Source organism: Lissotriton vulgaris, chromosome 3_1, assembly GCF_964263255.1.
Source record: "Lissotriton vulgaris chromosome 3_1, aLisVul1.2, whole genome shotgun sequence".
In the NCBI taxonomy this organism is placed as follows: Eukaryota; Metazoa; Chordata; class Amphibia; order Caudata; family Salamandridae; genus Lissotriton; species Lissotriton vulgaris.
Genome location: NC_141689.1, coordinates 162,947,174 through 164,100,606, shown reverse-complemented (window position 1 = coordinate 164,100,606; position 1,153,433 = coordinate 162,947,174). Strand labels below are relative to the sequence as shown.

Here is a 1,153,433-nt window from a genome sequence, read left to right as displayed (position 1 = left end):
TCCACCTACCACGGAAACAAGCATCAAAACACGTCTATGAAAACTGATAAAGGACTTCTATTATGACGTACACGTCTCCTAGTTGGTGAGGCTCTTTCCTTGTTCGTTTTGAGGCATTGTAGAGCGTTTTTTTAAAAGTTTTATTCAATATTTTTTAATATCCACTTGTTTTTTTTGGGGGGGGGAGACCCCCCCAGCTCCCCAAACCCCCTTTTTTTATTGGACTTTTTACTTACACGACACGCAAGACGAAGGAACGAAATCTGGAAGTAATTAAACTTGCGTGGTGATGACGGTCGTGGAATGCACCCGCGTTGAAAAGACGTTTGCGTGGTAAGTGTGCCGTAGTAAACGTTACGCGTGGTAATGCCTAAATAGTAAATGATGTTTCCCGTACTTGGGAACCTGTGAAGGGAGTCACCTAATTGGATTTGGGTAGATGGATCATTGAATGAGGCTAAAAACTCTGTAAAGCTCCCAGTGTTGCAGAGTTAACTCTCTGGGTAAACTATGAGCCTGGAACATGGCGGGCCCAGGTCAATCTAATCTGAAATTGAATTTTGATGTGTGCATTAAACCATTTATTATCTGCTTGCAGGAAACTTGGGTTTGTTCTGATTTTAGTATGAGCATTATTTTGTTTTCTCCTGTGTAGCAAAGCCTGCATAAAATGCCACACCAGTGAAGGGATCACTCTTTTACTTAGCAATTATATCAATTGGAATCCAAAGTTATTTGTTCACCGCTCAAATATTTGCCTTTGCTTAAAGTTAGCATTGTGTAATGGGAATGGAGGGTTGTCATCTTTTTTGGTTGTGAACGTATATATCGCCATGGTAAGTCTCAGGATACCATAGTCGATGTTCCATTTGCTCGCAGCATTAGTCTTCTGGAGGAATGTCCTTTGGTTATTATTGTAGGGGACTTCAATGCTAAAGTATCAAATTCTGCTTGCATGACCTTTAGTAATGCTGAAATGGATGTGCTGTGGTGTTTTCCTGAGACTGTTTTAACTGAAAAAGCTAGATCAAATAGGCGGGGCTTCTGCTTTATGGAAAGGCTGAGATTGTATGAATTTACTTTCTTAAATTGCTTCTTATACTTTTTATTCCCCTCATGGGCAATCTTTAATTGACAATATGTTAGTGTCCCTTCAAATGTTCAGAGTGGAAACAGTCGCTAACATCGCCATCTCCTATTACCAACTTTTGGAGATATTTGCGCTAAGCGCGAATATCTCCAAAAAGCTAACACCTGCCCAGGAGCAGTTTTTAGCCATGTTATCCAATGAGAGGTGGATAACATGGCTAAAAGCATTAGCTCGGTAATGCCTGAATATCGCTGATTTTTCAGCGATATTCATGCATTATTGCCAATTTTTATTGCATTTGCATTTGCGATAAACCTTGGCAATACCAAGGTTTATCTGCGATAAAAATTGCTGCAGCTCGGCGATAATTTTTTATCGCTAACCAAGCAAAAGCGATAATTATCGCTATTGCTTGGTAATATGCCCCTTGATTCCTGGAACTCTGGGAAAGATAACGTAGTCTATAGTAAATCTAATGGGTGTTCTTTTTGGTCATGTGATAACATAAAGAATTTGGCCCATAGTATTAAAATAGCAAGCCTGGGCCCCCCTGACTCGTCGTTAGATATTCCTATCTGTTGGTCTGAAAAGCAGCTGACATTTTTGCTAACTTTTGGGAGCAAAGATGGAGGTAAAAGAGCTGAATCACCTCCTAAGATCTCTTGGGCCGTAAAAAAGATTAATTGTGTAATAAACTCCCATGTTAGGAAGCAATTTAGATTTTCTTTGATCATGAGGCACAGAGAAATTAATTTCCTTAAGCGTAAAAAAACACAATTGTAGGTAAATGAACGAAAAAAGGAGGAGGCAGCAAATGGATTTATTTGAGGGAAGCGGCTACTTAATTTATATATCTCGTAAAAATTGGGCTTTAATTCCCAATACTACGACTCAAGAGTTACAGCTGAGGCTATTCCAATATCGGGCGATGAGTGTACACAGTTCATTTCGCAGTTATATGCCTGCAATTTAAGTAGCAGTGGCCAGTTTGTGCTCAGCGTTAAAGTAGATTAGTTGGAATTATGTGGCCCGTCATCCTGTAAGGAGATTGAGGGATTCATTAAGGGTGTAAGAACTTCAGGGGCTCTGGGCCATGATGAACTCCAGAAACCACTTATTAAACAGGAGGTTTCCTTATGGGCTGTCTTTTTATGTCCACAGTTCCAGTGTTGCTATCTGTCTGGTGATATTCCACCTTCCTGGAAGGGAAGTATCATGGTGCCCTTATATAGCAAGCATTTGCAATGATATAGGTCTCGCATTCACAAGAGTTTAAGCTATTGTCATTTACAATGGCAATAGCTAAAACGCTTGTAAACGCGAGACCTATTTCACTTCAAAGAAGTGGCCCCCATTGTCCAGAGCTGCTTGGAAATGAAAGAGTGCATAGGGAAGAAAGCACGTCATGTCTGCAGTAGGAGAAACTCATTGAAGAAAATAGTGCTTACAGACTAAATAAGATATACCGTCTCACAACACCCAAAAAAAGGTCCAGTCTTCATGGGAGGTTACAAATGCAGACAAGGAGGTATCAAGGAGGGACTAACAAGCCTAACATCGATTCGGAAGCCAGCGCCTCCGAAGGACAATGACACAAGCCAATTAAAAATATGGGAGGAGAGTGGGCTAGGCTTCATAGCCATACTCCACTACAGCATGCCTCGCAGCAGCGCATGCGCTGCCCAGGCTCGACCTAAAAATGGCCAGCAATGTCATGGGGTGTGCAGTGCAACCTAGTCTAAACCAAATACTTTGGCCAGAGATGCCGATGGAAATGGTGGAACCATGTTCGATCCTCAGCGTCGGTGGCTTAACATCTTGTGATTCTGGGCAATTCACTTAATCTCCCTGTGCCTACCAAAAACTAGCATTTGCACTGCAATAGATCCCGCATGCATGAGAGTTTGAGTTATTGGCATTTTAAATGACAATGCCTTTTGTTTATGTGTTGTTTTTGAAACAGATAAAAAAAGGCATTGTCATTTGCAATGCAAATAGCTTAAACTCTCGGAAATGCGAGACCTATTGTGATGCAAATGAGTTGGTATAAAAATTCAAAAAAAGTGCTAGTAGAGACAGGCAGGACAAGGCTGTTTCAGAAAATAGTGCTCAAGGCTGTAATTAAAGCCTACCGAGTAACAACACAAGTAACAGGGGGTGTCTCCATGGTAGGTTACAGATTGAGACAAGGCGGTACTAAGGAGGGACTACTAAGCCTATTGACCAATGAACAGCCACAGTTTATAGTGGACAATGACACAAGCCAATGAAAAATACGGGTGAAGAGTGGGCGGAGCTACAAGTCCCTACCTGAATACAGCATGTCTCGCAGAGCAGCATATGCGCTACCCAGGCTCGACCTAATCAGCCTTTAGATCCACTGTAATAAACTTCCTCACTGTTTGCCATATTGGGCTGCTCCCCAGTTGTGAAACAGATGATGCCATCAGCAAAAATCCTTCATAACACCTCGGATGTATGACGTTAAAACGCATACTTTTACCACGCATACCATTACAACGCAATATTTACAACGCAGGATCTTTTACAACGAATACCTTTACAACGCATGACATTACATCGTAGATACTATTAAAACGCATGCCATTACAACGTAAGTATAGGTAAGTATATTATTTTTTTATATTATTATATTATTTTTTAAAAAAATGTAATTAATAAATATTTAATTGATTTTATTTATTAAATACATTTTTTATTAATGTCATTGTAATTTTAAAATTATATATATATATATACTTTTTTTAAAAAAATATGAAAATTACTAAAATAAATGTATTTAATTTAAGTATTTTTATAAAACTGAACCCTTAAAATACCCCTGTACCCCAAAACCCAAACCCAGCCCTAAACCCTAAAAATACCCCTGTACCTCAAAACCCAAACCCAGCCCTGAACCCTAAAAATACCCCTGTACCCCAAAACCCAAACCTAGCCCTGAACCCTAAAAATACCCCTGTACCCCAAAACCCAAACCCAACCCTGAACCCTAAAAATACCCCTGTACCCCAAAACCCAAACCCAACCCTGAACCCTAAAAATACCCCTGTACCCGAAAACCCAAACCTAGCCCTGAACCCTAAAAATACCCCTGCACCCCAAAACCCAAACCCAGCCCTGAACCCTAAAAATACCCCTGTACCCCAAAACTCAAATCTAGCCCTGAACCCTAAAAATACCCCTGTACCCCAAAACCCAAACCCAGCCCTGAACCCTAAAAATACCCCTGTACCCCAAAACCCAAACCCAACCCTGAACCCTAAAAATACCCCTGTACCCCAAAACCCAAACCCAGCCCTGAACCCTAAAAATACCCCTGTACCCCAAAACCCAAACCTAGCCCAGAACCCTAAAAATACCCCTGTACCCCAAAACCCAAACTATATATAAAATTACTTTAATTAATTTATTTAATTTACTTTTAATATTTTGGTAATTTAAAAAAAAGGTTAAATAAAATGATATACTTACCTATACTTACGTTGTAATGGCATGCGTTGTAATAGTATCTGCGATGTAATGTCATGCGTTGTAAAGGTATGCGTTGTAAAGGATCCTGCGTTGTAATGGTGTGCGTTGTATCAGTATGCGTGGTAAAAGTTGCGTGGTAACGGTTGCATACTGGTAAGATCTCTCCTAACCATGTTAGGAAACTTGTGTAACCGCCAATATGGGGCCCTTAGAAGAATTTGGTGAGTGAGGAGGGTGGGGCACGAGCCAGAAGTGGTGTGTGCTGTGGGTTAGTCAAGGTAAGGGAGGCATGGGTTCAGTAGGCAAGTTTGGTACACACAAGGCTAAGTCCAATATGTTTTCGGATTATATTGGTTGTGACTAATTGCTGCTTTGATGAAAGTAGAATTTTCCCTTTACATGAAAAAGGGCAAGTGAGTTTGGGGATGTTCATCGGTGCGCCCCCAGGTCAATCTGTTTTGTATTCAGTCAAGCAATTTCCAATGTAATAGCTGGACAGTAATATTAAAAGTTGCATTTAAGCTCGTTTTGTGGTATTAGCACACACTACAAGTCACACCTAACCACTTCAAAGACAAGGTATTGTGTACATGACAAGGATTAGGTTCATCTCAGTTTGGCCACATTGAGTGACCGTGGTAAGATCACTTTGGGACCAATATACAAAGCATGTTTAAACTGCAATAAAACAATGTAAATTCTGCATTCAAATCTCATTCACAAAACCAGTATTCTTCACACGGTTTACACTCATGCAGAAATGTAGCTGGGCTGAGATTTTACGCCTTCGTAAGTGGCAGGCAGAGGAGTAGTTATGGGACTCCTTAGAGGAGTATCAATCAGGTGGACTGTGAGCAAAAGGCAGTGCAAATAAGGTGAACACCCACACACTTCATTTTTGTTTATTCACATGCACGAGTAATGCATTGCTCTGCACTTGCAAACTATAATGTAAAGAGTAATACTGGAAAGTGCACCGGTGGTCTCCATTTTTCATAGATTATGTTTGGGGGGTGGGAGGGAGGAAGGAAAGACTTTGCATGGGAAACCATTTTCCATAAAATGAAAACAAGGGCATTTTTTATTTCTTTAACTAAACAGTATACTCAAGGATTGCTAGCACCGAGGAAACTCTGGGGATTTAGGGTTAGGAAAAGCAGGCGTGCACCAGCAGTCAAACATTGGAATGCCTTCATTCCCCTGCACTGAAGTCAGGAGCTCCACAAGACCACATCATGGCCTGCGGCTACAGTGCCCAGTGGTTGTACGCGCATGGGCCATGAACATGTGGTTTATTCAACAAAAGGCCAGGGAAGCAGAAGTGACATAATGCACACTAGCTTTACTCTCAGTAACATAACTTCGTTGGTCTGTTATCCCCTTTCCCTCCTTTTCTGCTCTCAACACCTCTTTGTTACTGGGAACTACCAGGAGAGCAAGAAGTGGTAACTGCAGAAAGTCACAACCCTTAGGCCTTTTTAGCAGAGCTTCATGCTCTAAGGGCTCAATTCTCAGAGGTAAAGTACTTTTGGAAAAGTAAACATTCCTAGATGTATGGATACTACTGTACATAGGATTTCAAAACATACGCTGTTCCCAAAAATCACATGAACAATTCTGTTTATGCAGGCATATGTCGACGCGCTCCCTTACTGCAGTGTAATTCAGGGAACGTGTTGGCATGTACTTGAACATGCGAACGTTGTACTACTGCACATAACTTTACCTTTACAGATCGTATGTACCATCGACTGCATCATTTATTTTTGTTAAACTATTTTTATTGCCATTTCAAAAAAAATCCACTACAGAAAAACATGTACATTCACAATAGAACTGTGAATGGAAATGTGTCCCGAAAGGAACACGCATGTATATTACAGCAACGCCGCACAACAGAACTAATAAAGGGTGAGTGTCTGTATGCTAATGACAGGTTCTCAGAAACAACAATAAACAGGCATTTGAATGCAATGGCGGCACTCGTGCTTTAGCTGTAAACATCTTAAGCTAATGCGGCCCCCAGGGGAAGTAAGGTCCCCTGAGGTGTTCGCGCGAGGCTAGGACAGGGTGTAGTGTAGGAGGTTAGGGGCAGGGCTCGAGTCGGGGTACCACGCGAGTGGACGGCATCCCCCCACTGTTTAGGTCTCGGGTGGCGTACTGCGCACATGCGCAGTCGAGCTCGCAAGATTTTATGTCTCAGAGTGAACTTCACTAGCGAGGGTTAAGCCCTGCCTCTCTTCTCCATTGGCTGGCCTCCTAAACGGTGGCTAACAATTGGAGAAGAGGTCCTAGTGACGTTCTTCTTTCTCTTTAAGCCCCGTCCTTTTCAGATTGGGTTCCTTGACTTACTCCTGAAGTAAAAGGTTTCTTATCATCTTTATGGGTCTAGATGGCCCCATAAAGAAGATAAGGAACCTTTTACCCCAGCAGGAAGTCGGGGCGCCCAGTCTGAAAAGGACGGGGCTTAGAGACAAATGGCGAGCGCTTGTTTTTAACAGGGGCAAAAGTGACTCTTCTCAACGGGACTGCTATACTATTAACAGGGGCAGGACTGGGAGCTTTGTTCGGGCTACTCCACTTTTAATGGTGGCCGGGGTTGCACTTGTCTGCAGGGCTGCTACACTTTAATGGGGCACTACAGGGAGTTCTCTGCAAGGCTGCTGCACTTTGAGGCATCACTGACACTTATCTGCGTGTCCAATCCTCGAGGCGCTGCCAGTCATGTTTCAGTGCACTGCTGTACATTTAATGGGGCAGTGCCATGAGTTCTGTTCTTCAATGGGTGCGGTGCTGGGAGTTAGTTCCTCACAGGGTTGCGACGCTTCGTGTGACACTTATCTGCGTGTCTGATGTCTCGAGGCGCTTGCGGCCAGTCTTGTTCCGGGAGGCGGCCGCGCAAGGTGTCAGTCCGTGGCGCGCGCTGCTACTCATCTTGGGTGTCTCCGTCACTCGCCGCATCCACCACCACATCCACATCCACCACCACCACATCCACCACATCCACCACATTCATCACCACATTCACCACCTCATCTACCACGACATCCACCACCACATCCACCACCAACTCATCCACCACCACCACCATATCCACCACATCCACCACCACCACATCCACATCCACCACCACATCCACCACATCCACCACCACATCCACCACATCCATCACCACATCAACCACCTCATCCACCACCACAAATACCGCCACATCCACATCCACATCCACATCCACCAACACCACATCCACATCCACCACACCCACCACCACATCCACCACATCCACCACATCCACATCCACCACATCTACAACCACCACAACCACCACATCTACCACCATCACATCCACCACATCCACCACCCCCACATCCACATCCACCACATCCACATCCACATCCACCTCCACCACATCTACCGCCACCACATCCACCACATCTACCACCAACACATCCACCACCACCACATCCACCATCACCACCACATCCACCACCACCACAACATCCACCGCCACATCCACCACCACCACATCCACCACATCCCACAACACATCCAACACATCCACCACATCCACCTCCACCACCACATCCACCACCACATCCACCACCACCACACCCACCACATCCACCACCACCACATCCACCACCACATCCACCACCACAACATCCACCACCACCACCACTACATCCACCACATCCACCTCCACCACCACCACATCCAACACCATCTGCATCACAACCAGTTCTGACGACAACCTCGCAGCCGCCAAACACCTTCACTTCCAGATTCACACCGACCCTAAGACCACACTCAGAGACCACCAGGACCCCGCACACAATTCAGCGAAGACATCACCGACTTCATCAGCCCACACGCCCTCCCCTCCGAGGACTACATTCTACTAGGGGACCTCAACTTCCACCTGGAAAAGAACAACGACAGCAACACCACCACCCTTCTGGACAACTCTCCAATCTCGGACTCAAACAACTGGTAAACACCCCCACCCACTACGCCGGACACACGCTTGACCCAATCTTCTCCTCCAGCAAGCACATCTCCTTCAATCACGCCATTGGAAGGACCACTGCTGCGTCCACTTCAACTACAGAAAGACCACGACCCACCACCACCCACAACAAATCCCCCGTAGAAACTGGAACAAAATTACCATCGACCAGCTCACCACATCGCTATACCAAAACCCTCCCGCCAAATCATTGGACCCACATTAAACAGCCATCAACCTCACACAATGGATCACCCACAGCGCTGACGAATTAGCACCTTTGAAAAACCATCAAAACAAGCCAGGAAGCAAAAAAGCCCCCTGGTTCAATGACAACCTTAAAAAATCCAAAAAGACCTGCCGCACCCTCGAGAAAGCCTGGCGAAAAAACCCAACCACAGACAACATGACCGCCCTCAAGAACGCCACCCGCAAACACCATCAGCTGATCCGATCCACCAAGAAATCAGCATTTAAGGATCGACTCGACAACAACACCCACAACAGCAAGGAACTCTTCAACATCGTAAAAGAGTTTACCAATCCCAGCGCCGGCACCAACGACATCACTCCCTCTCAAGACCTCTGCGACTCTCTAGCCTTGTTCTTCCACAGCAAAATCACTGACATACATAACAGCTTTGGTGACCAGTCCACCCCCCCTACCTCCGAACAGAAGCCCCCCACCACCAACCTTTGCACCTGGAACCCAATCAGCACTGAAGACACCATCCGCTTGATGAACTCGATCCACTCTGGATCGCCAACCGACCCATGCCCCTACCACATCTTCAACAAAGCCGACTCCATCATCACACCCCATCTCCGAGATATCATCAACTGCTCCCTCAACACCGCCACCTTCCCGGAAAGGTGGAAACATGCCAAACTCAGCGCCCTCCTGAAGAAACCCACAGCAGACCCCACCGAACTTAAGAACTACCGCCCCATTTCGCTCCTTCCATTCCCTGCCAAAGTCATTGAGAAAACCGTCAACAGTCAGCTCGCCGCCTTCCTCGAGTCTAACGGCTCCCTCGACCCATCACAGTCCGGCTTCCGAGCCAAACACAGCACCGAGACCGCCCTCATCACAGCCACAGATGACATTCGAACACTACTTGACAACGGAGAAACAGCTGCCCTCATCCTACTGGACCTCTCCGCAGCATTCGACACGGTCTGTCATAGCACCCTCATAAAACGCCTCAGCAACATCGGAATACAAGGAAAAGCATTGGATTGGATCATCTCGTTCCTCACCGGAAGAACCCAGAGAGTCCGCCTCCCCCCTTTCAGATCAGAGGCCACTGAAGTCATCTGCGGCGTACCACAATGATCATCGCTCAGCCCCACCCTCTTCAACGTCTACATGAGCCCCCTTGCATCCATCACGCACCAATACAACATCAAAACCATCTCCTACACCGACGACACACAGCGGATCCTCTCGCTCACCAAAGACCCAAACACCGCCAAAACCAACCTACATGAAGGGATAAAAGACGTAGCCGAGTGGATGAAGAACAGCTGTTTAAAACTAAACTCAGACAAGACGGAAGTCCTCATCCTGGGATCATCCCCCTCTGCCTGGGATGACTCCTGGTGGCCCCCGGCCCTAGGCAGTGCACCCAAACCAATGGACCACGCACGCAACCTGGGCTTCATCCTAGACTCCTCCCTCTCGATGACCAGACAAGTCAAAGCCATCTCATCATCATGCTTTAACATCCTACGTATGCTCAATAAGATCTTCCGTTGGATCCCCAACGAAACAAGAAAGACGGTCACCCAAGCACTTGTCACAAGCCGACTGGACTACGGAAACACCCTCTACGCCGGAACCACAGCCAAATTACAGAAAAAACTCTAACGCATTTAGAACGCCTCCGCCAGACTCATCCTGGACATCCCCTGCCACAATCACATATCCGGTCACCTAAGAGACCTCCACTGGCTCCCCGTCAACAAGAGAATAACGTTCCGTCTCCTCGCCCACGCACACAAAGCCCTATACGACCTAGGACCCAAATACCTCAACACACGCCTGACCTTTTACACCCCCACCCGCCAAATACGATAGACCAATCAAGCCCTCGCCGCGATTCCACGCATCCAAAGATCCACCATGGGAGGAAGATCTTTCTCCTACTTAGCAGCCAAAACCTGGAATTCTCTCCCCACCCACCTCCGCCTTACACAGAACCACCTCTCCTTCAGAAAACAACTCAAAACTTGGATATTTGATAAATAACGTACAAGCGCCTTGAGACCCTCTGGGTGAGTAGTGCGCTATACAAATTTTAACTTGACTTGACTTGACACCACATCCACCACATCCAGCACATCCACCATATCCACCACCAAATCCACCACCACATCCACCACCACCATATCCACCACCACCACATCCACTGTAGCGGGAATTCCATTCTCCTACAGAACTGTGCATAGAGACCTGGAACCTCAGTGAATTAGGATGGCCCAAAACTCACCTCAGTACCCCAAATCCCCTTACCGAGCTAGCTACAGTGTCTCATTGGTCATAACAAACTCCCAATGTTTAGACAAACCAGAACATGAACTTAGATTACCTCCGATATCGTGGAACACATGAACACTCTTTCGCTATATAATCATTACAAACCAGAACGTGGAGTAAATGAGGACACGTGCATTTTTGAAAAATGTATTTACTAATGCAGGGTTCTCAAACGCAGTATCTTATATAATACAAGCAAACATATTATAAGCAACAAAGTTATCAGCATAGTTACTAGTCCATAAAAGGCGAATGGTGACAGCATACTAAGATGCTGAAATGAATAGGAATTAACAAAGCCTAATTCTCACCCTCCCTATTTAGCATAGTATATTTATATCTATGAAGGTCTCATTTGGGTTTTAGCAGGGTGGACCATACCTCAAAATCTCAGTGGCAGAGGATCACACCATCTTCCACCAGCTCTCTGCATGCGAAGCACCATCAAGTGTGTTACGTGTGTTTTCAGCAAAGCAATATAAAACCCGCTTAGAGCCAGATTTTGGCAGCAGCATGTGTGTTATGTCTAGGGAGGTACGAAGATCAGACCTCACGACAACACTGTGTTGAGTTATCCTTGGAGCCTTCAGCACTCACTGTGCAGACAGTGTACCAAGCAAAGCTGATATCAGAGCAATAACATATTATTTCTCAAGTAAATCACGACGCTCTTCTTGGTTGAAAACTAAAATAACAATTATGTGTCGTGTACAAAATGAAGCAAAAGGAAAAATGGCGGTTAAACATTTAATAAGCTCATGCTAACTTAACACAGTATATAGATACAAAGTAGCTATATGACACCCCCCGCCCCAATGATCCGAGCACGTTCAAAAAAAATTAAGGTAAGGTAAGACCAGAACAGGGGCATAACATGAAAGCAGAGTTCAATGATAACGAGCTTAGCTAATTTTCAAAAGCAGATATGATGGCATTACAGCGGCCAAATAAAAAAGGCCTAAACTTTTCAACACAAGGCCCACATGGGCCTGGGGTGTAGAAAAAAAAATTGTTTGTATGCAAAAAAGCACCCCCAAAAAAATTTAATCAGGAACGTGCTAATAGCAAAAGTCCCAAAGGCTTCTCAGGATAGGACTGAATATGCCAAATATGCAGCTACAGCCTCTAACATGACATCACTGTCATCATCCGAAAACAGTTCAGCCATCCAATTAAGTAGTGGGAAAGAACATACGTGCTCCTCCAGCACTGGATCCTCTAGCATCATCAGAGGACAACTCAGTGGGTTCTCAAGAATGCTCTGTGCCAAGAACTCATGCGCTGCTGCGAGTATGTCCCAATGACCCATTAGTCCATGCATCGCTGCCAAGGCCATAATCTTTCGCCAGAACCAACCAACTCGTGACCAACTACGGGGCTCATCAGATGATTTAAATCGACGTCAGGAGACACCGTCATGCAGAGACACAAATCAAGGACCCTGTCAAAATCCCAGCTCAGGCAATGAAACAAAGGCTGGACACATGTGAAATAGGAAAACCGAAACGATAATCCAAATGCCGTGCTTAAAGTCGCAAGCGGCAGGGTGCCATAGTAATCAAGCATCCGGTTGCGAAACAGTGGCAGGAGGGGCTCTGCGGCTTCTCACACAGGATGGGCTTCCAGGTTTAATAAAACAAAATATCACCAAAACGCCTGCAGCCAATGCTAGCAAAACAGGGAAGCCACCAAACAGACTTGAAAATATAGAATGAAAGAAGGCAGGGATGACTCCAAATATTTTCTCGAATGAAGTCACAAGACCACTGCTAACTATTTTAAAAAAGTGAGCAAGGCCAGAAGTGGAGGAGGCATTAAAGATTTGATGAACCAGCTCGCTGAAATGTAACGGCAAATCAGTATTTAAAAGCGCCTGCACCTCTGTGCGCGTGTTAGCTATGTGAAGGACAAATATTTCTCGGGCTGAACTCAGGGCCAACTCTTTTTGAGACAAAAGGGCTCTTATTCTACTTATACCATTGAACTCTGCCTTCAAGGTTGGGATGCGCAGCCAGATGGAAACATCTGAATTCCCATGCGTAGGAGGATACAGAACATTTTTGCAACAGACTACACGTTCTGATACAGTTACCACATAAGCGATACCTTTAATTAACCCACAACATTCCTCGTTATTCAACACTAAATAACTACCGTTCGCCAGTAATGTGAAAGTTAGAACGATTGCGGGAACCAGAGTGCCTTTCAAAACACAGGCTAAATTAGGCCGGTCCTGATTACAAGAACCATGTAACTGGATGTGCCTGCATATCAATGAATGGTCAGGGGACTTTGTGCATTCTTCCCCATTAAGATATACTTCTTTCTCGTCTTTTAGGCACCTATAAGTGAATGGAAGCGACTATGCCTCATAGAGGAATGAGCTACCTAATGGTTCATATCTCCCTATCGCAATATATCGCATACAATTAGTAAACTTGTACAAGGCAAATGGTAATGTGATTAATCCGTGGATAAGCCACGTTGCAGCAGTGGCCTCAGCTAGAGAGAACGGTAAAGATTCCAACCTCTCAATGTGTAACATGGAAAAGGATGTATCACGCATTGAAAGCATGCGCTGTTTGTCAGTCAAATTAAATGGGGCAAAGAGGGAGGACACGTTTATGTAATTCCAAGGCACTCTACCAGCCTTAAGCGTCTGCAGGGTCCACGCAAATTGCATTATAGAATGCAATTGATTTTGACCATGGTATAACACAGACACTTCATCATGTAAAATATCAACAACAGAGGATACAATATTATTCAACGTGTAAATGCGGGAAGAAAGCATGTTAATACTGTTATCGACAACTGCAAGCACCTTTTCCAAATTAGCTTGATCAATAGCTCTAAGGCGCTTAGCAGCCTCAATTTGTGAAAGTTTCCAGATTTCATTATAAACTGCATAAATCCACTGTTTAGATCTACCACTAGCTGGGCCCTTTATGAAATCATTTAAATCCACCTTATCAGTCAACTTGGATAGAAGTAATTTAACTGCAGCTAATGTAGAATGTTGTAGCCAATTCTGTAATAAGTTGCCCACTGAGTAAGTGGTGACAGAATGATCAGTAGCAAAACGGGGATCAGGCCTGACTTGTGTAAAACCTTCAGTTAAACCCAGAAAGCGACGTTGGCAAGAATCAGAGCTTCTGTGCCACATCAGCCAACCCTTTGCATACAAACTGGATATGGACTTTTGTGTCATCTTAAAATAAAGGGACTCAGGACTTGATTGATTAAAGTCGGTAAAATAAGTATACTTTTTCAAAAATGTACTGGAGCTGCCTTGTAATGGTGCTGGGCAATGTTCCCCACTGTGTGTAATTTACAGTACCCCTTCTGGAACTCGTTTTATGCAGAAAATGGTTACCAAAATGTTGAAAGCAAAATAATTCACCATAATTAGCAGATTCTAAATATAAATCTTCAGCATCAAAGGCAGCATAATAGTTCAAATCAGAGAATAATGATTCTACGGCCTGAACATCCCAATCATCAGAACGTATGTTTTGTTTCACCACATCCCCCATGTTCACTCTGAGTACATTAGGGACATTAACCACTTCAATAGGGCCATGGATTTGAAATGTAACTGCATCCCACACAATCCCATCAAGAACAGGCCAAGCAGTGATGTTTACAAAATTCAAGTCTCTCTTCAGTCTGTGTGCTGAATGTGAAGAGGAAAGGGGGGCCAAAGTTCCATTAAGATGCCGAATGCATGTTCTCTCCTCGACATAGTGTCCATCGATGAGACGGAAAAAATAAAACACAAAACCAATTGACATAAAAAGGTAAAATGAAAAAAGTACTAGCCAAATATATGTCCAAGGGGGAATCAAAAAATGTTTATCAAATAAAGAGGCATAAATTGCACAATGTGAGGGATTTTTCAAATTCACTGAAACAGAGTCAAAGGAGAATCTGGATTCTGTGGCCAAACGTGTTTGTAAATCAGGCATCGATAAATCAGCTGGATAGGTGTAATCTAGGTCATCAATGTTATTAACGGGAAAAGTACTCAATAAAGGATTGGAAACAGCAGGCATCTCGAGGGCCACTTCTGGCTCAGCATTAGAAGTAGTGGCCAAAACAGAATTTCTCACAATCGAAGGACAGGAGACCGCCGGTGTCATACTATGAAGAATCGGCCACCCTGTGTATCTTGACATTGTCAATAGAGATAAACCTGTGTTCCTTACGACCTGTAAGTGGTGGTAAAATGACTGTTCTTGTGCCCTTCACTCCAAGAACGGGAACCGGTGCTCAATAGGGAGGACCAAATTCTTTCTTGTTATAGATCTTCTCTCGAACCAGTTCTCCATCTTTGGGTAGCCAGCCAACTACCGGGATCTGCAACGCATCATCCGATGTGGAGGGAAAATGTTCCTTTGCAAGACTGTCTCTGGTCTTTTGTAGATCCTGTAAAACATTGCAATGTTCATCTATGTCAAAGGCCGTGGCTTGGGCCACGCAGTCTAGACCGTTGAGGTCAGGGACATGCATCTTGCTACCAAAGAGCATTTCGTGCGGGGTCCACCCACCCAGAGACCTTCTAGGGAGATTATTAAGAGCACGCTAAACGCCATTGAGATGGGCCAACCAGTTCCTGCCAGCGCCTATAACTCGTGCTGTCAAAGATTGCTTTAAGTCACGGTTCATTCGTTCCACTACACTATTACCCTCAGGTCTGTATGGAGGTGAAAACTTGACTTGGACCCCCAACGAAATCATAGCATCCTTATACGACTTAGAGGCAAAAGCCGGACCCTGATCCGAATGAAAGGTACCACAGGCAAAAATCCCTACAAAGACACGCAAATCTCTTATGGCAGTCCGTGAATCAGCGCTGCAATGGGGCCAGACCCACACAAAGCGTGTGCATGAATCAACTGCTACTAAAATGTACTTATAAGCAGTATCAGAAGAAAAAGGACCGCAGTGATCTAAATAAACGCAACCCAGTGGTTTATTAGACATGTACAACTGTGTCTGAGGCGGACGCGCAGCAGTCGAAGGCTTAATCTGCTGGCAAATGTCACATTGAAGGACATAATCGCGCGTCTGTTTTTACAGTTCCCGCCACCAGTAACGTTGTTGTAGCTGAATTACAGTGGCCGAGACGCCCGCATGCGCAGACGCCACACCTTCATGCGCCGCTGTAATCAACGTAGCCCTGCGATCCAAGTTGGGAATCAAACGTTCCCCAACTTCAGGTATTTTCACATAAGGAACCTTATCGGGACTTAAGTGGCATGTGTACTTCGAAGGGAACCCCGTAGGATATTTACCTCCCTTCTCAGTGGCAGCTACAGCCGCCAAGATGCCATCATCTATTTTACTTTTGGACCGTGTAACCGATGCAACTAAATATTTTGATACTGCAGATTTCGCCGCTTCATCAGCAAGCGAGTTACCGACAGTGTGAACTCAAACACGCTGATGGCCGAGAGTATGAATCACAAACACAAGTGACAACTGCTCTTTAAGCTCAGCCACTCGGACCCAGATCATCTTATGTTTTATCGTGCTACCCTTGGAATCACGAAAGTCATTCTGAATCCAAAAGAACAAGTTCTCATTGTAAGACTGGACACAGTAGTAAGAATCACTTACGATAAGTGTTGTCACACTAGGATCAGCGTACTCCAATGCAAGCATCAGAGCTCGAAGTTCTGCTAATTGTGCGGTGCAGTCCCCTAGTGTCTGCGTGTGCACGACACCGGACTTGAACTCATCGTTCACCATGGCACCGGCCCAATGGCGCATGCGGAAACGTAGGCATGTTTAGAGCCATGCCCAACCTGCGCCGAACCATCAGTGCAAATGATGCAATGGAAATCCTCCAAAGGTTGCATTGCTAAAGGAGCCGGATGAACAAATTCATACTGTAAGTACTCCTGCGACCGTAATGAGGCGTCAAAAATAAATGTGACATCCTGGGATGTCAAGGATGAAGCCCATTGAATCCACTGAGGGTGCAAAGCTTTGGAATTTGGTACACTGGCTTTCATGACTGCCTCCGAGGCAGGACATGGGGTAACAACCAACATGCGCTTTCCCTGTGACAGGGCACGTTCCTTAAGAATTGTCATCTGCACAGCCGTCAAAACTTTCTCCACAGTGGAAAAGCGCAATTCAGCCGAAGTGTACAAGTGTGACTTGTAAGCAATAGGTACTGTGTCTCCTTCATTAAAAGTCAGGTACGTGAAACCCACCGCCCCAGGGATAATTCTTATCACCAGGTTGGTCTGGTTATCACGAGTCAGTAAGAATTTAGAAGCGAGCAGATCAGCTTGCAAAGACTGCAGAATAGCTGAATGCTCAGGCAGCCAGCATGATTTGGAAAAAGATGGTTGTATCAAAGCATACAAAGGCTTGATACGCTGGGCATATTCCGGAAAGTATGTCCTTCCGAAATTCAAAAAGCCCAGTAAAGATTGAAGTTTTTTCAGTGTAGTCGGAGCGCGTAACTGTGCGCATTTCTCCAGGAAGTGAGGAGCCAAACCTTTTCCTTCATTGTTGAGCTCGTAGCCCAGAAACAACACTGTGTACTCTGCAATGTGCGATTTTGCAAAGTTAAATTTGTAACCCAAGTTTACAAAGGTACAAATAATTCCGTTGACTCGACACAGATGCTCCCAAAGTTCCTCGTCTGTGAGATATATGTCATCCACATACGAACAAGCATCCGGGTCGATTCTCTCCAAAAGAGAGACAATGTGGGCAGTAAAAATCCCAGGACTATTCTTATAGCCCATAGGCAAACGCCTAAATTGTTTTGGTCACCGCCGCAAGTAAAGGAGGTCCATTGGGAACTTAGACCATCCAATTTATGGGCATAAAAACCATTGTAAATGTCAAGCGTGGTTTTAAACCGCTTACGCACAAGACTATTCACTAGGGCAGAGCCGTGAGTATTCTGTACTGCACAGTTACGGCAATGCAAGTTTAAATGCCGGTAATCCAATACCAAACGATACGAACAGTCTGGCTTGTTCACAGTAAAAAGAGGGTTATTCATCGGTGACACACATGTTTCAATTACACCTTGATATTCCAATTGTTCAAGGATTGCCGCGACGGAAGCCTTTGCCTCACGCCGTATGGGATATTGAGGTTGAGGTTGCGGCTGAGACCGTAAAGGAATCTCGTGGCACGGGGACAATTTATCCCAACCACATTGATTGCTGTACACAGCCGGCACCAGAGCCAGAGCCAGAGCCCACTCCTCTGCAAAATGCAGCGCATCCTCTTTTGAGACTGTGTTCGCGAAACTGGGGAGGATTACCTCCTTCCTTCGCGGAGCTGCGAGAACAAAAGGTGGGGGCCAGTCAGCCTCCGAAAGCAAAATATCATACATAGATGAAAGATTTTCCCAAAATACCCCTTTAATGGTTCGCTGTATGTCACCTTTCGATCAACAGGACAATTTCAAAAAGTCTATCAGGGAGAGCAACTCTTGTATCAGCTGTTTCGATCACAACATAAGTATCAGTCTCTGTCACCTTCAGTAGTGGAAGCAGGGCCTCTCTCACTATCTCCGCCGCGCTGTCCGGCAAGGTCAGAGCCCACATCAGATTCCGAAGCCGCGTTCTCACTATCTGTGGCATATCGATGCGCTGTTAAGGCAGCAACTTTCTTCTTTGCAAACTACGGTCTTTTCGGTGTCGAGCCTTCCTGCCTTTCTGCACCGTTTTTTGGGCGGGGCTGGTCTTGTCCTTGTTGGCCACCCGACCCCTGCCGCCCTCTCCACCACCGGTAGTCGGGGCCGATGAGTCCTGAAAGGAACGAGGAGAGCGTTGTTCAGAAGCCTGAAATTGATCAGGAGATTTAATCATCGCGCGATCGCGCAAGTCATAACTACGTTCAGATTGCGCAGTTAACGGTGACGCCGGACAAGACACCTGTGTTTGTTGTTGTTGCTGTTGCTTTCCCTGTATCTGTTTTTTAGGCCAATTCTGTTTCTTTGACTTGGGCTGAACTTCCATTTCCGAAGCTTGTCCCTGGGGTTGCTTTTTCTCCTTAACAGAAAAAGGCTTAAGACTCTTACTATTGCGACCCACGGTTTTATAATCCGCCACAATAATCTCGCTAACTGACGGGGTTGTTCCGACACAACTGTTTTCTGGAAACGACAGTGAAGGGGTTATGGATTGAATGATATACTTTTCGAGTGTCATGAAATAAGGCCAACAACGTATGGGCTCCATGTAGCGGGAATTCCGTTCTCCTACAGAACTGTGCATAGAGACCTGGAACCTCAGTGAATTAGGATGGCCCAAAACGCACCTCAGTACCCAAAATCCCCTTACCGAGCTAGCTACAGTGTCTCATTGGTCATAACAAACTCCCAATGTTTTGACAAACCAGAGCATGAACTTAGATTACATCAGGTATCGTGGAACACATGAACACTCTTTCGCTATATAATCATTACAAACCAGAACGTGGAGTAAATGAGGACACGTGCATATTTGGAATATTTATTTACTAATGCAGGGTTCTCAAACGCAGTATCTTATATAATACAAGCAAACATATTATAAGCAACAAAGTTATCAGCATAGTTACTAGTCCATAAAAGGCGAATGGTGACAGCATACTAAGATGCTGAAATGAATAGGAATTAACAACACCTAATTCTCACCCTCCCTATTTAGCAAAGTATATTTATATCTATGAAGGTCTCATTTGGGTTTTAGCAGGGCGGGCCCATACCTCAAAATCTCAGTGGCAGAGGATCACATAATCTTCCACCAGCTCTCTGCATGCGAAGCACCATCAAGTGTGTTACGTGTGTTTTCAGCAAAGCAATATAAAACCGCTTAGAGCCAGATTTTGGCAGCAGCATGTGTGTTATGTCTAGGGAGGTGCGAAGTTCAGACCTCACAACAACACTGTGTCGAGTTATCTTTGGAGCCTTCAGCACTCACTGTGCAGACAGTGTACCAAGCAAAGCTGATATCAGAGCAATAACATATTATTTCTCAAGTAAATCACAACGCTCTTCTGGGTTGAAAGCTAAAATAACAATTATGTGTTGTGTGCAAATGAAGCAAAAGGAAAAATGGTGTTTAAACATTTAACAAGCTCATGCTAACTTAACACAGTATATAGAAACGAAGTAGCTATATGACACCACCACCACCACCACCACATCCCCCACCACATCCACCATATCCACCTCCACCACCACCACATCCACCACCACGTTATCCACCACCACCACATACACCACCACCACATCCACCACATCCACCACCACATCCACCACCACACCCACCACCACATCCACCTTCACATCCACCATCACATCCACCACCAACTCATCCACTAACGCCACCATATCCACCACATCCACCACCACCACATCCACCACCACCACATCCACATCCACCACCACATCCACCACATCCATCACCACATCCACCACCTCATCCACCACCTCATCCACCACCACATCCACCACTACATCCACCACCAACTCATCCACCACCACCACCATATCCACCAAATCCACCACCACATCCACGTCCACCACCACATCCACCACATCCACCACATCCATCACCACATCCGCCACCTCATCCACCTCCACATCCACCACCACATCCACCACCACACCCACCACCACCTCATCCACCACCACCACATCCGCCACCACCACATCCACCACATCCACCACCACATCCACCACATCCACATCCATCACATCTACTACCACCACAAACACCACATCTACCACCACCACATCCACCACATCCACAAAATCCACATCCACATCCACCACAACTACCACCACCACATCCACCACATCTATCACCACCACATCCACCATCACCACATGCACCACCACATCCACCATCACTACCACATCCACCACCACCACAAAATCCACCGCCACATCCACCACCACCGCATCCAACACCACATCCACCACCACTGAGGTAGAAAAAATAATTGCCCTGTCGGAATTTCTATACATTAACAAGGATCATGCATATAATGAGAGGCAGAGTCCGTGGTGTCCGATTCAAAAGGGCTTTAATTCAGTAACTCGAGTTAAGGGAGAATCGGGTCCATCACCACTAAGGTTCAGGAAGGATCGTCATCTAAACTTTATTCACAGAGTACATTATTTATACTTTAAACATACATTAACTTGCATAGAGAAGGCGGAGCGCTCCAGGCGGAGCAAGTGAAAGAGAGATAAGAGCACATGGGCATGCAAAAGGTGTACACGTGGGTGTTCACTTGATGAGTCATAGGTGTGTCATAGGTGGGTGGATACATGGAGGGGGTCTGCGTGGTCAGCTGGAACTTTTACCCTACTTGTGTGCGCAACTTGGCCATGACGTGGAATTGACGTGTTACTGGGGGAAGCTGACTTTCATGCTAGTAGAGAAGCCTTGAATGTCAGAACGACCTGCACTCCTGGTATTGTCTGATATCTTGAGTTTGGAGGATGTATTATCTGAATTAAAGGTCGCTCGAGCAAAGGTTGCTCATCACTAAGAGCCAGTGTGTGCATACATTTCTTCATGCATTGCAATGGGGGCCTTGGGCCTTCTATGGATGCGAGCTCTGCAAATCACTTAAACGGAGACAGAAAGGCTGGGCTCTATCTCTGTGGACGGGGTTCTGTTTACCTTCTTCACTGAGCAGGAATGTGTTTCTGTGGAGCAGAGCAGATAACTGTAAGCAAAATACTGTCTTGGCAGGTTGGACTGGGCTCCTCTCTGCTGAGCAGGAAGTAAGCGAGAGGTCAGGGATACATAGCTAAACTGCAGCTTTCAGAGTGTCTGAGAGGCTTGGATCCTGGCTCGGCTGAGCCACAAAACGGGTTCATCTCGACTTTTAAAACGTGCACCATGCAAATACATTGGCAACATGAGCAACATAGGCCTCAATGCAGAATTAACGTGGCAGGCTTGGTAACTGACATACTAATGTTGGACGGGAATGCAGAGCCATTACTATTACAGGCATGAGAGGGAAAGTGCATGGGTGAACGTGGGTACATGCAGGGGACACATTGGCCACGTAAAATTTCTATTACCTCATTCCCTCCTTGTCCCCTACTGTGCCCTTCAGGACACATCTATATTCATGATACCATATATCTGATCATACAGCATCATTTGTTCGTCTTTTTTCTTTTGTATACGTGGATGGGGAATACAGGCAGCGGCACACAAGCCGCAAATCTCCGGGCCACATTGCAGACAGAGACAGCAACTGAATATCATAAGCAGTATCATTCCTAGGAATGACAACACTTTCCATCCCCATGCTGATATTACACTCCAGAGCCAACCGGACCAAGTCCATGTGCCTGGGTTTTGATGTATCTCATGAGCTATCTTGTGAAGCCGTGTTATTGCTGCATACACGGATGGTGTGTTATTAGGAATAAACACGCAACAACTGGAGCCGATCACTCTACAGGCCCCGCCCCTATCTGCCAGGATGACATCAAGAACAAGGCGGTTCTGAAGAACAACAAGTCTCATAGCAGACTGCTCCTCTGTCAAGTTCGCCAGAGCGGCTGCAGTCTCATTCACTACTGCTTCTAGAGTTCTTGTTAACCTACGTATTAGTTTACTGTTCTGGATGGGACCTATGAAGAAAAAGAATCCTCTATTGAAATCTGTATATTTTATATTGCTCCCAAGCTGTCTCAGTCTGATCAACCACTGGGGAATCGGTCTCCCTCTTGTGTCTAACATGCTCTAATCGTGAATCTCGGTGATAATGGGATGGGGCTAGAAAGACGGGTGGCAGCAGGAACGCTATTTAACATGTCCCACCCCAGTCTAAGGGCAGACGTACATAGGCTGTTTGACCGCAAATGAAATAGGAATGGCGGGAAGCTTTGAAAGTAGACTTTCCTTTATCAGTGAACTCGACTACAGTATTACAATCACTGTGTCCCAAATGTACTGATCCTTTCTTTCTAACGCACAATTCACCTTTTACTGGTAGGACTGATATGAACGGGGGACCTACATTTTTCTCGGACTGGACATTCAGAATCATAAAGTTAAGGGAAGCATTTCCTTGTTCATACACTTCATTTTCTAGATCGGTTACTTTCTTTTGGGGAAGAACATCTTCGTCTGGAAAACATGCCCCATTCATTACTTTATTCAAATCTCCCCAAATCCAATCGCTCTGGGAATCTGTGAACTTTCTATCTTGTGATGACATTAAAGCAAACCATGCTACGCACAAACCATTGTGCGTGAATGGGAAAGGAAAGAGGGGCAGAACTCCCTTCGTTTTCTGATAAGGTGGGAGTCGGCCACATACCCAGCAATTCGTTACATTGCTGGTCTGATGAGAATGGTGCAACATTCGAATAAAAGTATTGTTGCGCAGTGCTAGTCGATATGACAGTTCATGGGGTGGCAGATCACTGAATGTGTGCTCTACAGTTTCGTTGAAGGAAGAGTGTATATGTGAAGCAATAGGAGGAAAGAAAACATGTAGCGTCAAGCTGATACATATAATCGTATATACTTAGAAGAAACATAATAATCAGAGTTACTATACATCTACTGCGTAAAACCTTGCAGTATTTCTCTTTCTTATCTCTCTTTCTGCTATTCTGGTCTACGATCTTATACATGTCAGGAACCTGTCTAACCGATTCACCACAGGGTGGACTTAAACAATTAAACGCTGTCTGACTTACTAGACCGTAATTTAGACCTATACTCTTGTTGCGGAGTCTTTTCTAGCAAAGGGGGCTTTGAGTCATTACGTTCGGGGCAGTCCTTAGGTTCAATCAAAGTTCCGGAATTTCCATGGAATTTTTTTTATATGCTGGGCGTGGATCCAGCCTTTTCGTCCCTCGACCTTGACGGCAGTCCTCGTGGTAAGCAGTACTAACTTCGGTGTTCTCCAGCGGGGCTCGAGAGGGCTTGAACGATCAAAATTCCGGACCAATACCACATCCCCTGGAACGATGGTATGTTCTTTAACTTGGGTGTTGTCGGGGAAGGCGGCTGCAACCTGTGAACGACAAGAGAGTAGTGCAGACATCAAGAAAGCCAGGTAATCTGTCAGCATATTACTGTCAACATCAGTAATTTTCTTTGGCATAGGCGTACCCCACATATTCGGTGGTCTACCAAAAACCACTTCGTAAGGGGACAGGCCTGTTCTGGAATGAGCTACCATACGCATGTAAAAGAGGGCAACCGGCAAGGCTACCATCCAATCCACGCCTTTTTCTGCACAGACTTTCGCTAATTTCGTCTTAAGTGTCTGGTTATGAAGCTCGACAAGTCCGGCTGCCTCTGGGTGTTGTACACAATGAAACTTCCACTGGTAACCTAACAAAAGAGATACTTGTTTCATTAATTCAGAGGAGAATGGCTGACCGGTATCTGAGTACACGACACGGGGCAATCCGTACCGTGGAAAGAACTCTCGTACCAATTGCCTGGCAGTGGTCACAGCAGTATAATCTGGGACTGGGTACGCTTCTGTCCATCTAGATAGTGCACATACAACTACGAGGACATATTTGTATCCTCTACATCTGTCCATCTGGATATAATCCATCTGGAGGACTTCAAAATGATGGTCAGGGGGATGAAATCCACCTTGTTCCACCGGAATGCCTTTGCCTGGATTGAACTGTCAACAGATCATACAGGTACGTACTTTCTGTTTCGCTGCTGCACGCAGGTGCTTGTTAAACCAGATACTCTGTAAGCTGTCTAGCATTGCCTTTTCTCCTAAGTGTGCTGGACTATGTGCTGTGTTTATGATGACTTGTACCATAGAGTCTGGGAGAAACAATGTAGCTTTGCCTTTAGTCATCCAACCCTGGTCAGTCTGGACCCCTCCTTGTTCTGTCCATTTCTTTATTTCGTCGGGAGTGGCATGTGTCTGTATGTCGAGTACATCTTGTGAAGGATCCCTGACTGTCATGCAGTTTGTCAGTGATGGTACTTTTTTCTTTGTCGTGTCTGTTGGTGTCTGGGCTGTAAGTTTAGCTGTTCGGTCTGCCAGGTCATTACCCTGGGAAATGGTGTCTGTAACTTTCGTATGTGCTTTGCATTTCAGGACGGCTATGGCTGTAGGCAAATGTATTGCTTCTAACAGAGCCTGAATAAGGGGACCATGCTGAATCTTAGTCCCATGAGAGGTCAGAAAACCTCTCTCCTTCCATAATACTCCGAAGTCATGAACAACCCCGAAGGCATACTGTGAATCTGTATATATGTTTACTTTCAAGTTCCTGGCTCGTATGCAGGCTTGTGTCAGAGCGATGAGCTCTGCTGCTTGCGCTGACAGTGTGTCTATTCTTTGTGTCTCTATGACTTCAGTATCAGTGGTCACGGCATATGCGGCCACTAACTCTCCTGTGCTTGTTCTCATGCATGAACCATCCACATAAAGTGTCAGGTCAGGGTTTGGCAGTGCAATGTCTGTCAAGTCTTGTCTTGGTTTCGTCACTGTATTAATTACTTCCACACAGTCATGTGGTGCAGTGTCTACTGTGCTTGAGGGCAAGAGTGTAGCAGGGAGAGAATATTGCATCGTCTGATCTCTATGTGTGGCTGAAATAATGTCAGTTCATATCCTGTCAGTCTTGTTACAGTCAGGTGTTGTGTCTGTGTCCTGTTCAAGAGAACTTCCACGGAATGTGGAACCTGTACTGTCAGGGGGTGTCCTAACACTATAGAATCACTCTGTCTTATTGCCAGGGCTGTTGCTGCAACTGATTTTAGGCACGCAGGCAGAGCCTGGCCACGGGATCCAATGTACTAGAAAAATAAGCACACGGCTTGTGTTTTCCTGCTTGGTCTTGTGTGAGGACAGATAATGCTGTTCCATCTCGTTCAGTGACAAAAAGCGTAAAAGGCTTGCTGTAACAAGGAGTCGCTAAAACTGGTGCTTGACACAAGGCTTTTTTCAATTCATCAAATGCAAGGGTATGTTCTTGTGTCCAAGGGAGGACAGTCGAAGACGCTGCCTCCTGTGTTGTCAACTGTATGAGTGGTTTGGCTAGATATGCATACTGGGGAATCCATTGTCTGCAGTAAGAAGTGAGGCCAATGAAGGCCCGTACTTCCTTTTGTGTCTTGGGCTGTGAAAGGTTGGCAATTAACTGAATACGGTCTTGTGTCAGCTGTCTAACCCTCTTGGACAGCAAGTGTCCAAGGTACACCACTTGCTGTGCACAGAATTGCAACTTCGAAGGGGACACTTTGTGTCCCTTGTCAGCCAGGAAGTGTAAAACTGTCAGTGATGCATGTTCGCAGTCCAGTTCTGTTCGTGCTGTGATCAGTATAATGTCTACATATTGGAGCAGTGCAGTGTTGGCAGGCATGTGAATACTGTTCAGTTGTCTTTTCAATGCTTGGCTGTAAATACTAGGACTTTCTGTGAATCCTTGAGGAGCTCTCGTAAATTTAAAGCTGCGTCCATTTAAACAGAATCCGAAGAGATATTGGCTCTCTGGATAAATTGGTACACTGAAGAAGGCGTTCTTTAGGTCAATGACAGTAAAGAATATTGCCTCAGAATCAATTGCAGTCAGTAATGAAGAAATGTCTGGGACCACTGGGTATTGAGGGACTATACATTTGTTCAGTTCTTGAAGATCAACCACTAGTCTGTAGACTGGTGGTGCATTAGGGTCTGTTCGTTTAAGAATAGGGATGACAGGTGAATTACATACATTCGAGTCAGTCTCTACTACCACTCCTTGTACAATGAGCTCGTCAACAATTTTCAGTAAGGCTACTACGGCATCAGGTGGTAACTTGTATTGTCGGATTCGTGGCAGTACTACTCCTGGTTTGAGAGTAACACGGTGAGGCGTAATGTGCATGTAACCTACGTCAGTCGGACCTTGTGCCCATAAATGCTGTGGTACATTCTGGAGTCTGTGATCAAATTCTTTCAACACATAATGTCCTTTAAAATCGCATAAAAACAATCTTACTCCTTCCGGAGAACAACTAATAACTGCTCCTACTTCTTTCAATGTCTTTATGCCAAGCAAATTTTCTGGACATGACTTAGTGAGTAACAAGTCTGTGGTACGGGACAATGGACCGACTCCTAGGGAAACTGGCTTTGACACTTCGTTAACAATAGGCTTTCCTGAAAATCCCAGGGAAACATTCTGTGAGCCTGAGAGGGGTGCCCCTGGAACCTCGTCATGGCTGATGGTAGTTCTGCTTGCCCCCGTGTCAATCAGAAATTTTCTGTCTTTTCCCAATACACGACTATGTACATAGGGACCATCTTGATCTACAGGAACCTCAATAAGGGGCAAGCCAACTTCCCTCTCTAGGCTGTTTCATGAATACTGTTGGAATTCTGGATAGTCCGACTGTGTGTACTGGTACATTTGCTGGGTGGCCTGTTGTGTGGCAACTGGTGGTGGGGGTGGGAAATTCGCTACTGTCTGTTGCGTGTTCTGTGGGGTGCTGTTCTGTCTAGGAGGATGCGGTCGTTCTTTTGTCTTGCCTGTAGCTATATTGTGTTTCAGGACAGCACATTCATTTACATAATGACCTGGTTGCTTGCAATAATTAGAGTTCCCTTTAACAGGTGTCGTGCCCTTTTTATTCGCATTAGCTGGTACCGATTGTGCAACTAGTACTTTCATTTTCGTATCTTTCATGCGTCTCTTTTCATGATCCTGTTCCTCTCTAATTCTGTTCTGGTGATATTGTAACATTTGCAACATTTGGGAAGGGCTATTTGCTTGCCAGGTACTCTCAACCTTCAGTACTCTATTCTTGATCTGAGTTAAGGAATTCTCCACTAATTTGCTCACAAAAAGATGTGGATATGATTCACTACTTGGCTTAAGGCCACTATTAATGGAAAAACATTTCTCAAACCTAGAATAAAAATCACTTGTGTCCTCGTCTTGTTTCTGTTTACAGGCTGAAATAGCATCCCAATCTTCCTTTTTAGTAATCAATAGTCTCGGCAAAACCTGTATCAGGAGTTCAGGTAATGCTTTGGCTTTGTCCCCAAGACCAACACCAGGTTGCCTGGCTTTATCCTCTTCTTCCAATTCTGTCCAACTTAACTTTTTCTCTCCCACCTCCCAGTCTTTTTCTTTAAGCTTTTCGTAAATACCAGCAGGTAACAGTACTTTCAATAATTTAATAATGTCAGCATACGTGTAATCCCCTATGCGGAGAATGCCTTTTAATTCACGGTGAAACCCCCCCGGGTCTTTGTCATGGCAGGGCAACATCTTTTTCATTTCCAGTATTTCTAGTTTCGTCAAGGGTGTGTAAACGTATACTCGCTGAAGGTTACCCGCTGCATTTTTAACGGGATGTACCTCTCTTAGGGGGTTCTGTCTGTCTATGTGTAGGTTCTTTCTGTCGTGGTGTGGGGCAGGAATCATGCACGTGGTCAGAGAAGACAAGTACTTATGTCGTTGGTCCAGAATGACATTAATTAATTCAGTACCTAGGTCTGTCCACCTTTCTAGAAGTATATCGTCCCGTAATTTATGCAAGGGACCGGGATCAGAATATTGGCTCTCATACAACGTGATCAAATGTTGAACCATGTAAATACCAGCCAAACGCTGTTCGTTCGGTGGAAGGCTAAAAAAGGTCTGTGCCAGTACATCACTGTTATATATATTAGAATTAGACGCCCATTGGACGGCTGACCGGACTAATTCCTGTTCGTGTGGGGTGTTGGGTATCTCGCACTCTACTCGTCTTTTCAGTGCGTTTTCAGTAGCTTGGAATAGATTCTCGAGGGAATATCTTTCTTTTATAGAATGTCCCTGTTTGCGATAATCGAGACACTTGGGCCTGTCAAACTGCCGTGCTTTGCCTACGTAATTTATTTTACCCATTTCCTCAGTTCCGGGCTCAACATCTTCCGATGCTGAATCAACTTTCCCGTCAGACTCTTTCCTGTGTATTTCTAAGATCTCTTTTCGTATTTTCCTGTACATGCATTCTGTCTGTCCCTGTTTGTCATGTTTACCGGCAGCTATGTTGTCACTCCAATCCTTCAGACCTTTCTTTACTTCATTATCTGGTTGGTCCTGTTCCCTGATCAGACAGTTAATCAAAAAACGTAAAATCATGCATTGAACCTCCACCTTTCTTTGTTTCATGGCCTCTTCTATACTGGTGGGTCCCTCCCCCGTTGTAATGAAATGGTATATTTTGTCTAAATTTTCCTTCATGCCTGGTAATGTGATCAAATAGTCGACAGCGTGTCTTAATCTTAGTGAGTACACGAGCATTGCACCCTCACCTTGTACTGGATCGTATATACAATGTGAAATAGTTACATTATGCTTAAAGGGTGATGCTGTCATTTGTGGCGTTCGTTGTAGCCCTAACCCTAGCTGTGCTCGTGGCGTTAGCGGTGTTCGCTGCGTTGGCGGTGGCCCCCCTCCCACTGCCCCTGGTCCTACGTCGTCTTTCACGGCCTGCGGAAACCGCATTTGTAGAAGCTGATCCTGTGATGGGGGCGGAGGGAAGGGAGGGAATTCTGCGTTTACATAGTCCGGAGCGGGCTCTTCTAGATAGGAGGAAATAAAAGCTTCAGCTGCTGTCGTACTCTAAAGAGTACTGGTGGTGGTAACTTACTGGGTACTTCTGAAGGAGTCGCTTTAGCTAGTTCTTCTGTAAGGACGGGATAAATACCGGCAACGAGGGCATTTCTTTCTCTATCGGCTAGTTCTGCCTTGACCCGTTCCCCCTCCTCCTGTAGTTCTTTTTCTCTGGCTTTTTCCGCTGCTTCTTTACTTCTCTCTGCTTTGTGGAATTCATTCTCTGCTCGCCTATGCGCTTCTTTACGCCATAACTCAATGGCATCTTTCTGGGACGGTCTAACTTTTCTCTTCCATAGCGCTTCCTCTACTTTCATAATGCATTCAGCATCCCATGTTCCTGAGGCAGGCCATCAGTATGGCATCTAGCCCGTGTTTCTGATACATAAAATGACCAGGTGTGTCTCTAGGCGGGACGGGAACTGACTCTTCGAGTATCCCTTTCCTGGTCCCTATCTGACGTAATTTCGAAAACAGTGGCATGTTGGAACTAACTCAACGAAAACACAATATACACAAAAATAGACTGAAAACAACCATTCGCACTACAACACTAACACATTAAAAAAACAGATACATTTGACTGGTACATGGGGAAAACGTGAGCTTGAAAACCGTTAACTTTATGTACTGAAATACAGTACAACCATACCGGTCTCATAAAGAGACACGTCTTTACCGCGTCCACCGAAATGGACACGTCTCTACCGTGCCTGTGTACCCAGTAGGCGTGGGCGGAAAATCCGTTCCGCTCGCGGATTTTGCGGATTTTCGGGAAATCCGCAATCCGCGAGATTTGCGAATTTCCCGCAAAATCCGCAAATCCGCGAGCAGCGGATTTTGCTCGCACTGCTCGCACTGTTCGCGTGAGTTCGCGCCCCGCGAATAAGTGCAAAATTGCAGAAATACGATCTTGGCAAAACTGAAAGTAACTACTTACCAGGTTCAAAAGTTCAGGCACATCATTAGTAGCCATTTCCTGTAGTGCTTCCTGAGGGGCCCCTCCAGAGTTCAGTTGCCAGTTGAAACTATTATGTGACCCTGCTCTGAACCTCAGAATAGTTACACATATGCCACAAAGGTCCTGAATTACAGCTAAGGGAGACAAGCAGGAGCCAGGCTGGAAGTTAAAATCCATTAATCAGCCCCTAATTCATTATTGTCAGTTGGGGCAGGGCAGGTGTTGTAACTAATTTTGCAACAATGAAAGCACTTAGCAAGTGCAAAAGATCACTAATCAGGGCGCACTAAGGAAGCAGGTGCCAGCTAAAAAAATATTCTGTGACACATTAATCAGCCCCAAATTAATTCAGGTCACTTGAGGCAGGGAAGGTGTGCTTTGCTTTGCCGAAAATAATGTACACTGGACAACCAGAGGGTGTAGTGATGAAACAGAGGGTGGCATGGGTGGGCCAGAGGGTGGCATGAGTAGTCAGAGAGTGGCAGTGGTGACAGAGAGTGGCAGTGATGAAGAAGAGTGTCCCAAACAGGCTGGACACGTAGAAACAACAAGTTCGCAAAACTTGCGACCCGACAGGTAAGTTCGCAAATTGCGAAATTGTAAAAACCCTCGCGAACTGGCAGAAACACGGGCGAACACAAAAAAAAAAAAATCCGCAAATTCGCGGGAATTCGCGGATTTTGCGGATTGCGAATCCGCAAATCCGCAAAATTCGCGGATTGCCAATCCGCAAAATCCGCTCATGCTTAGTACCCAGACACGTCTTTACCGGACTCAAATAAATGAATCCGTCTCTATGCGTTCCCAATAACGGTACTCACCGGGAAGCAGAAGGCCTCGGAAACTCGATACTGCTGCTGCTGATACTGCTACTGCTGCTGCGCATGCGCCTCGGAACAGGTGGGCCTCGGGATACCTCGGACCTTAATCTCTCACGGCTTGGGCTCTGGTTGGGATGGTCCGCAATCCTCACCGCCTCGTGTGGATGCCTGGTCGCAGTCTCCGTCTCCTCCGTGGGCCTGAGGGAGTAGGCAGGAAGTCCCGCTGTTGTGTACACTTAAAGTCCGTCACGGCTGTAGAAGGGGGCAGGGGGCTGGACCTACATCTCCGGCGCGTTGGGAAGGGGACGAGTCCCTGTTCGGGCACCATATTATGTGGTAAATAAAATAATTACCCTGTCGGAATTTCTATACATTAACAAGGATCATGCATATAATGAGAGGCAGAGTCCGTGGTGTCCGATTCAAAAGGGCTTTAATTCAGTAACTCGAGTTAAGGGAGAATCGGGTTACATCACCACTAAGGTTCAGGAAGAATCGTCATCTAAACTTTATTCACAGAGTACATTATTTATACTTTAAACATACATTAACTTGCATAGAGAAGGCAGAGCGCTCCAGGCGGAGCAAGTGAAAGAGAGATAAGAGCACATGGGCGTGCAAAAGGCGTACACGTGGGTGTTCACTTGATGAGTCATAGGTGTGTCATAGGTGGGTGGATACATGGAGGGGGTCTGCCTGGTCAGCTGGAACTTTTACCCTACTTGTGTGCGCAACTTGGCCATGACGTGGAATTGACATGTAACTGGGGGCAGCTGACTTTCGTGCTAGTAGAGAAGCCTTGAATGTCAGAACGACCTGCACTTCTGGTATTATCTGATATCTTGAGTTTGGAGGATGTATTATCTGAATTAAAGGTCGCTCAAGCAAAGGTTGCTCATCACTAAGAGCCAGTGTGTGCATACATTTCATCATGCATTGCATGGGGGCCATGGGCCTTCTATGGATGCGAGCTCTGCAAATCACTTAAACGGAGACAGAAAGGCTGGGCTCTATCTCTGTGGACGGGGTTCTGTTTACCTTCTTCACTGAGCAGGAATGTGTTTCTGTGGAGCAGAGCAGATAACTGTAAGCAAAATACTGTCTTGGCAGGTTGGACTGGGCTCCTCTCTGCTGAGCAGGAAGTAAGCGAGAGGTCAGGGATACATAGCTAAACTGCAGCTTTCAGAGTGTCTGAGGCTTGGATCCTGGCTCGGCTGAGCCACAAAACGGGTTAATCTCGACTTTTAAAACGTGCACCATGCAAATACATTGGCAACATGGGCAACATAGGCCTCAATGCAGAATTAACGTGGCAGGCTTGGTAACTGACATACTAATGTTGGACGGGAATGCAGAGACATTACTATTATAGGCATGAGAGGGAAAGTGCATGTGTGAACGTGGGTACATGCAGGGGACACATTGGCCACGTAAAATTTCTATTACCTCACCACATCCACCACCACCACATCCACCACCACATCCACCACCACTACCACCACTACATCCACCATATCCACCTCCACCACCACCACATCCACCACATCCTCCACCACCACATCCACCACCACCACATACACCACCACCACCACATCCACCACCACAACATAAAACACCACATCCACCACATCCACCACCACCACATCCACCACATCCACCACCACCACATCCACCACCACCACTACATCCACCACATCCAGCTCCACCATCACCACCACATCCACCACCACCACATACACCACCACCACATCCACCACTACCACATACACCACCACCACATCCACCACCACCAAATCCACCACATCCAGCACATCCACCACATCCACCACCAAATCCACCACCACATCCACCACCACCACCACATCCACCACCATCACCACATCCACCATATCCACCTCCACCACCCCCACATCCACCACCACAACATCCACCACATACACCACCACCACATCCACCACAATCACCAGCAACACATCCACCCCCACCACCACCACATCCACCACCACCACATCCACCACACCCCCACCACCACATCCCCCACCACCACATCCACCACCACCACCACATCCAGCACATCCGCCACCACCACCATCTTGTGTGTTTTGCTGTTCACCTTATGTGGGAAGGGTATGCCCAGACGTGGATCCCGTGCTCACTATGCCACTAGAGTCAAGCTATAATGGCTGATGACGGCTGATAGCCAGAAACCGGTCCTAGGATGCTTGATTCCGGTCCAGGGATGACATGGCTTGGCAGTTCGGGCTGGAATGTTCCCATGAGGCACAGGGTCAAGACTGATTTGCAAATGGCCATGTCTGATCTGGGGTGGCGTGGTGAGCAAAATAACGATGGATTAAACCCAGATCTGTGACTGGGGGTGAATGTTTTGCCAATATGCAACATTGCGTCTATCATCTTGTGTATTTTGCTGTTCGCCTTATGTGGGAAGGGTATGCCCAGACGTGGGTCAAGTGCTCACTACGTCACTGGAGTCAAGCTAAAATGGCTGATGACGGCTGATAGCCAGAAACTTGTCCTAGGATGCTTGATTCCGGTCCAGGGATGACATGGCTTGGCAGTTCGGGCTGGGCTGTTCCCATGAGTCACAGGGTCAAGACTGATTTGCACATGGCCCTGTCTGAACTGGGGTGGCGTAGTGAGCAAAATAACAATGGATTAAACCCAGATCTGTGACTGGGGGTGAATGTTTTGCCAATGTGCAACATTCCGTCCGTCATCTTGTGTGTTTGGCACCCTTGAAATAGCTTGGGCTATTTGTGATTCTTTAATACCGAATCACAAATAGTGAATATCTTCCCATTCATTCCTATGGGTTTCCTACCCCATAGGAATGAATGGCTAGGTATTTCTTATTAACGAATCTCAATTAGCGATTCGTTATTAAGGAATATTAAGGAATCGCTAATATTTTAGTGATTCCTACCTACATTCAATTTAGCGAGTCCTTAATACCGATTTGGTAAAAATCCGTATTAAGGACTCGCTAAATTGAATTTACCTACATCTGGCCCTAAGTCGTGGATATGGAAGCATGAGTATGTCAATGTGTTCAAGTTATTACATAGGGAGATCCAGGCCAAGGAGGGTTCCAAGGAGGAGGAGTGGGAACTGACTAGGCTGCCAAGGGTGGCTTTTAACACGGAGAATTGGACGTCGGCATTTTTGATTTATGCGAGTATATACTGCGAGAAGCATTTGGACCGGGCTATAGCATTACTTAAGTATATGAACATCATCCGGAAAGCGCAGATGCATTTCGGTGGTTTCGCGTGGCTCAGTTATGATGAGGAGTTTAGGGCCAGGATTAGCGTTAATCCAGATAAGCCATGGAGGGAGGTAGATCAGGAGCTCTGGATGCAGTGTACGTCTTCCACTAAGATATCGGCATCTACTCAAAAGGCCAGTGGCCTTCCAGTCACCTATCGCCCTTTTCAGTCGCGCCCCGCCCAAACTGGGTCAGGAGGTCAGAGCACTTACGCTGGGGCTACGGGACAGTCGCACAAGCCCACTGGGATAGCACAGGTGCATGCTGGAACTTCAACAAGGGTTTCTGCACTCGGCACCCCTGCAAATTCAAGCATGAGTGCTCCAAGTGCTCCAAGTGTGGAGGATGCCACCAACTCATGCAATGTTTCATGTTGGCCACACCAATTGCTCCTACGCCGGTTGATGTTGAGGCCATGGGTCCATGGCTCTCTAGGTACCCCGATAGAGAGGCATGCTGACTGCCACGACTCCGGATTGCGGTTGTGGCTATTTTCTAGTGACTCAACTTCTACTACTATTTGTAGCGCTATGCTCGTCTTTTATGGCATCAGACGGGCATACAATGAAGAATTAGGAAAAATCACGTCATCACTACAGTTGGACACTATTTAGAGGCTTCCTTCGTCGGCAGCATTTGAAAGTTGCCCCATTATTACTCTATTCTTTCACTTCTTAGAGGTATTTCCTCCAATGACAATGGAGAGCTGTGCTCCGGTTCATTTTTACTATTCGGGTTTGGGACGATATACTTTTTTTGCGCCCACCACTGAGTCCATACTCTACAGTGATCCACCTACCGAGTGACATTTCCATACCATATCCTCATAAAACGATTTCGGATCCTCATTCTTTTTAACCTTGAGAAAGTCGTGGTACGGACCTAGTACCGACAAAACACGTGTTGGCTGTTTCTCTGACGTTTGTGAATAAAAAGAAAATAATTTGCAAAAAGACCTCGGCTTGATCATCCTGTCTCAAGAAGGATTTCTTCCATGAAGCATGCTTATATTATGACTGTTTTGGTTTAAAAAATTGCTGTGATTTATAGGTCATATCTAACATCACTTTTAGGATAGTGCTTATCTTACCCTTTTCATATGTTTGTTTTGACAGGTCCCTTAGATCTGCCTTAGTCACCCTTGGTAGTGAGTGATGGTGGTCGCCTTAGCACTCCCACTCCAGTTTCAACAGTTCTAATAACTTAGTGCCCCAACCAACCATTTCTTTGACACATACTTGAATGTGTGGTTATTCCCTCTTTGGGGAACACCACTACCAATTTCTTTTGTCAGTATAACTCGTAATACATGATGGAAATGAGGGATGTCATCAGTAAGCTGTGGAATGAGTCCATTTGGTGCCGTCGGGTCTGAGGGCGAAAGGTGCACTGGAGATGGGGGCAGGTAACTGCCCTTCGGGGGTTTCCTGGTTGACAGTACTTTGGAGGGGTGGGGAGTCCATAACGGGCATACTCACGCTTCCGGGGAGGGGGGTACAGGTGCATGATGGGGGTGTGGCATGCAAGAGTGTGATGGCTGGAGATGCTGGAGGAGGTTGGAAGATACGTGCGGAAGCAAATGGAAGAAGGGAAGAGGTCGCTGAGTGAATTGGGAGAGAGTAACTGGAGTGTGTAAATGGCTGATGGATGAAAGATCTGAGTTTGGGGATGGGTATATGTTTATTGATTGTTTGATTAAAGCATTGTTTTCAACCTTGTCCTAATAAAATGGCCTTTTACGCTAAGACACAGCGTGGAGTGGTTATTGCACGATGGTGCCCCCAGGGGATGTAAGGTCGACAGACCAGTCTTCCCTGGGGTGTTTGCGCAAGGCTAGGACAGGGTGTAGTTTAGGGGGTTAGGGGTTAAGGGGTGGGCTAAGGGGAGTGGTTAGGATTGAGGTTATAAGGGGCAGGAGAGGAAGTTCCATCCTCTTCCTGCCCCAGCACCGTTAGGAAAGGGTGCAGTTCAAGTTGGATCACCCTTCCAACCTACATGTTTTCAGGAGTGGGGACGGGTAGTTACCCGGAATAGCGTGCCAGTTTAGGACAGGTTGAGAGTGGTGTTAGCAGTACTTTGGAGGGGTGGGGAGTCCATGACAGGCATACTCACCCTTCAGGGGAGGGGGATACAGGTGCATGATGGGGGTGCGGCATGCAAGAGTGCGAATGCTGGAGATGCTGGAGGGGGTTGGAAGGTAAGTGGGAAAGCGAATGGAAGAAGGGAAGAGGTCACTGAGTGAATTGGGAGAGAGTAACTGGAGTGTGTAAATGGCCGATGGATGAAAGATCTGAGTTTGGGGATGGGTATATGTTTATTGATGTTTGATTAAAGCATTGTTTTCAACCTTGTCCTAATAAAATGGCCTTTTACTCTAAGACACAGCGTGGAGTGGTTATTGAGCGAAGCGTGGGTGCCCTTATTGCTTCAAAAGTAAGGAAATAGAATACACTTTTTTTTCTATTTCTTTACTTTTGAAGTAATCGAGGCACCGGGCTTTAGCTTAAGATGTTTACAGCAAAAGCACGAGGGCCGCAATTGTAACCAAAGTAAATAAAGAGAAAAAAATGGGGGTCACACATGTTTTTTTTCTCTTTGGTTACAATTGGCGCGCTCGCGCTTTAACTGTAGATAACTTAATCTGAAGCGCAGTGCCATGATTGGTTCAAAAGGAAAGAAATGAATTCTTTTTTTCTATTTCTTTACATATAAAGCAGTCGCAGCACCAGCGCTTTAGCTTAAGATGTTTACAGTTAAAGCATGAGTGCGTTGATTTTAACCAAAGTAAATAAAGATTTTAAAAAAATTGCAATAGTTCTCGCGTGGCATTGGAAAGAAGTGGCTGCCATTGTCCCGGCAACTTCAAAAGAGAAAGCGCGCATGGCGCGCTGACTGTAAGCAAAGCACATCATGCCTGCGTTAAGAGAAACTCAATAAAGAAAATAGTGCTGACAGACTTGAGATCACGTACCGTTTAACAACGAGGTAAAAGGGCCAGTCGCCATGGGAGGTTACAGATTAAGGAAAGGCGGTACTAAGGAGGGACTAACAAGCCTATTTACGAATCAGAAGCCAGCATTTATGAAGGACAATGACACAAGCCAGTGACAAATACGAGCAGAGAGTGGGCAAGGCTACTGTTCCATACTCCAGTACAACAAGTCTCGCAGAGCAGCGCCTGCGCACTGACTCTAGGCTTGACCTAAAAAAGGACCGAAGGCCTCTCCTGCCCTACTGAACGCAACAGGCAAATTATTTGCCAAAAGTATATTACTTCATCTTCCGGAATGGGCATTTGGCAATAGCCTCCGTCCTGTTGAGTAGGTTGATTTTCGTAAGAACGGTGGTACTCTTGATAATATTACGGCCTTTCAAACCTTAATTGAAAAGTATCCTTGGTCGGGGGCCATACCCATGTACTCCACTTTAATCGATTTCTCCACAGTGTTCAACAGGGGTGACAGAGGGATGCTGTGGAGAAAATTGTCTGCATAGAGTCGCGGTTAGAGGCTTGTGAGAAGAGGTGAGGTCGCACAACCTTACTTTTGAGGGTGAAACTTATCAAGGTTCCCCACCGGAGAAAGAGATTTGTTTACTTTTCTATTCAATGTTTTTTCTAAGAGGATATATATATATCTATTCACTCAAATCTGAGGATATTTGAAGACAAACCGCTTTGCATGTGAGGAATTATATTGATCTCAGTTAGTGTGGGGCACTCTACCATGTTTAATTTTGAAGTGACTTCCACAGTGATAAGTGAGGTACACAGAATTAAGCTGTGGATCACTGTCCACCAGAATTACTGTGATTTTCTGGTGCTTGAGGATGAATAGGACAGAGAGCGTTTTGTCAATCGCCTTGAGAAAGTCAGAGTAGAGACGAAACATGTGTTAGCAAAAGTGGCAATCATTATGGATGTAATTACAATGGAATAAAAAGAAATCAATGTGAAGTAACCGCTTACAGTGGACTCTGTTCATCTCTTCTGAACTTTAATATGGAGTATTTGACTTCAGGTGGCGAAAATTTTTAATTAATAGATTTGTAATTTGGAGGCGAACAACTAATCTCTCAAACTCAAATTGTTTGTAGGTTACAGGACAAGTGGAGGGTGTGCATAAGTTGCTCTTTTCTTTTTTCGAGAAAATTGTCTGCACTAGGGTGTCCTGTTAATCTTTTGAGGCTAATACTGGCCTTGCAATCCTCTACTTGGACTCAGGTCTTGATGGGAAGGAGCCAAGGTGTGTCAAGTAGAGTGGTAATGCACAATGGCTTAAGCAGGGGCGCCTCCATGCACCTCTTCTTCTTTTGCTTTATACTCGCGATTTCCTCATATAGTTAGTCAGATATATTTCGAAAATTAAGCACATCTAAAAGTAAAGTAACTATTTTTGGAATGAAGGGTGTAGAATTAGGAAACATTGTAATTGGTCTCCAGGGACTGCCACGTTGGAAGTGATGCAGTTCTATACTTACCTCTGCAGAATCTTCTCAAGTAATTGCCAAAACAAAGATCACATAAATAGCTGCAAAGGTAAGGTGCTGTCCCAGGCCTCGGCTATTCACAGATTTTATAAGTGTGCACAGGCACTTAGCACATTTCCCCTCAGTTTATAAGACAAAAATACCGCCTTCAATGAGTTATGCCTGTGAAGCAATAGATATGCGGCACTAGTCCTGTTTGAGAAAGTAGAGGTGCGCATATGGCACCAGAATTGTAATTTGAATTATTTGGATTCTTTACCTGCTCTTTGCTTGAATTCGGGTTACCTCACGCAATTGTGCTTGCTGCGGCAGCTGTCCTGAGGTGGGGGAATAGTTGGGTTAAAATACGAGCTGCATTAAAGCTTGAAATGTTTCGTAGCTTGAAAGGAAGAAGTGCACTGAATTCTAATTATATAAAAGCTCTGAAAATGTTTGAGATTAGCCAAAAATGATTAAAGGGCCCCCCTTCATGTCAAATGAGAGGCATAATGCCAGGGGGAGAGAACACCACATATGATTAGACATAACGGAGTCCTATCTACTTACATTACTTTCATACAAGGAATAAATTAAACAGTACCAGACCACACTACATAGTTATAATGGCATATTACTGTGCCACATAGTCTTAATTTTTATATTATTATTTCAATTTGTATTTTTGTAAAAACTATAAATTCTGTACACACAATACATTGTTCATTTTTTTATTGTTACATAAACAAATTTATATACATTTCTTCTTTACATACATCTGATTGTACATTTCAAAATATTTTTGTTCTTTTTGATTTGATTTGTTATTTGTAAAGCGCTCCAATGCCGTGGCGTCTTGGCGCTGAGTGAAAACATGGGAAGGTGAGCTCTAAAACTAATGATTCCGATCAAGGAAAACAACGAGGTTTTCAGCGCTTTCCTGAAGGTCAAACGGTTCAGTTGAAGTCGCAAAGTAGAAGGCATTTGGGGGTATATTACCTAGAAGTGCGTTAGAAAACGCACAACGCACATTCCCATATCGCCGGCTATCGCTGGATTTCTTCGCCGTGATAGCGCGCAATTATCAATGCGCATCACGTAGGCGAAATGAAATCTGGCGTTAGTCGGCGATATGGCACATTAGCGCATGAAAACAAACGTTGTTTTCATGCGCTAATGTGTGCATTGATAATATGGGGGGGTGGAATCAGCGTTATGATCCGCACACCCATGTCATCAATGCCCTAACACCTGGTCAGAGCAGGCGTTGGGAAACCTGCGATAAACGAGTTTATCGCAGGTCTGCCTCTCCCAGTGCCTGCCTTGGTAATAGGGTGTTCCCACCTCCACCCACATTTTACATGTGGTTGGACGTGGGAACGCCCACTTTGCATGTCATTAGCGATGTTTGTCGCCGACCTGCAAAGTGGGCTTGAGCCAGGCGTTAAAATGCCCTTGTGGATAGGGCTCTAGGGCACTTTCTCGGCACAATTAGCCGAAAAAGCGGCGATACTTCAGCATTGCTAATATGCCCCTTGGTTCCATAACTTAGCCACGCAAAATGACAGGGTGCAAGACCCCCATCTTACTTTGCGAATTTTCGGAATGCAAATGATGCCCGTCCTTGTGGATCTGAGAGTTCTAAAGGGAGAATACCAAGTGAACAACCTTTGGATCTCCACAGACACTCCTCCATAAAGGGCCTTGTGCACAAGACAGAGGTACTTAAATTCAGCGGGTTGCTGAACCGGGAGCCAATGTAGCGCCCTAATGGCAGCGGAAGAGGAATGGCCCTTAAAGATGTTCAGAAGTAGTCGGGCCGCCGCATTTTGCAAAGATTGTAGTTTCCTCCTCGGAGTCTTATCAATACCCACAAAGAGCGTGTTGCAGTAGTCTAATTTCGAAAAGAAGAATGCCACTACAACTGTCTTTTGAAGCTCTTGTGGGATGAATTGAAAAATCTTCCTTAGATTTTTCAGGAGGAAGAAACAGGAAGTGGTCAGATAAATGACCTGGGCCGAAAAGGTGAGCTGATCATCGAAGATCACTCCGAGGTTCCTGACTTTCGTGGCAGGGCATGGGCAGTCACCAGCCTCTGTCGACCGCCAGGTATTATTCCAAAGGGAAGGTCCCTTGTCAAACTCTAAGACTTCTGTCTTGTCAGTTTATATCTTAAGGAAATTTCGGCTCATAATATCCCTCAGACAGGCATAAATGCTGCTGGCAAAGTTCTCTGCTTGTTTAGATACCGATATTATGAGGTGGTAATCGTCGGCATATGAAATCAGTGTGAAACCGTGTTTTCTGATGAGATTAGCCAGCGGGGAGACATATACGTTAACAAGGGTAGGGGACAGGGCAGATCCCTGCGGTACTGCACACAGGAGGTGGAAAGTCTCAGACTGTAGACTCTCCCAGTGAATATTCTGCTCCCTGTCTTTAAGGAGGGAGGAGAGAAGGGCTGGAGCGGTATCCTCTATTCCCACATCCCTCAGCCGCTGCACTAATACCGTGTGGTTCACCATATCAAATGCGGATGATAGGTCTAAGAAAATGAGGACCGCTCTGCCTACCCATTAACTACCTTCTGAATCTTCTCCATGGCCAATATCAGGGCCATATCGGTAGAATGACATGGCCTGAAACCATGATGTGTCAGATCCAGAAAATTGTTTACTTCGAGGTATTGTGTTAACTCCTTGTTTATCGCTTTTTCAAGGATTTTAGCTGCCATTGGCAGCCCAAATATTGGACGGTAATTTTTTATCCATAGGATCGAGAGCTGTTTTTTTTTAGAATTAGCCTAATGCATGTTTTTTCCATACACTAGGATACGTGCTGGTTTTTATAACCCGATTTAAGAGGGGATAAGATGTACACAGGTAGTCCTAGATACTAGTTGAAGTGTGGCCGGGGGTCAAGGGTCATTCAGGGAGCCGGACTTTGTCGATAATAGGAGCTTGTTAACCTCCTCATGAGAAAATGACCTGAAACATGAGAGCCGGCAATGTGCGATCTTATCCCCCATGAATGGGGTATAACTGCCGGTAATTGCAGTGGACACGAAGAAGATCGTTATAGATCATCTGCACTTTATTTTGAAAAAAGGTAGCCAATTTGTTGCAAAAAGCTTGGTCTGGTCTGAACTGAGTAGCCTGCTGTTGTTTAACTAAAGTATGAACAGATTTAAAGAGTTCCTCGGAGGAGTTTCAGGCAGCCTCAATTTTGGTGGTGAAATAGGCCAGCTTTGCTTCAATAATTGCCTTCTTGTATTTTTCTAGGTTTAGATTGTAGGCCACTTTATGCTTCTTGCTGTAGTCGGATCTCCATATCCGTTCACTTCTCCTACAGTTCATCTTTTCGCTTTTAAGATTAGGTCCATACCATGGTGCTGTTGCTGAGACTCTTTTAACCGAGATAGTTACTCAGGGAGCGACGCAGTTTACAGCTGCCCGGATCCAGTTATCAAACTGGTCCACTGATACATCATTATCCCTGGCCAGAATAGGCGGGCATGAGTTCAGGGCACATACCAGGCCGCTCCCTTGTATCTTATTCCAATGCCAAATCCTCACCCTGGAGGCTCTGTTTGGAATCGAGCGACTGGGCTTGTTTTTCCTTAAGTCTAAATAAATTGACCTATGGTCAGTCCAAGGTAGTGGTAGGGTCTTAATCATAATTACATCTGGGTCATTAGCAGAAAATCCCATCTAACGTGTTACCCGCTGAATGCGTGGGTTCGGACACTAGTTCCGTGAGACCATACGCTACTAAGTTGTCCAAGAGTCTTGCTGTATCTGGGTTGCTACTTGATTCAAGGTGATAATTAAAATCACCCTAAATAGTAAGTGAGTTTAAGTCCAAAAAAGATTCTAAAAGATTCAAAAGGGCTTGAGAAAAAGCCGCTCTGGGCCCTTGTGGCCAGTAAACAAGTAGGCCTTGAAACGTGGCGCAGTCATTGAATTTACAAGAGAAACGCATTGCCTCTGTGGGGAGCGGTGAGATAGCCTCAAAACGAGACTAAGCCCGAAGGCTGCTCTCCACAGCTATCACTTGGATAGCTTTCTAAGCTTGTCTGAGACCTCTTACATCACTATAAGGGTTGTCTGGACTGGTGCAAGGTGCCCACTTACATTAGTGGACATCATATACCAGGCCAGCTTCTCATAGTCCCCAATTCCCTACACCACAAGTCATTAGACCAAAAGGAGTGAGTTTTACCGAAAAGCAGTATCTATGTCTTGACGGTGTTCAACTGAAGATAGTTAGTGAACATCCATGCAGCAATCTTTGTCATACATTCCCTCAACCTTAGTTTTGTAGATTCAGCATTGGGCTCCATGGTTATGACAAGTTGGGTATCATCTGCATATGAGATGACCCAAAGCTGCACGATCCTATCACTGTGGCTAAGGGGGCCACATAAATGTTGAAAAGAGTAGGGCTCAAAGTTGAGCACTGGGACACACCCTTGCTGATATCATAGCTAGATCATCCATGAAACTTTCCAACCAGCCTAATGCCAATCTTCCTCAGTCTTTGAACTGATGTTGCATGGGAGATGGTATTGAATGCTGTAGACAGGTCTAGTAGAACCAGCATGGATGAGTTCCCCCCATGCAAAGCAAATTTGAGTCCAGGGCCTCCGTTAGTGCGGTTTCTGTACTATAAGAATCCCAGAATCCTGACTTGGAGGGTCCAACAGATAATGAGTTTCTAAAAAAAGTAATAAGTTGTTGCTTAACTAAAGTCTCCATAACTTTTCCAAGAGAGGGGAGCAATGATATGGGTCTGTAGTTAGCCAACTCTTGAGGGTCAGCAGTAATTGTATTTAAAATTGGTCTGACGCAGTCACTTTTCCACTTTGCTAGAAAGATTGAAGACTCAGGGAAAAGTTAAGCATGTTGGTGACTGAGGGGACAATCTGAGGCTAGACCAGCCAGGCACAAGGTGGAGCGGGATCATCTGGGACTCCAATTTGATTCTATTTATTAAGGCCAAAATTTGTTCAAAGGTAACCAGATTAAAGGTATCCAAGATAATAGGATCAGTGATATCCAAAAGGTTAGTCTGACTTGATCTTGTCAAGTTACTACCATTGGACAAGGTCTAAAAGATCTCGGAAATGTTTCCTAAAAAATGTTCGCAAGATGGTTGCAGAGAACTTTGGAGGCTGGAATTAGTAGAGGACTGCATGTAGGATTAGCGAATTCCTTCACTATCCTATAAAGTTACTGCATTATTAATCCTGTCTACTATATGAGATTTTCTTGCTTCTTTGATGTTTCCTAATGCAGTTCTATATTTCACTTTGTCTCCAGGAGTTTTGGTAGTTCTCCATCTGTCTTCTGATTTCCTAAAAAATCTTTTTAAGGATTCAGAGTACCAGGGTGATGATATATTCTTATTATTCCTACTAAGTTTGAGCGAAGGGATGGTGTCTAAAGTCTGAATGAAAGTAATGGGATTATTGCACTTTATTATTTGAGTAGGCAGAACTGCTCATTTCACTCCTGCAGTTACTTGTCCCTTTAGTACTTCACCTGCTCATTTTCACTTTTTAATTGATTGTATTTTAATACAGAGTGTATTGTATTTTGTATTGTTTGAGCATTGAACATTACTGCCTAAACTGACTGTTCTGCGCATTTGCACCATTTTAGATCTTGGCACTTTATAACAGAGTATTGCATTTAGTATTGATATTGCGTATTTGTACTTAATATGTTATGTTATAAAGGGATTTGTATCGCGCACTTCTACTCAAGAGTGTCCTGTCGCGTAGGGGAACAGTTACATAGGAGGCAGCAAGAGCTAGATGGAATGTTTAAACAGATGAGTTTTTAGAAGTTTTTTGAAGGTGGACAGTTCCTTAGTATACCGTAGATCATCTGGCAGAGCATTCCACAGGGTGGCGGCTTTTACCACAAAGGACTGCCCCCGAACTGCGCTCACCAAAATCTGGGGATCACCAGTCGTCTTTGCAAAGCGGAGCGGAGGGGACGGCTAGGAAGGTGAAAGGCAAACCTGGAACTAATGTAGGCAGGGCCCGAGCCGTGGAGTGCCTTATGCATCATGGTCAGAGCTTTAAAGTGCACTCGCTGAGCTACGGGCAGCCAGTGTAGGTTGCTTAGCTGCTTACGAATGCTCACACACCTCGGGATGTTAAATAGAAGCCTAACTGCAGCATTCTGGATGACCTGCAGCTTTCCCAGGAGGTACCCCGGGATGCCAAGGTAGAGGGCATTGGCGTAGTCCAGACGAGACAAGATAAGCGCCCTGGTCACCGTCTCCCTAGCAGAGCGAGGAAGCAGGGGAAAAAACCTCCTCAAGCCTTTAAGTGTGCCAAAATTATTTACAACAAGGGGTGGTGAGGGACAGAGTCTCTGAATTAAACAGAATACTCTCACCCAGTCAAGAGATCAGGGCTAGATCCAACACCGTTTTTTAGCTCACTGCACCATCCCAGTTTCAGAACCTGGCTGTATGCAAATTAGTCTGTTCCTGTCCCAGTGCATGATGGGAACAGGGCAAACCAAACTACAAAAGCCAATTCTTACACTGGGAAGGAAACAAGCTACCGGGGACCGGTTTCTGGCATTTCAGCCTCTTCGGCCCGGCTTGCTTGAATCCTGATGGTGCAATGAGCAAGGGACTCACATCTGAGTATACCCTTCCACGCTTAGGGTGGACAAAAATATTTACAACAAGGGGTGGTGAGGGACAGAGTCTCTGAATTAAACAGAATACTCTCACCCAGTCAAGAGATCAGGGCTAGATCCAACACCGTTTTTTAGCTCACTGCACCATCCCAGTTTCAGAACCTGGCTGTATGCAAATTAGTCTGTTCCTGTCCCAGTGCATGATGGGAACAGGGCAAACCAAACTACAAAAGCCAATTCTTACACTGGGAAGGAAACAAGCTACCGGGGACCGGTTTCTGGCATTTCAGCCTCTTCGGCCCGGCTTGCTTGAATCCTGATGGTGCAATGAGCAAGGGACTCACATCTGAGTATACCCTTCCACGCTTAGGGTGGACAAAAATATTTACAACAAGGGGTGGTGAGGGACAGAGTCTCTGAATTAAACAGAATACTCTCACCCAGTCAAGAGATCAGGGCTAGATCCAACACCGTTTTTTAGCTCACTGCACCATCCCAGTTTCAGAACCTGGCTGTATGCAAATTAGTCTGTTCCTGTCCCAGTGCATGATGGGAACAGGGCAAACCAAACTACAAAAGCCAATTCTTACACTGGGAAGGAAACAAGCTACCGGGGACCGGTTTCTGGCATTTCAGCCTCTTCGGCCCGGCTTGCTTGAATCCTGATGGTGCAATGAGCAAGGGACTCACATCTGGGTATACCCTTCCACGCTTAGGGTGGACAAAAATATTTACAACAAGGGGTGGTGAGGGACAGAGTCTCTGAATTAAACAGAATACTCTCACCCAGTCAAGAGATCAGGGCTAGATCCGGCTAGATAACGGTGATGGATCAAGCCCTGATCTTTGGACTGGGTAAGAGTGGTCTGCTCAATTCAGACACTCTGTTCATCACCACCCCCTTTTGTAAATCGATTTAAGTGTGCCAAAGCACACCCCTGAGAGTCTCTTGATCTGCTCATGAAAGCCCAAAATGATTCAGAAAAGGGGGTGGTAATGAACAGAGTGTCTGAATTAAGCAGACCACTCTTACCCAGTCCAAAGATCAGGGCTTGATCCATCACCGTTATTTAGCTCACTGCACCATCCCAGCTCAGCCCAAATCACCCCCAACCAAATTCCCAGATTCTTGGCTACTCCACAATCTCCACTGGGACATGGGAACCCAGGAGGCCAGAGAGGCTCCCTAAAAGCAGGAGGGAAATGGCCATAGAGGAGCACCTCAGATTTATCTTCATTGCACTTCAGGCTAGCCTGAGCCAACCAAGAAAATACAGATGAGGGGCACCGATGGGCCACCTCGGTATGAAGATCATCACCCTTCCACGTGAAGAGAAGCTGGGTGTCATCGCGTAAGCCATGATTTTAGCACCCAGCTTCCCTGCCAAATAGATCAGGGCTGTGAGGTAAATATTGAAAAGAAGGGGGCTCAGTGTAGACCCCTGAGGGACCCCAGTGGCCACTCTACTGTCAGATGAAGAGAAGGGAGGCATCCACACATGTTGGGAGCGGTTGTCCAAAAGGATTTGACCCAGTCCCAGGCCATGCCTGTGATGCCAATATCAGACAGGCGGGAGAGAAGCTGGAGGCGGGGTACCATATCAAATGCGGCAGAGAGGTCGAGCAAAATCAGAGCCGCCATGCCGCCCGCGTCCAGACATTCCCTGATAGCCTTCTCAATCTCCACTAGTGCTGTCTCGGTGCTAAAGGATGTCCTAAACCCGGATAGCACCGGGTGGAGAGCTCCAGAGGATTCAAAAAATCTCTCCAGCTGTTTGAAGGCCACTTTTTCGCACACCTTAGCTATGGCCGGAAGAAGGGAGATGGGGCGATAGTTGGAAAGAAGAGTGGAATCAGCTGAGGGTTTCTTAAGGAGAGGGAGGAATTTAGCATGTTTCCATTGAAGGGCACTCTTCCAGATTGAAGTGAGCTATTGACAAGCACCACTACCTCCGGGAAGACTATCTCCGTCACCCCAATCAGGACCCTTGCAGGTCAGGGGTCCACAGGCGAACCTGATTTTAGTGATTTAAAGATGGCTAAAACATCCCTCTCCTCTGCTAGGATAAAATGCAAGAAGACCTGGTTGGGTGCATTAGTGCACTGGGGGAGGGATGTGGATGGAGAGTATTGCGCTAGGGGGGTGGTCCGTAAACTATCTTGTATCTTTTGAATCTTGGCAATGAAATAGGTGGATAGATCGTCGCACCATTGAGAGGAGATAGGAGGGATGGAGAATTCAGCAGCAGGTGACAGGAAGCTACGGACAATGGCAAAGATTTATTTGCTGTTATTCTTGGATTTAGATATTCTTTCAGCAAAGAAGTTACCTTTGGCTTCTTTAATGGCTGCATAGTACTCCCTCTAGGCGGTACGAAGTGCCACCTTAGCACGGGGGCAGTACTCCTGACGCCAACCCCGCTCTAATTTTTTACATCCTAGCTTCAATGTTTTAAGGGAATCGGTGAGCCATGGCTGAGAGGGATAGCTGCGTGGTAGGCATCTTGAGGAGGACTGAGGAAGAGAGTTGACGGCCTGGCTAATCCAGTTCGCGAACATTTCCACCGCTCCATCAAGATCAGAGGCTTCATCTGGGAGCGTAAGGGACAGCGCTCTGGACAAGGCCGGGATGTTAATATTCCTAGGATACTGTCCTAATGCCTTGCCAGCCAGTAGAGGAGAGCTGCCGGTGTTTCAGGAAAAGCTAACCAAAAAATGATCCGACCAGGTAACAGGCCTGTGAGCTAACACACTAAGCTCGAAGTTGCAGCATACTGAATCTAATAGGTGACCATATTTGTAATTGGAGTCAGGGACCCGCTTGTCAGGTGGGTCAGGTTGCATAGATCCGACAGGTCCCTCATCCCTGGAGCTAGCGGGTTCTCCAAATGAATATTAAAGTCTCCTAACAATATAAACCTGGAGAACCGGAGCACTCGCGAGGCAATAACCTTGTCAAGAGATTTAAGAAAGGTGCCCGGCGGGCCCGGGGGACGGTAAACCAATACCCCACTCAAAGTAAAATGAGGAGATATGTTCAGCGAGAACTCCAGAGCTTCACCTTCCAGAATCCCCCCGTGAGTTCCTTGGTGAGAGTCCACATTTCTCTAAAAACCACTGCAACACCACGCCCTCTACCTGACTGACGGTCAACCCTGACTATCTTATAGCCCCGAGGGATAGCTAATTCAACCACTGGTGAGCAGGAATCATTCAACCAGGTCTCCGTGACGAACAGAAGATCTAATTGTTCGTCAACGATCAGCTTCTGCACGTCCGCGGCATGTTTCGCCAGTGACCGTGCATTAATAAGAGCTGCGTGAATATTAGTTTTCTGTACTGGGGGAGGGGTGGGATCGGGCTGGTCTATTTGAAAGTGAAAGTGACAAGAGGGACAGGTCCGTGTCATGTCATTAAGGACCTCCCACTTTCTAGCACTGTTGCAAGAAATAGTGTCTGGCTTTATTAATGTCTCCCGGTCATAGGAAAACCTTTTTAGACGCGGCCCTGGCCGTGTTACATCCAGCGTTCCTGGCACTGTGCACTGCCGAGGCGCGGACGGGCGCAGACGGGCTTACTTTTGGCGCACCTTCGGCACGCCATTGGCACGCCCGCTGCGCTCGTCCGCTGCACGCACGAGGACACATGTGCGTTTTATGGCGTGCTCCCACGAGCAGCTGGACCGCTAACTTCGGTCCAACCGCGCTTCGGGAAACACCCAAGATGGCGCCCCGCCCTCCACACAATCGGCACAAACAGCCATGGTGGACCGGGGCAGGGGGGCCACAGAGAAAGGTAAGAGATGCTCTGGCAATGAAGATTTTAAAAAACGAAGCTTCACAAAGTGCAAAGTAGCAGTTATTAAAAAAAGATTGGTGCCTGCATCTAAATCATGCAGGAGCAGTCAGCGTAATTCCAGCAATGTCTAAAATATCATCAGAGTGTTAATGCTGTCCCTCACTGCCACAGTACCCCCAGTGGGAAACAGGAGCTGCCACCACCTGAATAGGTTTTGAGTATGGTAACTTTGGATACCATATTATGCCTCATGCCAGATGGTCAGTGGGGGTGGCTCCTGAGCACTTCCTGGCCAATTGTGTGAGAAATTGGGTTGTTGGTTGACTGGGGTGTGAGCCCTGGTCAAGCAGTAACCACAATCCTTGTCAGGATGAGGCACAAGTTAACCCTCAATTAATCTGTGCTCATCCCTGTGGTAGCTTGACACAGAGAACTCTGGCTTAATTTAGAGGCAATGTGTAAAGTACTTGTGAAACACTTCAAACAGTAAGAAAGTGAAACACCACACAAAAAGGACCCCACACCAAGTTAGACAAATATTATTTTCTTTAATAAATAAAACAAGATCAAAACTACAAAAATCTAATTGAAAGACCTGAGAAGTTCAAGTTTAGAGATTTTAGTGAACATAGCATCAAAAAGCACTTCGGACTGGCACAAAATCACAAGTTCAGACCAGCCACGATGGAGTGTGGGCCGGTTACAGGGAACCAGCTGGCCTGCTGAACAAAGCACCTTAAATCCTAGTTTGTGGAGAGTTGCGAGGATCCACATCAAAGATGCATCACATAGCCAAAGTGATGCACAGGTTCTCAGATGCGGCAAGGCTGCAATGCGAGGGCCTGTGCTGTTGTTGAGGATGCCTTCGATGATGCGGCGTTGAGGATGCAGAGCACCATTGTTGCGATGTGTCGGTTACAAGGAACCGTGAGGCTGCGATGCGTAGTCCGGCATTGCCATAGAGGCTGCCATCAACAAGAGATGCAAGGGCCTGAGGTCGGGGTTCTGAAGGTGATGCAGGCTGTGGCAGTGATGTGGGTCTTTGCGACGGGTACAATCCATGCTGAGGCAGAGATGCATCAATTCTGCTCAGGGTTGCACCGCGCAGCAGAGAAGATGCATTGGTTTGGCTGAATCCCCAGATGGGGTGGCGGAGCACCTTAAGTCCGCTTCCAATAATCCAGGACTGCTTGGCAGGGTAGACTCACAGATGGAAGAGTCCAGATGCAGATGCAAGGTTGTTGGAAGCTTGTTATGTCCCTAAGCTGCAGATCAGGAGACCAGCCAACCAGCCCTTGGAGTCACTCTGGTTTCTGAATTCAAGAGATTCAGGTCCAGTACTTTCCACCCAGACCAGAGGGGAGCAGGTCAGTACATTAGGGCAATAATTCATTCGGAGCAGCAGTACAGCAGGGCGGCAGTCCTTGTAGCAGCACATCAGTCCTTCTTCCTGATGCAGTATCCACAGTTTCAGAAGTGTACTGAAGTGGTGGTATCTGAGGTCCAGTATTTATACCTAGTTTTGCCTTCGAAGTGGAGAGATGGTTCTAGAGACATGCCTTTGAAGTGCACAGGTGCCCGGCCTTCCTGGCCCAGGCTCCGGACTAACTACAGGGGTAATGCAGCTCTGTGTGTGGAGACAGGACACATCCTATTCAAGTGTAAGTGGGGCTGGACCCAGTTTCTCCTTCTCATCCTGCCAGTGGAAGGCAATTCCAATGTTATCGTATGGGAGATGAGGCCTTGCAGTAGTAAAAATATTAATTCTATTCACTATTTCACTACCAGGAGATATAAAATCTAAAAGTACATGTCCACATTTTAAATACACGGCACCCTGCCTTTGGTGCTATCTAAGGTCTACATTAGGGTTGACAAATGACGCATTGGGCCTGGCCAAATGTTTATTTTGTCAGTTCGAAAAACACACACACAGGCAGCAATGACAAGCCTGAGACATGTTTAAAGTGCTACTCAAGTGGGTGTCAAAGCAGTGCTGTAGGCCCTATAGTAGCATTTAATTTACAGGTGCTGGGCAAAGGTAGTGCCACTTCATTAAGGAACTACAAGTAAATTAGATATGCCAATTGAATATAAGCCAATTCATATAACAAAGTCCAGATGTAGCGAGTTTATCTAAACAATCAACAATTAAATATTGTAGTGGGACTACAATATTTCATTGTTGATAGATTAGATAAACGCGCTCCTTCTGGACTTTGTTATAATATTGGGTATGAGAGTGGTCTTGACGGTGGGCCATATGAAGTTGAAAGTCTGAATTCACAAATAGCTACTGCACTGAACCTTTTTTTTAATACTTCCCAGTGCATACCAGGGTATAACCCCCACCGTCATTCATTATTTAGCTATAAGCCAATTCACCATGTTTTAAATAGAGAGCACAAGCACCATGTCACTGGCTAGCAGTGGTAACGTGTGCAGAGTCTTAAGGCCAGCAGAAATGAAGTCAGCAAAAACAAGTGGTCTGAAGGCAAAAAGTCAGGGGAAAACCCTGCCAAGCATCCCAGGTCTAACAAATGGATTAAAAGTTCCAGAGGGAAACCCTACCCACTTTTTCCGCAGTTCCTCTATGCCCTACTGAAAACAATCCTAGCGTGCCCCTCACTCTCAAATCCTTTCCCCTTTGAACAGAGCCTGTGTTTCCAACTAGAGTTGTGGTCAGGATAATGGTTACTCAAAACCACTGGGTTTGGTGCCAACCTGACTAGGTGGGCAAAGGCTGGTCCTGTCCAGGTGTCACTTGACCTGACATTTCATTGTGACAGGGCAGGTCCCTTTGAAGTTAATTAAGTTTCTGGGGCCGCCCCAACTGGTCTTCCCACCAGGGTAATTAAAATACCAGCCCACTCTTAGGCTATTGTCCCTGCTCTGAGAAAAGCTTTCACACCACTTTCAGCCAATGTACAGCATGAACAGTAGCGGGAGAGCTAATGATAATTAGCCTTTAGCATCACCAGGCATGGCAAGGGTAACTTTTTAAAATTATATTTCCATTATATTTAATAATAATCTGAATCCACCATCAGATATGATTTTAATAAATATCTATAAAAAAATATTTGAATGGAGTCTGTACTTGGCACTGGTCAAACTTTATAGATTCAAGTATATAAGCTATACTTTATTTTTCCTATAAAACATCTACACCGTATCCAGTAACAGCGTTGTTTTGTACTAATCCCTGGGGAACACGTCATTTCTAATGTCATCCAAGATCCACTATTAAATATTATGACCCATATCTTGTAGGTAGCAAGGTGTGCTTAGTGGTGACATAGTCATTTTTGAAGATCAGATATTCCTAAGTGTCAAAGGGGGAGTGGTGGTGGACAAGTCTGCCCAGCAGGGGCCAAACTGCTGATGTCAGGCTACACAGGGTAGGCTTGAAACCAAGTTTTCACTGCCACTGAAGTGGATGGCACAATATGTGCTGCAATCCACAGGTGGAATTTACCTTTCGGTGCCAGGGTTGTATTTCTACTATGCTATTCAGGTGTAAGCTAATTTCAACATATTTAAAGAGGGAACACAGGCACTTTACCCCTGTTTAGCAGGGATAAAGTGCACAGAGTTCTACGTCCAGCCAAAATAGGGTCCAGAAAAAGGCGACAAATCTGGGATGACCACGAAGAAAAGTCAGATTTCACACAGTAACCCTGCCTGATTATCTTTTTACTAAATTTCCCAATAAAATGTATAATGGGAGATGTGTGCTACATTATAGGCAGGAGGAATGTTCTTCTTCCAAATGACTTTTTCTAGTTCCATTATATAAAAATTATGTCCTTTAAAAATTACGTATTTATAAGATAAGAGTTTGCCCCATGTTAAAATGCTATAGTAAGGCTCTACTAATGCTATAATAGAATTAAGCTTCACAGAAGCCATGTGGTGTTCACAATCATCTTTTTCTTTCCTTCAGGTGCTCTAGTGGCATACCGAGAGGGCGAGGAACCTTAATACAAACAAAACACGGGCTATCTCAATCCCTAATTCCGTAGTTCCGTAGTGGCAAAGCAGCGTGTCTAGCATATCCTGCTAGTGTTTGGCTTTGCCAAGGCTTGCTTTGCCATGATTTTTTGCAAAACATTATTGTTGGGATAGCTACCAGGCTCTTGTTATATATATATATATATATATATATATATATATATATATATATATATATATATATATATATATATATATATATATATATATATACATATATATATATATATATATATATATATATATATATATATATATATATATATATATATATATATATATAATATATATAAGTATATATATAAGTATATATATATATATATATATATATATTAAACAAAATGTCAAAAGCAAACTATTTTTGGTCTCAAAAAGTCATACATTGTATTGTCAAAGTAGTCCCTAGCACTGAGTGGAACTACTTTAAATGCGGATGTGCTCATTGTCAAAGAGCTGAAAGCCACAACTCAAGGCTGAAGAGGGTTTACCATTGCCTCATGCTGATTGCGATAATGGAAAAGAGTCACAACGAGAGCCCAATGGATGAAGAGGGCGAGCCGAAAGACCCCGTAAATAAGAATATTGTGCATATCATTTTGAGAAAATCAATACATCTTGGCTAACGTCAGACCTATAATGGGAGTGCAGTGAGTCAATCAGACCCCAGGGTTCCAGCGCCACTGCATCTGCTGCTCTATTTTCATCTAGGCACCTGCTTTGCACGCCATCAAAGTCACTTAGCACCCCTGAGAAGCGTTGCCAACACCATCTGTCTCGTGTGCATGAGTGTTACTGGAGAGGCTTCCGCCACTGTCGACTTTTGGCAGCACATTTAATTAATTATGAAGGTATGGAGGCATTTATAAAAGATTCAGCATTTATTAAAGAATTGTTGTTAAAACACATATTTTTGCATTTTGGTTCCCGAATTCTGGACTTTTTTGCGTCCTAGAGGATGTGTCCTTGGTATTTCGAGTTAATCTACAAAAGGAAGGGGGGCTTGGAAGCCAGTATTGGCTTTAATTGTTCAAGGCACTGGAAGGGTCCAAGTGACACAGATTTATTTCTTTTTGAGTGGTAGCACAAGGGAGTTACCAGCTGAGCTGTGAAGTGAGTTTTTTAAAGGACAATTATACAAGTAAATGGTTATTATTTTAAAATCTATATTTTGGAAGCAATTTTAAATGTTAGACCTTTTTGCTAATTTTGTAGTAGCCTATCATTTACTGTGTATAATTCACAGTGCATTGTGTAACACACTTGGGCCTCGTGGCACTTAACATACACAAGTCACGATTCCCCACTGCACCAACCAGGATTAAATTCTGCGGCTCTCTGGCTACTCACAAAGACCTCTGCATTGCATTTACTAACGGTTTCAGAACGTACAATAGTGCATTTCACACTAATAACTTAACTTGCATTTATTTTTCATTTAAGCTGTGTGCTATTTTATATGTAGTTACCTGAAGGTGAGAGACAAAATAAAAGATGTAGAAAGTTTTGTTTGTTTAGCCACACCTTTGACCCTGCACCCACACTCATTCACCCTGCCCCTATTGTGCACAGCATTACAAACCCCTTACCTTTAATTAATCCACTTTAATTGCTGAATATCCCAAAGTTACCACTGCCTATGATTACCTAATTTGAATAGACCGCTCCCCGGGGCATGCCCACTGGGTGTTTCTAGAGACCTTCTCTCTGGGCCCTGTGGCATGTAGCTGTTACTGACCAGAAGCTATGGTGGGTCTACCTTTCACCACTGCTGCCTTGTGGCTTCAGGTATTTTTACACTTGTTAGACCAGTCAGCCCTAGGGTGGTCTTCCCCTAAACATTTTGCCTTCCTTCTTCATTTTTGCTGATCTCATTTGTGCAGGCATTAGGGTTCTATGAACTTTGCCACTGCTAACCAGTGCTAAAGTGCATGTGCGCACTCCTTAAAACATGGTAACATTAGTTGGTCCCCAACTAGGATATTTAGTTTATTTGAAGATCTCTAGTAAAGTGGTACCACATGTACCTAGGGCCAGAAAATTAAATGCAACTAGTGGGCCTGCAGCACGAATTGTGCCACCAACTTGAGTAGCATTTTAAGCATGTCTCAGGCCTGCCCTTGAAGCCTGTGGGAGTAGGTTCAAGCTGCCATTTTGACCTAGCAAAATAAACCTTTTGCCAAGCCCAAACCTTCCTTTATTATACTTATAATTCCTCCTTATGACACCCTCATGATAGGCCCTAGAAAAACCCATAGGGGAAGGTGGAATGTATTTAAAAGGTAGGACATGTAATTTTAAGTTTTACATGTTCTGGTATTGAAGAACACTTAATTGTGTGTTGTTTTCACTTTGGAAAGGCCTACCTCTCCCATAGGATAACACTTGAATTACCTTATTACATTTAATAAGCTGTAATATTCAAATGGGAACATATAACCAGTTCATGTTTGGTGTCTTTGGAATTGTAATGAAAAATACTCTCCTATGGTAAATTTGGATTTTAAATTACACTTTAGAAAATGTAGCTATAAGAAATTAGGTATCTGGTTGGCAAAGGTATGCACCCTGTACAAGTAGGAAGAGCACAAATCTAGTCAAGGTAAGTCACAAACACACCCTAAAACAAACTGTACTTACCTTCTAGTAGCTTGGCACAGAACCATCTGGCTTAACTGAAAAGGCAGTATGTAAAATATTTGTCAAATACTTCAAACAGTAAAGCAGTAAAAATAGCACACAAAAAGAAATTGCTATATGAATTTTTAAAGATTAAACTGAATTGTAGTGCTTAAAAGCATAAAGCACCAGCTTGGGCTACGAAGTTGTGCGTGACTAGGTCAAATCGAAAAGTTCAGGCCGACTGCCATGGAGCACGGATCAGAAACAGGGATCATGCTTGACCCGCTGCAAAGTACGTCAGTTGAATCCTCGACGGAGCAGAAAGGTGAGAAGCAAAGAGGTGATGCCTCATTGTAGATCCTCAGGATGAAGGTTATGCGTTAGCTCCAAGCCTCGCAAAGTCGTGATGCATTGGAGTCAAACCTCGCAAAGGAGACAATGCATCCACAGTTGTAGAGATGAGCCAATTCCGAACTGCTACAATGTGTGGATTCTGCTGGAACAACACTTTAATCTACTTCCAAGGGCCCAGGACTGGATTCACACTACTTATCAGGGAAGACTCACAGATGGCAGAGTCCCAGTGCTGAAGCAGGTGAGTTAGAAGTCTTTGATATCCCTGAGACTCCAGAACAGGAAGCCAGCCCTTTGAGTCACTCTGGTTCTGGTTTCAAGTGATGTGGACCCAGTCCTTCTCCCCCAAGCAAGGAGGGCAGAAGGCAGAAGGTCAGCACAGCAGAAAGCAGTTCCTCCAGATCAGCAGTTTAGCAGAGTCGCAGTCCTTCAGCAGCACAGTAGTCCTTCTTCCTGGCAGAGTATCCACAGGTCCAAAGGCGTACTGAAGTGTTAGGGTCAGAAGTCCAAATCTTATATGCAGTGGTGCCTTTGAAGTCCTTCCTGCCTACCCTGGCTCCAGACTCACTAAAGAGGGTTAAGCAGTCCTTTGTGTGGAGGCAGGACACAGCCTATTCAGGTGTAAGTGTGAGGCTGCGTCCATCTCCTCCCTCGCATCCTGCCCAGGATGACCCATCAGGATGTGGAAGGCCCATCAAGTCTCCCTTTGTGTGTGGCTGTCTAGAGAAAATGCACAAAGCCCACAGATGTGTATTGGAGACAGGCTATAGGCACACATGGCTAACAGCAGAAAAATGATATCTTTCTAAAAGTAGCATTTTAAAAATTGTAATGATAAATTCGACTTTACCATTAAAAAGAATGTATCATTACAATTCTAACGTGCTAAACATGATATCTCTACCTCCTAATTCCAAATTACAGCTTATTAGATGTGACAGAAAATATATATTGTTAACATATGGGAGGGGAAGGCCTCACAGTAGTAAAAAAAAGAATTTGGGAGTTTTCCACTACCAGGATATGTAAAACTTGAAAGTACATGTCCTATCATTTGATTACTCCGCACCTTGCCCTATGGGCTACCTAGGGCCTATCTTAAAGGTGACTTATATGTAATAAAATAGAAGATTAAGGCTTGGTAAGCTCTGCAGTGGCAGGTCTGAGACATGTTTAAAGGGCTGCTTAAGTGGGTGGCACAATCAATGCAGTAGGCCCTCTAGAAGCATTTCATTTACAGGCCCTGGGCATATTTATTGCTCTTTACTAGGGACTTATAGGTAAATTAAATATGTCAAACAGGAGAACACATGTACTTTAGCACTGGTTAACAGTGGAAACGTGCACAGGGACCTAAAGCCAACAAAACGAATTTAGCAAACAAAGGGGAGGAGGAAGGGAAACATTTTGGGCCTGACCCTACAGACAGGGCCCTTTCCAGCAGCCACTTTTAGAAAGTAAATACACAGAAAGAGTAGACCAGGTCCATGGTGGTGTGCTGCCCTGAGTGGTGAACAAGGATCGCAGGTGTATGTGTGGAGGGGTGTGTTGAGTCACACTGGGCTGGAAAATTCCCATCAGACCACCCTTGTGGCGGCATATCATCATATGGGGATAGGCGGTCGCTCTGAGCACCGTCCATATCTTAACGTGACGGTGCGGCAGTGGAGAGCGGCACGCTGAGCCACAGTCATGCTCAAGGAAAAGGGAATTATAAGGTACTCCCCTTAGCTTAGGTAGTCAATTTTAGTAAGCACTTTTCCTAGAGCACTGCACTCATCTTATAATTCCCTTTTCCTTGAGCATGACTGTGGCTCAGCGTGCCGCTCTCCACTGCCGCACCGTCACGTTAAGATATGGGCGGTGCTCGGAGCGACCGCCTATCCCCATATGATGATATGCCGCCACAAGGGTGGTCTGATGGGAATTTTCCAGCCCAGTGTGACTCAACACACCCCTCCACACATACACCTGCGATCCTTGTTCACCACTCAGGGCAGCACACCACCATCTACCTGGTCTACTCTTTCTGTGTATTGATTTTGACTATAGGGGCATGAGTTGACAGGTCGTTAAATTATTTTCCCTTTGACCCTCCTCATATTTGTTTTTTTTACTTTTAGAAAGTAACCTGTCTCTGGGTCACTTGACTGGGTGTAGCTGGATGTTGGGCTTTGTGTATTCTTCCTAGACGCCCCACACAGTAGAGAGTGTAAGTGTGCATGGATGGGCTGGGCCATCATTGAAAGGGTGGGAGGACCGAGCTGGGCACAGCCCTACTTGCACTTGAATAGACTGTGTCCTGCATCCACACAGAAGGGTTGCATAATAACCATAGTTAGTCAGGTGCCAGAACATTGAAGAAAGAATGCCTGTATACGTAAAAGGGAAACCTCTAGAAGCTTCTCTCCCACTTCAAAGGAAGGCCCAGGTATAAATATTGGACTTCAAAAACCAACACTTCACTACACTTCTGGATGTGTGGATACAACACTGCTGTGCTGCTGAAAGGACTGACTCTCTGCTGAACTGCTTCTCGGAAGGACTGCTGTCCTACTGTGCTGACTGCTGCCCACTTCCCTGGGTGTAAAGGACTGAACCTGCATCTGTGGAACCCAGGACCACAAAGGGCTAGTTGGCTGGCCTCCTGATTAGAGCCCCAGGGACAGAAGACTCCAACAACCTTGAACCCAAAAATAATCATAAACCCTTCCCTTCTACTCTGCCATCTGTGAGTCCTACCCTGCCAAGTGGTGCCACTCCAGTCCCGGTCCCTTGGAAGAGGGCCTGAAGGTGCCAAGCCTGCCCTTCTTTGGACCTGGCAGAACCAACATATCTTCTTTGCTCCGTGGTGCAGTCTTGAGCACTGAACCAACGCATAGCCTCTGCTTCGAGGAATGTCTCAGGGCAATGGACTCTGCATCGACGTCTCAGCACACATCAGAACTGCCTCCTGTGTGACGCTTTCCTTATGCAGGCTGTAGCATTGCAAATCTCTTTGTGACAGGAGTTTCAACAACAACGCAGGTTTTTACATTGCAGCTTCACAGCTCCTTGGATCGCACACATTGCTTCAACTGTACAACGCATCCTTGATGCCGGACTTCGTGTCCCAAACCCTCATTAAAAGGATCTGAGATGACGGCGCAGGAACTCGCATCACAGCACTTTGAAGCCCAGGCATCGCCTGAGCTGCATGACACATCCTCTGCCTTAGGTCTTGCAATGCTCTGCAACCTGCATTTAAGAAACTCTTGTTCAAAAGACCTAACTGGGTCCCTGCAACTGGGATGCACTCCCTCACGGTTGGCCTGAACTTGTGGCTTTGTCCTGCTCCGGAGCGGCCGGATATCCACAGTTGGCACTTTGTGCTTTTTGACACTATTTTCACTGAATTCTTTAAACCTACATATCTCCGGTTCTACTGATTGGATGTTGTAATTTTGCTCTTGTTTTAGTTATTGAAAATTGCTCTATTTTTCTAATCTGGTTTGGGATTCTTTTGTAGTATTTGTTCACTGTGTTCTTGTTTAAAGTGTTGCACAAATACTTTGCACATTGCCTCTGAGTTAAGCCTGGCTGCTTTGAACCAAGGTAACTGAGGGTTGAGCACATGGTAATTTAGAGTTTTCTTGTGACTTCACCCTGATAAGTTTTGTGGTTCTTGCTGTTTCACACGCTCAACCAGTAACCCAATTTCTTACAATACTACAGTTCAAATGATTTCCATTAATTCTCTATAAGTAGTGAGGGTGAGCGCTGAAGCTTAATCTAAATAATGTTTTTCATGAATTATTTTTATTGATTTTATACTTTACATTGAGCATATCAACACCTAACAAATCTTCAAATGTTTATACACACATCGTGGAGGGCATGTTCATAGCCCACATAGTAGGATTAAAGGTACATTGCAAAAAGCAGAGCTTGCCGCTCATGCCTAGGAACGCACTACCCATTTACCAAAACCTCTTGTCTGCTTCCCCTATGCACTGTCATGTATGCCTCATGCATAATCTCAAATCCTTCCCTTTGTCCACACTGCTTCACTTTCCATGCTTCATATGCTCCATTGTGTTTCCCAATCTGGAGTATTACCTTGTTTCCCTCTCCCTTGTGTTCACGGGGGTCTGGTGCCCGGGAGTGTCGACGACAGCCGGCTGCGTTGGTGCATTCGGCAAAGGGTTTTTGTATGATTTTCAGCTTTCATTACTGCTTTCACAATGCTTTCTTTATTTGTGACCCACTTCACCATGTCTCTGTCCAAGATGGTCTTAGCAATAACCAGTGTATAGCAGGAATGCTGGGACAATTTTAAGGGTTGTTGACTGTAGAAAATAAGAAGTATTGATGTACATAAGCAACGTTCATTTCCCTTTTCCCACTCCCCTCCCTGCACGCACCATGAATATTGTAAAGCATTGACTGCATCCCTCCGCCCGCAAAGGCCTGTACCCATGTGTACATGACAGCCATTTTAGGCACCTTGGCCTCTTGCCCACTCATTAGAATCACTGGCTTCCCTCCTGCGCGCATTTGAGCACCCCCCCCTCTCCCACTCTCACATACATAGACCATGAAACCCAGCACTCTGCGCGACCCTGCTATGAAAGGCAACCCTCCTGCTTGACCCAGGCACACCACCACCCCCCCCCATTTCCCTCTTGAAGAGGCATCCTTCGCCTCAGCTGACATAGCCCCCCAGTTGTATCTGACTGCCCCTGTTCTCTCATGTACAGGTCATAAGATCTCTCTCTCTCTCTCTCTCTCTCTGCGCGGCTCTGGCCCCGCATGCACCCTGACCCCCCCCTCCTCCTCCTCATATGAGCAAGTCATAAACCCTCTTCTTTCGCAAAACCCTGTCCTTGAGAGTCACGACCGCGCCTGACCAGCACCTCCTTCTCTTCCATGAATGCCCCTCTATTGACGAGCCCTCCCTCCGCGCTCGATTGTCCACGCAGGCATGAATACCACTCCTTTGATGACCCCTTCCCCCGAGTTCGGCTGACCACACATGTCCGAGGCCATCGCCTGAGCCAGGAGACACCATTTACTGCCCTTATTGTATGCCTAGCCACCCCACCCCCTGGACCATGATCAGGCGCACACATCCTACGACACACTCAGCTGCACGATCGCCCTTCCCTCTTATCAGCAGGTCAAGGGTCCCCATTGTGAACGTATGTGGAGTAGGATCATCACGAGGATTATAGGAATGTTTTCCTTTTGCGACACACTGACCTGATTGTATCATCAAATGTTCTGCAAATGTATAAAAGCCGGAGTCTCACGCTCACTTGTTAGAGCACCTCCCGATGGCACCTTGTTTCGTGTCTGACATGACAGGCTCTCCTCATGAGAATTAAACTCTGTTCTTGATTCCTGCTTCCAGCGCCCGTCTCTTTATTTTGGTAATTATTTAACATGGGAACTAAGAGGCGGTTTGCGTCAGCGGCCTGGGCATCGATGGTAATGCGGGCTCACTTTCCACAATTGGCGTCCCAACGCGGGGTCCATCAGTGACATAAGGTCCAGTGAGAGAGATCCAGACGATGAGGTGAACATCTAAATGATCGGAGTATACCTGCCTTGAGAGGGCCCTCGTCCGGCTGCCGATTGAATGAACTTCACCAATTCTGAACGGACCTCTCTCGAGTGACCCACTGTCCTGACTGGAATCCCACAGGACTGCTGCGGTAAAATCATGGAGTAAGAGAACGATCGGGCGCTGGAAGGAGGAAGACGAAGAACTGCCCACACGGTCCGGTCCGGGTAAGGTCGCGTAAATGCGACAAATTGTGAAATGATTGTTTGTTGGATAATACTAGTATTACGCTTTGTTGAAACCCTCTGGAGATTCACCGTCTGCAAACGGAGAAAACAACAGGCTCTCTCTTTGCAAGCAGTGAAGGATAGGTAACGCAGACTTTTGTCCCCATTGTAATCCGTCGTGCTTATCTTCCTCCCCCACTGTTTCCCGAACTGTCGTTCGTGGATTATTGTCTGGAGATTCTTTGTCTGCAAACAGGGAGGAACAAGGTCTCGCTTTGCAGGTAGAGAAAGAGTGGGCAACGATAACTTTTCGTGCCCACTTATTCTCCCCACTGAATTGTTTGATTGGCCGATTATTCGGTATTGGTTCGTTTGAGGTATTCACCGCCGCCAAACAACGGAGAATAGAAATATTCTGCCTAGTCTTTGCCCGCTGTGATAAGATAGGTAATGCAGACTTTTGTCCCCGTTGTAATCCGTCATGCCTATCTTCTCCCCACTGGTTGGTAGCCTGTTTTAGCCCGGACCGCTTATTAGAGTTGAACTATCCAGCTCCACTGGAGGGCACACCTAATAAGGACCTGTTCATTAAGTGTGGACTAGTCGCTATGGCTCATAATAGGTTATGGCATAAAAATACAAGAAAAGGAGTTGGGCGAAATCAGTAGGCCACTGAGGAGTTATCAACTTCGTTAAAAATAAAATAAAAAACGTTAGAAATAACTAGCAATAAGAAACATAAAAATGGCGAGGGAAGACAAGCCTGACACCAAGGCACCCACGAGGTAGCTAGGTTCCGTTGCCTATTTCTGCCCTAAACATGTCTGCCTCATTGCCCACCACGGCCAAATAACGGTCACATGAAATAGAAACAATTCAATAGGTACCTACCCCCATTCCGGAAGCTCCCGAAGTGCAACAGGTTCGCGGTTACGCCCATCCGGAAGGCGAGGCCTCGTGGCACGAGGGGCTCGCCTGGCCACGGTCAGGAGGAGATGATGTTGGGCAGGCGGTCCAAAGAATGGCAGAGACCTCTCCTTCTCTCCTCTCCTGCTGCCCTGCAAGCCACGGGGGGGGCTGTCTTGCCTCAGCCACCGACCACCCCCCCCCCTTCTGTCTCTCGCCTGGTCCGACCCACGAAGAAGGCCGAAGCCAGGGGCGAGAACGGCGGCAAATCAAGTAGTCCCGCCACATGCCAAATTCGCCATCGCCTGCATAGTTACAGGTAGTCCCGCCACATTCCAAATCCCTGGAGAGTTGGAGGTAGTCCCGCCACATGTCAAAAAAGGAGGGGGGGGGGCTGTCTTGCCTCAGCCGCCGACCGCCCCCCCCCCCCCATCTTCAATGGCTGGCACGGCCAATATCGAAGCGACGGAGCCGAGGAACGGCGCGGGGTCGCTGGAAGGGGGAGGCGGCGCGAACGACCCTCCCCCACCTCCCTCCAGGTGGAGGCTTCCAGCGACACCCCAACACTCTTTGCTTAAAGAGGGTCAACATCAAAAAGCGGTCTTCTGCCCAGGACGGGCACTCGCTCCATATCGCCTCTCCTCGACCTTGAAGATTCTATAAGAGCCGGGGGGCCCCCGACCCCCTGCATGGGTGCCCCCGCCCCCTTCGCTGGCAACCACGACATTGGTGCTACTCCTGCCGGCACCAGACTCGGATCGGAAATGGCTAAAATGCCGCCACGGCACAGGCTTGTTCAGTTCCGGAGGAACACCAGGATGACCCGGTAGGAAAATTGTTGCCGCCCTTCCCATTCTTTGACTCATGGTCCATATTGTTAGACTGTTAACCACATTGCACGAGACTTTTTGAACTGCCAACGGAAAGTTCTGGGCCAACCATGTGAGACTAGAGACACTCTGACTGTGCTGGAACTTGCCTGACCCCACCCAAAATGGCGCCGACACAAAATGAGACGTTTTTAATGAACTTTGTTGCACCCTGATTGCGCAAGCTTTTTACCCCGAGATATATATAACGTTTTGGATAATGAAAGTAGGTATGAAGGATATTGAGTATGTGCTTGGACAATGAATTGACTTAGGGTGGGTACTGATTATGAGTTGGAAAATGAATTGGTGTAATTTAAGGTAATGAATGAACATTGGATAATGTATTTATGAATTTATTAAAGATGAATTACTGACATGCATCATGCTTGCTCTGTAGGGGAGTTTAATACGATTTTATTGCACTGCCGCACTTTATGCAATGAACTGCCACCAGCTTTGTTCTTCCTATGTACAGTTCCAATCTGCTCCGTGGCTAGTCCACTGGGTTGTAGGCCTGTATTTATACTTCAACACTTTTTATTAAAAGTATTTTGAAAACGAAAGCATAGTTGTAGCGGTTGCATTAATGAGTTTTGAATGTATTACTACTATGAGCAACGAGAAAGTATGATGAAGGCTAAAGGTTAAAAAGGACCCGATATTCAGCAGCCACATTATGTGTGACAGGCAGCCGGAAAGGTGCTTTAGAAGCCCTAAAACGACACCACAGAAATGCCACCTGACCGCCACCCTTGTACCCGATCAAAAGGGGTTGCGACCAAGTAGCCCATGTCGCACAGATCATCCATGATTATCTGTCTGACCTTTCTGGTCCATCTGGGCTTAAACGCCGTGATGGTAGAGAAATGCACTACGTGGAGATAGGTCGAGTATGTGGTAGGTAAAAGCATTTCCGGATTACTGCACGTTGATGAGGTTTTGAATGTTGCCCCCCCACCCCTTCTTTTTCCTCCCTTCTGCAGGACACGTCGGAACACTGGCTGATATATGGATGGACGACGACCGAACCGCCGATGAGAGGGGGAAAAAGGAAATATGAGCATGGTCCTTAGGACAAGTAAAAGTTTTTTTTAAAAAAGACGTAGACTTAAACATGACTGTTCCTCCTTAGAACATAGCAACGGGAGGATGGACTGACATAGAGACTGGACAAGTACTGAATGAAAAAAAAAAAAAAAAAAAAAAAATTGACTAGAAACGACGCGTTAAATAATATAACTGGACGTTTTGACTAGGTAGGGAAAGGACAAAGAAAAATTGTACGGGTAAGGGTTGCCACGGCACCACCCGTCTGGGAAGTTAAGAAATGTTGCTGATGTTCAAGATGCACTGCCCCCCTTTCTCACACTCTCATAGATATAGCCAAGCTGTCCGACTGTTCTCCCGATCAATACTTGCCGTTGCCTCAGCCTGGAGAACTTCCCACCAAAGGAAGAAACTGAAAAATGATTTAAGATCCAACCATGGGTAAATAGCGCGACCAGGTTAATTTCTGATCAACTAATCGAGGTGTAAGTATTGGCAAATGAGAAGGCTCGAAGAAATAACAAACGAAAAGGAAAATGAGAGGAAAAGGAGGAAAAGGTAAAAAGAGCTCAGCACGTAGATAAATAGGATACTAAAGATGCGCAGCATGCAGAAGTTCTGTTTGGCCAATAACTGTTTTATGATTTGTCGTGAACTCTTTTGTATGTAACACATGTACTGTCTTCCCTTGTCTGAGTTTGTGTGTATGTAATGTACGGGTTTATGTCTTCCCTCTGTCTGCGTTTGCGTGTTACCTGACCTCTGTCGTTCTGTGTTGTGAGCACACTAAATGACCTATTTTCGTACACGTCTCTCTCTCTCTCTCTCTCTCCCTCTCTCTCTCTCTCTCTCTCCCTCTCTCTACATGTCATACGTGTACCGAATGGCTCGTTTAGGTTGCGGACGACTCTCACTCCCTACGAGAGTCCCCCTGTCCCATCCTTTTTGTATGGTAATATTGTGCCTCGTCGGCACCAGTCTGATTGGATAACTTATTGAACGCGAAGGTGTTCAGCGAAATTGACCGAAACAAAATGATTGTATCTCGCCATATTACTACCTCTCCTTTCTACAAAATGAATGAACCTGAAATTGGCTGAGAAGGAAAGGACAGGTAAGACGACTAAGGTCCCCCAATTTGGCCCTTTATAGGGGAACTATATGTCAATGGCATCCTAATTTTTATTGTTAGAGACAAGCGCCAAGGTCCAGATTGACCCCCAATGCCCAGATTGCCCCACCCCTTTGCACCCAAGCGCGAATGCCCGAAGCGTCCCCGCCCCACTTGATTGACCCCAGCTACTGTCCCCGATATATATATATGATGACCATGAGTAACTGCCGCCCCTCGAGAAAAACATGTTTGACTCTGTCTTTCAATGATTGCACCCCCGCTTGTTTTAAAGAGTTAGCCAGCTCTAAAGGGAAATGTAAGACTGTTAAGGCTCGAATTAGAAGGACGAGTCTCTCCTGAATGTTGTCAATCTTGGGGTTTTTGTTGAAATACGCAGGTGATAAGAGTCCGACCTCTGTCCATATATGTCATGAACGAACGCCGATTAGACTTGGTGCGAACGCAGTAGAAATACCCACCTACTTACTTCATGGTAATAGACTTCTGACTATGACCAATGAGCATAACGCCAGGTGCTAGGATTGCGAGTGGAATTCAAATGTAAAAATCTCTTCTCCTGCCAGTTCTCTAAAATTTGTTTTTACCCATTTAAAGATACTCAATCACCGGAGGAGAAGGGCCGGACGTGACGCACAGCGTGGCTGCAGATCATGAGACACATGCGACCTCAACCAAAGGTGGAGCCGCAGCACAACAAGAAACGGGACGAGGCAGCACTCTCAAAGGCGGTAAAGGAAAGAATGAAGGGCTGTCCTGAAGCTCTCTGTCCGCCAACCCACGTGTGCCTGGAGCCTCCGTCCCTCTTTTCAAGCCCGATTGATGGGCCTGCTTGCTTGTTATCCATTGCTCCCTTGGTCAATTTGGTGTGTCCCGGGAAATCTGCCCCCACTCCGCCCTCTCACTCCCATCGACTAACGAAACCGCACACCCTCTTTTCCATGCGACTCTCTGCTGAAAGGAAGAACAGCATCTAGATGGAAATGGGGTTACGCCACGGAAATATAGGTGCCAAGCTTAAGGCGCCACTCAAAGGATTGGTTAGGGAACAGGACTGTGGTCTAACAGCAGAGGACTGACCGCACCCTGCAACGCGTAAGGATAGAACCGAGCTGGACCTATAGCTCCACCGCCGGTGCTCAACAGCGCCAACGAAAGGACACGGACTAGAGCCTACCAGTGATGGCTCACTGATAAAAAGACACTGTGACGAAGAGATCTTGCGTATTGAACTGAATTCCTCCCTTAACTACTTGGTCAAAATGTTCATTGGTCACATTTTTAAGTCAGAAACATTTATGCTATGTAGTAATTTGAAATGATAGGAACTCGACAAATGCCATCCCCTATGTGCTGCGTTCTGCCAAACACATCAACTGTCCATGATTATATGCCATATGTTAGTATTGACAAATGCAAATTCTTCGATCGCACCTGTTTATATGTACCTTCATCGACTGCAAAAATGAACTTTGCTATGTAAAAAGGGGCGACTGTAGAAAATAAGAAGTATTGATGTACATAAGCAACGTTCATTTCCCTTTTCCCACTCCCCTCCCTGCACGCACCATGAATATTGTAAAGCATTGACTGCATCCCTCCGCCCGCAAAGGCCTGTACCCATGTGTACATGACAGCCATTTTAGGCACCTTGGCCTCTTGCCCACTCATTAGAATCACTGGCTTCCCTCCTGCGCGCATTTGAGCACCCCCCCCTCTCCCACTCTCACATACATAGACCATGAAACCCAGCACTCTGCGCGACCCTGCTATGAAAGGCAACCCTCCTGCTTGACCCAGGCACACCACCACCCCCCCCCATTTCCCTCTTGAAGAGGCATCCTTCGCCTCAGCTGACATAGCCCCCCAGTTGTATCTGACTGCCCCTGTTCTCTCATGTACAGGTCATAAGATCTCTCTCTCTCTCTCTCTCTCTCTGCGCGGCTCTGGCCCCGCATGCACCCTGACCCCCCCCTCCTCCTCCTCCTCATATGAGCAAGTCATAAACCCTCTTCTTTCGCAAAACCCTGTCCTTGAGAGTCACGACCGCGCCTGACCAGCACCTCCTTCTCTTCCATGAATGCCCCTCTATTGACGAGCCCTCCCTCCGCGCTCGATTGTCCACGCAGGCATGAATACCACTCCTTTGATGACCCCTTCCCCCGAGTTCGGCTGACCACACATGTCCGAGGCCATCGCCTGAGCCAGGAGATACCATTTACTGCCCTTATTGTATGCCTAGCCACCCCACCCCCTGGACCATGATCAGGCGCACACATCCTACGACACACTCAGCTGCACGATCGCCCTTCCCTCTTATCAGCAGGTCAAGGGTCCCCATTGTGAACGTATGTGGAGTAGGATCATCACGAGGATTATAGGAATGTTTTCCTTTTGCGACACACTGACCTGATTGTATCATCAAATGTTCTGCAAATGTATAAAAGCCGGAGTCTCACGCTCACTTGTTAGAGCACCTCCCGATGGCACCTTGTTTCGTGTCTGACATGACAGGCTCTCCTCATGAGAATTAAACTCTGTTCTTGATTCCTGCTTCCAGCGCCCGTCTCTTTATTTTGGTAATTATTTAACATGGGAACTAAGAGGCGGTTTGCGTCAGCGGCCTGGGCATCGATGGTAATGCGGGCTCACTTTCCACATTGACCATGAGAGCTCACAATCTCACTAAAAACAGAGATTTGGGGAAATACTTTCTTCTGAGCGTGTGAGAGTAGCATATGAGCCATAATGCAAAGTGAAGAGTTTACCAAACACAGCTATAAAAGTATGAGTTCCATTGCAGTAATTGGAAGTCTATTTTTCCAAAGGTATGTGTGAGTTGCATGTGGGTATGTGGTACATGTTTTCCTGATCAGTTGTACCAACTACACCATTCTATGCACAGCTTCTCAATATTTGAGAAGTTCCGGCTGCAATAGAATTGTTCACTCTAAAGTGCTCTACTTATCTCTGGAACTTGGACTCTGCAATATTAAATGCATAAATTGATATAGCTATATGTATATATATGTATATATATATATATATATATAGCATAACAAGATATGCATAGGTCCTCGTGCCAGCTCCCACTGCGACAGTTCTCCTGTTCCCTTTTCTGCCAGTCTGCCTGGTGCCCTCTGTTTGTGCCGCCTCTGCTAGTTTCTTCCTCGGTTATGCCGTTTCTGGTCATTTTTCTCATTGCCTTTTTCTGGTCATTTTTCTGCACTCTGCTTTACTCTCTTCTGTTCTGTTTTGCCTTTTCGACTCATTTATTGCTCTCCTTTTTGCCTTATTTGCTCATTTGTCTGCCCTCTTTGCTTCCTCTCCTGGTTTTTCTGCCCTCTGTTTTGCCTTTTCTACTTGGTTTTCTGCCCTCTGTTTCATCTTAACTGCTCATTTTCCTACCCTGTGTTTGGAGTTTCTGCCCTCTGTTTTGCTCTCTTCTGCTCTGTTTTGCCTTTACTGCTGGTTTCCCTGCCTCTGTTTGGCTTTTCCTGCTCATTTTCCTGCCCTCTGCTTTTCCTTTCTGCTCTTTTTTCTACCCTCTGTTTACATTTTTGCTCTTGTTTCTGCCTTTGCCTTTTCTGTTCACTCATTTTTCTGCCCTCTGTTTTGCATTTTTCTGCTAATTATTTCCCTCTTCCTGCTGTTTCCTCAAGACCTGCTTATCGATGGAGACCTCGCACCCCGGCACCTACATACACCCAGTGGTGACAGTGACGTGCTCTACAAATGATGAGTGTTATGACTGAAAAGATATTTCAGGAAGAAATCCCTGAAAAAAATGCACGTTTACTAAGATAGCCTGCAATGTACTACAGTAATGTATTGGATCTACCTATGATGTCACATAAAGCATTGCATTGTGGATCTGCTATTGCATTTGAAACAGGTGATATGTACCAAAGAGGAGATATAAATTAATGTACTGTTCAATTTTATTTAATGTGTCTCTGGTTTTATGTGACATTGCTTAGAATGTGAGCCCCTCTCAATAAAACATTCAGTGGTCCTGCCTTATTTATTCTTCAGTTAGAGTAATATATTACAAATATTTTCACATTGTTGGAAGGAAGCTTGAAAATGTTTTCTCACTTCTGTGGGGCATACAAGTCCTTTTACAAACCCTCCCTTTTTCAAACCTCCTTGACTCGTCACAAGTTGTTTATTTTTTAACACAATTTAAAACATGATTTCAAAAATATCTTATGTTTTCGATTTGATGTATGGTTTGCAACAGCTTTTATCTCAGTGAACATGTGTGCATTAAAACAAAGTACATAAAGCTTGCAGGCGGATAATTATAAACATGAATCCAAGTGACAATACATTTTAACAGTACTTTATTGCAAACAGTTGCAGCCTGGCTTAATTAAATCTCACTTGTGACTCCCTTTAAAAGAAGGGCACTTGCTGCTAGACAAAGAATCAATTCAATTTTAACTGTTTGCAATATATTTGTGGGCTCTGCAGCCCCTGCCTCACTCCTACTTCCAGTGCCACTGATGTATGGCTATTCTGCTCTTAGCTGGCACTACACCTCATCTGAACACTCTCCTTGCACAGGAGCAGCCTTAATAAGTTAGTGTCAATTTGGTTAGCCCTCCCTGCATTACAGCCTGCAATTTCCTCATCACATCTGTCCAGTAGGTCCGCACACGCGGGCAGTTCCGTGGCATAGGATTTAAATTTGGATCTAGGTGCCAGGAGCGGCTCCTCCATTTGAGCAGAGGAGCGTCGCCCCACTAAAATGACCCCAGAAATGCCCTGTACATGAAAAATAAAATGATAATGAAGTTAATTCATTACAATTTTATTGTTTGTCAACCCATCCTGGACTGTGTGTTAACACGGGGTGGGGCCTGCTGAGGGGCAGCAGTGGTGGGCTGCCTGTGCACTAGTTTATAGTTCACATGTCACTTTGGCCGACCATCTTCCGATGGCCAACCTGACATGCGCACTACAAATTTTGCACCAGCGCAGGGGGAAATGCACAGTATTTCATACATTCGGTGCATTCCTGTACTTTCACATTGCGTAGGGCAGCGCAGCATGAAGACTTGTCCTACCCGTATTCACCATAAATGAGGCCCCTAGTTTCACAAAACTGTGAGCATTACAAGTTTCACTCCAGGTAGGTTTTACTCAATTTAAATGGGGCAGGTAAGTCATGTTAAGGTAGGTGAAATGTACTATTTTGAAATCTGGATTATTGGATTTACCTTTAACAATACTGATTGCTTTATCCTTTTCCAGCTAGTAATCAATTTGATTATTATTTGGGGTGGGTAACTACCCACACCATGCAAAGGTCACAGCCCTTGTCAGGGCAAATCCTGAAAGTTACTAAGATAAACTCAGCTCAGCCCCCTGATATCTGTGGTACAGAGTGAACAGGCTTAACTTAGAATAATGTGTAAAGTATTTATGCAGTACCAAAAGAGTAATAAAGTCAAAAGGCAAAACAATAAAAATCCCACAAAAAAATAGGGAAATCGTGTAAAATATAATAAATAAAGGGACTCCAAAATGTCAAACTTTAATAAGGGGACCCAGATTATCCAATTTTTAAACTTTTAAGCAGGAATAGCTCCAAGAAGCATAAGTGCCAATCAAAGTCTTGGGGCTCGATTCACAGAACTAATTTAAGACAAAATCCTAAACTTACTACCATTTTGGTATTCACAGAAGGCTCTTACTCATTTCGGTATTCACAGAAGTTTGGACTCCTAACTGTCCTTAAACTAGACAGTAATGTATTGAGAATAAATATAGACTGCAATCAGTACTATATCACGAGTGTCCAGCCGGACACAACATTTATTTTTCAATCAATTGTTAGTGAACAGAAATACAAAACAAACAATACCATGGGACACAGTCTTGTATCCTACAAAAACACATTACATTGATATTCTATATATATATACACATATATATCAAAAACTCTTCAGGCAAGACAGGATAGCTAAAACTGTAATCACCTTTCTTACAGATATGTTTTCCAGAGAGGGTTTTTCCGTCAGAGGGGATTTCAGTTTGTTTCGGATTTGCAATTTGTTTCGGAAGACATGGTGAAATATTTGAAAGATGCTGGTATCAAGCACAAAAGATGTAGTCTTTATCACCGAATAGCAGAGATCATCCCTTGGCTAACACACTAATATTCTCATACACATACACATATGTTCTTATATGAGTAGTAAACTGTATACGTTGCAAACTATCCACACATCTATTGTTAAAAGTTACAATTTATCGTGGTCACAGGGCTCATAAACATAGATATCGTTATTACAGTACAGCATTAAAAACGATTCATTAACACAATTTGATACATTCAAATAATTAAAAAGCGCAATAGTAAACTTTTTTGCACTGGATTGTAAACAGCGAAAGAAATCACATTGGGGGAGAGACAAACAAAAGACATCAGTTTTAGTCTTAAAAGTTACACATTTGAGACCCTGGTTTTTTCGAAATCTAAACCTAGGCCCGGTATCTTCTAGACTTCCAGGTTAGATTGGTTCTCTTGATTGTGTATTTTTCTGCGTCGACGCGTTTCGATGGCTATTTATTGATACACTGCCATCTTTTTCAAGACTTTGTGATTAGTCTCTCCTATGGTCTGGGCACTGGGTGGTTGCCACTGTCCAATATACTCCTGAGAACAAATAATATACTATCAGAATCTGAGCATCGGGATCATGTTTATTTAATAGAGCATCTCATTAGTTATATTACATTCTTAATAAAGATTTTATATTGATAGAACAAGATACATCGATGTTATCCTCGTCTATTTCCTAAGCTCTTATGTTAATACCTTATCCATGGGGTTTCTTATTGTTCTTATGCCTCCACGTCTTAAAGGTCCCACCCAAAGGTTTTTTTGCTGGTGTGTCGTACAAGGGGACATTTCAATTCTCACCTACACTCCTTTTTATTTCATGGATTTTTCATGAGAGCATCATTATTCCTCAACTTGCTCTGTTAGAGTTCTCTTCTGTCCCGTTCGGCTTTTTAACATGCCTACCCGCTCACATATATCTCAAGTTCAATACTATACCCCTTGAAGTATCATAAAACAGATTTTCTCTATTTTTACCTGTTCACATGACAGTTAAAATTCTAAATGGTTTTTTCGCATCCTTAACACTCCGGACATGTACTTCCTCTTAAATCAGCAATCTTGAGGGCGAAAATTGAACATATTAGTTCTCTGATGTTATTTCACTTAATGAACATAGATAATGGGGTCTAGATTATGGGTAAGCAGGTACCTTGTTGTAAAATCACGATTCCTAAAACATATATTATGTATTATACTCTTAAAGTGCCACCCTGTTAAAATTACAAGGTATGAAATTATATGCCTTGCTCCTTACCACTAGTCTTGATATTATCTTCCTAATTGGTATCTTCTCTGGCGGGCTCTAGTTCTTTATTCTGAGTTGCCCGTGTCGGTAAGATACCTCCCAGTTTATCTCTGTAATGTACATTGATACATTATTGTTAGCAGCGTTATTAATATGGGCTCTGACTTTCAAATTATCCGTTCTATACTCAACCTCTTACCTTCTAAGATTAAATGAGCCTCCTAATGGGAAGTGGTATCGGTAGCGGGCTTCTTAAGATGATATCAGCTTACTTAAGTGGCCTTTTATATGCAGTCTTCACCCTGGAAATTAGTATTAGACAGGGGATTTTTAATAATCAAATTTGCCGCATGTATTGTGGTAGCTAGGTTAGGGGTGGGGGACTAATCTTACCGGCTATCTTTTGCACATTGGCGTTCCACTCCCTTCTCCGACAATATTCCTGGCGTCTCGGCTCTGGCGAAAAAAAACGAATCAAACCCTTGCCGTTTCCGTCTGAATTTAAACTTATGTTGGGGCTTAGTCATTGGCTACATTTTAACGCCCGAAAGCTGATTCTACTAATTCATTTCGCTTCGCGATTGATTGTGTGTTTATCATTTAACACTACGAATCGGGTTCCAAGCCTCGTTTTCATTTGTGCGGTTCAAGCCTCACTCTCGAACTCGAACGCGACTTATGCCTGGCTCTAGTGTTTTGCGAGAAACCTCCCAGTGTTGTTAGACACTACGATGCGGGTTCCAAGCCTCGTTTTCTTTTGTGCGGTTAAGCCTCGCTTTCGAAGTCGAACATGACTTTTGCCTACCTCTGGTGTTTTGCGAAAAACGGCCCATTGTTGTTAAACGGTAACCATGTTTGTTTATTATCCAATCTCACGGGTAAATCGGGACACATCCTGTTCATTCTTTTTAATTCTATTTATGTTGTTATGTATCAATTGTAGTTGTCCAAATCGGACTATTTCTATTTTAACTTTGAGGTGTTCAAGAAGAATTTATTTTTATAATTATTTATTTATATTCTTCGATCCATTCACATCTGTTTTTCTCCAAAATTATATGAAACGATGAATTCTGGAAATGTATATTCAAACGGGCATTGATAAAACAATCAAATACATTTCTCTTTTTGAATGGGTTAATTATATACAGTATTGGATGTTCCATGGAAAAGTTTGCCAGTTCCTATCATTTTCAATCTTTTCCATTGGACATTACAATACACCTTTACTACGCTTTCCAAAGTCATTTCATTTAGTGTTTTAGTTTTGGTTCAACCTATCACTTCATAAAATTTAATACGGTTACTTTACATTTTATTTCATCCTGTGGCAGGTCTTCTTATTTCCTTCTACACCCCCTCCCGCCAGCTACGATCCTCCAACCAAGCCCTTGCTACCGTACCTCGCATCAACAAAACCACCATGGGAGGTAGATCCTTCTCCTACCTCGCAGCTAAAACTTGGAACTCACTCCCCACTCACCTTCGTCTCACTCAGAACCACCTAGTATTCAGAAAGCAACTTAAAACCTGGATATTCGACAAGTAATTCCCCACCCTCTTCAAGCGCCTTGAGACCCTCCGGGTATGTAGTGCGCTATATAAATCTTTTGACTTGACTTGACTTGACTGGGGATGTATTTTACAGGCATTTGGTATATTACAGCTAGTTATTTGTTACTATTGACATCCAGTCCTCCCTAGAGTTCAGGCCTCTATTGATAGTATCCAGGTGGCAAATGAACCATTGTTCGCTTTTCTTTCTCAGGGCTTCTAAGTTGCCTCCCCTTCTACTTATACTCACTTTCTCTAAAATGAACCATGAAAATTGATTACAGTCATGGTTACGTGTTACAAAGTGCTCTGTGAGTGGAGCATTTTCCTTTTTGTTCTTAACCACATGACTGCTAAGGCAATTCCCCTCCTGTGCTGGAGAGCCTTGAAATACATTATTTCATGATGAGCTCAGCTCGTCATAAGCACACGACCAGTGTACTGCATGACCAGCTGAGCTCGTCATGAGCAGCGAAGTGGTTAATGGCTGATCTATGTTCTTGTAATCTTATGCACAGTTTTCTCCCTGTCTCACCTACATAACCCAGCCCCCATTGGCAGATTATGAGGTAGATTACACTTTTACTTCTGCAGTTGGTCAAGTTTTTTGGGGTCATGGTTTTACCATTAAAATGTAAGGTCTTGCTTTCCATACAGTTTAGACAGATTGAGCAGGACCCACATCTATAGTTGCCCATTGCTCGTCTCTCTCCAGTAAGAGTAGATTGGGATGTAGTAACTTGATTATTGCACGTGTGTACCAGGGCAGTACGCAGGGTCTTATTACGTCTGAAGGGGAAAAGTGGCTTGGGCATCGGTGTCTCTAGCTCGCTGTTTAGAATTTTCCAATTTCGATTAACAATATTTTTAATTCTATTGCTTAGGCCCGAATATTGACTGACAAAAACTATTCTGCTGTCTGTTCTGTTTGTTTTTTGTCTGTTGGTATCTAGCAGGGCATCTCTATTGTAAAATCTGGCTCTTTTTAAAGATTGTTTCACCAATTTCTTTGGATAACCTCTTTTGCGCAATTTCTTCTCCATTATGTCAGCATGAAAATAAAATTCCTCCAAGGTTTTACAATTTCGCCTAAGTCTTAAAAATTCACCAAAGGGAATGTTATCCTTTTGGGAATGTGGATGATTACTGCGATATTCCAGCAGGCTGTTTTTGTCTGTTGGTTTTGTGAAGAGTTCTACGTTTAATTTGCCATCTAGTTCTTTTATTTTTATATCCAGAAAATGCACACTACTATCACTATAGTGAGCAGTGAATATGGCCGGGATGCCCGTCACCCCCTCCCAACACAATCCCCAAGGATGGGAAGTCGGACGCAGGCTTGAACTTTTGGAAGGCGGGAGGGAGTCACCCTCCCGGCCGTATTTATTAAAATATGAAACAAAATGTAAAACATTAAATAAAAGTTTCATAATCATGTACAATTTTACATTTATTACATTTCGATGAAGACATGTTCTTTGGCTAACCTTAACAGATCTCTAATACAAAGGTTTCCTAGCCGAGTCTAACATCCTGCAAATGCATACATTCTAAATTAAAATTGTACATCCTAGCATTAACGGCCAACGGCAAGGTCTCAACCGGTGTCAGATCCCTACTACCAAAACTGTCGCCCTCACGGTGTGAGTGGCGCATGCGCAGAGGACTTTACCCTCATTGCCAACTGTAATTTCCCTTGTCGTGGTGGGGGCCCCCTTTCCACTCGACGCCATCTTAAAGGTCGTCCGAGTTCCCGTGTGAGGTATCTGTAGGAAGGACAGCGTGGACTCCCCCATCCCCACACTCTCTATCCGCCGTCGCGGATATCCGGCCCCCGGGAAATTAGTAGGAGGGGCATATAGCCGCCTCCTCCCCTGGGAGGGGCATATGCCGTCTCCCCTTAGGCGACCCATCCTTAGTGGGTGCCGCCTCCCCGTGGGAGGGGCCAATGGCCGCCTCCCCCCCGGGCGCTCCCATCCATTCTGGGTGGCGCCCCCCTCTAGGGACCTTGAAATTACTGCTCACCGATCATGACCTTACCGCCCGACCAAAATAAATACGACAGTTATTTACCTACTAAAGAAGGAAAAAATTCTGACATTTCCTCGTCTGCTCACTTCTACCAAGAAAAAACCTTATCCTAAGGGCAGAAGTCACATCCTTATCTAAACATTCCTTTACTTTTCTACAAAGGAAAAAAGGCCTACTCAGCAAAACTTTATTTAAAACAATCATTGCCATAGGGGCTGGTGGGTGGGTCAAAATTGCTGCTTGTTCCATCAAGGGCTCACGAGCAACGAGTGGGTGCAGCCTTCAGAGCACAGGAACAAGAGGACGCATCTTCGGATTCCCGCTCTATTTATTCTTCTGCGGGAGGGCGTGTACCCTCCTCCGGTACGCCTCCTGGGCGTGGTCTTTGGTGTAGGTGTCTAGGACAACCCCTCTTGGGCGGGAAAGGGCGCTCCCCGGCTACGCCGCTTCGGGCATACCAGCCGAGACACGCCCCCCGCCCAAAATGGTTTCCCGGGAGGATCGGGGCACCCAACCATACGTTCGGGGGGACCGAGTGGTCGCCCCTTTCCATATGGCCGGGATGCCCGTCACCCCCTCCCAACACAATCCCCAAGGATGGGAAGTCGGACGCAGGCTTGAACTTTTGGAAGGCGGGAGGGAGTCACCCTCCCGGCCGTATTTATTAAAATATGAAACAAAATTTAAAACATTAAATAAAAGTTCATAATCATGTACAATTTTACATTTATTACAATTCTATGAAGACATGTTCTTTGGCTAACCTTAACAGATCTCTAATACAAAGGTTTCCTAGTCGAGTCTAACATCCTGCAAATGCATACATTCTAAATTAAAATTGTACATCCTAGCATCAAGGGCCAACGGCAAGGTCTTAACCGGTGTCAGATCCCTACTACCAAAACTGTCGCCCTCACGGTGTGAGTGGCGCATGCGCAGAGGACTTTACCCTCATTGCCAACTGTAATTTCCCTTGTCGTGGTGGGGGCCCCCTTTCCACTCGACGCCATCTTAAAGGTCGTCCGAGTTCCCGTGTGAGGTATCTGTAGGAAGGACAGCGTGGACTCCCCCCCATCCCCACACTCTCTATCCGCCGTCGCGGATATCCGGCCCCCGGGAAATTAGTAGGAGGGGCATATAGCCGCCTCCTCCCCTGGGAGGGGCCTATGGCCGTCTCCCCCCCGGGCGCTCCCATCCATTCTGGGTGGCGCCCCCCCTCTAGGGACCTTGAAATTACTGCTCACCGATCATGACCTTACCGCCACAGGCCGGATAGTTGACCGACTATCCGGCCCCCCCAAACTCCTCCTAAAGGTCATGCCTCCTCAAACCCTTTAGCCATGCTATGAAGTCTCCTATGAGTAAATCATTCCCCTCCCGGGACAGGTGAACCCCATCATTCATATACATGTGATCACCCCGAATACACCCATGAGGAATGCTATGCAACTGCGCAGAACGAAACAATCTACCAATTTTATTATTTACCCTCTTGACCGAATGGTTCAGTGCTGATACCGAAAGGCCCTCCCCGCCATACCTTCCTGGGAATCATGTGAGACCAGGCAATCGTACACCTCGGGATTCTTTTCGCTAACCAGCTAACAGCAGACAAAACTTGTTCAAACAACACACGTCTACCCAGTGTCACCAAGTCATTGCCCCCCAGGTGTACTATGACTACAGACGGCGGTGACCTTTGCCGCCCTAAGATACCCTCAACAAATGACTCGAATTGGTCAAAACAGAGCCCGCCCTTCCCATGGAAGGCCACTCTGTACCCGTATTCCCCAGCTGCGCGAGTCGCGTCACCTGCTTTGAATACGTCCCCGGCGCGCCTCACGCATGAGTAGCCCATGACCCATACCACTTTCACTCTAGACGGTGGTCCATGACCGTTGGTCTCCTGGTGCTGGGTCGACTGCACATTCCGCCCCGCGAAAGGCTCGCGAAACTGTAATTCAAACAAAAGACAAGAAGCGTGAGTGCATGACATGTCAATTGATCTTTACAACATGTGCAATCGCACATACCTTTTGAAGCAATTCGAGGACCCTCGCCCCGACTGTTTTACTTCGTCCGCACTCTGACCCCTAGCTGTAGCCTCAGTAGCAGCCCCTATCCTAAAGGAGTGGGTCCCAAAATCGCACGGGTCCATGCCCGCCGCAGCGATTGTCAGTGCTAGCACCCTCTGGAACTGACACCTCGTCAGTGGGGTGCCATCCTTGTGCCTCAGCAAACTTCCCCCCATGTAGCCGCCCTCAGTGCCAAGTATTCCTCTATACACATTATCGGGCACGTGGAGGATCCTCGCGCGCGCTGCACAACAACACTATTTCCCATAGCCCCTTGGTCGGTCTTGGACCTGGCTATCGTGACCACCATCGAATCACCCCTAATTTGGATGTGATCCCTGCACAAGCCTCTCTCCACATCTTTCTTGTTCCTTGCGACCAGTTCGCTCACCCGCATAGCCCCGTGGAACGCTAATGCGAAAGCTGCACGGAACAGAACTGCTTCGAATTGAGAGGAGCATGTCTCGTCTAGTTTCGCTATGAGTAAGGACAACCTATGTAAGCCAATCGGGCGCCTTTCATCATGCTTGCGACCCTCGAGGCGCTGCCAGCCACGAAGGGCTTTTTTCACCAAAAAGGAACCCGTTGGGTCTTTTATACCATGCACCTGCGCCATGAATGAAATGGGCGCCCTATGTCTATTGGCCGTTGCCGCTGATCGGCCTTCCCTGTGCAATGCTACCAGGAACCCCAGGAAGGATTCCTCCTGACCCCCGCTCTGATTCCCTGCCGGACCCAAAAATGTGCAATAGGAACGAAACGCTCCTTCGTATGCCTTTCTTGTCCTGGGGGCTAAGCTTGCTGCCACGAGGTCTTGTAATCCGGGGCACCGATTAGCCAAAGTGCTCCGGGGAATGGTGCCGCCACTAGGTCCGCTGTAGGTAGATAACCCCTGAACGCCTGCATATGTGAACGAGAGAGTGCATCAGCCGCATGATTCAGTACACCCGGCACATGTTTCGCCCTGAACTGTAAATTCAGTCTCATGCAAAGCAGCACAACCTCTTTCAACAATCTCAAGATCCATTTGCAGCGTGCTGCCTGTTGGTTAACGCATTCGACAACAGTCATATTATCAGACCAAAACACCACTGAGCGGTCTCTGAAATCGTCTGGCCATGCCATCAGAGCAACCCAAATGGGGAATAGCTCCAGGAACCCAATGTTACTTGTGAGACCGCTGGAGTGCCACCACGCCGGCCATGTTTGCGCCGACCATCGATTACCAAAAATGGCGCCAAATCCCACGCTCCCCGCTGATTCAGTCCACAGACCTAGCTCTTCTGAAGACGCTGGCGGCTTGTTCCACACTACTCGACCGTTGAAGTCCGCCAGAAATGCTAACCAAATGCGCATATCCTGGCGAACCTCTGCAGACAGTCTCGTACGGTGGTGTCCTTCTTTGAGGCCAACCATAGCTTGTGCAATAGAGCGAGAAAAGGGGCGGGCCATAGGTATCACTCTCAAGGCAAAGTTAAGCTGACCCACTGTTTGCTGCAACTGGTGCAGGGTCACTTTCTCCTTACTGAGGCATAGCTTCAATGAAGCCCTAAACTTACCCAATGGCAAACGAAACATCCCTCCACAGAATCGAGCTCAATTCCCAGAAACTCCAGTGAAGTAGATGGTCCAACCGTCTAACCTGGAGCCAATGGGACTCCAAACTCCCCCATGAGGATGCAGAAGTCGTGCAACGCCTGCGCACATTTCGAATCGCCGGCTGCCCCCAAAAACAGGAAGTCATCGAGATAATGCATAACATGCCTATGCCCTGTGGCCTTGGTGAATGCCCACTCTAAAAAATAACTGAACATTTCGAAATATGCACAAGAAATGGAGCAACCCATAGGCATACATTTATCCATGTAATAACTCCCCTGGAATACAAAACCCAGCAAACGCTGATCCTGCGGGTGTACCGGGAACAACCGGAACGCCGACTCGATATCTGATTTCGCCATCAGCGCCCCGGGGCCCAGGCGATTCAACATGGCCACGGCCTCATCGAACAATGCGTACCGCACCGAACAGACTTCTGGGTCAATGGCCTTGTTCACAGAGGAACCCCTTGGAGCCGACAGGTTATGAATAAGTCTAAACTCCCCCGGGTCTTTCTTCGGGACAACCCCTAACGGGGAACAGATGAAATCCACCACCGGTGGGTGACGAAAAGGCCCTGCCACTCGCCCTAAGCTAACTTCTTTTGCAATTTTTCTCTCTACCACACTTGGATTATGTTGCGCCGATAACTGGTTCTTACAAAAGGAGTTCCCTCGAAAATCCCCCGCCGGGATGTGGAAGCCGTACGAGAATCCCTTCCTCAACACCCCAGCGGAGACATGATCAGGGTATTCGTTTAACCAAGGAGTCATAGCCATGAGATCAACGGGTGTAGGCAGTTGGTCCCAACATTCTACCTTACTCTTGCTTGGACCCTCCTTTTCCTCCCGCCCCGTTATTCTTTGATCTGCATGAACTCTCCGGGTGCGAGGAATTCCCATAGCCCGCACACACATGTTTGAACCTACATGTACCTTGCGGTCTGTTACAGTTGCCTCGATTGAAGCCCCAACAGACCCCCCGCTTGCCGCCATTCCCGCCGGTTTTCGGCTGGTGATCGCCACCGGCGCCTGCTCGAAAGGGCATCGCGGGCTTTTGGCGGACGACCCCCGACCCACTCCCGCCTGGCGAGGACGTACCTGCCGCCCCTGGCAGAAGTTGCTTATGCCATGAGACCGAGTCGAGGCAGTCTCATGTCAGAGAGGCATCATATTCTTTCGCTTTTCGGAATTTCATGTCATAACCTTTCCATTCCTCTCCCTCATACATTGCATAAAAATCCATAATACGAGTTTGATAGCAAGACAATTCAGTTAACACTTCGGGTTTACGTTCCCCCATAACTGCAGAAAACATTGCAAAGGCCTTCGCCCAATTCGTTATCGTTTCATCCACCCTGAATTCCGCCATCTTGGCCACACGCTCAGGTGCCACAAATCTTTCTGGGTTTTAGCATATTCCATCTCGCGATGGTCAGTTAATAATGAAAACATATTGATATATTTGTCTCCCCATATTAACTCTTTTGTGGCCATAGGGATGTGCTGTGCCACCCTCTCCCGCCTTGAGGGTAGTGAGCCCTCCCCAGCCACTGGCAAAGCGAGCTTACCCGGTTCGGTCGTTGTTCCCGCCGTTTTCTCGAGACCAACTGCAGGTCCTACTGGTGTCACCTGCGGGGAAACAAGAGGAAGATTCGCCTTTGCGGTATCTCGCGACTGCCGCAATTGCTGGATTAGTAGCTTGGCCTCTTCGGCCGTGTCTTCGGGTGCCTTGACACCCCCTGCCTTACTATTGAGCCATGCGGCCAACTGGGTGGCCAATTCAGGAGGCATATCCTCACCGCTCGCAGGGGTAATCACTACCGGGATCGGTTGACCCGCATCTGGGATTGGTGCCGGGTTGTCTGCCGGCGTGACAGGGGTGGCCGGGGGTACTTCTGGGACCGGAACCTCTGGGATAGAAACCTCCCCCGAAACCGCCCTCCTCTTGACCCGCTTCCCTCTACCCTCGGTGACAATTCCCGGCAAGGCCGGGCCTATTACCTTCTTAGGGTTACCAGGATTGCTCAGCGCAGCCAGTTGTTTTTTGACATCCGTCAAACCTCGACCGATGGATGGGACTTGACCGAGTTTCCGCTCCATGCCAGCCATCCGGTTCACCAACATGCGTAGCACCTTATCCGTCTCAGAACCCTTTCCTGGTTTCTTGCCAGCCATGGTTTCGATTATCCGCTCCTAGACGATCACAAGGTCCTGGATCTTCGCCTTCGAGTAATTGAAAGAAAAATACAAGAATTAAAAGTTCTCAAAATTGCTGCTTGTTCCGTCGAGGGCTCACGAGCAACGAGTGGGTGCAGCCTTCAGAGCACAGGAACAAGAGGACGCTTCTTCGGATTCCCGCTCTATTTATTCTTCTGCGGGAGGGCGTGTACCCTCCTCCGGTACGCCTCCTGGGCGTGGTCTTTGGTGTAGGTGTCTAGGACAACCCCTCTTGGGCGGGAAAGGGCGCGCCCTGGCTACGCTTCTTCGGGCATACCAGCCGAGACACGCCCCCCGCCCAAAATGGTTTCCCGGGAGGATCGGGGCACCCAACCATACGTTCGGGGGGACCGAGTGGTCGCCCCTTTCCAATTGAGGTTTTTATCCCCCAAATGTAACCACTCTAGAAAAGAGACCAAGTCCTCCATTGCACTGTTCCACACGAAAATGATATCATCTATGAAACGGTGCCAGTGGGCTATGTTCTCAAAGTAGGGTGCCATCTCGTTGTATATGTGTCTCTGTTCGAAGTTTGCAACGTAGAGGCATGCCAGGCTGGGGGCACAAGTGGCCCCCACACTGGTCCCCTTTACCTGCTTGTATAGGCTTTCCTTGATCAAAAAGATGTTTTTTAGAACTAGCTCAACGCATCCCATGATAAATCCTATGTTGCCACCATGTAGATCAACTTCTTCTAAACTAGAAGATATAACGGCAATCGTATTGTCCTGTGGGATATTTGTATAGAGTGCTTCGATATCCAAGGTGACCAGAAACTGTGTCACCTTGTCGAAACTTAGTCCCTCAAAGATTGAGATGGTATGGGCTGCATCTTTAAGGTACGATCTTTGGGCCTGTACTAATGGACGTAAGAAAAAATCTGCGTACTTGCTCAAAGGTTCCAGTAGGGACCCTAAGCTGCTCACAATAGGCCTCATTGGAGGGTTAGATGGACTCTTATGAATTTTAGGTAATCCATATATTGCTGGAATTATAGGATTACTGTTATGTAGGAATTTATACTCATCCTCACAAATGTACTCGTTTTCCCTACCTCGATTTAGGAAACTAGACACATCCTTTTTTAGCCTGTCCAACATTCTGAAAGAGGCGGGGGTATAGTGGTCCGCAACGTCCAGTAGGGACTGCATCCTCTGGTCATAGTCGGTGCTGTTGAAGACCATTATGCCCCCCCCCTGTCTGCCGGTTTTATGGTTATCTGGGTACAGTCCTGTAGATTCTTTAAGGCTGCTCTCTGGTTTTGGAGCAAATTATTTGTGTATCCATAATGTGAGTTTTGGCAATTGCTGATCTCTATCTCAACAATCCTTTCAAATAATTCAACATTTTTGTCTACCTGATTAAGGGTTGGTGTAAATGTGGATTTCGGTTTGAACCCCGTGGTGTTCTGTGCTGGTGTGTACTCTCTCTCCGCAAAAAATCTATTCAACCTCACCTTCCTAAAAAAACTTCTGATGTCTTTTTCTAACTCAAATTTATTAGGGGCGGCACCTGGTGCAAAGATGAATCCATATTTCAGTACCTCTATTTCATCAGTGGTGAAAATTCTATCGGAAAGATTGAGGATTGGAAGTTCATTTACCTCCAATATCTCGCATTCCTGGTTTTTAAGTAGTTCGGTGTTCCCTGATTCTGAGGTTGATGGTTTCTCATCGGTTCTTCTCGTTATCACCCACAAAGCAGTAAAGGTATGTGTCCTAGGAGCAATCATTGAGGGGGTGGATGTGGTAGATGCTGTCAGAGCTGAGTAATGGTTTTATAGCAATACTCCACGTTGTGTAACTAGAATTCCACCTTTTGAATCTCTTAGGGTAAGGGTTGCTCAAGACCATTTAAAACCAGCCTGGTTAAGTAATTTGTCAAAAAAGGGGACAGGTTTCAACCTCAAGCAACACGTGGGAAAAATGTGTGGGAAAAATAAGCAAAGTCAATTGAAAAGTAAAATGAGGTATAATGAGTGCAAAAAACGAAATGAATTCATTTCCAGAGAAAAATGTGGTTCTGCATTAGATTACCGAGTGTCAAGATAACAAAGGTCAAGGTAAAGTATGGTGTGCATTTCCAAGTTGATGAAGTACATTTGAATTGGGGTGCAGTATGGATCAAAAGTGGACAGTGGTGGACAGTTGTCAGAGTTGTAAAAGATCCACGTCCACATGTTCCTGACAGAGAAGATGAATGTCATGAGTCGGCCAAATCCGATATTGTGGTTGGGGAATGTGATTGTGTTTGTGAGAAGCTGCAACTAAAATACCTGGGAAGTTTAAGGATTTTGTCTTAAGAAACTCTCTATTCTTTCGGACAGATTGATACTGTTTTATATTCTGAATCTTTTTATGATTGATACAATTCTACACGGAAATGTTTTGTGAAAATAGACGGTTGTCCTTGCAAATGAGTTCCATGTGAACACTTGTGTTAAGCAAAAGCCAATTACAAGTTTAGCGGTCTGAGGACTGCCACACTAGTAGATGTGAGGCTGTGGCAGTCCAGTCATCGCCACACCCATGGTCCCATTATGGCTTGGGCGATCGGACCGCAATGGGACCGACATCGCCGTCATGCAACCGCCATTCCCTGGAGGTAGCGCAGCTGTTCTAAGGCCACAATATGCTTTGTGAGACCACCCGGTCCTACCAAGCATATTACTAGTTTCCTCTCCACCACGGTTTCCATGGTGGTGGCTCATGCCATGTGTATGCACACGGGCGCACAAAATGTGCCCCCCTGCATGCATGCACAGTAGTTTCTGCACACATGGAAGTTACAGTTCATGCCTTGCAAGAACCTTGTGTGGCCTTCCCACTGCAGTCCCTTTTCAAAGGCACTGCCACCTTCGACAGAGGCACAGAAGCAGGATCTGAAATGGCGTTGGCCCAGCAGACCTCTTTTAAGTTGTTAACTGGTGGGCGGGGACTCTTTGCAATGCTGGAGCGCAGTGGTGGTGTGTCACTCCCCCCCCCCCAGCACTGCCAAAAGTTATAAGTAAGCACTTAATGTACTTTTGATTGCATGGCAGATGTATACATTTCTTCATTATTGTATAACATAAAATCCTGTGTTACAGTTTAAATATAGGTTCTTTTACTCATAAAAAATCACTTCTTTGCATTCACAAATTCACTGATTTAAATATGAATACGTTCACTTTACTTGTATATTTAAATTTTTATATCATAAATAGGTTTGGTTGCAACTTCACTTTGACTATTATTAGACCCATTCCCTTTAAAGTGGCTGAGATGACAAGAGATTGATATCACTTTCTGCAACATCACTTCATATGATACAGATATGCATTGCCTGTGCAAATTACCTTCCCACTATTTTTTTAGGTCTGGCCTTAGAGACAGACTTATGTTTTTCTGAGAAAAAACCATACAGAATGTAGACATATAGAGGGCATATTCTTGACTGCTTCACAAATTAAATTTGTTTTTTTATGTCACCAGTTTTTTATTGGAGAAGTCTAATGCAGAACAATACAAATATAAAATCACAGGCAACATATGATAATTCATTCAGATGCATAGCGAAGCATTTTACGTCATAAAACCAAGAATGAGTGTCTAAGGTATTAGAATAGATTGTGTTAGAACGAAATATAGGAAAGATGGTGATGAGACTTAGATAGCGAACTAAAGAAAATAATATTAGGGGAAGGAAGAAAGATTGGGGAAAAAGGGAAAGAAAAAAGGTGGACAGGGACATGCACTTTAAGAAGTTACCGGAAGTATGTGTTGCGTAGGGGTTGATGTTCATGGCGGCTTGATTACTTGTACGTAAAGGTCTTGTTTTGACCACAATTGGGGTTGTAATTGATATTGTGTTGGTCGTTGTCTGCATTTATATGTTGGATGAAATATGTTATTGTAATATTTCCAATTTGCGAAAATTGTTTTCACACCAATAGTGAGCAACATAACTATCAGGAAACGAGTCCAAGGGCCCGATTCACAGAACTACCTTAAGACAAAATCCTAAACTTACTACTTTTGGTATTCACAGAAGTTAGGATTTTGTCTTAAGTTTGTCTTAAGACAGACTTAAGACAGACTTAAGACAAAATCCTAACTTAAGTCTGTCTTAAGACAAACTTAAGACAAAAGCCTAACTTCTTTGAATACCAAAAGTAGTAAGTTTAGGATTTTGTCTTAAGTTAGTTTTGTGAATCGGCCCCCAAGTGTCTAAAGGTGGGTCTGGTAAACAGGCTAGGAATCCTAAGGAAACCATTACGTGGTTTAGGGGGAATTTTGTGTCGAAAGTCTTGGTACGGACCCGTTCAATCTCCACCAAGAAGGGTCTAACATGTTTGCAGTAAAATATTAGGTGATCTAAATCCCCAGGAGAGGAACCACAATGTCATCAGGACTCCGATTCTGTTATACCGAGTTTATGTAAACGCAAGGGGGACCCAAAGGATCTATTGACCATTCATTACTTGCACTTATAAAGTAGGGAGAAACTTTGTGACAGAGAAGAGAATTCCAAATTTCCTCCCAGGAAAAGGTGGGGATCTCAATATTGTAACAAGACCACTTTATATATATATAACTCTTTGTTGGGATATTTTGCGGCACGAGCCTAGCCGCGGGGAGCAAGCCTGCCGCTTCAGTGCGGACCCGTGATGGCGCCAAACGACGCTATCCTGACACGGGAGACCGGAGTCCAGGAGCAGGTGAATAATCACAACAGGACACCCAGCATTGCAGCATCAGCCCACATGGGTTTTATTTTGTTTTAATTGACTGCTACAGTGAAGAACTCACATGAGACAAATGCTCATGCACTACAGGATCCAGAATGCCGCAGGTCGCGGACACGCCCACTAGGGCAGGACCTTTAAATTGAAGATTGAATCTCCACGGTATGCAGAAACCATTGAGAAAGGGACCACATTCCCGAAACCGGTCTGGCTTAGGAAAGAAGATGACTTCTGCGTCTCCTGCTGCAGCTGTTCCTTAAAAGAAATGGATGCAAATTTCCGATCTTGTGGCTGCTTCCTATCAAAGGCTCAACTCTTTGGGATATATATATATATATATATATATATATATATATATATATCCAACGAATATCCAAGTATTGACTGCCTCCACCAAATCGAGAGTTGCGTCGTCTTAGTAGGACTCCTTGGATTGAGCCCCTCACTTCGTTCCATAAACGACCACGCCAGGTGAGATTTTCAAAGTTTCTTTATTGCCGCTGCCAAACGCGTTTCGACTACACAGTAGTCTTGATCACTGGTTATATATATTCACTGAAAAAATCATAGGTTTGACACCAGTTATAGTTAGCTGGAAATTTCACTGACATAAAACCATTGAAATTCCCACGTTATAGTTAGTTGGACTCACTATAACTTGCGCGCCTGCAATGCACTGCTGATGACGTCACATATTACATCACTCATGACATGGTCAGTGAGGCTATCCCCCTTGTTACACCTCTCTGCAACGCAGCCTCCTGCCGCGTTTGCAGAGGGGGAACTAATTCCCCTTGCATACTGGGGGTCCCTGGGTCATATCTGCCCAAACACCAATATTCCGAACGATTGAAAATGACTTTTCTTGAGAAACATTTGGATTTGGATTATCATGTCCTATACTTTGGAATTTTTGAAAGACTGACTTTGAGGATGCTATAAATTACTCAAGTCTGCCCGAATTGTGTGGGTAAAATTGATACCTAGTCACTTTGAATAAGAATGTACTTACGTCTCGTATAACATTTGGAAGAAATATCTAGTTATATGACAACAGTATACCGACATAACTTGAAGGTAATAAGAACGCCCTGAAGAAGTTCTGTTGTCCAGAACGAAACGTTTCGGCTGGCTGTGGTACATAAACTTAAGGAAAATAAAAGCATTTGAATATACACCAAGATTCAGCGCTTCAATAAGGACTCTAAGTGATATGATTTGATTGGACTCATTTTGCAAGTAGTGCTGTGCCAAACTTTGGAATATTCTCCACTACTCTCTACTAGTTACTCTCTCCTACTCCACTACTCTCAAATACTCACTCTCTACTACTCATTCTCTACTACTCTACTACTCTCTACTACTCTCTCTCTACTACTCACTCCCTACTACCTACTACTAACTATCTACTACGCTCTACAACTCACTCTCTACTACTCTCTCTCTACTACTCACTCTTTACTACTCACTAGTACTCTCTACTACTCACTCGCTACTTCTCAGTCTCGACTACTCTCTACTACCCACTCTCTACTACTCTCTCTCTACTACTCACTCTCTACTACTCACTCTACTACTCACTCTCTACTACTCTCTACTACGCACTCTCTACTACTCTCTCTCTACTAGTCTCTACTACTCACTCTACTACTCACTCTCTACTACTCTCTACTATTCTCTCTGCTACTCACTCTCTACTACTCACTCTCTACTACTCACTCTCTACTACTCTCTACTACTCACTGTCTACTACTCTCTACTACTCGCTCTCTACTGCTCTCTACTACTCGCTCTACTACTTACTCTCTACTACTCTCTACTACTCACTCTCTACTACTCATTCTCTACTACTCTCTACTACTCACTCTACTATTCACTCTACTACTCTCTACTACTCACTCTCTGCTACTCTCTCTACTGCTCTCTACTACTCTCTACTACTCACTCTCTACTCTCTATTACTCACTCTCTACCTCTCTACCTCTCTCTACTTCTTTTTCTACTAGTCTCTATCTCTCTACCGCTACCTCTCTACCTCTACCTCTCTATCTCTACACCTCTACCTCTCTACCTCTCCCTACACGCACACATATACACACATATATGCATATATATGCATATGCATTTATATATATGTATGTGTATATATATATTAAAAAAAACAACAAAAAGAATTTTTTTTTTAAACAGCTACTTTTTTTTAAAACTGTCATTCTTTTTCCCCATGGTACGCTCCTTAGTACGCTCCCTGGTGCGCGTACCGGGCGCTCCCCCGCGAAAATAAAAAAATATTTTATTTTTTTGCCCCGCGGGGCCCTTTTATGACCCCCACATCAAACCTTGGGGGTCAGGGGTGGGTCTACTCTGCCCCCTTATGGTCATTTCCCCCTTTGTTTTTGACACCTCTTGTGTCTCGATTTTACCGAGACACAAGATGGCGGCTGCTCCGGACTGTTTCAAATGTTTACAGACATCCAAGAGCCAATCGGCTTTCTGTGCGCACCTCATGTGGCGCTCCCGGTACGCGCCCCGGTGCGCGTACCGGGGCGCGCCCATAGATATATATATTTTTTTTAACCTAAATTACTCAAAATCCACTGGAGCACATATCTTGAGACATAGCAAAGGCACATCGGGCTACCAGTCCCTACTATTTTGCCAAGTTTGGTGGAAATCCATTCAGCCGTTCGGGCTAAAAGTGAGTTTGACCGCCCTATGGAAATTAACATTTCCGCCTGCCGCTGATAGAAACGCCGCTTACGGACGCTGTTGACCTATGCAGGTTGTGGCTTCTACAAAGCTAGAGTGCTCCACCATTGTGTGACACTCACAGCGTCTTCGTTCTATTAGCGGCAGGCGAGGGGATGTGCAGGCACAGTTGTTAAGGCTGCCAATAAAGTTTTTTGCTATGGGCACGCCATCGGCCATTCATTGGCCAAGGATCCACCAACCACATGGCAGTTCCGTTTAAATAACTGTGCCGCTTTACTGACGGCTTTCCGCACTGATGACGGCAAGAGCCAGAAACGCGTCTGCGGATACTTTCTAGCCAACACACAACCCGAGCGTGCACCGGACCTTGGGAGTACCATGAACTCCTTGTTTGTGCTGTGTTACAAGCGGTTTCCACCACCGCTTCCCGGTTGCACCCGCCGCGAGTTCGGCTGGCCCCAGGTGGTATACTGTGTTTTGGATTCAATTTGGGCTGCCGAAACGCCGCTTACGGACGCTGTTGACCTATGCAGGTTGTGGCTTATACAAAGCTAGAGTGCTCCACCATTGTGTGACACTCACAGCGTCTTCGTTCTATCAGCGGCAGGCGAGGGGATGTGCAGGCACAGTTGTTACGGCTGCCAATAAAGTTTTTTGCTATGGGCACGCCATCGGCCTTTCATTGGCCAAGGATCCACCAACCACATGGCAGTTCCGTTTAAATAACTGTGCCACTTTACTGACGGCTTTCCGCACTGATGACGGCAAGAGCCTGAAATATATATATATATATATATATATTCACTGAAAAAACCATAGGTTATAGACCATATATAGTTAGGAATTCGCATTTACAAAACCTTATTTTACTCACACAAAACCATTGAAATTCCATATATAGTTAGTTGCACTAACTATATATCGCGCACCCGCAATCCACTGCTGATGATGTCACATATTACATCATTCATGACATGGTCAGTGACATCACTGATGACATCACTGATGACATCTCAAATGACATCACTGATGACATCTCAAATGACATCACTGATGGCATCACTGATGACATCTCATTTGACATTACTGATCACATCACTGATGATATCATTCATGTGATAATACGATGAACCTCTTCAGACTCTAATATAACCTTAGATACAATCAGTGTAAACAGACACTCACAGACTGTCACTCATCCATGGAGTTACTCACACACCTAGTCAGTCATGCAAAGAATCAATCACACCTCCATTTCCTCAACTATACAGTTATACAAACTTTACTTATTCAAACATATACTAACACATATTTACTCTCTTATACAATCCCTGATACAAGTTCACAATGATCCATACAGCCACTCACACATTCACTGGCTCTTATGCACAGTTATTTATATATGTCAACTCTCACATGTACTGTGTTTTACATATGTACTTACTTTGACATGTAGCACTGAGATACCCATTCACTCACCAATACACTCATGCACACAGTCAACCGCCCATACAGCTGTTTCCACATGCACTTTTGAAACCATACATCTAGTGAATCAACTGCTCACACATCTATGCACAGAGTCATACACCTCCCAGCCACCCACACACACACTCAGTCTCCCATACAAATACTTGGGCAACCAATCAATAACCCATATAGTTACTCATATAGCTACTTATCAACACATGCAACAGTTTACAGAACAACAGACATAATGATGCACAAATTAAGACAGTTTAGTCACTAACCCATGCACTCAGTGAGACACATTTAATCACTCACTCATACAGTCAGTCATGCACCTACTAAATCCTTCATCCAGACACTTATACATCCACTCATTCTTCAATATGTAAGACATATTTTAACTTTACAGAAACATACAGTCACTGGATGTTGTCATCAGTGATGTCATCAGTGATGTCATTTGAGATGTCATCAGTGATGTCACTGACCATGTCATGAATGATGTAATATGTGACATCATCAGCAGTGGATTGCGGGTGCGCGATATATAGTTAGTGCAACTAACTATATATGGAATTTCAATGGTTTTGTGTGAGTAAAATAAGGTTTTGTAAATGCGAATTCCTAACTATATATGGTCTATAACCTATGGTTTTTTCAGTGAATTTTCAAGGTTTTGTAAATGCTAATTCCTAACTATATATGGTCTATAACCTATGGTTTTTTCAGTGAATTTTCAAGGTTTTATAAATGCTAATTCCTAACTATATATGGTCTATAGCCTATGGTTTTTTCAGTGAATATATATATATATATACATACATATATAAACATATATCATCTGTATATCTATATAAATACAAACATAAATGCATGCATACATATACTTATATGCATACAGATGCATGGTATTTACATGAAAGTTGAAAAAACACTAATAAAAGCAAAGCTAAAAAGCCACCTCATTACAAACAGAATGGCTTTAACTTAAACGAGGGCGAGATCTATTGCATTTTCAATGCTTGTTTACTTTGGTTCCATCAAGAAGGCATTCAGATGTGTCACACATTTGCCATAAATTCTGAATGTTAGCACTCTAGTTGCACATTAGATCACTGTAGTAAAGCTACTGCTCACCAGGGACGTCTGCTGCTGGTATTCAAAGTGCATGTTTCAGTCTGCATGTCAGAATTTTTTTAATGAAATAGAAGAGGATTTGAGGAGTCACTCAAAATGATCCCTAATTTTTCTTTCTGAAGCACTAATCATACTTTCTATGGCAAAATTAACCCCCTCATGTTGTTCCTTTTTAAATTGAGTGTTTTCAGACTTACCACTTCATTCCAATCAAGATGGCTTCTGGTGTGCCATACTTTTGTCATAAGTAAGACTGTTAGCGCTCTAGTTGTTCTTTAGAACACTCTGGGACATTCTGTCATTGGGCTATACTTGGGGTACATCTGGGTGATATTTGGGCTACATTTAGGCTCTTTTGTCTCTGGTGGCCATCTTGGGAGACTGTATGTCAGAATTTTTTAATGAAATTGAAGAGGGTTTGAGAAGTCACTCAAAATGTGCCCTAATTTTTCTTTCTGCAGCACTAATCATAATTCATATGGCAAAATATACCCCCTCATTTTGTTCCTTTTTAAATTGAGTGTTTTCAGACTTACCACTTCATTCCAATCAAGATGGCTTCTAGTGTGCCATACTTTTGTCATAAGTAAGACTGTTAGCGCTCTAGTTGTTCTTTAGAACACTCTGGGACATTCTGTCATTGGGCTATACTTGGGCTACATCTGGGTGATATTTGGGCTACATTTGGGCTCTTTTGTCTCTGGTGGCCATTTTGGGAGACTGCATGTCAGAATTTTTTAATGAAATAGAAGAGGATTTGAAAAGTCACTCAAAATGTGCCCTAATTTTTCTTTCTGCAGCACTAATAATACCTTCTATTGCATAATATACCCCCTCATTTTGTTCCTTTTTAAATTAAATGTTTTAAGAGTTACCACTTTATTCCCATCACAATGGCTCCAGGTGTGCTATACCTTTGTAATAAGTAGGACTGTTAGCGCTCTAGTTGTTCTTTAGAACACTCTGGGACATTCTGTCATTGGGCTATACTTGGGCTACATCTGGGTGATATTTGGGCTACATTTGGGCTCTTTTGTCTCTGGTGGCCATTTTGGGAGACTGCATGTCAGAATGTTTTAATGAAATAGAAAAGGATTTGAGAAGTCACTCAAAATGTGCCCTAATTTTTCATTCTGCAGCACTAATCATACTTTCTATGGCAAAATATACCCCCTCATGTTGTTTCTTTTTAAATTAAATGTTTTAAGAGTTACCACTTTATTCCAATCAAGATGGCTTCAGGTGTGCCATACCTTTGTAATAAGTAGGACTGTTAGCGTTCTAGTTGTTCTTTAGAACACTCTAGGAGGCTGCAGTAGAACACAAAGGAATCAACTGACAGTCTCTGTCCTTGTTGGATGTACATGTTTTACTGAGAATGTCAGACTTCATTTTCACATGACTGAGAAAGATAATGTGAATTTACAGAAAATATGCTTTCAGTTTAGCTTATAGATCCCCTTCCAAACCACTGTGGGAAAATCATGAGATATTAGTTTTCTTTCAAACAATATTCATGATATCACAGCAGAAGGTTTTTTCACATGGTAAAATCACCTTAGAACCCACCACAATTCCTAAAACGAGTATGGTACCATCCACAAATGATTTATAATGTAACTAAAGTCCTAAAATCCTCTATTAACTACAATGCTTTTTAATGAGGTGCTATCATGTATATTGGTCCCAAGATGGCTGCCAACACTTCTTGGATGAAGTGCTGGCAGCCAATCAGATCAGATGTGTGGTTAGGCTCCGCCCAGATATATATCTTTTTTTGAACCTAAATTACTCAAAATCCACTGGAGCACATATATTGAGACCTAGCAAAGGCACATCGGGCTAACAGTCCCTACAATTTTGCCAAGTTTCGTGCAAAACCATTCAGCCGTTCGAGCTAAAAGTGAGGCCAACCACCCTATGGAAATTAACATGGGAAAAACGCGTTTTGGGACCCCCCTTTTTTCTCGGCCCCCCCTTGATGAAACCCCCCCAAATTGTCAGGGGCTGCTCAGAAACAAAATGTTCAATTTTCCTGAAAATTTCAGCCAATTCCGTCCACAAACGCCAAAGTTATTAGACATAGAATTTTCAAAAATCCCATAGAGAAAAAATCCTAACTATATATACCTACTGGCGACCGCCAGTAGGTAATATATATATATATATATATATATATATATATATATATATATATATATATATATATACACATATATATATATACGTATATATATATATATATATATATATATATATATATATATATATATATATATATATATATATGTATATGTATACATATATATATGTATATGTATATACATATATTCACTCGCAAACACCTCTTTGTCTCAAAAAAGGTACTCGGGACACTCCAGGATGCTCAATAAAGTTTTATTTGCAACACAAGGTCACAAACCGCCGCATTTCAACCCAGGCAGGACGGGGAGGGGATTCCAAATTCGGTCACCAAATAACTTGTCTGGTCAAGAATGCAGTTTGAGAACTTCTAAAGTTTGGAAAGTTTAGGCCGCCCTTAAATCTATTTGTTTTGACTTTCCGTTATGCAATTCTTGCTAGGTTACCTTTCCATATGAAGCAGGAAATTAGTGCATTGGTAGATTTGTGGAAGAATTTAGAAAGTCTCAAGAGGAACATATTCATGAAGAAGTTGATTTGTGGTGCTAACATCATTTTATGTTTTTGTCCTGATTCTGCGAATTCTGTTGATGGTAACACTCTTTTCCCAATTGCCGTAACATGGGGCAGAGCCTTCCAACCAAGAAGAATGCTGTTTTCACTTCCACCTCTTCACTGGTGTGCCGATAGCTGAAAGGGAAACCAGGACCGAATGCAGTTTTGGCTTAATCATCGGAACATTCAACCATCTTTGCCCATACTTTATCCTGACTTCCGGAGTCGCAGGCTATTTCCACCTGACTTGTAGAGATTATGTTTTTCACACAGTCAGAGGAGCAAGTGGGACTTCAAGATTTCCAAGACCTGTAGATCTCCCGTATTCCCAGAAGGATCACATAGAAAATAAATCTAGAGATGACAGTGTTCATTCAGGGTAGAACTGCCTTGGTGAAGCCCAAAAATTATAAGAAGGGTCTTACCTTCACTTGCTGACCTCTTACTTCAGTCATAAACTTACACAGCTCTGTCCAATAACCGGTAATCTTGGAGCATGTCATAAACATATGCATATCATCCGCCGAAGCATGCCCACATCTTGGGCATGCGTCCTGGATTCCTGTAAATCTTGACAGTTTGGCTGTAGACCAATAGACTCTATGTGTGGCAAAGATATGGTTACGCTTCAGAAAAGTAGGTTTCACAACCGCTCGAAGAATCGAAAAAGAACCTACCTAAACCTCTTTAACATTTTCACCCACTAGTTCTTCTGCCCAAAGCTTTGAGATATCCATGTCCATGTCATCATCCATCTCTATCAGGGCCTGATACCACAGAGAAATCTCCTTTTTAATGGGACCTGTTCTCATCGCCTGGTCTAGCCCGGAGTCCTCTTTCTCCTCTACCCAAACCTGCCTTGCCCACCAGGAGGAGAGGAGATTTGGTACCATTTAAATCTGGTTAATTAACCCCTGGTATAAAGATTCAGGACTTCCAAGCTAAGCAAAGTAGAGGCAGATTTAATATCCCCGCACCAAGACAACCCTGCAGATTTTAAAGGCAGACTGAGCTGGTCTCTCAAACACTCAGGAGTTCCCAGAGAATCTCGAATCACAGCCCTGGAAGAGTAATAGGGGACTCCTTGGTTTTTTTTTAAAACACACAGCTTTTTAGGGCCCCCTGCAAGATCTTCAGCCTCACTTTTTTAAAGTACTTCTGACCTCTGTATTTGTAAAGGAAATAACTCTGCCCATCCCTCAAAACACTTAACATAGCCCCAAAGATTAATCCTAAGGTGGACCTGCCCACCTTATTTGTCAGCACACTGATGTTCTCAAAATGAAATGAGTGGCAATATGAACTTATGGCCATAAGGTCGAGAAGAGCCAGCCCCCCCTCCTTCTCCAGTCTCCTCCTCAACTTTTTCCAGGATATCCTTGATCCCTTAGAGGACCAATTAAAGCTACCAATCTTCCCCTGTAATTTAGCTACCTCTCCTTTATCAAAAGGTAAGGGTATGGAATTAAACAGGAAAGTCATCTTAGGGAGGACGATCATTTTGATCAGGTTAACCCTACGATATATGTTTATAGGTAAATTTGCCCACCTTACCAAGAGCTTCCCATCTCTTGACTTACTTTCTTTGAGTTAACTCTAGGGACATCATCCAACTTCTGCGTTATTATTATGCCCAGATAACACATTTTTGTCTGAGCCCCCGGACTTTGCCTAGGCTGGTTCCACTCCATAATTTTGGTCTTCCCTTTATGTATCTCATAGCCCGATATCTTCTCAAAAGGTTCTGTTTTAGCCATTAAGTTTGGAATAGCTACCTCTGGATTAGTAGTATATAGTATAAGGTCATCCACGTACAACGCCAGCTTAGCCACCAACCCCACAAATTTAAATGGGAAAATAGTGGAATCGGCTCTAATCAAGGAGGCAAACGGCTCTATATAAAGATTAAATAATATGCGAGACAAGGGGCACCCCTGCCTGGTTCCACGTGTAATATTAAACCAGTCTGATAGCTCCCCATTGACTAAAACCCTGGCTATAGGCAGATGGCATACATTTTGGACAGCCTTTACCATATTCTGTGGGAAACTAAAGATCTTTAAAGCATCACACAGATAGGGCCAATGGACTTGATCGAATGCCTTTGCGGCGTCCACAGCTACTGCTGTTACAGGTAAGTTCTGAACTTCTGCCAAGCCCACAACCCCAAGCATACAAAAGTTGAGCTCATTGAGCTGCCTCCGGAGAATAAAACCCCTTTGATCCTGATGGATAACCCATTTGATAACCTGGGCGATGCTAGAGGCCAATATCCCAGATAAAACCTTATAGTCAGAGGTCAAAAACGATATTGGCCTATATGAGTCGACTAGCAGAGGATCTTTATTTGTTTTCAAGATTAACATTACCGTGGATTCAGCCCAAGACAGGGGGGGGTTTCCTCATCTAAAAATATAGCATTAAATAGGTCTTTCAGTACTGGTACAATGATATCGAGAGGTTTGGAGTAAATCTCAACCGGGAGGCCATCAGGGCCAGCCGCCTTCCTGCCTGCCATTTTTCTGAATTGTAATTGGACCTCGTCCTCAGTTATTTCGGCCTTTAGAAACCTGTTTTGGTCATGGTTTAAACTCGGAAGTTAAATCTTCCCCAGCCAGGCCTCTATATTTGCCCTCCCTGGCGAAATATCATCCTTATATAGCCTATTCGTGTACCTACGGGCCTCTATACCTATATCTGAATTGTTCTCTAGTAAAGCTCCTGTTTCAGTATCCCTTAAGTTCCAAATTAGGTTTCTAGATTTATCAGTTTTTACTTTCCAAGCAAGAAGTGACCCACTCCTCTCTCCATATGAGAAATGCTGCAACTTAATGACCTTCTACCATTTTTCTGATCTGTAATTGGACCTCGTCCTCAGTTATCTCGGCCTTTAGAAACCTTTTTTGGTCATGGTTTAAACTTGGAAGTTAAATCTTCCCCAGCCAGGCCTCTATAATTGCCCTCCCTGGCGAAATATCATCCTTATATAGCCTACTCATGTACCTACGGGCCTCTATACCTATATCTGAATTGGTCTCTAGTAAAGCTCCTGTTTCAGTATCCCTTAAGTTCCAAATTAGGTGTCTAGATTTATCAGTTTTTACTTTCCAAGCAAGAAGTGACCCACTTCTCTCTCCATATGAGAAATGCTGCAACTTAATGACCTTCTACCTGTCTAGTAACTTTTTATGAAGTTGCCCTTGATATTCCGCCTGGAGATGTTCTAACTCTTTGCCAAGAAGAGAAACTCTACAAGAACCTTCCAATTATGCCTTTTGGAGGTCACGTTCCTTACCCTTGATCTTTTTAATTTGTTCGTCCTCTTGCCATTTCATAGCCTACCTCTTTCTCATCGTTACAGAACTACCTATTGCCTTTAGAAAGTTTTGAAGGCATCCCAAATTACTTCTAGCCGATCCCAAATCAGCTCGAAAAAAGACTGAGGCCTCCTCTTTTATACATAAAACCACACCTTTATCTAACAGTACAGTCCTACCTAGGGTCCACCTTTTATTACCAGGTTTGTAGTGGTGCCTAAGGGAGAGGAGAACTGCTGAATGGTCAGAAAGAATAGCAAGCAAATGTTTAACCTCCTCAAACAATGCTAATAACTCCGGGTCTACTAGGGAAAAGTCAATGCAGGAGTGATGGCCATATTTTTTGCTATAAAAGGTAAAATCCTTGGTCACCCCCATCTTACTCCACCAAATATCTATCGGATTAAGCTCCTGAATCATAGTCTTCAGCACTGCCGATGTTTTAGGGGGACTAACATATTTAACTTTGGAAGTTCTATCCAAGTCCTTATTTTGTACTAAATTAAAATCTCCTCCAATTATTACCAGGGTGGTAGCCTGTAAAAGGCATACTTCAACCTTAATTAAAGCATCAGGAGCATCCTCATTTGGGCCATAATAATCGGCACAGATGACAGGCATCCCCTGTATCCTCAAGTTGGCAACCACCCAACTACCAGAGGAAACCGATTCATATTTTCCTAACTCTTTGCCTGAATTGTTTAAAATAATAACCGTCACACCTCTTGCGTTGCCTCTCTGGTCCAAACATACTACCTCCTGAACCCAACACAATTTTATAAAAGAAGACCTACCCTCCTCCCATTCCAAGTGAGTTTCCTGGAGCAGGATAACGCTAGCTTCGCTATTGTTAAGGAATTCAGAAACCCTGGCCAACTTCTTCCTAGACCTGGGACCATTCTCATTACAAGATATACAATAGACCAGGTTGAATCTACTCATCTTTAAGTCTAGTCCCCTAACTCCCGTAGACCCATCTTAACCTTTCCTCAAAGTCGACTACCCCCCTAAAAGGGGTCAAAAGGCCCTCCAAAACTAAGATCATATGGGCATATGACAGAACAAGGACAGTTTTTTTCTATTTCCCCACATGCTCCTACCACCCAGTGCACCCCACCACCCTCCCACCGTGGGGAACCCCCTTTCCGATCCCTAAGCGAGATAATCGCCTTTTGCGACCCCCGAGCTAGGGGAGGAAATCCAGAGTACAAAGAAAATAATTAATACTAAAGGGAGAAAGGCGTGAATAAGGGTAAGAACCAAACAAAAACAACAACAACAAAAAACAATGCAAGGAAGTATTGTCTACTCCACTATTCTGCCTCTTCCATCTGTGCCAACAATGAATCCAATGAACAATGTTCCGCCACATTATCCTCAGAATTGCAGGGAACTTAATCTGTATATGGGCCCATTTTCTGCGCAGATTATTCATTTTTGCTTCCGCTCCTATTGCCTCTGCGCTGTTCTCTTACCGACATCCGAACGTATTTGATAGGTAATGTCTCCAAACTTCAAAAAGCGTTCCTTTAGGGCACGATCAAGCACTAACTCCATAACCAAGTAAGAAAGGAAGTTTATCAATATTTTCCTTGGTGTCTTCCTCCAGGGGTTTATCCTGATCTCTATGCACCCTTTGAATTTCTCTATCCCAATCAATATCAGGCATACCCTGAAGCAGGCCTTCCCCCAAAAGCTTACAAACAAAAGCGTTGATATCTTTATCTTCAGAATTTTCAGGAATATTGAGAAGTCTCACATTATAGCGCCTAGCAGGCAGTTCCAATCTCTCAAGATCCTCTTGCAACAATTTATTTTGGGTTTTGAGACCTACAATATCACTGGTATTTTCGGCCAAAGCTACTGACAGAGTCTTTTTTTTTTAAGTTTGATTTATTGAGAGAAAAACAGAAAAATGGATATGACAATAAAATACATCTTAAAGAAGAACATTAGGTATTATAAATGGCAATAAGTACATATAGAAAATAGGCAGCAAATGAAAGTTTCCAATAAATGGCATGTACAACTACCATGACAAATTACATGAAAAAAGATGGATATGAATAAAGCAAGTGCATAAAAATAACATTAGAAGTGAAATTGGAGAGAAAAGGCAATAAAGGAGTCATGGCGGTTTGCGCACCTCATCTGAATCAGATTCTAATGAGGAACATACAGGAGCAGAGGAGGAATGATATGTTACCAAAGGGAGCCAGACCAGATCCCGTTTAATCACCAAGGAGATGGGACATACATAATTGGTATCTAGACGGTGATGAAAACAGACAGCATTCCACCAGGAACGGTAGGAGACATTAGCAGCTTGCTTCCAATTAGAAGTGATAACGTGAAAAGCAACAGCTACTAGAAGGTCAAGTAGCAAGTAGTGTCGTGGAGACTGAGGAAGGGCAGGTAAAAGGGATCCTAGAAAGACATGGGGGGGGGGGAGAAGGGAATTTGAAATTGGAAAATCTTTTGTATTTGGGTTCAAACTGAGTTCCAAAACTGGGAAATGGATGGACATTCAAACAACATGTGTTTCAGGTCAGCAGAAGCAAGACCAACAAGTAGAAGGGGTATCTAATGAAAAATGCGATTGAGCAAGTGGAGTGAATAAAATCCTGTTATAAAGAAAATATAACGTTTGGGTATTGTTTGCAGCTCTAGAGGTTTTATGAAGTTTTGACCAAAGTTTATTCCAGAGAATAGTAGACCAATCTTGAGAGAGATCAGATTCCCATGCAAGTTCAACCTTGGATTTTACTCTATCAATCGAAAAGCGAAAAGAATTATAAAGGGAAGAAGCAGTAGGAGAGAAGTCTTATAATGAGGAAGTAGATATACGGTCTGGAGGAATATCATTGGAGGACTGAATGATTGTAGGTAAAGGGTCAGAGCAGGATAAAGCAAAGCATATTGCGAACGAGCACTGGAGGGTAATGAGAAAGAGGACTGAAGTTCCGAAAAGGAAAGAGGAACGCCTTGAGAAATCAATTGAGAAATTCCTCGAGAGTGCCAGGCCTTCCAATAAATGGTGCGATCACGAATTTTGAGTTGAGAATTATACCAGATAGGTTGTTTGTGATAGGAAAGAAGGGAAGGATATGAAGAAGATAAGAAAGGTAGAAGAAGAGAACGAGAATGAGAAATAATAGGCGTACGGAAGCGGACCGGATATGACGTAAATGACACAAATTCACGGAATTTAAAGGGTGAGAGGAATGAGGATTCCATGGCCAACCAAACTGGAGGGTAAAAGGGATGATCAGAAGAGAACCAGCGAATAGATTGTTTCAGAGAGAAAGCACAATGATAATCTCTGAAATCTGGAAAGCGAACACCGGCTTGAGCTTTATCCTTCCGTAAAGAGGCAATTGCTATCCGAGGGCGTTTGCCATTCCATAAGAATTTCAATGATAATGAGTCAATCTTTTTGAAAAAAGAAATCGGAATACGCAAAGGGAGCATAGAAAGGGTATACAGAAGAAGAGGAGAGAGCATCATCTTAATAGAATTAAGCCGACCCCACCAGGACAAGAAAAGCAGGTGCCAACGTGTGATAGCTGCTTCCATCTTCTTAGAGATATAATCAAAATTCAATTTAAGAGTGTCAGGCAGGGGACTGGAGCAAACCAAATACCTAAGTATTTAATTTTAGAAGGTTGCCAAGAGAAGCCAGACTGAGACAAAATATGTTTCAGGCAGAAAGAGTTTAAGGGGAGAATTTCACATTTATCAGAGTTTAAGCGATATCCAGATACTGCCGAAAAGGAAGAAACTTGTTGAAAAAAAGAAGGTAAAGAAGAGAGAGGATCTGAGCAATAAAAAAGGATGTCATCCGCATATACCGATAGCTTAACCTGACGTGAACCAAAATGAAAACCAGAAATGTTATCATCTTGACGAATTTTAGTAAGGAAGGGTTCTAGGGCTAAAACAAATAATAAAGGGGATAAAGGGCAACCCTGCCGAACACCTCTATGTAAAGAAAAATAATCAGAGGACTTACCATTTACAAAAATGGAAGCTTGAGGGTTAGAGTAAAGCAAGGAGATAGTAGAAATAAAATTGGGCGGGATGCCAATCCAACGGAGAGCCTGGAACATAAAATCCCATCCAATCATGTCAAAAGCTTTCACGCATCTAAGGAGATAGTTGCGGAGGTTAGATCTAATGTCGAAGCTTTACGGAGAATATAAAAGAAGACTCTTGAATTATCGGAAGAAAGACGACCCTTGATAAAACCCGATTGTTCAGGACCGAATAAGTCAGGTAAAAGGAGATCCAAACGCAAGGCTAGAATCTTGGCTAAGATTTTATAATCTGTATTTACCAAAGAGATCGGGCAATAGTTCTTGCAAAGGGAATGGTCTTTGTCTTCCTTAGGGATTAAGCAAACTAAAGCCTGTTGAAGGGAACCGCTGGAAGAACCCGCTGCAAGGAAAAACTGAAATATGAGAAGACGTTTTGGAAGAAGGAGGGAAGCAAAGTGACTATAAAATTCAATAGTAAAACCGTCAGGGCCGGGAGCTTTCCCGTGACGTAGTTTTGAAACAGCATGAGAGATTTCAGAAAGCGAAATGTCCAGTTCCAGAGAGTTGAAATTAACATGGGATGCTGGTGGAGATGGAAGAGACTGGAAATAAGAAAGAAGATCTAAAGAGGTAGGAATCTGTTCTGGAGTATAGAGATTGTCATAGAATTTGACAAACTCCGCAAGAATGTCTTGATCCTTAAATTTGGAGTCACCGGAAGAAGTTTTAATAGATTCAATCTTAGTACGTTCCTTTCTGATCTTTAAATAATTGGCAAGAAGTTTCCTCATCTTATTCTTACCATAGTAACGGGAGTTGCATTTCAGTAAAAGGTTAGAGGCAGCCTCAGATGTAAAGTTGTTGAAAGAAACTTTCGCTTCAATTAGTTTTTTAAGGGAAGATTCTGAATTGGAAGAGTGGTAATCAAGTTCTAAGCGTTTGATATCAGCCAAAATTTGAGCCGATTTAGCCTCTCTGAGTTTCTTTCGTCGTGATACAAAATTGATAATAAAACCGCTAGAGGCTGCTTTGAAGGAGTCCCAAACCATAACAACAGGGGAATCAGGGGTTTGATTTAGAAGAACAAATTCAGTAGCAAAAGTGGTAAAGTCAGAATAAAAAGTGTGATCTAAAAGTAAAGCATTATTGAATCTCCATCTGCTAGAATTTGGGGAAAATGGGAGAAGGTCTAAATCCACAAAAACAGGGGCATGGTCGGAGAGAAGAATGGAACCTATTTCAGAACGAATAGCATGTTGGGACAAGGGTTTACTAAGAAAAATATGATCTATTCGAGATTGGGATTGGTGAGGAGGGGAGAAAAAACTGTACTCTCTAAGGTCGGGATTACATAATCTCCATATGTCAACCAAAGCGCTGTTCTGAGTTGAATTAACAAATTGGGTATGCATCTTGGACGGTACAAATTTGACTTTTGATTGACAATCAAGGAAGGGATCCATAATTTGGTTACAATCGCCACCAAAAATAATGTAATCCCCAAGGGAGGGAGGTTAATTTATTTGAAATAGAGGGCCAGAAAGATCTATCAATTCCAGTAGGGGCGTACACAATAAAGAGAGTAAGAGGAATATTGTCAATAAGTAGGTTAATAATGACCCAACAACCATTAATATCACATTCATGAGAAACAGAAGAAACATTCAATTTTTTGTGCAACAAAATCACAACACCATTTTTCTTATCAACAGCAGGGGAGCAAAATACATGGCCGACCCAACAACATTTAAGCTTTAAAGCTTCTGCCTCCAAGAGATGAGACTCCTGAAGGAGAGTAACATCAGTTTTGAGTCTGGCTAAATGTGACAACACCCTTTGACTTTTGATGGGATTATTTAATCCCTTAATGTTCCATGTCGTAACACGGAATGAAACAATCAAAGAAAACAGCTAGCAATAACATGCTCATTAAATGCAAATAAGTAGGAAAATATGAATGAGGAAAATACATAAGTAATGTAAGGAAAGAAAAGGAGAAAAGTAAAATGAATGAGAAATGAGAAGAGAAAGATAAAAGAAAGGATAGGAAAGAGATAAAGAACAAGAAGACAGTACAGGTCTACAAGAAGACGACTGAAAAACGTACTTACGAAGAGACAAACGAAACGGGGGTGGTGGCACTGAGAGACGACGATGCAGACAGCAAGAGCGGGCAGCGACCTCCAGCATAAGATCTCCGTATGACAATGGGATGGAAACAAAAGGATAATCAAGGTGGCAGGGAGGGAGGAAACATCTGTATGGAGGAAGGAGAAAAGGGAGGGTTAGCAGGAGGCGAACAATTAGAGAAAAATACCGAACCTAGACATAGGAAGGAAAGAAATGGATAAATAACAATAACCATGAAACAGAACCAGAAAAAGAGAACAACATCAGCAAACCATGGTGACTGTAACTCAATTCAAATCAGATATGTCCAGAAGTTTCCATAGCATCAGCGCCATGTTGTCAAAGAAAGGATTGCAGGACTGCTGGATCATCATAGGTTGTGGTTTTGTCTTTGTAAGTAACCTTAAAAAGACAAGGATGAAGGAGGCCATACCTAGCATTTAGGGCTCTTAATTGAGGACGCAAGTCCAGAAATTTCTTCCGTCGATCCGCCTTGGCCTTGGACTCATCCTGTGAGAGAAAGAGACGATGGCCCTCCCAAGTAATTTGCTTTTTGAGTTTGGCGGCTGAAAGAACGTGCAGAAGATCAGTGTATTGAAGAAACAACATAATGACTCCTCTAGGTTTATTAGAAACTTTGGGACCAAGGCGATGAGCTCTTTGTATGTTGACCGATGTCAAAGCAGGAGCATCCAGGATCTTTACAAGAAAAGACTGAAAGAAAAGGGTGGGGTTAGACCCCTCTGTGAGTTCAGAAAGTCCATACAAGCGAAGGTTGTTCCTGCGATTCCTGTTTTCCAAATCCTCTGTATGTTTCTTTAGCAGGGATATCTTGGCCGCCATTGAGGAAAGTTGAGAACAAGAAGAGTGGAGAGAATCCGCAGATTGTTCTAGGATGAGGACACGTGAGTCTAGAGAGGTCCATTTGTCTTGCATGGCTTTAAGAGTCTTAGTAGTGGTTTCCATAAACGCAGTTCCTCTAGAATAAGATCGATGGAAGAGGAGGAGGAGGATGAAGTAGCCTCCGGAGAAGGAGGATCCTTTTTGAGACGTTTTGAGGAGACCAATGTTGAGGGAGTCTTACCACTGTTATGAGATTTAGGAATGGCCCCAGGCATTGTAACAGGCTTAAGAGAAGCACCTTCCTCCATATCTCGGGTGGGCGAATCTGGGTCAGAGCAGACAAGAACCTTGGAGGTGGTGGAAAGCTTTAAGGTGCGAAGCTTCCCCATGTAAGAGTCACAACAGAGATAGTGAGAAGCACCAAGAGTGAAAATTCCTGAAAAAAGCTGAAAAAATGACACTCAAAATCAGAAGGAAGCCTTCCTGTGATGAAGCAATGAAGATGGAAATATCACCATACTGTGAAGAGAAGTAGTTGAGGCAGAGGAGCGAACGACAGGGCAACACCACAGTATACAAATCAGGGTAGTGCGTCTTACAAATGAAAGAAAAACTGCATTCCTCTAATCGTGCCACAAAACATTAAAGAGCTAGGCACAATGATAGGTGAGAAGGCACTAGGCACGGTGGTGATGAGACCCCTCAGTAATCATTTAATGCGGTTGAAACGCTGACAGCATAGCTCCATCAGAGTCACAACACAAACAGCGTGGTCAGGAGACGCGAAGGTTAAGCAAACCATGGAAGAAATTGCAGATGAAACATTGAGGGAAATTTCCAACATCACAGGAAATGCATAGAATGGCGGCTGAAGAGATTCCAGGACAAATTATACATCGAGCAGTGAGCAGGAAACGATGCAGTAAGAATTGAGGAGGAGTGCTGGTTCAGCAGAGAAGGAAAAATAAGGGAAACATGAGAAATATGTGGGGCAAAGGTTGTGCAGTCACTCGGAGACTTACGGGCTTATCAGCATCATGCTGAGGTGAAATCGCGCAATGATTGCACAAAATGGCGGCCGCAGTCAGGAGAGTCACGTTGCGGCAAAGTAATCTTGCTGGATGGCTGCTATAGAAGAAACAGTGAGGGCGCTAGGCTCGCTTCACATTCCCACAACGATATCTGTGCTGCGGGCAGTCCGAAAACAGGATAAAACCTCCGAAATGTCAGGGAGAGCCGAGGTCACCGCCGGAGCCTCGGAGCTATGCCGCCATCCCAGACGGCGCATAAGCCACGCCCCCCCTACTGACAGAGTCTTAACCTCTCCTTCCAACACTGAGGTACTTTGGGGCGATTCCATCTATTTTCTCTTCGAGTATCCCGCATTTCTCTTGGATACCTTTTGATTATGTTCGGAAATCTCAAATTTAACCAGGATGTCTCTTCTCAAGGTAAGGAGTAGATTGTCTACCTGATTTCCTTGGGGAGACCCCTCTCGGGGGTGGTGATCCTGCCCAGGACTCCCATCGTTATCCTGTATCAGGCTAGAGCTGTTACCCACAGCCCCACTACCCATTATTTCTTCCTGGGTAACTTGTGCATCAGCTTGAATGTTGGCTTGATTTTCTGCCAGTAAAGAGAAGCGATTCTCCAAAGGCAGTGGTTCAGCCTGGGGTAACATCTACACAACCTTACTTCCCATCCCCACTGTGGAAGCAGCAACCTGCTCCATAATTTTAAAATAGGACTTAAGGGAGGGGGGAGGTTCAGGAGTTAAGCGCCCTTTCTTTGGCCCACACCTCTTGGTTCTCCCTGACCCTCTCGCCGCTTTTTTAAAAGGGGATACTACCAGGGGTTCTCTGGCTATTGCGTCCTTTACTCTCCCTGCAACACTTTTCTTCTCAGGCGCTGAGCGTAAAAGATACCTTTTCCTTGCAGATGGAATTTGCGCATTTCTAGCAGAAGGAAGCTTGGTAACCTTATCCCTCCCTGTAACAATCTGTTTAGGAACTTCTCCAATAGTTCCACCCCGCCTCCTCATTCACCAGCCGGTCCCAACAAATCTGGCTCCCCCCCATCACTCCTCGAATAGCAGGGTAGATACAGGAGTTCCACAAGGGTCGACTTTGAGCCCCCTTCTTTTTAATGTGCATTTGACGCCCCTTATCTATCTTGCTGAGAGTTTGGGTGCGAAAACAATGGCTTACGTCGACGACACCCAACTCCTCTTTACTTGGGACAAGAACAATCTCGATACAGAAAGAGTCCAACAGTGCTTGTCCTCAGTGTTTGCTTGGCTTGCCCGGGCTTGTCTCAAATGCAACGAGGACAAGTCCTCCTGTATGGCCACTTTCCAATGGCCTTTAAAGAATCTATTTGGCCCAGGGGACTGCCTTGTCCAACTGGGAATAGTGGGGTCGTAAAAAATCTAGGGATCTGGTTCGGAGCTGATTTATGCTTCCGAGACCAAATCACGTGACTGGCGGAAACTTGCTACGGAACCCTTACCACGCTCCGTAAGTTCTTTCCCCTTCTCCCCCAAGAGGCAAAGGAAACAGTAGCCAGAGCACTTATCCTGTCGCGTCTGGATTACGCCAATGCCCTTTATATAGGTGCACCAGACTTTCTGCTCCACAAATTGCAAGTGGTCCAGAACGCGACAGTAAGGCTTCTGTTCAATATTCCCAGGAGTCTTAGTGTACGCGAGCAGCTCTCAGAGTTGCACTGGCTTCCAGTAAGGCAGAGAATATGTTTTAAGATCCTGACATTGGCTTTTAAAGCTTTACACGGCCCATGTCCGTCCTATCTAAGAGACAGATTTGCTTTTTACTATCCTCCTCGGCAACTGCGATCTGCCACCCTGAGACATCTGGTCATCCCCAGATTTAAGAAAGTCCACCTAGGGGGAAAATCCTTGGCCGTTAGAGCTGCTCAGATGTGGAACAATCTTCCTGACCCCATCAGACATACGACAAGCCTCACATACTTCAAAAAACACCTAAAAACGTATCTCTTCAGACAATCCATGTAGTCCATTTGCTTTTGTACTAGCCGCCATTTGAATCTGCTCTCGCGCCAGGACAGTCTTGACTAGCAGTGCGCGTTACAAGAAGCCATATAACATAACATAACCAAACTCACAGGGGGAGAGAGTACCTGAGAGGGGAGATCGTGTTCCATCCACCCCTTTTCAACCGCAGCCTTGCTCCTCAAATGCTGCTGCTGTTGCTGTAGCTGCAGCCGTGTTGCCCATTCTGAAGAGACCCTCAGCTTAAAAAACCTCGACTTGCTGCTGAACTTGCTGAGCTCCTGCTAGCTGCATTGCTGTGTCCATTGTACTTTGCCTCTTAACACGTCGATCCCTTGCAGACTCTGCTCACTCTGCTGCTCCTCCTGATTCTAAAACCAGCCAATGCCATCACCGTGTGGAGTCTACGAAGTGATAATGCTGCCCGACACCAATTCCCTAGTAGGGTGGAGCTAGTTGCTGTTTCCATTCCCTTATACCTCACTGAGGCGGAACAAAATGTAAAAACTTGATCGCGCTTGCCTCCAATCCTCACCACCACGTTATAAATTCATACCGTCCATGTTCCACACATCACGCTTTCCACGGAAATTAAGAAGCCTCCCTCCTTCGCGCGAGCTCCCACGACCGGCGCCAACAAGCCGCCATGTTCCCCGTCATGTGGTGTGCTAACATCTTTTTCAGTATATTGAGTAAAGTGAGCCACCCAGTAAACCTTTGGGGGCTGGGTGAAAAGTAATCAAATGGGTAAAAGGGCCTCCATAGGAGTTTGTTTTCAAGATTAGCTTAGATTGTATAGATGAATTAGGTGCAGGTAACTTAATTATCCTGGGCTAAATTAATTTCAATAAATCAGATCAAATAACTCAGACTACCTAGACATGACAATACTTCACATTAAGACAAATATTAACATAGAAACAAGTAGACATGTGTATATGCAAAAAAGTAGATTTTATCAAAGTTTAAATTTTGCAGGGAAAAATACAATAAACCAAAATGCGCAACACAGGGATACAAGACAAGTGTTAGAAAATTAATCAAACTCTCTGTATAGCCTGTGACAAGCTTATCCAAAAACCAGAAGTGGGAATATTTTCTTTCGGATAAAGCAGAAGTCGACGTTTCGGTCTCTATGGGCAACTCAGTGAGACCATCATCAGGACAATGAAACTAAATATTGTAACTCCCTAATGAAAAATAGAATACAACAATTTCAGTACAGCTAAAAAGGACTAAGTCCATCAGTTATTATTGCATTAAACACACCAGAAAACAAGAATAACAGTGAATTTACTACATTATTACAAAAAAACAACATTGAGACAAGAATTAACAGATGAAACACAAAATTCATGTAGTTCAACAGTATAGTAGCATTTCTTACAGTAACAAAATCAGGGGATGCAAAGAAACCAATTTTTATCAGACATTCATTTGATATCAATGGTCTCTATTTTTAGGAGTTTGACAGCAGCACATAGACAGCCTGCGCTAATTTGTATAGAGACATACCCAAGGGCGAGAATCACTACCGGTATCTTTACTCTTTAGATTTTGACGGCTTCAGTGATGATGATTATTCAGTCTGTAAATATTAGAAAGATTCTAAGTGATTTGAACAACTAAGCTAACATATAGCATTAGTTATACTAACATCAAAAAGTACCTTGGAACAGTGGCCACCTGTCGAATTCTTTAGCAGGGACTCAAGTATTGTGTGGAGTTTTAATCTGTGCACTATGGGAAGAGAGGCGAGGAGTCTATTAAAATTCACCTCTATGGTATTGACACAATTATCTAAATTGCGCTAACTTCTATAGTTACCTTCAAAGAAGTGAGAAGGAAGAGAAAGGTTGCTCTCTTTAATCCTAGCGCACATCAAGGAAAGTTCGGTTGTGCTTGCACGATCGTCTAGTAATGAACGATCTAAAAAATGAGGATTCGAAAATAGTTAAGTAACGATCCATACCTGAAATAACGGGGTAACGAAGGATCAATCAGTTGTTCTGATCTATAATCAGCGTTTACCTGTTGGGCTTCTATGAGTTCAAATCGCGGGAAATCTCTACCGTCACTCAGCAGATGAACCGCTACAAGTGAAGGTTTCGTGTATTTAACCTCACGGATGTTTGGAGATCGAAATAGGGCTAATTTTGAAGCGCCATCTTGTAGTGGCTAAAAGTTCTAACCTGAGTAAAATATTCATGAGAACCTAACTGAATACAGAGACAAAGTCAAAAATTCTAAACTTAGTAGACCTTTTATTTTAAAAGTGTATAGCGGTATGGATGGGCTCACTGCAGTTCTAACATAGATTGAGTGAGTGCATCGCGATGTGGGTGGATTCACCGCACCTCATCCATAAATGAATTGGGGACAGTGGGTTAGTTTCAAAAAACGTTTGTAACAGCATATCATACAATACACAGATAATACAGATACCACATTTGCGTACCACCAACTAATCACAAATTGGAAATGGTGCACCAGTTCATAGTGTTAGGTGGGATTAGTTCATTATTATATAGCGAAAAACATTGTATACTATACAGCTAAACTGATCTAAATGTTAGAAACAGTTTCTTTTTTTGGAATTCATAATACAATGGTAAAGACAGTTGCAAGTAGCATTTACAGTCTAAATGATGTAAATCCAACTGAACTCATTAGGTTAGACATGCCAATGCCTGCCATTCTGTAGATGAATTTAATCCTTTGTTAACAGTGTCAGTGATACATATCAATTTGCCCTCTCGTAGGGACAGTACTCTATCCATATTGTTGTGTCTTCTGTTTGGTTTAATAACCTCGAGCACCCACCATGTCATATCTGTTTCCTTATGGCCAAAACGCAAGTAGTGTTCCACAAGTGGTGCGTTCTCTTTTTTGCACCTGATGCGTGATTGGTGCTGTAAGATTCTTTTTTTGACAGGTTGGATTGTTTTTCCAATATAGTGCAGTTGGCACGGGCACTGAATACAATAAATCACAGTAGTGGTGTTACAGTTAGAAACATTTTTAGCTGTAAATTTGACACCGTTGATTTCACATGATTTAACTGTCATAGTGGTAGAGCAGGCTGTACAGTTATTGCATTTAAAATGCCCTATGATGGGTGTGGTTTGTAACATGTTGGTCAGAGAATTTTTTATAACAGGTTCTTCATAGGCATGAACAAGTCTATCTCGAATGTTAGTGCCTCTTTTAAAGGCAAACAGTGGTTTTTTTGATAGTTCAGGGATAGATGATAGTAACTTCCAGTTTCTAGTTATGATTGTCCTGATGATATTGGAGTGTGTGCCAAAGGTTGATACACATACAATCTCTTCTTTATTTTGGCGCTCACGGGTGTTTAGAAGAGCTTCACGATTATAATACCAGGCGCGCTTCATCGATTTGCGAAGAAGCCATGAAGGGTAACCGCGTGCCATCAGTTTCAGTTTAAGCTTGTTAGCCTCAGCGAAATAGTCATTTTTGAAGGTACAATTCCTCCGCAAGCGGAGAAACTGACCAAATGGGAGGCCGTCCTTGAGTGCCTGGGGATGATGACTTTTATAACTGAGAAAAGTGTTTCTGGCAGTTTTCTTGGTGTACAAAGTGGTGTATAAGCGATTATTATCGCCATTTCTGATAATGATGTCAAGAAAGGGCATTTCTATTGAACTATGATCTAGGGTGAATTTTAAGTTGGTATTTCTTGAGTTCAACCATTGGTGAAAAAGTTCCAGTTCCTCAGTGTTACCATGCCAAATCATGAAAATATCGTCGATGTAACGAATCCACTTGCGAATATTATCAACAAATGGATTGGTTACATCGAGGACATGTTGTTCTTCAAAGGAGGAGACATAAATATTAGCTATGTCAGGTTCATAAACTGCACCCATTGCTACCCCCTTTAATTGCTGGAAGAAGCTGTTCTGAAAAAGGAAAACATTTTCACAAAGAGATATTCTCGCACATTCAGTGATGAAAAATGTGGGTACCGAATGTGGTCGGGGTCTTGATTCTAGAAGTTTGTTTAGGAGATCCAGAACTTCGAGTTGGGGAATATTGGTGTATAAGCTTTCTATATCCATAGAAACTAGGATATCACCAATAGGGTCAAAAGTTAGGTTCTCTACTGCATTGATCACAGACATAGTATCCCTGATGTAATTGGGATTGTCTACTGCAAAGGGCCTGATGAAAAAATCGGCATACTGTGCCAGGGGCTTTAGAATCGAATTGCACCCTGAAACAATAGGGCGGCCTGGCGGGTCCAAAGGATCCTTATGTACTTTTGGCAATAGATATATTACCGGGACCGTCGCATTTTTATTGACTAGAAAGGCAGCTTCTTTCTCATTCAGCCATCCCCCCTCTAGACCTAGTTTGCTTAGACTTACAATTTCTTTCATTATGCGTGTGGAAGGATTTCCACTCAATCTCTTGTAGTGAGATGGAATTGACAGCTGTTTCTGCATTTCTTTTTCATATTTTGATTTTTCCCAAAGCACAATTCCTCCTCCCTTATCTGCAGGTTTTAGTAGAGCTGTGGGGAGATTCTGCAAGTTATGTAAGGCCTGTTGTTGTGGTTTTGTTAGATTTGCTTTATAGCCTAAGGGTTTTTTGAAAAGATTCTCAACTTCGATCAATGTTGCATTTTCAAACGTTGGGATCTCTTTGCGCACCATCGCATTTGTGGGATAGAAAGTAGATGGATTTCTTAAGCCTGTAATACCTTTCTTGGGATCACTGATGTTATTGGCAAAATAATTACGTAGACGGGTGGTGCGAAAGAAACGATATAATTCGAGTTTGGTATTGAAAATATCGTTTCTGTATGTAGGTACATAGCTTAAACCCTGTGATAATACAGATATCTCATGCTCTGACAGGAGATGGGTGGATATATTAAAGATCGGATAGGTTTGATCTGTTTCTACCATTCGTAGTATTGGTTCCAGGTTTGCCGGAATCCTGGGGTGTACTGGTTGCGGTACCATCCTCGCTTCGGAGGCTGTGGTCTCCGAGGGGGTCTGGTTGGTCTTTGGTCCTGGGCTAAAAAATTCTTGTTAGATGTGGATGGCTGTTGGTCGTACCGCTGGTAATTGGGATTACAGGATTTTTCACTTCCGGATTCAGAACCTGAATCAGAGAAAGTGACCCTTTTGGTGGGCTGTTGGTTGGCCCCTTGGTTTGTGTAGAAATCTTTTCTCAGGTAGGGATACGTACGTTCTTTATTGTATCGCCGGATGTCGTTTTGTAGTTTTTCAGTCTTTTTATGCGAATTAAATTCTTCAAATTCCTTTACTGTTTGTTTGACCTTGTCAAGGAGAGCTTTGCTGTTGGTAATTGTGCTATCTCCTGTGATCTTACTTTCAAGGGTTTCAATTTCTTTTGTGAGGGTCTTGATTTGTCTAAGAGCTGTTTCGATGCTTAGAACCATCCAGGTTCTTGAGCAGCGTTTCGCTGAGAAGCTAAAACCTATTTTGAACTCCTAAATATAATTGGAATGTTGCGAATCTGAAGACCCGCGGGTATGATGTTGGAATTTAAACAGTCAGTTAGGAACTTAGCATGAAGCTCAGTTCGCACCAATTTTTTCTTTAGGCGTTCCAATTGATTGATGTCTGATTCATAGGGAAGCTGTGTAACAGGACCTTTGTTGCCAAGTAACGAAGGGCCAGAGGCAACTTTCAACATGTATTCATCAGAGTAGGCTAAAGTTTCTGCCTCAGACATAGGTATTTAAAACAGGGAAGAGAACAACCACTTAGTTCAGCGGCTCACAACAGACAGGCGTCTGTGCAAGAATATATTGAGTAAAGTGAGCTACCCAGTAAACCTTTGGGGGCTGGGTGAAAAGTAATCAAATGGGTAAAAGGGCCTCCAAAGGAGTTTGTTTTCAAGATTAGCTTAGATTGTATAGATGAATTAGGTGCAGGTAACTTAATTATCCTGGGCTAAATTAATTTCAATAAATCAGATCAAATAACTCAGAATACCTAGACATGACAATACTTCACATTAAGACAAATATTAACATAGAAACAAGTAGACATGTGTATATGCAAAAAAGTAGATTTGATCAAAGTTTAAATTTTGCAGGGAAAAATACAATAAACCAAAATGTGCAACACAGGGATACAAGACAAGTGTTAGAAAATTAATCAAACTCTCTGTATAGCCTGTGACAAGCTTATCCAAAAACCAGAAGTGGGAATATTTTCTTTCGGATAAAGCAGAAGTCGACGTTTCGGTCTCTATGGGCAACTCAGTGAGACCATCATCAGGACAATGAAACTAAATATTGTAACTCCCTAATGAAAAATAGAATAAAACAATTTCAGTACAGCTAAAAAGGACTAAGTCCATCAATTATTATTGCATTATACACACCAGAAAACAAGAATAACAGTGAATTTACTACATTATTACAAAAAAACAACATTGAGACAAGAATTAACAGATGAAACAAAAAATTCATGTAGTTCAACAGTATAGTAGCATTTCTTACAGTAACAAAATCAGGGGATGCAAAGAAACCAATTTTTATCAGACATTCATTTGATATCAATGGTCTTTATTTTTAGGAGTTTGACAGCAGCACATAGACAACCTGCGCTAATTTGTATAGAGACATACCCAAGGGCGAGAATCACTACCGGTATCTTTACTCTTTAGATTTTGACGGCTTCAGTGATGATGATTATTCAGTCTGTAAATATTAGAAAGATTCTAAGTGATTTGAACAACTAAGCTAACATATAGCATTAGTTATACTAACATCAAAAAGTACCTTGGAACAGTGGCCACCTGTCGAATTCTTTAGCAGGGACTCAAGTATTGCGTGGAGTTTTAATCTGTGCACTATAGGTAGAGAGGCGAGGAGTCTATTAAAATTCACCTCTATGGTATTGACACAATTATCTAAATTGCGCTAACTTCTATAGTTACCTTCAAAGAAGTGAGAAGGAAGAGAAAGGTTGCTCTCTTTAATCCTAGCGCACATCAAGGAAAGTTCGGTTGTGCTTGCACGATCGTCTAGTAATGAACGATCTAAAAAATGAGGATTCGAAAATAGTTAAGTAACGATCCATACCCGAAATAACGGGGTAACGAAGGATCAATCAGTTGTTCTGATCTATAATCAGCGTTTACCTGTTGGGCTTCTATGAGTTCAAATCGCGGGAAATCTCTACCGTCACTCGGCAGATGAACCGCTACAAGTGAAGGTTTCGTGTATTTAACCTCACGGATGTTTGGAGATCGAAATAGGACTAATTTTGAAGCGCCATCTTGTAGTGGCTAAAAGTTCTAACCTGAGTAAAATATTCATGAGAACCTAACTGAATACAGAGACAAAGTCAAAAATTCTAAACTTAGTAGACCTTTTATTTTAAAAGTGTATAGCGGTATGGATGGGCTCACCGCAGTTCTAACATTGAGTGAGTGCATCGCGATGTGGGTGGATTCACCGCACCTCATCCATAAATGAATTGGGGACAGTGGGTTAGTTTCAAAAAACGTTTGTAACAGCATATAATACAATACACAGATAATACAGATACCACATTTGCGTACCACCAACTAATCACAAATTGGAAATGGTGCACCAGTTCATAGTGTTAGGTGGGATTAGTTAATTATTATATAGCGAAAAACATTGTATACTATACAGCTAAACTGATCTAAATGTTAGAAACAGTTTCTTTTTTTGGAATTCAGAATACAATGGTAAAGACAGTTGAATTTAATCCTTTGTTAACAGTGTCAGTGATACATATCAATTTGCCCTCTCGTAGGGACAGTACTCTATCCATATTGTTGTGTCCCTACGAGAGGGCAAATTGATATGTATCACTGACACTGTTAACAAAGGATTACATTCATCTACAGAATGGCAGGCATTGGCATGTCTAACCTAATGAGTTCAGTTGGATTTACATCATTTAGACTGTAAATGCTACTTGCAACTGTCTTTACCATTGTATTATGAATTCCAAAAAAAGAAACTGTTTCTAACATTTAGATCAGTTTAGCTGTATAGTATACAATGTTTTTCGCTATATAATAATGAACTAATCCCACCTAACACTATGAACTGGTGCACCATTTCCAATTTGTGATTAGTTGGTGGTACGCAAATGTGGTATCTGTGTTATCTGTGTATTGTATGATATGCTGTTACAAACGTTTTTTGAAACTAACCCACTGTCCCCAATTCATTTATGGATGAGGTGCGGTGAATCCACCCACATCGCGATGCACTCACTCAATCTATGTTAGAACTGCGGTGAGCCCATCCATACCGCTATACACTTTTAAAATAAAAGGTCTACTAAGTTTAGAATTTTTGACTTTGTCTCTGTATTCAGTTAGGTTCTCATGAATATTTTACTCAGGTTAGAACTTTTAGCCACTACAAGATGGCGCTTCAAAATTAGTCCTATTTCGATCTCCAAACATCCGTGAGGTTAAATACACGAAACCTTCACTTGTAGCGGTTCATCTGCTGAGTGACGGTAGAGATTTCCCGCGATTTGAACACATAGAAGCCCAACAGGTAAACGCTGATTATAGATCAGAACAACTGATTGATCCTTCGTTACCCCGTTATTTCGGGTATGGATCGTTACTTAACTATTTTCGAATCCTCATTTTTTAGATCGTTCATTACTAGACGATCGTGCAAGCACAACCGAACTTTCCTTGATGTGCGCTAGGATTAAAGAGAGCAACCTTTCTCTTCCTTCTCACTTCTTTGAAGGTAACTATAGAAGTTAGCGCAATTTAGATAATTGTGTCAATACCATAGAGGTGAATTTTAATAGACTCCTCGCCTCTCTTCCTATAGTGCACAGATTAAAACTCCACTCAATACTTGAGTCCCTGCTAAAGAATTCGACAGGTGGCCACTGTTCCAAGGTACTTTATGATGTTAGTATAACTAATGCTATATGTTAGCTTAGTTGTTCAAATCACTTAGAATCTTTCTAATATTTATAGACTGAATAATCATCATCACTGAAGCCGTCAAAATCTAAAGAGTAAAGATACCGGTAGTGATTCTCGCCCTTGGGTATGTCTCTATACAAATTAGCGCAGGTTGTCTATGTGCTGCTGCCAAACTCCTAAAAATAGAGACCATTGATATCAAATGAATGTCTGATAAAAATTGGTTTCTTTGCATCCCCTGATTTTGTTACTGTAAGAAATGCTACTATACTGTTGAACTACATGAATTTTTTGTTTCATCTGTTAATTCTTGTCTCAATGTTGTTTTTTTGTAATAATGTAGTAAATTCACTGTTATTCTTGTTTTCTGGTGTGTATAATGCAATAATAACTGATGGACTTAGTCCTTTTTAGCTGTACTGAAATTGTTTTATTCTATTTTCCATTAGGGAGTTACAATATTTAGTTTCATTGTCCTGATGATGGTCTCACTGAGTTGCCCATAGAGACCGAAACGTCGACTTCTGCTTTATCCGAAAGAAAATATTCCCACTTCTGGTTTTTGGATAAGCTTGTCACAGGCTATACAGAGAGTTTGATTAATTTTCTAACACTTGTCTTGTATCCCTGTGTTGCACATTTTGGTTTATTGTATTTTTCCCTGCAAAATTTAAACTTTGATAAAATCTACTTTTTTGCATATACACATGTCTACTTGTTTCTATGTTAATATTTGTCTTAATGTGAAGTATTGTCATGTCTAGGTAGTCTGAGTTATTTGATCTGATTTATTGAAATTAATTTAGCCCAGGATAATTAAGTTACCTGCACCTAATTCATCTATACAATCTAAGCTAATCTTGAAAACAAACTCCTTTGGAGGCCCTTTTACCCATTTGATTAACATCTTTTTCAGGGCACAAGTCCTAAAAATAGAAGTGGGGGGGACACTGTCACCGGAAGTGACGTCATGACAGGAAGTGACGTCACGAAAGGTGTCTTTGACCATTGGGATCATTGCCTCCCCTCGCTCTCCCCTTAGATGTGATTGCATCTTAGAAGCCAGCTCTGGGAGTGTCAGATGGGCTGGGTTTACACTTACACGTCATGCGTCAGTAGGGATTTTCTTACACATGCAGGGCTCGATCTTGTCTCAGCGAGGCCAAAGAGAGAAGTCCAGCTGTTTGGCAGGGAGGACGCCGTCCCCCAGGTAAAATAAGTGGGAGGACGCCGTCCACCCGCTTGGTACCCCGACTCGAGCCCTGATCTTTTTGATCTTTTCTATACGTCCAAACCATGTGTTAAACTTAGATGACCATGTATTACCAATTTTTTTTTTCTTAGCCAGTAAGGCATTCTCTATATGCATTATTGTTTCTGTAATTGTACCAAGGTACTTTAATCTAGAAGGCTGCCATTCCGCATCTGTTCAAAAGTCAAAGCAAATTCAGAGGGAACATTTAATTTTTTCCCTATTTAAGGAGTATTCTGATACATTAGCATATTTAGAAATTATGCTGAGGACCTCCGGCACCGCAGTCTCAGCTTCAGTAGAAAACAAAATAAGAACATCATTGGCACAGGCCTCCAACTTTTAAGGGTCATGAGGAAAAGGAGTGTCTTTTATCCTATTGTGTGTTCTGATGGCTTGAAAAAGTGGTTCTATTGGAAGGAGGTATAGGAAAGGAGAGAAATGGCAACCTTGTCTGGTTCCGTGCACTGGGTGAAATTCATTGAGTTTGATACGGGCCGATGGGTTGCGGTAAAGAGACATGGCCATACATTGAAGACGGTCAGCTGAATTGTATTCTTTTTAGGTAAGCATTAAAGAAGTTCCATGAGACTTTGTCAAACGCCTTCTCTACATCCTGAGCCATGACCATGGAGTGAGAAGGGATCAGTTTTGCCATTTCTATTATATGACAAAAGGTTTGAATCTTATCAGCAACCAAGCTTCCCTTTACAAAACCAGTCTGGGGGGGCGGGGGAGGGGGGGTGTATGCGAGAGGGGAGCTTTTTTCTAGTGTAAAAGCCAGTAGCAAAGATTTTATAATCTGTGTTAAGTAGTGATATTAGTGGCAAATAATTATCTGTTAGGGGACTTTCCTTTCTTTAGCTATCACTACTGTGTGAGCTTCTGAATGACCCCGTAATTTTACCTGATGATTCAAACGTTTGCAAAAGATCAGCCAGATGAGGTAATAGGGCTTTGATAGAACTGATGAGCGGCGGCCCGGAGGTCTTCCTGGCCTGGTGCTTTCTTCGGTTTTAGGAATGGAGTAGCTTTAATTGTTTCATTTGTTTGTTAGAATCAGTGGACACCCACTCTGATAATCAAGGTAACTGCATTGAAGCCACATACCTTTAGCAAACTACCATGAAGTTCAATTGGGTTGCATAAGTATGTGTTTAAAGATTGATGAATGTCTACAGTTTTTGTATGATCAACATGTAACAACGAGCCATGTTTATCTCAAATGGCTGGGATGTGAATAAAGATTTTAACTTCCTAGGAGTTAGAGCTAGAAGCTTACCTGCATTATTACACTCTAGGAGGTTTCTGACCTTCCTTTTATTAGGCCAGGTGTGAGCTCTCTCACTTAGGTTTTTATTGTATTCATATTTAAGTGTTTTTATCCTGACTGTAATATTTTGATCTTGGTCTAGTAATAACATTATTTTATTTTCCAGTCAATCTCTTATTCCTATTTTTATACTTACACACCAGAACACTGAGCATTTTATCTCTCATGGTTGCCTTCATCACTTCCCAGATCGTCTTCATATCTATGCCTGATGTTCTGTTGGTTTGAAAAAAGTGAGGATGAGAGTTACAGGTAAAGTCGCCGCTGGTTAGGTTATGCAATCTCCATATGTCAACCAAAACATAAGGGGCCGATTCACAGAACTAACTTAAGACAAAATCCTAAACTTACTACCATTTTGGTATTCACGAAAGGCCCTTACTCATTCTGGTATTCACAGAAGGCACTTACTCATTTCAGTATTCACAGAAGTTAGGAGTCCTAACTTTAGGACTCCTAAAGTCCTTCTGTGAATACCGAAAGTTTTAAAGTTAGGATTTTTCTCAGTTTAGGAGTACTAAAGTTAGGACTCCTAACTTTAGGACTCCTAAATGCCTTATGTGAATACCAAAAGTCTTAAAGTTAGGATTTTTCTAAGTTTAAGAGTCCTAAAATTAGGAGTCCTAACTTTACTACTCCTAAACTGAGAAAAATCCTAACTTTAAGACTTTCGGTATTCACAGAAGGCATTTAGGAGTCCTAAAGTTAGGAGTCCTAACTTCTGTGAATACCGAAATGAGTAAGTGCCTTCCGTGAATACCAAAATGGTAGTAAGTTTAGGATTTTGTCTTAAATCGGTTCTGTGAATCGGGCCCTGTATTCTCACAGTTTACGCATTTGTGTATGCGAGCAGATGGGTTTATAAGGACAATGTGGAATTCGATTAAGTGTTGTGTCAAATGGAAGATTGAAATCCCCCCTAGGTTAACCATGCTATCTCTGGGTAATTTATGTAATTTGCTGTTTATAAGGACCCAAAAGAATGGTTTATCAGATAGGGGGATGGATGTTAGCAACGAAAAACTAGATATCATCTTTGGTAATTTTGGGAATCAGCCATCTAGCACTGTTGTCATGAGTGACAGTGTCAGTTTTTACATTTTCGATGTTTAGAGATAAGAACAAATATCCTGTTTTTCTTCCTTTTCACCTGCAAACATACACTACTGTGAATCTAGGAGTGTAGCAACTGCGAGCCTTTGTGGGCCCGCTTTAGGTTCCTGGAGTAAGATGATATCCCCTTGTAATTTATGACATTTGTCCAGAATTTTTGTTCTCCTTAATTGGGTGATTGAGAGCTTTTCTATTGAGGGATAGGCTCTTAAGAGATGGTGAAAACGTCAAGAGGGAGGATTATAGAGGAAGCTATATCTCATCAAGTAATGAGCTTTTGGGAGAAGGTATTTGGAAAGACATAACCAGCGAACCAGACTGGTTTCCAATTTCAGAGCAAACATTGTTTGAAGAGAAATGCAAAATAACATAGTTGTGAGATGAGGAAAGCAGAGAGCAGAGGTAAGAAAGAAAGAAGGAAAGAGGAAAAGAAAGCGAAAGAAGAGAGAAGATGCTTAAACCACATCATCCACGTAATCTTCTATAGATTGCCCCACAAATAAAAAAACAGAACGCGCGACCCACCTAGTTCCTATACCCTCCCCAAACCCTCTCCCACAACTAAAAGTGAAAAAAAGGAGCCCTGTAGGCCTACCTAGCCAAAATGCGAAGAGCAAACCTAAGCAGGAAATAATAGAAATACTGGGTGGGTGCTAAACTAATAGCATGCCGTCAATTATATTTCTATCTATGTAGCTGCACAAAACATTTGAATCAAACATATACAATTTGCCATCTTTGCAGACATATATAAAATAGCCCATTCTGTATAGTGTAAAAATGGTAACTTCCAAAATTGTAGCAGGATCCTTCACTTAAAAATAGAGGAGTCCCCTTTCTGGAGAGTGACAATCCAAACCAGTCTCTAGCAAAAAGAAAGAACCCATACACAGCCGATGTGTGGTGCAAGGACAATTGAGCAGAAATGTATTAAACATGCACAGCATAAACATTAGTGTAGAAGACTTTGTAGAATGTCTACAAAACACCCTATTTATAGTCTCTCAAGTGAATAAGCAAATTCAAAATCAAGAAAGTGAGACATACGTCAGTCTATCAAATCTTTCACGAAAGTCTTTAGGACCTTAAGGTCATTATTAATGGTAGTGCGACCCTCATGTGTGATCCTCATTTTTCCCAGACCAACAAAGGAGAAAAAGATGTTCAGGGATCTCAAATCTAGACATAGCCAGGAAATATTCATTGGAAATCCAGATTCTATGACTATTCCAGTCAATGACTTTAATCTTCCTCATGCATTCCAAAATCAGTTCTGTATGCTGGTATCTTAAAGGCCTGAAGATTAGGGGCCTCCGTTTTGATGTGACGGCAGATTTCAATGGAATTCTATACGCTCTCATTTTCAAAGTCTTTGACAAACAAGGTTTCCAACACCTGAGTGAGCCAGGTTTCAAGGAAAGCACACATGATTTAGCGTTGCTTTCTGTATTCTCAGGAACGCCAAAAATCTTTAAATTACCTCTTCAATTTCTATCTTCCAATTTGTTTATTTTCCATTTGAGGGTTTCCACCTTTTGTGCCACGAAGTAATTTTTTTCAGTAGTGCATTTTTGGTATCTTCTGTTTCCCCTATTCTTGATTCCACCTCTTCTAGGCAGCTTGACAGTGCTTTAACATCTTATTGCAGGCCCATAATTTCCATTTTAAGGCATTCCGCATTTGTTTTGGTTGTTTGTGTCAAATCGTGGAAAGAGTTGAGCTGTTGCAAAATGTTGTCCATGTTGTTAGAGAGGTCTGGTTTACCTTTTACTGGGGAATCTGGTAGAGGAGGGTCGGATTTGGAATGCTTTTATCCTGTCTTTTGCTCTCTCAGTTCTTTGGCACCCTTATCAAGCTTTTATTTGGTTTGAGACATTTTGTGTTCCATAAAGATAGGACGTGACAGAGAGGACTACCCGAGACGAGAACAAGATGGAACTAGGAGAAGAGACCGAATGGTCTATATTCAGCCCAGAAATTAGCGTATTGTAAGTTGTGGTAAACAGGTATGCTGTTTTTACAACAAATGGTGCAGTGATTTAATGGCATTTAATGTTCTGAATGTGGGCAACAAGCATATCAGTATATATGTTATACAGATTCTGCCCTTGTTATTCAAACAAGTGTTGCAGCAGGTTGAAGTAGTGGGGGCAGATTCAAAGAGACCACCATGTGAGGTAACTCGACAGTAACACCAGATAAACAGCAGAAAAAGTGTCAGGTAGCCATTATAACCTTGCCAGATATACTTGTGAAGAATCATGTCCTTTTCTAGCTGGTTAGTTTGAAGGGAAGCCTTTCAAAGGATTTTCTGACTATACTGGGGCTGTTGAAGTCGTAGTGTGATAGGCGGTGAGTGCCTATTCGCCCCCCTGCGGCCTGGCACAAAACAAACCTAATGGCACTTCAAGAAATGCCAAAGGTATTCATTCAAATGGTGGAAGCAAAGAGCCAAAAGCAGGGGGTATGCAGAAATGACTGCATTAGTCGCAGCAGATATGGTCATATTTCAACAAGTTTAATGGTGATCAGCGGCCAGCGGCATCATATTGGGTATCTCCGCATTCTCAAAGGCGAATTGGGCGAGTGGAGAAAGAGGGCTGATGAGACTGGCTGCAGGCTCCTCAGCACCAGATGCCATTAGTGTGGGGTATACAGAGGTCAGCCATATAAGCTCTTTTGTCTTACTGCATCATAACACAAGTGTGCATGGTGAATTTCAGATGCTCAGCCATAGAGCTCTCCAGTCAGACGGCCATTTCCGTTGGGCGCTAGTCACTCCCCACGACTCCTTGACATATGATAATAAAGTAATAATGAAATGTATACACATCTGATTTTTTTTTATTTAAAAACATCACTAGTAAAACAGGCACTTCTGAAAATATTTTTTTTAATTAACAAATGTTACTGCAAGCATAAGGTGGCCCTATTTAGGTTGCAGCATGTTTTTGTGGCACATGGTTGCAATACAAATAAAATATTGCACCAACTTCTTAAGACCAGAATGTTTGGCTTTGTCAATACTTGTTTTTAGGGTGTGTAACCTGTAAAAGAACATAGGGGCATATTACCAAGGGCCATTATCGCCGCTTTAGCTTGACTTTTTCCCGCTAAAGCGGCGATAATTTTATCACCCTATTACCAAGCTGTGGCTAACACCAGTTAGCTGCAGCTTGTAGGCGATAGCGGGCATTTTGGGGCCCACTTTGCATGTCAGCGATAATTATCGCTAATGACATGCAAAGTGGGCGTGCCAAAATGTCAGCGACTGAAAACAGTCGCTGCAATTGCTATGGCCTATGATCAACACAGGCGTAGTTTTGGAAATATTCGCGCTAAGCGCGAATATCTCCAAAAGCTAACGCCTGCCCTGACCAGTTCTTAGCCATGTTATCCAATGAGAGGTGGATAACATGGCTAAGAGCATTGTCACGGTAATGCCTGAATATTGCTGTATTGACAGCGATATTCACGCATTTCGCCTGTTTTTATCGCTTCTGAGATAAACCTTGCTAATAGCAAGGTATCTCAGCGATAAAAACAGGTGAAGGGCGGCGATAGACATATTCCCGCTAAGCCAACTTAGCGATAATTATCGCTAGTTGCTGGTAATATGCCCCATAGTCTCCTCATCCCCAGCTACTTGACCTGAATGAGGCAGGCAAGGAAGGCCACGGGGCTGTTGAGTTGCCAAACCCATTCAGTCTTTGACGTAGGCATTGCTCAGTGCACCTATACTAAGGAAGTCCAAGCATGGTCGGGTTTTTTCTGTACAGACTAATGTTTCTGACAAGGGAGTTGGAGTCCTGCTGAAACAAAACAATGAGATAGAAAAAGAACATCCAGTGATGATCAATATTTCTGGGGTGTTAAATAGATCTGGGCTGCAAATGAATAGGGCACTTTTACAATTGTTTGTGCAATACAGTACTCTAGGCCCTACTTGTTGAACACCCACACTATGATATTATAATCAAATAAATAACTATTTTACTTATGTTTAATAAAGTAGGGAAGCGATAGAAAGGGAATTGTTAATATGGAAAGGGGAAACACAACCCAGTTAGTCCGCATTACAGTTATAAAAGAAGCATAAGCAGTAGGCAATTCACCAGAGAAATGTATATTAAGTTCAAGCAGTACCAGAAATTTTTAATGCAAGAGTACAACACAATAACATTCCCAAACCAATGGAGAGCATTTGAACAAGTAAAAATACAAAACAAGCATTTGCAATGCAATAGGTCTCGCATTACGAACGTTTGAGCTATTGTTATTGTAAATGACAAATCTTTTATTTATGTGTTGGTTTTGAAAATAGAGAAATTAATAGCTTTGTCATTTACAATGCCAATAGTTTTAACTTTCTCAAATGTGACACCTATAGCATTTGTAATGCAATATGTGTTATATTTACGTGACTTAGATGTATTGATATTACAAATCACAATGGCTTTTAATTTTTTTTAATAAGTAATACTTAAATAAAAGTTACTGAAATTTATAATGGCAATAGCTTAAACTTTTGTAAATAACTTTTGTGAAGATTATGTTCAGTGTATTTTATTGTGACGAAAATCCAAGAACAGAAGTGAAATATTAACATATATTTGTGACATTTGTAATAAAGCTTGAAACATTGAGAGAACATATTTGAACCAGTTGTTGTTGAATGGTTGCACAGATTGATGCTGTGGTGGCGCTGAGTGATGTTGTGGTGGCGCCAAGTTATGCTGTGGCATTCAGTTATGCTGTGGTAGCGCATAGTGATGTTGTGGTGTCCCTGAGTGATGCTGTGGTGGTGCTGAGTGATGCGATAGATAGAGTGAGTGCGATAGCTAGAGTGAGTGTGATAGATAGATAGAGGGAGGGCGATAGATAGAGTGAGGGCAATAGATAAATAGAGTGAGGGCGATAGATAGAGGGAGGGCGATAGATAGATAGAGTGAGGGTGATAGATAGAGTGAGTGCAATAGGTAGATAGACAGATAGATAGAGGGAGGGCATCGATAGATAGAAAGATAGAGTGAAGGTGATAGATAGAGTGAGGGAGATAGATAGATAGATAGATAGATAGATAGATAGATAGATAGATAGATAGATAGATAGATAGATAGATAGATAGATAGATAGATAGATAGATAGATAGATAGATAGATAGATAGATAGATAGATAGATAGATAGATAGATATAGTGAGGGCGATAGATAGATATAGTGAGGCAATAGATAAATAGAGTGAGGGCGATAGATAGAGTGAGGGCGATAGATAGAGTGAGGGCGATAGATAGAGTGAGGGCGATAGATAGAGTGAGGGCAATAGATAGATAGATAGAGTGAGATAGATAGATAGATAGATAGATAGATAGATAGATAGATAGATAGATAGATAGATAGATAGATAGATAGATAGATAGATAGAGTGAGGGTGATACACAGATAGATAGAGTGAGGGTGATACACAGATAGATAGAGTAAGGGCGATAGTTAGATAGATAGAGTGAGGGCGATAGTTAGATAAATAGAGTGAGGGCGATAGATAGATAGATAGATAGATAGATAGATAGATAGATAGATAGATAGATAGATAGATAGATAGATAGATAGATAGATAGATAGTTAGATAGATAGATAGATAGATAGATAGATAGATAGATAGATAGAGCGAGGGTGAGAGATAGATAGATAGATAGATAGATAGATAGATAGATAGATAGATAGATAGATAGATAGATAGATAGATAGATAGATAGATAGATAGATAGATAGATAGACAGATAGACAGAGTGAGGGCGATAGTCAGACAGAGTGAGGGCGATAGATAGATAGATAGATAGATAGATAGATAGATAGATAGATAGATAGATAGATAGATAGATAGATAGATAGATAGATAGATAGATAGATAGATAGATAGATAGATAGATAGATAGATAGATAGAGTGAGGGCGATAGACAGATAGACAGAGTGAGGGCGATAGAAAGGTAGACAGAGTGAGGGCGATAGACAGATAGATAGAGTGAGGGTGATAGTCAGACAGAGTGAGGGCGATAGATAGATAGATAGATAGATAGATAGATAGATAGATAGATAGATAGATAGATAGATAGATAGATAGATAGATAGATAGATAGATAGATAGATAGATAGATAGAGTGAGACCTATTGGCTATGCCAATGATGGTTATATGGTAGTTCAAGAGAAATACTGCACAGGGTCTCCCATCTAAAAGTCTCGAAAAACGTTCTAGGAGACATGTAACACTTCTTAAAAATTGTGATTAAAAGACTCTAAGGCCTAATATCTTTAATTTTAATGTGAAAAAAATATTCAGATAAAAATTCGGACTCTTGGGATCTTCTTACATTGATATGCCTATTATGGAGTATATGCAAAAATAAACGCTTTTGCAGAACGCCGGGCTGGGCTAGAGAGGTTAATCTGCCTCATAACTCTCACGTTCTGTTTATCTCCCTGAAAGCAGATTTATGATGGTGGTTAAAATCAGTAAGTAACACGGCACACTGTGGGGAGCTGGGTAGCAGATGTACGTAGAGGCAATTCAGTCTCTGGCTGGTGCATACAGATGCTCTGTCACAGGCATGTGATATGCAGCTTCCCCCCTCCTTGCAGAGGATGTGACCTGGTTGCTAAATTGTTGGCTGCAAAACCAGGACACCTAAGTTACGATCCTGGCTTCCACGTGTTAAACATAACTGTGTGATCCTGGAAAAATAACTTCATAGCAGTGCTTTTGGATGCACAATGGAGAAAGAAAACGACAAAAACAAGAGAGAGCGCTCATATTACAACTTTAAATTGAACAAAAAACCTGAAAGTAATCTGTGCCCAATTTGTTTTCTTGTAGAAGTATATAACGCAAACTCGACTCGAAGGTATTGGAGCGCTTTAAATCATCACCAGTTATGTTACACACAAGCACACATTCATTGTTGCTATACACAGGGAGATTAAGTGATTTGCACAGAATCAGATGATGAACTGACGCCGAGGCTCAAACTTGCTTCCCCAACTTCAAAGTCGACCGCTCTAGCCGTTAGGCCACATCCTCTCTCCATGTTACTACGCCGTTTAAATGTTCTCTAATTTTGGGGCTTGATGTGCAAATGGAGAAAGATGTTATTCCATTTAACAATTAGTCTGGACTCTTTAATAATTAGACACTTTCTAAAGCATTCCAACCATGGCCGTTATCTAGTTCTTGTGTAAAGCAGGCCCTTTGAACTATTTAAATGACAGAGAAATGCATGTATTTACCCGTTTATCCATTTGCTGTGATCTTGTGAGACCCTGATGGCGGGCCAGTTGGGGTATGAAACACTAGTTGACGGGGAAAGCAAATAGCGTTTAAATAAACATTTGAAAAACACGCCCTGGAAGCGTGCACAGTATTTGTAAACGGAAAGTTAGTCACGTCTGCCATACTGAAACATAAAGCATCACGGTCGTTTTGGAGGCACCCTGTGATCAAAGAAAAGGGCGCAGCCTCCCAAATAAAATTCAACAAAGTTGAAATCAACATTCTATCAAGGGGAGCCCAGCTGTGTAGAGTTCACACATGACCTACGTCATGACGCATGCTGGTTAATAGTAAACAACTCGCTTATCACCATTAAACACCTACAATTTATCATTACAGTAGTCATTGTTTATATTCCCGGACAATAAAAGACATTTTTTTTTAAAAATGCAGACAGAATGCACTGGCATTCCACGTGTACATAAAGGAATAACTAGCCACCAGGTATCCTAGGGAGGTTGTGACGTTACTGCCTGAGCTACCAACTTTAGAACTGAGAAGCCTCTGAGTCCTGGGTTCAACTCGATAACCTGTGATTCTGACAAAACACCTTATCTTCCGATGGGCTAAAAGCTAAAAAACAGATCTCACTTTGTGTAGTGTAATGTGTGCTCATATAAAGCGCGTCAATGCTCTTAGGCCGAGTTCGCATTACATAGAACTGCAAAAATAAAATAAGTGTGACAAATCAGCAGTAACTATACATATTTATTTGGTATTCATTAAAGATGTTTCTTTTACACTTCAGGATATACGACACCGAAGCTGCTCTTCAAGGAAACCTGGAGGTCTTAAGGTTCTTCTTAGGGAGGACTGCACCCACTATGTTGCCAGCAGAGAGCAGTCCGGTGCAATGAGTTGAGATGGAGGGGGTGGGGGGATTGAATGGTCCAATTAATAACAGGAGAAGTTGAGGGTTGGCTGAGATGGGGAACGATACTAATTCAGCCCCTATCCAATTTAGAATGTAATAGAGGCCTAAAATGGGGGGTTGGGGGTAGGGGTGCACAGTCCTATACTCCTGATTGTGACCATGTGCACCGCCATGTATGGCCTGATAGTAGCTGCAGCGGCTTTAAGGATGATTATTTGAGCATGTTTAAAGTTTAGCAATGCATCATAGGCCCTAGTACGAGGAAGGAGCTGAGCATCCCTAGTCACTGTTTGAATTGTAAAAGCCAGCGATATTCAGTGTTGAATGGGCCCACGACATCTCTGGGTCCCTTTGACACTTCACCAACGGAAGCTACGCCCCTGATTTTGTATAAAAGACAGACTTCCAATGGCAATATTACCACTTTTAGCAATGTGTGCCGCCCGTTCTCGGCTGTAAAGCCACATAATCTGTGCCGTGCTCACTTTGCTAAAGACAAGCAAATTAATGCTCCCAAAAAGGAAGCCTATTTTGGCACAGTGAGGTAAGTCATCACAACTAGGGGCGATTTTGGTGCAAAATAGAAAGGCACACTGATAGTTAAAGGTTACTGCCAGAGCCATGAGAAGCAAGTGACAGAAATTACTGCACGGGACAATGTGCACAGCAGCACCACGCACAGGGATAGTTAACAAGCTCTTAGCATTGCTGAAGGGAGGGGGGAGGAGAAATGCGAGACACGGCCTGGCGGCCGTGAAGTGTGAAGCAGTGGGCGAGGGAACCGAGCCCTTTGAGTGAAGCTCTCGGAGGCAGGCGGCTCGGGAGAGAGGGAAAAGCGCGTGCTTGTGTTCACGTGAACTGTTTGAAATCCGCCCGATGGTTTGAGGACTTATTTTGCCCACTAAAATTCTCCCCTATCCATTCCTTGTGGAATGGGATAGGCGAGACCTAAAGATGGGCAAAACAAGGTAAGATGAACAGGAGACATAGATTTGAAAATTTTGAAGCAAAGAAGTCAAAAGGCAAAAACAATCTAAAGTTCTTATTCATTCTGGCAACCAGAGGCCACTCGTGCACCAGTAGTGAAAATGTGGAAAAGTTACCAGCAACCTGTTCTGCCTCATGGAGGCCAGGCGCTTAGGAGCAGAGTCAGTAATCTTCATTGCAGGTACACCATACTGCCTGCAGTCATCCTGGTGCTCCTCCTGATAACTGCCTTCACTGCTCCAAGGGGAAAAGAGGCCTCTGCTCCCACATACTGCTTTACCCAAAAGTCTCAAATGTTTCTTGATGCTGGGACAATCACTCTTGGCGCCCTTGTGCCCTTATGGCAGGCTTCTCTCTGACTAGGACTCTCCCAGACTCCAGTCCCAACTGGTCGGCTTGATTTCCTTTAGAGCAAGGAACCTTTCTGCCTTTTATCACCATGTATCAACAGCAGGATAACAGCCACTGAGCAGCTCCAGGCAGAATCTAGTGTAATTCTAGTGTTTTTTGCAGGTCTAGGAATATTCCACGGAGGGGATGGTGATATCCAGTTCTTATTCTGCGTATCAGCTAGTGGTTGGACATCCTATCGGTTTTCTTGCAGATTCATAACTAACCTCTGTATGCAGCATGTTCTCTCTTGGGTTTCTGCAAATTTACCCAGAGTTCCTTATGCAAATTGCTCTCTCCATACTTCACTTCAACTTCTAATGCTAGCCTCCGCCATGTGGAAATGAGGCATCCTCCCCTCTCTCAACAAGTACATAAACAGCTCTCGACTAGACCTCAGAAGACAAATGAAAGAATGCAGGCCAAAGAACACCTGTAGGTAAACTGTGGCAATAGAAATGAAGACCCTGAACCACAGCTGGGTACCGTACAGAAACTTGCCCTGAACAAACAGATGTGGAGGTCTTTTACTGCTGACCCACATGCCAGTCAGCATAACAGGCAGTAAGTAGGTTCCCTATGTCAGGGTTAGAACTGATTATTCCTCCTTCTGGGAATTGAGCCCAAAGGTTTTGTGTGGATCTAGGAATGAATATCAAAAGTTCCAGCCAGCCCCATTGGGTATCTCCAAGTCGACGGAAAAACTGAGAAAGTTGCCCTTTGTTCTGCCAACTTTCCTGCCCCCTCCAGATGGATAATCTTTGTTAACTAACTGCTTGTTGCCAGCACTTCTGCCTTCCTGCTGCCAGGCTCCAAGCAATTGTCCTTCAGCAAAAAAGTCATTAGCAAGTCAACCAAGGAGGTTTTCCGTCTCTGAAGCAGGGCGGAGGACACAGTGGTTCTAGATCAATTTACTCCTAAACAGCAAAAGTACAATTTCTAAAGTTACTTTTCCACTGAAGCTTACAGAAATCTGTTTTCATTAACGAATCAGATTTTTGAAACTAAGTGAAAAATAACTTGTAATCTTTTCTTAAGCATGCATTTCAGTTCAGTTCAATAGACTTTATTAAGTCTTAACAATGACCATAAACACACAAATTTAAAAATACATGTATATCATATAATTTTACAAATTCAAAGATTATTGAGAAAACTTCACACATCGATTAAAACGAATTTAAAAGATCAATAAATACAATTTATGTATGCATTTAAAAAATTGTATAAAATTACTTTATGAGCACCTGTGATGACTGGCATTCACTTAAAACTATTAACAATCTTATCAGGGCGAAAAAGAAATATTCCTATAAAGCATACCTCTACCTCAATTTTATTGAATAGGAACTTGTTTTCGAAGGCCGGCATTCTACATGGTGTTTCATGACCCCACATCCCTGCTCCATGTTTTCCCATGCCCAGACATTTAGATTTACATGGCTGGACCATTTCTTTAATAATAGGACAGAGAAACAAATTGTAGAACAATTTAGACAATTTAGAAAGATCAGCCTCACATTCTGCAATGTAAAGTGTTTGAGCATAAAAATTGGTCATAAGAAGCGTCTTCTCAAACTGCGATATAAAGTTAAAAAAAAGTATAAGATGCACTGTTGGTGACGTGAGGAATTATCACATAGGCAGCCTGGAAGAGGTTCAAACCAGGAACCACAGTTAGGAAAAGCAAACAAATAATGGATTGAATGTAACCTGAGCCTTATGAGATAAACTCTATGTTCTGGTTTTCCCACCCAGGTTAAGTGCTGCACTATCCCAGGCGTTGTAGAAATTGGAAAATAGTTCAGGACTGAGGTTAAATGGCTTGGCCTTGCACATCTAGGGCCATATGTATCATAGTTCCGTTTTGCGATTTCTAAATATCGATTTTTAAGGAATCGCTATTTAGAAATGGCAAAACGGTATTTATGAAGAAAATTGCTTTTTTTTTGCGATTCCTTAATCTTCCTTATTTGCGAATTCGCAAGTTGCGAATTTGCAAATAAGGAATAATAAGGAATAATTTCCCAGGAGGCCCATAGGAATGATTGTGAAATGCATTTCATTTTGCGATTCGCAATTTGCGAATCGCAAAATGAGATTGATTTCAAGGGTGCAGGGGTGTCTCAAGGACACCCTGCTGCACCCCTGAAATCAGCATGTGTGTGTGCATATGGCGCACATACATGCCCTATGGGCATGTATGTGCGTCGCATGCCACATTAAAAAATGCCAAATTGTGCATTTTTACAAGAAATCGCAAATTACCACCAATTGAAAGTTGGTGGTAAATTGCGATTTCTTAAGCTTAATTCACTATAGAAAAATGCTTCATACATAGCATTTAAGGAATCGCAAAATTGCGATTCCTTAAATGCTATAGCAAAATAAGGAATCGCAAATTTATGCGATTCCTTATGATGCGATTTTTTGATACATATAAAAAAATGCAAAACAGTCTTTTGCGATTCGCAAAGGCCGGAATTCGCCGAATTCCGGCCTTTGCGAATCGAATAAGACTCGATACATATGGCCCTAATCTCTATATTCATCATAATAAACTTTTCCTTAACTAATGCCTTAGTTTGGGTCCCAATGCTATTGTGAAACTCAAACAGGTTAGTCAGGCCCTATTATTAGAGGTATCTATTGTCCAAGTACAGGCAGTCGCTCAAAATGTCTCTTGGGAAACCTGCTAGCGGAGTACACCAGATTTAAACGCAGAGTAAAAGGGGGGCCATTTTAACTTTGTCCTCCAAGTAGCCCATACCTAGTGCACTGTGGGAGACAAACCTTGAGGTCGATTTAGGGATTACCAGCAGCTGACAAAGAAACTTGTTTTCGAAGGCCTGCATTCTAGATGGTGTTTCATGACCCCACACGCCTGCTCCAAATGTTCCCACGCCCAGGCCTTTTGATTTATATAGATGGACCATTTCTTTAATAGTCTTGTGCCCCAATTTATTTGTGAATCTCAAAATAGATTTGCCCACTACTCCCATTTTCTGTATTCTCTGGATGATTATGCCGCCCCAAGACAAATTTTCTTCAAACATAATATTTACATAATTAAAATATTATATCTTAGTGATCAATGGCTCATCAATAAAGAAAGATTTTGTTTTGTCTCTTTTGGGATTGTAGGTTAAAATAAATGATTGCTGGTGATTTACTATTAACCTTTGGTTTTCCATAAAGCTATTAACATCATTTAAACGTTTTTGGAGGCCAGTTCCTGTTTGTTTGATTAAAACGGCATCATCCACATATAAAAGGTAACACTGGTTGAGAGGAGATTCCAGTGGTATCACCACTACACAAATACAGGGCTTTGTCTAAGGAATTAATATAGAATAAAAACAGAAAAGGTGCCATTATACAGCCCTGCCTAAGCCCTCTAGCTACCTTAGGTTGTGTGCAATTGTCTTGTTGAGTGTAGCAGATCTTAGTTGTAGTATCCCTGAATAACTGCCTTATAAGGTTCAACAATGGTGGGTCCACCATGGCTGCCTCCATAAGAGACCACAACTTTCCCCTGTCCACCCAATCAAAAGCACAGGAGAGGTCCATAAACGCCACGTCTAATGACCCTCTCCTGGCCTTGAAGTACTGTCCCGAAATAAGAGATAAGTCCACTGCCTGCTCAATGGTCCCAGAGCCTGGGCAGAAACAATATTGAGCCTTTGAGAAGAAAGAATTATTTTCTGCCCAAACTTCCAACTTTTCCAAGATTACCCGCCCTCAAGTTTTTACTGTGGCATCTAATAAGGTAATTGGGTGATGACACGTAGGACAATTTATTTTCCCTTTTTTACATATATGCACTAAAGTGTATTCCCTCCATGTGTTAATTGGGGACCCCTTCACAATAATGAGCCACAGAATTCCAGTATAGATTTTAACATGCCAATGGGGACTCCATCGGGGCCTTGGGCTTGCCTAGGCCAGTGCTCCAAATAGCTTTAGTGGCAGCTGTTAAATTGATAAATTCACTTAACCAGACATCATCAAAAAAGAGAGAATCAATTTCTAGTTCCCGTGTGGTTCATCAAGTTGGACATCAGGGTTAAAAATGTTGGAGAAGTGACTTACCCAATCCTGTTCTAAAACATGACATTCCATTCCATTTAAGGGGGCCTCTGTGAAGAAAGGTTGGTTGATGACCTCCCAAAAGAGCCTGCTGTCTATTAAATGGGCAGCTTCCATACTTTGTCCCTGAGTTCTCTTTTCCTAGTTTCCTTTTTTTTTTTAAATGGTTTTTATTGATTTTTATATAAAATCATAGAATACATAAATTTACACTGAGAGAGTTCACCATAACCCCCTAACCCTCCCCCACCCCTTAGTCTGGCAGACTTCTTTAGGGAAAAAAAAAGATACAAAAAGAAAAATATGCAATATGGGTACCACATTATGCATCGTTTGGCCCAGTCTAATAACTGTGTGCTGTGCCCTAAAGTCAGTCACAGAGCTGACATTTAAAAAATAATAAATCAAGCTAAATCAAGCAAGGCACAAGTACAATAATAGCACAGCATAAAAATAAATAAATAAATAAATAAAGTCTTCAAATAAGAAGACAGAGGCCATTGCAAGTTCAAATACAAATACAAGAGCAGTTATCAGTTCCTTTGTTCCTTACTACCTGGTTAAATAGTTAAATCCCATATATAGACTTCACTAAGAGTTACCCCAATAAATCTAAATTTAGGTTTGAGGGAGTTCCCTGTTATTATTATTATTATTGCCTTGATTATCACACCATTCCTGTAGCGGAGCCCAAATTTTCAGACCAGCATTGCGTTTCTTTCTACCTTTCCCTTTATAGATTGCAATTTCCAACTTAAATGCGGCTAGTAATCTAGCAAGCCATTGCTGAAATGAGGGTGCCAGTTCATCTAACCAGGCCGATGCAATACACATCCTAAGAACAGCCATTGACATAAATAGAAATTCCGCTCCTAGTCGATTCCGGTTTGGGTCATTCGCTCCTTAAAGCATCGTTTCAATACTCAAGGTAATGGGATTTTTCACCACCGCTGTTATAAACCTCTCAATATCGAGTTTCAATTGGGATAGGCCGTCGCAGGTAGCAAAAATATGTATACAGTCTGCATTCGGAAAGTGGCACCGGGGACAATGAGTTCCTTCACCCAAGCCCCATTTTGCAATTTTGTCAGGAGTGTAATATGACATAAAGAGGGTTTTATAAAACTGTGTTTGAAGTTTAGTTGATAGTAAATAATTTTGTGACATTACCATTGTACTTTCAATTTCAGCTCGGGATATGTCAATTTTGTTTTCCCATTTCGAGGCAATCTTTGCTATATCATCAGGTACCAAGTTACTTAGTAGGATATATATTTCACTAATGGTGTTAACTTTACTGGACGACAGTGTCTCAAATATCTCACATTTTATGCTGATGATTTCACAGAGATTTCTTTTTGTTATGAAATCCCGTATTTGTAGGTATTTGAAGAAGTCTCTGTTGTTAATTTGAAATTTCATTCTCAGTTCCTCGAATGTGTGAAACCCCGAAGAAGTGAAGAGTTTGCCGAAGTGTGTAATTCCGGCTGCTCCCCATTTCTTCATACAGCTATCCCTGAAAATAGCGGGCAGATCTAAATTATCTTTAAAGAGTGTATAGTATGAGATTCGCCCAATATCCATTAGTTTTCGTATTTTTTGCAATATTTTAAAAGAATGTAGGAGCGGCTTAAATTTAACTTTTTTGTGGTAGCTTTCATGTAGATGACGCCATAGATATCCAGAGTTTTTTTCACCTAACAACAGGTTATAAATAGATGGTTGCCCACCCTGTGATGCTACATTCGCTAAATCTATTTGAAGAAGTTCTTGACTGTTAATCATGTTTGCGGCCAAATAATAAAGCTGCAAGTTTGGTAAACCTAAGCCCCCCCGTTCCTTTGGTAGAGTAAGGAGTTTCAATGCACGTCTTGTTTTAGAATATGACCAAATAAATTTTGAGAAAGTCTGTTCCATTGATTTTAAACAGGAGTCCGGGAATTCTAGGCATATTGCTCTAAATAGGTACAGTAATTTAGGGAAAAACGCCATTTTATTGGCGTTAACTCTACCAATCAGGGAAAGGTGCAGGTTATCTAGTCGGTGGAGATCCTTTTGTATTGTCCTTAAAACAGGTTTTACATTAATATCTACCAGATCTTCTACTTTGGCGGTGATAGCAATCCACAAATATGTTGCTTTTGGAGTAACTCTAGGGTCGGCAAGAGTTAAATTATCATTAATCACAATTTGGGTTTTACCTTGATTAAGGGCGTATCCGGAAACAACTTCAAATTTGATGGCCTCGTCAACGATAGCAAGCATAGTTAATGCTGGGTTCTTAGTGACGATTGCTATATCATCAGCATAGGCTAAAATTTTAGTGGAGAGATCTCGTGATATAATAGGCTCTATTACCAAATTCATTTCCAGTCTTTGTAGAAAGGGATCTAAATAGAGGGCGAATAGCAGTGGCGAGCAGGGGCAGCCTTGTCTCGTCCCTCTCGATATCTTGAATGATTTGGTAAGATTGCCATTGACAGAAACCATAGCGGTCGGGTTGACATATAATTGTTGTATTGCCAGGTTAAAGCTTGAAGGAATTCCAACTCTTTTCAGAGCTGCCCAAAGGAATTTCCAGGAGACCCTATCAAATGCCTTTTTCCGCATCTAAAAGTATGAGGGCCATAGGGTCTCCTGTAATTCGTGACTGATCAAAAAGAGTTATGACTCTATGGACGTGATCAATTGTAGATCTTCCTGGGACAAAGCCATGTTGGTAATTGGCTATAACTAAATGGATAATTGGGGCAAGGCGATTTGCTAGTAGTTTGGAATAAATTTTAGAATCTGCATTAATCAAGGTAATTGGTCTATATGAGCCTAATTGATCAGGGGGTTTGTTTTTTTTAGGAAATATTATAATTTTTGCACTAGACCAAGATTTAGGAGGGGTTCCCCCTCTGAAGATATAACCAAATAAAGTCACCATTATATGTTGAAGTTCGGTTAGGAAGGTAAAAAAAAATTCCGCTCTCGCCTTTCCCTTTGGTAAATTCTTGATTATTCGTTGGATTTCCTCCAAGTTTGGATCATCTGTTAATACCGATTGGTCTGTTTCATCAAAGCTTGATGTGTTGAGTAGATTAAGATATTCATTTATCATATTTTCTGTATTGTTATCCTCACTTCCCTCAGTATATAATGAGCTATAAAAGTGAAAAAAGGCTTCCTTAATGTCTTCAGGATTAGTAACTATACCTTTTGTTGGATCTGATATCTGCTGAATAGTATTGGTCGTCTCTAGTTGGCGCATACGGACCGCTAGTTGGTGACCCACAAGTTCGTTTACCTCGTATATCATCTCTTGATTAGCAGTTGCTTTTTTTACCGCTTTAGCTGTGATATCATCTATAATTTCTGCCCTGGCTATTGCGACTCGAGTTTGATTTCTTTCAATTATTTCTGTCCCAGCATGCGTTTTGATAGCCTCAATTAGACCCTCTTCCGCCTGTCGAAGTTCTTCTTGTTGAGTCTGATATTTGATGTGAGATAATCGATTTGATCTTACGGAGTATTGTAGGGTTTCCCCCCGAATCCCTGCCTTTAACGCATCCCAGACCACGTCTATTCCAGTGCTACCCAGATTCTCCTGTATAAAATTTGGGATCCACTCTCGCATATGTGAACAATAGTTAGGGTCAAGTAACAGAGTTTTTTCAAAGGTCCATGATCTTATTCTTTTTTCAGTGGTGCCTGTGTTCACCATACACATTAAAGGATTGTGATCGAAGAGTATTTTGGTTAGTTTATTAATTTTACTTATATTTTTTAAAGAGTTAGAAAGGAAAAAAAATCAATTCTGGCATATGTGTGATGTGGATATGAGTAGAATGTATACCCAGTGTCATGAGGGAGTTGTGTGGTGGATTGCCATCCATCTATCAATCCATGCATGCAGCACAGATCTTTTACTGCCCTAAAAACCTTTGGTTTGCGGCCCTTATATACCCAGCGGTCTTTAGACGACCAATCATAGGGCAAATTTAAATTAAAGTCACCACACAGTATAATCGGTAATGGCCAGTGTGTTAGTTCATTAGAGATTTCGTTGATGCTTGAGGGATCATCTTCATTGCTACCATAAAAGGTGCAGATCGTCATTTTCCTCCCTTCAGTATCTTGTCGCATTGTGATTGCCCACCGCCCATTTTTGTCAACTTTGCTTTTCGGGAATGTTTGTCCCTGACCCTTAAACAAAATAGCAACTCCCTTAGTCCTAACGCCTTGAGTGGTAGCACATACAAGCCTAAACCCGAGTGATTTTAAAAGGTGGGTTTGAGCTGCCTCAATATGAGTTTCTTGTATGCATACAATGTTTGCCCCAGTTGATTGAAGCCAGATGGCAACATTTTGACGTTTATTTATGTCGTTCAAGCCACAGATGTTAACAGATAAAAAGTCTTAGATATAGTTTTCCAAGTTTGTTCGTTCATTATAGCCAGCCGAGAATTTTTCTTCTGCAAGAAGCACTTCGCCATGTGGTATCCCTTTTATTAATATTAGCCAGACTGCCCCTACTGTCCCTCCCTTTTGAACCCCACCCCTTTGCAATCCCACCCTGTCTGTAGGATTGCCCTCCCATTCATAGAGGTGTCCTGGATCCGAGGGGATCCAGGTGTGGGCATCTGGGTGGTCAGGTCGCCGAAGACTACTCTCACAGCCTCCTACCCTGCCTGTTGCCAAAGAAAAAGATAAATAACTATCGAGAGCTATATTTCCATACCTATAAGAAGGCATAAATACACATCAGCAGTAGCTAGATTGAGCCCAAGACTGGTGTATGTAATAAAGAATATGCTATTGCACAAGTTAAGTGGGCATAGATAGTTGTGCAGTAAAACATATAGCCGAGTAACGACCATCGGTATATATGCAGTTAATAGTATTTAGTCTTTATCAGTTTGGTTTCCTAGCGGCATCAGTGAGTTCTTGCAGGTAGCTTTCCGCTTGGATTTCACTGTTGAAGATACGCGTTGTTCCTCTAAAGATTACTTTCAGACGAGAAGGATTCTGGAGGTACACTGTTGCACCAATTTTTTCAAAAGGGGTGTAAAGTTGCTGCATTCTCCACCTTCGTTCCACAGTGGGATGTGCGAGGTCTGGTCTGACAAAGAATAGAGATCCGTTATACTCCCGCTTGCTGGTAGGCCGTGCCAGGTCATAGATGGCCTCACGAAGCAGAAAGTTCCCGAAACAAACCAGGATAGCTCTTGGGAATTTAGAGGATTTCTCGGTGTATTTCCGTTTTTTTTCCTAGTTTCCAGCGCTTTTTTATAGCGATTCCTGGCTGATCTTCCTGCCTCTATTATGCAGGATTATGTTGGTGGCCTTTTTAGTGGATTTCAAGATTGAAATGCAATCAAAATCGAAGCAGGTGTGCTATGGGTGGCCCGGTGTTTGTTAATAGTCGGGCAGCTGGCTCACAAATTGCTGTGTAGCTCTCTCGGATCTTACTAGGGTCAGTATCAGAGCGTTCAGTTAAGTGAGGACCTTTGAGGCGTGTCAATATAGGCTATAGCCAAGGACAAGTGAAGGAGGGCTACTGGTCAATATGATAATTTGTCTAAGGAAATATTCAACTTCATATTCTGAAGTATTTTGCAAACTGCAAGTCCACTGGCGATGCTCCATGTTTCACTGTGCAGTTTGTCAGAGGGTCCAAGCCCAGCTGACAGGGTTTCACCCACAGTAAATGGGCATCACCTCATGATGACAGCTGGGAATCCATCATCCAATGCTGTGAGGTGGCTGGCAGTGGTGGCACTGTGGTTATGATGTATGGTACATGCCACTTCATCTGTACTGCTGCACAAAGGAAGTCTCCTGGCTAACTCTGGTAATGTGCTTCCACTGATTCTGTCAGCTTCTGACTGTTTGAACACGTCAAAACCCTTGCATCTCTTAATCCTTACGTGGACATATCAGTGCACGACATGCCCATCAGAGGAAAACCAGAGAAAGCGTTGAGAGCGCAACATACGATTGGGATTTTCCTTTTGTCGAATTCTGTCTGTACCTTTGGATGCAGGAGTTTTAAAAAGGTATTCCACATGAAACTCAATAGCTGTGTCCACTCAGCGACCTAGTTAATCAACCAATCAGGGTTTGTAAAGCGCAGGTACTCACCCGCGAGGGTCTCGAGGCACTATGGGGAGGGGAGGGAGTGGTGATAACACAGCTAGAGACCTTTGCAAGAGAGGGCCTGATATGGTACAGAAGGAGACCGACATTGTATCCAATCAGTCACCGACTCTAACCCATTGACTGCGGCTCTGTGTGCAAACACCGGGGCATTATCACAAGAAAATGTTGGAGCGCAGAGCTGCGCCAAATTATGCAACGCTGCACTCCCAAATGTTCAAAATGCAGGGATGCGCCATAATAACATGAATGTGTCGCAACCCTGTGTTTCCCCTAGCGCAAAAAAAGCCTCCTAGTGTCAGCACAGGCACCCTGCCATCACGTTGTAAGGGTTCCTGTGCTGCAGGGATGATTGTTTATGTGCAGGAAGGAGCCCCTGCCTGCACATCAACAGTCATTAATGGTAATGTGCATCTTCTATGTGAGCAGAATGCAGTACACATAAAAAGAGCAAAAAACAAGAAGAAATTATTATTTTCTCCTCGTTGCGCCACTCTAACACCTGGTATTCCATGGCATTTGTTTTTGCCACTGCCTCAGGCTTGTAAATCTGGGGTAGTGTCAAAAAGGAATGGGAGTTGCAGTGGAACGCCCACAGCAAAACCCATTGCACACCCCTTTGTTGTAGAAGACTTCGGCGGAAAGGGGCATACTTACAAGGAGGCATTAAGCCACGCAAAGTGGCTTAGCGGCATCTTGTAAATATGGCGCTAAGCCACAGGAGCATCAAAAAAAGTGACGCCCCGGTGGTGCTGAGGGCTTGTAAATATGCTCCACTGTGTTAAACTGAAATGCCCTTACTCCAGAAGTTCCCAAAAACAATTTTAGTGGAATAACAGTCGCCATTGGATCAGTGTTATGGAGAATGTAGCACCTAGCGCTCGAGCATAATTAATAAGGTTAAGGCACTCTAGTTCAATGTGTATGATGCTTTTAACTTTTCTCGTATTCTTTTATGAATATGTAGCACGGGCTGTATCTCGAGTTTATTGAGCGTGATGTATGGGCTATTTGTGTTTGCAACACTTACCACCTAATAGAGTCGGTCTTGACTTTGTTACTCCTGGAGAGTCTAGTGCCTGAAGGGCACAACTTGGCTCTTCAGCAGCAGTGCATAACACTGGTGTACCATGATTAAGGAACAGTCCCCCGAGGAGTACTGCAAAGTAACCAGTGACTGCCACCGGGTACCTTGAAAATACATTACAATAATTCTGCATCATCCCATCTACAGGAGGATACAGGAGCTACAGAGAGGCGCAGTTAGTATTAATAGCACGCACATCGATTTGTATCAGAATAGAGCCCATTTAAATCATTCACAGGGTCAAGAAAATATGCACTGCTCAGAAAAACCCATTTGCTGATTGGTTATTAAATAGCTCACTGGCCGCATTTCCATGTCCCCGCCCCTGACCTGACATTTAATGATGCCCACTCTCATTAGATTTTTGTGGCTTCTGACCCCTGCAGCCATTAATCAAAGGAAAGCCGTTGGCATGGCACTTCAGTTGCATTGCTTTCACTTCTAGGTAGCAGAGTTTGTTGTGGAAATTGTTGTGGAATTAATTGTTGTGGAAGGTGTGCACTTTGTGACTTTCTGGGACATCTTGGTATAGCCATGCAATTCAGAGATGTTGGACTTCGACAGCTACAACACGACCCTGGAGATCTGAGTCTAGAGACGGCAGATGCCAACAGCCCAAGGAATACAAAGGAAGTGAGGAAGGATAAGCCTTGCCTAGTTCAATATCCGAACAGCCAAACCCTACAACACTCTGGGGAATATTCTCAAGCATTTATCGCCGCGTTAGCGACACGTTTCTGCCGATAATGCAGCAATATTTTTATCGCTGTATTATCAAGCTGTCGCTAACTACCATTTTAAAGGTTGCGATTTCTGTTAGTGATATTTATCTCCGATGACATGCAAGGGAGGCGTTCCCATGCAAAATCTGACGTTAACACAACATCTCCATATTCTCAAGGGGATTTCTTAAGTCCAGATGACACCAAAAATGGCTCTAACTGCAACTAGAGGCAGTTTTTTAAGACCAGAAAATACCTGGTCTTAAATGGATTTAACCATTGGTGCCTCATTTCAGCATGTTTTGTTGCTGGACCATGCTGCAAGCAATGTTGCTGCACTGCCCTACTACAAAAATACAGGGCAGGACTGCGCACCATCAATAAGATAGTGCACATTCCTGGTCCTTACTCATGAAAAGTGTTGCAGTGCTGCAATACTTTTCACTACCCCCTTCTTGCAACTCATCGGATGTGCTGTATCCACTCTACAGCACTCCATGATGCAAGTAATGACAGATACATCTGGAATCTTGAGGTATCTGTCTGCGCTAAAGTCACACATTGCTGCAGTCGTGTCACAACCATGACGCAACTCCAACAATGCATGGGGCCAGCCTATCCCTGTGGCACTGCGTCACCCTCACGCCTGCCATCAGGCAGGCGGAAGGTACTGATGCAGTGCCATCCATGAGGGGTGCCCGAATGTCGGCGCTGTTGGAAAACCATCAGTGGCGGTTGCTTGCAGCAGTGTCATCGGTTGGAAGCAGTGGCAGAGTGTTGGTGCAGAGAGGGTTGACGAGACGTCCTTCGGTGGCCTTGATGTTATGTTATGTTAATTATTTGTATATAGCGCTAAATCATAGACAGGTCTCTAAGCGCTTTAGAGATAGAGGCCAAGGGCTAGTTGGTAACATAAATAGCGACGGAGGGAAGGGATAGTTAAACAGTGTTCAAGGCCTCCTTAAAAAGGCCAGTTTTGAGTTGTTTCCTGAAGGGGAGGAGTGCCGGTTCCCTGCGAAGGTGATCTGGCAGCTGATTCCAAAGTTGTGGGAATAGGACAGAGAAAGCTCTGCCCCTTTGGATACGGTGTTGCAACGTGGGGTGGACAGGGGATCAGGCCTGTGATGACCGCAGTGTACGGCCCGGAACATAGTTTTTAAGGCAGTCTTGAATAAAGGTTGGGGCATTTCCATAAATTGCCTTATGGGCAATGCAGAGGCCCTTAGACTTCTCTGTCTGTGTAATGGGGAGCCAGAGTAACTTACATGGTAATGGGGTGGCCTGAGCACTTCTGCTGAGCCTAAATATCATCCTGGTTCAGCACCACATGTAGCTTATGGATGAGGCTCTGGGGGAGGCCGATGTAAAAGGCATTCCTGTAGTCCAGTCGGGAGACAATTGTGGCTGACACTATCATCTGTAGTGATGTATTGAGAGGATGTGGACAAGTTTCAGCAGCTGTCTTATGAGTCCTATACAAGTTCCAACCACTGTAGTGACTTGGTTGGAGTCTATTTATATGCCCAGACTTTTCACGACTGGTGCTGGTGTCACCCAGGTCTTGGGGCCAGAAGAGGTTGTTCTAAGGGTTGTTTTTTTGTGGGGATCACAAGGACTTCAGTTTTGTCGGGGTTCATTTTTTGTGAATTGGTTGTCATCCAATTCACTATAAATCTAAGGATGTTTTGCGCCAGAACCGGAGTATGGGTGGAGTTGTGGATCCAAAGGATAAGTTGAGTGTCATCCACGTAATTGAAGAAACGGCAGTCCATGTGGGCTAGGGCCACCACCAGGGGCTGTAGGTATATATTGAAGAGGAGCGGGGACAGTGTGGAGCCCTATGGAACTCCGCAAGTGAGGATGCCCCTGTGATACTTGCTCCCCCAGCTAAATCCTCTGTGACCTACCTGACAGGAATGATTCCAGACTTTGATGTGCCACTCCACATATGCCAAAGTTCGTGGTACGGGTCAGTATTGTTTTATGGCTAACCGTATTGAATCCCGCTGATAGATCTAATAAAATCAGGGCATCCGGTTCTTTATTGTCAGCCATAATTCTGAGGTCATCAAGAACAGACAGCATCACCAACTCAGTGTTGTGGTGGGCTCGAAAACCCACCTGTTGCGCTTGAAGTAGCTGGTTGTCTTTCAAGAAGGTCGAGAGTGTTTTAAGGACGTGTTGTTCTATGACTTTTGCTACAAATGGCAGCTGGGAGATAGGTTTCTTTAGCAAGGAGGTGAATCTGGCCTCCTTCAGATAGGATGGTAAATATCCTGTCTCCAGTTAGTGGCTCAGTAACGTGAGGATCTGACTTTCCATCCCTGGAATGGCCAGTCGAAAGATCCTCGGGGGACAGGGGTCTGCAAGTGAGCTCGATTTGGTGCAGTTCATTAATGATGACAGGGAAACTGAGTCTAAGTTGGGGTGGTTGGTGAGCTGCTTACAGGGCCGGGGTGAGATCTGATGCTGAACTAGGGAGCCCTGAATAATCGGGATGTTATCAATCTCGGAGATGATATCCGAGACTTTTTGGAAAAAGAAAGCCTGAAATGCGTTGCAGTCTATGGGCCCGGTTGCCGATTTAGATTCAGATTTGAGTTCTTTCAGTATTCTGAAGGTTTCTTTTTGTTTATTTGCCACATCTGTAATTCTTGCCTCATAATATTCAGCTTTCCTGGTTATGATGGTTTTTTTATAAGCGGTGAGTAGGGTTTTATATACTGCCAGTTCAGCTTTGTCGTAGGCTTTACTCCACTGCCTCTCAGAGTGGTGGAGGCTTTGCTTCTTTTCTCTCAGAGTTTCGTTAAACCAAGGGGCCCCCTTTCCCTTGTCTCTAATTTTGTCCCTCCGCTGTGGAGCTACTTGATCCAAAGCTCTGCACAGAGTCTTTGTGAAGGCTTCACTCTTTTGGTCAAGGTTTTCTTGATTATGTTTGAAGGGGAGACCCTAAGTAGAGTGTCCACTAGTTTCTCTGGCTTGATTTTATTCCAACATCGCAATTTTCTCCACTCTGGGGGAGGCTATGTCAGTGGGTTATCCTTCGGGACCCAGCAGCTAACTAGCGAGTGATCGGACAAGGCACAGGGGCTATTGTCCAATAGTCTTGCCCATGGTTGTGAGGTACAAATGAGGTCTAAGGTGTGACCTTTAAGGTGGGTATGACCGTCGACCAGTTGATGAAGGCCCATCAGGCTCATCACTTACTCGAATTGGCTGGCAGGCGGTTCTCTTTGTATTTTATCACAGTGATACTTTGTAGAAATCCACGGGCAGCAAGGTGATAGTTCAAGTGTAGTTTATTTGATCAAGCAACACAGGTACAACCGTCTGGTTAAGTTGTGGTCCCGGCCAGAGTGACACGCCTGCATTCTACAGGGAGAACACAATAGGATTCCAAGAACCCATAGTAACAGAACATAGGAGAGATACATAAGAAGAAATACATCCTACAAAAGACATATGTGAAATACATAGAATACTACATACTTAAAGTCACCCACCACTAGGAGTCGTTTGTACCTTGAGCAAAGGTTAGTGATGGCCTCTAAAAAGAGACAATTGAAACTAGGGTTGATCTTGGAGGACGATAGGCTGACATGAGTAAGAGGCATGAGGATTTCAGTGAGAGTTTGACAGCCAGTAAGTCTGCGTTTTCCTATGCTCTCTGCCATTATCTTTGCGACTGTTAATCATTTATTAAAGAATTTAGCAACACCCCCTCCTCTCGTTTCTTCTGGTCTATTGTGCCAGAAGGCGTCAAAGTCACCTGGGAGGGCGGCAATAATGTCTGGAACTGAGTTGTCACTTTGCCATGTTTCTGTGAGCGCCAGAATCTCTATATCTCCATCGTGGAGGAGTGAAAAAACTTCTAGGTGGTGCTTCTGTAGGGAGCACATAACTATTGAGGACAGCCACCTTAATATCTGGTGAGGTGCTGCCTTTGTTGTCTTTTAGAGTATCTGGGCACATGGGTCTACCTGCTCCATTGATTCTCAGGATCTTATCATCTTTCAGTTTTTCCATAACATTGTTGCTCAGAATATGGCTATCTGTGGCTAGGGTCAGAAGATTGGCAGCTTTGTAAATTCGAGTTTGACCGGGGGTTTTGGCCCCGGGCCCCGGTCGGTCGTAGACGGGTACAGACGGGCTTACTTTAGGCGCGCCTTCGGCACACCAGGGGTGAGCCCGCTGTGCATCCGCTCCAGCGTGTCTATTTCTGTATTCCCTTCCACCCACCAACCAATCAGCTTGGCTGAGCAGCAGCTGTTCTACCCCTGCGAGGGGATGCGATGATGGTGGTGGCGTCCGGTGGGCAAGGTGAAGACGGATGTATCCAATGATGGTCGGTCCAGGAGAGTCCGGTGTTGTGGCTGAAGTTGAACCTCTCGCTGGCGGAGGTGACATGGTTGAACATGTGTCCTGCTATGGCCTGTTGAGGCGAGTTGCAGCTTGCGTCTGATGTTTGAGACCTTCCCCAGAATGCGGCGGTATTCTGCTAACTGGGGTTGTCCAGGTGGAACTTGAGATAACAAAGTAGGATGTCGCCGGTGGATGGGAGACCCTGTGGTGCAATGAGGTCAACAATGGTATTTGACAACGGGGGGCCAAGGGCTGGGGTGCCTGCACATGAGGGTGCCGCAGTCATTGCGCTTGGGCTTGGTCTGGATCTGGGAGTTGAGGTGGTCCATGGTGACTGTTGGGTCATTAGAGTGCGTGGTCAGTCGGAGTGTGCCTCTGTAGCTGATAGGAATTCCTTGTCCTAGAAGGTCAGGCTACTCCTTGCAGGTGATACTGCATCCGTCAGTGATGGTGATGGAGATGTCCGGTCCAGAGCAGAGGTTGATCCTGGCAGGCGACGTGGCATCCAGGGTTGATGGCGAGGAGGGTGCTAGCGCTGTAGCAGTGGAGTGTCCAAGAGGAAGGCTCCTAGGTGCTGAGTCAGTCCAGGGGCAGACGGACCCAGACGGGCTAGCCTATGGTTTTCCGTTGGCATGGGAGGCATCCAGTACAACGCAGGCAGTACATCATTAACTACGCAACTCTGACAACCCATGTGCCTTTATATCGCATTTGGTACAACACATTTTGAGGTCAGTAATGGTGTAATTAAAAAATGTTTCTTGTGGGTATCAGTTAAGGATGTCGGATCTGAAATGTGAGGTGTGGGGTAAAATATGAAATTCGGGGTGTTTTTTGGGGTAAAATATAATATTTGGGGTGTGTTTTGGGGGATCAAAAATTTATTTTTGGGTTCACAGTTGGGTGTGAGGTGCAAAGGTTAGTGTTGTGTTGCACTCACTGAAGTGTGAATAGTGATATGCAGGAAGCGTGCACCTTCAGCCGAGGCAGAAAGAGCTGGTGTGTCACAGTACCATCGGCGCAGAAGGGCAGTGCACGTAGCTGCACGCAGGGGCAGTGTGTGCCCTGCCCCCTGCTGCTGCGCACAGATGGGCACTGGTGTCCGCTGCTCCTGGAGGCACAAGTAGACAGAGTGCCCGCTTCTTCTGTCACAGAAGGCATACACAAATCGACAACTGGGTGGCATGTAGCATCAGAGAGACAGTGTGCCCTGACCTGCGGAGGCAGTTCGCATTTGAGGGAAAGAGAGGGGGCAGTCTCTGTTATTGCTGAGGCACAGAGGGACAGTGTGCCATGCTGCCAGAAACACAGAGAGGCGGGGAAGTGTGCCCTGCGGCAGTAGGCACATCTCATCAGGAGTCCATGATGCAGTAGGGCAGTGCACACTGCACAGAAGGCATCGAGGAGGGCAGTGTGGCCTGCTACTGGAAGAAATAGGTGAAACGGTGCACTATTATAGGAGGCACAGTGTGCCCCACTGCAGCGGCATAGAGGGGCAGGGGGCTCTGCTGCAGGAAGCAGATAGGGTAGTGTGCTAGTGATTTGACGGTGCTTAGGTGCAGTATTGTACAGAGGGATAGTGTGCTCTGCTGGACTGAGCACATCTTGACAGGCTCCTCCACTGCAGAGGAATGCAGTGTACCTTACAGCATTAGGCACAGACGGACACTGTGCCTTTCTGCAGGAGGCACAGATGGACAGAGTGCCCTGCAACAGAAGGCACGGATGGAAAGTGTGCCCTGCAACAGAAGGCATGGAAGGACAGTGTGCCCTGCTGCCTGAGGCTCAGATGGGCAGCATGCCTTGCTGCAGGTGACACACAGAGGCAATCCGCTCTGGCGCAGTAGGCAAAGATGAACATTGTGTACTACTGCTACTGATGCCCCTGAGGAAGGATGCCCTGCTTCGGGTGTTACATAGGAGCAGGGCTCCCATCAGGGTGCTTCAATGGGCAGAGTTTCCTGTTGCACAGGATGCAGCCCATCCTACTACTTGGAGGTATTTATTGGTTGAAGGGTGAGCTGCTAGTAGTGTTATGTGAGTGGCAGCTTCTGGCTTTGTGCTCTGCTCTGGGGTTATTGCAGTACAACGATTGACGCCTTTCAGCTGCTCCAGAGCGAGCTACGGAAGTAACCTGAGGTAGCGTTTGCTACTGCATAACTGCATCTACTGTACTGCTTGCAGCGGCGGTGGTGGTAGTATTTCCACAAAATGATTTTTGGGAACAACAATTTCTTAGCAACAATGCGGCCCCCGGGGAAAGCAGGTCGGCAGACCATTTTTTTCTTGGGGTATTCGCGCGATAGGACGGGCGGGCAGGAAGTTAGGTAAGGGGTGGGATTAGGGGGTGGGGGGGTTAGGAGGTTACTTAAGGGGACAGGAGGGGAAGGACTTCCTCTTCCTGTCCCCAGTGCCCCAGGGATTAGGTTAGTTTGTGGGTGTGTGTTGTAGTTAGTGTAGGCGGGGGTGCATTTTTGACGGAGCGCGTCGCCATTGGTGCCCCGGTGTGCGGCTTATTTCGAAGTCCGAAGGGAGTGATTTCCGCGAGGCGAAGTGCGGAGCGCTGCGGGAGTCGTCATGACAACGCCCAATGCAGCGGCGGTGCGGGTGGCCCTACAGGTGCTCGGCCGGGCTGGGAGGGCCGACCTACTCCAGCCCGGCGTTTTAGAACAGGCATGGGTCGGGATGACCCAACCACATAGGGCCGTGTCTGCTGGGGTTTTCGCGGCCGTCACCGCATGTTTGGACGAGCCCCTGGGGGCTCGAGGAGGTGGAGCAGGGCGGGGGAGGGGCAAGAAAGAACAGGAGGGCCCCAAACGCTGAGGGAGGCGGCTGAGCCTCCCTGCTCGCGAGGCAGACGATAGTGTGGTGCTGGGTGGGGAGGGTGGCTCTGGGGAGCAGCTCAGGGCCCACGTGCAGCCCGCAGGGGACACTCAGATGGACTTAGTCAGATTACCTCCCCCAGTTGGGGGGTCAGGAGGAGGGGGGGCAGCTAGTGGATTATGGGGAGAGCAGTGAGGGCAGTGGGGAGGAGGACCTGGGAGACTGGGAGCAGGTGGCTGGAGAGGATTTCGCCCTCATGCTGACAGAAGGGGAGTCTGAGGAGGAGGAGGGGGGCCTTGCAGGGGGACAGCCAGTGCAGCCAGTGGATCTTTCAAAGGGTAAGAAGGATGTGGTCAAGGTGCAGGGGTCCAAGGGCAAGGGACCACGGAAGGCACAGCAGTCAGGGGGAGTGGGGTCTGGGAAAGGGGCCCCCAAGGCACCCCAGCCAGGGAAGGGTCCCTTTGGGGACATGGAGAGGCAGGGGTCATGGTACGCTAGGTGGGAGCTCATGTCTGAGGAGGAGCGGATTCGCGACCAGCGTCGCATTATTGAGGAGGCGGAGAGTGAATGGCTGCGTTTATGTGCTGCCAGGGAGGCGAAGGGGGTGGGGTGCCCGGGGACAATGGGGCCCCGGCACCTGCGCGTGGGGGAAGATCTGCCACCGGCCCAGAGGTAAGGGTTCCTGGGGCGGTTGGGGAGTGGGTCTGGGTAGAGGGGTCAGGGACTGCCTTGGCGGCGCAGAGACCTGGTGGCACTGGGGCCTCCCCGGGCGCATATGGCTCGGGGGGGGCATAGGAAGGCAGGTGCAGCTGGCAGAGGCCGGGGTGGGCCGGCGAGGCACAAGACGGTCTCCAAACACCGGGACGAAGCAGCAGGGGGGGTCCGCGGCGGCCTGCCCTCCACCGAGGGAGTGGGCACCGGCGATTTTGGAATGCAAGTTTGTGCCTGGAGTGAAAGGGAAAGGTGCAAAGAGGGTGGTGACTGAGGTGCGTGAGTTGATGGAGGATGAGGTGTTGGACTATGATGATGAAGAGGATGAGTTGGAGGAAGTGAGATGCGAGAGGCTGTGATTTGGGGGAAGGTAGAGTGGCAATGGACAGTTTTCCCGGAGGCACAGGCTGGCGCCAGTCGGGCCAGCAGAGGGGTGGCGAAACCAGTGGACGCACGGAGGACTGAACGGGACGCCCCGGCAACTTTATCTGGTGAGGGCGCTTGGTGGGACGCTTGGGGGGATGGGGCGAAAGGAGGGAAGAAGAAGGCCTGCCGGACGGTGGGTGTGGGGGAAGGGTCTTGGCGGGATTTTGGGGCCTCAGGAGGAGCGGGGACGGCTCCGATGGATGGTAAGAAGCAGGTCGTGACGGCCAGTGCACAGACGGATAAGTCAGAAGACAATGGGGGAAAGGATGATGGGGTTGAGAAATCTCGGAAGAAGTTACCGTACATGGGAATGGCTATGCCTCTCGGGTCTCATTTATCTGAGAAGACGAAGGCGCGGATTTGTAAACATGAATATGTTGATGTTTTTAAGGTCTTGCACAGGGAGATTCAGGCGAAGGAAGGGTCTAAGGAGGAGGAGTGGGAGTTGACCAGGCGGCAGAGAGTGCCGGTGACGATGGAGACTTGGACGTCGGCCTTTTTGATTTATGCGAGTATCTATTGTGAGAAGCACGCAGATAGGGCGATTGCGCTATTTAAGTATAAGGACGTGATTCGGAAGACGCAGTTGCATTTTGGGGGTTTTGCCTGGTTGAGCTATGACGAGGAGTTCAGGGCCAGGATTAGTGTTAACCCGGACAAGCCGTGGGGGGACGTTGACCAGGAACTCTGGGTTCAGTGGATGTCATTGACGCAGGCGGCGGCTTCGACGCATACGGCCAGTGGTCTTCCGGTCACCTATCGGTACTTTCAGTCGCGCCCCACCCAATCTGGGGCGGGTGGGTCAGGCGTTGCCGGGTGACAGGGAGCTCCGGCGGTGTGGTCAGGGGCAGCCGGACAGCAGTACAAGCCGGGATCCACTGGGGCCTGCTGGGGCTTCAATAAGGGATTCTGTAATCGACCTTCTTGTAAATTCAAACATGAGTGTTCCAAGTGCGGGGGACGTCACGCGGTCATGCAATGCCTCACGCTGGCTACACCCTCAGAGCAGTGGAAGATTGCAAGAGGCAGGGGACAGGTTGGGCCGAAGGGCCCATACTCCGGTTAGGGTGGCGGCCTTGTGTCCATGGCTCTCCCGGTATCCTGATAGAGAGGTTGCGGTGAGACTGTACTGGGGGTTTGTGGAGGGTTTTTGGATTGGCTATCAGGGACTGAGGGAGCAGCGTTGGGCGGAGAACTTGCGGTCGGCTAGAGAATTGCCGGAGGTGGTGGCGCAAAAATTGGAGAAGGAGGTTTTGGAAGGCAGGATCGCGGGTCCGTTCGAGGAGTGGCCGATGTCGGATCTCATGGTCTCCCCTCTGGGGGTGGTGCCCAAGAAAGAGCCGGGGGAGTTCAGGTTGATCCATCATCTGTCGTGGCCGGAGGGAGGTTCTGTGAATGACTTCATCGCGGAGGAGTCTTGTATGCGTCGGTGGATGATGCCATTGGTTTGGTGCGTGCATGCGGGGTGGGTGCGGAGTTGGCGGATTTTTCCCTGTTTGGGATGCAGTTTGAAGGGGCCATTTTCGTTGACATGGTGTTGCCAATGGGTTGTGTGGTTTCTTGCGTGCTCTTTGAGACCTTCAGTTCCTTTTTGCAGTGGGCTTTTGTGGACCGCAGTGGGCACCGGTTGGTGTCTCACTATTTGGATGATTTCTTGTTTGTTGGACTGGGTCAGACAGGAGAGTGTGGAAAGGCATTGGGCCAATTTCAACAGATGGCGCAAGAGTTTGGGGTGCCTTTGGCGCTGGAGAAGACGGAGGGGCCTAGTTGCTGTATTACCTTTTTGGGGATCGAACTGGACTCAGTGGCTTGGCAGGCAAGGTTGCCGTTGCAGAAGGTGGCAGAGATGCTGGAGGTTTTGAGACAGGTGTTCGTTGCTCGCAATATTGAGTTGAGGTTGGTACAGCGTTTGCTGGGACTGTTGAACTTTGCTTGCAGGGTGGTGAGAGCCGGGAGGACGTTTTGTAGACGCCTCGGCATGGCCATGTCGGGGGCGGTTCTCCCTCATCACAGGGTCAGGGACATGCTGGGAGTGCCGTCTGACTTGCAGGTCTGGTTGGTGTTTCTGGAAGACTTCAATGGTGTTTCCTTGGACTTTTGCGCGGGACAGGATGGTGTGGCAGGGACAACTCTACTTGGATGCAGCGGGAGCGGCTGGTTTCGGGGTTTTCTGGGACGGCCGTTGGTGTGCAGAGCAGTGGCCGGCACACTGGCTGCGCCAGGGCAGGAGCATTGCGTTCCTGGAATTCTTCCCGCTGTTGGTGGCGCTGTTGGTATGGGGCCCAGAATTCCAGAACAGGTCGGTGTTGTTCCACGTGGACAACATGACAGTCGTGGACTTGGTGAACAATCAGAAAGCAAAAGACCTGCGAGTACTGCGCTTGCTGCGAAGTTTCATGCTGCTGTGTTTGCGTTTCAATGTGCTCTTTTCGCGTGCAACATGTGCCTGGCGTAAGTAATGAAATTGCGGATGCGTTATCTCGTTCGCAGTGGCAGCGCTTCAGGAATCTGGCTCCGGGAGCGGAGGCTTGCAAGACCAAGGTGCCGGAGGGTATCTGAGCATGGGGGGAATGAGAGTGGTGGGTTTGGTTGAAAAATCTATAGCCGAGTCCACTAGGCATTCGTACAGGTTGGCGTGGTCTGAGTTTAGGACCTTTTTGGGTTGGAGGAAAGGTGCTTGGAGGATGCCCAAGGATGCATGCGAGCAAGGGGTGGTGCGTTTCGTACTGGACTGCATGGACAGAGGTTTGTCTCAGACAACAATTGCCGGCAAGTTGGCAGGCGTTTCTTTTTACAGCATGGTCTATATGGGTTTTGATCCGGCTAGGACGGATCTGCTGAGTCGTATGTTGAAAGGTTGGGGACGAGTGAGGGCGGAGGGGGGAGGGGAGGAGTTGCCTCGTGAGGCGATTACGTTTGAACTGTTGGACAGAATTTTGGGGGAGTTACCGTTTTGCTGTTAGGACAGGGATGAAGTGGCGTTGTTCCGCTTATGCATGGTGTGGATGTTTTTTGGGGCGTTTCGGGTGTCAGAGTTGTTGGTGGTTCGCGGGGCGCTGGGCGGGTATTTGCAGATGTGCGGTTGGATGGGGCCCGGCTGGGCATTTGGTTGGGACGTTCCAAGACGGACCAGGTTGGTCGTGGAAAATGGGTGTGGTTGGCAGAGAGCGGTTGTGCGGACGTGTGCCCGGTACGTGAGTGGCGAGGGTTCTGTGGGTGAGTGCAGAGGTCGGATGGTGAGATCTTCGTGCGTACTTCCCTGAGGCGTTTGACGTCCTTTCAGTTGCTGGCGGTGTTGAGGTTGGCTTTGTGGAGGCTTAGCAGGGATCCGGCGTGTTTTGGCACGCACTTGTTTCGAATTGGGGCAGCTATGGCCGCAGCAGGGTTAGGCTGGTCGTGGGAGGAGATTCGGCGGATTGGTCGCTGGCGGTCGCGATGCTGTGAACGCTATGTGCGCAAGTAGAGTGGGGGCGCGGGCTAGCCTTGGCGGCTGCGGCAGTTGTTTCCACCTTGTTTTACTGTCGTACTAATCTCTTTCTCTTTATAGGTTGCGTTCGGGGGCCAGGGGCCAAGACGGTCACCTGGATCATGGGACACTCTTTTGTACACTGGGCCTCAAAATATGCGGACAGGCAGGTATATGGTCGTAGCCTTGGCCTGAGGAGCAGTCATCATGAGGTCCATTGGTGGGGTAAGAGTGGAATGAGACGGGGCAAATTGTTACCATGGCTTACGAAGAAAGTATCACAGCTGGGCTGCCCGAACATGCTGGTTCTCCACTTGGGGAAAATGACTTAGTGAAACAGTCGGGGGTGTCCTTGTTACACTTGATGCAGAGGGACTTGGAGGCAATGAGGAGCAATCTGGCTGGCGCCTGTATTGTTTGGACTGAGTTCATACCACGACGGATATGGAGGGGTGCTCTTAAGCCCGCGGCAGTTGAAAGGGCCCGCAGGAAATTGAACAGGGCCATGAGACTCTTTTGTTCTGATCATGGGGTTAAAGTGCTGGCTCATGTCGGGCTCACACTGGAGGAGCCCCTTCTCTTTCGCGACGATGGTGGGCACCTTTCGTACATGGGAAATGCGTACTATCTTATGGAACTACGGGACTTGATCAGTTTTCTGTGGAATGAGCCGATATGGTGTAGGCGTGACTGAGTACGAAAGGTGCACGATTGGTGGGGCAGGTAACCGCCCTCCGGGGGTTCCCTGGGTGGCAGGACCTGGGAGAGGTGGGGAGTCCATGACGGGCAGAATCACCCTTCCGGGGAGGGGGTTACAGGTGCAGGATGGAGGTGTGGTAGATGCGAGTGCGATGGATAGAGATGATGGAGGAGTTTGGAAGTGAAAAGGGGAAATTAATGGTATACGTGAAGAGGTCGTGGTGTGAATTGGGAGTGGCTATTAGAGTATGTGAGTGGATGATGGTTGAGAGGCAGGATGTTTGGGGGGATTGTTAATTGTTAATGACGTTATGTTAATTTTGGCTGTCATGCCTGTCCTAATAAAATGGCCTTTTACGCTAACTGATGCGTGGTGTGGTTATTGCGCGATGCGGCCACCGGGGAAAGCAGGTCGGCAGACCAGTCTTTTCTCCGGGGTATTCGTGCGATAGGACGGGCGGGCAGGAAGTTAGGTAAGGGGTGGGATTAGGGGGTGGGGGGGGTTAGGAGGTTACTTAAGGGGACAGGAGGGGAAGGACTTCCTCTTCCCGTTCCCAGTGCCTCAGGGATTAGGTTAGTTTTTCCGCCCACCCACCCTACAAGGTTGAAAGGAGTGGAGATGGGGGCGTTTTTGGTTCGACAACGTTGTGAGGCAAGCCAGTTTAGGACAGGATGGCACGGGGAGTGTTTGCGGGACCTGGGAGGGGTGGGGAGTCCATGACGGGCAGAATCACCCTTCCGGGGAGGGGGTTACAGGTGCAGGATGGGGGTGTGGTAGACGGGAGTGCGATGGATGGAGATGATGGAAGAGTTTGGAAGTAAAAAGGGGAAGTGAATGGTATACGTGAAGAGGTCGTGGTGTGAATTGGGAGTGGCTATTGGAGTACGTGAGTGGATGATGGTTGAGAGGCAGGATGTTTGGGGGGATTGTTCTTTGTTAATGACGTTATGTTAATTTTGGCTGTCATGCCAGTCCTAATAAAATGGCCTTTTACGCTAACTGATGCGTGGAGTGGTTATTGTGCGATGCGGCCACCGGGGAAAGCAGGTTGGCAGATCAGTCTTTTCCCCGGGGTATTCGTGCGATAGGACGGGCGGGCAGGAAGTTAGGTAAGGGGTGGGATTAGGGGGGGGGGGGGGGTTAGGAGGTTACTTAAGGGGACAGGAGGGGAAGGACTTCCTCTTCCTGTTCCCAGTGCCTCAGGGATTAGGTTAGTTTGTCCGCCCACCCACCCTACAAGGTTGTACGTGAGTGGATGATGGTTGAGAGGCAGGATGTTTGGGAGGATTGTTAATTGTTAATGACGTTATGTTAATTTTGGCTGTCATGCCTGTCCTAATAAAATGGCCTTTTATGCTAACTGATGCGTTGAGTGGTTATTGCGCGATGCCGGGCCTGGCATTTTTGTCAGCGGAGAAGGTGCTGCTCTCCATTGTGCCACTGAAATGTTTCACGCTGTCGAGGAGCATTTGTCCCGATGTGGAAGGATTTCTGCTGGCTGTCTGGACCGGGTGCTGTTCAGTCGAACAGTGGTAGCACAGCAGGCATGACTCATCCCCTACATCATCGGTCTCCAACCAGTCAATCGTGAGCTACCGGTAGCTGGCTGACAAACTGTCTGTAGCTCGAGACTACGTGCCCACTTTTGTATCCTGATTCAGAAAAGGGGGTGGTGATGAACAGAGTGTCTGAATTAAGCAGACCACTCTTACCCAGTCCAAAGATCAGGGCTTGATCCATCACCGTTTTTAGCTCACTGCACCATCCCAGCTCAGAACCTGGCTACATGCAAGTTAGTCTGTTCCTGTCCCAGTGTCTGTCCCTGGCCCAGTGCATGATGGGAACAGGGCAAACCAAACTACCAAGCCAATTCTTATACTGGGAAGGAAACAAGCTTCCGGGGACCGGTTTCTGGCATTTCAGCCATCGTCGGCCCGGCTTGCTTGAATCCTGATGGTGCAATGAGCAAGGGACTCACATCTGAGTATACCCTTCCACGCTTATGGTGGATAAAATGATTCAGAAAAGGGGGTGGTGAAATGCCAGAAACCGGTCCCCGGAAGCTTGCCTCCTTTCTGGTGAAGAATTGGCTTGGTAGTTTAGTCTGCCCTGTTCCCATGATGCACTGGGCCAGGGACAGACTGATTTGCATATAGCCAGGTTCTGAGCTGGGATGGTGCAGTGAGCTAAATAACGGTAATGGATCAAGCCCTGATCTTTGGACTGGGTAAGAGTGGTCTGCTTAATTCAGACACTCTGTTCATCACCACCCCCTTTTCTGAATCGTTTTTGGCCACTATAGGTGTGGCAGGGTATACTCAGACATGAGTCCCTTGCTCACTGCACCATCAGGATTCAAGCAAGCCGGGCCGACGATGGCTGAAATGCCAGAAACCGGTCCCCGGTAGCTTGTCTCCTTTCTGGTGAAGAATTGGCTTGGTAGTTTAGTGTGCCCTGTTCCCATGATGCACTGGGCCAGGGACAGACTGATTTGCATATAGCCAGGTTCTGAGCTGGGATGGTGCAGTGAGCTAAATAACGGTGATGGATCAAGCCCTGATCTTTGGACTGGGTAAGAGTGGTCTGCTCAATTAGACACTCTGTTCATCACCACCCCCTTTTCTGAATCGTTTTTGGCCACTATAGGTGTGGCAGGGTATACTCAGACATGAGTCCCTTGCTCACTGCACCATCAGGATTCAAGCAAGCCGGGCCGACGACGGCTGAAATGCCAGAAACCGGTCCCCGGAAGCTTGTCTCCTTTCTGGTGAAGAATTGGCTTGGTAGTTTAGTCTGCCCTGTTCCCATGATGCACTGGGCCAGGGACAGACTGATATGCATATAGCCAGGTTCTGAGCTGGGATGGTGCAGTGAGCTAAATAAGGGTGATGGATCAAGCCCCGATCTTTGGACTGGGTAAGAGTGGTCTGCTCAATTCAGACACTCTGTTCATCACGACCCCCTTTTCTGAATCGTTTTTGGCCACTATAGGTGTGGCAGGGTATACTCAGACATGAGTCCCTTGCTCACTGCACCATCAGGATTCAAGCAAGCCGGGCCCACGACGGCTGAAATGCCAGAAACCGGTCCCCAAAAGCTTGTCTCCTTTCTGGTGAAGAATTGGCTTGGTAGTTTAGTCTGCCCTGTTCCCATGATTCACTGGGCCAGGGACAGATTGATTTGCATATAGCCAGGTTCTGAGCTGGGATGGTGCAGTGAGCTAAATAACGGTGATGGATCAAGCCCTGATCTTTGGACTGGGTAAGAGTGGTCGGCTTAATTCAGACGCTCTGTTCATCAGCACCCCCTTTTCTGAATCGTTTTTGGCCACTATAGGTGTGGCAGGGTATACTCAGACATGAGTCCCTTGCTCACTGCACCATCAGGATTCAAGCAAGCCGGGCCGACGACGGCTGAAATGCCAGAAACCGGTCCCCGGAAGCTTGTCTCCTTTCTGGTGAAGAATTGGCTTGGTAGTTTAGTCTGCCCTGTTCCCATGATGCACTGGGCCAGGGACAGACTGATTTGCATATAGCCAGGTTCTGAGCTGGGATGGTGCAGTGAGCTAAATAACGGTGATGGATCAAGCCTTGATCTTTGGACTGGGTAAGAGTGGTCGGCTTAATTCAGACACTCTGTTCATCAGCACCCCCTTTTCTGAATCGTTTTTGGCCACTATAGGTGTGGCAGGGTATACTCAGACATGAGTCCCTTGCTCACTGCACCATCAGGATTCAAGCAAGCCGGGCCGACGACGGCTGAAATGCCAGAAACCGGTCCCCGGAAGCTTGTCTCCTTTCTGGTGAAGAATTGGCTTGGTAGTTTAGTCTGCCCTGTTCCCATGATGCACTGGGCCAGGGACAGACTGATTTGCATATAGCCAGGTTCTGAGCTGGGATGGTGCAGTGAGCTAAATAACGGTGATGGATCAAGCCCTGATCTTTGGACTGGGTAAGAGTGGTCTGCTTAATTCAGACACTCTGTTCATCACCACCCCCTTTTCTGAATTACTTTTGTATCCTGTCATGGTCATTTTGTATATTTTTAGGCCTTTTTGGCCTTGTATGCATTCTTGCCTGCTGTCTCACAAACCAACTGCACCTATTGGCTATTGAGCTTTAGCTGGGGCGGGGTGAGGCGAAGCGAGTTATTCTGCCCCGGCATGAGCAGTGTTAAACTGCCCATGGGGAACCTGCCTTCTGCTGCCCAGCACCGCACTTTGATCCCGCATGATGTGTTCGGCCCGAGCAGCAGCCTTGGGGGCACAACCTGAGACTGCCAGCCTCAGGATTGTGGAAGAGAGAAACTTTTTTTGTTAGAAAAAGATGCCCGTGAAAGGCTTTATTCTGGGCATCAAAATGCAAAGATTCTTTATTTTGTCAGAAAAAAATATGTTTGAAACGCTGATTTAATTTAACATTAAGATAAAACAGCGTTTTACAGGGATCTTTCCTTTTTAAATAAAGTACATTGCAAGTTGTTTCGGGCCACAAACAGGAGACAGGAATATTATTTTACGTTTCTTTTCATTACATTTCAATGGAATATGAGAGAAACGTAAAATTAAGTTCCTGGACCCGACTTATGCTTAGGGACAACTTGCAGGAGGTACTTTATTTATTTATTTTTTAAGAACCCCCTGTAAAAAAACTGCTTCAATGTAATTAAATAACGGGAGATATTTAAAATGAAGTGTTCATTTTGACGCACAACGAACATAAGGCTTAACACGGGATTTTGAACTGATCTCATTGAAAAAAGAAGCACCTCACTCATACAGTGGCTGTATTTTTCAGTTGTAAGTACAGCCAATAAACAGGGTAAACTGAGACATGAGTCAAACAGTGAAAGCTGAGGCATGAGCCAAGCTTATGTGTATAACCCCTTCTTTGCGCAAACAAACATTTGTAAATATTGCAAAAAGTGACACAGAAGTCATACGAAAACGCCATCTTTTGAAAAACAAATCACAACTTTTATTTCTCCAACATGTAGAATCACTTAATAAGAACATCAAATTATATCAGTGCCTTTAGAGGCATTTTTAGAAGTGATCGTTTTTAAACCTTGAAACAGTCATGGTCTCTCACCATCCATAATGACAATGTTATTTTAGTGAATTAAGAGGCAAGTTGTGTTCCATACATCTTGCATAGGTTATAACTACATGGAGCATCATGAGTTTGTCAGGAGATATTTTTGTATAGTGCCTAGTGCGCACCCTAAATTCAAGCATATCAAGGTGCCATCAGGCCTGATAATAAAGAAGAAGGCATGGTGTAACTAAATAATTGTATTGCTGCATTTATATAGCATGTACTACCCCTTAGTGGGGCACTTAAGCTCTCACCTACATGCTCTGCAAGCTAGGCCATGTAAGCTATGTGATTGGAATGGCGTTGTCATTGTTTTGTGAACCTATATGGGACCATGTCTTGCGTGATGACCACTGAGATGCATTTACTGTGTTATGGGACATAGTAGTGTGGTGGATGACAAGTTATGAGACACATACGTGCAGTTGTTTTCTGTATGCTGGTAGTTTTGCACAGCTCGGCAGAGCGCTATCATTTCTTAAGATTGTAGTCTACTGAGCTAGTGACTGCAGAGCTCAGGATCCAAACATTTGTTGAAAAGGTTTTCTAGTTTCATGTTGTGCATTGCATACACTAAGGGGCAGATTTATGAAGGGCTTGCGCCACGTTTACGCCGCCGTTGCGTGACGCAACGGCACGGAAACGTGGCGCATCCCTGCGCCCTATTTACAACGTGAGGCATCTAGGAGATGCGTCACGTTGTACAGCACTGCGTCATGAAGAGGCGTTCCTGCGCAGGGGGGGGGGGGGGCGTTCCTGCGCAGGAACGCCTCCTGAAAGTGGATGAGTGAAATCTATGAGATTTCACTCAGTCACTTTCAGGGCAATGCTGCGTCAAAACCCTGCGCCTGCTTGAAGCAGGCGTAAGGCTTGAGGCAGCATTGAAAGAATAGGCCCCCCCAGAGCATTGCTGGAGCTGCGTCGCGCTTGCGACGCAACTCTAGCAATGCGCCACATTTCCGGCACAGATGCGTCACGCATCTGTGCGGTTTTTGCCCCATGGTGCGCCGCATCATAAATGCGGCGCACCATGGGTGGCGTAGCTGTGGCCCACTGTGGCGCATGTTAACTGGCGCATCCCTCGGGATGCGCCAGTTAACATAAATCTGCCCCCTAATGTGTATCTCTTTCTATGTAGAGGCCCTTTAGTCAATGAAGCGGGTGTGGAGGGGACTCTGGGAACAATGTGCGAGTTGCTCTGCCTTTAGTAGCTCATATTGAGTCTCACAGATCATTAGTAGCTCTCACTACAGGAAAGGTTGAAGACCCCTGCTCTAAACCCAATCAATCCCCTTCTTTGGTAATTGTGAGAGAAAAATGCAAGCCTCCGAGTTGGTTTTTGCATTGCTGTTTATTTGCAGTGGGGACAAGTAGTTATCGCCGGAAGGGAAGATGGGACTTTTCTGGCGATAATGTGCCGATCACAAGGTATCGCCATCGCGATAATGTGATAGTGAGTTTTGTCCGCCGTTCCCTGTTAATATCACCATGTAGTGACGACTTGTTAATACGACGCTAACATGGCGATATTTTTCAGGTTTAGGCGACGTTAACAAAAATGACGTTAACTGAGATTGGCCATAGTTATCGTATGTCGTTGAGAATATCCCCCTCTGTTTGCTGTCAATAACCCACCAATCAAGGCCAAGACAAAAATACTCTACATTGCTAGTTGAACCAGTGAAGATTTATGCTTCCTCACCCATATTGTGGCTGCACACTACTGAAATGTATGGTATATGTATGCTCCCCTCCCATTGTTCTACTCAGACTTGGTTCATATAGGGTTGTTGGATGAGAGCAGGCATTGTGTGTTTACTACAGGCGAACTTTTTCTGCAACAACCATCAGTAAGCTTGGGATGAAGCCTAAACGTATCTCTGGCTGGAAGGAAGGAGAAAATATCGAGCTACGCCTAGGCCCTGCCAAGAATAATTAATGGTCTTGCAGAGGAACGACTGGATGTACTCAGAGGAGTGTTTGTAGTGTGAGTATGAATGTTACAGAAAGTCTGAGGGAGAGCAAAGCTTGGGTCAGGCCTGCAGGTAAAAGGATTTTGAAGACATTAATATCTCCCTTTGTGGTGACCCTTCACCTGGAGGCCACACATGTCCCTATGGGACCAAAGACTGGGCAGTCTAGACCAAGCCTAGGTTTGACCTACCCGCAGACAGATTTCCTGTGGTGATTCTGGTCTCAAACCATTTTTGACAGATAGAGGCACAGAAGATGGTGAGACATTTAAGGAACCCAGATTAGAAGACTTCTCCGCAGGCAGTAAGTAGGTTTTACTCTGTGGGTCGCCAATGTTGGGACTACCAACCCTGATGGGCGAATTCTAGTAGGTGGAGCCTCAGAAAGTCTGCTTTTGATTGGGTCCTCTGCCTTGCACAGGCTTGTTTCCCAGGCTGAAACGCTCGGCACGAGGCAAATTTAGGTGAGCCACCTAAGCGACTTAGGAGAGATGGATCTCCCACCATCTCTCTGATGCCACGCCTCCTCAGTGCTCAATGTCAGAATGAAGCAGACAGCGTTCTGGCAGTATACTATCCTCTAGGAAACTTCCTCACTAGTGTGAGGGATTAATACACTCGGTCAGATCCGTAGCTTAATTAAAATGCAATACCTTACCTATCTTGTGCAACATAGCTTGTCACTGGAACCCCTGCAGGGAAATCTCTGGAATTCTGTCACATTCGCTCCACCCTCAAAGTTTACTTCCTAAGAGGCACTCCAACCTATGGTGCTGGTCATTTCCTTGAACCAACATTCTCCATTCATCCTCATCTTACCACATTGAGACTTATTCAGCTAGTATGGTACTAACATTTTCCTCGACCCTTATAAAGTGAGTTGAAAATTCATGCTACAGCTCAAAATAACGCAATTACCATCAACCCAACTTGAGATCACAAACATATTGCTCAAACAATAAATGACCATACCCCTGTACCATTTAAAGAAAGCTTGCCAAGAGACACAGGCCTTCCTTAGATGTCAATGATCTTACTAATGAAAGACCGTTATATCTATTTCCCTATTTTTCACAGAACTCATAAAACACTTTTCTAAAGATGAAGTTTTTAAAACATTTTTGCTGCATAAACACTGCGGCATAATTTTGTGCTCCATTTCTGCATAATTTCCAGTGGCCCCAAAGCAGACTGCATGTTAAAAGTACTTGTGCATGAAACAGAGAGACAGTGAAGTATACAAACTAAGGGACATATTACCAAGAATAGCGTTAAAATTACCGCCGGTTTAGCGTCAGAAAACCGCTGCTAAAGCGCAAATAATGGGCTTGATAATATGTCCTGGAGAATTCCAATAGAAGCCCATGTTCACACCAGAACATTGATTTCTTTTGGAATTCTCCAGGGCAGATTATTAAGCCCATTATCGCCGCTTTAGCAGTAATTTTCTGCCGCTAAACTGGCGATAAATTTTAATGCCGTTCTTGATAATATGCCCCTTAGTTTGGTGTTAGTGAGTAGCGCTACTACTGCTGAAACAAGGCCAATGGGGGTACCAATGAGTGAGGTGGACTGGGCTCAAGGGTCCTTTGACCTCAGGGACAGAGAAGTCACTGTCGCTCTAAGGTGTACTGATTTATAGGCCTGCAGGAAAGGTGAACTTCAGTATGGATTGTGGTGGACAGGCCTTCAAGGTTAACCCACACTTGCCACTGATAGGGTCCACCTGCTGGTGTTAAGACACCAGGACTTCTAAGGTCTAGCAGAGCCTTCTAAGTTCTAGCATGGGAAAGCGCTCCCTCATAAGAGTGGTCTGGTGGACTGGTCATGAACGCTGAAACTGGTTTCCCAGGTCCAAATTTGGCAGCTCTGACCGTAGTGCCACATCCTCTCCCCCTGTGAACACCAGACTGCCCCTCGGAGGGCAACTCACATTGCCTTTAACTACAACCCAATTGTGCCCCGTAATAAACACCTGTATGCGACTCAATTCAATTTATACACTAGACAAGCGTAACATTATGCCTGAAGAAAAATAAAGTAACAACATCCTGGAAAAAGCCAACACTCATAGGGAATGCAAAATTAAGCAGTCGCGGCTGGCTCGGACCGGAGGTAGGGGCGGGGGCGCGAGGTGGGAATGTCACGTGGGAAGCGTGGATTAAAAAAGAAAAGAAAAAGAAAAAACATACCTTCTTGCTGCTTCCTCGCTACGTCTCTCCTCCGAAGTCCCTAGCTCGGCCTGAACAGGAAGCACATTCAGGTTCCCAGTCAGCCAATCACAAAGTGCTTTATCAGCGTTGTGATTGGTCTGAGTGCCTTGGTTCGGCACGCAGATGCTGACTAGGGGCCTGGGCATGTTCTCCACCCAGACTGTAATGCAGCCTGCACGGAGAATATGTGAAGTGTACATGAATGTTTGGACGGCCAAAGAGTGCTGGCCAAACAGTCATTCTGCACTTAGGAGGGTGCTACCACTCCGCCCCTGCCCTGCTATGTGAGCAACGCAGCCACGCCCTGTACCGCAAAGCTGAGGGAAGCAGGACAAAATAAAATTAAAACAACGCAAGTTATTACCATTTGATTTTTCCTGTATTTCACTGCTAAAAAGCAGTGGGGCCATGCTCCTTTGCCTTCGCGGAGGAGCCGCCACTGAGATTAAGTAAAGCATGTGAAATGTAAGCAGGAACAACATGGTTACCTTAATGCTATTATACTCATTATTCAGACATCAATGAGTGTTTTTGCCTGAAAAGTTAAGGAAATGACTACAGGGTCCGGAAGGGACGCGTTTCAATGTCTAATGCTAATATCCTTGCAAAAATGTAAGCAGTATGGTTTGAAAAGACCACATCAGTGAACACACAGCCACTGTGCACACTTCATGAACTAAAATAAGGAATCAGCTGATAAGGATCACAATAAAAATGTTCCACTCTGCGAATCCACCAAGTATTGCAGTTCCCCCAGGAAAGGTGCACTTCCCCACCTGGGGAAAACAATGCTATTCAAAGAAAGATTAGAAAACGAAAGTAGCGCTTCACTGGCAAACTCTGTAAAGTGGTGCTAATGTATGTGGGTGTGAAGAAAACCAATCTGGCCACTTTGCGACCACTCGGATTTGCCTTGTTTAGTTATTTTTCGTGTTTTGAACCTCTTTTCCCTCGGTCCCAAGGCTGCACTTTGGAGTCAAAAAAGATCAGAAAAAGATGTAATTTCCAGCCAAAGTGTTTGTTTCTTTTTCGGTTCCATTTCACAGGGGAACGAATGGAGGAAAGGAGAGGAAAGAGAGGGTAAGAGCTGTTTCTTGAAGTCACAGCTTTAAGCAAATGAGGAGGAGTGAGTCAGAGACAGAAAGAGAAAGAGAGGGAATAAGAGGTAGAGAAAGAAAGAGAGGGGGCAACTGACAGTGGCAGAAGTGGACACTCTACTTTTCCATCTCAGCACACCCCACCCCTCTGCTTAAAGGCTGAGCCTTATCTATAGGCCTTGGCTATTTCCGCCATCCTGGGATGCATCTTTAAAATAAAATAGTAGGGAAATGGATTCTATTGAATTAAAAGAGGAGGGGGCACGGCGTGCCCTGCCAATCCTGCCCATTTCGACCACTGATGAAGAACAACCATAGCTCAGCCTGGCCACTAAAAAGACATGGCTTCAGGTGAATTCAGCTCATAGGAGCCATTTTGGCATCTACGTCACTAGTGAATTATATGTGCTACTTCATCGTTAATTAGTTAAATTAATTGCACAGCTAATAAAAACCTTTACAATTTTGGAGAAAATCAAGGTGAATAAGTATTATATCAGAAAAAGGCACTGAATTCCGATACTCATAAAAAGCTACCTAGCAGCACAAGCAGTCAAGATAGATACAAAAAAGTAACATTTATGAAATTTGAAAAGAACATTAATAAAACAACACTAATAAAAAAGAAAGAGGAGCTAGTTTCAGATGTGCCAAATCTTTTCAAAAACAGTGAATATAGTTTTTGTGTTCCTAATCTTAAAGAAATGCATTTCAAGATTCACAAGTTTGACCACAAAAAATATATTATGAAAGGATTCAAAATGTTACTTGCATGTCTACTCATAGGGTATTGCACACATGATCAAAGCCCCATGTGATACATTTTAAGGTTATTCTTTGCTTTCAGCTTCCGGCCAGCTTGTTCCATGAACTTTAAGTACCGAATATTTAGCTGAGGATGTGATGCACTGGAGGATGTGAGCCACTGAACTAGGGCTTGCAGGCAAGATGTTCAGAGCTTCCACTCCCTCCCCTACTCAGGGGCTTTCTTTGTTGCTGTGTTAACCATAATAAATGCTATGCTTGCATGTCCCCAGCCCCTCCCCACCCATTCTTCAAAGCAAGATTGTCTTACTGACGTTGCCCTTGGCACAAAAAAAACCAGAACCCTTCCTGTAAAAAAAAAAAACCCTACAGAGTAAAAAAAAACCTTTTATACCTTCTAAAGTGGCTGAAGGACCTGTTGTCAGCACTAGCTCAAACGCTTTGAGAGAGGTTACGGCTAACAAGTACCATTGGGAATCGCAAGTGTAGTTGCGCCACGGAACCTTTGACCGGTGTAGGAGCACCTCTTTTACTAAACCCATTAGTGCTTCTATTCTTAGTGCAAGAGTGTAAGGGCAGACAGGCTCCATTCCTCCTTCGGCTCCTGAGGGACTCTTGAGGAACATGTCTCCCTCCGGCTCATAGCCAGGTTATGTTTCACAGGCTGAGTTGCTTTCACTGCGCTCTGTCGTTTCCAATGGACTGTGGCATCGACCGCGCCGCGCGCACCCGCTGCAGCCCGCGCCCCCTGCTCAGTGATGCGCTGCTTCGGGCACCCCACGCGGATGGTATACCATGAACAGAGCACATTAGAGGTGTCCAGGACGCCATATTGATTTGTCAGATGAGAGAGCAAGGCCCAGCAGCAGAGCAGCTCCATGGACACAATGCTGGAGGGCCAGGCATCACCAGGCTTGTGTTCACTGAGCCGTCTCATGACACTAGCACTGTGTGCCTGCCCTGGGAAGGAAGATCCATAGTGCCCCTAGGGGACTCATTAGTGTCCTGACAGACAGCTGAGAACTTCAGGCATGTATCTCTATTGTGCATCTCAGTTCACCATGCTCTGTTAGCATTATTGATCTATAGGAATGGAAAAGGACATTTAACAAGCATTTTTCAATCCAATTTAAATAGGACATCCTCTCCCTGAGAGACCGGGTGCTCTGGAGCGTGAAGAGCATGATTATCTTCGAAGAAGGGGGAAGATAAACAATTTCTTGACTGTTCAACTCTTATTAGTATAGGAAGTTGACTTGGGTTCTTTAGGCAGTGCCTTGTCATGGTTTTCAGACTGCTCTGTGCCCTTAAAACAAAGAATTCACTAATGATCTATATCTAGTCCTCAGTCGGGCATGAAGAATTCAGAGCATTAAATAAACCATATATCCTTTTCACATTGACTTGTGTTTTTTGAAGAGCAGAATGTTCCATCAGTTGCATACAGCCTATTACATGGAGCATCCTGTGTGCTTGTACTTTTCTAAATATGTTTTTGGTTTAGCACCACATTTGAAACCATCGAAAACTCCATGCTCTTCGATTGCCTGATATGAATGAGATTGGACAGATGGTGCTGAAACGGATTAGCTTCTTTCACACCAATCTCTCCCAGAAGCTCCTGCTTTCCTCTCCAACTCTAGAGAGCAGCCCTTTTTGTGTCTTTGTGTCATGTATTTATTAGTAGTTACATCAGTCTGATTGAGAGCTGCACTCTGGTTCTTGATATATGCAGATGTTACTGTTCATGAAAAACATATTGTCTGTGTTCCACTCATTTTTATGTAGTGGAGATCTGGTGTTTCTCACAACGTAGTGAATTTGGCCTGCGGAACAGGGCTTGATTTGAGCCGGTGCTTGCAGGTGAGGCTCTCTTGGACTCATTCATGGGGACGAGGACTTATTTTTCTTCATCAAAGTTTGGCTCATAACAAGAGAGAGAAAAGAAGACAAGGCGGAAAAAGGAGGCAGTTAAAGAGGGATAAACAGTGACAAAGGGAGTGAGGGAGAAAAAAAGAGCCCACAAGCGTGAGATAAATGGGCATGGACTGTTTGGTGATGAGTGAATATAAAACTTTATAAATAAATAAATAAATAAATAAAATAATATGATGCAGCCTGGCGCTTCCTAAGTTGCAATGAGAGGCGTTAAGCCAAAGAGGCTAACGCCTCTCACACGCCACTTCCTAGATAATATGCCCCTTACTGTTCTAATATCTCCAAGAACAGGATCCAGATACTATGCACATGTTTCATTATTCATGTATGTGGGGCAGTTTTCTGGGGTGCTAGGGCCTGTTTCTTGTTCAACCTTGTAACTGCAAGATGATGCAGTGCAATGTGTACACTGCAAAAATGATATGCATTTATACTCAAATGGGACATCAAAATGTACTTCACCTATGGAAAGTCTCACATATTCAACAATTCTAGTTGCCACCTCAGTCAGCACTCAATTAATGAACAGCAAAATACAATAAACCTAATTTGTAGTAACTTTGTAGTTGTTTATGTTTCACTCCCGATCCTCCCTCCCAAACATTTTTTGGAAGTCTTCTTTGAATCTAAATTCTCACATTTCATTTAATGTAATCTCTGTAAATATAAGTAACCTCTACTATACAATTTCAGCAAATTATACAAATAAGTAAGGATGGGAGTCATCACACAGTGGGAAAGCTTTATTCCCTAATGACAAAGGCCAACTTAACAAGGAGGGCGGTAACTGGGGATCTGAACAGTCTGACACATTTCACTGTGCACTTGAGGATGTTCAATTCAGGAGCTTACTCTTCTGACATTGGTATGAGTCACTCATTGAATTCAGAAAGGGAACCACTTGTTAGAGACTGAATGAGGGAAGAGCTATGTTAATGTGGTAGATGGTCAGCAGAAGAAAAGCGCCAGGCGCTCACTTACCATTTTTACCAAAACAAAGCGTCTGTGACACTGCAGGAAAAACATGCATAGACAGAAAGAAGAAAGACCTCAATGAAGGTAGGTAATTAATGTGGGCATCGTAGAATGGTTCCACCATGTACAATCGACGGATGGAAGTCAGAGCAATAATGAACATTTGAACCATTGTGTGTCATCAGCTGAAAAGATTTGATTAGTCTTTCATTATTTATTCTTTACGATGCATTTTTGTTTGGTCACAAATGTAAATATATTTTAAAGAATTAGGGGGCATATTACAAAGCAATAGCGATAATTATCGCTATTGCTTGGTTAGAGACAAAAATTTACCGCTGAGCTGCGGCGATTTTTACCGCAAATAAACCTTGGTATTACCAAGGTTTAACGCAAATGCGATAAAAATCGCTGCAAAGAATGAATATCGCTGAAAAGTCAGCGATATTCATGCATTACCGAGCTAATGCTCTTAGCCATGTTATCCACCTCCCATTGGATAACATTGCTAAGAACTGCTCAGGGCAGGTGTTAGCTTTTGGAGATATTCGCGCTTAGCACGAATATCTCCAAAAGTTGGTAATAGGAGATAGTCGCTAACTGTTTCCAGTCGCTAACATCTTGGCACGCCCACTTTCCATGTCATTAGTGATAAATATCACTGACATGCAAAGTGGGTCCCAAGATGGTCGCTATCTCCTACTAGCTGTCGCTAACTGGTGTTAGCGACAGCTAGGTAATAGGGAGATAATTTTATCTCCGCCTTCTTGGCTTTTAAAGCCAAAAAAGCGGAGATAAACCCCCTTGATAATATGCCCCACAATTTTTATGAACATTGGGATAAATTGTTTGTCGATTCGAATTGCTCCAGTGTTGATTCGATAACAAAATGATTTCCATGCTGTGCCTCAGACGTTCTGTAAACCTAAAATAACGAATGCTTTACGTGAAGCCTTTATGGAATGCGTCATGTGACAAGGTCGGAGGCAGTACTAAAAGGCTCCTGCGGCCCAAGGCTTTACATACCAGGGGTGGGGTTTGTGGTATTTAAGATTTTTGTCTTCATCGAAAGCACATAAATGAAAAATATGGGAAAACCTTGCTGGGGAATTTGGGGACGCGGTATCTCCCATTGTGTGAACGCATTGCAAAGTAATTGTTAGTAAATGAAAATGCCATGAGGGGAAGCGGTATCTCCCATTGTGTGGATGGGTGGCACGGGGCTTTGTTAAATGAAAATGCCGTCAGCTAAGTGTGACACAAAATTCTGAAAAGACGATCCAACACCAACTAAAAACATAGAGCACCATTAGTAGCAGAAATAAACTGAAAGGAATGGCTACATGTAATAGGACAAGTAGCCATTGGAGTGAACTAATCATGAAAAAGGAGGGACAAATAAAACCAATGCATCTATGAAAACCAAGGATTTATGAAGGCACACTAAAGAACAAAGAAAAAACGGTGGGTGTGCTTGATGCCCACACAGGATATACAGTATTAAACAATGTGGTTGCGGCAATTTGAGCAACTAAGCATGTATTTACAAAAAACACACAACACAAGTAGAGATGTGGTCAATAGATCCACTTCTGAATCCTTTGTATTGTTCAAAAGTATCAGATGCAGTACAAATCAAAGCATCTAACAATATGAGTCTTACATATGCTCATTAGAACAAGAATGCAAAAGGTCCTTTTGTATATACAGTACTCACGGTGACATGGAAAGAAAGGAAGATGGGGATAAAGTGTTCATGTTTGGGTAGGGGACAAGGAAAAGTAGTGGTGACATATATACATCAGTATGATTCGCTGTATACGTTTCCATACATGATCAAAATGTTCCCATTATAATACATAACTCTGCAGGACCCTGAATTTATCTTGTTTGGTGTCACTAGAGTTTGTATTCAGATAGTAGTCGATGTTTCGACCCCTTATTACAGGATAAGTGGTGGTCCTTGTGGTAGGGTCTTCATCAGGACTAAGGGAGCACCTGTGGGAGACAAACGGTGTGTGAGGGGATATATTTACAATGGTGTGTGTGTTTAAATCACTCAATGGGGTATAAATACCTATGTGTGGTTAGAAACAGGGGACGAAATCCGCCCTATTCAGTATTGAAAAACACACAAGATGATGGACGGAATGTTGCACCATGGCAAAACATTCACCCCCAGTCACAGATCTGGGTTTAATCCATCGTTATTTTGCTCACCAAGCCACCCCAGTTCAGACATGGCCATATCCAAATCAGTCTTGACCCTGTGCCTCATGGGACCAGTCCAGCCCGAACTGCCAAGCTATGTCTTCCCGGGACCGGAATCAAGCATCCTAGGACCGGTTTCTGGCTATCAGCCTTCTTCAGCCAGGATAGCTTGACTCCAGTGGCCTAGTGAGCACGGGGCCCACGTCTGGGCATACCCTTCCCACATAGGGTGAACAGAAAAACACACAAGATGATGGACGGAATGTTGCACAATGGCAAAACAGTCACCCCCAGTCACAGATATGGGTTTAATCCATTGTTATTTTTCTCACCAAGCCACCCCAGTTCAGACATAGGGCCTAGTTCCACCCTAGTTCTGACATAGGCCCTCCCTTGCCTAGGGCAAGGGAGGGATCCAGTTGAGCTCTATGTTGACTAGCAAGGCCCTTATGTTACCGCAAAGGTCCTGGGCACGAAGTCACCATTTCTGGTAGACACGGGAGCAACACGTAGTGCATTATCTATGCGACTGATTCCAAGGGCACCCTTGTCTGGCTCACACGTGACACGAATAGGATTTGATGGTAAGCCCTCCACTAACCCCTTGTCCAAACCGATTTCCTTTGACCTTGGAGAAAATATCATCTACACACTTTTCTCCTCTCCTCCAATACCCCAGATGCCATTATGGGTCTCGATCTGCTGAAGCATTTTCGAGCGACCATCAGATGCTCGCCTGACGGAGTCAGAGTCATCTTATATGACAACCACCACCATCTAAGACCTCACCCATCCAAACACATGTACCCCATTACCGAAGCAGAAATGTCCGTACTGGACACTTTACCACCGCACTTGTGGGCCAAGGCTGACTCAGACGTAGGACGAATGATGATAGACCCAGTGCATGTGACAATATGCAACCCTACCGAAAGTACCCCAGTAAAAGATATCACCAGAGGGCGAGAAAGCATTGATCAAAATAATACAGTCACTGGTAGAAGCAGGAGTAGTAGAGGAGGTAGTGAGCAATGTCTGTTACAGTCCGATCCTACCGATCATTAAGAGACAAGGAGAGGGAGATGGGAAAGCATACCGCTTCATCATTGACCTACGAGAGATCAACAAAATAGTTGTGCCTCAGTACCCTGTAGTCTCTGACATTACCACCATCCTGACTCCAATCCCGTCCACTGCCACCACGTTCACCGTAATTGACACTAAGAACACCTTCTTCTCCATACCCATTCACTAAGACAGCCGCTATCTCTTTGGATTTACCCTAAGAACCCGCTCGTATAGATTTTGTCGAGCACCCCAGGGGTACACCAAGAGCCCGAGCATCTACAGCCAGATGCTTAAAAGACAGTTAGATGAAGTTCAGTTACCAGACGGTGTGGCGTTGATACAGTATGTAGACAATATCCTTTTAGCAGCAGACACCACTCCACTAGCAGTCACTGCTACCATCCAGCTCTTACACTTCCTTGCAGAGAATGGCCACAAAGTTTCTCGAAAGAAATTGCAGTTTTGCAAACCCCAAGTCACGTATCTAGGACACCTCTTATTAAAGGAAGGGAGGAAGCTCACGCCTGACAGAATCCAGACTATTCTAGATACTCCCGTACCCAAGACCCAGAAGCAAGTCCACTCTTTGGTAGGCCTCCCCTCATTCTGTCGACAGTGGTTGCCGAATTTCAGTCTCATAGTCAAACCCCTACTTTCCCTACTAGCCAAAAACATTCCATTACCTCTCCCTTGGACCCTCGAATGCCAGACGGCGTTCTAAGAATTACGAGATGCCCTTTGTTCAGCACCCGTTTTAGGAACCCCAGGCTACTCCAAGCCATTTTCCATCTATACACACGAAAGAGAGGGATGTGCCTTATCTATCCTAACACAATCGATTGGTCCCAAGCAGCGCCCTTCTGTTTATTTCTCAGCCACCCTCGACCCAGTAGCCAGAGCGCTACTGGCATGCTTTCGGGCTGTAGCAGCTGCAGCAGTTTCGATACGCCAGAGTGAGGGAATAGTACTCTCCAACTCCCTTACAGTGTTAGTACCCCATGCAGTTGACACGCTTCTGAATCAAACCAAAACCCAACATCTGACTAGTGGACGACTGACAGGATACGAGTTGACCATGCTAGCGCCACACATTACCCTGGAGCGATACACCACTCTAAATCCAGTTACGTTGTTGCCTCTGCCCGAAAACGACCCCAGCATGACTCCCCTACATGACTGTGTGACCCTCACTGATGAACAGACAAGGAGCAAGGTAGATCTCCAAGACACTGCTTTTCCAGAACCTGACTGGGAACTATGGGTACATGGCTCGTGCATCGAACTCCCAGATGGCACGACCTCAGCTGCATACGCCGTCACCACGGCCCAAACCATAATTGAAACAGCCCGCATTGCCCAACGATCCGCGCAGGTGGCAGAACTGATTGCCCTCACACAAGCATGCATCTTAGCAGCAGGAAAGACAGTAAACATATACACGGACAGCCAGTATGCTTTCGGGGTGGTTCACCATTTCGGGCTCCTGTGGAGGGAAAGAGGATTCCTGACCTCGAACGGCACACCCATCCTACACGGAGATCTAGTTTCCGCCTTAACTGAAGCCGTCCTCCTCCCCAAACAACTAGCAGTAATTAAAGCCAAGCACATAAGAAAGTGACTGACATTATTGGACAGGGAAATGCACTAGCTGACGTTACTGCCCCAGCCACAGCCGAAGGCAGAACTGCAACACAAATGTATGTGACTAGGTCACAAGCTGAGAAATGGACAGACGCTAGGGCCACTATAAGAGACATCCAACTGACGAGTACACCACACAAACTGACAGAATGGGCTCGGTGGGACTGAAAGACGACGAAGACTGCTGGAGGACAAAAGACAGAAACAAATGGATGCTACATAACACCTATCTGATCCCTATATTGACCATGGTACACCTACCCACACACATAGGATCCACTCCCATAACCGAACTGATTGTTGGGTATGGCATAATGGCAAGATAGCAGACTCAGCAAAACACCTAGTGCAACAATGTATGGTATGCCTGCAGCACAACCCAGGGAAAGGGACAGTAGTACCACGGAGGGTTTGGAGTCCCCGACCATCCCTTTGAAATCCTCCAAATGGATTACATTCAAGTAGAAAGGGGCCATGGTCTGGAATACATTCTAGTTATTGTGTGCACCTTCAGCAAATGAGTGGAAGCATACCCCACCCGTGTCAATACTGCTGCTACCACTGCAAAGGTATTGCTGAAGGAATTCTTCCCCCGATACAGCCTTTGTAGAGTTTTATGGAGCGACAATGGCCGCCATTTTGTAGCTGAGGTCATCCAACAGATACTGAAGGGGCTGGGAGTAAAACAAAAGTTCCATGCCGTTTTCCACCCCCAGTCAGCGGGCTAGTAGAAAGGCACAACGCCACGCTGAAATTGAAACTGGCCAAAACCTCCACTGGGCTGTAATGGCCCGACACCCTTCCACTGGCATTGCTATCCATGCGCTCCACCCCAACCAGGCACCAATTGGCCCCGTACGAGGTTGTTTTCGGCAGGCCGATGAATATTTGGGCAGCCCAGAAACCAACAACCATTAATGATACCTCGGACATACTCATGTCCGACTACCTGTGTAAACTGATGAGCGAACTAACTGTTATCCACCAACAGGTGCAACAAGCCATACCAGATGTATCCAGGGGCCCAGGACACAATATCAAACCCGGGGACTTCGTCCTGATTCGGAACTTCCAGAGGTCGAAGAGTTTGGATCCCCGGTGGACGGGCCCCTGGCAAGTATTAATCACCACCCGAACTGCACTTCGAGTGGAAGGAAAGAAAAATTGGCTGCACGCTCATCACTGCAAACGAATAGCACTGACACTAGCAACAAAAGAAGATGTGGACACCCAAGAACAGCTCCTGACCAAAGATCGACCAGCCCTGAGTTATTACCCTGAAACGGAGACACTTGAACTAACAGAGTTGCCAGACCCCACTGTGCCGTCCAAAGAAGGGTACAACTTACGACAGAAGGAGAGCGCTCCGACGAAGCAGGCCACTAACTAAGTCAAAAGTCTCAGAGCGGTAGCCAACACTACAAAAGCTACCAGGAGAAACGATAGACAAAAGTATGTGGTCCTGCCAGTCACCGAGCCTCTTGAAGGTGTTGGAAACTCCCAGACATCCGAAGAACCGCCGCAACGACACCAAGACTGTTAAATATCCACAACATAAAGACAATCATACTCCTCACAGCATCTCTTGCCAGTCTCTTACTAATGGACACAGTCAGGATCATCGAAGAGAGTGCTCCTGCTTACCAAACACTGATACCGACCATGCAACCCACCACTGAAAAGGAACACTATCTGGTTTCACTTGCACCACGACTCCGAGAACGGCGCAAAGAGTTCTGGAACAATTCTTTTGTACAGTTGTTGCAGCAACACAATCTTGCTGCAAATGCCACCAACTGTTGGATCTGTGGGCTGCTCCCACATGCCACTGAACACTCCATTCCTTTCATCCCTTCACCATTCTCTGTTCATGTGTCCTGCCTCGCCTGGTTAATGCTCCTGCAAGAGAGCTACAAAGACAATGCCACATCCGATGGGACAATGAAACAATTCTATAACAAGTTCTGGCTGAACAAAACTGGAAGAACGACTACTCCCTTTTGTCCTCTCACTTCAAACGCAACTTTCCTAATGAACATTCCTGCAAAAGAGCGAGTGGAAATGCAAATACTGAATAACCCAGCCAGACCAACCTTCTCCTTTCTAAAGAAAAGAACAGCTGCAACCACAACTGTAGCCCTATCTGTAGTGAGCGTCCCAGGTCTTGTCTGCATCGAAGGCCAGGGGACTGAAATCATGGGCCACAGCACTTGCCAGATAACGAGAACACTGAACACTGCCGACCCCCATTCATTTGTTGCATCACCCAACATATACTTCATCTGTGGTACAAAAGCCTACACCTGGCTCCCAAAAGGCTGGTGGGGCAAATGCTACATCGCTTTTGTTCTGCCTCCAACCTACACTGCAGCTGCCGGACACCACCAAGAAAGGCGATCCGGAGACACGGACTAAGTGGGCTCTGCTGCATCCCAGTTTCTCGATGCAGCCAAAGGCCTTGTCCCGCTTTGGGGTCCGATGACAAACAGCCGGGCCATTCGACACCTGACTCAGGCAGTAGAGACAGTTCTGAATGTCACAGCCGGCATCCTGACCAATAACACCGCCGAGCTTCAAGCGGTCCGCCTGTTGGCTTTGCAGAATCGCCTTGTTTTAGACGTTGTACTGGCAGACCGCGGAGGAGCATGTCGCATCGTCGGTGCCAGCTGTTGCACTTTCGTCCCTGATGGCTCTCCTTCTGTCTATAAAGCAATTAAACACCTTCACAGACTGGCATCAGAGATCCACCAAGAATAAGAGACTTGGACACTTGGGAGCTGGTTTTGGGGCATATTAAAAGATTGGGGTTGGAAGGGGCGGAGCTAGCCAGCGTCGATGGCGGACGCGTGAGCTTTCAGCTCCTCGCCTTAGCCCCGGAAAAATCCTGTTAACTTATCCTCGGAAGTGTCCAATCTGCCGTAACTGGCTCTCCTGCACCCTCCGGCACCCCTAGATTCTGCTGGGTGATTTACAGACTCTGGCTGGCGAGCCCCACCGAGTGGATTGAAGCGAGGTTCCTCGGCGACCCGACGGCGGCGGACTGGGCCTGACGCCACGGACTATTCTGGGGAGAAGGCCGTGCGATGTCACCTGACGTGCGGTCTCGGAATCTGACGAGGGCGGTGTGGTCTCCGGCCGGACTTACACTTGGCTTTTTCCTTCACCGGAGCGTCCCCCTCTTATTTGCTGCCGCCTCATATCGGAACGATTTGCCCTCCCACGCAGTGGGTCCCCAGCGAAGCGGACACTGTGCACCTGAACTACGAGGCGGAGCAGTCGCCACTTCGGAGCGATCACGGGGGCAGGTCTACCCTGGGGTGTCCTGCTGTCCCCGCGTCCCCACGCCACACCTGAATGGCGGTGCCCGGTGCTGAGACTTTTGAACTAATATTGCCCAGTGTCAAGTGAGTGAGGGTATTGCCAGAGCGATCGGAGACTGTTGGTCCTCCATAACGGACGCCATCTTGGCTGCATCGTGCCTCCGGCACAGACCCAGTATCTAGTGGCAGTGGATCGCCGGCTGGTGTGTCTCCAACGCTGCCCTTGCCGACTGGAGACAGCGAGGTACCTATTGGTTATGTGTTCCCCTGTGGCAGGAGAAGAACATGGGGAAAAACGACGTCACTCAGGCGAAGCTCTCCTTTGACCGGCGTCGAACGAAGGGACCCGATATGACGGCCCCGGAGGCGTCCCCGAAGGGGGCCACTGCGACTGCCCCAGCGCCTACAGAGCTCCGGGACATGTTGGCCGCCATGGAAAAGGGCATTCAGGACAGTATCGCGTCTGTGGGCTCTAAAATAGACGCTCTGTCGTACCGCATGGACCGCATGGCGGAGCGAGTAGACAAACATGCAGAGCGCCTGGATATGGCGGAACGTCGACTCACGGAAGCAGAGGAGGCGCAGACCGAATGGGACAAGGACAGGAAGCAATTTGGTGGACTTTTGCAGGTCATCCGTGATAAGACGGAGGATTTGGAGGCGCGCTCACGCAGGTCCAACATCCGTATAACGGGAGTGGCGGAAACGACTCAAACTGGGAAGATGGAGCTCTATGTCGAGAAGTTGCTGAAACTACTACTCGGGGAGGAGGCTTTCTCCCCCATGTTCATCGTGGAACGGGCACATCGTACGTTGGGCCCACAACCGCAGCCGGGCGTGCCTCCTCGTCCCATCATCACGAAGCTCCTCAATTACCACGACAGGGACATTGCTTTGCGCTTGGCGAGGGACAAGGGTAAGCTCCAACATGAGAACATGGACATCTCCCTCTACCCAGACTTTACGGCCAAGGTGCAGGAGGAGAGACGACAGTTTGCGCCGTATAAAAAACAACTGCGTACGCTGGGCCTCGACTACGCGATGCTGTACCCTGCCAAGCTTCGCATTAATACAGGAGGGCGATCATATTTCTTCACGGATCCCAAAGAACTTCAAAAATCCCCGAAGGTATGCGGGAGCGTAAGGAGGCTCGGCAGAGCCAGGAAGACGACACTGGTTCAGCCTCGAACCTGGAAGAGCAAGACTAGAGGGGCTCTGCCGGAACATTTGGCTCTTCCTGCCAAGAGTTGGACACGATCCCTCAAAATGGTAGAGCTGCGCCACCCCCCTGGGGGCGGTAAGTCTGGATTACATGGGGGCTGCCTGTACTGTTTGGAGGGGCAGCGACCACACTGCTCAGACTCGTGCTTTATAGGTTGCTGGTGAAGAGATCGCTTAGCACCGCTGAGGAGTGAGATTTGGTCAATATAACATTGTCGGGGGGTTGGTGGGGTTGGGGGGGCTGTTTGATGAGCTTTACGATGGACACTGGAACACAAGCGGGGCTGGGATTGAGTGCCGAACTGAACAAATACATCGGGTCAGTTGGTGGTGTTGTACTATTCAGGCGCGCTTCGCCCCGGTGCCTTTGGTTGTGCGACTCTCCAGGGAGTTGAGTTTCGAACTGACTAACACTCTGCTATTTTTGGGTTGATGGGGGTAGTTTTTGGGACCTGTCTGACCTGGTTGGGGGTGGTCGGCTGTGGGTGGGTGGGGGAGTGGGAGGCGGGGTCTGGGGACTGGGCTGTTGGGGGGTTTTGCCTTGGGGTGTTTGAGGGGTTCATGCTTGATGTGTGTGGACTGCTTTGTGGAACTGTAACTGTATGGAAATGCCGGCTGGCTACAATGGGGAAAAGTGTACTGCTGTGTTATGTTCTCTCCATCCCTGGTGCTAACATGGTTCATAGGCCCTTGCAATGTCTAATGCTGCAATGAATGTTCCCACACGTGCCCCACACACGCTGAAACTGATGACCTGGAATGTTCGAGGCCTGAACGACTTCCGAAAGTTGAGGAAGGTCCTCGGCTACCTACACAGACGCCATGTTGATTTGGCCCTGTTGCAGGAAACACACTTGCCTATCAACAGTAGGATGTTGCAATCCAGAGGGCTGGCGGGGAATATGGTGGCAGCAGGCTTCACGACGCATGCCCGGGGGGTGTTAACCTGGGCCAATCCCTCTTCACAATTGAAATTGATCCCAGTACATGCGGACACGGAGGGTAGATATGTCCTAGCTAGATGTGTGGGTAAGGGACTTGACCTGCTGGTAGTTAATGTTTATGGCCCCAATTATGATCACCCTGAATTCTATGCGACCCTGTCCGCCCACTGTAGGTCTCATGCTCAGCCTGGGATGTTGTGGGGGGGGATTTTAATTTTGTGTTTGACCCCTCCAGGGACCGCTCCGCGGACCCTGCTCGGCGCCCGGTGGCCTCTGCCACCTAGATGAGAGCCGAGTTGACTAAATTAGACCTAGTGGATGTCTGGAGGGACAAACACCCCACGAAGGGCGGCTTTACACACTACTCGGCCTTTCACAACGTGCACACTAGGATAGATTATTGGTTAGCATCTCCTCCGGTCCTTAGTGGTATTAGCGCGTGCGAGGTTCTCCCGCGCACACTCTCGGACCACTCCCCCATTCTGTTACACCTTTCCACTGCCAGGAAGGGGATACCGGCCTTCACCTGGAGGTTCCCTCCTTTCGCTCTGCTGGATGATGCCTTTCGAGGTGAACTGGCGGAAGACATAGAACAATATTTCGCAACTAATCTAGACTCGGTTGAAGACTTTTTTACGGTCTGGGAGGCTTTCAAGGTGTTCCTTAGAGGAATGGCTATGTCCAAGCACTCCAGTGTGCTACGCTCCATTAGGCGGGAACTTACCGCTTTAGAAACTAAGCTAGCGGAACTAGAGAACCGACAATTATTGGCTCCTAGCACTGAGGATGGCCCGGCGCTCACCCAGTTGATGTCGGAGTATCAAACACTGGCGGATAGAGAAATTCTCTATATGGGCAAATACGCCACGGCCCGAGTGTATGGTGAGGGGGATAGGCCAGGCGCCCTGTTGGCTCACATGGTTCGGGGCTCTCGGAGGCCTCTGGTTGTTGAAGAACTGAGGACCCCGGAGGGTGATACGGTCGTGGAAGAGGAACAGATACTAGGGACCTTTAGACGCTATTATACTGAACTTTACCAGTCCAAGACGCAGGGTGTGGAGAGCGAAATGGACGATTATTTGGACCACATTGCCATGCCATTCCTCAAGAATTCGGATAGGGAGTTTTTGATGGCCCCCTTCCATGAGGACGAAATCCTGGAGGCCCTTGCGAGCATGAAATCAGGGAGTGCGCCGGGTTCCGACGGACTTACGGTTGGCTTTTATAAAGCCTTCAAAGATATTTTGCTCCCGCACTTGGTCGCCCTCTTTGACACTATCTGCGAGGATGGTGAGATGCCACTCACCATGCGTGAGGCTTTGCTGGTCACTATACCAAAGCCAGGGAATCCTCTGGATCTTTGCAGTTCGTACAGGCCACTTAGTCTGCTGAACGTGGACGCAAAGATTTATGCCAAAGTCCTTGCCAACCGACTGGCTCTATTGGTGCCAGAGCTGGTCGCTCCGGAACAGTCTGGATTTGTCCCATGTAGAAATTTAACCTACAACATACGCACGGTGCTGGGCACGAAGCAACATGTCAAGCAGGAGAACCGAGCGCTGGCAATATTCCTAGACATGGAAAAGGCGTTCGACTCGGTTGAGTGGCCTTTCATGATCAGAGTACTACGGAAGCTGGGCTTGGGCGAACCGTTTCTGCAGAGAATCGGGGTGCTGTACCATCGACCATCGGCCAGACTGCGGTTGGGAGATAGAGTGTCGGAGCCGATCTGCATTGGCAGGGGAACTCGACAGGGCTGCCCTCTGTCGCCGTTACTCTATGCCCTGGTGGCGGAACCCTTTGCTTGTGCTATACGGGAGTACCACAGTCTGGAGGGTATAAGCTTTCCCACCTACAAAATAGGGATCTCGACGTACGCTGATGACACTTTGCTGTACGTCCGAAACCCGGAGTCTAATCTGTCCGCGGTCCTTAGGGAGGTGGTCCGCTTTGGATCACTCTCTGGTCTGAGGGTGAATTGGGACAAGTCCATCGCTTTCCCTCTCACCCCGGTGACACAACCCTTTGACATGGAGTACCCACTGCAGTGGTCCACCGACTCGGTCCGGTACTTGGGCATCCGCCTGCACACTGATCCCGAGGTCCTGGTTCGGGATAACTACGGCGTAGCATTCAATAAATTGGTAGACGATGTTGACGCCTGGATTAGACTCCCGCTATCCCTCTTGGCAGGATCGCTATCATGAAAATGATAGTGCTACCCCGATTCCTGTTCCTTTTCCTTAACATACCAGTGGTTCTGTCGAAGTCGTTTTTTAGACAGCTCACACTAGTCATGATCCGACTGGCCTGGGGTGACAAGCAACCACGAGTACGATGGGTGACTCTGACTCTCCCCTGCGAGATGGGGGGTTTGGGGGCCCCGGATCTTGAGCGCTACTATCGAGTTGCGCAAGCTTCTCATCTACACTCATGGGTTCACGGTGACGCACGCACGCCGCACCTCATTCTGGAGAGGCTGTTTGCAGACCCGCTCCCCCTGCCTGCCACGATCTGCCTCCCGGCAGATCGTTCAATCGGACGGATGGACTCTCTTAAGGCAACCAACCACGCATGGCATGCCCTGGTGCGAGCTCGCGGCTGTGACCTCCTGTACTCCCCATTGATGCCCGTAGAATGGGCTCTCTGGCTGGACCCCTTGGGCGAGAAGGAGTGGTCGAGGCCTTACGTGCTCTCGGCATAGTGAAAATGGAGGATTTGTTCTCCGAAGGTACTCTGAAGACCTGGGATCAGCTCACTCCCACAGAGTCGGGCCCCTCCTTGCTGCAGAAATTCCAATTTCACAGGCTCCGCTCTGCGTTCCGGGAGGTTCTGGGCTCTTCCATGGAGGAGCCTGAGGAGATCCCTGAACTGACTCATATCATTAAATCCAAATCACCTGCAAAATTAATTTCACAAGTCAACAGGTTGGGGGTGCCGCATCAGCGCTTACAACCCTCTAAAGCTAGAGCAGCCTGGCAGGACGATCTGCAAACCCCCATAGATGACGTCATGTGGCGATATTGCTGTTCCAGCACGCGCAAGATCTCCCTGAACGGTAGGCACAGGCTGGTGCATTTCAAATTCCTTCAGCTGGTGTACTACACCCCCGAACGATTACATCGATATGGTCTTCGCCTCTCTGCGGAGTGTGAGCGCTGCCGAACATTGGTAGCTGATTTCTTTCATATGGCGTGGCTCTGCCCCGGTGTACAAGCTTTCTGGGGGGAGGTGTTTACGGAACTTGACCAGATTTTGGGGGAGTTGCTGCCGCGTACTCCGGCACTTGCGCTCCTTGGTTACTCTAAGCCGCTAGACCCTTCCCTGCGCTGGCTGTTCGATATGGCTCTGCTGTTGGCCAGGAGAGTGGTCGCAGCCTGTTGGATGCGTGGGCCCCTCCCTGCCAAAACAAGATGGCTAAAGGATCTACAATACTGCTGCACTCAAACAGAACTGTACAGCGAATTGCTACCGCCCAGGAGTAGGCCAAAATATTTCTGGGACCTTTACAAGGAACACCTGCAAAAGGGGGAGGACGGCGGCTCTGACACCTCCGAAGTAGTTGATCTCCAAGACCAGGTGTTGGAATAGTGGTTTGGACGCATGAGATTCTCTCCCCGAGGGGCGAGGGGTGGAGCGAGTGGAGGGGCGGGAGGGGGTTACACTGAAGTTCATGACACATGGAGGCGGGTGAGGGTGGACACTGGGGGGGACAATTACACTTACGGGGGGATGGCACGGGACACACGGCAGGCACACCATGATTTGCTCACGATTAAATGATGGTAGTAGTTCCACAATCACACTCAGGGGGGGGAGTTGGGATGGTAGTTGGGGTAGTTTCCCTTGACTTTATTTCGACATAAGACCTTACTGCCGCGATTGCATTCTGGGATGGCCAGTTGACACACTGTTCTACTTGCTGCATACGGAGGGGCATCTCTCTTGGTTACACTGGAATAGCGTCACTACATCACGCAGCCGGGCCTCCGGGATGCCGGCACACTGGCTGTGTACAGTATTTCTTGATTATTGATCACAAGATCCTTGTGTTGTTTGAACCAGTGCGATGTGAAACTGTAAGAGAATTGGTGATGTCAATGGCTCTGCTTTCAATAAAGGTCTTTCAAAAAAAAAAAAAGATTGGGGTTGGAAACTGTTGATGATCATCTTGGTACCAGTTTTCATAATATGTGGCTGCTGTTTGGGGATACAATGCATACCGCCCTTGTGTTCTCTATGTCTGAACTCTTTGTGTCCAAAGTCTGTAGATACTCGCATAGAATGAATTAATGCAATGCATGACACAGAGATACAGAATATCATTGGGATTGAAATAGATTAGCAAGATGTCTTGGAATGTTCAAAGGGGCGACTGTTGAAATATAATCGACAGACGTGAACATCGCGGGCGCCATCTTGCCTAACAAGAGCCATCGTATGCACGTAAACGGCACCCATTTTAGATACTGTGGCCATTTCGTGCGTTGCCGATCACCAACGCGTCACCTTGACCTCACAGTCATCCCCCGCGCTCTGCAAACCCCCAAGCACACATGCTAGAGTCAAAGCATCCTCAGCGCGACCCATCCCCGGAGCCACTTCCTGTGCCTAAAGCCCATGTCCTTTCATCCCCCTCGCACGAACAGGCCCATCGATAACCTCCTCCCCTGCACCTGGCTGTTCGATCGGTCCCAGGCAATAACCAGCCACTGCGGATACAGTTTATTACCCCCGTACAGTAGAAACTCGCTCCCCATCAAAGGGGTCGGAATTAATCAATGACACAACCCTCTTAGATCTGACCGATCCCGCATACTTCAGACCCTGCCGGAATGCCCAGCTGCACGATAACAATCACCTGCTGAGACCAGGGTGGGGGACATTTGCTGTTGGGTATGTGTGGGAGCAAGTTGGAAGCGGGGATTGCAGGGATGTAATAAAACACTGTCAGGAATGTGTTACCCTGCAATAAACAGTCAAGATTGTGTATATAAGGCTATGCCACAGAGGTACAGTGAGAGCACCTCGAGAAGACATTTAGTTTGTCCGAATTGACGTGTTCTTCTCCGGAGAAATGAACCTGTTCATCGCTTTCCAGATTTCAAGTGCCTGCCTCTTTATTTGATTAAGCTATAATCGAGTAGATCAGAGGGGATTAACGCTAAAGCAGTGATTGATGATAACTAGAGAAAATCTGCTTTTCTACAATGGGACATCTGGGAACTTGACCCAGAACCCCTTAAGTATATTCACCCTAACTCAACGGGGTATGTGAGTGTATCAGTATCAATGGAAGGAAGGTTCCTGCCATGAGGGATATTGGTGCCCATAAGGACTCTGGTTGAACGCAAATATCTCAAACCCGAAGAGATTATCCCTGGTTCCAAGGGGTATGGACTTGTAGCTAGTGGTGATGACATGGAGTACCCTCTTCCTAGAGTAGAGGTAGAGGTGAATGGTAAGAAGGCCATGGTCAACGTGGAGGTGCGAGATAAGCAGGGTGCTGGGTGCTTTCTGGGGAATTATCTTGTTGAACCCGGGTTAGTACCAGGCCCTGAGGCCTATATGGCCTGGATTTCATCAGCTGTGCTCACTAGGGCACAGACTGTAAAACTGCTTCCTAGTGAAGTGGGGACAACTCTAGCGGAAGAGACCCTAGAGGGGAACAGGCCAGAACAAGGACCAAGGGCAGATTCTGAGAAGGCACCTGTCCTGGTGTTTGCATCTCCTGCCCCAGTTGGAAAGGAGGGTGACCATCCAGAGGCAGATAAGGTGTTGGAGTCTGGGTCCCTGCCAGAGCTGCAGGAGCTGCTTGTGGCAGGAGGACCGTCCCGTGAGGAGTTTTGTAAGGCGCAGGCTGAGTGCCCTACACTTGTTGGCCTGCTGAAAGCTACTCAGGATTAGGTCTCAACTGGAGTAGTCGGAAAGCACAAGGTGGCTTGGGAAGATGGACTCCTTTACAGTGAGCCTGCTGACCCAGAGCCAGGAGCCAGCAAAAGGTTGGTGGTTACTCAGGTGCACAGGAACTTCCTGCTGCAGCTAGCCCATGAAGTACCCCTAGCTGGTTACTTGGGCATCAAAAAGACAAAAGGACAGGTTAGCACCTCTGTTTTACTGGCAAGGAGTAGGTCAGGATGTGGAGAAATTTTGCCAAACCTGTCTGGTCTGTCAGGCCAGTGGCAAGTCTGGTGGTCAGACAAAGGCACCGTTGGTGCCCCTACCTGTCATGGGGATGCCCTTTGAAAGGGTGGAGATTGATATAGTTGGTCCGTTTGACCCTCCATCATCCTCAGGCACCAAACAAATTCTTGTTGTGGTAGATCATGCCACCAGGTACCCTGAGGCTGTGGCTTTGAGGAGCACTACTGCTAAGGTGGTAGCTAGGGCTCTTCTAGGGATCTTTTCCAGGGTTGGGTTTCCACAGACGGTGGTTACTGATAGGGGAACCAACTTCATCTCATCTTATATGAAGGCCATGTGGGAAGAGGTCGGGGTGACTTACCACTTCTCCGCCGCTTACCATCCCGCAACCAACGGTTTGGTGGAGCGCTTCAATAAGACCCTAAAGAGCATGATGGGAACTCTGTCTGATCCCCTCAAGAGGAAGTGGGATCTCCTCTGGCCATGCCTGTTGTTTGCTTACTGTGAGATACCACAAAAAGGAGTAGGGTTCAGTCCCTTTGAACTTCTTTTTGGGCATCCTGTCCGAGGTCCCTTGACATTGGTCAAGGAGGGCTTGGAAGGCAACCCTAAGTCCCCTACCCATGATGTGGTGGACTATGTCTTGGGCCTCCGTAGGCTGATGTCCCAGCTCATGAGTGAAGCAAAGAACAATCTTCAAGCCAGCCAACAGCTCATGAAGGAGTGGTATGACTAGAAGGCTATGCTGACTGGGTACCAGGAGGACCAGGAAGTGTGGGTCCTGAAGCCGATTTGTCCCCGGGCTCTTAAGGACAAGTGGTGTGGCCCTTACAAAGTTGTTAGTAAGATTTCTGTTGTCAACTATTTAGTTGACCCAGTTGCTGCACGGGAGCCCAAAAGGGTATTTCACGTCAATTGGCTGAAGCCGTGTGTTCACAGGGAGTACACTGTTTCTTTGCTTGCAATGGCTGAAGAGGTGGAATAAGAGAGTGAGCCCATCCCTGACCTATTGCAAGGTGATGAGAAGGATGGTTCATTTGAGGGAGTTAAGTTTGCCCCTGAACTGACAACTGAACAGAACGTGGAGTGTAAAGAGCTGCTGGGGAGATTTTCCCATCTCTTTTCACTTACCCCTGGGCTGACACCTGTATGTGTGCATGACATAGACACAGGGAACAAGCTGCCTGTTATATAGGATGTCAGACCGGGTTCAAGAGTGCATCAAGACTAAGATGCTTCACCTGGGGGTTGTTGAACACTCCCGTAGTCCCTGGGCCAGTGCAGTGGTGTTGGTGCCTGCGCTTTTGTGTGGACTATCACGGTTTAAATACTGTGACAAAAACTGATGCCCATCCTATTCCCCAAGCTGATGAGCTGGTGGATAGATAGGGTGCCGCAAAGTACCTCAGTACTTTTGATCTAACCAGCAGTTACTGGCAGATTGCATTAACACCTGTGGCCAAGGAGAAAATAGCATTTTCAACTCCAGGGGGCCTCTGCCAATTTAAAGTTATGCCTTTTGGATGGAAGAATGCTGCCCCCACTTTCCAGTGTCTAGTAAATCATGTATTGGCAGGCCTGGAAGAGTTCTGTGTGGCGTACCTGGATTACATTGCTGTCTACAGCTCCTCTTGGGTGGACCACATGGGACAGGTGTTGGTGAGGATGCAGGGGTCCAAGCAGACCATCAAGGCAACCAAGTGTCAAGATGGACAGTCCTCTGTTGTTTATCTTGGACATCAGGTCAGTAATGGGAAGGTTCGCCCCCCTGGAGGCTAAAGTCCAGGCGGTGCTGGACTGGGAGACTCCCACTACTCAGACCCAGGTAAGGGCCTTTCTGGGCCTTACTGGTTACTATTGGAACTTTGTAGCAAACTATGGGACCATTGTTGCTCCATTGACAGCCCTGACCTCTAAGAAGCAGCCCAGGAAGGTGTTCTGGACTGAAAAGTGTCAGAAGGCATTTGATGAATTTAAGGCTGGACTATGCAATGCACCTGTGTTAAAGGCCCCGGATTACAGTCAGACCTTCATTGTGCAGACAGATGCTTCTGACAATGGAGATGGGGCAGTTCTTGGCCAGGTCAATGAAAAGGGAAGGGAGCATCTGATGGACTTTATCATCCGTCGACTACTCCCCAGGGAGCAGAACTGGTCTGCAGTTGAAAAAGAATGCTTTGCCATAGTGTGGGCCCTTCGAAGATCAGGCCTTACTTGTTTGGTGCAAGGTTTGTGCTTCAGACAGATCACAAGCCCCTCAAATGGCTCATGACAATGAAGGGGGAGAACCCAAAGTTGCTCAGGTGGTCCATATCTCTGCAGGGACTAGTATTTACTGTGGAACATAAAGCAGGCCTACTGCACAGTAATGCAGATGGACTTTCCCGCCGGTTTATCCAATCAGATGTTCGGTCTTCTCCCACTGGGAAGTAAGTACCGGCCATTCTGATCTGGGGAGGGCATATCTTGGGACGGGAAGTCTCCTGCATGTCTTTGGAAAGAGTGCTTCCCCTGCCTTATGCTAATCTCCAGGCAAGTCACTCAAAAGCTACTGTATGGTTTCTAGATCCCTACCTCAGTAAGCTTGACAAACATACATGTCCACTGAGGTTCTCCCTGTTTACATGGATTGAGACCCTAGAACTTGGCTTTGAGGTTGCGGGTGCATGCCTAGTGCACCCCTATTTTTCAGAGAGTGGCTACTGCCCTTTCTATTAAGGCTGTGGTAGACTGACAGTGGTGGCAGCAATAAATCTATAGTCAGGAGGGGTGAGTCTCTAGGCACCCTCCTGGCCAAGTCTGTGCAGTTTGCCATGCCTGAATCCTGTTACCTTTGTCTACCTGATGTGTGTTTGAGAGCCTGTGGGTGTACTGGGGAAGAATCGTGATTTGAGCCAGTGTGAAGAATGCAAGCTGTTCTGCTAGACATCCCAGCTCCCCCGTGCCGGTCCCCATTTCCTTGGAAAGGCCGAGTGGGCTGGGATAGACACTCAGCTCTTATCTGGGTTTAGCTGCACTAACTCTTCGAAGAGGACCCTCCCCCACTGGTCAGTGCCTCCTACGCTGGAGTTAATTAAAATTCCTCTTTAGGGAGTTGCACAGCCTGATACAAGGAGAACATGGGGGGAACTGATGCATGCTTTATCCTTGCATTGAACACGCCATGAATGGTTTATGATTGGAGGTGTATTCAGGAAGCAAAACTAGCAGACCCTCTGATTGGATGAGCCTATCAATCAGAGGTGGTAAACGTCTGGCCTGAGTGGTCAGCTGTTGTTCAAGACTGGTCTATGACTGAAGGAAGAGCCGGCCCACCAGGTCCATCTGAAGATAGCCAGGCACGACCCGTGGTGTGAAGGCAATAGATAAGACACTGTTCACTGCGTCTGGAACTAAGGCATCAGCAGCACGGGAGACCAGCTATTTCTGTGAGGCTTGTGGAGCGGAGCGTGAGCTTTTGAACAAGGAAATTACAGACAACTGCCCAAGGTATGAAAAGGAAGTTTACAGCACATCAAAGGAGATGGTGTGGAAAGGAAGCTTGTGGCACAACACTAAAAGCTGGTGGAAGGAAGCTTGCAGCACATCAAGGGAGCCAGAGAAGAGGAAGCGTGATTCTAGTCTTTGAAGGTGAGATCAAATCCCCTCTAAGCACCTCTCTTGCACTGTGGGAGCCTGTACAAACAGTAGCTGGGAATAGAGGCCAGTGAAACAGGCCCCTACCTTTCTTTATGTGATCTCTGGGGGTATCAGGATGAACTGGCACTCTGTCCAGTCACTACCCTCCTACAGCTAGCCAGTGGCAACTGGACTAGTGGGACTCCAGTAAACTGTGCCAAGACATCAAGCACCTGTGGTCAGATCTCTGACACCACTAGAGTAGTGTCCTCACTCACGACGGGAGGGCACTTCTGTTGCTTTGGGTGGGGGGTTATGGGGCTGATCAAGAACATTTGACTTCACATCATATGCTGAAACTATATCCTTTCAATCCAAAGATTGGTATCAAGGCTCTAGTGAATGAGAGCAGCCCTGTGAAACATTGTGTATTTTCATGTTAACTGTGTTTTATAGTGCTTGGCGTCTAGGCGCTATAATACTGTTTGGGGTCAGAACTCTGTCCCAGAAGGTTGTAGAGACATCTGGTTTTTACTGTTTATCCTAGTTTTGTGTGTAGTATAATTATCTTGTGTGTATTAAAGTACTTTTCTTTTATAAAAAGTAAAGCACTGACTGGACATTGAGTTTATTAGCTGGTGGTACGGTTTACACTGTATTCTGAATGTCTAACCCCACCTCAACTCCTTGAGTAAGCCTTGGACTGCTCTGTCTCGCTACCCTGAGAGAGTCAAGTGCTGGAGAGGAATACTTGGTTATCCAGTTTTGGGACCACTAGTACTGAGGCCCCAGGACAACAGTGAGGGAACACTCCAGTTGATGCAATTGGAGCACAAGTTACCCCTGAGTGCCCTGGTGACCAGGAAGCCGGGTCTAACAGTTATAATTTATATTATTATGTTTTTGTTGATATAAAATCATATTATTTTTAATTATTAATGTTTTAATTAGTAAAATAATTGTTACTAAATGTAAAGAATTTTAAGTTGTTTATTTTTTTTTCATTTAAATACAACTTTGTTTTTTAAGTGGTTATTGGTAAATATATATATATATACATTTTTTTGGTATATTTTTATATTATTTTAAAATTCTAAAATAAATTAGAATTATTAGTTTAATAATTGTTTGGTAAGCCGATATGTGTAAATATATATATTAATCATTATATATGTATTTTTAACTTTTTTAAATTAAGTTTATTTGTTCTATTTGTTAAAATATATATTAAATATATTTATTTTTTTAATTACTGTTACTATTCTATATATTTAATATATTTTTTGTATATATTTGAAAAAGGAAATTTAATACAATTATATAAATGACCTCGTTTTTTGACATCGATATTTTAGTCACAATATTTTTGCATGTTGATATTTTGAGGGCCGATGTTCTGTCAGTGAACCCCACCAGGATTGGTTCTTATTTTACCATCAGTGATTTTAATTGATCAGCTGAGACTCAGACCTGAAATTTGTGGATGCATCCAAATTTCAGCAGTAAAATCATCAACCTACTGAGCTTTTGCTTTGGCTATAAATAAGGAGATTGAATGTGTAAAGAGGCAAAATAATCAGCCACTGGCGGGTGTATAAAGTTTGCCAAAACACTGCTTTCTCAGTAAATCTCTTCCCTAATTAGCAGTGCACAGAAGTAACACAGTAACGACACACAGACATCAACAAGTATAAGAAAGCAGAGTATTCATTGAGGAGGGCTGAGAACTCACGCCAAATAATTTTCTCAATATTTATGAGGGTGAACCACTAAAGTCACTAAAAATACCTATGCTTAGCCTTCTCGGAGCTTTGCACAGAACAGTCAGGCTTAACTTACAATATGTAAAGTATTTATGCAGCACTCAAACAGCAATAAAGTCAGAACAAAATACACAAAAAATCCCAGATCAATTTAGGAAAAAGAGATAATATTTTAATAAAAATAGACTTAAACAAAAATATCAAATAAATTGAACCGGATATATAAGTTTGTATTAAAAATAGCTTCAAAAAGTACAAAGTGGCAACCATGGTTGTCTGATCACACTAGACCAGGTCGAAGTCAAATGCAAAAGCTCACCACGTTGGAGAGCAGGTCAGGTACATTGACTAGATCCGCTATGGTGGAAACGAATTGTAAGCAGGGCAAGCTGGATCTGAAGCAGGGCTCGATGAGGTGGGTTGCTGAAGCACAAGGTCCGAGCCTCCCATCGGCGAAAGTGTGCGCAGGGAGGCCTCAATGTCAATCGGTCTTGGTGATGCCTTCTAAGTTGGGACTTATAAAATTTTTAGAAAAACAGATCTCCCTAAAAGTGTAATTTCCAAAACAGTAATATAGACTTTAACTTGACCATTACGTTGGATTTGAAATTAATATTAAAATTAGTCCACGAACATTAACATTGTATACAAGTGTCAACCTATGGGAGAGCTAGGCTTACCACAATGGAGAAATAACTTTGCAGAGTTTTCACTGCCAGGGCATGTAAAACATAACTTATACCTGGACTACTTTCAAATACCATGCTCGCTGCCATATAAACATTTAGGGCCTACTATAGAGGTGACTTCCAACATAACTACCACTGACAAACCAATAGGTCAGGCATTGTTCACCACCCTTTTGGCAATTCTTGTTTTGTCATGGTTCTTGTTCACCCTTATTGTTCGGGAAGCTGCCAGGTGTTTGTCTATCAAAAATAAAAAATTGACTAAAGGAAAACATGTTTTTTTACTCAAAAACACGCATTACCATGGCAATCATTGTCACTGAACACCGAAGAGAATTACAGTGTGTGTGGATGTGCTCACTTTGAAAGGACAGCATGCTGTAACTCATTGTGAAGTAAGCCAATCGCTGAAGTGGGCTCACACTTTGGCTTTGGTTGCATGCTTTAGTGAGTTGGAGAACAATGTGAATGGCATACCCAGAGGCAAACGGATAACATTTGACTGAACCCCCCTATAAGTAACTATGCCATAGACATAATTGTATTAAAATCAAAAGGTCTTGGTTAACACAGATCTAAAAAAGTAATTGGCTGCCAGCCTCATATCTTTGAATAAGAAGGGAAGGTTGAAAGACAAAAAGAAACAAAGAAAGGTAGAAAGAAAGGAAGAGGTAAAGAATGAAAAAAAAAGAAAATACAGAAGGAAAGAAAAAAGAAAGACAGAAGAAAATAGAAAAAGAACAAAAGAAAGGAGAAAGGTGGAAAGAAAGATGGCAGAAGGAAATTCATGAAAGTGTTATAAGTGCTACAAATTATACACAATAGAGGATGATTTTCTTCCTGGGTGAAGTGTATTAAAGAACCACTGGTGAAATTGAGTCTAGAATAAACACACTCTGAAGAATTGTCTGCTTATGAATTCACATGTATAATACTGAAGCTTTTGGCTTGTGCACTGCATGCATAGAAACAATGGCGTAGGCTGTCATGGCCGCACCCCCCTCCCCGGTCTTAATTGCGGCTGTTGCGGCCGCATGAATAGCCAGCACCCAGCCCCCAATCTTCCCCGATCTTCCATCGCACCGCCGTGGGCGGCGCCATGGGCTGTCTGAAGCCAATAACGACACTACATAGAAAGAAAAAATAAGTTAATACATAACAGCTTTGAAAGGATGCAATCTGTATTGCTGTGAAATACCAGCAGTCAGATAACGAAGGACACTTCAAGAGGGATTTAAAGCAGCATTGACAGGAGCGGATAATGTGGCTAGTGCTCACATCTGGTATAAAAGTCCTGCTTTCACCTCAGGCGCTAAACACAAAAGGAGCACTAAAGTGATTACAAAAAAAAAAGAAAAAATACTGGCACTGAAGAGAACTACCTTTTGTGCAGATGTGCTCATTGTGAAAGAGCAAAATGCAGTCACTAAAAGTGAAGTTAATCAGTGTCTGAAGTGGGCTGACCCATTGCCCATGCTGTATACTGTGGTGGGTGGAAGCAAAATGTGAATGGCACAACGACAGACCAATGGATTAGGAGAGGTGACTTTAAGGAAGTATAATATACATATCATTTTAGTAAAATCAAAAGGTCTCGGCTAATGCCAGACCTAAAAAAGGAAGGATGCGGCCTTGCTAAAAAACAGTTTTACAAGATCGAAACGGCAGATTGAAAACTGCACATCCAAGCTGCAATTGAAGACCTGGTGACATGTTTTATATTGCTACTTGTGTGTGGCACAATAAAAGCTGGAGCGCCCTAGTAGCATTTAATTTATACACAATGGTCATTTACTAGGGGCTTATAAATGTGCCAATTTGGTATATGCCCTTTTTGACCATATTTAAGTGGGAGAGCCCAAGCACATTACCACTTGTTAGCGGTAGTAAAGTATGCAGAGACTTATGGTCAACAAAAACGGGTTCAGCAAAAGAAGCCAAAAATCTGGGGGAATGCCACCCAAAATATGGTAATTTTCAAAATAAAGTGCTTACAGTGCAGTTCTTCCTCACTAGCATCATGCCTACTATATCATTAATGACACAACTACATAGCCCTTGCTGAGCACCTCTGCTTGACTTGCAGCACATGCTGGTATGTCAGTACTGAGACACTGACTTACATTAATCTTCAGAATGCTCAGCTCAAAGTCCATTCCAGGGCAGAGTTGGTGCGAGCCACTGTTTGTGGTTAGATATATTAGGGTTCAACATGTCTGATGCAGAGATTTCCCCAACCTGCAGGCTTACAGTTGTGAATCTCTGAGGGGCCTGCTCACCCGTTCATCTACCCAAGGTCAGTATCAATGATATCCTTGTGTACTGTAATTTTCTTTAAACCTACTATAGAAATGTTATTTACTTCATTTGCTTAATTCACACTGTAGTGGATAGTAAGTGATTAAACAGGATCCATTTAGAGACATGCACATTGAAGTCTATATTTAGTGTAGCTGTTAACATGCCAGTGAATGGAACACAAACACACTGGCGGCCCTCGCATGTGCTGCACTTCTTCGGTGCAGGGCATCACAGTAGTGTACAAACAAAGCAAACTGAACCAAGGGGCATTTGTGCGAGGAAGTGGTGGAGTGAGGCGTTAGCCATCATGGTTTAATTCTTCAGTGAACCACTTCAGAAAGCAAGGCTGCACCCTATTTACAAGGATATGGTGAAGCATTGTTTTCCCCCCTCCTCTGGTGCTACACTTAGCAGTGTAGCGCCAACACAGGCACCCTTGCACAATATGTGCAAGGGTGTCTGCGTGCAGGGGAGGAATATTTATGTGTAGGAAGGTGTCCCTTCCTGCACATAAACAATCCTAAAATGCCATTTTGTCACTTTTATGTGTGCTGCTTCATGCAGCACACATGAAAGTCACAAAATTGCATTTTTTTTACAGATTGTTTATGTACAGGAAGGGGGACCTTCCTGTACATAAACAATCCATGGCAGTTTCCTTTTTCCATGTGTGCTGCACAAGGCAGCACACATGGAAAAAACAAAAACTATGAGAAATAATGCATTCCTTCTCGTTTCGCCAAGTTAAGACCAGGTTTTCCCTGGTCTTAATTTTGGCACTGCCTCCTATGTACGATGCCTTTGTATATAGTGTGCAGCTTCAAAATCAATGGGTGTTGCGGTGGAACGCCCATCGCAACACCCAATGCCCACCCCTTTCACGCTAACCATAGCATGAAAGGGGCCTTATTTACAAGGCAGCATCAAGCCACGCTAAGGGGCTTAGAGTTGCCTTGTAAATAAGGCTAAGGCCCTATTGCCACCACAACATCAGAAAAAGTGACGTTGTGGTGGCTTTAAGAGCTTGTACATATGCCTCCGAAGTTCTATGCCAAGGATGGGTTCAGGAATAGCAGTGACAGGACATTATTATTTTTCCTATCTGCAAGTCTCAAGATGCATTTAACTGCTGCTTCTCACATTCTGTTGTAAAAGATACCTTTTGCAAGTTTTCTAAAGTCTGTTAATGTATGTATGTATGTATGTATAACACACTTGTAAAGCGCTTGCTGTCACCCAACGGGCATCCTGGCACTGAGATCTAACAGGTCCTGAAGCACAATCAAGAGAAGGATCAGAGAGGAATTATCCTAGCCTGGGGAATAAATGAGTTTTTAAAAGTTTTTTAAAAGAAAGGAGGTCTCCCACACATCTAAGCGATAGTGGCAAGTCGTTCCACAATTTGGATGCCGTGAAACCAAAAGAGCGGCCACCCATTCGCTTTCTCTGGAATTTGGGAACAACCGCCAAATAGGCGGAGGCAGACCGGAGAGCTCTAGCGGGGATGTACCATGTGAACATCTCCCGCAGGGGCAACGGTCCAGAATCATGTAGGGCCCGGAAAACCAAACAGAGCGCCTTAAATTCAATCCGTTGAAGGATAGGAAGCCAGTGTAAATCTCTGAGAGCTGCAGAGGAGGAATCAAAGCGGCGTCGGGAGAGTGCTAACTTAGCCGCAAAGTTCTGCACTCTTTTCAACTTACCTATCGCCGTGGCAGGTGCCCCCAGAAGTAGTGCATTGCAGTAATCCAGTCTGCTAAGGATAATGCTGCGCACTACTTCTGGTCTGGCATTAACAGGGAGCAAAGGAAGAATCTTCCTGAGAGAGCGCAAAAGGCCCATGCAGGTGGATACTGTTTTATCAATGAAACCGTCCAGTTGAAGACTTGGTTCCATTGTCACACCTAGATTCCGAACCGAGGTTACTACTGCCGCCGTGCCCTGAAAGGAGGAAGGCCAAAAGTCCTGTGGCAAAGATCGAGGGACCCGGTCCACTGAGCAGTGTAACACCTCTGTCTTAGTGCTGTTAAATTGCAGCGAGTTGTTGCTCAGCCATGTTGCCGTGGTGACCATGCAATGGTGAAAGGTCTCCAAAGACACCGCATTCTCCCCTTCAAAGGAGAAAATGAGCTGGGTGTCATCAGCGTAGTTGGTGACTGAGATGCCAAATGTTTTTATTAACTTGATCAGGGGGCGGAGGTAAAGATTAAAGAGGATGGGGCTGATGGCCGAGCCCTGGGGTACTCCCTGACCAACCCTCTTAACGATGGATTTATAGGGGGGGAGGGCAACCACCTGGTGTCTATTGGCCAGGTATGAAACCAGCCAATCCCGGGCGGTGCCCGTCACCCCCACCTCCTCCAATCTCCTGATCAGGATGGCGTGGCTGACCGTATCGAACGCTGCCGACATGTCGAGCAGCACTAGAAAGGCTGCTCGTCCATGGTCGGCACGCGAACGAAGGTCGCTCAAGACAGTCACCAATGCTGTTTCGGTTCCATGCGCTGGTCTGAAACAAAACTGCGCCGCGTCCAGACACTGGTTACCTTCCAAAAAACTGGACAGGTGTCTTGTGACCAGTTTTTCCAAGATCTTGATCGGAAAGGGAAGTAACGATATAGGTCTGTAATTGGCGGGACAGAGGGGATCCAGTGAATCTTTCTTCAGTAAAGGGGAAACCACTGCTAGTTTCCAGCTTTCCGGGACCTGGGCCGAGCTCAGAGATTGGCAACAAAGTGCGTGGAGAGGAGAGTATAACTCTTCTCGAAAAGCTTTCCAGATTTTGTGTGGGATTACATCCAGAGGGGACCCAGAGGAACACTATCCGCTAAGGCGCCAAACTCCGCAAAGGATGGGAGCGGGAAGCTTTCCAGCCTGGCTTTCCCAGCTTCCAACTCCAATAAAGGAGTAGGAGCAGCCTCAGGTGTCATAGGATTTAGGTTGCTCAAGATGGTCGTGATCTTATCCTCAAAGGCCTTAGCCAAGGAGTCACATAATAGCTGAGAGGCTGGGATAGCGGTAGTAGCGCAGGCTGGTCGTGACAGCTCGTTGACAATTTTAAACAAAGTTTGTGCTTTGTTTGAGGCTGACAATAAAGTTTCCTCCAAATACCTCGCTTTAGCAAGCTTAATCTGCGCTTTATATGTTGCTAGTTCCTGTTTGAAGAGAGTTTTATCCGATGACAGATAATATCTCCTCCATCTCCGCTCCGCCTGTTTGCACTGTTGTTTAAGATGAAAAAGTTCCTTCGAGAACCATGGCATGGCGGTTTTAGTTCTGTCACGCGTTTTTCTTAGCGGAGCTAAACTATCCAAGGTGGTCTTAATTTGCTGGGTGAGCGCACTCAGACTTTCATCCACATCACCTGCCAGCTGAAAACCCTCACCAAGCAGTTTTGGAAGGGTAGTGCCTCTCAGAAGTCTAGACCATTGCCTCCCTATCCTAGTCATTCCCGTACTAGTTTTGGAGCAGCCCGTCGGGAGAGCCACCGAAAAAAGGACAAGGGCATGGTCCGTCCAGCACTGCGGGAGAATACTGCCAACCTTCACCTGCCCGGCATCGGCGAATACCAAATCCAAAACATGACCCATCCGATGAGTCTTAGATAGGACCAGCTGTTCTAGGTTGATACTACTACAAGCCTGTGTAAGATAAGTAAAGGCTGAGTCTGTAGGTCCGTCTGGCCACATGTTGAAATCCCCCAATACCATTAATCTGGCATGAGAGCATGAAAGATCATAGATTAGATCAGTAAGATCTGACACAGCCGCTATGCCGCCAGCCGGCGGTCTATAGCACAGGAGACCAGTTAGCAGTACCCCACTCTGTCCCTTCATAGAAAAACCCATAAGTTCATAGTCCTTAATTAAGTTAATGTTAATCTATAAGCAGGAAGATGCTGGCATTTGTATCTGAATGGCTATCTCTGTACTATCACCCACGGCTATTTAACCTGTGACTGCTTACAAGACTAAAGCATAAACCCAAGAACTATTTTTTTCATATTTCACAAACCTGGGGCCTCATTTATGAAAAGTGACGCATCGCTGCGTGAAAACAGCGATTCGTCACTTTTCACTGCGCACTCCTTGCGACACCAATGATGCGTCATATTTAATGTATGACGCATCATGTCGCAAGGACTTACAGATACGTCAGTATTTCTGACGCATCTGTAAGCGCAAAATTGACGCATTGCTGGAGTGTGTCACAAAAGTGACGCAACTCCAGCAATGCGTGCTTTCACATGGGGCAAGCCCCATGTGAAAGGGCTTGCGTCAGTCTTACGCCTGCTGTGAGGCAGGCGCAAGATTTTGATGCAACAGCATCCTAAAAGTGACGCAGTGAAATCTCATAGATTTCACTGCGTCACTATTACGAGGCTTTTGCGGGGGAACGCCCCATCTGCATACATTATACCTGACGCAGGTATAATGTGGCGCAGGGGTTTAAAAAGTGACGCATCTACCTAGATGCGTCACTTTTTAAATATGGCGCAACAAGGCACATTTTTTACCCCGCTGGTGCGTCACAAAAAGTGACGCACCGGCGGCGCAAAACTGACGCAAGGCCTCATAAATAAGGGCCCTGGTATTTGGCGCTATAACATATTGTACCATCGTCTGTTTGTTTTTTTCAGCCAATTGCATGTTACATTGTGGGTCTTGTAGTTTTTGTTTTGATAGTTCCACCATGGACTCCAAACCCCAGCATGCACTGTGCTGTTGGCTAAAATGCCAGAATTGACCACTTGTCAGCTATATTTTAAAATGTTGTAAAGTCGACTACTTCATTCAGAGAATTGCCTGTTTCATGTGCGAATCAAAAAAATAAACTATGTGCACATATTTTGTGAGGGATCACTCATTCACATTGTGCATTACAACAAGCATTGACAATGTAAATAATGTTTTCTTATGTGCAGTAGAAATATTTATGATGATCTTCACAACAATATTGACACAGATTGTACAGCAGCAGTGCAGCCCTCGATAACATGAGTAATAAGTAAAGGACAGGTGGCAGTAGCAGAAGGAACAGAACACGATTCAATCACACATACAGATAGAACTCACTAAAGAGCAAGTGAGAGGTATGAAAGGACAGTTGCACTATTTCCATATGCAAAAGAACAATTGATGGATGGAATGCTGGACAATGCAAACATTCACCCCCAGTCACAAGGATCTGGGTTAAATCCATCATTCTTTTGCTCACCAGACCACCCCAGTTTGGACCCAACCATATGCAAATCAGTCTTGACCCTGCACCCAATGGGAACAGTCTAGCCCGAACTGCCAGCGAATTACTCCCTGGACTGGAAACAAGCATTCTGGGACCGGTTTCAGGGCATCACCTTTCATCAGACAGGTTAGCTTGAATCCAGTGGTGTAGTGAGCACGGGATGTTTGAAAAACGGGGGACCCCTACAGATACTAAGTTTGCTAGTCGTAGGGAATAATGAGCAGATTGGGAAAAAGAGAGAAACCTCTCTATAGCAAACAACTGTTATTATAACCGCCCTTTTTATGATCAATATTCAAAACTCTCAAAGCGACTTTCAATAATTAATAAACAGTTCAAAGTCATGTTAAAAGTTCAAAGAACTATATGTTCATTTTTATTTTATATATTCTCTTTTTTTAATTTTCTTCATATTATTTTTTATCTTTTTTGACAATTATTGGCATATTACAAAAGATCCTTTTTATACAATTATTTACATATTACAAAAAATACATATAGATACTTTACAAATACAGAAAAACACAAAAAGTAAAAAAAACACACAAGGAGTAATTAGGTCGATGTAGTACTGAGGTAGGCAAAGCAGTGGAATAGAGCACTACGCGCGTTTCGGCCGGTGGCCTTCTTCAGGTAACCGTAATTCACAAATTACAAGACATAACAGTGTGTAACGAAAAATTTGAATATATTTAGACAGATTTATTAAATGTTTTTTCGATTTCAGATTCTTCAGTTAGGGCACTCGATTTTTATTTTGTAGGGGTATAATCTTGAACAAGATTCTTCATCAAATTTTTCTGTCCCATAGGAAGATGAAGAATGTATTTGCAGATACACTAACACTTATTCACACAGACGATACTGGACGAATAGAACCTTGAGTCTTAGAAATTGTGTAGTTCAGACGAACATTTGCAGCAATTCCAAAAATTATATTCGAATACGGTATGGAGGGAGTAGTGCCATGAGTCTTAAAAATAATGCTGTTCAGCTGAGTACTTATGTTAAAAAGAACCTGTATGGTGTTCTAGATGATCGGATTCGCCATCTTTCGTTGGATTCAGTCTTATACAGTGTGATCTTCTTGTGATTGGAATAATTTTACACGAGGTTATCCATGATTGTATAAATTTAAATTAGTAACATAGTTTTGTACTTAAAACTAAAATAATTACCATTTTTGAAAGTGTATTGCAATTAAAAATCGGACGTAAATCTCACACATCAAAGGCACAGATATACGTTTTTTCAATATAACTTCATCACATTTATGTGGAATTTATTAACAACTTAAGAGTTACCGCTGGACTATCATAGGCACAGGCAGGGTCGGATTGGGATCACAATTCGGCCCGGGCACTGACGAAAAAAGTGGCCCACGTTCAAGAGGCGGGCCCATATTTAAGGGGCGTGGCCCACATTCAAGGGGCGTGCCCTTTCATGAAACACCATTTGCACAGACAAGGAATGAAAGTGGGAGGATACTATTCTTGCACACGACACAGGGCCACGGTGATAATGGCCTACATGCTGAGCAACTAAAAAAATAGCAAGGCCCCTTTCTGTCACAAAATTATTCCAGCCCTCCAGCACAGGAGCACCTGAAAAGCAGCAAAGCCCCTGCTATTACTAACCTACTCAGCCCTCCCCAGACCTTCAGCTCAGGAGCACTTGAACAGAGGTAAGGCCCCTGCAATTAGTAAATTAATCAACCCTCCAGGCCTTGGGAAAATGTCCTGGCAGGGGAGCACAAAACACAGCTTTCTGGGTCATCCAAGGTAGCCAGGTAGTCAGGGGGGAGGCTGAGGTGAAGCTGGTGCATGGGAAGTGCCTTCCCAGTGTGTTCTGGCAGTTTGAGTGTTTACCATTTACTGTAGTATTACCCTTGTACCTGTGTATGGTACCCTTTTGTAACTTGCACACGTCACTTTTCTCTTGTAACACACTGTTTGCTACCTCTCGCTTTTGTTTGCTTTAGATACTTGCACAAGTGCCACCATTGCCTACGTAACGTTTGTTCTTGTGCTGGAGTGTCTGCCATTAATTGCAGTATTATACCTCTACTTGTTTTTTGTACGCTTTTGTAACCTACACACATATCTCTTTTTCCTCCTGTAATGTATCGTTTGCTCCTCTTGTATTTTGGTTGCTCACTATTGTCACTTTTGATTCATGTAACTTAACGTTTGCTTTTGTGATTTGTCCACTTATAATTTTCTCCTCATGTATTATTGCTGTTCCTAGTGTGAAGCGCTCTGACACCTTCGGGTAAAGTCTGCGCTACATAAAATCGCATAAATAAATAAATAAATAAAAAAAATTCCAAACATCACCAGGCCCCCACAGCAAGATCCATTCTTCCTCGCCCACTATGCCCTGAATGTGAAGGGCTGTGGGCGAGCTGTTAAGACTAACACCGTTTCTGGGCTGCATGGGCGCCAGGGGGCCGAGGTGCAAATGGCTCAAAGGCCTGAGAAACACCTGGCCCCCATGGAGGCCGATTATTGCAAACAATCACCCCTCCCCAGCCCAGCCTCAGCTTGATTGCTTGGCAGGGTAGGGGTGAAGGAGAGCCCACAGCTGACAATCGCTGTCTGGCCGCACAGCGAGGCTGCTTTCATTTTCTCAGTCTCTGTCTCCGTGCACTCTGTGGGCCGTTTTTTTTTTTCCCTTTCCTAGTCCACACTCTGTGGACTGGGACAGGGGAGAAAAAAAACGGCCCACAGAGGGCACTGAGGCACCGGCCCTTCAGCCCATTCCCGAATGCCCGCCTTGCCAATCCGCCCCTGGGCACAGGCTTGATTCACCGTACACCCTAGGAAAGATTCCACTTGAGCAAATAAAACTCTTAATTTTGTCATCGTTTTGCAAGCCAAAAACCATAGTTGAACGTACAGATAATTGCCAAATAGCTGGTATCACCGGGTCATAAATATGTCTAATTTTTTCACTTTTCCACAAAAGGGTATAAAATGCTAGTGGCCTTAATCCAATATAAGGGAGTAGCAGAGGTAAAGGTCCTTGATCAAGCGGGTCTGGATCAGGTAGTGTAACCACAAATGTTGACATGTATCAAAACTGCCCCTCAATAATGCAAAGCTCAATCAATATATGCAAAAATACTGAGCTTAACTATAATGAAAATATGTACTAACTAAGGTCCAAGGCAGGTTTTGAACGGTCTTATGGACAAAGATGATACCAAAGGGGATGATGGACAGAGCGTTTGAGCAAATCAAACACTCACCCCCAGTCAACTGATCTGGGTTTAATCCATCATCATTCTTTAGCTCACCCCACCACCCCAGTTCAGACATGGCATATGCAAATCAGCCCGAACTGCCAAGCCATGTCTTCCCTGGACCGGAAACAAGCATCCTGGGACCGGTTTCTGGCTAATCAGCCGTCATCAGCCAGGCTAGCTTGAATCCAGTGGCAAAGTGAGCAAGGGACCCATGTCTGGGCGTACCCTGCTAACTTAGGGAAAACAAAGCGATACCAAAGGGAATCAGGCTATCCTGGCTGAAAAGGGGTAAAACCCCAAAACCGGTCCTAGGATGCTTGTTTCCAGTCCAGGGAGGACCTGGCCTGGCAATTCGGGCTGGACACTTCCCATTGGGCGCAGGGTCAAGACTGATTTGCATATGGCTGGGTCCAAACTGGAATGGCATGGTAAGCAAAAAAACTATGGATTTAGGCCCAGATCTCTATACTCGGGTGAATGTATGATATTATTCTGCATTCTGTCCATCAATGGTTCTTCTTGCATTAGTGGACAAAGATATCGGATGCTATGCCTCACCTGTAGTCAGTCATGCAAGTGTGCTTTTTTAAACACATACATTAATCTCAACTCCTTAAGAAATGCAGCATTATGCCCAAAATGCACAGTTTTGTATATATATTTTTATCCCAATCTATTACTGACGATGTGTAACAGAGTATTAAACGATGATAAAGAGCATAGGACTCTATGAAGTGCACACAGTTGCACGGTTCAACTGCAGATTTTTTTTGTGTAAAGCATCATAGTCAAACTCTCTATAGTTAAGTATTTGCAGACAATGAACCGTCTTTTGCTTTTTCTCTAACGATACACAGATTACATTTCATAAACTCTATAAAGTACTATATCCCAATCAAAACAAGCATCTCATGGGCGGATTCTGTGTAACCCTCCAATATCATAAAATACGATCTGCTTGTTGTGTTACAACGTTTCTCCTCTATTTGTTAATTTTTTGGATGGTTAAATATGTAAATATTAGCATTTGCACATACAGCCCAGAGGCTGTCACTGACTCCATCCTACATTACCCATATCCTCCCACTCAAATGTATAAGGCGGTGCTGCACAGGCTGCAATACCTGGGGATATCATAGTAGTTGTTATGACTATAGATGGATAGGTTGGGTGTCGGGTCAGTCTAGAAGCTCCGTGGTCGCAGATCTAATGCAGTCAATGCTTCTTCTCCAACAACGACCCATGCTTAGCTTAATGAGTCCACTGATCCCTTTACTGAAGAGAAAGGCTACTTCAGAAATATCACCACACTTGCCACCGCAATTCCTCTGTTTGAACAGCACATTTTCTCTAACGACCTAATTAATGAACCTCTGTACAGCGATAAGGAGAAGCTCATATTTACCCAAGCTGAAAAGAACTCAGAAATAGGTGTACGGCGACCAATTCCCAGCACAATTCTAACCTTTCTAATGACCAAGTTGCAGGGGCACGGTGCACTAGTCCTGCTGGTTTACCTGTAGGTGTCCCGACCTGCTGTATCTCTCTCCCTTCCACTGCTCAACAGGCTCATATATTGATTGGCAGCCAGTCTTTCAGGCAGTTTGAATTGAAACCCAAAGGCGCATATGCAACCCAACCAAGATGGATCGCCGAGCTATCGAACGTCTATTGCTTCAGAACACCCACCATCCACAGACACCAGCACCTGCTTCCACAAAGAAACTGGACCAAAATCACCAACGACCAGCTCATCTCCTCACTCAACAACTCCACCCCAACCATCGCGGAAAACGACGACCCCAACACCGCAGCACGAACCCTGCATAGATGGATCTCGGACAGCACCAACACCATAGCCCCCCTCAAGAAAAATACCAATACCCATGCCAAGAAAGCCAGATGGTTTACCACCGAACTTCGAGAGTCCAGGCGCACATGCTGCCGCCTCGAAAAGGCCTGGAGAAACACCAAATCCAAAGAAGCACACAACAACTTCAGAGCCGCCACCAACGCTCACCATCAACTCATCAGATTTGATTTTGATTTGATTTAAAATTATTTCTAGAGCGCACGTATACCAGCGGTTTCTTGGCGCTAACTCTAACTGGATCCAAAGCTAATAGGCGGGGAGGGGGGGGGGGGGAAATTAATCGAAAGACTTCTTGAACAGGTAAGTCTTTAGGTGCCTACGGAATAGGGGGTACTGTGTAATGGTACGGAGTTCAAGGGGGAGGGAATTCCAAAGGGTCGGGGCAAGGGTGGCGAATTTAGATCCTCCCCACTTCTTTCTCCGGAAACGGGGAACTGTGAGGAGGGATTGAGAAGACGAGCGGAGTGCCCGAGTGGGAACGTATGGAGTAATCTCTGACGAGATAAAGGCCGGAGCCAAGCCAAGTCGGGCCAGAAAGGTCATAGTTGCAAGCTTGAATTGGACCCTGGCACGCACAGGGAGCCAGTGTAAAGATTTCAAGAGAGGGGTAGAATGGTGGAATTTAGGAAGTTTAAAGGCCAGGCGGGCCGCCTGATTCTGAATCTGTTGTAGACGCCGCAAGCTGTAAGCGGGAATGCCGGCATATAAAGCATTGCCGTAATCCAGGCGGGACACCACCATGGCCAGAATTATAAGCTTGAGGGCGGGAAAGGTGAAGAAGCGGGACACTCTGCGAATAGTGCGCAGGGAGAGAAAGGAGGAAGATACCACAGAGCTAACCTGGGAGTGAAGGGTGAGTTGTGAGAGAAACGAGGAAAAAAGCGATTGAAGACAGAATCTCCACCCACGCACACAACAGCAAGGAACTCTTCAGCATCATCAAGGAGTTCGTCCAATCCACCAGCGAGTCTACCGACATCCCTCCCTCACAAGACCTCTGCGACAAACTCAGCACCTTTTTCCACCACAAAATCAAGAGCCTCTACGACAACTTCGACGAAGACAACCAACACACTGAACCCTCACCAACCACCCCCGACACCCGGAAACCAGCGATTGATGACTGGACAGCCCTCACCACCAAAGACACACTGAAGACAATGAAGTCAATCCACTCAGGGGCCCCCACGGACCCCTGCCCCCACCACATCTTCAACAGAGCCGCTGACACCATCGCACCCATGCTCTGCCACACCATCAACCGCTCCCTGGCGACCGCCTCGTTCCCCGACGACTGGAAACACGCCGAGTGGAAACACACCGAGGTCAACCCCCTCCTGAAGAAACCCTCAGCGGACCCCACCGACCTCAAAAACTACAGACCCATCTCCCTGCTCCCTTTCCCAGCGAAAGTCATCGAGAAGGCCATCAACAGCCAACTCGCCACATTCATTGAAGAACACAACATCTTCGACTCCTCCCAATCCGGCTTCAGAAAAAACCACAGTACGGAAACCGCCCTCCTCGCCGCAACAGACGACATCCGCACCCTACTGGACAAAGGAGAAACAGTAGCCCTCATCCTCCTAGACCTATCAGCGGCATTCGACACAGTCTCCCACCGCACCCTAATACGCAGACTCTACGACGCAGGAATCCAGGACAAGGCCTTCGACTGGATCTGCTCCTTCCTCTCTGGTAGGACGCCACGGGTCAGACTCCCCCCTTTCCTCTCAGACCCCACACCTACCACCTGCGGAGTCCCCCAGGGCTCCTCCCTCAGCCCGACGCTCTTCAACGTCTACATGGCTCCACTTGCCCTCATCGTCAGAACCTACGGACTCAACATCGTGTCATACGCAGACGACACCCAGCTCATCCTCTCCCTATCCAACGAGCCCAACACTGCCAGACGCAACTTTCGAGAAGGCATGGAAGCCGTCGCCAAATGGATGAAAAACAGCTGCCTACAACTAAACACCAACAAAACAGAAGTACTCATCATGGGCCCAAACCCGACGCCTGGAGCGACACCTGGTGGCCCCCCGCCCTCAGAAACCCGCCAACCCCCACAGACCACGCACGCAACCTGGGAATCATCCTGGACTCCGAGCTCAAAATGGACCGCCAGATCAACTCTGTTTCATCTTCCTGCTTCCACACCCTCCGCCTCCTTCGTAAGACCTTCAAATGGATCCCCCTCAAACACCGAAAGACAGTCACTCACGCCATGGTCACCAGCAGACTCGACTACGGCAATGCACCCTACGCCGGAATAAACAAAAACCTCATCCGCAAGCTACAGAACATCCAGAACGCCGCCGCAAGACTGGTCCTCAACCTGCCAAAACACTGCCACATCTCCCAGCACCTGCGCACACTCCACTGGCTCCCCGTCGAGGCGAGAATCACCTTTAAGATGCTCACCCACGCACACAAGGCCCTCCACTGCACAGGACCAGCATACCTGAACAGCCGGCTCAAATTCCACGCACCCCAAAGGACCCTACGATCAACCCAGCTCTCCTACGCCGAGGTTCCCCGCACCAGAAAGACCAGATCGGGAGGCTGCTCCTTCTCCTTCCTCGCTGCCAAAGCATGGCCGCTCCCAGGGGCGGTGGGTGACATTTGAAAGTGGTGGGGCGGCAAGTGATTTGCATACAGCACCGTAGCGAGCGAGCGAAGCGAGCGTGCCCGAACCCCAAAAGGGGGGTTTGGGGGGATAACTACCCCCAAGAAAATTTTGAGAAAAAAGAAGAAAAATCGAGCATTTTCAAGCAAATTTGAGAAAGTAGGAAGGTTAATAAAGCAATTGTGAAAGTGCAATTATTACATTAATAGATGGCATAACATAGGTAGCTGCTTATTCAGTATAACCACAGACCTTCATACATTCCGTCCTATTATGCTCAGGTGCTGAATTCAGATTATAAGACTTTAAATAAATACCAGCTTGAAATACCATGTTTTAACAGTGTGGCTCACACTCGCACCATGCACAGCTTGAGGCAATTAAATAAAGGCATGTCAGTCGCAATGATTTAGATTATCAGCTTTCACAAAGTGCTAAAACAAATGCTGTCCTGAACAGTGCTGTCCTGCCGTCCTTAGCAGTGACCACCACATATAGTGCCCAGTAACCACCTAATGTGCGCAGTTTTAAATGTGATCATTTATTGCCCACTTAGTAAAAATAGGCAAGTGGATAATAACAAAGTTTAATCTGATTTACAGTTCCTGTAAGCAAAACAACTCTTCATTACACACCTTTAATGAGTGCCACCGTTGTATTCTTCGCCTTCTCTTATACACAATAATATTAGTTGTTAGGACGAGAAAAGTTAACGTTAAAAGAATTGCTCTTCCTGTATTGTCAAAGGAAGCCAACCTCAAACTGCATCCGGACTGCATTTATCAAGCCTTTTCCTTGTATAATTCAAAAACGGCATAATATTGCATGTCTTTTTGCCAGAAATACACATGGACATGCCTAAAGCTGAATCGAACAGTGGAATTAACAGTGAAGGCTCCTGTATTTAATAATCAGACTTGTTTTTAAAGTGTGGATTCCATCCGGTTCCTGTTCAATAGTGGCAGGTCATGTTTTACATCTAGTTAGAGCGCATCCTTTCGAAGGTGATATTACCAGATTAAAAGTGATGTTTGGAACAGCACATCAGACAGGGCAGCAGTTGGATAGTACACGTTGCCACTGTTAAGATCCTTGTACCTCTAGTAGCAAAGGTTTGAATCAGTGGGTTATTGGACACACCTTTTTGTGATGTGTTTTTGGTTGACTCGCTGCACCTCTGAGAAGTGTGCAATGACTGCTTGGGCATTAGTATTCCTCCTGCTTCACACCTCATACCACCAATGATTCAGTCCATATGGCACATTATTTGGTACATATCTCAATGAAAGGCCTGGTTCACTGAATTAAACACCATTCTTACACTTAAGAGACAAACCATTTCCGGGTCTCCAAAGTAGAGACGTTAAGGCAATTTGTAACCCTGGTGAAATCCAGGATAACAATTTCAACTGCATCTGTTATGTTTCTGTATACACATTTTTATGTGTAATTGTATATAAATGTAGCTAATAGTTAGAAATGCTAGATAACTCCAAAACCCTCTATTGGACACTGGTATTTAGCTCCATGATGTACCTGAAATGAACAGGAATGCTGCTCAGAACCTTCCAGAACTTGTTCAAACCCATGTATGATGTCAGAGCATGATGGCAGAGAATTTGGATAAGCTAAACCTTCGGTAAACAATCAACTTCCAATGAGGAGGGGGACTCTCGTAGTTGTCTTTGGAAAAGTCAAAAAAACACTCCAATGACACTGGAGGAGCTTCCACGAATCAAAAATCACGATCTAGTGCGTCCTTATGGAACACCAAACCCTAATAATACTTTAAAGTACATAAAATAGAAAAGGAATTTCCCATGATCACCTGCACAAGCACCCACACCAGCTAGCCAGGATATTTTAACCTGTATAATTATTTTTACAAAAATACAACCTGTTTGCACGAGGTACTAAGAAGTAGCTGTTTTAATGGAAAAAGGTGCAATTGATCACACAAAGCAGAGAAAGGGGGAAACCAGGTAGGCTACCTTCATTTTGGGAAAGATCTTACTTCATTTTCTGAAATAATGTTCTGCTTTGCTCTGTTGACAAAGCAGCAGGAGTAGGTTGTAGAACTGCAGGCAGTAATCACCGATATTGTAATTACCTTGAGTACATTATGTTTGCTGTAGGCAAAAGCCCTAAAACATTTAATAATCCGATATACTGTATTCAAACTTCCAGGTATATTTCTACAAAATAAACCAATTCGTTGTTTTCAGTGATATCGGGGTTCTGAGAACTTAATTTAACCCCTTCACTGCTGGCCCGTTTCCGCCCCTGTGCTGTAAACAAATGAACAGGGGCGGGCCATGACGAACCCCAGCCGTCATCAGCACACGAGCACTGTAGTGCATGACGGCTGGGGTTCGTCATCAGCATGGAAGGGGTTAAAGGAAATGTAAACACTACATACTACTTAGAACGCTTTTACTTAAACCGTCTACTTTGAAAGGATGATCTGCTGCAACTTGAACCTGTGACCTGCAAGTATACAGGCACAGGCCCACTCGCTCCTGAAGTCACTGACCTGATTTCATTATTTGTGGACAAAGTATATTAATAAGTGATTATCAATGTCACTGCCATAGTAGATGCCTTAAGTAGTTTGCCTATCATAGTCCTGTCAACTTGGGGCCATTTCATGGTAACTTCTAGAACTAGAGATGCGTCAGGCACTGACAATCACTCTTAGAGCACAGCTGGCATAGATAAGTGTACATCAGGGGGAGTTGGTTCTGAGGCACTGTTAGCCGGAGGGGCTCGAATAGCGCCGACTGCTGTCCCCACATGAGCGAGATATCACACATTTGTGCTCCAAGTGCACCTCTGGAAGTGCAAATATTGTGCATATGTTTTTGGGAGGAGCAAGAGATCCACACAAAAAATTCACACGGTCAATCGACCTATTTAGGCTTGAATAACGTTGTATAATGTTTGCCAAACAGTAAAGGAGAACAGTTTCAATTCCTTAACGTGCACACTGCCTACTCACATTTGTTTGAAATGCCTAGTCAGCAAAGGAGAAACTGTGAACACATTAACACTGCGCTGTGCGGGTCCTGCCTAAGAAATTCAGCACATCAATGGAAATAGTTTGGCAACTAAATTTAAACTTTTTGGGGGCATACTCTGGGATATTCAACTCGGGAAAGTTAGTCATTTAATTAACCCAAGCAAACATCTATTGGACACGGCAATATCACACTGCAAACCACCAAGTGATCTGCAACATGAAAAAATACACTCATCATCAATATGTATGGCAGTGAAATAAAACTGGCCAATAAAATAGGTACATTCGGGCAGAGTGTAATTACAACAACAATATTACGTGTAAGAGCTCATATTAAAATGCCTCGCTTATTTTTAGCTTTGGTGTTTACCCAAATAAGTAGATGTGCTCAAACCATATAGAAATTATGTTCTCACAAAACTTTGGTTGAACACCCTTTTTTAGAGCTTTCCCACACAATGTGCAAGCTGCAGTTTCCATTTTCGGTATCAGCGTTTTGCAGTCAGACAAAAACAAATGTACCACATCATGTCAAAGTATATACATGTTTTACCAAGTGAAGGAATATAGGCAGATGCATGGGTATCTACATTATTGCTATGGTTACCGTATTACAGATAACAGGCATCGTCAGTGTAATGCCCTCTAATTTAATTCTTCCTCAAGAAATCAAATGTCTGTTTGCACAGTATGGATGCGCATCCGAAGAGTTGAAAGTACATACTCTAAGGCTGTGGGGTGGGTGGGGGTGTTTGTACTTCAAAAACACAAGACCTCTCCCCCCAGCGAGCCCCCTCATGCGTACATACCATGTGCCTTTCTCAAGCAGGGTGCCGGCAGGAGGCAGACAACATTTCTTTTTGGTGATTACTCCATCAGTCGCTCAATCCCTATTCCAATCACACAGCCGGAAGCCCTTCACAAACACGGAGCTGTCTGCGTTAATGCTGGGCAGCTCATGAGGCAGGCACACAATAACAGGCGCCAAAAATATCAATTCCTCCCTGCCTCCGGTCCCCTATCCCAGCATCCCTGTCACTGCCGGACTCAACATTACTTGCAACCAAAACTCCATTAAGCACAATCAGCACTGCACCTCCTGACCTATATTACACAACAGGGTCGCACTGGCCTGTAGGACAATCTGGCTGTACATGAAGGGCTGGTGCGACAGGTCAGCATATAGGTAATTTATTTTTGGGATTGTTCGTGGACCTATTTTACGGTGTGGTAGGTCTGTTTTTACAGTTGATTTCTCTGATATTACCACAAACGATGGCTGCAGCAAGCACAGATGGATAGTCTCCGACACCTTGCAAAACACCTATACTTAATGTCTTTACAAAGTTAAACCAGTCCTGATTTGCAAATGTGGGCCACTTGTTTAGCTATCTGATGGGGGGGCATATTTAATTTGGTGTCCGGGCCTATTTTTTGTCCAAATTGGACACTGCTACAGAGGTGTGTATAGTTACCAATCCACGCCAAACACATGGCCACTTGTTTTTCCCCTCTGTTGTGCCCCATTTTTGCCCTCTTTGCCACTGTTTTTCCCCCTCCTTTGTGCCCCGTTTTTGCTCCCTGTGCCACTCGTTTTTCCCCTCTGTTGTGCCCCATTTTTGCCCTCTGTGCCACTGTTTTCCCACTCCTTTGTGCCCTGCTTTTGCTTTCTTTGGCACTCGTTTTTCCCCTCTGTTGTGCCCCGTTTTTGCCCTCTGTGACACTGTTTTTTCCCCTCTGTGTGCCCCGTTTTTGCTTTCTCGGGGAGCAAAAACGGGGTTACAAAAGCGTCCATAGTTAACAAATCACAGTTAATCTGCACATATTATTTGCAGCAAAAAACACAGCAACTAGCACTACAACTACTAGCCTATTTTACAACATGATCTATGGTTTTAAACAATAACGAAGAAGAGCAGTTACATTATTGAACAAAACTCTGCCGAATATGATCAAATGTTATTTAATAATAAGCGATGACGGCAGGCAACTGAACAAAGCTACACAACAAAAATTGTAGAGAACGCACTCTTGAAGTTAATTCAATTTAACTATCTACACAGAGCACAACTCACCCCATGAAAAATAATCAAGATGTACCAGACCTCGGGCCCCGGGGCCTCCTGTTCTAATGCTGCCTCAAAAAGGAGTCTTTCCAATATATTCTCTGCTAATGCCCAATAATAGCAGAATGTTGGGGAAAGGTCAAGAGGTACTTTCCGAAGGAATGGACAGAAAGGAGTTGATAGATCCTGAAGCCTCCTTACTGGACTTAATACCACGCCCAAGAAATAAGAGTCTGCCATAAGTTTATAGACACAGCATTAGTGCTGGCCAAAGGAAGCATGTATCTGGCTTGGAAGTCCGTCAGAGACACACACAATCCGGATCACAAAGCATCATCTCGGCCGGAGCACAGAGCACACCAGGCTATGCGGAATCACAATCTCAGTGCACGTGACCTCTCTGCTACTGCACAGAACATCTCAGTCATTTTAGGCGGCTTTTTAGCCTGTTCGAGCCATATCTCGACTATTGTTCAGGGCTCCTCAACCGACGCACAAGCCACTGAACAGTTGATCTCTGCAATGCGCTTTAACACCTCAATTAGTGCGAAGAGCATCCGAGTGGAGCACTAATGAGCGCACAGTCAGTGCAGAAAGGGTCTCAAAGATTGCACCACATATTTTAAACACTGAACATAGCGTCACTGCTACTGCAATGCAAGAGCCTCTGAACCAAGCACTTCACATCTCAACTAGCGCACACAACTCAAGCAGTACAGACCCAGATGTTCTCTGCTGGGAATCGAGTAAAGCAGAACATTCCAAGGGAAACGACTAAGAGGAATGTACGAGCCGAGGATGAGATAACTCCGGTCTGGGACGAACAAACTACTATACTACTCACGCGCCCTGGAAAACACGAGGCTATGGAAGAGAAGACAGACAGCCCTGGCCCGCACTGACGTCACTGAGGCAAACATGCACTTGTCCTCGAAATGGATGCATCGCACTACAACATACCAAACACGGCATCATGTTATTGTTGGTCTACTCTAATACCCTCAGACACTGCACGCTCCATATTGTTCTGGTTATGATTGAAATGCAGTGACAGGGTGTGCATGTACTTTGCATCACTCGCGCCTACACCCAACCCTCCATTACAATGTTTAAAGGCTTAAAGCTTCCTTATCCTGACTTACCTGAAAGGCATCTCCCACGGCTGCAATTAGCCGCCAAGGTTTCATTGTCGGCTGCAAAGTGCCTCCTGTCTCCCCGCCGGAAGGACCGTAGACGAGAAGTAGAGAAGTCAAGTGAGGGGAAACCGAGACCCGGGCCCACGTGCTGGCAATGAAAATGACTGGACGGACGGCATCCAATAATGGTCGTTGCGTGGTGGCAGCCAATCCTGGCACAACATTCTGCGCCAGGATTGGTTAGGATGGCACATGGACTGCTCGCCCTGGGCAGCCTTTAGAACCTGGCCCAGCTGAAGCCTCACCCCCGGCCCCTTCTCTATGCCTAAGGGCATCAGCGCATGCGCGGGCAAGTCTCAGCCCGGCAGTATCATGCGTAGGTACAGTGCTGGCCTGCTGCAGACTGTCACTCAAGCAGCTGCAGCAGGCCAGCAGCCCCGCCCCCTCCACCCCCACGCCCCCTGCCCACTCCGGCAGGCATTGACAAAATGATCCGTGTCTCTCTCACTCCCGCGCTGCGTTTTACTGAATTTGAGCAGCTATATTTATTAAGTTTAGCAGTGCCACGGTGCGTCCAGGGCTTAGTGGGGCTACGCCCCTACGCCCCAATGGACGCACCGCTGCTGGCCGCTCCACCTCAGACAGACAACATCGCTCCCCATCTTCGCAAGAAACCTCAAAACCTGGCTCTTCGACTGACCCCCTCCTTGATGGAATGGAACCTTCCTCCCCCACCTCCCCCCCCACTCCTAGTGCCTTGAGACCCTTACGGGTGAGTAGTTGCGCTTTAACAAACTCCTGATTGATTGACTGATATTGCTGCAGAACTATCGTATCGTGAAGCTGGCGTGATAACGCAAGTTGAAGAATTTATATGCTGTGCGTGACATACTGCAGGGCAAACAGCTTTAGCACCCAGCGCATCCCATATTCTCATGATGGTGGTGAGAACTTTTTTAGGAAAGTGTAGCTTCTGGGTCAAAGCAAGCAGAATAAGATCAAGGTAGTATAGAGAGAAATAGAACACACCCATGCAAGACCGGCTTGGATAATTGCCTATTCTGCAGGTTTATGACAGGCACATACTTTCTCCATTTTTGATAGTGCACTCCACGTGCAGGGCTGTGACATCAACATTCACACCGAACCCTCCCAAGTCACGGGAACAAATATGGTGTCAGCTGTTCAAATGGGCCGTCCTTAAAGTGGACACGGCGGTAACCCAAAAGCCTGATTGCCAATCACGCACAAGCGTTTAACATAAACGCTGACGCAAGCCAATTAAAAAGAAGGGCGTTGCCTAAAGTTCCCTTCTCAAACCGTATCGATTCCAAAAGGCCCTCGCATGGTGAGTGTAGCAAATGCGCGCTGCTAAAGCCAGGCAGGGCTTCACTGAGGACTTTGTGACTTGCTGTACATTTGCTCTCCACCAAGCCAGAACTGAAAATAGGGGGACAGCGGCTGCTGTAGAAGACCCAGCCCCACCAGCCACTTCTGGAAATTGTTCTCTGTGCCTGCCCAAAGGTCCCCGGCCCCTCCTTTACAGCTCTGCTCTTTTTTCTGTACGGGGCCTGCAAAAGGAGCCTAGACTGCTTCTGAACTCCACAAACATCAAGTAAGTTGGGAAAATAAAATACCTGATGTATTTTATTTCTAAAACCGGAAAATGTCGAATGGCTTATCTGCTGTTTTTTTGTTATTTTTTTTAATGTGTATCTTGTCTGTGTTTAGGGATGCGGTCTATTAAAACAAGCATTTGGAATGCAGTAGGTCTCGCATTACTGAAAGTTTGACCTATTGGCGTTGCAAATAATAATGCAACACCAAAAGCTCAAACTTTCAGTAATGTGAGGCCTATTGCATTGCAAATTGTTGCTTTTTTAGGCAAAAGGAGATTAAGTGATTTGCCCAGAATCAAAGGATGCTTGAGACTCCTGCCAGACCCGAACCTGGTTACGTTAAATAAGAAGACTAGGAAACAATGATTCCACTTATAATCGTATTTGTAATTTTCTGTGATTGGAAACATGCCCCACATTGTAAATGAATTAAATGTAAACAACTTATATGTTAACCCCTTCAGTGCTGCGAACGTCCAACGGTCGTCGCGTGCACTACCTCGCTAGTGCTGCGCACGACCGTTGGACGTCCGGATCCCGTTAGCGCAATCAAACGTCCGCACTGGAGCGGAATTTGCGGCGCGCTTAACCCCTTCCACGCTCATGACGAGCTGGGCTCGTCATGGCGTAGCCTCCTCGCACGCTGATGACGAGCCCAGCTTGTCACGTAAAGTGCGGTTTTAAAAAACTCAGCACAGGAGCGGAATTGCGCTAGCGCGCATGCGGTTAACGGGTTAAACCTCAAATAAACATGTTTATCGATTTAAAAATAAATAAATAACGTTACAAGCTGTAACTGGTCAGTGAAATGCCAAACGTACAAAAAATTGGTATGTTTTGCTATTTCTAGCCACACCTCCGACTCCGCCCACTGATCCAATCCTCTGTTTATTCCCGCCCCCGATTCTCCGCTCACAGTTCCCCTACTTTTTTTTCCCCACTTCGACCACTGAAATCAGGCCCTATGTTTTAGACTGGCAGGCAAGTACCAACCTCTACAACACGGTCTGGAGGGCACATGCCCCAGTCGCTGTGCCATCCCAGGCTCGGTGTGCCACCAAATCGACATTTTGAGGGCCGCCAGTGCACATGCCACAGAAAAATGTGCAAATTGTAGATTAAGATAAGGAGTTATAACCTAATTTAACTCGGTAAGGGGGATATGCCTCTGCTGAGCGTGCAGGCCACAATGGAGGGTAGCATAGAGGGTTAATGAACCTGCTACTGTGAAATTGCACGTGGGGCGTCCATAAATCAGCATTAAAAAGAAAGCAAGAAGGGCGCACAGTTAAGCGAGAGATTCAATGGTGCAAAGGGAGTTTGGGGGTGAGAGAGGGAAGTTAATTGGCACCGGAACCTAAATAACTACCTTCACCCCTACACGTCAGCTGACTGCAGCACGCGCCAGATGCTCGAGGTAGTGGAACCGAGTGACCTTGCGCTCTGGTGGTAAGTTAAAGTGCCGCAGCACCGCAGCTCTGCAGTACCTCGGCTGCACCTCCGAGGCAGCACGTAGTCAGAGGGAAGGGGGAGAAGGAGAAAAGGCAAGGGCAGAGGAGAAGGAGAGAGAAGAGAAAGGAAAGGAAGGTGAGCGGGGGGGGGGGGGGGGCGAGCAGAAGGAGCGGACAAAGGCGAACGCAATGAGGAAGAGGAAGGAGAGAAGAAAAGGTAAGAAAAACAGAAACCGGGAAAAAAAGGAAACACAAAGTGAGTAAAGGAGGGGTTGGTGAAAGGAGGGAGAGAAACTTAAGGGGAGCAGTGAATCATGCTAAACTATGCAGAGGGAATGAAGGGAAAGGTGAGGGGAATAGAGAAGGAATATGGGAATATTGGTCACGGTCGGATGAAGCTGAGAGAATCAAGAACAGCGCAGAGGAGGAAGAGAAGGAACGTTTAAGAAGAGAGAAAAGAATGAACGAAAGGCAAAGGGAGAAGAGGAAGGAGAAAGGGTAGGAAGGGTGGAGATAGCAAATGAGAGAAGAGTAAGAAAGGTGGCAAGTACAGAGTGGAGAGAATAAGGAGGAATGAAAGGGGACGATGAGGAGAGGAGGAAAGAAACTAGAAGAGTCGGGTGATAAGAGGCGGTAGAGAAGAGGATGCAGAAGACATAGGGCAAGGATGGACATAACATGAGTATTTGTAAGCACGTTCCCCCAAGGGTATTTTGGCGCTGAATAACAGATGTTTATTGTTAGCCAACTCAAAGATGCTCATTTTATCAACCTCATAAGGATGAAAGGCGGATTGGATCTGCCGGGATTTTAACCTGTGACCATGAGGTCAAACACAGGCCCCTTCAGTGGACGCGTTAGGCCACTAAGAAACCAGACCCAGTCAGGATGAAGCAAAGAGAGAGGAGGGGCACTGTTGACTGATACAGATGAAGAGGCAAGAGAAAAGAAGAGAAACAAAAGAGGGAAAGAAAGGAAGAGAGGATGTGAAACGTAGCATTGGTGAGGAAAGAGAAGGGAGAAAGGAGGGCATTACTTGAGTAGTAACCACAATTTTTGTCCGGGTGAAACACAAGCAAACGCCAAATTAACTGGTGCTTATTCCTTTGGTGGTTTGGCACAAAAACAGTCATGCTTAACTTAGAGGCAATGCGTGAAGTATTTATGCAGCACACAAATAGTGATAACATGAAAACATAACACAAGAAAAAACCCACACCAACCTATAAAACTAGAGCATCCTTTATAAATTATTTGACACCAAAATGACAAAAATCCAATTAGACAGAACTGGAGCTATGCAATTTTAAAGATTTAGGTAAAAATAGAGCTTAACATTACAAAGCACCAACTAGGGTAAACTTGGTGTGTCAGACTGGGACAAAGTTCGGGCGGACCATGATGGAGTACGGGCCCGATACAGGGGCCATGTTATGCCCACTGATCAAAATACCTTAAATTCTGGTTGCGGAGTGTTGCGAGGTCCCGCATTGAAAATGTGTCATGCAGCTCCGACGAACTGTAAGGCTGCGATGCAAGATCCCGCATCAAGGATGCGTCACGCAGAAACGGTTCAGAGGAGCTGTGGGGTCGTGCATTGAGGGTGCATCACGCTGCAGCAGTTCCAATGCAGAGCTGCTAAGACCACAGTTGGCTGGTAGAGCTTCAAGCCTACTTTCAAGTGTCCAGGACTGGGGTCACACCACTTGGGGGCAGTACTCACAGCACCTAGAGTCCAAGTGCAGTGTTTCGAGGTGTTTGGAGATTTTTCGGTCTCTGAGGCTCTGATCAGGAGGCCAGCCAACTAGCCCTTGGAGTCATTCTGGTGGTCCTGGGTTCAAAGTGCAGGTCCAGTCCTTCTCACTCTGGCAGCAGGGCAGCAGTCCTTCTTGCAGCAGAGAAGCACAGCAGTCCTTCTGAGCCTTCTACAGGTCAAGAGGTGTACTGAGGATTTGGTGTGAGGGGCCACTATTTATACCTGCTGCCCACTTTGAAGAAGGTGAAGCCTCTCGAGTCCCCCTTCCCCCCTACAGAGATGGGTGAAATGTCCTGCCTCCTGCCCTGGGCTCAGCTTGCCTGGGGGCACAAAAGACTACTGTGAAACCCATTTTGAGTGTGCTGAGGCAGTATTTGTGATGTGCAAATGTAGTAGGTGACAGCCCCCCCTTCAAGCCATAGATGTCCCATTCTGGCAACACTTATTCCCCCTTCGTCTCAGTGTCTGGGAGCAATATACAAAGACCAACTGCCAGCAAAACCTAGTCATAGGTCCCAGGATACAGGCTGCAGAAACCAAATGGTTGGGGCAAAAAAATGACAACTTTCTAAAACTGGTACAAAAGGGGGTGGTGATGGACAGAGCACCTGAATCAATCAAACACTCACACCCAGTCAAAAGATCTGGGTTTAATCCATCGCTGTTCTTTAGCTCACTGGGGTGGCAGAGTGGTCCATCACCACCCCATTTTGTACCGCTTTTGACTGCCATAAGTGTGGCAGGGTATGTTCAATCGTGAGTCCCTTGCTCACTTTGCCACTGCATTCAAGCAAGCCGGGCTGAAGACGGCTGGAATGCCAGAAACCGGTCCTCGGAAGCTTGTTTCCAGTCCAGGGAAGACATGGCTTGGCCGTTCGGGCCAGACTGTTCCCATGAGGCACAGGGTCAGACTGATTTGCATATAGCCATGTCTGAACTGGGGTGGCAGAGTGGGCTAAAGAACGGTGATGGATTAAACCCAGATCTTTTGACTGGGTGTGAGTGTTTGATTGATTCAGATGCTCCGTCCATCACCACCCCCTTTTGTACCAACTTTCTAAAACTGGCAATTTCAGAAATGTGTATTAAAATCCAACTTAACCATTAAAGAGGGTTTTAAATAACACGTCTTTAAAGACCAAACTCGACATTCCCAACAGCTTCCATTGAAAATTATCACTTATTAAATGCAATAAAGAAACCCAATGTTATCTTTAGGGTGGAGCAAGCCTTGCAGTAGTGATAAAACTAATATAAGAGTATTTCACAACCAGGACATGTAAGAGTTACAAGTACATGTCCAACTTTTCACATACACAGCACCCTGCCTTATGGGCTGTTTCGAACCTAGCATAGGGGTGACTTATATGTATTAACAAGCATTTGCAATGCAATTAGTCTTGCATTTGTGAAAGTTAGAGCTCTTGGCGTTGAAAATGACAATGTTTTTTACTTTTGTCTTTTTATTTGCAGTGGAGTGATTTTATTTGCATAGCGCTATTGCCATTTGGATGACTTTGTAGCGCTGGATAACCTGGAAATAGGTTATGAGGGAGGGGAGACAAGAGTGAAAGGCTGCATGAAAATAAAAAAGTAACAACATCCTTGAAATAGAAAACACTTATAGGAAATGCAAGGTTAAGCAAAGCATGTGAAATGTAAGCACTAACAACAAGCCCTTCACAAAGAACCAATTTAGCTCCTTAGATTATTTCTAAGAAAACAAATCACCAGTCAAGCAAACAGGCCACCTTGTCTTCATGATTGACATGCAGGTTGCGGACGTGGACTAGAGTATAGGGAAATAAAGATTTCAAACAGTCCAGTCACGCTAACAGAGCTTTAAGAAGAGTCGGTGAAAAGTGAAATCAAGAGTGCTGGGGTGGAGGTCTAATTCTGTGGTAGGGGATTTGTTAGCGGCTTACTTCCAGTGTTGTTTTCACATTATGTTCCGCTCCCACCCTCTTGGTTAACATAGCGTCCTTAAGCATCCGCAGAACCAGAGTAGGCGGAAGAGCCTTCTCCTACGTCAGAGCAAATACCTTGAACGACTTCCCAGTCAACCTCAGACCCTCCCACTCTGCACACCTTCAGCAAGAGCATCAAGTCCTTGCTGTTAGACTGATCCGGAGCTGAACCTTCCCCCCCCCACCCCCTCCAGCGCCTTGAGACCCTCACGGGTAAGTAGGGTGCTTTATGAACCTCTGATTGATTGAGTCGCAGTTTTGAGTGTTGTGTAATACCTGTTTTTCTCCTGTGTTTATACATGGCTTCTGTAACTGATGTCATTTTGTTACCTGTAACTCAGTGATCCTCATGTAAAGCGCTTTGATACCTCCGGGTCTAGCCAGCGCTATATAAAACTCTGCAAATAAATAAATAAATAAATAAATAAATAAGCAGACTAGTCCTAAAATGACAGTTCTATCTGTGGGCAGGGATGTCAAGTGAATTTGTCTGCTTGCCCTTTGAGTGCACACTGCCTGCATTGAGAACTTTGTCTAAAACAAGTCTGACACTCAGTGCTAGCTCTAGTGACAGGGACATGTGGATCTGGGAAGATTGTGAAAGCATTCCTTCGTGGCCCTTTCAGTTCACATGGAGAAAGTACACACTCTCAAATGTTTACCTGTAGTGACAGAGCGTTTACAAACTGCCATAACCTGTTCTACCCCAGAACCAGCTCTTAAGACAAGCACACTTCGGGACCATGTGGGAGACCTCCTCTGGTCCCGCTCTTATTTCACAACTGTAGCTGCACACAAACACGCGGTGCAGCTGCAAAGCCTTGTACCTTGTAGGCCCCTGCAGGTACCTGTGTAGGCGGGTGTAGCTTTCATAGCCGTGCAGGTGTCCGCATGCTCCAGAACTTACAAAGTGCTTGCAGTGATTTGGGCCGTCAAAATATTGGGTCGGGGGAATCAAGGCGTCTAGTTGGTGCCCACTTGCAGCGGCATCGTGATGGCCATGGTGGAGCGGGGAGACCCTTGGGAGCGAAGGAGGAGGTGGAGCAGAGCAGCGAATGGCTATGGGAGGAGGAGTGAGGAAGTATTGCTGACTGTTCAAACAAGAGGCTGTGTTTGTGCTTAGAGGGCGAGGGGAGAGCTCATACAGTTTCAAGGAACACGCTGAACAGTGCAAAATTAAAGAATGGTGGTGCTACTTCAAAAAAGTGTATTTACGCATGCTACTGTTGAAAATTGGAAATGCCTACACACACTACTGTTTTTAAAATACAAATGCCATTGGAAACATGAAGCGCGACAATGCCGTGTGTGGCAATCCAGGAAAGGGGGGGGTGCATGGAACGGGTGCCCTCATAAGCAGCTGATGAGTCAAGGTTGGGGGAAGTTTACAAATGTACCTGCAGCGTAACAAACAATCAATCAATCAATCAATCAGGGGTTTGTGAAGCGGGCTACCCACCCATGAAGATCACAAGGCACTGGGAGGGGGGAGGTTGTGCAGTTCCATGTCAGCCGAAGTGCCAGGTGTTGAGGCTTTTCCTAAAGGTATGCAGAGTGGGGGAATGTCTGATGTTGAACAGGAGTTCATTCCAGGTCTTAGCCATGATGTCAGAGTAGGCTCTGTAGTGTAGTTCCTATTTTCCCTATAGGCCCTGCGCATTGGAATAATATAAACAGCAGTGTAGACGTAGAAGTGCGGTCTTCCAGGTCTCTACTGACTATGCTAAACTTAATTGGGTTTGTACCAACTAGCTCAGAGGTCACTGGAAACTTTCTTGACTGAATAGGAAGTGATCAGCTCCCCTGGCTCAGACAAGAAGGGATTCAGTTTTCCAACAACCGCATAAACATGACAACTTTGCTCCTTAGAATAAGAGTCAATCTCTAGAGTCGTGTGAAACAATAGACAGCTATTTCACTCAGTCAGTTGTGCAAGAATTACTTTCACCAAGATGCAGAGAATAGAGAGACAGGCGTTTTCAATAAAAGGTATTATTTATTGAACAGTCTTTCTTCTCATGCAAGAGAAATGAATTGCCACAATTGCAAGACTTATTATTATAAAAAGTGCGTACAGTAAAAGGAGGATTGTGAAATAATACTGTAAAAGCATTGATATGGTTTCTTAGCCATACAATAGTTAAAATGAGTAAAATATATACGTTCATATATACATTTAGCTAACGTCCTCAACTGGTGCTTCTAACTATGCCTACCCCAGTGTACCTGACCTAAGCCTAATACATGGAAGGGAGTAAGTAAGTAGCAGTTTAAGTTACGTTGGTTTTGCCAAGGATTTGCTTCAAGAATTCTCTCTAAGGGTTTAGTCAACACTGTACCTCTGGAATAGAATGTTGGAGGTCTTGTATCTCCTCTCAGGACTCGATATCCCTTTCACCCGCAAGGGTAGGCTGGAAACGCCGGAGCTGGATTTTCTCGGCAGGAGAAAAGACAGTGTCTTTCTCAGCACGTCAAGGAGGAGGAGGAGGGGCAGCGTCCGTGGGCTTCTCGCATCTGCTGGGCTCTGCAAGGGACAGCTGTTCTGCTCCTATATTCACCACCACCGCTGTGTTTGCTTAAGGCAACATTGGTATTATTTATACCTGGAAGGTGCCTTGTTTGACGTAAGTTTTTGGACATAAGACGCCAATAAAGATGTCACTAAGAACCGGTCGTTCTTACAGTGCTCATTAGAGTTCTATTACTAATCAAGACATAGCAAGTGGGGCTTTCCCAGGTTGCTGGGGGTTTTATCTGTTGAAAGAACTCGGTGTGTAATCTAGGAATCTAAGATAGTGGCTTCTGCTGTGTCATATACTGTAATGAGCTGCAGAGACAAGTTTCTGAAATATGGCTCTGATCGTTTATGGCATTATCGGGGTATGGATTGATTATAGCAGTATAGGGGCATAAGATCACAATATTGATCGGGGTCCTAGATAGAACACGACACCCACTCCACGAATTTATGTCCATCAAATTACTAAAAACTAAAGCAATAAGATGCGCGTGTAATACTTCCCACCCCAAAATACATATTGCATTTGAAATGGCGTATTTGAAATACATGAAAATATAGGTACTGTACGTCTTTAAGCATAGAAATCATTCAAAAATTATAGCATATGTAATCAGTTGAACAATTTTGCAAAAAAATTACACATGAAATATCTCTTTATACAGAAAAGAAGGGCGAGATTATTTCATCACATATAAATGCATTTGCTGTAAAATGTTGCTAGAGGCTGAGGTAAAGTTATTTTGTCTCTAGATTTACTAAAAATAGAAGTTCTGTTCTTTATGAATAGTTCTACTTTAAGCAAAGGTATTCGTGCCAGAAAAAAAAGGTAAATATTTTGAAAAAGTGTTCAATTCAAAAAGAATTTTTTTTTTTTTCATGGTGAACGGGGGAATAGAGTTCCAAACGCTTTTTAGTAGTTTTTGTTGATCAAAACTCAAGGCCGAATTCAGAGTTCACGGGAACGCTGTGCGCTGGAATGCATTTTCCAAAAAATCATTGTTGTTGTTCAGGGGAGTATTTTAACAAAATGGGGTAACCCTGTGTCCCTCAGAACCTGGGTATATGTGATTGACAAAAAATGTGGTTCTGTTGGGTATTATGCAATCTCTTTGGGTTAGGCTGCAGACAGCTCTAAAACACAAACAAGCAAAACTCTCTGATATCCAAAGTTTTTATATATATTAAAAACAAAAACCAATGAACCAGTAAACTGGAATTACTTCATTCCACTACATTATTATCAAACATAAGTGCAGTGACTGTAGTGAATCCAGTGACAAAAGTGAAATACGCAGTGACACTTATATATAAGGACCTATTGAATCAATACACTTTACAAAAAAGGAAAAGAGAAGGGGAAGGGGGGAAGAGTAACACGATATGTTCTTTTATCGTTTTGTGGCCAGTTTCATCCTAGTAAAAGTTCCAAGGAAAAACAAGGAATTATTGTCCATATTCCTGGAGTTATCTTGGCCAAAAGGAAAAGCGTCGACGTTTCGACCCTGTTTGCGCCCCAGTTGGTGGTCGCGGCGGGTCTTTATCAAGACAGAGGGGGGATGGGAAATCGGTTCTCTTCCCCCCTTCCCCTTCTCTTTTCCTTTTTTGTAAAGTGTATTGATTCAATAGGTCCTTATATATAAGTGTCACTGCGTATTTCACTTTTGTCACTGGATTCACTACAGTCACTGCACTTATGTTTGATAATAATGTAGTGGAATGAAGTAATTCCAGTTTACTGGTTCATTGGTTTTTGTTTTTAATATATATAAAAACTTTGGATATCAGAGAGTTTTGCTTGTTTGTGTTTTAGAGTTGTTCAGGGGAGAACATCATATCAGACAGGCTCTTAAAGAATAGGTCTACATATTCAGGTGACAGTTCGACCAAGTTCGATAATGCTGTAACTTGGCAGGTGTGAGAATGATTGCTATAATCGATGTTTAGATCAGCAATGCTCCCAGAAGGCCGTATCTGGGTGATGTTGCTTTCATTTATCGCTTCACTCCCGCCACCTAGTCGTAGCACAGGAGTCTCAACGAATGCCGTCATCAGGATTGGTAGCCGCTGGAGACAACACGATGCATGAGCCATTACAGGACTTAGCAAAGTATCGATATCCATTGGTACTGCTAATGGTAGTGCAAGACATGTGTCTAACACGCATTCTTCGCCGCATAGCATACATCGAAGCACAGGTAAGATGCAGGTCTGCCATATAGGTCTGAATGAAAGAAACCAGGTTATGTTCAGATCTCTCAGCCTGGCCAATCCAAGGACTCTGGTTATGCGGTCCCGGTAGCGTACTACTAGGATCGTTTCTTCCATCCTTGCCGGAGCCATGTCTGTGTTTTGGCTTGCCATATCGAAGCAGGAGGGTCAAAAATAAAATGCCTGCTACAAGTCCCAAAGTTAGGGGTATGCCGCCAAAGACTGAATGGACAAAATTAGGAATAATTCCTAGGATTGCTTTGAATGGTGTTAACAGTCCCGAAAAAATCGTCTTAAATACGCCTGAGATACCTACGGCATCTGACATATTTAGAATTTGGCTAAGCATTTCTGTGAAATGCACGGGGCAATTTGTTGATAAAAGGTCATGTATCTCCGATGTTGTCCTTGCAACTTGGAGATCATACGTCTCTTTTGATGACGTTATGGGCACGGTTGTCTGTAAACGCACAGACTTCATTCTGCTTAAAGTATCAATTCGTATAGAAGAGACATTCAAAGGAGGCCAAATCGGCGTCTCGGAATCTTAAGGGCCGTTTGGAAACAATGCTTGCATACAGCAAGTGACCATGGAAGTTACGCTTACGAGATATGCTTTCCCTGGCATCAATCCACAACAGCTGTGATCCGTTATTAGAATGTAACTCCTGTTAGAGAGTTGCTTAAAGAAAGGCTCTATCTGTGTTGCAGGCGTGACATGTTGGTGGCATGAAAGGTTGTTTGAAGTTCCTTCACAGGCCCCGTGTAAATTAATACCCTGGCACAAAAGTATACCGCTTAGTGCATGTTTGCAATTTTCACCACTAAGAAATACATTTTTGTTGCTGTCACTGTAGCATGTGTGTGTATATGGTAATTTCCATCCTGACTTAATGTACCCTTTACCCAATCGTTCATACTGGCATATATTTAAGACAGTTTTTAAATTGGAAAGTTGTTATCGGAATTGTGAAAATCCCGTGTATTATCCATTCAATGACAGGTCTTTCTGACATTGTCAATGGTAGTCTCTCAAGTTTTTCGATGCTCAGGATTGTATAGTCTGCTCCTTTCTGTGCCAAGCTGATTTGTTTATCAGTAAGGTTAAAGATGGAAAACAATGACGTTGTGTTGATTTAACCCCATGGCACATAGCCTGAACGAAGATTTTGCAGCGTCCAGCCTACCTGTACAATAGAACGCAATTGCAACTGGCCATGCTGTAACATTAGCAAGTCTTTATCTATTATATCGATGGCAGATGATACAATACTGCCCAGTGAATATATTCTGGAGGACAGAGTCATTAACCCATTGTCCACAACAGAAAGTGTTTTTTCCAAATTAATACGATCAATTTCTCGTATTTTTTCAGCTGTTTCAAATGGAGTTACTTTCCAAGCCTCGTTGTATGCCGCATATATACTTGCCGCTATGAAACGTTTTTGACGCTGTTTGCGTGGTCCCATAAAGAAATCGCGCAAATCAGCACCATCTTTAAGTAAAGATGAGTGTTGCTTAATTTCTGCCAGTGTGGATGATTCTAGCCATTCAAGGCACAGTTTCCCTACACTGTATGTTGTTACTATCCCTGGATGTTGTCTCTGGGAGTATCTAGGGTCTGGTCTGGTCATTTTTAACCCCTGTGTTTTGTTCAGGAATCTATCTTGACAGTTATTCATGTCAATAGGCCAGATTAACCACTTTTTCCAATCAGGATGTGTTATGTTTAGATGTAAAAGTTTAGATACGTCTATTTCAACTTCTGTTGTTGCATTATCAGGTATTGGCTTTGGAATAGACGGTTTGTTAAGGTCTTTGATCTTAGCTAGGCCAAGACAGGTTGTTTGGTGAATTGTGTCATTTAAGAACATTATTTGTTCTGGGATCATGCAGGCTCGAAATAATGCTTCTAGGCCTTGTACCTGCCAATCTTTTGTACCCAGATGGTTTTTGTTTCAATATTATTTTTCCAAAAATCAAAACCAAATGTCATCATTTTTTCATAAAATGCTTCTGAATATATCAATTTAGTATTTGTCAGCATAGTTTTCAACCCTGTTTTATCCAACAGTTTATAATAAAACGTTTCTGCATCACTTGTGTTAAACCCTGAGAAGTACTGGAATTTCTCATAGAATGTTTTCGAACTGCTTTTAGGTGGAGTAGCACAATGTTCCCATTGGTTATATTTAAAAACATTTCTAGGTTGTGCAGATTTATGTAAGTAATGGTCAGCGTAATGTGAGAAGCAGTACATCTGTTCATAATTAGACGAACCTTGTAAATAATCATGTTCTGTAAATCTTCATGACAACACTAAATCAGACATCATATTATTTATACTTTCAAAATCCCAATCATCAGAGAATGTACTTGGTTTAACAAAGTCACTTAACGAAACCTTGAACTGGTGAGGATATTTCAAGATCTCGACCGGGTCATATACTTCATAGTCAGTCTTGTCCCATAATACCCCGCCGGGTATTGGAATAGCTGTGACATTTACTGATGATAGTCCTCTTTTCTTCACGTGAGATGATTTGTGTGGTTTCAGAACTAAGTTGATTTTCTGACTTGCTGTGTCCATTGAACTGTATTTCCCTTCAATGAATTTTCCCAAACAAAGTATCATGATGAGCCAAAGCAGGAGGAAAAATACACCGAGCCCAAACCAAAACTCTAACCATGGAGAAATAAGGTAAGTTTCCTTGAGTTGATGAAAGAGTTCTGTTGCTTTTTCTTTAAAAGTCTTTGTTTCTGGCGTCACTTCAGGGTCGTTTTGATCTTCAGAAAAGGTATCGAAGTTGATGAAGTAGCCAGAGGCAGTTCTGTCAATTGTTGGAATTGTTTTCTCAATTTGTCTTTCGGTAGCACATTCTGATGCCACATCATTGTAGCCTGGTGTTTCATGACGAACTGTTTCAATCTGTGTTTCAAGAGGCACGAGTTCCATGGCATTATTGCATAGTCCCTCTCTGTGCACTGCAGGTTTATCAAATGTGATTAGTCTTTCAGTTTGAACCTCTTGGATTGTTGCAAATTTGGGTATTCTGTGGTTTTTTGGGAGTCCACTTGGCCTACTGTTGATTATAGGCCACATGATTGTGGTTTTACCAGGTCGATTGATACAACTCGGTTCTTCTTTTTACCAGCAAGAGGCGGTAGTACTACTGATCTTGTTCCGATGATTGCCAAGACAGGTACAGCTTTTCTGTAAGAAGGCCCAAATTCCTCCTTCACCGCTATTTTCTCTCTGACTAGATCCCCAATCTTTGGAATCCAGACAGGTCTTGCTGGGACAGGTGGTGTGTCTTCAGTGGTTGTTGGCTGTTGCTTTAACTTTATGTTGCTTAAGGATTTTCTTGTTTCATTCAAGTCCTGTAAAACAGCCAAACGATCTTTGATGTCAAAGTCTTTATTCTTATCTTTTACCACTGAAGCCTGACTATCGAGGTCCTGAACATGCATTCTAGTTCCGAACAATAGTTCGTACGGGCTGAAACCTTTTAGAGAATTTCTTGGCAAATTATTTAGACTAAGTTGGACACTTATTAAATGTTTGACCCACCCATCACCCGAACCTAATACCTTCGCTGTTATAGATTGCTTTATGTCTCGGTTTTTTCTTTCCACTACACTGTTCCCCTCAGGGTGTGATGGACAAGAGTATCGCAACCCAACGCCCATACTGGCCATGGCCTCCTTATAAGCTCTAGGGCTGAAAGCAGGACCCTGGTTAGAATGGAACATGGCAATTGCGTATGTGCCGATAAAGACTCGCAGATCTTTTATAACAGTTTTGGCATCAGCCGAGCGCTGGGGCCACATTTTCTAAGTGAATCTAGTCTTAAACAATTAATAGGACGCTGGATTGCATATAGACAGCATTGCGCTTCCTACATACCAGGCCATGGCATTACTGCGCTTGACTCATTGCTGCGATCTCTGTCGCAGTCCTGACAGTTCTTCACATATTTATAGTGGTGCAGGCTCATCTCCGGCCACCAGTATACTGATTGTAATTCAGTCAGAGATTCCTTCATCTGTTTGTGCCTTGGACCTTCACCCATGTGTGCGTCTGCTATTAATAACTTTCTCCGGTTCATGTTTGGAATTATCCTATCCCCCACTCCAGAGATTCGAGCAAAAGGAACGGAGTTTGCATCAATTACGTATGCATAATTGAGTGGATAGTTCACGGGTAGTGCTGCACAGTCGCTTTTTAAGGACGTTTTTACTGCCAGCATGGTTTCCCCGTCTATGTATTTTTCTGAACGCTATTTTTGTGGCTACGGAAGCCGGTTTAATTGCTTCCGCTGTGGCTGTAATAGCCAATGAATTCCCTGCAACGTGAACGCCATCACGTTGATGACTCAGAGTGTGTATCACGTGAGTCTTTTGTAGTTACTTCTGTAAAAGAACTACCTGTTTCCAAAGCATTTTATGCTTGATTGTGTCACCTGTGTCATCTTTGAAATCATTTTGAATCCAGCTCTGTAAATCGTTATTGTATGAGTTGACGCAAAAATGCGAATCGCACACGATTAGTGTCGGGAATTCACGTTCTGCATTTTCAAGCGCCATCTATAAAGATCTGATTTCAGCTCGCTGAGCCGAACATTTTCTCAGTGATTCAGTTTTTGTTATTTTCGGTCTGAATTTACCGCAGAGCCAGCGACCTTTAACAATCGCACAGGCTGCATCGTAGGATTTATTTTCTACATTGTAGTGCTGTACAAGTTTGTCTGTGTAGATTATACAGGAGTATTGTTGTAGAGGAAGAATTTTGATTATTATTATTATTATTATTATTGGGACATTTGTAGAGCGCTGCGTTACGCACACCGGCGTGTCCACGCGCTAAAAGAGGGAGAGGCAGCAAGCAGGGAGCACAAAAACAGAGCGGACCATTATTTTGTGTAAAGGAAGGTTTTCAAACTCGCTTGGCAGAGGATATTACCTCCCGTCCCTCCCTCGCCTTCCTTCCATACAATTGAGGCTCCGCCTCCCACCCAGACCCACCCCCAGCATAAAAACTCTGCCCGCCCCCTCCTCCACCTGTTTTTTTTTGTCTCCCTAGTGGGACTTACCTTCAGTTCCTCCCTGTGGCGGTGCCGGGGAGTCTTCGTGCTGGTCCTCTGCGGCGACGGTGTCCTCTGCAGCGTTCTCCTGGCTGTGTCTCCTCTCCTCGTCTCCCTCGTGGTTTGGGGGCGGAGCGGTGACTCGGGAAGCCGCAGTGTTGTTGGGCGGTCCTCCTGTGGCTAGGGCTGTGTTTCCGGGTCGGGCTGTCATGGATGCCTCCTCCCGGACTACACTCTTCTGGAAGACCTGGTAGGACGGGTTGCTGCCCGTTTTTTGTTTTTGTTTTTTACATTTACTGGTAAATGAAAAGAAATGTAATGAGGGTAGGGCCCGTTTTTGGCGGGTTTTCTGGCCGGGGCTGTCATTGGTTCCCGGTTGTGATTTTTTCCTTCATTTGGCAGCGTGGGGTTTTCTGCTCCTTTGTGCTTCTGCCATGGGTCGCAAGCGGGCGTTTAAGCGGAACCATGTGGTGTCTTCTTCCTCTTCCTCCTCGCCTGAGGTCTCTCCTGTTCCCTCCAAGCGCCCTCGGTGTCGGGGCCTTTCTGGGGGTGATGTGCCTCTCATGTCCAAAGAGGAGGTGCAGGGCATGATTGAGGCGGCTGTGTCTAAGGCTCTCCAGGCTCGTCCGGTGCCTGCGGCTTCTTCTCGTCCACGCTCACTGGATCCTGCGAGGGAGGTTTCCTTGTCGGATGATGATGGTCCTTCTACCTCCTCGGGTGGGAAGTTTATCTCCAGGGAGGAGAGATGGGATATTCTGGCTCATGTGCGGGACAATTTGGGGTTCCCTCCTTTCCGGCGGATGGGAATCTTTTTCCTCAGTATGCTTCTCCATCCAGGTTGGGCATGCCTTTTCAGGGTCCGGTCAAGGACATGGTGCTGAGGGAGTGGCGTGAGGTTGATAAGTTGCAGGTCCCTCGCTTCCTTCAGAAACTTTACCTTTTGGAGGGGGAGGACCCCTTGCCTCACAATTTGAAGCTGGACTCTATCCTGGCCACTCTGATTGGCAAGACTGCTATTCAGCCTGAGGACTGTACCCCGGCGGATGCTCCTGATAAGAAGGTGGATTCTGGCCTTAAACGCTCCTTTGCTGCTGGGAACCTGGCGCTGAGGGCTAGCCTTTTCTCTGCCTACTCTGCGCAGTCTTTGGTTCAGGATTTCGAGAAATTGGCTGCGGCAGTTCAGGAGGGCTCTGAGTGCTCTGACCTCCTGGCTGCTATGGAACAGCAGGCTAGGCTATTGGCGGACATTTCATCAGATGTTATAAAGTCTTCGGCTATGTCCACTGGGGCTTTGGTGGCGGCTCGTCGTTCCCTCTGGCTCCGGTCCTGGAAGGCTGATCCTGGGGAGAAGGCGGCTCTGTTGAAATTGCCTTTTGATGGACTGGCTCTGTTTGGGGACCAATTGCCTGCCATGATTTCGAAGGCTTTCAAGGAGCGGAAGCATGCCTTGCCGTATAAGGGCGGGGCGGCTCCATCTGGTAAGCCTTGGAGTAGGGCCCCTCGGTCTTCCCCGAAGCGTGATTCTCGTCAATCTTTCCGCAGGCGGCGCTTTCAGCCCCGTTTTTCTCCCAGGCACGCTGCCTCCGCTCCTAAGGGCCCTGCCAAGAAGGGTCCCTGACAACTACTGTCTGGCCGGTTCCCTGCCGGTGGGGGGTCGTCTTCGGCAGTTTCTTCCTCGTTGGCAGCAGGACGTTTCGGATGGCTGGGTCCTGGACACTGTGGGTCGTGGGTACGTGATAGACTTCCTGCAGGTTCCGCCGGATTCTGGGGTTCGGCTGACTCCTCTGCCTGTCTCCGGTCCCCGCAGGGTGGCTCTGCTGGACGGGGTGTCCTGTTTGCTTGCCAAGGCTGCCATCTGCCGGGTTCCTGTCGAGGAGGTGGGGACGGGGACCTACTCCATTCTGTTTCTGGTTCGGAAGGTGACTGGGGGCTTTCGGCCCGTCCTCAATCTCAAGTGGGTCAACGCCTGGGTTCGGCCCGTACACTTCCGTATGTTGACCCTTCAGGCCATCATTCCTTTGGTTCAGCCTGGCGACTTCCTGGCATCCATGGATCTCGAGGACGCTTATCTCCACGTCCCGGTTGCCGCTGCTTCTCAGCGTTTCCTGAGGTTCGCTGTGGGAGACGCCCATTTTCAGTTTTGCGTACTTCCCTTCGGCCTCAGGTCTGCGCCCAGGGTTTTCACGAAGGTCCTGGCGCCTCTCGTGGCTCTCCTTCATGCAGAAGGGGTTTTCATTCATCCATATCTCGACGACCTCTTGCTGCATGCTGCGGGGGAGTCTCTTTTGCTCTCTCACATCGGGAGGGCCTTGGAGGTTCTTCAGGGACACGGATTTTTGGTGAACTGGGGAAAGTCTTCTTTGGTCCCGTCTCAGGACTTGGTGTTCATCGGGGCTCGTTTTCAGACTTTGCTCGGCCATGTTACCTTGTCCGACAAGCGCCTGGTGTCTCTTCAGTCGCAGGTTCGGGCCTTGATGTCCCGGGAGGCTTCTCCGGCGGTCCAGTGGCTGCAGGTGCAGGGACACATGGCTTCCGTGGTGTTTTTGGTTCCATGGGCTCGTTTTCATCTCCTCCGCCTGGCCAATTGGATCCTGTTGGGTTGGTCTCCTGGGTCTCAGAGTCTGTTGTCCCTGCTGCCCATGACGGACCGGATCCGGAAGGAGCTTTCCTGGTGGCTCTGCCGCCAACACCTCCTGGCAGGGGTTTCTCTGACTCCCCCGGCTCCGCTTGTGGTGACTACGGACGCCAGCCTGTCCGGGTGGGGTGCTTGGCTGGGGTCGGAGCAGGTTCGGGGGTTCTGGTCTCTGCTGGATTCCCGGAGGTCCTCGAACTGGCGGGAGCTGAGGGCGATTGTGCTTGCCCTGGTGCACTTTCAGGACTCTTTGAGGGGGCATTGGGTGTTGGTTCAGACGGACAATCTGGTGGCGAAGTCCTATGTCAACCGTCAAGGGGGGACCCGGTCCAGGTCCTTGAACTTGATTGCCAGCGTCCTCTTTCGGTGGGCTCAGGTCTGGGTGCTGGGTCTGTCGGCTCTCTACATTCGGGGGGTGGACAATGTGAGGGCGGATCTGTTGAGCAGGGCCATTCCGTCGTCTCGGGATTTCTCTCTCCTTCCCGGTGTGTTCCTCCAGTTGGTGGGTCGTTGGGGCCTCCCTGTGGTGGACCTGTTTGCGGATCTGGGGAATGCCAAGGTGGTGCAGTTCTGTTCTCTGGGCAGGTGTCCCGGTTCTCTGGGGGTCGACGGCTTGACCTGTCCTTGGCCTCGGGGTCTGCTGTATGCCTTCCCTCCCTTTCCGCTGCTTCGGTCCTTTCTGGTGCGGGTCCGGAGGGATTGTGCTCGGGTGTTGTTGGTGGCTCCCTATTGGCCTCGGGCGAATTGGTTTCGTCTCCTGACCGAGTTGTGTTGCGACCGGGAGTGGGTCCTTCCGGTGGTTCCGTCCCCGTTGGAGTTTCCGGCCCTTCCCCTGGATTCTCTCCGGAGGCTGCACCTGACGGCCTGGCTGTTGAGCGGCAGGGCTTAGCTGGGTTGGGGGTTCCTGCCCAGTTGGCGGTTACTTTGCAGGCGTCGCGTAGGTCCTCCACTCTGCTGTCCTATGCCAGGCATTGGCGGGTCTTTTCGGTCTGGTGTGCTGGTAAGGGTGTTGACCCCACGCTTGCTGACCTCTTTTTGGTGATGCAGTTCCTTCAGGATGGGGCTCTTCTGGGGCTGTCGGTGGCTTCTCTGCGGGTGCAGTGGGCGGCTATTCAGGCGTTTAGGGGCTCCTGGCGTAATTTGCAGGATGAGGGGGCTCTGATGCCTCGTTTTTTTCGGGGTCTGTTGAACTTGTTTCCCCGCCCTGTTCGGTCCTTCCCTTCGTGGGATTTGCATCTGGTGTTGGATGTCCTGTCTGGTCCTCCCTTTGAGCCCCTTGAGGGTCTCGAGTTGCGTCTCTTGACTTTTAAAACTTGCTTTTTGGTCGCTATCACCTCTGCGAGGCGCTTGGGGGAGTTGGGGGCCTTTGTCTTGCAAGTTTCCTTTTTGTAAAGTCTTTTCGGATCGGGTGGTTCTGGTTCCCGTTCCGTCTTTTGTCCCTAAGGTCAATTCGGCTTTTCACCTCAGTCAGGAGGTGATTTTGCCTGAGTTCTGTCCTGCTCCTTCCTCGGCTGAGGATTCTCGCTTGCATTGTTTGGATGTCCGACGGGCCTTGCTGTGGTACCTCCATGTTGTTGAGTCCTTCCGGGTGGGGGACTCTTTGTTTGTTACCTTTGGTCCGGCTCGGAAAGGGGTTAAGCCTTCCACGGCCTCTTTGAGTCGTTGGATTAGGTCCACGGTCTTGCTGGCTTACCATCTTAAGGGTGTGGTTCCTCCTGTGGGGGTTCAGGGGCGTTCCACTCGCAGTATGGCTGCTACGGTGGCTGAGTTGCATGGGGCTTCTGTGGTGGAGATTTGTAGGGCAGCGACTTGGTCTTCTCCGTCTACTTTTGTCCGCCACTATCGAATTGCGAGTCTGGAACGTTTGGATAATGTTCTGGGCCACAGGGTCTTGTCCTCTATGCAGGGCCAGGGATGTTGATCTGCTGTGTTTTGGGCACTGTATTAAATTTGGTGTTCTTTATCACTCAGTTGTCCGTCTCTGTTTTATTCTGCTTGCTATGTCCTCAATTGTATGGAAGGAAGGCGAGGGAGGGACGGGAGGTAATGCTTCCATTTCTAACGATAATGGCATTACTCCTAGTCCTACTCCCTCGCCTTCCTTCGAGGACCCTCCCTCCCTCCCGGTGCGGTTCAACTGAGTGCTAGCTCGGCTTGTTTACGTACAGGTGGAGGAGGGGGCGGGCAGAGTTTTTATGCTGGGGGTGGGTCTGGGTGGGAGGCGGAGCCTCAATTGTATGGAAGGAAGGCGAGGGAGTAGGACTAGGAGTAATGCCATTATCGTTAGAAATGGAAGCATTCTTTTTCATAAGTTAAATCATTCAGTTTTTTCATGTGGGGGGCGAAATAGTATTTCACATCATCCGCAGCAAGAGAATCTTCCCACTGTATCCATTTAGGATCCAGTGACACTGTAGGCAGGTTTACTGGGCTGAATAGCGCCTCGAAGGTGGATTCCGCTGAGAGGACATTGATTCTTTTGCCATGTGCTAGTTCTCGTTCTTTAGCTATAGCAGTTTGTACTGCTTTCACAATAGTTTCTGTGGGACTGAATGTTTTTTCTGCTTGTGTGTACAAGTGAGATTTGTAAGCAATTGGTACCCATGCTCCCTCATTAGAGGTCAGGTATGTGAATCCGCATCTTCCTGGGATGACTCGGATTACAAGATTTCGTGTATTGTCACGTGTATCTAATTTTGTTTTTGCTAGCAGGTCTGTTTACAGTGATCTCAAAATTTTTGTGTGTTTTTGAGTCCAGTTGATTTGTTTAAAATCAGGTTTAATTAGTTCGTAGAGAGGTTTAACCCTCTCCACATAATTTAGAATGTACGTTCTTCAGAAATTCAGGAAGCCTAGAATCGATTGTAAGTTCTTCAGCGTTTTTGGAGCTTGGAGTACAGCGCACTTCTCTAAGAAGTTGTCCGCTAGGCTTTTTCCTTCACTTGATAATTCGTATACTAAAAATAATACTGTCAGGTGGGCAATTCTTGACTTTTTAAAGTTGAATTTATAACCCTCTGCTGCGAAACCAAGTATTATGGTGTTCACCCTTTTCAAGTGAGTCTCCAAGTCGTCGTCTGTTAGATAGATGTCATCGACGTAAGATAATGCCTCATCATCATATATTTGTAGTAACTCTGTTACTCTGGCTGAGAATAATCCTGGGCTGTTCTTGAATCCCTGTGGGAGCCTACAGAAATGTTTCTGTGACCCCATTACTGAGAAAGCAGTCAAGTATCTGCTTTCTGGTGCAATAATTTGACAAAAGAAACCATTAGATATGTCTAATATTGTTTTATATTTTTTGCGAACTATGTTATTCATTAGTGCAGCACTATGCGAATTTTGTACTGCAAATGTTTTGCAACATGAGTTTAGGTGTCTGTAGTCCAAGACTAGACGATATGAATCGTCCGGTTGGGAGACAGGAAAGAAAGGATTGTTCATTTGAGAGGTGCATGTTTCAATCACCCCCTGGTATTCAAGTTGATCTAAAATCTCCCTGACTTGTTTTTTAGCTTCTTGCTTAATTGGATACTGCCTTTGTGCAGTAGGTTGATTTTTTACCTGGATTTTGTGAGGAGGAGAGTCCTCATCCCATCCTACATGGTTTTTATATTTCCTTGCATACATACATTTAGTGTGAATCGGAATGTGATTCGAGAAGGCAGGCATAATCATTTCTTCGCCACGAGGGCACTCCCTGACAAGCTCCGGGGGCCAATCTTTTTCAGCTAACAGGATGTCATAGCCTTTTGAGAGTTTATCCCAAAATAGACCCCTTATTTTCCTAGTCTTATCTCCCTCTATACACAGTGTTATTTCGTATATTTTATGAGGTTCGCTAACTCTGGTGTCGGCAGTTTCTACTTGAATGCATTCATTCGTCTCCACTGTCTCCAGATTACTCATCAGGATCTTGCAAGCTATGGTGATTTCTGCTGCACTGTCTAGCATTGTCTGTGCCCGCCCCCCGTTTTTCAGCTGTGTCCTCAGTATTCTCGGCATGTTCGATTACTCTAATACTGGCTACCTTCTTCTTTGGAAATTGTGATTTTTTACTTTGAGCAGGTTCCTTGTCTTTGGACTTGGTGTGCTCTCCTGGGTCTGACCGTCCTCTTCTTTCCGATTTCTGCGAAAAAGATCGAGAGGGACGTGTATCAATACTTTGATATCTATCAGGCTTCTTCAAGTTATCCCTATTTCTAAGGTTATATCTTTTCTCAGAGTGCTCCCTCTGGGGAGACTGGTGTTCTCGAGTCGGAGTTCTTTCCCTCCGTCGAGGAGACCTTCCTCTGGACTGGAAAACTTTTTCCTTGGGAGCGGATTGTTTATTTCCATCCCAGCTCTTTTTAGGAGTGTTTGAATTATTTTTTATGAATAATTTTTCAGGATTTTCGAGTAGTTGGGGTTTTACTGGTTTCCCAACCAAGCTGTCTCTACCTAATTCTTCATAACATTTTTCTATAATTCTGGCAAGCTCAATTGGTTGATCTGTTATATCTGTTTCCTTCAATTTCTGGCGGATCGCCACAGATGCTGCTTCTTCTTTTATATTGGCTAGTAATATAGCCGAGACCTGCTTGAAGTCTTTCAGTAATTTCATACCAAGAGTTAAAGCAGGTTCTGGACCGTATTCATTCTGAATCTGTTTTAGCACATCTGGTATTACCGCCATTGATGGAACACCATGTGTTTTTGTGTAAATGGAAGCAAAAACTGTACCCCAAGTGTCACAGTCCTCCACGTGTGGTGCGACCCCCATTGGAAGGCAGATGGTCAGAATTCTGTGTTTCTCAATAGGGGTAGTATTCGGAAATACTGCCTCTATTTGAGTAATTTTCTGCGTTAACCAGAAAGGAATTTGTTCCCGTTTTTTGGGTGTTTTACCAAGACATGATTGTATGTTCTGTGGTGTAATTTTATTTGTGTTCCCCTGATGAGGGGTCAGCTGAGGGACATTAACAGCTGTTTGGACTGTTGCAGTCCGCATTACATATTGGACTAATTGTCTATATATTTTGATTAATGTTTTTAGCTGTGCTAAAAGGTCTTCTTTCGACATTTTTGCAATGTCCGGATGTGGTGTGTAGCTGGCTAGAACCGGCCACGTTGCTCCTGGTCTACCTAGTGGACCAAGCCTGGTAATATGATCATTGTGTTTAAGGGCGCCTTTAAACCAGAGCAGATGCTCTTGGAATTTTAATGGGATTTCAATCTCCTCGAAAGGAGCGTACTCTTCCGGTGGATCCTCTATTTTGTAATAGTGGAGCTCGTGTGTTGCAGCGTTTGCCGCTGGAAATTTTATCCAAGAATAGAATACCTCTGTCTGTCGATATTCGTGTGCCTCTATCACGAAGACGACTGTGCCACCTTGTGTGGTCAGTCCATTTTCTATAAGTTTTAACGTTATAGTTTTTCTTATGTTGACCGGGATGATTATCGCACCCGGTTTATTAACACCGGCGTCCCGTTGATTCGCATCTACTGCGGCTTCAGCGGTCCCGTTGTCTAGTACTGACATTGTATAAATGAAAGTTTTTCAGAGCTGGTCTCCAAGGAGACAAAGTTTAGGTGCACAATATTTTGGAACACTGTATCCTTCAACGTTGAATAAACCAGAGCTTTACATAGGAATCTCTTCCTACTAAGTTCGGGCGGATTTTAACCTTTCACCCACTCCAGACATCTATTGGAGTATTTACGGTAGAAAGGGTCTGTGTGAAAAAGCTCGACTGAGTTACTCTAACGTCTTGCGTTAGTTTTATCGCCTTACCAAACATTGGGCGCCATGTAGTGTAGTTCCTATTTTCCCTATAGGCCCTGCGCATTGGAATAACATAAACAGCAGTGTAGACGTAGAAGTGCAGTCTTCCAGGTCTCTACTGACTATGCTAAACTTAATTGGGTTTGCACCAACTAGCTCAGAGGTCACTGGAAACTTTCTTGACTGAATAGGAAGTGATCAGCTCCCCTGGCTCAGACAAGAGGGGATTCAGTTTTCCAACAACCGCATAAACATGACAACTTTGCTCCTTAGAATAAGAGTCAATCTCTAGAGTCGTGTGAAACAATAGACAGCTATTTCACTCAGTCAGTTGTGCAAGAATGACTTTCACCAAGATGCAGAGAATAGAGAAATGGGCGTTTTCAATAAAAGGTATTATTTATTGAACAGTCTTTCTTCTCATGCAAGAGAAATGAATTGCCACAATTGCAAGACTTGTTATTATAAAAAGTGCGTACAGTAAAATGAGGATTGCGAAATAATATTGTAAAAGCATTGATATGGTTTCTTAGCCATACGATAGTTAAAATGAGTAAAATATATACATTCATATATACATTTAGCTAACGTCCTCAACTGGTGCTTCTAACTATGCCTACCCCAGTGTACCTGACCTAAGCCTAATACATGGAAGGGAGTAAGTAAGTAGCAGTTTAAGTTAAGTTGGTTTTGCCAAGGGTTTGCTTCAAGAATTCTCTCTAAGGGTTTAGTCAACACTGTGCCTCTGGAATAGAATGTTGGAGGTCTTGTATCTCCTCTCAGGACTCGATATCCCAGTCACCCGCAAGGGTAGGCTGGAAACGCCGGAGCTGGATTTTCTCGGCAGGAGAAAAGACAGCGTCTTTTTCAGCGCGTCAAGGAGGAGGAGGGGCAGCGTCCGTGGGCTTCTCGCATCTGCTGGGCTCTGCAAGGGACAGCTGTTCTGCTCCTATATTCACCACCACCGCTGTGTTTGCTTAAGGCAACGTTGGTATTATTTATACCTGGAAGGTGCCTTGCTTGAATTAAGTTTTTGGACATAAGACGTCAATAAAGATGTCACTAAGAACCAGTCGTTCTTACAGTGCTCATTAGAGTCCTATTACTAATCAAAATATAGCAAGCGGGGCTTTCCCAGGTTGCTGGGGGTTTTATCTGTTGAAAAAACTCGGTGTGTAATCTAGGAATCTAAGATAGTGGCTTCTACTGTAATGAGCTGCAGAGACAAGTTTCTGAAATATGGCTCTGATCGTTTATGCCATTATAGGGGTATGGATTGATTATAGCCGTATAGGGGCATAAGATCACAATATTGATCGGGGTCCTAGATAGAACACGACAGCTCTTCACCCGTTCTGGCTCTACGGATGGGCGCGGTTTCGGCTAGAGCGATGTCGGCGGACCGGAGGTTTGTCTTGGGTGCGTGGAAGGATACTCTTTTGTTGAGGTATTGGGGTCCGGTGTTGTGGAGGGATTTGTAGGCGTGAATGAGTAGCTTGAAGGTGACTCTCTTCTCAATGGGGAGCCAGTGGAGGTCTCATAGGTGCTGGGTGATGTATTTTTGTGTTGTGGGATGCCGAGGACAAGACTGGCAGCAGTGTTCTGGATGGTCTGGAGGTTCTGGAGCAGGGATTTGTTGATTCCGGCACAGAGGGCGTTTCCTTAGTCCAGTCTGATGGTTACGAGTGTGTGGGTGATAGTTTTTCTGGATTTGGGGGAATCCACTTGAAAGTCTTGCGAAGCATATGGAGGGTGTTGAAGCACGAGCAGGAGACTGCATTGATCTGTTGGGTCATGGTGAGGGAGGAGTCGAGTAAGATGCCGAGAATCCAGGCGTGATCCGTGGGAGTCGGGGGCTGCTAAGGGCAGTAGGCCACCAAGTGTTGTCCCATGCTGAAGGGGTGGGTCCGAGAACGAGGACTTCTGTCTTCTCCTAGTTGTCCTTCAGACAGCTGCTGCTCTTCCAGGATGCAACATCTCTCAATACCTCCTGGAAGCTGAGTTTGGTGATGTTGGGTTGCCTCATGAGGGAGAGGATGTGCTGGGTGTCGTCAGCATAGGATACTATGCTGAGTCCATGCTGTCTTACGATGGTGGCAAGGGGGGCCATGTAGATGTTGAAAGGACAGCTTCTACCCCCTGCGTGCACAGTGTAGGAATGCACGGTTATTGGTTGGCTGTCAAAACACTTCCTGAACAGGAGAATCCCAAAATGATGTATTGACATGCAAAATGCAAAGTCACCTCACCAGTTTACAGAACTGGTGCTGTGCCAATCCGTTCACCCCAGCTCTGCTTCTCCCACGAACTGCTGCCACATTCACTTCTTATTTTAAGTCTTAGTCTGCAGAATGAAATATCCTTTGGCAAAATATTAGTATTCTGCATTTGTTGGTGGTGGATGAAATTTACCAAGTAGCCTTTTGGCAACGTTGGAATGTTATGTGATACTTCACAAAGTTTGCAATGAGATATTTTTTTAAATAATATAAATGGTGAAAAGGCTAACAAGGGATGGTTTTGCTAAAGAAAAACAAACAAAATCTCAGAAATTCTTTCTCCTGCTTAAAGGTTTTTGGTGGGAAAATTCAGCGAGACAAAAGTTTATGTGGACATTTTTTCCCCTCTCAGCAGTTTTTTTCTCATGCAGCCTTGCGGAACTTTGCAGAGTGCAAACACAATGCAAAGCTTTTTTAAAAAAAAACTTGCTTGTGTATTATCTCAATAGGCTAGTATTTCGCACCAGCATTGTTTACATCTACTGTTCATGGGCATGCGCAGTACACACCTGATAACCTGTCGGCTTTAAAAGGCGTGACGTACAGCTGTGAAGATTCTGACCATCTGTTTACACATCCGTTTATGGCTGAACTTCCTCGTTCATTAAAAGATGCCAGTAAAGTATATTCCAGGAATTTACTTATTCCTCATATCACACCTCACCTGATGATCAGACTCTTCACAAAACAGCGAAAAGGGCACGGGCTGGGGGGCGCCAGGCATTATTTGTTCTCATTCTCACTATGCAACACAATCCTCCTAACAGAGCCACCCTACTTACTTACTTACACTACCTTACTTACCCTACTTATTCCCTACTTTAAAGTGGAAGTAGGCAGCTAAATCGAGGCACCAACTCAGGTGAGGCAAGTTTGCAAGTAAGAACCACAAATATGGCTGTGCAGTTGAGTAGGGCTGAGAAGTAGGGACAGAGCTGTGGTTGTCATAATACACCTCCACTGAGCTGATGCAGTGGCTGCCTGAGATCCCATGCAGAACTGCGCATGGCTCCCGGAAGCAGAGGAGGCGCAGGTCAGTGCGGAGGTGTACAGGCGCGCTGTCCGTGGGTCCCCGGGCTGCACCTTGAGGGGCTCTGCAGCGCAGGGCCGAAGCTGGCAATGCTAGGGTCAGGCTAAATGCACACTGGCAGAGCATAGCTGGGTAGTGAGTGTACTAGAAGAGATGCCCGTTCAATGGGTGTCTCAGTACATCTCATGGGTCACGGCAACAGACTTGCAGAGGAGGGCTAACCGGGACAGAGCTGCGCGTGCTTGCTGGAGCGCCAGAGAAGCCTCTGGCAGGAGCAGCTAAGCGCTGAAACACTGTCACTTCTTCAGGAGAAAGGGTGTCTGCTGCCCTTACCGGCACAGCATGGTGGCAGCGTGGCTCGTTTCCAGGAGACTTGAACCTGCGTGTGGAGAGTGTGAGGGGCTACAGCGAGTCCTGTAAGAGGCTCTCGGAGACCAATACATGAGGCAATGCTAGGACTGCAAAAGTGAAAGGAAAATGAACAGCTGACAAATGCGAGTGGTGCGCACACGCGTCACCGCAAGGGCTACCTTGCCGACCACCAGCTTTCTATTTTGCGCACGCGCTCTTGTGCACGTAAGAGCAAGCCGGTGGCTGGCAAGGTAGCACTTTTAAAAGCAGCTACTACATGTCTTGTCCAGACTAGCGCATGCGCTGAATCAGGCAGAGACCTTAAACAGCATCAGGGGTAAACCACATCAGTAGTGCACCATAATCACCACTTATCGAGTGCACACATCACCTAATTGCATAGGCATTGGGGCGAACATCAGTTAGTCTGGCGTCGTCCTCAGGGGCCCTGTCCTTGGTTATCCCCGCAATGCCCCTTTCTGAGTAAGGACTCCCCCAAATGCATGTGTCCTCAGCTGTGGACAATGATCTCATGCTCCCAAGCATGGAGCAACTAAAAACGACGCAGGGCAGAAAAACAACGGTCTGGGCAGGCCTGAAACTGGACCTCGGCCACCTCACTTGTGCTGATGCAGGAAACGGGGGACCTGTGCCCACCTTGGAGGCCCTACTCACCAGGACCTCTTCCGACTTCCTTGTCCTCCTCAGCCAGACTCGCAGCCACTGGTGGTCTATCTCTCCCTCTAACAGTTGGGGAAGGCGGGAAGCCACAGAATGGAGCCCGTGAGGCTCCGGTTCTCTTTTGCTGCACGAGAAGCCTCCGAGGCTCCAGCTCTACCTTGTCACCCGGCCCTGCCCACAACCAGGCTCAGGCACCATGTGGGGCTCTCCTCGTCCTCTCTGGAGCCCCACCCACAACCAGGCTTCCTACACCTGACATCCGGCAGCAACGGAGCAAAGTCTCTGTCAATTTCATCTATGCTGTGCCGCAGCTGTAGGCACACAGGAATGCAGAGTGCTCACCACTCTTGTAGGAAGGTTCTCCGACACGCACGCCGGCTGCTTCCTTCTCCTCCTCCTAAGGAAACTCAGCATCCTCATTCGCTCCAGGCAATAATAAACAGAGAGCTCCACCTGTCTCCCGCAGGGAGACCCAGAGAGGGGACGTGAAGTGCTCTCAAGCACTGAGCAGTCCCCAGGAACTGAAAAGCCAGGCACAGGCAGGCCAGCACACAGGGCCCCTTAGCAGAGGGCAGTCCCTTCAGCTACCTGGCAGGCAGCAGGTAGACCCCAACGGCTATTCTTCCTGACACACAGCAGTCCACACTTTGTCTTCCTCAGGTCCAAGCACAAGCCATTTCCCCAAATATGGGGTCACAGCCCCAGTACTTATAGTACCAACAATCTTTGTTCTGCACTGGCACGTGGCCCTGAGCCCAGGTTAAACCAGTTCTGGGGCACTTTAACAATATAATTATACGTGCACAACCCTCCTCATTCAAAGTGTAAGCCTTGGCTCCGGACACACCACAGGAGGGCAGAGCCATCTTTGTGGAAGGCAGGCACAGCCCTATTAAGGTGCAGGAGCTACGCCTCCCACAACTCCAAATGCAGACCAGTCCTATTCAGCCTAGGGCTGAGACACCCAGGCAGGGCAGGACACACCACAATCCCCCCCCCCCCACCTCCCCCCCATGAATGGCTGGAGTGAATTCACATCCCCTCCCCCTTGTCAGTCAGAACCAGATGGTCGATACACATCAGACAGGGCACAACGACACAGAGCACATAGAATACCCCCTTCTAAAAGTGTCATTTCTAAAATAGTAATAACAAATCCGCTCTCACCAATAAGCAGGATTTATCGCTACTATTCAAACATACCAAACTTGATCACGCTACCCCTCTCAGATCTGGAATTACCACTGAAGCACATCTCAGTGAACCCCCAATGCATCCCTATGAGAGGACAGCCTCACAGTAGTGGGAAACCAAATAGGCTGTTTGTCACTACCAGCACATGCCACACAGTTATGGCACATGTCCTACCTTTTACCTACACTGCACCATGCCTATAGGGCTAGCTAGGGCCTACCTTAGGGGTGACTGATATGTAGTAAAAGGGGAATTACAGACGTGGCAACCCCTTTATGTGCATGTCACATCAGTAGTAAGCTGTGTGCACAGGCCCTGCAGTGGCAGAAGCCTGAGACAGGTTTAACCACATCGCTGCTGCACATTTTCCCCTCCGGTGCTGAAGACTTCAGATTTATATCATTTCATGACGAGCTCAGCTCGTCATCAGCACAGCTCCACTGTGCCTCATGACGAGCTGAGCTCGTCATGAGCATGGAAAGGGTTAAAAGGCTACTTTGGTGGATGGGGCAAGCAGCGCTGCAAGCCCAACAGTAGCATTTAATTTACTGGCCCAAGGTATATGTGATATCACTGTACAAGGTCCTGACAAGTAAATTAAATATGTCAAACAGGTGTAGACTAATCTTACCAAGTTTACAATAAAGAGCACATGCACTTTAGCACTGATCAGCAGTGATAAAGTGCCCATAGTCATAAAACCACCAACAACAGGTTAACAAAAATACAGGAGGAAGGCAAAACGTTCTGGGATGACCCTGCAAAAAGGGCCAAGTCCAACAGGTACTAAAGAGGAAGAAGGAGGGACTACTACCAAAATAAACCAATGAAATGAAAAGAATGACAAAAGACACTGCAAGGAGCCAATAAAATGTATTGACGGAACTTGGATGGAACTTAATGCCCATATCCTGAGTACTGCAAAAACAACAGTTGATGGAAGAATGCTGAACAATGTCATACATTCACCCCAGTACAGAGATCTGGGCCTAAATCCATTGTTTTTTTGCACTCCACACCACCCCAGTTCAGACATGGCCAGAAACCGGTCCTAGTATGCTTGATTCCGGTCCACGGAAGACATGGCTTGGCAGTTCGGGCTGGACTGTACCCATGAGGCTCAGGGTCAAAGATGATTTGCATATGGCCATGTCTGAACTGGGGTGGTGTGGTGAGCAAAAAAACAGTGGATTTAGGCCCAGATCTCTGTACTGGGGTGAATGTATGACATTGTTCTGCATTCTGTCCATCAATTGTTGTTTTTGCACATATCCTGACTACAGCATGTCTCAAAGAGACAGTGCAAGTGCTACCTAGGCGAGACCTAAAAAGGAAGATTTAGGCCTGGCAAAAGGTTTATTTTGCAAGGTTGAGATGACAGTTTAAACTGCACACACAGGCTGCAATGGCAGGACTGGGACATGTTTGAAAGGGCTACTCCAGTGGATTACACAATTTGTGCTGCAGGCCCCACTAGTATCATTTAATGTGCAGGCCCTGTGTACATGTAGTACCCCTTTACTAGGGACTGTCAATTAAATTAAATGTGCCAGTAGTGTGGAGCTAATGTTACCATGTTTTAGGGCGAGCGCACAAGCACTTTACCACCGGTTGGTTAGCAGTGGTAAAGTGTGCAGAGTCCTAACGCTAACAAAAACCAAGTCTCCAAAAACAGGAGGATTGAAGCCAAAACATTGGTGGAAAGCCACACCAAGGATGTCAATCAACCAATCAACGTGACTTGTAAAGGACGACTAATCAACCGAGAGAGTAGGCAGGCGTTGAGGATCTTGCTGCGGGGCTCACTCGAATAACCAGGTCTTGATCCCTTCTTGAATTCCAGCAGCGAGGGTGAGGTCCGAAGGTGGAGAGGGGGAGAGAGGTTGTTTCGGGCGCAGGCCACGAGGCAGGAGAAGGAGCGACGTGCGCTGTGGCCATGACGCATGCGAGGGTGTGAGCGAGGTGAAGGAAGGCAGAGTGCAGGGGTCAGGAGTGCTGGTGGCCGTTCTGGTGGTGGTCCTTGGCTGTGCAGAGCTCTGGTTTGGTGGGTCAGCATCTTGAAGTGGCGCCTCTCTTGGACGGAGAGCCAGTGGAGACTCCTCTGGTGGAGAGTGATGTGGGTCCGCTTGGGGAGGTCAAGGACTAGTTTGTCCGCAGAGTTCAGTGTGGTCTGTGGTCTCTTCACGAGGTGTGAGGTGATTCCAAGGATGTCAGGTCCAATAGACATCCGCTAAGATTTAAGAGCAGAGCAGTAACACTGGATTTCAGAGCTAGATACTCATCTCATAGCTGAACTGCAAAACATTGGGTGAATCGCGGCTTCCCTTTTTTTAACTGAATGGTGTGATCTAGGCAAACACTTCACAGAGCCTTCTTTTCTGTTCCTTATCACCTTTGGGAGCACCTTTGAATATGGGAGTTCAGGATGTGATCTTACACCTATGTTTTGGCAAAGAGGTTTGATCCATCTTTTTCTGGGGGCCACATAGGCCGGGCCAAAAAACAAAATATGAAATGTATCTCCCTTACCTTCGCCTTGGCTTAGAGTGCATTGATCACTACTATTAATATTGGACCACCTTCCTACACATGCGTTTCTCCGCAAAATGCCATATCTGTATTTTATGTAAGATGTTTTGGCTAATGGTGGTTAACCTACTTCTTATTGGGGGGGGGGGGGGGGGGGTTAGGCAGGCGGCGTAGCGGAGCTCCACAGAGGTTGTTTGCAGCTCGGTGGACCTCCACGTATCCCCGCTACGCCCACTACGCCCAGGGGGGAATGTTTCTCAGTTCATGTTTAAATGTTCATGTTCATGTTTAAAAACTCTCCCCTACTTTTCAATGCAGCCATAGCATCCTCTGTGCCCGTGTGAAACGCCTCCACGTGGTGAAGAAATACACGTTATGAATGTATAGGCCTTATGAAATTCTAACAAGATCGTTGTTGCTGATGACACCCAAATATTTTCGGGGCTCGGCACCTGCACGGGCTCGTAGAGCCAGAGCTGACCTTGGGGCGCCCCTGGCTCGGCTCTCCCTGCTAATGTGTTGGCTCGCCCACCTCTATATGCGAGTAGAGAAGAGAGGAGATGGAGGGGGGAGAAGGGAGGCGGGGGTGGAAGAGAGGTGGGGAGGAGTGTGGAGAAGAGAAGAAACTAGCAGAGGGTGAGGTGAGAAAGGAAGAAGAGAAGCCGGGCGAAGGGAGGGGGTTGTCACGTTTTATAGTGGTATGTTCCTGCTCACGTCAGGCGGCTTATAAACTGCGAGAGTTCCTGCGGTGATCACCGGCGGGGACGCACACGGCCGAGCTGCCGCCGCCGCTGCTGGAGTTACAAAACACTGACTAGGAGGAGCAAGACACACACGGGGAGCAGAGCGCGCGCAGCAGCATCCTCCGGGCTGCGCCCCCTGCCTCTGGAACTCATCCTGCTGGCCACTGCGCCCTCCGTGCCTGGCTGGGCATCACCCCCGTGCCTGTGTGGACTGTGCTCTGGGTACCCGGGCTTGGCTGTGCTCTCGGTGCCTAGCTGGGGTGTGTCTTGGCTGACACCTTGGCTCCTGGCCGGGGTGTGACTTCGGTGCCACCTCGGTGGCTGGATGGGGTGCGTGTGACTTCGGTGCCCCCTCGGCTCCCGGCTGGGGTCTGACTTCGGTGCCCCCTTGGCTCCCGGCTGGGTGTGTCCCGGGTGCCTGTCTCTGCCCTGCGCTCTTTGTGCGCCCGGGAGTGGCTCACCAGCTGCGCCGGCTCTCACGGGATGCGGTGAGCGCTCGTGTGGAGGGCGCGCACAGACTCAGCACCGGGGAAGTGGATTTGTTTCCCGGGCTCGGGGTACGGACGGACCAGTGCCCGCTGAGGATGGAGCTGGCGAGGCTGAGGATGCTCTGAATCCGCGGAGATTCCTGCAGGACGAGGGCGAGGCTGCCGGCAGCAGTGCGGACTGGTGAGTGTACACCCCCGACCCTCCGTTATCACTAGCTGCCAGGGGCATGCACCAGTAAGGACCAGTGCGGACTGGTGAGTGTGCACCCCCGACCCTCCGTTATCTCTCGCTGCCGGGGCATGCACCAGTAAGGACCAGTGCGGACTGGTGAGTGTTCACCAAGCCTCCGTTATCTCTCGCTGCCAGGGCATGCACCAGTAAGGACCTGTGCGGACTGGTGAGTGTGCACCCCCGACCCTCCGTTATCACTCGCTGCCAGGGGCATGCACCAGGAAGGACCGATGCTGCCCGCGGCTCAGTGCCGGCACTTCTCGTTTGGAGTGCGGAGGCGTCTCTATACCAGAAGAGAGTGCCGACACAGAGATGCTTTAAACAGGCAGCTCCCGAACATAGCTGCCGATACCAGGAGACCGCGGTGGATTTCACAGATATGTTGTGGGTGGGGGAGAAAAGGGAGCCCTGGTGTTGAGATCTATATACAGAACCACTAGAATTTTGCTACAAGGGAGGGCAAAATTATACGGCAGGGATGACACAATTGTGCAGCAGGAAAAGGCTAATTATGTGGCAGAATGCGGCACATTTTGTGATTGTAGTACTTCCTCATTTTGTCATTTTCACACGTAAACACTGAGCAAAGGTTACACCTCATTAGTCCCAATGTAGCACACAAATACAGCAATAAACATCTAAAAGGTGATCAGTCAACCTTTGGGGAGTCCCTTCCACTGCACAGCAACCCTTGTAGCTGCTTTTTGGTAACTTTTGAACCCTTTGAGCTAGAGACATGTTTTTGTAAAAATATGCAAATTACGCAGCAGGCAGATTCTGTGGCAATTGTGGCAAATACGTAATAATGCTAGAAACGCTGCCGCTGCCGAAGGGCACAGTTTCAGTGGCACTGTCTACATTTGGAAACATGTTTTTTGTTTCTTACAATCCACTCTGCAAAATATTGGGAGTTTCTTCCCCTATTTTTCAGTAGTAGCGCCGGGGACCGGGAGACAGGTTAAAATTATAAATCTGTACTCGAGTCCTACCTACAAATTCCAGAAACCTATTTTATTGTTAGTGCAGAATGAATTTACAGGTCATGTATAGATTCGACCCTGCAAATCCTAGTTAGAAAGAACTCAGCTGCAAGGGGAGCCTCTTAACTGCACCCCTCGAATTGGAACCTCCTGCCTCCAGGGACAAGTACATCTCTCATCAGACATGTCCCCTTGCAAACAACCATGGGGGTTGGAAGCTGTGCCTTGAGAGGCAAACCGGCGCATTAACAGCAAGAGCTATCTTACTGAGAATGACGTGTAACCTACAGATTACATAAATTTTTCTAGAGCAGGCAAATCAATACCCATAGTTATTTCACAGTACTGGGACATGCTAAAATGCAAACTATAGGTTGCATGAAGATAGCAGTGGGTAAATTAACCTGACATCGTTTTTTTTTCTTTTTTAAATCAGAGCGGTAAATCACGAGGCTCCTGTCTCGTGCATTAACCTACAGAACTATCATGCTCTCGAAGCTGTGCAAAGCAAGTTATAGAGACACGGAGAGATCCCTGCAGCCGAGGCACAACACCCTAATCAATCTAAGTGGGGTTAGAAACCTTAATCTGCAGCCTATACATTAACGTGATGTTATGTAACAGCTCTTCGTAACCTCTGCTTCAAACAGAGGCTGCAATACCTCGATTATTTGTCAACCTATCATCCTATATAACATGGGCTATGCGGATGAAAGACTCCGCTTTTGTTTCGCACATTTTAAGATAATAGGAACATCAAGTGTGATTGTTACAATACTCAACAGTATGAATGTGACTGACCTTGGAAGGATGAAACGAAGAGTTGGCCCCGATGACAGCTATAACTGCAAGTTTGATTAGTGAGTAAATCTGCGCAGGGGACGTATTCATCCCGTAAATAGTGGGCTGCATCGACTCTCCACTGTACTGTATCTGAGATGAGCATTCGGAAGCGCGGCGTTAGTTAGTGTCTCAGTACTGGGGTACAAGCACGCGCTGCTAGTGAGTCCCCCCCCCCCCCCACCCCGCTCGGTGGGAGCTCGGTAGTAGTGGCAGGACTGATAAGGTTGGGGTGATGCTAGTGACGCATCTTAAGAGCTGTGTCGATGTCTCAATGCTGTGTTACCAGGTGCCCTCAATGTTGGGGTAGAGGGTCACGGTAAAGATGCAGCTGGAGGCTACCTGCAGGGGCCTGCAGAGGGCTCTGGGTGAAGTGGCCCTTGAACAGCAGTGCATGGTGGGAGGCAGTTGTGGGGGATTGGTTAAGGTTTTAATTATGATGTGAACAAAGGCAAGGTTCTCGAACATTTCAGCATGTAATGATTTCACATTGCATTCTGGGATTTGTAGTTTTGTTTTATCATTAGTAAATTAAAGACTATAAGAACTATAAGTCAAATGTATAGATACGTCCTGTCACGCCAGGCATTGTAAACTCAGGAGGGATGTCTGGAGGGGTGGCATCGAGAGACCTGCGGGATTCTCTGTAAATTCACGATTTTACCAGATGGTTCATTTAATGTGACTGGACTGTACTCGATTCTGGATTTCTCTTTGCATTCTGTTACTTACCGTTTCATATCTGGAAAATATATAAATATAAGACTGGTAGGAAAAAGTAATGTGATCATGATCTACCAATACCTGGCATTGCTCACTCGCTAAGGGCAGGAATTCTGTATCTGCTGGGAATGGGCAGCAGGCGAAGTGCTGGCAGAACACGTGGCAGAGTGGGGGGTTATCTGTACTGAGAAAGGGGGTAGGCGGAGGCCTGAGGGATGCTGGGCAGAGAGGCTCCTTGCAGAAGAGGGGCAGAGACACGAGGGATGCTGGGCAGAGAGGCTCCCCGCAGAGGAGAGGTGGAGGCATGAGGGATGCAGGGCAGAGAGGCTCCCCGCAGAGGAGAGGTGGAGGCATGAGAGATGCAAGGCAGAGAGGCTCCCCGCAGAGGAGAGGTGGAGGCATGACGGATGCAGGGCAGAGAGGCTCCCCGCAGAGGAGAGGTGGAGGCATGAGGGATGCAGGGCAGAGAGGCTCCCCGCAGAGGAGAGGTGGAGGCATGAGAGATGCAAGGCAGAGAGGCTCCCCGCAGAGGAGAGGTGGAGGCATGAGGGATGCAGGGCAGAGAGGCTCCCCGCAGAGGAGAGGTGGAGGCATGAGAGATGCAAGGCAGAGAGGCTACCCGCAGAGGAGAGGTGGAGGCATGAGAGATGCAAGGCAGAGAGGCTCCCCGCAGAGGAGAGGTGGAGGCATGAGGGATGCAGGGCAGAGAGGCTCCCTGCAGAGGAGAGGTGGAGGCATGAGGGATGCAGGGCAGAGAGGCCCCTGCAGAAGAGCGGCAGAGACACGAGGGATGCTGGGCAGAGAGGCTCCCTGCAGAAGAGGGGCAGAGACATGAGGGATGCAGGGCAGAGAGGCTTCCCGCAGAAGAGAGGTGGAGGCCTGAGGGATGCTGGGCAGAGAGGCTCCCCGCAGAGGAGAGGTGGAGGCATGAGCGAGGCAGGGCAGAGAGGCTCCCCGCAGAAGAGAGGTGGAGGCCTGAGGGATGCTGGGCAGAGAGGCGTTCCGCAGAAGAGAGGTGGAGGCATAAAGGATGCAGGGCATTGAGGCTCCCTGCAGAAGAGAGGTGGAGGCATGAGGGATGCAGGGCATTGAGGCTCCCTGCAGAAGAGAGGTGGAGGCATGAGGGATACAGGGCAGATAGGCTCCCTGTAGAAGAGAGGTGGAGGCATGAGGGATGCAGGGCGAGAGGCTCCCCGCAGAAGAGAGGTGGAGGCATGAGGGATGCCGGGGAGAGAGGCTCCCCGCAGAAGAGGGGTGGAGGCATGAGGGATGCAGGGCATTGAGGCTCCCTGCAGAAGAGAGGTTGAGGCATGAGGGATGCAGGGCATTGAGGCTCCCTGCAGAAGAGAGGTGGAGGCATGAGGGATACAGGGCAGATAGGCTCCCTGTAGAAGAGAGGTGGAGGCATGAGGGATGCAGGGCGAGAGGCTCCCCGCAGAAGAGAGGTGGAGGCATGAGGGATGCCGGGGAGAGAGGCTCCCCGCAGAAGAGGGGTGGAGGCATGAGGGATGCAGGGCATTGAGGCTCCCTGCAGAAGAGAGGTGGAGGCATGAGGGATGCAGGGCATTGAGGCTCCCTGCAGAAGAGAGGTGGAGGCATGAGGGATGCAGGGCATTGAGGCTCCCTGCAGAAGAGAGGTGGAGGCATGAGGGATACAGGGCAGAGAGGCTCCCTGCAGAAGAGAGGTGGAGGCATGAGGGATGCAGGGAAGGGAGGCCCCTGCAGAAGAGAGGTGGAGGCATGAGGGATGCCGGGGAGAGAGGCTCCCCGCAGAGGAGAGGTGGAGGCATGAGGGATGCAGGGAAGGGAGGCCCCTGCAGAAGAGAGGTGGAGGCATGAGGGATGCAGGGCAGAAAGGCTCCTTGCAGTAGAGGGGCAGAGACACGAGGAAAGACGGGTAGAGAGGCTCCCCGCAGAAGAGGGGCAGAGGCCTGAGGGATGTCGGGCAGAGTGGCTTCCTGCTGAAGTTGGGCAGAAGCATGAGGGATGCTGGGGAGAGAGGCTCCCTGCACAAGAGGGGCAGAGGCCTGAGGGATGCAGGGCAGAGAGGCTCCCTGCAGAAGAGAGGTGGAGGCATGAGGGATGCAGGGCAGAGAGGCTCCCCGCAGAAGAGAGGTGGAGGCATGAGGGATGCAGGGCAGAGAGGCTCCCCGCAGAGGAGAGGTGGAGGCATGAGGGATGCAGGGCAGAGAGGCTCCCCGCAAAAGAGAGGTGGAGGCATGAGGGATGCAGGGCAGGGAGGCTCCCTGCAGAAGAGAGGCAGAGGCATGAGGGATGCAGGGCAGAGAGGGTCTCCGCAGAAGAGAGGTGAAGGCATGAGGGATGCAGGGCAGAGAGACTACCCGCAGAGGAGAGGTGGAGGCATGAGGCTTGCAGGGCAGAGAGGCTCCCTGCAGAAGAGATGTGGAGGCATGAGGGATGCAGGGGAGAGAGGCTCCCCTCAGAGGAGAGGTGGAGGCATGATGGATGAAGGGCAGAGAGGTTCCCTGCAGAAGAGAGGTGGAGGCATGAGGGATGCAGGGCAGAGAGGCTCCCCGCAGGAGAGAGGTGGAGGCATGAGGGATGCAGGGCAGAGAGGCTCCCCGCAGGAGAGAGGTGGAGGCATGAGGGGTGCTGGGCAGAGAGGCTCCCCGCAGAAGAGAGGTGGAGGCATGAGGGATGCAGGGCAGGGAGGCTCCCTGCAGAAGAGAGGCAGAGGCATGAGGGATGCTGGGAAGAGAGGCTCCCTGCAGAAGAGAGGTAGGGGCATGAGGGATGCAGGGCAGAGAGGTTCCCTGCAGAAGAAGGGCATAGACAGGAGGGATGCGGGGCATAGAGGCTCCCTGCAGAAGTGAGGTGGGGGCATGAGGAATGCTGGGCAGAGAGGCACCCCGCAGAAGAGAGGTGGAGGCATGAGGGATGCAGGGCATTGAAGCTCCCTGCAGAAGAGAGGTGGAGGCATGAGGGATGCAGGGCAGAGAGGGTCCCCGCAGAAGAGAGGTGAAGGCATGAGGGATGCAGGGCAGAGAGGCTTCCCGCAGAGGAGAGGTGGAGGCATGAGGGATGCAGGGGAGAGAGGCTCCCTGCAGAAGAGAGGTGGGGGCATGAGGGATGCAGGGCAGAGAGGCTCCCTGCAGAAGAGAGGTGGAGGCATGAGGGATGCAGGGGAGAGAGGCTCCCCGCAGAAGAGAGGTGGAGGCATGAGGGATGCCGCGGAGAGAGGCTCCCTGCAGAAGAGAGGTGGAGGCATGAGGGATGCAGGGCAGAGAGGCTTCCCGCAGAGGAGAGGTGGAGGCATGAGGGATGCAGGGGAGAGAGGCTCCCTGCAGAAGAGAGGTGGGGGCATGAGGGATGCAGGGCAGAGAGGCTCCCTGCAGAAGAGAGGTGGAGGCATGAGGGATGCAGGGGAGAGAGGCTCCCTGCAGAAGAGAGGTGGAGGCATGAGGGATGCAGGGCAGAGAGGCTCCCCGCAGAAGAGAGGTGGGGGCATGAGGGATGCAGGGCAGAGAGGCTCCCTGCAGAAGAGAGGTGGAGGCATGAGGGATGCAGGGGAGAGAGGCTCCCTGCAGAAGAGAGGTGGGGGCATGAGGGATGCAGGGCAGAGAGGCTCCCTGCAGAAGAGAGGTGGAGGCATGAGGGATGCAGGGGAGAGAGGCTCCCCTCAGAGGAGAGGTGGAAGCATGAGGGTTGCAGGGCAGAGAGGCTCCCTGCAGAAGAGAGGTGGAGGCATGAGGGATGCAGGGGAGAGAGGCTCCCCTCAGAGGAGAGGTGGAGGCATGAGGGATGCCGCGGAGAGAGGCTCCCCGCAGAAGAAAGGTGGAGGCATGAGGGATGCAGGGCAGAGAGGCTCCCTGCAGAAGAGAGGTGGAGGCATGAGGGATGCAGGGGAGAGAGGCTCCCCTCAGAGGAGAGGTGGAGGCATGAGGGATGCCGGGGAGAGAGGCTCCCCGCAGAGGAGAGGTGGAGGCCTGAGGGATGCCGGTTACAGAGGCTCCCTGCAGAAGAGAGGTGGAGGCATGAGGGATGCAGGGCAGAGAGGCTCCCTGCAGAAGAGAGGTGGAGGCATGAGGGATGCAGGGGAGAGAGGCTCCCCTCAGAGGAGAGGTGGAGGCATGAGGGATGCCGGGGAGAGAGGCTCCCCGCAGAGGAGAGGTGGAGGCCTGAGGGATGCCGGGGACAGAGGCTTCCTGCAGAAGAGGGGCAGAGGCCTGAGGGATGCAGGGCAGAGAGGCTCCCCGCAGAAGAGAGGTGGAGGCATGAGGGATGCAGGGCAGAGAGGCTCCCCGCAGAAGAGAGGTGGAGGCATGAGGGATGCAGGGCAGGGAGGCTCCCTGCAGAAGAGAGGCAGAGGCATGAGGGATGCAGGGCAGAGAGGGTCCCCGCAGAAGAGAGGTGAAGGCATGAGGGATGCAGGGCAGAGAGACTACCCGCAGAGGAGAGGTGGAGGCATGAGGCTTGCAGGGCAGAGAGGCTCCCTGCAGAAGAGATGTGGAGGCATGAGGGATGCAGGGGAGAGAGGCTCCCCTCAGAGGAGAGGTGGAGGCATGATGGATGCAGGGCAGAGAGGTTCCCTGCAGAAGAGAGGTGGAGGCATGAGGGATGCAGGGCAGAGAGGCTCCCCGCAGGAGAGAGGTGGAGGCATGAGGGATGCAGGGCAGAGAGGCTCCCCGCAGGAGAGAGGTGGAGGCATGAGGGGTGCTGGGCAGAGAGGCTCCCCGCAGAAGAGAGGTGGAGGCATGAGGGATGCAGGGCAGGGAGGCTCCCTGCAGAAGAGAGGCAGAGGCATGAGGGATGCTGGGAAGAGAGGCTCCCTGCAGAAGAGAGGTGGGGGCATGAGGGATGCAGGGCAGAGAGGTTCCCTGCAGAAGAAGGGCATAGACAGGAGGGATGCGGGGCATAGAGGCTCCCTGCAGAAGTGAGGTGGGGGCATGAGGAATGCTGGGCAGAGAGGCACCCCGCAGAAGAGAGGTGGAGGCATGAGGGATGCAGGGCATTGAAGCTCCCTGCAGAAGAGAGGTGGAGGCATGAGGGATGAGGGATGCAGGGCAGAGAGGGTCCCCGCAGAAGAGAGGTGAAGGCATGAGGGATGCAGGGCAGAGAGGCTTCCCGCAGAGGAGAGGTGGAGGCATGAGGGATGCAGGGGAGAGAGGCTCCCTGCAGAAGAGAGGTGGGGGCATGAGGGATGCAGGGCAGAGAGGCTCCCTGCAGAAGAGAGGTGGAGGCATGAGGGATGCAGGGGAGAGAGGCTCCCCGCAGAAGAGGTGGAGGCATGAGGGATGCCGGGCAGAGAGGCTCCCTGCAGAAGAGAGGTGGAGGCATAAGGGATGCAGGGCAGAGAGGCTTCCCGCAGAGGAGAGGTGGAGGCATGAGGGATGCAGGGGAGAGAGGCTCCCTGCAGAAGAGAGGTGGGGGCATGAGGGATGCAGGGCAGAGAGGCTCCCTGCAGAAGAGAGGTGGAGGCATGAGGGATGCAGGGGAGAGAGGCTCCCTGCAGAAGAGAGGTGGAGGCATGAGGGATGCAGGGGAGAGAGGCTCCCCGCAGAAGAGAGGTGGGGGCATGAGGGATGCAGGGCAGAGAGGCTCCCTGCAGAAGAGAGGTGGAGGCATGAGGGATGCAGGGGAGAGAGGCTCCCTGCAGAAGAGAGGTGGAGGCATGAGGGATGCAGGGGAGAGAGGCTCCCTGCAGAAGAGAGGTGGAGGCATGAGGGATGCAGGGGAGAGAGGCTCCCCTCAGAGGAGAGGTGGAAGCATGAGGGTTGCAGGGCAGAGAGGCTCCCTGCAGAAGAGAGGTGGAGGCATGAGGGATGCAGGGGAGAGAGGCTCCCCTCAGAGGAGAGGTGGAGGCAAGAGGGATGCCGCGGAGAGAGGCTCCACGCAGAGTAAAGAAAGGTGGAGGCATGAGGGATGCAGGGCAGAGAGGCTCCCTGCAGAAGAGAGGTGGAGGCATGAGGGATGCAGGGGAGAGAGGCTCCCCTCAGAGGAGAGGTGGAGGCATGAGGGATGCCGGGGAGAGAGGCTCCCCGCAGAGGAGAGGTGGAGGCCTGAGGGATGCCGGTTACAGAGGCTCCCTGCAGAAGAGAGGTGGAGGCATGAGGGATGCAGGGCAGAGAGGCTCCCTGCAGAAGAGAGGTGGAGGCATGAGGGATGCAGGGGAGAGAGGCTCCCCTCAGAGGAGAGGTGGAGGCATGAGGGATGCCGGGGAGAGAGGCTCCCCGCAGAGGAGAGGTGGAGGCCTGAGGGATGCCGGGGACAGAGGCTCCCTGCAGAAGAGAGGTGAAGGCATGAGGGATGCAGGGCAGAGAGGGTCCCCGCAGAAGAGAGGTGAAGGCATGAGTGATGCAGGGCAGAGAGACTACCCGCAGAGGAGAGGTGGAGGCATGAGGCTTGCAGGGCAGAGAGGCTCCCTGCAGAAGAGATGTGGAGGCATGAGGGATGCAGGGGAGAGAGGCTCCCCTCAGAGGAGAGGTGGAGGCATGATGGATGCAGGGCAGAGAGGTTCCCTGCAGAAGAGAGGTGGAGGCATGAGGGATGCAGGGCAGAGAGGCTCCCCGCAGGAGAGAGGTGGAGACATGAGGGGTGCTGGGCAGAGAGGCTCCCCGCAGAAGAGAGGTGGCGGCATGAGGGATGCAGGGCAGGGAGGCCCCCTGCAGAAGAGAGGCAGAGGCATGAGGGATGCTGGGAAGAGAGGCTCCCTGCAGAAGAGAGGTGGGGGCATGAGGGATGCAGGGCAGAGAGGTTCCCTGCAGAAGAAGGGCATAGACAGGAGGGATGCGGGGCATAGAGGCTCCCTGCAGAAGTGAGGTGGGGGCATGAGGAATGCTGGGCAGAGAGGCACCCCGCAGAAGAGAGGTGGAGGCATGAGGGATGCAGGGCATTGAAGCTCCCTGCAGAAGAGAGGTGGAGGCATGAGGGATGCAGGGCAGAGAGGGTCCCCGCAGAAGAGAGGTGAAGGCATGAGGGATGCAGGGCAGAGAGGCTTCCCGCAGAGGAGAGGTGGAGGCATGAGGGATGCAGGGGAGAGAGGCTCCCTGCAGAAGAGAGGTGGGGGCATGAGGGATGCAGGGCAGAGAGGCTCCCTGCAGAAGAGAGGTGGAGGCATGAGGGATGCAGGGGAGAGAGGCTCCCCGCAGAAGAGAGGTGGAGGCATGAGGGATGCCGGGGAGAGAGGCTCCCTGCAGAAGAGAGGTGGAGGCATGAGGGATGCAGGGCAGAGAGGCTTCCCGCAGAGGAGAGGTGGAGGCATGAGGGATGCAGGGGAGAGAGGCTCCCTGCAGAAGAGAGGTGGGGGCATGAGGGATGCAGGGCAGAGAGGCTCCCTGCAGAAGAGAGGTGGAGGCATGAGGGATGCAGGGGAGAGAGGCTCCCCGCAGAAGAGAGGTGGGGGCATGAGGGATGCAGGGGAGAGAGGCTCCCTGCAGAAGAGAGGTGGAGGCATGAGGGATGCAGGGGAGAGAGGCTCCCTGCAGAAGAGAGGTGGGGGCATGAGGGATGCAGGGCAGAGAGGCTCCCTGCAGAAGAGAGGTGGAGGCATGAGGGATGCAGGGGAGAGAGGCTCCCCTCAGAGGAGAGGTGGAAGCATGAGGGTTGCAGGGCAGAGAGGCTCCCTGCAGAAGAGAGGTGGAGGCATGAGGGATGCAGGGGAGAGAGGCTCCCCTCAGAGGAGAGGTGGAGGCATGAGGGATGCCGCGGAGAGAGGCTCCCCGCAGAAGAAAGGTGGAGGCATGAGGGATGCAGGGCAGAGAGGCTCCCTGCAGAAGAGAGGTGGAGGCATGAGGGATGCAGGGGAGAGACGCTCCCCTCAGAGGAGAGGTGGAGGCATGAGGGATGCCGGGGAGAGAGGCTCCCCGCAGAGGAGAGGTGGAGGCCTGAGGGATGCCGGTTACAGAGGCTCCCTGCAGAAAAGAGGTGGAGGCATGAGGGATGCAGGGCAGAGAGGCTCCCTGCAGAAGAGAGGTGGAGGCATGAGGGATGCAGGGGAGAGAGGCTCCCCTCAGAGGAGAGGTGGAGGCATGAGGGATGCCGGGGAGAGAGGCTCCCCGCAGAGGAGAGGTGGAGGCCTGAGGGATGCCGGGGACAGAGGCTCCCTGCAGAAGAGAGGTGAAGGCATGAGGGATGCAGGGCAGAGAGGCTTCCCGCAGAGGAGAGGTGGAGGCATGAGGGATGCAGGGGAGAGAGGCTCCCTGCAGAAGAGAGGTGGGGGCATGAGGGATGCAGGGCAGAGAGGCTCCCTGCAGAAGAGAGGTGGAGGCATGAGGGATGCAGGGGAGAGAGGCTCCCCGCAGAAGAGAGGTGGAGGCATGAGGGATGCCGGGGAGAGAGGCTCCCTGCAGAAGAGAGGTGGAGGCATGAGGGATGCAGGGCAGAGAGGCTTCCCGCAGAGGAGAGGTGGAGGCATGAGGGATGCAGGGGAGAGAGGCTCCCTGCAGAAGAGAGGTGGGGGCATGAGGGATGCAGGGCACAGAGGCTCCCTGCAGAAGAGAGGTGGAGGCATGAGGGATGCAGGGGAGAGAGGCTCCCCGCAGAAGAGAGGTGGGGGCATGAGGGATGCAGGGCAGAGAGGCTCCCTGCAGAAGAGAGGTGGAGGCATGAGGGATGCAGGGGAGAGAGGCTCCCTGCAGAAGAGAGGTGGAGGCATGAGGGATGCAGGGGAGAGAGGCTCCCTGCAGAAGAGAGGTGGGGGCATGAGGGATGCAGGGCAGAGAGGCTCCCTGCAGAAGAGAGGTGGAGGCATGAGGGATGCAGGGGAGAGAGGCTCCCCTCAGAGGAGAGGTGGAAGCATGAGGGTTGCAGGGCAGAGAGGCCCCCTGCAGAAGAGAGGTGGAGGCATGAGGGATGCAGGGGAGAGAGGCTCCCCTCAGAGGAGAGGTGGAGGCATGAGGGATGCCGCGGAGAGAGGCTCCCCGCAGAAGAAAGGTGGAGGCATGAGGGATGCAGGGCAGAGAGGCTCCCTGCAGAAGAGAGGTGGAGGCATGAGGGATGCAGGGGAGAGAGGCTCCACTCAGAGGAGAGGTGGAGGCATGAGGGATGCCGCGGAGAGAGGCTCCCCGCAGAAGAAAGGTGGAGGCATGAGGGATGCAGGGCAGAGAGGCCCCTGCAGAAGAGAGGTGGAGGCATGAGGGGAACAGGGCAGAGAGGCTCCCTGCAGAAGAGAGGTGGAGGCATGAGGGATGCCGGGGAGAGAGGCTCCCCGCAGAGGAGAGGTGGAGGCATGAGGGATGCAGGGCAGAGAGGCTCCCCGCAGAAGAGAGGTGGAGGCCTGAGGGATGCAGGGCAGAGAGGCTCCCTGCAGAAGAGAGGTGGAGGCATGAGGGATACAGGGGAGAGAGGCTCCCTGCAGAAGAGAAGTGGAGGCATGAGGGATGCAGGGGAGAGAGGCTCCCCACAGAAGAGAGGTGGAGGCATGAGGGATGCAGGGCAGAGAGGCTCCCCGCAGAAGAGAGGTGGAGGCCTGAGGGATGCAGGGCAGAGAGGCTCCCTGCAGAAGAGAGGTGGAGGCATGAGGGATACAGGGGAGAGAGGCTCCCTGCAGAAGAGAGGTGGAGGCATGAGGGATGCAGGGGAGAGAGGCTCCCCGCAGAAGAGAGGTGGGGGCATGAAGAGAGGTGGAGGCATGAGGGATGCAGGGGAGAGAGGCTCCCCGCAGAAGAGAGGTGGGGGCATGAGGGATGCAGGGCAGAGAGGCTCCCTGCAGAAGAGAGGTGGAGGCATGAGGGATGCAGGGGAGAGAGGCTCCCTGCAGAAGAGAGGTGGAGGCATGAGGGATGCAGGGGAGAGAGGCTCCCTGCAGAAGAGAGGTGGGGGCATGAGGGATGCAGGGCAGAGAGGCTCCCTGCAGAAGAGAGGTGGAGGCATGAGGGATGCAGGGCAGAGAGGCTCCCCGCAGAAGAGAGGTGGAGGCATGAGGGATGCAGGGGAGAGAGGCTCCCCTCAGAGGAGAGGTGGAAGCATGAGGGTTGCAGGGCAGAGAGGCTCCCTGCAGAAGAGAGGTGGAGGCATGAGGGATGCAGGGGAGAGAGGCTCCCCTCAGAGGAGAGGTGGAGGCATGAGGGATGCCGCGGAGAGAGGCTCCCCGCAGAAGAAAGGTGGAGGCATGAGGGATGCAGGGCAGAGAGGCTCCCTGCAGAAGAGAGGTGGAGGCATGAGGGATGCAGGGGAGAGAGGCTCCCCTCAGAGGAGAGGTGGAGGCATGAGGGATGCCGCGGAGAGAGGCTCCCCGCAGAAGAAAGGTGGAGGCATGAGGGATGCAGGGCAGAGAGGCCCCTGCAGAAGAGAGGTGGAGGCATGAGGGGAACAGGGCAGAGAGGCTCCCTGCAGAAGAGAGGTGGAGGCATGAGGGATGCCGGGGAGAGAGGCTCCCCGCAGAGGAGAGGTGGAGGCATGAGGGATGCAGGGCAGAGAGGCTCCCCGCAGAAGAGAGGTGGAGGCCTGAGGGATGCAGGGCAGAGAGGCTCCCTGCAGAAGAGAGGTGGAGGCATGAGGGATACAGGGGAGAGAGGCTCCCTGCAGAAGAGAGGTGGAGGCATGAGGGATGCAGGGCAGAGAGGCTCCCCACAGAAGAGAGGTGGAGGCATGAGGGATGCAGGGCAGAGAGGCTCCCCGCAGAAGAGAGGTGGAGGCCTGAGGGATGCAGGGCAGAGAGGCTCCCTGCAGAAGAGAGGTGGAGGCATGAGGGATACAGGGGAGAGAGGCTCCCTGCAGAAGAGAGGTGGAGGCATGAGGGATGCAGGGGAGAGAGGCTCCCCACAGAAGAGAGGTGGAGGCATGAGGGATGCAGGGGAGAGAGGCTCCCTGCAGAAGAGAGGTGGAGGCATGAGGGATGCAGGGGAGAGAGGCTCCCCTCAGAGGAGAGGTGGAGGCATGAGGGTTGCAGGGCAGAGAGGCTCCCTGCAGAAGAGAGGTGGAGGCATGAGGGATGCAGGGGAGAGAGGCTCCCCACAGAAGAGAGGTGGAGGCATGAGGGATACAGGGGAGAGAGGCTCCCCGCAGAAGAGAGGTGGAGGCCTGAGGGATGCAGGGCAGAGAGGCTCCCTGCAGAAGAGAGGTGGAGGCATGAGGGATACAGGGGAGAGAGGCTCCCTGCAGAAGAGAGGTGGAGGCATGAGGGATGCTGGGCAGATGAGGTCCTCGTACTAGAGGCAGCCGAATGAAGCATGAAGGATGCTGGGCAGCGAAGTATCTGTGCGGAGGGAAGACAGAGGCAGCAGATATGTTCATGTGGGATGCTGCGTAGAGAGGTCCTTGTGCTGAAGCTTGATAAAGGCAGCAGGCAGATTGTATGCAGCTAAGTATATGGTAATTCTAATGCATGAAAGTAGCCAAAAGGCAGCAGAGTGCTGCACATGATCAAAGGCAAGCTTACAGTCCGCGAGTAATAGGAGGTGAAGCTGAGTCGTGATGTTGTGTCCTATACAGAAGAGTCTTCAATTCTTTTGTAAATTACAGCAGCTTTGGAGCAGTCCTGATGGGTACGGGGATGTTGTTCCAGATCCTGGGTGCATAGTTGCAAATGGTATATTGTCTTGATTTTTCATTTTGACACCTTAGTCTGCAGTCTGCTGGTGTCCTGGCTGTGGGTTTGCCGAGAACCACCAGAGATGGCGAGCCTGTCTGCCAGATATGTGGGGGGCTGTTTTTGATGGCTTTGTCAAGGATGCAGCTGCTTTCGAGGATAGAGTGGGCTGGCAAGGGTGGGCAATGGAGTTCCATCAGGGCGGGGAAATGTGATAATATTTCTTCAGGCCCTGGATGAGACCTGATGCCCTTAGGGAGTCCCTGTGTGGATTCTGGGAGGCCATGGGGGAGGGCATTGCCACCATCCAGATGCAAGAGAGCCAGGGCAGGAGCAGAAGTTCTGAAGGCTCTTTCTGGAAGAAGTGATTTGACTTTCATTATAAGAGAGAGCTGGTACCAGACCCCCTTTGTGCTATTGGGAGTGTGTTCCTTGTGGGAGTGGTTGGCAATGTGTTCCCTGAGGAATTCTGAGCAGACCCGCCCTGTGATGGGAAGGGGATGTAGGCAGCTTCTCAGGGCATGCCAGGCAGATATGTATTAGTGCTGAGGGTGGCAGCAGGCGGACACATGGTGCATAAAAGCCAGACAGCCCCTATGTAGAGGAGGTTTAGGGCTAGCAGGCAGATTCTTGAAGCATGCTGGGCAAAGAAACCTCTGTAACGTGGTGGGGAAGACACGGTAGGTAGATTTATGAAAGATGCTGGGCCGAGAAGTCCATATGCTGAGATGGGACAGCAGGACGATTCTGGGGGGATGCTGGGCAGAGAAGCCTGTACTCTGATGAGGGGTCTATGCAGCAGGCAGGTTCACACGGGATGCCAACCAGAGAAGCCTGTATCCTGAGGGGAGGGGGGCTTGGGGGGGCATATGCAGGAGGCAGAGTCAGGAGAGATGCCGGCCGAAGAAGCCTGCACCTGAGGGGAGGGGCGGGGGTAGATGCAGAAGGCAGATTCAGGAGGGATGATGGGCAGAGACCTCTCTGTGCTGTGGAGGGGCAACAGGCAGAGACGTAAGGAGTGCTGGGCGGAGACGTCCATGTGTTGAGAATTGTATTGTAGTGTATTATGGGAAGAGAAGCCTGTATCCGGAGGAGGGGTAGATGCAGCAAGCAGATTCAGGAGGGATGCTGGGCAGAGAAGCCTGTACCTGAGGGCGCGGGTGCACACGCTTGATGCTGCTAAGACCAAAAATGACAACAGAACCAAAAGAATGTCATGAATTGAACAAATATGACTTTAAAAGTTTACAGAAATGTAGCAAATCTGGAACACTATGCAAGGGTTCGGAGAGACTGCTCCACTTCTGTACTGGCATGGCTGAGAAAGACAGTCCTCGAATGTTTGTTTTTGTTTTGGGGACAAGGGGTGCATTTGTACCCCGTAATCTTCGAGATCTTCCACTTTGTAAAGTTGGAGCTTCATTTCCAAAGATCTTCTTGGAGCCATTTCAAAGTATGAATCAAAGTTAAGGATTTGAATAGATTTTTTAAAAAAAGTTTTACATTAAGCCAATGTGGGTTGCAGGAACAGGTGACATATCTTCTCCAAGCCATGTGCTCATACGTAGACGGGCCGCAGCCTTCTGCACTAACTGAAGACTCAGAGCACCCATTTCAATAGTCCAACTAAGCAGTTACAAAGGAGCTTAGAACAGGCCTGTGGATGGTCCTGCCAATGAGAGGGAGCAGGTCGTTTAATCGTTTAAAGTGCCAGAAACAATTGGTGGCCACCTGGGCTACTTGTGGATTCGTCTTTAGATGCACTTCAATAGCCATTCACGAATGATGCACTCACTTGCAGGAGGCAGAAATGGGCCCATCCTATCTGGCCAGAGGGAGCATGAAAGTGCGGCTACAGGATTCATGACAATTGCATACTGTGTCTGGGAGGCATTGAGTTTTTAAAAAAATCCCCCATCCTCCGCTGGATAGATGACGGATGTGGGTTCAAGTTGGCTCAGACGTAGAATGCCTAAATTGTTGTAAACCAAAGATGATCTGCGTGTCGTCTGCATCCTTGTAGAAAGTCCCCCCCCCCCCTTGTCCCCAAGTAGTTTGGGTAATGACTGTACATAAATGCTAAACACCAAAGGGGATAAAATGGACCCTGGCGGAACCCTATATTTCATGGTTTTTGTTTGTGATTCAATTGATGTCAAAGTGACCGATTGAATTTGTCTTATTAAAAAAAGGAAATTAGCCACATTAATGATAAGTGGTCCCATCCCAATTTCTCAAGACGGGATATCAATAAACCATGATCAATAGTATTGAATGGTGCAGATAAATGTAAACGTGTGCGGAAGGCAGCTGTGTCAGCTGTATCTGTTTCTGTTTGATATTATCCAACACTGATAGGGTCCCACTCTCTGTGCTATGCCTGAGCCCGAAACCTGTCTGTTGAGGGTGTAACATGGACTGTGTTTCTACAAACGGCTAAAATTGTTTAAAAATTAACTTTTCTAATATTGTTGCGATAAATCAATGTAACGACATTGGGCAGTAGTTCTTAGGGTCTGATGTTGACACCGCATGTTTATCAATAAAGGTTTTAGCAGCACATGTTTGCATCTAGTAAGAACTACTCCCTTTATTAATGATAGTCTGAGTAAAGGCATCACTGTTGGTAAAAATCTGCATCATGATTGCTGCTAGACAAGGATCCTTAGGTGAACATGCGGGTTCTGCTTCCTCCATAGTGGTGGTTATTTCAGCAGATGACAAGCTCTTAAAGTAGAAAGAGGCAGTTTTAATGGTATGGCACTCCTAGGAGTTAAAGGCTTCAACGCTTTGGCCTCATCTGGTTATTGCTCGCCGCTGGTTTCATCCCTAAGATTATTAATCTTTTTTCAAAATGATTGGACAATGTTTTGCAAAAATCCTGTGAGGAAGAGGGCACTTTAGTTGCTATTTTTTTGGTGTAGTCAGGTGTATCACAGTATTAAAGGTATTGGCATCTTCAGAAGAAAAATCTACTGGAGAAAAATCATTTGTTTGTTTTAAAGACTGCTACTTTATAGGATCTTAAGAGTTGACAATAACAAGTTTGTGTTTCACATGAGTAATTTGCCCACCATTTTCTTTTTGCTTGTCCTACTTGTAGCATCAGAATGCTTAGTTCTGCAACATTTAAGAAAGGCTTTTTTCTTGACTAGGTGCCGTTTTATCAAGACATCTAGATAGATTGTTGTTGAATTGATCGGCTATAAAGTTTACTTCATCGTCTTCGACCTCCTCCATCAACGCTTAACAAGAAGAGGTCTTCGGCAAAATCTTTACATTTTCCATTGAAAAGCCTTCCCAGATTCTCAATACGGAAGATGTCTTATTTGGAAAGTTACACCCTTTGGTGGGCAACTGAGCACCGCATGGGATGCGCATACGATCCGTCCAAGCACATGGAATGTATGTTCATGCTTTATAAAGTAGGTTTGGTGAGCAAAACACAGCATCTAGCAAAGGACCATTTTCATGTGTGATTATTGATCAAAGACTGATTATAAATTTCCATTTCTTTAAGATTATTTGCTCCTTTGTCCTTTGAAGCAGATTGAAGTCTTCAAGGACAATAACAGGCTTGAGTTTGACAACAAATGTACCAATGTCTTTTAATAAATTGTTGGTGGTTTCCACGTTTGAGGAGGGTTGTTAACAGAAGAAGGAATTCAGAGTGATTTGACAGAACAGCATTTTTCCTGCAAATGTTTCTGCAGCCTGAATTTGGCTGAAGGCAGAAGGTAGAAGCACCCGGGTTGCTGGGCAGAGCAGCATCTGTGCCGAGAATGGGCAGCAGGCAGAGGCACAAGGAGTGCCCGGAAGAGAAGTCGGTCTTGAGGGCGGGAAAAGGCAGCAGGTAGAAGCATAAGGGATGCTGGGCGGAGAAGCTCCATTGTGTAGGAGGGTAGAGGCTGCAGGCAGAGTCATGAGTTGCTGTGAAGGAGTTCAATTGGACTACAGATGAGCTGTGCCTTCCTGACAGAAGCTACTCACACATGGACCTCGGACACCTTGGAACTTTACCTTATACTAAAGGGTACACTTAATTGATATGATATCTCTCCGAACAGGTATAATCACCATCTCATCTCACCAAATAGAGCTGCATTATCTTATCATGCCTCTGAATGGTTTCAAAGTCTACCAGATGACTAAATATAGCTATTAACTGGCGCTTTGACTTGAAATTCTCCTTCGTCCAGTCTTGAGGCTTCAGCCAACATCAATTTCTATTCTGTGAATTGTAGCTTCTCTATTCCCGTTAAATGGATGGACTATTGGGCATCTACCGCAGCAAACTACGGGCTCTTGTAAAAAACACAGACTGGCTAAATGTGACCCTCGTTAAACCAATGCAGTTGGCATTTCTGTGAACACGTACACGCTCGCTCGCCATAGGGCACTCATCCCAAACATTTATGCCTTACCGCTTTCAAATGTCACCAGCTGCCACTGCTATACACCTGCTCTTCTTTTTGATTCAGAAATACATCCTGCAACTAAAATGCACTTCGAATTAACAATCCTCAATAAACTCAAATTCTGTCAGAGAAAAAACCTCTGCTTTGTCCGTTCAAACAGCAGCTCACTGCGCAGCTGATAATTATGTAAAAAAAACACACAAAAAACAGTGTATTGTCATTCTTTCACTGGCATCCTCAGGGGCGTAGGGAAACACCCCACACCCACACCCCACCCCCACACACACACACACCACCACCACTTTAGCAGCTTAAGCGGGGGCTCCCATTGGGCCAGACTAGCTGGTAAACTGGATCTACATAAACAATAATTTGTTCTTTATGGACCTCTTATGTCTACAGCTCTGCACTGTACTGTTAGGAGATACCGCACGAGAGAGTTGTTAAGTTTCTGCTGCTGGCATTCACAGGAAAGGAAATACATAAAAAAACAAGTATTGTATGATGGTTAACACGTGGAGAAATAAACACGGACGGGCGGCCTGATGCAAAGTAGATGGGCCGCACATTCCTTGCTCGCTGCTTGTGAGCACCGCTGGAATGTGAACCTTAAACACAAGCAGTGCAGACCCACCGTGCACACACTGAGGAGGTGCGGGGCGTCAACAACATCACAGCAGATCTGTGAGCCTCGTAAAACTCGGAGAGATCGTATGTTAACCACTTCTTGATTCAAAAACATTGCTTTTCACGCATTCGCCCTGATTTCGATCGTTCACTTGTTATCTTTATTATCGTTGCCTTTTCCCCAGCGACTGATGATACGAGTGTTGGTAAAAAAAAACAAGTTTTTTTTAAAAAGTACACTAGGGGGAGGAGAAACGCGAGACACGGTATCAGAGAGCATAAAAGGAGACACGGCCTGGCGGACGTGAAACTGAAAGTATGGCTGGCCGGCCGTGAATAATTAGGGTGTGAGAAATGCGCTGGGAGGGCTGCCTTTGATGTGGTAATGCGAAGCAGGCAGGCAGGCGGCTGGTGGCATTGTGCACGCGCTTTTTAGGGCTTGTGCTTGCGCAATGACCTAAAAAGCACATGCACTGCATGGAATCGCGAGTGGAATCGCCAGAGGTTGAACTCTGGATATGCCACAATAGAGCTTCGCCAGCTATGCGCAAGCGCATCAGCAGGCGAGCCCTAAAAACGAAATAGCGAAAGATGAAGAGAAAGAGAAACACATCGGAAAACAAAGAGCATAACAGAGAAAGATACGAAAGAATAAGTAAGGATGAGAGAAAAATGGGTAGATACAAAGGGAAAGACGAACGGAAGGAGAAAGGATGGGTGACAGGAAGGAATGAAAGAATGGAAAGATGGAGGAAAGGTGAAAGGTACAATGAAAGGGTGAAAGGTTGACTGGATGGAAAAGAGAAAGGATTACCTGGTGAATGTGTGAGTGGATGGAAGTATGAAAAAATGTGCAGATGAAGAAGAGTGAATGGCTGGAAGGTTAAAACACAGATGGATACACGAACAGTTTGATGAATGGATGGATGGGTGAAAAGAAAAAAGGATAAATGGATGGATAGATGAAAGGATAGTAAAAGGAACTCTCGTTAAGAGGGCCACATGTGCTTGCTTTACACGCTCGGTCTGATCAGAGGTATCTTTCAAGTGGGGGGCAGTTTAATTTTCTGGCTCCTCCCTTCATTATCCTGTTTAATAGAATTGACCTAGAGTGACCCAGATTCGTTTGGGTGGACATACATGTGTAGGTCACGTGACTCCACATCCTCACAAATCCATTGTTTACAGGCCCGGGCTTTCCTCGACTAAGTGTTGCCTTCTGGGAGTTTTTGAAGTGGTTCATTTTAATGAGACAAGAGGACGAGTTTTTAATGTAAAAGGTAGACCTTGAAAGCGTGCATCACAGTAACAGAGAGCCTTATAAATAATTCATTCTGATCTCAGAGAGAGGGATGCACTGAGCGGAATGCGAGTGAAAAATAAATATGGGCAAACATGTCATTTGGAGCAAGTTTAATAATAAAATTGCATTCGTCCATTTATTACTGCAGTGCACGGGCCACACTTCATTTTATTACCATAATTCTTCCTGCCTAATCACGATTGCAAAAAAAACCTGTGCATCCTTTTTTAATTCCAAACTGCTGAATGTGTAGAGTTCATTTACAGGTATTTACATTGCCAAACAATGTCCTTCTTTTTAAATACCATGCAGTCGCCATATAAGCCTTTAGGGCCTACCTTAAGGGTGGCTTGTACGTATTAAAAAGGAAGGTTAAGTCTAGCAAAATATGTATGTTGCCAGGTTGAAATGGCAGTATACAACTGCACTTCAGGCTGCAGAGGCCGGCCTGAGGCAAGTTTTACATACTTTAGTGGGTGGCCAATGATGGCTGCAGCCCACTAGTTGTGTTTAATTAACAGGTCCTAGGTACATGTGGTACCATATACTAGGCACTGATAGGTACATTAAATGTACCAATTTTACCATGTACACAAGCACTTTACACTCGGTTAGCAGGGGTAAAGTTCACAAAGTCCTAATGCCAACAAAAATAGGATTTAAAAAAATGGGGTTGTGATTCAAACATCTGGGATAACACCACACAAAAGATGGTGATTTACAACACTTAACAATTCAGAGTTTCCCAGGTCAGAATGAGAAATTATAGATGGTTTTGGTTGTACCAAATGGCAAAATAATTTGCATCCTTTTTACTGGCCATTGCTTCCGGTGCAGATTCCACCAGCACTTTTCTGGATAGATTTGCATGGAGAAAAATCCCAGATCCATGAGCAACTTTCACCCGTCTTGCACTGATTACATATTGATATCGGGACTCCGAATAACCCATATTGTGTTGCAATGTGTTTCATATACTCAACTCTCTCACAACACAATGCTGTGCTCATTTAAGGAACCCTCCTAGCCTTTACGATGAAGGAAGTAGCAGTGCTGGAGTACCCTTTTATGTACTCATAGAAGACTTGGTGAATCAGCCCCAAGATGTCCAACTCCCTATTAGTAAATGTGAAAGAGGGTACAGACCTTTTTGTCTGTACTACATTTTTATAAATATTTTCTGAATATTCCTATTGTAGATGTTTAGTGGCAATGGATAGAGGCATGTAAGAGGACACAAAATAGTACTATTGGAGTAGTATTTCTCTTAAGCATGATGCAAACAAAAGCCTAGGAATCCTTTCTGCAAGCCTGGACAACACCAAAGTCATGGATGGAAATGCTTTGCCTAATATAATCATGGCTTTAGTGCTGTGTTTTTTGCAGACCAGCCACTTAATCAGTGTTTCCTTAATCAGTTTTTCATAACAATATGATGTGGTTGATATTCTACAGGACATGCAAGCAGCAGCATCACTCCAATGTCACCCCGTGCAAAGCAATATCTAAAGAGCCCACTTTACTATAAAAGCAAGGTTTGAGCAATATATGGCCATTGAGACATATTAAATGCCTCGATAAATAGTCTAAACCAGGGGTTCCTATCCAGCTATAATGAGTACTTGTCACATGCATCTATCACCATTGGAGCAATAGAGGCATTCCAAAAAGAGAATAAAAGCTCCAAAAAGGGCAACTTACCTTGTCATAAAAAAATATATATGTTTTTCATAATTTTCTGATCCCGGAAGGTTTCTCTTTATTTTTCGAAGCGGAAGGAAGTGTTCCGCCACTCCGACCCAAGAGTGATTTAATCCCTCAGCTGGTGCATCAGCATTTTTTATTTACACAACATTTGAAATAAAACAGTGCAGTGCACTTAAATAATACACCCTATGCATATTGAAAAGGGCTTTAAAATAGTTCTTTTAGGAAAGGGTAACCAATGCTGAGGGTTCAATTTGCCCGAGAAAGACTCAATCTTTGTAAGTTGAAAGATGGGCCTGGTAGTCATATTTAAATGTACCAGAGCCTGGTTATGTTTTTCTAAGCCATCCCAAATAAATGGTATTGCAATAACATGCACTAGAATGGAACAATGCATTTCACACAATTATATAATTAATGTGCCTTAGATAGTAAAATATTATCTGCACCTTTTATCAATGGAAAAAGCAGGCCTTCGAGACAGCAGCTACATGGGCGTCTAGCAACATGTCTGAATCAATCAGTACACCTACACCAGGTGTCGAGGGCGGTGCCTTGCCCATCGAACTCAGCCACAACTTGCCTTCCTAGATACTGGGGGAGGTTTGCATGAGGAACATCTCGGTCTTGGATGAGTTCAGTGTAAGAAAGAAAATCTTCATCTATCAACTGATCAGGTTCATCACTCGCCACCTGTAACTCCCAAGCTCACAATCCATTCCATTCCAGAAATCTTTATTTCGATCACAGATCATAAAAGAAGCATTACATTTCTACAAAATTTAAAAAAGTATTAAACAGCAATAGTGATCCGATGGTTAAAACAATGATAAAACAAGGTGCCGCGATTTCAATCTATCTCAAGTCAATGAATCTTTTATACAAGCCTTTTTACCCATCGGCTTCGAGTGTACCACATAGAAGTTAGACAGGGCAAAGACCACAATAGGGGATAGGTCTGTCTTTACGACTCTATAGGCGGGTTGGAAAGATCTAAATCCCAAGTTCCTGAGTAAGGGAACTAGCCAGTATCTCCTGCTCCTCTCATAGCCCTTGCAGAAGAAAACTACATGAACATCGTTCTCCTTCGGATGTGCACATACCGGGCAAGTTTCTATGGAGGAGCGGCATGACCAGGATGCAGTGAATGATGCTAAGGGGAGAATTCCACATCTCCATTGAAAAAATAATTTCCTCGTTAGTACTGGAGACATGGCGTCCAAAGCACTTTCAAGATGATAGGAGTCTTTAGCTTTTATGAACAGGTGGGTCAAAGATCCTTCTCGTGTAGCATCGATAGCTCTAGTGAGCTTCAGATCTTGGTAGGCTCTCACAAGTACCTTTTTTGGGATCTTTGGACAGGTGTTTAGAGGGTCCATGTCTCAACAAAAGGAGAGAAAGGGTTTTTAGGGCACTCTTGGTCCCCAAGCAATATACAAGTAATCAAAAGAAGAGTGACCAATACAGGTAAGGTGTATAAAAAGAGAGGTGGGTGTCGCACGTGAAGTCTGAGGCCAGTTGTTAGTGATCCGTTGGTAGGACCAAATTTCAAGAAAAAATGCACTGTTTTTTCAGGAAACCCTCACTCACCCTAGTGGTGACATGCTTCATCATCGGGTCCACCGGGAGAGATCGAGTACCTCCCCGGTGTGCTGCGACGCCAGGAGACTGCGGAGCAGGTTTTTGTGTGAAGATGAAGTGTGAAAAATTATAAGGTTTAAAAATGTCAAAGGTTGTACCAAAAAAACTTTATTCACTGGTCAACCTGACATATTAAAAATAAGATATGTGAAGGGAAACTAGCCAATTACTTTATACTGGTGTTTACCCTGTAAAGAAGGTCAACATGTTTCTGCCCATTTATGTGTGTAATTTTACTGGGCTTTCATCAGGACCGGTAAGAGAGTGTGCCAATGACAGGAGGGGCACGCTAAGGCCCGCCCTGCCAATGGTCGTGAAAGTTAAAAATAGCACTATGTGTAAAATTGGTGCATAAAGAAAAAGAAAACAAACTCATAAGTAGTGGGGTTTTACCTCTTTTGTGAGGAACCTAGGAGTCTGTAGGAAAAAATTGACAGACAGACAAATACAAACATAAACACAGAGATATCGAATCATTTGATTGTGCATATGTACAGTGGCCATAAAGGGTGACTTTGTGGCTTGACACGTGCTAGCATACATATCAAGGGCCGTGGCCGGTATGCCTTGGTTGCGTAGTTGAAATCATGCCAAAATCCGAGGTGGAGGGACCTCAACTAACGCTGATTGAAACTGTTCAGCGCAGACTGTTGCATATATGTGGTATAGCAGCAGTGGCTAAGAGAGCAGACTAAACAATTATAAGTCTGTTTGTGAGGAAATACAAGATATATCTTGTTACCTATAGTGGGGTGTCAGGGATTGAACCCCGAAGGAAAACAATGCGAGAAACAGCGTCCCGGTGCAAAGGCGCCGTGACACTGCTGGCCGTGGTATATACATTATACATTACCCAAGCACACAACATTCAATACAGAGTATAGGATAAATGTCCTCACTTGTAAAGAAAAAGATCCACGCCCCATAGAACACAGGAGGGGGGTGGGAGCGACAATGGCACACCCTGTAATTGAGGGAGAGAAACAAATACACACAGAGGAAGATATTAGAACTGGCAGGGTTCCAAGCATTCAACTTATCTGGTTTAGAAAGGAGTCTTCAGAGTAAGGTCTCTTACGCCCGCAACGCTCGGCACCCGCTCGGCACCTAGCTTCACCCTCGCTGGATCTCGTGGATCCAATGTGGTGGGCGAGCGAGGCGTATGAAGGGCGGTGGCCGAGAGCGGACCAATCAGGCGCCTGGGTCGGAATCGAGGCTTGGAGCGCAGAGGACGCTGAGCCAATGAGGGAGTGAGGGGCTCGCGTAGTCTCGCGAGAGAAATCGGAAGCGAGGCTTGCAATGACACGCAAGCCTCGAGATGGAGTAGGGCGGGATCCGCCTGGGTTGAACCAATGAGGGCGTCGGGTAGACTCGCGAGTAATTTCGAAAGCGAGGCTTGTATTTGACACGCAAGCCTCGAGTTGGAAAAGGGCGAAATACGCCTTGAATCCTCATGACAATAACCTTGTTACCTACCCTATTCAGCTTTACTGACTAGACCTATGTGGTTTTATTCATCTGCATCGGAAATTTGGTAACTTTGTCTGGTTATTGCGCATACCGCATTACACCTATCCCAGCCACGCTGTAATTTAAGCTTGTGTTCCACCAGAGCTTGAGTTTCAAGCCTCCTTGTCACCCTAGCCAATCCAGACGCGATTAAACTATCGCTTTTTCCAACCTCCGGTGTAAACAAGGCGTATTTCGCCCTTTTCCAACTCGAGGCTTGCGTGTCAAATACAAGCCTCGCTTTCGAAATTACTCGCGAGTCTACCCGACGCCCTCATTGGTTCAACCCAGGCGGATCCCGCCCTACTCCATCTCGAGGCTTGCGTGTCATTGCAAGCCTCGCTTCCGATTTCTCTCGCGAGACTACGCGAGCCCCTCACTCCCTCATTGGCTCAGCGTCCTCTGCGCTCCAAGCCTCGATTCCGACCCAGGCGCCTGATTGGTCCGCTCTCGGCCACCGCCCTTCATACGCCTCGCTCGCCCACCACATTGGATCCACGAGATCCAGCGAGGGTGAAGCTAGGTGCCGAGCGGGTGCCGAGCGTTGCGGGCGTAAGAGACCTTACTCTGAAGACTCCTTTCTAAACCAGATAAGTTGAATGCTTGGAACCCTGCCAGTTCTAATATCTTCCTCTGTGTGTATTTGTTTCTCTCCCTCAATTACAGGGTGTGCCATTGTCGCTCCCACCCCCCTCCTGTGTTCTATGGGGCGTGGATCTTTTTCTTTACAAGTGAGGACATTTATCCTATACTCTGTATTGAATGTTGTGTGCTTGGGTAATGTATAATGTATATACCACGGCCAGCAGTGTCACGGCGCCTTTGCACCGGGACGCTGTTTCTCGCATTGTTTTCCTTCGGGGTTCAATCCCTGACACCCCACTATAGGTAACAAGATATATCTTGTATTTCCTCACAAACAGACTTATAATTGTTTAGTCTGCTCTCTTAGCCACTGCTGCTATACCACATATATGCAACAGTCTGCGCTGAACAGTTTCAATCAGCGTTAGTTGAGGTCCCTCCACCTCGGATTTTGGCATGATTTCAACTACGCAACCAAGGCATACCGGCCACGGCCCTTGATATGTATGCTAGCACGTGTCAAGCCACAAAGTCACCCTTTATGGCCACTGTACATATGCACAATCAAATGATTCGATATCTCTGTGTTTATGTTTGTATTTGTCTGTCTGTCAATTTTTTCCTACAGACTCCTAGGTTCCTCACAAAAGAGGTAAAACCCCACTACTTATGAGTTTGTTTTCTTTTTCTTTATGCACCAATTTTACACATAGTGCTATTTTTAACTTTCACGACCATTGGCAGGGCGGGCCTTAGCGTGCCCCTCCTGTCATTGGCACACTCTCTTACCGGTCCTGATGAAAGCCCAGTAAAATTACACACATAAATGGGCAGAAACATGTTGACCTTCTTTACAGGGTAAACACCAGTATAAAGTAATTGGCTAGTTTCCCTTCACATATCTTATTTTTAATATGTCAGGTTGACCAGTGAATAAAGTTTTTTTGGTACAACCTTTGACATTTTTAAACCTTATAATTTTTCACACTTCATCTTCACACAAAAACCTGCTCCGCAGTCTCCTGGCGTCGCAGCACACCGGGGAGGTACTCGATCTCTCCCGGTGGACCCGATGATGAAGCATGTCACCACTAGGGTGAGTGAGGGTTTCCTGAAAAAACAGTGCATTTTTTCTTGAAATTTGGTCCTACCAACGGATCACTAACAACTGGCCTCAGACTTCACGTGCGACACCCACCTCTCTTTTTATACACCTTACCTGTATTGGTCACTCTTCTTTTGATTACTTGTTTAGAGGGTCCAACCATAGTTCCGGGTAACCAATATCCTCCAGCATTCCCTTAATGTAAGTCATCCACGGAATTCTCCTGGCATTGTGTAACTGCAGGAATTCCTGTAGCTCCGCTCTATAGTCTAAGAGATCTGGGCTACACCATAGACGCCTCCAGAATGTCAGGGGTTTAAGACCCAACTCCTCCACTATTGGTCGAATTCCCAAGTCCAGTCTAAGAGGGAGTAGTGGAGTGCTCTGGGGAAGGGCAACAATCTGTCTCAGAAATTTATTTTCAATTAGTTGTAATTTAGATGATTGAGTATGTCCCCACAGCTCGCCCCCATATGTGACACCCGCCCGGGCTTGGGTTTTGTAAATGTGAATAATTGGGGTAAGTGGGCGGTAGAAAGATTTATTCGCCAGTCGCATAGTGCCACCCGCCAACTGAGCCAGTTTGATGGTCACTTTTGTCTGGTGAGACGCCCACGTTAAATGTTCGTTAAGAGTGATCCCCAAGTATTCAATAGTGTGCACTCGTTCTAATTGGACTGTGCCTAGCCTAGGTGGGGCTCGGTTTTGGGGGTTGGGATTAAGAATCATGAATTTAGTTTTCTGTAAGTTAATTTCAAGTCCTCGCTCTGAGCAGAACTGTAAAAATCCGTCCAGGACGCGTTGGATGCCCATAGGAGATTTGGACAGCAGCAGGGTGTCATCTGCAAACATGATTGCAGGCACCCTGCTGCCTGTCAATTTAGGGGCATCGGTGTTGGCAATCCTGTTCAGGTGGGCGACAACCCCGTTCACAAAGAGGCAAAACAGGGTCGGTGCTAGCACACAACCCTGTCCTACCCCTCTGCGAACGGGGAACCTTTCGGTTAATTTGCCACCCCTGCCACACCTCACGCGGGCATAGTTGTTATGATGTAGCCTCATCAGGATTGCCAAAATGTCTCTAGGGACATTCAACTCTTCCATGACTCTCCACAACCTCGCTCTAGGTACCAAATCAAAGGCGGCACGTAAGTCTACAAAAACAGTATACAAAGTGCCGCCCTCAATTACAGCTGTTCTCCAATAAAGGAGATTCAGCCTAAAAATTTGGTCTATTGTCGATACACCCTGTCTAAAACCCACCTGGTAGGGGGACAGGACACCCATCTCATCAATCCAGGCCTGTAGCCTGTCCAAAATCAGTCTTCCAAAAAGCTTTTGGGATATATCGATAAGACTGATTAGACAATAGTTGGCTGGGAGCAGAGGGGACCCCTTTTTATAAATTGGGACCACCTCTGCTCCCAACCAAGTATCCGGAACCTCCATTCCCCCCAAAATGGCATTGAATATCAATGTGAGATATGGAGCCCATATCCCTGGTTCCTGCTTGAACAGATCCCCGGGCACCCCATCGAGGCCAGGGGCTTTCCCAGCGGCTAGATCGGTAATAGCCTCCCTCACCTCTTTTACAGTAAAGGGAGCCCCATTTGAATCGAGAGCCTTTTTACTACCGGCTATATTGGTGACCCCTACTTCTTCAGAATACAACGCCTCGAAATGGCGCTGCCATATCGTAGGGGCTATATTAGGCTCGATTGCAGAAGATAAGTCCTCTGTGCCATTAGAGACTATGCGCCAGAATTTGCGCGAGTCTCTATTGGTTAGTGATCTAGCAAGGTTTTCCCAATAGTCTAGGTCCCATTCCGCCCGCGCATTCTCCAGGAGCTTTTTATAGGATCTTCTCTTGGCTTGTATTTCTTCCTTTCTATGGCGTTCTTTTATAGCAAGTAACAATTGAGCCTTGGATTCCCTGCAGGTGGCGTTATACCAGGACTTCTTAGCCAAGGGGCCTTTCCTTTTCCCTGACGATGAGAACAGATCCAGCTCTAAGGTACTAATTATGTATGCGTGTGTTTGTGCAAGCTTTTCTCTGTTATCAACATCTTGCACCTCCTTCCCTATCTGAAAGGCCCTCTCCAGAAACGGGATAATCCTTGCATATAGCTGTGGTATTCTATCTACACTGTTGGCCAGTTTCTCCCACTTGACTTTCCTCCGATTGTTTTCAAGTAGTATCCCCGACTTATCTTTTTCCGTTCCATAGGATGTGATCTCACGCCCCAGTATGGAATAGGTCAATTCCAAGGCGTTGTGGTCAATATCCATTCTTTCAGTGACTTTAAAGTTGACTATTTGTGGCCACATAAACAATTTAACCAGGATGTAGTCCAGTCTAGATTCACTGCCTATTTTATTATAGGTATGGGTGCTAGGGATATCCGATTTGCAGCGGCCATTACAAGCCCTTAGGCCTTGATTTAAAGTGAGGGCAGTTATCTGCAAGGCCAGGGGGGTCCAGGCCCTGAGGGGAGGGGCCACCGTCTCTGGGACAAGCCAGCATGAATCTTCCTCATAAGAGGGGCCATCACGTAGGCCGGGCAGTGGTTCGTACTGTGAATTTAAATCGCCTCCCACCAGGCATGCAAGTTCCCATGGAATGCCCTCTAGGAACGCATATAATTCATCTATGGTACTAGATTCTTTTTGCATGGATATCGGCCTTGAATATATGTTGATAACTAGCAGCTTCGAGGAGTTTGGCCACTCTAGTAGGACAGCCAATATATCATCTGAGGAGGTCTCTAGACAGGTAGCGTGACAGCCTAGGTCCGTTGCTATCCAGGTCGTAAGTCCTCCCGATGGCCTGCCCCTTCCCCCCCACTTTGCGGGTTTGGAAAAGGCTGCGTAGCCCTGGAATGATAATTCCTCACGCGCCCAAGTCTCCTGGAAAAGAAGTATGTTGTTGGAGCTGATGTAGGAGCCCCACTCTGTGGAGTCGATTTTATTAGCTAGGCCAGCCACATTCCATGAGATCACGGTTATAGGGTGGAGATTAGTAGTGGCTGGTCCTATAGTGGCGGAGTTGTTAGCATTATGCTCCTTGGGCACCAATTGACTTGTGGGAGAGTGGCTCGTGTCGGCTGTTATATTGATGGGGATCACAGTAGGATCCTTCATGCTGGGTACAAGAGCCAAACTAGGTTCCGCTATATTATTTACCCTCGTCTGTGTAACGGACACTGGGAGTACGTTATTCTCACTCCTAGGAGTTACTGGGAGTTCGCCCCCCTCTTCATCTGATTGTCAATCTACCATTTCCAGACTACTATATCTGTTATGAGTAGGTAGATAGGCTGGATAGTGTATTCTATGGGGCCCTGGGATTCCTCTCCTGTATCCTCCACCACCACCCCTTCTCCTAGTGACAGTTTCCCAGCCAGCCTCCTCCCCATACAGTAAAAAGTGGTCCAGTGGTCGTCCCCTGTGGTGTTGAGGAACATTACTCTCCCTATGGCAGCTCTCCCAATCCTCCAGCAACTCTTGGTGGTGCCCCCATCTTTGGTCCTCTAAATTATAGAGGCTTGATGGATAGAAGAATGAGAGAGGAAGTGGTTGAATATTGCTGCCGAAATCATCAGAAGCCCAAAGCGCAAATATATGCAGCTGTATTCTGCTCTCTAAAGGAGACCAGGATGCAGTCTCCCCTAATAGTTTTTCTGGTGTGACCCACCCACGTGACCCGCCTGGCCATGGAAATATCGCTGGTTATTCCTCTCAGGAGCGGTCTATTTATGGAGAGCCAGCTAATGACTTTATTCCTAAGTGAAGTTGTTGATTCAAATGTTGAGGGTTTTAATTCCGGAACCCCCGCCAGGACTAGGGTGTAGGGGGCTGCTTCTGGGGGGAGGTTAACTGGTTTTTGTTTACGGGTGGGGTTTGGTTTCTCTGCAATAAATGGTGGATCTCCCTTAGAATCAGTCAGTGGCAAAGCAGAATCTTTGGGAGGGGAGTTATTTTGGGAGTGGCAGTTACTGTGTGCTGAGTTGAAGTTGGGGCATTGTTGGCATTCGGGGGATGCAGTGTTTTATTTGGGATGACTTGTGGAGTTTTGAGGTTTGTGGGTGGTGGCTTGTTATTTGTGACTGTGGGTGGTCCGTTACCCCTATTAGGCTTTGGTTCCGGTCCCCCTTTTGCAGCTATGGTTCCACTGTTATCGAGTTTCCTCGAATCAGCGAGTTGGACAGTAGATTTCTCAATGATAACTAATCTAGCTTCAATCTTGATCAGTCTAGCTTTGAGGGGGCTCAATAGGGACCTAAGGAGTGTGCCTATATCCTCCAGTGTAATATCGTCGGAGGTGTTATCCACTGGGGCGGTGTTAATAGACGGTGGTAGTGGCGTTGTATTAATAATTCTAGGGGAAGTTGTTACTCCCGACTTCTCTAGCATGGTAACAGTGGTAGGTCCTTTCCCCCCTTTACCTCTCGTCTGTTTAGGTTTGGGCGATTTTGTCCTATTATCTTCTTTATTTTGGACCCCCCTCTTTTTTTTTTGTATTGCCCCTTCTCTCACCCCCCTATCTCTATCTAAATTGGACTCTTTGTCGTTAGCTGCCTCTGCGTTGTTAACTAATGTTGTTGGGGGGATTTGGGTGTTGGGTAGGGCCATTAGGCTCATGTCCTCAAAATCACTCGGGGCTTCAATAGTAAGCTCTGGGTTAGTTGTTGTGGTACCTGGGAGTGGACACGGTGCTAGGTCAGTCCTTTCGCTGATTGGCGAACCGGGTCTGCCTTCTGGAGTTCTGGCTTGGGCCATTGGGCCCATTGGGCCCATTGAGGATCTCCTTACCCAGTCTATTTCCTGGGAGATTCTTCGCTCCAGCACCTCGATTTCATCAATCAAAAGGGATCCAGCTTTGGCGAAGTAAGTGTCAATGGGGCCCTTAACTGCTCCAGCTGCAGCTAAGGAAGAAGTTTTACTTCTAGTTTCCCTGGTACTCATTGCTCTGGGAGTTAGGAGTCCTGGTAATGACAATAAAAAGGATGGGGCCCGGGCCGGACTCTGCCGTACTCGAACGGCCTCAAACGGCCCGCTCTTTGCCCGGTCTTCGCCCACGCCTCCGTCCGCGCGCGTCCCGCGTTCGCGTAAGGAGGCTGGACTATATAGGAGGAGGGGGGCGGGAAGAGGCACCAGGTGCGCGGAATGATCTTGCAGCAAGAGCTCCTGGTCCTCGCAGTCCCGCTCCCGGTCGCTGTAAGTACTTTCCTTGGTCCGAGGGGTGACTGAGCACACGGGCTCCCAAGTCACGTCAAAGGCACAGTTATGCAGGCTTCAGGGCAACGGAGGGATCCTCAAGAGTCGACTGCGAGCGGCTCCCGCGAAGCGGGGGCCGCGAGTCGTTATCAGCTCACTGGGAGGAGGGGGCGGGAAGAGGCACCAGGTGCGCGGAATGATCTTGCAGCAAGCGCTCCTGGTCCTCGCAGTCCCGCTCCCGGTCGCTGTAAGTAATTTCCTTGGTCCGAGGGGTGACTGAGCACACGGGCTCCCAAGTCACGTCAAAGGCACAGTTATGCAGGCTTCAGGGCAACGGAGGGATCCTCAAGAGTCGACTGCGAGCGCCCCCCGCAAAGCAGGGGCCGCGAGTCGTTATCAGTTCACTGGGAGGAGGGGGCCGGAAGAGGCACCAGGTGCGCGGAATGATCTTGCAGCAAGCGCTCCTGGTCCTCGCAGTCCCGCTCCCGGTCGCTGTAAGTACTTTCCTTGGTCTGAGGGGTGACTGAGCACACGGGCTCCCAAGTCACGTCAAAGGCACAGTTATGCAGGCTTCAGGGCAACGGAGGGATCCTCAAGAGTCGACTGCGAGCGGCTCCCGCGAAGCGGGGGCCGCGAGTTGTTATCAGCTCACTGGGAGGAGGGGGCGGGAATAGGCACCAGGTGCGCGGAATGATCTTGCAGCAAGCGCTCCTGGTCCTCGCAGTCCCGCTCCCGGTCGCTGTATGTACTTTCCTTGGTCCGAGGGGTGACTGAGCACATGGGCTCCCAAGTCATGTCAAAGGCACAGTTATGTAGGCTTCAGGGCAACGGAGGGATCCTCAAGAGTCGACTGCGAGCGGCACCCCACAATCACTTCCTGCACCAAAGTTCAACAGAAACTGGGTATGATTGACACAGCTGAACCAGACCACGGCAGCCTCGTCAGCAGGATGGATATAGGGCTCAAATATGACTTGAGTTGACTGAAGCACAACACACGGCACAGGCCTCAACCCAGAGGAGAAGGATCCCAACGGAGCCATCTTTCTGTCTCTGCACCGAGCCGCTAGCCTAGTCCATGTCTGAACTGGGGTGGTGGAGTGAGCTAAAGAATGATGATGGATTAAGCCCAGATCAATTGACTGGGGATGAGTGTTTGATTTGCTCAAATGCTCCGTCCATCATCCCCTTTGGTATCGCTTTGTTCACGCTAAGTTGGCAGGGTATGCCCAGCCGTGGGTCTCTTGCTCACTTTGTCACTGGATTCAAGTTAGCCTGGCTGATGACGGCTGATTAGCCAGAAACTTGTCCCAGGATGCTTGTTTCCGGTCCAGGGAAGACCTGGCTTGGCAGTTCGGGCTGGACTTTTCCCATGAGGCACAGGGTCAGACTGATTTACATATATCCATGTCTGAACCGAGGTGGTGGAGTGAGCTAAAGAATGATGATGGATTAAACCCAGATCATTTGATTGGGGGTGAGTGTTTGATTTGCTCAAACGCTCCGTCCATCATCCCCTTTGGTATAGCCTAGCTAGTCCGCAGAGCAAGCCCTAGTGGTCAATGCTCTCAACAATAGCCACTGGCAGATATAATAGGATCAGCATGTTAACGCTGACACCATCCATAATCTTCACCCAATTAATCAATCACAGGTGGTACCATTAACCGTGCTTAAGCTAGGCATGAATGTGGCTGCCAGAATCTAAAATCACGTTCTTTGCAGCTTATTAGTGACTGCCATCTTGAAAGTTTCCAAAACATCAGGGGTCATTGAAATTGGCCTAAAATATGCATAGTTTGAAGAGTCCAATGTAGGTTTCTTCGAAAGGGGCCTAATCATTTCTCTTTTAAGTTCCACATGGCAGCCAGAGGTAATGGAGGCATTCCAAACATAATGAATCATAGAGTTAAGTGATGTACCTACTTGGTTCAAGATCTCACCATGGCAAATATCTGGGGGCGTCCTGAAGGTTTACTCTTTTGGCATCAGATCTTCTGTCTCCAAACTTGAAAAGTCATGAAATTCAGTGATTGAGGCGGGACTAACATGGGAGCTCTGATCTTCTGTTGACTTGGACAGAGTAGGCACAGCATCCGTTTCCATGCCTTCACTGATGAATCTGATTTTATGTAACCAATTCTAAAGAAGGGATGACAACGCTAGTAAGATTTGGAAGATTTAAAGAGCACCACGAATTTAATGTAATTATAAAATGTAGGTGCTACAGGAGATGATAGTCAGCAGTGGCTGCATTGGATTACTTGACATAGCACTGCTCTAGAATGGAAGAGTTCCTATCAAAAACATTATTATTGATTGATACAAGCTATTGATTCTGCTCTCCACACATATTCCCTTTCCTCCCAGGTTTCAGATATCTGCTTGTAAGGTCAGCCTGTGGCATGCTAGTGCATACAAAGTGCAAACTAGTTACACTAAACATGCCCAGTTGGCTTGAATTTCAAAATCTTTTTATTGATTTTAAACCATTACAAAAAAGGTTGTCGTTGAATCAAGCTGGGTTTACAGGCCAGTAGTTACAGATATCTCAGAGGTACACACAGCTTGTTTCCAAGGTCTCAGCCTAACTTGATTTCTTACATTTGTGTCCCTTCCTAGTTGCTCCACCTGAGTTGGCTTTAAGAGGCGTGGAGGCCGATGTCCATGTTGGCTGGGTCTGACTCTGGATATATTGACCTTTCTCTTACCCATTTAATGCACTGACTGGACTTGGCTAGGTTGGTAAAGAGGGTAATAACCACAGTTCAAGGCTACGCCCCAACTTTTGTCACATTCCTAGGTCTCACCCGCCAGGATTACTAGCTTTCTGTATATTTGAATTATTATTGATCTGAGCTTGGGGTGGGAGAGAAGGCATATTTAATGTCTTTAAAAAACAGCGCTGCCAAATGTTTTATTTTTATTTATTAAGACCGTGAAGGTTGTCATCGAAGAATACATTTGCAACACTTTCAAGTCTTTAATTAATCCCACTGGGACTGGTTCCCTCATTAGCAGTCCTCTCACAGTACCCCGTGCCTTCGAAGGATTGCTACTTAAGTTTGTGAAGCTGAACCCATTATTTTCAATGTGGCTGCACACCAGGGGTGGTTTCTGCATTAGGGCGGCGGGACGATGCCCCGCATATATTTGCTCCCACCCAGCCCCCCATCCCAAGTAGTATTATTATTATAGCGAAGCAAAAAGAACGAGGAAACTGTGTTTACTTTAATAAAATCAGCCCGTGCGACTCAGCCAGCCTCTCGGTGCAGTGGCAAGGGGGTGGGGCGGGCTTATGAACACTACACATCACAAGACTCGGAGACTGGTAACGGCGTGTGAACGCACTGCACCAAGTGAGCAAAGTGCGCATGTTGGTTTGGCCGGCTGCTTTTCACCAGCCAAACCGACATGCACACTACAGGCTTCTCAGTTTTACACATTGAGGGAGTAGAGTTTGTTCAAAACCACAGACCCCCAGTCACTTAATGAGCAGTGAGTTTGCCTGCTCACGCCAAAAACTTGAGCTGCTCTCGACAAGAGAGCAGCGTCTGGATTGGCTGAAGGGCACGGTTGCCATGTCTAGTGTAGGGCTTTCAACACGTGGCACCGTAGGGGTGGGAGGGTCTGCCCATCGGAGCAATGACCAATTACTGTAATGGTTTATTGTAAAGCCATGCAGGTATTGGCCATTTTAGCGATTGCTGGGCAGATCGGCCTGCCCCTCTGTCTCTCCCCTCCTCTCGACAAGCAGAGCGAGACCCCACCAATGCTGTTGTGGCGAGGCAGGCTTGAATCATTTCGATCCGGAGGAGTTCACTAGGAGTGGAGAGGATGGCACACACACGACACCAGTCGATCAACAACACCAGCAAGCCAAACTTTTAAAGAAGGTAGGTGGCAACAAACTGTGGCACAGCAGTAGTTGGAAATGCAGAGGGTCAGCAGGTAAAGTTTAGGGGGGGAAACATTAGAAGCGGGATTCCGATTCGGCCAGATGACGGAGAGGTGAGGTTGGGTTCGGTTAACATTAACACTAGCAGGGCCGGCTCTAGGCTCATGGTGGTCTTGGGCAAGGAGCATAGGTAGGGGGACCCGGAAGGGGGGGTCCGGGCGGGGGGAGCGCGCAGGCCAGTAAAGAGGGGAGGGGGTCAGGGTGTTTAGAAGTGGAACAGAGCCGGAGGCCGCCAAATCCTTGCCAGGGGCCACCACACAAATATGTATCCATCCTCAGAGGATTATTATATTAAGGATATATATTGGCGTGGTGGCCCCTGGGGTTTGGTGGCCCTGTGCAGGTGCACAGCTTGCACATGCCTAGAGCCGGCCCAGACACTAGTTACAATCCCAGAACCTTACCGAACCCAAGCTCACCTCTGCTAATGCTTTTCTTCACTAAAAGGCGGTCAGCCTATAAAATGTCAGTGTTTTATCTTGTACATAGCAGCAGTACATTACAATGCGGCACCCTCGTAAACACTATGAATTCAGTGACTTCAGTCCTATTCCCTTTTTCGACAGCCCAGACCTAGAAAAAATGGCTGCAGTCTACCACACATAGCATAACAGATGGTAGTCTTTAAAGACGATGCCAGTCCTGTCATATGAAAAGAACAACTTGTTTTTTAAGCACCACCCTTCATTGGCGGCTCCTCCGCTAAGGCAATGGAGCGACGCCCCACTGCTTAGTTGGAAAAATAAATGATAATAACGTATCGTTATTATCATTTTAGTTTTCCTATTGTAGTCAGTGGCTCTCGGTGGGGTGGGGCTGGCCAGAGCAGGGGGTAGAGTAGTTTGTACTCCCTAAGTGCTCAAGACTGGCCGGCTCTCTAGGGACGGCCAACCAGTCCTGCGCTCTTTGCATCTTCCCCACCAGGCTGTATTGCAAAGCCTGGTGAGGAACATGGCCAGCCTCCCATTCCCCAGCTGAGGGCTGAACCGCGGCGCTCAGACCAATCACAACGGTGCATTGCAGCATTGTGATTGGCTCAGGGACGCCTGGGTGCTTCCTGTTACTAGGACCGGAGACAGGAAGAAGAGGACAGAGGAGAGGCGGCGGCCGGCTGGCTGGCAGCAGCGAGCTAAGGTTTTTTTTTCTTTTTACCTCCCTCTGTCCTCATTGGGACCAAGGTGTGATGATTCCATTTTAGACAGCACAACACAACTCAACAAAATAAATAAAATCATGCTTTCATGTAAAGAGCACACCACAAAAATACTTCAAGTTATACAAATATTCCATTCATATTGCAAGGGCATCACGTAGGATCTTCTTCAGGACAACAAACCACACTGTGACATAAAAATTGTTCAGAAAATAGAAATCAATAACTCCTCCAATCCTGGATGGAGTCGGGATATGTATCAGGTCATCAAGTTCTTAACAGAAATGGCAATCGGAAACCTTTTCAATTCTGGACGGAGTCAAACGTAGGGAATAATAATCAAATCCTCAGAAGTAAATCATAGTTGGGACTTGTCTATAATCCAGGAACATATGTCAGTGTTGATTTCTCATGGGACCGACCGTGGAGAACTCTTATGAAGGGGCATAAACAAATTATGCGATCTATTGCCAATGCGATATCCTGGATACTGTGGGTAAATCAGTACAGACTGTTGCACCAACAGTGGTTATTTTGTCCTGAAGAAGACCCAATGTGATGCCCTTGCAATAACATAGACACCAGGGTCGAAACGTCGACATATAACCTACTCATGCCCTGAATCACTGTAATCATAATTAATTGACACTGCAGGTTACCTGTGAACATTATAATTGGACTGAGATTTGTTTATGTATTTTGCTATGCATGAACTTTTATATTGTGTGTTAGTCTATTTCTTTTGATCACTATTTGGCACATCAGTCCCTAATTAATTGGTTGTTTTGTTAATGTCATTTTATGTTATGTTTTGTATGACATCCTCTTTCACAAAATGAAGCATTTAAATGGAATATTTGTATAACTTCAATTTCATTTTTTATGGTGTGTTCAGTAGTACCTTAAGACTACGAAAAAAGGAATGTTTTTACATTCAAATGGTGAGGAACCAAAGATATAATTGATATTACCCAACATAACTTATTTGTAGGCTATATCAACAATACCCAGGTTCTGAGGGACACAGGGTTACCCTGTTGACTTCAATAGTATTTCATGTAGAGCTGCAATACCTACCAGTTGAGAATTCACTATTTGAGCCTACGACAAAGTAAAAAAGAGCAAAGTTTTAAATTTAAAAAAAGCAGCGCTTACATGACAGCTTGATTGGTTTCATGTGAAGGTATTTCTGAATGCAATGGTCTTCCTTCCCCTGTGAAAGTTCAAGAAGCTGAAATGCGTTGGAATGCCCTATGGTGTCATTGCGTCAGACTTCTAGCCACAGGCGAATACAAAATGTGTCCTTTAAAGGCCACTTCTGAGCGCAGCATTCATTGCGCTCCACCTGTCGGTGTAGAGGTATAGGCAGCTGCTAAATGATAGCTGTCACAAATAGGTCATGTGTAACCATTCTGGGCCATATTTATGAAAAGTGTAGCATGGCTCCTCAAATGCCCAGCCTGTGGAGAATTGGAGGAAACTGAGCCCCATGTTTTCTTTTTCTGTCCTCATTACAAGTTTATAAGACAGCGCTGGCTAGTCCAGCTGTGTAGGAACCTGGGGTTCAAACATTATCACAAGGCCTTTAGAATTTAGAAATATGAAGCTTCTCCACTAACTGTATTTTCAGTTTCACATTTCTTGCTCGCCATGTGGCGCAGGCGCTGGTCTTTTATGAATAATATTCCTTGATGATAGTGTTACCCTCAGCCCATTTTCTGGTTTGCTACATATGTAATGCTCATTTTGCACAGTCCATCCTGTTCTTCTCTTTTTAATCACTTTTAATATTTTTAACCTTTTGTATAACCTTTTTTAAACAATATCTTGCTTTTTATTATCTTCAGTCGAATGTTTTTAGATGGAAGAGTAAATGTATAAATGTTGTTTTATCGATCAAATGTTTGTATCTGTTAGGGTTTTGACCGAAATAAAGATTATTTGAACTGTAGCATGGCTGGGGTGAAACAACAATGCAACACTTTTCAGTGCGCCATCCTTGAGACATGAGGGATGCGCCATATTTACTGTATGGAGCTCCATGTCACAAGGATTTGCAGAAACATCAGGAATCCTGACGTATCTGTCGGTGCAAAATATTGCTCAGTGCTGGAGTGTGTCTGGAAACAGACACAACTCCAGCAGTGTTTTTTTCACATGGGTAAAGCCCCATGCCAAAAACCCTGTGTCACCCCTCACACCTGCTTCATGCAGGTGTAAGACTTTGACGCAGTGACGCCGTAGAAGCGACGCAGTGAAATTTCATAGATTTCAAAGCTCCACTTCTACGAGGCTTTTCTGCATTGGAATGCCTATCCTGCACACACTACACCTGTCAGCGGTGTAATTTAGCACAGAAGTTTACAAAGTGGCGCATCTGCCTAGATACGTCAGTTTGTAAATATGGCACAGAGTGGCTCATTTTTAACGCTGCCGCAGCATCACAAACAGTGTGTTAGCGATAATGGAGTTGTAGTGTATGCACTTCTGTCACATGCATAAAATAAACATGGCAGGGGAAGTGACTGGTGATAGATTACAAATATGTGCCGAGCTTCACTTTTTTAAGGGTACAACAGTTTTTTCGTTTCTTTTACCACAGGTGTTTTAATTTAGCATCTGTAATTTCTCTCTCCTAAAACATTTCCTCTCCCACGCAAGTCCGCATCTCCCTATCCCAGAACACCCAGCTCTGGTTGGTTTGTTTCCCTATTTGGCCACTGGCCAGGCCTATATGGAATGGTGGGAATCGTGATCTGATGCTGCAGGGAACCAAAGAATGTCTGAAAGAACTGAACAGGAGTGTTTTTTTTAACTGCAACCTGTGTTTTTGCAAACTTACTCATTACAATTTTATTAAAAATAAGCGTGGATGACTGTTCCAAAGTACCTTCTTGCTTTCTTAAATTTTCTTGATAATGCACCATTTGCTTGTGCATTTTTCTAGATTTTAAGGGGGGTGGGGAGAACCCCCCAGAACTCCCAATGCCTGTCGGGCACGCTCGGTACGCTCACTCTCCAAAGTTCACTCAGCCAAAACATTTACGCACACCACTATGAAATTTCACCAACCACCACTGCTGCACACAGCTTGGCACCACATGAATGGAGCTTTAATGGAGTGTGGCCTAACCTCAGCCAAATAATCTGCTGAGCAGTTGTTTAACAAGTGTCTGTGGCACATTTGCGAAAATACAAGAAAGTGAGAAGATGCGGTCCTGTTCAGTGCTTAATTTGTAAGCAAAATAAGTGGCAGCACTCTCTTCAAGCCTTGGCACTGCTCTCACTTCACTGGAAGGATACCCTGTGAAGAAATCAGGCCTCGCTTCCACCCTAGTGTCACTGGCAGGATCCCGTGTGCAGACCGCAGGCCTCGCTTCCACCCTAATCTCACTGCCAGGATCCCGTGTGAAGACAGGAGGCCTCGCTTCCACCCTAGTCTCACTGTCAGGATCCCGTGTGAAGACAGGAGGTCTTGCTTCCATCCTAGTATTACTGGCAGGATCCCGTGTAAAGACAGGAGGCCTCGCTTCCACCCTAGTCTCACTGGCAGGATCCTGTGTGAAGACCGCAGGCCTCGCTTCCACCCTAGTCTCACAGGCAGGATCCTGTGTGAAGACCGCAGGCTTCGCTTCCACCATAGTCTCACTGGCAGGATCCCGTGTGAAGACTACAGGCCTCGCTTCCACCCTAGTCTCACTGGCAGGATCCTGTGTGAAGGCAGGAGGCCTCGCTTCCATCCTAGTCTCACTGGCAGGGTCCCGTGTGAAGACAGGAGGCCTCGCTTCTACCCTAGTCTCACTGGCAGAATCCAGTGTGAAGAGAACAGGACTCGCTTCCATCCCGGCTCCCTTGTCAGGCGTTCCATGATAACAACTGCAGGCCTGGCTTCGAGGCTCGCCTCACTGGCGGAATCCTGTGTGAAGACAGCAGGCTTCGCTTCCACCCTAGTCTCACTGGCAGGATCCGTTTTGAAGACCGCAGGCCTCGCTTCCTCCCTAGTCTCACTGTCAGGATCCTGTGTGAAGACCGCAGGCCTCACTTCCACCCTAGTCTCACTGCCAGGATCCCGCGTGAAGACAGGAGGCCTCGCTTCCACCCTAGTCCCACTGGCAGGATGCCATGTGAAGCACGCAGGCCTCGCTTCCACCCTAGTCCCACTGGCAGGATCCCATGTGAAGACAGGAGGCTTTCTCTTCCGCCCTAATCTCACTGGCAGGGTCCTGTGTGAAGACCGCAGGCCTCGCTTCCACCCTAGTCTCACTACCAGGATTCTGTGTGAAGACAGGAGGCCTCACTTCCACCCTAGTCTCACTGGCAGGATCCCGTGTGAAGAAAGGAGGCCTCGCTTCCACCCTAGTCTCACTGGCAGGATCCCGTGTGAAGACAGAAGGTCTCACTTCCACCCTAGTCTCACTGGCAGGATCCTGTGTGAAGACAGAAGGCCATGCATCCACCCTAGTCTCACTGGCAGGATAGCGTGTGAATAGAACAGGCCTCACTTCCCGCCCGACTCCCTAGCAGGGGTTTCATGATAAAGACTGTAAGCCTGGCTTCCAGGCTCGCTTCACTGGTGGGATGCAGTGTGAAGACAGCAGGCTTCGCTTCCACCCTAGTCTCATTGGCAGAATCCAGTGTGAAGAGAACAGGCCTCGCTTCCATCCCGTCTCCCTTGGCAGGCGTTCCATGATAACGACTGTAGACCTGGCTTCTAGGCTCGCCTCACTGGCAGGATCCTGTGTGAAGACCGCAGGCCTCGCTTCCACCCTAGTCTCACTGGCAGGATCCCGTGTGAAGACAGGAGGCCTCGCTTCCACCCGAGTTTCATGGCAGGATCCTGTGTGAAGACAGCAGGCCTCGCTTCCACCCTAGTTTCATAGCACGATCCCTTGTGAAGACCACAAGCTTCGCTTCCAGTCTCGTCTCATTGGCAGGATCCCGTGTGAAGACAGGAGGTCTCGCGTCCATCCTAGTATTACTGGCAGGATCCCGTGTGAAGACAGGAGGCCTCGCTTCCACCCTAGTCTCAGTGGCAGGATCCTGTGTGAAGACAGAAGGCCTCGCTTCCACCCTTGTCTCACTGGCATGGTCCCGTGTGAAGACAGGAGGCCTCGCTTCCACCCTAGTCTCTCTGGCAGGATCCCGTGTGAAGACAGGAGGCCTCGCTTCCACCCTAGTCTCAGTGGCAGGATCCTGTGTGAAGACAGACGGCCTCGCTTCTACCCTTGTCTCACTGGCATGGTCCCGTGTGAAGACAGGAGGCCTCGCTTTCACCCTAGTCTCTCTGGCAGGGTCCCGTGTGAAGACAGGAGGCCTCGCTTCCACCCTAGTCTCATTGGCAGGATTCCGTGTGAAGACCGTAGGCCTCACTTCCAGCCAGATTCACTAGCAGGGGTTTCATGATAAAGACTGTAGGCCTGGCTTCTAGGCTCGTCTCACTGGCGGGATCCCATCTTGGTAGACTTAGGTTACGAATATTAAAAAAAAAAAATCTGAACACCTTACTTTGTGCAAAATTGAGTATTTTCGCATTCCACTTTTCACTCTTGAACAAATTCACCTGAATATGTTTCCGACACCTCAGAGTAGGTTAAAGAACATCTTTCTAGGCCATCGCTTTGGTTTTTGCCTGGATTAAGAGTCTGTTTTATATGTTTGGTTCATTTTTATTTTCTGACTACAAGAGCTCAAGCAAGGAAATACCTTGATCACCCCCCTGCCCTCCTCCTCACCCCCCAAGTCTCCAGGGAGTCACGAGTCCTCCAAAACAGGCCTATTTTTTTTGTTGCTATTTTGATGTCCAGGTGTTTTTGTTTGAAATATTAACTGGTCGCCATCAGGCGGCTCTGTGACCCTCTGAAGATGCAGACAGATCATAAGGAGGAGCACATCATCAATACGGTGTGCTATGGATAATAGGCAGGGCTTTATGTGGAAAGAAAAAACTGGGGGGGCCTCTCAAAGGGGCGTGGCTGATGTAATCAAGGGCCTGGCTTAAAAACGCAGTAAGCTTAAAATCTGTGCTTAGCATATTGTGCCGCCCGAGTGGTAATGTGCTGCTTTATTGCATCCATGTACATGGTGACAAAATTTCAGAGCCAAAAAACAGGATGGGCACACACATAACAAGCATTTGCAATGCAATAGGTCTCGCATTAGGAAATTTTTGAGCTATTGGTATTGTAAATGACAAATTTTTTACTTATGTTTTGTTTTTGAAAATAGCAAAATTAATAGCTTTGTCATTTACAATACCAATAGTTATAACTTTCGCAAATGTGACACCTATTTGTAATGCAACATGTGTTGTATTTACGTGACTTACATGTAATGATATTACAAATAACAATGGCTTTTAATTTTTTCAAATAATTAATACTTAAATAAAAGTTATTGTAATTTATAATGGCAATAGCTTAAACTTTTGTAAATAACTTTTGTGAAGATTATATTCAGTGTATTTTATTGTGACGAAAATCCAAGAACAGAAGTGAAATATTAACATCTTTTTGTTACATTTGTAATAAAGCTTGAAATATTGAGAGAACATATTTGAACCAGTTGTTGTTGAATGGTTGCACAGATTGATGCTGTGGTGGCGCTGAGTGATGTTGTGGTGGCGAACGAGTGATGCTGTGGCGTTCAGTGATGCTGTGGTGGCGCAGAGTGATGTTGTGGTGCCCCTGAGTGATGCTGTGGTGGTGCTGAGTGATTCTGTATGCTATGCTATGTTTTGTTATGCTATGTTTTGTTATGCTATGCTATGTTTTGTTGGGTTTTGTTATGCTATGCTATGCTTTGTTGTGTTTTGCTATGCTATGTTTTGTTTTGTTATGCTAAGCTATGTTTTGTTTTGCTATCCTATGCTTTGTTTTGTTATGCTATGCTATGTTTTGCTATCCTATGCTTTTTTGTTATGCTATGCTATGCTGTGTTTTGTTATGCTATGTTGGTGAGGGTGTGTGAGGGTGAGTGAGGGTGTGTGAGGGTGAGGGTGTGTGAGGGTGAGAGGGTTATGAGGGTGAGGTGGTGTGAGGGTGAGTGAGGGTGTGTGTGGGTGTGAGGGTGGGGAGGTGTGAGGGTGAGGGTGTGTGAGGGTGAGGGGTGAGGGTGTGTGAGGGTGAGTGAGGGTGTGTGAGGGTGTGTGAGGGTGAGGGTGTGTGAGGGTGAGTGAGGGAGTGAGGGTGAGAGGGTGTGAGGGTGAGTGAGGGTGTGTGAGAGGGTGTGAGGGTGAGTGAGGGAGTGTGAGGGTGAGGGGTGTGAGGGGGAGGGGGAGTGAGGGTGAGGGTGTGTGAGGGTGTGTGAGGGTGAGGGTGAGTGAGGGTGTGAGGGTGAGGGGGTGTGAGGGTGAGGGTGTTTGAGGGTGAGGGTGTGTGAGAGGGTATGAGAGGGTGTGCGAGGGAATGTGTGAGGATGCGAGAGGGTATGAGGGTGAGGGTGTGTGAGAGTGATGGTGTGTGAGGGTGTTTGAGTGAGTGAATGTGTGTGAGAATGAGAGGGTATGAGGGTGTGAGGGTGTGTGAGGGTGAGGAGGTGTGAGGGTGAGGGTCCGAAGTAGTGAAATATGAAAGACAGTGGGCTTAGGGTGTAATGAAGGAGCCGGTGGGGCAATTGATGGGTAGGTCTTGGCGGGCTAAAACAGCAATCGAAGGAGAGGCTGAGCAACACTGGAGGCGGGGAGAAACATTAGCAAAAGCAACACAGAGCATGTGGAAGGGGTGAGAGTTTGGGCACACGAGAAAACTCGCAAAATGAGGGAGACAGCAACACGGAGAGTGGGACAGGTATTTAGGGGGGAAGCATTGCGCATGTGCTCTGGCAGAATGATGTGGGTGCCAATGTTTTTACATTGATATGTATGAGATGGGTCAGCAATTCAGAAGGCATGAAAAAGAAGTTGTGCAAAAGTAAATTTGTTTAAGACGGAGAAGCTGACAGCAATTTGCTCACTGGTATCCCTGGCTACACTCCTCCCTCCGCACCAAAATTGTTTTAAAAAAATGTTGGGGGCATATGAGGCAACGGATGAGCAGGTGGGGAGGGTAAAAGCAGCACATGCATGGCAGCAACTCTGGGGCAGGGGAAAAGCTACTGAGAGAGAAAGCAACAGAAAGCAACAGAGGGATTGTACACGGGAGAAGTACACGAGAAAGAGCTTAGAAAACAAGGTCTCAAGTAAGAGCAATAAAGCAACAAGCTCTCGGCATTGCTGTGGCGGGGGAGCCCATTCCTTTCAAGCCTGATGCGGGGGAGCAAATGGTGAGCGTGCGCCGGCGCACATGCACTGGCCATAATCCGCATTCCAAAGCCCTCTGGCAGTATTTCCTGGAGCCCCTACATAAGTCTTGCCGGAGCAATGCGCAAGCGCATTGGCTTAGGCGAGACCTAAAAATAGGACAAAATGTCCTATTAGGTCTCAGGGCATCTTATATGTAAGTATATAAGATGCCCTGAGACCTATATGTATATATTTTTTATTTATTTTCATATTCCCTCCCCGTTTTGTGAAGTGCTCCAGAGGCCGGCTCTGGTGGGCCCAACCTTGACCTAAGGGCCCTGCAGCCCTGATTCATTAAATCCTGTTGTGCTCGGTGGGCGTGTGTTTGAGGACGGCCGAGGGCTGTCCAAATCCCGCCCACTCGCTAATTTGCCCGCACAGCGAGAGAATTAGCGCAGCGCGCAAGGGGTTAAAAAAGTGACGTTTTGGCCCTGTTCCTAAGACAGTGTGAGTGTTAAAAAGGGTTCCAAAGACAACCGGTAACAAAAGACCCTTTTATGTTGCCCGGCGGTATCGCCTCTATGACCCACCAATATTAATCAATGAAGAAGCAGGCGCTGGAGACTGGAAGGCAGGAAACGAGGATTTTATTCTCTCCGGAGGAGAACACATCAATTCAGACAGCAAGTATCATCACGAGGTGCTCTAACCACATCTCTGAGGCCTGGCCTCTTATACTAGGGTTTATGACCTTTATTGCACATAACACATTCTCGCAATACTTTAGTACTTGAAAGAACATCCTCGGAATCTCCCCTTCAGACCCGTTCCCACATACATTTACAGTTGGATTCCCCACCCCGGTCACAACAGGTGATGGTTGTCGCACAGCAGGGCATTCCGCCGATTCACGGAATGCATGGGGTTGATCGGATCTCATGGGGTGGGGGCTTTGATCGATTCGGGGGTCTTTTGATGGGGAGGGGAAGCTTCCTACTGTACGGGGTAATAAACAGTATCCGCAGAGCCAGGTGGTGGCCTGGGAACAGGGAAGACAAACGGGGACACAGGAAAAAGGGGTTTGCATCAAAAGGGTTTGAGGCCATGAAAGGAATGAGGGGAGGTGTCGCGCTGGGAACAGGATGGGATTCCGTGGTGAAACTGCGCTGAAGAGGGGTTTATGACCCAAGGCATGAGAGAGCGGGGGTTGTCAGCGTGCGGGGGAATGCTTGCGAGGTTAAGAGAGAGAGAGACACGCTGGCTATCAGCGAGGGGCAGGGAGGCCATGGCATTCAAAATGGCTGCCGCTTACGCGCACGAATGGGCTTGAAAAGGGGCAAGATGACGCCGATAATGTTCACCAAGTTTGAGTTAATTTTCCACAGTCCCCCCTTTAACATTTCCAAGACATCTTGCTGGTCTATTTCCTATCTATACCTATATGCAGTGATCATAAGTAAGGGAGAGGGGACTTAGGCAAAAGAGCTGTACATAAACATCACATTACAAACATTATATTAAAAAAACTCGTCATCTAATAGGTGGGTTCATCGTTAAGTTGGTTGCAGAAAAAGTCATCGTAATGTAATATCAGACTAGAATTACGTAGCGAGGGCGTTGGGTATAGATCATAGATGCTTATAGTCATTCGAAATAGGAGCTGGTAAGTTATCATATAAGTAAGTCCTCTTTGCATTCGGCGGGTGCATAGTTAGTCCAATGGTGCTTGGGAGAGAAAGGAGAGATAGTAAAAATATCAGAGTTCTCGTTGTCTTTTGTCGTCTTCTGTTGGCACTGTTTAAGCACCTGGATTACAATTCGGTCTGTCAACAGGAATGTTCATGTGGATTGAGTCGTTGGAGGTCTGCGGGCAGGGGTACATTTTGTCTTGTTTCGCCAGACCTCATAGGAGCAATGCGTTACGGTTTTGGAGCAGGTGCACTTTCTTTTGTAACGCAGAGCATAGATTTGCAATAAAAATGCGATTGTTCCTGAATTGTGAGATCTGTTTGTTTCTTGGGTCTGTGTGGTGAGCATTTCCAGTCGCTTCTATCATCTTCGAGGCGTTCAGCAGCGGGTAGAACCACATACTTTGTTCATCTTTTCTTTAGAGGCGACTCTTGGTGGAGTTCTAGGTCACCGTTCTAAGATTAGCATAGTTCGTGGTCTACTTAGTCGGAGCTCCCTCCCTTCTGACGCAGGGAGTACTCTTCTCTGGGTAGCTCAGTAGGATTTGGAGGAACTTGGGAGTTCGTGTGGAAAGGTGCGGGTGTGAACAGTCCTTATGGTAGGTCGGAGGAGGAGGGGATGGAGCAAGGCCAAGTCGGGGACAGATCAGGGGGAGGCGGAGAGTTTGCGACAGGCGAGTCCGTAACCATGTTCAGAGAGCGGGGGCTTTTGGCACACGTTGATCATATAGCAGGGGCTTCAGGTCAGCCCTTTCCTTAGCTTTGTCTGAAACAGTGCCCCGTCCGGCGTCTCCTTACTGCTGTGGTCTCGCCTCGGCCTCCGTCGCTGATGTTCCACAATCCGCAGTCAGGCCGCGTGCTCCCACATCCGGTCTCTTTCTCCTCCGACAGTGATACCCTTAAATGAGTTTTGAAAAGACAGTCTTTAGAGATATTGCAGAAGAAGGTAATTACATAAGTCTATTTCTCTCCCAACACCAAGCAACTGGGGTAAGCACTCGCTACATTTGAGATTTTTGCGGCTAACGTATAAACAATTGATGATGGATTTGCCGGATTCCTTACAACTTCCTTTTGTTGGCTAATTCTTTGACGCTTTGATGATTATTACGTTCATTTGTAATAGGTACGAGGTCTGGTACTCATTTATTGCATACGTCTATTATAATAGATGTCAGTTCTTCTGGTAGAGACCTATTTCCCTAGTACGAGTCTTGCAAGGCTAGGATGGTCTTCAGGGCCTGAATTTTATGAAAAAAAAAGGTGTAACGTGCTATTCACCATAGTCTGATAGGCCTCCTTCTGAGGGGTGAACATAGGCTAAACAAGTCTGCATTTACATAAAAACATCTTATTTTCAACCAGGCTTACTGCAACAAGTTCCTTCGATTTTCAATCTAATTTTCAACTTTGCACACATCCTTCTAACTTTCTATATAAATCCTCGCAACCTGGTCACTACAAAAACTCGGGAGGGGTGGTTTGCGATAATTATTAAACTTATCCTCGGGGAAGGAGGGATTGTATGGAAAACAATTAGGGACACAGTGAATTAGAGCAGGGGGCGTTTTTCAGGCTCTCGTTCAGGGCAGCTGACACCAAACAGGGGGTAATTTGGGAAGACGGGGGGTCTCGATCATTGCTTACTGTTTGGGGTACGGGGACGATTTGGAATGGGGGGTGGTCGCATTACCACAGACATATTTTATCATAGAAGCCACTGACAAATAGTTCCCTGGTTGTGGGTCAAATTTAGGGAACCTCAGTCGTCTTACCTGTCCTTTTCCTATTGGTCAATTTAAATTTCATCCATATTTAGCAGAAAAGGAGAGGTAGTAACGTGGTACTGATACAACTTTATTTTAGGGCAATTTTGTGCAAATACTTGTGGTATTTGGGGCCAATCAGGGGGTGCACCAGTTTCGTCAATTAGGTGCCAGTCGTTAGGAAGAGGGAAAAGTGTGGAGGGGTGAAAGAGTGAGGGAGAGAGAGAGAGAGAGAGAGAGAGAGAAAGAGAGAAAGAGAGAGAGAGAGAGAGAGACAATAGGCCAAACAGTACACATGTGACATGGGGAATGACCGTGTATTGTTTGGGCTATTCAGTGCGTTACCTAACGTTTAGACGTTTCGGGTCTGTGTTAGGATGTAGAAAGCATGCAGTTTTGGGACAGAAGAGCATTAGATCAGGTAAAAAGGTCGTGCATTGGGTAGAGCGTCCTTGTTGTGCCGTTTTGCAGCGCTAGTCCGTCTTCATGCATCGGGCGTGACGTGGTTCCAGATCCCTTATGATACTCTAATCGGGATTCTAATGTAACCTGCAGAGGGAAAAAGGGGGAAAAAGGGGAGGTAGGGGGACAACATTCGAACACATCAAATGTATGGGCACGAAAGTCCTTTACTTACCACATACTCGTACTTATCTCCTCGGGATATAATCCCTTAGGGTTTTGGTTTCCTAAAGTCATGGGGGCAGGCAATGTGATAGGTGGTTCATGGGGAGGTTCGAGGATGGCATTAAGGATCGTGTGTAGTGAAAACGCTAAAAAGAGGAATCAGAGGTGCCTAGCGTGAGGTACCCGGTTTTGTAGATGTATCCGGCCATCGGGATCCCTAAATCATTCCCAAAGCTGTGATGTTCTAAGGCATATCAGTTCTTCTTTTTAACCCGGTACCTTAGTACCTTCGACCACCATATCTTAATAACATTTTATCAATCACCCTGCTTTACTTTACCCATTCTCAGAGGTCGAGGTCCTTCTTCATACGTTAGTTCCCGATTTTAGTCGCATATTTTGGAAGCAACGTATCATACCTGGGATCCGATCATCAATCCGGGGCCGAACAACCATTTCTCGGATAACCTTGAAAAAAAGAGCAGAACGGTTGCGCATAGAAAAACCCTCCCACCGATACCCGTATTTACAAAAGTAGGTGATGCCTATCCATAGCTTTTTAAGACCTTTATTTGTAGAATTATTCAGTACGTAGAATGTGAGAGCGCAATCATATTTTGGCTTGACATGTCGTCGATAGAAGCACATACAGTAGGGTGTTATTTTGTAACACAAGAACGTGTAAAAAACCTTAATTAATTATTTGCAAGTAACTAAAAACATTTCATTGCGTGACGAGGGAATCAGGGGCATTTCAGTTCATAAATGGAAACACAGTCAAGCTCATCGTAATCACATTTCCTAGATATAAACCGTGGGTATGCATCATAGGCGGCGTTATGTATCAGTTACAACAAATATCAGAAATAAATTGTTCATTGAAATCAACATTTTACGGAACCCTTCTCAAATGTTCGCCAAGTGAACCCTCCTCCCTTTAACATCGAGTGCGCAATGGTTCGTATATATATATATATATCTTAGTACATCAAGTTTCATTAGCTAAGGAACACCACGAGGCATCCGTTAGTTTCCATTGATACCAGCGCCATTTTGGGCGAGGCCGGTTTAGTCCGGAAGTAGCATCAGAGGAAAAAATGTCCCCGACGATTGACGGTTGGACCAGAGTCCCTTTCGGTAGTTCAAAAAAAACTGTACTAACAGAGGGGCTGGTGGGGTGGACCGTCAATCAAGAGAGGGAGGGGGATAGAGTCTTTCTTACCGGGTCATGTTGATGCTCAGCCGGAACTTACTCAAGTTCGTTAGCCCATAATGTTCCTGGGTGGTTTAGACGGAAGCTGATGCAGACACGAGAGCACCGCCATCTTGTTGCTAAGTCGTGGTTATTTCATTAGTGATCAATGCAGCTGTTCCCCTCCGAAAGCCTGAAGGGGCTGAGGGCTCTTGGGACTTTGGTAGAATCTTCAAAGTCGAGGGGATGTTTGTCGATGGTGGGGGCTTGCGCCCAGGTGGGCAAGTGCCCGAGTTGCAGTTTCGGACAAAGTTACTCCAGCGGCCTAGACCCGCCTTTCGAGGGCCCAGACGCCATTTTGAGACCCTGCAGCAACCGCCCTTCGTTGTATCTATCAGGAGAGGAAGAAACTTCTTGTGATGGCGAAAGACGGAGCATCATGTTGCTGGAGCAGGACATTTTGGTTCGGGGCGCCAGGGTGCAGCAGTGGAGCCTTCATCTGGGGAGGTGAGGGAGGCTCACTCGTGCCGTCTCCCTCTCCCGGCGCATCCTACACCGTCCCTTGGAATCAGGGGCGCACATGATGACCACCCTACACCCCTGATTCCGACTCTTGGGGGACCACTGTACGTCCGGTGCTCCGTAAATATGCCCGTCGGACATTGTATGTCCTGTACTGAGAAAGTATACCAGCCGGGCATTGTATGTCCTGTGCTAAGGAAATATACCAGTCGGGCATTATGTGTCCTGTGCAGCGTAGGTATATGGCCGTCGCCCGGCTGGAGGACATCGGCGCCGGATCAGGGCAGGGAAGCCTCCTACCCGTGGAGGTGGAAGAGGCTCGTCCGCGTCGCCTCTTCCTCCCTGCCCACCCTGCATCCATTCGATGGAGGAATTCGTGATGGCCGGACCAGGAGATACGAGGGAGGGGGTCATTTGCAGCCGCCCCCTCCCTACTCGCGGCCCGGGGGACGCCATCCCTGGAAGGGCAGTATGGGAAGACCATTTCATTGCCTGCTTGGTGGAGCCTCCAGGACCTTCTCGCCAGCGATCTCCTTTTGGCCCATGGTCGCTGGCAGGCCCCGCCCCACACGTGCTATGTGTTTCGGATGGGCGGGACCATCGAACTGTTACATTTTCGAGGACTCCCGGAGTGAGCATAACATGTTTTGTATTTTTCCTATTAGTCAAGTTTGCTTTTTAGAGAGTTCTACTAGTTATTCTATTTACTGTTGGTTGTGTGTTTTACCGTAATTAAATCCTAAGTTATATAATAGACGCTTGGCTTTCTTGAGTCTTTTCTCTAACGGGGGGTTGTTTACACTGACCTGCAGTTGTGTTTGTTTTTCAGAGTGGGGGAGCAACAGAGAGCAATCAGTCCCAGAACTCTAACATGTCGTTAAAATTGGTCTGACGAAATCTGTGCCACCGAGCATAATCGAACGGGGTGGTTCTATCTGTCCTGTCCGTACTAGTCTGATTGGTTTTTATTTCGTGCCCTTTTCCTTTCTGTCGGCCTGTCCTTTCTATCGACCCTCCATTCTTACCTATGCTCTGCAAAGTCGGACATTGGGCTTTCCAGTGCCCGAGACATTTACAGAAAGCACATTGGTTTTGTTTTAAATCTGTCCGTCCTGTGCGTAATGTCGGGGGATTACCTTCGGGTCGTTGTGTTCCGGGGTTGGCTTGTCGGCACATCCCTTTACACCGTTCGCTTTTCATGTCTACTCCTCGGGGCTGTGCCATCGCTGGCCCTTCCCTTTGCCTACTAGACGTTTGGAGGGTTGTCCGTCGTGTCCCTTCACCTTTTCTAAATTCGTCGCCTTCCCTTCGTCGTGCAGCTTCTTTGCGCCACATACCGAGGCTATCGAGCATAATAGGTGTTGTTTCATTCCTACGAAGGGCTATTTCTACCGTTTCTATTTTGTCGAGATCAAAGGATCCTCTCAGTGGCCACTGTCTTTCTCGATCCTTTTTCGTATATTTATGCCACAGCTCACTATAGGCTATAGTAATTAATCCATGCTTCATGAACATGTCCTTATTAGGGGTGCCTTCCAGCGGAGCCGGATGGTTCATCTCTAATAAGCGGTCCGGGTTAAACAGGCTACTAACCAGTGGGGAGAAGACAGGCATGACGGATCACAATGGGATAATAGTCAGCACTACCTATCTTATCACTGCGCGCAAAGACTAGACAGAATATTTCTATTCTACGTTGTTTGCACGTAGTGAATACCTCATGAACCAATTCTGAGCAATCAATGTTAGGTCAAAAATAAAAAATCAATATGGTCAATGGGGAGAATAAGTAGGCTCGCAAAGGTTCGCGTCACCTACCCTTTCACTATCTGTAAAGAGGGGACCTATTTTTCCCTGTTTGCAGACAGAGAATCTCCAGAAAACAATCTATAACAGTTAATCAATGGGGGGAAGGGGCAATTGTTCAGTGGGGGAGAAAGATAGGTCCGACGGGTGCGTACCTATCCTTCGCTGTTTATAAAGGGAGAGCCTGTTGTTTCTCCGTTTGTAGACAGTGAATCTCCAATAAATTAACAAAGAGTAATACTAGTATTTTCTCAACAATTATCAATTACTTTCAATTATCTATCACTTTCGCAATTCGTCGTGTTTACACGACCTTACCCGGACCGCATGGACAGTTTCTCGTCTTCCGAATCCAGCGCCCGATCGTCCTCTTCTCTTCGTACTTCTCGTGGCACTCCTGATGGTTCCCAGTCAGGACCGCAGATCACTCGAGAGAGGTCTGTTCGGATGATCGGCTGTCAGACGAGGGTCTATCGGACAGGGTACCTTCCGATCGTTGCAGTCGTTCACTCTGTCGTTAGGACCTCTCCCACTGGATCCACGAGTCGCTGATGGGCCCCACGTTTGGGACGCCAATTGTTAAAAAGGGTTCCAAAGACAACCGGTAACAAAAGACCCTTTTATGTTGCCCGGCGGTATCGCCTCTATGACCCACCAATATTAATCAATGAAGAAGCAGGCGCTGGAGACTGGAAGGCAGGAAACGAGGATTTTATTCTCTCCGGAGGAGAACACATCAATTCAGACAGCAAGTATCGTCACGAGGTGCTCTAACCACATCTCTGAGGCCTGGCCTCTTATACTAGGGTTTATGACCTTTATTGCACATAACACATTCTCGCAATACTTTAGTACTTGAAAGAACATCCTCGGAATCTCCCCTTCAGACCCGTTCCCACATACATTTACAGTTGGATTCCCCACCCCGGTCACAACAGGTGATGGTTGTCGCACAGCAGGGCATTCCGCCGATTCACGGAATGCATGGGGTTGATCGGATCTCATGGGGTGGGGGCTTTGATCGATTCGGGGGTCTTTTGATGGGGAGGGGAAGCTTCCTACTGTACGGGGTAATAAACAGTATCCGCAGAGCCAGGTGGCGGCCTGGGAACAGGGAAGACAAACGGGGACACAGGAAAAAGGGGTTTGCATCAAAAGGGTTTGAGGCCATGAAAGGAATGAGGGGAGGTGTCGCGCTGGGAACAGGATGGGATTCCGTGGTGAAACTGCGCTGAAGAGGGGTTTATGACCCAAGGCATGAGAGAGCGGGGGTTGTCAGCGTGCGGGGGAATGCTTGCGAGGTTAAGAGAGAGAGAGACACGCTGGCTATCAGCGAGGGGCAGGGAGGCCATGGCATTCAAAATGGCTGCCGCTTACGCGCACGAATGGGCTTGAAAAGGGGCAAGATGACGCCGATAATGTTCACCAAGTTTGAGTTAATTTTCCACATGAGCGTACACAACTCTACGATTAATTTGCGGGTTCACCCGACCCTCCCTTAAAAACTGGGATATTTCTTTGTTTTAGACAAAAGTGTCGGGTTCCGGACAGTCCAGCAAAAACGGGCAAAACCAGGACGTCTGATCACCCTATCCATATATAATACAACAATCAACATTACACCTACAACAAGCCAGGACTACTGGTTTTGTCAATGGTTCTTAGATGCATAAGATAAATAAGCAACAACTACGGGTCGTTGTATATAATTTAGAAAATGCTTCAGTTCCGAAATGATGAGAGTATAAAAACAACTACACCGAGTCTCTTTGAAGTTACATCAAAGGCTGTGAAGGATGGTGCTGGTGCAGAAGTAAGATTTTATTTTCACCCTGAGAGTGACAGCAGAAATGGAGAGCCCGATAGGGACCCGTCTCAGCACCTGCTATTTAGAACTGCGGGAGCTGAGCACCGGCAGGACCCAGCCCACATAAAGACCTGATAATAGGGTTTGGGCGGTGGGTGTGCACCCTTATTTGTTGAGTAGACAGCACTGTGATCTGTCCTCGAGCCCGGCCTAGAAAAACTCACCAATTGCACAGGATACACTCACTTGTAACTGTACCATAGGACGCCGCATCAAGATACATAGGCTTTCAGAGACAACGCCTAGGATTCAGCCTACACAGCCACGGCCGGCAGTGGGAGTACATGCAGGGCGCTGACGTGGGGAGGGGCAGGGTGGGGGGTAGTACGGATTACGGAGCTTCCCAGGTAAGTAAACATTCAAATAAATAAAACGAATTCAGTTGAGTGCACTGCTTCCCCAAATGCGATGCAGTGCGCACAACGAAATTTGTTTTATTTATTTAAATGTTTACTTACCTGTAAAACTCCATAATCCATACATTACTACCCCACACCCTGCCCCTTTCCCTCCCCACGTCACCGCCCTGCCGGTACTCCCACTGTCGGACGTGGCTGCTGTATAGCCACTGAGCAAGCTGAGAAGGCGTGATGTGTGACACAGTCACCCGTGCAATCACAGCTGGACTGACTCAGTGTGTCATCCTTCTGAGGTTGAGGTTCGCGGGCAATGTTTAGGGAAGGGACATACAGTCTCTGGATATGTGTTGCCCCAGCACCCTTACTCCCCCCCTAATAGCTTTATACAGCCTCACATGGTGCCATTAAAGATGGGGTTCCCTAAACATTACCCGCGAACCTCAACCTCAGAAGGATGACAAACTGAGTCAGTCCAGCTGTGATTGCACGGGTGACTGTGTCACACATCACGCCTTCTCAGCTTGCTCAGTGGCTATACAGTTATTCATTTAGGGACTGGCTTACTTTAAAACCCCCTTTAGACATGGTTCTTGGTAGTGTGTGTTCGCTCTCTGCTATTGGCCGCTGCCCTCCACATCCGCCCACCGTCAGAAGAATGCTACAGCCCCTGCGCCATGTTTAGACTCTTATTGAACATGACAGGGCCGATACAACGAAGACACCCAGGGCAGTAAAGCATTACTGTGCCTGCATTGCATCCTTTCAGTGAATGAGGCGGCTGTCAGTCATGCGTGAGGCCAGCGTGTTGGACAGAAGTACCACTCAGGGAGCATATGGGGCGCGCCTGCGGGTCTGAGCAGCCTCGGTCCCTGCACTCACTGGGAGTGACAGCCGGCCTGGTCTTCCTGAGAGAGGGCTTTGCGGTGTTTGTGTAATGCGCGCGCCAGGACATGGCGCCTGGGTGTGAGATCCCTGTGCCAGGCGAGATGCAGGTGGTAGCGCCAAGTGGCTCTATGTCTCGTGGGATGCCCTCAGCTTGGCTTTTAACCAACTTTGCATGCTGGGAGCTGTATTTTCAATTCGCCCCATTCTGCATTTGTGCTTTAATGCTCCAGCATGCTTAGCAGTGCTGTCTACAGAATAGGGTACTGAATGATGGTGTCACACATGGCATTGAACCACCTTATCTCTAAGGGCACCGGATGGTTCAGGGTATCAGGAGTGCCGTGTTCAAGTCCTTAACATTCATTTAAACACCCAGCGGGTTCTGGAGAGCAGTATTTTGCACAAGAAGTAAAGGTGCTCTGGACTGGGATGTTGCTGCCTTAAAGACAAATGCCCCCTTGATGGCGAGGAGGTCACTAGCAGAGCCATGGGGCAGGGCATCCTGGCTTTTAGGCTGCACATGGAGATGAAAGTTAGGGTAAGAAAGCAAAAGACACACAATTGATGGACGGAATGCAGAACATATCAAAACATTCACCCCTTGTCAAGAGATATAGGTTAAATCCATCATCCTTTTGCGCACCATGCCACCCCAGTTTAGACCTGGCCATATGCAAATCAGTCTTGACCCTGTGCCTCATGGGAACAGTCCAGCCCGAAGTGCCAAGCCAGGTCCTCCCTGGACCAGAAACATACATCTTAGTACCAGTATCAGGGTTTCACCCCACATCACCCAGGATAGCTTGAATCCAGTGGCATGGAGAGCACAGGACTCACGTCTGGGCATACCTGGCACACTTAGGGCGAAAAAGCAAAAGACACACAATTGATGGACGGAATGCAGAACAAATCAAAACATTCACCCCCAGTCAAGAGATCCGGGTTAAATCCATCATTCTTTTGCTCACCATGCCACCCCAGTTTAAACCTGGCCATATGCAAATCAGTCTTGACCCTGTGCCTCATAGGAACAGTCCAGCCCGACCTGCCAAGTCAGGTCCTCCCTGGACCGGAAACAAGCATCCTGGGACCGGTTTCGGGGTTTCAGGTTTACTGATGTGGTGAATAGCCAGGGGTTTTAGGGTCTTCAGTAAAGATGAGGGCGCCTCTTGAAATCATTAGTGGTAGCCAAGGGTGACAGTAACCTGCTGGTGGTGGGTATAGGTAATCTGATTGGTGGTGAGGGAGATTTTATACCTAGATGGTCAAAAATGAATATTGTCATAAAAATTTGGCACATCAACGCTTTAAGCAAGTGTCCAATACAACTATTCGATTTTATTATCCACCTACATTTTCTGCCAGCTGATTGAATCATTATTAATTTTCCATTTCAACATATCTTTTATTTTTATATATTTATTTTATATTTATAAAGCATAAGGGCATGCTAACAACCACGTTTTTCATGCCAGTACCAGGGAAGACAAGGTTGAGATCCATAGACTGCTTGTTTCCCTTGCAGAGTGGAGCCAAGGGCAGGAAGGTGGGGGTTCACAGTCATTGGGGCAGGGTCAGGGTTAGATCAGTCTGTTTTGGGGGAGATAGTCAGCTATAGATGAGCATCAGGTGTGGTGCGAGTGTCATGGCCACTCCTTAAACATATCAGCTTTGAGCTGTTTCATGAACTAGGTGGAATCCACCTGGAGATGCATTTTTTTTTTGGAACGAGGTCTATGGTTGCTGGAAACTCCAGCAGCAGGTCTGCAGTTTCTGGTGCTATCTGGGCAGACATTTTGAAGCGAAAACCCTGGAGCTACTCAGAATTCACAGGGAGCGATTCTCACTCCTGTTCTTCTTGCATCCTTTCGCATTCTTTTAGTGACCCACCAACTATTAATCGGTGTGAGAAAAGTGGTTTTTTATATGGTGTGGTTGTGCGACCTCACTGTGTAATAAACTCAGAAATCCATCTTGGGCCAGTCAGGCACGTTTGTAACCTTATTTTAACTCTGGGTAGCTGTGGCTTCGCGCAGTCAAGTTTTAACAAAGGAACTCGTGCAAAGCATTTAGAAGTATCAAAACAGTTGAATAAGAAAGAAACACGACATAAAGGAAATTCGAGACCAATGCACAAAGATAGATCTTATTTTTATGAATTGGAAACCAAAATCCACTGGAGGTTTTCTGAGATATGAATTATAAAGCAAACCGTAAATCACTGCTTTTCACTCAAATCACCAAACAGGCATTGGAAATTACTGTGGTTTCTCCTTACTTTGAGAACTTTTATAAAGTTGTGTTCGGCTACACCGCACTAATTTGGCTGACCAGCTCCAACAGGGAGTGAGTTTCAGAGGCCACTGAGGCTTGGGGGACAGTTACCTTTTAGTCAAAGCAGCCTCAAGTCCAGATCCAGATTCTCTGGGGAACCGCCATAGACTTCAACGGAGTGTTCCTGATGCAAGGGATACAGGATGCTGAAGATGCTGACTGATGCCGATCTCATGACAGGGGTCTTCCTGGGACCGTTTGATCCAGAAATACGGTTGTCCACATGGGTCGATGTCCCTTGAAGTCTAGTTGAAGTCCAGCCCAAAACCAGTTGCCACTCACCTCCAGTCACAGAGAAACAGCAGTTCCATTTAACCTAGCAAGCGTCTGTCTTGAGTGACTAAACTGCACCCGATGACTCTCCCTTATCAAGCAGTCTGTGGCGCAAATGTTGTGCATCAAGGCTCAGTTTCCCAGGCTGCCCAGTAGAGGTCAGTGGCCATAAAGCGATTGTGGCTATCAACGTGCCAAGGCAGCAGCATCAATCCTAAACTTTAGAGGTGGTCATGCAAATTGTGCATTTTATTACCATTGTTATGCCCTTCTGCTGTTCACAAGGGTCTACGTATGTATTTAGTTATGTGGTTTGCCGTAAGTTGCACGTTACAAACTGACAGAATTGCAACTGAGGTATCAATGTACGTGAAAGAACAGTATTACACGAACTATACATACAGCAATACATTAGCCAGCGGCAATCCCACTTAGGGCACGGGAACAGATGAAGGCAAAGCATATTACCCCAAGTCCAGCCAAGGCGTCCTTTGATGATCATGAGAGGTGAAAGTAAACATGTAGAGGGGATCTGACAGATCCAGAAGAGGCGCAGTATATCACAGGAGGGGCAGGTGAAAAGGACCGGACAAGGAAACAAGCACTGTAAGTTGAAAATGTGGGAATTAGAAGAAAATAGGAAGACAATTGATGTTTTGTTATGCTATGCTTTATGTTATGTGAGTTCTGGTGGATTTGTCTTGCGTGGCTAATCATCCGTGAGGGTATCTAGGAGCTCGAGCAGAACCTTTAGGTCGGTGGCAGCGCCTAGGGTTTGCTGGAGAGTCTCTGTGTGGCGCGAGCTGATTTTCAACCCTAAGAGCTCGCTATTCTCATTGTTAAGCTTGTCAGGCTCATCAGTGTGCGCAGGCATGATTTAGATGCTGGCGCCTATGCTATTTTAAAATTATCACTTTTCATGTTTGAGCACTAATTTTTAACTACCGCTTTCCTTACCGCATCTTGTGCACATCACTGCCCCTCCTGCTGCCCCCTTGCCCCGTTCCACCGCAGCTGACAGTGCTGTTTGAGTGGAGGGCGAGGCGCCATCTTGGGCTATGTTCATCGTGAAGCCTGACCGGAGTTAGCGGTCTAGCGCTTCTGGGGAGGCAGGACATAAAAAGCAATGAGCTTCCGGAAGCGCAGCAGACGGGCGCAGCAGGAGCGACGAAGGCGCGCCGGAGTTGCGCCTGAGTTAAGCCCGTCTGCGCCCGTCCGCGGCCGACCGGGGCCAGGGGCCCGAGATGCTGCCCGTCTCGTCACGTACTCTCCGTCCCAGTTATGTCTGCATTGGGCCCCCGGCTCCATCGACCCCTCCATAACGACCTACTTGGTACATCTTGGTCTATACACTCCCCCTCCCCACTCCCCCCCCTGGGATTGTATCACATTTAGCCTCACCACCCCCCGCATTTCCCTCTGTTCCCCCTTCACCACTGGCCCCTCCTGCTCCGGTATTTAGCACTTCGGCCACACTCCTAAACACCAGGTCTGTGGTCAATCACCAATACGAACTATTCCATTACATTGACTCCCATGAACCAGATCTCTTATTTTTAACCGAGACCTGGTTCAAGACCGACTCCCTGCCCAACGTGCTTGCCGCCTTACCATCTTCATATTCCGCCATCCGTGCGGACCGCCCAGAAGGCAAGCGGGGCGGAGGAGTGGCCCTATTAGCTCGTACTGATCTTAACTTCCAGGTTCTCCCTTCCCCCCTATCCCTGATGTTGATCACCTCGTAGCCCGTTCGACCTCCCATCAGGCTCCCCTCACCTTTGTCTTAATCTATCGCCCCCCCCAACCCACTCCCTCCTTTCTCTCCAGTATCCAGACCCTCTTGGCTACTCTGGTGATTAACAACTCATCTGTACTAGTCTTGGGGGACCTGAACTTTTGGCCTAATGACCCTGCCGAAAGTCTTCAATCAAAGGAGTTTACTAGCCTTATGAATAGCCTGAATTTCTCGCCGCTCATTCATAGCCCCACCCACATACATGGTCACACGCTAGACCAAATTTGGTCACTGAACGTCCCATCCACTTCCCCCACAATATCTCCATGTTCCTGGTCAGACCATTTCACCATCACGTTCTCCCTTGCTCCAGCGCCTCTGGTCAAACCCCCGCTTCCCAAAAACACCTGGGTTCGGAAATGGGGCAAGACGGACATGCCTTCTTTCTGCTCAACCCTGGCCAAAACCAGCCCCGATCTATCTGGCCTTGCAGCTACCTCCCAGTTGGCCGCTATTAACAACTGGCTCACCGCGGCGGGCGATGAATTCGCCCTCTTAAGGCGGCTTACAGTCAAACGAGCCCACGCAGCCAACCGCTGGTTTACCCCCGACCTCAAAGCAAAGAAACTAGACGCAAGGAGGGCCGAGCGAGCCTGGAGAAGAACTTATAGTCCCGCACTAAAGTCAACTTACCTGTCTACCTTACAAACTTACAAAAAGGGCATCCTCGAAGCAAAAACTGTATATTACACCAACAGGATAATGACAGCTGAGTCCCAATCAAAGGAAATCTTCTCCACCGTCCATGAGCTAGCTTCATCCAGCAGAGCCACGGTCACTATCCCCCCCTCCCAGTCCCTCTGCGACTCGCTCAACGAGTTTTTCATCGACAAGGTTGCCAAAATCAAACACAACATTCCCCTGCCCTCCCCCACATTTGTTAACCCTTCCCCACCCCCCACTACCCTCAAACTGACCAACATTCCACTGCTAACCAACGACACACTCCTCCCTTTGCTCCACCGGTTCAAATCAGGCTCTCCCCTGGATTTTGCCCCTGCCCGTATCCTCAAGGAAATCTATTCAGCCTGTCCCACACCACCCTTGACCCTCCTCAACAATTCACTCACACATGGCACGGTCCCCAGCTCACACAAATCGGCGGTCGTCATTCCCATCCTAAAAAAACCCGACGCCGACTCATCCTCCCCCTCCATCTACCGCCCCATCTCCCTCCTGCCTTACCTTGCAAAAGTCCTTGAAACCCATGTTACCACCACCCTGAGCACCCATGTCGAGGCAAACCATTGCCTCTCCCCTTGTCAAGCCGGTTTCCGTCCCCTGCACTCCACAGAGAAAGTGGTCATCTCTGTAATGGACAAACTGCGCAAAGGTATCGACATCAACCTTCCGCAAACCTTGATCCTCCTAGACCTGTCCGCCGCTTTTGACACGGTGGACCACTCCAGCCTCCTCAACCGTGTCAGGGCGGCGGGCATAGAGGGCTTGGCCTTTTCATGGCTCGAATCCTTTCTTGCCGGGAGAGCCCAAGCGGTCCATCTGGCTGGCTTCACTGCGGCCTCCCGTAAGGTAGAGTGTGGGGTCCCCCAGGGTTCATCACTTTCCCCCCTTTTGTTTAACCTATACATCTTCCCCCTCATTTTTATGTTACAGCAGCTGGAGGTCACCGTGTTCAATTACGCAGATGACCTTCTAGCTAATCTTCAATCCGTCCCACTCCTCTTCATCTGCCCAGAACGTCCAGACAGTAATGACGTTCATTCAAGACTGGATGAACTGCAACCACCTCAAACTCAACCCGGACAAGACCGAGCTGGTCCTGACCGGAGGTGGTTGCAGTCCATGGTCCCCCTCCTTTTGGCCCCCTTCCCTTGGTGCCCCTCCACTTCCCGTACCCAAAGTAAAAACCCTTGGGATCCTCCTTAACCCTCAACTCACTGTTCATTCACAAGTTGGTTCTGTGGTTTCCTCCTGTTTTTTCTCCCTCAGAATAATCAGAAAAGTTTCCCGTTTTTTTCCCCTTCTGCTTTAAAAATAATCGTACTGGCCATGGTACTATCTCGTATAGACTATGGCAACATAGTCTATAATGGGGCCCCTGCCTACGCGATCCACCGCCTTCAACTGGTGCAGAATCAGGTTGCCCGCCTGATCCATGGCCTACCCAGATACCACCGGGCCACTCCACTGCTCAAGGCATTACATTGGCTCCCTGTGAAAGAGCGTGCCCTCTTCAAACTTGGCTGCCTCACTTACCAGGCCAGATCGGGCACTGCTCCCGAATTTATCTGCTCTGTCATTAAGCCCTACCTCCCAGGCAGAGAACTTCGCTCCGCTCATTTTGCCCTCCTAGCCATCTCCCGCTTTAAAAAACAGAAGGCGGGTGGAGCAAGATTCGCTGTCCTGGCTCCAGTTTTTTGGAACTCCCTCCCAGTCACCCTGCGCACCTCACCCTCTTACCAACAGTTTCGAAAGGATCTTAAAACCTTCTTGTTCATGCAAGCTTACTCTACCTAAATTCCCTTGGCTGTTGCCATTCTATGTTTCACCTCCAGCGCCATGAAACCGCTGGGTAAACGAGCGCTGTATAAATGTTTTTAAATTCAAAATTTAGGCGTGAGGCCTCGGTGCGGGGCTTTAGTTGAGGACCCAGGTCTTCAGCTTCTTGTGGAATTCAAGGAGCAAGGAGGATGCTCTGATGTGTTGCGGAGGACATTCCAGGGCTTGAGTACAAAGTAGGAGAATGCTAGACCCTCAACCCGGAATTAATTATAATTCAATTACAAATGCCATTCGTAAGAAATTGTCCACAGTAACACACTGTGTTATTCAATATCTACATAAGCATTTGTAAAGCACAGGTTCACCTAGAAAGGCCTCTTGGTGCTGAATAACATGTTTATTGTTACCCAACTCAATGGTACTCATTAAGCATGGGCGAATTTTGCGAATCTCGCGTTCGCGAATTTTGCGGATTTGCGAACTCGCAATCCGCAAAATCCGCGAATTCTCGCGAATTTTTTTTTTGTGTTCGCGCGGGTTTCTGCCAGTTCGCGAGGGTTTTGTACAATTTCGCAAAACGCGAACTTACCTGTCGGGTCGCAAGTTTCGCGAACTTGTTGTTTCTATGTGTCCAGCCTGTTTGGGACACTCTTCTTCATCACTGCCACTCTGTGTCAACACTGCCACTCTCTGACTACTCATGCCACCCTCTGGCCCACCCATGCCACCCTCTGTTTCATCACAGCACCCTCTGGTTGTCCAGTCAGTGTACATTATTGTGGCAAAGCAAGCACACCTTCCCTGCCTCAAGTGACCTGAATTAATTTGGGGCTGATTAATGTGTCACAGAATATTTTTTTAGCTGGCACCTGCTTCCTTAGTGCTTCCTGATTAGTGATCTTTTGCACTTGCTAAGTGATTTCATTGTTGCAAAATTAGTTACAACACCTGCCCTGCCCCAACTGACAATAATGAATTAGGGGCTGATTAATGGATTTGAACTTCCAGCCTGGCTCCTGCTTGTCTCCCTTAGCTGTAATTCAGGACCTTTGTGGCATATGTGTAACTATTCTGAGGTTCAGAGCAGGGTCACATAATAGTTGCAACTGGCAACTGAACTCTGGAGGGGCCCCTCAGGAAGCACTACAGGAAATGGCTACTAATGATGAGCCTGAACTTTTGAACCTGGTAAGTAGTTTCAGTTTTGCTAAGATCGTATTTCTGCAATTTTGCGCTTATTCGCGGGGCGCGAAGTTGTACTGGGAAGCCGCGAACTCACGCGAACAGTGCGAGCAAGCCATAAAATCCGCTGCTCGCGGATTTGCGGATTTTGTGGGAGATTCGCGAATCTCGCGGATTGCGAATTTACCGAAAATCCGCAAAATCCGCGAGCGAAACGGATTTTCCGCCCATGCTTAGTACTCATTTTATAAAACCTCAGAAGGATGAAAGGCTAAGTGAACTTCCGAGGATTTGAACCTGTGACCATAAGGTCAAAAACAGGAACCTAGAGTTGATACTTTATTCCACTAAGCCACCAGACCCAACTATACATATTATAATTCAATGCAAAGTATGCTTAGCACCTTGTACCACTAGTTAGGCCCAAAGCACTTCTTTATATTAGTAGTGGTGGGTAAAGTGCCTAGTTTATTAATTGTTCTTGCTGGTTAATTTAAAAGTAAAATGAGTTCAATCCTGTGCTAAATATATTTGTAGTGGTTATGTGTGTCTGAATGTGACTAATAATTCTGCTCTCTTTTCTTAAAATGGGTCATAGTTTCCAAAGAGCGGCCCATACAGATTTTTTTCAAGACTGTAGCGCTGCGCGTCCTCAGCGATTTATTGTGTAGCGCAGAAAGCGCTATGATAGAAGGTAGAATGAACTTAAATGGGCGAGCCCTTGAGCTACCTTCTGTTATGACTGGTTTGCATCGCTTGATGTTTATGTGTCTGAACAGGGTGCAAATTTGACCAAACTATTGGACTATGTAGAACTGGGCTCATAGGCGCTCTTTCATCCATTCATCTTCGGTGAGACTGCAGAGCCTAACGCAAGGATTCCGTAGATCACCCTATGCCAGCTGCAGCTGCCCGGTTATTCATTATTACCAGGATTAAAATAGTTTATCCATCTAGGACACTTTTGTGACTTCAGCAAAGAAGAGCAAGCATTGGCAATGTCAATCGGTTTAACTTATAAATGAAAGTGCCTCCCCAGTCACTGATGGGTTTAGGCACTCATAAAGTCATCATACATGCCACCTGTCACTCACCCTTGCACTCATCCATCCATTTATCCATCCACTGATTATTTCATGCAATCACTTACTTATGCAGACATAAGAAAACACACAAACTCAACAACTAATGTGAGATAAATGAAAAGGATAGAAAAAGAAAACATCCTGCCATCTAAACATGGCGGGCATATGCTTGGAATAACAGATACAATTAAATATAGCAGTAGGTGGCCATCTTGCACTGGTACTCTTCACAGTGTTTTATTGTTTTAAAGTTGCAGCATGGCTGTCACATTTAGAACCAACACGTTGGGAATCTTGGAATATAAAACGCTCCACTATGGACAATAAGAGTGCATGATGGGCGCTCGTTGAGAGGCACTGGCTGGGCAGGATGCAGGACACAGCAGATGGAATCAGCTGCAAACACCGTTCCTAAGCACTGCCTGGGGAGCTGTAATATGTGCTGTAAATGAGCATAAAATAGTAGAACAAAGGAAATAGAAGGTGACCTATAAAATGACAACATTGAAATGTAAAGGAGTAGCCAAGCAGCCCTGGCACTGAGGCACACTCCTTTTTAGACAGACATGCATGTGTGGTTAGGAAAGTGGTGTCACTCGCAGGGCAACAGAGCCAGTGCCAGAAGTAGACCGCCCCATGCTATGTTTGATGGACGCATTACGTTAATCACACTCATACAGGCCACCAGCAGAAGAAGGTTGAACCAAAGCCCCTTTATCTATGTATGGATGGACGTGTGGATGTAGGTATTTTTTTAATTTCTATTTTGACAGACCCCTAGGCCTGTGAGCCCTTCTGAAAACATTTTGGCAACAATTATTACACTGCAAATCTCCTATCTCTGGGGATTATCACATGGAGTCATCAATACCCAAATCCCTGCCTACAAAGGTAATCTGTGACCGGTAGCCTTTAGGCCTATGGGCTTTATCATTGGCTTCTCCCAGGACCACCTCAGTCCCAGATTACTGAGCTCCATCTGTCCCACAAGACTTCCATCAGGTAAGCAGTAATACAATTACAAATATTAACAAAATTAAAGTTGGCAAAAAAAAAAAAATAACCTCGCATGAGGGCCTAGTAAGTAGTATCATAATTCAAACTTTCTTTGTCAAGAGTTTGCTAGAGTGGGTCACATACACTAAACCTCTTGCCTAAAACGGAAATCTGTGAGATTCCATATAACAAAATGCCTGCCTACCGACTTTAACACAGTGTATTGAGAATCCACCCTCAAAATCCTACTCCTTTTAACACATGGTTTCCACAGTAAGTAGTCAGACCTCCAGGCTTTGTCACAGTTTTACATAATAAACAAATCTAACCCATGGCATAACTTTTGCCAATGCACCACAACGACTCATAGTCTTTACCACCGGCTTGACACAGTCACTAACACAGGTCTGTTAAATTGTGTAAAAGCTGTCACCCATAATGCATACAGTTATAAAATTGCCACTATGTACAAAATTACAGTTGGTAAAACAATATACGAACCTCTGTAATAGGCCCAACAGTGAATATCACAGTGAAATCTTCAATCCCCGGGTTTGTCAGAGGGCGTGACCAACACCAACGCCCTGTCAATCACCTGCAAAGTTAGATGTGACACGGTCCCCGTGTGCAGGCTGCAATGCAGAGCAATAACAATCCACCCATAAGTGTCTATTGACTTTAACATATGCTTTTCACAATCAGTATGCCAGGCCTACTACCTTTATCGTGGATGTTCACAATAAACACATCCTATAGCCTTGATCATGGCTATCATAGGGAACTCCGCCCTGCCCTACTAAGTATAAACATTCCCACGAGTAAGAAATGCAACACAAGCACTCCTTTTACAGTGGAAGACCACATCTTCTACCCAATCAAATGCTCTAACCAAGAACAACAACATGTGGGTGGAGCCTATGCCCCTCGCATTAGTACTGCTGAGATCTTTTTGTATTCATCACATATGGTCTGGCCACAGCTGCACTGTCAAGCCAGATCTAAACGGAATGTGTCCGAAGAGTATGCATTTGAGACAAAATTGATGCTTTTCATCTTAATAGCAAACTGTACAAAGGCCTGTTCCTCTAAAAAAATCAACACCGATTCATTACAATAAACGACAAAAAATGCCCTTTTCGTCCCATAATCACGTAATGTGATGCCACTCATTGCATCCTGTAATAACACAGGTGGCCTAGGTCACGTGATACCAAGTCTAGTGAATTGAAGGCTAGGGTGGGCGATGAGCACGTGCTAACAGCGCCGCCTCTGATTTTTCTCCTGAAATATAATTTATCAATTCTAACTAGCAAACAATGTTGCAAGTGCCCCATAGGTAATAACTTGTTTTATTGTATAGTGCTTTGTATCACACTACTGCGCCTATGTTACTAATAACCACGGAAGACTGGAAGGCTAAGTTGTAAGGATTCAAACTTCTGACTGGCAGATAGCAGCAGTAAGCATGTTTAACTCACTGAGCCATCTTGTCTTCGTGGTTCAGGTTTCAAACTGGAGGTTTTGTATTTTATGCCAGGGTTCCCCAAAGTTGTTCCTGGAGGGCTGGATCCACTCCGGATGTTTAGCGTATCCCCATTTAGATCAATGTAGTTATCTTAAAAATCTGGCATGGAACCGGCCTTCCTGGACCGACTTAGAGGACCTTGTTCTAGACAAACATAAAGCTCCCTGCATGTGAATGACTCTGTAAGTCAGTGGTTGATACAGACGTGATTCATAGAGCGCTAAGATACTGGTGAGCTGTATTGACACACATCCTTATCTTTATTTTCGCTCCTTCCGGCCTTTCATCACACCCACCACATGAATAATGTATCATGCAGCATCTTCCAGTAAGAGAGGGAGCTGTTTATTGCTGCCAAGAACACACGCATGTTCTATAAAATAATCACGAATCCCAGCAGCTGTCGAATCCACAGCAATCAAATTGCTTTGTAGGAAGTGCAGAGACAGTCAAAAAGCAGCAGCAGTGGCAGGGGCAGGCTTGGTCAGTAAGATTGGGTGGCTGTAAGCTGCAGATTTCCCACCAATCACACTGGCATATCTTGTTAAAGAAGATTATGAGTAAGCATGAGCGAATTTTGCGGATCTCGCGTTCGCGAATTTTGCGGATTTGCGGATTCGCAATCCGCAAAATCCGCGAATTCCCGCGAATTTGCGGATTTTTTTTTTTTGTGTTCGCCCGTGTTTCTGCCAGTTCGCGAGGGTTTTGTACACTTTCGCAAATTGCGAACTTACCTGTCGGGTCGCAAGTTTCGCGAACTTGTTGTTTCTACGTGTCCAGCCTGTTTGGGACACTCTTCTTCATCACTGCCACTCTCTGTCACCACTGCCACTCTCTGACTACTCATGCCACCCTCTGGCCCACCCATGCCACCCTCTGTTTCATCACCACACCCTCTGGTTGTCCAGTGTACATTATTTTCGGCAAAGCAAAGCACACCTTCCCTGCCTCAAGTGACCTGAATTAATTTGGGGCTGATTAATGTGTCACAGAATATTTTTTTAGCTGGCACCTGCTGCCTTAGTGCGCCCTGATTAGTGATCTTTTGCACTTGCTAAGTGCTTTCATTGTTGCAAAATTAGTTACAACACCTGCCCTGCCCCAACTGACAATAATGAATTAGGGGCTGATTAATGGATTTTAACTTCCAGCCTGGCTCCTGCTTGTCTCCCTTAGCTGTAATTCAGGACCTTTGTGGCATATGTGTAACTATTCTGAGGTTCAGAGCAGGGTCACATAATAGTTTCAACTGGCAACTGAACTCTGGAGGGGCCCCTCAGGAAGCACTACAGGAAATGGCTACTAATGATGAGCCTGAACTTTTGAACCTGGTAAGTAGTTACTTTCAGTTTTGCTAAGATCGTATTTCTGCAATTTTGCACTTATTCGCGGGGCGCGAACTCACGCGAACAGTGCGAGCAGTGCGAGCAAAATCCGCTGCTCGCGGATTTGCGGATTTTGCGGGAAATTCGCAAATCTCGCGGATTGCGGATTTCCCGAAAATCCGCAAAATCCGCGAGCGGAACGGATTTTCCGCCCATGCTTAATTATGAGAAGCAGCAAACAGAGGCAGGGCTGGGAATGCAAACAAGCCATGCCAATTAAGTCTGACTGGCAATGGTGGTGGAGGGGGTCGGGGGGGCGGGGGGGGGGGGGACACTGCTGCTGCTTTCAGTACCTGTACCAGCCCCCTGCACCAAAAACATTACCCACCAGTCCAAAACTGACCCCCACCCTTCTGGCCCGCCAGGAAAATGACTGGTGCCTGCTATGGCCAGCCCGGCCCTGCACAGAGGGGGCTTAAGAGGCATTGGAAAGAGAGAGGAGTGCAGATTGTGGGTACTTAACCAGTTCCATGCGTCGGACTGCCCCTGGCGGTCCGACGTCACGGTAGGCGTGTGCGTCGGACGGCTGGGGCTCTCCGATCTGCGCACGCATCAAATTCTGCCGCACCGCGGCGGAATTTCCGCCTCGGCGAAGCGGTTAAAACACAAACATTTTCAAAGTAACCAAGTTCTAAGGCAGACACTAGGGGGAGAGAGAGATAGAGTGTGTGTGTTTTTGTCTGTGTGTGCATGTACAAAACAAATCCTGGAGGAAATCCCACATACACCCCACCATACCCAACTGAAAGCACCTGCACCCAACTGCTCACTACAGAATAGATTTTTATGGGGGTGTAACACCCCAAACACCCCCCCTGAAGGTACACCCTGATCATTTGGTTGCCAGGGCGCTACTGAAATACAGAACTGGCCACGCCCAGCCTCCACAGCGATGCCCCTTTCTAGAAGGAGCGACTGTCTCTTTAAATGTTGTTTGCAGCTATTAGTGTTGAGTGAGATGCTTGGCAAACAGGATCACAGTACTAGCAACCTAAGCAAGGTCAGAATATCATGAATATTTATTGATTTATTGCTTTTTATCGTATTCACCTTTGGCCATAACAATTATTAAAATATGCAATCAAACTACGTCACTGGCCCGAATCGCACAATCATGTAAAAGAAATAAAATGTTTGAATCATTACACAGTATAAATATAACAAGAATTGGCAATGCCAGTGGGTCTGGGTTTAACCCCTTGTATGCTTGTGACGGAACCGCTCCGTCAGAAGCCACGGGTGAGCTGTGCTTGTGACGGAACGGTTCCGTCACGGCCCACTCAGCGCGCCTGCGCGGCGCTGATTTCGCGCCTGCGCGGTGCGTTCCATTAAGCGGGCGCGTTCGTGATGGAACCGTTCCGTCACAAGCACAGCTCACCCGCGGAGCGGTTCCGTCACAAGCACGTGACCACCCGGGCGGCCGCCCTACCCCCTTAGCGCTGCGGCGGAATAGCCGCCGCAGCGAAGGGGTTAAAGTAATGTTGTATGGTAATATGAAGCAGTACAAGTAGATAGCATGGGAATGGATATGTATTTGTCTGAAGCAAAGAACTGTAGAATAATTTGATGTGGCTTAAAAGGTAATGTGACCGTAGAACTGTCAAGCCAGACCTAAACATCCATATAGGTGAATGAACGCCCTCCTCCCATCTGTGCTGCTGCCAGAGAAAACATCATACATTATCTAGTCATCTAAGACACTTTAATAGCATCTGTGGTAAATCTGCTTCTTTTACCTCTATTGTAGTTTATTATTAAGTTAGGTCATTTTGTGAAGTACTATGGGAAAGGCATTGTTATGCATCATAACAGAACGTTTGATATGTAATGTAGAATGTGTTTGTGGGGAGCTCAGGTTTGATTGTCAGAGAAGCGGTTGGAGCTGATCGGACAAGATGCCTGAGATTGTACACCTGTGGGTCTTTTATACTTATCAAATAAATAAGTATTTAACTTAATTAGCCTCCTCCGCTCTTTACAGCATCCCAATGTTGTCTGTGCCCTGACAATTCAAGCTTAGGCAGCAGAATAAATTAGCAAAAAGTATCACACCAGGTGGAGGTCATGCACTATTTTTGTGGAAGGATTCAAGTTCCACCCAGTCAAAACTTGTACTCCTGGCTCCCAACATGTGAGTGGAACCAAAGCCGCTCTCAAGCGATTGCCACATGATTGTCTGGCAACAGCAGTGTTGTCAAGTCAGACCATAAAAAACAGCACATTGCCTTCCACCCCAGTATTATGCCTGACAAAAAAACAGGACCAGGGACCTTACACAGGAGTATGGTGCAACCTCTAAGCGGCCCTGCTCATTATATAAACTTAATAAAACCTTCAACCCTTTCCCATTGCAGTGTTAGTTGCAATGATCAGAAAAAATAATACATGTATTTGTACTGGTAATATTCTACTAAGCACTGTCTGATAGATAAGTATAACATTTACTTCAAACAAGATATTTGATCTGCTATTTTGTGTGATTGGACATGTTTCAGAGGAGCGGTGTGAGGTTCATGTCCACCCCACCTAGTAGACACCCTCAGGAGGATGCACATTTGGAAGCTTCACAACATTCCCTGCCTTTTCAGTGGGCCATCTGATCACAGCAGCATCCTCTCTGTCTACAAGATTCTATGGGCCATGCCCCTCAACCAGCTTAGAAGTTGAGGGGCACATTCAACTCTGACGTGACCTTTCTTGTCCAAACGGATTGGGCCACAAGTGTGTGTCATCACCCACGTTTAACTCGAAGAATCCACCCTATACTGATTCTTCACCCTCAAATTGCACTTGTGCTATGTTGTCAGTGCTTTAAATGGGCAGGCACTGTCCCGTACTGAGTGCCTGCACTTCTTGGATTTGAAAGGGAGAGCACCTGGCCTTCTCAGCACTCCTGCAATGCATTCAATGGGAGAGTACCAGCACTTCCCAGAAGCAAACAGGCACTCTTAATAGTGAGCACCTACACTTCTATATTTCCCTTTATAACACTGTACACTGGCCTACTATAGCATCATGGATGCTGGGAGCCTAAGCAACACCTTGGGAGAATGGCATAGAGTGCAGATACATGCTGACTTTGTCCATCAGTCCTGTAAAGGTCCCCAGAGCTTATTGTCTAACAGGGGAAAGTCTCTATGGGGCAGATTTACAAGAACTGGCGCATCCCTGCATATTAGCAGGGATGCAGCAGTTACATTGCAACCCGTAAAAAAAAAGTTTGCGCCACCATGGATGCGCCACATTGTAGATGCGGCGCACCGTGGCGCAAGCATAGACAGATGTGTGATGCATCTTGTCGGCGTAAGGGCAGCACATTGCAACTCCAGCAATTGTTAGGCATGCCTATTCCTAACATGCTGCATCACTCCTTACGCCTGCTTCAAGCAGGCACAAAGTTTTGACGCAGTGGCGTTGTAAAAGTGACTCCGTGAAATCTTGTAGATTTCACTACCTCACTTTTACGCGGCTTCTTTGCGATGGAACGCCCACCCTGCATACATTATACCTGGCTACATTAATAAAAACAACATCACATACAACAAAAATGCAGGCAAACTAAGAGCAGTACAGTAGTGACCCAAATTCTGAAACAACAAATAAATTTCCAAATGCACAAGTTTATTTAAAAATATAGTTAAAAACTGAATTAAAATTATATTAATCACAATCAAGGGAAAACAGACAATATAAGGAACAAATAGTCTTCACAATTCATCACACAAGTTCCTAAAGTTCAAAGAAAGGAGGAACTCAGAAAGGTTATATTCAGCTTCAGTCAGAATAGTCCTTTGTTAATACTGTGAATTCTCTCCCCCAATCCTCAACGCGTTTCGACGGGCCAGAAAAAATGCAGCCGTCTTCTTCAGGAAAAATATTAGCTGTCTTCCCCAGAGATACTTTAGAGAGGACTTGATAGTATGATAAGGGGCAAATAGCTCCCGCTGTATTAAAGGGAAAATTTCCTCTTTTCTTTGCCGTAAATACGTGCAGGCGTAATGTCAAATTTAGTTTGTATTATACACTCCTATCAAAAGGAGACGCACATATTCTTCTCAGTCTAAACCAATGGCTGGTTCTTCATAGTGTATTGCATCTAATGAAGTCTCGAAATCTTATAAGCACGCGGTAGTTTGGATATGTCGGTTTCAAAAATCCCATTAAGGAAACAATTATTTAATATTTACACCAACTCCTAAATGAAATGGGGCTGCCTTCGTCTTCCCATTCAATCGTAGATGCTGCTCCTTTAGAGTGGAGCCGGTAAACTTCCCGCGTGTCTTCTCTTGTGGAGTGCTATCAGCTAGTTGGTTGGTACCCCATCCCTTTGGTAGCGGGTCCCTCTCTCTTTTATTAGAGATACATTATACCTGGCGCAGGTATAATGTAGCGCAGAGCTTTACAATGTGACGCATCTCCCTAGACGTGTCACGTTGTAAATATGTTGCATTGTGGTGCTTTGTTTACGGCGATGCTGCGTCACAGAAGTGACGCAACGGCGGCGTAAAGTAAGCTCAAGGGGCTTGTAAATCTGCCACGTAGTATCGTTTACTAGGCCTTACTCGAAGTGACCTTGGTTCACCTTTCCAAGGTTTTCCAGAAGTACCAGCCAATCAGAAATCTAATTACAGTGGCGTAGCTAGGCGGGTGGGAAGGGGGAAGAGGTCCGCCCCAAGTTGCACTCTTTTTGAGGGTGGCGGAAGTGAGCAAGTTGTTTATTGACTCTCCCCCTCTCCCGCACGAGAACAATCCGTCTGTTGACCCCTGCTCTTACCTGCGCCAGGTGGCAAACTCAGGGATCACCTGGGCGCCAGTAGGTCTAGCTACGTCACTGTCTAATTATAATCCCAGTGGTGAGATACAAGTGCTTCAGAGGAAGATTCCTCTGTATTTGAGGCTCCACTGTCTCCTCGTCCCACTGCTTCCAGATATTCAAGCAAGAAAGTTTCTTGATATACAAGAGGTCTGAAAGCCTCTCTTTTCAGATGGCAATTGGCATATGCCTCCATCTCCTTTAACATAAGTATTTGTATGGTACACATTGCCCCGTGGGTCATCTTGGCGCTGTGAGACAGTGATCTATTATTAGCCAGCTGATTGTATTCCGAGGCCGGCACCAAGAGCCCCTGACTGGCTTGTCTTGGGACGCCAGTCTTCTTGCTCCCTTTCCCCATTTCACCTTTACTCCAGTTATGCCGCTGCCAATTGCAGTCTCATATTGGTAATTGGAAAAATGAAACTACAAGTCCCAGAATGCTTTATGATGTTGATTGAACAAGCAGAGAAGGCTGAGCATTGACATTCAGTGCCTCATTCTTGTTTTAAGGGTCAATACCCCTGATGTACTCTATCTAAATGACCCCATATAGTTTTACCTGGTTTGTTTAACTTATTGTGGGTTTTGGGGGTCAGTGTGGAAAGTGTACCTACCCTCTGGTGTACCCATGTTTGGGGAGGTTGTGGGCGTAAACACCTTTTCTTTGTTGCATTGATTTTCACTCATCTAAACCATGTTTTGGTTTCACCAAGGGAGGGGGATGGAGTGTGTAGTACAAAATGTCTACTATCTTATTGTTTTCCGTTCGTGTTGGTGATACCTCGTGTGGTACTTAATTAGATTTGTGTATCTCATTTTTGTACTACATGGGGTAGGTGTTGTAATCTCTGTTTTTGCTTTATTTCATTTCTTTTCTATAAAGGAGGGAGAAGTGTTGTACATTGATTCTTCATGTAATGTGGTTGTCTGTAGTCTTAGTCCTTTCTTAGTGTTCTCTCATTCTCTGTCCACCACAATGCCTATGTATGTTCTTTCTTCCACCTAAGAATTCTACTAGTGTCAGTTGATGGTCTGGTCAGCTGGCGAGGTTGTGTACTCAGTTGTGTCCTACAATAAATCTACATGTAATCAACTAGAAGTATCCTGTCATCTATAACCATCCTATATACAACAAGCATCATCTTTGTGACATAATGCCACCTGACAGAAATGATGAGATGTTTCCATGAATGCTGATAATAATGAACTTCCGTCTAGAGACGTGACGTAGGTGTGACCTCGCCTCATGTCATAACAGCGACTTTCAGTTCTTGTTTTTACATAAAAAGACTCTGCTTTCAAGGATTCGTACCTTTAAAAAAACAAACTTTAAATGTGATGTTTGTAATCCATTATGCAGTAACTTCTTCCATACTTGTGAAACGACATGTCCCAGCTTGATTAGTTCCAGCATGGAGAAACAAAACCCTGATTTAAAATCACCCTCTTGATATTAAGTCAGTTTATAGGTACACAGAGATTTGCAGTATAATGACGCTGTCTGCATAGAAGCTTCCAAATCCATGTTAGTCTGACTCACGCTGCCTTGTTGACTAGTGCTATGTATCCTGGGGCATGTAGTCACATATGCCAATAGACCCGAATCGGGAGGGAAACTCCCAATTTTTAAGGCAAAAAAATGCCTTTATTTTGGCTGCCTCCTGTTTTAGTGTGGGGGGGAAGACATTCACACAATTATATATTTTCTAAAATGCTGGCATGTTTAAAGGTAGGGTATACAAGTATGGACCTTGAGATACCAACAAAAATGTACTTACTCTTAAAACACGCAGAAATAGCTGAAGATGTAGAATATAATATCGGTGGGTGGCCGTTAAAAAGCCACAGAGTGTAAGAAGTATTTAGTGCTCTCCAAATTAGCATTTTTGTAGCCGAATCCTCACCAAGCAGCGGGATTCAGATAGTCTACCTCTTTTAAGCAGTCGTCGAAGAGGGCGGGATCTGAAGGGCACAACATGCCTATAATTTTTTTATTTAAGGAAACAATTATCCTACTTTTTGTGAAAAGACAACCATCCCGAGATGGTTAATCCCTACAGTTGAAATGCTTCAGCAGAAGTGTAAGGCCGGGAGTCTCCAGTGGTGTTAATCCAAAGGAAAGGCAGACAGCTATACACGCCTTCTTGCCAGGGTGCCTGCTTCGTAGAAAGAAATGTAAATGATGTGCACAACTGGTTAATCTGCAGATGTAAAAGGTGCCTGGAAGCCGGTAATAACTTTAATTAATCAAGTCCCTTGAAGATTTCGGAAGACACACATTTTTTTCTTTTTGAGTAATATTGAAGGGAGTTAACAGCTGAGCTGTGAAGTGTGTGCTTTTAAAGGGCAGTTATCAAAATATATTACACTACATACAGTTCGAGTATTATCAAAATCTATATTTCTGAAGCACTTTTTATTTGAAACCTTTTTGAACATTTTGTAGCAGCATGTCTTATATTGTGCTTAATATACAATAGTGCATTTCACACTGATTAACTCTTGCACTTATTTTTCCTTTAAACTGGGAGTTATTTTCAATGTAGCTACCTGAAGGTGAAAGATCGAAAAAAGCTACAGAATATTTTAGTTTTTTTGGCCACGCATTTGACCCTGCCTCAACGCTCAATCACTGCACCCCCACTGATTACAGCATAACAGCTGAGTTCCCATACTTTTCAGGTCTTGGATAGACAGCTCATGCATTGTCCCGAAGAGACATATTGTATACAATTCAGTGGGCTTCAGCTCGCCCATGGGCTTACTATTGGTTTGCTCCTTCGTCGCTCTCATATCCTTCATTTCTGTTGGTCTATGGTGTGCATGAGTCATGTCTCTTCTTGTGTTCAGCCCTTCCCCAGAGCATGGACCAAGTACTTTTATCGTACTTGTATCCGTCCACTGCTCCCATGTTAAGAGCTACTTTGTTCTTTGCTTTTAAGCACTTCATGCGAGCGCTCGAGTTTTCACCCGCTCCATTCTCCAGTTGCCAAGAGTTAATTTTACTTAATTAGATGATGAGGTATATAAAAGAAGAGCATAATGTTGAATCCTGTTTAGGGAGCAGGTGCTTGTATAAACAAACATAGCGAATGGAGGGTGAGTGTGGACCTATATATGTTTGCAGAAAAGGTGACACATGAAGCCTGGGGATGCCCGAAAAAGTTCACCAAGATCTGGGCCCCAATGGTTGAGCTACTTTGGTCTTGAGATGGAAAGTGAGAAAATGAGAGATGGTCACCCGCGGGCCTGAGTCGGAGATGAGGTCGGACGACCTCGTCCTGACCCAGAGCCTAGCCTGGATAGAAGGCGGTGATGTGGCGTTTGTCTCGTGCTCGATAACCTGTTGAATGGTTGTACTTCCATTACTGCTGCTCAATAATGTTGTCATTCATTCCTAAAACGTGAAGTTTACTACGAGCAATGTATATGTCCCAATGTACTAGCTACCTTTGTGTTATAAAAAATAGTTTTTCAAAAACCATACCGCTTCGTGGAGTGCGGAAGTTGTAAGCACTGGATTTATTTTCTTATTGCTGCTTCCCCTGTTTTTATCTCCTCGTCGTTGCTTGTTTATCTGAGAGATGGATAGAGGAGCATCGGTTAATAATCCTGAGACAGCAAGCGAGTTACGGTCCCGGAGCAATATACTTAAAATAAATGTACCTTCTCCGTCACACACTTTTCTCAACACAATTGTTTTCCAACATTCATTTTCACTGTCGACTAACGTTTTATGGTTTTACCGGAACAGAATATACACCCCCCTCTTCTTTGTGCTCCCAAAAACAGTGGCTTCTACTTTGATTACCGCAGGTCTCGCTCGGCTTGACGTATGTGTCTTTTCTCCATCTCAACCCCCTATCGCTCCGTTGCTTGTTGCCCCCATCCTTCCCACTCCGGTGCTGTTGCTTGTTTCTTTCGTCAGCTCCTGCCCTCATAATTTCATGGAGGGTCGTTAACTTCATTCGCTTCCAGCCTGTGGTGCCTATTTTCTATTAAAATCTTAATTAGCTTAACAAATTAGCTGCTATTGCTGTCAACTCCGATATCAATGTGTAATAAAAAGAAACAAGGTCTTGGGTGCAACAGAGCTGAAAAAATAACTAGATTACTTAACATTGTGATTGCCAAAGCCAATAGCTCTCGTATTGCCGAGACCTACTGGCTTTGTCAATGCTTGTTTTAATTCAGCTAGCCCGCAGGTTGAAGGCACACTTTCTATGACCTGGAAGTCTCCCACTGCTATGCCTTGCCTTGCGTTTCCTGCTGACAATAAGCCGCCGGCAGGGAAAGGTTTGCTCTGCAAGGGTTGTTAGTTCCACAGCTCTCGCGAGATCCGCTCTGTGCGCGGGTTCACCCGGGACACAGCCACGCTTCCTGCAGTAAATACAAGCGATGGCCTGAGTCTGTAGCTCTGCTGTGTATAATAGATTTCTGGGAGAGATGCCAGGCAGCGTCTCTAGCTCGCTTTATAATGGGTCGAGCTCTCTATGCATAATAAATCAGAGGTGGGGCTGAGACTGAAGCTGTAATGTAAAGAGGCATGGCTTTGATGTGTGCTGTCTCTCCGATGCTTTCTCATCATAGCTTCTCCCTTGTGTAGTTACACATGCGCCTTGCGGGGCACGCTTTGTCATAAAGGCGCAGTGCAACATTATGCACCATTCAGAGAGGCCGAAACAGGGCCCGAGGAGACTGAGACAATGCTGGTTGGCACAGCTGCCAGTGCAGGCACAGGAGTAGGGCACTGCCACTCCACGTTCCTGGGCTTCCCAAGTTCATTCATGCTGTAGCAACTCATCCAGTCCAGGTTTTGTTTGCATTCTGGTACCTGTAGTCCTCATGCTGTAAAAAGATAAAACTGAACTACAAGGCCCAGAATGCAAAGTAAAGGCTTGTTTGGAACAAACTACTTGTCAGCTCTGGCTCAGTGTTGGTGGCTAAATGTAGAGCACAGTGGGAGATTGGTAAGATGCAGAATTATGAGTATGGAGAGAGGGCCGGTGCTTTATTAGCATGGAAAGCTAGAGCCGACCGGGCCAGGAATGATATAAAAGAACTTAAAATAAACGCCGGCGGGGAAATCTCAAATAAGATAGATGACATACAGACATGTCTTCTCTCCATGTTCTCAGATCTGTATAGGGAAGATCTGACTCCCCGATCATGTGTGATTCAGTCATTTATCAGAAACAAACAACTTCCAGTTCTCACAGAAGAAAGTAAAAACAACTTAGATGCTCCCTTTACATCAGAGGAGATCATAGCTCAGATAAATAAATCTAAAAATAAAAAGGCTGCAGGATCAGACGCGCTCCCGAGTGAAATATATAAACATCTTAAAGAGGAGCTCCTCAAACCCTTGGAAAACACCTTTAACTCAATTTATGGTCTGGATGGAAAGGTCCCTAATACTTGGAAAGAAGCAATAATAGTCCTGATATTGAAACCGGGTAAGGACCCAAAAAAGGCAGACTCTTACCGCCCAATCTCCCTGCTGAACGCCGACTATAAGATCTTTATGGGCATTTTAGCAGGGAGATTGGCCAAACTGATACCTGGGTTAATACATCCAGATCAGAAAGGGTTTGTCGCAGGTAGACATATACAGGAACAAGCACAGCTTCTTATAGGCAACATCGACTTGGCTATCAAGAAGACAGAACCCTTGGCCGTTATCGCAGTCGATGCGGCAAAGGCGTTCGATAGAGTCTGCTGGGCATACCTATGGGAGGTCCTGAGGGCTATGGGTTTTGGTCCTATTTTTATTCAGACCCTGCAGAATTGCTATCAGGGTGCTTCTGCCCGAATATTTTTGAACGGGTTCCTCACCGCGAGTTTTAAAATTCAGAGAGGAACGAGGCAAGGGTGTCCGATTTCACCCCTTTTGTTTAATTTATATATGGAGCCATTGGCACAGACGATTAGATTGGATGAGTCAATCTATCCATTCAGATCAGAACATTATAGCTCAAAAATAGCTTTGTACGCTGACGATCTGGTTCTGTATACAAGCGACCCGGATACAGCTATTATAAGGGTGGAAGAGCGTATGCGCGAGTTTGGAGCAATTTCTGGGTTTCTTGTAAATAAAACCAAGACGGAGGTGATGTGCTGGAATTTGGAGTGGACAGGGACAGAAAGTGAAGAGATGAAATACTTGGGGATCTATGTAGTGAAGGAAATTGAAAAGATCCCTGAGTTAAATCTAAAGAGGGTGGTAAAGGAAATCGACAGCTTATTCAGTAGATGGAAAAATCTACCTCTGACTATATATGGAAAAACCAACTTAGTAAAGATGGTCATCCTTCCTAAACTGTCATACCTCTTTTCTTCAATTCCTTTGACATTTTCAAGTAAAAGCCTGAGTAAAGTACAGAGTAAGATCAACAGTTTCATTTGGGGCAATAAAGGGGTTCGACTAGCGTGGAAAAAACTTAGACGTAGATTAAAAAAAGGAGGGCTGGCGCTTCCAGACGTAAGACTATATGCAGATGCGTTCCAGTTTAAAAGCATACGGATGCTGTTAGTTAAGCAAGGGGAATCAGCTTGGGGGAGGCTATTAGGTGAAATGGTGCGGGTAGAAGGGGGAGGCAATGGAGAAGCATTTCTGTATAAATTTGGATCCCCTAGGTTCTTCAAGAGGGTACGTCTGAAGGTTCTAAGGACAGCTTTGGAGACTTGGTGTAGGCTCAGGCATAGATGGGGCATTGGATACTATTCTGATTATGCCCCTATATGGGACGGCCCAGGGGCCCCGGGTTGCTTGCAGGATGGCTTGGCACTGCCGATAAAGAGGGCCGGCGTCAAAATCTGGTCTGAACTGTTGGACAGTGGGGGGATACTCCCCTGGGATTACCTGAGGGTTAAGATTGGCACCGGGTTCTCAAGATTTAAATACTTACAGTTAACATCATGGTATGTGGCGGAAAAGCGGGAGATAAGCGGAAACTGGGAGATTGAAGACTTGCTGCAAGAGACAAGCCCACTGAATAAGGAAATATCTATTTGGTATAACAGTCTGCTGGATGCCGAAGACCATAAGACTCCCGCTTCTGCAGCAGTGTGGACAGGATCCCCACTCGGACCACCAGCAGACTTTTTGTATGAACCCTCACTGAAGACCCTGTACAGATCAGTTAAACCTGCCTGCCTAAAGAAAAATCATTTTTTTGTTATTAATAGACTCTATTACACCCCGGCAAAAATTGCAAAGTTTGCTCCTTCTCCCGTCCCTAAATGCTCTAGATGCACAGAACCCTTAGCAAATGACTTACATATTTTCTATGAGTGCCCAGCACTCACAAGATACTGGGCTGAGGTGGGGGACAACTTACTGGGCCTATTTAATACCAACATTGAGATCAATATACAACTGGTATTTTTTGGAGATGATGGTCAACTCAGCCAGAACCTCTCGCAGAAAGATAGGGGCCTATTATTGAACTTGATACTGCTGGCAAGAAGGGAAGTGTGTAAGAGGTGGAAGGATGCCCTACCCCCGCAAAGGGAGGAATGGCTTAAAGCTGCATTCGCTATGGCGCGACTAGAGTATGATGGAGCGGAAGATAAAATCACGAATATTTGGCACCCCTTGGTGAGCTGGGGCAAGGACTTAAGATTATTGTAACATCATTGGTCTTATGATTACACCAGGGTCCCATACAAAACAATGGGACTGGTCGGATGACCCAAGCGAGTGCGGTAAGCCGTAGGGGCGACCAGTAACGAAGGCGGCTTCATAAGATCCGCAGAGGCTTGTAAGGTGAGATGAGGACCAAAAAAATAAATAAAAAAAAATAAAAATAAAATAAAAAAAAAAAGTGTTGGTGGCGCAGAATGAAGCACTCAGTTAAAGTCAGATTTCGGCTTAGCAGTGGCCTATACTGTTTATAACCTTTGTCAGCCTTAATGAAATCAAAGGAAATGGAGGAGTCTGACCACACACTGCTTTGGAGAATACTCAACATCTGATTTCTACTATGAACAGACAGTGCCAAGTGAAAGCAGACACCGCTCCAGTCCTCTTCCCCCTAAGTCTCTCTAATCGTGGCTGCTAGGCTGTTATTGTTATAAGTCCTAACTCTATCCCACCATTGCCCCCAAAGTCAACCCAGACCTATTTATTTATGGCTCTTCCAGTCACAATCCTGTAAAACTATTTCAGAAAATGTTCTTCAGGAGCTGTTCAAAAATGTCAAAACCATCCGCCCATCCTGTGGCACTACGTGGTCCTAGGCTTTCCTTGCAAAATGAGGACCCTCCCTTCAAAAGTTGCCCCCTTCTTGTTGTGGGCTTCAGCCACCTCCTCTGGCAACAACGCCATGGCGGGGAGAAGGCCACGATCTCAGACCAGAGCGCAGTGTTTTAGAAACAAACCTGTCCAGGTGCTCATCTGCAGTGTCTGTGACACTCCTCCCCTCAAACTCAGAGATAAGATTTGATTAGACTCTTCTTTTGGCAATATTTATTATAATGAAAATCAATCCACGTTGGATTTTTAATAGACATTAGATCAATGATTGCTTTGATCCTTATTAGTGTTGGTTTTGGCTACATATTCATATTGATTTACTAAAGAGTTAGGTATGCTGAGTAGGATTAACCACTCTCACCATATTATAAGGGGCTGAGTAGCACATGTGCAGGGGTGGTTCCTTCCCAGCCTCTCACTGCTCAGAGTCAAAACAGCCTCAATCAAGTCTAAAAGCAAACATTCTTTGGTAGACAACAAAGAATGAATTTCTGTTTCTTGGTGTAACATCACAGTATGGAGGCCGAGGTGGATCAAATAATGGAAGGGAGTATGCCAGAGTACCCTATATAGAACTATTGCCTGCAAAAAACATTGTGTCCTAATAAAAACGCATGGCTTGATTGGGTGTAGATTTTGTAATATTAGCATCTTTGGGGACATGTTTTTTAACACCATTTTTATAGCAGGCAATATTCTGAAAATGATATACTGCTGTGAGAATTACTGTTTTGATGCTGCTCAGTCACAAGCACAAGCCAACCTGGATTTTTGATTGGCTTGTCATTTTACTACGGGGTTCTTCCTTTTTCCACATTCTCTTATTCAGTACTTGCTGCTGGAGGGTATTTCCTTTATGAATTGCCAGGAGACACAGCTGGCATAGAAGCATTGCAGCCTGGTTTGCCTCCTTGAAGTGTGAGAGGCCTTCTTCCACTCTCTTGGAGGTAGAGATAAATTACATGTGAGTGCGCTAGAGATAAGGATAGTGTCTATTGGTTAATTTGTCAGATTTAATTGGTGAACGCTGGCAAAGCTCACACTATTACAAGGATGACACCTCACTCCCTTAAATGATAGAAGCAAGCCTCTGACTGATGGGTCAGGTCTTTGCCTCACATGGTAGGGCTGCTGCTTCGACTGCTACCCTCAGTCCTGATGAAGGCCCTTCCAAATAGCCGAACAAAGGAGTCAGAACAGTGCACGGCGACGGTCTCCAGAAGGGGAGGAGGAGGAGGGGGGAGTTTGCACAAGAGATGTTATGAACACATGATGTTGATGCAAGCTGTTATACACGATTTTCTTCACTTTTATTCAATACCATACCGGAAAGAGTCTCCCGGCCAATGTACATGTTGCATGAATATTAAATGCAACAAAAATATGTTTTTAGAAAAAGGAGTCAGAACAGTGACAACAATAGTTCAAGGCGAGTTAGCATTTCCAATAGTTAACTTGGGGCTCATGGTCTTGGTGCAACAGCAGAGAAGAAGAGATATAAGATCTCGATAGGGCTTCATTCTTCTCATAAATAAGCTCCCTCGTTTATTGTGCTGACACTTAAACACTCATTCTTCCCTCCCTCCCAGCCCATTACACACTATTGCAACATTCTTCTGAGTCCCTAAGGCCCAAACACATGCTCACAGGTGTAGATAGGTGAAGTCTTGCTCTCAGAAGTATTTGCAAAATTACTTTCAGTGCATAAATAATGCTCTTAACCCCACAAAATCATCAGCCTAACACTTTGACCTCATGTCCTCACAGGCCACCCCTTACACACTTAGATCTCCTACCTCTCCCAGTACATCTCTGTCCAACTTCTCATTTAGTGAACCTTCCTACTGCTTTGCCACCATCAAATCTCACTGCTCACCCCTGCCAGATTGTCTTATTAATCATGACATCACTCATCAAATAAATATCTGTATTATAATTGGGTAACCCATCAGTGTCCCAGTCCAACCCTTTGGCCTCATCTACTAAAACCTCTACCCCTATTGTTCAGTGGTGCTTTTTTGTCTTGCTCTCTTTCCTCTTCAACCACTCATTTCTTACTGACTCCTTTCCTACATGCTAGAAGGCTACCTTTCTTCTCCCAGTATAAAAGAACCCTACAGAGAACCCTTCCCCATATACTGATTGAATCATATGTCAGTTCTCTTCCATTCACCTCCCAAAATCTAGCATGGCTGGTGTTGTACCTACTCACCTTCGAGTGGTTCTCTTTCAATTCACTGTCACCAGCTTCACTCTACAGAAACAAGCATTTTTCCATTATTCTTCGATTACCTCTATATAATATAACTTTATTTATTTCATCTTTATTCTTCTAGACATGTCTGAGATACTCACCAGACTTAAGTGCCCACCATTCCTGTTCTGATCAAATGTCTTTTTGCCACTGACCTTCCCAGCAATCTTGAGACTCAGATATGGGGCCTCTTGATGGTCCCTCTTTACCTCCTTGATTGTTGCTCTGTTGTGCTCTTGTGCCATCTATCTTCTTATAATATACACATTTAGTACGCCTCAAGCTTCTCACCTCTTGTGCAAGCTAAAATCTCCAATTCTTATCGATTTCCAACACAAGATCACTTTGCCCTGTCTAATTTTCATACCACTGTGATACACAGTTCCTCCAAAACAAGCATTTTCTACTTCCTGGTCTCCTTGCCCCAAAATCTTTCTCTCCCCTTCTATTCTGTTCTGTGGGATGCCTTAGGGGTTTTACTTAACCCTGGCATGCAACTATAACCTTTCATCATCTCCACACCCACTACAGTTGCATTCAAGCTATTCAGAATCAGAAAAGTCTGTGCACCTTCCATGCCAGATGACTGTTTCCACACTCCGCACTGGGCATGTCCACTGCACTGTTCTACCTCTCTGCCATTTGGAGTGTCCCACAATTCACTTTAAACCCTCTCAACACCGTTATTTTGTGCATTGCATGCTGTTCAACCATATTGGCTTATCGCCAGTCGCCAGGCCCTAACATGAGGTAGCTCCTTCTCCTACCTAGCAGCGAAGACATGGAACGACTACCCTTTACTCTCCAGACGACCCAATCTCTTTCAGAGTTGCGAATGTCCCTGAAGAGCTGGCTATTCGGCTAATCAACTGGACCCAGCCAGCGCCTGGATACCCTCACGGGTGACAAGTAGCGCTCTACAAATTCACTGATTGATTGATCGAGGCACGGCGAATGCAATGCAAGCGCTCCAGCCTAGTTTCGAAGATATTCAGTGAAATGCAGCTGCAGACTCCTCTCAACCAGGCACATGCCACATCCCAATTTAGGCCAAATGTTCAGCCAACACCAACCACAGGGAGACATCCTGTTCAACACACTCTTTACCACCCAATGCCTTTACCACACAGTCTTTACCACACAGGTTAGTATTTGTACCTTTAACAACCAGGAAAATGTTTTTTTTTTAAAAATATAGAAATAATATTTTATTTTTTATAAAAAAGGCTTCGGTGGGTCGTAGTAAAGGGAGGTAAGGGCAATTTTATGGTTTAGGGATGGACAGTGGTAAAAGGATGTTAGAGTAATTTTTGGATTTAGAGGTGGACTGAGGTAAAGGGAAGTAAGGGTCACTTTAGGTCTTAAGGGTGAGCAGTTGTAAAGATAGTTAAGGGTATTTTAGGGTTTAGGAGTGAGCAGTGGTAAAGGAAGCTAAGGGAAATATTAGGGTTTGGGTGGGCAGTAATTTGACAATTGAATATCGTGCCTCACCACCTCACAAGTGTAAATAGTGATTTATTCCTAATGATTATTATTGTTTACTAATTAAATTGAATATATTGTTCATAGTATCGTACTATGTGACTATGGATTTTTATCAATATATAAATAGGCTTAAAATATTACATTAATAATAAATAAATTAAAATTAAGCTATTTAAAAAATAAAAATGGTATATGACTATTTCACATATACTTACCATGTCAGGATAAAGGAATGCATGATCAAGGGTTCATGAATAAGGTTTGCGTGGTAAAGACTGAGTGGGAAGGCATGTGTGGTAATTGCATGAGTTGTAAGTCATACAATCTTGATTACCTAAGTGGGCTCAAGTCCCAGAATGCCCCTTTGAAATTCAAACTGTTTGCGTCCAGCTCAAACATTATGCAGAATACAGTCTTGATTGCGACTACAACTGTAACACTCTGAGGTGGGAAAGAACATTACCAAACATGTCATCTAAATACCATCAGGATGAAGCAACTAAGAAGGAAGTTCTGGCTACCAACTAGCTGTTTCTGGCACTCCTGCTCCCAGGGCCTCGAGCTGTCCTCCTCTGACCTCTGCATTAAGGGTTTCTTTCTGCAGATGGAAAATCTGCCATTTGCACCGAGCTGTGCCTCCAGAGAAGGATGCTCTTGAGTGGACGTCCCACATGCAGCCTACAATTTACTGCTCCACTTAATCATCTGTCACAGCTGCTGAGGGGCTGACTCTGATTTCTGACCTTGCAAGCACTCTGTGCTGGTTAATTTGTGCATCCAGAAGGTGCAGCAGCTCCACAGTGCTTCAAAAGCACTATCAGCAGCTTGGTAAAGGGAAGAACTGACCCAACGTATGCATGAATGTATGTGGTATTTGTATAGCGTGAACCTAGCCAAAAGGCATTGGAGCGCTGCGGTGCACGCGGCCACCTCCCCTCCATCCTTGTGTGATGCGCCTCTATCCGATCTCCTCCAGTGGGGAGCTGCCTGGGCACAGTACAGTCTCCACTGTCTTCTGGAATCAATCACTCGGATGCAACCGCCTACAGCTTAAGTATTTCGCTGTCATCTTGAATTTCTTACCTGAACTAGCCCCAAAGGTTCTAAACATTATGATCCTAATCCTGAACTATCCCACTTTTGAATGCCTCCAGGACTCCCGCCACAACTTTCACCTCCTCGATAGCTCCTCCCATGTCTACCGGCCTCTAAGCGCACTTTGGTGGAACTCCTGGTCCTCCTAGGGTGTTCTACGTTAATACTGAGATCCATATATAGCCCTGCCTTAACATATATCTTAGGTACGTAGATGTGGACCTATTAGTCGTGAATCTATACTTACCTATATATACTCACCTTCATGATATTGATGTAGTCAATTTTCCTGGGCACAATACTGTAGCAGGGCGATATTTTGTATCTTTCGATATTGTGAGCTACTTCTCCTGGCCTTGCAGCGAGATGCCAATGCCTGGGCCTGTCCGTCTGTATGAACCAAAGCAAGACTCAATTCTCTGCTCCTTCTCTTTACTCAACTAAAGCTAACAAATTATGATAACCTTGGACACATCCCCCGCACTCATAAACAACATTCTTGATAGGGAGCTTTTGCTATCGAACCTTAAATCTAATACTTTATTTCTGGGTAGAATTTCCCTGCCAGTTCCTGCAACCTAACCACCAACAAATCTATCCTGATGAAGGACATGTGTGCAGTGTCCTGTCCAATGACTCTGCGTGAACAATGTTTTATTTCCTCATGCACCAAACATGTTTTTATTCTACTGATTAAACCCAGCCTTTTCTCTCGGCCTCGCTAACAAGTTCGATTGCCCCTTCAATATTCTACTGCACCACCGACCGCTAAATGTCATATATCAGATCAAATTCTTCTTCTCAAGGCCTTCCTCTCACTTATTAATCCCCTACTTGTTCAAATACTAGCCCAATCTCATTTTCTGCCTCCTTTTCCCCTTTTTTGCCCTCCGTTCTATTCTGTCGGTCAAATGTCCCTCTCTCCCAGCCTGGCTGCAACATTAATTAGCAGGCAATTTCACATGTATTTCCCAAGGGTAGCCCTCCTCTTTCCTTCCATTGTTATACCTCACCCTACTTGTGTCTAGTGTCCTTGTGCTTGTGTACCCACCTCATTCCCACTACTGTACACATATTAACAGTGGTCACTGTCCTTATCCGTTGCCTCCTCTGACAGTTTCCCTCTTCCCCCATGACTTTATCTCTTCTCTTTCCCATTAGACTTTTTGCCATTTACTGTCCAGTTCCAATGTTTTCCGGTGATGAGTCTGCTCTAGAAAAGGGACATGCTATTCCTTTACACTGTCAGTCAGTCAGTCAAAAATACTTTTATTGATTCTTTAAAAATCGTAAAAGGATGGCAAGCCATCATGAAACACAGCAAATTAAATGAACATATATATATATATATATATATATATATATATATATATATATATATATATATATATATATATATATATATATATATATATATATATATATTTTTTTTTTAAACCTAAGAGTGGAGAAAGAAACCTTGGAGTCATTACCACAGTTAAACGGCTAACAAGTAGTGCAGTATATTTATGAAAAGTCAGCAGGTAGGTTGTTTATTGGCTGCTTAGCTTAGTTCAATTTTTTCAGTTCATTTGCTGCTGTTTTCCAAAATGTTATGGCATTACAAGATAGGGGAATAGATAGCCCTCCGAGACACCTGATGACTGCAATTCTACATGTTCTTATCTGTTCATTCCTTAAAATCTCCCGAATAATGGATTACGGGTTTTCAGTAAAAAGGGACATATACATAGTAGATGTAGTAGTTACTCCTCACCTTGGCAACAGAGGCGCCTATTCCTTTCCACTGCCACATCCATTACCTATTTCCTTTAACTCAGGAACTTCACTTCTTCACTCTCTTCGACAACCGCAGTAACTCCTATTCCTCTCCTCCCTTCCTATTGAACTTCTGCTACCACAAATTTACATGGACTGTCCGCATCGCCTTTGTGGTTTCATCACACTGCCCAGACGTCTGTCCCCTCTTTATCTAGGTCTAGCCTTCCTTAGCTATGTCACTAGCCCCTAGCTTTGCCTGTCTCTTTGTCTCCTTCAATGAGCTATCTTCTTATTCATTTGGGCTCTTTTTAGCTTATGCCTCAAACTCTCTTTACCCTTTATTCATTCATCCCTCATGGATCCTGATTCCTCACACCTTGGTCTACGCGTGCCCTCTACACCCCATGGCTCATCAGCCTACATAGGGGCCTCTAACCCCTCTCATTCATTCATTCATTCATTCCTTGGCTCCTCGTTTCATGTCATCTCTGTTGAGACATTTCTTGACACCGGCCTACCGCCTTGACTATGGTGCACGCTGATTTGCTTTCTTATCCTTCTACTATCAGAGGAGATGCCTTCAACCACTCATTCTTTCTAGATATCCTTGCCTTGTGACTCCTGTTGGATCTCTACTGCACCTTGTTGTCATCTCTTCCCACATTCTTTATTAAATACATTGTGGCATGCAGCAACTCAGACACGCCTACCATTTTCTCACCTGCGCTGTGGATCTGAATTGCTGCATTTGCTTACTGTACCAACACTGAGCCCCATCGGCACAATATGACTCCTGCTCATACTCCTTGCTGCTTTTAATTAATTCAGAATGGTCCTCCTGCAGTTCTCATCCGGGACTGCTTCAACTTCCAAACTCACCTGAGAAGCCTCATTATGTACTAGCCGGTGCCCTCTTCCCTACTGGGGGTTATCCTCCTCCCCTTTCCATCTGGGGGAATCTCCTATTCCACACCCTACCATCACTTCCTGCCTGTAGGTTTCCTCTACTCATTCCTTCCACATGTGGACTATTTCTGGGCCCAGGACACTTCTACTCATGACTTCCACATCTGCATGCCTCCATCTTCCATCTGAGAACTTAGTTCCCTATCTCCCCGCTCCGTTCCCTTGGTATTCTTCTCCTCATCCACATGGTGTTGGATATGTAATGCTTTGTTAAAATGGGGAAAACCTGTGAAACCCAGTCCTTCATTTTCCCACCTCGCCTTAATCTAAAATGCAATCATTAGCTATAACGAAGTATAAAGTATTTGTAACTGAGAGAGACTCAACCCTTGTATGAGCTTCAAGCAATCAATCAGGTTTCTTATAAAGCGCTGCTACTCACCCTCACGGCTCAAGACCTAAAAGCATCATCCCCATTTTAACATTTAGAGAGGCCTTATATGCTCCAATTAAAAAATACTGAATGGATCATTAAGATCTCCTCATTTCAGGAGGCTGATTTCTTTCCTGAGAAAGGACATTCCCTTGACTCCATGGATTGCACCAGGAGAGTCCCACCGCCTCAGCTCAGGCCATGACTATTTCCTGGGGAGGGCTCTGAGCTCTCTTAAAGAAACAGTACCAATTAAACAAATTTAGCAAGGGACTTCCTTGTCGCAGTGGATTTCATGGCCTCCCCTCTCAATGACCTGAAGTCCCACTCTCACCCTAGCCCCGGTTGGCTTCTTCTTGCCCCCCCCCCCCCCTTTAGCTCTTGCACTTCCTACCGGCCCTGCTCTTACCTTCTTAAAGCTCCTGAAGCCGCATATTAATGAATTGTGGCCGGTGCTCCACTTTCACATAGGAGTGTTGTCTGACCATATTTTCTCATTGGTTCTTCTGACCAGTAAAGGCTGGGTCAGATTTGAAGGCCACATGGGATGCCCTTGAAAGCGAAGTCACAGATACTTTGACAGCCAGCCAGGTTCTCAGATCTCTTCTTAAACTCCAGCTCCTGTTCAGAGCTCCCATAGTCTGAGGCCTGGCACTCCAGAATGTACCGCGGCGGAGAACACGCTGTCTTGCCATCTGGTCTCAATGTGCTAATTGGCCCACAAATTTTCAGAAGAATAAGACATTTTTATGCGACTGGTAACACTGAATATGTTTAGCTTTTGTGAAGGCACATTTCAGAAGACTCCTTAAAATGTATATTTATTCATGGGATTCTGCAGGTCCACTGGAAGTTTCCTTGGCAGAGCTTGGCACGCGTGGGCACATGCCACTGTAGGAACAATGAGGCTAAAGGCAATGTTCGAAGTAGTCTTGACATAGATATCTCCAGCATGGTTTTTCCAAGAAAAGGAGAGTACGAAAGGTGCAGCCTCTTCCCTCACTCACGGCAGTTCTCAGTTTTGGTAATGTGCAGGAAGTCCATCTTGATGTGGACATTTTTTAGGGGTCTTCCATTCCAGAGGAAGGAATCTGCCACCTGTAACATGTTGTGTGTATGTAGAGCTCAGAGCAGTGGGTTGCTGTCTTCCAGACACCAGGCTACAAGAGTGCTCTGGATCACAACTGTTCTTAGTGCCTGCTTTTCGCTCTACGACAGCACTTCTGTGAGTACAAATTCCCGCCTGTGCATTGTGAAGGGGGGACCCCACCAAATGCATGGGTTTTAGCCTAATGCAAATAAGGCAACACATTTGGCCATATGCTTGCGCTAAGTGACAGGCACAGGTGCATGGGACAAGAAGACAACATGCCGCCTGTTCCCAATGAAATTCAGAGGCACATTGTTGGCTTGGCTTTCATCTTTTGCTGTTCTGGGGGCTGAAGTGTGAACGGCACGCGTGGAGCTGGGAGGCTGAGCAGAGCTTTGCACAGCGAGTTTTACCATCTTTTTGTATAGGCGCACAGATTTCTGGTAAGAAATTGTTGCCACAGGACACATTCCTTGAACAGAAGTGCATCGCTTTTCTAAAAATTTAAGCAAGGTGGGGGTGGGAGTATTATCCAACCAATAGCAAAATCAATAAACCGTAGACATGGCCTTCAGGCTGAGACCCTGCCAGGAACTGCATAGGATCCTCTGCGCCTACAAGTAAGGAAGAACTCTTAAATACTGACAGAATATCGGCGAAGGTCGTCTGTTGCTCTGTATTGAATGTGTGCTTTCAGCACCTTTTTGCAGAACTAGCAGCGCCTGGATACCCTGAAGGGTGACAAGTAGCGCTCGACAAAGCTGATAGATTGATTGGCAGCACCAGGTTCCAGCTATGTGTGTATGCAGATAGCTGGCCCCCTCTCCTGGGAAGAGGCTGCTTCCAGAAGGAGCTTGCTCTAGAAAGCCTGACTGCTGTCCAGCTGTGAAGAGGTGAAATGCTGGGAGGCTCTAACTTGCTTGGGAAGAATGCAGCCTGAGCTGAGGGGGCTGAGAGGAGCCTGTGCCTAAAGGTGTCTGCTCAGAGAGACTGATGAATAGGGCTTGGCTTAGGGGAAATGGCCCTAAGGAAACTGCAACTTGAACAGTGCGTTTTGTTATTAATCCTGACATATTAGAGCACCATCCGAACACGCGCTAGCCCTCTGAACTTCCTTCAACCTCAGCATTAAGAGGTACTTGCATGAGGTGTCTGCCTCTGGACATTGCCGCTGATGCCTTGTGAGGCTACTCAGGGGCGAAGGGGTGGGCACAGGTCAGCTTGTGACACCTAGAAGGGTGATAGGGTGCACCGTATCCGTCTTCCTCTGTACCATTAATTCCATACAGCCTCCTTCTGCCAGGGTGCACCTATCATTAGTGCAGACAGCTGAAGTGGAGGCTGGAAATGGGGTGTGATGGGCCAACTGCACCCCATCCTGGTAATCCCATTACACATAGCGATTATTGGCTTTGCTGGCACCCTTTCTCCTCAATCTTCCTTCCCCTTTTCCCCTACACAATCCCACCTCCCTCGTCCGGCTTCCTTATTTCTACCGCTTGCAAAGGTTGCTGCAGGTATAAAAGGCAACCTACTGTGAACATCTTTTTTTACTATTACTGTTTTTTTAGCAATTATTTTTACAATTCCTCTTACTCCAGCATTTGTAAAAATGTGTATAAATAGTTTATTGTTGTATACTTCAATACCTGTTTTAGTGCATGATTTTGTTGAAAGTCGCGCAATCCAATTAAAACAAATTATACAATACATCCGATGCATGCTATTTTGACATCTTAATACACATTAACACAGGAGATGTGACAGGCTATTAAAACACACCAGATTCTTGGAAAACAATTAATGATTTTGTGTTGCAGGAAAACGCCGAAACACATATTTGTTTATATTGTCCTTTCTACGCCCCCCGAGAAAAATAGATGATGTAAGCGCAGCCAGTGTTGCTCCAGCCAACATGTGCACATTTATTGTAACAACATCCTTGCCTCCTTTCTTCAAAGTATTCCAGAAACGCTCGACATGTTTAATCTGTCTTCACATAAGGCCTTGAGAGCACCTATTGTCATAAACCAGGAGTCCTGTAAAGCGCTATGCTGGTCTATGTCCTACTAGGAGCTATGTTAGTAAAGTTTAAGACACCCGACTTTAAAGACATGCAACATACACATTTTTCTAAAGTTAGAGTGTCTTTATGAAATAACCCCAGGTTTGAGGGCAGTGGCTGTGATGAAAGCATGAATTTATGTCAGTAATGAAACAAAAAAAATCCAAATAAAGATGAAATCCGTCTTTTGACGCTATTTGAAATACAATAATGTACTTTAGGTTTTTTATTTGTTGCTTCAGAGAGACACCCTTCCCTTTAGCTGGGATATTTAAATTACTTTGAGTACAGCAATCAACAGCTGAAATGTTGCCTCTGAATTCTGAGTGAGCCTAATACATTTTTATCAGTTAAAATCTGTGAATTATGCAGAAGATGGTGGATTATGTACCATATGGCAAATTCATGTTTCAGCAGAAAAAGCAGAGCTTCAGAATCACTCCAGAAGTTCAGAATCACATTTGTCAGAAGTTGAAATGTGTGAATGTGTTATGTATAATTATTTCAAAGAGGGCAATAACAGGTTTGTAGCTATGATTCTGCCGCCTACGTTTTAAATTTTCTTACACCTTTGCCTCGTTGACAGAATCTGCGTGAAACTTGTTATACCCCTAAAGAAACTGGCTATATTTTGGTGTGCCAAAGTTTGTGCATATCAATGAATGGACAAATATTTGGGGCGGGGGGAGTAAAAAAAATGCATTTACCATTTTTGCGCCCATCGGAAATGTTGCTTTGGAAGCAAAAGTAAAATGTAATTTTTAATACTCCAATTGAATTGCCGTATAAACAGATTGGTATAAAACTTTACATATGAAAATGTAGCCTTATCAACAAAGCAAGTGTTAAGTTTTGAGTGGGTTTACTAAACAGTGTCATAGTTATTTGCAAACCAACAGTGAGACTTAACCGGAACTATAGAGTCACTATCTCAGTGATACACAGTGTCCACTGGCCGTAGCGGGCACCAGGCGTTCCCCGGTGGGCCTCCAGGGTGCGGGCTGGTTTTAGACCCCTGTGGGGGTGTTTTTGTGACCGTGGGCAGGATTTGCAGGACAGGTGCAATATCGCCCCCCTGCAACAAAAGCACAAAAGCGGCACAAATCTCACCACTAGGACCCCCTGCCCTAACCTCCCCACCACAAAAATGGCTGAGCACTTTGCCATGGCTGGTTTTGGTTCCCAGTTCAGCCCTGGCGGTACATAGATAGACAGATGGATAGACAGACAGCTAGACAGACAGATGGATGGATGGATGGATGGATGGATGGATAGACATGGACAGAGCTAGTTTAATGCAGAATTCTGTAGGCCATTTACTATCCAGCCCAAAAGGCATTTTGCATTGGAAAAATGACATTTTTCGCAGGCACAACCCCAAAAAAGTGTTAATTTCTCATTTAAATAGTGCACTGCAAGTGTGCTCCAGTGCACACCACACTTAAATGCGTTGGAACTTTCCGAGGTTGCCTACGCATGGTAATTTGTCTTGGAAGGGTATCCTTCAAGTACAAAGGATATGTTAGGCAGCGCACAGTCACCTCACATCGTGATGCGACATTGTACACCACACTAGGCAGCCTGTTTGTGTGCCAGTGCAAGGGATGACACCAGCAGCGGGCCGGCTTTGTAGATAAGGTGCTGCACTTTGTTTTCTCCCTTGAGCAACACAGCACAGAAAGTGTGACTGCTGCGCTATCGACATTGAATGAAACATTAGTAAATGTGCGTCCATAGTACACAAGCTGAGGTATGGTATGTGAGTCGTTGGGAAGCATGACATTGGGATGTGCTCTAAGTAGTTTTGAATTCCAAGGTGCAAACACTGTACTAGGCCCTGTGAGTGGCCCACTTTAATCCAGATCAATGACCACAATAGAGGATTATTAATACAAAAACAAGGAATTGTTTGGGGTTTGAGTTTTTCATGAAAATAAAATGTTACTTTCAAATTGTTTTATATTAGCATTTGTTTGAGAAATCATTGATTCGAGCTTTGCTCCTTTGTACTTTTTAATAACGACTACATGATGCAGTGATTTAGAGAAATCATAGAAATTAAACCCAGGCAAGCTCACCAGATTAAATAGTCATTGGATATGTCACGGATGGTACCCAGCCAGGATGAATGAGGGGCATCAAATTGATAAGAACTGTGATTCAAATAAAAAGACCACTTAGCTATTCTGCTGTGAGTCCTTCTGTCTCAGACGTCCTTGGAGTGGGTGATTGGGGGCAAGTGAGGACAACCGTGCACGGCGTTAAGTAGTTAGTGGTCTAAGTGGAGCAGCAGATGGTTGAAATGTGTGCTCTGTGGCATGAAGGGCAGTGCCTTCTGGCAGATTCAGAAAAGCATGTGTGCTCTGTGACTTACTAATGTATGTGCTCTGTACCATATCAACTCCAGTAACTCCAGTAGTCAGTAATCTGTCAGACGCCACACAGAAACCCACGAACACCATTAGGACAGCTTGGTCGGAGGGGGTCGTGGGAAGGAGATGCATTAACATGCTTTGTGGTTGTACCAAGATGGGTTGGCAAGTTCAGTACTAAGATCTGAAGCTGGCATGTATTATCAAAACGTCTGTTGCTCAATATGCCCTGAAGAAGGAGCAACCAAATACTAAAGTCAGCTTAGAAACTTTGGTGCGAAACATAAAAACAGGTTCTCCTATCAGATGACAACGAGATATCCCTGCCCGAATCAAAACCGCTAATTTGACATGTTCAAGTCCTTCACTAAGGTGAATAGTAGTTTCTTTTCATTGGAAGAATTTCTAACATTAAAACCAAGGACTGGTTAACACATGACCACTACATCTTGTTAAGGAGGGCAATCCTGAACATTCAGGTTAAATTACCTGATCCCATTGGAAATGTGGTTAGTTGCATGTCAATTCTTCTTATGTTAAATAGTCAGACCTGTATTGGACTGTTATGGAGATGTCGCCAAATGTTTTCATTTGTATCTTGGGACTGCAATTAGCTGCAATTGTGTGTTTAATTAAATCAGAAATGCATAAAATATAGCACTAAGAGTCAACACTATCAAACCATTTGTGGATTTGTCACCATCTGTCTTGATGTGAATAGTAAACATTAGTAACTGATTCACAAAAGGAGTAGAGAAGTGGCACTCCAGGAGTATTCTTTTATGTACTCGTACATGCAGCGGTGGATTAGAATGGAAACATCCAACTTTCTATAAGTAAACAAGCATTGGAAATGCAATAGGTCTCGCAGTAGGAAAGTTAGAGCTATAGGTGTTATTTATTTTTTTGTTTTTTATTTATGTGTTGTTTTTTCTAAATAGCTAAATAAATAGCTTTCTTCTTTACAAAGCCAATAGTTATAATTTTTGTAAATGTGACACCTCTAGCATTTGTAAAGCAACATGTTTTGTATTAACGGGACTCATATGTGACTTATATGTATTGATATAAAAAAAATCAATGGCTTTAAAAAACAATTAATAATTAATACGTAAATAAAATGGATTTTATTTTATATTGAAAATAGCTTAAAGTTTATTAAATATATTTAGTGAAGATGCTGTGGTTGCGCTGAGTGAGGGTGAGTGAGGGTGAGGGTGAGTGAGGGGTTGAGGGTGAGTGAGGGTTTGAGGGTGAGTGAGGGTGAGGGGTTGAGGGTGAGGGGTTGAGGGTGAGTGAGGGTGAGTGAGGGTGAGTGAGGGTGAGGGGGTGAGGGGTTGAGGGTGAGTGAGGGTGAGGGGTTGAGGGTGAGTGAGGGTGAGGGTGAGGGGTTGAGGGTGAGTGAGGGTGAGGTGTTGAGGGTGAGTGAGGGTGAGGGTGAGTGAGGGTGAGGTGTTGAGGGTGAGTGAGGGTGAGGGTGAGGCGTTGAGGGGGAGTGAGGGTGAGTGAGAGTGAGGGTGAGTGAGGGGTTGAGGGTGAAGGGTTGAGGGTGAGTGAGGGTGAGGGTGAGGGGTTGAGGGTGAGTGAGGGTGAGGGGTTGAGGGTGAGTGAGGGTGAGTGAGGGTGAGTGTGGGTGAGGGTGAGTGAGAGTGAGGGTGAGGGTGAGTGAGGGTGAGGGTGAGTGAGGGGTTGAGGGTGAGTGAGGGTGAGGGTGAGCAAGTAAACAAGTAAAATAATCTAATTCAACATTTGTTGTGGACTTCTACGAAAGGATATTTATTCGACGGGTTGAACCATAGATCGTGGAAATTGGATAACAGTTACAAGCATTTGGTGTGCCTTGGTGTTTTTTGGTTGACTTAACTAGTATATAGGGGAAGTTTGTGAACTTCTGGAGCCTGCACTAACATGGATGAACTTGCTCAAACATTGGCGGTAACATAGTGTGCAGGAACTACGAGGCTGGCTGTGCAGTTTCATATTTTTTTTTCTGGAACCTTCTTTTGTACTTGTATTGTTGCACGTGTAAGAGTTTCAGCCTGAAAACTATTTCTGGGCCTCCAGCAGCTCTTTCTGTGCCATGCGTTTTGATATATCCCAGCGCACGAAGCGGGGCCGGCTAATGATTTTCACAAAGGATGACACCCAGTCCATAGTGGTGAAGGCGACCTTTGATGTGCGCCCTCACATCCTAACAAATGTTGCAGTGTTTACTGGCAGACGCTGGATGCTTCGAGGACGGGCCTAATGTGCAATTGTTGTCGCCCTCCCAGCTTGACCTCTGTTGAAGTGTTTTATAAACAGCTGGGAGAATAAATGGAGTATTAGAAACAGTTATTGCAGCAGGGGCAGGCCTATTTGCTTTCCTTCAGCGGAAAGCTATCATTCATAAGGGGATGATTATGCTGGCTTGTGTTCTGGGTAGCTGGCTGGTTTACTTTACCATGGCAAGGCAGAATAACAGAGGAATTGTGTCATGGGAGCCAAGTGAGAGATTGGAGAGGTAGGAAATCCAATTGCCTAGTTTTACAGACATTTGTCTTGCGCATATACTCTGTCAAATGTTTGGTGCAAAAGCAACTGAAGTCCTTGCTATTGTGCAGCAAGGAAAACAATTGAGACATTCGTGCGAGAAAGACCTACTCAGTAGCTTTGCTTTCACAACAATAAAAAAAAGTCATGATATAGCGCCAAATACCATCTTCCTCAGTTCCCCGGTGCCGTAAGTAGCTGATGTTATGATTACTCAGTTTAAAGTTATCAGTTTGCCCACGTCAGGAGGAGAGGGGACTCGGCGCACCGATCCGAGCCCCTGTCCTCCATAATAAGGCGTTTGTCAGCAGCAAGCGTTCAGCTCACTTAGCCATCATGCTCGTAGCCAATATTTCAGACTTTTAAAGGCTGTATGTAACTTGTTGTTATGTGAACACTAATAGCAAGTATAGTTGGTTTCCATTCTCCCTCATTATGCTTCCAGTGTCTGTAAACATTTTGTTCTTGGCTCAACTTTATCCTACAAAATAGCTCTTGTAAAAGTGTTTCAGGTGCAAGCTTGAAACAGTTCACGTCACGATAATGCATTAAAGCCGTGACCACAGTCAACCTTTCTTTCCCCTCGGTCAGGGACAATTGCCAAGAGCAGTTCTCTCTCCCCGACCTCTATAGGTTATGAATGGTCCTCTTTTAAGCCGAGAATGCTTTTATATGCGCCTGTTGGCTTTTTGAGTACCTGCCGTTAAATTGTGCTGTTTTTGGCAGAGCTGGTGAGCAAATGAGGCGTAATCTCTCTGATCTCAGAAGTCTGGTCGGTCAGCCGTGACATTCGCAGTGTCTTTCCTGTCTACACCCTGTCTGAACAGAGTCACAGCCCTGCCAGACCCCAGTGGGAAAGGCTGCACTTACCACAGTGCACAGTGGGCGCAGATGGGAGGGCAGTAGGACTAGGCGAATCACAGGCTAAGGTTCATGTGGGGTTCACGGTGCCCTTAATAGGCTTAGCCGTAGCAATGTCTATATTGCAGGCCTCCCGTCAAACAAGTTAGTAACAAGGAGGAGGCAGCGAGTCAAAATGGAGGGCATTGCTGTGGGGAGGGGCGAGGAGAAATGCGACGCGACATGGCAGGCAGGGGAGGGGGCGGAGCGGGGGTGTGGGAGGAGTGCGGGAACAGACGGCGAGGGGAGGAGAGTAGGAGGAGGAGAGTAGGGGAGCTGTGGGGAGGGGGGAGGAGAAATGCGACGCGACATGGCAGGCAGGGGAGGGGGCGGAGCGGGGGTGTGGGAGGAGTGCGGGAACAGACGGCGAGGGGAGAAGAGTAGGAGGAGGAGAGTAGGGGAGGCACGGCCTAGCGGCCGTGCAATCAAGAAGTGAGGGGGCGGGAGAGTAGGCAAGGCAGGCGGCTGGGGGCATGTGCACGCGCTTTTAAGCTCAATGCGCATGCGCATTGAGCTTAAAAGTCACGGGCACTGCAAGGAATCGCCACGATTCCTTGCAAGTTGGATAAAGAGTGGATAAGCCCCCATAGTCTCGCTTCCTCGATGCGCATGCGCATCGACAGGCGAGACCTAAAAATGCAAAATGGGCAGAGTCCACCTACGGGTGAGAGAACACAAGTTACTAAAGGACTAGTACACTAGGAGAGACTTAAGACTTAAAGGTAACCAGGTGGAAAGACTTACCCAGTGCAAGGAGAGGGGATGCTGTAACTAGCTCCCGGGTACCACTACCAGGCTCAGGAGCCAAAGATGAAATGCCAGTGCTGCACCGGAGAGAGGAGGCCCCTGGACAAGGAGACAAAGAGAGAGGCAAGTAATTACAGAGGAACGTGAGGACCAAAGCGAACTGAGAGGCAAGAAAACAGGAAAGGTGAAAGGACAAACAAGATGAGTACGAACTGAAGCAAATATCGAAGAGTCAAAACAACCGCTGTATTTAGATGTGGTTTAAATATCCTGTTTACCTGTATTGACCCGGAAGTGTCCTGAATTGTATTGATCCTCTGGTGGATGTGGCTGTGAATGTGAGTCTTTAGTTTTACGAATTAGGGTGAGTATTTCCACTCTCCTGGGTACCATCTCTTCTGTCTAATACGCTTATTGGGCCTGACAGAAAGTTGCATCTGATACCAGATGTATCCTGGTTCTGGTTATTAAATTATTAGAATGTGCCTCTGCTTTTACTTCATAACCAAAAACCTGTAGAACAACGGAACTTAGCACAAACCCTTTGTACCAGGGAAACAATAATTTCCATCCTGGAATAAAAATGCAACGTGAATGATAAAGTGTGCAGAGTATAAAATGCAGCTCCAGGTGCTCATCTCCTTCCTGTGGCTTCTCACATCTGTATCACAACTGGGTGTCCCTTGTGCCATCTGCTTTTAGTATCTATGCATCCGCTCCCTCCTTGGGTCCAAACCTGCTATTTCTTCTAGCTTTGTACAGCTGTCCTCTCTTCTCTGCCAGTCTGCCCGCTGAAATACAAATCTGATTGGGTTTTCACTCACAAAACGACTTTTAGTGCCCGTTCTCTCCTAATTTTTTTAAATACATTAAAACTGTAAAACACGTCTTAAAGCAGCGGAAGAAAAAGCACCAGTAGATGTCCCACTGCCAGTCATGAAGTGATGTCAAAGCAATACGGTTGACTAGATGGGTGGGTGGCAGCCGGGGTGGGTGGCAGCCGGGGTGGGTGGCAGCCGATGTGAGTGGTAGCCACAGTCTTTAAAGCAGCTTGTGACAATTGGGATGGCAGAATGAGCAACAAGTGGCATACTGAAGCAGAAAATCGAAAAAAGCAAAACTTGCTGTCAGTGAAGGGTTCATGTAATGTAAACTGGGCCTTCATCCAGGCTGGCTAGAAGTTTTTGAGGGGCTGGGACAAAATACTTGCGGGGTCTTGCGTTTCTTCGCCACTGGCTTCCCAGCGAAATGTCTATCTAAGCCCTCTGATAGTTAAGCCTTCAGGAGTAAGCAGGTCGGTGCTGTTCTGTGAACTATGGGGGTCGTTACGATGGCGGGTGGACCTCAGTCTGCCCGCCATTGTTGTGGTGCTTGTGACCGCTTGCCGGTATGGTGGCGGTCCCGCTAAGCTAATTACGATGTGCCTGCCACTCTGCCGGGCTCATCCAGGGCCCTTAACATTGCGGACGGTGCTTCTGGCTGCAGCACCGTTTGCAATGCCAAATTGACACATAATGCATTTCCCTGCACTACGTGGCAGGCACCACGCGGTGCCTGACACTTTGTGCAGGGAAATGCAAGGGGGTACCATGGGTATCCCCCCAGTGCACCACCACCCTCCCCCCACATAGAGGGGCCAAATCCATTCTCCACCTGCCTTTTCATGGCGGTTTCCCCGCCATAGAAAGGTTGGCTGAGGCCAGCGTTGTAATCTGGTGGACGGTGTCTGCTAGGAACTGCCATCATTCACCTCCATCTGTCCGCTCGGCCAGGCAATCGTAAAATTTGCCTGTGGCGGAAGCATGGCGGGCAGTCTTTACGCTTGCCACGCTTGCGGAAGTATTCCCCCCACCATCGTGATGTGGCAGGGGAAATTGGCAGTCAGATGGCGGGGGCCTGCCACCGCACGGCTGGCGGTGGCGGGCCTTTCATCCTCATAATCATCCCCTATGTCTTTATAACTAATTATTGCTGACTAGCCTTACCTGCGAATTAATTTCAACCTCCCATGCCTAATGTAAAGGCATTTTTAAGGCATCTCCCACACCCAAGCACATATTAGCTGGGTTTCTGGCTCTGTGAATTAAACTCTTGCCGCTGACATCCACTGTGAATATCAACACCTGAGTCAATCAATCAATCAGTCAGGTTATGTAAAGCGCCACTACTCACTCGTAAGAGTCTCAAGTCCCTGGAGGGGGAAACAGATGATCCGCCGGAGGTGCTGGGGTTCAGTCGAAGAGCCAGATTTTAAGGTGCTCCCTGAATTGAAGCAGTGACGGTTATTGCCTTAGGTGGAGAGACTGGGTGTTCCGGGTCATTACTGCAACCTAGAAGAAGGATCTTCCTCCAGCCGTGGTCTTGTGGATATGTGGGATGGTAGGCAGGGCCAGCTGGTAGGAGTTGAGGTCTCTGGTGGGTGGGTGCGTGAAATGCGAGATGGTGGTTAAGGTACACATATCTCGCATCGTGTAGAGCTTTGTAGGCGTCGTCAAGATTTTGAGCCTTTTATCCATGTAAGCTTGGTACAGTGAGGACCATTATGCTGGACAAGAGGCGCTCTTGATATATACAGTGGGTAGAAATCGCAGATGTAAGATGAGGCGCTATAATAAAAAGATATTATTATCAAGAGAAGGTGAGAAATATAAAAAGCTTCTAACACAATACCAGTGCACAATAAACTGGATTTGAAGAACTGGTCAGCGAACAATGATTAATCGCGGCTGTCAGCAAACTCCACTTCTAAGGTCTCCGTGGCAGTCCCAAAGCAGCTGTTTCTCAAACTTGAATCTTGGCCAGTTCTGGTAGTCTCACTCATTTCCCTTGTTTCTTTTATACATTTCCTCTGTTCCGGGAGGCAACGTAAAGTTAAAACCTTGTCCGGCCAGTTCCCTGCTGCACGAGTTCCAGTCAAATAACAAGTCGCCCCATATTCTGACCCAAATACAAGCCTACATCCTAGAGCTGTGGTAGCTGGTGCCATCCAGCCATACAATTCAAATGCATCTTTCGTTGGTTGCAGTCCAGCGCATCCCATAATGCTCGCAGTGCCTCAGACTGCACGGTGTTGTGCGACATCCGGTTTCAGGAGGATGTGACGGCACTGCAGACAAGCTTGAGTCATTCAGAGGCTACTGCTGATGCTGCGGCTCACCCTCGGGGGATGGGCACAGGATATTCTTAATAGATGTGAAGCACATCCTTGTGTCTCAGGGAAGGGCTCTTATCCTCTTCCTTGAAAGAGAGTCACTTCTTGTAGGGTTTAGACTGACCCCTGCTGGATGTAGTCAAGCTGGTGGAGGAAATGCAAAGTCTACTGCCGCTAGCTCGTAGTCTCTGCGCCTCCGACCCCCCAGCACTACCCTAAACCCTAAAACACTACCCTACACTACACAAAGATGACAACACTACCCTAAACCCTAAAACACTATCCCCAGCACGATCCACCCTGACCCCCAGTCCGGTCCCCACACTCAATCACTACCCTTCATGACCCACCAGCATTACCCTAAACCCTAAGACACTCCCCTACACTACACAAACACCACAACACTACCCTAAACTCTAAAACACTACCCCAAGCACGACCCCACACGACCCTAGTCTGGTCCCTACACCAAACACTACCCTGCACGACCCCCCAGCACTACCCTAAACGCGAAAACACTAACCTACACTACACAAACACCACAACACTAGCCTAAACCCTAAAACACTACCCCCAGAACGACCCTCCCCAACCCCCAGTCGGGTCCCCACACTCAAACACTACCCTACACACCTCCCCAGCACTACCCTGAACCCTGAAACACTACCATACACTACACAAACACCACAACACTACCCTAAACCCTAAAACACTACCCCAGCAAGACCCTCCCCCGACCCCCAGTCCGGTCCCCACACTCAAACACTACCCAGCAAGACCCCCGACACTACCCTAAAACTTAAAACACTACCCTAAACTACACAAACACCACAACACTACCCTGAACCCTAAAATATTACCCCAGCATGACCATCCCACAGTCCGGTCCCTACACTCAATCACTACCCTGCACGATCTCCCAGCACTACCCTAAACCCATAAACACTACCATACACTACACAAACACCACAATAGTATAATAAATAAATAACAAAAATAGCATAATATATAAGGCACCGATCTACCATTCAGCATGCAGCTTGAATAGAATGTTAATAGTAGTCTGGGTAAAGTCCAGTAGTATTCAAATTGTTTGTATTCATTAAATGTTCTGCATTGTAAATGAAGACTATGCGATTACAAATAAGTATGTGTTTAGTATTCTGTTAGTATTCATGAAGTACCACTAACATATCAGTAGTCTTTATGCACTAACCTTCCCAAAAAGAACACTTTTGAATACTAAGATTGGCATAAAATAGTCTTGCTATTAAAAGACAGGTTAACCACTAAAAGTAGTATTCAACTTCGATAAGGGTAGGCTTCTATTTTGGGTGCGGGTTAGGGTTCAACTGAAGGAACAAACGCACCATGTTTGTGGTTGAGCTCGTCCCTGTGGGTCATTCTGTGTTTATTAAACACTGTGGTTGGTTTAGAATGATGGATTGGTTGTCATGGAAGCTCTTTTGAGGTGCACTGAAGTGTGAATCTGGTGAATGGTTTCTCTCCTGGTCACCTTCTCGGCCTATCCCGAAAGGACTGGCTGGCTGCAGCAACAACACCTAATCCGGCTCAACCTCTAGCAGGATGTCCAGGAAGAGCCCCGTCAGCTGCAAGTATGTATAATCTGACGTCCCAGCAGACCAGTGATGGAGATTTTACTGTCCCCATGTACTTTGTGTGTATCGCCTTCTTGCAGTGAAGGAGACAGGGAGGCCTACATCTGCGGGAAAGCAGGACATGTTGTTGCTCCTCATTGCAGGGTTGGCTTCCCAGAATAATGGAAGCCGCTTCCAGGGAATTCCAAACGTATCCTTAAATGTTGCAGGTGTGCCAAGCCAGGCATACTTCAGGATATTTTCTGAGTGCACTGACCATCTCACATTTTAATGATAGTATTTAGGTTAAAGATGGACTGTAAGTTGTCTACTTAGAAGGGGAGCCTTGTATTGCAGAAAGCTCAACTTTTTGCATTAAACATGTTGTTAGGACTTTCTAGCTCTGTTATAATATCTGCCAGACTCACACAAAGTCAAACTGGCAATGCCATTAACCAAGGAACAGTTCCAGCTGTCCTTTATCTGAGTCCCATCAACACGCCTGCACAACATCAGCAAAGGAGACACAAGCTTCTTAACCCTCAGGGGGCATCTTGATTGAGCACTGGCGCACTGCTGATGTATGCCCAACTCTGATGCTAACCTTCGCCTAGTTCCATCGGATTCCGTTAGGTAGAGGTAGAGGGGCGGGAGTATTCTCAGGTTTATGGTGCCTCGTGGAGAATCAACAGCATGTAGCAGCACCTAAGAGGTAGCATTTTAGTTCATTCTTTCCCAATTTTTCTCCACAGCTGCTTGTCTACCTGCAACAGTAGATTCAGAGAGAGGTCATAGACACCTGTGTTATCTATGTTCCATCACCCAGGTGAGACCTGTAAGGCACCCTCAATGAGGGTGAGAGGTGAGCTGGCAATCGTCTTTGTTAGGTCGTATTCTAATGAAAATATGACATTATCCAGATCATTTTTGGGAAATTTGGCACTTGTAGGCTAGGTACAATCAGGTGAAGGGCATTAGTCATTAGGTGAGTCCAGTTTTTTTTATTCACTCCCAGAAGGAATCTTTCTATCATCAGTAAAGGGCCAAAGGGATGCTCCTCTACTCTGTAAGTTACTTCCCCATCTGCTGCAGTGTCAGACAATCAATCAATTAATCAAGGATTTATTAAGCTCAGCAAATCACCCGTAAGGGTCTCAAGGCTCTGGAGTTGGTAGCTGCTTCATGGTGATCTGTTCATTTGAACAGTCCTTTCCTGAATTTGTCAGAGCAATGAGGCGGCCCTGAGCTGCAGGGGACAGTCATTGCAAGCTTTGGCCACCAGGTGTGAGAAGGAGCGTCCTCTGCTGTTCCCTCAGGGGATCCGGGGGGTGTCTGCAAGGAAGAGGGAGACAGATTGTAGGTGTCTAGTCGGTTGGTGGAAGGTAATGCTTTTGTTGATGTATGTGGTCCTTTGTTTTGCATGGCTTTGTATGCGTGGGTCAACATCTTGAACTGGCCTCTCTTCTGGATTGGGAGCCAATGTGGCTTCTTGAAGTGGGGTGTGATGTGGTTCCATCTGAGGGGGGTCGAGGATGAGTCTTGTCGCTGTGACAAAGCTGGCAAATCGTGCTATAATATTATCTACGGCTACTCATAGATTGTATATTACGTATATTGCACATATGTCATTGACACCTCTCCAGTTAAGGCTGAGAGGCCACTCCTATAAGAAACACCTTCATGGGTAGGGCTGTCACAAGTGAGTGACAGAGGGCGCTCTTTGCCCTCGGCCCTAAGCTTTGCAGGGTCCTCCTGCCGCAAAATGTATTTATATAATAAAAAATTGAGACTAATACTGTTTATTGATACTCTGGGCGCTATAAGTGGTAAAACTGTATTTTTCTTTTGGAGATTACTTTTTTTCTCTTGAGAACAGGAAGTGGGGCCCTGTTTGAAGTGTCTTACCCGGGCTCTGCAAACGTTTATGACACTCCCATTTTTTGTGAAACTTAAAACATTGCCTTCCCTTGATCAATGGCTCCAGGCTTTATAAACTATGAATTTCAGCAACTTAACATTTATTTGACACTTGTTTTTAATCTTGTTGAAGGGACGGGGAGTGCCCCAAGTATATGCTTTTCAAGTCCAAGCCCCAAAAGGAATTTCACAAAATCAAAATTCAAATCACTTATACAAAGCACACAAATGCAACCGTGCCATGAAATATAATTACTGATGAGCAGAGGCCTGTGGTTCCCATCATATGGGAGGGGTGTGAGTTCAGAGTGAAGCGGTGTAATGTATTCATATCACAAATAACAGAATGTAGATAAAGTGCTCCTAATTAAGCATGTTTCCACTCCTCGAGGATCATCTTCTCAGCTCTTACAGGATATATTTCAGCTTCCAGTCATCGCTGGCCCCCTGGAGAGCAATTAGCCACTGCTGCCTGGCTAGGAGCCTCACATGAGCACCTGTTGTTTATGAAATGTGACAGCTGCTGCATGACATGAGCTTAAACTGTGAGGCTCACCTCTTAGGGATGCACCTTGAGCCACTTCCTAGTTGAGATGAATACATAGGGTGTTGGCTATGATGGGGACCACATCTCCTGGACCTTCAGGTGTGCAATTGGAGGGTTTAATGAAGAGTGTAGTTCACAGGGATGGTGACAACCCAGCTGAGAATTAAGACTCAGAGCAGTCTGGTACCAGCGGTGTACACAAGAACCTTATACCTGGGGAGTGAAGCAGAAAAAAACAGTCACGAATAGGTAATGATTGAACAATAATGGAGGTATAAATACAAATGAGGAAAGAACCAGGTTCCAGGCTAAGGGGAGGACCAGGAGTGTGGAAATGCAATTCCTAGTCAATGAGTTTCAAAGGAAGAGGCCATCCAGCTGCCTACAGTACATTTAACTTGCGCCTCAGCGAGCTGTTAGGGAGTGGGTGGGGAACGGTGCTGAATATAGCCGACAGGTGTGAAATGATAGGGACCCGACAGAGACACTGTCCACCTCCATATTCAAATCATAAAGCACAGAAAAGAGGAACAACATCTACACTTCCTTTGCTGTTCTTTCACTGTTTGATTTATGATCAGAGAGAGTGATGGACCAAAACCACATAGTGTGATTAGGCGACTGGAAAAGTAGGCGGCCATTTTGAGTGAGGATGCGAGTGAAATCTTTAGTTCCTGTATAATGTTCATTGCAAGGCGGGCCTGCTAAAAATACCTACTTAAGGGTCAAATGTTCAGAATGAAATAATAGACAACATCCCGGTTCAGTGACAATTCTGATATGATGTGTTTGACACATTTAACAAAGTACTCATAGCATATTGACGAAGTATAATTATACAACAGACCAAAGCAGCGGCTAGTCAATCATAGGTTTTGCAGATTATTGGTGACATCAGGCGCACAGAGTGGTAAATAGTAAACCATTAGTCGTTATGGTGGTTTACCGAGTGAGTTTACCTTGAAAAGTCTAGTATAGGTATTCAGTTATTTTTTTATTTTGTACATTATAGATCCCAACCTTTGCTTTGGCATCAGGCTCTCTACAGCAATGTCTCAAGGCTTCAAACAAACAGACAGAAGGTAGAGTGACGTCACTGCATCAGTAGCTAAAGGACGAGAACTGGCTAGCATTTCTGAGGACATGCTTTTTCTGTGGTGACACATTAAACAGTGATGGATGGATTTTAATTTGCACTTGGTTATTGTCAATGGAAATGCTGATTTTCTAATGTGTCTCTGTAGACTACCAATTGAAGACCAATGTCTACTGTATGCAATTCAACAGGTTAATGCAAGGCAGTTTTTCTGACTTATTTTTTTTAAATAATGCTTTTTGGCTGTGCATAACAATGTCATGTGGAGTAGTGTGGCTCACTGGTTAGAGGCGGCAGACCCAGAAGCAGAGGTCGGCCTGGGACCAGGGTTCAATTCCCGATGCGGCAGGGTCTTATGCCAATGTCAGCGGGCTCAATAAATCTTGCCTTCGGTGCCACTCTAACCATGGATTCCACTCAGCAACTCTGGGCAATAGCTTGCTTAATCTCCACAAACGGCCCCATCAACGCCAGGGATGGCTGGCTTCCCCTTGGGGGTGCCCAATAGGGACCATCTCACAGGGAAAGCCAGGACGGGTTCCCCAGCGTTATACAGCGCCAGGAAACCTACGGGTAGCAGTGCGCTTTACAAGCTCAAATACATTTACATTTACATGATTTTGTGAAGTGCAGTGCGCAGTTTAGGATACAACTAGGTGCTTGGTACTTTCTCCACACGTTCAGTTGCTGAAGGATCGTCCTAACATTTTAGGGAAATCTATTTGCCTGTACTGATTTAACATTCCTTTGTGGTCATGCAGTTTATGAAGTTGAGAAAGCACTCTAGTGCTGGATGATAATTACCTTTGCAGGACTAAGACATGCAAAATGTGCATTAAATGTATTCATTGAAGAAAAATACACACGACTTTTAGTGCAAAATGTATTGGGGACTTTTCAGAAATGCTCTTTGGAGTATGTAAGGTAGTGCTCCTATAGGACTCTTTTCCGTACTCTTACGTACCTTTGTGAACCGGCCTCAAAACAGCAAAAACGGGAATATTCATATGCACAAATAAAAAGGACTCTGCTCTTTTTGCACTTTTACTAATAGGAAGTTGAGTGTGTCTGAGAGTCACAAAGCATGTGAGAGGGTCTAAAAAAACAAAAAATACCTCATTGACTCACATACTCATAAATGCGTTTGTGATATATACACATATATATATATATATATCTGTATATAAATATATATATGCTACTAGGATTAAAATGGATATAAAAACTTAAGAAGGAGCTACAGCCATTATTTGTGGAGATGGCAGAGCACACAATTTATTAGTAAGTACATGATAGAATGCTCGGCCTTCTCGTTTTTTGACTGGTAATCTTCAGATTAATGCTATACCCGGTTTGCTCTTAACATCAATGTTCCGTATATTACACATAAGAACTCCTTGCCGAGGCTTGTTCAAAAGTAAAACTATACTAATGCTCAGTCTTAGCCACACTTAGGGGCATATTTACAAGGACATAGCACCACTTGAACATCACTTTTACCAACGAGCCAGTGGCGCTATGCCCTGCTCCATATTTACAAAGTGGCACTAAGCCATTTTGAGTGGCTTCACATCGCCTTGTAATTATGGCCCCTTTTCACTCATCAGTTTGCGTGAAAGTGGCGTGCAATGGGTGATGGTGGGCGCTTCCATGCAACACCCATTGCATTTTGGCACTGCTCCAGATGAACATGAATCTATCAATCTGAGCCAGTGGCCCATTCCTGATCACCTAGCTCCCAAATTTCACCGCCAATTACCGAGCAAGACTCACCAACACCCGATCTCCCCGTTCATAGCAGTTAGCACCCACCACCTCTCTCTGCTCTCGCCACCGCCTGCCAAGGTTGGATTGGGATCATTAATAAGCCCAGGCGCCCCAAAAAAAACGTGGCCCACCTTTGCGGACTGCGCCTTGTATTTTGAAAATAAGGAGGAGGGTGCTCTAAGAGAGTTTTCTTAACTTTATGTATATTTTAGAAAATACAAATGTTGCGTGGACTCTGCGCACCGATTAGTTTGTAGTGGTGAACGACACCTGAATATAAGTGAGGCCCCTTGCTCAATCGGCGTACATTAATGGGCCTGCCCAGTGAGCAACTAGGAATTACATCTCCGCCCCATTGGTAAATGGGAGGTAATTGAGGCCCATTTGACTCTGGACAGGCCGCACAGGCCCTGGGCCGCTGGCGGCACCTGAACAGCACAGACACAACCATAATCGGCCACCACGCTGGCCAGAAAGGTGGCCAGCGGCGGTTTCTTCGTTGGTGTGTGGGGGTATCCCCCATTTGTGACTATGTCCCCAATTTATTTTATTATATAAACATTTAAAAAAAAAATTTAGGTGCTCATGCGCAGAAAGGCTCTAGCTTTAATTTAGACTGGCGAACGTGAGGGGGCGCCTGACTGGGAGCGTGAGGACTGACAGGTTCCTTGAGCTGAAGTGGCCTTGTCGGGTTGGCAGGTGCCTGGCTCTGTCCAGCCCGACATGCACCAGCAGTGCGCAGTGCAGGAGCTTGGAGAGTGCTGCTACCTACAACCCTCAAGTGTCCTAAGCACTGTTACCAGTGTGCTGCTCTGCTCTGCAGATCCTCGATTGAAGCAGGCCAGGCATCGCGGGGGTGGGACAGAAGGTCGAGCCGCCATTGCACACTGGAGTCTGGTCATGGCGGAGGAAGACAGGGACAGCTGGGAAGCCACCTGCATTTTGCAGAGCCTTGGTGGCAAGATATGTAAGGGTGCCTGGCATGGGAGAGGGGCATCTGTAGCAGAGGTGCGGGGTAGAGGGCATGGAGGCATTCTATAATTTCTATTAGTTGTCTATTCTTGTGTGCCGCAGCCCTACGACCATGCTCCGGTGAAGGGACAAGGCAGATGTGCAGGCATTGGGAGAAGGTGGGGCACTTCCTGCCAGCGCCTGGCACAGCAGGTGCCATTTAATGAAACTCACAACAATTCCCTTCTTTAGCACTGCCCCTTTACTACTTTCCACCTTTAACAGGAGCACCAATATCATAGTGTTTGTTCATTCTTCTTAGTTCCTTTGTCATTCAATTTGACCGCTTTACCAATGCTGCTAACTCTTGGCCCACAGGTGATGTTTCTGTGCCACATTTGGTGAATTTTGCATTCAATGCGTTCTCTTATTGGAGGGCTTGTTCCGGTTGGCCAGTCGGCTTTCTTTCAAGTTAGCTGCATCGTATTGTGTTCCCTGGTCCCTCTTAATTGAGAAATCAAACAAACAATAATGACCAGGGGAACATACTATAGCACAGACTCCTGTAGTTTAAACCTTCAAAAAGAACACAAAAGGTAGTTTAAAGTTGCCCACCCCAGATTATGGTTTTTGCCATCAATAAACCACAAATATTAAACATCAACAGGGGAAGACGGACAACTCACTCCGCGGCAGAGTTAATTTAATTCAATATTCAAAAGGTTGCTGACACTTTTGAATCGACTCTGCCGCGTCGTGATGCCCGAAAACCAGATGGGTGTGCTCTAGGAATTGAGGAAGGTTCTACACCGTTAATGCTGCTTGGGCCGCACTTCAGTCACAACAGGCTGAAAATTTGTATTGCTGCAGCATTATCGCGAGGTTCTTTATTGAAAATACATTCAATAATAAGATTTTTCCTGCCTGGATTGGTTCATACTAAGGACTTCCCCTGGCACACACAGTGAGTTGTCCGTCTTCCCCTGTTACCTGTACGAAAATAGAACTTGTAACTCCAGAGGAGCAGTTCTCCATCCTGGATGCCCTGAAGAAGCCCGTCACGGCTGAAACGCGTTGTCTGTATTGGCTTTTCTCTTAAACATTTGAAATAAAGGATCAAAAAACTCAAAGACTTCCTCTTGTCCTAAGTACTTGTGTTTGGCATTTGTGCTGTTCATACTTTGATTGCTTGTTTATATTGCCTCTTAGAGTTTTTGGCTGATCCCTCTTAATAGATCTGGCATGAGAGCCCAGTTGACGTACACATCTTTGTTACTAATTTAATAAAGTATACATAGAGTGGGTTCTATGCACACGAGTATGGCAGTGTTACCTCGTACTATTAGCTTTCATTTCAAAGTATGAGGGACTCTTCTACACATAAAAAGTACACCCACTCATGCAAAGGAAGTTTGAGGGATACGTTCACAGGCAGGCTTTACAAACCAGTATCTCTTCAGATTTGGGGGCATTTGAGTCTTATTGCTGTTCTGTATTTAGGGAGCTTTTAGTTTATTGTCAATCACTATTAGAACTTGTTCGAAGCCTTGCATGCTTGCACACAAATATTATTTGCAGCTCTTGTTTCTTTGGTACACTTGTGTTCCATTCATTCATTCCCTCTTCCAACACACCTTTAAGCCTTAGAGTAATGCAGTGAAGATACATTGGGAAAATACGAATAGCGAAAGCTGCTATGGCTTAAATGGAATAAGAATGCACAAACAGAGAGAAGAGAAATAATTGTTTTTTTTAGGTTTGAAGGTATTAGGTAATTAACAAGAATTATGGGCATTTTGGGTCTGGGATGAATGGCATTCTCCAGGGGAGTTGATAGCCTCAGAGACACACTGTGCTCTTTTAGAAATAAATAATAAATACAAGTGTGATGGATAGTCTGCACGTGAGAGTGTGGAGACAATTTGGAGAGAATAATGTGTATTTTTAACAAGGAAACACGTGACATAACTGACATAAGATTAACAATATTGTTTTACTCAAATCTAATTATAAGGTAAAATTAAAATCAGCTAGAGACACCGAGGGTAGTGATTAGCCCTAGAGTCCTTAGGTCATCAAGTTTCAGCCAATACAAAATCCCCAGAAGGTGTCTCTGGCTTTCTTCAGGACCAGGTCCCTATTGCAATAACTGCTGTATTATCTGAATAGGTGTTCCTATGGTGTGGTGCATACACGATGCATAGGAATACTTTGCGTTCCACCATTTTCAAATGTAACCAGCAGCCACTGACCACAGCTGCATCTCTGATACCAGTCCATCGCCCATTGCCCGAGTGCCCGCCTTACCAATCCGACCCTGCCCCCAGCCCATTCTTGTGCTTGGCACCCGCCCGTTTTTGCTGCAGTCATTTTTCTACTGACCTTCCTTGCTGTGCTCAAAGAGGGCTACACCATGGTACCGACTTCCTCCTCTCCCACAGGGGCTTCTCCTCTCTTAACCCTCCTCATACCCATCCTTCTTTTACCAAGGCCTTTCCTTACTTCCCGGGACTTTCTTTTCCCTTTATATTCAGTGTTGTTTGCTTAATTCCCCTCCCTGCAATGCCTGACCAATCGCCTCACGTTATGCCGTTCATCCATGGCTCTCTCCCACGCCCGCTGTCAGCGTTGCCTCCGCTTCTACTATGAGACATAGATATCGTTCACACAAAATGGCGGAGATACCAATTAGAAACTGTTTCTTGGGGTTATTTCTATGGGTAGTTAATCCTGGTTTGCAATCTATTTACATATTAGCAAATTGATCACCACATATTGTCTTCTCTCATATGTGAAGTAGTGTGGCTCACTGGTTAGAGGCGGCAGACCCGAGAGCAGAGGACGGCCCGGGACCAGGGTTCGATTCCCGGCGCGGCAGGTTTCTGGACCAGGGTCAGCGGACTCGATAATTCTCTCGCCTCGGTGCCCACTCTGATCAGCGATCACACTCGGCAACTCTGGGCATTAGCTTGCCTCATCTTCACTAACGGCCCCACCAGACCGCCGGGGATGCCTGGTCTCACCCTGGAGATACCCATTAAGGGACCATCTCTCAGGGAAGCCAGGAAGGGTTTCGCAGCGGTCGAAGCGCCTTGGGACCCTACGGGTAAGTAGTGCGCTATATAAATGCCTATACATTTACATTTACATTTACATATAGTTTAGCATTGAGCACACCTTGTACATTAGTCAACAAATATAAGCTTTCATGTCACAGTACTTTCCTGAATTACATTACAATCTGGATACGTTACAAAAATCAAGGGCAGTCCGAGAAAGTGACTCGCAATGATGAACTGTCAGTCACACATACTAGTTGTGGGAAAGCATTCATGATGGTAATACCATAGAGTGAGTAATCTATAATCTGTTTGATCACAGTAATTGCAGCTAAGCTGTGCTGTGAATCACTGAGCAATACATTGGGAATAGTGAACCAGCAAATTTGTTTCAACCACTATATGGATATGATTCTTAAATTGTGGCCTTCATCAGGGCTGGAGTTGTTTTCCTTTCTGCACTTTGTTGTTGAGTATGCTTAGTTCTATATCTTTGCATGATAGTGTGAATTTACTGAATTCTATTAATGAGTGCTTGAAATACCTTTGTCAGTGTCAGCCAATCCTTCTTTCTCTGAATCATGATTGCATCAACAGTCAAAAGCTTTCAAGGCAGGTAGGTGTTTTAGGCAGATGTATTGTTTGGTTCTTGTGCATGTGTAGATGATGGACATTTACAGTGTATATTTAGAGTTGCAGTGGGACCAAGTGTGTTTTTAGAGCTAGGACAGCAGGGTGACCACTGGGAATGCAGTGAATACTTTCAGAGTTGTAACTATGAGGGTATGTCACAATCCTTCCCAATGAAGTTTTGTCATCAAAGTGTGCTCCTACGCCTACTGCAAAAGGACCTGATTATGAAAAAAATCACAAGCAAATCCCATATTTCCTTCCTCTGGGAATAGGGAAAGCGGTTTGCCCACCAGGAAAAAAATACTTTCTAGGTGAGGAAAAAAAGAAAAAAGTGCCTATACATCCTCTGAGGACAGTCTGCCTAGGGACGTTCCGAAAGATCGAATATTAAACAGAAAGATTGCACATTGACAAGTATGTATAATTTGCATGGATTTCCATACATTTTGTATTTTTGTCAATTATCTACATTTATCTAAACGATAGGAGGAAACCAATAATCCATGAATTTTTTACTACACCCAGAATTGGGCCTCTTGGTACTAAGAAAGACTGGAGGGGCAGTGTATTCTTTGGTTTCACAGTCTGCAGTGAGACACTCTTTCTTCAATTACTAGTCCACTTATAGGCTAATTCTGGACCTGTGATTACATAACAAGGAGGTAAAGCAGTGTCACCACGGAACCACTTGGTGGTGGCTCAAAATGTCTTCGAAATTCCCGGAAAATTCTATATTCCCAGTGTATGGGAAGCGCGCCAAATGGCAAAATGGTATTTAGCCTGGATTGCTGAAACCCCTTGCACCATTCCTGAGCGAAGCTGCACTGCCACAGAATCTGGACTTAAAGCAGAGAAAACAATAAACATCGTTGTACAGAGCTCGAGAGCAGAAGTCCTCATAACTCCTTTCCTTTGTATATACCCAGTAAAAGCAAGCAAAATCCAACACTTTGAGGCGAAGCGAGAGGAGCCTGCGTAAATCCCAGTGCACTGATTCCCCCTCCACCCCTCCAGAAAGTACTTCTGTCGAGTGTCCCCTCCACCCTCTTCCTCTTCCTCAAATCCACCCGGCAGGTTTGCTTAAGTGCTTGAGGGCGTCTCTTCACTCGCTACTTCTGCCGGCTCGGGATGACTGGCGGTCTGGCAGTTGGGTGCCTCTCAGGGTCCGCCATCTGCTGAGCTGCAAGTGGCCGACTGCCTCCTCCCCTGTGTAATGATGCACTTCAGTTGTTATTCTGCGCTGCTGCTGTGGAACGTGCAGCCGATAATGGCGCCGCCTGAACAGGGCCCCTGGTTCCACTTCACACACTGCCTTCAGGTGACAAACGCGTGGGGGAGAGGGGAGGGCCTCGACACGTCAGGCTCCTGCCAGGAGTTAGCAAGCACGCGGCCACCTTTGGGAGGGAAAGGGGGGGCAAGTCACACCGACTACCATTTTGTGTGTGTAAAAGGCTGCTTTATTGAAACAGGTGCATTTCACAATTTTATTAAAACTGGTACTTTGCCTTACAAAACTAAAACCTCTCTATACATAAAATACCTTACCCCTTGTCCCCCCCACCCCTACGATCCCCACATCATAAACCCCCACCCTGCAACATACAATAATATTCCATTTTTTTTTTTTTTTTTAAATATATTTTTATTGCAGGAATTAGTACAACAATACAGTAACGACCAGCATCATATTATAGCCAACTCTTACAAGATATAGCCCACCGACCCCCTTCCATAGCATTACTATACAGCCAAGCGGCCCATATTCCTGGGGTTGGACAGCGAATGTATCTGGGGTCAGTAGGATGCTAGAGCTGGTCTGGATAACACACTGTCCGTCATCTGCTTTTCTAAACAAACCCCAACCCCCAAAAGGATACCCCCCCCCCTCAAACTACAGGTCATTGTGCAACTCCCCCCACCATCAGCGCCAGGGAGTTTATCACTGTAGGATCCACTGCTTGACCCTCGGGGAAGGCAATAGTGCCGGTAATGCTAGTATCTAACGGGACTCGGGTCTAGTTGCTTCTTCCCTTTCGGAGTCGCTGGGGGTACAATAATCCCTGAGGGCCTGCACCAGCGTTTCCCATTCTAGCGCGGCCTCCTGCGCCCTCTCATTGCTGTGCCTCCAAGCCAACTGATATCGCAGCGCGCTCTCACCCGCCGCCCATTTCAAAAGTTCACCGTGCCATCTGCTGCCCGTAGGACCAGCACGTGCCTTCCAGTTCCTGGTCACCTCTCGCTTAGCCAGTAGGAGCCCCAGGTCTATAAATTTACTGGTGATTTTATTCCGGGGGGTATGGGGGAACCAGTGCAGTAGCCCTACCGCCGCATCGAACGATAAGTGCCCCCCCGTCACCTCTTCTAAAGTCGCCGCCACCTCCTGCCAGTAGGACGTCAATCCGGGACAGGCCCATAGCATGTGTAGGAGGTCCGCCTCCTGAGCCGGGCACCTAGGGCATTCCGCCGAGGCTGTAGCAAAATAACGTCTGATCTTAACCGGGGTCAGGTACGCCCTATGGAGAACATAGTAGTGGACCAGTTGGAAACGGGCGCTACGTGTACCCTTCCATGCTCGCCTCACCAGCTGGGACCAGGTCGTCTCCGGGATCTCCCTACCGATGTCCTCTTCCCAGCGGGACTTCAGGGTGGTGAGAGGGACCAACCCTTCAGTAATCAACCTGCCGTAGAGGCAAGTGACCGCCTTCACTGTGCCCGCCGACATCATTACATACTGGCACACCTGAGACAACTGAGGCTCCTCTAGTCCTTTTTGCCAGTACGCCTGGATCACTCGCACAATGGCCGAGTGCAGCAGAAAGTCGCCCCGGGGGATCCCAAAGCGGTCAATGAGATCCTGGAAGGACAGGAGCACTCCGTCCTCATAGAGGTCTCCGACGAGCTGTAAACCCGATTCCTCCCAGTCCGCCAGTCGCGACCAATCTCCTCCGTGGGGGAGGGCCGTCAGCATCCCTAATGTTATTTCAGGTGCATACGGGGTCCGCAGGTGACCTCTGTTATGGGCTCGATTCCAACAGAGTCGGATAGTCCGTTCCTCCATCGACAGGTCCCGGAGGACTAAACGCTGCCGCAGCGCGATAAAGGAGAGGACGTGCCTGGCCATACCCGTCCCTCTACCGTCTTCCGGGCCTCTGAACTCCCTGGCTATCTCCTGGGTGTATGTCTGGAGCTGCGCCGCCAGGTAGTACTTCTCAAAGTCCGGCACGGCGAGCCCCCCTTCGTCCTTCGGCCTCATCAGGGTAGTGAGGGCCACCCGCCGTCGGCCCGTGCCCCAAAGGAACCCGACCACCATAGAACGCAAGCGGCGAAACGTAGCCGGAGGGACCCAGATCGGCAAGGTCCGAAAGTAATACAATAGTCGGGGGAGCGCCACCATTTTGAGCAGAGCGATGCGTCCTGCCACGGAGAGCGGGAGCGTGGCCCAAAAATCCATGCTGCCTCGGAGTGCTCGTATGCAACGGGCAATGTTTCCGTCTAGGAGGTCGGGCTGGTCGTGGTACACAAATACCCCAAGGTATTTAAAGCAGTCGGGTTCCCATCTGATCTCCCTACATAGCGCCGGAGCGGGGACACCCCTACGCATCGGGAAGAGGCAGGTCTTAGACCAGTTCACTCGTAGGCCTGAGACGTCACCGAACTCCGTTAGCGCTATTTCCGCTCCCCGTAATGCGTCGACCGGGTCCTCCAGGAAGAGCAACAGGTCGTCCGCATAGAGCGAGACGTAATGCGGGCCCGTCGCTGTCCATAAGCCCGTATAGTGGGCTCCCGAGCGAAGATGCATCGCTAGTGGCTCCACCGCTAGTGCAAAAAGAAGCGGGGATAAGGAACACCCTTGCCTCGTGCCACGCTCCACTGGATATCGCGATGAAATCAGAGGGCCCGATCTAACCCTGGCTGAAGCGGAGGCGTAAAGAACTGCCGTCCATTTGATAAATCCCTCCCCGAGGCCGAATTTCCGCAATACCGCGCTTAAGTAGTCCCACTCCAGGCTATCAAACGCCTTCTCCAGGTCCACCGACAAAACTACCGGGGACGGGGCATCCACGAATGGTTCCCCAAGCAAGCGAAACAACCTTCGGATGTTCATGGTCGTATTTCGCCGTGGGATGAAACCGGCTTGGTCCTCGTGTACTAGGGAGCCCATATGTCCTAACAGCCTCGAGGCCAAGATGCTGCTCAATATTTTGTAGTCCACCGTCAGCATTGAGAGGGGACGGTAGGACCCCGGGTCAGACGAGTCCCGTCCCGGCTTGAGGAGAGGAACCACCAACGCCTCACACATCGAGCCGGGGAGGCGACCCAGCCTCTTCGCCTCCCTGTAGACCACCAATAAACGAGGGGCCAGAAGGTCAGCATAAGCTGCATAGAACTCCACCGGCAGGCCATCTAGGCCCGGGGTCTTGTTCCTCGCCATCCGTTTGATGGCCCCGCGGATCTCCCCCAAGTCCATGTCAGATCCCAGGGTGTCTGCCATTTCTTGTTCCACTGTGCGGAGTTCCAGCGGGCGAAGGTAGGTATCGAGCCGGTCTGGGTCACGCGCGGAGCGACTGCGGTATAAACATTCGTAATAATGCCGGAAGCAAGTAAGAATCTCCGGTTGGGTGCACACCTCGGTCCCATCCGCCCTACGCATTCTAGTCGTCGTTTGGGACTGGCGCGTAGGGTTGGCCAACCACGCCAGTAACGCGCTCGACCTGTCGCCCTCTGCTATAGATCGGACCGTGTAGGCCTTATAATCGAAACAGCGGAGCCGTTCGACCTCCACCGCCACCTTCTCCCTCGCCTCTACCGTTTGTGTCTGCAATTCCGGGCGTCCGGGTCGGCTAATTTCGAGCGCGCGGAGCGTGCGGTCCGCTGCGTCTAAATCAGCCAGGATAACACGCCGCATGCCCACCCTCTTAGAGATACAGTACCCCCTCACCACCACCTTGAAAGCGTCCCATTCGAACGCCCTAGTACTCGCGGAACCACCGTTAGATGCAAAATAATCCGTGATTCTCTCCCCTAGGTCTGCCTTGAAGACACTGTCCTCGAGGATCTCGGGGCGCATCTTCCAGGTGGGTACCGCTGGCGTCCCAGGGAACCAGCGAATGTCCAGCAGGAGGGGGTTATGGTCCGAAATGGTCCGCGATAAATACTCCGATCGGACGGACCGCTGCCGAGACTAATTCGGACGAGGCAAGAAAGCCATCCAGTCTGACATGCAGCTCATGAAGGCTCGAAAAGTACGAATAATCTCTAGATGCGGGGTGATGCGCCCTCCATATGTCCGTCAAACCCCAGCGGGTCTGCCAATCGTGACGGCCCTTAGCTGTCCGCCGGACCGGGGAGTCGGGGAGCGGGGGATGCGAGCGGTCTATGTCTACATCTACCACGGAGTTAAAGTCTCCCCCCAGCAGGAGGGGACCGGTGAAAAAGTGGGCCAACGAGCCCGATAACCCGGAAAGGAAGGCAGTCTGGTCCACATTAGGGGCATACACACAGCAAACATTCAAGTCCCTCCCTCCCAGCGTGCCTGATATGGCCACGTAGCGCCCCTCTGGGTCCAACACTGTCCTCGTGACCTGGAAGGGGACTCCTGCCCTGATCCATATTAGCGCCCCCCTGGCATAAGCAGAGTACGCCGTGGAGAAGACCTGCCCTCGCCACCTACGCTGAAGCGCCGCCCCTTCCGCCTTGTTCAGATGCGTTTCCTGCAGCAGCGCCATTTGCACTCCCCTACGCACTAAATAAGCGTGGACCTTGTGCCGCCTAGACATAGTGTGAAGCCCCCTCACGTTCCATGTAATACATTTCAAGTTAGCAACATCAGCCATTGTCCCAAAGTGTTCTTGCACAGTCTCCCCGTCCGGGTCCCCTCAAAGAAAAAACATCAATCCTCCCAGCGCTGTCGGCGGCCATTTTCCCCAACCAGAACCAAACCCCCCAAAAACCAACAAAACCCCCTCCCAACCACCCCAGAACAGGACCCAAACTGCACCATCTAGATCCCATCCAAACTTCTACGGAGAACAACCCCAAAAACCCCACTAGTCCTACGGTCGCCACCGTAGGAAGGCCTTATGGGCCAGGTGCGGGCTGAGCGGAGGCAGTGGGCCCTCGTCGCCCAGGCTACCAGGACTATACTAAGCCCCCCCGTGTCAAAATCTTTCGGGGCAAGAGTAGAAGCCCCCCAAACCTCCCTCAACCATTGTCAGCAATAAAGAACGGCAGCCGCCTCCCCCCTGCCGGGCCCCCACCCAAAACAAGGCAACCTATCCCATTACCCTTGTCCGTCCAAAAGGTCCTCCACCGATTTCGGTGTGATCACCGGTGTGTGGGTACTGTCTGCCACTGAGTCTTCCGAGTCCGATGGTGCCCCCCGAGCACCCGGGTTTTCCTCCTCCTCTTCGACGTCTTCGCCCCTTGCTCCCGACAGTTCCGACAGAACTTCCAGCACTCCCCTCCGCTCAGACGATGTCTCCGCTGTCGAGGGTCCTCCTGTGCGGCCGCGGCGGTTCCTGACCCTTTTAGATCGCCTCCTTTGTTCCGGCTCCTCCGCCTGATGAGTCGAGGCGTTGTAACCATCCTTCCCTGTTCGGTACAGTTCGAGCCAGTCACAGGCCTCCTCCGGGGTGTCGAAGAACTGGGTTTTGTCGTCGACAATTACTCGGAGCCTCGCGGGAAATAGGAGTGAATATTGGATGCCCTCACTCCTGAGTTCACGCTTAACCGCCAGGAAGGAGAACCGCTTGCGCTGCGTCTCGTAGGTATAGTCAGGGAAGATATTCACCTGGCTGTTTGCAACCTGGAACGGGCCATTGTGTCTGGCGGCATTTAGGATCAGGTCTCTGTCCCGGAAATGTAGCAACCGCGCCACCACCGGCCTCGGGGCTCGTCCCTGCTGTGGGGGCCGCGCCGGAACTCTGTGGGCCCGTTCCAGAGTGTAAAAGGAGGACAGGCCCTCCGGGACCACCGTGTCTCGGAGCCAGGTCTCCAGGTAGCGCACCATATCACCCTCCTCAACCTTTTCCGGCAGGCCCACTACCCGAATGTTATTCCTCCTGTTTCGGCCCTCCGCATCCTCCGCCCTCCGTTCGAGGGTCTCGATTCGGGACATGGCATCCTTTATCGTCGCAGCCAGGGTTCTCTGCGCCGGTTCGATAGTCTTCACCGTGCTCTCCACCTCCTTGACCCGGTCCGAGAGTTTACCGTGGTCTGCCCTAAGGAGGCCCAGGCCAGTCGCCACCTGGGCAATGTCCTGTTGTAGGGCCGACCGAGTTGCCTCTATGGCTTCCAGTACCCGGTCGAATTGTTGCTGGAGTGGTGCGCCACCAGGTCTTTTAGGATCTCCATGTTCTTCCTTGTCCTGGGCCTCAGAGTCCGAGGTGGCCTGGCTGGATCCCTTGGCTCCTTTAGGTTTCCCCATGCTGCCAGGGGCTCTCCGCAAAGGTCCCGGAGCAGTCGCCTCCGTGTGCAAGTGTCCAGCACGACTTTCCCGGGGTTTCGCCCTCCAGTCCGGAATGGGCGATCTCCTTCTCCAGAGCCTGTGGAGACTCCGCCGTTTCGGCTCACGCCACCGCCACGGCGTCCGAGGGCACCGATAAGGGGGCGGAGACACCCGTCTCCGAGTCGGGCAGGCCCGTTCACCCACTATAGCTTCGGGGGGAGGGCCACCAACTCCCCCGGTTGTCCTGTGGCGCCCGAGTGTCGCGCCATCCATGTAGTTGGGGTGGCCAGGAACTCACAGCTAGTTGCGGAGTCGCGGTGCCGACCACTGCCTAGAACTGAGTGCACCCGTGCCCGGTGCCCCCTAATGCGTGGGCACCCGCCCGGTCGTCTTAAACAAGTATGGTCCCGCTGTAGAGGGTCCGAACCAGCCAATGTCCAATGTCTAAAACAACTGAGGCTGGTGAAGCCGGGTGCCGGGCGACACCCGCGAGACCTCCTCAACTCCGTAGGTTCGATCAAGGGGACAAAGGGGTCCGGGCGCCATAATGGGTCGCACTCCGCCACTTCGCAAACTTCGGCATTTCTTCAAAGCCACCTCCGTCCAAACTCCACCAGGGCCTTCGGGAGGGTGTCGTCGCCTCACTCAACCGAATGCGGGGTCTGGGGTGCCCCTCAGCCTCCGATGTTCAGGATAATTCCGGGCTCAGTCCCGGAGCCGAGCTCTCAGGCGACCATCGCCATCGGCGCTCAAGCCACGCCCCCTACAATAATATTCCATAACAATAATATTACACAATCTTATAATATAGCATTTTTAAATCCTAACCTCCTATGACCTAAAATCCTATCTGCCTTCATGCAACTGTAACTAACGAACCTCTAATGTAAACTTCCTGCCTATTTAACCTTTCCTTGCTCCTGTTCACAAACTCCCCAAACTTAACAAGAAACTACAAAACTCCAGCCAAACTTGGCCAACTTTCAAACAACCCCGGAAGCACCTGTTCCAAGCGACAAGTGTACAATATATCACCCATGTGAACCTCTTCCAACAAAACCCCAACCGAAAAAACCTGCCCTAACTGCCTCCCAGAAAATCTTCCAAGCCCAGGGAGGGAGGGCAGGGACCAAATCCTAACAATACAGCGCTCCCAGCCACCAGGTCACCAAACCTAAAATGGTGGCTAGGAAAGCGCTTAAACTCCCTACATAGATTGGGCTACTAACTGATATTTGGGCTACAATCGGGATAGTCCCAATGTAGCCCAAAAGCCACAAAATGGCCGCGCCCTGCTGGCCGCAACCCCTCCCAATCTGCCCGGGGGCAGACCTCACGGTGCTCGGCTGCTCCCCAAACCCGCCTCCGAAAAGACTATCATGGCCTAAATATGTTCATTATTCTATCCAAAAGGCCTCGCGCTTATCCTTTCCAAAACTGATGGGAAAGAGGCCTGTCATCCACAATGTGATAACAAGCTTTATCTATTAGTCCAGGAAGTTCTACAAGGAGCAGTGGAGCGTATAGACGAGCATGACTGTCATCATTCATAGAAAGAGAAAAAAGCCCGAGGAAAGTTGTAACAAGAAGAAAGGGTGAGGATAAACCCCCGTCAATTCAGTGCTGGGATGAGAAAGGAAATGAAGCAATCAGACATTATCTGGCACACCTGCAGTCAGGGCTTTAAGTGGGAAAAAAACTGGGGGTGCTCTAAAAGGGGCGGGGCAAACCTCAAAGGGTTGTGGTCTATCTAAGTAGGGATGTGGTCTAAATCAAGATAACTAGTGTAGCAGTACCCCCTGCTCTGACAAGCCTCAGCCGTAGGACCCCTCAGAGGTTACGAGGCTCAGACAGCTTCCCGGGTGCGCACACAGCCGCACCCGAGTACTTCACAGGTCTTTAAAATACCATTAGCATGTTAATGATTCTTTGTCATTGTTTCACCACTTCTTAGAGCCCCTACATCTCCACACTTCCTACTACTGTGCCCAAAGGCGTTTTGTTCAACAGTGCAAATGCTCCCTCCTCCCCTTCGTCGCCCAGTGGGTATGCCAGTGGGTGCTTGTTGCCTGGACACTGAATAGGCCCCTCTGTGGCTTTAACACTGCAGTAAACACACCGAGAGGCTTGTGGTGTTCCAAACAACTGGGCAATGCTGCAGGCCAGCGTCGCAGCGCACAAAATCAGCCTACTGTTCTCACACTTGCAAAATAGGGCTGTAACAACCTCGTTATGATGCGGTCACATAGAATTACCTTCTGTGCAAACACATTTGTATTATTTCACGTCTAACATTTCTTTGACTGGACTTTTACAAGCAAGTTTCTCATCAGAAGTAAAGAAGAGATATCAAAATGTAGGCAGTTTCTCACACAAAGTGGCTTAAGCTGCTGAATGATCCCACTTGAGTTACCATTGATCGACACAATGGTGCGATGAAAGCACACTAACAAGGAGTTGTGGGCACTCTAGTTGCGCCTCTGATCGAGCTGGTGTGGGGATGCCAGGGGTACTGGGAGCGCATTAGCTTGATTTGCTTCAGCAGTTTGTGCGCATGCTCACTCGAAACACCAACAAAAACTGGGACGTCTGGTCACCCTACCTTTGACCTTTAAGGTCCAAAAATAGAGCCCCCTAGACACCCCTTTTCGAGGCCCCCCCAAAAAAACTGGGGTTGCTCAGACCCCCACAGACCTCACCCCCACTTAAAGCCCTGCCTGCAGTGTTGAAAGTGAAACTGCTTCAAAGCACAGCATCAAAGACCACCTAGATGTGTGGGACATCTTTCCATACAAAACAAGCATTTGCAATGCAATACGTCTCGCATTTACGCAGGTTTGAGCTATTGACATTGCAAATTACGTCTTTTATTTTTGTCTTTGTTTTAAAAAATAAGTAAAAGGCATTGTCATTTACAATGCCAATTGCTTTAAATTGCGTAAATGCGAGACATATTGCATTGCAAATGCTTGTTTCTGTTGGCTCCCAACTCCTTATAAACTCTGCTACTCTAGATTAGCATTAATTCCTCTACTGAAGTCTTCAGGAAAAAACAAAGGCTTACTTGCTCCCGGCATAAGATCTGTAAATGACCTCACCTTTGCTTATTTTATTGTTAGATTAGTCATGTATAGTGCTGAGACAACCGGGAGTCGTTGTGCGCGTTTAAAGAAAAAAACATATTGCATAGTTGTGAAAAGTGACACACAGAACAATTACTTTTGGCTTAAGAATTCACAAGTATAGTTTCTGTCTGACAGTTCCAGCAATGAGATTGAAAATTTTGAGGTCATTTGACGTTGAAAATATTTTGATTTGATGCACTGTTCTGCCCAGGCAAATTGCGAATTGTTTATATATTTGAGAACATTTTTATGTTCTATACCATCCAAATCAGGCTGAGGGAAGCCACCTGTCGACACAAACAACTATTTGCAGTCTTGTGGTGAATAAAGATAGGGGCAGAGCTATTAAGACACATGGCATTTTTTCTATGAAAGCGCATGCAGTTTATTGCCTGGTCTTGTGGGTCTGAGACAGCAGTGTGTCCAAACTTTGTTTACACTTCAAGTTAATTTAACTCACAACTAAATATAATATGAAGTGCTTCTGTCTAACAATTCTATCTCAGGCAGCTGTAACAAACAGGGTTTTCAAGTTATCTAATTTTCAAAACGTTTTCTGAAAAAAAAAACATGCTGAAACACTTACTATGTACACAAAGCAAAAAACTGATTAAATAAAAGACACAAATCATCATTTTTTCCACGCATTGGGTGGTAGGATATTGGTTCGTTGCTTATATAAGAAACATGCCTTTAAAAAAAATAAGGGGGCAACCTTTGCAGAGTGAACAGTATAAATCTCTCCACAATGGGAACCCTTCGGTATGACATATTTACTGAAACATACAAATACAAGAAACACTGAATATCCTGATTGTGTTGTACACAAATCTACAGAAGGGAACAACAATAAACCAGCACAGGATCGCTCAGTAATTTGAAGCACTGCTGGCGAAATGTGATGAGTGGCATGCAGGTGGGAGGCTGAATCTTGGCAGGGTCAATTTGCCTTTTTTCATACCAGATCCAGAACTGGTTAGTTAACATGCTTAGAAATTGGAAAACACTGTGATAATACAAAGCGTATTCAATTGTATCGTGTTTTTATTATGGCAGCGACCTCAGAAAGGACATTTATATGCAGCATTTTTAAACTGATCGTATACCATATCTGTAGACCTAAGAAAGAGAACTTTGAAGTTTTAAGTGAACTAATCAGAGATAGAGGTGGGAAATGGGCTTAAACCAGAGATAAGGGTAGGAAATGGGCTCAAACCAGAGATAGAGGTAGGAAAAGGGCTCAAACTAGAGATAGAGGTAGAAAATGGGCTCAAACCAGAGTTAGAGGTAGGAAATGGGCTCAAACCAGAGTTAGAGGTAGGAAATGGGCTCAAACCAGAGTTAGAGGTAGGAAATGGGCTCAAACCAGAGATAGAGGTAGGAAATGGGCTCAAACCAGAGTTAGAGGTAGGAAATGGGCTCAAACCAGAGTTAGAGGTAGGAAATGGGCTCAAACCAGAGTTAGAGGTAGGAAATGGGCTCAAACCAGAGTTAGAGGTAGGAAATGGGCTCAAACCAGAGATAGAGGTAGGAAATGGGCTCAACCCAGAGATAGAGTAAGGAAAAGGGCTCAAACCAGAGATAGAGGTAGGAAATGGGCTCAAACTAGAGATAGAGGTAGGAAATGGGCTCAAACTAGAGATAGAGGTAGGAAATGGGCTCAAACCAGAGTTAGAGGTAGGAAATGGGCTCAAACCAGAGATAGAGGTAGGAAATGGGCTCAAACCAGAGTTAGAGGTAGGAAATGGGCTCAAACCAGAGTTAGAGGTAGGAAATGGGCTCAAACCAGAGATAGAGGTAGGAAATGGGCTCAACCCAGAGTTAGAGGTAGGAAATGGGCTCAAACCAGAGTTAGAGGTAGGAAATGGGCTCAAACCAGAGTTAGAGGTAGGAAATGGGCTCAAACCAGAGTTAGAGGTAGGAAATGGGCTCAAACCAGAGTTAGAGGTAGGAAATGGGCTCAAACCAGAGATAGAGGTAGGAAATGGGCTCAACCCAGAGATAGAGTAAGGAAAAGGGCTCAAACCAGAGATAGAGGTAGGAAATGGGCTCAAACTAGAGATAGAGGTAGGAAATGGGCTCAAACTAGAGATAGAGGTAGGAAATGGGCTCAAACCAGAGATAGAGGTAGGAAATGGGCTCAAACTAGAGATAGAGGTAGGAAATGGGCTCAAACTAGAGATAGAGGTAGGAAATGGGCTCAAACCAGAGATAGAGGTAGGAAATGGGCTCAAACCAAGGATGGAAGTTAAGCACAAGTTTACAGTGCTGTAAACACTTTAAACAGCTTTAGAAACAAATGTTTGCTTGCGTGTAGTAACCTCAGACAGGCCAAGCTGGAATTGAGGGAGTTAAGAAACAAAAGGAAACAAGTACATACTTAAACGGACAGGCATGTTAACGCTTGGATTTGCATTTCCACCTCGATGATAGGAATGTCAATGTAAAGATGCACCCCATTGAACAGCAGTTCCCCCACTTACTGGAACACATTTGATCAACTTTGAAAGAATAAAAGGATGAGCTGGTCTGCCCCGGTCAGCAACACGCCAGCTACAGTTTGATGGCTGCAGGTGCATAAAGCCACCGAGCAATCCTCCCTTGTTGCCAGTGGAGCGTTTAGTGTCATTGCAGGCAGTGATATGCAAGGGTACATCCTCTGCCCTTTTCATCCCTCCCACTCCTTTTCATATCACTGAATGTAAATTTGCCTTATTCGGCCCACACTTTTTAAAAATTCTACTGTTCATGTCTTGCCTGCGACCATAGAAGGGGAGGGGCTGGCTCTGGGAACATGAAGAAAATGAAACTGTGTCAATTCATGCCTGACACCCGAAAGAACAGAACCACTGTCTGGTTGCCTCCAGTTACTCCCAGCCCAAAAAAGTAAAAAAGTGCCAAGACGCCCTCAGGCATTCGAGCACTCTACAAATCCAATAATCAAATCAAATCAATCAAATCAAATCAAGTACTAGCAAACGAGAGAGTCAAGCGCATGACGTCAGACAGAAGTGGAAGGAAGACACGAATGAGCTGAATTGGAGTAAAATGACTTGCCGGCCCTCTGGCCGTGCCCTGATTGCTCTTTACTCTATTTCAAGCAGTGCTTTCAATTGGGGCGGCCAGAGCAGGGAGGAGGGGCAGGATACCTTTAGAAGCCCATATAGAGATTCATTCGAGAGCTGCTCCATTGTTTGCCGCGGGGGTGGTTGTGACATGCTTGGAATTGACAAGAACAACATAGACTCGGGTTAAGGCATGGGGCAGGGTCGGACTGTGGCATAAAATAGGACCGGCACCAAAATAAAAGAGACCCCTTTGGTGAAGGCGACATCAAGATTTGTAGTGTTTGGGTAAATTGTGAATCCTGAATATTTAGAATGTATAAGAAAGGCGCCAGCACTTTTCCAGAAACCGGACCTTGTTTGGACGCTCGCTACAAGCACATCCCCTGTGACTGAGTGAAAGGGAGGTGGGAGCGAGAGGGGTGGAGGAGCAGTGGGGGAAAAGACATGAGAATAAAAGCAAAACCAGTGCGGCGCTCGTGAAAGGGCACCGCACTGATAGAAAGAACTTCTACTGCCTCACAAAGAAAACATTGCTTCCACTCTACTCTTCAAGCCAGCTTAACTGTTTATTCGGTAGAAGCATGTTTTAGAAGAGCTTGTTGAATAATAAACCTGCTTCATCGCTTGTCAAGTCTGACCGGAAAAAAGAACAAGCGCTCACCATTCCCGCTGTTGTGAAGCCAGCGTGGTTGCAGGACGCCTGGCACATGCTCCTTCACGGCTCTCGTTAAGACATTTCTTATCAGCTTGTTAAATAAACAAGCTGATAAGAAATGTCTTCCCGACAGATGCAAACCAGGAAGCCAGTCCGGCTCGGGGAGAAAGGGCGTCCACAGAAAACAATCATTTCCAATGGCAGGCCATCGTTTAGCATAAACCGTTTAGCGTAAGTGGAAGGGCGAGATTTTGATCGATACCTTATCACTATTGATCTAAAACCCCGATCTGGTCGACTGAACCTTTATTGCCTGTCATTGAGGGAAGAAAGTGCATCTCTTACCAAGTTAGTTCACCCAATAAAGGACTCCGCTCCAAAAGATCACAAACAACTTCTAGCTTTCAAAGGTTTATTATAAGGTTAAGATAAGTTGTAGGTACAGGCATCTCAAGATGAGATTCACAAAATACACAGGCCCAACTACATACATGTGCTCTCTGAAAGCCCTCAGACGAGCAACGGAAACTACAAGCACAAGTTCTAAAAATAATAAAGCTATCAGCATTGACACATACTGTGATCTCTCCGTCATTTAAGTTGGAGGAAAAACACAAGTTAGGCTGTCCCTACCCTGCTCTAGATGGTATCCCTACTTAACCAGGTCTCAACCTAACAAAAGGTGTCAGCAGTGAATGACCCCCAAGGGAAGTCACCCACTCTCCGTCTCTAGGTGAAAACCTATAGTTCTCCAGTCATGACCCCTCTCTGCCTACCCATCCACTCTCTAAAGGGTCCTCAGGCTTCTGCTCTAACTCCACCCAGGGGTGCTGTCCCTAATACAAAAAGCACAACAACATTTGGGACGCCCCTCGTGAGACGCCCCTCACGTGGTGTAGCTTCTGGCTTTTTCCATGATGAGGCCTCGTGGTTAGAGTCGACCTTGCTTCTCAGACTCTTCTCCGGCCCGCTGATACCCCTCAATACATTCCGGAACCCTCCTCCATGTCTGGGCCGTCTCCCGAACAAACCTCTATTTATTTCATTTATAATTAGATACCCCCTTTTCTCTTGCAGACAGACATCTGCAGCCAAGATCCCAATTCTCATAGACTTCCAACAAAAGTTTGCAACATTTCCCGGCCCAGACCAGTATGTGTAAATCAACGTTTAAAACATTCCAGGCCTACAACATTTCTCATAATGATTATAGCATTCAACTTCTTCTTTAATTAATAGCATGTTAGTACTCTTATTCTATTATTTGGTAAACACATCTATAAATCATGGCCTATTAACGTTATTACTAAAACATTAGTGCAATCCATGTTGTGAAATGAACCACCTTCCCCCTCCCTCCTAGCTCTGGCCCTGAGGCCTACCTCGTTCTACGTTTAACCGTATGCCATCTTACAATTTAGCAGCTACACAACATGGATTCAGGAATAATCACGTCTACTAAAGTCATATAGTTCACACAGTTTTTCATTAGTTCCACTTCTACTTAAATCTCTATATTAACTACACATTTCAGAATATAGATGTAGATACTATCAGCACTCATGGCATTTCTCTTCATGACTTGTGCTTACTACGTGTAAGTGTGGTGTACTTATACATTTAGGTCAGTTTGCGCTCTCTCAGTTCCCCCCTTTGATGACCTCTCGGGGTCATCATTAACATTTAAACTGCAGTGATTGCTAGCATAACTCGTTTCTGCGTTTCCAGAGCCCTCAGACTCCTGTACTGACTATCTTGTATGGCAGCCAATCTCTGCAGCTGTTCTCTCTGGGCCCTCTCTGACCTTCTTGCTCTGTACCATTTGAATACCCTCACCAATCCCCACAACACGATCCCACAGATCAATATTATGATGATAGGTTTTAGGATAGACCACACAAAGCTTTTGCCTAAGGTGGTGAGCCAACTTCCAGCTTCACTCATTCCATGGCCCACCTTTTCCCAAACATTTTCTCTACTCAGGTCTTCGATCTCCTTGTGAATATTAGTTATGTTCCTAATAACTTTCTCAAGGGGCTTTGAATTGTCTGGAATGTAAGTGCAACATTCTTGGACCTTCAAAGCCTTACAGACTCCGCCCTCTTTTGCTAATAGGACGTCTAATGCAAGACGGTTCTGGAGAACCATAGCCCTTATCGATTGCATCTCTCCTTCTACCAGCATTAAGGATTGAGCAGTGCTGGCAGACAACCTGTCTACGACTGTTGCCAGTCGTCTAATTTTAACATCATTAAGGATTAGTCCCAAAAGAGGGAACACAGCTCCAAAGACATCTCCAACCATTTCTGCATCTCCTACATCTCTCCTTCCCCTCGATGATGTCTTGCCCTCGATGATCTCTAAGTCTTGGGCATGATATATTTTGGGGAAGATAATTGCCAAGTAACATGATCCATACCAGTTGTCAGGTAGTTTCACGTAGGCATTTCTTCCACATACAAAATATACATTTGGAATCACTTGCATTCCCTTCAGGAAGTCCTTGGTATAGTACTCTAGATTGAAAGCATGCTCACAGCTAACTTCTCCCACGTATACATTTTCATAATACGTTTTGGCTCTATGAAGACATAACTTTCCTCTCTGCGTTCTATCTAAAGCTATTGGACCACTACTACCCTTTCTCTTGTGTGCCTTCTCTTCCTCGGTCCAATCTGTTTTCCATTGTCCTGATTTTTTCAAAATCTTTTGTCTCCTATTTCGAACATCCACCTGCCCTATGAACTTCTTCTCGACTTCTGACACCTTGCATGTCAGGTTATTTCTGCGGGCATGTGAAGTATCTAAGGTAATCCAAGGAATGAAAAACTTTGCCAACCTGTCTTCACTTTTCCAGTAGTCCCATTTGTTCATTTGTTTATAATTTGGGACTTCTGGTAACACTGCATCGTAATTGGAGAAATAGTATTCAAAACTATCTCTCCCATAAAATATACTAAGCAACAAGCTACATGTAATGCCATATGTCAGCGGGAGGTGATGATATCGAATGCCTTCATCTACAGACGCCGGCAACTGCATGCAGACGTAACAGTCCTTAACCTCCATGGCATCCACGTATTCATACAGAAGTTTAGCATAAGCATTTGACCTAAAGTCGCCCTGGGACTCATCTACATGTAACCTGCGGGCTTCTGCAGCCAATAACGCTTTTTCTTGAGTGTTTTCCCCTTTCTCACCAGCAACGATGGGTGTAAGCGCCTCTACAGATTTCACATCAGTTACCTTTGCCTCTTCCTCACGTCCCTCTACATACGAAACTGTTACCACTAAAGCTATTAATATGATCACTCCTACTATTAGTGTGCCTATTATACATTTCGCTCTGCGGTTCTGGGTGCCGGCTTCCATTTCGTCAGACAGTATTGGCTCTCTCGTAACTCAGCACAAAGTTCTTTTCTTTTCGTTCCTTTACAGTCTCTTTTACTCTTTTTGTCTTTAGAACCACACAACTGGAAGCTGACAACCTTCTTCGCAAAAAGTTCTTTATAGTTCAATACAGACAACCCTAGCCCTTCTCCATCAACTCAAGGGAAAGTCCCTACGATTCTCTGCTTCCTGGGCGCTAGGTAATCTTCTTTTCTTCACGCTTATTTACAAAGTCTTTTAAGCATCTACTATCAGGCGGTTGCCTGCAGCTTCGACAGCAAAGTTCAATATTTCCATACGAAGATTGTGCTCTTCTTGGTCTGTTATCTTTGTACCAAAATCAGGGAATTGCAATTCTGTGAGAAACATGTGCTTTAACTTGCTGAGGCGGGGAGGTCTGGGGAGCATGAAAGTTAGTGACCCTTCTTGTTCGACACGGGTACTAACAGTCGTATTTCCACTGTGACGATGGGCTCAGAACTGGACACCACCACCGCTCGGATCCTCCCTGTCTCCGGTTTCAAAGACATTTGTCGCCAGATATGTCCACTCAGGGGTGGAATATCTTCTGCTAGGCACACGCACTCTTCTTGACCTTCTCAAGTCCGGTGCTTCAGCGCCCTGAGCACCTTCTTCCGGGTCTGAATCCTCTGATATCGGAGGAAGGGTTCTTTCTGGAGTTGACCTCAGGCTAGAGCTCCTTCTTTGCGGCCAATCAGCTTCTCCACGTACCCTTCTACTCCTTCTCCTTCTTGCCGGTTCACGCTCTCTGTCAGACCGGTCAGTGTCTGACTCGTAATCCCAGCTACTTTCACCTTCAGTAGCGTTGTCTGTTTCGCTGTTGTACTGACCGTCCTCAGCTTGGTCAGACTCGTTCCCTGCTTCCGCTGGCACCTCTACAGCTTGGCTGGCCCCCTCTATGGCTTCTCGGTCCGCAGCTGGACGTCTATCCGAGAGAGGAGCTGTTTCTTCCAGAGGCGCTGGAACCCTCCGCGTATGCGACGCGTGGATCCAGTTGGGCAGGCCTCCCACCTTCACAGCCGTGATCGTGATCAGGATGATCTGGAAGGGCCCACGCCAACGAACATCCAGGCAGCTTCTTCTCACGTGTTTTTTCACCAGGACCCAGTCCCCAGGAAACAGGTCATGACACGGGCCCTGGCACGATGGAACCTCGGCAGCCTGCACCTGAAGGGACACAGAATGAATGGCGTCAGACAGCCCCTTACAATAGTCCAGGATCATATCATCTGTGATGTTAATCAGTGCAGCAGTTGGGACAGAAGGCAACCTCATTGCTCTCCCCATCAACACCTCATGGGGAGACAGCCCCGTTCTCCTATCTTGGGTACTACGGAGGCTCATAAGGACCAATGGCAAAGCGTCAGGCCAACTCAAGGATGTTGATGAACACACTTTTGCAATTCTGGCCTTAATGGTGCCATTTATCTGCTCCACAATTCCTGAGGCCTCTGGTCGATAACTGCAATGCAATTTCTGATCTATGTTCAAAGCCGCACAAATCATTTTCACAAGCGAGCTGTTGAAATGCGTTCCCCTATCTGATTCCAAAGAGGCCGGCACCCCGAAGCGCGGAATAAGCTCCCTAAGCAGTAACTTGGCTACTGTGAGGGTGTCGCACCTACGTGTAGGGTATGCCTCAACCCATCTGGAGAATACGCAAACAACCACCAAGACATAGCGGAGGCGGTTGCACCTTGGCATTTCAATAAAATCTATCTGCATTCGATTGAATGGACCTCCTGACCTCCCAATGTGGCTCAGTGCAACTGGTGTCTTTTTCCCTACATTCAACTGCTGACAAGTCACACAACGCTGGCACACTGCTTCGGCTGCTACTCTGAACTTAGGGTTGTACCTACCAGGTCTGTCTAAACACTCTCAGCATAGCATCTCTTCCTAAGTGGACGGGGACCATGTATTTGTCTGGCCATCGGGCTCACCATCTCATTGGGTAACACTGCTCTGCCATCTGGTGAGACCCAGAAATGGGCCTCACCCACCACACATCCTGCCTTTTCCCACGTTTCTTTTTCAAAATCAGGAGCATTTTCTTGCATGTTTTTCAGTTCGTCCCAAGTATCAACAGTTTCTAATTTCATGGCTAATTCAGTCCTTACATTTATTCCACCCACTTCCACCTCCGTGAAAGAGTACCCTGGTTCTGCGCAATACCGCGCGACTTCGTCGGCATATCTATTGCCTTGTGACACGAAGTCCATATTTCTGGTATGTGCGGTGCACTTCACAACTGCGATACCTGCTGGACATTGCAACGCCTCTAACAACAGGCGCACAAACTCTCCATTGCGAATGGGAGAGCCTGAAGAGGTCATGAAACCTCTTTGAGACCACAACTGCCCGTATTCGTGAACTACCCCGTAACCATATTGACTGTCCGTGTATATGGTGACTCGGATTTGATTGCTTGCCAGGCAGGCACGCGTCAGGGCAATAATCTCGGCTACCTGAGCGGAGTGTACTCCTTCCAGACATCCAGCTTCCACAACTCCAGTAATTGTACAAACAGCGTAAGCTGCTCTCAACTGCCCAACTTCGTCTCTTACACATGAGCCATCGACAAAGAAAATTTCGTCTGGGTCAGTCAGTGGCTCATCTACGATGTCGGGTCTTGGTTTGGTGCATAGTTCAGTCACATCGAGGCAGTCATGGTCTGTACATTCATCATCATCCTCAATATCATTTGGGAGTGGCATCAAGGTAGCAGGATTTAAAACAGAGCATCTCCTGAGGGTCACGTTCTCTGCAGCAAGAATAACTTGCTCATAGCGCGTGAGCCTGCTGTTGGTCAGATGCTGGGTTTTGGTCCTGGTCATTAACAATTCAACAGAGTGGGGCACATGCACCTCTAACGGGTGCCCCATGACAATGTTCTCACACCTTTCAATGCTGACACCTGTTGCGGCAACGGATTTAAGACATCCGGGCAACGCTGCGGCTACTGGATCTAAAGTAGCCGAGAAGTAAGCGACTGGTCTACGGGCATTCCCATGAATTTGGACTAACACAGACAGCGCGCAACCCTCTCTCTCACAACAATAAAGCAAGAATGGTTTATCGTAATCTGGCATTCCCAAAGCCGGAGCACGACATAGGTCCTCTCTCAGCTGTAGGAACGCCATCAAACAGTCCTTGTCCCATGGTACCGGATCACTCACCTCCTTGTGCGTCAGTTTTTGCAAGGGCTTTGCTTTCAGTGAAAAGTTTGCAATCCACTGTCGGCAATATCCCACCATCCCTAGGAACATCCTGACTTCTCTCTGTGTTTTAGGCGCATTCATTTTCATGATGGCCTCTATCCTGTCTGGTGACACTTTTCGTTTACCTTTCTCAATTCTGTGTCCCAAGTACTGCACCTCTGTCAGGCAGTACTGCAATTTTCCCGGGGACACCTTGTGGCCATTCTCAGCTAGGTGATTTAACAATGCAATAGAGTCTTCCCTGCAAGCTTCCTCTGTTTCTGACGCCACAAGAAGGTCGTCTATGTACTGGACCAGAACTGACCTCTGGGGCAGCACTAGACTTTCAAGATTTTTCTTCAGAAGCTGGTTGAAGATCGATGGGCTCTCTGTATACCCCTGAGGAATACGACACCATGTTAGGACGCGACCTTCCAGCTTAAATGCGAAAAGAAAATGGCTCTCTTCGTCCAAAGGGATCGAAAAGAAAGCCTGGCATAGATCAATCACAGTGAACCATTCTGCTTGGAACGGTATCTGAAACAATATCACTGATGGATTCGGTACCACTGGACAACACGAAACGACTATGTTATTAATCTTTCTGAGGTCCTGCACTATCCGGAATTTCCCATTTGGTTTCTGCAAACCCATAATCGGGGAGTTACATGGGCTACCCACGATTTCCTTCAGTATTCCCTGCTTAATCATGGACTCGATCACGGGTTTTATACCTGCAATCGTTTCTGGAGTCAATTTATATTGAGGTGTTCTTGGAAACTCAGCATGTGGTTTCACTACGATTTTCACTGGGTCTACCCCTTTCACCAACCCAATCTCTTCCCCAGTGAAATCCCACACTTCTGGAGCGACTGTCTCTCTCAGATCCCAGGGGAGCTCATCTACTGTCAGAGTGGGATACAATTCCACACATATTCTGGAATTTGCGACTTTAAAGTCAGCATCATCGTCATTAGTCAATACCTCCACTCCCTGTGGTGTGCAGTATATGGTGCAATTTAGTTTGCACAAGAGGTCTCTTCCTAGCAGACATACAGGACTAGAATCGCAAACCACAAACTGGTGCTCATCACTGTACTTCCCTATTTTCACCTGCACGGGTTCCGTCAGAGGACTGGTCATTCTTTTGTTAGCGACCCCCACCACTAGTACGGTCTCTCCAGACATGGGCAGGCCTGGAACTGCGGCTGATCTGATCGTGGATCGAGTGGCTCCTGTGTCCACTAGAAATGTCGTGGGGAACCCTGCCACTTCGGCCTCAACATAGGGTCCCCTCTGATCCACCTCTAAAGCTGCCCCGAGGGTGCAGTCATCCCTTTCCACCCTCTCTCCGGTTAGTGGGTCCACATAATAGCACTCCTCTCCTCCTACAAACAGGGGCATCTGTCTATAGGTCTTACCCATAGTCCCTACTCTGGGTGGCTGCGGGAACTGGGCTCGGGGAGGAGGCCCCCCCCCCTTTGAGCACCTTTCCCTGGTATTGCGTTACCCCTCTTGTGGGCGCGCTCTGGGTCTCTTCCTCCTCTACCTCCTGTTCTCCTATCTCAACGTTATAGGGGCACTCGCGTTTCCAATGCCCCACCTCGTTACACTGGTGGCACCTAGTCGTCTTCTTTAAGGCAGCTATGTCTATCCTGGGTCTAAAGGTGGAATTCTCCTCATTGCCCTTGTTCTGACTGTACTGCTTCTTTCCTCCAGTACCTGTTCCTGGTTGCTGTTGCTGCTGTCCCCCCTTCCCAGCTGCCTGCATCTGTACCACCATCAGTTTCTCCTTTAGTTTCTTTGCCTTGGAGTCTATCTCATCACAGCAGTACCTGGCATACCTCAGTATTTCGTCTAGGGGTTTATTTTGCCAACAAATCAAGTGTTGCTGTATCATTAAACTAATATCCGGTCTCAGGCCCAAGACGAACTTGGACACAAATTGCCCTATGTCCTTTGGATCCATTACATCCAGACCGCTATACTGTTTAAACGCCTTCAGCAATCTCTCATAGTATTCGTGAACTGTCTCTTTGGGTTCCTGTCTTGTTCGGTCTATTTTGACCCAATCTATGTCTTGCATTGGCACTTTATCTTTCAGCCAAGTCATTACTCTCTCGAATTTTGCCATCACAATCTCAGACGGCCCATTAGTCTTAGCATCTCTCTCTGGCTCTGTGGTGGGCCACTCAGCGCTAACCTTGCATGCGGTCCACAAATCTCCAGGGACTACAATGTCAAACAGCGTGTTCAAATCTATCCATAGGACCTTTGAGATTTTTACGAATCTCTCAACTTGCTTATACCACTCCACTGGGTTTTCCCGCAATTTGGGGAAGGAGGTGGTAAAAGCAGCTAAATCTCCCCTACTCCAAGGGACGTGGACATAGGTCCCATTTGCGACTTCCCGCAAAGGGTATGCCTCTACTCCCTGCTGTCTTCCTGGTGTCATACCAAGTGTGCTTCTCCTGACGGTCCCTTTCTTGGACCACCTCTCTTCCCACTTATCCAGTGCCCTCCATGTCCTTATTCCAGTGATCAGCTCCCTTATGTGTGTTTTCAATCCGATGGTTCTCCTCTCATCTAGGTCTCGATCTGAGTAATGTAGCCTGTGGTTACCCTGTAATGCTTTGGTCCTTGTCAGGTCCACCATATATTTGCCTGCTAGTTCGACTAATTTCTCATGGATTGCTCTCGCCTTTCGAGTTACATCCTTTGCCATGAACAGAATTTCATCCTGCTCATACATTTCCATTCTTTCTAACGGCAGGGTACCGTCTACCATGTCATCCAGATCTGACCTTAAGCTGGAGACATCGAGTCTTTTGGCTTTTATCTCTGCTCGCAATAGCTCTTTCGAGGGAGGTTCACAGGTTTCTCTCCCATCCCAACTCCGAGCCCTACGTTTGGGTTCGGGAGAGTTGGGGAGTGTTCTCTCTTGCTCCCATCTCTCCAGGTCCCATGCTCGGCCATCCGATCTTGGAAGGTGATGGAACACGGGCCTGTTACCCCCTATCTTACTCTGTCCATTCTCTCTCTCCCCTCTCTTTTCACAGTAGGACTCTCTGTTATTCTCCCTTCGGTCCCCATTGACTCTCGGCCTAGTATCACTCAGTATCTGATACGATCCTTCCTGGTTCCCCATATCCCCTGGACTGCGCTCATGTCCGTCATCACAGGGACTAGGGTGCGACCTCTCGCAACTCCCATTCTGTTCTCCGTTGGCGGGCACACAGTGGATACACTTAAAGCTATCCCTGTACTCCCGTGTCCTCCTGTCTTCTTCAGTATGTATTGGGCGAGACACCCCCCTGCTCTCTGGGCCCCCGTGTTCCAGATCTGATCTACCTCCACTCCGGGCCCAATGGGTGACTCCCCTACTGTCCTTCTCCCTCCCGTCCCACTCCGGACTGCTCTCTTCAGCCCCGCAGTGAGTCCGGGCTCTGCTGTCCTGACTTTCCCTTTCAGCTTCCGCAGCTATGATGCTCTTGTGAGCCTCTACTGCCTCATCCCACTTCTTCATGTACTCGTTTAGCTCCTGAAAGGATTTCCGTCCTGATCCCCTCATATCCACCGGCCATCTAAGGTCCCCCAGATCCCCTGCTGTGTGTACTGGGGTGCTCCACTCTCTTGGTATCGGCAACTGGCTTGGGGAGTTAATCGTATCGTTCCTCCTTGCCATCTCTGCTCTTTCTCTGTCCCTCCGTACCCGTTCTTCCCCTCTAGCTCTCTCTGGGTCATATATCGATACTATAGGACCTATGGTAACAGGTACCTGTAGTGCATCGGGTAATGCGTAGGATGTGGCACACTCCGTCTCTGGCGCCCTTTGCACCACAAACCTCCCGACTACCTGCTGCACCTGGCTAGGCTGGGACAGTTCTTTCTTTGCAGCGGGATTCCAATCGGGACTGGGAAGCGGCCCATGCTCTCCTGCATTGCCCCCCCCCTCTCCACTATGCTCGACCTCCCCCCCTGCTCTGTTATACGGGGGTGGCCTATCTGTCAATAATCTGTTTATCAGGCTGTCCTCTGTCTCGCTCTCATCATCTTCTTCTAGGGGGCTTTTGTTCCCGGGCATCTCTAACACTGGATACAATTTATTTACTTCCATATTATGTACTCTCCATCTTTTAGCATCCGCATCCCACTTGGCATCTTGTACTGCCCTTACCGAACGTTTCACCCTTTCTTGTCGTCTGTTCATGTTCTTTTCGTGCGCTGCCCTAATCCACGCATTAAGGGCTTCAAACTGGGTCGGTCTAGGCAAGGGTCTCGTTGAGGTCATAATTGCTTTTAATCTGTGTAGCACCTCTAATCTGAACGTCCCGTACTTTGGGAACGTGAGTTCCTCATTTCCGTCTGTAATCTTACTCCACTCTGCGATCCACAAAATGGTGTGCAGCCCAACATGTACTGCCATGTAACGAGCCGGCGTACCCTCCGGCGGGGCTTCTTCCCCTTCATACGATCCCCGCCTCTCTCTTTTAAACAGCGCTCTTAACCATTTAAAACACTTCATAATTACGCGCACAATTTCCAGCTTGAATACTTTGTTTACTTCCTGATGACAATCCGCCAATCCTAGCGCGGCTTTGCTAGCTGGCCTATCGCAGCGCGGTCTTTCTCCGGCCAGCCAATCCCAGCGCGGCACTTTCTGACGTCACTAGTCTCCGCTTCGCAGCAGCACCCCTCCTTTCTCAGCTCTCCTCGCGGTCATGCATGCGTCCCATTCATACCCCGAAAATGACTACTTCCGACCAAGCGGTCACTTCCCTCGACTGTACGCCCACAGTCTATCTGTAATTGTCAACACAACTGACGAGATGTCTATCGTCTCTCTGATAGGTTCTTTACACACACAGTAACTTCCGACCAGCGTCCGTTACTCACGCACTCACTCTTACGTTCCCCCTATCTCGGTCCTTCGGGTGATCAATGGTACCTCATGACCCCCCTTCACACTAGTTGACAATTACTCTGGGTGTCCGGCACACCCGAACCACTTAAGCTCTCCTTGAACTTAAGATTTCCACCGGTTGTGCGCGCTCACAACCTGTCTCACAGTCTCTCTACAGGCATTCAACTCCGCCAGACATTACAACATAGATACAACACAAAAACACCGCAATCTAGCACGCATGACCCTTTATACTCACTCTCGACCGATACTGCTGCTTTTCTGTCTCACGTCATCCGGTCCTTCCTCGGCGGGCGGTTCTTCCGATCATCGATATCTAGGGGCCTTGGGGTAATCTAACCTGGCCTAGATCACCTTCCTCAAGAAGACAACCATCCTCTATAGCTACCAACTGGAAGGGCGAGATTTTGATCGATACCTTATCACTATTGATCTAAAACCCCGATCTGGTCGACTGAACCTTTATTGCCTGTCATTGAGGGAAGAAAGTGCATCTCTTACCAAGTTAGTTCACCCAATAAAGGACTCCGCTCCAAAAGATCACAAACAACTTCTAGCTTTCAAAGGTTTATTATAAGGTTAAGATAAGTTGTAGGTACAGGCATCTCAAGATGAGATTCACAAAATACACAGGCCCAACTACATACATGTGCTCTCTGAAAGCCCTCAGACGAGCAACGGAAACTACAAGCACAAGTTCTAAAAATAATAAAGCTATCAGCATTGACACATACTGTGATCTCTCCGTCATTTAAGTTGGAGGAAAAACACAAGTTAGGCTGTCCCTACCATGCTCTAGATGGTATCCCTACTTAACCAGGTCTCAACCTAACAAAAGGTGTCAGCAGTGAATGACCCCCAAGGGAAGTCACCCACTCTCCGTCTCTAGGTGAAAACCTATAGTTCTCCAGTCATGACCCCTCTCTGCCTACCCATCCACTCTCTAAAGGGTCCTCAGGCTTCTGCTCTAACTCCACCCAGGGGTGCTATCCCTAATACAAAAAGCACAACAACATTTGGGACGCCCCTCGTGAGACGCCCCTCACGTGGTGTAGCTTCTGGCTTTTTCCATGATGAGGCCTCGTGGTTAGAGTCGACCTTGCTTCTCAGACTCTTCTCCGGCCCGCTGATACCCCTCAATACATTCCGGAACCCTCCTCCATGTCTGGGCCGTCTCCCGAACAAACCTCTATTTATTTCATTTATAATTAGATACCCCCTTTTCTCTTGCAGACAGACATCTGCAGCCAAGATCCCAATTCTCATAGACTTCCAACAAAAGTTTGCAACATTTCCCGGCCCAGACCAGTATGTGTAAATCAACGTTTAAAACATTCCAGGCCTACAACATTTCTCATAATGATTATAGCATTCAACTTCTTCTTTAATTAATAGCATGTTAGTACTCTTATTCTATTATTTGGTAAACACATCTATAAATCATGGCCTATTAACGTTATTACTAAAACATTAGTGCAATCCATGTTGTGAAATGAACCACCTTCCCCCTCCCTCCTAGCTCTGGCCCTGAGGCCTACCTCGTTCTACGTTTAACCGTATGCCATCTTACAATTTAGCAGCTACACAACATGGATTCAGGAATAATCACGTCTACTAAAGTCATATAGTTCACACAGTTTTTCATTAGTTCCACTTCTACTTAAATCTCTATATTAACTACACATTTCAGAATATAGATGTAGATACTATCAGCACTCATGGCATTTCTCTTCATGACTTGTGCTTACTACGTGTAAGTGTGGTGTACTTATACATTTAGGTCAGTTTGCGCTCTCTCATAAGCCAATGGAAATGAGGGGCTGGGCTTAAAGCCCTCTTCTGAAAATCCTCTCTTACTAAAGCTCTTGCGGAGGCGGAGCAGGGCTCTGCCCTGAACGCCACGTGAGACCTAAAAATGTCTACCAAAAGCTGTGATACTAAATTTGGTCCCCATGGCGTTCATTCAGAGGGATGGTGGAGGAATCCATTGGGGCACCCCGATTCCGCAATACAGATGCGCCATAAATTTGTTGAGGGATTGTTTCTGGCTTACCAGCACCTTGCTGTTTTCCATTCTATATATGATTCATGATTGCTCAATTGATATACTGCACCTTCCGGGACACATGATTATGCTGCACTGCATTTATGTATGTTGTACTTTACAAAACTTAATGAAAAGATTAATTATAGAAAAGAAAGGCAGGACTACTGCCCTTCTTACCGTGGAGGCTATTTTTCTGGTGTCTTAGTGGAAAGTGCCAATAGAGAGGCAGCTGACACCTAAGACCAGGCAAAAGTTCTCTCCCAGCTGCTGAGGTTACCTTTTACATCGAATGCATCTGGAAACAATCTATCTTGACCACCTTAAGACATCTGGCATTTGTTAAGACATCAGACCTCCTCTCCACACACTGTGGGTATAATATAGATTTTTCATCTTATAACAGGTCCTCAGGAACACTACAGGGCAGCGCTTTGTAAAAAAAAATAGAATTTGATACTACCTTCCCAGCAGCCAATGAACCTTTCACCACTATATGATCTGTTTCTCTTAGGCCATCTTTCAGTCTTCAGGTTCACAGTAAGTGGAGTATTTACTTGCAGGGTAAAGATGACCCATAGAGAAGGGGGCATCTTTGGAGTGGACAATTTACATTAGTTGGAGACAAGCAACATTACCTCACTATTACCAGTCCAAATATTCTTTCTATTACTATTACATTTACTATTAGTTACTGTTGCTATTAATATAGAGCTTTGACTAAACAGCTGTGATGGCCAGCTCCCATTTTTTTACAGTAACTACTGCAGATGTTTGAGAGGGAGCAATCAGTGATCTACACATAACCTTACCGTAGTACACATAAGGTTTTAAAAAAACTGCAAATCCATAAGGCGTCAATCAAAACCTGTGATGGGTGTATGTACTGCACATAGACCTTGTACCGTGCATTCAGACACTGGTACTTATTTGAGTATTGTCAGTGAATCAACACATAATAGAGGGAGTGAGTGTAGGATGTGCACAAAGGGTGTGAATTATCCAAGTTAGAAAATTTGATCCTGGTGGATCACCCTACTCAAGTACCAATATTTGACTAAACAGCTGTGAATGGCCAGCTCCCAAGTTTTTTACAGTAACTACTGCAGATGTGTGAGAGAGAGCAATCAGTGATCTACACATAACCTTACCGTAGTACACATAAGGTTTTAAAAGAACTGCAAATCCATAAGGCGTCAATCAAAACCTGTGATGGGTGTATGTACTGCACATAGACCTTGTACCGTGCATTCAGACACTGGTACTTATTTGAGTATTGTCAGTGAATCAATTCATAATAGAGTGAGTGAGTGTAGGATGTGCACAAAGGGTGTGAATTATCCAAGTTAGAAAATTTGTTCCTGGTGGACCACCCTACTCAAGTACCAATCTCCCACCTTTCCTCTCCTAAAACATTTGTCCGGTTGTAGTAGAGTACTCGATCTGAGGCTGTGGGTGTTTTAGTGGGGAAATAAACTGGTTATGTTATGCTATTTCAATGGAGCTTGTTCACTAAATGGTTTAATGGTGCAAACTGGAAAGAAACTGTGGATGCAGAAAGAAAGAAACGCAACCCTTTTAAAAAGCCAATTATTTGATGTGTGTCTGAATAGGAGATTGGACTCAGCTCAATGGCTCTGGGGTGATACATTTCACAACTTTGGACTGAAAAGGAAAAATTACGCCATCCAGTTCTCGGTTTCTGGACTTTAGAAGCTCTGAGCTTGTTGTTCTTTTACAGTTTATTCTCTTTTTTGTGTAGAAATTATTTTCTTTGTAAAAATTAACAATGTTATTTGTTATGTTATGTTATTTATTACTTGTTAAGCGCGCATACGCCCTGGGGCTTCTTGGCGCTGGTGAGAGAATCAAACATAACAGTGCATAAAAGAAAAACAATTATTTTTTACAGTAGGCCTGGGAAAAAAGAAGAGTTTTAAATGCCTTCCTAAAAGCAAGGATATCCTTGCTATGTCGCAGAGTCAAGGGGAGGGAATTCCACAATGAGGAGGCTAAGAATTGAAAGCTGCTGCCCCCTTGACGTTTCTTTTTGAAACGAGGGACCTCAAGTAGATCTTTGTGGATTGATCTCAAACTGCGCGAAGGTGTATATTTGCGCAGTAGTGATCTAAGGAACATAGGGCCCTTACCCTCCAGAGCCTTGAACACAATGCAACCCACCTTGAAAGTGGCTCTCTGTTCCACAGGCAGCCAGTGCAGAGTCTCTAGTCCATGTCTAATCGATTCCCACTTAGGAATTTTATAGATAAGTCTCGCAGCTTGATTTTGCAGGTACTGCAGTCTTTTAAGTTGGCCAATAGGCGCCCCCAAGTAGAGGCCATTGGAGAAATCAATATGAGACAGGACCAGAGCACTGACTGTCTGTATTAAGGCCAGGCCTGTAAGAAGATGTGCTATTTTTCTGATCTTCCTCAATTGAAAAAAGCCCGAGGAGACCACAGTTCCGACTTGGCTCACCAAGGTAAGATCCTCACTAAGAGTCACTCCCAAGCTTTTCACTGTACGGGATTTTTTTGGAGGCGAGCCCATGTCCGATGGCCAGAAGCTAGGACTCCAGCTGATCTCACTCTTCCCAGGTAGAATGAGCTCCGTTTTTCCCGGATTTAACTTAAGGTGGTTTAGGGACATCCACCTCTGGATGAAAGACATGGTGGCTCGAAATTCCTCAGCAGCATTGTGGGAGTTTAGCACAAAAACCAACTGCAGGTCGTCTGCATAGTTATAGACATCGACCTTGAACTCTCGTAAGGAAAATAACAGTGGGCGCATGTACAAATTAAATAATAAAGGGGACAAGGAGGATCCTTGAGGAACCCCGCAGAAGGAGGCTTTTTTTGGGGCTGTGAAGGAGCCTAGTCGAACCGATTGAGTACGTCCAGAAATAAAGGACTTGAGCCAGGCCAAGGCCGAGTCTCGAAGACCGGCCTGTTCGACACGGTTGACCAAGATGGTATAGTCAACCGTGTCAAACGCCGCAGACAGGTCCAGTAATACCAAGGCCTGGTGTAAGTCCCTGTCTGCATTAGACCTTAGAGTATTCTGGACGGCCAATATCACTGCCTCAGTGGAGTGACCAGGCCGGAAGCCTGCCTGGTTGGGTTGTAAATACCCGGAAACCTCCACAAAACTTGATAGGCAGTTAGTTACGTGCGCCTCCAATATTTTGGATAGGTAAGGCAGTAACGATATTGGTCGATAATTAGAGAGGTCAGAGGAGTCAATGCCAGGTTTCTTTTTCAGAGGGATCAGTAAGGCCTGTTTAAAACTATTAGGGACACTTCCTGACACAAGGGAGTTATTAAGCAATGAAATCAGGCTATTTGGGAGCGCCCGACCAATTTCTCTCATAACTTGGGGAGGGCAGGCATCCTGAGGAGATCCTGATTTAACTCTAGTGAGTAAGTCTTGAAGGGTTTGGTGAGTAATTAAAGGAAAGGAGTGCAGGGTAAAAGGGTTGAAAAAAGTGTCGTCAATCGGGGCACAAACTGGAAGTTTGGATAAAGTGTCCTTAATCAACACTATTTTATCATTAAAATAGTCATTCAACGAGTTGCAGAGCAATTGTGAGGGGACAACCGGGGGAGAAGTTCTCTCATCATTACACAACTCCGTCACAATCCTGAAAATTTCTTTCGACTTGTTGGTGGCATTAAGTATTTTAGAAGAGAAATAAGCAGTTTTGTGGGTGTGCAGTGTTTTTTGGTAGGCTTTTCGGGTAGAACAATAAGCGATCCTTGCTTGAGGACAGTAGTTGGAGCGCCATGTTCTCTCTTGCTGCCTCACTTCAAGTTTTAGTTTCCTCAACTCCGGTGTAAACCATTTATGCGCATCCGCGCCACGCGAGTTATCAAAGCGAGTGAGGGGAACACAAACATTAATGGCCGAATTTAGCCAGTCTTGAAGCCTACCTTCGGCTATCTCTACATCTGAGCTCTGCTCTGGCAGAGTAGACTTTAACCGATTTAAGAAAGCAGACATGTCTAGCGAGGACCATTTCCGAGTCAAACTGGTGGCCTTCAGCTTAAATTGAAGAGCTTTCTCAACACAAAAAGAGAAACTAATAGTAAAATGATCAGACCAGCTACAAGGTTTAATATCAATAAGATCAATGGCTAAATTCAATGACCAAAGTTGATCGAGACTGTGGCCCTTTTGATGGGTCTGAGTGTCTATATGTTGTATTAAATTCAGATCACTCAGAAGGTCCCTAGTCTCAGCTGCTTGGGGGTCAGATAGAATATTATCAAACCAGAGATTTAAATCCCCGACCAAAAGCAGTTTTGAGTTGTCAGTAGCTAACATGGCCAGTTGCTCCGCAAGAATAGCAGGGAACATAACCATGGTTTGGGGCGGGCGGTATAGTAAAACCACCACAAGTGTCCCATTGACAGTATCCAATTTGGCAACAATATTCTCTACATTAGGAATATCCAGGGAGGGGAGTTGTCTAAGTTGATGTTTTTTATTGGAAATGATGGCCACCCCGCCCCCAATTTTACCTGCCGGTCGTATCACAGAGATAATATAATAATCAGCAGGTAAGGCGGCCAAGATATCCGGTAATGAGTCCGGGGTAAGCCATGTTTCAGTCAACAGGAGTAAATCCGGTTTAATATCGGATAGCAGGAGAAAAATATCTATCTGATGTTTGGTCATGGAACGTGTATTTAAGTAAAGACATCTAAAATTGCAAGTGGTGACTGGCATGCTTGCCGAAACCGCATAGGTAGAGGCGGAGTCCGTAGTTAGGGTGATGGGATTGCTGATGCCTAGGCGGAATGTCCGCTTCACCGCATTAAGGGGTACAGGAGGGCACTTCATGGTGGGAGGTCTTAGCGCTAATAATTCAGCGGAAGTATACACCAGAGGACACACAGCGTCCCCAGCCCCTAGCCCCGGACGCTCGCGGACGAGCGCAGACGAGCTTGACTCTAGCGCGACTCCGGCGCGCCTCCGTCGCGCCCGCTGCGCTCGTCCGCTGCGCTCCCTCCACCACATTACGTTTTATGTGAGGGAGCCTCGAGCGACTGGACCGCTGCCACAGGTCCCTGCGCTCTCTGGCTCCTCCCAATATGGCGCCCGTTCCCACCACCAGCCCGGCACTAGAAGCCGCGGTAGGCGAGCCGCCCTCCACACAATCGGCAGAAGCCGCGATGGACCAAGGCAGAGGGGCCGCTATGAAGGTAAGGGTGCAAATGGCGCTATGGGTCAGCCGCCCTGCACGCAAACCGAACACCGTTGCAGTCACACAGTAACTGTTTAACAATTGAGCAATAACAACAAATACATCGACAAATACATCGACATGCAAGCCCAGCTTATTCTCACATTGAGTTGCAGTTGTTAATTGTGATACGTGCACCAATAACAAACAATATATGCAATATTTATAGGAATACAATTTACTCTAAAGACAGCGTCAGACTGTGGACAAGGAAGTGTAAAAAAAAGAGGAAGAAACAGGTCTTTTCCATTTTTTGCCTCCAGATCTGGAACAACATTCCCGGATCCATCAGTACCATCGGGACCAGCCCACCCATGCTTGGTTTCAGGAAGGAGCTGAAGAACTTCTTTAAAGAACACTATATCATGCTGCAGACACAGTCCACACTCATGATACCCCTCCAGCTACTGATTGGCTGTTTCCTTGTCCTTGACTCTGTATAGCGCCATGCTGCCTTTGGCTAGCTTGGTGCTATGTAGAAAAAATCATACAAATACATACATCAGTACAACATTGCAGGTAAGCGCTCTACGTGCCTGCATTTCTCACTTTTTCTGATCTTCAGAGGAACCTCAGGATTCATCAGTGACTCCGCCTCAAACGCTTGCCTAATGCCTTCGACTATGTAAGCATGGGCGTCTGCAAGGCCCCCTCCCTGGATTTGTCACTTGCCCTTCATTGACTATGCCCCTGCCCTTTGACATTGTCTAAAAGGTTCGGAGGATGGTCGATGACGGACGCCAATGTCTGTAAGTATGCTACAAATACATCAGGGTCCGTGTCTAATCCAGGAGGTGATTTCCAGGTGGGCCGCTGACATTTCTGCACAGTGGTATCCTACACTTAGATTTCTATGTTGATAAATAAGAGAATTAGAGATGCAAATATCACTGCATGATTTTGTTTGTACATTTATTTGCACCAGCCTCTGGCTAGTGTGATTCGATGCACCATTCGGTGGTATTACAGTGCCACTCAAAACCGGTGTTTATGCCAGAACTGTGCTTTGGTTTGAGTACTGCACGTTTTCCATTAACAAAGCAACATAAAGAGGACATCACCAAAGCAATGATGATTCAGCCTGGATCACATGCAAATGCCTGTTTTTATATGCATTTAAATGTGCAAGTGCCAGACATTTTATAGCCAATACACGAAAGGTACCTTCAGGGTTTGGTGCACATTGATAATGAAGACCTAAACATCTCCATATTCAGAATATGTTTAAAGAATATATCAATTTTCTGTACCCGATGCTGTTTTTTCAATTGAATTACAATTAGTAGCTTCTGAGCTTCGTATTTTTGCATTACTTATCAAGCCCAGTCCCCGGTGGTTAATTTGCACCTGTGGCTGCAGGTGGAGGAGTTCATTTTTGGGGAGAGGGACACATTTTTGTGATCAAATTTAGACCTAGAGAAAGCAAGAGAAAGGCAGAAGAAGGAGAAAGAAGGAGGAGGGTGGAGGTAGGGAAACACAGCCAAAGAGACAAAAAAACAGGGAGTAAGAAGAACCTGTTAAAGAGGGATTAAAAACATAGGGAGTGTAGACTGATGGACGAAAGAGGCGTCAGGTGGAATCAAGGCCTGGCAGCGATTGTATTTAGCACTCCCAGCATTAGCCGCACTCGCGGCGAGCTCCAGCGAAAAACTTTGAGCCACTCTACTGATTTTAAACCTATCAAATCTCATGGCTGCTTCTCTGGTCAAGTAAGCCAAAGTATATAAAAATAGAGAGAGAGAGACCCCTTCAAAACACAAAGGGACTGGAGTACTATTTATTAGGTTAGAAATAAACCATCCCTTAGAGTATGATCAGGACAAGTAATTTAATTGTCTTTTTATGTCTCTTTTTGAAAACTCAATAAAATTATTTCGAACTAGGACAAGTAATTTAATAATACGACAAACCTTTGAATCTCGCAATAGTTGCTTCACATACATTAAACTCCCATTGTACTCTTAGAAATTATCTATGATGCCACTCCAAATTAACACAATGCCAAAGGCATTATGTACATGGCCCCGACATTCTGCTGAATCGAAGCTAATTATTGCTACACGCTATCGAGGCTGGTAATCTTCGGTCCCTCAGCTGTTATATGGGAGTGGTTAAGAGCCCATTTATACGAAGAATTTCTGCCGAGCATGAAGTCAAGACTATTAAAGGTGAAAGGGTCCACGACGCTCTTAAGACAAGTGATGTATACATTGAGTAATCCGTGAGAGTCGGCCGCGAGCCCAGACCTGAAAGAGATGTGTATTAAATTGAAAGAAAACACAGCAGTGACAAGAAGGGTTGACGCACGGTTCAAACTATTGTGCTGAATAACAGTAGGGGAATGGTACCTTCCTTCATCAGGATGGTTACAGTGGCTATATAACAGAGAGACTTGAATTCACTATGGTCTTGAAAAAGATGGAACATTAACAGAAACCATCGAAACGCGTCAACGCAATTTTTGGCATAATCCATGGGAATACTTGGCTCTGTAGCTGTTGTAAGATTTAGTGCCTCACGGCCTAGTCATTTAATTGTCTCGAACGATATATGAATGACAAAGTGTACTGTCAAATGTTCTTCTGTCTTTTTTTTGAAATGTTGTATTGTGCGATGTAATTTTAATGTATTTTATGTAAACTGCGTTTCTATAAAAAAAGATTGCGTCATATATATTTTGTGACTTTTAAATACATGAAAATTGTATGCAAGTATTTTAAATATTTGTGATAAATTTGGAGTGGCATAATAGATCATTTCTAGGAGTACAGTGGGAGTTTAGTGTATGTGAAGCAACTATTGTGAGATTCAAAGGTTTGTCGTATTATTGTATTACTTGCCCTGATCATACTCGAAGGGATAGTTTATTTCTCACGAGGTAAGCCAAAGCCAGGGCTAGCAAGTGTGACTTCCGACTATACTCTCATACCGACCTACCCAACCCTTTCAGGGCAATAGACCTAGCATCACAATACCTTTTTACTTTTAATTGGTCTGCGATCGCTTATTCTCCAGTAAACCTCCAAAGGGAGACCAATATGAGGTACTTTGCGTTTATATGTCCTAGCACCTCCTGCTGTGTCCTACCAGGTACAGGTCTTGAATCATCTGCCCTTCTTATTTTAATATGCCGATGTTTCTATTGCAACACTTTTGGAATGCACTGATACTTTTTTGTTCAGTTCACACCATTTTCTCCAATAAAATCTCTTGTTCCTGTCCCATGCTGGTTGTCCAGTAGCGCCTGTTGCTGTTCCGTTCTTTTGAATAGAGAAGCCATGCCCCACATCTTGATCTGTAGCAGCTCAGAAATATAATTTGCATGCCCTTTTATAGGTATTAATGTGTATACAATAGTTACCTAGCTGGCTGTCCTCTGTCCTGCCAGTGCTTTATTTGAGGTGGTGTTTTCCAGTGTTGTAGACTGGCACTTAGGGGCCCATTAGTGTGGCGGGTGGATCGATCGCCCGCCAGCACGCCCCACAGGATGGCCTTTTACCACCCCCCCCCCCCATTAGCATGGCGGGGGTACCGCGATCCATATTAGCATGTGGCATTTCAATGCCTTTCCATGGAGACTCCGCCATGGAAAGGCATGCGGTTTTCACTTCGGGGGCCCATTGCGGGCCCCCAGGGGAGTGGCAGAGGTAGGGGACTGCACTTGGGGGGTAGCTATGGTACCCCCCAACATTGGCATGGACAAGGTGGCAGGCACAGTGTGGTGCTTGTCACGTTGTGCATGTCAATGCACAACATGCACATATTGCATTGTGGCAGATGCTACTTACAGCACCGCAATGTATGCAGGATGCCACCGCGACCGTGGCATCCTAATTGCCATTGCGGAACCGCGGCACCTCTTGCGGGCAGGCCCGTTTGCTGTTGTGGTGGAGGACGGACAAAATCCAACCGACATCCTAATGGACCCGTTAAATGTTAGCACCTGCGCCTGTGACAGCCTGCCACAAGGTGGCGCTGTCTAGCACATTTAGAGAAGACCACAAAAGCAGTTCGTTATTTATGCTATATTCATTAAAAATGACTATTACCTTCCGCCCAAGCCATTGCTATAGCTTTGGGGAATGAAATGGTCCAAATTGTCTCACTTGTGATGGTTAGTAGTTGTGATGTTACTATCACTTGCAGCATAGCAGGGCAATGTGTGGAAGAAGCTCTATGGGCCTCCTGTCAGCGCCCTGGCACATACTTTTTTTCTTTTTACAAATTAAGCACTATCCTCACAGAAGAAGCATCGCTATGATGCCTCTCACCTGTGAGATCCTAGTCATAAGTAAAGGCTGTGCTAACTTTCCAAAGTTAAGAACTTACCAAGCTGAAAAGACCCGGCATCTTTCCCAATCATATGTTAGGAAATTAGACAGTGTAACACTATCGATGCACGTGGACCAATAGAGAAGGGTCAAAATATGTCTATTTCTCCCACAATTGGGTATTTTGTTCCCAATGCCTGCTTTATATTAGATTCCAATCACTACAGAATTCCCAATACGTAAAAAAAGGCTATTGTGCCAGTAATCTTTTCCAAGTCCTCCCTGCCTACGTGGCGAGGAATGGCTTGAACTTGTGCTTTGTCACCTATGGATGCTGATGATGTAAACGCGCCACATCACACGAGCTACCAGTACGCCTAGCGCTCCTGTGGGTTCTGTACCCCGGGCTTCTCATCATTGGTGCCCTCTTCAATGTGGTACAGATGACCTAGGGAAAAGACATAGGGGTATAATAGCAAAGGCGTTATCATCGCTTTAGCAGCACTTTTTGGCGATAAAGCAGAGATTTTTTTATCGCCCAATTACCAAGTTGTTGCTAAGAGCAGTTAGCTACAGCTTCCAGGCGATAGCGACCGGTTTGGAACCCTCTTTGCATGTCAGCGATATTTATCTCTAATGACATGCAAAGTGGGCGTACCCTAACGGGTAGCGACTGAAAGCAATCGCTAACACAGCTATCGCTTATTAGCAATACCCACGACGCAATAAAAAAACGCACACTAACCGCGATTAGTGTCAGGATTTTACACCAGATAAAAACCTGACTTAGCCATAATAATCAATGGGAGGTGGAATCTACGGCTAAGTCCCCACCTGCCTATTAGCAAGATTTTCCTGAGCGATAGGATTTTTGTCGCTGGAAATCTCACGCTATAGATGGGATTTGCCGCGGTCACTGGATTATTAATTTGCTTTGGAGATTAACGTTGGTAATACTGCTTATTGCCGTAATAAAATCCAGCTATCAGAGACGATAAAAAAAACGGGCTAAGCGCGGTTTGCGATAATTATCGCAAGTTGTTGCTAAAATGCCCCTAAATGACAAGGCCTACTGGTTGGGGGTTATCTGGACCGCTTTGAGTTGATGTATAGAATTCCAGATCTTATGGTCCTAGCCCTAGCTCGAGGATGCCCCAGTAGTGATAGATTATTCTTTCCTTTGCGAGTCTGGGGGGTGTTTGATGCACCCATAAAGGCGTCACCAGTCCTCCGTGAATGGAAGTGCACTAATGTTGTCCACAGTCAAAACTACAACTGTGTCTATGGTGGTGTAAGCTGGTAAATGTATTTCCATGTCACCTAGAACATGGTTATCAAAATTCTGGGCATGTTAAGACCTTTGTTACTGAAAAACCAACATGTTTCACTGCCTTAGAGTTGCAGAAGATTGCTCAAGGCCAGAGGACCACCACTTATATCATTGTCCTAGCCCATCAAGGGAGCATACCATTGGCTAGTGGTAAGACTGAATCTGCTGAATAAATATTTAAAGGGCATAACTAGTGTGTTTTTAGCCATTTATGTGGGGTTTCAGGATCTTTACTCCTTGTAGTATCAAACACAACCTGTGAAATCACAGGTGAAGTTTAGGCAAGTGTTAATGATGCTGATGGTCACTGTGTCCAGACCCACGTGGCTGCTAAGCTTTAGTACTTAAGGTTGAAATCCCAATTAAGTCAAGAGTTAAAAGTTACCAGCAAAATTTAAATTCCGAAATGAAGGGTATTATTGTATGCCAGTTTTTCCTAAAATGTGGGCCCCTCCCACAGAATGCAGTGCACATGGAAAGAGGGAAAAATCGAAAAATTCACATATTTCTCCTCGTTACGCCTCACCTCAGGAGGCATAAAGATTTGATGCTTCACGAGGATTACATCACTTTGTTAATCTGGGGCACCTGCAAATTCCACGGGTGTTGCATGGGAAAACCCACCACATTGCTCATGGAATTTGTTGCAATCTGTGAGGGCTTTGCAAATATTATTTTTTTACCTCTAGCAAAGTTTTTGAAGCTCGCGATGTAAGCCCTACCCACACTGGGACAAGGTTTCCCTGGATCCCTGTCTAGGGAAACAATTTTCATTCTAATGGGCAGCGGTGTAGTCTCCATGAGAGCTTAGGAGCCTCACCCCTCTGCTGGAGAGCAGGAAACATGAAAAATAAAGTGGTAATGAAACACATTTATTACCATATTATTTTTTGCTCTGGCAAAAGGCGAGTCTGGGGGTGGGTCAGCGGCACGGAGGAACAGTGTGCCTTTCAGGTTCAAAGTGTGCATGTCACTTTGGCTGACTGTATTGACGTGGCCAGCCGGAAATGCGCCCTTTAAACACTCCCCCCAATCTGTCTCAGACAGCTGGGTGGAAGGCAACCACAGAACCACTGTGCTTTGAGTAGAATTTCTCCAGCGCGCTCCAGCCAATCCTGGTTCTTCTCTCAAGCTGCTAGAGAGACATCTGGATTGGTAGAGTGAAGTTTCTTGCTGGGTTATGGAATCCTGTGCTGCCGAGATGAAGAGGAGCATGAGGCAACCGGTAAGCAAATCTTGTTATTCTTTTCACTCTCAAGTTGCTTTAATTCTCTGAAAGGAACTGTGAGAAGCTTGCAGTGCCTTCATTCTCAACTCCAGTGCTCTCAATTGTGGCCTGTTTAAAACACAGTTTAAAATGGGCCACAATTCAGAGCTTTGAGCTTAAGGGCACTGCTGTATTTTTAGGTCTCGACCTAAAGATTGCTTTAGCAATGCTTGTTTGTCGAGATTCTAGTAAGCAGTCCGAAAACTCTAACAAAACTGCGGATTAGCCACAGTTCATGTGAGACAGGCTCATGCACAAACCAGCCACGTCACAAACCACCATTTATCTGTGCCTCGCATCAGACTTCAAAGCTGCCGCTCCCCCGCTCCTCCCCATCATACTTCAAAGACTGCTGCTCCCCTGCCCGCCACATCAGACTTCAAAGGAATGCCCTTCTCTCCCTATACAGTGTTTTTCCCTGCTCTCGCGTTGGTCTGGCCGTGTCTCAAGTCTCCAGCCCCCTCCTCCCACACTGCGCCTAGGCCCTCCCCAGCCAGCCATCCCCAGCCCCCTCCGCATCGCTGGCTTGCTCTGCATCTGTCTTGCTCGCCACTTCCCCTCCACAGAACGCGTCTCGCAGCCACTGCCTCTCTGTCATGCTCGTTACTGATGATGATTTTGTTGTGTTTTAAATGAGGCAACACAACAAAGATCCAGTGCACCAGGGCATTCGTTCGCCGTTAAGTGCCGTCGTCCACATTCTTCAGTTGGTAGCTACTCAAGATGGCATCTCGCATACGGCCGATGCAACTCTCCAGCCGCTGGTACTTTGAGCTCTTTTCTCCTGCCCAGGGAAGAAGTACTGCTGTACACATCCCTTACTCGTGTGTGTGTGCGCAGCAGTACAGCGACTCACCTCTGTGCACTTCTGCTGTCGCTCCGTGCAAGTGCCCCGATACCCATAACTGATACTTTCACCCTGTTAATCAACCCCTCTGCATTCTAGTTTTGTGTACATTATTAAAGTGCGCCTACGTGCTCGTGCTTTCGGTTAAAAAGTATGACCGATTAAAGGTTTTGCACATGACCTGGTGCCACTTGAGAGCTATGAAGCTATAGAGGCATCGGACTAGACGGTAATAGGACATCTCTCCAGAGGGTCAGTTCATGCCGTGTGCATCACTCCAACACGCATATACGCACACAGTATTTCTTAGACACAGCACGTCCATCTCCAGCCTCGTATGTTAACTAAAGATGTATTGACGGGAGTGGTCCACTTATACTTTGAGTGAGGCATGTAGAACATTTAATTCACCAACAGTTTTTCATTAGATAGCTGCTCTTTTAAAGGACATTGCTAAATTTTCTTAAAATGTAAAGAACAGGTGACTGACCAGGGAAGACCATGCACCCATTATGGAAGTGCTCTAAATGCAGGCACAATTTCACATAGACTTTCTGTTGTGTAGGATTAAAGGGCTTACATTTCGTTTTACTTGCAGAGCAAGCACTTTTTTAAATGGACAGGAGGATTCTCTGTCCTGTTGTATCCCCCGATGCCCTTTGCAGACCCACGTGCTTGCCATAAACTGCGTACAGAAATTGTGGCACACCACTAATTAAGCTTCTTCGTGTTAGATGCGTTTTTTATTTTTTGTTTTACTGAATGCAACTCCACCCTGCAACTCCACCCTGCAACTCCATCCTGCAACTCCACCATCCAACTCCACCCTCCAACTCCAACTTCACCCTCCAACTCCAACTCCACCCTCCAACTCCAACTCCACCCTCCAACTCCACCGTCCAACTCCACCCTCCAACTCCATCCCCCACCCTCCAACTCCAACTCCACCCTCTAACTCCACCCTCCACCCTCCACCCTCCAACTCCACTCTCCAACTCCACCCTCCAACTCCAACTCCACCCTCAAACTCCACCCTCCAACTCCACCTCCCTCTCTACCCTCCAACTCCAACTCCACCCTCCAACTCTCCCTCCAACTCCACCCTCCACCATCCAACTCCACCCTCCAACTCCACCCTCCAACTCCAACCTCCAACTTCAACTCCACCCTCCAACTCCCCCCTACAACTCCAACTTCACCCTCCAACTCGCGTAACAACATCCTTGACGAGACTCAAAATGGGTTTCGTGCTCAACATAGCACTGAAACGGCTTTGCTCTTTATGATTGAGCACTTGCGATCAGTGCTAGACGCGGGGCAGACCGCGGCGCTCCTATTGTTAGACCTGAGCGCCGCGTTCGACACGGTGTCTCATGATATTTTGCTGCGGCGTCTGGAGGAAGTGGGGATTGTCGGGAAGGCTCTTAAGTGGTTCCGCTCATTCCTCTCGGACCGGTCTTTTAAAGTAGCCATTCCACCTGGCCAGTCCTCGTGCCATTCTCTGGAACTGGGAGTCCCTCAGGGCTCTGCCCTCAGCCCCACATTATTCAATTTGTATGTGAAACCGCTGGCTGCTGTCGTCAGGCAATATGGCCTTACGATGACATCGTATGCCGACGACACGCAGCTGGCGGTGACACTTAGTGGGGACCCTGAGGTGACTGCGCCCAGATTCCGGGCAGGACTGATAGCTGTGGCTAGCTGGATGCGTAACAACTGCTTACAGCTTAATGCAAAAAAGACCGAGGTCCTGATTGTGGGGAAGCAGGCGGAACTCTGGGGAGACCAGTGGTGGCCTCTCGAACTGGGGGCGATGCCTATTCCAGTGGACGAAGTAAAAAATCTGGGGGTATGGCTGGATTCTAACCTTTCCTTTGCCAGCCATACAAAGAAGACAGCAGCCACCTGCTATGGCATTCTGCGAGGACTTAGACCAGTTCTCAAATTTTTCGACCCTCCCACACGTCAACTGGTGGTTCAGGCCTCTATCCTCTCACGGATAGACTACGGGAGTGCCTTGCTCCTTGGAGTCAATCAGGCTGAGGCGACGAGGCTCCAGAGGGTGCAGAATGCTGCTGCACGGGCCATTGTAGGTCTTCCGAGACGATGTTCTGTCTCTCCTGTCTTAGCCTCTCTGCACTGGCTTCCGGTCAGACAGAGAATCAAATTCAAGGTTCTCTGTCTGGCATTTAAGATCTTAAAGCTTTCTTCTCCTCCGGCCTTGACAGGCCTTATTTCTTCTTATGTCCCCACGCGATCCCTCAGATCCGAAGCCCAGTATCTGGCGAACAAGCCTAGGTTCAGGCTTAGCAGGATGGGAGGACGTTCCTTCCGCGTGCTGGCGGCAGATTTATGGAATTCCCTTCCTGTTCACATTCGGGCCCTCAACAGCTTGACCCTTTTTAGAAGGGCCATCAAAACCCACTTGTTCATCTCTGTAGGCTAATATCCCCCTCTGTCAGCTCTGATCTGTTGTGTTGTTGCATATGATCAGGCGCCAGGACGCCCCTTCGCTGGGGCAGCTGTTGCGCCTAATAAATGTCATTAACATAACATAACATAACTTCACCGTCCAGCTCCACCCTCCAACTCCAACTCCACCCTCCAACTCCACCCTCCAAATCCAACTCCAACTCCACCCTCCACACTCCAACTCCACCCTCCAACTCCAACTTCACCCTCCAACTCCACCCTCCAACTCCGCCCTCCAACTCCATCCTGCACCCTCCAACTCCACCCTCCAACTCGACCCTTCAACTCCAACTCCACCCTCCAACTCCACCCTCCAACTCCAACTCCACCCTCCAACTCCACCCTCCAACTCCACCCTCCAACTCCACTCTCCAACTCCACTCTCCAACTCCACCCTCCAACTCCACCCTCCAACTCCAACTCCACCCTCCAACTCCACCCTCCAACTCCCCCCTACAACTCCAACTTCACCCTCCAACTTCACCGTCCAGCTCCACCCTCCAACTCCAACTTCACCCTCCAACTCCACCCTCCGACTCCATCCTGCACCCTCCGACTCCACCCTCCAACTCGACCCTTCAACTTCAACTCCACCCTCCAAATCCAACGCCACCCTCCAACTCCAACTCCACCCTCCAACTCCACCCTCCACACTCCAACTCCACCCTCCAACTCCAACTTCACCCTCCAATTCCACCCTCCAACTCCATCCTGCACCCTCCAACTCCACCCTCCAACTCGACCCTTCAACTCCAACTCCACCCTCCAACTCCAACTCCACCCTCCAACTCCACCCTCCAACTCCACTCTCCAACTCTCCAACTCCACCCTCCAACTCCAACTCCACCCTCCAACTCCAACTCCACCCTCCAACTCCAACTCCACCCTCCAACTCCACCCTCCAACTCCACCCTCCAACTCCACTCTCCAACTCCAACTCCACCTCCACCCTCCAACTCCAACTCCATCCTCCAACTCCAACTCCACCCTCCAACTCCAACTCCACCCTCCAACTCCAACTCCACCCTCCAACTCCAACTCCACCCTCCAACTCCACACTCCGACTCCAACTCCACCCTCCAACTACACCCTCCATCACTCAGAAACACCACCACATCACTCAGGGACACCACCACATCACTCGGGGACACCACCACATCACTCGGGGACACCACCACATCACTTTGGGACACCACCACATCACTCAGGGACACCACCACATCACTCTGGGACACCAACGCATCACTCAGCCCAACCACATCATCACTCAGCACCACAACAGCACTGTCCTTGCTTGCTACCAACAAGCATTGCCATAGCCAATAGGACTCGCATTAGGAAAGTGTAAGCTATTGGCTTTGGGAATAACAATGCTATTAATTTATATATTTTCAAAGCCAACACATATTAAAAAAAATTGTCATTTACAATACCAATAGCTCACACTTTCCTAATGCGAGACCTATTGCATTGCAAATGGTTGTTATTCGGTTTTTTTAGTACCTGTCAGTGTGCCTGCTGCCCCACCTGTCTAAATTGCAGCTGGCCACCATTGCTAATGGGATTCAGTCAAGGGGGAAATGTATGCAGATGTCTCCCCCGCAGGTTGACGCTCTCAGGCCCAAATGTCTGACTATTTCCTTTTGCGACTCACAATTTGCAAAAGAAAATGTACTAATGTGTCTCAGACACATTTTACGATTCCCAATAGGGACGCAAATGACCTTCCTCATCAATATTAATGAGGCTGGTCACAATTTGCAACCCATCTGGAATGGGCAATAACGCAGGGATGGTGGCCTGCTTGAGATCACAGACCTCCTTGTCTGCGTTTGCTTTTTTATATAAAGCACCTTTGTATTTTTTTAAAGCAGCCCGTTTTCCTTCAAGAAAACAAGATGTGTTAATATTGAAAAATTAAGTTTAATTTTTTAAGAGCAGGCAGTGGTCCCTGGGACAACTGCCTACTCTCAGGGTCTCCTGGGGACCCCTTCCTGTTTGGGAGGGTTTAAGTAGGGTGTAAAATGTGATTTTGTTGCTACCACATTACGGTTGTAAAACAATCATACATGCCGCTGTAACTCGCCATTAAAAAGGAATGCCCTTGGCATGCCCATTCACTCACAAACCCTGTTTTATGAGTCAGTAAAAGGTTACAGACTCACAAAATAGGGCTAATACACACTACACCCCTCTTTGGCTTTCACAGACAGCCCGAATCTCTGCTTGCAACCACTTAAAACGGCCAAACATGTGGCCATAAATGATATGCAGAATGCTAAGTTTATACAGATTTTTTTATACAGGTTTACCTTTTTCTGGATCTTTCTATGCACAGAGGCATTTCACGCCAGAGATATTCTGAAAACCGGGACATATCAGGTGTTAGCATCCCTACGCCATCTGCGACCCCCCCCCCACCCCCCCCCCCCCCCGCCCCCACTCCCGAATCAACATCACCCTACAGAATCTCGCAATGTCAAATAAGATGGAAACAGCATTTCTGCCCAACATGGCGATGTCAGATTGATTTTCTGTTTAATGCAAATTGTTATGCAGAAACGTTTTGATAGCGGTAAATCATGGATATACAGTCTGAATAAATTCGTGCAAAGATGGCAGTTTTCATGCAGATGTGGAAAAGAAAAAAAACACTTATTGTTACTAGTCCTGGAATGCAAAGTGAAAAGTGCCGTCAATCATTTGAAAAAAAAAGCAGCACCGTGTGTTTGTTCAGGACGGTAGAACATCGAGACCAAAGCCCAGTGAAAACTCGCTCGCAAGCTTTTGGGAAATGAATCCCATTAAGTGCCCGGCAGCTCCTTGTTGGCTTTGCAGGTCGGCGTCACATGGCGGCGTTTCTTTCCCTTCCTTTCTCTGGTCCCGCTGTAGTCACTGGCGCGAGCGGCAGCATAATGCCCCCGAAAGAGATGCCCGTGGGGCACATGCTGTTAAAGCCGCACTCGCTGCTGATTGGTCCATCTGGATTCTGATGCTTTTTCGTGTGGCACAAAGGGAAAAAATCAATAGTGGAATTCAGACAAAAGGCAAAAGTCCATTTGCTGCCATTGCAGAGGGACTAGCGCGCCTGTTCCCTGTGGAAAGCCGCAGCGACGCTGACCTAGAAACGCGAGCTGCTACGTCAAGGCGCATAAGGCTGGTATTACTCAGACGCAGCGGGCACAGGGAGTGTGATGTCACTTCACAGCAGGCTTAAGAGCAGTTCTTCCCGTGCTAGTAACGTGTGCTCTTTAATTCTGTGCAATTATAGTGGTCGAGTTTCCGCACAACTGGATCATTGAAGCTACAGTGCTGGAGAAGGGGTTTCAGAGCCCCAAGCAAGATGACATTTTGCTGTTTGAGAATTCCCTGTCTCCTAGCAAGCACGTCTATTTTTGAAGCCATTTTAGCAACCTGGCACCCCCACGTGTCCCTTTGTGATAACAATGATTTAACTGGCCTTTATGCATTAATAGCCTGAGACGATTAGACATTTTTGAAATTGTTGGGGTGTAAAAATTGCCCGAAATTCGAGCGAGCAAGGCTCGATTTTTTAGGATAGTTTAGGGATTACTTCTTTTGTGCCAACACTGACATTTTACCACAACTGCCTTGTTTGGCAGGTCCTCTAATTTTATATAAGAATCGTTTATGCCTAAAATTCCCGTCCAATAAAAGATGCCAATGCCAGGATGTTGCTATGGGTACCTCCATGAACCAAGAATTAACTGTAGTATGTATGCCGGAGTCAACAGCACACAGCTAAGAATAGCACAGGCCCTCACTCGTACTCACTCCCTCACTCATTCTGAAGCTCATTGCTTCTCACATTTATACTCCTTCCACTCACTCACTCACTCACAGTCACTTACTCACACTCCCTCAATTACACTCAGTCACTCTTTCACACTGTCATTCATCCACACTGTTACCTACTCAGTCAGTCACTTAATCTCATCCATTCTCATTTAATCCCACTCACTGTACCTCAATTCCACTTACATACTCCCACTCACGCATACTTAATCTGCCTCTTCCTTCCCCAAATTATTCTCAAGCATTCATAATTGTTCACACATTTATTTAAACTCACCCCCACCTAGACACTCTCACTCACACTTACTTTCACGCACTCACACACAGATTCACACTCATTCTCACTCACACTCATGCACAAATGCAGAGCGAAAAGCGAATTTGTTTGAACTTTACTTACTTTGCTTCCTCTGCTGATGAGTGCTGTGTCGACCACAGGCGTCCCATAATCTTGTGTACCCGTACACACAACTGAATGTGACATAGAGCAAACACACTTGGGATAAATACATGGGAAGGGGTGATTCATCCAAACCACTCTAAAGTTATTCCATACAGGCCTAGACCATAGAAAAGCATTTTCAACCCTCTGCAAATAAAGGGGTGCCCAGGCATTAATGAGCAGGCACCCCCAGTACCTAGGGGAGAGGCGCCCTTAGTCCTTAGCTGGAGCCCCCTGGTTGGCACAGAAAGTGGAAACGGAGTGTTGTCGCCCGGCGAAGTCATCAGTAGGCGCAACGAAGCCGCGGGACTATGTAAGTCAGCAGGCCAAATAGAGCCTACTCTTTGTCCCTTTCATCGCGACTGGTGATGAGGGCCAGGATCAGCCGTCGCTCGTCAGTGAGCTAACGGGGTCCCTGGCAGATAATAAAGGGGATACACAAGAATTCTGATTCGGACGACTGGACCGCCCCCTTGACGGGGTATGATTTGTGTTGGCACCGAGCAGGCAGGAGGGGGTCTTGACCTGCTGGTGGTCCAGGGTAAGCATGGGTGAATTTTGCGAACCTGGCGTTCGCGAATTTGCGAACTCGCAATCCGCAAAATCCGTGAATTCTCGCGAATTTGCGTTTTTTTTGTGTTCGCAAGGGTTTCTGCCAGTTCGCGAGGGTTTGGTACCAGTTCGCAATTGCGAACTTACTTGTCGGCTCGCAACGGTCGCGACTATGTTGTTTCTACGTCTGGTTCATCATCACAGGTTCCCAGCACCCTCTGTTTAACCACTGCCACCCTCTGTTTCACCCATGCCACCCTCTGGTACATCAATGCCACCCTCTGGTTCATCATCACTGTAGATTATGGGGGGGGGAAAGCAAGCACACCTGCCCTGCTTCAACTGACATGAATTAATTTGGGGTTGGTTTATTAATGTGTCACTGTTTTAAAATTCTAGTCTGGCACCTGCTTCCTTATCTGTAATTTGCTTTCTGTTGCAGTGCAACTTTTTTTTTCCAGGACCTTTGTGGCCTACTTGTAGCTATTCTATGAGCCTGCTGTGAGGGTCAGAGCAGGGTCATACAATTGTTGCAACTAGCAACTGAACTCTGGAGGGGCCCCAGTCAGGAAGCACTACAGGGAATGGTTACTATTACTAATGATGAGTTTAAACTTTTGCACCTGCTGGGTGCTTTCATTTTTGAAAATTCGTTTTTCTGCAGAGCAGCAACTGTATTGCCCCAAACAAACATAGGCAACTGAACTCTGGAGGGGGCCCTCAGGAAGTACTACAGTGAATGGTTACTAATGATGAGTGAACTTTTGCACCTGATGAGTGCTTTCTGCAGAACAGCAACTGTAATGCCCCAAACAAACTTACTTATGAAAGTTGATTTCTAATCCAAAATTGATCCAAAGAGAGTCAAAAGGCCTCAAATCCCAAAAAGTGCAGGCAAATGTCAACCTGAGGAGTTATTCTGATAAAAATCATCATTTTCAGTAGGTCTATGCTGCTTGCTAGTGGATTTCTTGTGCAGAATTGCAAATTTTGTAATTTCGCGAGCGCGAGATTGTTGTTGCCCGCCGCACCTACATGTTCGCAATTGCGAACTCTTGCGATGCGTCGCCAAACTCCCGTGGGATCCCGCAGCAAGATCCAAAATGGCACAGCACTCACAAAAATATCGAGAAAAACTACTCGGCAAACGCTGAATGACGGTAAGTGAACGCCGCACGCCGCAAAATTGTATCACCAAGAAAAAAAAATCCGCTGCGTGCGAATTTGCGGATTTTGCGGGAAATTCGCGAATCACGCGGATCGTGAATTTACCGAAAATCCGCAAAATTTGCGAGCGGAACGGATTTTCCGCCCATGCCTGGTCCAGGGACTCCCCTGCCCTACCTGCGATGCCAGGTTTTGGAACTTTGGAGATTACACCTGTGTTCAGGTATCCCGGTGGGCCAATGCGCTATACGGTGCCCTGTTTTTAAGTATGTGGTTGTTCTCTGGGGTTGGAGGAGATGGAGATCTAGTGAAGTTGTCCCAATGATTTTGCATTAAATTCCCTTTAGGAAGGGTGCATGGATGCCCTGGGTGGAACCTGTGGAAGGCTGTTGCAAGGTAGGGCCTGCTGGCACTCGGCGCACAGCGGATCTCACAGCAATGTGTGCGGGATGTTCTTTGAATTTGAAATATGATACTTGATGTGGGTATTCAGCTTCCATCTTACTTTTTGATATCAATGAAACAACTGTTTTCTTTAAGCATACTGGTCCTTTGACGGACTTCGCTGACAAGCTATTTTAAATGTTGATATGATATGAATAAAATGGCTACGCCGTTGAAAACCACAAACTGGTTCTAATCTCTGTTCTTGAGCATTGCCGAGAGAGAATGTGGGGTGAGTTGCATGTTTGCGCATGCTTTGGATATAAGCCCTGATGGTGGTTTCACAAAAAGTAGTTCCCGTCTATATTGAGGTAGAAATACGTTGGTGACATTTAATGTGAGGAAAATGGAGGTGTATCTCCCGCCCCGGGAAATTTTAATACATTTTCCGGAAAGAACTGCTAAACTTTGGGAACATATATCTTTAAAAAGGAAATCATCTTGCTAATCTACTTCCCCCACCCCCTTAAATAATATTGAAGTCTTGAAAAAGATTTATTGGCGCACATTATTTGTGTTCATGCCGTGAGGATTTGACTAATTGTATATCTATTGCTAATGGGGGTACTTTGCTTTGATTGCATTCCATGGCAGCAGCCGGGCAGGAATCCTGTGCTGTCAACGAGGAGCCAGACAGAGCAGCAAGGGCAGGATGAACAGGAGAAAGAGGCCTGCCTGCTAGAGGCATGCACAGCATCTCTGCTAAATAATATATATAGACCTCGTTTGAGGGGGCGTAACCGAAGTGCACCCTGCCACGTGCAATCCAGACATCCACCTACAGAGCGGCATGTACTTAAAGACACTCTGTGGATGGATTGTGGCTCAGCCCCCTCGTTTCCATGTCATTGGCTACGGATCCTTGGGCGGCCGAGAGGGCTGCCCCGTGCACTGGCACTGTTCATAAAGACACTGTAGTGTGTTATTAGCAACACTGCGAAATACACAACAGATGGGAGCAACAGTCAGAGGCATCATGTGGCGGCTCCCAGGTGCTGCCCCACCACCCGGGTTGTTGAGTCACCACTGCTTCAAGGCCCTGCTTAGCACCAGCAGGAAAGCAATGGGGTCTGGTGGGTGAGCTGCTGTCCTTTGAACTTGGAGAAATCTTACCTTAGCTCTGCCACCTGACTAAAAGCCCTTATGAGCAATGTGTTCCAGCTGTAATCCACTTAATCAATCAATCAATCAACCAATCAATCAACCAATCAGCATTTGTAAAGTGCAACACTGTCACCCCTAGGGGTATCTGGGCGCTTGTTGCTCCTGGGACAGAGAGTGGTTACTGGGTAGTAGCTGTGATGGGTACTGTAGTTTACCACTGGTGTCCCAAGACATGCAATATTGTACCACAATGGGTTATCTACCTTACTGCCTGGGCCTCGTGGCCCTCCACAGAGAGCGAGCCCGAGCAGTCAGCGTTAACCCCCAGGGGTAGCTGAGGATTTGTTACTCTGGTACTGCTCTGCATAAGTAATTACACCTAACAACCTCAATGTTCAGTCAGGGCTACATCTATAGAAATAAAAGCATTTTCTTTGCATACTGGAAAGTAGGGCACTTAAAAAAATAAACAAAGTAAAAAAGATCCTGTACTGGCACCCCAGGCTGACATACTGCCCCATTAATGGCTATAGCACTTTCACAATAGGTCGCCATATACAAATCACATGATGCTTTATGGCTAGTTGTATCCCAAGGGAAGAGGTAGAGGTGTTCTCAGACCACTTCAGGAACTCTTAATGATTTCACTGTGGGCTCTCTTCACAAACTACAGTGAATAATGGGCACATTATCCAGACATAATGCCTCAGCGTAACACTTTCAAAGCTATGCCTACTCTTAGCCCTAATTTCTAAGAGGTCCCTGGTGTAAAGAGAAACCTTCTTAGTGTCTTAGACACTAAGTGGTCAATAATACTTAAAATTGGCTAAAAAACAAAGGTTTTAAAAAAAGTACAAGGCTAAAAGAACAGGAGTTCCCATCCACGTTGACGAAGATGCTCTCAGGATGTCAAATTTCCCAAACTCAAAAGGCTTTGCTGTACACATAAGACAGGTATCTGAAATTCAGTGTCGGGGGACCTGTCATCGTTTAGGGCGGCCTCTTAGAAGCTCAAGTGGTGCCAGAGGCAATGTTGAATGCATGGGATCTGCTGATGCTGAAGAGGAACTAGTAATGTTTCTCCATCCTTGGTTACCAAACTTCATGGACCTTTAAAAAATGGGATCTATGACAAAATTTCGACAGACAGAATTTCGACCTACACAAATATCGGCGTAATTATATCGATAGCAAAAATATCGACGCCCTATGTACAACATGGTAAGTACCAAAATATCGAAAATTTAATATCGATGTAAAAAATATCGTTGTTAAATATATCGATTTTTTTTTATTTAAAATAACATAAAAAAAACTGTAAATAATACATAATAATTACTTAAACATATTTAAATATATGTAATATTTGTTAAAAAAAATAATAATACATATTTAATAAAAAAAAATTTAATAAATCATATATAATATATAATTACTTAACACTAATTACTATTCCCACTCCAGTGGGTGCAACAGTAGGGAAAACTGACCCTGAACACTAAAAATACCCCTTTACCCAAAAACCTAAAACTGACCCTGAACCCTAAAAATACCCCTTTACCCATAAACTGAAAACTGACCCTGAACCCTAAAAATACCCCTTTACCAAAGAACTGAAAACTGACCCTGAACCCAAAAAATACCCCTTTACCCAAAAACTGAAAACTGACCCTGAACCCTAAAAATACCCCTTTACCCAAAAACTGAAAACTGACCCTGAACCCTAAAAATACCCCTTTACCCAAAAACTGAAAACTGACCCTGAACCCTAAAAATACCCCTTTACCCAAAAACTGAAAACTGACCCTGAACCCTAAAAATACCCCTTTACCCATAAACTGAAAACTGACCCTGAACCCTACAAATACCCCTTTACCCACAAACTGAAAACTGACCCTGAACCCTAAAAATACCCCTTTACCAAAGAACTGAAAACTGACCCTGAACCCAAAAAATACCCCTTTACCCAAAAACTGAAAACTGACCCTGAACCCTAAAAATACCCCTTTACCCAAAAACTGAAAACTGACCCTGAACCCTAAAAATACCCCTTTACCCAAAAACTGAAAACTGACCCTGAACCCTAAAAATTCCCCTTTACCCAAAAACTGAAAACTGACCCTGAACCCAAAAAATACCCCTTTACCCAAAAACTGAAAACTGACCCTGAACCCTAAAAATACCCCTTTACCCAAAATTAATTAATATTACAAATAAATTACTTCCCACCCTATTCCCCTATAAACCCACAACCCGCTCCAGTAGTAAAACATATAATTTAGTTAAAAATACACATAAATTATCAATTAATTAATCAATTAATCAATTAAAATAAATCATTGCCAATTAATATTTAATTGCAAAATAAATTAATAATTGAAAAATAATTATTTAATTACAAATAAATTACTTCCCACCCTATTCCCCTATAAACCCACAACCCGCTGTGGTAGTAAAACATAATTTAGTTAAAAATATACATAAATTATCAATTAATTATTCAATTAATCAATTTAAATAAATAATTGCCAATTAATATTTAATTGCAAAATAAATTAATCATTGAAAAATTAATTATTTAATTACAAATAAATTACTTCCCACCCTATTCCCCTATAAACCCACAACCCGCTGTGGTAGTAAAACATATTATTTACTCTTATATATTTTTAAATTATAAAAACATATTAAACACATATTATAACTATTAATTTAAATACTTAACTTATATTTCTAACACATATTAGTAAATCGAAATTACTTACATCGATATATATGCTATCGATATTAGTAATTTCGATATTACTTACCTTAGGGTCGATATTCTGGCCATCGATATTCTGGACATCGATATTCTGTCCCATCGATATTAGCAACTCGATATAAGTGTAGGTCGAAATTAAAAACTCGATATTTTGACTGTTTACCTAAAAAATGAACTGTTGTGGTCAGAATATTTAATTTGTGGTGACACCCACATCTTGACTGGTATCCACTTCTGGAACTGCAGAATTGAATTTAGGGTTAGGCTCCGCATGCAGCTCCAGACTACAATAGTTCCCAAACATTGAGGGCTGGGAGGATCATTCGCACTGTTGCCAGCTCAAGGCTACGGGCTTCAGTCAATGGGATGTTGTGGGAAAAGGGGGCCATGATCGCTGCATCTCTTTAGTCAGGCAACTGGTGGAAACAGGATTTTACACACTTAGTGAGTTTATGAGAATGATCTGGGATACGTAAGCTGACTTCAAAGGCTGCATTGCTCTCTGCAGTTCCGCAACCCAACTGATGACAGGACATAGATGCCTTTGGGTCAGTTCGGGACATCTGGGCTGCAAGGTCTTCATGGTACATGAGTGGCTATCTTTATCCAGTCGATATCTACACACACCTCAATGCTGTCCCAGCGGTCCTGCCTCGTCAAGTGCCGGATTCTCTTCATACTGAGTTATGATTAGTGCCTAATTTGTAAAATAGCAAGTGCTGATGCCCACATTTTTTTGTCAGATGCTCGCATCTGACACAGACGAATGTCAAGACTGAATATTCTAGATTCCACCTCATGCCTCTTTCTTACACCACCATACACTCCCTGCCCCTTTTTCACTTTTCGAGGTTGTTTTTCTTCCCTGCTATCTCCCTGTGTCATTGTTTTTTGATCTTTCTCTTCCTGCTCTTTTCCTCCTTCTGTTTTATTGCTCTGTCCAATTCTGTTGAGGAAAAATAAGTGCTGGTCCCCAAAATGTGGTGCTTGTGGGCCCCAATTGCAACCACCGGCTCAAGTTAAGCACTTGCAATGGCCCATTGTTTTCGTTCAGGCAGGTTGCCACCGTGCTCTCTCCAGATCCAAACTGTTCACAAGGGGAATCAAAAACATGGCAAGTCCTCTTTTTGGTAAACATCTCTTTTGTGCTGGTGACCAAGCTCATTTTTAAGTTCAGAAGACATATATGGAACTGACTCCAGACTTTATCTGACTTTGAGAGGATGCCTTGGCCACGTAACACCTACGCTACTTTTCGTTGATACACAGCCCAATAAACCTGGCAGTTAATCATTTTAGGCTTTCTTCCCAAGCTTTTATTTATCACTGCCGACAACCAGACATCTGTGGGGGTCTGGGACAGAACAGGTTGCCATGTTCACAAGATGGGTAAAAACAACCCGAAACATTTCATACCAGGTTTCCAATCTCTTCAATAGAGTCTCTTTTATACACACTCTCTTAGCCACTTAGGAGATATGCAACATACACATGTGTGTGCATACACACACAAACAAACACACAGACATACTCTACCCATGCCGTGTAGCAAGACTCACAGTTGTCAGTTTTACAGGAGAGGTGTACAGGTGAAAGGAAGCGTGCAAATGGACTAGTCGCCTGCCAGTAACAGACAGTCATCTCATACCTGGACTGAGGAAGATTCTTTTGGCAGACGTAGAAGCCATCCTATTGGCAGAAGTAGAAACCATCCTATTGGCAGGAATACCCCAAGAACATCAATGCCTGGACTCTGCTGTTTGCTGGTTACTTCATGTAGTTGTGATTTATTAATAGAATAAGTAAGGCATGAGTACAACAAACATAGAATCACAGGATCCCACTACGCTAAGGAATTACTTTACTGATTGTCTCGGAATCAATGTTTAGTGTGGTCCTGATCAGAGCCTGCCCTGACCTAGATTTGTAGTGGATATCTCATTTCAGGCACCATGTCTGGTGTAAAAGCTGAAATTAAAATTGTTCCCATCTCATAACTCTCAAAAGTCACGCGTATTTCTGCTTACAACTAGGAACGGGCCGGGTTGGCCTGGCCTATAGGACAATCAGGCAGTGACCGAAGAGCTGGCTGAGCTGGCACACCGCCCTTGATGCCAGGCACCCTCTCGGAACCCGAAACACCCTCGACTGGACCCCGACGATGAGGTCCGGTCGAGGGTGTTTCAGGTTCCGAGAGGGTGCCTGGCGTCAAGGGGGTATGCCAAATACGCTACCACCCCCCTCCCGTGACCCATGGTGTCGATCGCATTTATCATACAAGTGCTGTAACCTTAAGTCGGTAAGCCCCCTAAACAAGGAGTAATCGGGAAGGAGCAAGCTCTTTCCTTTTGCAATTTTTTTCACTTTTTTACTTTTCACATTCACGTCCCTAGGTCAGGGTGAGCCTTAGGGTGCTCATACCACCAGGGTTTAGTCCACTTTTACGTCGTGATGAATGCCAGGGAAACTTACACCGTTTTAAGGCAGAAACATGTTGACTGATATTAAAAGTTTCTGGAAATAACCAAACAATAAATTTTGGACTATTTTCCATCACTATATTTTATCTATGTCTCAGTGATCAAATAATAAATAATTTTTGAAACACTTAAGACATTTTTATCTCTCACCACCACTAATTAGTTTCACTTCACGCCTAAACTCACAAAAAAAAACGCTCCGCAGTAGACCTGGCGTCGCAGCAAACTGGAGAGGCACTTGGCCTCTTCAGTGGGGCCCGATGATGAAGCATGTCATCAACCAGGTTGGTGAATGAGGGCTTTCTTAACTGACCTGAGTGAGGCCAGTGGCATTTTTCTTTGCTCCAAGTGTGGTTCTTTTTGTACCATAGAGCACTCTTTTCTTGTTTGCATTTGTTACCTCCCATAACGACTGGACCTTTTACTTGTCTTGTTACATGGTCTGCTTTATCTTGGATGTGAGCACTATTTTGTTTAATGATTTGCAACTATTCCACCCACCATGTCACAGCACGCCGCCTGCTTTTATTGTATCCACTAATGGCGGTCTGCTTTAACTATAGCGGCCGCGTTTCTTTATTGATTAATTTTAGCAGAGCAGTTCGCTTTACGTATAGCGGCCATGCTTACTTTTTTATTTATTTAATTTTTTAGATCGAGCCTGGGCAGCGCATGCGTTGCTGTGAGGCATGCTGTATTGGAGTACGGCTTTGAAACCCTACCCACTCCCCGCCCATATTTTTAATTGCCTTGTATCATTGTCCTTTGTAAACGCTGGCTTCCGATTAGTTATTAGGCTTTTTTGTCCCTCCTTGGCACCGCCTTGTCTTCATTTGTTACCTCGTATAATGATGGGACCTTTTACTTGTCTTGTTACACGGTCTGCTTTATCTTGGCTGCGAGCACAATTTTGTTTAATGATTTACCCCTTTTTCACCCAGTAGGTCGCAGTACGCCGCCCACTTTTATTTTATTTACTAATGGTGGGCTGCTTTACTTATAGCGGCCCTATTTCTTTCTTTCTTTCTTTATTTTGGCAGCGTGGCCTGCTTTAAGTATAGCAGCCGCATTTACTTATTATTTTAAATGTCGTTTTTTTTACTAGCGCCCACACAGCGCTTTACCATTCATGGAGGCTACTCCTCTTTCTTTGGACAAGCAGCGTCGAAAGAAAGGTGCCCAGCTGCTATTAAAGTAAAAAGTGTGGAATTGACGCTTTTACAAAAAAAAATTATATGTTTTTTTTTGTCAAAGCGCCCCATTCTGCGGTTTAACTTTAATGTCGGCCAAACCCCTTTCCTTAGACTCCTCTTGTCCAAAGAAAGGGGCGTGGCCTCCATGAATGTGAAAGCACCGTATGGGTACCAGTAAACAAAAACATTTTTCAATGCAATAGGTCACGCATTTGCGAGAGTTTAAGCTATTGCATTGCCAATACCTCAAACTCTCATAAATGCGAGAACTATTGCATTGCAAATGCTTGTTAATGTTGATTTAGGTTAAATTAAAACAAGCATTACCTACAGGAACTGCAAATGCATGCAGTCTCCCATACTTTTCAAAACACTTATACAGCGTGTCTTAACAAAACTGCTTCAATTTACAAACTAGAACCTCCTTTTATCTACCTAATACACCATTGGGGGCCACCTTTATTTTGGTGCCCAGGCCTATTTTCTGTCTCAATCTGACCTTGGGAACTGGGGGGCAGATTTACAAGCCCCTTGCGCCACTTTTGCGTCACTTTTCCCATGTTAAATGTTAAGCAAAAATGGCGCAAGGGGCTTGTAAATCTGCCCCTGGGTGTCTCCTTGGCAAGGGACGAGTGAGAGCGTGCAGCCTTGAACACCACTCAATGACACTGAAAGTAGAACACAGAGCAGCTAGAGGCTTTGCAGCAGCCAATCGGGTAGCAGAGAAGGAGGTCACGAGCTGCCAGCACGAGACAGCGTTCTCCGCCATCTTCTGAACGCCTCTGGTAATCGAGCCATGCAAGGATAAAGGATAAGAATGTCTTTAGGCAGGAAGGGGCTTCACGCTTGTGCCTTTCTGTCCTTCATGAGGGACAAGCTTATGACATTAGTAATGGCTATTAGGGAAGAGCAATCTCAAGGCAGATAGAGACCAGCGCCAACTCTGTCGCTGTTATTAGCAAAAAGCTGATAAACTGAAGTGCATAAAATATTCTGAATCGTTGCTAATGACTATGCATACCCTACTTAACATTTATTCATAATGCGCCATTACAGATGGGGGCAACCACATGCAAATCAGCCATGGTCCTGGTCCAATTGCAGCAGTTCAGCTGAGCTGCCAGGTCACATCTATTTTGAACAGGAACGCAAACAACCGCAAGCCAACCAGCCGAGTCTGGCGACCAGTGGACTAATGTGTCCACTGTAGGGGCCTGTGTTTGACCTCCTGGTCAGAGGTTCAAATTCCGGCAGATCCACTCAGCCTTTCATCCTTCTGAGATCGATAAAATGAGTACTGCTGAGTTGGATAACAATAAACATTTATTATTCAGCGTCAATATGCCCCTTTGGGGGTGAATGTGTGCTTTACAAATGGATGTTATGTTGGGCTGCTAGAGCTGCCGCTAGGTAAATCCTCAACCGCATCAAACATGCATGAAACATGCATGATGTTGCTTGAGTTCTCATCAAAACCTGTCAGTCCCTTCTGGGGGGTCTGATTTCCGGATGGTTGGCTGTTGTCTATAAAGGCAAAGACACACTAAAATGAAGGAATGGAATATAACTAACACTAATTGCCAGAGGCTGAGATTTCTTTGTGCATCCTAACTTTCACTTTCTGTGCTGTGTGTGGTGTTTTGGAACCGGTTGGAGAACTTTTCTATGTTCATGCTTTAGGGTAAGACACTTGAGTGACAGCTGCATGATGGGTTATCATTGTCATTGTTTATGCATTTAATGCATAGATGCACAGGACAGGAGTTTAGTGCCTAGAAGAGAGGCCTATTCCTTACTACTGTTGACCTCCTGGCTTTATGCAGACCTAAAAATCACGTCTTCGACGGTCACATATTTTTTTGCTACTCACGTTATTAAGCCTAAAAACAGATTTTCCACTCTGCAGTATTTTTGCTTTCACTGTTTGCAAGTGTAAATGAATATAAATGGATCTGTATTCCCGGAACTGTAAGGGCACAACAGCTGCAGCTTCTGTCTGCTCTCTAGAATCCGAACCGAGACATTGTTCTATCTCCTGTCCAGCATTTAAAGGAGTCGAGCACGAGGAAAGCATTCCTTGCTTCATAGGCACCGTGCGAGAAAAAGGGATAAAATACTCTGGTCACTGAGATGGACCAATTCCTAGAGTGATGCTGAAAGACAGGTGTCCAACTTCAGGCCTCCTGGCACCAAGGAATACAGGAGGGTTTACATGATTCGGCATAAAAAAACTGAGATATATCTCAGTTAATCATACTATAGAAAGGGCTCAGACTAATTGGTTAAGGATGCATTATGAAATGTGATTGGGGTGTATCCAGTATTAAACATTTTATGAATTTTGTTAAAGGTTTTATTAACCCCTTCGCTGCGGCGGCTATTCTGCCGCAGCGCTAAGGGGGTGGGGCGGCCGCGCGGCGGTTCCGTGCTTGTGACGGAACCGCTCCGTAACGGCTCGCGGGAGAGCTGTGCTTGTGACGGAACGGTTTCGTCATGAACCCGCCCGCCCATTAAATCGTCAGCGCAGGCGCGGAATTCACGCCGTGCAGGCGTGGCGAGCGGGCCGTGACGGAACCGTTCCATCACAAGCACAGCTCACACGAGGCTTGTGACGGAACGGTTCCGTCACGAACCCGCCCGCCCATTAAATCGTCAGCGCAGGTACGGAATTCACACCGTGCAGGCGCGGCGAGCGGGCCGTGATGGAACCGTTCCATCACAAGCACAGCTCACCCGAGGCTTGTGACGGAACGGTTCCGTCACAAGCATGCAAGGGGTTAATATGTGTGGTCGCAATGGCTACTGATATTATTTGTGGAAAAATATCTCATAATATTGCTTGTTGTGAAACACCAATGCTTGCATGTGTGCTTTGAGCAATTTTGGGGTTCACGACAGGTCTGTACAATATTACCGACAGATTCTGGGTTCTCGAAAGGTCTGTCTAAAACTGAACCTCCTTAACCACATGAGCATAGCTCAGTAGAGTAGACTCTAAAATATGAAAACAAAACCTTACCTTATCCCCACGTCTCTCACAGTCTCTCCTCTGCATCGGGTATGGAACAGGAAGCACCCAGGCTCCCCTCGGCCAATCCCAACACTGCAACGCAGCGTTGTGATTGGTCTAAGCGCCATGGTCCGGCGCTCAGCCAGGCAGTGGGAGTATGGGGATGTTCTCCATGCGGCCTGGGTGGAGAACATGCAAAGTGCGCATGACTGTTTAGTCAGCCCGAGACGGCGAGCCAAACATTAACGCACACTTTACAGAGTGCTCACAACTCCTCCTCCTGCTAAGGGAGAGCGGAAGAGCCCCGCCCTGGCCCTTTCTGCGAATGCAGATGCGGCAGAAACAAATAAAATGATAATAACGTCAAGATTTTATAATTTTATTTTTCCTTTGTTTCACTGCTAAAAACCGTTGGGGCAAAACTCCTCCCCCTGAGCGGAGGAGTCGCCACTGGATGTGACGTTCGGTTTAAGATAAGGTTAGGGTCCAAGTTAGAGTTAGTTTTTAATGCATTTTTGAGAAAATTCATATTAAAAAATATATATTATATCATTAATAAGTAAGGGGGTATATATTGAGAAAAAACTATTCACTGAAATAATATTTTCAGAAACAAATTCTAAACGAAATACCTATTTCAAGGCAATAGTTTAGCAAAGTCTGACATTTTCAATATAGTGTTGCACAATTACTCAATAGAAATGAAATGAAATTTTGAGAAAAAACTTGTGAGAAGTAATCTAATAGATCTACATTAATTATTGAAAAGAAGTTTCTCTTCTCGGCAATTTATCTCTTAGATCCCTGCAAGATAGTTTATTCAGTAAATAAGTTGAGTTTTTACCTCTCCACACCCCTGGCTCAATCCCCTGATCTTGTGAGCTTTGGTTAGAACAGCTTGGCCACCGCTAAAGCAAGGTTTGTCTGCCAGCTTGATCAATTTGGTTATTTCTTCCCTCTCTCTTTTTTCAATCAACCTCTCATCTTCCCTGATTTACACTTTTTTTCAAATGTAATTTGCTCTCTTTCCTATTCTGTGACTGCTGGTGCCTGACACACAATGTATTGCCTGGTATAAAGCCCTGAACACCACTGGATAAATAATTCTATTGCTGTTCTTATTTCCTGTGGCCTTTAAACATCTCTTCTGTGCCTAGATGATGTTTGTCTATTTTCCTTTTTAAAGTGTGCATCATTTGCTTTTATATGGTCTGCTTTTTCCTTTATTCCTATTTATTAATTTAATAATTAATTTACCTGTTGCGCTATCTTATGTTCTCGGTTACCTCAAAGGGCAAGAAAAGTAAATAGTGAACAGCAGCAGAAAAAAACAAGGGAGGGGACACCTTTGATTAGGGAGGGTGAACTCTGTTGTTATTTTCATGAAAAATGAATTAGGTAATACAGGGTGCTTCTGCAGGAAACATGCCCTCCAATTCCACTCTGTTTACTGGACACGGGGAGACGTCAGCTCAATTTTGTCATTTCTTGCTTTCTGCTCATGACAGCCCTTGTTAAAAGGTCACATTATCAATAGAGGAATACCGCAAGGACACATGCTCTTTTACCCTCTAAACATATTTCTTTTTGTTGAGCAGCATCTTTGCGGCTTCCTAGCGCCCATTCTGGACACAGTCACTCTGCAGTGTGAAGCAAGGACTGCCATGAAGAGTCCAGACACCCACATGTTCTTCTCAGAATATAGCGCTGTTTTCACAAGCAAAGACATCGATGAGCTGCTCTCTTACAGTTGCCTGCCGTGGAGACAGTGTAGGGGAAAATCAGGGTTCGTAGGCACAGGAGAAGCAAACAAATATAATACAATACACCCATTTTTGACCAATGTCATCAATAGCTTTTGACGAGTGGATTAGGCAAGTGAATGCCACAGTCATAGCAAGAGAATTCTGAAACGTTTACATTACCTTTCTTCCTTCTCTCCAACTTTCTACTTTCTCTTTTGTACTTCTTTCCCTCTATCCTTCATGTCTTTTTCTACCTTACGTTCCATCCATCCACCCATCCATGTCCACCCTCCCATCCATCCATCCACCCAACCCACCCATCCAACCAACCCATCTATCCATCCATCCATCCATTCACTCACCCACTCCTTCCATCCATTCACCCTCCATACATCCACCCAACCCACCCATCCATCCACCCATCTATCCATCCTTCCATCCATCCACCCACCCAACCCAACCCAACCCAACCCAACCCATCCATCCATCCATCCATTCGTCTACCCATCCATCCACCCATCCATCCATCCCCTTCCCATCTGCCTCCCTCTCTCCCTTCCACAGCAAGTTATCATACTTATGAGCTTCTTGGACACCAGAACCTCAGATCACAGTAAAAGGAGCCATAAACAACTTAAAAAAAAATAGATTTTATTTGTCAAAGTTACACATATGGCGCAGATCTCTGAACCCCAGAGACAACTGCCGCATGAAAGAGACAAAAATTGACTTTGACCATTTTACACATTTTTTTTTTAAAAAAAGGAGAAAATGAAAGGCAATGCAAATAAAATCAAACTCTCTAAACAACCACCCTCCCCCCACCCCCGCACACCCTCCCCTATACCGGAGCAGCATAGCACCAATTTGAGCTGCCATAAACAACTTTTGGAATATGTTTCATGTTACACAAAACATGTTACATAAACCAGACCAGTGAGACCCACCCACACTCAAGCTGTAAAGTGGGGGTAGGCAAGAGGTAGGCGGGAGAATTTCTGCCCATATTCACAGAAGTTTGTTTTTTATCAAAACATTATTTGTGCTGCTGAAGTTCATATATGCCAATTCACCAAAATGCTAGGGGTAATTAAAGTACCCTCATGCACCCTTTGACCACTGAACAGATCACAGTTTTTACCCCCTCAACAAAAAGTCTTCTATTAGCTGCTGATGAGCTGCAGGAAAGGTAAGGAGGGCAAAGCATAGTAAGGAGGGCCCTGGGAGGGCAAAACAGAGTATTCCGAGCCCCGTTTACTCACTGCTGTGCCCTACTGGAACCCCATTGACCCACAGTGGAAAGAACAGTGACAGCAATATCAAGGGTCACACCATTGTATTGTTAACACTCCTTACTATTATCTGGTATGCAGCTGCTCGCATCTGGCTGAGAAGCTCACCATCTCTGGTGGCTCTCAGCACCCTGCTAGCCAAGACACCACCAGTCTGGAGGAAAGTGCGTAAACATTAAAAAACAAGGCAACAGGCCTTCTCCATATATGCACTGAGGAACTGGAACAAGATGCCAGTATCAATTAGGACTGCTCCAAACCGGCTCAAATTCCGGGAAGAGTTGAACACATACCTCTTTAGCAAACAGTATATCCTGATGCAGTGAAAGTCCATAAATGAGATACAATTGCAGTCTGTCTGTACCCTTGTCTTGTACCGCCTTCAGCATTCCAGTGCCTTTGGTTTGGTATGTACTGTATTTATTTATTTATTTATTTAAAGAGTTTTATATTGCGCTGGCTAGACCCGAAGGTATCAGAGCGCTTTACATGAGAATCAACAATGTCAAAGAAAAAGATCAACAATTACACAATACATCAAAAAATAGGCAATACATTAGGAGAGGAGAGAAAGGAGAGAGAATTAGTGGAGGGGGCAGGGGAGGTGAGAAAGAGAGGATAAGGGAAGAGACAACAAAGAGAGACGAAAGGAAGTCTGTCTAAAGACCGACTGGGTAGGTGACGACCAAGGAGGGAATCCACGGCCCATCTACCCTATAGCTAAACCAGGTAGTTCCATCGGGCATCAGACAAAATAGTTCAGTCTCAGTACATTGAGAGAGGAGAGAAGGAGAGACATGAATAGAGGGGGGATGTAGAAATACCACTTACAAATATAGATATCACCTAATATGTGGGAGATTTAGACTTCAACCCGGTCCTAATATCTATCTGGGTTCTGTGATTACATACGTCTGGCGATTCAAGTTCAGACTGGCATATGAAGAAGTGACTTCAAAATTTGAAGCTCTGGATTGCACTGCCAGTTAGCACTTCAGAAATATGATAATGTATTAGTAATAGAAATCCAGACAGCTGGCCTGGCATCTTGCTTCCGCAAAAAGAAATTCAAGTATGTTTAAAAGATGAGATGTTGAAGTACCAGACAAATGAAGCTAGGGGAGTAGAAGAAGGAGTGTGATTGTTGGCGGTGAGTTCCGCCTGAGGGAGGTGAACTTTCTTTGCTGCAATGCTGATGTTTGAAGTTGGTGGCTCTGAGACGAGCCTTAAAGAATCATAATATGAAGTTTCCTTTACTAGTGTGACTTCAGCAAGTACAAAACACTCATTTCAGTCTACGGAGGACTTTTCCTAACCCCTAAATCACTTCTATCTCATTATATCATTGTGGTGGTCTCACAAATGTAAATGCCTCGTGGCACAGCTAAACAAGGATGGACATTCAATCGCCTGTAGTTCACCCTTTTGTGAGCTTTGGTTGGTACCAATGCTAAGATGTAGTAGTGGAGAATGCACAGATATGCAAGTGTGTCCTTCACCTGCTTTGGTTAATTTATGCTATAGTCAACAGCTCTTGTGTAGCCCGCAACTGGTAACAAGCATTGTCAAAACTAATATGTGTGGTTTTTTTGTTGGGGGCAATGTTTGTTAATAGTTGGGCGACTTTGTATGTCCTGCTGACAGCTTAGTCATCCTAGATATAAAATTCCAAAATAAAGCATTCTCTTTGCTACACAATTTGGAATATGGAGTAGATCCTCCTCATTGAACAAGCTGCATTAGCAGTGTTAAGTTGTACTCTTGAAGAAGAGTGCTAAAAGGGAATCAGAAGATAATGCTTGTGTTGTAAGTGGTGAACTTAAAAACAATAAACAACAAAATATTACACAATAGATCCTTTTTAAAATGGGCAAATGTTTTAGTGCAGCAGTAAGAATGCTTATGCGCATGCACCGGCTTAGTTATGGAGCAAAACAGTTTTAAATCCAACAATGTGTTATTAAGACAGAAAAGCAAAACATTGTTAATGTGATTACTGAATAGCTTCAAGATGCCCTAAAGAAAAATAGGCCATAATTCTTAAACAAAAAAATCCATAAACCAGTAATTAAAGCGTCAAGTAGTCAGTAAAGCGACTACTTCCAAAGCACACATGGACTCTGCCTTACAAGCTACATACCCTGCTGCTTCACTATTCCAAGAAAAGGGCTACTTGAGCACTGTCACCAATGGGGAAAAAATGGGACAGTGTCATCATCCTCATAAAGGCCTGGATTTGATGGACAGACCCTTTAAAGCAAACCATGAACAATCCATGAAATGCAAAGGCTGGAGCGCCTGACCTCTCTCTAGGGTACTTCTTACATGTACTTGTGTGAAAGTATTGATAACATGAGGTATCCCAGACATTTAAAGGTCTATACAGCAAGACCTAATGATATGGTCTCTTGGCTTTGAGTTGGTTTAAATGTGTCTTCTCACATGGACTGGGTTCTGGATAGGCAGAGCCTGAGTGATGCATTGTTGGGTGTTTCGCGTTTTCATAGTGGAGTTAAAACATCCCCCTTTGCCCTTGCACGTGACCTCGTCCTTATTATGTTAGTGATGTGTGATGTTTATGTCGCAGTGATTTGAGAGGCTGAGCCCTTCATGCTTCGGTTTGAACCTGTGACATTCAGATGAATAACTTACTTCCTGGTTCTGTGGTGTTGTGCTAGACCCCTGGCAAGGGGTCCTTGCGAGGTCACGGAATGCGTGGGTTCTTCGGATTCTCGGGGACACGGCCAGCTGTTGGCATGGGCGAGCTGGGCCCAGGAAGCCAATCTTCGGAGAGGCGCACAGAACTGTCTGCATATATTGCAGCGTCCAGCGGCTCCAGTGATTCAATTTGAAGTGCTTTTAATCACTTGCTAATGTGCTGCAGGTGCTTTTTTAACAATCCATCAAGCCTCTTCCTCTCGCCCTCTGCCACCTCACACCAACTCCAACAAATAACTTGGCACCAGAGTGGCAGACCTGAGCTGTGAGTGAATAGGGTGAGTTAAGGGAGGTGCCGAGATGTTTGTGCCCAAAGGCCAGTCACTGCTGCGATGGTCAGTTTGGAGCTGGCCTGTGAATCAAATAGGGGCTCCCTGCTGCATTATTTTATTTATCAGCTGCAGCACGGATGCTAACTTTCTTTGTGCCCACAAGCAAAGGCGCCAATGGTTGCCAGACTGGTGCTCTAAGCCAGGATTTGTAGTTTACTATTGCATCAAGAAGCCCGGGCACCCAACAAAAGAAGGCCATTGAATAAAATTGGAACATTTTGAACCGATGTCCTAGGACCCCTCTGTTTGTGCGTGCATTGTACGGTTTTGCAGCAGGTGCACATCAATGGCTCCATGCTATTGCCTGAAGACACTGTTCAAGAACATGCAGTTTTGCAAGTAGACAGATTTTGTCCGCAGATGAGAGTGTGATACAATTTTATTTACAAAATATTAGGATATACATCGTGCTAATGGACACATCAGCAAGGAGGGCGCCATCAGCCAAGGCGCTATCCTAGCAAAGGCTGGCTCTGCACTGGGTTAAAATTCAGGCGGAGGTACGTGTCGTGAGGCCCACCTAACATCCTGCTCCTGGTGGGTTCCATTGATCTTTCATTTATTGCTTATATGCACGGCTCAAAGATTATATATTCATTTTCCTTTCTGTGCAGTAATTTCTAGTGCCTGTCTCCTTCTATGCGTCCAAAGGTTGGCCAAATGCTGTCAAACATTGTTTGCAAAAGACTTGAGACATTAATCATCTATCTGAGCCTACCTGTCTTTGCGCCGGAAATTGAAGGAGGCGCGAGGCTAGAACATGCCTGGAAGGACTCCCAGAAGCACAAATTGTTCCCATAACACTTGTGTATTTCTTTAATCTTAGAGGGCCAGGCACAGGTGCCCAGAGCCGTCCACTGCCGAGAGAGAGAGGGAGGGGGAGAGGGAGGGAGAGAGGCGTAGCATTAACCCCGCAGTCCCCGCAGGTGCGAGTGAGGGACCTGAATCCAGGGGGCCCCCTCTGGCACTGTGCACGCGCAGCGGGTCCCTGAGAGTTCCTGATTGGTCCTGGGGTGGGCTCCATGTCATCAACATTGATAACTTTATTTCGATCACAGTGGGCCATAAAAGTACGTATTAAAACACAGGAAAAAAAATTAAAATCCATATTAAAGTTAAAAAAACATTTCATATATATACACAAAAATTGCATCAAAAGGCATCAAAGATGCTCCTAGCTAAAAATAGAATGAAACCAACTCAATAGTTATCAAAGTGAATCATGGCTGTATTAAAAGCCTAAAATCTGGAATCAAATCATTATAAAAGTTCTTCGCTTAATCCACATGCCATGCAGAAATCGGGAGACGGCAAAGACAACCGGTGGGTGGGTGTCGTATCTAAGTACTCTGAGCGCATGCTCATGTTCACGAAAACCCAGATTCCTGCAGATAGGTTTAATCCACCTATTGCGGGACAGCCCATATGCTGGACAAAAGAAAAATACATGGCTTACATTTTTTAATGGGTATTCGCATGCCGGACACACTGTGCATTTATTTGCATCCCATTTGTTGGTCAATGATCTTAGTGGTAAGCTACCGATTCTTAATTGTAGATACAGCTTCCTAGCTTGAGCTGGGTAAATCATGTCTATGAATTGCTCCATCTTATATTCTGTTTTTATCTCGAGGAATTCACTAGTCGATCTCCCTGCTGCCGTACTGGCATGCAGGGACAACAAATTATTAGACCTAAACCTTTTTACCAGGTCAGTTCTTGAGTAAGCCAGAGAAGTTGACTCAGGAGATTCCCATAACCCAGGGACATCAAGCCGTGCACACAGATCCTTGATATGCGATAACCAAGTAATTTTCCTTGACCTCAATGCCACCCATACCTCCTGGAACTCGGCACAATACGGTGCAAGCTCTGGGACAGACCAGAGTCTTCTCTAATATGTTAAAGGCCTCAGGGCAACCTCCTCTTCCACGGGGAATAACCCCAGGTCAAATCTTAATGGGACCAGTGGGGTACTGACGGGTAGGGCAAAAAGCTCTCTCATAAATGTGTGTTCGACCTTTGCTAGTCTTGGGACATCCGAATCTTTTATGGCTAGAAGGTGTTTAACAAGCCCATTTATGTACAGACAGAAGAGAGTAGGGACCAGCACATACCCCTGGCGTACCCCCTTTCCACTAGAAATCGTCCGGACAGTTCTCCCGCTTTTCCGCATCTAACCTGGGCGTAATTTCCAGTGTGAAGCCTGATCAGTACTTCCAGGATGTAATGCGGCATACCAAGGTCATGGAGAAATCCCCACAGCTTGTTCCTGGGCACCATATCAAACGCGGCCCGTAGGTCCACAAAAATGAGGTAGAGGCTGCCACTCTCCACACTCACTGTTTTCCAGAAAAGGACCTGTAGGTGGAAGATCTGGTCAATGGTTGAAATACCAGATCTGAAGCCCGCTTGCAAATTACATAAGATCTGGCTATCCCCTTCCCATAGCTGGATCCTATCAAAGAGTATCCCCCCAAATACCTTCTGTGGGATATCTATCAGGCTAATGGGCCTGTAGTTTGAGGGTTGCAGGGGACAACCTTTTTTAAAGATGGGAACTATCTCAGCCCCCCTCCAGGTCTCAGGTGGGTCTTTGTCCATTAGTATTGTATTAAACAAGACACAAAGGTATGGGGCCCAAATTTTGGGTTCCGACCGAAACAAGTCCCCGGGGATCTTGTCAAGCCCCGGGGCTTTGTTAGGTAATAGCTTATTAATGGCAATCTCTACTTCCAGAATCGAAATCTCCAGAGCCCCCCCCCCAGTCGATGCTCATGGAGGAGGCTCAGGGACTCCAAATCGGAATCATCGTTGCTTGGTCTAGCGTAGAGACCACCAAAGTGTTCTTCCCATACTATTGGGGCTATATTTGGGCTTATAGCTTTCCTCTCAACCCTGCCCTCATTACTTACAATTGCCCAGAAAGATTTGAGGTCTCTGCATTGTAGTGCCTCCCTCAGATCTTCCCATTGTTCCACCTCCCAGGACTTTCTTTCCCTTTCAATAACCTGCTTATACAGCACCCTTAGGGACTTATTATGTAATTTGTCTTTTTCTTTAATGGCATTGACCAGCTCTCCTTTCAGCTTACGACATTCAGCAGTATACCAAGGATGACTCTTGGCCACTTTTTCCTTGATTGTCTGGAGTGGGAAAAAGACCTCCCTCATTATTGAGGCTAGCTGTTTATGAATTTCGATAGGTCTACTATTCTTCCCATCAACAGCCTCCTCAGAGCCCACCTCTGCCATATCACTAAGGAAGGGCAATACTTAGAGATCGATTTGGGACTGCCGTTCAGAGGAGCCCATAATAGAGGGCCATTTTACTCTCCTCCTGTTGTTGTGCAGGAGAAGAGGCTGTACAGGGGAATTCAACTCTGGCGTACTATTTCTAAGTCCCCAACTCCCTGGCCTCAGGGACATTGCCAGGGTATTATGGTCGATCCAACCAATAATGGATCTTGAAGTCCTGTACCTTGTCCCATGATCTAGATTCGATCAAAATATAATCGATGATCGAAGATTGGCCAACTCTGTTAAACGTCACGTTACCAGGCCTATCCGATTTAAGTCGGCCATTACAAGGTCTTACTGATAGAGACAATGTAAGGGACATAATTTGGAGTACCACCCTCCACATAGTTTGATGTCGACATCTCTGTCGACCTCTGAGGCGGAAGCCGGAGGTGTGTTTTTGTTTGTTGTCAATCTGTTTTTTTAAAATTGAAACTTTCACTCGCACTTGCACTGCTTTTAATTAGCGCTCTCACCTGCATGTAAAGCGCTTTGACTCCAGCGCCTAGCAGGCTCGCCTAATTTTCCCCCTGACACAGCCGAGTGAGGGCTGAGACAGGGTAACTCCCCTCTAACCGCCTTTGCCGCTCGAGGGCTGGACACGCCCACTTCGAGGCCACGCCCCCTTGCATTACTTAAGCGCCGAATCCTAGCGCTGAAACATCTCTGTCGACCTCTGAGGCGGAAGCCGGAGGTGTGTTTTTGTTTGTTGTCAATCTGTTTTTTTAAAATTGAAACTTTCACTCGCACTTGCACTGCTTTTAATTAGCGCTCTCACCTGCATGTAAAGCGCTTTGACTCCAGCGCCTAGCAGGCTCGCCTAATTTCCCCCTGACACAGCCGAGTGAGGGCTGAGACAGGGTAACTCCCCTCCAACCGCCTTTGCCGCTCGAGGGCTGGACACGCCCACTTCGAGGCCACGCCCCCTTGCATTACTTAAGCGCGGAATCCTAGCGCTGAAACATCTCTGTCGACCTCTGAGGCGGAAGCCGGAGGTGTGTTTTTGTTTGTTGTCAATCTGTTTTTTTAAAATTGAAACTTTCACTCGCACTTGCACTGCTTTTAATTAGCGCTCTCACCTGCATGTAAAGCGCTTTGACTCCAGCGCCTAGCAGGCTCGCCTAATTTCCCCCTGACACAGCCGAGTGAGGGCTGAGACAGGGTAGCTCCCCTCCAACCGCCTTTGCCGCTCGAGGGCTGGACACGCCCACTTCGAGGCCACGCCCCCTTCCCACACCTCAAATGTGCCGGCCATACCAGTGCAGCGGACGAGCGCAGCGGGAGCGCCGTTTGCGCGCCGAAGGCGCGCCTAAGGCAAGCCCGTCTGCGCCCGTCCGCGCACGACCGGGCACAGGGCCAGACACTATGCCGGACCCCACAGCCACAAGGAGACACTATTCTCGCCGAGATCTCCTCAGCCTCAGACCTACTAGAAACAGTAACTGTCATGCCATATCCGACCCCACTGATCCCTTCACAACATGCAACTCCTGCAAAATTGGAGATTTAACCGTTCCTTGTACTACCCCCCCGCTCCCGGGGCTCAAAATTGCGACACTCAACTGCAGATCGCTGCCAAAGCACGCCCTACTCATAAACCATCTTATCGTCGATCACGAGTTAGATATACTTTTTCTAACCGAAACATGGATCACCGGACACTCTAACTCCGACATAGTCTCAGCCCTCCCCCCGGGCTTTCTTATCATGTCCCAACCCCGTCCTCTTGGCCGAGGAGGCGGATTGGCTATCATTCACCGAGACTACTTTACCTGTCGATCCACTGAGACCCAGAGCCAGGAGGCGGAGACCTGCCATTTCTCGCTCCAGCTTTCCCCGACCAACTCCTTGACGGGCCTTTTGGTCTATCGGCCCCCTGGGCACGCCGGTCCCTTCTCTGCTGCTTTTCTGGAAACCGTCGCATCCCTGGCCCATCTAACATCTAACTTCCTGATTACAGGTGACCTCAACATCCATTTCGACGATCCATTCGATACAGGAGCATCCGACCTTATTTATGATCTGGGCGCCCTCGGCTTCTCCCTGGCTAACTCGGGAGCCACGCATTTGAAAGGACATCTGCTCGACCCTGTGTTCTCTAATATTCCTGCCCTTCAGTTCACTAACTCCCTCCCCCTCCCGTGGACAGATCACTTCTTGGTTACGGTCTTGCTCCCAGGCTCTTTTAAAAAACCTCATAAACCTCCAACCTTCACCAAGAACAGATCCTGGGCTAGACTCTCGGTAGAAGACTGGGCCCTGGCTCTTGATGCTACCATCCCCAGTCTCACAGCCGACCCCGCCATTGCGGACACTCAGGTCAGAGACTGGATTTCCTCCTCACTTGACAGCCTTATTCCACTTAAAAACCGAGAGGTCAAAAATAAGATCAAGGGCCACGCACCCTGGTATAGTCCTGACCTCAGAGCGCTCCGTAAAGAGTGTAAAAAGGCCGAGAGAGTGTGGAGGAAAGACTGGCTTCACAGTAACAAAGACAAGTATAACCTGGCAGTAAGACGCTACAAAACTGCCTTGAAGTCAGCCAAATCGTCATATTATGATAATAGAATCAAAACCGCTACAAACTCCTCCAAGGAATCATACCGGATAGTTAAAGAACTACTGAACATTCCTACAGCCCCCTCTTCTCACTCCCCCCCCCCCGACAGAAGTCAGGATCTGGCCAACTATTTTGATGCTAAAATCTCGCGGATACTGGACTCCCTTCCCACCATTAGCCCCCCTCCCATCTCGGACATAGCGGACGGCAACAACAACCCTCAGCTGGACACTTTCAGAGCAGTCTCCCTTTCTGAAGTTACTTCCACGCTGGAGCAAATGAAAAGTGGCTCCCCTCTCGATCCAGCCCCGGCTAGATTCCTAAAAAAGGTATCTCACATTATAGCCCCTATCATCAAGGACCTTATCAACACTTCCTTGTCGGAAGGCATGGTGCCCCCCAAATGGAAGAATGCCGTCGTTAAGGCCCTGTTAAAAAAAACCCAACTTAACCCGGACGACATGGCTAACTACCGCCCTATCTCGCTGCTCCCCTGTATCAGTAAGATGGCGGAAAAGCTAGTCAATTCGCAACTGTCCCAATTCCTTGAGACCAACCATCTCTTGCGCCAATCCCAAACCGGGTTCCGACCCGGCCATGGTACGGACACCGCCCTCCTCTCTGTCATCGAGGAGGCAAGGGGCATTCTTGACTCGGGAGGATCAGTGGCAGTGATCCTCCTGGACCTTAGTGCCGCCTTTGATACGGTGGACCACCGTGTCTTATTACATCGCCTAGCCAAGGCTGGAATTGTGGGCACGGCGCGAGAATGGATTGAATCCTTTCTCTCCAACCGCTCCTTCCAGGTGTGGGACGGTAATTCTGGGTCAGAACCTCTTCCTCTCAAGAACGGAGTCCCCCAGGGGTCGTCGCTCAGCCCCACTCTGTTTAATGTCTATATGGCCCCCCTGGAAGACGTAGTGGCCCCTTATGGGATTAAAATAATAAACTACGCAGACGACACTCAACTAGTCGTCTCCCTGTCTCACCTGGATAACCATCCCGACAGCCTGCTGAACTGTCTTCAGGACATCCACACCTGGATGTGCGACTCGGCCTTGAAGCTGAACGGTGCAAAGACCGAGATCATTCTTCTGGGAAACAAATGGACATCCATCCCACCTTCAGTTTGGCCTGACTCCTTTGGCGAAATCCCCGCACCTAAAAAGGAGATCAAAACTCTAGGAGTGTGGTTGGAACCCGACCTAACCATGAAGACGCAGGCGACCAAGACTGCTGGTACGTGCATTGGTCTCTTGCGATCTGTGCATAAGATTCTTCCCCTTCTCCCCCCACTATCTAGGAAACTACTGATCCAGGGACTTGTCTTAGCCCGGCTCGATTACAGCAACGCCATCTATCTCGGGGCTCCGGAAAACACCCTGGCCAAACTCCAACACACCCAAAATGCGGCGGCTAGGCTAATTATGAACCTTCCCCCCAGAGTGTCAGCCAAGCCTGCCCTCAAAGCCCTACACTGGCTTCCTGTCCGCCAGAGAGTAGAATTTAAAGCCCTGTGTACCACCCATAAGCTTATCAATGGAGTTGGCCCAGCCGCACTAAGACACATGGTTATACCATATAAAGCTTCCAGACCCCTCCGCTCTGACACCGAACACCTGGCCACTGTACCAAAATTCAGGAAGGCTAGAACCGGCGGCCGTTGCTTTGCGGTCCAAGCTTCCAAAGGCTGGAATGCACTCCCCCACGGCCTTCGTCTGGAACCCTCGCACACCCTGTTTCGTAAAAAACTCAAGACCCTTCTGTTTCCCAAATAATCCCTCCCCGCCCTTCCCCTTTTTGGTCTGTACAGATTTATAGCGCGGGGATGCCTACGGGTCACCAGGCGCTCTAGAAATCATAAAATAATAAATAATAATATAGGAATTGATGGTTCCGGTATATTCCAATATTGGTTTTCTTCGTCTGAGTCCTCCAAACTTAAATTACTGAGGGGTTCAAATTGGCAGTTGAAAACCCCCCCAATTATTATATCAACCTCAGGGTCGAGGGTCCTGACAAATCTCCTCAGTTGATCAATGACCAAGGACTCCTGGCCACTCTGTGTTGGCCTGGAATAGATGTTAATTATGGCTAAGTGCTTATTCCCTGGAAGTATTAACAAGACACATAAAATGTCTGGGGAATGGACTGTCACCTGTTTCGCCGTGACTCCCAGGTGAGTGGCTACCCACATACTAAGCCCTCCGGACGGTCTTCCTCTACCCCCTTTTATTGCAGGGACATTGAATGTTGCAAACCCACTCCGCTGGTAATCGTCCAGGGCCCATGTCTCCTGCATAAGGCAGATATCATGCTTGTCCATGAACAGACCCCAGTCTTCTGATGTTAATTTGTTTTTCAGGCCTGCAACATTCCAGGAAAGTATGTTGACGCTCCCGTTTTCTTCCCTATGTGTTAGGCTTCTACTTGCACCATAGTCGGGTGATCTGAAAAGGCACTCACCCGGCTGTGTACCTCCCTTCCTTTCATTCACGCAGCTGTCTCCCCTTCTCCCTGTTTCTCTAACCTTAATACATCCACTTTCCATATTGCATCCTAACCCACTCAGTGAATCACTTCTGGTATGACTTTTTCTATCCCCTAACGCGCCTTCCTCTGCCACAGTTCCTGACACAAAAAAGGAGGCGCTCATCTCAGTAAAGTTAGCTTTTGTTGCCTGCAAAATCTTACAATCAGCTTTGCAGCAGGGGGGGCTTCCTTGATTCCATTAGTCAGTCTACAGCTTCCAGGTTGCTAAATCTGTTATGATGGTAGAACACATCAAGTGGCATTGGGCTATTTAGAGGGCCATTCCGATTGATATTACCTGGGATGCAGTTACCTCCCTGGTAATCAATGCCCGTCCAGTTAGTCCCCTCCCACTTATGCTCAAAGCGGTTATTGCTAGATGTACCCGGATGAAAATAAGTTAGTGGCAGGGTTCTAATGGGCGTATCTGGGCTACCAGACTCCAAGTTACAGATATACCTGACTGTCCAGCTGTTCCTAAAGTTAATCACAATGCAGTCCCCTTCTGTGTTCTTCTCTCTGGCTTCCACCCAGTCTACTCGTCTAGCGAATAGGATTTCACTGGTTACCCCGATTGGCAGTGGTCTGTAACGATTCAACCAGAAAATACATTTGTTTTTAAGGTCTCTGTAAATCTCGACTTTTCCCGGGCTCAGTGAGGGTACCCCCACAAGAACCAGCACATAGGGGACTGACTCCGGGGGCAAGGATAGGCGGGGCAACTGGGCCCTACTAGGGCCCAGAGGTCCAGCCCCCTGGCCCGGATTCAATACCTGTTCATGTCCTTGGCCATAGCTGCTTCCTCCTGTCACCCGCTACCCCCCCAGTATTCCTTGTGTTAGCTAGGGTGCTTGATGGTACTGTTGCTAGCTGGATAGATTGATGTATATCCGCAATGGCACTTTGGGAAGGTGGCACACTCTCTATGGTTGTAAGCACTGGAGTTATATTCTGAGTACCTATCTGGCTTGGGCCTGAAATTCTTGTACCATTGCCGGTCGTTTCCATGGGCCCCCTACCCGTCCCTCTCACTTTAGGTATACACAGTGATTCAAGGTAAAACAGTCTTTTCTCAAGGGAGTCCAGTCTTTTGTGGATCGGGAGGCAAGACTCTATAAATATCCATTCCATTTTGGCCCAGAAGTCCCCTCCTCTCTCTGATGGCAAAGTGGCTTCGTCGACTTCAATGAGTGACTTTTCCGCTCCAGAATGCTGGCTCTCTAACTCAGCCACAGAAGGTTCTGGCTCCTTGGTAAAACGTTTTTGCCTTTTAGTGTTCTTGTTTATTACAGCAGCACCCCCACGCTTTCTTTTAGCTGCTTGGTACAAAGCTTTACTTGACACCCCTGTATTAATATCCCAGGCCAATCGGGTGGACTGGCCGGATATGGTGAGTCGTGAGCTTTGGAGGGGAGTTTCTAGAACAGCCTTTGAGGTGGCCCTATTCACTGGTGGACTATGCAGCATCACTACTACCTCTTTCGAACTACTAGCCTCCCCCGCCGGTCTAACCGGTACCCTATTATGTCCTAGCAGTGTAACCGGTAATAAGAGTGGCAGTGGGAGTATAGAATCAGGTACTGGGGATAGGGCTGTAGCTATTAAACCCAGAGAAGACCGTTTGTCAAGAATTGGGTCCATAGATAGTCTTTTCTCAGTAAGTTCAATTTCTTTTTGTAGGGCAGACGATGCCCGAATTAGGAACTGATCTATAGTCCCTACAACACTTCCTGTAATGGACTTCCGCCCCTTCCCTGCTCCATTAGCAGCCATACCCTCGTAACGACAAAGCGTAGAGATCTCAGCGCACTGACCTTTTCATGGAGATCCGTAGCAAGAGCCAAAGAGGAGGGCCACGTCCCGTCCTCACTCGGCCTCGGACGGCCTTAGACGGTCCCGCCCTTGTCCCGGGCTTCTCCCGGGACTCTCCCACGCAGCGGGTGCCTACGCTTATTATATATCACGTGTGATATCCTGTGGGCGTGGCTGGCGGCAGAACGTGGGACCAGGTGTTCTTAGTCAAGCACTGACTCCTGGTACATCAAGTCCCTGCTAGCATTCCATGCACGGTTTCCTTCCTTGGTGATCCGCCCCAGGTCGCAGGCAGCAAGGTGACCCCAGGTAGATGCTCTCTCCTTTCTCCTGACGGCGATGCAGCACCCGGCGAGCAGTGGCGGTAAATCTCTCCCAAATGCGGCAAGCGGTAACAAAGTCCTCCTCGCTCCTCTAATAATGCTCAATGTACTTTGCATGGGGGGCCCTCAAGTTTCGTTGCCGCTGGACAGAGGGAAGCAGCTGGCTGAGCAGCTGATACAGGGATGAGTCCTGTCTTACATAAGAGTTACACCTGAATCTTCAGGCATGAGGCCCATTTTTTATGAGTAGTTAACAGGTGTGAGGATTGTATCCCCACAGAAACAGTGAGTAAGCATTTGTTGCCTCTGGAAATTCTTGAGTAAGTTGTACCTACGCTTGAATTATTATGCATCTACTTATAACAATGCTTAGTGACTCAAGACTGGGTTTTGAGGTGTAACACATGCCTAAGTCCGGAATAAGGCTCACCCTTTCTTTGAAAAATGTTTTAGCATTGGACCGTATATGATTAAAAAACGTTTTTTTTTTACTTTGTTAATATTTTAGGTATTTTAAATTTTGCCATTCCATCTCCAAAGAGTAGCTGAGTATTTTACAGTTATTCACTTTTAAATGGGAAAAAATAACGTTGTGTATGGTGTTCTGGTTGAAAGCCTCTGTCCGAAACTCTACTGTCCACAAATGAGGGAACTGTCGCTCTTTTCTCGAAAACATACATGGACGCTAAGATGTGCCTCCTAGCCCTGTATCGCCATCTTCGGCTGTACTATGGCTTTTGCCCTAACTGTCTCTTGTCTCTCTGTACAACCATTGGTCTTCACTTACTGTGATGATGCAACATCTTTCTACGACCAATCACTGAAGACTCTACCGCAACCTACATGTAGAAACTATGGGGCACATTAGGATGGCGGGCGGAGAACCCGACGTAAAAAGGGACCGCCCGCCATAAGGGTGGGGGTCCCGTGGGGCCCTTAGGATGCACCCACCACACTAGCGGGTGCATCCCGCTTATTTAACATTGTGGCGGGCGTTGCTGAAAAGCACTGTCTGCCGCAATGCCAAAAATGCACGTCATGCATTTCAATGCACAACGTGACAGGCACCGCGCGGTGCCTGCCACATTGTACATTGAAATGCAGGGGGTACCGTAGGTACCCCCCTATGTGCACCCCCACCACCCAGAATACCAGGGGGCCCGCAACGGGCCCCCGCAAGAGATTCCCGCATGCCTTTCCGCCGCATGTGTCCGCCCCCATCATAATATGGATGGCGGTGTCTAGCAGACACTTCCACCATATTAAACTCTTTTCCGCCCGGTCGACTTGTCAACCGGGCAGAAAAGCGGAGGACGGTCTTTCCATCTTCTGTGGTCCCCCCGCCATAGTAATATGGGGGGGGGAATAGGTGGCAGGCAGGGACGGATGTCGGGCAGATCGCCACCGCCATGCGAGTGGTGGCGATCCGCCCGACATCCTAATGATCACCTATGTATCAATTACCAGTGTGGAAAGCATGGAACGGAAGTACTGGGCAAACATACTGATCAACAACACAATATGCTTCCCCGCATCGCTATATCCTGTGCGCTTTCTTATGGTGTGGTCTGTACACCAAACGTCCACATCCATTCTGGGGCTAAACCAATTTTGAGCGGTAATGTATTCTTACGTAACGTAACGTAACGTAACGTAACGTAACGTAAATTAACAATGTTGTCTCTGTTTTAGTAATATTTTGCATCTTTCACACCATAAGGATTTCCTGTCTATACAGGTATTGGCATCTGGACTACAGGCCTAAAAGATAAACAATCGGCCATGTTGTTGCAGGAAACCCTTTCTAAGGATGGGCAATGTGTGCATCGAGTTTAAATATCATACTGCCAACATGTCACATCCAGAACATCGAGAACCACAATATCACAAGCGTATATAGTTTTATATAAATGTACCTCTCTGGACTTCGCCTCTATGACCATGACAGTAGGATATCTTCAAGTTTACAGATGAAGAGTTAAGAAAAGTAAATCTATTCTTACCACTGTATACTCACCTTTGCGTTACTGTGGTAGCCGACGTTCAGAATACAATATTATTAATACGACGATAGATAATATTTCGTCATTCGATATTTTGACATACATCTGCAGGAAACTGGCTGATTTCAGGGGTAACTAGTCGAATCCACAGAGGTGAGGAGGCTTCCCTCCGGGTTTATGGATCCCACTTTGATAGCAAGGTCTCAACAGCCCTCATCTGTGACAGCACAGCCACGCAGTACCACTCAGAAATACATAATATGGACATCTAAACCAAGTGTGGTTAAAACATGAGACTTTACTATTGAGAATTATCATAAAAGGTGTTAAGAATATATTCGATGAATCAAATGTAATACTAAAAAGGAGTTTGACGGGGTAAACATGATGATCAAAATTGGTAAATGTCAAGAACAAGGTGATAGCTCTTTATCCTGAATGTCCTCCTGACGGCGGCAGTGCACTGTGATTGTGTTCTGATTGGCAGCATCCTGCCTCAAAAGGGCGTATCAGAAAGGCCAGATAGGCTGGGGTGCAGGCAGATTACCTTGTTGTGATGCGACAGCTATCGTGATAGGGACGTTGTGGGGAAGATTAACATATTTTGCAAATCATAGACATCTTCAGGATGAGCTCTACCATGCTCTTCTCTCTTAACCAAATAGCTCAGCTCTCCCCACCCTTCTCTGGTTAGCAGGGACACATCCAGGACATTGGGGTTCTCCTGAATTTCATGGGAGGCTGCCGGGCCAAACTCCTAGGACTTCGGGACTGGACCATTAGCGGGCCATCTACTTGGTGCATTGTTGTCTCTGGTCATTACCTCTCTCTGGGTCCAGTACCTTTCCACACTAAGCACTTCCCAAAATAGCAGCCCGTCCTGAAGATGATCCTGAGTTCAGAGGATCGAAACGTCGTTGACCACACAGCGCAATTGAATGAGCCTCTACTTTGTGTGGTTCTACCTAAATCACTCCCATCTATTCCTACACAACCTTTGTGAATCAATCCATGCTGCACCACACAGTCACTTGTATATATTATCTCACTTGTTGTCACTATGCACCGTTCCGCTGTTCTCACCTTGTCACTTGTGTCGCCACGTATGTGTCACGAGCACAATTGTGCACCAAGTCCAAGTTGGGCCGCCTATGCATTTCATGCTTATAGTGCTGTTACAACTGTACCATCTCTAAACCTTTTTCCAAATATATGATGTCATGTCACTTTTGAAAAACTTTACGTGAGTCTCCTGCTTTTCTCCTTCCTTGTTATATATTTTCCATACTGGTATAACTGACTCCCCTATTGTTACCTTTTGAGATATTGTTGTCTTTTATCGGGGTTTATCTGCTGTCAGTGCAGAGTGTAGATTTAAAATTCCCCCCCCCCCCCCCTCAGCAATAGTACTGGTATATCTGTAAAATTTGATCTTGTTTCCTGCCCTTTTTTTTTTCTTTGATTGGCACATGGCATAAATTGCCCTGATTGTGCTGCAAACAAATCATTATTTCACCTTGACAGTTCCCTAAAGGGATCTGTGTTTATTTGCTCATTTGGTACAGAGATTTGAGTCTAAACCCAATTCGTTTAATTCTTTGAAGAGTATCCATGACAAATCTGTAGGGTTGTCCAGATATATGGCTGTGTAGTCAGCGTACAATGAGACCGGGTGTGTGGTTGTGCCTGTGCTAATATCCATGTGCATCCTTTACCACCTAATTGTTTCATTATAAGGGACACGAGCAGGAGTGACGCGTGACAGGTGCCCCTCTCCAACACCAGTCCCGCTGAGATTTTATTTTCCATCATTTCCCAGGCTGTAGAGGGTAAATACATAAGTCAATGTATTCCATAATATTTAGGTCATAGACTGTAGCACTGCCTACATAAACTTCCATCTCACTGTGTCAAAAGCCTTTTCTGCATCTAAGGCGGCTTCCACGCGTTGCCTTCTAAGAGGCGCTCAGCTGGTTCTTCACATGTGAAAGATTCAAGGTTGTGTTCCTATTTGGTAAAGATCCCAACTGAACTGGGTGCACCAAGCAGTGGATCATTAGAGTGGAGCCATCAAGCTGTTGGTTGGTGCCCCTAATCATTCTGTATAAGGTGATTACACAACCTGAGGCTAAAGAAATACCAATGCATTCATACAAATTGCGTTTAGAATATGAATTAAATGTTGTTGCAACGTATTCTTTCAAAAGGGAAAAAGATTTGCATCAAGCAGCTATCCGATACAGTGCAGGTATGATAGGGGAGGAGCTGAGAACATGGTATATCTTACGCCATATCCCTCATAACTAACCCCACAGCAGCAAACAATCTGCTGACCTTCAAGAAGTGGGTTATTAATATTTTAACAGGCAAACATGAACAGCTTAGTATCACAGTAGCACAGTAACATATTCTATTAACACAGTGAATTAGCCTGGAATTTATTTAAGAGACACCACAGAACAGCAGAGGTAAACAATTTAGAAGTCCAAATAAAAAAAAAGATAAGTAGATGGATTTACTAACTGGCTGCAGTAAATTTCCTGAATTTGCCCATGCTGTTTGGAGGACACTGTGCACATATTAGAAGAAGAGCAAGATGTACGTGCTTGCAGGTCACAAATAGTGGACTCGAATTGTACACAAGACTGTTGCAACCTGCTTGCCACTTTGCGATGCAAACTGTGTACCAATAAATCACATAAAAATATTCCCATTTAGAGAAAGTTACAGAACAGCCCTGCTGAGAAATATTCATAAAAGCTTGATTTTTGCGACCACTGCAATGAGCAGTGAGAGTAGAGATGGTGGCCTGTAAGGGACAATAGAAATGCATCCTTTCATTCTCATTCTCAAATGGGAAGCATTTTATATAAAAGTATCCAATATTCCCTAAAGGGACAGGTACTGCTGCTAAAAATGTTTCCCATTTTGGAAGACATTAGAGGACCATGCATGTGTCCCCTGAACCACTGTCTACTCGCCCTGAGGCTATCCCAAGAGGACAACTTCCCCCTTGTAAATGAACCACCACCCTAACTCAGGTGTCAGCATCCAAATGGTTGTTTACAACCATAAAGGTGGGATCAAGCCATTGATGCATGCCTCTCCAAAACAATATTAAGAGAGGACACCCCTTTCATGCACTCGACTAACTGCAATTCACAATTTGGAACGAAGACTTGCAATTGTGGGTTCGCATATCACTAAAATAATTTGTGGTGACAGATGATGTTATTTTACAAAATGTAGTCTTTGCAATCACAAACTCCTTTTGAATATTGGGTCCAAAATGCAATGTAAACGTTAAGATATTTCGCAAATATGTTCTGGTCTATGTAAATACTAATGTTCAATAAGTGCATTGCCCCATCTATTACGAATTTATTTGTTGCCACTGAATATGGCCTCTTATACTTGCCTTTTGTATGGAGTATGGCCCTTGGAGGACTGACGAGGCACTACTAATAGTAGTGTAGCTATCATTGGTGCAGCAGGTTTAGTGGCACCAGAGCCCTGTGGTGATTGGGCCCACTGCAGTCCAATTAAGGGTGCATTGTACAACCCTTCGAGTAAACATGGGGTATTTTCCTTGTTTGCACTTGGGCCCATGGCACCCATCTTACACCACTGTCTGCTAGTGGGTTCTGTGGGCAAGGCTCAATCTTGAGCAGGTAAATGTGGAGACAATGCACAATGTTAACTCCTATTGGAGGCTTAATGGTGAAATCAGAGTACAATTTGGAGAGAAGGACCTTGGAAACAGGCAGTTGGAAGTTTGCATCCAAACTGAGAGAACCATTTCCTATAAGTACAGACAATAGAATAGATTTCCCCGGGATCAAACCAACATTTCAGAGTTAGCTGCTGCCTTTAGCTTTGCTGGGCATCACTTCATCAACCTGGAAGACAGCTGAGAGGGTGGCCTTAGCACCTTGACCAAAGATCCTCAAACCTTTTAATGCTTTCTTTTCTTCCTCTTTGTGTAAAAAAAAATCAATGAGGCCACCCACAATGACAAACATTCTTGCTCATAATTATTCTGAAATGAACAGAACTGAACATCTGTAACATATCAAACATTGCAGTTATGTCCATGTACTCAACACAAGTATGTACGAAGAGGTGTAGCTTTGCTATGGGTTATGGTACAAGGGGCACGCCAGATTGGGATTTGATGTAATTCCCACTCTCCCCTCACATAAAGTGACTGTAGCTATAAATGTGATCGTCTGTCCTCCTGGTTTTGATGCTGCATACATTTACTAAAATTGATGCAAACAATGCAACTTGTCTAATTGCGTCTAAACTGTCACAAAAGCCATAAACTCAAATAACAATCTTTTGGGAATTAGCTAAAACAGTTGTACAGTGAGCCTGTTTTGCTTAAGTGATGTATTCTAGCATTTGTTATCATTGTGATCCTTTTTGCTGCAGGCTCTGCTTGCTTCCACTGCTTTAGAGTTGCATTTGCTCAAGATCGCCCACGGTTGCGAGGTTGTCTTGTTAGTTGACCGGATGTTATTGCCATTCAAGAGGGAGGTGGCCTGTGAAATCATGCAATTGTTTCACAAGCTGTTACAATACTATGCAAAATTATGTGGAGTGATGCAAAATGTGTTTTTCTGGCATATAACCGAAAATTTCACATGAGGGAAAACCATGGGTAAAATGGCATGCGAGATCCCAACTGGGCCTTGGTTCAAGAAATACATTTTCTGCATGAACCAGTCTCCTGCGGTCAAAAATAGTGCAAATTGCCCATGCATTTTTTGGGGGGGAAATGTAGTAAGTTTTGTGCAACAAAAGTCTTGAACATTTTGTGAATTTTTGCATCTTAATAAAAAAAAGTTTAGGCCCAACTGTGTCATCATGTGCATATTAAAATTCAAGGGCGGCATATATTCGCAATTATCAGGTAGCAACTGGAAACCATATCTAGCAGCAGGAATGGGCATGAGGGAAAATAAAGGGAACTATGGGGCAGCACAGCATAGGGATATCTTAATGTGAGATAAGCTACTATCAGAAGTAAAGGCACATAAGGTTTAAAGTGGTTATTGCAGTGCTTAATTTGAGACAGTGTTTTCCAATGCTCCGCGTTGGCACTTAACTCTCAGCACCAGAACTTGTGACAGCCCGCCACATGGCGGCGCTGTCTGCCAAATTTGGGTATGAGCACAACATCAGCTGTTTATTATTTAATATAGATTAAGAATCACTCATACGTGCCACCCAAGCCATTCTTATAGCTTTGGGGGCCTTGAATAGTATGAGTTGTCACTCTTGAAGAAGTGTGATGGTGGGTAGTTGTGTTGATACTGCCATTGGCAGTGCCTGTAAGGGGTGGTATAAGCTGCCATGGCCTCCTGACAGGAGCTCTGGCTCTTATTGTTTCACAAATTCGCCACTGGTTACTGCATAATAAATTGAGTCCTGCGGCAGGACCTGTCGCTTCCATTTCGCCTCTTGGCTGCGATAGAGGCAAAAACTTAACTTGGAGCATCTCTATGTTTCTCCCATTTATGTCAGGTGTTATAATCACTTGTTTCTAAGCATGAAACAATAGCTTACTCCAGGGGAAGGTAAATATGTTGACAGGTGGATTTATTGATTTGGCCAGGAAAGCTGCCTCACTCTTATGGAGGACTGCAAGTTTGCTTAGGGTCCAGAGGTGGTAGGTTTCAAGTAGGTATTTATTGAGATACAAGATTACAGAGGTATGATGTTGAAGCCAGGGTGTAAAGTAGGCCAGTAAGTATCCTTGTGAATATGCCCCACCAGGAGCTGTCCTCCTGGCAGATCAGCCTTCAGTCACCAACTGAATCAGTTCACCCATCCAACATTCTATGACATGTACAACATTCCACACAGACTGACCAGAGAGCAGAGGAAGAAAGAAGATAGAGAAATAACCATACAACATATCCCCCTTCTTTACACTTGAAACAAAAACAAAAGAAGAATCAAAGAATGAATAAAACACGCTAAATGAACTAAACAGTAAACCAATGAAAGCAGAAATGAAGAATCAAAGAATGAATAAAACACGCTAAATGTACTAAACAGTAAACCAATGAAAGCAGAAATGAAGAATCAAAGAAAGAATAAAACACGCTAAATGTAAAAAACAGTATACAAATGAAATTAGAAATGTAAACAGAATAGAATAGCAGAATGAGAAGAAAATCGAATGAAAGAACTATGAAGCTTGAATATAAGAGAGCACACATCTTCTCCCTTTAATGGTAAAAGAACAAGTAAAACACTTAGAAGAAATAGCGAAAAGAAGGAAAGTTAGCGAAGAGTTCTCGGACACAACAACACACACCAGTTGGCCGGACCAGGGTGGAGAGTAACCAACGAACAAAAGCACTAAGAAGAGAAAAAAACAAAAGAAGTACTCCCAACAGGAAAATTCAGGAGAAAACTCCATTACAAAGTGAGAAAAGAGAAGAAAATATGTACATTGAACAGGAGTATGACCAAGCAATACAAAATCATGAATTAAATCAACTTTAAATACAGGGTTCCGTGCACTGAACCACAGAGAATGAAAAACTCAGGAAATGTATAGGAATAATAAAACTTTTGCGCGAAAGAAAAATAATAAAATCATTAGAGCTCTAAAATAACTATCATAAAACAGTACTGATTTCAAAGAATGACGTGAAAAAAAATATCATATAAACCGGTAACCGTAGACAAATAATGTCCACTCATAAAGCATGCATACATTTGAATAACTTAAATATCATTTATATAATTTTAAACCGGTAACCATAGACAACAAAATGTCCACACATAAAACATGCTTAAATTTGAATTACTTAAATATCATTTGTAAAATTTTAAACCGGAACCCGTAGACAAATAATGTCCACTCATAAAGCATGCATAAGTTTGAATAACTTAAATAAACACTATCAATCATAACTGCCTCATGCATCGCCAAATGAAAATTGCACTTATGTGTCATTAAAATGTACCTAGCATAACATAAGAACTGGTACCATTTATCTCTAGAACACATAGTACTAATGTAGATAATCCGAAAAGGAAATAATCAGCGCTGTATTATAAATGAAATTGTACTACCATATTAAACATATTAATAATAATACCTGCTGCAATCTAAAAGCAAATAACATTAAAATTGTAAAAGGCATACATAAATCATCAACATTAATGCAAATAATAGCGTATAATACACAAATATACTTGCTTCAGGAACTGTAGAAAGCACTATTTACCAGAATGTAATCATCAATCTTAACACAACAAACTAAAATAAGTCTGAAAAATGACAGTTACTTTTTAATGCGCAGTTAAAAAATGCTCACGAAATTGCCCCAAATAAAATTGTAAACACACTACTGTGACGAGAAATGTCCAATAGTAATTAAATCAAACTGGAGTTGACGGCAGAATCTGGGGGGCTGTTAGAAGGCAGAAAAGACTTGGAGAGACAGAATTGCTCTGTGACCATGAGCTTCAATAACGAGGGCAGAACTCTTTGAGCATCTTAGTTCAGGTACACTGGTACATACTAGAATAGGCACGCTTCTTGACCAGACAGTGCGTGAGCGTGTGGTGTTGGCAGGCTTGATAGATGAGTGTCCGGCAGTGTGTGAAAGTGATGATGCCAGACTCACCACAGAAAACGCAGACACTTGCAGGCATAGCAAAACTGTAGGTAAAAATATAGTGAAGACTCTGCTCTCATAAAAATACTTATCAAAGTGCCACTTGACTCAAACAATTGGAGAAAACAAAATGTTTAAGTTGTAGAAAGTCACTGACTCTGATATATACTACACAGAAAAAGCAGAGGGGTGATCAGGCCGACTGTAACTCTATGAAAAATATGATTGAAGAGACAGGACATTGAATAAAAGGGCACTTGATGAGAAGGAGATCATAACACACAGCAGTCACTAGATGAATAGTGTAGTGAAGCCAAGGCAGAGGAGAATATCTAAGAGAACTCACCAAGCTTGTGTAGAAAATTGGCATGCCCGATTTGAGGCTGACGGTGTCTTTGTCACTGGTGGGGCTGGAGCTGCCAACGAATATTGCTGAGTAGGTACAAGCTTGGGTTCTTAGAAGCAGTTTCTGTTGCTGTAGAAGTTACAGCCTAATTCATGAAGCTCGATTCGGCTCGCAAAGGGCCAGTTTCTGAGAATCTGGCCCTTTGCGAGTGAGATTTTTGCATTTGGGATTCATCATCCCAAATGCAAAAATCGGTAATTGCGTTTTCGCAAATTTGCGATGGATTACATTTAAGGAATCTCTATTTGAGATTCCTTACATGCAATTCATCATCCATTTAAAAATTGCGTAATCGCAATTTCGGGCCGCTATTTACCGCGAGGTCAAACCTCGTGGTAAATAGCGATAACTCAGAAAAATGCTTTTAAAAGCATTATTCTGAGTTGCATGTTGCACACACACATGTCCTTTGGACATGTGTGTGCGCAACCCCTGTTCATATTAGCATTTAAGGGGTGCTACAGGGTGTCCTTTGGACACCCCTGGCACCCTTTCAATCGCTATCTTATTTGCGATTAGCTAATTGCTAATCGCAAATAAGGAATACTCCCCATTCATTCCTATGGGCCTTTTGGCCCATAGGAATGAATGGGGAGTTATTCCTTATTTGCGACTAGCAATTTGCTAATCGCAAATAAGGAATTAGCAGGAATCGCATTTTTTTGCATATTCCTACATGAATCCCGTTTTGCGAGTCCTTAATAGCGATTCGCTATGAATCGCTATTAGGGGCTCGCAAAACGGGAGTATGATGAATCAGTCTGTAAGTCCTTTGAAATAGGATCCACGCAGGTTTTGTAATCCCACCCTCGTCGCCAATGTTACAATGATATGAGGGTCCAGAGGTGGTAGGTTTCAAGTAGGTATTTATTGAGATACAAGGTTACAGAGGTATGATGTTGAAGCCAGGATGTAAAGTAGGCCAGTAAGTATCCTTGTAAAAACGCCCCACCAGGAGCTGTCCTCCTGGCAGCTCAGCCTTCAGTCACCAACTGAACCAGTTCACCCATCCAACATTCTATGACATGCACAACATTCCACACAGACTGACCAGAGAGCAGAGGAAGAAAGAAGATAGAGAAATAACCATACAACACTTATATTTACACATCTATAAATAAATGTTGCCATAGGAGAGCGGTGCTCTTGAAAGATACATTGAATTTTGGCTCTTCTGCCCCCCTGCTTTGTGACAACCCTGCTGATGAGGCTGGAGGAGGAAGGGGGCTTGTTGGAGGAAGCCAACAGTGGCATCATATCTTTTTGCAACATACAATTTGCTAACGAAGTGACTGTGTGCAGCATCCTACATGGCTCACAAATCAAGTCCTCCTGTTTAATTTCTATTTATTTATTTATAGTCTTATGGCGCGCGTGAATCAGCCCCGAAGGGGTATCTCCGCGCGTGGCTTCTGAGTGAGTTAAACAAAACTATAAATAAGGAGAGGCAGAGAAAAGGCTAAATTAATCTTGTGTGAATAAGTGAGTTTTTAATTTCTTCCTAAAATTGAGGAGGTCTGAAGACACGCCAAGGTGTTCCTGCACAGATTAGGCCCCGCAGGTGACTGAGCGCTTCACGAATGTACAACGTTACAACGCATACATTCACAACTCCAGGGGGGTGTAATATTAGGGTAAGTGTTGGATAGTGCGTTGTTAAAGTTGTGTTGTGATGGCTGTTTCCCGCACTTCACATATGGGCAAAATACAGCTTATATCAAAATATTAACACTATATAAGATATACAATGCAATAGCATGCAAAAGACAGATGGCACGATTCACAGAGGTAAACTTACAACAATCAACACTATTTAAGACATAAAATGCAATAGCATACAAATGACAGAGGGCACAATTCACAAAGGTAAACCTACACCTTTGTGTAAGTTTACTACATTTAAGTATTCACAAAGCATAGCTTTATGCCTCCTCACCCCCTATTCTTGTGTGTACTGATTTCTCCACACATGAAGACTGTAATCAGGGAGGAGAACACTTCACATATAGGAGTATAGGGAGTGTGGAGTCATGCAACTCCGTGTGTACCATGTGAATTGCATTTTGTAAATCATGGTACACAGACAAAATATCGATTTTTAAATATCGATATGCAAAAATATCGAAGTTTAAATATCGATATACAAAAATATCGAAGGTAAGTAATATCGACAGTCTAAATATCGATATTGGTATGATATCAGTAATATCAAAGTTGTAAATATCGATGTTAATAATATCGAAATTAATAACTTTGATGTTACTAATATCAATTTTTAAATAAATTTAGTGTATATTATATTGTATTTATTATGTTTTATTATTTATTTTTAATGTTATTTTATTAAATATTGTCTTTTACTACTGTAGCGGGTTGTGGGTTTATAGGGGAATAGGGTGGGAAGTAATTTAATTATGTTAAATTAATTATTAATTAGTAGGAATTATTAATTAATTAATTGAGAATTAATTTTAAATAATTTTTAATTCATTTATTAATTGATAAATATGTTCTGTAGCGGGTTATGGGTTTATAGGGGAATAGGGTGGGAAGTAATTTAATAATAATCAATTAATTGATATATGTTTGTACATATTTTAAATAATTAATTGGTAATTAATTTCTATTAATTAGTTAATTAATTATTATAATTTTTTTCATATTTATAATTATTAATTAGTTGGTAATTAATTATTATTAATTATTTAATTAAATTAATTAAAGTAATTTTTATATATATAATTTATTGTTATTCCTAATTAATTAATTGTGCAAAATAAAATTAAATATTAAATTAAATTAATTACAGCAAATGTGCTAATATATTTACTTTATTGTTATTGTAAATTAATAATTAATTGGTAATTAAATAATATTAATTAATTTTGGGTACAGGGGTATTTTTAGGGTTCAGGGTCAGTTTTCAGTTCATGGGTACAGGGGTATTTTTAGGGTTCAGGGTCAGTTTTCAGTTCATGGGTAAAGGGGTATTTTTAGGGTTCAGGGTCAGTTTTCAGTTCATGGGTAAAGGGGTATTTTTAGGGTTCAGGGTCAGTTTTCAGTTTTTGGGTAAAGGGGTATTTTTAGGGTTCAGGGTCAGTTTTCAGTTCATGGGTAAAGGGGTATTTTTAGGGTTCAGGGTCAGTTTTCAGTTTTTGGGTAAAGGGGTATTTTTAGGGTTCAGGGTCAGTTTTCAGTTTTTGGGTAAAGGGGTATTTTTAGGGTTCTGGGTCAGTTTTCAGTTCATGGGTAAAGGGGTATTTTTAGGGTTCAGGGTCAGTTTTCAGTTTGTGGGTAAAGGGGTATTTTTAGGGTTCAGGGTCAGTTTTCAGTTCATGGGTAAAGGGGTATTTTTAGGGTTCTCGGTCAGTTTTCAGTTCATGGGTAAAGGGGTATTTTTAGGGTTCAGTGTCAGTTTTCAGTATTTGGGTAAAGGGGTATTTTTAGGGTTCTGGGTCAGTTTTGGGTTTTTGGGGTACAGTCGTACAGGGTAAAACTTAAATAAATTTAAATTAAATCAATTAAATGAAATTACAAAATATAAAATTACATTAAATTATTACGTTTTTAATTTATTTTAAATGTATATGTATTAGTTTTAATTTTTTAATTATGTTTTAATATTTTTATTTAATATTTGTAACATTATATGTATTTTATAATTATTTTAACATTATTATTAATACATTTAAAAAAACAATATTTTTAATTTCGATATTTTTGTACTACGATATTATTTTTTCGATATTTTTGTACTTACCTTGTTAGGGATAGGATTCCGATATTTTTGACTTCGATATTTTTGTCCCGATATTTTTGTATGTCGATATTTTTGATTTCGATATTTAGTCAGACATTCGTAAATCATACCCAGGGTGTGCAGAAGCATCTAACACATGTTGTTCACAGAATATCTAAGTGTGTCCTACAACCTAATCTATGTGTAGCTCATAGGAGTATATGGTAAACTCCATTCTTGCATTGTTGCAGGACTTTTGGTGTTGGTAGCTCAGTGTCTTAGAATATGATGTTCAAACAGCAGAACCTTAACATCCCCTTAAGGTAGGAGGACAACGTCCTGCTTGTGAGAGGGATGGATTTCCAGAACATTGGGTTTTCAAGAAGGAGTGTGTGCACTCACATGTTGATGTTGCCTTTTGGTGATGGATATTTGGTACCTAAAGAAGCAGTGTAGCCTTTGGGCCAAATTACAAGTTTGGTGGTCCATCAGACAGCTGAACCCCTGGTGGAGGCGTGGTGGTGGTCGGGTACTGCAGCACCTGGGTTCCGACTGCCATTTCACAAGTACAGCAGTTGGATCATTTTGGGACCCCTGCAACCGCCGGGTAACTGTGTTCCCTGGCGGTGGCATGGCGGTCTGGTGCAGCAGTATGCTTGGAGGTGCCGCTGCGGCAACACCAAACAGATTCTGAGTTTCCCCACTGCAAGCCTTTTCATGGTGGTGATACCACCATGAAAAGGCTGGTGGTGAGGAAACACAGGGCCTCCTGTTGCCCCTGTACACTGGGATGCACACCGACGGGCACATTGTGTGCCCCACTGTGTGCATGCCTGCCCAGTTCCTGCACAACAAAGACTAAGCAGTCCATGTCAGGCAGGAGCTTGCTTTAGCATTCCCATTGCTGTACCTTTTTCAAACGCACCGCCGTGGGAATGCCAAAGGACTGCCCGCCAGACCATGAGGAAACACCTAATCTGGGGGGCGCCCGGCAGTCAACTTTGGCGGTGAGGGAGCCTGGCAGTGGTGTTCTGCCCCTCTCATACACCACCAAAGTCACAATCAGCCTCTAAGTGATGAGTCAATAGCACAAATATCCTCGGGCGAGCAGTACACCAATTTACCAATGGTACATCGAGTTGCTGTTGCAAAGGGTATACTACTTGAATATCTTAAATATCTTGTATTCATACCATCAATTACAAACATATCTTGAATCTAAGAATATATAGAATATAGAGGTAAGTACAGATCGACTATGCCTAATTATTCAGTAAATAAGCATTGACTGCTATTCCAGTTCATTTGTTTTGACTAATTTAACATTAGGGGCCACTGTGGTGTAAAATATAAAAATATAGGAGTGAGTAGGGCATATTATTCACTACTGAAGCACAAGGAATTCTGCGGCAATATCAGGAGTAGTAGATAAACACTGTTGTTTGACTAAATTAAACTAGGCAGGGCTGCTGTGACAACATAGTTGGGTACATTATTTAAGGTTGTAAAAGGAAGACACTTTACTCCTGAGTGGAGAGAAGCTGAAGCAAGCAAGGATGAAGCGGCAGTGTCTGGTGAAAGGGATGCCGAGCCAATCAGTGCTGAAAACAGAAAATTTGACTCAAGTCAGAGGGGTGGAGTCATGGAAAGCAGAGTTTGACAGACAAGTGGATTTTTAAAAAATCTCCTGCAAAGAAATTGGCAACAAGAGGAAATGAGACAGTAAATCTGTTCTGGCGTACCTAGTGAGGGAGTATGACGACTACCCAGAGCTGGGAAAAACAGCATAAACAAAACAAACTAATTTTGCAAGTTTCATGGTTAGAGACAGACATCAAAGGTTTCAAGCCATATAGTTGTATTAAAAAATAAAACTTTCCAGTAGGCAAAATCATCAACTTAGGGGGAGATTTACCAAGATTTCGTGCCATGTTCGCGTCACAATTTACTTTCCAGCGCTAATCTTGTTTAGGGCTGGAAATAGCGGAAAAGTAATGCTAAGCCGTGCATAGCACTGTGTAGCATGCATACAAAGTGGGAAAAAAATTGCATGTGTCTGGGCATGATACATTTTACAGGAAGGTTATCCTTCCTGTACAAAACCTATCCTAATCTAATGCACAAGCCTTGTGCTGTGGCACTAAGGTGTGTGCTTTGCGCACGGAAGCTGTAATCAGCGTCAGCACAAGGGAAAGGGGAGGAGAGAGCCACATCTTTGAAAATATGGCGCTCTCCTGCTCCCTCCCTATCGCGCAACACAGCGCAGCCTCGCAGGGGCTTTGAATTTGTTATTAATCTCCCCCTTAGTGTCAATCAATAATCACTATATGAATTCATTAGTTGTTATAAAGATCAAATTAATCAAAGTCATATAAGAGGACAACTGATCATAAAGTTGCCTCAAATGGACAGTTTAGTATCATAAGTTATCCCATAAAGAGAGTATTCTACGGGCCAGATGTACGACTCTTCCAATTTGCGACTTGTAATTTGTGACTTGCAAATTGGAATTTACAACAGTGTCTCTGACACTGTTTGCGATTCCTAATGGGGAATGCCTGCCTCATTAATATTCATGAGGCAGGAGCAATTTATGACCCCATTGGGAATGGCTAGACTTCCCAGGGATGGTGGCTGGCTGGGGTAAGCAGGCCAACATGTCTGTGACTGCTTTTTTAATAAAAGAAGTTTGTTTTAAAAAAAGAAATCTAACCCATTTTCCTTAAATGGGATGCATTTAAAAGAGTAGGCAATGGTCCATGTGACCACTGCCTGCTCTTAAAAAATATTTTTAATGCCAGTCACAAAGGGGAAGGGACATCCTGGAGACCCCTTCCCATTTGCGAGTGGCTTACCACCCAATTGAAATGGGTGGTAAACTGCAAGTGTTTTGTGGCCGCAATTGCAACCACAAAATAATATTACTTTGAAGTGCGAGTCGTTATTAGGAAGATACATACTTGGCACACCTCTTCCTAATAGCGAGTTGTAAACCCTGTTTTACAAGTTGGTTATAGGTTACCGTCTCACAAAATACGGTTTGTAAATAGGGCAGACCTAGTTTGCGTTCGCAAACAGGCCGATTTCCAGTTTGCGACAGCAAAAAATGGTCGTCCATCTGGCCCTAAATCTCCTCTTATGCCATTCAAAATCTGGAAAAAAGGTCTGCCTTCTCATCAACGTCACACTACCGTAGATCACACAATTCTAACATTCGTTTCTCAGGATCCTTCGCAATGCTTCTTTTCTCAGTTTCCCTCAAACATACATTTATCTGCAACAAAAAGGTATACATTAAACAAGATTGTCCTGTTGCAACCAATTATACTGTTCCATTATTGTCTTGGTAAAAGAAAACACGGCAAATAGGAAAGAAAGCGAAACAACATCATTCTTGTTAATCTGGACTTCAGCTTTGCCTAGAAACAAAATGCACATGTCACAAAACAATAGGGGAACCAACTTTAGCCATTTTAGATGTAGGTCTACTCTAGCTATGGGTAATATGAATTTGAATAATACACAGTTAAACAATTCATGTTTACATTTTAATATAGAACTAGCAGCCCGTCCCGACGTTGCCCGGGTATGAATTGCTGCCTGCCAGTAGTATATTGTTTTGTAGGATTTCGTTTTGATATCATTTCTTATCTGTGACAGGCCTGTAAAACGCTCCGATTCACAGTGCACTGCTTATGCACTTAAGAGTGCGCGTTCAGTAGTGTGTGAACTCGAGTTTCCCTACTTTATTTTTCCTTGCAATATTATATAGCGCGAACTCGACAACATGGCATGAGCACAATTTACATTACAGAAGAACACATTCATTTGTGGTAGGCACGGGGAGACAAAGCGATTTGCCTGGAATCACAAGATGTTGAGCTGATGTCGAGATTCGAACGTAGCTCCCCAGCTCTAAAGTTCGCAATTCTAGAACTTGTGGCGGGAGGTGTGTCTTAAAGTGTATGTTGGTGCTGGCCATCAATGAGAGAGACCTGTTCATTTTTCAAATGGGTAGTGAAAAAATATGAGTATGTTGCTGGGGATGTGGGCCGCCGTGCCACCAATGTACTTACCGGGGAGGGTAAACACCCATTAGTCCGCAACTTTCATTCCGCATACCAACACTCCGCATACTTTCATTACGAAAGTACCATGACTCCGCAATGCCATTATAACGCATGGCATTACATTTTATATGCTTTTACCACGCATACATTTACAACGAAATTCGTTGTAAATGCATGAATGGTAAAATAATGTTTTTTTAATGTTTGGATAAGGTAAGTATGGGTATAGGGGTATATCTTTTGTTGTACTGAGGTACATGTTTTGGGGTGTTTGAGTATTTTAAGGGTTCAGATATAGTTTTGGGTTATGGGGTACAGGGGTAGTTTTAGGATTTAGGGATAGGTATGGGTTTTGGGGTACAGGGGTATTTTTAGGGTTCAGGGCTAGATTTTGGGGTATAGGGGTATTTTTAGTGTTCAGGGGTAGGTTTGGGTTTTGGGGTACAGGGGTATTTTAAGGGTTCAGGGCTAGGTTTGGGGTTTGGGTTTTGGGGTACAGGGGAGTCCCACCTACATTTGAAAAGGCCCACCAGAATAGATCACTCAGCTGCTCAAAAGAAGGAGCAAGGCCCTTCCCTCAAGAAGCCCTGGCATTCCTTTAGAGAGATGACCGCGACAATAGGGCCATAACTGGGTCCTCTTACACAGGCCTCATCTACCCACCCCAAACTCCCAATATAGAACACCCAGCTACTTAGAGGGCCAGAATCAGTTGAGTAAGTGCCCACTCAAGCGCCGCTCAAGAAGTAAAGCTTCAACTCCCCTTGAGGTCCAAACCAATTATCACTTTTATGAAGTCTTTTCTGTGAGATGCCAAGACGCCTAGAAGTATCACTGCCACCACAGCACCGGATGACCATGGTTCCCCTACTATTAAGCATTCCACAACTGACACTAGGTATTGAGCTACAAATACTCACATGAATGGACAAATGATTACATTCTTGAGAAAGATGCACTCATCAACTGGAGAAATCTCCTCCTTCAGACAACCATGAGGGATGGGCTTCAGGCAGCCAGTGGTGAGCAGCTTAAACATGCACCTGTTCAAGTGATCAAGGTATTAAGAACTTTCAGCAAAGTCCCATCTCTATGAAGTCTCCTTGGGGTTACATGGAACCAGGCTATGACCACAGCCGGAAATGTTGGTGCCAACCAAAATATGTCTTCCACCACGAGTTAAATGAAGACACGCCACCCATGTTGAACCAGAGAAATACCTCCATTTTGCAGCATCCCCAGGGTGCGTGTTGTAAGCGGCACCAGAGTCCTCATCTTCAGCACATGGAGGCCCTTATGCTGAGAAATCTCATCTTCTAGTCCGTTTCCCCGACAGAATACCTCCTTAGCGCGCCACACACAAGAATGTCCATTTAGCAGGGCCTTAGGGATAGCCATTGCACCTAATACAGTAAGGGAGGCAATATAAAAGATTAGCCATGCACCAGGAAGCAATTAAAAGCCACAATATTGTACCTGAAAAGCTAAATCAGATGAAAGCACTTATAACAATCAGACCTCCATCTACCAATCCTTTGTACAAGAACAGGCTCACACCCAGCTACATATGTGGCTTCTCCAATCCATAAAGAATGAGAGTCTAGAGGGATTGATCCCATCCCCTGCCAAGACTTTGGAGAGAACCCTACTGACCTAAAACCTTGATTGGAGCACTCAATCAGCGTGGGCAAATAGTGCCATTGCCTGGCACCGTGAGCAGACCTCAGGGCACTTCGGTAAAGCAACTGAGCAACTGGGGCTAGCACCGTCAGGCATGAGGCAGCTCTTCATCAACCCATAGAGGTCATCTGACCCTGGCTCAGATCTTTTAAAGGTCAAACCTGGAATGCTCAAAGCTGACACCTTCCACCTCAACCTCACACCTCCACCCCTCTATGGCATCTTCCACCAGATGCCAACATTCACAGACTTGGATGCCCCAGGGGGCAAAAGAAGGGTCTCGCTGTCTTGCATTGGACACAAAAGAATGTAATATAAATACTTTATGAAGTTAGGGCCCATACTGCACTGATCTTTGTGTGCCCAGTAATGTTCAGGGGATAATAACAGTAAGATAACTCTGGGGGTTAATACACTTGCTGGAGAGATCTGTGTTTTGCCTAATCACAGTTTTGACTTATCACATAGTAACACAGAAGCATAGTGGGTTAATGTGTCCTCTGCAATGTGTAACAACTAGATTTGTATTTTATATAGAAAACTCAGTGGGTTACTTTTTTTTACTGTTTTTGTCACAGAGAGCCCTTGGGTACTTCAAGTTCAAAAGTTACAATCCTACTAATACAGCCCAGTGAGCTAGAAACCAGCTTGGAGCAAGACATATGTTTGGGAATGTATCGTCTTTCTTAATCTTTTCCTATTCTATGGTTACTAACAAGGGTTTCTTTGAACAGTAGTATCATCTCATTAATGCACACTCCTTCACTGCATGGCTGCCCGTGACCCAGTACAGCGATCTGTTGCAGTTTGGTTTGCGCTGCACAAATACAACATACATACATACAGAGGAGCCCCATCACTGCCTTACATTTTAAATCCCAACTTTGTGTTTCTTCAGACCAAGCACTCTTAGCATATAATGCCTACCAGTGTAGATTATATCTGATCCCAACACTATGTAACCCTCCTTGTCTTATGCAAAATTTACAAATATATTGATCAATACACTTGTATGATTCATTGTCTCTTTATAATCCTGGAGTGTGTGATGTAAAGCGCTGTGACGGCCTACATTAGAATGAGAAGAATTTAAATTAACAAATAAATAGGTAAATCCTAATTAAAGCGTATTTAGTTTATTTACTCATTAACAAACATACAGCTGCTATTCTTAAAGGGAATGCATATCTCTTACATTCAGGGTCTTAAAAGTGAAAAACCTGCCTCCGAACTTAGTTTCTCCTCGGCGTTTGTGAATTGATAACAAGCTGAGAGCCATTGTTTGCCTCTGTTGCACTGACATTGAGGTGTTATTCTCCAGATTACTCCCAGCCAGGATGACATTCTTAAAAAAAGAGGGCTGCTGGCCCTTTTAGTGAGTCATTTGTGTTAAGCTCAGCTTGCAGTGAAAGCAAGAAACCTTCCTCACACCGTGTAGGCTGCTGGTTCAAACAGAAATCAGGCAACGTGCTGGCATGGCTGAATGGCTGAATGTGTCCTGGTGTCAGTAAATTGCACCCGCACAAATTCTGGGGTGATCGTGCATACCGCTCATAGTTATACAAAATGACCACCTACAGTATTTGAATCGCCCCTTTGTGCAACAAGGTTCTTAAGCCTTCATTCCATGAAGGTCGAAAATCCAAATTTGAGCACAAACTCCTGTTGTATATGAATTGGTGTTCCAAGTTGGATGCTTATTGCAACCCTCACTGGTGTTCACACACTTGATTTTCATCAATGTATAACTGCACAATTTGTGGGTAAATATTTACATTTTTGGTATTGCATACCTCAGAATATGGGAAATATACGCAATCAGTGCCTTTATGCCCATCCCGAGGTTCAAAATTCAGAATGGTGGTCGAATCTGCACTATCATTTAGTGGGTGCATTATTCCTGGAAGGAAACCCAACTTGCAACCAGGATAGATGTCCTTTAACGTACCGCATAGTTAGTCATTCACTGCAACCGCTGAAAGTTAGGAGCAGTATTTCTGTTGCAAATGCTCATTGGACGTGTGTATACAAAATACACATAATAGAAAGTCAGAACAAGGCAGGTTTCTTCTGCCAGTGCTTGTTTGTCAGTGTCTAAGCTGTTCCCTGAGCTGTTCCCTTGAAGCTTCCTGAATCTGATCTGAGCTCTGCCAGTTGTCCCTTAATGGAAATAAATGATTCAATTGTTCATACCATCTCTCTACTGCTGAGCTGGTAATGATCTCTTCTACAACTGGCACACAGGCCTTCGAGAGGGAGGCTCGGCAGGTTTTGTTAGATTTGATTTTATGTGCGCTCTTTTCCACAGTTGCCGTTTCCAGATACTTCATAGTTTGACTATTACTTAAAAAGTGGGTACTGGACTGACGGCACACCCTTCTTAATATGTGCTTCTATAGAAATAAGCACATCTCTGCCATCACTTGATTCATGGGGAGCTGTGAGTCCTCTACTGCAGGGCATATTAGCCTATTTTTCACTGATTTTTGGATCAGGGCTGCTTTTGTTATTATTATAATGCCTTATTTTGTACCGATTTGTTAAATACCGAGGGATAAGATACACACATGTGACTGTGTTTCCATTTGGAAAATATATAGGGTTCTATTCTCAAAGGTATTTTCAACTGAAAACGTACATTTGAATCTAAAATGCATCTATTTACTCCCAATAGGAGTTCACAAAAGTATTCCTGGCAGGCATACATGGATATATTATTGAAGATTTCTCTGCCACAAATACAGAGAACGCAGAAGACAGACAAATGAAGGATGGAATGCGGAACAAATCAAACATTCACCCCCAGTGAAGAGAGCTGGGTTAAATCCATTGTTTTTTTGCTCACCATGCCACCCCCTTTTAGACCTAGTCATATGCAAATCAGCCGTGACCCTGCTCCTCATGGGAACAGTCCAGCCCAAGCTGCTAAGCCTGGTCCTCCCTGGACCAGAAATAAGCATCCTGGGACAGAGCAATCCACAAAAGTGTCCCCAACAAGAGGGGAAGTTATCATTTCAAGGTGTGATCTGTCCTGGATGTGTTGTAATACCCACAAATGTGTGATTGCAGGCATTCTCACATTCCCATCCAACCTATGACTGCCCCAGAAAAGGTCTTAAAGTTACTCTTCTAGTTCCCCTTTCAGGATGGGAAGAGAAACAGATTGATGACCCCGACATTTGGTGGAGCTGTAGGAGAAGGAGTTGCCTACCCAGGGGAAAATTGTTTTCCCCACAAAGGAAAAAATTGGCTCTTGCAGAGAGGTCTCTATTCCCCATGTGTGAAATTATATATAGAATTCCATGCAATGGGAATAAAACCCCATGGACAATAAACATGACATTCCTACCTGCTCCCACACATTAGTTATTGCCTATTATATGTAATAAGGTAACCCAGTGTTATCCTATGGGAGAGGTAGGCCTCACAGTACTGAGAAATGAATTTGTGAGTTTTTCAGTACCAGCCCACGTAAAACTAAAAGTACATGTCCAACTTTTTAAATACAATGCACCTTGCCCTATAGGCAGTTTAGAGCCTTTCTTAGGGGTGACCTATGTTATAAAAATGCAGTTGTTGGCCATTCAAGGGGTTTACTTTTCCAAGTCCAATTGGCAGTTTAATACTGCATACCTGCTTCAATGGCAGACCTGGGACATGTTTAAAGTGCTACTTAAGTGGGTGGCACAATAAGAGCTGCAGGCCTACTAGTACCATTTGATTTAGAAGCCATGTGTGTATGGTATACCACTTTACTACGGACTTATAATTAAATTAAGTGTGCCAATCAGTTGTATGCCACTTTTATCATGTTTATGGAGTGAGCACAAGCACTTCAGTACTTTTTAGAAGTGGTAAAGTGCACAGAGTTCTAAGGCCAGCAAAAACAAATTCAGCAAAGCAGGAGATGAGAAGGCAAAATGCTTGGGGGAAGACCACCCTAAGGCTGAGAGGTCTAACAATCACTATTCCTATTTGGCCAATAGTTGCCCGTGTTTGGAATTCATTGTAGTGATTCTGCTGGCATCTAGTTTCCGTTTCACAGCTAGTAGCATTTAATTTTGCTCTGTTTGGGTTTTTCAATGGATTGTGTATCATTGTTTGTTTTCTTTCAATACAATTTTGAGGTACTGTGTTTCTGAATGATCCCTGTTTCTTTGGAATGAGTCTTTGTTCTCTTTCCCTCTCTCTTTCTCTCACTCTTCTTCTCTTTATGTCTGTGGTGTCACCCACCTCTGTCTTTCGCTTTCCCATTTTGTATTTTCTCATTTACCTTCAAACTCTCTTCAGTTCTTAATTTGTAAGAAAATGAAATAAGGACCTAAAACTGTGCTTAGAAGCCTCCACCAGCCTTGCTGTGCGTGCTTTGGTTGCCAGATACCATGGCAGTCTAGCCTTGATTCCAACTCGTGCCTCTTTTTTCACTCTACACTTATTTTCTCTTTATCTCTCCTGCAGATTCTTTATCATCCTTTTGTCAGTCTTCTGTAGTGTTTTTCTCCCTCCTTCTTTCTCCCTTTTCTGTCTTTCTGTCTCTTGCTCTGGGTCACAGTATGATGATGACGAATAAATCCTGTTACTCAAAAATATGCGCGGTTTTCCACCGGAGGCGGCAAATGGCCCAAATTAAGGTGTGCCTCTGCTTCACACGCTCCTTCTTCTCTGGTTTGCTCATTGTCTTTCCTATTGCTCCTTATCTCCCTCCTTTCTTTTTACCTTTCGTTCTCATACGTGTACGTGTTGCTTGGTCTTCCTTTATTGTCTGCTCCACTCATTGCGGCTCATTTCCATGTAACTGTTTCTTTCTCTCTAGGGCTTTGCTTTGACACTATCCGGCTCTCTTAAGCATATCCTCCTTTCGTTTTACCATTTTTCCTTCTCACCTTAACCCCATCAGACACGGCCTAGCAGACTGCGTCACGGTCCCTGGGCTGTTTCCCTGCTCATTTAGGCTGCTTTATAATAGCTAGCATGACTGCGTGTGATCCTCGCCTTCTCCCTCTCCTCCCACCAAGGAGACTCCCCTCAGCAGAGACATTTCAGTATGTCAACTCGTGATATCCATGACTAAGGGCCGATGCGTTGCTCAACAAGGGCTGTGCACGACACCTCTTGTAGCACCTTCTTCCTTAGGACAAATAAGTCTTTTCTTTCTCTTTCGGAACATCCAGGGAAAGCGGTGCGCGTGGAAGGAGCGCGTGCTGCAGCCGCTTCCGGCACGTGCTGCTCATGTATCCCCTTCCCACCCTCCTCAGTCGCCACTCGCCACTCTGCACGGGCACACTGTGTCTCAATCTCAACAATTTGTGTCCCTTGTCTCGATCCATAATGGGTCGTGTCAGCGCGCCCCTGCTGCTAGCTCGTGATGTAATTGGACGGCGCGAGTGCTTATGGCTGTAATGTTGTGCGCGTGCCTTCGGCCGAGCTCTGTTGTAGATACTGCGGGCGACACGCTCCTCTCCCAGGGCCCTGATGGATGGGATGTGCAAGACGCGATGTGCTGGTGGTACCCAGGAGCGCCCTCCAGCTCCGAGGAGTGCAGGGAGGCTGACATGATGCACCTCTGGAGTGTGAAGCCGGTGCTAACTAGTGAGCCGCGCAGGGAGAAGACGACTGTTTTTCGTGGTAATATTTTAGAGGTTGAGGACAGGAAATTATAATAGGCATTTATTTTCACAGGCCATGAAACAAAATCCCACTGTATTCAGTTAATAGTTTTTTAAAAAACATTTAGAGTTCCTCGTAATATTCCGACCCATGAGTAAACCCATGTTTATGCATGGGTCGAAATTACGAGTTTGTAGGTATTTAACACATCTAATACATTTCGGCAGGTTTAACAAGGGAAAACATACGGGGCCTCATTTATGAGTCCGTGCGTCACTTTTACTCCACCGGTGCGTCTTTTTGTGATGCACCAGCAGCGTAAAAAATGTGCCTTGTTGCACCATATTTACAAAGTGACGCATCTAGTTAGATGCGTCACTTTGTAAACCCCTGCGCTACATTATACCGGCGCTAGGTATAATGTATGCAGGGGGGCGTTCTGACGCAAGAAAAGGTCATAGAAGTGACTCAGTGAAATCTATAAGATTTCACTGCGCCAATTCTAGGACACAAATGCGTAAATTCTTTTACGCCTGCCTCACAGCATGCGTAAGACTGAAGCAGGCCGTTTCACATGGGGCTTGCCCCATGTGAAAGGACACATTGCTGGAGTTGCGTCACTTTTGTGACACATTCCAGCAATACGTCACTTTCGCGCCATACAGATACGTCAGAAATACTGACGTATCTGTAACTCCTTGCGCAATGATGCGCCATACTGTAAATATGACGCATCATTGGTGTCGCAAGGAGGGCGCAATAAAAAGTGACACATCGCTGTTCTCACGCAGTGATGCGTCACTTTTCATAAATGAGGCCCCTGGTATTTACTGTATCATGTGGATTTTGCTGCGTTAAACACCAACATTTGTATGTTATGCCCCATAACTTGTAATAGGAGTTATTTATCGCACCCGATATAAATAATGTACTCTGTGGTATCGTTATTGACCAGGTGAGATGAATAACGCCTTAGCTCATAATCAGACCCGTAGTATATTGTTAGCTCTTCTTTTTAAGGTCTTCCAACAAACATCTATTGTTGTGAGGAGCATTTAATTTAATTGATTCTTCACAAAAGTACAATAAGTCCTACAGGGAGAAGGTGCTAAAGTTTTCTTGTGTTTTCCATGTCTTGCTATCACATAAATGAGGTGTCGATTAAGGCCATGGCATTTCGTGGATGGTTATATTGTGACATTTGTTTTCACATTAGGGTCATTTGATGGTACATCAAGTACTCCTCTGGTAATGGTAAAAGGGCAGATGTGACTTGAAATGTAGCTTGCACTTGCCAGCTACTGTTCTTTGATGTGTTTATGTTGCTGACACGATGACATTGCAGTTTCAGATTTATAGCTTTATCATCTAGAAAGATGTGGGTTTTATTTGGATGCCTCAGCCTATTATAAAGACACAGTGTTGTTCAATAATCACCTTCTTTAAAGATGCAACACAAAAAACCTTTAGTTATGGAAAGCAATTAAACAGCTCAAATTAAATACCCTTTAAGACTGAAAAGAGGCAGACCTTAACTGTGTTAAGCTACTAGCACACTTTTGCAAAGGTATCAACTCGTATACCCCAATTTACATAATGAGATGGATAGGTGTGCACATATTTATACCTATGCTGATGCAGTTATAGTCAATCATTTATATTTCACCTTTGCAGTGGATGAACTGCTGCCATAATGAATTCAATGCCATTTGAGTGATGATGGCACTTGTCCTTGCTGTGGCAAGTGTGCCTATATCATTGTAAAAAAATGTATCTTAAAATGGGAACTCTTCTTTTTTTCGAGACCCATTGTTAAAATGTTAACAATATTCCCCTTCCTATACCTTCCCTACAGCGCACTGTCATGGCCTGTTGTTTATTTAATTTACTTGTGCTCTGATTACGAGTGCAGGGGCTATTAAGTGCACCTAATAAATAATAATACCACGGGTACATTATTTATTTGGTGTGATAAATAGCACCTATTGCGAGTTTATGCAGAATAACATGCAGATTTTGGTGTTTAACACACCAATATCCACATTTATTTATTTTGAAAGTTTTATAGAGCATGAACAAGATCCTGGCGGATATCACAGCGATGTACAGTCAATAGAAGTTACTTATACAACACATCAGTGTAAATCAAGGCACATATACAAAACATTTTGTAAAAAGCAAAAATAGTTCGGTGCAATGCCAAATCTATCTCGTAGGGTGCGACAGGAGAAAGATAAAATGTATAAGTGGTTTAGATTGTTCTTTATCAAAATCAGGTGTGCGGTTGGTCTCGAGATTTCAATAGACATTATTTCAGGTGAATTAGGCCATGAGGATCGATTTTACTTCTTTTTTGAAAGAAGCAGTGGAGGGGTTATGTCTGGTTTCGGGGGGTAAGGCATTCCATATCCTGGCTGCCATCCCAGAGAAGGTTCGGTTATATGTTTTCTTCTTTTTGATTTTTTGTGGTTTCAGAAGTAGGTTTTCTGCACTTCTTGAGGATCTGATCCCACCAGAGATCGTCAATATCTGTTCCAGGTTGCTAGGTGCATTGTGATGCATGGCTTTGTGCGTCATACATGCTATTTTCAGATGAATTCTGGCTTCCAGAGGTAGCCGATTCAAGGATTGTAGGTCCGGGGAGATGCGTGCCCTTTTTTTAGAACCAGTGATGAGTCTCGCTGCTGCATTGATTGAAGCTCTTAACGGTGCCGTTGATGCTTTGGGTAGGCCGCAAATAGAGACACATCCGTAGTCCACTCTCGGTATAACTAGAGCTTGTACTGCCTGCGTGAAGTCATTGTGTGGTAGGAAGGGTTTTACCTTCCTCAGTGTGTTTATCTGGAAGTTTTCTCCCTTTGTGGCATTGCTGATGTGTTTTTGCATATTGAGGTTACTGTCCAGAATTATTCCTAGTGATTTCGCTGAGTCCACAATGGTAGGTTGAATGTTGAATGCTGTAAGATGTTTAATCCATTCTTGCATTTTGGGGACTTGGGCGGGTGGAGCTATTAGCAGGAATTCGGTTTTCAGGGCGTTCAGTTTGAGATGATTTTCCGTGAGCCATTGGTATTCCTAAACGTTGCATTAAGCAATTTGATGTCGTCTAAGGTGTGAATCTTAAGGTATAGTTGTGTATCGTCGGCGTACATGTGATATTGCACGTTAGATGCGTGTAGAATTTCTGTGAGTGGTTCCATGAACAGATTAAACAATGTCGGGGATAGTGAGTGTAGGAGAGTAGGGTCTGCAATCCTATGATCACCCAGATTTTTTTGCTTTTGTTTCACTGGTTTACGACTTTCTCTGGCTGTGGGCCTGCCAATCAGACCCACAGCCTGGCTGTTCTCTTTCTAAATTACGATATGTACCCTAGGTGCATTTACCAATTGGTACTGGGCCACCTTATCAGACCCCGTAACGCAGGGCCTAGGTGTACCCAGGGCCGCCGGGGACTGCAGCATATATTATGCCACCCCTGGCTGGCCTCCTAAATTTGACACAACTGGCTGCATGACGGCTGGGGCGAAGTCGTGTAATCACCCTTTGCTTTAGATATAGTAGTCCTATATCTAACCACAATGGACACCCGAGTTCCTATCAGTCACTCCTATGGCAGGCCTTGACAATCCTGAAGGCAGAGTGCGTGGGCTCGTGTGAACTGTGCTCTGGCCCGAGCCGAGCCCGGCTGCAGCTTGCGGACAAAGAACCCAATGGCTGTTCCATGATAACGCGTGCCACATCGGTAACTTCGGTGTCGCGTTATCAAGACATGTCGAGTAAGGTGTCATACGAATCGGGATGCTGCCCTCTCACCAACCCTGGCGACGAGGTTAGCATTCCGCCCTTCTAGAGGGACACGACATGTACGTAACTGTGAACCCCGGTTAAAGTTAACGAAAGCCTCAGCTCCACAAAATGGATGCTGCCACCACAGACACGAGTCTGACCTCCTGCTGCTGGGAGTCCTTCCAGCGAGGGGCGCTTGGACAAAGGGTTTCCTGTCGAGGGCGGTGTTCGCACCGTCCCAGACAGGGTTTGTGTATTCTGGGTAGGTAGGGCTTTTGCGAGAAGGTGACTGCGGAGTGGCACCCCGGTGCTCACTACGCATCTGCCGGTTAGAACCAGTTCCAGGGGCGACAGCCCTGGCCTGGGGAAAGTCCGGCAGGGGAGAGGGGTGTAACTACCCCCCTTCCTGGTCCCACCCTTAGGGCAGGACCTAGTCATGTTCCCACCCCTTTCTTTAGAATAAAGGCCGGAGCGGGGACCCTTCCAAATTAGATCATCTTTGAATCAAGAATACTTTCTACGAAAGGACTTCAAGACTCTTCTCAAGATTTCTCCCTTGTGGCTAAGGAGTAGTCACCCTGCATCAGCGGGCACCATCTAAGAACTCTGCGGTTTGCTGTAAGTCCTTCCTCAAGGAATCCGACGGCCCAGCTCGACGAGAACCGGCTTCCCTGGCACCTCTGACCTCTACCCACGTCATCAGCTCAGCTGTGATCTGTGGGTGCGACGAGACCTCGAGGGACCGGCCATCATCAGAACCTGCACGCTCTTAACCAGCACGACCATCGAGATAACTCTCTGGTGAGTGCTCTGGGGTCCGAGAAGCCCCGACCCTGAGCCGCTCCAGCACCGAAGTGCAGTCTCCCAGCATCTCCACGATCTGCGTGGGGCCCTTCTGCTCGCTGCTCAGCACGTTGTCTGGTCACTAGCCGCTGACTTGTGCCCTTCTTTGACGACATCCGAGAATCATCACTGCTGGTCTGGTTGCTCCAGACTGGCCCTTGCTTCCATCTTTGCGAGAAGCACCCCGGACCCTCCTGGTCCACTCAAGACGCCATCTTAGGCCCACCACGTGGTCCTGAGACCTGCCAAGGCTTGTTGCCCCATCCTGGGCCCAGCGACGCCGACAGCATCATCCTTCGTGGGACAGCTCGCACCTCCCCCGTGGTCGCCGACAACGCCTCCTGGTCCGTGAGACTGCAGAGCCTAGCGTCGCCCACTCACCTGGTCGAGGTGACGGCCAACCGGTGCCTTCCTGGTACCCTCTGACTACTGGCTAGTAGTACGAACTTGGTCCCCTCTGCTTTCAGGTTTCTTCCATCTCCGATCCAGGCTTGGATCTCCACGAACTATTCAGCACTGGTCGCCGGCCAGCAACTCCTTTTCTTCCGGCTCCTGGCTCGTCAGCGAAGACCCCGACGCCTGTAAGACTTGTGCAGCCGCAGCCCTCGTGGCTAGGTAACTCGGCATTTCGGTGCCTGCATAGCCTCCTTACTCTAGGGTCCTGAGTCCCTCGCTTCCGACTTGCCTTAACCTTTCCGTGTCCTCGGACACTTGTCTTAAACTGTGCACTTGAAGTATTTACTAAAGAGATTTGGTTTGTGCTTAGTACCCTGTCCTCATAAAGAGTACAGGGCTGTTGTGATTCTTAATAAATATACTGTTTATTTTCATAACACTTGTGTGGTGTCCTTTCACTGGGTGTTCAAGGGGTACATGTGTGGTAAACAGCTGGCTTAACACGCCCTCTCGAGTCTTTAGCCTTAGACTGCTCGTATCCACGCTACTAGGATAGCTGGTCTATAGGTTGACTTACAACCAAACACCATAAGGGTCGTTGGAACGATACATAGCGGTCGCTAGAATAGCGAACGTTGCACATCGGGCCAACTTCTCACATTGGTGAGCAGCGGTTGGGATTTGAGCTTGCTGTTGTTTTACCACACGTATCCTAAGAATATCTTGTTGAAAGATCACATAAGTACTGTTAGTACATATAACTAAAGCTTAGAATACTCTGAGTTCTACTGAACCAGCTGTTGCAGCTCCTCAAGGCTTAGCACACCTTGGCTGCAACTCTTAGCGAGGGAAAAAGTAGGTAAACACATAGTGTAGGTAGGTGCATCACTTACACCACACTAGAAACAGTATGTCGGACAAAGGAGGAAACTCTGAGTCTCCCCTTGTGTCAGTTGACCCTCCACAGGTCATCCCGTCAAGATATACTGCGCTTAACTTCCATGAGTTACGACAAGTATGTACCTCTAGGAAAATTAAGCAAGGGGCTAACCCCACCACCTCCTTTCTGATTGGTCTCCTAGAGACTTATGATGCCAGAAAGGCTGAGAAGCTTCTTAGCCCTTCTAATCCAGAAGGAGGCATGCCTCCCCTCGAGGGAACCCGGGACGATCCTGACCTCATTCACCTCGCAACTGAGAACGAAGATGGTGAGGAGGATGAGGATGAGGATCTCTCTGGGGATGAGGCAGATAAGGGACAGGTAGAAGTCGTCAGACTAACACGGTCCAACTTAAGCAAACACGATAGTGGCACTGGGGGACCCCCGGCGCTACTGTCAGGTGCGCTTAACATTGGGAATGGACGAGTTAGGTCTCTATCAAGAGGCTCTAACAGATCCTTTCGAACCAATGGCTCTCACAACTCTTCTCAAAGAGGGATGACGTCCCCTCAGAGGAGAGTGTACGAAGCTAAGGAAAGGGCGGCTAATCTGCGGATCGAAAGGGAAGAACTTGCCCTGGCCAAAGAGAAGCTTGCCTTTGCTAGAGAGCAACAGTTAAGTGGGGTAGTCCCCACTGGTGGCAGCAATGTACCTAGTAATAGGGAAAAGAGTTTCGATACGAAACACCTTGGGAAGATAGTGCCCCCCTTTAAACAAGGGGACGACATCCACAAATGGATTACTGCTTTGGAGAGGGCCTGCACCGTGCAAGGTGTTCCCCAGAGTCAGTGGGCAGCTATCTTGTGGCTCTCCTTTGAAGGTAAAGGAAGAGACAAGCTCCTCACCACAAGGGTAGAGGACGCTAACAATTACCAAGTCTTGAAGAATACACTCGTTGAAGGGTTCGGCCTAACCACTGAGCAGTACAGGGTGCTGTTCAGGGATACCCAGAAAACGCAGTCTCAAGATTGGTCTGATTTTGTCGATTGTGCCACTAAGGCTTTTGAGGGCTGGTTGCTGGGCAGTAAGGTTACTGATTACAAAGGATTGTACAATTTGATGATGAGAGAACAAATTTTAAACAATTGTCAGAACCAGTTGTTGCATCAGCATCTTGTCGACTCGGATCTGACCTCTCCCCAAGAATTGGGACAGAAGGCAGACAAATGGGTTCGTACGAGAGTTAAACAGAACCAGGGCCAGAATCAAGGTGGTCAGAAGAAAGCAGACCAGAAGGGTAAAGATTCTAAGGGGGAACAAAATGACCAGAAGTCTTCGACAGGTCCCCAACAACCCAAAGAGGGTGGGGGTCAGGCTCCCCAAAAGAAGAAAGAAGGCCAATCCAAAAGATGGTGCCAGTACTGTAAAAGTAAATCTCACTGGTTTAGTGAGTGCACCAAGAAAGGAGGAGGGCAGACTCCTGCCACTGCAGCCCCTAAGGCACCTGTGCCCCCTAGTACAGTCAGCAGTGGTAGTGCGCCTCCCAAGGGTTTAGTAGGGTTAACCCTGGGTTCTGAGGGGCGTGACAACTTAGTTGGCACACTCACTCAGGCTGTCCTTGTCAGTACAGGGGACGTGGACGTGTCCCCTGACGTAAGCCCCAATACTTTGGGCAAATACCGACAGACGCCTTTCATAAATGGAAAGATGGCTCAGGCCTATAGGGACACTTGTGCCAGCGTCACCATGGTGACGCCTAACTTTGTGGACCCTGGACAGATCATGCCAGGTACAGACTTCCTGGTGACCAATGCAAGCAATGTCACTACCAATCACAGTATGGCAATTGTAGCTTTCTCCTGGGGAGGGGTAACTGGCCAAAAGAAGGTTGTAGTTAGTCCAGACCTCCCAGTGGATTGTTTGTTGGGCAATGATTTGGAGTCGTCACAATGGTCAGAAGTGGAGCACCGGACTCACATGGAAATGTTAGGTTTGCCAGCACATGTGTTCGCTGTGACTAGGTCACAGGTCAGGAAATGCCCCACTGAACAGGTGCTGGATCCTGGAACAATGGACCAGACACCCCCCAAGAAAAAGAGCGGTAGGGTTAAGGCTGCGCCTTCCCCCTTGCCCCAGGTCGTGGATCAAGTCTCAGAGGAGGCTGACCTACAGGAATTGAGGGAAACTGAGCCGCGGGAGTTCGAACTTGATCAAGTTGAATTCTTGGGCTCAGGGGGACCCTCAAGGGAGGACCTGGGGAAGGACCAGTTAGACTGCCCTTCTCTTGAACCCCTCAGACAGCAGGCTGCTGCTGAGGCTGCTGGGAACGCCACAGGTACCCACAAGGTATACTGGGAAGATGGACTCCTGTACACTGAGGCAAGAGACCCCAAGCCTGGCATGACCAGGAGGCTGGTCGTACCCTTGTCTCAGCGTGGTTTCCTACTTACCTTGGCCCACGAGATTCCCTTAGCAGGTCATTTAGGCCAGACGAAAACGTGGGACAGGCTTGTCTCACACTTTCACTGGCCGCACATGAACGAAGATACCAAGGAGTTTTGCCGCTCCTGTGTCACTTGCCAAGCCAGTGGTAAGTCAGGTGGCACGACAAAGGCCCCCCTTATACCAATGCCTGTGGTGGGGGTGCCCTTTGAACGGGTGGGGATCGACATCGTCGGTCCCATGGAACCACCAACAGCATCAGGGCACAAGTTTATACTGGTGGTAGTGGATCATGCCACCAGGTATCCTGAAGCTATTCCCCTTAGGACCACTACAGCACCTGTTGTGGCAAGAGCCCTAGTTGGAGTGTTCTCCAGAGTGGGCTTCCCTAAGGAGGTCGTCTCCGACAGAGGTGCAAACTTCATGTCGAGCTACTTAACTGCTATGTGGAAGGAATGTGGTGTCAACTACAAGTTCACTACACCCTATCATCCACAATGCAATGGGCTTGTTGAGAGATTCAACAGGACCCTAAAAGGGATGATTCATGGACTACCGGAAAAGCTTCGGCGAAGATGGGACGTCCTGATCCCCTGCCTCTTGTTCGCCTACAGAGAAGTCCCACAGAAGGGGGTTGGCTACAGCCCTTTTGAACTTTTGTACGGGCATCCTGTAAGAGGACCCCTGTGTTTGGTGAAGGAAGGATGGGAGAGACCTCTCAAAAAACCTGCAACCAACATAGTGGACTATGTGCTCGGCCTCCGCTCGCGGATGGCTGAATACATGGAGAAGGCATCCGAAAACCTTAAGGCCAGCCAAGAACTCCAAAAAGCTTGGCATGACCAAAAGGCTGTCTTGACTGTCTACCAGCCCGGACAGAAGGTGTGGGTGCTGGAGCCTGTGGCCCCAGCAGCACTCAAGGACAAATGGTCCGGGCCCCACACCATCCTGGAGAAAAAGGGAGAGGTCACCTACCTGGTCGACCTGGGAACTCCCCGGAGCCCCCACAGGGTGCTTCATGTCAACAGGCTAAAAGCATATGTCGACAGGAAGGACATGAGTTTGCTCATGGCCCTTGATGAGGGACAGGAAGAAGAGAGTGACCCTCTCCCCGACCTGCTCAATCAGAATCCTGACGATGGCTCGGTAGATGGTGTTGTCTTCTGTGGCAGCCTCTCCGAACATCAACAGAGCGACTGTAAACAGGTTCTTCAGTCGTTCAGGCATATGTTTTCTCTAACACCCAGTCGGACCGATTGGTGCACCCATGAGGTTGACACTGGTGACAGCCTGCCCGTCAAGAGTAAAATCTACAGGCAGCCTGATCACGTTAGAGACTGCATCAAGAATGAAGTGCAGAAAATGTTGGAGCTGGGAGTCATTGAACCCTCGGATAGCCCTTGGGCTAGTCCCGTAGTTCTAGTGCGGAAACCTCACACCCAGGGTGGTAAGAGAGAGATGAGGTTTTGCGTAGACTACAGGGGTCTCAATGCAGTCACTAAGACTGACGCCCACCCAATACCAAGGGCAGACGAGCTTATCGATAGATTGGCTTCGGCCAACTACTTAAGTACGTTTGACCTGACAGCTGGGTATTGGCAAATCAGATTAGCTGAGGACGCCAAGCCTAAAATGGCATTTTCAACCCCTGGTGGGCATTATCAGTTCGTGGTGATGCCCTTCGGTCTGAAAAATGCACCTGCCACCTTCCAACGGTTGGTGAATCAAGTCCTTACTGGGCTGGATGACTTCTGTGCGGCGTATCTTGACGATATTGCTGTCTTTAGCTCCACCTGGGAGGATCACCTGGTCCACCTGCGGAAGACGTTAGAGGCGCTGCAAGCAGCAGGTCTCACTATCAAGGCCACCAAGTGCCAGATAGGGCAGACACAGGTTGTATACCTGGGCCACCTTGTAGGTGGAGGCCAGGTTCAGCCACTGGAGAGCAAGATACAGTCAATCAGGGACTGGGCTCCTCCAACCACCCAGACTCAGGTTCGAGCTTTCTTGGGCCTGACTGGTTACTATAGGAAGTTTGTCAGGAACTATGGTTCAATTGTGACACCATTAAACGAACTGACAAGTAAGAAAATGCCCAAAAAGGTTCAGTGGACAGCGAGCTGTCAAAAAGCATTCGATGACCTAAAGCAGGCCATGTGCACGGCGCCTATCCTCAAGAGTCCGGACTACTCCAAACCATTCATTGTCCAAACAGATGCTTCTGAGTTGGGTGTGGGAGCTGTTCTTTCTCAACTGAATTTTGATGGTCAAGACCAGCCCATTGCTTTTATAAGCAGAAGGCTGACCCCTAGAGAGAAGAATTGGTCAGCTATTGAGAGGGAGGCCTTTGCTGTGGTTTGGGCCCTGAAGAAGCTGAGGCCATACTTGTTTGGCACTCACTTCAAGATTCAGACCGACCATAAGCCCCTCTTGTGGCTAAATCAGATGAAGGGTGAAAACCCCAAACTGCTTAGGTGGTCCATTTCCCTACAGGGGATGGACTTTACAGTGGAACATAGACCTGGTACTGATCATGGCAATGCCGATGGGCTCTCCAGATATTTCCACTTAGAACAAGAAGACTCACCTGGTCAAGGTTAGCTAATTGTTCCGACGTTTGGGGGGGGGTCATGTAGGAGAGTAGGGTCTGCAATCCTATGATCACCCAGATTTTTTTGCTTTTGTTTCACTGGTTTACGACTTTCTCTGGCTGTGGGCCTGCCAATCAGACCCACAGCCTGGCTGTTCTCTTTCTAAATTACGATATGTACCCTAGGTGCATTTACCAATTGGTACTGGGCCACCTTATCAGACCCCGTAACGCAGGGCCTAGGTGTACCCAGGGCCGCCGGGGACTGCAGCATATATTATGCCACCCCTGGCTGGCCTCCTAAATTTGACACAACTGGCTGCATGACGGCTGGGGCGAAGTCGTGTAATCACCCTTTGCTTTAGATATAGTAGTCCTATATCTAACCACAATGGACACCCGAGTTCCTATCAGTCACTCCTATGGCAGGCCTTGACAATCCTGAAGGCAGAGTGCGTGGGCTCGTGTGAACTGTGCTCTGGCCCGAGCCGAGCCCGGCTGCAGCTTGCGGACAAAGAACCCAATGGCTGTTCCATGATAACGCGTGCCACATCGGTAACTTCGGTGTCGCGTTATCAAGACATGTCGAGTAAGGTGTCATACGAATCGGGATGCTGCCCTCTCACCAACCCTGGCGACGAGGTTAGCATTCCGCCCTTCTAGAGGGACACGACATGTACGTAACTGTGAACCCCGGTTAAAGTTAACGAAAGCCTCAGCTCCACAAAATGGATGCTGCCACCACAGACACGAGTCTGACCTCCTGCTGCTGGGAGTCCTTCCAGCGAGGAGCGCTTGGACAAAGGGTTTCCTGTCGAGGGCGGTGTTCGCACCGTCCCAGACAGGGTTTGTGTATTCTGGGTAGGTAGGGCTTTTGCGAGAAGGTGACTGCGGAGTGGCACCCCGGTGCTCACTACGCATCTGCCGGTTAGAACCAGTTCCAGGGGCGACAGCCCTGGCCTGGGGAAAGTCCGGCAGGGGAGAGGGGTGTAACTACCCCCCTTCCTGGTCCCACCCTTAGGGCAGGACCTAGTCATGTTCCCACCCCTTTCTTTAGAATAAAGGCCGGAGCGGGGACCCTTCCAAATTAGATCATCTTTGAATCAAGAATACTTTCTACGAAAGGACTTCAAGACTCTTCTCAAGATTTCTCCCTTGTGGCTAAGGAGTAGTCACCCTGCATCAGCGGGCACCATCTAAGAACTCTGCGGTTTGCTGTAAGTCCTTCCTCAAGGAATCCGACGGCCCAGCTCGACGAGAACCGGCTTCCCTGGCACCTCTGACCTCTACCCACGTCATCAGCTCAGCTGTGATCTGTGGGTGCGACGAGACCTCGAGGGACCGGCCATCATCAGAACCTGCACGCTCTTAACCAGCACGACCATCGAGATAACTCTCTGGTGAGTGCTCTGGGGTCCGAGAAGCCCCGCCCTGAGCCGCTCCAGCACCGAAGTGCAGTCTCCCAGCATCTCCACGATCTGCGTGGGGCCCTTCTGCTCGCTGCTCAGCACGTTGTCTGGTCACTAGCCGCTGGCTTGTGCCCTTCTTTGACGACATCCGAGAATCATCACTGCTGGTCTGGTTGCTCCAGACTGGCCCTTGCTTCCATCTTTGCGAGAAGCACCCCGGACCCTCCTGGTCCACTCAAGACGCCATCTTAGGCCCACCACGTGGTCCTGAGACCTGCCAAGGCTTGTTGCCCCATCCTGGGCCCAGAGACGCCGACAGCATCATCCTTCGTGGGACAGCTCGCACCTCCCCCGTGGTCGCCGACAACGCCTCCTGGTCCGTGAGACTGCAGAGCCTAGCGTCGCCCACTCACCTGGTCGAGGTGACGGCCAACCGGTGCCTTCCTGGTACCCTCTGACTACTGGCTAGTAGTACGAACTTGGTCCCCTCTGCTTTCAGGTTTCTTCCATCTCCGATCCAGGCTTGGATCTCCACGAACTATTCAGCACTGGTCGCCGGCCAGCAACTCCTTTTCTTCCGGCTCCTGGCTCGTCAGCGAAGACCCCGACGCCTGTAAGACTTGTGCAGCCGCAGCCCTCGTGGCTAGGTAACTCGGCATTTCGGTGCCTGCATAGCCTCCTTACTCTAGGGTCCCGAGTCCCTCGCTTCCGACTTGCCTTAACCTTTCCGTGTCCTCGGACACTTGTCTTAAACTGTGCACTTGAAGTATTTACTAAAGAGATTTGGTTTGTGCTTAGTACCCTGTCCTCATAAAGAGTACAGGGCTGTTGTGATTCTTAATAAATATACTGTTTATTTTCATAACACTTGTGTGGTGTCCTTTCACTGGGTGTTCAAGGGGTACATGTGTGGTAAACAGCTGGCTTAACACGCCCTCTCGAGTCTTTAGCCTTAGACTGCTCGTATCCACGCTACTAGGATAGCTGGTCTATAGGTTGACTTACAACCAAACACCATAAGGGTCGTTGGAACGATACATAGCGGTCGCTAGAATAGCGAACGTTGCACATCGGGCCAACTTCTCACAGTGAGGACCCTTGCGGGACTCCCAAGGTTACTCGGACGGACTTGGACAAGGAGTTGTTGACTTTGAATTGTTGTGTCCGATTTTGAAGAAATGAGGTAAACCAGTTTAGTACTGCCCCTGATAAGCCCATTCTGTGTTCCTAGCGGTCTATCAAGTTCTCATGTTTGACCGTATCAAAGGCTGATGAGAGGTCTAGCAGGATGAGTAAGCAGGATGCATTTTGATCCAGTATTTGCAGCGCGTCGTCAATTATGTGGGTCATGGCTGATTCAGTGCTATGACCTGCACGGAAGCCTGATTAATGTTTGTTAAGAAGGTCAAAGTGATCAATATGCCTCATTAGTTGTAGGTGAACACATTTTTCCAGAAGTTTGGCCAAGGTCGGAATATTGGGAATAGGGCGATAGTTGGTTAGGTCCGTAGAGTCGGCCATGGGCTTCTTTAGAATGGGTGTTACCTGACCAACTTTTAGGGTGTCTGGGGTGCAGCCTTGTTGAAGTGAACTGTTTATGATCTTCGACCAGAGAGGTAGAAGGAGTGGAGTTAGGTCTTTGACGGCGTTTGCGGCGAGAGGATCAGTGAAGTGATTAGCAGGATTCTGAGTATTTTGCCTATGGTTTCTTCAGAGTAGGTGGAGAAGGAAGACCAGACTGCGTCATTTTTATGGTTAGGCCTAGATGGTGCAATTGGAGAGGGTGCAATTAGAGATGCTGGGGTGGTCTTTATGTGTGGTCTCAAATGTAAGGTAAGATCATTTAAGAGGTCCCTCTTGATGGTGTCAGTCTTCAGAGTGAAGAAGGCGGAAAATTCTTCACAGTTTGGTTGTGAGCAAGATCTGTCTTGTGGACGTTGAGGTGCCTCCTTAGATTGAGGTGCCTCCTTAGATTGAGTTTTGATAAATTCAAAAAGTTTTTTGGGGCGATTTCTTGTTTGGTCTTGTTGGAAGCTGAAAAAGTCAGCTTAGGTGCGCTTGATCTTACGGTAATATGTATTTCTCTTGGTCCTTAGGATCTTGAGGTGATTGGCCGATGGAACTGATCTCCGTGCTCTTCAGATGTTCTTAGGGCACGTCTGTCCTCATTGAGTGTTCCATTGTACCAAGGCTTAGAGTCTTTTATAGAGGCTCTCTTTAGTTGGAGGGGTGCAACCTCAATTATCGAGGTCATGGCAGAGAGGTAATGATTGGTGAGATTGTGTACTTCGGAAGACCCTGCAGGGGGCCGAAGTATGTTATAACTGGAGGAAGGCATAGTGTTAGGGTTGATTTTTTTCAAGTATCTTTTCCATACTTTTGCTCTTGTGGATTGAATCGGGTTCAGTTTCATCATTTCCTTGATGAAGAAGGTAATAATGTGATGGTCTGACCAGTCACAAGGTTGGATCGTCTCTAGCTTCGTGGAGTCTCTTTTAGATATTATTAAATCCAGGATTGAACCTTTATTGTGTGTGGGGGTTTCACAGATTTGGGTTAGGTCAAGGTCACCTAGGAAGTTTTTGAGACTGTTGACCACTGTATCATTGTGATCGTTCCAATGGAGATTGAAGTCTCCAAGCAATATTTGGATATTTTGGCGCCCAATGTTCGTTGATACGATATCCATGAAGTGTTCGGTGAAGGCGAGGTTACCGCCTGGTGGAAGATAGATGGTGTGTAAAGAGCATACTGGTTTGCGGTTTGCCGTTACTGGAGATGTTGAAGCATATGTATTCACAAGAGGGGAAAACTGAGGATATGGTTCTGTTTACTGAGAAGTTGCTACGGTGTATACAGGCGATACCTCCCCCAGGCTCAACAGTTCTGTCCAGTCTGATGATGTCGTAGTTAGGTGGTACTAATATGTCAATGATTGGTGTGGAGGATTCCTTTAACCAGGTCTCGGTTAATAATATCAGGTCTGGTTCTTGTGTGAGAATGAGATCAGCTATGTCAACTGCGTGTCTAGAGGCCGACCTAGAGTTTAGGAGTATGCATTTGAGTAGGTGCATGATGAGGGATGAAGTAGGTTCCTGAGTGAGGGGGACTTTTCTAAGGTTGTTGTCGATGACGCCTCTAGTGTTGAGTTTGGTGGTCTCATGAGGGTTGGGGGGATAGTGGGGATCGTCAAAGAGGCGGTAGTGAGCGGCTTCATAGGGGCGGGATCATATGAGTGAGGCAGAGAGAGTAAGTCGCTCTCAGAGAGCGGATTGGTGCTTCTGATTGGTCGGGAAGATTTATTACAGGGGGGGACTGAGTTCCAGCTGGGAGGATTGAGTTTGAGTTTTGATTTCCCTGTTGGTTGGTTCGGAGGCCAACTAGATTTGGGCTGTGGTGTAGCTGTAGTTGTCCACGGTTGTCTTGATAGGCACATCTGTGCACAACTGGAAAGAACCTTCCCAGAGCCATGTTCTGTTTATCCCCTTCTTGTCTCTGTCAGCTGTGGAGCAAGAGTACTCCCCCATAGCCAAGTTGTGTTCATCCCTCTCTTGTGTCTGCCAGCTGTGCAGCAAGAGAACTCCTCTAGGGCCCTGTTCTGTTTAATCCCTTCTTGTGTCTGCCAGCTGCGGAGCAAGAGGACCCTCCAGCCCCCACCCACCCACAGGGCCAAGGTGTGTTCATCCCTCTCTTGTGTCTGCCAGTGGTGGAGCAAGAGGACCCTCCAGCCCCCACCCACCCACAGGGCCAAGGTGTGTTCATCCCTCTCTTGTGTCTGCCAGTGGTGGAGCAAGAGGACCCTCCAGCCCCCACCCACCCACAGGGCCAAGGTGTGTTCATCCCTCTCTTGTGTCTGCCAGCGGTGGAGCAAGAGGACCCTCCAGTGCCCTGTTCTGTTTATTCCCTTCTTGTGTCTGCCAGCGGTGGAGCAAGAGGACCCTCCAGTGCCCTGTTCTGTTTATTCCCTTCTTGTGTCTGCCAGCAGTGGTGCGAGAGAACCATCAAATCCCCCAGTGCCATGCTGTATCTATCCCTCTCCTGTGTCCGCCAGCGGTGGAGCAAGAGAACCCGCCAGCACCCTCCCCCCACCGCCCGGGCCATGCTGTGTTTATCCCTCTCATGTGTCTACAAGCAGTGGAGAGAAAGGAACCCCCCTGGCATGCTGTATCTATCCCTCTCCTGTGTCTGCCAGCGGTGGAGCAAGAGAGCCTCCCCCACCAACAGGGCCATGCTGTCTTTATCCCTCTCTTGTGTCTATCAGCGGTGAAGCAGAGAGAATGGACACAAGCTAAGAGAAATGCACTAGAGGTGTATGCCATAAAGAACTCATAAAGAACTCTCAAGCCATATGCTGCAGAGGAGTCTTAAATAAATATGAAACAAAAGGAACTTTAGCAGAGCTAGAGCTAAAGAATTGAAATAATCATTGCTTATATATACTTTAGTAATGTTTTTCAATACAGTTACAAAAACATGTAAAGATGTACATTTACAGTACAGTTTAACAACAGTTCTGTAAAGTAATAGTTTTCCAATTAAATATACACAATTATTATAAGATTAGATGGACAAGAAAGTTCCTGTGTGCAGGCCATTAAAAGTCAACCATGTATAGTCACATTGAGTCATGTGTCTCCACTTGTAGTAGAGATGAATCCTTTACTATTTGCTGGTGTTTTGTTTTAAGTGTGAGCTATAACTTATCAGATATATATATTGTCTCTTATTTTGTTATCATTTATCACCCACTGTAAGCAATCTTTAATTCCAATCCAATCCAATCCAAAAAATCTTTATTTCGGCCATTAAGACCATAAAAGAGGCATGAGAAAAACATACAACATTTTAAAATCAACATTTAAGTACATGTAAGTGCAAATGGAAACAAATGTTGGGAGTTAAAATTAGATTAAAAAAATGGATAAAAAAGAGACATCACAGTTCATATCAATTGAGGTAAGATAGACATTAATGTAAAAACTTTACCGTGAGGAGCTAAAAATTATTTTGAGACAGTGGCCGGAACTATCATCCTATGTTGGTTTGACCTTAATCAACTTGGACCTAATACGCCACATGGCGAACAAATATTTTGAGACTGCAAAAACAATGTGAGGGGAGGAATCAGGTTTCAATATTCTATACGATGTTGAACAGTTTCTTATTGCCATGTTTCTGCATAAAGGCACCAACCAATACTTCCTTGGGGACCTATAGGTGGGACAGAAAAACAAAACATGGATTTCCTCCTCATCACAGGAATTGCAGCCAGGGCATAATTTGTCCCCTCCATTGGTCCATTTACTCGTAAAGGATTTAAGGGGTAGGGTTCCGAACCGCCACTGTATAAAGAGCTTCCTTGCTGTGACCGGGTAAATAAAATCCAAAAAAGTTTCAAACTTGTAGGTATTTTTGGATTGGGTAAAACAGTGGGTTAAGGTGCCAATGCTAGGTGCAGTCATTTGGGATACAAGATTTTGTTGCTTGTAGGCTTTCACTAGTCTTTTCCGAGGGACCTTATTGCAACCAATTTCGGGGGCCAGCCACAGTTCATTGAAGCCTAGCCGGAACAATTGTTTTTTGACAAAAGTTAGCCAGGGGATCTTGTCATTGTGGTTTAAGTTCATAACATGCACGAGATCTCGCCTGTAGTGGCTAAGCTCCTTAGTTGACCAGAGTCTATGCCAGAATCTTATAGGATTAAGTTCAACATCCTCCCTGATAGACGGTAAGCCCAAGTCAAGACGTAGGGGAAGCAAGGGAGTTGCAGCTGGGAGGGCCAAAAGACGCCTCATGAAATTATTCTCAACACGTACCATCTCATTTGCAGCTTGGTGGCCCCAAAGTTCGCTGCCATATAGTGCAGCAGATTTTGCTTGGGTTTTATACATCTCAACTGCGGGAGCTATAGGTTTATATGTTGAGGTATTTGTAATCTTCAAGATAGCCCCAGACAGTTGAGAGAGCCTTATTCGCGAGCTTGCAATCTGTGGACACCATGAAAGATTCTCTTGGAGGGTTACGCCCAGGTATTGAAATGTTTTGACCCTCTCTAAGACCGTGGAATTTAGGGATGGGGTGGGTCTAGTTGTGGTGGAGGGGTTAAAGATCATATACTTGGTCTTCCCGGCGTTGATCTCGAGGCCGTACTGCCTGCAGAAGAGATCAAAGCCATCCAGAATTCTCTGAATTCCCATGGGCGATTTGGAAAGCAGGAGGGTGTCATCAGCAAACATAATTGCCGGTACCCTCCTGCCTGCCGGGACCGGGGCGTTGTTGTCCCCAACGTTGGCTAAATGCGAGATGACACTGTTCACATAAAGACAAAAAAGGGTTGGGGCAAGGACGCACCCCTGCCTGACCCCCCGGGAAACAGGGAACCTTTGTGTCAAAGCACCACCCCGCCCACAACGCACCTGGGCGAAATTACCCTGATGGAGTCTTATAATTGCTTGGAGTAAATTGGTGGGTACTCCCATCTCCCTCAGGACCTCCCAGAGTTTTTTCCGTGGTACAAGGTCGAACGCTGACCTCAGGTCTACGAACACCATGTATAAGCTCCCGCCCTCAATGGTCACCGTTTTCCAGTAAAGGAGAACGAGGCGGAAGATTTGATCCATGGTGGACGTATTTTTCCTGAAGCCAGCCTGGAGAGGACTTAAAATTTCATTTTCCTCCATCCAATCCATGAGTTGGTCCAATAAGAGTCGCGAATAAATCTTCTGGGGGACATCTATCAGGCTGATCGGCCTGTAGTTGGATGGGAGCAGAGGACAGCCCTTCTTAAAGATTGGGACTATCTCTGCCCCCAGCCAAGTGCAGGGGATCGCCATTCCACATGCTATTGAGTTGAAAAGGATGAGAAGGTAGGGTGCCCAGATCTCTGAATGGGACCTGAAGAGGTCACCAGGTAGTTTATCAAGGCTGGGGGCCTTGCCCATTGCTAGGCCATCTATTGCACTAGCCACTTCCCCTAACGTGAACTCCAGAGTATCTCCAGGGAGGGAGAGGAGTGTTGCAATAGTGGCATCAGTGTTTTCTAGTTCATCTGCATAAAGTTTCCCAAAATGGTCTTCCCATATATGTGCAGCTATATTGGGTTCAACTGCAGCTTTGGGTTCCCCTGAGCCAGTAGAGACTATGGACCAAAATCTTCTAGTATCCTTAGCTATTAGTGCTGCCGAAAGATCGTGCCATCTATCCCAGTCCCAGTCTGACCTCGCACGAGCCATAATGTCCTTGTACAGTTGTCGCAAAGCGGACACCCTGGTACGGGGGGCACCCTCTTTGACTGCAGCAATAAGATCAGATTTGGCCTTTCTGCAGTCAGAGTTGTACCAAGTGGAGGTTCTGGTTTTATGCTTGGGTTTAGGTACCTCTGGGTAGAGGACCTCTCCAAAAGCTCCCACTATGTCTTCATGTATAGAAGGTAAGATTTTAAATAGGTCCTGAGCACTGGAGCGACTAATTACTTCATCCAAGTCTTTAATTCAGTTTTATTATTCATTTTAATTACAAAATATTGTAGTCTATCAATCTCAGGTGCTGAAGCACTGAACTCAACTGCCTCAGGAGGACACCTTACACTAGGATTTCTAGTGCATGTTTTGTGAAGGGAATCCCCTATGTGAACACCTAATCTCCCAGCATTTTCTAAAGCTGTTTCCAATTGCAAAGGTGTAGGCTGTTAAAACTGCACACCTAACACATGGCAGATTCAGCTCTTTTGTAAATTTCCTGTGATCTTTGTGTTTTTGTGTTGGCGGAAAAGTTCTACATTTCAAGATAGCTTACAAGTCCTTTCATCTTCAACAGAACTAGATCAAGGATGTACATCAGAATGTTGCAGTCAGAAATCTAGTCTTACATAGAAATCACATACTAAGTACCAGCTACAAAAATACAATCCCATTCGGCGTAGTCAATATGGTTCTAATTTTGTAAACACTATTTAGGACATGATATTCACATCAGACTCAATTCGGACTATGATATTATGAAACAACATTGGAGCACCTGTAAATGCCCATAAAATCACTTTTTGCATGATTTAAGTCCTGTAGCCTTATATAAATACATATATGTAAGTGGCGGTTGTCACTGTGTAGTCATTGTTAGGACAGTAAGAAAGCCTGTTTTTGTTTCTATAACTGTTGCTGCTTCATGTAAAGTTTTTTGCTTATTCGTCAAGCGGGGGCAAAGAAAAAGAGGGCATTCCGAAAGTCTGATTCCCCATGTTAATCACAATAGGAAAGTCCAATACCAAAAGATACAGCTAAATAGAATTACACCAATTTAGAAAAATCTACACCTTTAAATAAAAAGTGTGCTTTTTGTTCATTCGTTTTTGAGGAATTACCGTTTAAAAAAGTGCTCAGGTGGGCTTGTAAGGGTTAGCGCTGATAAAAAGAGATATATGGACCTTCGGTGTCTGGTGTACTCTGATTGGTCCTTTTCAAGTGGATGTGTGGATCCTGATTGATCAGCCACAACATGGAGAATGTGTTGTGGTAGTTGTTACAGGACTGCCACATATAAGGGCAGAGCTGACATACCATGACTCCCAGGGCCATGTGGGCAAGAGAGGATGCCTGAAGAGACGTGTCATGGTGGCTACAGCAGGCCAACAGGAACGATTGGACAGCAAAAGTGCCCAACACAGCTCACAGGGGGCCAAGAGAACACAGAAAGAAGGTTGGTCCTGGGTGACTGCCTGAGACTGGGAGCGGCGCCCTCCAACTCTGTGATTCACATTGAACCCCTTGGGAGGACCAAGGCTGTGGAGGATAGAGCAAGAACATAAAATAATACAGGAGGACTATAACATGACAGTTCCACCAAAGGGGTACTCTATGTGGCCGGAAAATATGAGAAAAGAGTGAAGGAATAAAAGTGGAAGTCTTAAAGTTCTCTATTGTAATCCGTATACATTCATTCGCAAAATGAGGATATAAAAAAAAAAAAAAAAAAAAAAAAAAGAACATAAAATAATATGGAGGCTAGTAGGAGATGTGCGTGAAGCCCCCTTCCCATAAGTCCATTCCTGGGGCATCCATCTCATGAACTGCCGCAATCAGGATGGAATAAGCGTGGCAGCGCTGTTGGGTTATCTGTCCCTCAGGGCCCCAGAAAAAGAGATCTAGCTGGGTACTCCTTTGTCTTTTTAGCAAAAAGTTACTATGATATTTGGTTTGTAAGTTTAAACATTTCCGCTTTGTTGCATGCAACGTATCCCTTCAATAGAAAGGCTGGCAGTAGGGGCATCAACAGGCCCCTGCAGCCCTTCCAACACAGGGGGGTGGCGAGCATCCCTCCAGGGGGCCCAAAACCCCTCAGGTAGGGCACCTTTCAGCCCAAGGTCAATTAATATTTATGAAATATGGGGGACTAGGGGGCCGCTCGTCACATTCTGCAGGTGGGGCCCTTTTAATTTTGCCTTACGCTACTGGTTGGCAACCGTTGTTTGCTATTGCGCCTCTCTAAATGCTGTTGCTACGTTAACCAAATGCAATGTTTATGTGGCGAGTCGCAACAGTTTTATTATAAATGAGTGTCGTATCTCAATACATTGCTGAGACCAGAATTGCTGATTATTCAAAGAGATTGAAAGGCAGATGGATATGCAGGTGTACAAAGGATTGAAGGAAGTCATGAATTCCAAACAATTGTTTCACTCCGCTAACAATTAGGCACTGCCTCTCCATAGAGGATGTCAAACAAATGTTTAAGTCATAACAAATACAAGCCAGTGAAGCTTTTTGGCCATCGCCTTGCTCAGACCAGTACGCTAAGGATACAAAATACCTTCCACTCATTTATACTCAATGTTAAACACAGAAGTAGGAACTCGCGTGTCACAGGGTGGGAAGTTATTTAATTGCCTCAAATTGTAAAGCGCTCTGATATCCTTCGGGATCAAGTTTGCACTATATAAAACTTTACAAATAAAAAATAAAATAAATAAATGTTATGATTGGAAAATAAAGGAAACAATATTAAATGCAAAAAAGGATTGGTGCATATGTTAACAGCAGACGACTTGAACCTTTGGCCATTGGGTAGAGTAGACTGCTCCGTTAATCAATGGAGCAACTTAGGTATCCACATTTGCAAAACAGAAACATTCTGTGTGTCTGATCACAAATAAAATGATCATGCCCAAGGTGGGAATAAGGAGTTATTACTTAGAAAATTGGAATCTGTGTAGATCATTGATCTGGGCACAGGTGGTAGGAATGGTTTCAATATGGATGAAGAATTAGCAGTACATTTACATGAGTGAATGCATGTTAGAGCTGGTATAAATAGAATGTTATGAAAAGCGTTTTCAAATTGGATCTGTTTGGAGTATATTTTGATAAATACCTATATATATTTTGGAATGGATGTGTGTATAAGACTATGGAGAGGAAACACAACAGGATAGTTAGAGACCTGTCTGTCTACCTATGATGTTACATTGCAATACTAATATGAAAGGTATGTGAGCTATGTTACAATCCATTACTTCTTAACTTGTTTTTTGTTCATACTCTTTTGTGACAATGGTTCTGTATGTATGCTCAATGAGTGCGATATGGCTGCATTTGATTGCATACACACTTTACAAATATAACAATTGCTCAACTGTATTCATGATGTATTTTGATGCAATGTAAATCATCCTGTTTGGGTTTAATGATTGAGTTTGCAATCAGATATGTCAGAGATTTCTTCTGGTATTCAAAGATGTGTAACCAAGATGGAACATTAGTAACTGTTAAGTCTTTTGTAAAAAACTCAAAACCTGGCTTTTTTCTGTGGGGCAGTAACGTCTTGTTTTGGGGGCGTGTACCTTGGACTCCATTCATTAGCACTGGTACGCTCCTCGGAGTAGACATGTATTCTATAAATCTCCCATTCATTCATTCATTAATTCTACTATGCACAAGAGCCAACTAATTGATCACATCAGTCATCTGATCACTTTATCTTTCCAGGAGTGCCACGTTCCAGAAATATGGAAAACTGCTCAAGTTATGCCTTTAAAAAAGAAACCAAATATTCATATTTCCCAGTTCCAAAATCTACGTCCAATCTCACTTCTCCCGTTCTGTGCCAAAATCATAGAAAAAGTGGCAAATAAACAACTAATGGAGTTTTTGGAGAAAGAATCCCTCCTTCATCCTTCCCAGTCAGGATTTAGATCAGGCTACTCAACTGAGTCGGCAGTCCTATACTCGACTGAATGTATTCGGAAGATGGTGGACGAGGGCGAGACAGCAGCGTTGGTCCTATTGGACCTTAGTGCAGCATTTGACACCATGCTGCACGCAACGCTGCTGTCTCGAATCTCGGATATGGGAGTAATGGGCCAAGCACTCGCTTGGCTTCAATCCTTTCTGACCGACAGAACATTCCAGCTACACTGCCCACCCTTCAGATCATCTCCTCGAAAGGTGAGCCATGGGGTTCCACAGGGCTCCAGTTTGAGCCCCACGCTATTTAACATCTATATGGAACCCCTGGCACACATTGTAGAGGTTTTTGGGGTGGGCATTGTCAGCTACGCTGACGACACCCAGCTGGTGTTCAAGTTGACCCCGGACCGAAGAGAACATGCCACCAACTTCTCGAGCTGCATGTCGGCGGTAGCGACCTGGATGAACAACAACTGTCTCCGTCTAAATGGAGATAAGACAGAGGTTCTGGTGGTGGGAAGAGATATCTCTGCTTGGTCTCATGCATGGTGGCCTAGTGAACTGGGCAAGCTGCCTACTCCCACAGAGACGGTTAGAAATCTAGGCGTTATGCTGGATTCCGACCTCTCCGGTAAGACCCAAGTCAACAAAATAACGGGAAAATGCTTTGGAATATTAAAAGTTCTTCGTAAGGTGCTAGACCTTCCTCCCACCGAAGCCAGGAAAACCATAGTCCATGCTCTGATAACACCTCATCTGGACTATGGAAATGCCCTCCTGATTGGTCTCAGCCAGAAGGGCCTTCACCAACTACAATGTGTACAGAACACAGCAGCCCGACTGGTGCTCGGTCTTCCAAGAAGAACATCTGCTAGAGCTGCCTTATCCAAACTCCACTGGCTCCCTGTTAAGGAGAGGATTAAATGTAAGACACTTTGCTATGCCCACCGCATCGCTCAGAACAGAGGCCCCGATTACCTGAAAAATCTCCTCACCATACATCGCCCGATTAGGGATCTAAGATCATCAGGTATGATGTTATTTAAACTTCCTCGAATCACAAGAGCTAAAATGGGAGGAAAATCCTTCCGATACCTGGCCACAAAGTATTGGAATGCACTTCCGCTCCACCTGCGGATGGAACCTTCCGAAATGAGATTTAGGGCAAAACTAAAAACTCATCTGTTCCCTAGTAAGTAATCCTTCGTCTGAGCTCCTTTGCCACTACTCCTCTGGATTTGTATTGTATTAGCAGTTAGCGCGGGGACACACAGTTTTGTGCAGCCAGGCGCTTTATAAATGTCTTATTATTATTATTATTATTATTTTTTGTGAGCAGGGCTGGACTGGGAACCCAAAGCAGCCCTGGCACTTTTGTCGGACTGGCCCCCACCCTGAGGGTCAGGGGGGCACGCTTGAAGTGCTGTTGCTTAACAAAACCAGCCCCACCACTGCTGCTTTTGTTATTGGGGGTCGATATTGCAGCATCGCTGCAAAACCGTCCTCCAGTAACAAAACCGATCCCCACCGCTTCAAAACTGGCCCCCCCATTCCAGCCTCCCAAGCACATGCCCGCTACGGCCAGTCCGGCCCCAGTTGCGAGTCTTCACCTGCCGATATATGCAACTTTCTTTTTTTTGTATTTAATATTTTTTTGTTTATTCTTCAGTGTTAACATGTCCTACTTCAGTGTTTAACAAGGAGTATAAACAGGAGGAAGTTATTTGGTATCTTTCTAATACTCCCCTCCAATCAATCAATCAATCAATCAGGACATTTGTTAAGCGCGCTACATACCGGTGAGGGTCTCAAGGCACTGGGGGGCAGGGGGTGGAGGGGGGGGGGGGGGTGCTGCTACTGATCGAAAAGCCAGGTCTTGAGAAGTCTTCTGAAGGCCAGTAGATATTGGGTCTGCCGTAGGTTGGTGGGAAGGGTGTTCCAGGTCTTGGCGGTGAGGTGGGAGAAGGATCTGCCACCTGCCGTCGTTCTTCGGATGCAGGGGACTGTGGCGAGGGCGAGGCCGGCAGAGCGAAGCTTGCGGTTAGGGGTGTAGAAGCTGAGTCGTCTGTTGAGGTACACTGGGCCAGCGTTGTGGAGGGCCTTATGTGCGTTGATGAAGAGCTTGAAGGTTATCCTCTTGTTGACAGGGTGCCAGTGTAGGTCTCTCAGGTGGGGTGTGATGTGGCTGCTTCGTGGGACATTGAGGATCAGTCGGGCTGCGGCGTTCTGGGTGCGTTGGAGCCGTCTCAGGAGCTTGGTTGTTGTTCCTGCGTAGAGGGCGTTTTCGTAGTCCAGCCTGCTGGTGACTAGGGCCTGGGTGACTGTTCTTCTCATTTTGGTGGGGATCCACTTGAAGATCCTGCTGAGCATTCAGAGGGTGTTGAAGCAGGAAGAGGAGACGGCGTTGACCTGTTTAGACATGGAGAGGGTGGAGTCGAGGATGACCCCCAGGTTGCGTGCGTGGTCGGTGGGTGTCGAGGCTGTTCCCAGTGATGTTGGCCACCAGGAGTCGTCCCAGGCTGAAGGGGTGGAGCAGAGGGGGAGGACCTCCGTCTTTTCTGAGTTCAGCTTCAGTTTGCTGTTCGTCATCCATTCAGCGACGGCCTTCATTCCTTCGTGGAGGTTGGTTTTGTCGGTGTGAGGGTCTTTGGTGAGGGAGATGATCAACTGGGTGTCGTTGGCGTAGGAGATGATGTTGAGGTCGCGCTGTCTGGCGACGTGGGTGAGGGGTGCCATGTAGGTGTTGAACAGCGTTGGGCTTAGGGAAGAGCCCTGGGGTACGCCGCAGATGATCTCGGTGGCGGTGGAGCGGAAGGGTGGGAGGCAGACACACTGAGTTCTGCCGGAGAGGGAGGATGTGGCCCAGTCCAGGGCCTCCTCTTGGATCCCGGCGCTGTGTATGCATGTTCGGAGTGTGCGGTGGCAGACCGTGTCGAAGGCAGCTGACAGGTCCAGGAGGATGAGGGCTGCTGTTTCCCCGTTGTTGAGCAGGGTCCTGACGCCGTCGGTGGCGGCGATGAGGGCGATGGGTCCAGGACGTTGTTGTCCTCAAGGTAGCGGGTCAGTTAAGGAAGAAAGCATTGGTGAATGCCATCATGCAAGAGAGAGAGATTGCATCAGCATTTCTGGTTGACATGACACTTGTTATTGCTATGTGAGGCTTCAGGCAACTGGAAAACACAGGCATGATTTCTGTTTCTGAGCTCCACTTGCCAATCTGAAGTAAAGCCACACATTTTAGACCTACTCATGCATATACACAGAATATTCAACAATCAAGTAGATGGGGCTCTGCAGTCAACAAATGCCAACATGTAAACAGCCAGATCCTAATCTCTAGCAAGGCTGAAAATATTACTACATTCAAGGTGGGACAGGGTAGACATCTTCAAGGTCTCAGTTATCTTAGCACCACCGGTCAGACAGACCTTACTGAAATGCCTCTTAGGAACAGGGATGCATATATGATGGAGTTCACCTCTAGGTACAAGCTGGCCAATCAGAAGAGGACTCAGGAATCAGAAAGAGCCAATGGCTGTGCACTCATTCGCATTGCTTTTTGTATAACACACGCACGCGCATCAGAGTTTTACAACATCTTGAAGCGTGGGACAAGATTACATTGGCAGATGGCAAATGGATATTGTTGACCTCATCCATTTGCTGGAGTACATCCATGGCTCTCCACCTCCTTTAAGAGGTTTCTTCCAACTAACTTAACCACAAAAATATGAATGCAGAAGGGACAGTAGTCTAGTCCTGAGACATTTTACTGCCTCGGGTGACCCTATTTGGGAAGAGAATTTGCCTACTTAAATCTATAAGTACACATCATATTTTCTATCACTTCTTAAATGAGTCTCCTTCAGCTGATTCAGGATTCAATTTTGATCTATAAAGGATGGTGTCAGTTGATCTGTTTCAGCAGTCAATGTATATCATTATAGATGTAACACAGACCGTGCTCCTGCACACTGTGACAAGCACACCTGTATTATCCAATGCTCTCTGCCCTGTGTCAGTCATCTAGTTCATGGTCAGTCCATAACATTGGTAGTCCAGTCCAATACTGGGATGCTTATAAGCCAAAAATTGAACATTGGTTCGTCCGTTTTACTACCTCTCCTGATCTTTGAGTGTTTAGTGACATGCATACTTCCCAGAAGATAATGTCTGTGCCTCAAACAGCATAAAGTTACATTAGAGACAGAGGAGAAATACCTCAGCGTTGCAAGGTATGTATCTGAAATCTACTATAGGGGTGATTCAATGACATTTGACTGTATGGTCTGTAGAAGAGAACTGTGGAATGAGAAATAAAAAAATCTGTTGGGTATAGTTTCAAAAGTCGAGGTTACTCTACTCCAGAATAGGGCTAGCGCAAGAGCAAGTGTTCATGAAACACTGGATTAAAATAAAGCTATTATTCACAGAAATGCATGTAGGGATACTGGTAAGTGCTTGATGGTCTGTCTTTGAACTTTATCTATTTCATGAACATTCTCTTTAATGCCTGGCTATAGCTTATTACGGGTAGGTGGAACTCACAGAGTTTCACTCCCTGGAATTCCAGTGTCACATAAAAACTCAGTGAGATTCTGCAGAGTTCCGCGAGTGGTCAGAAATCGCCACGTCCCACTGCTGATTTTTAATGCCGGGAGCTTGTTCTGCGCTGCAAAATCAGCATGAACAGCACCATGCGGTGTGCCGGAGGACACTGCTTCTTTGCTGCTGCTTGAAATGCAGCCTTCTCACAGTGAATGGTCGCAGACGCCCGCGACCATCAGCATTGAGAAAATTTCTCCGGGTACCCTTTTAGTGCCTGACAATGGCAGTAGATGACACACATTTTTGTTCGCCAACGTATCTGTTGGAGAGCCGCGTGGAAAAAAAACTCCACCATGCAGTGTTTGGCAGAGTTTGGCCTGAACTCCCTGTTACAAGCACAAAGCTGAGTGGCTAAAACTCAGCAAACTCAACTGGCGGTCCGGAATTTATCACCCACCTCTAATGCTAATGACATTGACACTACAGTACAGGACCTTGGCATAGTGCAGAAGGATATACTGTCACTTGCAATGCAGGAATGGTCATTTTTATTTTCTTATGTCCATATTGAATAATGACACAAGCCTTTGACTCCTCATGAGTACTACAGGAAAACCTGGCTCCTTGGGTTGGCCAATGCTTGTTTCAGTTATGATGCCCAAAATAGTCTGAAACACCTACTGCAGCTATGGAACCCATTCAGCAGCGGCAGATCCTCCGCTATGGCGAAGGAGTGTCAACCCCAAGAAAAAACATCAGGAAAGGAAAAATAATATTATAATATATACTTGTTTTATTTTTTCCTTTCCTGCCGAGTCGTGGGGGCAGGGCCTGGGGGTGACAGGCACTGAAGGGAGTGGTCGGTACACTCCCTTCACTGCGCCTGATGGTCTGGCTGGCCGTCTCAGGCCGGCCACACCGGCATGCACGGTGAAAGCTCTCTCCCAACACAGCAGCGCAGCTGGGTTGGAGCGAGCAGGCACCGATTCACAGTCTGTCCTGGAATGCAAATCGAGGGCACTCAGACCAATCCAGACACTGCTCTCATGCATGAGAGTAGCTTCAGGATTTGTCGGAGGGCATTCTGGGAGCCTGTGCCATCTGGAGAAATGAAGTGGAACAGCGCAACGCAGCCGACTGCAGGTAAGTTGCTTTTATTTTTTTTCTTCCTGCGACCCCTATGCCCGGACCTGCCGCCCGTCCAGCACGCCGCACGCGCCTACCATTCAGAGCCAATGCAGACATAAGGCAAGGGAAAGCAGCAGGGGGACAAACATGCAGGCGTGGTGCGTCCATTGGGGCGTTGGGGCGTAGCCCCACTAAGCCGCATGGACGCACGCGCGCTAAGCAGGCAAAATGCAATTGTATTTGCCAATGCTCCTTACCTTGACCTTCCGACCTCGACTCCTTCCTCACCTCACGCGTCACGCTGCTGAAGCCTGGGGGTGGGGCGACACCGGCTGGGCTGCGGCAGCTTGTTTGAGTGGCACAGGGCTATAACCAGCCCGAGCATGAGCAGAGCACAGGCTTCAGCCTTTACAAGGGACCCAAGGGTGCTGCTTCAAGCCGCCAGCCCCCGGGTCTAAATTGCCGATCAGGGCGAATACTAACTGTGCCCCCCCCAGGCGCAGTGCAGCCACGTCACCGGCGCACACAGTCACGCTAGACCTTGTGCTGGTGCGTGTAGTGAGTTCAGTGACTGTCTGCTGAGTCTGACTGCTGGCTGGCTTCGTCACGTCGTCACTGTGACCACCTCAACTTTTCTATCTTGCAATAAACTTCACACTTGAAGTTATTCTATTTATGTTGTCCTTCATTGCAACACTCGGGCAGACTAATAGCCGGCTCGCACCTCTTATGATAAAACTCGTGTCAGCGCGAAACGGAACATTAGGAGGAGGCCTGGAAAACTGACTATGAGGCCTGCGAGACGAGTGCCAGGGCCCCTTCTGGAAACGGGAAGAAAGGAAGGGAAGAGAAGGAGAGGAGAGCTGAGGAGGGGAGGGGACAGGATGGGAGGGAGGGGAGAGAAGAGAGAGAAGAGTAGAGAATTGAGGGGAGGAGAGGAGGGTAGTGGGAAGGGTAGAGAAGGGAAGGAGAGTACATGAAGGAAGTGGAGCTAAGGAGAGGAGGGGCGGGCTGGGCTGGGGAGGGTGACCGGCAGAGGAGGAGAGGAGAAGAGGGGTAGGGGATGGGAGAGGAGAGGAAAGGAGGAAGGAAGAGAGAAGGTAGGATGGAAAGGCCGAGTACAGAAAGAAGGGCAGGTTGAGCAGAGAATGAAGGGAGAGATGGCGGAAGTAAGGCACCCACTTCTACAGTCTTTAAATATTACCATTCTACATACTGTGGTAATTACTGTGCAGTAATACCTGTGTACCTGTCATTATAGATTTATGGCCAATCACTGTGTGACTTCAGTGAAGCCATGCAGTAGCGATTGGCCATGGCTGTGTGTGTGGTGGCGTCCCAGGCGCAGCACAGCCCACGTCACCGGCGCACACAGTCACACTAGACCTAGTGCTGGTGCGTGTAGTGAGTTAGTGACTGTCTGCTGACTGCTGGCAATTGCTTTATTAACCTTCCTGCTTTCTCAAATTTGCTTGAAAGTGCACCATTTTTCTTCTCTTTTTTAAAAATCTTCTCTTATGGTGGTTCGGGCTCACGGCGCAGTATGCCAATCATTTTACGCCCTACCACTTTCAAATGTCACCAGCCGCCCCTGCAAACATGATGCTCATAGCAGCTGAGATCTGTATATATGACCTTTGACCTTGGGTGAGGGGAGGCCCCAGAAGCAAGACATGAACGTTGCAAATCGCTCATCCTTCCTGTACTAATTGATGGTCCGTGAACTCCACTGCTGAGTAGATGTCCTCCCTCACCACAGCCCCACATGCAGCTGCTGTTGGACGCCGTGAACATGAAGATGGATTCTGCAGCTGCTGCCTATGAAATCTGAGCTGCACCAGCCCTGTCTGGCACGGTAGGCTTCAAGACGCCTAATTATGCAATCAGGGACATGTAAACTTCTCAATTAAATCAGGCAAAGCCAGAGCAAGTCAGATTATTTGGAGGTGGTAGGAGTTGCCATTATTTTTCCACAATAGACAACATCTGCGAGTAACTGAACTGAACTCCCAGGGGCCGAGCAGTGTTTATCTTCTATTATCTCCGAGGAGAGGAGGAGAGCAAAGAAGCACAGGCGAGGGCAGGCCACAAATGACTCCTCTCCCTCTCAGGCAGCCAGGGTCTGACTTTAAGGTCCTAATTCACGTAGGCCTGCACAGCAAGCATTTGCAATGCAATAGGTCTCGCATTTGCAAGAGTTTAAGCTATTGGCTTTGTAAATGACAATGCCTCTTATTTATATTTTAAAAACTAACACATAAATAAAAGCCATTGTCATTTACAATGCCAATAGCTCAAACTTTTGCAAATGCAAGACCTATTACATTGCAAATGCTTGTTTTTAGATGCACACAGCTACAGAAGGGAGTGGGACTTAGAAAGCGCATGTGCACACAGCTTATCAAGCAAAAGCAAAAGTAAACGGCGTAGGTAGTGTTTTTAACAATAAAATGTAAAATACATGAATACAGTTGCAGGAATGTCAATAAACTAAAAATAAATATATCTATATATATCCAGCCGGAGTGACCAGGAGAAATTGTGAACACGTGTGAACACGTGTGAACACGGAAAGGGGATTGGCGAGGAGTGACAACAACACAAAAAACGAAGGGCCTCTTTTATGAGAAATGACGCATCGCAGCGTGAAAGCAGCGATGCGTCACTTTTCAGTGCGCACTCCTTGCGTCATGATTGATGCGTCATAATTATAATATGACGCATCATGTCACAAGGAGTTACAGATACGTCAGTATTTCTGACGTATCTGTAGGCGCAAAAGTGACGCATTGCTGGAGTGTGTCACAAAAGTGACGCAACTCCAGCAATGTGTACTTTCACATGGGCAAGTTCCATGTTGCTAGTGCCTGCGCCAGTCTTACGCCTGCCATGAAGCAGGCGTAAGATTTTGACGCATTAGCGACCAAGAAATGGCGCAGTGAAATCTTATAGATTTCACTGCGTCACTTCCATGACCCTTTCTTGTGTCAAAACGCCCCCTTGCATACATTATACCTGACGCAGGTATAATGCACCGGCAGCGTAAAAGTGACGCAGGGCCACATAAATGAGGCCCTAAATACTTAGCGCGAAGCCTCTAAAAGTTTAAATCAACAAATTATAACCACACACAGTGTGGCACTGCGTAATTATTCTGTCAGGAACCTTCTGCTGAAAGTAAAGATAACACACACAAGCAGAGGCAGGGCAACAAAAAGAAAAGAGGAAGCAGGCACCCTTGCAAGAAAGCATGTCGTGCCTGCAATAGGGGAAAATCATTAAAGAAAATAGTGCTCACAGACTGTGCAATATCACAAGTAAAAAGTCCAGTCCTCATGGGAAGTTACTAGTGCAGACAAGGGACTACTAAATCTATTCATGAATCAAAAGCAACCCTTTATAAAGGAAAGTAACAGAAGCCAATTGAAATGATGGGTGGAAAAGGGACGTAGCTTCAAGTCCATGCCCCAATATTGCATGCCTAGCAGAGCAGCCAAGCTAAACTCCAAGAATAAATGTTAATGGGGTTGTGTGTTTTCAGAGAGATGATGAGTTTGTTAAAGTGTTCTGTGCAGCTTGAATGGTATTCTTGGGCAGAAGATGAAGTGGAAGCCTAGGGCTTGATTCACAAAGGTAAAATACGAGGAAAGTCTAACTTTACGACTATCTACTACTCAAACATGCTCTTTGTGAATACCGAAAGTCATAAAGTTCAACTTTTGGTATTCACAAAGGGCATTTACAAGTAGTAAATGCCCTTTATGAATACCAAAAGCCATAAAGTTAGACTTTCGTCTCAGTTTACCTTTGTGAATTGGGTCCCTAGTGTCTTACCCTGTTGATAGTTATTGACAGGAGTTAAAAAGATTTGAATGATGTGAAATACAACAGTTCGAGCAATCTTGTGAATAACTGCAAGCCAAAGGTTATGGAGGAAGTGGGATATATAGAAAGATCTAGAGTGTCCCTAGAGCATGTATCTAATGGATTGTTTGTGTTAATCCAGAAGATACTATGCATCCAGCATAGGACTTGCCTGTACTTTGGATCAACCTCACAACCACAATGGTATGAACTTACTCATATCAGAAAGGGGCTAACACTAAGGTATATACATCAATAGTATTAACAATTGACACAATTTCTAAACACAATATTACCAAAACAATAAGTGTACGGGTAATAAAAATTGTCTGTGGCAAAAGTGTGATTGCAAAATTAAAAACATATATGTTTATTCTATTTCATACAGTTCAATTATTATGCAATAACAATTACATATAAACACTCAAAAAATCAATACATCATATAAAAACAAATTTGATAAAAACAAAGATTGCACATCCATATGTTAAAATTGTTCAAGAGAACAAATGTCAATGCAGCGTTTCGGTGTTGATAATAGGCACCTTCTTCAGGACTGTTTCTCTATAAAGAGACACACAATTACCAACCAGACAACATTACAATTTTAAAATTTTCTACAAACACCTAGACTTGATTTGTTTTGTTTATCTAAAACATCTAAAATTGCCATTCATTTCCATATGTTTATTGTTACGTAGAAATCAATTTTACTAGTTGGCAAATTTTACCCCTATATTTTCAGTTCAGAATGTGGTTGTGTGTAGTTCACTCCTCTATCACCTAGTGACAGAATCCTGTATTCTGTTACTTGAAGAGACACAGTAACATAAATTTGCTACATCTTTTACCTTAGTTTTCACTGTTCTAAGTCTATTAGGAGACGCTTTGCAATATCGCGTCCTCATCTGAATATGCTCAGCAAAGAGTATACCCGCACCAACTCATCTGCGTGGTAGAATAGGTTCAATTTCTAAATAAAATAATTAGAAAAGAAATTATTAACATTATGGGTAACCTTATTTCTTAATTCTGGGTGCTCTCTAATAAGTGGGATATAGCCATAATTGGGTAATGAATGAAAAGGAGTTGCAATTCCTGTGAAGTTATTAGGTCAGCAATCTTGCAAGTGTGTGCTTGGGCAAACCTGACGTTTAGGAATTAGCCTTTTGGGTTCCCTGGCTATGTGCTTATTTTGTTAGGGTATTGTTTGCATATAAGGTGCAGAGTAGTTACAAACATAGAATTGCCTATTGCTTTGCACATAGTTGTATTTTTAAGCCATTGAGCTCAAGTGATAACTAAGGATGCCTTAGAAGTCTTCATATGATATGTGCGCAGGTAAACATAAAAATATTGAGTCCAAAATATCGATTGGACATAATATCGAGTTTTAAATATAGATTGGACAAAATATCGAATGGACAGAATATAGACAGCAAAAATATAGTTTTTAAGGTAAGTAATGTAATATCGAATGTAAAAAATATAGAAAGTTAAAATATCGAAGTATATAATATAGATTATTAAAAATATCGAATTTTTAATAATATCGAATTATTTATAGTGTTTTTTATGTTATTATATGTGTGAAAAGTGTGTATTTATGTTATAAATAATTTTAAAATAATGAATTTTGTGGTTTTTAATTTTTGCGTAATTGAATTCTGTAGCAGGTTGTGGGTTTATAGGGGAATAGGGTGGAAAGTAATTTAATTATAATTAAGTAAATATGTAAATGTATTTATTGGTATTAATTTTTAATTAATTGTTATTTAATTTATATTTGGTAATTAATTACATTTTAATTGGCAATTAATTGTAATTAATTGATTAATTGCTAATTATGGTAATTTTATTAATATGTTTTCTGCAGCGGGTTGTGGGTTTATAGGGGAATTGGTTGGGAAGTAATTTAATTATAATTAATTAAATATGAAAAATGAATTATTGGTATTTATTTAGAATTGATTGTTAATTAAGTTTTTATGTGTAAATAATAAAATTGTAATTGCCAATTAATTTAATTGAATAATTGCTAATTATGTTAATTTTACTAATTTATTTTCTGTAGCGGGTTGTGGGTTTATAGGGGAATAGGGTGGGAAGTAATTTATTTATAATTAATTAAATATTTAAATTTATTTAATTGTATTTAATTTGAATTAATTGTTAATTACTTTTTATTTTGTTAAATAGTTATTTGTAAATTTGTAATTAATTTGTATTAATAGGTAACTAATTGCAATAATTAATGTTAATTAGTAATTTTAATAGGTTAATTATTAAATTATATTAAATTGGTAATAACTTTTAATTAATTTTTTATAGATATTAATTTATATTTTTATAAATAATATATGAAGTATTTACTTTCCCTACTGTTGCACTCTCGGGAGTGGGAATAGTGATTTTAACCCCTACGCTATCCAATGCTTTCCTTAGTGTTGCACTCTTTGGAGTGGGAATTGTAGTTTTTACCCCTACGCTATCCAACGCTTTCCCTACTGTTGCACTCTTTGGAGTGGGAATAGTAATTTTTACCCCTACGCTATCCAACGCTTTCCCTACTGTTGCACTCACTGGAGCGGGAATAGTAATTTTTACCCCTACGCTCAGTGGCGTCACTAGGGTTGGTGTCACCCGGTGCGGGTAAGTCATGGTGTCACCCCCTCATGACTTACCGCATGGACCTCCTCCGCTCCGAGTCCGCCAGTGGACACAGATAGCAAATATATATATGTTCATACAGTTTCTCTTTACTGCGGCATGTGATGGAATCACAGAACCATATTTTCATCTCGTGATTGACTGTCTCTTTCACTTTAAAATCTGGTTCCTCTCTTCTCTTTGTGGGCACTTAAAAGGGGCAGCATGAATGCTCTATTTTCTAACTGGTAACCCCATAACGCCGATTCTACCTCCAACAGACCAGAAACCCAAAAGAGAAATGGCACAGCCAGTGTACCCAGGGAAGCAGGGACCCAACCGAGGGAATGACCAAAATAACAAATCACAAGTCAGCAGAAACACAAATCCACAGCCAAAAGCACAGGGACATAAAAGCTGCCACTGCCAGGATGGACAATAAGGCAGCAGGATGAAGACCGCCAGCAAAGCAGGCATATTTCAGCCAAAGCAGTTCACTTCATAGTATACGTATGAAGTGAACTAACTGTGAAGTGAACCACCTGCAAGTGAAATGACGAGGTCAAGGAAAGGCCTGGCGTGCTCCCAATCATGCAGCCGGCCATGTGCAACTCCAAGCACAATGCACCGCCCGGGTCAGGACTAGCCTAGGAGGCTGGAAGGGCAGGGCCGGACAGGGTCTTTTGGTCTTCAATTTATTTATGCGTTTTTATATAGCGCAGACTTTACCCAAAGGCGTCAGAGCGCTTCACAATAGGAACAGTAATGAAACATGAGAAGAAAAGTACAAGTGAACAAATTACAAAAGCAAACGTTAAGTTACAAGAGGCAAAAGTGACAATTGTGAGCAAACAAAATACATGAGGTTGCAAATGGTGCATTACAGGAGGAAAAAGTGACGTGTGCAGGTTACAAGTGCTTAAAAGATAAACTATGACTGAAGGCAGGTTTTGAATTTTCCAATCCCTGAATGTAAGAGCTTCACATCCACTGTCTGAATGCCAGATGCATTATCTACACGAGTAATTAAACTAATAACAATGTATAAAAGCAATTACTAATGCGTCTTTCTTACTAAAGGAACACTTTTGTGAAAAATTTGAATAATAAAATACTGAGCAAAAAGCACTGTTTCTAAACTTATACCTTGCAGTTAGCATGCAATGCCTTAAAGATGGTTCATAATTCATTAAGCAGGTATATTACAAGGATGGTAACCTGAGACCTATCTCACTCAAGAATGTCTGCAATGAAAGCAGTAACTCACTGAGCTTCCTACGTAAAATACAAATCAGTGACCTGCATGGTGCATGCTTCACTTTGCAGCTGGGACATCACATTAACTCTGTCTCTTTATACTTTGTATGAGTCAGGCCAACCTGTAACTACACAGCAAACAGATCTCGCCAGTCGCCAGCAAGTGTATTCACCACCAAAGTTATCTTACAGCTACAATGATTTGGAATTTGTTGGGTAAACAAAGATCTCTGCACCAGGTGTCTACAGTCTAATCCCAATAAACTATTTTAAAGTGAAGTCTGCTCAAGAGAAAACAAAGTACAATTAGAAGAGGTATGATACTGCAATATATGGTAGGCACTCAAGCACAAGAACAAACGTTACGTTCGTAGGCAATGGTGGCACTTGTGCAAGTATCAAAGCAAACAAAATGCCATTACCGCGCAGTCCCCGGCAACACTCACTCGAAAGATCTGCCAAGGTGCCCTTTTTGTCAACTGGAGAGCATCATTATATTCCCACCCAGGTAGATTTGTCCACACACCCACTGTGTTAATCTGAAGAGGATCAAGTGCACAAAATCTGATAGTCTTTCTGTAGAGAATCACCCCCATTGCCATTGGGCACACCAAGAGATGTGCCTGCATTCCTATTGTGCTAGAAGGAGCATGGGTTACACCTTTTGTGAAACAAAACGCCCACTGTACATCCAGACAGAACACGGTCTGTCTAAATAACCACCTTAGACATCTGTACTGCTTTACAAAAGAGACACGATGAACACTGCGGAAACAACACCCTCCGTTTAGCATTATAAACCCATAGAATGTGCGAATACCGGTTGTATTGAATCTGCACAACATTGTGTTCACAACGATTGAAGGCATCGATCAAGTACAGATGGGGGGAGGGAGTTGTTTCTTTACCTAGATATTACAGGGGGGCTCCTTCATGTTTAGGCGCAGGGATGTGCGATTTGGCCAGGATGAGGCTCCGTGTGTTGGGCCTCCCTGCGGAGACAGCAACCCGGCTCTCCAGCTTCAGGGTCGGCCGCCCTACAGGGCAGCGTGAAACAGATAGGTGTCCGGCAGTGGGCAGAGGCGCTTGATGGTGGCTGAAAGGTGGGCTTCAATGGTTACAGCTTTTCGAGTGGCCCTGACTCGAGACCTTGTGGGGGCTGGGATGGTAAGGTACCCCACTCTAGCGCATGTCATAGTAGGGTGGTGCCTGTGATACTAACTGTCTGAACCCCCCACCCCTATAACGACTTAAGAAAGGGTGGGGACCGGGAGACCTTTACAATTAGCATGCAGGTGGCAGGCCCCGCTCCTGGCGTTTGGTATTAACTCTGACCGGCTGGCAGGGTACAGCAGGAAAGCACCTGCACTTCCTATACATCATAAGTTGCACCCTTCCAGAACAACAGTCTCGACATGGCTGCAATTGTTGGGAGGAAGTGTGCAGCACAGAAGGCCCTAGCTGAATGCTAAGAAGAAAGTCCTTCTTTTGTGTCAGTTCTTCCACATGCCACTGCCAGCCTGGCTGCATCTTGGCGGTCTAAGATTTTTTCATGTCCACCACATCGAGGGGGTTGATTTAAAAGGATAATCTCTTTCAGAGCCCTGCGCTGATTACTAGGTGATGAGAGCGTGTTTTGTGACTTGACTACACCGTGTTTTCAATCAGCGTTCACTAGTCGCACTTAGGGGGCACATCAATGATCATGAGGTGTGGTGGGGGGGCCCGGCCCAGGGCCTTTCGTGACTGTCTGCCCAACGAAGGTTAGAAAACTTTAGCCTGGTGTTGCACCCGCACGTTCGTTTGTCATTGTGCCAGTAATTAATTTACAGTACGACTACACCCTGTTTTCAATCAGCGTTCACAAGTCGCACTTAGGGGGCACATCAATGATCATGAGGTGTGGTGGGGGAGCCGGGCTGTCTGTAAAAGATGGGAGAAAAGGTCCAAACCGGAAAGAGGGGGCGGTGGGTGGTAAGGAGCTGGGATTATTGGAAGGGCTGACCCTGGAGGACGTCTTGCCTAATTATATCTGACCAGTGAAGTTTTGCATCTACGGGAAAAAAAGCTTCCAGTTTTCATGCTGATTTTTGTGCTTCATGTGGCTTGTGACCTTGGACTCTAGTCTGTCTCAGCCTATGATGGTATTTTGGACAACACACAGCCAGCCACCTTTCTCTGAGCAAGGGGACCACACTTCATGATTCATGACCTAGCTTTTGATTCCCCACAGTAGTTTGAGAAAAAGCACAAATACCCCTTAAAGTATAATGTAATGCCCTTTAAAGTTGTCGGATTTTAATTTTTCAGTTTTTGGAGTTCCCTCCTTTAGGTAGATATTAGTGTATTAAAACAAGTCCTACCAGTGTCCCTCTTTACTACACCGCTCCTCTGATAGATGTGTTCCTGTATGATATCTAGCATGCTATATTCATCTCATTAATGCCAACCCACACCCTCTGCACCCGTCCATGTTCTCATGCACCTTCCTAGTAGCCTGTTTCTTCATTTTTCGAACTAAAATAGCGATTGAGAAGCCCTTCTATTGTCGGATTTTTTTGCAGTGACTTTGTGCGCAGCTGTCCGTCATTGTTTATTGTTCTGGTGTGAGTTTCAGTGCATATATTTATTGGTGATTTCTTAGGCGCCACATGCCTCTTGCAGATCACCTTAGGCCGCGTTTCCTCTTTAATGTTGGGGCGCAGGGCCTTTCATTACTGTCTGCCCAACGCGAAGGTTAGAAAGCCTGGTGGTGCACGGTCGCCCGCGCGTTCGTTTGTCATTGTGCCAGTAATCATAAGGCATGATCATTTGTGCATTTACGTGCCACTGCACTGCCACATATTTAACTTCGTTATTAAGTTCATGCACAGTCTGAGTACTGTAATAAATAAATATTAGTTCTCTCTCTCACCGTCCCAAATTTTGAAGGGCATACTGGAGAGACCACGACGGCTCTCGCAAATCCAATTGCGATATCATCAACAAAAAGTCCGAATGATGGTGGTCTCTGATGTCGTCGGTATCAATTGTTTATTCTCAAGACGACACGGGCGCACCACTGCGCATGACTGCATCAGAGAGAGAGCAGCAGGTGCGCACTGCGCACAGCGCGCGGGGGCTGTCCCAGGGCCGTCATTGGTAGCGCAAATTAGATTGACGGCCCTGGGACCCAAACTGCTGGGTACGAGGCGTACGCCGCGCCGCACGCATTCGCATCGCACCACCAGGCAGTGACGATCGATCCGGATCATCACATAGTATCTGGTGTGGTGTGTCGTGTTGGCGCAGCGGCAGCGTTCTTGCATGGCGCGGGGACCGGGTGGCATGCGCGGTGCGCTTGCAGTGCGCTGACTAGCAGTAGAGGCCAGGAGGCAGTGAGCTGCTAACTTTCATTGGTGTCACCCTGCCCTGCACTAATGACTAAAGCAGTAGCTAACTTACTAGATTGGTGTCACCCCCTCATGGGGTGACACCCGGTGCGGTCCGCACCCCCCGCACCCCCCTAGTGACGCCACTGCCTACGCTATCCAACGCTTTCCCTACTGTTGCACTCTTTGGAGTGGGAATAGTAATTTTAACCCCTACGCTATCCAATGCTTTCCCTACTGTTGCACTATTTGGAGTGGGAATAGTAAATTTCACCCCTACGCTATCCAACGCTTTCCCTACTGTTGCACTCCTTGGAGTTAGAATAGTAATTTTTACCCCTACGCTATCCAACGCTTTCCCTTCTGTTGCACCCACTGTAGTGGGAATAGTATTAGTAATTTGTACCCCTACGCTATCCAACACTTCCTCTACTGTTGCACCCACTGGAGTGGGAATAGTAATTTTTACCCCTACGCTATCCAACGCTTTCCCTACTGTTGCACCCACTGGAGTGGGAATAGTCATTTTAACCCCTACGCTATCCAACGCTTTCTCTACTGTTGCACTCTTTGGAGTTGGAATAGTAATTTTTACACCTACGCTATCCAATGCTTTCCCTACTGTTGTACCCACTGGAGTGGGAATAGTAATTTTTACCCCTACGCTATCCAACGCTTTCCCTACTGTTGTACCCACTGGAGTGGGAATAGTAATTTTTACCCCTATGCTATCCAACACTTTCCCTACTGTTGCACCCACTGGAGTGGGAATAGTAATTTTAACCCCTACGCTATCCAACGCTTTCCCTACTTTTGCACTCTTTGGAGTTGGAATAGTAATTTTTACCCCTACGCTATCCAACGCTTTCCCTACTGTTGCACCCACTGGAGTGGGAATAGTAATTTTTACCCCTACGCTATCCAACGCTTTCCCTACTGTTGTACCCACTGGAGTGGGAATAGTAATTTTTACCCCTACGCTATCCAACGCTTTCTCTACTGTGGCACCCACTGGAGTGAGAATAGTATTTTTTACAATTCTGCTATCAAACGGTAATAATATTGGATATTATTTAATTATATAATGTTACTATATATATAGGTTTGAACAAATATGATTGTAATTATTTTATAATTTTAATTAATTTTTTAATTATTATAAGTTAATTTAATTATTTTTAAGTGTATTTTAGTAATTAAATTTTAATATTAATTTAATTTAACACTGTTTTTAATAAAGTCGATATTTTTATAAACTATATTTTTGTAAACGATATTTTGTACTCGATATTTTTGTACTTACCTGTTTGTAGATACAAACTCGATATTCTGTCTGTCGATATTTTTTCATTGATATTGTTGCTAGTCGATATTCTGTCCCTCGATATTATGCCAGTGATCCATGTGCGCAATGTAAAACCATGCCTAACATCTAGAATTACACAAGTCACGAAATAGGTAGTGGGAACAGCTGCTGATTTTTTAATTGAAGGATTAATTTACAGCTTCTTGTTTCTGTACATATGATGCATGGTGCAAGCAAGCTACAAAAGAAAAGAGTGCTCTATATGGGTGATTGTAGTAGAAAGAGAACACAAGTGGATTATGGCAGTCCAATGAGGATTAAGAATTGCGGACCAACATCTGGATTCATAAACATGGATCAGATTTGGCTTGAAGAGGAGGATCTACAGTTCCTTCATGGATAGCTTGACTGAAAGACTTGATCTTCTGAGGCTGCTCTTCGGGTGTTCAGATATGATTCTTCAATGTCGATGAGCAAAGCGTTGCCTCCTCCAAGATGTAATAGGACACAGTCAGTCTTGTAGAGCTGCTGGGTAGTCCAATCCAGGTACAAAGTTTTGTGGAGCATGAAGACTAGGCCTGGGCGGTAAATTCCGTTCCGCTCACGGAAGTTGGGTAATTTTGCTTTCCGCGGAGAATGCGGGATTGCCCAAAATTCCGCGATCCATGGCTTTGCGGAATTTTTTGCTTGTTTGCGCTTTCAAAATGCGTGTTCACAAGATATTTCTCCCCTAGCACACAAATAGCATTCACGAACAGGAAAAAGCATAGCGAACGGGAGGACCAAGCAATTCCACGTGTTAGCTGAACTTTTGCGTGCTCACAGAGATTTTTTAACTTTTCACAGAGCTTTGCGTAGCGTGACTACGCAAATTCCACCCACCCCGAATGAAGACTTGTTGCCAGGCTATGTGTATCTTTTTAAGAAGCTGGAAGTGATGCTGATGAGGAAACCTTGAGGACTGGTGCAGTTACCCTGTTGTTGGGGGACACTGTCATGATTGTTCTTGGACACATTCCTGCAGGTTAGCACTGGTGATAAGCACAGATCAAACAGTTAATCTTCAGTTGCAACTGCACTATCAAGGCTTCCTGTTTATGGTAGTCGGCAGCTGTCCAGAAGCTAAGAGCTCTCAATGTTCTTTTCAACAAAGAAGACCCCGTGAAGAGGTTAAAGATGACTTTGTGTTGGAGGTCGGACCTCATAATACTCATTTCTGTGTTTTACACTGAGGTCTGCCACTCTTTTTTATCAAGACAATGCACAGTTCTGAAGATTTAAGGGAACCCAGATCATGAGTAGTGAAGAATTAATGGGACCAACATTACCTAACCGTAAACTAAGAGATAGCCTTATTTTCCTGGCTGGAGTAACTCACTTTACTTAAATTCCAAGACACTGTTTGTTGTATTGCTGATTGCCTTTGAGTTTGCTTTGTTGCAGTTTAATGTCGTTTTTTTTTAAACCTGAGGGTCTTGAACAGCACCATTTTATGACTTAATAACAAAGTAGCTTTTTTTCACTGAAAGATTGGATTCTTCCATTGTACAGTGGGGACAGCACGGTCATTTATTGATTGCAAGCAGCACCTTTTTATTAAAACAGTTGAACCATTCAGTATTTCTAATAACAGCAATTCTATTGTGTTGCATTATCACTTTTGGGGTTTTGCAGATGTGTGTGATCATTTAGTGATCTGGAATCAGGTGTGGCATACATAGCTCATCATCAGTTCCTGTACAATAAAACTTTTTTAATTACAATCAACTTTTTCCATTTCACTTTAATAGTTTGTGCAATGCGACCCCATTTTGGTATTCACAGAAGGCACTTACTCATGTTGGTATTCACAGAAGCCACTTACTCATTTCGGTACTCACAGAAGTTTGGAGTCCTAACTTTACTGATCCTAAACTGAGAATAATCCTAACTTTAAGACTTTCGGTATTCACAGACGGCATTTAGGAGTCCGTAAGTTAGGAGTCTTAACTTTACTACTACTAAATTGAGAAAAATCCTAACTTTAAGACTTTCGGTATTCACAGAAGGCATTTAGGAGTCCTAAAGTTAGGACTCCTAACTTCTGTGAATACCGAAATGAGTAAGTGCCTTCTGTGAATACCAAAATGAGTAAGTGCCTTCTGTGAATACCAAAATGGTAGTAAGTTTAGGATTTTGTCTTAAGTTAGTTCTGTGAATCGGGCCCCGGGTTTGTGGCAGAGGGCAGCACAGCAAATCACTGTGCTGCACTGACACGTGTCAAAAGAAAAGAGCAGTGTCATATTTATGATATATGGCACATTTCTCTCATGTCCCTCTGCGCTGGCGTTATTTTGGCTGCCTTGCTCCAATTCAGGCACCCTTGCACCATGATGTAAAGGTGTCTGCGCTGTTGGTAGGATTGTTTTGCGCAGGAAGGATAACCTTCCTGCACAAAAACAATCCCAAGAGGTGTTTTCTTCGTTCTATGGACCTCATTTACGAGCTTTTGGCATAGGGTAGCATCGCAAGCCTTATTGCTACGCTGCCCTACGTCAAAAGAAAAGGACAGGAATGCGCTGTATCTATGAGATACAGTAACAAAAAACAGGTATTGTTTCTACAAATATACATATGTGCCATCGCTAAGACAATAAAAAGGAAGCATTGGCATAGCCAATAGGTCTCGCCTTTGGGACCTTATAAGTGTTTAGCCATGCAAAAGTGGATGTTCTGGCACCAAGGATATTGTGCTGCATTACTAAACACTTATAAGGTCCCAAAGGCGATACCTATTGGCTATGCCAATGCTTGTTTTTCTTTAGCATGCAGCTAGCTCCCTGCTTGCTGAGCACCTCGAAATCCCGGGCCTTGGCATAATAGACTCGGCTTCCCTACACTGTAACTGCCCCATCACACCGACAGGAAGCACCTAGATTCATTGCTTTGTGTCCTGCAAACGAGCAGAGGAGACAAAAAACACAAACTGCAGGCAAATGTGAAACTGAATAAAAATGAGGCAAGTGAAATGAAATGAAATGAAATGAAAAATTGCACTTATATAGCGCGCTTTAGACTGATTACTGTGTCGGGCTACCGGGTGACTTAGTACGCTTTTGTGAACAAGTAGGTTTTTAGATCTCTCCTAAATGACATTCGGTTGTTATTTTGTCTGAGGGTTAGAGGCAGGGAATTCCATAGCTTTGCCGCTGTGTGAGTAAACGAGCGGCCACCCCAGCGGGCTTTCTTGATTTTTGACAGGGTTGCCAAATGCAATGAAGCCGAGCGAAGGGCTCTGGATGGTGAGTAAGGTAACACTAGGGGGTACAAAACTGCCGGGCCAGTTCGATGGAAAGATTTGTGCAAAATGCACATGGCCTTAAACTGTGTTCTGGCAGCCACTGGGAGCCAATGGAGTTCTTTTAAGGCATTCCTTGCTGATTGCCAGCGAGGGATGTTGAATAATAATCGGGCGGCACAGTTTTGGGTGACTTGGAGTCTTTTAGTCACTGCTGCCGGAGCTCCTAGATATAAAACGTTTCCATAGTCCAGGCGAGAGAGTATCAGGGCCTGTACCATGACCCTTCTCGCCTGGAATGGAAGTAGAGGGAGCACTTTGCGGAGCATTTCCATTAGCCCCACACATTTGGAGGCAGTTTTGGTGGCTTGGGCTGAGAAATCCAGCGCTCTATCAAGCCAGATTCCTAGACTCTTTATCTGGGGGGCACGAAGACATGAAGGTCAGCTAGACGCCAAGGAGGTTGGGGAAGGGTTACCTAGTAACATGATCTCGGTCTTCTCCCCGTTGAGTTTGAGGTGGGAGAATTGCATCCACTTAGCAACAGCCTCTAGACAAGGGCCCAAGGTGTTAGACGAACCCTCATTGTGGTCCACAGAGACCACCAGTTGGGTATCGTCTGCGTAGGTGACAATCCGCACACCAAAAGGGAGGACTATCTTCTCCAGAGGCTGCATATAGACATTAAAAAGTGTGGGGCTCAAGGAGGAGCCCTGCAGGACCCCACAGCTAAGCGGATGCTTAGATGATGCCACCTCGCCCTCAAACACCTGAAAAAAGCGTTCCTCTAGGAAGGAAGTCAGCCAAGTCAAGGCCACGCCCGACACCCCCATGACTTCAAACGATGTAATAGTGTGGCATGGTTAACAGTGTCGAACGCGGCACTGAGATCAAGAAGTATAATGGCTGTTTTTCCTCCCTGGTCCATTATAGCTCTAGCTGCCTCTGTCACTGCCAGAAGGGCAGTTTCGGTACCGTGCTGGGGACGAAACCCCATCTGGGAGACCTGTAAAAGATTGTTGGACTCTAAGTAGTCCACTTAGATTTTATTGATGTGTCTCTCCAATAATTTACTCATCCACGGAAGCAGCGAGATAGGGCGGAAGTTGGACAGATTGTTCTGATCCAAATTCGGCTTTTTCAGCAGGGCCCTTACCATCGCGCACTTCCATGTGGATGGGACAGAGTTGGAGGTGATAGAGGTGTTGAGAGCCTCCAGCATGAACGGGCGGATAGTATCAATCACCTTAGCTAAGGTCTGTGGAGGGGCTGGATCGTTTGGAGATCCTGAGGTGACTTTATGGACCAATGTATCTAAAGTACTGGGATCCAGAAGTGGAAAGGTGACTAACGAGCAGGATACAAGCAGGTCAGAGTCCAAAGTAGAGGAGGAAGCCATATCTTCACTACCTGTTGAGAGTAGACAATAAATGGCCTGAATCTTCTGGAAGAAGAAGGTGGCCAGATTTTCACAGCGGGCCTGTGCACCCTCTGATGGCAAGAGCTCAGAAGGAGGAGAAATTAAAGATTTCGCAATTTTAAAAATTTCCCTAGGGGAGTTAGCTGCCATATTAATTTTGGTTTCATAAAACTCAGCTTGAGCAAGTTTTATTTCATTCTTGTAATGCCTTATTGCCACTCTATACTCTAATTTCTTTAGTTGGGAGCGATCTTTCCTCCAGGCTCTCTCCGCTTTATGGCAGACTTGTTTCAACGTCCTGAGGGCCGGAGAATACCAAGGTGCAACTTTAGATCTTTTTATTACTTGCAGAGAGCCCTTCGGGAGAACTCAATCTAGTGTACTGGAAATCCAATTATCAAAATTAAGAGCTGCCGTGTCAGGATTTCTAGTTTTTTGGGGTGGCTGTTCAGAGAGTGGACAAGCTTGTTTATGTTGTCGTTTGGTGGGCCCGAGGGGTCCTGGCCCACCAACTAGAGCCGGACCTTCTACTCTACTGCAGATATCTAGGCACTGGTGTAAGATGGGTGGGCCCCACATCTACCACTAGGAGGACAGCGGGAGTGTGCTTTATAGCGCCTATTCCCAAAGCAGATATCTAGGCACTAGTGTGAGATCGATGGCATTGGTTCCCAGGGGAATTGAGGCTTAAGAGGCCTAGCTACTCTATAGCGCCTACTCCCAATGCAGAGATCTGGGTAGCACTACTAGATTGCAGCCCGTGTCAATTTTCAGGAGGACAGAGTCCGAGTTGCTCTTAAGCGCCTACTCCAGTCCCAATGTGGATGTGAAATAAATATCTCTCTCTCAGCCTACTCGAAGTCTGGGTCATGCTAATAAACAAGTGAAGAAGTTAGTACTCGCGAAACTAACCAATGCAGCTTTGCTTACAGTGTTATAGAGCAGATGATGCTAATAAACTACATGACTTTTACACATTTCGTAGAATGTAGAAGGAGGCGCGTGAGTGAGAGAGTGAAACTAGCGATGACAGTCGCTGGAGCAGGCGCCCCTTGTGCCCTCGTGAAACAGTGGAAGGACCTTGCGGAAGATATTCATGGCAGACGTGTCTCTGGTGAGCTGACACAGGAATCTTAACTCTCTTGCTTACGAGTGCCAGGTTGAGTCCAAGGCTTGGGCTCTCACAGGCGAGGGATCCTGCCCTTCTTGGTGTAACACAGGAGTACATGGTAAATGAGGTTTAAAAAACATGCCTTATGCAAAGAAGCATTGTAATGAATGTAGTGCTAATCATTTGTTCCCAGATATATCTAGGCACTAGTGTGAGAGTCGAGCCCTCACCAACTCCCAGGGTAGAGGTCCTGCTGCTCCATAGTGCCTTTCTCTCAGTACACACACTAGTTTGAGATCAGTGTCTGTCCAAGAATAAAGTCAGTTTGAGGAATGAATATTAAAGCACACTCGAAGCCAGGACCCCCAGCACCGATGCACAGAATGGTGCACACAGGGTCACTGCACCTGGCCGAGGCTCCAGGAGTCGATGATCTGAGTTCAGGCTGCAGGGTTCACAGAGCGCTGTCTCTGAGACCGAGACATGATCCCACCAAAGGCAGCTGGTAGGCACCTTTCACGCTGACCTCTCTTTGGTGCTATTTAGGACAAGCAGAGGTGAGGGTGAAGCTAGGATGAATACTTATCTATACTACTATTATAAAGAGAGAACTTGCACCTTTTGGCCAGGTAAACTCGGGAACCACAGCGCCAATCTACACACCCGATACATCTATGAAAATGTCACGGTGTGTAGATGAACATAGGCTATATAAATAAAAAAAAAAAGGAAATTAAAAAAATTAAGTTTGTAAACAAAGTAGTCCCCTGAAAGTAGCGCCGGCTGGGACCTAGCGCTGGCCGCTACGCGACGTGCGTGATGACGGAAGCAGGAGGGCGGTGCAGTGACGAGCAGCTGTGCAGTGAGGAGCGGCGGCACAGGTAAGGAAAGGGAAAGTGAGACTGTGTGATGCAGGGGGAGGCAAGAAGAAGGCAGCAGTAAATGAATATGTCGGAGCGCGAGTGAGTCGGGCGGGAGGGGGGCGCGAGTGAATCGGGACGGGAGGGGGGCGTGAGTGAGTCGGGCCGGGAGTGAGTCAGGGTGGGAGGGGGACGCGAGTGAGTCGGGGCGGGAGGGAGTCAGTGCGGGAGGGGGTCGGGGCGGGAGCGGGTGTACTGCCCCCAGCCCCTTTCTGCCCCAGGCAACGCTGTGGCGGGCTGCTAGTTTCTCATAATTGTATTTTTTTAAGTCCAGGCATATTTTGTAACCAACTGAACTGCCTTAAATATTCTGAGGTCACCCGGAGAGCTGGGAATTTGCACCAATCGATTGCAGTAGTCAGGTGGCAAAAATATTACATTTACACTGATTAGTCGTGTAAAAGACTGTAAAAAATGTGTCAATGAAGGTACGATAATGCAAAGGGCAGTAAGAGCGTTAAATAGATGAATCAACAAAGCCTTCACCAAGGCTACTCACAATGCAGACATCTAGGCGCTAGTGTGAGATCAGTGTCTGCACAAAGGCTGAAGTCTGTAGCATGGCAATGCATTGTCTTCTGTCTTGCCTCACTGTACCCACTGCACTTTGAGGTGCAGCCTGATTACTTTTAAAAATTGATGCACGTCTCTATAAAAATACATACGCTGATGTAAAGTAAATGAGCCGCCACAAATTGCATTTACAGTTCCAGAAGTCCCGGGCGATTTTAAAGTAAGATATTTCATGTCAGTGAGAGACTAATGGCTGCATTTTCACGCATGTCGGCGGGAGACAAATGGCTGCATTTTCACGCCATACCTAGGTGTAAGGGAAACTCAATTACAGAATTCTGCACACTTTTGCTTTTCTCCCGCAGGCGGGGACAAGATTTGTTGACGACCCCTTCGCGTTTTCATTTTTATTTCTTTCTAGTCACAACACGAAATGACGGCAGTAGATATGGAGCTGTTTTAATAAACTCTACACACAGTGCTTTATGAATCCTGTCCCCAGCTTCTCCTAAACCCATCCCAGCCTGCCAGAGCACGACACACACTGCAGAAAGAACTACCAGAGGCCAGTCGCCATATAACACCACGTGTGCGCGTTCCTTCGTTCCAGGCTTCGAGGCTCAGACCATGTATGGCATTTACCTTGCGGGTGCAAGTGCGATAATTGCAAACAGATGGCACCGCTGCTCGCTCCCACAAGGTAAACGCCACACATGCACGAGGGCTCATTGGGAACAGTACAGTACATGCACAAGTTTTCCAAAAAGTCCTGAGCGATTCCAAGAGGTCTCTCCTAAGCAGTGCTTGCGCTCTGCGTGGGCAAGGCCTTCCTCTTATGCAGCGCTTGCGCGCTACGTAGACAAGACCTAAAAACGAGTGAGAAACCCCCTGGAGTGCTGGTGTATTACAGCAGAGAAAAGACGGAGTTCCATATATGCAAATATATATATCTATAGATATATATATATATATATATATATATATATATATATATATATATATATATATATATGTATATATATATATGTGTATATATATATATATATGTTATATATATATATACAATAAAGTGTTTTAAACAAATAATTCAGTTATAGTGAATAATGCTGTTATTAAAACCTAGTGCTATGGAACTGAGGAAGTTAGCTTCCATATTGGTGCTATTTTTCTCAAGACCCCTGTCATTCCTTAATGGCTGCTTCTGTGGTTTTAAGGTTGTTGCATTCATATGCATATTACTGTTTATCCAAGCCCTTGAATTATGGGATGCCAGGCCTTTACACTGAAACAAATGTTGTGTTGAAAGATCCCTGCTGGATTTGAATCGCCTTGTGAGACGAGATGACATTTACAGGTTTCGGTGCTGCTGCAGTGGATGATGGATCTGCCGGCCCTGTCCTGCACATCACGTACTGTAGACATTGTTTTGTAAATGCTTCTGGACTTAATGTGCTTTTGGTGGAAACCTTCCTTTACTTAACATTCCTGGATGTAGCACAGCAGCTTTCATTTATTCATTGCTGTCCTTTTCTGTGGGCTGAGCTCTTGCAATGCTTAAGATTGATGTATCCCTCTGGCTCTGCTGGACCAGAGGAGATGACAGAGGCTAAGAGAAACACATCCATCATTGGGATTTTACAGCATGCAAACAATTACCCCTCAGAGTCTGCGGTCCAGGAGGCAAGCAAGTGTGGTTTCATGCTGCCATGCTCCTCAATGTAACTCACTCGGGTGGGAGGGAGCACAGAATGTCCACTTCCATCTTCTAAACATGTTACCCCTCCACCTCCCACTCCCCAAAGGGAATACATACCTTTACCTTTTGTGTCATTGTTTGTACTATTATTTCTTCTTCCTCATCATTATGTCTTCTTCTATTACCTGTTCTAACATTACCTGTACATTTTACTTTATCTTACATTACCACATGAAGATGTAGACACCATTATCTGAAAACTTTCTCCTTCATCATTGATGCCTAAGCTTTAACAATAAAACAAATTAATTGTCTAGTCTTTATTAAATGTAAATTATATTTATATAAAGTACATAATGCACCCTTAACATAACCCCAACGTCGTCTGTACCTCTAACCCTAAGATATGTTTAATATTTGATTATATTACTTTCAAGTGATGTAATTTCATTACATGAAAATATTTCAAATGTTTATGCCACTAATCTATACCTTTCCTCTTGCCAAATACCTTTTTATTACTTCTTAAATGATTACATTTGTTTTAATAAAATTGAACAGAAATGATTAAGGGGGCCTTTCTCTAACCATAATTTAGCTTTATGCCATATTTATTTAAATTACATTAAAACAGTCAGCAATGGCGTCACTAGGGTTGGTGTCACCCGGTGCGGGTAACTCATGGTGTCACCCCCTCACGACTTACCGCATGGACATCTTCCGCTCCGAGTCCGCCAGTGGACACAGTTGGCAAATAACGGGACCACAGGACAATGAATGAATGAATGAATGAAATTAAACGTATAAACGCGCAACTTTGCCCAAAGGCATCAAGGCGCCTACCAAAGGAATCAAAAAAAAGGAAAGAAAAGGCAGAACCAAAAGCTAAGGGTATGCTTTACCAAAGAGCCATGTTTTAAAAGCTTTTCTGAAAGGTTGCATTGAGGGTAAAATCCTGATCTCTAAGGGAACATTGTTCCACCATCTTGGGGCCAGGTTGGAGAAGGCTCTGCCTCCCCATTTAGCTCTTCGCACTCGAGGCGCAGTAAGGAGCAATTTCGCCGAGGAACGAAGGTTCCTAGCAGGAGAATACGGGAGGAGGAGATCTTTTACGCCTCCAGTCTCTTTCCTGTGTAAAGCACCATACACCAGGCATAACACTTTAAATGAAATCCTGGCGTCAATGGGAAGCCAGTGCAAAGATTTCCTGCGGCGGTCGCTGACGACCTTCTCGGAAGGTCCAGGACGAACTTCGCCGCTGCATTTTGCACCGATTGAAGGCCTTGCAACAGACCTTTATTGGCTCTGGCATATAAAGCATTGCAATAATCGAGCCGAGATGTTATCAGAGCTACGACAGTTTGTTTCCGAGCTTGCACAGACAGGTAGTACTTGATTTTGCGCAAGATTGCAATGATGCCCCAGCAGGTGGAAATAGTCCGCCTTACTTGAAGAGCCATATCAAGGGAGGGATCAATCATAACCCCCAGATTTCGTGCTGCCCGAGTTGGGGCCGGACAGGTCCCCAAGGATTCGGGCCACCATTCCGCCGACCAGATGTCTTCCTTCTCGCCGAATACAAGGATCTCCGTCTTTTCGCCATTTGGCTGCAGTGAATTGTTGATCATCCAAAGGGCAACTGCCTCCATGCAGAGTCTAAACTTAGAAGCAGAGGAGCTGACAGGCTGGGCGAGAGACAGCAAGATCTGCGTGTCATTGGTGTACGACACTACCTCCATCCCGAAAGATCTAATGAGCCTGGCCAGGGGGGTCACATAGATGTTAAACAGGGTCGGGCTTAACGCCGATCCCTGTGGGACCCCCCATTTCAGCGGCAGGGATGGAGATAGGAACTCTCCCAGCTTCACTCTCTGTTCCCTCTGGTCCAAGAAGGAGGCCAACAGGCTTAAAGCGTGCCCCTCCACCCCTATCTCCCTTAGACGAGATGTTAAAACGAGGGGAGACAGGGTGTCAAACGCAGCTGTGAGATCCAGAAGGATCAGCAACGTACTTCCGCCCTTGTCAACCGTGGTGCGGATGTTATCAAGCACCACGGTCAGGGCGGATTCCGTGCTATGACCCTTCCGGAAACCATGCTGCGAGTGATCCAAAAGACCAGCGGAATCCAGAAAGGAAGAAAGATGATGGTGTAGATGGATTTCCAGCATCTTTGCTGGGGCTGGGAGCAGCGAAATGGGGCGTAAATTTTTCAGCACTTCTGGGTCCAGTGACGGCTTCTTCAAGAGCGGCTTCACGACCGCTTTCTTCCATTGGGAAGGGAAAATGGCTTCACTCAAGGCCTTGTTCATAATCTGAAGTAACGGGGGCAGGAGAGTTTCCTTACATTGTTTGAGGAGATGAAGAGGGCAGGAATCGAGAGGTGAGCCGGATTTGGTCTTGGTCAAGAGAACTTCTAATTCCTGTAAGGAAAGTGAAGGAAAGCTAGACAACGAGATCGAATTTATAGGACCGACAACACAACACAACACTAGACAACCTGGCAGCATACCACCAAGGTCAACACCAGAGATCCACAATATAGCATTGCTTTGGACAACTTAAAACATGGAGCCACAACGCACAACACAACATGGGCATTACACTAGAAAGTATGAAGCCACAGTGGAAAACGTGATGGCACCATATTAACCAACATGGCACAACTTTGTTTAACATGGCATCACAATGAACAGCACAGCATCACACTAGAGAGAAGGACACCACAATAGACAAAACGTCACCACACAAACCGCAATGGCCCAGCAGTGGATGATATGACACCAGCTTAGCAACATGACACCACACTAGACAAAATGGCACCACTCTGGATACCCCGATGGTGCAACACTGGTCAATATGGCACCAGACTAAACAGTGTGGTACAAAACTAAGTAACGAGGACCCACAGTAGGCCTCAAGAACCCTCACTAAACCATAACCTAGACTGCACCCCATGTTATGTGGCACTAGTCAAGAAAAACAGCACCACACTGCACAGGCAGGCGTGAGACTAGACTGAAAAATACTGCACTGAACAACACGGCAGCAACACACTTGACAATATGATGACACTGTCTGGCTTGACAACACAGCACACTCTGGGCGAAACTAACTGCCACGTTAAAATGTTGAGAAAGCTCCTAATACAGTACCTCGAGACTGACAAAGCAAATAGGTATGTAGCTGTTCTTAGTACAGCAGGTGCAGTGGCCCTGGGGTGGAAAGTGCCCAATCTCACGTCAATTGTCACTATATTTTGCTCTCGCAAACGGAGGTGGTGGTCACATTCCCTCCTGCTTGCACTAGGGCCCATAAGTCAAAGTCAAAGTCAAAGTCAAAAGATTTATATAGCGCGCTACATACCCAGAGGGTCTCAAGGCGCTTGAAGAAGGGTGGGGAATTACTTGTCAAATATCCAAGTTTTAAGTTGCTTTCTGAATGCTAGGTGGTTCTGAGTGAGGCGAAGGTGGGTAGGAAGTGAGTTCCAGGTTTTAGCTGCCAGGTAGGAGAAGGATCTACCTCCCATGGTGGTTTTGTTGATGCGAGGTACAGTAGCAAGGGCTTGGTTGGAGGATCGTAGCTGGCGAGAGGGGGTGTAGAAGGAGAGTAGTGCGTTGAGGCATTCAGGTCCCAGTTTGTAAAGTGCTTTGTGTGCGTGGGTTAGGAGGCGGAAAGTGATCCTCTTATTGACGGGGAGCCAGTGGAGGTTTTTCAGGTGACCAGAGATGTGGTCTTTACGCGGGATGTCTAGTATGAGTCTGGCTGAAGCGTTCTGGATGCGTTGGAGTTTTTTCTGGAGTTTTGCGGTGGTACCGGCGTATAGGGTGTTTCCGTAGTCCAGGCGGCTCGTGACCAGTGCGTGGGTGACTGTTTTTCTAGTTTCGGTGGGGATCCAGCGAAATGTTTTTTTGAGCATGCGAAGAATGTTGAAGCAGGATGATGAAATGGCGTTGACTTGTCTGTTCATGGAGAGTGAGGAGTCCAGGATGACGCCCAGGTTCCGTGCGTGGTCCGTCGGGATGGGTGCTTTTCCAAGGGCCTCTGGCCACCAAGAGTCATCCCAGGCGGAGGGGGAGGTACCTAAGATAAGGACTTCTGTTTTGTCTGAATTCAGTTTCAGACGGCTGTGCTTCATCCACTCGGCTACTTCTTTCATTCCTTCATGTAGGTTGGTTTTGGCGGTGTTAGGGTCTTTGGTGAGTGAGAGGATCAGTTGAGTGTCGTCAGAGTAGGAGATGATGTTGAGGTTGTGTTGGCGTGCGATGGCTGCGAGGGGGCTCATGTATACGTTGAAGAGGGTGGGGCTGAGTGAAGATCCTTGTGGTTCACCGCAGATGACTTCAGTGGCCTCAGACTTGAATGGTGGGAGGCGGACTCTCTGGGTTCTTCCGGTGAGGAACGAGGTGATCCATTCCAGTGCTTTTCCTTGGATTCCGATGTCTCTGAGGCGCTGTAGAAGGGTGCTATGACAGACTGTGTCGAAGGCTGCGGAGAGGTCGAGGAGGATGAGGGCGACTGTGTCTCCATTGTCCAGTAGAGTTCGAATGTCGTCTGTTGCTGCGATGAGGGCGGTCTCAGTGCTGTGTTTGGCTCGGAAGCCGGACTGTGAGGAGTCGAGGGATTTGTTGGTTTCGAGGAAGGCGGCGAGCTGGTTGTTGACAGCTTTCTCGATGACTTTGGCCGGGAATGGAAGGAGCGAGATGGGGCGGTAGTTTTTGAGTTCGGTGGGGTCAGCTGTGGGTTTTTTCAGAAGGGCGCTGAGTTCGGCGTGTTTCCAGCTTTCCGGGAAGGTGGCGGAGTTGAGGGAGCAGTTGATGACGTCTCGGAGGTGTGGTGCTATGATGGAATCTGCTTTGTTGAAGATGTGGTGAGGGCATGGGTCTGTGGGGGATCCTGAGTGGATGGAGTTCATCAGGCGGATGGTGTCCTCAGTGGAGATTGGGTTCCAGTCATGAAGGATGTTCAAGGGGGGTGAAGGTCCTGCAGAAGGTTGGGTGGGTTGGTCTCCGGGTCGGTTGTCGAAGCTGTTGTGGATGTCTGTGATTTTGTTGTGGAAGAATGAGGCTAGGGAGTCGCAGAGGGCTTGAGAGGGGGTGATGTCGTTGGAGTTGGCTGAAGGGTTGGTAAATTCTTTGACGATGTTGAATAATTCCTTGCTGTTGTGGGCGTTGTTATCTAGTCGGTCTTTGAAAGCGGCTTTCTTGGCAGACCGGATTAGTTGGTGGTGTATGCGGGTGGCGTTTTTGAAGGCGTCCCTGGTGCTGGTGTTTGGGTCTTTTTTCCAGGCCTTCTCGAGGGAGCGACACAGTTTCTTCGATTTCATAAGATCATCGTTGAACCAGGAGGCGTTTTTGCTGCCTAGTTTGGTTTGACGTTTTTTCAGCGGTGCTAGGATGTCGGCGCAGTTGGATAGCCATTGGGTGAGGTTAATGGCTGCTTGGTCGGGGTTTGAGGGGTGGGCAGGGGGGTTTTGAAGAAGCACAGAGGAGATCTGGTCGATGGTGATTTTGTTCCAGTTTCTTCGCAGGGTAGGATGAGGATGGTTGTGGGTTGTGGTCTTATTGTAGATAAAGTGAACGCAGCTGTGGTCCGTCCAATGGAGAGCTGTGGTGTGACTGAAGGAGACATGTTTGCTGGAAGTGAAGATAGGGTTGAGTGTGTGACCTGCAATGTGGGTGGGGGTGGTGACAAGTTGTTTGAGTCCGAGGTTGGCGAGGTTGTCTAGGAGGGTGGTAGTGTTACTGTCGTTGCTCTTTTCCAGGTGAAAGTTGAAGTCTCCCAATAGAATGTATTCCTCGGAGGGGATGGCGTGTGGGGTGATAAAGTCAGTGATGCCCCACTGAGAACAAAAAAAATACAGTAAATAGCCATTGCAATAAAGTCCTGAGTTTCAAAGCGCTGCCCTCGCTCGAACACAAACACACACTTGGCAACCGTTGTTTGTGGAAACCAATATCCATCTAGAACTGTTTCTTTTCTAATCACTCTGCTAATAGTCTAATCGCACGGAGTGCTGCAAAAACTGCAAGTCAATGGGTGCCCTGTCTGAGTGTATTTGCGTGCAGAAAAAAACCACACACATCACAGAGGGCAAAGAGAGAGAGAGGGGTGGGAAGGCGCAGAGGGGTCGAGCCACCAGAATCCTGAAAAGAGCCCAGGAAGCCCCCCTCCCCATCTTCAACGAACCTCACAGCGCACCAGGACAGAAACTTGGAGGCGGGGCAGGGGTACCGTGTGCGCGAGAGAGAACTTCCCACACACTCTAGACAGATGTTGTGTGCAAGAGGGGAGGAATCTTATTGCCCCATGTATGTGCACCATACTGAGAAATACTAATACTAATATTTGCTGAGAGAAAAACATTATGTTTATACAAAATAAGTTGCCACAAAAATGAGGAGTCCAGTTCAAGAGTATCAATCTGCATCACGTAGGCATTTTTCCAGTCACGCAACCTGCCATTCTGAAATGGCGGTACTATCCTATGAAAGGCACTGAAGTCCGATAAATTACCATCCACATGGTATACATATTGCTGTAGAAAAGTTTTAAAGAGTGTGCCCAAACTCTTGCTCAACTCACAGTGACATCTTACCCTTTCTTTAGACTCCACTGTGGTGGTGGCTGGGCCCCTAACGTAGGGGTTCTGCAAATCGCCCAGCAGCACCCCACTGCCGAGACTGTTTCCACTCAGTCTAAGCGTGTGGTGGTGGCGCGCATCAGTGGAGCACAGCGCGGGGGCTGGCCCAGGGCTGTCATTGGTAGCGCTATAAGATTGACGGCTCTGGGACCCACAAACTGGGTACGCCGCCGCCGCGCATCTCACCATCACCACTATGCAAGTAGGTGGTGTGTGCCTGGCATGCACTGCAGTATTTGTTGTAAGCAGGTGCGCAGTGTGTTTGTACAGTGCACTAATAATTGCACGTAATGTGGGCACTGTGCTGCCGCCGCCTCCAAAATAGAGCCGCCTGGGCTGACGGTGACCGCCCCCCCCGCTATGCCGCTGCCTAGGATGGGCGAAGGCCCTAAGCATCCTTTCTGTCCCACTGTCCTCTCCAAGGAAGGCATGACAGTCAGCGCCCCTGCACACACTGCTCAGAAGAGGACTCTTCAGAGTTAGAACAAATGCATTTTGCGCCATTTTTATTGTCTCCTCCATACTAGGGAATCAAACAAACTGCCCAGAACTAAAGAAATCCTCGAATAGTTAAATTGAGCAAGCTGATGGAGCATGATTTTGGCTGTGTTTAACCAGAAAGGAAGCACTTAAACTTTCCAGTCTTCAAATCTGAAAGACAGAACTACGTTTGTGCAGCATCATTTTGTTTAATTTCTTGAAATTCCCAAAAATTCTGAATTAGGGAGCTTGTAGTGAAATCGAAATGAAGAAATTCCAGAAGAAGAGGAATGAACTTTATGTATTTTTATTCGTAAGGTAAAAGAGCTTGTGGCCTGAGCCGTAACAACAAGGAGTCACGGAGTGTGTGACAGCTCACTCCAATGACGTCAGTTTTATACCTGCCAGACATAACAGATGTCTGCGCGCCTGGCAACCAATAGGAACTGACTGCAACAGTTAACAACTAGACCCACAACATCTCCCTTTTTATGGGAAAAATAAGTAGATAATTAATGCACTTTACATGTAACAGTAGAGGATGGATGATGCTGGAAAAAGTAAACTCCTGGTCCCTTCTAAGTACATAATAAATAACAATTACTTTGGAACCCAAAAGTGAGGTTCAGAATGGGGAAAAATCACAGTGTGAACCTACAACTAAGTCATACTACCCCCGCCTGGTTAGAATTAAGTTCCCCGCTGTGAAGGAGGGAATCTGATTCAATACCTATAAATATATACATACACCTGAACTTAGGACACATCCCCTTTTCTTACATATTAAAATACACTGTTTCTTTACTGGCGGCAAAGGTGCAAATAATGTCCCAGAAGAGCTGGCGTTCTTCTACAAAAGTTCTTAGTATTTTGAAGGGGGGGGGGTGGATTAGTCTCTATCATAGGCGCAGCAACTGTGTGTAGGACGATAAGGATATTGTTGTTCTCTTCCGTTTGAACGTCAACCTCTAGGGATTCTTGCAAGATGAATTGCTTCAGAAGTAATATTTTCCATCTTCACCAAATACCTTCTTAGCCCCGTTGGATTTCTATGTTTGAAATGAATATATTAGTCTAAAGAACACTACTACTACTTTTTCTATTACTTTCTGCTCTGCATGAAATAAGTCCTATAGGCCAGATTATGATTACACTAAGATCACTTGTATGGTTGGAGAATTAAACTAAATTACATTACTAAGCTGGTAATGGATGGAGGGGAAAAGAGGTGGGACACTAATGAACATATGGGATAGGTTATATAACAATGTTGGAACACATGTTCTCATCAAAATCTTCCAGCACATTAATGTTTGTTCTTCCGTTGTACTTTTGGTCAAATTTACCACAAACGCTTGCGAAATGTCCTACCTTTAGGCAGCTAGTACACCTTTTCTTACTTGCCGGGCAATTAGTGGAATCAGCTTTGTGGTTTAGGGAACCACATCTAAAACATACCGCAGGGGAGGAATTAGAATTATAGTTAGAATTGTTGGGTTTTGCGTAGTCATATTCTCTTCTTCTTCTGTCATTAACATAATACACACTAGAACACGATTCCTCTTTTCCCCTGGCTAACTCTTTTCTGCCTTCTAATGAACGTTCAATACCCTTCGCGATGTCTACGACTTCAGACAAAGAAGGATTTTTGCATGCTAACAAACGCTCCTGAACTTTGATCTCATGACAATGAAAAACAAATTGATCACGTAAATATTCATCAACTCTGTCACCAAATCCACATTTGGTAGCCAATACTCTCAAACTGCCAATATATTCCTCTACATTCTCAGACTCCGATTGCTTTCTCATAGCGAATCGATGTCTTCCTACCATTATGTTTTCCTCCTCATCAAACTGTCTTTCCAGTCTCTTCACTGCTTCTTGGAACTCATCGAGAGGAATAAATTGTCCTGGATCAGGTTCGTATTGTGGTAGACTTTCAAACATTTCCTGTCCTGCAACTCCTAAGAGTCCATAAAGAATAGCTTTCTTTCGTTCAGCGTCAAATTTCTTGCCATTTATCGCTACCAAATAATTTTCGAAAGCCTTGTACCATATCTTCCATTTTGATACCGGTTTACCGGGCACTTCTAGAAAATGTGCCGGGGCACTGAAATTACTCTTACTTGACATGACTATATTATCCTCTACTGGCTCTATTTTAATTCTGATATCAATTGTGACACTGGATTATGTACTTAATCAGAATAGAAACACTCTACTCATAATACAGTGCGAACGTTAAAGTTGAAATGTGGTTCACTTTTAAAAAGGAGACACGTTCTAATTCCGTTTCTTAACTAAACACATATAACATTTTACCTTCTGTTCTGCAAAGCACTTGAAATACGACCTTTGTTAAATGCATCCGCTGCTGGCAGACCTGTATGCTAAATATATAAGTGCTTTACTAAAACAAGAGCCTTGTACACACTTATGATGCTATGACGAATAAATAAAATGAAACTACATGTACCATTTGATTACCTACCCTGCATGCGCATCAGTTCACAAAGTGATAATGAACAATACATGTACCTTTTAATTTACCTACCCTGCGTGCACATCAGTTCGCGAAGTGAAAGTTTTACAAAACACTATAAGCATTACTTGGCCATTGAATTACTAATTTGCATGTCCCACGTGAAACTGACTGTTGAATTCTCTGTTCCATAAACCTTTTAACCCTTGGCCGCTGAATTATTACTTAGCGTGGCATCCGTGAAACTGAATGTAGACTTAGCCAACAGAATATAAATTTGATTCTTTGTCAGTACCTTTAGTTAACACGACGGTGACACTGTGCCTTTCAAAGCGAAATCAGCTTCAAAATGGCGTCGCGTCGCCTACGTCACAGACGCGATAGCGTGCCAGCTGCGTCACTGAATTCTACTCAGCTGAGGCGGTTTGACAGGTGACGGTTGCCGTGAAATCCCGTTAACTGAAACTGACGTTTTGGCGCGCGTCACAGCATTTCAGTTACCTCAACGCTGTGGAAATACAAGATGACAGAAAACACACGATCACCACGCTGACGCTTCTGTTGACAATAAACTGCTTTCTGAACTTGCCTGAAAGTTTTCTTTACACAGCCTAGCGAGTGCGCATGTGCAGCTACACCAATCCGAATACTCTTCCTCACACAGCACCTTAATGAAGGACGTCGAAAACTCCACCGACTGAATTCGTGGCTCGAAAATAGAAAATATGCGAATTACCATCAGAATGCTTCATGAAATGTAAAAGAAAGTAGACACTTGCCTCGAAATAAGATTTAGTCCGCTCGAAGAAATCTCCGCCACAAGCTCTTACTTTCTCGTCCCGCCCTCGTCGCCATAAATGTAGTGAAATCGAAATGAAGAAATTCCAGAAGAAGAGGAATGAACTTTATGTATTTTTATTCGTAAGGTAAAAGAGCTTGTGGCCTGAGCCGTAACAACAAGGAGTCACGGAGTGTGTGACAGCTCACTCCAATGACGTCAGTTTTATACCTGCCAGACATAACAGATGTCCGCGCGCCTGGCAACCAATAGGAACTGACTGCAACAGTTAACAACTAGACCCACAACAGAGCTCTACGAATTTCACAAAAGTAATGCACATGATGTGCATTAATTTCATACTCTGTTTCCTCCGTTTTCATTTTTTGCAAAAACAGGCACCGGTATAAAATAACTTGTGTACCTTGATTATTAGCAGAACGTGCGCAAAACAGATTCGATTTGCTCTTTCCATACACCTTGGCAAAGGGTCCCTAATGGTACAATGTATCATTTCATATTCTATGTGTCAACAAGTGTAATTCCATAATACCTGAAACATCACTGGCATATATGAGTTGTTGTCAACTCCGTCCGTCATAGCGCTAGCAGAGTTCACTTCTGAGCGCTAGGCTGTATAATTTCTCTGTGAGGCCCTGCTAAGGCTCCCGGCTCGAGAAGGAGCGTGGAATCACGGGCTCCAGTTCCCTTCCATTGTTCACCTGTCTGACTGTGCTCCTGGGTGTAACTGTTTGTATCGCCTCCTCGTGCCTCAGGGCCCCGGCTCCTTCCTTCTGATTATAAAGCAGAGCAGAGGCGAGGCTGCAGCGCTGCAGAGCACAGATTGGTGTCACCCCATGTGATGTCACCTGGTGCGGTCCGCATCCCCCGCGACCCCCTAGTGACGCCACTGACAGTCAGTGTATTTTTAATCAGCAGAGTACCCTAACTCAGAAAATAATGCACATGTGTTCCCAACATGAATCATTGTTTACTGTTGAACTGTAATATTATTCATTTAATTGTATACATGTTAATTAAATTTTATTAAACCAATAAGGAACCCATACCCTAACCTTAGCTGTTTCCTTATTTTATACCATGGTCCTAAGCTTGTCCTTGAAAAGACCAATTGTATATATTCTTTTTTGATTCAAATAATTAAAAATAGTTTCATGTATTTCTTAATATCTTCTTAATCAGGTGTCATTACCTGACCTCTAATTCTAATTCTAAACATAAACCCTTACTATAGAACTTATGTAATTTGGTAACAATGTTACAGAGATGATGGGGTAGATGCAATGGCATAGATGTTATGGTAATGTCCAAGTAAAAGTGTAGTTGTAATGATCGGAAGAGAGTATGCTGTTGTGTAGGTTATGATGGAGAGGTAATGTTAAGAAGCTGTGTTTTTGGAAAGGTAATGGTATGTCCTCCCATATGACAGTAAAATCTAGACTGATTCACAAAGAAAATTAGTTAATCTTTAGTAGTACTTCTATGAACAGTTGAACATTTACTCAGGTTGGGAACTCACACGCATTCCCTGTTGTACACCTGGCAAGCAGAACCACTTGCAAGTTTCCATGCATAGCACTGGAAGGGCATGTGCCAGATTCCTGATTCTTCCAATGCACCCAATGCTTAATTGTACATATTACACACTGAAGAAATGGAGGCTGGCTTGCAAAAGCATACTCCTATCTTTTTTTTTCTCCCTAGGCAGCACAGTTTTCCCAAAGCACATGAAGAAACCCCTTCCCTTTTACCCTATAAAATTTGGTGGTGATCAGGTGTCCATTTCCATCCTGAAGAAGAGTTACGGCAGTAAAACTCCAACAATTTCCGTAAAGTGGTGTTATCAAAAAGCCCTACATGCTCATAAATTTATGGACGTTCACAAACTTTCAAGGCAAATCACATCTTGATCTACTAACTTCCCACTATTTGAGTTTTGCACTGTCACTTTAGTTCCTATTAGATAATATTTGCTGCTAGTTACGAACTCAAGCGTTTTGCACTGTCACCTTAGTTCCTATTAGATAATATCTGCTGCTACTTACAAACCCGAGCGTTTTGCACTGCCACTTTGGTTCCAAGAAAAAGTACTGTATTTGTGAGCTGTTGTATCCTTTTTAAATGGAAAATGAGTTTGTATTTCCTGTGACAAGATTGATTTTATATGATGTTTTTTATCCATGTGTATCTTTTATGTCCTGTCTTTGGAAGGACGAATAAAGAAAGAATTGAATTGAGTGGGATTTATAAACTTCGCCACACTTGTGATTGAGAAATTTGCAGCAGTAATACTATTTACGCTTCTCAGGAATTCCTCTGTGAATTCTTGATGGACATACATTGAGAACTTTTTGTTGTAAGTGTAGCTCACGGGCAAAAAGGGCTTTGTGAAAAGGTAAATTTGGTTATAAACTGAATTTTCTGCCTAGCTTTACCTATTTTTCATCATGAATTCTGGGGCAGCGTAAGACTTTTTAAGGGGCGAGGATCTCTACCATGAGTGTAGAGATCCCTGTAGCCGTATATTCCACTTAAGTAGGGGGAAGTGAATGTTTCAAGGTATGCCTTGACTTGAAAGTTTGGGAACAGCTGCAAACATGGGAGTTTCTCAGCATTCATACATTTCAATCTGACCTCTTCCCATCCTGTAATTCAGGGGTCTCCAAACCGGTCCTGGAGGGCCGGATCCATGCCAGATTTTTGGGATATCCCCATTGAGATACATGTAGTAATTTTAAAAATCTGGCATGGATCCGGCCCTCCAGGACCGGTTTGGAGACCCCTGCTGTAATTGGTCAGAGATTTACTCCAACACAAGACTGGTGTAACACCCCTTCAAGGGTGGTCAGGGGAACAGATCCCCACTCCTCCCCCACACTCCCTCCAATGTTTGTAGGGTTGTAAAGAACAGGGTTTCATGTTTTCCCCATGGAGAACACAAAAAAGTGTATTTGCACTGGATAATCCATTCACCAAGTGCAAAGTAATCTGCTACGGAAGGAGAAGTTGGAACCCTAAATTGGAAGTCAGGAAAGGTAGGAAAGGGAGCATCTGACTCAGCCTCACAAATTAAATTCAGAAAAATGTAATTATAAAAAAATAAAGTAATAATGAGGGGTATTAGGAGTGGCAGGGAAATAGTGCTTTCGTGGTGGAAGGGTATTGGGTGGTGGTAGAGAGGTGGCAGTAGAAATGGAGGAAAAAGATGCATTGCCATGGAGTGCTGAAACAGAACTAAGAAGTAATCCCTTTACATCAGCAATGGAAGGATATACATCATCTGTTTAGAAATTATGCAAATCAGAAATGCTAATTGGGCGTGACAAACACAAGAATATGGAAGAAATCCATTCAATAAATCGTAAGAAATTGCAATAGACAAGAAAGGTATCCAAACATGAACAAGAGGCTGACCCAAAGCCCACTCCATATATTGTATTGTAGGCAATAGTTATTCGATGACTGTATACTATACTTAAAGAAGGAAATAAAGTACCTCGACCCACAAATATTTATCTGGAGATTTGGCACCCTGGCAGTGAATTACTGTGACACTGAATGCCTTCTGTTTTCAGGAGAACATTTTGACATACTGCTGGCCTGAACCATGAATCTCAGGCTTAGCATGGGCAGACGTGATTCAATAATTATATTTCAAAGCCACCTGACCACAGTATCACTCCATTGGGGGGGGTCACTTTTCAAAATCCCAGTGGCTTTTCTCAAGTGATGGCTAAAAATAACTAAGGGCCATATTATCAAGAAAGGGCGATACATTATCGCCGCTTTTATCGGCAGGAAACTGCTGCTAAAGCGGCGATAACGGGCTTGATAATATGCCCTTGAGAATTCCCATAGGAGCCCAGGTTCTGGTGTTAACCTGGGCTTCAATGGGAATTCAGAAGGGCATATTATCAAGCCCATTAACGCCGCTTTAGCAGCAGTTTTCTGCTGATGAAAGCGGCGATAATGTATCGCCCTTTCTTGATAATATGGCCCTAAATTGTTATATCAAGAAAACGGTTAAATCTGTAACCTTTGAGAGAGCGCAATTTGAATAGGAAGTATATAGTAGCCATATTTAGACATGTATGTTATAAACGTAGGAATGAAACGTGTATCGTAATGTAAAGTTGGCGACTATAGCATAAAGGCCAAAGAATGTGATAACATGATATAGGAAATGTAAATGTATTCATACGTTAAACTGCATTAGATTTAGAAGACCCGTATACATGAAGGGTAAATGTATAGAAATGTGTATAAATGCTTATGAAATGTAGAAACGTGCACAGTAGAATTCGTGTACGTGTGCAACCTTAAATGTGTAACTTTGCATTGGGAAAAGCGGCGAGAGAAATGTAACGTGGAAAGGCGTAAACGTGGAGAAACGTGGATGAATGTATAAGAGAATTCACATAAAGATGTAACCAAGGAAATTGTATAGTTTATATTCTATGTAGTCGTACTCAATGTATTTTATGTACTTGATGTAGTATATATTGTGTAGAATGTTTAAGTATAACTAAGGCTTTGCTGAAATATGAATATATAAAAGTATGCCAAAGGTTATACTGTGTAGAGGGCTTTTTGTAGGAATGCTAGAGGAGTTAGGTCATTTATGTACGCAACCTAACTGGTCAAGAGTTCGAAGGAGCATAGTCACATGAAATGTAATTTAGTGGTCTTGTGAAGGTCGTAAATAGTTTGATGTGGACATGAGAGCCGAGAAGTCTAGCACTTGTTAGATTTAAGGTGACAATGCCGGACGGAGCTTATTGCTCGAACGTGAGTAGAGACACTTTTTAGGTGAACTATGTTTTGACAAGACCATTCACAGGACCTAGCAGGGTCAAGTTAAGAGACATAAAGTTAAGGCCTTGTCCAAAATTCTATGTTACATGATCTGAAAGAATCGATAAATGTCGACGATGAAATGATGAAGATGACATCCAAAGGAGAAGGGTCAACTTAACGGACGACGCGAGGAGTGACCAATGGAAGAAGCAGGAAGTTGACATCATCGGGGAAAATCTGTGGTGGGCGTCAAGGGGCGTTCCATTTACACAGTGATTGTGTATTTTAGGGACAGCACCCCGGGGAGGAGGCAGCAATTGGGAGAGTAGGAACAGCGAGACGAATTGCTCAGAGCAAGGGCGAAGGGTAGATGCCTTGAGCAGATGCGCTGAGACATCAGAAGCGCAAGGGAGCAGTAGGCCGAGGACCCTTAGAGAGTGGATGGGTAGGCAGATAGGGTACTGCTTCTGAAACTTAAGATTTCCTTTAGAGGCTAAAGAGAGTTTGAACTTCTTTGGAAGTCAAACGGCTGACACCTTTTTAGGGAAGAAGACTTGTGAAGTAGGGTTGTCACATAGCATAGAGTAGGGACAGTTTTTAACTCGATTATTGTTTTATCTTACTGCAGATGACGCAGAAGGAACCACTTCACACCGAAGCTTAAAGCGACTGATATCTTAATTGACGTTGTATTTTGTATTCTTATGAGATTTTGTCCTGAGTGGATTGTATCGTATTCAAATTAATCTTTATATAAACTTTTGAAACTTCATCAGTTGTAAGTGGTTCTTCAGAGTGGCGTCAGTTAATGGGGTTTGTCTAACCAATGCGGGGGTGGTCCTTTCCTCAATGACAGATAATAGCGGTCCAAAACAGATGAATGGGATTCTTTATTAAATTTATCATAATCATAAATTGATATCAAAATTCCGTTCCCCGCAGTTGGTAGCAGAGTATGATGGTTATCTTCTTGAGGAAGACGACCTAGGCCAGGTTAGTTTACCCCAAGGTCCCTAGTCATCGTCGACCAGAAGAAGAATTGCAGCCGAAGACGGTGCTGATGGTGCGTCGAGAGAAAAGCAGCAGAGTCGGTCGAGAGTGAGTATAAGGGTCATGCGTTGTAAGATTGCGGTGTTTTATGTCGTTCCTGTGTTGTAATGTCAAGCGGAGTTGAATGCCTGTAGTGTGATTGAGGGAAAGTTGTGAGCGCGCGCAACTGGATGAAATCTTATGTCCAGAGGACTTAAGTGGTTCGGGTGTATCGAACACCCAGAGTAATTTCTACCATTGAAAGGGGGTCATGAGGTACCATTGATTTCCCGACAGACCGATGATAGGGGGAGCGTATGTGTGAGTGAATGAGTAGCGGACGCTGGTCGTACGTTTACTGTGTGTAAGTAACCTATCAGTTAAGGCAAGTGTCCGACCGTAAGAGGAAAGACGCTGTGCCAGTTGAGGTAGCAATTACAGTTAGACTGTGGCCGTACAGTCAGAGAAAAGTGATCGCTTGGACGGAAGTAGTCATTTTTCAATGTATGAGTGAAAACGCATATGAAATCGTGAAAGAAGTCGAGAAACGAGGGAAGCTGCTTTAGAAGAGACAAGTGACGTCAGTGTAGAACCGTGCTGGGATAGGCTGATTAGCGAGAGTCGCACCGGGATTGGTGGGTGTTATCTAGACGCAAATAAGTAAGATATATCGTACGTTATCAGAATGAAGTGCTTTAAGGGTTTAGGAAAAATCTTTAAAAGGAAAAGGAGGAATTTATATGCCGGAGAAGAAGCTCCACCAGAAGGCACACCAGCACATCATATGGCAATAAATGTAGGCTTACATTCCATATTGTGGATTTCCGAGTGGCATAGGCTAACTGAAGGGCAAAAAGAACTAGCGTTTCCAAGATTTGGAACGTTTAAATTGGAAGTGTTGAACCAACTGAAGGCGACAATGCTTTCAATGAGACCTCTACCAAGGCCAACACAATTTGAAGCTCTTGGCGTGTGGTTTAGAACTGCACACGAGAGGGGCGTAAAGAGGCGCCAAGAAAGAGTGAGAAGAACAGTAAAGGCAGTGCAGGATGCTAAATGGGACGAGGAAGCTAAGAAATGGAGGGTGCAGAAGGTAGAAGCGGACAAACTGTTCACCATGATAGAGGCTACGGGAGAAAGGAAACCTCTAGAACAAGTAGATGAGGAAAGTGAGACGGAGGAGGATCTAATAGACAGGTTGTTAACAGATAAACCACCTCCATATAGCGGTGAACTTGCGAGTCCCATATTACCGCAAGTGGACGGAACTAGGTGGGGAGAGTATAAGTCGATCCCGGTATCAGAGTGGGACGCTACTAAGACCGTAGAAATACCCCAAGCTAGTCCTGAACAGAGAGTAGTGGGAAGATTTGTGGTTCAGAACGTGCCGGAGACGCAATGCGCTAGGTCGTATCAATTGCCGGATGCCTTGCAGGTTCCGGTTACCATAGGCCCTATTGTGTCAATCTACAACCCGGAAGGGGTCCAGCAGGAGGAACCGGCACGATGGGAAAATGAAAGAGCAGAAGAGGAGAATAGGAATGCCACAATGAATTCCCACAGGCAGATACGAGCACCAATAAGTCGGAGTACCCCATTTGATTCTGCAACAGGTCCCAGAGTAGAACAGGGAGATCGGAGAGGGCCAATGGATTTGAGGGGTCCTAAACCAAAAACCCATAAGGAATTAAGGGAATACCTGAGAGAATGGGATGCGGCCGAAGAAGCTCGGAATAAAAGTTTAGAAACGGGATCCGAATGGAGAGAGCAGGATAACAGGATTCTCTCTCATTGTGGAGCTGGCGAAAGCAGCCCCGAGTGGGAGGGAGGAAGCCAAGAGGGCAGAAGAGATATTTGTCCTACAAGTAATGGCAATAGGCTAATGTGCGAAGACAGGAGTACAGGGTGTGGCGAAGTGCCTCGTGTCACCTTTAGTGAAGGGGAACAGAGGACACAGGAGTACCGGAATACCTTCAGGTGCACACACCATGCCCCAGGTGAGAATGCGAGACATTGGAGTCACGGAAATATGGAGAGTCGCGAAGCGTCTCGACATGCGTCCGGTGATAGTAGTCGGAGTCACGAAAACATAGGGAGTCGCGAAACGTCTCGCCATTCTTCCGGTGATCGCGAAAGAGATCACGGGAACATGGAGGGTCGTGACGGACCCTATCGTTTATTAAGCGACACCAGACAGCAGGCAAGCTATAATGGGTTAGAACAGAACGGTGGATCCTATCTCACATCTGGAGAAACCGAGCTTAGAAATCGGAACGCAGGGTTGGGGGACGGAGCATTATTCCACCATACCCCACGTGGAGATGGAAAGGCTTGGGATCTCGAAGGGTGGGAACGAAAAGATGGAAGTAAAACTCCTCATAACTCACCTGTGTTCAGGCGTAGGGCGCATAGTGGAGGTGAGAGGGACATGAGAGAAGAACATAGAGCTGAAATGCTGAAAGCTGACATAAAAGCGAAACGGCTTGATGTGATGAGTTTGAAAGCAGATCTGGACGAATTGATTGATGGTACAGTGCAACTAGAGAGATTAAACTCATATACACCAGATGAGATATTGTTTCTATCCAAAGATATCACTCGAAGAGCGAGGTCAGTTCATGAGAACTTATCTAATTTAGCAAACAGGTACATGGTAGACCTGTCACGAACTAAGGCTTTACAGAGTAACCACAGGCTAACTTGCACAGATCAGGATTTGGACGATCGCAGAACGATCGCGCTGAAAGTACACATAAGGGAATTGATCGTAAGTATCAGAATATGGAGAGATCTAGATAGATGGGAGGAAAGATGGTCCAGAAAGGGCTCCGTTAGACGGAGTATGCTCGAAAAGTCCCAGGACACAGATTTGATGCGAATGGAAGCCTTCCCTTTGCGGGAAATCGCGAATGGAAGCTACGTCCATGTGCCTTGGACAAGGGGGGATTTGGCGGCATTCACCAATTCCTTCCCAAAGCTTAGAGATAATCCTGTCGAATGGTACAAACAGGTAGAAAGATTTGTGAAGATCTCAAAGGTACTGTGGGTCGATTTGAATACTCTGTTCGACATCGTAGTACCCGGAGACTTGTGGACGGCGTGCAAGCTCAGTGTTGACTGGCCCACTTGTGAGCCAACGAGAGAAGCCAGGACGAATGGTCCATCTCATAGAGTCATGGAAAAGTACGAGAGGGTAATAGCGTGGCTAAAAGAGAAAGTGCCGGTACAAGACATAGACTGGGTAAAGATAGATCGAACTACTCAGGAGCCGAAAGAGACAGTGCATGAGTTTTACGAGCGATTGCTGAAAGCATTCAAGCAGTACAGCGGGTTAGATGTGATGGATCCCAAGGACATAGGACAATTTGTTTCAAAGTTTGTCTTAGGATTAAGACCAGAAATATGCCTAATGATCCAACAGCATCTGATCTGTTGGCAGAACAAACCTTTGGACGAGATTTTGAGGTATGCAAGGTACTGTAGTGACGAGATAGACTCGAAGGCGAAGAAGCTTAAAGAGAAGTTAATGCTAGTGCAAATGCAAGCTGCTGGAAAGGATAAACCGCGGCAGCAGGGAACAGGAACGCAGGCAAAGAAACAGAACAATCAGAGCAGAGACGAGGAAGAAAGACCGAGACCGAGAATGGATATTGCGACATTGAAAAAGACGACAAGATGCCATCAGTGTAATGAGGTGGGACACTGGCGACGCGAGTGTCCTTACAATGTTGAGACAGGGGAATTAGAGCAGGAGGAGGAAGAGGTTCAGAACAACGTGGTTAAGGGAGCCACAGTCCCGAAGGGCAAGTTTGTCAAAGGGGGGACTCAGACTCCTCGAGCCCCGTTTCCTCAACCACCTCGCATCTCAAACGGAGGGAAAACCTACAGACAGATGCCATTGTTTGTAGGAGGAGAGGAATGTTACTACGTTGATCCTCTTACAGGGCAGCGGGCGAGTAGGGAGGAAGACTGTACTCTAGGAGCCGCCTTGGAAGTAGATCAGAGAGGACCATACGTAGAAGCGGAGATAGCGGGATGTCCTACAACCTTTTTGGTGGATACAGGGGCCACTCGATCCACGTTGAGATCTGCAGTAGTCCCGGGTCTGCCAATATCAGGGGAAATGGTTCAGGTGGTAGGAGTTGCAAACAAGAGGATGACGAATCCTCTGACCGAACCAGTGTCAGTGAGAATAGGGAATTACAGTGACGAACACCAGTTCGTGATCTGCGATTCTAGTCCTGTGTGCTTATTAGGGAGAGATTTGCTGTGCAAACTGAATTGCACGATACATTGCACACCTGAGGGAGTAGAAGTGCAGACCAATGATGAGGACGCAGATTTCAAAGTTGTAAACTCAAGGGAATGCGTGGAACTTTATCCTACCTTAACAGTGGAGGAGCTTCCACAAGACTTGAGAGAGAAAGTCTCAGCTGAGGTATGGGATTTTACTGGGGAAGAAATTGGTTTGATCAAAGGAGTGGAACCGGTAAAAATCTTGGTAAGACCCCATGCTGAGTATCCAAGAACACCACAGTATAAGCTAACGCCAGAGACGATTGCAGGAATAAAGCCTGTGATCGAATCCATGATTAAGCAGGGAATACTAAAGGAGATCGTGGGTAGTCCATGTAACTCCCCGATCATGGGTTTGCAGAAGCCTAGTGGAAAATACAGAATAGTGCAGGATCTTCGAAAGATTAATAACATTGTTGTCTCATGTTGTCCAGTGGTACCGAATCCATCAGTGATATTGTTTCAGATACCGTTCCAAGCTGAATGGTTCACAGTGATAGATTTGTGTCAGGCCTTCTTTTCGATACCGTTAGATGAGGAGAGCCAATATCTTTTCGCTTTCAAGCTGGAAGATCGCGTCCTAACATGGTGTCGTATCCCTCAGGGGTATACAGAAAGCCCATCGATCTTTAACCAGTTATTGAAACGAAATCTTGAGAGTCTGGTACTGCCCAAGAATTCAGTTCTGGTCCAGTACATAGACGACCTCCTTGTTGCGTCAGAAACTGAGGAAGCTTGCAAAGAAGACACCATCACCTTGTTAAATCACTTGGCTGAGAACGGACACAAGGTGTCTCCAAGTAAATTGCAATATTGTAAGACTGAGGTGCAATACTTGGGCCATAGGATTGAAAAGGGAAAGCGGAAGGTGTCTCCAGACAGAATAGAGGCGATTATGAAAATGAATGCGCCTACGACACAAAGAGAAGTCAGGATGTTTCTAGGCATGGTCGGTTACTGTCGACAGTGGATAGCCAACTTTTCACTGAAGGCAAAACCGTTATTACAGCTGACGCACAAAGGAGTAAGTGATCCGGTACCATGGGACAAAGATTGTTTGATGGCGTTTTTGCAGCTGAGGGAGGACCTATGTCGTGCCCCGGCTTTAGGAATGCCAGATTATAAGAAACCTTTTTTGCTTTACTGCTGCGAGAGAGAGGGATGCGCTTTAGCGGTATTAGCACAGGTCCATGGAGATGCGCGCAGGCCAGTGGCGTACTTTTCGGCTACATTAGATCCAGTAGCCGCAGCGTTGCCCGGATGTCTCAAATCCGTAGCTGCAACGGGTGTCAGCATTGAACGTTCTGAAAGTGTAGTTATGGGTCATCCGTTAGAAGTGTATGTACCACATTCTGTAGAATTGTTAATGACAAGGACTAAGACTCAGCATCTGACGAATAGCAGGCTCACACGCTACGAGCAGGTCATACTGGCTGCCGAGAATGTGACCCTAAAGAGATGCTCTGTCTTGAATCCTGCAACCTTGATGCCACTTCCGAATGAAGTGGAAGATGAAAACTGTACAGAACATGACTGCCTCGATGTGACTGAACTATGCACCAAACCGAGACCTGATATCGTAGATGAGCCATTGACAGACCCAGACGAAATTTTCTTCGTTGATGGTTCATGCGTAAGAAACGATGTCGGTCAGCTGAGAGCAGCTTATGCAGTATGTACGATTACCAGAGCTATAGAAGCCGCTTGCCTGGAAGGAGTACACTCCGCTCAGGTGGCTGAAATTGTGGCTTTGACTCGTGCTTGCTTAGCAGGCGAAAAACTTCGAGTCACCATATACACCGATAGTCAGTATGGATTTGGCGTAGTTCATGATTACGGGCAGTTGTGGTCTCAAAGAGGTTACATGACTTCCTCGGGTTCTCCTATTAGGAATGGAGAATTCGTGAAACTACTGTTAGAGGCTTTGCAAAAACCTTTGGCCATAGCTGTGGTCAAATGTGCAGCTCATACAAAGAACACTGATTTTGTATCACTAGGAAATAAATATGCCGATGAGGTAGCGCGGTATTGCGCAGAGCAGGGATATTCTCACACTGATGCAAAAGTGGGGGGAATCCAGGAAATGACTGAATTGACCATGTTGTTAGATACTGTAGATACGTGGGATGAATTGAGAGCAGTACAGGAAAACGCACCAGATGAGGAGAAAAAGGGCTGGGAAACAGCTGGGTGCGAGAGAAGTGAAATGAATTTTTGGGTGTCTGCCGACGGAAGGGCAGTATTACCGAATGAACTCATTAGTCCCATGGCAAGGAAATTGCATGGATCAGCACACATAGGAAGAGATGCTATGGTGAGAGTATTCAGACAAACGTGGTTTAACCCTAAATTTAGAGTAGCGGCAGAAGCAGTGTGTCAGCGATGTACAATCTGTCAGCAACTAAATGTGGGTAAGAGAACACCAGTTACCTTGAGCCACATAGGAAGGTCTGGGGGGCCTTTCAATAGGATGCAGATTGACTTCATAGAAATGCCTCCATGCAACAGACTCAGATATGTGCTAGTGATTGTCTGTATATTTTCTAGATGGGTTGAGGCTTACCCTACACGTAGGTGCGATACACTTACAGTAGCAAAATTGTTACTTAGAGAGTTGATACCGAGGTTTGGGGTGCCGTCCTCTTTGGAATCGGACAGAGGAACTCATTTCAATAGCGAAGTGGTGAAGATGCTGTGTTCAGCTTTAAATATTGATCAAAAGTTACACTGCAGCTATCGACCAGAAGCTTCAGGGATTGTAGAGCAAATTAACAGTACTATCAAGTCCAGACTGGCTAAAGTTTGTTCGTCAACATCCCTGAGTTGGCCAGACGCACTTCCAGTAGTTCTCATGAGTATACGTAGCACACCTGATAGAAGAACAGGCCTCTCTCCACATGAAGTGCTAATGGGGAGAGCTATGAGACTGCCATCGGTTCCAACTGCAGCGCTAGTGAACATCACAGACGATTTGATCTTGGACTACTGCAAGGGACTATCTGATGCCGTAAATTCTGTGTCCCTCCAGGTCCAGGCTGCAGAGGTTCCATCTGTACAAGACTTGTGCCATGATCTGAGTCCAGGAGACTGGGTCCTGGTGAAGAAACATGTCAGGAAGAACTGCTTAGACGTGCGTTGGCGAGGACCGTTTCAAGTTATACTTGTGACGAATACTGCAGTGAAGTGTGGAGGGCTGCCAAACTGGATACATGCCTCACACACCCGAAGAGTGCCAACACCTCCAGAAGACACAGCTCCTCTCTCGGATGAGAATCCGGCGGGAAGCGGAGAAGCCATAGAGGGGGAAAGCCAAGCTGTGGAGGTGATCGAAGAAGCTGAAACTGTGTTGGAACAGGGCGACGAAGGTCAGGACACGAGTGGGACCGAAGTTGCCTCAGGAGAAGAAAGTAATTGGGAATCCGACACAGATATTGAACAAATTGAGAGTGACAAAGGAACAGTTCCTAGAACAAGGAGCGGAAAGACAAAGAGTGAAGGAGCCAGTTGGCCAGAGAGAAGGAAAAGGCCAAGTTCGGAAAGGAAAAAGGAAAGAACTCTTGCCCCGATCGCTGAAGAATCGGACCAGGAGGAAGAGACGACAGATTCAGGAACTGAGAGTCCACGAAGATCAAGAAGGGTACGTGTGCCCTGCAGAAGGTACGCCACCCCAGAGTGGACTTATCTAGCAGATGTATTGGGGACAGAAATCTGGGAGAGTGAGGAGTGTGAAAGTAACCACTCGCGATCCAGTCGTGACAGTGGAGATATGGATGGTGGCGCCTGGGCTTGAGAAAGAGGGGTTACTGACTTTCACACTTCCCCGACCCCCACGTTTGAGTAAAATTCAAGATCTAGTGCTGAAAAGACTACAATTTCCAACAGGTGGTCGGCAAATGACAGAGGAAGAAGAAAAAGTTATTCGTTTTGAACTGTTAATTATTGTTGTGAAAGCTGCAGGTCCGAAAATAATTGTTGATGCATAAAAGACTTTTTGTACGTATGTTAAAAAGAAGAAGATAACCTAGCGCCGAGTGGAAAGAAGAATAAAATTAGGGATTACATTTAGAGGACGGAGAAGGGCTAGGGTTGTCTGCTGCTAAAGAAGAGAAAAAGACATTGTGGTGAAAAGATACCTGTTGAAAAGCACTTTAAAAGACTGTGAAAGCAAACAAGTAACCAAAGACTGTAAAGAGCACTTTCGCTAGAGAACGAGGTACGCTGTTTTGATAACATGGAGAACGACAACCCAAACAGAAAAGCTAGATGTATAGTAGGTACACTTATAGCAACAGTGATATTCCTCATAATCATAGTAGTAACTATATCTTACATGACAGGACATGAAAACGATAAAAGAATAGCAAATGTAAAAATCGTAACGACCTTGAAACCTGCTCTTGTGGGAAAGAAGGAGGAGAGCAATGTTATACGTGAAAAGGCGTTACTTGCAGAGGAAACTCGTAGATTACACATAGACGAGTCACAGGGAAACTTTAGGTCAAATGCATATGCCAAATTATTGTATGAATATATCGATGCCATGGAGGCCAAAGATTGCTACGTTTGTATGCAATTGCCGGCTTCTGTAGACGAAGGCATTAGATATCACCATCTCCCATTGACTTATGGGATAACATGTAGTTTACTGCTTAGTATATTTTATGGAAGAGAAGGGTTTGAGTACTACTTTTCAAATTATGATTCGGTACTGCCTGAAGTTCCGAATTATAAGCAAATGAATAAGTGGGACTACTACAAAAAGGAAGATAGACTGGCTAAATTCTTTCTTCCTTGGGATACATTAGATACATCATATGCACGTAGAAATAATCTGACTTGCAAAGTATCAGAAGTAGAGAAAAGGTTTATAGCACAAGTAGATGATCGATGCAGACGGCAGAAGATTCTAAAAATGTCAGGACAATGGAAAATAGACTGGACAGAAGAAGAGAAGGCACATAAAAAGAAAGGTAGCAATGGTCCAATAGCATTGGATAGAACGCAGAAAGGAAAGCTATGTTTAACTCGAAGCAAAACGTATTACGAGAGCGAATTTGTAGGTGAAGTTAGTTGCGAGCACTCTTTTAGACTAGAGTATTACACGAAGGATTTTATGAAAGGGATGCAAGCTATTCCGAATGTGTATTTTGTATGTGGGAGAAATGCCTATGTAAAACTTCCAGATAATTGGTATGGTTCATGTTACTTGGCAATTGTCTTCCCCAAAATATATCATGCAAAGGATTTGGCGATAATAGAAGGAAAGGCTTCGAAGAGAACGAAAAGGGAAGTAGGAGATGCAGAAGTAGTAGGAGATGTATTCGGAGCAATGTTTCCATTGTTAGGTTTGATTCTGAACGATGTCAAGATTAGAAGGTTAGCGACAGTCGTGGATAGATTGTCTGCCAGCACTGCAAGATCATTAATGTTAGTAGAGGGTGAGATGCAGTCGATTAGAGCAATGGTTTTACAAAACAGACTTGCTTTAGATGTAATATTAGCAAAGGAAGGCGGAGTTTGTAAAGCTTTGAAAGTTCAGGAATGTTGTACTTATATTCCTGATAATTCAAAACCACTTGAAAAAGTCATACAGAACATTACACAGATTCATCAAGAAATTGAAGATTTATCAAAAGTAAATGTCTGGGAAAAAGTAGGAAATGGAGTGGGAAAAGTTGGAAGTTGGTTTGCTAATATAGGCAAAGGTATAGTTTGGTACATATTAAAGCCTGTACTAATAGTATTAATTTGTATAATTACGTTATTAGGATTAGTAAAATTGTATAAATGGTATAGGTCGAACCAGTTACAAAGATCGATGAGAGAACAAGAAAGGAGACTAGCTGTTCTACAAGATCAACAGTATAAAAGTCTGAGAACACTTGAGTCGATAAAAAGGGGAACTGATGCAACTAGTTCTGTATAAGTGATGTATTCAAATTGCTTTTTAGTGATGACTCCTAAAAGTCATCAAAGGGGGGAACTGAGAGAGCGCAATTTGAATAGGAAGTATATAGTAGCCATATTTAGACATGTATGTTATAAACGTAGGAATGAAACGTGTATCGTAATGTAAAGTTGGCGACTATAGCATAAAGGCCAAAGAATGTGATAACATGATATAGGAAATGTAAATGTATTCATACGTTAAACTGCATTAGATTTAGAAGACCCGTATACATGAAGGGTAAATGTATAGAAATGTGTATAAATGCTTATGAAATGTAGAAACGTGCACAGTAGAATTCGTGTACGTGTGCAACCTTAAATGTGTAACTTTGCATTGGGAAAAGCGGCGAGAGAAATGTAACATGGAAAGGCGTAAACGTGGAGAAACGTGGATGAATGTATAAGAGAATTCACATAAAGATGTAACCAAGGAAATTGTATAGTTTATATTCTATGTAGTCGTACTCAATGTATTTTATGTACTTGATGTAGTATATATTGTGTAGAATGTTTAAGTATAACTAAGGCTTTGCTGAAATATGAATATATAAAAGTATGCCAAAGGTTATACTGTGTAGAGGGCTTTTTGTAGGAATGCTAGAGGAGTTAGGTCATTTATGTACGCAACCTAACTGGTCAAGAGTTCGAAGGAGCATAGTCACATGAAATGTAATTTAGTGGTCTTGTGAAGGTCGTAAATAGTTTGATGTGGACATGAGAGCCGAGAAGTCTAGCACTTGTTAGATTTAAGGTGACAATGCCGGACGGAGCTTATTGCTCGAACGTGAGTAGAGACACTTTTTAGGTGAACTATGTTTTGACAAGACCATTCACAGGACCTAGCAGGGTCAAGTTAAGAGACATAAAGTTAAGGCCTTGTCCAAAATTCTATGTTACATGATCTGAAAGAATCGATAAATGTCGACGATGAAATGATGAAGATGACATCCAAAGGAGAAGGGTCAACTTAACGGACGACGCGAGGAGTGACCAATGGAAGAAGCAGGAAGTTGACATCATCGGGGAAAATCTGTGGTGGGCGTCAAGGGGCGTTCCATTTACACGGTGATTGTGTATTTTAGGGACAGCACCCCGGGGAGGAGGCAGCAATTGGGAGAGTAGGAACAGCGAGACGAATTGCTCAGAGCAAGGGCGAAGGGTAGATGCCTTGAGCAGATGCGCTGAGACATCAGAAGCGCAAGGGAGCAGTAGGCCGAGGACCCTTAGAGAGTGGATGGGTAGGCAGATAGGGTACTGCTTCTGAAACTTAAGATTTCCTTTAGAGGCTAAAGAGAGTTTGAACTTCTTTGGAAGTCAAACGGCTGACACCTTTTTAGGGAAGAAGACTTGTGAAGTAGGGTTGTCACATAGCATAGAGTAGGGACAGTTTTTAACTCGATTATTGTTTTATCTTACTGCAGATGACGCAGAAGGAACCACTTCACACCGAAGCTTAAAGCGACTGATATCTTAATTGACGTTGTATTTTGTATTCTTATGAGATTTTGTCCTGAGTGGATTGTATCGTATTCAAATTAATCTTTATATAAACTTTTGAAACTTCATCAGTTGTAAGTGGTTCTTCAGAGTGGCGTCAGTTAATGGGGTTTGTCTAACCAATGCGGGGGTGGTCCTTTCCTCAATGACAGATAATAGCGGTCCAAAACAGATGAATGGGATTCTTTATTAAATTTATCATAATCATAAATTGATATCAAAATCCCGTTCCCCGCACCTTTTTGGCTAAAGCTTCTGAGACCTCAGTTAAATTATATGTTATAATTGATTCTTATTTTGGACAAGAGCCATTTTATCTGAAGGTTTATAGAGAGTCTCTTGGCTGTGAAAAGATCCTCAGAACAATCACAAGTCACACGATTCTGAAACCCTTTGAAATGATAGATACAATGATGGCCTGCACACAAACACTTTGACGAACATGGTCTTTCATAAAACAATCAAGTAATCAGCTTTAAAGCACAAAGACTCACTTTTGGAACATCAAACAAGAGGAGATGTCAAAAATATCTATCAGCCAGAGCAGACTGCATTGAGAGTATTAACTACCATTGGCAGCACACAGAATATGCTAATGCATGTAAATGTCTTTTACGAGGTTTTCACGTGCGCTTGAAATACCATGAGACTTGTTCAGTGGTACTTCAAAGATGCACTCAGCATCGCAAGAGTGCCTCATGCATTTATGAATGGGTTCTGTAAGAGTAAATAAGGTTAACTGTTCTAAAGTTGAATGGTTCTATGTGGAAATATATTTTAAACAAGTATAGGACTCCATTCACCAAAAATATAGGAAATCTGCACTCACAGATTTTCATTAACATGCTGTTTCACATGTACTGCTTTTTTGTATTTCTCAATATTCACAATGGAAAGCCGCGCCAGGCACTATTTTCCAGGTATATGATTGGAAATGGGGGATGAATCTCCCATCGGGTCCTTTTCATCTCGTAAAGAGTTCTCCATAGAATAAAGGTTCACATGGGGAGAATGCAAACACACTGTTATATGTATCTTGGGGCTTGGAATATTGGAGTGGAACTGTATGAGGGGTTGGGGTTCTAGAGAAGGAAGGAACGATTGTGGGTGAAGAGACGGAATGATAGCAGAGAAAGGAGGCCGGGGCAGCGGGTGGTCAGATACGCTAAATGAGAATAAACCTGTTAAGCAACTCACCTGTTCAGGCATGTTCTTTCAACATAACACTGCCGACGAGCTTTCCTGAACAACCGGTATGCAAGAAATCAAACCCACGTTACTGCGATCAAGGTTTGTTGATTGCATCGTGCGCGGTTGCTCACGGTCTATTGGAAGACGTGAGGCCCCAGCCCAGTGAGTGGAGTTTTGGAATGGCAACTTTGAGGTACCGCACTGCCCTGTTTCAAGTGACAGAATTTGAGATACTGCAGCGCAGTCCAGTCTATAATGTCCAATTGTTCATATTCATGCTGGGTACCATCTTAGCTGGAAGCAGAGTTGCAGAGTTGACACTGATTGGAACTCATTCCAACACTCTAGCACCATCCGTGGTTAGGGCAGAATTACTGAGTCCAGTAATGGACTTAATGGTAGATACTGATGCCGGGCGCCATCTTTGTGGAGGGCAAAGTTGTCGGTGGTTTCCTCTTCTGCTTCACTCCTCTGTGCTGTAGTGTGCTGAAAATTTATTAGTTTTGATCTGCATACAGGAGACAACTTCAGGCATCATTGCATGTAGGATGTTATGGTTCCTTAATTCTTGAAGCTATTTTCAATTACGATGACTTCAGACCTCTGGAGCAATTTTGCTGTTGTAATACTGCGTTCCATTTGGCAGCCATTTATATTTGGGATCTATTTGCTTGTAGATTCTGCGTTTCTGTGCTGTGGAATTGTATTGACAATATTGTACAGTCATTGGTAAATTCAACATAGTTATTGATTAACATTGAGTGCTTCAATCCTAGCAGTTTCAAAGATGTCTCAGCCACCACAATTTTTTATCAGAGAAAGCTGCCCCAGTTCTACCTTGGAAATGAAGGAAACAGTTATTTGATTCCTACTCATTAGCTATTGATGCTGAAAAGTATTCTGGTGTCAGGAAACAAGGTGTCTTACTCCATTTTTTTTTAAAAATATATTTTTATTGCAGGAATCAGCCAAAATTACATAATAGATTAGAGACATATCATCAAAGTTAATCATAAGAGAAAGACCCCCGTGGGGGAGCATCCTAAGTACACAGCCATTCAGCCCACATCCCGAAGGTCGGGCGGTGTGTGCGTTGAGTCCACGCATGAGGGTCTGGTAGTCTTCCGGTGTCGATCCAAATAAATGAGCGATCTTCTTCTGCTTTTCTAAACAATCCTGAAAACACCCCTTCTTCCCACCCAACCCAACCCCCCCCAGAGGACCAGGGACTAATCAGAAGGTATGAAAAAACAATAATGATAGTAAGAGTGTTCTACATTTCCCTCTACCTCTATCCACCACCCTCCTCCCCTTGCCCCGCCAACGGTGTGCTGTGTGTGTGGTAAGAGCTTGTGGAAGGAAACCATTTCCTGCTGTATAGAAGATCAGTGCGATATATTTCTATTGGGAACGAGGCTGTGCCACATCATCACTCTCGGAGTCGCTGGAAGAGCTGTAATCGCGCAATGCCTGTACTAACGTCTCCCATTCCTGTGCTGCCTCTAGCGCCTTCTCGTTCTGCTGTCGCCTCGCCATTTGATACCTCAGGGTGCTCTCCCCCGTAGCCCACTTTAGGAGTTCATTGCGCCATTTATTGCCTGTTGGACCAACTCGTGCCTTCCAGTGCCTGGTTATCTCCCGTTTTTCCAGGATGAGCCCAAGTTCAATGAACTTACTGGAGAGTTTGTTTTTAGGAGTATGAGGGAACCAATGTAGGATCCCTACCGCCGCGTCAAAGACCAGGGACCTCCCAGTGACTCCATTAAGGGTGTTGCCTATCAGCAGCCAGTATGAGGACAGCGCTGGACAGGACCACAGCATATGCATGAGGTCCGCCGCAGGCGTTCGGCATCTGGGGCAAGCCGCCGTGTCCGAGGCGAAATATTTCTTGATTTTCGCCGGGGTCAGGTAGGCCCGGTGGAGTATGTAAAAATGAACCAACTGAAACCGGGCGTGGCGCGTTCCCTTCCAGGCTCGACGCATTAGTTGTGCCCACGTGGCCTCCGGTATGTCTTTCCCAATATCAGCCTCCCACCGAGTTCTGAGTGTGTCGAGCGGGGGCAGCCCCTCGTTGACCAACCTGGAATATAAACACGTTACCGCTTTGACCGTCCCCGACGACATCATGGCGTATTGACACACCGGTGATATTGGCGGCTCCTCCATACCCTTCTGCCAGTGCGTCTGGATCGCCCGAGTGACTGCTGCGTGAAGCAGGAAATCGCCCCGGGGTATGTCGAAGCGGTCCAGAATCTCCTGGAAGGGCAACAACACTCCATCCTCATAGAGGTCACCCACCAGTTGCAGCCCCGCGTCTTCCCAGTACCTTAAGCGCGACCAGTCGCCCCCGTGTGGTAAGGCGGTGAGCATCCCCAACGGGATCTCTGGAGCATACGGGTGTTTCAGCTCCGCTCGGCCATGGACACGGTTCCAGCACAAACGTATGGTGCGTTCTTTGTGTGTGAGGTCTCTCAAGGCTAATCGCTGTCGCAGTGCAATGTAGGATAGAACATGTCTGGGTATACCACTTCCCCTCCTCTCTTCTGGGCCTCGGAACTCCCTCGCTACCTCCTGGGTAAAAGTCTGAAGCTGAGCCGCTAAATAATACTTTTTGAAGTCCGGCACCGCTAGGCCCCCCTCCGGTTTCGGCCTCATCAGGGTCTTGAGTGCCACTCTTCGTTGGCCCGATCCCCAGAGGAACGGCACTAACATGGAATTCAGGAACCGGAAGGTGGTCGGCGGGATCCAGACCGGGATCGTCCGAAAGTAATATAATAGCCGAGGGAGTGCCACCATTTTCAGCAGTGCTATGCGTCTAGCCACCGATAGCGGCAAAGTGGCCCAAAAGTCCATACTGCCCCGTAGTGCGCGAACACATCGGGCTATATTGCCGTCTAGGATATTGGCGGGGTCATGATACACATATACTCCTAGGTATTTGAGGCAGCTAGGCTCCCATCTAATCTCTCTGGTGGTGTCAGGTCTGGACTCCCCCTTTCGGACCGGGAACAAACAAGTTTTGGCCCAATTTACTTTGAGGCCCGAGATCTCTCCAAAGGCGGTAAGGGCCGTATCAGCCCCGGACAGGGCACTGCCCGAGTCCTCAAGGAAGAGTAACAGATCATCGGCATAAAGGGAGATGTATTGCTGCCCCATCAAGGTCCGTAATCCTCCGAAGTGGGCCCCAGTCCGAATCGACAGTGCTAGTGGTTCCACCGCGAGCGCGAAGAGTAGGGGGGATAACGAGCATCCCTGTCTCGTGCCTCGTTCCACTGGGTATTGTTGGGAGACCAGCGGGCCCGCTCTCACTCTGGCCATTGCCGAAGCATACAGTACCATGGTCCATCGGATAAACCCCTCTCCCAGACCGAAGTGTGCCAGTACTCTACGTAAATACTCCCACTCCAGGCTGTCAAAGGCCTTTTCCAGGTCAATCGAAAGGACTAGGGGGCACGGGGCCTCCACGTGGGGTTCCTCTAGTAAGCGGAATAGGCGGCGAATATTCATAGTCGTATTGCGTTTAGGGATGAATCCCGCCTGATCTTCATGCACTAAGGAGCTCATGTGACCCAACAGTCTCAACGCTAATATGCTGCTCAGAATTTTATAATCTACCGTTAGCATCGAAAGCGGTCGATAAGACGCCGGATCAACGGCCTCCCTGCCAGGCTTGAGAAGGGGGACCACCAGGGCCTCGCGCATCGAGCCGGGGAGGCGTCCCAGGCGCTTCGCTTCCCTATACACCACCAGCAGTCGGGGAGCCAGGAGGTCCACGTAGGTGCAGTCAAATTCCACCGGGAGCCCGTCGAGGCCCGGAGTCTTGTTTCTCGCCATCCACTTTATGGCGCTACGGATTTCCCCGAGCTCTACGTCTTTACCTAAGTCTTTCGCTATCTCAGGCTCCAATGCGGGGATCTGCAAGCCCTGCAAGTATTCATCAATCTGGGCAGTGTCCTGTGTTAGCCTGCTGCGGTACAACCTTTCATAGTAACGCAGATAACAATCAAGTATCTCTGGCTGGGTGCATACTTCGGTGCCGCCCGCGGTACGCATTGTCATCGTCGGGGTGGTACGTCTCATGGGGTTGGCTAGCCAGGCTAGGAGTGCTCCTGGTTTATCCCCCTCTGTCAGCGACCTGGTTACATAAGCCTTATAGTCGAAGCTGCGCAATCGTTCGACTTCGACAGCTACCGCTTCCCTCGCTGCTGAGGTTTGTTCTTGAAGTTCCGGGTGGCCGGGGCGGAGAAGCTCCATCTCGCGGAGTTTCCGGTCCGCGTTGGCCAGGTCGTCGAGGAGGACCCGCCTCATTCCCACCTTCTTGGTTATGCAGTAACCTCTAACAACCACTTTAAAAGCATCCCACTCTGAGGCCCTCATCCCAGCCGTGCCCTCATTCATCACAATGTATTCAGCGATTTTGTCCTCCAGTTCTGTCTTGAACACCAGATCCTCCAATATCTCGGGGCGCAGCTTCCAAGTGGGTACACTAGGGACACCCGGAAACCATCGAAAATCTGCTATTAGGGGGTTATGATCAGAGATGGTCCTGGCCAAGTATTCAGACCGCACGGTCGTGGACACCAGTTCCGTCGATCCCAACAGCCCATCCAACCTCACATGCAACTCATGCATGCCAGAGAAGTGGGAATAGTCCCTGGTGCATGGGTGCTGCGCTCGCCAAATGTCTGTCAGCCCCCACTGAACCTGCCACTCCCTCCTACCTTTAGCCACTCGCCGGACTGGCGAGTCCGGAAGGGGGGGATGCGATCGATCGAGATCAACGTCCACCACTGAGTTAAAGTCTCCTCCCATCAGGAGGGACCCCGATAGGAAATGGGCCAGGGAGCCCGACAGCGCGGTCAAGAAAGCGAGTTGGTCCACGTTAGGCGCATAAATGCAACAAATGTTCAAAGTTCTACCCCCTAATATGCCAGACATTGCCACGTATCGTCCCTCCGGATCCACCACAGATTCAACAACCTGTAGGGGCACCCCAGCACGAACCCAGATCAACACCCCTCTCGCGTAGGCTGAGTATGTGGTGTAGTATACCTGCCCTCTCCACCTGCGCTGGAGCGCCAATCCTTCTGATTTAGTGAGGTGTGTCTCCTGTAGCAGCGCAATCTGAACCCCTCTGCGAACTAGGTAAGCATGAATCTTATGCCGTCTGGACATAGTGTGAAGGCCTCGCACATTCCAAGTGATACATTTCAAATTAGTGACATCAGCCATTGTCCCACAGTGTCTCATCTAGTTTCCTCCAGCAACGCTCAGTTATAGACAATTTTACAGTTAGCTTCACACCAATGGCGGTTTCCCCCCCCAACAACAACAAAACTTCCCCCTGCCGCAAACTCCCCTCCACCCTCCCCAGAACAGGTCCCAAATAGTACCATCTAGTTCCCATCCAAACCGTACCCTCAGAAATCCCCCCCTTCCCAACTACCCCTACGGTAGCCACCGCAGGTGTGCCTTAAGGGCAGAGTGGGGGCCGAGCGCCGATAGGGGGTCACCGTGTCTCAGTGCTGCCGAGACATGACCGAGCTCCAGATCATAAAGATCGGGAAGAAAAAGCTACCCCAACCCACCCGGTAATCCACGGTCCAGTAGCTCCCTCCAGGGTCCCTCCACCCTCCGCCACGCTCCCGCACCCAAATGGAATCATCTCACCCGAGTTCATCCCTGCCCATCTAGTAGTCCTTCTGCCGAGTCAGGAGTAATCACAGGTAAGTTCACACTGTCAGTCTCAGAGTCCTCCGTGTCCGATTGGCCCCCACCTCCGCCGGGTTCCGAGTCTTCAGTGATGGGCCCGCCTTGGGAGCTGGATAAGTTGGATACCATCTCCAATACTCCTCGCCGCTCGGCCGCGGTCTCCACCGTCGAGGGTCTGCCCGGTCTGCCACGGCGGTTCCGCAGTCTCTTGGATCTCCGCTGTCGCCCAACTTCCGATGTCGTTTGGAAGGAGGAACCAAAGCCATCTTTACCAGCTCTGTATAGTTCAGCCCAATTGCATACATCCTCCGGATTTTCGAAGAATTTAGTCGTGTCATCCAGGATGATGCGGAGTTTCGCTGGAAACAGTAGGGAGTACTGAATGCCCTCGCTCCGCAACTCTCGTTTGACCGCCAGGAATGAGGCCCGCTTACGTTGGGTTTCGTAGGTGTAGTCTGGGAAAATGTTCACTTGACTGTTCTCCACCTGGTACGGGCAGTTGTGCCTGGCGGCATTGAGGAGGAGATCTCTGTCCCGGAAATGTAGTAATCGCGCCACCACCGGGCGTGGGGATCGGCCCTGTTGCGGAGGCCTGGTCGGTACCCTATGCGCCCGCTCCAGAGTGTAAAAGGAGGAGAGCCCCTCAGGCACCGCCACAGTTCGGAGCCAATTCTCTAGATAGGCCATCATGTCGCCATTTTCAATCTTCTCCGGTAGGCCCACCACGCGGATGTTATTCCTCCTGTTACGCCCTTCTGCGTCCTCCGCGCGTCTCTCCAACTCCCCGATCCTGGTTAGGGCATCTTTTATGGTGGCGGCAAGGGTTTTTTGCGCGGGTTCCAAGATTCTCACCGAGCTCTCCACTTCTTTGACCCTATCCGAGAGTTTACCATGGTCCGCCCTGAGCAGGCCCAAACTTGTTGCGACTTGAGCAATGTCTTGTTGTAAGGCCGATCGTGTGTCTGCGATCGCCTCCAGGATCCTATCAAATTGCTGCTGTAGATGAGGGTCCCCGGATCTCTCCGGGTCCTGCCAGTCGTCTTTGTCAGGAGCCTCCGTGTCCGAGACGGTTTGAGTGCCACCTTTAGCTCCCTTTGGCTTCCCCATGGCGGCCACGTTTTGCCGTGGGGAACTCGACGGACATCCAGCCAGGAAGGGGTTTCAGTTAAGTGTCTTCAGGTGTCGGGTGTAGGGCCCTGGTGTCACAGGCCGGTAACCACATCCAGCGTAGTAGCGCGGAGTTCCCCCACCAGTCGGCCGTCCAGTGGTGAGCCGCAACCTCGATTCCGGGAGCAAGCAGAGGGGGGGAAGAAGGAGCGATCGCCGCCAGGCAACGTGGCACCGCCGGACTCGGGTTAGGCCTCGGTCGTCAGCCACCGATCTCGTCGAACCTCCGGCAGACCATCCGAGTGCTGTACAGCTGCTTGCAATGTTCCTCAGGACCCGAGGGGGTCCGAACTCAATGGCGTCGAGCACTCCCGTTGTTAGTTTCAGGATCTAGATGGGGTAAGTCCGCTCCGTCTCGGGCAGCTCAGTGCCTCCAGCCACGCCCTCCGGCATCGAGGGCCTTCGCAACGCCGACAGAGTGATCAGCGATCGTCCGGAAGGGCCTTCGGTGTCTGTAACCCCCCGGGCAGTCGGACGGACCGCCGCTCCTCCGAAGGAAGAGATGGGAAGAGGATGAGCACGGAGTCGGCGGTCTCTCCCGGTCCGAGGCTCCCTCCGGGCCTATAGAGCCGGAGCGGGCGCCATCTTGAGCTCCGCTCCGCTCACTTCGCAACTTCGATTTTCTTCAAGACCAGTTGGTTTTCAGGGTTCTTCAGACGCCCCGCCAAGTAGGCCCCACCGCGCTCTTCCGTTTGAGGGGTTCGGGGTGCTTAAGACCCTCGGAATTCAGGATAAATGCGGGCTCGGTCTTGGAGCCGAGCACTCAGGCGACCACCGCCATCGGCGTCCAAACCACGCCCCTCCAAGGTGTCTTACTCCATAACCTTGGTGTGGAGGGTAGAAACATTAACGAAAGTTTAGATTATATTAATTTACGGACTGAAGAAGGTGATCCTAATAATGTTTATAAAATGTTGGTTTTTATGCTGGAAATACACTTTAGTCCACAAATTAATGTGATCTTAGAAAAGCGCATGTTTTTCACAAGGGTTCCAGTGAAGATGGAGAAGATTGGGAATTACATAGTGTCTTGAAAATTCTGGCACAAACTTGTGATTTTGAGAATCTTACTGACTCACTACTTAGGGACCAGTTAGTGAGGTATACCAATAACCAGAAAGTGCTGGAAAAGCTTCTTACTTGGAATCCTAATTTGAAGGAGACTATAGCCACAATAGAGGGCATGGAAAACATGAATATGTGGGTGCAAGAGATGAGAGAATCTAAAAATTGTGTTGAAAGTATGATCAATCTGTTTAATGAAATTGCTAATGTAAATATTTAAGCAGGGTATGTGCAGAGTGTCAAGGAGGAAAGTAAAGATGTCAAAAGTAAGGCAAACAAGGAACAACATCCCAACTGTTTTCGCTGTGGGAGTGAAGGTCATCTTTTAAGCAGTAAAGGATGCTTTGCCAGATTTGCGAAATACAAACATTTGGAAAAAAGAAGTCTATACTTGTGTATAGTATTGTGGTGGTTTTGCTAAATGATCAGTGGTAAGTGGTGTGAATGATGAAAAGAGAATGGTGTTGAGTATTCATGCTGATGGTGTGGTTGATACTGAGCCATTGTTGATGCCTGAGTGTGAATTGGAAATTGATATTAAGACAGACATGGACCTGGCAGATTCAGGAACACTTTACATCATGATTGGAGATAAGAACAGGGAAAGCATATTTGAAGGGAATGCCAAACTGGTGTCTCCTCTTGATATCAATCCTGTTTGCTACGGCGGAGTGAAGATTGATTTTCTGGGTTTTTCTATAATGAAAATTTGTGTTGAAGACAGGGAAACTGTGGGGAAGGTATACATGGCCAAAGTGGTGACAATCTATTGGGAAGGAAACACCAGGCTGACATGGACATAACATTCAATCCTAAGTCACTGCAATGTGTGAGGCTTGTGTTGAATGCTGGGATGCCATGTGAATTTATGAATGAGTTTCTCAGTGTGTTTGATGAGGATCTGGGCATGGGAAAGCACTTTGAACATAATATCATATTGAAACAAAGTGCCGTTCCTTCTGTGTATAAGGTGAGGAAAGTGCCAAATATGGTGTTGCAACCACTTAAGGAGGGACGACAGAAATTATTTGACCTCAGAGTGATTGAGGAGATTGAATCGTCAGAGAGAGGCTTGCCCCTGTGGTTTTGTCACCAAAGGATGGGGGTAAGAAATAAAAATGTGTGTGGTTCTCAGAGGGTTTAACAAACACATTTGGATGGATGAACAGCCACCCCCCAATATTTCTGAAACTTCCGATTTGACAAAAGATTTTTAGCGCAGCAGACCGATAATCAGCCTACCACCAGGTTCCACTGCATGCTGTGTCAAGGCATCTCACATCAATTGTGACACCTTGGGGGTTTGCAGCAGCATGCTTCAAAAGGATTATGTAGAGGGTCTTAGAGTGCCTTCCCAAAGTGTTATTCTTCCATGATGACATTTTGGTTTATGGAAGGATCAGAGGAAACATGATGGAAGACAGATCTGTTTTTTGTAAATTACGAGAACCTGGTCTTACTCTAAAAAAAGTAAAGTGTAAGCTCGGTCTAACAACAGTTAGTATCTTGGTCACACAATATCTGGTGTAGTAGTAAGTCTGAAGCTAGATTTGGCTAAAAGTATTGTACAATTACATTCACTGTTAGCAAGGACTAAGTTTGTTCATCCCTTGGGCTGTCAGAATTATGTTCCGAATTCATTGGCAATGTTGCCTGCCTGTCACTGCCGTTAAGATCTTTGTTTAAAAAAATTGAAATTTACTGGACTAATGAATGTGAATCAGGTTTTAAAAGTAAAAACATAAATATTGGAGTATTACCATTAGGTCATTTTGACCCTTGCTAGAAAACTGCCCTTTCAACAGATGCAAGTTTGAGTGGATTGAGTACGGTATTGACTCAACATGTGGATGGGGAAAAGAAGGTAATAGCCTTTGCTTCGTGCTCACTGAATGGAGCAGAGGAGGGCTATTGAGTTATTGAGCTGGGGCACTGGCAGTTTATTGGGCAGTATTACACTTCATGTTTTACCTATGGGGAATACCCTTCATTGTAAGGTCAGATCATTGCCCTCTTACCCAAATTTTTACTTACAAGTCTTCTGATTTTATTTCACTAAGACAAAGAAGATGGACTGAGGGCCTAATATATCTCAATTTTGTTGTAGACTATTTTCCTGGGGGAAAAAATGACTCGGCTGCCTGCCTAAATTGCATATTTGAGAGTGAGGGTACATTAGATGATGGATGTTTGGTGGGCTGGATAAGTGAGAATGCAGTTAATGATGGGGAATGGACCGATGCCTTAGCAAAGGATGAAGCGTTGCAAGTGTTGAAGGAATATTTAGTAAAAGGATGACTGGAACTTAAAGCAGTATCTCAAGAGTTGAGGTGATTCTGGAATGTGCGGGAAGAACTTTCTATTTGGGAGAAAAAGATCTGCAGAAGTGATAAGGTGGATCCGCTGGTGGTTTTAAGGGAAAAATTGGTGAATCTAGCACATGATGGGCATCTCGGTATAAACTTGTCTAATTCTAGACTTGGTGAGTGGTATTGCTGGCTGAAAATGGATCACAAAGTTGAACTGTTGTAACAGAATATTTGTTGTGTGCGTAAATGACAAGAATAAACTGGTATGTAATGCTCCATAGGCACTTGTGGAGATTTTGTCTCAGTCTTGGATGAAACTGTGTCTTGACATTGCAGATCCATTTGATTTGTTTGCCCATAATGAGTGGTTTGTACTCTTGTTAATAGATTACATATCAAAGTGGATGGTGATCAGATGTGTGCACAGACTGGAAGCGAGTCTGGTATTACAGTTTTAGTGGGATGAATTTTCGCTTGAAGGTATTCCTGAAACCCAGATACCTGGTGATGAGATGCAGTTTACTTCTCAGGCGATGGGTGAATTTTTATCAAGATAGTCAGTAAAGCTTCTTGGGAGGGTGTTGTGTTCCCCACAAGCCAATGGACTTGCGGAATGAATTATGAGGTTGGCGAAAAGTTGTATTCAAATGGCAATGGACAAGAAGCTCTCATTGAAGGAGGATCTGAGTGAGACTTGGTGGATGCACCATAACTCTCCCAATTGTGTTATTGGAGAGGCAGGAGCTCATCCTCTAAACTTAATACTGCATGGTTAAACTTAGGTACAGTGAGAGGGAATGCTACTACATTTTCTGAAGGTGAAATTTTTGTCAGAAGGAAGTTCTATCAACAGAAGTATAAGTTTGGATATGATGCTAAATGAATCAACTAATAAGTGTTTATTAGTGTGACTACTCACCCGTGAGAGTCTCTAGGCACGGAGGCTGGGAGCCACAGGTCCTGATGGGCACTGATGTTCAGCCAAAGAGCCAGGTTCTTCCGGAATTGGGTTAGCGATGGGAAAAGCCTGAGGTGGAGAGGCAGGGTTTTCTAGGCTTTGACAGCGTGGTAGGAAAGCCTCGCTGTCCTACCTCGCATCCTCAGGTCCTGGTCTTGCTGATCCGAGAGATAGTGGGAATGGCCAGTTCAGCAGAGCGGAGGTGCTAAGAATACTGTGAAGTCAATGAAAAATAATCTGTAGGCGACAAAGTGTTGGTAGTGATGGCAGGATATGCTAACAAAGGAAATTTGACATTATTGTGTCCCTTTTTGATTAGAGAAGTTAGGAAGAATGTGATAGCACTTGATTCTGGTGATGTGTGTAATATGTCCAGACTTGTGAGACATTGGGAAGTGAGTACCCTAGTCAGTCCTGATAGGAGATTGTTTACGGAAAAGTGTGTGTTGTCTGATTTGGACAGTGTGATGAGAAGAGGTGGTCCTGGCCTGTGGCGGCTCATCCGCTATGGCAGAGGAGCATCGCCCCAATACTTGTGTACAGTGCAAAGCAAAGGAAATATAAAGTTATAATAACTTTAAGGTGTTATCATTTTATATTTCGTTTGCGGGCAGGCGATTTGGCGGGGCTGCTCTACTATCGGAGCAGGGCAAGTGGAGGAGTGGTTTAAGTGAGCAATGACTGCTTGGTCGGCCCTCTCAGGCCTCCAAAACCAGTAAGGCATACTTTTCCCTTCTCCATGCAGGCTGTTTTACAAGCCTGTATGAATACATGCCCAGACCCCCGTGCCCTGGGTGAGTGTTAAACCAGGATGCTCAAAACCAATCACAACGCTGCATTGCAGCATTGTGATTGGTTGGGAAAACTGGCTGTTCTTCTCAGCTTCCTGTCCCAGCAGGAGCAGAGAAGAAAAACGCAGGACCGGCAGCAAGGTAAGTGAATAAATATATTTTTTCGCCATTGCTTGCCCCCCGCGTTCCCCCCAACCCTGCCACATCCACCCCCACACTGTCACCCGCGAGTCATGCCGGCCGCCACTGGTCCTGGCTCTGGCTCTGGTAGACCTGTAAGAAAGTTCAGGAAGAGATCCTCATTTCAAAGTGACTTCATGAAGTAGGTGTGTTTGTGGGTCCAGTGGTTCCACCTTTCCACCATACAATGTCTGAGAATTTCCACTGCAGTTGGTAGAGAATTGATGAAAATGTGTTTGACCAAGTGCGCATCACATGCTATGTGTTAGGAAAATCATTTGTCACAGTTCATCACATGCCAAAATATGAATAGATTATCTGTTTCACTTAGATTTTTGAATGGTTATTAATTTGGTATTACTGCTTTCTTGTATGTATTTTATTGTGAATGTTTCTTGTACCTATGGTTTGATTTGGTATTGCATATTTTATTATTAAGGTAAAAAGATGAGTTATGTGTATCTTAGGCCTTGAAATCGCGAGTAAAGCTGTGTGAGGTGTTGGGATTCAAGAGAAGAAAGGAACGATAGTGGGAGAAGAGCTGGTGGTCAGATATACTGAATGAGAATTAACCTGTTAAGCAAATGACCTGTTCAGGCGTGTTCATTCAACCTAACACAAGGAAGAAGTGATTTTCAAACTATCTAGCAGACAGAGTAGACTGCATTGTCTACTATTGGCAGCACACAAAATATGCAAATACATGTAGATGCCTTTTATAGCATATTCATATGCACTTGGAATATCATGGGACCTGTTCAGTGGTACTTCAAACATGTACTCCGCATCGCAAGAGTGGTTCATGCATTTATGTATGGTTTCCATTAAAGTAAATAAGGTCAACTATTCTAACTGTGAGACACACTCTGAATGGCTCTTTATGGAAATACAGTCTCAAAAATATAGAACTCCATTCACTAAAAATGTAGGAAATCTGCACCCACAGATTTACATCAACATAAAGATTCAGATGTACTGCTCTTTGTATTCACCAATAATGCCAATGAAAAGCTCCACCAGTCACTACTTTCCAGGTATATGATTGGAATTTCAGGTGATTCTCCCATCAAACTTTTTGTATAGTGCAGAGTTCTCCATAGCAGGGAGGTGCGCACAGGGAGAAGGCAAAATCACTATCACCCAGGATGGTATCCCGGCGCTGAGCTTGTGTGAGTCTGCCAAACCTAAGGCCCAATGGGATTACTTGAAAAGCCAGGCCTTTAGCTTTTTGTGGAGTTCAAGAAGTGAGGAGGATCATTTGGTGGGAGCATCTCTGCGGGGATTTAAACGTGTTCCTGTCGGCAGTGTCCTGGCTCATTCTCCATTCGCTCTCTAATTCTTTGCAGTGGTGTTTCACCAGTCCGAGTTCTTCCTTGTGCCAGGCGGCATGGGGTCTAGTTCTTATTGAATTGCTGTGTTTGAGAGAGGCCATGGAGTCAGTCCTTGAGGAGATCCAATTATTGAAATTATTGATGAATTTGGGGAGGCTGTTGCTGTGTTCAGGTTGATGGGTGTCGAAAGCTTTGTTCCAGTCTTTGTCAGCGATGCTGTTCCAGTTTTGGTGGGATGGCTTGAGTGGTGTTGGTGCACTGGACGGAGATTCTAAACTTGATGAGGGCACGGTCTGTCCAGGAATCTGGTGTGGCCTTCTTGACTCAGATACTGTCAAAAGTGGTGAAAATGGGGATCATGAGGTACATAGGTTGGTTCCTTTATTCGCTGGGTGAGGCCCAGACTTCTAAGGTTTTAAATGAGTGCCTTTGAGTTGGGAACAGTATGGTCTTCCAGGCGGAAGTTCAGGTCTCCAAGTAGAATGCAGTTTCTAGCATCAAGGGTGAGTGATGCGACAAAATCTGTGGTAGTGTCAGTGAAGGTGGTGCATGGTCCCGGTGATATGTAGATGGGAGTGCCGCATAGGGTGAAGTTGGCTGTGATTACGCTAAATTTAGCCCTTGCCTTCCCTACTAAATTCAGCACAGGTGGTCTTTTATTTGCCTGCTGAAAGTGGTTGAGGGGAGTAAACAATTCAAAATTATACTTACAATTTAGTCATTTTTAAAAGACCACAGACTCCGAATTCCAGTTAAAGATTTTATTATGAGGCCAAAATGAACTCCAGAATCAAAATGCAAACCAAAATTGAAGCTGAGTCTAAATCCCTTTTCATGAGGAAGAAAACAAAGGTTAACTTTCCCTACACTACTCTCTCTGAGGGTTCTGCCTATTTCCTTTATCTCATACCCCAAAGGTGTCAGCACGTGTTTATTTCCTAAGAAGTACTCACGTCAAATGGGTCAAATAGCTTAATGCTATGTATCTCGTTCTAAGATGCTCCTTCTCCTCCGAAAAATGTCGAAGTTCTCTCCCTTTCTGTCCCTGCGCATCATACAAAAAGACAACGTTCTGCCCACTTTAAATGTATCACGTGATTAACTGTTTGCTTGTAATATTCCCTGGTAGCATTCCATAGGCTCTTTAATTATGTTTTTCTGGTCTTCTAGTGGCCTTAAGGGTCAGATAAGCCGGGCACGGAAGGCATCCTCCCTTCTTGCCTTTCATACTCTTCAAAGACATTCCTGTTATCTCCTTAAACTAAGAATAACGAGGTTGGATTCTTGGAACTGCAGGGGGCTGAGAACATACTGTCCTGGCACACAAAAGGTGTCATTTAATTATTTCTTTAGCAACCAAGGATTTTAGACCAACAACAACCTGCAGTTCTAGGCCTACGATGCGGGCAACTTAAACGATACACAATTACATTTATATGAATATAATGTTATCCTGCATATTATGCATACAGGAATTATGAATGTCTCTAATACATGTAACATCCTGTGTGAAAGTGTACACTACATTTCACTACTTATATAGCATAAATAAATGCATCTTAATAAACATAAACACTGCAAACGATAAAATACATGTGAATGCTTGTAAAAGAAGAGTATAATGCACCCATACAATTTAGAGTGCGGTAGACTCTCTATCAGTCCCCTCCTCGTTTGACTAGTGTCATAACACCAACATTTTACTCTTTTACAGTTTTATGCTTGTTGAAGAGATAGACTTAAACAGAAGTTGTAGCTTGCCGTTTCTGTCTAAATCTTTCTAATCCTTTAAGGTGCAGATAGTGAGTGTCCTGCAGTCGTTCTAATTGTTGCTCTCATTTCTTTAATAAGTCTGCATTATCGCATGCCTTTTGCTATTTATAAGCCTTAATAGCTCCCAATTGTATGATTATACAAATGACAGCTATTATGATAGGTTTCAAGATGTAGCCCATTATTCCTTGTCCCAGACTTTCCAACCAGCTTCCAATCTTCCCAAATCTCTTGCCAATTTGCTCCCAAATCCCATTTGCAGCAAAATTATGTAAATCTTGATGTATCTCTAAAATATTACTGATATATTTTCGTATATCCCGACTAGTGTCAGGAATATATGCGCAGCACTGTTGAACTTTCCATAATTTACAGACTCCTCCGGCTTTTGCTAATAGGACGTCTAAAGCAAGACAATTTTGAAGAACCATAGCCCTTATCGAGACCATCTCTCCATCAACGAGTAACAAGATTTCGGCTGTATTCACTGAGAGTTTATCCACTATTGTTGCCAGCTTTCTAATTTTCACGTCATTCAACATCACACCCAAACTTGGAATCATAGCTCCAAATACATCTCCAACAATTTCTCCAGCACTTGCACCACGTTTTCCTCTGTGAACGCCTTTTCTCTCTAAGGGCCATAGATCATCTGCGTGGAAGATTTTGGGAAATACCGCAGCTAAATAACATGTACCATAAAAATTCTTGGGCAATTTTTAGGGGTGGTCTGACATTTCCGTTCTGTCCACGGAATGAGCGGGAATTTGCCCCTTCCGTCTTCCGCAAAGAAGGCGTAAAAATGGGGCAAATTTACGCACACTCAGGGGCGGAACGGAAGTTGGCTGCCCGCCGCCCGCCCGCCTCCCGTCCGCAATATTAAAAAGATTAAAACCTTAAATAAGATTAAAGACACTTACCTTGTAGCGGGGACATCTCTTCCGGGATTATGGTGCCTTCTTCTTGAAACTGCGCATGCACGGGAGCCGGCGCATGCGTATTCCTTCGCAGTCCTGCTGCTTCCAAACATGACATATGCTAGGGTCTGTTGTCCTTCTGACTTGTTTAAATCATTAAAAGAGCCCTGAATGATCAGCTAGGGGATTATGCCCAGACGAACAATCTGCTGGACGCTACCCAGTTTGGGTTTTGAGCAGGACTTAGCATGGAGACGGCCCTCAATAGGGCAACAGAGGAGATCCAGACGTCCCTTGATAAGGGAGGTAGAGCTGCCCTTCCTCTGCTTGATCTGTCAGCAGCCTTTGACATGGTGATCATGGGCTGCTGATGGATCGGCTTGGTAGGATCGGGGTGACTGGTTTGCTCAACTCTTTTCTTTCTGGATGCAAACTTTCAGTAATATTGGTCGAGTCTCTTCAGCTGCTTTTCCTCTCCCTTGCGGGGTCCCTCAGGGATCACCACTGAGTCCAACACTTTTTAACATCTATGTTATTCCGTTGACAGACCTAATCTGTTCCTTTGTTTTCACATTACCATCTTACGCCGATGACACACAAATTGTGGTGTCATTTACTTTGGTTGACAAAGCACTGGCTGGCAATTTATGTAATTGCATGAGAGAAGTAGCCGCTCGATGGTCATAATTGTCTCACACTTAATGCCAGTATGACCGTGGTATTGTGGTTTTAGGCTCTGTGATAATTTTGGTCTCCTTCATGGTGGTCTTCTGGACTAGGGTCACTTCCTTCTCCGGTTAAGTCAGTTAAGAACCTGGGTGTTGTTGTCAATGATAAACTTTCTTCTGTGACTCAGGTTAACGCAGTTACTTCTGCTGCCTTTCTCACTCTAAAAATGGTTACTAAAGTTTTGCCTTTCATCCCGGACTCCTTGCAGAAGACTGTGATTCCAGCACTGGTACTATCATGTGTTGATTACTGCAGCGGTCTGTATATGAATGCACATCAGCATGTTCTGAATAAATTTCAGACCCTGCAGAATGCGGCAGCGCGTGTGCCCCTTAAGATTCCTAAGTACCAGTCCGTTTCCCAAGAACTTAAGAATTTACACTGGCTTCCAGTCTGGAAGATAATTCCTTTAAAAGCATGAGGCACTCCACTAGCAGGTCCCTCTCTTTCTAAGGAATAGTTTTTCCTGGTACACCCTAGGTAGGTCCTTAAGCTCGGTCCTGGCAAATCTGGTGGTTATCCCCAGATTTAAGCGTGTGAATTAGGGAGGTAGAGGATTCGTAGTTAGAGCCTCGAAGGTCTGGAATGGCCTACCTTATCTTAGAGCCATACCTAATCTTTTGGCATTGAATGATTTCTCCTATTTAAATCTGGCCGGGTTCTCAGTGACTATTAGCTCCATTAGCGCTGAGACACCTTTCTTTGGTATTTGAGCGCTTTATAAGCAGACATAACATTAACATTAACATTCATTATCTTGCCTCCCTATGCTTGAGTGTTGTTCCACTTAGGTGCATTTTTTTGGCACAGTATTTTCACTTGATGAGTTGTATCCTTCCACAGTGTTCCTCAGAGGATTCTTTTTTTATAATGTTGTTATTCAGCATTCTATGGGGGGCATGTATTTCCTTTCTCTCTCCTCCTGCTTTTCTCACTTCTTCACCTCTGCCTGGTCTGCTGTCACTCCCTCCTCCCTCGCTCAATGATGTTTCCTACCCTTCTCTTCTTCCTACTACCTGTCTTGCTCACTGTGTTTTTTAAATATTTTTTTTCCTACGGCCAAGCAGCTACAAAGGGCTGCTGGAAAGCTTGCTTTCTTTTTTGCACTTCAAGCACACTTGTTTTTCACTTTTCTATTACATTTTAATGCACTGTTCTATCAAGGCTTTCCATCATGCTAAAATAGTAAATTAAAAAATGCCACCATATTTCACAATGCATGCACACACCAGTCATGACGTATGCTGTGCGCATGCGCATGCCTCACGACACAACAACATGCTGACCACACGTCACAGCACTTGTGTGAGCATCGCTGGCCATTTTTAAATGTTTTTTTTAAATAGAAAACCCATTGCAAGCTTACTGGCCATACATATCATGCATCTCAAAGTGTGCAGATACATGCAATTGGAAAAAAGCTTTGGCAATGCTAATAACCTATCCTTTTAGAGCTGAGACCAGTTGGTTTTGTCAGTGCTTGATGTGGTACACCACCCTTTACATATTACAGAGGTTTACTGAATTGAATAGTGGCTAGCAGTGGAGGTAGTATAGCTCTTCTAGCATATGAATGATGGAGTTGAATATGCAGGCACGTTTGGCCAGTATATAAGGATACATTATCTGAAGTATTCTCTCTTGCGGCATCCTTCATGTGTAATAGTTTATTTCTGTAGTAATGCTGCAGTGATGTTAGAAAATGACACTGGCTATGCAGGGGCCTTCTCATGTGTAGCATATGCTGATCAGAACATACATAACCTTTAAAGATATAGGATTCATGTGAAGCATTAACTATGATCCCCCTTATCTAGATTTCCATATTGTGGGATTAAATATAAATACAAAATTGCTATTGATTTGGCCACTAGTTGCTGTCAGATGGAATGAACCATTTAGGTGCCTAGTGACATTTCAGAATACTTTTTCTTATAAGGCTGACACATACCACCATAGGGGAGCACTTTTTCTGAGGCACTGTCTTATTGGCGAGCACAGGTTTGCTCATGCAGTATCACTAGTATGTTTTGAGCTGGGTCTGGTTGCTCTGTGGACCAATGCAGCCACTGCAGGCAGATGTGTTTGATCCCAGGTTCAAATCCTGGAGGGTCCAATCAGCATTTCTTCCTTCCAAGCACCATTGAGTTTGGATAACTATAAATATCTAATGATTCGGCACCAACATTTCCTTCAGGCTGAGTGTGCACTTTACAAATACACATGATGTGACTTGTTCCTTCAGAATATACTCCTAAACCTGGCTGTTTATTTTATCAACCAGCTCTGCAAGGATCTATGTTACCCTTTATCAGGACTCTGTAGATGACTTTGGAACAGTCATTTGGAACTAATGATCCTTGAATGAACATGATTAGTGGTTATATGTGCATTATCCACAATGAATCTGGAATTGAGGAGTAGTTTATGAAGACTAAACAGGAGAGGTGTGCACTTCATAAAGTTTGGTTGTCCAACTATTGACTGAACTTATTTTGATATAAGTGTGACCTCTTCCTTTACAAATAATGGTGATGCTTCTTTTAGATTGTGCTCTCTGCTCCACATGTTATCCTTTTCGAGTTAACAAACAAAATAACTCATGTTTCTGAAGGGCAAGCTGTGTTTCCCAACCCCAATTATTTTCAATCTCCCCAGAACTTCACTTGTATTCACTCCTCCACTTGCAAGCACCTCCTCTTCTAGATTTTCCTACAAAGCTGGCACCCTAAATTTATGGGTAGAGCCAGAATGACTAGAAATTAAGCATTTGATCTTCATGTGCTTTTCCTCTTCTTTACAGAGCCATGGGGGTGCTGATGTCCAAGCGACAGACGGTGGAGCAAGTACAGAAGGTCAGCTTGGCAGTGTCCGCCTTCAAGGATGGCCTAAAAGATCGTCCCCCAAGCAAGCGGAAATCGGAGACCTCTGCCCGTGCCAGCAGCAAGGTGGAGACCCTGGAGCAGATGGTAGACGAAGAGGTGGGGGACAGAGGAGAGGAGATCCCTGCGTCTTCTCAGAGTCAGCCGGAGGAGAACGGCATCAACAAGGCCGCCTGGGAACGGTTGCGCGATGGGCGGGGAGTAGAACCGGAAGATTTTGAGCAAGCAAATAGATTCACCCCTCCGGCCTTCATCCGACCAAGTCGAGGTCTCGATGACGATGACCCTTTGGATGTAAGCCTGGACCAAAGGGAGCAGGTGAGTGTGAGCATCAATCATATTACCAAAGCTGAAGTTAATGCAACTCAAGTAACCTCCTACTTCTCCATGCCAACTAGTGCTGTTGCCACTAATGCATTGTGCTTCATTAAAACTGTTACAGAATAGTGCTAGACAGAGGTAGTTTTGTTGACTTCTACAAACAGCGGTTGATTGTACTCATTCTGCGTTGTTTAGATGTTAAGAAGCCCTAATAATCATAATCACAGCCTGGGTGGGAGGCTATGTAGCACAACCTCTCACAATATGGCATCCTATATTTGTTTTGCCTATTAGTTAATGTAAGTTTCCTATTAACACAATTACTCTCCCACCAACCACACTGTACGACTCCATTTGCTAGGATCATTGCCAATGTGGTACAGAAGGTCAATGTAATCATAGAAAAAAATGGCAGGGTAAACTATGTTCTGTGCTACATGCTGTGCTTCCAAATGTACACATCAAACACACTAAAGATGATGAGAGAAATGCTCGCAATAAGTCTAACCACTAGCAATTAGGAGCCAACCCATTGCATTCCAACCCTTTTTTTCTTTGCTCCCAATGCCACCTCAGTGTGAGCCCAGCCGTATGTTAATCAGTCTTGTCCTTGCTCCGGTAGGGACTCTCCAGCCAGAACTGCCAGGCCAGGTTCTCCCTGAACTGGAACACAGGCAACCGAAGACCGGTTTCGCCCTGATTGGGGATCTTCAGTCAGGTGTAGCTTAGTTCAGTGGCACAGTGAACGCGGGACCCATGTCTGGGCACACCCTCGGCCACTTACTGGGTTACATCAAATACTCAAGAGGTGATGGGAGGAATGCTTGCAATAAGTCTAACCACTGGCAACCACTCAGGGTAGCATTCCAACCCATTGTACTTTTGCCCAATATGCCACGTGAGTTCGTAAACATGCATTCCCAAAGTCAACAGGCCTGGCTTAAATGTGCACTATATACAAGCATACTTTGTACTTGCATGTTTTTGCATGCATTAGCAAAGTATAGCCAGACCAAGTGTGTTGCCAGTGTTTGGTTACAGTGCTGGTAATTATAATTGAGCTCACTTGTGTGCTCTAATAAAGTTTTTTTGTACGTTTGTGAATTACTTTGTAAACAACTGACTCATTGGCAAGGAGCTAGTTAATGCCTGAGATAATCTCTATGGTTATGTCTTTAGGATCTGTCAGGTTGCTGCTTTCAGTTTTCCAGTGACGGCTGGTGCATGGGGGTGGTAGGGCCTAGCGCATCAGAGCATTCAATTGTAGAGAGAAATGCTACTCTTCACACTTTCAAGTGGCAGAACATGCAAACAGATAAACTGACAGTGTCATATAGTAAGGGTGGCTACGTCTCCCCTGATGGCGTCACTTATTAGTTTGGAAAAAAGATTGGTCACTTTGGAAAAATTGCGTACAACCATAATTTCACCAAACCAACTTCTGGGTACAATTCCCCCTTCAGTATCATCTACTGCCCCGATAGTCCCCTCAAGCACTATTAATCAGCGTAGAGGCCCGGGGCCCCCGCCTCGCCCAGGCACTTCTCCTAATATTACTGTTTCCTCGGCTGTAAGTGGCAAGCCTGCTGAGAGTACACCTGTGCAGCTCCCTGCGGGTGGGTTGGTCCCTCTACATAGGAACTGCAATAAGGGCCAGCAACAGGGGTCATCGATTCTTGAACATGCCTCATCTAATTCTGACCGCCCTGCATTAAGTACGGAGCTAGCTAATTGTTCTAGGTAGGCCCAAGTGCAACAGAGGGCTGATAGAGGGGACTTTAGTTCTCCAGGTACTTTCCATCTGTTGCCAGAAGCTAATTTATTAACTGTAGTTTTAGTAAATGTGCCCATGTTACGTCAAGGGGAGTTTGAGCATTGGACAACCTTGCGGAATAGATCTCTTCATTTTCTATCTGGGAAGACGGGCCTGTCAATGAGTTTCTTTCCAATTTTAAGATGGCCTGTACGATAGTCTGGGTGGGGGGATCTGTAAAATCTTTGGAGGGGGACAGCATTGTTCTTACTTTTGTTTCATCACTGCTTCTTCACACAATTCTTAGTAGGGTGGCTTTTTTGCAAATAAAGTCCCAGGGGGTTAACGTAGTACCTTTGTTTTTTTTTACCAGCCTGATAGAGCTCAACAATCACGTGCGAGGGTTCATGACGGTCCTTTGTTATATCTTGGATATTCAATACCAGTTAGCAATTTTTATGACCCACTTTGCAATTTAGAGGCGGTTGACTGACTGTCTACCTCCACCCATACCCAGAGCGACATCAGGGTGGTTACTAGAAATAACCCCTGTGTGGGACTTTCTGAGTGGCAAATTGAGAGCTTGGTGACTCACTCAGAAGCTTCCAACTTAGATCTCAATTGTCCCTCGGGATCAATTCATGGTAGTCTAGATACTACTCTGCTCACCACAGAAGAGTTATCCGTCAGTGCCAGAATTAACCCAATTATCACTGGAGCATTGCCCACTCAGCGAAAAGATCTATCTGACATGAATGTCATCTGGTGGAATATTGCTGGGCTCCATGATAAGGTTACAAATCCAGTATGGGTTGGGTATATAGAAAAAACAGATATTATTTGTCTTCAGGAAACCTGGGCGTTGGAACCCGTTCACATACAGGGTTATTTGACTCTTAACACTCCGGCAGTAAGGGGACTAGGAGGTCGCCCCAAAGGAGGCTTGTGTACGTATGTATCCAATTCATTATGTATGGACAGGATTTTAATTAAACGGGGGGTTTGTTATCACCAGATTGTTCAATTGTCTGTATCAGGCTCAAAAAGAATCCTCTTGGTGAATTTTTTACAATAATGTTCCTGTTGAGAATTTGGGGGCCGAGTTCTCTCGTATTGCTGAGACCTTGGATGCTATCTGTACTTTGACTACTGTGAATACTACCATTTTATGGTTGGGGGCTTTCAACTGTGCAATATGTAGACTAGTGAACTCAAACATCTCTGGTAATCCGATGGATCAGGTAGTCTCCAATTGTCATTTTATACACTCTAAGCTGGGTGATCACCTTAACGATCTGATGTCTCATTATGACTTGGGCTTCGCTAATGACCTAGTTCCTTCTCCTGTCCCTATGTCTGCTACTTTTAACGGAAGAGGATTATCCTCTATTATTGATTTTATTTTGGTTTCATTTACACTTGCATCAAGTCTGTTATCTTTTGACGTAGGGACTGTTGCTTTGAGTGATCACTACCCGCTTTGCCTTAAGTTCCACTTGCAAGCTTTTGGGTCTGTCAGGAACAAAAACGTTAAAGTACGGTGGGCCTATTAGAACTGAATAGAATCAATGGATATGCCATTCGCTGGTCGAAGGTGGATCCTGAGGTATTGACTAAGCAGCTTATTTCTTCCCATAAAACTGCCTTTGATATATGCCCCAGTGAGTCCTCTATCCCGGAAGAAATAACTTCCTCTTTTAATGAGATAACTAATGAGGTTAAGAAGTTACTGTCCGCCCAATGTGGTTCTGCCCCAAAAACATCTGGCTGGTTCAACAGTGCTTGTTCTAAAGCGTATTCCAATCTTAAACTGGAACTTCATAAACAACCCAGATCCCAAAGGGAGGTAAGAAGGGTAAGAGCCATTTACAGGAAGGCAATAGATGACAGGAAGCGCTCATTGATGGAGGAAGCGTGGGGAAAGCAACATGAGGCCACCCAAAAAAAGGACTCTGCGGCTTTTTGGAAAATCTTAAGAACTCCACCTTTGATAGGGGATGGAAGACCTACCATTGAAATTGCTATTTCAGAAAAGGACTGTATAAGCCAATATTCTGCCTTATATAGTGGTCTACCCCTTAATGAATATTCACTTCCGCAATCTCCACGTACATATAAGGGCAACCTACACGTTACGCTGGAGGAAACAATGGTAGCTCTTGAGCTAAGCAAGGGGGGTAAGGCCCCTGGACCCGATGGGGTTCCAGTTGACCTGTTTAAGTCAAACATTTCATTAAGGGCCCCTCTTTTAACACAGCTGATTAATGCCAGCGACTGTTCTTCCTTTCCCAAGACGTGGTCTGAATCAATTATTGTGCCAATTTCAAGAAGGGAGATCGTCATGATCCGGTATGCTACAGACCAATCTCCCTTCTTGACTCTATGGTAAAGGTTGTAGGTCGAGTCATCTTGCAACGGTTACAGGATTGGGCAACTGAATCCAATGTCCTATCCGACCTGCAGTATGTGTTCCGGGAGGGCCTGGGTACCCTGGAACAAAGCCTTAACTTGGCTATGATCGTTGGGAAATGTACCCGAGCACAAAATGGGAAACTATATTTAGGTTTCATCGACCTGACTGCAGCCTTTGATTCTGTTGTCCATGTGAGGGTATGGGAGACACTCGTTGATCTTGGAGTGGACCACAACTTAATTGCCTTCTTGCACCGTTTTATGAGAGAGCTTCCGCTAGTGTCAGATTTGGGACGAAAGAGCAACGTACCTCGGGATTTCCTGTTAGAAGAGGGGTCCGCCAGGGCTGTGTGCTGGCCCCTTTTCTTTTTAACTTATACATAAATGGTATGGCTGACGCACTCCATAAGGGTGGCTCGGATTTCCCGCAAGTTGGTGGGAGAGGCATTCCTGCCCTCCTTTATGCCGACGATGCGGTCCTTATGGCGGGAACAGGAAATGGTCTACAAAAAGCCCTGACTAGTTTTAGTGCTTTCATGGGAGACCTGGGATTAAAAATAAATCTTTCTAAGACCTTCACAATGAACTGCTTTTCTGGGTCCCGGAGTATTACCGGTCGAGACTTATTTTAGGAGGGAAGTAAGTTAGCTAATTCAAGGACCTTTTCAAATCTTGGTGTCCTTTTTAGCTATAACGATACTTGGACCCAAACAATGGCCCAGAAAAAATTGTCTTTTAACAGGTCCACCACTGCCCTGGCCTCCTTTACTAAGAGATTAGGGAGGAAACCCCCTAGAGAACTTATTCATATATACAAGCCACAGTGTATTTCTGCTGCGGTTTACGGGGCATATCTAATCCCTCCTCCTTGGAAACAGTAGAAAATTCCTTTCTTCGTTATATTCTTAATGTTCCACCTGGTACATCTTTTTTTGTCTGCCATGAGGAGCTGGGCCTTTCATATATTACGGATCTTATTAAACTTGAGCCCATACTTCTCTAGCACAGGATGTGGGTTAGTAAACAGACCAAATTAAACCGTGATATCCTGTATGATTGTATGAAGCTAGATGGAGCATTGAAAATTCCTTGGCTCAGGTATATATTCCAGTTTGTCAAGGACCTTGGTCATCTCGAGTACTATTTAAATCCGAATTCAATGACCCAAATATCAAGGAAATCTCTGAAGAAAGACAGTTTGGATATATTGTGATTTGCTAGATTAGCGGTTGAAGCCCCTAAACCCACAGTCATTTACCATCAATTAAGGCTTACAACCTTTGCCATGGAACCATATCTAAATTTTGTTCCCAAAGGCCATGATAGAATGTTATTAACGAGATTTCGACTAGGAAAAGTCCATAGAATATTGTCTGTTCCGTTAATGAATGATTGGTCCAAAGATCTCCCACGGTGTATGTGTGACTTTACATCAGAACAGTCTACCATTCATTTACTTTTCTTTTGTAAGTTCTTTAATGAACTAAGGAAACTTTGAATACTTCCTATTTTAAGTTTCTTTGGCCTAAGGCAATGCCGTCCAGCCCTCGTGCGACTGCAATACTTAGAGAATGAACTTGTGGCTTGGAGGGTTTCTAGTTTTCTAAAAAGCTGTGTAGCAGGGGAAAAGTATGTCTTTTGAACCCTGATGGAGTCTCTGTTTTCTGTTCCCTTTTAAACTTATTGTATAAATATCTTACAATGTATCATTCTATCATCCTTTTTCGATATGTATTTTACACTGTGGCTTATTTTTTTTTTTAGAATTTGATGTCTGCTTTTATGATTATATGCATATGATCGAATAAAGCTTGATTTGAAAAAAATAGACTTACAGTGTCACCAAAAATGTATAGGTAGGTAAATGACCAACCTTCTCTCAGTGAACCTTTGGAAGTACCAGATGCTCACTGGTGTCACTAAGAAATAACTAAAAAAATGCAATTTGTGAATGCACAATGAACCACATGTAAAGATATACAAGAGAATTAGCCCAAGAATAAAGCCAAGCACCTGTGTCCATTTCTTCACATGGTTTATTCACTTGCTGAATCACATCGAAAGAATTATTGTCCCACTTGATTCATCTCAAGCTCTGCATTTTCTTGCTTATTACAAATGATACAGCTGACACGTTTCACTGAGTACACCCACTTTTTCAGTGCAAAATGAAGGGAATTATTTTCTAAGTTAGAAAACATCTGTTTTGACAAGTTATTTCTGCTGCTGTGTATATGGAGTATTGAGATTTTATAATTCATAAATACTGTGGAGTCAAGTTAATTAGGGTAAGCACTGCCACATGTGTTTCTTCTAATCTGTTATCCCCCACAGCCCTTAACACAGCAGCAGCTGGCATCTCTGTGTTTCTGGTGCCAGTTCTGTTTAAATGTCCATTACTTTTTTGCTGATAGCACACAGTATGCACGTTAGAAGCAGAGGGGACTGGGAAATTGGTTATTGGTTGCACTTGTTTGAGGACACTTTTTATTTCAGCCCACTTTAGAAATTCACAATCAACAGACAAGCTGTGCATCCCTGTATATCTCAGCATATTCAGAGAGAGTAGTTTGTGATGATCTACCCTGTAAGAAGCAAGGATAGAGCGGGATTTAGGAAATATTACCCTTTACTCCTCTCCAGACCTCTGATAGAAGTGTATCACTCATTAGAACATTGGAATGTTGGGAGCTCCATTGCAGACAATGGAGTGCTCCTGGCTTCTACGGGCTGGTTAAAGGCCCGCAGATATACATTCCAATGTTCTACAAAGGCTTCTGGAAGCTCGAGGGGATTTATATCCCCTCGAGCTTCGAGAAACCTTTGTTTAATTTGTTAGAACATTCTGCCCTCTAGTGGCAGAATGTTCTAATAGCCTTAAAGCCCTTCGTAGCAGGGCTATACCGGCAATTAAAGTCCCGCTGTCTCGTTAAAGTCCCTCGCCTTCGGCTCGGGCCTTTAACGATTCAGCGGGCCTTGAATAGCCGGTATAGCCCGCTACGGCTGGCTATAAGGCTCTATTATAACATTGGAATGTTGAGCGCTCCATTGAAGACAAAGGAGTACTCCGGGCTTCAAATAGCAGGTAAAAGCCCGGACCATCAACATTCCAATGTTGTTCACAGCAACAGCTTTGAAAAAACGCCTCACAGAGTCGAAGTGGATCAGAATCTTCTAATAGCCGTAGAGCCCTCCGTAGTGGGCTCTATTGGCCATTAATAGTCCGCTCCCTTGTTCAGGCCCGAGCCAAAGGCGACGGCCTTTAACGCTGGAGCAGGCCTCTAATGACAGGTAGAGTAAGGTTTTATTAGGTTTCTGAACCAGAGATGGGCAGGCTCTGTCAGCAGAGAACAGTAGTGGAGAGGTCCACCCGCTACTAAGCTGATGCTCTATGATTTCTCACCTTAGAAGCCTCCATCACAGCCCCCGCCAACTTGAAGCAGTAGAATAGGGCAGTGTTCCATTTGCTGGCGACTCTGGGCTGTAGCAGGGATTTCTCTGGCTCAGGCTGTGTCTCCACTGTTACTTTCAGGATAAGATTCAAACTGGTCTGCAGTTGTACAAATGTTGCCATAAATCTCCCCCACTCATTGAGCCTTATAATGAGGACTCCCAGTTTTCAATTTTTACTGATTTTTACAGATAAAGACAGACATAAAACTATTTTTTTTCTGTCTATATTTATTTTTAAATATGAAAACATATGAAAATAGGTCTTATTTGGATCATTCTCCCTACTGTCAATCACAAGTGAAAAGTCAGTAGGTGTGTAGATTGATAGGTAAGGGAGTTAAAAAAATAAAAAATCCTAATGGAGATTAAATAGGTGCAGACACAAAGCGGTTTACCCTGTTCTTCAATGCAAATGCTTCCAAGTGACTGTAATGTACTGTATTCCTGCTATATCCATTTGGACACTCAAATGTGAGTATATATTTATCAAATACTTCTGGAAATATACCCTCTGCAGCTTTATTTATACACTAAACACAAATAAAAAATGGATAAATGCAAATAATAATGAGCAAAAAAATAAACATAGACAAAAACAGACTGAAATGTCAATAAAATAAATACTATAAAACCTGGAGTCTTATTAATGAACCAGTTATACGTTTGAGTACTGATGCTGTATCATCAGGGTCACACCCCATTTGCCATCTTCAGACACAAACTTTAATCTTAGTAGAGAGCATTTTCTGCAACGTGGACAATTTAATGGAATTCCCTTTCTCTGCAGTCTGCCCTACCTTTGCCAGTATTAAGACAGATGTGAAAACCTTCCGGTTTTAGATGACTACTAGACCGTTTCCAAGAGACCTGCACTGAGATGTTATAGCACCTTGTAGGTGTCCTAATCCGTTCATTTATTCATTCATTCATAGTGTTTCACCTTTGAAATTAATCTCTGTGTAAATGTAGTCATGTTTTATTAGTAAACGATAAGTTTATGTCAAACAAGATTTTAGCCACGTAATGACGCAAATAAACTGAAAATTCTGAGTCTTTGTGATTGCACTTTTGGGACATATAAGAAATTAGGGTATTAGTTGAAGTGGGGTTAGCACCCACCTCAAATTATAACCGCAGCCCTTGTCAGAGTGAACAACTAAAGTCACTAAATTAACCCAAGCTCAAACCCCCTCCCACCGCCCCCCCACCCCCCGGTGTCTATAACATAGAGCAGACAGACTTAACTTAGAGTCAATAATAATTAATCCTGTAGTCAAACAGTAATAAAGTTAAAACACCACACAAGAAAAATATCCACCTCATCTAGACAAAAAGAGGATTTTTTTTTATAACCAACTTTATTATTGTTTGTAACAATAAACTTTCCACCACATCCACCTGCCGCTGGTTGACAATAAAGAAGGAGAACAACATCATTACAAACAAGGCATCAAGTCCACCAAAAGCACATCTGGGGACATTTCCAATATGGTTGTCAGAGTGCGCCCACCTCAAAGTGATTCCCCCATTTTCCACAGATCCTTTCATGTTTCTTTGGCCAATCTCTGGCCGGGTATACCGACTTTTGTTGTTGAGCACACCAGTCCACTCCACAACACCACTGAGACAGCGAGGGCCAGTTGTAAGATTTCCACTAATTAGCTATGTCTCTTTTTGTCACCATGGTGGCCACTCCGAGCAACACTTGGTCAGCCCTCATGCCTCCCACTCCCTCAAAGATACCCAGGAGGAGTGACTTTGGTGAAAGTTCCACCTCTCATCCCAGCACCTCCATTAGTTCTTCAGCAATTGCAGTGCAATAACCCACAATGCACCGGAGTACGAGGACGGTGCAACAGGTACAAGGCAGGCTCTGAACAGAAAAGCTGGTCAACCCCTTACTGCTTCACTCCTGGAAGCATTGGCTGCAAAATCTAAGCGCATATATGAGAAGGGAATCCCCTCTCACACTTAGAGAAACACCTTAGTGAGTGTAACACATAGCCTGGATTACACTCCTTTTTATCCTGCACTACACTCTATTTTAAAAAGGTCCGGAGGAAAGCCAGATTTAGTTTAAGGCACTGGCTGAAACATGTCGACCAACTGATGGATGTAGGAGGTAGTAACTCGCCTCCCTTAAACATCCCCAAGCCTTATTTTAACCGCTGACGGGGGCCCAGTTATTAAAATTTAATTTACCCTCGGGTACTGGGACCCTCGCCAAGCCATTTTAACTCACACTTCACTTTACACCTCACAATGCACTCTCAGTAAAATACCAGCTCCGCTGTAATCAGGCGTCGCAGCACACCCGGGGCACATTAGGTATCACTGGGTGGGCCCGATGATGAAGCATGCCACCAACCAGGTTAGTGGGTGAGGGCTTCATGAACTCACCAACGAGGTGCCCATGACAAATCTAATCAGAGTCCTAACATTTTTGGTCATATTTAAGCTTGTTTCGTTTGATAACACACAATAACCCACAATAACAGAACATCTGCAGGAGGACAAGGACACCTGAAGCATGTTGGACTTGGAAGGAGATGTGCTTTGTGGAGGGCATGAGGGCTAAGCAGGCACCATGCAGATAATGTACCTGAACTAGTGGCGATGGGCAGGAATTACATATTAATGTGGGAGGCCATCATAGCGTTGCACCAATCTTCATTTTCCAGTTGTCCCACTCACCCCTCCCAATGATCCCGCAGATGTGTCAATGTGTTGGGCGCATTGAGTATCAGTGACTGATAAATCTTGGATAACCCACACTTCAAAATGCAATAATCTGGATTTTTGCTTCCAAGGGACTAAACCTTAGGAGTGTTGTGTCTGGAGGAATGTGTGCTTACAGGGTGTGCCACAACTGTAAGTATTTATGGAATTGTGTACGTGACACGGCATATGTTGATTTGGCTGCCATACCAGACAATCCCCCATCATGTAGAGACATATCCTATCCCAATGAATAAACCCCTCCAGGTTAGCGGTTTCATGTAGCCACCTCCCCCTCCACAAAACGGTTTGTTAAGTGAGCTTGGATTCCCAACCAGTATGCCAGAGTGTAGCACACTAGCTAAGAAAGAGAACTTGTGTTACCTTCCGGAGGGTCCATGGGAGCCAGGTGCCCTACAGTATCCCTAAAACCTCCTTGAACCTCAGTTAGAACAATACCATTCAATACACCAGGTCTGACTGCGATAAAGCCAATCATTTATTACCAGGGTCTGATATGCTAGAGTGTTTAGGTTCATATTGGTCATACAACATATGCCTTCAAATAGAGTCCGCTGACACCTTGCGAGAGCTAGCCGTGGAATTAAGATGTACCAGACAAAGGACGTCACCATGGAGTCCATCTCCCTGAACCACTGCTGAGGTATTAATTGCAGGAATTTCTGAAAAATGTCTTATATCATTTTCAGGACCATCATCTTGTATAAATCAATTCACCTAAATAGAGGATATTTTAAGAAATAAAATCATATAAAAATATTCAATTAGCAGAAATGAAGTTATGAATTTTTAAGGTTTACATTTAAAAATAAAGCCAAAAAATATCAAGCACCAACCAGTGTCATTGGGTTGTGCTTGACCGAGACAATGGTACGTTTTATGAGTGACCACAATGGAGCATGGGTCAGATACAAGGATGGTTTGTCCTAGTGGAAAAGTTACCTACTGACGTTGACAGCCTTCATTTGGTAAAAATAGAGAGAGGGGACTCTCGCTGGAACAGTTGGTTTATGCACGAAAAGCTTCGTCAGAAAATGTTTAAGTTTTGTGCTCCAAATGTCTTCGATATCGATCAGATCCTCTGCAATGGCAGCACCGGTGAAGCTATGGGTGGGAGATAAAGAAGGCTCAGCCTCAATGGATTCTGGTGTCAAGAGAAGAACGTAGCAAGAGCTGTGGTGAAGTCAGGCCCGGCAGCGAAGCAACCTCTTTGGATCGGTTCAGCAGAGTGGTCCTGGTCTCCATCTGGTTCTCTAGGTAAAAAGTTTGCAGAAAGCTTTGGGGAGTACACTCTGAGACAAGCTAGGGTTCAGGAACTCTGGATTAGCACTTGAGGGTCAGACTGTAGTTCTGTTTATGGGAGCAGGTGGTCATTTTATAAGCTCATACTATTGTGTTGCCTCTGGAAGCCTTTTCAGGCACATCCCATGAGACTTATATTTCACAGCGAGACCAGCAGCAGGGGCCAGGCCAGGTCCAGTTGGAACTGCTCAGCTGGGAATGCAGCAAAGAAAGGTCTCTTGAAGCTTGTTATGTCCCTGTAGCTGAAAGAGGAGGTCAGCCTTATGACACTTGGAATCACATCTGTGGTCCGATGTGCAAGAGAAGCAGGTTCAGTCTTCTCCGATCCTCAAACAGCAGAGCAATCCCCTTTTAAACCTTCGTCAGGTCTAGCAGTGTTCTGAGGAGGGAAATGTAGATACCAAATGTATGCCCAGTGCTAACCTGTGGGTTGGGGACCATTCCCTTACCAATGGGAAAAAAGATTTCAGTGGTGAACCTACCCATGTTTGCAGCATTTCCTGTGTGTTGTGCTGTAAACAATTACACAGTGACCCTCCCTGCATCATACCAACATCACAGAACCTTTCATCCACAGTGATGAGCTCTTGTGCAACCCCCCCCCCCCCCCTCACCCCCGCCCCAACCACAGAGGTGTGGCCTGGAATAAAAGAAACCCCTGCCCTGTGGTCACTCTAAACCAGTTGTGGGGCCAGCTCCTCTCCCCCTCTGCATGGTGCCTGATTGGCATCCTGTCAGCCCCATGCCCAGATGGACAGCCTGTCAGAGAAACAGGGCACATTCCCACACCCAAGGACTTTGTATTAACTCTGGGAGCAAGTTCACACCTCATCAGGGGAGTTCCTCAGCTCCTGGAATACAATCTGATGCTCAGGCAAATGGGCTTCTAGAGATTTTAGGCAGCCAACAGGAAACGTTTCTAAAAGTACCTGTTCTAAAATATTTATTACAAATTCGACTCTGCCAATGATTTGGGCTTGTACGAAATATTTAAAAAGGCCAGAAATAGAATCTCTGTAGTTGTTTCCTAAATTGAGATAGCAATATTAATTAAATATTCCCAATACTTTCCTATGGATCAGCTAACCCTACTACAGTGCACATTTCTTTGAAGCCTTTTTCACTGTAACAACATGTTCAACTGTAAACTTTTACATGTCATTTTTTTAAAATAACATGCACCCTGCCTTATGAGCATTTACGGGCAACTTAGTGTGACTTATTAATATTTAAAAGGAGGGTTAAGGCCTGTCAAAAGGGATTATTGTGATAGGTCGAATTCACAGTTTAAACCTGCACAGCTAGGCTATTGGTGGAAGGCCTGCAGTCATGTTCATATGGCACCAGCAGTGGATGATACACTAAGTGCTGCAGTCCACTTGTGACATATAAGGTTACATTCCCTGTGCACTCTACCCTAGGGACTTATAGGTCCGTTAAGTATTCTAATCGGGTGTATGCTAATTTCATCATGTTGAAAGGGGGGGAGTTAGGGTGGGACAGGCACTTTACAACTCATTAAAAGGAGCAAAGTGCACTAAATTCTACTGTCTGCAAACACAGACCAGGCACAAATCTGGGACAATACAACAGAAAAGATGGCCATTTCCAATAGGCCACTTCTTGCAGCCTTTTAGGACACTTCTTGCAGTCTTCAAGGGTACTTCTTGCAGCCACCTAGGACACTTCTTGCAGCCTCCTAGAACACTTCTTGCAGCCTCCGAGGACACTTCTTGCAGCCTCCGAGGATACTTCTTGCACCCTCCGAGGAAACTTCTTGCAGTCTCCTAGAACACTTCTTGCAGCATCCGAGGACACTTCTTGCAGGATTCTAGGACACTTCTTGCAGCCTCGTAGGACACTTCTTGCAGCCTCCTAGGATACTTCATGAAACCTCCTAGGTGACTTCTTCCAGCATTCAAGGATTCTTCTTCAAGCCTCCTAGGACACTTCTTGCAGCCTTTAAGGACACTTCTTGCAGCCTCCTAGTACAATTGTTGCCGTCTTCAAAGGCACTTTATGCAGCCACTTATGGGTCACTTCTTACAGCCTTCTAGGGGTCACCTCTTGCAGCCTCCTAGGACATTTCTTGCAGCCTCCTAAGGCACTTCTTTCTGCCTCCTAGGACGCATCTTGCAGCCTTCAAGGGCACTTCTTGCAGCCTCCTTTGACACTTCTTGCAGGCTCTGAGGATACTTCTTGCAGTCTCTGAGGACACTTCTTGCAGCCTTTTAGGACGCTTCTTGCAGCCTCTGAGGATACTTCTTGCAGCCTCATAGGACACTTCTTGTATCCTCCTAGGGCATTTCTCTCAGCCTTCTAGGACACTTCTTGCAGCCATGTAGAACAGTGCTTTCAGCCTCTAGAGCACTTCTTGGACCCTTCAAGGACACTTTGTGCAGCATCTGAGAACACTTCTTGCAGGCCTCTAGGATACTTCTTGCAGCCCTCTAGAACACTTCTTACAGCCTTCTAGAACACTACTTACAGCCTTCTAGAACTCTACTTGTAGACTTCTAGTATACTTCTTGCAGCCTGCGAGGACAGTTCTTGCACCTGCGTAGAACACTACTTGCAGCCTATAGACCACTTTCTACAGCCTTCTGGAACACTTTTTACAACCTTCTGGAACACTTTTTGCAGCCGCAAGAACAATTCTTGCAGCCTCTAGAACACTTCTTGTAGCCTTCAAGGACAATTATTTCAGCCCTCTACGACACTTCTTGCAGCCTCCTAAGATACTTCTTGCAGCATTCTAAAACACTTCTTGCAGCCTTCTAGAACACTTCTTGCAGCCTCCTAGGATGCTTGCTTGTAGCTTCTAGAACACTTCTTGCAGCCTCCTAGGATGCTTCTTGCAGCCTTCTAGAACACTTCTTGCATCCTTCTAGAACACTTCTTGCAGCCGCCTAGGACGCTTCTTGCATCCTTCTAGAACACTTCTTACGGCCTTCTAGAACACTTCTTGCAGCCTTCTAGAACACTTCTTACATCCTTCTAGAACACTTCTTGCAGCCGCCTAGGACGCTTCTTGCATCCTTCTAGAACACTTCTTGCAGCCGCCTAGGACGCTTTTTGCATCCTTATAGAACACTTCTTGCAGCCGCCTAGGATACTTTTTGCATCCTTCTAGAACACTTCTTGCAGCCTTCTAGGATGCTTCTTGCATCCTTCTAGAACACTTCTTGCAGCCGCCTAGGACGCTTCTAGAATCCTTCTAGAACACTTCTTGCAGCCACCTAGGACGCTTCTTGCATCCTTCTAGAACACTTCTTGCAGCCGCCTAGGACGCTTCTTGCATCCTTCTAGAACACTTCTTGCAGCCTTCTAGAACACTTCTTGCATCCTTCTAGAACACTTCTTGCAGCCTTCTAGAACACTTCTTGCAGCAGCCTAGGACGCTTCTTGCATCCTTCTAGAACACTTCTTGCAGCCGCCTAGGACGCTTCTTGCATCCTTCTAGAACACTTCTTGCAGCCGCCTAGGACGCTTTTTGCATCCTTCTAGAACACTTCTTGCAGCCGCCTAGGACGCTTTTTGCATCCTTCTAGAACACTTCTTGCAGCCTTCTAGAACACTTCTTGCATCCTTCTAGAACACTTCTTGCCTCCGCCTAGGACGCTTCTTGCATCCTTCTAGAACACTTCTTGCAGCCGCCTAGGACGCTTCTTGCATCCTTCTAGAACACTTCTTGCAGCCGCCTAGGACGCTTTCTGCATCCTTCTAGAACACTTCTTGCAGCCGCCTAGGACGCTTTTTGCATCCTTCTAGAGCACTTCTTGCAGCCTTCTAGAACACTTCTTACATCCTTCTAGAACACTTCTTGCAACCGCCTAGGACGCTTCTTGCATCCTTCTAGAACACTTCTTGCAGCCGCCTAGGACGCTTCTTGCATCCTTCTAGAACACTTCTTGCAGCCGCCTAGGACGCTTTTTGCATCCTTCTAGAACACTTCTTGCAGCCTTCTAGAACACTTCTTGCAGCCTTCTAGAACACTTCTTGCATCCTTCTAGAACACTTCTTGCATCCTTCTAGAACACTTCTTGCAGCCGCCTAGGACGCTTCTTGCATCCTTCTAGAACACTTCTTGCAGCCGCCTAGGACGCTTCTTGCATCCTTCTAGAACACTTTTTGCAGCCTTCCAGAACACTTCTTGCATCCTTCTAGAACACTTTTGCATCCTTCTAGAACACTTCTTGCAGCCGCCTAAGACGCTTCTTGCATCCTTCTAGAACACTTCTTGCAGCCGCCTAGGACGCTTCTTGCATCCTTCTAGAACACTTCTTGCAGCCGCCTAGGACGCTTCTTGCATCCTTCTTGAACACTTCTTGCATCCTTCTAGAACACTTCTTGCAGCCGCCTAGGACGCTTCTTGCAGCCTCTAGAATGTTTCTTGCAGTCTTCAATGACACTTCCTGTAGCCTTCTTGAACACTTTTTGCAGCGGTGTTGAACATTTCTTGCAGCCTTTCAGAACACTTCCTGCAGCTTTCAAGACCACTTCTTGCCTCCGCCTAGGACGCTTCTTGCATCCTTCTAGAACACTTCTTGCAGCCGCCTAGGACGCTTCTTGCATCCTTCTAGAACACTTCTTGCAGCCGCCTAGGACACTTTCTGCATCCTTCTAGAACACTTCTTGCAGCCGCCTAGGACGCTTTCTGCATCCTTCTAGAGCACTTCTTGCAGCCTTCTAGAACACTTCTTACATCCTTCTAGAACACTTCTTGCAGCCTTCTAGAACACTTCTTGCATCCTTCTAGAACACTTCTTGCCTCCGCCTAGGACGCTTCTTGCATCCTTCTAGAACACTTCTTGCAGCCGCCTAGGACACTTCTTGCATCCTTCTAGAACACTTCTTGCAGCCGCCTAGGACGCTTTCTGCATCCTTCTAGAACACTTCTTGCAGCCGCCTAGGACGCTTTTTGCATCCTTCTAGAGCACTTCTTGCAGCCTTCTAGAACACTTCTTACATCCTTCTAGAACACTTCTTGCAACCGCCTAGGACGCTTCTTGCATCCTTCTAGAACACTTCTTGCAGCCGCCTAGGACGCTTCTTGCATCCTTCTAGAACACTTCTTGCAGCCGCCTAGGACGCTTTTTGCATCCTTCTAGAACACTTCTTGCAGCCTTCTAGAACACTTCTTGCAGCCTTCTAGAACACTTCTTGCATCCTTCTAGAACACTTCTTGCATCCTTCTAGAACACTTCTTGCAGCCGCCTAGGACGCTTCTTGCATCCTTCTAGAACACTTCTTGCAGCCGCCTAGGACGCTTCTTGCATCCTTCTAGAACACTTCTTGCAGCCGCCTAGGACGCTTCTTGCATCCTTCTAGAACACTTTTTGCAGCCTTCCAGAACACTTCTTGCATCCTTCTAGAACACTTTTGCATCCTTCTAGAACACTTCTTGCAGCCGCCTAAGACGCTTCTTGCATCCTTCTAGAACACTTCTTGCAGCCGCCTAGGACGCTTCTTGCATCCTTCTAGAACACTTCTTGCAGCCGCCTAGGACGCTTCTTGCATCCTTCTTGAACACTTCTTGCATCCTTCTAGAACACTTCTTGCAGCCGCCTAGGACGCTTCTTGCAGCCTCTAGAATGTTTCTTGCAGTCTTCAATGACACTTCCTGTAGCCTTCTTGAACACTTTTTGCAGCGGTGTTGAACATTTCTTGCAGCCTTTCAGAACACTTCCTGCAGCTTTCAAGACCACTTCTTGCAACTGTGTAGAACACTTCTTTCAGCCTTCAAGAACTCTTCTTGCAGCCTTCAAGGACACACCTCTTGCATTCTTCAAGATTGTCAGCGTTACTTCTGTAATCATTGTATTTTCTCCCTTTTTCCCTGTGCCTTGTTTCACTTGCAGATCAATTTGCATCGTCTCCCCAATCTGGAATGGACGGCTGGCAGAAAAAATCCAGGGGCATGAGTTTCAATGGTGCAGTAGGGGCAACGACATCAGTGCCCACCGGTGTTAGAGGTCTACGGCACCCCAATTATAGATTTTTTTTGCTACTGAACTAGTGGGCGGGGGCAGCGCAAGAGACATGAGCCTATCTAAGACTGTAGTTCTGCCGGGTCTATAGGTCATTTTATCGGTTCACATTGTGCATGTAGTATGATCAATGTGTGCTTCGGTAACATCTTGATAGCACTCCAGAGGGCAAGATCTATCTAGAACGTCCCTCTTTCTTCCATGCCTGTCAAGGGAAAAAGAAGCATGCTCTCAGAATAGGGTGGCCACCTTACACCATGTTATTAAGGGCACGGTTTCCATTCCTGGCCACTTCTCAGGTGACCTGCTGCATTCTGGGAGTAGTGTCCTTGGTTTACTTCCACAGAACAAGTTAGAACAATGAAATGATATGTAAGTTAAAAGTCCACACCTGAAAAATGACTACGGTGACACTTAGTCTTCTGCCCTGCCAAGTTTTACCAAGTCCATGCTTTATGTGCAGCACCAGTCCAGGTTTTATCCTAGAGTCTGGGACTTGTAGTCTTGTTTCATTATAAAACTAGTCTACAAGTTCCAGAATTCAACGGAAAAAGTCTGGAGTGGAGCAGTACATCACACATGAAACTGGGAAATGTGGCATCTATACTAGTGAGGTATTCACCCTAGCTCAGAAACACTCCACAACCTGAACACTTTTCTATAAAGTAGTAAAGAGAATGGTAAGGTGAACATACCCAAGTGCGATCGCGTTTTTATTTGGAAATAATGCAATAGTAAAATTGAGGTGCACTGTTTGTGCCTAAGTTGTACAGTCAACATTTCAAAGGGGAGTATGTCGAAGGCACACCTGCTTTGGGGTTCCATGCCATTGGAGACGCCCAGTCTGAGCTAGATGTTGATTTTAAGGCAACAGCTGGGACATGTGAGTCCACATGTGAGTCCACAGTGCGGCCAGAGTAAAGCTCAAACTCCACAATGCATGGGATGGCCCCTGCTGCCTAACCTGGCATGATGGAGCTTGTCTTTTCTCTCAGGCTGTGAGGACACCTTGCAAGAGTGATTAGCTAGCTGACACAAATGTTACTGTGGTAAATAAACAAAGCAGCTGGTGTCCGTTTGTGCATAGCACTGCAGTAGCGGCTGGTGTCAGGGAAAAGTCAGTGGTGGGGCAGCGTGGGAGGTTGAACAATAACAAAATAAAAGAATACAAAAGAAGGACTTACCTGCTGCATCACCACTCTTCTGCTCCCAGACTCCACTACAGCCAATCCAGACTCTGCTCTCATGCTGCTGGCAGCATGAGAGAAGCACTGTGAGCAGCCTGAGGTGGCTGGATTTCCGCTCCCACAGGGAGCCTAAAACGTCTGGCCAAACGCACATGCGCACTTGCAGCACTGCCCACCACTCCTCCTCCACGCCTGTCGTCAAGATTGCCCCGCCCTCAAGAAAACTCTGTAAAGAAAAATACAATTAAAATAAACCTGTTTCATTATCATTTTATTTTTCTCAGATTTGCATCTGCCATAACGGAGGAGCCGCTCCAGTGCGGCATCCTTATTTGCACAGCATATTTTTTGCGAATGTGTGTCCCTTCGTAAAAGTGAGAGTGCCATGTTTGGCATCTGCACAATGTTGGATGAGATATCTCAATGAACACATGCACCCACAGAGGGGTCTGCCTTTGTGCTGGTCATAAAACAGCAATGAAAGAACACTTCATGCAGATCACATTTACCATCCAGTGTGAGTCACCCCAGAACAATGTATGCTCAACTGTAAGACATCTGTCAAGTGAATACCGAGATGCAAAGCAAATTGTGAAGATTGGTTGATAAACAAGGATTAGATTGCATGCCACATTTAGGAAGTTCCAATATCTGGAAATCAGTGGCACCCTGTGATTGTAAATATGTCCATGTCATGCAGCCAAGAGGAAGGTCTTTGTGGCTCTTTTTTCAATGTCTTCTTGTGGAGTGTGAGCCTCCTACACCCTTGTGGAGTGTAAGGATCATATTAGACTATTTTCAGGAACAATTCTAGTGCAAAATACATCGATTTGCACTGTTTATCAAACATTTTATAAGTAAGAACCCCCTCTCCCCAACTGTACTGGAGGGTCCCTGGCCTTCTCACTTAGTATGCTCCGCATAAGCATAGATAATGGTGCCCCATCACTTTCAAAGTTCACAAGTCGCCCCTGAATACTTTCCATTCCCAAAGAGGCTTGTGGTGTGTGTAGTGCTGGGCTTGGGCCTAGTGGCAAACTATATTTGGGGTATCACTCATAAAAAATAATTACACTCCTGCTTGAGTGGTGGTCGTACCCGAGATGACCCTCGAGCGGTCCACTCCCATCTATTAACTCTCCTCTGGCCACGCCTGGCCCGAGGATGATGAGTATACGCATCCAGTGGTAGACTCCGTGTCATGCTTGGTGCAGCTTGAACCTCTTGAAGTCCAGGTTGAGCTGGGGGTTGCAGTGGGCATTGAGTGCCCTCACCGCTGCATCGTAGTTAGTGGCGATGCCTGTATTTGGCAGGTGGTTGAAAAGTTTATAGATTTCTTCTGCGGCATAGTGGAGAAGCAGCGACCTCCTGATGACTCCACCGGTTTCTCTTTTGGCAACAAAGTAGTTCTCTAGCGGGTCAACACACATTTTCCATCGTGGGGATGCTGTCACCGGGTCTGCTAGTTTGCTAAATGGTGGTAGCACCCCAGTGAAGGTGTGTTGCACCAGGGCTTGCTGCTCGGGCAGGGTTCGAGCTTCATCCGCCATGTTGATTCACCTTTTAGAGAGTCGCCTTGAGTTGACTTGTTTCACTCCCTTCCTTAGGGTTTGGGTTGTGTCTGCTTTCTTTGTCTCCCTCCTTTGCCTTTTGGGCCTGGACCAGCTTCTGGGCTGTTGTTGGACTTGCAGGGTCCGTGTTCTGACCTGTCCTTTTTTTTCGGGGATCTTTCCCCTGGGTGTTTCTTTTTCTTTTTTTTTCCCTTTGTTTTCCTTTCCTCTGTTTATCGTTTGTTCTCTCTCTCTGCCCTAGGTACTATAGGATTTCAGGCTCCACCCTGGGGTTCACGGCTGCAGTCGCCCTGTGTGGGCCTTTACTGCTGGCAGGGGACCGTCGGAAGCGGAGTTGCGCGGTGGGCAGGGCTTGCCCGCTGTTCACTCACCACGTTCCCGTTGCTCTATTCTGACGTTGGGGTGCCGGCTACCAGCGTCATCTTCTTGGCCCCAGCAGCGGTGTTCTGTAGGGCGCAAGGGATGCCCGTGGCAGTGGTGTGTTTGCGTCAGCCAGTAAGGCTCTTGTTCACTTCCTCGTGGGTGGGGAATACTGTGCTTGACTGTATCGATGATGCGCAGGGCATGGCCCGCTCTTGTTGCCAGTGTAGCGCCCTGCCTGAGACTGGGGCAGACTATATTTGGGCTATCGCTCATACAAAATAAGTACACTCCAGCTCGAGTAGTGGTCATACTGGAGATGGCCCTTGACCGACCCTCCCTTATATTAACTCCCCTCTTGCTACGCCTGGCCAGAGGATGACATACATATACATCTGGTGGTTGACTGTGGAAGGGCGGGATTTTTGATCTCTAGTTTACCACTCCAGATCCAAACCCCGTTCTGGTCGACTGAATCTTTATTGCCTGTCATTGAGGAAAGAAAGTGCATCCAATACCAGGTTAGCTTTACTACTAATGGGCTCGACTCTGAAAAACCACATACTACTTCTAAGTTTTAAAGGTTTATTACAGAGTCATTGATAACTGCAAATACAGGCATCTCAAAACGAGATTCAAAAGATATAGAGGCACTAATACATACATATGTTCTCTAAAAGCTCTTAGGCGAGCAAAGAACACTACAAGTACTAGTTCCAAGATCAGCAGGGTTGCAAGCATAGACACGAATTGTGATCTATCCGTCATTTACAAGGGAAGGAAGGAATCAGGTTAGGCTGTCCCTACTCTGTACTAGATGGTATCCCTACTTAACAAGATCCCAACCTATCAAAGGTGTCAGCTGTGAATGTCTTCCTAAGAAGATCACCCACTCTTAGTCTTTAGGTGAAACCTACGATCTCCAGTCATGACCCATCTCTGCCTACCCATCCGCTCTCTGAAGGGTCCTCAGGCATCTGCTCTAACTCCACCCAGGGGTGCTGTCCCTAATACAAAAACACAATTACAGTTGAAACGCCCCTCACGAGACGCCCCTCACGTGGTGTCGGTTCTGGCTTTTTCCATGATGATCTTCCTCTGGGCCTCGTGTTTAGCGTTGACCTTGCTTCTCAGGCTTCTTCTCCAGCCTGCTGATACCCCCAAACATTCCTGAACCCTCCTCCATGTCTGTACCAGTCTTCTCGAACAGAGCTCTATTCATCAAACTTTAATCTAAACCCCCTCGCACCTGCAGACAGACGTCCGCAGCTTGGATCCCAATTCTCATAAACTTCTAACAGAAGTTTGCAACTTATTTCTCGACACAGCTCGGCCTGTACCAGCACGTGCAAATCAGAAAACCCTTTTTATCACTTCAGGCCTACAACCATTCTCGCAGAGGTTTTATTCTCTTCAAATCCTTTTGTGAATTAAAATAACATGTTAACACTTTATTCTTTGGTTATGAGAAACACTTCTATGGAATATAAACCTAACTAATAAACAAATTACTATAACATTAGTGCGATCCATGTTTATGCATAAGCGTACATTTCCAAACCATTCTGCCCTGGCCATGAGGCCTGTTCCCCTCTATGCTTTGCAGCATGACATTCCTCCTTTAGCAGCTACATAACATGGATCATGATTAATCACGTCTACTAAGAATATATATTTTCCACACATTTCTGCGTCAGTACCACTTCTATAAAATTCTAGGTTAACTACACAAGTCTCAGTATAGGTAAATGTAATTTCGAGACTTACAAGCACTTCTATTATGGTTTGTGCGACTAACTTGTACTTATGGTGCACTCATGCATTTTGTTCAGTTTGCGCTCTCTCAGTTCCCCCCTTTGATGACCTCTCGTGGTCATCATCAAAATTCAAACTGAACTAGTTGCAACCCCCCCTCGTTTCAGCATTTCGAGAGCCCTCAGACTCTTGTACTGATTGTCCTGCATGACAGCTAATCTCCGTTCCTGTTCTCTCCTGGATCTCTCCAACCTATTTGATCTGTACCATTGGTACGACCTCACCAATCCCCACAACATGATCACACAGATCACTATTATGATGATAGGCTTCAGTATGTTCCATACAAAGCTCTTCCCTATGTTGGCGAACCAACCTCCAACTTCACCCATTCCATGACCCACTTTTTCCCAAACATTTACTTTAGTCAGGTCTTCGATCTCTTTGTGAATGTTAGTTATGTTCATAATGACTTTCTCAAGAGGTTTTGAATTGTCTGGAATGTAAGTGCAGCATTCCTGGACCTTCAAAGCCTTACAGACTCCGCCCTCTTTTGCTAGCAGAACGTCTAACGCAAGACGGTTCTGAAGCACCATGGCCCTTATCGATTGCATCTCTCCTTCCACCAGCATTAAGGATCTAGCAGTACTGGCAGACAATCTGTCTACGACTGTTGCCAGTCTCCTAATTTTGACATCATTGAGGATCAGTCCTAAAAGAGGAAATGCAGCTCCAAATACGTCTCCAACTATTTCTGCATCCCCTAGGTCTCTCCTCCCTCTTGTTGAGACCTTGCCCTCTATGATCTCTATGTCTTGAGCGTGGTATATTTTGGGGAAGACAATGGCCAAATAGCATGATCCGTACCAGTTATCAGGTAGTCTCACATAGGCATTTCTTCCACATACAAAATATACATTTGGAATCACTTGCATTCCTTTCAAGAAGTCCTTTGTGTAATATTCTAATCTAAAAGCATGTTCACAACTGACCTCCCCTATGAATACATTTTCGTAGTACGTTTTACTTCTGTGAAGGCATAACTTCCCTTTCTGCGTTCTATCCAAAGCTATTGGACCACTACTACCCTTCCTTTTGTGTGCTTTCTCCTCCTCGGTCCAATCTGTCTTTTGCTGTCCTGATTTTTTCAGAATCTTTTGCCTCCTATATCGATCGTCCACTTGCCCTATAAACGTCTTCTCGACTTCTGACACTTTGCAAGTCAGATTATTTCTGCGGGCATGTGAAGTATCTAAAGTATCCCAAGGAATGAAGAACTTTGCCAATCTGTCTTCACTCTTATAATAGTCCCACTTATTCATTTGCTTGTAATTTGGGACTTCTGGTAACACTGCATCGTAATTAGAAAAATAATATTCAAAATGATCTCTTCCATAAAATATGCTAAGCAATAAGCTACATGTAATGCCATAAGTCAGTGGTAGGTGATGATATCTAATGCCTTCATCTACAGATGCAGGCAGTTGCATACACACATAACAGTCCTTGACTTCCATGGCATCAACATATTCATATAACAGTTTGGCATAAGCATTTGACTTATAGTCACCCTGGGACTCATCCATATGTAACCTACGGACTTCTGCTGCTAATAACGCTTTCTCCTTCATGGTTTCCCCTTTCTCACCAGCAGCAGTGGGGTTTGGTGTCACTACAGATTTTGCGTCTGTTACCCTTGCCTCACTTTCATGTCCCATCACATATGCTACAGTAACTACTAAAGCTATAAGAAGTATCACTCCCACTATTAATGTGCCTATTATACATTTGGCTCTGCGGTTTGGATTACCGGCCTCCATGTTTTTCAGACAGTATGATTCCTTTCTTCTTTTCAATACAAAGTTCTTTCTCTTTGAGTTCCTTTACAGTCTCTCTTGCTCCTTCAGTCTTCAGAACCACACATCGGAAGCTGGCAATCTTTTTTGCAAAGTCTTTTTGAACTTTAACACAGACAACCCTAGCCCTTCTCCGTCAACTTAAAGGAAAAGTCCCTAAGTTTCTCTCCTTCCACTAGGCGCTAGGTTATCTTCTCACTCTCGCTTATTTACAAAGTCTTTAAGCATCTACAATGAGGCTTGAACCAGCGGCTTGGATAGCGTAGTTCAATATTTCCAAACGAAGAACGTGCTCTTCATGGCTTGTTATCGTTGTTCCAAAGTCGGGGAATTGTAATTCGGTGAAGAACATGTGCTTTAACTTGCTCAGGTAGGGAGGGTTGGGGATTTTGAACGTTAGTGACCCTTCGGTTTCGACTCCAGGCACCAACAGCTGTACTTCTACTGTGATGGTGGGTTCAGTGCTGGTCACTATCACCGCCCTTATTCTCCCTGTGACTCGTTCCCAAGACATCTGTCGCCAGGTACGTCCACTCAGGAGTGGCGTATCTTATGTTAGGCACACGTACTCTCCTTGACCTTCTTGGTTCTGCTGCTTCAGCGCCCAGAGCACCTTCGTCCGGGTCTGAGTCTTCGGATATTGGAGCAAGGGTTCTCTCTGGAGTGGACCTCAAACTTGACCTTCTCCTTTGCGGCCAGCTGGCCTCTCCACACCTTGCCCTTCTGTTCCTTGACCTTCTGCTTTGCTCGTGCTCACTTTCAGCTGGGTCAGCGTCTGATTCGTACTCCCAGCTACTTCCTCCTTCAGTAGCGTCGTCGGTTTCACTGTTGTACTGACCGTCCTCAGCTTGGTCAGACACGCTCCCAGCTTCTTCTGGCACCTCTACAGCTTGGCTGGCCCCCTCTATGGCTTCTCTGTCCGCAGCTGGACGTACATCCGAGAGAGGAGCTGTTTCTTCCAGAGGTGCTGGAACTCTCCGCGTGTGAGACGCGTGGATCCAGTTGGGCAGCCCTCCCACTTTCACAGCAGTGTTCGATATTAGGATGATCTGGTAGGGCCCCCTCCACCGGGCATCTAGGCAGCTTCTTCTGACGTGCTTTTTGATCAGTTCCCAATCTCCAGGGCACAGGTCATGACACAAGTCCTGGCTCGACGGGACCTCGGCAGCCTGCACCTGAAGGGACACAGAATGAATGGCGTCAGACAGACCCTTACAATAGTCCAGGATCATATCATCTGTGATATTCAACAAGGCTGCAGTCGGTACTGATGGCAATCTCATTGCCCTCCCCATTAACACCTCGTGTGGCGATAGTCCCGTTCTTCTGTCTGGGGTACTACGGATACTCATGAGAACTAGTGGCAAGGCATCAGGCCAACTCAGAGACGTTGACAAACACATTTTGGCAATTCGGGATTTTATGGTGCCGTTTATCTGCTCCACAATTCCTGAGGCTTCTGGTCGGTAGCTACAATGCAATTTCTGATCTATGTTCAGGGCTGCACAAATCATCTTCACAAGCTCGCTGTTGAAATGTGTTCCCCTATCTGATTCCAAAGAGGCCGGTACCCCGAAGCACGGAATGAGTTCCCTAAGCAATAACTTGGCTACTGTGAGGGTGTCACACCTGCGTGTAGGGTATGCCTCGACCCATCTGGAAAATATGCAAACAACCATCAGCACGTATCGAAGGCGGTTGCACCTTGGCATTTCAATGAAATCCAGTTGCATTCGATTGAATGGACCTCCAGACCTCCCTATGTGACTCAATGCAACTGGTGTTCTTTTCCCTATGTTCTGCTGCTGACAGGTCACACAACGCTGGCACACTGCTTCTGCTGCTACTCTGAACTTGGGGTTGTACCAGGTTTGTCTGAATACTCTCAGCATAGCGTCTCTCCCTAGGTGTACTGGACCATGAATTTGTCTTGCCATTGGGCTCACCAACTCATTTGGCAACACTGCCCTTCCATCTGCTGAAACCCAAAAGTTTGTTTCGCCTATCACACATCCTGCAGTTTCCCATGTTCTTTTCTCAAAATCGGGTGCATTTTCTTGTATACCCTTTAACTCGTCCCATGTATCTACAGTTTCCAATATCATAGCTAATTCAGTCCTTACATTTATTCCACCCTTTCCACCTCCGTGAAAGAGTACCCTTGTTCGGCACAGTACCGTGCGACTTCGTCGGCATATCTATTGCCCTGTGACACAAAGTCGTTGTTTCTAGTGTGTGCGGTACATTTTACAATGGCAATAGCTGCCGGACATTGCAAGGCTTCCAACAATAAGTGTACAAACTCACCATTGCGAATGGGTGAACCTGAAGAGGCCATGTAACCCCTTTGAGACCACAATTGCCCGTAATCATGAACTACCCCGAAACCATATTGGCTATCGGTGTATATGGTGACTCGAATTTGGTTGCTTGCCAGGCAGGCACGCGTCAATGCAATAATTTCGGCTACCTGAGCGGAGTGTACTCCTTCCAGGCATGCGGCTTCCACAACTCCAGTAATTGTACAAACAGCATAAGCTGCTCTTAACTGACCAACATCGTCTCTTACACATGAGCCATCAACAAAGAAAACTTCATCAGGGTCAGTCAGTGGCTCATCGACGATGTCGGGTCTCGGTTTGGTGCATAGTTCAGTCACATCAAGGCAATCGTGGTCTGTACATATATCATCATCTATGTCACTTGGGAGTGGCATCAATGTAGCAGGGTTCAAAACAGAGCATCTCTTGAGGGTCACGTTCTCTGCAGCAAGAATGACTTGCTCATAGCGCGTGAGCCTACTGTTGGTCAGATGCTGTGTTTTGGTCCTGGTCATCAACAGTTCAACAAAATGTGGCACATACACCTCTAACTGATGTCCCATGACAATGGTCTCACACCTCTCAATGCTGACACCCGTTGCAGCAACGGATTTGAGACATCCGGGCAACGCTGCGGCTACTGGGTCTAAGGTAGCCGAGAAATAGGCGACTGGTCTGCGGGCATTCCCATGGATTTGGACCAGGACTGACAAAGCACAACCCTCTCTCTCACAACAGTAAAGCAAGAATGGTTTGTCGTAGTCTGGCATTCCCAGAGCAGGAGCACGACACAGGTCCTCTCTCAGCTGCAGGAACGCCATAAAACAATCTTTGTCCCATGGTACCGGATCACTCACCTCCTTGTGCGTCAGTTTTTGCAAGGGTTTTGCTTTCAGTGAGAAGTTCGCTATCCACTGTCGGCAATAACCCACCATCCCTAGGAACATCCTGACCTCTCTCTGTGTTTTAGGCGCGTTCATTTTCATGATCGCCTCTATTCTGTCTGGTGACACCTTCCGTTTTCCTTTCTCAATTCTGTGCCCCAAGTACTGCACTTCTGTCAGGCAGTACTGCAATTTGCTCGGGGACACCTTGTGCCCGTTTGCAGCTAGGTGATTTAGCAAAGCAATGGAGTCCTCCTTGCAAGCTTCTTCAGTTTCTGACGCGACAAGTAGGTCGTCTATGTACTGGACCAGAACCGAATTCTGGGGCAGTACTAGACTTTCAAGATTTTTCTTCAAAATCTGGTTAAAAATCGATGGGCTCTCTGTATACCCCTGTGGGATACGACACCATGTTAATACGCGACCTTCCAGCTTAAAAGCGAAAAGAAAGTGGCTATCCTCGTCCAAAGGGATCGAAAAGAAAGCCTGACAAAGGTCTATCACTGTGAACCATTCAGCTTGGAACGGTATCTGAAACAATATCACTGATGGATTCGGTACCACTGGACAACATGAAACAACTATGTTATTGATTTTTCGAAGGTCCTGCACTATTCTGAATTTCCCACTTGGTTTCTGCAAACCCATAATCGGGGAGTTACACGGACTACCCACGATTTCCTTCAGTATTCCCTGCTTAATCATGGACTCGATCACGGGTTTTATACCTGCAATCGTTTCTGGGGTCAATTTATATATGGGTGTTCTCGGAAACTCAGCATTCGGTTTTACTATGATTTTCACTGGGTCCACTCCCTTGACTAGTCCAATCTCTTCCCCAGTGAAATCCCACACTTCTGGTGCCACAGTCTCCCTTAGATCCCACGGAAGCTCATCCACTGTCAAAGTGGGATACAGCTCCACACACGTTCTTGAGTTTGCGACCTTGTAGTCAGCGTCATCATCATTAGTCAGTACCTCAACTCCCTGTGGTGTGCAGTATATTGTACAATTTAACTTGCACAATAGATCCCTTCCCAATAGACATACAGGGCTAGAATCACAAACCACAAACTGATGTTCATCGCTGTATTTCCCTATTTTCACTAGCACTGGTTCTGTCAGGGGGCTTGTTATTCTCCTGTTTGCGACCCCCACCACTTGAATCGTATCTCCTGACATTGGCAGGCCTGGAACTACAGCTGATCTTATCGTGGATCGAGTGGCCCCTGTGTCTACTAAGAACGTCGTGGGACACCCTGCCACTTCGGCCTCGACGTATGGTCCCCTCTGGTCCACCTCTAAGACGGCCCCGAAGGTACAGTCTTCTCTCTCCACTCTCTGTCCCGTTAGGGGATCAACGTAGTAACACTCTTCTCCTCCTACGAAAAGAGGCATCTGTCTAAAGGTCTTTCCCGCTGGCCCTATTCTGGGTGGTTGAGGGAACTGGGCTCGTGGAGCTGGGGTCCCCCCTATGACCACCTTTCCTTGGTATGCTGTTGCCCTTTTCCCTGGAGTGTTTTGAACCTCTTCCTCCTCTATTTCTAGCTCTCCAATTTCAACGTTGTAGGGACACTCGCGTTTCCAATGTCCCACCTCGTTACATTGATGGCACCGGGTCGTCTTTTTCAATGCCGCAATGTCTACCCTAGGTCTAAAGTTGGAGTTCTCCTCATTACCCTTGTTCTGGTTATCCCGTCTCCTGCCCACGGTCCCTGTTCCCTGTTGCTGTTGTCCACCCTTACCAGCTGACTGCACCTGTACCACCATCAGTTTTTCTTTTAGCTTTTTGGCCTTTGAATCTATCTCATCACTGCAGTACCTAGCATACCTCAGAATTTCGTCCAAAGGTTTGTTTTGCCAACAAATCAAGTGTTGCTGAATCATTAAACAAATATCCGGTCTTAAGCCCAAAACGAATTTAGACACAAACTGCCCTATGTCTTTAGGATCCATTACGTCCAACCCGCTATATTGTTTAAACGCCTTCAACAATCTCTCATAATATTCATGAACTGTCTCCTTGGGTTCCTGCCTAGTTCGATCTATTTTGACCCAATCTATGTCCTGCATTGGCACCTTTTCCTTCAGCCAAGTCATCACTCTCTCATATTTTGTCATGACTGTCTCGGACGGTCCATTGGTCCATGCATCCCTCTCTGTTTCTGCTGTGGGTCATTCAGCACTAACCTTACATGCTGACCACAAGTCTCCTGGCACCACAATGTCAAACAGGGTGTTCAGGTCAATCCATAGTACTTTGGAGATTTTTACGAACCTCTCTACCTGCTTGTACCATTCCACTGGGTTCTCCCTCAATTTAGGGAAGGAATTGGTAAAGGCAGCTAAGTCTCCCCTACTCCAGGGCACGTGCACATAGCTCCCGTTTGCCACCTCACGCAAAGGGTATGCCTCTATCTTCTGCAGCCCTCCCTCTGGGGACATCCCAAGCATGCTTCTCCTGACGGTCCCTTTCTTGGACCATCTTTCTTCCCATTTATCCAGCGCTCTCCATGTCCTTATTCCAGTGATCAATTCCCTTATGTGTGTTTTTAATCCTATTGTCCTTCTCTCATCTAGGTCCTGATCTGAATAGTGTAGCCTGTGGTTACCCTGTAATGCTTTGGTCCTTGACAAGTCTACCATGTATTTTCCTGCCAGTTCAACTAATTTCTCATGTGCTGCTCTCGCTTTCCAAGTGATGTCCTTTGCTATGAACAGTATTTCATCCTGCTCGTACATGTCCATTCTCTCCAAAGGCAGGGTACCATCTACCATGTCATCCAGATCTGATCTTAGACTGGCGACATCGAGTCTCTTTGCTTTTATCTCGGCTCGCAGTATGTCTTTCTTAGGGTGTTCATTGGTATCTCTCCCATCCCAGCTCCGAGTCCTACGCCTAGGCTCAGGGGCGTCAAGGAGAGTCCTCCCTTGTTCCCATCTTTCTAAGTCCCATGCTCGGCCATCTTCCCTTGGAGGGTGGTGAAACACTGCCCTATTTCCCCCAATTTCATTTTGTCCATTCTGCCTGTTATCCTTGGCCCCATGATAGGACTCTCTGCTGTTTTCCACCCTGTCGCTATTCCCTCGTTGCCTAGTGTCACTCAGTATCTGGTAAGCTCCTTCTCGGCTCCCCATGTCCCCATGATTCCGTTCATGTCCGTGATCACAGGGGTCATGGCGAGACCTCTCGCAACTCTCATTTTGTCCACTATTGTCAGACACATAGTGGGTGCACTTAAAGCTGTTCCTATACTCCTGCGTTCTCCTGTCCCCTTCGCTGTGAACGGGGCGGGACACCCCCCCACACTCCGGGCTTCTGGTTTCTAGTACTGGTCTACCTCCACTCCTGGTACGACAAGTATCTTCTCTATTTTCCTGACTCTTCCTGTCCCACTCTGGACTGCTTTCGCCAGCCCCGCAGTGAGTCTGGATCCTGCTATCTTGGCTTTCCCTTTCAGCTTCCGCTGCTATCAGGCTCTTGTGAGCTTCTACTGCCGCATCCCATTCCTTCATGTACTCTCTTAACTCCTGGAAGGATTTCGGCCCTGATCCCCTCAGATCCATCGGCCATCTCGGGCCCCCCTGATCTCCTGTGGGATCTACTGCTGTATGTACTGAGGTGCTCCAATCCCTTGGTCCTGACAGCGGTCTCGGGGAATTGATTGTCTCGTTCCTCCTCGCCATTTCTGCTCTCTCCCTGTCCAATCGTACCTGTTCCTCTCCTCTGGCTCTTTCTGGGTCATAAATCGATACTATAGGACCTATAGTAACAGGTACTTGCAGGGCATCTGGCAATGCATAGGATGTGGCACACTCCGTTTCCGGCACCTTTTGTACCACAAACCTTCCGACTACCTTCTGCACCGGACTAGGTTGAGGCAATTCTTTACTTGCAGTGGGATCCCAATCTGTGATAGGAAGTGGTCCATACTCCCCTATGCCAGCCCCCCCTCCTCTGCTGGGCTCGGCATTTTCTGTCTCTCTATTGTACGGGGGTGGCCTATCTGTTAGCAACCTATTTATCAGGCTGTCCTCTGTCTCGCTCTCATCATCTTCCTCTAGTGGGCTTCTGTTTTGCGCCACCTCTATCACTGGGTACAGTTTGTTTACTTCAAGGTTATGCACTCTCCATCTTTTAGCATCCGCATCCCATTTGGCATCCTGCACTGCTCTTACCGATCGTTTCACCCTTTCTTGACGCCTGTTCTGGTTTCTATCGTGCGCCGCCCTAATCCATGCATTGAGGGCTTCAAATTGGGTCGGTCTAGGCAGAGGTCTCATTGAGGTCATAACTGTTTTTAATCGATGTAACACCTCTAATCTAAACGTCCCGTACTTTGGAAACGTCAGTTCCTCATTCCCTTCCGTAATCTTACACCAATTTGAAATCCACAATATAGTATGCAACCCAACATTCGTTGCCATATATTTTGCCGGTGTACCCTCCGGCGGGGCTTCTTCCCCATCATAAGATCTCCGCCTATCTCTTTTAAACGCCGCCCTTAACCATTTAAAACATTTCATGATTAAACGTACAATTTCCTGCTTCGCTATTCTGTTTACTTCCTGGTGACAATCCGCCAATCCTAGCGCTGCTTTGCTAGCTGGCCTATCACAGCGCGGTCTCACCTGTACCGGCCAATCCCAGCGCGGCACTTTCTGACGTCACTCGTCTCCCCTTCGCAGCAGTTCCCCTCCTTTCTCAGCTTGTGTCTCGGTCACGCATGCGTCCCATTCATACACTGAAAGGTGATTTCTTCCGACCAAGCGATCACTTCTCTTGCCTGTGCGTCCACAGTTTATCTGTAATTGTCACCACAACTGACGAAATGCCTTTTCAGGCAATCGTCTCTCTGATAGGTTGCTTACACACAGTAACTTCCGACCAGCGTCCGTTACTCACACACTCTCTCTTACGTTCCCCCTATCTCGGTCCTGCGGGCGATCAATGGTACCTCATGACCCCCTTCACACTGGTTGACAATTACTCTGGATGTCCGATACACCCGAACCACTTAAGCTCTCTTCTGAACTTAAGATTTGCACCGGTTGCGCGCGCTCACAACCTGTTCCACAGTCACTCCACAGGCATTCAACTCCGCATAACATTACAACATAGATACATCACAAAAACACCGCAATCTAACACGCATGACCCTTTATACTCACTCTCGACCGACACTGCTGCTTTTCTTTCTCGCGCCGTCAGCACCCTCTTCGGCGGGCGGTTCTTCCGATCATCGATCTCTAGGGGCCTTGGGGTAATCTAACCTGGCCTAGATCACCTTCCTCAAGAAGGCAACCATCCTCTATAGCTACCAACTGGAAGGGCGGGATTTTTGATCTCTAGTTTCCACTCCAGATCCAAACCCCGTTCTGGTCGACTGAATCTTTATTGCCTGTCATTGAGGAAAGAAAGTGCATCCAATACCAGGTTAGCTTTACTACTAATGGGCTCAACTCTGAAAAACCACATACTACTTCTAAGTTTTAAAGGTTTATTACAGAGTCATTGATAACTGCAAATACAGGCATCTCAAAACGAGATTCAAAAGATATAGAGGCACTAATACATACATATGTTCTCTAAAAGCTCTTAGGCGAGCAAAGAACACTACAAGTACTAGTTCCAAGATCAGCAGGGTTGCAAGCATAGACACGAATTGTGATCTATCCGTCATTTACAAGGGAAGGAAGGAATCAGGTTAGGCTGTCCCTACTCTGTACTAGATGGTATCCCTACTTAACAAGATCCCAACCTATCAAAGGTGTCAGCTGTGAATGTCTTCCTAAGAAGATCACCCACTCTTAGTCTTTAGGTGAAACCTACGATCTCCAGTCATGACCCCTCTCTGCCTACCCATCCGCTCTCTGAAGGGTCCTCAGGCATCTGCTCTAACTCCACCCAGGGGTGCTGTCCCTAATACAAAAACACAATTACAGTTGAAACGCCCCTCACGAGACGCCCCTCACGTGGTGTCGGTTCTGGCTTTTTCCATGATGATCTTCCTCTGGGCCTCGTCTTTAGCGTTGACCTTGCTTCTCAGGCTTCTTCTCCAGCCTGCTGATACCCCCAAACATTCCTGAACCCTCCTCCATGTCTGTACCAGTCTTCTCGAACAGAGCTCTATTCATCAAACTTTAATCTAAACCCCCTCGCACCTGCAGACAGACGTCCGCAGCTTGGATCCCAATTCTCATAAACTTCTAACAGAAGTTTGCAACTTATTTCTCGACACAGCTCGGCCTGTACCAGCACGTGCAAATCAGAAAACCCTTTTTATCACTTCAGGCCTACAACCATTCTCGCAGAGGTTTTATTCTCTTCAAATCCTTTCGTGAATTAAAATAACATGTTAACACTTTATTCTTTGGTTATGAGAAACACTTCTATGGAATATAAACCTAACTAATAAACAAATTACTATAACATTAGTGCAATCCATGTTTATGCATAAGCGTACATTTCCAAACCATTCTGCCCTGGCCATGAGGCCTGTTCCCCTCTATGCTTTGCAGCATGACATTCCTCCTTTAGCAGCTACATAACATGGATCATGATTAATCACGTCTACTAAGAATATATATTTTCCACACATTTCTGCGTCAGTACCACTTCTATAAAATTCTAGGTTAACTACACAAGTCTCAGTATAGGTAAATGTAATTTCGACACTTACAAGCACTTCTATTATGGTTTGTGCGACTAACTTGTACTTAAGGTGCACTCATGCATTTTGTTCAGTTTGCGCTCTCTCAACTGCACACTCACAAGGTCGGACTGGGGCAGAAATAGGTCTGGCGAAAAAAGTGGCACGCATTTGCAAATCAGACCAGTGTTGACCTTGAGAAGGCACATTGTAAGGGCAGTTTGCAAAATATGGCACATTGCGTGCATGTGTGTTTGCTGCAGGCAATGATTGTGGCAATATCAGGGAAATAAACAGCAAAAACCGGCTCACTTGACCATAAATCAGGCTCACAAACTAGAAAGAAAACCGGGCCCTACGATGACCTGTCCTACCAGCCCATCGGGCACTGTGCGATTACACTATAGGCCAGTCTGAACCTGCACACACATATACACATGGACTGTGGCTCTCAATCACCCAGTACTACTAATATCCCCCAGACTTCCTTCCCCATGCTAGCAGGTAATGGGTGTGACAGCTGGGTATGGGTCCAAGAAGCTGAACTGTTCCTACATGTGTAAGAATCACAAAGGGAGTGCCCTCACAGACAGGAGATGCTCGATTGGAATCTGGGGACCTAGATGTGAACAAGGGTCATGTACACTTGACTCATAATCAATAGTCTAGTGCCCACAATGTAAATATGCAGTTGTAATGTAATTCAGAGATGTACATTCCCACTGTATGAACAGCTTTTGTGCACTGCAGGGTAACACGTGTATTTTGGTGGATCATCTGATGATGTGCATTTCAGGAAGAAGTCTCTCTAGCATTCTGTTTCACCTACATATCCAGAGGTGGAAGCTTGACAGCCCCTTTCACTCTGTTGCTGCTTGGTTTTTGATCCCTTGCTTGCTTCCTTGGTGCTTTCTGCTTTTTTGGCTTCCCTCATTCTACCAGTTCCCCTTGAGCTACTTAGCTCAGCACGCTCCCCAGTCAGTCTTTTCCCTGGTGCTGCCTGCATCTTTGCCTGTTTGCTACTCTAGTCACACCCATGTATCTGCTGCTCAGTCCTCTTACACTATCTTCCTAGGTCCCTGACATCCTTCACCTGCCTTTTGAAGAATCCCTCGGACTCTCACAGGTGTGGCACGCCTGAGTCCCGCGTGGTATCAATGCTGAAGACACAGAATGCGATCGGTAATGTTTCAGTTGACATATTGTTTGTTAACTGTGTAGGTTTAGGGAGTAGCTGTCCCAGAAACACTACATGACTGTACTGCAGCCTGGAGAAAACACTTTAATCCCGTTATAGATGGTTTCCACCTGTACAACTGAGGTATTATTGTGTTGGAATATGGCAGCCATCTTAGGTGAGGGTAAACCCCTGAAGCCAATAGTTCTGCACAAGACTTAGCACTCTAGCCTCACATTACATGTCAGGGGCATAGAGCGCTCTAACAAAGCTACAATACAATACCATTTAACAAAGCAGCGGCGAGTCCTGCTACCTGAATGATAGGCTTGAGATGTTGTAGCTGTTTCTCTGGAGTCCATGTGTCCGCAGCAGAGGTCGGTTATGCAAGGTTGATAAACTAACTTCTGACTAATCAGGCTGTCATATGTAAGTGTCACGAGGACACCAGTATGTGTTTGCTGCAATTTCGGTGTTTGTCATAGGCTGATGAGATAGGTTGATTGACTCTCAAGATCTGCAATACCTATTCTACAAAGCAATTGTAAAGGAGAGATCCTTTAAGCATAGCTCATTTTCCACCAGAGCACCATATCTCCCAAGGATTTTCTGTCTTCCTGATTCTGTATTAGTGACAACCCATTAGTATCCATCTTTTAAACATGTCAGTCAAGGATGCTTGTTGTCACTTATTTGAAAAGACACTTCAAATTATAGACAAGTACCAATTAGACCAGAATGCTATTGTTATTTGGTAGCTAAATGTTCATGAAATACTATAACAAGGATCTTCAAACATTAAAATCGCTATTACACATTAACAGAAGAACAAATACAATTCTAATTACATACATATATATATAATGAATGAATTCTCGTAATAGTAATTCCAAGGTATGTGATAGGTAATAATAAACATTTTTAACAACTTTTTTACACAGAGCTTCACTCCACATGTTTGCCACATGTTTACTAACAGAGATGTGCAACTCACTTTTTGGTACACAGCGGGACTGTTACCCAATATTCCATGGTTTCACATGTGCATCATGTGCTCTACAGTGGCTTTTACGTGCATTCGAGCTGCTGTGCTGCTCACTTTGAACCCTGGGATCATTGACGCCTGAGCAGAGAAGCTCATCACGTGATCAAAGCATTGGCCAAAATTGACTCAGTTCCACTACATTACCACCATCATAAAATGTAGACATTTACTTTGTTCTGCATTAAGTAATGGATGGACTTTTACAATAAATGAGTTGAAATGCTTTACCACTCCAAAGCAATCATCATTGTCATTTCGATATAATGGCTGAGTGCATTCACAGAGAACACACTATGGGAGTGGGGCTCTGACTGCCAGTCCTATGAAAGCAGCCTAACAACAGTGACAAGTCCTTGCCTTTTTCCTGAAGGTTGAAAGGGAGGTAGAGAACCTAGGAGCATATGTACAAGGAAATGTCGGAGCACAGTGCTGCGCTAAATTTGGTAGCGCCACACTCCGTCTTTCCCAAAATGCAGGCAGGCGTCGCATTTACAATACAGCGCACCCCTGTGTTTTCACTATTGAAGTTGCAAACTGAGATTTACTTTTATGTGCAGGCCCATCCTAGAAAGTAAGGCTGTCCCTTTCCCGTCCACTAAAGGGCGATGCAAAACACGGGCAATTCTGCTGTGTCCACATCTGCCTCCCGTGTATTCCTCATACTGGGCATGGAGGTAAGTAAGGACCGAGGGATTCGTGTGCCACCAGGCACAACCAGGAGCCAACCAGTGATTAATGGGAATGATAGTAAGCTAAGCCCAGTGGTGGTTTCCTAACAGTGCTCTTCAAAGCATCTTCCCCATCAGGGGAGCTCAAGTGTGGTGTCTGCCAGGAGTACCCTGCAGGCGGGGGCAGTACAAACACACCCCTACTTGGAAATTGCTATAAAGTGCACTGTGAGGGACTCAGCTGAGGTTCCGTGACGATTGTAAGTGGTGTTTTTGACTCGCACGAATATGGTCGAGTCTGGTATCTATGAACCGCAAATGACGAGTTTAGTGGGTGTACGCAGTTTCGCTGTGCTAACCTAAACCATTCGTTTGTTACGTGGGTTTTTCATCTGTACCCACGGGTTCCATCTTAGATACGGCATCTATTTTGTCTCTTGCCCTCAAGTAGCCAGCGAACGGACGTTGTCCGTTTCGCGACCCTGGGATTCTCAAGACATCCGCGGAAGACACATGTCCTTTGAAAGTGTCTTTATGACGAGGGGGATGATACTGTAAGGCAGATGTCCCCGCTCGAGGCTCATCTTGCCGTGCCGGTCTATTGTCTCAGCCGTGCATCTCATTAGGCACGTCCCTTTGATGCCTGTAGCTCGTGTTTCCCGATACCTCCCCTTTTACACCCTTTTCAATCTCCCCACTGTTTCCATCTTCCTCTGCACCTGTCCTTGTTCCTTCTTCGATCTGTTTTACTGCCGATTGGAATGTACTAATGGTGGGAAGATGGGTTTTTACAGTTGGGAACCGCCAAATGTTTCCGCACTTATGCTCCGGACCTTGAATGTATCAAAGTGACCAAAGTGACCCCTCTCGAGGATAATTATGGGAACCGAGTTGTAAACCTTTGTGTACCACGTAACCCTATGGGAGAAATCTGTATAAAAGGAGCGATCCACAGTAGCAATTTGAAGCAGTCTCCTCGAACTTACACTCTTTGTACTTCCTGTGACTTCTGTGTTCCCTGCAGTAAATAAACCTCGGATCTTTGACGCCAAAGGAAGTGTCCCGTGTCTCTGTCATTTCGTACGCCGGAGCAGGTTACCCACGAAGGTTTCAGGTGTTGTCCCCTGGCACCGCTGGGTCTTAAATAACCCAGTCCTTCAGTTGGCGCCCAACGTGGGGCTGCATCAGTGGTACCGGTCCAAGCCCGACGATCGTGAGGAACTTCGTGTGAAATCTCCGAGGGAAGGTGCACTCCGCTTCATCGATCCTGTTGTCGAAATAAGTGGCCCGAAGACTTTTCCCGCGAAGATTCCCGCCTCCTGATGGCTGCGACGGACTGCTGCCCTGACTGTAGACTTGTTTTGGCGCCTGGCGTAGACCTTGGTATAGCGAGACGATTGACGGGCCTTCCTGGTGACGCCATCGATCTTTGAGTTAAGTATTTGTGGGTCGCTCCCAGAGTTCTTGGTTGTGGTTGCTTAGTTGTTGCATGGTTCCATTGCATTTGTGGTTCTTGGTACTTTGTTGTGATATTTGACGACTGCAGCCGCCAAAGACCGAGGGTTGTTGCTCTTTGCAGGGACTTGGTAAATCCCGTAACCCTTGACGTTTGTGGAACTCGGCTAGTGTGCAAGATGCCTGGTCGCAGTACTCTGTTTAGTTGTTTTAGACGTTGTGGTACGGATTCCCGACTGGAGGACTCTTGTCCGATACCTCCGGTTGGAACTCCCACTTATGAGCTCTACAGTAAGCACGGGCTAGGCCCGATTACTTTTAATGAATACTGGATTCGTTACACTAAAAGGGATGGTGTCCTTAGTTGGCCACCTCATGGTAGTTTTGAGACCCCGATCTTAGATAATCTTGAGGCTAAATTGTTTGAGAAAAAGTCAAGGCCGGCCATGTTTGATGCCTTTCGGTTGTGGCGTAAAGAAGCCCGACAGAAAGAGATCAGACAGACTAAACGCAATCAGAGAGATGGTGTTGCTGCCATTGTAAAGAAAGCAGAGCAGTTTCAGCGTGATAAGGAGGATAAGCAAAAGGAAGTGTTTGATAGGCTACAGCGTATGTCCATAGATAAATGCTATCCTGTTTTGCCTACGGAGTCGGATAACAAGGAAGAATTAGTTGAGGATCCTTTAATGTCCTATCTTATGAAGTCGCCACCTCCATATGTACAGGGTACCGCGCCTCCTGTGGTTCCCCCTGTACCTGCTCCTCAACCTGTTGCCCAAACTGTACCCGTTCTTCCGGCTGTTCCTGCTCCTTTGCCTACTGCTGTTCCTACTGCTCCTCCGCTTCCACATACTCCTGCTCCCGCTACTGCTCCTACTCTACTTACTCCTGTTGCTTCTTCTGCTTCTACCTCTTCTCTTGTTAATCCCTTATGCTATACTTCTCCATCTACTCGATGTCGTACCTCTCCGGTTGCGGCTAGCTTTTTCAATTCTCTTGGCCCTGTTCTTGGGTCCGCTGGTTCGGACGGTCCTCAAAGACGTAGTCAGCTTCCCGGTGATAGGGAACGTGCTGCGTTATATAACATGGCGATGGGTTGGATGACGTACCCTCTTAGAAATCCTCCACGTGCTGTACTTGATACGTTCTGTCAATTTAATGTACCGACACAGAGGTACGTGTTCGAAGAAATGTGCAAGGTTCTGCGCGACCAGATATCGGCCGATGCATCTGATGATGTGTTGACCGCTTTGTCTGATCTACAGCTTCAGTTCTCGAGCGGAATGATAGTGGATACCAACGTTCGACGCGCTGTTGAGCGGTTGTTATCTTTCCGTCCTACTCCGATACCTCAGGCCTTGTTCGTTGAGGACGTTGAGAGACAGTTAGATGCGTCTGGTCAGTTTCCCATGCGTGAAGTCCCTCCCGTATGGATGCCAGCTATTCCTGGGGCTCAACCTCCGGTAGTGGCACACTTCCAGCGAGTGTGGATACATCTCCCATGGAAACGATCGGAAGTGTTGCAGGTGAAACAATCTTTGCCTGACCCTCGCAAAAATCCTGCAGGGTACTATAAAGAATTGCCGAGGCTCGTAGACGCTACGATAATGAATCTTGCCGATATCAATATGCTGTTTGGCAATGTCGTACCTCAACCGGTATGGGCTAAGATTCGTCAGGAAAATCATCCAAACGAATTAGGTGGTGATTGGGCTGCCCTTGTAGCGGCGGATGGGTTGCAAACTGGTGGTGCTAAACCAGAGCAGTTGATTGCTGATCTCCCTCAAAGAATAATTACACTAATGAAAACACTTCTGCCAGCTATGAGGGTGAACTGGGACAAATTGTCAGCCTGTAAACAGAAGAAGGACGAGAGTGTCTCTGATTTCTTTACGAGATTTGAGGAGGCATTCATCGACCATAGTGGTCAGGATATGGGCACTGAGGGTGGTCAACGGTTGTTTGTGGATAAATTTGTTTCTAACTTATTGCCCGATTTGAGCAATTAATTAAAAAATTCTGAGAGTGCGTGGGCCGTCTCTACATCTGCTCAAATATTGGCTACGGCACAGTATTACGAGAACAGAGAAAAAGAAGAGAACGACAGCGCTGATAAAAAGACGAAAGAACTTAAAACCAAAGTGTTGTTGCAGCAGGCCTATCCTCCGCGTTCGAATCAAAATGCTTCTCAGCAACATAGATCGCAGTCGCAATCGAATAGGTCGCAATCTCGAAATGACTCCTCTTCCCCAAGATCTTCGTTAGGGTACAATCAGTGTGCCTATTGTAGACAGGAGGGTCATTTAAAATTCAACTGTCCTGTTCTAAACGATCGTAACAGTGGTAACTCATCTAGAGGAAGTCGTGGTGGTTCTCAGCAGACATCACGTGGTAGGGGTCGTGGTGTTCAAAATGATCGTTCAGATAACTCATCAAATTCCAATAACTGTTTTGACCACCGTGGATCATCGCAAGGACGATCTGCGCAGTACAATGTAGATGATTATTACGTCGATCAGGGAACTGACGACAGTAATTACTAGGACAGCCATAGACAAGGAGAGGGAGTGGTATCAGTTCCGGTTGATCAGAGAGGGCCTTACGTCGCAGTTGCTACATCGGGCGTCGTTGAGCCTTTTCTGTTGGACACTGGTGCAGCGAAAAGTTCCATAATGCATTCGAAACTCCCTGGCGCACCTTTGTCTGGCTTAACAAATGTTTCCGTTGGATTCTCTGTCGCCCCTGTTAGCAATCCAGTTTCGCGCCCTTTGCCCCTTACAATTGGGCCTCGTGAGCTTCAAGCTCCGTTGATTTTAACTACTGGTTGTGGTGAAAATCTTTTGGGCCTGGATTTGCTAAAACGTTTGTATGCAACTTTGTATTGTTCTCCTGCGGGTGTAAAGCTTACGTTAGGTGAGAGGGTTGTCTCTCCTATGTACTTGTCTCTCGATAAGCTTCCACCGGAATTGAGTTCTCTTCCTGCATCTTTGTGGGCAACAGGTCCCAATGATGTGGGCCTGCTTGACATCTCCCCTTATGTTGTTCAGCTGAAATCTAATGTACGATTGCCACGTATTCCCCACTATCGAATCTCTCTTGATGGTGAACGAGCACTGTTAGCGATCATCTATGATCTGATCGAGAAAGATGTTATTGAAGAAACGCGGGGAAACGTGTGCAACAGCCCTGTACTGCCCATTCTAAAACGTACTGATCCTTCGAAACCGCCTGTTTATCGTTTTGTTATTGATTTACGGGAAGTAAATAAAATTGTGATTCCTCAGTTCCCTGTTGTGCCTGACATCACGGCGCTACTGACTCTGATTCCAGCTTCTGCATCTTGGTTTTCGGTGATCGATTTGAAGAATGCTTTCTTTAGCATTCCGATTGCCGAAGAAAGCAGAGACCTTAATCCAATATGTCGATGACTTATTGGTGGCTGCAGATACTCAGGACATTTGCAAAATTGCTACGGTGTCGTTGCTGCAACATCTCTGTGACTTACATCACAAGGTGTCACCTTCTAAACTCCCATATTGTTGTCAAGAAGTAACCTATCTAGGTCACTTATTGTCAAAGGAGGGAAGGCGGTTGACCCCAGAGAGAATTGCAGCAATTGCGCGAATGACTGTGCCAACAACCCAAAGATACGTGCGTGCCTTTTTAGGTATCACGTCGTATTGCAGGCAATGGATTCCAAATTTTTCATTGCTAGCGAAACCATTGGTGGCTCTTACGTGCAAGGATGTTTCAACTCCTTTACCATGGACGGAAGAATATCAGAAGAGTTTTTCTGAATTGCGTGACTCATTGTGTTCGGCTCCTGTGTTAGGTACCCCTGACTACAGTAAGCCGTTTACATTGTATGTTCACGAGAGGGAAGGTTGTGCTTTGAGTGTCTTAACGCAACCTTTTGGTGGTAAGCAACGTCCATGTGCATATTTTTCCTCGACCTTGGACCCGGTAGCTAGAGCATTGCCGAGTTGCTTGAGAGCAACAGCGGCAGCTGCGGTGTCCATCCGACAATCAGCAGGATTGGTCATGGATAATATGCTTACGGTGATGGTTCCGCATGCAGTCGACACTCTTTTGAATCGTACGAAAACTCAGCACTTGACGAGTGCGAGGTTGTCTGGATACGAGTTGACGCTGTTGGCAAGTCATATTCAGATAAAACGTTGCAATGTTCTGAACCCGGCGACTTTGTTACCAATTAGCACGGAGTCAGATGAAATAGCAGAACATGACTGTTATTTGAGGACTGAAGAGGAAACAAAAGGTCGAGTGGACCTTAAAAACACTCCTTTGGAAAATCCAGATGGAACTTTGTATGTGGATGGTTCATGTTTTAAATTGCCAAATGGTGATGTGACTACTGCGTATGCTGTTGTAACTTTGAATACTGTTGTGGAAGCTGCGAGATTGAATCAGAACTCTGCCCAGGCTGCAGAACTGATTGCTCTTACTAAAGCGTGTGTTAGCGAAAGGGAAAAGTGTGAATGTGTTTACCGACAGCCAATATGCATTTGGCGTTGCCCATAGCTTTGGACGGTTGTGGAGAGAGAGAGGTTTTATGACGTCACATGGTACGAAGATTCAGCATGGACAGCTTGTGAATGATCTTTTGGATGTACTTACGTTGCCTAAGCAGATAGCGATTGTTAAATGCAGTGCACATCGTAAGGTGACGGATGATGTTGGTCGTGGTAATGCATTTGCGGATGAGACTGCTAAGGAGACTGCCCGGAACCTTAGCACTAGAATGTATGTGACGAGTTCGGTTAGGTGGCCTACAGAGACTAGTATGTGTGAGGACACTATCGAGAGTGTGAAAGCGATTCAAGATGAGGCCACCGAGACTGAAAAGACGAAGTGGAAAGAAAGTACGGGAAAGTTGGATGCGAATGGTTGTTGGGTTGATTTGTCGGAACATAAGAGATGGATGTTGCCGGATGCGTATGTGCTAGCTGTTGTGACAATGGCACATGGGTTAGCACATATTAGTGTGAAAGGTATTTGTAAGTTGCTGTCCCATGTGTGGAAGAATGATGGTATCACGAAATGTGCTGAACGGTTGGTTAAGAATTGTATGGTATGTATGTTGTACAATCCTGGTAAGGGAACCCCAACACCTCCTGGCCATTTTGCTCCCCCTTCATGCCCTTTTGAGGTGATTCAATTAGACTTCATCCATATGGAGCGATGCAACAACCTGAAATATGTTTTAGTTGTGGTTTGCGCGTTCTCCCGATGGATTGAAGCCTACCCCCTCAAAGACAATACTGCCCTGTCGACTGCGAAAATCCTACTGAAGGAATACTTTCCTCGGTATGGAATGCCTCGGATTGTATGGTCTGATAACGGAAGTGAGTTTGTGGGGAGTGTGATGAAGAGTGTGTGTAAGGGCCTTGGAATTAATCAAAAATTCCATAGCGCCAATCATCCCCAGTCAGCTGGTTTGGTTGAAGGGTATAACGGCACCCTTAAACTAAAGCTAGCGAAGATTCAGGCTACGACTGGTCTTTCGTGGCCTGACGCTTTACCCTTAGCTTTACTGTCAACTAGGGCAACCGTACACTCCCGAGTAGGGCTTAGTCCCTATGAAATAGTGTTCGGTCGTCCTGCGAATGTTTGGGGGGTCCCTAGACCGGATGTGTTCTCTGGTCTTGAGTATCCAATGTTGATTGACTATCTTCATGATCTGACTGCTAAACTGAGGTTAATTCACCAACAGGTTTACGAAGCACTGCCGACGCAGACGGAGGGTCCAGGCCACCAGCTCCAGCCCGGAGACTGGGTGGTAACACGCAACTTTGCCCGTAAGAAGAATTTGGAACCCCGCTTCACTGGACCCTACCAGGTCCTCCTTGCCACGAGAACTGCCGTCCATTTAGAAGGCCGAAAAAATTGGGTGCATGCCACCCATACGAAGAAAATTCCTATACCCTTACCGGCAGACTCGTGGGTGAGGAGAGGCATTGCTTCAGCTGAATCCGAAGGATTGTCGGCTTTTGTACCTTTTAGCGACGCACAACCTGTCGGAGAATCCTCAGTGCAGCAGAAAGACATTGTTGAACATTTGCCACCAAAAGACTCAAGACCGGAACATTCGACTGATCAGCAGGACTCTGTTCCCTCATCGGATCCTTTGTTTGATGAACATACACGTCCTGGGAAAACTCGATACTTTTTGCGATCCAGCACTAAGGACAAATAAAAAGATTTCGTTTTGTCCCTTGACAATTGCATTTCCCGTTTTCCACGATCAGTCTGAACACCCGTATCATTGTAATTGTTTTTGTATATATTGAGTTTCGTTCCATATGTATTTTTGCTTCCACAGCTGAGAGACATTTTTGCATATACATTGTGAATAAAGGCCGTAGGGCCGCGCGTGTACTTCCTTCTGGTTAGTAGGTCTTGACGCTAGGTTAAAGACCGTCGGTTCCTGGGAACTCCTAGGGATTGACTACTGCTACACAGAACGAAGTGCGTCAAGAAACGTTGCGGACGGTCATAGGGGATGGCGTTTTCAAAGCTGATGGACTTGGAAGAAGCTCAGGCGCAAAGATTCAAACTGCAACAACTTATTCGTACCAAATGTTTTATGTTTCAAATGTTCGTATTGCTTTTGACTGTTTCTGCACTATTGGCGGGTGGGGTGTATTACATGATGTCGTACTTCTTACCTTCTGCCATACCTACTCCTACTTCTGACCCTAAACTTACCTCCACTGCATCCCCTCATTCTTTCCATATCCTACCTGAACACGAGCAGGCTAGACGTGCAGAATTCCGAAATAATTCCTTTATTCAGCTCCTTCATCAGCACCAGTTAGTGGTTAATACTACTAATTGTTGGGTGTGTGGGCTGATGCCACATACCACGGATAAGGGAATTCCATATCTGGTCTTACCGTATAGTTCCCAGGGTTCAGCTCGAGCATTCCAAACAATGTTTCGAAGCGCACTAGATTCTTACCCCAGTCGAGAGCCACGTTCTCCCTACTTTGGCCCTGGCTCGTATCATAAGCCTTTGTCTATAGCGATAGAAGATTTAGATAGAGATATCTATGAGCCATCGCTCATCCCAGAGGAAGAGGTACAAGCCTATAGGGTCCTGAGTAAGGTCGAGTATAGTGCGCTCACGAGTGAAAAACAGCTTAAAAGCTCGCCTCCGATATGGGTCGTACCCCACATTGGTAATTTTTGTCTAATGGGTCGTGGCCGAAGACCGAAAGCTCGACTTGGAGAGAGTGCTTGCACCGAGAATTACATTCTGCCGATGGTCTCGTCCCCTGTGTTTCTGGCCGCCAAGGGTACATACTTTGTCTGCCATGATCGTGCGTATGCATGGTTGCCCTCCGGCTTTGTGGGCTCATGTTTTATTGCAAATCTGTTGCCTCCGACGTTCACTGTAGACGCAGACTATCACAAGACTAGAGTTGTGAGAGGCGTAATTAGCGAAGAGGACACTGCCGGTCAAGAGGCAGGAGACTTTTTCAAGGGTTTCCTCCCATTTTGGGGGCCTATGGTTAATAGTAGGAACCTGAGACAGTTGACTCGAGTGGTGGAATCGACAGCTAATATTACTGCCAGTGCCCTTGGTAATATCACCACAGAACTTCAGGCGGATAGGCTTATGACGTTACAAAACGGTATGGTTTTAGACGTGATCTTAGCAGATCGAGGTGGGGTATGTAAGGTGATCCATTCGAGCTGCTGTATTTTCATTCCAGATAACGCTCCGACCGTCTATCAAGCCATCTCAAGGTTGCATAAGATCTCTGAATCCATACACGTGGATGTAGGGGATTGGACGCTACTTGGGTGGTTTTGGGGCCTGATGTCGACTTGGGGTCGGAAGATTCTGATGATTATCGGAGTTGTTGTGGCGTTCCTGTTCACGTGTTGCCTTTGTGTTCAGTGTGGTCCTGCCTTATGTGGCCTCTGTGCTACGACGTGTATAAGACAGCTGCCTATTACCAAAGGAGCTCGGTTGGACAGAGCTATGTTACAGCAACATCTAGATGGTCTGATGAATATCGAGTATGATTCCGACTAGTGCTTGCCTACATGAGGGCAAAAGGAGCGTCTGAGGTTCCGTGACGATTGTAAGTGGTGTTTTTGACTCGCACGAATATGGTCGAGTCTGGTATCTATGAACCGCAAATGACGAGTTTAGTGGGTGTACGCAGTTTCGCTGTGCTAACCTAAACCGTTCGTTTGTTACGTGGGTTTTTCATCTGTACCCAAGGGTTCCATCTTAGATACCGCATCTATTTTGTCTCTTGCCCTCAAGTAGCCAGCGAACGGACGTTGTCCGTTTCGCGACCCTGGGATTCTCAAGACATCCGCGGAAGACACATGTCCTTTGAAAGTGTCTTTATGACGAGGGGGATGATACTGTAAGGCAGATGTCCCCGCTCGAGGCTCATCTTGCCGTGCCGGTCTATTGTCTCAGCCGTGCATCTCATTAGGCACGTCCCTTTGATGCCTGTAGCTCGTGTTTCCCGATACCTCCCCTTTTACACCCTTTTCGATCTCCCCACTGTTTCCATCTTCCTCTGCACCTGTCCTTGTTCCTTCTTCGATCTGTTTTACTGCCGATTGGAATGTACTAATGGTGGGAAGATGGGTTTTTACAGTTGGGAACCGCCAAATGTTTCCGCACTTATGCTCCGGACCTTGAATGTATCAAAGTGACCAAAGTGACCCCTCTCAAGGATAATTATGGGAACCGAGTTGTAAACCTTTGTGTACCACGTAACCCTATGGGAGAAATCTGTATAAAAGGAGCGATCCACAGTAGCAATTTGAAGCAGTCTCCTCGAACTTACACTCATTGTACTTCCTGTGACTTCTGTGTTCCCTGCAGTAAATAAACCTCGAATCTTTGACGCCAAAGGAAGTGTCCCGTGTCTCTGTCATTTCGTACGCCGGAGCAGGTTACCCACGAAGGTTTCAGGTGTTGTCCCCTGGCACCGCTGGGTCTTAAATAACCCAGTCCTTCACAGCAAACCAACAAAAAAAAGTTCTGTGCATGCCATATCAGAGAGTGCCTCACTAATTCAACTGGGAGAGGGGTGCTGCACCTACGTCTTTATCCTGGCGTGTGTTTGTGAGGAGGGAGTGGATAGGCTGATTTTTGCTAAGATGATTCAAGCAGATCCTTAACCACTGCTTTCACCTAGAGTCCCAATGAAATCTGACCATCAAACACTGCTCTAGAGCTCTTACCTGCACCTGACACCTGCGGGCCGGGACCAGAGGTGATTTGTGGTTTGAGTGGGAAGAAGGGAGGATTGAGGACAGCATGAATTGCTTCCATGTTTCCAGCATCCAGCTGGAAGAATTTAGAGTGAATACAGATTTAAAATTCCACAGCATCTGCTCTAGGATCCTATGGCTCAAGGGAGAGCTTTATTCGGATCTGGTATTGCTGAAGCAGAAGTGAACACACACCTGATGGAGGTCAAAGAGTGGACGTAGATATATGTTAAAGAGAGCAGGTAGTAACAACATCTCTACACCCACATTAATAATTGTGATTGTCCCTTGTGGTTCAGAGCCTTTGTGGCAGTAAGACAGTTGCCAAGATTTGCCCTGTCGAGCAAGTTGTCAAGCCAGATCTCGCTTAGTAGGAGCCAGACTCATGTGATCAAAAGTGGAACAAAGAGCACGGAGTACCAGAAGGAGCTATATTTTGGGAATAGGAGTAAGGATGACATGCATGAGAGAAGTGCTTAACTTTGTGTAAACACTGAAAGAGAGTTGTTTAGCATGATTTGTGTATTGTTGAATTTACACAATAGAATAGGGTACTCTGTGATTAGGGTACACTTCTCCCCAAAACACATGATTAGGTCAAGAAATAGAAGGTGTGGTGTTACTGCTGCCTCACCTGGAGGCATTAGATGCACTCAGAGAGTTACACATCTGCTAGAATCCTCTACTAGCAAGTGGAGAGAAAGTAAGCCAGACAGGGAACTCACCAACAGATGTGGTTAGATGCTAAGAGCTGGGATGGGAGAGAACCAATTAGCTTCCAAACGAGTAAGTGAAAGGCTTTGAAGTAAAAGACAAGGCAAAAGCTAGAGGGTAGAAACATTTGCACACTGCGCATGGAAGTTCAATGAGATTGCAAATTGAAGTGAGGGTGTAAAGATTTGAATGCCAAATATGAGGTTTGTCAGTTTATGAGAGACATTGCAAAATGCTGCAGCTGGGAGTTTTCAGAGTGAATTTCAATATATGGCCTTGGTGGAGATGGTGGTTAAGTTGAAAGGCATCTATCAATCATGTGGGGGAGGAGGAAGTTCTGATCCATTCAGTTTCCTGTTATTCAATCTCTTCTAATCATAGGGAAAGGATCATTTGTCCTGTACAACCAGGGTATACAGGAACTATGTGGGGTGTCTCACAATAAAAAACCCTCATGCACGTCATGGGAAAGTCGTGGTAGCGGTATATGTTGGTTCTCCGCTCTTCATTCACGTGTGTGCATAATCATAGGGTCAGTTTGGTTATGCAGCCTCCACTAGGAGGTTTCTACCCATGGTTAAAACAGTAGTGATCGAGTGATGTGGACAGTGCTCAGATTGATTAAAATACCCGGACAGCCAGATATTTCACTTTATTCGGTCTGGATTCGGGTAGCCCATCATTGGGTATTAAAAAGTTATGCGTTCAGCGAATGTATAATGTATTCAAACGCACTCAAAAGTGAATGATTAAAAAGTGGCCGGCATGTTTCAGCCCAATTTGCCTGGTGAGGTTGGCTTTTTTAGAGAATGGCCAAACACAACAGAGAACAAGGAGAAGAGGAGTCACGTGGTCCGACCAGACCCGGCAGGTGCAAACCAGGAGGGTGACCAGGGCGAAGACAGGGTCAGGCACAACACCCTCATCGTGAACCTTACAGACAAGGTCCTCACCAATGACCAAGAAAACATTCTAAACAAAGGCCTGGGATACGTTCCTACCCCCAACCTGGATATTTTTAAGACGAAATGCGAACTCGCAGAATTCTGCCGCAAGTTAAAGCTTAAAGCTTTCTTTAAGGACCAACCTTCCCCGACTCCAGATCGTGATACCACATTGAGAAATAGATCCACCTTTTGTCCACTCAATTCTCAAGTACCCATTGAGATCCTAACCTTTGAGCAAGCCATAATGAGAGAAGTAGATGAACTCAGTCTGAATCCCCGGAAGCCCTTTCAGAATGTGACAAGGGCAGAACAACTAGCCCTTAACGAGCTAAAGAATGATGGTAAAATCATTATAAAACCGGACGATCAGGACGGAGGAGTAGTTCTCCTCACAGCAGACGGCTATGATAAACAATGCATGGACCTCCTTGCGGACGACATATTTTACAAAGTCCTTGCTGTAGACCCTACCATCAGACTACAGAGAACAATAGCAATGATGGTTGAGGAAGCAGAGATCCACAATTGGATCCCAAAAAAGGAAGCTGATTATCTAGAGACAAAAGCCCCGAAAATTCCCTACTTCTACTCTCTACCCAAGACTCACAAGGCACGAATACCCCCTCCGGGACGACCAATAGTCTCAGGGCTAGGTTCAGTTTTGGAACCCCTGTCCTAATTCGCTGACCAATTCATAAAACTGCTGGTTCAGAAGACCCCCACGTATCTAAAAGATACCTGTGACCTTCTTAACTAATTACAAGGAGTGGAATACTCACAAGACACCATGCTACTAGTAGGGCTTGATGTGGAAAGTCTCTATACGAGCTTGCCTCAGCAGAAAACTTTGGACACACTGGAGACTATTATTTTTAACATGGATTGGCCACATAGAACCCCAAGACACTTCCTACTGGAATGCTGTAGACTTGCACTCATGGAGAATTACTTCCAGTATAAAGAGACCCTCTATTTACAATGCCATGGCCCCTCAATGGGCAATACATTTGCCCCAAGTGTGGCAGGGCTTTATGTCAGCACCTGTGAGGAGACACACATCCAGAATGAGACATTTTACTAATCTGGAACGGAGATATGGAAAGTCTACAGAACTTCCACTCTTGGATAAACACTGGAAATGAATGTCTGAAATTCACTTACAATGCTGACAAACAGAGCCTGGATTTCCTGGACTTAACCATCTATGCGGAAGCCGTAACTTTACAAACTCGCACCTTCTTCAAAGCAACAGCAAAAAACAGCTTGCTATCATTCAATAGCTTTCATCCATGCTCTCTGAGGGAAAATCTCCCCTACAGTCAATTCCTCAGATTACGGAGGAATTGTAGCAATACTAAGGAATATAAAATGCAAGCGGATGACCTCTGCCAGAAACTTGTGGATCGAAATTACCCAAGGAAGGTGATAAATAAATGTAAGAAGCGAGCCCGCAATCAGAACAGAGAAGGCCCCCTGGAGTCAACTGTCAAACCAGCACAGGAGGAATTAATGACATGCATAGCGACCTACAGCCCTGTGACTGATAACGTCAAAAAGATAATCAATAAGAACTGGAGGATACTCACATCAGGTACCTTGACATGGCCAAAACCAAGGTTCGCCAACAAAAGAAGCCGGAATCTGAAGGACATACTCGTCCACAAGAGACCACCCCCTCACAACCCTAAGGAAAGAACAGGCCTATGGGGCAACCCACCAGTTACAGGACACTTCCCTTGTGGCTCCTGCTCGGTGTGTAACCTCACTCAACCGACAAAAGAATTAAAACTTCTCCCAAACTTGAAATGGACTTTAAGGAACCACACTAACTGTAATACCAGTCACGTGATGTACATGATAACGTGTCCGTGTAACATGACATACATCGGGATGACATGCAGGAAGGCCAAATAGAAGATCTGTGAGCATCGCAGCAATGTCAAATGCAAAAAAAGTACCACCAAGATGGCCAACCATTTTGTGGAAGTGGGCCACACAGTAGACGAGCGCCATTCTGGAAACTCTAGAAACAAGAGATAGGAATGCAGTGAAGATCCTTTTTGAAAAAGAACAACGGTGGGTCCATAGACTCAAGTCAGATTCCGAGGGTTTGAATGATAATATACCTTGGCTGAGCCTGGCAAAATGATAACTCTCGTATTCATGAATCATGAAACGATCCAACCTGGCTACACAGAATACACGTATATCTGTACCAACACCCTCCCGATTTCATACGTAGCCAATTTCTCTGACATTTCCTATTATGTTAAAACCCTCCCTTCACAGTAACCCTCTCGATATTTATCGAATCAAGATCCCCTCGCGCTAAAAGAGCTGACTCAATAACCATATTTCCCCATCAGTTTGTACACCCCCGTGATCAAAATGCAATAACCATAATCTGTTTCTTTACGGATGTATGACGGTACGACGCGTACCGTCACAACGCGTGCTTTTACAACGCGTCCCTTACAACGCAAGTCATTACCACGACTTGCGTTGGGGGGCGGATTGAGAATAGTATAATTTACTATTCTAACACCAGTTACCGTGGACACTAGGGAAGGTGTTGGAATAGTAAATATACTATTCTTAATCCTCTAGCGCCCTCCAGCGCAAGTCGTGGTTGCGACTTGCGTTGTAACGGACGCGTCGTAAAAGCAGTGCGGAGGAAAATCCGCGTTGTAAAGGATGTTCCCCGTTTCTTTACATTTATTCTCCCCCTTAAATTTAATTATGAGTAACTCCGCTTTTAGAAAACAGACCCTTTTGGAGTGAACAAGCCTGTCTTCAGTTTTCTCTTCTGTCAGCTCAAAATAGACCTGGCAGCAAGAGCGTGTAATTTCCGGCTTACGGGAGCAGTGTCAGCACAAGCAGCGCACGAGGCATGGAGGATTAGGTATCAGGATTGGACCTCCGGTTTACCTCCCATAACCCAAACCGCAAGTACTCCAGTGAATAATGAATAATGATTCCTCTGATGTTCTTTTTAGTAAAGCCCCCTCGACTCCCGAAAACATCTGAGAAGTGTGACAATTTCACACTTAAGGTACCACCAGCGCGCAATATGAGGCACGGGTTCCTCGGTCACCAAACACAGGCTATTCTGAATGAAACCGCCTCTTGGAACTCCCCCACTGACTTATGTTGCATGGTGGTTCACATATTCTAGATAAACGGGCACACCTCTTTAAACGGCAACCATGCCGCCTCTGCGCAACGCTCACTTTAACTCCCTAAAGAGCGGGCGTCACCCAGCGGATTAATTTCCACTAGAGGTATACGCATGCCATTCACATTGGACAATTATGCTAGCGTTTTTTTACCCACTGCATGCTTTATAGTTAGTAATGAAATTGGTTAATCACGCTGAAACTCAGAGATCGTTAGCATGCCTCGATAATGATAGAGTTGACACTGTCATGGAATCCTTGGCACTTAAGGGCTGCACTGAGTGCAAATATACCACTGCAAGCCACAAAGACAGCACTAACTTTATTGGGGTGAACATGAAGAAAAATAAACATGAACATGTGTGGGTGAAATTGGCTGAGCGTGAGTGAGAAGATAAAAGTGTTAGACCTGTCAGCCTTAAGGTGGTCTTCCATGCAAACATTTTGCCTCATTCCTCCTGTTTTGCTGATCTCGTTTTTGCTGGCCTTAGGACTTCATAGCTAACCAGTGCTAAAGTGCTTGTACTCTCTCCTTAAAACACTGTGAAATTGTCTGCCACCCAATTGGCATATTTAATTTACTTTTAAGTCCCCAGTAAATTAGTACTATATCATGTCTCAGGTCTGCCACTGCAGCCTGTGTTCTTGGTTTTTAATTGCTATTTCCACCTGTCAAAATTAAAACTCCTGCCTGGCATAAACCTTCCTTTTTAAAACAGAAAAGTCACCCAGAGGGCAGGCCCTAAAAACCCCACAGGGCAAGGTGCAGTGTATTTAAAAAGTGGGATATGTACTTTTACATTTTTACATGTTCGTGGTAGTGAAACACTCTTAAATGTGTTTTTCCCTACTGCAAGGCCTACCTCTCCCATAGAATAACATTGGGTTGCCAGATTACATTTAATAAGTCATAACTATTCCAATAGAAGTCCATGTTCTGGTGTGAACATGGGCTTCTATTGGAATTCTCCATTGCATATTATCAAGGCCATTATCGCCGCTTTAGCAGCAGTTTTCTGCTGCTAACCCGGCGATAATTTTAACGCCGTTCTTGGTAATATGCCAATAACTTTTATAAAGTTGTATCAAATAAAGGGGAACTACCAAAACTGCTAAGCTAGGGAAAGGTAGAGAAAGCTTAAGAAAGGTACAGGTAGTTGTTTTGTGCCAGACAGCCTTTGAAAAGCTGCAGCAAACCTATGCTCTATGAGCGAAAAAGGGAATCTGAATTTAAAGGCAGAAATAAAGCATCTGATTCTAGAGGCAAGTGAAAGGGACCTGAAACTCTAGTGTGAGGAAAAGAGAGTCTGAAGGGAAACTGAATATAAAGCTGCAAACACGTTCTTAAAACAACAGAATTCTAACTTTATCTATAACATGTAATTTCTCAAACAGTCAACCAATCAAGTGAAGACAAAAAAAAAGAAGCAAGTTCAGTCTCGTTAAAATATACAAAACTTTGTTACAAGCAAGTTTCAACAGTGACCTTCAAAAGAGCATATAAGATTTACTGGCTGCCGGCACTCACAGCTGTAACTAAAAAGCCCACATGCAATTATAAAATTCCACCACAATCTCAAAGAACAAAATATTATTTTCTTCGCCATAAATGAGGAAAATACGCATCGCACTTTTTCAATTTTGCTTCATCTGTTTGACTAGAAAATAGATGTTCACATGTCACAAAGCAAAGTGGCAACTAACATGAGCCATTTTGAAATAGAAGCCTTCATTAATTATGATCAGAGACACACATATGGAAAAGAGAATAAAGAAAGGATGAAGGCCATTGGAGTCCATTAGCCCCTGTGACTGGACAGACCATTATTGCATCACCTTCCTTATCAATTCAAGGATGACCCTGATGCAAGGGCAACCGAAGAAAATTGAAAAGGGAATTTTAGTAATATAAACCACAATAAATTAACTACCCTTTGCAATAATACCTTGATTTCACAGACCAATATAGATGATGTCAAGGACCTTACAGATTTCTATAACACTTTCATATTGAAAGTCATGGACTCTGTCGCTACCCTCCAACAAAAAAACATATCCTATAAAAAATCAAAGCCCTGGTTCAACAACAACTTGAACACCGAAAGACGCAACCTACGAATAGCAGAAAGAGCCTGGAGACATTCCCCATCCTTGGAACTTCTAAAACGCTTAAGAGCAACCAGGAACACATACAACAGAAGAATAAGACAAATAAAAGCTAATTTCCACAGAGCACAGCTTGGCCAAGCCAGAAATAGGCCCAAAAAACGATTCGAAATAGTCAAGCAGCAAACACTTAACGCATCAAATCCATTAGACCACCAATCCAGCACCCTTCCAAGAACTAGCCACCTTCTTCATAGAAAAAACTACAAAGATAGAGAACTAACTACAACTAGCGAACAAACTGCTATCTGCTGCCTCATCTAGGGGCATATTAACAACGTTTAGCGATATTTATCGCTAACGATGCTTAGCAACAAATTTTTTAACCCCTTTGATGCTGGTGACGGAACCATTCCGTCATCAGACACGGTTGAGCTGTGCTGATGACGGAATGGTTCCGTCATGACCACACCCGTTATCATTGGGGCCCAGCACAGGGGAAAAATAAGAATAGCAGCGATGAGGTTAACGCTAAGCATCGGCGGAAATTATCGCAGAGATAACTTGCTATTAGCAAGGTTTATCTCAGAAGTGATAAAAATCCTCGCGCTAACTGCCAATTGAGAGATTATTGCTGGAAAACCAACGATAATCTCTCGAAGTTTGGCGTTAGCTTGGTGATAGGGGCTCACAAACTTAGCCATGATATCCACCTTCCATAGGATAGCATGGCTAAGTGAGGAAAATACCAGGTGTAAAAAAAGCAGTGCTAACCGCGGTTAGCGCTGCTTTTTTATCACTAACAGGGTTAGCTAAATCCTTGATAATAGGAGAAATGTAGCTTAACAACATTTCTCCTATTATTTTTCTCTGGAACGCCCCCTATGCATCTCATTAGAGATGCAAGGGGAAGCGTAGAGAAAAAGGGTGCTAACATGCGAATTTGCGTGTTAGCACCCTGTTGCTGATAGGGAGATGATTTTATCTCCGCTTTCTGGGCTTTCAAAGCCAAAAAAGCGGAGATAAATCCCTTGATAATATTCCCCCTAGTTTCTCTTACTCCTCCCAGTGCAGTCAAGTGAGCGTTCCATCCAGGCACCCCTACAAAAACATTGCCTCCTGGGACACCTTCTCAACAATCAGTAAAAGAGACATCTACAACATTCTTTTTTTTTTTTGAGTTTTACATAGCATGAACTACACCCGAAGACATCGGGTATCAGAGCGCTTTACATAGCAGCAGATACCCTACGTGAGGACACATTCATTTTTGTTAGGCAAAGGGAGATTAAGTGATTTGCCCAGAATCACAGGTTGTTGAGCGTCATTGCCGATACTTGAACCCGGTTCCCCAGCTTCGACATCGACCGCTCTAGCCATAAGGCTACATCCTCACTCCATCACTAAACCCATCTAATCACTTTGCTTACCTGCTACCCCCGGCTATATTCAAAGAGATCAAAACATGTATTCTTCCACTTTGGACTAAGATTGTAAATGCCTCACTACATCAAGGTATTATCCCTGATTGCCTAAAAGCAGGACAAGTAACCCCACTTTAAAAAAAAACACGCAGACTGCTCTGATCCTAAATTGCTCACTTTGCCACTGGATTCAAGATAGCCTGGCTGATGAGGGTTATAAACCCAAAACCGGTACCACGATGCTTGTTTCGGGTCGAGGGAAGACATGGATTGGCAGTTCGGGCTGGACTGTTCCCATGAGGTACCGGGTCAGACTGATTTGGAAATGGCCATGTCTGAACTGGGGTGGTGGAGTGAGCTAAAGAATGATGATGGATTAAACCCAGATCAGTTGATTAGGGGTGAGTGTTTGATTTCCTTAAACGCTCCATCCATCATCCCCTTTGGTATCGCTCTGAGCCTAATACCTTCAGACCCATCTCCAACATCCCTACTCTTGCAAAGCTCTTGGAAAAATGTGTCCAGATCCAACTCTGTGATCACAGAGACAACTATCAACTCCTTGACCAACACCAATCAGGTTTCTGTCAAGGTCACAGCACTGAATCTGCACTTACTCATGTTGTCAAGGACATTCTAAAAATGCTGGATCGAAATGAGTCATGCCTTCTGATACTGCTTGCCCTGTCGGCAGCCTTTGACACTGTCAAACATGATAGTCTACTGAAACTACTGGAAAAAACAGGATGAGCCTACCAGGGGTTGTATTGCAATGGTTTTCCTCATTCCTCCTAAACAGAGCCCAGAGAGCCAAAATGAACCAATCGCTGTTTAAGCCCCACGCAACCACTCTGGATGTTCCACCGGGATCTTCCCTCTCCCCTGTTCTTTTCAATCTATTCCTGGAACCACTAGCAAATCACTTAAAATCTGTTAACATCTATTATTATATGTGCGGTGTTGGCACTCAGATGTATCTCAGAATCGCCTCCCCTGAGGACATCATATCTCTCAATCTCATCCTGCAAAACACACAAAACAGAATTCCTTCTCATCTCACTGCCGAATAACACCCCTAAGATCGAGCTTTTGTTGAAACATCATCATTCAGCCCTTAACTGCTCCCCTCACATCATAGATTCTGCTAGAATATTCAGGAACACATTAATGCTGCCACCAAAGGAGCGAATTACCAACTGAGCATTCTACGGAAACTTAAACCCTACCTCACATGAAGACCTAAAACAAGTGGTCCAAGTCCCTTTATTGCCCAGACTGGACTACGGTAGTGCTATATTATGTTGCCTACCTCGATACAAGTTGACCCCTCTAGGAGCCTCCCTCAATGTGGCAGCCAGACTTGTCTCCAGAACAAAATGTAGTACACACATCTCCCCGATCCTAAAATCCCTGAACTGGCTGCCATACCAAGCAAGAATCCAATTAAAAATTGCATGCTTGAAACATAAAGCGCTACATTTCAATACCCCCATATATCTGTCTCAAAAGCTAGATAAATCAGGGGGCTGCAGACCCTCGCAAAGTTCGCACACCCTGCTTCTGAAACTCGAACAACCCAACAAAAAGAAAACAGTTGAAAGAGCATTCTCGGTTGTCACTCTAACGATGAAAGAACTCTTTACCTTCGGATGTTCGCCTAATCTCCTCTACCGACGCTTTAAATAAAGAAGCAAAATTTTTGATGACTAAGGGGCACATGCATCAAACTTAGAAATAGCGAATCGTAAATAGCGAATTTCAAAGATTCGCTATTTAGAATTTGCTGTCTCCAATGCATGACAGTTTTAGCAAATATTTACCAAATCGCTAAAAATCGCTATCGCAAATATCGATAATACAATTGCGACGCCCACATACCGAAATAACTATACAACTAGGAAGTCATCTAGCCTGCGCTTCATTCAGTGCCCAGAGAGAGTGAGAGAAGGAGGCTGATTACGGGAGGAGAGCAGGACAAGCAACTTCTTGGCTTACAGAACCTGTTCAGTGCAAAATAATGGAATCATCAGAATCCAGGGAGAGTGCATTAACCAGGAAACACAAGCTCAAGTTCACTTGAAAACCTCATAGAGGAGGTCGTGAGGAGCAACAAAAAGCTTTTTGGGAATCTGTTTCTCAAGGTACCGGAGGAAGAGAAGAGAAAAATATGGCTCAGGATCCTGTATAAAGTGAATGCAGTGGTGGTCCCCCACAGCACAATAGACGACCTGAAAAAAAGGTGGTACGAACTGCGCCGCCGGGCCAAGGAGAGGATTGCGGACAGGCTGAAGGAGGCTAAGAAGACTGGAGGGGGACCAGCAACACTGCCTGGAAATACACCCCTGGAGGACCTGGTTGAATGCACACTCCAGCCTGAAGCTGTGGTGGGAGTGACCCAGTTGGATACACCCGGAGCAGCCAGTACTGCACAAGGTAAGATGCATGCAAGTTTCCATTTCAAGCGACAAATCAAAATATGAACATCACCTCAGTTCAGCTCTAGTGTACAGATACTAACTCCAGTCCACATTTCCCTACAACACCCAAATGCATTATGGGAGTTACAGGCAGGTTAGGCAAGTTGGTAGGCAAACACACTATAAGAAAGTTAAACACGTGAACACTGTGTGACAGATAGTAATTTAATGAGACCCAAAGTATGCTTAATGTGACACGACATTACCCTTACAACAAATTAACATTGCACTGTTTAATATCACAGATGCAGCAGAAGGAGAGTCTAAAGGAAAGTGAATGCATAGACACACAGGAGACTCTGGCTGAGGCAGACGTGGAAACACCTGTGGCCCCACAAAGCCCAGCCCCTGCCCCCATTATACGCAGGGCCCCAGTACCACCACTGCAGCCCATGGAACATGAGGAGGAGCGTGAACCAGCTCCAGAGACAAGCCAGCCTCGAGGTATCGCCACAACGACACCCCAGTCACAGGTCCGGCACAGCACAGTCCAAAGGCGGTGGCCCAGGTCAAGGGCACGCATCACATCGCAGGAGGACCACAGTCAAAATGTCTGGGGTGGGCTGGAGAGCCAGATGCTGAGGGTGCAGCGCCTGCAGACAAAACATATGATGTCAATGCAGGCACAACTCAGCAAAATGCAACCAACATTGTAGTCATGAGCGATTGTGTGAGAGAACTCACAACAGCTGCAGTGGAAGGCAACAGGCAGTCCAATGTGGCCATGCAGGAGCTGAGCAGGGTGATGCAGGAGGGCCAGGTGACACAGAGAAGAAGGCATCGCCAGTTAGTGATGTGCTTAGAAGACTTTACTAAATCTAACAATCACCTGAGCATCAACACTGCACTGCTGTCCCATCCGTCCGTGGCCATGCAGATAGAAATGAGCCATTGTTGTGGGGATGTGTCCAAGGCACTGGTCCGGGTAACTGATACCGTGGAACAAATCCAGGCTGCTACTGCTACGGGCAGCAATGTAGCCTGTCAGTGCCAGTCCCCACTTGCAGGAGGTGCACCAGTCAGAGCACAACACCTTCCGGAGCCTCCATGAGGGATGAAGATGATGCCGGCGAAAGGCGTTTGGGGGTGCATGGTAGGAAGAAATAGACTGACCTGGGCAGAACAATTCAACCATGGTGAAGTAACTATTAACAACACCATACTAGTGACTGAGATCCAAGTCTGAAAATGAGGTGCTACTTTGCACCGGTTATGTGTGCTTGAACACAACTACATGGTTTAATGCAAGTAAATACAGTACAGTTCAAACATGCTGTGTTGTGTCTCATCATTGCTCACTTCAGAAATAATGTTGTGCAATATCTGCACGTCTCCTTCGCCCTTCTGCTGAGCTTGCCCCATGTGCTGGACGTAGTTGTGGTCCTTGCTGGTTGTCCTCCTCAGGCTCACTGTCGGACAGTTCAATGGGTATGCCTTTCCTCGTACCAATATTGTGCAACATGGCACATGCAGCCACAATCCTGCAGCAGGTCTCGGGCCGGTACTGCAATGCTCCGCCAGTCTTGTGGAGTCAGCGAAAGCGACTTCTCATCAGCTCATAGGTGTGTTTGATGACATTTCATGTGGCGATTTGCGCTGCATTATACCTCTGCTCATTTGGGGTGGCTGGGTTGAGGTATGGCGTCAATATGTAGTTCCGCATGGCGTATGCACTGTCACCTACAGGGTAGTGAGCAAAGGGTTAGTGACAGTTATGCATTGGCATTTGGCCATTGTTTGAGAGGAATCATTATATATGTTTACCAAGCAGATGTCCTTCTCCAAAATCACCCCTGAGCAGACGGGTGTATATGCCACTGTGTCGAAATATATAGGAGTCATGTGTGCTTCAAGGGTTTTGAGCCACAATGTCTGTTATGATATAGTTAGCATTACAGACTACTTGTATAATGATCGAATGATAGGATTTACGGTTCCTAAAAATGTATTTATTCACTGCTGGTGTACAAATGACAACATACATACAATCTATGCAACCTATTACATATGGAAACTGGGCTACCTGGTAGAAGTCCAGTTTGGTCTTATTCAATTCCTGTGGGTTGTGGGGAAGGAAATGTGGTTGTGGATCCTTGTCATCATGGTGTTCAGGAAAGATTTAAAGAAACCTGAAAGGGAGCTTTGTGACACCCCTCCAGCTACAGCTACTTCCCCTTGGAAACTGCCTGACGCATGGGTCCTACCAGTCTGGCGCTGCATTAGGGGTCCCAATTCTGCAATAAGATCAAGACACCATTAAGCCTGTACATGTGGAGAAGTGTGGCTCAATGATTAGAGCGACAGACCCTGATGCAGAGGTCTAGCCCGGAACCAAAGTTCAATTCCCAGCCTCGGCAGGTCTTGGGCTCAAAATTCCACGGACCTGATAATTCTCGCCTCGGTGCCTATTCCAAACATGGAGTCCCACTCTGCAACTCTGGGAAATAGCTTGCTTAATCTCCACAACGGCCCCCACAACGCTAAGGATGCCTGGCCTCCACCTTGGGGGTGACCAGGAGTGGACGCCTCACAGGGAAAGCCAGGATGGGTTCCACAGCGGTATTCGTACAAGCCCCTTGAGACTCTTGCGGGTGAGTAGTGTGCTGTACAAGTATCAATTTACATTTACTTGTCATATATTTCATCATCTGTTTGTCCCAACAATGTGAAAATGCGCTCCTGAATTCTCCTTCTTCGCTGGGCTGCTGCATTAAGCCTCATCCTCCTCACCATCACATAGAGCGCTGCCATTGTGAAAGATTCTGAGACATCCTGGGTCAGTTTAAATAGGTTTCTAAGGATTAGCACCTGTAGGGCTTTTTTACTCATGGTTACCACCTGATTGTGATCCTCTTTAACTTGCACTTGCAAAATTGCAAATTTCGTAGGAATCGCTATTTGCGATTTTTCATGCATGTTTTGCGAGTCCTTAATTACGAATCGCGTTTTGGTATTCGCAATTAAGGCATTCGCAGATAAGGAATCGATAAATTGGGGTTCGTAAATTCAGCGATTCCTAATTTTAGCGATTTTCATGGTTTTTCGCTGCTTTGGGTTCATACATTGGGAGTAGCTAAATTGTGCTCTCAAACAGGCTTTTTTTGCGATTCACAAATTTTGTGAGCACAATTTAGCTTGATGCATGTGCCTGTAAGTTTTTACCCTACGACAATTTATCTGTGCCTTTGGAAATGTAACCATATTAACTTCTCTATGATGATTGATCATCTTATTACTGACTTTCATTGAGATCAATCTTTTTATTCTATGTACATTCATTTATATTTGTCAAACATACATGTATCTTTTGTTTATCGGTCCAACTGATACCCTACTCCTCGTCATGTAAAGCGCTCTGATACCCACTCGGGTCTTGTTTTCGCTATACAAAACTTTATATACATAAATACATAAATTTACAAATGAGAACATGCATGTACGGGAGAAGTTTATTTTGATGAATAATGAGATACAAGAGAGGGAAAAGAGAAGTGGAAATAGAGGTTTATTGAATGAAACTATATCCGTTTTTATTGATTTCCTTATGACGCAACTACCCGCAACAGAAAGACAAGTAGTGGAATGCTGGAGCAGAAGGTCTATACCAATCATAATTAGCCCTGAACTGCTTCATTGTGTTCAGTGGAGCACTCAACATTTAAATGCCAGCCTCTTCAGAATCGATGCTGAGTAGCACAACGCCCTGTAAAGCCTCGCCTCTCAACTTCATTGGATCCGACGCCAAGCAACGCAAAGCCCTGCCACGCTTCGCACACAGTTCTCCGGAACTGATGCAAAGTGAAGCCAAGCACCACAAAGCTTCACCGCACAACTTCTTGGAACTGACGGCAAGCAACGCAAAGCCCTGCCAAGCTTCACGCACAGACCCCCGGAACTGATGCAAAGTGATGCCAAGCCCCACAAAGCCTCGTCGCACAGCTTCCTTGGAACCGATGTCAGATGACTTGAAACCTCGCAAAGCAATGCCATGCAGACCACTCACCAGTATTTGAGAAACTTTGTTCAGCGGGCCTAACTTGGTCCCTGTCGCTGGCTGGCTTGCACTTCACTTCACTGGCGACTTTGTCCTAGTATGGCGCAACCAGATAACCACAGTCTTGTGTTCTTTGGCTCTATTTTGCCTAAAACCTCTAAACTTACATATCTCCGGTTGAACTGATTGGATTTTAGTTGTGTTGGTCTTGTTTTATGTATTAAATTGTACTCTACTTGTGTAAATTGGTGAGGGGTGTTGCGTTTTCATTTTACTGTTTGAAGTATTGCACAAATACCTTACACATTGCTTCTAAGTTAAGCCTGACTAGTCTCGCGCAAGTAACCAGAGGGTTGAGCACAGGTTTATTTTGGGTTCGCCTGTGCCTCACGCTGTCAAGGATTGTAGTTGCTGTTTGACCATACTTCCCACCCCAGGTAACCAACAACCCAATTTCTCACAGTTATCAATCCATGACACCAAATTGTGCTTATATTTTCAGTGAACACAAAAATCTCCCCAAGACTCGTATACATCTACACAAACGTAGATTTCATATGTCCACGTTTGTCCCACGGGGTCAAGAAATTTACATTTGCACATCAAAATGTATTTGTATATTTATCTTTGACTTAGAATATGTTTTCCTAGTGGAGAGATCCTCCCTAAATGAATGCTTATTTCAGCCCCCTCTGCAGCGTTATTCCTGGCCACAGCATGATGGTCCTTGTCAGGATATAAAGGTCAAATAAAATCCCAGTGCATCAGGGGGATTCACTTTCGAGCTAGTTTGATGCCTTCCCTTCCCTGCCCCATGTGTTTGGGGAAGAGAATGTCATAATATAAAGGAGGGACTTCTTGAGGCTGCAGAGAATGTGTCGTACTTCCATATAGATTCACAGATTCGTTAAAAAATGGTGGTACCAGCAAATTTCCATGGCTCTGGAATCCCTCTGCAAGCATAAATGTTCTCGATTCTGAATACTAGAGTCAGGATCTGCCATTAGTGACTGCAGATGTTTCTTTTTGCATCTTGCTGAAATAAGGTGCACAAGAAAAACATTTGATTGGGTCCCGTGATACAGAATTCTGGTATTAACTATGCTGAAACATGCCTTCGGTACGCAACATTCGCCATCACTGCTGAGCTATCATGATTCAGCCATATGGGATCTCCTAAATTCCACCTAGCCAGGCATACGCAAGTAATATTGGATGTCGCATGGTCATATCAAGATTATGCAATATGACTGTGTCAGTATCTAGTACTGAAACATATTACGGGTAACTTGAAAAACACCACATTCTGACGTACAATGACGAACCTGGTCATTCTAAACTCAGTGCTTCGGAACATATGCAATTTCACCACCAAATCGCTTATTTCTGGACTGTTGCTTTGGACATAAATACAAACCCTCATTAGTGCTTAATTTGTGCCGGTGGTTTCTGGTGCTCAGCCAGGGCTATAAAAATGTTCTCCCATTGGCAGTGGGACTGATAATTATTAAAAAATCAATCTACCTGTCCTTCGGGTGGCTGCTGGTATGTTTTCATTTCATTTCAAAAATCTTTATTTCGATCACAGATCATAAAAGATACAGAACAATATATACAGTTAAAAAGTTATTAAACATAGTGTGATCCGATATTAAAATATTTTAGTTTAAATGTCAAAAAAACAATAAAGGGAAATCACTTTGGTAGGATCCGTTATACCAGTCTTTTCATCACTCGGCTGCGGATAAACCACAGTGAAGTTAGAAATTTTGAGAGTGCAAAAACTACTGGGGGAGAGAGGTCTGATTTTAAAACTCTGTAGGCGGTTTGATGAGATCTAAATCCCAAGTTCCTGAGTAGCGGGACTAGCCAGTATTTCCTGCTCCGCTCGTAGCCCTTGCAGAAGAAAACCACGTGCAGGTCATCCTCCTTCGGGTGTGCACACATTGGGCAAGATGGTACGGTGGAGCACGATGTCCAGGACGCTGTGAACGAAGCTAGAGGAAGGCATCCATAGGGCCATTGTAGAAACAATTTCCTCGTTAGTGGGGGGAGATCTCGTCTAAAGTTTTTTCGAGGCAGTAGGTATCCTTCACTTTCAGGAATAAGCTTTTCAAGGACCCCTCTCGAGTGTCATTGGTGGCTCTGGTGAGCATCAGAGCGTAGTATGCACTCGCGAGTTACTTTTTTGAAATCTTGGTACATGAGTTAGACGGGTCTGTCCATAGTTCCGGAAAGCCCATTTCCTCGAACCTTCCCTTGACGTAAATCAGCCAAGGAATCCTCTTTATATTCCGTAGTTCCAGGAATTCCTGTAGTTCCTCTCTATAGGATACAAGGTCTGGGCTAGACCACAGACGCCTCCAGAATGTTAAAGGTTTAAGACCTAGCTCCTCTGTTATTGGTTTGATTCCCAGGTCTAGTCTGAGGGGTAATAATGGAGTACTCTGGGGGAGGGCAGCTACCTGTCTCAGGAATTTATTTTCAGTAGACTGAAGCTTAGAATGGTGAGTGTGACCCCACAGCTCGCCCCCATATGTAACCCCTGCCCTGGCTTGTGTTTTGTATATGTGAATAATTGGGGTAAGTGGTCGGTAGCGTGATTTTGTTGCTAGGCGCAAAGTGCCACCCGCCAACTGAGCCAGTTTGATGGTCACTTTGGCCTGGTGCGACGTCCAAGTTAGATGTTCGTAGTATTCAATGTTATGCACCCGTTCTAATTGGACTGTGCCAGTCCCCGGTCAGAGCAGAAGTCTAGAAACCCATCCAAAATACGTTGGATCCCCATCGGGGATTTAGACAGCAACAGGGTGTCATCTGCAAACATGATTGCTGGCACCCTGTTGCCAGTCAACTTTGGGGCATTGGAATTGGGAATCCTGTTTAGGTGGGCAACAACCCCGTTCACAAAGATGCAAAAGAGGGTGGGTGCGAGCACACAACCCTGTCTCACACCTCTGCAAACGGGGAACCTTTCGGTTAGTTTGCCACCTTTGCCGCACCTAACGCGGGCATAGTTGTTGGAATGAAGCCTCATCAGGATTGCCAAAATATCTGCAGGGACATTCAGCTCTTCCATGATTCTCCACAACCTTGCCCTAGGAACCAAATCGAAGGCGGCACGTTGGTCTATAAAGATGGTGTATAGACTGCCGCCCTCGATTACTGCTGTTCTCCAGTAGAGCAGGTGTAGCCTGAATATTTGATCTGTGGTGGATACACCCTCCCGAAATCCTGCCTGGTATTGGGACAGGATATCCATTTCTTCAGTCCACGCTTGCAAACGATTTAAGATCAGTCTGCCGAAAAGTTTTTGGGATATGTCTATTAGACTGATAGGTCGATAGTTGGAAGGGAGCAGGGGGGATCCCTTTTTATAAATTGGGACTACCTCTGCTCCCATCCAAGTATCGGGCACAGTCATTCCCCCCAAAATGGCGTTAAATATTAGTGTGAGGTACGGTGCCCATATCCCTGGTTCCTGTTTGAACAGGTCCCCCGGGACCCCATTTAAACCCGGGGCTTTTCCCACAGCTAGGCCTTTGATGGCCTCCCTCACCTCCTTTTCAGTGAAGGGGACCCCAGGGAGGCTAGATATGTTTGGAGGTCCATCACTATTGGGATCCCCACCTCCCTCCGCGTACAGCGTTTCAAAATGGGCCTGCCATACTAGAGGGGCTATGTTGGGCTCTATTGCGGAGGATAACTCGTCCGTACCATTCGCTACTACACGCCAGAATTTGCGTGAGTCTCTGGTTGATAGTGCTTTGACGAGATTCTCCCAATAGTCGTGGTCCCATTCCTCCCTAGCGTTCACTAAGAGGGATTTATACGTTTTTCTCCTAGCACGGATTTCATCCTTGCTAAGGTGTCCCTTAATGGCAGCTAACAAATGAGCCTTAGCCTCCCTACACGTGCCATTATACCAAGATGTCTTCGGCTTGTGGCCACTCTTTTTCCCTGCAGTAGTGAACAAATCTTGTTCCAAAGAGCCAATGATGTTTTTATGGATTTGTGCTAACTCTCCTCTAATATCCTCATCTTGGTCTTTAGTGCCTAGATGAAAGGCATTCTCCAATGATGGAATTAACCTTTCATATAGGCGGGGTATTCTGTCCTTATTATTAGCCAGCTTCTCCCACTTGACTTTCCTACGGTTGTTTTCAAGTAGGAGGCCCGTCTTATCTTTGCCATGTCCCTGCAATGTATCTTCACTCGCAGGGAGGGAATAAGTCAGTTCCAGGGAATTATGATCGCTATCTGTTCTTGGGCAAACTTTAAAGTCAACTATTGCTGGCCACATAAAGGTTTTAACCATAATGTAATCAAGTCTGGATTCACTGCCAGGTTTGTTGTAAGTGAGATGGCTAGGTATGTCCGATTTACAACGGCCGTTGCATGCCCTAAGGCCCAGATTAAGAGTGAGGGCATTTATCTGCAGGGATAGAGGAGTCCAGGCCCTTGGGGGTGGTGCCGCCGTCTCAGGTATAAACCAGCAAGAATCTTCGTCTAGGGAAGGACCATCACGTAGTCCAGGCAGGGGTTCGTAATGAGAATTAAAATCGCCCCCAACCAAACAGGCGAGTTCACAAGGGGTGCCCTCTAGAAACCTAGCTAACTCGTCTACAGTGGTCAACTCTTTGTGCATTTGGGTCGGCCTAGAGTAGATGCTAATGACTAGTAGCTTTGAAGAGTCTGGCCATTCAAGTAAGACAGCCAGCAAATCGTCGGAAGCGGTCTCCAAGTGGGTGGCTTGGCAACCTAAATCCGTTGCTACCCCTATCATTAATCCCCCCGATGGCCTCCCCCTTCCCCCCCATTTGGCTGGTTTGGAGAAAGACGCAAAGCCAGGTAGTTCTATTTCTTCTCGCGCCCAGGTTTCTTGTAGAAGTATTAAATTTTTAGATCTAACATAGTCGCCCCACTCTAAACAATCTATTTTACTAGAGAGGCCTGCCACATTCCAAGAGATTACTGTAATGTCTAATAATCGATTGTGAGGTAGGCTCACATTGGTATCGATAGACTCGGGGTGGGCCCTTTGATTTGGGGCAGGGTGGATTGTACCCAATGGACTAATAGCAAGGGGTGAAGGGGGGTATGACATGCTTAGAGCCTGGCTCGGTTCGACTGGGCTGACTACCGAAGAACATGAATCGGACGGCCTAAATGTATTAATATCAGGTTTAGATATGTCGGTATCAATTGGGGAAGTTGCACGAGCATCATTCCCCATTTCAGCCACCTGTCAATCTACCGTTTCTAGGCTACTATATCGATTCTGTGTGGATAGATAAGCAGGATAGTGAGTTCTATATGGACCGGGAATTCCCCTCTTGTAGCCACCACCCCCCCTCCTCCTCCTAGTGGAGGTTTCCCAGCCTGCCTCATCCCCATAACCGGAGAAGTAGTCAATTGTTCTTCCCCTGTGTGACGGGTAATTATTGATCTCCCTGGGGCAGGTTTCCCAACCCTCCAATAGCTCTTGATGGTGGCCCCATCTATAATCCTCTGAGTTATATAAATTGGAGGGGTAAAAAAAGGAAAGGGGAAGTGTTTGGATGGTATTACCAAAATCCTCGTCTGAAGCACTAGAGCAAATATATGCGGCTGTGTTGGGGTCTCTAAAGGAGACCAGGATGCAATCTCCTCTTATGGATTTCCTAGTGTGCCCCACCCATGCTACTCTCTTGGTCGTAGAAATATCACTCGCTGTTCCTCTCGGGAGTGGTCTATTAACCGAGAGCCAATTTATCACTTTATTCTTGAGTGAAGTATATGATTAGAATGTGGGGGGGTCGAGTTCAGGAACCCCAGCCAGAACTACGGTGTAAGGAGCGGCTTCTGGTGGGAGGTTTACAAACTGTAATTTTCGTTTAGTGTATGGTTTCTCTCCATCAAGTGGGGGATCATGCTTGACTTTTGTCAACGGCGTGGGATTTGATTTAGATGGGGGAGCTGGTTTAGGGGTAACGGTATTTGGTTGCTGTATGGGTGTCGGGGCCTTGTTTACAACTGCATTGATTTTTGGAGGTTGTGTGGGTTTAGGTTTTGAGTCTGAGATTTTATTGTTAGTTACTGCCTGAAGACTATTACCTTTAGTAGGTTTGGAGCCAAGACCCTCCTTTGCTGTTTTGGTCCCGCTAGTGTCAGTTTTCCTAGCATCGGCGAGTTGCACAGTTGCCTTTTCAATACTGACTAATCTTGCTTCTATCTTAATCAGTCTCGCCTCCAGGGGACTTAGTAGGGACCTAAGCAACGTGCCTATATCCCCTAGTGTGATATCATCTGAGGAGGTGTCTGCTTGCGCGTTATCATTGGATTGTGAGAATGGGGTTAAATTGGGTGGTCTAGAGGTGGTTAGCGTTCCCGATCTCTCCGCCACGGGGCCAAGAGCGGCTACTTTCCTCCCCTTACCTCTAACTTGTTTAGATTTGGGAGTTTTGGACCTAGATTCTTCTAAGTTTTGTGGCCCATACTTCTTTTTTGGAATGGCCTCCTCTCTAGATCCCTTGTTACAATCACTATTTGGTTCTACAGTTGGAGCTATCTCTGTGTTCTGCAATGATGTAGGCTGATTGGTTTGAATAGTGGGAAGAACCATGAGGCTCATGTCCTCTAGATCACTCGGAACATCAATGGTGAGTTCTGGACTGGTTATTATAGTGTCTGGGGGAGGGCATTCGCCATCACTGCTGAGCTATCATGATTCAGCAATATGGGATCTCCTAAATTCCACCTAGCCAGGCATACGCAAGTAATATTGGATGTCGCATGGTCATATCAAGATTATGCAATATGACTGTGTCAGTATCTAGTACTGAAACATATTACGGGTAACTTGAAAAACACCACATTCTGACGTACAATGACGAACCTGGTCATTCTAAACTCAGTGCTTCGGAACATATGCAATTTCACCACCAAATTGCTTATTTCTGGACTGTTGCTTTGGACATAAATACAAACCCTCATTAGTGCTTAATTTGTGCCGGTGGTTTCTGGTGCTCAGCCAGGGCTATAAAAATGTTCTCCCATTGGCAGTGGGACTGATAATTATTAAAAAATCAATCTACCTGTCCTTCGGGTGGCTGCTGGTATGTTTTCACAGACGGCTGGCCCACTGAGGGTCCAGGCACGTTCAATGTGCATCATCCTGTTAGTGATGTCAGCACGGTTGCCTCTCATCAAGCCAGGCATCATTAATTAATTTTTGTCATTCTAATTTGAAAATTTTGGCTGAGCTACGGCGAGGCAGTTGGACAGTGCAAGCATAAGACAAAGTTTTCAGTAAGGCGCTGCACATGAAGATCAAACTGAAAGTGCGTATGTGCCTTTTTCCCGCCTCATCGCCTAGAGATGAAAATGGCTGGCTGTAATTCCACCTTTGTCACTGGGCTCATCTCCCACCAGCACATCCAGTTGGATCACTTTGCATTGAAGTGCTGCACAGGCTGTACTGCACTTAAATGCTAACACCTTAACTGCTACGTTACCGCCGTGTGAGTTTGGCAAGGGCAACATTATGGGCATCAGCCCTAGCAAAAGGCGCCGGCAGGGCATGTCATGATGAGTAGTGGAACCCACCTGGTGTTACCCACCTTTGGTGTTACCAAAACTTTGTGTTTTTCAATCTTTGTTAATTCAATTTTATCCATAGTTTGTCACTTTTATCTCTACTATTCAAATGCATACAATAATAAAATCATATTACATTGCAATAATAATAAGTAAATTACCTACACCCTTTTCACCTAATAATTCCTGACTCAAACACATCATTTGAAAAAATTGGGATAACGATCAGCCTTAGCGTAAATAGTAGAGATAAAAGTGATAAACTATGCAAAAAATTGAATAAACAAGGATTGAAAAACACAAAGTTTTGGTAACAATTTTTGAATTGGCTGTGCGGTTGGAAATGCAGCATAGTGATGCTGCTATTGTTCTGGAGTTTCACATACGTGCGTTGAGGCGAGGCGCGGCTCCAGTCGGCACGCAAGCATGGAACACAAAAATGACTAATATGGAAAAAGTGACTAACATGGAGTACATTTAAAAAAAACGCAAGGTGTGCATGCTGCTTCTCTAAAGTGCATTCATTGATTTGTTCTTGCCTCCCTGGCAGTTTTGGCACCCATCATAAGAATGTTAAGCTGGAACGACCACAGAGCTCATATATCATCATCATCATCACAAATGAGGCTGAGATAATTCATGATAAGGAAATATAGGGGCATATTACCAACAACTAGCGATAATTATCGCTATGTGGGTTTAGCGGCGATATTTTTATCGCCGAGCTGCGGCGATTTTTATGGCTTAGGAACCTTGATATTATCAAGGTTTATCTCCTAAGCAATAAAAATCGTCCGAAATGCATGAATATTGCTGAAAAGTCCGCGATATTCATGCATTAGCGAGCTAATGCTCTTAGCCATGTTATCCACCTCCCATTGGATAACATGGCTAAGAACTGCTCAGGGCAGGTGTTAGCTTTTGGAGATATTCGCGCTTAGCACAAATATCTCCAAAAGTTGGTAATAGGAGATAGCGATGTTAGCGACTGTTTCCAGTCGCTAACATCTTGGCACGCCCACTTTGCATGTCATTAGTGATAAATATCACTGACATGCAAAGCGGGGCCTAAGATGGTCGCTATCTCCTACTAGCTGTCGCTAACTGGTGTTAGCGACAGCTAGGTAATAGGGAGATAATTTTATCTCCGCTTTCTTGGCTTTTAAAGCCAAAAAAGCGGAGATAAACCCTCTTGATAATATGCCCCATAATGTCATCTGGGGATCGTCTTCTTGAGTCTATTTTATTAAAAAATAGCGGAACTAAATGTATACATTGTTTTGGTTATGTTATGGATACTGTTCATTTTTTAACGTTTTTATTTTGCAAAAGTTAATTAGCAGACACACGAGAAGGTACTTTCAGGCCTTTTTGTTTTTGATGATTTATATAGCAGTGCATAGGAGGGGTGAAGGTTTCTTCGTAAGTGAGAGTGGGTTGTGTAACACGGGGGAATTAGGACACAGTAACGAGTTTGAGCCATGTCAAGGGATGCGTTTGAATCGGAATGATGAGGGAACAGTTTGAACTGGAACAACGAGCGTGGAGTCAGGTTTCTTAAATAAAGGATTGTGGGTCTTGTAGTTTAAACGGAGCGAAGGTAATCAGAATTAGGTGCTTGGTGGACTCCACGTGCCGTGTGGAGTTTAAATTGAGAGTGAGGGAGGAGTTAGGTGTTTGAATCTGGGTTTGGTGTAACGATAATGAAGACAAGAGACGTTAGGATGAATAATGGAGGAAAAGCAGCTATGTGGTTTACAACGGACTTAGGGTTTGTTAGAGCAGGAAACAGTGAGCCGACTGTAAAGAAATCCATTAGACCCAATACATATAATTAATTAATCCCCTCTGAACATACTTTTATCTTTGACATTCTTTTACATCTCACATTATGATGTCATACATCATTACACCGACGAGATGGGGGCATGTGATACACAGATGTAGTTAGACTTTAGGTGATACTGAGATGTGGACCTACACACTCGTAGGTGGAAAGTTCCTTTAAAGAAGAAGGGTAGTTGAGGATTCGCTTGGTAACGCGGGTACCAAGGCAGTTATGAGATCGTGGATGGATGTGGGGGAGGGTACCGCGTTCAGTGAGCACTCACTAAGGTGTTAGCACAATGAACACATGGATGTCATTTTTGTTGGGTTGTGGACAACGTTTGAGTCAGGAATTATTAGGTGAAAAGGGTGTTGGTAATTTACTTATTATTATTGCAATGTAATATGATTTTATTATTGTATGCATTTGTGTATAAATCACGCAGCTTGTTTATATGATAGACTAATGGAGGATTTTTCTAATTTAACAGCTACCCCTGATGAAGGACCAAAAAAAAAGCTCGAAATGCATTAGGACATGACAAGTTTTAGCTGCCTATTATGAATAAAGTTGCCCACGTGATGTAGTCAAAGTCCTGTTGGCATAACTGCATCATTTGAAAAAATTGGGATTACAATCAGCCTTATCATGAATAGTGGAGATAAAAGTGATAAACTATGGAAAAAAATTCATAAACAAGGATTTAAAAACACAAAGTTTTGCTAACAATTTTTGGATTGGCTGTGCGAATGGAAATGCAGCATAGTGATGTTGCTATTGTTTTGAAGTGAGAATCTTAACAGCAAGCCAGGTAGTAGGTTCCAAGTTGTAACGTTATTTAAATTCCAATTACAGAAGCTTTCGGTATAGCCAAGATGATAATTAGGCAAGAATGTACGCCCACCAGGAGCAGCCTCCTAGCTGCTCAGCCTGCTGACACCAACTGACCGAGATCATGCTCCCAACATTATATGAGGTCATAACATTCCATTCACAAGCAGGCTGAACAACAGGGTTAAAGAAAGCAAGAAGAAGTGAAATAACATCACAACATATATCCACCCTAATTATCACATCCTCCACAAATCAGAGAATTTCCTACTATAACGCATCTCTAGTTCAGGCCTAAAGTCATCTGGTAACCCTACTGGCTGACAACTGGTATTGCGACACGGCTGACCTATTTTTGGCTTGGCATAAACAAGACAGCCCTGCCTCCCTCACTCTTCCTATCCCTGTTAGATATGTCATTCTGACCTCACTCGCCGACACCAGGCTCTAAGCCGCGGGTTGCATGTGCTCGGTGATGCTCTGATGCGTACCGACAGGCGCCGGGTGCAACGGGCTTCCCCATCCTTCCATGCTCTGGCAAGCCAGAGCCTGATTGGATTGAAGGCTCAATCCAACTGTTCAAGTACATGGCATGCTCCGCGTGTCCACAATAGCATGAGCCGCGTTGTCTACACACGGGTCCACTTCAGCGAGACAAACCATTGGCCCGCTAATAGCCCACAGCAGAGCGGGCCTTTGTGCTGTGAAGTGGTTTCCCCCACTGGAGCGTGAACGCTGGCCTGGCATGATTCACCCTGAGAGAATTGAAGGGATTTCTAGGACTGTTCCTGCTGTGATCGATGAAGTGTGGGCTTCCCCACAGCCTGCTTTTTCTTTCTATTTGAAAGCACTTTGAAAAGACTCCTCCGCACTGCAGCGCATAATGAAATGCAAATGGAGTGAGAAGAATATAGCCTGCCAAACACGTCAGTGTTACATATCCTGTAACCAAAACTTGATTTCGGTCATACGACCATAAAAGTATGAGGTACAGATAGGCTCATGCCTAAAAGATTTAAAATTGAGATAAGACATGCGTTACATAGCTCGGCATTGAGGTGCAATCAAGATTAAGAATGAATTAAAACATACATTCCATAACAGAAACATCGAGCCATGTGGGATTAGAGCCAGGTTTGTGGTTTGCGTGCTAAACAACCCTCTATCTAGTACAAATGAGACTATAACAAAAGAAACCCCAAAGAAGCCATAATCTTCTCACAGGGTCCGCTATATTGCTGTTGTTCGTTTGTCCTGCAAACAATACAGACCATGGATTCGTACACAATAAAATGCCATATTGCTGTTGCTTAAACCGGTTAAAAACAAGTATAAATACAACATTCTTCGTATCCTACTTGCAGCAGCTTCCTCCTTATGCCTCACATGTGGCTAAAGAACTACACAACTGCCTCTAGTCTTGGGTCCGATCTCATTCTTCACAGAGCTTCAGAATGATTGCTTGTCTCCAACTGCTTGCATACAGGTGTAAGCCACTAAGCTCTCGGGTGTAAACAGGCTGGGCAAGCAAACAGTGCATGCGCTGATGTTTCTGTAATACTGAGAGAGGGGGTCCCAGCAAGCGAAAACATAATATATACAAAAATGACAAAGAATAATGACACAATTAATTCGCATACATTGTTATTTAATCACAATGTAGGTATATCTTGAATTGCATAAAAATGCATTTATAAATAATTTACAAAATATTTACAAGTGCCCCTGGGGAGGAGGGAAGTGGTATAGTGATGGGAAGTGTGGTTAGAGAATAGTGACATATAACACGGCCAAGCGGCCTCACTGTATTATGTAAATTTAGTCAAATACAGACAAAACGAACATCAGTTCAAATAATTCTGAATCAAAACATCATGCTCCACTTATTACAATAAATGTCAAATTTTGTAGGGTGGAGCTGAAGTGAAACCAAAGCTGTCGACATTTCGACCCCTTAGAAAATGGCAGGTACTAATTATTCCCTTGCAGCGGGGTCTTCATCAGGACGGGGGACGGGGCAGGCCACCTAATTGGTAAATAATGAATATTTATTTTAATAAATAGCCTAAATCTGGATGGATTCATTAAAAGTTTATAGCACACAACAGATAATAGGCAAGACATACCCAACGGTCGCTTGTCTTGGGTGGAGTTGGAAGAGAGGCCAAACGCTCTCGATGAGAGGAAATTCAGGATCCTACAAGATCATAAAGAGTATAATTGACAGTCCAGTTACAGGAGAGGTCATGGCACTAAAAGCTGAGAAGTTATCAAAACAGGCACTTACTCAATTCGTGGCAACAAATCGACCATCAATATGAAGTTCAGGTCCCAAACAAGTTCAGGGTCCGCCCGAGAAGGTCGGGCACCTCGCGGTAAGAACCGCTGCGGCGTGGATCGTCATGATGCGATACAACGTCTGCAAAAAGCGGCCCCCGTTATATTAATGATGCCACAAGTAGGGACAAACAAAGCACGTCTTACCCCGCAGGACTGGTGCTTACCAGAGGTGGGTAGAATTAATCCATCCATGTATGGACCTTCAATGTGGAGTTCAGGTCGCAAGAAACTTCAGGGTCCGCCCGGGGGGGTCGGGCACCTTGCGGTGAAAACCGCTACGGCGTAGATCGTCGTGATGTATCACTACCTCTGTAAGAATCGGGCCCAAATTATATTTATATTAGCACAATTAGGGACAGACAAAAAACGTCTAAACCTGCGGGACAGATGCTCACCAAAAGTATGTAGAATTAATCCATCCCGGTTCGAAGCGTGGTCAGTAATGGAGACCGACTTCTTCCTGGTTATTCTATAACCATGGTAACCAAAACACGTGACACCGGTCTACGCGCTCCCATAACAGACAAAGAAACAGGACTGTCAGGGTCTTACGATTGAATTACGGGAAATGAGTAATAACCAGTTCTCAGTCTAGGACAGTGCGATCCCAGACAATTAGCAAAATCATATACTTATGTAAATATATGAAAGGAATACCTGAAATTTTGTTATGATCACCAATCAATGTAGACAATGTTTCTAAAATCATATACACATCATTGAAAACAGAGACATATTCCAATTGCATAATACCAGTCAATATAGTCAATGGTAATGTAAAAAGGGTTAGTTTGGCAACCAGGAATTTCAATATTTAACAAAAAACTTGCATCATGCATGTGAAATATTGATATAGTCGCTAACCAATGAAGACAATGTTAATGAAAGCGTATGCACATCAATGAAAAATAAAGACATATTCAAATTGCATAATACCAGTCAATACAGTCAATGGTAATGTAAAAAGGTATGTTTGGCAACCAGGAAATTCAGAATTCAACACACTACTTCTACCATGCATGTAGAACCCCATAGTGATAGGTGGTAGGTGATCAAATGAGATACGAAAGGGAGCTTTATATAAGGACTGCGGACCCCATTAATTTAACGTTGCCAGTTGCGAAAAGGAACTGTCATGCTCATTTAAGCCATTATGAATGGAATCAAAGAAAAACATCCATTTTTGTTCCCGTATGTTGAGGATGTTGGAAATGTTACCACCTCGGGGCCCCAATGTGAACTTTTCAAGGATTACCCATTTGAAGCTATCAGCTGGGCAGATAGAAAATGCTCGACCAGCGGTGCACCTTGTACTTCACAACGTATACGACTGGTATGCTGCAGGATTCTGACTTTAGCCTTTTGTTGCGTTTGACCGATATATATATGGTTGCAAGGGCACACTATGGCGTAGATGATGTTAGTTGTGCTACAGTTGGAATGTGATTTCAATTGCACTTTGTGTTGATTGTGATGAAACTCCTTGGTTTGTACCGTAGTATCACATGCATTGCATTGTCCACATCTGTGATGACCTACCACGTGTGGGAGATTCCACATAGTTAAAAGTGTTTGTTCCTCCTTAGGTTGCAAAAAAGATCTCACCACATGATCTTTCACACTTTTCGCTTTTTTAAAGGCATGTAGGGGTGTACTCTCTTGCCCTACATCCTCCACAATCAATTTCCAATGTTTATTGATAACACGTTTTATTTTGTTACTTTTTGTTGAGAACGTGGTAACGCACACAAGTCTTTGTTCCTGTTGGTCTGTTTTTTCTTTCGGAGACAGTAAATGCTCACGAGGACTATACCATGCACGTTTTTTAGCCCGTTTGACAATTCTTTTAGGGTAGCCACGTTGTAGAAGCGGTCACACAAATCCCGAGATTCATTCATATAATCTTCTTTATTTGAACAGTTCCTACGAATTCGTAGGAACTGTCCAAAGGGCAAATTGTTCGGCAGGGCTCTGGAATGATGACTGTTATATTGTAGGAGTGAGTTCCTCTCCGCCGGTTTACGATGTAGAGTTGTTTGAAGAATACCAGATTCTTCATAGATGGTAATGTCCAAGAAATCAACTTTTTTGCTGTCTGAGTGCATAGTGAAATTCAAATGGGGTGATTGCTGATTGAGCCATGAATGGAAAGATGTCAGGTCAGTATGGTCGCCGTCCCATATCAGTAGTACATCATCTATATACCTCATCCAGAGACCGAGATGGTCTCTGAATGGGTTGAAGCTGTTCAAGATGACATTGCCCTCAAATGTAGACATGTATATAATCGCTACATCAGGAGCAAATGTAGCCCCCATGGCTACACCTTTATTCTGGAGGAAAAATTGGTTATTGAAAATAAAAAAGTTCTTCGTCATTTGGGTATGTCTTGTCTATTATCGGTTGTGTGCTATACACTTTTAATGAATCCATCCTGATTTAGGCTATTTATTAAAATAAATATTCATTACTTACCAATTAGGTGTCCTGCCCCGTCCCCCGTCCTGATGAAGACCCCGCCACAAGGGAATAATTAGTACCTGCCATTTTCTAAGGGGTCGAAACGTCGACAGCTTTGGTTTCACTTCAGCTCCACCTCATAACATTTGACATTTGTTGTAATAAGTGGAGCATGGTGTTTTTCAGAATTATTTGAACTGATGTTCGTTTTGTCTGTATTTGACTATATTTACATAATACAGTGAGGCCGCTTGGCCGTGTTATATGTCACTATCCTCTATCCACACTTCCCATCACTATACCACTTCCTTCCTCCCCAGGGGCACTTGTAAATATTTTGTAAATTATTTATAAATGCATTTTTATGCAATTCAAGATATACCTACATTGTGAATAAATAACAATGTATGCAAATTAATTGTGTCGTGTTTCTGTAAGAGCAGTACATATTGAGCAGAACTAAGATGAGGCTGGGCTAATGTGCCAGGAGCTGGTGAAGACATTGAGAGGAAGCATACATAATTTCCTATCAGTGGGTGCCGAAATTATGTCCGAACAAGGTTCCAAGGAGCCAACGGATTTAAAATCCATAAATTCGGAGGCTAGCCAGCCCCCCACTAGAGTTAACGACTGCAGACTGAGCTTCCCAGCCACAGTACTGCGTTTTGATGTAATCTTTAAGGGAGTGATGTTGGGTCCCTAGTATCCCAGTGACCCTCCAGCCCTATGTTGACTAATAGGCGTTTTACGTTCCTCAGCCAACCTATCTTATTCTGTTTATCTAGGGAGATAATTTCCTCGAAGGCCTTGACGTATAAGCATAACTCAGAGGTGGACCTGATCCTCTGCCAAAGCAGCAGTGGTTGTAGCTTAGCCTTGTCTGCAATCATTTTCCGTCCCCAAGTGTAGCCTTAAGGGATGGAGGTACTAGAAAAAATAGTAGGGGTTATGCCCAAATCACCCTCCTATACCTGAGCAAGGGACATCAAATGATGTAAAAGAAACAGAAATTGGTACGGAGGAATCAATTCAACATTTATTTGCAAACAAGATATAATTAATTACCCTGTTGGTCAAAAGAATACTTTTTAAAATCATTAATATTCACAAGTTATAAACATATATACGTGTCAAATGACAAGGTGCAAACAAGGCAAATTAAATATAAACAATTGCTACATCTACATTAAGGGCTGTACAAACATAAAAACAACCTAGCTAGCATTAATTTCTATATACAATACAATATACAAAATATATACATCATATGTACATTATATACACTACATACACACAACATATGTACCCTAAAGAAATACACAAAATTATCAAGGTATCCACTCTTAACTCAAAGTGATACACATCAAAGGAAGTCCTAAAAACGCCAGAGGTATGACTCCTTTCAAAATTATTTATCAAGGAATTTGAAATGAGATGTGAAATAATTTAAACATTCATAGGGATCCTTATCAAAAAGATGTTGACGCGGTCGCGTTGCAGCCAGTCGTCTCTTATGGCTTCATCAGGACAAGGGTACTTCAAGATAGGTTCAAAAGGGCACACTTCAGTCCATAATGGCGGGACGGTATCCCTGTCGGTGCACGTTCTACGTGTCCCTAATGGGACACAAAACTTCGGCGCCCACTACCGTGTCCAAGAGGTCGCTTAATTTACTTGCTATTGAATATGCACTTTCTCGCGACTCTCTTCCTCCTTACGAGGTGATATAGAAGACTCTCAGTTCGTCTCCTCGCACGCAGCAGCAAACTTCCGTGTTGTACGGAATGGAGGGGCATATTCTAAGGTAACTGGACTATTCTCCTCAAAAATGTATTCTCGTCTCTGGAAAGATCGTCCACCCTTTTGAAGCCCCACAACTCTGTCCTATTTATGGCTGAACTCACTGCTTTAGATTCATATATGTGCAGTGCCGCTGCCACTGATTTGCTGTAGGAAGTACTATGCTCTTTACTGAAGGCCACTGCTGTTTGCATGAGCTTCAGAGTCAACTTGGCCACCTGAGACTTCCAGGACATATCTTCAGCTAGAGTTATACCCAATTTAAATGTGCTAACTTCCTCAAGCAGAGTCTATCCCAGAGTTGGTCTTCCCTTATAAGATTTGTGTGAATGGATTGACAAGAATTTAGTTTTTAAAGTATTAATTTCGGGACCATGCAAGGTGCAAACGTCATTGAATCGGTTTAGCAGTATCTGTAGCCCCCATGGAGTTTTTGACACCAGCAAGGTATCATCCACAAACAGGAGCGTCACAATCTTTCCTCTCCCCACCACAGGTGCATCAGCTGGCACCTGCTGTAAATACTACACAACGTTGTTCATATAGAGCGAAACGAGTGTGGAAGCCAAAACACACCTTTAGTGGACGGCCCTGCTAATATCAATTGGATCAGTGAGCTGGCCTTGGTCATCCCATTGGACTTTGGAGAAATTTGCATCATGGAAGTGGGTGACTAGAGATAAAATCCTTGGTGGCGAACCCATATTCTGTTAAGACTTGCCACAGTTCCTGTCTGGGGACGAGGTCAAAGGCAGTGTTTAGATCGCTGAGAGCCACATAAAACTGCCCCAGCCAATGACCACAGTCTTCCTGAAGAGGAGGAGAAAGTTCGAAGACCAGGCCTATTGTTCCCATCTTGTCTATAAAACCATCTTGAAAGGGAGTTAAGATTTTGTTCTTACCCATCCAATCATTTATCTTGACCAGGACCACTTTTTGATTAGAGTCTATAAGACCAATGCTGCTCTAATTACTGGGTAATGACCTGTCACCTTTTTGTATATAGGATCACATCTGCTCCCTTCCATGACTGAAGAATTGGGGCATCCCTTGCAATGGCATTGGCCAAAGTCCAGACATAAACCGACCAATTGTAGCTATCATACAGGAACAAATAATCAGGAATGCCATCAGGGCCTGGAGCATTATTTCATTTATGGCTTATTTGAGCTGTTGTGCAAAATAGCAGATCATGCTTGTGAAGCCACCCTCCCTGTACTCCCCAAAAGAAGGTGTTGGTGTAAAGGGCTGAAGAGATCCCTGGGAATGTCATTGGAGAAACTTAAACCCTGCTCAAGAAGTAGTAAAGGTAGAGCTGGGGCAATGGCTTAGTTTTAGCATCAGTCATGGGGGTAAAACAGATGCAAGTGGTGTTTGCACTCATTTTTGCACTAGTGCTGTTTGAGGGCCACGCGCCTATTGAGATGCGCATTGTTTGAACACAAAGCAAAAAACAGAAACCTGCAGAAAAAATGCATGCAAAATATGTGCAAATGCCGCTTGCACTAATATTCTACATTTTTGGCACGTCAATGCCTCTTCCGCCAGACCACACTCACAGAGGAACTAGAGCAAGCTATACAGAGGTATACATAGATGCCAGCTTTAAACCGCCAGTGCATATCATTTCGTTTTAATATAAGTTTATTACATTTCTGTTTTCTGAGTAGGGCTCACCTTTCAAGACTAGGAAAGGCACCCTAACCAGGACGATAAGATGGATACATTCATATGTTGAGCCACTTGGGACTGGGTTATAATTTGGGCTCGTAGTTTTATGGTACTTCTATTTTGGACATTTCCATCTGTATTTATCCATATTTATTTTTTGTACTTTTATCTGGATTTGTCCGTATTTATTTTGGGTTCCGTGAAAAAATGAAGCTGAAATTAGTATATTTCCCCGTTTTTTTAACCGATGAATATGCACGCGGGCATGAATGCCTGCCAGTTTTCAATGCTATGAACACCCGCATAAGAAAAATCACTTATATGAAAATATGCAAATTTCAGTATCAACCTTGTGCACATTTACTGCTCTTTAAGCCTCTTTACTAAAATTATTTTTGTTTGTAACCTCCATACCTATCAATTATACCTTGATTAGCCTGGCTGTCATGGTAGACAGTATTTAGAATCACTCAAAAAGCAATCTAATTTCTAATTTTATCCAGATTTAAAAATAAATATAGACAAGGAAATAAAAAAAATTCTGTCTGTATCGATCTGTAAAAATCAGTAAAAACTGATAATAGGGAGCCTTAGTTATAATACACGGGAGTCTGCAATCCTTGTGTAAAAGCCTGTCTTGAATTTCTTTATTGCAGGCTGGTTATAATATCACTAACCACAAGAGGATGGAACACATGTTTAACTGTATTAAATTATTGTAGAACAGATGATTGTGACCAAGGTTCCTTGCAGAGCCAGATAATAGCGTGAAAGGCAGTTCATAGAACAGAATTACAATTGCTACTTAAACAATGAAAAGTAGAAATTGCTTTTCAGCTCCACTGTTTTTCTGAAGTTTTAGCAGAAATAAACCATTTATGGCAGCAATTTTATATTTTTGTAGGTTTGTAATTTATTATACATAAAGTTATCTCTCAGCATCCTACCACACACAAAGAGCTGTGGCTAGTTTTGTTTAATGATATACATTAAACTATTATATATTCTTGCACCAGATTACTATATTTAGATTGGTATGTATAATTTCACACTACAGAATCTACTCACAACTAACCTTGCTCATATGGAGGAACAAGAAACCTTTCGGGAGCAGGGTAATGAGTTGACCTTGCATTATGAGCAGAGCTTTAAATAGAAAAAGAGAAATGCTGGTGCTCACCAAATTGTTTGGGATGGGTCTTTAAGGTCTAGTAGGGGTGTGTTTGTGGATATGGCTTCGAGGCAGGCATTTAACAATATCAGCATTTTCTTAGTCAATACAAAGCATCCTAGTGTCCTTCAGCCAAGTTTGACTCATATGTGCAGCGTGTAATTGATATTTTTTTAAGTTTTATGAAGTGCGACCTTGGCCAGAGAGTATTAAGGGCCAGATGTATCAAAGGGTTTTGCCCATTCTATGTCTATGGGGACATGTGTTGATACATATGGCCCATAATCTTTTTACCTGAGAAGCAGATGTTTTATATGAAAGTATACTGTTTTGTTTTCATGGCACAGGAAGATTAAGTGATTTGCTAGGAATCACAGGATGTTTAGCTTACACTGGGATTTTACCTCCACTCCACTTGCCATAAACATAATATAAAGTATGCTTTAAGGTAACATTGTGCTTCTTATTTAAAGTGCTTTAATGCCCTCGTGCCTAGTGTGCGATATATATTACTGCAAAAAAATACCAATTGCGTACTCTACACTTGAACCAAACTTGTCCGGAAGGCGTTAGGCGATCTGAAAGTCAATGGGGAGTGTATTCCAGCACTACACTGCAAGCTTACACTCTAACTAACAGCGCAACAGTTCCAATGTCACGAGCCCTAGCAGCCAGACCAAATCCCCGTATTCCTGTTGCGCTGTCAGAGTGTAAGGCTGTAGCCGCAAAGTAGTGCTAGAATACGCTTACTGTTGACTGTCAGAGCGCCTTACGGACTTGCTCCCCCTGAAAGTGTCGTATTAAGCAGCACCTGCGCTGCAGGTAACCATACCCCAGTGCCAGACCCCAGCTTGCCTATTGGAGTACCAGTACTCTCTTGACACAGGGAGAAAACTGAGAAGTGCGGGTGCTGAGTCCTGGTGAGTACCAGCCCATTTAAAACACTGATTATAAGGAATTAAATATTTTCTGCCATAGTGGAAAAATACTGCAGATCACCTATGTCCTCGTCCTCTGTATAGTCATGGAACTCCTCAGTGGCTTGCAATATTCTTATAATATATGACAGACGGGACATTGTTCCACTAAAATTTCATCTCATAACTTGTATGGCTTAAATAACTCCATGGGACATTAGGAGTGGGAGGATGATGACCCTCATAAGAGTTCACACCCAGTCTGATCCTTCTTCTTTGGTGACCAATCACGCTCTCTCACTCAGGTTTTGTCTAGATTAACTATCAACAAGTTGTTCTCCATCCACCGCTTAAATGCTATTGGCAGAACAAGGTCTTAGATCTGTTATCAACATTCAATAAAACAGGCATTTGCAGATTTTTAAAGTTTTGATGTATTACCTTTGAACTCATTGGTAGGGTGCCATGAAATAGATGTTTTTTTAATTATTTCTTGTGTTGCAAAAACATGTTGGTTAATGATGCTGTCGTTATGTGTTTATATATATATATATATATGAATATTAATTATGGCATTATTCATGCTTTGATTAGCAATAGTTTGAACATGGCGCTTTAGGAAGAAGCAATCCCATTGCAAGATTTGTCCTTTTCTTAATCCGTGTTTCGTGAAGATCTCTAGAAATGAACATATTCACTTCCCAAATACTGTCTATTCACACATTTAAGTATAAAACGGTTTTGAAAGTCATTGTGTTTTGCTATCGGCTAAAGAGTAGGGTTGCAATGGTGGGACAATATACAAAGGCTGAACACTACATTTTTCCCTTTGCACATTGGCTGTGACTTCTAACAAGGCAGAGGCTAGAGGTGTCTAGGCTTGGGCACATCCTAAAAATAAAGTAGGAATCTGGTGGTTTGCTTTTGTACAATGCCAGGTATTTTTCTTTATTTGGCTTTGTATTTTATAGTTTAAGGCTCTCAGTATCACACTCAATAGTAGCTTGAAATTTATGATGTATCGTAGTAGTGCCTCTTAAAGAATCTAGATAAACCATGTTTTGGTTACCTGAGATCTCGAACCCAAGTGAGGTCCCAAATAGAAACTATCACACTGCTACAATTTAGGCAGGTCCCCATGCTGTGCTATGGCTCATGAGTAAGTCAACAAGACCCCCATCCTAATTTCCCTGTTACGCAGATTCACCGCTATCGTCAATGTGAGTCCGGCGGCTGAGAGAAACCTGCTCAAGGGTAGAGACCTATTACTCCCATCATTGCCTTCAGATGATGTCCACCAGGTGAAACCACGAAACTACGAGTAAGTCTATAAGCTTTGAAGCCAACTATCGACAAATGTGGATCTGTGAAAACCTCCTTGGACACCTCCTACCACTGTACCGACTATCCAATATGCACCAAGCCTTGTGAAGTGTACCCAATCGCGCATTCTCAAATACGCCAATCAGCAACATGACAAGAACTAACGAACAGCCATCTTTTCCACAAGCGCCTGGTTCATTAGCATGGATACAACAGCGTAGTATGGAATGTGAAATTTAAGATTGGGTCAAAGCTTCTCAAATCATCCACAGTCAACAAATTGATTCCATAGGAGAGTTAATAATATGTGTACAAGAGACTCCTGAAGTTTTATAAACCGAGCAAAAAATGGATCCATCTCAGATCCTGAGGTTAGAGTAGACTGTTGTCCAAAGCTGAAGAGCCTTTCCCCCTCAAAGCCTCACATTGTGGGTTGTGGCATAGCCATGGACATGGGACATGCCTCTAGAGGGTCAGGGCTCATGCATAATAAACTGGGGGTGAACTGGGAAGCATTTTTTCTATTTATCGTTTTATAACAAAGTATCAATCACACACCGTGACTGAAAAACATGAAAATCAAGCATGTTAATAAGCTAGCATAAAGGATCAGAGGGAAGGAAAATCATTAAAAAAGCGAGCTTTTAACCGACATGAAAACATGTTCAATGCTCTTAAAATAAAAGCGCAATTTAAGTTTTTTCCTCCCAATTTATTAAGATTTGATATTTCTGAAAGAGCTTTATGCGACCCCTACGAATGTGAAAGACAAGCACTCTTTTTTTAAGTAAGAGAGATCGTTCGTTTCTTGCAGAATAATCCAGGGTCAAGGATTAATAACATTTTGTATGAGAGAGGAAAGATCTTCGATGCTCTTTGGCCTTGTTTTTGCCTGCATTAAGAATATTTGAGCGGCGTCGGCGTTTAGGGGTGCCCCATGGATTCTTTGTCACTCTAGCTGTGCAAAGACAAGTCACAGAAGGTTTCAACCTGAACTTTCTGAAACTGCCCTTACTCGGCCGCACGGTTGGTAAATGGGTGAGATTGACTATTCATGCGCATGCTTGCAGGGGATAACATAACCTTCAGTTGCAACACATTTAATTACATTTTCATTAAATCAGTGCACTTCACTGGAGAGAACTGATATGAGCCATTAAAATGGTGTTGGGAGGTGGCATGTGCCTGCGCGAACGGCATATTTGCAATTATGTCATCAAGAGAAGTACAGATGGAAATCGCAGTACAAGGAACATCATTCTGATTGCAGTGTTTGCTCCACGTGGGAGGACACGAGCTGTGCACATCTTCCCAGGCACCCTTCTGTGTCTCAAAGATTTATTGCAGATCGTAAAGGCTCTGTGGTAAAGAGGAATGTAAAATGGCCAGGTGAAAAAGGCATTGCTGGCTCGATTAAACAAGTGTTGAAATATATGCGCATAAAGAGGTATTTAGTACAGCATGGACTCCGGGGGCCAGGCAAAGATTGCATTTCGTGGAAACAGCAACTGAGTGCAGAAGGGGAAACATCAAACGGCCGTAGGGGGCAAGGGAGGTGGATTTAATTCGTAGAAGGTGGAAATCTGCAGGAAATCTTGGGAAAAAATGATATATCCTCGTTGAGAGAGCATTAGCACAGTGCCTCATTTTGGGATGTATTTGTTTTATGTTGTGACATGTACCTTGTTAGTGCATATATTCTATCAATCTTCCTTCCTTCCTTCCTTCCTTGCTTGCTTCCTTCCTTCCTTCCTTCCTCATTTCCTTCCTTCCTTCCTTCCTTCCTTCCTTCCTTCCTTCCTTCCTTCCTTCCTTCCTTCCTTCCTTCCTTCCTTCCTTCCTTCCTTCCTTCCTTCCTTCCTTCCTTCCTTCCTTCCTTATTTCCTTCCTTCCTTCCTTCCTTCCTTCCTTCCTTCCTTCCTTCCTTCCTTCCTTCCTTCCTTCCTTCCTTCCTTCCCGTCTTTCCTCCATTCTCATCTCCCCTTTTCTTTCCCTCCCTTCCCCTCCCCTCCCCTCCCTTACCCTCCCCTCCCCTTCCCTTCCCTCCCCTTCCCTTCCCTTCCCTACCCTTCCCTTCCCTTCTCTTGCAGCCTATGTGTTGCTCTGTGGGCGAAAAATGAAGAAATTAAGAAACTTCCAGTATCCAATGTGGAGGTTTGTAACAGAGAGTTTCACCCACGGCTACCTGCACGCTGCCAAAGAAACTACTCACCTGACCTGGCACTTGCCTACATGTTCAGGTGAAGCAAGAACTGGCTGGGAAGACTTGATTATTTAATTACATCACAAGTGACTTTGCACATATGTGACACCATGACATAATAATGGCCCAAATATTTGTAAGCGTTTTGCTATTCTTTGCTCGACGAAGGACACACCGCATCCCTGATACTACTCGACCTCTCGGCAGCATGCAACACCGTCCCCCGCCCCTCATTCATCGCCAGACTCCACGACGCCGGACCTCAACTGCTGTAAGCTAATACCAGGCAACATAAAAACAGCCTGTATATGCGGTTTTTCCCTTTCGGAACCTCAGAATACCAGGGCTTTTCAGATAGCCCGGAAACAGCAAGCCTCCCCTTCTAGCAAGAGCACCACCTTACAGGGAGGACTAGTAAATGTCAGATCACTAGCCAGACATAAGTATGAAATCTCCCGACTCAGCATCTGACCCAGACTTTGCAACCGCGACCTCGGCAGGTTACCAGACGTTAAGGGAGACAGACCTTTCAAACGCGGGGAGGGGTGGCCATTATCCTTAGGGACCACTTTCCGGTTAGATTTTACCCGACCTCCACACCCTTTTACGAGTCCTTCCTCTTTATAATCGAGCTGAATACTAAACAGACTTTTAAGGGTATTTTCCTATATCCGCCCCCTGGGTTCAAGAGCCATTTTATCTTCAACATAGACAGCCTCTTAGAAACCACTTTACAAAATGATGAATTCACTATTTTAGGAGATTTCAACTTCTATCTCGAAGACAGAAACAACAGGGAGACTGAAGAACTATTGGAGACCCTGGAAGCAGTAGGTCTCAAGCAAAAAGTTCAGACCCCCACCCACGAGGCTGGCCATACGCTAGATGGCTTTTTCTCCTCAGTTAATAACCTTGCCCCTATTGAAACCCTGGTATTAACCTGGTCTGATCACGCACTTATTCAATTCACACTTCCTTTCACCCCCCTAGGGCCGTCCGAGGCATCGAAAACCTCTGCCACAAAAAAAAGAAAATGGGAGCGTATGGATTAACAGTCCCTCCGCTCCCTGCTAGAAGTGTCCCGTCCCCTACTTCTAGGGCCCCTTGAAATCTCAGCCCTGAAATATCTTAAATGGCTAAACGACGCCCCTATAAAGAAAACATCAGGAAATAGGCGAAACCCCTCAGCACCCTGGTTTACCGAAGATCTTCGGAAAGAAAAACAGCTCTGCCGGCAACTAGAAAGACGCTGGCGGGCCAACTATTGCCCAAACTAGAAAATTATCTATAAAACAGCCCTATCACAATACAAAGACCACCTAATAGCCTGTAAAAAGAGTTTTATTCTAAACAGATCGAGGAAGCAAAAAACTCATCCAAGGAACTTTTCCGAGTGGTTAACATACTTACCTCGGCAAAGAGTCCCGGGATCAAGTGTGACCAAGAGTTATGCGACAACATTGCAGCAGCCTTTAAAACAAAAGTGTTGAATATCTTTAACAACTTTCAGGATTCCATTCCTTCATCCCCGACAGAATCCACTTGTAGACAGCATAACGCCAATATGCTGCTCGCTTTCTCACCCATCTCTTCTGATACCGTAGCCAGATAGATCCAAGATTCTAAATCAGGATCCCTACTGACCCCTGCCCGCCAAAAATTCTTAAAGAAATATACCTCCATCTTACCTTTACTAAAAAAACCTTCGCTGGGGCCTGCGGAACCTAATAATTATCGTCCCATCGCTCGGCTACCTCTACCAGCCAAAATATTTGATAAAATTATGAATTCCCAATTGACCCAATTCATTAATGACAACGACCTGCTGGACTCCTCTCAGTTCGGCTTTCGCAGCGAACATAGCACTGAGACGGCTCTGATCAAAGCTACAGAAGAGATTAGGATGGTGATGGATCGGGGCGGCACAGCGGTGCTTATACTCCTCGATCTGTCAGCCGCTTTTGATACGGTTGACCATTCTCTCTTGCATGAGCGGCTCGAGAGACTAGGGATCGGGGGCGTAGCACTGGCTTTGGTATCCTCCTTCCTTAAAGATAGAAGACTCACGGTCGAGATGGACGCCTTCCGTTCAGACACGTACACCCTTCCCTGTGGAGTGCTCCAGGGCTCTTCCCTAAGCCCTTCACTCTTCAACGTTTATGTCTCAGAGCCGGCCCCATTAATTCAGAGCTTTGGCTTCTGCCTCACGTCTTATGCCGACGACACTCAGATTGCCGTAACAGTACATAAAAATGAGACTTCTCCAACTGTGCAATTCCAAAACTCCATGCGTACGATCCACCATTGGATGAACACTCACTCACAAATTAAACTCTGATAAAACAGAAACCTTGATCTTTGGCAACGTTCTACTGTGCTGGGGCAACCTTTGGTGGCCAGTGGAGATGGGTGAACCCCCAAAACCGGAGACGAAAGTCAAGAACTGGGGGTGTGGCTGGATCCTAAACTTTCTCTTACTCAACACACCAATGCTTCTGTGTCAGCCAGTCATTTTCTCATCAAAAAAATCAGGAAGATTCTTCCATACATTCCAGCAGGATCTAGAAAAAAACGGTAGTAACATCATCAATCCAGTCTAAGCTGGACTATTGCAACAGATTATTGGGAAATGCACAGAAACAATGCCTAAAAAAACTCCAAAGTGTGCAAAACTCAGTGGCACGACTTCTACTCAATATCCCCAGAAACAACTCAGTCACCACCGAAGTTCGTAAGCTGCATTGGCTCCCAGTGGAGCAATGGATCAAATTCAAGGCACTGTCTTTAGCCTACAAAGCCCTGAACAAAAAGGGCTGATCTTTCTTCAGAAACTGCTTTCTTGGTACGATCCTCCCAGAAACCTCCATTCCTCTGGCACAAAACTTCTGCAGGTACCAAAAATCCGCACTGTGCAATGGGGCAGGCGCAGTTTCCACTTCTACACCTCAAAGCTCTGGAACTCTCTTCCTATCGAGCTCAGAAACGCCCCCTCTCTCATCGCCTTTAGGGAGGGCCTGAAGACCTGGCTATTTCAGAACTAACCGGCAGTGCAGACCCCCCCCCCCTGCTGTCCATAGCGCCAAGACATCAACGGGTATATGCGCGGTCTATAAATTAAAATAACAGAACATAACATAACATACAAGGAACAGCCCTTGACTTTCCTCATTGAAAAACCCAAAGAATCAGACTACCTCCCTTCCTCTCCGAACCCTCGGAAATCAACTGTGGAGTACCCCAAGAAGCATTGCTCAACCCCCCTTGCTGCCATTGTTAGACAGCACGGACTCAGCATAGTATCCTATGCCGACGACACTCCGCTCATCCTCTTCCACACCAAGGAACCCACCACCACCAGACTCAACTTCCAGGAAGGAATGAAGGACGTTGCATCCTGGATGAGCAACAGCTGCCTGAAATTCAACTCTTAGAAGAGAGAGGTCCTCATCCTCGGACCCTCCCCCTCTGCATGGGACAACTCCTGGTGGTCCACTGCCCTCGCTAGTCCGCCCACTGCCACTGACCATGCCCTGAACCTCAGCATCATTCTCGACTCCTCCCTCTCCATGATTCGACAGGTCAACACCATTGTCTGCAGCTGTTTCAACACCCTCCGCATCCTCTGAAACACCTTCAAATGGATCCCCCGAATCAAGAAAGACCGTCACCTACACACTCATAACCATCAGACTCGACTATGGCAACGCCCTTTATGCTGGGATCAAAAGGTCTCTTCTCCACATGTTCCGGATCACACAAAACACTGCTGCGAGACTTATACTGGGCATCCCGCGACACAAACACATCACCCAACACCTACGAAACCTCCATTGGCTCCCCATCGAGAAGAGAGTCACCTTAAAGATATGCCTACAAATGCCTCCACAACACCGGACCCCAATACCTCAATGCAAGAATCTCCTTCCACCTATCCAAAAGAAACCTCAGATCGGCTGACCTCTCCCTCGCCAAAACCCTGTGCATCCGCAGACCCAGAACAGGCAGAAAAGCCTTCTTCTACGTCACGGTCAAGACCTGGAACGAGCTCCCGATTGACATCTGACGTGCACCCTCCCTGAACATCTTTAAGAAGACAATCAAGACCTGGCTCTTCGACTGAACGGAGCTGCTACCCCCCCTCCCGCAGCGCCTTGAGATCCTCACAAGTGAGTAGTGCTCTTACAATTCCCCTGATTGATTGGTTGATTCTTTCAACTCACGCTTGCTGCACCGATCAATCAAGTTTCTGCCCTCAATATTGCACAAAAACATCCGCTTTCAAGCTGTGGATGCCCCTGCAAGCTATGGACAGCAGCCCCTCTTCTCTTGTTAGTGCTACTAAACTCCCAGATGGCTTTGATGAGGTTGATCTAAAGGCGCGCATCAGCATCCTCACCTTCTGATTTGCTGATAAAGCTCCTTGTGGTTTACCTCCTAACTGAGCATTGGGCATCAGTTCATCCACGTGGAACCCAGTGGGTCAGAACCCCTGTGAGTCACATGTGAGATCCTGCTGAAATTCATCTCTCCCCAGTATTAGAAACCTCTACTCAGAGCACAGTGCTTACTTTGAGATTGCTAGTGGTTATCGATGGGGCTCACCAGCATTCTTTTTTGGGGACCAGCACTTATTTTTCCTCATCAGACATTTCACAGAAGAAAGAGAGAGAAAACACAACCACAGGGGACAGGAGGAGGAAGAGACCGACAGAAAAAAAACATTACACAGGGACAAAGAAAGGGAGCTACAGGAGGGAGCTACAGGACAGAGAGTGTCTGGCAGCAGTGGTGTAATGCAAAATGATGCCCCCCTGCAGAATGGGATAAATGGGGGTCCCCCGAATGGTTGGTAGTGCGTTTCCCAAGCGTTTAACTATTTCTTATTCCATGCTAGTGCACGCATTCTGCAAGGCATGAGGTGGCATGGCTTAGAGGGTGAGGGGCCCCTTACAAAACAAGAAACCCTGGGTGTACTCCACACCGCGGGGCTGTCGGGACCTTTGTCACACCCCTGTCTGGCAGTGGATTAAAAGAGGCCTGAGGTGGGTTCAACACTATGCAGTGTTGGTATTCAGTGGGCAACATTTGATATCACCGGCCATGGCTTCTGAGCAGAGCTTTGGTTACCAGCACGCATTCTTTTATAATCTAAGCACTGATGGAGAGTTTGGAATCATCATGTCCACTCACAGATTCAACATTAAACAGCATGACCATGACACCCAACAGTATGAAAGTGTTGTTCTGCAATGACATTGAGCACCTCAAGAATATAACGTCTATTTGTAAAGTGCACATTCAGCCATGGGCATCTTGACGCTGAAGATCAGATGTTTGTTGTTACCAACCCAATGGTACTCATCTTATCGACCTCAGAATGCTGAGAGGCTGAGTGGACCCACCAGATTTTGAACCTGTGACCATAGGGTCAAACACAGGCCCAAGCAGTGTTTTAGTCCACTGAGCCACCATACCTGGCTGGATCTGACACTGTCTTATGAATTCTACGCAGAGCACAATCTTACTGAAAATGAATCAGATATTCAACACCACAGGTCCCTCTCGCCTGCACTCCAGTGATATCCATGAAACTGGAAGGATTCCACCCCAGCTTGCAACCTCGTCAAATCCTACACATTTTTGGCAATATCCTGTACTTCATGAACCAAAACGCAAACCCTATAAAGAAGATAGCATCAGCTTTCTCTGCTCTGCGAAGTACAGCTGTAACTACCAGTGTCTGATCTCCCTGTGGACCTTCGAGGCCAGTACCTCTCCCGCGTAGACAACAGCAACTCTTTCCTCACCGGCAAAGTGGACCTTACACGAGCAACCTCCAACCACCTCCTGCCAGTTGTAACCAATGGAAACTCAGCCACATCAGTCCTACCTCTTATAGCCCTCAGTGGCTTCCCTGGTGTACCTACATCATCTTAAAAACCTGCAACTTATTTAGAAGGCAGTGATAGCAAAATCACCACAAACATAGCAGAACACTATGCTGTATTTGTGCTTTCCTTGGATCCACCAGCAGACCTGGATCATCGGGCTGAAGGTGGAGACGGTAAGGGTAGTCACTTAGCCACACTTTTAATCATTAGTCATTTTATTAACTTTTAGATGTTTTGGGGCCATTTCACAAAGGCATTTAAGAGTACGTAGCCTGGGAAAGTTCTGTGATTTCCTGAAATGTGTAAACGTAGGCCCATGTTCGACATCACGTCTTGAAGAGTGTTATGGATTTGTTTGTAAATTGGTCCTTCCATCATTGGCAAACATTGGACTAAGTGCATAATATGAGCCAATGCTCGGCACCAGCACTTAATTGACAACACCGACACTTATGACAGCCTGCCACATGGTGGCACTGTTTGGGCAATTGAAAGGTGAGCAGACAACAGTGGTTTATTAACTCAATAAATAGTAAAAACAGCTAACACCTGACGCCCAAGCCATTCTTATAGCTTTGGAGGCCTTGAACAGTGTGAAATGTTACACTTGTAGAAGTGTGATGGTTAGTAGCTATGGTACTGTCATTGGCAGTGCTGGCAGGGGCAATGTTTGGTGCAATCTGTGGTGGCCACCTGTCAGAGACCTGGCATTTAATTTGTATTACAAATTAAGCACTGGTTGGACACCACTGGCTGGGTCATTTGTCCAAACGAAATTTGTTTTGTTTGACTTTGCTTTCCTTGTCTCTGAGGATAATGGATTGAAAGAAAGCATTGAGATTAAAGACTCAACCTTCTACGTTGTTGTCCTTTTTCACTAAAGCACAGCCCAGGATAATAAAGATTACGGACCAGATGTATCAAGCGTTTTCCCGTTCGCAATTGGCGAATTGGCCTGTTTGCGAATGGGAAAAAGCCTTTTGGGATGATACATCCCAAAAGGCATTCGCAAAATAGGGTATCACAATTTTTGTGATGACCTATTTTGCGAATGCATTTAGAGAATAACAATTTGCGATTCTCTAAAAGCAATGCAGGAAGCGCTTTTCAAATTGCGACCCTGCTTTAAGGAATCGCAATTTTGCAAATCCTTAGAAAAATGCACATTTTTGCATTTTTCTAAGTGCCATGTGGCGTACATACATTCCCTTCGGTCATGTATTTGTGCCACAATTGCATAGATGCACATTTCAGGGGTGCAACAGGGTGTCCTTTTGGAACCCTTGCACCCTTGAAATTGCAAGCACAATTTGCGAGTCTCAATTGGGTACTCGCAAATTGCGCATGCAATTCCAATTCATTCCTATGGGCCTCTATGCCCGTAGAAATGAATGGGAAGCCATTCTTTTTATGCAACTCGCAATTTGTGAGTCGCAAATAAGGAATGCGTGGGATTCGCAATTTTATTTGCGAAACCTACATACATTGCATTTTGCGAGTCTATAATAGTGAATCGGTAAAGTTCACTATTAGGGACTCTCAAAATAAAATGCTAATACATTTGGCCCTATATATCTAAGCATACAAAATATGTCCTGAAAGCATCTGCTCCTCACTTATGGGTGCCTGTCTCTCTACAGCATTGTAGCATTTTGTACCATTTAGCTGGACGTCTAGTGTTTATGTTCTAGAATGGATTGTAAAGGCGGGGTGGGGGGTTCAGCTTGGCAGTTACAGGTTGGTCCTAATGCAGTGACTCCGTTTCATGTTAGGAAATGAAGTCATGAAAGTAATTTCTCAGCATCTTAGTAAAGACAACGTTCAATCTATTTTGGTGTGGAAAAGAGGAAGACGACTTGCAGAACTATGTAAGAAAAGGAAAATGGAATAGATGTGTTGGTATGCATTGAAACATATGTGGTGCTATTAAAACAAGCATTGGTGCCATTGCAGAACATTCCAGTATTTACAGAAGAGATGTCAGGTGGGATGGAAATTAACTATTATTTCTTCCTCTCAACTATACCTATGATGTGGGAGCTGGAGCTGATGGTGCATATTGTAAAGCCCGTGAGACCATTGCACCATAGATGCATAAGTAGCGGGACCAGGCAGCTCCTTGTTCCTAAGACACCACTTTTTAATTTCTGAACTTTACTTTTGCATATTATTGTTATCAGGTGTGTTGATCCAATTGGCTCATTTAAAAACAAGATTACATATCTCATCGGGCATTTGATATGGGAACTCAACATGTCTGCAAGCACTGGGAGGAAGAGAGCAATGATGCCATGTGCTGATTCAACATGAAACCAGGCCGGTGACTGCAAGCGACGTCAGCCGTGTGCAATGACTGGGTGAAATGATGAATGCTGAAGATAGACCTTGAGGGGAAGGAGGAGTGCTGCGATTTGATACTGTCCCAACACACACCAACAAAATACTGCAAAACATTTGGATTACTATGGATTATTGTTTCTTGAACAATGAAATTTATGTCTTTAGTGCTGTGCAGCTTGAATGGTGCGCAACGGCGCACCATTTTGTTGTGACATTAAAGTTCTGTGTTACCAAAACCTCGGCATCATACTAGATTCCTCACTCAAAATGAACCACCAGATCAACGCCGTATCCTCATCTTGCTTAAACATGCTTCGCCTACTTCATAAGACATTCAGATGGATCCCCACTGAGTCAAGAAAGACTGTCGCCCACACTCTCATCAGCAGCAGACTAGACTACCCCAACACACTCTACGCCAGCATTACCCAGAAACTCCTCAGAAAACTACAGAACGTTTAAAATGCCGCAGCCAGACTGGTCCTCAACCTCCCCCGTTGCTGTCACAACAACAAACAACTTTGAGAATTCCACTGGCTCCCAGTCAACAAAATAATCACTTTCAAGCTCCTCACACATGCCCACAAAGCCCTCCACGACGCAGGACCAGCATATCTGAACCTCTTATTCCACGTACCCACCAGACACCGCCGCTCTGCCCAACTGATCTCTTGTGGATCTGTGGTCACAAGGGGCCACGCTGAGCCTCGCAGCTGATCAATGGATTCTCAAAGTGGAAGAAAAGTACAATATAACTCAATGTTGCACCCAATATACACTTCTCTAACACACCCATGTGGTCAGGGTACCTCTACCCTGATCCCTCTAATCATTTTCCAGAAAAAGTTTACGTCTCTGGGACTATTCCCCAATACTTTAAATGGCGGCACAAATCTACCAGTCAGGTTGTGGTCAGCCAATCAAGGCATTGCTGGTGGTGCGTGACTTCGTGAACCACAGGGAATCCGCTGGGGGTCCCAAGTCCCAGGATGTACAATTTTGCTTTTTCTTTAATAACTCTGCAACTACTGAACGGATTTACACCAAATCACAAAAAGGGCACTTTCTGAACCAAGAGCTAGGTCTCTGCCAAATTCAGTGGCATTGCGTCCAGTAGTTCAGGCTGTAGCGGTGTTCAAAACCCTATGGGAAATTGAAGAGGAATCGCACATTTTTATGACCCCCCCTTTTTCTCAGCTTGAAGGATAGGTCCGAAACTTTCCATGCAGAACTAGACATACTGTGCCACTTTTTAGTAAACATGTGAAGATTTGTCAGATGGCGCCAAAGTCATAAGTAAGTAAAATAATACTTTTTCTATGAAAACTAGGTCCTAAATATAACTACCTACTGGTGACCGCTAGTAGGTATTCTAAGAGTAAACACTCACTCGGGACACATCAAATAAAATAACGGTCTTTTACTGCTCAAAAACTCATGACGCATTTCAACCGACTCGTGTTCTTGATCATATAAACTTACATCTGTAAGTTGGTCGAAACGCATCATGAGTTTTTAAGCAGTAAAAATCCTTTACTTCATTGGATGTGTCCCGAGTGAGCATTTACTCTCTTTGCTGTTGGATTTTTGCCGGTGCAAATTGGTTCTAAAAATCCTCCTGGCCTGAGGTGCTGGTGAATTGTCTAATATGCAGAATTTTCTATTTTCACTACTAGGATTGTTCAGTGCAACCATTTTTGGTTGTTTAGCAACCCTATTGACAAGGGTTTATGGTGAATAGGGAAACATTTAGCAATTCAAATTCTGAAATAAAGAATAATTAGCAAAAAAACAAATCTTAAAAATGTTGAAACAGATGGGAAAATTAAAATTAGAAAAGTAGCTTTTGAAAGAAAATTCACTCATCGTGTGACACAGGAAAGAAACTCCCACACAACAGGTGGATGGTGAGTCAAAAACACCGTCAAGTAGTTTTCACATTTCAATAACGATAAGCTAGGTAGAAAAATATCCATATAGTGACAAAATCTAAAACCTATGCATACATAGGAAGTGGTAATTATAGAAAGCAAAAAAAAGCGAAACCCGTCTTACAGTGACAGCAGGGATAACAGATCTTCAACACAGCAAAAGGAAACTAGATATTTGTAGGGCATGTGATGGGGAATTATTACCAACTTGTAACAGGACACTGTAGCCGAGGACAAGGTGGAAAATGTGATGTCACCTACGCTGTCTGTTGAAGCTGCAGGCATGGAAATTTGAGATGCAAAATATCCTGAAATATGAAGGTCCCCATCCCCTGGCAGTCTGTATGCTTTGCATATCAGTGTACCTGCTACAGGTTGCAGTATGTGGAAATTGATTTCTGATGCTAGTCAGCCATGTGATGTACACTACACCAGGAGGAAACATGCCAGGTATGTGTGGGCTACAGTATGTGATATAACTCAACCTCTTCCCTACTGACTCCATAATCATCTCTTTCTCGTTGATGGGCAACCCACAGTGCCTCAGATTTAAAAAAAAAAAATCACCTTTTGGCTTGAGTCCTAAAGGCTTGATTTATGTATTGTTCTTTGAAGACACAGTCCATCCTGGCCATTTTTGTGAATAGAAACAGCATCAGGACCACTGGCGGGACTTTTCATTGAGAAAGCAGTGTGTGTCTGCATTCATGCCGGACATGTTTATGGCAATAAGAGTGCCTCAGAAGTTGTATTGGAAGTTGAGAGCAAGAGATTTGGGGCCATATGTATCAACACATTTCCCTATAGACACAGAATGGGCAAAACCCTCTGATACATCTGGCCAAGAGTGACTGAGATAGAATATGAGGTTTCGCTGTAATGAATGTCGGCACATGCTTGGCCTGTTGTCGCAGAGCTATCAGAGAAATGCTACATTTGTATACTGCTGTCATGGCTGGAAAAACTACTTGTGATATCCAAACCTCTGCAAGTCTGCTCAATTTATTCTCAAGAGGACATGGAATATATACATCAAGGTTTATTCAAGCCAGCCTTGGTGGCCCAGTGAATCGATGCATCTACTGCAATCCTATCTAACCCTGACCGGTACGACTTAGCTTTTCATCCTTCCGAGGTTCATTGAATGAGCACCATTGTCTTAGGTAATGACAAATGACTGTTTTAACACCGAGATACATTTTGCGGTGAAGAAGCACTTTACAAATACAATATGTTGTGATAAATTATGTTATGTAAGTGATTCTTGTAGAGTGCACACTACTCGTCGTAAAGCGCATTCTGGTGCCGAGAGCTAAAAAGGTCACTGCACAACACTAATTCTGAATCATTGTTAAGTACAATGCATAGCTTGAAGAGCTTTTCTAAAAGGAAGGTGTGGCGAGTTCTCTTGTAGGTTACACTGAAAGGCCTTCCAGGGTTCTCCTGCTATGCAGCTAAAGCTCTGCTCCAGAGAGTGATTTTTAAACCTGGGGAATCACCAGATTATAAAAGTGGGCTGAGTGAAGAGGGCAGTTAATGGTATGCTGCAGACATTGTTCCTGCAGCTACTGTGGTCCCCTGTTGTGGGTTGCCTGATGGACCATCCACTGGTAGTTAAATAAGATCTTTTTCTCACCAGGTGGCCAATGTAGTTTATATCTCAATGCAGCTATATATTCCTTTCCTCCAAGTCTGAATATCAAATGAATCGCTGCTTTCTGCAGCACCTGAAACGTTGGCAGCCCCACTTTGCACACGCCTAGGTACAAGACGTTACATGAATGCAATCCTGAAAAGATGAAAGCTTCTCCTTCATTTTCCTCCTTCTAAAGTCAGAAATCGAAAGACGCTTTCAGCCACTGAAGTTGGAAAAATCCAAAGTTATTTGTTGAAAGCTTACTCAACTTCTTAATAGTTCGCTTTCTTCTGGCTCGCTCTCCTCTGTTTGGATACAGGCACGGGTTTACCCATTGATTAAAAAACCTTTGACAAACCCCTCTACATTGTCTATTTACTGACCCCTCTCTTTTTTGCCAGCCCCGTCGAAGAAGCTTGAGAAGTTTGTCAATACCAGCTTTGAGTCCAAGTCAGTCATTGGTTTGTACCCATCGCAGCACTGAATCAGCCCCCTGAGCTGTGTCTGAACATCTGCCCTGGACCCTTGATTCTGGGGGCACTGCAACACTTATTTCCTAAAGCTGTCACCATCATTTGACACCATCTTTCATGCTATCTTGTAACTGAGGCTAAATAGTGGTGGAGTGCATGGTGATGCGCTACAGTGGACCTATTGATTTCTTAGGGACCAGTCTCAAGCTGTCTCTCTTCCACTCTTTACTTCTGCTTTACTCTCTCTTCAGCACAGAGTACCTCAGGGCTCATCCTTGAGCCGCACCGCCCTATTCAATGTCTGGATGTCTTCTCTGGCCACACTAGACCATCTTTGGTGTTTAAATAATTTCTTATGCTGACAGCACTCAGCTCATCATTAGTATTTTAGAAAACCCTATGCTCACTCAGAGATCCTTCAAATCCTGTCTGATTGCCTTATCTAACTGGATGAAGAAACATTGCTTACAACTTAATACCACTAAGACTGAAAGCATCATCTTCAAAAAAGATCAATTCATCTAGTGCATTGCTTGGTGGCTCTCTGAATTTGGAGATACCCCAGTCCCTTTGAGGTCAGTTAGAATTCTCGGTGTCCGATTTAACACTGATCTCTTATTTTGCCCCCATATTTCTGAAGTCTCAGCTTACTGTTTCACCCTGCTACGTGCCCTCAGAAAGCCGCTAATCATGCTTACCCATGCTTCATGCAAACAAGTGGGACATGCACTCATTATCTCATGTTTGAACTATAGTAATGTGCTGTGTCTGGGGACAACCAAACACCTTCTACCGAAACTTCTTCTCGCTCAAAATGTGGCTCCAACATCAGTCTGCACATTTTATATTGACAGCATATCTCTGCTCTCTACGAAGGTTCTATTGGCTACTCATGATAAAATAACTCAATTCAAATTGCCTGTTATCACTTCGCTCAAAGAAAGCAACGTCCAGCTTTTCTTCATAAACTGTTTCAACCTTATGAGCTCTTGTGTCAGCTATATTCCTCTTCGGCTAACTTGATCACTACACCGCCCCCTACATTTTGTCAGGAGTAGATGAGGAGGCAAATCCTTAGATGTTTTAGCCTTCAATCTCTGGAACAAGCTCCCTTTTGAGCTGAGGCCTGCCCCAATAGTGTACAATTTCCACAAAGTTCCCAAAACCTGGTTGTTTAATTCCACCTGACAGGCTATTCTTCTTCCCTTAGTCTCTGGGAAGTCCACTCTCTAGCACCAGGACATCTAGATGTGTGCAGCTGTTAGTACTTTAGCAATTTTTCATACATTCCTATATCAGAACGCCCATGTTGATATTTGAGAAGTGCTGTTTACATCTGTGGGTCTCATGATCCCTTTCACACTAAGCAGTGCTTTACAAATGAACAGTCTTGAGCTGCACTAGTGTAGCCAGGGATTGATTTCAGTTACGGAATATGTTGCTTAAGTGGGAGCTGGTCTATCCCTGCAATGCTTATTGGTAATTCATAGATTTGTAACTGGGTATGAATGTGTAGCATCTTCCTTGTCAATGAGCTGATCATCTGACCCAGCCATTACTCTAGGACCCATGATGCTGTAGTGGAATGTTAAGGATGGTTTCTCCTGGTTTTTCTCTCTCTGGAGAAGAGGGTGAGTCAATTTGGTGTTGGAGTCTGGGATGGAATTAAGCTGGGTGAATGGGCATGTTGCTCCACCATGTTCTCCTAAAGAACCTAGGAACATAAAGTCCAGGGTAGTTCTTTCCTTACAGCTCTAGCTGGCATGTCATTCATGGTTAAGCATGTGGGGTGGGGCAGTGGCGTCACTAGGGGGGTGCGGGGGGGGGGGGGGTGCGGACCGCACCGGGTGACACCTTCACATGGGGGTGACACCGTGAGTGAGCTGGGAGTTGTGAGGAGGCTGGCCCCGTGTCATCTTGTGGCTTCCCCGCCCCAAAGCCTCTGCCTGTTGAGATAAGCAGCGCTCACTTCCCTGGCCGGGGGCACTGACTCGTGGCAGTACCATGCAGGCGTGCATTCAGGGACAAAGAAACATTCCTCGGAGACGGAGCAATGTGATTTTTCTGTCCGTTGCTATAATTGTTGCACAGTCATAAGTACCACTAAAAAACTACAACACAGTCCGAGCAGAGCCAGAAAAGAATCAGAAGAGACTTTAAGGCTCAGCGATAATTTCACCAGAATAGAAATAACACATACACAGAACACAGTCAAAAGAAAAGAATCAGAAGTAGACGTAATGCAGCGGGAAAATAGCACACATCTAACAAAAAAACTGAGAACAAGCACATAATTGAACTCTCAATTTGACTCAGAATATAACAATAATTTAAATAAAGGGGGTCCAGAATAGAACTAAAGCAGAGCCAAGACACAGCCAGACTACAATTAAAACATTCTGTAAACAGAATAGATCTGGAACATTACAAAGCAGAGTGCAGCTAGTTTATATCCATAGCAGACTACAAGTTAGTGAAGGTGAACCGATCCAGAACAAAGCTTGCGCAGAACTATGAATAACTAAAGCACTAGAAACAGACCAGAACATAACCCAAATATATACATGTTTGAACTCGAACAGTTCCAGAATCCAACTGGACTATTATAACAAATAAAATATACTCAGAAAATACCCAGACCAGAAGATGAACATGATCACAATTGAAATAGCCTAAAACGCAAAACCAGTCCAGATTCAGATTCAGTCCAGATTCAGAACTTGCACATAAGAGAACAGAAGAGAACCAGAATGAAGGTAGAAGAAAATAAGGAAAGATAATGGAAAGATTAATAGAAGCAGAATATGGATTTGACCAATAACACAACAAGACCAGAATTAGAAAAAATTTACGAAACCGCAGCATAAAAGAAACAGAATTACAACAAAGAAAGAAAATCACAAAGGAACTACAACAGAACACTGACTAGAGCAGAAAAATACAGGCAAAATAAAACTAGAACAAACCAGTAATGAAATCAGAGAAAACTTAGAGTAGAGCTAAATTAAATTCAGACCACAGGCACAATGAGTTATACAAAAGTGCACAAAAAGCATTGAACTCAAACAGAACCAGAGCACAGACAGAGAAATAACGAGGGGCATATTATCAAGGGGGTTTATCTCTGCTTTTTTGGCTTTAAAAGCCAAGAAAGCGGAGATAAAATTATCTCCCTATTACCTAGCTGTCGCTAACACCAGTTAGCGACAGCTAGTAGGAGATAGCGACCATCTTGGGCCCCACTTTGCATGTCAGTGATATTTATCACTAATGACATGCAAAGTGGGCGTGCCAAGATGTTAGCGACTGGAAACAGTCGCTAACATCGCTATCTCCTATTACCAACTTTTGGAGATATTCGCGCTAAGCGCGAATATCTCCAAAAGCTAACACCTGCCCTGAGCAGTTCTTAGCCATGTTAATCAATGGGAGGTGGATAACATGCCTAAGAGCATTAGCTCGGTAATGCATGAATATCGCTGACTTTTCAGCGATATTCATGCATTGCGGCCGATTTTTATCGCATTTGCGATAAACCTTGGTAATACCAAGGTTTATCTGCGATAAAAATCGCCGCAGCTCAGCGGTAAATTTTTGTCTCTAACCAAGCAATAGCGATAATTATCGCTATTGCTTGGTAATATGCCCCTAGAACATTACATGTAGACAAGCAGACTACAACCAGAATATGTCAAGACAGCAGCAGGAATGGTACCAAACGTAATTGATAGTTGATCAAGAACACAGTAGGATCAACTTTGGATGGCTGCCACATCAAAGTAGAGCAGAACTAGAACACAGTTACATTGAACCTACAGCATTGTTAGAACAGATCAAGAACACAGCAAAATGTTGTTAAAGACCGTCTTGAAAATAGCATAACCAGTCGGGGCAAATAAGAGGCGTGGACTGGGGGTGGCAAGGGATGGGACAATGGGGGAGTTAGCACTGAAACCATTCTGCATGGTCCCGTTATTTGGCACTGGCGGACTCGGAGGAGGTCCAACATGGATTCATGGGGTAAGTCGTGAGGGGGTGACACCATAAGTTACCCGCACCGGGTGACACCAGCCCTAGTGACGCCACTGGGGTGGGGGAGTGCCAGGCACCTGGTACCTATCAAAATCAAGTACAGACACTCTTCTGAATCATGGAAGACTGTAGGTAAGACGTAAATCCTTCAATCTTAGAAGAAAAGTTGAGTTACTAGGATCTGTGTAAGGGCCACTGTCATAACGAGAACAGATTGATGACTGCTACAGCTCAAACTGCAGAACCTTCTCCCTTCTACCATTCTCAGTAAAGGTCTTGGAGAACTAATCAACCAATTTCTCACTAACCACCTCAGCAACCACCAGCACATCGATGCCATGCAGTTTGGATTCAGGCCCAACCACAGAACAGAAACAGAATCATTGCAGACATAGACGACTGCCACATTATCCTTGACAGAGAGAGACACAGGAGTTATCATTCTCCTGGACTTCTCTGCAGCATTGCACATGGTCTCAGACTCCATCCTCATCAGGCTCCTGCACAAGATTGGCATCCAAGGACCTGCACTCCATTGGATCTGCTCCTTCTGAATGTATAGAACACAATCTGTTATCCTGGCACCTTTCTCATTGGAAGAGCGCAAACTAATCAGTGGAGCATCTCAAGGTTCATCACTCAGCCCCACCCTCTTCAACATATGCATGATCCCTCTGGCCAGCATCATCCGCACACAACACATCAACATGCTCTACTACACTGACAATGCGCAACGCATTCTCTCCCTCTCGGACAATCAAACAATTAGGGATTTGTAAAGCGCACTACTCACCAGTGAGGGTCTCAAGGCACTAGGGGTGCATGTGGGCAGTTCATTTAGGGTCATTCAACGAGCCAGGTCTTGAGGTCCTTCCTGAATTGGTGCAGTGTCGAGCTTCATCAGAGGTGAAGGGGGAGTTTGTTCCAGGTCTTGGCTGCAAAGAGAAGGATCTCCCATCTGCTATAGTCCTGTTGAAGCGTTTGGACGGTGGCTAGGGAGAGGTCAGCTGAGCAGATATTTCTCTAGGGGGCGTGGAAGGAGATTCGGTTGTTGAGGTTTTAGGGTCAAGTGTTGTGGAGGGCCTTGTAGGTTTGCGTGAGCAACTTGAAAGTTATTGTCCTTTCGATAGGGAGTCAGTGGAGGTCTCTGAGGTGCTGTATGATGTGGTTGTGCCATGAGATATTGAGGATTAGTCTAGCTGTGGGGTTCTGGATGGTCTGGAGTTTTCAAAGGAGCTGTTTGTTGATTCAGGCGTAGATGGTGTTGCCGTAGTCTTGTCTGCTGGTGATGAGTGTGAGAGGGATGGTTTTTCTGGGGTTGCGGGGGGGGGATCCACTTGAACTTCTTGCGGAGTATGCGGAGAGTGTTGAAGTATGCAGAGGAGATGGCGTTGATCTTGCGATTCATGGTAAGTGATGAGTCCAGTATGATGCCGAGGTTGCATGCATGGTCCGTTGGGGTGGGCTGGTTGCAGAGAGTGGGGGGCCACCAGGTGTCGTCCCATGCAGAGGGGGTGGAGCCAAGGGATGAAGACTTCTGTTTTATCCTAGTTGAGTTTCAGCCACCAACAAAGGAAAAAATTCACCGCCTGCATGTTTGAAGACAATAAGTGACTGGAAGCCAACTGCCTCGATTTCAACTCTGACAAGACAAAAGTAGTTGTCTTTGGTAATTGTGTAAACAACAAGGACCCCCTGATATGGATCGATATCCTGGGACAGGGTAAATAATATATGCAACGTAACACTCCCAGGCATACACCTAAAGTAATGGCACAATAGACTAGGCAAACAAAACTAGTTCGGTTTAGAAAATATACATTTTTAATTTGATTAAAAAAGAATAATAAAAATCAGTACAGTGATCAAAATTGATAAAATAACATTATATTGATACATGTGTATTCACAAAAGAGATTAAAAAAGAGATTAGATGGTATCCTGTTGACGCGTTTCGACATAAAGACTATGCCTTCATCAGGACTAATTACCATCGAGTTTCTAGCTGTACTCATGTACAACAGCAGTACCGCTCTTATGTAACACGGCTATCTGGATGTTTTGTTTTAAATTTTCTTACATAAGATGGTTCTATATCTGTTGTAAATTTCAATTATAGTAGTCAAATCACGGATTTATTTGGATCCTTTAAACGACAATTACCCCAAAAATTCGGGAAACTATTTTTCTCTGGGTTTCTGTTACGTGAGAGACATCACAGCGGTATCCTGATATTAAAAAGGGACCCTAAGGCAAAAGGGCGTTGTTTAAAAATGGTCCGAATACTTCCTCGTGGCTTGAATTAAGCGTATGCGGCGGCGGCGTGTCGTTCTTTACGATATATTATATTTTCTTTTGCAGCTGTGTGCACGCTACATCGAGAAAAGTCCACGAGGGTTTAACGGTTCAGGATACACTGCTGGCGGGTCAGTTTTCAGATCAAACAACCGGTTGTTTGATCTGAAAACTTTATCCGCCAGCAGGAAGTATTCGGACCATTTTTAAACAACGCCCTTTTGCCTTAGGGTCCCTTTTTAATATCAGGATTCTTTTTTAATCAAATTAAAAATGTATATTTTCTAAACCGAACTAGTTTTGTTTGCCTAGTCCATTGTGCCATTACTTTAGGTGTATGCCTGGGAGTGTTACGTTGCATATATTGTTGTCTTTGGTAATAACACTTCATAATGGTACTCCAATTTGTGGCAGGCTAAACGCAGACCCACAACCACCCCCACCCCCCACACCAGGAACCTCTGAATAATCATTGACAGCAGGACATGACCACACAAGTCAATGCCATCACTGCACCCTGCTTCTGCACCTTGACAATGCTGAGAAAGATCTTTAAATGGCTCCCAAGCAACTCTGGGAGAGCTGTCACATGCTAGTCACCTGCAAATTAGAGTACGGGAACACCCTCTTTGCTGGGATCACCAAGCAACTCACTAGAAAACTACAAAACTTCCAGAGCTCAGCAGCTCGACTCATCCTCAACCTCCCATACAGAACTCACCATACATCACACCTCCGGGAGCTTCACTGGCTCCAGATAAACAAATGCTCCCATTCAAAACTTTTACACACATATTCAAGGCACTACACACTGTAGGCCCAACCTACCTGAACACCACCAACCATGCAGATATCTCTATTCTGTAGGACTTCTACTCGCTATACATCTCATGCATGCACAGAACCAGATCAGGAGGCCAGGCATTCTCTTGCATCGCTCCTAAAGCGTTGAACATTTTCCCACTCCACTTCAGAGCCTCCTCCTCTCTTCTTGAATTCAGCAAAAAGTGGAAGACCTGATTTTACTATTAACCAGCCTGCCAGAGGCAGGGCTAGGCACACCTGCTCAGTGTCAGGATACCCTCGCAGGTGAAACCGCTGTTCACAAATATGCATAACAAAACATAGCCACATACCTGCTTACTGACACGTTTGAATGGATGATTGTATGAGTAAATGAGGTCTCAATGGTCCATGAGGGGAACAATATGTTGGTGAAATGAAAAGCAGAGCCCTCATGACCCTCAGGTAACCCCTGTATTATGGAAAACATTCTCTCCAGAAATACTGAGCTGCATTTCCGCTGGAAGAGAGAGCTTTGCATCCTTACACAATCTAGAAGTTATGGGAGTAGCCTTTCCTTTTGGATAAAGGCACCATTTAACCCAGTACTCATAGAATTAATGACATTAAAGGGACATTAAAGGGACTCACATATGACTGAGAAGAAAGCTGTTCTGCAAATTGAAGAACCCACACTTGGATCAGGGAAATAGGAGGAAAGAAATATTAGATGACGTGTTTTTAATGCTTTATAGTGAATCAGTGTTGATTTATGAACTCCCACAGTGTTAAACTGTTGAAGACAAACTCAAAGCAATCCCTTTAATGTGAAGGGATGCCCTGTAAAACATTGCTAGGTGCCGCCTCTGCACTGAAAGGGAGATATTACAAGACAAACCAATGTAGCTATGAAACCATTATATAAAGAGGTTTGGGCGGGAGGAAAATTATGTAACATGTTTAGCACCTAATGAAATGCACTGCTGCAGACCAGATGTGAGTAACTGAAGTCCAGTAAAATAAAAATGGATTATAGTACACCAGGAGACTACAAAATCACATTTTCCAACATTTCATGAAAGTTTGTGAACAATTTACAAAGTAATAGTACATTTTCTGAAATTACCTTTGGGGTATCTTGTTTTATATTTGAATGTGAGGGTATTTCTTATATTCGAAATTCACATGGCGTCAATACACTTTCTGCTCCCAAAATACATATTTTGCTCAAACCAATCTCCTGTCAAACCAAATGGTGTGAAATTCATGGAATTTATAAAATTTTTAGTAGCATGAAAATCACAAGTTTTACAAATGTAATAAAATTTCACATGGACTTAGTGTACATTGAGCCAGAAATGTGAACATGGCTGTACTAATAAAGATTGAAATGATGGATGGGAATGACTCCACCCATTCTTATGATAACTCAGGCAGAGTGTAACACTATTAGAACCAATGACTAGGTATGCTAAAGGTTCAAGATGTTGGTCCAAACTCACTGAGAAGCACACAAGTGGTGCTCTAACCCCAAATTCCTTTACATTAACACTGTGATATGAACACTTTCATCGTAAGAGAAGTACATCGTGGATTCTTACAGCAGTGATAAAGTGAGACCTTCTGATCTTTACCACTACAGGCCAGCACCACTAAATATATAAAGCACATAAAAGAGAGGCAGAAAATATTTGGAGACCCAAAGCTGGAAAAACCATCTCCATATGAAGAAGTGCTTGCGGATAACCTTTCTATTGAAACAAATAGAAGGTTTTGTCTTTCAAAAAGTAACTAATGCTAACTATAGAAGATTTTTTTTAGTCCGTTCTAAGAGTAGATTTCACATTATCAGAGTTATCCAAAAGACACTTGAGTTGTAATGCTCAAATAGGAATTTGTTTTATACTTCTAGGAAAATGTACACTCTGGATCTGACCACACCTGGCATTACCTATCCTAGAAAGGCCTGTTTGCATCTCTATGAGCTTTTAAGGTTGCACTAAATCCAGAGAAAGCATTGACCAAAATGTGCTTGTGAGATCAGCTGATAATATGTCCTGAGCTATCTTTTGCTGGCCTGACCTCTGTCCACCTTGCACTCTTCCAGGTCACGAACGATGAGATGTGTGAGATCTGTGAGGTCTGGACAGCGGAGCATCTCTTCCCATGCCGGGTCTGCCCGCGGGTGTTCCATGATGGCTGCCTCCGGCGCATGGGCTACCTGCGCGACGATAACACGCTGGAGGTGACAGAAACAGCGCACACTGAGACCGGCTGGAGCTGCAACTATTGTGTAAGTCAAATGGGGAGAGGGAAGGAGGAATGTTTAATCGCAACTGAGGATGAAAACAAGCTGTTGAGAGAAGACATTTTTTTGCAATCATAAAAGTCCTCACAACTGTAATCTCATGATGCTATCCTGGCTCAAACTGGCAAAGTTCAGAACAAATCTGTACATTATGTTCTGAATTGATTGGCATGTTTTTGGGGTTTGATGGTACAGGCCACAGACTCTTTGAAGGCACTGTAAACAGATCTTTTTAGGGTGGCCATCTTGAGAAGGAAGCAATGCCTGTCTTAGAATAGCCTTGAGGATGTTTGATAACTCTCCAGGACCAAGACGTCATTCAGCCACATATTGATAGTTAAAACGTAATTTGACAAGATATGTCCAAAGTCTTGGTCAACTTCTGATCCGTTCAACATTCTTCAGGTTACATAGTTTAGGACACTGTATCCTTCAGTAATTCCTCTCAGGCAAACCTGCTACAAATAGACTATCTGCTGTATTCATAAATAGACTGTCTCTTTCTCTAAGGGAAATACTTCCCTGCCCTTTTTGTTTAAACCCTTGTTCGAAATCACTATAAATTACATAAACAATTAAGTTCCTCAGGGTCAGATCTCTCTTGCTTGGGGTATTTGTAAGACTTGCCTCTCTGGATTATTTTAGCCAAATCCAGGATTTTGACATTGACTAGTATGTATTCGGCATCACTAAATAACAGTGTTTAAAAACTCTATTTGAAATAACTCCTGTAAGTGACTAACTGATTTGAAAAATCCCCTCAACACAGAAGCTACAGGAGTAAGAGTAACAGTATTAGCAAACCCTCAGTCATCACGTTCAGTGCCTTCAGTAGAGCACTTTGTACACATTCCTATTGCTGTGGGATTTCAGGCTTCATATCAAATAACTGTAATAGGCTTGTTTTTCTATTCTTTATTAATGCCTAATCTCATTTCAGCTCTGCTTCATATTCTGTTCTGCCTTTGCTTGTCTCAGTGATGCTTCTCCAGTGTCTTATTGAAAAATTGCTTTGTCCAATTAGCAGGAACCATTATCAGTTACAACAGATGTAGGAATCTCTCGCTCCACCCTGGAGCGCCTATGCTCATCTACTTGTGCTGACCCACCAACCAATTCTAACAGATCTCTCTGTAATTGCCTATTCTATTTTACATAAGTAGCTGCCCCCATCTCCCTTCCCCCAGCTCCTATCCACCTTCCCACTGAATTCGAAGTTCTCGGTCTAGGATTTTCTGTCTATTGGTAGATGAGAGTTCTTCTGAATTCCAAAAGCCAGTTTGCCACCTCCCCAAATGCTTGACTCTCAACTACTCTTTATGCGCCAATGTTCTTTGGCATAACCTCATCACACCATTGCTCCTTTCCATCTACCACAAAATGGCAGATGCCGCTTTTATCCTGTTGGCTAAGCGTGGATCTGCTTGAATAGAATGGTCTCAAAGTGATTATACTATGCTTGATCTGGGTCCTTGGGCTTCCTCCCGATGAACCAGTACCTCTAAGCGAAGGACCTTCAAACCCATTGTGTCTCTTGACGCAGCTTTAATGATTTACTTTGCAAATCTTATGCTAATCACTCCAGGATCTTTCGTGCTACATTCTCCCATTCCAGTAGCAACTGGGTTCACCTCAAATGCAAACTCTTGTTGTATATACTTTTATTGAACTTTTGCAAATGAAAATCTGCCTCATTTGTCCATATTTTAAAAGGCTCCTTGGTTGCTATCCGGTACCAGTGCACCTAAAACCTCTTTCCTCATCTACATCTTTCGCTTTGTACCCTCTGTTCTGCTTCTTTCTAATTAGAGAGCATATTCATCGCAACCCATTTTTACCTCAGTGGTTGTAACATATAGGCACCACTGTGCAAGGAATACCCTGCCCAGTTAGTTTTGTATAAAATGTATTCACACCCTTCACTTTATCCTGTATGTTCAGCGACCTTTGAGAAATGTACTTTTTACTCTTCACCAACATCCTAAACCCATCATCTGGAGTAGGAGCATGGACCACTACTGGGTAATATCTAGACCTAAATTGCAAGAATTTCCCAGATCTATGTGAAATTGCACAGTTGGTCATACTGTTGAAGAGGTTGTACATCAGCCCGGTCCATGATTTGGTTTTAAGGTGTCATCTAATTCATTTTCCTCTTGACTGTACCCAAAATCCACATTCAACATACCCTCTGGCACAGGCAATGGCTCAGCAGTGTCAACAAGGAACTGGTAAAGCTGGATACAATACAATTGATGGACGCAGTCTATGAGGACCTGTGGTGAAACTCTCCGATGCGAACCCAGTACAATGAACAAGGTGTGTCTGAGACACTTTAAAAGCCCTGTCAACCTGAGATTGAAGTTATAGTCATCCCAGTACCTCTGGTACCTGATCTGTCATTGTGCAGCCTGTCCATGACATCTCCACACTTTATCATTTTCTGTTTCTTAGCAACAAGCCGCTAATGAGGGAGTCCAATGGTCTGACCGTGAACGGAATGTATCCAGGACACATCCTCTACGTTGAGCCTTTATAGGTCACTCGTTACTCACTGGTACTGCAAAATTGTCAGTCCGAGAACTAAGTGTACGCAGCTAAAAACACTACAAAAAAAGAGAAAAGGCCACTAAAGGCCACTACCAAAAGTGTTTACCACAGGGCAAGATGAAGAGCTTCATCGTCAGCCCAATTCCAGCCAATGACAGCCCACAGGTCACCTTCCCAAAAGTGCGGCCAGGTGCAGACACCATACCCCATACACACCTCTGTAGACAGCTATACATTTGCTACCTGGTTCGAGAGTCAATTTATTGCATCCAAAACGTCGCTTCAACCTTCTTCCCCAGCTGACAAGCATCACTGCCGGGTCAATATTTGCTTCCTTCCAAATGACCCCTTACACTGTCCTGGACTTTCCCATGTTCACAAGTCTTTCTCTAAATTAATAGGGTGGAAAATTCTCTGGAGTGACTGATTTTCTATGCAGTATGTTCCGATGAACCCTCGACGGCTATGAGTGCGGAATAGGTGCGACATTTACAGCACCTAATGAGTTTGCTACCTCAGGGTGGGATATGTACGGGGCCCATTACATTTCTTCTATTTTAAATTTTTCAAGTAGGAGTGAGGCATAACATGAGGAATCAATTTAATAATATTTTCCATATGGAACATGTAATTTCATCAATACATTTAGCCAGGTTTTCTCCTGTTGAAATCTATTAGGAAAATTGTGGTGGTGTAATCATGATCGAATACTTCTTACTAATTCCCAAATGGAAGGTCAGCTAATTGCGACTGCAGATGGACCGCAGTTGCATTCTAAAGTTGAAGTTAAATGTGCAAAAATATTGTGACTCAGGTAATGTTTGGCCCCATCTTCTTTCAGCGTCAATCTGAAGTACTTGAGGAAATAGTTGATTAAAAGGCATTTACACAGCTGGCTCAATGGGAAATATACCTACTCTTAATTTTGGTTTAAGAAGCAGTGTAATACTCCTTAGTCATTCTACATAACTGACCTCAAAATAAATATGATGATTATTGTCAAAAAAATACTCCACCCCAGTACCAAATATAAATTAAAGGTAAGATCCTCTAAATTGCTAATACCTTTTTGTTTTGCATGCAATGTATGAGCTAGCCGTAAAGAGAACATTGGAGTTATTCCTAAACCAAGAGTCCAGTGGCATAAATTGATATAGAAAAGAAATGAAACCAACATGTTGATCTCACAACCTCAATGTATCTGTAGGAACCAGAAATTTGGGGGTATTTGTCTTTTTCTTCATTAGCAGCAGCGTCTCGGCTTCTCTTGGTGCCCGCGACAGACTCCTCTTGCCCGGATGAGGAACGCACATGGTTGAAAAGTAACTGAGACCTAGCAGAATTATGCCCTAATGGAAATTGAGATGGGCTATACAGGAAACCTTCACAGGTTCTGAGATGTAGTAAGCATAACAGGCCACACATAACTAAGCTGAGTAGGACTTTTCTATTTGATCCTAAAGGTAATCCTGCGTACAGAGGAGATACGTCACTCCTGAGATCAACAATGCATCTTGAGGATGGAGACAGCTCCCTGCTGCTCTAAGCAACTGAAGGGTCAAAATAGCAGTGCAATATTTTCGATGGTACAAGAGTTGCATGTTTCAAAAACCCGATCACCAGTAATAAGCGCACAATTGATTCACACGCAGGGGTGGATGGGGCCTGGAGTTCATGTTGCAGCTCAACAGCAACTGAAAATAAAAAGGTATGAAGTGAGACCATCAAATATAGATACAGAAGAGTCTGTAGTGGACCTGTGAGAAGCAGGGATGGACCAGTACACGTGGTGGCTTGGGAGGGAAGGAGGTGGGAGGCAGTCAAACAAGCACAACATATGCAGGTGAGATGCAGGAGCAACAGGGCACAGTGCACTCGATGATGGAGCACCGCCTGGCCTCAGCCCGCTGGTTGCTGGAGCATTCACCTCCAGTTGAGGTGTGAGTGCACCACCAAGATGAGGTACCTGAATCAAGATGTCACTGCGTAGGTGCTACATGGATGGGAAAATAACTCATTAGTGCAGAATTTCCAGTGGCACCATGGCCCTCTGTGCACAAATCTCACACTGTCAGACACTACCTCACATTACTTGAATTACAACACCCATGCAACACCAGTGGAAGCAGGAGATGGCAGGTGGTGAAAACATAGACGGGGAACAGGCACTATCCAGAGATAAAGACAAAGGCGGAATGAAGAAGGAGACAGGCGTGACAATACATATAGAGCACTGGAAAATTGCTATTTTTATGGTCTGGCCTGAAAGCACAGCTGTCGCCAGACAATTATGTGAGAATCACCATAAGAAGGTCTTTAGCTCTGCCCACATGTCGGGAGTCAGGAGTACATGTTTTGATTGGACAGAAGTTGTATGCTTCCACAAAAAAAGTGCGTGCCCTCCACAGCTGTGATCATTTTGTTTATTTTTCCCGATGCCTGAGTGGTAACTTTCAGGAGCACACACATGGCATTCTAATGCTATTAAAGTGTCTTTGATAAATATATAATTTGTGGGGTTTTATCTGGTAGCAGCAAAGATAGGCAGATACAGTCATTAACGTACATGGAATTTTTGGTCTGGCTTGACAGCACATTCATAAACCTGACCTGCTGGCATTGCAGATGCCTGTTCTATATGATGCCTCTTCTCTTGCCCAATCTTCCCCCCATTCTGCTATTCTTACATATCCTTTTCTGTCCTTCTACCTTCTTGTATTATTTTTTCTCAATCCTCCCCTCTTTCTTCCATATCCTCCTTCTACTCCCTGCTTCTGTCTTTTCTGCTTCTCTCCTTCACTAGTGACCTTCTTCCCTCCTAGTTTCCCGTCTCTCTTTGTCTCTCTGATACCTCTCTACACTTCTCTCCCTCTTCTCCCATTCATTCTATGCCCTCTTGCCATTTTCTCACATTCCTTTTTAGGTCAAGCCTAGGCAGCGTGCATGCGCTGTCTGCAAGACCTGTTGTTATCGCCTCTATCGGCTTCGGGTATGCCCATAAACTGCCATTTGTTCATTGTTGTGCCATTTAGAAATACGTTTTTTTTTTTGGTGCATTGGGTCTGATTCTCCCGCTTTTGTGTGCTTGGGTCACGCTCAAGTGATTTCACTCATTGTTTGTTTGCGTTGGCCATCCCAATAGGTCTGCGGTTCCTCCTGGTCATCCTGATCTGCCTTTTTATTTTGTAGGCTATCAACATCATTTTAGGCTTTCAGGTTGTATCACAGAGCAATGCTTTGTTCGGCACCTGCAAAGTGGCGATTTCTGTCTGGTAGCTGTTGAGCTATGCCAATAGCTCTAACTAAAAAAAAAATGCAAGACCGATTGCATTTCTAATGCTTGTTTTCCTTTTCTCTTACTTGCCCTGGCTCAAATGTACGAAACGCCTTCCCCTCTACCTGATTTCTCTCACATGCCCTTTCTACTCCCTCTTTTCTTCTCAACTCTCCCTCCTTCCTGCCCTGATCACTATCTGCCATCTCCCCTAGTCTGCAGTCTCCCCATTGCTCTCGACTAAGTCCCTCTCCTGGTTCCTTCTCTACCCTTCCACTTTCTATTTTATTCCTTTGCTACCCTCGCTACCTCAACAACATTCTATCAGTGCCCCATCCCATCACGTGTTCCTCTCTCATTCCGGTCTACCCTCCCTCTTTTTCTGACATTATCCTTTCCGCTCACCTGTCTTCCTAATGCTCATTCCATCTGTACTCTTTAGTTTGCCCTTTCTATTTTTCCTTCCCCTATCATTCTTTTTCTGACATTCCTACTTCCTGAAAGGTTCTCTATATGTCCTCTCCTCTCCTTCCCTCCCCCTTTCCTCTCCCTTTCTCTGTCTGCCCTCTCCTCTTCTGTAGCCTCTAGTACTACCTCTCTGCTTCCAGGCTACCAATTCTCTATTTCCTCTGCCATTCCTACTCTGCCTCTTCTTCTGTCTTCCGCATTCCTTTTTAAGCTGCCATCCATCAGCCCCCCTCCTTCTATTCCTACCGCGTCTCTGTGTCCTCTTTTTCCCTTTTGTTTTCCATTCCTAATCCAGTCTTTAATTCTGTTACCCCATCTCCTCTCTCTGCACTCCTCTCCTGCCCTTTCGCCTCATTGTTTTCTATACATTCAATTGCCACCATGCTCTTGTCTTCTGCGTTCGCCTCCTCTGCTTCCCCCTCCACCCCTTTACCCTCCAATGTACTTGCCTCACCCTTTCACCCTTCAGTATGTCCCTTAACGCCCACCCCTGCCCCTAGCTGCAGCTAGTTCCTTTAGTCCCTGATTCCCAAAAGCCTCATTTCAACATCCTCCCACCCCCGGCATTGATTTCTGCACTTTCTCCTTTACCCCACTCTTATCCAGCCATTGCCCTGCTCCTGCCTTCATGTTGTACTTATCCATTCCCCCCCCCCCCATCTTCTCTCAATCAGCTCTTTATTGGATCGCAGCTACAAGGGAGCGCTTCAAGGCAAGTAGCGCTACTCAAGCAACCCTTGTTCCTATCACTGTCTAGGTAACTTGGTACCACAGGGCACCTTTGGTAGTGATGGTGAACTTAAAGCCTAAAGCTCTGAGGGAGGCAACAGGGTGCGATGAGATAGAGGGTGACAAGATGTAGAATGATACAGAGTGAAGAAATAGGAACCAAGAACATGTCTGTAAGTAAAAATCAGGGGAAAGTCACAGCCAGATCTCTCACTGATTGAATTGAAGGGATGCCTCTAAAAATAATGGGAGGCAAATCGAGGCCACAAGGAGGACACAAAATGGCGGCCGCTGTTGTTAGAGTTTACTGAGTTTGACTTGACACTGCAGCTGTTTGGATGACATGTTGTTATTAATTCTATAAAATATATATAGAGCTGATTTGGGTCCACCCTAAGGGATAGATCTCTCTTAACTCACGGTATTGGCTATTCTGCGTATATTTCTGCCTCTTATGGATCACTTGTATTACAAAGCATTACATATCAAAACTCCTCTAACTTATCACACATTCAATTGTTTATTTCATAGATAAATTGTATTCATAAACAATCATTTTTTATTTAGTTTTTTCACTGCAGCGTTTTAAAAAAAATGTTTTAGACAAGACTCGAAATGTATGCCAGACCTATTTGCTTTGCCAATATTTGTTTACCACATTTGTCTGACTTCTGTTGAGGAGTCACTGATCCATTCCAGGTTTTCTGACCAACCACTTACGCTGTAAATGACTGCCATTTAGAGCAATTGCGTATGCATTTCCCAAAGCAGTTATCCTGAATTTTTGGCATGGCTGGAGTCGAAGGCAGCAACGTAGCACCACACTGGTTTATTATTGCAGGCAGTCAGTCCGCACCTGTTTGATATTCACAGTGCACATACACAATTTCAGCCTTTATGACGAGAATTTATACCAATATGAAGACATAAAGCAGCAGGTGTGGGCCTCTGAAAGCTCCTCGGTGGAAAGAGCTGCATTTAAAGTGGCATCGTTTACAAGTTCTGAAAAGGGTTTCTACGAAAATCGATCTGCGTCTCAGAAAGTATTTTCACATCCACACCTGCTGTTTTGTCACTGTTCTATCGGAGAAACCCCCAGGACTGCAGAACTGCTTTGAATTCTGGGAATTATGACTGCACCTGTTTTATTTTCATCTACTGAACTCCTGGTGATTTAAATGATGTTGAACAAAATGGAACTAAAGTTGTGGCATGCCAGGCAGGCAGCTCTTACAGAAAGGTAAGGTGTCAGGAGCAAGGCTCCATCTACTGAGGGTTCCAAGTGACCGAGAAACTTATTTCTTTCTGTGTGTGAGGAGCACTCCAGCTAGTGAAATACCCCGACTACTTACCGGTAACTTTTATTACTACGAGTGTAGTCTTCCTCGCCACATGACTAACGTAGTGAGCTTCAGTTCCCCTCCAAACAAACTAGCGCTCTAGTCCTCCCATCCCTCCCTAATATGGCTGTCTTCCTTCACCCCTGACCTAGTATAAGAGGCGCATGACCCACCCCACTTCCTGTTCAATTACCAAGACTCAGCACTCAAACAACATGAAGCCGTCATGTGGTCAGTGAGATTACACTTGGGGCATTACCTCCTTGTAAGTCTTCCTCGCCACATGACTAACGTAGTGCGCATATACCAAAGTCATTGCGGCTTCATGGCCACCAAAACAACAACAGAAGCAAAAATGCGAGGCAAAAATAAAATCTAATCCTAACATCAAACAGAGGAAAAACAAACAGATGCCCAGCAGGTGGGTGGCAGTCAATCGCAGGCAGAGTCAGCCTGCAGAACAGTCTCAGCAAAACCCCCAGCAGATGAACCACCCAAAACCACCCAATAGTGGTCTATGAGTGTGTGAGGAAAGGCACACGTCGCAGCCTTACAAATGTCCTTAATTGAGACATCCTTGAAAGAAGCCCAGGAGAAATACAATTGGTGGACCTTCCCTGTATCCTGGCAGACACCTCTAACTTCTGTTGCCCGAAAGCCAGAAGGAACAGTAGTTTAATCCACCTACTCAAAGTGGAAAGAAAAGTCTTATGTCCAGACCTTCCCAGGCCAAAAGTGAAAAACAAACTATCACATTCACAAAATGCCAAGGTCCTCTCAAGATACAACAGTGTCGCTCTTCTGTCATCCAACAGCAGGTGACCAGCATCCTCCCCAGAACCAGGCACATGAGATAATGTGGGCAGAACAACCTTCCTGGAACTACTGGTAAGGGAGGGGATGTTGGGCAAAAACTTAGGATCAGGGTGCAGAACAATTTGATTCAGCAACAATTGCAAGATGGAGGTGACATCAAAAAGGATGCTAACTCCCCAATCCTACCAGCGGACACAATGGCCACCAAAAAAATGACCTTTATGGTCAAGAAATTCACGTCCACTGACCCCAATGGTTCCTAAGAAGCAGCCTTCAGCGCCTGCAACATCAACGGAATATCCCAGGACAGGGCAGGACAAGTTCCCATGGACGCTAAAGAAAAAAAAACACGTGTCAACCTGGCCAGCAAAGGATCCAGTTCATCCAAATGTGAACTATGGAAAACCCGCAAAGCTGTCCACTGTGCCCGAAGCGTAGACGGAGCTAGGCCCAACGAAAAATCATCCAATAGAAAATCCTGTACCCTAACAAGATCCACTGAACTAGAGTTCAGCCCCTTAGTCACACGCCACCTAGAAAATGACCTCCAAAGCCGGGAATAAGACCGAAGAGTCGCCTGATGTCTGGAAATCTGAAGCATATCTACCACCTCCACTGAGCAGCCATGGAACAACAGACTCACCCTTTCATTAGCCAGGCCTGTAGATGGAGCCACCTCAGAACCCCGCAGGTAGAGGGTAACCCCGCAGAGGATACAGATGGTCAGGATCGCTCAACAATCCTGAACCGCCAGGTACCTCAAATGAGGATACCAGAGGCAGCGGACCCAGTCCGGAACAATCAACAGAACAAAAGCCTTCTCCATGCAAATTTTGCACTTCACCCTGGCAATCAAGGGGATCAGAGGGAAAGCATAAAGCAGGCCGGCTGGCCACCAGAACGACATTGCATACACTCGCCACATCTCCGGACAGGGATTAATCGTGCAGGAGTGGGGCAGTAGAGCATTGTCCTTGGCCGCAAATAAGTTCACCGTCGGACACCCAAATCTTGTCTGCACAAAGAGATCAAATTGATGGGGGGAGGAACCCTGATCAGGTGGTCTGTGACACAATTCTCCCTTCCCAGTAGATGCACCACCCTCAGAGACAACACAGTACTCTCCGGCTAGGTCAGAATCTCCAGAGCCAGGAGCCACAAGGACCAAACACTGCAACACCCCTGGTGAATTTGATAATCCATCACAACCTGGTTGTCGTCCGGACAAGAACATGATGCCCAGAGAGGGCTGATGCAAATTCCAGACAAGCCATTTGAACCGCCTTCAGTTTCTGGAGGTTGGAAGTACAACAAACCTTTAGGCGATCCCATAGACCCTGCCCAGACTAGGAATCCAAAGTCACCACCCAGCCTAGCTTGCTGGCATCGATTGTCACCACCCGGGAGGAGGACGCCTATCTGAATTTGAGGTGACACCACCATCTGAAGATCGTAAATGGCAGGACAATGGGACCAAAGGGACAGGAGATCGTTCACCAAAGGGTGACACATTGATCGCCGCAGACATTACACCCTATAACCTGAACCACAGATGTACTGGGACTGAATCCAGGGTGAGCAGACAACCAAGGTCCCTCCACAAGGTTCCTCTCCTCTCCGCCGGCAAAAATATCAGTCCCTTGGCCATGTCTAGGTGACCCCAATGAATACTAAGTCCTGGGTGGGAACCAGATGTGACTTCTTGTAGATGATCAGGATGGCGTGGACCTCTAGAATCTTGCAGACCCTCTGGACGTGAGGAGTCCCCTTGGAAAAAGAAAATGCAGAAATCAGCTAGTCATCAAGGTACGGAAACACCTGAATCCCCTCCCTATTGATGAGCCCAACCAATAGAGCCAAGACTTTTGTAAAGACCCTCGGGCTGAAGACAAACCAAAGGGTAGTAACTGGAACTGAAAATGCTGGGGTCCCACACAGAACCTGAGGAACTGCTGAGATACTAGATGAATTGGCATGTGCAAATAGGCATTCAGCAAATCCAAGGAAGCTACCACATTTGCCTGAACCAGCAAACGAAGGATCTCCTGCAAAGTCAACATCTTAAACTTAACATGGGGGACAAGCAAGTTCACCCTCTTTAAATCCAGCAAAAGACAGAAGCCAACAATACCTTCCTTACAGGGAAAAGGATCGAGTAGACACCTTGACCCTTTTACCCATGTGTTTGCCCAACATTTTTATGTGTGTCTGTTTGCGTAAGATGGTTGATTAATTGGTTTTGTCAACTTTTATTCATATTTAGCTGTGACAATTGTCACCTTGTGCTGTTTGTGTAAAGTTTACTTGAAACTTTTCCCAATGTTTCCATTTTGCTGTGCTGTTAAATGGATTGTTGTTGCTTTACTGGTGGTGTACGAGGCCCAGAGATAGGCGCAATCACAATTTGAGGTGTATAGTTATGCATTCTTTTAGAGGATGAAGAAACTGACCTCCTCATCCAAGAAACAACATTTTTCATGGCTACCAACATAAACTCTACTCAGTTAAATATAGTATGGGAGGCCTATAAAGCCTATTTGAGAGGTTACATAACTAACAGGGCCTCCTATTGAGGGAAAATATATAGGGCAAAGATAGCCAATATCGAAAGGGATATTGCATTATTGGATCAACGTATTGGTTTCGGAAATGGGACTAACATGGAACAAGAACAGCGTAAAGACTTAAAAGAGAAGCTGGATAATATTCTTCAGGAGAGGGTTGCACGGAGATGGGAAGTAAGTAAGCTCTCCAACTTTGAATACGGTGAGTCCGCGGGTAAGGTCCTCGCTTGGAAAATTAAATCTGAGCAGGCAAAAAAACATATAAAGCATATCATTGTAGAGGACGAGACACTTGAAAGATCGTCCATCAAAGATATTGGAGAAGCATTTTTGGAGTTTTTCCAGCAAATATATAAGGAAGAGACCTTGGAGGACCCGATATCAAAATCCAGATTGTTGGAGAAGATTACTCTGCCCATTCTTAGCTCTGAACAAAGAGATCGTCTTGACAGGCCTATTTCAGAGGAAGAAGTGAGGACAAGTATTAAAAAGGTGAAGAGGGGTAAGGCAACTGGCCCTGATGGTCTCCCTGGCGAACTATTACGCGTTCTAGCACCCGAAATAGTTTCGGTGCTGACAAGACTTTTTAACAACATCTTAATAAACGGTGTGACCCCTCCTAAATCATGGGGCGAGGCGATTATTGTCCTGATTCGGAAACCCGGGAAAGACCCAGCCAAGTGTGGCTCCTATAGGCCAATCTCGCTTCTAAACAGCGATTATAAGCTCTTTGCAGCTGTGTTGGCAAACCGGTTAGGACGCGAGGTTGGCTCAATAATTCATACTGACCAAAAAGGCTTCATAAAGGGTAGACAACTCTCAGACCTTACGTATGACCTAATTGGGGCAGTGGATATAGCCTCTACGTTCTTTCTTCCTTTGGCCATTATGACCCTCGACGCTACCAAAGCGTTCGATCGAGTAAATTGGGTATACCTAGCTGAAACCATGAAGAAATTCGCATTCGGTCCAAATTTTCAATTGGACTCTTATATGCAAATCCTAGTGCAAGCATTATGGTCAATGGTGTATGTACCCAGCCCTTTCTGATTACTAGGGGAACAAGACAGGGGTGTCCCCTGTCCCTTTTACTTTTTAACATATACATTGAGCCACTTGCACAATTTTTTAGGGACGATTCAAGAATTTCTTCATTTAATTTCGGCGGATGGGAAAGGAAAGTAGGGCTATACGCTGATGATATTGTAATCTACACCAGCGATCCAGCAAATGCTTTTCCCATAGTGGTTGAAAAGGCCAAGGAATTCGGAAGTATTTCAGGCTATGACATCAATGCTGATAAGACTGAGCTAATGACATGGAATATTGCCAATCCGGGTGTTGGGGTGACGCCCTCAATCCGTTCAATGCTTTACCTCGGAGTTAAAATAACACAAGATATTGAAGCCTTAGCAAAAGCAAACCTAGACCTGGTCGCTAGAGAGTGTAGGGCACTTTTGAGATCCTGGGTGGGTCTTAGATTATCAATTTTTGGGAAAGTTAACATCGTAAAGATGTCTATCCTTCCGAAACTGACTTTTTTTTTTAACACAATTCCCCTTGCTTTTGACTCTAAGCAACTTCTTAAGTGCCAACAAGAAAACAATTCCTTCATTTGGGGCTATAAAGCCACGAGGTTGGCTTGGAAAAAACTGAGGAGGAGGAGGGAAAAAGGTGGATTGGCCCTCCCAGACTTGCAGTACTACTCTTGGGCATTCCAGCTTTCCCACTCATGAATGCTCTTGAAGTCACCAGATCTCACTTCAAATGGGAAGCTATTTAAAGCAATGCTGGTAGGGGCAAACCTCCCATTAGATGGGTTTTTATTCAAGTTTGGAGATCGAAAGTTTTTCAAGAAGGTGAGGCTGAAGACTCTACTAACACAACTGAAGTCATGGGTACAAATTAAACGTAAAGTGGGGTTGGCGTACTATTCTAATCACGCTCAAATTTGGGACTCTCCTGGTCTTCCATTGTGCCTGCAAGATTCTCTGGCAACCCCTCTAATTACAGCTGGGCTTTCTAGATGGGGTGAATTGTTATATGGAGGCATCTTGATACGGTGGGAAGTCCTCAGGGAGAAAGTAGGGCCGACACTGTCAAGATTTAAATACACACAAATTAGTAGCTGGGCCAGAGAATTAATCAGGAAAGACCCTAATACCGGGAGAATTAGTCCTCTAGAACAACAGCTAGTCGAAAAACAGATAGGAGGCAAGGAGGTGGCTCTTTGGTATTGGTCCATACTGGAAGAGATAGATGGGGACTTTCATCTCCCAATGGAGCTATGGGGTAGAGAAATTGCGGCATTAGATGAGGACTGGTGGACAGAATCCTTTTCCCTTCTGTATAAATTGGTTAAACCCGCTTGGCTTAGACGAATCCACCTGTTTACTTTACACCGGGCATATCTCACCCCTTTACATTTATCCAAATATCAAGAGGGGAAATGCTGTAATAAATGCCAATTGTTAGCATCCTCCGATATACACATGTTCTGGGACTGCCCCCACATATCTACTTACTGGATGGAGATCAAAGTAACTTTAGATTCAATTATTAAGACCAACATTTCCTTAACTTTACCATTTGTCATCCTTGGTTTTGACCAGAACATCACTGGGGCAGGACGGTCCTTTATATTCTATGCCATCCTGTTGGCAAGACGGCAGATATGCATGCATTGGGCGGACACCACCCCTCCCACTCACTCGGCATGGCTAACCTCACTTTATGAAACCTTCAAGGTAGACTTGAAAAGATCATGTACAGTCCAGAACCTCACATTTTGAAAATTTTTGACAGAGTGGAAGTGAAGTTCTTTTTTTGCCTTCTTGGGTTTCCCCGCCCCCCAAATATCCGATGATTAAGCCCACCTACTCAATGGTTCAGTATTGTGGTCTGCCCAGATTTCAACACTTACATACTGGATTTACTGGCACAAAGCTGCCTTGAGATATTGTTTCAAGATGCATGGTTGTTCCCACCAACTCATAAAAATTTCTGCCTAGGTGTGTAGCGGCTCAATTTCCAGGGCATTGCTCCCAATGGCAGTGAGCTGGTCGGGTGCATTCTTTTCTGTGAAATTCTGCAAGTTTTTGTTGATGGAGGTGGAGGAAGGGACTCCCACCAGGGTAAGGCAGCAGTGGTCTTTGTGTATTTTTTGGTGTGGTGATGGCCATTTTGTGGACTCCGTGTGTGATAGGCATCCATTTAGTGTTTGTTTTCATTGCCACCTTCCTGGCCAACTATGCAATGACAGTCCTTTGTACAACCTGCATGTGTATGTGTGTGTGTGTGTGTGTCATAGGTGGTCATTTTGCCTTTGTCATCCATACCTCCTTCCTTATCGGCCATGCGGCGACAACCATTTTGCCTTTGTCTTCAATGCCTCCTTCTTTGCTGATTCTTGAAGTATCTTGTTTAACCACCATTTTGTTAAACCAGTTGATGTTTCTGATTATGCATAATTGTATTCCATTGATTGATAATGTGATCAGGTATAGCAAAATCTACTTGGCACATATATATTATTATTTGCATGAACACAGCGGGAAGGAAAACAAGAAAACTCATTCCCGCCATTACCGGCGCGAACCACGGCCATGCCCCTTTTCTGAGGCCATGCCCACCGCCTTGCCGCTACTTAAGCGCCGCTGAATACGACCGACATTTAAGATACTGTGTCTCCTGAGGTAGAAGCCGGGAGCTTTATAGCCGCATTTTAAAATTTGACTGTCACGAATATCACTGTGTGTAATTTTAAAACAATAGACCTCTCTTACCCGCATCTCACGCTCCTCGCATCACCCGCGCAGCGGATCATAGCTTTGCCGCGGGAAGGAAAACAAGAAAACTCATTCCCACCATTACCGGCGCGAACCACGGCCACGCCCCTTTTCTGAGGCCACGCCCTCTCTAGGCGATACCCTACCCCCATAAATATGTGCCTTTTCCGAACACGCAGCGGGCGAGCGCAGCGGGCGCGCCGTTTGCGCGCCGAAGGCGCGCCTAAGGCAAGCCCGTCTGTGCCCGTCCGTGCCGCGGCCTGGACTAGGGCTAGCCACGCTGTCCAACCCTCGTCCACCATAGCGAAGACTCCGACTCTTACCAGGGAAGAGATTCTCTCTTTAAACTCCCAGTCTGAATACTGCCACAAATCCATAAACGTTAAAAACTGGCTAGGACCAATTTGCTGTTGCAAGTGTAGAACTTATCTTACCCCAGAGCCGTGGCCACCCAACACGGGACAAGAAATCCTCCTTCGAGGAGGACTGATCAATGCGAGATCTATGTGCAAAAATGGGGCGCATATTCATGATTTAACTACGGAGACTGATCTCGACATGCTCTTTGTGACAGAAACATGGCTTAAAGCCTGGTGTAACCCGGTAATAGCCCTAACAGTTCCTCAAGGCTATCTTATTCAAAGAGTGGACAGACAGGAAGAGAGAGGGGGTGGTCTTGCCATCATTTACCTCAATTCTATTAAATGCACCATGTTTGAACTCTCGGACATTAAGGGGGCAGAAAGCATGGGTTTCTGCATTCAGATAAACGAGGAGACTACCTTTACAGGAGCTCTAATTTATCGTCCACCGAGATCACAGAATATCTTCCTGGAAAGTCTTGGGGAAGCACTCAGCAACCTCACTCTCAAATTTGCTAATTTTACTTTACTAGGTGACCTAAATCTCCATCTTGACGAGGCTGAGGACCCTAACGCAGTATGGCTGAGAGACCTAACTAGTGTCCTGGGACTCACAATACTGACTAAAGAACCCACTCACAAAGCGGGGCACATCTTAGACTGCATCTGCACCAATACTAAATCCATGAAAGTTGACTCCCCCCGTATCCAGACCTGGACTGACCATCTGCTGGTCCCCTTTAAACTGACTGTAGAAAGGAAAGGGATCAAAAAGGACCATATGACATGAAGTATGCTGCTCTAGATTTCCGAATCAATATTCTATATCGTATTTTTAAGAAGAAGTTGTATAATTTCCTCCAATTGTATACTTTGGCCTTACAGTGCTTTCTAGCAGAGATCAAGGTTTCATTCAACCAGGGAGCAGTGTGCTCTTTCTTACCGCGATCCAGTTTACCAGGGATAAAGACATCTAAGGTTGAGGTAAACCAAGATTGCAAGATGTTATTCGCTGCCTCTACATTAGAGGTCAGCTCTGATGTAGAATGAAGTTCCTAAGTTTTTGGAGGTCGATCAAATGCCATGAGCGTCTGATGATAGGAACGGAAGTGGTTATCTGCATTTGGCGGGGAAGGTAGATGGATGTGGGTATCACAACATGATCAGTCCAAGGCACAGGGAGAGGAGCTGCGACCCTAATTGAACATACATTCAAAAAAATGTAATCTAGAAGGTGGCCAGCTGAGTGTGTGGCACCAATAACTGCCTGTGGAACCTGAAGCAAGGTCATCAATAAAATTAACAATATTGGGCCAGATGTAGGTAATCCTAATTTACAGATTCTAAAATACCGAATTTTATCGATACGGTGTTTTAGAATCTGTAAATGCTATGTAGGAAAAAATTCAGTAAGTACCGATTCGGTATTTACCGAATCGGTATTTACCGATTCGGTAATTCCCATCCATTCCTATGGGCTTGGAGGCCCATAGGAATGAATGGGATTTAACGAATCAGTAAATACTGATTCGTTAATGGGGGAACACATTCAAGGATGGCAGGGTGTCATATTGACACCCTGTTACACCCCTGAATTGTGCATGTGTGCCCATGTGGCACACATACATGCCCTAACGGCATGTATGTGTGCCACAAGGCACTTTTGGAAATGCACAAAAATGCTTTTCCAAAAGTTTTCGATATTTACCACCAACTTCTAGTCGGTGGTAAATACGGAATCCTTAACTATGCAATACACTCATTTGAGTGCTCTCTACATTGCAGATTCGGTAATTTACCGATTCGGTATTTTAAGGAATCAGTATTTTACCGATTCCTTAAAATACCGATTCGGTAAATTACTGAATCTGTAAATTTGCCACCTACATCTCAAAAGCCTAATACCGGTCGGTAACGGCTGAAATTCGGTAATTTTGGCCGTTACCAACCGGTATTAGGCTACCTACATCTGGCCCATTGTTACTGGAATTAAGGTTAAGATGAAGTTTGGGATCACCCAAGATATTGATATTGGCTAATTTAATGATTAGTGATGCAGGAAGATCAATCAGTGCCTTCTTAAAATTTTTATAAGGACCCAGGGAGCAACAAATTAAAATTCCTGATAAAGTAAAATTGCTATTAAAATCAATTTTAAAAAGGCTGCATTCACAGTCTGGAATATTACGGAGGGTCTAGTTACAGGTATATTTGTCTCTGTAAATCACAGCAATGCCGCCTCCTCTACCACTGGTTCTATTAAAAATCTTCAAGTAATAGCCGGAGGGGGCGTGGGGTGAGGCACTAGAGCAGGTTCATCTACCAAGGTTTGAGTCAAGCAGGTTTCTGTAAGAAACAGAATATCTGGAGAATTGTCTTGAGTAAAATCAAAGACCTCAGCATGGTTTTTGACCATTTAATGATATTTCAGACTAAAAACGTATATTCTGTAGACTGGGGGAGGAGGGGACAGACTAGTCGTGGGCACAGGAAGACTGATCTCAAGGCTGTAGGTCGTACAACTGAAAGAAGGTCCTATTGGGCGCCCACCTATGCCTGCAACCATGCTGTGAAGAGGTCCGAAAAGCAAGGAGTTCATGAGGGGGTACACTAACCTCTGAGGGTTAAGGGGTACAGTGTACATTGCACCTGGTACCATCAAGGTGTGGATGGGCGCAGATGGGTTCGCCCCAGGTACGCCATCGGCACACCAGCAGCGCGTCAGCTGCACGCATCCACTGCACGTAAATTGTGCCAGAACGAATATGAGTCGCCCAGCAGCCTGATAGCCGAAACCAGCAGAAAGCAGCTGACTGTGTCAAGTAGGACTGGATGTAAAGTACTTGTCACTGACTTAGCATGAGAGGGGCAGACACTTCCCCTGTCATTGCTCTGAATCTGTTGTAGGTCTGGCAGAGACAGCTGCCTGTCAGATGTTATGAACTCAATACAGAAAGAGAGCGTGGGCAGCTCCTCTCAGCTGCTTCTGGCTTCAAAAGTCATTTACAGTTTGGATCAGACAACATGAAAGCCATTATAAGTGAATACACTGTAAGTCATGATGTATCAAAAATGTCTTCTTCACTGTCGCAATGTAAAGAAATCTGCGTTGACAGCTCTACAAGTCTGGCACAACAGAGTTGCATAGAGATGGTGTATGATGTATACGTGATGCTGGGCGTGTGGCTGGCGACACCACCACAGTAGAGCTTATGTAGTTTGATGCATTCATGTTCAGCAAGATGCCCATAGTAAGCCGCCATATTGTGGTTGGCAAGATGCATATGGCTGTCAGTTAGTCCTTCAATATTGACAAGCACATGGGCTTCACTGGAAGGGAGCAGAGCATTGCTTAGCATTCATAACCCAGAAGTACTTCAAATAGGGCTCTAGGCTGAGTCCTTCCACACTGGTTTCTGGGCAGCTGTTAGCATGTTGATATTTTGACTCCTATGAAAGTGACATTTACATTCTTTACAGTCCAGAAATATTAAGGTCCTCATGGCGGTTGAGGACAGCAGAAAGGCCCTTTGACATTGAGTCCTAAAGTAAGCCATAATGAGGCAAGCCTTTCCACATCATTTCTCCAGGAGTATTTGGGAAGCTAGAAAGGTTTTCCTGATGGTTGAGCAGCTGGATGCTATACTATTATGAAACCGGTGTCCTCCCATTCTAATTGAGGCCACTTTTTGGCATCTGAGATGTTAGCTCCAACCTTTACAATACCAACTTGGATTCTTCTACTACTTTGTCCCTTTTTACTTTTGATCAGTTTGTTCAGGGCAGACAGCTGCAGAATCACTTCTCAAAGTATTCATAACATGCTCACTATGTGTGATTACATTGACACGCACTTGCCTGTAGAGCTGGCATGTTTGCAAATGAGTTGCCATTTCGTCTAACTAGATAAAAATCACCAGCTGAAGTGCCTTCATTTCATATAGATGCTTGTTCGCTCTTCTTCCAAAAAATAATGTGTCAGGTGCACATTTCGTTTTGAATACTTTAATTTTGTCCTCAATCAAAACATTTTTTATCTTAATAGGCCTCAGCAAAATTCTACCCATTTCAGATATGGAATAATTAAACTTTTCTATAGTGACTTGTTCCCAACCCCTCAGTAGTCAGCACAAATTCGACTTGTTCCTGTATTCTTGATTACATTATATGTGAAATTGTATTCACCTGATGAAAGATATGGGTCAGCCAAAACATTACTTCAACACCAATAACATTCCTGATTGGCAATAAATAAAGAGAGGCTAATTCCTGAAGCAGATATAGATTATATATCTTGGGTTATCAGAAAATGTTTAACTAGTAGTTGACAGCATCAAAAAGAACAGCTGATGGACGGAATACTGCAAAATACAAGCATTCACCCCAGTCACAGATCTTGGGTTTACCATTGTTTTTTATGCTCGCCACGCCACCCCATTTTTCAACAATTCCATATATTACCAAGCAACATTGTGAAGCTATGTTATATTTCATTAAAGCTAAGATCTTGAAAATCCCTAATCATTCTCCAGCTACTCAGTGCTATCTCCGTTTCAGCTATTGGTGCCCCAGTCTGCCAATCATCTTGTCACTGCTTCTTTTCCCTATCAGAGGAGGAAGTGACATAACTGGCCAAGGAAACGAAAGCCTCCAATCTCTCCTTCGCAAAAGCATTCATGAAAAACGTTATCCCACCTATCAGATCTGACCTCAAACGCCTACAATAATAGAGTGGCCAAATATCCATCTGTCCCTGAAAAGAGCACATTTACAATCATTGCGTTTTGTGATCTGTATTTTCCCTTAAGACTTGGAACAACTTTCCAAAGTTCTGAATGTCTAGTTGAGGCTAAGGGAAGAATAAATAACTGCAGTAAAAACTGAGTTTGCTGCCTTCAGAGACATGGAGCTGAGGATAGTAAAATTAAAATTGCTTTGCAAGTGTTCTCTATGGAGGTATTACTGCCAGGCATTATTAAAATGAGAGATGATTCAGTAGGGATCTTTATGATGTTAATCACCTCCTGCAGATTACACACAACGTGGAATGTATCACGAGGAGGTACAGAATGAGCTTATTTTATGAACCTTTACCTGAAGCACAAGTCAGCACTGCAGAATTATCACCTTTTATTGTAAAAAGTATTAAATATGGGACAAAGGTGCCTATTAGTGAATGGAAAATATGATTGGTAATCAATGAACCTGCCCTGATTTCCTACTGCCAGATGTTGTGGCACATGTGGAAACACTTAGAGTAAGCCGCACAATGTGATCTGGTTGTACTTTCTGTGTGTTTTTACCACTGCTACCTCCAAACTCACTCTCTGTGTTCCCCACTCCACAGGACAACCTGAACCTTCTGCTGACCGAGGAGGAGATGTACAGCCTCATGGAAACCTTCCGCCAATGCAAAATCATTCCAGGTTAGTAGAACAGCGTAAAATGAGAAGGTGTGGAGGAAGGAGGCGAGGGGAGAAGGCTTTCCTCTCTGTCAAACAGTTTGATATAAATTTAATATATGTGACCTTAGTTTGGGTGGTCAGCCGGGAAGTCAAAGGTGGTCTATGCAATTTCACAAACATTACTTATTAGGATGAACTATAGAAACCAATTCTTGTACCAATCTGGGCAATTATCAGGCTGCAGTACTTATTCTTAGTACTGTATTTGTTATATGGCATTGGGTATTTGTATGATGCAAAGCTAGGTGTGAGAGTAACAAAGTGCTGTAGCTGTAGGGTGGTGGGAGGTGAAATGAAGCAGGAGACACTTGATAGACCTTGTGCAATGTTTGGAGGAAGGGAGAAGGTTAGAGAAACAATTGATGGAGTATTGTTTTCTGATTGAATTACACCATTGAATTAAACCATTCGCAGAGCCATTGTGACGTGGGGTTTGAGCTTCTTTGTGTCCTACAAGCCTGACATAGTCCTGCACCACTTTGGAAAATGACTTGGTCTGCGTATCTGTTGTCATTTGCCTGGCTCAGGATGCCACCTCTTGAAGGGTAAGTTGTGTTTTCCTGTACATGAGGTATCCCAACAGGCCAATCATAACAGAGACGTCTAGATCAAGAAAACACCTCAAAATTTTACAATTGGGGATAAGATAGAAATTGAGAACTTGATTTAGATTTTGGCGGATGGGGTTTTACTTCATTAGGGCGATATAGTAAAGTACTCTGCCACCTCGATGAATTCTCTGCCTGCCAAATTTTGAGATGTTCCCCAGCCCTTCGGACATCTGTAGCACAAGTAGGATCTGCCATCATGGCAGTTCTTTTCAATGCAGTGTAAATCGATGGATAACAAATTTGCAATGCTTTTCTTTATTTTGCACCAAAAAAAAAACACCGTGAGATTGTGCTTTGGAAAATAAAAGAAAATCTACGTACCCTTGGTGGGGGGGCATTTGCAGTTTACACTGTACCTTACTGGCCATGTGTTTGCCCACTCTAAATTGGGTGAACAGAAACAGGGCCAATCCTGTGATGGCTCTTACTCTGAGGGCCTTTGGAGTGTTATTTTGGTGGCAGAGACAGAGTTGTCTTCTCCGTTGACATAATGTAGGTTTGCGGGCTCTAAATGAGGTGGGTGGACCTTTGATTTGGCAGAGATGGTACATTGTCAATCTTGCGATGGTGTGCCCTCTCGGCCAAACTATAAATCAGGCCCTGAGTCTCCAACATGGGATTATGGGCGTGTTCTCTACATCCATCTCTTGCTAATTTGAAAACAGATTACTTTTCCTCTGCATGATTACAGTTTGTAATCTTGGCCAATAATGAAAGCAAGTAGTTGATTTGATGGTTGGTTTACTTTTTGACATAGAAAGAGAATGTATTCACTATAAAAGTTACAACCTGCATGGCTGCTGATTGAAGTTTGTAGGATTATTATGGGCGCTAAAAAGTGTGACATAAAACATAGGGTTAAGGCTTGCAGCTTGTTCTCCAAAACACAATACAAATAATAGAGCAATCTTGCTGCACAATAAATGTTCCTGAGATAGAGGTACCGATGAATCTAGGGTGGCGTCAGAACAATTAATTGTGTATTCTTATCCATACTTCCCAACTCCTAAGACCAGATGTTATGTCATTTCACAGTTCCACCCATCTCAAGGTAAGAAATAATGCCACACCAGTCCAATATTTTTTGATACAAAGGCAATGGTCTTGAAAAACTCACTTGGAAGTATTCCAGTGTATTTGTAAATGTATCTGAGGATAGGGTAGATATGACTCATCAGAGCCACCGTAGGGGGAGTTTCAAATATTGGTGGCCTTTTGGGAAGTATTTTCTGTGTTCCTATACCCTGGATTTCTTTCAACTGCTGTTACTAACAAACCCCAAATTGGTGTTTCTTGTCAAGTGCTTATATATTTGCATCCTCTAAAAATATAAAATCCTTACAAAAAACTCTGGACGAAAACTGCACGAAGATTGTGTGGTAACAATGCCGGAATGTGGATTTATACTCCAGCGGAAGTCTTTTAAACAGCGTGCTTTGACGTGCCCTTGTCTACTATGTAAGAAGTCCAGATACACCCAAGACTATCTCTCCCTAGGAGTCGCTGTGCAGGGCGATTTGGACTCTTAGTGGAAGATAATTGACAATTTCTATTTAACTCAGCCAACACGGCAAAAGATATTTCACAATCGTTAAATATTCTGTTATTGTTTCTGTAGCAATTACACACCACTTTAACTCCAAAAACGTATGCTTAGACACTTACACATGAGTACGTAGCACTCGCATAATAGTCCTTCTTCTATCAGAGGAAACTCCCAGAGAAATGCATTAGGTCCATATTTCACAATCTTCAAATAATAGTTACATCCAATTCTTTATGAATGTTTAGACACCCTCTTTAAAACATACATCTTTAAAACTTACCGCCACGGCGCTGGAGGGGAAGGGGGGGGTCGCGCGTTGCCGTCATGCTTGTGACGGAACCACTCAGTCACGAGCCACGGGTGCGCTGTGCTTATGACGGAGTGGTTCCGTCACGGCTCCGCCCACTCACTAAATCGCCAGCACAGGCGGGGAATCAGTGCCGCGTGGGCGGAGCGCCCGCAGCGTGACGGAACCACTCCGTCATAAGCACAGCTCGCCCGTGGCTCGTGACGGAGTGGTTCCGTCACTAGCATGAAAGGAGTTAAAAACAATAAAATATTTTATATGATTATCCGATATTAATACCAATTCATCATAATACACTAAAAGCTCCAAACGCCTACTATTTACACTAAAAGACACTAATCCAAACAGCATTCAAGGAACTTAGCCAGTGCACAAGTCACATCAAAAAGTTCCATCCTTAAGAGAAGTTCCAGTGCATCATTCCGACAATTGATATTATTTTTTTTTAAAGGCGGTTTTAAATTCCAGCACGGTGGCCTATAAAAATGACAACAATCAATTAAAACATGAACATTGAGATTATGAAATGGCAGTCCACATGTGCAGTTATTCTCTTGCTCGAAAAGGGCTTCACATTTCTCAGCTCTTACATAACGCACATTAAAATCCTGCCCGAAACTTTAACAGTAATTATCATAACCAAGCATCTGTTAATGCAGATAAATATGGGAATATATTCTCATGAATCTAACATGTACTTTGCAGCGGGTTTGTTCCTTACATATTTCAAGTCCGCCAGTCTAGATTCTTTTTTTTGTGCTAATTTTAATTCTGCAATGTCTTCCAATCTTTTCTTTGCCTTGCTTGCCCACTGTAAATCACTTCTTTCTATTTCAGGGGCACAGCAGGCTATTATCTTCTGAGTATTTGGGGCCAATAATTTATCACAAAAACGCAGAGTTGATTTATACGCTATGAAGTTCCAGACTTGCAAATTAGCTTCTGATCTTATTGCCTGGTACATTGCACCATTGGGGAAGGCCAATAGTTTTTTGGACATTTGTTTTCGCACCCATCCCAACTTCCCTCCATATTGATGGCTAACAGCTCGTCCCCATAGAGGCATTACGCGGGGATCATTGCGTTATAAGCGTTATAAGCGGTTAAGAGGGGAGACCAGAAGGTGCCATCATAAGTCTTTTTGAAGCGGACAAGTCCCCCTGTCGTAGCTAATGCCCTTGCCTCCACTAATTCTTTACGTAAGGTCCAACTCATGGTAAATGTCATGCCCTGATACTTATAGGAGGATTTTAATATTGTGAAGCAATGTACGGTGCTCTCAGCAGGCATCATTCAGCGCGATGTATCTGATACTTGGACATGTCAGTTAGCTTCTTATTTTGACAAGAAAATAGCTGACATTCAGACATCTTTAGTTCCTTTGTCTGGTTCATTGGCTAATCTGCCGCTCCACAGCTTCAATCCGATATGTAAAGCTTGCCTCCTTCAGTTTCCCACTATGACTTTTGAACAATCTCTCAACATAATGAAGAATTTTAAATCGGGATCGCCTTTGGATCTTTGCCCTGCCAAAACACTTGCGAACGTGGCCGATATCATCAAACCAGAGGTCAATGCAGTTTTGAATCTGTCATTAATCAGCGGCCAGGTACCATCTATTTGGAAAAGGGCCAAAATATTGCCCCTGCTTAAGAAGCCTACTGATGACACTCTATTAGCATGCAACTACAGACCCATTTCGCTCCTGCCTTTTTTTGCTAGGACGATTGAAAAATATGTGAATTCTGTGACCTCCAAATTCATTGAAACAAACAACCTCCTCCACAGGAGTCAATCTGGCTTCTGCTCTAATTTCAGTATGGAGACAGCTCTACTTGAGATCTCGGAATCCATCATAGAGACTCTCGATGTGGGTGGGAGAGCGGCTATGATATTGTTAGATCTTTCGGCCACTTTTGACACTGTGCCCCATGATTGAATCCGACTGAGACTGAGTGAGTGGGGGGCACGGTGTTGGAATGGTTCTCCTCCTTTCTTGATGGCAGAAGTCAGGAGGTTTGGACTCCTCCCTTTTCCTCCTGTATGCCCCCCATAAAAGAATAGCATCTGTTTAAGAACGGTCTTTTCTTGGTTCAGATGTAATCAGCTTCAGTGCAATCCTGAGTAGTCTGAAGTGATCCTCTTTGGATCTTATGCCCCAGACGCTTGGGGGCAGTGGTGCCCTTCAGATATGTCACCCCTGCAGACTTCTGCTGGTGTGAAAAACCTGGAGGTAAAATTGGACGACTCACTAGACATGAAGAAACAAGTTCAATCGGTAGCACGAACCTGCTATGGCATTCTGAAAATGCTCCGGAGATTTTTGCCTCTTCGATCACTTTCTCATAGAAGGACGGTGGTCCAAGCTCTCATTACTTCAAGGCTGGACTACGCTAATGTCCTATATCTGGGCCTTTCGGAGTGTTTACTGAAGAAACATCAAGTCATTCAAAATGTTGCAGCAAGATCCATTCTTACGCTGGGCCCCAGAACTCGGATTTCTACCCACTAAATAAAACTACACTGGCTGCCCATTCGCTGCAGAATCCAGTTTAAGTCATTGACACTGGCCTTTAATGCCTTGTATGATACCGGAGCTTACTATATTAGTAGACAAGTGTCTTTTTACACGCCCGGTAGACCCTTGAGATCATCCCAACAGTATTTGATGAGCGTGCCTAAATTTGCACACTCCGACAGAGGTGGTCATTCCTTTCAAGTACAGGTGGCTAATCATTGGAATAAGCTACCAAATACAATAAGACAACTGACAGATGCATGGCTGTGTAGGAAACAACTCAAAACCTGCTTATTCCAGCAATAATTTTTATCTTGAGAGTCGATCCTGTTTTTCGGTTGCGTTCTGTTCTGCTTAGCGCCGGGACACTCGATTGAGTAGCTGTGCACTTTACAAATACGCAATACAATACAATACAATACAACCTCTATTCTACTATTGCCTAGCTACCATTAATACAGTTTAATTTTTTCCCCAAACGTAATTATCTTTGTTTTTCCCATGTTTATCTTTAATTTGTTAGCCTCGCAAGAGTGATTAAACTTTTTTAGCTTCCTCTTCAGACCTACTTGCGTCACATCCAGAATTGCCAAATCATCTGCATAGAGTAGGCTCGACACATGTCTTCCTCCCATTTTCGGGGAGAACAAATGTGTCGCTGCTAACTCCTCCCGGTAGATCAGATAAAAATAGGGAGAACAATGTTGGAGCCAGGATACATCCCTGCCTTAATCCATTTCCCAAGGGTATTTTCTCCAAGAGGGCCCGCCTATATCAAGTTCTACTTGGGCCCAGTTCCCAATATGCAATTCCTACAGAATTTCTGTTAATGGAGAAGTTTTACTTTGGAGTACAGCTTTGCACATACGTCCAACAGGCTTATTAACCGGTAATTCCCTGGGTCTTCCTTAGACCCTTTCTTATGTATGGGTTTAATTATTGCACCGTTGCAACTCAGAGGCATTCTCCCGGTTTTAGTTATGTGGATAAAAACTTTGGAGAAGAATCCAGCCCCCCACAAGTGGTTTGACTTAATTATAATTGCTGACAGTTTATCTGGACCCGCTGCCTTTGTTAATTTTAAGGAACTTATCAACTTCTCTATTGATTGAATAGAGAATGACTCCAATGTCTCCACACCCACATTTGGCCAGGCCTTCTTCACTGTCCCAATTGGATTATAAATATTGTTTAAGAAGGGTACCCATTCTGCTTCTGGCACCATACATTTTGCTGGAGAGAAATCTATGCCACATCCCTTCTAGACCAATTTCCAGAATTTTCTTATATCCGTTTTCTGGAGTGTTCTGATCATCACACCCCAATGCATGGCCGCAGCTTTCAGGTGTAACAATCTGCGTATACTTCTAAACACTGTAATTTAGCGCTGGGATGCCGCAGGGCTCAACCTTGAGCCCTACCCTGTTTAACCCCTTCCATGCTCATGACAAGGTCAGCTCGTCATGGGTGTTACCTGCGCTGTTCGTTTGACGAGCTGACCTTGTCATGAACAATGGTGATTGAATGAATGCAGCACAGGAGGGTAAAACCCCATAGCTGCCAAGGTGTTAATCTATTTGTCGCTGGAATTGTAGAAAAACATGGTGTTACGATAGTATCGTACACTGACGACACACAGCTTGTGGTCACCTTGGCTCCGAATTCGGCATCAGCTACCAGTAGCTTTTCGGACTGCCTGAGAGATCTGGCTGGGTGGATGATAGATAACTGCCTGAGACTAAATGGCAATAAGACAGAAATACTGATAGTAGGGAACACTCCATCCATTTGGTCCTCGGCCTGGTCGCCAACAAGCTTAGGAGCGGTCCCCACCCCTAAGATGGAAGTAAAGAACTTGGGAGTATGGATAGACTGCAAACTTTCCTTTGAGACTCAGATTAAGAGAGCTGCAGGCAGGTGTCTTGGAATCCTTAAAATATTAAGGAAAACTCTAGACATTTTACCTATGGCGGTGAGGAAAACCCTGACCCATGCTCTTGTCACAGCAAGAGTAGATTACAAAAATGTGATGTACCTAGGTGCAACAAAAAAGGGACTCCAGAAGTTGCCATCCATCCAGAATGCAGCAGCCCTCTTAGTTTTAAATCTGCCAAGACAGGTATCCTCATAGAATGCACTGGATAAATTACACTGGCTGCCCGTTCAGAAACAAATTACATTCAAGGCACCATGCCTCGGCCATCGTATCTTGCAGGGACAATGCCCTTTGTACCTGCATAATCTTATGACCCCCTACAATACAGAAAGGCATCTAAGATCCACCGGGACCCATCTGATGACAGTCCTGAGGATAAAGAGAGCACAAATGGGTGCCCGCTCTTTTGGCTACTTGACAGCAAAAAGCTGGAACTCCCTACCCTTGTCCCTCCGTGAAGAACCATCAGACAGTCTTTTCCGTAAAACAATTAAAACATGGCTCTTTACACAATAGAGAGGGTTTGTTACTGGTCTTTAGATGTAATGATTCCCGGAGTTTGCAGTGAGTACAAATTGAGCGGGGACACACCAGTGGGTGTAACCAGGCGCTCTATAAATATAGAAATAAATAAATAAATAAATAAATTAATTAATTCAACTCAAATAAAGCTCACTTCTTCCTCCTTGTTAGAGCTTCATATTCCCTTTTCTTATCGCAGTAAATTTCAACTAGCTTTGCTTGATTATTTGATCGGCTTGCCCTTCCTATTTTCCTTAATTCTTTCCTGACTACAGCATACTCTTTATCGGTTTAAAGCTTGGCCCAGCTGATCTCTTTCCCCCCTCTTATTACCTACCCTTACAACTGGTATCAATCTCTTTACAGCATCTGCAATAATAGTTACATACCAAGCAGAATTGGGGTCTCCCGTGGTCCAATCCTGGTTCATATAATTCATTGATTGAAATTGCATTAACTCCTCAATATATCTCCCATCAATTCTTGTAGTTAAACGTTTGGGGAGATCTAATGCCATTAGGTAGCTTGATCTCTCGCTAATGGAGCTGTCGCTATATCTAATTTTAGCCCCCAAAGATCGCTTCCCTTTAGTCATAGCACCATAAATCCCCTGAAGAGGTTAAAATTCCATGCCTCTATAAACACGTAGTCAATGGGGCATTGTTGTTTCCCATATAAAAACGTTTGGTCTGCCGGGTCGTCCTCTTTGAAACTGACATTTGGCATACAAACCCTAGTTCTGCCAAAAAGCTCACCATAGTCCTATCAAGATTTGACTGAACACATTTTGGAAAATAGGCGGTCGAAATACTATAACACTCTAGGATATCTGGGATTACAGAGTCAGCCCTCCTCGGATCTAAATGCATATTGTAATCCCCTACATTCACAACTATTAGTTTATTTTGTTGCGGGCCCCCGGCATAGAGATCCAATAGACATGCCAAGACCCAAACACTATTAGTTTCAACTTTTTTTGCCCCTTTACTAGATCTGGTAGATACCAGAGTCATTAGACCTCCTTTCACCCTCCCCGTACCCGATTTGATTCCGTCTGTCCTAAAGTTCATGAACCCATTTTGATTGAAATCCTCACACTCCAAGCCATGTCTCCTAGAAGCAAATTATCTTGTTCCCCTCCCATAACTCTACAAGATCAGCTGTTCTTAATAAATTCTTTAGTCCATGTACATTCCAGGAGACAACCCCCAGGCCGGCGGGTCTGTCTATTCCCTAGTCTTTCTCTTCATCACAGGAGAGAGTTGACTCCCCATCAGCGAGTAGGTGCGCAAACCTATTGCGAACTAGGATCGGATCGGAAAACACTCTCTTTCCTGGCATAAGATAGTAACTTTTAGGGATCCACAGTTTATCTCCACCCTCCGCGGATCGTTCATTTCTCTCCCAGTCACCAAATCTTGCTGTGCTTGGCTAAGGCCCGCATGGTTTGACAACACAGGTGGTTTTAAGTGGTAAATTTCCACCTCCGCTTCTTGTACTTGTCTTAGGCCTAAGTTGTTTAACTCAGCACAAGCTTCTATGACCAGGTCCACAAATACTGGTAATGTAAAGCAAAGTTTTGGTACCTCTCTCTCTAATTCAGATTGAGTGAACGATATGTATTCTATATCATTTGTTGTTACCGCCTCCAGTGCCTTGCAGTGTGAGAATAGTGACAGGATGCTTGACCTGTTCACTTCCAGATACACATATTTTGTTTGTGATGGTCTACACATAATAAAAACATGGTCTAAATTTTCCAATTTTCTCTTATCCCAGGGTCTATTTTCATTGGGGCTTTTATTTGGGTGTACACTTCTCTTTGGCCTAATGCCATCCCAACTGTTAACTGGTCTAACTTGTCACCCGTCTTTAATTCCCTTTAACAATACATCCTCCCCTGTCCCTCTCAAACCTTGATGACGCTTTGACATGTTGGGCACAGATGGTGTAGCTGGCAAACAATTTTGGTTATGCCTCTGCTTTTTTAAGAGAGGTTTTACTTTTAGACCCGCCTCCCTTTCCTCCATTTCGATTTATCTAATGCCAGTTCTTTGACCAGCCACTACTCCTCCTCCTCACCAACATGGGCCATTTGGACACATAAACTGTTGTTTGTTCACATTCTTCTGGACCTAACAGCTGCACATTAGGTCCTTGTTGGGCAATTATCGGTCTTACAAGTGAGGGCATACAAGCATTTATTTCTTTTAATTCTGATAAATTGTCCTTTAAAACTCCAGCCTCTGCTCTCAGTGTCTCATTTGTGGCTAGTGATGCTTCAAATAGTACATGCAGTGTTTTCTGCATCAGCAAAAGGACATCCAACATTGGACAGGGCCCTGACAATAGAGAGTCTAAGCTTTCCCCGGAGATCCTGGGGTATCTCGGTTTCCTCCACACAAGCCTCCTGTAGATATTTTAGGATATCCTAGTGGTTCCCTCATCAAGAGACCTTCTAATGTTACTCCCTCTATGCTCGCCACTCCAGAGCCTGACCCTGGCTCTGACTCTTCTCCAGCGCATGGGAAGCTGAACTCCGAGGGTAGAAAGAGGCACAGCTAGGAGGAGAACCTCGGAAGGATCCCACCCAAGATCCCAGTCAATTCATGAGGATCTTCCACACAAGTAGCCAATGCCTCCACTGGAGTCTCCCCCGATGCAGTTGCTTGTCCAGTGTTTATACCATCCACTACCACAGACACAAAGTGCTTCCCCACAAAGTCTTTAACCCCTTCGATGCTGGTGACAAAGCCAGCTCGTCATGGGCGTTACCTGCGCTGCGCGCATGACGAGCTGGCTTTGTCATGTATGGCTCGTTTTTGACATTTCAGCGCACAGCGGGAAAACCCGCTATCGCGCATGCGGTTAATGGAGACTGCCAACGATTTGGCTGAAGGATAAGCTTTGGGTCCCCCTAAGTCTGGAGATACCGACGACCCTCCTGGAAGGCTATTAGGAGAAGGTGAGGGTGCGACATCTTTACTCAATTTACTCAATTGTTCCTCCTTCTTCTTCTTTACTTCCTTCTTCTCTTTTACTGCTTTTTTTCTTCATGGGGGCATCCTCCTTCACCTAATTAAAGCCTTATGTAGTTGCTTAACAGGCTTATTTTAATACCGTTGCTTTACTTCCACCACTTACAGGGGTTATGTTGCCTAGAAAACAATTTTAGGGGTTTCAGGGTTATTATTTTTTGTCATTCCTTTCTCTTGATTCCTTCCTTATAGCACTATACTCTTGCTTATAGTACTATACTCATGCTAGTTTTACTTCACTAGCTATATGCGTTAAAGACCCCTCTCACCAGGAAAACAGGAAGGCAGTCGGATGGTATGGGGTAGATAATCAAAGGGGAATCAAGCAAAGAACGAACTCTGAGAACACAACGATACAGCGCAGTTTTGAGGCACAGTCTGAGGAGCTCAATGTCTCTGGGCAGGGTGGGCAATATTCTGTTACAAAAGCCGTTTCACAAGTCACACCAGCTTGACGCATGCAGTCTCTGCACAAAACAGAATGAATGAATCTTCACCTAGAGGGAGCATCCTCGAAATCCTCTCTATATCACAATGGTGTCCCCACTGCAGCTTCGACTGCTTCGCTGCTTCAAAAGTGGGACTAAGTACAGGTGTGGAACTCACCATTGCGCAATAAACAGACCACGCAGGTGTTAAAGCGTAAAAGGCCATTTATTAGACCAGGCTGCACAACTAAACAATAACCAAAAACATCAACATTAATAACAGCAACCCCCATATCAACTCTTCATGCCTCACACTCTTCGCCCACTCTGCCTCATGTCTCCAACCATTCCATGCCCATACCGTACCTCATCCATATCCACAAATCACCAAGCCTCCTACCCCAATACCTCTGACATTCTAGTCATGCCTCCAGCTCCCCACATCATTCAAACTCCCCCCCCCCCCCCAAGTGACGGGTGCACCCGCTCTTGACCCCTCTATCCCTCCAAAGTACCGCCTATCCGCAGCCCTGGCCAACACTGGCACCCTAAGCCAACCTATGCCCCAAACACAATGAACTGCAGGGTGGGTGGGTGGCCTTTCGATAAACCCTCTCGATGGTGCTGAGCGCAGGAAGAGGAAGTTTCCTTCCTCCCCTGCACTTTATAACCTCCCCCTAACTCCACCCTTTGCCCCTAGCTAGCCTGATCTTGCGCGAATGACCCCGGGGGAAGTCTAGTCTGCGACTGTGCTTCCCCCGGGGCCCGGCACCGCGCAACCTTCAACAGTCCCAACACCAGCTCAGACGCCAGCCGTCTCCTGCGCAGCGTCCAGTCAGCCTCAGGCTCCACTCCTCTCCAGCACCCGTGGTCTCTCGCGGTCTCCCGAACAGCTGGCCTCCCCTTCCAGTCTGCGAGACCAACGGGGCAAAGAAAGAAACCAACCATCTGTGGAGTGGAGTATAGGAGAAACACGAAGCTCCAAACTATGCTGCTCGGAGCCGCCCGGTCACCGAGCCCATCACTTAGACTCCACGATCACTTTCCTGCGTTTGCTTCTGCTTCCACTTTCGCTTTGCTTCTGCTCATCTGCTTCCGCTTTTACAAATAATAGTTGAACGTTATAAACAAAAACGACTTCAACAAACATTTCTTGTATTCATTATGTCCAGCAATACAATAAAAAGGAAGAAAGTGATCCTTAGTTTAGAAAATTCTGGACCCACCTAGCAAGATCCTGGGTGCAGCAACACTGTATCACGGATGCCTAACAAAGATGCCACAAGGGACGTTATACCCAGAAGTCCAAATTAGTCACTGCTTATTGCGAATACGTGAGAGTTCATGGACTTCAGGGAAACATAATTTGTTGTTGGGAGGCTGTCTCATACTGGCTTCTTCAGCCTCTGCCTAGACATCTTCAACACTCTGCAGTGACCACCAGCCTTTCCTTCTCTGGCAAAACCTCCCCTTAAGTAGGTTTCCTGACAGCTAGATCCCATGACCATGGTTTTATCGCACCTACACTACTGAAGTAGTATCTCTGCATTCCTCTGCGGATTAAATCCATGCAAAATCTAGAATGTTTAATAGGAATTTAACATTTCACATTAGTTTGTAATAATGGCAGACCCATAAAAAGGAATATCACAACAATGAAGGTATGGCATCGGTACCTACCTTATTCGTCAACATAACTCTTGTAGTAAACCTTACTCTAACCCTCTACTTAACTCTATCACTAATGCTTTCCTTCAACTTAACACTTTGGGCCACACACATAAAAAATCCACTTCGCATTCCCTAAATAGTGAGTTTAATGCAATCGCTATTTAAGGAACGCAAAATGTTATGTAAGGAAATAGCGATTCCTTAATGACGATTCCTACAGAGCGCAATCGCAATTAGGTAGCCGCTACTAGGCAAAACTACTCCATTCCTTCCTATTGGTCCAAAGTGCGATAGGTGCTAATTGTTAGGCATTACCCAATTGGTAATCGAAAAACCAAGGGTGCCCGGGGGCCTAAGGCCACCCTGAAGCACCCCCTAAAAAACTGTGCATATGTAAAGAGCACACATTGCCTATTGATGTGTGTGTGCTACATGGCAATTGAAAAAATTCACTTTTTATGCATTTTCAAAAATTGCACATGGCTACCATCAACTTGAAGTCGATGGTATTAGCGTTTTCTAAATGCACAGTTTGCTTTTAGAATATGATTGGTACATGTGCTTAGAGAATCGCAAATTGCAATTTCCTATTTGTAGTCACAATTTTAGGTAATCGCAAAAAACTGTGATTACTTGAAATGCACTGCCAAAGCCTTTCATACATCTTGAAAGACTGTTTCGCAGTTGCAAACGGTCAAATAAAGCGATTTGAGAATGCAGCATAGGCTGATAAATGTGGTCCTAAGTCACAACCCCAACCAAATCCCAACCTCTGATCCTAGACCTGGGCCTAGATGTATCATCGTTCTCATTTGCGAATTCTTAATAGCGATTTTTACCGAATCGCTATTAAGAATTAGCAAAATGGGATGTATGTAGAAAATCGCTTTTTTTTTGCGATTCCTTATGATTCCTAATTTGCGAATTTGCACGTTGCGAATTCGCAAATTAGGAATAATTTTCCATTCATTCCTATGGGCCAGGAGGCCCATAGGATTGATTTTGAAAAAATTCTCAAATTGCGATTTCGCTATTTGCTAATCGCAATTTGAGAATTATTGCAAGGGTGCAGGGGTGTCTCATGGACACCCTGCTGCACCCCTCAAACTTACATGTGTGTGCATATGGCGCACATACATGCCCTGTGGGCATGTATGTGTGTCACATGGCACACTCAAAATTGGCACATTTTGCTTTTGTAAAGGAATTCGCAAATTAACACGAACCTCAAGTTCGTGTTAATTTGGGATTCCTTAACCTGAATTCGCAAGAAAAAAATGCTTCATACATGGCATTTAAGGAATCGCAAATTTGCGATTCCTTAAATGCTTAAGCAAAATAAGGAATCGCAATTTTTTGCGATTCCTTATTTTGCTAATTTTACATACATCTCAAAAAATGCAAAATGTCCGTTTGCGATTCCTTAAGGCCGAAATTCGCAGAATTTCGGCCTTAAGGAATCGCAAAAGGCTTGATACATCTAGGCCCTGGTCTTTTTTTAACCCTTAGCATCACACTAGCTTCAGTCCTTATACCATTTTAGTTAATGCTGCATTGCTAGTTCCACAAATATTGACGAATAACCGTGTTCCAAATTTCTATATTTTTTCTTTTATCATTGCCTTTACATAATTTCTATCTTTACATGTCCTCATTTTGGAATTGTCATTAAGGGATGTCTTTATTATGGCTCCTTTTTTAACTAATGTTACGTGTAAGGTGTCTGAATGACTGACATTTAACATATAACAAACTCCTGCTAAGAGAGAGCAAATATTAATCTCTGCAAAAGGCAGCACCATGACAGCTCTCACACACCTCAAGGGGAGTTTACCGCTAGCCCCCCAAGATCTTGAAAGCCAAGATGGAAGCGGGTAGAGACATGTTACACTCTGCTGGCACACCAGGATCCCAAATATGAACCCAAGGCCTCTTTTGGGTGCAGCCTTGCTTAATTTGCGCCGGTGGTTGACGGTTCGGGCTCACCAGCACAGATTTTTGGAGACAGTCACTTATTTTTCCTTATAGGATATTTACGCAAAGCAAGAGAGAAAATACACCGACGAGAAAGGAGGAAGAGAATGACGTGAAAACTGTCAAAAAGGGGGAAAGCTGGCAACTGCCTTAGTGAATTAAAGAGACCGACAAGGTATTGTAGTGAATTAAAGAGGCACTGAATAAGCAACTTCGGTAACCCGGACATTTAATTGTAGTGGCCCTGGGCTTCTGAGCAGAGTTTTGGGCTCTGTGACTCATTTTTTCGCAAACTAAGCCCTGGCATATTTCTGGTCAGGTTGAAAAGAGAGAGGCCCAGGTCACCTTAAGGTAGGTAGAACCTGCAGCATCCTGAGGAGCCCTCTGTCTGAAAACACTAACCTTATCATCCAGTTTCCTCACCTCTTCCTATCCACAGTCCACTATACACAGTATAATGTGTTCCAAAGTCCTTAAAGGAAGCTGTAGTAGAGGAACATTCAAGGAGTCGCAAGTGGATCGTCCTGATGTGTTAAATTTCAAATTAATGTCAAATGTTACGCACCTACCTGAACTTATATTGCACGAGGCAAACCTGGAGCTTTTATGCTAGGTCAAGAACAATGGGCGTCCGCAACCAGTACAGGCCAACATTCATGTAATGGAATCACTGATTGCTGCAGTGCTCAATTGCATAAGATTGTTGTCAGCTCAGCTGGAGCAGGTGTTGGTATTCTGTTTTTGCTTGATCACTCATCAGCATTTAACATTGTTAACCACTCTATCTGTCTAAGCAGGCTTCACTGCATTGATAAGGTTTGCTCTTCAGTAAAATGGGTCTGAAACTTTTTCACAAGAATGGTTTTACGCAAAAGCACTTACACATGTTCCCTCCATTTTTATGTCATGTGGGTATAGAGTCCTTATCCCTACGCTTCAATGTATAGCTTCTTTCTTTTGTAAAGTATATTCAGTCTTCGGAGTGATTTTTCTAACTTGTGCTGATGTCTGCTCACCTTCAGTGAGTGGTTGTGCTTTAACTGCCAGGAATGGTTGTGGCAACAGAAGCTGCCAATAGCGAATGCATCTTTTTTGCATGGTCACCCAACATTGTTTGCCAGTTTCTGGACCATTTTGTGGTGACTTTAGGTCTCTGATCACTTTATCACTTCTAAACAGTAGTAAATTGCCAATGCTGCCCCTCTAAAACATGTGCTGTACATTTGGAACTCACTCTTTGACCTAGTTAACTTCTCTCTGAATCGATTGTACAGTGCACTTATGGCATGGAAAGTTAAAGGTCAAATGAGGAGTGCAGGGTATACTTATCCACCACCCACACATTTGACAAAAATATACTTCTGCCAGGAGCCCCTCTGTGCTCTGAGGAGGCTGCAGTTGAAATACATTGCAGTGACAGTGACATGCCATGATAGAAAAGCCTATTTTATATTGATACGCCATCCCTAAAGTGTGCCTTGTAACCCTATAGAGTAGGGTGGTAATCCATAAATAGGGTGCACTACATTTGGCGTTACTGTGTCCTCACTGTGAAATAGACTTAGTTGGAATTAAAAGCTGCTTAGGATAGAGCTAAAAAAATTCTCCAAAATGATTTACTGCTTAGTTTTTAAACTCTGTATATTTACTACTGAAATCAGAGGTTTGGTAACTTAAGCAGAATTATTTTTTATAAATGTACTCTAGGTTGCCTGTTAGAAATGGTCTCTTGTGGCAATTGTTTGCACCTTTGTCCAAGAAGGGACCTAGTCAGAGTAAGGGGTATGCACTTCTAAAATAACCCCTGCTCAGCCCCTTGGTAGTTGGCATGAGCAGACAGGCTTATCTCAGAGGCAGTGTGCAAAGAATGTGTGCACACATACAGTAATGCAGTGAAAACACTACAAATGGACACCACACCAGTTTAGAAAAATACATATTCTTTATCTAAACCAAACAAGACCAAAACGACAAAAATCTACAATACAGTAATCAAAATGTACTTCTTACAAGGTGAAAACAGTTCTGTCCATAGCAAACTATAGATGCGACACTTTCAGCACAAAGTACCTTGTGTGTGTCACAATCATAAACCAAAACAGTCACAGGTAAGGTGATGCGTTGGTTCCTTACTGCCACGCAGGGGAGGTGATGCGTCGGTTCCTTACTGAAGGAGAGGTCGATGCATCGTTTTCTTACTGTGGACCCGGTGTCCTTATAGATTTGGCGCCCTGGTGCATGTGTGGGGATCAGGATACGTCGGTTCTCGATGCGGTGGAGCCAGCCACGGTCCCACAATGCATTGGTTCTTGCAGCCAAACAGCATGGCCTGAGTCGGAATCAGTGTGGTGATCTCAGACTGCGTAAATCGGTGCATGCGATTCAGCATGCAGCAATTTCTCTAGCCGCGGGCAGGCTCTGCGTCGGTTTCTTCAGCGGCGCGATGCTTGGAAATTATTCCTGCGCGACAGTGATGCATTGGAAAGAGGTGCAGATGCATCACGCTTCTCATAGTTGCATCTCTTTTCCAGCTCCCAACAGCAGGAACAACCTTCAGAGTCCCAACTTAACAACAGGCACCATTTTGGCAGTTCAGATCCCCCAGCAATGAAGTTCTGGAGGGTTGTCCCTGAGACTTCAGAACAGGCGGTAAGCTCTACTTCAAGCCCTTGGAGATCTTCCTCAAGCAGGATACACAGCACACAGCAAAGTGTTTGTCCCCTCCATGACAGAAACAGCTACTGCAGGCCAACACCAAACAGCACACAGAAAAGGTGCAGCACTTCTCCTCCAGCTTTCCCAGCTCCTCTCCTTGGTAGAAGTTCCTCTTGAGTCCAGAAGTAATTTAAAGTTCTGGGGTCTTGGTCCCAATATTTATACAGCATTTCCTTTTGATCTCTTGCGGTACAGGCTCTGTGCTCAGTCAAAACCAGTTCTGTCCTCCATGGTCCAACTTCCTGGCAGGAGGTGGAGACAGCATTGTGTAAGGCAGACCAGGCCCATTAAGGTGAAAGGAAAGCTCCTTCCCCTACTCTAAATGCAGCCCAGGTCTATTCAGCCCAGCCCTGACTCATCCGGGAAAGGCAGGACACACCTCGACCACCCCCAGTGGCTGTCTACAGTGAATGCACATCCCCAGCCCATGTCATTCCAAAGCCAGACAGTCAATCCACAACCCAGCAGAGGCACACAGGATGACTAAGCAAGAAAAAGCCCACTTACTAAAAGTGGTATTTTCAAACACTGAATGTAAAAATCATCCTTACTAAAAGATGCATCTTTATATTCTGAGTTCAGCCATACTAAACTTTAACTTCCTATCTTGTCCAAATGGGAAGTTATCTTTTTAGTCTATTATAAATAAACTACTATTCTATCCTGTGGGACAGATAGCCTTTCAATAGTGAAAAACTGAATTCACTGTAGTTCACTATCAGGACATGGTACACACATTAGTACAAGTTCTACCTTTCACATATCACTGCACCCTGCCCACAGGGGCACCTTGGGTCTACCCTGGGGATGACTCACATGTAAGAAAAGAGAAGGTTAGAGTCTGGAAAGTGGGTGCACTTGGCAGGTCAAAATGGCAGTAGAGACTGCGCACCGATATTGTAGTGGCAGGTCTGAGAACCATTTGCAAGGCTGCTTGTGTGGGTGGCACAATCAGTGCTACAGGCCCACTAGCATCCTTTGACTTACAAGCCCTGGGCACACACAGTACACTGTACCGGGGAGTTAGTAGTAAGTCAAACAAGCCAATCATTAAACACCAATCCATATTCATAATTTACAGAGGGAGCACTTGCACTTTAGCATTGATCAGCAATGACAAAGTATCCATAGCATCTAGACCAGCAAAAATAAAATTCAACACACAGCATAAATTCAGGAGGCAGAGCCAAAAAACATAATGGGAAAACCAGGCCAAGGATGCCAGTTCTAACACTGCCTAAGCTAGCACTGACTTCACACCTATTCTGCCACCCATCACACCACAAGAGCAGGAATATACAGCTTTGGCTGGGAAAGTTAACAACCCTGGCTCAGAGAAAAATGTCCTGCCTCTGAGCCAGATAAAGGCCAATGGTGTGAACACCTACCAGGGATTAAGTATCTGGGAGTGGACAGTAAATGTAAATGTAAATGTAAATGTGGGATACTTGTATAGCGCACAGTTACTCTACCCGAGTGTCCCGGCGCTGTAGACTGCTGGGGAACCCGTCCTGGCTTTCCCTGTGAGATGGTCCCTTTTTGGGTATCTCCAGGGTGAAACCAGGCATCCCTGGCGTCTGTGGGGGCCGTTGTAGAGATGAGGCAAGCTAATGCCCAGAGTTGCCGAGTGTGCTCCCCGGTCGGAGTGGGCACCGATGCGAGAATTATCAGTCCGCTGATCCTGGTCCAAGACCCTGCCGCGTCGGGAATCGAACCCTGGTCCCGGGCCGTTCTCTGCACTCGGGTCTGCCGCCTCTAACCAGTGAGCCACACCTCTCTACAAACAGTAACAGTTGTCAGAGCCAAGGGCAGCAATAGCACTACCTCTTTCGACTTGGAGATGCCAGGGAGGGATTCTACTGTTCAATCCCAGGACCCTCGTGGACAGTCTGCCTCCAGCCACAGTGGGGGTGACAGGGGAGGTAGTTTTGACCGTGTCAAGTAGAGAGTGGCCAAGAAGCGAACGAAAGACATACCTGGTAAAACAAGGGATCAAAGACCATTTTACAGTAAGGCAAGGCATAAATCCGGCAAAAGGAAAGGTGGTATATGAGATTATTTTTAAATTTGGGTGGTAGATTATTTCCAATCACTGACTAGTGCACACGAAAATCTGGCACCTCAACCACCACTTTTGTATACTACTGGACTTTGGAAGACTGTCTGAAGAAGAGGGTCCTACTGGAAAAAGAATCCTGATTTACAACTCCTGACACTTGCTGGAAGAAGACTCACACAAAGACTCAAGAACTCATGAACTCTGCTGGCTAACAAAGCCTGAAATGTAGAGAGACACAAAATGCAGATGGACTCCAGACTCCAAGAAAGTCTAACTGACTAAAGAATTTGAGACTGTGGAGAAGATCTGACTGGAGAGAGGTCTAGCATTTCAAGTAGCTAGGGGCTGCAAGACTGACCAGAAGAAGCTTTCCCAGGATTTGGAGACTAAGGGGCCCATTAGGATGATGGGCGAAATTTGTCCGCCCGCCATCCCATCGTAGAAAGGGACTGCCCACCATAAGGGCGGGGGTCCCGTGGGGGAAATTAGGATGCGCCCGTCACAGTGGCGGGCGCATCCTGTATTTTTAACATTGCGGCGGGCGGTGCTAAGAGCAGCACCCGCCGCAATGCTAAGAATACATGTTGTGCATTTCAAAGCACAATGTGACAGGCACCGCGCAGAGGTACCCCCCATGTGCACCCACCGGAGTACCTGGGGGCCTGCAACGGGCCCCCGCAGGTAGACTCCGCATGCATTCCCCAGCGCACATTGTAATATGGCTGGCTGTGTCAAACAGATACCGCCACCATATTGCAGACTTTTCCACCCCTGTCGCAAGGCGACCGAGACGGAAATGCAGCGGACTGTCTTTCCCTCCGCCGCGGACCCCCCAGCCATAATAATATGGCGGGGGGTCTTTCCTGCAAGGATGGCGGGTGGATCGCCCCAGCCAGGCTGGTGGTGGCTACTGCTGGCCTAGCGGGGGCGATCTGCCCGCCATCCTAATGGACCCCTAAGTGTGATGGTGAAACATTTAACCAGGACTACCTCTTTCAAGTATCTAATCTCCGCTCCATCGCAGTTGGCCTGAAAATACGCCTAGGTCCTGGTTTATCGCAAACTATTGTTTTTCCTTTGTGCTTGAACTTTTCTAAGTGCCTTTTGCCCTAAAACTAAAAAATTGATATCACTGTTTCCCCTTAATCTTTTCTGTTGGTCCTGATGTCTTATTACTCATTAAAATTGTTTCTGGTTTTCTAAATTTGTTTGAGAATTTTATTCTGATGTGTTGTTTACTATTAAGTTGTTGATGCTGTTCGAATGTAGCACACGCTTATCTGGTGATTGCCTGCTGCTTGTACCATAGCTACTTTGGGATCAGCAGAGATTCTCACAGAACTGTGTTTTGGCCTACCCATCGTGAGTTTACTGGGGGGCATATTACCAAGGCAGGCGAAATGAAGTTATTGCCTCATTTGTGGCTGTTTTCGGCCGCAAAGCAGCGATAATTTCATCGCCCTATTAGCAAGCTATCGCTAACATCAGTTAGCGACAGCTTTTAGGTGATGGCGAGCGTTTTGGGGCCCGCTTTGCATGTCAGCGATATTTATCGCTAATGACATGCAAAGTGGGCGTACCCAACCTGTTAGAGACTGAAAGCAGTCGCTAACATCGCTATCGCCTATTATCAACGCAGGCGTAGCGATTAAAATTTTCATGCTAAGCGCAAATATATTGCCAAATCCTAACGCCTGCTCAGACCACTTCTAACCTGTATATCCATTAGGAGGTGGATATTCAGGTTAAGTCCCTATTAGCGATAATGCCTGAATATCACTGAATTTCCAGCGATATTCACGCATTTCGCCGCTATGGCCGGATATTTTATCGATTTGGAGATAAACGTTGCTAATAGCACGTTATCTCTATGATAAAATCCGGCGATGCGCGGCGATAAAAAAAATATCGCTAAGCTTATTTAGCGCTAAATATCGATAGTTGTTGATAATATGCCCCTAAGGTCGTAGGGGTACTCCTCCCAAAATAAAAAGCCCATTTCTGGCACCGCCCTAATACGTATAAGACATTTGGACACAACGCACAATATGGGTGATATTCTGCACAGTCTGAAGGGAGCTGAGCGAGTCAAAGCATGATGGGGTTAGCAAGACAGAAGGGGAAAAGTCAAATTGAATACTCGAAAATAAAAGTGAATTTGCAAAGTAAACATTGAATATAGAACCAGGATGAGAGGAGAGTGGGATCTTTGTTGAGGTTTTACCAAATAGTTGATTCGCAGCTTAACCCCTTCAGCGCGGCGCGAATTTTCGAGCTGTGCTGAAGGTTCTAATGAGCCTATCGGCTCATGACGGAACGGTTCCGTCATGAGCACAGCTCAACCGACGCTCATGACAGAACCGTTCCGTCATGAGCATGGAAGGGGTTAAAACAGTATTATTTGGAACCGACTTTAACAAAATGTGTTCCCATCAATTGTTTTAGTCAAAGGTGTAACACTCCTTCTGCTTCCTTTCAGAGTCCTGCATGTCATTAGACGACTTCTTGCATTACAAACATCAAGTGCACAAGCAACTCTTGGACAAGCAGATGAGCGAGGAGGAGGAAGAGCAGGTTGTGCTGCAGTTCTCTGCTCTGGACCCCGACAAGAAGGGGCAGGCCGAGTGGACAGACTTCCTCTCCCACGAGTCCATCCAGCTGCTTCAAAAACTCCGCACACAGGTCAGTCTGAGAGACTTCTAGGCAGGTGGAATGACCGGACAGCCCTCTAAAGATCTATCTGGTAATATAACCCACATGTCCAGATACACTTACAAGTCGACTCACTGTGCGGAAAAAGTGAATAGTACAAGTGTGCATATTTTCTTCCTTAATTTAAGTGAAATGTTGGTAAACTTAAGTACAAGTTACAAGGAACGCACACTGGAGTATATCGAGTCAAAATTGTGTGCGAGTACATAGCGCGAGTTACCAACACTAGAGATACCAACAAAGGGAATAGCTAATGAATAAACTATCTCTTGTGATACTACTTCTCCTTGAACCGGTCTCTTGCATAATATTTTCTGCTCAAACCAGTCCTCTGCAGCAACATATTGTGCAAAATCTCTCACTGAGGTATTTTACATGTAGCTTAATTTACATAATGCAATACTGTGGACATCACGCAATTAAGCAAGTGCATTGAAAAAAGTCTAAAGAGAACTAATAATTGGCATTCTATCTTTTTGAAAAACACTGAATTTGTATTAACTTCTAGTTGGTCAACATCTATTAGGGAAACTCATAGCCAGTGATGAGGATGGGAAAATCATCACAGCCACACATCTGGATGTCTTGTTTAGCATCCCTTTGTCAACATTGAGCACTGTGGACCACTGATGGGTCGGATTTTCCTGAACCTGAAAATTCTCATACGTTCATCATGCAGGATCCTCGACTGGTCCTATGGACCTTTGGTGGTCAGCTGAAAACGTACGAAAGGAACTAACATCAGCAAAACATTTCAATTGCAGTGAAACCAATTTGATTCCACAATAATGACAGAGAGAATGGTGTCTACACTGTAAGGGTTTATTAGCAAAGTTTAGGTAGATTACAACAGCTGTCAATTAGTTAAGTCAATGCATACAAAGGTAGTACATAGACATATACTTATGCAATCTAAATGTGTAATTATGCCAATTTAGGTTACTTTTCATGGATGAAACAGGTATTCAAACATGAGGCTCAATACCCTGGACGGGGGAACCGCAGTTGAGAGAAAGTTCTTCTCTTGACGAAGACCAGATCTGGCAACTATTCTAAGAAACCACAAACTTAGGGGTCGATTATGATTGCGGTGATTCCGCATTTTCCAGGCCGGTGGAAGCCACCGCCGTCCCGGAGAATGTGGAATCACCGCTGCGGACCTTCAAAACACCCACCGCCATATTATGATGGTGGTGGGATCAGCGGCGGACGGCAGGTCGCAATTTGCTTAAAGCAGCACCCGCCGCAATGTTAAATATACAGGATGTGACCGCCAGGGTGGTGGTCACATCCTAATTCCAATGGAGGGACTGCCGCTGCCCCTGCGGACGGTCCCTCCACCTCGGGGGTGGCGGACGGACGCAGGTCTGTCCGCCATCCTAATAGGCGCCTTAATACATAGCAGTAGACAGTTCTTGTAGCTCCATACCACCTACTCCCTCTGGACGGTCCTTCAGAATATAATGTTTTCTGGGGGCAGGTAAAGTCCCCAGGTTTCCAGAGTTGAACAACAGCAGTAGGGCCTTGAAGTTGTAACAATCAGTCTTGCCTGACACAGGAGGCTCCCATCCCTACTTGCTTCATGCCCACGGCCAGAATGTAATTAGGCAAGTTAAATCTCACAGTTCTCTACAATAAACAATGACTATATTCTTACTAATGAGCACGCCTCGATAAGTCATCTGCATGGAAGAGAAAACATGAAACTTGCAATGCATTTATTTAAAAAACAACTTGAGTGACTGAGGCCTGGTCCAAAATCATGCCATCCACGAGAAAAAGACGGTGACCTATGAAGCCAGCTAGCGCAAGAAAATAAAATGAATACAGTTTGATTATGTATGTGGCTCTTACTAAATGCAAAAGCTGCCACCTAACATTAATTGATCAATACAATATACACAGATTTTATGTTGTTATAGAAAATTCATGAATAAGATGCTCTTGGACATGAATTGCTAAAATGCACTACACCACCACTTAGGGCTAGACCTTTGTTTTACACTCAATTGAAGTTGTAAAACCAATATTCTCCTGTGGTGCTCCTGGAAAATAGTGAAAGTCTGGAATGCACTTAGGGCCACATTGTTAGAAATGGAGTGTCTGGTTGGCTAGGGTATGCACCTACACAGGCAGAACCCACCACTCTAGTCAGGGCAATAAGTTACGCACCAGAGAAATCCTGTTCTCACTCTGCGGTAGCTTGGCAAGAGCAGTCAAGCTTATCCCAGAGGCAGTGTGCAATGCTTGAAGGTTTTGCTCAACAAGCTCACACCACTAACACAATAAATACACCACAAAAGAGACTCAACACTGGATTATATAAAAAGATTGTATATATTGTACATAAAATATAGACCAAACGACATGAATCATAAAATACTGTGCATAATATGCAATCCTGAGACAATACTTGTTATGCTGACAATGCAAGGTGTATAAAGATGTACACCATACATCAGGGCATGAAATGCAGCTGATTAGGGTAGGGAAACCACACAAATCACAAAATCTCTAGAGGTACCGATATGACAAAATAACACCATCAATACGTCATCTATATTAAGCCCATGTAGGCAAATGAACCCCTGCTCCCCTATCAGCGACGTTACAGTAATTTGTGTGAGCCCTGGTGAGAAAGATAGATTGCTGGTGTAAACGTAGGCAACAGGAATACTTGCGCTCCTACTCCATATACTACGGTCAGTAAATGGATTCCCTCGATGCAAGAATTCACCATGGCCTCTGTCGATGTTTCATCCCGGGGTGTGGAATTGTCATTCAAGTTAGCAAATGCACTGCACATTTCAGAGCATTTACAGTGCTTTTGTGGGGGCCGGAGTAAGTGAAACACAATTCTAAAGTGATGTGGGTGCTCCCTTTTAGGGAGTTACAGCGATCTTAAACAAACCGGTGTGACCCGTGCCTGGGACAAATCCACACAGCCCCAACTCTCTCTGGCTGTGCGGTTAGGGTCTCTCGGGACCACAGGCAACCAAGTACCACAACAACAGTCCAGGGTCTGCAAAGCATTTCTAGTAGTACGCGCATACTGGGACTGAGCAGACAGCAACGCTCCTCTCGAGCTAGTACTTGAGAGTTGAGATCCCCACTCTGGCTGTTGCAGGCCTCTGGCACAGGGCCCAGGGTGCTCGAAGGCGAGCTGGGCTCCACCCTCCCAGGAGCCCTGGAGGGTTGGCAGATCTGCGCTACAATGTTGGTAGCATTGATAGGTGGTCTACGTCGCGCAAAACAGTGCATGATGCAGACAGACTCATGGGGAGGCATAGGGCTTTCCAGTGGCTGGGCCTCACAGAAGGGGGTTCCATCAAGGGGGTTGCGATGTCTGTACAGTGTGGGCAGGAGTCAAACAAACACACTACTTCTATGGCCTCTCGAAGCACAGAACACGCCCTGAGCTCTAAAAATAGCGCTCACCACACGCTGGGGAGAGAACAGAGGCCAGGAGCAGCAACAATGCTCACCTCATGCTAGGGCTTTTGATTGGGCACCTGGGTGGCATGAAGGGGCAGGCAGGCCAGTGTAATGAAGCAAGTGGCTATATGGCGGTTCCTCCTGGCAAGCCAGTAGTGCCTAGTAAAATTAAAGCCAGGGAGCAGCTGGTATCAGGTCAACAAGCAGAAAGCAATCCAGTGAGTCATTTGCCTACCCAGCACATAGTAGGCAGCAGGGCAACCACAGAACAATAGTCCAGATGATTCATTTGAGCAGTGCAGCAGTCCATCTTACAGATGTTCAGTCACAGTTCTAAAAGTGCTCTGCCATATGGGGTCAGAGCCCCTGTAATTATACCTGCTCTAAAAGGTAGGAGAAGTTTCCAGCAAGACCTATGAAGTTCCAGGAGTTTCCTTCCTCCCCTGTCTTGTCTCCGGACATCATTAGGGGGTAACAGAGTCCTTTGTGTGAGGGCAGAGCACAGCCTATACAGATATAAGTGCTCCCCGCCTCCCTTTCTCCCAGTCCAGGAAAACCACTCAGACTGCAGATGAACCTGTCCCTCCTGTTTGATGGGTGTCTGGAAAGTGTGCACAAAGTGTAGCTGTCACTCTGCCCTAGACGTGGATTGGAGTCAGGCTGCAAAACACTAGAGTTATAATCACAGAGAAATTCTCACTTTCTAAAGTGGCATTTCTAACATAATATTAATAAAATCCACCTGCACAGTGAGCAAGAGTTTTCACTACCTTTCAAAAAATACCAAACATGGCAATGCTACTCCTTTCAGATCAGGAATTACCACTTAAACACATGTAAGGGGATTCCCAATGTTAGCCTATGAGAGGAGTAGGTCTCACAGTAGTGAGAAAACAAAATAGATGAGATGAGATGTCATCAGTGATGTCATGAGTGATGTCACTGACCATGTAATGAGTGATGTAATATGTGACGTCATCAGCAGTGCATTGCACGCGCAAGTTATAGTGAGTCCAACTAACTATAACGTGGGAATTTCAATGGTTTTATGCGAGTAAAATTTCCACCTAACTATAACTGGTGTGAAACCTATGGTTTTTTCAGTGAATATATATATATATATATATATATATATATATATATATATATATATATATATATATATATATATATATATATATATAAAATGTTTTATTAGATTGTATTTCAAGTCAGAGTACAAATGTTAGTATTATACCACTGAAAACTTAGTTATGCTAACGGAAACACACATAGTTAAACAAGCAAATGTAAATGAATTAACCTGCTCTAACACACCAGTTGAGTGAAACCATTTCAGCAGCAGAGTACAATCATTTAGGCTCTGATTGGAAGTATTATAGAGCACAAGCACTGAAGCTCTGGTTGGCAGTGGTTTCACAGAGCACAAGCACGTAGGCTCTGGTTTGCAGGGATGTCGCAGACCAAAAGAACTTAGGCTCTAATTGGCAGTGATGTCACAGAGCACAAGTACTTAGGCTCTGCTTAGCAGGGGTGTCACAGAGCACAAGCACTTAGGCTGTGGTTGGCAGTGTCACAGAGCCCAAGTACTTAGGCTCTGCTTGGCAGGGGTCACCGTGTCACAGAGCACAAGCACTTAGGCTGTGGTTGGCAGTGTCACAGAGCCCAAGTACTTAGGCTCTGCTTGGCAGGGGTGTCACAGAGCACAAGCACCTAGGTTCTGGTTAGCAATGTCACAGAGCACAAGCATTTAGGCTCTGATTGGATGTATCATAGAGCACAAGCACTGAGGCTCTGGTTGGCACTGGTTTCACAGAGCACAAGCACTTAGGCTGTGGTTGGCAGTGTCACAGAGCCCAAGTACTTAGGCTCTGCTTGGCAGGGGTCACCGTGTCACAGAGCACAAGCACTTAGGCTGTGGTTGGCAGTGTCACAGAGCCCAAGTACTTAGGCTCTGCTTGGCAGGGGTGTCACAGAGCACAAGCACCTAGGTTCTGGTTAGCAATGTCACAGAGCACAAGCATTTAGGCTCTGATTGGATGTATCATAGAGCACAAGCACTGAGGCTCTGGTTGGCACTGGTTTCACAGAGCACAAGCACTTAGGTTGTGGTTGGCAGGGATGTCACAGACCACAAGCACTTAGGCTCTGGTTGGCAGTGATGTCACAGAGAACAAGTACTTAGGCTCTGCTTGGCAGTGGTGTCACAGAGCACAATCACCTAGGCTGTGGTTGGCAGTGTCTCAGAGCATAAGCACATAGTCTCTGGTTGTCAGTGGTGTCACAAAGCATTACGAGGTAGGCTCTGGTTGGCAGTGGTGTCACAGAGCAAAAACACTTAGGCTCTGATTGGCAGTGTCACAGAGCACAAACACTTATGCTCTGGTCGGCAGTGGTGTCACAGAGCACAAACACTTACACTCTGGTTGGTAGTGGTGTCACAGAGCACAATCACTTAGGCTCTGGTTGGAAGTGTCACAGAGCACAAGCACTTAGGCTCTGGCTGGCAGTGGTGTCACAGAGCACAAGCACTTAGGCTCTGGCTGGCAGTGGTGTCACAGAGCACAAGCACTTAGGCTCTGGTTGGAAGTGTCACAGAGAACAAGCACGTAGGCTCTGGTTGGCAGTGGTGTCACAGAGCACAAGCACGTAGGCTCTAGCTCCTGCGCTGAGATTTTTAAAAACGCATGTTACGTGACGAGCTGGGCTCGTCATCAGCGTGCGAGGAGGCGACGCCATGACGAGCCCAGCGTGGAAGGGGTTAAAAGTTTATAAACAGATATGGGCTGTTTATTCTTGGTAGTTGAGGTGTGAAAGTAGGTGGCTCCAACATGATCATTGTATTAGAGAGGCCACTGCAAACTGCACTCCCTATGGGAATGAGAGCCAATGATCAGGTTGTGGGTTCTCGTTGGTCTTCAGTCTTAACATTCTCTGGGGTGCCTTGAGGCAAGGTGACTTCAGAGAGAATTTAAATGGCACTTGCATTGCTTGAGAATCAGTGTGCACTGCGACAGAGATACCAGCCTTCTTTTGATAATAGAAGCAGGGTGCATACATTATTCACTGATCTAAGGGTAGCTGTCACAGCTGATGATCAGGGAGACAAGATCTAGGAGAATGACATATTATAAGCCAAATGACACTCATCCAAGCTTTCAAACAAAGATAGTTGATCGTCTCCATCAAACCATGTCATCAACTAGGTGACATGGTATAAATCCAGAGTCCTAATCCATTTACCAACACTATCATTGGCAATCACAGCTCGCAATACTCACGGGTGGCCCCCGGGGGCAGGTGGGGCACTTTGCTTAGGTTCTCGCGGGGGTTAAAATAAAAAAAATTAAAAAAACAAAAACAAACGTACCTTACCAGGTCGCGCACCGCCACCGCTGCTGGAACAGGAAGCATGCATGGTCCCTCTCCTCCAGTAAGCCAATCACAATGCAGCCATGGCAGCGTTGTGCTTGATGCGGACAGTGCCCAGCCGGGTGTCTATAGGGAGGCCCTTTTCTCTATGTAGGCTGCATACAGCGTACATACAGAAAATGTAGAGTGCGCATGACTGGTTTGGTTGGTTCCAGAGGGCCGACCAAACAGTCAGGGCCCACAACAGTGGGCAAGCCAACCCTCCCCAACCTGTCCACCCGCCCAACCCCAACCAGGCATACCCGGCCTTCTGCTTTCTCGCAGCGCAGAGAAAGCAGTGGGGCGACGCTCCTCCCCCTAACAGAGGAGTGGCCCCTGATCAGCGGTTCCATCTGCACATGAAAAAGGAATGTCAAGATGGCACCCAACATGCTAGTTGAGGTGTAGTCCGACTTGCAGCGATCTTCACATCAGCAAGGGCCCAGACCAAGCCAATGATGTACCTTCAAGCTCCAAGCAGTTAATAACTCTTCATTAAGATACCAGTACCTTTGTTGTCTAAGGTCACCAATGTAAAACAGGTGTTCATCATTTAATGCCTTTAACTAGTATTGCTGAATGTCGATGATGCCTGGATCCTGAAGGGTCACAAAGATGCTCACTTATTCCATGAAGACGCAATCAAGTGAGATGTTGCAGTGTGTTCCTACTGTTTAAGAATTACAGGTAAGAAGAGAAGCTCAAGATTTAATAGGTTAATTTAGGTAATATGTACTTGGGTGTAACAAGGAGAATTTCTGATTCCTAATAAATGGACTAAAATGTAATGCTGTAGGTGTTATCCTTCTTCCAGACGTTTAGTATTATTATTATTGTAGTCGTATATAGCGCTTAGCTGCCCATAGGGTTTCCCAGTGCTTAGGTGGAAGACTAAACATATTCATGCGTGGTACTGGAGTTATCCAGGTTTTAGGCACTTCAGCATGAAGTGGAGGATTGCAATAGCCATGTTTTTAGCCTCCTGCGGAAGGCATGTAGGAAGGAACATCATTGAATGGATTCCGACAGAGTGTTCCACAATCTGGGACTTTGTGGTGAGAAGGAGCGGACGCCCATCCGTCCTCGGTTGGCTTTTGGAACTTTAAAAAGAGAGTAATTGCTTGAGCACAGAGTGTGGGAAGGATGATAGAGGGTGACAAGGTTTTGCAGATAATGAGGCCCTGAGCATGAGTGGTCGTCCATACAGCACAGTGCCTTAAACTCAAAGCGCTTGTCCACTGTAAGCCAGTGGAGATCATGATGAAGGCGGGACACAGACCAACAGTCTGGGGGTAGAATTCTGAACCACCTGAAAGCGTCTGATCACTGTCGTATCTGCACCCAGCTATAGGATATTTCCTTAGTACAGCCTGGACGCAACCATGACCTGTATGACAGTTCTCTGGGCTGAGAAGGGAAGTACCCACAGGATCTCTTTAAGCCACCTCATGGTGGCAAAGCATGAGGAGGTCCTTGGTTACTTGGTGCTTCATGAAGAGATTAGAGCCTCAACAGAAACCCCGGTTCTTCACCTTGTGAGTGGGTACACGAGGAGTTCCAAATGAGGAGGGCCAATGTTGGGGCCCCCCAGAGTTGGGGGTTTCTGCCCAGCACCATTAGCTCCGTCTTGTCACCATTCAACTTTAGGGAGTTTGAATGCATCCAAGTGGGGACATGACTGAGGCATGGGTTGAGATGTTCTGAGGAGGTAACCTGTGCAGCCGTTTATTGCGTCTTTGATTGCAGGTGCAGTAGTATTATAGTTTTTTTATAGAGTACTGTTGTGCACGGGGAAGGTCAAGAGATCTCACAGGGTTAACACTTTAAAGAGACAGACTAAAGAGGTAGAAAACGCCTTTGTAAAGTTTGTAGGTGAGTTACTAGGGACTTGTTTTCGTTTTGGGGTTAAACAAGAGTACCTCAAACTAATCTCTTACGTTTCTAAAGAGAGATTGTACTTTTTACCAGAGCTCCAATGATGCATTTTGGTTAGAATGTGGCGTCATCATGTCTGAAAGGTTCACCCGTTTGGTTCTACTTCCATATCCTGGTTATAAAAATACAAAAAATTGTAATTTTAATATAGTTTTGACGGACTGTCGAAGGCCCCTGCAAATCTTCCAATTGGACTGAATGACTTTCAGTCATGTCTGGTGTAAACCATTTGTTTCCAGCAAGGTTCTGGGTTGTGGTTTCAGTAACTTTACTGATATCAGTATGTCTTTAGTTGTAGTCAAGTTATAATGGAACTGAACTGCTATTTGTTCTCCTGTGGAGGTAAACATGTGTTTCCCTGAAAACAAACAGCTTTGATGGGGAAGCAGGCTCAGTGCTGCAGTCCTTGTGGGGCCACTGATGGAGGCCAGCAGGAAGGGACTGAGGGATGAGTGGACAACAAGGGGGCGCGGTGTCTCTCCAGTACTGCTGGCTGGGAGGTACTGTACACCTGGTGGTCAGCAGAGTGGTACAAGGAGTTATGGCAGGCAGGATTGGAGTGAACCCCTGTATTGGGACGAGGTTTGGACCTAGACTTACCAATTCCTGGATGAGTAACTTGAAAGACAGACCTGGGGCTAAGGGCTGGAAAGTAAGAGAGGTTTCTTATGGCCAGAGGGGCAAAAACGGGGTGACAGGGCGCGCAGACAGATGGTAGAAATCTGATGCTGAGGGTGCAGGATCAAGCGATGGATGCCCAGCAGGATATTGAAGAAACATGAACTGCTCCCGTGGAGCTGGAGAGGTGGAGTCACACCCAACAGAAGCACAGGGGAGGGAGAGAGAGAAAGAAAAAGGGAGAGAGAGAGAAAGAAAGAGGGAGAGAAAGAAAGAGGGAGAGAGAGAAAGAACGAGAGAGGAAGAGAGAGAGAAAGAGAAAGAAAGAGGGAGAGAAAGAAAGAGGGTGAGAGAAAACGAGAGAGAGAGGAAGATAGAGAGAAAGAGAGAGATAAAGAAAGAGGGAGAGAAAGAAAGAAAGAGGGAGAGAGAGAAAAAGAGAAAGGGAGAGAAAGAAAGAGGGAGATAAAGAAAGAGGGTGAGAGATAACGAGAGAGAGTGAGGAAGAGAGAGAGGGAGAGAGAGAAAGAGAGAGATAAAAAAGAGGGGGAGAAAGAAAGAGGGCAAGAGAAAACGAGAGAGAGGAGAAGCGAGAGAGAGAAAGAAAGAGGGAGAGAAAGAAAGTAAGAGGGCGAGAGAATACGAGAGAGAGAGGAAGAGAGAGAGAGAGAGAGAAAGAGAGACAGAAAAAGAGAGAGAGAAAGAAAGAGGGCGATAAAGAAAGAGGATGAGAAAAAAATAGAGAGAGAGAGTAGGAAAGAGAGAGAGGGAGAGAGAGAGAATGAGAGAGAAAGAGAGAGAAAGAAAGAGGGAGATAAAGAAAGAGGGCGAGAGAGAGATAGAGAGAGAGAGAGAGAGAAAGAGAGATAAAGAAAGAGGGAGAGAGAAAATGAGAGAGAGAGAGAGAGGAAGAGAGAGATAAAGAAAGAGGGAGAGAAAGAAAGAGGGTGAGAGAGAAAAAGAGAGAGAGAGAGAGCGCAAGAGAGAAGAGTTGGGTGGCCAGAGTAGAATGACAGGAAAGCAAACAACGGGGTTGGTTCACAGCTTTCTACCCACTGGGCCCGATTCACAGAACCACCTTATGACAAAATCCTAAACTTACTACCATTTTGGAATTCACAGAAGGCACTTACTCATTTCGGAATTCACAGAAGTTAGGACTCCTAACTTTAGGACTCCTAAATGCCTTCTGTGAATACCGAAAGTCTTAAAGTTATGATTTTTCTCAATTTAGGACTCCCAAACTGAGGAGAATCCTAACTTTAAGACTTTCCGTATAAACAGAAGGCATTTACGAGTCCTAAAGTTAGGCTCCTAACTTCTGTGAATTCCGAAATGAGTAAGTGCCTTCTGTGAATACCAAAATGAGTAAGTGCCTTCTGTGAATACCAAAATGAGTAAGGGACTTCTGTGAATACCAAAATGGTAGTAAGTTTAGGATTTTGTCTTAAGTTAGTTCTGTGAATCTGGCCCTGTGTCTTTCTTCCCCTCTCTACTCTATCTCTGTGTTTAGATGCCAACCACTTCTATTCGACTGGGCACAGAGTTCTGCATTGACTCCGTCTTGCTCCCTCCTTCACCCTCACAGCTTATCCTACCCTCCTTCTTACACTGTGCAGTCACTGAATGGAAGGGTCCGAGCCGAGCCAGCATTTTGCCTGCATTTACACTCTATATTGAGCCAGAGGGAGTGGTTAAAAATCACAGGGCGCAGCAGAGGTATGGACAATGGAACATATTGTTTAAGCTTCTACTCTCACATCGAGGAAAGAGGCAGGTACTCGAGAGTTGGCGTTTCGGCGCACCATCGCTCCAACTGAGAGCAAGATAACCTAACTTGGGAGTCCGGAACATACAGCGTAGTTTTAATAAAGAATACGGCCGCAAAAGAAACAGGCAACAGGGGCGGCTCTAGGCTCATGGCGGCCCTGGGCAGGGAGAGTAGGTAGGGGGCTCCGGAAGAGGGGGTCCGCGCGGGGCAGAGCGCAGAGGCCAGTGGAGAGAGAGGGCGGGGGGTCAGGGTATTTGGAAGTGGAACAGAGCCGGTGGCTGCCAAATCCCTGCCAGGGGCCACCACGCAAATATGTATCCATCCTCAGAGGGTTATTATATTAAGAATATATATTGGCGTGGTGGCCCCTGGGGTTTGGTGGCCCTGTGCAGGTGCACAGCTTGCACATGCCTAAGGCCGCCCCTGCAGGCAACAAGATATCTACGACATTGCACTGAAGCTCATCCAGAGAAACGGAAAATATTTAACGGATTAGCGTTGATACAGCAATTATACCGTTTCAACTATATCTATGTAGAAGGGGATTACCGTAACAGTTTACCTAAGAGTTAATAAACAAAAAGAGAGCTCCCCCACAAAAAACATCAGCAAGGGATTTCAATGCAATAAATAACCTATACTAACTGCCGAGGTGGCAGTGGCTTCCCAAACAGGCTATCCGGTAGTGGAGCGACACAGCTTCCTACGGCAGGAGAGAGAAAAAACTATAAGAGTGTATCGGGACAGCTTAAAAGTTATTTGTCTTGAAAAAGGTGGTTTTGAGTTAAGATAGTCCAACGAAACGCGTTGACGCCACAGGAGAGTATAAACGAAACAGACAGCTTTAACCCCTTCGATGCAGATGACGGCCCCCAACCGTCATGCACTACAGTGGGCGTGTGCTGATGACAGCCGGGGGCCGTCATAAACCCGCCCACTCGCGTTTCTGCCGCACAGGCGCAGAATCGCGGCCGCGCCCAAGGGGTTAAGAAGGGTGCAAATACAAACCAAGAGTATTGGCCTTTGGGCTTTCTTAATCGATGTACAACATAATTAGATAAATTTTATAGGTCTTTTGAAGAAGTGTGGCTCAAGGGTTAGAGGCGGCAGACCTGGAGCTTGAGTTCGGCCCTGGACCAGGGTTCAATTCCCCGCCTCGGCGGGTCTTGGGCTCAATAATTCCACGGACTCGTTAATTCTCGCTCCGGTGCCTTCTCGACTCACGGGTTCACACTCTGCGACTCTGGGCAATAGCTTGCTTAATCTCCACATCGGCCCCTCGCGGTGGGATGCCTGGCTTTCACCTTGTGGATACCCTGCCGGGGTTATCTCACAGGGGAATACTAGGACGGGTTCCCTAAGCAAGCGCGGAGATGCCCCAGGGTAAGTCATGCGCTATATAAGCTTCATACATTTGCATTTACATTTACATTTACATTTGTCCCGATTATGCAGGTCATAATTATTGTATATTAAATATGCACATGTTGATTCACAAGATAGGAATGTTTTAATGTATATTTTTGCGATAAGTTTTTTAATGTGCTCAGCACACATTGACTAAATATATGTTGTTTTTAAAGGAAAAAAATGTTTGTACTCATTTAAGGATGATCAATAAAGATAAACGTCTTTTTAGAAATGATTTTCTGTTTTACAGTATTCTATACTGGTTGATTGTATTTTGAAATTATTGTACTAGGTAAACATTGAATGCATGAGTTATTATTGTGAGCAAGGGAATTATCTTCTTTTTCTGGGCCTCTACTCTAGACAACAGACATGAGATGCGCTTTAATGGCATTTCGAAAAATCATTAAAAAATGGAGCTTCCATGATCAATGTGTGTAAAACAAGTCTCATAAACATTTCCTTAACTAACTTAGGCTTGCGAGATAATTACCTGGACAGTTAGAAGAAGCACCGACCCCCTGCCCCCACACTTCCACAACCCTTGTATACAATTAAGGCGTTCCTTATCTCGCACTTGTGACCTCTCCCACAATAAGTGCTTAAGGTATGTGCAGAACAAATGGGCGTCTGTACTCAAGTTCTCATGTGGTTTCTGCACTTGCTGGGGCAGTCATGCAGTAGTCCAGGCATGTACGGCTGATGCATCACACACCTGCCCACCTCTGCCACTTGTCCTGCATACTCAAGGAATACGGTGGTTCAGAGGGCACCTAACTGTGCAATTACACCTTGAAGCATATATTACATGGTACGCTCCCAGCCATTGAAAGAAAAAAAATACTGATCATCACTGTGGGGTGCTTAATCTGCCAGTACTTTGCACATCATCATAATCGTCTCCAGTGGTACCCAGTAATTTAGCATCTGCAGGTGAGGAAAGCTAAGTATCCTTCCTGTAATTATAATGGCTGCTTCTTCACCTTTCTGGATGCTGGGTTTGCCTTTCTTGAAGCCTGCAGAAGGAGCTTAGGAGAAGCTGCAGCTCTTCACCGGGGCTCGCTTCACACTAATTCTTTTATCCTCAGATATCAGGCTTCAGAGGGATTTGTAAGCGAGGTAAAACTCGCTGCCTTGTGCTGTGATCAGAGGTAAATGCCTGTGTCTCTCCTTGCTGTCAGTCAAGTGAGTGCACGAAGGGTGACATTCTGCTGGCAGCAGACCAGGCTCTGGGAGCTTAGTCGTCTGAAGTCATCAATATGTCCTTGGCTGTTCTCTCTTCTTTGGCTCAGAGGGTGGGGGGAAATGAAAACCATTTTGCAAACTACTTTATTTTATTGTCTTTGATGTCTGCGCATAATGCACAAGCTCCCTTGCAAGTGCTTCAAAATACCGCACACTTATCAGGGTTGGGGACACAGCTGGGGTGGAAGAAGACATAGGGCCTGATTTCCATCTTGGCGGACGGGTATCTCCGTCCCAATGCCGTTAGATATCCCATCGGGCGAAATATAAATCCCATTATATCCTATGGGATTCATATTTCAGCGGACAGGATATCCGGCACCGTTGTGACGGAGTAACTCGTTCGCCAAGACCTAATCAGGCCCATAGTCTGCAGGAACATGTAGGTAGCCAACTATCATCCAAGTTCATAAGCTCAACAGACTGTCCTTTTCTGTGTTTTACAAAGTTTGTCTCAAGGAGGCAAGTCAGATGGAATAACTTCAAGAGGGATGAGTTTAAAGAGTGGAATGACCTCCCAGCTGAATGGATGTATGTGAGAAATTGGGTTACTGGCTGAGGGAGTGAACCCCTACTCAAGCAGCAATCACAATCCTTGTCAGGGTGAGAAAAAACCCAAATTAACCTGAGCTCAACCCTCTGGTATCTTGGCACAGAGCAGACAGGCTTAACTTAGGGGCAATGTGTAAAGTATTTAAGCAGCACTTCAAACAGTAATAAAGTGAAAACACAACACAAGAAAAATCCCACACCTATTTTGAAAAATAGATTAAAATGTAATAAAGGATTTCAGACCCAAGCAACAAAAATCCAATCAGTAGAACGGAAGGTATGCATTTTAAAGATTTAGATGAAAAGAGCACCAAAAAGCCCAATGTACCACTCGCAGCAATCTGGGCATATGAGGCCATGAGAAAGTCACAAGTTCAGAACAACTGCAAGGGTGCGCAGACAGACACAACAACCATATTAGAACTGCTAAAATCTTACCTACTCAGTCCAAAGTAGAGAGCTGTGGATGGTGCTCCGAGGACGGACCATGGATGGTCTTTGATGTAGAGCAAAGTGCAGGCCTGTCATTACGGATGGCGTCGCAGTAGCACAAAGATCCTGTTGTCGTAGTGAATAGTCAGATCCGTGGCACGAAGCGTGGGGCTGATGAAACTTCACATTGGCAGGCTGTGCAAGTGACAAGGGTTTGGCACTAATGGGCTTGTACGCATTTGCAAAGAGCTCAGAAACTAACTTCAATTCAGCCTCTCTGAGCCCACACCAAGGATCCAAGTCCAGAGGGGCACCACTTGGAGGTTAAGGGCTGGCTGGATCTGGGTGCTTGCTCGGTAGTTGTGAGCCTGTTATGTCTTTGCGGGTCTGAACAGGAGTCCTGCAGACTAGCCCTTGAAGTCACTCTGGAAGTCCTGAGTTCAAAGGCTGGCCCAAATCCCTCTGGTTCAGGCAGGAGGACAGTAGGGCAGCAATCCAGCAAGGCAGCAGTCACTTCATCCATGTTTCACATTTTTATTATTACATGCTTGTAAGTTATCAGCAGTTTTTAGAAAAAAAGCTGTTCCCATTCCTGCGGCTGCTACTCACACCTCATTGTAGCACCAACCTCCCCAGTTGCTAGGTCAGGCCACACACATGATTCTGCAAGGAAGGGAATATGAACTTGCTCCTACAAATCAAGGTAAAACATCCCTGTGAAAAGAAAGCCACAAGACTAAGACTAATTTTCCATTGTTACTAGAGTTCTCTAAAGCAGGGAAGGAAGGACAAATGGGTTCTGGGAAGTGGAGGTTTTCTTTGGTAATTGGTGGGAGTAACTGTGGTATCCAAGGAAATCGGTTAGTTTGAGAGGCAGGTCATCAGACAAGTACTACTACGCCTGGCATGCGTATACATTAACAATGGTACTGCCACAGTTGACCATTTGGGACTGGGAATCATATCATACAACTGGATCCTATTGTTACAGTAAAGACTATGGCTTCAGATTGCATCAGTTTCTCCCTGCCTGAAGCTGTCAAATGAATCAAATCAATTTTATAAGCCTTTCATGGTAGAGCCCACCACACTGAGCCCCATCACACACTCAATCGCACCACATCTAATCACACCGTGCTTCACTACTCCATACTTCACACCTCTACACCATTCTCTACTTAAAACACAACTTTTCACCACACCCATCCACTCCACACCACCCATTATCACCATTAACTTCTTTACTCAATAACACACCCCACTACACTTCTGTGTGTAATACAAGACCCATGTGGTATCAACAAGTAAATTCTCAGGATTCTACTTTTCTTTGAGGGGGTACTTGTTGGGATGTATGTCGTTACAACGCATACTTTTACTCCGCGTACCATTACAACGCGGTATTTACAACGCATACCGCTACAACGCATAGCGCTTTGGGGTGCTGGATAGTGGTAAGTATAATTTACTATTCTAACTCCAGTCCCCGTGGACCCTAGGGAAGGTGTTGGATAGTAAATTAAACTTACCTCTTATCCTAGAGCGCCCCCCAGCGCAATGCGTTGTAACGGTATGCGTTGTAATGCCCGCGTTGTAGTGGTAGTGCGGAGTAAAAAATGCGTTGTAACAGGTGAATACCACTTGTTGAGGAGGTACTTGCTCACCTCAGGAAAGGTAATCTTATGAATTATCATGATAGTTGGGGTGAATTGGTGTGGGCCTATCATGACTTGCATTGCATGAAAAACCGCCCATGCCTTAGTATTTCCTGAGTTGTGATTAGGGAGACTATAAAGTACCATCAGCTTGGACATGTTGATGCTAACCACCACCCTGTCAACACCCATCCTCTACAGCAGGCCATGTGCAAATCACGTGACAAAATAAATAAATAAATAAATAAATAAATAAATAAAAAATCTTTATTTAGATATAAAACAAATATCTTTAAAAGAGAATTTCAGCTTCACATTATTCATAACAATAAAATGGTACAAGCAATCAATTGTTAAAACTGCTCCCCTGAGCTGCGAGTCCATACATAAAACAACCCCATTCACGTGAACTACTATTTAAACCATTGTTAGCATTGTTTGCCCAGTACTTTGGGGTTATTTAAAATACATCGATTAATTTAAAACAGGTAGGGATAAAGCAGTGACAGGCTGTTTTTGTTTAAAATTATGATAAGCACGCTGGATCGGATTTATCAGTCTTATGTTTAAGTCTGTGTTATCTGGGCTCAGTGCTGCAATAATGGCTTGCCTACAGGTCCGAACACCCAGCCGATTGCATTCCCCCCTCAGCCTAAGCCTGCGTTGGAGGTCGAAGGCAGGACAGATGCAGACCACATGCAGTAGCGTTTCTGCTACTTCGCCACACCCTCTGCAAGTTGTGTCCTCCTCCATGCGACGCCAGGGGGGTAAATTTTGCAAGAATCGCCAGTTGCCCATTCTAATAGTGATGAAACTGCGTTTTAAGTACAGTGAATATGGACTGGAAAAGTAAGTGGCAGGGGTTAGCCGATTGTAGGAATTGATAACTGCCCACGCATGGCTTTGTTTTGAAAACAGTGCTTTGTCAGTAATGAGTGATAGCGATCTTACACATTTTTTGATAGCAAGCTTAAATGCAGACTGACTAGGATTGAGGGCCCAGAGGCCATCTGCTGAAATTTGTTGGGTATAGTCCTTAAAAAGTCGACCAAATGTTCCTCCCTTTCTCAGTTATTTCTTGCCAAACTAGGGACTCTAGTGTGCCTGGGTTGGATTGTCGTAGTTTGTGGCAGAGGTTAAGAAATACCCCAATACAGGAAACGTCATAATTCAATAACCCCATCTCTAATCGATCTGTGAAGGGGATGCGGAGTATGGCAAGTGGAGAACCTTTTTATAAATTTTAATAGTGTGCTGATTTAGAGCACTGTTCAGTTTTCCCTTAAAGATCTTTATGCCATACGACAGAGTGGGGCGAATTTTCGCTTTCAAGACTCCCAAAAGAAGAGACAGCGTGGGACCTGAAAGGTTTCTTGAAAGCTTAGTCAATGACACCGCAAGCGTCGTTGCTGTAACCGCAATCTCTTTGCGCTGCTTTATAAGGTTGCCACTGGAGTCCAGGTGGATCCCCAGGTATTTGTACGACTGGCCAATGGCGAGGCTGTTCTATTAAAGGACCATCCGCCACCGGTGTATCGCTTCTTCCCGAATGGGACAACCTGAGTCTTCTTCAGATTGACTTCTCATTGGTTCTTGATCGTGTATTGCAGCAGTGTGTCAAGCAGTCTTTGCAACCCCACGCTGGTGAGGCTAAACAAAGCCAGATCATCGGCGTATAAAAGATTGCTAAAGGCCGTACTTCCTACTTTTGGTGAGTGGCTATTTATGCCGTCCAGGGTACTAGACAAATCAGCAATGAACAGGTTGAATAGGAGGGGGGCAGCACGCATCCCTGCTTGACCCCTCTCGTTGTGAAGATTTTTCGTGAGAGATGCGTGCCGGACCCCAACTTCACTCGAACCCAAGTGCGTGAGTGCAGTTGGATAATTGCATTCAGTAATTTGTCAGGGATTCCCCACTTCCTCAGCTTTTCCCATAGGGCCTCCCTGGGGACCCTGTCAAAAGCGGCTTTAAAGGCGACAAAGCAGCAAAACGCAAACCTAGATGTTAAAAGGGCTTTGTCGACAATGGATGACACCACTAATAGGTTGGTCATGGTCCCCGAGTTGGCAGTGAACCCGGTTTGGTTCATTGGCACCCTATTGTGATCATTTGCCCATTGCCTCAGGTCCTCCAGGCCCTGCGTAATGTTTCGCCTCAATGTCCAACAGGGCTATAAGTCTATAGTTGTTAGGGACAGCTCGCGAGCCTGACTTATAAATCGGATGAATAATTGCACCCCGCCACGAGTCTGGGATTGTTGCGGTTCTCAATGCATAATTAAAAAGATTAGTTAACAATCCAGACCAAAAAGTTATGTCCGATTTAAACAAGTTTTGTGGGAGGCCGTTAGGACCTAGCGCTCCATCTTGTCTAGCCTTTGTAACGGCTGTGATAACCCTGTGTTCGGTCACCTGATGTGCCTCGTCAGAGAGTGGTGTTGGGTCGATGGGAGTGCGCCCTTTAATTCCAAGACCGGGACCCGATTCTAAAGGCAATCCCTGTCCTGCTGGATCTTGGTGGACTTGTGACTTGAAATGATCCGTAAGTGCTCAACCTTTTACATGGTGGGATATGACTGGCTACTGGTGTTGGCAGAGGTGTGGATACCACCATCTCACTCGCAGTATTCCTTCCTCTACCATGTTTTATATTTGGTGATTGGGTAGTAATGACTTTAGGGAGGCTTCTACCACCCGGTATCATGGTTAAACTCTAAGCCAAGGATTTGAAAGCCATTGCCGTCATTCTGTGTTATACAAACAAACATAAATATAGCAATATCTCAATGAGCTGAGTCTTCAAGGAAGGGGAAGTTGAGTGTTTCTGATGCTTGAGCTCAGTAAGGCTGAAACAATGTTCGAAAGGTGATTATGTATAGTGTGCAGGTGATCTCAAGGAGGCATTTTACTTGCAGGTAGTATGATGGGGGATTAACATTCTCGAAGTGGGGATAGTTAAGACGTATATGCCTGGAGGGTGTGGTCTGGGGGCTATCAAGGTGGATCCTGCACAAACTTCTCTTGTTAGGTCTGGAGTACGTTTTGCTCAACAACAAAAAAAGTGAGAATGAGCAAAGCCACCTGGGAACGTGGGAAACTCGCTGGTGACTACTGAGGATGAGAAGACTGGTGTATATGAGGGAATAGGCTGATTGGAGAAGCCTCGATGGCTGTTGAGACGAAGGCCGTCGCAACCCGAATTTTCGAGACGCCAACAGTGATAGGGGAACAGCGAAGGGAAGATCTAGTGAGAGTTATGACAGCTTGGCCGTTGGGCCAGGAGGTGAGGGGAGCCAAAGCTGATCAGGGGCACAGGAAGGGGATGAAAGGGTTTATTCCCCGTGCCCTACTCCACCGCCAGAACTGTTGGGTGACACTTAAGGTTATGCCTGGAACAAATCGTAGAGCCTCTCCACTTCAAAATTATCTGTATGGAATCACCACCTTCAAGTTGCATGTGTGGTATCTGCTTGTGTGTCACTAAGCCATTAATGATTATCATTCTGGAATCATAGTAATATGACATAATAACTGCTGCTCCTATCTCTACATCATTAGAGGATTTATAGCATTTGGTCATAGCAATCCTGCCCTCTTCACAAATCCCCTCCAAATCAGTGAGTAGAGGCATAAACAGAGCTTTTTCAGGATTCCATATCAATAAATTTGAAGTTGATATAAAAGTAGGGAAGGGTCATAATTTTTTAACATTGCCGCTCTGCCCAATAGGGATGGGGGCAACAGGAATGAGTATGCTAAGTCTATTTGCAGCCTTTCTATCTTAGGTATTATATCTCGCTCCCACACATAGATTTGTTCCCTTTGCTATGTATTCTTAAAGGGGCTTATTTACAATGAAATGCCAGAGTGCAGAGCTGCTAAAAATCTGGCAGCGCTGTGCTGCGACATTTCCAACATGCAGGGACGCACCCTACTTCAAACAATACAGCGCACCCCAATGTTTTCTCTAGCACTGGTGCTAGAATTAGCTGCCTAGCACCAACGCAGGCTCCCTTGCACCATAGTGCAAGGGTGCCTATGTTGCAGGGAATGATTGTTTATGTAAAGGAAGGTGTCCCTTCCTGCACATAAACAATCCATTATGGGGATTTGTTACTCCTGTGTGTGCTGCAGAATGCAGCTAACATAGAAATAGCAAATCGTCACTAGATGTAGAAGGTAGCAGACACGCTTAGAGAAACCCTACTATTCATCGATTGATGATACTGCAAAAGTGGCTGCTACACAAACACCTCCTGTCATGTCCTGTCTCCTTTTGACAATAACTCTTCCCTCCCTTGACTCACGTACTTTTCGGCAGATGACCCAACCCAAGGGATAAAAGGCCTTTGGTGAAACTGTATCTTGAGGAGTAAGACCCTGATCAAGAGGCTGCTATTTTAGTCTTGCCAGCAGTAGGTTTTGAGGTAGCTAGTTTGGGGATCAGCACCCATTTTGAGGCTACCATTTTAGGTAACTTTGCACCCTTTACCAAAATAACATGCCAATTGACTCCCCCCTTATGGGGCTTATATGTTGGCTTCACTCTGTTATTTACCGGCAATTTTCGTAGAAGACCAATTGGTCTTAATAATCCAAGAATTTCAATGTGGATAAAACAAGTACGTTTATTCCAAAGGTTTCAACCACAGAGGGAGCGCCTCATCAGCCCGGAGTCCGACAAGCAACTGACCAAGTCCATCGAACCCCTGATTTCAGAAGGCTCCCCACAATCAAAGCAATACATTCTATGCCAAGCAATACATTCTATGCATGACCTGTGAATACATTCCAAACAACACCAATTACATAATCACTACATTTATGCAGTATTACATCTTCTGTAAAAGGGTAGGGAACTACTCATGTGTAGGAAATTGGGTTAGTGGATGTGGGAGGTGAAGCCCTACTCAAGCAGCAACCATTATTCTTGTCAGAGTGAAGTCACATGCAAACCTGAAAAAAACCTGTGCTGAACTCTGGTAGCTTGGCACAAAAGCAATCAGGCTTTACTTAGAGGCAGTGTGTAAAGTATTCATGCAGCACTTCAGATAGTAACCCAGCACACAAAAAATACAGTAACATTTAAAAATTATTTGATAACAAAATAACAAAAATACAATCGGTAGAAATGGAGATATGCCGTTTTTAAGATTTAAGCGAGAACATTGGCTAAAAACTCCAAGCACCAACTGTGGTTATCTGGTCGCGCCGGACCGGCTCAAAGTGAGAGGTTCAGGCTGACCATGATGGAGCGTGGGCTGGATACACAGACCAATTTAGGCCCTCTAAATAAAGTACCTTAAATCCTGGTCGCTGACTGTTGCGAGATCTTACGCCAAAGAGGCATCACGCAGCGGTGGTTCTGATAAAGCTGCATGGGTGCGATGCGCGGTCCTGTATCGTCATCGAGGATGCTGTCGATGGGAGGGGAGAACGATGGATTGGGTTGTGGCCCTGAGTATGTACCAGTGGTTGAGATTAATTCCAACATTCAATTCATCACTTTTTTGTGTACTTTAGTGTGTCACTCTAAATTGGATGGGTATGTCCAGACGTATGTACAGTGTGTAACTGGAACTAAGCTGTACAGATAATACACAAGAAATCTCAGTGTTTCTCTAGTTTTCAGAAGCAGCCCAGCCTTGTACAAAGGACTGTTTTGAGCAGAACACTCACCTTTGTGCTGTTTCCTCCCCTCAGAATTCGTTGTTGAGATTGCTGTCAGCCAAAGAGCGGGAAAAAGCACGGACTGCCTTCTCGTTGCTCGACCAGGACAACGACGGACTCATCAGCGGTGGCGAGTGCAGGAGAGCCCAGGCTGCGTGGTTCCGGAAGCACCCCAAGGAGGCCCCATCCTGCAATGTCAGGTACCTGATCCCTTTCTGAAGAGTCTCTTTATTGATGTACCTGTGGAAACCTATCCACTGTCTTTAATGATGCCTCTCTCTATATAAACAAAACTCCCAGAATCTATCCCATGTGAGTTTATGGAAAGGAAATATCATTTACAAGTAACTTTAAAGAGTGGTTTGTGTGCTCTCTTCATAGCTTTTGAATTATTGCTTCCTCTGACTGACCAGTTGCTTTTGCAGTTGTTGTCTTTTTTTGTTTTTAATAGGATGCTGTTTATTTGATATTTGACTATTCCTGCACATCTAGGTTCAGTTATGTGGCACTGTTTGTTGATATTATCTAAATACTCTATGTATAACTAATTAGTGATTTGGGAATACCTGTTTGTCAGAAAGTGGGTTATTAGTTTTGGGCGGAGTACTCTTACTGACTTACTAAACATGGTCTGGTTAGTTCTCCAAATAGGTCTAAGAGAGCTTTGCTCAAGTCAGCTCCTGGTAGCTGTGGCACGACCAGCAGGCCATTCCCCAAAAACATGCGTGTTCAAGTCAACAATTTTAAAATCAAAAAAACGAGGAAAAAAATCCCAAACTGACCCTGAAATATTTAATGAGCACAAAGACACCGAAATGATTAAAATCAGGTAAAGAGAACTACAGACATGTATTTTTAAAGTTTTGGAAAATCAACAAACATGTCTAGAGAGATGTTGGAAACTACATTATATTGATCAGGATCTCGCCAAGTATAAGACAGTATTAACTGATTACAAAAATCCAATTCTGTCTAAACGGTCTTATTTTTCTAAACTAATCAAGGAGGCGGAAAACTCTAACAAAGAGCTGTTCAGAGTGGTATCTAATCTATCTACCTTACCAAGTAAAACTGAATAGTCACTCTCAGGACTTTTGTAATTCACTAGCACGACATTTTCAAAGCAAAGTGGAACAATGTATACCACCTTTGACAATGGGGCAAGGCCTGAGATTAGAGACTTAGCATTCACGCCACTTTCTAATGCTCCAACCTTTAAAGAATTTAGAGCTGTAACAGTGGATGTGGTCACCACCTACATCAGTCAGGCTAAATCTGGCTCTCCCTATGATCCTCTCCCCATGATGATTTTTAAACAAGCTCCTGAGATTCTCGCCCCAAGTCTAACCTCAATCTTTAACTCTATGTTTGAGCAGTGTGTTTGTCCCTCTATATGGAAGAGGGCTTCGACTCTTTTCAAAAAATCAAATCTGGATAAAACTGATACTAATAATTACAGACCCCTTTCACGTCTTCCACTTCCTGCCAAATTGGTGGAGAAAGGTATGAATAAACAAATTACACAATATTTACAGGATCATAATATTCTGGGTGAATCCCAATTTAGCTTTAGGGCAGAGCACAGCGTAGAGACAGCCTTGATGTAATCAGAGCAGTCCTGGATGCAGGTGGCGCTGCGACTCTTATCCTGCTCGACCTTTCGGCGGCGTTCGACGCGGTCGACCATCAATTGCTACTCACTCGCCTAAATGTGCTGGGTGTTGCGGACAACGCTGTAGCTCTGATCTCTTTGTTTTTATCCAACAGGATACAATCAGTGGCATTGGGTAACTATGTTTCCCCGTCTTTCATTCTCCCTTGAGGGGTACCTCAGTGCTCTTCTCTGAGTCCTACACTCTTCAATGTATATGAATCTGAACTGGTTGTATTAATTGGATCTTCTGGGATGGCACCAACATCCTACGGGGGTGACACACAAATTATCCTGTCTATTTGCAGAGGCGCCATCTCACCAGTAAATAGATTTAGAGACTGTACGTTGGCAGTCAACGCATGGATGAGTTCGCACTGCCTCAAGCTGAATTCAGGAAAGACAGAGGTGATTCTATTTTGGATTTTTTCACCTAACTGGTCACAGATCTGGTGGTTTGATGAATTGGGAGTAGCACCCACCCCGGTCGCCAAAGCAAAACATTTAGGAGTACTCATAGACCAGAGACTAAATTTTGAAGCAAAAGTCAAGGCAGTATCATCAGCTAGTTTCTTTCTACTCAAGAAAATCAAGAAATTCTTACCTATAATCCCAATAGATAGCAGGAAAACAGTGATAACCTCTGTAGTTGTGGCCAAATTGGACTACTGCAATGGGCTCGATCTCGGAATGCCCGTGAAGCAGACTCATAGATTGCAGATGATCCAGAATGCAGCTGCTAGACTTCTGCTGGGGATCCTTAAGTTTCAATCGATAGGTAATCACCGTAGGAGACTGCATTGGCTTCCAGTAAAGGGTCGCATTAAGTTTAAGGACTTATGTGTCAAGTATAGGGCACTCTATACTTCCCAAACAGATGTCTTAGGTCCAAAGGAGTTAAAATAATGATCTCTCAAAGATTCTGTAAGGCTAACTGGGGCGGCAGAAGTTTTACTGTAGGAGCCACGAAACTCTGGAACGCCCTCCCCTTTTCTATCAAAAATCTTCCATCTCTTACATCCTTTCGTACGGCCCTAAAGACTTTTTTATTCCATAAATAGTTCACCTGCCTGCTTTCTGGAACTGTTAGCACCAAGACACCGTTTGGTATTTGTACGGTGTATAAATCCTAATAACATAACATAGAAAATACAACACGCCAATCAAAAGTATCAGTTTTTAGTTGTCCGAGGTCTATGGGCAGTTTTATGCCAACCACGATGGAGAAGAGGACGGATGCACCAAGTGGTTTTTTCTTTGTATCTATTTACCATTTCCTATAGCGCCACTTTACCAGGAATGTATAAGCACCATTTACGAAATAACTAGAAAGATGAAAATGTCAAATCCCAGATAAAATACAGAAAAACCAGTACAACATATTGCCACGGAGGAGAGAACAATGAGAGAATACTAGATATTGCAGGTGAAAGAAGTGATGACTGACAGTGGCGATTGTAATGATTAGTTGAGGTGAATGCAAAAAACATAAGGTTTCAGAAGTTTCCGAAAGGTGAGTACATCAGATTGGGTTCAGAAGGACGGAGGGATGGAACTTGAGAAACTGGTCACAGCTCAAGAGATAGACTGCTTATACTCCTACATACATGTTCAAGGTAGGAGTTTCAAAAAGAGAGAATTTTTTCTCCAAAGCACTCCCTTTACACCAGAGATTGTGAAGATAACTATGAGGTAGAAAGGGGATTTGAGATGGATGTCCTTGTGGTTTTAACTTAAATTCTGGTAGGAATGTGGGTCCAGTGGAGTTTGCTCAGGACTGGAGGAGACGAGCCAAGCAATTGCACCAAGGACCACTGTGATGAGGCACTAGCAGCCTTTGGGAGATCTGTAAGAACTGCATCGTCCTACTCAGGGTGGGAGATGAATAGACTATGGGTGCAGGTCTTGGTTCGTTGGGGTAAGTAGATACTTTATTTTTTTCAAGTCACAAACAAAGTAATTAGCTGATTGGGCTGCTTTATTGATATGAGGAATAAGAGATCGATCTCTGTTGATGAAAAAGCTCAGGGTTTTTATTGTAGGTGAGACGATAGGAAGGGAGTTCATCAGAGTTCACTTAGTAGGGTTAGGCCTAGTTAGTTTCGCTTCTTTGAGAGATGAGTAAGGAATCAATATTTTGCAGGTTTAGATGGAGGAAGACAGTGACATCCAACGCTGTGCTCCTAGGAGTCAGGACTTTATGATGTGGATGTCTTTCTGGCATGAAGTCTTACTTTAAAGCTGAATATCATTAGCATATTCATGTATGCAAATGTTGAACTATTTAAGAATATCCAATAATGGGTTTAAGCAGAGTTTAAATAGTACCAGGGCTAAGATAGAGCCTTGAGGTACAGCTCAGTTAGTAGAGGACCATAGGAGGGAGTTGTTCCCTGTTTTGTCCACTAATAAAGCACTTTTAATCTACTTTTACTCCACATTTTGGAGCTCAGGGTCCCCCAGCGATGCTAAGTCACAGGCTGAATCCATCTAAGGTAGCTTGAAGTCTAACTCCTGCTGAAGCCATTGATTCTGGTGCCAATAGCTCCGGTGGGAGACAGCTGGATTCCATTGCTGCGGTAGTCGCTTTGCTGCTGGGATAAATTTGCTGTCTCGCCGCCAGTCCAAGCTGTTAGCTCCGGATCTAGTCATTTTTTTGGTTCTTAAAACACACCAGTGAGGCACAGCTGGAAACTTTAGCCTGGCAGGGCTTCACAGGGCCAAAACCTCTTACCACAAAGGTCTGCTACACAAGTTTTTAGCGCTGCAGAAGAGGTCAGAGTGAAACAAATCAGCTTTTCTCGCATGCCAAGATTGTGCCATCCCAGAGAAATATCCGCATTCTTCTAGAGTTGGACACTTTTTACTAAGGCCAGGCTTCTAAGCAGCAGGTCTCTCCCAAGCCAATGCTTCTACATGGTCCAGTCCTCAGTGATCAGCTGGGCTGTCTCAGAGTTAGCAGCTTTTTGTGTTTCTGTTGCTAATAACACAAGGCAACTACTTGACCACTAGAGAGCAGGCCCACTCCCTGGGTGCCAGCCCGACCCAGTAGTAAGGGCTCCCTTTCTTTTAGATTTCAGGCAGATTCTTTCTCTTGAAACACAATTCCTTCCCAGGTAATGTTCTGAGCAGGTAGTGCTGAGGGCCAGTCTTATCCCGTGAACTAACCAGGGATTGGGAAAGTCCCTACACCCAGTCTTGACTATGCCCTTGCAGGTTCCCCACCTCCTGATTCTCTGCTAAATTTTTTTGTTTACTGTAAACCTCCACAGAGACCCTGGAAAAATGGCTCGCACCATCCTTCACCTGTAGGAGCAAAGGCTCTTTCCCTGGAAGGGGGTTTCCTTCCTGCTGGGGACGGAGCCAGAAAGTTCAGGGTGGCTTTGTACGTCTTTGCTAGCAGTTACTTGCAAACCCACTTGACACTCTTAATTCAAAGGAAGAGACATGAAAACTGGCTGACAACATCCGTATATTACTGCTCCCAGAAGTCAAGACTTTGTTTTCCAGGAAAAGGGTTCTTATCAACCCAGTCAAGGATGATATTTGGCTTCCTAACACGGCTGAGATGCAAACCCGTTTTAAACTAGTTTACGGTCAGGCAGCACAAAGTATACCTTCTTAAAGTTACTTTTCCCCAAAAGTTTATGAAATTCTACTTTTACCTTCGAATAAAATTTTTAAAATTAAGTGAAAATAATGTTAAATCACCCTCGCATTTTCTCAGGTGCAGATATGAAGTAATAAAAGAGTCGTACATTAGCAAAAATAGGTGAAAATTCAGGGAAGAACATGCAGAAAGTTAATATTTCCTACAATGTTGCCACGAAGGAGAGGAAATCTTCTTAAATCGTGCCTTATGGAGGAAGAGAAGTGTGCAGCGATATAATAATGTAGAGGTAATAATTGATAGCCACTAAAGAATTTGACCAATTAAAGCTTTCTGCATCAACAAGGATGCCTTGATTGGCTTATGGAGGAAAATAATTTTGGGAAGTTTCCTGACATCCTTCTCTCTCTCCTAGATTTGCCACCCGGACAGTTTTATACTGGCACGGCCAGTAGTTTCATGTCCCTCCCGGCACAAAATTATAATAATTACCTAAAGTCGGTATTTGTATCCCTTATCAGTATCAGTTCATACTTTAAACAGTAAATATTAGAAGGAACTCTTAAAAATGTGTTCTGCAGCTGCCCTAATGACCCCTGACTAAAAATTCAAGTAAACGAAGACAGAAAGGGCATGTTAAAAATTAATACATATGACTGCTTATAAAGTACTTCTTAAGAAGCATGTCCAGACCTTTGCAGAATCTTCAAACGTGAACAGATGGCTGACATTGCTCTTTGAGAAAGGGAGGAAGCATACTCTCGCATCAACTTGGATTTAGACTTTGAAACGAGAAGCTAAGTGTTCTAGCTAAGGACAGTGTGTGCTGTTGAATTAACCTCTGTCAATTGGACTAATTTTAAAATCCCTAGCTAAGAGTTGTTAGCATGTTCTGAACAACCTGCAATCATGTCATATGATGTGATAATGTGGTAGCCCTAGATACAGGGCGTTTACATAGTCCAGCTTTGAATTAAATAGGGCCAACACGGTCACCATTTGTTGTTCCTTTCTAATAAAGTTGAAAGTGCATCTTCATAGAAATAAAAAAAAGAAATGTTTACAAATGTTGTAAGGAACAAACGCAGACTAATTTGATCTTTTAATAAAGCAAGGGCACCTTTATCCTCATATTCACGTTTCAGGTGCAGATTCTTTCTTCCCACAGGCACACATTTCTATTATTAGGCCAAAATAAATACAGCAATTGACTCTTGCTACACCACCTATTCATTTATATCCCTGTTTTCTATGTTAGTTGGACATGTTTAAACCAAATATTGACAAAGGCAATAGGTCTGTTCTTAGCAAGCTGGTGCCATTTATTTTATTCCAAGTATATGGTATAAAAAGACAAAAAGAAGATATGCCACAACCTAATAATGATGGCTATATAGTCACAATAAATATTGTAATAAAAAAAGAGCACTCTCATAATTTTAATAGTTTTAATAAACCAGTACCAAAGCTTCCTAGCGGGCAGGTATACTTACAACAGACATAGAACTCACCTTTCATTTTAACACACATCACAGGAAACTATTATTCTTATTAGCGCAAATAAAAGGTACTTTTGGGTTTGCAGAGTTAAAACACACAAGGTTACTAAAAAAAAAACTTGCAAAGACTAAAGAATGCAAATAAAAGTAGCATTGGCAAAGTAAAGTATTGACCCACCAGCCTTGGCGTTGACGTGCACTTCTATTCAGGGATAGGTACGTGAAATCAAGAATTATGCTGTCACAGTGTAAGAGAGCCATTGGCTGAAATAAGTGGACCCATGCTGTATGCTGCGGGGGGCAGGGCACATGTAAATTGCAGCCGGATATACAGTGGATGAAGAAGGCTGATCCATGGGCCCCATTAAGTATACATTGATGTATGTATTTTTATATTAAAGTTGTTTCTTCTGTTCATGTGAGCCTAGCTTGATGGCTAAGCTTACCGTTCGTCCTCACTTAAACACATTATATACAAATAATTGGTAGGGACTTACAGTCACTCCTACGACACTGTAATAGCGTATGTGTGCAACCTGTAGGAGAAGGTAGGTATCCACAGGAGGAAACAGAAGATAGAACCACCCCCACCCCCCCGTAATGTCGCCCGTGCTACACACATAATTAAAAGGCTGTCTTATGCACTGCAAAAACAAGTTTTTTTATTATGTCCATAACATAGGATAACAGGCATTGGCATAGCCAATAGGTCTCACTTTTGGGACCTTATAAGTATTTAGTTATGCAGCACAATATGCATGCAACAACATCAACTGTTGCATGGCTAAACACTTATAAGGTCCCAAAGGCGAGACCTATTGGCTATGCCAATGCTTGTTTTTGTAATCAACCCATGTTTTCTTTTGACAGATTTAAACACTTCCCGCATGGGCCAGCCAGGCAGTTGGACACTTTCCACTGATGCCCTAGCACCTTATAAGACTGCGCGTTTTATCTTGCACACCTTTTAGCTTGGCCACACGCCAAGACTTGACAATAAAAGCAAACTAGGAGTCAAGCTTTGGTCCTTGTGCAGAGCATTAAAACACTAGTACCTCGTTTGAGCGCAAGCCCCTGCAGTGGAGTGTAATCTGTTTACAAATGCGCTTCGTAAGGGGTGCGAAGCACTACATACAACTGTAATATAATGCTGTAATGTGATCAGTGCCTGTCCCCTTTTCAAACTTTCAATGTATAGGCTGTACACCACATCGACTTTAACCGCAGCTTGAAGCATTTAAACATTGATCTATTTTACTTGTTACATTTTTTGAAGGACTAAAACAGGTTGCCTAATAACTCCAGGGCAATTTGATATATAATAGTATTGGCTGAGACACAAGCGAGGTTGGCTGTGTGTCCATACAAGTTATTCAAAGTTCAGATATGGGTTTCTAGCGGACATGTGTAGCAGTCACGTATGTACAGACAAATTAACACTCGGTTTTGTGCATCAATGCTAATCCTAAATACTGTTTGGTGTAATCTCAGCATTTCTGTAAATACCGAATTACAGATAGATACTTAAACAACAAATGAAATTAGTCTAATACAAAATATGCAGTAGAATTAAAAAGTAAAACTTTAGCACAGAACTTCCCCACTTACAATATATTTTAAAACTTTCTGAGTGAAAGACAGAAGAAAACATACTTTAACTATTCATTTTCGAATAAACACGCAGCACCTACCTTGACATCGTATTTCTTCCTTCCCTGCATTACCTGACTTGACAGGTAAAACAACATAATTTGTCTATACCAAAACGTAAAAATTACATATGCAAAATTCTCAGGCACTATGTCGTGGATCGAGGTAGACATGCTTCCGGCTGAACACGTTTCTCCAGAGGAGATTCTCGAAAAGGAAGCTACAGCGCTTTCATTGCTCTGAACCGTCACGCAGCATAATAGGAGGGAGGGGAAAGCTGCTGCCAGAGATAGAAGTAGGACGGCGCAAATAAAACCTCGGCTCATTGTTGTCATTTTTTTTATCTGGACTTTAATTTTAATCCAGCATGTTTTCGAACATAAAAGGAAATGTTTAAATCAAAGTGGTAAGACAAAATAAAACCCATATTTTACAAGTCTGTAATTAGTGCAAATGACATTTCTTACAAAAACATTTCACGTTAAATATATTATGAAATTTGAGCACATAATGCAAAAATTATTTTAAAATTCTACTCTACTACTGTGCATTTTTTTGAAATATTTTTTCTTGTTGACTGCGAATGAGGTTTTCCAAGATGGTAGTTCGTTTAACCTATGCCCAAGGGTAAACCAACTTCTCTTTCTAGATCTGAAATGTGATAAACCTCTTTGTTTACACGCTAATTGAGCAATCCTCCAGGACTAGCTTGAAGAGCAGGTATTCAGCGATCCAAATGATGCCGTATTGTTGTCTATGGTTACACGCATACAGACGTAGGAAAGCTAAATAAACGTGCATTGAGGTGGATTTTAGAATACCGGTCGGCGAGTTCAGTTTACCGACGTGTGAGTTAACGGCTACAGTGGCCAACTTGGAAGCTGAGGAGCCAGGTTCGAGTATGGCGAGAGGCAGAAACATTCTATGATTCTGGCCAAATCATACTTAAACAAGCACATGCGCGGCAGGCTGCCTGCAGCAGGGGCAGGCGCATGCGCACCTCGCACGGCAGCAGGAGGGAGGAGGGGGGCTGTGCGATTCCCTTGCGAGAGCGATAATTGCTACCATATGGCGGCGCTCGCTCCCGCAAGTGAATCGCAGGCAATGGAACGTGAACACGTTTTTGGCTGAAAAGCCAAAGCGATAGATAAAGGTCTTTTTGCCTATGTAGCGAATGCGTGCTGCATAGGCGAGATATAAAAAGGACTCTTGTCCTTTTATCATATCTAACACATGATCTAAGGTAAAGGCATCAGTGAGGGGGGGTGGAGGAGTAACAAGGAGATGGAGGGTGGCCCTGCTGCAATCTACTTTCCCTGGTCAAGTCTATAAAAAAGACCCACAATACCCTGGTGGATTCAGCTTCCAAAAAAAGTAAGTAAATCATTGGCACATCTGATAGGTCTGGCCTTGGCATGCTGGTGTAACGATTATTATCTTTCAATTAGTTGCAAGCAAATGCAAAAATTTGAACATTGCTGCCATCTAACGGTGACCACGATATACTTACAATACAAAAAGGAAATTTTAAAAACATTCACTTATGTTGATGTTTAAAATCCCCTTTCAGCTGTGCCAAGCATTCTAGTATTGATGATGATATCCCAATTGTAATATCACTAGTGTTGTCAGGAAAAATAGGTGCTGCACAACCCAATCTGAAAAAAAAGAGTCACTGTGGCAGGTTATTGTTTCTGCAAACCTATAGTATTCCCAAAATAATCTAAACATTTTATTTGGTGGTCCAAGGGGAAAAGAGTGGCCAACAACACTCTCAACTTAGATGAGGAGAATCCCAAACTCAAATGAATTAATGTGACCCCTGAGTTTTGAAGCAGCTATTTTTCCTGACAAAACTAGTGATATTATAATTGGGAGATCAATTAGGAAGGACAGGAAGAACAGGGATAAGATATTGGAAGATTTGTTTAAAACCTTAGTGCTGGAGTGACAGTCGACAAAGCTGTGACCCGAGGTAACCCCAGACAAAAGGAAGGACTGAAGATGAAGTTTATTAGATTGGCTACTGGAATTTACAGAGTGACTACAGAATGTATCAAGGATACCTCATGCATTATGAAGAAGAAGGAACATAAAGAGACGAAGAACAAAAAAACGCTACTGTACTCATGAACTATTATTCTGGACATTGGGTTGCTCAGGGGTCACTTTAATTCATTCTACTATTAGTTGAGGAGGCAACAAGAAGACATCATCATCATCCAACCAAGCACTCAAATTGTGAGCAGCGACAGTGTCACAATGTCACTTAAGCACTATATATCTGCAACTTTTAAAAGGAGACAGGATGTAAATCAGCATATAACTGGCCACCCAAAGTTCAGTTAAAGTAAGTAGCCGTTTGTTCACAGATAATACACAAAATTAAAAATCACACTCTGAAAGAGCTTTGTAACAGAAGAGAAAATAACTATTTTTCACAGGTGTGAATAATGTGTACAACTTTGTATTTACTCACTGTCAAGGGAGCTAAAGGGTAAAGTGGACTGGCCAATTGCTTCATGCTGAATGCTATGGTGGGAGGAAGCTAAAAGAGAATGACAGATCAACAGACCAATGGATGAAGCCTTCCTACCAAACACATCTCCATGTTTATAGCATTATGATTTTGGGCTAATAATAGGTTGGTGATGTAGATAAAGCTGTTCTCAAAGGCCAGTCATAAAAATAAATAGATAGTGAGTGAAAGAAGCCCAAAGAAATAGGAATAAATTGCAGTTGAATTGAGCCCAGTAAACCTTGGAAAGGTAATCACCTAAATATGTGCATTGATTTGATTTGATTTGATTATTGCATTTGTAGAGCGCATGCTGTCACTCCATAAGGAGCATTCTGGCATTAAGGGGAGGCAGGGAAGAGGTGGAAGCCATGAGGACTCTATATCAGGGATAGGCAGAGTTTGTCTGAAGCTACAAAGTTCCAGGTTTCAGTGCTTTCCTGAAGTGTGTCTCGGTTTTTAACATCCTTAGGTGTGTTGGCAAAAGGTTCCAGGCTTTTGTTCCTAATGTGGTTACTGTTTTGCCACCCTTTGTTTTGTACTTGAAGTTGGGAGGTTTGAGGAGGTTTGCTGATGATGATCTCAAAGTTCTGGATGTGGTGTAAGGCATGAATCTGGCTGAGGGATACGTTGGCCCGAGGTTTTGCGTGGCTGAGAAAGTGATCAGGAGGATCTTAAACAGGATTCTCTTGTGCAGTAGGAGCCAATGGAGAGTTTTAAGTGCTGCGGATGCTGATGACCTTCGTGGTAGTTTAAGGACTAGACATGCTGCTGCATACTGTAACACCTGTAGTCGCTGCTACTGTTTTACTGGCCATTAGGGGGATGAAGTCAATGACTTGATGAGGCTGAAGCAGGTTCCTGCTACAGTCAGGAGAGATAGGTATCAAACTGTACTCCTTGTTTTTTTGCCACTTTAACAGTGGTAGGAGGTGGCGTCGTACCCTCAGGCCACCAGACATTCGGTTGGAAGGGATTGTCTTTTCCAATTAAAAGAATCTCCGCATTGTCGGTGTTTCACCTGAGGTGGTTGTTCCTCATACATTGAATGACCTCGGCTAGGCAGAATTTAAAATTGAGTCCCGCATCAGTAGAGTCTTAGTCCAGGGAAATAATTAGTTGTGTGTCAACTGCGTAAGACGTTACTTCTATCTCAAATGCAGGTCTCTGGGAAATTAGTGGGATCATGTATATATTGAACAACAGCGGGCTGAGGGATGAGACCTGCGGCACTCCGGTTTTAATGGGACGTTCGGTGGAGAGAAACGTTCCGAGTGACACTGCTTGATTTCGATTGGTGAGGAAGGACTCAATCCATGCCAAAACAGTGTTGAAGATGCCAATGGATTTGAGCTGTGCAAGGAGAACACTATGTGAGATGGTATCAAAGGCGGCGGACAGGTCGAGCAAAATCAGTACTGCCTTCCTGTCTTCATCCGCTATGATTTTAAGAGTATCAGATATTTCCAGGAGGACAGATTCTGTGGAGTGTTTGTGACGGAAGCAGGACTGCCGGGGGTGAACAAAAGTTCCTTGTGGACTAATCTTTCCGTAATTTTTCCCATTGTAGGAAGAAGAGATATTGGGGCAGAAATTGGCGAGATTAGATGAGTCAATGTTTTTTTTTTCAACTATAGCCAGTTTCTATTCGTCAGGGACTATGCCAGAGTTTAGCCAGGAATTGACTATTTTGTTGACTACTGGTTTAATGATATCTTTAATCCGGTGTAGTATCTTTGGGGAACAGTAATTCAGGGGAGAATCTGATTTACAGGCGGTTTGAGTTTGCCCTAGTGAGGCTGGATTAAAAGTTTGAAGTGAATGGATGGTACCGTCTGGGTTAGCCTCTGGATCAACAATCAGGCTATCCCCGTGTGGCGTAGGAAATTTCTTTTGGATATAGAGGATGTTTTCCTCAAACAAGAGTGAGATCTGATTGCATAAGCTCTGGGAGGGCGGGATTTCTTTCTGCAGTGCCTTGGGATCGGTGAAGGATTTTATGATGGAGAAAATTGTTTTTTGATCTTGTTTGTCCTCAAGAATCTTTTAGGAATAAAATGTTTTTTTTATGGGATTGATATATATATATATATATATATTTGTTTTGTATGCTTAGGGGTCAAACAAAAACGTTTGTTCAGACCTACTATGCAGTACTGATGAGAAAATAAATGGTCATATTTTTGCATTTGTCACCCCAAGTGGGACGTGGATGACCATACGTGGGTACCGTGCTCACCATGCCCCTGGATGCAAGCAAGCCTGCTTGATGAGGAGTGATACCAGGAAACCGTTCCCAGGTACTTGTTTCTGGTCCAGGGAAGATGAGGCTTTGCAGTTCGGGCTGGACTGTTCCCATGGGGAGCAGGGTCAAGACTGATTTGCATATGGCTTGGTACAAACTGTGGTGGCGTGGGGAACAAAAAACTATGGATTTAGGTCCAGATCTCTAACTGGGAGTGAGTGTTTGATATTGATCATCATTCCATTCATCAATTGTTCTTTTTGCATATTTTTTGTAGGCATTACTATCTTTATTGTCACAAATTCTTCCTTAAAACAGTGACATTTCATATCTGTGTGAGCAACTATTCTTTGCCCAGTTGTAACCTAGCTGTTGGCCTTGCATATAGAATATGAAAAATTTGATCATACGAGCGACAAACTTTTAATCACTATTTCTACGTTTTTGTTGGTAACATTTTTACATAGAGCCGTTAATTAGTCTATAGCTGAAATCCCAGAGACATGTGTCCGACGAGAAGCAAAAATAACAGGAATAGGCTGTTAGAAGGGAAATCTGAGGGTCGGCCGAGCAAGGGGGAGAGGCCTCTGGGCGAGGGCCCTCTCCTAAGATCGTACAGCCGAGCAACCACCCCCCTACAGATGGACGCCACACAAGGATAGGTTCTTAACACTTTTATCAGTACTTTTAGGCAGGTTATCGTAACGATACAGAAGGAACAGGATTCAGGGATCCTCTTAAACTTAGTCTCTTGTGGAAAGGGGGTAGCGGGACAGTCTTGGTACCAGTCTGGTACAGGGATATCTTGCGCACAGCTCTCAATCCTCGAGCTGGGGAGTTCTTCAGTATGGGCCGCGGCAGCACCAGCAGGACCCCAGGGATGGTCTCACGAATATGGGCCGCGGCAGCGCCAGCAGGGCTCCAAGGATGGTTTCACGAAGGTGGGCCGCGGCAGCGCCAGCAGGACTCCAAGGATGGCTTCATGAAGATGGGCCGCGGCAGCGGCAGCAGGGCTCCAAGGATGGTTTCACGAAGGTGGGCCATGGCAGCGCCAGCAGGACTCCACAGATGGTTTCACGAAGATGGGCCGCGGCAGAGCCAGCAGGACTCCAAGGATAGTTTCACAAAGATGGGCGCGGCAGCGCCAGCAGGACCCCAAGGATAGTTGCACGAAGATGAGTTTGTCTCGGTGTCTCTCGACTCCAGGATACAACTGCCGACCTGCTCTGGAGCTGCCCCAGTTATAGGTCTGGTGCCCTTTGATGTCCGGACCCTCGCACTTGGAGGTCGGAGGGTCCGGGATGTGCGAGTCCAGACACCCAGCAGAGGGGTGGAGCCAGCGCCCAGGGAGGCTGGGGGGCGATCGAAACCAGGCGGATGGGGGACCATCGAAACTCCTTCCCCCATTGACTCGTCAAGTGGTCTCTTTACCCCCTGGTTGGATCGTGGTGCCTCGATGTCGGGGCTTCGCTGGGTCTGTGGCTGGGGTCGGGCCGAGGCCACGAGGCCTGGTCGTGGAGGGTCCAAGATGGTGGCTGGGCCGGAGACGGTGATCCAGGAAAGGGTCCGGGCCAGCCGAGTGGGTTGAGGAGAGGAGGTCGAGTTCCACCGGGGAAGAGCTGGGGGCGGCCCGGAGGGGCGGCACTCATGGAGGGAGGATGGTGATGCTCTTGGCCGGGGAACAGGGGTCGAGGTAGTCCGGGACCCGTCATGCGGGAGGAGTGGGGCCACACCACGAGGCCAGGTCCAACATAGGCCCAAGTTGTCTTTATGAATACATACAATTATTTTCCAGCTCAGAAGAATGTTCAAAATAAAATCAGATGAAAGAGAATCAAATACGTGTTCATAGAGAAAGGTAACAGGAAGTTGAAGATATGAGGAGCTGAAAAGACAAGAAACAGCAAAAAACCAGCATAAGTACATTGATCCTATAGGAACATATTTCTTTAATATATAGTAACAAGAGTGACACCTGATGGAAATACATTTTCTATTAGTCAAACGCTTGCTGATGATAGAACATGTCGCTCTCAATTCTCTGGGTTCAGTGCGGCCTCTGAGAAACCTTGGGTGCGGGCACTTATTAGATTTTCCTCTGAATGGCTCCTTAAAGGTAGATCTTTTTCATTATCCCTGATTCACTCTCTTTTCCTTCATGTGATCTTCCATTAGAGTTCTTCTTCATGACATTTTCTCTCTGCAGGCTTTTTGTGCTGCCTTAAACCTCCTTCTGGCTTAATGTGTTTATTCAGGTCACTGTTATTGCTAATGGGCTCAGTGAACTGTAATAAGTAACAGCTAGGGATTCCTTTTTGCAAGTATATCAAGATTGGCTCGTTCTTTAACTAGGGCAGGGCATTGTTTGAAAGGTGACATTGACTTTCTAATATTTAGGTATGTCAGGAATACTCAATGGAGCCTTTTCACAAAAGTGTTGTGAAGTAAGTAGTGTAGTGCTTTTTTACGTCATTTTACCGGCCTTTGTGAGCTGGTCTCAGAATATCAAAAAATTTGAATAAAACAGATGTATTCATGCAACATTCATGCAAAGTTAGGACAGCTATGAAGGCCAGTGCCCTCTTTGCACTTTTACTAAAAGGGAATTGGATATTTCGGGGATGATTCACAAAGGCAATTTAGAGAATATAGCAATTACTTCAATTGTACTAATCCCTGTACTCATAAATGCGTTTGTGAATCTGCCCCTTTACATTTTCTTATTTCTGTTATTTTCTCTGACAAGGACGTGCCAATGCAAAATAGATTGCAGTTCTCTAGGAGTGACAGCACAAGTGATCTTGTAAGTTCAAATTTGGGGATCAGTTTTGGCAAGAAGATCTCTCTTAAGCATCATGAGTCAAAATTGTGTTTTTTACTCAGGCACTCACCCAGTAGTGAAGGGTAAACTCATTTGAATTTGTAGCAGCTCAGTCAGAGGCAGAATAGAATTAGTGTTCAGTGCAGGGCACCAAATTCAGAGGCGTAGCTAGACCTTTGGCCGCCCGTGGCAGTTCCTTCGCTTGCCGCCCCGCGGCGGCCGCATGCAAGAGCGCAGAGGGTGCTGGCGATTCCTATGTTTGATCCCCGCAACAGCCACAGGTAAGAGCACCCCAAAAACTCATACCGCCCCCTTCGTTATCCCTTTGCTACGCCACTGACCGACCGACCTTTCTTCTTACTTCCATTAGTGTGACGCAAAATGTAAGTATAGAAACTTAGAGTTCTTGGTAGCTGCTTCCAATGATAAGTGCATCTATTCAGTCACTTGCCTGAAGTGCTGCAAATAGTGACAAAGGTTTCCTTCGCTATTGGACAGGACCCTTGCATTCTATCTTCAGTTCCATCTATGTATAATTTTTCTTTGTTTTCTCATTAACTAAATTGTCATTACCACATTTAATATCTGTGTTCCTAGGTTGAATGAGTATGCTTGTGATTGATCCCAGCAGTGGCTGCCTTGAGGGGTGGTGTGTGTTGGGGGGTGGGAATGGAAAAAATTGTTTAAAAAAGTAAACTTACCTTCCCTTCCCTGCCATACGCCTCCCCTCCATCCTCTTTGTCTGCACTGGCAGCACCCGAAGCCGACAATACTAGCCAACCACGACGGTGCATGAGCCGCATCATGATTGGTCGGAGCAGCCTATTTGGCCACACAGGCAGTGCCTGGGAGCCTGGGCATGTTCTCCATCGGGCTGTGCAGCACTGCCAGTTGGCGAACATGCTAAGTGTGCTAGAATGTTTTGCCCGGCCCAAGAGGGCCAGCGAACCTTTAATGCTTACGTAGGGAGTGCAAACCACTCCTCAATTTGCTCATCCCGTCCCGACCTGGTTCCAGTCCCTCACAGAAAAATAAAAAGATAATAAAGTCTTATTATCATTTTATTTTTATTTTTGCACAGCTCATATATCAGTGAGGCAAAGCTCCTCCGTCTTAGCAGAGGGGCCACCACTGATGGTCCTTCTATACTAATCTAGTCCTTCGGATAGTCTATGAGCACAGTTTTGCTTTTTACAGACTATAGGGGATGCATATCAGAGCTACAGTCAAATGATACCTCTGGACAACTATTGTTGACTAGGCATTTATGCTTTTAAGTTTAATGTGAACAACTCATTATAGATATTTTTGCCAAAAATATTTTTGATGTAGCTTTTACCTGTGTGTTTCTAATTCATCCTATATTGCAGACTTTGTTGAATTTATTTGTGCTGAAGAAGGCTATCTTTTTTCCTAAGATCTAATAAGTCTATAAACAGACAGAGGTGGGACAGTTGGATATCATTTCATCTTCTCCTAAAGTAGTGGAATAAGAAATACCTCTGAGTTCCCCAGTAATTGGATGTTTGCCCATCTTTTAAAATCTCAGAGTTAAAGTTCAATATTTTCTGAAATTACACCAATTTTCTACTGAGCTTAAAGTACATAATTTGTTCCATTTCAAGACATGTCACTCAGCGGCTCTCAAGTAGACTTCCCCCAAGTAGAAGTATTGAATCTGTTCTGCTGTTGGTCTTTCATGACTTGCAGACAGCTGCCGTTTGAAACAATACCGCTGCTCTCATTTTATTCAATATATAAGCAGCTATAGACACTTGACCATTCCATATTAATTCCCAACTAAAAGGTTTCGGCAGGTACAGCACCTTGCTAGCCTTGTTGAACTCTTTTGAAGAGTCCTTTTGGACAGCAGCTTTCTTCCCAATACTCATAGTTGTTACACAGGGTTCATTTTTTCCCTTCTTCCACTTTTGCAACTGATGTTATGTTATGTTATGTTATGTTATCCTGATTTATTGAGCGCACAGCTGCCCCAGCAAAGGGGCGTCCTGGCGCTAGTGCAGAACAAAACCGGACAGGAGGTGGGAAACACAACACGACGGCAACAAGAACTAAGGGGCTAAGGGGAAAAGAAAAGTTTTAACCGCCTTCCTAAAAGCCAGGAGCTCATCGATGGCACGGATGTGGACGGGCAAGGAATTCCACAGTTTGGCGGCAAGGACTCGGAAGGAGCGGCCGCCAATCCTGGATCTCTTGAAACGGGGAACAGTGGCAAGGTGGAGAACAGAAGACCGCAGAGAACGAGCTGGAACATAAGGAGAAATGAGTTGCTGCAGAATCTGAGGAGAGGAAAGCTTAAGGATTTTGAATGTCAAAATCAAAGATTTAAACTTTATTCTCTGTGCCACCGGGAGCCAATGAAGATTAAAAATGGTTCTCCTAGCTGAACAAAATTTAGGCAAACCAACCAGAGCCCTGGCGGCAGCGTTCTGGACGCATTGGAGACGGGAGAGCTCAGCCTGATTGATTTCAAGAAAAAGAGAGCTGGCATAGTCTAATTTAGACAGAATCAAAGCTTGCACAATAAGTTGACGTGTAGGAGCGTCAAAGTATTTGAAGGTGGACCGAAGCTGACGCAAGATTCCAAAGCAAGATGCCGCGGTCTTTTTAGTGTGAGTGGAAAAGCTCAGTTGGGAGTCAAACCATACCCCGAGGTTTTTGACTTCAGTGACAGGGGTAGGGGTAGGACCCGCATTTTTCTTTTTCTGGCTTACTTATCTACCGACCCCCGGGCCCTGATGCTGCTTTCAGGGCTGCTCTTCCGGAGGCAGTCAGTTCCCTGGCCCTAAAGACGGCCAATTTCAACATAATAGGGGATCTCAATCTCCATTTTGATTCCCCCTGTCCCTCTGCGGCCAGTAGCACTTGTGCTGATCTGGAGGCTCTCCAACTTTCTCAACTAGTTCTTCATGACACACATATTGGTGGTCATACCCTTGACCCTTTTTTTACTTCTCTTACATCGGTCAAAGTCCTGCCTCCTAGACCTATGGCTTGGACTGACCACCACCTAATTGAATGTCATCTCTCACTTGAAGATCCTCCTGCAGCTGCCCCTACTCCTATTATTTCTAGGCGCCCGTGGAAAAAGTTGAAACTCAATGATTTCCATCTGCTTTTAGCTGAAGCCCCTCTGGCTCCTTTCACGGATGTGGAGTCCGGCTATAATCTATACTGCCGCTGGCTCACTAATGCGTTGGACAAGCTCATTCCTCATGCCTTGACTAAACAACAGCGCAGCCATCCCAGTCCTTGGTATGATGATGCTCTTCGACTTTTAAAAAAATCTTGCAAACAAGCCGAAAGAGCCTGGCGCAAGTCTTATGACCCGGCTAGGAAAGCTCTGTACCTCGCCACCATCAAGACCTATCATAGAGCCATCTGCAGGGCCAGGGCCGCCTACTTCTCACGTGAATTCAGTGCTAGTTCCAACCCTAGCAAACTTATCTTTAAAGCACTGAAAGATCTTACTGCCTGTAGAGCCTCTACCGCTGAGATCTGCTCTGCCTCCCACTGTGAGGATTTGGCCGCTTTTTTTATCAATAAAGTGGAAGGAATTTATCGAGCCTTTCCCAGCTCTACAGGTTCCCGGCAGCGTATCACAGCCACTTCTAAAACTACTCTCTCGCTGTCTTATCTTCCGGAGCTTTCTACGGAGGAGTTTGACAAACTCGCGATTAGGGTGAAATCGGGTTCCCCGAAAGATCCCTTGCGGCCCTCACAATTTAGAGAATCCTCCGTCTGCCTTCCTCCGCTCTGTAAACTTATTAATCTATCACTGTCCTCTGGCTCTGTACCAGTTGCCTGGAAACAGGCGCAGGTAATTCCTATCCTGAAAAAACCTGCTTTGGACCCTAAAAAAGCTGAACACTATCGCCCCATCTCTCTCCTCCCGTGGGCTGCTAAGCTGACTGAGGCCCATGTTAATACTATTCTAGCAAAACATCTCCATTCTGCGAATATTTTAGATCCCTCGCAGAATGGGTTCAGGCCCGGCCATAGCACCGAGACGGCGCTCCTGTATATGGCTGAACATCTTCGCATGTTAGAGGATTCAGGTCACACGGCGGCACTTGTGCTCCTCGATCTAAGTGCCGCCTTCCACACTGTCTCCCATGACATTCTACTCCAACGTCTGGTTGAGGCAGGGGTGGATAAGCTGGCCCTTGAATGGTTCAGATCTTTTCTATCTGATCGCTCCTTCAGGGTCATCACTCCCCCCTTTGAATCCAAACCTCATGCGATTGCCCAGGGCGTCCCCCAGGGATCGGCCTTAAGCCCCACTCTTTTTAATCTTTATGTCCAGCCACTGGCTGATGTCGCCATGCGTGGGAACCTCTCCATCGTGTCCTACGCAGACGACACGCAGCTTGCGGTTGCGATTAGTGGGGCTTCCGATCTCGAGGCAGCCAAGTTCCGTGAGGGACTCATATCTGTGGCCCACTGGATGAATGATAATTTCCTACAATTGAATGCTAAAAAAACCGAGGTGCTCATTGTGGGGAAACAAATTCATCTGTGGGGTGACAGCTGGTGGCCACGCGAGCTCGGTCTTTTTGTCTGTAAATTCTACACTCACACTGATGATACTCAACCTATTTTCAACTCAATTGAACTAACGCCATCCCTTTCATACTCAAGATTGCTTATGTAGCGTAAAGAGTCGGATGGACCAGAACTGTTGAAAAATTAACATTGGAATAACTGATACCCTAAAAGTTGGAAATGATCCCTTTGCCTGGTCTCCCTTTATCTCCGGCCTACCACCTTTGGTCCTTTTCCTGTGCCTATTTGATACATTAAAAAACTTAGAATTACACCAGATTTAGAAATTAGTTGAACAGCCAGGTAGCTGCAGCTGCCTCATCCTGTCAGAGCAAACTGAGTCTTAGTATGGCCCTACCCTGTGGAAAGTAGAAAAGTAATATTAATGGCAGGCATGTGATTTAGATTAGGCCTCTGAAATCCTCTTTAGAAACTACATTCAATCCAAAATCAAGCAGCTAGACTAGCCACTTTTGTCTCCTGTTTTAGCTCCATCTAGAGTAGGATATATTTCCAAACTCTCTGTTGTTCAACAAGTGATTACATGGAAATGACCCAGATTCTCTAAAAGCCAACATCGATGGATGCAGTCCTGCTACCAGTTCTCTTTGATCATCCTAAGCACATTTGCTTGTGCAATCTCCCTTCAGAAATCATCCTTCAGAGATAAAGTCTTCTTTCCCCTGATCTATCGTAGCGCTGACTATTTACTGGCAGTATCTTTTAATTGGCATTTCACTCACTCGTGATTAAGCGCCCAGCCCCCAGCGTAGCGCTCCGCATTTCCGTAGTTTATTTCAGCTAATTGTATATATTGTGCTACGTGTATTGCGCTGTCACTGCAGTTGTCCATCTCAGCCTTTAATATTATCTGCCACCTGTGTGCATAGCGCTGCTGCTCGCATTAGTTGTGCTCGCATTAGTTGTTGTGCATTTAATTAGCCCTCGCATAGCGCCGTGTTGTTGTTTGGGAGCCCTCCATTTTGTTGTGCCTGCAGCCCGTCCCTCCCCCTTCGCTAACGCCTCCCAGCTCCCCCTCCCACCCACGAAGCACTTGGAACTACTCGGCTGAGGAGCCCCTGTGACCAGCTGAACTCCTAGTGAAGCGGTTGCTCCTGCCCACCTCCTGACCGACCTACAAGCGCCACTGTGGTATCGTAGCGCTGACTATTTACTGGCAGTATCTTTTAATTGGCATTTCACTCACTCGTGGTTAAGCGCCCAGCCCCCAGCGTAGCGCTCCGCATTTGCGTAGTTTATTTCAGCTAATTGCATATATTGTGCTACGTGTATTGCGCTGTCACTGCAGTTGTCCATCTCAGCCTTTAATATTATCTGCCACCTGTGTGCATAGCGCTGCTGCTCGCATTAGTTGTGCTCGCATTAGTTGTTGTGCATTTAATTAGCCCTCGCATAGCGCCGTGTTGTTGTTTGGGAGCCCTCCATTTTGTTGTGCCTGCAGCCCGTCCCTCCCCCTTCGCTAACGCCTCCCAGCTCCCCCTCCCACCCACGAAGCACTTGGAACTACTCGGCTGAGGAGCCCCTGTGACCAGCTGAGCTCCTAGTGAAGCGGTTGCTCCTGCCCACCTCCCGACCGACCTACAAGCGCCACTGTGGTATCGTAGCGCTGACTATTTACTGGCAGTATCTTTTAATTGGCATTTCACTCACTCGTGATTAAGCACCCAGCCCCCAGCGTAGCGCTCCGCATTTGCGTAGTTTATTTCAGCTAATTGCATATATTGTGCTTCGTGTATTGCGCTGTCACTGCAGTTGTCCATCTCAGGCTTTAATATTATCTGTCACCTGTGTGCATAGCGCTGCTGCTCGCATTAGTTGTGCTCGCATTAGTTGTTGTTTATTTAATTAGCCCTCGCATAGCGCCGTGTTGTTGTTTGGGAGCCCTCCATTTTGTTGTGCCTGCAGCCCGTCCCTCCCCCTTCGCTAACGCCTCCCAGCTCCCCCTCCCACGCTCCGCCCCTCCACCATCCATTTTTGGCCAATGTCCCCACGTGCAGCGTCCACGCGCTACGGCCGCGCCGAAGGTGCGCCAAAGGTAAGCCCGTCTACGTCCGTCCGCGCCTGGACCGCGCCCAGCGCCAGAGCCCCTGGTTCTCGTAATGTCCACCCCTCCCACATTACTTACGATGCCACCACCCTACTAGCCCTCAACTCCGGTCGTTCCCTCAACTGCGCCCAAGCCGCCCCTGGACACACCCATGGACCCTTTTCCTGCAACTCCTGCAAGTTCGACGGCACCAAGAACAACTCCTCATCTACGATCACACAACAGATATCCGACCCCAACCACCTACAATGCATCATGCTCAACACCCGATCAGTCCACAGGCACGCCATTGACCTCTGGAATCTACTATCCACCATCTCTCCAGACGTCGCCTTCCTATCAGAAACATGGATGAACGCCACATCAGCCCCAGACATCACCATTGCCATCCCGGAAGACTATAAGATCATACGCAAGGACCGTACCGGCCACACAGGGGGAGGTATCGCTATCGTCCATAAGAAATCAATCCGCATCTCAACCAGCTCAGACGTCAATCTCGCCAACTCTGAACACCTTCACTTCCAGATCCACATCGACCCCAAAACCACACTCAGAGGCACCCTCCAGGACCCCGCGCACAGTTTAGTGAAGACATCACGGACTTCATCACTCCACACGCGCTCCCCTCCAAGGATTACATCCTTTTGGGAGACCTCAACTTTCACCTTGAAAAGAACAACGACCGCAACACCACCACCCTTTTGGACAACCTCGCCAACCTCGGACTTAAACAACTTGTCACCACCTCCACCCACATCGCAGGTCACACACTTGACCCTATCTTCACCTCCAGCAAACATGTCTCCTTCAGCCACACCACAGCTCTCCTTTGGACTGACCACAGCTGCGTTCACTTCACCTACAACAAGCCCACTTCCAACAACCACCCCCAACCCACTCTGCAAAGAAACTGGAACAAAATCACCATCGACCAGATCTCCTCATCGCTTCTTCAAAACCCCCCAGCCCACTCCTCAAACCCAGACCAAGCAGCCACCAACCTCACCCAATGGTTATCCAACAGCGCCGACATCTTAGCACCACTGAAAAAACGACAAATCAAACTAGGCAGCAAGAAGGCCTCCTGGTTCAACGATGATCTTAAGAAATCCAAGAAACTGTGTCGCTCCCTTGAGAAGGCCTGGAAAAAAGACCCTACAACCAGCACCAAGGACGCCTTCAGAAACGCCACCCGCATACACCACCAACTGATCCGGAATGCCAAGAAAGCCGCTTTCAAGGACCGACTAGATAACAACGCCCACAACAGCAAGGAATTATTCAGCATCGTCAAGGAATTTACCAACCCCTCGGCCAACTCCAACGACATCACCCCCTCTCAAGCCCTCTGCGACTCCCTAGCCTCATTCTTCCACAACAAAATTGCAGACATCCACAACAGCTTTGACAACCGACCCGAAGACCAACCCACCCAACCCCCTACAGGACCCCCACTCCCCTTGAACATCCTCAATGACTGGAAGCCAATCTCCACTGAGGACACCATCCGTCTGATGAACTCTATCCACTCAGGATCCCCCACAGAACCATGCCCTCACCACATCTTTAACAAAGCAGACTCCATTATAGCACCGCACCTCCGAGACGTCATCAACTGCTCCCTCAACTCCGCAACCTTCCCGGAAAGCTGGAAACATGCCGAACTCAGCGCCCTCCTGAAGAAACCCACAGCTGACCCCACCGAACTCAAAAACTACCGCCCTATCTCACTCCTTCCATTCCCGGCCAAAGTCATCGAGAAAGCGGTCAACAACCAGCTCGCCGCATTCCTCGAAACCAACAAATCCCTCGACTCCTCACAATCCGGCTTCCGAGCCAAGCACAGCACTGAAACCGCCCTCATCGCAGCAACAGACGACATTCGAACTCTACTGGACAATGGATACACAGTCGCCCTCATCCTCCTCGACCTCTCCGCAGCCTTCGACACGGTCTGTCATAGCACCCTTTTACAACGACACAGAAACGTCGGAATCCATGGAAAAGCACTGGAATGGATCACCTCGTTCCTTACTGGAAGAACCCAGAGAGTCCTCCTCCCACCATTCAAGTCAGAGGCCACTGAAGTCATCTGCGGCGTACCCCAAGGGTCCTCACTCAGCCCCACCCTCTTCAACGTATACATGAGCCCCCTCACGGCCATCGCACGCCAACACAACCTCAACATCATCTCCTACGCCGACGACACTCAACTGATCCTATCACTCACCAAAGACCCGAACACGGCCAAAACCAACCTGCATGAAGGAATGAAAGAAGTAGCCGAATGGATGAAGCACAGCCGTCTGAAACTGAACTCAGACAAAACAGAAGTCCTCATCCTAGGCACCTCCCCCTCCACCTGGGATGACTCTTGGTGGCCAGAGGCCCTTGGAAAAGCACCTATCCCGACGGACCACGCAGGCAACCTGGGCGTCATCCTGGATTCCTCACTCTCGATGAACAGACAAGTCAACGCCGTTTCTTCATCTTGCTTCAACATTCTTCGCATGCTCAAAAAAACATTTCACTGGATCCCCACCGAAACTAGAAAAACAGTCACTCACGCTCTGGTCACGAGCCAACTGGACTACGGAAACACCCTCTACGCCGGTACCACCGCAAAAATCCAGAAAAAACTCCAATGCATCCAGAACGCTTCAGCCAGACTCATACTAGACATCCCACGTAAAGACCACATCTCTGGTCACCTGAAAAACCTCCACTGGCTCCCCGTCAATAAGAGGATTACTTTCCGGCTCCTAACCCACGCACACAAAGCACTCTACGAAATCGGACCCGAATGCCTCAACACACGACTGTCCTTCTACACCCCCTCCCGCCAGCTACGATCCTCCAACCAAGCCCTTGCCACTGTACCTCGCATCAACAAAACCACCATGGGAGGTAGATCCTTCTCCTACCTGGCAGCTAAAATCTGGAACTCACTTCCCACTCATCTTCGCCTTACTCAGAACCACCTAGCATTCAGAAAGCAACTTAAAACGTGGATATTTGACAAGTAACTCCCCACCCTTCCTCAAGCGCCTTGAGACCCTCTGGGTATGTAGCGCGCTATACAAATTTATTGACTTGACTTGACTTGACTCTTCCCCAGAACAACCATGCATTAGTGATAAAAAGCATTTCTTCACAACTTCTCATTAAGATCTTTTTTTTTAACTAGGGGTGTGTGAAAATCACATAATTGGCATACACCTAATACAGCTAAATGCAAATCAGTCATGTAGCCTTATATTTTAGTGAAGAATGTGTCCTTGCATCAATTTTTGAAACAAGGACATAATTGGGGCTAAATCATTACCAGCCAATCACATTCTTGTTCCCACTATATAATTTTGCCGCAAACTGGTGTTTGATGTGGAATAATGGAGTAAGTTCATGTTATGCTTGTTTTGGCCTTATCTGCAGCGTCACTCCTGGCTTTTAGAACTCTGTGCAGTTTAACACTGCTAAGAAGTGCTAAAGCACTTGTGCTCTCTTCTTAAAACATGGTAGAATTGACCTACACCCAGTAGACACATTCAATTTATTTATAAGTCCATAGTAAAGTGAAACTACATGTACCCATTGCCTGTACATTAAAAGCTTCAAGTGGGAGTGCAGCACATACTGTAAACACCCACTTAATTAGCCCTTTAAAAACATGTCTTAGACCTGCCACTTAAGCCTGGGTGCAGTTTTAAACTGCCATGGCGACCTGGTAAGACCTTTTTCAGGCCAATCCTTCCTTATTAAAACATATGTATCACCCCTAGAGTAGCCCCTAAGCAACCCATCGGGCAGGATGCAGTGTATTTAAAAAGCTGGATATGTATGTTTAAGTTTTAAATGTCCTGGTATTGAAAAACTCCTAAATTCTCCTATTGAATAACTACGGGTTACCTTTTTACATTTAATAAGTGCTAATGTTTTGATCTAGAGATAGTATGAATGTCATTTTTACACTTAAATGAATTGTAATGTAAAACCATTTATAATGGTAACGTTGGATTGTAAGTCACCTTTCTAGACATGCCACGTTTATAAAGTTGGCATTTTTTTGTCCTAACCAGGGTGTCTTCTGGGTCACATGTCTGGGTGTAGTTGGCAGGTGGCTTTGTGTATTTTTCCAAGACAGTGACCCCCGTGGGACTAGCAGTTAGGAGGATGGATGGGCCATCTTTCCAGGAGGGGAGTGGAGGAGCTGTTCCCTGCCCCAATTACATTTCAAAGGGGCTGCCTCCAGCACACTCACAAAGTACTTTACACCAGCCTATTGTCACCTCAGACCTCTCGGAGCCTGGGCAGGGAAGAACGAAATTCCAGAATCATCTATGTGGGGAAAACTCTAGAAGTTTCTTCCACTTCAAAGTTGGCACCGCCTATAAAAATAGGACCCTCAGACTCACTCTTGAGCACACTCCTAGACCTATGGACACTACAGAAGAAGGACTGCCCTGCTGCCAGAAGATTTCCCTGCTACTTGATGCCTGCACTGCTCTGTGAGAAGAGAGACTGGACCTGCTTCCTTGATCCCAATGCTGAGTAACTCAAAATATGAGTTAGTTGTCTTACCTCCATTTTTGAGCTACAGTCTCACAACACGCTCCAGAGGCCTGCCTGCACATGCCTACTGGACCCGATACTCTGGATCTGCCTGGACCTGCCTGAGCCCTGCTGGCCTCTGCTGGAGTGAGCCCCTCATCACCAAGAGGTATCCCCCCAGAGCCCGGACCCTCGGCTGGAGTCAGAGAGCACTGCTCCTGGCCTAACTAAAGTTTCCCGAACAGAAGGCCCCCCCCCAAAAGGGATGTAGGCAGGTTCAAGGGGGAAAAAACCAAACAATCAATAAGAACAAAGGAGAGCCCTGCCAATTTTTTTTTTTACATAAGGCCCTGCATAGGGTCCTGGATATATATCAAGACAACGGAACCACCCATGAGCAGGTCAAGGAGCATCATGGGTGGTTCCGTTGTCTTGATAAATATCCAGGACCCTATACAGGGACTTATGTAAATAAAATGTTGGCAGGGTTCTCCTTTGTTCTAACTAAAGTTTCCATCAAATCCGACAAAAAGCCCTGTAAAGCCTGGCAGCACAGCTGCAAGCTTCATTGGAACCAACACCCAGCGATGCCAAACGACGCCAAAACCTCTCCGCACAGCAGAAAACTTCATCAGAACCAAAACCAAACAACGCAAAGTCACACAAAGTCTCACAGCACAGCATGATCGGAACTGACACCGGACAACTTGAAGCATCGGAAAGCAACGCTGCACAGACTGTGTTTCGAGGACGCAAGGTACAATCCTTAGCAGGCCAAATTTATTCCTGAGCCCAGCCTGCCCTCCATTGTGGTGGGCCTGAACATATGGCTTTGTCCTGGTCAAGCATGGCCAGATCACCTCAGTTGGCGTTTTGGGCCTTTTGGCACTACTTTTACCTTAACCTTAAAAATCAATATCTCCAGTTCTACCGATTGGATTTTTGTAATTTTGGTCTCAAATTATTTATTACATTCCAATGTATTTTTCTTAACTGGGAGATTTTGCTTGTGTTATGTTTCACTTTATTACTGTTTGTGTTCTGCATAAACACTTTACACATTGCCACTAAGTTAAGCCAAGACTGCTTATGTGCGAAGCTAATCGTGAATTGAGCTCAGGTTAATTTAGTGACTTTGTGGTTCACCCCAAGGATTGTGGTTAATGCTTGAGAAGGTTTTCCACCATCCTCAATAAAAAAAACAAATTTTACACAAGTTATGTGAATTGTGCCCTGGCCATTACATCCTTTCTTTGCTCCTAGCATCCCCTCTGCATTCAATGTTTCATCCTAGTCTTATCTCATTTTAGCCCAAAGAGACAATGGTGTATGTAAAACACTTTACAAATACCTCTAACATATCATAACGGTTCCCAAAGCCTACTCCTATTAAATTCTAAATGTCTCCTTGCCCATCCTCAACATGGCCACTTTGACTGGGACTGTGCCCATGAGCAATAACTACTGTAAGTTCAGCTGTTACAAACTGTAGTTTCTCCATTTAGTTAAAATACTACAATATGAATTAGGTGCTCCAGCTTACCTTTCGAACCAGATAGTTAAAAAAAAATGTGATGATAGTATGTTTCATAATATAGTTATAAGCATGTACTTGTAACAAGTGTTTGTGTTATTCTGCTTATTATTTTAATTTTTACTTATAATAGAACCAGTGTTTTATGGAAAAGGGTATTTCTTTCAATGAATACAACTCACATTTTGGCATTACTACAATGTTTCCCTTAAAGTTGTGACTTTGTGCCCTCCAGGTTAGAACCAATGATTCCATTTCTGAAACCTCAGCCCTGTGTCACAGAGGGCGACTTCACATTGCAATCTGTGTAGCCAATGAGGCCAGTGTGACTGTAGATCCCAGCACTGGCTATCTGCCTTGCCTGGCAGCCCAAGAGAGAATACGTTTATAGGGTGCTTTGTGAGGTTTCTTTGAGGTTCTTCTAGTTGTTTAGGACAAAAGCGATATCAAATAAAGCACCCGGATGCCTTCGGGTCTAGATAGCACTATATGAAACTCAAAAATAAATTAATAAACTCCACACAGGAAAATGAAAGCCACATTTAAAAAATCAGACACTGCAAACCTAATGGGAGCAGAAAAGAAGCCTGAAACCTTCACTAATGAATTGTAGCCAGAGGGGAGCTCCGCTCAGCATCTGATCTGAATACTCATTGTGAAGCCTTCTGTTTGTTTTCTCATTGCCACAGCATAAGTCACGTGGGACCCATGTCCGAGAGCAGCCCGGCCAGCAGCGGCAGCGGCAAGAGCCAGGAGAAGGCCCTGCTGGACCCCGAGGAGACCAGGTGAGGCGAAGGCCGTGTGGGGGGTGCTGGTGTGTGTGTGTGTGGGGGGGGGGGGTGTCCCGCTCTTAGGGCCTGCTCTGGCCAGAGGTGCACTGCTTGTTTACACTCGATCCCACGGTTTTATTATAGGTCCTCCTTGGCTGCCTGGCTCATAGCAGCTGTTTTACGCACGAGTTCTGCAAAGAGAAGTATGAAAAAGAATGGGCGAGACACAAACTGTGCCAACAATACCACACACAGCAGTCTAGAGAGAATATAACATACACACATAGAAAGGAGGTGTGCAAAGGCCCTGCACACCACACAGAAAAGCACACACACTCTACAACACAAGCATACCACAAAGTATATAGGGTAAAGTTTCTGTGTACGGCCTAAATTCAGTTTTGAAATGAAGAAAGGGCTTCATACTTATATTTGCAATGGTAAACCTCTCACATATAAACGGATTTTGTTTTGAAGATTTGATTACACGCATGTTTTATGACGCTGTATATGTTTTTATTTATTTTGGGCACCACTTCTTTTAAGATAACTTGAACGCCATCCCATCTTGCAGTTTATTCAGTAAAACCTGGCCACAGCTTGTGGGGGCCATTAGGACATTCCAGAGCTTCTTACAGAAAGGATGTGTTTCATCATAAAACGCTCTCTGTCAGCAGAAACTTTTCTTTCTAGGCGCTTAACCCATTTCATTGACTAAAATATGTAGTAGAACTGAACATAAGAAAGGAACAGCATCACGTTGTATTTTGTCCCAGTCAGCTTTGGGGTGCCGCTTGATAATTAGATATTGAGAGCTTAATTTAGACCAACATCAACACATTTTATTATATAGATTACATATGATAATATGCCTTAGAGATTGAGTCCTTAATTTAGAAAAACGACACATTTTAATTTATAGATTACATACCTTGGGACCTTCTGAGACTGACCCTTGTTTGGCGTCGTCGACAGTCTGAATAACATCTTGATTAAGACATCTCACCTATTTTTCCTGCTATACCAACCCCTGATAATCACTCATCAATACCCAAACCACAGGGAATGCGCAAGCAATAAGGTTCAAAAGCATTGTTACAAGTTATGATGTGTTGATAAGTGTACTTTGTTCACTGTATATCTTTCATTTTTGTTTGTTTTTCAACCAAAAATCTTATAAAATGCATACATACATATGCAGACAAAGAGGGTCTTGTAGTCAGGTCTCTTCGTCTATTGGTGTTGCGTGGTGTCATTCATATATGGTTCTGCACACCATAATGTACTGCGTACAGCATAGGGCAGCTGGTCGCCCACTGCACTCGTTGGCTCCCCTTGCTGTAAGTGACAAATGTTGCCTGTGCACAATGTGGTCATCCCTACATTAAGGAGCCGATTACGATGCAGCCGTTTAGGGTCGCATTGTAATGGGCCGGTCGGTTTACTTTCCGACCGCCTCATTATGTTGGAGGCGGTCGTAAAGTAAACCAATCGGTCATTCCAGCTGACTTCCGACGGGCTCGTCCTCATCCGGCCTGTAATCTCAAGGGCGGAATTACAATGCACGGTTTTGGACATGGTTTCCACGCCGGCCTGTCCGACATGGAAACCATGTCGGAAAGCATGTTTGCAGGTCCACAGCAGAACCACTTTGGTGCACGACCTCCGGTTGGTGGCCAAGGAGGCACCTGTGGTGCCCTGCCTAATAATCCCTCCACCTTGTGGCAGGCACGTTGAGGTGCCTGCCCCGGGCAGCAGGAATGAACTGCACCACCCTTTCCTCAATGAGAGCTTGTGGTATGGACGGTTTACGGCGGTAACACAAGATTCCATTGAGAAAAAGGGTCCATGCGATTGAACTGTATTCAGTTGCATTAATATCAGTCGGTCGGAACCGGGGAAGTGATTCCGCCAGACATCATAATCAGCCCCGAAGTAGTGCATATCATTATCTGAGCTCATGGGACCAAATTTCTATTTATAAATGTGTTTAAACATTTTTATTTGCTAGGGCCCAGCATCTACCCCAGACTGCCTTTGGGCTTCTTGCTCATTTTAATGTGTGCATCGCACTTTACTTACTGTATTAGTATTTTACCCTACCAAAATTGCTAGGAGACCTCTTGAATAGCAAAATAATAATAAACTATTTTAAAAAAGCATTCCAAAAACGCCATACAACTCGTGCTTGTGTGTTCATATACAGTGTGGCTATCTTAGAAGGGTTTTAATTACATATAAAAACAATTCCAAGATGTCTGCCTTTGTGCCCACATGAACAATCAACCTTTTTGGATTCTTTAATAAAGAAAAAATCTTTGCAAAATGGCTGCCCACCAGTGGACTTGCATACACATGCATCTGCACATGCAGGAATGGATAGTTGTCCACCTTCCAATACATTTTGCTAAATATTAGAATTACTTTACTGTTTCAAAGTGCCTAATTATTAATATTGAAGTACAGCAAAGGAAATGAGCATTGGTGAAACCAATATCTCTGCAGGCAAGAGCCCGTCTATTGTCTTTGCCAATGCATAAAGATAAAAAGGTGGAAGGCAGAAACAATAAGAAAAAAACTATTCAAATGAGTATTTTTTTTTTAGAGAGTATAGTTTGTAATCATATTTTGTGTTTCTTCAGCAGACAAGTGGACTGGAACACATTCTTAAAGGAAAATGCCATCTTCATCCTTGCTGCTCGCCCAAACAGTGCGTGTATCCACCTGCGACCACCAGTATAGAGGCTATCAGAAGTCCATGGAGGGATTGTGGAATAGAAAGACTACAAACTCCATCCGACCCAATGCATGAAGTTGAGAAAGAATATGAAGCGGGTGTTTGGGGACATCAACTTTAGAGCTGGAAAATCCCACCATCTACGGGTTGTTAGCCAGGAATTTGCAGCCTCTCAATTTCCTCTTCTTCTGAGTTTAACGACAAGGCGCTGCACTCTCCTGTGTGCTTGCCCTCTGATGTCTCCAACCAATCGCTTTAGTGCTAAGTGTATTGACTGATGGAAAATGGACCATAAAAACACTCAGCTCCTTTGGATCTCCTGTGTCAATTGCCCATTGGACACTTCTGCTATTGCTGGCAAGAAAGAAGCATGGCTTGATTGAGCCTACTTAACGTTGATTTCAGTTGTGGAGACTGGCTTCATCCGATGGACTATGTAGCAGTCAGAAGCGGGAGCTTCCGTGAATTCCCAGGCAACGGCACCAATGTTTTGTAGATGCTCTGAAATTAGGGTCAGTGAAATTGCTTCGTAGACTTTGGTTCTGTGGTGAGACTACTATATTCATGACAGTATCCTGCAGCATCCCTCTTTGTCCCAAAAACCATTTGGTCCCTTAAAGATTGTACTTGCCGAAACCATCTGAGATGAACTTTCAACTCCCCATCCCTCTTCCCAGCTTACGTAGATCCTGGGCAGCTGAACTACCATCTCGTGTCACCAACGCTGCTGTCAACAAAGTGTATTTCTTTGACCCAGAGATGGACAGTGTCAGAAACATGAACACATTGTACATTCAAGGAATGGTAAGGCTGTTCCTGTTTGGAAAAAATAGAGAGTTGTTCTTTCAAAATTAGCATAAGACTGTGGCCTGCCACATACTGAATGGACACGGAGTGCACATTCTTCAACGTACACATAGGGTTCGACCTTCCACTCAGCGAATTGACGTGGCTGTGTTGGCGCTTGTGGCGTTTTCTCGCTCGTTGCAATTCATTATCTGGCTTAATATATACTCATTGTCATGTAACGGTAACACATTCCGAAAGGTAGAATGTTGTAAGTACCCAAGAGGTGCTCTAAGCATAACACCACTAGAGTAGGGCTCATTGAATAAGGTTCCAAGTTCTGGGCCAGCCCCTTCCACCTTGAGCTAGCTCACTTCCCTATCTGTGACCTATTGCTCAGTCACTAGACACTCATGCAAGTGAGAGTGAATGCTTGTCAGTAACCTTGGAGAGATGCAAGGAGCATGTACATCTTACATGTGATCAAAAGAAGCATCACATCTATTATCCCCCCACTCTACCTAGCAGTATCAACAATGGTACACAGACATTATTTGAGGCGACCAAAAGCACAATTTGCAATCATATGCAAACGGAAATATGTTTAAAAGAACTCCATTTGAGACATCCACAGCTGATGCAAATCACACCATTCAGCTATTCTAATGTTAAACACTTATGTACTCATATGTCATTATACCACAATAAATGTCCTCCTATAACCAATGTTAAACTGACATACTGTTATAGTTAGTCTGAAAGCTAACTATTGATAACCAAACCGATCCATAGGGCAGCCACCGGGTATTCCTCATCAGCCTCTTACATACACCATTTAGGGCCTACAACAAACCCAGGAAGGCTCTACTTATGAACTATGGTCCCATCACATCAGTTTTTATCAGATATGTAGACCTCATAAGATGCTTCTCTGATTCTTTTCTTATTGTCGGCATTCAGTGCTGTTCTTGCATTAGAAATATATACGTATTGGTTTTGTCTATATTAACAACATAAGAAAACTGCTGTTTGTTGCTGGCCAACATCACTAAGGTAGTAAAAAGAAAGACAATTCTGCTAATGTCCTTTTGTTAGAGACCATTTATCACTATTACCAGTGGCGTTTGACACTGCCACCCGACTGGGAGACAGCACAGCGAGCTAGGACATGTGTATTTTGGAGAAGACAAACATTTTAGATCTTTATAGGACAGCAATCTATCTTGACGTGTCTTGAGATGAACTGAGATGAAGTCCCAGAGCTAGGCAGTCTGCACAAAGAAGACATGATCTGCCATTCAATTTAGGATACAGATGGCTCAAATTAAGGATAACTTGCTATTTAGCACAATATCATAACTTGATAGCATGTACTCCTCTGTTCCAGTTGTGTTTGTTACAGTTGCTGTTTTGTAACAGCAAAAGTATGTTTTTTTCCATGATATCTTTGTACAACGTTGACCTTTGCTGCCACAATAAGCAAAGCCAGGGAAACACTGTGCAAGTAAATGTTTCTGAGCTGGCTGCAGACCTGCATCTTTATGGGCCTGCTGTTTTGGAAATAATGTGTTTTTTGGACACAAAACCTACTCACTGCTATGAGGCCAGATCACAGGAAAGAGCCCTCTTATACAAAGGGTAAACGTGCAATCTAAGCCATATGCTGTGTCCTAATAAATCCCCAGACTTGGTAAAACACCAAGTGATGCTTGTGAGGTGGAGCTAAATTACATTTCTGTTTTTATGCTAGTGTTAGGATATCGAAGTTTATAGACTAATCACGTAGTCTATAGGTAAATTAATAATTTAAGGAGATGGGTTATCAAAGTAAGTTTAAATCACAACAACATCTTCACAGCATTAGCAGTCTCCTTCCCAGCTCAATTGACTTCAATATATTTGTTATCATTTTATTGCTAACTCAGTTCACTCAAAACCGTCTAATATTCTCCTCTTTACAAACAAACTTGTATTTTTATGCTTAACAAACAACATAAATCTGCTCACATCCAGAATGAAATCATGAGGAACGTAGAGGTACATATTGCATATCATTTAAAATACCTAAATACATGTGGTAAACATGTTGACTGTAAATCAGTGGTTAGAATGTAGCATGGCATTGTAAATTAACTAACAGTAGCTATGTGTTGGTACTGCAAGTCTGTCACTAAATGGTATTCCAATACCAATCACAAATTTGTCCATGTTTTTTGAGGCAGAGAGTGCATCTCATTTCTCCTGAGAACACCATCTTCTTGCTTTCAAGACATTCAAAGTGGATATGACGGTTCACGCATTGTCTGTCACCTGAAAAACTAATGGACCTGTCTATGGGGATTATTGTATGTAAGCGGGCTATATAGAATGTCTTGCCATCCCTGCCACACAAGCAGACCATGATCTTGTGGTTTCTTAGCTCATAAATGTGTACGCTGCTATGCTTTTGATTTACACCCCAGTCTTATCCAAAACCTGTTTCCAAAAGAATAAGTGTTGAAGACATTCAGTCTCCAACATGGTGCTTCCTTCTCAGCCACTGGTCTCCTAGTATTCTAACATCATATAAATGAAAAAAAATTCTAGATCAAATCATCCATTACTTAATTTGTAAAACATTAAGTACCAGGGCCCCTCTCTGGAAGCCACAGCAACTTGCATCACCCATTGCCCCTGACAGTGGTACCAATAAAACTACCAATACAACTGTTAACCAGCCCACTCCTAGAAGTCTGACAATTCAGACAATTCCAGGACACCCAAAACAATAACAACAGTGTGGAATAGTCTGAAATGTAATTTTAATGTATATTTCATTTCAGATACTGTGGGTGTGCTCATCTGAAGAGTAGACAGACAGCACCACCATGTGGTTTACTTAAATTAGTGCCAGTGCTAAGAATAATGGGCCGATGCAGAGCACCAGAACACACCGGCTCAAATTAAGCACTGCAGTTACCTTTTTTCAAAGAAATTGGTTAATATTCTATATTTACTAAACTCCTTGTTATCCTTTAGCTCACATGTATGTTTATGGCTGTAAAACAAGCTTTCCTCTTCAAATGTTTATATTTATACAATTATTTATTTTATTTATGTATTGAGAATTATTTTTTGCACTTTTTCGTTGAAGCATTATTGAGCGCCACCATGACTTTTTCATAGAATATGATACTGTATACAAAGCTGTACTCACACAAAGTACTTCGGGAAGCACTCTTGTGATGCAGGGAAAACTGTTGTGCTGTAAGGATGTTGTGCTGCGGCACATCACCCACAGCGTGTATGGCACCCTGAGGGCTGTTTAAGGTGAGGAGTGATGAGACTATCTCACTCCACAGGTGCATCTCACGACATCCTGGATCTCATCCAACTCATTTATTATTTAACTGTATTTCAGTAACCATAAAATAGACAAAATGGCTGCCACAAACAGGACTGTCAAATTAAAACCTTCTTCATACGGTTGCCAAACCCTGGTAATTCTGACCAGGTTAGGCCATGGATTGCATTTTATTTTATGATAGAGGGTGTGATTGCAGTTTATTTTATGATAGAGGTAGTGATTGAATTTTACTTAATGATGGAGGTAGTGATTACATTTTATTTTATGATAGAGGTAGTCATGCATCTCCTCTAGTACAACCTTACTCTGAAGTGTATTTATTATAAACAAACTGCTGTATATGTATTTATTATGTACTTTGTTTACAGGACTACTATTGTTTTCACTCACATATGGACATCTTTCAAAAACATCTAATAGCATGATTGTTTGGAAAATGTTAAAACAATATCAGGAAGGAGAATAGTTTGCCAAGGAACTGCCAGGGGAACAGGTATCTTTAAGTTATGTTCTGAAAATATAGACTTTAAAATATAGAAACCTTGAAATGAAATAAACAAATTGGGGAATGCAAACACATGTAAACATTTCTCTTGGGGTAGATCTCATTCTCAAAGCTCACCAACAGACCATAATCATTTCAGTCAGATTTCTCTCCATCACACTTTAAACAGATATGTGCTCAGACTCATATCCTACCCATTGTACCTCTTTTCCTTTCTTTCTACCCACGCTTACATGCACCATCAGCCACCCATACTCACTCTCTTATCACTCTCCTATCACAACTAGCGACTTTAACCCTGTGGACTACCTCTAGTTACAATAATATTTTAAAGTCATTATTTGGCTGGAATTTGGAATGTTTTTACATGACATTATTTGGTAGATACATACTTTGGTGTGTTGATGTTACAGAAGTCTTAATTTTGTATTAGGGAATGTAGTCTATATATTTTAAGTCTATATTTTCACATAGAACAATCATGATCAGATATTGTGGAATGTAAAAGGCGGGGTGGGCACCTCTGCGTTGTACTGTAAGCACACGTTTAGACACTACTGGCTGGACCAAAGGATTAAATTGCCTATTTCAATCAACCAAATGGGTTGTACTAATTTAAAATGGAATCGGAGGACCTACCTTTCCATGATACACTGCTGTCCCATGAGATGTTGTAGAATGAGAAGCCGGTTTGCAAAAACAATGTATATGGAAAGAGTACGACTGATGAAATGGGGGTAGAAGAACGTCCAATTCAATGTGTACAAATATGTAAAGATGGACTAGAATGATAGACCATTGACCTTGTCTACATACAAGCAAACAACGATGTAATACTTGTGAGGCTGTAACAGTGTAAACTAGTGCGATAGGCAAACATAATGTAAGCTGGGAAGGATAAACAAGTGAGAGTACACAATAAAATACTACCTTAAGGACCAGAAGAGGTGTGACGCTCATCATTCTATTTTTCTACATTAATAATGATTATGTGATTGTGCTGTTAGCATCCTCTGTTTATAATGGGATTTATTTTAAGAAAGATATTGTTACAATGGTAAATAAAATAGTTTTTCCGCAGCCTCTATGAAGGTAAGCATCCTTTGAAGGCCTCCATCTGCCACATGCAGCCAATCATTGCCTTCCAAAAAAGGTAATAGCTGGACTCATTCCAATCATGGTGAACAACTTGGATGACACATAAAGTGAATGATGTTATGTTATGTTATTTTTATTTTGTATTGCGCACAGCAACCCAACAAGGGTTTCCCAGCGCAAGCCATAACAGAAGCTAGGCGATATCGGAATTAGCAATGTTGGTTAAAAAAACAGGGTTTTAATTGTTTCCGAAAGATGGAAAACAGCTTCTCCCTCCTCATCCCATCAGGTAAGGAATTCCATAAGGTTGGCCCAAGAAGAGAAAAGGAGGGGCCTCCCATTTTCGACAATTTAAATCTCGGGATTTCAAACAGTTCTCCTGATGCAGAGCGAAGTAGGCGCCGGGGATGGTACTCATGAACCAGATCTTGTAGATATTTGGGGGCAGAGCCGATCTTTATTCTGAACATATAGCATAATGCTTTAAATTGTATGCTATGTTCTACCTTAAGCCAATGCAGTTCTCTCAGGGCATTTCCCATGCTGGACATTCTGGGAAAGCCACAGAGCAATCTGGCTGCAGAATTTTGCACCACCTGAAGCTTACGTAGTACCTCTCTGTTAGACCCCTGAAAGAGAATGTTACCGTAGTCCAGGCGAGATGTTACTAGAGCATGGACGACTGTTCTTTGGGTGTTAACAGGGAGCATCCAGATTGTTTTTTTTAGCCATTTTAAGATGGTATAACAGGTGGCTGCTGTCTGAACTGCCTGTTGTTTCATTGACAATTTATTGTCGATAATAAAGCCTAGATTGCTTGCCTGAGAGGAGGGCGTAGGTAGAGGTCCCATTTCAGTTGGCCAATGTTGGGGGCCCCAACGTTCAGACTCTTTCCCAAAAATTAGTCCTTCCGTCTTTTCCCCGTTTAGCTTGAACAAATTGAGTTGCATCATGCTGCAATCTTGCGCAAGCCTAATTGCAGATTGGAAGAGTCCTGTTTCCCCACTGCTGATAATGAAAAGATGATTTGTGTATCATCAGCATAGGAAAACAATGCACGCCCTGCCGCTTCCGCAATCATTGCTATTGGTTGCACAAAAATAGAGCCCTGTGGCACACCATACAGGGAAGAATAAGACTTTGAAGAGGCCCTGGTGGAGAACACCTGGAATGTTCGTTCCGCTAGAAAGGAAGACACCCAGCCAAGCGCAGTCCCAGCAATACCCAGTGCCTGTAAAGATTCAAGTAATACGATATGAGAAACCGTATCAAAAGCGGTACTTAGATCTAAAAAAATAAGGGCAACTGTGTCGCCGGAGTCCAAGCATCTCAGTAACGCCTAGCAATGTGGTCTCTGTAGAGAACCCTGCTCTGAATCCTGATTGCGAGTTGTGCAAAAATTGTGATGCTTCCACGAACAAAGATAACTGGCCATTAACGTGTTTCTCCAAGACCTTCGAGAAAGTCGGGAGCAGGGAAATGGGTCTAAAATTAGATGGCATGGTCGGATCTGCATTTGGCTTTTTTAACAGAGGTAAGACCGTTGCGGTGTACAACGTTTAGCACGCATTTGTTACAACGCACTACCATTAGAACGCAGGCATTACCACGCATACCATTACAACGCATTGCGCTGGGGGGCGCTCTAGGATAGGGAATAAGTATAATTTTATATCCAACACCTTCCCTAGTGTCCACGGGGACTGGAGTTGGAATATAAAATTATACTTACCACTATCCAGCACCTCTAAGCGCTATGCGTTGTAACGGTATTCATTGTAAATACCGCGTTGTAAAGGTATGCGTGGTAATAGTATGCGTGCTAACGTCATACATCTGACCGTTGCATGTTTCCAGACTGTGGGCATCTGTGCTTCTCTAAGAGAAGCGTTTAGTAGCCCCATCACTACTCCAAGAGCGGGTTGTTCCATCTGAAGAAGCACTGTGGCTGGAAGCAGATCACATGGAGAACCCGATTTAATACTAGTTAAAAATTTTAATAGGGAGCCTGTATCCAAAAGATCCCACTGCCCCAATTTTAGCCGCGAGACTTCTGACCCGGCATACATCCGGGCAGTGTTCTGCAGGGCCGGGGTTGACGCATTAATTCCCCCTAGTTTCTGATAGATCTGTTCAACTTTGTTTATGAAGAACTTGGCAAGGGAATCACATTGAGGTTCATCAAGAACAGGCGGACTAGGCTCAGTCCCAGAACCTGCCAGCTTTTTAACCATGGAAAACAGAGTCCGCGAGCAATTTTTTGCCCCCAAAATAGGCGAGGAAACGTAGTCAGCACGTGCCTTTTTACACAATACATGATATTTTTTCAGTGAGGCTTTATTAATCTGTTTGGCCTCAGGAGCATAGTTCCTTCTCCAACTTCTTTCCACCGCTTTACACTGCTTTTTTCGGTTTTTAGCTGCTCCTTAAACCACAGGGCAGGGGGGTGATGGTCATTACATTTTTTAATCGACAATGGCAGGCACGCATTGGCCACGGAGGCAATCCAATTATAAATACTATTCAAAGAAGCTAGAGAAATTGAATCCTGCGGCGGGGCATTGTTTAACAGAATTTGATTAAATTTAGCTGTGTCCAATTTTCCCCAACGGCCTGATAATTCGGGAAGCCGAGGGGGCAGGTTCGATAAGCTACTATATTGGATTTAACGGCATAATGGTCTGCCCAACTCAGTGGCAATGGAGGTGGACATTTAATGCCAGGCAGGTTAGAAAAAATAGGGTCCAGCAAGTGACCAGCTCTGTGAGTGGGGCCATCATTGCAAAGAGGAAGATTCAGTGCAGAAAGGTCCGCAATGAGCGCCCTGCTTGCTGGGCAATCAATGTTCTCCAAATGAAGATTCAAATCTCCTAAAACCGTAAAATTGGCTAGTTTAAGTAGCCAAGGAGCCAGCCGGTCTGACAACTGGGGCACCCAGGCACAAGCTGGTCCTGGGGGACGATAAATCAAGGCCCCAGATAGAGTAAGTTGGGGTGAAAGCATACGTTTTAAACAGGGCAGCTTCACACTCCTGTAGAGGAAAATCCTCAGATTTGCATGAATAGCTCTTTTTATAAATGATCGCAATCCCACCACCCTTCCTGGGACTTCTGTCTCTCCTTATTATTGTGTAATTATCAGGGAGGGCACATGCCACATCAGGTCCTGAACTATCATTCAACCACGTTTCAGTTAGAAAGATCGCGTCAGGTCCTTCTCTATGTAACAGATTAAAAACATCCTCCTTGTGTTTTGGAAGGGAGCGGCAATTAATGCTCCAAAAATTGTAAGTTTTGTTCCGCGTGCGGTACATGTTGTTTAAGCTAGGGTTATTAAAACCAAATCTGCAACCACTGCACCGAGAGTAGGCCTCTAGTGGACATAGTAGCTTACAATCATCACCCTTCCTACCCTGCAAGCTAAGCAAGTAATCTGCCGAGTAATGTAGGGTTGATTTTGGGAGGGGGAAATTTGGGCATGGGTCCTGGCCCCTGGTCCCGGTCGGTCTCGGACAATCGCAGACGGTCTTGCCTTTGTCGCGGCTTCGTCGCGACATTGGCGTGACCGCTGCGCGAAACCGCTGCGCGTCAGGACCATGGCTCTTAAGTAGTTACAGTGCAGGTGATCGTGCAAGGACTAGAATGCTGACCTCCGTCAGCGCGCTGCAAATTCAAGCTGGCCGACCGGGACGAAAACGATTCCCACAAGAGATCTAAGCGCCAAGTGAGGTGCTATTCAATAGTGACAGAGGTTTGCTCCACCTAGTAAAAAACAGTGTTAAAAACCACTACAATTGGTTATCTGCAAAAAGTTATTTTAAAAGATGTATGCAGCAAATTATACTAATAGCGATTCACAGTCCCCCCAAAGCTTAAATTCCCAAATTACAGATTCTGATATCAGCAGCGAAGCTTCAGTTAAACAGCACGCCCAACCAAACCAAGCCCCTTAAGTAGTAACAGGGCCGGTGATCGTGCAAGGACTAGAACGCTGACCTCCGTCAGTGCGCGGCAAATTCAAGATGATGATGACCACAGTGTGAATGATATGCTGTACGGCCATGGTCTACTCAATCAATCAATCAGGATTTGTATAGCGCGGCTGCTTCATCCGTAAGGGTCTGAAGGTGCTATGGGGACATGCTGTGGGATTCCGCTGCCCGTTCCTATTGGTTGAACATCCAGGTCTTGAGGTTCTTCCTGAACTGTCGGAACGGCGTAGCTGCTCTGAGGTGTAGGGGGGAGGATGTTCTAAGTCTTAGCCACCAGGTGGGAAAAGGAGCGGCCTCTGTTGTTTTCCCGATGGATGTGCTGGGTGGCTGCTGGAGACAGGGATCTGGAGAGGGAACTTTATAACAACGTCAAATAATAATAATAATAATAATAGTTACATTTATAAAGCGCCTGGTTACACTGAGCCAGTGTGTCCCCGCGCTGCAGTGGCAGTAAAGAACAGTAGCACCTATCACACAGGATTAGGACGCAGGGAAAAGGTAGGTCTTCGTACCTTCATGAAAGATCGTTTCGGAGTGCTCCAAACGGAGTGTCTGCGGGAGCGAGTTCCACAATTGGGCAACCAAGTATCGAAACGATCGCCCACCCATCCTGGCTCTCTTAATTTAGGGGACCTGTACAGTACCTTTCCCGTTGGACATTAAAAGTCTGGTAGGTACATTGGGTATTAGAAAATTGTGAAGATATGAAGGGCCCTTTCTTTGTAAGATCCGATGGCTCACGCACAAGGCCTTGAACTTAACCCTCTCCCTAATGGGGAGCCAGTGCAGAGAAGACAGCACACCAGTCGCTGAGGCCCTTTTAGAGAGCCTGAGAACTAGTCTTGCCGCTGCATTCTTAATGCACTGTAGGCGCTGCAGGCATCTTGCGTTGCGCCCAAATATAAAAGGTTGCCATAGTCCAGGCGAGATGTTACCATGGCGTGGACCAGGATCTTTCTAGATGCAGTGGGAAGGGCGTCAAGGGTTTTCCGCAGTCTCTTCAATATACCAAAACATGCACCTGCCACCCGCCTGGTGTGGTAGTCGAAAGACAGCTTTTTATCCACCCAGACCCCAAGAATCTTAGCCCAGAGACTGGGGCCACCATGCCGAAGACCAAACAGAAGGAGCCTTCCCAATCACCAACACCTCGGTCTTGCTGCCGTTCAACCTTAAGCAATTATTTGCCATCCAGTCAGCCAGTTCTTGGAGGCAAGCTACAAAGTTGGAGGCAGCATCTGCCCGAGCTTGGGTCAGAGAGACTACTAGCTGGGTATCATCAGCATAGGGCAAGGCACTAATTCCATATTTAGCCGAGATTTTAGCCAGTCAAAGAAGGTGAAATCTACTGTGGCCACCAAGGCTTAAGACTTCAGATGTGGCAGAGATTTGGCTGATAATAACACAATATAGAACCCCTTGGGTCTGAACTAAGAGCAAGTGTAAGAGGGGTAATCCAGAGAAAGCCTTTAGCGTCCCTTGGGGTGTCCCGACATTAGGACGAAACCCCTCACCCACCATAGGTGGCATGCTTCATCATTGGGATTCTCCTCGTGATGGGATGCCTCGCCAGGCCACAGGCAACAACCCCCTCTCTGAGAGGGAGGAGCTCAGGGATGTTTTTGTTTCTAGTTTGGGATATACTAAATCCACCAATGATGAGTAGCAAACTAGATTAGGTGAGATGCGCAGCGCAAAAAAGTATAGCAATAGTGAAATGATCAGATAAAACTGGCTACCAGGTACTAAGCACCTTTTGAGACCTGAATAGGTCTGACCTCATGCTACAAGAGACAGGTAGGAAAGGAGGGTTACTAAAGGGTTATCGGTTGGTCCTTGAAAGCCGTAAAGACACAGGAAATGGCTCTAACATGTTGACAGACATGCATATACGATTGGTGAAGGGCCACTAATCAGCCCTATCACCACCATCCTACAATCTTTCTTTTTAATCCTGAGCAGGTAGTCCAGGAATAAAGTAGTAGAAAGGACATTCCTGGGTCAGTTGTAAGCTCTACATTCTCCATTTACTTTTTTTCTTTTGATCCTCACTATTGAATGTTTGTGTTGTCTTCCCCCTCCCTTTTGCTCCACCCCAGGTGTTGGTCTGCGCAGGGGTGTGTCTAGGAAGCCCTATGATGAAGCATGCCACAAAATTGTGGTTGAGGGCAGTTTTTCAAACCAGCAATGTTTGCCACTTACACCTTTAGCGTTAAAGATTTTTTCAAATACTTTTTTCATACTCCTACTTCTTTGGTGTGTTTTGTGATTGATAGTGGAGGTCAAAGTAGGATTGTTCCCTCTTTCTCCTTCATTGAGTTGATATAATGAGGAAAGGCAGCAGCCCCAACCGTCCTGGCTCCACCAAGACTCCCCTTACGGAAAGCTACAGTGAAGATAAGTTTTGTTTTTTTTGCTGTTTGGTGCGTACATGAGTGTATTTCAGTGAGTGAGTGTTGTGAATGGGTGTGTGTGCGAGTGTGAATGCATGGGTGTGAGTACGTTTGTATATGGACGTGTGGTTCCCCCGTCCTCTCACTAATAAAATTACCAGCCGCCACTGCTTAAATTTGTGCTGTATGATAAGATCATATTGAAGAGAGGTTGTGACTATTAGGAGGGTTGCTGCCTTGTGTAAATTATATATTACAAGCAATCAGTAAGGAAGTAAAAAGGTGTTTTTCTCATGCCATTGTTGCTGCGCAGCACAAATAAACTCAGATTTGGCCTTTGCACTTAGTAATTAATACACTTGTGAATGGGTGTGAGGAACAGGAAAGAAGTTAGGGTACTGGATATTTCACCTGCAGCACAAGATTAGGAGAGGCCAAGCCTAGTGATTCTGAAGAGTGGGACCCTTTAAATTCCAGGTTACGGGGTGGGTCTTCTGGGGCATGAAGACTAGAGTCACTATATGAAAGTACCTGTTACTTCGTCTTGATTCCTGGCAGCATTTCCTAGTTTGCTCAGCTCTGTCACATATGGTCTGGGTGCTTTGCATCTGGGGGAGTGTTATAGTAAAATCTTTCTTTAAGTCAAGAATTTTATACAACAACGAAACAGGCCGCAAATCACGTATAACGCGAGTGCCACCTAAATACAATTTCTGGTCATACAAGTATATGTGGACCACAGGATAATTAAAACAACAACTTATCACAAACCAACTGCGACAAATAGTATCCTACATGGTTCCAATTTTCACCCCACATCCCTGATCAAAAACATACCCACGGCGAATTTCTTAGAATGAAACAGAATTGCTCGGATGCAAAAGAATTGGAAACTAATTCTAAAGAAACCGCTCGTAAATTCAAAGAAAGAGGATATAAACCAGCATTCATCTGGGCAGGCATGAAAAAGGCAGAAGAACAAACATTAATGACAAAAAAGGAGCTAGACAAAAAAATCTGAGAAGGAAAAGGACTCAGAAATCAGACAGATTTTGACCTAAAATAAAGAACATCATGAAATATTTCAGATTATGAACAAACACTGGAATGTCCTTTTAAAAGACCCAGATATGAAAACAAATCCTAGGCAACCAACCCAATGTAACGTACAGTAAGGCACCGTCAATCAGGGACAAATTAGTACACAGCCACTACACAAGATCACAACCCAATTCTTGGCTTATGGAACTCCAAAAAGGCTTCAGCGAATGCGACAAATACAAAACTGGTAGCATTGGAAAGAACATGAAAGAAATGAGGGATTCAAAAGGAAAAAGTTTCCATACTAATCAAAAAATTAATTGCGACAGCACCTATGTTGTATACATGTTGGAGTGCAATTGTGGCAAAAAGTACTTTGGCAGCACTGTGTGCCAATTAAAGAAAAGGATTCTTGAGCACATCCGTGCAATACAAAATGACAACACCAATTACGCCATGACAAAGCACATGCACACAGATGCAACTCAGGATTGGCAACAGATGAAATATTAGGGCCTAGCAACAATCCCCGTCATTGAGAGGGTCAGGGATAGGACAATGAAACTACGACGACTGGAGTCCAGGCTGATAATCAAATTCCGGAACGAAGCTACCATATGATCTTAATGGGGATGAAGAGCTTTATACTCATCTATAAGTAATCAAAAAGTAGAACGTTCCATGAAAAACAACCCTAAGGAAAATCAAATTAAAAACATGAAGACAAAAAATGAAGATGCAATTGGCTGATAAAGAATACAATATACAATCAGAAAATACACCATGGCTAGTGCGCATCACAAGAAGGGAATTCCATCTGTCAACATATAGGTGGCACATAGCCAGTTGCATGAGCCACTACATCTATCCAATGGAAAAACGAAGATACAAAAGTGGTTCAGAAAAAAGGACTGACCTAGAGGTAACATTACATTCCAAAAACCACTTGCATTGAAAAATATTGCCTATGAAAATCTATAGGAAACTATAGGGCACTGACCCCATAAGAGGCCATCAACACACAGTGTAATACAACCGTGTACGATCTAAAAACCACTAATGGATTAAAGGATTATTGTAAATTTGAAAATATGTATATAATCTTTCAAGAATATAAAACCTCTCAATGGTTTGGAGTGACAAGAATTAACAGAACTACGTATCCCATAATGCCTCATTTTGGGCAAATTGGGAGGTTGGGTTGAAAGATGTACTAATGCTAACCGTGAACAAGATGAATCTGGTCAAAACGCGTTGGTTGTGACTGGAGATGGTGATTAACTGGATTAAATAAGCCTTTCAATTGAAATACCTGGAGTGCTAGTCAATCTTCTTTGGTGGTAAAAATTACAGTGGAATTACAGAGTCAGTCACCCTGGCGCCGCGGCCAGGGTGACTGACTCCGGAATCTGGGGATCACGGTTCGATCCCCAGGGCCGGCGGCAGATTAGCCCAGCACCATGTGACTCTGGGCAATAGCTTGCTTAATCTTCCCGACGGTCCCCAGCGCCTAGAGACCCTTACGGGTGATTGTGCGCTTTACAAATGTGGATTATTATTATTATTATTATTATTATCCCTTTCCACAGACTAGCACCGGTCTTGAGCCTGCTGTGAGAGTGAACATTTGTTGGAACTATATATATATATATATACATACCTGCCCGACAAAGGACGATCGTGAAACCAGTTGAAAGCTTTTAGGGCAGCGCTGCCACCAGAAACCTGATTCTGGTCTGAGTCCCCATCGCGCATGAAAGCGGCGTGCGGGGAAACCACGGCATCAGTTCAAGGCACAGACATCATCCACTTCAATTGGTTTGCAGCCTACAAATACCAGGAAGCCTTGCAAATAGTTAATTTATTTAACGCCCACCGGAGGAATGAAATAATTAAAGGAACATTTAATCACCTGGTACAAAGAGGCGGAACCGGCTGCTGTCTGAAGAACTCTTTCCCCCGAAGAAGGCCGATTGAATGGCCGAAATGCATTGGGACTATTAATTTGCAAACCTTGAATTAAAAATGAAATTTCCTGTGAATTAGTGCGACTCATTCTTTCCCAGTCAGGGAAGGTGTTAAGATATATATATATATATATATATATATATATATATATATATATATATATATATATATATATATATATATATATATATATATATATATATATATATATATATATATATATATATATATATATATATATATATATATATATATATATATATATATATATATATATATATATATATATGTATATATATGTATGTATATATATATATATATATATATATATATGTATATATATATATATATATATATATATATATATATTTTTTTTTTTTTCAACAGCAAAAACCTTCTATTACGAAGACACAGCACTCCCTTTGAAGTTTATAGGTACTTATTTTATTGACCTGTTGTCTTCCACCTACGCGTTTCAGACCAAACGGTCCCTGGTCATGGTAGCAAACATTAGTCCATTCTTAGTTTCAATTATTAGTACAGAGTCACCATATTAGCTCACAATGAAACATTCTGGGCTTTGTAGTTAAATGTAATAGTCTGGCTAAATTCTAGCCTATCCCAGTGCATTATCGCGGTCGCCAGTAGGTAGTTGTAGTTAGGACCTAGCTTCCATAGGAAATCCGCAACATTCTATTTAGAATAACTTTGGCGCCGGTCGACGAATACATGCGAAATTCTCCAAGAAAATGGCCTGCTCCGCTCCTCTCCTTCCCTGAAAGTTTGGGGGTGATTCGTGAAGCAGGGGCTGAGAAAAAGGGGGGGTCCCAAAACGTGTTTTCCCCATGCAATTTTCCATAGGGACCTTTAGCCAGGGCTACAGCCCGAACGGCTGAACGGAATTACACCAAATTTGGCAAAAAGGTAGAGTTCGGTTCGCAGATTACCCTTTTTTTAAATGGTGTAAATCCGTTCAGTAGTTCCTGAGAAAGTCAAAAGTAAAATCATGGATATATCTATAGATGAAGTAAAAAATTGATACTTGTAAATTGATACTTGTATCAATTTTTGATACTCTGTACTCTGTACTGTACTCTGTACCATGCCGAGCACGGGCTTCATGCTAATTGGCTGTCAACATTCCAAACCAGGAAGTGTTGGCAGCCATCTTGTGCCTCGGTAAAAGCGAGGCACAAGAAAGCAGTGACACAAACCTGCAAAACACGCAAAGGGGGCAGGGTAGAAATACCCTGACCCCCTAGGCCTGCTCAGCAAGGCCCCAATATTTTTTTTTTTTTATTAAATCGTGGGTTGCGAAGTACAGTACTCTGCACGGTACTCTGTACTGTATTCTGTTCTGTACTCTGTACCGTACTCTGTACCTTCCCGAGCTCATACTGAAGGTTCCTGGTGGGCTAGTTGGCCCCCAGGGACCCCCAGAATGCAAGGGGAATTATTTCCCCCTCTACAAACGCGCCAGGGGGCTGCGTTGCAGAGAGGTGTAGAAAGGGGCGTGGCCTCATTACACCTCTCTGCAACGCAGCTCCCTGGTGCATACTGGAGGTACCTGGTGGGCTAGTTGGCTCACAGGGGACCTAAGAATTGAAGAGGAATTAATTCCCCAAACTAAAACGCGCCACAGGGCGTGTTTGCACACATGTCACCTCAGGCCCCCCCCTTCCTTCACTATTGAGCAAAATATTCCTCTAAAATTAGCCGAACTACGAATTCTGATTTACTCACCTGTTATCAGGAGGGACCTCAGTGCTGCATCTTTCAGCCCAGTACTGATCCTGAAAAGTGATTCTAACCATACTTACAGTAACTTGAATTTCCTTCCATAGGCTAACATTGACTGGTTTCACTTGGAAATTCTTCGTAGTGTGGTGTTTTGGAACTTTAAAAAATTCCTCTAAAATCAGCCGAACTACGAATTCAGATTTACTCACCTGTTATCAGGAGAGACCTAAGTGCTGCTTCTTTCAGCCCACTACTGATCCTGAAAAGTAATTCTAACCATACTTACAGTAATTTGAATTTCCTTCCATAGGCTAGCATTGACTGGTTTCACTTGGAATTTTTTTTACGTGTGGAGTTTTGGAACTTAAAAAAATTCCTCAAAAATCAACGGAACTACGATTTCCGATTTACTCACCTGTTATCTGGAGAGACCACAGTGCTGCATCTTTCAGCTCACTACTATTCTTGAAAAGTAAATTTAACTGAACTTACCAGTAACTTGAATTTCTTTTTTATAGGATATCATTGCCTGCTATATAAAATATATATAAATAAAGAAAATATAAAATAAAAAAAAATTACAATTTCAATATTTTTAAAACTTTTTTTTCAATTTATATTAAAAATATGTAATGTAATTTAAAAAATAAAATATTGGGGCGTGGCTTCAGAGGAGATGTGCTAGGACGTGCCTGCTGCGAGCTCCGGTGCCCCACTGCCCATTTTAGCAATCTTTGGAGGATTTGGGGGGCAGAACGGTGACCCTGAGACCAGTGGGGACCCCTGAAGTGTAGGGGCACCTGCGGAGTGCAGAGGGCAGTCGATTGCCCTACCGGGGGAGCTGGTGGTGCCTAGCGGGGACCGTGGAGGCTGCCGCGCCCGCCATTTTGGGTGATTGTCTGGTGCTAGTCCCTTGCGCCCAGGTCCTGGCCGTGGGCTAGCAGTGGGTGCCAACTGGAAGCCAATCAGCGGAGGAGGGCGCCGGAGTGCAACATCGCCGGAGAAAACACAGAGTTAGCCCGGCGGATTCGGGTGCCCGGGCGTAGGTCGCGAGGCCCGGTGTGGCCTGTGGAGACCACGGACTGCAGTCGCCTTGGACCCTGGGAACCGGCCGGGTGAGCGAGTCTGGAGCTGCGGCCTCCTGAGATTGCCGGGAAGCTCCTGGAGAACGGAGGCCCTCGGCTGGATTGCTGGTGGCCTGCCTGGAGGCCGTGGCGGAGGAGTCGCGGGGTGGGCTGTCCTGCACGCCGGCAGCTCGGTAACTAGCCGTGCCTGCCATTTTGTGCCCCCTACTGCAGCGGAGGAGCTTGAAGCGGGCGACCTGCCAGCGGAGGAGAGCGGCACCGGCCTTGGGTTGCGCGGAGGGGCTGAGAGGAGCTGGCGTGGGGGCAGAGAGGTTGTGGTGAGTGGTGACTGTCGGGGGCCACGGGCCCGATGCAGAGGTGAGCAGCGAGAGACAGTGGACTGTGCGGGCCCCCCGGAGAGAGGCGCGGCGCGGATCTTTGCCCTTAATGGTGGAGGTGGGCCTTGCCTGGCTTGCAGACGCTGAATGGTGGCGGGCAGAGGCGCTATTGGCAGTGGTGCTCTGCTTGCTGGTCTGGGGCCCCGGTGCAGCAGCTTGGAAGTTGGGCCCTGGCTGACTGGAGAGAGCCCGTGAACTGGTGGTGTGGGGGGGCTGAGGCCCTGGGAGCCTGACACGGAGACAGAGCCAGAAGCGTTGTGAGCGGCGAGGGGAGGCGGGCTGCTACGAGCTTCTTGGAGGTGAGGCGCGGCGCGGCGCGGGCCCGGGCCCTTGGCGGAGAACGTGAGCCTCACCCTGACTTTGCCCGCGGACGCAGCACTCTGCCTGGTGGTTCGGAGCTCTGGGCGTCACGTGCTGCTGTCCCCTGGGTCCCTGCTCGCTGGCCCCCTGTCCCCCTGTGCTGCAGATGGAACCCTGCCCTGAGTGGCTCTCTTCAGTGGTTGTGATGTGACTGTGTGCCCCCGAAGCATTCCTCAGCGCTGATGCGGGGTGGACCTGGGAGCCCCTGTCTCTGCTGTTTGTGCTGTAGCTGCCTGGGGGATTCAGTGGGGCCTGGCTGATTGGGCGGACTGTATATTGCTGTTGCTTGCCTCATCGAAGCTGCAGTCTGGGACTACCACGGGAGAGGCGAGGGGCTCTGAGGAGGTACGACCTGGGGCGGAATCCCCCTCCCCTCTGCTTTTTTGGGTCTACGGTGCTGCCTGTACTGTGCGGAGCACGCTGCCGGGCCTAGGCCGCAGACCTGGCAATGACGCGGCCCAAGGGGGGCAAAGTGGACTCGGCGGCGCCATCCAGGGACACCTCGGTGGTAGCCATGTGGGGCAAGGCTGGAGCGGCGGCATCAACTGAGACTCCCTCACAGTCTGCTGCAGACTCGCCGCCGGTGACTCAGGCCTTTATGGCCTCCTTCATGTCCGAGCTCAAAACGGAGATAGGCTCCCTTCGCTCTGAAATGCAGTCACGTGTCAAAGAACTGCGAAAGGAGGTAAGGAGGTCACCGAGCTGGGAGATAGGGTAGATGGGCTTGAGAAACTGGTTGATGCGTGCACGGAAGACCAAGAGCAGCTGTGGCAGAGAGTGGCAGCGCTGGAGGAACAGAACATTGAACTACAGGTCAGGCAGGAGGACCTTGAAAACAGAAGCCGCCGGAACAACCTCCGCATCCTGGGCGTTCCGCTTGAAGCGGAGGGAAACGATATCATGACCTACGTCGTGCAACTCCTCCACGATGTCTGGGGGATGAGGACGCCTCGCTGCCGACCTTGGATCGTGCCCACCGGGTCTCTGGACCATGGGAAGAGCGGGCCTACTCCCGGACATTCTGACGCGAGTGCACTACTTCACTGAGAAGGAGGCCATGTTGAAAGCGGCGAGGGACAAGCCAGACCTCAGTTACGGAGGCCACAAGATCCAAATTTTCCAGGACCTGGCCCCCAACACCCTGCGCAGGAGGAGGGCTTTCAGACCGGTGACGGAGAAGTTGCGGGCTCTTACCATCGCTTACTAGTGGGGCCATCCCTTCGCCCTCATCTTTCACTGGGAGGACAAGCGCAGGGTCATACGGTCTTACCATGAAGCGGCGCAGCTGCTTAAGCTGTCGGAGTCGCCGGCGCGCAGCCCCTCTAGGCCGAGGCACCAGGAGAGGGTCCCGGCCCGCCCGGCGTGGACCATGGTACAGCGCTGACGCCGCTCCCCCCCCGGTGGATGAGAGATCTGCATCGCAGGCCAAGCAAGACATTATAGCGCACATTCGATCTCTCGGTGTCGCATCCATCTACCCCGTGACTTGGGGATCAGCAGGAACCAATGCCTCAACGGCTCTGACGCTGCGGACGCCCCCTCTGCCCCCTGGGCCCGGCGGCGAGATGTACGGCTTCTATGATCACCCTTATTGAGCCAGACTGTCCACACCTCAGACGTTGGATAGGATGCTTTCCCGGAATTGCTATGACGCATGACTCTTACCGCCACTGCAGGGAGCGACTCCCTTGCTGTGCGAATGTCCTGTGACCTCTGATGCGTGTGGCACCCCTTTTTTGACGACGATGCGGCACTGCAAGCCACAGAGGATTGGCTCTTCTTATATAGCTCTCGGGGCGCCCCTGGTCCCACGGAGAGTCCAATTTAGTTGTCCTGACCGGGCCGCTCCGTGTGGTCTATGATGAACAGTGTCACATTCCCCTGGAGTATGCAAATGTATGACAGCCCCCCTTTCCCGATCGGACGGCAGGGGTAGTGGGGCCCAGGGGTTGCTGTCTCCTGGGTTTTCTGTAGGTACTCCCCCATACTGTCCCTTAGGAAGGGACATTCCTGAGTGCTTCCGAACCCTTGGGTAGAGGATGCCTGGTGACAGGGACAGTTCACTATGGCCCTGTTGGCCTTCGTTGACCTCTTTTGTTAGACGGCCTACTCGGCTGTTTATGGAACTTCTTACAGCTATCTCCTTTCCTCTCCCCTTTCTGGCTTTCTCTCTTTTTCTCCAGCCTCTCTTCGTGTGTGACGGGGCAGGACATGGGTGGTTGCAGCTTCTTGGGTGGGACGGGGTGTAGAGATGCCCAAACATATCCTCTTTCTGGAGCGGCTGGAGTGGGGGCATGGGCGAACTTTAGTTGCTGCACGCAATTGCTGCGAACTCCCCTGGGGCCCTGAAGGTCTTGACGCTCAATGTTAAAGGTTTAAACTCCCCTAATAAGCGTAGGCAGGTATGGCGTTACCTTCTCCAGCATTGCCCTGACATTATATTCCTGCAGGAAACGCATCTGCGGCAAGCGGACACGAAACATATGGCGTACCCCAAGTATCCTATCCAATTCTGGGCCGCTGCAGACACTAAAACGGTGGGGGTGGCAATATTGTGCAGGGCTGGCTTCAGGTGGGGAGACACTGGGCCATTTAAGGGTGGGGATGGGCGCTTTCTCAAAGCTAAAGTGCAATTGGGGAGGCGCCAGTTTACCCTGTGCAACCTTTATGCACCCAACCAGATGCAAGACAGATACCTCCAGACGCTTCTGCGGGAACAGATCCCGTGCGGGGACCCTGCCTTGATCCTGGGAGGGGATTTCAATCTAGTCTGGGACCCGGACATGGATCGTAGCGACGCCACGTTAAACAGCACTGGGGCTATGTCTTCTGCGTTAGGTAGGCAGATCTCGGAGCTAGGGCTAATAGATGCGTGGCGCTACCATTGCCCAGGACTGCGGGATTATTCATTCTACTCGCACGCCCATCGGTCGTACTCTGGCATCGACTTTTTAATTTCCTCGCTGGATCTAGTGCGTGACATGGTGGGGGCCTCTATATCGGACATCTCCCTGTCTGATCACGCTCATGCTACGGGACCCAAATGTGTGTGCCTGTCATGAGACACGTTGGTACCTGCCGCCGGGCATCCTTCGAGACGCCGCAGATGTCGACAGCATCCGGGAGGCCATAGACTCCTATTTTGCTTGTAACGACATTCTGGAAACCCCCTACCCTGTGATCTGGGATGCCTTCAAGGCCACAATCCGGGGTCATATTACCTCTCTGACGATAGCGCGGAGGCGTGAAGCTGGTAAGCTGGAAGTAGACCTGACGAAGGACATCAAAAGGGCTGAGGTGCAAGATCCGGAGTTCCGGCTCTCTGGAAATACGCCATGATAACGCCATTGCTAAAGAAGCCCACAGCAAATCCGGAACTCCCGGCTAAATATAGACCTATATCTTTGCTCCCTGCTTTCTCCAAATGCTTGGAGAGACACGTCCACTCGGTCTTATCCACCTTTGCTGAAAACAATTCGCTCTTGCACCCTTCGCAATCGGGTTTTCGGGCTGGTTTCTCGACAGTAACCACCCTCCTAGGAGTTACGGAACACATCCGGAACCTCCTTGATAATGGTCAAACGGTCGCGCTCGTGCTTTTAGACCTGAGCGCGGCCTTTGACACCATATCCCACGAAACACTCATCAAGGCGTTATACAGAAACGGTGTCCGTGGGAAAGCGCTCGAATGGATCCGGTCCTTCTTGGCTCAACGGACATTCCAAATTAAATCCTCCTTGGCCTGCTCCAACACCTTTAAAGCCCCTCATGGAGTGCCACAGGGATCTATTTTGAGCCCCCTGTTTTTTAATCTTTACCTCAGACCCCTGGCCGGCCTAGCGGAAAGATCTGGATTTACCCTCATGACCTACACCGACGATTCCCAAATTATTTTCTCCCTATCTGAATCTTGTCCATCATCTCTGTCTCTCCATAAATTAGGGCTTCAAAACATCCTTAATTGGATGACAAGAAATCAATTAAAGCTTAACGGAGACAAAACAGAGATTCTTCTCTTAGGGCAACAACGAGAACTTTGGAATCTCTCACACTGGCCCAGCCAGATGGGAAATTTTCCCACCCCAGTTACTCAAGTACGTAATTTGGGAGTCATCATGGATAGCTCCCTCTCCATGAATCAACAGGCTAGCAAAGTTGTCGGCCTATGCCTTACCATTTTCAAATGGCTGAGGAAAATCCTTTGGATGCTGCCCTCCTCCACTCAAAAAAACGTTGTCAATGCCCTCATAACATCACGGCTTGACTACGGCAATATTCTGTACCTTGGTTCCAACAAAGCGGTAGTCAGTAGACTACAGCTTGTCCAAAATGCAGCTGCTCGACTACTGTGCAGAATCCCCAAAAATTCCGGAGTCTCGAGCTACCGCCGTGAACTCCACTGGCTCAGGGTAGAAAGCAGAATCCGTTTCAAAGCCCTGAACTACATGTTCAGAATCAAAGATGGCATTGCACCCAAATACCTTCTAGCGTTGGCTTATCCTTACACTCCCAAGCAAAACCTTTGTTCGCAATCAGCTGCCAACTTCTGCGTACCAAGATTCAAACTGGCAAGAATGGGAGGCAGATCTTTTGCCCACCTTGGACCATCCCTCTGGAACGCACTCCCTCCCTTCATTCGAAAGGAGGAAAACCATGCTAGATTTAGAAGGCACGTTAAGACTTGGCTATTCGAACAATAACTAGAATAACCAGTAATTCCCTACCATCATTATGCTGTGTCTCGGCGCCGGGAAACCCTTTTTGGGTAGCTGTTGCGCCTTATAAATAAAAAAAATAAAATAAATAATAAATTCCACGCTAGAGTCTAGGAGGCGGCTGGCCAACCTCAGGGGGCAGCTTCGGCTTCTACGCACCAACAAGGCAGAACACTCTCTGCTGGCGCTAAAGCAGAGATATTACGAGGGCGGAGACAAGGTGGGGCGGTTGCTGGCGGGGAGGCTCCGAGTGCGGGCGGCCAAGGCCCACATTTCTAACGTCCAGCTCCCAGAGGGTACCAGAGCTGTCTCGGAGAATGCTAAACAGGATGCATTCCTGGGGTACTACACCACCCTGTATGAGAAGGTACCCATCTCGGCAGCTGCGCTAGCGACTGTCCTTGATAACTACGAGGGCACCCCATTGCCTCCGGCCTGTGCAGCGGAGCTAGAGGGCGCTATCACTGCGGAGGAGATTACGGCGGCAATTAGGGACCTCCCCTTGGGGAAAACACCAGGGCCGGATTGTCTGCCCCTATCTTTCTATCGCACTTTTGAGGCCCAGCTTCGGCCCTACCTCTTGAGCCTGTTCAACTCCTTCACGGATGACGTAGGTCCGTCCCCTGATGTGGAAATGGCCGAAATCGCGCTGATCCCAAAGCCCGGGAAGGACCCCACGATGTGTGCGTCCTATCGCCCTATTGCTCTACTGAATTCGGACCTTAAAATTTACACCAAACTTCTCGCCAAATGCATGGACCCTTACATGCCGGGACTTGTAGACCCTGACCAGACTGGGTTCATTCATGGCCGACAAGTAGCGGATAATGTTCGCAAGCTTGCGCATCTCTTGGGGAAGGTCCACCACTGGAAAATCCCGGCATGCCTTCTGTCACTGGACGCTGAGAAGGCGTTTGGCCGGGTGGACTGGACCTTTCTCAAGGCGACCCTTCGCAAGTTTGGTCTGGGCCCGCAGATGATCACCAGGATTATGGCCCCATATATAGGGCCACAAGCCAGGATCCAGGTCAATGGCCGATTGACGCCTTTTGATGGATTGGTCTTGTGCTGGTTGATCTTTGGTCGAGTTTGTGTGGGATGAGAATGCTGGACTTGACTAGGTCATGGTCAATCCAGGTGATCAGTGTGGGCTTTTCAGTGTTGAAGATTTGATTCAGAAAGTGCCCAGTTATGTGCATGGGTCCTTTCACATGTTGAATGATGTCAAGGATCCCAAGATCTTCAAGTAGTGCTTTTGAGTTAGGGTCATCACTGTCTTTCGGGTGGGAGTTCAAGTATCTGAGATGGATTTAGGTGCTGGAGTTTGAAATGAGGGGAGTAACGAAATCTGAAATGATGTCAGTGAATTGTGTGCTTGGCCCTGGTGGTCTGTAGATGAGGGTGCCACTCAGGGGTGAGTTGGCTGTAATATGGAGTTTGAACGTCAGGTTTTCCATGTTGCTGGTGAATGTGTCCATGGAAGTTGTGCACCTAATGGCGTCTTTGAAGATAATGGAAATTCTCCCTCAGTTTGTTCTGCCTTTCCTGCCTGGTGATCTTGTTGCCGGGAGGGATAGCTGTGGTGATGTTGGGGGCCAATGTGAGGTTCAGCCACATCTCGAGGAGGAAGAGCAGGCCTGGTCTGTTCGTGTATCATGTCCCATATTTCTGTGGAATTTTTGAGGAGTGAGCATGTGTTGAGGAGCATGCATAAGAGTGTGGAGTGTGGCGTGATTGGTGTCTCTTGAGTGAGAGAGAATGGGGTGTTGGGTGCTGTAGAATCTGGAGTTTTGAGCAGTGAGTGTGGGATAGTGCATGATATCTTGGAGGCGGTTTACGTGAATGCCCCTTTGCTGTTATGTGGTGCTGTACCAAAGCACTGTCCTGAGCTATGGATGGGTTGAGAGGGCCCACAGAGGGTAGCAGTTGGTGTGTGGGAGGACCAGGGTTCTTGGCACTGAGTGTTTGTTTTTTGTGTGCCATCAACACACCATTAGGCTGAAAGGGGTGCGGGAGGCAGCAGTGCAGAAACGTGGGAAAGGCAGGATTGAGGTAGGGAGTGCACGAAAAGGCAGTGTGAGTGAAGGGGCGGGAAAAAGACCTGAGGGGAATGAAGAGCAAACATGCAGAATTACCAAAGTAGCAGATGCAAAGAAAAAGTGGCAAAAATCGAGTACAGGAGAACATGTTTCAACCCTCTGTGGAACTTGTTTTGCCACCATGCTTCTAATGAAAAAAGCATTTTCTTGGCTTCTTTCTACCACAAGGAAAACCCTTTTTTTAAAAAAAAATATTTTTATTGGGAATTGGAATGCATCACAAAGATAAAAAACATTTTTGAATTAGTCCGGACATAAAAACATCAATTGATCAACAGACTCAATAAATAAATACTTTACACAGATACTACAAAATGCATAAGAACTCCGAAGGCCAATTGTATAGGGCCTAATTCATCTTATTCACAATTCATAAAACGGGATCTTTAAAAAAACGTGAGATAAAACAAATAAAGTGCAAAGTTGCATCTCAAGCAATTACATCTTAGTCTGCCTCCAATTTGTAACCGGGGCCCAAATCCTTCTTCCAAAATCCCGTGTTTTCACCCCTTTCGCTCGTACAGACATGACTCAATATTATGAATTCCAAGAAGCCTAGAGAGCCACATTTGAAATGACGGGGCACCAACATCCTTCCAACCCGCTGATATCAAAATCCTGAGCACAGCCACAGATATAAACACCAAGGCTTCGTCCTCTTTCCCCAGATTTAAATTAGAATCGGTGCCCAAGATCATCAGGGTAGGGGATAAATCGATCTTATGACCTAGCAGCCCCTCCCAAAATGTTTTGATCTCATTCTTTACTGGGTCAGGAGTCTGCAATTGAAAAACATGTGCAATAAGTCTGCTTTTCCATCCCCACATCTTGGACACGTATCATCAGCTCTGACCCCCATGCAAATAATTTTGCCGGGATATAGTACAGATTGAACACCGTTTTGTAGTGCTGGGCTCTTAAGTTTGTGGCTCTAAAGATCTTTTTATTCAATAAAAGGGCCAAGTCGACATCTATATCTGGATTTCCCAGTTTTCTAGACCTGTCACGGTTTGCGGCGTTGCCGCGGCCGGCCATCCCCGCATACACACATGGAAAGCCGGAATACTCACTTCCGTCCGGAAGTTGAGTTCCCGGTCTAGTCCCGGGCAGTGGCCTGGGAGCACTGATGCACTTCCGGGGGAAACGTTTAAACTTCACTTTTCCCGCCGGCTCGGTGCTTCGGATTCCTTGCTGGGGATCCCGCTTCCTGAGACCTGCTTGCCTGGTGCGAGACGAGCCGCGCTGGAGCGCTCCTCAGCTGTCACGTCAGCCACACGTCGGAGCGCTTCCTGAAAGACTCGTCTGCCACCACGGAGAAGCCGCGCTGGAGCGCAACACTGCCTCACGTCTGCTCCATTCAGGAGCGCTTGTTTGTTCCTTTCTCCTGGGGGTTCCAGGACAGTGCCTATTTTGTTTCTGTAACCCTCGACGCGCAGGAGCGCCTTGAGGGTGTTTTGTGAACCTGAAGATTTGTTTTGGGTTTTGTACTCATCGGTTTCCGACCGCGCAGGAGCGCTATAAGGGAAACAACTCAGCCAACAGGCTTGGGGTTACTTTAGGGATGCCACTGGGTGAGTGATGACTCACCGTTGTTAGCTACACGCGCAGGAGTGCTTTCTTTTGGTTTGAACTTGGGTGACACGCGCAGGAGCGCTTTCTTTTGGTTTGAACTTGGGTGACACGCGCAGGAGCGTTTTCTGTTTGTTTGAACTTGGGTGAAGCGCGCAGGAGCGCCTTACCGCTATTCATAACTGAAGCTGAAACCATTGGGGGACCTTCCGTCTCGGACGCATTGGTGAGTCCTCCGAGTGTTACAAGGCCTGTGTGTGTATGTAGGGGGTGGTTCCTTTTCGGGTCTGACTCTGTTTCTGATCTTGCTATTTCTTGGTTTCCAGTTGACACCGGGACGTCCCGCCAGCTCCACGCTACCCTTTTTTACCCTACACCCTGGCTCCCATCCCTGCGTCCATCTCATCCCTGCTGGGTATTGCCTTCCACGAGGGTCAGGTGGGTACAGGGACGGGTGCTCTTGTCGTCTCTGCGGAATTGCGTCACAAGCAAAGGTAAGACTTGTGGGGCACCTGACAAGACCAAGCTACCTCGGTCTTATCAACATCATCTTGGATCTCTAGGATAAGGATGTTATAAAGGGTCTTACATTTTTTTACAATCTCTAGTCAATGCATCCAGAAGAGGGCTGTTATCGGGAGGTGGCAGTTTTGGTTTCATAGCCTTCTGGGAGTGAGCCAGTTGGACATATACAAACCAATGATTACCTGGGATTCCAAAAACGTTTTGTAGGGCCTCGAAACTTACAATCCCTTCTTCATCCAATAATTCCCACAAAGTCTTAATGCCCAGCCCTCTCCAAACTTTAAGGGTCCTATCTGCACCTAACCCTGAGAATAGGCTAGAATTGTAAATGTGAATATATGGAGTAACTTTGGGGATTTTACACAGGTTTCTACAGGCCTTCCATACCCTCCAGACACAGTCAATAATCTTATATCTCGCTATTTTATAAAATCTTCGTTCACCTTCGCAAAGCATTAAGCCCATCGCCTTCCTTCCTAACAACAGCTCAAATATAGAAGGGGGCTGCTGAACTTCGGGGCTTAAATCATTATGAGAAGCCACTGGCTGGAAGAGCACGGTCATTTGAGTCAAAAGACATGTCCAATGATATAATCTTAAATTAGGCAAAGCCAGTCCACCCCTTTCTTTTGGGAGAGACAGAAGGTTTGTGGACCGCCTTACCTTCCCAAATTGCCAAATAAATTTAATAAATATAGATTCTAAATTCAAAATTATTTTCTCCTCCAGAAATAGTGGTATGGCCCTGAAGAGGTATAATATCTTAGGGAACATCGTCATCTTGACCGCATTTACCCTTCCAATCAATGAGAGATGTAGCCCGTCCCACCTTCTCAAATCGGTCTATATTGATTTAATGAGCGGTTTAAAATTTCCTTCCACTATTTTCTCTACTGCAGCATTAATTGTCACCCCTAAGTATACAGCTGCATCCACATATCTTGAATCTGATTTAACTATGTTTTTCGTGCAGATAATCTGGGTCTTTGCTTCATTTAATAAGTACCCAGAGCTAGCACCAAATTGTTTTGTCAACTCGGACAGGATGATCATTGCCTGCTGGGGATCAGATGAAAATACAGCGAGATCATCCGCGTATGTTAAAATTTTGTTTTCGTACCCATTATTAACCACTGGTCTTAGTCTAGGACACCCTAATATGGCCTGGATAAGAGGATCAATATAAAGAGAGCAAAGAATCGGGGAGCACAGGCACCCTTGACGGGTTCCTCTCTTTATAGAAAACAGATCCGATTTCTCGCCCATGACCGTAACTCTAGCAACAGGATCTTGATACATCGCTCTGAGCGCTCTAATGGTTTTCTGCCCAAACCCTCTTCCTGCCAAAATACCCCAGAGAAAGCTCCAGACCACACAGTCGAAAGCTTTCTCTGCGTCGAGCAGGATCATGGCCATCCGTTCTCCCGTGGCAGATGGGCGTCAAATAGAGCTATTGCTCTGCTGGTATGATCCGTCGTGCCACGGCCAGGGACAAACCCATGCTGCCAAGGGGAGACGAGACTGCCAATAATCCTGCCCAGCCTCAAAGCCCAAATCTTATAATACAACTTGGTGTCAGAGTTGATCAATGAAATTGGTCGGTAAGACCCCGGGTTTAAGCATGGGCGAATTTTGCGAATCTCGCGTTCGCGAATTTTGCGGATTTGCGAACTCGCAATCCGCAAAATCCGCTAATTCCCGCGAATTTGCGGATTTTTTTTTTTTTGTGTTCGCCCGTGTTTCTGCCAGTTCGCGAGGGTTTTTACAATTTCGCAATTTGCGAACTTACCTGTCGGGTCGCAAGTTTTGCGAACTTGTTGTTTCTACGTGTCCAGCCTGTTTGGGACACTCTTCTTCATCACTGCCACTCTCTGTCACCACTGCCACTCTCTGACTACTCATGCCACCCTCTGGCCCACCCATGCCACCCTCTGTTTCATCACCACACCCTCTGGTTGTCCAGTGTACATTATTTTCGGCAAAGCAAAGCACACCTTCCCTGCCTCAAGTGACCTGAATTAATTTGGGGCTGATTAATGTGTCACAGAATATTTTTTTAGCTGGCACCTGCTTCCTTAGTGCGCCCTGATTAGTGATCTTTTGCACTTGCTAAGTGCTTTCATTGTTGCAAAATTAGTTACAACACCTGCCCTGCCCCAACTGACAATAATGAATTAGGGGCTGATTAATGGATTTTAACTTCCAGCCTGGCTCCTGCTTGTCTCCCTTAGCTGTAATTCAGGACCTTTGTGGCATATGTGTAACTATTCTGAGGTTCAGAGCAGGGTCACATAATAGTTGCAACTGGCAACTGAACTCTGGAGGGGCCCCTCAGGAAGCACTACAGGAAATGGCTACTAATGATGAGCCTGAACTTTTGAACCTGGTAAGTAGTTTCAGTTTTGCTAAGATCGTATTTCTGCAATTTAGCACTTATTCGCGGGGCGCGAAGTTGTACTGGGAAGCCGCGAACTCACGCGAACAGTGTGAGCAGTGCAAGCAAAATCCGCTGCTCGCGGATTTGCGGATTTTGCGGGAGATTCGCGAATCTCGCGGATTGCGAATTTCCCGAAAATCCGCAAAATCCGCGAGCGAAACGGATTTTCCGCCCATGCTTACCCGGGTTCTCCCTGGGTTTTCTTTTTTATGAAATATTATAATGTTCGTCTCTTTCCACAAATCCGGGGTCAGCCCAGTACAAACAATCCCATTAAAAAGATCTACTAACAAAACAATGATTTCTGATTCAATGCGCTTGTATACCTCCAAGGGAATGCCGTCGGGACCGGCGGCCTTCCCTGAGGCTAACTCCTGAAGGGCAGCCTTTACCTCCATTTCGGTAATGTCTCTATCGAGTTTTTCTTGAAGTGAGACATCAAGGCGCGGACCTGTGTCGCCCATATTAACCTGCTGTCCTCCGTCCCTTGCCTCCTCATCATACAGTCTCTGATAGAAGTCTCTAAAAACATGTAAAATCTCCTTAGCTTCTGTATATTCCCTACCCCTTTCAACTATCTTTGTAATTACATTTTTAGACTTCTCTTGCCTAAGGCGGAGAGCCAGGGCTCTACCGGCGTGTTCTCCAGTTTCATACCGGTTGGTTCTTGTAGCCTGATATTCCCCGATCACCTTCTGAGTAACCACTTTCTGTAGATCTTCCTTAATGGCCATAAGCGCATTGTGGCTATTACTACCATCCTCTCTTCTGAAGCGATAGCCTTAACATGCTCTTCTTCAATAATTGTTAGCCTCTCCAATTATTGCAATTCAGCCAACCTGTCTTCTTTCCTCAATTTAGCTGAAAAGCTAACAGTTTCACCTCTCAAAGTCGCTTTGAACGATTCCCATACTATAATACGGGATGAGCTATACCTATTGGCAGAGAAAAAATCATCAGACCAGCTCTTAATCTGGGTAACAAATCTAGCATCCTCCAATAATCTCCTCTCAAAAGACCAGGAGGATCCTACCCTTTCCCCACAAATCCTTTGATATGTAATTACCAAGGGATTGTGATCCGAGAGCACCCTCGGTAACCTAGATATGACATCTCTATTAATTTCCAAAGTGGAAATAAACAGATAATCCAACTTGGAGTGCTTCTGAGCTGGGTTTGAAAAGTAAGTAAAACCAGGGTTTTGGGGCTCCTTAGTACCCCAAACGTCCACTAAACCCAGTGATTCCATCAGTGCTTTTATCGCCCTAAAGACCCGGGGCTTCCGACCAACATAATTTACATTATCAACCCAGTTGGCTGAGATATTTAAATCTCCACATACTATTACAGGTGCCAGCTAACCAACTAATTCAACCTCCAAAAGATTGAAAATCTCTGGGTCGTCCCCGTTAGAGCCATAAATTACGCTTAGGGTAAAGCCCATTTCCAACTCTGAGATCACCCATCTGCCACAACTGTCTGCCTTCACCCTTTTAACACCTCCCAGAGACTTCCTAACCAAAATAGCGACCCCTCTGATCATTGAGGATTGTGATGAGCAGGCAGCCAAGTCAAACCCATTTAAAAACAGAAGGTTCCTCTTTGCCCAGGGGAGGTGCGTCTCCTGGAGACAAAGAACATCGATCTTATTAAATTTAACAAAATGAGCCAGTCTTTGTCTCTTCCTCCAGTCATTTAGCCACCCCCCCACATTTACTGTACAGATTCTGATGTCTGACATCCTGACTTTTGATTTGATGTACCAGCATGCCCTGCAACTTAAGCCTATTAGTTATTATCAAATACTCGTTATGTCCGAATACACTCAAAACCACTGTGATGCACTTTAAACTCCCTTTTTCAATTTTCATCTTTTCACACCCCCCCACCCCTCCACCCTACCCCCCTACTCACCAACCCCTCACTCTGTGAGGCGCACAGATCTTGTCTGTGCATGTGACGGACGTGCAGTATTTGCGGTGAGGACAGCACAAGAACAACTCTTTAGCAACTAAAAAGCCCATATAAAGAGAAAAAAGAAAGCAAGCAAAGTATTCACGCACTCGAAGCCCCTGTCCAATAACATATTTCCAGCTGTTTATACCATTCAGGATAACCCCTAGAGATAGACCTATTATCTGGGTCTATTTGCCCAGGCTATCAAGATACTCCTTGGCCTTGACTTCAGATGAAAAGTACATTGTTTTCCCTTCATTGATGATTTTTAACTGTGCTGGATTTATTAAATATGCTTGGAGTTTCCTGTCCTGAAAGGGCTTTATCAACCCCCTAAGACGCCAGCGTCTTTCCACAGTCACGTGGCAAAAGTCCGGACGGACGAAAAACAACACCCCATCGCAGTTTCTCCTGGCGTCCGGTCTTGCCCTCTCAGCGATCGCCTGTCGTAGTACAAAATTGCCCAGAAATATCAGCACCGCCCTGGGTTTGTCCCCTTCCTTAGCGTTCCTTCTTAATTTAAACGGGGTACGGTGCACTCTTTGTTGCTCCTTTGGCCAATCCAAACTCGACAGCTCAGGGAAAGCTTGCTGGAAAAGTTTGATGATATAGGCTCTGATGTCTGATCCTTCAGCTCCCTCCGGAATTCCTAAAACTCTCAGGTTGTTTCTTCGAAGCCTATTTTCCATCTCCTCCAGCTTCCACTGTATATCTGTCACTTGGGAGCATTGAGCATCGACCTTGGACACAGCCTCTGCCATCTCGGTTTCAGTTGCCACCACCGCTCTTCCAAATTTGACACTCTGTCCCCCGTGGTGGCACATGCCTTAGAGAGTTTCCGCACCACTCCCCGCATTTTTCTCATCGCAGCCTGTGATTTCCGACTGTCTTGGCGCGTTTCTTCCCTATGTGCTAGAATCTCTTGGTGTATCGTCTCGAGCAGGGACATTTGTGCCTGTTCCATCAAAGGGCTACCTAGGAGGGGCTGGTCTGAAGAATGGTCCCAGCTTAGTTGCACCTGCTCTTGACCCCAGACAGCCTTTTTTGATTTCACGGTGGTGGCCGGCAGATCATCCTCGGGTTCAGTATCTGACCCCACACAAGAGCTATACTCCTCATCCTCTTCGGACCACTCTGCCCCTCCATCCAAGACGGAGAAGAAGGCATCACTTGGATCGTTCTCTTTTTCACATCCACCTCCACCTGTTGCCCCGTCTAAGATGCTTCTACTTCAGCTACTGGAGACTCTAATGAGCCGGCTGTTTCTGCTTTAACAGCGATGTTATCCTCCCCAGTGCATTTAGCCAGTAAGTACGAGACGTTAGCGGGCTGCTCCAACCCTGGGGGGGGGCACCGTAGACTCCAAGTTCTCATTGCTAGTGGCTGCAGGCTTTACAGCTTCTATTACGCTATCAACTACAGTCAAAGTTATTTCTCCAGGTACTGGAGTCAGGGGGGTATGGAATGAGTCCCCTGTTCATGAGCCTCATCTGTAGTATTACCCTCTCCCAAATCCTTAGAGCCCTTCTCCTTACCCGCTTTGACCAGCATGTCCAAAACGGAGGCATTTGGCAGCCGGGTCTTGGGAGCTCCTTGTTGCCTCTTTTTCTGCTGATCCTGCTGGGGATATTCTTCCCCTCGTGTAGCATCTGAAGCTGCATTTTCGACTTCCTCTCTTGGTGCTTTTTTCCTTGTATTGCTCGTTTTCGAGCCCAGATTCTAATTAGTTGTCATTCTGCACTGGGACCACTGGGACCACTTCCTCTGCCGATATGCAGATCGGCTACGATCCCCGGCAAACTCTGTGCGCAGCTTCACCTCACTCCTGCAACTCCCGCTGCTCCGTCGGCACCGTGTCGAGTTCCGCGTACGATTCAGTTGCAGGCTCCGCCCTCCTCCCGAAGCGTAGCGGCCGGGAACGAAAGCCTCCAGCGCCTGCAGAACCGCCCTTAGTATCAGCCTCGCTGAGCCGTGACGGGCGAAAGCCACCAGCATTGCACCCGATCCAGCACTTCAAAAACCTCGATACACGGGTACGTTACCATCTGCAGGTTATAAACCGACAGACTCCGATATGCGCTAAACTTTGGGCTTCATTCAAGTCAGTGTCCTCACTGCCGCTCTGCACCGGCCACTCAAGCGGCCGCCATCTTGCCCCAAGCTCGCACCTCAAGGAAAACCCTAGTTCAAGCCTTAATTACAAGTTGTCTCAATAATGGGAAAGCTTTACTTGCAGGTGCAAATGAAACCTTACTGTCTGAATTGCAGGTGGTGCAGAACACTGCAGCCAGACTGGTGTGTAATCTCAGGTCTGGTTCTCCTTCTTCCCCAATACTACACTCTCTGCACTGGTTACTTTTTAGGAAAAGGCTCATCTTTAAGATCTTAAAACCCTGAAATGCAATACTTCAACCTATCTACAAAATAGATTCTCTACTATCAAATAGATTATACTATCCTTTGTATATCTGCTAGATATCCTCGGAGATATGTAATGTTTCAACTCTGTGTTCATTCTTTTAATACAAAAATTATTTTAAAAAAAAAATAGAAATACAGACACACAGTGGCTTCCCACACAGGCAATGACCATAGAGAACTGAACTTTGTATGTGCCCTGAAGCGGTGTGGGCTGGTCCAGCATGTGAATTACAATACGACTGAGCAATAGCTAACGAGGTGGATGCAGAGCCCTTTTTTCTATGTATAACTGTCTTTCAGACAAACATAATCATTCAATGCATGTGTTTAGGTTTCTATATTGTTGCACCATCCTAGCTAGGAAGCTGCTAATAACTCTACACCACAGCTGGCCCACCAAAGAAGTTATGTTTAGAAAAGGGACAAAATTGTTGCAGATCACTCAAACAAATACAGGGGCGTTGGAAGTTTGGAGTGCCAGTAGCAGGTGAAGTAGGCAATGGTAGGGGCAGGGTCGTCAACTTCAAGTGGGTGAAGGATGGTAATGACTGTGGGTGGCAACCATATGACATACAATTTTTTCCCAAAGTGCTGAGCCCCAATGAATTATTTATATCTTTCTACGCGTGAAATAATAACACTTGATAGAAAATAGTTCTTCCTTGGAAGAAACCTAGCAGATGGGGACAGAACTGAGCAGAATGACATTTACTGGATCCAGCATTAACAATTACCAAGGACACACATTAAAGGGCATTGTTAGTTGATGTAATTCAAGGTGTGAGAAGCCATTGTTGGAGAAGGTCAGCCAAAGATCCACTAGGAAAAGAAGCCTTGATGTCTGAAAGGGTCCAGCCACAAAGGCAGCCTCCTGGCATTTGCACAATGAGCATAATGTGTTTGACTAAAAGAATGCATAAAGAAAGACTATCGGAGAAACATATGATGCTGTAATCAGGAAAACATATGACGCTGTAATCAGGAAAACATATGCCGCTGTAATCAGAAAAATATATTACGCTGTAATCAGAAAAATAAATTACGCTGTAATCCGAAAAACATATTGCACTGCAGTCAAAAAAATACATTATGCTGTAAGCTGTTTCTTTGTGCTTTCTTGAGTGCAATGTCAAGGCAGAGTTCACCTGTCGACTTGATGATAATTTTTTGTTTGTTGTTTACTATCAATAGAGTGTAAACAAGCCATCTTAACCACAGCCTCAAAGCGCACGCATACAGATTTAGCTTACGCCTGAGTTTTACTCCTGTCAGTGTCAGTGTGAATGTCAAATGTCGATACAAAATAAATGATTATGGAGTAAAGGATATAAGCACTGATTTCAAGTTTGGCGGGTGGTCGTTTCTTCCATATTATTAAAAGTGCATTTTATTTTATCCAATAAGGTGGATGGGATATCCATCACGATGTAAAGAAGTATACCTGTCCACCAAACTTCCAATTAGGCCCTTGGTATCCTGCTGCATAGTAGGCAACTGTGAATACTGCTGTGCGGCAAGAGTGATATGTATTGGGTGTTTGTTTATTTGTTTTATAAGAAGCCAACATTTGGCATCATGGAATGTCAAGCACATGATTCCTGACTTTGTGTTCCTGCTGAAGGTGAGCTCACGAATGACCTGCAACCAGAGCAGGCATTGTTTGATATTCTGTGCATGTGCTGCTGTCCAGTCCCTTGCTCGCTTTGCCACTGGATTCAAGCGAGGCCTGGCTGATGAGGGGTGTTAACCCGAAATCAGTCCCAGGATGCTTGTTTCCAGTCCAGGGAAGACATGGCTTGGCCGTTCGGGCCGGAACTGTTACATGAGGCACAGGGTAAAGACTGATTTGCATATAGCTTTGTCTGTACTGAGGTGGCACAGTGAGCTAAAGAATGATGAGGGATTTTACTCCGATCTGTGACAGGGGGTGAGGGTCTGAAAAGTTTCAGGCCCCGTCCATCATCTCCTTGTGTTTGTGTTTTTTCGCCCTAATTTGGCTGGGTATGCCCAGACATGGGTCCCTTGCTCACTTTGCCACTGTGTTCAAGCTAGCCTGGCTGATGAGGGGTGTTACCCCGAAACCGGGCCCAGGATGCTTGTTTACGGTTCAGGGAAGACCTGGCTTGGCAGTTTGTGCTGGACTGTTCCCATGAGGCACAGGGTCAAGACTGATTTGCAAATCGCTGTGTCTGTACTTAGGTGGCGAAGTGAGCTAAAGAATGTTGAGGGATTTAGCCCAGATCTGTGATTGGGGTGAGAGCCTGAAAAGTTTCAGCGCTTCGTCCAGCTCGTCCATCATCTCCGTTGGATGATATATTGTAAGCATCATAGTTCACAAAGAATTTTGATAGGTCATGTATCGATGGATGGCACATTGGTGACAGTTATTTTTTTCACCCTTCTTAGGAATTTGTATTGTTTTGAAAAGCTTGTCAATGGAAGTGTGTTGCTCACAGGTGATGGTTGTACTAACGTGTCACCCGTCCATCATCATTTATAGAATGTAACCACCTGCCAAGTCCACTATCCAATAAGGAGCTGCGCAAAAAACACAAAAGGTTTGCCACAAAAGATCCGTTTTTTGTGCCACAAACTTTTTAAATCCATTCAATAATATCCTGGAGGGGGTTAGTAGACTTCAACCGTGCTTTTCTCCATGTTTAACTCATTTACCTGAACATACAGAAAAAGGCACAACAGCCATACTGCAACCAGACTTAGTGTCAGAATATCATACATACATTACATACATTTGATACTTTATTTTGACAGAGATGTCATAAAAGCTACGATTACAATAAAGGCAAATTGCTGTTCTTTAAAAAAGCAGAGTACAGACTGACATAATCGTTGGTTTGTGTAGATGTTACTGCAACACAATGATCAATTAAGCTCGTAATACAATGATGCAAATCTCATATCCAAAAAGTTAGAAAATTAAAACTTTAAAACAGAGAAACAATTAATATATACACAGTTTAATTCACGTTATTTAGTGCATATCATCATTAAAAGCTAAGATAAAATCATGTAATTCTCGTTGTCACAATGAAATATAAAAAGAATTCAGGAGGACATTCAATTTTCTTTGGCTAACGGAGAAAGTTTTAGTGAATAAAGTGCTTGTGCATAGTGGATTCAACAGCTTATATAATAGGGCTTTAAGGTCCACGCCAATACACCACCGGAGGACGCATCGCGGTCGTCAGGAGGAACCTCTATGGAATTTGCCGAGCGGTCCTATCGCAGATCGATTGTGGCAGCGAATGTATATCTGCACTTTTTCGTTTTTACGATATATTGGACTTGATAACTACATTCTGATTTTAGATAGACTCTCTTATTTAATAGCATCAGATGGAATCTTGATTGGACACATTAGAAGTATATTTTGAAGTACATCGGATACACTTGCGGGACTTTTTTGATTTATTACTCCCTGAGACATATTTCTCGCCATTCACGGTGCCAGTTTTTTATCAACTTCGTGTTCTTACCATCACGGAAGTTAACATCAATTGCAGAAGCCCTGAAGAAGTCCCAAGTTGGGATGAAACGCATCGGCTGTATGGTGCTTCAACCGTGTTTTTGAAATAAAAGATATTTAATTGAGGAATATCATCCTTCGTGACTCATTGAACACTATAGATTACATGTTAAATGTTGTGGTGCACCTTTGCTGTTGTGGGGCCCGCCAATCTGCTTTCAATTAAGGCTATGTCTTTCTTGTGAGCCCCTTACACCTTACAAGCCATGCTTGTCCCAGAAATGTTGCTACACAGCATGTGTAAAACGGCATGGGATTGGACCTAAGAATGCGTATTGCTGTATAGTAATCTCATGAGCCCAGTTGTCAACAAAGCGGTTTCAGCCATTTTGCCTGTGATGATTCATACGCCTGGCAAGCAATCATTAAATGGCCAATGCTTTCAATTGGAGCCTTGCAACATGTGCAGTTTTTCTCCTTGATTAGGCCCCACTTTATTGTTGCCTGACGGACTGGCAGAGTTCCGAGCCTAAAATGGATGTAGAGTGTTCTATCTCTTGGTAATTTAATTGTGTTCAGGAAGGGCTCAAAGTATCTGATTTGCTTGTGAGAATAGAATTCTGGTGTTAATTTGCCCACTTTAGGGTTACGGGTCTCTCTTAAATCAACCAATTCCCAGTGTAGGAGTTTGAGTTCCTCTCTCCTCTGGGGTTCCTGACTAGCCCAGCGGCCCTGGAGAATTATAGCTGTCAGCGTTCTTTTGATATTGGCAATTCAGCCTATTTTCCCGCCAGTATCTAGGCTAATAATCTCAGTCATAGCTTCTCTGTAGGAAGAGAGCTCAGGGGTCCGCCTAATCCGAGCCCAAGAAAGCACAGGGCGCAACCTAGCTATGTCACCCAATGACCGCCTACCCATACCTAACAATAAAGGGGAATGGGGGACATTTTTGGGTGCCATGACCAAGTTTTTCAGAAACATATATTCTGACCTGAAAAGCTCATCGAGTTTGTCGAACCCCCGCGCTTCTCCGAAAAGGGTGGAACTGGCTGCTTTTAGTTCATAGATTTGGAGTGCTGGACCTACAGGACTAGTATGTGAAAGGTGATGTTTTCCAATTACTCCAGTTGTTCTTTTATGTACCAACAACATCTTCGCTATGTGTGGTCCCCAGGACTTCTTGTCAGAAAATCTTACGCCCAGATCGCCTTTTTCAAGGGGGACACCACCTAGCAGGGGGCCACTTTTGTATTACCTGCGGCAATTAAAGGCCATTAATTTGGTTTTGGAGCTGTCTATAACCAATCCCATGTTGTCAGAGAAAAGTTTAAATCTATTGATAAGACGCTGTAACCCTGCAGGAGTCTTGGATATCAGCAGGGTATCGTCTGCAGATAACAGGGTTGGTATCTTGGGCGAGTCGGCAGGCTCCTCGAGGAGGAAGACGACTACCCTGTTCATATATATGGAGAACAGGGTTGGGGCCAGGGTGCATTCCTGTCACACCCCTCTGTTAACAGGGATGCGCTCTGTTGTTTGTCCCTGCTCCCCCCACCTGACCTGGGCGACCTTTCCCTTCTGGAATCGAATCAGTAATTTAAGGATGAACGGGGGTCATACCCATCCCGTCAAGCGCTGTCCACAGTTTAAATCTAGGGATTAGAAAGGCAGTCTTCAGATCGATAAATGCAAGATAAAGACAGCCCTTGCCCAGCACAGCTATCTTCCAATAAATGAGGAGCAATCGAAATACTTGGTCCATTGTCCCAGTCTTTGATGGGAATCCTGCCTGATACTGGCAAAGGATATTCTCATCTTCGAACCATGTCTGTATTCTGTCAAAGACCTTCTGCATGTCATCTATCAGACTAATTGGTCTGTAGTTGGCAGGGTCATCCCTTGCACCCTTTTTATATGGGGGGACCAATTTGGCGCTCTTTCAGGACACTGGGACTTGCAGACCCTCAACTATGGCATTTGCTAGGAGTAAGATGTGTCGAGCCCAGTTACTGGGATAAGCCAAGAAGAAATCACCTGGCAAGCCATCAGGACCTGCAGCTTTTGAGGGAACGATTTTGCTTATTGAAGCTTCTGCCTCCAGAAGGGTAAAGCTTTCCTCCTCTGTCGTGCACCCATTTACTCCGTCTGATACCCCTTCCGTATTTGCCTCCACTGCTGAATAAAGGCCTTTAAATTGGTCATACCAAACCTGGCTGGTAATATAGTTTGAGGGTGAATGGGAACCTATATAGCTACCCAAGGTTACTAATTTTCTAAACAAATTATTGTATTTAGTTAAGCAAGCATCTTTCAGTTGTGCTCAGCGTGATTCGTCCCAACTTGCCTTTGCCTTGTGCAGGGCTACTTGGTAGGATTTTCTGGCAGATTTTATATGCAGCTGGTTTTTCTCTTTGATGGCTTTGGCCAGAATTGATCTGTTAGCCCTACAATCTTTATTGTACCAGGAGTAAGGATCCTTGGTGATGCTGCTAGATTTTTTGTTTGTGTCTTCGACTTGGAGATGTGTGCTTATTTGGGCAACAGTGTGCGCGTGGGCCCTTGAGGTGTCTTTTAATCTTGTTGCGCTATTAGCTACAGATTGGAGCTTAGCTATGCCTCAGTTAAGCTCATATTTGATACCAGCGGTCTTGGCATTACTTAAAATGACCTTCTTCCATTTCAAGAATTTTCTGCAATTAGATGGGGCTATGTCTCTGGTAGCTGTCAGAGGTGTATTATTCGACTCCCACAGGGACTTCAGAGTCAGACACAGGGGTTGTGGTCGCTCTCTGTTGTCGAGCCTGCTAGCATATCGACCACATTCCCCTACAATTGAACATCTAAGAGTATGTAGTCGATCCGGGATGGGCAGCTGACTCTTTTAAAAGTGTTAGTGCCCTGCTTGTTAGATGGAGACCTTCCTTAGTTGCCCTCAGTCCATACTCCATAGCAATAGCATTAAGTTGGAGCACTTATTGTGTCCATCCTTTTACTATGTGGAGGTGAAGTTGGGGTACTGCCCATTTGCTATCTTGATCTTCTGCTCCCGATAGATCCTCTATAACCAGTGGTTCATAGGTGCAGTTAAGATCTCCCACAACTACTACTCGTGCTTGGAAAGAGCAATTAGCTAGGCATTTGTCTAATGCTGAGTTGGTTGCTGTCTTGCGTAAATATTAAAAAGTTCTATTTGGAGTCTGCCCCAGGTCCCCTGATGCTTAGCCACAAAATGTCAGGGCCCGCTGGTTTGTGGGGTGATTCGACAATCTAAAGCTATACTTATCCAGACAATCAAACCTCCAGATGGGCGCCCTCTTACAGTGGAAATTGCAGGTATATGAAAGCAGGTGTAACCTGCCTTGTATAGTGGGACCAGACTCCTTTTCTCCTGAAAGAGCCAGGCGTCAAAGTCACCCACAAATTTGTTCCAATGGGAGAGCTGGATTTTACTATTTAAGCCCGCCACGTTCCACGACACAATGTTCAGCTGATGTTTGGCCGCAGAATCAATATTGGCGTTTGGCGCAGAAGTGTAGGGGTCCGTTTGTGTGTCGACTGGTACTTGCAAACGTAAGTGTATAGGAGTGTCGGCGGCTAGTTTTTTGTCTGTACCATCCATGATGTGGGTTTGGAGCTTAGGAAAGACCAAAGTAGCAAGGGAGCTAGCTATATGATTGGAACTAGGCTCTACAATTGGTAAGGCATAATAGTGGAGTACCGGGTCCTTTAGTCGATCAATGGCCTTGAGAGAAGAGGTGCCTACCAGGTGTATCGATGGCTGTGGGGTTGTTGACCCGTCCTGCTTATGTGTAGGGAAATGCCTAAGTTGGATAGAGGACCCATCGGGGGGACAAGTACGAAACTCCAGAGCAAGGAGGTTTTTCGCCAAATCGGTTCCCTTGAGGGGAATCTCGATATTATCTAGATGGTAGGTTGGGGAGGAAGACCTCCATGCTTGTAGAATGTTGTCTCTAAGCACTGATCGACAACCCCTGACATGGCGAATTCAATGAGTCACCTTGTTTATCAGGGATTCCTAACTCTTGTAGGCATTCTTGGTGTTAATTTTTGGGACATTGGTCATGTAAAAGTTGAGCTTGCTGTGGTCGTGCAGCCCCATGGCTAATTGTAAGATTCTGTGGAGCTGCTAGCCTTTTGAGCTTCTCTTGGATATTAATGTTGGATCTGTTAGATTCCCAAGCAGATTATGTATTTGTGGCTTGCTTGCTAGTAAAAGAATAGGGATACCTAGTTGGTGTGGGTCGGGGTTCTGGGGAATACTAGCTTTACTAGGAAACACTGGTTCTCATGGCATAAAATTGTTATTGTTGGCAAGTGGGTGGCGACTCTGTATGGAAATGTCTTGCCATTTGAAAGGCGGATCTGCCTTAGCTAATGTTTGCACTATGGTGGTAAGGCTTTCTATCATGTTTTTTAGTACGCCAATCTCAGCTCCTAATATGTTCACAGTAGAGTGGATGTCCAAGGGCTCTGTCTTGTCTTTTTTTGAGTGCACTGCGATGTCGCGTTCTACTGTAGGAGATGGTGATGGCTATTGCTAAGTTCATCCCTATAAAAATCTATTTGAGCAAGGGATGGCAATTTCTTACCCTTTTTCTTTCTGAGAATTACTATTGCTAGTACAAAGTGTAGACAAAACAAGGGGTTGGGGTGTATCCTGGGCTGTTGGTGGAGGCTTTTTTGAATTTGTAGATGTCTTTTTAATGGGAGTGTGAGAAAGAGCAGGAAGCACAGGAAGGACTCAACGGGTTGTGTTGCCGTGAGAGGACTTGCGGAAACAGGTTGTGCGCAACGTCCCGGACTCAGCGAGACACCGACATCGAGGGGAACCCGGAAGTGACAAAGAATGACTCAGGATGCACTCCTTACAATCCAATGAAAGGAGGCCGATTTCCAGGGAAGATGTGTCTGAGACCGGTGGTGCGCTGGCGACAGGAAGGAAGTCGAGTGAGCAGAGGAGTGAGGACGGACCCTGTGCATGGACAACGGGAAGCGGATCCGGGAGCAAGGACACTGAAGACAGAGAAGACGCGGTACCCGAAGGACAAGACGCGGGCCCAAAAGGAGAAGCCGGGGAACCTGACGAGAGCTGGTGTAAGGACTGGTGGTGTCCTCCGGAGGATGCTGGGGAGCGGCCGTAACTCTGGAGAGTTGCGGCGGAGCCGGTGAGTGAAAGCGGCTCGAGGGACCATGGAGTGGGGTTGTGGGAAGCGGGTGGTGGAAACAGGGCGGGCAATGGGTAAGGGGAGGGAAATTCCTTATTTGCCCAAAGTACTCGCGGCGCAGCATAATTTCATTACCCTAACGGAAACTCTTGATTTAATTTGGATAATTACCTAAGAGTCCTTTTTTGCTCCAAACTCATAAATTTGTTTGGGACCATTGGTTAAAAGCCCCCTGAGCACTCCCCAAAGATCCCTGGGCACTAAATAGCCCCCTTCACTACCCTAAAAACCAGCACAAGAGAAACCAACCCAACACAAAAAGGTGTGGTGACGGGTATAAGTCCATCCTACATAAACAGAATCCATATCTGACGGCTTCCTCTTTTTCCCTCTTATGAGTCTCCAGGTCGATCACCTTGACACCAAGGAGGAGGAGCCAAAAACATCACCTTTGGAATACCCGTCAAGCTCAAGTTCAACCCAAGACACTTCGGGAGAAGAACAGGAGGAAATACAACCTGAACCACATATCGCTTCCACTGTTGACAATAAAAACCTTCCTTGTCATAAATACATACAGCCTCCCCGACTGTTTATCAAACCCGCCCTCCCACAGGTAGGTTTTTGAAACATTGCAGGAATAGTTGGGGGCAGTTTGATCTCAGGCTTGAGGAAGATCTATTGGCTGGGGAGTCTATCTGGCTGTCCTCTGGGATTTCCTCTCACTCGTTAATCAAGGTGTCTATTGTGTCGAGGACACAGTTACTGCCAGGATGTTTTAAATTCTTCCTAGCCCTTTTCCCTTTTGTTGCCTAGCTTACCCCACTACCCCCAGCAACTTCCATAGTTTTCCTTTTCCCCATGTTACGCCTCAACAAAGCCACTAACGTCGATAAGTGCCAGCAATAGGTAAACAATGAATAACCCAGATCTCCTGACTGGGGGTGAATGTTTTGATTTATTCTGCTTTTCGTCCATCAATTGTGTGTCTTTTGCTTGGATTTCACCAATAGCCCAACAAGAACCATTCAGATTTCAGGCTTTCCCTGGACCATATATGGATTATTTCTGCTCTTGGGTTAAGGTTTAAAACTTTAAATTCCAGATCATGCCTCTGTGCCTCCCCCATTAGTGGCTCAGGGTCTCATGCAGGAACCTGCTGAGCTTCATAATCACGCTTTACTATTGGGCATCATGCACGCTCTATCAGTGGCGCTGGACATAGGAATTTTTGGGGATGCTGCAACCTCCCCATGAATTCTGGATGGAGGTTAGATGGAACATAAACAATGTTGAGACCTTTATTAGGTCTAAAGCTGTTGTTGTGGTTTCAAGTACAAACTGTCTCATGACAATTAGAACATTGAAATGTTGAGCGCTCTGTTGAAGACAATGGAGTGCAGTGGTCTTCTAATGGCCGGTAGAAGCCCGGAGCTCCAATATTCCAATGTTTCTTGTTACTTTGAACAAAAGGCATCATGGAGCCTGAGGGGATTTCAATCCATGAGGACTTTATTTTACAAATTAGAACATTCTGCCCTCTAGAGGCGAAATGTTCTAATAGCCTTAGAACCCACCTTAGCAGGCTCTACTGGCTGTTAAAGGCCTTCTCCCTTGCTAAAGGCCCTTTAATGCTGGAGCGGGCCTTTAATGGCCGGTAGAGCCGCTCTAAGGATATAGTAACTTTGGTCGACGAATACTCTGTCACAAACGTGACGGATATTCCAATATATCCAATGGTACGTGTAATACTGCGGATAGGAGAGCCATCACAATGGCACTTATAATGCTGTGGATGGGATAGCAATCACAATGATACTTGTAATACTGCCAATAAGATAGCCATCACAATGGCACTTGTAATACTGTGGATGGGATAGCCATCACAATGATATTTGTAATGCTCCCAATGGGATAGCCATCATCAATCAATCAATCAGTCAATCAATCATAGCCTTTGTAATGCGCATTACATTCCTGTGAGGTCTCAAGGCCATCATAATGGCACTTGTAATGCTGCCAATGGGATAGCCGTCACAATGGCACTTGTAATACTGAGGATGGGATAGCCGTCACAATGGCACTTGTAATACTGAGGATGGGTTATTCATCACAATGGCACTTGTAATAATGCAGATGGGTTTGCCGTGACAATGGCACATATAATGCTGAGGATGGGATAGCCCTCACAATAGCACTTGTAATACTGCGGATGGGGAAGCCCTCTCAATGGCACTTGTAATACTGAGGATGGGATAGCCGTCATAATGGCGTTTGTAATACTGCAGATGGGATAGCCGTCACAATGGCACTTGTAATACTGCGGATGGGGTAGCCCTCTCAATGGCGCTTGTAATACTGCAGATGGGATAGCCGTCACAATGGACTTGTAATACTGCGGATGGGGTAGCCCTCTCAATGGCGCTTGTAATACTGCAGATGGGATAGCCATCACAATGGCACTTGTAATACTGTGGATGGGATAGCCATCACAATGGCGCTGGTAATACTGTGGATGGGATAGCCATCACAATGATACTTGTAATGCTCCCAATGGGATAGCCATCATCAATCAATCAATCAGTCAATCAATCATAGCCTTTGTAATGTGCACTACATTCCTGTTAGGGTCTCAAGGCCATCATAATGGCACTTGTAATGCTGCCGATGGGATAGCCGTCACAATGGCACTTGTAATACTGAGGATGGAATAGCCGTCACAATGGCACTTGTAATACTGAGGATGGGATATTCATCACAATGGCACTGGTAATAATGCAGATGGGATATCCGTGACAATGGCACATATAATGCAGAGGATGGGATAGCCCTCACAATAGCACTTGTAATACTGCGGATGGGGTAGTCCTCTCAATGGCACTTGTAACACTGAGGATGGGATATTCATCACAATGGCACTTGTAATAATGCAGATGGGATAGCGGTGACAATGGCACATATAATGCTGAGGATGGGATAGCCCTCACAATAGCACTTGTAATACTGAGGATGGGATAGCCGTCACAATGGCACATATAATACTGAGGATGGGATAGCCGTCACAATGGCACTTGTAATACTGAGGATGGGATAGCCGTCACAATGGCACTTGTAATACTGAGGATGGGATAGCCGTCACAATGGCACATATAATACTGAGGATGGGATAGCCGTCACAATGGCACTTGTAATACTGAGGATGGGATAGCCGTCACAATGGCACATATAATACTGAGGATGGGATAGCCGTCACAATGGCACATATAATACTGAGGATGGGATAGCCGTCACAATGGCACTTGTAATACTGAGGATGGGATAGCCGTCACAATGGCACATATAATACTGAGAATGGGATAGCCGTCACAATGGCACATATAATACTGAGGATGGGATAGCCGTCATAATGGCGCTTGTAATACTGCAGATGGGATAGCCGTCACAATGGCACATATAATGCTGAGGATGGGATAGCCCTCACAATAGCACTTGTAATACTGCGGATGGGTTAGCCCTCTCAATGGCACTTGTAATACTGAGGATGGGATAGCCGTCACAATGGCACATATAATACTGAGGATGGGATAGCCGTCACAATGGCACTTGTAATACTGAGGATGGGATAGCAGTCACAATGGCACATATAATACTGAGGATGGGATAGCCGTCACAATGGCACATATAATACGGAGGATGGGATAGCCGTCACAATGGCACATATAATACTGAGGATGGGATAGCCGTCACAATGGCACTTGTAATACTGAGGATGGGATAGCCGTCACAATGGCACATATAATACTGAGGATGGGATAGCCGTCACAATGGCACATATAATACTGAGGATGGGATAGCCGTCATAATGGCGCTTGTAATACTGCAGATGGGATAGCCGTCACAATGGCACACATAATACTGAGGATGGGATAGCCGTCACAATGGCACATATAATACTGAGGATGGGATAGCCATCATAATGGCGCTTGTAATGCTGCGGATGGGATAGCCATCACAATGGAACTTGTAATACTGCAGATAGCCGTCACATTTGTGGTGAAGGAACTGGCCTTTGGAAACGCTAAATCAGGCCCTTAGTGTGACATTGTATGTTAGTAACACTGTGCTGGGATACAGGTGAAAAGAGGAGGCCACAGTGTTCCAGAGGTTCACGTACATGAATAAAGTGGTTCTTACTTTACGAAGCCAGGTACAAATATCTCAAAATATATAACAGAGGCTGTGAAACTACTGTCAAGGCACTTACGTCAATTGATGTCGAGAGGCAGCACCCCCACTTCAGAGATTGTTCCAGCCCCACGGCCTTCCATAGATGCCCCTGGACTCAAGCCTGGCATCAAAGAAATACAAAACACAGGCCTGAGTCATATCCTGGTGTGGGCCAGGAGAGAGTGGCACACTTCTTATGCATCAACAAGCAGACAATAGCGTGACGTCAAAGCCTCATTCTTTCTACAGTCCTAACAAGTGCTTTCTTTGTTAGGCCTGTTGTGACTACTACAATGGCGAGCCCAAAGTCTGTCTCCACAGCTTTGCTCTAACATGGCCTCCCCATCCAACCCTCCCCTGCTATGGCTGTCCTTCAAGGTTCTTTTATTAATGACTCTGATCCGCGCTCTCCTTTGTCAGCAGTAAAAACATTTGCAGGTTTGCTTTGAAATGTCTGCTTATCCTGGGCCGGTCACAGGACAAAAGCATGCTAACAAACAGCCGTCCTCCCCAGTGAGCTGCAGAGTCTGTTAATTATCTCCGTAAACCAGAGCTGCTGAGACTGCAGGAGCCTGCTCGGTGCTGTGGGTTCTGTGGGGACCCAGCAAAGCGTGCACACAGGAAAGCCACAGAAACAGAGACTGAAGGAGACTGCTCAGCCCTGTGGTGACCCAGCAAAGCGTGCACACAGGAAAGCCACAGAAACAGAGACTGCAGGAGCCTGCCTCGGCCCTGTGGTGACCCAGCAAAGCGTGCACACAGGAAAGCCACAGAAACAGAGACTGCAGGAGCCTACTCGGCCCTGTGGTGACCCAGCAAAGCGTGCACACAGGAAAGCCACAGAAACAGAGACTGCAGGAGCCTACTCGGCCCTGTGGTGACCCAGCAAAGCGTGCACACAGGAAAGCCACATAAACAGAGACTGAAGGAGCCTGCTCGGCCCTGTGGTGACCCAGCAAAGCTTGCACGCAGGAAAGCCAGAGAAACAGAGACTGCAGGAGCCTGCCCGGCCCTGTGGTGACCCAGCAAAGCGTGCACACAGGAAAGCCACAGAAACAGAGACTGCAGGAGCCTACTCGGCCCTGTGGTGACCCAGCAAAGCGTGCACACAGGAAAGCCACAGAAACAGAGACTGCAGGAGCCTACTCGGCCCTGTGGTGACCCAGCAAAGCGTGCACACAGGAAAGCCACAGAAACAGAGACTGCAGGAGCCTGCTCGGCCCTGTGGTGACCCAGCAAAGCGTGCACACAGGAAAGCCACAGAAACAGAGACTGCAGGAGCCTGCTCGACCCTGTGGTGACCCAGCAAAGCGTGCACACAGGAAAGCCACAGAAACAGAGACTGCAGGAGCCTGCTCGGCCCTGTGGTGACCCAGCAAAGCTTGCACACAGGAAAGCCACAGAAACAGAGACTGCAGGAGCCTGCTCGGCCCTGTGGTGACCCAGCAAAGCGTGCACACAGGAAAGCCACAGAAACAGAGACTGCAGGAGCCTGCTCGGCCCTGTGGTGACCCAGCAAAGCGTGCACACAGGAAAGCCACAGAAACAGAGACTGCAGGAGCCTGCCTCGGCCCTGTGGTGACCCAGCAAAGCGTGCACACAGGAAAACCACAGAAACAGAGACTGAAGGAGCCTGCTCGGCCCTGTGGTGACCCAGCAAAGCGTGCACACAGGAAAGCCACAGAAACAGAGACTGCAGGAGCCTACTCGGCCCTGTGGTGACCCAGCAAAGCGTGCACACAGGAAAGCCACATAAACAGAGACTGAAGGAGCCTGCTCGGCCCTGTGGTGACCCAGCAAAGCTTGCACGCAGGAAAGCCAGAGAAACAGAGACTGCAGGAGCCTGCCCGGCCCTGTGGTGACCCAGCAAAGCGTGCACACAGGAAAGCCACAGAAACAGAGACTGAAGGAGCCTGCTCGGCCCAGTGGTGACCCAGCAAAGCTTGCACACAGGAAAGCCAGAGCAGCGGAGAATGCAGGAGCCTGCTCGGCCCTGTGGTGACCCAGCAAAGCTTGCAAACAGGAAAGCCAGAGCAACGGAGACTGCAGGAGCCTGCTCGACCCTGTGGGTCCTACGGGGACCCAGCAAAGCGTGCACACAGGAAAGCCACAGAAACAGAGACTGCAGGAGCCTGCTCGGCCCTGTGGTGACCCAGCAAAGCTTGCAAACAGGAAAGCCAGAGCAACGGAGACTGCAGGAGCCTGCTCGGCCCTGTGGTGACCCAGCAAAGCTTGCAAACAGGAAAGCCAGAGCAGCGAAGACTGCAGGAGCCTGCCTTGGTCCTGCGGGGACCCAGCAGAGCTTGCAAACAGGAAAGCCAGAGCAGCGAAGACTGCAGGAGCCTGCCTTGGTCCTGCGGGGACCCAGCAGAGCTTGCAAACAGGAAAGCCAGAGCAACAGAGACTGCAGGAGCCTGCTCGGCCCTGTGGGTGCTACGGGGACCCAGCAAAGCTTGCAAACAGGAAAGCCAGAGCAGCAGAGACTGCAGGAGCCTGCTCGTTCCAGCGGGGACCCAGTAAAGCTTGAAAACAGGAAAGCCAGAGCAACGGAGAGCGCAGGAGCCTGCTTGGCCCTGTGGTTACCCAGCAAAGCTTGCACACAGGAACGCCGGAGCAACGGAGACTGCCTTGGCCCTGTGGGTCCTACGGGGACCCAGCAAAGGTTGCAAACAGGAAAGCCAGAGCAACGGAGACTGCAGGAGCCTGCTCGGCCCTGTGGTGACCCAGCAAAGCTTGCAAACAGGAAAGCCAGAGCAGCGAAGACTGCAGGAGCCTGCCTTGGTCCTGCGGGGACCCAGCAGAGCTTGCAAACAGGAAAGCCAGAGCAGCGAAGACTGCAGGAGCCTGCCTTGGTCCTGCGGGGACCCAGCAGAGCTTGCAAACAGGAAAGCCAGAGCAACGGAGACTGCAGGAGCCTGCTCGGCCCTGTGGTGACCCAGCAAAGCTTGCAAACAGGAAAGCCAGAGCAGCGAAGACTGCAGGAGCCTGCCTTGGTCCTGCGGGGACCCAGCAGAGCTTGCAAACAGGAAAGCCAGAGCAGCGAAGACTGCAGGAACCTACCTTGGTCCTGCGGGTCCTGTGGGGGCCCAGCAAAGCTTGCAAACAGGTTCCTGGAAACGATGGCACACTTTGTCTCTGGATGGCTGTAACTGTATGCAGGCAGACCCCCAGGAGTTTGCAGCAGCAACACATGGAAACTGTAGCTCACCAAAAGGGACATTTTGCAACATAAAGTTATGTTTGCGGCAATTTTACATTGTTATTATTTTACCAATATTCCTTGAGGTATCCTAGTTTAAAGCCCCGAAACCATCAATCGATCAATCAATCAATCAATCAAAATTGAATGTTTTAAATATTTATGTGTTATATTGTAATTGAATGTGATTTTTATTGTGTTTTAATGGATACTTTTGTACATGAATAAAGATCAAATTGATTGGTTGATTGATTGAATCAATCAATCAATCAACTCGGATTTGAAGAGCGAGGCTAATCTCCCACGAGGGTATCCAGGTGCTCCCAATATCAACCTGTCCTGCCATCACCCTCTCTGATCTTCTCTTCTTCTGCCCACACCCTCATGCCATCACCTTTCTGTGCAATCACTGGTATGCCTCCTCCTCTGCCATGGACCCCCCCCACCGCTTCCTCTGCCACCATCCCCCATTTTCTCTGCCATCACTTCACTGCGGTCATTGGCCTACCTTGTCCTCACCTCCCTCTGCCATCCCTCTCCCTCCTCTGTCGTCGCCATCCTCTTTGGTCACCGAAATATAATTTTTGTACGCACTCTAACCATTCAAACCAAACACTGAATCTATTTACAATTTTTTGGTTTTTTTTGAAATTTTATGTATGATTTTCACAAAAAAATGTAAATTGATACTTCATAGCGCACTACTCACCCGCAAGGGTCTCAAGGCGCTTGTACGAATACCGCTGTGGAACCCTTCCTGGCTTTCCCTGTGAGGCGTCCACTCCTGGGCACCCCCAAGGTGGAGGCCAGGCATCCTTAGCGTTGTGGGGGCCGTTGTGGAGATTAAGCAAGCTATTGCCCAGAGTTGCAGAGTGGGACTCCATGATTGGAATAGGCACCGAGGCGAGAATTATCAGGTCCGGGGAATTTTTGAGCCCAAGTCCCGCCGAGGCGGGGAATTGAACCCTGGTCCCGGGTAATAATGCACTATAAGGATTGTGCGGTCAAAAAGGAGTATTAACATCAACATACTAACAACAAAAAAACAAAAACAACAAAAACAAAAAAGAGGCAGGCGGCCGTATTAAATACGCATATTTACATATTTTTTGACAACCTTTTATATCCTCAATGCAGCCTGTCTTAACCTGTATGAAATGCATGCTTTAAACTGAGGCCGCCGGTGCTTAATCTGTAAAAGAATAAGTGCCAGGGCCCTTTTTTCTCAGAGGTTTCCAGCTGGTTCTAGATTATCTGTGTGCTAAATACAAAGGCTGCGTAGTCTCGATTTCACCAGCAGCAGTTCCTCCGCAATGGCATAGGAGCGTCACCCCAATGGCTCAGAGGCTGCAGCTAAAAAATAAAACAATATCTTACTATCATTTTATTTTTTAGCTGCTGGGTCTATGCCAGCGCGTGCAGGGAAGGGTTGGGGCATGGGAGGGGGGAGGAGGACTGGTTTATGCACTTCTAAGTGAGCATGTGTGTTTGCCCGGCCATCTCAGGCCGGCCAAACACACATACGCACTTCGGTTTCTCCAAAGCAGCTGTATTGAACAGCCAGCCTGGAGAAACAGGACAGGCTCCCCATCCTTAGTGGAGCATCAAACCAGCTTGCTCAGGCCAATCCCCATGCTGCTCTCATGCAGCATGAGAGCAGCATGGGGATTGGATGGGAGTCGTAATGCTTTTCCAGGTACTCCTGGGACAGGAACTGAAGCAGAGGAGTCCGAAGTGGGCGTCAGCACCAGGTAAGTGATTTAAATGTGTTTTTTTGCATTAACCCCCTCCCCCCTGCCAGATGTTTCCCCCACAGTCGGCCGCCCCTGGATTCCACCTCATGCATCTTTAATCCACCACTTAAAGTACCCCTGTATCTTACTTTTGTGGTTCATTTCCATCCATGGGTACTCCCTTTCTCACAGGTGTTCTGTCCTTCCCGCCTTCATTACCCCTTGTGTCATTTTCTCTCTCTTGCTCTGTCCTTCCCGCCTTCATTACCCCTTGTTTCATTTTCTCTCTCTTGCTCTGTCCTTCCCGCCTTCATTACCCATTTTTTCATTTTCTCTCTCTTGCTCTGGGTCAAAGTCTGATGAGAAAAAATAAGACCCGATTTCTAGAAATGAGTACCGGTGGATCCCACCTGCAACCACTGGCTCAAATTAAGCAGTGGTGGCAGTGTATCCTATACTGGGCATAATTCACTGTTAAAACTCATGACATACATATTCAGAGTGCTTTCTGTCACAGGCTGGGACCTCATTGTACTGTAAGTATGTTACTATTCCCCAGTACATCAACCAGGGTTCGATTCAGTGGCGTTTGGCTATACACACACGGTCTGAAGAGATTGCATTAACCAACTGAGCTTTCCTAGCAGAACAAATAATACAGATAAGTTTAATTTGCTACTATTTTCATTTAAGGTGTGTGCATTACGTAACATACAGTTAGTCGTGAGTGAAACGTTGACAAAATAGGTATAGAATATTTTGTTCTTTTTGCCTTGGTGTCTGGCCCGGCTCCATCCACTGCCATATTAGCCATTGTTCACAGGATCAATTACAGTACTTTTTATTCTGCACTTTCACAGCTGCAGTCATGCCAGTAAACTGCTGGAGCATGACATTAAAACAGATGAATTTAATGTACCTGTGCAGCACATTCCAGTGACTCACCAAAATATGCTAGACAGATAAGAAGAGTCCTCGTGTTCTACCCACTGACAACACCTATCAGGGAGGGAGAGGGGAGGCAGCTCACATCTCACCCGCCAAGCCTCCACATATACCTGCAGGATGCACTAAGCCAGTCCAGGCAGTGCTTAATTTGTGAGGAAAAAAATGTGTCTTGGCTCTCGTCAGGAGGCCACTGAAGCTAGCACCATACATTGCCCCTGCCATCACTGCCAATGATATTACAAAACACCTTCTAACCATCACACTCCTACAAGTGTGACAATTCAGACTATTTCGGGCATCCAAAGCTATAAGAATTGCTTGGGCGGCAGGTAATAGTATTTTTTTATGTATATTCAAATAATATTTAACTGTTGTTGTGGTCATCTATAAATTAGCCAGACAGTGCCACCCTGTAGCAGACTGTCAAAATCACTGGCTCAAATTAAGCACTAGGTCCAATGCATTCAAGAGATCTTTGAAAAAGTCAGTCCTCATCAGAAGCATAAACATCGCTTCAGAAGGACACTCAGGGGCCTTTTACAATGTCGTTCGGAAACTCGTCCGACCGAATTTGGTTCTGCGAGTCCAACCGACCTATTACGATGCTTCCAAACATCGTTCGGTCGGACTTGAATTTACGTCAATGGGAGCTTGTGTTCCGAACGAGAACACAGCCTCCCATTGAAAAAATGAGCGTTTGGGGAAAACCTTGCACTCTGTGGTGGGCACCCCATGGTGCCTGCCACATTGTGCACGTTTGGAAGGAGAGGTACCCCCACAGGGCTCAACTGAAGGCCTCAGGGTGAAGGGGGGCCTGCAACGGGCCTCCAAAATCCGATTTTGATAGCCATTTTGTGTTGGGCAGACCGAATTGGAACGGCTGTCCGAATCAGTCATCGTAATTGCTTACTAAGAAACCATGTCCATAGAGCTGTACGATTCGGCTCAGAAAGACTCAGGCGGTCCGAATGCCTTTCAGAACCGAATCAGTCATTTGGAAATGTCTAAGATTGGATTGGAAACATAAGTTCCGAATCGGATTCTGAGATTCTGAATCCCATTTGGATACTTTCCAAACCACGTTGCAAACAGCCCCTCAGATGGATGACCTACTTCCACAGGGACCAAACACAAAACTTCCCTTTCGTCTGCAGCACAGATGCATGCATGGGCACATTATTACATGCTTTGTGCAGGCAGCCAACAGTGATTCATCAATAACAAAACATGAATGATGTTCTGGAAATGTCATATTTTAGCCGTTCCTGGAATGCAAATCACAGGCATCTTCCTAACTTTATACATTTTGCGGGGAAATAGCAAATTACGAAATTGATAAAAGCTAGGGGTTCTGTCTAGTCTTTTTATAGTCTGGCCCTGACTAAAAGGCAGTAAGTTCTGTACTAGTTGAAATCAGAAATACAAACAGTGAATATAGGTGAGGAGTGCTGGATTTTGAGAGTGGAGGGACGCAATTTACAGTGCTTTAATATAGTATTCGTTTACATGGTATGTCTTAAGTTTCGTTTTTTTCTTTCTTCCACTGGGCCATCTCATGTCTTATGATGTCCTTCATGGCTGTAGGAGTGTGGATGTGCCTAAAGTCACCTAAAACGGTAGACATTTTAGGGAGATAGGCAGGGGTATAAGTGGGTTCCTTCACGTTCCAGTGGAGCATTGGGCTTACCCATATCTGCGAGGCCACAAAATGCCACCCTGCATGGTTTTTTATGACAGCGTAGATATGTTGTAAGGCAATTTTGTGCTAGTCACTGCATTGCCTCAGCCTGCGTGGGGGACGTGTGCCATGTCAATTGCGGTGGGTGTTCCCTCTCAACGCCCATGGTTTTTGACACATTCCCAGATTTACAACATAGCGGACATCTGGGAATGCATCAAAACCATGTACCTGCGCAGCGCAGGTGCACCATTTGTTTTTGTGAAGGTGGGTGTCCCTTCCTGCACAAACACAACCCGATTTCAGCACAGGCACCCTTGCTCCTGGATGGAAAGATGGAAGGATGCATGCATTGGAGCATAGCAGTCAGTGCTGTGAAAGATGACAGGAACACACCGTATCACATTGATACGCCGTCTTCCTGCCCTTTTTTTACGCAGGGCAGCACAGCAAGAAGCCTTGCGGCACTGCCCTGCGCGAAAATGTTGTATGTGAGGCCCTTAGTTTTCAAAGGGTTAATATTCAGGTCGGTGTTAGACATCCAGGTCTGGATAAGGTGGAATCAGTACTTAAGGCATTGGATGCCTAGTGCAGAGGGGAAACGACCTTAACAATGCGGTCAAAACACAGCAATACATTAACATCGCAGCCAGTTTTCCAATGTCTGACCTCACCTCTACTGATGAAGAAGACCCTGAACACAATACATGTCACAAACCATGAGCTGTGATCAGAAGAGAATCACTTAGTAATTACCAGGGAGTTGTTTCGGGAGTGAAGGATTTATTGCCAAGGCTTGGAGAACATGCCTTTTCCAAGGCAGAGGTTTCACCAGCGGGAAACCTGTTATTCGACCCATGAGCTTGCAGGAAAGGCCATCACAGTTTCCACAGGTTAATAATCTGTGTTTGTATTGCGGCCCTTCATTTTCTTTGGTGCTTGAGTTGAAGACTGGTTTGGTTCAGATTTCTCAAGAGGCTGCAGACCCTGAATGGATGCTAGCTGGGACCGAGGAGGTCGTCCTTTTTTTAAACAAATCTCTGTAGTTGGCCCCTCTAGCTTGTCTTGGAAAATAGCCTGGATTGGTTGAAGATGTTTCTGTGGCGAGTCATCACAAACGCTGACACATTACCAATCCCTCTATGGCACTCCACAAAGCAAGATGTGTATGCTCACCTCTCTGCCAGATAGATGAAATAAAGTACTCCCATCCCAGGATCAAGCTAAGCTGAGGGGCCCTGGGTATAGTTTCAGAGAAATAGAAGCAGAGCCCTCTAATAATTGACTCGGAAATTTTGAAATCTGTCCCGGACGTTTTGAAAAAACAAGGCATAGTTCTTGACATTCCACAAGCAACTTTAACATTCCTGCTTCCAAGCTGATATGACACATCCCTCTTCTGAAGTCAGGCTGATGGGCAGAAGCAGTGTGAAAGTCCTTGTTATGAGACAGCTCTACCATAAACCACAGAATAGAAACATATAAATGCTGTTAGTGAAAGAGAAATAGTGCAACCTATCCCCTGCCTTTGGTGAACACACCTACAGGTGGATGTGCTGGAATCCTGGCCAAGGATTGGACGCCAAGCGATGAACACGCACCTGGATGGAGCTTTCCTTCTGGGTTCTGTACTCCAAATGTAAGTTCTTCTCTGACAGTATATGATTCTCATTTAGATATAAATTTAAGAATGTCCCTTTGGTATTCATTTTCTGTTTCAACTAATGTCTATGCCCTCTTGCTGAGAAAAAGCACACTGGTTTTCTTTTTTAATGTATAGCATTTGTCTTTTTAGGTCTCGCCTGTCGATGCGCATGCGCATCGAGCAAGGCGAGAGTATTGCGAGTTATCCACTCTTTATCTACACTGCAAGGAATCGTGGCGATTCCTTGCAGTGCCCGTGACTTTTAAGGTCAATGCGCATGCGCATTAAGCTTATGCGCATGCGCATTGACCTTAAAAGTCACGGGCGCGTGCATGTCCGTCTTTGTTTACCCGCTCCGCCCCCTCCCGCCGTGTCGCCTTGCCTACTCTCTTCCACAGCCTCCCCCAGCTCCGCCCCCTCACTACTTGATTGCACGGCCGCTAGGCCGTGCCTCCCCTACTCTCCTCCCCCCTCCTCCTCTCCTCCCCTGCCTGCCTGCCGCTAGGCCGTGCCTCACCTACTCTCCTCCCCCCTCCTCCTCCTACTCTCCTCCCCTGCCTGCCTGCCGTGTCGCACCTCTCCCCTCTCCGCCCCCTCCCCTGCCCGCCCCCTCCCCTGCCCGCCGTGACGCATCCTGTGGATCGCCTCGCCCCCGGACATCATGGGCCAGCCTTGCTCTGCACAAATGTTTCCCAGCACCAGTCCCAGCATCTCTCAGCAGCTCCGCTCTTCCTGCACTGCTAGAACGCAGAGTCTCCCACCACTGAGGGTAAGACAAGGAAGCGATCCCTGAAGACTGCGTCCAAGGGCCTCCAAGGCATTTTGTAGTTTATGGTTTATCTGAATAAGTTGGTGAATTGTAATCGAATACCTGACGCATGTACTCACATACTCATTTGCGCATATGCTGGATAGGTTCAGGTCAGAATAATGACCTATACGATTTTGTTCAACACATCACACTTAGTATTGTAACATAAAACTAACGGCGCCATGTTGATGATGCCATTTTGTAGTCCGCGAACGCAGGAGTAATCGCGGCAGCGAGTTGGAATCTATTGTGTAAGCCTGCAGATGTTGTTTAATCAAGACGTATATGCTGGATAAGTTCACAGTAGAATAATGACATACACGATTCTATTCTACACATTACACACGTTATTGCAACATAGAACTACCAGCGCCATTTTGATGATGTAATGTTGTAGTCCGGGAATGCCAGAGCAATCGCAGCAGCGATTAGCAAGTTGGAATATATGCTGCAAGCACGAAGATGTTGCTTAACTATTCCTAACAACCGGGGCTGAGCTACCTACGCCTTTGCAGGCAGACCCAGTGTAAAGTAAGGAGCATTTTGTACTTGGTATGCTTATTAAGTAAGCGTGGTAGGAAAGTAGTCCACAACGCGCTGTACTTATACGAGCCTCCTGTCCCTATCGTTGCCTCCCCCAAGACTAAGGTCAGTCTTGAGGCAACGACGGACAGGTAGGCGGTGGGCTAACCCAATAACCGGAGTTGTTTCTTAGGAATAGTGAACACTTTGGCTGAGTTAGGACCTGTCAATTGGGCGTTTGAACTGCAGATAACAAGAGGTTTATTCTGTTTTTATGACTAGGCTAGCATTGAAGTAACTTTCCACATTTGCAGGACTTTATCAAGCTAATGAGAGAGACTGCTTGAAGAGTGTGGCTAAGCTATAATGAGATACGTATGATGCATGGATACACAAACCCTCACATATATACACCATATGAGGGGCTGATCTATCTAAGATGATGATTTTATCTATACATTTGAGTATTGAGTGTTTTTGCTGTGATACACTGGGTGTTTGATAAGGCACCAGTAACTGTCTTTTATTTTACTGCCCTCTGTAGAGGAAGAGTTAGTGTGGAGTGACATAGCGTATTGAGGGAATGGAGGGACTGTTTGATTTGCAGCTCTGTATTTCTCTACTCTATAGTTCCCTCTTCCTCCTTACCTTTTACAGAGCGGGCCTCTTAAAATCCTGAACACGGTCCAGGTGAGGTGAGGTCCAGTCCCCAGGTAAGCTGGGTGAGCACCAAAAAGTTTTTAACATTTACATATACTTTATCTTGTGAACCTAACAAGTAAAACCCTCAACCCCTCACCCTCACCCTCACTCACCCTGCCTCACCCTCAACCCCTCACCCTCAACCCCTCACCCTCAACACCTCACTCACCCTCACTCACCCTCACTCAGCCTCAACTACTCCCCCTCACTCACCCAAAACCCCTCACCCTCACTCACCCTCACCCTCACTCACCCTCAACCCCTCAAACTCACCCTCACTCACCCTCACTCACCCTCAACCCCTCACCCACCCTCACTCACCCTGACCATCACTCACCCTCAACCCCTCACTCACCCTCAACCCCTCACCCTCAACCCCTCACCCTCAACCCCTCACTCACCCTCACTCTCACTCATCCTCACTCACCCTCACTCTCACTCATCCTCACTCACCCTCAACCTCTCACCCTCACTCACCCTCACCCACCCTCAACCCCTCACCCTCAACCCCTCACCCTCAACCCCTCACCCTCAACCCCTCACCCTCAACCCCTCACTCACCCTCACTCTCACTCACCCTCACTCAGCCTCAACTACTCCCCCTCACCCTCACTCACCCAAAACCCCTCACCCTCACTCACCCTCACCCTCAACCCCTCAAACTCACCCTCACTCACCCTCACTCACCCTCAACCCCTCACCCACCCTCACTCACCCTGACCATCACTCACCCTCAACCCCTCACTCACCCTCAACCCCTCACTCACCCTCAACCCCTCACTCACCCTCACTCTCACTCAACCCCTCACCCTCACTCACCCTCAACCCCTCACCCTCACTCTCACCCTCACTCACCCTCACTCACCCTCACTCACCCTCACTCACCCTCACTCACCCTCACTCACCCTCACTCACCCTCACTCTCACTCATCCTCACTCACCCTCAACCCCTCACCCTCACTCACCCTCACTCACCCTCACCCACCCTCACTCACCCTCAACCCCTCACCCTCACCCTCACTCACCCTCACTCACCCTCACTCACCCTCACTCACCCTCAACCCCTCACTCACCCTCACTCTCACTCATCCTCACTCACCCTCAACCCCTCACCCTCACTCACCCTCAACCCCTCACCCTCAACCCCTCACCCTAACTCACCCTCACCCTCACTCACCCTCAACCCCTCACTCACCCTCTCACCCTCAACCCCTCAACATCAACCCCTCACCCTCACTCACCCTCACCCTCACTCACCCTCACTCACCCTCACCCTCACCCACCCTCACTCACCCTCACTCACCCTCACCCACCCTCACCCTCACTCACCCTCACTCACCCTCACCCTCCCTCACCCTCACCCACTCTCACCCTCACTCACCCTCACTCACCCTCACTCACCCTCACTCTCACTCACCCTCAACCCCTCACCCTCACTCACCCTCAACCCCTCACTCACCCTCACTCACCCTCACCCACCCTCACCCTCACTCACCCTCACTCACCCTCAACCCCTCACCCTCACACAGTGCAATAGGTCTCGGAGCATTTGAGTTAGAGCTTTTAGAAATGTTTATGGCTTTTTTTTTAATTCTTAGGTTTACTCTGTGGTGCAAGGTCTAAACAGTTTAATTCATTGGACTAAAGGGTTTGGAGTGTCGGACTCCAGCTACCCACAATCCTTCATGGAATGGCTCTTGTTGCTTCAAACCAAGGGCCATATTATCAAGACAGGGCGATACATTATCGCCACTTTTATCTACAGGAAACTGCTGCTAAAGCGGCGATAATAGGCTTGATAATATGCCTTTGTGAATTCCCATAGAAGCCCAGGTTCTGGTGTTAACTTGATCTTCTATGGGAATTAACAAGAGCGTATTATCGCCACTTTAGCGGCAGTTTCCTGCCGATAAAAGCGGCGATAATGTATCGCCCTTTCTTGATAATATGGCCTCAAGTGACTTTCCAATCCCAGCACTGTAGCTCGAGGGCAAGCAAAGACAAACCTGTTTCAACCCCTCTCCTCCCCACACCCGCACGCCCCCATGACTTGCTACCACGACAATCAACGACAGAGTGCCCAGCCAGCTTAATTCTGCCTGGCCCTGTGGACTGCCAAACAGACATCTTCACGACAAGAGTGACCGGAATTGTACATGAACCTTCTCCCCCCAGTAAGTTCTCAATAGGAAGACCAAGCTGTTGTCTTTGCAGCGAGTCGTGAAACGATTTGTTTTTTGATGGGGGCCGGCGCTGAGATGTCTTCCTGCTCAGCACGCGCAGGGCTGCATCAGCTCGCAACAGGCAGCCGCCTTCCAAAATCTGGCATCGAACAACATTGTGACGTCCCATCTGTTCGCCGGCATTGACGGAGTGTCACCAGATTAATGAGATGCTTAATTACTGTCTTCTGCCCTCATTAGCAGCTTCCTGAAGCAGACTCATTCACTGTCAGAGTCCGTCTGGACTGACCACTCCCCTCCCCCCGCGACAGAAGCCATCTACAGGGACATGTTATTGCAACCAGGCAAATTAGAAGGTAATTAGCGCTGCAGCTTGGAATATTAATTATAAATAGAGGCCCCCATGGCAGGCCCTGTCACAACGAATGTGGATGCATAGAACAATGCTTACGGCACATAAAAGCCGCATGCATACATTTCGCTTTCAAGAGTATTTGTATTTTAGCATTATAATCATAATACGCTGTTACTTATAAAGGAATTTTATCCAATGTGATATTTATCGAACATTTTTAAATACGATTAATATTAACGAGACGACATTGGTGCTCGTTTTCTCGACCTCAGAATAATGAAAGGCTGAGCCCAGTTGTTATAGACCAATTTCTTTGATCGATACAACTGTAAAAGTCCTGGGATGGGTAATATAATACAATTCAGGAGTGGGCCCAAGCAAAGTCCATTTTACACCCTTCCCAGCACGGATTTAGAAGCAAGGTTTGGACTATTGAGCAATGAGCCAATTTGAATTTATTAATAGGTAAACGCAGAGTCGCAATGCCTATGCACTTATATATGGCCTTTTTGGATCTAAGTACCGCCTTCGACTGAGTAAACTGAACAGAATTATGGCACATGCTGCTGCTTAAGGGTCTAGGGGGCATATTTCCAAGCAATAGCGATAATTATCGCTATTGCTTGGTTAGAGACAAACATTTAACGCTGCGCTGCGGCGATTTTTACCTCAAATAAACTTTGGTATTAACAAGGTTTATCGCAAATGCGATAAAAATCGCCGCAATGCATGAATATCGCTGAAAAGTCAGCAATATTCATGCATTACCGAGCTAAGGCTCTTAGCCATGTTATCCACCTCCCATTGGATAACATGGCTAAGAACTGCTCAGGGCAGGTGTTAGCTTTTGGAGATATTCGCGCTTAGCACGAATATCTCCATAAGTTGGTAATAGGAGATAGCGATGTTAGCGACTGTTTCCAGTCGCTAACATCTTGGCACGCCCACTTTGCATGTTACTGACATGCAAAGCGGGGCCCAAGATGGTTGCTATCTCCTATTAGCTGTCGCTGACTGGTGTTAGCGACAGCTAGGTAATAGGGAGATAATTTTATCTCTGCTTTCTTGGCTTTTAAAGCCAAAAAAGCGGAGATAAACCCCCTTGATAATATGCCCCTGGATGCCTCCCATTTCCAGTTTCTTGCACCTCTCCATAGAGGCATGAGAGCCAGAGTCAGATTACGTGATAATGGGAATGTGTCTAAAGACAGTGAGATTGGCAGGGGAGTCCGACAGGGTTGTGTGCTAGCCTCGCTCCTGTTCATACTATACATTAATGATCTCCACCCGGCTCTAGCCCTCATAACCAGCAACATCCCATCTGTCAAAGGGAATGTATTGTATGTATGTATGTATTGCGATTTATATAGCGCAATTATCACCCGAAGGCATCAAGGCGCTTGCCTTGGGAACCCGTCCTGGAATTCCCCTGTGAGATAGCCCCAGCAGGGTATCCACAAGGTGAAAGCTAGGCATCCCGCCGCGAGGGGCCGTAGTGGAGATTAAGCAAGCTGTTGCCCAGAGTCACAGACTGTGAACCCGTGAGTCGAGTAGGCACCGGAACGAGAATTATCGAGTCCATGGAATTTTTGAGCCCAAGACCGGCCGAGGCGGGGAAATGAACCCTGGTCCAGGACCGATCTCAGCTTCCGGGTCTGCCGCCTCTAACTCCCTAACCACACTTTAATACGCAGATGATGCAGTGTTAATGGCTCGGACTCCCAATGCACTCTCCCTCCTAGTATTTGCATTCATTATATCCTATTTCGATCTTCAAACTAATGTTTACAAAATCACATATTACGGCATGCAGCCCACACATCATTCAACTGTCCAGTATGAAAGTGGGCGATAACTCCCTAACCAGTGTTAAGACTTTTCCATATCTAGGAGTTATGTTCTCTGCGTGGTCACCTAGTATTGCACACCTTAGAATGCTATTCTCAAAGGCAATTGCTTCGCTGTTCTCCCTTTCTCAACCCAGTGGCGTGGGGGCAACTGAACGCCATGCTGCAAATGTATAAATCCCAATGTGTCTCAATTGCCACGTATAGCTCTGCAATCTTGGAGGTCGCAAACTGCAAAACCTTACAATTAGAAGAAAATAGGTTCTGCAGTCGACTACTCGGAGTACTGATTTCCTACTCCCATATTATCTGTCAAAAAGAGCTGTTGTATATAATTGACTTCATTAGAGTGAGGCCTCTATTATTCTGGTTATCTATTGGAGTAATGAGAAGACAGTACTTACAAGAGATATAATAATTGACTGCCTCTCCTGCGATAACGGTCTCCGAATTCTGTGGTTGGCATTCATCAAATGGGAATTTGGAAAAATTGGCAGGCAGAGGGCCAGTATAGAGAAGGAGCTATGTCCTACTTTTAATAAAAAAGAAGTAACCTTAGCTTTTAATGAATTAGCACAGAAAAGTCCCCTTAAAAGATCAGAGCAAAACCAATGATGATAACCAGATATTTGTCTTTGAGCATCTCGCTGTCACCCCCTGTCCATTTAGAGAAGCCTTGCGGGAGATGGGAGCGCTCTTTGCTATTTAGGTTTCGAACTGATATAGTTAAATACTTACTATGCTTTCCCCTTGGGTACCAACCAAACCTCGCTGCTACTCCCTGCCCATGTAATAAGAAGTCGGGTCAAACCATGTTACACTATTTATTGTTTTGTAAAGTTTATGAATAGTACACAAGGCATTTTTTGTTGTCACTTTTCAAAAAGAAACACCATGATGTTAGGCAGTGTAGAACCTTGGGCCTCATTTATGAGCCCTTGCCTCACTTTTACGCTGCCGGTGCATCACTTTTTGTGGCACACCAGTGGCGTAAAAAATGCGCCTTGTTGTGCCATATTTACAAAGTGACGCATCTAGGTAGATGCGTCACTTTGTAAACCCCTGCGCCACATTATACCTGCGCCAGGTATAATGTATGCAAGGGGGGCGTATTGACGCTGGAAATATCGTAGAAGTGACGCAGTGAAATCTATGAGATTTCACTGCATCATTTTTAGGACGCCGTTGCATCAAAATCTTGCGCCTGCCTCACAGCAGGCCCTGTCACATGGGGCTTGCCCCATGTGAAAGGACGCATTGCGGGAGTTGCGTCACTTTTGTGACATACTCCAGCAATGCGTCACTTTTGCGCTTCCAGATACATCAGAAATACTGAGGTATCTGTAAATCCTTGACACGGCACGTGGCACTTATTTGTAACAATTTTCTGTTATTTATAATTCCTTCTGATAATATTAATTTATGATCGTATATGGATGATATGTTAATTGTTAAATGTATGTCACTTTTATGGAAGGAAAACCTTCCGAATAAAGTGTCAAACCTGAAACCTGAAAGACTGAGGCAATATTTTCAGAATTCAAATCTGCAACCCAAGAGCAAGCTCTTAAACCTCCAATCAACTGTCCAGCAGCATGCTTCGACTTACTTTGAAATGGCACCTCTGACAGCTGGCACTGATGGGTGGTTCCATGGCTTCCAGGGTGCATGCTTCCCCAATATTCCTGAACGCCTGACGGTGCTTGAGAAATGAAATATTTTATATAGTACTAAAGCGGCTAAAATGTTGCAATGAGCACAATATAAAATACATTGTATTTATAAAGAGCATAGTCTCCGATTGGGCCATCTTGTCGATGAAAGAAGGTGTTTATTATAACCTAACTCTGTGATCCCCAGCTCACATTCTTTATTTGCAGTATTGAGGCTGCAACTTATCTTAGCAGTGATGAGAAAATTTAGCTTTTGTAACAACACTATAATAAACAGGAAACCCTAATATGTTCAAACCGAAAAAGGGAAGTCAATAGTATCTATATACAAAAACTAAAAAGCAAATGAATCGCCATAAATCCTGTATAAAATGCAGCTAAAATACAATGCCTGCATTTGCTAAGCTTTCGAAAAACACACATTACATATGCACAGATTTTGTTAACGAAACCTAGACCGAAGTATTCATTTGAAGACAGATTAATGTTGTCCAGAATTAATTAAAAACAGATTTTGAAAATCGTATTTGTGGAACAGTTAAACTTGGAAACACACACAAAAAACATGGTCCAAGTCCTTCTTGTTCAGAAACACAATATACAAATCGTGCAACCCAATCTACAAATCGCGCGATACATTCTATAAATCGTGCAACACAATCTACAAATCATGCAACATCTACAAATTGTGCAACACAATCTACAAATCGTGCAACACAATCTACAAATAATGCAACTCAATCTACAAATCGTGAAACATATACAAATTGCGCAACACAATCTACAAATCATGTAACACAATCTATAAATCATGCAACGTCTACAAATCGTGCAACACAAACTACAATTTGTGCAACACATTCTATCAATCGTGCAACATCTATAAATTATGCAAATCTTATGAATATCGAGGGGAGAGATCATAAACTGAACAGGCGCCCCCCACGACTAGGGGAGGGGCGCCCTTAGTTGCGCCGCGGGACTGAGCCTCCTCCGGGAGCCAGAGAAGGAGGTGGGGCTGGCAGATAAAGAATGGCTGGCTGCAAGGGAAACAAAACTTATAGCTAACGAAACTTACCAGAGGTATTGGAAACGAAACTTACCAGAGGTATTTATGGCTGTGATCCAGGGGTTTCGTTCTCTTTGTCCCCTCGGACCACAGCCTGGCTGCAGGCACGTCGTCGACCACCCACCCACCCGGCAGAAGGCCAAGGTTTCACGAAGGCGGAGCGCTGACAGTTTACAACAAAGGGGGATGCACAACAATGGAGGTGCAGCCATTCGAGGGACCCCTGTAAGGGGTAGATTCCACGAGTGCAGTGGATAGGCAGGGAAGAGGGACTGACCTCACGGTAGTCCCGGACTCTACTGCCCTAACCCACCATGTATGGACTGAGTACAATCTTGAGGAAGATGCCTGTCTTTCAGGTACCTCGGAGGGCCGGTGCGGTATGCGGTGCCCTGGATGTCAAATAATGCAACTGTTGTCTGTAGCGCGTTGGGGCCTGACGGCGCAATGTGAGCAGCACAGAGGGAAATTGGCGACCTAGACGGTAAAGTTCAAATGTATGGTCAAGTTCCTGTGTATGGCCGAGTTAAAAGATAAAGGGTAAGCTCGAAATGTACGGCCAAGTTGTTCGAGTGTACGGCCGAGTTAAATGTAATGTCGTACCTAATTCACTTACTGCTGTTGACATGTTGATGCAGATAAAGTGTGATGCTGTGAATTGTTCTTATATATCCAGGAAGGTTACTTTCCCTTGGTAATGGTCTATGATGATTCACTTGGATTGATGTGAATAAAAAGGCTACGACGTGGACAACATATCATGATTCCGAGAGTTGTTGGGCTTAGCGGGCAGTAAGGTGAAGGAATTTGGGGAGGAGGGAATGTCACGATGTGCGCACACTATGACGTGCCTGATACTAAAGCACAAGAATCTTTCACACACTCGTGTATCTAATGAAGCCAATAACTTTGCAGAATAAGTGTCTGGTACCCACCAACATTTTTGTGTTTACCTTTATATCTCTCAAAACTTAATACTTCACATGTTTGATTTAATAATTTCTTTAGCTGGAACTTGTGTATGTAAAGGTATATTCTTCTTCCATAAAGTCTTCGTAACTCTGTCCTGGTAACTGATTTCCAGCTGCAAGAGATTTGCCAGTAAATGCACATTAGACTGCACAAATGTAAGAAAATATGATACAACATTTGAACCTGCAACAAGAAGAATAGCCTCATGTAGAACTCGGTGGATATCCAGAGGATGAAATGGGATTTCCGTCACCCTTGTGACGGAGTAACCCGTCCGCGGAGTTCTAATCAGGCCCTAAGTGTTAGATCAGAAATACATTTTAATTGCTGGTTTCAGTTCAATGAATGTGTAAAAAAACGCCCACAGACTTCTAGGTTGTACTTGTTTTAAACCCATTTTATTGACCTAGGAATGATGAAAGGCTGAGTGGGTGTTACATATCCAGGGGGAGATTTACTAGGATTTTAAGCCGTGTTTGCGTCACAAAAGTGATGCAAATTGGCACAAAATATTTTTTGCCGATTTACTTAGCGATAGAAATAGCGTGAAAGTATTGCATTACTTAGCGCCAAGAGATTGTACCATGGGTGTAGCATGCAACCACCCAAGGTATCTGACTCTAAACCCTATTTACTAAATAAAGTAGACAGGGTTTAGCGTCAGAAAACTGCGACCTTTGAAGTGGGCACAAGGAAGGAGAAATGCTTTAATTTCTCTTTCCTTTTACAACTTTGTTAGTGTGCTGCACTATACAGCACACATACAACAAGCATTGGCATAGCCAATAGGTCTCGCTTTTGGGACCTTATAGGTATTTAGTTATGCAGCACAATATCCTTGGTGCAACAACATCAACTGTTGCATGGCTAAACACTTATAAGGTCACAAAGGCGAGACCTATAGGCTAAGCCAATGCTTGTTTGTTTTTGTAATCCAATAGTGAAGCATTGGTGCATGTGCTTGTGCGCAAATGTGCATGTGCTCATGTGTGTTGTGTGCGTGCATCCGTGCATGTCCGCGCCTGCTTGTGTGTCAGCAGTCAGACTTGCAAAGCTTTTCTCCAACAAGGCCAAACACATCAATCGACGCTCGCGCCTGCACCGCCGCTGCTCCGCTTCATCTTTCTCAGGCATGATAGTTCATCTTAAATGAGTTCTCGCAGGCACCTCTGAAAGTTAAGGACATTATGTTCTGAAGCTAAACTGTTCCTCCAGCTCCCTTTGATAATTTCACACTTTAAACTGTCATAGACCATCTTTTAAAGCACACCCATTTGAAAGATTAAAACACATATGGTATTTATATCCGTGTGACAAGCAGCTAAACCACACTGTAATGAAACAGATTCCTTTGTCTAATAGGAAGAGCTGCGGACAGCACTAATCAAACAATACGCCACGAGCGCGCTTTCCCGCGGGTCTTCCAAAATTACTTTAAAATGTCAGTCTTCGGGATAAGCAATGTTGAACATGGAGTGATAACGCTGGCTATCTCTTTTTCTTTACCTCTCTTCAATTTTTCTTCAAAACATATGAATACTTCCTTTTTGTATTTTTGTGTCATCCCCTTTATTCCAAATGACTCTGTATCATTCATTACTTTTAGCTATTTTCTGTATTGTTTTTTTACTGATAAATGGTGTCTTTTTGTATTCATGGTTACTACATCTATGTTTCCTATATTTTATGAATACTTCTTATTCTTATTTTTGTGTCATCTCTTTTATTGCACGCGACTCTATATCATTCATCATTTTTTGCTATTTTTTGTATTGCTCTTTACTGAGACATGGTGTCTGTTTGTCTTTATGATTACTGCTTTTTTGTTCTGTCCATTGCCTCATTATTACTTCATTATTGTTAAACAGTGCCATTTCTCCTCCCATTATTGTCTCTGCAGCAGGTCATCATCATTCCTGGACCCTTATCTCTAAAGTAATACATGCTTAATGTTGTTTCGTGGAACGTTCGTGATCTGGGTCGCCCTGTCAAGCGCCAGAAGGTACTCTCCCACTTAATCAAGTTAAATTGCAAAATTGCTTTTTTACAGGAAACCCATTGTAACGATGTTGAATCTTTTAAACTTAAACATCAATGGGTGGGCCAAGTTGCTGTTTCACCTGCGATTAACCGCAAGGGTGGGGTTGCAATTCTCTGCCATAAATCTTTACAAATTCACATTTTTTTTACTGAAAATGATATGATACAAGTAGACGTTGATCAATATTGAAGGACAAGGTCCATGATAAAGTGATCAATTTCTTCAATATTTATGGACCTGTTAAACCTGACCCTGACTTTTGGAATACGATTACACTTGAATTATCTTTCATTTCCAACCCCAATATTATTGTTGCTGGAGACTTTTTTAATTGGCTTGATCCTTTTTCCAATAGAAAATCTAAATGCAAATTTAAACTGGACAAATCCCATAAATCATTTCAAGCTGTCAAGCTACTGTTGCCTCTCATCCACTTTTTGATTTATGGAAAACCTGCAATCCAGATCAATATGAATTTACTTTTTTCTCTAATGTTCATCATACAATGTCACATTTTGATTACATTTTGGTTTCAAAATCCCTTCTACCCTCTGTTCAAGCCTCAGAAATTGGATCCATTTTTGTTTCCTTACCATGCCCCTGTTTCTTCATCATTTGATCTCTCCCTTACCAATTCTGACATGCCAGATGGAGATTCAACAACTTTCTCCTATCCAACCAATCCTATATATCTGAAGCCTCCTCTTTTATAAATGAATTCTTTCAGTTAAACAAAGCCAGTGATACTTCTATCCATAATAATTGGGATGCTTTTAAGGCATCTTTTAGGGTTTTTACCATTACATACACGGCCAAGAAGAGGAAATTACTAAACTCCAAATATCTCTCTGCCCTCAAACACCTTAAACCCCTAGAACACTCTTTCTTTACATCTAACTCTCCTTCACACCTTCGTGACCTCATTAAGGCAAAAACTGTCTTAACACCTTGACTGCTAAGGGTTTTCCCGCTGTATGCTGAAAAATTGAAAATGCCTGAGTTCATGACGAGCTCAGCTCGTCATAAGCACAGCTCCAGTGTGCCTCATGACGAGCTGAGCTTGTCATGAGCATGGAAGGGGTTAAATAAATTAGCTACTTAAAATAAAATCCAAATACCACGGGGGTCAAAATAAAGCAGGTAAAATGTTGGCTAACTATTTAAAAATCAAAATGGAAAAGAAAACCATTGGCCCTATCCGTAACACTAATACTAATAAATTATTTCATTCTGATTTTGAAATTGTTAATGCTTTCCAATTCTGCTATCATTTTCTATAAATGGATGATACTTCTCCTTCCGCTAGTGATACTCAATCTTTCTTTGATGATCTTCCCTCTCCCCCATCATTACTTGATGAAATGTCCCTTCTTAAAAAAGATATATCTCTTCAGGGGATCCTTGATGTCATTAAATCCTTAAGAAGGGCCAGGGCTCCTGGTCCTGATGGTTTTTCTATTGAGCTAATCTATAATTTCTCTCTATTTTGCCCCTCTTCTCCTTGAACTTTTTAATTCCTTCATCAATAAATCTAAACCTGAGGGATCCTTTTTAGATGCCCTTATTATAATCATCCCTAAACCTCATAAAGACCATACACTATGCCAAAATTATCGCCCAATCTCATTAATTAAGTATGATTGCAAAAGTTTTGCGAAAATTCTTGCTTCTAGATTAGATACTGTTATACCCCTGCTAATCAAACCTGACCAATCCAGTTTTGTCAGATGCCGGCTTACTTCTGATAATGCTAGGATGTTATCTAATGTAATTGCATTAGGGAAGGATTATCCTGACCCTCTTGCCGCATTATTTCTCGATGCTGAGAAAGCATTTGATCGTGTAAATTGGCCATTCATGTTCAAAACTCTTCACTGGTTTAGGTTTGGCCCTACATTTATTTAATTTATTAAGTTGTTATATTTTCAGTCCTGTGCATCCATTGCTATTAATGGCCTTCTATCCCCCTTTTTTAAATTACATAGAGGTACTACGCAAGGCTGTCCACTTTCCCCACTTTTATTTTCTTTATGTCTTGAACCTTTCCTTCAACGCATCCAACATAACCCCGTAATAACTGGTTTTAAACATAAATCTCATTAAAAAAAACTATCTGCTTATGCAGATGATATTTTGATATATTTATTTATTTATTTGCGGTATTTGTAGAGCGCGACACTCATCCCTAGGGATATCACGGCGCTATGATATATCTCTCTAACCCCTCCATCGCTTTACCTCGATTCCTACAGGAAATTGAATTTTACTCAAAAGTTTCTGGTTATAAATTAAATTTCTCTAAAACTGAAGTATTACCTTTAAATTCCACCTGTTCCAGCACCAATTTCAAATGGTGTCCCTCCAAAATTAAATATTTGGATATATGGCTCAGCTCTAATATCCCTCATATACTCTTACATAACTTTATTGCACTAAAACTCAAACTTCAAACATCTCTTAATTCCTGGTCCCCTCTCTTTCTTTCTTGGTGGGGTAGACTGGACTCTATTAAAATGATGAGTGTTCCTCTCATTCTTTTTTTGCTTTCCATGGTACCGTTCAAGATCCCCAATTACTATTTTAAACAAAGTAATTCTCTTAACTTATGGAATAATAAACCTTCTCTTATTGCTTTATCCAAATTAATTAAACCTAAAAATGAGGTGTAAGATTTCCTAATTTTAAACTATACCATACCGGTACACAACCTTTACAACGCAACTTTTACCACGCAGTGCCTTTACGACGCAACTTTTACAACGCAAACCATTACAACGCATTGCGCTGGGGGGCGCTCTAGGATAGGGAATAGGTTTAATTTACTATCCAACACCTTCCCTACTATCCACAGGGACTGGAGTTGGAATAGTAAATTAAACTATTCACTATCCAGCGCCCCAAAGCACTATGCATTGTAAAGGCATGCATTGTAAAAACCGCGTTGTAAAGGCATGCGTGGTAAAAGCATGCGTTGTAACATCATACATCCTACCATACCGATTTTTTGCTCAAACAAATCTATGTTCTAAATAAACAGTCTCACAACTCACCAGTGACTACTTGGATTGATTTTCAGTGCTCTTTGTTACACAACTTTTCCTTTTTTGACATCTGTTTTATGTCTAATTGTTCCTTTATTGCCCATTATCCCATTTTAAAATACTCCCAACACTTGCTGCACTAATTATTCAAAGAAGGTACCTCCTTTCAACAAGAGTTCCTTACATCCTCCATTTGGTATAATAAATTCATTAAATTCCAACACAAATCATTTTACTTCAAACATTGGAAAGAAAAGGGTATCTTTTATGTTCATGAACTTGTATCCCATAACTCTGTCATACCCTTTACCGCATTAAATGAACGTTATAATTTACCTCTATCCTACTCCTTCCAATACTTACAAATATTCAATTTCCTACAACCATTGCTGTCATCCAAATTTTCCTCTAATGATACCATCCAATCTAAACCATTTACACCATTGACCCCTTTAGCCACCTTAAAACCTGACTCCAATCCCAAAGCCTCTATCATATACAACCTTCAGTCCACCCCTACATCTGATAGGCCAAAATCCACTGTTGAATTAGCCTGGGAACATAACCTTTCTCTATCCCTTTCTACTAACAGGTGGAAGAAATTATGGCAAAAAAATTTCACTACTTCAAAAGCTGCTAGCATTACTCAATCTTTATTTTTTCTCTATAATAGAGCTGTTTGCACTCCTATTTATATTCATAAGATTAATCCCTCTTCCTCTTCCCTTTGTTGGTCTTGTCTCTCCTGGGATGACATATCATTACATTTAATATGTTATTGCACTAACGTTCTTAAATTTTGGACATCCATTTGGTCCATATCTTCCAAGATATTTAATTGTAATATACCATTATCAAGACAAAATTTATTTCTTGGATCTATGTCTGATTTTCATAATGTTACACCAAGTTTGAAATTGTTTGACCTTTACATTTCCCTTGCTTTTAAAGTGATTCTAAACTGTTGGAAAGATAACTCCAAAGTTTATACATAAATGTGGTGGAACCCTATTTGTAATGAACATAGAATTTCCACTGTCCCATCATCAACCTTATCTCAGAAAATCAAATCTGATTTATTTTGGATTCCATTCACTTTTTATTTATCATCTCACCCTTCCATTTTCCGTTTCTAATTTCTTTCCTTTTTTCCCTTTTCCTCTCTTTTACGTTTTCTCTTTTTGTTTTCTTTTTCTTCTCTCTCTGTCTCCCCTTTCTTATACCCTATTTTTAAAACTTCACTTCTAGCTTCATTTCTCTTAATAAGGACCCTTATTCTTCTTATTCCTTTTTCAACATTAAGATGATCTCCCTTCCCTTCTGTTTATTATCTCTGAATTAGATTGCTTTTCATTATAATATTTTTTGTTGTTATACATTATATTATCAAATTACTTCTTCGTATGTTCAATTGTACCTCTGGTACTTTTATAATTACATCAATAAAAATTATTCAACAAAAAAAAAGAATAACTTGTAGGTTTAATTTACCTGCTCACCTGTAATGCTTGTCAAACACTTGTCTTACAAGTAAGAACGCTCAATAATCAAATATTGTGGTGCATAGATTCTTGTGTAATCTGTGAGGCTCAAGTGAAGGGCCTGATAAAATCCCTTGAGACATGAACCCAGTGCTGATTGCTGTGCAACAAGCAGGGCATTCTCTGGCTCCTTGATGGTTTATCTGAGGTTAATACATATGGCTCTATTGGGGGACAATAAAACTTCTCGAGGTGCCAAAAATTGGTTTGTTTTGTGATATATAATAGGTTAGTAGTAAAATAACTCACAGACAAGATTCTAGTGCCAACTGGTTAGGTTCCTTTCCCAGCCTAGCTCTGCCTTTTTCCTGAACTCCCTCTACTTTTTCCTTTGGAAAATGGAAGAGAAGCAACTGATTGTGCTGCCACAGAACTCAGTGCAAACATGCCCAAAGTGTGGTCGGTGCTTGTCTACATGTTTAAGCAGTGGGTGGTAGTTAGTGGTCTAGTTCATATGGTTTATTTTATCCTGTTGAAGTGCAGCAAAGGAGTGGCTCTCAAACTAAGTCATAAATTAGATTGAGGACACTCTTATTAGTTCTTTCCCCTGCTTCCTCTTTTCACTTTATTTTGAGTGCTATATTCAGCACCTCCCATCTTTCTAGCTTAGCCTGGTCCCATGTCTGCTTCCTGTTGTTATTTCTCTTCAGACTATGCGTGTATGAATAATGTATCAAGGCTTTCCATCACATGACATCTCCAGTGCCAGTGGATGAGGACCTGAGAGATATTATTCATGCATTCTTGATTTGGGTATGCTGTTAGAGAGTATGTGTTTGTGTATGTTAGAGAAGTTGTAAATATGTGTGTGTCTATACTTGCCAAAATTATATGAGCAAAGGAGGTTGATACTATGGAGCATATTTATGAGTCACTTGCGCTGCCGGAGCGTCACTTTTAGTGACGCTCCAGGGGCGCAAACTACAAAATCATATTTATGAGGTCATGGAAAACTAACTTGCTTGGCTTTGAATGGTCTCATAGGCATGTGCAAAGGCAGAGCAATTTGCTGCATTGCCTTACTGTGAACTAGGGAGGCATTTCATGGGTGTTGCGTGGTTGTTATCACGCACCACCCATGGATTTTGATGCTTCACCAAATTTAAAAAAACATGTAAACCAAGGAATGTCCCAAAACCTTACGCCTCCCTGGGGGTGGCGCAACAATGAGAAATAACTTTATTACACCTTTATTTCTGCAGCACACATGGAAAGATCCCAGGATTATTTTGGGAAGCAGCCGCACCCACTGCAGGTAAGAGTGGTGGGGCCGGTGGGGGGAGAGAGTTTGAGAGACAACCACAGGGAAAATTAAATAAATAATTAATTTTCCAGCGTGGGCGTCTCTCGAAATCCCCCCTAGCCGGCCCCACTGCTCTTAGCTGGAGCAGCCACGGCTGGCAGGAAGGTGCCTCTCCCTGCGCAAAACAATCCTGCTGATTATGCATGGGGGGTGCGTTGGCACTAGGATGCCCAAATGGTGCCAGTACGGGTGGGGAAAGGACAGGAATGCACTGTATTAGATAAATACATTGCATTCCTGCCCTTTCACTTTGATGTAGGGCAGCGGTGCATTCCCGCCCTTTCACTTAGGCGTAGGGCAGCGCAGGAAGATGACTTGCAACGCTGTCCTACGCCAAATCTCCATAAATTAGGTCTTATATTTTTTACTTAAAAAACTCCAACTAACATAATGTTGCATTACATGCAATGAGATTATGTAGCCTCATTACCAGTGATTCATCCCAGCAAGAACACATCACCTGACACAGACCAGATCAGAGGAAATTATGTTAGGACTTATCCAACTGACATTCGGGAATAAACAAAATGAAATAAACAAGTGATTCTGAGCACTGTGTCTAGCTTTAACCTCACTAATATCTCATGTTGGAATATATTCAGTAATGTCAGCAGCCCCAGTAGCTGGCAAGGGAGGCATCCATTACAAAGCATTAGGAGGACTTCAGAAGGATGATTTTAAATTCCCTTCTTTCTCAGGCATGCGGCTGTAGCACCATGGCAGGTTCATTCACACTTTTCTCAAAACAGTAGGATGTCTCCAAAAACAGAACTTTTTCTGATGCTCTTTTTTGTTTTGCCTGTCCTGGTTGAACATGGTATTGAGGATTGCTGACAGAGAGTGTTGGTGATTTGGTGTGGGACGGTGAGCTCCTGGGATCATACAGCAGTTGGGCGAGCTGTCATCAGGGAAGGGAGGGAGCAGCCTTTTGGCTCACCCAGTGGGAGGACACACTCACGAAACTCACGTGTGACCCTGCTAAACTAATTTCTCTACAACACATATCGAGTGAAACCTATCAACTTTCCTGGAAGCCTAACGGTGCCCTTCTGGAGATGGGAGGGTTGAAGACCTATGGAGCAGCTGAGTTTCTCTCTTTATTTTTTTTAACAAAGCCATTAAGCCATAAAGACAGCAATCTTTGGAAAGAACCACCTCCCCCGCCTCTCACCACCCATCTCCCATAGCAAACTTACAGGGAAAGACCCAACCCCAATCAACTCAGATGAAGCATGTAAAACACATTAATAATAACAACAATACAACGCCAATTTAAGGAGTACGTACGCACACAGGGGGTGGCAACGCCAAGCCACAGCAACACGATATGGGGTAAGAAAGACTGTAGAAAACCAAACCTAACATCCCTTCCCGGGGGGGATAATAATGAAGAACAATTTTAAAAAGCACTGTTTATGCCTGGTATTGCAGCGAGCACATATGTCTGGTCCACTGTCATTATGCTTGGGACATTGTATTTTTATTTATTTTATTTATTTAGTGCTTTATAGAGCACGAACTTGACCCGTTAGGGTATCAGAGCGCTTCACAGCAGACATAGAGTTATACAAAAGGCTTAGCATCACATAGTATTCATACAGTGCTGGAAATATGATGGATAGAGGACACGTATGTACAGTTTACATTTACAATTGCACAAGACAGGGCCCCAGGTATCTTGGGGGGGAGACTAGGTAGTCAGGGGGGAGGCCAAAGCCGTACGTTAAACAAGGTCTCAGTGGTGGCTGATGGCAGAGGTTAAATGTGGAATTTCTTCTAATGGCGGGTGGGAGAGAGTTCCATATTCTTGGTGCGGCCCGGGAGAAGGCTCGATTGTACGTTTTTTTAACCGAAAACGTGCAGGTTGAAGAAGGAGGTCTCTGGCGGTCCGGGATATTCTGCTTCCTCCAGATATCACAAGTTTCTGTGCAAAATATGCCAGGGAGTTTGCTTATAGCGCCTTGTGCATGATGCATGCCAGTTTCAGCTGTATTTTGGCCTCGAGAGGAAGCCAGTTTCAGAGCTTTCAGGTGTGGAGAAATGTTGTCGAACTTTCTTGTGCCGGTAAGTAGTCTGGGGTCCGCGTTGAGGCACACTTTCAAAGATGCCAGGGAGGTCATGGGTAACCCAGAGAGGGTGGAAGAGCCATAGTCCAGTCAAGAGATGACAAGTGCTTGGACTGCCATTTTTAGGTCAGGAACGTCAAGGAAGGGTTTCAGTTTCCTTAGGTAGCTCAGGTGGAACCCGGCTGATTTGCCCATCGAGTTGCATGTTTAGATTGCAGTCCAGGGTTACTCCCAGAGATTTGACTGATTCCACGATGGTCGGTGGGCAGTTTAAGGCTGTGATAGACTTTATCCATAACTGAAGCTCAGGGTTGGTATTTGTAGGGGAAATTAGGAAAAATTCTGTTTTCTTTGCGTTGAGTTTAAGTTGATCGGAGGCAAGCCATTGGTCAATTTCAGGGCCTCATTCAGGGAGAGAATCTCCTCGAGTGAAGAGGCTTTGATGTAGATCTGGGTATCGTCAGCATACATATGGTAGGAGATATTTGTGGTGCATAAAACATCGACAAGCGGTTCTAGGTAAAGGTTGAAGAGGGTGGGGGACAGGGTTGATCCATGTGGGACCCTGACCGTGACTGGAGAGGGAGCAGACAGGTTACCGTTAATTAGGAATCGCTGTGATCGGTTTTGTACGAAGGATCTAAACCACAGCTTTCCAAACTTTTCATGTTGGTGACACACTTTTTCGAGAGACATCATTTTGTGACAAAGTAAGACAGTGTAGCGAGCGATCGTAGCGAGCGAGCCCAAACCACCTAAGGGTGTTCGGGGGGTTCTCACTCACTCTGTCTGTCTCCCTCTATCTCTCTCTCTCTCTCTCTCTCTCTCTAACTGTCTCCCTCACTCTGTCTCCCTCCCTATCACTCCCTCTGTATCCCTCCCTCTCTCTCCCTCTGTCTCCCTCTGTCTGTCTCCGTCTGTCTCCCTCTGTCTCTCTACCTCCCTCTGTCTCTCTCTGTCTCGCTCCCTGTCACCCTCCTCCCACTGTCTATCTCCCTCTGTCTACCGCTCTCTGTCTCCCTCTATATGTCTCCCTTAGTTTCCGTCCCTCTGTCTCCCTCCCTCTGTTTCCATTCCTCTGTCTCCATTCTTCCATCACCTTCCCTCTCCCTCTCTCTCTCCCTCTCCCCCTCTGTCTCCCGCCGTCTCCCTCTGTCTGTCTCCAACTGTCTCTCTCCCTCTGTCTCCCTCCCTCTGTCTCCCTCCCTCTGTCTCCCTCTCTGTATCCCTCGATCTCTCCCTCTCTCTCTGTCTCTCTCTGTCTCCCTCTGTCTCCCTCCCTCCCTCTCCTTCCTCCTGTCTCCCCCTGACTGTCTCCCACTGCCTCCCTCCCTCTGTCTCCCTCCCTCTGTCTCCCTCTGTCTGTCTCCCTCTGTCTCCCTCTGTCTGTCTACCTCCCTCTGTCTCTCTCAGTCTGTCTCCCGCTCTCTGCCTCCCTCCCTCTGTCGCCCTCCTCCCTCTGTTGCCCTCCTCCCTCCCTCTGTCTCTCGCTCTCTGTCTCCCTCCCTCTGTCTCCATCCCTCTGCCTCCCTCTGTCTGTCTCCCTCTGTCTCCCTCTGTCTGTCTACCTTCCTCTGTTTCTCTCTGTCTGTCTCGCTCCCTCTGTCTCCCTCCCTCTGTTGCCCTTACCTCCCTCTGTCTCCTCCCTCTCCTCTCTCTCCCTCTGTCTCCCTCTGCCTCTGTCTCCCTCTCCCTCTGTCTGTCACCCTCTATCTCCCTCCCTCTGTCTCCCTCCCTCTGTCTCCCTCCCTCTGTCTCCCTCCCTCTTTCTCCCTCCCTCTGTCTCCCACCCTCTGTCTCCCACCCTCTGTCTCCCACCCTCTGTCTCTCTCTTTCTCCCTCTCCCTCTGTCTCTCTCTCTCTCTCTCTCTGTCTCCCTCTGTCTGTCTCCCTCTCCTTCCCTCTGTCTCACCCTGACTGTCTCCCTCTGTCTCACTCTATCTGTCTCCCTCTCTCTCTGTCTCCCTCTGTCTCCCTCTCTCTGTCTCCCTTCCTCTCTCTCTCTGTCTCCCTCCCTCCCTCTCTCTGTCTTCCTTCCTCTCTTTATCTCTCTTCGTCTCTCTCTCTCGCTCTCTCTCTCTCTCTTTGTCTCCCTCTGTCTCACTCCCTCTGTCTCACTCTCTCTCTCTTTCTGTCTCCCTCTCTCTGTCTCCCTCCCTCCCTCTCTCTCTCTCTCTCTGTCTCCCTCCTCTCTCTGTCTGTCTCCGTCTGTCTCCCTCTTGTCTGTATCCCTATGTCTCCCTCTTGTCTGTCTCCCTCCATCTGTCTCCCTCCATCTGTCTCCCCCATCTGTCTCCATCCCTCTGTCGACCTCCTCCCTCTGTTGCCCTCCTCCCTCTGTCTGTCTGTCTCCCTCTGTCTGTCGCCCTCTGTCTGTTGCCCTCTGTCTCTGTCCCTCTAACTCTGTCCCTCTGTCTCCCTCTCTCTCTCCCTCTATCTCCCTCTGTCTTTCTCCCTCTCTCTCTGTCTGCCGCCCTCTGTCTCCCTCTCTCTCTCTGTCTCCCTCTCTTTCTGTCTGTCACCCTCTGTCTCTCTCTGTCTCCCTCTGTCTCCATCCCTCTGTCTCCCTCCCTCTCTTCCCTTCTCTCCCTCTCTGTTTCTTTCTCTGTCTCCCTCCCTCTGTCTCCCTCTGTCTCCCTCCCTCTGTCTTCCTCCCTCTATCTCCCTCTGACGGTCTCCCTCTGTCTGTCACCCTCTGTCCCCTCACCCCGCACGTGTGTTTCAGCCTGGGCGGAGACAGCTTCCTGGAGACACACACAGCCCCACCCCAGGACTTCGGAGGTCTTTAAAAGACCAGTTACTGCTTTGTTGTGAATCTCCCAGCCCCCATAGAGCAGAGTGTTAGGGAGCCCGCGCTGCTGCGGCGGTGTTTGCTGACACTCTTTCAAAGGAATGCCTCTTAATTAGCAGCAGTTATTTGCTAAGTACCCATTAATACCGGTGTCACCCCGCGACACACTCACCCTTTGCAGGCGACACAGTACTGTGTCGGGACACACAGTTTGGAAGGCTCTGATCTAAACAATTCTAGAACAGAGACATCCAATCCCATCCTGAGTTTGAGGCGTTCAAGTAGTTTTTCGTGGTTAACCGTGTGGAAAGCTGAGGATAGATCTAGGAGGATTAGGAGACAGGTTTTGCCTTGGTCCAGGGCGTGAAGGGTATCATCAACGATGTGAAGCATGGTGGTTTCAGTGCTGTGCCCAGTTCTGAACCCGGATTGGAAGTCATCTAGTAGGTGGAAGTTGCTGATGTGTTGACTTGGCTGTTGTTGCACACACTTCTCCAACACTTTGGCTAAGAGAGGGATGTTAGAGATAGGTTTGAAGTTGTCAGGGGAGGCTGGATCCAGCAAAGGTGTTTTCAAAATTGGCAGGACTTGGTCGGCTTTCAAAGAATTGGGAATTGATCCATGCCGGAGAGAGGCATTACTTATTGCAGTCCAGCTAGGAATAATTGATTGGGCGACGGCAACTTGGCAGTTGGAAAGGTTATTAGGGTTTAAGGTGGATAGGATTTTTGAGACAGAGTCTTCTTCATAGAAATTTAAAGTCATTCCAGTGTGCTTGATTTTTAGTTGAAGCTGAAGGGGGCAGTGTGGAAGGAGGAGGTAGGTCAGTAAGGGGATGGGAGTATGTGGCAGAACTGAGTTCTTTTCCTAAGGCTGTGATTTTGTCAGTGAAGAAAGAGGAGAATTCCTCGGATGAGATTAGAGACTTGGGGGTTTCTTTAGATGTTTAGGCCAGTTTATTGAATTGGTGTCTAATCAGTACGAAGAGCTTGTGGGGCCTGTTCATGGCGTTCCACAGGTCAGATCTGAAGAACAGAGGCGTAGCTAGAGCTTGTGGCGCCCGGGGCTATTCCTCAGATTGCTACCCATGGCATCCGCAGTCCTGTAATTGTATGAGGTTAAGTCTCGGACTCGAATTTTGAATCTCACCTCACTGTCAAATTTCGGGCACAAATATTTCTCATATGAGCCATATTTCTTTCAATATGGCGCTCTCCTGTTCTCTTCTTCTTTTGCTTTCTTGCCTACTGAGCTGTAATGATGCGCGTGATTTTAGTAAAACTGCCCCACAGTTTACCTACACGGCATTGCCATAACATTACACTCATCATAACTGCAAAATATGTCAGTCACAGTATCATAACAGCACAGAATATCAGTTCACCCTCTTTGCCTAACAATAGCATAATATATCTGCGTCTTCTCAAGGAATCATAATGGCACATAGCTCAGCGTACCCTGGTTGCCTAATATTAGCACAAAACCTCAATGCGGATCATAGCCGAATAGTGAATGTAATTTATGTCAAATTGCCAGTATGCGTTTCTATCATCATAATTCAACAATACATCGGAGTAACCTCGAGGCACACTATTTTGGTGTAACCACATAATATCACGATAGCATCTAAGTACATCCTTATACAATCAAAACACCACACTTTCTCATTGTGCTCTCACGGCGGTATCAAACTACAGTACCTGGATGTCTGCTCGTAGGATTGTGCTTCTTTCCAGGTGTCCAGGTCCAACTATCTGCCCTAGGCCTGGCCAGTGTCCAGGTCTCCCTGTCACAGCTTCCAAGTGTAGAGGGTCATATCACTCAGAAGGAGGCAGGCCATTGTGCCTCTGAAGACGTGTAATAATTAACCAGTAACCAAGAAGGATGGTTTCACCGTGCCCCTGCTGCCTCGAACCTACCTCAACGTGGAAGTGGTGACGGCAGCTGTGACTCTCTTATTTGGTCCACACAGCCTCGCACGTCCCCCACCACGCAGCAGGTGCTGGGACACCCGGCCACAGGCAGAGGCGAGCACTGCACACACAAGCATTGTGGTGATTGAGCTGAAGATTAGAGGCAAAAAAGCACTGCATGTATCATTGGAGGAGAGACTTGGGTGTGCAGGTCGGAATTGGCGCACCCAGATGGATAACCACTTAGAATTGCTAAATATTCATGGGTGGCCCAAGCTCTCCCAATTAAGCTTAAATTCAGATTTAAGCCTTTTTCTTCTGGATAGGACAACTTCACGGCGGCTCCAAGTTTTGGAACACATGTCCACTTTCTTTTTCCCTGTTTTGGACAGAGAGTGACTTCAGAAACTTCAAATGAACTTTTTACTCTCAGTGGTTTTCTAGGGGGAGAATCTGAGCTTTCCCTATCTCCGAGCCCAGAAACTCAATGAGAACTGGAGCATTTCTATGACCTTTTCAGGGCTACTAAGGGTTTCGCAAGTGAATTAGGCCTTGCCAGATGTATGGAAAGCGTAATAGAAATGGAAATACAATATTCGTTATGAGGATTTTTATTTTTTATTTTTTTTACCTTGGCCTGATCCAATTAACCTTCTAATGAAGTTGTCACTCGTGGCCCCGCCCACTGCCCGGCCAGAGACTCTCTCATCCTCATCGAATGTTGAATTTTAACCACTTCCAGCCTGCGCCTTGAAGCACTCCTGCATTTTGCCGCGCAAGGGAGAGCTGCTACAAACTCCAGGTGCCGATTCACACACACATTATTGCGCAGCCGTCAATGGATAAGAGAAAGCTAGGGCCTTTCCTTGTTGTTGCAAATTGTGCCAAATTCGGCTCAAACCCTCTTGGGGGCAGGACAGCACCATTTACAGGGCCGTCATTGGTAGCGCTTTTGCCCGCTACAAGATTGACGGTCCTGGGACGAGCTAGGTGGTGAAGCGTGCACTGCAGAAAGCTTAGAAGCAGGTGCGGTTGCATTTCATACGGTGGCCGTGCGGCACTGTTTAGTGGCCCATGGTGGCGGCCTTTATAATTTATTTGGGTACACTGTTGTAACTGATAGTAGTGTCAGTGAGTGTCCCCAAATAATTTATAAAGGCCGCAGCCATGGGCCACCAGTGCTGCGCAGCCGCAGCCACCCCCCACGCCCCCCAGCTACGCCACTGCTAAAGAATAATTCTTTTGAGTTGAGGATGTTCTTGTTGTAGGCATTTCTGGCCTGGCGGAGTAGTTTTAGATGAGCAGCAGAGGGGTGTTGTCTCCAGATTCTTTCGGCTTGCCGGAGGGATCTCCTTTCATTGTTGAGGGATCCAGTGAACCAGGGGTTTCTTTCTTTAATTTGGGTTCTTTTTAGTTTTAGTGGTGCTAGATCATCCAAAATGTTCGATAAAGTCGTAGAATAGTGATCATTGAGGTCACTAACCATAGTAGTAAGCGAGGGGGGGCAGATTTGCAATGAGCCTCCAGTTCCCTGTGGTCTAGGTTCCTGGTGTCTCTGATCCAGTGTTTGGGAATCACCGGTTGCGATGCCTTTGTCTTGAGGGTGCCAGATAATAGGAAGGCGATGGTGTGGTGGTCAGACCAGTCGAAAGGGTCTATAGAGATGAGCTTGACTGTTCCTTAGAGATGATCCAGTCAAGAATTACCCCTTTTGAGTGAGTAGGGAGTGCACAGGCTTGGGTCAGGGCTGGAGGTTTTTGATGGCGTTGACATGAGGATCCTTGGGGTTGTTCCAGTTCAGGTTAAAATCACCAAGAAAAATATCTTTAGCGTTGGAGGAAGTCTCAGCTGTGATGATTTCCATGAGGTGGTTAGTGAAGGAATTGTTCTTCCCTGGGGAGTGGTAAAAGATGTGTAGGTTGCACAGATGGGTGGAGTTGCTGCAAATGGAGACGGCAAGGTATTTGCAGGAGTCGGTGGTATCCGCCATGAGTTCTGTGACAAGGGTGTAAGAGCAGTAGATGCAGGCGATGCCTCCTCCTTTCTTGCTAGATTGTCTGTCAAGCCTTGTAATGTTATAGTTTCGAGGGACTAAGAGGTCCAGGCATGGAGAAGAGTATTCGTTGAGCTATGATACTGTAAGAATCGCTAAGTCGAAATAATTGTTTAGGAAGAGATCAGCAATATCTGCAGCCTGCTTAACCACAGATCGGCAGTTGATTAAGAGACCGGACAGAGAGGGGTTGGAGGGAGTGTTGGGAGTCGGTACAGACAGGTGTACAGGCGCTAGATTGGTTTTAACCACACTTCTGTTATGGAGGGTAGCTGATCTGTTTGGGTTGATAGTGACCGTGCAAATGGTCTGTTCTGCACTCAACCTCTAGTAGTCCAGGGGTAGCTGGGGCAGGGTTGTAGTCCTGGAGGGCGGAAAGGATTTCCTTTTCAGGGAGGTAAAGTGGACTTGGAGGTTGCAATGGTGGAGTGGTAGGGGAGGACGCGAGCTAGGGTTTCCTCTTCCGGGAGGTAGCAAGGTTGCTTGAGAGTGCAAAGGTGTCTCAGGGATAACGGTAGTGGGTGCTTGGGTACCTCTGAGAGATGAGGGGGTGGGGTTCAGCAGGGGCTTGAGGTTAGCGAGGGAGAGTTCGGAGAGGTGAAGGAAGTGCATAAGATCTAGGATGGAGATATGGGTGCTCTGAGTTAATTTGGCAGCTCTGGAGGGCAGAGTTGTGAAATCCATATAACAGGGAGGCACTATAGGACATGGGGGCAATGTTGCAGGAGCCGTTCTGTCTGTATGTCTAGGTGGTGGGGTGGGGGGCTGGCTCGACCAGTATCGTAGGTCTTGGGAGGCATACCAATCTTGCAGTCAGAGTGGGGAGCTAGCTGGTAAGGGACCAAAGGACTGGAGACAATTCTGTTGGCAAGGCCGCAAAATGTGCTGTTGGGGTTAGATTGATCTGTGTTGGAAAACCTTGGAGGGGTACTTTGTGGGCTAGTAGGGATATCTTCACCTGTATCGTGGGTCCTTGGAGGAGCTAGGGGGGAGGAGACCATGTGTCCAGGGATATTTCTGTGGGCAAGGCTGGGAGGCCTGTAAGAGGGGTTGGGATGATCTGCGTTGGAAACCCATGGAGGGGTGGTTTGTGGGTGGCTAGGCACGAAGGACAGGCTGGTCAGACGGTCATCAGGATTGGTGTAAGTGGCTCCACCGGTGTTGTGCACATGGTTTCTGAGGAAAGTGAAAAGGTCCACAAATGTATTAAGGTTTTTGGTTGAGGGTTGGTTAAGGATTGGATCAAGACGATGCCGTTTTTGTAGAGTGTGATGGAGATGTCAGCTTGCAGGGTTGAGGAGGGCGCTATTGGAAGCTTACTACCGTATGGAATGTTCCTGGTTGCGCATACATTAATGCGGTGCGCAAAGGTTTTGCACCAAGAGGCGGTTCTTCTGGAGTAGAAAATGAGTTTATTAATGACTATGCCATTGTCCGCCGTGTAGCGCAGGTCAGAGATCAATGTCTCAGGGTGACATTTTAGGGTGGAGTGCTTGAATGATTTTGCCGTGGTTTTGGAAAGGTTGGGGGGAGTAGGCCAGAGTATATGAGTTTTCCTTAGTCGCGGTCAGGCCAAGACCTGCCATTCTGGTTAGGGTGGACCACTGTAGTAGGGGAGAGGATCAGTTAAGCAGCAGAGGGGATGAGTCTCCAGGTACCAAAGCGTGTAGGAACTATAATGACTTAGCTGGTTTCTTAAGGGTGGAGAGGTAGGGTAACCAAATCACTGCAACATTGAGGAAAGTGGTGTATCCCGTGGCAGGCTGTCTTGAAAGAGCAGGCTGTTGGAGCGTTGGGGCAGAGGCCCAGGTGTTTTTGCAGGGGTTGGATAGGTCGTTCTGCGCAGCAAAGGCACAGTGGGATACCTCCGGAATGAACCTCCTCAATCATTCTGGTGGAGTAGCATCTCGGGCATGCATCAACGTTTCAACTACACAAGCAATACAGCTGACTCCATTGTACCTAGTATTAGCAGTCAGGTCTTAAATGCGCAAGAACCAAGCCTGGAGTGCCACATTTATTATAAATGGAGAAGATAGTCATGAAGTAATCGTGAATCCACTGTAAAAATGCTATTATGAAGTCAGGCACTGTAGGGCGATTGTATGCTTAACACCGTTGCTATTTTAGAGTCAGGCATTGCCCAGTATGAGGTTCTGTGAGAGGATAATCAAGAAGTAATCATGAGGACTGTGTAGCACCACCATTTTGAAGTCAGGCACTGAAGGGCGATGTCTTCAACTGTCGCCATTTTAGGGTCAGGCATTGCTCAGCATGAAACTTCTGGGAGATCTATAAAAGGTCATGGATTCAGCTAGCATTAAAGAGATCTGCGCTGGTACGAGAGCTATCGACACTCTGCGATTGCGACAGGGAGGGAGTATTACGCTGCCGCCCGACTTAGAGTAGTTCTGGCAAAATTCCTGGGCCTCATGAGGCAAATCAAAGATATTGGATCGTCCATCCACATCCACATTGAGACGCCCAGGATACAGCATCCCATACCGCAGGCCCATTTTGCGAAGACTCGCTTTAACTCAGGCGTATTTCCTCCTCGCCTCCTGCACCATCGCCATATAGTCTGAATATAAGGAGATGACAGAGCCCTGCCACTCCAAGTTGCCCTTCTCTTGCACCATTCTCAAAACTGTGTCTCTGTCTCTGAAATTAAGCAGGCGTGCAATGATCGTTCTCGGTGGGAAGCCAGGGTTAGGTCAGGGCCCAAGTATATGGTGTGCGCGCTCCACCACATAGGTAGAGGCGAAGGACTCTGCCCCAAACATGTTGGTAAACAAGGGGGCAGATTTACAATAACTGGCGCATCTCTGCATATCAAAAGGGATGCAGCAGTTATTTTGCGTCATGGCAGACACCTCTTGCGCCACCATGCATGTGCCGCATTTACAATGCGGTGCACCATGGGGCAAGAATAGACAGATGCGTGACCATATCCTGCCGTAAAGGTAACGCATTGCTGGAGTTGCGTCGCAAGCACGACGCAGCTCCAGTAAGGCTCTCGGTGCCCCTATGCCTAACATGCTGCGTCAATCCTTACGCCTGCTTCAAGCAGGCGCAGGGTTTTGACGCAGCAATGCCATCAAAGTGACTGAGTGAAATCGTGTAGATTTCACTCAGCCACTTTTAGGAGGCTCTCCTGAGCCGGAACGCCCCTTCCCGTGCCAGAACGCCCCCATGTGGTGCAGGGCTTTACATCGTGAGGCATCTCCCTAGATGCAATGATGGTTGTGGAGCTGCACAGCTTGTGTTATCTTCGATCAGTTTATCTGGGTAGATATTTTTTGTGGATTTTAGAGGTGCTCAATAAGGAGGCGTCGAGTGCCCTACGACGTCTGATTGTTTGTTAGATACGTGAGACCAGAGAACCTCTGGTGTCATCCCTAGTTGGCACACTCAATGTTTGCATTTCCTTGGTAAAAAGAAATCTGCTTCCATTCAATGTTCATTTTACTTCATTTATTTCATGAATTTGATGATGGTTTATACCGATGCGTTTCACATTACTTCATGGTTTGTTGTCAATAAACATAATCAGGCAATATCATTACGTGTCCAATGCATTTCGGGCATTCAAAAACATGCCCTTCATCAGGGAATGACACTAAAAATAATAATATAAGTGAACGTTAATCCAAGCAAATCATGTGCATGTAATTATAGTCAACAAAATGATGCAAAAGACATTTAGTCAAAAAAACGATGCCGAAGACATTAGTTTGTCAGTTAACATAACGTTCAATGTGCTGCATGCATCTGTACAAATACGTTATAGTGTGGGGTAATTGGAGGTGGGGGATAAGAGAGTATGTTTCGAAAATACACTTACATGCCTGTGTTCTGAACAGTGGGTCGGGATCTAAAGGTAAGTAAATATGAAAAGGTTCGTCAGACCTGGTGCGCGAAAAAAGGATTTGCCTATGCGTTAAATGCAAGGCTTAGTCTTGTGTGAAACTGACCTTAGTAGTTTAAGGATGACGCGTTGTATCCGCAGTTCATCTCCTTGAAACGCCGGTGAAAACAAAGGTTTCCCGCGTTGATAATATTCAAAGTAACAGTGGTCATGTGATTGATCACGTGTTCACGAAAAATAGAAAAAAGACTGCAAGTCGCGATACAAGTTGAGACGTCCGATCGGCGGGTTGTGCCAAGCTAAAATTAGCTTGTTTGTAAAGAATTAAAGAGTGAATAAGTGTGAATTATTTACGAGAGTGTATTACGAGAGGAGTAAATATGAAAGGAAAAAATATGAAAGGAAAAAATGAAAGGAAAAAATGAAAGGAAAAAATATAATTGTACAATTATATTTTTTCCTTTCATATTTACTCCTCTCGTAATACACTCTCGTAAATAATTCACACTTATTCACTCTTTAATTCTTTACAAACAAGCTAATTTTAGCTTGGCACAACCCGCCGATCGGACGTCTCAACTTGTATCGCGACTTACAGTCTTTTTTCTATTTTTCGTGAACACGTGATCAATCACATGACCACTGTTACTTTGAATATTATCAACGCGGGAAACCTTTGTTTTCACCGGCGTTTCAAGGAGATGAACTGCGGATACAACGCGTCATCCTTAAACTACTAAGGTCAGTTTCACACAAGACTAAGCCTTGCATTTAACGCATAGGCAAATCCTTTTTTCGCGCACCAGGTCTGACGAACCTTTTCATATTTACTTACCTTTAGATCCCGACCCACTGTTCAGAACACAGGCATGTAAGTGTATTTTCGAAACATACTCTCTTATCCCCCACCTCCAATTACCCCACACTATAACGTATTTGTACAGATGCATGCAGCACATTGAACGTTATGTTAACTGACAAACTAATGTCTTCGGCATCGTTTTTTTGACTAAATGTCTTTTGCATCATTTTGTTGACTATAATTACATGCACATGATTTGCTTGGATTAACGTTCACTTATATTATTATTTTTAGTGTCATTCCCTGATGAAGGGCATGTTTTTGAATGCCCGAAATGCATTGGACACGTAATGATATTGCCTGATTATGTTTATTGACAACAAACCATGAAGTAATGTGAAACGCATCGGTATAAACCATCATCAAATTCATGAAATAAATGAAGTAAAATGAACATTGAATGGAAGCAGATTTCTTTTTACCAAGGAAATGCAAACATTGAGTGTGCCAACTAGGGATGACACCAGAGGTTCTCTGGTCTCACGTATCTCCCTAGATGCGTCACGTTGGAAATACCCTGCAGCATGGCACTGGCTTTGCGCCTCAGCTGCGTCACAAAAGTGACGCAACGAAGGGCGCAAATGTGTCGTACCGGGCTTGTAAATCTTCCCCAAGGTTTCCACGAATAGGTCCAGCCGGCCTGTATTTGTAGATTCGGGCACACCTACGATGCAAACATTATTGCGGCGCCCCCTGGCTTCCAAGTCATCATTTTTACTGCGACGGCCTTAAGGAGCTTCTCCACATGTTCCAGTCGCCTGGTGGTCTGAGCGGTGCCATCCTCCAAATCCGATATTCTTCCTTCTGCTATGATTAAGCACCCCTCTTGGTTATCAAGCCAGGCCCCCATCACCTCCATCTTCTTATCCAGACTATCAAAGTGTGTATCCAGGGCCCCAAACCCAGACCTCAGCTCAGTAAGGATGGCATCAGGCCCCCGCTTCAACAGTGGAAGGACCACCCCCCTCCGCCATATTTGTTTGTTTAGTGGCATTCGTACTTCCAGGCGGCTTAAAGGAGGGGGTGCTTTGTTTTGGATCCTTGCAACCCATGCCCCAGTCACTAGGCCCCACAAATCCTGTGCTGTGGGCCTGCACAGCCCCTGGCTCCCGGGACCTCTCAACTAGGGGTTCTGCAGGTAGGGTATACATGGGGGCACTCAAACCCAACGCTGCTTCAACAAGAGGAGGGGAGAATGGCCGCCAAAGAGGTAGCGAAGAAGGCAGCATCAGCCCCACCAGCACCAAATATGGCCGTACCGGGCAATGAAGGGGGAGCTGAGGGGATCACCAGGCTCCACATGCTGCACCAAACCATCCGCCTGGGCCATAGGTGCACCCGTAACCACTAGGGATGCGCCCACTCATCTGTATGCAAAGTAAGCAGCTTGCATCTGCAGCTCTTCAGCACCGCCACATCAATGCCAAGCGTAATCCCATCGCCGCCACACAGCTTGCCGAGTCACTGTGCATATGGAGCTATGTGGGGGACCGCGAGGCCTCACATTCACTCTGGTGTCCCAGGGGGAGCTGCCAGCATGCTCTATGGGTGTGCGGTGCCCTGTAGATGATGTGCGCCGTTCCTGCATGTGAGGGAGGAGATAGGGGAGGCTGCCAGATAGGTCCCTGCAGGACAGGGCCCGGTGGCCGGTCCCCAGGCTCGCCCGAGGCCCCTGTCGCCGCGGGGCATCTGGAGGAGTGCATGTGCATGTGTGCCAAGCAACAGGGAAGCAACGCGCTTTGGCAGCCCCACCTCTACTCCTTACCCCCACTTTTCAGCTGTGTCCATGCCAGCCGTCTCCGGTCCCGGATCCGTGCGAGGTACCGCAGTTTCAGCCACGCGAGGCCCCTGCTCCATTCCTCTCAATGAATGAAAAGAGAGTTTATAAAGCGCGATAGCTGCCCTCAGGCGTCCTAGCGCTAAATGAGCGATGCTTTCAGGTAAGACTGCTAAAAAGAGATTTTATTCGGGCTTCTTAAAAAAGAAGGTTTTCAGATGTTTGCGGAACAAAAGTAGGTTGGGCTCGGATCTCAGATGGAGAGCGAGGGAGTTCCAGAGTTTGGCTGCGTTATATGAAAATGACCGGCCCCCGCATATGGATCTCTTAATCCTAGGGGCTGTGGCGAGGAAGGAGAGTGCTGATCGGAGTTGTTTGGTTGGGTGGTAGGGGATAATTAGGGAGTGATTGATGGCAGCCCCCATTTTCCAGAACACTCGGTGGGAGATACAGAGGGTCTTGAAGTTGATTCTCTCCCTGACTGGAAGCCAATGAAGGCTTTTTAGACGGGGCTTGGCTGGAAGGCGACGGGGGATCTGAAGCAATGTTTGAGCAGCACAGTTTTGTATAATCTGAAGCTTCCGTAGGGTAGTTTGGGGGGCTCCTAAGCAAAGGGCACTACCTAAATCAAGACGGGACAGAATTAGACCTTGGACTATGATCTGCCTTCCCCAAAAGGGCAGGAGGGGAAGGATCTTCCGAAGCAGCCTGAGAAGCCTGAAGCAAATGGCTGATAGTTTAGCTGCCTGGCAATTGAAGCTGAGTGATTTGTCCAGCCAGATGCCAAGGCTCTTTGTAGTATCTTTGGGTATGGGGGGGGAGCCAAGGCAGGCGGGCCAGAGTGAGTTGATTGTAGAAGCAGGGGGGTTGCCTAGGAGCATTAGCTAAGTTTTGTCTCCGTTTAACTTAAGACATGAGGAGGTCATCCAATTCCTGACTTCTTCTAGACAACCCCTAAGGTTGGCCTGTGCTTTGTGTGTATCTGACTGATTGAGGGCCACCACTAGCTGAGTGTCGTCGGCATATGTGATGATTTTTATCCCGAACGGACGGACTATCTCAGCTAGTGGATTCATGTGTATATTGAATAGCGTAGGGCTCAAAGAAGAGCCCTGCGGCACCCCACATCCAAGGGGCTTGCTGGGAGAGGTGGTGTCTCCCTCAAAAACCTGGAATGAATGATCATCCAGAAAGGATTCAAGCCAGGCAATTGCTGTCCCTGAGACTGCTAAGCTGGTGAGTCGGTGCAGTAGAATTTTGTGGTTCACAGTGTCGAAGGCAGCACTTAGATCGAGGAGGATGATTGCCACCGATCCTCCCCGATGCAAGATCCTCCTGGCTTCCTCCGTTACTGCAACCAGGGCGGTTTCGGTCTCGTGCATGGGACGGAAACCCGTCTGGGAGGGATTGAGTAGGTGGTTGATCTCGAGGAACTCTGTCAGGACCTTATTGACATGTTTCTCCAAGATTTTGCTCACCCAGGGTAGCAGGGAGATCGGGTGATAATTGCTGAGATTATCTGGGTCTAAATTTGGTTTTGTGAGAAGGGCTTTGACCGTAGCTCGCTTCCAAGGAGGTGGGACAATGCCTGTGGAAAGGGAGGTGTTAAACAAGTCCAGAATGGTGGGGAGAATATTGGTGATAGCAGAGACCAGGGTGCGTGGAGGCCTCACAAGCCTCATCGGTCCCCGACAGTGCAATTCTACAACACCGCCCACTGGAGCACACCGAAGGGTGTAGGAGCCGTCCACACACCTCCAAGGCCTATCCTGCACCCGACAGTCATCTGTAACGCCCCCCCGGGAGGGTGTAGCGCCTTGGATCAGCAGCGGAGCTTCACGCCTGCACAGCCATGGTGGTCGGCAGCTTGGCCACGCCCCATGGAGTGTAGTGTAGTTCCTATTTTCCCAATAGGCACTGCACCTTGGAATAACATAAACAGCAGTGTAGACGTAGGACTGAGGTCATCTAGGTCTCTACTGACTATGTTAGACCTAATTTAGGTTTGCGCCAGCTAGCTCAGAGGTCACTGGAAACTTTCTTGAATGGATAGGAAGGGATCAGCTTCCTTGGCTCAGACAAGAAGGGATTCAGCTTCCGACAACCATATAACATGACAACTTTGCTCCTTCAGAATAAGAGTAAATCTCTAGAGTCGTGTGAAAACAATAGACAGCTATTTCACTCAGTCAGATGTGCATTCTTAGTTTCACCAGAGTGCATACCCGTCCCACTCGGGGTGACACATGCAAAAACAACAGTTGATGGACTGATTGCAGAACAATATCATACATTCACCCCAGTACGTCCATCATCCCCTTTGGTGATTCTTATAAACAGCATAAATTGGTACCTCTTGGTACATTCTTCCCATAGAATACTACATTTTGACAGTCGGAGTACTGGGGTACATTCTTGAGGTTTTTAACTGAGCATACATATATATGATACCAAGAAAACTGCCCTTAAGTCCCCTCAGTATCATCCCACTGCCTCAAACTGCCCAATATTCTTAGTTGCTGGGTTCACCATGTTGCATGTTGGGGAATCTGAGACCCACACTCCCTGACACAGTGGTCTTCAACTTTTTAATGCCACATCCCCATAGTTAAAAAGAAAATAATGCCCCTCCCCCCACAAGAATGTTTCACAATTATTCTATTCAATTTGCAATGTTTAAATATGTCTAGACTTATTTAAACATTACAGTTATGTTAAACCTTTTAAAAATGCATTCAAATACATGATTGCCAAAAGTACTATTCTGCTTAGCTAGGCCTTACTAATGTGTAAAATTATCCACAGTGTGATTATCAGAAACGGGGGCGGAGAGGTATTCGGAGTCATTGCCTCTGCTGGTCCAGCAGGTCACTTATTTTGTGAATCCCACAGGGTCAGCAGATTTATTTTGTCGAATGTGCATGGGCAGTTTCGGCGAACCCATCATGCCATGGCTGCATTGCTAGGACACATTTATTTATTTTTTTGCAAAAATAAAGCATGTGTATTGTGATTGCTTCCTTAATTGCTTCCCTTCTCCTGATGATGACTCGGGGAATGGCCTGTTCTTTGTTCCTCGTTTATTTTCACCTACTAGAATATTCAATTGACCTTGGAGGAGGAGGAGCCAATGCTTGTTGTGGGTGAGGTGAGTTTAATTAAACGTTGTCTTTCCTTGAACTGCAGTCTTGTGTGACTTCACATTACATCTGGTTGTTAGATACATATGCTCGTGATCATTATCACTTTTTCAATCCCTACAAAATAGGAATAGAAACATGGGGCAGATTTACAAGCCCCTTGCACCACTTTCTATTCCTATTCTAAAGGGATTGAAAAAGTGATAATGATCACAAGCATATTTACCTAACAACCAGATATGATGTGAAGACACACAAGTTATTTCTTAGACAAATCCTCCTACTGTGTATTCGAGAGGACCAGTTACCTCTCCATTAAATTGCTTAAGTGACTCCCGCCCATTTAGATATTTATGTCATATGTAAACCTTGCACCTTGGAATTCAATTCTTATAGACATAAACTGATCATGTGGAAAGGTATGTGGCTTTTCCTGACGAAGGCACTTCTCTGCCGAAACGCGCGTAGATACCATCTCGGTCGCAGCCACTGATTGTTGCTGAAACGATTTTCAGATTATTTATCAGATTGAATGATTGTGCCATATGGCTTCCTGCCATTCATAGTGATGTCATATGTCATGGTGGCAGATAAGATCATTAGGATCGAATATCTTTATAAATGAGAAATCAATAGACACCTTTCTGTATATTTTGTTATTGATATTGTCTATGTATTTTCTGTCTTTACTGCACACTATGATGTTAGAGTGAATGCTGACACGATTGTAGTTGGTCTGAGGATTGTTTTATTGTTCTTATTATTCATATGTATTGCACCGCCTCAATAAACTCAATTTTTGTATTTGTTTATAATCTTATGTTCTTTGTCCCTTCATGTTCTAGTTATGAATTATTGTCACATTATTGATTATGTTTGAGTCGTCCTAGGACTTTGCAATTTCAATTTCATCCTGTGGGACTTTGTCTTTCATAGGAATGCTTTACAAAAACAAAAAATAAATGTCCCTCATGGATGGGATATTTTTATCAGAGCATCAGCAACGTTGTTTTGTCCTATGCATGGCAGGACTGGGCATACAAAAAGCACAGCATACGGTCATGTTAGCCAGCAGAGCGCCTGTCAGCGCTATGACTTCACTCTCAGACACACAGGGTCCCATTCACAAAGGTAAACTTAGACCTGAAGTCTAACTTTAGACCTGGAGTCTAACACAACACCTAAAGTCTAAGTTAAGACCTGAAGTCTAACATTTGACCTGAAGTCTAACATTACATCTGGAGTCTAATTTTAGACCTGAGCTCCAACTTTAGGCCTGAACTCTAATTTTAGGCCTGAAGTCTAAGTTTATAAAATAAAAAGGATGAGTTTGCAGCTACATGTTTTTGTCCTAAATCTGTTATTGAGTCAAAAGATATGTGCACACACATGCTGATGTTGTACCAGGGGTGATTTATGAACACAAATGCGTTTTTTGCCCTTAAATTTAATTTTTGCTCATACACAGGTTTTCGCAATACTTTTGATGTCGCACCAAGAGTGATTTTACATCTAAATGTGTTTTTTCTCTCAGTCTATTTTGTTTCCCTAAATAATTTTCTACGCTCTTTCTGATGTTGCACCTAATTTTGCATCTTTAATGTGATTTTGTTCTTAAAAAATCATTAAGCATTAATATTATTGTATTTTGACTTGAGTTCTTCTCCTAATGTTACTTGACATTGAATATATAATGTATCAGTGTATTACAAGTTCCCACAGTTGATCAATGGAAATATCTAGTCCTCATTCAAAGAAACAGAATGGTTTCAATGTACGTAAATAACATTTATGCACAGGGATATTTTGCTGATATGATCTATTTTTTATGCTTGCAGATCTAATGTCAGGAATAGAATGTAGATTTTTTTTGTGGTCTAGTTGTGGGTATTCTCTATCAATGACTTAGAGCAAGTGAACCTAGCCCAATTAAGGTAAGAATGTATTCATTAGGAATATTTTGGCGTCCAGTTTGAAAGCAGTCGTGATGAGATTCTGCATACTTCCGGTGGAACAGTGTTCCATATCTTTGGGGCAGCGCCGGAGAAGGCTCTGTGATAAGTTCTATTTTTGCTAAGGATGAGTGATTTCTAGAGGAAAATGTTAGCGCTTCTTGGGGCTCTACCACCACAGGATAATTCAAGCTTTTAAGCTAGGTACCTTGTTAGTTTTGAAATTAAGGGCTTTGTGAGCAAGAAAACAGCAATTTATAACTGAACTTGAGCTTCGTAGGGCAACCATTTAAGAGATTTTAGGACTGGGGATATGTGCTCATTTTGCTTGGTGCCTGTAACCAGTCTGGCCGCGGCGTTCAGTGATGCCCTTAGTGGAGCCAGGGTGTATTTGGGAAGGCCACAGAGCGTAGCGCTGCCGTAGTCAAGCCTCGGCAAGACAAGCGCTTGGACCATCTGCTTGAAGTCAGTTTGTGGGAGAAATGGTTTGATGTTTCTAAGTGGCCCCATCAAGTGGTTAGCTCCCTTACACACATTGCTGATATGATTTTTCATATTCAGGTGCTTGTTAGGGTGATTCTGAGAGATTTGGCTGAGTCTATGATGAGGGGGTGCAGTTGAAAGTAGTGAGATGATTCAACCAAAGGTCTAGCTTGGGATGTGGTTCGAAGGAGAGATGAGCAGGAATTCAGTTTTGGAGGTGTTGAGCAGGAGATGGTTCTCAGTTAACCAATTTTGAGTAGACGTTATGGTACTGTTGAGTCAGATGATTTTATCAGGGGATGAGATTTTCAAAAAGAGTTGCGTATCGTCTGCATACATATGGAAGAGAATGTTTGAGGAATTTAGTGAATTAGCTAATGGTTCCAAGAAAAGGTTGAAGAGGATAGGAGATAGGGTTGACCCTTGTGGGACACCCATGAGTACTGGAGAGGCCTGAGAATGGGAGTGTTTTGCCTTGACTCTTTGTGATCTGTGGTGGAGGAAGGACGAGAACCATTGTAACACCTGACCAGAGAAACACATCCTGTTCTTCAGAATGGATAGGAGGTTCCCATGGTTAACCATTTTGAATGTGAAGGAGAGGTCCAGGAGGATCAGCAGGCAGGATTCATTTTGGTCAAGCATTTTTAAAATGTCATCCATAACGTGAGTGAGAGCCAGTTTGGTGCTGTGCCCCATCCGAAAGCCGGATTGATCCTGGTCTAGGAGTTGGTAATTCTATATGAGAGCACAAAGTTAGGATTGTAGGCATTTTTCTAGAAGTTTGGCTAGGGTGTGTATGTTTTAGATAGGGCGGAAGTTATTGAGGTCAGTGTTACGGTTGAAAGAAAGATACATAGTCCAGAGGTGTAGTTCAGGATCACAGCTTCATTCTTCAGATAAGATACAAGTTATGCTTCATGCTATGCCCCATCAGGAGCAGCCTCCTTGCCACTCAGCCCTTCCAAACCAACTGATCCCTTCTTCCACACAAACACTCTCAACATTCTGATGACGTTACATAGTCTGAGCAGCAAGGCAAAGGGCAACAATAGAGAGGATTCCTTAATCCCTTACTAGATTATAACACAACCCCCCCATCAAAATTGTAAAAATACAAGCATGCGAGATCATAGTACATACATGCAATATGACAGACAATAATTAAATGTGCGGAGGTGGACATATGCACATACAAAATGTCAAGGAGTTTCTAAAATAACATAAAGCTTCAAGAATACCATCAATCTTCAAGAACATCGTCAAACACCACATCCACATCTCATCTAGAAAAGATGAGAGAAACACATAAGTGTGGAATTCTTCAAAATGCACAGCTAATTCTCCAAGACGTAACACTCTAAGGGTAATTTTACAACCCCTAAACACAGGGTACTATGTAAACCCCAACCAAAAACAACTGTAAATCCAGAGAAGCTTCAGAGTCTTCTCATATTCCCAAACAGTGTGAGAACGTATACTCTTATAACAACCACACGGGGTAAAGACACCCATTGCCTACAGGGTGACGGACCTATGTCAACCCACAACCAAGAACGGCGGCAGGACTAGAGATAACTCCCTCTTCTGCATATGCTTGCAGGACTAGAGATAAACCCTCTACTGCACACACTAGCAAGACTAGGGAGACAACATACTCGTCCTTCTGCGTACACTTGCAGGACTAGAGGTAAACCCTCTACTGCACACAGCAGGACTAGGGACACAACATACTCCCCCTTCTGCGTACACTTGCAGGACTAGTGATGAACACTCTACTGCTTATGCTTGCAAAACTAGGGAAACTACAAAACAGCGGCAGGACTAGGAACAAACCCTCTACTGCATATGCTTCCAAAACTAGGAAAACTACAAAACAGTGGCAGAACTAGGAACAAACCCTCTACTGCATATGCTTGCAGGAGTAAGGAAACTACAGAACTCCCCCTACTGCACACACTTGCACTACAAAACAGCGCTGCATACACTTGCGTACACAAGACTGTGGTGCACACACTTGCAGGACTAGGGACAAAACATACACCATCTACTGCACAACTTGCAGGACTAGGAAGACAACACATTACCTCTACTGCATAAACTGGAGGACTTAGGATACTACCTACTTAATCCCACTACTGAATACAATTACAGGTCTTGTGGAAATTGAAGAAATTGATGTACATAAACAGCGTTCATTTCCCTTTTTCCCACTCCTCTCCCTGTGAGCACCATGAATACCATAAATTATTGACGCATCACTCTGCCAGTAAGAGCCCGTACCCATATGTACATGACAGCCATTCTAGGCACCCTGGCCCTTTTTGCCCGCTCATTAGAATCACCGGCTTCCCTTCTGCGCGTATCTGAACCCCCCCCTCTCTCACATGCATAGACTATGAAACCCTCTCCCTCTGCGCGACCCTGCCCTGAAAGGCAACCCTCCTGCTTGACCCACGCAAACCCCCCCGTTCCCTCTTGAAGAGGCATCCTTCGCCTTAGCTGACATAGCCCTCCCCAGCTGCACCTGATAGCCCCCCGCTCCCTCACGCATGAGTCATAAGACCTCTCTCTCTCTGTGCGACTCTGTCCCTGTGCACACCCTGGCTCCCCCTCCCTTCTCCCTCACACGGGCAAGCCATAAACCTTCTTCTTCTGCAAGACCCTGTCCTTGGGAGTCACGGCCGCGCCTGACCAGCACCTCCTTTCCTTGCATGAATAACCCCTCTGTTAGTAAACCCTCCCTCCACGATTGACTGTCCACACGTGTCTGAGGTCATCGCCTAAGCCAGGAGATACTGTTTACTGCTTATTGTATGGAATCACTCCTCTTCAAAGGACCCACTATTGATCCTGGCCACCCCACCCCCTGGGCTATGATCAGGCGCACACATCCTAACAAGTTGACGGAACACTCAGCTGCGTGATTGCCCTCCCCTCTTATCAGCAGGTCAAGGGTCCCTATTGTGAACACATGTGGGGTAGGATTGACACGAGGATCATGGGGATGTCTTTTCCGTGTTTCACAATGTTGTGATTGTAATGCTAAGTGTTCTGTAAGGTATAAAAGACGATCTTTCAGCTCACTTGTTAGAGCACCTCCCGAAAGACACTGTGTTTCGTGTCCGAAATGACAGGCTCTCCTCATGAGAAATAAAACTCTGTTCTTGTGATTCCAGCTTCCAGCGCCCGTCTCTTTATTTGGTAACTATTCAGAATGGGAACTGAGAGGCGACTTGCGCCAGCAGCCTGGGCATCGATAGCAATATGGGCTCCTGTTCCACAGTCTTGCACCTTATACTGCTGATGGCATACATATGATTACATTCACTCATTACTTTGAATACTTTTAACACAACATAGTAAAGCTTCATAGGCATGGGAAACAATAAAAGAATGTATAAGTATGTGTTGGAAAGTGGGTTATTGGTAGGGGCAAATGTAGGTCTGCCACTGGAAATAAGGCCACTGACACATGATAGGACTCAGCATAGGTCTAAGAAAAGTATTCCTTTGCTCAACCCTTGGTAATGTGGCTGCGAGCAGACAGGCTTAACTTCAAAGACATGTATGTAAAGCATTTAAAAACACAATTTCAGTAAATAATTAAGACACAACAAAAAATAAAATACCAACACCAATTTATAAAAATAGGTCATATTTTTATCTTTTAAATGACACCAAAACGAAAATAATCCACTTAGGGAACCAGAGATATGAATTTTTAAATATTAGTCACTTTCTAGTGCTTTGAAACCAACAGCGCCCTTTAAGTCATTTTGTTTTCTCTGTCAGGGACACACCTTTATAAATTGTTCTGAAGAATTCTCACCACTGTAGTGGGCCGCCTTCTTCAGCAAGCTGGGTACAGTTAGAACACCTTCCTGGAGTTCTGCTTGCGGGTCCCAACGTATCCAACACACAATCCAAGGTTCTGGAATCTCCAAGAGGGTCCTTGAAAGTGTGACACTTCAATTCCTCAATCCACTTGAACAAAACCCTTACCAACCCACTGGTACTCCAGGCTTTGAATTCTTTATTCTTTGTATGCGCTGTCCAGGTGAGCTCGGTTAAACTGTAGCTTGCAGGAAGTTTCCACTCTTGACAGCAATGTAATCCACAGGGCTGCAGTTTCACTTGGTGCAGTCTCCAGAGGTCAGGCCTTGGAGTTCCCTGCACAGCAAAATCATCGGGAGGGCACTTCTTGCTTCGGTCAGTTTCAAGCAGCAGATCTGGAGGGCTCTGCCCCTCTGAGATACTTATTCAAAAATCTCTTGGTCAAGCACTAGGTCACCGCTGACCAATGAGAGCAGGGCAACTCCTCATAGTTATGACCACATCCTGTGGAATGTGGCATTAGTTTGTCCCAGAGTGCATAATTCTTCCAAATCCATAATGGCAGATTTTCCAGCAAGGAGGTAAGAGCTGGCTAAACACACACCCTGGGATGTCTTATTTCCTTGGACTCTCTCCCTACCATTTGCACATATCTTCCTTAAGCCTAGCCCTGACTCTGGACTGAAACCCAGGCCTCCCCTCTGCCTTTGAAGGGCATAGTTTACGACGCCACCTCCTGGCCTGGCATTCCTATAGAACAGCACACTGCACTCCGAGCAACCTGGCTAATCCACTTAACTCTGACTAATCAGGGCAGATCACTGAAAGGCTGAATTTTGACTTACAATCAAGAAAGTCCCACAACTTACTGTATGTACACTTTAGGAGAAATTCAACAATATAATATTGTTGGATTTACTACTACCATTCTGGGAAGTCTTTGAATGGTCCGGCTAATCCTCTCCTATCAATATTTATTAATCAATCACTTCCTACCATATTAACCTATGGGCCATGGGGTTTGCAATGGGGAAAATGACCTGGGCCACTTTTCAAGAACCAGGGCTTATAAAACCATATTTAATAAGTATTTCCCTAATTGCTACAGGACCCCCACCCCCTGTGCAACTAGGGGAGACTTCAGGGGTTCTGAATCTGCAGAAATATTGCAGATCATCCTTACCCAATTCTACTAGCATCAAAGTCGAATTTGAGCAGCTCTTTAATACAATGTAGGGAGTGAAATGTAAAATTTCACTTTACCCAGGCATATAAAAACTCATTTTATATGGGCGCTCCTTATAGATAACTGTCCCCCCACCCCTGGGATACCTAGGGGTGACCCTGGGGGTCCCTAATATGCAAAAACATGGTAGGTTTTTCATTTTTAAGGGCCTCTACCCCCAAAGTCGAGTTTAGGCACAATTTAATGTTTAAAAGTTGTCCTGGTCACCAGGGATGCTTTTAAACTGACCTCAGGCTTCAGCACTGCACACATGCTGGTGCAGAGAATCTGCTGGCCTCTATACTGCCATGCCCCAGGATACTGGGGACTTCTAGGTAGTTTCAATCCCCTGCCCCATTACATACCAGGGGCTAATGGGGTAGGTCATGCCAATTACAGGGGTACCCCCCAATACCATAGTGTACCCTAGTGTATGTTGGGTGTCTTAACTGTATTCTAATCAGTTCCTTTTAGCTTGGCACTGGGCATGGTTAAATTAATTGAAACAACAGGAGAGAAAGGGTTTTTAGGACCACTCTTTTACCCCTTGCAAATAAATTTATATCAATCAACATAAGAGTGTCAAACAAAGGAAACAAAACATCAGAGCAGAGAACGCAAAGTCAGATGTGCAAGTAGTCAGTGTAGAGATTAACACCGACTATAAGTTCTCAAGTTAGTAAAGAAATAGAGTTCACGTGCTTAGTGTGGAAAAAGGACCCTCAGGCCCCAACTAAAAGTTGGTAGCCAGTTGTCTTCATTGGGTCCCTGATAGTTAGAAAGGAAACTGAAATAGTGATGGAAAAGAGTGTGGGCTACTCATCAAGCAATTCATTTTATTGAGAAGGTAGCTCAAACTCTATTAAAAACGGTGAAAAAGGATGGACTGGTGATTGGTTGGGTTAGTTTGAACCAATAAGTCCTCACAGTGGTGACAAGTAAACAAAGATGGTCAACATGTTTCTGCTTTGGAGCCTAAAGTCAGCTCAGCATTCGTCAGGACCAGAACAATCATTCATACTCCTTGGTGGACACTCACTAAGGTATCCTATCCTAAGGTGTAGAAAAGGAAAAAAAGGTGAACTAATACAACCTGATTTTGTAAGAGTTCCTATGAAGGATAATATCCAAAGGTCTCGCCTCATTAATGGAGACAGAAAATCTGAAATATAAAAGAAACAAACAAATCTGTTTTGTATATAGCTGTTATGCAATTCCCAATATTTAATTTGTCTAAACAACCGTGCACGTGTATTCCAAGTTATAGAATTAATACAGAGAATTATTCTGTTATGGTTAAAATAAAGGATACAATGACCAGAAGCAAAAAAGGCTTTCTCAATATTTGAGTTCACAAACCAGTGTTCGCTGTTTATCAGCCTATCAAAAAACAAGCAAGACACATTGTTTATGCATGTTTAGAGGGTAGATACTTAATCACAGAAAGTGCTCGTCAAAATGTAAAACCAACCAAATGTTGGAGTTTTTTTGAATGCAAGTACACCCCTCGAACAGGGAGGAATCAAATAGCATGTCGTGTCAGAGAGGGGCCAACTCACTTGAAAATGTCCGTTGTCAAACATCATGGGCTGGCGGCAGGCGGAAACCTTCACGCTCGGTCTATCTGATAGCAGAAGACAGGGAGATTATCACAATATGAATCCCCTCTGCCTACGCGTAGCTAAAGTCACAAAGGTTGCTAGCGGTGATTAAAGAAAAGCTCGGAAACTTACTTGCTCCTAAGCGACTCCCCGCCTGTGAACCTGCTTCAGCCACGTCCGCCGCCCGATACATCCTAGAGGCAATGCGGCGGCGGGTTTATTTGGAAGGGGAATGCGGAAGTACGGGGAGGGCGCGGCTCGCGTGACTAGCGGTCACGTGATCCTACAACTCCAGATTGCACTTAAAGGAGCCTCACTGTTTTTATACTAACTGTGCCAGGTTCATAGACTATCGGCGTGATAGACCGAAATGAACCCCTTGCTATTGGTGAATGGGTTGTGTTATTGGGCATGGTTAAACAGAGCCCAGGGTCAGTCAGAGTCAGTTAACACCAGTTCCATTCAGCAAAAAGTTGGGGGTGCCCAGGGCACAGGATGACTTTTCAACAGTATGGCATTAGACATTAAGGCAAAAAAATAGACTTTACATTTGAGAAGTTTAACACAACAGTTAAAATTACCGGTGAGTGACTTCTGACCTGAGGGTCACCATCCAAACAGCTTGAGATTTGTAATTTTGCTCGACATAAATTCTTCCATGTGTGATGCAGAGCTCTAAATCTAGTGTGCACCATACCTTAACATGCAGAGGACTGTGCATGAAATATGCCAGTGACAGAAGATCAGCGCTACACCAATTGAGTCCTGAAACTAGTTCCTCCAATATTATCGCTAAAGAAAAATGCCAACGACAATTCCCAACAAGTTCTGCTAGAAGAAACTCTGGGGCATATTATCAAGCCTGGGCGATAAAATTATTGCCGCTTTATCGGCAGGAAACTGCAGATAAAGTGGCGATAATGGGCTTGATAATATGCTCTATGGAATTCCAATCGAAGCTCATGTTAGATGTCCTTCACATTTAACATGAGCTTTGATTGGAATTTCATAGAGCATATTATCAAGCCCATTATCGCCACTTTATCGGCAGTATCCTGCCGATAAAGCGGAGATAATGTTATCGCCCAGGCTTGATAATATGCCCCTCTGTTCTTGCGAAGACATCCAGGAAGCAGAACACCTTGTTACTCAGACACATGAGCCGTGTCCGAAATGCTCTCCCACGCTACCAAACTCACATGGGTGCTGGCGCATGGAACTTGGTTGGCGAAATGAACTACGGAAAACACAGCCAATTTCAAAATGGCGGACCTCTGTGACACGCCGTGCCAAGTGGCTCACAACCCCAGCATGCTTCAAAGTGCCAGAAAGCATCACAGTGGACGAAAGGAAGAGTAAGTCACAGAGAAAATTCCATGAGTGACGAGAAACATGCATGCGATTCAAGCCTACTCACTGGTAAGCGTGTGTATTACTTGTCACAGGCTTCTTTTTTAAATTTAAAACGACGGCGTTCGTTAGGCAACGCTGCAGCATCGGGGCACAAAGGCAAAGTATAAATCTGTCCCAAATAATGTCTGCACACTTAGGGGCCCATTAGGATGTCGGGCGGATTGCCCCCGCCAGGCTGGCGGTAGTCACCGCCAGCCTGGCGGGGGCAATCTGCCCGACATTCGCAAGTGAAAGACCGTCCGCCGATTTTCCGCCCCGGTCGCCTTGCGGCCGGGGCGGAAAAGGATTAATATGGTGGCGGTGTCTAATAGACACCGCCAGCCATATTACGATGGGCCAATTCAGATGCCTTTCCGTGGCGGCGATGCCACAACGGAAAGGCATGCGGTCTTCAATCTGGGGGGCCCCAGAGTAAAGGAGGGGTGGGGGTTGCACACGGAGGGTACCTGTGGTACCCCCCAACATTTGCATACACGAAGCAGCAGGCACCCCGCGATGCCTGCCGCTTCGTGTATGCAAATGCATGCATGCATTTCTGACATTGTGGCGGGCTGTGCAGTGAGCACCGCCCGCCACAATGTTAGAAATGAGGGATGCGCCTACCCCTGTGGCGGGTGCATCCTAATGCTAACGTCGGGACCCCCACCCTGAAGGTGGGCGGTCCCGTTTTCTGCAAAGGTGGCGGGTGGGCAAAGTCCACCCGCCATCCTAATGGGGGCCCAAGTTCCACACTGTGAATAAACACAGCATTGCAGCAAAATTCAGTCCTAGCACAATTTCCAGTGACATCACCGCAGTGGACTCAACAGGGAGGGAATGATCTCCAACACGACGGTGACAGGCACTTCCCCTCACCCAAAACCAATTCATGAATTACTGCGGAATGCACACGGGCAGGGAGACAAAGTTGTGTGTAAGGCAGACAGATCACAGAAAGCAGCATTTCAAAGACGCCTCTAATCCAGCAGGAATTGGCACTCTAGTGCAGGCAACACAATGCAGGTTGAGGTAGGTTACAGCAGACCAATGTTGGGAAAAGCAGGCAGGCAAACAGAAACTGGCACACTTAAGTTGTGGGCGACCGATGACACGGTCACTGGTGGGGCATTAGGGGTGCCAAGTTTCTTCAAATACATGAGTTGTAATTCAATTACTTGAAGTTCCTTTAGTTCCTTTAGTTTTTCAGATTCAAAAGTCCATTTCCATTGAAGTAGCACGCAGGTTCTTTGAAATCGTCGCCAGTGTTACGGTTGAAAGAAACATAAGTAGTCCGGAGGTGTGGTTCAGGATCACAGTTTTATTCTTCAGATAAGATCCAAGTTATGCTTCATGCTATGCCCCACCTGGAGAAGCCTCCTTGCCGCTCAGCCTTTCCACACTGTTGGACCCGGCCCTTTTTGGCAGGTTCACCCCGAAACTTTTTGCTTTTGCCTAGCCTGTTTCTGTAACCTGGTGTTGGTGATTTTAGATCTCTGCGCACTTTTTCACTGTGGTCCAGTGTAAAGTGCCTGAGCTCTGTGTGTGTGTGGTGAGAGTGACCTGCCCTCCCATAGGAATGCATTGGGAATATGTGTGACCATGGTAGTTCCTGATGTGTGGGGAGTGTAGGGTCGAGTTTGGTATGTGCGAACTCGTGAGATTGAATGTTGCGCAATGATGTATGCGGCATGATTTATCTAGTGTGGAAGTGCCACTTCTAGACATGGGTGCGTAGTGAGTGTGCTGGCACGTAATTGGCTGGAGCTGGCTGGTGAGCCTGGCTCCAAGAGTCTGGATGGGTCTGCCCCGGTGGTGAGTGGAGAGATTAGCATGCTGATGTGAGGGGAGGGGTGCACCTGGGACCTGAATAGGGCTGGGCTTTCCCCACACAATGCTGGCTCAGCCCCATGTGGTGCGACTGATGACCCTAGCCTGACTAGTGAATGGGAGGGAAGGCTGAGCTCATCAAGAGTGCTCACAAACCAGCTGCGCCTGGTTTTGCCCCCACCCTGCACCTATAGACAAGGGTTTGGACTGTATAAAAATGGGCTGTGTCCCCTTACAAAATGTTCTTGTTTTGTTATGTTATGTTATGTTATGCGTTTTTATTAGGCGCACAGATGCTCCAGCGAAGGAGCGTCCTGGCGCCCGACAAGGCAGCAGCACAACATAACTGAACACAGAGACCCGGGGATCAGAATACTAAATGAATAAAAAAGTTTTCACCGCACGACGAAAGGAAAGCAAATCCCTAAGGGCACAAATTGCAGGGGGAAGGGAGTTCCAAAGCACCGCAGCACGGACTTGAAAGGAGCGTCCACCAGCCCTGCTGAGCTTAAAGCGGGGGACAACAGCCAATTCTAAATCAGAGGATCTTAATGGTCGGGCCGGGGTGTAACGGACCAAGAGCTTGGAGAGAATTGCAGCCGGAGATCCCTTAAGAATTTTATAGGCAACACAGAGGACCTTAAACCGGATCCGCTGTGCCATCGGAAGCCAGTGCAGCGATCGCAATGTAGTTGTGGTGGAACATGATCTAGGTAATCCTACCACCGCTCTTGCTGCGGCATTCTGGATGCGCTGAAGGCGTCCAACTTCTGCTTGATTGAGACCCACTAGAAGGGAACTCGCGTAATCCAGCCTAGAGATGACTGTGGCTTGGATCACGAGTTGCCTGGTGCGGGCATCAAAGAACTTAAGCACGGGGCGAAGTCCCCGCAAGATGCCAAAACAACAGGCTGCCGTACGTTTGGTGTGACAGACAAACGCAAGAGAAGGATCCAGCCAGACCCCGAGGTTTTTAAGCTCAGAGACTGGAGTAGGTGTAGGGCCCAAGTCCGCAGGCCACCATCTCTCTCTCCAGAGTTCCGGTTGTTTGCCAAAAATCATGACCTTGGTCTTACTAGCTTTCAGCTGGAGACAGTTGGACGTCATCCAGCCGGCGACCGCCCGCAGTCCTTGTTGGAATCTGGGGGCATCCACCTCGGCATCCCCGCTGATCGTGACCGCTAGCTGGGTGTCATCGGCGTACGACACCATGGTCATACCCCATTGCCTGACAACCTCAGCTAGCGGCCTTACGTATAGATTAAACAACGTAGGACTCAGCGAGGAGCCTTGGGGGACTCCCAGGTCCAGAGGGTGGAATTTGGACTGATACGGCGGGACGGTCACGCTAAAGGCACGATTGGCTAAAAAGGACCAAGAAAGCAGGGACAGTGACGCCAACCTCCTCCAGACGACGCAGAAGGATAGGGTGCGATATGGTGTCAAAGGCGGCGCTCAGATCTAATAGCACCAGCGCCGCCGTTTGACCCGCATCCAGCACGGAACGTAAGTGCTCCACCATATACAGTAGTGTCATTTCCGTGCTATGCCCAGCCCGAAACCCATTCTGCGTCATATCAAGAACGTCAGCTTGAAGTAGATGTTCCGAGAGGACAGAGTTGACGTACGCCTCAGTCACCTTGGCAGGCCGGGGCAAGAGTGAGATAGGCCGATAATTCTCAGGCTTGCTGCCATCCAAGTTAGGCTTCTTAAGAATAGGCCTAACCACGGCCTGTTTCCACCTCCGTGGAACTACGCCAGATGTAAGTGACGTATTAATCAGTAAGCAAAGCGGAGAGGTGTCGTGTGCGGCTAGATCTTTAAATAAAGCCGGACACAGCGGATCAGCCGGGGACCCCGAGTTCACTTGTTGAGCCAGTTTACTGAGGCTTTCTGGTGTTAGGCTCGGAAAGGAGTGTAGCTCCTCCGAGACCAGAGGCTCAACAGGTATGTCAGCGGACGGCGTAACCGATGGAAAGGCACGATAGATGGCATTGACCTTTTCCAAAAAGAAACCCGCTAAAGTTTCACAGTGCTCCAAGGAGCTCTGGTAAGTCGCAGTCACCCTTTTGGCGGTAAGATCTTTCAACACCTTAAAAATAGTTTTGGAGGGGTTCGTACTAGTCCGGAATACCACTTGAATCCTGCCAGGGGCATGCTGCTGCTTGGGCCCAGGGGAAGGCTTGCCTCCCTGGGCCCTGCCCAGCCCCTGGGTACCTGATGGACTTGTCCTTCAGGACTTCTCTTGGACCTTGTTGCTGGGACCCGCTTTTTGCTGTAAGGGTCCTTTCTGGGGGCTTGGTAGTCTCTATGCCCCCTTGGTGCCTGTGAAAGAGGTTTATTTTAACTTGCCTGCATGTGCAATGCAGGTGCCCACCCTGCGTTTTGGCCGTGCTATGTATATTTGATTTGCGGGTGCCGTCCCGCATCATGGCCGCCTACATTATATTTGATTGCGAGGGAGCCTACCCCTCATTTAGCCCGGGTTGCATATCACCGCCGCTGCCCGGGGCCTAAAATCACTAGAGAAATCGCCGTCCTGAGCCTGGGACCACGGACGGAGAACCGAAGGCCCGCGCTCTGATTGGGCCGCTGTTTGGGGCTGGTCCTGTGGAGCCGCGCTCTGATTGGCGGGTCCCCTGGAAGAAGCTGCCGCGTTACGAGGGGCTCGTCTGGTGAGCTGCGCATGGATTGGTCCTGCGCTTGTGCCCCATCCGTGAAGGAGCCGCCATCAGGAAAGTGTGGATGCAGGAAGTGGTGCAGAGGATTACCTGAGTCCGCCCGCAGCTGCAGGCGGAGAGGAGCAGAGGCCTTGTTTGAAGCAGGGAGCGGAGCTCCCCAGCGTGAGGGCGAGCCCCGCTACCAGCTGCCTGACCGGAGACCGGTGAGTGGGGCCCGGTGGTTGTATTTGTAGAGGGGGGGTGTCGGGGCACATTGCCGGTGCCCGCCCCTCCCAGGGTGCTCTCCTTGTGACGGCCGCTCCAACGACAAGTGGGGCATTTGTTCAGAGCCCACGAGTGGGGCATTTGTTCAGAGCCCACGAGGCTTTAGGGGGCATATTTGTTTTACTAGCCCTGATAGGCTCTTGAGTGCCGCATTGACTTTGAGTCCCCAGAGGAGGGACTCCAACAACGGGGCACATTGTTGTTCAAGAGCCTGCGAGCCTCGTGAGGGCCCCATTGTTTGTTCTAGAGCCCCCGAGGTTCAAAAAGGGGGCACTTGCTTCTTCAGAGCCTGAGAGCTCCAATGTGTGGGCGCAGATTTGTTCAGAGCCTAGAGAGCTCCCCCAAAATGGACATGTTCCTGTTAGAGCCAGAGGGCTCCACTGTTCTGCACAGTATTGTTCTAGAACCAGAGGGCTCCAAAGTTTTGGCGCAGTCTCTTGCTCCCGAGGGCCAGTGAGGGCCCATGTTGCAGTTTTGAGTTTTCAGCTGCTCAGCAAGTAGTGGGCAGCTGCACCGTTTAGGCATTTGTGATTTGTCCCAGCTGCCCAGCAAGTAGTGGCCAGCTGCAATGTTTGGGTTTGCGCCGGTGGCGCACCCCTGAATGGCGCTGCGTTGGCAGCGCCCCCTGGCATTCTGGACACAGGGCATTTGAGCCCCTTTTTGGGATGGCCAGTTGGCCAGGGGGCCAGTATGTGGGTAGGTCGCAAGGCCCTAATATGATTTTTGCGCAATGTGATTTTACTATGTTTATAATGGTAATTGCCTAATGTGATTTCTGCTCAATGTGATGTTACTATGATTATGAGCTTATTTTACCTATGTAGGTTAATGTTAGTGAGAGTTTACCTCACTGTGAGTTACGCCCCTAAATTTGATTTATTCTTAGGAGGCAGATTCTAATGTATTTAGACTAGTGAGAGATTGCCTACTGTAGTTATACTGTTTAGGCCTAAATATGATTGCTGTGTAATGTGCTTTGCCTTTATGCGTGTGTTATACTTCTAAAGGTGCTCATGCCTTAGAAGTTTGCTTTGCCTAGTATGTTATACTAGAGAGGTTATGTGCCCATGCGTGATCTATGCCTATGGTTATAAGCATTGCGTAGTGTATACCTACCTGTTACCAGTGGTTACTGGTTGTGGTCTATAATTGTTATTTTGTGCTACACTTATTTTAAGTTCGAGAAGTGCTTTTTCTTCTAAGTGTTGATTCTGACAGTGGCCCATGTGGCCCTGTCCTGGAGTAAATAATCCTGTGTGAATAAACAATATATAAAATACATTTAGGAAAACGGTTAAGATGGGAAAGGTTTGCTCGAGTGTTGACCTGCATTTTTCTGCGAATTTCACCATCTGATAACTGATGACAGTTGAGACAGGTTTTTTCATTAAGTAGCAATGATAAACAGAAGTGAACCTGATAACTTCTACTTTACCGTCACATTTGCATGTTGTTTCTTTAATACGTATTTTGTTAAGTGTCGGCAGCGCGTGCTATTCCATGTTGGCATCACTGCTGTCTAGTTTATGAATTATGACCGGCTCAAATCCAATATATTTTTCTGAGCACAGAGCAACTGCTTGACGATTCACCAGGGAATCAGTGAATAGCAGGAGAGTCAGTAAGTACATATTGCATTTATAGTTCAGTGTCTCCCAAGGGCGCTTCATAAGGTGGATAGAAAGCCAGAACACTGATTTGATTAAATATTATAGCTCTCAGACTCTGAGATAAATATTCACTTTGTGAGCAGGATCAGTGATGGATGCATCAGTTTCAGCAGGACAGTACAATTTGAATAGTTTGAGAATGTAATTAAATTATGGTTGGTCGATGCAAAGCTTGAATCATCCCTGACCATCAATCCGAAATTCACACTGAACATTACCTCCTCGGCAGACCTCACTGTCACAGTCCTTGCACACATGAGCGATAGCTCCTCCCCAAAGACATCCCAAGCGGAAATTCTCCTGCTCCCATCCCTACCCTCCAGACCACGCCCACTTCCTGTGGCACATAACCCCCGACCTTGCCTTTCATCATAATTTTTTTTCTTTTGCAGATCTGTAGTCTGGCTGGAACTGTAGTGTATACTTGGTTAGTGTGAACAGTTTGCTTCAGCTGCCATTTTTTTGTTTGATTAAGTCCCTGCTGTAGCGGGACTGCTGAGTGCTCTGTCTGTGCAGAGAGTAGGGTATTGTGAGAGGGTTTTCAATCAATCAATCAATCAATCATTTGTAAAGCGCACTACATACCCGTGAGGGTCAAGGCGCTGGGGGGTTTTGTCACGCCCAGTGCACCTGGGGCGTGGTGGTGTGGTGTACCATGGATTCCTTGTCCATAGCCGACTCCAATTGTATTTTTTACTGACTTCCTCTGGCTGCAGCTTGGAGGAAACAGTGCGGCTCAGGGAATGGAGGCTTGGTGTAGGTCCCAGCTGCAGCAGGACCACCAATGACCTCAATCTAGTGTTATTTGCTGCGCTCCGCCGGCATACCCGGGGTGTTTTGGTGAGTCACCTTCTCTATGGTAGAGGGGCACTCGGCGTGTTGCTGGTCATGTGTCAGAGGTGTAGCGGGTGTTTCAAATCTCTGCATCAGCTCAACATCCTGTGATTCCAGGCAAATCGCTTTGTCTTCCCGTGCCTACCACAAATGAATGTGTTCTTCTGTAATGTGAATTATGCTCATGCCATGTTGTCGAGTTTGCGCTATATAATATTGCAAGGTAAAATAAAGTAGGGAAACTCGAGTTCATACACTACTGAACGCACACTCTTAAGTGCATCAGCAGTGCACTGTGAATCTGAGTGTTTAACAGCCCTGTCACAGATAAGAAATGCTATCAAAATGAAATCCTACAAAACAATATACTACTGGCCGGCAGCAATTCATACCCAGACAACGTCGGGACGGGCTGCTAGTTAAATGATAGTAACATTCTTGTTATTATCATTTTCTTTTTCCTTTTTCCACTGCTCAAAGTGCAGAGGGGTGACACTCCTCCACCTTAGCAGAGGAGCAGCCATTGCTTTATGGATAGGACCCATTTTCTTTACGTCACATATTTTGTATTTAAATTTACAATTTTTATCATTGAAGACTAGCGGGCCTATTCACAAACAGTATTTAGTAGATTAAGCCTCTGCCTCTCAAATCTTTTTTTGTATGGAGATATCCGCCCAACAGCGGAGTCCCAGAACTCAGAAATATGGGCCTCATTTATGAGGCCCTACTGGCACTTTTGCACCACCAAAATGTCCCTTTTTTGACATTCCAGTGGCACAATGTGCCACCGCATATTTATAAGGCCACGTAAAGCCACTTTATGTGGCTTTTCATGGCCTCATAAATATGTGCCTCTTTCACGCAGAAAACTGTGCAAAAGGGGTATTCCATGGATGTTGCTGTGGGGGTTCCCACTCAACACACATGGAACCGGACACATTCACAGATTCACGAGAAATCGTAAACCTGGGAATGGGTCACAACCTAACGCCACCCCACGGGTGGTGTTAGGGTAACAAGGAGAAATGTTTTAATGTCTCCTCTTGTTTTCCTTTTTCAATTTTTTCTGCCGCACACTTAGAAAAAGGAAATCACCTGAATTTATTGATTTTGTGCAGGGAAGTGTCCATTTCTGGACATAGATACGGTGCATTCCTGCCCTTCTGTTTTGACAGAGGGCAGCACAGCATGATTCCTTGCCGCGCTGCTCTACATCAAAACCTCATAAATGGAGTGGCTTACATCTAAAGTGGAGTTGAGGGGATTATAGAGTAGTTAGGAGGTGTTAAGGGAGGATTAGCAAGGGGCAGGCAACCACCCACAAAAGATCAATGCTATTAATAAACTGCACTTCTAAAGCTACTACACCCAAATGACCCAAACATAGTAGTAAATTACACCAGCTAAAATCTGAAGTATATCCTGCAGCACACATGGCCAACCACTGGTACTGCAATACCCTCCAATAGAAAATAAGGGAGGTAGGGTCTGAAAATAAATGGGCCTGGCAGTAGCTCACAGAATTTTGCTACGCGGAACTCCACGAAGTTCCACGAGTGGCGGAGTGCAGTGCAAACAGTAGTTTGTGCTGGTATTCCTGCCGCTCAGGTAGAAATTCTACCCGAGCGGCAGCTTGCTCTCGAGAACCTACTGAGCACAAACTTACAGTTCACGATCGCGAGCGGGGAAAAAACTCCGCTGCACATAGCGATGTGGAGTTTTCTGCACTCCGCAAGTTCCGCAGATTGCAGAAACTACGCAAACTCAGCAAACGGAGCGAAGTTCACCGCCACACCTAAAAATAAAACCTCATAGGAAACTGTGTTAAATGAATAAAAATATTTTCAATGCTTAAAAATATAAATAAATAGATAAATAATCAAATGTACAGAACACAACCTTCTGTCTACTTTTGCTTTGTTATGTTATATTGATTTGTAGAGTGCACTAATCAACCAAGAGGGTATCCAGTCGCTTGGGCAGGTGTGTAGATGTCTAGTCCCCAAGGTGCTTATACGAGGAGCCAGGTCTTCAGCTTCTTGGGGAATTCAAGAAGAGAGGAGGAGGCTCTGATATGTTATGGGAGGAGGCTCCACGTCTTGGGTGTGGTGTAGGATTTATTTTTTTCATTTTGAGTAAGCTGGAAATGTGTGGGAGTGAGGCAGAGCATGTGTCTGGTGGGCTGGTGAAAGTGTATGCGGCTGTTCAGGTATTGTGGTCCTGTGTTCTGTAGGGCTATGTATGTGTGCATACGAAGTTTGTATTGGCTGTGATTGTTAATGGGGAGCCAGTGAAGCTTTTTGAGGTATGGTGTGATGTAGGTGCAGTGTGGGAGGTCAAGTATGAGTCTTGCAGCAGTGTTCTGGATGGTCTGAATCCTTTGTCGGAGTTGTTTGGAGATTTCAGCATGGAGAGTGTTTCCATAGTCCACCCTACTGGTGGTGGGTACTTGCATGACAATCCTTCTAGTGTTCTGGGCAACCATTTGAAGATCTTTCATAGCATGCATAGGATGCAGAAGCAGGAGGTGCACAATGGGTTGCCTTGAGCCGTCATGTTTATCTTGTCATCTAGAATGATCCCTAGATTTCCTGTGTGGTCTGTGATCAAGCTAATAAAACAAGCAGGTTTTTAGAAGTTTGCGAAAAGCAAAAAGATTGCTTTCTTTTTTATGTGCCAGAAGTAAAGAATTCCACAAGCTGACTGTGCCTGCCATGAAACTTCTCCCTCCCCCGTGCCCCCAGGAAGCATGTTTTGCGCATGGGATTACAGGATTAAAGGATGTGTCCAAAAGAAGCTGCCTTTCTGTGACATACCATCTGAATCTGTGTGTCAGATAATTGGGACCAAGCCCATGTAGAGCTTTAAAGGCGTTAAAAGGGACTTACATTCAATTCGTCTTTTAACTGGCAACCAATGCAGTGTTGGTAATCATGCATTGCCAACACTGCATTGGTTGCCAGTTAAAAGGCGTATGGGCCACTGATCTATGTTTCGGGATTGGGCCAGTTAAAAGACACATGGGCCACTGATCAATGTTTCGGAATGGCGAGCAGCAGGCATGCTGCTGCATTTTGAAGAACCTGCATTTTGTTTAGGAATCTTGATTGGATATTTAGAAAGAGACCAATGCAAAAGTCAATCTTTGACAAGATAAGTGCTGAAACCACAGCTTTTTGAAGCTCCAAAGGAACAATGGTAGCACTATCCTGAGATTATTAATAATAAAAAAGCAGGACGATGTGATAGCAATAATTTGCTCTTTGAAAGACAGTTTGGTATCGAAAGTATCGAAATAGACTCCTACATTTTTTATCTTGGTTACGGGATTGGGAGGTTCTCCCAGGTCCTGCGACCACCAACTTGGTGTCCAGAATGGGGGTATCACGCCCAAACAGAAGCAACTCAGTATTCAACTTCAGACAGATTTTGGACATTCATTTCTCAATTTTCTGAATACAGCTATGAAATCTAGAAACCGTGTCCTTTGGGTCGCCAGCAAAGGCGACGATTTGTGTGTCGTTGACGTATGACACCTTCGTAAATCGGAATGACTTAAGTGAACAGAGAGGGGTGACATAACGATTAAAAAGGGTCGGACTCAGTGAGGAGCCCTGCGGCACCCCACAGGGAAAAGAAAATAAGGAGGACCTGAACCCGCCAAGTTCCACCCGTTGCTCCCTATCTATTAGAAAAGGCTTCAGTAATTCCTGTGCCCTACCTATAATACTTAAGACAAAGAGTCGATCAATGAGAAGATTGTGATCAACCGTATCAAAGGCTGACGACAGGTCCAGCATGACCAAGGCAATCTTACCGCCTTTGTCAGGACCGCTCTAATTTCCTCCGACACATTAATCAGGGCCAACTTAGTACTATGTTGACTTCTAAACCCGTATTGAGTGCTATCAAGGAGATTGTTATCTTTAATGAACTGGGTTAGTTCTATGTTCATAGCCTTCTCAACATTCTTGGCCGGAAAAGGTAATCAAGAGAACGGCCTGTAGTTGTTAGGGTTTTTATTATTTATTGGTATATTTATTCTTGTCCATCACGGAGAGGCTGCATTGGGTGCCATCGGCGTAGGAGAAGTCAGTGGCATCTTGTAATTGGATGCTGTTGGCAATCGGTGTCATGTAGATGTTGAAAAGGTTGAGACTGAGGGACAATCCTTGTGGGACTCTGCAAGTCAATTTCTTGGTCTCTGATGTGAAAGGTGGCAACCTTACTCTCTGCATTTTTCCCATGAGGAATGAAAAAATACATTAAAGAGCGGATACCTGTATGTCAATCTTATGGAGTCTTCTCTCAGTAGCACTTGCTTCTCAGGGTAACAAAGCAGAGTAGTCTAAGTCATACTCAGGGGAGGTGGAGTAGGCTAGTATCTTAGGGGCATATTACCAACAACTAGCGATAATTATCGCTATGTTGGTTTAGCAGCGATATTTTTATCGCCGAGCTGCAGCGATTTTTATCGCTTAGGAGCCTTGCTATTATCAAGGTTTCTCTCAAAAGCGATAAAAATCGGCCGAAATGCATGAATATCGCTGTAAAGTCAGCGATATTCATGCATGACCGAGCTAATGCTCTTAGCCATGTTATCCACCTACCATTGGATAACATGGCTAACAACTGCTCAGGGGCAGGTGTTAGCTTTTGGAGATATTCGCGCTTAGCGCGAATATCTCCAAAAGTTGGTAATAGGAGATAGCGATGTTAGCGACTGTTTCCAGTCGCTAACATCTTGGCACGCCCACTTTGCATGTCATTAGTGATAAATATCACTGACATGCAAAGCGGGGCCCAAGATGGTCGCTATCTCCTACTAGCTATCGCTAACTGGTGTTAGCGACAGCTAGGTAATAGGGAGATAATTTTATCTCTGCTTTCTTTGGTTTTAAAGCCAAAAAAGCGGAGATAAACCCCCTTGATAATATGCCCCTTCGTTCCCTGCTTCAAAACAAATAACACCCAGTAAATCATTGTCCAGTCAGTGCTTTTACTCATAATAAAGCTACGTACTTAATTGCGCATATGCTACTGAATAAAATACCTTAATTTATAAATGGCTAAAAGTAGGAAGATGGAAACACCTATAGTGACGAAGCACATACCCCTAGCAAGCCCTGAACCTTACGACCACAGTACACTTCCCATACACTATACATAAGAGGATGTCGGTATCAAAAGGCCGGGCAACTGGTTTTGTCAGGGGTCACCAATTAACATATAATAATCGATTTTTAAATTGGTCATTGTGAATGAATATTGACACATTCCCAGGGGGTCCGCAGGCAACAGTTTTAAAAGCACAGAAACGTTTCTTGTATAATTAGCAGCTTTCCAGCAACAATAAAAGTGTCAGGAGAATGCCAGTGATTAATGTACCTGCTGGAGCTGAGGAGAGTTTTGTTCAGTGGCAACTTTGATTTAACTAATGTAGCACAGAGGGCTAATGTGCCTACTGCAAAGAACGTGTAACATGCATCTTAAAAAGCAGTTTTTTATGTGCCTAGGTTCGTGGTTACTGCTTTTGTCACAGGGATTCTTTTGTTACTGTGCACTTCATAAGTGACAATCGTAATCTAGCAGAGGGACCTATAAACTGTCATCAAAGAGCTGCTTGCAAACTGCATGGTACTAGTTAGTAACTTATATTTTGTCCCAGTTATTCATTATCCTGATGCTGCTAAAAAGATATATTTGGGTGGAAATACATTTTTAATGTTAAAGTCAATGCTAGCCACTGTGTTATGTTCTGAATCCTGAGTTTGTGCTTTTCCAGACCAAGCACTCTTTAAACATTTTATATACGCACTGATTTACATGTAGGATTTAATGTCTCTATATGTGTGTGATGTAAAGTGCTCTGACATCCTACAATGTTATGAGAGATGCTATAAAACAAATGAAATACATGTGACAGAGGGGCTTTTACTTCAATATAAAATACTAAGGGCCAGATGTACGATCTGTTTTTATATGCGCGAACGGGTTCGCGAACCCGTTTGCGCATGCAAAAACCTATTGGACCATGTACATGGCCTATTTCGCGAGTCACAATTTGTTTGCGACTCTCTAAATAGGTTTTGCAACTTGCTATTTGTAAGGGGCATTGCCTTCCAAATAGCGAGTCTCAAAACCATGTACAAATGTTTTGCGGTGGCTAAACAGTCACAATTACTACCTACTTCAAGTAGATGGTAATGCATTCGCAAATGGGAAGGAGTCCCCCGAGGACCCCTTCCCATTTGCAAATGCATGCAAAATTATTTTTTACGGCAGGCAGTGGTCCCAGGGACCTCTGCCTGCCCTTAGGAAATGAAACAAAAACGTTTCATTTTGCTTTTTTTTTTAATGCATGGTAAACAGGCTGCATTTTTTTTTTAACTGCTTTATTTAAAAGCAGTCCGAGACATGGTGGCCTGCAGAGCCCAGCAGGCCACCATCGCTGGGAGGGCTGGCATTCCCAATGGGCTTGCAAATTGCGAGAGGCTCATTAATATTAATGAACCTCGCAATTTGCGACCCCATTGTGAATCTCAAACAGTTTTAAACACACTTGTACATTTCATTTAGCAACTCGCAATTTGCCACTCACAATGTGTCGCCAATTGCGAGGCGCTAAATTAAATGGCCGTACATCTCGCCCCAAAATCCTTAGTACTTTGAGTATTTGTTTTGTGTGCACACGTGTGGGCCTAGAAGAATTAGGGTGACATATATGCCCACGTCTCTGTGAGTGCAGACACTCTACAAAACTGCTGGTGGTGCCCCTGTCCTCTCTGGGGCATCACCAAAAGCAGAGGTGCAAATTTCTGTGATATAGCAGTCTGGGGGTTTCCTTTAGCTTTAGGCATCCATATAATATTAACCACAGTTCCTTCTTGGTTTTGTTTTGACTTGGGGCTCTTTGCAAAACATTTTTATTTTTGAAGATGAGGTCCCCAGTGATGAAAATCTCCATCAGGAAGGGGTCCCTATGTATATCCCCTCCAATTCTTTCTAAATTGCACCGACCCCCATTACCCTGTCCCTCCCAGGGGGTATTTGAAGAAATGCAGCAGTGCACTATGCATTCCAATTCCTGCCAATGCAGTCAGAGGGACCAAACTTTTCAGCTCCATTTTTCTGGCCACTTACAGCCTATTTTAACTATCTTGGTATCGTTTTACTCTGGCAACAAGCCCTATCCACCAGGAGTATTTTTGCAAGACCTTGTGGCCTATGAACATAATTTTTCTTCATGGAACATAGTTTCACTTCTCTCCCTCGGGTGAGGGACTAACCAAGGTCTGCCCTTAAGCTACTGATGCTGGACCTATCATTACCTACGCTTCTTGCACCTGCCCTTACCTGAGACTTCCTCAACAGCTCCTCCGTAGCCCATCTGCCGAAGTCCCTCATAGCCCCACTCCGTATGGCTCTGGCAGTCATGCAGGGCACCTGTGTGTCAGCAGCTAAGTCACTGGCCCCTCAGGTCGGAGGCCACCCATCTCCAGGACAAGTCTCTCGAAGTACCAGCTGAACCCTCCAGGGTCCCTCCAGAAAGTGAGTGCCATAGCTGTTTCTCTGAAGGTGTAAGGAGGCCTGATCCTGAAGAAATCTTCCTAGTCCAGTGCCAGCTGGCGTCCAAATGTCCTTAAGTTCATCATTGCAGTGGTGTCAGGTGGCTTCTCGTTCCCTCCAGAGTCATCACTCCCAGGTCCAGCAAGTTTGCAGCAGTCACTCCCTTGTGCAGAAGGGTTTATGTTGGGGTGAAATGTTTTAGAGGGTAGGCCCATCTGCCCAATCCTACTCTGACACACCATCTCTCCACCCGCGCCCCAATCCCATGCACAGCATCCTGGGGCATTTCAACATGGGGGTTTGAAGAGGTCTGTTGAAAGAACTTACCTGGCAGACTTAGCACCATCCCAATCTGTCACAGCTGCCTGATCCTTTCTGTCCAAATTTTCAAAGGGGGTTCTCCTGTGTTTGATTCCAGGTGTTTTGCCCAGGGAAGCTGAAATGTGAAGAGCTAATTAGAACATGCAGATTCTTTCCCACCCGTTCCTTTCCCGTAAGCAGGTGTAAGCACTGGTAAATGGCCCTATTGTGTTGGATGACCTCTGATTCTCCTGCTGTCCAGCAAAGTAATTAAGTTGGACCCGTAGGTGAAACAAAGGTCTTGAACTTTACTATGACATCAGTCAGAAAATATGACAAATCCTCAATTGCCATAAGGTGTTTTGATATTACAAAAGTAACTTAGGATCTGCACTCGGACTACAGTTTTGGTCTGGGATTGGGTCCTCTAGGATCGACCTGTGTCTCTAGCTCTAACTAGGGCACAATTGTACTCTGGGACAGATTAATAATCAGGTGAAGCACCTGTTTCACTTCAGATGTACACTATGAGTGCCCCCTCACATTATAAGGCCCACACCAGGGGCCGTATTACAATAAGCGCCCTTGGGGCACAATGTGCGTTTGCTCCTGCTTTGCACGCCCCTGGTGCACTTTGGTATTATAGAAGGGGGTGCAGATGCTTGTGCGTCCCCTGCTAGGCATCCGCAGAAATTTTTCCGGCGGGGGGGGCAACATTTTAACTTCATCACCATCCTCCAACATGATTGAGCAAAGGTATTAAATACATTTAATAAAAATCTAATAAGACAAAGAGCTTACATAAACAAAGAAACCCATAGGGGGAACAGAAAAATCTTGTGAGGCGCCACAGCAGACAACCTGGCAACTACAATAAAACAGAGGGAAAAACTAAAAATGTCCAGAAAAAACAAAAAAATTCTATATCAGGTTGCTGGGGTTCTAGAGCATGGGTACTCACAAACTTTCTCTTGGGGGCAAGTTTACAGTGTGGTTTGTGGCCGAGGGCCGCACCGGTGGGGACGGGGTCAGTGGGGGAAGGGGTTGGGGCTAGAGCAACAAATAAACTATGACCATGAGGTTGAACACAGGCCCCTGCAGGGGACACCTTCATCCACTGAGCCACCAGACCCGGCATACACACATTTCTCTCTCTCTCTCTCTCCCTCTCTCTCTCTCTCTCTCTCCCTCTCCCTCCATCTCTCTCTCCCCCTCTCCATCTCTCTCTCTCCCTCTCCACCTCTCCCTCTCCATCTCTTTCCCCCTCTCTCTCCTCCCTCTCCATCTCTCCCTCTCCATCTCTCCCTCTCTCTCTCTGCCTCTTCATCGCTCCGTCTCCCTCTCCATCTCTCTCCTCCCTCTCCCTCTCCCTCCCTCCCACCCTCCCCCTCTCCCTCCCACCCTCCCCCTCTCCCTCTCCCTCTCTCTCTCCCCCCTCAAAATAAATAAAAAAATCACGAAAAAAAAGAAGCAGGCTGGAGACCGGTATTCCACGGAATTTCGTGCAGCTGCTGCTCATCGGCTCTCCTCCTCCCTCCCCCCTTCCCCCTACCCCTCTCCCTCTTCCTCCCCTTTCCCTCTTCCTCCCCCTCTACTTCCCCCTCTCCCTCTCCCTCCCCCTCCCCTTGCCTCTCCCCCTTCCTCTCCATCTTTGTCTGTCTGTCTCCGTCTCTCTATTTCTCCCTCTCTCTCTCTCTCTGTCTTCCTCCCCTTTCTCTCTGTCTCCCTCCCTCTGTCTATCTCTCTTCTCTCCCTCTCTCTGTCTCCCTCCCTCTATCTATCTCTCTTCTCTCCCTCTATCTATCTCTGTCTCCCTCACTCTATCTATCTCTTCTCTCTCCCTCTCTCTGTCTCCCTCCCTCTATCTATCTGTCTGCTCTCCCTCTATCTATCTCTGTTTCCCTCACTCTATCTATCTCTCTTCTCTCCCTCTGTCTGTCTCCCTCCCCCCTCTCTCTCTCTGTCTCCTTCCCTCTATCTATCTCTCTTTTCTCCCTCTCTCTATCTCTGTCTCCCTCCCCCTCTCTCTCTGTATCTTCCTCCCTCTATCTATGTCTCTTCTCTCCCTCTTTCATCTCTCCCTCCCTCTATCTCTCTGCTCTCCTTCTCTCTCCCTCCACCTGTCTCCCTCTCTCTCTCTCTCTCTCTCTCTCTCCCTGTCTCTGTATCTGTCTCTGTCTCCCTCCCTCTCCCTTCCTCTGTCACCCTCTGTCTCCCTCCCTCTCTAATTATCCCTCCGTCTCCGTCTCCTTCTCTGTCTGTCTTAGTACCTGCCTCTATCTGTCTGTCCCTGTCCCTGTCTCTTTCTGTACCTGTCTGTCCCTTTTTGCCTCCCTCTGTCTCCCTCTCAGTCTCCCTCTGCCTGTCTGCCCCTGTCTCTGCCTCCATCTCTCTCTGTCTCTATCTTTCTCCCTCCCTCTGTCTCCCTCTCTCTTTCTCCCTCTGTCTCCCTCTGTCTCACTCACTCTGTCCGTCTCCCTCTCTCTCTGTCTTCCTCTCTCTGTCTCCCTCCCTCTCTCTCCCTCTGTCTGTCTCCCTCCCTCTGCCTCCCTTCCTCTGTCTCTCTCCCTCTGTCTCCCTCCCTGTCTCCCTCTCTGTGTCTCCCTCTCTCTCTTTCTCCCTCTCTTTCCCTCTCGTTCTGTCTCCCTTCCTCTAACTGTCTCTCACCCTCTGTCTCCCTGTCTGTCTCCCTCCCTCCGTCGCCCCCTCCCTCTGTCTGTCGCCCTGTGTCTCCCTCCCTCTGTCTCGCAGTAAATCAACTGCTGCTCTGAAGCCCATTCAATCATTACACAGAAGCCATTTACTTCAGGACCTATTCATAAAACATGTTCCTAGTACATTAATAAATCACTGGATGCATTTTTCATAATCCTTCACCTATAAAAGTGTTTTATGTTAAAGAAGAGCAGATCTGATCAACAAATTGGTCTTTTTAATTAGAGAAAAGGGCCCCGAAAGAACAAAAGGAAGGTGACTTGGAAGGCTCCGGCCTGCTTCTGTGTAAGGATGCTGTGCGGTCTGTGCATTGCCCACACCCTGAACCCATGTGGATGCTGCCACTGCAGTGAAGCATGCCAGTGAATCCCCCCTCCCCCCACCGCTTAATGCAGGCACATAACATGGCCACTTCAAGACCCTTCTGCAGCATTCCCTTGTTCCATCAGGTCTGCGTTTCTGCACACTGCATCCTGCCACAATACTATGGACGTCATTTAGGGGTCATCAGGGACCGTGGCTGCGACCCCTGGCTCGTGCCTTTCAACCCATAACACTGCCTTTGCGACACCTGGCCTGACAGATCACAAAGAGTGAGGGAGGGAGGCATACAGACAGGGAGTCTTTAAAAGACCAGTTACTTGTTAATGAGACTAAGTTGTGAATCGCCCTGCCCCCATAGAGCAGAGTGTCTGGCAGCACTGCTGCATCAGTGTTTGCTGACACTATTTATTAAAAAATAAAAAATAAAACACAGGTAGAATGTCTGCAAGGCACCTTAGAGGCAGATGACCCATTGCAGCAGACAGAATGACAATGGGCCACGCCACAGTCTGCACGAGATTAGGGAGGGGCTGCTGCAGCCTCTAGAGTCCAGAGAGAATGCGAGAGACCCCAAGTGAGAGAACTTTTCAGCTCCTGGGGCTTTTCACAGGGAAACAGCACAGCCTGCTGTAATTACCACAGTGTAACTGGGCTAGCACTGGACAGACCGGCGATCCGGGGGGGGGTGAGGCAAGCGATCCCCCTTGGCCCCCCCTGCCGACGCCCATGCCAATAGCGCTGGCTCACTTAAAGTGCCAGCGCTACCTTCAGAGAGTGTTCCCTCATTTGCATAGGGGCGTGCCCTATGCAAATGAGGGAATTCCTTTGACTGCCCGCGCGCCATATTACAGGCGCCATATTACAGGCGCGGGCGCAGAGTCAAAGCAGCTCCCAGGATGTGCACTGATAGTGCGCCATTTAAAAGGTGGCGCATTGTCAGTGCGCCTCCAGAGAGCAGCCCTCTGTAGGTGGTAAAGGGGGTCCCATGAACCCCCCTCCCGCCCCCCCCACCCCGACATCCCCTTGCAGGCGGGTTCAGTCGCTGACTGAACCCTTCTGCAAGGTGATCTCTAATACCCTGTAAAAGTGCAGGCCGGTGCTGCCTGCACTGTGAAAACACAGAGCAGCTGCTCCATGTTTTCACATGCAAGCACTGCCCCCTAGGCAGCGCGAGTTTGCAGCTCCCCTACATCATAATAGGGCGCATTGTGATTGTTTGCACCCAGCGCACCTTTTAAAGGGTGCGCCGGGAGCAAACAATCACAATGCATAATAGAGCCTCATGTCAGCACTAATCCCTAAAGGGTCCATTCTGCAACAAGCTTCCTGTGCACAGATAGAGGGGTGTGCTGGCGGCTGTATCACATAATCAGCCCGCACATGTGTGCACATACAGAATTTACAGTGAGTAACTCACTCACTCACAGTAAAAGTCCAAAACCGGTGAGTACAAAAGCAAAAATATACAGGAAGTGAAATCGGTGAAACCCATCTTGCTACACAAACACAAAAAACTAGCACAAAGAAAGTGGTCAGTATCATCTATGAACTGATTTTCAAAAAGTGAAGCAAGTAAATCAATGATATCATTATCGTGACAAATGCCTTACCATGAATTGTGCTTAACAATGAGAATCACTGGAAATATCGATCACATCCACTGTTAGACCAGAGCATGAAAGGTAGTAAGTACCTCACATTTGTGTGTATAGAATAAATGTTTAGGAACACCTTGGGTTTCCCAATTCACTGCTCGTTGCATGTCCTGCAAATTACTTGTGGTGTGGAAAGGCTGAGTATCAAGCACCGGCCTAATACAGGCAGTACTGGACAGTGCAAATAGATAATGCACGTAGGCCAGCAAACATGTATGATAGGGTTCTGCCTCATATTGTAGTAATATTGAAAGAGCAAGCAATCATGTGGCAATGCATTCTAGGACAGCATGTTATAACATGGCTGTTAGACCTGGCATCTTTGGCGTGGTTTCCCCCTATCTTTTTGCCTCTGTCTCCTGTATTGTTGATGCTGTGCTGGATTTCGTTTTTGCTGGTTTAGATGCTTTGGACACTCTGCCACTGCTGATCAGTGTAAGTGCTCCCTATGTAAATTGTTATCATGATTGGATATACATGATTGGCATATTTGTATCACCACGAAGTCCCTAGTAAAATGCACTGGGTGTGCCAGGGCTGGTGATGACAAATGCAGTAATCATTCATGTGGCAATGCATTCTAGGACAGCTTGTTATAACATGGCCAACACTGTAGTGGTTCCACAGGGCTTGCTAGGTGGAAATTACTCCTCACAGTAAGAGCTGTTCAGTGTCTGGCACTGCTCCCCTGCTGACTTTAAATGCTTTGTTTGGATGGTCCAGCAACACTGCCAGACTTTTTGAAACACACAAACCACCCTCAAACCTTCAGACACTAGTGTGGCGGTGTGTAGAAATCATCATTGCCACCAGTTCCAAGCTCCTCATTGCCAGTGTTGAAAAGTAGGCAGAAGACCGGGAAGTAAATAGTCCAGCACTTTATTTAGTCTAAGGTTCCAAACTGCTTGGAACAAACAAAGGGATATCATGCCTGCCCATTCCTAGTTTTACAGAAGGTATTCAGAAAACATTCACATTTCATCCTAACCTCAACTAGCATACAAGGCACCGTCAATACCCCAGTTTCTGCTGCTAATGTTGGCTTGATAAAAGTTGATCGCCTTTGTAAAGCCAATACCAGCAGTGGCAGAACAGTAGGGTAGTGTCTGCATGTGCAAATAAATATGCAAGTCACTGCATATGTGTCTGTGTGCATGTTTCTTCACATGTATGTAAATGTGTGCGTCTTCAATCACATAGGCTTTTGCCGCGTAGATTCATTGGTGTGTGTGTATGTGTAGGTGAGTGATTTTTTTGAAAGGGGTTACTTGTATAACTTATGCTACTTCATGTAATTACATGCAATTCTGAATAAAAATGTAACACGTATGCACAGTAAAAATGTACAGTAAATGCAGAAGAAAATCAGAAAGCAAGCAGCTTTTATTCGCAGAGATTCCGTTTTTTGCACTTGTTTTACTGCAAAATGTGACCTTGCATCAAAAATTGATGCATGGAAGCATTTGAAGCTAATATATAGTGCAAAATGAAGAATTTGTATTTCACATAATTACGTGAAATTTTGCTAAACTTGTGAAAAATAATGTGAAAGCAAATTATGTGAATTTTGTACACCCTTGTTTCTACACCTGTTCTAAGTATACCTGCCTACCAGGAAGCACCCTTGTTGTTCCAATGAAATTAAAAATCAGGGTATTTAAAAAATAAAATAAAATGATTGCACGCATATAGCTGGCATGTTTAGGCAGCCACACTTTTCTCCTTGCTTTTTATTTTTGTGGCACACACTGGGAATAAAAATAAAAAAGGTATACCCATCGTATCAGCTAGCCAAGGCCAGAACTCTGGGCTTTGCCAGTGCTTGTTTGCAATATTTTTAGCAGGTTTCTCAAAAATGAAGAAAGTAATAAAAGTTACAAAAATGGTCCTTTCCGTGGAAGATGAGCTTGAACCACAATCAGCCCCCGTGGTAAGCGCTCTTACACCCCTGAAATGTTAGAATGAAATATACATGAGCGCATGTGTTGGAGACACTGGGCCAGTGTGATGGGGTAATTGCGTCTCTGACAGGCTATGTTTTAAGGAGGTAAGTGTGCGCCTTCCAGCTGAGGAAAGGCTCCGAGCAAGTTTTGTAGCGTTCAGGCTGTTTGGGATTTAGACAATTATCTAGGCGCTGTTATCAACAAAGGTCTCTCGCTGCCCAATTAGAGAGGCCCTGGGAGCGCGTGCGAGTCTGCCTTCTTCTGATATGAGGGAATAAGATGGTTTTCTTGATGTGCGGTTTATCTCCCGCGCCAGCTGCAGCCCCTGGTCCCTTCACGCCTCAGGGGCCGGTGGGGCGGCAGAACAAGCCAGGCGAGGACGCGCATCAGTGGATGCAGCCAGGCATCCTCAGCCCTGGGTACCAACGCAGAGCGGAAGATGCTGAGTATGAAAACCGAGATGCGGGAAACGGAAATTGGCAACAGCATTAGCAAACATGGAGCCTGGAAATGACTTCTGCTTACTGCGGATTCTGGCACTGATGCTTCCGAGCCCTTTGGAGCTGCTGGGTTTCTGCACAGCTATACACAGCCTCGATGGAATACCAAGGTAGCAAGGGAACCAGTGAACTTGCAGTGACGTCATTTCAGATCTCTTATCAGCTTGAGACTAAGTATGGGCGGAAAATCCGTTTCGCTCGCGGATTTTGCGGATTTTCGGTAAATTCGCAATCCGCGAGATTTGCGAATTTCCCGTGAAATCCGCAAATCCGCGAGCAGCGGATTTTATGGCTTGCTCGCACTGTTCGCGGCTTGCCAGTACAACTTCGCACCCCGCGAGTAAGTGCTAAATTGCAGAAATACGATCTTAGCAAAACTGAAACTACTTACCAGGTTCAAAAGTTCAGGCTCATCATTAGTAGCCATTTCCTGTAGTGCTTCCTGAGGGGCCTCTCCAGAGTTCAGTTGCCAGTTGCAACTATTATGTGACCCTGCTCTGAACCTCAGAATAGTTACACATATGCCACAAAGGTCCTGAATTACAGCTAAGGGAGACAAGCAGGAGCCAGGCTGGAAGTTAAAATCCATTAATCAGCCCCTAATTCATTATTGTCAGTTGGGGCAGGGCAGGTGTTGTAACTAATTTTGCAACAATGAAAGCACTTAGCAAGTGCAAAAGATCACTAATCAGGAAGCACTAAGGAAGCAGGTGCCAGCTAAAAAAATATTCTGTGACACATTAATCAGCCCCAAATTAATTCAGGTCACTTGAGGCAGGGAAGGTGTGCTTTGCTTTGCCGAAAATAATGTACACTGGACAACCAGAGGGTGTGGTGATGAAACAGAGGGTGGCATGGGTGGGCCAGAGGGTGGCATGAGTAGTCAGAGAGTGGCAGTGGTGAGAGAGAGTGGCAGTGATGAAGAAGAGTGTCCCAAACAGGCTGGACACGTAGAAACAACAAGTTCGCAAAACTTGCGACCCGACAGGTAAGTTCGCAAATTGCGAAATTGTAAAAACCCTCGCGAACTAACAGAAACACGCGCGAACACAAAAAAAAAAAAATCCGCAAATTCGCGGGAATTCGCGGATTTTGCGGATTGCGAGTTCGCAAATCCGCAAAATTCGCGAACGCGAGATTCGCAAAATTCGCCCATGCTTACTTGAGACATCTTCGGTGAGCAGGAAGGTGTGGGATTTGGAGAATGACTAAAGAAGTACCCTTTGGGGGTGCAATTATGAAGTGTGCTGTGTGCCACATTGCATTGCAATTGCATTTCCAAGAGATTACTGCCCTGATGATGCGTTTAACTGCGACACATGGTTAGTTTCACACTCCTATGGAATCCAAGGATAGTGATTTCCTTACCTGGTTTTATTTAGTGGGTTTAGTCTTGTGTTTTCAGGAATGGGATTCCATCCTTTACCCCAGTCTACAGTGAAGGAATCCAAGAGAATTATACAGTTGTGGCCGGCATGACTCGCAGGTGGGTGGTAGGGGGTCGTGCAGGGTGGGAGTCGCGCAGGGGGGTTCGTTTTGAATAATGTTTAAAAAAATTGTTACTTACCTTGCGGCCTGTTCCCGTCTGATCTGGCATCTTCCTGCGTCCTCTCCTCAACACAGAAAGCAGCCAAGCTGGCAGCTTCCCTCCCCTTCCCTAAGCCAATCACAATGCTGCAATGGCAGCATTGTGATTGGCTGGGACGCCGACCGCACCGGCGTCTCTGGGGAGGCCATTTTCTCCATGCAGGCTGCATGCAGCCTACTTGAAGAAAATGGAGAGTGCGCATGACTGGTTTGGTCGGCCCTGGGGCCGACCAAACAGTCAGCACCCACAACAGTGGGCAAGCCACTCCTTCCCTGCCTGGAGCATGACTGCCCACCTGCCTGTCCCCAACCAAACCCTTCTGCTTTCTCGCAGTGCCAGAAGCAGGAACAAATAATGGGATTCATAATACCATTTTATGTTTATGTTTCCCGCATTTTGAGAAAGTAGTGGGCGATGCTCCTCCGCCCACATGGAGGAGCCGCCCCTGGAATTAGATGAGATCACTGGGGAAGGGGGCGTGCGGGAGCTAAGGGGCAGGTATGTTGCTTCATTGGAATGATTGATGGGGTGAGTACATAATGTAGACAAATATTAGGCATTGATTCATTGCGAATGAGTGATTACCAGTTACTAAGAAAGGAAGGGGTTATTGGCTAAGGACAGTAAGTAGGCATCTCACACAAGGACATATAAAAGTAGGAAAGTATGGAAAGTATAGAAAGTAGGATAGAGGTCAAGCAGTTTTGTGCAGGAGATTGTGAGAAAGTGGATTATTGGTTGGGGTGGATGGTAGAACACTGTGAGAAATAGGGTTACTGGTTGAGGGGGTGAAACTCTACTCAAGCAGAAACCACAATCCTACTCAGGGCAAGGCACAAGGAGGCCCCAAATTAAAGTGTGCTCACCCCTCAGGTAGCTTAGCCCAGAAAAGTCAGGCTTACCTTAGTAGCAATGTGTAAAGTATTTATTCAGCACTTCAAACAGTAAAAAAGTAAAAACACAACACAACAAAACACCCACACCAATTTAGAAAACTATAGTGCATTTTAATAAATAAAACAAAACTAAAATGATAAACATCCAATCAGTAGAACCGGAAATATGCAAATATGAAAATAGCACCAAAAAATGCCAACTGCGGATATCTGCTGTTCCAGTCTGGGACAAAGTCACATGCTAAAGCTGACCGCGATGGAGCATGGACTGGCCACAGGGACCCAGATGGGGCCACGGAACATGAGTGCCCAAATCCTGGTTGCAGTGCATTGCATAGTCCCTCGTTGAGGGTGCGTTGCACAGCCAAGGCAATGTGTGGGTTTCGAGGAGCTTCAAAGCTGCGATGCGAGGTCCTGTGTTGTTGTCGAGGATCCTGTCACTCGAGCTTGCGATGCCAAGGCCGTGTCGAGGCTGTGGCACACAGTCGAGGATTTGAATTGGTTGCAAAGTGCTACGTGACTGATACAAGGACTTGTGTCGATGTCGAAGATACTGTCAATGACAAATTTGCAATGTGAAGTTCTTCGTTGGTGAAGCTTCGTACAGCAGCAGTTCTGATGCAGTCTGCGAGGTTGATGCAGACTCTTTGCTCTGGGAGAACTGCTGCAGCAGAGGTGATGCATCTATTCCACTCAGGTTTGTGTTGCACAGCAGAGGAGATGCATCAGCACTGTTGGGTCTGCTGATGAGCTTGCAGACCACCTTCATGCCCTCTTCCAAGGGTCCAGGATTAGAGTGGCACCACTTGGCGGGGTAGGAGTCAAAGGTGGTAGAGTTCAGGTGCTGGGTTCAAGGTTGTTAGAGCCTTCTACCTTTGAGACTCTAGTCAGGAGGCCACCAATTAGCCATTGGAGTCCAAACAGGGGAACCAAATATAAGATTTTTTTAAGGGTTTTAAATCAAAATAGCACTGCAAAGAGCCAATCACAGGCACCTAATCATGCCAGACTGGGTCAAAGTAAAATGTTAAATTTGACCAAAATGGATCACCATTGAGATATATGCACCAGGTTCGTCCCGGGAGAAAGTTTACCTTCTGACTTATATTTTAATGTAGATTGCTTGCGCACATCCACTGCTTTTAAAGAAACTTTCTGTGATGATTTCTATATTTTATGTGTATTTCATAACGTTTTATAGGTTGCTCCCAGGGGTGACATTTCCGTCCCAATGATGTAACGTCGTTAAATTAAATATTGATGAGTGCTTTCAACTGACTTGGTTGCATCCCCCTTGTTGTATGACACACGGTGTAATTTATGGGTTGGATATTTACTCACATGTAAGGCTCACTATGAAATGTTTCACGGATAACTGTGTAAAAAAGAATTATCCATAAATTACACAGTGTGTCACACAATAAGCATGTTTACACTTTGGGTACCGCAACTCATGTATACACCATTGCACGAATGAGCACAACAAAATGCATGATATTTAACTCAAATGAAGTATAATCAGTATAAAGTCCTAGTATCATGATGCATTGTTGATGTAATTTGTATTGTAGATTTTACTCCCCGATGAAGACCTGCCAAGCTCGAAATGCATTGGAGTATATCAGATACATGACATGTTAAGTAGAATTAACATATGCCACATTGAGAAAAATTGAAATTCAAACAAAAGAAAAAAAGATTGAATAACGATATTGAATAAATAAATTCATGAAAACAAGATGAAAGACTTGATTTCAATTATTTAAAATCCTGTTGGATACATAAGGAGTGCCCTAAGGGGGATGCAACTAAGTCAGTTGGAAGCACTCATTATTACCTTCTGACTTAGACACTTCTTTGGATAAAAGTGATCAGCAAGGCAAACTGCAAGCCTGGTCCGAAGCAGAGCATGATCACAGCAGGTTACTAAAGTGTGGGATCCTGGTTTGGTTGTCTATGAATGTGAGAAAGCTTCAATACTAATCAGATGCTGCTTGTGTCAGTCCCAGAAAGGTCCTTTATGTTCAGGCTTGGAAATTTTTCTGGAAATCCGATCTCTTTAAGAAGGCCAAGCTGGCAGGTTGAGGCTGATCGGGAATGCAACATAAACAGCTTCGATGGTGACCCCAGTTGGTTCTCCAGGCAGGAAGTTGGTGATGAATTGACCCTTTCTGCAGGGTTATCCTTTATCATTTTGCCTTAAGTCTCCTGTTTCCTGAACCCATTTTTGTTAGCCTTTAGAACTTGATGCACTTAAAAACTGATAACCAGTGTTAAAGTGCTTGAGCTCTCTCCTTTAACCATGGTCAAATTGGCTTACACCCAATTTGCAAATGTAATTTACTTGTAAGTCTCTAATAACGGGGTACTACATGTACTCAGAGCCTATAAATGAAATGCTACTAGTAGGCCTTCAGCCCTGTTATGTTATGTTATGTTAAATAAAATTTATTAAGCGCACGTACGCCCTTAGGCTTCATGGCGCTGTGGAAGACTGGCAAAACATAACATGTAACAGAAAGAAACGGAGTTAACTAAGGGTAAGCTTGCTTAAAGAGCCAGGTTTTAAAAGCCTGTCTAAAGGCTAACAGGTCTTCATGAAGCCTTAACGGCCCTCATTGTGTGATCCACTTGAGTATCTTTTTAAACAAGTTCCAGGCCTACCATTGCAGCCGATATGTGCAGTTTTAAAACTGGCATTCCGACCTCTTAAAATAAACCTTTTGTGAAGCTGTGGAAAAAGGTAGGGCCGATGACCTTTTTCAGAGTTGCCCGGCGCTAACCGCCTCTAATACCACTCAAGTTTGTCAAACAAAGAGGCAGGCGCTGGAGACTGGAAGGCAGGAAACAGAAGTTTATTTAGACGGAGCAGAACACGTCAACTCAGACAACAGGGTATCTTCTCGAGGTGCTCTAGCAGCATCCCTGAGGCCTGGCCTCTTATACACAGGTTTATGGTCTTTATTACAGTTTATTGCATGTGGCACATTCTTGCAAACACTTTGAAGTACGGAAAGGCATCCTCGGAATCCCCGCTTCAAGCCCGTTCCCACACACATTTACAGTAGAAGTCCCCACCCCAGTCACAACAGGTGACGATTGTCCCGCAGCTGGGCATTCCGCCGATTCCCGGAATGCATGTGGTCGATCGGATCTCATGGGGTGAGGGCTTTGTTCAGCTCGTGGGTCCTTTGATGGGGGAAACTTCCTACTGTATGGGGGCAATAAACAGCATCCGCAGGGCCAGGTGGCGGCCTGGGAACGAGCAAGACAATCGGGCACAGAGGAAAGGGGGGTTTTATCAAAGGACACGGGATCATGAAAGGAATGGAGGGAGGTGTTGAGTTGGGAACAGGATGGGGTTCCGGGGCAGGGTTGCGCTGAAGAGGGGTTTATGGCCCAAGCATGTGAGAGCGGGGACTGTCAGCGTGCGGGGGGATGCCTGCGAGGTCAGGAGAGAGAGAGAGAGACGCGCTGGCTATCGGCGGTGGGCAGAGAGGCCATGGCATTCAGTAAGGCTGCCGCTTACGCGCACGAATGGGCCTAAAAAGGGACAAGTTGGCGCCGATAATGTTGACGCTGCAAACTAGATTTTAACAGTCCTCCCTTTTCAACATATCTAGCCAGCTTGTCTGATCGATGTCTATCTTCATCAGATTCCCAACCTCAACATCATACAATGCTCTCATGCGTTCTTTTTCAAAGTCCACAGTCTTAGGGCAGATACAATTTGCACATAGTGAACACAGAGGCGGCTGGCATTGGATTCCTAAGCAGAACCCACATATTACAACAACAGGAATCAGGATAATCGTAAACAATCTCCACCCCCAGTTCTTAACAGTACTCCAGAACCATCCAGCAAGTGACCATTCTTCTTGCTCCTGGTGAACTTCTGAGGAGAGTCTGTGGAGATGTTCGATGGCTTTGTACACTGAGAGTGAATTGTCCGGTATATATGTTCAGCAGCTGGACCCAATGATGCGGCACGCTCCACCACGATCCGCTAGAACCACATCTAGAACAAGGCGGTTCTGGAGAGCCACCTTGCGGACCGCTTGAAGCTCGGCTGTATTGTTTGCAAGGATGCCAGCTGTGATGTTCATCGTTGTCTCGACTGACTGGGTCAAATGTCGGATGGCACGGCTGTTCGCCATCGGGCCTTAGAGTGGAACAAGTCCCTTCATTGCATCGAGGAACTGTGCTCCGGTGGAGTCGGCTTGCTCAATGTCCTTGGCTCGTTTCTGTCTATGGTGATTCGCTGGAGCCACATAGGTCGGAGGAAGGATGAAGGAGATAAAACGGATGCCCCCCCCCCAGCCTTTGGGGAGCCAGGTGTAGGCCTTTGTGCCACAAACAAAGTACATGTTCGGAGAGGAGACAAAAGAGGGTGGATCGGTGGAGTCCAAAGTTCTGGTGATGCGGCAAGCGCTGCAGCCCACCAGCTGTGTTCCAAGCCCTTCGATACACATAAGGCCTGTGACGTTGATGACGGATAGGGCCACGGTCAGGGTGGCAGCTGTTCATTTCCGGAGGTAGGAGAAGGTGGGTCTGGTCGGATTGTTAAACACCTGCATTTCAATTCGTTCTTTGACAGGGATGTCCATGTGGATAGAGTCGTTGGAGGTCTGTGGGCAGAAGTGTGTAGCAGCTTTCTTCGTCTTGTTCTGCCAGACCTCATGAAAGAAATGTGACATCGTTTTGCTGGAGGTGGCATTATCCCTATAGCTCTCTTGCAAGAGAATCAGCCAAGCAAGGCAGGAGCCGTGAATTGAGAAAGGTGAAGGGATGAAGGGTATTGAATGTCCAGTGGTGTGGGGTAGCAACCCACAGATCCAGCAGTTGGTGGCGTTGGTAGCGAGGTTGTGTTGGTGCAGCAGTTGCACAAAGGAGTTGTTCCAAAACTCCTTTCGCCTTTCTCTGAGTTGGGGTGAAAGAGAAATCAGATAATGTTCCTTCATGGTGGTAGGCTGTGCAGTGAAATAGTGAAAGAAGGGGGTTCCCCAGTGGGCTTTTAGGGATGTAGGCAGGTCGTAAGGGGAAGAAAACTGAACATAGAACAAGAGACGTAACCCCGCCAAATGATGTGGTGGTCCTAACAATAGGATCCCAATATATATGGGGTGATAAACCTAAGAGTTAGCACTGCACATGACAAAATTAAGTCAATCCAATTATACTCAAGAGAGAGTTTTTAGCAAATATATATGTATTTTTATTTTTTTTATATACTCTTAGACCTGATGTAGAAAAAACGTACATACATAAATAACATTTTGAGTCCACATAATTTTCTTTAGAATATCAAACAACATACATAGGAAAATGAAGGAGGATAAAAATAACAGAAATTCATCCTACTTTGGAGCCTACCCAGTAACAATTCACACTTCGGTCATACTCTCATACTCTCAAATTTTCAAAAAAAAAAAATTCTACCTAAAATTCTATCATTCCACTTTCATTCTTCCATACATTCCTATCGTTCTGGTGTATGCAACACATAGATGGTAAATATGTAGCATAGATCAGAGTATTGTTCCAGATAGACAATTTTAATACGGCTCCTAATTAATATAGCACAATGTGCCGTATTTCTGGAGACACAAGCCGACACGCGTTTCGGTGACAGGCCGGGTGGGCCACACCTTCGTCAGGGCTGGGGGTTGTTGACTGGGAGGGGAGGAGATAATGATCTGGAAATAAAACACAATGTCTTAGTTTTTATCGTTCTATATAACAATTAAAATTGTCAAAACATATATATATACTTTTTTACTGTCTAATACATTTTTTAACAGAGGTAAACAATGATTGTTATTATTCGTCTGATGTTTATATGGTTGACATTTTGAGGCTGTGCAGTACCAAGCTACCCAGAGACACTCCCTGAAACAGACTCCCGGTTAGGTGAGATCTGTAAGAGGCACAAAGATAACCTGAACTAAGTAATCAATCGAGAAAACAATATCACATCTTTCATATATCACATTATAATGTACATTCATTCTGGGGCACATATTGACCAAGAGCAGGAAAGTTATTGCATATCATATTAACAACCAGGGGCTAAGATATTACAGAGCCCAGCTTTCAGCTGAAGTCATTTATTCTCAGATGTAGCAGGAGGATGGTTGGGCATAATATAGGAAAGGATTTTTAGTTGTTATTAGACTTTGAAAGACAGTAGGGGTGTGTGCAGTATATATTAGGTCAAACTGTGGTAGTACTAGATAGTATCCTGTTTATTTTTACCAAGCAGTGTTAAGCCAAAGATACAAGGTGTTGAGTCAAGTTTTACCTATTATGGATTTCTAGTCAGAAATGACATAGAAGCTCAGAACCGGATGTCCTGCATGTGTTGGAAGATGTTTTCTAATTTCATTCACGCCGAGTACTACGATGGAGGACCTATAATTTAAATGAAGTTTTTATACCAGCACTCGATTTAACAAGATTTGAAATACATCTGAGAATAAATGACTTCAGCTGAAAGCTGGGCTCTCTAATATCTTAGCCCCTGACTGTTAATATGATATGCAATAACTTTCCTGCTCTTGGTCAATATGTGCCCCAGAATGAATGTACATTATAATGTGATATATGAAAGATTTGATATTGTTTTCTCGATTGATTACTTAGTTCAGGTTATCTTTGTGCCTCTTACAGATCTCACCTAACCGGGAGTCTGTTTCAGGGAGTGTCTCTGGGTAGCTTGGTACTGCACAGCCTCAAAATGTCAACCATATAAACATCAGACGAATAATAACAATCATTGTTTACCTCTGTTAAAAAATGTATTAGACAGTAAAAAAGTATATATATATGTTTTGACAATTTTAATTGTTATATAGAACGATAAAAACTAAGACATTGTGTTTTATTTCCAGATCATTATCTCCTCCCTTCCCAGTCAACAACCCCCAGCACTGACGAAGGTGTGGCCCACCCGGCCTGTCACCGAAACGCGCGTCGGCTTGTGTCTCCAGAAATACGGCACATTGTGCTATATTAATTAGGAGCCGTATTAAGATTGTCTATCTGGAACAATACTCTGATCTATGCTACATATTTACCATCTATGTGTTGCATACACCAGAACGATAGGAATGTATGGAAGAATGAAAGTGGAATGATAGAATTTTAGGTAGAAAATTTTTTTTTTGAAAATTTGAGAGTATGAGAGTATGACTGAAGTGTGAATTGTTACTGGGTAGGCTCCAAAGTAGGATGAATTTCTGTTATTTTTATCCTCCTTCATTTTCCTATGTATGTTGTTTGATATTCTAAAGAAAATTATGTGGACTCAAAATGTTATTTATGTATGTAAGTTTTTTCTACATCAGGTCTAAGAGTATATAAAAAAAATAAAAATACATATATATTTGCTAAAAACTCTCTCTTGAGTATAATTGGATTGACTTAATTTTGTCATGTGCAGTGCTAACTCCTAGGTTTATCACCCCATATATATTGGGATCCTATTGTTAGGACCACCATATCATTTGGCGGGGTTACGTCTCTTGTTCTATGTTCGGTAGGCTGTGCAGTGGTCAGGAATGTCTCATGAGCAGGTGCGCTTTCTTCCACAATCCAGAGGGTGGTCATAAGGAGGAGGCAAAAGAGGAGGGCAATAAAAAGTGCAATGGTCTTTGAACTGTGGATTTTGTCAGTCTTTGGATTTCTGTAGCGGATCTTCGGATGTCCGGTTGCTTCCATCATCTTCTTATCGGGTGCTTCCATCATCTTCTTATCGGGCGCTTCCATCATCTTCAAGGGAGCTCGGTAGCGGGCAGAACCAAAACCTTTGTCTGGCTTTCTCTCCTGACAGCCTTTGTAGTGTTAGGCCACCGATCTGAGAATTATGACTTAGTCAATGGTCTGCTTAGCCGAAATTCCCTCCTTTCGTCGCAGGTTATACCCTTCTCTGGACGGCACAGTAGGATCGGGGAATTTTGCTACTTCAAGTGTCTCTGTATCAGGATAGCAGTTCAGTGACGGTCGGTCTTTGTTCAGGAGCTCTTCCTGGGTGGTCACATCTTCGGTCGTTGTCAGGGTCAAGGAGATCTTCTTGCAATGGTGTGCATGCACCCAATTGCGCTTTCCTTCCACTCGAAGAGCTGTTCGGGTGGTGAGCAGGACTTGCCAGGGGCCCGTCCACCGGGGTTCCAGACTCTTGGCACGCTGGAAATTTCGGATTAGGATGTAATCCCCGGGTTGCAGGTTGTGTCCGGGACCCCTGGAAGCGTCAGGGATGGCATGCAGCACCTGTTGGTGAATAACAGACAGTGTTTCAGTCAATTTATACAAGTAATCGGACATTAGGACGTCCGGCACGTCATGAATGGAAGTCGGTTTTGGTGCAGACCAGACGCTCATGGGTCGGCCGAAAACGACCTCGTAAGGTGTCAAGTGGTGTTTGGCGGGGGTGGAACGCATCGATAGCAATGCTAGTGGGAGAGCATCTGGCCACTTCAGTCCTGTGGTAGCCACTATCTTAGCCAGTTTTAGTTTTAGAGTGGCATTGTGTCGTTCAACGAGTTCAGCATATTGGGGGTGGAAGACTGCGTGGAACTTCTGTTTTACACCCAACCCCTTCAAGATGAGTTGGATAACTTCGGCTACGAAGTGGGGGCCATTGTCGCTCCATAAAATTCGACAAAGGCCGTAACGAGGGAAGAATTCCTTTAGTAGTACCTTTGCGGTGGCGACGGCAGTGTTGTCACGGGTTGGATAGGCTTCCACCCACTTGCTAAATGCGCACACCACAACAAGTACGTACTTCAGGCCTTGGCATCTTTCTAGCTGGATGTAGTCCATCTGCAGGACTTCAAACGGGTAATTGGGAACCCCAAACCCTCCCCGGGGTACTACAGTTCCTTTCCCAGGGTTATGTTGCAAACATATCAAGCATTGTTGGACCAGACGTTTGGCGGAGTCTGTGATTTTATCGTTGTGCCAAACTCTGGAGACAAGTTCGATCATGGGGGCTGATCCTATGTGTGCAGGGGAGTGTGCCATAGTCAGTATGGGAATCAGGCATGAGTCAGGTAGCAACCATTTGTTTGTGTCTTTTGTTCGCCAGCAGCCTTCATCGTCTTTCAGTCCCACCCGTGCCCGTTCAGTCAATTCGTGTTGCGAGCTGGCCATTTGGATGTCCCTAATAGTTTCCCTAGCGTCTGTCCATTTTACGGCTTGTGACCTGGTCACGTACATGCGTGTTGTCGTCCTATTCTCAGCTGTGGTTCGGGCAGTCATGTCGGCTAGCGCATTCCCCTGTCCAATGATGTCCGTCACCCTTTTGTGTGCTTGGCATTTTATTACTGCAAGTTGCTTGGGAAGAAGGACTGCTTCAGTTAGGGCGGAGACTAGGTCAGTTTAGTGGAGAAGTGTGGCTCAGGGGTTAGAGGCGGCAGACCTGGAGCTTGAGTTCGGCCCGGGACCAGGGTTCAATTCCCCGCCTCGGCGGGTCTTGGGCTCAAAAATTCCACGGACTCGTTAATTCTCGCTCCAGTGCCTTCTCGACTCACGGGTTCATACTCTGCGACTCTGGGCAATAGCTTGCTTAATTTCCACAACGGCCCCTCGCGGTGGGATGCCTGGCTTTCACCTTGTGGATACCCTGCCAGGGTATCTCACAGGGGAATACCAGGATGGGTTCCCTAAGCAAGCGCTGAGATGCCCCAGGGTAAGTCGTGCGCTATATAAGTTTCATTCATTTCATTTCCGTGCAAGATGGGGGTGCCATGCGAGGTCAAGAATCCCCTCTCCTTCCAAAGGAGCCCAAAATGGTGAACCACCCCGAAGGCATACTGGCTGTCGGTGTAAATGTTTGCTGTGGTTCCTGCTGCCAGGATACATGCTCGTGTGAGGGCAATTAGTTCTGCTCCCTCTGCAGAACTTTGTGTGATGCGGGCTGTCTCTACTTCAGTTCGGGCTGCGGTGACCGCATAAGCAGCTGAGGTGGTGCCATCGGGGAGTTTGATGCAAGAGCAGTCCACCCACAGCTCTCCGTCAGGGTCAGGAAAAGCCGTGTCTCTGAGGTCAACCCTACTCCTGGTCTGTTCGTCCGTGAGGGTCACACAGTCATGTACAGAGGGCACATTGGGATCATTCTCTGGTAGGGGCAACAAAGTTGCCGGGTTCAGTGTGGTGCATCTTTTCAGGGTGATGTGAGGTTCAAGCAGAGTCAATTCGTATCCAGTCAGTCGTGCACTCGTCAGGTGTTGCGTCTTAGTCTGGTTCAGGAGGGTGTCAACCGCATGGGGTACTAACACCGTGAGGGAATTCGAGAGCACGATCCCCTCACTTTGTCGGATAGAGATAGCAGCGGCAGCTACAGCTCGAAGGCAGGCAGGCAATGCTCTGGCTACTGGGTCAAGAGTGGCAGAGAAGTAAGCGCATGGTCGTTGCTTTGGGCCAATGGACTGGGTCAAGACAGACAAAGCACATCCCTCCCTTTCGTGAGTGTAGAGGGAGAAGGGCTTCATGTAATCGGGGGTTCCTAGGACAGGGGCTGAACAAAGGGCATCTCGTAGTTCTATGAAGGAGGATTGGCATTCAGGGGTCCAAGGGAGTGGGAAGGGGACATCTTTAGCTAGTAGGGAAAGCAGCGGTTTCACGATGAGGCTGAAATTCGGTAACCACTGTCGGCAGAAGGAAGTGAGGCCTAGTAGGGAGCGGACTTGTTACTGAGTCTTAGGGACGGGGGTCTCTAGAATGGTTTGGATTCGATCGGGAGTAAGTTTCCTTCCGTCTTTGGACAAGAGGTGGCCTAAGTAAGTGACCTGGGGTTGGCAGAATTGCAGCTTCTTTTTGGAGACCTTGTGGCCATTTTCCGCAAGGAAGTGCAGGAGTTGGATGGTGGCTGTGACTGCAAGTGGAGTGGTATCGGCCGCCAAAAGGATGTCATCGCGTATTGTATCAATACCACTCCATCGGGTAACAGTTGTCTCTTGAGGGCCTGACTGTAGATGCTGGGGCTTTCTGTGTAGCCTTGGGGTGCTCGACAGAATCTATATGAGCGGGCTTTTAGGGTGAAGCCAAAGAGGTATCGGCTGTCTGGATGGATGGGGATAGAGAAGAAAGCATTTTTGAGGTCAATGACAGTGAAGGTGGTGGCAGTAGAAGGAATCAAAGTCAGAATAGTGGTAATGTCCGAGACCACGGGGTACTGAGGTACAACTACTTTGTTGACTTCTCGAAGGTCGATGATGAAGCGGTACGCTTTCTCATCTCCTTCTCCTTGTTTCTTTATGATGGGTAAGATAGGGCTGTTGCAAACATTGCTAACCACTTCTTCTACCACTCCTGCGTCTATCAGGGACTGAATAATCTTCGCCAATGCCTTCTCGCCCTCGGGCGATATCCGATATTGTGGAAGTTTCGGGAGTATTGCGTCCTGTCGAACAGTGATGTGCACTGGGTCAATCATCATGCGTCCTACGTCCGAATCTGTCTTGGCCCACAGATACGGAGGCAGAGCGTCAAGTAGGGACGAGTCGGTGTCAGTGATGGAAAACATGCGTCGGGAAGGACAATGTCTGAGCAGAACCGGGTTGTCATACAGAAAGACTCGAACTCCGTCTTGTGAACATCTAATGGTGGCTCGGAAATGTTTTAGCAAGTCAAGTCCCATAATGGCGTCAGGGGTTTTGGAAGAAAGCAAAAACGTTGTGTCAGTGGTGTTGTTCTCTAGGTCAAAGGAGATCGGTGTGGACAAAGGGTTAGTGGAGGGCGTTCCATCGAAACCTATCGATGTTACAAGCGAGTCAGACAAGGGTGCCCTTGGAATCAGTCGTTTAGATAACGCACTACGTGTCGCGCCAGTGTCTACCAGAAATGGAGACTTCGTACCTAGGACCTTAGTGGTGACATAAGGACCTTGCTGGTCAACATAGAGCTCGACTGGATCCCTCCCTTGCCCTAGGCAGTCCTATGCGAAGTCGCGGGCATCGTCGCAGTCAGACTGCTGGTACTGGTTCTGTCGGGGACGGTCAAATGTATTCGGTCTGCTTGGTCTGTCGTTATTCGTATCGTTCGTGAATCCCCGTTGCCGTCCTCTATTTCTCGGTCCACCCGCTACGTCTTTGAGGTCCCTATTCCTGTTCATCTCCAACAGAACCGGACACTGGGATTTCCAATGGCCGAATCCCTTGCAGAATGCACACTGGTCCTCGCTAATGTCTCTACGTCCAACATGGGGTGTCGGCGTGCGGTCTTTAGGGGGTGCGTTCCCAGGGGCATTTGTCTGGTAGTTCCCTTTGTATTGCTCTCATCCTATAGTCACCCCTTGCAACTGTGCAATCATCACCCTCTCGTTTAAGTCTTTCTTTTTTTTCTCTGTCGCTCTATCGTTTTAATTTTTCTGATGCTCATAATATTGGGCCATCTGGAGGATAGCCGCAGGTTTGGAGGCTGCCCAACTACTCTCGCTGGCCTGCAGTTTCTGAGAGACCTCCTGTGACAGACCCTTTACATAATTCTGGACAAACAGATGGTGTCCGGTTGCAGTGGTCATGTCCTGGCCGCTGTAATCGGAGAACACCATTTCGAACCGGGAGAAGTATTCTGATACGTCTTCCTGGGGTTTCTGACGACAGGCCGTTACTATGACCAGTCCACTTTCTTTTCTGGGATAAGGGTCTTCAGTTTCTGCACAATTTTGTCTGGGAGTTCTAAGATGGATTTCAAAGGCTTCTGTCCAGGTTCTTGTTGTCTATCTATTCCATCGAGTTGTGACCAGGTATGTTCAAACAGCTCAAGGTGGTCGACTTTCCGGATTTGCTTCCACACATCAGCTGGCAGACATAACCCGAAAAACAAATCAATGTCAGCTAGGGTCATAATCGTTGAACCTAAGGCTGTACCTAGTTCGGTATAGAAGGCAGTGGGGTTTTTACGTAAATCGGGCAGAGATTTCCGGAACGTCAGAATATCTTGCCGATCCCATGGCTGGTAGACCCAGTTGTACACTACCCTCCCTCTTGCATCTTGGTGGTTGACATCATCGTGTGTTCCCAGACCTCGTGGGGGTACCCAGTAGGGGGCAGCCTCTCTTATTGGCATCATGGTGCTAGCTTGTTCAGTTCATGGTGCGGTCGCTACAGGTGTTGTAGGTTTAGCTTCAGATTCTTGTTCAGTGAGATGGTGGAAAACCTCAAGCGTACGCATAAGGAGGTCCGTCACGTCACACTCGCCCTCATCCCCGATATCGACCTTTCTATACCGAGTCGTTAGGCTCTCGGGACCTTTGTCTCGATATCAGTCCTCATACCCATTCAGGGCATGATAACATAATCGTACGGCAAAGTGCCGTCTGTGGCTCCCAGCATATGAGTTGAACATATCCGTGATGTGTTCTTCACTCTCTTTTCTCTCTACTAGTGTCCTTACTATCTTGTCAATCCCTGCTTGTTCATCTTTGCTCAACCTGTTTGTTCTTGCGGGATCTGTCTTTCGGGCCTCAGGGTCATCTAACATTGTTGCTTGTGCTGTATCTAGTACAAGAGGTTCGGCCGGCGCGGAGGCCATGGGGACCGAAGCTCTGATACTACTTTCGCTGGTGCTTGGGGGGGACGGGTGCTGTGCTAAAGGTTGGGAAGGGGCATATGGAGGGGGCGTGTAGATGATCGGAGGACCTAACAAAAGATCATCTTTGGCTCGCTGTTTCGAGGGTAATTCAGGATAGAGCGTAGAGGGTGTTCTAACCGGACACTGGTTTGATGTCTCTGACTCTTGCTTCTGTCTAGCTTCCTCTCTCTCCTTAATCTCTTCTTCTAATTTCCTAGCAGCTAGGTGGGCTGCTTTCCGTAGCTCTTTCTCTAGCCTAATTTCATTTCTCTTTTTACGTTGTTCTGTTTCTTTGCGCCACATGCCGAGACTATCAAGCATAGTGGGCGTTGTCTTATTGTTACCAAGGGCTGTTTCTAGCGCGCTTATTTTATCTTCATCGAAGGATCCTATCAGTGGCCACTGACTTTTTGATCCTTCTTCGTATATTTATGCCACAGCTTGCTATAGGCTATGGTGATCAATCCATGCTTCATGAACATGTCCTTATTAGGGGTGCCTTCCAGTGGAGCCGGATGGTTCATCTCTAATAAGCGGTCCGGGCTGAACAAACTACCAATCAGTGGGGAGAAGATAGGCATAACGGATTACAACGGGGACAAAAGTCTGCACTACCTATCTTATCACTGCTTGCAAAGACTAGACAGAATATTTCTATTCTTTGTTATTTGCAAGCAGAGAATACCTCAAAAGAACCAATATCGAACAGTCAATGTTCGGTCAATCAAACAATCAATGGGGAGAATAAGTAGGCACGACGGGTTACATCCTACGGAGCGGCCGTCTGCCCTCACCCAGTGGACTATCTGGTGCTACGCAGCCATGGCGACGGGTGGGAAAGGCCCCAAGGCTAACGCTCAGAAACAGTTGGCGAAATTCGCTTGGTCAAAAACAGGAGAAAAAGGCGAATCGCCGCACTCAGAGAAGGAAGGGGGGGCAGCTGCCCCTACACGGGCCCAGAGCTAACTCTTCATGATGTCATGGCAACAATTGGTGGCGTACGTGCTTCAGTGGACTCTGTCACCGTGGAGGTCTCTCTACTCCGAGCTGACTTCAGAAAAATGGACCAGAAAGTCAAGGAACTGAAGATAGTTACTAGCGCCCTTCAGACGGATACATCGGAACTTCAAATGCAAATGCTGGAAATGCAGAAGAAGCAGGAGAGAATGTTGCAACAGCTTGATGACTACCAAGGGCAGGCCCGTTGCAATAACATTCGCATTCTAGGAGTTCCGGAGAGAACGGAGGGGCCGGGGGCTGACTTATATGTGGAGGATCTCATTACGAAACATCTAAAACCTAAGACTCTGTCCAGCTATTTCTCTATTGAAAGAGCCCACAGAGTACCAGGCGGCAGACCAAAACCAGGTGCACATCTGAGGCCCCTTATCGCCCAGGTGTTCAACTATCGGGGCAGGGACATAATCCTGCAGACTGCTCGATCCAATCCTCCATTGAAGATAGATAACTATGAGGCGGCGTTCTTTCCGGATTTCACAGCCAAGGTTCAGGCTCAGCGCACTAGCTTCCAAGCGGTGAAGAAGGAACTGAGAGATTGGGAGGTGAAACATGCGATGCTTTTCCCTGTGCGGTTGCGAGTGGAGTCGGATGGCGAGTCGTGGTTTTTTGACTCACCGGAGGCAGTCTGGGATTGGATGGAAGGCTGGAGCACGGTGGGTAGACCTGGCCAGCAAAGGGGTGTCCGCATGGAGGTGATGAACAATGGTTCAGCTGAGAAAGACAGTCAGCTGAAGGAGAAGGACTGATCGCCTTGGATACGAGACTGGAGAGTACAAATTCAGCTGAAAGAGCAAGTAGAGGGGCTCGGAGGGGGGTATAAATGCCCATCGCTATGAGACTGTCTTAAACTTGGGGGCCTACTGATATGATACAGACTGATGGATTTTACTGTTGTGATATGAAAACGTTTAGATGCCGTTAAGTATGGATGGCTAAACTATAAGTTAATTGGGATGTGTACTAACCATGGGCGAATTTTGCGGATCTTGCGTTCGCGAATTTTGCGGATTTGCGAACTCGCAATCCGCAAAATCAGCGAATTCCCGCGAATTTGCGGATTTTTTTTTTGTGTGTTCGCAATTGTTTCTGCCAGTTCGCGAGGATTTGGTACTAGTTCGCAATTGCGAACTTACTTGTCGGCTCGCAACGGTCGCGACTATGTTGTTTCTACGTCTGGTTCATCATCACCGCCTCCCAGCACCCTCTGTTTCACCACTGGCACCCTCTCTTTGACCCATGCCACCCTCTGTTACATCAATGCCACCCTCTGGTTCATCATCACTGTAGAAGATGGGGGGGAAAAGCAAGCCCACCTGCCCTGCTTGAACTGACATGAATTAATTTGGGGTTAGTTTATTAACAACACCTGCCCTGCCCCAACTGACAATAATGAATTAGGGGCTAATTAATGTGTCACTGAAAGAATTTCAAGTTCCAGCCTGGCACCTGCTTGTCTGCTCCTTTAGCTGTAAATCAGGACCTTTGTGGCATACAGTTAAGGTCAGAGCAGGGTCACACAATAGTTGCAAGCAGGCAACCGAATTCTGGAGGGCCCCCTCAGGAAGCACTACAAAGAATCGTTACAAATCATGAGGTTGACCTTTTGCACCTGCTCATTGCGTTTGCTTTTGCTGAAATCGTTTTTCGGTTTTTTTTGCGCTATTCGCGGGGCGCGGCGTCGTGCGAAACCGACCGCGGAAGCCGCCAATTCGTGCGAATGAGCATTTTATTTTTTTGCGGCTTGTTGTTTCGCGAGTTTTTTTGCAGTATTCGCGAGCCGCTTGCAGCGCAACACGCGAATTTACCCCAAGGTCGAGTACGGGCGCGGCCATTTTGTTTGCGTGACGTATTTCCGTTTCCGCCCGCTATGTATAATCTCGCGCAGTAAGCGCATTGCGAGTAGAGGTTCGCACGAGATCGCGCGGGAAATCTAGAGGTTCGCACGAGATCGCGAGGAAAATCTCGCGCGAACTTACTTTCGCGCTCGTGAACGGGCGCCGGCCATCTTGTTTTTCATTCATTTCCTGTGTCTGGGCATGGTGTTTAATCCTCTTGGTATCTTTGCCATCCTTTGCTTATTTTCAGTTTTTTTTTTACGATTTTGCTTCTTATCTATCCCTCTCTTTTCCTAGCTGTATATTTTTGTCTTTTCTGCTATTTTTCTTTACTTTTAAACTACTTTTTTAAACTCTTTTCTTTTCTTCTTCCCTATCCTATTCTTTCTTAATTTTCAACTTCTTCCTACCTTGCCTGCCCAGACCATGGTCAAGCCAGGCGCCGTGAAGCTGCCCAGGCACTTGAGGGCCGCAGCGGCGGCGGGGAGTAGTGCTGGACCCAGTGCCAGGACAGCATGCAGGAGATTGAGGGGGGAGCAGGTGACTCGACGGGAGATATTCAGCCCGGAGGAAGTGGGCGCGCTGGTCTACTTCGTCCAGCGCCGCCTGCCCAGGACCATCGCGGGAGGCGGCAGGATCGCGGCCGGCGGCTACAACATGCGGGAGCGTCGGAAGCGGTGGGAGAAGGTGTGCTGGGCCATATCCCACCTCTACGGGGTCCAGCGCACCTACAGCCAGGTCACCCATCGCTGGACAGACCTCCTGGACCGTGAGCGCGACCTGCTGGACCAGCTCGGCTTGGAGATCCCCGGGCTTGGTGAGTAGTAGTAGCCATTTAATCACTCACTACTATGATGTTTTCTCCTGCTCTGTGTTGTTGTATTGCAAATATTTGTTTTTTACATGGAGCAAGCCAATAATGCCGCTGATGACGATTACATTGTAGTTAAATTATATTTCAAAATCTTCTGTGCATTTCAGGTGCACTGCTCTCCTTCTCAGTGGCGTTGCTACTATGCTTATTTGTTTTCTATTTCGTGGTCTCATTGGCCTGAGTAACTATTATGTATGAGTGTACTTTACAGAACTGCGTAATGCTAGACACTAGGGGGCAGATTACATTTACAAGCCCCTTGCGCCACGTTTATGTTGCCACGTTTACGTTGCCTTCCGTGACGCAACAGCGGCGTAAACGTGCCGCATCCCTGCGAGTCATTTACAGCATGACGCATCTAGGGAGATGCGTCACGTTATAAAGCCATGGGCCTGCACCACAATGGGTGCGTTCCTAGTACGCAGGGTGGGCGGTCCGGCGGCTGTGCGCCTCGCAAAATTGCCTGCGTGAAATCTACAAGATTTAACGCAGGCACTTCTGCGACGCTGCTACGTCAATTCAATTCCTTATGTCTGCTCGAAGCAGGCTAAAGGACTGACACAGCATGTTAAGTATTGGGTGGCCCTGAGCATTACTGGAGTTGCATTGCGTTGGCGACGTGACTCCAGCGATGCGCCGCTCTTATGTGACGAGATGCGTCACGCAAGTGCCTACCCTTGCGCCAGGGCGCGCCGCATTGTAAATGAGGCGCATCTGCCGTGTCGCAAGGGTAGTTTTGCGTGACGCATTTGATCTGGCGCATCTCTGGAGATGCGCCAGAACGCGTAAGTAAGTATGCCCCTAAGGGGCAGAATTGCAATTACCGTCGCATCCCTGCAAAGTAGCAGGGATGCGCCATTAATTGTGCGGCCCGCTACCACCACCAAACATGGTGCGCCGTATTTGCAATGCGGCGCACCATGGGCCCAAAACGTCACCGAAGCTTTACTGCTGGAGTTGCGTCACAACGATGGCGCAGCTCCAGCAATGCTCTGGGGTACCCTATCTTCCCAATGCTGGGTCAAGCCGTACGTCTGCTTCAAGCAGGTGCAGGGTTTGTGTGACGCATCATTGTCCTAAAGGTGACTGATTGAAATTTTGTAAATTTCCCTCAGCCACTATTAGGATGTGTTCCAGCGCAGGAATGCCCTCCCTTGCGCCGGAACGCCCCCTGATGGCGCAGGGCTTTATAACGGGATGCATCTCCCAAATGCGTCACGTTCCTATAATATTATACGCCGCACCATGGCGCCCTTTTTTGTTTAGCTGCTGCGTCACAAAAGTCACGCAAGAACGGCGCAAAAGAGCCGCAAAGGACTTAAATCTGCCCCTTCCTTTGTACCCCTGACAATAAGAAAAATAGTGGCGGTGGATTGATAGTTTGACTATTTCAATGACTGGTAATGTAGCAGGCAACTGTTAGTGTTGTCACTGATCTGACTGAAATCACAATGGAGTTTGTCTGTCACTTTGCGTCTTGCCTGCGGACTGCTGCCTGCCAGTCCTAGGTGAACGTTTCAGTACTTTGTTTAGTGAGTTACGTGACTTTCCAAGTCACAGGTCCGCAAATAAATGAAAACTAACCTTAATCAATATAAATTCGCGGAAATATTTTGTTATTGTTCTTTTGAAATGTTTGATTTGGTTGACATTGACAAGCAACAATCATCCATGTTTTCTGTTCTTTCTTTCATGTTGTACGTCAGCTCCCCCCAGGGGCGAGAGGAGGACACAGGAGCAGCAGGCGGCGGATGCTGTTCAACAGGGCCAGGATCGGGCAGGCGAGGGCTCCTCTGCTGGCCCCAGTAAGTTTTCATTTTAGACAAGTACCTATTTTTCCTAGCGTTCCTCATTTGACTTTTTTCAAAATTGTCTTTGCTCTTCTTGTAGACTGTATCTAAATTCTTATCCTGCCTCTACTATGACTCCCTGTGGTATTACTAGATTATTCTTATTAGTCTGTCTGTGTAGCTAACTAAGATTGCACGGTTGGCGAAACTCCCATGATTCTAGTCAGCAATAGCTCTATCAACTTAGTGCAGTCCTCTGGGATTGTCCATAATGTCTTTTGAAGTGTTCTATCTGGACTCATGCTTGCAAAAATTGCAAAACCTTTCGCTCAGTCACTCTAGTCTGGACCAAAATACACAGATTGTATTTAAGTTTAAAAGCTTTATTAAAAGTAAACACATTTATTAAAATGAAGTCATAATAAAACTAAACGTTTAACTGATAATGGAAAAGTGGTTAGTGCTGACGATTAATTGAAGACATTTCTTGTGGTCGAGCCGAGCTCTCACCTGGTTTCAACTTGATCTTGTTGTTAGAAGTCCATCTTCTGTCTGTGTGGAGAAAAATGGTGCGTGTTAAAAAAACAGCCTTCATCAGTTGTGCCAAAAAGTGCAGCAAGACAACCTTCCCTGGAAAAAGGGACATTTTTTTTAACTTTAACGTAGACAGTCACAAATTACATTGTTTTCACATGTCTTCATTCCTAGACCAAAGACTAGTGAGTGCTTTATTCTAACATTCTTAAATGTACTTTGTAGGTGGAACATCTGGTGGCGGGGCCAGTGTGGAGGTGGTGGTGCTCGACACGGAGGCGGAGGGCGATTCTTCAGGGGAGGAGGCGGCGGCTGTGAGAGTTGAGACGGTGGTGGTGGCGGCCAGAGGTAAGCTCTTATATATTCCTTACTTATTGAGATTGAAGACTAGCTGGGAAGGCAAGAATATGAGATGCATGGCTGGGTGAATGATGAAGCAATGATGGGTGGAAGGACAACAGCCTGGGTGGGTGACACAGAAACTGTATGTGTCCATATACCTGGATCATGCTACTATCTGACTCTTAGATAGCATATGTGTATCTAGAGCAGGGGTACTCATAGTACGGCCCGCGGGCCGGTGGTGGCCCGGCAAGCCTTCCTTGGCGGTGCGCAGACCTTGCAGACAATCACTGCTCCCCCGGCCCCCACAGAGCAGAGTGGAGATGCAAGGCCACAAAGAGGTGAAATAGAACAAAGCCTCTGTGGGGCCGGGCAAGCAGTGATTGTCAGGGTGGAGAAGCAGGGGCGCTACAACAAACAAAGCCTCAATAATATGTTAATGGTCTTTTAAAGACCTGTTAAGTACTTTGGTGTTGTTGTCTGTGTGTGCGCGTTGAGGAAGCGGTCTCAACCCGGGCTGAAGGCTGACACAGATAGACACACACACAGTGAGATGACAGAGGGGGAGGTAGAGGGAGGGCAGGAGGGAGAGAGAGATGGAGAGGGAGGGCAGGAGGGAGAGAGATGTATGTAAATGCTGGGTCTGGTGGCTCAGTGGGTGAGGGCATCTGCTGCAGGGACCTGTGTGCAACCTCATGGTCACAAGTTATCGTTTTGCTTTAGCCCCGCCCCCTCTGACTCCGCCCCCACCAGTGCGGCCCTCGGCCCCAAACTATACTGTAAATGTAGCCCCTGAGAGAAAGTTTGTGAGTACCCATGATCTAGAGAGAGTAGACGGTCAGTGGATGAACTAAGTGTAACTTTGAAGAGCATGTAACACTGCACCTGCACGTCCGTTCCAGTGTAGGAAAGGCAAGGAAAATAACTTTTAATTTTGTCCAAATACTACCATCAATAGTAGCAGTAGTTTGTATTGCAAGCACTGCATAGATCCGGTTATTACGGTGGCCACTCCCTACCTCTCTTAATAAGTTTAGTAGTACTCAGTCATTCATGTGTGGATGTATCACTGGTCACTCAATAAAAAGCAAAGCACCAAAAGTCATCCCATATATAAGCAAAAACATCCCATTTGAAGTGATAGATAATCAGATTATTTATCTTCTTCAATTTTCCATTTCTAGTACTCATTTCCACTGTAGGGTGAAAGTTAAATTAATTAAGACGTAGCCCTTGAGTTGTAACAGAGTATTCTCAGTGCCACCCGTAATAGAAAAGTAAGAGCTTCACCACCTGCATGTACTGGACGGGTACAGTAAGGCAACGCAAGTCTAGATCACTCCTCATGGCGTGCGTCTCTTTTTCTCGGGTGCAAGTTTACTGCGCTGGCATTATGCCGGCTTGCAGAAGATAACGTACCAATTTTCCAAAACAAGAGACAAGAAGAAGAATAAGACTGGTGTACTTTCATAGTCGACTCTAATGGAAGTCCATAGTGCTCGTTGAATTTGTTCCTTAAACTCCCACTAATGTTAGAGCAAGGATGAAGAAGTGTGAGGTTAGATAGATACTGGCCTCAATAGTTATGTAATGAGTTTGCAAGTTGCTAGTTGTAGTGCAACACAAATTTCTGCTGAATGATTGAGTTAATCTTAAGGAGCATTGGTTACAGACTATGTCTTTCTTTCTTCATATAGGTTCTCCTTCCAAACGAACAAGGAGGAAGGAGCTGGCTAGAGCGGCCCGGCAACGGAGGATCGATGCCACTGTGGCCGAATATCGGCGGCTGGTGGCCCTGGAGGACGAAGAAAGTGTGCAGTCGACCACAACAACTACGTCGTCTGCATCGGCCTCCGTTCCCCCACGGGCTGCCAGTGCCACCCAGCACAGTGGTCCACCCAGACTGAGCCGGGCTGCCAAAGCCAAACGCCACCGCCGAGTAGCAAGGACAACAGCTACAGCTTCCTCTCACAGCCGTTGCACCTACAAGGCATTGAAGGCACGCCTGCGCCGCAGTACCCTGATGGTGTCCCGCCTCCAGCAGGAGCTCCACCACTTTTCCAACCAGTTGGAGGGGCTCCGCGTAGAGCACGCCTTGCTCCGCCAGGAGCATGATGCCCTGGCCCAAAAAGTTGACAGCATCCGCCCATAGTGTCCCTTGCCCCTTTTTTAGAGACTTTTGGGGGGTGGGAATTGGGAGTTGGGTTTTTGGGGACTTTTGAAGGACAATCGTTGGGGTTAGGGAGGGTCTTGCGGGAGATTATTTTGTTAGGGATATAAATATACTTTTTCAAACTTTATCTGAGCATACCCGTTTCTTACTGCTTGCCTGGTGGGTGGGGGTTTAACGTTGACTTTGTTTTCCTGAAAGTTTAGTTCCATTTTCTTCCTTTAAGTGTAAATGCCCAAATGTTTTCAACACTAAGTGCCTCTCACAGACGAAGTGAATCCAAGAGTCCTAGGACTTTAGTAGTACTACCTTCAGTCTCTCGTCTCTCGTACTAATACTCCATTATACCCCCAAACCACCAAACGCTTATCTTACCTGTAATTTGTGTTTGAAAGTAGGGCTAAACCCAGGGCTGGCTCCACGGGAGACAGCGAATATGGTTGGCAATCTTGGTCGGATAAAATTTCCTCATAGCGGTGGTTACTAGTGGTGTGACACAGTGGCAGTTGCATGCCTATGAAAAAAAAGAAAATGAAATCTGGTTTGTCCTCCTGAGCAATTCAACGGTACAACTGAGAATATAGCAGGTGACAGAAGTACAGTAGAACAGTGCCACATTGTAGCCTAACAAATGGTAAAGTATAACTACTAATTCGGTTGAAGTTCTTTCACATTAGCAATGGTTCTTTGTCAAGCAGAGTAAGAATATATCCTCGGATTTCTTCACCAGCCTGTTGCTATCACCTTATCCTCCCCAGCAAGTGTGTGGATTTATTGCTGTCATTTAGTCACACATCAATCAAAACCACACAGCCCGGGGGAAGAGGGTTAGGGTTTGAAAAATGGATGGGTACGGGGGTTTTTGGGAAAGGTTTTGGGAGACAAGAAAAAATAGCACAGCATAGACAAACAATTGTGAACATAAACAAATCTTTGGGTACAAACCTATCCATCAATCTTTGAAAGTGCATGCACTACTGCATACATGTCAGTGAAAAGTAAGTAGTACATTCGACAACTGTGGAAGAATAGAAAGAATGCGACAGTACAGGGCCTGTGTGGAATTATTGATAACGATATTCAACATAAGGTCTCTGTACTTAGCCAGATACCCGAGCGAGAGCCTTGCTGGTCACTATAAATGCATTCACAACAACACTCAGTGGGGTTGGTCTGGAAGGTATAGTAGATAGAAAAGGAGAAATTGCTTGTTTTCTAGGTGTCCCCTCACTCACCAGGGTTGCCCCTTGGTGACATGCTTCATCATTGGGGCCATCCCAGTCCTCTACGGCCTGGGGCATGCTGCGACTTGCGAATTACGTAGGAGCACTTACAAATGACTATGTGTGGTGCAGATGTGATAGTGGAGTGGACTAAGTGATGTGTTAAGGGATCAATTTAGAAGCAGAGAGAGATCCAAGAAATGCAGTCACAGTCAGAGAAAAAGGCAAGGGATACTGTATCTATGTGGTTGTAGTGGTCCTGTTGGAAGTGGTAAGTAAGTTGCCTGCAGAAAAAAAATCCTCCTTTTTAGCGTCACTCCTCCTTTGCAGCCGACGCTTCGTCCATCGATGTTGGTCACCAGAAGACACCCTGTAAAAAAAAGCACAGCATAGACAAAGAATGGAACATAAACAATTCTTTGGGTACAAACCTATCCATCAATCTTTGAAAGTGCATGCACTACTGCATGCATGTCAGTGAAAAGTAAGTAGTACATTCAACAACAGTGGAAGAAAGAATGCGACAGTACAGGGCCTGTGTGGAATTATTGATAACGATATTCAACATAAGGTCTCTGTACTTAGCCAGATACCCGAGCGAGAGCCTTGCTGGTCACTATAAATGCATTCACAACAACACTCAGTGGGGTTGGTCTGGAAGGTATAGTAGATAGAAAAGGAGAAATTGCTTGTTTTCTAGGTGTCCCCTCACTCACCAGGGTTGCCCCTTGGTGACATGCTTCATCATTGGGGCCATCCCAGTCCTCTACGGCCTGGGGCGTGCTGCGACTTGCGAATTACGTAGGAGCACTTACAAATGACTATGTGTGGTGCAGATGTGATAGTGGAGTGGACTAAGTGATGTGTTAAGGGATCAATTTAGAAGCAGAGAGAGATCCAAGAAATGCAGTCACAGTCAGAGAAAAAGGCAAGGGATACTGTATCTATGTGGTTGTAGTGGTCCTGTTGGAAGTGGTAAGCAAGTTGCCTGCAGAAAAAAAATCCTCCTATTAGCGGCACTCCTCCATTGCAGCCGACGCTTCGTCCATCGATGTTGGTCACCAGAAAACACCCTGTCCACTGCCTGCCTGATGCTGAATTGTGGCTCGCTACTGTGAAGCCTGACTCCATCCTTTTTTCCCCATTGCAGAGACTGAAACCCGGCCTGTAGTTATTCAACGAAAAACAGGAAGTGATATAATATTACAACACCACTGATAAATAAATATAAGGTATGTAGGCTGTGGAGTGCAAAAAGTCACAATTTGATTCTCCTAGTAGACAGTACAATATTTTTGAAAGTGCGTACTCTGAGTCACCTTTTGAAGGATAAACAAGTATGGGCAAATTAATGTAGCGGATCTTGCCCCTCAAGCTAGGTGTACTGTAAACTGTGTTTTAGAACAAAATTAGATCTTCCTAAATAATAAATAAATAAAAGGGGTCTTATCATGCGCAAACATAGCCCAATGGGCGTCAAGGCAGTGCTCCCACCCAGACCCTTACTAAAGCCAGTCGCAAAAATGTAGAAGACCCCCAATCAAATCTCAAAAAACGAGGCCTAGCAGAAAACTGGTGACAAAACTTACTTTGAAAGTAAAAGTAGGCTGAAGTACCCCCTTCCTAATTACCCATTACCCACCGTGGATTGCATTCAAACCACTTGCAAGCAACCAAGCAAAAGTAGCCATAGCCAGCATCGCTCCAAGACTCGAAATCCCCCCCACTCAAACACATGCAATAGAAATACTGCTAACCCTAACGAACCCTAAGTTAAGAATAGTGGCAAAGGCTTTCTTTAACTATGCCAAATCCCCCCTTTCCCACACAGGATTTTCTTCAAATGACTTGCAACCAAAATTACACATTCTCACGAGTGCTCTAAGACCCCAGAACTCAGTTGGAAAAATCTAGAACACCCCGAAACACATGCAATCCTGCTGCTAGGGCTAACCCTAACGAACCCTAAGTTACAAAAAGTGCCAAAACTAAAGGATTTTGTCCCAACCACTGCTACCCGGTATTAGACCTTCCCAGGAATGCCCCAAGACCCGGCAACCCACCCGCCAAGAAGCATAACACCCCCAAACAGGCCAAAAGCAAAATCTCATACTTGCAATATTTCTGGGCCTTCGGTCCAAACGCGCTGCGTAGCTAGGCCATAAGTCGGGGTTGGCACGACGGATTTCCTGAAAAGCAAATGTAATCAAGATTAGAGTGTCCCAGCAGTGCTCCCAGACCACGAAACTCACCCACAAACAGACGGAACCCCCCCTAGGAGCACCTCAAAGGCAAGCAAGTCATCAAAACACAAAAAAAATTCCGCCTGGGATTTGGTCCAAAACACTTTTATCCGGTATTAGAGCTTCCCAGCAATGGCCCCAGAGCCGTCAACCCAGGAGAAAACGAGTAGAAGACCCCCAAACAGCCAAAGAGCAAAAGTACAAAAATGGGGACTTAGTCAATTTTTCACAAATTTCCCAAATCACTCCGCGCGCGCTCTGCAGCTAGGCCCTAAGTCCCCTCTGCCACCATGGATTTGCTTCAAACCTCTTGTAAAGTAAAGTATATATAGCCAGCAGTGCTCCCAGACCACGAAACTCACCCACAAACACCAGGAAGCCCCCCAAACAGGCCCCCGAAAACGCTACATAGAGCAAAATGTCAGAAATAGCCAAAAAAAAAATCGGCCTGGATTTTGTCCCAACCACTTCTACCCGGTATTAGACCTTCCCAGGAATGCCCCAAGACCCGGCAACCCACCCGCCAATAAGCATAACACCCCCAAACAGGCCAAAAGCAAAATCTCATACTTGCAATATTTCTGGGCCTTCGGTCCAAACGCGCTGCGTAGCTAGGCCATAAGTCGGGGTTGGCACGACGGATTTCCTGAAAAGCAAATGCAATCAAGATTAGAGTGTCCCAGCAATGCTCCCAGACCACGAAACTCACCCACAAACAGACGGAACCCCCCCTAAGAGCACCTCAAAGGCAAGCAAGTCATCAAAACACAAAAAAAATTCCGCCTGGGATTTGGTCCAAAACACTTTTATCCGGTATTAGAGCTTCCCAGCAATGGCCCCAGAGCCGTCAACCCAGGAGAAAACGAGTAGAAGACCCCCAAACAGCCAAAGAGCAAAAGTACAAAAATGGGGACTTAGTCAATTTTTCACAAATTTCCCAAATCACTCCGCGCGCGCTCTGCAGCTAGGCCCTAAGTCCCCTCTGCCACCATGGATTTGCTTCAAACCTCTTGCAAAGTAAAGTATATATAGCCAGCAGTGCTCCCAGACCACGAAACTCACCCACAAACACCAGGAAGCCCCCCAAACAGGCCCCCGAAAACGCTACATAGAGCAAAATGTCAGAAATAGCCAAAAAAAAATCGGCCTGGATTTTGTCCCAACCACTTCTACCCGGTATTAGACCTTCCCAGGAATGCCCCAAGACCCGGCAACCCACCCGCCAAGAAGCATAACACCCCCAAACAGGCCAAAAGCAAAATCTCATACTTGCAATATTTCTGGGCCTTCGGTCCAAACGCGCTGCGTAGCTAGGCCATAAGTCGGGGTTGGCACGACGGATTTCCTGAAAAGCAAATGCAATCAAGATAAGAGTGTCCCAGCAGTGCTCCCAGACCACGAAACTCACCCACAAACACCAGGAAGCCCCCCAAACAGGCCCCCGAAAACGCTACATAGAGCAAAATGTCAGAAATAGCCAAAAAAAAAATCGGCCTGGATTTTGTCCCAACCACTTCTACCCGGTATTAGACCTTCCCAGGAATGCCCCAAGACCCGGCAACCCACCCGCCAAGAAGCATAACTCCCCCAAACAGGCCAAAAGCAAAATCTCATACTTGCAATATTTCTGGGCCTTCGGTCCAAACGCGCTGCGTAGCTAGGCCATAAGTCGGGGTTGGCACGACGGATTTCCTGAAAAGCAAATGCAATCAAGATTAGAGTGTCCCAGCAGTGCTCCCAGACCACGAAACTCACCCACAAACACCAGGAAGCCCCCCAAACAGGCCCCCGAAAACGCTACATAGAGCAAAATGTCAGAAATAGCCAAAAAAAAATCGGCCTGGATTTTGTCCCAACCACTTCTACCCGGTATTAGACCTTTCCCAGGAATGCCCCAAGACCCGCGGCGCCAACCCACCCGCCAAGAAGCATAACACCCCCAAACAGGCCAAAAGCAAAATCTCATACTTGCAATATTTCTGGGCCTTCGGTCCAAACGCACTGCGTAGCTAGGCCATAAGTCGGGGTTGCCACGACGGATTTCCTGAAAAGCAAATGCAATCAAGATTAGAGTGTCCCAGCAGTGCTCCCAGACCACGAAACTCACCCACAAACGGACGGAACCCCCCCTAAGAGCACCTCAAAGGCAAGCAAGTCATCAAAAACACAAAAAATTTTCCGCCTCGGATTTGGTCCAAACCACTTTTAGTGCTTCCCAGCAATGGCCCCAGACCCGTCAACTCACCTGCAGAGAGGTAGAACAACACCCCCACAAGTGCTGAGTCTTTCTTCATTGGGCGTAAACCAGCCCTCTGCTTTGATGGAAATAGGAGTCTGGAGGAGGAGGATAGAGGAGCATGTTCTTCTGAACTTGTGAACCTGAGCAATGCAGACTGCGGCACCTTCAAATCAATTAGCAAACAAGTGAAGACAGTTCTGGTGATGGGCTTGTTTTTGTGATTATCTGATTAAAGTTTGAATTATATTAACTGTGCACAACAAAGAAAGACAGACACACAGGAATAAAAGTGAATAAGGATGAAAAAGAAAGTTATTGATTCGTTGTCTCATTTTCAGGGCTCGGTATCACGGTCCAGGAATAAGAATAAGGCTTCGTCATCATACTCTGCGAATTCAGGCAGGGTGAGCTCAGTGTCACCTGACAGAGTAGAAATTCCCTCATCTATGTTGCTGGCCACCTCCTCTTCATCCGGCACGCTCTCTCGTACTCTGAAATCTGGTGGTATGAGGTGCTGATTCATCTTGATCATTGTTAACCTCTCCACATTTTTGGGCGAGAGGCGGCTCCGTTTGGGAGTTACAATCCCACCAGCCGCACTGAAAACCCGTTCAGAAGACACGCTTGCGAGTGGGCAAGACAAGTAGTTTAAAGCCAGGTTGGTGAGCTGTGGCCACAATTCTTTTTTCCCATGCCAATACGCCAATGGGTCAGAATTAACATAGACCTCTGTTGAGTCATTCAGATAGTCCTTCACCATCGACTCAAGGTCCTCATCCAAGGTTCCTCCACTTTGCTTAGCTCTTGCTGTGCCTCTGACCTTTTGAGAACCAAACCCACGCAGAGCTAGCCAATCCTCTTCAGCCTCCAATGTTTCTGTTGTCTTTCGTGCAGATGATCCGGTTGCCGGTGTCTTTAACGGCTGAGAGGTCACTTGTGCCACAGCCACAGGTGCAGAAGTGGATTGTTTTGACTGGGGATGGCCTGCTGATGTACTGCCATTTCCTTCAATTTCCAGCCGTTCTGTTTCAAACTTCTTGGCTGACAAGGCTAGCCAACGTTTGTACTTTGGAACATGTTCATCATCAAAAGGAAAGAATGCTTGGCCTGCCAGCGCCTTTTTGTAGCGTGGATCCAGAATAGTAGCACAAATGTAATGCTGTTCTGAGTGGATCTTTTTAAGACGTTCATCACCTTGTAGGAGCTCTAATAATTGCTCAGCCAGAAGCAAAGAGTCTTGGTTTTTGTCATCTTTTCCAAACACAGAACACACCTCCTTCAGTTGGTCCTCCAGCATGTACAACAATGGGATAGCTTTTCCCAAATTAGAGTCCTCCTTGCTGACTGCACGCGTGAAGAACTCAAAAGGACGAAGCATGCGTGTCAGGCTTTCAACTATGTTCCATTGCGGCCCACCCATCCTCAGCTCCTCTGTACCCTCTTTAAGGAAATATTGATCGAGTTCCGTATACTGCTCATACAGACGCTCAAGCATGTAGAAGGTTGAGTTCCAACGTGTTACCACCTCCTGGATGAGTGCTTTCACTGGCATTTGACGTTGATATAGCAGGCTCCTCAGCTGCTTCCGGGCCTTAAAAGAATGCCTGAAATGCTTGCACATTTTTCGGCAGGTCTCCAATACACTGTACGCTGCACTGCCTTTATTACCCAAGAATTTTTGGACAACCAGGTTTATACAGTGCGCCAAACACGGCACTCTGAAATAGTAACCGTCCCTCATGGCCTTAACTATATTGGCGCCATTGTCCGTGGAAACATAACCAACCTTGCGTTTTAGTGGGGACAGCCAGTTAAGGACCTTTGTGTTAAAGACATCCAAAATGTTTTCTGCTGTGTGACGTTTCTCCAAACCAAACATGGCTAGTGTTGCATGTTTCCGAGAACCTTTAAAAACAATGTTCGTGTCAACACCTGCGTTTAGCTTTGCTTTAGCCCCTGAAAAAGAGACCCAGTGTGCAGTGATGCACATGTAATCAGCGCCTGCGCCACTGGTCCACATGTCTGTTGTCAGATGTATAGTCTGAACAGCACTCTTCTGCAAAGCTGCCCCAATCACCTTCAGAACATCTTCATGTAGTGCTGGAACCGCAACTCGGGCAAAATAGAACCGGCTAGGAACCTTCCATTTAGGGCAGAGCGCTGTCACTAATTCTAGAAAACCAACCCCTTCTACAAAAGAAAAAGGGAGAAGGTCCAGAGCTAGCATTTTAGCCAGCTTAGTGTTATACAGACGGGTCATTGGGTGGTTGCGTTCATATTGCGCTTCTGTAAACAACATCTTTTTAATGTTGCCCTGGACCAAGGATTTACGGGATGATGATGATCTCTTCGACCCAGTTACGCTCGCTGCTGAACTTTTCCGCATTGATGTCTCACTCTCTCCCACACTCTTAGTGTGGCTCCCATGGGGTGTGCTGCTGACAGGGGAACTGGGTGTAAGTGAAGTTTTTGAATCGTCTTCTACCTCCGCGTCATCATCAGATGAAAAATCAACGTTTTCATTGCGTGCAATTCGGGCTTCCTTGATCGCGTGTAGGTGCGCAAACCATTGGACATCGTGCGTTCTCCTAAGATGACCTCTCTGGCCTCCGGTACCATAGTTGGAACCCAACTTACCATGACTAACTCGTAGCTTACAAATGCTACAAATGGCTACGTTTTCCTTTTTTGGGCAAACACTAAAGAAGTCCCAAACTGGAGACTTGAAATGTCTTGGGCGGCCGGAGGAGGCGGCGATACTGGTGGTGGTGGTCCTGCTGCTAATGCCAGATGAAGTGGAGGATGTGGATTGCCGAACTTCAGTACGTTTTGCACTTTCACCACCACGAATTGAGGTCGAGGACGAGGTGGGTACCTTCTTGCGAGGAAGAAATATGGAAGCGGTAGGTTTTGGTGTACTACTTAACTCCAAATCTAATGATTCCATTTCCATTGCCTCCTCGCCGACATCATCATCACGCTCAGCAGCTTCTCGGGATAGGGTCAAAATGTCTCTTTGCTGCATGCCCGGTGGGGCTGCAGTGACCTTTGTGATGACTGGCTCGTCGTCATCGTGAGAGGCTTCATCACCAGCAGTATCTGTCACTTCTTGTTGAGCCTCATCACACTCCATAGGTTTGAGTTTTTGGACGACCTTCCTTTTACGCTTAGGTACCGGTGTCAGATCATGGTGTGCCTCACTGTCAGACCGCAGTTGTGGTTCCCAAGACAGATCACTTGCATCAGAACGAGGTGGGCTTGAAGAAGATGTAGACACCCCCCTTGATCTTTTCCTTGCTAGGGATGTGGAAGACAATGAATGATCATCAGGAGGAGTGGCTTCCAATGATACCTCGGCTTCATTGTCGATTTCCTGATGTGCCCCTACTTCGGGAGGAACAACTATTGTGGGCACTTGTGAACCTCCATGCACCTTTGCTTGCGCATCTCCTTTTGCTGCCTCTCCTTCCACATGTACTTGGGCGTGTACTTGCACATGGTGTTGTTGTTGCGGCTGTGGTTGTTCAACACTTGTCAGATGAGTTACAACAACCTGTGTTGATTCAGGGACATTGCTGCTACTTTCTTGCGATGAGCCAACATCACTGGTCGATGGTGATTGGAGAAGTACACTGACTGCCTCTGAAGCACTCAAGGGCTTTGACTTAAGTTGGCGTGGTGGTGGAGGCACTGAACCCAATGGAGCAGGGGTGCTGCTCCCAGCTTGGTCCCCAGCAGATCCTGCTGCTGCAGGCGTACTTTTTTTTTGCTCCCAAAAAACGTGGCGGGTGGCACACCAGCCTCCTTGGTAACTTGCTTCTTCTGCTCCTTACTAGCAACTTTCTTGCTAGAGGAGCTACGGAGAACTTTCTTTGGGGGCGGGGCCATCTTCTTCAGAGCAGGTCAGACAGCAGGCCGCAGTTGCACGAATTGTAGAGTTGTCTGAGGCCAGACGTGACGTCGCGTGACGTTATGCTGCACACACACACCGCTGCAGGACTTCTTCCTGGCACTGGTGGTTCTCTTGAGTCTTGTGCACCTAAAAAAAATGGAAGACAGAGGAACATCAGTTCAGTTATAGAGCACAAAAAAATCGAAAAACACTGCAAAATCAGCACAATCCCAATCCATCCATGCCCTCCATAATGTTTAAATTCAAGACAACCCACAGAAAGACTAGGCCCATGCAAGACTCACTACCCCTGGGCATAAATAAAGGTTGAAAAGTAGGCAAAATGGTTGGAGGCCTAACAACAAAGCCTGCATTCAAAATGGCCACTTGCCTCCTAGCACATGGCCAGGGCCTGCCTGTACCAGCACTCAAAATGGCCCCCACCCACATGGCCTGTCCCCATGAACACCCCCAAAAATCGAAAAACACTGCAAAATCAGCACAATCCCATTCCATCCATGCCCTCCATGATGTTTAAATTCAAGACACCCCACAGAAAGACTAGGCCCATGCACCACTCACTACCCCTGGTCAAGGCCCCAACAACAGGTCAAAAATCGAAAAACACAGAAAAATCAGCACAATCCCATTCAATCCATGCCCTCCATGATGTTTAAGTTCAAGACAGCCCACAGAAAGACTAGGCCCATGCTAGACTCAAATACCCCTGGTGAAAAGGCCACAAGTACAGGCCCAAAAAACGAAAATCACTGAAAAATCTGCACAATCCCATCCCATCCATGGCCTCCATGATGTTTAAATTCAAGACAACCCACAGAAAGACTAGGCCCATGCAAGACTCACTACCCCTGGGCATAAATAAAGGTTGAAAAGTAGGCAAAATGGTTGGAGGCCTAACAACAAAGCCTGCATTCAAAATGGCCACTTGCCTGCCAGCACATGGCCAGTGCCTGTAGCTGCACTCAAAATGGCCACCAGCCACATGGCATGTCCCTCCCCATGAACACCCCCAAAAATCGAAAAACACTGAAAAATCTGCACAATCCCATTCCATCCATGCCCTCCATGATGTTTAAATTCAAGACAACCCACAGAAAGACTAGGCCCATGCAAGACTCACTACCCCTGGGCATAAATAAAGGTTGAAAAGTAGGCAAAATGGTTGGAGGCCTAACAACAAAGCCTGCATTCAAAATGGCCACTTGCCTCCTAGCACATGGCCAGGGCCTGCCTGTACCAGCACTCAAAATGGCCCCCACCCACATGGCCTGTCCCCATGAACACCCCCAAAAATCGAAAAACACTGCAAAATCAGCACAATCCCATTCCATCCATGCCCTCCATGATGTTTAAATTCAAGACACCCCACAGAAAGACTAGGCCCATGCACCACTCACTACCCCTGGTCAAGGCCCCAACAACAGGTCAAAAATCGAAAAACACAGAAAAATCAGCACAATCCCATTCCATCCATGCCCTCCATGATGTTTAAGTTCAAGACAGCCCACAGAAAGACTAGGCCCATGCTAGACTCAAAAACCCCTGGTGAAAAGGCCACAAGTACAGGCCCAAAAAACGAAAATCACTGAAAAATCTGCACAATCCCATTCCATCCATGGCCTCCATGATGTTTAAATTCAAGACAACCCACAGAAAGACTAGGCCCATGCAAGACTCACTACCCCTGGGCATAAATAAAGGTTGAAAAGTAGGCAAAATGGTTGGAGGCCTAACAACAAAGCCTGCATTCAAAATGGCCACTTGCCTGCCAGCACATGGCCAGTGCCTGTAGCTGCACTCAAAATGGCCACCAGCCACATGGCATGTCCCTCCCCATGAACACCCCCAAAAATCGAAAAACACTGAAAAATCTGCACAATCCCATTCCATCCATGCCCTCCATGATGTTTAAATTCAAGACAACCCACAGAAAGACTAGGCCCATGCAAGACTCACTACCCCTGGGAATAAATAAAGGTTGAAAAGTAGGCAAAATGGTTGGAGGCCTAACAACAAAGCCTGCATTCAAAATGGCCACTTGCCTCCTAGCACATGGCCAGGGCCTGCCTGTACCAGCACTCAAAATGGCCCCCACCCACATGGCCTGTCCCCATGAACACCCCCAAAAATCGAAAAACACTGCAAAATCAGCACAATCCCATTCCATCCATGCCCTCCATGATGTTTAAATTCAAGACACCCCACAGAAAGACTAGGCCCATGCACCACTCACTACCCCTGGTCAAGGCCCCAACAACAGGTCAAAAATTGAAAAACACAGAAAAATCAGCACAATCCCATTCCATCCATGCCCTCCATGATGTTTAAGTTCAAGACAGCCCACAGAAAGACTAGGCCCATGCTAGACTCAAAAACCCCTGGTGAAAAGGCCACAAGTACAGGCCCAAAAAACGAAAATCACTGAAAAATCTGCACAATCCCATTCCATCCATGGCCTCCATGATGTTTAAATTCAAGACAACCCACAGAAAGACTAGGCCCATGCAAGACTCACTACCCCTGGGCATAAATAAAGGTTGAAAAGTAGGCAAAATGGTTGGAGGCCTAACAACAAAGCCTGCATTCAAAATGGCCACTTGCCTGCCAGCACATGGCCAGTGCCTGTAGCTGCACTCAAAATGGCCACCAGCCACATGGCATGTCCCTCCCCATGAACACCCCCAAAAATCGAAAAACACTGCAAAATCAGCACAATCCCATTCCATCCATGGCCTCCATGATGTTTAAATTCAAGACAACCCACAGAAAGACTAGGCCCATGCAAGACTCACTACCCCTGGGCATAAATAAAGGTTGAAAAGTAGGCAAAATGGTTGGAGGCCTAACAACAAAGCCTGCATTCAAAATGGCCACTTGCCTGCCAGCACATGGCCAGTGCCTGTAGCTGCACTCAAAATGGCCACCAGCCACATGGCATGTCCCTCCCCATGAACACCCCCAAAATCGAAAAACACTGCAAAATCAGCACAATCCCATTCCATACATGCCCTCCATGATGTTAAAGTTCAAGACAGCCCACAGAAAGACTAGGCCCATGCACCACTCACTACCCCTGGTCAAGGCCCCAACAATAGGTCAAAAATCGAAAAACACAGAAAAATCAGCACAATCCCATTCCATCCATGCCCTCCATGATGTTTAAATTCAAGACACCCCACAGAAAGACTAGGCCCATGCAACACTCACTACCCCTGGTGAAAAGGCCACAAGTACAGCCCAAAAAAACGAAAATCACTGAAAAATAAGCACAATCCCAAGCCATCCAGCCCCTCCATGATGTTTAAATTCAAGACACCCCACAGAAAGACTCAGTCCACCCACCACTGAGTACCCCTGGGCAAAAGGCCCCAAAACAGCCCAAAAATCGAAAATTCCAAAATTTTAATTGCAGCAACTGTAATGCCCCAAACAAACTTACTTGTAAAATTTCTAATCCAACAGTGATCCGAAGAAAGTCAAAAAGGCCTCAAATCCAAATATCCAGCAGCATCCACAAAAAGTAATCCTTCCAGCTCCAGACCCAAATGAAAAGTGACCAGGAGATGGACAAAGCACTGGGAGGAGCCTGCTGAACAGGAACAGGAAGTTGAAGACTGTGGGGCACTTCCTTCCTCCCACCCCCCTGCCCCCCTCCCCAAAATGGACTCCTCGCTAAAAAAGTGCAGGCAAATGTCAAACTAAGGAGTTATTCAGATAAAAATCATCATTTCTAGAAGGTTTATGCTGCTTGCTGGTGGATTTCTTGTGCAGAATTGCAAATTTATATTTTCGCTCGCCGCATCTTAAATCTCGCAATTGCGAAGTACCGCGAGACGTGATCGCGCCGTACTCGCGTTGACAAACTATCGCTGGCAAGCCGCGATGACGTAATCGCGCTCGCCAATTCCCGCGGGATCACACAGCAAGATCCAAAATGGCGCAGCACTCGCAAACTATCGAAAAAAACTACTCGGCAAACGATGATAAACGCCGCGCGCCTCAAAAATTGTATCACCAACGCCGCGCGCCGCAAAAAAAATCCGCTGCGTGCGAATTTGCGGATTTTGCGGGAAATTCGCAAATCTCGCGGATTGCGAATTTCCCAAAAATCCGCAAAATCCGCGAGCGTAACGGATTTTCCGCCCACACCTAATGTGTACCTACAGGAGGGAGGGTCAGTTCACCCCGTGAATCTTTAGCATATCAGGGGTGAGAGAGGCACTCTGCCATGTTTGGGTGTGGGTAGTTCTAAATCCACGGGCAGGGGGGCAGGGAGGGGGGCTGGGATGGGGGTTAGGGGCAGGGGGTGTTTTGTAGTTTCTTGTTTTCAAAGTGGTTGCGAGGTCCTAAGATACGAGATGGACAGGCTGACAAGCATGCGCCTTTGTGATGAGTTATAATGTAGATGTACTGTTTTGCTATGCATTGATTTCCATGTTCGTTTTGAACCTGACAAACAAAGAGGTGAGAGTGTTGCTTTTACTTGCAGGTTCCGTCATGTCGTATTTGCCGCATTGTTGACGTATCAGCCTGTAGATACCACTGTGCTATGGGATGGGGGTTGATAAGGAATTAGTGATCTCTGTCCTTTCTTGGAACGTCAACGGCTTGGGTGACAAAATAAAGAGAGGTATTGTCCAACAGTATCGGAAGAGACAGTCCCCAGATCTTGTTCTATTGCAGGACACTCACTTGGTGGGTAACAAAAGTAAGGCTATTAGTAGATGGGGATACCGGCTCTTGGTACATGCCGACTATCCCACCGGGTCTAAAGGTACGTGTATTCTGGTCAAAAAAGGCACACCATTGATTGCACACAAAACATTGACAGACCCACAGGGACAGTTTGCTGTGGCTGAAGCCCAATGGGTGGGGTGGGCCCTAATGTAGTTTCTGTTTACCTGCCGCCAGCACTGGGTAGGGATGTCTTAGCGGATCTAGGCCAAGTGTTGACCAAACTCCCCGATGGTCCATTGATACAGGGCGGTGATTATAATATGACTATGGACGATACGGTTGACAGATATCAGCAGAGACAAGGGGCCAGACCAAACAAACTTATGGCAGAATTCACTGCGGCACTGGGCCTCTCAGATGTGGGGCAGGAGCTGCAAGCAGGGGATCCAAATATACATACTTTTCCAGTGTACACGGTAGTCGACTCCCTCGGACTCTCTGTGTGCAAACTGGGAACTTTCCTACAGAAAATGTATGGTCGGTAGATTCGGCACAGACTATATGGGAGGCATATAAGGTGGTCTTAAAAGGTTACGCCCTGTCACTGAAAACAAAATATGTTGCTGTTGGACTTGGCCTTTAAGGCAGGTTCACCCCTAATCCTTTTGCTTTAGATCTGTGATATGCGTGGATGATTTTCTGGTCTGTGCGCACTTTTTCTCTGTGTCCCAGAGTAAAGTGCGTGCATGTAGTTAGGCTGGCCTGCTCTCCCATAGGGATGCATGGGGAATGTCTGTGTCCCTAGTAGTTCCTGATGTGTGGGGAGTGCATGCTCGAATTTGGTATGTGCGTGTTCGTGGGAATGAATGCTTTGCAATGGTGTATGTGGCATGTGTGTGTCATGAGTAGAAATGCCATTTCTAGGACTTGGCATATTACTGTAAAATATGTCTGCCGTGTGATTGGCTGGAGCTGGCTGGTGAGCCTGGCTCCAGGAAGGCTGGATCGGTCTGCCCGGTGGTGAATGTGAGATCAGCATGCTTGATGGCTTGAAAGGAGTGCCCCTGGTCCCTGATGGGCCTGGACTTTCCCCGGACAATGCTGGCTCCACCCCCTGTAGTGCGACTGATGGCCCTAGCCCTGCCAGTGAATAGAGAGGGTGGTTGAGGTAAACAGAGTACTTCAGAACCAGCTGCGACTGGTTTTCCCCCACCCTGCACCCTTGAGACAAAGGGTTTTTCTGTATAAGAAGGGGCTGTGTCCCCATACAATTTGTTCTGTTCTTGGTTCTGCCTAGGATCTTGACAGAGGGGGCTGCTGCTGCTGCAGGGGCCAAGAGGACCGCCACTTGGCTGTCTCCCTGCCTGGAGACCCAGTGTGCTGGCTCTGGCCCTGCCTTGCCCCTCTGCCTGCCTCCAGACCCTGCTGGAGCTTTCCTGTGCCTGGAGGCGCTCTGACCTTGATTTATAGCGCTAGGCGCGCTTTGGTTCCTTGAAGCGCCGAGCGCGCTTCCCCTGGTGCTTGAGAGCGCTGTGCCTTGCTCCCAGAGCGCTTGGGAGCGCTTTATTGGCATTGCCGGTGCCACCCGGCATTGGGACCGATAGTGCCGATTTTTGAGCGAGCGAGTGCCCACCTCGCTTTATTTTTAATTTGAAGGCCGGTGCCACCCGGCATTGCCCCGTGGAGATTTCATTGATTGAAGCCGGTGCCCAACCAGCATTGCCCGTGATCACCGCCGCAGCCCGGGAGCACTGGAAGCTGTTGCCGGGCCGCTGCGCTGCCTGCAGCGACCCGGAAGTACTTGGCCGACCGGCCAATCACTGCGCGGCCCCTTCGAGGCCGACCGGAAGTCCCGCCCCGCAGCCCAGCAGCGCGAAAGGAAGCAGCCGGTCCTGTCCTCGGGACTCCCAGAGTGAAAGGGAGACCCGCGCCGAGTGAGGAGGAGAGCCGGCAGTGTTCCTGCCCCCGCAGCACCAGCGAGGTACCGGTGAGTGCGGGGACAGGGTCCTTTGGTCTTCGAGCGGCCCCGATTGGCAGAGGGCCGCTCCAACGCTGCTGTATTTCTTTGTGGAGCCCCGAGGCTCCTGAGGGCATTTGTTCGAGCCCGAGGTTCCGTGGGGCATTTTTATTGATTATGAGTCCCACGTGAGGGACTCCGACGCCCCCATTTGTGTTGTCGAGCCTGCAAGGCTCCTGGGGGCCATTTGTTTATTTAGAGCCCGAGAGGCTCATTGCCCTAACTGTATCTTTGAGCCCGAGAGGCTCCACCCGCCCCATTGGTCCGTTTCAAGCCCCGAGAGGCTCCAGAAGCCGCGGTTGTTGCCGAGCCCAGCGAGGCTCCTTGCCCACATCGTTTAGAGCCCTGAGAGAGGCTCTGGGGGCATATTATCCTGAGAGCGCTGAAGCTCTATTTGCGCATTTTGCTTGGTGAGCCCCTGAGAGGCTCCTTGCCCACTTTGTTCTTGAGCCCTCCTGGCTCCAACGTTGTGCATCTGTATTTAACAACTGTCCAGCACTTAGTGGACAGTTGCCACATTTAGGCTTTGTGTCTGTGCTGCCTGCGCAGACCTCCCTGACACTGAGACTCAGGGCATTCTGCCCCTTTCGAGGCCAGTTGGCCTGAGGGACCTTTTTGAGTGTTGTGCTTTGTGCACCCCGCGCATTGTAATTTCTTGCTATGTAATTCTTGCGCATGTGTTCTAATCTGCACCTCTGTGTTTAATGCCTCATGTGCAATTGTTTATGTCCGCTTACCTTTTCTAAAAGTGACCTGATTAGGTATTTCATGTTTATCCCCTTTGCTAAGAGTGACCTGCATAGAGGATTGTTGATGTCCCATTTTATGTTTATCCATTATGCTAAATGTGACCTGCATAGTAGATTGTTGATGTCCCATTTTATGTTTAGGTTTCCTTCCCTTTGCTAAGAGTGAATTGCTTAGGTGTTGGTATTCCTTCCTTAGGTCCTGCTGATAAGGTCCTAGTTACCTGCGTGATTACCTACAGTATTTTAGGGTTGCGTAGGAGGTCTTGACTCTGTTCCAGTGATTACTGGATCTGTGTTGCATTTATAATTTTGGTGCTAATCATTCTATGTTTACGACATAAGTGTATATCTACCAGTATTATTTTCTGACAAGTGCCACTGCCTACCCCTGACAGTGGTCCATGTGGCCCTGTCCTGTACATAATTCCCCTTGTAAATTCTGCCCGTGCCCCTGGCACATTGTACAGTTTGCGTGTGTTATCTAATGTGTTTTGTTTATTATAATACAAAGGCTATTTTTTATATATCCTTGTGTGGAGTCTTTCTTTGTGGTGGGCCTTGGGTGTTGTTGCTGGGGTGCGTGCGCAAATACTTAACTCATACCGCCTCCAAGTTTAGCCTAGACTGCTCGCGCCACGTTACCTAGAGGGCGAGTGGGGGTTGCCTTGGTGTGTGACTCCCCTGCCCTGACTTTAGAGATGGTGATCCCTGACTGACCTTGACGCGAGTCTTGGCCGGCCAGGGTCCCGTTTCTAACAGTTGCCAGAAGGCGTGAGATCCTGGTTCAATTAGAAAAGGAGCTTCGGGGACTTGAGGCAGACCACGCACATAATCCCTCAGAAGATACATTACGTAGTTTGATATTGAAGCAAGATGAGTACAGGCTCAAGGCATGTGCCCACATCATGGCCAAGTAGAGTGCCAGCCAGCATAGGCTGTATGAGCTGGGTGATAGGGTAGGGAAGGCAATAGCCTGGTTGGAAAGGAGGGAACAGGGTACGAGGTGGGTACCTCGGCTAACGTTGCCTAGCGGAGAGGTCCTCCATCGCCCCAAGGATATTGTGGAGGCGTTTGCAGACTACTTTGAAAGAGTGTATTCTCCCTCCACTACGTATACAGCGGAGGACTCGCGTCAGCTTCTAGCGGATAGTGATGTGCCAACTCTCTCGGAGCTGGACAGAGATGTATTGTATGAAGATCTGGCAGGTGAAGAAATCCATAAAGCCATTGGCCAAATTAAGTCCGGGAAGGCGATGGGGCCGAATGGCACCCCCATTGAGTTCCTCAAGGTGATGGTCTCTCAGAATGTCCCACATCTGCGAGCAATGTATGAAGAAAGCTGTGAGAGGGGAGTTCTGCCAGCGGACCAGCGTCTTGCTAGTACTGTTGTTATTCACAAAGCGGGAAAGCCGGCAGATGACTGTAGCTCGTACAGGCCAATCTCATTGATAAATGTAGAGTCAAACATCCTGGCAAATGTTCTTGCCATGCGACTTGGGACAGTAATTACCTCCCTGGTGCACCCAGATCAATCTGGCTTCATGCCTGGGAGACACACGGCTCTTAACATACGCAGCTGCACAACGTAATGACACAAAGGGATTTTTTTGATAGAAGATGCAGCTATATTGTCCCTGGATGCCTCCATGGCATTTGATTAGATCGAGTGGCCATATCATTTTGAAGTTCTCGTGAGAGTTGGGCTGGGCCCTAAATTTATATGATGAGTGAAGCTGCTAAATACTGACATCCAGGGGCAGGTGAGAGTTAACAACTATACGTCCCGAATGTTGACGCTACGGAGAGGCACCAGACAGGGGTCCCCACTGTCCCCGATGCTGTTTTCCCTTATGCTGGAGCCACTGGCGTCCTGGATCCGTCATGCTGTGATGGTGCGGGTTTCAGATGGTCATTGGAGTGTGAGGACAGAATATCCCTGTACGCCGATGACATATTGCTATACCTTACTTCCCCATACAAGTCTATCCACATGGTTCTCAATATGTTTACAAACTTTGGGAAGTACTCGGGATACGCAATTAACTGGGATAAATCTGTGATATTTGTTTTATATGGACAGACTCCCAAGTATCCCCAGAGATTGCACGTTAATGGTCCCAGCAGACAGGTTTAAGTATCTAGAAGTCTTTATAACGTCAGACCCGGCTCTCTTTTACAGCTGCAATTTGGCGACCCCGTTGGCTAGATTGCAAACAGACGTTAAACACTGGAGGCCGCTGCCTCTGTCTTTGGTGGGCCGTGCTGCTTTTTAGGTCTCCTGGCGTTTAACAGCGCGTCAGCGCTGTGTCCGCCAGGAGATCTTTTGTCAGCGACTATCATTCCCAGGAGACAGTCCTGGCCACGCGCATCCTTCCAGGCGATTTGTAACTGGAACGCGCGCTGTGGCCAGGCGCTGTCTCCTGGGAAGCGGAAGCACCCCACACGCATGCGCATACACACACACAAGCGCCCATGCACGCACGCACGCACATACATACATACAGAGACACCCCCCCTGACACATACACACACGCGCGCACACACACACACACGTGCACCGAGGCCCCCCCCTCCCTCCCTCCCTCCCCCGCCGTCACCGTCGCACGCATACATACACACACGAGCATACACGCACACACACACACAAGTGCACCAAGCCCCCCCCAGCCTTTTTTTGAACTTACCTGGCCAATGTCGGGGACTCTGCTCAGCACGCGGCGCCCAACCTCCTGCTGGCGCGGCCCCGGGGCTCCACACCGCTCACAGGGGCCCCGGGCCGCGAGACGCAACGACTCCGCCTGCCTCCTCTTCCGCTCTGAACGTGGCTCCGCCCCCGTCACAGGCGACCGTGCCTGACTTCCGGGGCGGCCGCGGCGGCATTCCGGGGGCATACTCGATTCTATATTAAAAGTGCCTCCTACTGTGTAATGTGACAGGCGGCCTGAAATTATGTTTTGCGAGACGTTTTTATTGCAGAGAAACATTTGCAAATGGGAATATAAGCGCCCCTCAGTCCACACACTGATTTTCTAGAGGTTGACAACAGCCTCCTTTTGAGCGCATGGTGAATATCCACAGGAAAACAACATCCCCCCCATACCGCCCACTACAATCATCAATTGGGAATTAGAAGCACCCCCTTTAAGCACCCTATAAGAACTCACTGACTATGATAAAGCCCCAAGAAGCTCACCCTTACGGCCCACACTCAATAGCAACAGAGAAATATTTACGCCCTGATCATTAACCGAGAGACATTTCCCCTTCCTGCACAGACAATGTCAAACTGCACATCTCGTCGTGTTTCCGGTTCCTTTGAAAACATGTTAGGTTGATGAAAGTTTAAGTGAAAGGGGCACTTTAAGTCGTTCTGCAGAAGGATCAGGGGCTGCCTGGCTGTCCTGTCTGGTGCTGCGGAGACAGGGAAGGGGTGTGCTGAAAGCTGAAAGCAATGCAGCCCCAGTGCCAGACTCCCTTGCCTTTTCCCAGTTTGATGCAGAAGTATTTAACAAGGAAATAGAACAGTCTCTCACAAAAGTATGCAGAAAACGGTGAGACCTATTAAATGAGTGCAGAGTGAGTGCAGAGTTGTAATGCAGAATAGTGAGTAGTGAGTGCAGAGTGGTAATGCAGAGTAGTGAGTGCAGAGTAGTGAGTGCTGAGTGCAGAGTAGTGAGTGCAGAGTAGTGAGTGCAGAGTAGTGAGTGCAGAGCAGTGAGTGCAGAGTGCAGAGTAGTGAGTGCAGAGTAGTGAGTGCAGAGTAGTGAGTGCAGAGTAGTGAGTGCAGAGTGCAGAGTAGTGAGTGCAGAGTAGTGAGTGCAGAGTAGTGAGTGCAGAGTGCTGAGTGCAGTGTAGTAAGTGCAGTGTAGTGAGTGCAGAGTAGTGAGTGCAGAGTAGTGAGTGCAGAGTAGTGAGTGCAGAGTAGTGAGTGCAGAGTGCAGTGTAGTGAGTGCAGAGTAGTGAGTGCAGAGTAGTGAGTACAGAGTAGTGAGTGCAGAGTAGTGAGTGCAGAGTGCAGAGTAGTGAGTGCAGAGTAGTGAGTGCAGAGTAGTGAGTGCAGAGTAGTGAGTGCAGAGTAGTGAGTGCAGAGTAGTGAGTGCAGAGTGCAGAGTAGTGAGTGCAGAGTAGTGAGTGCAGAGTAGTGAGTGCAGAGTAGTGAGTGCAGAGTAGTGAGTGCAGTGTAGTGAGTGCAGAGTAGTGAGTGCAGAGTAGTGAGTGCAGAGTAGTGAGTGCAGAGTAGTGAGTGCAGAGTAGTGAGTAGTGAGTGCAGAGTAGTGAGTGCAGAGTGGTAATGCAGAGTGGTAATGCAGAGTAGTGAGTGCAGAGTGGTAATGCAGAGTAGTGAGTAGTGAGTGCAGAGTAGTGAGTGCAGAGTAGTGAGTGCAGAGTAGTGAGTGCAGAGTAGTGAGTGCAGAGTAGTGAGTGCAGAGTAGTGAGTGCAGAGTAGTGAGTGCAGAGTAGTGAGTGCAGAGTAGTGAGTGCAGAGTAGTGAGTGCAGAGTGAGTGCAGAGTGGTAATGCAGAGTGGTAATGCAGAGTGGTAATGCAGAGTAGTGAGTGCAGAGTGGTAATGCAGAGTAGTGAGTAGTGAGTGCAGAGTAGTGAGTGCAGAGTAGTGAGTGCAGAGTAGTGAGTGCAGAGTAGTGAGTGCAGAGTGGTAATGCAGAGTGGTAATGCAGAGTAGTGAGTGCAGAGTGGTAATGCAGAGTAGTGAGTGCAGAGTAGTGAGTGCAGAGTGGTAATGCAGAGTAGTGAGTGCAGAGTAGTGAGTGCAGAGTAGTGAGTGCAGAGTAGTGAGTGCAGAGTGGTAATGCAGAGTGGTAATGCAGAGTAGTGAGTAGTGAGTGTAGAGTAGTGAGTGCAGAGTAGTGAGTGCAGAGTAGTGAGTGCAGAGTAGTGAGTGCAGAGTAGTGAGTGCAGAGTAGTGAGTGCAGAGTGGTAATGCAGAGTGGTAATGCAGAGTAGTGAGTGCAGAGTGGTAATGCAGAGTAGTGAGTGCAGAGTAGTGAGTGCAGAGTAGTGAGTGCAGAGTAGTGAGTGCAGAGTAGTGAGTGCAGAGTAGTGAGTGCAGAGTGGTAATGCAGAGTAGTGAGTGCAGAGTAGTGAGTGCAGAGTAGTGAGTGCAGAGTAGTGAGTGCAGAGTAGTGAGTGCAGAGTGCAGTGTAGTGAGTGCAGAGTAGTGAGTGCAGTGTAGTGAGTGCAGAGTAGTGAGTGCAGAGTAGTGAGTGCAGAGTAGTGAGTGCAGAGTGAGTGCAGAGTAGTGAGTGCAGAGTGGTAATGCAGAGTAGTGAGTGCAGAGTAGTGAGTGCAGAGAAGTGAGTGCAGAGAAGTGAGTGCAGAGAAGTGAGTGCAGAGAAGTGAGTGCAGAGTAGTGAGTGCAGAGTAGTGAGTGCAGAGTAGTGAGTGCAGAGTAGTGAGTGCTGAGTGCAGAGTAGTGAGTGCAGAGTAGTGAGTGCAGAGTAGTGAGTGTAGAGTAGTGAGTGCAGAGTAGTGAGTGCAGAGTAGTAAGTGCAGAGTAGTGAGTGCAGAGTAGTGAGTGCAGAGTAGTGAGTGCAAAGTAGTGAGTAGTGAGTGCAGAGTAGTGAGTGCAGAGTAGTGAGTGCAGAGTAGTGAGTGCAGAGTAGTGAGTGCAGAGTAGTGAGTAGTGAGTGCAGAGTAGTGAGTGCAGAGTAGTGAGTAGTGAGTGCAGAGTAGTGAGTAGTGAGTGTGCAGAGTAGTGAGTGCAGAGTAGTGAGTAGTGAGTGCAGAGTAGTGAGTGCAGAGTAGTGAGTGCAGAGTAGTGAGTGCAGAGTAGTGAGTGCAGAGTAGTGAGTGTGCAGAGTAGTGAGTGCAGAGTAGTGAGTGCAGAGTAGTGAGTGCAGAGTAGTGAGTGCAGAGTAGTGAGTGCCCAACCCACTCGCGGTAGCTTGCCTCGCTTTATGTCTCTCTCCACACGCCTAGCGGCCGCCACTTCTCACCTCCTTTGCAGAGTAGGCCTCAGCTAGCTTCGTGCTCCATCTACCAGTTCGGACCGAATTTGCAATCGGCACCCTGGGCAGTTCTTTCAGGGCTTGCGGGTAGGTCTCTGTGCCCCACGGGGGGGTGGGGGGGAGAAACACCAACCTCAGCGAGCAGCTCCGACTTCACCCGATGGGCACACCAGGCCGCAGGTTGCCTCGTGGCACGGCCTACACCTCCTCGGGCTCGCGTGATGTTCCCAGGCGGAATGTCAATAACTCAAACTTTAATGCTCCGAGATCTATTGCACTGCAAATGCTTGTTTTTGTACTTGTGCGTGGTGAGGTGCCCTAGGGGGAGGAGGAGGCCGTTGTTTTGGGTTTGCGGACAGTCGCAGAATCGAAAGCAGACTTTCAGTGAGTGTTTTTTTCATTTATTTTTTAAATCGATTGTTATGACTGCCTGTTCAGCTTCATTACAATAGCGATTGCGAAAGCTATCAATTTCAGTGCTACTTTTTCTTGCAGCATTTACCATCTTTATACAACAATTCAGAGTTTGATAACAAATTAATGTAACACATTGTAATATACAATGCCAATAGCTCAAACTTTAAAGCTGGGAGACCTATTGCATTGTAAATGCTTGTTTAAAATGTTAGCACTCCTGCAATTTTTATGTATTCTCCAGAGCTGCCCACATCGGATTCCAGATGCGTACTTTGTAGCGGTTGAAGGGGAGATACGTACACGGTTATGGGACAGTAAGGCCCCTAGGATTGCTCTTCAGAAACTTACGAAGGGGTGGTACGACGGGGGGATAGCGTTGCCCGACATCAGGTTGTACAACTGGGCCTCTCAGTTGGCGGCTGTGAATCATTGGCTCTATGTCCTACCAATGGGCCAGGCCTACGTCTTAGATAGGTACCAGATGGATCGCTCAGGATATCTGGGTGCCCTGTATTCCCGCACCAAGAAGCAAAGGTATATTGGCCCTACACTGCACATGGTGCAATTTTGGCGGCTGGCTAACTCGCGGCTGGGCTGGGCTGGTGTCCTCACAAAGGCAACACCGCTGTGGTACACTCAGAAGTTAGGCATCCTGTGCTATCAACCAGGATTTGATAGGTGGGATGTAATAGGCATCTCAACAGTGAAAGATTTGGTTAAAAAAGGAGCAATACTCAAATTTGAAGTTCTCCAGTTGAGCTACCATTTGGCCCCGGGGGAGGTTTTTAGATACATGCAAATCAGACATACCTTATTGGCGGCCTTCCCGAGCTGTGAGGACATACTGGACTCATCGCCTCTGGTTGATCGTTTGCTAGATGGGCCACTGCAGTCTAAGGTGATCTCCGTGACCTATAAAAAACGTAGTCATAATTTGCCAGATGCCTTCGGAAAGCTCAAGGAGCAATGGGAGAGAGACCTAGGACCGATCGACGCAGAGGATTGGCGACTGGCTCTTATGTCACCTAGAGAGGCGGCTAGCACGCTTAGATTTAGACTAATAAAACTCAGGATTCTGCACTGCTCCTATCTGACCGGGATAACACTGGCCAAAATAGGGTCTAGGCAAGATGACCTAGGTTTGAAAGGATGCAGGCAACCAGCTACTTTCTATCATACACTGTGGGAATGCCCGCTGGTACAGGATCTTTGGGAGAGGGCCACGACTCATATGCAGTCTGCATTGGGGAAGGCGGTGAACCTGATGCCCCGCCTGGGTTTGCTCAACATATGAGAGGATACAGACCTGACTGAAATTGAACAATAATTGGTGATGCTGGGATACACGTTAGTGAAGAGGGAACTGACAAGGGGATGGGGTGGAGTGGCGCCGCCCAAGGTGTCAGTGTGGCTGAAAGAGTTAGACAGGTGCATGGTAGTGGAAAAAGAAGTCTTCATAACCAGAGGGTGCAGAGGAAATGGGATAAAAATGGCTGAAGTGGAACACTCACAGAGGGGAGATTTGTATATCAACCATGGTGGAATTGGAAATGCGAAGAACGAGGGACGGAGATGTAACTGTTTAAATAGGTCTGTTTCTCGACCTCTGTAACGCGTACAGTGTTGAACGCAACTTGTGAATACTATATGTAATTGCTGTTTACCTGTCTACCACGAACCTTTATTAATAAAAACATTTTAAAAAAAAGCCCTCTATAAAGTTAAAGTCCATTTTTTGTAATCACAATTCTGAAAATGCCACTAATAGGAAGCTGCCTTTTTCTTGCTCTAACAATTTGATACCTGCAGCCTGATCCTTGCTTGCATTAATGTATGTAGCTGGCAGTCAGTCTTTGTGTATTGCTCCCAGACAGTGAGACAAAGGGAAGATAGGTGTTGGCAGGATGGGCCACTCTGAGTTAATGAGGGGGAGGAGCTTTCACCTACCGCACTTCACAAAGGCTCTGCCTCAGCACTCTGACAAAGGGTTTGACACTGGTCTCTTGTGACCCCAGACAACCTGGGGCTAGGGCAGAGAGGAAAGGAATCACTGACACCTTGGGTGTGACCTCTAGAAGCTTCCTCTACTTCAAAGTGGGCCTCAGGTATAAATATTGGAGCCTTAAACTCAACTATTCAGTTCACCTCTGGACATGTGGGGAAACTCAGAAAAAAAGACTGCTCTACAAGAAGGAACGCCACTCTGCTGCCCTGATGCCTGAGTGAAGGATAGGAACTTCTATATGAACTCAGGACCACCAGAAGGACTCCAAGGGCAGACATTTTGACTAGAGCCTCAGCAGCAGTAGGCTCCTACCACCTTGAACTCAGCACCTGGACTCTGCCTGCTGTGAATCCTACCACCGGAGCCACAGCATGATGCATCGCTGACTGGAAATTCCGCACTGGAGCCACTGCGCAACGTAGTGCCTCATCAAACTTCTCATCGGGACCACTGTGTGGTATGTCTCCAGCACAGGACTTCGTATTGCTGCCCACCACCTAGCAGTAACTGCAGTTGCATGACGCATCCTCGACTCAAGGATTTGCATCACAAGCTCCTCATCAAAAGAACCCTCAACGTCAACGCATGAGTCTGCATCACCAGACACGCTGTTTCTTTGAAACCAATTGGTGTGTGACGTATCTCGAAACAGGATTTTACAATGCAAGCCCCTCTTTAATGGCATCCTGGACTATGATGCACAACCTTGCATCACAGCTCCTAGGAATTGCTGGTGCATGACGAATCATCTCAACACTAGGCAACCTTGTCCCGGTCCAGCGCAATTAGATATCCACAGTAGGCGCTTCGTGCTTTTTGGCGCTATTTTCACTAAAAACTTTAAGATTGCATGTGGAATCCTTGATGTGTGGCATTTTCAGGTTATTGCTGTTTGAAGTGTTGCACAAATAATTTACTCATTGGGGCTTATTTACGTTTGCTGGTGCAAGTTTACCCTTGTGCCAACACAGATGCGCCGCATTCACAATTTGGCACATCATGGCGCAAGGACAAACAGATGCGTGTTGCATCTGCCGGCGTAAGGCTGGCGCAGTGCTTGAGTTGTGTCGCGGGCACGACGCAACTCCAGCACTGTTCCAACCTGGCCTATCCTCAACATGGTGCGTCAAGCCTTACACCTGCTTCAAGCAGTGCGCAAGGTTTCAATGCAGCGGCGTTGGAAAATTGACTGAGTGAAACCTTGTAGATTTCACTCATTCACTTTTCCGAGGCGTTCCTGCGACGGAACGCCTCCCTCTGCGACGGAACCCCCACATGAAACCTGACGCAGGTTTCATGTGGTGTAGGGCTTTACAACGTGACGCATCTCCCTAGATGCGTCACGTTGTAAATAGGGTGCAACGTGGCGCATGGTTTACGTATCCGCTGCATCACAGAAATGATGCAAGGGGGCGCAAATGTGGCGCACGGGGCTCATAATTCTGTTCCATTGTCTCTAAGTTAAGCCTGACTGCTCTGTGCTTATCTATCGAAGGGTTGAGCACATGTTAATTTGGGGTTTGCTTGTGACTTCACCCTGACAAGGATTGTGATTGATACTTGAGTAGGGTTTCACCTCTCCTTAATCAATAACCTAATTTCTTACAGTTGGCAAAAAGCTTCTTTTTCTAAGCTTTTGCAGTTTGGGGAGTACAATCTAACACTAGGTAAGCGTTCCAGGACCTCAGGAACAGCACTTGGGGGTCAGGACTCACTTCAAAAGAAGCCCTTAGCAGGGTCCTAGAAAAGCCCAGTTGCAACTGGTCAGCTGGGGTCTTTCAGGAAAGTGGTCTTCTTGCAGCTTGATTGTCCCTGTAGCTTAACAGGTCAGCCAACTGACCCTTTGGAGTATATTTCTTTGTCCTGGGTATAAGTGGAAGATGTCCAGCCTTAGGGTTCTCACGGGTTTAAACAGCAGGTGCAGTCCTTCTTCTGTCTTCCACAGGTCTCATAGTGTTCGGAAGAAGCTACCCAGGAGTGCCACATTCAAGCTTAACACTAGCCTGTGGGTAGGGGTGACTCCTGGACCCTCTCTGGCCAATAGGGAAAATGTTTCCTGGGGTAACCCAACCCACTTTTGTAGTGGCGTATGTGGGCCCTAATGCAGACAACCCCACAGTGCCCCTCTCTACCTAAATCCAACATGGCAGAACCTTTCCTCCCTTGAGCATTTCTCCTTTATGTTGAGATGTGGTTAGGTAAGGAGCAGACCTTCCCCTGTGTCCACTCAAAATAGGTTTTGGAGGCAGCTCGTGTTCCACTGGTGTTTGGCTGGCTAGGTAGACAAAAGATATGGAGGGCCTGGATACTACCCCAAGGCCATCCTGTCAGAGGAATAGGAACTTCTTCCCACTTCCAAGGCTTTTGTCTCAGCTCTGGAAACTAATTCACATCTCATCAAGGAGCTATTCAGCTTCTGGGTGACAGCTGGAAGCTCAGGCAAAAAGGCTTTTAGAGGCTTTAAGCCTCTGGCTAAAGGTACCTCTAGTAAAATATTTGTTAGAAATCTAACTTTACCAATGAATTGGAATTGGTGTAAATATTGTAGCTTTTTATCTGGTTATTAGGCCACAAGCAGAGATAAGTTTATTACTTTAATAAAGTATTCCAATGCTTTCCTACGGAATAGCTAACACTGCGACAGTGGAAATAGCTTTTAGAGCATTTTCACCATAGGGCCATGTTTATCCTTAAACTTTTACATGACAATAAGTATTAACACGTAATTACTAATTAGGAGTTACTTACTAATATTTAAAAGGAGTGTTTAGACCTGTCAAAAGGGGATATGTGGACTGGCGAAATTTGCAGTTTACACCTGCGCAGCCAAGTCACTGGTGGCAGGCTTGCAGTCAGGCTTTGCATCGTCACACTAGTGGTGTCACAATATGTGCTTCAGTCTGCTAGTGGAATTTAACTTACAGGGCCTAGGTACACTTTGTAGAATATAGCAGAGACTTATGGGTAAGTAAGTTCAATATGCCAATTTGAAGTCAAGGCTATTTAAACGTGTTGTAGGGGTTATGGTACATCCACTGTGCCTTGTAAACGAAGTCCCAGTGCACAGAGTCTAAAATGCCAGCAGCATCAGTCCAAAAACAAAATTGAGGTCATCGTGCAAAAATAGGCATTTTCCTGCCGAGTTGATTAAGGGTCACAGGAAGCGCACAGAATATTAGGACAAATATTGTTTTTAAAAAGGCCTAATGCTTAGAGATGCATGTAATCTTGGGCAGGTAGTCAGAAGAGAACAGGTTCGGACTCGGAAACCAAGGCAGCCTGCTGAAAATGCTCAAACCTGCCCGCTCGCATTGTCCCTTCATTCAGTCTCCCCTTGCGTTCATTCTCTCGCTCGCTCTCTTCCTGTCCTGTTTCTCTCTGATCACTTTCTCTCTGCCTCCCCTATCCCTTGCTTTCAATCTCTGAAAATCTTCTATGCTTGCTGAGATTCACCTGGAGGAGCAGAGGGCCCAAGAGCGACCCTGGGAGAACAAAACTGTCCTCCAATAGCCCAACCCACCGGAGGAATACCTGTCTGGCCCTGAAAAAAAAACCAGAACATCTTGTAGTTTAACAGTACTTTCATAAGGGGAATGCAGGGAAATGTAGAGTATGCTCATGTCCTCAAACACAGCATGAGGTGCATTTGATATGACAGAGCCAGGGGCGCCTGGGGATGATGAAGAGGAAAGCTGCTGCCTGCCTGGATCACTTAATTCTAATAGACACCTTGCTGTTATACAGTGGTTGGACTTCTTTTCAAAGCAGAGGAGCATGAATTTAGTAAGTATCAGTTCCCACCGTTTTGTACTAACCCGTTTACGGTTGGGAATTGTGCATCACCTAGTGGCATTACCTACAATTAAGAAACCCGGGACATGTCTTTGTCCATGTGATGGTAAATTCAAACAGAGTAGTTGTCACTTTTTGCTATTTTGTAACTTTTATACTTCTTTTAGGAAATTTTATCTGAAACCCATCTTTTTAAAATATAATATGCGTAGTACAAAAACAGCGATGCAACTGATATTTAATTTAGAGACCCCAGATGTATGTTTCCATGTGGCCACTTATATTTTAAAATGTATTTTTGCACTGAAATCAATTATCGTATGAACTCAACCAATGATGCATTTTATTGACGGTTTTGCACTTGATCAAATTGTTTAGCATAGTCAACCTTTATATATGTGTAGAAATTGAGTACCTCTACCACTTATAGCACTTTACATTGCGAATTTGCACACGTTCTATTAGTAGAATGCAGTGAGAAACATTCTTAGAGCGTCCGGACATGTGCTGCTAAATGTATATCTTACCTCAGGAAGGACGGTATAGCCACTTTGCACTTTATTTTGTTACTTTGCACATGTACTAGTAGAAGTATGCAGCAAATAGGCACCTTATTAATGTAGGAAATTTGCTGCTCAATGTAAATTGTAGAATTGGTAAGGATGGTATCGTGAATTTTGCACTTTATACTGCTAACTTGCACACATATTAGTAGACAAATGTACTAAAAAGCACTTTAAGATTGCCAGAAATGTGTTGCTAAATGTATACCTTACCCGAGTAATGAAGGTATCCGGCAAACCAAAACTGACACAAATGTACGCTGTATTTATTTTTATGCCTGTTGCTACATGGTTGTATTCATACATACCGAATAAAGCATTTTGAAATTGAAATTGATTAAGGGTCACAGGAAGCGCACAGAATATTAGGACAAATATTGTTTTTAAAAAGGCCTAATGCTTAGAGATGCATGTAATCTTGGGCAGGTAGTCAGAAGAGAACAGGTTCGGACTCGGAAACCAAGGCAGCCTGCTGAAAATGCTCAAACCTGCCCGCTCGCATTGTCCCTTCATTCAGTCTCCCCTTGCGTTCATTCTCTCGCTCGCTCTCTTCCTGTCCTGTTTCTCTCTGATCACTTTCTCTCTGCCTCCCCTATCCCTTGCTTTCAATCTCTGAAAATCTTCTATGCTTGCTGAGATTCACCTGGAGGAGCAGAGGGCCCAAGAGCGACCCTGGGAGAACAAAACTGTCCTCCAATAGCCCAACCCACCGGAGGAATACCTGTCTGGCCCTGAAAAAAAAACCAGAACATCTTGTAGTTTAACAGTACTTTCATAAGGGGAATGCAGGGAAATGTAGAGTATGCGGCTCATGTCCTCAAACACAGCATGAGGTGCATTTGATATGACAGAGCCAGGGGCGCCTGGGGATGATGAAGAGGAAAGCTGCTGCCTGCCTGGATCACTTAATTCTAATAGACACCTTGCTGTTATACAGTGGTTGGACTTCTTTTCAAAGCAGAGGAGCATGAATTTGACTTTGGGTTCCTTTGGGTTACAATGTTTAGGGGTGCTTCCGGGGCTCAGCCCGGAGGGGAACAGAAACACTAGAATGTTACAGACATCAGTCAGGAGTGCACTCCCTTTATTTTCTGTCAATTAATCTATTACACTAACAGTGGATGATAAAATATATATATTATCATCCACTGTTATATATATATATATACCACCTCCTGTCTTGATTCTGCCAATATCGACCAGGCACAGACAGCAGCTCTTCCACTGTTATCTTTATTTCACCACTCTGCCGTAACAGGTTTTGGTCAAAACACAGTGACCATTGCTCGAACAACGTGCGGCAATTAAGTGGCATTTAAATATCTCTACGTGTCACTACCCAAAAGAAAGACTCTGCTGATCAATATTAGGACTCAGCTTGAAAAAAAATTAAACATTTGTGATCTAAATAGTAAAAACAGTTTAACCAACACATATTTTAGCTATTAGTTCAGCCAGTCAATGATTTCATTAACTGTCACGATTGCTTAGTCATTTTTAAACAGGTAAATTAATCTACTGTTTAAATACAATAATTGTAAGAAATCATACATGCTTTTGAAGTATGTATGCACCCTAAATTGTTACTCATAACAGCTCCTAGCTTATTTCTGCATAAATCCTGATTAGTTCTGCAGCTAACTAAGTCAATTAAAATCCTGAACATAAATTCCATGGTGGTCATTAGGATGGTGGGCGGACTTAGTCCGCCCGCCATACCATCGGTGATTGGGACCACCAGCCATAAGAGCCACTGTGGCGGGCGCATACTGCATTTTTAGCATTGTGGCGGGCGGTGCTGTCAGCATCTGTTTTGGCACATCACAATATATTAGACACCGCCACCATATTAAACCTTTTCCGCCCCGGCCGCAAGGCGATCGGGGCGGAAAAGCAGCGGGCGGTCTTTCCGTCCGCCATGGACCCCCCAGCCGTCCTAATGTGGCGGGGGGTCATTTCAGTGCGGATGGCGGGCGGACTGCCCCCGCCAGGCGAGCAGTGGTTACCGTCAGCCTGGCGGGGGCAATCCGCCTGCCATTCTGATGGGCCCCCATGTGTCAATAAAAAATTGTGTATCAAAAAATACACATAAGAACAATGCTGTTTGGACTGAGTATGTCTGTTATAATCTTTCCCAAAAATATATATGAGCATCAATGCAATATATAATCCTTTTAGCCGGTTTAGTTTGATATCGTTCTTGAACAGATATTGTTATCTTCGGGTGATACATACATATAAGGAACTTACAATTAAATCCTCATAAAATATGCTTTAAAAAAAATAAAGTTTATAGCACCTTAGGCAGGGAGGTTTAAGTTAGAGCTTAATTATAGAAATGCATATAGCTCTTCTTTGACATTCAACCGATTTGGGAACTTAGGGGCACATTAGGATCACGGCGGATCGCCACCGCCCGCTTGGCGGTGGCGATTCGCCCATGATCCTCCCCTCGCCCGCCACCCAATTCCCCCCGGCATAGTAATATGCGGTGGACGGAAAGACTGTCCGCCGCTTTTCCGCCCGGTCAACGAGTTGACCGGGCGGAAAAGGGTTTAATATGGTGGTGGTGTCTGTTAAAACTACATATGGAGTATCTAGGAGTCAGACAGAGAAAAAAGAACTCAATTCATCAAAAACCCTTGACATGACATAAACAAGTATTGTGAAATTAATCATTAGATAACACCATGTGATAAGATATAGCAAAAATGCACGTGATTAATCAACTGGGAAAAACAAACCCAAGGGTAGGTGAAAATATTCCCATCAGTTGTCGATCTGTACCGCCACTTTTACATCATATGGGTTCTCCTTACCCAGGAGTTAGTGCAGTCATAGTCACAAAGATGTAAATGGACTGTGAAAGCTGAAAAACCCTTGTTTAAACCCAGTGGGCGGTGTAAGTGTGAGAGGACAACTGAAAAAAAGCAGTGCAATTGTATGACTGGTGATAGAATAAAATTGGATCAGGCTGAGTAGAAGTGTAAATTTTAATGGTTTCTCTTAGCTCCCCAAGAATAAAAACAATAGTGAATAAAAAGAACAAAATATCTGTTCAGCAAGTAGTGGTCAACATGTTTCTGCATAGATGGAAAGTGCCAATGCATTCATCAGGACCTAGATGTTGCTACTGCTGTTAGATTAGTGAGAAATGTAGAGATAAAATGGAATTATATCACCTGCATTTCAGGTTTAAACTCCTCCACAATCTAAAATATCGTCATGTCAAAAGGAAAAGAATGAAAAGAGACACACGTTATCACAATACACTCATCAGTAGTTGTAATTCATTAACAAATTCTCGTGAATCAGTATTAGTCTATAACAACATGTGTATATATCAGCATATTGCCACTCACCCAATATGTGTGGGGATAGCGCCTCACCTCAACTGGCAGCAACTCAGGTAATGAGGAGCACCGCTCTGTTTTGAAATACATTTGTAAATATTCCATTGTTCGTCCCATGTAGGTGTGAAAAACATCCTATCTGAAAAGTATTTTGAAATCAATTAGAAGCCCCCCGGGGTATATGTTCTTTACATAGGGTGTCTTTTCTGTATTTCGTTATGCCAGACTACATCATTTCGTTTGTCGGAAATAAGTCTATTATTAAATGTAGACAAATCTTACCAACGTCATGCGCATACACCCAGATCACACCTTCCGTGTTATGCCTATAAGATCTCAAATATAGGCTAAGGCTGGGCATAGTGAAGCCAAGTTACTCGTACATGTCTTGTCGAAATATGCCCATAGAGTCGCACAGATCGTATGTTTATAACGACCAGCAATCCTGAGCACATTCGAGGTGGGGTTCCGATATATAGTAAGAAACACCCATCACTCAGCAGATTTGCTTACACATATTTTCAAAGATTGCCCATTTAAGTCGCACAGATCGTGTTCTTACAGCGACCCGCAATCAAGGCGTATACTAGGTATCTGGCGGGGTTCCGTTATGTGTTAAAAAGCGCCCGTTGCTCTCGCTTACCTCTCCGTCGGTATCTCCCGGCGTTCCTCTGCGCTAACTGGGGAGGCAGCGAACTGAAGACAAGAGGACTATTTGTTTGTGCATCCGCCTATGCGCTCACGTGATCGCGCAAAGGATGCTGGATATTGTAGTTGGTACCGGCAATAGTGTAAATAATGTGAAAGAAACACTCGTAAAGTTCTCTATTGCCCAGAAAAATCATGGCGTTTTATGTGTGCGCGAAAGCGTCAGTTTATAAATGCACAAATAGAAGTATTAATGCACCGCACTATCACCGAGGCTCTTTTATAACCTTCTAAGTCGCATAAATTAACGAGTTAAACAACTCATGATGTTTTATGTGCGTGCTGAAGTGTCATGTGTGAGTGCGCCGCACTGTCAACGTGGAGACTATTTTATTCTACCTTCTAACTCGCATCAATTCACGAGTTGGATTCTGGATTGAGGTAAATCATGTGACCTCAACTACAGCCCCTCTCAAAATGTACATATTAAGTCGGGAATTACGGCATTAGTTTTGAAAATTATTAGTAATAGATGGACGTTCACTCTGACATAACTAGTTCCGCGTCCAAAAATCCAGAAAGCTGTAATCTCGCACACCGATACAAATATTATCACGGCTGACAATAGCAAGTTAGCAGATTTACAAATCCCCAGTGTGGATTCCTAATGTGTGAACCGATTACAAGGTCATTGCTATGACTACACATATGAACGGTTCTTCTTACACCGTGGACTACTTTATCTCTACGAACAAAGAGGTGTTAGTTCATTGTGGTATACACCTGTTACAACGCATTTGTTACAACGCACTACCATTACAACGCGACTTTTACAACGCATACCATTACAACGCATTGCGCTGGGGGGCGCTCTAGGATAGGGAATAAGTCTAATTTACTATCCAACACCTTCCCTAGGGTCCACGGGGACTGGAGTTAGAATAGTAAATTATACTTACCACTATCCAGCACCTCAAAGCGCTATGCGTTGTAATGGTATGCGTTGTAATGGTCGCGTTGTAATAGTAGGTAGTTGTAACGGTATGCGTTGTAACATGGTACATCCGTTCATTGTATGTGACCACTACACTTAGACAATACTCTTTATCAGTGTTTACACTACATTGTGGATTCGTAGTGCGTCAGCTAATGTTTGCAGCAGAACAGTATATGTTAATTTGAAAGGTCAATCATCAATTTAGGACCGACCCTTCTACAGTGTTCACTCTACTGATCTACAGTGACATCCACGGTATTGGTTCATTCAGACCCTCTTTATCGCTGTTAAGCTTATAAACCCACTTTTGTTCTTTTTTTAATAAAAATGTACTCACATCGGGGCAATGCTCCGGAATGGTGGGTTGTTCCAGCACTGTCCAGGTGAAATCGTCCTGCCTCTAGGAAGTGCGATGTTAGGCGAGTTGCTTGCTTACAACACCGTACTGTACTTTTGTGTTCACAGATCCGGGTTCTTACCTTTCTTGTCGTCGTGCCTACATACCTCTTTAGGCATTGGCAAGTTATGAGGTAGATGGTATTCTCGCTGTTACAGTTTGTAAATTTCCGCTGCTGCCAGAGTCGACTTGTCCCGATATTACCCGTAGTGGATTTAGTTGTTTGCGGACAGACTGAACAATTTCCACAAGGGTGATGTCCTTCTACAGGTGGGAGATCCCACAGTGTCCCCACCTGTCTGCCGGTTTTGTTTTTGGGTCTGGTATGTACCAACTGGTCTTTTATTTTCTGGCCTCTTTTAAAACCAAAAAGAGGCAGAGGCAATTTGTCACCACTAGTATTTAAAATAGACCAATGTTTCTTCACAATCTTTTGGACCTGATTAGACTTAGTGTGGAAGGTATTGACAAAAGTTATCCTGTCTGTCTTCTCTCTAGGTCTTGCTTCATCCAGAAGGGCTTCGCGGTTGTTATTGAATGCCCCTTTCTTGGATTGACGTATTATCTTATTGGGATACTTTTTCTCCCGTAGTTGTTCCGACAGTTTAGCTGAATGTGCCTCGAATCCCTCTTTCGTAAAGCAATTCCTTTTGACCCTAAGAAATTGACCGAAGGGCAAGTTGTTTCTGAGTGCTCTAGGATGACAACTCTCATAACTGAGGAGTGCATTCCGTGACATAGGCTTCCTATACAGTTCTGAACCCAGACCCTCTGCACTAGCCAAGATGGTAAGGTCTAAAAAAGGTACATGGGTTTTGCTGGATTCAACCGTGAACTTGAGGTAGATGTTGCGTGAGTTCAACCACTGTTGTAACTCCATGAGGTCTGATTACGAACTGCGCCATACCACAAAGATGTCATCTATGTATCGCTTCCAAACTCGGAGCGATACATAGTAGAGGTTGTCATGGTTGAGGACCTTAGTCTGTTCAAATACATGAACGTAGGTTCGCGAGACTGGGAGCGAAGACACTACCCATACTAGTACCAGATGTTTGAAGGTAGGTAGTGTCTTCAAATTTAAAATAGTTCTCCTTCATTGCTAGTTCAGCCAGGGCCATGATGAATGGAACAGGTGTTACAGACTGTAAGTCTCTATCCTGTAAAAGAGTATTGATGACCTCAAGAGTCTCTGCCTGGGGTATCGATGTATAAAGTGATTCTACATCGAATGAGATGAGTAGATCAGTTGCAATGTCAAACTCGATCTCGGGAAGGATCCGCAGATACCTTCAGATAAGTAGGCATTTCCCTTACCATCGGATTCAAAAAATAATCCACAAAAGTGGATAATGGTTCTAGCACTGAACCGATTCCCGAGATTATTGGTCTCCCAGGTGGTGGTCTCTGTTGTTTATGGACCTTTGGGAGACAGTAAAAATATGGAATCGACGGGTGGGTGGTACATAGATATTGGCCTTCTGGTGGAGTGATCCATCCTTCCGCTGTTGCCTCTTCCACTATTTGACCAATCTTGGGTTGTAATTTCTCTGTGGGGTCTTCTTTCAAGGGAAGGTAAGATTTGCGATCATGGAGCTGCCTTAAACATTCCGTCCGATAGGATTCAGTGTCCAGTATGACAATCGCACTGATGGAGCAAGGATTCGCACGTAAAGCGACTTGCTCTCATTCATGAACCTCGTCTAACCTTTAATAAGCATTAACCAATCCTGTCCGTCTTAATGTTCACTTTTTCCAATACACGCGGGTGCCCGAGAGAGGCTCGCATCTATGTTTATTAATAGTAATGATGCTTGCACTACTGAATGGCCGCTTCGCAGAAATCCAGTCTGCGCATGCGTCGGTCATACCCACGTGATGTGACGCACTCGCAAATTGGAGGGATGTTTTCGCTCATGCGCATTGTTGCTAAAAATGGCCACTTGTCTTTAACCATGCTCTCTGCTAGCTATTGCTGCTTTTGCATATCTGTCTTTCCCGCATGAACCCTCAATGCTATAGATATTACAAAGTAAGGGGTGCAGTGAAGCTTTTCATGGTGTACAGTGTATTCATTTTTTCTGTGTTTCTAATTTGTTTTCGCTTACTTTTCATGTACCACGTATCTGGGGGCCTGGGAGTTGGGGAGCGGCGCCATTTTAGAAGCCCATGTGGACCTGGTCACCTGACCTGAGGACCGGGCCTTGCATCCGTGGAAATCAGCCAGCTGGCTACCAAAGCTGAGATGCTCCTGGGAACCTGCCCCATAACCCAGAGAGGAGAAGCTGAATTTCACCTTAATCGATACAATTGTTTCTCTCTACTGTGTATGCTATTGTACTCTTCTACACGTATGCCTGGGAACTGGAATGTAAGGGGTGGGTACTGAAAAATAAATATTAATTGTGGGAACTCAGAATTTAGGAGGTGACAAATGACCTAACCACCTCTCCGGACCAATCATAAATCGGGACCTTGTCACTTGCAACATTTGTGGGTGGTCTAGGGGTCCCAAAACAGTATAACTAGCCTAGTTTAGAGTAGAGAAATTGTCCGACTTGTCCGAATAGCTGACCTGTCACTGACCCTACGAACTCTATAGGTGATTGATACAGAGAGCTGCGGAGCACTCTGTCCGTACTTTCCACAAACTCCAAGGGGTGGAAATAGTCCTAAGTGCTAGCGAAGCACTTTGCTGGGAGATTCGAAAACCCAATCGGGGTTACTGGCGGATTGCGTGCAGAGAGGGGGTAACGCAGGCGTTCCATCCGAAGCTGCAGGTGTTGGTCGTGCCCTTTGATGAGCCCAGTCCTGTCCCAGAACCTGAAGGGTATCCTGTCCTGACTGTCCATGAGCTGTACCTGCTCGCCTACTGGCATTCTGAGTCCTTGAGGGTCCTTGTCCTCGCCTTTCCCAAGCTGACCCGTGGCCAGGGTTGGTTCTCATTCCTGTCCTAGGTAAGTATTCTGTGTGGATGTCCGTCTAACTTTACCCATACTTTTCTTCTTCTTAATAAAGCACTCTTGCCTGTGATATCTCCCTATCACCTATTGAAATGATTTTCATGCAATGATTTATTAGTGATGTTCCACTTTTTCCCCTACCTTTAGGATATTATGACAACTGACTGCTTATTATAGCTTGTTCCATTTTTTTCCCCTTCCCTTTAGTAAGGTTGCTGTGAACTTAGTAAGAATAGCATAAGGTTTAGGAATAAGTTTAGAATATTAGTACACATATTAGGTCCCTCTCACGTCCCCTATCTTAGTTTTAAATTCGTACTGAATAGCATGTTCCCTAATGCTCATGACCTGTAGTGTTCCATAGTAATCTATGGTGCTTGCCTTAATCCATAGTTACATTTTGGCTTTAATCCTGATTATTGATGTCCTAATTTGTATTTGCATTGTAATCATGGCATACTCATTCTAAACTTCCTTATAAAACTTTGAAAACCCATCAGGTGTCTGTGGTCATTATACGTCACTAGTGTCATTAAAGGTATTGAATGCGTGAGGTATTTTAACTCAATTTAGGAAATCTTGTCACCTGTTCCCTGATAGCTCCTGATCCATCAGGAGAAATGTACTTGTGGTAAGTCAGGTACATGAACAAAAGTGGTGAGAAAAGTCACCCCCCCGAATTACTCATAGTAGCGTGTAAAGGCTCACCCGGTTCATGTAAACAATAGTCGCAATATGCACGCCAGGGCCCAGTGCATGGAAAATTGGTAATCTAGTGACCCGGGTGACCTGCGCGCTCTATCAGTAATTTTCTGGTAGCAGAGCTATGGTTAGGACTAGTTAAAATAGGTAGACAAGATAGTAAATAAATAAACCGTGAAAACAAAAAAGTGCTGCTAAAAGTTTCAATATTGATTGTATTGTTTGAAATATTGCGAAATGTTTTAAAAAGAATTTTTTAAGTTTAAATGATTTTGTATTGCTGCTATAAATATTATATGTAATATTAACAGAACTGTACGTAAAAGTGTTTTATATTGTCTGAAATCCCCGGGGAATTGTATAGCGGGTGGTGAGTAGAATCCATTTCGTGCAGAGGTCGCTTGTCAGGAGAGGAAAAAAAATTAGTGCATGGTTAGGTAGAACTGGAAGCGCTAATTAGGATCTTTTGTATTTGAATAAATGATAGCCTAGAGTCCTATTGTGTAAAACTTCCACTGTGATATCATCTAGTAAGGGTCACATTAGGAAGGAGTAACAGGGTCTCCAAAGCTTGCATGGTAAGCAAGGTAGTCCGCTGGTGAAAGCCTGACTTAGTATATATCCCGGAGAAAAGTGGATAAGTCAGGAGAGTAGCAGGTTCTATATTGCTCGCGTGAGGGGTTAGGCAGAGAAGTCTACCCAAAGTGAATGAAAAGTAGACAGAAGTGGTTTACTTGTAGCAAGAGAAAAACTTTCTTTCTGTTTAGGACACTCCGACACAGCGGCGAACGTTACGTGTTGTTGACTAAGTTTAGCATTTGCACTTTAAGAAAAATTAAAAGTTTCCGTTACCTTGTGAAGGAGGGAGTCAGTCGGAAGGCTGCTCTGACGTCACTCCGTGCCGCGCTGGTATTGGTCAAGACAGCGGGCGTGTGGTGAAGCTGAAATTGTAAGGGAGGGGTGAGTGCCGGAGCGTGAGACCACGTCTTGCGAAAGGCCGCGCACCCATTGGACAAGGGCTTTTGTATTCTCTGTGTTGATTGGTTGTCGCGAAATAAAAGTCGCGCTAGCATTGGAAGCACAAAGGTAAACAAAATTGATCAAGCCGAGTTAGAAGCTAGTCTGGAAAGGTGTATGTGGTATCCTGAATTTATACCTAATCCACAGTACTTAGGCTTCCGTAAGGAACAGACATTACGAGGTAGACCGCGCATAATGTATGGAGTTAAGAGAAAAATGTCCCTTGCCGACAGGATTAAAAATTATTTCAAGAAAGACAAACCCATACGAACTAGGGAGGGTGTGATCATTCCACCGCCAAATACTCCCGCCTCCTTCATGATGTTTGATAAAGGGTATCATACCTGTGTATGGTTGGAAAATTGGGTGAAGTATACAGAAGACGATGAAGTCTTAGCATTTCCCCTTAATGGTACTTTTAATGGTAGGATCCTGTTCTACTTAAGAACCCGAATGAATGAATTGCATCCCCGACCTAGATTAACTCAATACGAAGCATTAGAGGAGTGGGAAATTGAAGCTCTAGAACGAGACAGACCCCGAATGGATAAAGGAGTGAGTAAGTGGTATCCAAAGGTCCAAAAAGAAACTAAAGAGAAAAAGATGCAACAGTGGAGACAGAATATGATGGTTGAGGGACTGTCTCCCATGTTTGGGGTACTCGAAGAGGGGAAAGGGAAGTGTACGGAGAAAAGCCGACACCTCATGGCTATGGGGGACTCAGAAGAGGAGCACCTAGAGGATTTATTGATGAAAAATCCACCCCCCTATGTTGCAGAGACAGACTCTTTGAGTTCTCAAAACCCGTTTTCTAAATATCCTAGATGTCAAAGGGCCAGTGAGACAGACGCAACTGGTACGGAAAGTAAAGCCAGTGATAGTGATGGGTTTTGCAGACCTAGCACCGCAGTCCCAAATTATCGTCCTTTCGGAGAAGACCGACCAAGTTTGGTCCTTCCGACTGCCCCAAATATTTACCCTACATTGGTACCCCAAGTGATGCATGACAATTCTTCAGAAAGGGTTTTGCGTGAGCGAGAGAAGGAAGTCCTGAACAGGCAGCGAATTGATTTAATTCAGACCATAGCCCAGATAAATCCCAGTCCGGATTCATTGACTATTCCAGTAACTATTGGTCCTGCTATACCTCTTTATGGGGATAGACTGAGTAGTCCAAGGACTCCTATTATAACTCCAATTGTACCAACCCCTATTATTCCTCCCCCAAGAAAAGAGCCGCTCATTGTCGATGATCAAGAAAGTGAATGTGAGTCTGAGATTTCCTTAATGGATCTGCCCATAAGGGAACCTGGAACAAGTGTGCCAAGGGCAAGGAGTCAAGCTAGAGCAAAGGAGGTCCTGATTGAAACCACTTCAGGGGTCAGGAGTGCCACTGTAGTAACTTCAGAAGAATTAGATAGATGGACCAAAGAGTTAGAAAAGGACACCCCAAGGGACTCCCCTCAACCCACAACCTTTAACCCAAACCCTTAGAAATCTATAAACTAAGGATAGAAATAGAAGAACTAATGGCCGGTAATGTAGGATTGGACAGGTTAAACTCCTTTAGTGAAGACGAATTACTGTTTATCAGCAAAAACCTTATCCGTAACACTAGATTGCTCCATGAGAGATTAATGGACACTGCCGCTGATATGGGAATTGATGTTAGTCGTTCCAAAGTCCTTCAGAAACCTTACAGAGCAGATTTTTCTGACAAGGACTTAGAAAACATGAACGTGTCAGGAAAACAAACCCAAATAAAAGAATTACTGAAAATCCTACAGAAATGGGGGAATGTAGAAAAATGGAAAACCCGGTGGGCAAAGAAAAAGGAAGACAGTAGGGCTAAACACCCCAGACTTCAGAATATGTACTCAAAGAAGTAGGTCCCGCAGAGAAATTGTGTCCCATGAGGGAGGTCCCTGGGGGAAAATATGTCCATGTCCCATGGTCCCGGCAAGATATTGTGTCATTTACAAATGATTTCCCAAAACTGTGAGAGAAACCAGTCGACTGGTACAGACAGGTTGAACGTTTCATAAAGGTTCAAAAATGTCTTCTGAAAGACCTGGACGGGTTTTTCGATATTGTGGTACCCGTAGATTTGTGGACTGAATGCAAAATTGAAATTAATTGGCCCAATGATGAATATGCGAGAGACCCCAAAACCGGAGCACCCTCACCTGAGGTAATGAGGAAGTATGATCAAGTCATACAATACCTGAAGAAAAAGGTGCCCACAAAGGAAACTGATTGGACCAGGATAGATAGAACTACCCAAGAGCGAGATGAAACCGTCCACTCCTTCTATGAAAGGTTACTGCAGGTGTTCAAAACTTACAGCGGAATTGATAATGTGGACATGAAGGATATGACCCATTTCAGTTACCGATTCGTGTTAGGATTAAGACCTGAAATATCCCAGTGGATTAGAGACAATAAGATCAGTTGGCAAGGTAAGCCCATAGATGATGTCCTAAAATATGCCAAGTATTGCGAAGATGAAATAGAGAACAAAAAGAAAGCCCTTAAAGAAAAGGTTATGTGGGCACAAGTGAAATTGGCAGAACAGCAAGAGAAACAGTTAAGTAGATTGACTAATACTAATGCACAGAATCCCACTGCTGGGGGAGGAGGGAAACCCCGGGTAAAAATGAGTCGGGAGGAGGCTATGAAAAAGTTCCCCTGTCACGGGTGCGGTCAGATAGGGCATTGGAGGGATGAGTGTCCACATTTGCTGGCTGGTAATGCCCCCGTAAATGGTTTAAATCCACAGGTGCAGAAAGAGGGGACACGGAAGAACCAACCACAGGTAAAGCAGCCTCGGTTGCCTCGCGCTCCTAGACAGAATTATAAAAATCAGGCTCAGCAGAATGAAAGGGCCGAGGTGTGGGAAGGAGAGAATGAAAGGAATGCAGCCGCTTCACAATTTTTGTTAAACGATTCTTTCCTTTCTGATGATCAATACTGACGGGGCCTGAGGGGGGAGGACAAGGAGTGCGTACTTGGCGCCTCCTTACCGGTAGACCAGACAGGACCATACATTGAAGGAAAGGTTGAGGGAAAAGACGTCACCTTTCTATTGGACACTGGTGCTACCCGTTCCACTGTGAGAACTGTGGATGTTCCTAACCTACCCCTCTCGGGAGAAGCTATCCAAGTAGTGGGTGTTTCAAATCAAATAATCAGTACTCCAGTAACTGAACCCATGGAGATTTCCATTGGAAATTTCAAGGAAATGCACAGATTTGTGGTCTGTGACTCCAGTCCCGTGAACCTGCTAGGACGAGATTTGTTGTGCAAAATGAACTGTACCATCTTTTGCACACCAAACGGTGTCGAAATTCAGACCCCAGATGAAGATAGCCTGTACAAATTGATGTTACTAAAACCAGACACAGAAATTAAACTCCTGTCCATTGAAGACTTACCTGAAGAACTACAGCTAAAAGTGGTACCTGAAGTATGAGATTTCACTGGGAAAGATGTTGGCTTAATGGCAAATGTAGACCCGGTTAAAATAGCAATAAAATCAAATGCTGTTTACCCCAGAACAAGACAGTACAAAATGAGTGCAGAAGTAAAAGCGGGAGTCGCAATTGAAGTAAACCGACTGCTCGAGGCAAACATTATACAGGAAGTAATGAGCAGTCCCTGTAATTCGCCCATAATTAGAATTAAAAAGCCTAGCGGAAAGTACCGGGTAGTGCAGGACCTGCGCAAGGTAAACCAAATTGTTGTACCTTGCTGTCCCATTGTGCCCAACCCCGCAGTGATACTGTATCAGATTCCTTGGAATGCGGAATGGTTCACTGTCATTGACTTGTGTCATGCATTCTTTTCCATCCCATTGCATCCCGAAAGCAAATTCCTTTTTAGTTTTGAATTTGACAGCCATGTCTATGTCTGGAATCGTGTCCCCCAGGGGTACACCGAAAGTCCTTCGATTTTCAACCAGATCCTAAAGAAATGCCTTGAATCTCTAGCACTGCCAAAGGAGTCTGTTTTGGTACAGTACATAGATGACCTTCTGGTGGCGTCCAAAAGTCAAACCGACTGTGTCATTGATACCATTGCCTTATTGAATCACCTAGGCAAGGGAGGACATAAAGTGTCGCCAGACAAATTACAGTTCTGTAAAAACTCAGTGAAATATCTGGGGCACCAGATAGAGAAAGGGATCCGGAAAGTTACTACAGAAAGGATCAAAATAATTCGAGCAATGGAACTACCCAGGACCCAGAAAGAAGTAAAAATGTTCCTAGGAGTTGTAGGGTACTGCAGGCAATGGATTGTGGGATTCGCAGCTTTGGCCAAACCTTTGATAAAAATGACCAAGAAGGGAGTGGAAGACCCAGTCAGTTGGGACGATGAAAGCATGAACGCTTGGGTAAAATTGCGAAATTGCCTCTGCTCAGCCCCTGCCTTAGGAATGCCTGATTATTCCAAGAACTTCGAACTATTCTGTGATACAAGAGACAATTGTGCACTCTCAGTCCTAACCCAAGAACATGGGCTGAATAGGCGTCCCGTGGCCTACTTCTCGGCCACATTGGATCCAGTGGCTGCTGGATTACCCGGATGCCTGAAAGCCGTAGCTGCTACCTGTGCAAGTCTAGAACAGAGTGAAACCATTGTCATGGGACATCCTGTCACCGTATATGTTCCACATTCTGTTGTGATCTTACTGACCCGAACAAAGACCCAGTATCTCACCCCTAGTCGGCTGACTAAGTATGAAAGGATTCTAATAGGTGCTGAGAATGTAATCATCTCCAGGTGTAATATTTTAAACCCCGCAACACTGTTGCCCATTCCCCTAGATATTGAAGAAGATGAAGTTGAGCATAACTGCATGGACCTAACTGAGTTTAGCACCAAGCCACGTCCTGATATCAAAGAAATAGCCTTGCTTGATGAGGATCTAATGATGTTTGTAGATGGCTCATGTTTAAGACATGAGGATGGAGGCCTGAGTGCTGCATATGCTGTAGTAACGTTGGAAACAATCTTGGAATCATCTTACCTGTGCGATGTAAAATCTGCACAAGTAGCAGAATTAATCGCATTGACAAGAGCCTGTAAACTGGGAAAAGGCAAAAGGATATCTGTTTATACTGACAGCCAGTACTGTTATGGGGTTGTTCATGACTTCGGCCAACTATGGTTGCAAAGAGAATTCATGACTTCCTCAGGTACCCCTATCAGAAATGGAAAGGTGGTACAGAACTTACTGGAAGCGATTCAATTACCCCAAGAATTGGCTGTGGTCAAGTGTGCGGCTCACAGATCTGGAAATGATGATGTGACAGCCAGAAACCGATATGCTTACCAAATTGCCCAATATTGCTCCCGATACAAAATGTCCCTCAACATCAAATTATGGGGAGGTGGAAGCAGCTGCCAACTTATGGTGTTTGAAGGTGTGTCTACCTGGGAGGAATTAAGAGACATACAACAGGCAACAGACCAAAAGGAGAAAAAAAGGTGGGAGAAGGATGAATGTACACCGAGAGATGAGGATGGTGTCATGGTTTACAAAACTGGTGTGCCTGTATTGCCAGATAGTTTGGTAGCCCCAATGGCTAGGATCATACATGAGGACACACACATTGGGAGAGATGCAATGTGCCGTATGTTTGACAAGGTATTCCGTAACACAAAGTTCAGGGGCACTGCGGAAAAGCTTTGCCAGAGGTGCTTAGTGTGCCAGCAGTTCAACGCAGGAAAGAGGACAGTAGTGGAACAAAGTACGATTGGGAGGGCAGAAGGTCCCTTTGTCAGGATGCAGGCGGACTTTATTCAGTTGCCCATGTGCAAGGGATACAGATACGTCCTGGTCATAGTTTGTCTGTTTTCTAGATGGGTGGAGGCCTACCCAGCAAAGAAAAATGATGCCATAACTGTAGCCAAACTATTACTTAGGGAGTTGATACCTAGATTTGGAATTCCAGAGACTATTGAAACAGACCAAGGTGGGCCTTTTTCTAACGAAGTCCTCAAGGAACTCTGTACAGCATTTAAAATGAAGCAAAGGTTGCACTGTGCATATCATCCAGAGGCTTCTGGAATAGTTGAACAAGTGAATGGCACCATCAAGTCCAGACTGGCAAAAGTGTGTGATTCCACCAAAATGAACTGGATAGAAGCTTTGCCCCTTGTGCTGATGAGTTTGAGAAGTGTTCCGAACCGAAAAACAGGCCTAAGTCCCCATGAAGTGCTAATGGGAAGAGTAATGCGACAGGCATGGGTACCTTGACACAAACTGCTAAGTATTTCTGATGATTTAGTGCTAGAATACTGCAGGCAGCTGGGTGACCAAGTGCGTTCTATCTCTCACCAGATTGGAGAGACTGCTGTCGAATGGCCTACATCTCCAACACATAACTTGAGGCCTGGTGATTGGGTGGTGTTAAAGAAACACACCCGGAAGAGTTGCCTTAAACCAAAGTGGGGAAAGCCGAGGCAAGTGATCCTTGTAACCACAACTGCTGTAAAGTGTGCGGGCGTACCGAAGTGGATCCATGCCAGCCATACGAAGCCAGTGACAGGAGAAAACGCGACTGAAGCTGAAGGTAGCGCAGCTGAGGAGACTCCAGAAGAGAGTCCAGATCCCGCTGACATCGAACTACCGAGCTCAAGTCAAGATGTTCAGTGGTTCTCTGCTGATGACCAAGTTCTTGATCCAATAAGAACCCGAAAATATTCTTACCTAGATAGTGAGTGGGATAGTGAAGGTGAGACAGAATTAGAAGAAGAAGGTCAGGCCATCGAAACTCACAACAAACCTGATCAGGAAATAGGCCAAGTAGGGACAGACCAAGTCATCGACACTCCTCCTGGAACTTCAGAAACTGAAAAGGGACAGATAGTGGTAAAAGCTGAAGTTCATGCGGAAGAAAATCAAGGGATCGAAGTGCATGAACAGGAACAGATAGAAATAGACGAACGTGTTCAGGAAGTAGAATCCAGATCACCTGAAACTAAAGACCAAATACAAAATAGACCTGAACTAGGCCAGCTTAGAAACCAGGCAGAAGAAACTAATGAAAGACCTGGAACTAGTCAGACAGGAAGGGAAATAGACACTGCTGAAACAATAGTGCCACAACGAAGCGAAAACAAGAGAGTTCACGAGGAAGGCCAAGTTTCCTCGACCACTAGAGGGCTCAAGAAGAAGAGTGAACCCCGATACATAAAAAGACTGAGACTAAGAATCAAGACAGTTGAAGAAAAACTAGCAGACCGAAAAAGGGCTGCCAGTGACAGAAAAGAAGCCCAAGTCCAGTCCAACCGACGAAGCTCACGAGTAAAGAAACAAAACAAACTGTATCGGAGCCCTGAATGGACTTACTTGGTGTTGGAAGAAATTGACGAACCCAACAACAGTGACAAAAGTGACGAAGAGTCAATTACTGATCGGAGCTCTGACGAAGACCCTCCGTGAGACAAGCCTGAGTAAGCCTCTGGTATAAAGAAACAAAGAGGGGTTGGAAAAAAAACCACCTGTAAGCCACAATATCTGATTCAAGTGTAAATGGAAGATCCAAATTTAGTTGTTGTAAAACCTGCTGTAAAATATGTTTTTGTAGTATAGCCGTACTGATAATAATATGGATAGGACTAACAGTTTTTATACCTTTTATGATAAGTAGAGACCCTAACTTGTACCCCACTAACCCAGAGACCCTAGACACTGAAACTGTACAGACTGAAGAAACACCACAAAGTGTAGAAAGACGTGACAACTCTGCTGTACTAAAACGAAAAAGAACGGACTTAGATGCATCAGATGAGGGTGGACTACATTTTCACAAAATGAAAAACAGAACACAGTTAAATGTCTTTGCAAATCTTTTAGTGCATTATGTAGAAGCTATGGAAATAGAAGATTGTTACGTATGTATGAAGCTACCTACTTCTGTAGCTGAGAGCGTGACATATCACCATTTACCCCTGACCTACGGAATTTCCTGTAGTATATTAGCAAGCTTGTTCTATAGAAGTACTTTACAGTACTACTACTCAAACACTGACATAATCTTTTCAGAACTTCCTGTTCGGGGAAACCTAAACATTGTACATATTAGAAGCGAGGTAACCCGTTACATGGGAGAATATTTCCTGACCATAGGTGACATAGACTTAAATGAAGCTAGAGAAAATAATCTGACCTGCTCCTTACAAGAGCAGGAAAAGATGTTCCTGAAAATGGCAGAAAGAAGGAGGGAGAAATTTCAGAAAAAGGCCGATGATGAAAAAGATAGAATCCCTAGATGGGCAGAAATATGGAAAGCACCTCAGAAGGCGAAGCTAGTCCTGCATTGTTACTGGATTTTGAACGGAAAGGGAAACTCTGTCTTCATAGAGAAAAGACTAGTTATTATAACAATGTATTCATCGGTTCCAGCGAGTGTGAACGTAATTACAAGGTAATTGGAGGTTGGGGTTTCAAAAATGGGTCAGAACATGTGTTTCCCGGAATTTATTATATATGTGGAAACAAGGCTTATTTCAAATTGCCGGATCACTGGTATGGAAGCTGCTACTTTGGCATTGTTTTTCCGAAAATATACCATGTGAACAATGCTGCTGGAAGCAATGAAGATACTAATGGCTTAGTGCGTAGTAAACGTGAAAGTGTAGGAGAAATTATAGGAGATATATTTAGTGCACTGATACCTGGAATGGGGGTAGTTCTGAATACTCACCGTATCTGCAAATTGTCTACAGTAGTGGATAGGTTATCAACTGACACTGCTGCTGGATTCCTGCTGGTCAATACTGAAATGGTTGCGATCAGATCAATGGTTTTACAGAATCGCCTTGCTCTTGACACCTTATTGGCAAAAGAAGGCGGAGTCTGCAGGATGTTGAAGGCGCAACATTGTTGCACTTACATTCCTGATAAAAGCATTGAAATAAAGAAATATGTAAGAAACATTACTAATTTGGAAAAAGAACTCAAACCATTGGAGGTTGATAGTGCCTGGACGAGACTGACTAATGGTCTCTCCTCTGTAGGTAGTTGGTTTTCTAACTTGGGTAAAAGTCTTTTATGGAAAATACTGATGCCAATAGCTGGAATAGGTATGGTTGCACTGATTATATTTATCTGCTGTAAATGTCAAAAATGTAAAAAGAAGTATACAGTGAACAAAAGAGGAGTGAAGAGAAATGTTGATGAGCTAGAATTAGAAGAATTGAAAAACGAAATTTACAAGAGAGCTAAAAGCTTTCACCCTAATAAGGATGCAGGAAGAAAGCTCAACAACAAGTTTGTGGAGATTGAAATGAATGACATGCAAGAATAAAAGTTGGCATCTGTTTCCATTTATAGTGAAGATAGTAAATATCATCAAAGAGGGGATTGATGGAGCAAGGATTCGCACGTAAAGCGACTTGCTCTCATTCATGAACCTCGTCTAACCTTTAATAAGCATTAACCAATCCTGTCCGTCTTAATGTTCACTTTTTCCAATACACGCGGGTGCCCGAGAGAGGCTCGCATCTATGTTTATTAATAGTAATGATGCTTGCACTACTGAATGGCCGCTTCGCAGAAATCCAGTCTGCGCATGCGTCGGTCATACCCACGTGATGTGACGCACTCGCAAATTAGAGGGATGTTTTCGCTCATGCGCATTGTTGCTAAAAATGGCCGCTTGTCTTTAACCATGCTCTCTGCTAGCTATTGCTGCTTTTGCATATCTGTCTTTCCCGCATTAACCCTCAATGCTATAGATATTACAAAGTAAGGGGTGCAGTGAAGCTTTTCATGGTGTACAGTGTATTCATTTTTTCTGTGTTTCTAATTTGTTTTCGCTTACTTTTCATGTACCACGTATCTGTGGGCCTGGGAGTTGGGGAGCGGCGCCATTTTAGAAGCCCATGTGGACCTGGTCACCTGACCTGAGGACCGGGCCTTGCATCAGTGGAAATCAGCCAGCTGGCTACCAAAGCTGAGATGCTCCTGGAACCTGCCCCATAACCCAGAGAGGAGAAGCTGAATTTCACCTTAATCGATACAATTGTTTCTCTCTACTGTGTATGCTATTGTACTCTTCTACACGTATGCCTGGGAACTGGAATGTAAGGGGTGGGTACTGAAAAATAAATATTAATTGTGGGAACACAGAATTTAGGAGGTGACAAATGACCTAACCACCTCTCCGGACCAATCATAAATCGGGACCTTGTCACTTGCAACATTTGTGGGTGGTCTAGGGGTCCCAAAACAGTATAACTAGCCTAGTTTAGCGTAGAGAAATTGTCCGACTTGTCCGAATAGCTGACCTGTCACTGACCCTACGAACTCTATAGGTGATTGATACAGAGAGCTGCGGAGCACTCTGTCCGTACTTTCCACAAACTCCAAGGGGTGGAAATAGTCCTAAGTGCTAGCGAAGCACTTTGCTGGGAGATTCGAAAACCCAATCGGGGTTACTGGCGGATTCCGTGCAGAGAGGGGGTAACGCAGGCGTTCCATCCGAAGCTGCAGGTGTTGGTCGTGCCCTTTGATGAGCCCAGTCCTGTCCCAGAACCTGAGGGGTATCCTGTCCTGACTGTCCATGAGCTGTACCTGCTCGCCTACTGGCATTCTGAGTCCTTGAGGGTCCTTGTCCTCGCCTTTCCCAAGCTGACCCGTGGCCAGGGTTGGTTCTCATTCCCGTCCTAGGTAAATATTCTGTGTGGATGTCCGTCTAACTTTACCCATACTTTTCTTCTTCTTAATAAAGCACTCTTGCCTGTGATATCTCCCTATCACCTATTGAAATGATTTTCATGCAATGATTTATTAGTGATGTTCCACTTTTTCCCCTACCTTTAGGATATTATTACAACTGACTGCTTATTATAGCTTGCTCCATTTTTTTCCCCTTCCCTTTAGTAAGGTTGCTGTGAACTTAGTAAGAATAGCATAAGGTTTAGGAATAAGTTTAGAATATTAGTACACATATTAGGTCCCTCTCACGTCCCCTATCTTAGTTTTAAATTCGTACTGAATAGCATGTTCCCTAATGCTCATGACCTGTAGTGTTCCATAGTAATCTATGGTGCTTGCCTTAATCCATAGTTACATTTTGGCTTTAATCCTGATTATTGATGTCCTAATTTGTATTTGCATTGTAATCATGGCATACTCATTATAAACTTCCTTATAAAACTTTGAAAACCCATCAGGTGTCTGTGGTCATTATACGTCACCAGTGTCATTAAAGGCATTGAATGTGTGAGGTATTTTAACTCAATTTAGGAAATCTTGTCACCTGTTCCCTGATAGCTCCTGATCCATCAGGAGAAATGTACTTGTGGTAAGTCAGGTACATGAACAAAAGTGGTGAGAAAAGTCACCCCCCCGAATTACTCATAGTAGCGTGTAAAGGCTCACCCGGTTCATGTAAACAATAGTCGCAATATGCACGCCAGGGCCCAGTGCGTGGAAAATTGGTAATCTAGTGACCCGGGTGACCTGCGCGCTCTATCAGCACCGCCTTTATCCGTGGGCTTTATTGTGATGTTCTCGTTTGATGTTAAGGAACGCAAAGCCTGTTTTTCTCTTTTGGGTAAGTTCACATAAGAGTTGGGTGATTTGGTCTTGAAAAGTGTGTTAATATCATTCTCAAATGCCTCCTCGAAAGTCTGGACCCTTGCCGGTAGACCAATGGTCAAGGGATTAAAAGTAGATGGTTTTTTTAGGCCGGTGTTCATGTTTGCCTGTTTGATTTCTGTCTTGTCTTGTTTGGCAAAGGAATAATGCAACCTGATCTTTCTAAAGAACTTGGCTAGTTCTACTTGTGCTGTAAAAGGGTCTCCAATGTTAGTGGCTACAAAACCCAGCCCTCGGTTCAGAAGACTCTCTTCATCTGTCGTTAGGGAGTAGGAACTCAAATTTATCACAAGGCTGTCTGGTTTGTCCCGCTGCTCGTTCCTGCATTCTCCTGTGGTATCCTTTTCCCGTTCCTCAGGTCCATTGTGGATTGTTGTACCGGTGTCGCCCAGCGCACCTGTGGCCCCTGCCCTTGTCTTCTTCTGCCCCTGTTCACCCTGGGGCCAAATCCTAAAAAAGGCATGACTCCTGAGGCTTGTTGCATTTGTTGGGGAAAGAAAGAAGGACCCATTTGAGGTGGAAAATTAGGGCCATACATCCAGGGACCCGGCTGCCAAAAGGGCTGGAAATGGTTTTGGTTGTAATTGAAATAATTCCCTCTTCCTCTTCTTCTATTACCTCGTCCCCTATTCGGGGTAGAGGTATTGCTGTTCTGTGATGTATCCAAATCGCTTGAAATTTCATCAGATCTCGAAGTAGCATATGTGGAGCCCCCTCGACGTCCATTGCGATTGAATGATGGTGCAACATAAGTGTCGCTAGTGTAAGGGTAGACCTTCTCGGTAGAGAATTTAGCCAAGTCTTTTTTGAATTTCTCAAGTTTAGAGAACAGGATTGAGTCTTTAAGTTCATTGCTCTTTTTGTTGCTCTCGTCTTGACCACTCTTAAACAGTGTAGATTTAATAGTTGTTTTAATTTTCCCTTCAAGGAGCTGTATTTCTATTAGTATTTTATCTGCAGCTCGTTTCACGGTTTTGATAATTAGGACTAACCAGTCCCTTGTGCACCGCCAGGCGATCATTGACCATTCCTTGAGGAACTCCTTGTCGTCCAAGAACAGTCTTGGTGCATTGGTCACAATAATCCCTGATGGTGCACAATTACCACGTAAATAGTAAATATTCAGCCATAGTTATGCCGGGGACTATAGTCCTGGAATGTGATTTCTTTAGCAGTAGGACCTTATTCCACCCATCTGCATTATTGCTCACTACAATGGGAATGCATTCTAATATGCTAGGGTTCTCATCAAGAATATTCTGTACTTCTGCATCCTCAAAAGCTAGACCACAGTTTGTGGCCATCTTCTTTGGATCAGAAAGGGAGTATCGGTTTTTCTAAGACTTCTATGTATTCTCCGGGCAAACTTGAACACAAGAGTGTTGAATTTTCTGTAGGAAAATATCACTCCGATAGGACTCACATTCATGGACCATAAACCAAACAATAATTAAATTCAAACAGATGGGCAAGCCAGAATTTCGACTGGCCTATTGTGATACAACAACGGGACCCGCAGCCTCGGCTGCACTCAACACCATAATACACACTACATAGAAGAGGGTCCTAGGGCTAGTTTAAAGACTCACAACTAGATATGCGCCCCTAACAAAGACAAAACTACATATGGAGTATCTAGGAGTCAGACAGAGAAAAAAAGAACTCAATTCATCAAAAATCCTTGACATGACATAAACAAGTATTGTGAAATAAATCATTAGATAACACCACGTGATAAGATATAGCAAAAATTCACGTGATTAATCAACTGGGAAAAATAAACCTAAGGGTAGGTGAAAATATTACCATCAGTTGTCGATCTGTACCGCCACTTTTACATCATATGGGTTCTCCTTACCCAGGAGTTAGTGCAGTCATAGTCACAAAGATGTAAATGGACTGTGAAAGCTGGAAAATCCTTGTTTAAACCCAGTGGGCGGTGTAAGTGTGAGAGGACAACTGAAAAAAAAGCAGTGCAATTGTATGACTGGTGATAGAATAAAATTGGATCAGGCTGAGTAGAAGTGTAAATTTTAATGGTTTCTCTCAGCTCCCCAAGAATAAAAACAATAGTGAATAAACAGATTTAACAAAATATCTGTTCAGCAAATAGTGGTCAACATGTTTCTGCATAGATGGAAAGTGCCAATGCATTCATCAGGACCTCAATGTTGCTACTGCTGTTAGATTAGTGAGAAATATAGAGATAAAATGGAATTATATCACCTGCATTTCAGGTTTAATCTCCTCCACAATCTGAAATATCGTCATGTCAAAAGGTCCAGTGGGGGGCATTAGGATGCGCCCACCACTGTGGCGGGCGCATCCTGCATTTTTAGCATTGTGGCGGGCGGTGCTGTCAGCACCGCCCGCCACAATGCTAAAAATGCAGGAATGCATTTGCATTAACAAAGCGGCAGGCACCGCGCGGTGCCTGCCGCTTTGTTAATGCAAATGCAGGGGAGTACCCCCCGTGTGCACCTCCCACCTCTCCTTCACTTTGGGGGCATCGCCACCACGGAAAGGCATCTGTTTTGGCACATCATAATATATTAGACACCGCCACCATATTAAACTTTTTCCGCCCTGGCCGCAAGGCGATCGGGGCGGAAAAGCAGCGGACGGTCTTTCCGTCCGCCACGGACCCCCCAGCCATCCTAATGTGGCGGGGGGTCATTTCAGTGCGGATGTCAGGCGGATTGCCCCCGCCAGGCGAGCGGTGGCTACCCCCAGCCTGGCGGGGGCAATCCGCCTGCCATCCTAATGGGCCCCCATGTGTCTATAAAAAAATTGTGTATCAAAAAATACACATAAGAACAATGCTGTTTGGACTGGGTATGTCTGTTATAATCTTTCCCAAAAATATATATGGGCATCAATGCAATATATAATCCTTTTAGCCAGTTTAGTTTGATATCGTTCTTGAACAGACATTGTTAACTTCTGGTGATACATACATATAAGGAACTTACAATTAAGTCCTCATAAAATATGCTTTAAAAAAATAAAGTTCATAGCACCTTAGGTAGGAAGGTTTAAGTTAGAGCTTAATTATAGAAATGCATATAGCTCTTCTTTGACATTCAACCGATTTGGGAACTTAGGGGCACATTAGGATCACGGCGGATCGCCACCGCCCGCTTGGCGGTGGCGATTCGCCTGTGATCCTCCCCTCGCCCGCCACCCAATTCCCCCGGCATAGTAATATGCGGTGAACGGAAAGACTGTCCGCCGCTTTTCCGCCCGGTCAACGAGTTGACCGGGTGGAAAAGGGTTTAATATGGTGGTGGTGTCTGTTAGACATTGCCATCCATATTACTATGCCGGCAGGACATGCCTTTCCGTGGTGGCGTTGCCACCACGGAAAGGCATGCGGTGTTAGACATTGGGGGCCTGTTGCGGGGTGTGGGGTGCACATGGGGGGTACCTATGGTACCCCCTGCAGTTCCATGCACAACATGGCAGGCACCGCGCGTTGCGTGCCATGTTGTGCATGGAAGTGCACAACATGCCTCCCTGGCATTGTGGCGGGCGGTGCTGAGTGCACCGCATGCCACAATGTCAGGAATGCAGGATGCAAACGCTACTGGGGTGGGCGCATCCTAATTGCCCCCACAGGACCCCCGCCCTTATGGCGGGCGTTCCCGTTTACCGATATGGTGGTGGGCGGACAAATTCCGCCCGTCATCCTAATGGGGGACTTAGTATCCAGGTTTACTATATATTTGCATTTTAACTGCCTCCACTATTTTTCTCTGTCTCCTTCCCGAGGGAAATTTAAGATTGCATCAATTACATTGTATGTGAGAGAGGTTACATAATTATTGTGCATATCATGTACATGTCTAGCTACCGGATATGACCAGTCTTTGTTTTTGACTGCTCTGAGATGCTGACAAGTGCGACAATATATTTGTAGAATTATACTTTCTACATGTGCAAGTCCACATTTACACGTAAGGACATATACTGCAAATTTAGTTTTGCAGTTGAATGCGCTTTTTATCTCATGGGGTTTAGCACTGAATGGTGTTGTGTACTCACTCCTGTTTTTGCCCTGTTGGCATTCTTTGCACAAATGGCATTTTCAGAAGCCATGGCTCTGTTGCAGCCATGTTCCAGATGTGACTGATTCAGGGCTTTAGTGTACTAGAGCATCTTTCATGGAGAACGATCTCCTGAGTGTAAATTGTGGTGAGTTTGGCATAAGAGACCCTAACATGGCATCCCCTCTCCTTAGAAGCCATTTATTTATTTTATTTGCGGGTTTATATCGCGCTTGAATTGACTCCTACCGGAGTATCTCTGCGCCCAAAACACCAGAAGCATGGTCAAGCAGTCAATGGATAGCAGATTAGTTCTGAAACAGGAATGTTTTGAGCTTCTTCCTGAAGCTCAGATGTTCAGAATATCTTTGTTGTTGTTGTTGTTGTTGCATGATTTTTCTAATGTTTCCCTCTTGTTATCATTCTGATTGGTTGTTCAGTCTTTTTGTCTCTGCTGTTTGTTGGAAGAGAATGGTTTTCCTTTCTTTGGCTTACACCTTTTCGAAAGCTGATGTTAGAGTTTGCGAAGAATAACCTTGTTCCTTAAAATGTTCTAACATCTCATCTTTGCCCCATGCCAATCTTCGATTAGGCTGGTGTTTTTGTTGTGTAGTTCCTATAAACCTATGTAGGATATGCGTGTTTAGACAACATAGACTGTGGGGTTGGTGCCCAGAGTAATTCAAGACACCCCCACTGGGTATGTTTGCCTGTATACCAGCTAGCTCACAGTGCCACTAGAAACCCATTTTACCAAGCAGAGAATAGTTTTTGGCAATTATCAAACATGACAACTCTGTGCCATCAGGGATTGGGTAAACAGTACAGCATTTTTCGCTCAGATACTTGGGCTCACTTTGTCTCAGAGAGATACACAGAATAAATGGTGGGGATGTTTTCCAGTAAGCATTTATTGAACCAGAGTCATTCTAGTGCAAAATAGGTGGGCTGAAACAACCATCAGACAGAAACAGATATAAATGATTATAAGCACCAACAGAGTAAAAGGATGGTAGATTTCTACCATAGTGATAAAACAATGAATTGAATAAAGACACTTATTAAAATACATGACAGTAAAAATGTGTACTCCTACGATGCAACACTAACTAGATGTACCTAAGGTGTGTAGCCAAGAATCCCTCTAGGATAAAGTCAACCCCATTACCTGAAGTGAGAGACTGTGGGAACCTGTCTTGGTCTCGAGATGGACACCCAGCAAGGGATTGAGGTTCTGTGAAATTTTGTCTTGTCTCGTGAGGTTATGGTTCCGTCACGATTTTGGTGATGTTGTACCGTATTTAGTAAGTGCGGCTAATATGGAGTGAATTTGTCACGTTAACTAGCGAGTTCATTACGTATTCAGAGACTTTGTTTCGAATATGGGTTCCATTTTGTCCGTGCATCCATTTTGTGTTACCATCACGTAGGCCCGTGGGCCCGTGGAAGTAACCGAACGAACGAAGTTGCATGGGTTTCGTTGTTCATGCACTTATTAACTAGGCCTCTTCTTGACTCTTGAGTGAACTGTAAGAAACCGACCTCGCTAAGCCAATTTCCTTGGTTGATTGTTGTCTGAGATTGCCAATCAATGTTCAGGACATCGTTAACTTTTAGGTTCTTTACACATGCATTATCTTGCTCGCTATCCGTCATTGTTTTTTTTCTATGCTCTTTCATTACATGCTTTGTGCTTTCAATTATGGGTTTGTCCGGCTTGTGGAGATTGGATTTGGGACATTCCTAATAATTAACTTGTGGGTTGGGGCAATGTAAACTAAGGTTTTTGCTATATGATACTTTGTTTGAGAATGCACCTTATTGGCTAGAATTTTGCGCAGTGGGTGTGCATTCGTAATGTGAATTTTGGCATAAAAAGGGATGTCTTGCCTTACAAAATTGAACAGTCTCCTGAGTTGTACACCGTGTTGTATTTCTAGGACTTCTGTTACTAGCTGCAGCTAATAAATTTGGTCTCTGACGCCACCCAGAAGTATTCCGTGTCTCTGTATACCAAGACAGATGAATCCGAAGACTTTGGGCATGCCCCTGGCGCCGCTGGGTTTAAAACCTGGTTCTTCAGGATGTCAGACCACTGCAAGCTGTGTCTGCGTGCAGGAACCTCAGCGTCTTGTGTCAGTGTGTCAACATGGAAGTCCTTTTCTCTTCTGCCTTACCCTAGCTAGATATGGTGTTTTTATGCCCAAAGTTGTACCCTCAGGGGTTCTACGAAGCTGTGTCATGTCGGGCTTACGATGACAGAAGAAATGACCCTTCTACATAGTTATTATGCAGGAGATGGTAGTTCTGCTGGGTTCCCTAGAATACTCATGCATAATGGATGAGGCTAGTTTTCAGGGAAAACCGTACTTCCTGTAAGCAGTACCGTAACTAGGTAAAAGGTCAGTCCCAAGAACAATTATGTGGTGTAATGGAAGGGTAAAATGTAGGGGGAAGGTTAGATGACTACCTGAGCCTATATTGGAGTACCTATATGAAACAGAACATTGCTTTTAAGCCTAAGGAGCTCACCAAAATGGAGGCTAGCATTTAGATGTTCTGGTGAAATCTATCCACAGGAAGTGTGGAATTTCCAGAGGTGGGTTTTTTCAACAGACGTTTGTAACTTTCCCTGTTTCACAAAGAATTTCACATCTAGACTATAGTGTCTGAGGTAGTTTTGTGAGGAAATGTTGGTGTTCAATTTGTGGTGTAAGATTTACACAGTAGTGACTCTTCTAATAGAATTTAATAGTTTTTCTCTGCCCTATCTCACTCTTCCCCTGCACCATCTCACTGTCTTTCTCTTTCTTTTAATAGTATATTAACATCAATAATGGCTGAAAATGAAGAGTCATTTGACATCGTTATAGAAATTTTTGTGACTGTTATTGAGGATGATCATGCAGTAAGCGTTAATTCTCTTTCTTTTAATAGTATACTAACATAAAATGATGAATGAAAATGAGAAGCCTACCAACATCTTTTTTGAAATAACAGCAACGTTTATTGAGGCAACTTGTTCTGTGGTGTTTATTGATCCTGTAGATGAAACCAATCATGAAAAACATGAAGGAGATATCGTGGAAGATTTTTTTGATGAAACAGTAGATATGGAATTAATGGAATGTGTAGACCAATCATGTTCAGAGACTTTGACGAATGAAATTCCTGATGAAGAAATCCTACAAGTTCTTTTAGATTATGAAAATTCTGAAAAATAAATTTTAATTTAGTAAAGAAAAATTGTTTTGAAAATTATACTTATTTAAATTTAATTTATGAGGTACTAGCAACGTGATACAATGTTGTGTTCTTCATGTCCTGCATCCTTTCTCTCACTGACTGTCTCTGATGCATTAGTTTACAACATAAGTAAGTATATAGAACAGCAAGTGTGTTTCACCAGAGTAGGAACTCATGACTCCCTACGCCAATTCTGACCACACATTGAGAAAGGAAGGAATGATGTGAACAAATCTGTTTCTGCTTTCCTGAAAGACTACAGTATAGATTCAATATACCACAATAACTTGCATTACAACATACAAGGTATCTACAGAAGAGACGATGTCCATTTCCATGTAGTTTTCTTTTTTTTTTAAATCCTAAAGGTCCGCGCATCGTGAGTGCTCGGTAAATGCACGGTGCGCGAACCCTATCGCGGCCATTTTGTGGTTTCAGAAGAGAGTGAAAAATATAACTTAAAAACGTGTGAAGGGGGTAGGGTAGCGTGTCCCTGACCCCTTAGGCCTTCTCAGGGGGTCCTTCAAGGACTCCTAACGTTAAAAATAATGTTTATTTTTAAGAAAATACCAGAAAACACGATATGTCCCACAATATGTCCGCGCACAGGGAGTGCTCGGTGAGTGCTCGGTGCGCGGACATCGGTAAAAATGTATTAAAAAAATAAAGTTAAAAACCATATTTGAGTGTTTACATGTTAGTTGGCTCTAAAAAGAGCCGTTTATTTATTTATTTATTTTGTATTTTGTAGAGCGCACAGCTACCTCCGACGGAGGTGTCCCGGCGCTGAAGACCTTATCTCAGAAGGGAAAAAGCGGGAAAGGAAGAAAGGGGGGAGTTTAGATCTGGGAGAAGAACCAGGTCTTTAATTTTTTTCGGAAAAGGGGTTCTGAGGTGGTGAATCTTAACTCTGTAGTTAGCTGGTTCCAGAGTTAAGAGGTGACAACGGCAAAAGCCCTTCCACCCGTTCGTGTGAGACGAAACCGGGGGGTTATGATTAAACGTAGATGATTGGATCTGAGGTTACGCTGTGACTGAGAGAACCTCAGTCTGCGCCGGAGGTATGCAGGGCCACGGTCATTAAGGGCTCTGAAAGCCAAGGTTAGGGCTTTGAATTGGATCCGCATTTTTATTGGGAGCCAGTGGAGTTTAATAAGGTGGGGTGAGATGGAGTGACGAAAAGGGATATTGTTGATTAACCTGGCCGCTGCATTCTGGACTCTCTGTAGCTGGTTGATGAGATAGGATGGGGCCCCTACATACAGGCTATTCGCGTAGTCTAGATGGGAGGTTATCAAGGCATGGACTACTGTTTTTCGGGAGTCAAGTGGTAGGTAGGGAATGATTTTTTTTAACATACGTAGCTTCCCAAAGCAAGCAGAGGTTACTTTGCTGATTTGGGTTTTACAGGAGAGAGAAGTGTCGAATTTAAATCCTAGGTTTTGGGCCGCTGGGACCGGCACTGGGGGAGGGTTTAGTTCGGACGGCCACCAGATATTAGGGGGTAAAGGAGATTTTTGATTAAAAAATAAGACTTCAGTCTTATCAGTGTTGAGTTTTAAATTGTTTTCAGACATCCATGAGGCGACTCTAACATGCAGTGGCAGAAGTTGTCAAATGATTTTTCAGCGTGGTCTTTGAAGGAGAACACCAGTTGGGTGTCGTCGGCGTAGAAAGTCACCTTGACTCCACACGATTCGACAATCTTTGCTAATGGTTTAAGGTACACATTGAAGAGGAGAGGGCTTAGGGCGGAGCCCTGTGGGACTCCCCAAGTCAGTGGTTTTTTGGCGGAGAGAAACGATCCCAGCATCACTTGTTGGGTTCTGTTTTTTAAACATGATTTTACCCACAGGAGGGGAGGGCCGCCAATCCCTGTCTCTTGTAAGCGAGTCATTAGTATGTCGTGCGAGATAGTGTCGAATGCAGCGGACAGGTCGAGGAGGACTAACATGGCCTCCTCTCCCCTGTCCGTGCATTCTCTAATTGACTCAGAGACTTCAAGTAGTGCAGACTCGGTACTAAAGTCTGGTCTGAAACCAGACTGGGTGTCATGAAACAAGGAGTTGGATTCCAGGTAGTCTGATAGTTGTAGTTGAACTGCCTTCTCTAGTACTTTGGCGGGTTTGGGCAGAAGTGAAATCGGACGGTAATTACTCAGACAAAGAGGGTCCATGCCTACTTTTTTTTTGATAGGGATAAGTAATGCATGTTTCCAGGCTGCAGGGACAACACTGGTGGAAAGGGAGGAGTTCCAGATTTCGAGTAGGGAGTCGATAATTAAAGGAGCAATATCATTCAGGATTAAGGCTGGGGCAGGGTCTAGGGGTGAGCCTGATTTGCAATCCAGAAATAATTTCGTGGCTTGTTCCTTAGTAAGAGGTTGTGTTCATTGTGTTCATTGTGTTCTTTTTGTTACCTACAAGTAAGTACCAATGCAGAGTCTGATGTTACAGAGATAGACTCTGTTCCCTTCATCAGTGAAATGTACACCATCTGTCCTATAGATGCCTTGCATGTTGTAACGCAAGTTGTTGTGGTATATACAACCCATTCCATAGTCTCTCATGTATGCAGAAACAGATTTATTTACATGTTTCCTTGCTTTCTCAATCTGCGGACAAAATTGATTGGACCAATTCTATTTTTGCCTTTGGCATATATTGGAATAGACAAAGGCATTTTGAGGAAAAAGTGACATCAATTGTCCAAAGATGTCCTTCAATAGCATTTCCAGACCAACCCCAGTCAAAGTGCATAAGTTATTTCCACCACAGTGCACAATTATGAGGTCAGGGTGTGGGAGATGCATGAAGGATTTCACCAATGGTATCAATTGGTGACATCTCAATCCTCTCTGGCCAATCCATAAAATATCCACATTTGGTAAATCAAGGTTTAATATTTCTCTGTTTGATGCATACCTTTTAGACCAGAATACAAAACTGTGTCCCACAAACCATACTGAAAGCATGTTCAAGGCAGATCTGGTTGTACTCAGATGAGGGCTGTAAATGGAATGGCAGTTGAAAAGCTTGCAGTTTATAAAAAAAAGAGGACATTCACTGCACTCGAAGCTTAAGAAATGATTGGTGCTTTCTGAAAATGCAAAAGAGCATATTAGGGTGCATAGTTTTGTTTTTTAAAAGAAGCAATTCTAATGGTTCAGAAAGGGTCATTGAAAGGAACATTGCACATGATTAGATTAGCTGTTATATTGAAAGCTCTAACAACCTTGCTAGATTCATTTGCAACATAGTATGATTAACTTTTGAACTCTGTTCTTCCTTAGGTGGGAGTTACCATTGTAACAGGTTGAATGAGCAGTAGGGGGATGGGTGAATATTATGTGAGTTTGAAAGTGTGGAAATGTAGAACCAATTGAAATGTTAGTTTAGTTTTGAAATAGCGTGGGAAGACATTTCATTGGTTATGAGCAGAAATAAGTGAGAAGAATTAGTGGGAAACTGCCATTTCTGTTTCCAGTGTCTGAGCTGCAGTTCAGGGATTCTGCTTAAGGAAATCTGATGTGTGTTTCACACTGTTGTACATTTTCAAAAGCGATTTTAAAGGTGAGTAATATAGAAAGAGTGCTGATTGCAGTATTGGGAAGCATAACAAGCATATTGGGCTTCTTTACTGTTGTATTTTGAAAATGAGTCAGCTTTCTGCATTGTAGTGTAGTGCTCAATTAAATGGGTTGTGCTCTGTGTGTAAAATGATTTAGTATGCTAAATGTTTTTTGATAAAATGTGTGGCTTAAAGATTTTTGACAAGGATCACAATGAGTGTCTGTGTGAATTAAGGAATTATATTTTCACCTTTTTCCATAAAGTTAACTGAAGGGTGCATATTAGAAATGACATTTTGAAATGAGTTAGGTTTCAGCAATGTAATGTAGTGCATATTGAAATGGGCTGTGTTCTGTGTCTAAATCGATTTACCATGTTAAATGAGTTTTGCTGAAATGTGTGGTTATAATATTTTTCACAAGGGTCACACTGTGTGTGTATGTGAATTAAGGAATTATATTTTCATCTTTTTCATAATGTTAGCTGTGTGTGCTTACAGTTTGTATCTTTTAATTTATAGGGTAGACTTCTTTTAAAATAGTTTTTCATGTTTGGATTCAATGCTGGTATGGAGATAGTGTAATGTTTTCATTGGACTTGTAAATATACTTCTTTTTTACACGCGCTTTGCGCAACCTTTAACATGGGTGCAAGCAGTGAATGTATGGAGAGGGATAGGAATAGCAGATAGAAAACAATATGAAAAGGTGTGGGAGATGCATAATGGATTTCACTAATGGCATTAATTGAGATGGAATATAAGATAAAGAGAGGCATGTTTACAAGCCCCTTGCACAATGTTTAACATGGGTACAAACAGAAAATGCATGCAGAGTAATAAAATTGGCACACAGACAAGAATATGAAATGGTGTGAGAGATGCGTAAAGGATTTTACTAATAGCATAATTTAAGATAGAATATACAAAAAAGAAAGGCATATTTACAAGCCCCTTGCGCAATGTTTAACATGGGTACAAGCAGTAAATGCATGCATAGTGTTAAAATTGGCACACAGACAAGAATATGAAATTGTGTGAGAGATGCGTAAAGGATTTTACTAATAGCATAATTTAAGATAGAATATACAAAAAAGAAAGGCATATTTACAAGCCCCTTGCGCAATGTTTAACATGGGTACAAGCAGTAAATGCATACAGAGTGTTAAAATTCGCACATAGACAAGAATATGAAATGGTGTGAGAGATGCGTTAAGGATTTTACTAATGGCATAAATTGAGATAGAATATACAAAAAAGAAAGGCATATTTACAAGCCCCTAGCGCAATGTTTAACATGGGTACAAGCAGAAAATGCATGCAGAGTAATAAAATTGGCACACAGACAAGAATATGAAATGGTGTGAGAGATGCGTAAAGGACTTTACTAATGGCATAAATTGAGATAGAATATACAAAAAAGAAAGGCAAATTTACAAGCCCCTTGCGCAATGTTTAACATGGGTACAAGCAGTAAATGCATGCAGAGTAATAAAATTGACACACAGCCAAGAATATGAAATGGTATAAGAGATGCGTAAAGGATTTTACTAATGGCATAAAGTGAGATCGAATATACAAAAAAGAAAGGCATATTTACAAGCCCCATGCGCAATGTTTAACATGGGTACAAGCAGTAAATGCATGCAGAGTGTTAAAATTAGTACACAGACAAGAATATGAAATGGTTTGAGAGATGTGTAAAGGATTTTACTAATGGCATAAATTGAGATAGAATATACAAAAAAGAAAGGCATATTTACAAGCCCCTTGTGCAATGTTTCACATGAGTACAAGTAGTAAATCCATGCAGAGTGTTAAAATTGGCACACAGACAAGAATATGAAATGGTGTGAGAGATGCGTAAAGGATTTTACTAATGGGATAAGTTGAGAAAGAATATACAAAGAAGAAAGGCATATTTACAAGCCCCTTGCACAATGTTTAACATAGGTACAAGCAGTAAATGCATGCAGAGTGATAAAATTGGTACTGAGGCAAGAATATGAAATGCCTTGAGAAATGTGTAAAGGATTTTACTAATGGCATAAATTGAGATAGAATATACAAAAAAGAGAGGCATATTTACAAGCCCTTTGCGCAATGTTTGACATGAGTACAAGCAGAAAATGCAAGCAGAGTAATAAATTTGGCACACTGACAAGAATATGAAATGGTATAAGAGATGCGTAAAGGATTTTACTAATGGCATAAATTGAGATCGAATATACAAAAAAGAAAGGCATATTTACAAGCCCCATGCGCAATGTTTAACATGGGTACAAGCAGTAAATGCATGCAGAGTGTTAAAATTAGTACACAGACAAGAATATGAAATGGTGTGAGATATGCGTAAAGGATTTTACTAATGGCATAAATTGAGATAGAATATACAAAAATGAAAGACATAATTACAAGCTCCTTGCGCAATGTTTAACATGGGTACAAGCAGTAAATGCATGCAGAATAATAAATTTGGCACACAGAGAAGAATATGAAATGGTGTGAGATATGCGTAAAGGATTTTACTAATGGCATAAATTGAGATAGAATATACAAAAATGAAAGGCATAATTACAAGCTCCTTGCGCAATGTTTCACATGGGTACAAGCAGTAAATGCATGCAGAATAATAAATTTGGCACACAGAGAAGAATATGAAATGGTGTGAGAGATGCGTAAAGGATTTTACTAATGGCATAAATTGAGATAGAATATACAATAAAGAAAGGCATATTTACAAGCCCCTTGCGCAATGTTTAACATGGGTACAAGCAGTAAATGCATGCAGAGTGTTAAAATAAGCACACAGACAAGAATATGAAATTGTGTGAGAGATGCGTAAAGGATTTTACTAATGGCATAATTTAAGATAGAATATACAAAAAAGAAAGGCATATTTACAAGCCCATTGCGCAATGTTTAACATGGGTACCAGCAGAAAATGCATGCAGAGTAATAAAATTGGCACACAGACAAGAATATGAAATGGTGTGAGAGATGCGTAAAGGACTTTACTAATGGCATAAATTGAGATAGAATATACAAAAAAGAAAGACATATTTACAAGCCCCTTGCGCAATGTTTAACATGGGTACAAGCAGTAAATGCATGCAGAGTGTTAAAATTGGCACACAGACAAGAATATGAAATGGTATGAGAGATGCGTAAAGGATTTTACTAATGGCATAAATTGAGATAGAATATACAAAAAAGAAAGGCATATTTACAAGCCCCTTGTGCAATGTTTCACATGGGTACAAGCAGTAAATGCATGCAGAGTGTTACAATTGGCACACAGACAAGAATATGAAATGGTGTGAGAGGTGAGTAAAGGATTTTACTAATGGCATAAATTGAGATACAATCTACAAAAAAGAAAGGCATATTTACAAGCCCCTTGCCCAATGTTTCACAGGGGTATGCTCCCTTCTGAGCGAACGCTGCGCTCTAAAAATACCCCCCAAGCCCCTTGTGCAATGTTTAGCATGGGTACAAGCAGTAAATGCATGCAGATTGTTAAAATTGGCACACAGACAAGAATATGAAATGGTGTGAGAGATGTGTAAAGGATTTTACTAATGGCATAAATTGAGATAGAATATACAAAAAAGAAAGGCATATTTACAAGCCCCTTGTGCAATGTTTCACATGGGTACAAGCAGTAAATGCATGCAGAGTGTTACAATTGGCACACAGACAAGAATATGAAATGGTGTGAGAGGTGAGTAAAGGATTTTACTAATGGCATAAATTGAGATACAATCTACAAAAAAGAAAGGCATATTTACAAGCCCCTTGCCCAATGTTTCACAGGGGTACAAGTAGTAAATGCATGCAGAGTAATAAGAAATGAGTTAGATTTCAGCAATGTAATGTAGTGCGTATTGAAATGAGCTGTGTTCTGTGTCTAAATTGATTTACCATGTTAAATGATTTATGCTGAAATGTGAGGATATAATATTTTTCAAAAGGGTCACTCTGTGTGTGTATGTGAATTAAGGAATTATATTTTTATATTTTAGTGCATATTTAAATGGGTTATGCTCTGTGTGTAAAATGATTTACCATGCTAAATGTTTTTTCATAAAATGTGTGGCTCAAAGATTTTTGTCAAGGATCACAGTGAGTGTCTGGGTGAATTAAGGAATTATATTTTCACCTTTTTCCATAATGCTAACTGTATTTTCTGACAGTTTGCATCTCTTAGCTAATATGGTATTATTTTAATTTGGATTGTGTCTTATTTTATGTATATGCCAATGAAACCATTACACTATCGGTATACCAGCATTAATGTTAAACATTGCGCAAGGGGCTTGTAAATATGCCTCTTTTTTGTATATTCTATCTCAATTTATGCCATTAGTAAAATCCGTTACACATCTCTCAAGGCATTTCATATTCTTGTCTATGTGCCAATTTTATTACTCTGCATGCATTTTCTGGTTGCACTCATGTCAAACATTGTGCAAGGGGCTTGTAAATATGCCTCTCTTTTTTGTATTTTGCATCTCAACTTATGCCATTAGTGAAATCCTTTACGCATCTCTCACAGCATTTCATATTCTTGTCTGTGTGCCAATTCTATCACTCTGCATGCATTTACTGCTTGTACCCATGTTAAGCATTGTGCAAGGGGCTTGTAAATATGTCCCTTTGTATGGTACATTCCATCTCAATTGATGCCATTTGTGAAATTCTTTATGCATCCCCCACACCATTTCATATTGTTTTTTATCTGCTATTCCTATCCCTCTCCATATATTCACTGCTTGCACCCATGTTAAAGGTTGCGCAAGGCGCTTGTAAAAAAGGAGCATATTTACAAGCCAAATTAAACTATTAGCACTATCTCTATACCAGCATTGAATCCAAGCATGAGAAACACTTTAAAAAGAAGTGTACCCTGTAAGCTAAAAGATACAAATTGTGTGCACACACAGCTAATATTATGGAAAAAGATGAACATATAATTCCTTAATTCACATACCCACTCAGTGTGTTCCTTGTCAAAAAAATGAAAGCCTGACATTTCAACCAAAAAACATTTAGAATGGTAAATGGAAAGGGGCGACCATTCGGTCCCCCCGAACGTATGGCGGAGTACCACGATCCCCCCGGGAAGCCATCTTGGGCGGGAGGCGAGTCTCGGCTGGTATGCCCGAAGCGGCGTAGCCGGGGCGCGCCTTTTCCCGCCCTAGAGTGGGTTGGCCTAGACACTGACGCGGCCGGCCACGCCCTTGGGGCAGGCAGGGGCGGGGTTACGCCCGCCCTGAAGACGGATAAAAGGAGCAACAAGCCAAGAAAGCATCCTCTTGTTCCTATGCTCTGAAGCTGCACCTCCTCGCTGCACGTGAGCTCGAGACGGAACGAAGAGCCAATTTTGAGCGTTGTAATCGTTCTTGTTTGTTTTCCAGATACTCTGTTGGAGAATGCCGAAGAAGGCGGGAAAGCGCATGACTACTGACCAGATGCTGCGCGTTCTCATGAAAGAGATGACCGAGTTAAAGAGGCGAATGGATGAAAACGAGGAAGGGGGACCGAAACGTCCTTTGGCGGGAGCAGCCCCGGGGGGAAAAAACAAGAGGCCCAGGAGAGGGAGAGCTGGGGGAGACATCCCGGGTCCCAGTGCCCCGCTAGAGGCACCCACCCCCGTGCCAGAGGAAGGGAATCCGATTCCCGTTGTGGTTACCCCCGTGTCCGGGGACGATATGCCGCCCGAGCTGGCAGCACAATTAACAGCGTGGTTGGGTAAAGATAGTGAGGGCGCCACGACTATCGACGCGCAGGGGCTGATGAAGCAACTGCGTGAGTCACGGGAAGCAGCGAAGGTATCCACGCCGGCTGCGGCAGTAGGGAAGCCACAGGGGACAGTTTCAGTCGCAGAGACACCGTCCGGTTCAGGTAAGCGGCCATTGCCGATTGTGAGGGATGAGTCAGCACCTTCCCGTAGGGAACGGGTGGGTCAGCATGTGCCTTTGGCTATTAAAGAGAAGATATGGGCGGGGGAGTATGTGAACATCTTCTCGTTGCTGACCGATCACTATGAGATGGAGCATGTTAAAGGCCAGAAGGATCTCATGCATCCGAGTGTTTGGCGCGCAAAAATGGCCGCCTTTAAGGTAAATGAAAACATTGGCAATTGGGGCAAAGCGTGGGGGGTTTTTACATCGATCTTGGGCGAACGAAGGCCCGATCTGCTACGCGAATTGCCGATTTATCAGTCACGAATCATGGGGTACTCGGTATCACATGAGGGTAACCATTGGTTCTGCTATGATAATCTGTTTAGAAAGGCTAAAGAACATGATAAAGACTTAACTTGGGACTGTTATGATTCTGTGTCATGGTCCAAAATGAAGGAGACTGGTATGTTAAATGTGCCATTAGTAGGGAGTAACGTTGGCGAATCCTCCCGCCAGTATACGGGGACGCCCTTTCGATCGGGTGCGGGTACCGACAATTACTCGAGGCCTGCCGGCAGTACAGGAAAAAAGGGGGTTTGTTGGAACTTCAACAGAGGGAAATGTACTAGGCCCCAGGGATCGTGCAAATTTAGACACGAATGTAGTGGGTGTGGGCAATCATCCCATCCGGAGTCCAAGTGCAGAGCCAAAACGGGTGATAATGGGGGGAGGGGAGGCGCCAAACAGGTCTAACATAGTCCGAGGGGCGCCTCTACCTACCCCGATTGATACCTTGGCAATGATTCCCTGGCTCAGTGAATACCCGGATCGTACTTCTGCTGGGGTGTTGCGGAACGGGTTTTCGTATGGTTTCCGCATCCCAGTGGGGGACTTTCAAGGTGTAGAGAAATGTAAAAATCAGCTATCGGTCTTACAGCATACGACCGTGGTACAGGATAAAATCCGGAAGGAGGTTACTCGAGGTCGAGTCGCCGGTCCGTTTAGTGTACCCCCGGTTCTTAACTTTGTTTGTTCCCCTTTAGGTGTGGTCCCAAAGAAGGACCCGGGTGAGTTTCGGCTGATACATAATTTATCAGCCCCACGTGGTCTTTCCGTGAACGAAGCGATAGACCCGGAAGTGTGTTCGGTGCGGTACGCATCCTTCGATGAGGCCGTAGCCATTTTGAATCGCCTGGGGCCCGGGGCGCTGATGGCAAAATCTGATATCGAGTCAGCGTTCCGGTTGCTCCCGGTACATTCAGCCGATCAGCGGCTCCTAGGTTTCATGTTTCAGGGTCATTATTACATGGATAGGTGTATGCCAATGGGGTGCTCGATATCTTGTGCATATTTCGAAAAATTCAGTAGTTTTCTACAATGGGTCTTCACAAGGAAGGCGGGTTTCCAACATGTGATGCATTACCTTGATGATTTTTTGTTTCTGGGGCCAGCTGGGGATCCGGAATGTGGTCAGGCTTTGGCTCAATTTTGTGTGTTAATGAATCAGTTTGGCGTGCCATTGGCACCAGGTAAGACTGTGGGGCCTTCTACTTGCCTCGAGTTTCTGGGGATCGAGTTAGACTCCGAAGAAGGTTGTTTTCGTTTACCAGCTGAAAAAGTGTCAAAGTTCAGGACATCCCTGCAAATATGTATAAATGGATCTAAGGTCAAGCTGCATCAGTTACAGCAGCTAGTTGGCCAGTTGAATTTTGCCATGAGGGTTATACCAATGGCCCGCCCCTTTTCTCGTTCGATTGCTCAAGCCATGGTCGGCCTGAAAGAGGGCCATCATCGCACAAGGCTCTCGGCTGAGGTCCGCCAGGACATGCGCATTTGGTTGGCATTTCTGGCGGATTTCAATGGTCGAGTCGTCTGGAACAAACCAGCCGTGTCCTCTGAGGAGCTGGGGCTGTGGACGGATTCGGCAGGGAGCATAGGTTTTGGTGCCATCTTCGGCACAAGATGGTCTGCACAAAAGTGGCCGACATGGTGGCATGACAGTGGACTGACAAGTAACATTGCTTTCCTAGAACTTTTTCCCATTTTAGTGGCCCTGAGAACTTGGCCCGAGGGGTTCAAAGATCACTCTGTGGTATTCTGGTCGGACAATATGACCGTGGTCGAGTGTATCAATAGCCAGGCAGCACGATGCAAATGGATTTTGAGACTGCTCAAGGAAATTGTTTTACTGTGTATGCAATTAAATGTGTTATTCAAAGCAAGACATGTCCCAGGGGTAATGAACCAGGCAGCTGATGCACTGTCTCGTTTTCGTATGCAGGCTTTCTGGGGTTTTCTTCCCACAGCGGACCCGGAGCCGGCACCCTTTCCCGAAGCTCTCTGGTCTCTCGGTGCCCAGAACTTCGTAACCTTGTGGGAGAGAGTTTAGCACCCAGGACAAGGAAGGGATATGAAGGGGCGTTCCGGTCCTATTTAGCCTTTTTGGGGACTGCTGGAGAGGAGCTTTGGGGCCAGGAGGAACGGGTAGTGAACTTTCTGATGTCTTTACATCTGGCAGGGAAATCGGTGGCCACGGCCCTGAGGCATCGGGCTGCCATTTCCTTTGTTGCTAGGGCTCATGGGATCCAGGACCCGACAGCGTCTTTCGTTGTACAAAAAGCGCTACGTGGGTGGCAACGCCTGGAGGGTCGCAGAGTAGATGAGAGGCGCCCGATAGGTTTGGATAGGTTGGCCCAGTTGTTATCCACACTCCCTGCTACATGTTCATCTCAGTTTGAGACAGTGTTATTCCGAGCCGCTTTTACGCTGGCATTTCATGGGGCAATGCGGGTAAGCGAACTTGTGGCGAGGAACAAGCAGGATGTGACAGGAGGTTTGTGCCAGGAGCACGTTCAGATCAGAGGGGAGACAATGACTGTCTCATTTGTCAGGTCCAAGACCGATCAAAGTGGGATGGGTGACTGCATAATCATACGCAGGATTCCCGGGTCCTCCATGTGTCCGGTAAAGTGTTTAGAAGATTACTTAGCACGAAGGGTGGCATCATGGGGGGGGACCTTGTTGAGACACGCTGACGCCACCCCACTGACAAGGTTTCAGTTTCAGCGGGTGCTTGCGATGTCGATTGCCGCTGCGGGCTTGAACCCGGGCGAGTTTGGGACCCATTCCTTTCGGATAGGGGCTGCTACAGAAGCTACAGCCAGGGGTCTGAATGTGGAACAAGTTAAACGGGTGGGGCGTTGGTCCTCCAATTGTTATAAAAGGTATGTGCGGTTGCACATGTTGTGAAGCTGTAACGATGTACTCACGCTTCTTGTTTTTGTTTGGTTTTCAGTTGCGCAAGCCTACGAGGCGGGGCGGACTATGCAGTCGACCCAACACCGGGCCAGCGGTCAGGCATCACCGGCTGTGAAAAAGGAGGTGTGGGTCGTGGGCCACTCATACGTGAGGCGTGCCGCGGACGTATTCAAGGCAGGTGACATGATTCACATAGCTGGGGAATACGGGTACAGGGTGTCCTTCTACGGAAGAGGCGGTCTCTGTATTGACCAGTTTCAATCATTTTTCGAGGGTTTGTTAGGGCGGACGAGGTCACCGCCGTCTGTAGTCATAGTACATCTTGGGGGCAATGAGTTGGTTACCACTGGTAGACGACTTCTCCTTGAGGCGATGCTTTCCACTGTAAGTTGGTTAGCGAGGAGAGTTCCAGGGTGCACAATTGCGTGGTCCCATATGATCCCACGAAAGGTGTGGCGGGGGGCTATTTCTGTTCCTGCTTTGAATCATTCTGTTAGAAAGCTTAATAACAAAGTGAGTAGGTTGTTCCGTTCCAAGACACTGCATTCTATTTCGCATGGGTGTATTAATGATGACAGTATGTATTTGGGGGATGGTGTGCATTTGTCTCGGGTGGGGAACGAGTTACTCATAGGAGACTTCTTCGCATGGTTAAAGGCGTTATAACATGACCTTTAGGTAGGAGTTTTGTGGGGGGTCCGGATAGCCGGTCAACTATCCGGCCTGTGGCGGTAAGGTCATGATCGGTGAGCACTAATTGGAAGATCCCTATGAGTGGGCGTCACCCAGCACGGATGGGAGCGCTCGGGGGAGGTGGCCATTGGCCCCTCAACGGGGAGGCGGTCCCTTCTAAGGATGGGTCGCCGAAAGGAAAGGAAAGGCGGTCAAGGCCCCTTCCTGGGTAGGAGGGGTTACAGCCCCCTCCTGGGGAATTTCCTGGGGCCAGGACGTCTGCGACGGCAGATGTGGTAAGTTGTGTGGGGTTTGGGGGGGGTCTACGCTACCTTCTAGATACCTCACACGAGTCCTCGTACGACCTTTAAGTGGTGTCGAGTTTTATTGGGGCCCCCGTCAAGTCAAGGGAAATTGGTAGTTGCACTTGAGGTACGCCTCTGTGCGGTCGCCCCTCACAAGTGAGGGGGATATTTCTGGGTTAGGGATCTTGACACCGGTTACGACCTTGCCGTTGGCCCTTAAACGTTAGGATGTACAATTTCAAAATTTCAAGTAAATGTTTTGTAGGATCTTAGTTCGGCTAGGAGAACCTTTGTATTAGAGAATATGTTAAGGTTAGCCAAACATCGCAATGTGGTAATGAAATTGTACATAATATGAAACTGTTGATTTAATGTTTTAATTTTGTTTCATATTTTAATAAATACGGCCGGGAGGGTCACTCCCTCCCGTCTTCCAAAAACTTCAGAACTGTTTCCGGTTTCCCATCCTTGGGGATTGTGTTGAGAGGGGGTGGCGGGTATCTCAGCCATATGGAAAGGGGCGACCATTCGGTCCCCCCGAACGTATGGCGGAGTACCACGATCCCCCCGGGAAGCCATCTTGGGCGGGAGGCGAGTCTCGGCTGGTATGCCCGAAGCGGCGTAGCCGGGGCGCGCCTTTTCCCGCCCTAGAGTGGGTTGGCCTAGACACTGACGCGGCCGGCCACGCCCTTGGGGCAGGCAGGGGCGGGGTTACGCCCGCCCTGAAGACGGATAAAAGGAGCAACAAGCCAAGAAAGCATCCTCTTGTTCCTATGCTCTGAAGCTGCACCTCCTCGCTGCACGTGAGCTCGAGACGGAACGAAGAGCCAATTTTGACCCACCCACCAGCCCCTGAAGACAGCAAGTGGTTTTGAATAAAGTTTGAATAATGTTTGATGGATAACTCTGATTGTCGTTTACAGGTTGTGGTTATTATCGTGATGACTTTGAGTATGCAATAAAGAATGGTCAATTTGTGTTATGTTTTGCAAATAAAGTAATTCGGCTTTAGTGTTCATCAGTAAGCATACTGTTCATAAAGTTGTTGTTGCTACTGTCTTTCATAATTTAGTCATTTAGTAATTTAGTTAGCATTGTCGTATTTATTTTGGTCGGGCGGTAAGGTCATGATCGGTGAGCACTAATTGGAAGATCCCTATGAGTGGGCGTCACCCAGCACGGATGGGAGCGCTCGGGGGAGGTGGCCATTGGCCCCTCAACGGGGAGGCGGTCCCTTCTAAGGATGGGTCGCCGAAAGGAAAGGAAAGGCGGTCAAGGCCCCTTCCTGGGTAGGAGGGGTTACAGCCCCCTCCTGGGGAATTTCCCGGGGCCAGGACGTCTGCGACGGCAGATGTGGTAAGTTGTGTGGGGTTTGGGGGGGGTCTACGCTACCTTCTAGATACCTCACACGAGTCCTCGTACGACCTTTAAGTGGCGTCGAGTTTTATTGGGGCCCCCGTCAAGTCAAGGGAAATTGGTAGTTGCACTTGAGGTACGCCTCTGTGTGGTCGCCCCTCACAAGTGAGGGGGATATTTCTGGGTTAGGGATCTTGACACCGGTTACGACCTTGCCGTTGGCCCTTAAACGTTAGGATGTACAATTTCAAAATTTCAAGTAAATGTTTTGTAGGATCTTAGTTCGGCTAGGAGAACCTTTGTATTAGAGAATATGTTAAGGTTAGCCAAACATCGCAATGTGGTAATGAAATTGTACATAATATGAAACTGTTGATTTAATGTTTTAATTTTGTTTCATATTTTAATAAATACAGCCGGGAGGGTCACTCCCTCCCGTCTTCCAAAAACTTCAGAACTGTTTCCGGTTTCCCATCCTTGGGGATTGTGTTGAGAGGGGGTGGCGGGTATCTCAGCCATATTGTTTTAGACACAGAGAGTGAGGTGAGACACACACACACAAACAGACAGATGGTGTAGGTAGAGATTGAGATGACACACACATACAAACAGAGAGATGGTGGAAGGAGAGAGTGAGATGAAGCATACAAAGAGGGAGATGGTGCAGGCAGAGAGTGATATGAGACACACTAAGAAAGATGTGAACTAGTGTTTATATTGTTTAGTTAATGTAATTGCTATGTGCTATGTTAGTAGTGGTCTATAATATGTCATATTTTTCTTTTCAACAGATTGTAAATATCTGAAAAGTCATAATAGATTATGCCTACCAAGAACCACAAACAAAGAGTTTATAAGCAAACTTTATCAATCAAGAGGACTGAATTAGAAGATTCATCCAGAAGACAATCTTCAGAGAAAAGAAAAAATGCTCCTGGTAATGCACCTGTGCTTCCTGTTTTTTTGCAGGATAACTTGAATGGACTCTTGTGCAAAGGTTATTAGTTTCTGGCAACGAATGCATTGCATCATGAAATTCTTAAGTTCAGGTTGGATATTTGCAACCATTGATGCTTGCATTGGTGGTGCTGTTGCTTTAGAAGAAGTGCTGGGAGCAGAGCCCTGCTCCGCTGATGATCTTTTTATTACAGCTTTACTCCAATTGTTTGGGTGTATATTCCGGACATGGCATTCCATACTATAAGTTTCAAAGCTGTACTGTTTCTGTGGATTCCCTCTTGAAAGTACTGTGTGACAGATTTTACATGTGACAAAAGGCGCATTTACCTTTTTCTCTCTTTCTGTTTTTTTTTAAAAATTTCAGTACTATGGACTCTCTCTGTGTTCTAGGGGTTTCAGGAACAAACTCTTCCGAAGATGAAGTAGAAGAATGAACTTTTTACACAAAACAATTGTTGCATCTGTGGTTCCTGTTCTTCTGCAAAATTACAATGGACTGTTGTCCGAAGGCTACTAATTTATTGCAATGTATGCATTGCATCATTAAATTTTTCAGTTCTGGCTAAACGTTCGCCACCATTGAAGATGGCATTGGTGGTATTCCGGTTCTTGCTGTAGATTTACTAGGAGAAGAGTCCTGCTCCTGAGATCTTTGCACCACAGCTCTACTCCAATTGTTGGGGTGTATATTTTTTACATGGTGTTCCATGCTGTGGGTTCTGAATGAATATTTCTTATTAGGATTTCCTCTAGATAACACTGTATCACAGATCTTACAGATGACCAGTGGTGCATTTACTTTCTTCTGATGTTCTGGAAAGTTGAAAAACTTCCAGACTATGGACTCCTTCTTCTTACTTGGGGTGAGGATCCTCTTCAACAAAGTCTTCATTAGAAGAATGGTCAGACTCTGGATGTTCAGCCATTTTGAAGTATTTTTCTGTAGCTAGGAGCTGTAGAAAAAAGGTGTTGCTTCTTTGAAATCCAAAGAAGAATTATGAACATGGGAGGGGTCTTTTAACAATTGGATTAGGAAGTATTATAAACTAATTAAAAATTTTGTTTTAAGGTCACATGGTTGGACGTAAGCTCACGGAGCGCTTATGGAGCGCTTACGGAGTGCTTACGTAAGCTTATGTTGCATTTACGTTTTATTTACTGAGTGCTTACGTCATCTTATGATGTGCCTCCGTGGTACACACCCTGGTGAGATTTATAATTGTTTAAATAAAGGTATATATGTTCTTTAAAAGTTTAAAATAAACATGTTCTTTATTTTCCCAGTTAATATGTTCCTTTATATTGTACAATGAATATGTAGATAAAATGATTTAGCACCCTTGTGATATTTATAGTTGTTTAAATAAAGTTATATAAGTTGTTTAAAAGTTTAAAATATACATGTTCTTTATTATCCCAGGTAATGTGTTCCTTTCTATTGTTCAATGAATACGTAGATATAACGATTTAAAGTATATAAAACTTTCGGAGGTAAATAATGAGTTCCTGTGTTCATTTATATCTGTGCATGTACATTTGTGCCACGTGGCACACATACATGCCCTAAATGCATGGTTGTGTGTGACATGGCACACAAATCAGAATCAAGGGTGCTACAGGGTATCAAAGTGAGAACCTGTCTCCCTTGACAATTCAGTAATTTTATCGATTCGGTATTTACTGATTCAGTAATTGCCATTGATTCCTATTGGTCTCAAGATTTATAGAAATCAATGGCAATTACCAAATCGGTAAATACCAATTCGGTAAAATTACTGAATTATACAGAATCGGTAATTTCAAAAGAGAAATCACCTACATCTGAATTACCTATTCTTAAATATTGAAGTGGTATGATTTGGTATTTATGAGTAGGTAAATTGAGATTACGTACATCTGGCCTATTGAGTTGTAACATATTTATATACATATGTTACATTTCAGTGTTTGGAAGTAGTACAGTATACTATAGGTAAACACCTAATAGCTTTATGCTGTACCACATCCTTATAGTTTTGCACTTTTACATTCAGTATGACAAACTTTTACATACACACATAGAAATGTAGTTCTTTTTTTAAACAGTAGAGGTAGTTGTAAAAAGAACTGTTTGGTACGCACCCTTGCGAGATTTGTAATTGCTTAGATAAAGTTATATATGTTATTTAAAAGTTGCTTAAATAAAGTTACATATGTTGTTTAAAAGTTTAAAATAAACATGTTCTTTATTATCCCAGATAATGTGTACTTTTATGTTGTACAATGAATATGTAGATATAACGATAAAACTTTTGGGGGTAAATAATGAATTCCTGTGTACATGCACATCTGTGCATGTACATTTGTGCCATGTGGCACACATACATGTCGTAAGACCATATATGTGTGTGACATGGCACACAAGTCAGAATCAGGAGTGCAACAGGCTGTCAAAGTGACAACCTGTCCTCCTTGACAATTCGGTTATTTTACCGAATCGGTATTTACTCATTCGGTAATTGCCATTGATTCCTATTGGTCTCAAGGCCTATAGGACTCAATGGCAATTACCAAATCGGTAAATACCGATTCGGTAAAATGACTGAATTATACAGATTCAATATTTTCAAAAGAGAAATTACGTATATCCCATTTACATACTCTTAAATATTGAAGTGGTATGATTTAGGGCCCAATGTAGGTAGGCATTTACCGGTCGGTAATGGCAGAATGCCTTTTCCTATGTAGGAGGCATTTATTTACAGATTTGGTATTTTTACCGATTCTGTATTTACCGAATTGATAAAATTACCGAATTGGTAAATACAGATTCGGTAAAAATACCAAATCTGTAAATTCTAATGTAGGTAGCACTGTTGACAGTGCTAGAGGCATCTAAGAATTTGTTATTTACCACCCAATACAATTGGGTGGTAAATAAGGAATTCTTGTGTACATGCACATCTGTGCATGTACACCTGTGCCATGTGGCACACATGCATGCCCTAAGGGCATGTATGTGTGTCACATTGCACACAAGCCAAAAACAGGGGTGCTACAGGTTGTCAAAGTGACACCCTGTTGCCCCTGGCAGAATTCGGTATTTACTGATTCGGTAATTACTGAATCGATATTTGCCATTTATTCCTATGGGCTTCAAGGTCCATAGGAATCAATGGCAAATACAGATTCGGTAATTATCGAATCGGTAATTACCGAATTTTACGGAATCGGTAATTAATTTGGTAAAAATACCTACATTCCCATTGCTAGTTCTTAAATACCAAATCGGTATCATTCGGTATTTAAGAAGTGGTAATCTGGGATTACCTATATCGGGCCCTCTGTATTTATGAGTAGGTAAATCGAGATTACGTACATCTGGCCCATTGATTTGTAACATATTTATATACATATGTTACATTTCAGTGCTTTGGAACTAGTACAGTATACTATAGGTAAACACCTTATAGGTTTATGCTGTACCACATTCTTATAATTTTGCAGTTTCACATTCACTATGACAAACTTTTACATACAAACATAGAAATTTAGTTCTTCCTTTAACCAGTAGAGGTAGTTCTAAAAAGAACTGGGTTTTTTGGGGGTTTTTTTTTTGCTTGAAAAACGCAGAAAAATGAACTTTTCACACAAAATAATTGTTCAACAGGAACAAACTATGAAATTGAAAGAAAAAAAATATTTGCTGTATCTGTGGTTCCTGTTCTTCTGTAAAATTACTTCAATGGACTGTTGTCAGAAGGCTACTAATTTACTGCAATGTATGCATTGCATCATTAAATTTTTCAGTTCTGGCTGAATGTTCGCCACCATTGAAGATGGCATTGGTGGATCTCCGGTTCTTCCTGTAGATGTACTAGGAAAAGAGTCCTCCTCCTGAGATATTTGCACCACAGCTCTACTCCAATTGGTGGGGTGTATATTTTTTACATGGCGTTCCATGGTGTGGGTTCCAAATGAATATTTCTTATTTGGATTTCCTCTTGATAACACTGTGTCACAGATCTTGCAGGTGACCAGTGGTGCATTTACCTTCTTCTGATGTTCTGGAAAGCTGAAAAATTTCCAGACTATGGACTTCTTCTTCTTAGTTGGGCGAGGTTCCTCTTCAACAAAGTCATCATTAGAAGAATGGTCAGACTCTTGATGTTCAGCCATTTGGAAGTATTTTTCTGTAGCTAGGAGCTGTAGAAAAAAGATGTTGCTTCTCTGAAAGCCAAAGAAGAATGATGAACATGAGAGGGGTTTTTCAATATTTGGAGTAGGAAGTATTATATCTTTTGGTTTAAGGTCACATGGTTGGACGTAAGCTTACGGAGCGCTTACGTTGCGTTTACGGAGCGCTTACGTAAGCATACATTGCGTTCACGCTCTATTTACGGAACGCTATCGTAATCTTACGATGCATTTACGTAGGACGCACCCTCGCGAGATTTATAATTGCTTAATTAAAGTTATATATGGTCTTTAAAAGTTTAAATTAACATGTTATTTATTATCCCACATAATGTGTACCTTTATATTGTGTAATGAATACGTAGATATAACGATTTAAAGTTTATAAAACTTTCGGAGGTAAGAGCTCGGAGCGTTTACGGTTCGCGGACGGAGCTCTTACATTGCGTGCACGTGTGACCTACCCTCGAGAGATTTGTTACTACTTCAAAAAGTAAAATACTGTTGTTAAAAGTTTAAAAAAACATTTTCCACATTAAAGCAGATATTGTCTACCTTTAAAATCTTCGTTAAAAACGTAGATATTATGTTTTAGAAACTTAAAAAACATTTTGTTGGGGTAAGAGCTCAGAGTGTTCACAGAGCGCGGACCCTGTAATCATATAAAAAAAACTTGAAAATAAAAATTATACATATATATTATATTAAATATATATATTCACTGAAAAAACCATAGGTTTCAAGCCCTACATAGTTAGGTATTAGCATTTAAAAAACCTTGCAAATTCACTGAAAAAACCATAGGTTTCAGGTCATATATAGTTAGGAATTAGCATTTAAAAAACCTTGCAAATTCACTGAAAAACCATAGGTTTCAGGTCATATATAGTTAGGAATTAGCATTTAAAAAACCATTGAAATTGCTCCTATATAGTTAGTTGTACTAACTATATTTCGCGCACCCGCAATCCACTGCTGATGATGTCACATATTACATCATTCATGACATGGTCAGTGACATCACTGATGACATCACTGATGACATCTCAAATGACATCACTGATGACATCATCCAGTGACTGTGTGTTTTTGTAAAGTTTAAATATGTTTTACATATTGAAAAATGAGTGGATGTATAAGTGTCTGGATGAAGGATTTAGTAGGTACATGACTGAATGTATGAGTGAGTGATTAAATGTGTCTTACTGAATGCCTGGGTTAGTGACTAAACTGTCTGAATGTGTGCATCAGTATGTCTGTTGTTGTGTAAGCTACTGCATGTGTTGATCAGTAGCTATATGAGTGGCAATATGTGTTATTGATTGGTTGCCCGAGTATTTGTATGGGAGACTGAGTGTGTGTGTGGGTAGCTGGCATACATAAATTACTATACATAGGAGCAACTGATTGTGCGAGTGGTTGTATGGATCATTGTGTACTTGTATCAGTAATTGCATAACAAAGTAAGTATGTGTTAGTATATGTTTGAATAAGTAAGGTGTTGTGTGTATAACTGTATAGTTGAGGAAATGAAAGTGTGATTGATTCTTTGCATGACTGACTAGATGTGTGAGTAACTCCATGGATGAGTGGCAGAGTGTTAGTGTCTGTATAGGTGTTTGAGTGCAGATGATAGGGATGTATTGATGAGTGACTGTATGTATGAGTGATTCTATGGGTAAATGATTGAATGTGTGTATAGACCTAACAATCAGTGTGTACGTATGTAGTAACAGGTATTGGTGTGTCAATGGTTTCAAGAATGGTAGTCAGTGTTTAACACTGGGTGTATCAAAGGTTATATTAGAGTGTGAGGAGGTGCATCGTATTATCACATGAATGATATCATCAGTTATGTGATCAGTGAAGTCAATTGAGATGTCATCAGTGATGTCATCAGTGATGTTATTTGAGATGTCATCAGTGATGTCATCAGTGATGTCACTGACCATGTCATGAATGATGTAATATGTGACATCATCAGCAGTGGATTGCGGGTGCGCGAAATATAGTTAGTACAACTAACTATATAGGAGCAATTTCAATGGTTTTTTTAAATGCTAATTCCTAACTATATATGACAGGAAACCTACGTTTTTTTCAGTGAAAATATATATATCGGAAATATAAACATCTCTGGGAGCTGAGGTATATAAAAAATGCTTCTAAATGTATGTTGTGTTCTTGCCAGTGAGAGTGCGTTTATGTGAGCATGTGTGTGTAAGTGTGAATGTGTGTGTATGTGTAAGCATGTCTGGTGTGAGTCAGTGTAGGTTAAAGGGCGAGAAATTTCACTTCCGCTACCCCACACGTTTTGGTGAATTGACGTGCATGGCTGGATAAGATAAACATCTACTCACAGCACTCATAAAGTGGAAGAACAATTCCAAAAAGCGGAGTTTGATGCTTACATTTGTTTTTTTTAATTCTTCAGCAAATAAATTGGTAACAATGACAGATTTTGCCGTAAATATGATCTGGCTTAGGTGGTCACAGGCAGGTTGTATTTTGAAATATCGTACAGGGTCAAGGCACCAGCTGCAGAGATATTTTCGTGCCCAGAAAGTTTCAGGGGGTAATGTCCCTGCTGCAAAGTCCATTTGATGGTATGCAGATCACATTTATATTTTATGTGGCTAACTCAGGTAGTTACTGATTTTGTCAGAAAAATCCTTTCTTACTTGCTGCTCATAAGTTCCAACCCTTTTAATGTAGCACAGTGAGCTATGAATTGGCATCAAGGACCTGCACTCAACCATTATGGCATAGGTTTAGATCCTTATTGTATATTTTTCACAATCATTTGTTATTTTAAGTTTTCAAAAGGTTTCCTTTCACTAGTAATAAAGTCTTTTTTTTGCAAAGACATCCCCAACTATTACTTTCAGTTCTAAATCCTGATTTTGTGTATCTCAAGACCAAGCACTCTTAACATATGACGCTTACGAGTCTGGATGACATGCGACTCTTATGGCTTCCAAATTTCAAAGTCATATCTAACACTTTCTGTACATTGACTTACATGCTTGCATGATTCATGGTCCATGTATATATGTGTTGGTGATGAAAAGTGCTGTGACATCCTACATTGGGATGAGCAGTGCTACAAAACAAAATAAAAAATAAATTAGTGCCATTTAAATAATGCAATCACTCATACAGACAGACACATCTGGCATTCTTACAGTGCATGCCTGCCTCCTACATACAGGGGTGAAACAAAAGGTGCCTCCAAATTATCATTTGTGTTTTGCACTTGTCTAGTGATGACAAGCTGAGTACACGTGTTTCCCTCCTTTGCACTGGCACCTAGGTACAAGGCTCTAGACAGCACCCAGCCAGGATGAGACTCTAATAGAAGAAGGGCTGATGGGCCTTTATGTGAATGAAAAGAAGAAACCTCCCTCAACCACTACAGGCTGGTAGATATTGCCCAGCCAGGAGGAGGTTCCAATAAAAAAAGGGTTGATGAGCCTTTAAGTGAGTGCAAAAAGAAACCTCCCTTACCCACTGTTGGCTGGTAGATAGCACCCAGCCAGGATGAGGTTCCAATAAAAGGAGGGTTGATGGGCCTTTAAGTGAGTGAAAAGAAGAAACCTTTCTCCGTCCACTGAAGGCTGGTAGATAGCGCCCAGCCAGGATGAGATTCCAATAAAAACAGGGCTGATGGACCTTTAAGTGAGTGAAAAAAAGAAATCTCCATCGCCCACTGCAGGCTGGTAGACTGCGCCACGCCTGGATGAGATTCAAATAAAAGGAAGGTTGATTGACCTTTAAGTAAGTGAAAAGAATAAATCTCCCTTGGCCACTGCAGGCTGGTAGATAGCGCCCAGCCAGGATGAGAGTCCTGTAAATGAAGGGTTGATGGGCCTTTACGTGAGTGAAAAGAAGAAACCTCCCTCGACCACTGTAGGCTGGTAGATAGCGCCCAGCAAGCATGAGATTCCTGTAAAAGGAGGGTTGATGGGCCTTTAAGTGAGTGAAAACAAGAAACCTCCCTCACGTACTGCAGGCTGATAGATGGCACCCAGTCCGGATGGGACTCCAATAAAGAGAGGGCTGATGTGCCTTTAAGTGAGTGAAAACAAGAAACCTTCCTCCGCCCACTGCAGGCTGATAGATGGCACCCAGTCCGGATGGGACTCCAGTAAAAGGAGGGCTGATGTGCCTTTAGGTAAGTGAAAAGGAGAAATCTCCATCACCCCCTGAAGGCTGCTGCTCCCAACGGGACTGCTGAATGTGTTCTGGTGAGGGCAAAATACCTGGGACAAATTTAGCATATTTCACTGGGGTTAGTCTGGATCCCAGATCCGGTTCAATATTAACTGCCAGATCCTGCTGGATTCCCTTCATTTCTTGCACTTCTACCAAAGCCCTTGGGGCACACCTTATATTTCAGAGGATACCGGGGGACACACAGCCACAGCTGGACAGGTTTGCTAAGGCGGGAAACAGCCATTACATCGCATGCATAACAACGCATGCGATTACAGCACGGTTGTTACAACAACTGTGTTGTTACATCACAGTACCATTACTACGCAAGTCGTTACAATGACTTGCTGTAGGGGGCGCTCTAAGATAAGGAATAGTATAATTTACTATTCCAACAACTTCCCAACTGCTGCACACACTGGAGTTGAAATAGTAAATTACACTATTTCAACACCCAGTGCCCCCTACAGCAAGTCATTATAATAACTTGCATAATAATGATACTGCGATGTAGCAACGCAGTCGTTGTAATGACCGCATTGTAATCGCATGCGTTATAAATGCATGTGATGTAGAAGTATATGTTCGCTAAGGCTGCTAGTGTGTATACCCTTCTGAGACATTAGTGGGGGCTCCTTCAGTGATAAGCACCACCTTCCATCCCTCCAAGTCCCAGAAAGAGTAAACCAGCCTGTAAGATGAAGCACAGATGGTGTGGAGGAGACTGATGATGACCAAGACCCGAGGACAAAAGGGAGGAGCATGCAAGCACCTCTGCCTTCTTTATCATTTTAGTAAAAGAGTTGATGCTTTCCATTTACTGATGCCCGGGAAAGCGGCGCTCAGCAGAGAATACATTTGCCAACCCTCTCAGTGTACTGCTGAAATGCCTCCCAGATGGAAGGCACTGGAGAAAAAATGAAGTTGGGGACATGAAATGGAATTCTGCGAGACAGTTCTGAAAAAAAGTGTTAATGTGGCCATTTAATGAAATGTAAAAATCCTATTCACTAGCACAATCTTCCATCATCAACAATCACCAACAACAGAGGTTATGGAATGTTTTGAGTTGGATGACATCTGATTGGGTTATAAATCATTCTGTGACATCCTCAATGATAGGGCCACTAAAGGGCTCTCAATTGTTCAGAGTATGGGAATATGCTTGTGAGTCCTAAGCTGACTATACATTTGTCAAAACAGCTGCACAACACTGTCATGATGGTCACACACTATTAACCCAGAACTGAAACATCTGCAAGGGATCTCAGGTGGACTTCTATCCAGATGCATATAATGTGCTGGGGTCAAAGTGCTCTACAGACAAGTGTATGGCTAGACTCTTGATCTTGTTGTTACCTCCTTTTATCCAGCGCCATGATACCAGCATTGTGTATGTGCGCTTTACAAATGCTGTGTAACATAACAATGTAACATGTCTGCAGAGCTCACCACTGGTTGCATTATACACCATTACAACTGGAGTGGGATATCTGTAGGACTGTCCTTTCTGCCCTCATTGATAACATGAGCTGGTATTATGGTGCAGAAATGTAGAGAGAAACGTTTCAAACATCACATCTATCCAGAGCTCGTACAGTGCACCTCGGTCCTGATCCGCACCAAGCGCTGCTACAACAGTAGGGAGATATCCACCAAGCTCTCACAATGAACTTCTATGCTCCCCCGCAGCAGACACTTATCTCTCAGTGCTTGCACTTCTGCGGAACTTCCACTAGACAATTTTATCTTAACCAAAACGATGCACCTGTCATATTGATACGTTCTCTGTGGAGCTCTTTTGATAAACCCAATCACTCCCTATAAAATGTCCTCGATTTAAGTACTCATGCATTCATTGGGCCTTTTCATTATTAGACCTTTTGCAAGAGGGTGATAAGTACACTATCTCACAGAGCAAGAAAAGAACAATGTTTACTGCCATCACCAAAGCCCTCCGTCTCTAATCAACTCTCCTCAGGTCTGGAGCTTGACAAGACAGTCAATCAGTCAATGAGCTGACTGTGTACAGTACACTAATCACTCAGAGGGTATCCATGCGCGGTCCAGGCTGCTCAGGGACTCAGCCAAAAGAACCAGGTCTTGAGTCCCCGTCTGAATTTCTGGAGGGGGGGAGATGTCTTTAGATGGGTGGAGAGGCTGTTCCAGGATTTTGCGGTGAGGCGGAAGGAGTAACCTCAATTGCCGCTGAGGTAGATGCAGGGGTGTGTGGGTAAGGGAGAGAGAGGCAGAGCACAGGTGTCTGGAGGGTCTGTGGAAGTTCAGGTGGAGGTTGATGGATGCTGGTCCGTGGTTGGGAAGGGCCTTGTAGGCATGTGTCAGGATCTTGAATGGATATCTCTTACGTACGGGGAGCCAGTGGAGTTTCTTCAGGTGGGGAGTGATGTGGGTCCATCTGCTGATGGCGAGGATAAGTCTGGCCGCTGAGATCTGAATGATCTGAAGTCACTTCAAGAGGTGTGAAGTGATTCCGTTGTAGAGAGTGTTGCCGTAGTCCAGGCAGCTGGTGACAAGGGCTTGGGTGATGCTATTTCTGGTTGATACAGGGAGCCATATGAAGATCTTGCATACCATGTGGAAGGTGAGAGAGCAGACGGAGGAGACTCTGTTGATCTGGCACCTCATAGTGAATTTGCTGTCCAGGATGATTCCGCGGTTCCAGACTTGGTCCATGGGAGTGGGAGGGTGTCCCAGGTCGGTGAGCCACCAGAAGACTTCCCAAGGCGAGGTGATGCTCCCGATGATTGTACCTTCCATCTTATCTGTATTGAATTTGAGGTGGTGTCTTGCATCAAGTTGGCAACGCCGGTCATGCAGTGGTGGAAGTTTGCTTTCATGGTGGAGGGGGTCTTCGGAGAGTGGGTGGACGAGCTGGGTGTCATCCACGTAGGAGATGAGGTTCGGTCCGTGGTTTCTGATGATGTTCGCCAGGGGAGTCATGTAGGTGTGAAAAGGGTGGGGCTGAGGCATGAACCTTGAGTGACGTCGCAGATGATGTTCTTTGGCTCCGAGGTGAAGGGAGGTAGGTGGACTCTCTGAGTTCTTCCAGAGAGGAAGGATGTAATCCATTTGAGTGCATTGTATTGGATGCTGATCTGATGGAACCTTTTGATCAGGGTGTGGTGGGAGATGCCGTTGAAAGCCACTGAGAGAGCTAGAGCAGCACAATGGGTACAGCATTTAGCAGGTCTCTGGCCTGTGGTAGAGGACTGATCTAGAATTCTCGTTAACCACAGTTTTTTTAAGTCGTTTCTCTTGGATGGCACAAGTGGATAGTACTTTGAACGGATGTGAAGGAAATTAACATCAGAGATACTGAGCCAGGTGACTTGGTTCCGAGGAGACTCGTTCACATATAAGAGGTTGAAACATCGACATATGTCTCTCTTGGTTCTCTGATCATTTAGAATCCAAATTGCGCTTTATTGTATGCACATGTATGATAAACAACTTGGTCATGAACCAGGGAGAATCAATGGGGTCTTTCGAAAATATTTTATGTATTTATGCACACACAGCAATCATAATTTTGGAATATAGCCATGTGGCTGATTCTTAAAGAATTTGCAGCAGGTGCTGAGGCTGAGATCCAAAGAACAGGGAAAATAGCCTTGAGATAGTAACAGTAATGTGCAAACCTTTTGGCTGAGCTACCTATTCTTAGTTTTACCATCTTGGGAACCAAGAAGTCGGCACAGGTAAACATCAGAGATGGCCAATTCCAGTGGGCATTGTTTGTGTCTGCAGAAAAACATGGCTGGATCAGGTTATAGATACACTAATGTGATAATTACTGGTCCACACAGTTTTGTGGAAGGCCATGTAGTTGTCAATAAGATGCTGGGAAGGAGGAAGTTCCTTGCAGTGCATGGCTCTGAGATAACAGAAGAGCAGCTATCAGCCCTAGTCTTTCCCTTGAAAGGAAAAAAGAAAGGGCAAAAAGGCGAAGGAAAGAAGATCTGAGTGAGTGAGACAGAGCATGAGACAAGAGAGGGAATGAAAAGTAAGTTGGCCAGAATTTTAAAAAACGTGATGGACAAAGGGAAGTGTTTTAAAAATATTATGCTGGATAATCAGAAGACAATGTAAAGAAGAGAGAGAAAGAGAGATGTAAGAGTAATGTGGCAGAATATAAATGAGCCCGGCTTCTGCATTTTGGACTCTCTGCAGCTGTATAAGAAGATAGGGTGGTAGACCTAGAAAAAGACACATACAGCAGGTGCAACATATTTATTACTTGGACCACTGTCCATCAGTTTGGGAAAGGAAGATAAGGGATGAGTTGCCAAAGAAACAGATACATAAGAAATAAGATGAAGATACCTTGCTGATTTGAGTTGATTAAGTCAGTGAATGATCAAAGAAGAAGCCTAAATCCGGAGTTTAAAGAACAGGCGATGGTGCAGACTGACGACGATTGACAATTGAGGAATCCAGGAGGAAGACTCGCCACCAATGACCAAAAACTTGGTCCTGTTAGTGCTGAGTCTTACAGAGTAGAAACTCATTAAAGCAAGGATCTTTGTGAGGTAGCTATAAAACTAGAAGTTGTTGTCTGTAAGATAGTCAGTGCCGATAATTTTGAGAAGGAAGACACATATGCATTAAACTGAGTGGGGAGAGAGAAGAGCTCGGTGGTACCCATGAGGTACTTTCGTGAAAGTAGACGGAAAAGGGTGGTGGTGAACAGCTTGTGAATATGCTTTAGGATATGACTAAATGCAGTCTATTGAACTGTCCTGGGCGCCTACTTGATGTAGGTAGATAGAAACAACGGTTTGAAACTGTGGGCCAAATGCCTCAGGATAGGTGCTCTGTTTCAGAGCATTTGATCCTCCTTCATCTATGATCATTTAAAGTTCATCCAGATTACATCCGAGCCACAAAGAAAACCTTGGTGCTGTGCAGAAGGAAAAGATCAGATTACCCCTTGAAATCATCCACATATGTCTTAGCTAATGGCAGCTTATTCTTGCTTATAGGGTGCATTGTTGGACCCAAGGGAGCTTCTTTATGTAAATTGAGCCCAGCGGCTTTGGGCAGAGCTGGCTGGGCCTTTTGTGTTAATTGTTTTTGTTTTGTATTTAAATAAATGTGATGTTCACAAACAATATGGGCAGCCACACTGCCATGCCCTTTGTGAACAATAAAACAAATGAGTACACTAAAAGGCACCTGTGCAACACTGTCACTCTCATTATAATTAGCGACTAGCACTGCTAAAATTAAATTTTTGGTCAGAAAGGCATTATCAAAACGCTTCTTCCTCTGCTGTATAGCGACTGTCTAGGTGGAAAACACAAAGGGGCATATTATCAAGAAAGGGCTTTACATTATCGCCGCTTTTATCGGCAGGAAACTGCTGATAAAGCTGCAATAATGGGCTTGATAATATGCTCTATGAATTCCAATCGAAGCCTATGTTAGATGTGAAGACATGTAACATGGGCTTCAATTGGAATTCATACAGCAAATTATCAAGCCCATTATCGCCGCTTTATCAGCAGTTTCTTACCGATAAAAGCGGCGATAATGTAAGGCCCTATCTTGATAATATGCACCAAAGTTCCCACCAGAACAGCTCCTCCAAAGGTGGAGATGGACACATGCAAATTGGCAGTTATCTGGGCAGTGCATTTTGGAAAAAATACCTTCCCAGACTTATCTCAGAGAAGGAAAATCAAGACCCAGCCTCATTGGCTGAAACTGTTACCATATCAACCAACCATATCCAATATGACCTAAACAAACTTAAATTACTTATCTGAACAGGTGCAGCAATTAAAAGAGGAAGAGTGTTTTGCTGTTCTACTAGTTATGGATTGTTAGGATTCTATTTTTGGAATTGTTCTTTATGATGTAAACTTTAGAGGCGCTGCATGTGTGTGGCAATTAAAAGGTTATGCATAATGGTAGCCTCCGGTCTTGTAATGAAATCTACTAGACACTGATTGCTTGTGGGCTGTTGCCCATCTACTTAACTTAGGGAATAGAAACTGAAACTCCCATCCAACTCACTGAAAATGATTTGCATCTGGACCACAATGAATCCAGTTGCCTCTGATTTGGGAAAGTGGATCAACGTTCTTCCCACTCCCTTGTGACTGGAAATAGGCCTGGATACCCCTTGTGAAGCTTTACTGGCCACCCCTTCTGCTGCTGATCTTGTGTCAATGGAAACATCAGCTGGCCGGGGTCCAGAGACATGGTCACTGCACCTTGACACCCTCTCTACCGCATGTTGGAGACAATCTATATAGGATCTGCACGTTTAGACAACATAAACTAAGAGATTGGTGTCTAGGATGATTCCAGACACCCGTAAAGGATATGTCAGTCTGTAGACCAGCTGGCTCGCAGTGCCACTATACGCCCAACAACCTTACCAAGGAGGGAATAGTTACTGGCAACTACCGAACATGACAACCCTGACCCCTCAGGGATCGTAGAAACAGTACAGTACATTTCGCTCAGTCACTCGTGCTCACTTGTTCTCAGAGAGATATTCAGAATAAACAGAGGGAATGTTTTCAATAAGCAGTTATTGAACCAGCGTCATCCTAGTATAAAATACGTGTTCGGCAACAACCATTAGACAGAAACAGAAGTATACGGTTATAAGCACCAACAGAGTGAATAAAATGTAGAATTCTACCATGGTGCTAAAACAGCTATTATATGCAAGCATGTGTATACATAGCAGTTATCATGAGTACTCCTAAGATGCAAACCCTAACGAGATGCACCTAAGTGTACCTAGCATGTATATAGGTGTATAGCCAAGAATCCCCCTAGGAAAGAGCCAACACCATTACCTGATGGGAGAGAATGAAGGACCCCGTCTTGGTCTTGAGTTGGACACCCCACAAAGGATGTCAGATCACTGCGTTCTTAAGTTTTTGCGGGTAGGGTCTTCAGTCCCTTGTGTCAGCGTGTCAGCATGGAGAATTTTCTCTTCCGGTTTGCTCAGTGAAGATGTGGGACTTATATACCCAAAAGGTACCCTTAGGGGTTCTACCTAGATGTGTCATGGTACTGTGGGCCTGTCGGCCAAGGATCACGATAATGGTGACTCTTGTACAGAGTTAGTATGCAGAAGATGGTAATCCTGCTGTGACACAGGGTCCTCCTGCATAATAAATTAGGCTCGTTTTAGAAAAAAGCCACACAACATTTATTCAACACTTCACTAGGTTGAAAGGTCAGCATCAGAGAGGTTAAGTAGAACAAGGTAGGAAAAATGTATTTAAAAGGTTGTGCCATCACCAGTGGCGGCTGGTGACATTGGAAAGTGGTTGGCGAACATTTTTGTCGCACTGTGGCGAGCGAGTGTAGCAAGTGAGCTTGAACAACCCACAGGGGGTTTAGGGGGGGAGTTCTTCCACCAAGAATTGATTTTTAAAAAGAGTGGACAAATGGTGAATTTTTAAGCAAATTTGAGGAAGCAGGAAGGGTAATAAAGCAATTCGACATCAACCTCACTAGAACTGCCTCATGCTTGCTTCATTGGGAAGAGAATAGCAGCTGTATCCAGGCTACCGATAGGCTGAAAGTTTCCCAACAAACATTATCAATCAGCGAGAAGCGCCATTAATGAGGCTTTAATAAACAACAGTGAACTTCTTGGAATACAGCTCTGGTGGTGAATTTCCAGCCCCTTTTCCAAGCAGATAACATTCTAGACCCCACCCTGTACCTAAGAAGAGAGCTCTGGCGCACTGGGGTCTTTTTGAATATTTTTAGCGGGCACTAATATAAAAAGTATGACAGTCTACAACGTGTACCAGTAAAAGAGTAGACCATACAATGAGGGCGTCTGAACACAATGCTGTACATTTCAACACATGTGAAGCACATCATTTTCCAATTAACTTAATTGGAAAATGATGTGCTTCACATGTGTTAACGTATTTAATATAAACAAATGCGGACCGGAATTGTGAAGCAGCTCTGAGAGAAAGCACGGCGCACGGGCAGCTAAATAGGTAAACTGACTGCTTTGCATTTCTGCTATTTACATTTCAAATAACAGTCTGCACATCCGGCGCTGAACTTGGCAAACAGCACTGCCGTCTCTCTGGTAACGTGCAAAGGCGTTCAGTTTTCATCCAATCCAACAACATACAAGAACATGAGGGGCCAGCTTACATCGCTCCTTTCAACAGCCAGGAAACTTTTAAATGATATAAAAACGCATTTATGGTAAATGTGAATATTAAAATGCATTTTATTAAGGAGTCCCGTTCACTTTAATGAAAAACAAAGTACAGAAAATACCTGCTTCAGTCGCGCCCGGCATTGCGGGTGGGGGGAGGGTTTAGATATGGGGTCACACTAGCGACGACCAGAGGGGAGGCGGGAGTGGTTTGGATAAGGATTGGAAACAAAACAAAATATATATAAAATAAAAGTAACTTACCGTCCGGAGACTCCGTCCCGACTCCCGCCGTTCTAGTTCAAGTCCTGCAGGCAGCACGTCATCAGGAAGGCGGCGTGGCAGGCAGCCTCCCTCTCCACCGCCGCGTTTTTAATTGGTGCGGCCGGCTGCCCCAGGCTACGCCATTTTCTCTCTGTATGCTGCTGCTGCATCTCTTTCCATTCATTTTATTGAATGATTTGCAAAGATTTTGACTAATCGTGCAAAAATAAAGAACTTCCACCTTTGATTAAGAGGAATGATTTACTTTAATACTTTCTAAAATTCTATTAGAATTTGCCCAGGATAACATTGATTATTACATTTTTACTAATTTTATTAATATGCATTTTTGATTTTATATAGGTTTAATTAACTGCCACAATAAAGTATACTTACTGACTGAGTGCCGTCACTCCTTTGCACCACTTATGGTTCATGGTGGTCCTGCACCCAGGTAGCTAGCCGGCTAGCTGGACTGAGAGAGTCCTTCATAGCCGGTGACAGCCCGTTGTGCCTTGAGCTTGCACCTACTGTTATGGCCTACACTTTGCCAGTCCCCCTAAAGCGAGGAGTCAATCACCCAGAATCTCTAGGGTCCCGATGCATAAAGATACCTTCACTGCAGGTGATATACCCCTCACTAACCCGACGCGTAGGTAGTAACCGACCGTCCCAGAACGAGTAAACTCACTCTTTCACATCTAATTCACTGACCCCTTTCTTTGCATGTCATTGGGTACATTGCAACTCATTTGCATTTCTTTTGCTTGTTTCAGATGTTCACTAGCATGGAGTGCCCTGAACTTTACATTTTACAAACTTGCTACAAGTAATCTGCTTGCCAAAGAGATTTGATGCTTTATTTCAGTGTCCTGATTGCAAATTCTTCAGTGCTTGTAAACACTGTTTACTTCACTCACACCGCATTGCTTTTGGTACCATGCCTATACATTTCCAGTGCTCTGAGCTACCACAAGCACTGGTTGTTTGTGATCATTTAGTTGCTCAGCCAGGGCCCTTGGTTTCACTGCTACTTTGTTGCATTAACATTTTCATTGTAGTATTGTATCATTTCTACCTTTCTTGCGATTTTGTACTGTTAGGATATTATCGAATGTCACCACACATGCAGGGTTGGGTATGCACATATTTAATGGACCTGTGATTATTGTGTCGCACTGAGATAGATTTGCCTTACAACACCTTCCTTGACGTAAGCAGCGACTATTCCTCCATGTCTACCCAGAGCGTGATGGACGCTGAATGAAGACAGCTTTACAGTACCTGGACCACTGGTTGCTAGGCACCCATAGTCTTCTGTCTTTTGGAATGCCTTTTGGCCCCCGCCTTCAGGGCCGAACTAGGGTCAGCAACCAGCCCTGGCAGACTGCTGCTCGACTGGCCCTGGGAGCGGGGATAAGGTGGGTGGCAAAAAGCACCGATCCGGCTTTTGTTACGTTGTTACAGGTTGTTACAGGGGGCCGATATTGCAAAACAGGCCCCAAGTGACAAAACCGGCCCCCATAGGCACAAAATCAGCCCCCACCCCTCCAGCCCACCTTGCAAATGCCCGGTGCCCGCTACGGCCAGTCCATCCCTGCCTGCGTTTCTATGTCCAGAATAAGATCCTCACAGTTATAATGTAAAAGTCGAAACTGTATGTTTCAGAATGTTAAGTCATGTTCTATTATCCGGCGCTGATATATCACACGGCTGTTATTAGCCCAGAATTGCGGAGCTGCAGCTGTCTGCAGCAAGTACAGGCAGAGATGTGTATCTACTGTGTATTTGTAACATTATCTATGTGGAAAACGGTGGTTGAGGCATATGTGGTCCTGGAAACAGGTTGATTGAGGTGTGAACGTAGTACTGTTTGTGTCTGTGCGTATGTTTGAAACACATGTGAAAAGACAGACCAAGATTTATGCAGTTGTAATTGTCTTAAGTGCAGTGGCAGCTGCCATTAACAAACAGTGGTGGAGCAGATGGGGGGAGCGCAAGGAAGAGAGTGTGCATGGGTTGGGGCATGTTAAAAATAATAAATAAAAAAACGTACCTGCCGCCGCCAGCCTCCTCCGGCATCGTGTCACTCCTGCTGGCCGCTTCCTAGTCATAGCAGCCCATGGGACAGACTCCCATCCAATCCCTGTGCTGCAGAGCAGCGCGGGCATTGGCCTGAGCGGGCAGGAAGGATGCTCTGGTCAGGTCATGGAGTCTGTGGGGTTTCTCCGGGTCCAGCTACTGAATGCAGCTGAGCTGGTGAAACATAAGTGTGCATATTGTAGTGACCCAGAGTCACAGTCAGCAGTCTGGTGTTTTGTATGCCCTACACTAAACACCCACCCACCACTGATGTCACTGGTCATATGACACAGCTGTAATAAAAGTGGCCGAGCGCACGTGCTCAGGGCCAGTTGTACCATGTAGCTGACTGTGTCTGCGTCAGTCCTTTCCAGCATGAGGGCCCAGGGCCCCCATCATTACATTGGCGATGAGGAGGGCGGACGCTAGCCACGCGTGCCGCATATAACAGAAAAAAAAAACCCCGTAAAGAAGAAGGGGACTGCCCATGTGGAGGACACCCCTCCGGGCAAGCGGCGCCGGCCGCCGAGAGGCCTGCAGGGCGGAAGCTGAGCCCCGGGCCTGCCTGCAGACAAGAAGGTGACCGGGAGCCTACCCCCACACCTTGTGAGCAAAGCCTGCACAGCCCCTGGGTGGGGTGAAGAGGAGCGACCGACCGGAGCCCACCCGCGTCGGCCGCGATTGAGCCCCCTACCTGGGGTGAAGAGAGAGCCGTGCAGAGCCCACCTGCATCGGCCGCCACCGAGCCAGGACTGGTAGCCAAACGCTACGACCTCCGAGGAGCCCACCCGCGTGAAGGAAGGAAGCCAGCCAGCCAGCCGAAGGTGAGCGGAGGGGGCCGCGCAAGCCTAAAGCGACCCCCGTGACTGTATCATAACCGGAGCCCACCCGCATGACCAGCGCGCCTTGCCGGGCGTAATTGCAGCCACATTAAATTTCAAATAAAGCAGCGCCAGCGGAGCCCACCCGCGGCCTGCCTGCAGCAGCGTTGTCTGTCCCCCGCCGCGCAGCGTGTATGCCCTGAGGCTGCGGCAGCGGGGTGAATGAACTGGAGCGCCTGCAGCGTGCAGTGACCTGCCGGGCGAGAGAACGACTGAGCGGAGCTCACCCGCCGAGTCAGCCACAGCGAGCCCACCCGCAGCAAGGGAGAACCATGCCCCGCCTGCACTAGCGAGCATGGGTGCTAGCCACAGCACCCCCAAGTAGGCCAAGCCGGTGCAGAGCCCACCCGTGGCTGGTCAGAACAGCGCAGACGAAGCTATGCCCTAGCCCCCCCGCCTGGCCGGCCAAGGAACAGACTGCCCTAGTGGAGCAAGCAGCTCCAGGCTCCTGCTCCAGATGCCCGCCTGTAGTGCCGTGAGGACCAATGCGCCAACAGGGCCAGGCTACTGAGACGCCGGCCCCGCCACCAACACAAAGAAGACTGTCGCGCAGCGAACACTTTCCCCCAGAGTGTCCACAGGTGCGCCAGCACCTCCACAACCGTTAAGGACCCTTTTCCACTTGCCTGGGTAACTCTGGTCCCGTGGCCTGGGCAGGCCTGCCTTTTTGCTCCAGAGCCTGCTCCTCGCCTCCCTGCCGGGATGAGCAAAACCAGCATCAATCAGGGAGCTGCCTGGCTTGCAGAGCCATCTAGTGGCCATCTAGCACCGTTGCACCCACACACACACACCACAGAAGCAAGCATTGCTCAAACTAATTGCCACGGAGGCAAGGGGATAAGTCACATCCACGTCTGCTAGGTGTGGTGCCGCCACCACCAGGAATCAGAAGGAATGGTGGACAACAAGAACCACAGCAAGACACGGAAGAAAAGAACAGTGGTGTCTACACGTCAACTCTGAAGGGAACTCGAGGGGACAACGCAGCACTGCGCAAGAACGCGCCTGAAGAATAGGACTGCGCCACAAGCCAAGGAAGGGACTCCTGTGTAAGCAAGCATGCCCCAAGTGCACCCAGAGAAATTCAAGAAACGCGCCAGGAGACAGCGCAGGAACGCACCAGAAAACTCCAGGAACACGCAAGGAGACGGCGCCGGGACGCGCCAGAAGCGCAAGGGACACATCAAGAGACGGCGCAGGAACGCGCCAGAAGCAAAGCATTGCGAAGGACAGCGCAAGGAGTGAAGGAACTCCACACCTCAGGACAGCACAGCACTGCACAGGAACGCGCAAGGAGTGAAGGAACTCCACACCTCAGGACAGAACAGCACTGCGCAGGAACCCGCAAGCAGTGAAGGAACTCCACACCTCAGGACCGAACAGCACTGCGCAAGAAGTGAAGGAACTCCACACCTCAGGACCCAACAGCACTGCGCAGGAATGCGCACGGAGTGAAGGAACTCCACGCCACCACGACTGAGTGACGCAGGGATCGCGTCCTCGGAGACCTGTCAGTGGGTCACAGCGAAGCACATTGTCCCAGGAATACGGCAACCCTCTCCAATCACATCGGGACCCGTATTAATAACATCTACCTGGATTTAAACAATCTCCCGCGTTGGACAACCAAATTAAGACCTATTGTTGTCTATACCAGGACTAGAGAAATGGATTAATGAGAGCTGAATGTCTTTACCTTAGTTAGGAAAACCCCTGTATGAATGACTGTGGTAGTGTGTATGAAGTATGGGCAGTTTCTAATTCTGAAATGAAATTTTGTTCGTGTGCTTTTTTCAATAACCAGTTAATGTATAAATTTTTATATGTATGTGATTTGAATATATTTAAAGGAGAAAAATAAGAATAATAATTAAAAAAAAGATATATTTTTTCATAATATGTTGTTGATTCTTCTTGGAATGACATAATTTTGCTGTGTGTAGCTTCAACCACTGTGTTAATCACCCCCTTTCTTTATCGAAATAGGATCCTTTTACTAGGACCTCATCTTATCAAGTGGCAGGGTTCTTTCCTTGTTCTTCTCTCAGTGGTTTTGTCCCCCCTTGGCCTGCCTGTATATCATTGAGAAACCCTACGGGGAGCCCCCTTCTATTGTTGTTGGTCACAGCGAAGATGACTTGCCAGAAAGTCACCGCCAGACGCGGACCAGTCAGATGGTCGCCCGAAAAGAAAAGGAAAGAAGATGCGGACCAGTCAGTTGGTCGCCCGAAAGGAAAGGAAGAAGCTGACCAGACAGATGGTCGCCCGGAAAGAAAAGGAGAAGATGACCAGACAGATGGTCGCCCGGAAAGAAAAGGAGAAGATGACCAGACAGATGGTCGCCCGGAAAGAAAAGGAGAAGATGACCAGTCAGATGGTCGCCCGGAAAGAAAAGGAGAAGATGACCAGTCAGATGGTCGCCCGGAAAGAAAGGGAGAAGATGACCAGTCAGATGGTCACCCAGAAAGAAAAGGAGAAGATGACCTGCCAGGTCACGACTGTGAAGACTTGCCAGAAGGTAAAAGCTAAAGTAACTGAATATTCTGACATGAAGACCGACGTGAAGTTCAAGAAGAGGTCCATGGACGGGACCCAGAAGAGGTCTGATAACACCGACCCGAAGTAAAGGAGGAGCGACAGGAAGAAAGGTGCGATGCCTGGTTTTGGTCATTGGAAGAAAAGAAGGCGTGTCCTAAGGGTAGGACGCAACCAGGGAGACACGTGTGGAGTGCACGCCACACGGAGATGGCCTGGGTGGTTGAAGAAAAGAAAAGGGACCGGCCACGTCGTGAAAGGAAAGGAGGAGAAGAAGGGAAGCGAGTGCCACGGTGCCACTAGAAGATCACAAGAAGAGAAGAGGTGTGACCAGCCAACTCACACAAACATCAGGAGAAGATGGCGACATGCACCAGAACACTGGAGTGCAGTGGAGAACAAGGCCTGGCAGGAACACCGGCGTCACAAGTCAAAGATATCCACCTACAAGCCATTCATCCATGTGGCAATCGCAGAAGAGGGCAAGTTTGGACGGTTGACAACAATCTAACTTTGGGGTTGAGCGGAAGATTGGATGGCGAGAGTGCTCACACATCCGGCTGAGGAACTGACCACTCCACACCAACCCGTGGCAGCCCAAGAAGCAAACGGTGAAGATCGTGGAGCGCCCCGCTCACGGCCCGAAGGCTATGGTGGAGCAACATGACCGAAAACACCAGTCCAGTGGAAACCTGGCAAAGAGGTCCTCCCGGACATCTTGTGAGAGAGGAATACCGGCGAGAGGGGCATCCTAGTGAGAGGGATGTATGCACCTACTCCTTTCATCTGCCCAGAAATACTTTGAAGCCTGCCCGAGACATCACCAAGGACCAGGACTGAAGAGGAGAACCGCGAAGACAAACAATACTCGGATCACGTCACCCTTCTATCTAGCTACCAACTGTCACCAGTGGTGTGAAGCAAAGACAAGGCAAAGGACAATGTCCAGGCGGCGCAGACAGAAGATAGGACCCGCCGAACAACGGCAAACCATGCCACAGTGACTCATGAGTCCTGGATACAGTAACTACACCATCTGCGACCTGCAATCCACCAAAGAGACTCACTTCAAATTATAGAGTCCAGTCTTATATTGTATGTACATTTTCTTTCCCACAGGTTGAACTTTGTCGTGGGGTTTGCGAACTGCACTTTTTCTCCAACAGGTTGGACTTTCGTTTGTTTTCATTTTCCCCCAAGTTTGGGAGGGATGTAGTGACCCAGAGTCACAGTCAGCAGTCTAGTGTTTTGTATGCCCTACACTAAACACCCACCCACCACTGATGTCACTGGTCAGGTGACACAGCTTTAATAAAAGTGGCCGAGCGCACGTGCTCTGGGCCAGTTGTACCATGTAGCTGACTGTGTCTGCATCAGTCCTTTCCAGCATGAGGGCCCAGGGCCCCCATCATTACACATATGTGTTTTGGTCGGCCTGAGACATCTGGCTAAACACATATGTGCATACTTAGGGAGTGCACAAGCACTTCTCCTCCCACCTCCCATGCCCCACCCCTCCATACACAAGACGGCTCAGAGCCTGGAAAGAAGAACAAAATGATGCTAGAGCATGGTTTTATTTTTCGTTTGCTGGCTCCGTGCCAGGCAGTGGAACGACGCTCCTCTACCACTGGGAGGAGCCCCCACTGCTTAAGTGTTGTTGAGTTCAGGCTGGAAATTATTATACTTGTTTGCATTGTGGCCCACTAGTTCTGTGGTCTATTGTTGTTTTCTTGCAGTTGCTTATGCATCACTTAGGGCAATGATCTTAAATTTGCAAGGTACTTCTGCAGTTTCCTTATCTGGTCGGGCAGGGAGCACCACACTTTGCTGGCTTGGAATGAGGTAGAGCGCCACCTGTGTTCATTCTTGTTGCAGCATGCTACTTGTCGCTGTAGGAGTGTGTTGAGTCATAACAACGTCTGCGTGATTACACTGGGTGCTCCCAGTGACATAGGCAGTGCTACAAATCTGGCTTGAGGCAAAGCCCTGTGAACTGAGGTCTGGGGCAAGGTGATGTGGCCCCTAGAGTTTCAAGAGCAGAAGTAGCTGTCCATCTCAATTTGCACCCCTTGTGGTTTATATATGGGGTTTTCTGGATTTGAGAATGTTATGTTATGTTATATGTTAATAATAATCTGAGTTTCATCAACATATTGGTAGCCAACAGATCAGAAGGTGTGAATCAGTCTTAGTAAAGAGGTGAGATAGCTGTTGAAAAGACAGGGGAGGGGGGCGGTGGGTGGAGCCCAGGGTGACACAGTTATTCCGGGAGTAGGTTTTGGAGGTAAATATGATGCTGACCACGAAGCCAGATCCGGTTGACAGTCTCATACACCGTAATGACCAATTGTCAACTAGGCAAATGGACAACTGGTGAAAAAAAGAAAAAATATATACATTTCCTCTTTATGATTCAGACAATTTGCCAAATAAATTTCATGTAACAATAACTTGGTGGTAGAAATGGTAAGAGACTTGTACCATGTTGCTGTTAGGTAATGATATGTGTGACCTGAATGCTTCCAACAGATTGCAAAGCGTGCAATTCCACATAGGCAGAAAGTTCTGTAATGAGTTTGGTACCAGCTATTTGCCACATAATCCACCATCTGCCGCCTAATCTGCAGATTTTAACAAAAAATAAAATTCGTTTCTAGCTCAAACCAAACAAACGTTACTAAACATACAGCAACACGTGTTGTCCCGATGTGAAAGGTCCTTTGCAAAGCTGGACTGGTGTCCTTTCTGGCTATGTATGGCTATGTTTGGGTATTAAACTCGTACTAATGAGGTGCAGTCAATGCTCATACAGTATTACCAAGTTTACAAATGATGACATAATAAAGTAAAACTATTTCTATGATGTGCTACATTAAGACGCATGATTTGACTTTTCTTGTTGCACAGTTTACTCAACCCTGCCACATAATTTGGCCCTCTCCTGCCGCACAATTCTAGTGGCACTGGGTATAGACAAGTGATATTACCTTATAAATGTTATTGACAATCCTTAATTCATACCTATAAAGACAAAAAAAGTAACTAAAAGCAAATACCCAGAAGAGGGAAAGGATAGATACTCATGTGGAGGGAATGAATGAATGGATGAATAAATTATTGAATGAAATATAATTTATATTGCACGCAGCTGCTTCCATGAGGGCTCCACCACTTAATAATAATAATCCTGTATTTGCCGCTGGCCGCGCGACGCGAAGGGGAGATAACGCGAGACAGCGTCTTAGTGACACATGCCTCGCGAACAAAACGCAGCAGCGCGACAGCAGGGTGCCGCCCCCTTTAGGGGGTGGCCAATGCAGGGCGAGCATGTTGGTGGTGGGCGGTCCTAGGGCCTTTATCTAGGCCAGCCTGGTTTAGTACTTCCTCTTTTCCGCCGCGTGTCGTCGGGACTACTCTGCGCTGTTTGCCTGCTTGCTGCACGTCTTCGTTCGGTTCGGTCTCGTCGTCTGTAGGTGAGTGCCATGCTCTTTACTCCCCCCCGCCCCGTCCCTGGGTCAAGCCCAGGTTGCACAGGGGCCTGTGGTTGCGATACCACGGGGGAGAGAGACGTGGCTAAATTGCGGGCTGACCGCATGGGCAGGCGGGCGGATGAGCCGTGGGTATTGTGCGTGGTATCCGTCGAGCTGCGCGGGCACTCTGTGCACTCGCCATGAGCACACGCGGGGAGAGAGCAGATGGAAAAACTCCGTGGCACACTGCAGAATGCTGGTTAAAGTAAGGCTACTGTTGTCGGGTTCGGTATCAGCCTATTAGCTATTTCGCCGTCCGGCACATTAGAGGAGGGCATTCAAGCGCGCAGCACTTAGTCCGGTGCGCAGTAGCCGCAGTTCGAGTGGCGCCAAATTCAGGGCCGCCGCCATCAGCAGTCCTTTGTTCACGGCCCTTCGGATGCCCGGGGCTCGGTTCGTCAGTAACCGGTTATCGTCTAGTAACCTCGGTGCATTTAGTCCGGTGCGCAGATTTAGAGGCTAGGAAATGACCACTGAGGTAGCCGCAGTTCGAATGGCGCCAAATTCAGGGCCGCAGCCATCGGCAGTCCTTTGTCACGATACTTCGGATGCCCGGGGCTTGGTTCTTCAGTGACCGGTTATCGTCTAGTAACCTCGGTGTTACTATACTTCAGGGTTCTTCCAGTGAAATATGCCTTGCTCCGAATGCTAGGGCCATACATCTCGCGAGTCTAGACACCTTCCTGTTGTGTGAAGATCAATGCTGCTCGGTCATGCATCATGTGCCATCCAGTAACCTTCACTCTAATAATCTTGTCTATTCTCGAGCCGGCCGCATAAATTACAGCAATATGAGAGGCCTGTATTATTCAGCAGCCTTGGTCACTAATGGATTATTGGTTTATTGGCTGATAATGTGTGCTCGTCCTGCTGAATCCGTGTTCCCTCTTTTCTGCTGCCGCGGTGGTGTGCTGGGCAGCCAGTCGCTCGGGGATGCGCGCGGGGAAAATGAAAAACCCTGCCAACAAGAAAGATTTCCTGCTCTGCATTTATGAGCCTCGATTTGTTAGGATGTATTTCAGAAAGGCATTGATGTAGGGTTATGCGACCGCAAATCGGCAAGCCACTTTAACTCGTTATTTCTACAGTATAACTTCTTGGCAGCGAGGAGGCATTCTCTTATTCCACCACTTGCACGAGGGTATCGGCATGCTGGCCCTCGGACTACCAGCATTCATGCCCTTGGCTGGCCCGCATAGTGTTTTGTAATCCGTAGGCATCCGTGTCCCCTTCACTGATTTGCAGCCTAGCAGTGTTGGGCGTTCTCCTTTGGCGGCCATTGAGACATTTTATATTTTATTACCAACAGTAGATGCATTAATGGTGGCGATGACAGCACCATGTTCTTTGAGATTTATAGAGCGCGTAGGTCTAAATGCGCTGTAGTAGGACAAGGACACACTTATTGTTAGTCGCGGGAGATTGGGGATTGTCAGAGTAACGAGCGTGACAGTATGTCTGTATGTGAAAGTGGTGAGGTCTTTAAATGCCATACATCATGAGCTTGTGTGCATGTTTGAGGGGTGTGCGCCAGAAAGGCAATGCAGTACAGGTATGGTGTCTTCTCAGAAGCTGTATAAACTCGTCGCTAATGAAAATATTGACGATTAAAAAATAGGCGAGTTCTAAAGGCCTGGATATAAATGTGTCCGTTCTCACCACAGCATTTACATAAACTTAACCTACTGCACCGTTCCACAGTACATACAATCCCCGAATGATGAGTTATACCGCAGAAGGGAGGACGCACAGGCTGGCCTGAATGGCTGCACGAAAAGCCTTCTTTACATTGCTGGAAAAAAAGCCGCATTCTCCCCTTTGTCTGTCTGGGTCGCCATTATTTTTGCTTAAATCTGTTGAGGCAAACATGGCAAGAATAAAGCTGGGTGGCCCCTGGGATCTTGTTCCACGGTGCCACCCTCTTTCAACCCTTCTCTGCTGCATGAAAGGGCATTCCAGTCAAAAAAAACCTTTTTTGTCAGCAAATCCCCGGCATCTTAAATCCTGTCTATATCAGCGAGGGCCCGGCGTCTCATACCGTTTCTGTTAGCAATGGTGGAAGCATCTCAAACGCCCTTAGTAATCAGCACAACCCAGGGGACTCAAATGCTGCCTGTATGAGCACTGCAGAGGCATCTCAGATCAACAAGCACTGTGCATGACAAACACTTTATAACAGCATAGTGAGGCATCTCAACCCTATCGTGTATGACCACTGCAGAGACATCTCAAATCAACAAGCACTGTGTGAAATGCGCGGTGGAACCGAGTTGTATGGGTAAAAATCTTGAGTGGTTTCTTTCACAAGACCCTTATCAGTAGTTGTCACGATAGCGCAGGGTCATGAGGTCCAGCTTTAGCTCTTTGCTAAACTGGCGTTCCGGGAAAGTTAAGGAACACGTTAGTGGCACCCGACCCACTTCATTTCCGTTTATTCATAGCTGCTTACCCTCATATGGCAGTTTAATCTTTAGGATCGAGCGTGTGGGTGATCGCGCAGACTACACACGTCCATCTACACTCCGTACGGCTTGGTTTTATTAATGTCACATTGCGTGCGGCAAAGCCGTGATCCTTTAGCAGTTAAAGTTTGGCTACGGGAATTCAGGTCTTTGCACGCGGCGCTTTTAAACTGGACATTGTTCCTGTGCACAGAGCATAAGGAGCTTCATTACTCCAGAGGGCTAAACGTTAAAACTGTCATTCGAAATATGTCCTTGTGGCTTTGCATGACTGTAGTGCTGTTGTTTGCGGGTTCACGTTTAATATGAATCTTTGGAAGTTGAGGGAGACCCTGCCAATGATTGGAGCCAGTCTGTCTCTTCGGACCACTGGGTGCAGCGAGGCAATGCATAGCAGACCCGTAACTTGTGTTACTTTTATACAATGGTCTTGATTGGTAAATTCCTGTGATGATCTGCAATAATCCCGCTGAACTATAGCCAGTTTCACGGTTACGGTATTGTAGCCAGATGGGCTTGACTACCGTTCAATAGTTCTATTATGTTAGGAGCGCGGGTGTTCGGGGTCCTCTGCAGGCGCTTTGTACTTTTCTGGGGAATCGAGTTCCGAGGCTCACGCAGTAAGGGGCGCCCGCACTTTCAGGGATCACCCCCCCCCCCCCCCCCCCCCCCACCCGCGTTCACACACAGATCGCTGCAGCAGGCACATAACCAGGTGAGCTAGCTCGCGGGGATTTGAAGCTGCAGACGCAGATGACTCAGCTTCCTTCCAGCCGACAGATTCCGTGACATGAGCCCAGCTGCCAATCGCTAGCGCGCAAGGTCATGAGTTTTGGCCACAGGAAAAAATAATTTTCTGTGGAAATAAAGTGTTTTCTGCGGAGGGAAAAGTGAGAGTGAACATTTATTCCGCAGCAAAATGTTCCACCTAATTGAAACTCTACATGAGTAAATGTGAATGAGACTGCTCCTGGAAGAATATGGCTGTCCTAGATTTCCAGCCGGTGCTTCTTTGTGAATACCATGAAAGACACCCACCGACTCCAAACAAACATATCGATACGGGTCCTAAGCATTTCCTTTCTTTTGCAACGTAGGGTATGTTGTGCACAAGGCCCTTAGTAGGTGCGCTGTCGGACTAACAGATCCACCGTTTGATTGCTCACAAAATAGGTTTTGTGCCCAGCAAAAGGCCGTTACTAGTGCCCGCGGAGTATAACGGTTAATTCCCTTATAAACACACGATGTGTCTGGTTCAAGTAACTATCAGCTGCTTCACCTCGTATGAGAGCAGGGAGCAGGCCAAGTGTTGATCTCTGGCTTTTAGGCATTCCCCAACAACGCACACAGCCTAGCATCGTAGTGCCAAGTTGCCATAAGCAATGTACATGGCGATTCAGTAATGCATGGTAAATTTCAGTTTGTTGCAATGCTGCCCACTGGAAGAAACATGACCATGGCAGCCTGTGCAGTAGGTAAATGACTTTTAACAGGCACGCTTCTCTGCCGCGCGGCCAAAAGCGGTGTGTGAAAGGTTCAGATACGGCGCTATCTGTGAGCGTGCACAGTACCCAAAGCTCTGTGCTGGTATGCCACCGCGCCGACAACGGCAGGAAAGGGTCAGAAGATGAAATATCCTATCGTTCCCCGAAAATATTAGTGCACGTGCTTGGCTACATGCGTCGGTCTCGATGTTTGCGTGCGTGTTTAAATTCTGTTGCTGGTACTTGCGTAAGAAATGGAAATCTCGATGGAGTGGGTTTTAGCTTCCCGAGCAATGGATGGTAGCAATTTAAGGGGTGAAGTCTGAATGCTGCGATGTTCCGGCCTTCGCTTTGTCCAAAGGATGGAGCTGTCACTGTCCTCAATTATAATGCTATGTACAACGTCGCTCACCCCATATAAAGCTTATACACAATGCGATCGCCATATGTACGTGGCACTGATTCCACTGACAGTAGAATGGACTCAGATGCCAAGCTATAAATAAATACGTGAGCGCCTTTAGAGAACGCGGGGAATCACGTGACTGCGCCGGGCGTGAACAGGAGGTGAAAGGGCGAACTGAGATCAGGGGGCTAGGATTAGGTGAAGTGAACGGGCGCTATACAAGGTGTATGCTCTGATAACAATTCCTAGGTGACCCACGGTTGCTCAGTACGAGATGCTTACCGGCACAGCGGTGCCGCTAACTTATACCGGGTGCACGCGTATTGCACGAATACTCTGCAGGACACTTGCAGAGGTAAGTAATTATTCATTACAATGAGGTCACTGCTATGGCATAGTGATAGCAAAGGTTGCGATCTGTTGGTGAATGAATATTTTACCCAATATGTACATGCCATGTTACGGTGCGATACACTCCAAGCACATGACAGGACACCTTTTTCAATGGAAGGCACTTCAGATCAGGTGGGGTAAACATTGTAAGTTATGGGCTATGGTACCCTTCTTACCGGATTTAAATTTTCTAACAACCCCTTCCCTGTCAAATTAAAGTGTAGCTCTATTCTCTAGTATAATGCTTGTATGTGTAGCCGCTCCTGCGTAAGTATGCACTAAACGTGTGTCCAGAGAGGAAATTCACCGACAATTGCAGCCTCTAATTTGGGAAACCATTGGACCGCACAGCTTGGGGGACCAGACATGATTATCCATGAAGGGGTGGTTTCAATTTAATTATTACCTTAACTAACCACCGCAGCTCGAGAATTGTGCTGTCTTGGTGGTCTCAGAGATTGCCGTAGATAATGTGTGAGGAAACACATCAGGACCAGCTTAGTGTGACCATTTTCGTTGGGTCCTTCCAAACGCGAACCCTCAATTAACCTGTGCTCACCCAGTGGTAGCTTGGTAAACTTAAAGGTAATGTGTAAAGTTGACTTACCCATTGGAGACATTTTTCGGCGTTCCTTCAGTCCTATACAAATGCACTCGAGAGAATCATGTTAGGGTCATTTGTTGCCTTGCCGTCTTCTAGGAATCTTCAGGCAGTTTGCAAAGCGCCAGTTTGAGAGTTTTCTCTTGCAACTGACAAACGCAGGTATCCTGGAAGGAAACTCCAGTATCGTTTTGTACTAATCAGTGGTCAAAAATACGTGCGTACAACTTGGTTTAAATTACCACCAATGGGGGTCATTGATCCTACTAGATAGGCACAACGGTGCTCTCTATTCAGTCCAGAGCGAGGGCAGCAGGGACGAAGGAGTGGGGGATGGGCAGATGTCTGGAACCAATTAATTAGATAAAAGCACTTATCTTGCAATCACCTCAAGGCTTGGGCACGAGGTTATATGCAAGTACAAATCCGAATGTGTCTAAAATAGCACATGTATCCTAAGAGGCACGGCTGGATTAGGCAGTAACCCACTACACTCCTCAGGTGTACACCCTGGACGTTTTGACATGTTAATGCAATGTCATTCAACCATACGGGCAGCAGTCCGAGATAGCACTCCCCTTAAAGTATATTTTGCCCTGATTTTAGTCCGGGTCCTATGCCCCTGAAAGCACGAGTTTATGTATACATTGAGAATGCATCCATTAGGAGCAAGCTGGTGGGACATACATGGCAGAGTGTGCAGCAGGTGACATCGAGGCACAGTGAGGGGTACGTTAGGTAGCAGGTCAGGCTCAGGCAGAGCTGTAATTATGGCAAATTAGAACTGTCATTAGGACGCCAGTCGAACCCGCCCATGAGCATGTTTCATCAAGGAAGCAATACATTTCCGACAAGGATGATGAACAACTGCAATGGCTCACCATCGCCACCTTCTGGTTTTATGCACATATATTCAAAGATGATAGTAAAGATTCTGAACACCAAGTGCTTGTGCAGGCGGCACAGCCCCCTGTCCTGGCCCACGATATAAATCATTATGCAATGCAGGGTTAACAAGCACGTCATCCTGTATGAGGCAGTCTTTCTTGCTCGAGGTCAACTTTTGCTAACAAGCAGACGTTAAGTCACATGAGGTAAAACCTTGCAGTGAGTTGATAGGACATGCACGGTCATGATTATTGCAGCACTGGACAGGTCTTCACAAGCCCTCCTTGTTGGGACAAATATCAGACGAAACAACTGACCGCCGAGGAATCTCATTAAGAGGTGTGGTTTTGTAGCTAAGGGTGTGGCCTGAGAACCGTACCTTAGCAATCCCCATCAGAGGTGCGGCGTTACAACTAGGGGCGTGTCCTAAGAACCGTACAAGATCTCCATAGCGGTGTGGTGAATGGGAACTATGAGAGAGGTGTACCCAAAGGCTTAGTAGGGAGGAGAGACTAATTCAATCACCCAAATGCAATGGTCACTGTCAGGCTCTAGCAGCTGCATAAGGGGTAATTAAGGGTTACAACGGCAAGGGTGGGTCCAAGGTGACGGGTGCCTCTGGAAGAAGATCCTGAATGTGATGTGCGGGGATAAGCAACGCCATTGGGTGAACAAATACATGAGGTAGCTAACAGTGCATTCAGAAGGGAGTGACAAGGGGCAGGCTACATGAGTAACAAAGGACAATTGGAGGCGAAATACCGTGGCAAAGGTTCCACAGGGAATTAAGAGAGGCTTTCCCGCGTTGTAAGAATGCCCTTAGGTTGGGTATACTTGTCGGGGTTGGGGTGAACATGTCCCTCTCGGAAGTATAAGTGGAGCGAAAGAGAGCGAAATGAAGTAGCTAAGTGGGTGGGGGGCTCTGTCATCGACGGGGGCCTCCTCCAGAGCTGTGGCGGAGTACAGGGCGATCTGGAAGCAGATGGACAGTAAGGGTACCTCTGCGGCAGAAGGAGACAGCAATACCTCTGCCTGGCACAGTAGGGGTGCCCGAGCCAAGAACCTGGAGCCGAGGGGGTTCCAGGAAACAACGTCGGCGCCCCGTTAGTCCTTCGGGCGGTCGGGGGGCCTAAACCGACCGGGGGTGTGCCTCATCGCTCCGCCCCGACAGGGGGGGCGGGAGTAAACGAGATAACGATTAAAAGTATTGCACCGTCAAGAGCATCGACTTACCGTGCAAATTGGCTAATTAGGCAGGCGGGTCAGCGAGGGGCTGCCGTCTTGGATCGCCTGTAAGATGACCCACCTATCTGCTATTTGTATGCAAATAAACCTGCACCACCGTTTTCCCACAATTATGTCTCATGAGTCTTCTTGGTTGTGAATGTATTGGGTACAAGGTACAAGTGGAGCGAGCGATGGCGGTGTGGGCACTATGTAAGGCGCACAGTTACCCATAGGTTTCCCGGCGCTGGGGGCCGTCGGGAAGATTAAGCAAGATATTGCCCAGAGTCGCATGTGCTGGGCAGACCCCTGCCACCGGTGCCAGGGATCGAACCGTGATCCCCAGAGTCCGGCGTCTGTCGCCCTGGCCGCTGCGCCACACCTCTTCCACTTCCCCCATCTTTTCAACACCTGTACCAGATATTTCCTCTACTTCCCTCTCTCCCTGATGATTATGCATACGGGAGAAGAGTTGTGAGGTAGCCGGTAGTGGGTTTTAGCTTCCCGAGCAATGGATGGTAGCAATTTAAGGGGTGAAGTCTGAATGCTGCGATGTTCCGGCCTTCGCTTTGTCCAAAGGATGGAGCTGTCACTGTCCTCAATTATAATGCTATGTACAACGTCGCTCACCCCATATAAAGCTTATACACAATGCGATCGCCATATGTACGTGGCACTGATTCCACTGACAGTAGAATGGACTCAGATGCCAAGCTATAAATAAATACGTGAGCGCCTTTAGAGAACGCGGGGAATCACGTGACTGCGCCGGGCGTGAACAGGAGGTGAAAGGGCGAACTGAGATCAGGGGGCTAGGATTAGGTGAAGTGAACGGGCGCTATACAAGGTGTATGCTCTGATAACAATTCCTAGGTGACCCACGGTTGCTCAGTACGAGATGCTTACCGGCACAGCGGTGCCGCTAACTTATACCGGGTGCACGCGTATTGCACGAATACTCTGCAGGACACTTGCAGAGGTAAGTAATTATTCATTACAATGAGGTCACTGCTATGGCATAGTGATAGCAAAGGTTGCGATCTGTTGGTGAATGAATATTTTACCCAATATGTACATGCCATGTTACGGTGCGATACACTCCAAGCACATGACAGGACACCTTTTTCAATGGAAGGCACTTCAGATCAGGTGGGGTAAACATTGTAAGTTATGGGCTATGGTACCCTTCTTACCGGATTTAAATTTTCTAACAACCCCTTCCCTGTCAAATTAAAGTGTAGCTCTATTCTCTAGTATAATGCTTGTATGTGTAGCCGCTCCTGCGTAAGTATGCACTAAACGTGTGTCCAGAGAGGAAATTCACCGACAATTGCAGCCTCTAATTTGGGAAACCATTGGACCGCACAGCTTGGGGGACCAGACATGATTATCCATGAAGGGGTGGTTTCAATTTAATTATTACCTTAACTAACCACCGCAGCTCGAGAATTGTGCTGTCTTGGTGGTCTCAGAGATTGCCGTAGATAATGTGTGAGGAAACACATCAGGACCAGCTTAGTGTGACCATTTTCGTTGGGTCCTTCCAAACGCGAACCCTCAATTAACCTGTGCTCACCCAGTGGTAGCTTGGTAAACTTAAAGGTAATGTGTAAAGTTGACTTACCCATTGGAGACATTTTTCGGCGTTCCTTCAGTCCTATACAAATGCACTCGAGAGAATCATGTTAGGGTCATTTGTTGCCTTGCCGTCTTCTAGGAATCTTCAGGCAGTTTGCAAAGCGCCAGTTTGAGAGTTTTCTCTTGCAACTGACAAACGCAGGTATCCTGGAAGGAAACTCCAGTATCGTTTTGTACTAATCAGTGGTCAAAAATACGTGCGTACAACTTGGTTTAAATTACCACCAATGGGGGTCATTGATCCTACTAGATAGGCACAACGGTGCTCTCTATTCAGTCCAGAGCGAGGGCAGCAGGGACGAAGGAGTGGGGGATGGGCAGATGTCTGGAACCAATTAATTAGATAAAAGCACTTATCTTGCAATCACCTCAAGGCTTGGGCACGAGGTTATATGCAAGTACAAATCCGAATGTGTCTAAAATAGCACATGTATCCTAAGAGGCACGGCTGGATTAGGCAGTAACCCACTACACTCCTCAGGTGTACACCCTGGACGTTTTGACATGTTAATGCAATGTCATTCAACCATACGGGCAGCAGTCCGAGATAGCACTCCCCTTAAAGTATATTTTGCCCTGATTTTAGTCCGGGTCCTATGCCCCTGAAAGCACGAGTTTATGTATACATTGAGAATGCATCCATTAGGAGCAAGCTGGTGGGACATACATGGCAGAGTGTGCAGCAGGTGACATCGAGGCACAGTGAGGGGTACGTTAGGTAGCAGGTCAGGCTCAGGCAGAGCTGTAATTATGGCAAATTAGAACTGTCATTAGGACGCCAGTCGAACCCGCCCATGAGCATGTTTCATCAAGGAAGCAATACATTTCCGACAAGGATGATGAACAACTGCAATGGCTCACCATCGCCACCTTCTGGTTTTATGCACATATATTCAAAGATGATAGTAAAGATTCTGAACACCAAGTGCTTGTGCAGGCGGCACAGCCCCCTGTCCTGGCCCACGATATAAATCATTATGCAATGCAGGGTTAACAAGCACGTCATCCTGTATGAGGCAGTCTTTCTTGCTCGAGGTCAACTTTTGCTAACAAGCAGACGTTAAGTCACATGAGGTAAAACCTTGCAGTGAGTTGATAGGACATGCACGGTCATGATTATTGCAGCACTGGACAGGTCTTCACAAGCCCTCCTTGTTGGGACAAATATCAGACGAAACAACTGACCGCCGAGGAATCTCATTAAGAGGTGTGGTTTTGTAGCTAAGGGTGTGGCCTGAGAACCGTACCTTAGCAATCCCCATCAGAGGTGCGGCGTTACAACTAGGGGCGTGTCCTAAGAACCGTACAAGATCTCCATAGCGGTGTGGTGAATGGGAACTATGAGAGAGGTGTACCCAAAGGCTTAGTAGGGAGGAGAGACTAATTCAATCACCCAAATGCAATGGTCACTGTCAGGCTCTAGCAGCTGCATAAGGGGTAATTAAGGGTTACAACGGCAAGGGTGGGTCCAAGGTGACGGGTGCCTCTGGAAGAAGATCCTGAATGTGATGTGCGGGGATAAGCAACGCCATTGGGTGAACAAATACATGAGGTAGCTAACAGTGCATTCAGAAGGGAGTGACAAGGGGCAGGCTACATGAGTAACAAAGGACAATTGGAGGCGAAATACCGTGGCAAAGGTTCCACAGGGAATTAAGAGAGGCTTTCCCGCGTTGTAAGAATGCCCTTAGGTTGGGTATACTTGTCGGGGTTGGGGTGAACATGTCCCTCTCGGAAGTATAAGTGGAGCGAAAGAGAGCGAAATGAAGTAGCTAAGTGGGTGGGGGGCTCTGTCATCGACGGGGGCCTCCTCCAGAGCTGTGGCGGAGTACAGGGCGATCTGGAAGCAGATGGACAGTAAGGGTACCTCTGCGGCAGAAGGAGACAGCAATACCTCTGCCTGGCACAGTAGGGGTGCCCGAGCCAAGAACCTGGAGCCGAGGGGGTTCCAGGAAACAACGTCGGCGCCCCGTTAGTCCTTCGGGCGGTCGGGGGGCCTAAACCGACCGGGGGTGTGCCTCATCGCTCCGCCCCGACAGGGGGGGCGGGAGTAAACGAGATAACGATTAAAAGTATTGCACCGTCAAGAGCATCGACTTACCGTGCAAATTGGCTAATTAGGCAGGCGGGTCAGCGAGGGGCTGCCGTCTTGGATCGCCTGTAAGATGACCCACCTATCTGCTATTTGTATGCAAATAAACCTGCACCACCGTTTTCCCACAATTATGTCTCATGAGTCTTCTTGGTTGTGAATGTATTGGGTACAAGGTACAAGTGGAGCGAGCGATGGCGGTGTGGGCACTATGTAAGGCGCACAGTTACCCATAGGTTTCCCGGCGCTGGGGGCCGTCGGGAAGATTAAGCAAGATATTGCCCAGAGTCGCATGTGCTGGGCAGACCCCTGCCACCGGTGCCAGGGATCGAACCGTGATCCCCAGAGTCCGGCGTCTGTCGCCCTGGCCGCTGCGCCACACCTCTTCCACTTCCCCCATCTTTTCAACACCTGTACCAGATATTTCCTCTACTTCCCTCTCTCCCTGATGATTATGCATACGGGAGAAGAGTTGTGAGGTAGCCGGAGGGCGGAGGGAGTTGAATGGAGTGGTACCCATTTCAGAATGAGGTACTTTTCAATTACATCTCTCAATAGACACCCCGTCTACTTTCACATTTAGCGCATTGATCGCCGCCTGTCGCAAGGCTTTTCACTCTGCGAAGGAAGCCACATACATCTGTAATGCAACCCAGGCGGAGCTCCCGCGCCTGTCGGCTGTAATCAATGCTCTGAAAACCTGCGGTGAGACCAGCAAATCGAAGCCAGCCTGGCAAGAAATCATAAAATAGGACATTTAAATGGCATTCCGATTTTCTGACCGCATTACAATAAAGTGTGGATTAAGAATCTTCCTTACAGCTGTTTATCATATATTGAAGGTTGAAGAAGAGCTCAGCCTACACTCAGTAATGCAATCTGACTATTTTAATTCCTAGGGTTGATGCACACATGTATTTGTGAAAGTGACGTGTGCCCCTGAGACCTTCAGGAGAGGCCATAGCTAGTTTACCCATGGAGGGAGGGACATACAGCGGTGAGTGACAGCGTGTGACAGGGAGTCCCTGTGGCAACCTAACTGTGCAAAGGCGATTGTGTCGAGGAAAATGGCGCGGGTGCGCAATTGGAGGCAGTCGTGCTGAGCCAGAGGGGAGGAGCCTCTGGTGGAGGAGAGCTCCTCCCCCAGAACTGAGGGGGAGGGGCAGTTAGGATCTGAAGGAATGCATGGACAGCACTAGGCTGGCATGAGTCACCGGTGGGAGGTTCCCCAGGGGTCTCCTCTGCTCGCCATGGACTTGTCAATGATTCTGAAGATGGCGGCCACAAACCCTTCAGACTCGACACAAGGCAGTGACTCAGCAGCGTGCACGTGTGATGGCTCTCCATATACAGCTAGCCGCCCAAGTGAGTTCGAATGTTAAAGTGAAACTACAGTCCATTGTCCAGGGGACGGTGGTCTTGAACCCTGTGCCATCTATGGCTTATCCCTGACTTCCCAGGTACCTTAGGATTGAACCAATGCTGGTAGACCTGGCTACATCCACTCACTAGGCCCCCTTGTACCAAAACTACTTTGTGTGCAGAACTCCCTGGGTAGTGAAAAGAGCCCCACATGATATGTTAAAGGTATAAACCCCTCCCTCCTCCGAGAATGGTTTATCCATATCCTGACCAGGAAGCTTGTGCATGAAAGTGAGAGAGCTCCTGGGGTCACACCGGGCGTGGAGGTGATGAATGGGACCATGTGAAGAGGACATATGTTTGCAGGACCTAGTTGTCGGATGGTTGAAGTGTATCTCTCTTCGTGTTCACTTTCCTGTAGTCTTGGAGGCTGCCAGTTGGGCCTCTGTGCATCAGGGATCGCTGTATAATAAACACACACCATTGTCATTAACCTTCTCCTCTCTAAGTTAACGCCAGATATATATCATGATTCGTGTCCCACACACATTTGATGTGAAATTGTGTGGCATAATAAAGTCATATCCTGCCAGAATGCATCCATAGGGCGTCTGTTTACATTGTGCAAGATTATTTCTTTAATGTTTCCATGGTTACAAACACATGATATGGTAGTTCTCCTCTCTATGCTGTTAGTGCATCTGCAGTCACGCTGTTGCATTCAGTTCCTATGTTCAGTGTTGAGGTGCTGCATGGGTGATACCGGGTTCAGACCTTGTTACAGGGGTCCTTTAGTTGCTGCCTTGAGAGCGAGGCTGCCCATGTATACTGAGAAAAGGAGGCTTCGTGATGACCTGCCCCACCAGGTGGCTGGGAGGACTCCAGCTGGGGACACCTCACGCCACTGAACTGCAAAGTACATCCCAAATCTCCAGCCTTTGCCTGCCTGCCTCTGTAGGAAGCTGATCTGCCCCTGTGCATGTGCTTCCAGCTGCTGTGCGGCACATGCACAGGGGTTCCCAGGCTGGTCGAGGTGGTGTCAGATGTACTAGAGCCTGCTGCAAGGAGACAGGAGTGGTAGACTCCCAGCCACCGCCTTCTGGGCTTAACACCAACTTCTGACGTCAGTAGCACTATGTGGTGCAACTGACAAGGATGGGGCAGGTCAACCGTGGAGCAGAGACATATCTACTACCAGCCAAGTTGGCATTAGCACCCACTCCTGAATGGGTGAAGTGGCTTGGATGGCTATCATCTCCCACCAACATCAAATGAAGATCCAGTCATCAACACTTGCATTGTAGTGTGCAGCGTCCACAACAGCTGAGAAATTAGTTTTATCCCATTCCATTTACTGTTTGTGTTGTGCATGGGCAAGGATAACGCTACCTCATGTTTCACATAGGACCACATATAATGCATAGGGATGCAAAGCATTTATTGATGAGCCAATAAAAAGGTCCATTACGTGGGGCATTATTGTGCCACTCTTGCCTGCGCAACTTTCAGTAAATCTGGGCTTCAGTCTCCGGACTCCATCCACCATGATGGTACCCTATGCTGAGAGGCGCGAACAGAAACTGCTTCACTAGCTATTTGATTTCAGACCTTTGCATGCTGATAACAAGCACACCAGTGAATCATACACACGTGGCCTCTCCCCATCTTAAGGAAGATGCCGCTCGAGTCTACTCGAGCAGCAGAAAGCAGCAACACCCTCTGCCGCAACACATAGGGCCGGATGTAGGTCGGTTGGTAACGGCCGAAAATCGGTATTTTCGGCCGTTACCGACCGAGATTCACAAAATGGTATGTAGGCCCACATATTTTACAGATTCGGTAAATTTACCGATCGGTAAATTTACCGAATCTGTAAAATACCGAATCGGTATTTTTACCGATTCTGTAACAATGAGATGTAGGTGGGACTCTTCTGAGTCCCAGAGGCCTTACAGAATCGGTATTTTACCATGAAATCCAACTTCATGGTAAAATACCGATTCCGGTGTGCATGCACATGTGTGCATGCACACCTGGCCCATATGACAGGCAGACCTGCCCTTAGGGCAGGCACGCCTGCCACATGGCCCCCCAAATCTTTTTTGGGGGTGCTAGAGGGTGTCAAAGTGACACCCCCTGCACCCTTGTCAAAATCGGTATTTACCGATTCGGTAAATACCGACCGGTAATGCCCCATTCATTCCTATGGGCTTCAAAGCCCATAGGAATGAATGGGGCATTACCGGTCGGTATTTACCGAATCGGTAAATACAGATATTTACCGATTCGGTAAAAGGAACATCTGGATGTTCCTACATATCCACCCCTAAGATTTACCGATTTTTAATTACCGAATCGGTAGAATTCGGTAATTATAATTCGGTAAATCTATTTTACCTACATCTGGGCCATAGTGCCGTCAGCAATGATTTTACCGCACAGGACAAACTTGTGGTGCTAAAAATGAGTGCAGGCAGCGCGAGTTAACAGACTCCGCTGCTTGTGGAACTCTGTGGAGTGCGGCTGTTTTTTTTCGGCATTTTGCAGAGTTTCGTGGAGTAAACATACACAAACTCCACCCAAGCCCAGTTTGGGAGTCCTTCTAAAGGTCTTTTGTTGCCATTGGTTTCCCTCCATCTCCTATTAAGCTGCTGATGCTGCAGCTCGCCACCTTTAAGCCATCAGCTGTTCGGAGCAGGTGACCCCATGACCTCTTGTCTCATGTCTGGAGAACAGGCAATGTGCACTCAGTGTTGTAGCAAGGGCAGGGGCGTAGGAGACACTAAATTTCTGGGGGGGACAAAGACAATTTTTTTGGACTTCCCAGTGACCCTATACAAATTGCTCATTGTCTAGGAGCCATACGCTCGGTTAAACCAATACAATTGCATGGTTTTGTAGTGAAGCATTGATAAAGGCAGGCATGTAGTCACAGTTTGCAAGTATGCTTTAATTATTATTTACATTCACAAAGTAATTAGACCAAATGTGAAAAACCTGTTTTTGAACCTTACATTTGAATGCACCAAGCAACAAAGATGGGACGAAAAAAAGGAAGAATACACTAAATACTCTTTGTGACATTTCTAAACCTCAAAATGCAATTGGAATAATATTGGAGTTTATTGGAGACAAGCTACAAGCACACACAGCTGTAAGAGCAGAGAAATGCCCACCTTGTAAAAGTAGCATGTCTAAAATAGTAATATGAAATCCAGCCTTACCAGTAGAGAGGATTTATCATTGCGATTCCAAAGATGTAAACATGGCACAGCTACTCCTTTCTAACCATGAATTACAGCTTAAAAGAAAGTATTTAGGAATTCCCAATGTTAATCTATGAGAGGACTATACTTCACAGTAGTGAAAAATGAATGTAGGTGTTTTTCACTACACAGGCATGCAAAACCTAAAAGTACATGTCTTACCTTTTAGTAACATAGCAAACTGCCCTATGGGCTATCAAGGGCCTACTTTAGAAGTGATGTATGTGTAATAAAAGAGAAGTTTAAGGCTTGGGAAGGAGTTTTTAATACCAAGTCGACATGGCAGTAAAACTAAGTCAAGTCAAGTCAGGAGATTTATATAGCGCGCTACATACCCATAGGGTCTCAAGGGGCTTGAGGAAGGGTGTGGAATTACTTGTCGAATATCCAAGTTTTAAGTTGCTTTCTGAATGCTAGGTGATTCTGAGTAAGGCGAAGGTGAGTGGGAAGTGAATTCCAGGTTTTAGCTGCCAGGTAGGAGAAGGATCTACCTCCCATGGTGGTTTTGTTGATGCGAGGTACAGTCGCAAGGGCTTGGTTGGAGGATCGTAGCTGACGGGAGGGGGTGTAGAAGAACAGTCGTGTGTTGAGGCATTCGGGTCCAAGTTCGTAAAGTGCTTTGTGTGCGTGGGTTAGGAGACGGAAAGTAATCCTCTTATTTACGGGGAGCCAGTGGAGGTTTCTCAGGTGACCAGAGATGTGTTCTTTACGCGGGATGTCTAGTATGAGCCTGGCTGAAGCGTTCTGGATGCGTTGGAGTTTTTTCTGGATTTTTGCGGTGGTACCGGCGTATAGGGTGTTTCCGTAGTCCAGGCGGCTCGTGACCAGTGCGTGGATGACCGTTTTTCTAGTTTCGGTGGGGATCCAGTGAAATGTTTTTTTGAGCATGCGAAGAATGTTGAAGCAAGATGATGAAACGGCATTGACTTGTCTGGTCATCGAGAGTGAGGAGTCCAGGATGACGCCCAGGTTCCGTGCGTGGTCCGTCGGGATGGGTGCTTTTCCAAGGGCCTCTGGCCACCAAGAGTCATCCCAGGCGGAGGGGGAGGTGCCTAAGATGAGGACTTCTGTTTTGTCTGAGTTCAGTTTCAGACGGCTGTGCTTCATCCACTCGGCTACTTCTTTCATTCCTTCGTGTAAGTTGGTTTTGGCGGTGTTAGGGTCTTTGGTGAGTGAGAGGATCAGTTGAGTGTCGTCAGCGTAGGAGGGCAAGGGGGCTCATGTATACGTTGAAGAGGGTGGGGCTGAGTGACGATCCTTGTGGCACGCCGCAGATGACTTCAGAGGCCTCTGACTTGAATGGTGGGAGGCGGACTCTCTGGGTTCTTCCGGTGAGGAACGAGGTGATCCATTCCAGTGCTTTTCCTTGGATTCCGACGTTTCTGAGGCGCTGTAGAAGGGTGCTATGACAGACTGTGTCGAAGGCAGCGGAGAGGTCGAGGAGGATGAGGGCGACTGTGTCTCCATTGTCCAGTAGAGTTCGAATGTCATCTGTTGCTGCGATGAGTGCGGTCTCAGTGCTGTGTTTGGCTCGGAAGCCGGACTGTGAGGGGTCGAGGGATTTGTTGGTTTCGAGGAAGGTGGCGAGCTGGTTGTTGACAGCTTTCTCGATGACTTTGGCCGGGAATGGAAGAAGCGAGATGGGGCGGTAGTTTTTGAGTTCGGTGGGGTCAGCTGTGGGTTTTTTCAGAAGAGCGCTGAGTTCTGCGTGTTTCCAGCTTTCCGGGAAGGTGGCGGAGTTGAGGGAGCAGTTGATGACATCTCGGAGGTGTGGTGCTATGATGGAGTCTGCTTTGTTGAAGACGTGGTGAGGGCATGGGTCCATTGGGGATCCTGAGTGGATGGAGTTCATCAGGCGGATGGTGTCCTCAGTGGAGATTGGGTTCCAGTCGTTAAGGATGTTCAAGGGGGGTGAAGGTCCTGCAGAAGGTTGGGTGGGTTGGTGTCCGGGTCGGTTGTCGAAGCTGTTGTGTATGTCTGCGATTTTGTTGTGGAAGAAGGAAGCTAGGGAGTCGCAGAGGGCTTGGGAGGGGGTGATGGCTCTTCAATGGCAGACCGGAGACATGTTTAAAGAGCTACTTGTGTGTGTTGCACAATCAGTGCTCCAGACCCACTAGTAGCATTAATTTACAGCCCTGGGTATACTATATGGTATACCACTGCACAATGTACTTACAAGTAAATAAAATTTGCCAGTTGTGTATACACAATGCTACCATGTTTAGGGGAGAAGAACATGCAATATAACACTGGTCAGCAATGATAAGTTACTCAGAGTCCTATGGCTAACAAAAATAATCAGCAGAAAAAGGAGGTAAGCAGCCAAAAAGTTTGGAGGAAGACCACCCTAAGGCTGACAGGTCTAATAGTATTGTATAGGATTTTGTTTGTCTGTTTGAATATTGAATTCAGTCAGATACATTTTGGAAAACTCTGGTTTAGCAGGGCGCAAGAAGGAGAGCGAGAATGGTTTCTAAAACAGTGGAAGTTTATCGCCTGCATTCCTGAGGCTGGAGGGTGGAGAAAACCATAATGCATTGCAAAACATACAACACAATACCAAAACTTTTGTTGTCTAATCTATGAGAAGCTTTATTGCAGATGTATGTTATGAGTGTAGAGTGTACTCAAACCACATGATCTTGCACAAACGTATAAGAAGCCCCATGAGATACATTTGCAATAAGAATTAACCTTGTGTGGGATGCTAAAAAAAAATAGATGTACTGTGTTTGTGTGGAAGATGCTTCCCAATGTAAAAGAAACCATGCATTGTGAGGCGAGACACATATGAGATGCTCACAGAAGATAGATATAGTAAGATAAGCAGGATGAGGTGTATGGCAAAGCTCAGATATGAGTTGTTAGTACTGAACACAAGAACAATAGTGTTTGTGTGTAAAGCTTACAAATGAATACAGTGGGTGGAAGGTTACAAACTTTGTTATATGGTAGGCTCACAAAAACTATAAAAAAAATACTCAAAACTAGCAAATGTGCCTCATGCTAGGATTATTCAAACCCAAAAAAAAAGCATTTAATCGAAACAATGATTGAAGGTGTGGAGGCCTTGCTCAAGACTATGATGATTTATTTACAAATGACATTTGGAGAGTTACGTATTAACAGTGAAGCAATCTTTGGGGAATAGGTATTGCTACCAAGAAAAAAGGTCATATGGCAGGATAACTTGGATAACGGGATATAGGTGGTGACGCTCCAGAAGATGAGCCAGGGGTGTCCAACACGCATGCCTCTGCTTCTGAGCATGTCCTGGAGGATTCTGAAGACCCCTTACTGGAGAACTCTAGTCCCTCAGGGAATATTTATTTTGACCTAGAGGGATGCCTTAGCGGTAGGACCTCTTTATTCCTCCTGGGAGGGTACAAAGGGGTCAGGGGAGGTCCAGGTCCTCCTCAGTTAATTCTACTTCCTCTGTCACTTCAATATGGACCTCCATCTATAGCAAGAGGGAAGATTCTTCAGAAAGGGAATACTACCTCCTCAGAATCAAGTAGGAACAGTTCGCCCAAGACAAGGAAACCCTAAAAGTCCAGAGGGCTGGGAAAAATTTGGGATTAGAATCCCATGGTGTTGGCACTAGTACACCTAGAGTTAGGGAACAATCCTTTGACACTGGGAACTTGAGCTGGATAGTCCCTCCTTACCACGAGGGTGATGACATTCATAAGTGGATTACTGCTTTATAAAAGGCCTGTAAAGTTCAGAAGGTTCCTCAAAGGCAGAGGGCAGCTATCCTGTGGTTCTCCTTTACTAACAAATGTAGGGACACACTCTTGACTGTAAAGGAAGAATATACAGACAATTACAAAGTCTTGAAGACTGCCCTCATAGATGGGTTTGGGTTAACCACTGAGCAATACTGGGTTAAGTTTAGGGACACACAGAAGGTACTCACTCAAGACTGGGTAGGTTTTGTAGATAGTTATTAAGGCTCTAGAAGGCTGCTTCAGGGAAGTAATGTGCATGATTATGAGGGACTGAACAATTTACTTGTTAGTGAGCTATCCTTAATAACTGTTAAAATCAGCACCTGCTCACTGTGTTACTGGCTGATGAGGGGTTATGCCCTGAATCTGGTCCTAGGATGCTTGCTTCCAGTCCAAGGAGGACTAGCTTGGTGGTTTGGGCTAGACTGGTCCCATGAGGCACAGAGTCAAGCCTGATTATCATATGGCCAGGTCTAAACTGAGGTGGCATGGTGAGCAAAAGAATGATGGATTTACCCCAGATCTATTGACTGGGGTTGAATGTTTGATTTGCTCTGCATTCCGTCCATCATCTGTGTGTCTTTTAAAATCAGCACCTGCACCAGTACCAAGTGGACTCGGATCTGACCTCTACCCAAGAATTGGGAAAGATGGCAGACATGTGGGTCTGTACCAGGGTGAAACAAAAGTCTCATGGTGGTCGTGGTCAGAAGAGGCAAGGTGCTTCTAAGGCCCAGGCGAAAGGTGGGGAGAAATCTAAAAAAAAAAAGAGTCTTCTGAAGGTCCCCAAAAATCTTCCTCTGGGGGTAGTACCCATTCCTCTTCCTCCTCTAACACATAACCTTGGTGCTATTTGTGTAAGGAAAAAGGCCACAGGGCAAGTGATGCCAATTGCTTTAAGTCTAGCACCAATAAAGCTACTACTACCCCTCAACCTTCTAGTGCCCCTAGTAATACCACTGGTAGTAGTAGTGCCCCCAAACGTTTAGCTGAGTTAACCTTGGGTACTGAAGTGGGTTCTGGCCTAGTCAGAACAGGCACTCAGACTGATGTAGTCTGTGATGGTGGCACTGAGCTTGCCACCCTTATTGTAAGTCCCACTAACTTGGGCAAGTGCAGACAACAGCCTCTCATCAATGGGCAGGACAGATCATTCCATGGCAGTTGTTAATCTCATCTGGAGAAGGGTAACTGGTCCAAAGAGAGTTGTGGTATCCTCAGACCTACCTGTGGATTGCCTACTGGGCAAAGATTGGGAAACGTCAGCTTGGTCTGACGGGGAGTAATTGACTCATGCAGAATTTATGAGAAATTCAGTCTGTGTGTCAGTTGAGCTCAGTCCAAGACGTTAGACACTAGGGGAGCCCTGGATCTTGAGAATAATGGACCAGCCTGCTCCCAAAAGAAGGAGCAGGAAGGGTAAATATTTATCCTCCTCTAAGTCTCCTAGTGAGAATCAGCCTCATGAGGGGGCTGGATCTCAGAACCTTGTCACAGAGGAGCTTAGTCCTGATAAGGCAGAGCTACTGGGTCAAGGTTCCTTCCAGGGAAGCCTTGAGTCTGGAGCAGAAGGCCTGTCCCTTTTTGAACAACTCAGACAGCAAGCTACTGCTGAGAAAGCAGGGAATGTTAGTAGGTCCCACTCCGAACCATTCATTGTCCATACAGATGCTTCTGATATATGGGTAGGTGCAGTGTTGTCATAGCTTAATGCAGAGGGCCATGATCAACCAGTAGCGTTTATAAGCAGAAGGTTGACTTCCCGGGACCAGCGTTGGTCAGCTCTTGAGCAGGAGGCCTTTGCTATGGTCTGGACCTTGAAGAAGTTGAGACCATACCTCTTTGGCACTCACTTCATTGTTCGGACAGACCACAATCCCTTCTTATGGCTTAAACAGATGAAGGATGAAAACCCTAAACTTTTGAGGTGGTCTATTTCTCTACAAGGGATTGACTATACAGTGGAACATAGACCTTGGTGTAACCATGCCAATGCAGATGGACTTTCCAGATATTTCTACTTAGAAAAAGAAGGCTCAACTGGGCAAGGCTATCTCATGTCCTTACATTTGGTGGGGGGTTTTGTAGGTAAGTAGGATCTGCTTCCATCGTTAACCCCAATTTTTGCCTGGTGTAAGCGTGTTTTGACTGTAGTCTGCTGGGATCCTGCTAATCGGGACCCCAGCAACTGTGCTCTCTCCCAAAAAATTGGCTCTGGTAAGTACTATGGTAAATTCACAATTGGCTACTGGTGTACCCTGGTAGGTTGCTAGTGTATGGTACTAAGGTACCCAGGGCATGGGTACACTAGGGTGCTCTCGTGGGCTGCGGCATGTGCCACCTATGAGAGGCCACTTAAACTCCAGCTACATGCCTGCCATTGCAGCCTTTGTGAGATGTTGCTTGCACCTCTCATGACAGATATAAGTTTCTCTATATCTGAGGTCACTGCACTTAAGTCACCCCTATGGAAGGCAGGGTGCTTGGTTACAAATTTGAGGATGAGCAGGACACCAATACAAATCCCAGAGACGATTTTGCAGGCTTTGTAAGTGTGGTCAGCCATTTTAAGGTATATAGTGGACATCAGTTATTACAAGATATCTAACTATATACTGCTGCACTGAACCTGGTCATATTTGGTATCAGTTTATCAAAGGAGGGGACTAGAGGACTTTTTGAAGAGGTCCAACAGCAGTGCCCAGCCAGATCAATCAAGAAAATGTGGATGCTGTTCCTCTAAAAAGACATTACCTAGAGTAATCAAACATCATGGAATCATACCCCAGCAACCAATTCCAGTGCTGGAAGTATGATCCCATGTACTGGGGGACTCCTTAAGGGACAGACTCCTGATAATAGCATTTCAGGGTCTGCCAGCAAGCTTGTGCTTCTGTCGACCACAGACATGATTTTGCCCTCCTGCTGCTGAGCTTAGCTTGAGCAGGGAAAGGTTGAACAATAGGTTTTCTGTCACTGGGCGGTATGACCACCTCCTAGACAGAACTTAGTGTATTGGGCTGGGATGGGTGTGCCCTCCAGGGCCAACAGATTGCTTTGAAGGGCAGATTTGATGCCTTCCATGCATACTCCAGTTTTAGCCAAATCAGGAACCTTTGGTTCTCGCTCTGGTGCGAAACTCGAAAAAGGACAGGGGAGTATCCTCCCCTCTGTCCAGCCTCTCTTCTGGGAGGAACCACAAAGTTGTACCAACTCTTTCCCAAGGGGCTCCCCTGTGGGTGGATCCTCAGATTCGTCATGGAACAAGACTCACTTCTGAAACCAAAACATTCTTCGAACATCTGGACGCTTGGACTTTTTCGGACTTTGACTGGAACTGAGAGTGCATCAAGGAAGACTCTTGCTGCTCCTTGTTTCCCGGTTCTTCAAGTCTTCTGCGTCTTCTGTCTCTGTGCTTCATCCAGGTTCTCCAGAAGGCCTGTGGGCATCAAGGACATCCAAAGTGATCTCCCTTGGAGTGAAGAAGTCACTTCCCTACATCTGCAGGCACCGCAACGAAGCTGACCGGTCATGCTGCAGACTTCCCAAGGTCCAGCAACACAGGTGGTGGGTCTGCAGCTCCCTAGAGGTCTGAACTGTGTTCTCTGAAATTGTGGGGACATTATCCCTTGTTAAAGCTGCTGGGACCAGACCCCTGTGCACCATGTTGACTTTCCATTGCCAAGGATTGTTGGCTCTGCAATCTAGAAATCTTCAGGCTATAAGAGGCACCAGCTTCTAGCACCTCATCCCTTAAAAATCAGCATCCTCACTGCATCCTCTGCACCGTGGATCTCCATCTTTGGTGAGCTGCCTGAGGTCCTCTTGCAACTTCTGTGCCTTTGGCCTGTGGGTCCTCTTGAGGATATTCCTTTCCTTCAGGGGGCTCCCCTGATTGCACTGGCCTGCTCTGACTCTCCTACACTTGTTGAGTCCCTTGGACCTTGCTGGTCCCAATGTTTGCATCTTTTTGCTCACCACGCTAGTTGCGGCTACTAAGGCATTTTGCTGCTCCCACTGGACTCCGACCACCTGAACACCAAAACCTGATATGGGACAGCTCGTGCTTGGCTCCTGGTCTTCCTCAATGCTGCCTGGTTCTCATAGCTGCAGCAACAATGTCACAGTCTTCACTCTTCAACCTCCCGTCATCGGTGGGCCTTGTGCTTCTGTGACTCCTGGTCACTTCTGAGTGGCATAGACTCTCACCTCTAGTTGCAGGTTCTCATCCTCAAAAATCCACTCTTGGATTCCACTGGACTCCTTCATAGGCCTCCCCAGAGGTATCTTCTTCGGAGTCTTCCATTTTTGTCTAAGGCAGGTTCCAACGTCACATCACCCCTATTTACCCGGCTTTTCTGGTGCAAGTAACCTGGTTCCCGGGGCATCTCCAACCGCCAGTCTTACAAAGGGTCTCTCCGGGGTCCTCTGGGAAGGGTCCTTCTTTAAAATTGCAACTGCGACTTCTCCATTGACTTCCATTGGGCATGCAGCTGTGTTTTCACTTTGCCCACAACCTCTGTGGGGTTCCTGGGTACTTACCTTGGGTGGTTCCTTGTCTACCTAGCAACTCTGAGTCTTCGGATTCAAGTTCTGTTGTCCTTTGTAGTTCGCATTCCACTTTCTTAGTTTATGGTTTGGTCTCCCCATGGAAACCAGTGTATATTTGTGCTACTTACCTGATTTTTTTGAAGGATTTTTATGTGTCATTGTAAGTGACATCACAGTGTGTGACATGGCACATGACCTCGCAGGAAGTGATATCACAAAAAATGACATCAGATTCTATGACCTCTCATACGTTAAGTGGTTCTATCATGAGTACATGTGAGCGCATTACAATATTTAACAAATAAGATTTTGCGTTGGAGCTGGGTCAAAAAAAGTGATGCAACACCGCCGCAAGATCTTGGCCTCCACTTAGACATTTATTAATTCAAACTCTGCCAGAAAGAAATCGACAACAAGGAGAAATGTGGCAGTAAATCTGTTCTGCTTAATTGGTTACTAAGTTTGCATTTTAAAATATCTCATGGGGCTAAGGGACCTGCTGCTGAGATCAATATGTATCCAGTAAATCTGTGGAAATAATGGTGAGATAATTCTGTAGGTTAATGCACTTGCTGGAGAGACAAGGATTTTGTCTAGTTCCAGTTTTTAATCAGAGTGGCATAGAGGGTTAATATGTCTCCCACAGAGCACATCATGTGACACACAGATGATAGATTTTTTTTATGTCGCTGGGTAAGTGGGGAACTGCATTTAACAAAGAGATCCTTTAAGTGCTTGCGTTTCATACATTGTAATCTTTCGAATATTGCACCGTAACGTATTAATTAAAGCACATGTGACTCCTACACCTTTTAACGCTCACTATCTTATGGAACACATCCTGTAAAAGGATTTACACATATGTTTTATTGTTAAAGTATAATGTGTATGAGTGATGTACAGCGCTCCAACACCCGGGATGGGGTTGAGTAGCGCTATAAAAAAAAATAAGACAAAATAGTGGTATTTCAATTATTTGTGTAAGTATTAGGACAGACTAACACATCTGTCACAACGTAACCCAGATGCGTGCTTAGACTACGACTAATGCTAATTTGTTTTAATGCTCCAGGGTGAGTTTCAACTGCTTAAAATAAACATTTAAGCAGAACAGTAGCCTTTGAGTGAATGAATTGCGCGGGTATCGTGAATAAGGCCAGGTCGCTGCTGGGGAAGGGCAGGATGCAGGCAGCAATAAACAAACGACTTCTCTCCCTTTGTCCTGAAGTGCAGACTGCAGGCAGCCGGGTAGTGAGAACGAGGTGTGAAATGATTCCTGGAGCTTTGCAGCACACAAAAGGTAAAGTCACACAGGTTAAGTACAAGGCCATTGGCACGTCAAAGCACTAGTGATTTTTACGTGTCAATGGCCCAGCAACTAATAGGAGAGAGAGGGCAAGTTATTTCGTCACCTCGTACCCCCCACCCTTGTCCCCCCACTAGAAAATCTGGGGGGGATATGTCCCCCGCGTCCCCCACACTTCCTACGCCCATGAGCAAGGGTCTTGGTTAAGAGCAGCTGCTCTTGTTATTCAGACGCCCCACCAATCCCCAGTGGCTCTGCACCTAATGTACTATTGATAGCTAAATCCATACTTCCATGTACCTCCTCACCCTCTTATCACTGCATCCTTCATGAACATCTTCAACTATTCCTGTCTGGCTTTTTCTTGCATAGCACTTTGATTTTACTTTCACTTCCGCTCCTACCTCCATTCATATTTCCATTCCTCTTTTCTCTTCTCTTGTCTTTTTGATGCTCGCTTCTTTGCCTCTCATGGCTTCACTTCTCCATATTCTTCTCCATTCTTCCATGTGTATACATCATTCCTTCTATATCTCCGTGCTCCACTCCTCTTGCTTCCTCTTTGTAACACACTCCATCTTTTATTTTCTATATGCTGTCTCCTCTCGCCTTAACTGTTCTCCATTTATGTTCCATCCTATACTGTATTTAGCCTTTCCATTTTATCTCCTGCATCACTCAAATCCTTTTTATTGATTATCCCTTCTTCACTTTCTTCCAATTTACACCATTCTACTTTATATCTGCATGTGTCTGCATCTAGTTACCTACCTAATTTCAATCTCTCACACTCTACCTCTAAATTTCCTAAAATAATACTGGACTGGAGGATCTCATCAAGCATGGACTTGGAAAACTTGGCAGCTGTGCCTACCTATTCAACCCTACAGTCGCGGCCGGCATAGCCCACGGGTGGGGAGGGGGCACGCAGGTAAGGGTGTCGTGGGAGAGGTCATGCAGGGTGGTTTAATAAAAATGTTTTACTTACCATGAGGTCGGGTCCCGCTTCTTCTGGGCTCCTACTCTCCTGCCTCCGACAGGAACAGGAAGCAGGCAGCCAGGCTCCCTCCCCTAAGTCAATCACAACACTGCATGCCTTGTGATAGGTCGGAAAGGCGCCCAGCCAGGGGCTAATGGGGTGGGCATGTTCCCCATACAGGCTGAATTGCAGCCAGCATGGAGAAGGGCAAGGTGCGCATGACTGGGTTGGGCCGCCCAAGAGGGTCAACCAAACAGTCTTTGCACACTCAGGAGTGGGTACACCACTCCTCCCCTACCCTGGCTGCTCGCAGAGTAGCCCTGCCCACTACTAAAATGTATTACCATTTTATGTTTCTGCTTCTCGCCCTGCAAGAAAGCAGTGAGGCAACACTCCTCAGCCACAGAGGAGGTGACGCCACTGCACACCGATTACATTTTTAAAGTAATCCACCACTTCTCAAATTTAAAAGGAACCTTTGCATTGAAGACCAATCAACATAGAAAAACATGGCCCGTTCTCTGCGTCGTAGCAGATGCATATAAAATATTCACTACTGAAAAAGCAATGTTTTGTTCAACAGAAGCTGAGATGGTATCAGTCAATTGCTTATGGGATTTATCCATTCACATGCATGTATGCAGCTGGAGCGATGTGTGTGTCTGGCTATATGATATTGACACTTTGTGCCCGATTCACAAAGGGATTATGAACTTGCGGCAGAGGCTTGTGGCATGACCTCCATACCACAGTTACCCATTGCAGAACTCCTGCCATGAGTGCAGCCCCCTTCGAGGACTACTGAGGCCCCTAAGTGACTGGTCATACGTTATAAACTCAAAGTTCAACCCTCCAAGAAGTCTTTCTGGAAGGTGTTTTGTAGAGTTAGCAGTCACAAGCAGCTGAGGAGGCACTGACTAACAACAGGCCCATCGCCAGGGAAGAAAGGGGTGCTCCCAAGAAAGAGAAGGTCAAGAGAAAGGCTGTGACCATGATGCAAATGCAGATCAGAAGAAGATGCATAACATAACATGTATATTTGTAAAACACATATGCACCCCTTAGGCATCTTGGTGATGAACAACACAGGTACTAATATTATTCATCTTGGAAGCATGAATGGGTGGGTGCACCCATCAGGATTTTAATGTATGTAAATGTGTTTGTATTTATATAGCACACTTCTACCCTGAGGTCTCGTAGCGCTGTATTCATACCGCTGTGGAACCCATCCTGGCTTTCCTGTGAGATGTCCACTCCCGGGCACCTCCAAGGTGAAGCCAGGCATCTAAGCGCTGCTTGGGCCGTTGTGGAGATTTAGCAAGCTATTGCCCAGAGTCACAGAGTGGGACCCATGATTAGACTAGGCACCGAGGCGTGAATTATCAGGTCCAGGGAGATTGATTCCAAGAGCCGCCAAGGCAGGAATTGAACCCTGGTCCTGGGCCAGACCTCTGCATCAGGGTCTGCTGCTCTAACCATTGAGCCACGCTTCTCCACCATGTATGACACAAGATCAAACAGATTCCTGGAGTGGCTGCATTAGTGCACTGGGGCCTCAAGTGCAGTATATGCCATGTACCTATACAATTCCATGCGGTTGATGGGCCCACACACTATGGTCATCTAACGTAATTGATTGGCGTAAAATATAATGCTGTAGAAGTTAAATCAGATGGGGTCCTCTCTAAATTTGCAGCTCCAAAACCTTGGAGAGACTATGTTGAGAAGGAGTTTAATGCTTTTCCAGAATTTAAAAAAATATTTAAATATGCACTCCAAAAATACTTTTGCTGAGCTACCATATGGGTGGGCAGTAAAATCTGCTCCGCCGGTGGAGTTCAAGGCATTTTGCCCAGTCAACAAAAACTCCGCCAACTGTACTGTAGCAGAGTTGTATTCACTCACGGCTCACCAATATTACGTTGGTGAGTGAAATAAAACAGTGCTAGACCTCCTCCCAGCGAGATTTCTCAACAGGGGTAGTCACAGCAGGTGGCTATTGCGAGTTGCAGAAAGCAGCAGTGCCCTCTAGTGTGCCGCGTGGTACCGTTTGTGCTGATTTTACAGCACTGGACCAGCTCCCAGTGCTAACAAGCATTTACAATGCAACGGTCGCGCTTTGCAAAAGTTAGAGCTATTGGCATTGTTAATGACAACATTTTTATTTATGTGTTGGGCTTGAAAAATGGCATTGTCATTTACAATGCCAATAGCTTAATCTCTCGCAAATGCCACACACAAACACACAGACCCACACAAAGCCCCACACACACATACAGAGCGCCACACACACACACAGAGCGCCACACACACACACAGATCACCACACACAAACACAGAGTGCCACACACACACAGAGCGACACACACACACACAGAACGCCACACACACACAGAGAGCGCCACACACACAGAGCACCACACACACACACACAGAGTGCCACACACACACATAGCGCCACACACACACACAGCCGTGTAGCTTTGCATTTCCTATGCATACTGCACTTCCAATAAAAGCAATAGCGGAATAACGAAGCTGCTAGTCTGATCAAAAGGCTAAAGGAAGGTCGTGAGACCGGAAGTCTGATTGAGGAAGGAATGAGCATCTTGGTGCATAAGATGGCTCGAGCTGGGAGAGTCTTACTAAGAGCTAAGAAACTGCATGCTGTGTTACAGGTGCAGGCCTTTAAGATCCCATATTTATCACGGAAGAGATTTATTCCCTGGTAGACGCCACCAAGTCTTGACACTGAGCTAAGACTTTTAGTAGAACAATGTGTTTCAACTGTTGAACATGAATTCTTTATGAGGGCATTAGTCGACTTTTTCCGAGTCAAGGGATAACATAAAGCAGTGTGCCTATCTTTGCAATGGGATTTATAATAGTGCTTCACTGCCAATTGACATATTGGAGAGAAGGTGTGCAATTTTATTCTCTGTTACCCTTAGATTTTAAGACTACCACTCGGTATGATACCATCATACCATCCAGCAATATTTTAAAGCGAAGCGCTCCAGGGTTAGCCTTACACTTTTCATTGCGTTACTCAATATTTATGTCTATTATAATTCCCTTGCACAACATTTATGACTGTTTAATGTATGTGCCTAACGTAATATTCGGTTTCTACTGTAAAGCGCCCTAACATCTCGGCAATGCCCACAGTGATCGTTGCCCTGAGACATACCTCTTTAGCTCAATATTATGGAGCACCTTCCTAGCCTTGCACCTGGGCTTTTATTCTGTTATTCATTATGTATGACGTTTATCTATGTGCCTTATGTGATGCAATATATTTCTTTGGTAAAGGACTCTAAAGCTGTCGGGTAATGACCGCGCTATATAAAACTGAGTAAGCCTCTCAGAGCACACCGTTGCCTGTCGATACGCCATGCTCTCGCTAATACAACAATCCCTGGTCCTGCGCACCTGCCCTCCACCCGGTCTCCCACTGTTGGGTTATTGGGTTGTCACCTTATCTCGGGATCCAGCGTCCAGCTCGACAGCGCTATTAGTCAGCTTCATGGCATACTGCAGCGACTTCAGAGTCCCCTCGCCGGAGGAAGCACTGCCATCTCCGAGACGGGAAACGATGGCCTCTACTCGAGCTCAGGCAGTACACATTGACGTACTGAGGGGCACCAGCACTTCCTTTAGGAACGCTGCGGGTAATGTGTACCTCCGGCCACTCAAACCTAGTTGTCAGAAACCGAAGAAGGGCAAAAAGGAAATAAACATACTGGCAAAACTGTAAACTATGCAAATGTAATCAACCTTTAATGATGACATAGACTCTAGTTATACTGGGTCACAAGACAGACAAGTAGACGCGGTCACCCAGAAAAAGGCAACATCATTGCACATATTACTATATTAGTCCACTAACATAAGGCGAGAACAGGAATCAATTGAGACACTGTACAATACCCTGCACTTGCCGGAAGACGCAGCCAATGGAAAACTAATTTGGGTTTCAATAGCCAATCGTAAGCAAGCACAACGAGGGTTTGGTGGACAATCCGAGGGAAACTCACAGCTCACCTACTTTGCCTACCTCCAGAGAATCGATCGGTGCCGTCCAGAGTTGCGGGTGAGGCGAGGAATCGCAGCTGCCGAGTAAAGGCAGTACGGCCCTTTTCCAGCTGAAGATTCTAGCGGAGGTCCGGAATGATATCGAGAGGCGACCCAGCATCAACCCCTTCGGCTTCAACCTGTGCCCACGGCCGCTGGGTGAGATCTGTGACTATCGCTGAGTTTGCGGTGGCCCAGGAGCAAAGATCTAGCCCGCGAGCTCAAAATGGTGGACTGCTAGCCCCAGAGCCCAGCCTTGCTGCGGTCGCTGCAGCTGGGAGTTGCGCCTTGAGGACAGGGTGGTGGGTTCTCCCGCCAGTGGACACATCTTTCCCCTCTGGAGTGGCTGGGTGCGGGAATACATGAGTGATGTTCTACAGCAATTATGTTTAGGGGGGAATCGCGGGGGGACATCAGGGGGGATGGTGGGGAGGAGCGGGGAGTTAAATATTAAACAAGAGAAAGGGGTCCGAACAGGCAACCGGGAGAAAGGAGCCGAGGTGGTGGAAACACCACCACATTTCTCCAAGGCGAAGCAAGAATGCCTCGGAGAAACGCAGCGTCATTTTTGGATTCAGGCGTGTTTTCTTTCTCTCCTCTTCCCATTGGCTGGAATGTAAAATTCCCGCAAATGGGAAGAGGAGAGAAAGAAAACAGAAAGAACCTAAACCCCCCCCCCCCCGAAACTGGGCTTTAACGTAGTGACGCCCCTCTCCTCCAATGGCTGGCCTCTGTTTAGGAAGCCATCCAATAGAGAAGAGGGGCGGGTTCAAGCCCCCATACTGAAAAACTAAATTTCTCACCAGAGAGACTGCGCAAGCGCAGCCTACGCAGGCCGAGACCTAACAAGCCCCCATACTGAAAAACAAACTTTCTCGCCAGCGAGACTGCGGAAGCGCAGCCTACGCAGGCCGAGACCTAAAAATCAGTACGAGCATCATGACGGACCAAAATTTGGCCACTCAAGGAACTCTGCAGAATACTGTTGAATTTTTAGGTAACTTAATGGAATTCCATGGAGTAACACTCCGCGAGTTAGGCCCACTCCTTATAAAAATTAGGCGAAGGAAGTAATTAATAGAGAACGCTTTGCTAGTAATTACAGATCAAGTATATTGCACTTTTTTATGTGCATCTGCTTTTATGCAAAGAATGCAGCCATATTTTTCTGTGTTGATTGATCAGTCAATGCAAAGGTTCTTTTTAAATTTGAGAAGTAGTAGATTTCATTACAAGACTGGAGGCTACATTATGCATTAATCCTTTAATGCAGCTCACAAACAGCCGCTTTCATCACAAAGACTAACAATATAAGGCATGTGCCAGAGAAGATCTGCCTCTTTTAAATGTGGCTCTCAAACAGATAAGTTGTCTTCCTTACTATCTCTGATGCTGTCATTGATACTGATTTTATTGGTACTGCTTATCTTGTTTATACTTGATAACTTAGAATATAGTTGTTGAAGTGATTGTTACTTAAACTGTTTCCATGGTTACAACCCTTCTCTGTCTGTAGCTCAAGCCACTTGCTCTGAATGTTTTCTTTCAGTTTACCCTTATCGTAACCCCTCCCTTAAGACTTCCAATTTACGGTAGTCTTCACCCATTTTCGCCCCCCCCACTTCTTCTCACCCAATGTCCAATTCTGGAACACCTCTGTTTCCCATCATTTTGACATTTCGATTCAGAATTTCACGCTCGCTCGGGGATCCAAGCGTTGGGACACCTAAAGCTTTCAAGCTTCCCCCTTCGGTTTACCTTGACGCGCTCGCTTTACATCTGCGAGCGCATCACATGCACATTTATTTTAGACGCGCTACCTTTCCGACCGCGAGCGCGTCGTTCGTACTCCTCATCGCCCCGCATTAGAGGAATGACCATCGGCAACGGCGACGCAACGCCCCGTGCCTTCTAAGGGTCATTCCACTACCCTTTTGAGATTGTGGCTCGAGCACGTCTGTTGAGCATTTCGGACGCGACGATCAGCTGTTTTCTTCCCCTCTAATCGTTTTAATCACCAAAACAATACTTCTGGGACTGAATTGTAGGATCATCTGGCGTACTTTATTTTTGAAACCTCTAATTTGTCACCTTCATCAAAAATATTTTTAAAAAAGGAGTTAATTTGATATTTCACATAGACAATTGATAATTGATAATTATCATTTGAATATGTTACTTAATTGAATTCTGGACACTATAACACGGGGAATCAACAGTCTTATTTCCCTTTTTTAATAATTTACAAGAAATAATTATTAATTCATTTGCTCTATCTAAACAGACATATATTGACATGGAGTCCGACATGGAGTCCGACGACGCAGTCGCTAGCTCCCCTAGCCACACTAGTGATTCTTTTAAAAAACTTTCTGAAAAAAGAAATGAGGTCATGCATGCTAGATACACTTAAAGAGGTGATGTCCCACAAAAGAGCACTGATTAACGATGGCGACACTCCTCGTGATCATGAACCTTCATACTCAAAAGCTCCTAAGAAGGTCAAATACAACGAAGGCACTACTGCGGGTGTTAACCCACTTGACTTGGGAGGTCCTAGCACCTCGCGCAGTTTGGCAGTTTGGGAGGCCATCGCGCCTCAAAAGCTATTGGCCCCCCTCGCGGCTCAAACAGGATGGGTGCCCCTAGCGGGACAGTTTTGGCGGGTGCCCACAGCGGCACAACTGATCAAAGTGCACGTGTTGTTGACTCAGATGAAGAAGTCTATGATGAGCCTTACGACAAGTTCGTACTTGACCTTAATGACAACGACTTAGACGACATGGATCTAAATGCCCTCTCTGAGTCTGACTCCTCCCCTTCTTCAAAAGACGCAATTCTTGATCCCATGGGCGGTGAGATGTTCTCCCCTAACAACATTTCCCGTCCTAACAGCTCGAGATGGTTCCCTCACGAGCATGTTGCTAAGTTCGTTACCAAATGGCTAAGGAACTCTTGAGAGAGAGAGAGATACACGCAATACCATGCGGTCTGAATGCCCTAGGCCATGTATCGATGATAAGGTCTGCCAGACCCCCAACCTCGATCCGGACCTAATTAAATTTGTATTCAAATTGGGAAAGGATCCCAGGAAAGGACTTGAAAGGGCACTTAAGTCGTGCCAAGATCGCCTTCTGGATATCCTCGGCCCCTTACCAGAATCCTCGACCTAGCGGAGGAATCACATATTTCAAATACCCCATCAAAGTTAATATAATTAGAGGCTGGAGCCAGAGGACGATTGTTCTCCTAGGCAACACAAATTCAGGGCTTAATATAGAGAGAAGAAAGACTATCCTTAACAGGATTAACCCAAAACTTGGTGACCTAGCAGAGAAAGAACCCTCAAATAAACCCAAAGCCCTACTCTTCGGAGAGGACATGATCAAGACGATCGGAAAATATGTTGCCACCTTCACCGCTTTGGATAAGACCCAGAACAACATGAGAAAAAAACTTCCGGCCCTTCTCATCCAGTAGAGAAAGAGGTACCACTGGTTGAGGCTTCTACCCTTCCAACAGACAATTTTACCCTCAGAGAGGACGAAGTTCGCGTGGCAGAGGCTTCTCCTCCCGTGGAGCATCAACCAACAACACTCAAAGTAAGTGCATTTACTTATCATTCCCCTCACAGGGTCGGGGGGAGACTCCAACTCTTTTTTCATGTCAGGAATAGATTTACACAGGACCCGTGGGTTCTAGAGACCGTCCGGGGCTTCAAAATAGACTTTATAGACATTCCTTACCAGACCATTACACCCAGACCTCTGGATCTTCCATTAGAACATCTAGCAATTGTCAAAGAGGACGTTTCCTCTATGCTCAAGAAAGGTGCCATTATCGAGGTTCCTTGGTCCCAAAGAAAATTTGTAAGTACCCTCTTCTTAGTCTAGAAGAAGGACAAAGGTTGGAGACCAGTGATAAACCTTCAGGAGGTAAACAAATACCTTGTTTATCGTCACTTCAAAATGGAAGGGATCCATCTTCTCAGGGACCTTCTCCTTCAAGGAGATTGGCTGGTCAAATTGGACGCCTATTTTACCATCCCTATGGCCACAGTACATCAACCCTTTCAACAATTAATTTAGGACAGACACCTCTTTCAATTTCAGGCACTCCCCTTCGGTCCCTCATCCGCCCCTTGGTGTTTCACCAAGGTCATGAGAACGATCGTGTCCATCCTGAGAGTGAGAGGTTTTCGTCTCATTATCTACTTAGACGACATCCTCATCATGTCTCAAACTCATTCCCAAATATTGGAAGATCTCAAAATCTCCATGAACCTGATAGAGGACCTCGGCTTCATTATAAACAGGGAGAAATCCATTCTTTCCCCCTCCAAATATCTAGAGTTCCTAGCTTTCACTGTGGACACCTCCAGTTATCTCCTCTTACTCCCCAATAAGAAAATTGCAAAAATTCGGAAAGACATCAGGTTTGCTAGAGACGGCAATCCCTCTCTCTCCGAGAATTGGCCAGACTCTTAGGTCTACTTTCTTCTTCAATCCAAGCTATCTTCCCAGGCCCTCTGAACTACCATTCTCTTCAGAGAGTGAACGCCAATGCACTCAGGTCCGGTCTTTGGTACGGGGACCATGTTTTATTAGATCAACAAGCGAGACTGGAACTCAATTGGTGGCTGGACAATTTGGACGCCTGGAATGGAAAGGCTATCTTCGGCTCGACTCCGGATGTTGTTTTAGAGTCAGACGCCAGCCTTCACGGTTGGAGAGCGCGTCTCCTCGACCAAGACACTGGTGGAGTATGTACCCATTCAGAGTCTTCCCACCATATAACCTTCTTAGAAATGATGGCCGGTCTCTATGCCTTAATGAGTTTCAGACACTCTCTTCAGGGCAGATCCGTTCTTCTGAAAATGGACAACGTATCGGCAGTCTCTTATATCAACCTACTTGGTGGTACGAGATCTGCGGACTTATCAGATTTGGCAAAGAAACTCTGGATGTTCTGTTTGGAACACCAGATTTCTTTGAGGGCAGAATATCTTCCAGGGAAATCCAATCTCTCAGCAGATTGGAACTCGAGATTCCTTCAAGATTTCAGCGATTGGAAACTCAATGTGATCGTTTTCAATTCCCTGGCTCATTTCTGGGGACCTTTCGACGTGGACCTTTTCGCCAGCCGGCTGACCTTCCAACTCCCTCAGTATTACAGTTTGTTTGCCAGACCCGGGTGCTCTGGCCGTGAACGCTTTTCTCCAGTCTTGGACTGCTCACCGCCCTTATGTCTTTCCGCCGTTCGCAATGATCCAGCGGGTTCTGCAGAAAGTGAGGCAGGAACAGTGCTCTCTAATCCTGATAACTCCTTTCTGGCCGTCTCAAGCCTGGTTCCCCACAGCTCTGGAACTTTCTTGCGATGTTCCCTTCCTGATTCCCGCAACTCAAGGCCTCCTTATAAATGCAAACGGAGAGGATCAACACCTGGTTCTTTCAGGGAGTTTGAACCTTCTTGCCTGGAAAGTGTCAGGCAATCTAACCAATTGTATGGACTTTCGTCTTCTGCTCTCACTCTCCTTGGAGAATCGTGGGCACCAGGAACCCACTACAGATATAATAACATCTGGAAAAAATGGTATCGTTGGTGCTTGGAGAGGAATCTGGATCCCGTGGAGGCTCCTATCGTTAATATAGTAATTTTTTTGGTAGAACTCTTCGACAGCGGTCTCTCCTATAGATCAATTATTTGCTTTAGATCTGCAATTTCAGCAGGACATTCTTTCGTCAATGGTAAGACGATAGGTAAGAATGTTATAATTTGTAGAGTTCTTAAAAGTATCAGGCTCAAAAGGCCTCCTCGCCCTAAATACCAATCTGTTTGGGATGTTAAACTTTTGCTTGACCTTTTTTGTTCATGGTCTGACAATTCTCTCCTTAACAGGAAATGTCTTTCTATTAAGCTTGCCTCTCTCTTGTGCCTAGTTTCTTGCTGCAGAGTTTCGGATGTCAAAGCTCTGGACGTCTCTAATAGATGTTATGACATGTTTGGTGTAAAATTTTGAAATCTTTAGGAGAACTAAAACCATGTCCGTCTCTATCTTTCATCCACGTTTTGATTTCTGCAAAAAACTCTGTGTTGTTGATTGCATGAAGGAATACGATTCCAGGATGTCGAATCTTCGTCCTCCTGATGCCAATCAACTTCTTGTTTCCTATGTCAAACCCTTTAAACCCATCTCATCCTGCTCTATCGCAAAGGTGGGTTAAATTGGCTATGAACTTTGCTGGTATCGACCTGTCTAAATTTCAAGCTCATTCTCTGAGAAGCGCTATGGCCAACAAGTCATACTGGTCTGGTGGTAAGTTGGATGTTATCCTTAAGGCTGCTGATTGGTCAAATGCCTCTACCTTTGCCCATCATTATTGTAAACCAATTGAACATGTTTCTGACGTTGTTATTCAAGGCTACCAACATGCATAATGTAGCCTCCTGTCTTGTAAAGAATTTGCGATTCTCCTATTAACATGACCAGAGAATCTGGATTTCATTAAAGACACGGAGGCTAACATTATCCCTCCCGTCCCTCCCTGGAGAAAAAAAAAATGTAAGCTTTATTTCTAGGATTGATTTGGTTTACAATGTTTTATGCCTTTTTTATCTCATGTTATCCAACTCTTGTTGTTCTACCTTTTTTAAATGGATATTGTGTTCCTTTCTTGATTTTCTCTATTTTGTTTTCAGACAATTCGAATTGATGAATCTCCATGAATTTTGCCTCTTTCTTTTCACCGTTCACTAATCCCTCGTTCCAGATTACAGATTAATTCTTCGTTCGCAGCTTGATCTGATGTTCGAATGCATTTGAAAGAGGCAGATCTTCTCTGGCACATGCCTTATATTGTTACCATGATGTCACTTTATTCTTGTTCTTAGTCTTTGTGATGTAAGCGGCTGTTTGTGAGATGCATTAAAGGATTAATGCATAATGTTAGCCTCCGTGTCTTTAATGAAATCCAGATTCTCAGGTCATGTTAATAGGAGAATCGCAATTACATTTTAAAAGTAATAGAGGTCATTGGAAGGCACAGCTGCCATTTTTCACAGATCCATGCACGATTAACAGTTCCAATCCAAGTTTTTTTCTTTGAAATCTGGGGCTTGTGGTCCAGGTTTTATAATGAAATAAACATGACTACAAGTTCTAGAATTAAAAAAAAATAAGCTGGATTGGAGCAGCTAGTAATGCGTGTACCTGGGAAACTTGGAAGAGCGTGGAAGGGCATGAACATGAAATTTTTCCTTCCCACTCCTGGAATCAGGGAATTTAGAATTTGGATTTGGGTCCCTAGTCTACAATTCCATTGTGTGAGGTATATTAGAAATAAGTAAATCAGTGGTGTAGCATGGGCACCCCACAGCCCTCACGGTACAGGGGGACGCTGGAGTCCTGAGCACAGTACACTGGCCTGAGAGCTCCTGATTGAGCCAGGAGGGGGGCCCTCCATGTACCGTTCAAGGGGCCCCCTCAAGTTTCGTTGCGACACTGATGTATATTATTAAGTGGTAAACAGGACAATAATTTTGTGTTAGCGTCACCAACGACATGGACTAGTCGCAACTTGTAAACTTGCCATAACTTTTGTGTGAGATTTTACATTTTTACTAGGTACAATTAATTGACCGTAGGATGGAATTAATATTTTGTAGACCTCCTTGGGAAAACATTACCATATAAGGACAGAGCTCTCAGATCAGATTCATGTGCGAGTAGCTCCTGCAGTCCTGATTTTGTCTTCGTTTTCCTGGACTTGTAGTCCTGTTTATGCCATTACATATTAACCCCTTCACTGCGGCGGCTATTTCGCCGCAGTGCTAAGGGGGCGGGGAGGCCGCATGCTGGTGACGGAACCGCTCCGTCATCAGCCGCGGTTGGGCTGTGCTCATGACTGAACGGTTCCGTCATGGCCCCGCCCGTTCAATAGAACGCCCAGCACAGACGCGGAATCCGCGCCGCGCAGGCGCGGCGGCAGGGCCATGTCGGAACCGCTCCGTCATCAGCACAGCGCCACCGCAGCTGATGACGGAGCGGTTCCGTCATCAGCATACAAAGGGTTAAGGACTACAAGTCCCAGAAAGCAAAACAAAATCCTGGCCTGGATGATGAGCTACTCAAGCCTGGCCCTGGAAAACTTGAGAGTTATGTGAAGATTGAGTGAGAACAAGCAATGCAACTTATTCGACGTGTTTTTCTAGACATGCACACATGAGACAGACATTAAATTGTATTTCCGGAGTAGGCGGCACACAGCTGCGTCTGCTGCAGCAGCACATGCAATCCACATGTTCTGTGCCTGGCTGTTATCAAATAATGCAATAACAAAATGATGTTACTCTGACTGCTTTGTCTATTGTGGCATCTTAAGGATGTAAAAAATGGAAATACTTACAAAGCCGCACATAAAGCTAATAAGGGAATCCGAAGATGGTTACATATACATAAAAGCACGCCTGCATAAACTGTACTGCATTCATTCCACCTGAGAAGGGCGACGCGCTCTTTCCGGAGACCTGAACTGTTAAAGATTGCATCAATTAGCGCGCTGAAAGGCTAACAAGCAACCGAGGTCCTCTTGCCCGCAGCCTTGATGAATCTGCCGGGGCTGCCTTGCTGGCAGCGGACGGTAATGACAGGAAGCAGGCCTGCCCTTCCAGGGGCCGTGACGCCCGGCTCGTCTCAGCCCTGCTCACTGCGCCTTCAAGATGCGGCAGATTTAATCAGGGCGCTTTGGAGCAGCCGTCCGTGCGTGCGGCAGGATGCTCGCTGCCGGCTTTATTAGTAATAAACACTGAGGCGAATCAGACAGGCCGGGCAGGACGTTCCCTAGCAACTAGAGCGCTGACCGCCGCCGTGATTGACAGCCGAGCCTGCGCTATCGGCCCAGGGATGCGCGGACCGGTGAACCCTGCAGACACGACACCTTCTGGACTCGGAAACCAATTAATTGGAACCTGCAGAGTGGAAAAGGGTGTGTTGAAATGGAGGTGGAGTCTTGCATGACGGAGGGGGGCAGCATCTCCGTCCGGGACTCGGTTATACAACACTCAGACCAATGATTCTGTAAGTGAGAAAAGTGAGGTTTAGGAGAGGCGCTTGGAGCTGCAGACGAAAGAAGGACACTGAAGCATAAGGAAGAGCTCATTTAAAAAGCAGTTTTACTCACTCGAAACTAAGTCTGCAGCACCCGAGATGTTTTAAACAAAGAACCGCATGTGAAGTTACAAAAAAACAACTTCAAAGGAAATTGTCTAGACTTAAATGCCGGGGCTGCAGGCTGGAAAAAGACACAGATTTATGTGGGGTAGTAGGTTTAGGGGTTGGGACTTTAGGATGTCCTGGGCTGCCTATGTAGGAGATTGAGGGGGCAGTGCTTAATTTGTGCCGGTGTTTGCAAGTGCCGTCACTCACTTTTGGTGACCAGGACTTGTTTTTGAGCAAGACAGAAGAGAGGATTGAGAAGTGGAGAAAAGACATGTAGGGAAACACTGAGGAAGCAGTGACTATGGGAGACTACCGGGACAAAACAGAACCTGCAAGAGTGAGATAAGGAGACAGGAAGAGTAGGGTGGGGGAAAAACAGGCACGAGATGCAACAAAACCTGGTGTTCGGGATTAGACAGCGCCAACAGCAGGCGCCAAAGGGCCACTGAACTTATGTTTTTCCAACCAATGGGGGGTGGAAGGGAATCATGACTAGCTCCATCGTGCCAGCATCTCTCTTAATGGAGAGAGGTGGCTCTGAATGAAGGCCCCGCCTTCATTCAGAGGCAGCCCCATCCAGCTCACAACCTCTACTTATCGAGAGGAAGAATAGCTCATTTGAATATTTCACTCGTAATGTGGGGTGCAATGGATCTGTGTTGTCTGGAAAAATGCAATCCAAAATCTGATATCCAGAACAAGACTCCTAGAAGCGAACCCTGGTTCTGGATGCGAAACCATGGTCTCCTGTGTGAGAAAAAAATCAAAGTTCCAGCCTCTCAATCAGCAATAGTAGAACCAGCTAAATGCATGTATATGTAAGAAGAAAGAATGATGTTTCTTGTGAGAAATTGGTTGTTAATTGGGGGGAGGGAGGAGGGAGGAGTCCTTCTCAAGAAACAGCCACAATCCTTGTCAGGGTGAATCACAAAAATCATTAAATTAACCTGTGCTCAACCCTCAGTTAGCTTGGCACAAAAGCAGTCAGGCTCAACTTACAGGCACTGTGTAAAGTATTTATGCAGCACACAAACATTAATAAGGTGAAAACACAATACAAGAAAAATCCCATTCTAATTTGTAAAAATAGAGTACAATAGAGTACAATTCAATAAATTGTTTGACACCAAAATTAAAAAAATTCTATCAGTAGAACCAGTGAAATGCAATTTTAAAGATTTATGGTAAGTATAGCACCTAAAAGCACAAAGCGCCGCTCACGGTCATCTGGACTTGCAAGAGCGGGTGAAAGTCCCAAGTTCAGGACAAACGCACAAGAGCCTGGCCAGATGCAGGGACAAGGTTAGTCAAGCTGAAAAAGTTGCCTTTAAAGTCCAGTCCGAAGAGTTTGGTTCATGGTGTGGGAGGACTCGAGGACCAGGGATAGCGTCACAGATGGGCATCTCTGTAGTACAATTATCTAATGGGAGGAGTGGGGAGCTGTCTGCCTCCTTCCCGGTGGAGAGGGGAGTAATGCAGGGGTGCGTTCTGGCTCCTACCCTCTTCTCCCTCTTCCTCAATGGGCTAATAGAACATCTCTCGGGGGCAAAAGATTTGGACTCTCCTAGTTTAGCGGGGCGATGGATACCGGCCCTAATGTTTGCCGATGATACTCTCCTGGTGTCAAAATCGTCAGGAGGTATACAGCGCACACTAGAGGCATTCTGCTCCTTTTGCCATCTGAGAAATTTGGAGATCAACATCTCGAAAACAAAGTTTATGGTCTTTAACTATAAATCGGCCAATTGCCCCCGCCCATATATGAATGGAACAGTGTTGGACCGTGTGTCCATCTTCGAGTATCTGGGGGTCACACTGAATGACAAGATGGACTGGGGGTCTCATAAGGCCAGGGCAAATTTAAAGCTGGCGCAATCTTCGGGTGGCATTTTAAAGGTTTTTAATGACACCTCACTAAAACTCCTGAGCCCGCCTCTGGAGATCTATAAGGCCCAAGCAAGAGGGGGCACACTTTATGGCGTAGAGCTCTGGGGCCATACACCAGCTGCCCCCCTGATGCTCATGGAAAACAGTTTTATTAGGCGTCTGCTCATTCTCCCTGTGAGCTCGCCTTTGATCCCTTTGAGGTTGGATCTGGGCATGGTCCCAATCCAGGAGATCGTAGCAAATCGCCCTCTCCTGTACTGGAGGCGCCTTTGGGCTACCCCTGAGCTTTTGAGCTATAGGGATAACCTGAGAGACATTCTGCAGAGGGGGACCTCGGGGAAAATACCCTGGTTAAATTACATCAAGCACCTCTGCCATGCTTTAGACAGAGGAGACATTTGGTCGTTTCCCCAAGATCCCTGTCCTCTGCTTTCTAAAAAAACTACTGAATGTAGCTCTTAGAAGGTACCACATGGAGTCAACTACAAGCCATCTCTTAACGGGTAGGCTAACAGATACTTTCCTGAACATTAAGGCTTATCCACGCTTCAAAGTCTTTCTGGATGATATCCAGCCCCCTTTGGTTAAGAAACTTTATATACAGTTCAGACACAGAGCGTTGCCATTGAAGGTGGTAACGCATAAATGGCGGAACGCCATCTCAATGGTAAGTACCTGCCCGGGGTGTTCGAGCGGCAGTGAGACAGATCTGCACGTTCTGCTCTTCTGCCCCATTTACACTAGGGTTAGGGAGAAATGGATTTTGCAGCTGTGTAGTGATAGGGGCTTTAGGGATTATAGGGAAGTTTTCAGGATTCTCAAATACGATACTTCCCCCTGATAGTTTTTGCCACAGCAAGATTTCTTCAATCTATGTGATACAAGAGATGTGCAATACTAAAGCTGGAAGCTCATATTTCACACTAAGGGCTATTTTTAGGAGGTGTCACTTTTTTTAATCTAATTTTTATCTAATTTTAGATCTTCTTATATTGATATTTCGATGTAATTTCCGATGTCTTTTAATAGTGCAGGAACTGTTTGTATGTGATTTTTATACATGGTTTTATTTGTTTTATCCTTTGGCACTGTGCTGTGTTTATTTTGTATGTTTGGCCTTTATATGGTATGTTACCGAAATAAAGTACTTTGACTGACTGACTGACTGACTGACAATTATCTTATTGGGCATTGTGGTTGGTCATTGATGGAGCTTAGCGTTGGTGGTCACTGCAGGCTGTTAATGCTGTAGGGCGAAGTGCAAACCTTGCATTGCTGGCAGTTGCTGTAGCGCGAAAAGTCAGGTTCAACGAACCTTTGCATTGGTGGGTGGCATGGGAGGCAAGATCTTGGTGTGAACCGGCCAGTTCGTGGTCATAAAAAGCCCTACATTTCAGGACTTCTTTTCTTCATTAAGTAAGACTTTTAACTTTTTTGTGTTTGTCCTGGGTTTGGTAGCTCATTTCTTAAAACACTAGGCTCTTATTGGGTTAATTTGTTCTAGTTTCTGAGGATTCAGACCACCTACTCTGATTATTCACTTCCGGTGATTTTTGTCTTTTGGGGTGAGTAGACGATACCTGAGATGCGGGGTTATTGAGTATGTTTTCATTGTTTCTAGATGTTGTGAAATACGCATGTGCAACGTTTTCGTCCCGAAGATGGTCCTGGGGAATGTTTAAACCAACAGGGGACCGAAACGTCGACGTCTAACATCGATTTGCTCAAAAACGGACCTTTGTGCTGATTTGAAATTATCACATTATGTTTTGAAAAATTTGTGTTGTATGATATTTTGTTTGTTCATACAATGGAGCAAAAGATGTTCTATACTACTTACAATAAGATCTAGAATGTTAGTAGTATGATTGTTGCCATATTATGTTGTCTGAATCTTGAATAAAAATAATGATACTTGATGATAATCCCATGCAGTATTTGGCATATGTTCACTTAATGTGACTATTTATAAATTCGAATTAATTGAGAAACAATTCCTATGGGGACATTTTTGAAGTTGAGTGATGCTGTGGTGTCGCTGAGTGACGCTGTGGTGTCGCTGAGTGACGATGTGGTGGTGCAGAGTGATGCTGTGATGGTGCAGAGTGATGCTGTGGTGGTGCTGTGGTGGTGCAGAGTGATGCTGTGGTGGCGCAGAGTGATGCTGTGGAGGTGCAGAGTGATGCTGTGGTGGTGCAGAAAGATGCTGTGGTGGTGCTGAGTGATGCTGTGGTGGTGCTGAGTGATGCTATGGTGGTGCTGAGTGATCCTGTGGTGGTGCTGAGTGATCCTGTGGTGTTGTTGCTTGATGCATTCTTGGCCCTGAGGGATGATGTGGTGTTGCTGGGTGGTGCTGAGTGATGCTGTGGTTGTGCTGAGTGATACTGTGGTGGTGCTGAGTGATCCTGTGGTGGTGCTGAGTGATGCATTCTTGGCCCTGAGTGATGCTGTGGTGGTTCTGAGTGATGATGTGATGGTGCTGAGTGATGCTGTGGTGGTGCTGAGTGATGCTGGGGTGATGCTGAGTGGTGCTGTGGTGGTGCTGAGTGATGCTGTGGTGGTGCTTTGGTGATGCAGAGTGATGCTGTGGTGGTGCAGAGTGATGCTGTGGTGGTGCAGAGTGATGCTGTGGAGGTGCAGAGTGATGCTGTGGTGGTGCAGAGTGATGCTGTGGTGGTGCTGAGTGATGCTCTGGTGGTGCTGAGTGATGCTATGGTGGTGCTGAGTGATGCTATGGTGGTGCTGATTGATCCTGTGGTGGTGCTGAGTGATCCTGTGGTGTTGTTGAGTGATGTATTCTTGGCCCTGAGTGATGATGTGATGTTGCTGAGTGATGCTGTGGTTGTGCTGAGTGCTGCTGTGGTAGCGCTGAGTGATCCTATGGTGGTGCTGAGTGATCCTGTGGTGGTGCTGAGTGATGCTGTGATGGTGCTGAGTGATGCTGTGGTGCTGCTGAGTGATGCGGGGGTGATGCTGAGTGGTGCTGTGGTGGTGCTGAGTGATGCTGTGGTGGTGCTTTGGTGATGCAGGGTGATGCTCTGGTGGTGCAGAGTGATGCTGTGGTGGTGCAGAGTGATGCTGTGGAGGTGCAGAGTGATGCTGTGGTGGTGCAGAGTGATGCTGTGGTGGTGCTGAGTGATGCTGTGGTGGTGCTGAGTGATGCTATGGTGGTGCTGAGTGATGCTGTGGTGGTGCTGAGTGATCCTGTGGTGGTGCTGAGTGATCCTGTGGTGTTGTTGAGTGATGCATTATTGGCCCTGAGTGATGATGTGATGTTGCTGAGTGATGCTGTGGTTGTGCTGAGTGCTGCTGTGGTGGTGCTGAGTGATCCTATGGTGGTGCTGAGTGATCCTGTGGTGGTGCTGAGTGATGCTATGGTGGTGCTGAGTGATCCTGTGGGCGTACTGAGTGATCCTGTGGTGTTGTTGAGTGATGCTGTGGTGGTGCTGAGTGATGCTGTGGTGGTGCTAAGTGATCCTGTGGTGGTGCTGAGTGATCCTGTGGTGTTGTTGAGTGATGCATTCTTGGCCCTGAGTGATGATGTGATGTTGCTGAGTGATGCTGTGGCTGTGCTGAGTGCTGCTGTGGTGGTGCTGAGTGATCCTGTGGTGGTGCGGAGTGATGTTGTGGTGATGCTGTGGTGGTGCCGAGTGATGCTATGGTGGTGCTGAGTGATCCTGTGGTGGTACTGAGTGATACTGTGGTGTTGTTGAGTGATGCATTCTAGGCCCTGAGTGATTCTGTGGTGATGCTGAGTGATGCTGTGGTGGTGCTGAGTGATGCTGTGGTGGTGCTGAGTGATGCTGTCGTGGTGCTAAGTGATCCTGTGGTGGTGCTGAGTGATCCCGTGGTGTTGTTGAGTGATGCATTCTTGGCACTGAGTGATGATGTGATGTTGCTGAGTGATGCTGTGGTTGTGCTGAGTGCTGCTGTGGTGGTGCTGAGTGATCCTGTGGTGGTGCTGAGTGATCCTGTGGTGTTGTTGAGTGATGCATTCTTGGCCCTGGGTGATGCTGTGGTGGTGCTGAGTGATGCTGTGGTGGTGCTGAGTGATGCTGTGGTGGTGCTGAATGATCCTGTGGTGTTGTTGAGTGATGCATTCTTGGCCCTGAGTGATGATGTAGTATTGCTGGGTGGTGCTGAGTGATGCTGTGGTGATGCTGAGTGATGCTGTGGTGGTGCTGAGTGATGCTGTGGTGGTGCTGAGCGATGCTGTGGTGGTGCTGACTGATGCTGTGGTGGTGCTGAGTGATCCTGTGGTGGTGCTGAGTGATCCTGTGGTGGTGCTGAGTGATGCATTCTTGGCCCTGAGTGATGCTGTGGTGGTGCTGAGGGATGCTGTAGTGGTGCTGAGTGATGCCATGGTGGTGCTGAGTGAGGCTGGGGTGGTGCTGAGTGGTGCTGTGGTGGTGCTGAGTGATGCTGTGGTGTTGCTTTGGTGGTGTAGAGTGATGCTGTGGTGGTGCAGAGTGATGCTGTGGTGGTGCAGAGTGATGATGTGGTGGTGATGAGTGATGCTGTGGTGGTGCTAAGTGATCCTGTGGTGGTGCTGGGTGATGCTGTGGTGGTGCTGAGTGATGATGTGATGGTGCTGAGTGATGCTGTGGTGGTGCTGAGTGATGCTTTGGTGGTGCTGAGTGATCCTGTGGTGGTCCCGAGTGATCCTGTGGTGTTCTTGTGTGATGCATTCTTGGCCCTGAGTGATGATGTGGTGTTGCTGGGTGGTGCTGAGTGATGCTGTGGTGGTGCTGAGTGATGCTGTGGTGGTGCTGAGCAATGCTGTAGTGGTGCAGAGTGATGCTGTGGTGTGCTGAGTCATCCTGTGGTGGTGCTGAGTGATCCTGTGGTGGTGCCGCTCACGGTCATCTGGTCTTGCAAGAGCGGGTGAAAGTCCCAAGTTCAGGACAAACGCAATGGAGCCGGGACAGATGCAGGGATCAGTTTAGCCATGCTGAAAAAGTTGCCTTTAAAGTCCAGTCCAAACAGTTTGGTTCATGGTGTGGGAGGACTCGAGGATCAGGGATAGCGTTGCAGATGGTCGTCTCTGTAGTACAATTATCTTATTGGGCATTGTGGTTGGTCAATGATGGAGCTTAGCGTTGGTGGTCACTGCAGGCTGTTAATGCTGTAGGGCAAAGTGCAAATCTTGCGTTGCTGGCAGTTGCTGTAGCGCGAAAAGTCAGGTTCACCGAAGCTTCGCATTGGTGGGTAGCATGGATGGCAAGATCTTGGTGTGAACCGGTCAGTTCGTGGTCATAAAAAGCCCTACATTTCAGGACTTCTTTTCTTCATTAGGTAAGACTTTTAACTTTTTTGTGTTTGTCCTGGGTTTGGTTGCTCATTTTTTAAAACACTAGGCTCTTATTGGGTTAATTTGTTCTAGTTTCTGAGGATTCAGACCACCTACTCTGATTATTCACTTCCGGTGATTTTTGTCTTTTGGGGTGAGTAGACGATACCTGAGATGCGGGGTTATTGAGTATGTTTTCATTGTTTCTAGATGTTGTGAAATACACATGTGCAACGTTTTCGTCCTGAAGATGGTCCTGGGGAATGTTTAAACCAACAGGGGACCGAAACGTCGACGTCTAACATCGATTTGCTCAAAAACGGACCTTTGTGCTAATTTGAAATTATCACATTATGTTTTGAAAAATTTGTGTTGTATGATATTTTGTTTGTTCATACAATGGAGCAAAAGATGTTCTATACTACTTACAATAAGATCTAGAATGTTAGTAGTATGATTGTTGCCATATTATGTTGTTTGAATCTTGAATAAAAATAATGATACTTGATGATAATCCCATGCAGTATTTGACATATGTTCACTTATTGTGACTATTTATGAATTCGAATAATTGAGAAACAATTCCTATGGGGACATTTTTGTAGTTGAGTAATGCTGTGGTGGCGCTGACTGACGCTGTGGTGTCGCTGAGTGACGATGTGGTGGTTCAGAGTGATGCTGTGGTGGTGCAGAATGATGCTCTGGTGGTGCTGAGTGATGCTGTGGTGGTGCTGAGTGAAGCTATGGTGGTGCTGAGTGATGCTATGGTGGTGCTGAGTGATCCTGTGGTGGTGCTGAGTGATCCTGTGGTGTTGTTGCTTGATGCATTATTGGCCCTGAGGGATGATGTGGTGTTGCTGGGTGGTGCTGAGTGATGCTGTGGTGGTGCTGAGTGATGCTGTGGTGGTGCTGAGTGATGCTGTGGTGGTGCTGAGTGATGCTGTGGTGGTGCTGAGTGATGCTGGGGTGGTGCTGAGTGGTGCTGTGGAGGTGAAGTGGTGGTGCAGAGTGATGCTGTTGTGGTGCAGAGTGATGCTGTGCTGGTGCAGAGTGATGCTGTAGTGGTGCAGAGTGATGTTGTGGTGGTGCGGAGTGATGCTGAGGTGATGCTGTGGTGGTGCTGAGGGATGCTGCGGTGGTGCTGAGTGATCCTGTGGTGGTACTGAGTGATCCTGTGGTGTTGTTGAGTGATGCATTCTTGGCCCTGAGTGATTCTGTGGTGATGTTGAGGGATGCTGTGGTGATGCTGATTGATGCTGTGGTGGTACTGAGTGATGCTGTGGTGGTGCTAAGTGATCCAGTGGTGGTGCTGAGTGATCCTGTGGTGGTGTTGAGTGATGCATTCTTGGCCCTGAGTGAGGATGTGATGTTTCTGAGTGATGCCGTGGTTGTGCTGAGTGCTGCTGTGGTGGTGCTGAGTGATCCTGTGGTGGTGCTGAGTGATCCTGTGGTGTTGTTGAGTGATGCATTCTTGGCCCTGAGTGATGATGTGGTATTGCTGGGTGGTGCTGAGTGATGCTGTGGTGATGCTGAGTGACGCTGTGGTGGTGCTGAGTGATGCTGTGGTGGTGCTGAGCGATGCTGTGGTGGTGCTGACTGAAGCTGTGGTGGTGCTGAGTGATCCTGTGGTGGTGCTGAGTGATCCTGTGGTGGTGCTGAGTGATGCATTCTTGGCCCTGAGTGATGCTGTGGTGGTGCTGAGTGATGCTGTGGTGTTGCTTTGGTGGTGTAGAGTGATGCTGTGGTGGTGCAGAGTGATGCTGTGGTGGTGCAGAGTGATGATGTGGTGGTGATGAGTGATGTTGAGGTGGTGCTGAGTGATCCTGTGGTGTTGTTGAGTGATGCATTCTTGGCCCTGAGTGATGATGTGGTATTGCTGGGTGGTGCTGAGTGATGCTGTGGTGATGCTGAGTGATGCTGTGGTGGTGCTGAGTGATGCTGTGGTGTTGCTGAGCGATGCTGTGGTGGTGCTGACTGATGCTGTGGTGGTGCTGAGTGATCCTGTGGTGCTGCTGAGTGATGCATTCTTGGCCCTGAGTGATGCTGTGGTGGTGCTGAGGGATGCTGTAGTGGTGCTGAGTGAAGCTGGGGTGGTGCTGAGTGGTGCTGTGGTGGTGCTGAGTGATGCTGTGGTGTTGCTTTGGTGGTGTAGAGTGATGCTGTGGTGGTGCAGAGTGATGCTGTGGTGGTGCAGAGTGATGATGTGGTGGTGATGAGTGATGCTGTGGTGGTGCTAAGTGATCCTGTGGTGGTGCTGGGTGATCCTGTGGTGTTGTTGAGTGATACATTCTTGGCCCTGGGTGATGCTGTGGTGGTGCTGAGTGATGCTGTGGTGGTGCTGAGTGATGCTTGGGTGGTGCTGAGTGATCCTGTGGTGGTCCCGAGTGATCCTGTGGTGTTCTTGTGTGATGCATTCTTGGCTCTGACTGATGATGTGGTGTTGCTGGGTGGTGCTGAGTGATGCTGTGGTGGTGCTGAGTGATGCTGTGGTGGTGCTGAGCAATGCTGTAGTGGTGCAGAGTGATGCTGTGGTGGTGCTGAGTGATCCTGTGGTGGTGCTGAGTGATCCTGTGGTGGTGCCGCTCACGGTCATCTGGTCTTGCAAGAGCGGGTGAAAGTCCCAAGTTCAGGACAAACGCAATGGAGCTGGGACAGATGCAGGGATCAGGTTAGCCATGCTGAAAAAGTTGCCTTTAAAGTCCAGTCCAAACAGTTTGGTTCATGGTGTGGGAGGACTCGAGGATCAGGGATAGCGTTGCAGATGGTCGTCTCTGTAGTACAATTATCTTATTGGGCATTGTGGTTGGTCATTGATGGAGCTTAGCGTTGGTGGTCACTGCAGGCTGTTAATGCTGTAGGGCAAAGTGCAAATCTTGCGATGCTGGCAGTTGCTGTAGCGCGAAAAGTCAGGTTCACCGAAGCTTCGCATTGGTGGGTAGCATGGATGGCAAGATCTTGGTGTGAACCGGCCAGTTCGTGGTCATAAAAAGCCCTACATTTCAGGACTTCTTTTCTTCATTAGGTAAGACTTTTAACTTTTTTGTGTTTGTCCTGGGTTTGGTTGCTCATGTTTTAAAACACTAGGCTCTTATTGGGTTAATTTGTTCTAGTTTCTGAGGATTCAGACCACCTACTCTGATTATTCACTTCCGGTGATTTTTGTCTTTTGGGGTGAGTAGACGATACCTGAGATGCGGGGTTATTGAGTATGTTTTCATTGTTTCTAGATGTTGTGAAATACACATGTGCAACGTTTTCGTCCTGAAGATGGTCCTGGGGAATGTTTAAACCAACAGGGGACCGAAACGTCGACGTCTAACATCGATTTGCTCAAAAACGGACCTTTGTGCTAATTTGAAATTATCACATTATGTTTTGAAAAATGTGTGTTGTATGATATTTTGTTTGTTCATACAATGGAGCAAAAGATGTTGTATACTACTTACAATAAGATCTAGAATGTTAGTAGTATGATTGTTGCCATATTATGTTGTCTGAATCTTGAATAAAAATAATGATACTTGATGATAATCCCATGCAGTATTTGACATATGTTCACTTATTGTGACTATTTATGAATTCGAATAATTGAGAAACAATTCCTTAGGGGACATTTTTGTAGTTGAGTAATGCGGTGGTGGCGCTGACTGACGCTGTGGTGTCGCTGAGTGACGATGTGGTGGTTCAGAGTGATGCTGTGGTGGTGCAGAATGATGCTGTGGTGGTGCAGAGTGATGCTGTGGTGGTGCAGAGTGATGTTGTGGTGGTGCTGAGTGATGCTGTGGTGGTGCTGAGTGAAGCTATGGTGGTGCTAAGTGATGCTATGGTGGTGCTGAGTGATCCTGTGGTGGTGCTGAGTGATCCTGTGGTGTTGTTGCTTGATGCATTATTGGCCCTGAGGTATGATGTGGTGTTGCTGGGTGGTGCTGAGTGATGCTGTGGCGGTGCTGAGTGATGCTGTGGTGGTGCTGAGTGATGCTTTGGTGGTGCTGAGCGATGCTGTGGTGGTGCTGAGTGATGCTGTGGTGGTGCTGAGTGATACTGTGGTGGTGCTGAGTGATCCTGTGGTGGTGCTGAGTGATGCTGTGGTGGTGCTGAGTGATGCTGTGGTGGTGCTGAGTGATGCTGGGGTGGTGCTGAGTGGTGCTGTGGAGGTGAAGTGGTGGTGCAGAGTGATGCTGTTGTGGTGCAGAGTGATGCTGTGCTGGTGCAGAGTGATGCTGTGATGGTGCAGAGTGATGTTGTGGTGGTGCGGAGTGATGCTGAGGTGATGCTGTGGTGGTGCTGAGGGATGCTGCGGTGGTGTTGAGTGATCCTGTGGTGGTACTGAGTGATCCTGTGGTGTTGTTGAGTGATGCATTCTTGGCCCTGAGTGATTCTGTGGTGATGCTGAGGGATGCTGTGGTGGTGCTGATTGATGCTGTGGTGGTACTGAGTGATGCTGTGGTGGTGCTAAGTGATCCAGTGGTGGTGCTGAGTGATCCTGTGGTGTTGTTGAGTGATGCATTCTTGGCCCTGAGTGAGGATGTGATGTTTCTGAGTGATGCTGTGGTTGTGCTGAGTGCTGCTGTGGTGGTGCTGAGTGATCCTGTGGTGGTGCTGAGTGATCCTGTGGTGTGATGCATTCTTGGCCCTGAGTGATGCTGTAGTGGTGCTGAGTGATGCTGTGGTGGTGCTGAGTGATGCTGTGGTGGTGCTGAGTGATGCTGTGGTGGTGCTAAGTGATCCTGTGGTGGTGCTGAATGATCCTGTGGTGTTGTTGAGTGATGCATTCTTGGCCCTGAGTGATGATGTGGTATTGCTGGGTGGTGCTGAGTGATGCTGTGGTGATGCTGAGTGATGCTGTGGTGGTGCTGAGTGATGCTGTGGTGGTGCTGAGTGATGCTGTGGTAGTGCTGAGTGATGCTGTGGTGGTGCTAAGTGATCCTGTGGTGGTGCTGAATGATCCTGTGGTGTTGTTGAGTGATGCATTCTTGGCCCTGAGTGATGATATGGTATTGCTGGGTGGTGCTGAGTGATGCTGTGGTGATGCTGAGTGATGCTGAGTGATGCTGTGGTGGTGCTGAGTGATGCTGTGGTGGTGCTGAGTGATGCTGGGGTGGTGCTGAGTGGTGCTGTGGAGGTGAAGTGGTGGTGCAGAGTGATGCTGTTGTGATGCAGAGTGATGCTGTGCTGGTGCTGAGTGATGCTGTGGTGGTGCAGAGTGATGTTGTGATGGTGCGGAGTGATGCTGAGGTGATGCTGTGGTGGTGCTGAGGGATGCTGCGGTGGTGTTGAGTGATCCTGTGGTGGTACTGAGTGATCCTGTGGTGTTGTTGAGTGATGCATTCTTGGCCCTGAGTGATTCTGTGGTGATGCTGAGGGATGCTGTGGTGGTGCGGATTGATGCTGTGGTGGTACTGAGTGATGCTGTGGTGGTGCTAAGTGATCCAGTGGTGGTGCTGAGTGATCCTGTGGTATTGTTGAGTGATGCATTCTTGGCCCTGAGTGAGGATGTGATGTTTCTGAGTGATGCTGTGGTTGTGCTGAGTACTGCTGTGGTGGTGCTGAGTGATCCTGTGGTGGTGCTGAGTGATCCTGTGGTGGTGCTGAGTGATCCTGTGGTGTTGTTGAGTGATGCCTTCTTGGCCCTGAGTGATGCTGTGGTGGTGCTGAGTGATGCTGTGGTGGTGCTGAGTGATGCTGTGGTGGTGCTGAGTGATGCTGTGGTGGTGCTAAGTGATCCTGTGGTGGTGCTGAATGATCCTGTGGTGTTGTTGAGTGATGCATTCTTGGCCCTGAGTGATGATGTGGTATTGCTGGGTGGTGCTGAGTGATGCTGTGGTGATGCTGAGTGATGCTGTGGTGGTGCTGAGTGATGCTGTGGTGGTGCTGAGTGATGCTGTGGTAGTGCTGAGTGATGCTGTGGTGGTGCTAAGTGATCCTGTGGTGGTGCTGAATGATCCTGTGGTGTTGTTGAGTGATGCATTCTTGGCCCTGAGTGATGATATGGTATTGCTGGGTGGTGCTGAGTGATGCTGTGGTGATGCTGAGTGATGCTGTGGTGGTGCTGAGTGATGCAGGGGTGGTGCTGAGCGATGCTGTGGTGGTGCTGACTGATGCTGTTGTGGTGCTGAGTGATCCTGTGGTGGTGCTGAGTGATCCTGTGGTGGTGCGGAGTGATGCATTCTTGGCCCTGAGTGATGCTGTGGTGGTGCTGAGTGATGCTGTAGTGGTGCTGAGTGATGCCATGGTGGTGCTGAGTGAGGCTGGGGTGGTGCTGTGTGGTGCTGTGGTGGTGCTGAGTGATGCTATGATGGTGCAGAGTGATGCTGTGGTGGTGCTGACTGATGCTGTGGTGGAGCAGAGTGATGCTGTGGTGGTGCTAAGTGATCCTGTGGTGGTGCTGAGTGATCCTGTGGTGTTGTTGAGTGATGCATTCTTGGCCCTGAGTGATGATGTGATGTTGCTGAGTGATGCTGTGGTTGTGCTGAGTGCTGCTGTGGTGGTGCTGAGTGATCCTGTGGTGGTGCTGATTGATCCTGTGGTGTTGTTGAGTGATACATTCTTGGCCCTGAGTGATGCTGTGGTGTTTCTGAGTGATGCTGTGATGGTGCTGAGTGATGCTGTGGTGGTGCTGAGTGATGCTTTGGTTGTGCTGAGTGATCCTGTGGTAGTGCTGAGTGATCCTGTGGTGTTGTCGTGTGATGCATTCTTGGCCCTGAGTGATGATGTGGTGTTGCTGGGTGGTGCTGAGTGATTCTGTGGTGGTGCTGAGTGATGCTGTGGTGTTGCTGAGTGATGCTGTGGTGGTGCTGAGCGATGCTGTAGTCATGCAGAGTGATGCTGTGGTGGTGCTGAGTGATCCTGTGGTGGTGCTGAGTGATCCTGTGGTGTTGTTGAGTGATGCATTCTTGGCCCTGAGTGATGATGTGATGTTGCTGAGTGATGCTGTGGTTGTGCTGAGTGCTGCTGAGTGATCCTGTGGTGGTGCTGATTGATCCTGTGGTGTTGTTGAGTGATACATTCTTGGCCCTGAGTGATGCTGTGGTGTTGCTGAGTGATGCTGTGATGGTGCTGAGTGATGCTGTGGTGGTGCTGAGTGATGCTTTGGTTGTGCTGAGTAATCCTGTGGTAGTGCTGAGTGATCCTGTGGTGTTGTCGTGTGATGCATTCTTGGCCCTGAGTGATGATGTGGTGTTGCTGGGTGGTGCTGAGTGATGCTGTGGTGGTGCTGAGTGATGCTGTGGTGTTGCTGGGTGATGCTGTGGTGGTGCTGAGCGATGCTGTAGTTTTGCAGAGTGATGCTGTGGTGGTGCTGATTGATCCTGTGGTGGTGCTGAGTGATCCTGTGGTGGTGCTGAGTGATGCTGTGGTGGTGCTGTGGTGGTGCTGAGTGAGGCTGTGGTGGTGCTGTGGTGGTGCAGAGTGATGCTGTGATGGTGCAGAGTGATGCTGTGGTGGTGCAGAGTGATGCTGTGGTGGTGCATAGTGATGTTATTGTGGTGCGGAGTGATGCTGTGGTGATGCTGTGGTGGTGCTGAGTGATGCCATGGTGGTGCTGAGTGATCCTGTGTTGGTACTGAGTGATCCTTTGTTGTTGTTGAGTGATGCATTCTTGGCCCTGAGTGATTCTGTGGTGATGCTGAGTGATGCTGTGCTGGTGCTGAGTGATGCTGTGCTGGTGCAGAGTGATGCTGTGGTGGTGCTAAGTGATCCAGTGGTGGTGCTGAGTGATCCTGTGGTATTGTTGAGTGATGCATTCTTGGCCCTGAGTGATGCTGTGGTGGTGCTGAGTGATGCTGTTGTGGTGCTGAGCGATGCAGGGGTGGTGCTGTGGTGGTGCTGTGGTGGTGCAGAGTGATGCTGTGGTGGTGCTGTGGTGGTGCAAACTGATGCTGTGGTGGTGCAGAGTGATGCTGTGGTGGTGCGGAGTGATGCTGTGGTGATGCTGTGGTGGTGCTGAGTGATGCTATGGGGGTGCTGAGTGATCCTGTGGTGGTACTGAGTGATCCTGTGGTGTTGTTGAGTGATGCATTATTGGCCCTTAGTGATTCTGTGGTGATGCTGAGTGATGGATGCTGTGGTGGTGCTGAGTGATGCTGTGGTGGTGCTGAGTGATGCTGTGGTGGTGCTAAGTGATCCCGTGGTGGTGCTGAGTGATCCTGTGGTGTTGCTGGTTGTTGAGTGATGCATTCTTAACCCTGAGTGATGATGTGATGTTGCTGAGTGATGCTGTGGTTGTGCTGAGTGCTGCTGTGGTGGTGCTGAGTGATCCTGTGGTGGTGCTGAGTGATCCTGTGGTGTTGTTGAGTGATGCATTCTTGGCCCTGAGTGATGCTGTGGTGGTGCTGAGTGATGCTGTGGTGGTGCTCAGGTGCTGCAGAGTGATGCTGTGGTGATGCTAAGTGATCCTGTGGTGGTGCTGAGTGATCCTGTGGTGTTGTTGAGTGATGCATTCTTGGCCCTGAGTGATGCTGTGGTCGTGCTGAGTAATTCTGTGGTGGTGCTGAATGATGCTGTGGTGGTGCTGAGTGATGCTGTGGTGGTGCTATGGTAGTGCTGAGGGATGCTGTGGTGCTGCTGAGTGATGCTGTGGTGGCGCTGAGTGATCCTGTGGTGTTGTTGAGTGATGCATTATTGGCCCTGAGTAATGATGTGGTGTTGCGGAGTGATACTGTGGTTGTGCTGAGTGATGCTGTGGTGGTGGTGAGTGTTGCTGTGGTGGTGCTGAGTGATGCTGTGGTTTTGCTGAGTGATGCTGTGTTGGTCCTGAGCGATATTGTTGTGTGCTGAGTAATGCTGTGGTGGTGCTGAGTAATGCTGTTGTGGTGCTGAGTGATGCTGTTGCTGAGTGATGCTGTGGTGGTCCTGAGCGATATTGTTGTGTGCTGAGTAATGCTGTGGTTTTGCTGAGTGATGCTGTGGTGGTCCTGAGTGATATTGTTGTGTGCTGAGTAATGCTGTGGTGGTGCTGAGTGATGCTGTGGGGGTGCTGAGTGATGCTGTGGTGGTGCTGAGTGATGCTCTGATGGCGCTGAGTGATGCTGTGGTGGTGCAGTGTAGTGGAAGGCTTGGGGTACAATAGGATTGGTTTGTGTTTTTGGTTTTGTAAAGCAAACCACTATCTGATCCCGTAGGTGTCCTGGTGCTGAAATCTGTAAATTACCAAGCTCGGACATTATTGAGAAAGATGACTTTTTAGAAATTTACAAAAACTGAAAAATATTTGATTTGGAACAGACCACGAGAGGAAAGCTGTTCCAGACCTGAGCAGTGATTGAAGAAAATGCACCTCCTCTAAGATGAGATTCATGATACCGTGTAAAACAGACCAAATGAGAAGCTGAATCGGAAAGCAATCTGGGTGATAAATACCTGGAAACCCCCAGAGATAAGTAGTTTTTACATGTAGCCGAAAAGAAAGTCTTATGACAGAAAAAGAATGCCTTCAAGGGTTTTGTGTACTGGAAACCAGTGAAGACGTTTGTACCAGCTAGAATTGACATTGGGGTAGCACAGAGCACGTGTAGTGTATTCTGCGCTCCGTGAACAAAACGGATCGTTTTTGCTGATTTTTACCGAATTTTAAAACTGTTTAAAACTGTATAATTTTCATTTGTAATTGCACTCAGCATACTCTGGGCACATTTGCACGCATTTTCGCTCATTTATCACGGCGATAGCTGCCGTTAGACCTTCAAACCGGGGTCAGGCTTTCCTGCACTCGGCGGCCATCTTGAGTGGGGACTACTAGAGTGGTGGGAGCGCTCTAGTGTACCCAATATAAGGAGCCCTGTAGCTGCGCTCGCGAGACCTAACCTTTGTACCAGCTAGAATTGACATTGGGGTAGCACAGAGCACGTGTAGTGTATTCTGCGCTCCGTGAACAAAACGGATCGTTTTTGCTGATTTTTACCGAATTTTAAAACTGTTTAAAACTGTATAATTTTCATTTGTAATTGCACTCAGCATACTCTGGGCACATTTGCACGCATTTTCGCTCATTTATCACGGCGATAGCTGCCGTTAGACCTTCAAACCGGGGTCAGGCTTTCCTGCATTCGGCGGCCATCTTGAGTGGGGACTAGAGTGGTGGGAGCGCTCTAGTGTACCCAATATAAGGAGCCCTGTAGCTGCGCTCGCGAGACCTAACCTTTGTACCAGCTAGAATTGACATTGGGGTAGCACAGAGCACGTGTAGTGTATTCTGCGCTCCGTGAACAAAACGGATCGTTTTTGCTGATTTTTACCGAATTTTAAAACTGTTTAAAACTGTATAATTTTCATTTGTAATTGCACTCAGCATACTCTGGGCACATTTGCACGCATTTTCGCTCATTTATCACGGCGATAGCTGCCGTTAGACCTTCAAACCGGGGTCAGGCTTTCCTGCACTCGGCGGCCATCTTGAGTGGGGACTAGAGTGGTGGGAGCGCTCTAGTGTACCCAATATAAGGAGCCCTGTAGCTGCGCTCGCGAGACCTAACCTTTGTACCAGCTAGAATTGACATTGGGGTAGCACAGAGCACGTGTAGTGTATTCTGCGCTCCGTGAACAAAACGGATCGTTTTTGCTGATTTTTACCGAATTTTAAAACTGTTTAAAACTGTATAATTTTCATTTGTAATTGCACTCAGCATACTCTGGGCACATTTGCACGCATTTTCGCTCATTTATCACGGCGATAGCTGCCGTTAGACCTTCAAACCGGGGTCAGGCTTTCCTGCACTCGGCTGCCATCTTGAGTGGGGACTAGAGTGGTGGGAGCGCTCTAGTGTACCCAATATAAGGAGCCCTGTAGCTGCGCTCGCGAGACCTAACCTTTGTACCAGCTAGAATTGACATTGGGGTAGCACACAGCACGTGTAGTGTATTCTGCGCTCCGTGAACAAAACGGATCGTTTTTGCTGATTTTTACCGAATTTTAAAACTGTTTAAAACTGTATAATTTTCATTTGTAATTGCACTCAGCATACTCTGGGCACATTTGCACGCATTTTCGCTCATTTATCACGGCGATAGCTGCCGTTAGACCTTCAAACCGGGGTCAGGCTTTCCTGCACTCGGCGGCCATCTTGAGTGGGGACTAGAGTGGTGGGAGTGCTCTAGTGTACCAGATATAAGGAAACAGCGGTGTACTGCGCTAGCGGTCGCGCTTGCGGAGGCGCCGTCCCTGCGCCGGAGTCTCGCCTGAGTCAGCCCGTCTGCGCCCGTCAGCGTCCCGGAGGCGCTCAGGAGCGAGTTCGGTTTTTGACATTTAGTTCTCGGCTTCATGTACACTAGAGATGACGTTCTGTCTTACAATGTACACACGACTCCATGCCAGCGAGCTATCCCCTACTCTGCTGGAGATATTACTACGTGCCCCACGTGTGGGTCGGTGCCGGTCCCTATTAATTCCTGTTCGGGCGAGCTCCCTTCAGTAGGTAGTAAATGCGCATTGTTAAACACCAGGTCCCTTCCTCAGCACGCTCTCGACATCCATAATCTCTTAACACAAGATGACTTAGATTGTCTCTTTCTTACAGAAACATGGCTCGGTGAGGGTTCGGAACCTGATCTGGCTATTGCCATCCCTCCTTCATAGGCTATTTTCCGCCGAGATAGATGCAAGGGAAGGGGAGGTGGAGTGGCACTTATCATTAAGAGGCACATCCCGTGCACCATCTTGTCGACGGATGATTTGCCTGGCTGTGAAACCCTTGCCTTCTCTCTGGCCCTATCCCCACATCAATCTTGTTTGGGGCTTTTGCTCTACAGACCACCCGTTCCTCTTGGCTCCTTCACGGAGGATTTGCTATTGATTATTTCCACACTGAGTCTTAGGGCAAAACATTGCCTAATACTCGGGGACTTTAACATCCACATGGATAAGGGTGAGGATCCTGAAGTGCAAAAATTCTTGGATATGACGTCGTCAGTGGGACTTCATGGGTACCTGCAGTCACCTACACATGAGAAGGGGCATACTCTAGATCAAATCTTTTCAACCGTTCCGGTGGCCCTTTCCTCCCTTGCCCCAGTACTCTGGTCTGACCATTTCCTAGCGGACTTCACGTTAGTACATCAGCCAGGGGCCGCTCGCATTTCGCAGCGGCTAGCTGCGCGCAGCTCTAGAGCTTTCCACAAAGTCACCCCGGCCGTGCTCACCCAGGCTTTAGAAACCCATCCTTGTGCTTTCACGGGTAGTTTGGAGGACGATGTGGTATGTTTTCAGAACTGGCTCACTACACGTCTGGAAGCCTGGGCACCACCACGCCAGGTTAGATCTGAACTGGCAAGAGCATCAGCCCTGTGGTTCTCTGCTGCCTTGGCGGCTAAGAGAAGGCATTGCAAGAGGCTGGAGAGAATTTGGAGGAGGCACTATGATACATCTGCTAAGCAGTCCTACAGACTAGCAGTGAAAGAATATCACAGGGAGATCGTTTCAGAGAAAAAATCCTTTTTAGCTAAAAGGATCGATGAAGCAGATAGCTCCTGTAAAGAGATCTTTAAGATTGTTAAAGAATTCACATCTCCCTCCTGCTGTACTCCTGCGTCTGCTTTCTCGGAACCTTGGATCATGGAGCTTGCAGCATTTTTTACTAATAAAATCCGCACTATTCAGTCAGCTTTGCAAGGAACTCAAAACATCTCGAGTATGGGCTCAGCGATCGACGGCCCCTCCTACCCTTGGTTATGCCCGACGGCAACGCATAGGGGCCCCACCCTGCACTGTTTTCCCCCTTTAGAGCTTCAGGCTTCGCTTGACCTTCTGTCTAGCCTGAAATCTGGATCTCCACTGGACCCTTGTCCCGCCAAGTGTCTTGCGACCCTGGCGCCTGCCCTTAACCCGATCATCAATCCTCTCATTAATGCTTCTCTGAATTCGGGCAAAGTCCTCTCCTCCTGGAAACAGGCCCTGGTTCTTCCCCTCATTAAAAAAACGAATGCAGATGCCAAACTGCATTCGAACTACAGGCCAATCTCGCTGCTTCCTGCCCTGGCCAAGGTTACTGAAAAATATGTGCACACCACCCTTACCAACTTTTTAGAGGGTAACGCCCTATTACATCAGTCACAGTCTGGTTTTAGGTCCAACCTGAGCACCGAAACCGCTCTTCTTGAGGTTACCGAGGCTGTGAAGGAAACCCTCGACAGGGGTGGAAAGGCCCTGCTTATCATGCTCGATTTGTCGGCGGCCTTCGACACCGTTCCCCACGACCTCCTCCTAACTAGACTCTGGGAGATTGGGATGCGGGGAACGGTGTTTGCATGGTTTCAGTCTTTCTTGGCCGACCGGAGACAAACGATCTGGGCTCCCCCTTTCTCCGCCCTGATGCCGCAGCTTGAAGTTGGGGTCCCGCAGGGCTCCATACTTAGTCCCTCCCTCTTTAATGTCTTCCTTACGCCTCTGGCGGCACGGGTGGAGGAGCTAGGGGCCCACATCATATCCTATGCGGATGATACACAACTCCTGTTCACTTTGTGACAGGGGATGTGACTTCGATGGAGCAGCTATTCGGAAGTGTTTGGAGTTTGTGTTTGAATGGTTCGGGAAAAATGGCCTCAAATGCAACTCCGACAAATCCGAAATACTGTTCTTTGGCTGTTCTGCAGACCCAAGATGGAAGCAATGGTGGCCTTCGGCCATGTTTCCCCCTGCCAGCGATTCGGCCACAGCTAAGAATTTAGGTATGATGGTTGATAACACCCTTTCCTTCAAGGCCCAGGTTGTTGGCTTGACTGGGAAGTGCTTTGCCATCTTAAGGATGTTGCGTAAGTTTTTGCCCTATCTATCGTTTGAGCATAAGAAGATCACGGTGCAAGCACTAATAGGCTCGCGACTAGACTACACCAACATCCTTTACTTAGGTCTGCCTCAATATCTGCTGACTCGTCTGCAGATAGTTCAAAATTCTGCAGCCAGAGCAATCTTTGGTCTAACTAGAAGAGCCAGGGCCAGCAATCTCCTTGTCTCTCTGCATTGGCTGCCGATTCGTAAGCGCATCTTTTTTAAGACCTTAATTACAGCTTTTAGGGCGCTTCACAATTTCGGCGCGGAATATCTGCAAAGAAGGGTCCATTTCTATCTCCCATCTAGACCTCTGAGATCTGCGGCCCAGGCCAAGGCTATCGTCCCAACAGTGAAGCGTGCTCGCTGTGGAGGCCGTTCCTTTAGTTACCTTGCACCCTGTCTCTGGAACACACTGCCTCTGAGTCTGAGGATGTGCACCGATCTCGCTGTTTTTAGGAAGGGACTTAAAACTTATTTTTTTGCCCTGTAATTGCTGTTCTGGTTAATCATGGTGCCGCTATGACGTTATGTTAGTTGCTGGTATTTTGGTGTGATGATCTTTAGCGCCGGGACGCTCTTTGGAGCAGCTGAGCGCTCTACAAAACAAATAGTAACATAACATAACATAACATAACATGTGCTGTTACACTGATATCTTTAGGGATATTTGATACAAGTGTAGCGGCCGTGTATTGGGTGAGCTATGGATTGCAAAGTAGATGGGAGGGAACACCAAACAAGCTCTCGGCATTGCTGTGGCGGGGGGGCAGGGGAGCGCGAGCGCATTCTTTTGAAGTCTGATGCAGGGGGCGGGGGAGTGGCAGCCTTTGAAGTCTGATGCGAGGCACAGACAAATGGTGGTGTGTGACGCGCCTGTCTCACATGAACTGTGTCTAATCCACCGTTTTGGTAGACTTTTCTTTGCCCCTACTATAATCTCGCCAGCAATACGCAAGCGCATTGGCAGGCGAGACCTAAAAATGATGGCTGGCTGTCAAACGTTTTCAAAACGAATTTTCCATGCTCCATGGAAGTTTTCTCCCATGGTGTGGGGGTCATGTTCTTTGTTTAATCTTTATCACCGCCAAGATATGCTTGGCAGTGACAGAGAGTAAATAAAAGCCTTTCGACTGTCCACTCTAAATAGGGTACACAGTTGGATGCCTTACCTAAGACAGAGCCTACTCTGTTGGAGGAACTTTTAAACCAATGCAAGAAATGTTACTCCCTTGGTGTGAAACTTGAGTTTGGCGAACAGGCTACTCAGTCGCCAGTGTAACAGAGTACCTATCAGAACTGACCCTGCTCCTCACGGGAACGATTCATACAGAACCTTCACCCTCTCACCCATTCACCCTGCAGCCCACTGCTTTTTTTAGTTGGTAAATTTGAGATTCACCCTCCCCATCCTCCCCAATATCTCACTGATTAAGCTACGCCCCTGCTTGGAAGTGGGCAGTGCACTAAAACATGGGATGTAGTTTGCGACTACATCGCCTCTTTGCGAAGCCTCCATGGGCTCTCTCAGGAAGCCCTGATGGGTCGAGTACAGATGAGTGGATTGCTGTTCATGTGTTGCTGTAGTGTAGGTGCTCATGGGCCTTGTGGGAAGGCTCACAAAGGTGGGTGTGCTGGTGCCCCCTGGGCATCTCTTTAATACGTTCTGTGGGTGCTTAAAACAGGGCACCCTAGTGAAAGCCACAACTGGATCACTCACCAGATGTGTTTTTACAAAATAAGAAATACAATAAATAACAGAGTTAAATAAAACACGGTGCCGAGGAGCCCTGCACACAACACAGATTGTATTAACATCGACAGCGGGGGAGAGGGGGAGCAACACCCTCACGCATTTCACACGGGATCCGTCCCCTTTCCAAACCGTTTATAAATATTTCATCGCAATTAAAGTTTCATCACTCATTGCAAAAATATTGCTGCAGCACGTGCCAAACGGTATTAACGTCAGCTGTGCTAATTAATAGGAAATAGGGCCGCAGCTTTCTATCAGCTTGCGTCCTTCTCACGCGATATAAAGGCCATTCGACAGCATAATCAGCCGCTAAAAAATGCAAAGCCACGCTGAAAGTAGGAGGTGTCGAAATGGAAAAAAGACAGATAAACTTCATAGTAGTTGACTAGATGTGCAATTAAAAATACGTTTGGCGACGGAATGTGCAATTAAAAATACGTTTGTCTTTGTTATATCAGATAATTTTGTATCAAAGAAACAGTGTATACTATCTCTACAAACCTCGATGCGATGATTAAGAGCATCTTACATTAGCTGCGCCCATTTGTTTTGGCAGGTGCTGGGAGAGGGTGGAAATTAACATTTAACGTGCGTTGAACGCACGGACGAAAAATGTGTGCGCCTCGTCTTCAGCATTGCTCACAGCAATCGCTTAAATGGGGGTGGGGGCGGGGGATTACTGCTGGACACCCAGCACAAATTTAATTTGCACTCGGGAATCTAAACTCTGGTTCTGGAGTAGTCTTGTAAAGCAGCACCCGTTTATTGAATGTGTCCATTTGTAGGGTGTTTTCCCATATTTTATGTTTGTGTTTATAGTTGTTTTTTTCATGTGTTTCACCAACACCAACATGCTTTATATTCCCAATAGATGCTGGTTCTGTGAGTGTGTGCTTTGCTGACGTCACCAAACGTTGTCACGTGAAAAGATTGGTTGATTTTAGGGCGGAAGTGACAAGTCAGGGCTTGAGCTTTCAACTGAGTTAGATGTGAGGGAGGCTGCTGTCGGTACTAGTACAAGAAGCCCAAGAAAAGATAGGTGCTCGCCTACAATGTCAGGCAGGGCTCGAGTCGGGGTACCACGCGGGTGGACGGCGTCCCCCCACTTATTTTACCGGGTGGACGCCGTCCCCCCTGCCAAACAGCTGGACTTCCCTCTTTGGCCTTTCTGGGACGAGATCGGAGCTCACAGCACATTGCTCACGCGCTGACTTTTAAGATGCAATCGCATCTAAGGGGTGAGCGAGGGGAGGCAATGAGCCCGATGGTGCAAGCCACATTTCCTGACATCACTTCCTGTCGTGACGTCACTTCCGATGACAGCGTCCCCCCACTTCTTTTTTTAGGACTTGTGCCCTGATGTCAGAGTCTGGAGCCGAGGTGGCTCTTACCGAAGCAAGCAGAGACCCGGAAGTGGGTCACTCGCGGCTCCGCAGTGTAAGCATGGTGGCAGTGCGCCCGGTGGCAAAAGAAGCCAGTCAATGTTGGCAACATAGCCTCATAAGAAGAGTGTTTTTTAATTTAATATTTCACTTTTTGCCATTGTGCCACACAGGATGCAGAACAGGAAGATGCTGGCCCCTGACAACCTTGATGAGCTATGTAGACTAGTTCCTCAGTAACTCCAGGCTGTGTTACAAAAGACACTATGAATATCATACCTGCTTTATTCATCAATCAATCAATCAATCAGTACATTTGTAGAGTGCACAACTCACCCGTGAGGGTCTCAAGGTGCGGGTGGGGGGAGGGTATCCTGTGTAACAAAAGTAAAGGTCTAGTGGGCAGTCCCCATTCTACTTGCATCTTGCTGACGCTGCAGAGCCGCCAGTGGCCCACTTCTGGTCCTACTTCGGGAAGTGTTGCCTCCGGCAGACACTGTGTTAGCTTGCACAAACAAGCCGAGCCAGATGGAGGGCATTTTGAGTCCTAAGTAATCATAGTCTTTGTGCTCCACGTGCACAGGACACTTGAGTGCCTTTGCCCATTTGGCCTCCCAGAGAGTGCGCTGTCACAAATTGTCTGTACCTCCATCACTTCAGTTCTATTCTACGGTGGTACAAATGAGCACCCCATTGTAGGGGCTACCGCAGGTCGTATCATGGCTTACAATCCTGTCTTAGTGTCGGCCATCTTAAGCTGCCTCCATCTGTGCAGATATTTGCCTTCATCAACCAATTACAAGGCCCATCTCCTTGTTATTGGTTGAGGGAGTAAGAACAATTAAAGTAGACGGATACAGGTCTTCATCGATTAAAAACAACACCCATCACCTATAGATTTTCTCCCTCCTCCAGTAAAATAAATGAAAGTAGGACTCTTGCCCAGGTAAACAACCATCTCACCCTCCTTCCATCCCTCTGACCCCAGAAGATGCCCAATGCAGTAAAGGAATATTTTATTCCATTCTTTTGGATTTGTAGAGCGCATGGCTACCCATAAGGGCCTCCCAGAGCTAACAGCAAAAAAGGATGCTACTTTCAGAAAACTAGAAAATAACTAATTTTAATACCTTTCAGAGTTTTGATTTTGACTCAGTTTTCCTTACATTGTCAGGGAGAGCTTGGGGACCAGGAACACAAACAAGTGCACCCCACTCCTGGATTTCCTAATCCAGGGAACTTTGAACAATTGATGGCTAGTGGAGTGAAGCAATCTAGTAGGGTTGTAAGGGGTGAAAAATGTCTAAATCAGTCTGTGACCCTTTTGGTACATCACTCGATGAGCCATGCACAGTGCCTTAAAATGGATTCTTTTAGTCACTTGTAACCAGTGCAGGTTAGCCATGTCCCCAGTTCCAAAATTACATCTAGACATTTTCAGCAATATATGAGCTGCAGGGTTTTGAATAACTTCTAGTCTTTTAATGACCAACTTTGGGCTGCCCAGGTACAGGGAGTTTCCATAGTGAGATTTGTCGTCTCTCTAGGAAGGCATCCAGCCTTCCCCAGAAAGGGAATATTAAAGTTGTATCATCATCATTTATTTCTGCTGATGGCACCTCATCGTATGCCTCAGGAAAGAAATATCTTCTGGAGTTACTTTGTCTGTCTTTCCCCTTTCTCCATTTTTCATCTTGTCTGCCCTTCAAACACAATACAAAAACAACAGTTGATGGACAGAATGCAGAACAATCTCATACATTCACCCCAGTACAGAGATCTGGGTCTAAATTCATCGTTCTTTTGCTCACCATGCCATTCCAGTTTGAACCCAGCCATATGCAAATCGGCCTTGATCCTGTGCCTCATCGGAACAGTCCAGTCCGAACTGCCAAGCCAGGTCCTCCCTGGACTGGAAACAAGCATCCTAGGACCGATTTCCGGGTTTGTTTCCGGTCCAGGGAGAACCTGGCTTGGCAGTTTGGTCTGGGGACTGTTCCCATGAGGCACAGGGTCAAGACTGATTTGCATATGACTGGGTCTAAACCGGGGTTGCATGGTGAGCAAAAGAACGATGGATTTAACCCAGGTCCCTTGACTGGGGGTGAATGTATGATTTATTCAGCATTCCGTCCATCATTTGTTTACGTAGCACTTTTCACCCTAAGTGGGATTAGTATGCCCAGACGTGGGTCCCTTGCTGACTGCGCCACTGGATTCAAGCTGGCCTGGCTGATGAAGGGTAATACCCAGAAACCGGTCCCAGGATGCTTGTTTCCGGTCTAAACTGGGATGGCATGGTGAGCAAAAGAACAATGGATTTAACGCAGATCTCTTGACTGGGGGTGAATGTATGATTTATTCAGCCTTCCGTCCATCATTTGTTGTTTCTCTAGGAAGACATCCTGCCTTCCCCGTAAAAGGAATATTAAAGGTGAATCATCATCATTTATTTCAGCTGCTGTCACCTCATCATGTCCCTCAGGAAAGAAACATCTTCTGGATACTCCGTCTGTCCTCCCCCTTTCTCCATTTTTCACCTTGTCTGCCCTTCAAACACAATGCAAAAACAACAGTTGATGGACAGAATGCAGAACAATGTCATACATTCACCCCAGCTGTGAAAATACAAGGACACCGGGCACAGTGTGTTCTACCTTAGGACGACATGTTCACTCTAGACTAACAAAAAATGCATATGCTCTGAATGCAAATATTTACTGCATGATAAATTATTATATAAATGGTTTATTATTTTTTCTTTTTACTTTGATATTCACATATCTTTTTTTTGACATAGAAAAATATTTTTTGTAAATTAGTTAAAAAATGATATACAACTTGTACAAAACTGGTAATCTTCTAAAAACCACATGTACTCTCTTGCTTAGACAATAAATAGATTTCAATTTTCAATTCTCAATTAAAACAAGCTGCCAGTCTCTGTACAAATAGCCATTTGCGACACATGAATTTTCAGCTTTGGATCGAATTCATAAATTGAACAGAAGAAATATAAGACAAGAACAATGTGCATGCTAAATATTTTTCTATGTAAAAAAATGATATGTGAATATCAAAGTAAAAAGAAAAAAATAATAAACCATTTACATAAATATTTATTGTGCAGTAAATATTTGCATTCAGAGCATATGTATTTTTTGTTAGTCTAGAGTGAACATGTTGTCCTGGGGTAGATTACACTGTGCCCGTTGTCCTTGTATTTTCACAGCAGTTATTTCCCCGTTAGGGCTGTATCCTAAATTCGGGGGCCCGTTCTTTTAAAAAAATACATTCTCCCCAGTACAGAGATCTAGACCTAAATCCCTCGTTTTTTTGCTCACCATGCCATTCCAAATTGGACCCTGCCATATGCAAAGCATTCTTGATCCTGTGCCTCATGGGAACAGTCCAGCCCGAACTGCCAAGCCAGGTCCTACCTGGAATGGAAACAAGCATCATAGGACCAGTTTTGGGGTTTCACCCCTCTTCAAGCCAGGATAGCTTGGTTCCAGTGGCACAATGAGCCCAGGACCCACGTCTGGGCATACCTGGCGCACTTAGGGTGGGAAAGCAAAAGACACAAAATTGATGGACGGAATGCAGAACAAATCAAAACATTTACCCCCAGTCAAGAGATCTGGGTTAAATCCATCAATCTTTTGCTCACTCTGCCACCCCAGTTTATACATCTGCACCTGTGTACATCACCTGGCAATTGACAACAGATGCCTGACCTTAAATATTGATGAAGGATATATTCCGTTGCAAGTGCATACATTGCCAACAACATAGAAAAAGGTCTCATTCTGTTGCACCTGAATATGCTACCTGGCCATTAATCAACAAACGTTTGCTCTCTAAATTTAAATATACGCCCTGTTTTAAGAGTTTTCACTCCAGATGGTCTATACTCATCAACTACATCCCTCTCGCATATTCATCTCACCAGTTGAATTAAAATTCTGTATCTCAGACGCCCAAGGTACTTTGACTAGTCTTCCATGTACTTCTGATTTAAGACTCTAGTCTTGATCCTAAACAATGAAGATGGGCGACTCTGTTCTTACCTCCCTCTCTCAAAACATATCACTAAATTAGGAATCAATGAAATTAGGATCACCTACCCCAAATCTCTTGAAATCTGCGATAAATCCGTAACACTCAACATTTTGAAAGAATTCCCAGAAACCCTGTTCGCCACCAATACCACTTAAATGCACCACAAAACAGATCTCCTCTTCCCAACAACAGTGACCTATGGTCTAGCTTCCTGCAGGAGAACCTGTAAATCCCCTCAATGACTATCATTCCCTTCAGATGCAAGTTTAAATATACACCCTTTCTCTCCTTCAATACTAGACTTTCGATTTCCATCTTTAAGAACAGCAAAATCATTTTTCATGCCATTGGCATGACCCAAGCTCTTCTCAACCAGTTTTTTCCTATTCTGAGTCCCACCTGTGCTGACTCACTACTCTCTCCCACTGGGTGTCACCCAACCAAATTCTGCACTTTCTGCTCTTAACCCACACAGTTCCATTCCACATAAGACCATGAGCCATATTGCTACCCTTCCATATTCTTCACTCCCCCACCACACATTCATCACCACCATCTTCATTCTGTTTGAGCTTATTTGTCCCAGTCCTCGGACACCCTCTCAATTGGCCCCCAACCCTTGTTCCCTACTCAAACTATTACTCAAACTACTTCTCACCGACACCTACACCTCGCTCGACGCTTCCTTACCTGCTGGCATATCTCCTAATCTGTCCTCCCCATCACACAAGCCATCCACAACTAGGATCAGAGCAACGTATCAATGGTAAAATTAAGGAACTGCAGACCACTGATGCATTTCCCTCCTAAGATAAATCATGCTAACCTCATTCAAGTGTTCATCAAACTCCCCAAACAACCTGTCTCCAAACCCACCAATTCCACCCTAGGATGACGGCTTCCCCATTGCAGCTCTGCAGTTAAATGCCACCTTGAGATTTCAGAATGACCACACAAGCTTCAACCTGGACTTCATGATTCTCACAGAATGCCTGCTTAATGACTCCTCAACAAACTAGTATATTATCATCTGCCTCCTCTTTACTCCTTTCTCAGATGAGACTCACCTGAGCCCTACAGTCTCCGCTGCTCTCCACCGCTACCGCTCTGGTCATCGCGGCTGCCGAGCGGAGAGAGCAGGACTCCAACTACCAGCAGTCCTTGCCGGACCGGGACGCCGCCCACCACCTGATTTTCACGCCGGGAGGCGCACAAGAGGACGCTGCTTCTTCCGCGCCGCGGGATCGCGCGCGGGAGAAGCCCAGGACAAGGACGGGGCCATCTGCGGCCATCAGAGGCCATAGGAGGCCGGGACGGGGCCATTCCCCTTGGTTCTGAAGGAGGAGAAGAAGAAATAGTATTAAAGGTACTGCTACCCTTTATCTATCCCCCTCTTACTAATAGGTCTTTCCCTTCCCATTCGCCATCATAGTGGTACTGTTGAACTGGTTTCATTGGAAGATGGCTGCTGATATGACCTGCAAGGGGGGTACCAGAAATATCTCCGCCCACAGTGACTTGTTCAGAAGAACGATGGACCACTATTTAAAGAGGGTAACGCTCCCCATTGTCAGAGAACTAGAGCGAATAGAGAGATCCCCAGCCCTGGATAGTTCGCCTACTATGTGCTCGCCTTTACAGACTGCTGATGTTGCTCCAGAGATATCTTTACTGGAGGAACTAAACAATATGTGTAAATCCACGTACGCCCCTGTGGAATCAGACAATGTGCAAATTAATTCCCCTATCTGCGACATAGCAACTACTAGCCCTCGGCCTTGCAGTCAACCTCAACCAATTCACAGTATACAGGATGCACCCCCTTTAAGACGACCAAAAGAAAACTCGCATCCGGCATTGACCCCTCAGCTCACTATCGCTAAAAGGAAGAGAGATGGGGTCAAACAATTGGGGAGTCAGGCCAAGCATCAGAAACTAAATCCTTATCCCGTACCGCCCAACACTCCCAATATTGTTATATCGAATGCACCTATCCATGCTTCTTTAATGGCTACGATCGAGAACATGATTGAGACTATAATATCCCCGTTGATGGATAAAATGGCTAGTTTAGGGGACAGGCTCACGGGTGTTGAGGAAGCCATTAAGGCCAATTCTTTACTTGTAAAAACAATGGCAGTATCCATCCAATCACAGCGCTCAGCCGCCACAGAAATGCCTGAAACCTCCATACAAAGCAAGACCATTCATAACCAACTAGTAACTCCACATGTGAACATTTTTAATCCCCCTGTCACAACTGTACGGAGCTCTCGACCTAGAGTAGGGCTAAACAAACATTTGACATCAAATAAGGGAACAGTGGTCAATCACAACAATATGTTGCTCAAAACCAATCATCTACATTTGCCTCCAGAGGCCGCCCCCCTTTGTGTGCGTCCTCTCGGGAATGCCTGAACTTATAAGGGGGAAACACGAAAGCCATATGGACTTAAGAAACAAGGTTACGTTTTGGCTAACCAAAAATAGACCTCTGCCACCCAACATCGATGGCACCATACTAAGTGTCAGAAGGGTGGGTTGTCTAGGACCTCTGCGCAAGGACTTGGCGTTCGATCTGGTACTTGTCAAATTCAGGACTAAATACGTTGTTCCTTTTCTCCAATCTTGGCAGCCTCAAATAGGAGATGGTCCTATATCTATCAGGAGCATAAGGGACTTCTACCCTAGATCATTATATGTCTAGTTGAAATGTCAAAAACCACAGACAACTACTTGATGGGCAGGAGTGGTCTTGTACCAAGTGGCTGTATTCATCTCCACGTCTGATCAATTTGACTCATTATCTCGCCCTAGAATGTTTAGCCGATTTATTTTATCGATTTGATTTATTTTAATTTTGATGAAATGTACTGGTGTATATTTATGTACTGCTGTTGCTTTTATGATTCTTATATAGAAATCGAATAAAGCTAAGATTGAATTGAAGATGAGACTGGCATGACAGTCCTAGGGGATACAGGTGGGGGAATAGCAGTCCTGCTAGTGAATGTCCCTCAAGGCCTCCAGTCTTAGACTGAATGTAATTTACCCAGTGAAATCAACACATTCTTTGAAGAATGCATTGGGTTTATTACATGCCAATTAATTATCTCAGAGAACATTATCTTCCTTGGGCACTTCAATCTGCAGTGGGGTGACAAGGGCAGAAAACCAATGAATCCTTCTATCCCTTTTAACGCAACAGTGACTTCTTGCAACACTGAGCAAATCCCACCCACTGTACAGGCTCCACTCTGGATCCGATCCTCTCCTGACACCTGAGGGCTCCATCCAGTTGATTGGTCCTATCACCTTCAAATCCACTTCACAAATCCTTTACCTGTCTCAAAACCTTGAGCTAACCAAAAAAGAGGATAAACTCTGGATCAGGGACACAAATCACAACAAAACAAATGCTTATGCATGCCTGGAACACATTTAACAACTGCATGGAAGTCCAGACGGAAGAACTGGCACTTCTAAACAGCAGGCAGAATAGTTTCAATCCATCTTTGCCATGGTTCTCAAAAGACCTACATGAGTGAAGAAATATCTTGCTAGGCTTGAGAAAGAACGGAGACAATCACCATCTCCAACAAGTCTAGCAACAGGAACCTACCAAGACCAAATTTTCAAAGTGAACTTCACTAATATCTTTTCTTGATGCTTCTAAGAAAAGACTTATTCGAGGTTATTTAGAAGTCCAACAACCCTACATCTATGTTCATGTCCAAAACTCCTGAAATCATGTGTGATGACTCAAGAGTTATTTGACAAAAAACAAAGGCCATTGGCCTATCTTGTCTTTCAAAATCAGACCGTATAGTCAACAATAACATACAAACCGCAGTGGTCCTGGTTCAATTTCCACCTAGTATCAGAGTTAGAGCTTCTGGAGACCATACCCAAGGTACAACCTCAAAACCCCCTCTCTGATGCTATTCCTGGTTCTATCAGAAAGATGTTGCCAAACAGCTCCTCCGCTAGAGTTTTTCACTGTTGCGACGTGTAAAACTTAAATAGACGTCCTTCTTTTCAAACACCATATACCCGGCCCTATGAGCATTTAGGGCCTACCCTAGGGCTGACTGATAGCTATTACAAAGGAAGGTTTAGGCTTGACAAAGGGTTTATTAATGGGAGTCTAAAAGGCAGTTTAAATCTACACTACAGGGGGCAGAGGCAGGGCTGAGACATGCTTTACAGTGTTAATGTAGTGGGTGGCACAGCTCTTCGAAGCCAGATGCCGCCATCTTGGTGCGGGTCTCGGCGCTTGGATCTACAGGCAGCGCCGGCCTACTTAAAGCTCCACTTTCTTCAACGTGCAGTGGTGACGCGCAGGGGATGCGCCTTCCCTGCGCCTGAGTCGCGCCAGAGTCCTGCCGGTCTGCGCTCGTCAGCGTCTCCGTGGCTGACGGGGCAGGACGACTGGCTTCTTCTCTTTTGGTCGCGCTTCTGTGCTGCTATGTAAGTATGATTACCTATACTGCGGCAGATCTTCTCACTCTACACCTCCCTCGAGGCCTTTGCCATCATATTTTCCCTGGTGGTCGGGCGCTTAGGAAAGGCTGCTCGGAGTGTGGTTGGCGTCTTCCGGACCCCAATGGACCCTTGCAGGCTAATACATCTGCCCACTTTCAGTGTCTCCTTCTTAACACCAGGTCTCTGAACTGCTACTCTTTTAATATCTGGAATCTGTTGCATAACTCCAATGTATCATGCTTATTCCTCACAGAGACCTGGCTGGGCGACTATTCTGCCCCTGACTTGGCTAATGCCATCCCTCCTGAATACAACATCTTCATGAAGGATAGAATATCGGGCAGAGGAGGAGGAGTAGCGCTTATTGTGAACAAAATTATTCCCTGCTCGACTCCCGGTAGAGAATATTCAGGGATGTGAAGCTCTTGGTTTCACCCTTCACCTCTCTCCTCTTCAGGCTTGTACCGGGATTCTTTTATATAGAGCACCGGGACCCACTGGGCCTTTTTTTGATGAACTACAAGTAGCACTTTCAGTTCCCTGTCTTAGATCAGAACACTGTATCCTACTTGGGGATTTCAATGTTCACATGGACAACAAACTTGACACTGACGCCATTAAACTCGCTGATATTACGGCTCCGCTAGGGCTGTTTCCGTTCATACAAGGGTCAACCCACAATAAAGGCCATACCTTGGATCAGGTTTTTTCAACGAAACCTATTAGTGTACTCTCTTTACAACCAGTATAATGGTCTGACCATTTTTTAATTACCTTCTCTTTGTTTGCCACCGCCCTTATACGGGTGAGACCTACAACGGTTGCCTCGCGGGCCTCGCGGCCCTTTCATCTGCTCACGGCGGATATGCTGTCTGAGGTTCTGACTACTTTCCCCTGTCCACTTTCGGGTAACCTGGAGGAGAATCTTGCACTCTTCCATAAATGGCTTATGGCCAGATTTGAGACCTTAGTCCCTGAGAAGAAGCCTAAACTAGGTGAGAGAAGGGCGTCGGCTCCGTGGTTTACCCCCCAGTTGAGGACGCTACGGCAGGATTGTAAGAAGGCTGAGAGAGCTTGGAGGCGGGTCTACGACCCAACAGAAAGACTGAAATTTAGAGCGTTAACCAGAGCTTACCATAAGTCAATTTGGGAAGAAAAAAAGATCTATCTTGAGCGCCGAATTGATGAGGCTGAGAACACTTGCAAAGAGATTTTTAAAGTGGTTCAGGATTTTACATCTCCTGTTATGTGTACTCCCACTCATACACATTCAGAACCCTGGATAAAACAACTAGCCACTTTCTTTGTCAATAAAATTACAACCATTCAGGCCTCTCTTTCTTATTCTTGCCCACAGTTGGATTTGAGTCTCCTACTAAGCATGAGCGAATTTTGCGGATCTCGCGTTCGCGAATTTTGCGGATTTGCGGATTCGCAATCCGCAAAATCCGCGAATTCCCGCGAATTTGCGGATTTTTTTTTTTTTGTGTTTGCCCGTGTTTCTGCCAGTTCGCGAGGGTTTTGTACACTTTCGCAAATTGCGAACTTACCTGTCGGGTCGCAAGTTTCGCGAACTTGTTGTTTCTACGTGTCCAGCCTGTTTGGGACAATCTTCTTCATCACTGCCACTCTCTGTCACCACTGCCACTCTCTGACTACTCATGCCACCCTCTGGCCCACCCATGCCACCCTCTGTTTCATCACCACACCCTCTGGTTGTCCAGTGTACATTATTTTCGGCAAAGCAAAGCACACCTTCCCTGCCTCAAGTGACCTGAATTAATTTGGGGCTGATTAATGTGTCACAGAATATTTTTTTAGCTGGCACCTGCTTCCTTAGTGCGCCCTGATTAGTGATCTTTTGCACTTGCTAAGTGCTTTCATTGTTGCAAAATTAGTTACAACACCTGCCCTGCCCCAACTGACAATAATGAATTAGGGGCTGATTAATGGATTTTAACTTCCAGCCTGGCTCCTGCTTGTCTCCCTTAGCTGTAATTCAGGACCTTTGTGGCATATGTGTAACTATTCTGAGGTTCAGAGCAGGGTCACATAATAGTTTCAACTGGCAACTGAACTCTGGAGGGGCCCCTCAGGAAGCACTACAGGAAATGGCTACTAATGATGAGCCTGAACTTTTGAACCTGGTAAGTAGTTACTTTCAGTTTTGCTAAGATCGTATTTCTGCAATTTTGCACTTATTCGCGGGGCGCGAACTCACGCGAACAGTGCGAGCAGTGCGAGCAAAATCCGCTGCTCGCGGATTTGCGGATTTTGCGGGAAATTCGCAAATCTCGCGGATTGCGGATTTCCCGAAAATCCGCAAAATCCGCGAGCGGAACGGATTTTCCGCCCATGCCTATCTCCTACCCTCTTCTTCCTCTCCGGAGGGTCAGGGCCCTTTTCTTTATGAATTTCCCCCTATGTGCCTTAACACATCCTTGGATCTTCTGTCAGGCTTGAAATCTGGCTCACCATTGGACCCATGCCCGGGTTAATGTCTGGGAAAAGTGGCACCAGCCCTAAATGCTTTGCTGAACCCTCTTTTGAACTCTTCCTTGTCTACAGGTGTGGTTCCGCAGGCATGGAAGCGCGCCATGATTCTACCACTGCTCAAAAAACCTGCCCTAGATCCCCTCATCCATGCCAACTATAGGCCAATCTCCCTCCTCCCTGTATTGGCGAAAGTGACCGAGAGATACGTGCATAGGTCGATTTCCAGTTTCATCGAAGGAAACGACCTTTTGCACACATCACAATCTGGTTTCCGTGCCAATTTTAGCACGGAGACGGCCTTATTCGAGGTCACTGATGCCATCAGGGAGGTGCTCGATTCTGGGGGAAAGGCCATGTTAGTCATGCTAGATTTGTCGGCGGCTTTCGACACCGTTCCCCAAGAGAGCCTCCTTTTAAGACTCTGGGAATGTGGCCTTCGTGGAACGGTGTGGAACTGGTTCAAATCCTTTCTGGCCAGCCGCCGGCAAACGATCTGGGCGCCCCCTTTCTCCGCTGATATGACACCGCTAGAGGTGGGGGTTCCACAGGGTTCCATTCTTAGCCCCATGCTTTTTAACATCTTTATGGCCCCTCTGGCGGTGGTAGCGGAGTCCTTTGGCGCCCAGATCATATCTTACGCTGACGATACCCAGCTCCTGTTCACATGCGACAGGGGCGGGGTGTTTGATGGCATACAGATTAGGTAATGTCTTGGTGCGGTTTTTGAGTGGTTTAGATGTCATGGCCTGAAGTGCAACTCCGATAAGTCTGACCTGCTCTTCTTTGGATGCACTCCCGAGCCAAATTGGAAATCCTGGTGGCCACAGGATATGTTTCCCCCTGACAATGTGTCCTTCAAGGCCAAGAACCTTGGAGTGATAGTGGACAGTGATCTCTCCTTTGGGCCACATATCTCGTGCCTTTCAGGGAAGTGCTTCGGCATTTTGTGGATGCTGAGAAAATTCCTTCCTTTGGTGTCACTTCACCATAGGAAAATAATTGTTCAGGCTCTGATTGGATCACGATTAGACTACGCAAACGCTCTTTTTCTCGGTCTACCGAAGTATCTTTTGACCCGTTTGCAAGTAGTGCAGAACTCGGCAGCCCGAGCCATTTATGGACTCCCGAGAAGAGCAGGTGCCACTGTATTACTGAACACCTTACATTGACTACCTACTCCAAAGAGGATCCTTTTCAAAAGCCTGACACTGGCCTTCAAAGCTCTACATGGCATAGGTCCCAAGTATATCGGAAAACGCCTTTCCTTTTACCAACCCAGTAGAACCCTGAGGTCAACTTCTCTGTCTAAAATGACGGTTCTTGTCATTAGGCGTGCTAAAATAGGAGGCCGGTCGTTTCGCTACCTGGCCCCGCGGGCTTGGAACGAGCTACCACTATCCCTAAGACAGGCTTCCAGCCTCCTTGCTTTCAGGAAGGGCTTGAAAACGTGGCTTTTCACTAAATAGTTTTTTTTTGTTGTGTCTTTCTTAGTCTGTGTTTCAGCTGTTATGTTGCCTTTCTACCTGTAGATACTCTTCGCCAAAGCGCCGGGATGCTCCATGGAGTAGCCGAGCGCTATAGAAGAAAAAGATTGACATAACATAACATAACATAACATAACATAACAGTGCTGCAGCCCTCAAGTAGCATTCAATCTACAGGCCCTGGGTACAATTAGTACCATATACCAGGGTCTTACAAGTAAATTAAATGTACCAATCAGGAGTATCCCAATTTTACAGTGTTTAAGAGGCAGAGCACAAGCACCTTTCCACTGGTTAGCTGGAGTAAAGTGTGCAGTATTAAAAACCAACAAAGATGGGATCAGCAAGGGAAGGCAAACATCTGAGGTGACTCGGTAGAAAGGGCCTGGTCGAACAGCTCCCAAACAGCTGAGGGCTGTAAGGACCAGGCAACAGTTCATCAGTTGCAGGCAGGCTCTTCCTTTTTTTTTATTGTGAAAGAGAAAGAAAACAGATCAGACAGTGTGGTCATGGCAATAAATACAAATACGAATACGAAGTACAGATTTCATAAACAATGAACAGCAGCATGAAAAAAGAAAAGGAAAAACAAACAACAATAAATACATCATGATTGACAGTATAATGGGGGCACTAGGGCTAGGGAATCGAAGAAGAAAAGAAAAGTATAGTTTATGGAGCAACAAAACAATCCAGAGTATTAATTTAATGAATGTAGGAGCTTCAAGGCTAAACCATTGTGACGTGATGCAAAGACGAATCGTGGACAGAACTATGAACAGAAAGGCAGACAAATACCAAGAGTTTCAAGGCACCGCGGAGTCTTCAACCCCCATTACCACCATCTCTGGGGATAATGAGCACGGAACATGGAGCCTTAAGTTAATAAATCGTTCAACCTCAGACAAAAAATCGCGAAGACTCGGACAGGAATAAAACATGTGTAGTGCGTTTGCTGCATGCATGCCACACTTTGCACAGTGATCACCCTTTCTGCAGCCTCATTTAGCTATTTTTGCAGGCGTGTAATATAAATCAAATACTGCCATGTAGCTTTGAGTTTGGAGGCTTCCAGAGACTAGCACCTTGCTAGCTAGCTCCAATGCTGGTCTCACATCTACCCCGGTCTTACCAAGTTTACCTTCCCATTTAAGATTCTGCGTCTCAAGATCGTCCGGGAGACTAGATAATAAGTATTGATAAATAGTTCCTATTCTGGCCTATTTTTGAATCAACTCAAAGATCGGGTAGTTGTCTAACATAAAAGGGGATACCCTGAGACGTTTAACCCCTTCCACGCTGATGACGAGCTGGGCTCGTCATGGCGTAGCCTCCTCGCACGCTGATGACAAGCCCAGCTCATCACGTAACATGCGATTTAAAAAATCTCAGCGTGCGAGCGGAATTCTGCTAGCGCGCATGAGGTTAAGAATATAACCTCTAAGCTGTAAGTATTTGAAGAATTCATGAGCGTTCAGCTGAAATTTATCCCTTAGAGACGAATAGGAAAGTACTTATCCGGCCCCAACTAAGTCCCCTATGACATGGATACCGAGTGCCTGCCATCTAAAAATAGTTTGATCTTGAAATATACCCGGCAGGAGCCTGGCAGATGTAAATGGCGTGTAAATATTTACGTTAGGGATAGATAGTTTCCGCCTAATCTTTTGCCATATTGAAAACATAGAGATGGCCACCTTGAACCTGGTCTTTTTAAAGTAGCTCGGCTCTAAAACTTGTGTTAAAATGCCCTTGGCTCCTGAGCCGAGGCTCAGCTCATAGATAGTAGGCCTATTACATGGTTGAACCTCCACCCTATCCCCAAACAATGGTACTACCAATGATTGCAAAATCACAGACCAGTAGTAAAATACCAAGTCAGTTACTGCCCAGCTGCCCCCATCACGCGGGAGACACATCCACTTTGCCGCTCTACGGGACCAACGTTAGCCCCAGAGAAACCTGTGGTAAATCCTATTGGCCTTTACAAGGCTTTTATACGATAGCTCTAGAGGAATTGTCCGGAAGAGGTACAAGAATTTTGGGAGCACCAACATTTTGAGGACATTACAACGACCATAGAGAGAGGGATGCAATAGCTTGCTTAATCTCCACAACGGCCCCAACAGCGCTAGGATGTCTGGCGGCACCTTGGGGGTGCCCAGGAGTGGGCGCCAAACAGGGAAAGCCAGGAAGGGTTCCACAGCGGTATGCGTACAAGCGCCGGAGAGACCCCATGTGGGGTGAATCGGGTGCTATACAAGTACTACAACATTTACATTTACATTTAACCGTTCTAACTTGGTATTCACAGCCTCGACCACCGGTAAGATGTTTAATTCCGGAATGGTCTCTACAGCGCCAGTAATTTTAACTCCCAAATAGACTGCATCGCTGACTACTGGGGCATCGGAGTACGGCATATTTGGTGTTTATATTTCCTGAGTTTTTGCTACATTAAGCTTATATCCCAATACTAATCCAAATTGCTTCGCAGCTGCTTTGAGAGCCAGAAATGCAGAAGGGACGTCTGATGTTATGACAACAATGTCGTCAGCGTACGCTAGTGCACGATCAAATCAAATCAAATCAGCATATTTTGTATAGTGCGCTACTCACCCGTAAGGGTCTCAAGGTGCTGCGGGGGGGGGAGGGGGGTCGCTACTGCTCGAACAGCCAGGTCTTGAGTTGTTTCCTGAAGGGGAGATGGTCCCGGGTCAGCCGTAGGTGAGTGGGGAGTTCCACGTCTTTGCTGCCAGGTAGGAGAAGGATCTACTGGAGTTCTGGACTTTTTGGTTCCGTCCAGAGGTGTCAGGGATAACACCCGAAGACCCCGGAGTTCTACCTGTCTCGGTGCACAAATAAACAGAAACACGGGCTTCTCGATGGTGGCGTCAAAGACCAAAGGTTTATTACTGCAGGGACACAGAAGTCACAGAAACTACACACGGGCAGAATCTAGGAGCCTGTTCCATTTGTACAAAAAGGGTTGCTCCTTATATACTGAATATTGGGCTTCGGGCAAATTCTTTACATGTTAGTACATTCCAAAACCTTTGTGTCCTAAACAATAAATATTTGGCGTTGCACAGGAATCGTCAACAATATCTGATGTCAAAACATTACGAACGAGGGGTTCCCACTGTTCCATCATAATCCCATGTCAACTTTCCATTCAAGACCCGGACCGCCTCATCGTAAATTTCGTTACCTCCCCCTAATAAAGGCCCAGAAGGAAAGGAGCAGAGCCAGGTGCAGAAGATAGAAAAGCAGGATAAGAGATGTTTGTGGGTCGTAAATGGGCAAGGCTACCAGCTTCGGCCGCCTAATCATGATCAGGCCAACGAACACGAGAACCAGTATAGCAGGACTGGCCTCAGGCAGAGGAGGCAGCTTCTGTCGAGTCATGCGGCCATGGCGTGTTCTGTCCTAAGGTGCACGTGTCACTAGCAAGGTGAATCTCTGGCTAAAGCTTACGTGTCCTTAGGTGAAAGGGGTCACTGCGTGTCCATTGTCTACGTGAGGGCAAGAAACACAAAATGGCTTCCGTGATCTAAGATGGATGCCATGGGTAGATCAGAAATGTGTTCATAACAGGAGTGCTCTTGCTCTTAGCATAGCGAAAACACCAGGATATGCTAAATGGATCATTTGCGGTTCACTGATACCAAAATTATGTATTTACGACAATGTTGAAAACACGGGTTCAAATCGTCACGGAACCTCAGACCCTCCTTTTGCCCTAACGTAGGCAATTACTCTATGTCCGAGTCTATCTCTATGCTCATCAGGTCAGTGACATGTTGTTGCATCATCATTCTTTCTCGCGCCTTTTCTCCAAACGCAGGTGGTTTTCTGAAACATGTTGCAGCTAAGCATGGGCGGAAAATCCGTTTCGCTCGCGGATTTTGCGGATTTTCGGTAAATTCGCAATCTGCGAGATCCGCGAATCTCCCGCAAAATCCGCAAATCCGCGAGCAGCGGATTTTATGGCTTGCTCGCACTGTTCGCGTGAGTTCGCGGCTTGCCAGTACAACTTCGCACCCCGCGAGTAAGTGCTAAATTGCAGAAATACGATCTTAGCAAAACTGAAACTACTTACCAGGTTCAAAAGTTCAGGCTCATCATTAGTAGCCATTTCCTGTAGTGCTTCCTGAGGGGCCCCTCCAGAGTTCAGTTGCCAGTTGCAACTATTATGTGACCCTGCTCTGAACCTCAGAATAGTTACACATATGCCACAAAGGTCCTGAATTACAGCTAAGGGAGACAAGCAGGAGCCAGGCTGGAAGTTAAAATCCATTAATCAGCCCTTAATTCATTATTGTCAGTTGGGGCAGGGCAGGTGTTGTAACTAATTTTGCAACAATGAAAGCACTTAGCAAGTGCAAAAGATCACTAATCAGGAAGCACTAAGGAAGCAGGTGCCAGCTAAAAAAATATTCTGTGACACATTAATCAGCCCCAAATTAATTCAGGTCACTTGAGGCAGGGAAGGTGTGCTTTGCTTTGCCAAAAATAATGTACACTGGACAACCAGAGGGTGTGGTGATGAAACAGAGGGTGGCATGGGTGGGCCAGAGGGTGGCATGAGTAGTCAGAGAGTGGCAGTGGTGACAGAGAGTGGCAGTGATGAAGAAGAGTGTCCCAAACAGGCTGGACACGTAGAAACAACAAGTTCGCAAAAACTTGCGACCCGACAGGTAAGTTCGCAAATTGCGAAATTGTAAAAACCCTCGCGAACTGGCAGAAACACGCGCGAACACAAAAAAAAAAAAGCCGCAAATTCGTGGGAATTCGCGGATTTTGCGGATTGCGAGTTCGCAAATCCGCAAAATTCGCGAACGCGAGATTCGCAAAATTCGCCCATGCTTAGTTGCAGCACAAAGACTACACAAAGCGGGACCACACTGGATAATCAGGCAGCATGAGAATAGAAATACTAGGATGACACCAATGACCATCAGAACCTTCCATCCCCACGCTGATATCAGAGTCCAAAACCACTCCATGAAGGACCAGTTTCCCTTGTCTACGTGTATAGAGTCGGAAATCTTGTGCAGCTTAGAGATCGCCTCATAGACAGTCGGAGCATTATTGGGAATAAAAACACAGCAGCTCGATTGGATCATTCTGCATACCCCACCTCGATCTGCAAGTATTACGTCTAGAACCATACGGTTCTGCAACGTCATGAGTCGATCCGCCTGAAGCTCAGCTGTCAAGTTACTAAGGGCACCAGCAGTTTCTGTAATAGTAGATTCAACTACCCGTGTTAGCTGACGTAGATTTCTACTATTGGCCATAGGCCCCCAAAACGGAAGGAAACCTTAGAAGAAGTCTCCAGCTTCCTGACCAGCGGTATCTTCCTTGCTGAAAACACCTCTTGCTACTCTGGTCTTGTGATAATCTGAAGAAGCAGTGTATGTCGGAGGCAACAATCGAGCAATATAACATGAACCTGAGAAGTCAGCAGGCAGCCATGTATATGCTCTGTCTTGACAGATGAAGTAGGTACCCCTAGCAGTAAGGAAGGCAGGGGAAGAGTTAGACTGAAACACGTAAGTCTCAACGCACTCACTCCTCCCTAGCTGAGCTCTCGGATTTCTCCCATTTCCTTGCAGACAGACCTGACCTCGGTGAGGCACGACCCAGACTGGAGTGGAGCTTTTACGCTTGCTTTCTCCCAAACTAAGGCGATACTCTGTAGAGTTCCAACTCAAATATACCCTTAATTCATCTCTAGGGTAAGATGGAGTATTATTGACGTCTTTAATCATGTCAATAATTCCCTGGACTAAAGCTTTGTTGGCTGAGTTGTATTTAGTGGAACGTGGTGGACGCGGAGGATAGGTCTCGAGGGCATAGGCAAAAATGGTCTGAAAGGCCTGAAATGATCCATTATAGCTAAAAGGCAAGACTAGATAGGGAATGCCTTTATCCATAGTGTGGGGTATCAAGCCACACACCCAGCAGTCTGTAGTGTTAACTACCAGTTGGTGTTGATGCAAGAGCTGTACAAAAGTGTTATTGATAAATTCTGAGCGTCGAGCTTGCTCATGTTCAGGAAACGAGTGAAAAGAATGCATAGAAGAAACAGTAGAAGTAGCAGGATCAAGGGGAGGTACTGTAGTTACCGGCATAAAAATCAAATGCACACCAAAGACGATTCCACCCACCAACATTATTAAAACAATCAAAAACGTAACGGCACATTGCATTAGAAAGCATTTGCTGTGAAGAATTCTGTACAGTCTGTTTCTGCGAACATAAATTACATTCTCTCGTTGCAGCTCAGGAAGCTCCATCTTCTACAATCCGCTCGCGACCACTGATGATGTGTACGTAGATGAAAATGCCTCTATCAGCCCTGGGAGTTCCCAGAACTAACAGAAAGATCGACCTTGTGTCTGACCCCCGCAGATTCAACTAGGCACACAGCCACGACCCTACGGCTACCCAGACGTCAAGGCAATTTTAAAACAAGAAAACAATAGCAAACTTCCTGGCTGGAGGCAATGTATGAAAATTTAAATGTGTAAAATAGGCAGTTTCCTTCTTTATTTGTCCATATTTCGAGATCGTAAGTTGTATCTCAGTTTAGCAGGAGCTGTTTGATCTGGAAACAGTGTATTTTCAGCAGACGTTGCAATGTTCAGGTTCGCAGAACTCAAATGTTCTTTTGTTGCAGATGGCAAATGTTCAGAGTTCAAAAGAGCAGTTTCAGGAGGAGAGTCAGAGTTCGATGTATCCGTGATTAGTTCTGCATCGCTGAAAGGGATAAACCTGGGTATTTGTTCTGTTTCAGAGGCACCAATTCCCTTCTTCACCCAGCTGTCGTAAGGAAGTGGCAGGGGCACACGTTTGACGTGTGTCGTGTGTATCCAGTTCTTTCGTCCAGCCACTCGAATAGCAGTTCTCGTTGCTAGCAGCACCTGGTATGGGCCGACGAATCTGGGTTGAAGATTTTTCGTCCTTGCAAAATTTCGAATGACGACTTGATCTCCAGGTTTCAGCTGATGACCTGGACTATCCGGTGGGTTTGGCAATGCATCGAAAACCGGTTGGTGAATAAGACTCAATTTAGCAGTCAAGTCGAAAAGGTAATCAATCAACATTGGATACGACCAGCTGCCTGAAACTGAACTCGGACAAGACGGAGGTCCTCATCCTGGGCTCCTCGCCCTCCGCCTGGGACGACTCCTGGTGGCCTCCCGCCCTGGGCACCGCACCCAAACCGACAGACCACGCACGCAACCTGGGCTTCATCCTGGACTCCTCCCTCTCCATGACCAGGCAAGTCAACAACGTCTCCTCGGCATGCTTCAACATCCTACGCATGCTACGGAAGATCTTCTGGTGGATCCCCACCGAGACCAGGAAGACCGTCACCCAGGCCCTCGTCACCAGCCGACTGGACTACGGCAACGCCCTCTACGCCGGTACCACCGCCAAGCTCCAGAAGAGACTCCAGCGGATCCAGAACGCCTCAGCCAGACTCATCCTCGACATCCCACGAACCAGCCACATCTCCGGACATCTGACAGACCTTCACTGGCTCCCCGTCAACAAAAGAATCACCTTCCGCCTCCTCACCCACGCACACAAAGCCCTACACGACCAAGGCCCGAGCTACCTCAACAGCCGAGTCAACTTCTACGCTCCCAAACGCCACCTCCGATCAGCCAACCACGCCCTCGCCGCCGTCCCCCGCATCCGAAGAGCGACTACAGGAGGAAGGTCCTTCTCCTACCTGGCCGCCAAGACCTGGAACTCCCTCCCTCCCGACCTGCGCCTGACCCAAGACCACCTCTCCTTCAGGAAGAAGCTGAAGACCTGGCTGTTCGAGCAGTAGCGGCACCCCTGCCCCCCCCCCCCCCCCCCCCAGCGCCTTGAGACCCTACGGGTATGTAGCACGCTTTATAAGTGTCACTGATTGATTGATTGATTGATTGATATTCCAGAGAACAGAATTCTTTTGGCCTTGGCACTCCCCAAACATTGGCGGGACGACCAAAAACTATTTCGTATGGACTAAGCCCTACTCTAGAATGTACAGTTGCTCTCGTTGATAACAAAGCCAAGGGTAGTGCATCTGGCCAGGACAAACCCGTGGATGCTTGTATTTTAGCAAGTTTCAGCTTGAGGGTGCCATTATAGCCCTCAACTAAACCAGCAGACTGGGGATGGTTCGCACTGTGGAACTTTTGTTTGATCCCTAAACCGGCACACACACTCTGCATAACTTTCCCTACGAACTCACTTCCGTTATCTGACCATACAATCCGTGGCATGCCATATCTAGGGAAATATTCTTTGAGAAGGATTTTGGCAGTGGACAAGGCAGTATTGTCCTTCAGTGGATATGCTTCGATCCATCTGGAGAAAGCACAAACTACCACTAGGACGTACTTTAGATTGTTGCAACGATCCATGTGAATGAAGTCTAACTGAATCACTTCAAAGGGGCAAGAAGGAGGAGCGAAGTGACCAGCGGGTGTGGGGATTCCCTTGCCAGGATTATGCATCAGGCATACCATGCAATTTCTCACCACTCTCTCTGCACATTTACTAATCCCATCATTCTTCCAGACTGGAGACAACATCTTACAAATCCCTTTAGAACTGATATGCGCTGCTCCATGCGCCATCGTTACTACTGCAAGCACATACGCATCAGGCAACATCCAACGCTGTTGTTCCGACAAATCAATCCAACACCCACTCGAGTCCAATTTACCCGTACTCTCTTTCCATGCAAGCTTTTCCTCCTCAGTCGCCTCCTTCTGAATTTCTTTCACGCTTTCCACTGTGTCCTCACACATTCCAGACTCAGAAATCCATCTTGCAGACATAGCAACATACATTCTACTCATCATATTTCTAGCTGTCTGTTTAGCAGTCTCATCAGCAAAAGCATTCCCACGACCAACATCATCCGTGATTGCTTTATGAGCGCTGCACTTCACAATCGCAACTTCAGTCGGCAAGGTTAGAGATTCCAACAGGTCGTTAACTAGCTGACCATGTTGAATCTTAGTCCCATGGGACGTAATGAAACCCCTTTCTTTCCACAAACGGCCAAAACTATGGGCCACGCCGAACGCGTACTGACTATCTGTGAACACATTCACTCTCTTTCCCTTAGCTAAAACACACGCTCTCGTTAGCGCAATTAATTCCGCAGCTTGGGCAGAATTCTGACTCACTCTTGCAGTCTCCACAACCGTACTCAAAGTCATTACTGCATAGGCAGCAGTCACATCACCATTCTCCAACTTAAAGCAAGACCCATCAACATACAACGTGCCATCTGGATCTGACAACGGGGTGTCTTTAAGATCAATTTGTCCTTTTGTCTCCTCCTCGGTTCTGAAGCAACAGTCATGAGGTTCGGAATCGCTCGACTCTTGACTAGTCGGCAACAATGTTGCTGGATTTAATACATTGCATCTTTTGGTCTGAATATGACTCGCTAGCAGTGTCAGCTCGTAGCCTGATAATCTAGCACTGGTAAGGTGTTGCGTCTTGGTTCGGTTCATGAGTGTGTCCACAGCATGAGGAATCATGACCACTAGCATGTTATTCATCACCAAACCAGCAGATTGTCGAATGGAAGCCGCAGCTGCCGCTGTAGCTCTCAAACAACTAGGCAACGCTCTAGCTACTGGATCTAATGTTGATGAAAAATACGCACAAGGGCGTTGTTTATCACCAAATCTCTGTGTCAGAACACTCAACGCACAACCTTCTCTCTCGTGAACATAGAGCGTGAATGGCTTACTGTAGTCAAGTCAAGTCAAGTCAAGTCATAAAATTTGTATAGCGCACTACATACCCAGAGGGTTTCAAGGCGCTTTAGGAAGGGGAGGAGGATTATTTGTCAAATATCCACGTTTTAAGTTGCTTTCTGAACGCTAGGTGATTCTGGGTGAGGCGAAGGTAAGCGGGGAGTGAGTTCCATGTTTTGGCAGCCAGGTATGAAAAGGATCTGCCTCCCATGGTGGTCTTGTTGATGCGAGGTACAGTGGCGAAGGCTTGGTTGGAAGAGCGAAGTTGGCGGGAGGGGGTGTAGAAGGACAGTTGAGAGTTGAGGCAATCTGGTCCGATGTCGTAGAGTGATTTGTGTGCGTGGGTAAGCAGTCGGAAGGTGATCCTCTTATTGACGGGTAGCCAGTGGAGGTCTTTAAGGTGACCAGAGATGTGTTCGTTGCGTGGGATGTCTAATATGAGCCTGGCTGAGGCGTTTTGGATTCGTTGTAGTTTCTTCTGGAGTTTGGCGGTGGTACCTGCGTAGAGGGTGTTTCCGTAGTCCAGTCGGCTCGTGACTAGAGCGTGGGTGACTGTTTTCCTAGTTTCAGAAGGGATCCAGCGAAATGTTTTTCTGAGCATGCGAAGAATGTTAAAGCAGGAAGAGGATACGGCGCTGACATTTCTGTTCATTGAGAGTGAAGAATCCAGGATGACGCCAAGGTTCCGTGCGTGGTCTGTCGGGATGGGTGCTTTTCCGAGGGCTTCTGGCCACCAGGAGTCGTCCCATGCAGAGGGGGATGTACCTAAGATGAGCACTTCTGTTTTGTCTGAATTCAGTTTCAGACGGCTTTGTTTCATCCATTCGGCGACTTCTTTCATTCCTTCGTGTAAGTTAGTTTTGGCGGTGCTGGGGTCCTTGGTGAGAGAGAGGATCAGTTGAGTGTCATCCGCGTAAGAGATGATGTTGAGGTTGTGTTGGCGGGCGATGGCCGCAAGGGGGCTCATGTATACGTTGAAGAGGGTGGGACTGAGTGAGGATCCTTGAGGTACGCCGCAGATGATTTCAGAGGCCTCGGACTTGAATGGTGGGAGGCGGACTCTCTGGGTTCTTCCGGTGAGGTGATACATTCAAGTGCTTTTCCTTGTATTCCGATGTTTCTGAGGCGTTGTAAAAGGGTACTGTGGCAGACTGTGTCGAAGGCTGCAGAGAGGTCGAGGAGGATGAGGGCGACTGTGTCTCCATTGTCCAGTAGAGTTCGAATGTCGTCTGTTGCTGCGATGAGGGCGGTCTCAGTGCTGTGTTTGGCTCGGAAGCCAGATTGTGAGGGGTCGAGTGATTTGTTGGCTTCGAGGAAGGCGGTGAGCTGGTTGTTGACGGCTTTCTCGATGACTTTGGCCGAGAATGGAAGAAGCGAGATGGGGCGGTAGTTTTTGAGTTCGGTGGGGTCTGCTGTTGGTTTTTTCAGAAGGGCGGTGAGTTCAGCGTGTTTCCACTCTTCTGGGAAGGTAGCGGAGTTGAAGGAGCAGTTGATGACGTCTCGGAGGTGCGGAGCAATGACGGAGTCTGCTTTGTTGAGGATGTGGTGAGGGCATGGGTCTGTGGGGGATCCAGAGTGGATGGAATTCATCAGGCGGATGGTGTCCTCAGTGGAGATTGGGTTCCAGGCGTTAAGGGTGTTTATGGGGGGAAGATGGTCAGCAGATGGTAGGGTGGGTTGGCTTCCGGGATGGTTGTCAAAGCTGTTGTGGATGTCAGCAATCTTGTTGTGGAAAAAAGAGGCTAGGGAGTCGCAGAGGGTTTGAGAGGGGGTGATGTCGTTGGAGTTGGCCGATGGATTGGAAAATTCCTTGACGATGTTGAAAAGTTCCTTGCTGTTGTGGGCGTTGTGGTCAAGTCGATCCTTGAATGCTGTTTTCTTGGCTTTTCGGATCAGTTGGTGGTGAGAACGGGTGGCGCTTTTGAAGGCGTCCTTGTTGCTGGTGGATGGGTCTTTTTTCCAGGCCTTTTCAAGGGAGCGGCACAGTTTCTTGGACTTCTTGAGATCATCGTTGAACCATGAGGCCTTCTTGTTGCCGAGTTTGTGTCGGCAGACCATGGCACTGGACTCGGAACATTTTTCCCAGTCAAAGCTACCAACGGTTTTGCCAAAAGAGAAAAATTTGGGATCCACTGCCTACAGTATGAGGTAATACCTAAAAAGGCACGTACTTCTCTCTGTGTGCTAGGAACATTCATCTGCGTAATTGCTTTTATTCTCTCTGGGGTCAACTTTCTTCCCTCCTTTGACAAGAGATGACCTAGGTAGGTCACTTCTTGGCAACAGTATTGCATTTTCGAAGGTGACACCTTGTGATTCAAATTAGACAAATGATGCAATAGGGAAATTGTAGCTGCTTTGCAAGTTTCCTTGTCATCGGCAGCCACTAGAAGATCATCTACATACTGCACTAAAGCAGAACCAGGAGGAAGTACAAAGGAATCTAACTGACTTTTTAATGCCTGACTGTAAATGGACGGACTCTCACAATACCCTTGTGGAGCACGTTTAAACCTGAAGCTTCGACCTCCTAAAGTGAAGCCGAAAATATCTCTGCTTTCCTCGGCTATCAGAATGCTGAAAAAGGCATTCTTCAAGTCGATAACTGAAAACCATGTGGCTGTAGCTGGAATCAACGTTAACAATGCAGTTATGTCTGGAACCACAGGAAACTGTGGAATCACAATCTTGTTAACCTCCCTAAGATCTATTACAAACCTATATACTGGAGGTTTTGAGGGATCAGTACGTTTCAGAATTGGCAAGACAGGACTGTTACAGACATTTCCTCTAGTTTCTTCTACTACACCTTTCTCGATCAAATCTTGCACAATTAATAAAAGTGCGCGTTCACCTTCACTAGAGATTCTGTATTGTGGAATTCGTGGAAATTTTACATTCGCTTTCAAAGTGACTACATATGGTGGAATTTCTAAAAGACCTACATCGTTAGGACCAGTCGCCCAAAGAGTATCAGGGAGAGAACGCAGCTCTGGTGGGAGCGCATCCATCGACAAGTACATCGGAGAGGTGATTCTTTTACCCAACGTAAGCTGTACTCCTTCCGGAGAACAGTACAATGTCGCATATAGTCGTTTTAACAAGTCTAAACCAAGCAGATTTTCATTACAACCTGTCGTCAAAATCAAGGGTGCTCTCAATTGACGGGGTCCAATAGAAATAGACAAAGGACCAGATACGGGGTTGTAAACAGGGGCGCCTGAAAAACCTACAGAAACATTTGTTAAGCCAGACAAAGGTGCGCCAGGGAGTTTCTCATGTATAATTGAACTTTTTGCTGCACCAGTATCCAACAGAAACGGTTCGACTACACCTGATGTTGCTACTGCGACATAAGGCCCACTCTGATCTACTGGAACTGATACTACTCCCTCTCTTTGTCCTTGGCTGTCCTAGTACTCATTTTGCTGAAAGACTTCGCCAGTTTCACAATAGTCTTCAACATGATACTGCTGAGATCTATTTTGTTGAGCAGACTGACCATTTCGCTGATCAAAATGATTAGAAGGGCGATCATTCGTTTGTGGAGGCATAGCACCTCGTCCTCGACCCCTAGAATTTTGCACAAAACCACCACGACCTCTCTGAGCTGCTGCAGCGTTATTCTGCGCTAAAACAGGACATTCATTTTTATAATGACCTTCTTTCTTACAATATGCACACTGATTCCACTGGTATTGCGGTCTCTGAGAACCATAATCTGTCCTTTGATATGACCCTTGCTGTGTATTAGTCTGATTCGTGCGAGGCGGATATGCTTGCTGTAGAAGAACTTTAGTTTTTAAATCTTTCGTTTTCTTCTCTGATTTTTCCTTCTCCTCTTTATCCCTATTTTCATAGTACTGGGCAGTCGCAAGTATTTGCGCAGTCGTAGAGACAGCCCACGCACTTTCGGAATCTTTCAATGTATTACTAAGTTCTGGCAACAAATTATGTACAAATTTATCAACGAATAGTCTCTGTCCTCCTTCTGTGCTCATATCCTGACCACTATGATCCACGAAAGTCTCTTCAAACCTTGTGAAAAAGTCGGAAACACTTTCGTCTTTCTTTTGCCTGCATGCGGACAACTTGTCCCAATTAACGCGCAATGCTGGCATCAGAGTCTTCATTAAGTCAATTATTCTACCGGGTAAATTAGCAATTAGAGGTTCGGGTTTGGAACCACCTATTTGCTGACCATCCGCTGCAATTATAGCTGCCCAATCACCTCCTAGGGCAACTGGATGATTCTCTTTACGAATTTTAGCCCAAATTGGTTGCGGAACTACATTCCCAAATAACATGTCAATGTCCGCTAGATTCATCACACAAGCTTCTACTGTCTGCGCTAACTCCTTGTAATATCCGGCTGGATTCTTACGCGGATCGGGCAATGCTTGTTTCACCGCTAACACTTCGGCTCGCTTCCACGGAATGTGTATCCACACTCTCTGGAACTGGGCCGGAGCGGCAGCAATACCATTCGGTACGTCAGCTTGTACAGCTTCGCGCCAAATTGGAGGAACCTCCCTCATTGGATATTGGCGATTCTGCTTCGTACTACGTTTCTCTAACTCCCTCGGTGAACGAAGTGATGGATCCTTCCTATAACTTAAAATCAGTTCCATCGCTTCTTTTATATTTTGACCAACTATCATACCTGCAGCAAATTCTTTCTGAACATTAATTAATTCTTCTAAATTTGATTCAGAGTCATCCTCTTCCAATTCCTCACGCAAAAGGGAGCACATTTCGTTGAACACATATCTTTGTGTCGGTTCCTTCCACTGCATAAATGTATCTAATACATCTCTAGTACTATATCTTCCACTTTTCGAAATCCATCTAAGAGCTGTGGAATCTAATATTCCCCGTTCTTCAGTACTAGGAAGCTGACTACGTCTCTGCACAGAGTCAGAGGTAGGAGTCTTAATTAGAGTTTTATAGAAGGGAGATAGAATATTAGAGACAGAATCAGTGATTCTCTGATGAACAGAAAGTGGAGTCATAACACTAGCAGAAGCAGAGAATAAAGTAGCAGTCGGAACAGATAGAACACGAACAGTAGGAGTAGCAGGCAGAGTAGCCTGTGAACTAGCAGGAGTAAGCGATACAGGTATAGGTAAAGAAGCCGGCAACCCTGGAAGAGGGGGTGCCGAAGGAACATTAATATTGACCACAGGAGGTACAGGAGCTTCATTCTGAGGAGCAGGAGCAGGAATACCAGGCTGTCCAGCAACCGGTAAAGGTGGAGCCGTAGCACCCTGTGCATACGGTGGGGGTGACCGTAACAAGTAAGACAACAGAGGATCATATTCGGGGTCCTCTACTATCTTAGCTGTACTCGATGGCAAGGCAGGATAGCACATGTCTATCGCTAGATTACGCTCTCTATTGGTCACCTCCATTGCTTTCTCAGACTCGTTGAGTTGCAGCTGCTTAGCAGACTGTTCTAAAGTCAACTCTTGCTCTTTCTGTTCTTTCTTCAACTTTTTAATTTCTCTCTGTTTAGATTCTTTTCGCCAATAACGAAGAGAATCAAACATTGCCGGCCGGGCTTTCTTCTTGAACAATTTCGTTTCTAAATTGTCAATAACTTGGGGTTCAAAACTACCATGCAGTGGCCAACTAAGGACACCGTCTTTCTCCGTATATCGGACCCACACCTCATTATAAGATATAGGACCCACTCCAAACTTACAATACAGATCATAAAGAGGAGTTCCAATCGGAGGAACCAGACATGAGTCCTCCAACTGGGAATCACTGTTGCAACCAAAACACGACAACATACAATTTTTCCGACTTACCATTTTATAATCCGGAACACAGAACAGACAAAAACACGAACAAAGGTGCGCACTCGAACCAAGAACTTAGGCCTACCAAAGCGAACAAATGTATCGATACCCAAAACTAAACCAAATGATTATCGTAACTAGAACAACCAGTGATAATCTTACGAAACCAAACCAAACCAAGAACTAAAAGGATTTTATCCTAACAGGAACAACCCTTACGAGATAACCAACTAGCAACCACTTAATACTTAACTGAGGCACTGAAGACGTCACCAAGGAGAAACCTGTCACGTCTCGCCGTACTAAGGACTGCACCTCGGGTCCAAGACAGGGCGACGGTCAAGGCAACGGACCACTGCAGCCGTCCGAACGGGAACCCTCGTGGAAGAGATCGTCGGGCCACTTTTGCGATATGCCGGGATCGATGAAGTGGGGCGCCTCCCTCAGGAATCTTCACACGAAGCTTCTCGAACTCTTCAGGCTTTTGGACCGGTACCGAATGACGTCGCCCCACGTTGGGCGCGAATTGGAGTTCTGGACTTTTTGGTTCCGTCCAGAGGTGTCAGGGATAACACCCAAAGACCCCGGAGTTCTACCTGTCTCGGTGCACAAATAAACAGAAACACGGGCTTCTCGATGGTGGCGTCAAAGACCAAAGGTTTATTACTGCAGGGACACAGAAGTCACAGAAACTACACACGGGCAGAATCTAGGAGCCTGTTCCATTTGTACAAAAAGGGTTGCTCCTTATATACTGAATATTGGGCTTCGGGCAAATTCTTTACATGTTAGTACATTCCAAAACCTTTGTGTCCTAAACAATAAATATTTGGCGTTGCACAGGAATCGTCAACAATATCTGATGTCAAAACATTACGAACGAGGGGTTCCCACTGTTTCATCATAATCCCATGTCAACTTTTCATTCAAGACCCGGACCGCCTCATCGTAAATTTCGTTACCTCCCCCTAATAAAGGCCCAGAAGGAAAGGAGCAGAGCCAGGTGCAGAAGATAGAAAAGCAGGATAAGAGATGTTTGTGGGTCGTAAATGGGCAAGGCTACCAGCTTCGGCCGCCTAATCATGATCAGGCCAACGAACACGAGAACCAGTATAGCAGGACTGGCCTCAGGCAGAGGAGGCAGCTTCTGTCGAGTCATGCGGCCATGGCGTGTTCTGTCCTAAGGTGCACGTGTCACTAGCAAGGTGAATCTCTGGCTAAAGCTTACGTGTCCTTAGGTGAAAGGGGTCACTGCGTGTCCATTGTCTACGTGAGGGCAAGAAACACAAAATGGCTTCCGTAATCTAAGATGGATGCCATGGGTAGATCAGAAATGTGTTCATAACAGGAGTGCTCTTGCTCGTAGCATAGCGAAAACACCAGGATATGCTAAATGGATCATTTGTGGTTCACTGATACCAAAATTATGTATTTACGACAATGTTGAAAACACGGGTTCAAATCGTCACGGAACCTCACTACCTCTGATGATGGATTTCCGAAAGCGTGGGACGGAGGCGAGGGCGAGGCTGGCAGATTCGAGCTGGCGGGTGGGTGTGTAGAATGTGAGGCGGCTGTTAAGTTATTTCAGGCCCATGTCATGGAGAGCCTTGCGTGCGTGGGTGAGGAGTGTGAACGTGATCCTCTTGTTGACGGGGAGCCAGTGAAGGACTTTCAGGTGGGCAGAGATGTAGTTGCAACGAGGGATGTCCAGGATGAGTCGTGCTGAGGCGGTCTGGATGCGCTGGAGTCTTTATTGTAGTTTGGCTGTGGCTCCAGTGTAGAGGGTGTTCCCGTAGTCCAGACGGCTGGTGACGAGGGCCTGGGTGACCGTCTTCCTGGTTTCGGTGGGGATCCATCGGAAGATCTTTCGGAACGGGCGCAGGGTGTTGAAGCAGGATGACGAGACGGCGTTGATTTGCTTGGTCATCGTTAGGGAGGAGTCCAGGATGAAGCCCAGGTTGTGTGCGTGGTCCGTTGGTTTGGGTGCGCTGCCCAGGGCAGGGGGCCACCAGGAGTCATCCCAGGCGGAGGGAGATGGTCCGAGGATGAGGACTTCCGTCTTGTCTGAGTTCAGTTTCAGACGGCTGATCTTCATCCATTCTGCAATGTCTTTCATTCCTTCCTGGAGGTTGGCTCTGGTGGTGGCGGGGTCGTTGGTGAGGGAGAGGATCAGTTGGGTGTCGTCGGGGTAGGAGACGATGTTGAGGTTGTATTGGCGGGCGATGGCTGCGAGGGGGCTCATGTAGATGTTGAAGAGGGTGGGGCTGAGTGAGGATCCTTGCGGGACGTCGCAGATGACTTTGGTGGCCGCGGAACGGAACGGGGGCAGGCGGACTCTCTGGGTTCTTCCGGCGAGGAACGAGATGATCCACTCCAGCGCTGCTCCTTGGATTCCGGTGTTGCTGAGGCGCTGTATCAGGGTGTGGTGGCATACGGTGTCCAAGGCTGCTGAGAGGTCTAGGAGGATGAGGGCAGCAGTTTCCCCGTTGTCGAGCAGGGACCTGATGTCGTCGGTGGCTGCAATGAGGGCGGTCTCGGTGCTGTGGTTTGCTCGGAAGCCGGACTGTAAGGAGTCGAGGGATCTGTTGGTCTCAAGGAAGGCAGAAAGTTGTCTGTTGACGGTCTTCTCGATGACTTTGGCTGGAAAGGGAAGGAGCGAGATGGGGGGGAAGTTCTTCAGGTCCATGGGGTCCGCAGTGGGTGTCTTCAGGAGGGAGCTCAGCTCAGCATGATTCCAGCTCTCCGGTAAGGTGGCGGATGAGAAGGAGCTGTTGATGATGTTCCGGAGATGGGGTGCGATGATGGAGTCAGCTTTGTTGAAGATTTGGTGTGGGCAGGGGTTGGTGGGGAAGCCGGAGTGGATGGTGTTTATCATGCTGGTGGTGTCTTCGGTGCTGACAGGGGTCCAGGTGCAGAGGGTGGTGGTGGGGGGCGCTGGTTCAGTGGTTGGGTGCGTGGTCGGTGCTCCGAAGCTGTTGTGTATGTCGGCGATTTTGGTGTAAAAGAACGAGGCGAGTGAGTCGCAGAGGTCTTGCGACGGTGTGATGTCATTGTTGCAGGCGCTGGGGTTGGAGAGCTCTTTGACGATGCTGAAGAATTCTTTGTTTTTGTGTGTGTGGTTGTCCAGTCGTTCTTTGAATGTAGTCTTCTTGGTGGTGCGGATCAGCTGGTGGTGTTTGCGGGTGGCGTTCTTGAGGGCTGTCATGTTTTCTGCTGTCTGGTCGTGGCGCCAGGTTTTCTTGGAGTTTTTTAGGTCGTTGGTAAACCATGAGGCTTTCCTGCTTCCGGGTCTGCTGGGAGGATTTTTCAGTGGTGCGAGTTCGTCAGCGCAGTTGGTAAGCCCCTATGCGAAGTTGCGGGCTGCTTAGTCGGGGTCCGTCATGTTGGTGGGCGGGTTCTGGCTGAGGGTGGTGGGGAGCTGGTCGGCAGAGATCTTGCTCCAGCTTCTGCTGGGTGCCTGTTGTGGGTGGTGGTGGGTCGTGGTTCCCCTGAAGTTGAAGTGGACGCAGCTGTGATCTGTCCAGTGTAGTCTGGTGGAGTGGCTGGAGGAGATGTGCTTGCTGGAGGAGAAGACGGGGTCAATCGTGTGTCCGGCGTAGTGGGTGGGGGTGCTCACCAGTTGCTTGAGTCCGAGGTTGGCGAGGTTGTCCAGCAGGGCGGTGGTGGTGTTGCAGTCCTTGTTGTTCTCCAGGTGGAAGTTGAGGTTCCCCAGGAGGATGTAGTCTTTGTAGGTGAGGGTGTGTGGACTGACGAAGTCTGCGATGGCTTCGCTGAATTGTGTGCGTGGTCCCGGGGGTCTCTGATGAGGGTGCCTCTGAGGGTGGTCTTGGGGTCTGTGTGGATCTGGAAGTGAAGGTGTTCGCCGGCGGTGAGGGTGTCGTCGGAGTTAGTCGTGATGCGGATGGTGTTTCTGTGGACGATGGCGATGCCTCCTCCGGTTTGGTTGACGCTGTACCTCCGGTTGATCTTGTAGCCCTCCGGGATGGCTATGGCGATGTCATGGGCTTAGGAGGCATTCATCCAGGTTTCCGTGAGGAAGGCAACATCTGGTGATGTTGTGTCGAGGAGGTTCCAGAGTTCGACGGCGTGCCTGTGGATGGAGTAGGTGTTGAGCAGGATGCACTTGAGGTGGTTGTTGCTGGTGCTCGGCTTGTCGGGTGCGGTGCAGGTCCTGCGGCAGGTGAATTTGCAGGATTGGCAGGTGAAGGGTCCGTGGGTGCGTTTCGGGGTGGCTCGTTAGCAGGCGGGGTTCCGGTCGGCGTTGAGTGCGTGGAGGGTTGCGGCGTCGTAAGTTCGTCAGGTGCGCTGGCATTGTTGGGGACCAGGGGTCCTGGCGCTCGGCACGGTCCAGGCGCAGACGAGCTTGCCTTTGGCGCGCGTGAACGCTGCACGTGCGCGTGGGCTCCATATGAGGCGAAGTGGGAGGGAGGAGCAACTGGGAGGCGGGAGCGGGGCGGCCAGTGGGGTAACAGAAGGAAAAGGGGGCGGGGCCGCGAGGGAGCAGCGGCAGGGAGCGGGAAGCAGGGAGCGGGGGGGGCACACCAGTGGGTACAATCCCAAAGAAATAGGCACAAAAGTGAGAATATACAGAGAGAAAGTACAATAAAAACAATTAAAAACAAAAAGACGAAAATGCGCCGAAAATGCAGAGAACAATGGAGGAGGTATAGTGAGCGACAGTGAGGGGGCACCGAGGTCAGGGACGGACCAGTGGCGCTGGGGCAGAGAACGTGCCTACAGCTGGAGGGCCGTGCGGTGTGGGGGTGTCCCGGGGTCAGGTCACGATACTCTATACCGTTAATACTAATAGGGAGGATCCCCAGATGTCCTTCTATTCTGCTCAGAAACGGATCTATATATAGGGCAAAAAGCAAGGGTGAATATGGGCACCCTTGCCTAGTGCCTCTACTGATGTCAAAGTACCCCTGCTCCTGACCAGAAATGCGCAGCACCGCTACTGGAGAGGTATATGACGCCTGTATTGCCTGAATTAACCTGTTGCTAAAACCCACCGAAGCACAGCCCACAGGAACTGTAGAAAATGAACCCGTAATCCTATCGATGCCCAGGCCGCTGGCGCAAACCGCCTCTTAGTTCCCATGTTGAATAATTACCAAATAAAGAGACGGGCGCTGGAAGCAGGAATCAAAAAACAGAGTTTATTTCTCATGAGGAGAGCCAGTCATTTCGGACACGAAACACAGTGTCTTTCGGGAGGTGCTCTAACAAGTGAGCTGAGACTCTTGCTTTTATACCTTACAGTACACTCGATAACACAATCAGGACTGTATGACGCAAAAAGAAAGACATCCCTATAATCCTCGTGGTGATCCTACTCCACATACGTTCACAATGGGGACCCTTGACCTGCTGATAAGAGGGGAGGGCAATCACGCAGCTGAGTGTTTCGTAGGATGTGTACGCTTGATCATAGCCCAGGGGGTGGGGTGGCTAGGGTCAATAGAGGATCCTTTGAAGAGGAGTGACTTCATACAATAAGGGCAGTAAATGGTATCTCCTGGCTCAGGCGATGGCCTCGGACATGTGTGGTCAGCCGGACTCGGGGGAAAGGGTCATCAAAGGGGTGGTATTCATGCTGCGTGGACAATCGAGCGCAGAGGGAAGGCTTGTCAACAGAGGGGCATTCATGGAAGGGAAGGAGGTGTTGGTCAGGCGAGCCCGTGACTCTCAAGGACAGGGCCTTGCAGAAGAAGAAGGTTTATGACTTGCCCATGTGAGGAGAAGGGAGGGGTAACCAGGGTGGACACAGGGACAGAGTCACGCAGAGAGAGAGAGAGAGAGAGAGAGAGAGAGATCTGATGACCAGTACATGAGAGAGCGGGGGCAGTCAGGTGCAGCGGGAGGGCCACGTCAGCCAAGGCGAAGGATGCTTCTTCAAGGGGGAATGGGGGGTTTGTGCGGGTCAAGCAGGAGAGTCGCCTTTCGCAGCGGGGTCGCACAGGGGGAGAGGGGGGGGGGGGTTCCAATGGGTAAAAGGCCATGGTGCCTAAACTGGCTGTACATACGCATAGGGGTATGGGCTCTTACTGGCAGAGTGGTACGGTCAATAGTTTACGGTATTCATGGTGCTTACAGGGAGAGGAGTGGGAGAAGAAGGGGAATGAATGCTGTCTATGTACATCAATTTCTTCAACTTTCACAGTCGCCCCTTTTTACATGACAGCAGTCATTTTCGCAATTGACGAGTTTACAGGTAGACAGGCATCATTGATGAATTAGCATTTTTGTCGATACTAACATTTGGCGTACAATCATAGACAGTTAAGGTGATGGGCAGAATGCAGTACATAGGAAATTACATTTTCGTTGTGTTCCTGACAATTAAACGCACTACATAGCATAAATCTTTCTAGCTTAAAAATGTGACCAATGAACGGTTTTGACCAGGTAGTTGAGAGCGGAATTCAGTTCAATACACATGATCTCTTCGTCCCAGTGTCTTTTTATCAGTGAGCCATCACTGGTAGGCTCTAGTCCGTGTACTTTCGTTGGCGCTGTTGAGCACCGGCGGTGGAACTATAGGTCCAGCTCAGTCCTTTCCTTTCGCGTTGCAGGGTGCGGTCAGTCCTCTGCTGTTAGACCCCAGTCCTGTTCCCTAAACAATCCGGTTGGTGGCGCCTTATGCTCGGCACCCATAGTTCGGTGGCAGCACCTATTCCCAGTGGAATACGGTTCTTTCCTTTGGCAAAAAGTCACGTGGGAATGAGGGTGAGTGTGGTTCAAATAGTCAATAGGAGAGAGGGGGGAGTTGGGTCAGAGTTCCTGGGACACACAAAAGGGACCAAGGGAGCAAAGGATAACAAGCAGGCAGGCCCATCCATCGGGCCCAAAGAAGGGGAACGGAGACTCCAGGCACACGTGGGTTAGCAGGCGGGGGGCTTCGAGGCGGCCCGTCGTTTTTTCTTTTTCCACGTTGAAATTGCGGTCTCGTCCCGTATCCTGTTGCTCTGCGGCTCCACCTTTGGTCGAGGTCACACGTGTCCCAAGATCTGCAGTCAGGCTGTATGTCGCATCTGACCCATCTCCTTCGGTGATCGTGGATCTTTGAATAGGTACAAGACAAGGTTTCAGAGAAATGGCAAAAGAAGATATCTACGCATGTGAATTCCTCCCTCAATTCTACGCATTTGGGAGATACGCTCATTGGTCACAGTCAGAGGTCCATTACTAAGCAGTGCATGTGTCAGTATTCCTACTGGGTTCATGGCAGGTCTATTCATCGTCTTATTTATAAATCAAGTGAGGTAAATGAGATTCCCATCAACCGTGCATTACATCATATTCAGCATTACATAGCATTTCCCATCAGGACTGGCTAACCTTTTTAAACAGGGCCGGGGTGCCATTATCGAGAGTCAGGCAAAACAGGGTTTTCTCGGGGGTCAACAGCTACTCATGGTCATCATGTTTATATTCGGGACAGCAATTGGGGTTTATCAAAAAATGGGGCGGGGATGCTTCGGGCGCTAGCGCTTGGGTGCAAAAAGGGGGGTGGGGCAATCTGGGAGTTGGGGGTTCAATCTAGGCGTTGGCGTTCGTCTCTGAAGAACAGACATAGGGTGCCATTGACATACAGTTCCCCTTTAAATGGCCAGATTTGGGGGACTTTAGTCGTCTTACCTGTCCTTTCCTTCTCAGCCAATTCAAGTTCATTCATTTTGCAGAAAGGAGAGGCAGTAATATGGCGAGATACAATTATTTTAGTTCCGGTCAATTTCGCTGAACACCTTCGCGTTCAATGTATCAAATCAGTATGGTGCCGGTGGGGCACAATTTTACCAAAAAGAGGGAGAGAACATAGGGAGACTCTCATAGAGATTGAGAGTCGTCCGCAATCTAAACGAGCCATTCGGTACACGTATGACATGTAGAGAGAGAGAGAGAAAAAGAGAGAGAGAGAGAGATAAGGGGGTGGAGAGAGAGAGAGACGTGTACGAAAATAGGTCATTTAGTGCGCTCACAACACGGAACAGCAAAGGTCAGGTAACATGCAGATACAAACAGAGGGAAGACATAAAACCGTACATTACACACACACAAACTCAGACAGGGAAGACGGCACATGTATTACACATATACAAGATAGTCACGACAAGACAGGAAACAATTGTTAGCCTACAAGATCTGTTTTTATATATATATATCCTACGTATCTTTACTATCCTATTTATCTACGTGCTTAGCTCTTTCTACCCTTCCCCCCTTCCCCTTCTCGCTTGTCATGCCTACGAGCGTTCCAAATTACCAATACTCACACCTTGGTTGGTCGATCAGTAATTAACCTGGTCGTGCTAGTTACCCATGGTTGGATCTTAAGCCATTTTCTGTTCCCTCCTCTGGTGGGAAGTTCTCCAGGCTGAGACAACGACAAGTATTGATCGGGAGAACAGTCGGACAGCTTGGCTATATCTATAAGGGTGTGAGAAAGGGGGTAGTGCATTTTGAACATCAGCAACATTTCTAACTTCCTAGGCGGGCGGTGCCGAGGCAATCCTTACCCTTACAGTTTTCTTTGTCCTTTCCCTACCTAGTCAAACGTCCAGTTGCATTATTTAACACGTCATTTCTAGTCAATTTTTCGTCATTCAGTACCTGTCCAGTGTCTATGTCGGTCCATCCTCTCGGTCGCTATGTCCTAAGGAGGAACAGTCATGTTAAGCCTACGTCTTTTAAAAACTTATCGTTATAACGGCTACACACATATTCCCTTTTTCCCTTTTTCGTCGGTGGTCCGATCGTCGCTCTTCCATACTTCAGCCGACGTTCTGACGTGTCCTGCAGAAGGGAGGAAAAAGAAGGGGTGGGGGGGGCAGCATTCAAAGCACATCATCATGCAGAAATCCGAAAATGTTTTTACCTACCACCTACTCGACCTATCTCCGCGTACTGCATTTCTTTACCATCTCGGCGCTTAAGCCCAGAGGGACCAGTGGTGTCAGATAGATAATTATTGACGATCTGCGTATCTACACGAGCCACTTGGTCGTAACCCTCTGTATCGGGTGCAAGGGTGACGGTCAGGTGGCATTTCTGTGGTCTCGATTTAAGAGCGGCTAAAACACTTTTCCGGCTGGTTGTGACACATAGTGGAGCTGCTAAATATCTGATCCCTTTTGATCTACATCCTTCATCATACTTATTCTTCGCTCACAGTAGTAGGGCATCCAAAACTCATTAATGCAGCTGCTACAACCATGCTCTCTTTTTCAAAATACTTTTAATAAACGAAATTGGTGGCAGTTCATTACATAAAGTGCAGCAGTGCAATAAAATCGTATTAAAAATTCCTTACAGAGCAAGCATGACGTATGTCAAGAATTCATTTTTAATTAATTCATAAATTCATTATCCAATACTCATTCGTTATCTAAGTTACACCAATTCATTTTCCAAATCATAATCAGTACCCACCCTAAGTCAATTCATTATCCAAACACATACTCAACATCCTTCATATCTACTTTCATTATCCAAAAACTGCATATAGATCTCGGGGCAACAAGCTGCGCAATCAGGGTGCAACAAGGTTTATTCAAATACGTTTCATTTTGTGGCGGCGCCATTTTGGGTGGGGTCAGGCAAGTTCCAGCACAGTCAGAGTGTCTCTAGTCTCGCATGGTTGGCCCAGAACTTTCCGTTGGCAGTTCAAAAAGTTTTGTGCTATGTGGTTAACAGTTTAACAAATATGGACCATGAGTCAAAGAGTGGGGAGGGCGGCAACAATTTTCCTACCGGGTCATCCTGGTGTTCCTCCGGAACTGAACAAGTCTGTGCCGCGGCTGCCTTTTAGCCATTTCCAATCCGAGGCTGGTGCCGGCAGGAGTTGCACCGGTGTCGTGGTTCCCAGTGAAGGGGGCGGGGGCACCCATGCGGAGGGATCGGGGTGCCCTCCGGCTCTTATAGAATCTTCAAGGTTGAGGGGAGAAGGCATGGAGCGTGTGCCCGTCCTGGGCAGAAGACCGCTTTATGATGTTGACCCTCTTTAAGTAAGAGCATTGGGGTGTCGCTGGAAGCCTCCACCTGGAGGGAGGTGGGGGAGGCTCGTTCGCGTCACCTCCCCCTTCCAGCGACCCCGCGCCGTTCCCCGGCTCCGTCGCTTCGATATTGGCCGTGCTGGCTATTGAAGATGGGGGGGGGGTGGTCGGCGGCTGAGGCAAGACAGCACCCCCTTTTCTCTTGACATGTGGCGGGACTACCTGGAACTGTCCAGGCGTCGACATGTGGCAGCACTACCTGTAACTATCCAGGAATTGGACATGTGGCGGGACTACTTGATTTGCCGCCATTCTCGCCCCCGGCTTCGGCCTTCTTCGTGGGTCGGACCAGGCGAGAGACAAAAGGGGGGGGTGGTCGGTGGCTGAGGCAAGACAGCCCCCCCCCGTAGCCTGCAGAGCAGCAGGAGAGGAGAGAAGGAGAGGTCTCTGCCATTCTTTGGACCGCCTGCCCAACATCATCTCCTCCCGACCGTGGTCAGGCGAGCCCCTCGTGCCTCGAGGCCTCGCCTTCCGGATGGGCGTAACCGCGGACCTGTTGCACTTCGGGAGCTTCCGGAATGGGGGTAGGTACCTATTGGATTGTTTCTATTTCATGTGACCGTTATTTGAGCGTGGCGGGCAATGAGGCAGGCATGTCGGGAGCAGGAACAGGCAGTGAAGCCTAGCTGCCTCGTGGCTATTTTTTGCTGCCAAACTTTTCGCCATTTTATATTTCTTATTATGAACTATTTCTAATGTTTCTTATTTTTAGTGAAGTCAAAAGCTCATCAGGGGGTTACTGACTTAGCCTGATTTCTTTTTCTATTTTTCTTTCTCTTCCTTTAGCGTGTTTCGAGCTAAAGTTTTCTGTTAGTAGGGAACGGTGATCACTTCATATTTTTTATGTGTCCTTTTCACTAGGGGGTACTTCTGGACGGACCAGACGAGTTCCCTCCAATAAATGGTCCGGGGTGGAACGAGATTATCGATCAAAAGGGGAACATATATTCCTTCATTAGGGTATCATCCTGGACAGACCGAGCGATGTACTTCCATTTACTAGGGTAGCCTCCTGGACGGACCAGATGGTCTACCTCCACTAAATGGCCCATGAGCGGGGAGCATATGTCCTCCATAAGGGTAGTCTCCTGGGCGGACCATGCGAGCTACCCCCCAAATAACCAAACAGTGGGGAGTGGGTAGGACTGACGAATTCACAAAGGGGCATAACCTACCCTTTACTACTTGCAAAGACTAGATAGAATATTTCTATTCCACGTTGTTTGCAGGCAGAAAATACCTCAAACGAAACAATTCCTGGAACAACAATGTCCAGGTAACCAACCAATCAGTGGGGAGAAAAACAGGCATGACGGATTACAACGGGGACAAATGTCTGCATTACCTGCCCTTCGCTATCCAAAAAGGAAGACAGAATATTTCTACTCGTCTCAGTTTGTAGACAGGGAAGATCTCAAAGAACAACAATCGATTATTAATCGACTTCAAACAATTCAGTGGGGAGAAAAGTAGGCATGACGGATTAATACCGGGGACAAAAGTCTGCATTACCTACCCTTCTCTATCTGCAAAGAGGGACGACGTTCCTATTCGCCGCTGTTTGCAAACAGAGAATGTCTCGTTCTCAGAAGAGAACCAATATGTCAAGTAGCCTTCAAAGCTAAATGAACCAATACCAACAATTTCGGTATACAAATACCGATTTTCAATACAAACAATCAATCAATCAGGTGGATAGAACCACCCTACCAATCAGGCGTAAAAACACCCTACTTAATCTTACCCGGACCGGACCATACGGACAGTTCTTTGAGTTCCTTCTCCAGCGCCCGATCGTTCTCTTACTCCATGTAGCATTCCTGTGGGATTCCAGTCAGGACAATAGGTCACTCAAGAGAGGTCCGTTCAGAATTGGTGAAGTTCTGTCGATCGGCAGCCGGGCGAGGGCCCTCTCAAGGCAGGCATGCCCCGATCATTTAGATGTTCACTTCTTCGTCTGGATCTCTCTTACCGAACCTTATGTCACTGATGGACCCCGCGTTGGGACGCCAATTGTAGAAAATGAACCCGTAATCCTATCGATGCCCAGGCCGCTGGCGCAAACCGCCTCTTAGTTCCCATGTTGAATAATTACCAAATAAAGAGACGGGCGCTGGAAGCAGGAATCAAAAAACAGAGTTTATTTCTCATGAGGAGAGCCAGTCATTTCGGACACGAAACACAGTGTCTTTCGGGAGGTGCTCTAACAAGTGAGCTGAGACTCTTGCTTTTATACCTTACAGTACACTCGATAACACAATCAGGACTGTATGACGCAAAAAGAAAGACATCCCTATAATCCTCGTGGTGATCCTACTCCACATACGTTCACAATGGGGACCCTTGACCTGCTGATAAGAGGGGAGGGCAATCACGCAGCTGAGTGTTTCGTAGGATGTGTACGCTTGATCATAGCCCAGGGGGTGGGGTGGCTAGGGTCAATAGAGGATCCTTTGAAGAGGAGTGACTTCATACAATAAGGGCAGTAAATGGTATCTCCTGGCTCAGGCGATGGCCTCGGACATGTGTGGTCAGCCGGACTCGGGGGAAAGGGTCATCAAAGGGGTGGTATTCATGCTGCGTGGACAATCGAGCGCAGAGGGAAGGCTTGTCAACAGAGGGGCATTCATGGAAGGGAAGGAGGTGTTGGTCAGGCGAGCCCGTGACTCTCAAGGACAGGGCCTTGCAGAAGAAGAAGGTTTATGACTTGCCCATGTGAGGAGAAGGGAGGGGTAACCAGGGTGGACACAGGGACAGAGTCACGCAGAGAGAGAGAGAGAGAGAGAGAGAGAGAGAGAGAGATCTGATGACCAGTACATGAGAGAGCGGGGGCAGTCAGGTGCAGCGGGAGGGCCACGTCAGCCAAGGCGAAGGATGCTTCTTCAAGGGGGAATGGGGGGTTTGTGCGGGTCAAGCAGGAGAGTCGCCTTTCGCAGCAGGGTCGCACAGGGGGAGAGGGGGGGGGTTCCAATGGGTAAAAGGCCATGGTGCCTAAACTGGCTGTACATACGCATAGGGGTATGGGCTCTTACTGGCAGAGTGGTACGGTCAATAGTTTACGGTATTCATGGTGCTTACAGGGAGAGGAGTGGGAGAAGAAGGGGAATGAATGCTGTCTATGTACATCAATTTCTTCAACTTTCACAGAACCCCCAAGAGGCCCTTTTGAACGCCTTCTCTGCGTCCAACAGGATCAACCCGAGGGGGGTGGTCGTGACTTTGACCCAATCCAGAAGGGCGATGGCACGCCAGACATGGTCCGCTGTGTCCCTTCCGGGGATAAAGACATGTTGGCGCAAGGATACTAATGGAACAACCACCTCTAATAGCCTGGTTGCCAACATTTTATAGTATATCTTACCATCGCTATTTATTAAGGAGATAGGCCGATAAGATGACGGGCTCAACTCAGGCTTGCCCTGCAGGCAGGCTCTTCTACTGACTTCAGCAAGGGCTCTGGCAAAATCTAGTGCAAACCACTTCCAACTCTAAACTCTTTTCTGTTTCTGGTTTCATCTGAGGCCAGCCTTTCAGGAATGGGGTTATTGATGTGGGTGCAGGGTAACTATACCAACAAAATAAATCTACTCTGGTTAGATGGTACCAGTCTCTCTCTCTGGTCAGCCTCTGGTGGCCTCTGGTAGCAGTACAAACAATTTCAAAAGCCAGAAGGAAGAAGCAAGCTATTTTTTATAAGCTCATCGTGTTGATTTTTGTTTTCTGTAAACATGTTAACATCGGGCCCGATTCATATAATTAACTTAAGACAAAATCCTATACTTACTATCATTTTGGTATTCACAGAAGGCACTTACTCATTTTGGTATTCACAGAAGGCTCTTCCTCATTTCTGTATTCACGGAAGTTAGGAGTCCTAACTTTAGGACTCCTAAATGCCTTCTGTGAATACCGAAAGTCTTAAAGTTAGGATTTTTCTCAGTTTAGGAGTCCTAAAGTTAGGAGTCCTAATTAGGAGTCCTAACTTTACTACTCCTAAATAGCAGGAATGCTGACACTTACTGGTGCAGGAATGCTAACACTCACTGGTACAGGAATGCTGACATTCACTGGTGCAGGAATGCTGACACTCACTGGTGCAGGAATGCTAACACTCACTGGTGCAGGAATGCTGACACTTACTGTTGCTTGAATGATGACACTTACTGGTGCAGGAATGCTGACACTTACTGGTGCAGGAATGCTGACACTCACTGGTGTGTGGTAAATAAAATTACCTGGTACTTAATTTCTATGCAGTAAAGTTCAATAAAATAGTTTAATCAAAATAAGAGACACAAAGTCCGTGGCATCTGAGTTTTAAGGGGTTTTATTCCATAAAATGGAATTGTATGGTCCGGACCAGGATATCATGTTCCTTTCACCACTGGGGTTCAGGAAGGGACAGAGCAATGCTTTATTAACAAGGTACAATATTTATAGTTCATTCATGCAGAAGGCGTAACAGCTGAGAGAAGCGAGATAGGAAACATGTGCGTAGCAATACGTAATCAGAAGGCGTGCACTAGGGCGTACACGGGGTGGGTACTAGAAACGTCACATAAAAGTGTCACAAGTGGGTGGATACATAATGTAATCTTGCAGTGTCAGCAGGAATCTGTAGCAAGGATGCGTGCGCAGCAGCATGACGTGTGACTGACGTAAACAGGAGGGTGCAGGGGACTTGACATTTAGCCTTAGAGGGGAGAGACAGAAGTCTGGTGGGTCAGATCAACTTGTTCCTAAATCATATCTGGTATCTTGTGTTTGGAGTACATGTTGCTGGAAACTAAAGGCTATCGGGACAGAGGTTACTTGTCACTAAGGCTAGGAGATGCATATATTTCTTTAAGTAACTGGAGTTTTCTATGGAAATTGGTACAGTAATACACTTGCATGGAGACGGAAAGACTGGACTGTATCTATTGCAGGCAGGATATGTTTATCCTACTCGTTAGCTAGGAATGTGGATTCACGGAGCAGAACTGATAACATAAAGGCAAAATACCATCTTGGCAGGCAGGCCGGACTGAGCCAGGCCCCGCGCTGCTTGGCAGGAAGGAAGGCAGAGTTCAGAGATGCAGGTGGGGGCTGCCGTTTTCAGAGGCAGAAAACAGAAATGAGCTTGATGGCAGAAATCAGGAAAAGGCTCGATGGCAGGCCTTCGCCAGAGCCATGAAAACATGAAAGTGCACCATGTAAAGACGGTGGCACGGCATACTTAGGAACTGAATTAGTGATCCATTCATGGCGGATCTGAAAGAGGACATGTTAACGTTGGACGCAAATGTATTTGCGTCTTCATAGCTGGCACAGGAGGGAAGTTACATGCACTTTAACTCGTACATGGAGACGTTGGGGTCTACGATAGGGAACATAACTTGACCATAAAATTTATATTTCCTCATTCCCTCCTTGTTCCCTACGGGACCCTTCATGATATATCAATGTTCATTAATCCATCTATCTGTTCATATAACATCATTTGTTCTTCTTTCTTTAACCGGGAACTAGAACGTGAACTTGGACTAGAACGTGGAATACAGGATGTGGCGCACAATCCGCATATCGCCGGCCCACATTGTAGACATAGGCAACAACTGAATACTATGAGCAATATGATACCTAGAAATGACAGTACTTTCCATCCCCATGCAGAGATTACATTCCAGAACCAACCGGACCATGTCCAAGAGCCTGGATTCTGATGTATCAGATGAACTATTTCGTGAAGCCTAGTGATGGCTTTGTAAACCGATGGTGCGTTGTCTGGAATGAAAACGCAACATCTCGAGTGGATGACGGTACAAGCCCCGCCCCTATCGGCCAGGATGACGTCAAGGACAGGACGATTTTGAAGAACTACGAGTCTCATAGCAGACTGTTCCTCTGTTACGTTACCTAGGGCAGAGGTAGTTTCATTCACTACAGCTTCAAGAGTTCTGGTCAATCTACGTATGAGTTTAATATTCTGGATAGGACCTATGAAGAAGAAGAATCCTCTATTAAAGTCTGTGTATTGCTCCCATGCCGTTTCAGTATAATCGGGAGTACTCTCTTGTGTCTAGTATATACTAGGTGGGAGTTCCTATTATAATCAGGTGGGGCTAGAAAAACAGGTGGCAGAAGGAATGCAATGTAACAGGTGCCATCCCAATCTAGAGGTAAGCGTATATATGCAGTATGACCACAAATGAAGTAGGAATGACGTGAAGCTTTAAAGGTAGACTATGACCCAGGTGTACTGAACCATTCTTTCTGACACATAATTCACCCTTAACTGGTAATACTGACATAAAGGGCAGGACTGATTCGGCTTCGGACTGAACATTCAGAATCATGAGGTTAAGTGTAAAGTTACCTAATCCTTATACTTCGTTTTCTAGATCGGTCCCTGTCCTTTTGGGAAGACCCTCCTTGTCAGGGAAACATACTTTGTGCAGAACAGTGTTCAGATTTCCCCATACCCAATTGCCTTGGTAAACTATGGAATCAGAATCTACGGAATTAATTAGACTAAACCATGCACCTCAGGTGCCATTGTGTGTGAACGGGTACGGAAAGAGGGGCAGAACTCCCTTGTACTTCTGATAGGGAGGGCCACATATCCAACAGTTGGTAGCATTGCTGGTCTGATGGGAATGGTGTAACATACTAATGAATGTATTGTTGCGCAGCGCAAGTCTGTATGACAATTCATGTGGGGGTAATTCACTGAAAGTGTGCTCGCCAGTGACATTTGAGGAAGAATATGTACGCTTGAATATAGGATAGTACAAGTGTAGCAGTATACTTGCAGCAATAATCATAAGACTCAGAAAAAACATAATCAATAAAGTCACTATACAGTGACTGCGGAGAGTTTTACAATATTCATTGAGCTGTTTCTGTCTATCTCTCTCTCTATTGGGGTCTAACGGGTACATATCAGAATCAGGTTTAACCGATTCACCTAGGGGAGGACTTAAACAATTAAACTGTCTGACTTGCTAGACCGTAATTTGGATTAATACTCCTGATGCAGAGTTTTTCTCGAAAAGGGGGTTTTGAGTCACTGGTTTCAAGGCAGTCTTTTGGGTGTTATCAAAGATTCGGGCAAAGAGAAAGTTCCAAATTGTCCATAGAATATCCTTTTCGTCCTTCGAGCCGGATAGCAGTCCTTGTGGTGTGTAGCACAGGCTTCGGCGTCCTCCAATGCGGCTTAAGGGGGCTTGATCGGTCCAAAGTTCCGCTCATAGATAACATCTCCAGGGATTATGGCAGGCTCCTGGACTTGGGTGTTGTCAGGGAGGGCGGAGGCAACCTGTGAATGAAGAGAGAGTAGTGCAGATATCAAGGAAGCTAGGTAATCTGTCAGCATGTTATTGTCAACATCAGATATTTTATTTTAGGCATAGGCGTACCCCTAATTTCGTCTTAAGTGTCTGATTATGGCTTTCTACAAGGCTTGCTGTAGTATAATCTGGGACTGGGTACGCTTCTGTCCATCTGGTTAGTGCACACACTACTAAAACATACTTATAACCTTTACATCTGTCCATTTGGATATAATCCATCTGGAGGACTTCAAAATGATGGTCAGGAGGATGAAATCCACCTTGCTCTACGGGAATGCCTTTACCTGGGTTGAACTGACAACAGATCAGGCAAGTACGCACTTTCTGTTTTGCTGCTGCTCGTAAATGTTTATTGAACCAAAGGTTTTGAATACTGTCTATCATGGGTTTTTCTCCTAAATGTGCAGGACTATGTGCTGTGTTAATGATAACTTGAACCATAGAGTCGGGGAGAAACCATGTGGCTTTTCCCTTCGTCATCCATCCCTATTCTGTCTGGATCCCTCCTAGTTCAGTCCATTTCTTGATTTCGTCTGGTGTAGTATGTGTCTGTATGTCAATTACATCTAGGGCGGGATCCTTAACTGTCATGCAATGAGTTGGCGTCGGGACTATTGTCTTTGTCTTGTCAGGTGTGTGAGTCTGTGCTGTAAGCTTGGCTGTTCGGTCTGCCAGGTCGTTGCCCTGGGAAATGTTGTCAGTGACTTTAATATGTGCTTTACACTTCATAATGGCTATTGCTGTAGGCAAATGTATTGCTTCTAACAGAGCTAAAATACAGGCTTGGGTCAGAGCAATGAGCTCTGCTGCTTGGGCTGACAGGGTGTCAATATGATGTGTTTCTATGACATCAGTTTCTGTTGTTACTGCATATGCAGCCACTAACTCTCCTGTACTTGTTCTCATACATGAACCATCCACATAAAGTGTCAGGTCTGGATCTGGTAATGCGGTGTCTGTCAAGTCTTGTCTGGGTTTCGTCGTGATGGTAACAACTTCAACACAATCATGTGCCAAAGGGTCTATCATATTTAATGGCAAAAGTGTAGCTGGATTTAATGTGTTACAGCGTCTGATTTCTATGTGTGGCTGAAATAATGTCAATTCATAACCTGTCAATCGTGCTATAGTCAAGTGCTGAGTCTGAGTTCTGTTTAAAAGAACCTCTACAGAATGTGGAACTTGTACTGGTAATGGATGTCCTAATACAATTGAATCGCTCTGTCTGATTGCTAAGGCTGTCGCTGCAACTGACTTCAAGCACGCAGGGAGTGCCTGGGCTACTGAATCCAATGTACTTGAAAAATAAGCGCAAGGCTTATGTGAACCTGCTTGGTCTTGAGTGAGGACTGATAATGCAGTTCCCTCACGTTCTGTGACAAAAAGTGTAAAAGGTTTGCTGTAACATGGTGTCGCTAAAACTGGTCCTTGACATAAAGCTTTCCTTAATTCGTCAAAAGCCTGTGTATGTTCCTGAGTCCAAGGGAGGACAGTCGATGACGCTGCCTCCTGTGTTGTCAACTGTATAAGTGGCTTGGCTAGAAATGCATACTGACGGATCCATTGTCTGCAGTAAGAAGTGAGGCCTATAAAAGCTTGTACCTCCTTCTGTGTTCTGGGCTGTGACAGGCTAGTAATGAGCTGTATGATTCTTGTGTTAGCTGTCTACCGTGTTAGCTGTATACCCTCCTTGGAAAGCAAGTGTTGTACACCACTTGCTTTACACAGAAAGTGCAAGACTGTCAGAGATGCAATGTCACAGTCTGGTTCTGATCCTGCTGTAGTTAGAATGACGTTTATGTTGGTAGGCATGTAAACACCGTCTAGCTGTCTGTAGTGTCTGACTGTAAATGCTAGGGATCACTGTCATAAATCCAGCAAAAATAATTATGTTAACATAAATAAATAAATAAAAATGACTTCTCAATTCAAAAGCACTATTTTATATTGGGGAACCTCTTTCCAAAACCTCTGCAAATTTACAATAAATCCTACTCTAGATCTTGGGTAATGTATTTGAATAAACCCAAACTAAACTTGTCATAGACAGAAGGCTGGAGCCTCGATACTCCTTTGAGAAACAGCCCCTCCCTCTAGAATTATGTTCGCGCTCAGAGCTTGAATCTGATCCAAGCATAATCAAGTAGCAGCCGAGCTTCATTGCGATCTAAAATTGAATGACTGCCAAATGTTGATCTCATCGCAGGAGCAAAGCTTCCTGCCAATCCTGTTTACACTACTGAGGGAAAATCTATTCATTTGCAAGCATGCTCTTATCTGGAGTCAATGAAGCTTTTAGTACTGACTGTGAGGGAGAGCAACTTGACCCCTCCCTTATATAAACATAGAGAAAAAATGCTGCCTGGCTCAGCTGGAGAACAGCCAATAATTGTCCGCGGAAAAGAATTGGAGGATGGCCAAGACAGGCACTGGGAACCAGCCCATCTCGGTCTCGGTCTCGGACGGACTGTCTCAAGGTTAAAAACACATTCCTTGTACGTCATAACATATCTCTTCCCAGGCCAGAACTTTTCTAACTTTAACTGAAGCAAACCTTTAAAACGTGTTAAAAAGTAAATTAATAAAGACATATATGTTTCTGTAACTGAGTGACATGCTAGCATTTTAAAAATAATTCTGTACTGCTACTAGCTGCAAGGGAAACAAAACATTCATGGCATGGAAACACACCATATTTTACTCTCTTTTTTTTTTTGAAAATTACATGTCGAACTCCTTAATTCTGCATTGCGTAACCAATATTTTCATAAGTAAGTGTGCAAACTTTTCTATTCTACCTATTAGGAGGGCCAGGATTCATACTTTTTCAAAAGGCCATGTTTTCTAATTTTAGTGGGGACTGTTCTCTGCACACATCAATTGAAGCAGCCTGTCAAAGTACATAGGTCAGTCTTAAAACTAAATGCAAATTAAACTAATGTAGGGGAGACATTGGGAAAAAAATATTCTGTAGAAACATTCCTATTTAAAAAACACACTGTTCATTTACACTAATAAAAACGCATTCTATGAAGGGTCTGATTTATATTATCCTGTAAACCCTGAAAACATCTAAGCACCCTCTGTGCAAAACCCTTATCTCAATTCGACTGGTCTATTTACAACTTTACCGTCTTCTGAGCTAAACACATTATATCAAGTATTCCAAGACAAAACCCTTCACAAAAACACTCCTTTACCCTCCATGCAACATTTTACCATTCAATCTGCAAACTGAATACGCCCATTGGATAACATGGCAAATCGCACCCCCGCACAAAACATGCTTTTTCCACCACTTCCACAGCTCGGATCCTTTTCAAACTTTGCATCACAGTAGTTCAAGCTATTCCCTAAATCCTCACCAAAAAGCAACCAAATCCCTCCACTGGAACGGGTACGAATTTCCGCTCAAAAACACGCCCCCCCCCCGCAAACACCAAAAACGCTATAATTCCTTAACACCTTGTCAAAACAAATACTGCCTTCTCAATCCAAGAAATTAACCCTTATTCAAAACATTTTCTCCAAGCACTTGAAAGAGATCCAGCTCTCTCCTGACTAACGCAATGATATCATGCTCTGTACAAGCCATATCCACATGGCGCTATTCACAAGCCATATTTACAAGAAAGTCAACAAGTCCAAAAATGACATGCTCTTCACAAGGCATATTTCCAAGGCGAAATTGCACAAGGAACACAACAAGTCTAAATGAGAATATGCTCCTCACAAGCCATATTTACAAGGAGCTATTTACAAGAAACTACACAAATCTTCCTAGTCTTAGTGAAATCACGAGCATTGAGCCCTTTCCTGGTTCTGGATCGTATATACAGTGGGGAATTGCTTCTTTCTACATACTCTAAAGGGTACAGGTGGTGGCGCTCGTGACCTACGGGGTGTTTCTGAGGGGGTCACTTTAGCTAGTTCTTCTGAGAGGACCAGTAACAACGGCATTTCTTTCTATCAGCCTGTTCTGCCTTGACCTTGTCTAGTTCTCTCTGTTTGATGAATTTCTTTCTCTGTTCTCCTATGTGACTCTTTGCGCCATAACTCAATGGCATCTTTCTGTGAGGGTCTTGATTTCTTTTTCCATAGAGCTTCTTCTACTCCCATGATGCACTCGGCATCCCATGTTCCTGAAACAGGCCATCTATATTTCTCTTCTAACTCCTTGGTGTAATCCACCCACAAGTCTAAGTACAGTATGGCATCTAAGCCATGTTTGTGGTACATAAAGTGCCCTGGAGTGTCCCTAGGTGGAACAGGCACTGCTTCTTCTAGAATCCCTTTTCTAGTTCCTATCTGTCTTAATTTACTGAACAGTGGCATCGTAATATTTTTGACTAGACTTTTACTTGAATTTTGAACACAATTATTACATAAAAGAACACAGTAACATATATCAAACAGTCACTCATACCACGACATTAATCACAAAAATCCTATACATATATTGACTATACTTGATTTCTATAACGAAAATACTCACTAAAATACTTCTTGATATACTGCTAAACAGTACAGATACACCGCTAAACAGTGCAGATACACTGCTAAACAGTGCAGACTGGATCTGTGTACCCAAACCCATCTTTACCGGATGCATAGTAACACACCCGTCTAGATACTCCCTCAGCAACGGTACTCACCGGGAAGCACAGAAAACGGAAGGCCTCAGAAACTGGACTGGACTGGACTGAACCCTGGACTGGACTGGACTCGCGACGTAGATACTTCGGAACTTCGGAACTGGTGGGCCTCAAGACACCTCGGACCTTGCACTCTCGGCTGGACTCGGGTTGGGATCCTCCGCACTCCTCACCGCCTCGTCTGGGTGTCGATCGCAGTCTCAGTCACCTCCGTTGGCCTGAGGGAGATACAGGAAATCCTGCAGATGCGCATGAGTGTCCGTCCGGCTGTGGCAGGGGACTAGGCCTGCAACGCACCGCCGGCGCGTAAGGTGGGGGAGGGTCCCATCTGGGGTGCCAATTTATGTGGTAAATAAAATTACCTGGTACTTAATTTCTATGCAGTAAAGTTCAATAAAATAGTTTAATCAAAATAAGAGACACAGAGTCCGTGGCATCTGAGTTTTAAGGGGTTTTATTCCATAAAATGGAATTGTATGGTCCGGACCAGGATATCATGTTCCTTTCACCACTGGGGTTCAGGAAGGGACAGAGCAATGCTTTATTAACAAGGTACAATATTTATAGTTCATTCATGCAGAAGGCGTAACAGCTGAGAGAAGCGAGATAGGAAACATGTGCGTAGCAATACGTAATCAGAAGGCGTGCACTAGGGCGTACACGGGGTGGGTACTAGAAACGTCACATAAAAGTGTCACAAGTGGGTGGATACATAATGTAATCTTGCAGTGTCAGCAGGAATCTGTAGCAAGGATGCGTGCGCAGCAGCATGACGTGTGACTGACGTAAACAGGAGGGTGCAGGGGACTTGACATTTAGCCTTAGAGGGGAGAGACAGAAGTCTGGTGGGTCAGATCAACTTGTTCCTAAATCATATCTGGTATCTTGTGTTTGGAGTACATGTTGCTGGAAACTAAAGGCTATCGGGACAGAGGTTACTTGTCACTAAGGCTAGGAGATGCATATATTTCTTTAAGTAACTGGAGTTTTCTATGGAAATTGGTACAGTAATACACTTGCATGGAGACGGAAAGACTGGACTGTATCTATTGCAGGCAGGATATGTTTATCCTACTCGTTAGCTAGGAATGTGGATTCACGGAGCAGAACTGATAACATAAAGGCAAAATACCATCTTGGCAGGCAGGCCGGACTGAGCCAGGCCCCGCGCTGCTTGGCAGGAAGGAAGGCAGAGTTCAGAGATGCAGGTGGGGGCTGCCGTTTTCAGAGGCAGAAAACAGAAATGAGCTTGATGGCAGAAATCAGGAAAAGGCTCGATGGCAGGCCTTCGCCAGAGCCATGAAAACATGAAAGTGCACCATGTAAAGACGGTGGCACGGCATACTTAGGAACTGAATTAGTGATCCATTCATGGCGGATCTGAAAGAGGACATGTTAACGTTGGACGCAAATGTATTTGCGTCTTCATAGCTGGCACAGGAGGGAAGTTACATGCACTTTAACTCGTACATGGAGACGTTGGGGTCTACGATAGGGAACATAACTTGACCATAAAATTTATATTTCCTCAGGTGCAGGAATGCTAACACTCACTGGTGCAGGAATGCTAACACTTACTGGTGCAGGAATGCCAACACTCACTGATGCAGGAATGCTGACACTCACTGGTGCAGGAATGCTAACAATCTCTGGTGCAGGAATGATAACACTCACTGGTGCAGGAATGCTAACACTCACTGGAGCAGGAATGCTAACACTCACTGGTTCAGGAATGCTGACACTTAATAGGGCAGGAATGCTGACACTCAATGGTGCAGGAATGCTGAAACTCACTGGTGCAGGAATGCTGACACTCACTTGTGCAGGAATGCTAACACTCACTGGTGCAGGAATGCTGACACTCACTGGTGCAGGAATGCAAACACGCACTGGTGCAGGAATGCTACCACTCACTGGTGCAGGAATGCTACCACTCACTGGTACAGGAATGCTAACACTAACTAGTGCAGGAATGCTGGCACTTAATGGTGCAGGAATGCTGACACTCACTGGTGTAGGAATGCTAACATTCACTGGTGCATGAATGCTAACACTCACTGGTACGGGAATGCTGACACTGTTGCAGGAATACTAACACTGACTGGTGCAGGAAAGTTGACCCTTACTGGTGCAGGAATGCTGACACTGTTGCTGGAATGCTGACACTTACTGGTGCAGAAATGCTAACACTCACTGGTGCAGGAATGCTGACACTTAATGGTGCAGGAATACTAACACTCACTGGTGCAAGAATTCTGACACTTACTGTTGCAGGAATGCTAACACTCACTGGTGCAGGAAAGCTGACACTTACTGGTGCAGGAATGCTGACACTTACTGCTGCAGGAATGCAAACACTGGTGCAGGAATGCTGACACTAACTGTCGCTGGATTGCGGATCCATATTGTTGCAGGAATGCTGACACTTACTGGTGCAGGAATGCTGACACTTACTGTTGCAAGAATGCCAACATTTACTGTTACAGGAATGCTGACACTCACTGGTGCAGGAATGCTGACACTTACTGGTGCAAGAATGCTGACACTTAGAGGTGCAGAAATGCTGATGATACTTACTGTTGCTAGAATGTGGACCCTTACTGTTGCAGGAATGCTGACACTGACCTGTGCAGGAATGCTGACATTTACTGTTTCAGGAATGCTGACACTGACTGATGCAGGAGTATGGACACTTACTATTTCAGGAATGCTGCCAATCTCTGGCGCATGAATGCTCCCACTTACTGTTGTAGGAATGCTGCCACTTACTGTTGCAGGAATGCTGACATTTACTGTTGCAAGAATGCTGACACTCACTGGTGCAGGAATGCTGACCCTGACTGGTGTAGGAATGCTGACACTCACTGTTGCAGGAATGTTGACACTCGTGCAAGGTTGCTGTTGTAGTATTCTGCATCCATAATGTCTTATTCTGTGAGTAATTCTGGGATGTGGTAATGCAAGGTATTCTAACTTGCACCTAACTTGCACCTTGAGGTACCTGTGAAAATTGACAACTGCTGCAGAAAGGAACGAGTAGGGACTGCACAAATCTGATGCAATATTCCTGCTTTCCGTGGTAATTCCTCATTCTGAAGATATACTCAGAGTACATTTTATAATCCCCAGTAATCTCCAGTAACCCTTCGCTAGAATTACCGATGTCACTGGTACTTGGAAAGATGGGCCCAGTACTTGGACTCTCATCCTGAGACCCTCGACAAAGTCTGCAATGTTTCAGCTGCCTGTGCAATGAGCAGACTTCATCAGGCACCCACATATCTTTCTCCATCAGCAGCAGCTCTTCATCTCAGATTTACAACCTTGCTACTTTGGTTTATGTACGTGATCTTGGTGTGGCCATGTGCCCTTTTGGAAGCCAGCTTGGATGTGAATCGGTGGCAGATGACAGAGAGCATGTGCACCTGCAGCACACCACTGGGCCACACTTTGAAAACATCTGTAGGTATGAACTGGTGGTTATGAATGAACATGCACCAGGCATGTTGCAAGTCACTGTCTCCAAGCACTGATGGCCTGGAGCTTCCGACTCAGGCACAGACAAGACCATTTCTTTGTCATCCTTTTTCGTCACACGTGTCACAACACAGGCCGGATTATTTCCATCAGACGGCCCTGCAGTGAAGGGACCAATCTGTGCTCTGATTGACTGAAGGACATGCACAGCACTAGTTAACAGTTAACAAGCTGCGCCCCGGAGGGTGTTAATGATGAGATAAAACAGCTCTGGGTTGCTAAGGGTCATGACCTGCATCCTGTCGGCTGCCAATTAGTGCAGAGTAGTGATAATGACTTCATATTGCACAAGTACCTTCACCTCCAGGGAATGAATGACCCTTTGCAATTCTCCCAGTGATAATTGCAATTTAAATGTCACCATAATAATTGACACACAATATAGCTATTTATTTCTTTAAAGCGCCCCGGTCACGCCCTCCGGTGATGGGAACCCCGACTCCGTCTGAAGACTTAAGCATGTCGGAAAATTTATTGACGTCTTTTGGCCCCGTAACCTCAGGCGAAGTACTGAAGGTCCTCGGGAGCTTGAAGAGTGGCTCGCCTCGAGACCCAGTCCCAATGCGGTATTTAAAGCAGGCTGCCCCATCGATAGGAGAGCCTTTGACCGATTTGGTCAATCTCTCCTTCGCTCATGGCACGGTACCGCCAGACTGGAAGAGCGCAGTCGTTAAAGCGCTTCTGAAGAAGCCTGGCTTAGATCCACAGAACTTAGCCAATTTCAGGCCCATCTCCTTGCTACCAGGGATTAGTAAGGTTGCCGAGAAACTGGTTAACCGCCAACTGTCCAACTTTCTCGAGGAGAATGGTCGGTTGAGAGACTCCCAGACGGGATTCCGACCGGGTCATGGAACCGACACGGCTCTGCTAGCAGTTGTAGAGGAGGCCAGAAGCACTTTGGATACAGGGGGGTCAGTGGCAGTGATCCTCCTGGACCTAAGTGCGGCCTTCGATACTGTCAACCATGGAGTGTTGACACAACGCCTAGCAGAGACAGGAGTCACAGGAGCGGCCCTGGAATGGCTGGCCTCTTTTCTGGAGGGGCGTACCTTCGAGGTTTGGGAAGGCAACGCAAAATCTCCTCCCTTTCCACTTCACTGTGGGGTGCCTCAGGGCTCATCCCTGAGCCCCACGTTATTTAACGTGTATATGGCACCCCTGGAGGGTGTGGTGTCTCCGTTTGGCTTTAAGACCATAAGCTATGCGGATGACACTCAGCTAGTGGTGGGTCTGACACAGCTGGAGAAACAGCCTGAAACGCTCCATTCATGCCTAAGAGAGGTGTTTGACTGGATGACCAGGTCATCGCTCAAATTGAACGGCTCAAAAACTGAGCTGATGATCTTGGGCCACTCAAGCTTTGCCCTCTCGCCGAGCAGCTGGCCCAACTGTATGGGCACTCCGCCTGACCCAAAGAAGGAAATTAAGAGCCTGGGGGTCTGGCTGGAGCCTGATCTGTCCTTTAGGACACACGCCAAGAAGATCGCTGGCGTGTGTTATGGACTGCTCCGTTCGGCCCGTAAGGTTCTCCCCCTCTTACCTGAACTCTCCCGGAAGCTGTTAGTCCAAGGTCTAATCATCTCACGCCTGGACTACAGTAATGCACTCTTTCTCGGAGCACCGGAATCAACGTTCAAAATCCTGCAACAAGTGCAGAACGCGGCAGCCAGGCTGCTGCGGAACGTTCCGGCCAGGCAATCAGCCAGGCCCGCTCTAAAGGCACTCCATTGGCTCCCGGTCAAAGAGAGAGTGACCTTCAAAGCCCTCTGTATTGCTCACAAGAGCATTCAGGGGAAAGGACCTGCTATTCTGAAGGACATGATTCGGCCCTATAAGCCCACCAGAGCCTTACGCTCCGATAATAAACACCTCCTTCAGATAAAGAGAATTAGGAGAGCCCGTTCAGGTGGCAGGAGCTTTTCTATCCATACTGCACACGCCTGGAACTCCCTCCCACTCTCACTACGCTCTGAACCAAACCTGCTCAGGTTCAGGAAACATTTGAAAACTTATCTATTTCCAGAATAATTCTAAATCTGTTCTGCTTCACATAGGCAGCTTGCTCTGATTCTCTATAAGCGCTGGGATGCCTCTGGGTAACCGTGCGCGGTACAAAATTCGTTAATAATAATAATAATAATAATAATAATAACATTTCTGCCCGTGTGGAGGCCTTTGATGGAGGGGGTGCATGTGAGTACAGTACCAGTAAGGGTACATTGCACATTCACGGGGTTGGACATTAAAGTCTGATCAGCAGTGCTTGCACCAGTTCCTTTATAGTCTGTCTTTTGCTTACATTATCTCCAATAGTGTCATTGCCGGGGCATATTTTGCTGCCCTACCTGCTGTTTCTGGCAGTCTGGCCCAGAAGTCTGCAGAATACCTGTTTATTCATTCTCTATGTTCCTGAATTGCTTCTATAAAGTGAGGGTGAAGAGATTATGTTATTCAATAGTTTTAGAATGACTCTTACTGAGTGTGTTGGGTGTTTATGGATGGGATTGAAAGCACAGAAGGTTATTTCCTCAACTGCCATTTATTACTGAAATTAAAAACTTCCAGATCACTTCTGGTGTACCCTTCCCAGTGGGTAGCGCAGGCGGGGCCGCAGGGCCGGTTACCCCAGCTGCAAAATTCTTAAGGCCATTCTCAGGGGCACAACATTTGAATAGGGGTGCAAAATTTTAAAAGAAAAGTGGAAAGATATTTGCCTGGCCCCGGGCGCTGGCAAATCTAGCAGCCGACGCTACGCCGCTGACTCCAATGATGTGCCATAAAAAAGAAATTAAACCCACTGCTGTTGTTCTTTGCCTTTTCTGTAAAATCATACTTTGTATTTTGTATTTATGTTTGTTTTGCAATACTCTTCATGGAGATTGAAATAGTACTGAGTCCTTGTTGGTCGAGCTAAGATGACTAGGGGTCTGAAGGATGTTTTCTGTTGGACAGACATGGCCCTTCTTGGGGGAATTTACCCCAAAACATTTTGCTTTCTCCTCCTAGTCTCTACCGACTCACTCCGCATGAACTTAGGCATCTGGGCACCTACCCACTGTACTGCAGAGGTAAGGTGTGTGTGACCGCCTCACTCGCATCGGGCATGGGGTGCGTACGCGAAGGGTTTGGGTGCTGTACCTCAGTGCACCCCATAAACAAGTACACCACATACTCTGGGCAGGTACTGACTAATAGTGCCTCCCACTGGTCAACTGTGTATCAGGCCTGTCATTCCAGGCTGTCAGGGTGCCATTGCACCCCTGCCAAGGTTTGCATCACTTATGTCTTAGACAGCCATGTGTGGGGCATCCCGTGCCATGGGAGAAACACCCTAGGGAAGCCCTGAAGGGGGCAAGAGGGTGTTAGGCTGAAGGAGAGGTGGGTCCACATGGATGTTCTTTGCCCCGGTAGTGAGGAACCCCCCACGTGGGGCTTCCCCTGCCCTGGAGTTGGGCTTTTCCCATTGAATACTCCTATAGCGTTGCTGGCTCTCCAGTACCTTCTCAGGGCCCGAGCACCTTCCTGCACAGTCTAGGTAGCAACACTAACACGGCGTTCAGAAACATGGGCCAGTGTGCCAAAGCAGACCAGGGAGGGTGCACTTACACCTGTGGGTGTGTGCACCGACTTTCATGCAGTTTCAAATACATGTCCCACCTCCCGTTACAGGTTCCAGGATATGCCCTGGCATCTACAGCAATTTGGATAGGTGCATGGTCTGCCATCGCAGGCCAGGGAGGGTATACCTGCATCCCCTTTGTCTTACAGCAGGGTCAGGCCGGCTGTTGCAGTCCTGGTGTGGGCAATCACACCCTTAAGGGCGTAACACGTGTCCGGTGGGTCCGTACAGGTTGGTGTGCGTGCACTCGCACCTAAGGTGCAAGAGCCTGGGTAAGCCCAGGTACCCAGCCTGTCCTTGCAGTGTGGTGTATGTGCATGGGCATCTATCGTGAGTAAACTCACGCGCTGCTTGCCATTTTAGGCCGCACTGTAGGTGCACACACTCACCGTCAGTGCCTGTGAGTACATGTACAACCTGCCATCGCAGGCTGGTGCCTGCACACTAACACCCATTTAGTTAAACCTGTGTCCAGTCTGCTGTTGCAGACACGGGCGGGCATACTTGTACCCCTGGTGCTGAGGAAAATGTGTCCGACCTGCCATTGTAGGTCAGTGTGTGCCTTAGCGCACGTGCGCTCAGGTAGTGAGGAATATCTGTGTGTGTTTTCACTCCCAATGAGGCTTGATTTTCCCATAGGTTAACACGTGGACATAGTTGACATTATTCAGACTGCAATAGAAGATCGCAGTGTTGCAGCCTCATGATGTTTCCCATCAATGGAATCGCCATAACACACCCTTTCGTAAAGGGGGTTTTGACATAACTCGTCTAGAAATGCTACTTATAGAATATGGACATTTCTATGCTTTAAAAGCCTTGTGTGCCATGGTGCTTGGATCCAATGGACACCATGGACTGGGGGAGCACATTTGTGAATTCCCCAGTGACCGTCATAAACCATGGGCATACCATCAAAACGCCGCAACCTCTGCCGTTTGAGGGCTGAATGGGATAGATGGAGATAAACGTTTTGACACTTAGACTCTAAGGGTTGGATCATCACCCCACTAAAGATTAAGATCTGCATTCTATTCTATGGCAGACAGGCCTACAATCTTTGGTTCAAAGGGAAACCCTTTAGACCACCCCTAACTTCAATGACACACAACAGTGCAACTGTGGGTGCCACCCTTCAGCAAATTGTGAGATTTGCATGTGGGCGGTGCAGGGACTTTAGAACCCGGACTGCGTGGTGCACATTGCCTGAGGACTTTGTTTTGCCCATGAAGGATAATTGCCTGTGAAGGGGACCGCATGCCCTTTTTGAATAGTGGCTGGACTGGGCCGAAGACCTGCTGACGTGTGGTGCATTGAAGTGTGCTCTACAAGGGTCTGTCAGCAGGCCTCTTGTTGTCCCAGAGATCTCAGGGAAATTGAAAGTTCTTACGAGGGACCTACACCCTCTGTGACATCTAGAGAGCGATACCCTCTCAAGCGCCAACATTGGCTATGAAATCCCATCAGGTAGCGGAGTGGTGTGAGCAAGGATTTAATACCTGCGGAGAACGAATTGTCAGGTGCGCAGCCCCGAAATCATGCCTGCATCTAAGGCTTGTGGTACCTGTACCACAAGCACCCTGACACTCATAAGTGTTCAGTTGGTGGTGAGTGGATTCACCAGTCACGGGATCCACGTGGCGCTCTTCGTCGATTGTGCCGCATCTCTCTTGTGCGAAACGCCAACTGCATGCTCACTGCGTGTTGTGTCCAATTCACAGGGTCCGAACATTGGAGGTGGGGGCGTACCCATAGTAGTACAGCATTCTACCTCATGTAGCTCTACTGAACTTGCACCTGTGTGTGTGACTGGACAGGTCTGCTCCAACCTGCATCTACGTGCACCAGACGTTGTGCCTTCTTTCCAGGGAGGTATGGAATTTGCAACTCTTCATTGTGTGTGACTAGAATTGCCTGGTGCAACCCATCTCAACATGCATGGGTCATTGTTCTTCCTTTACAGGAAGTTACGGAATTTACAACTCTTCATTTTTGAAGACCTGAAATGTCTGGTGCTGCCCATTCCAACAAGCAGCAGCCGCTGTGCCCGGATTGCCTGCGCACGATCCACATCATTGTGTACCGATTGGGGAGCCTTATTCTACTGAGAGAATCCCCTATGTTACTCCCCATTTATTGGTTATTCTCTTTTGACCCTTAACATGGCGGACCAACTGCCCTCTCCAAACGTGACACTTCCTGAAGACATCTTGGCACCACGTAGTAGCGAGAGAGGTTGACTGGGGTGAGTGAACGCTCCTGAAACTGTTGGGACCTGTGGGTGAACTTCCTGAGTGGCTGCTAAACTCCCCTTATTTACGTATACCTCCTAATTAAAACGTGTGCCTATCCCCACATGCTTCCAGGGGACTCAGACTAAGTGACTTCGGCCATGTGTGGCCTAGTATCCGGAAGGTGATCTGGTTATCTTTCATCTGTGGATGCAGGACAATTGGGGTGAACCAGAGGGTGGAGTCAGGCTGGCACCATGGAGTCTGTAGGGTGTGATCCAGTGACCTGCTGGGTACCACTTGCACCACATTAGAGTGCTGAATGCTTATGTGAGTAAGAGCATTCTATATAGACTAGGCTGATACCTGGTGCACCGTGTAGTGGTCTGGAGTGAGTGTGTGTGGGACTGTTAGTCTGCCCGGCTGCCTGTGATTCACGACACTGGATGGTGGTGCCCCTTTTATGCGTTAATTTCATTCCAAAAGAGAAGTACATTTGACATTGTTTTTTCTCAGTGGCCACGGCCCACGGTGCTGATAAAACGTGTTCTTGTTTCATGTATGTACATATCTTTGATATTGTTGTTACCCTGAGTCAACCTATAATAGTGCCGGACGATATTAGCAGTGCTAGGGTGGGCTTGGTGTGTACAGCGTGTCGCACTGTGGGAAGGGATTAGGTTATGAATTGTCCATAGTGTGCATACGATTGGTACCATAAAATACGAGTGGGCCTAGTACTGCTAGTAATAGTTCCAAATGTGTTTTATTCCAGAAAAGTATATGTTCATGTTATAATGATGACATATGTGTGTTGAATATAAACTTTATTTACATACATCCTGTGTGAAGTCACGTTTATGATCCTCTATGTATTTATCATGAGTGAATTCAGTGCCTTTGCTTTGCACTTTGCTTCTGAAGAAAAGCCTGACTACTCAGTGCCAAGCTACCCAAGGGTGAGCAGAGGTTATATAACAAGTATAATCATCCATCCATGATGGGAGTTGTGGGTTCTGCCAAGCTGGGGGCACCCCTTCAGTCAATCAGAAAATGCTGGTTCCAACATATACTATGTTATAAACATGGCAATGTGCTTGTAATAAGGTATCCATCACATTTGTGATGAAGTAAGTGCTCACCAAGGGGCATATTATCAACAACTAGCAATATTTATCACTAAATAAGCGTAGCGATTTTTTTTTATCGCAGCGCATCACTGGATTTTATCGCAGAGATAACGTGCTATTAGCAACGTTTATCTCTGAAGTGATAAAATTTCCGGCGATAGCGGCAAAATGCGTGAATATCGCTGGAAATCCAGCGATATTCAGGCATTATCGCTAATAGGAACTGAATATCCACCTCCCATTGGATATACTGGTTAAGAACTGGTCTGAGCAGACGTTAGGTTTTGGAGATATTCGCGCTTAGCGTGAATATTTCCATTGCTACACCTGCGTTGATAATAGGCGAAAGCGATGTTAGCGACTGCTTTCAGTCGCTAACAGGTTGGGTACGCCCACAAGCAGGCCCAAAACCACTCGCTATCACCTAAAAACTGTCGTTAAAGCAGCGATAATCTCTTATCGCCCACCTTGATAATATACCCCGCAGTTCCTCTTGTCATGTCAGGCCAATACTAGGTGTTGTTCTTGAGTCAAACACAATGGAAGCCTCCTCAAACCTGCAGTACCTCAGCTTCTTACTAAAGGCTCCTCTTTAGTAAAATACAAGTGTCTAAAATAGACAATTTTGCACACGGATTCCGAGCTAACCTTCGGTGTCTATGTTTAGTTGAATGTATAGGGATTGTATAGGAATATGCAATCTATAATGTACCTACAAGTAAACGTACTCAATCACCTCACCTATTGTGGGTGATGTGTTTGGAACGATCATTTGAGTAACAATTATTAGGCATTTGCGAAACACGTCATTTCATTTGCTGTAGTGTAACTGCTCAAAATTACGGCAAAATCATACATAATAACACAAAATGCATTTTACAATCAGAAAACTACCAGGTAAAATTTCAACTCGAATATGTAATTTAGACTTGATTTCCGGTCGCTTGCTTAGAATTCAACACCATACCCGAACGGTCTCCTCGGGTAAAACAAATCTACGTCAAAAATAACTCTAGTTCAAAAATTTCTCCAACAGTACATCTTGCATGAAAATTCCTCCCCAAAGTTACGCAATGTGTCGTAATGCCCTAATCTTGATAATTTTGCTTACATTTTATTACACAAAATTACAAAAGTACGCCAATTATGCTGACATGATTAAAATTTCGCCATGCCTAGAAACAATGCCTAATGTAGGCTTCACTAGTAACCCTTTATATGTACATATTTATAATATGATAATTTTAAAAAACACAAGACTGGCAACATTCAATAAATGTCTTAAATAATATGAAACATTTGAGATGATGTGATGACATTCTAGTATAAATTCCAAGTAGTTGTTTGTAAATGAAAGCGCCTTCAACCATACTCTTATAAAACGGTTTTGGAACGTAACTGTACATGTGTGCCAATAATTGCAGTCACTTATATTAAAGACCACAGCTCTAAGCTGTGTGTTGTGGTCGGGAGAAGGAAAATGTAAATGCAACACCACCAACCCTCCATATCTCCTAACCTCAAATTTCTGTTTTTTTAGCAGAGTGTTTACTCATAGGATTAGCACAGTACCATCCATACCATGCTAGAAAGGTATAAAGACTGTTTTTTGCAGCAAACTCATACATACACTGAACACATTTTACAGTGGCGATTCCCACTGTGTATGTATAGTAAGGTAAGAGTTCTCCATAGGAAGAGATTTTTTTATTTTGATAATAACTTTGGTGGCATTTGACAAATCTGTATGAAACTTTACAAAAACAGTTTATGTACCTTGTTTCCTTCATGGATATTTTCCCTTTGGTGGTTCCAAAACTGTGATTTCTCATGTTACTTCCTGTAGGAAACTTTGCTCTCCAAAAGAGAAAAAATAGCTGAATGGAATTACACCAAATTTGCTAAAAAGTTAAAACCTTACTCATTAGCGTGCTATTTATGATTTGGCTTAAACTATTTTTTGGAAAGTAAGCATTTAAAGAGAGGCTCAGGTTGGTCAGGAAGGGGTTAATAAGTTAGGTATAGCTGGAATGTTGGTATTCAGATATACTCAGATTGGTCAGTTTAAAGAGGACTAGTGATGCCTCAATATATGGGTATTTTGTGACAGCCGTTACAGCACTCATGGTGCATGGTTCCTGCATCCGGAAAATGTATAAAATAACTAAATATATAAGCAGAGTTCCTGCAATTATGCAGCAGGGGAGGACCAAATTATGCAGCAGAACTAGATAAACTATGCAGAAAGAAAAGTCAGATTATGCAGCCTAATGCACAACATTTTATGTTAGTATTACCTCATTGTTTGTTAACACTATCGGGGTAGGTTTCACCTCAGCAGTACCACTTTTACACCCAAATATAGAAAAAAGCAACAGAAAAGTAAGCAGTCAGTCTTTGTGAGGGGCCTTCGACTGGGGGACAACACGTGGGTTGATGTGCTTAGCAACGTTTGATTAGTTTGAGGTAGGAACACATTTTTGTTGTTGAAATCTGCAGTTTATGCTGCAGATGATGGATTATGAGGGAAATGCGGAAAATCCTTAATTATGGGGCATGTGAGGTTGTCAGAAAGGGACCGCACCTTATTGGCTGGCCACAAGATGGTCAATAAGTTGTGGCATCCATGACAGAATGAAATGCATTGTGGGGAATGCCAGGTTTGGGCTGTCACAAAAAGGAGCACATATAAAGGGTTCTAACCAATTGTAGTCATCACATCATTTGTTGTTGGTGTTATAATCATTTTAGGAATTCTGGTGAATTCTCAATTGATTTTACCCTGTGAAAAACGCTGACCCTTTGCTGGTATTTTCTGAACCATGTTTGGGAGAAAAGCATGTGACGGAAGCTGCTCCAGAAACTAGAATGAGACCACATTTTCTATAATTTCACACTATGTTCCTCAGGTATGTGAGAACAAAATATAATATTCCAACTAAAATGTTCTTCCACCAGCAGCAGCATGTCAGTTGATTCCTCAGTGTCAAAGCTGCGGAGTCAAAGCTGTATAACTGAAAACATTTTATTTTGAAATTAACAACTTTGGCAGGTTCATTTTGTCATAGAAAAATTGCTTATTGCTCTAGGAAGCTAAAATGAGGACAGATTTTTCATTATTTCTCAAATATCTTCCTCATCATGTCAGTAAAACATTCTGAATGCATAGGAACAAGTACTTCCAACTGCACCAGCAGTCTGTCATTTAACTCCCTTTTGTTTAATTAAATGTCACCACAGGAGTCTAATGAAAAATTAGAATGCAACCATTCTGATTTAATGACAAAAGTGAAAGACACCTGAATGCCATCTTGTTGGGAAAAAAACTGTAAAACAGAAAGGAAATGTAGAAAGGATGGGCTAGTTGTTTGCCATAGAAATAAGAGCTTTAACATTTTAAATTTAAGGCAAAAGTAAAGCACTTCTGAACACCGTTTTGTTGGAATAGGAGTTGTTGAATCTAAAGCCTTTCCAGAGGAAAAGGCTGAAGTAAATGAGCATTGAGACGTCAACGCATGCATGAAACCAGTAGGTTAAAAATGTGAACTGAGGTGTGGGGTTTTAGTAATTTGAAGTATAATGTATGGTTACATTGGCTAAATATAGTTAAAGAGAGAGGAGTTTTTATAAGTATAACATACTAAGACAACACAAAAAAAGCTGTTGCTCCTTAAGTTCTCATGTTTTATTAAGAACCCACTGCAAAGCAAACAGCTAACAAACACGGCTTAGTTTGGTGGGTCTTTGGGGACTCAGAGGCTGGAGTATAATAATAAAATAACAAGGCAGGTAGGATTTAGTGTCCCTAAGTTCATTTTCAAAGAGGAATGCTGAGCAAATCGCGTCTGGAGCCAAAGCCGAGATTACTGATGCCCTACACAAATCTGAAAGGGGATGCTGGTGCTGAAAAACACACTGACACCAGACGAGCCACCCCATGGCAAAGGGAACCAGAGAAAGCCAACATCTGCAGCTCTGGTGGCTTTTAAGAACAGGAAAATATAGTCCGGGAGACTCTGAAGCAAATGAGAGGGAATGGCCAAAGAGTTTGCAGACAAAGGCAGAATTACTCATGTCTGAGAGCTGCCTGCAAGAGTTTCATCCCATGACAAGCAGGACTGGACCGGGAAGCCACTAGGTCAAATGATGGCCTAACAGGTGGACAACATAGACTCATGTAAGGGAAGAAAGTGATATGCGCTAACGGTCACAGCTACTGACTTTGGAACTTGGGAACTATGATTAACTCCCGGCATCGGCTCAACATCCTGTGATTCTGGGCAAATTGCTCAAGCTCCCCAAACCAAAAAAACTGGAATCTGGTCCTTTTGTAATATAGTAGAATGTAGTATGGTACTCCTGTAATTTGGTCGGGCTATATAAAACTGAAAAACAAATGTTAGATTTGCTTATGAGTGACTCTAGCCAAACCCTAACAGATGCAGGGGCTCCAGTTCGTTTTGTCTCTGTCTTGTGTCTGGTGTGTTCATAGGCGCTGGTCTATTCTGTCTTGGTGTTGTTACTAGGCACTATTATGTTCTGTCTCTATCAGCCTTTCAGAGGAACCAGCCCAGCCTGTCTATGCCCCAAGCCGACAGAACAGTCAACAACACCTGCCTTCCCCTTTCCTATCCATTCCCTACTGCTCTTTCAGATACACTGGAGTGTCCTCTCTCTGCCACTTTCCTACAGACCATTCAGAAGTACTACTGTTCCTACAGACACCAGCCTGTTCTTTCTCTGTCCATGGTTCAATTTAGCAGAGCTTTCAAAGGCACTGTTCTGTCTATAAAACAGCTAGAGGCACTAGCATGTCCTTTTCCAACCATGGGCCTAATGGTCTTTCAGAAACAGGGCATGTCCTGTCTCTATCCCAGGCTTACTGTACTGGGCTTTCAGAAACACCAAGTCTAGCCAGACTCTGTCCCTGTAACCTTTGATTTGCAGTGAATTTCTAAGGTTTTTTAAACTCTATATCCTAATTATAATGTCTGAGTTACCTTTGTTTTTAACAGTGAATTTGTAAGGTTTTAAAAACAAATTCCCTACTTATAACATTTCTGTAACCTTTGGCCTTTTCAGTGAATTCCTATGGTTTGTATAATGGCATTTCCTAATGGAAACCTGTAGCCTATGAAAGTGGGTGTTTGAGTGGCTATATAGGTTGATGAGTGGTTGTGTGAGTGGCTGTATGGGTCTGTGACTGGGTGTGTGAGTGGGTGTTTGAGTAGCTGTATGGATCTGTGAGTAGGTGTGTGAGTAGCTGTATGGGACAATGGCTGGGTGTGAGAGTGGCTATATGGGTGTGTGAGGGGGTATGTGAGTGTCCCTGTGGGTGTATGAGTCAGTGTCTGTGCACTTTTGAGGGTGTGTGTGAGTGTGTGGGATGATTTGTGAGTTAATGAGTGGGTGTGACGGTGGCTTTATGAGTCTGTGAGTGTGTGCATGGTAGCTGTGTGAGTGGGTTTGTGAGTGGCTGTGTGAGTGGTTGTATGGATCTGTAAGTGGCTGTGTAAGTGGCTGTTTGTATGTGTGAGTGGGTGTGAGTAGTTTTGCGTGTGTGTGAGTGGGTGTGTGAGTGGCTTTATGGGTCTGTGAGTGGGGGCTGTCAGTGGTTTTGTGGGTGTGTGAGTGGCTGTATGGGTATGTGAGTGGCTGTCTAAATGGGTATGTGGGTACCTGAGTGGGTGTTTGAGTGGCTGTATCAGTCTGAGAGTGGGTGGGTGAGTGGTTTGTGCCTGTGTGAGTGAATTTTTGGGTGTGCGAGTGTGTATGTGAGTGGCTGTGTGGGTGTGTGAGTGGGTGTCTGAGTGTCTGTGTGGGTGTGTCAGCAAATGTATTAGTGAATAGGCCAGAACAGAGCCTCACCTGCTGCTTTATCCAATGAGAATCCACAGTTTTGCACAAAATGTCTACCCAACTGAAGTACTTTCTACTGGTTAATTAGTAAATGCTACCTAAGGTAAATGTCTAGTGCATAGTCTACACTACAGCTGCGTAATGGACTGCGAGGACTGCCTCCAGTAACCCTGTGTGTGTTTTGGCAATGTGATTGTTCCCCTGTGTCTTCTTCCCGAAATCTGTGATAACATAAATCATCCTAAAGAGAAGATAACAAGACTACAAACAGGTAAATTTCCACCAAACAAAGTCCTTTCTCCTAACTATATGAATTAAGTACTTCTTTGTTTGAT

General features: G+C 45.8%; 1 protein-coding gene across 2 annotated transcripts; it reads left to right on the top strand.

The window, feature by feature from the left end:
- Positions 1-248,142: 248,142 nt before the first annotated feature.
- Positions 248,143-776,260, top strand: PHF24 (PHD finger protein 24). 2 transcript variants are annotated; one of them, XM_086960262.1, is made up of 8 exons: positions 248,143-248,800; positions 565,032-565,428; positions 673,731-673,916; positions 695,170-695,248; positions 717,092-717,294; positions 739,494-739,660; positions 768,863-768,958; positions 771,589-776,260. In XM_086960262.1, exons 2-8 carry the CDS (start codon positions 565,036-565,038, stop codon positions 771,683-771,685), a joined length of 1,221 nt encoding a protein of 406 aa, XP_086816388.1. In that variant the 5' UTR covers positions 248,143-248,800; positions 565,032-565,035; the 3' UTR covers positions 771,686-776,260. The 2 variants fall into 2 exon arrangements, with proteins under 2 accessions (XP_086816388.1, XP_086816387.1); XM_086960261.1 differs by having other exon boundaries at positions 771,586-776,260.
- The last annotated feature ends 377,173 nt before the right edge of the window (positions 776,261-1,153,433 follow it).

Bases quoted from the DNA above. Each gene is read 5' to 3' on its own strand.
- PHF24 (XM_086960261.1), top strand. From the start codon at position 565,036: ATGGGGGTGCTGATGTCCAAGCGACAGACGGTGGAGCAAGTACAGAAG. The intron at 673,917-695,169 runs GTAAGTCAAATG...CCCACTCCACAG, and splicing joins GCTGGAGCTGCAACTATTGT to GACAACCTGAACCTTCTGCT. The intron at 768,959-771,585 runs GTGAGGCGAAGG...GTGTTTCTTCAG, and splicing joins CTGGACCCCGAGGAGACCAG to CAGACAAGTGGACTGGAACA.